We start from the raw sequence: 1049994 nt of genomic DNA on the forward strand, positions 1-1049994 counted from the left end.
AAGCCTTGTAATATTGTTTTGTAAAGATTGTTATTACTCTTCCATTTTTCGTTTTTGAAGCATGTCAAAAAACAGAATTTTCCTCCATAAAGTGGCCGGGGGTGAAAATTTTTGAGTAATAGATTCTAAAATTAGAAAGTACAAGTTTTCAAATTCGATGAATTTTCGCAGAGAGCAGAGAAATTTAGGTACACTTTTTTGTTATTACTCACAAAATTCGTTGTGTGCAAAGTAGGTATATGGGACAACTGTATCGATCGCAGTGCTATTTTCTCATGAAAGTTGCAGTAAATTACTAATTACTAAATTAAATATCAAAATGGTACATCCTTTTAGGAATTACGATACCACAGACAGACACACAGATACACACATACACAGACATGGTAAACTTATATAATCTCGTTTTATAATTTTGGATTTAAAAATGTCTCGCTATATAAACCTCTGTACCAAGCTTTCAACTTTCGCTTTACATTGATTGTAGAAAATATTTAAGCTCTATGAAAGACAATCCAAATTCCTGAACATTTTTTCATGTTCAGTCCTTTTATGCAAGGTACGGTTGAAAAAACTATTGATTGTAGTAGGCTTAATAGTTCTCGGATGTTAATTGCAGAAACAGTGAAAAATTTTCATTTAAATGCAGTTTAATTTGAATATTTTCGCACTATAATTTAATTTTACTTCAATAAAAAAAATTTTGTTTTAGACTTTGGTAATATTAGTAACCGGATATTGTAGTTACGTCACTAGCACATCAAATAATATACAATTTACAATACAAAATTTTTTAACAAAAATCGATAATTTATCCGATAATGATGTTGATGAATTGGAAAAGTTCTCTACACGCATATCATGTGAACCGTTACAAATCACGGCATGTGGATTGTTTAAAGTTGATTTGTCTTTGATATTAAGTATGATAACGGCGATCATGTCATATCTAGTTGTTTTATTACAAGTATATCAATAGTAATAGGTAAATTGATTCATGCAAAAATTGACCCGGAAAAAATAGACCGAAAAAAATTTCTGCAATAGTGTGCCATTTTTTCCAAGAGCTAAAATCTTCGGATCCCAACCAACTCCTTTATAGTCGACAAACTCAACCCAAACAACTCGTAATTAATGCAATACTCCGGGTCTATAAAATTTTCGGTAAATTTTTTTCCGATAACTGTTTCAAATTCTTTAAATATTGTAGTTCAATGTTTGGGTTTCGTTTTGAAAATTTAGGTATGTTTGAAGGAATTTCACTTAAAATCAATACAATGGATTTTTATTAAAAAAAAAAAACATTTATTACAAGTGAACATTTTTATTCAACGTTTTAAATTAATTTTTAAAGTTTTATGTCTACTATTTGAGCCTAAAACGGTTTTTCTTAAAATGGAGGCACATCTCCCGCCTATTTTTGGAAGGATTTTGTGCATTTACATTCAGTACGTGATACTGAACCTATTTAAATTATAAAATAACTTCTGTAATTTAGTGCATTATACAAGATTAATAAGCTACTATATTACCTGTAAAAAAAGGAGAAACGGTCATGAATAAAGAGAGTATTATATCGATTAATTTGTGATTACGCAGTTAGTGTTTGTTATTAAAAGTGTCTATATCATAATTGCACAGGTTTGTCCAAGTTTTCAGATTTGTATTGTACAATAACATCACGAAACCACATTTTTGTATGGCACGAAACTCTTTGATATTTGTAATAATACCTTTTATTGACTTTAATATCAATTAAATGTAAATAAATAAATAAAATTTTTTTAAAAATCCATTAGAACTTAAATGTTTGCACTTACAAAACAAACAAAGAATATTAAAGGAATAAATCAATAAATAATTAATAAATTTTAATAAAAAAAGACATAAATGTTAAGAAAATACAATAAATAATTTAAACCACAAATTAGTATTGTTAGTAAAATGAATAAATTAATTGATATATGTAAATTTTTAACAATAATTGATGTATTTTTAAATATATTTGCTTTACGTGGCTATAGTTACGATCATCAATATGAAAATCTAATAAAATCAAATTTATTTATACGGATTTATAGTGTGCTTTTAATTTGTGCCCTTTCGGTTGCCTTTATTTCATCCGAATATTTTGTTTTAAAGAATGCAAATGCATCTATGATAAATTTATTCCAAACTGCAATAATTTATTTAACAATTTGTATAATTATGTATAGAGTTAATTGTAATGATATGATTGTAATAATTTATAAAAATATTCAATATTTTGATTCAAAATGTAAAGATGTTCATGAAATACGTTCTCAATCTTTTTATATTCGATTATTTTTATTCAGTTTTATAATTACTATGTGCATGGGTCCAATATTTTTATATTTATTCTTAGATTATAGTTATTTTAAACATAATCTATTAAAAATGATTTGTATTCTGTTTTCATACCTCAATCTATTACGATTTGTTTTTATATTAGTTCATATACAGATACGGTTTAAGTATTTAAAGAAGGAGTTGGCGAATATAATTGAATACCAACCAGGATATTGTAATTGGGCTAGCATTGTGGATAGAAAACAACTAAGAAAACCAGTTATTGTTATAGCATTTCATAAAGGTACTGTTGGAATATTGACAAATTAATTGTTTCACAGGATTACCTTAAAATCTCGATACTTAAGTTTGCAAGGAATCGCTAACATGTAAGAAAGCTTGAAGAAAAATTTGATTACCGTACACAAATTGTTATAAAATATATTTTCGTTTTACTTTATACAAATAATGTCAAATAATTTGTGGAATAGTTTAATGAATGGTTTAGCTAAGTTATTCTGTTTTTAGTTTTGCTATGACAGAGAATTTAGAGTGTCAATTGTACACGACGTAATATAAAGAGTTTAATAATAAGCTTATCTGTTTTCGTTTATATATATTAATTTTTTTTACTTTTTCTCTCATAGTCCAGTGCACTTACATAAATCGTAGAGATGTGACCCAAAATTTTTGACACTATATTTTTTTATTTATTCAGTCGATAGGGGGTTGTTTGGAGACCTTAAATCTGATTTTGCGTATTCGGGAAATAAACCCTTTCGCCATCATCTTGGAAAATGACTTTTTTTACGTTTTGGCCTATATCTTGCGTTCTATTCATTCAAATTTGATGATTCTGATGTCGTTAGACTGATCTGATTTAAACCCTTTTATGTCAAAGTACACGCTACGATTGTTTCTTTTTGTAATAGTTTGTGTTTTTAACCTAATTTGCACCTTCACGGGTAAAAAGTGATGTTTACGAAAAAATGTTTCAAACAAAAATTGTTTAATTTTAAAATGATCATTTTTTACATTTAAATTTTTGTTCTATCTCTAACCATTTAAAAGATGGGTTCTACGGACCCAAGGACCAATAGACCTATGTGGCTCATTTACAAACTTGACCTCAATTTTTACGTATTAAGTACACTTTAAAAATTTCAGCTTGACATCTCTTGAAGAAGGAGGTGCACTATTAAAAAAATATTTGTAAAATACTGTTACAAAAAAAACTCACGCAAAAAATTTTGACTTTGAACACGAATAACTTTTTTGTTATCAATCGTAGCTTGAAGATATAACGCAGGCCAGTTCAACGACATCAAAATCATCAAATTTGAATGAATAAAACGCAAGATATAGGCCAAAACGTAAAAAAAGTCATTTTCCAAGATGGATGCAAAATATGTTAATTTCCCGAATACGCAAAATCAGATTGTAGGTCTTCAAACAACCCTCTATCGAATGAATAAATAAAAAAGTCTAGTGTCAAAACTTTTGGGTCAATCCGTAAGTGCACTGAAGTATCACTCAAACCATTGAATGATAACCGAATTAGTTGATAATTTTTAAAAATTTTTTTATTATATAATATGCTGATTTTATAAAATAATTTTTCTTTCAGTGAAGCAAATTAATAAATTACATCGGTTAATGTGTGAGACATGTGGAATATTAAATAAGTCTTATCGATTAACGATGTTATTAATGTTTTGTTATTGGATCGTGGCCTTAATTAAAAAATTTTTCCATATCATTATAAATATCAAAACTAAAGTGGGTGGAGTCGATTATTCAGTGATTCTTATATTAGTTGGAAGATCATTAATGGATTTGGTAAGTTCAATTCAATTCAATGAATAATTTTGTTAGTATTTAATAAGTCCGTGAAAGAAGCAAAATGGTGTGTGTCCATAAAAACAATTCATTTTCTCTTCGGTAGTCTTTCATAAAACATAAGAATATACATGGGGTCTGTTTTAACTTGACTTTTGCGTAAAACTTGAAAAAAAAAGTTTAATCGAGGAAAATGCTTCAAACGAAAAATGCTAATTTCGAAGGCACACATATCATACGGGTATTGAATTAAATCTAAGTTTTCCGGTTCAATTAAAACCTCATTCTAATTCATAACTGGCAAAAATTAAATGAAAACTTTAAGAAGCTGTTCTTTATGAAAAGGAAAATGATAAAAAACAAACTACTTTTACTGGAAAATCTTTTTCGAGAGTGTCTACTTTCCACAGAAGATATGCGAAAAAAAAAATGTTGGGTAAAACGGTTCAGTCCGTCTTTTCTTAAACTGTACGGTTTGCGGCAAAATGATTCGAACAAAAAATGTTATCTTTTAATCGATCGATTTAACTTTCTTTTCAAAGTGTTCATTAATCTATTACCAGGTATGGAATAGAATAAGATTTTCATTGGGCCTGAAAACCTGGCTCAAGTTTAATGTCTGCATATGATGTGTGTCTATAGAGCCAACATTTTTTTGCTTGAAGCATTTTTATCGATATAATTTATTTTTCGAGTTTCAAGCTTATGCTAACTTAAAATATATCTTGCACGAATTTCTCATCAATTAGGCCTTTCTCGCTTAAGGCCGGTAATGTAGACAGGAAGCAAGTAATTTAGTAACTAAAAACCTACTTATTGACGAAAAAGCCTTCACGTTTTTATTTGAATAATTCAGTCACGACAATTTACTAAATTACTGACTACTTGACTAAATTTCTGACCTAATGTGAACAAGGTTTTAGGTATGTTTTTTCTCATCGCTTTATACTAAATTACTACGCTATAGTTCGGGAGCCCAAGGGAGGATTTGTGTAGTAACCCAAGCGAAGATATGGGGGATCTTTGGACCATTCTTAATACCTCCACCAAATATCAGCCCTAAATAAGAGGTGACGCGCGTAAGGCAGACGATCACATTAGTAAAAACGAAATTGCGATATTTGAATTAACTCGAGCGCGTTAGATTAAGATATGGTGGGTTAGTTACATGCTATAAAATGTACATTCCAATAATCTGGCGATTTAAGCGAGACGAAAAAAATGGGAGGCCTGTAAAGTTTGTCATCCGTAGTAACTCGAGCGTGATCAAAATTTTTTCATATTATTGCAATTTGCTATTTTTAGCATGTAACTAACCCACCATTTATTAATTTGACGTTCTCGAGTTAATTCACCTATCGCAATTTTGTTTTTACTAATCTGACCATCTGCCCTACGCGCGGGTGGTGCTACTAAGGAAGGTTCAAGAAAACGCCCATATCTTAATCTGACGCGCTCGAGTTACTACGCAAATCCCATTTTGGGCTCCCCTCCTATTATTATTTTTTGTCGTAATGGAAAAACAAATATTAAAACAAATTAAACAAAAAATAATTAAAGGAATTACGCTATTTTATCGTTTAAATTAATTAGATACATTATACAGATAATAATCTTAAAATTGTGTATTATTACAACTGTTTAGTTAACCATGATATTTAATTATATAATAAAATAAAAGCAACATATTTTAGCATGAAACATATTTAATGCAGTAAACCTAGATAAAGTTCCTGTTTCGCAAGGAATTTTTTGAAGGTGTGCGTATTTTTTATAAGGGATTATTTTCTTTGAATAGTACCAAATTTGGGAAAACCTAGCCATTAGATTTATATAAATCTACACAAAAGATTATATAAATCCTCAAAATGTATTATATTTAGACAAGAAGAGAAGATTATGTGCAAATCAAAGAAAATAAATACTTCATTTTATATACATACATAATTTTTCAAAAGAGTCATTCAAATGGGGCTTTGAAAATATTTAAAAAGGGTCACTCAATTCAAATTTGAAATTGTATTTTACATTTTTTGTGTGCAAATTTGAATTCATCGAAAACGAAAATATGCTTAGATGACTGCACATTTACGCTTTATCTTATTTATATCCTTTGATCTAGGATATTTCCCATATTCTATTTTTGCATTTAAAATTTGGGATCCACTAAATACGAGTTCGAAAACATGTTCTTCTCGTTTTTGTGAACTATTTCAGAAGTAATCGATAGGATGTATGTTTTTCTAAACTTTCTAAAGAAATTCAATTCTTCTACACAAAATACGCTCGTCTTCAAAAAATTTACATCACAAATCCTTGATGTTACGTTCGTCTTCAAAAAATTTACATCTCAAATCTTTTGATGGACTGTATTTATGAGATTCATGACGAATAAGTGTTCGACATTAATTCCAGAAATTTATTCACGAGAAAATACTTTTAGGCCAACAGATTTATGGATTGTACGTGTTGTTGTTGGTTACAGGTCAGAAGTGGTTTTAATTTATGGAGGGGTGTGATACTCACATAATTGACCTGTTGAGTCCCCAGGTTTCGGGCAAGCGGACTCGGCAGGCCCATTATATGTAAGTACTACTTCCCTCCATAGATTAAAACCACTTCTGACCTGTAACCAACAACAACACGTAAGCCATTTCTTTTTCCGTTTTTCTATTGCCCTATTTATATTATTAATTCATTTGTGAATTAAAAAAAAAATTAATCATAAGCATTAATTAAATTGTCTTTATAGGTTCTAATAGTTTTCGTTGCTGGTTACTGCACTTATGTAACAACTGCCGCATTTAATATTCAACATTCAATACAAAAAATACTTACAAATGTTGATAATCTATCAGAAAATGATATTATCGAATTGGAGAAATTTTCAAGACGTATTTCAGATTCTCCGTTAGAGTTTTCAGCATGTGGATTTTTTACAATTAATTTTTCACTAATATTAAGTTTAATTGGAGCTATTGTATCGTATTTAGTTGTATTGTTACAATTATTTTTACATACCAAAGTTGAAGACGTCCCTTATATTTAATATAAAATATAGTTTTAATACAAATTTTTATCCTTAGTTATATAGTTGGTGGTCCAAAGGTCACTATCCATCTTTACATTGTATTCAATTATGCTCCAATAAAATGAAGATTTAAACTACCATTAAAATGGAAGCCTGAATTTTGTAATATAAGTTCGTTTTGACATAAATTTGAAGTATACATAGTTAGAAAATATTGAATTCTTTTAAGGGGGTAGACAAAAAAATTAAGGACTACCTATAAAATCAATTTTTTGAAAATTTTATGAAAACATACGAAGATATTGAAAAAAGTTTGAAATAAAAAATGTATAATTTCTATAAAAGCATAGAGATATCGAGATATTTGCTATAAACAAATCTAATTTATAGCTCAGGCGTGAAAAAAATCCTTTCTAGCATGTAAATCTTTCCATATTGTATGTGGTTGAGCTATAAATTAGATTTGTTTATTGCAAACATCTCGGTTTCTATTGCAAATACGTCAAAAGTGATAAGAAATGATTTTATAGAAAATTTTGATATCTACATTTTTTATTCCACATTTTCGTATGTTTTCGAGATATTTTCAAAAAAGTTTGGTGGTAGTTTTTAATGTTTTTCTACCCCCTTAAAATAATTCAATATTTTATCTATTTTATTCAAAAATGGAGGCTACCCTTTTGATGGCCGTTTAAATCTTCATTTTATTGGACTATTATAGTCTAATCATTTTAGGGTTTTATCTCAAAATATAACGGAATAAGCTGAATATTTGTTGTTTACAAGATTATAGAAAGTTGAGTGACTCTAGTACTTGAGGCTCAATATTTAAAAATGGTTTAAACAGAGTAAATATTTTACTACAGTAAAAAATATTGCGCTTACAAATTCATAGGCCAACCAGAATAATTTCGTTATGTTTGTTATACACAAATAAAAAATCGTGGATGAACTGTAGATATTTTCAATTGGGCAATATGGATTTTAGGTTCCTGAAGGTCTCAGGTATGCGGATCAGTCAACAGTTTCTTATATCTTGTAAACTCACATGTGGAAGGGACGTTATTTAAATGTGTTTTATAACCCCAATTTAAAAATTGTAACAGAAATATTGTTCGTACAAATAAAATTTTGGTACTTGTTATATTCATAAATTTAACTAATTAATTCATTTCTAACATTCGTTATTACCTGACGTTTCTATATATATATATAATTCTGTATATTGTTTATTAAATCAGTTTGTTACCTAATTCTGTTCTAAACCTAACAAATAGAACGACTTTTTACGAGACATATTTAAAGAATTAATTTTGTTTGACGAAACTGGTGTAAGTTTGTATGATACATCGCTTGCTCTTGTTCTATCGAATAGTTTAATAAACAAGAAAAATTTTCTTGTTATTAACTATTAAAATGCAGAAATCTTCTTCAATTTAAATTTCTCGTATAATATTTTTTAACTGAGCTTTTATATTATACTTTCGTTACGTTTGCATAGATGTCATTGTTTCTGCTTCTATTTATTGCTTTTACATTGAGCTTTTTAGAAATAATAATAGATTGCGATAAATGTACTATTACAAAGAAACGTAATATTTTACAATTTAATCAATAAAAGATAATTGAATGAACGAATTTGAAATTAAAACCTCAAGCTTGACTGGCATTAAAATTGTGTAATTTATATATTCTTCAATTATATAAACGTAAGGTACTGACTGTCATAAAATTGAGCCTTGTTTTTAGAATCGAGACAATCTTCAGCAAAAAGATACGGAATACATTTTTCAAAGTACACATTTATCAAATTGAGTTGAGTTAAAATGTGAGAAATTCAAATTGAGTTAAATTGTAAATACATTCAGGAATTTGAGCCAAGTCGCAATGATGTGCAAATCCTACGCCAAAATTCTCACTAACATCGACGTAGTATACTATGAATATTTTTATTGTTATTTGGAGTAATTTTGACTCAAAAATTACTAAAATTTACTTCGTTTAATGGTTGAATGAGGCTTTGATATCGATTTTCGTATATTGGTACTAATAAAGCTTTTTATAATTTTTGGAGCCTTGTTTGAAGTTTGGATTTACCTTCAACACAAGTTTTTTATATATATATATATTAGTTTTCGCATTTTATTTTAAATCATATTTCATAATTTATTAAAATAATTTTAGGAATTAAATAAATAATTAAAAAAACTAATATTAAATGTTTACTTATTTATGAATTAAATGATTATACATTTTTCCATAATTTTGAGTACTTACCGCTTTTTATATCGAGGGTTGTGATTTTTTTGAAAGATGAAGGTGTCGACATAATCCCTTAATTCCAAAAAATATAGGCATTACTTCAATGTTAACATTAATTCTTTTGTATTTTGCTGTTATACTCGACAGCAAATCAATATGATGTTTTTGAGTGAATAATAGAATGCGTGTATAAATGGGTTCATTTATTATATCAACATTGATTAATAAGCTCGAATTTATCTTTTTAAATATACAATATTGTCAGTAGAAATGATTGTTACCTCGATATTTTCAAAATAGTCCATTTAGATAGATTTATAAGCAACATGAGAAAATAAATAAAACTCAAAAAAGTTTATCTTTTAGAATTCGACGAGTACAGAGATGGTACTCTAAAGGTGCTCATAAGGGGCATCGCAATCGCAAGATAATCTTCGCGTAACTTTCCAAAAATTACTATTTCTAATTTTAATTTTAAGATTAGAAGTATATAACTTTTTAAGACAAAAATATAACTATCGTTATTTATAGGACTTTAATTTATACTTTTATAGCTTTTATAGCTTTGAGGGGTGTAGGGCTCACAAATAAGATTATCACTTTTACAGAAATGATTTAGGTTTTGCCAAAATGGGAAAATAAGCGACGAAATGTAATAAAATTTTGATGAACACTTTATCTTTTTTACCAACGAATATTTGAAAAGTGAAATAAAACTTAAATTTTATTATAACTATTTTTTGTACTAGCTATAATATTTTCGTTTTGTTTTTCTTTAATATTCGTGTGAGCGGGCGTGTCTTTTTGGAATGGCCATTGTAGCGACTCCAGGCTCTTGAAAAATTAAAGGATTCAGTTACTTCGATTATTTTACAAGTCGAAGTTTTATCTCGAATATTGATGGCCTGTATCTCAAAATCCTTATTATTTTGTATCTCATTGAGTAATTTACGTTTTGCTTTCTTCCCTCCGTATTTCTTGGCATTAATAGTCGAATGACAAAGCGATTTAGTGAATTTATTTTGCTATTAGAAATATTTGTTGAAAATCTAATCTTAGTTCAGACGTTTTTATGCACCACTGTGTTATCTGCTACACCAATTGCGTAATAATACAAGATCAATATGTATTTATTCGAAAGTATAAAAAAAATATATTAATATATAAATATTTTTTTAAATAATCATTTTCAAATCCAAAGTAATATAAAAAAAGCTGGTTTTATTATAAAACTTGAGTATGGTTTAAAATTAAATTTAGTGTCATAAAATATCAGAACCATATATATTTTATAGAAAAAACATTCACGAGTAGCAGAGCTTTATAACTAAGGTCATATTCTCCCTTATTATATATATAATATATAATATAACTCTGTTATTATATAACGTACTATATTGAAATAAGACTTTCTATGTTTTTTAACCACCTAACCAAAAAAACGGGTGTTATAAGTTTGACCGCTATGTGTGTGTGGTCAAACATCTGTCTGCCTGTCTGTCTGTGGCATTGTAGCTCCTAAACAGATTTCAAGTACGAGTATAGAGTTCCGTACCTGAAACTGTAAGGAAAAGGTTAATTAATGGAGAGTGTTCTTAGAAATGTTTTAAGTACGAGTTTACGGTTTTGTACCCAAAAATTTTGTCGGGGGTCTTTAATTTTGTAAATTTACTTGTTGGATACATTTAACACTAGTAAGGTAGTTTCTTAACATCAACCCAATTCTCAGATAAACAACCCATCCTGTAAGCACAATTTGGGAGAGCGTTTGAATTGTAAAAAACTTTCACCTTTAAAATAAACTTTCTTGACGGGCCAATTTTCAGCTCTCTAGCTCAAAAAAGCTGGTAAGATGAGCATAACTTTCAAAACATCGAAAAAAGTGATTTTTCCTTTGGGCATCCTCTGAAAATTGCTGTTATCAACCGCCACACATTTCAACTCATTTGAACATATTTTTTTTGGGCATCCCCAACAGATCCCTTAAGTTCAAATGAGCTTAAATTCGGTGTTTATAGTTGTTTTTTAGGCAAGCTGATGTTATAAAATTGGCGGTTGATTGCAGTAAATTGTAGGAGATTCCCAAGGAATTTGTATAAATCTATTTACATATTTATATAAATATCAGATATCCACATCTCACATCTCCATCCTTTCCCATTGACCGTCGAAGTAGTGCATAAGTTTATGTTATCGACGAAAGCATGGCTTAAAACAACCGAAATCTCCACAAATAGTTTTGATATCGTCATCAATAAAGGGGCATCATGTGGCTATATTATTTATACAATGATCTTAAATATAATAAAATATCACACGTTTATATATCCACACATACACAACGAAAAAAAAACAGTATTTGTGATACGAATTATAAATATTGTTCGAAATATATGTATATACAGGATTGGCTACGTTATTTTTTCCATAAAAGTTACTCCAATGATGTCAATGGAATTTTATGAGGACCCATCAAATTTTTAATTGTCAACAACCTAAATTTTTTTTTTTGTAATACTCAAAGATAATAATCAACTAGAAAATGTAAAAATTATTTTTAATCTAGTTCGTAGAGTGCAATTGCAAAAAAATAAAAATAATAAAAATCCAACTGCCTTACTTAATGAGAGGGTTTTTTTAATGCTTGGGCACTAAAAAGTCTTAAATAAAATAAAAAATAAAAAACCCGACTGCGTCGTCTAAAATATGAAAGGAAGGAAACAAATCCAGCAGTTAACATAGCGACTTTAACAGACGGAGCCCGTTATTGAGAAGATTTGAGCCGGTCTAGATTTTAATGGACCCCGACTGTTAAAATTGCCTTGTAAACTGCTGAACTTGCTTCTTTTTTCATATTTTATACGGTGCAGACGGGTTTTTTATTTTTCATTTTATTTTAGACTTTTTAATGTCCAAGCATTAAAAAAATCCTCTTAATATACTACATATATTAAAACCATTTTATTATTCTTAATTAAATTTAAACATATAACTTATATGTATTTTTGTAATCCCCTTTTAATTTCCTTAATTTTGATTCCATATTCCATAGAGTTTGTTTTAATATTTTTTTATTAACATATTACTATTTCGCTCCAAAAATCAACCATTTTGTTTTCCTTTTTCAAACACCTATCTATCTTGGGTTTTTGAGACAAATATAACAATGCCTTAAATGTAGAAATACATTGAGTCGTTTGGAAGATACAAGGTAATTTACAAACAAATATACATACATACATACAAGATACACGCGAAAAACATAACCACGCCTTGACAGCCGAGTAAAAAACACATTAAAACGTACTTTTTTTTGTTGATTTACTTGCCTATCATCTTTGGGGGAGGGGGCTACAATATGTGACGAAAAACCTACTTGTTTTTACAATTTCCTTTATATTTTTTGGGACGTTTTCGATATAACCATCTCATAGAATTTTAAAATTTGAATAAATTTGCAAAATATGAATTAAAAATATTCATATAAATTTGACTTCGTAATGTTTGTGTAACTTTTAAAGTTGTGTAAAAAAATTAATATATGTTGTACGCATAAGTAAATGTAAGAATCTAATTTTTGCTTAAGTTTGCAAAGTCCTTACAGATATCTGGACAAAATTCTGTTATATTTGCAATTATTCGCTGCCCTTAAATCAAAATAACTTATAATTTCAAACAAAGCTGAACCCACTTTGACTTACTATAGTACCATTTATGGGAATCATTCATATAAAATAACCAATCCTGTACATCTTGTGTACTTAACGTCAAACGTTAACGATCGTATGTTTAGTTTTTGTTTTAGTTTAGACGTAAACATTGGCATAGATATTATAACTTTGTAACGATGTTTAAGTAAAGTTTTAGTTGTATCAATAAATGGATGAGTAATTGAATGAATATTTGCATAAGTATTTTAATATTATCGTGTTTATCGTGCGCAAAAAATATGCAAATGCAACCATAGAAAATGATTAGAAACTAATAGATATGAAAATTTATGTTAGAACACTGGTTACTTGAATTTACAACTAGTTTTAGACTTCCTTGTTTTGAAGGAGGTTTAGTATAAAGTTATGTGAGATCATAGGAACATGTTAAATTGGTGGAAGAATTGGTTATTAAGATATGTTTGTGTATGGATTAACTAAAATATTTACCAATTTAATATGGGTGTTAATAGAATAGAATCATGAGCTTGATACAAAAATGTGGAATACATACTTCTAAGTTGGGAAAATTGTATTTTTACTTCGGGAAAAATCTGCTAGCGGTTTTTTTTAACAAATTTTGATTTTTATTTGTTAAAGTTTTTTATCAAAAACTTGAATCAACATGAAAGATTACGGCTAAACCGCTTGATTTAATAAAATTTTCTTTCTAAAATAGATAGTGGCTTACTGGCTTTACATTTTAAAAATTTTTTCGTAATATACATCATGTCTGGAAAACACGATATTTTTTTAAAATAAAACATCTTATATATTATTATATTTTTAGGTTCTTAAGTCAAATTAAAAGTCAGTTTCATTAAGATTCACCTCATTTTAACTTGGAGTCTACCAATCGATTGATTTTTTTGTCGCTTTATCGTTTTTGTTAAAAGTACTTATACAGGTTTTCCTAAAAATTATGACTTAATTTAGTTTTAAACGGTAATAACTTGTTTAACTCAAATAGAACACCCTACATTTTATGTCATTAGCAAAATATAATTCTTTATCAAACACTATCATTTTTTCCTATAGCTAACTGATTACATATTCACATATGTTCATGTACATTTTCCAAATCGTGGGATTTTAAGAAAAGGTTTTCAGAAATGGCCACCACGATCACCCAACATGACTTCACCGGATATCTTTTTACGGGGATACGTAAATAGAATCGTTTATAATGTTAATTTGATAAAATTCCTAGCTTTTGGGAATTATACCGTGACTTTTAAATTGAAAAAGTTCTTATAAATTAATTTTATACGTCTAGAGTTAAGGTAGCGTTCAAATAAGAAATAAAAATTATATAAATTATAATTTTGTAATAAAAAGATTTCAAAAACATATGGTGTCACAGTCAGTAGTTGTGAGATGTCGTACTTATTGAATAACCGTACCAAAATAAATATCAACTTGTATAAAAGTCAAGCCTATATGTCTAATAAAATAGTAGAGGAGTTTATTGTAGTAATCTTTCCTTGATAACATTTAGTCTTAATTTTTATTAGATAAAAGCGTTCTAGGTGCGACCCGAAAGATCCACACGACTAACTTCTTAGTGGAAAGGATAAACAAATACCATATGTTTTTATATGTTTTATATTATTATTATATTATTATTTTAAGAGCTGATACGTTATTTGACGTTATCAAGTTATTATTCTTTTTTTATTAAAATTAAACTATTGCAGATCCCCTTTTATTATAATTACTTTTATTATTTCATATCGTTTTTATTATTTTTTATGTAAACAATTTTTTTTCATTTCGCCCCCTACACCCCCGATGACGTTAAAACTATATAAATGATAAGTGATAATAAATGATAAGTGATAATAAATGATAAATGATAATAATGACAATTATACAATTTTTCATTCGGTACAAAAAACGGCTTGACCGATTTTGCTCAAAATCTAATCAGGTCTAAGTTATATAATTATGCGTTAAATGAAACCATATCAATATTATCATTTGTTCTCGAGATACATGAGGCGTAAATTGAATCCGAACATACACACATACATACATACATGTGCACACACGGACATTCTTTTAAAAACCATACTATTCGACTCTAATAAATTAAGCATGGGTTATATTCTCGCAGCCGATGTTATGGATTTGTCAAAAATTGTGAGGCACTAATTTATTTATAATCAAATATTGTTTAATTTTACTTAATAATATGCGTCATTAATCTCACTATTTTGAAATATTAAAGAAAACAGAAAACTTGATGGTTACACAAACTAAGGTGACCCTGTATGAATGATAGCAATTTACTTTTATTAAAATCTCTAACTGCAGAAATGCAATTTTAAAAAAATTTTTGGTAGCTTAAAGGTCCATGCACCCACGTAATTCCAGTTCGCCTAGATGAAATAGTCCCATAAATTTTTTAATTAATTTTACTGAAGCCAATTTTTGATATAGTTGTTAAACATTTTTAACCGAGATGATCATTATTGAGTTATCTGGTATCATTTTAAGGAAACAAAAATTAGTCCGAAGGTATTATTGATGGTAGATCTGTTGATTGCGAGTTTTAAAGTGAGGGTTTACTATTGTTGGCTCTTAGACTATTCAGTATCTTCGCATTTTAGTTACATGCGTTTAAAATTTTAAGCTTTTCGTATTGTATAAAGAAAAACCACAAATATCAATATGAATTTTCTGATTTGAGATAGAGTTAAATATAATACTTATTCGATTTTTGATATATTTTTATATTTTCGTTTTTATAAAGAAAATCAATTCATTTGATTGAAAATTGTATTGGTATTGTGCTATGAGCTGCATGGTTTAATGTAATATTTTAAAGATATTTTTATTGTAGATTTATTGGTCGCGTATTTTTTTCTGAAAGTTCTATATTTTTCTCATGTGATACGAATATGAAAAATCACGTTCTTTGCTCTGCATTTTTATATTTGTTTCGATTTTTTTCGTTGCGTTGATAATACTTTAAGTTATGATAAAATACATACATAGGACGTTGAACTACATATAGTCCAATCAATGAAGACCTTAAATAGCCAATAGCCAAGGAAATCCTCAATAACACCTTCGATTTAGATTTTTTTTTTCAATATTTCTTTTTTTTAATGATTTTTTTTTTTTTTTTTTTTTGGAGAGGATATTAACTTAATACTGTCGTTGTCATTTAAGAAAGGGTTTTTCGATATTTGTTTCCTAAAGTGGTGAAACAGAGAATGCAAAGAGAAAACAAACAATTGACTGAGTTAATTGTCGAAATACCATGTATGAACAGTGTTGATTACTCTGTCTGATACTATGACTGATATAACCATAACATACATACTATCTATACAATTTTGTGTTCTCACGGGTAAACAATGTTGTATACGAAAAAATGTTGTTAAATATTTTATAAGGAACATTTTTTACATTTAAATTTTAGTTCTATCTCTAACGGTTTACAAAATAGGTCTCCTACGGAGCAAAGACCCAAATGACTTTATGACCCCTTAGAAAAATTCGAAAAAATCGTAAAAAAATTTTTTTTTTTTGGAATTTGATGAAACTCAGTTTATAAGGTAATTTTGACCCAAGAAATTCAAAAATCGAGTCTATTTGGCGATTGGCCGAGTAATTTTCGACAAAAAACGATATTTCGGATCCATTTCCGGTATTATCTCGAGAATTATTCGCCCAATCGTTAAATGAAACCGATTTTTGTATTTTTTGGGTCAAAATTACCTTATATACAGAGTTTTATCGAAATTGGAGACGATAAATTTGTATCGATTTTTTGCAATTTTTTCAAGGGGTACCCCTTAGAAAAAATCGTAAAAAACTATTTGTTTCGGAACTTGAGGAAACTCAGTTTATAAGGTAATTTTGACCCAAGAAATTCAAAAATCGAGTTTATTTGGCGATTGGCCGAGTAATTTTCGAAAAAAACGATATTTCGGATCGATTTCCGGTATTATCTCGAGAATTATTCGCCCAATCGTTAAATGAAATCGATTTTTGTATTTTTTGGGTCAAAATTACCTTATATACAGAGTTTTATCGAAATTGGAGACGATAAATTTGTATCGATTTTTTGCAATTTTTTCAAGGGGTACCCCTTAGAAAAATTCGAAAAAATCGTAAAAATTTTTTTTTTTTTGGAATTTGATGAAACTCAGTTTATAAGGTAATTTTGACCCAAGAAACTCAAAAATCGAGTTTATTTGGCGATTGGCCGAGTAATTTTCGACAAAAAACGATATTTCGGATCGATTTCCGGTATTATCTCGAGAATTATTCGCCCAATCGTTAAATGAAACCGATTTTTGTATTTTTTGGGTCAAAATTACCTTATATACAGAGTTTTATCGAAATTGGGGACGATAAATTTGTATCGATTTTTTGCAATTTTTTCAAGGGGTACCCCTTAGAAAAAATTGTAAAAATTATTTATTTCGAAATTTGAGGAAACCCAGTTTATAAGGTAATTTTGACCCAAGAAATAAAAATTAGTAATTCTTTGCTGACAATGTAGGTTAAGAGAACTCAAAAATTGTAGTTTGTATATATTTTCATATAAACTTTCATCCTATACTTCACCCCTTTGGAGATGAATTTCAAAAAATCCTTTTGAAATGATTCCTAGAGTATCAAATGAATAATTTCTCCAAATTTCTAACAATTGTGATTTAGGCTGTATGTTTACCTGTTAGTCGATATGTTGCCGTTTTCCCTCCTGATTTAATATAAAAAAAGAAACATTAAAAAATCATCAAAATGGGAGCAATTACTGAGGACTTATGAGTAAAAACATTCATTAATGCGATTAATAATTAATCTCACAAAAAATTTAAGTTTTATTATTTGAAATCTTAAACATTGAAAATAATCTTCTTTCTTTAACATCGTATTGAGTAAATTTTTCCCCGTTTGAAAGTAATTTATTCTTGTTTGTACTTATGCTATACATCTGTTTTCATGCTTTATACATGTTGAATTTTGTCTGTTTAATTCAATCAAAGTTATTGTAATGACTTATAACAAAATAGACTCATAATTGACAAATTATGTAAGCTATAAATAAAATGGGATTATCAACCATGGAAAGGCAAGGCAAGAAGACCTGGCTATTAATTTTTTAAATCAACAAAACTCTTACAGGAAAAGAAAATGCCAAAAGGATTTGTTAAATTATTTATACTGTTTACATTAGAAAATAAGGAATATAAAAATTTAATTTGGTCTTTTTATAATACACCTCAATCCTTAAAAGTATGTAATAAAGGATTATAAAACTTATTTTAATAACAAAAGTACGATAAACCATGTACCGTTAATAATATCCGTTAAGCTAGCTGCTTCATAAGACGGTTTTATAGTAATCATGAAATTGGAGACAAATATTTAACATATATTTGTATATACAATCTAAAGTGAACTTGTTATAAAAGCAAGTTGGACCATATTTGAATCATTCTATATGCGATGCCTAATTTTTCAAAAAAATAGAACTGTTTGAACCTACATTGCAATGTGAAAATATTATTTAAAAAAACAAATGTGATTAAATTACAATCATATCTTATCTATTTCTTGCTGGCCTGTCTTTGATGAAAAAGAATGAATTTGATGCAAGTAATTTTTGAATATTTAGGCACCAATCGAAAAAAGGACCTTAATATTAAACGAAGAAAGAAAGGTAAATCTCAAGTGGAATTCGATCAGTTTTCGTTTTTTTAATCTAGATATACGTAATACTTGAGAGTGTAGTCAGCTTTGACCAAAGTTTGTAATGCTTAAAAATATTTATCCTGAAATAAAATTTTTCAATTATAAAATGAAGGTTCCTATTCAATTATAAAAGAAGGTACGGTGAAATAAAAATAGCATACTTTTTAAATAAATGAAGCCTTTTTCGCGTTATTTTTCGGCATCATGCATGATCAATAGGTGTAAAAATCTGTGGACTTCAGAAAAATGTATACTTCAAGTCCCTTAGAAAAATTCGAAAAAATCGTAAAAATTTTTTTTTTTTTGGAATTTGATGAAACTCAGTTTATAAGGTAATTTTGACCCAAGAAACTCAAAAATCGAGTTTATTTGGCGATTGGCCGAGTAATTTTCGACAAAAAACGATATTTCGGATCGATTTCCGGTATTATCTCGAGAATTATTCGCCCAATCGTTAAATGAAACCGATTTTTGTATTTTTTGGGTCAAAATTACCTTATATACAGAGTTTTATCGAAATTGGGGACGATAAATTTGTATCGATTTTTTGCAATTTTTTCAAGGGGTACCCCTTAGAAAAAATTGTAAAAATTATTTATTTCGAAATTTGAGGAAACCCAGTTTATAAGGTAATTTTGACCCAAGAAATAAAAATTAGTAATTCTTTGCTGACAATGTAGGTTAAGAGAACTCAAAAATTGTAGTTTGTATATATTTTCATATAAACTTTCATCCTATACTTCACCCCTTTGGAGATGAATTTCAAAAAATCCTTTTGAAATGATTCCTAGAGTATCAAATGAATAATTTCTCCAAATTTCTAACAATTGTGATTTAGGCTGTATGTTTACCTGTTAGTCGATATGTTGCCGTTTTCCCTCCTGATTTAATATAAAAAAAGAAACATTAAAAAATCATCAAAATGGGAGCAATTACTGAGGACTTATGAGTAAAAACATTCATTAATGCGATTAATAATTAATCTCACAAAAAATTTAAGTTTTATTATTTGAAATCTTAAACATTGAAAATAATCTTCTTTCTTTAACATCGTATTGAGTAAATTTTTCCCCGTTTGAAAGTAATTTATTCTTGTTTGTACTTATGCTATACATCTGTTTTCATGCTTTATACATGTTGAATTTTGTCTGTTTAATTCAATCAAAGTTATTGTAATGACTTATAACAAAATAGACTCATAATTGACAAATTATGTAAGCTATAAATAAAATGGGATTATCAACCATGGAAAGGCAAGGCAAGAAGACCTGGCTATTAATTTTTTAAATCAACAAAACTCTTACAGGAAAAGAAAATGCCAAAAGGATTTGTTAAATTATTTATACTGTTTACATTAGAAAATAAGGAATATAAAAATTTAATTTGGTCTTTTTATAATACACCTCAATCCTTAAAAGTATGTAATAAAGGATTATAAAACTTATTTTAATAACAAAAGTACGATAAACCATGTACCGTTAATAATATCCGTTAAGCTAGCTGCTTCATAAGACGGTTTTATAGTAATCATGAAATTGGAGACAAATATTTAACATATATTTGTATATACAATCTAAAGTGAACTTGTTATAAAAGCAAGTTGGACCATATTTGAATCATTCTATATGCGATGCCTAATTTTTCAAAAAAATAGAACTGTTTGAACCTACATTGCAATGTGAAAATATTATTTAAAAAAACAAATGTGATTAAATTACAATCATATCTTATCTATTTCTTGCTGGCCTGTCTTTGATGAAAAAGAATGAATTTGATGCAAGTAATTTTTGAATATTTAGGCACCAATCGAAAAAAGGACCTTAATATTAAACGAAGAAAGAAAGGTAAATCTCAAGTGGAATTCGATCAGTTTTCGTTTTTTTAATCTAGATATACGTAATACTTGAGAGTGTAGTCAGCTTTGACCAAAGTTTGTAATGCTTAAAAATATTTATCCTGAAATAAAATTTTTCAATTATAAAATGAAGGTTCCTATTCAATTATAAAAGAAGGTACGGTGAAATAAAAATAGCATACTTTTTAAATAAATGAAGCCTTTTTCGCGTTATTTTTCGGCATCATGCATGATCAATAGGTGTAAAAATCTGTGGACTTCAGAAAAATGTATACTTCAAGTCCCTTAGAAAAATTCGAAAAAATCGTAAAAATTTTTTTTTTTTTGGAATTTGATGAAACTCAGTTTATAAGGTAATTTTGACCCAAGAAACTCAAAAATCGAGTTTATTTGGCGATTGGCCGAGTAATTTTCGACAAAAAACGATATTTCGGATCGATTTCCGGTATTATCTCGAGAATTATTCGCCCAATCGTTAAATGAAACCGATTTTTGTATTTTTTGGGTCAAAATTACCTTATATACAGAGTTTTATCGAAATTGGGGACGATAAATTTGTATCGATTTTTTGCAATTTTTTCAAGGGGTACCCCTTAGAAAAAATTGTAAAAATTATTTATTTCGAAATTTGAGGAAACCCAGTTTATAAGGTAATTTTGACCCAAGAAATAAAAATTAGTAATTCTTTGCTGACAATGTAGGTTAAGAGAACTCAAAAATTGTAGTTTGTATATATTTTCATATAAACTTTCATCCTATACTTCACCCCTTTGGAGATGAATTTCAAAAAATCCTTTTGAAATGATTCCTAGAGTATCAAATGAATAATTTCTCCAAATTTCTAACAATTGTGATTTAGGCTGTATGTTTACCTGTTAGTCGATATGTTGCCGTTTTCCCTCCTGATTTAATATAAAAAAAGAAACATTAAAAAATCATCAAAATGGGAGCAATTACTGAGGACTTATGAGTAAAAACATTCATTAATGCGATTAATAATTAATCTCACAAAAAATTTAAGTTTTATTATTTGAAATCTTAAACATTGAAAATAATCTTCTTTCTTTAACATCGTATTGAGTAAATTTTTCCCCGTTTGAAAGTAATTTATTCTTGTTTGTACTTATGCTATACATCTGTTTTCATGCTTTATACATGTTGAATTTTGTCTGTTTAATTCAATCAAAGTTATTGTAATGACTTATAACAAAATAGACTCATAATTGACAAATTATGTAAGCTATAAATAAAATGGGATTATCAACCATGGAAAGGCAAGGCAAGAAGACCTGGCTATTAATTTTTTAAATCAACAAAACTCTTACAGGAAAAGAAAATGCCAAAAGGATTTGTTAAATTATTTATACTGTTTACATTAGAAAATAAGGAATATAAAAATTTAATTTGGTCTTTTTATAATACACCTCAATCCTTAAAAGTATGTAATAAAGGATTATAAAACTTATTTTAATAACAAAAGTACGATAAACCATGTACCGTTAATAATATCCGTTAAGCTAGCTGCTTCATAAGACGGTTTTATAGTAATCATGAAATTGGAGACAAATATTTAACATATATTTGTATATACAATCTAAAGTGAACTTGTTATAAAAGCAAGTTGGACCATATTTGAATCATTCTATATGCGATGCCTAATTTTTCAAAAAAATAGAACTGTTTGAACCTACATTGCAATGTGAAAATATTATTTAAAAAAACAAATGTGATTAAATTACAATCATATCTTATCTATTTCTTGCTGGCCTGTCTTTGATGAAAAAGAATGAATTTGATGCAAGTAATTTTTGAATATTTAGGCACCAATCGAAAAAAGGACCTTAATATTAAACGAAGAAAGAAAGGTAAATCTCAAGTGGAATTCGATCAGTTTTCGTTTTTTTAATCTAGATATACGTAATACTTGAGAGTGTAGTCAGCTTTGACCAAAGTTTGTAATGCTTAAAAATATTTATCCTGAAATAAAATTTTTCAATTATAAAATGAAGGTTCCTATTCAATTATAAAAGAAGGTACGGTGAAATAAAAATAGCATACTTTTTAAATAAATGAAGCCTTTTTCGCGTTATTTTTCGGCATCATGCATGATCAATAGGTGTAAAAATCTGTGGACTTCAGAAAAATGTATACTTCAAGTCGCTATTTTATTTTATAATAATTTTTAGGAAATAAATAAATTCTATGTTCCGAAAAGTTTCAATTTTGTATTTGAAATTTTTAATAATAAATTCTGATGCAATTAAAACTTTTATAGACTAATTTCTAACAACTTGAAATAAATTTTATTAGGTAGCTTATGCATCAATTTTTCCTCTCATGCATTAAGGTTATTAACTCTTAATACCTATAACTTTACCTAGTATCTTTAATTTTACACGGTAAGAAATGCATGGCGTTAACTACAATATTGGTATGGTATAGATACAGATACTATAGTATTCATGTTGGCATAAGTAATATTATAGGTAGTATTGAATAGGGCTATCCATCAGAAGAATTGTGAGTATCGCCAATCAGTATAGGCTTGACGCCCATATTGCATTGATTTGTTCAATTTGCTCAATACAGTACAGAGTATGGAGTTCACGCCGATATCGTATGACTTTCACAGCGATACTGACTTTGCAGGGTATCCTATTCGCACCGTGCGTGAGTTTTTTTGGAGGCGTTTCCATGGTAACGATACACTTCTTTAATTATAGAATTGTATGGATGCATATACAATTGTATGAATTGCATTTAGGACTTACATTGAAAATTTAATATTATTGTTTACAAATTTAAATAAATAATTATGATAATTTGAAAAATAATATTTGTGCAATTAGATTTCTTATTTTCACAATTTTTAAAGCATTAACTTTAATTAATTAGTGTCAAACAATAATTTTAATTTGACATTTTCTATAATATTAACATGTAAAGAATTGCAAATTAGTCATAACAGCGTCATTTAACGCTAAAATTTTTCACTGGAAGTGCTGACATCGATTTTATTGTCCCTACCATGACTACGCACACAACGAATGCGATATTTTCATATGATTTAATTTAATTTAAATTTTACCTCTGCCATCTTACCGGACGTACACACTCACATGTTTTACCTGTATTTCCTCAAGGGATAAAATAAACAGATATAATTATCATTCCAGCTGTAAATGATATTATTTTTGGATGATGTGAAATAAAACATTCAACTAAATATTTAGTATAATTTGTTAAATATGTTTGATATATTTACACTTTATTAAAATAATAATTTTATACAGTATATAATATTTATTGTTTATTTTGTTTTATTTACTTTTTTTTATTTAATTTAATTTAATTTATTTTTTTCATTTCATTACATCATTTTTTTTTTCATTTTATTACATCAGTTTAATAATGTTTTTTAATTCTTTTTTCGATTGCTGTTTTTTTTTCTTTGTTTTTGTTTATCGAATAGAAAAAATAAATACATTATTATAAAACATACTATCATTTATGTAATTTACATTTTCAACAATTTTTATTTTCGAAAATTTAATTAAAAAAAGTTAAATTGTTTTTGGTATCATTTTTTGTGGCTAAAAATATTTTAGCCAGTCTGAAAATTATTTTTTGTCATTCTATGTATTTAAAATTAAACCAAAGTAAAGTTAAAATATTCTTAAAAGGTTTTTAAAAACAAATAATTCACTCTATAATTTGGCTTTAAAAAAAAATACATTTTAACAAGCTTAGAATGAGCACTTTTAAAGTACTTCTAAAATGCAAATCAGCTTCTTATACCAACCTTTTTGCCACATTTAACCTTCATGCTTATCATTTTACAATACTAAGTTTAATTAAATAATTCATTCCATCCCGATAGTTACATGGTAGAGCAGACAAAATCGTGTATTATTCGAAAATTTTCTCATCCTAGTCAATCTCGATATATTTTTTAGCTCCCTTCGAGCCTGAAAAATAATAGAACTTTTAAACTTCCCAGTATAGGAAGTTTTTGTAATGAGTTCGATTTTCGAAATCGAAATTTTCAACATATCTTTACGTTTCATGGCCTGGACAAGACATTAGCACCAATTAGGAGATGAAGTTCATGTGTGTGTGTGTGTTGTACACAGTCAAAAATTTTGTAGACAAAAAATTCAAAGCAACCATTTTTTGAATAGAAAGATTATATTATTGATACAAAAAGTGTGGTAGTTCTTGCCGATGCAGTTTTGATGAAAAAATTTTCAAATCTTGTATTTTTTAATGAGAGATCGACATTTTCAATTGCAAATATTCCATAAACTTTCATAGTTTTCGATCAGACTTTACGAAATGTTTTGCTTAGAATTAACTGCTTTCCTTTTAAAATAAATCGAATCCACCATTTTGTATTTTTGATTTCTGAGGGTGAATCGATCATTTTTCAAGTTTTTGAAGGGTATATGGGTAAATATTTGTAAAATTTTACTAAGGAGAGTTAACAGAAAATATCTGTGGTAATATAAATGCCAGACACAAAGGCAAATATCAAACAACAGCGAAAATAAGCAAGTGTCAAATGGGTATATAACTTTGCATAATGGATTGTGTTCACTTCACTATATATACACTTGGCTATTGCTTATTTCCGTTTTCGACCGTAGCTTTATGTTCAACTGTTCCTGGCCGTTGATTTTTCTTTAAAAGTGATAACTTTAATATCCTTCCTTTTTGCAAAAGAGTGCGTAACCAGAATTTAAAAACAAGTGAAAACAAACAATTGACTGAGTTAATTGTTGAAATACCATGTATAGGTGTTGATTACGGAATCGTTTGTTTTTCACGTCATGAAAGTAAAGACAGACAGCCAGCAATACATACATATCGTTTTTGAGAAAAACGATACCTCAATTTTTCCCTAGAATAAAGTTTAATAATCGAGAATGATATGAATTTGATAAAACGAATCGGAATTTGATAAAACTCAGTGTAAAAGGTAAGTTTGACCCAGAAAATTCAAAAATCGACTTTATTTGACTATTGGGCGAATAGTTTTTGAGAAAAACGATACTCTGGATTGATTTTTGAAGTTATCTCGAAAACTATCTGCCTAAAGGTTAAATAAACCCGATTTTTGAACTTTTTGGGTTAAAATTAGCTTATAAACTGAGTTTCATCAAAATTGGAAACATGAAAAATTTTTCGATTTTTTGCAATTTTTTTAAGGGGTACCCCTTTGAAAAAAATCGAAAAATCGAGAAAAAAATTTTTCTTGCGGAATTTGATAAAACTCAGTTTATAAGGTAAGTTTGACCCAGAAAATTCAAAAATCGACTTTATTTGACTATTGGGCGAATAGTTTTTGAGAAAAATGATACTCTGGATTGATTTTTGAAGGTATCTCGAAAACTATCTGCCTAAGGGTTAAATAAACCCGATTTTTGAACTTTTTGGGTTAAAATTAGCTTATAAACTGAGTTTCATCAAAATTGGAAACATGAAAAATTTTTCGATTTTTTGCATTTTTTTAAGGGGTACCCCTTTGAAAAAAATCGATAAATCGAGAAAAAAATTTTTCTTGCGGAATTTGATAAAACTCAGTTTATAAGGTAAGTTTGACCCAGAAAATTTAAAAATCGACTTCATTTGACCATTGGGCGAATAGTTTTTGAGAAAAACGATACTCTGGATTGATTTTTGAAGTTATCTCGAAAACGATCTGCCTAAGGGTTAAATAAACCCGATTTTTGACTTTTTGGGTTAAAATTAGCTTATAAACTGAGTTTCATCAAAATTGGTAACATGAAAAACTTGGGTACGTACTCAAGACCCAATTGACCCATATTGATCATTTACGAACTTGACCTCAGTTTTTAGGTCCTGAGTACGCTATAAAAATATCATCTTGATATCTCTTTTCGTTTTTGAATTATCTTGTCCACAGACGGACGGACGGACAGCCGGAAATGGACTAATTAGGTGATTCTATGAACACCTATACCAAAATTTTTTTCGTAGCATGAATATTTTTAGGCGTTACAAACTTTGGACTAAACTTAATATACTATGTATATTTCATATATACATGGTATAATAATTATTTGCTATTTTAAAAGTAGGTAAAAAAGAAATGAAAGATAAATCACTCTTAATTTTCATGCACATAAAATGAAGAAAATTTTCAAATATAACAATTATTACAATAATTTTTAAACCGGTGTGTATGTGTGTATTACATTACGCTCGACATGAAAACCGGATCATAATATTAAAAAACATTCTTTTTTTCCTTACAATATTTCTCTATAAAAATTACATAAGTAAATGTATTATTATGACTGAAAGTTATTTATTTTCTTGAACACTTCTTCAATTTTTTTAAATTAATAATTTATAAAATATTTAATATTCAATAAAAAATCTTCCTGTTTTATGGAATTTAATAAGTAATGGCTTTTTATATCCATTCAATAATATGATTTTATACATACCGGGTACTAATGTTTATGTTTTAATAACTTTGTACTAAATCGTAGAGAATGGACTTGAATGTTGTCTCTTCAACCGCTTGTCTCCAAACAGTGCTCGCATAAGGTAGTCAGATATCTATCAAATCAGCCAGAGTAGAAAAATGGCGAGTAATCAAGTAAACAAATGATCCAAGATCAGTAGTTAGCGAAATAAACTGTTTTTTTAAGATTTCAATAGTAGGTATATACTGGATAATAGCTGGAATCTCTTTAAAATATGGTCCTTCATGTGATATCTCACGCACTACTTATTCAATCTTTAATGAATGCGTTTGATTTTTATTTCCGGAACAAAATTACTAATTATAATATGAGTTTTATCGAATCCGGAAATACATTTATCGATATTTTGGAATCTTCTTAAGGGTATAATCTCGATAAAATAAAAAAAGTCTCAAAATTATTTTTATTCATGATTTCTATTACTCACGTTTAAAATTAATTTTGCTTAAAAATTAAAAAATCGGGCCCATTTCATAGTTTCCATTACATATTGAATTGAATTGAATTCGATCAGGAAAATTCATTTTTTAACGATATTTCGTAATTCTGTTAAGTCGTACGTTTTCTTAAAATACGTGCTTTTATAAGATAGAGAGCGTAATGGATTATTCAATTTTATGATTATTCGATATTTTTTCTGGTTACTTGACACACGGTATATAACATAAACACTTATTACTTTTGAAATACATTTTTAAAACACAATAGAGGCTTATAAAATTTAATTAATTTATCTTGTAAATTATAAAAGAGAAAACAAGTTTACGAAACTTTTCTTACTGGAAATATATATCCACTTTAGACAGCATGTTCTATAAGTCTTTATCCATTCTTTAAGGAGAATTATCTTGAACGGTGCGTGACATTGACACAAATGTTTGAAAGAAAGATTTTTGGCCCAATAGATCTTAAGATTCACACTCGGGTCATAGGCTGTTGTTACTACTCCATTAACCAATTGGAGTTGTTTAAGAACTGCTAGAGTGCTTCTTCGTTAATAGACTTCAGATGCTCGATAGAAGATGCTCGACAAGAGCAAGATAGTGATTCAGAACATGAGGCATCGTTTCTTCTTTCTCTCCACTGTGATAGCCCCTACAATAATCGTAATGAACTTGTACGCCCAATCATTCAGCGTGCTAATATAAAATACTACGTATGAAAAAATTTCCAAAAAAAAAAGGATTTTTCGTAGGAAAAACATTCTATTTTAATGTTTTAATCTATTTCTAGCCTAACCAAAGTATGACAAAGTATTTATAAAACATACTGTACTTTCTTATATTTGAAATTTTCATTTTCATTGGATGGTTTTTGAATTTTACACATAATTAACCTTGTGCTTAGAAGAGCCTAAAAACAAATTTACATCTTACAACAAGAATTGTATTAAATATTATATACATAGATATACATTTTCTTGTTCTTTGGAAATATGAAAATATGAAAATGATAAGACAAAAAGGGAAAATTAATAATTATGTTTTGAATCACATAATAATATAGAAGAAAAGCAAACAATAAAACAATGAAAAGTTAAAATTGACTTGTTGCTAGAAACTAAAGGATAATCAATCTATCATTTGTGTGTTTAACTTGAAAGGATTCTTAGTTTATAATAATATACAGGGTTTACAAAAACAATCACATGAAATGAGCAGAGCTAGAATGAAATTCTAAGTTTTCTGGCAGTTTTTGAATCCGGTGTATCATTAAAGAGATAGAGCGACGACGTTAATTACCATTTAAGTATAATTCGATTTATATTTGGTAGATTAAAATTTTTATAAAAAGGAAATTATTGAAATTGTCTACAGTTTATTATATTAGCATTGTCTCTCTAAAGTTGAATGTTTACGGAGATATATAGGTCCAATGGGTTATTTTCATCAAAAATTTAAATTTTCGGATCAACTACAAATAAAATAACAAGTTTTAGTAAATTTCTTTTCTATAATTTTTGCTGAATATAAAAATTTCAATTTAACTACAGTAATATTAGAAATGTTTTGAGTATAACAAATTATCGATGTTCTAAAAAGGAACACTCTCCTTAGAATATGATTCTTTATATCGATTTGCTCTTCAGATTCGGTAGTTTTGGGATACCCCATATATAATATTTTAATATACAAACGTGTAGATATGTATGCTAATAATTTCCGTTAAATATAATAACTTTTCATATAGGATTTTCATATATGAATTATGTTTGAATCATGGGTGGAAAATGTTATTACATAACTTTTTTAAATATGAAAAAATATTATACTTATCTCGTATTTTGTTGAAATAAGCCAATTTTAACAGTCTACAGTATCCGGATTTTCTTCGTTGATTATTAAGAGGATTTATTTAAATGTTTTAAAAATATATTTCTGTGGCAATTTTAAGATAGCTTATTATACCAGTTGTGAATTTGGCTTTGATGAAACGATTTTTTAAAATAATGTACAACTAAGTTCGTTAACCTTATGCGGATTTACTTTTTGAATAAAGAATAAATTACAAAAAAAACTAATTATAAAATTTTTTTACTACAATTCTGGTATGATATAGAGATAAATACTATAGTATAAATGTTAGCATAAGTAATATTACTATTACTTATTATTAGGGTTATCCATCAGAAGTATTATGCGTATTTCCAACCAGCATGGACGCCCATAATGCATTGAATCGTCCGCAATTACTGTTGCTAATGTTACTATTCCTTCAATGATCAAATCATTGTGGCATTCACAATGATACTGAGATATCATGGCTCATTAGTTGTTAGGATGAAAATTACAACGATATATGTAGGAATATGAAATAATATAAACCACAAAAAAATATAATAATATAAACATTACCAAATAAGAATATGTGAATTCAGCGTTAGAAAAAAAGCGTTACCATTAAATAATACAATTAAGTAATATAGCAGTTATATTATGAAATCTCTTTTTTCTGATAATTTTGGAAAGTAAGAAACTAAAATATTTAACTCGGGAAAAGTTAGCCAAATATTACTGTCATAGAAATCCTTACCAATTTAAAATTTTCCACAAAATAAATTACTTTTCGTGTGGAAAATTTAAAAGTGGTACAATTCAAATGGCATTACGACTAACCAACTCTTCTCTACTTATCGCTAGTAACAATTGTTGCAATAATAATTAAAAATTACCAAAAATCGTATATTAAATGATAGTATGCTTACAATACATTATCAGTTAGTTTAATAATAATAATTTTTATACAGATAAAAAACACTTATTACGAATTTTTTTCATTTTTTTATTAATTAATTAATAACGACATTTTTTGTAATATTCAATTTTTTTTTTGAATATCCAAACAAACTCTATTTCTCTTTGTTTAAATTTGTTGCACTTCGAATATAAATAATAATATTAGTAGATACATAACGTATGTATAATTAGTGTATAGTAGACAAGACTATAATGGCGTAGGAGTGTGCAAAATATTTCGAATGCAGAGCAGTTTTTGATTCATAATCATAGTGCGAAAGTATGATTGACTGTCTTTTGAGATATAAGTAAAATAAAAAACCGAAATGAGAAAAATTTAATAGTCGAAAACTGGAAACACACACAAAATTTCCTCAAAATTAGTCCATTCGTTTAGAAGGAGTTCAATTACAAACACACGAGATGACGGAGAATTGTATCATGTTTGTTCACTGAAGAAGTACTCAACGTGTCCAAAGAAGTTTTCATTCCAAATTTACTCGATTTTGATAAGTTTGTTTGTTTTAATCCATTTTGGTGAACAATATCTAAAACTCCAAATCATCATGAGTAAGAAATGGAGGAAAATTATTTTCTTATTGTAAAACTCCTTAACGATACGAAAGAGGGAAGAATATCGAAAATAATTGGAAATTTAAGAGAAACGGTGGCATCAACGCATTTCTTCAATATGATCAGATCTCAGTTCGCTTACAGAATACCTTGGTAAATTAAAAAGATTAAACATACTGCTAAGTATCACGTGAAAAAATTGTATCCTCCAAAAGGTATTGCATACTCATCTGCCGTTATAACCTACTCTAATATATATACAATTTTTTTAAATATTAGTAATATAAAAGTCCAGCTTTCATTGTTGTACAATGTTTTAATTAACTTAATAAATTCATAACAATTATAATATTCATTGTTCATTGTTCGTAGCTTTCTGTATATGTAGCACTTTATTATAAATATTTTTTTTTGTTACTGATGATATTAAAAAAGTCTTGTTTTTTTTTATTATATTTATTTTTAGTAAATCATTTTTAATAGTCACATTTATTTATTTTAATTATGAGACAAGGAATATATTTTTTTAATTATGAACAACATAAATTTTTATGTATGATGTGGTTATTAGATTATGTAAATGTAGTTTAGTATGATGTGTAATGCTTATGTGTAATGAATAGTTTATATTTAAAAAAAAAGTAGATCATTTTATAGTTCCAGAGCGGATCCAAAATTGTGTGTTCAGCGTAAAAGTCACCACCGAACATGTCTTCTTGGGTTATGAAAACTACCGATTAATATTGTTTTTTTCATTCAATAGGAAGAAATACTTGTTTTACAAATCGGATATGTTCCTTTTTTTTATTCAATGCTCTCTATAAAAGAATAAAGCTGTCCTTGAGACTTCAAATTCCTGATGCAAAATATCTTAGTATCATCCTAATCAAAGTCATGTTTATGCGATGAGTCAGATATAGTTCGCCTTTGGTTATCTGAGGAATACAAATATAAGTTTATGCTTCTCATTATTTTGCTTCCGCGTAAAAAGTGAAGTCGGGGACGTAATCTCGAAAGCTTACTAAGTAATTTCTTTTAACGATAATTGTCAAGAGATTTATTTATATTATAGCGTTAAATACGTCTTAAACTGGTCAATAAACTATTAAAAACAAATATTAAAAAAATCTTCTTTTCGATATCATAAATCATGCAGCCAGTTTTTTGTTACATTAGATTAAATCAACCAAACAATAGTCTTTATTCCAAGTGGAACTGCACCCTTTTTTACTATTGAAACTTTTACTGTAAATTTTTTTAATTTTTCAGGAACTTATTTGTGTTAATGTTTCTCGATTTTGAGCTCCAAGGTAACATTGAATGTGATCCGAGGTACAAGATATCATCAAACTATGAACACTTTTAAAAAAATGTTTTTTTTTATTGGTTCTTAGACTTTTTTTTAACAATTAACAATTTTAAAACTATTTTATATTTAAAATCGGTGCCCGAAATAGCGAAATGTATTATTTTTTGTCAGTGTTAATCCAAACGTATTAGTATGATCGTCCGCTCCGTTTATTTCAGCTAAAATTTGTATTCATGTGCCACAGAGATAATCAGTTATGGCTCTTAATTGGGAAGATTTTTTCGAATGATAAATAACTTTCATTTCGTTTATAATATTTCATTTTTTTTCTGGAACTTAGTTTTAAACATTCGATTTTATTTATCAAAATAGAACTCATTACTAGTTTTTTAAAATTGTACGTATTGATGAACATGTATGTAGCTTTATATAGACATGACGGATGAGAAAGAAATATGACAGACGTGTTAATGAAATGATGATTAATAAAAAATATTTGTTGACTATGAAGATATTGTCATTATTACACTAAATATTACACTAATAATAAGTAACCAGGCGGATGGACATCGTAACCATGACAAACCACGTCCACCATGTTGCATTGCAGCCGGATTTTCACCTGAAAGAATGAAGAGAAAACAGAATTATTAATAACATCATTTACACATAAATATTATTAGAGTTTATTTTTTTATCATATAAAATTGTAGCATAATATTAAGCCCTTTTACGTTGTTCGAAAAAATGGAAAGTACGGAAAATTCAAGTATTATGTATGTGTTTTACTAGCGTGATAGATAAATAAGTCCAGTGAAACCACCACTTAATGGCACCATCTTCTCTTGATCTCACTTATCCCCCTATCATTATACTCGTAGAGATTGTTTTACACTGCTAAAATATATGCACAGTATATCAAAAAAAGTATATCAGAAAAGATGGTCATGAATTGTTTGACATTAGCTATTATATATTTTTGCAGAAATCTTTAATTTATGGTTCAAAATGATTATCATAGATGGAGCAGCAAAATGTCAGATTAAATTTAATTAATATATCGTTATAAATTATAGCTCATGTGTTATTCTGATGTATGAGCTATATTGTTATAAAGTTTCATTCAAATCCATTCGGTAGTTTTTGCATGAAATCGTAACAAACAAAAAAACAAACAAACATTTATAGGGAAACATATATGGATAGCAATTGGTTGGGATTGGTTAGAATTATGTATAGAGGCAAGCATAGCCAGAATATAATCGGGATTTTAAGAAAATAGTTCAGAATTTAAAGAAAAAAATATCCAAATTATTGTAACTCTCAAATGTGACATGTCTTGTATGCTTAAAATACATACCTATGGGTTATAAGTAGTTATAATAAGTTTGATTCATTCATTCATCCTCACAAAATTTCACATATATAATACATAACGATTACGATCACGATGAGGAGTCATCACTCACTGAGAATTTTGTAAATCATTAAACAAGTAACAGTACTTTTAACATATATGAATTAAGCCCACAGTCCCTGGATAGTATATAATCACTCAGTCACCAGATGGTGTCGTAGAAATTGGTACATGATATTGCGTTTTCAATAGAAACGCACATCGTCGCTAAACAATCTGTTGTTCAGAACAACATGAATAAATATTCAAAGTTTCTAGACTATGTGACAATGAGCTTATATTTGATTTAAAATATTTTCAATGTTTTTTTTTCTAAGGAATCAAAGTAGTATTGTTTTTTAAATTTACTAAATATTAACAAAAACTTTCAAAAATATAAAAAAGTTTAGAACGGTCAAATAAAACAATTCGTAGTGCAAGAGCTGCATTAACCAAGCGAATTCCCTCAGAGATTAAAGAAATGACACATTTTGTTGAAAATCGAATATTATTGCATTTTTAGTTTTTTCAAAGTTTTTATTTCGAAAACTGAGCGTCTAGAGAAAATAATCACAAGAGTACTTGTTTGCTTAAAACTGATCAAAAAATACAAAAATATTTTTATTTTGATAAAACTCCAAATTTTTTAATTTGCGTTTGTTGATGCTCTGCTTTTCCAGGGGTATCAAAATTTGTCAACATAAACCACTTGTTTGAGCGGCATTATTCGTGTTCATTATGGCGGCAAAATATTTATTTTAAAGTTAATCCTGTAAAGCCATGTTTAATCATTGAAAGTATACCTCATATGAATACCTGGATAGGTAGAAAATGTACACCAGGATGTTCAGTAAATAAGAGTTAATCAAATTCATACAGGGTGGCATTTTTAAGTTGCCATATGCTTGAAATTCGATTGATAAATTTAATCGGGGAAAATGCTTCAAACGAAAAATGATTGTTTCAAATGCACACATCTAATACCGTCATCGAATTTAATCTAAGTTTTCAGGTTCAATTAATACCTCACTCTGATTCATAACTGACAAACATTTGATGAACGCTTTAAATTACAAAGTTGTTCTTTATAAAAACGCAAACATCGCAGAAACATTTATATGAAATAACAATTTTAAGAAAAAACCGTTTTGGGTAAAACTTGTCAACCTGTTTTTGTCTAAACTGTACGGCTTCCGGAAAAATATTTCGAACAAAAAATGTTACTTTTTTAATCAAAAACAACTTGCTTATTTAAAGTGTTTATCTATCGATTATCAGTTACAGAGTAGAGTAAACTTTTCATTGCGCTTGAAAACCTAGGTCAAGTTTAATGGCTGCGTAAGATGTGAGCCTACACTCCCAACATTTTTGCTTGAAGAATTTTTACCGATAAAACTTATTTTTCCAGTTTTAAGTAGATGCCAAGTTAAAAAAGCACTGTGTATAGAAATAAAAGTAATCCATATTTAACAAATTAAAAAAAATACATATTCATATTTATAACTTTCTTGTGTGAGAAATTAGCTTTTTTACTCGATGCCAACCATATCTTTAGCTGTAAAAAGACTCATTGGTGTCAAGTACAAAACGTTCTTCTTGCAAGAAAATTTATAAATAGAAAATAATTTTTCCTTTTGTTTTTTTTTTTTAAATTTCTCTAAGTCGGTTCTATTTTCTACAAAAAATTTCTTCAATAAATTCTTTGATTTTATTGTTAAGGATGTAATAAATTTTCATATAACACGTTTTCTTATTGTTTGAACTTTTTTTGAAATCATGTGTACATCCACAATTTAATTAAAAAATATAAAGTTTCTCTTTTTTGCACGGTAAATTGAGAATTTTTCATATTAATAAGAACAGGTACACATGCAAAATATAAACAGTTGAGAAGTATGATTTCCATATATATTGTAGTAGTGTGTACTATTTTTGTTCTCTGACGTCGCTTTTGTTTAAAGCTGTGTAATATGCCTGAATTTTTTTTTATTATAATTAAAAGTTTTCTAAACTTTTTTTTCTTTTTTTTTTGTAACATAAACAATAAACAAATTTAATATATATTTTTAATTTTTTCATGTATTTTATTATTATACGTAAACTTTTGTGTTAGTTTGTGTTAATATTGTTGCTACGTGCTTTTGCGAACTTGCTACGGATGGATAAAGGCCGTTCATTGTGTGGGTTGTGGTAGGTACTCATCTTTAATGTGTAGCGAGAAGTTGTCTAGGTCAGTTCAATGTTAAGGGAGGCCCACTGAAAATTTATGTACCCTTAAGTTAAAGCACTTTATTCTGGTCTTAAAAAAGTTTGAGGTTATGTTTTACAATTAGTGGCAGACCAATACAAGTTTTTTAAGAAAAGTTTTTTTAAAGATTCAATTCATGTGTGTATTGAAAGAAAACAAGAGTCTATAGTGTATTCGCAAATTTGGTAATGTTGGGGCAAAAAAGACTAGAGTCATGATCAAATCGTAAGCCCTCTCATGAATTTCTTCGAAATATTAGGAGTATGACGGCAAGTTATTTCATGATAATCCTAAAAAAATGCTAATAGAAATAGTGAGAGTAGAAGTGAGTTCCCGGGGGGGGGGGGGAACTATGTTCTTTTCGTTATAGATTATGTATTTTTGATCTTAAAAAAATTTTAATATATAAAGTATTAATCATTTAAAAACGATCGATTACCGTGAGTAGTTTCCGACCTGACATTTTTGTGCATGAGAAGCCAACACCATAATCACAAGGTCATTTCAAGATAATCAACTATAAAAATATGTCGTTCGATGTCGGATACTTTTTGTATTCATCTCCAATCCGCCAAGCTATTTTTTCCTTTTTAAACGATAATTGTGAAGTCAAAAATATGACTTCACCTAGACAACTTTCCCGTTTAAAAGTTTAGTGGTGAATATTAGTTTATTATTATTTAACTATGTTCAAGTTTTTTGATTTTATCTACTAAATGTGTATACAAATTCGTTTTGTTGTATCTAAAAAACTTTATGGTTGGTAAACAACAATTTAACATTTTTACATTATCTTTTTTTTGTGTGATTGAATATTAAATTTTCTAATTAAATTTGTGTTTTCTTTTTCTATAAAGTAATTAGATTATAAATAATGATACACTTCATTCGGTAAAATTTAAAATAAAATATAAAATTTACACTTGTTTTCAGTACATTGTAGTTAATAGCAGTCAACTTTTTCCAATTACACAAAAGTTCAATTTTAAGTGTATTTTATAGTTTTAAAAAAACAAGCCATCTTTGTATTATTTACGTTTCAAATACAAAACTTAAGTAAGCCTAAGAATTCTGAAAACTTAAGCTTAAGTCTCTTTTAATCTAGGTTAGGTTAGGTTATATTGGCTGTCCACGAAGGACGCACTTAGACTATAGAGCCCATTGTGTTGCCCTTTTCGTTGATAATTGCCATGCACTACACCATCGCATCGCAACTATTAATTGAATTAATTTTGTTGCGACGGCGGGAACCGAACCAACTGAGCTAATAGGGCGACTCTTTTAACCTTACTTCGATTTATATCTTCAAAACTTCTCAATTTACCAATAATGGGAATACATTTTTGTCCAAGTCAGATTTATTCTCTTTAATTATTTTTTATACGAAAGTTCACCATAAACTGAGGTCTATAAGGTATATAAAAAAGGGAGAAAAATGGTGACACATTATATCTATCATTGATAGGCAGAAATAATTCTATTCAGATCACAGTTTTAAACATAATCCGAACTTTAAATTTGTAGCAGAAATTTAAACATATTTAGAAAAAGATTGTGAATGAAGATCTGTTGCCAGACTTTGTCGTACATAAAAGGATTGCACTGATTTCTCATCATTTCATTCAATTTAAAAGAACTTTTACACCTTGTGCCTTTTAATGACCGCTCAGAATTTCTTAGCATTTTTCCTTATAAAAAAATACTCTGCTTAAAAATAGCAAAGTTTTAGGCAAACAAGCTTTATAAATATGGTGGGAGCGCAATATAATATTTACCGTACATTGTAATAATTTTTAATTACATAATTTATCTGCGTTTTCACCATCTATTCTCTACATCTATTGATCTCATCGTCGTGTAGTTGCAAAAGGTCATATGTGGAAATTTGAAATTTTTCTATTGGGTATCTTATTTAGGACTGCTTTCATTTGTCAAACGCCCAAAAAGAATTCTCAGTTTCGAAGAAAATGTATTATATCCACGATTTGTACGCACCATTTCATTTATGAATCTAAAATAAATAATCCTTTTGTGCAGGATTTTTTGTGAAATAATAAACAGTTAATTTTTCTGTGCTGAAAATTGACTTGTCACTTGCAAATTTATTCAGAGAACAAAATGGGAAACAAGCCTTCTATTACATGGAAAACACGGCGGGCAGAAAGTACTCTCTCTTTATAAGTGAACAAAAATCTTGTTAATTCTTACATTAACATTTATTTTCATATTTTATGTGTTTTAAAAAGTCAGAAAACATGTTAAATTTCAAATATTGGTGATTATTTAGTTTGCATTGGCTTTTATATAATTTCACTTTCCATTTTCTATTTGTTTATTTCTTTGTTTACCCGTTAAAGACTTGTTGCACTTAAATAAAATTAAAGCATGCTCAAACTCTCAAGTTTTTTAACGTAGCGTATTTAAGTTTAAAATACTACACTATTTCTTTGACACTAAACAAAATTTGAAATAATTTTTTGTGTGTCCCATATGAATGAACATCGTTGTGTAAGTAATAAATACACATGGGTGGGTATAAAATCTTGACCATTTTATTTATTTATTTATTTTATATTTCAATATTAGAAATGGATAGTTTTATATGCGATAAAGTTTAGGAATTTATTTTTATATATACGCTTCGCATGTCAATTCAATCACGTACGATTATTGTAAATACTGTGTGATGTTGAATATCGTATAACGATTACTGACTGCTACCTTCTACGTAGTAATGTAAACACTATTGTTGTATTGAGGATATACGTTAGGACACTATAATTTATTTTTTATATTTGAATCCAGCTATGCCTAGTTTATATGGTATGATGTAATACCTAGAGTCAATTGTATCAAAAATCAACTCGTAATTTCTCACCAAATACTGATATTTACAGGACAGCGTTGGTATTGAAATGAAAGTGTTTGGTCAGAATTCAGGTAAGCTGAAAACTTGTTGTCTATGTTGTTTAATTTACGAATATATAAAAAAATAAAATTATTTTGCGAAAAAATTAAAAATTCTGATTCTCTATCTGACTGTTTGAATGCTACTCCCTTTACTGGGCCACTTCAATTTAAAATAAAGATTATTGCGTTATAACCTTCACTTCATATGCCATCACTTATTCTCATTATTCTCATATTGTTTAGAATTTCGTTTCAAATATCGTTTCGTTCTAGAATCACTCTATCTATTAGAAAAAGCTGCATCAAAATATTTTGCTTAGTTTTAAAGTTCCAAGCAGACATAGGCAAACTGGAACCAAGTAAGTTGTTATGCCATATTCCAGTTGTAAACACAACGTTATATTTCGAGGAGATAAAGTTTCAAATACCCCAAGTGATGTATTGTGAATAACTACTTAATGTACAACTGATTCATGGATACATTTTATAATTCTATTCTTGTGTGTTCTGAATTTTCAAGTATAGACCAGCTAAATAGAAGTGGGAGACCGAATTGTCATTAATTGCGAGTTATTAAAAATACCAGTTGAAGTTGTTGCTGGGCGCTCAGAGAAGTGGCTGCCTAAAATAAAATCGTGTGGGGTTTTCAATGTTTTAGAGAACATCGATTTTCTACATACGAATAGTAATTCAGATTCACGTTCCAATTAAAAGAATACCATGAAGGTAAAAAGGTAAAGAAAAATTATGAGTGATTTGGAACTTGGAAGCGTCATCTTGAATTCGTGACGAACTGTGCTTTCGCAGGGAAACAAAAAGGTGTACATATTGACCCTACTTGTAGTAGGATGGCCGTGTGAATATTTTGAACTAGTCGTTCATCATCACCAATCAAATCGCCCAAGGATTATATCGATGTAATTTTGAAAGAAAAAGCAACAATATGTCAAATTATAAAAGCTAATTATTGAGATTGTAACAACATTGCGATTACGTTTTTATTGAATTGGTTATTGTTTAAACTCTATCATTGCGAAATTAAAATTTAAAAAGTATTTTTGGTTTTTATTTTAGCATTTTTAACCCCCGAACAAAAAAAAGGGGTGTTATAAGTTTGAGCGCTATTTATGTGCATCTGTCTGTCGCATTGTAGCACCTAAACGGATGAACCGATTTTGATTTTTTTGGTTACGTTTGAAATGTAATTTAACGGCGAGTGTTTTTATATATCTTTCAAGTGTGAGTTTAGGGTTCTGTAAATTTGTCGAGGATTTTTAAGTTTTGTACATTTCACTTGCATATTTCAATGTTTATATGTCAGAATAAGATCTTACAAGATAGACTACAACGCAACCATAATCAATATTAATTAGCCAACATTATTTATTCTCTTGAGAGATATGTTACTTGTCGAAAATCACTCATCAAATTGGCGATGGATAACATGTCTCTCGGAAGAATAATTACGATTAGCTCGTTTATACAAAAGATAACTGCATTGTGTTTGAAATACAAATTAATAATACAAAAAATTGATACATGCATTGCAGCCTATGTAAAATTTTGGGATCGAGATGTTTCTGCTCTTAGTCGAAACTTGTGGTCGAATATCATAAGCGTGGTAAAAAGAAAACGTGTACTTCGAGAAAATAATGAGCCTTTTAAAAACTGAATGACCAAATATTTAAAAGGGATTCATTAAATGCGTAATACTTGAATACAGAGTAACACCGAGACCGACCCATTCAACACAACCAAACCAAACTAAACAATTGCAAACAAAAGCTTTGGAATCATATGAATATAAAAGCTCAAGTACCTATAATATGCATGTGTATTGTTGGTGGATCAAATAGTATTTGATTGTGGTGAGCCGTAAAGTCATAGAATCGTTTCGATGTTTGTTCAATGACTTTGAAATGCTCGATAGGTTGTAGGTAGGTTTGTATGTATGACTGTCAACAAAAACGTAGCAAGCGGTCAGTATGCTTTGTTGTTAAGTAAAAAAATCTCTGGCTCTCTACACGTGATAGGTTTTTTATTACTGTGTAACCATATTATATATATTTTACGACGTCGAGAAACATTGTTGAAAAATCAACGATATCTTTTTTTACCACATTTTCACTTTCAACTTTTGTGTTTTCGCGATTTGGAAAGTAATTTTAAACTACTTTCCAATAAGAGCAAATAGATAAGAACTAGATGACAATGATATACTGAAAAGTAAGAAATAAGAATGAAAAAAAAAACCTTTTAATATACCATGTTTTCAAAACGGAATTAAAAGTATGAAATAGTTATCAAAAATGCAAAATTTAATGTTTAAAAGCGCGGGGTTCGAGATATCCAAATAAGAATGCAAAAAGAGCACTGCACACTTTTAAGCCTTGTAAAATTTAAGGTTAAAACTAACTTTATTTTTTATAATTTTTAGTTCGATTTGTTAACCACTGCCTTTTTTCCGATTATGATTGAAAGACGTCATAGTAATTTTTCTAATATCAAACAATGACGAACAAATGCTAATCTTTCTTGGAACATTCCTTGATTAGAAATTGATTTAAATGTTTCCTGAGTTGAAAATTGTTTTAGGAGAACGAAATATTCTGCTTTTCTGAAAACGTTTATGCGTGAAATTAAATCGCAAAATAACATTTTTATGATACTTAAAAATGTCTCATTGACCATTTTGAGATAATTATCAGTAAAATTGTGATGTATATTTTGACATTTTTCTTTCTTTTTTTTTATAAATCTTTGAGAGATTTTAGCACCTTTATAGAGATATAACAGGATATTCCACATTTCACATTGGACAAGCAACAATATTATATATATTTTATTTTTATTTCCACGATAGAGGCGAGACTATAAAGCTTCGTACATGAACACAAAACACAAAGGTACCTAAATTTGAATCAACGGACGAGTAAATCATAAATCATTTTGTTGTTATTTTTTGTTTTTATATTTATTTTTAAAAATACAGTTCAACTTTTTTAATTTAGTTTTTTTCGCTTTATTTCTAAATAATTTTTACGTTTATTTTTACTATTCAAGTTGTTTTATTATCGTTTGTTTTTATGCGAGCAATTTGCATAAAAACTGTATGCATATTCTTCATTTTTGTAAATATTACAGTGTTGTTTATAAAACTACTATTTCAACTGTCAAAATTTTCTTCACCCAAATTCTTCAAGTTTTTTTTTTTATATACCTCATTCAAAAATTATTTCCGACAATCTTATTTTAAAATGGCCATTCGGCCCAAGACTAGAGAAAAAGAGAAGTAAATGATAGTTTAAAAAACTAAAAAAACCTGCTTTTGTAAATAGCTGAACTAAAAAGCAGAAACTAATTTCTATAAGTTCAGAAAAAAAAACTTATTTAAAACTATTATTTTTATTACTATTATGGAATGTTATTTGCGCTTCCACCATCAAATATTTTTTAGTTAAGAGTTAATCCTTAAAATCCCGACGAGGATAATCGAACAACTTATTAAATTATTCTATTGTTATTGGTCCTTGATAGGTGTGCCAAGTTTCAATCCAATCCAACAGTTTGAAGTGGGTTAAATTATGTTTAAAGGTTTCGTTACATAGATACATAGATACATACCCAACTATAAAAGTGTGTTAAAATGGACTGATTTTGCATTAAACGCCTCTTATGATATTATGACAATATCTGCGATCGTCATTCAATCTTTAGTCTGCGGATAAATAAGGTGTATGCATCGTCTAACTTTTTTCGCCTTCGAAATTTGAGGTTAAAAAAAAACTCGGAATGATTCTGCGAAAGAATTTGAAACCTATAAGTTTATTTGCCGCAAAATTTATCAACCTGTATGAAAGTTTATTATATAGATTTTATATCCAACCACAGTTTTAACTTGATGCTTTAGTAGTATTATTATAACAGTAACTAAAATTGTTTTCTAATATAAGCCAAGGGAGACTGTAGTACCAGGGATCAAAATTTATATATGTTTTTTTAAAGCTTTTTATATCATGTATATATGTAATATACAAGGTATACTAAGTTTAGTCCCAAGTTTGTAATGCTTAAAAATATTGATGCTACCAACAAAATTTTGGTAAAGGTGTTTATAAAATCACCTAATTAGTGCATTTTCGGTTGCCCACCCGTCCGCCTGTCAACAAAAAAACTCAAAAAAGAAAAAAAATATCAAGCTGAAATTTTTGCAGCGTACTGTAGACGTAAAAAGTGAGGTCGAGTTCGTAAATGAGCAACAAAGGTCAATTGAGCAATAAATGTGTAAGTAAGGATGTTTGTTTCTTTTGTCGCAAAAATTACCAAACGGATTTGAATGAAACTGTACAACAATATAGCTCATACATCAGAATAGCATATGAGCTATAAGTTATAAGATTTATTAAAAAATAAAAATTAAATTTTATCTGACATTTTACTGCAGAATCTTACTGAACTATTAGTTAAAGATTTCTCTAAAAATTTATAATAGTAAATGTCAAACAATCCATGGCCATCTTTTCTGATATACTGTGCATGTATTTTAGCTGAGTAAAACACTCCCTGCGAGTGTTATGGAAAGAGGATAAGTGAGATCAAGAGAGATGGAGGCAATTAAGAGGTGATGTTTACTTTCAAGTCCGGTGAAGCGGGCGGGTATCATGCTAATATATGTAATATAATATAACTTTGAGTGGGTACTATACATTGCCCTACATGTTTTATTTTAAGAAATTATTGAATGTTTGTTAGGAACATGAAACATATAATTGTTGTATGCAAACACTTTAATTATGGTTAGGAAATCGTTTGAATGTTTTACCTATGTTGTTTGTTGTATAACATACACATACACACATTAATATTAATAATACCACACTAACTCTCATGCACTGAGATGAATATATAAAATGTATTCATAATTGAAAACAACACTGTAACTTAACATTTTGGTTTTCATATTGTTTGTGAGTGGTGGTCTCTAAGTTCGTATAAGGTATTTTAGATGATTTATTTTACCTTCGAATTATATGTGAAAATTGTAATAAATTCTTAGAAGCATCGAGAAAGGTTTGCTCTACTACAATCAGAAAGGACATATAAAATAAATTTAAGTACTGATTTCAAATTTTAACAAGTGAAATTTACAAAATTTAAAAACCGCCGACTAATTATAATATATAATAACACTCCATTAAATTATTTCTTTGTTTAAAGGATTTTGAAGGTCGGCGCCAATTTTTTTGCTTTTTTTGGCTACGGATCCCTAAGATTGCAGTCGCACTTGAAACATACCTAAGAACACTCTTCGTTAAATTACCTTTTAAACGAGACCAAAAAAAAAAATAAAATCATCAAGATGACACAGACAGACACACACATATAGCCGTCAAACTTATAACATCCGTTATTTTAGTTCGCGGGTTTAAAAAAGTAAAACTGACTGATTTTCAGCTAGCTATATTATTATAAGCTATATCCTCTCAAATATCTTTTCTGAAAATTTTATTTTAAAACTATTAAAACCGTTAGTTACCCGTTATTTTTAATTATTTAAGTTCGAAATTTGGTAATAATTAATTTTTACACGAGAATTCTATTTTAAAACTTAAGATTGAATTTATTATTATTTTCTTCAAAATATTATCCAAAATTGAAATTTGGTAATCACGAATAAAGAGCTTAAAGATACTGTTTAAAAGGTTCCTAATAGTTTCAAATAAATTGTTATCATTCCCTTTTTCATTGACTTTGAAATTTGAAAGGAGGTCGTTACAAAACGAAACGTTAAACTAGCTTTTTTTTTGTTTAGACGTCTTTCATAGCTATTAGTTTACATACAACGAGGTTTAATACACCTTTTGTTTTGAGAATTTTTATATAAAATGTTTTCTTGCGAAAAATTTGGCAATTGAAAATGCTTTTTATACAAAACTTTTTAAACAAAGGATCTTTATGGCTATATTTTAGGAAAACTAACGTTTATTAAAATTTAAATATGTGTTTTATTTTAATTTTTGTATGTGTGGGTAGGGCGGCAGGCATGTAGAACGCCTAGGCCTGGAAGTGTATCACGACTACTACAGGAGCTGTCACAGTGGTGAGGAGGAGGGGATAATGTCTCATCTTCTCTGTCACTGCCCAGCTCTTGCCATGAGAAGATGGAATTATATGATCCAGCTTCTCTTTGACGATCTTTCCGACCTAAAGCCCGTTGACGTCAAAGTACTAATGCTGTTCTTAAACAGCTACAAATGGTTCATGGAGTAGTGGCCGGGAATGGGCTATCCCTTTTTCGATATCACAATGGACCCTATGGTCTTAGTGTGTTCCACCCCAGGACGGCCACTCTAACCTAACCTAACCTATCTTAATACAATATCTACATCATTTGCGGCAATGCTTTGTTATATGCAATATCTCAAGTATAATCAATCATTTTCTACACATATTTATATTGGTAATAATAATTGTTGTTATTCGACTAATTATTTAACTAACACACAACGTTCCGTTGTAAAATAATTAATTTCGTGGTTTCATAGAATAGTTTCCAATCAGAACTTTGTTCAAATAATTACTATATTCGTATATATAAACCTATAAACATCATGCTATACCTTGGTTCTATTATATTATTATATTGGATAACTACTTATATATTTATATATTATATACGACGTTATATGTGTAGATATACCAATTATATTGTTTCGTTAAGTACACGACTTAGATAATAAATGGATTTCACTTAAGTTATATATCATCATTGTTTAACTATTTCATTAGCTTATAACACTTGATGCCATGCAGAGCTTAGTTTCAGAAGATACTGTTGTGATCGGATTGATGAGGCGAAATTTGTATAAATCGTAAAATTTTTAGCAAAAAAAAGTTTATTCAAATTTACATTTATATATCGTAGATATTGTATCAAGGGAAAATAACAGATAGCATGAAAAATAGTTCAAAAAAATCTTGGATAAGTGAAATTTATAAAATTTAATTAACCGTCGACCCTCCCTCCCCAGATTTTCTTGAAAGGTCGCTAAAACCACTATCTATAGCGCTAACATAGCGGCAAACTTATAAAGCCTCTCCCTTTTACGTCGGATATTAAAAGCATTCAATTATTATTAACTTACCATGCAGTTTTTGTTTTCCTCTCTTTTTGACAAAATTCACATAGATAGTCCTCTGTATTTAAATCTATAGTGTGATTATTGAGTTAACGTGCCAAGAGTCGGTACAAGCCAGTATAAAGGTAAGCCAGGCATTGTACGCATTTGAAATTTCTTGAGCCAGTACTTTAAGTTTATCAATATTTTATGATTTTATTTTGTTTGATTCATGTTGCTGTGGTGGATGTATGAGTGGGATAATTGTAGAAAATGAGGACCTTTTTTGGTGTTAAGATAATTTATTTTGGAAGGCCCACGTAGACTATTTTACTATTTTTGTTTTGATGTTAATTGTAGCTTGTTAAAAATCACAATAGGGAACAATCCTGATGTCGAATTGGTCATTTTACCCATAAAATGTAAAACTGGACTTGATACCATGACAAAATTTGAAAGTGCCGTTAAAATTGATTAAAAAAGAAGTTATAAGCAACCAAAGATTGTCCATTCAAAGGATGTCCACTTCCTAGAGAGTATCTTCCTCTTTGTTTAATAAGCAATTTTAAACGTTGAAAAACGTTCATTGGTATCGTCTAGCGAAAGGCAGGAGGTTCTGGAATTCTCTTGAAGAGGCCTATGTCCAATTATTATTATAATTATTATTATTAAACTTCATATCTTTCATACTTGTAATGTTCTTTAAAAACAATCTTCACTTTTCTATTCGTGAAGTAAAACTTCTTAATCTGAAGTGTAACAAAATTTAGTCCGATCCCCTATTGGAATAATTGTTGAGGGAATCAACCCAAAGCTTGCTCAAATAGTTTGAACAATGTTTGTGTAATATCCACAACTGACATTCTATTGATATTCCAAGAAATGTTTCCGAACCTTTTGATATAAGAATACCGTGTCTACAATGATGGTTTCAGCCAATAATTAATGACTTTGTTATATGAGCCTAACTAACTGATAATATTCACAAAATCACTAATACAATTAAATTACAAACATTAATTGCTTTAAATAATATATGCATCATAAACGTATATTATATTATTATTTGTATGCTGTGAAAATTAATGACCAATTTCACGCACACTTAATGGTGTTGAATGTTTATAGTAATTTTATAAATTAGATGATGGTACCTCATAGTATGATGATGACTAACAGCAGTTATAAGCTATAACAGAGCTACATCGCCATCTATGTAAGTGTAACTACATATTATGTAAGTTCCGTCCACAACGTAATAATACTATTAATAAGACGTATGGAGATTTTATGTTTTATTTATAATTTTTATGTTAAAAACTCTAGTAAGTCAGTTTTCACTAATTTTCCATAGAATTTTGGCCCACAAAATCAATTGTAAAGGAGCAAACAGTCGAGTGTTAAAGGTAAATACTTACATTTTTTTTTTAAATATTGGTGCACACAGCAACAAAAACCAATTTTTTAACGTAATCGAATAATAAAATGTTTTTTAGTATTCACACTAACAAGAATTTTGGTCCTTAAAACCCTAGGTGCACATATGTGTACCCACATTTTTTATTTTTCCCGAAAAAATCACATGACTAGTTTTGATATAAATGAAATATTTACTTGTTTAATTTAAGTTTAGGTCTTAAGAGCATAAACTTATAAACTGTTAGGGAACGCACAAACGATTAAATGTAAAAAATTTTCCTTATAAAAATTAAACAACTTATGTATGAAAGTTTTTTTCATAGACATCATTGTTTACTCACGAGGTTTAGAACATAATAGATCATGTTGTATGTATGCGATTGTGGCTATTTAAGAGTCACTATCTTTCTTTATTTACATAACGAAAAAAAAAAGAGCGCGTAATCAACACTGGCTTACATGGTATTTCAACAATTAACTCAGTCAATTGTTTGTTTACACTTTTTTATATTAGCAAATAATGACTAAAATTAATGGTTTGTTGTTAGCTGCAAATTTGGGGCTTATTAACGAAATTAGGAAAATTTGTTCCTTAGATCCTGGATGACTACTTAAGAGATATTTTTTAAGGGCTTAATTGTGAACCCAATTTATTAGGCTCTTTCTTTGATCAAATTTTTTTCTGAAAATGTATAAATGCAACAAATAAATAAAAAAAATTATAAAAAAATTTAATTAATTATTTGTCACAGGAATTAAAGTTAATATAAGTTAAAGAGCTCTTTATCCAAGCCCAGTGTCTCCGATATCTAAAGAATACTGATAACTGAAGAACCAAAATTCCTTTTAATATCATCCGGCCAATTTGGAGGGGATAAATAGAGCATTGCCCTGGATAAAAAATGTACAGCTTTCTCTAATTTTATGTTATGCCCTTTTCGAGGATACAAAAGTTGAGGCTCTCATTAAGTATCCTATAAGAAAAACGTATCTTGGAAAATTACATATTATTACTTAAGATATCAAGTTTACTTCGCAATTGAAAAAAAAAACAACATATTTATAGATGCGGTAAACAAATGGTGGAAACGCAATTAAATAAGGTTATATATAAATTAGCTATATACATATGCTTTTATTTGCGCTCCCACCAGTTTCATTCGATTTATTTACTAAAACAAGTAAAAATTCAATTTTCGTGTAATGTGGGACGCAATTCTCATAAAATTCGTAAGTAGGTAGTTATATTAAACAGTAATAGTAGTAAACAGATGTTTATCCATTATTTTATTGTGCTTAATATATTTTATAGTGTACATGTATGTATATTTAACTATAATTTGTTACAATCACGCAATTATATGCTAATCCCGTAGTGCTGTTGTATACATTCAGTACTTAATTTTGTTTAAAATAAAAACATAAAATATAAATGATAGTACTCCCATCTATTCACAAATTTAGTTACTAAAAGTGTAAATGAATTATTAGTTATTTTAAAAACTTTAAAACAACGTTTAATTATATACAACAGGTAATATAAATGACCCGAAACATTTCAGTTAATAAATCATTCGGAGTAATTTATTTTTGTGTTGTATGTTTATAATAAAAATTTTTTTTTAGTTTTTGTGCTGGGATTTGCCTTTTTTTGTTATTAAAAAGCACTCATTTTATGATATTTATTTCCGAAATTGTTAGATTTATGGGGATAGGAAAAATATCACTATTTTTGAAATATATGTACATGTTTTATCCAGACACCACAAGAAACCTTCAGTAGAATTTTTAGGAAAAAATAAATAATTACCATTCGTTTGATATTTATCTGATTGGCAAGCACCGAAAGAAAAAGAGTAACATGAATACTTAATTTTCAAATTAAACAGGTAAAAATAAACAATTGACTGAGTATAGACAGTGTTGATTACACTGTCACATTACACACATACACATGTCAAACATACATAACTGATATTCCCATATAATACATACTATACAATTTGCGCCTAATTTACGCCCTCGCGGGTAAATAGTGAAGTTTAGGAAAAAATGTTTAAAACAAAAGTTGTTAATTTTTTTATAAGGGTCATCTTTTAAATTTAAACTTTTGTCCTTTACGGTTTAGATTGGTCCCACAGACTCAAGATCCAATTGACCAATGTTGCTCATTTACGAAATTAACCCCACTTTTTACAATGTGAGCACGTTATAAAATTTCAACTTGATATTTCTTTTTGCTTTTAAGTTATCGTGATGACAGACGGACAGACAGACGGCAGACTGACAGACAGAGAGCCAGAAATGGACTAAAGGTGATTTAATGAACACCAATACCAAAATTTTGTTCGTAGCATCAATATTTTTAAGCGTTACAAACTTGGGACTAAACATAGTATACCTTGATATATATTACATTTCCATGGTATAATGATGATGCATGTAGTTAATAATTGATAATTTTAGTGTTGATGTATATTTTAAGCCTTTCATTTCCAAATTGAAATTTAATATCTCTAACAATTTGACTAAAAATGGGGTTTTTTAAAGCTAAAGTCCTTTATCTGTTGGAGTATGTGCTTACATTATAATTTAATTCACCCACCAAGTGGTCGTGTGATGTAAATATTCTTTTATAAGTTCGGCTACTGACTCGGATTATGCGATTTTGAATCCAGGCAACGGCAGTGTGAGTAATTATAATTAATGGGGCGTTATAATTGATCACACTGTCGTTGAATCACACTGTTGAATTAGACAAGTCGATAACTTGATCACACTGTTGGATAAGAACGAAGTAACCGACTCAACCCACATGCTAAACTGCAACAAATTTAAAGAAAGGGTTGAAGTAATCACACGTTTGGGTTAAAATATGCGACTTAATGGTCTTAAAAAAAAGGTTTAAAAGAGATGTGGTTGTCCAAATTCTAAAGTAAATTAATAAATAACAAAAATTAAATTAATTGTTATTTTATTAAAGAAAAGCCTTTTATATTTTAAAAGAAATAACACAAAAAACATTTTTCAATATTTCTATCTTTAAAAAGCTTAACAGATGTTGTTTCGTTAAAAAACGAATTTTCTAAAATTTCAAAGAAAATGTTGCGAATAATTATTATTCTGTGTGTTATCTTATTTTGTTTAATATAAATGTCAAAAAGGGTAAATTCTAAAACGCAAAAGAAATATAAATCTTATTTTGTTTTTGTACATGGTAAATTTTATTTTTTCTTATGTTTCAATCAACAAAGAAATCACTTTTCTGAGCAGGTGGTCGGTATTTTCTTAACAAGTAAAAGAAAAAAAAAAAAACAAAACACCAAACGGTCTAGATTATGCGTGTGTAGAAGAGGTTTCCAGAAGTAAATAAAAAATATTGCAATGAAAATGTTTCTTTTATTTTCTTATATAACTTCTTTTTGAAAAGGAAATATAATGATCAAATTAAATAAAAATGTAAAAATTAATATTTTATTACTTTTCCTTACACATTCTACCTATTTTTTAGATGTATAGATACTTTTCTTCTATAATATCCAAAGATATTTAAAATAAATTGTTACCTATATAATATTTTCGATACTCGATTTTTTTCGATTCTAAATTCTGTCTAAAAAGTACAAAATAATACTTATCCTTCCCATCGTGAAGACGAAGAATTTCATGATCGCTTTCAAGAAAATACAAAATGAGAGAAATAATCTAAAAGTGGAAAAAAGACATGTCAACATTTGTATCCATGAGATTAATAGTTCAGAGCTCTGATCGCGAAATAGAGCCAAGGTATATTTTCTTAGAAACTCTTCGTCGAATCGTCTAATGAATTTGATTTTCAAGTTTTTTGGGTCAAATTAATCTTATTACCGAAGTTTTATCAAATCGAAACATGTTTTTGGTCTCTAATAATAATAATAATAATAATAATAATAATCATTTATTTGCAAAGACCATTACATTTTGGTATACAAATTGTCATAATTGGTAATAAGCAACAATAAAGAACATATACATAAATCTAATAATAATAATAATAAAATCTAATAATAATAAAATATACAATAACAACACAATGGGTTAAAAACAATAATAATCAAAAAAATGTAATAACAACATATACATATACATAAATCTAATAATAATAATAATAAAATCTAAAATATACAATAACAACACAATGGGTTAAAAACAATATTAATCAAAAAAAAATGTAGGCAACATAAAAGCCTTAACAAAACACAAAAATTTCAAATACATAACAATGACAAAAATGTAAACAAATCAGCCGCTAAAGAACATCCTCAAACCCTCATCCTTCTCCTAGCGCAGAAAGTCCGGTCTTACAAATGCACTCAGGTCGTAAGGTTCACTTTCTATAAGATAGTTTTTTAGTTTTCGTTTAAATCTGGTATGTGATTTCTCCTCTTTAACTGATGCAGGCAGATTTTGATAAATTTTGTTTCCTGTATATATAGGAGTTCTTTCAAAGAACGATGTGCGATGATAAAAATCAAATATATTATTATGGCGGGTGTCATACCGATCTCCTCCCTAATTTCTGTAAAACTGGACAAAAAGGTAATTTTAACCCAAAAAATACGAAAATTAGGTTAATTTGATGATTGCATGCATTGTTAATGAGATTTCGTGCAAAATAGCCACGTAAAGAGAAATTTTCGGATCGATTTTAGACAATTTCTTAAGAAGTGTTTGCCTAATTGGAAAATGAACTTGATTTTCGATATGTTTGGGTCTCAATCACTACTCCTTTGGATACGTACACAATTTAAAAAAAATCTAATTTCTGGAGAATTAATCGATCGAAGAGCATAGAAAATCTTTTTTGAAATCGGATAGAAAAACGACTGTCTGGAAATGAATTTTACTATTATTGGTAAATATTTTGGTATTTTGTGAAATAAATAATTCAAATAACAACACAAACAATAAAAATAGAACGAGAGACAGTCAAAAGAATTTTCTTCGACTTTATATTTTAATATAAAAAGAAACACAAAAATCGATCAAGTGTAAGTTAAACTTTCACAATTAGTGCTCCGTACTATAAGTTATAGTAAAATTCACATCATTACATATTATGAAGAAATTTTTTAACATGTAGATTTATTAAAATTTCGCAAATAAATCTCTACAATTCATAAGAATAACTTATTTATATTTCGAGAATGCTTAGTTATTTTCGCACAGGCAACTTGTTTAACTGTAGGATTGTGTTGGGGATATAAAGGTTCTGGTTTTTTAAAATACGGAACACGAGGAAAAGGAGACATTAGAGACATTGCAATGTAGATTTTCTCTGTGTGGTTCAATGATGCGGCCGAGGCCAACCAGTCATATTGTGGTAGTAGTTGCTGTTAGCTCTGACTCTGCATGAATAAAAATAATAATACATAAGTTTAATTCTATTGTTGAAAGACATTTTTAGCATTAACTTTGAAATAAAAAACATATATTTTTTGTATTCTTTATTGGAATAAAATCTTTTTTTTTTTGTTATTTAAGGTAGTTTTCCTCTACCATATTGTGGTAAATATTTTTGTTGAATGCTGTGTGTTGTTTTTATGTGTATGAGTCTCTCTCTGTGTGTGAAAATGTCACTAAATAAAAATTCTTTGTTTTCAAATGTATTCTTTTATTGCAAAAATTTTACTGTGAAATTTTAATTTTTTCATTACTTCTTTTGTTTGAGGAAAATATTGATAATAAGAGAACATTATTTAGTTCAAGTACAATTGAAAAGATCTTTTTATGACAAAATAAAATCTGGTACATAAACAATTTTTTTTCTGAAATTTTTTAAAAATGTATTTATTGGTGGTATAAAATTTTTATCTCACCCAAGGCGCCAAGGATGATATCAAACGTGATATTGAAAAGAATTACATGTCTAAGGTTTTACTGTCTGCCAGTGAATATAGGTACCCGTGGTGAGAATTTAAGTAGAGTTTACGAAACAACACTGAGCTCAATGTAGAAAAATTTTCCTTAGGCGTCTACTAAACACATTTATTTCGCAATCTATAAGATAGAAAACCGAATTATTACACAAATTCATGCAATGAGATCTATAGATAAAATTCGTAGTTAGTCGCGAAAACAAAATACTTAACGAAACAGTCAAAGTTCGCAAATTTGAACGGTTAGACGAACTTGAATACGGATTTCCGTATTCGATTTGTTAATGCGTCGGGAAATTTCCTGACGCTCTAACGAATCGAATACTGAAATCCGCATTCATATCCGTCTTACATTTTCAATTTTTCGAACTTTGACTCTTTTTAGTTTCTTTTTTTCCGCGACTAAGTATAGGAAAAGCTTTAGAAGTGGTATAACTGAAAATTCAGTATGCTATGTAACGGTAACCAGACGATACATTAGAGCACCTATTGGTGGCAAGCCTAGTATTTAAAACTAAGCGGTGATTGGAAAATCCTGAATTCAAGGCTTCTCTTCGAAAATCCGAAAGATCTCGATTAAACTAAGAATACAAAAATTTGATTTGTTTAAGTACTGTCTCACTGATTATTAACAGCGTTTTGTAGAGCCCTAATATTTTGACGAACGACTCATTTATCTTCAAATGAAAGTTCAAAAGCAAAATACGACACTTTAGGAGCACGCTAGAAAGCTGAATTAAATAACATTTTACTTTTTTGTCAGTCATTTCGAGAAAGTTTTATTTTGTTTTATTTACATACTTTAAAAATTTCGTTTTAAAGTATGTAAATATGATAATATTTGTTATTTTATTAACATTAAAATTTTAGTTTTCAAGGTTACCTACATATTTCTCAAATTCTCAAGATAATATTGAAAACAAATAAAACAAGTGAAAACAAACAATTGACTGAGTTAATTGTTGAAATACCATGCATGGACAGTATTGATTACTCTATCACATTACACATAAACCAATACATGTCACACATACATAACTGATAATCCCATATTAATACATACTATACAAATAAAATTTACAAAATTTAAAAAACCCTCGACAAATGCGATTTATTCCTTGTAAGCCGATTTTTGGAAACATTGCTTGCTATAAAATGTTCTCAATCGAGTCGGTTCGACCATTTAGAGGCTACGATGCCACTGAGAAACACAGATAAACACATTAAACTTATAACACTCCTTCCTAAATCAATATCAAAGTGATGACCAAGGACATCAGATGAGATAAAGAGGATACTCAGAGAGCTATCATTTCTTGGGACAAATTTTTGGAAATATGAATCGATTTTGAAGATCATCGCCGAATTTTTTTCGAGTACGGAAATCAAAGCTCGCACCTTAAACACTTTAAGCTAAGAACACTCTCCGTTAAATTACCTTTCAAATGAAACAAAAAAATTAATATCGGTTCATCCGTTCAGGCGCTACGATGCCACAGACAGACACACACATAGCGAAGGTGAAACTTATGACACCTTTTTTAGTTCGGGGGCTAAATATTTGCATCTAATGTGTGCCCTTGTGAGTAAACAGTGATGTTTACAAAAAAATGTTTCAAACAAAAGTTGTTTATTTTTCATAAGTTGTTTTTTTTACATTTAAACTTTTGTTCTATCTCTAATGATTTACAGGATGGGTCCTACGGACCCAAGATCCAATTGACCTATTGACCTCCTGAGTGTGCTGTAAAATTTCAGCTTTATATCTGATTTCGTTTTTGAATTATCGTGTTGACAGACGGGCGTACGGACAACCGAAAATGGACTAATTAGATGATTCTATGAATATTTTTCATAGTTTTAGGCGTTACAAACTTGGGACTAAACTTAATATACTATGTATATTTCATATATACATGGTATACAAACATCATATTTACAAAAACATTAAGGAAAACAAAATGCATTTAAAAGATATTTTTCCTATAAAATAAATAAATATCTATTTGACTAAAGAAACAAAAATACAATCATTATTAATATAAATATAATAAACTGAAAAGAAGTTCTTCTTTTCTATAAAGAAGTCTCAAAACAATATTAAAGATTAAGAATTACATTATAAACAAATAAACAAAACAAATGAAGTGTATTATACTGATAAGAATTTATATTTTAAAGAGCTTCTTGCTTTATATTTTCTATTGCTTACTTGGTGAATATTTGGGATATAAACCATTTTCTTTAAATCAAGTAATGTTTTTTGGGTAGCATAAATGTTTAGTTTATTCTTATAAATATAAATAATATATTTAAATAAATATATATAATAGAAAAGAGTGTTGTACCTTGAATTACATTCTACAATTATTTGTCATTCAGTTACAAGTCATTTTTAAAATTGTCTCAAACTAAGCATTTTTCTGAGAGTTAAAATTTTAAACATTAATCGTTAAAAATTATATCTATATTTTATCAATTAGACTCATCATAATGTATCATTGATCACATTGATCACACATCTACTGCAGCTAAGTAAGATCTGGTTTGCTTTAATGATTGATTCAGGGTTAATAAAACTTCTTTTTTTCACTTTTGCTACGCTTATCTATGCATGCACAATCCATAAGACAAATAAATTCAAACCTGTATCCTCACATATTGATTGCTCAATGATTCGTTATTTTGATTCAATTTACATGACGATGCGTTTTTCTAAACTTGTATATATATTTTACGTGTATGTTTAAAACGGAAATATAGCATAACAAGTAACCAACCAATTCGCAGAGATTCAAGCGAAATGTAATTTAAAACAGAAAACATATTATATTGAACTTGTAAATAAAAGTACAGTAAAGTATGTTTTACTATTTACACTTAAAATTTTATGTTAATTTTACTTGTCAACACAAGGACGACTTTTATCTTGATAGGTGGAGTTCTGGTTAGTAACCTAAACCGTCATTACATAGCTCAATGTACAAAAATTCACAAAGAAATAAAGGAAAATTTTTTGAACACAAAATTTTACCATAATTTCCAACAACTGTATCTCAACGAAAAACCACCGAATTTTAAATCGTAATAGCGTGTTTGAAAACTTGTATTTTCTAGTTTTGAAACTCATAGCTCAAAAAATTTAAGCAACCCTTACCGCTTTGCAAAATTGGCACCTCTGGATTAGGGATCCTGTATCTTTTGAAATAATCATTGCACTGAATTTTTTTTAATATGATTCACAAACTTAAACCACTTTCTACTTTTCGTTTTTAAAAACATGTCAAAAAAATAAAACAGAATTTTTTCATATTTAAGGCATTTTTCCACTTGGCCGCCATTTTATTAATTAAAGGCGTTATCAAACATCTTATTATGCTCATTAGAAAACTAGTACTATTTAGTTTTGAAATCTATTGCTCAATTGTACTGCCATAGTTTAAAAGACAACGGTTTAAGTTTTTGAACGATATTAAAAAAATTTCAATGCGATGATTATTTTAAAAGATACAGGTTTTTAAATCCAGAAGTTCCCATTTTGCTTGGAAAGTGAATATATAGGGTCATAAAGCTCGTACGAAAATTTGTCACATCTCATTTTCAAGAATTTGTTGCAAAATAATTTTTAAAATTTTGGTACGCTTCTAAACTTCAAAAAATAACATTGCTCACCATTTCAATCCTCCGGCCAAAGTGGCAAGGAGTGACAAAATAAATGATGGTGAGCAATATATTCTAAAACTAGAAAGAACAAATGAGTTATTGTGATTTGAATGATGTGCTGCTTGAAATTATGGTAAAATTTAGTGTTTTCCTTGAATACTTTGTTTTTGTATATTTCCCACCGACGCCCTTCAAATATATTTAACGCTCAATTGTATACCATACGAAATCGAATAATCACACATAAGTGCGAAATAGGAAATCTAAAGGTAAGATCTATGGTCATAACGAAGGAGGTCAAGGAACAACACTTAACACTACATATTTGATATATTATATTCTTGTAGATATGGTAACAATTTTATTGTGTACATGGTGTTTTATTTGCAAACAGTGTAAAGGTTGAATAATATTTAACATATGTGACTTTTAATATGATTTAAAATGTGTTTAAATATAAACAACATACATACCTACGTTTTATTAGATAAATAAAGGTACGTAATGAAAATGAATTTTAAATATGTTTGAAAATGTATGTGTTTATGATGACATAAAATACAAATATTTCATTATATCGTTGTACATGTTTTATTAACTTTTAATGTTTTTGTGCAAGCAGCTCACTGAAGCGGATTTTTTTTTGTATGCTAATCAAGAGGTCCGTAACGTGTTTTCTTTTTGAGTGCACATCAAGCAAAAATTAATAATTTAAAAAAATCAAAAAGCCGACTGCGTTAAATTAAATATGAAAAGAAACAAGTCCATTAGTTAACATAGCGACATTAACAGTTAGGACCCTTCGTTAGGAAGATTTGAAGCGGTCTAGATTTCAATGGACCCCGGCTGTTATTAATTCGCATTGAATTAATACGCATTTCAGATTTTATTTAATTGATTTTTTTTTAAATTGTTTATTTTATTTAAGATTTTTTAGTGTACCGGAACTAAAATAACATGTACAAATATAATATAATATATAACCACGATAAATATAACCACTCCTTTGGCAGTCGGGTAAAAACATCATCACATTAAGATCTTGTGCTGCAATTATTCGGCGAAGTATTTTTAAAACTTTAAGTATTTTTATACGCATAAAACATTGAACATAGACATTTTCCATTCTAATGCGTTTTCTGAAAACTGTATTATGAGGAGTTTTACTCGTATATTTTCAAAGGAACAGAAAAACTCGGGTGTATTGTTCGCAGTTGCAATTTTGATTAAAAATTTGTTACAATTTAAACGAAAAAAATTAACATAATTTAACCTATGGAGCCGATTAAAAGTAATAGTTTCGATAAAAGCGATAAGTGCTCGTCGACTTGCTGAAGTTATTCGAAAGCTACGGTGATTTGATTTTCATTTGTGGTATGCTATAGTATAAAGTGATTAAATGTATTGCGATTGGATGCATGATAGGATCAATTGAAGAGAAGAAAACACACCGTGTACTTTTCTAAATTTTTTTTTTCTAAATGAAATTTATGGGAATAATAAGGATGGAAATTATATTTAGAAGAAATAAGAATTCAATATTCAAACTAAAACTATTTTTCGAAGATAAACCTTCGGTAATCGAAGTATATTAAAACAATTGAATCAATTTTTTATATTATACTCGACTTGAACTATTCTTGATATCTTAAATCCGGTAACCTGGTACTTATAACTTTAAGTAATCATCATATATTTTCTGGTATAAGACAATATTTAACCTACGTTCTTCAATGTAATATAATCTTAATGTTTGTACCAATTTTTCAAATATGTATGTAAGTATATATATCGTTATTTGTTTTCCAATTTTAAAAAATGTTAATATGTTTAAAAAGCAATTTTTTCTTAAAGAAATTCACAAAATACTGGTACTTATACTCGTATTTAGGAGTGAAAATAATATGACTATATCATATATTTAAATGAGGTACGAATGCATACCTTTTAGACATACATTTAATCAATAAGAAAAATAACTCATATATTATTACCAATGTCTTTTTGTAAGAAACTAAATGTAATGCAATGTAAGAAACTAAATGTAATACATGTAGACTGTCACCTTTTTACTTCTATGCATTGTATGCAGGGTGAAAAATACAGTACCCAGTTCTTTTAAACGACCGAATAAAAAAAAGTTTTTTTTTTAATGAGACTGCAAATTTTTTGAAACAAAAACATCTTCTCTTTGAAATGTTTTGTCCGAATCCTTCATTTTCAACAACTGACTTAACGAAGCTTTAAGGCTTAAAACTATAAGAATAGTATAGAAAAAACATTTTTCGAGCACAACTTTTTGGTATTCAATAAAAGTTATTTAAAAAATTGTTTGTTTTCTTGTTGGAAATTTTTTATCTTCAACTATCAAACAAAAGTATCTTTTTTTGCTGGGAAGTACAGTAATTTGTTACAATAAAATACTTAATTCCATCAAAAAATACAAAATCTACACTCTTTAGCCATGGAGACATGCTCACATAAAAAAACTGAATAGGTATTTCATTTTCAATTACCCAAAAAATAAAACGGTAAATATTTTCACGTTTTTTGATTTTTCATTGTATTTTGTGAAATATAAGAGCAAATATACTGTTTTTGATGAGTCACTGGAATTTTATCCAAAACTTTTGCTATAACAGTTTTAGCCTGATATTTTTTAAGTTGTTTTACTGTTTTAATTTAAACACAACATTTGTTTCAAGAAATAAAAAACAATTTACTAATTAGTGTTAATATTATTTTCCGTTTGAAGAATTTTCTTGTGCAGTAGCCTCGCAGATAAAAAGGATTAAAATTTAAGAAAATTAATCGGCTTTTAGAAATCGTGGGTCAACAGTTTTTAAATCATTCTGAGGGTGAAGTAACTCGTATTTTGTCTACATATTTTAAGGATCTCCATCTTCGTTTTCTGTGTTTCTTTATAATTCTGTATTGAAAGGTCAACGAAGAAGAAAGAAAGAAAAAGCCAAAGGGAGGGTGGCTACGAAGGAAGAGAACAGTTTTATGGAAGTAATAATGAAAGTGAAATGAATAATGAAAATGAACATGCGGTTAAATTAATTAACGCAAAACAGGTCGTTTTGTAATATCAACTTAGGAGTACAGGCATTTGATCTTGCGGTCACTTTCTGCAGCTCTTCCACCAAAATTTTTGTTGTGCTTTATGTTCAACTCAAAGGTGATCATTGTATTAAGAGTTGATTTGGGAGTCAGAGTCTATAGTTATCGGTCGAAAACGGTAATTATTTTGAACTATTGCTAAACTATTTAAACTTTATAAAGACTAGTTATTGAGCATCGCATTACATGCAGGTTACGGGAGACTAAACTTATCTGTCGTGTAATATACGCAAACTAATATTGTTACAACGAATAATAATTTAATATATTTTATATTTATGGTGTTTCCATATTTATTTGAGTTTGTTTTCACATTTATCATTTTTCGTTTATTTGTCTGACATATATAATAGAAATAAATAAATAAATAAATACAAGTTCATATAATTATTATCCTTTTTATATTGGATTTAGGATAATAAATTTGGGATAATAAAATTTAGTATAATATATGAAGGCATTTTTATAAAATATAGGTAGTCGGAAATGTTTGAAAATTAGATTAACTTTGGCATAAATTAACAACATTCGTTATAAATATTTCTAAAAAAGTTTGTACAAAGTGTTTTTTAAATTATTTTTAATGAAATTTTAAGAGCTCTGTAATAAACTTTTTAAAGCCTTTTTTTTGACTTTTATGCTTCCATAATTTGTAAAGCTTTTTTTTTTAAATTCTTTTTTTAGTTCATTTATTGAACATTTTATTTATAGTTAATTTATAATTAAGTACCTATAAAAAATTTTCAAGTTTAAAAATTAATTTCATCTTATTTATTTGTTGTATATACATACTTTAAGGGCTGAACAGCTTTGTTTTCACATTTAACAACTGACTGACTGTCATAATTGTTATTTATATGCAATATACAATCTGTAAAACTGTTTTCAAGCTTTAGTAAACTCATTTAAATACCACGGCAATCATAAAAATTTTGATAGCATATACTGACCCCTGTTCTTTCGTTCGCTTGACTGACTGCAGTATATGATGAACACAACTACTCTAACAATAGGGGATAATCTTGATGTCGAATTGGCCATATTACAAATAAAAATGTAAAACAAGGCTTAATACCATGACAAAATTTGAAAGTGAAATTAAAATTGATTAAAAAACGAAGAAGTTATAAGCAATCAAATATTGCATTCAAAGATTGCCCATTTCTTTTTAGCAAAACAAAGTTTGACATGTAATCTCTAGGACGATATCCACGTACAACGTCACTATAGTGGTTACCTTCCTCTTTTTTTAATTAGGAATTTTAAACGTTCATATCTAGTAAAGATTTTTAAAAACCAACTTCACTTTTTTTTTCTTGAAGTAAGAATTCTTAATCTGCTTTAGTAAAAGAATTTTTGTAGCTTGGCTCTTAATCCATATACGTTTCTAGACCATAATACACCCTTAAACAAAAAAGTTTTGTTTTTGCGGTTCAGCAAGAGTAAAAGCTAGTTTCTATGTTCATTTCGTGCCATCATGTATAATTACACTATATTCATTCATTATTATTAACAATGTTTGAAATTTGAACGTAGTATGTATCAATTTAATAAAATTTATATGCTGAACAATAATAAATATATAACGCCTTTTGTATGTTCTATATGTTTAACAAACAAACATATTGTTGTATGTTTTCCTATTATTATTTTGAAAAACACACTTGATAACGACGACATTATTTATACATAATTTTATACAATTACGAAATTTCTTCCCTAATTATGTGTATTTCTCATGTTGCGTTGTTAGGCTATCAACAGAGTAATTTCTTAGAAATAATCTTTTAAGCTGGATAAATTGCATGATAATTTCTATAGAAAAATTTTTAAAAAATAATTCATATTTTATGAAAAAATTGTTTATTATAAAAAATTATGCGAAAAAATGCTCGCTGATTATTTTAATTTAAGAAAATGTTAATAAATATGCGACTATAATATGGAGTAGGTATACGTTTAATGATTGGTATAAAGCTGCAATGCGAAATAATAAAAAAAACTTTTAACAAAAAGAAAACCGACATCAAAAGAAAAACTTTTCCAAAACAAATTAATATGCACTAGAAAGTAAAAAAATAATGATAATATAATTTAGTTAAAATTATTGTTATTTTTGGAGTCAGTGATAGCCAAGGAAACAACTCTGACAGAATAGTTTGCTACATTAGCTTGGCTGACACCGACTCCAAAAATAACAATAATTTTAACTACATTATATTATCGTTATTTTTTTACTTTCTAGTGCATATTAATTTGTTTTGGAAAAGTTTTTCTTTTGATGTCGGTTTTCTTTTTGTTAAAATTTTTTTTAATTTGATTTTTTTTATTTTGATTTTTAGTGATTCTTAAGTAGACTAACTAATTTGTCACTAAAAAAAGAATCATCGAAATCGGTTGTCGTGGTATTGAGTTATTCATCCTCTTGTCGTGCATACTTAATACAAATTAAGACTTTTATGGTTTTCTTATGGATGCCGTGGTCAGAACTGGACTAAAATGAGACCACGCGTAAAGCACCAGCTTTAAATTAGATAAAGATCATCAAAATCGATTCACCCAGTCGAAAGTTTGAGGTAACACACATAAAAAAATACAATCGAATTGATAACATCCTCCTTTTTTGTTTGAAGTCGGTAATAACCTCTTCCTTTTTTGTTTGAAGTATGGGAAAAAAAAAACATGTGGGCAGCAAAGTTTTATCACTAGGGGCATATTTTCTTCTCATTATATACTTATTAAAAGAATCTTTTTATTGAAATGAGATTTCCAGTTTTTGAAAAATACAATAGCTACATAAGGGAGGTTAGAGGAGCTCGAAACTCGGCACCTCCAAAAGGAACTTCTTTATTACTATCTTAAATCCAGATTTTCAATCCTCTAGCACAATTTTGATGGTTATACAGATGTTAAAAGTCATTAAAATCGAGAAAAATAAAATATTTTAACATAATCAAGGACGAAGGAGTACACTACCAAAAACATCAACCCAACCTATATACCGATTTGCAACTATGTACCTCAATTTGGGGAGTAATGTTTAAAGTCATAAATACGTCGAAAAGGTGTTTTTTTCCCGGAAAATACCTTATCATATCAACCCAACATCATATTTCAGCTCATTTGAACAAAAAGAATCTCTGGGTATGCAAAATGGCAAATCTATAAACCCATAAACCGTGTTCTGGAGACTACGAAAAGTATTAATTTTACACACTCATCTCTTCCAGTTGACTTTCGATTAAGCGTATAAGTCTATGCTTTCGACGAAAGTGTGACTAAAATACAAAATTCAAATGGACGGATTCTTGGTAGAAAAGTAGTCTAAAAATAAACTTTTAATACGCTTTAGGATTAGGGATTAAAGTGATATTACTATATACGGTTTTTTAATGTGTATATTTTAAACTATAATTTTAAGGTATTAAAAATGTGACACATGTGTTATATAGCACAAGCAACACGGAGAAAATTTAGATATAATAGATAGTAGAAAAGATATAAAATAAATATGGCAAAGTTGTTGTCATGTTGTGCTTTTGTTAAATTGGAAAGTTGAATACCAAAAATAAAAACCCAATTTCCTCCAGTAACTTGAAAGCCATACATACACAGAAAAAGTTGTATGAAAAAGATATACCAGACGTTAATATGTACATTTCGGTTTTTATTCGACTTTTTAACTTCAATCCCGGCGGTATGTACTTTTTCATGTTATTTCCAGTTTCATTAGTTTTGGATGACACAAAACCGTACATTTAATCGAAAGGAGTGAGCTATCTCTTCAAATAATAAAATTTTTTAGCAAGGTACTAATATTTTTGATCTCAAAATCTGCACTTCTTGCACCTATAGGTATTACGAAATAAAATTTTATTTCTTTTGAATAAAAAAATTTTCTTTTTCATTTTTTTACCATTACGTTAATTTTTAACGCTGACATTTGATAAATGTGAATGTATATTATCATAAACCATGTACAGAGTTATTAAAAAAGTTTAAACATTTTTTAACATTATATTATTGTACATATGAATGATGGTTTTAAAATAACCGGCCAAATAGACTTTAGACTTATAGACTTATATACCAAATAGACTTATATCGTAAGCATCACAGTTTCGTCAAAGTATTTGGAATGTTTATGAATAAATTGAGAAAGAGTTTTTCATGGACTGAGAGATCATGGTTTTCACAAGACGACCCATAGTGGAGTATATGTATCAAATTTCTGGACAAAATCTAATGAAGGGACTTTTATGCTCAAAATTTATTAAAAAGACTATTTAGATGCAAAAATGTCTTTTATTTGGTAATAATTTAAAAAAATGTTTAGTCATATTTGTCTTCATTATATCTGTCTTCAAACCCAATTAATTCATTTTCTCCTTCAATTATTTTAATTTCTTCTGCTTCTGAGCCATTTTTTTCTTAACTATGCTTGCTTTTATTTTCACGTAACATGTGCTTGCTCCTTTCTTTGGACTTTCGCTTTAAGTTATCTTATTCTATCCTTATCTTAGTCTTAAAAGAAAATGCGCAACTCCGCGGAAATTTGTTTTCATTCTTAAACTTTTCACGCCTGCTAGAAAAAATTTTGCCCGACAATACCTGACACATAAACAAAAAGCTTTGAGTATGATAAACTCGATGAAAAACATGACCTCTTTTAATAGCAATTATGAATTACAAATATTTAATCATATTAATAGAAACATTAAATTTAAATTCTGGTATATTAAGTACAAACCTTTCTCTTCAATATCCAATATATATCTTTACTTAATTGCACTAACAAACACAGTTAACAAAAATTGAATGACATGGTAAATCAAATAATAACATGCATGCGTAAGAGCAGGTAGATAGCGGCATGTAAAACAGGCGGGGTGCGAGGTTGAAGTAACTCAAATGGCCTGTTTGTGATATAATGGTTATCTAGCTACACCAAAAATCAATTTCAAAGCAAAACAAAAGAGTTGAGTTTTTCGACTTTTGACCAGAAATTTTATATAAATACTCCACTGTGCGATCTATAATCAATTTTCTATTGTTAATTTCATTCGCTAGTCCAGTTGGAGGCCGACCCAGTTGCTCGTAGCATATACTATACACATAGCAAATACTTTTGGGACACAGGGTATAGTCTTTATAGTATGGATTTGTTCTTCATCATTATCCGTTATTGTGTTTATTATATTCATTTACGTATATTATTTACATATTTGCTTTTTATTTATTTTTTATTCACTTTTTTTTATTTTATTTAAAAAAACGAGGAAATGTCAAAATTTTATTATAAAACTCATAATAATAAAATTTGTGTATGAGAATATTTTTTTCCTTCAACATCAAATATAATTTTTTTAGCGAATTTTCGGAAAGATAATAAAGTAATTGGTGTCATACCGACGACGAGATTTTGCAAAATTAATGTTAACATCAATTCATTCCAGTTCTTTTTTAAGACCATTGTTAAAATTTGGCAATATAAGTTTTGGTATTTTTAACCCTGGAATTAAAAATTTAATTTTTGTCTACATTTTCGTTTTCCTTTTAACATTCTTGAGCCAAGAAAATCTATTTTTCTTAGTATTTAATTACTTTACTTATAACACAATTTAAGGATTTTTTTCCCATAAAATTCGCTTAGGCTACGTAGCATCTACGTGACAATTTTTTTTTTTTTAAATATTAAATGTATAAACCTTATAATAATGTATTATGTTAAAGGAGACTTACAATCGTTAATTATCTATTGAACTGTGCATATAAAAATTAGAAAACGTGAGAATTTTGTAAAATAATGGATAAAAAATGAATCATGTGGTTATATTTTAAGTAAACGCTCAGTTAATCATATTTATGCACGTCTAAGAAAACAGGTATCATTTTCAATGATTAACAAATTGAAAATTATTTCACAAGGAACTATGATTTGCAAAAATTTAATATTGTGAAATCAATATTATTACACTTGGAAAATATACGAAATTCTGATGGCAAGAGAAAAGTTTGCACAAATAGTTGTCGATTCAAATCGCTTATTTAAATATTATAAGCTTTTTTTTAACACCCTAAATCTTCATTTTAAAGTCGTAGGCTGCACTGCTATACTACTGCAGTATGCTTTTTTTTGCCCATACCTAATCTTCCTTATTTCTTTATCAAATTCCATGATACACTCTTTTTCTAGCTTATCATGTTGACTTCCGGCGAAAACAGAATTTAGAAACTCACGGTCTAAAAATGTAACCGCTTAGGAAAAATGTCACAATTTTTATAGTTGTTCTCTTAAAACTTAAGACATCATTTAGGATTAAAAAAATAGATTTTTCAAAACTATTTTTTAAAAATCTATTCATTACAAACATGTTCTTCGAACACAAATTGAAGCAAAATATTTGATTTTTGCGCCACTCTTCTACGATATTTGCTGTTGTTTTTGGCCACGGGTATCGGTAGCTTACATATAATATAGCTGTATTCAAATGCAAAATATTACCTGGATTGTTTTTTTATACTATGTATATATGTAATATATCAAGGTATACTAAGCTTAGTCCCAAGTTTGTAACGCTTAACGAAAATTTTTGAATAGATGTTCATAAAATCACCTAATTAATCCATTGGGTCTTGGGTCTGTAGAATCCAATTTGTAAACCGTTAGAGATAGAACACAAGTTTAAATGTAAAAAATGTTTTTTATAAAAAAATAAACAACTTTTGTTTGAAACATTTTTTTGTAAAGATCACTGCTTACCCAAGAGGACGCAAATTAGGTGCAAATTTTATAGTATGTATTATATGGGAATATCAGTTATGAATGTGGGGCTTTCAGAAGAGTGGATATCTCTCTTTACTTACGTGACGTCAAAAAACAAACGATTTTGTGATTAACACTGTCTATACATGGTATTTCAACAATTAACTCCTTCAATTATTTTTTTTTTCACTTGTTTAATTTTAAAATTTCTTGCTTTTAATTACAATTTTGAAGTGGGTGATCGACATTAAATTTTTGTTCTTTTGTAGAACAGAAAAAATTATAGAGATATTTAAAAAATATTTTATATGATTATCTTTCTTAAAGTATTTTGTCTCTTCAATTAAGATTTTTAATAAAGGAAATTCTTTTCTTTTTGTACAGTTTTTGTTCTAAAAATATCTTGTCAAATACCTTATTTTTCTCATACATTTCTACCTATAACATATATTATAAACATTTCTTCCCCTGGAAATTTATAAATAAGCTTTTATGAGATAAATGGATGAAAAAAATAAAATTCTTACTGAGAACAAGAATTTTTGTATTTCCCAATTATTTATATTGTTTTAGCAAGCTGAGAATTCAGTAATATACTTATTTGGAAAGTTATTGGTTTGACTTCTTTGGTGCATATCAATAACCGAAATGGTGTTTTGTAATGATTGAATGACGATTTGAAACGATATTAGAATAAAATTGTTATCGATAAAGTAACTCATGGAAAAAGAAATTTTAAAAGAAAGAAAGAGCTGACATGCATTCGCGTGTAACAATTCTAATCGTCCGTCAGTTGATGCGTTATTGGTTGGTGATAAACCTATTATTTCCTGTAAACTTAGCTGCTACGCCTGCTGATTTCAAAATATAGACAATAGATTGTCTGAAAAAAGCTTAAATCTTTATATTTTCTTCTACCTGTTTTTTTCGGTGTTTTTGAATACTAAATGATCCTCTTAACAAGTAAGCAAAAATTTTCGGTTTTAAAAACCCATATTTATAAAGCATGCTCGAAAGAGTTCAAGTTTTTTCTGTTGACCTGATAAGAAATTCATTAGTTTCATTCAATAAATCTCAGTAAAGCTGGCAGAAAAAAATCCCTTATCTTAACCCTTTGAATATAATAAAATTTCATTGTACTTACATTAAATTATCTCTGCTATCTTTAACTTCTGATAACTTTCACAACTCAATTTTTTTTAAATAATAAAATTTCGACAAAAAATTCAAATTGACAATTATAATAATATTTTTGCATTTTTTCAAAATTCAGGGCAAGCTGAATCGATTGGAAAAGTCTTAGTTTCCTAGGTTTCCTAGGTTACCTAGATGAAAATAGTCGGTTTTTGGTGTCTTTTTTGTTGCAGTTTTTTTACCTCCGACCCAGCGTTCCAACCATAGTTTCAATAGTTCCCTTAAGTATAGAGTAACACAATGCTGACAGCTATGTTTTTCACATAAAAGTTTTAGCCAGCTCCTAGACAAGTAGTGGAAATATTACATTATGTTAAAGATTTTATAAATTCAATATCCTTATAAATTATGTTCAATTATTATTATGCATTCATAAAATATGTACATAAACTATAAGGAAATGACTGTGAGGAATTATGTTCCGTTTTTTTAAGTTGAATGTTAATAATAAATAGAAAATCATGGGCCAGTTGTATACCATTGCTGTCGTTATCCAAACCGTATCGGATATAGGATCTAAATTTATACGGTCTGTGTATATGTTATTTTATATTTTCTATTCAATATCTGTATAATCAATTTATCTGTCAAATAAATTCGGTCAGTAGTTATTCTTCATGCGTTTAAATTTCCCTTTCGACAATAAATATAAGAAAATATTTAATTGGATACAAAACAAGTGGAGTATGAATTGAATTTTTTAAACGATTTCGAATATTTAGATTTTACAACAGATCGAATTTAACTTTTTTATTGTCAAGAGGAAAAATTTTGCTTAAATAAACCTGTTAATATTATCTTAATATATATATTTCTTGTGTGCGTGTGTATGTGACTGAACTCCTCCTAGACGGCTGGACCGATTTCGATGAAATTTTTTGTATGAGTTCAAGGGGATTGGAGAATGGTTTAGATTTTTCGGTTCACTACAACTGTTTTTAAGGGTTACACACCAAAAAAGTTAAATCTCATTAAATGGTGGGAGCGCATATAAATCATATCACATTATATTACAACTTACTATGTGTACTATGTATTTTTTATTGTCAATAGGCATTTATTAGAGCCATATGCGAGCGCAGCGAGCTCCACTGCCGAAGGCCAGGCCAAAGGTCGAAGCTCAGGCCGGTCCAATAAATGGGAGTTAAATTGGGGTTTAGCGGGATGAGTGTAGCAGACAGGCTAAACGTAGTATAGGTATTAATGAATTGTAGTTACGTTTCCACAGGACAACGTCTGTTTGGGCCGCTAAATAATTTTGTGAATTCAGATGTTTTTTTAATTAATTTTTATTTGTAAGGAGTTTTTGATTTTGGAATGTTAAAAAAAGACGTGTGTACAGGACAACGTCTGTCGGGTCCGCTAGTATGAAATAAATATAAAACTGAAAGTGAAATACTACCTTGCCCCTGGCCCATTTAATAATAATTTTAACGCAGAAAGAATTTGATTTGACACTCGATAAAATAGGCTCTCATTGTAGAAAATTGTTTTTTATTTTTTTTTTTTAAACGTATAAACTTAAAAATTGCATCATTTAGGAAGGTCTTGATACATAATACTTCTTTGTGCTAAGCAAAGAAAGTTTTCTCAAAGTGTTGAAGTTTCAACGAAAAAATCGTTTTTGAGTATCTCTTAATAAATTATAGTAAAATAATAACTCCAATCTAAATTATACTATAATAATAACTCCAACAAAAATTTAAAGGCAGCTAGATTTTGGATATTGAGGCGAAATGTCGTATAAAAGATGAAATGAAAATAAAATTACAAATGTAAAAAGGACCTAGATGAATTTGTTTTGTACTACAGTGCAGTGACTCTGTATATGACGTAAACATTGAGCCAAAAAATCGTGTGAAATCAGGATGAACTGTACAAATAGATAGAGAGGAAAATAGCAAGTGGTGACGTCATAACTTGCGACTGCCATATCATAGCTTCAGAATGCATATCAATTTAGTTTTAATTTCACTTGCAAGAAAAGGATAAAATTATTTAATTGCTTATACCTTTCATGTTTACTAATAGATTTTAATTTTTATTTCAGATCTTGTCATATATTCTTGTACATTTTCAAATTTTACCGAAATATATAACGAAATATGTACTGACATCAGACAACTACCGTACTACCTCAACAAAAACGACCAAAAATGTAATCTAAAATTATTGACGTTACATAATGTTGGTTTCTATCCTATCTCTTATAATATGTACAAAGTGAGTCATCTCTTATTATGTTTTAAAAATGTATATGAAATACAGATGCAACAAATATTTCTGAATGATTAAAGTCTTAATTATCTCTGGATCATTAGCATAATATTTGTACTTGGCTGACAAACCGTAAATAGTAGGCCAATAAGCTTTCAAAGTTACGTTTTAAATATTTTGTTACATGAACTTTTGATGGCGTAAATATTGAATATTTCAATTGTTTTTGTAATAAGTGTTCAATATTTCCCAACATTAATCGACAGTATATCGATCTATTTCATTCATACTCAATTTCTGTCACTTGATAGACGACCATGGAGCTTCGAATGGCAAATAAGCCGCTAGTTCGAAAACCTTACGAAATATGTCTTATTGTGTATATAATAGGGTGGTGCAAAGTTAAAACAGCGAGATTTCCCATAATGGTACTTAAATTAAAATAATGATGGTTTGTCAAATCACTTGGAGAGCGTTCTTTTTTTAGATACAGGTGCTGAAATTTTGTAGAAAAAATTAATATTTTTTTGAAAATTGCCAAAACGCCTGTTTAGAAAAATTGAAATTTGTTAGTATGGGCTCAGGGTCCTCAATTATTTAAAGCTTATGGTGATATGTTACGAAATCCAGTGTAAGATGAATAGCTGTGTCATCCAGCGCCACTGACTACTGGTATTGCACATTGTGTGTTTGGAAATGTTGTTTTGGAAATTATTTCCAAAATTATTCTTTTTTTCTAAAATTTCAAACAGCCTGTATATAGAAAAGGACACTTTCCCGACTGTAAGTGTGATAATAATATATTTGATGTAGTTCGGCTGGTAAACTTTGCCCATCCTGTACAAAAACTATACACATAGAGATAAAATAGATAAAATAATAATACTTACAAAAGTTAAGAGATGAGATATAGAATGTTAAATTTTCCAAATAAATTTCATCATCAGCATTTATTTACAATCTAAGCCGCCATAGTTAAAATGTCGTTGTTCTCTTTCCCTCCCTCAATGGTGCGCCTGCCTGTTTGCCTAGCTTTCCTGCCTAAGTTAACCTATTCATTTGATAGTAGTGAAGGTAAGAAGAATATGTGTGCGGTAAACCAACAACTAAAAGGAATTGTTAGTGAAAACGACATGCATACCAGTTGTGCGGTAAATTGTCATTTACAAAATACTTTTAAGTAACTTAACCTATATTCATGTGTCCGTTGTATAAGATGATTTATGATCAGCAACAGCAAAAATTAAAAATTAAACTTGCTTTGTGATTACTAAATTTATTGATAAAATTAAAGAAATTAATTGTATTACGTTGTGTCAGAAAGTTCTCAATCTTATGATAAAGGTAGAAGGCGAATGAATTATTTCCGGCTTGTTTGGAAATAGAAGAAGAAGAACGGAGTAAACTATTGTAAGAGTGAGGAGGAGAAAGACGCGAATACTCATTACCTTTGTTGCCTAACTTTTGCATTTAGAAGACTGGTACTCTTAAGTTAGTTTGCCAATTTCTTGGCAAACAATGTCGTTGTTAAATGGATTCAAATAGATCATGGAGGTAATGACTAACTTCTTAGGTAGTGATTCCGTCTCATGAATCTATTTGAAATCTATAAACTAAATGTGTCCCATCTGGAAAATAGGTGCCACCAAAGAACTTCATTTTATAATTAGCTCTTGGGTAAACGCTTTAATCATTTCAGAGAAAGCAGTTTTGCGATAAGCTATTTTCAATGAAATTCGAATCTACTTGTTTGGAATCATCTGATTTTGTTCTGTAATAAAATATTTTCCCAATACATCACGATTTGTGAATAGACAATTGGAGAATATTTGTAGCCCATTTAAAAAACATTAATGAGTCAGTGTTAATAGAATTAATTGCATTAATTCGATCACCTACTTCTCTAGTTAATGTTATTACAAGAATTGTACACACATAATGGCATTATACGTCATGTTTACAAGTTTGACATGCATTAGTGACGGTGTAATACGCATACAGACAGACATACATATGGTGCAATTTACCAAACTGTCAAAGTTATTTACAATGATGATTGATCATTCTGTACAATTTATATAAATCCTTTACATGATATCTAGTTTACACTTACAATCTTTATACTACGAGAAGGTCGTCAATCTTCGCTAATTCGATTGGCTTCTGCCTGTTACTTAAGAAAGAATTTGAGAAATTAAAGCACATTCTTGTGTAAAGTTCTGAAGAAAACTATTATTTTGTACCACAAGCTGATCGTGTAGAATTCTTTCGCCTTTCGCATAGAATTGGAGAGAAATAGATTCGTTTGTAGCATTCATGCGCCAATTATAACAACACAAATGGCCACAATCTACAAATTTCACAATTGCTAATACAAAATTAAGCAAGACTTTATTTGGTGCGATCCTTGAGGTCCACACGAATAACTTCCCAACAAAATATTATAAAAATTAAAAAAAATAAAAACTCGACAGACTTGAAACGACTCGACTGAATAATATGAAATTTTATTGGATCATATTACCATTAATACGCTTCGATCGAGGAAGTCGATATCGATTTTTGTTCACGTGATATTGATCAGGAAATAAATTCAGAAAAAATACGCCCGACTCAAAATGACTCGGGCGAATGTTATAGAATTCCTTTCGGATCATATTTATGTTAATTCGCATCGATCAACACCTCAACGAAGTTAATATCACAATTTGTTCGCGCGTTATCGATAAAAAAAATTACCACGGACGTACGTACGTACTTACGTACATTAATGCTTTGTCTTAACCATTAAACGCTAAGATATGTTGAAAATTTCGATTTCGAAAATCGAGCCCGTTATAATAACTTCCTATACTTGGAAGTTAAAAAACTGCAGTTGGAACATATATAAAGGACCTACCTAGATAACTTTTCCCTACGTATAGAACTACCACACCATGTACAAAATGGAATTTAATAATTTCAAGTTATTTCACATTGTTGTTTGCGTGGTAGATTGTTGTGCGAAGTAGGTATGAGGGCTTTGTGTGTAATGTAGATTTCTAACCATTTTAAATTGGGTAAAAGTTAGTTGTGTTTGGTCAATTTATGATTCGATTGAAGAGGGTAGAATTTATTTTAATAAAGCAAGAAAATTTTTGAAAACTGTTTGTAGTGCGTAGTATAGTGTAGTGATCTTCAAAAAATACTTCAAAACGATTTTGGAATGTAAAATTCTTTACAGCTTGTTATATTACAAAGACACAATAAGTAATCCTCCATTATTATGATATTTTAATACAAAATCATCATCCGTAACACGATCATCTTAGTCAAAATAAGTGATCAACCTCGTAACCTAACGGAATAAGCTGAATTTTTGTTCAAACCTTTATTTTGATAGTACAAATGTTGTCTCAAAAGTCACATATGGTCACGCATGCGCGTCCTTATACATTCAAGGTCAAAGGTCTCGAAAATCAGTTTTTTGTGAATATCTCGTTTCTATTATTAAGACTCCGATGTCCATCCGTCCGGCTGTTTGTCAGCAGGGTGTATCCTATGCATGCTATCTAATAAACTGCTATGGTAAAAAAGCTGAGTTTTTATTTGAGTGTGTTTTTCTATTGCGATTATAACAACAAATAAAAACCAAGATGGCGAATTCCAAAATTAGGGCCGAGTAAATTTGAACAAAATAATATGATGCTGATACTGAGCATGCGGGTTCAGTTTTGGATTGCAATAATATCTTATTCAATGGTACGGAACTATTCGAGTCCCATTTGTTGATACCTATTCCGTATAAAAGGTAAACGATAAATAATAATTTTTCATAAAATTAATGTATCAGGTATTTATATATTTGTTAAAATTTTAATGACCTACATAAATTGTTCAAATATTTATTTTGATTTTGTTATGTACAATAAAAGTAATTTATTTATCTAATTTAATGAAAATTATTTAACCAGTTATTCAATAATCGATAATTTAATGTAAATTAGGATCATCGTTTGTTTAATTAGTTAATATTGATTGTGGTAAATTAACCAGGTGGTTCAAAATCCGATGACATAATTTACTTGAATGAATTCTAATTATTCAAAGTATTAACCTACTTGTGAAGAATATTGGTTATATTTTTGGTCATGGCTGTCTTTACTTGAATGCAACCATATTGTTATTCGTCTAAAACGTAAAGCATAGAGAAAGCGTTTATAACTCTATTTATATGGGAAATCTTACAAGAATAGCTCAGTAAAAATATACTTGTTATTGGTTTTCAAAAGTACACTGTAAAATAGTTACTGGATTGAAGTAAAAGCGTTTATGAGGCTATTTTTGCTCTTAGCAAGTACAACGACTCAATATTTAAGATAGTGCGAGCGCCAAGGCAAGCTTAGACTTGTGATTGAAATTATTCGACCAATTTTTCCAACTTTGATGATGAATGTTGCTATAACTTCATTAATGTAGACGAAAAATAACAAAAAAAAAATTCAATATTTGCCTTGGTTTTCGAAATATTGAAAGCTAAATATTTAAACAAAATTTTCAATTCCCGTGCTCATACAAACTTAAATAGTCGGGCACAATGAGTTTTTTCGTTTTCAATAATTAAGGTTTTAACTAAATTCAAATTTAAATAGTATTGTTTTAATTTCCACCGACTAGAAAACATATTATTCCATCCATCTACCGTCTTTTATAAGACCAATGGGAAATATGTCTACTTTTAAAGTAATTTATTTATTAAAATAATCGAGCAACCTCCCCTAAAATTTTTAGAATTGATTAAGACATAGCTCAACTTTATATAAAAAAAAAATTATGCCTTTTATCTTGGCTTTACAGGCATATCAATTATTATTATCTTAACAAGCAAAGATTACAACAATTCTTAATGTACGTAAATAAGAAAAGTTTCATTGAATTTACAATTGTTGTTCTATTTTTAAAGTATTTACATTTGTATAATTGCTTCGTTTTGATAGTATTAACAGATATTTTAATTGTTTTTATAGTATCGCATATTATCATCCTTTATATTATTTTATAATTATTTCTAAAAGCACTGATAAGTAATTTCAATAAATTTAAAAACATGACTGGAATAATCGGTCCAAGATGGACAGCAGATAATATAAAAACCTAGGTGTAGTTAGAGTCTGTACAGGAATTAAAAATTCCAGCGTTGTAAAAATGGCTGATCATGTTATTGCTTCTATCTGATTAGGTGTTCGATGAAAATGTTGCGCGACCAGCGGATCATATCCGACATTATCAGTCGTTCCATGGTCTGTGTATATTTGGGTGCTATTCCCAAGGACTTCGCGACCCCATATTTCTTAGCCAGTCAGGAGCCTAGCAAACTTACGACAAATCCAACCAATGAATCCTTGCAGTCTTCCGTGGTCAGTTGGTATAGTTCTTCGTGGTCAAGCCAGCAGCAAGTTGGTTATATTTTTCTAGCTTTTGCCGCCGAGAAACCTCTAGAGCACTCGGAGCACCCTCGAATGGATTGTAAAAGTCGATTATCTTGAGTTCCTGTACGCCGGACATTTGTTTCTTGATATTGTCTGTACTTGTCTGTGCGAGCAAGACACCAGAACGGCGTTATGTCGCCGTTATCACGCCGCTGAATGGTCGGTAAAACATATGACTATCACATGCTCATTTGTTTACCCAGGTTGCTTGATGGGGACAAATTTTTCTGTTAAGACGGCGTCACGCATTTCTAGTCTTTTCCACAGATTAGAAATGTCCCCGATCTCCCGTATTAGTTGATCCTGTAGTGAGCCAAATAGATATCATATTCTCTGTTCCCTCACTAACCGCTTGAAACATGACCACGTCGTTTCCCTGGCAATGGTGTCCTTGTAGGTTAGCAGTCTACATATTTCACACAGTGCTTACGTCCGCAGAATCGACCAGTGTCAGTGAGTCCTACATTCAACAATGGTTCATTTACTTATACACCCCATTAATTACAATTGGCAAGCTGTCGTTTGGAGGACTGGAAGAGGGAGTTATAGAATCTTCTAGCTCCAAGTTAGTGCATCAATTAAATTGCTTAATTTATATGAGAAAAAATGTTTGTTGATTGAAATGATTCTTCATATTTTTATAGATATACTCGAAATGTATATAAAATATATATTATTTTGTTGCCAAAAATTGTGCATAATTAATCTCATTCATAAGTTGGCTTGTACACAGTAACGGCAGCCACACTAACTTTATTGTATAAATCACTTTGTTTTGAAAACAATGTTCTTTTTTTTAGGAAATGTATACAATAGCTGATTATACTGCTATTATATACAGCCAAGGAGTATATACATTGTATATACATAAATATTATATACATTTATTTAGTTGACATAACTATATATTATATACAATAATATGTTATATAGGAGTGTTAGAAGGAAAAGGTCGTTTTTGAGTTGTTCAGTCGTTTCAACATTACTTATACTTACTCCATCATTTATCAAGCAGATAACTCTTCATCTAGATATATGTATGTATTTACAGTGGAATCTATGATAGAATTTATTGTATAAGGCAGTCTTTGTGATAAAAAATATATTTTTTAGTCCAGTAGTATTCGCCAAAAACGGTAGAACGTATCTGTATCGAATTTTTCAAGTGAAAACTTCGTTAGCCGCGCTTAGCGTTATATTATAATAGTTTTTTAGTAGGGCATAAAAATTATAGTTTGGTGGCGCCATTGTCATTTGAAAGGAAGTAAGGCAAGTTCGACTCTTTAGAATTTTCTTTCATTTTTTCAATTTATTTATATTCATTACAAGAATTACTATGCTTACTTCTTTAAAAATTAATTATAAAAAGAAAACAGTAAATCATGAACTCCCTCAAACATCCATTCCCTAACATAACTCAAAATTTAAAACATTTTCCTCTTTAGTTTACTGTCAACTATACAGCGCTCCCAACAAACATTTATCAACTTTAAATAGTAATAACTTGAAATACTCATTTCTTATGCAGATTTTTATTTAGATCTTTGTCAAAGAAAAAAGTCGATCACTGAATTTAGACAACTTCGTGACATCTGATTTTTGATTATAAATTCAAGATAAACTAACTTAACTCATGAAATCTCGAATTGTACATTAGCTTAGTCCATTGCGAAAAATATCTCAGATTTTTTTTAACATCTGCTGAAAAGACGCCGAAGGTTTGTTTAAATTGTTAACCACTGGTTTATGTGATATATTTTACAGTTGTCTTAAAGCAATTTGACTGTACCATATAATAAAGTACATGTGGTGAATTATGCTTAGAGTTGTGTAATGGTATTGCCCAGCTTTATTTCTGTATACATGTTCTGTTTTAGTTTTAGAAATAAATACATATATGGATATTAATCTGTGTTGAAAACGGGTAACAAGTATAATATGCTTTGTCTTTTACGGGAGCTGTATAGTCATTTACTTTTCTCTGTTGTATATACAGTATGTCCTAGAAAGGGTTCAATACATTGGGTAGTTGTGTTCGCTTCCTAAGGTATACTGTATACCTTATTATGTATGAGATATATCGGAGTATGTTAAGTTTGGAGCCGCTTAGTTAACTATGTATCGCTTAGCAGAAAGCAAAAATTTTATAGCGAGTTCGGGACGAAAAAACACACTTCAAGTTCGTAGACGAGTATTAGGGGTCAATTGATCAAAGAATAAAACTTTATGAACAAATAAATCCCTTCAGTTTTCATTTACTCAAAACTATAAAAGAAAGAGAGTTGAAAATTTGTACGTACTAATAAATATTGAGTCTATTAATGCTAATATCATACTAATCCAATCTTAAACCATATTTTAATTTCTGTCATACCTATTTTACTAATAACTACTCAGTTTTTAAAATTATTTTCAGTTTTAAAATTATGTAAGAAAATATAACAAATATTAAATATAAGATTTGATCAGAGTATACAAATAAGTTGTGATGTTAAATAAGGGCTTGTTAAAGCTCATTGATACATGATTGAAAGCTTGACTTTCACCAAGCTATGTGTTGTCACTTGAATGAAGAAAAATCCTGAACTGTTTTACCCGGTAGACATAAAGAAGAAGAGTTTTTTGAGTTGGTAGTAATCGAAAGAAAATGCTATTACCTACTCATGAGACGTCTCGTATACATTGTGTCATTTATATATTTACTATTTATACCCACAGTCATTCACGACAAAATAATACATTATTAGAATTGTAATTTTAAAACAAATTACACAATAATGTCAGATCCATTTTTTATTTCTTGTTCAAATACTGTTGTTTAAAAAAAATAGAAGTAAACGAGAAAAAAATAAGTTTCTATTATTTTTCACATGTATCTTATACGCTAAGAAATTTTAAAGAATTGTTTCGAAAATTGAAAAAGTTTCACGTTATACACGAGGAACTCGTAATATTCCAAGGACTGTTATTGGTTTTGAAATGGCTACCTTTGAAAAGAAATAATAGGCAGTGGTGGGATCAGCCAACAGAAGTAAAAACTTAAAACTTTGTAATAACTGTATTATTTGAATTTTTTAATTCATTATAGTATTGAATAACTAAAATTCCATAATTTGTTAATTGAAAGTATTAGCATACTATCTAAGCCCGGCAACGCTTATTGTGGATTTGTTGGTTACCAATTATTACGGGGTGAATAAAAATAGTCTAGAAACACATTTGACATTAAGAAGACTCATCCATTTTTTAGTTATTTTTAAATATGAATTCCCGTGAGACCTTCGACATGCAAAGCCGTACAAACAATTTTGGTAACAAATGCAAAAACCTGTCAACATTTCAAATCAACTCATCGACTGCTTCTAAAATTTTTAACATAAGGAAGCTAAATTTTTATACAGTGTGTCGCATTTAAGATAAAGACACCATCATATCTTCATTGTTTTTAGGAATATCGATTTGAAAGTTTGCGCAATTATAAAGGGTGATGAGTCACATTTAAAAAAAAAACTTAACCGAGACCCTACTACAAACTAATAAATTGTGCCGATTCTTATTATTAAGGGTACGCAGCGCGGTACCCGTGACGAGAAACAGGGTAGAGAAATAATATATAAGTAATAAAAAATATCAACAGTAATTAACTTTCTTTTTATTTACAGGCAATTTTATTTCAGATATGATATAAAAATTACATAATGAAAAAAATTTAATCTTTATATTATTTCTCTAGCTTGTTTTTTTCTAAGGGTTGCGTTTTTAGACCTTGAGTTTTTTTTTTTTTGTCATTAGTGAGCAGGTTAAGCTGTAAAATGCAGGAATACCCAGGAAAAAACAGACTAGAGATATAATATATAAGATTCTTCAAAATATTAAGTATTTCGTAGATTTTAAAAAATACCTACTACTAATACCAATCATTTGGAACCATTGTTCCTTTGGCTTCTACTTCTACGTCAGCCGTCAATTGTTAACGTTCATCTTAAGTTTTCATTCAAACTTAGGAAACAATGTTTGTATTGGGAAAAATACACAATATAAATAAATATACGTTCCCTACATTTCATTTCAAAAACAAAATTCGAAATAATAATGATTGAAACGTTCTTCGTAAATATGGATAGATGGATAGGTATACTACAATTTCGTTTATTTGTGAAGCGAATCACGTCTCAAAAACGCGGATAGATATTATGTTTGGAGAACTATATATAAAAGGTTTTCCGTTTAGATTGGTAAAAATTAAACTATAATTGAAGAACGGAGAGAGTGTTTTGGATGTATAAATTTAAAAAAACGAAAAGAACAATAGGTTTTTGTTCTTAATTTCAAAAATTGGTTATAGTGCAATCAAATGAGTTTTAAATAGAAAAAAATTATCCCGTCAGGTTTTTCACTGGAATAATAATGATAAAAATAGTAGTTTTTAAGAAAACATACTTTGGAAAAAATTGGAATGTAGAAAGTTGTTTAAAGACCATCGAAAAGTTACGAAAAATAGGTTTTTTGCAAATAAAAACCGGGAAAATGATTTTGATAAAAAACAAAAAATTGAGCGTTTAAGAGCTAAAAAAAACGACAATAAAATAACACTAGCTGAAGTTAAATCCGATCGAAACTTTACGTCGCAAAATAATATAAGGTTAACGCACAATTAGCGAAAATGCGAAAAGATGAGCTTTCGAAAAGCCGTGCGCAAACGCTAACATAAGTCATCTGAGCCACTAAGGTCAATTTTTCGGTTACTCGACCACATAAATTTAGTTCGATTTAGTTAATGGCATAAGATTAATGTTTACACATTAATCGAGCCCCACTTGATGCCCGGGAGGACGATCCAAACCATTGTGGTATAACGTGGCTAAAAAAGTTTATACTTCGAAAATTACCATAAAATACTCTTTCACATACAAAATGCCCTTGCTTTATTAAAGATCAAAGTTGTTTAGCTCTTGATGGCATACTCTTTATAAATCTAAACAAGATAAATATAGCTGTACAGCAATATAAGAAAAAATAATGAATTTGTTTTATTGTTCATTGTAACAATTTTTTGAAAAATAAAGAATAAATGGAAAAAGAATAATATTATTTACAAAATAAAAGAATGAAAAATAAAATAAGAAAGATTTTATTTTTCAGTGTTATTTTACAATATTATTAATACTGGGAACCTTCAACGCATATCCGTATTCATGAAATCCTGTATATCCTTTTGAACAAAAACCCCAAGGAGCTGCCAACGCCATGTCTTGATGTAGATACATAATTTGATCAAATAAACCCAGCTTTCATAATTTCGGGTGCAAAATTATCTAAATAAATGATTTTCTCTAAAATTGAATACAATTTTATTTTATGTTTTGTATAAGAGATGAAATTTATTTCTCACCCAAAAAGCGGTGAGTCCGGCAACGTTATATTTAGACATAGACAAACAATTTGGAGCGATACATTTTGCACATCTTGTAAGTCCTTAGCCCTTTTTTGTGGGTTGCAATAGCTTCCATCTTATCGATCCAACCTTTTTTCTAACAGTACATGAACAATCTCTATTAAAAAGTTCAAAATGCCAACTAGTTAACATAACATTGTCATCTTAAAGCTAAACTACTAAAACTAAATTACTGCTTTAGCTATACTATGCTAAAATTAGTTGTATAGATATTCCAAAATCGATTCAATTATATAAGAAATATATTTTAAAATTATTAACAGTAAACATATTCAAAGATCTATAGGACGATCAGATGTATCCGATTTCGATTACAATTGAAAACAAAACTTTTGTTCATGATAACGCTTTCAGTTAAATTGATGTTACGGATTTGATCCCTTCTTAAATATATCTTTCACAAAAGTGAGTAGTGACCATTTTTCCCAGCAGAAATATCAAAAATTATATATCAACTCAATAAAGATGATTTGTTAGAAACATTCTAGATAATTTTTTCTAATATCAAAATTGGAATATCAAAAAGCGATAAACTACTATTTTATTTTCGGGGAGAATAAAAAAATGTGTCAAGTATTATTGTCCGGGAGCCTCGGTCAAACGATGGTCAATTTTGTTTTTAAAATTTAAATACCTATTTTTTTTTTTTGTATCTGATTCTTTGCCTTAAAAAAGTCTTTTACAGGGCAGAAACTGTAGGGATAGTACATCGAACAATGTCAAACAAGATAAAATTGCTTGTTTTTCGATAAAAAATTAATATTATTTTAAGAATTTGTTGATTGACAATTTTCTTGTAGCAAACTATTTAATTTAAAAATACCTCAAATTCGATATCAAAAAGTAAGAACAAGGAAAATATAATTCCGATAAAAGCTGTTTTTTTGCGGCAAAAAAGCCAGAATATGCTACAAAAAGTATGCAGTACCATTTAAAAAAAAACGAAGTTTATTTATGTTTGACCTATAAAGCATTATAGAAAAATAAAACTAAACACATTTGTTTCATGCCTACCGAAAATAAGATCTGTATTTAACCGTTTCTTTTTAAAAACAGTCCGCTTTTGAAAAACTAAGCTGGAAATTTTTTAATAAACCGCTCTGTTCATTCATTCAGTAAAATTGTATACTTTTATAAATCAGAACTAAACACCAATAAGAATATTTACTCTTGTAAATCTTCAGAAATATTCAATTTAATAAATTCTAATTAATAGGTCAAGAACAAATGTCAGTTTTATATATTTCTAACAAACAATAACCCAGTAAGATTAAGACAGTCAACATAATTATAATAAAATTTTCCTCTCAATATAAAGGGGAGAGTATTGTATCTCGGATTAGCATTTATGTATGAAAGATTTTTAAAGCCATATTTTAAAATATAATAACGAAAAAAGCCTCCAATTTTAAATATTTAACAATTATCAATAAAAACTATATTTATATTTCTATAAAAAATTCTCTAAATATTTATATTAAAATATACCTTATATCATAACCCAATGAACCAGGATCATTCCCACCGACAGTAGCTTTTTTTAATTTTTATCGACTGTCAAGGAGTGGTTATTTATTTCGTGTGTATCTTTCTGTACGACATATATGTTATTCGCTTTGAATACTTATGGAGAGTTAGCATCTATCAACGCCGTACATATTTGGTGGTGCAGGGGTGAGATATCAAGGAGTGTGACATCCATATTCCCTCCTGTACTCACCTGTATCGCGCAAAATTGACGCCATGATGCTCAAACTTACTTTTACATATAGGACCATCTTTGTCAATTTAAGCTGGGCTTGCAAAGAGGCACAATGTTTCCTTCCAACTACTGACTGTGCCTAAAGTTGCTTATCTTCAGTGATCGGTCATAAACCTGTCTTTCCAACGTTGTATATTCATCACATGGCATTCATGTCACTTCCGAGGCACTCATGGTGGCCACCTAACTAGAATTTTTATATGCTAAATTAAGAAAAAACCGCACAGCGTGGTAGGTGGCTAAGGAAGTTTTCATTTTAAAACTTTCAGTTTTAGTTGGAAACAATAATGTCCTTTATTTGGCTCTGTCTTCACATAGTCTCATAGCTAGCAACATATCTTAAAAACTAAAGAGGGATTAACTGTCCTCGAGGTACAACACCATACCCTATACTTGAAATATAATATGGAAATATAATAAAATAAATAAAAAAAAGAATATGCCACCACAACGAGAGAGAGAGAAAATGTACAGACCATGCTGATTCTTTGCCTGTATTACAATAATCATCATAATAATATTCTCATTCGAGCTAGTGATCTTATCAAAGACATTTCGTATAATTAAAAGGGAAGATTTTCTTGTTATTCCTATATATGAAGAAATTTACAGGAGATTGTGTTTTAACCGTAGATATAAACGTGTCATGAATACAAAATGAGTTCTTGTTTTAAATATATAAAAAAAAATAACGTTGCGTTGTATTATTATCATACATCGACCATGCTAAGTATTTTGCGTGTATGTTTTTTTGGTTTTTCACCTTCTTCAAAAAAGTAGGAGATTGTTAACACTTGCTTAGTAAATTTACCCAAATCTACAATTTTAATTTTATTCTAAGTCGTAATTTTCATATGTCTATCAGCAAGCTATGAGAATCAAGGACGATTATAGACCCGTCAATAAATAGAAAGAAGTAAATACTCATTCATAGTGGGTCTCCAGCAAAGAGGCTATTGGAACTATATGAATAAGAAGAGTACTTTAAAGTCAAGGGAAAGAACGTCAGCAAACAGCTAAGCCAACTGAGATTATCTTCTCGTGACAAGGTCAACTTAAATATTTCAATTTCAATTAAAATATATCCAAAAATTTGTCCCAAAAAATGATAGCTCTCTAAGTATTCCTTCTATTTCATCTGATGTCCTTGACCATCACTTTGATATTGATTTAAGAAGGAGTGTTATAAGTTTAAAGTGTTAATCTGTGCGTCTGTGTGTTTCTCAGTTTCATTGTAGCCCCTAACCGGTCGAACCGACTTGATTGAGAATGTTTTACAGCTAAGTTGCCAAAAATCTGTTTACAAGGAACAAATCGCATTTGTCGGGGGTTTTTTAAATTTTGTAAATTTCGCTAGTTATAGATAGTTTAGTGATCAGACAGATATTAAAGAAAAGTAATTATTTTAAGTATTTAATAAAAATTTTTCGCTTTTGAAAGATTCTTGTTTCCAGGCATTATTTTGTAACCTACGTTTTCATTTGTTGAAATTGATTCTGTTATTTTTCTAAAACGGTTTTATTTAATTTTTTTCTACTTCTCAAATATAAATAATTTAAGTACTTCGGTTGAATAGTAAAAGCATACAAGTGTATGGGACACAATTTATGCTATGAGAGATTTTTTTCTATTTACTCTCTAAAATGTTTAAAAAAAGAAAAATGAATATAATTAAATTATTTATTATCTTCAACTATTATTATTTTTTAATCCTTTATTTTGTAAACGTTCTCAAATTATGTTAAGATAAAAATTTTTCTTTGTTATTTGTCTGACTTTTTTATTTAGATAATAATTTGCTTAATTCAATTATGAGTATAACATAGAATTCTTTCTTACCTTGTTAATAAATTTATCTCTAAAAGCACACAAACACACATTATGAAAATGTAAAATCGGTGGATTTAACTAAAAATGAAATATCTTGTAATTCTTGATGTCTTGAACAGAATACTCTCGCAGTTCCATTATTAACAAAATTAAAGAAGCCCTAGCTATCGTGATAATATCTTTGTTAAAGTAAACCACTTTAATGGAAAAGTAGACAATTTTTGTAGGGTAACTTAAATATAGAAGAACTTTAAAAAAACAGTGAAAACAAACAATTGACTGACTTAATTGTTAAAATACCATGTAAAGACGGTGTTGATTACGCAATCGTTTGTTGTTTTACGCCATGTAAGTAAAGAAAGGTAGCAAATCTTACATACAAAGTAATAAGAGTATCTTTACTTATTGTTGTTGTTTACTTATAATTATGCATACGATATTTACATCATGGTCTATTCGATTATTTTTGATAAAATATTCTACATACAGGCGTAAACTAAATATTGACAAATATCTTGTCTAGTAATCTTAATTAAAGAGAATTGAAAAAAATACACTCTACCAATTAGGCTATTCGAGTTCTAGACACGAATGTAATTTTTTCAACTCAATGCATTTTTTTAATTTGTTTATCCACTTATTTATTATTATTGACATGAATCAAAGAAGTCCAGTTTCGAGTGTATTTTTTTCAATTCTCTTTAATTAAGATTACTAGACAAGATATTTATCAATATTTAGTTTACGCCTGTATGTAGCATATTATATCAAAATAATCGAATGATGTAAACATGATGTAAATATCGTATGCATAATTATAAGTAAACAACAGCAATAAGTAATAAAAATAAATAAGTGGATAAACAAATTAAAAAAATTCATTGAGTTGAAAAAATTGCATTCGTGTTTAGAACTCGAATAGCCAAATTGTTAGGCGCTTGACATGAATCCCAGAAGTCCTGGTTCGAGTGTATATTTTTCAATTCTCTTTAATTAAGAGTATCTTTCTTTTCATTTCCTCATATAAATAGTAAAATACAAACACATTCATATATACAAAACAAGTATACTTGATGCAATGCAATACATGTATACATTCTATACTTATTCTAACCTAATATGGACCCTCACGGGTAAACAGTGATACTTACAAAAAAAAATTTCAAACAAAAGTTTTATATGGAGCTTTTTTTTAATTTTATTTCTATCTTTAACGGTTTACAAGATAGATTCTACGGACTCAAGGCCTAATAGACCAATGTTGCATATTTACCTTCACCTATACCAAAATTTTGTTCGTAGCATCAATATTTTGAAGCGTAAATAAATTTAAGGTAAGTAACAACGGATTTATTGAATCTATTTGCATGGATTGTTTATAAATTTAACGTTGAGCAAACTCATTAGTAATAAAAATCCGATCGAAATAAATTTGCATCTAATAGCTTTAATGATTAAAATTATAGATGGTAGTTTAGAACCACGATCATTGTATTACAATAATAATATTAAAGAAAAGAAATTGGTAAGATTATAAAGAATTACTACACAAGCTAACTTTCCATCTAAATTGATCAAGTTAAAGGAAGTAGATATAATAAGCAAATGTACTTGTTATGATTACAATAATACAATTTTATATCTTCCGATGTATGTATTTGTACTTGTGCAATCTTAAATGAATTGGAAATATGATATGAACATTTTATTTAAAAAAAAAATAAAAGAAAATTACATACACATACAATGCTGTGATGGGCTTGGTTCTTAGTAACAAGGTCAATGATACAAGAAGGTAAATATTAAATTAACAGAAAAAATGCTCTGTTATTAAGTTCTAGAAAAATTACCCACGACCTTAGTTATCCACGACCGTAATCCAGATCGCGAGCCCTAAAACTTTCAATAAGCCATAAGTTCCTAATACTTAATTCAAGGAAATTAGATCTGGATTCTTTAAAAATTTCAGTATTCGATGGGTGCGTGGTGAGTGGAGGGTAGAACTGAATCCGTCAAAGCGCTTGTCATCTTACAAAATTAAATGATATAGTAAATGTTAAAATAAATTATTAAAAAATAACAATCAATTAAACTTGTTGCTTTAAAACTTGTGAATCAACTGAAAACTTGTGAATCATTTAAAATTGCTAGAAAATATTATGAAATTTTTCAAACCATATACTCGTTCCGTTAACATCTAGACATAGAAGTACCACGAGTATGACAGAGTACATGCGTTTAGCAATGCATCTAAGTAAGAGGTGTAATAGATGTTATATGAAATTGCAAAATATTTCTTACAAGTCCAAGTGACTTACAGCCAACTCAACGCGCATGTATTCAACATATGTCCATAGCACTTCTTTCTTAGATGCATTGCTTAACGTATGTTTTCTGTCATACTCGTGGTAGCTCTATGCCTAGATGTAAACTGAACACTACGAACCTGAAAATTTTTTCGGGGTTTTTTTCAAATTTTGTAAATTTCACTTGTTGAAATAAGAAAACATTTGCTTGCTACCATTTTAGACAGAACATATTCTGTAGCAACTATTACCTTTTTTCAGTGTATCAGGTGAATTAAACAGGTGAGTTTTTCATGCTGAAAACAATAACTTTCTAACAGTTAAGTTCAAAAAATAAAAGGAATAAAAATGTTTGAAAATAAAATGGAATCGTGACACACTGATAATTATTTTTAAAACCAACCATCTGGCAATACTCAATTCACGTGACTAGCATTTTTAAATGATTATTTAATATTATTATTTGTATGTGTTATCGTTCATATGCTTATTATTATTATTACTAAATGCTAGTCGATAGCGTTTAGTATAAAATTAGATGTGAACTTGAAATAAGCATCGTTTTACTTTGCGCTTCATTTCTACAACTATGCAATCAAAAAAATTTTTAAAAACAATTATTATTTTTATCTTAGTGTGTACAAACTTTGAATACAACACGTACAATCGTTTGTTAAAATCGTTTCCCAGAAAATAAAAACTTGTAATATTTAGAACTAGAAGTGCTTGGTGTAATAAGATTAAATATAATTATATGGTTCTTATAGAAAACACAATTTGAAAATAAATATTCAGCTAAACCATGCATAAAATAAAACTAAACAAATGGTGTAATTATTTCTAAGATAAATTTAAAAACCAGTTTTGAGCTCTCGATAATGAAACGTTCTTTTAAAGGATGGATGTAATATTTTTTTTACGAGAGTCATGTTCTATAGACAAAAAGAAATTTGCAAAAATAATATTTGAAGTTTACTAAAATGTATTTATTTATAATTCAAGAATCCTTTTTTGAGTTCAGACGTTATAAAATGATTTTGAATATTAAGTATGTTTCGAAGGCAAAAAGTTTCTCGATTCAAGCCACTGAATTCAGACAGTCTGTACGACTAATAGAATCTAAATCCCAATCTCTGTGGTTGATTATGGTGTAAGAAATTGAATTAAGAAATCTTTAGTATGACAATTTGAACGTTTTGCCAATTGAAGTATCTGTTTGAAGATAATGTTTTATTTGATAAGTAAATTGAATCATTAATGTCAAATAACATTAGATATAAAATAAAATAAAAAATTATCTGAAAAGTCTGAACAGCATGATTAAGTTTTTACTTATAATTGTAGAATTCACTTAGGGAGTAGAAGGTGTTGTCAAATAAAAAGAGCTTTGATTGTCTTCTAAACTTTGTACCGGTGCCCTTTTTTAAGTGGCTTGGCAATTTGTTGAATAACAAGCAGCTTGCACAAGTTGGACTTTTTTTCCCGGGTTTGATGGTTATGTCGCTGACAGTTGAACCTGTACAAATCCTTGTAATATACATAATGAGATTATGCTGAATGTCTCCTTATTGATAGAAAAATATTTGTAAATTAATCGCAATATCAAATTAATTAAAGGGGAAGAATTAAAAATTTAATGCTTAAAAAGCTTAAGAAGAACACATCTTAACTTTTAGAATATTTTTACTTGAGTATATACATTCAACAATTTTTTCAAACAATATGAAATGAATACAAAGAAAAGTATACTAAAAGTCATTATTTTTTATAGTAATTACTCAACATAATGATGCAAACTATTTTAGAAAGTTTGTTTGCCATTTTGTTTGCTAGATAAAATAAATTAGTTTTCAGTAAATATAACTCTAAAATGATAGTTATACATACGGGGAAATGTAGTTAAATTGTATGTTCTAATGTTATGTTAACTAAAATTAGGACAATGTCACAAACATTAAATCAAACTTGAATAATAAACGTCTGAATTTGATTTACCTTAGCATAATATACGATTATATAAATACAAAGGGATGCAAAATTAATTTCAAATAAGCCAGTAAATTTACTTCGAAAATACATTAAAGGGGGGCGAAAATTTCTTTTTTTATAATTGGCGGTGGGACGTAGCGCGTAGTCAACTTGCTGTTGGGAACGTATAATGTTCCCGATCACTTAATACGTAGAGAAGCTCATCAAATTGATAATATTTTAGATACAGGATAGGTTAAGATCCTTTAGCTAGAATTTTGTTATAAATTCCCGTTTAGATTTTCCAAATTTTCTTATATGCATAAAGTCATATGTTAGTAGATTTTTTTTTTGGAAGTAAACCAGAATTGTTTTCAGATATCAAACTATCTCGTGGAATATAACTATGAACGTTCAAATCTTCAAAAGGTATTTTTACAATGTTTTAAGTACATGACTTCAAACTCCTTAATATACAGTAATCCTTATTACAAGGATTTCATAAAATCTGTTATTTATTTATTTATAAGATTTTTTCTGAAAATTTAAGGTGTTAATTAAAGACAAATATTTGTCTGATTCTTTAAATAATTTAATTTTATAGTTACTTTTTGTTTTTACTTTATGAATTAATTGTACTATTAGTTTAAAAAAGACATTATTTTGATTTAATAGTCAACCCAATATGTACGTACATACGTTTGGTTTGATCAGGATATTTATTATGACATAACATAAAAATTTCATTGTACTTACTTTAAATTATCTCTGTTATCCTTATTTTCTGACAACTTTCACAACTCAATTTTTTATGATAACATAAAATTTTGACCAAAAGTATAAATTGTCAGTTATGAAAATATTTTTGTACTTTTTCAAGATTCATGGCAAGCTGAATAGATTGAAAAAGTTTTAGTTTCTCAAGTAACCCAACCATCACCATATCGTGCGATAAGGAACATAGTTCCAATAATTCTTTTCTGTAAAATATAAACGATTTTTTTAGTCACACAGTGTATATAACTTGTATATATAATTTTCCTATATTGGCATCATCTGGTTTATAACTTATCACCTAAAATAATTGGCTTGATAACGTTGGAGTTACGTTGATGATTATATCTAACGAGATAAACATAATACCATACCTTGAATGGTATTATATGATACTTGATATGTGAGCAAGTTATGAAGTTAATAAGGAAAATCAACGTGGTGTGATACGGTGTCTATTTATCTATCTCTAGTCAATGTTGTTCAACATCAAATAAATATAATGATTTTGAAATATTATATCCAATGTATAATTATAATTATTCAAATTTAATTTGGAAACTTTACTTTATTTTATTGATTAAACACTCTGTGATTGTTGAGATCGTTAAAGCGTTAATGTACGCCGATTTGGGAAGGCCTCTTTGGATAAAACGTGTTGTTAAAACACACAAATATTTCTACATCAATTATTTATTATTTTAGTAAGTATTCCGAGTGCATGGCATTACTTTTACCAAATAATCGAATGAGTAACATATCTCTCAAGATTAATAAGATTAACTAATTCAAGATAATTAAGATTAACTAATTCATAATGATGATCTAGTTGGACAATACTAAAATAATTTGATCTGGGCATGGGAGTAAATATTAAAAATTTTATTTCAAATACGTAGGAAAATTTATAGACAGATGAAATATAGAAATAATTATACCAAACATTTTGTACGATGCATGCCGTTTTGTTCGATGCAAATTTATACGAAAAGCAAAAAACAATTTTATACAGAGCAATCTGTTTTTCTCTGTCAGCGTTTTTCTCTGCGTCTTACTTGGTGAAATATATCCTTAAAATATTAGCTGTTAAAAATAAAGTTATCAAAGCTGATTAACTGTTTAAAATTCCACTCCAAGGTTTTGTTTGCCCAATGACTATGAAAAATGTTTTCAAGAATTGAATTACCATAAAATTGATTTTGATTACATCGTAAATTACTTGATGGTCGGCCTACTTTAAGGGTATATCTAAATATGTCACAAAAAACAGAACGTAAATCACATATGAATAGATTGTGCAAGTTATATAATGAATTATTGAATTAAATAACACAAAAAGAAACACTTTTGGCCACACTAATTCATACCGTTAGGTTTTTCGTTCAAATTGTATATATATTATCGTTGGTCGTCGAAAGACATATGCAATGAGCGGTGTTCGATGCCCTTTCAATTTTCAATAAGTGTAAGATTTGGAAATTTTAACTTTTATGTTTTTGTATTCTATTTTTTAAGATATATGCATAGGTATGTTTAACAAAATAAGAATCTGTAGTACAATTAGATTTGTATCTTTAGTACAATAAGATTTTACAAAATCACTTTTATCCTATTATTATTTGAAGTCCGTAGGCTTAATAAAATGCATCCTGAAAGTTTCGTTTCGTTAAGAACTAGAACGTGGGTCTATACTGAGTGGTCAAAGTTATGACTGCAGGATTTCATCAAACGGTACTTAGCGTTAAATTAATGGCATCCTTCTCTAGATAAAGGGTTTTTAAATTTTATAAAATTATATTACCAAAAAGACATAGACATAGCGTTAATGTACCTGTAATAAAGCAGCAAAGGCGCTAGAATTTTTTTTCTCTAAACGTTGCATTCCATTGATTTTTGTCGGTTTTCGTAATTTATCACCAACACTTTAAATTAAATCTATGAAAGATTTTAAATCATGAAAGAGTCTTAATTCATAGAGGTAAAATTCTAATTTTTTTAAGCACAAATTTTGGAAATATTCACAAATCATATTTCTTCAAAAATTTAAATATCCAGTATTCTAGGAAAGGAGGCTTTTTTGGCTGTTTACCATTTGACGAAGTTCTAGTATTAATTTTTAAATGAATTAAAATGAATTACTTGTTAATCCATTACTTTAAGTCTTCTACTCTACAATTTGGAAAAAAAAACGGTTGATTTTTCAACGGTATTACTACCTCGTCATATATTAAAGGTAAAGAGGATAGATATTATTACGAACAAAAAACACTGTTAAGTTATTATACAGAGCACGGCGACAGTGTTTACTGTCTGGAATAAATTATTTCTACCCTACATTTTTTTTTTTAAAGAAAGAAGTCATTTGTAATAATAAACTTATTTATTCATTCGTTTTCTATAATAGTATTTGTCTCATTTGATTTATGTGATTAACAAATTAAACTTATAAAATGTATTTTCGATAATAAGATTCTCCTTTGAATGCCAATTAAGTATAAAATATAATACCTAGACGGCTATGTTTTATTATCTCTTTTATTCAAAAATTTACTTCTTTGGTAAGAAGATACTTAAAAAAATTTTTGTTAGGTACTAAAAAAAATTACTGTTGTTCCAGTAAAATTGTAACGATAATATAATATGAAACGAATTATCTTAGGTTAAAAAATATTGCATAAAGTCGTTGCTAACATTCAAACATACAAATCCTGCAGGCGTGTCTTTAAATAAACGCTTGATGCGCTCCAATTTAGTTTTTTGTTGGTCCAGCAATTTTAAGTTTCTTCTCAGTTCCATTTCAGTGACTCACAACTTTTAACGGTATACCTTTTTATACCATGCATATATGTTATATGCAAGGTATACTAAGTTTAGTCCCAAGTTTGAAACGTTTGAAACGTTTAAAAGTATTGATTCTACGCACAAAATTTTGGTATAGATGATCATAAAATCACCTAATTAGTCCATTTCCGGCTGTCCGTCCGTCCGTCTGTGAGCACGATAACTTAAAAACAAAAAAGATATCAAGCTGAAATTACAGCGTACTCAGAACTTTAAAAGTGAGTCGAGTTCGTTAGTGAGCAACATAGGTCAATTGGGTCTGGGGTCCGTAGGACCCATCTTTTAAACCGTTAGAGATAGAACAAAAGTTTAAATATAAAAAATTTTACTTATCAAAAAATAAACAACTTTGAAACATTTTGTTTGAAACATTTTGTCGTAAAAATTAGGCTTAAGTTGTATAGTATGTATTATATAGGAATATCAGTTATGTTAGTTATGTATGTGTGACATGTATGTATGTGTAATGTGAAAAGTTGTTTTCACTTGTTCATTATTCAGCTGCCTTGTAATGTTTTTGCATAAATCCTTGCGAACGAAGCAAGTGTCCAACTTAAACTGATTTCAGATGAAATTAAGGACAACAGACGAGGCAGCTAAATATAAAATTGTTCGTTCATAATACATTGAAGATTATTTTTCGTAGATGTTGGTAATCATAATAACACTGGGCAATAATTTTTTACTTTTTATTTACTGAATGTAAGTGATAAATTAGGTAAGACTTTTGAATTTATTGTAAAATTGAGAAAAAATCTTTTTGTTGCATTGATGAGACGTTAATTAAATGCCGTCTCGTGGTAACATTTATCGCAAATTTTGTTATGTTACTTCATTTAATCTAGGTAATATAATAATAATAATATAACAAGGAAAACTAAACAATTGACTGGGTTAACTGTTGAAATACCACGTATAGAGAGTGTTGATTACACTGTCACATTACACATACATGCATGTCACACATATATAACTGATATTCCCGTATAATAAACACTATAGAATTTGCGCCTAATTTGCGCTCTCACAGGCAAACAGTGATGTTTACGAAAAAATGTTTCAAACAAAAGTTTTCTTATGAAAAACATTTTTTACTCTTGAACTTTTGTTCTATCTAACGGTTTAAAAGATGGGTCCTATAGACCCAAGACTCAATTGCCCTATGTTGCCCATTTACGAATTCGTCCTCACTTTTTACGTCCTGAGTACGCTGTAAAAATTTCAGCTTAATATCTCTTTTCGTTTTGAGTTATCGTGTTCACAGACGAACGGGCGGACGGGCGAACAACCGGAAATGGACTAATTAGGTTATTTTATGAACACCTATATCAAAATTTCTTCGTAGCATTAATATTTTAAAGCTATACAAACTTGGGACTAAACTTAGTATACCTTTTATATATGGTATAAAAACAATATTATAATGTTACTTCACTAAATCTAGATAAAAATTGAGTTTGCCAGTATTGGATAAATTAAAAGCTCAACAGTAATACAACAAAAACTTATAAAATACAACGAATTTCTAAAAAGAAAAAAAAACTTTTTTTTTGTCATAGGGGAAGTGAAATTATTATTAATTTAATTAATTTCATTTCAATTTGAACGGAAAATGTATGTATTTGCTGATATTTAATAATTAAAAGTTTATAATTAATAATATTGTGTGTGTGTATAAATTATTTTAAATGAAACTTTATATTAAATAATTAATATAAATATTGTACAATTTTTGGTTATAATTAACTCATTTCATTCGTGACTAATTTTATTTAAATGAATTAAATATTCGTTATACTCATTATACACGTTAATGCGTATATGTAAGGTAAGTATAGCACACATAAATTGGGTCACATAATTATTTGGCTAAGAAAAGAAATATTTGTCTTTAGTAAATCTTAACCTATGGAAGCCTGAATGGCTCACTGTCAATTTATGAGAAAGTGGCACTACATTAACTTATTTTTTAAATATGTACTACCAACAAGAATAAAACCAACTTTAAAAAAGTCATTAGTTCACTTTCAACAAGTGCACTTGTGACTTGTGGCATAATGGAAACGAACCTTTTTGAAGATGTCAATCGGTGATGACTATCTTTTAATTAGACACTACCGAAACTGTCCTGAATTATTAATAATTGTATGTCCGGATATAATAATAATATGATAATGTTTATAATTTGTCTTATGTAGTTACTTAAAAATTTTCTTTAGTATTATTTAAAAAATATAATGCTTTAATTGTTGATGTTCTTCTTTTGCACATTTCTAATTTTTAACGTTTAAAAGTATTAGTAAGACAGACACATGACAAAATACCGACACCTTCAAAGAGGTTCGTTTCCATAATGCCACAAGCCCCAAGTGCACTTGTTGAAAGTGAACTAGTGACTTTTTTAAAAGTTGGTTTTATACTTGTGGGTAGTATACATTCAAAAATTATGCTAGTGTACCGTCACTTTCTCATAAATTGACAGTGAGCTAGGCTTCCATATTAAATCTAACTAGAATAAATCTCGTTATCCATCTTCACAAATATTTCTTAATATGTCTTTCCATGACACCAAAGCAGAATGTCTGATCATAACGATACTTCTTTTAAAATGAAATTCTTAAACGCCTGAAGATTAACATGTTTACTTTTTACTTTTATTATGGCACGATTATTTGATTTCGAAAGAGTACATAAAACTTTGAGCAATAGGGAATAAATCGAAAATAAATCTGATTGATCTGTGTATATGATTCGGAATCGAAGATCTTTACTACTCTCTTTAGCCATATGAGCGAAGGCACGGGTAAATGCTACTTTAAAAAATACAGTGTTTAATTTCGATTGGTTTAAAATATTACTTGAGAAATAAATTTTTCGAATTACTTCCATTACCGGAACATATTCAATATAAAGTGTCGATATTTGAATGTACATATATATCTGCTCTTTAAACCCCCGAACTAAAAAAACGGGATGTATTTGACCGCTATGTGTGTGTGTCTATCTGTTTGTCTGTCTGTCTGTGGCATGGAAGCGCCTAAATGGATGAATCCATTTTGATTTTTTTGGTTTTATTTGAAAGGTAATTTAATGGAAAGTGTATTTAGCTATCATCTATTCAACTGCAAATTTAGGGTTTGGTAACCCGAAAAAACTAACAAATTGGAGATGATCTTCCAAATCGGCTCAATCTAGAAAAGGTTTTAAGTAAAAAGGCAATTTCATGGAGAGTATTCATAGATATTTTTCAAATGCGAGTTTAGGGTTCCGTAACCGAATTTGTCGGGGGTATTAAATGCAAATGTCTAAACAAAATATGTACGTGCCAAATTTCATTGTGTTTTGCGATATAAACATATATTTGGAACCTACCAAACACATTATTATCTTAGTCTAGTACTCCATTTGAACATAATTATTATATTCATTTTCTGAAATTTGTTAAAGAAATTGAAATTAGTATAAACATTAAACTCTAACATCTTTAACAAAAATTTTTTATTAAAACTAGACATGCTTTTGTTTTAATAAGTTTTTTGGTAAGAATTTGTAAATATTTATTATAATATTTTAAACAGAAATTTAAATTAAAGCCTAATGACTATGAAAAATGTTTTCAAGAATTGAATTATCATAAAATTGATTATGATTACATCGTAAATTACTTGATGGTCGGCCTACTTTAAGCGTATATCTAACTTAAATCATACATGAATAGATTGTGCAAGTTATATAATGAATTATTGAATTAAATAACACAAAAAGAAACACTTTTGGCTACACTGATTCTACTCTATATTAATGGAGTATATACAATGAAATACCGTTTAACAAAATAATGCTATAAAAAGATGTAATTATTTGGTACTTTTAATTAATAAATTATTTTTATATATTTATGTGATTATTACTTTAAATGGTTCTAATAATAATTCACCAATCTAATTCGAAGTTATAATTCAAGTAACAGAGGTAATAATAACCACATATTAGATGTGAAAAATAAAATGACATTGATAAATGTTTTATTTTTTGGGTTTATAGACGGATAAAATGTAATATACATCACATATGAGTTGTTAACTGCATGTGATATATTATATTTTTGTTACATGTTGTTTATGCTATACGTGTGAGTTAGATGGTGGTTTTGGTCGTATGCTAAATTCGCTCTGAGAATAATTACAAAAAAAAAATTAAACGATTTAATGAATATGACAACTTACATACATGTACGTAGCTCTTGGCTACAAACTAGTTTTTTACAAGAAGCAAATGAAAAAAAATCACACGAAACGTGATTGGTTGTAAGCAAGATTCCAACTGGTTTGCAACCTACATTTGAAACGTGCTTGTAGGGCTACTGTCCATTTTTCAAGAGTAAAGAACTTGCAAATCGGACAAAGTCCGATAAGTAAGTAGGTGAAAAATAATATATTTTACTGCCCATTCCGCATGGAAGCTAGAAAACAATACGCGTTCATGTACCATGAAGGATTTTTGGGAAGAATTCCGAAGTAATAGTTCTGTTGAACCTAGAGATCGAATGGCCAACTCTTCCACATAATTGACTTTTTATTTCCTCTTAATATCACGTTTATCCTGTGCTTTGAATGCGTATAATATGATTTCATAATGCTTGGAATCTGTAGTTTTTTCCGATATTAAAACCAGTTGCTTCCAAATTATGCATTTTGATAAAATAAAGCGTACATTTTTGTATACACATTCGCATACACTATCAAAGAGCTTTTGAAAAGGTATGTGAGCGACTTGAAGTTAGAAGTTAGAAAGAAAGCTTGAAAAGACCATACCGAACACTTTATTCAATGGCAATACAATGTTAATTAGTTAAAAAAAGAAACCTTGAATGCGTTGCATGTATATATCCGCTTATGCAACATATTTGAGTTCGATATTCACAGCTAACATAATATAACCACATATTATGTATCAAAGAAAAGGAAAAAATTATTTATTTTTCGGAAACATGTCAAGAAATGAGAATTATCGTTCTAAAACTGGGCATTTGCTGTTAGTGATTTTTTGAACTGTTAATAATTTAGGTTTTGAAAATTGTTTTAGAAATGAAAATACACAAACAAATTCTTCGTATGTGTAATTCTTAGTAATTCAAGTTTGAAACTCGTTTATTGAGTTGTTATTGTCTTTGGGGCTTAAACATAAAAGTTATTACATCGAAGTTAAATGCTGTGCTTTCATGTAGCTTCAAGTGTCATTATGCCACGATAATGATTATTGAAAAGCAACAGATAGATATTAGACCAAAGTTTGAATTGATGAAAATTTTCCTATGATTACCATTTAATAAAAACTTTATGTGTATATTAATGTTTGTTTCGCAAATTCCAGAAGCTTAGAATTAAAGGTTAACTGATAACTACCGGGTTTCCTTTCTGTAGTTCCTATTAGGACTGTTTCAGTTTGTTCATAAATCTAGTTTATTATAAATACAATAAATTTTAAAATGGAGTTTATTGTATTGTATTCGAAAAATATGTTTTGTAATATTTAATAAAAATATAAAAAAAATTATTTAATTTATATTTTAAAACGTGTTAACCAAAAATGAAATTTGTGAATTATTCATTCAGTAATTGTTTCTATGAATAGCAATTTTAAAAATATTAAATATAATCATAGAGTTTATACAAATTTTTAATAATATTAAAAAATATAAAATTGTTTGTAAAAATTATTTAATTTTATAATTTTCATTATCTATTGAATACGAATTAGGTCATCAATTCATAATTAAAGGAAGTATTGCAGAATTTGGTATCGAAATTTTAATAAGCATGCCTATTTTATGCATCACTTTTGTAATGTCAGCGTTTTAATATAAAAGTAGAAACTCAGATCAGCGAATCCACATTTCCCATCTTGACCAGGCATGGGCGAGTTATTTTAAGTCGAAGTCACCATTGTTATTACTTTATTGTGCTCCATAAACTTTATTGTGTATATCTTTATCCAAGTCAGCATTGCTCATAGAGGAGGAAGCCAGACAGGTATACGACTCTTCTGCCTATCTCGGTTTCTCTACTAGCAATGAGATAGGTAGAAAAAAATGTTGTCTGTGTCTTTTACTCGTATTATTGGTTGACACTGGCTAGGTTGTCGCTGTCTTGCTCGTTATTTAGTTACAGAAGTCTGAGAGACTTGTCTGAGTCACATTTGCACATGCCTGATCTAGGCCCCTATAAAATCCCAAGTATCTTTTATATAGTAGAATTTAAGATTTCTTATTAGTACGGCGACAGCAGTTCGATTTGATTTGCTTTTAGGTATGTTTGTGGAAGTAGTATTTCCAACTCGTTTTCATAACTGGGAAAAGAATCATTCTGAGAAAGAATCAAAATGATGTTTGAAACAGTTTTTCGAAAAACGAATACATTCGACGTAAATCAAATGTAAAAATTAGTGTTGTCTCTCTCCTGTTCAAAACCTGATGTATAAATATTATCGAAGATAATAAATGAGAACTCTAGGATATGTCGAAATAAATTTCGATTTTTGCCCCAATTCCTAGATCAGTTTTTTGTATTTTTAAAATACGTATTTTCGACTACCAAGTAGTCATCATCAGTAAGAACAATTCTTACTGATGATGACTACTTGGTAGTCGAAAATACGTATTTTAAAAATACAAAAAACTGATCTAGGAATTGGGGCAAAAATCGAAATTTATTTCAAAACCTGATGGTTTTAGACACTTAATATCATGTTTGTAAGAATTACGGAAGTTCGAAGTCTATCAGCTACTGGCGCTTGGACTGTTGTACGTGAATTAATGAGAAGGTGCTATTTGAAAAAGCTGGATACTTTGGACAAATTTTAGCTACAAAAAATGACTATAAGCATGGATTCAAAAAAGTCTTTCAGAAAAGTTGTTAAAAAATTTCTGGGCAATAATGGAAAAGTTCAGATTACGTCCAATTAATGGAAAAGATGTTGATTATTTTAGGAAATTGGGATGCAACCTATCACTCAAAGTTACGCGATAAAAAAAAAATAGCATATTCAAATTTAGCGCCCCAAAATTATCAAATGTTGATACTTCTACAACAAACAATTTTTAAGAAGGTCAATTTTGCATACCTGTGTTATCCGTGTGTATTTATTTTCATATAGAGAACAAATATCATGTTTCAAAGAAAAAATTTTGCTTTTACAATTCACCTATTTATAAAGTGAAATATTGAGTTACGAGGTCTAAATCACTATTTATTATTGGGAATTTTGTTGATATATCGTATTTCAGTTTTAAGCACAACGTAAAATGTGAAATGGCGCACTCTAGTGCACCTCGGTTCAAGCAACTTGATGCATCATGGATAAATGATAAACGCATTAAATATTACAATTACTTTTGCGGGTTAACAAGCAAAGAAAAATGTAATAAAAGGGGGAAAAAGAAACCTCATTCAGTTAGAATTTATAAAAAACTTACAGTGTTTCAATCACATACATTATTGTATGGCGGCGAATTGTAATGATTACATATTGATGAAAACATCTTCAAGCACAATCGTTATTCATTGGGAGTGATTCTAGTTACATAAGAATGTGACCTTTGATGCATTATGATATTCTGTCATGGAACACACTTCATGTGAGGTCGATCTTAATTCATCTGATAACCAGATGAGACGATTTTTTATGAAATTTTATAAATTTTTAAACACTCCTATCCATAGTTTTTCTATCGAAAAGTATTCATGACTCTTTTTAATTCAATAAATTTTCATTAATTTTTTTCCTGAACGGTTTTTTTCAGGTAAGCCTATACCATTATTTTCGCATTTAAATTATCTTTCTTCTGATACCAATTTCGATTGGTTAACAGGTCAGCGTAGTTATCTATAGTGATCTACCTGTTCATATGATATGGACAGATCGACACCAATCTGCTAATCAATCGAAATTGGTATCAGAAGAAATATATTTTTAATTTTTATATTGCGTGTTTAACTAATAGGGTAATATACGTAATGCCAAAAGAAACAACGAAAACAAACAATTGACTGAGTTAATTGTTGAAATACTATGTATAGACAGTGTTGTTTACTCTATCACATTACACATATACCTATACATGTCACACATACATAACTGACATTCCCTTATTAATATATACTATACTTGCATCTAATGTGTGCTCTCGTGAGTAAACAGTGATGTTTACAAAAAAATGTTTCAAACAAAAGTTGTTTATTTTTTGATAAGGAACATTTAAACTTTTGTTCTATCTCTAAAAGTTTACAAGATGGGTCTTATCCAAGACCCAATTGACCTATGTTGCTCATTTACGATTTTGACTTCACTTTTTACGTCCTGAGTGTGCTGTAAAAATTTCAGCTTGATATCATTTTTCGTTTGGAATTATCGTGTTGACAGGCGGACGGACGGACAACCGAAAATGGACTAATTAGATGATTCTGTGAACGCCTATACCAAAATTTTTTTCGTATCATCAATATTTTTAAGCGTTACAAACTTGAGACTAAACTTAATATACTATGTATATTAAATAGTCATGAATATTTTTCGATAAAAAAACTATGGTAGGAATATTTAAAAAACAATATTTCATAAAAAATATATTGGGTCAGATGGGTGAAGATCGACCTTATACCGTCTCTCCTACTATTATATTTTAATGCATGGTTTTAAAAACACATAAATGTATATTTAGATTATGGGTAGTACACCTTCCCCTTCTTTCAATTTTCCAATATAATATTCAAATGTTTGTTTTATTATTACTTTGATTTCAATATCATCGACCAAATAAATATGAAATTGCATTTTAATGCACAACCTAATACTATAATGCATTTCATTCTATTATACATTCATTTCACTAAACGACTGACTCACTAGTGAGTAGTAGCGAAATATACTTAATCATCTATCTCTCATCATTTTAAAATATAATAATTTACTATTTAAATATTGATATTTGTATGTATATATTAAATTGCAAGTATACGAACCAAGCTTTTTATTTTTATAAAGCCATTAAGTTGAGTTTTAAATAAATGTTATTTTATAATTTGACTAGAAACTGTTACAAGCATATAAATTTCACTTTAAAATCTCTCAATTTTAAGTGAATTGTTGGGTAAATTATAAAAAGGCTTGAACTCACATGAGCATTAAAGTAAAGGATTCAAATTTTCTCAATTTGCTTGGTCTATAGCTTCTGAATCTGTTTAGTTTTTGGGTAATTTAGTAGTAAATAGTTAAATAGGAGGAAATGATGTTGTGAAACGTTCAATTATCATGAAATACAAAAACTTTCATCCTCTTCTCCTTAAATTTTATTTTGCGGAAATCAAAAGCTATGAAATTATGATGGCAAGATTTAGAAACATTAAAGTGGATTCTTATTTACTTTAATTTTGTAGTTTTATGAACATTCCTCTGATCATAAGATTATTTGCATTTGTTCTGAATATTATTTCGAAACTGTTACTGAAATACTTGAACCAGAAATTAAAAAATCTAATCATTATTTTATTTTTTTTTTGGAGCTATGTTCCTTATCGCACGTTTTCGTTCTGATTTGTTTGCTGGTTGAGAGGTAAAACCAAAACAAGTGCAACTAAAAAAAAAGACCGACCATTTTCACCTAGGAAACATTAACTTTGAGAATATGCAAAAATATTTATATAATTTGCTATTTCGAATTTATTGTCAAAATTTTGGGTTAGGCAAAAAAAAAGAGTTGTGAAAGTGAATTAACAGAAGTTTTAGATAGTAGATATAATTTAAAATAAGTAGAAGGTAACTTTGTTATGCCATAATAAATATCTTGATCAAACCAAATGCAGGTAAAGTAAGCATATTAATTACTAAACCAGAAGGATTAAATTTTTTTAAACTAATATTACAACTAATTTAAACAAAAATTTGTCTTCTAAAATGAATAACTTAAATTTTCAGAAAAATATCTTGTAAATAAAAAATTGAGCGCTACGTTTATAATAAACGAAAGAAACATAATTTCTATCGCGTGTCCCACGGCATGTAAACTTCCTTATAGATCTATTGTGATGGAGCTCTTGAATACAACTCTATACCTACCGAGCAATGTAGGTTGATTGACAAAGAAACCCAAAAGGGAGCGTATTTTATTTCTCAAATTCAGTTTTAGCTACCTCATTCATGTGTTTAATGTTATTTTGGGGACTTACCTAACACAATTATAGTTAATCTAATGACATAATTTTGGTCGTAATGTTCAAAAGTTTCCAAGTGAACAACTGCTTCAACACGGATCGTTCAAAGAGAATTGATCAATTCGAGTAGATTGGATAAGTACAGTATATAAAGAAATATATTTTTACTTGTTTTCAAAAATCGAATGCTTTCTAGCCGCCTGTATATTTTGACAATCCATAATTTGTATTCTTCACATTCACCAGGCTAAGTCATAACTTTTTGCTGAATTGTGAGTTTTGAGTAGTATAAATTAGAATGATATAAATTAAATGGATGTGACGTTATAAATGTGATGTGTAGGTATAAAGTTTTAACTTGAAAGTAACTACATTATATACTTCATTAATATTTCATTTAAATACATTACCTATCAATTTTATTTTTAATTTTATTACAGTATAGCAACGTACGACTATTATTGATTAGTTTTAATTAATACATGGAACTAATATTTATTATCCATTAGCAGATAAAATTATAGAAAATTTAAATGATATGCTATTTTTGATGTTTACTTCTTTAATCAAACATTCATGTTCTCTCATAGCGATTGATTTAAGACTTTTGGCAGATTTTTGGGGCTTAAGTCCTACCAAAGGTAGTTTAATGTAAAAACATTTTTATTAACGTTATTTAGTTAGATCCGCTAAGGTTGAAATTAAAAACGAATAACTTTCATTTTACTTAATAAACGACATGTATGTACACCTTAACCGGAATCGAACCTAGGCTCTAAATAGTTGAAATATCAGGTGTATGACGGCTGAGTGTGAACTTGATTTGATTTTAAAATTTAATACTGCTTATAATCCCATAAGTAGAGTTTTCGGAAAAATTGTAAGACAGATTTTCGTTTTTTAATTTCTTAACGTATATGATTTTTGATTACTCAAAAATATATCTTTATATAAAAAATCACGGTTCACGTTGCTTGTCCGCTATGGACTAAACTACTGAAAAGATTTTAAATTTGATTTGCACACCGTGTGCAATTTGATCCAACTTGAAAGGATAGCTTACATCTCAATTTATAGTCGCAATATTATTTTAATGCAAATTATTGTTTGACAGTCACAATTATCTGTTAGCTCCAAACGATTCTAGCAGATGGCGATATCTGTTGACTGGATTGAGTAAATATGCAATAGATGGCCCTATGTTAAAAATGCAAACGTTTCATATAAGCTAAAATTACTTTTCTCCTCGAATAGTTTACTACAATGTAATATAACAAGAAAATTAGTCACAGCAACGCGTGGCTGGGTCTATATGTATATTTAGAATTTGGCAGATGAAACCAGCTCAAAAGTACACGAATATATATATAACCAGTCTTGTATTAAATTAATTGTACAGTTCATGGGCAATGCAAAAATAAAATATCCGTACGCTTGGTTGCCTGACTATTTTTACCTAGTATAAATTTAACAGAATATTTTTTCTTTCGAATTTATTAATAATTTTTTGATGGTTAAAATGACAATTAACAATGATTTTGTACTGTTCTATTTACATCGAGTATTTAATTGTACATACATCAATGCCCATGAATAATTTGAAACAGTTAATATTGGGATTATTTAAATTACCAACCAATCAAACATTTTGTTGATTAAATAGCAGTGATTAAGTATTCATAATAATACATAGAATAGATATGGATTGATCGGATAGGTAGGTACCAACATCATAGATTAAATATGAATGAAGTATATTTAATTATATTATTATGTGTTTATTATGAAATTATCAAGTTTAATATTTGAAAATCAAAATTATTTTGTTAATTAACTGCACGGTAGTGATTTGAATGTGTTAATGTTTAAATTGTTTATTAATTAAGAACTAGGTATGACGCATTCATTGAAATTGAATGAAAAACATTCTTAAATAAAGGGAATAATTCAAAAAAAAAAAAAAAAACTTTATAAGTAGTCTTTTAATTCTGATTTAAAATAACTTATATTTAGCAAAAATATAAATTTAAATCAAGTAAATTGTTCTATTTGGCTCGAAAACACACATTAAAGTTCAAAAAGTTGGTTTCGATAAAGCAACTCAAGTATAGTGGCAAAAAGATTTGGCTTTTGGAACGAAGTTTCTTTGCGCTTGTACATTTGGCTCAGTAGAAATGGACCGCAAAAAGTGTAACATAATATTATGTGTTTAAATGACAAATGTTCTATCTTCATTAAAGGAAATAATTCTAAAAAAAATTAGACCCTTTATGGATATAGTATTAAAAATATTTTGGAACGAAGTTTCATATCATTTTGGTGGATGTGAAGGCAAAACATTTGCATAATCATGAAACTATTTTTTAATTAAAAATATAACGATAGCTTCAGCTGGATATAAACCAGGTACCACCGGCTTTACTGCGCTAATTACAGGTCTATCCGGACTCTTTCTATATGTGTATGTTATTATTATACAAATGCTGACGCTTTTTTTGCCGCTTTGTCTTTTCATAGTTGCTGATTATAAATTGTAATTTTATTACTATTGCTTCATTTATTTTGGAACGATTATATTCCATTCAAATATTGTGCCTGCCCTTTTTAATACATAATTTATATCGATATTTCCTTCCAACTGGGTTTCCTACGACATCTAAGGTACTCTTTTAGGTAAATTACGTTGTTTGTCTTTCAGCACCTTAAAAATTGCAATTTTTAAGTAGCAGTACAACTGACATCGCGTTGTTTCAATTATCCAATTTAATGATTTTAGTTCGATTATTTTTTTATGTGAATATCGACCTCAATTAATATTGTTAGCTTGCCGGACAATTTAAAATTTTCATACTATACTGAAAGAACATTAAATATCCATACAAGTACCAAATATTCATATTCTGATAGTGCAAAGAGGTAATTGTCGTACAGAGTAATAAATTTGTGAATATTACTATTTCAGTTTCAGAGTGAACGCCATAATGCTTTCATCATTGAGGGAATAGTAACATTAGCAATAGTTATGGCAGACGAGTCTATTACAGGCGTCAGGCCCATACTGGCTGTTGATATCATAATACTTTTGGTGGATGCCCCCTATTCAATCATGTAACACTATTTATGTTAATATAGATACTATAGTATCTGTCTCTATGACATACCAGCCTTGTAGTAAGCGCCATACATTTCTTACCGTGTATTCAAGAACTAAAAGCTAGTAGGTATTGCAGGGCCTCTTAAATTTCTAGTCATTGTAAATGACTTTTACAATGTTGCATATTTCTCAGTTAAACGGTCAATGCTGTGTGAACTTTATCTTATCTACAAAAGTTATCCTCTATAAATAGAATTTTTCACAAAAACAATGTTATATCAAAATTAAGCCCAATATTTTTATCTATTCTCTATTTCTGGGTTTTAGGTTGCAAAACCTTCTAATAAATTGAGAAAATGACACAGCTTTACTGGCTATAAAATGTACTGGAGATTGTGTGAAATTGTGCCAGAGAACAATCAGTCAAATACTTTTTCAAAACAGATACGTTTTCTTAAAAGTTTTATAACAGATGAATTTCTAATTACCTTTATATTTCAGATGTTCCATTTTCCATTCTAATAGATTTTATATTTTGTTAACAATAAAATAATTTATTTCATGCATATTTTATTACATAATTAGAGCGGATTCGTGCTATTATTTTATTTATTTGGGTTTTATGCAATATTCAATGCATAAATTTAAATTGTAGACAGTTTAGGTAAAATTTATTGTTAGGTTAAGAACAACGAATGGTTTATATTGTTTGTAAAAGATAGTGGTGATTAAAACATAGTTTCTGCATTGTCTTATTCTAAAATTGATAGAGAATAGAATAAAACAGTATAAATGAACGGCCTCTTTTTGTAAAATGTGCAGTAGGTGATTTTATTATCACCCTAGGCGATGTTTTTGGAATACTGAATCCTGGAGTTATTCAACATAATTTCTGGGCTTATTTTCGCAAAAAAGTTAAATTTTCACTTCTTTGTTTTTAAATTCAATGAGGGCAACCGCGTGAATATCAATGCGGTACACCGACTTTCTCTTCTTTTTAGGCAATACTGCATTACTTTTCAGCCTTCTTTAAACAAAAATCACAAAATGAGTTGTCCAGAAGTGTACGACACGTATTAGGGTCTAATATTCCATTATTTTAAGATAACAATTTTCGAAGGACTTAGATTGATATAGAAAATAAAATTTAATTAAGTTTGCACAGTTAAGATAAAATATCATAATGGTATTTAATATCTAGATATTAGATATTATTACAACAATTGTAGATATCTATATAATAAATAGTTAGAGATACTTACCATTTAGTATATGGACATAGGTGCTTGCCGGCTGTGCATTACTTGGCACACAAGTATAATTCCCTGTATGCTTTGTTGTTGCTGATGTTATACTTAATGTACTGACCTTTGCGGCCAATTCTGTAGTGACATTTATACCTCTGTCTAAATCATAATTAATCATACGATTATTATGATACCAGAATACGTACAATGGTAATTCTGTACTTTGTACAACTGTGCATTGTAAACGTAACGATGAACCTGGTTTTAGGAACTTCTCACTAGGTCCTTGAATTTCTGCTCTCGCTTCTGTAAAACAAAAAGAAGAAAATATTTAGTTATAAAATACGAGACTGTTTTCAGGTATTATATCGTGTGTTGCACTTCATCTTAACACCTTCCCTGTCATACAAGGTGATGAACCACATTTTTAATACAGCCGATTCTTAATATTTTACCTAGCGTCAGAGATTATTAAAGATATCAACAAAAAAAAACTGTTAGGAAAAGTTGTTTAGAATATTTTTTATTCCCATATACCGATTTTCATGGTAATCCAATTTTTACATTCCATAGAACACTAATTATAAAATAAACTTTTATAAGTAGTGTGCTATGGCATGTAAAAACTGGACAAATGGATAATTTAATAGTGTTATGTATTCAAATATTTCAATAAACTTGTAATAAATTTGAGTAAAGACCAAAATAATGAAAAAATTAAAAATGCGAATTTTGTCATAAAAATTGGAATATTTGTATAAAAAATATTCTAAGCAACTTTTTCCAATAAATTTTTTCGATCTCTCTAACCATCTCTAACTCTAGGCAAAAGATTAAGAATCGGTTCTATTTGACAATTTGTAGTAGGCTGAGTTTAAAATTCTGATTTCGGTCAGTGCAAAGTTTCAAATTGATATTCCCATAAATAACGAAAATATGAGGGTGTTTAATATGAAGTTAAATGCGAACGGGATGTAAAATTATTATTTCAAGAACGGGATGTAAAATTTATAACCTCAGACAGCATTCAGTCTTTTAAACGTCTGCATGGTCAAACAGGATTTAGCTCAACAGGTTCAACAGGTTTTTTTTTTATTATTACATTTTTTTCGTAATAGATTCTTATGCCTTTCAGCTAGAAGTGTTTTTTATTCGAACATTTTTTCCTGAGCACCTAATTTACAAGTTACTTTAAGGCTAATTTTTTTTTGGACAAAGCTCAAAAAAATTACTAAACTTAAAAAATTGAAAGCAGTTAGTTAAAGTGAGTAACTAAACCATTAGTTTTGTATTTATAAATACGGTAATAAACGGATTATAGCGTAAATTTGTAATTTTTTTGCATGGTATTATCTAGCATAAAAATAACTTTATATTCAGTATATATGAGATATATCAAGATATGTTAAATTTAGTTTCAAGTACGGCCTCCAGTATATTTTCTATAAATATTTTTATTTTTTAAACGAATCAAATTTATAAAAAATATTGCAAGGACTAATATTAAACGCTGTCTATGCATGTCAACAATTAACTTAGTCAATTGTTTATTTTCCCTTGTTGAATAAAACAATGGGGTCACAATATTAATATAAAATTATTATTAGAAAATATTTACAGGAAACAATTAATATTTGTAGTTTTATTGACAAAAAATAGCGAATTGAAATTCAAAAAATCAAATTTAAAAATATATTATTTAAAAATCAAAAACCCGACTACACCAAATAGAATCTAAAAAAAAAGTCCAATAGTTTACAATTCAACAGACATTATTGGGAAGATTTAAGACGGTCTTGATTTTAATGGACCTTGACTGTTAAAGCTGCAATTGAAAAATGTTCGGCATTAAATACCCTCTTATTGTACTTAAGATATTAAACTCTTTTAAACCAATTGCTTCTTCCAAATTTAATTTTAACATATGTATAACTTAATTTTATATTTTTCTTTCTCTTTTAATTTCTTTCATTTTGATATCCTACTGGATAGGTTTGGTTAATTTTTTTCTTATTGGCGTATTACTATTTCAAACACCTATTTAACGAAACTTAGGATTTTTAAGGCGAATATAACGATACTTTACTGTCGAAATCCATCGAGTCGTTTTTAAAATACTTGGTAATAAAGGAATTTACAAACAAATATACATGCATACATACATGCAAGATACGCTCGAAAAACATAACTACTCCTTGACAGTCGGGTAAAAATAAAAAAGTTGTCTAAAATAATATCCATTGTCTATTATTACTATAAAAAAAATAAATGATTTAGAAAGGTTGATGTAAGTAATTTGATAGAAATTTATATAACGAATGCTTACAGCGTTTTCGAAATTTTAAGTCGAATTAATTTCCGCGTATTTATTTCCTGATTGATTTTTGGTGATGCACGTCTTGCATTTGATAGCGTTAGGCAAATAAATTTTTTGGCTGGCTGATAAACATTACATTATTTAATTTATTGAAACAAATTATAAAATTTAATTAAAAAGTTAAAGAAACATCCGACATAAAATCAGGTTTGACCGATTCGTTTGTGGCAGCGTAGCACATTAACGCAAGAACCGATTTTAACTTTTGTTTTTTTTTGCTTGCAATTTGATAGAGAATGAACATAGCTCTTATATTTCAGAAAAATTTGATCAACCGTTAGAAGATCATCGCCTCTTTTCTAGTAAAAATACTCTCGATCAATTTACCTATAAAAAATAAAGCTATGATGACACAAGCAGATTCGGTGTTATTTGTAAAAGTTTTTTTGTTGTAATTTGACTTTTATTTCATTCATTTTCATTTTCTCATAATTTCAGAAATTATAACTAGTCGGTTTTTGGCGATCGCCTAGACAGCAAAGGCCATCCTTGTTTAAAAAATTTTCTAAAAGTGTTTAGCAAAACATGTAAGTTTCTTCAATTATTTGTAGTAATGTTGAGATTATTAAAACTGTGTGTTAACCTATGAACAAAAGTCAATAATATAGCCAACCTCTATGATCTTCCTGTTTAAAAAACTTGTATCAAAATAGTTTTAATAAACTAAAACAGATCAATTACTATAAACGATAGAAAATAATATAATTGGTATTATGATATGTTCCTTGCTAAAAATAAATCATTTATTTCCGATTTCAACATTCCATCTCCCGTAATCAGCCGGGCATAAAATTGTATAAAATTTTATAAAATAAAATCAATACGTTGTATATATAACTATAATCTATCTATGTATATATATCTATTTTTGTAACCTATTTTAAATAACCTATTTTTTTATATCGAGGGCTTTATGGCAGAAGATTTTATCCGACCATTTGTTGATTTTGAGATACTATATAATAGAGTTTCGCCAAAATATTTTGTTGAGATATAAAATGAAAATCCTTGGTGTATTTTATGAAATAGTTTTCTTGTAGCGAACTAACATCATTTACATTGTATCAAAAAAGTAATGGGATGGTCCAACAACATTCTAGAGAACCATTTTCTTTTGAAAAATTTTTCAGTTTCAGTTTTGAAAAAAGGTTCCATGTATAAGTTTTAAAGGTCAATAAATTAATTTTGAGAGCGTTCGTGTGCTTGAAAAAAATCATATAAAGTAATAACATAATCATATAAAATACATATAATTTTACTCAATAAATGTATGGCCGAATAATGTACATCAGAAATCGAAAGCAAAATTAAACCAGAAAACAGATTTTACGTGAAAAATTTTTTTGGTAGTAAAGGGCATTTTTATAAGTAATTTTCAATTGGGAATCGAATGGTGACTTTTTTTGGTTTTTAATATATTATTATTGTATAAAAATTTTAAAAATTGGAGAAACTTCGATCGGTGTCCTGAAAAGAAGTGTTTTGACGAATTCACTCTTCTACAATGAAACCCTCTTTATATTTGAATTTGTTTGATAAATAATAATGAATGTTTTTAGACAAAAAATTTTTAATAAATAAAAATAGGAATTTTTAAACTAGTATTGTTTTTTTTTTTTTTTTGTACTACAAAATTTCCAAATTTAATAGGCCAGCGAATTGGTTTTTTATTTTCAACTGGCAGAATGAAGTGTTGTGCCCTGGTGTACCACAATGTACCTTAGATCACCCTTCTGTAAGAGGAAAGAAAAGAAGACCAGACGGCGAGCTACCAAGAGATGGCTGTCCAAGTAATTTTGTATCCATGGAAAACAATTATAAAAATTTTCAACATATCTTTACGTTTCATGGTTAGGACAAGGCATTAACGCAAATTTGAAACGTATGACCCTAAACTAGTACGATTCCATACTTTGTTTATTAAAATTGGATATAATTTGGGTGTGATAGAGAAAAATTCATTTTTTTAGATTTTGATGACGTCATAAAGCTCAAAATAATCCATTTTTTGCATAATACACCCAAATTTTATCCGATCTGAATGAAATTTTTTTAGAAACCCACTAATCTTGGGTCAAACTTTTCATTTTTGATGTTATAATTTAGCTTACATTCATATTTGTGCAAAATATCGGTACCAGGCTCCTCCTTTCTTCACAACTTTTAGAGGTAGGTTAAATTTGACTACAAATTTGTAAAGTATATGACAAAAAATTAATATAATTCCATAAATGGTTTATTAAAATTGGATGAAATTTGGATGTAATAGAACAATTCAATTTTTTGGATTGTAAAATCAATTTTTTGGATTTTGGGGTCGTCATAAAGTATGTGTATGTACGTACGCCCGTAGTCATTTCTTTCGTTGTTGGTATCGATCGAAGCCCATTAACGGCCAAATGACCCGAAAAATCTTTATTTTAATTACATTTCGCGACTGTTACAATATAAACTATATAAATGTACGATGGGCGGCTATACAGTCATATTGTTCATATTATAGTTTCTCGTCAACTACAATACTCATTAGTAAAATCAGTTAGTTGAAAATTTAAAATTTCGGACAGTTTTTTTAGTATTAAAACAGACCTTTTTTAGAATTAAAAAGGTTGTTAAAAACACAACCTCTCCTATATGCTCTCCGTGTTAATGATCCGAACTTTAATTAAGTTTATCTCAAGTTATAAGTATACAAAATTTTAATTTTCTGACACTATGCCCATAGCAAGACAAAAATTATTTATTTTACATGTACATATTTTTTTTTATTATATCTATTTAAAAGTTTTTTTTTAATAAGAACAATGTTGTATTTACAATTTCCAATTTCCAAATTGTTTTTTCATTATAGTACGTTAAATTGAAACAAATATAAAAAAATGTTATGGGAATAGAAAATTACGTTAGCCCGCTTACAATCCTATGGGTATTATAAGAAGAAGAAAACTTCTTAAAATATCGTTTTGCAATGTTTATCAAATGAATAAAATGTATTAAGTAATTTGATTAAGCCCAAGTATTTTTATAAACGATTCTATACATGCATGAAAATAAATTTTGGCATAAAAATGAAAGTGAGTTTTTTTTATTTTTTATTCCTTACTTGTTCCTAGAGCATTCCAAAAAGAGACACCAAGGTGCATAAGTTGATTCTTGTTTAAAGATGGAGACATTTTAAAGTTTAAAAGCTTTATATTTGAGGTAAGTACCAAAATATTTATTGAGAAACAACAAACAAAAGGCACAGTTTTGCCTACTTTTTGGCTTACCAATACTTATCACAAGAAACGAAGTAACGCGGCTCAGATAGGTCAGATGCTTAGAGCATTAATCTAAAAAATCATGGTTTCGGTCTCCGTTTGGGTGCTTCTTCATTTTCTTGTAAGTTTATTGGAACTATATTCCTTACCGCATGATATTTGTTTGCTGGTTGGTAGTTAAAACCAAAAAAACTGCAACAGATACTAAAAATCGACATCTGGATTATCTAGGAAACTAAAACTTTTTCAAACAATTCAGGTTGTCATCAATTTTTAGAAAATGTAGAAATCTTTTTCTAACAGTCAACTTGTATCTTTTTTCAACATTTTATGTTATATTATTTAAAAAAATTGTGCTGTTATCAGAAGATCTCAGAAGAAAGGAAAAAAAAGAGATAATTTAAAGTAAGTGAAATGCTATTTTTATGTTATTTCATAAAAATATCCAAATCAACCAAACGTTATGTACTCACATATTGGATTGACTACTAAATTAGAAGTATGCCTTTTTTAAACTAATTCATAGTTATTAACAAGTATTTGACTTTTTATCTTAAATTTTCAGAAAAGTATCTTGTAAATAAAAAAAGTAAGCGATACAATTATAATATACAAGTTACGAAAGGGACATAGTTCCTACCCGGTGTCCCTAGACACCTCTCGATCTTTTTTTCTTTAAATGTAATTAAGAACTTTACAACATGGATTTAATGACCGTATAAAACTTTTAATATTTAATATCACACATAACATACATAAATGTTGCCAAAAAAAGGTCATAAACAAAAATTTTACCAAAAAATAAAAAATGAAACGAGGTAAAAATAATATATAAATGTTGTTATTTGTTACACGGATGATAGCAACCAAATATACACACTAAGCAAGGAAACAACAAAAATTTATGTTAAAAATTTTCTGTATTTTCCGTTACAGTAATATTTTGTTATTTTCATTCCGTTTCGTTTCCATTCTCACTTTACCACACATTCCACATTTCTCAGTTACAATAAAATAATACACCGCTATACCTACTTGGTAGTGTATTTCTGCTTTCTGTCATTTACATCGCACATTTTAATGATCTATGTTTTTCCTGTAACTGTATTCTTAAAGATATGTTGATGATAAAACAGACTTTGAACGGAGAATCCTACGTAGAAGAGAATTGGGTTAGAGGTGGTAGGTATTATGGTATCGTAGCATATATAATACATTCGACTACAAACACAAACCGGCCTCCTATAATTCTTCCATATCCCCCTGTATGTATTATATTACCCGCCTATCTTATAATAAAATATCCTAACAAATTATACATTATAGTAAAACTTCTTAATATATTCGTTATTATTACAGTAAAGTACTATTTAAATAGTAATAATTAAATTTATTTTTGAAAATGTTGTTTTTGCGGGCGAGTTTTTTGTGGTAAATAAATTGTTTTCCTACTGTGTTCAATAATAAAAGTTAGTTGAAGTGAAACTACCATTCGGGGCACATAAAAAGCTTTAGTTTTTTTTTTCGTTTATTTTGTACGTTTGTTTTATTTTTTATGACTTAAAGTTTATTTTTATTTTTATTTTTTCTGAAAATATTCTTTTGTTATTATTATAGAAGTTCGTATTTTATACAGAATGAAACAAGAATTACTGCATTTCGATAGTCCTTATTAGCTTCAAATTGCGGCTTTCACTGCTGTTAGTATTTTGACAGATCTCCTCTTATCCTAGTAAGCCCTGCATATTAGTTTTTATTTATTTTATAATTTTTATAGTTTGTTAAGAATTGCCAGGGACATTTAAGTTGCCAGGTAACGTAAGACAGTAGACTAATAATCAATTTTTATCACTACAGCTTTGTCCATCTTTTCGTAAAAAATAAGACTAGAAAAACAACTTAGATATGGAGAAAAGCTTGAATTGGCGGTGTAATCAACTGTGTTTACTGTATAAGTTAATGAAAATTGCACATAAGCTAATCTCTGAAAAATCACAAAAAAAAACATTGAAATTCCATAAGGCATGACAATAAACGAACAAAGGACTTCACACCAAAGCCAAAATATGATATTTAATTGTTGTAATTGTAACATTTTCATAATTTTATCTACGGCTCCGCGAAGAGCTTGATACAAAAAAATAATTTTACGGATACGGATCAAATGATGTTAAAATTCAACGAAAATACAAGTAACGTCGCGAGCCAGAGGTTTAAATTGGTCTGTTAGTTAAGGTGGTAAAACAGAGAGATAAATATCCTTTGCACTTTTGTGTGGTGAGTTAATATTGCTTTATTTAAAAGTGATAGTTAAAAAGAAAATTAGGTAATCAATGCTAGTAAAAACAAAGTCGCTTTCCGCTATCTGTACGTATCATGTTGCTTTGTATGCTTGGATCTTTGAAATTACGCAACGGATTTTGATACCATTTTTATGTATAATACATGCATGATATAGTAGAGTAAGAGGTTGAAATAGGGGTTGAAAGGGATGTGTTTCAAAAACTTATAAGGTTGTGCATAGATTTAGCTCAAATAGTAATCAGATATACAACCAGATTCAAGGATTGATTTTATCAATTTTTGCTTTCGGGGAATAAAAGAGCATGACGTGTACATTAAAAAACTCTAGCCCCTACGCAAGGTAATATGGGTAGAGAGTTGAAAGTAGGAATGTTGCCCTGCAAAGCGGGTAGTACACAGCTAGTATAATATATTTTATAAGTGAATTATCGGACAATATGCCTGAGGCAGTTTCGTTTTAGCTAGTAAATCTTTTATTTCATGTTTTTACCGCCATTTTCACTATACTACATATACATGCAAGTAATGGTAAATATGACTTTTAGAGATCCAAGATATCATGGGACAAGATATCTAATAATTCGATCCTTTTTGTAAATAAATCATCAATATTTTCTATTATTATTAGCTCTTACGATTAAAATCGTAATATATCGATATTTATCCCGAGTTGAATATAATCATTTAAAGAGTACGGAAATAATACTTGGACACTCCATATATTGAGCGGTTACTTATTATTATGAGAAGTTCATATCATTCACAACAGGAGTTCAATTTTCTCAAAGGAAAATATGTTGAATACACGTAGATATAGATATATGTATGCATTAGAAAGAAATAAACACCCATATACAAACAATGAAATGAAAAAAGATAGAATGATTGAGGAACAAAATGAAAAATAAAAATTGTATGAGAAGAATCATCTCTTCTGTTGTCTGTAGGTGGTAAATAAATAACCAATATAATTGTTTGGTTGAAAAGATGTTGGTTAGGTTTTATAATACGTATTATGTGTAAGGTTGGTGTGCGAGTTCGTTTCCTATATATATTTATATATTAACATTCCGATAGAAATTTATTAGTTTTATCCCGAAAATTGATATAATTCAGCCATTGAACAGAATGCGTTTGTTTATGACGTAGTCTTAGTGAATAGTCGTTACATCTTGTTAGCATATTAGATTGTCAGCTCGTAACAGAAAAACAATTTTTTACAGTCTGCCAATGATAGAGGACATATATAGAGCCACAAGCAACATAAAAATGTATAAAATAACACTGATACCGAATTAATGCATATTTAAAAATTAACTTTTGTTTGTAAGACTCAGAGAAAATTTTTTACAGACAACAATTCATTTAAATAAATGGCAAGACTAATCTTCTATCTATGTGTACAGCTGAACCGATTTCGCGAATTCTTTTTTTTTAATATTCCTTGAAGGACAAGGATGGTTCTTACGGAGAGAAAAATTTTAAAAATTGGCTTAAAAAGTAAAAAAAACAACACTTTTCTATATTCCCATACAGAATATGCGTAATAATAATTAAAAGTCAGTTTGAACTTTAATACCATACCGTACAGTTTAAGTAATGGTAGAGGTTAGTATCGTATAAATAGTATTGGCGTACCCGTATCGTTAGTATCGTAACCGGTGTCGTAACCGAATAGCAAAATAAGTATTAAAAAAAATCGACTGTTAGGCGGTACGAATTATTACATTTATTGATTGGAAGGACGGGTTTCTGTTGTACAAGCTTAAAAAAAACCATAATTTTTTTACTAATATTGGTTATGTTAAAGTTTGTACACTAATATTGGTTATATATTCATTTGATTTATTTTTGCTACCATTTTTAGAGGGTATATATAGATTTCAAATCATTGGCAAAAGCGCTTCGAAACTGACTAAAAAATAGAAGATTCAAAAAGATTTTAATTTTCGATTTACAGTGATAAAATAGAAATTTTGATAACGCGAATAGTTTTAAAAATTAATTTAGCTGTTAATAGTATGGATCTTTTAGTTTAAATCCATTGACGAAAAAATTGATCGCGTTTCTAACGGAACTTATAAGAGTTGTTTGGACGGAGAAAATTAGAGATCAAAAGATTTTTTTTCTCATTGAATATGTTGCCTATGTAAACCAATGATAAAGGATACAAAGGGAAAACTAAATTGATAATAGGCGACAGTTGAAGAACAGTCTTCATAAATCAGCTACCTACTAGATCTTTAAAATTCTCTTCAAATTCAAATTGAAGTGACTAAATTATACGCCGTTCATCAAGCTCTTTTGTGTTGACATGAACGGCGAGCGGATTAAAGAAAAGTAATTCTTAACCTTGTATTTCGAAAAAAGTATATAATAATCCTGATTCATCTTTGGAGCTAAATATCGAATACGATGTTGATTCTAATAGCTAATAATAATTGAAAATATTGATGTTGCATTTAAAACAAGGATCGAATAATTAGATATATATTCTATGATTTTTAGGGCCTCGAAAAGTCATATTTACCATTACTTGCATGTGTATATATGTAGTATAGTAAAAATGGCGGTAAAACGATGAAATAAATGATTTACTAGCTAAAACGAAACTGCCACAGGCATATTGCCCGATAATTCACTTTAAAATATATTACCTAACCTATAATAATAATATATACACACATATACAATATATGTATTTGGTATACATACATTTACTGTGAATTGAGATAGGACGATGTAAAAATAGAAGTAGTATAATATAATAATAGTACGTATTTGGTATTAAACACAAGGCATATGTATGCATTTACTAGTGCAGAGCAAAGTAGCGCCAGATATGCTGAAAATTTCCGAAATTAAAAGTCTATACAAGATCTAGATTCACCTACCTTCATCAAGTTTTCTAATGAAATGAATATTTTATACAATGTATTATACAATTAAGCAAAAAGTGCAAGGATTGCCACCCCACATCCTGGCAAGGCTAAACGTAATGATTAACATGAATGGAGCTAATAACATTTCGAATACAGCGGTATTATAGGGTTGCCGTCCATAAATGTAAGCCAATCTAAGGTTAAGAGCACGCTGGTATAGAGCTGTCTTAAAAAAAGTAAGCCAAATTTTGGATTGTTACGTTTTGAAGATTGTCTCTAGTATTGGAACTTAAAATGCCGACAAACCTAATATTTGTTTGCTTTTAGTAAGACAAAATCATCTAGTTCGCAATATTATTATTTACAGTTTTTATACTAGCTTACCTGACCATGCGTTGCTGTGGTTCAGCTATAATACAATAATAATAATATTTTTTTTGTATAAAAAGTTCAAAATAATACAAAGCGCAATAAAAATAAAATATTACCTACTACATAAATAATGGAATACGCACGGTGTTTGCATTGAGAAGAATTGAAAAACTCTCAACGCCAGCTATTGGAAACTTATAGACCTTAGAAGTGAATTCAACCCTCTGTAAAAAACCTTACATTCTAATCATAAGATAGGAATTAAATTCTAATCATAAAATAAGTTGAATCAAAAAATACACAACAAGATTTCATAGAATCGGTTGAGTGGTTTCAGAACGTAATAATTAGGGGGCGTTAATGATTATGCATAGCTTGACCGATATGTGGAGCGGCAATTCTAACACGTTTTCTTGAATTATACATAGAGCCATGTATAAAATATTAATTTTATAAGGAAATTCGATGTGGGTAAATTGATCAATATAAGGATGTTTATTAAGGGAACATTGAAGTGTACGAAAACAAAAAGTCTGTTCGATTTAAAATTTGTCGATTTACCTCAAATAATTGAGACACTTTATTATCGTTAGTCATTTTAGATACTATCTACTTACTTTTATTTCTTTCTAAAGCTTGTTTATTAAAAAAGTGGAATTTTATAATTTTTTTTTTTTTTAATTTTCTACGAAATGTTTGACTCTAGATGAAGATTTAGACAAAAATGACTTAAGTATAAACATTTATAAATTTATCGTAAGAAAGATAGTGTAACACTTCCCTAGAAAATAGATTGCACTGGATTTTCCATACCTGTACGTTTTCCTATGCTGTACTATACTTGTTTTTGATTGAAACAACTGAGAGCTATTTCATACTCATTTTTGAGACAAAATGCAGGTTCCTGTATTCGCTTTTTCATACTTTGTTTTACGCTATGCAGTAACTCGAAATATGCCAGTCAAAAAAGTGCATATTTCTTCACGTTTAAAAAAACTCATTACATATATTATTCATTTTGGTGCTCTTCACTTTATTCTGTTTATAATTTTATACTCAAAATACGGAAAAGTTATGAAGCTTATGCCTGAATATCAGTAGCAGATATATTTGCCAGAGACTGTTATCGTTTGCATGTAAATTTACTAGGTATCATTTATGAACGATCAGATTTTTAAGAGCGCTTCCTCACAAAAGAATAAATTAAGTAAAATATTCGAAGGGTGTAACAGAATTTCTCAACACTATTTAAGCTGTGTGTTTTCTAGCACAAAATAAATAAAAATAGTTAATGCAAACATATATAAATAAAATAATTGGTTACTGAGATACTAAAAATAAAGCCCTCTCGCAAGTAGCACAAACTCCAGCGAGGAACGAAAATGTGGGTGGAGGTGATACTTGTTGTCTTGCCAGTTTTCACCCTGAGTAAAACCACCTCGCTAAAGTGGCGGATTTTTTACAGGAATCAAAAAACAAAACACCCAGACAAGTATAGGAGATAATTTCGTGTCTACCTTCCCGGGATAGGTAACTTTTGAAGTTCAGTAGCTATTGTTGGCTCGTATAAAACTTATATTATTGGTAACGCTTCTAATCTTAAAAATTGATTTGTCAACAAAAAAAGTTGTTTAACTATGTTCTTTATCGCAAGTTATCGTTCTGATTTGTTTGCTGGTTTAGAGGTAACAACAAAAGCAGCTCAACAAAAAAAACGATACCAAAAACCTACTATTTTTATCTAGGTTATCTAAGAAACTAAAATCGATTCAGCTTGCCATGAATTTAGAGAAAATGCAAAAATACTATAATAATTGTCAATTTATATTCTTTGTCATAATTTTATGTTTATCGTTTAAAAAAATTGAGTTGTGAAAGTTATCAGAAGTTGAAGATAGCACAGATAATTAATAATAAGTACAATGCAATTTTTGTGTTATGTCATAATAAATATCCTGATCAAACCATACGCAATGTACGCACATATTGTAAAAATTTATATATAAAATTTGGTATCAAGAAGAGTTTTGGCATTTGAAAGGTTAAGTTTGTTAATGAGAAAAATCGACAGAGAAACAAGGGATGGGGAGGAGCGCAAAGTAAAAATAAAAATGCAATAATATTCGAATTAAAGAAAATGTGTTATTTTTTCAATCTCTGAGGAAATTCGCTTAGCTAACGCACCTCCTGCGCTACGAATAATTTTATTCAACGTACCTAGAAATATGTAAAACCATATTTTTCATATTTATATGCATACTAACTTAAAACAAATACAAAATATGAGTACACTGTCTGTCTAATAAGCTGTGAATTTTGATTTAAAAAATATTCATCATGTATGTAGGTGAGTTATACCGATATCTATACAAAACACTATGTATTTTCTATGAAGAAGGTAAAAATCCAATAAGCCTTATTTCTATGTCATATACTTTATCAGAAATATATAACTTTTTGCTTTTCAGTTCTACATAGATATAAGTAATTTTTTATATTAATAGAATGACGGAAAGTTTTTCAGCGTGAGATAATCGAAACGTCAGGCAGCAATTACTTCTCAGTATTTCAATTTTGTAATTATAGAGAAAAATTACCAACGGTCTCAGAGTTAATGCGGTAAGAACAATGAAAAGTGGCAGCTTTGTGGTTCATTTAACTCACACTTTATTTGGTTTAAAACTGTTTCGGCTGCTGTTGTCTAAAGGGCCAGCACATTGAGTCAGCCTATCAAAAACAAATAATTTGTATGTGTAAAGGTCTTAATGTTGTATCAGCAACAATACATTAACACATTAATTAAAAAATATTTAAAATACTGTACTGACTTAAGGTAGTAGGAAGGGTCAAGACAAATTTGGACTTGTGGTTGCAATTTTGTACCTTATTTTCAACTTTGATGATAATTTTGTAATAACTTTATGAACGAAGACGAAAAATAGGAAGTTATAACATAATTCATCAAAATTGAAAATATATTTTGTTTCATTTGTGTTCCCACTACCTTGCTCATACTTCCTTAATTAGTCGTTTTAACTTAAATTTAATTTTTTTATATGTTCCACCGACTAGTTTTGGAGAAATCTATGAAAATCTATCATCCATCTACCGTTACCCAAAATAACAATGTTAAATATGCCTACTTTTGAAGTCATTTATTTATTGATATAATCGGGCCACCCGGGGGCGGGCAAAAATGGCATAAATTTGCAGGGAGCCTAAAATTTTCTAAATTGATTTAGACTTAGTCTTCTTCATATAAAAAAAAATCAAGCCTTGTATCCAAAATTGCTATCGCACTAGAACATCCTTAAATAATTGAGTAATCTTTTAAAAGCCTACGTAATAACATCCGATGTGCTTTAAGGATCTGTGGTTTAATTCTTGATAATATGTGTTATTTCATCATACTTTAAAATAAGAAGTGTTACAATGCTACATTGAAGCAGATTATCGACTTTATATTAAGTTGTTTATAAAAAATTTGGATATGAAAACAATTTTTTCGTGTTTGTCTGTAAAAAAGTAGATCACGAGAAGTATAACCTGTAGAAGGATTATATATAAAAACGGGGAAGTAAACTACAATTTAGTTAATGTAGTTAAAATCACAATTTATAATTCATTGAAAATACGTAATGTTATTTAGTTATGCCTTTTGTGTGTTTTATAGTAGTAGAAACTTCTATGTTCCACCTTGTATATCAAAAATATAGAGTACATGTACATTGAATTGGAATGCTATGAATATAAACGAAAACAAACTTCATTATTTTTGTAACGTAGCAAAAACTGGAATAGGTTATTTTCATATCTCATATATACATATAATTTTAAAACGAGCATTTCTTCCTATCTCATACATAGTTTTTAAATCAGGATTTCTTATATTTGACTTTTTCCATATTGCATCCATAAGTATGAGTAGGTATATACAAACATATTATTGTAATTCTCGTTTTTTAGAACGATTAAAAGAAGACCAAAATTACAATAGATAAGAACATACTTTAATAATGTTTTAATCTTGATAAGTTTTGTAAAAGATGGGCGTTAATTTTCTTTAAAGTACCATATTATCCAATGTTATCCACATAGAATGGAGTTTTTTTTTTTCATATAAAATGTTGTATTTAGTTTGTTCCAGTATAAATTAAAATTATTTAATTTCATTTTGTGAAAAAGAAGCTATTTAGAGTTTTTCATATTAGTTTAAAATTAATTTACTTGCAAAAACTTTTACTAAAAATTATAATCCGATTTTAAGTGTAGTATCAAAGGAAATATTTACATATACCTACTTGTTTCCTCTCACGTTCCCATTTGTTCTAAATATGTAAAAGAAATATATTCTTATTATGTTTATATTAGAGAAAAAATATTTATCGCAAATCCATTTTCTTTCGTTAATGATGTCGAATATATTTCGCCAAGACCAATGCTAATAAGTTTAAGACTAGTAAATTTGCTTTAGCAAGAACTGAAGACTACAAAGTTTATGAAAGGGTGGGGCTACAAAGATAATGAAAGGGTGAAAATATAAAATGAAAACTGTTAAAAACAGTCAAGTAGAATAGGCCGGTATAAAAGTTTTAATTTCTTACAGTTCAAATTTATGTTTTTATCTCAAAGGAAATTTTTAGTTTTTACCTCAAAGGAGAATAAATTATTAAAGCGCTGAATAAATAAGCAATTTATCACTGTCCAAATTTGCACTACAAAGTAAATGTCTGAATAGAACGGCTTATAAAATTTTTGGCAAACATTTTTAAGGACCAGTCCGATGAACACCGTTATTTATATTTTATATAATGCTGTATTTTTAACATATCTATGCTGTATTTTTAACATCAGCGGTCAAATATACAGTGTAATATACACTATATTACATCTGATTAATCGAACACGAGGTTCTTAAAATAAGAAAACATATTTAGCGGGCCCTGGTGTAAAATAAATGATCATGATTATTGTTTCTGACTTCTTGTTTCTTACCAAGGGTTAAAAGTAATTCGAATGAAATTTCTTCCCAACTGTGAAAATAATTCAGAACTACATTTCGGATATTTGTAAAACTCAAAAAATTACTTTCGTTAAATTTTTAACCATTTTGATTTACTTTAAATATATTTTGAGTCATCATTGGAGCAAGGTTGAGACACATTTTATGTTAGTACTGACCTAATACATGAAGAACCTATTGTTATTCCAGGCCACACGCGAGTCCCGACGCAAGGCGAAACTTATTTTTAACGATTAAAGACGAAACTTATTTATAGACGATGTTCGCAACTTTCATTAAATGAAAGACCATGGTTTTTTGTTTACTTACTAAGCCAACTACCTACTCGCAAAAGCTCAACCTTGGTCAATTTGTACATTTTGAAATTATTTATGAAATGTTTAAGCACCTAGGAAAACGATGTTTGCAACTGTAATTTAATAGAAAACTATGCTTTTTAGTTTACTTATTACACCAACTATCTACTGACTAAAGCTCAACCTTGGCAAATTTGTACATTTTAAAATTATTTTTGCAAGGCAACACCTGCGAAGACGCATTTTGCAACATATTTCGAATGGAAGACTTACATTTTCACGTTTCTTTGACTTAATTAAATTGTTACAAATAAGTTTCGTCTTTGGTCAAATTATTTTTTCAAATAATCAAATTCGTCTTTGGCCGGACTCTGCAACGTGTACGACTTGAAAAAACAATGACGTACTCATGTATTGGATCAATCGATAAAATGTGCTCTTAACCTTGCTCAAATTGTGCGAAATTAGACTGTATTTTCAAAGCTGGAACCGAATTTTAAGTGAAACATAAAATTTGTTTACACCTATAAAAATTGTTTTCCTCTTAATAAAATAAAAGTTCATAATACAGCCCAAGATATTTTACTTGTGATTTGAATATTTGACTGGACAAAAATTATTAATTACAACACCTCAATAAACTTCAAATACCGTACCCAATTGAACAACAGGTTATAAACTTTGTAATATTATCCATTGTAAAATATGGGGATATCAAGGTATAAACATATTTGAGGTAAGTTTACATTGAAATAGTTTACATTATCAAAATATGGAAGGACTAAGTTTATTTTATATAATAATATATTAATATTAAATTAAGGAAATATGTATGAAATAAAGGTCAGTAAAATCAAACAAAATACTATATACGATACTATACACACAGAAACTAAATAGAAGAAATAAATTGAACAATATCCTCCATGTACAGAATTATTATCTTATAGGTATTGTGATTCCTTTCAAATCATTGAAATAAATACAAAGAATACAATGGCACAATATATCTGTTATTACAAAGCATCGATAGTTTAGAACAGTGGTATGTATTAAAGGCTTTCAAAGTTCTGGGTGCCCTGAAAAATATATACGTTTGGTTAAAAATTTATATGGACAATGTACCACACAAATTAAAGTTGAAAAAATAGATTCAAAATTTTATCTCAAACGATGTGGCCAAGGAGATTCATTATCTCCTAAGCTTTACAATGCGGTTCTACAATACATATTTAAACTTAAGATTTGCAGATGACAGTGTATAATTTTATGAAAATCAACACGACTTGCAAGTACTGTTGAACCAGCTTGCATTTCAGAGTAAACTGGTAGGAGTGAGTGACAATAAATGCCGAAAAAACAAAATTTATGTCAAATGTAAATGTTAATATCGTCAATCTTGGTCTCCATCTGGGAAAACACAAAATAGAGAAAAAACACATAATTAATGCCTTTTGAAAATCTAACCTGCTCAAATTGCAAAAACTACAAACTTTCCGAAGGAGCATGAAGAAAAGTATGTTAAAAATTAAAAGAAGTCATGAGGAATGGGGTGTACACTTCAAACAAGAGGAATGGGGTGTACTGGGGAAGGTCCTTGCCCAGGAAGTGGGCTGATACAGACCTATATTATTATTGTGATTCCTTTAATGTGAACTATAATCGAGTATTTTCAAGTTCCATGAGTTAATTCTTGGATACAAAGTCAAAAGATTGGTAAAGAAAATTACTTGCATATAATTTTACGTTTAATTCGATGCTAACTGAATACCTGGAATCAGAACAGACTTTATTGATCAAAATAGTAATTGATTAAAAGTTCGAAACTAGTTTGGAGTATATAATGAAAAAGATTTGGGATATTTTTGTTTGTGAGTTTTGTAGCATGTTAGACGGTAAATGTCATCGCATTTAAGATCATTACTACTGATGGCTAAAACTTCATCATGTTTTTTGGTCTGAAGGATATTTTTAACGTTATTAACACTGGAAATATCTGGAATAGGGTTTCTCATATTTGCCACGTATTATAATAGTTAGTTTTTGTTATTTAGAATATAATTATTTGGATTTTTTGTAAACGAAAAATTACATGTTCTTCATTTTTTTAAACCAATTTTTACACTTCATATGAAGAAATTAACCTATGAAAACTTGATTTATGCTTATAGCTTATATTCGATGGGACATTTTAATCTGTTATGACTTATAGCTCATGTTGTAGTTAACCAATCAAAAAAGAATTTAAACAAAATTATTTCTTACCAATCCAATCTGATTTGCCCCGTCAAAACGAGCTATAAGCCATAATAGATTAAAAATATTTGATTGGCAAGGTAAGAATTCCCTTTTCAAACTTTTCAGCCAATTTAGCCGGAAGCCATTTCTTATAATAATTCTTCACCCTTCAATATATAGTCTATACATGGAAGTTGAAAGAAAAAAAAAGTTTGGATAGAAGAGATATCAAATAAAAAAATTGCAATCTTTTATACAATAGATAAAAAAAGTAAATAAAAACGACACAGATGATTGAATCAATAACAGCAAATAATAAATATTATGATTGGATAAAGAGAAACAAACCAAATATTATTTGTACGAAAAGAAAATACAAAAATGGTCAAATATCATAATAAAAGAAATTGACAAAGAAATGCGACTTCTCAGAAAAAAAAATAGAAGAAACTTACCAACAACATCTAGTTGAACAAAAATACTTTGAGGCGGATGTGACGACACCTGGCACTCATATAAACCGGCGTCGCGTCGTTGTACAAACTTTATTTGTAACGTCCAGTCCTAGAAAAAGTAATAAAATATTTGTCATTATATAGAGCACAATAAATAGTTTTTTTGTTTTATCATTTTGTTTGTGAAATCTTTTTACTAGTTCTTTTTGTTTTAATAAAAGTATAATAAAAAAATTTTTAGAATAGTGTACGCTGTATTATTTCATACATCTTTTTTTACCATGCATATATGTAATATACATAGTATACTAAGTTTAGTCCCAAGTAACTCTTAAAAATATTGATGCTATGAACAAAATTTTGGTATAAGTGTTTATAAAATCACCTAATTAGTCAATTTTCGGTTGTCTGTCCGTGTGTCTGTCTGCCAACACGATAACTCAAAAACAAAAAAAGATATCAAGCTGAAATATTAACAGCGTACTCAGGACGTAAAAAGTAAGGTAAGGTCGAGTTCGTAAGGATACAACATAGGTCAATTGGGTCTTGACCTATCTTGTAAAGCGTTAGAGATGCAACAAAAGTTTGAATGTAAAAAATATTCCTTATAAAAAAATAACCAACTTTTGTTTGAAACATTTTTTCGTAAACATCACTGTTTACTCGTGAGGGCGCAAATTAAGCGTAAATTGTATAGTATATATTATATGGGGATATCAGTTATGTATGTGTGACATGCATGTATGTGAAATGTGATAGAGTAATCAACACAGTCGATGCATGGTATTTCATCAAATAACTCAGTCAATTGTTTGTTTTCACTTGTTATATTTATGCTTTATGTCTATGAAGTGTTTTTTTTTTGTCAACTAAAACCAAGAACGTTTTATTTGAGTAAAATCCTACTCTATAGGATAAGATAAAAAGTATTTCAATTCCTCTGAGATTTGAGCAAAGTGTACTATAACTAAATCCATTTTAAAATTGACTCTTAGACATAGAAGTCAATGTAGGTGTATAAAAGATGAGAAAATGACGTCTTTTTACAATTTTTTGTCTTTCGATAGGTAAGAACATCGAAGAAAGGTATAAAATTTATGTAAAAGATTAATATGAAATTTCATGAACGTGCACATAAAGGTGCTACAGTCTAAACAAAACCATTTTTTGTATTTACGAAAAATATATCATTACACTTTTCACCGTTGAATCATCAGTGTTTAAATAATATAAATACCTAGAAACCTTCCTTTTCTATAAACAATGGCAAAAAAAATTTTATGGTTCTTCTTTTAACGAATTTCCGTGTAAAATAGAGCTATTGCGTTTGTACTGATGATGGAATTCTGAAAAAATTTCTTCAAATGTTCATCGATCCTATCTAATAGATCTCAAAAAAGATAATCGTTTAAATTGATATGTATAAATGTATATAAATATGTATCTATATCCTCTCTAGGGGTTTATTTAAGTCCGATTTGAAGAAAATTTGGTATCAATAAGGGTTTTGGTAATTGAAATGTCAATTTCATTAATGAGATACATCGAGAGATAAATAAGGGGGGGGGATGTGCGTGTTTTCTTAAAAAGAACTTTTGTGATTTTTCTCCAGACGCTTAGTTTTCAAAATAAAATTATTGAAAAGTTAAAAATGCAATATTTGATTTTAAGAAAAATGTGCTAGTTATCAATCTCTAAGAGATTTCGCTTAGCTAACGCAGCTTCTACGCTTCGAATTGTATGTTTGTTTTATAACTTGAGGCTGTACATCCTTATTTTATAAGCATTCGTTATTTTATTTTTTTTGGAAATATGCAAGTTTAGATGGAAAATTACTTCCAAATTCAACTCTCTAAAGTCATGCATGCTAGTAACTTTCCACCGATACAAAATTCTAATAATTTAAATTTTGAGATAGATGGAATCGACGCAGGAAACCGTTCAAAAAAGCAGTCCTTTACTGGTTGATATTTGGCGAAGATGACAAATGAGTATTTACTCATGTGAATATAAATGAGATGCAATTTTTTTTCTTACGTCTTTGTGTAGGGTATTTTAACATCGGTTTGTAAATTTATATTAGAAGTGTTGCAAAACCTCTACTTCTCAGATGTTTATTACGTAATGTGTACGCTCCCGTTTGAATGCATTATTGCCTATGTTGCTATGTTTTAACTTTGTTTGCAAAAAAATTCATTTGTGTGACTAGAAATTTTTACCTTTGAAGAAATTGGATCTATTAAAAAAAAACTACTATACTCCATTTTTAGGCAGTTCAACTGAAAGCATTTTTCCTTAAAGTAGTTGTTTGCGATTGATACATGCTTGAATGTATGTAATTTCGACCAACATTGGTTAACATGGAAAATCATATACTAATGACTCCCTAGCAATTAAGGAACTTTGAATTATGTTCTGTATATGGAATAATAGAAAATAATTTTGTATACAAGCACTTCTTGTTAAATTGTTCTTATTATGCACGAGTATGTGCGTTGGTAACTTTCGCTAGTAAAATGTGATTCATTACATGCAATTAAAAAAATGGACAACAAGCAAATATGTATAATAACATTCTTAATAATACAATGGCGAGTATTTTTGAAATAAAACAGTATTTTTGCATATGTTTTTTTATGAATTTATTTTATTTATTTTTTAAGAGAAAACCTTTTTTGGCACGTTGAGCACTTTTTCGTCGCCGTCATCGTGTGTGTTTGTGTGTGTGTTCAAGTGGATGCAAGGATGGTTAAGGTCCTTTACAAAATGTTTTTGAACGTTCCTCACCAAAAAATTTCAACCCATGAAAAAATGGTGGCAACGCATATAAAAAATATTTTACATTTCATCTTACTTTCAAATGTATTTATTTGCGCTCCCACCATAAGTATCTAGAATTGTAAACAGTTATTTGAATAATATAGAGGTATATTTATTATTCTTCAAGTATTGTGAATAAGTATTTATTATAGATAGTTTTGCCAAAGTTTTAAGTTTTGATTTCCGTCGACAGTACCCACAACTGACTGATTTTTTAAATAAATTTTTATTTAGTGCAAGCCCAAATTTAAGCCATAGGAATGCAGAGGAATTAGAAAATTTTTTGTGTAATATTTTTATCATTTACTGGATAATATTCTTACAGTTTGATTCAAACTATTTTTTACGATTGTACTCAATTTTTTCTCCTGTTTTTGACCTTTTTTATGTTGGGTAGAGCAATTTACCCACTTGTATCATTGTATTGGTGTCTATCATCTCGAATAGTATTCAACTATTAAATACATTCATTCTTCCTAGATATTCTTGTTATGTAATTGTAAGGCGCCAATTCATTATAGCTTTAAAAAAACAACCTTAATTGCTCAAAGTAGATAATAATTTTAATTGTAATGTTAAATTCAAAGCGTATGGTGGTCTCTATATTCATTCTTTGAATAATCTGATTTTGATCATCACATTTCACATCATTATCAAAACACAACGTATTTGAACGGACGAAAAACACACGTTCATAGACGCAGACATCAATCTAAAAGTGGTGTAATATAATGTCCAGATAAAGCGGAATAATGTGTTGAAAACTTTGGTTTGAATTTTCAAACTCATTAAAATGTCTTCCATTTGTTAGGTAGCTGGCAAATCATCCTGTATTGATTATGTATATTAAATTGAATTTGTATTCAGTTTGTATAGTTGTTATTGAATCATTTATTACTATTTAGCATAAACCTGAAACTAATTTAGAACAAAGTAGAATAATTCATCAAATGATTGGTGGATGAATAAGTACGTAATTAGTTTGTACACAAAATACAACAAACCAGGGGCGAATTTAGCATGTTTTTAATGATATCAAATTTTATAGTTACTAGTTAATTAAAAAATTTTCATAATAATTTGTGAGCATTATTTGTTGAAATTTATTTCGTCTAGACTCGTAGACACCTACTCTTGATACACGCTGTCATATAGAAAAGCTGAAAAGAAAGGAAATGTGAGGTATTAATGAGGTAGTTAGCAATGCTGTAAGATATATTTTAAAGGGAGGGAAATATATACATGGATTTTCACTATATCCCACAAGCTTATCGATTACTGGTTGATATGATCGATTTTTATGTACTATTAAACGTACACAGTAATTACAAGTCACGGAGAATCATTTTGAATTTATGATTTTCGCTTAATCGCAGAAAATATTATAGTTAGTAATATCCTAATCGTCGGAACCATCTTTTAAATCGTCTTATTTAATCCTATTTAAATAATCTCTGTGTATATAAGCGGCTTTGTCATAACTTAAAGAGATTCACCGCAAAACAAAACTATTTATGATTGAAACGTGAAATTCAGAATTTGGATTCTAAGTTTGATGCGTGTAACTAACACTAAGAACAGTATTTAAAACATTTAACCCCTAAAGATTTAAAATCGAGTAATAATAAAATTGATCTCTTTTTTTGTGGGCTTTTCTGTGATTATATCAAAGCAAGAGTATGTTTTTCAATATTGATTTACCAAATTTTTCATATAACCCCGAAAAAAATATCTTCTACAAAATATTGTTCGATCGTAAAACTCTTTTGAAAAATTTTCATAAAAATTATTGAACCGTTATTTAGGTAAATTGTCACTCATATGGTATATAAAATATTTCATATTATCATTTTATTAGGCATCACTAATTTTATACCTTCACATATAAATATTTTGTGAAATACCTTAAAATATCCATACCCTGTGCGATTTGTTATTACTAAACCAGAAACGATACAGTGGATAAATAATATGACAAAAAATTTAAGCACGGTTAACATTTTGTTGTACGTGAATGCAGAAATTTTAGGTTCACAGTGGGGCAGAAAACTGTGCGACTTTGGAAATGCAGTAAAAATAAATAATTTTTCCGAATTGTCTTTTCGGCACATAAGAGAGCATTCAAGAAAAGTAAATACTGATTATCAATAATTGCGTTAGTAAATGTTGTTAAGGACCCATACTATATTGGAAGTCTTGTTTTCCTTTTGTTTATCACGTTTTTAACCATTCAAGTAGTCATAACGGAGAAGGAAATCCCTTAGATTGTGCTTAGGCTGGGAAAATATTTATTCATAATTCAATTCGAGCATTGAAAGATCTGATTCAACAGGAAGTGGTTCAAATTCCATGGGCAATGCTACGGTATGTAGTGAATTGCTTCAAGACTCACCGATAAACAGGCCTATACCTAAATATACGTCATTTTATTGTGGTTAAAGTATACAACGAATTAAACTAGATTTACTAAATTAAAAATTTTCTTAAAAACCCAGTTAATTTTCTTCAGTAAACACTTAAACTTAAGTAAATTCTTTGAAATGCGTTTACGTAGTTTAAGGTTCTTACAGAGTTTTTAAAATTGCACACTTTTTTGCTCTACCTTGAACTTAGTTTTAGTTTTTAAGTAAAGTTTCTTATACCGTGAGGCCTGTAACAACTGACCTTGTCCTAACGTAGGATGTTGCCAGAATCCCCTATTTCTCGCGTCTTGATAAAAAGATTCTAGTCTTTCACCTGGTTAATATAGAGATGGTAAAGCTAATTTATGATTTTTCCAAACATCTTAGATTTTGCCATGTTAACTTAATAAATTCTTTATTCGAACGTCGTATTGGAAAACGGAAAGGAATTGAAAGTAGTAAAATGGGTGAAATAAGAGCCTTCTAAAAAACTTTCTATATTTTAGAAGTATTTAAGAAGTGTTTTATCATTAGAACATTGAACGAGGGTAAGGTGATATCCATAAAATATTGGCATAATAGTTGTGAATGAACAAGGCTCTCTACAATGTCACAAACTTACGATCTAGCTTTATTGTTTGTTGAAAACAAAAGTTTGGTGTAAGGAGCAAATTAAGTTTTGGTGGTTTTATATCCTGTTAAACAGAATGGATAGAATCACAGGACTAAGTTCTAAGAAGGAAAGTCCTGGCGGTAATTATTGTTTTTCACTATAAGAACTTTTCGACTCATATTAGAAAATTCCAAGCTTTTCCAAATTATAAGGAAGCCTTAATCTATTATCTGGAACGCTTTTTTTTCTAGAATTTAAAAGTTCTGGAATATGAAAATTGCATATTTACAATTGCATACATATTTTAAATATTAATTAAAAATTCTTAAAATTAAAAGTTTAATTTACGAAGCTCAAATATTTATCACTTTGTATATAAGGTTAGGTTAGGTTAAGTTATATTGGTTGTTTATGAAGGACACACTTAGGCCAAACAGACCATTGTGATCTCATATTTTTGTTTAACCATGTTTTCCGCTGATAATTTCATTTATCAGCTCTTCAATTATTTTTAGAGGCTGAGTGCACTTGAAATATTGATCATAGAGAGAAAATCTTGTTTCATTCTTCATGAGCCACCTAGTATGCACACATTTAGGTGATATATAAAACTATATTCGTTTGAAATATGTTCATTAATGATTTGACTGAACGTTTATTCCGAAATTAATGGTTAATTAACACACCTGTATGTATGTATGCATGTATAGTATAGTACATGGGTGGATGTGTACAAAATAAACATGTATGTACGTTAAATCATGCATGAAATTTACAAAAGTTTATGAAGTGGCTTATAGTCCGGAGACTTATACCAAGTTTAAAGGCAGGTGTTTGTCTTAAAGAGAATGTTAAATTTGATAGCTGTGTAGTTGATGTCTAGAAAACTATATTTCAAGGATTTTAGCCGTGTTCATCGTTTTCGCTACGGTACACTTGGTTTTCGCCTTGTTTTAGTCTAAAACGGTATTTGAAGAATATTGAAGAAAAAACCTTTTTTAATCGAACTCTTAAGGAAAAGATTTGAAAATGTAATTTCTGTTATAAATTTTAAGGGAAATTATTTATTAATTTTGTTTGAAAAATTACGACCTTCTCATTTTGAATATATTTCAAAATACGGCATTGCCAGTTTATCGGATTTTAAATATAAACCCTGTGAAACTGATATATGAAAAACCATAGCTCAGAACGGATTTTAGCCATTGGCACACTTTTCGCCAGAACAAAATATATTTCTAAATATATTTTCATGAATATATTAAAAAAAAGTTTTTTTCGATTTTGATTATCTTAGATTATCTTATCTTAGAGGATTAGATTAAATTAACTTAATTTTGACACAAAAATTAGCGATTATGTCAAGATATGGTGGCTAGTTCATTTCATTTAATAATTTGAGACCTGCCAAGCTGATATCTCATACACCATAATTTAGAACAAACGTTATCATTACTATGGGGATAGCGGCTACAATCCGTACTGAACCATAGCTCAGAATAGATTTTATCAGCGGATAAGGTGGTAGAACAAATATATGGTATCACAATGGTATCTTTGGCCTTAGTGTGCCCTTCGTTGACAGCCAATACAACCTAACCTAACCTTACCTACTATACAAAGTGTTAAAGCGCTGCCATCGTTTTTTTTTTCAAATTGAAATTAGACATTACAATATTTTCATGAATATGAAAGAATCAAGTTTTTTATACTTTTTTTTCTTTTCACTTTCTTTTAAGAAAAAAGATGATAATATTAAAATTTTTGATAGTTTTCAATATTAATAAAACCATTTCTTGCGGCAATTTTGGCATCAAAATTTCATTTGTTTGGACTTATTACTTGGTTTCTTATAGTTCCGTATAAAAGTTAATATTTTTCCGCCAATAGCCTCTGTACTATTACGAGTGTGTTGATGAACATATGTATAAAGAATGGATTAGTTTTATAGTATGAGGTTTAATGTTAAACTATAAATAAAATTTAGTTTAATTACAAGTTTATAAATATAAATTAGTGAGTGTTGCGTTAATAAGAAAAATAATATATAAATAAAATTAATTTTATTATGCATAAAGTTAACAAAAAATTTAATTAATATTTTACTTCTTTTTTATAAGTTACGACATAATCAGATAACAGACACAAATTAATTATCGTGGTAAGTTGAATTAAAATTCAAATGATATATGTCGAGTTGTTAAGAAAACTACATGATAAAGAATAAATATGACGTGACTTGGTTCTCGGCCTGTGTATAGTATTTAATGTTGTATTGTAGAGCTGTCTTTTCAATTTTATAGTATAATCGAAGTGTTAGACAGAAACACAAACTTAATTATAGTTTGATTTTCTTAGCCGATCATTTTTCGGCAAAAATTGTTAAACAATGTCTACTCGCATCGTGCATGAGTTTTATTGGAGGTGTTTCCATGGTAACGATACACAACCATATTAATATAATTGTATGGAGGTATATATAATTGTATGGATTGCATTAATGGCTTACATTGAAAGTATAATATACTTTTCAAAAAAATTTAAATAATAATTATGATATTTTAAATTTAAAATAAAATTTGTGCAATTTGGTCTCTTATTTTCACAATCTTTAATGAATTAAGTTTAATTAATTGATATTATTCAATAATTTTAATTCGACATTTACTATAACATTTAAATGTAAGGAATTGCAAATTAGTCATAACAGCCTCCTGAAACGCTAAAATTATTCACTGGAACCGCTGGCATTGATTTTATTATCCCTACCACGACTACGCACACAATGAATACATAAAAGTATATGTTTTTGAAATCTCTGTGTAAATAACTTTATCTTAAGATATATGATGACTTTATCAAAGCCCAGGAGCAATGGCGTTTACAGAGAAAAAAAGATTGCTGTAGATGGACCCCCGTTTGAAACAAATTTCCTTACGAAACCCGTACAAAAACAACTGTAAACGTTAAATAAATACTTATATACAATTTTATTAATTTACTTTTGTAAATCTGGATAATACATATAATCTGTTTTTGTTTGCTTACCTAAATCAATTGATAAAGTTATCAATTATAATAATTTATTAAATAATTATAAATTGATGTTTGTTTGACAGCTAACAGAATAGAAAAACTTTGGGCACATAATAATAGTGCACGAACTTTGTCATTTTTGTGCTATTTACATCCCAAACTAGTTATGAATATGCATAGTCACTTAGCTAGTTTTGGATGTAAATAGTACAAAAATGCAAAATTCGTGTACTATAGTTAATAAAAATATTATAAAGTAGGCAAACATTGGTTGCTATGGATATGGCACACACACACTCACAAAGCATATCTCACATTGTTCAATAATAATTCTTATTTACAATAACTGATTTTATGAATTTCTATAACATAAAAAAATATTTTATAAAAGTACAATATTTATAAAAAGTGCTGAGTATTGATCCCAGTACTAGTGGTTTATTTCCGCTCCCACCATAATCGCTTAGGCTAGGTTAGAGTGACTGTCCTTGGGTGGGACACATTTAAATCATAGGGTCCGTTGTGATACCGAATCAAGTAAGTCCATCTCCTCATGAAAAGAGCTGGGCAGTGACAGAGAAGATGAGACATTGCCTCCTACTCCTCACTACTGTAAAAGCTCCTACAGTAGTCGTAATACCACAACAAATTTGCTAACAGAGGCACTTGGAAGTGATATAAGATCTTCGGAACACCTACGATCGTACTCATACCATATCTGTCTTGTAGTACCACAAGTACGTTTCTCCTTCCATCTAAGATTGGCCTTTTTAAAGATATCCTCTTTGAGGAGCAACTTGCAGTTCGCAAATGGAACTATAGGATATATATTGATGTTTGTGTCAGGCAGCAATGTGCCATTTCTGGCAAGCTCGCCGGCTGCCAAATTTACTGGAATATCCCTGTGTCTCGGTATCCATACCAGGTTTACGTTCATTTATTCCGCTAGCTCATTTAAGGACGTACGACAGACCTTTGCTACCTTTGAGGTAAGATAAACTGAGCAGAAGGATTTAAGGGCTGCTTGGTTGTCGGTGGAGATTGTAATGTCATTGCACCTTAGAGTATTCAGTCTTATACATTCAGTCTCACGCATTTTTAGATTTTCAGAGAAGATCCCACATCCCACCTTCTTCTCTAACTTAGATCCGTCGGTATAAAATACAACGCCCTTTGGCTAAATCAGGTTCTCATCCCAATCTTTACTGAAAACCTGTTCCCGAAGTTAAGAGAGGGTAAATCGTTGTCAACAGATCTTGGAAGTGAGTATCTTCTTAATATGCTAGCATGACCATTATATGTCTCAGTCCAGGGTGAGACTAGATTTAACCTAAGAGCTGCACCTGCTGCGCATATTCAGTTAATGTTGTTTGATGATTTGAAAGGACTCAAGTAGTCAGTTATACATAACTATGTTAGTATAATATTTTGTACAGATATTACAAATTTATTATACCTACTACTTCAATATTGGTTTAATTTTGTGGGTTAATTTTACTCTATAGGCAATACAGAAATCCTTAAAATATATGTATTCGCTCCGAGCGTGAATTTCGTTTCCATGACAACGATACACTACTTTAATTATAGAATTAATGGATGCATATATAATTGTGTGGATTGCATTGAAAACTTACATTTAAAATTTAATATTCTTGTTTCACAAATTTAAATAAATAATTACGATAATTAACATTTGAAAAATAATATTTGTACAATTTGATTTCTTATTTTCACAATTTTTAATGCATTAAGTTTAATTAATTAGTGTTTTTCAATCATTTTAATTTGACAGTTTCTATATCATTAACATGTAAATAATTGCAAATTAGTCATAACAGCCCACTTTATCTCCAAAATTTTTCACTTAAAGCGCTGGCATCGATTTTATTATCCCCACCATGACTACGCACACAACGAATAGTCAATATAAACAGTATCAATACATATGCATAAAATATTTTATTTCTGTCACAATGTGATATTGTTTTGTTGTTTATCTAAAGTGCTTGGTTTTATGATAATAATAATAATAATAATAGTAATAGTAATAATAGTACTAATAATACATAATGTACATACATGTATGTGATGTAACTTATACTACCATACAATCATATTGTATTAATTATCCATTACAATTTGTATTATTGGATTTAATATAGTATCCCCAATTGTATATCTATATTGGACGAATGTAGCATGAATATAGGTAGAAAGTATATTGCTAACAATATCCACATTCTGATACTACCGATAGATACTACAGTAAAAGATGTTACCAAAATCGGCTACTGAAGGAAAATGGAAGAAATCGTTTGCATCTTGCTAAAACCTCGTGAAATGTGTTTCGTAAGTGTCAAATATAATAAGTAATGCATGAGTTAGTGGCACAAATGCTTCTATTTGTTAATAAACAATAAATTTTTAATCCAATGAAACTATCAATGTTAAAATTGAGTTTAACAAGTGAAAACATACAATTGACTCAGTAAATTGTTGAAATACCATGCATAAACAGTATTGATTACTCTATCACATTACACATACATACACGTCACACATACATAACTGATATTTCCGTATAATACATACTTTACAATTTACACCTAATTTGCTCCTTCACGGGTAAACAGTGATATTTAAAAAAAAAATGTTTGAAATAAAAGTTGTTTATTTTTTGATAAGGAAAATTTTTTACATTTAAACTTTTGTTCTATCTCTAACGGTTTACATGATAGGTCCTACGGATCCAAGACCCAATTGACCTATGTTGCTGATTTACGAACTCCACCTCACTTTTTACGTCCTGAGTACTAATAATTTCAGATTGGTATCTTTTTTCGTTTTTGAGTCATCGTGCTCACAGACGAACGGGCAGACAACCGGAAATGGACTAATTAGGTAATTTTATGAACACCTTTACCAAAATTTTGTGCGTAGCACCAATATTTTTAAGCGATACAAACTTAATGTTAAGTGTTTGTCAAATAAGCGAAAACTATTATGCTTGCATAATGTATACGTAATTCAAGTTGCCTATGTATTAATTTTGTAAGTCAACTTTGACATTAGCCGTTCCATTGAATTAACAATTTATGGTTTATTAACAAATACAAACATTTGCACCACTTACTCTTGCGTTAATAATGATATTTGACACCCAAGGAACAGATTCCATTAGGTTTTAGTAAAATGAGAAGGGCTTCTTTCATCTTCCTTTATTTTTAGTATCTTTGATTTTACTAAGATAAATACGTTTATAGGTAGATTGTAAACTCATCGAAAAATTAATGGTTACATTATATCGACTAAATATATAAGACGGAAGTAAATGTCATACAGATTCTTAACTTGTAATCACAATTTCCGTTTGAGAAAGAATTTATGGAAATCCAATTAGATGGTTGTAAAAATCTAAAGAAAATATATTGTTGAATTTAAAAAAAAACCTGAAAAGTGGCATATACCCGATGTTCCATTTAAAAAAATCTTGTTGAAAATTTCTTAAACGTAATCGAAGGCCAAAAACATTATAATTTCATCTGAAATAGGGTGCTAAAACTTTGAAATTTTTTAATGAAAGAAAACTTTTCTAATGAAAGTTTGTTTGGAAAGATAAATATCGTTATTTCATGTTTTTCTCTGCCTTTTTCCGTTGCTTTCCATTTTCATCAAATTGATTAGGTTATAAAGAAAAACGTTCTAATTCAAAAATTGGTTAAGTTTTAAATATGAGTTGAATTTTCAAAGATCCGCAAGTCAATTTCAAATTTGCAACCGCTGTTAGATTTTGCCTTTTGAGTAGAATATTTTTTAATGGGGTAATTTTCGTTGAGAGAAATTTCAGCTGGATTGTTTAAAATAGAAAACCTGGTTTGAAAAGTTTTTATTGATTTTTTTATCTTCATTATTCCAAATTTAATTTTATGATTTTTGGTTTATAACAAAGATTAAAGATATATTTGCTTTGCAAAACTAGGTGGGATTGACTTACAAACAGCTCAACTTTGACGGAAATTATCTCATTGCTTTACAACACAACCGAAATTGTTGGAAATATTTTTTTTTTCAAACGAGAAAAACCTTTGTTTTGTTTACTGAAATCGGGTCTTTTATAGTCCTTCTTAAGAAGGACTTTCTCCGGTTTTATTAAAATTACTTATCACTTCTAATGATATCGTTCTATATTCTAAGAGCTTTATATTTATTTACTGAATTTTTTTAACATTTTGAGCCATATTGTTTAATATTTACTAAATAACCCTAATATGTTTCCTTGTTGAGTATTCCTCTGTCGATGTTTTGATCTAGGTAAAATGTATCTAAAATTGTTTTGTATACATTCTATGTATACATATACGTATATTTATTTTATAGATGTATAATTTTGTTCAGATATTGTAATCGTTTACAGAAGTAACGTTTGATGTACTTCTCTCTAGGGCAAATACTAACCACCGTATTGTCGTACGAGTATATTTATCGGTTAGAAATGTCTCATATGGTAATACTCTATTCCATTTCTATTATAATAGGAGAGGTTACTGTACCTTGAATCACAATTTACATCGATGCATTTTTGAAATGATACGAGAGCTGATCATATATTTGAAAGTTTATTTTAAAATAAACTTTCTATATGTAAAGCATTATTTTTGCCTGACTAATTTAAACTATATTCTTTATTTATATTAAACTAACTGTTTAAATTACGGCCACACTAACATGATTTTAAAATTTTATTTTTTAATTATTAGAATTGTATCTGGCGCGGTGTTAGCAACAGTAAACCTGCCTGTGCAATTATAGCTTTAAAAACGAAGTATACAAATAACAGCCATTTTTATACCATGTATATGAAATATATCAAGGTATACTAAGTTTAGTCCCAAGTTTGTAACGCCTAACAACGCCTAAAAATATTGATACGATGAACAAAATTTTGGTATAAGTGTTCAAAAAATCACCTCGTTAGTCCATTTCCGGTTGTCTGTCTGTCCGTCGTCTGTCGTATGTCTTCGGTCGTCTGTCCGTCTGTCATCACGATTACCCAAAAACGGAAGAGATATCAAGCTGAAATTTTTAAAGCGTGCTTAGGACGCAAAAAGAAGGGTCAAGTTAGTAAATGAGCAACATAGATCAATTGGGTCTTGTCCGTGGGACCCATCTTGTAAACTGTTATGGAGATAGAACAAAAGTTTAAATAAAATGTTCCTTATAAACAACTTTTGTTTGAAAAATTTTTTCGTAAACATCACTGTTTACCCGTGAGAGCGCAAATTATGCGCAAATTGTATAGTATGTATTATATTTGAATATCAGTTATACATGTGTGACATGTATGTATGTGTAATGTGACAGAGTAATCAACACTGTCTATACATGGTATTTCAATAATTAACTCAGTCAATGGTTTGTTTTCACTTGTTAATAAAATTTTTCGTTTACTTTTACAATAAAAAATTTGATTTCTAGTTTACTTGTTAAATTACGCTCATGGGTAACTCTTCTGATAGATGTCGTTCAAGAAACTGACAAAATGATTCAAGGTCCATCGTCCTGATGTTACAAAACTTTTCCCTGTACATACGAATGTATGCATGAAATGAATTGTATCTATATATGTATTAGTATATTTATTCACTACCCCTTTTGGACATACCATAAATACGATTCAAATGTTACAACTGAATATCGATTGGTTTACACAGAAAATAATTGAATGATATTATTTAATATAAAAAATTTAAATTGAATGTATTGCAAAAATTTTGAATTAAATTGGAAAAAACCATCAGCATTTGACGAAGCCAAAAGAGACATTTTTTGCAAAAAATTTATATTTGTTACTTCTGAATTACTTCCTAAATTTAAAGTTTCCCATGACCCCTAAATGCTATAATAAAAAATGTGTCAAATAAATTCAGAAAAGTGTTGTGACCAGCTGATGGGGCTACAGTAATTGCGACCATTTTAAATTTTATAAGCCATAAATTTGAGTATATAGTCTTAAGCTCTTAGTTTATATGTAATTAGACAAACAATCCTCCAGAATTTTCGAAGCATTGGATGGGTAACGAGAACCGGTATAAATTGAAATGGACGAACAACATGAATTATGGCGTTCAAAAGATGTTTAATTTCTCTGCTGACTAAACTTAAATTTAGTGCCAGATGATGATAATGCACTGTACATCTATTCATATTAGACAACAATCATGTAAAAGAATGTTCATATATACATGAATCAACTTGAATAGAATAAAAAAACTTTTACCAAAAAGAAAACCGACTTCAAAAGAAAAACTTTTCCAAAATAAATAAATATGCACTAGAAAGTAAAAAAATAACGATAATATAATGTAGTTAAAATAATTGTTAATTTGAAGTTGGTGTCAGCCAAGGAAACAACTCTGACAGAACAGAACAGAAATTAGCTTGACTGACACCGACTCCAAAAATAAGAATAATTTTAACTACATTATATTATCATTATTTTTTAATTTTTAGTGCATATTAATGGGTTTTGAAAAAGTTTTTCTTTTGAAGTCGGTTTTCTTCTTGTTAAATGTTTTTTACTTTGTGATTTTTAGTGAACCTGAAGTACACTAATTTGTCACAAAAAAATCATAGCAACCCTCTATTTTATAAAAATTTATGTACCATTATAAACATTGCCTATTCTACTTTTATCAAAATTATCCGCCTGTCGTGAATGTGGCTGATTTGAAGGTAAATAAGTAACAGGATAATAAGAAAATTGGTTTTCCATAATAATTCCTAGAGCGTAAGATAGAAAAATTATTTTTTGAAAAACGTTCGACCTTAATTCATTTTTATGAGTTCGTCAATTTCAGACAAATCCTTTTGGAACAGTGGTTCTTATGAAAGACTAACTTACAAGTGACCATAAATCATACTGTATTTACAAACTTAATATATATGAAATCCAGTATTCCTTAGACAGAGAATTAAATCACAATTAATTTGTATTATCAAAGGAATTGTCTTGTGTGTATGGCTATTAACAAAGGATTAGTTATAGAATGAGGAAAGCGTAATAGCGTTTATATATAATAGCATTCTCACTTAATGGAATCAGTTATCAAGGTGTAGACATCATCCAATGGAAATCAAATTGCAGTATTAGCCACAGCTCACACATTGACTTTTAATTAGAATTTTTTGTTATATCCTTTAAATATGAAATATATATCAAGGTATACTAATTTTAGTCCCGAGTTTGTAATTTTAGAAGTATTGATGATACGAATTAGATTAAAATATTCCCCATAAAAATATCGAAAATTTTTGTTTGATTTCAACATTTTTTCATCAACATCAATGTTTACCCGTAAGGGCGAAAATTAACACAAATCCTTAAGTCCATTTTCTCCAAAACTATAAGAGATCGGAAGTTGTAAATTTGCAGATAACTTCAACTAGTGGTCTTGTGAAACATTCTCGAAAATCCGAAACATTCTCTGTTGTGTATGTTTCAGTTTATACTTGTGTTAGATTAGCTCAAATTAAAAAAAGATTCTTTCTTTCCAAGACAATTTGATTTTGATTGAGTTAAATGTACAATACTAAACATTTTTCACGTATTTTTAAGCGTTAAAAACTTGGGACTAAACTTAATATACCTTTGTTTATTTCATATACATGGTATAAAAAGCAATTTTTCATTGAAATTTGCCCTATAATAATAGAATAGATAATCTCTGGGAGACGTCTATCGATAAATTTAATGGATGGCTTGAACGTATCACTTAAAATAACAAGGGATCATTTTACCCAGGGGTACTTTTTTTCACGAGTCTCCCTTTTACTTCCTTTTAGAACCTTTTCTTCTCCAATTGAGACAATAACCGAGTACAAGATTTATAGAGTAAGAGACATAATATAATAAGACTTTTAAAACTCTTCCACGTAGAAAAACGCTAAAATCTACAACTTGTTTGTACAAATTGTTTATCAACGAATATTATTGTATATACAATTTCAAAGAATACAAAATAAGTTTAACAAAAAGAAAAAAAATCAAAGTACGTGATTCTTTCGTATTTTTCGTAGAAATAAAATCTATAAGCTATATATGAATAAAAGTTGAAAAAAGTAAAATAAAGAAAATTTTATATAAAAAAGTGAAAGTCGTAGAAAGAAAATTCTCGTGGAACATGACTTAAACCAAATATTTATGTCACATCTATCATTAAATCCCATATATTATAAAAACTCTAATTTTAATAAAATTTTAAACAAAGTTAGTCAGAAAACCCAGTCAACGTTGATAAAATCGAATTCGACCGTGAATACTTCTCGTGTGGTAATGTGGCATTTAGATATTTTTGAACAAGAAAATACTTCTCGTGTCGTAATGTGGCATTTAGATATTTTTGAACAAGAAATAACAATCTTGTTTTTCCCTCATCATCTTACGTTTTTTTTACCAGGAAGTTAGGATATATTATGACGTGCTAAATCTGTATCATAGTTATAAATTGTTCTTGAAAGATAAGTTTTCGAGAAATTCGACGCTAAATATAAAAAAACCATTTTTTTCTATATTTGAAGTTACACCAGAAATAATTATTTCTACGAAATATTTTAAATCACCAGAAAGTACCATTCAATTTCCTTCAAAAGCTTTTTGTAATTTTCAAATACATTTTTTGGAACCCACAAAAAAATCTATTTTTCTCTTTAACAAAAAATCGATATAAATTTGATTAGCATATAAACGTATGGAAAATACGTCAGGAACTTGAACAAATAATTAATCAGTTGGGCAACATAAACGGTTTTTCTTAATGCTTTCTAGGTATCAAATTTGAAAAAAGAAATAAGGTAGAAATTACCCTTTAATTAGATTATAAACCACTTATTGTGGCAAAAAATTGTCACTGAATATGTAAAAAGTACATCCAAGGGGAGGTCGAGTTCTGATGTTATGGAAAGCCTTCTTACCAAAGGAGTTGTCGAGTAATTCAATATAGTGCCAATATCGACTGTCTACCGCCTAGCATCTATAGCTTTGATGCCCATAATACTAAAATTGATCAAACATACCACCTTATGTCAAAGATATACACCTCTATTAGTATAGGTATAACCTTGAAAGAACTATTTATTAATTATACATTGGCCGACGGTAGCTTACAAAATAAAATGGTAAAGAATATCTTATCCGAAAATTTAAAGAGAATGAAATCCGCCAGGTTTATTATAAAGAAATGTTTTGGAGTTTATCACTGCGGTAGATATAACTTTACAATATTACTCCTATAGTATATATCCTTACTAACAATAATAATGAGCAGAATTTTAATGACCTAGTTATTCGAAGGATAAATATCATATATTTACAATGCGTCTTGCATTTTTTGGTATAAAGTGTAACTTTTCGTTGTTATTGCGTCAAACGTAAACTCGTACCATAACACTTAATTTTATTAATGTTAAGCGGTTGGTGTTCAATTAAGATTAAGATCTCGAAATTAGTTGCCTGGAATACATTTATAAAAGATATTAGTTATGTTAGATATGTACAATTATATTTTGTTCCTAATAAAAACCATTATACAATATTAATTAATCAAAAACACACTGTATTTCATCTTTATATTTTCATTTATATATCTTGATATGTATCTTGATATCGAATATAAGTGTGGTGTATTTGAAACATCATTTGTATTAAATGATTAATGTTCGGTATATGTTTTTCATTTGATCAATTCTCATAAATTCGGATGAGGAAAGAAATTTACTCGTTTTTATTGTATCCATCATGTAAGAACGGTTCGTCATATCACACGAGTAAAAATTTTCACCATAAAAAATTGAATAATACATTTAGAGCATTATTTTTAATGGATCGGAGTATACGTATACATTATGTGCATTCATTCATTCCTAGTATATGTGTGAGACAGTATATGTAGAAGTACAGTAACGGTAAAAAAACTGCTTTATATTTTAAGTTAGTAGAAACGTAATTTTGACTTGACTGATGAGATAGGACTTTCTTTACTTTCAAAATAACATAAAAAATTTGTTTTCTGGGAAAATACCCTTTAATGGTCTTTTCCTTTACTAATATAGAAAAGGTGGTACTTAAAATAAATTTTCATTCCAATGTTAATATAATGCTTCAAATTGAAATATTCCATAGTTTTGTAAAAAAATCACCTCCATCATCGAAGAATTAGTGTCAGACAAAATGGTAAATAAATAATTAATTCATGCTAGCACTTTTTAAAAATATTTTTCTAAAACTGTAAATATTATTTTTTCATTATATTATCATGCTTGCCTGCGTATATATAATTTAATTGAATCAAAATATTTTTGGTATTTTACAATTCTATGAGAAAGAAAATATAAAAAAAGAAAACTATTATCCTTTTTATTTTATTAAATTAAAAAATAATATAAGATTTCTCTGTATGCAAATAGTAAAATAAAAATGAAAAGAAAAAAAAAAGATTTCTTATTAATTTATATCTATCCAATTTATATCTAGATCAAAAAAGAAATAAGGGAAATAGTTAAATAATATGAAAACTAATTTATATAGGTTGTTTTAAAAGAAATTCGTGAAAAAAGACAAATATTTTCTTTATACAAGCTTTTATTTAACTCGCAATGTATGTATATGTTTGTCCGGGTGGAATTTTGCAACTCAATTTTGAAGAAGTTATCGTCAATCTATTAAATTAAATTTCTACAAATGTGGAATGATTTTTGCGCTACATTCTCACGTAAGCAGTTCCTGAGCAAAATAAAAGCTTTTTACAACTGGTGTTAAAAATTAATAAAGATATTATGCTTAATGTTTTTTTAAAGAAATGTAAATTAATAAATAATAATATATTAAAATTGTTATTATAGAAATTCAAGACATTTATTCCTCCATATTTTCACAATAAACCAGCCACAAGTTCCCTCTAATATGACTTCTTTGAATCCCTTCAAAAAATTTATGACCGGGTGCACCGATAACTCTCAATCACTTAAACTTAAAAAAATTGCTTATTTTTGTTACGCAAATTCGATTTTTGCTACGTGTACGCTATCCATAAAAGTAGTAAAACATATCTAAATATATCTCAATGTTGTATTGACAAAAATGGCCCTAAGTTATAATTCGAAATAAACGTGCATGGAAATTTTCGAAATAACCTGGAAATGTTATTGGATTCTCACAATAGGGGATAATCTTGATTTCGAATTGGTCATATTATCCATAAAATTGTAAAACTAGACTAGATACCATGACAAAATTTGAAAGTGACATTAAAATTGACTAAAAAAGGAAGAACTTAAGCAATCAAAGGTAAGGTCATAAATTGAGGTCACTAGTGTGTATCTTCCTGTTTGTTTAATTAGAACATTATGTAGACATTTGTTATATCAACAAACAAAAGCATGATTGTTAATGCTCTTGAATACACGATACAAATGAATTGCAGTGTTGATAAGTTATTTATAAATTAATGTATTAAATTAAAAAATGAATAAAAAACTAAAAAAGAACCTGATTACATGTTACAAATGTTAAACACATTACAGTTGATATAAAATTAAATTTTTTTTTTGAATAAAAACCTATGTAACGTACGATTGTAATTAACACAAGTGAATTTAATTTATAAATACGGTACCGCACATGGTAGTATAGTTTAGTAGCCTCTTTTTAAATTATAGTGACTCGTTTTAATAATATTAAAAACTTTGTGTGAAATATTCCAGTAACGTCTGTGTACAGATTTTCGAAAATTTCCCAAATGTATTTAAATCAGAATTAATCATTTCATTTTTACTCATAAATTCCTTGAATAAATAAATCATTGGGTATATGATGCATATAGTATTCGTTAATGCCAATGGAAAGTATGGCCATTGAATAATGTATTTGCATCAGTTTACAACTCAAGTACGTTGTAATATTTATAATATCAATTACTAGATGTGAAAAATGAAGAAATATAAACATTCCATTGAGATTTCCAAATTCCAGAGAAGGCTCTTGCATCTAATGTACCATACGAGTGTGTAACTATGTTAATATTTCTTCCCTATCTATCGTCTTTGAATTTCCTATTATCTATTGTGTGTAATTTTTTTGTCACCAGCTTTTACTTAAATAGTGATTCTTATACATTATTTCTCAAGCATTGATAAATAATCTCAACTACAAAAAGAGCTTCAACGGGGAGTTTAAACTTTAAGTTGGAATAACTCGATCAGATAGCGTCCAATTTCTAACCAACACGAATTTCCTAGCTTCCATACCGTGTTGGTTGCACACGCTTAAGAATCGTAACTTTTGCAACGATTTTTTTAAAACTTATCGCAAAGGCTCACTTTTTTATTTTCGAAATTCATTTGATTGATGTAGTGTTGATTCTGATTGAGCTTAGAAAGTCATAATCAACTCTAGATTCATCAAGTAGACCTCGAAAAACGCCTCTGAGATCTGTTGAAAACAATTATTGTATTGGGTTTAAATGTGAAAAATCTTTTTTGATATTACGATTCGAGTGCGTGTTTAGATAGACGTCCGACCATCGCAGTGGTTATCAACTCTAGATTCATCAAGTAGACCTCGAAAAACGCCTCTGAGATCTGTTGAAAACAATTATTGTATTGGGTTTAAATGTGAAAAATCTTTTTTGATATTACGATTCGAGTGCGTGTTTAGATAGACGTCCGACCACTGCGATTTAACAACAAAAATATTGGTTTTAATTGGAAATGGAGCGACGCCACTCACGTATCTATAGCTCCACCATCTTTCCTGTAATTTTAGGTTAAAGTCTAAAGTCCAATGCTGAATGAGACACCCTTACTTGAATTAAAGATGCCTTAAAACGGGCAAATAAGTTTTCTTTTTGGATTTGATTGTCGTTTATTCCATAAGAGGCGACCCCCATTCATAATAAAAGGGCTGGGTCGTAAGTATGGGCTTCTTTAACAAGTTTAACTAAAACTGTTTTCAAATTTTGAATATTTTAAAAGGTTTAAAGGTTTAAGTCACTGTTCGAGGAGTGTTTTGTTTTTTTTTTTAATTTTTTAATAAAAACACAAATAAAAGAAATCATTTCTTTTTCCGATGAGAGCGCTAGCAGCTTTAAGCATCATAGATAAAAACATAAAATATACAAATGTCTTCGTATTGTAAACATTAAATGTAATATTAAAACGGGTTACATAACACCATCGATCTCTTAGAAAAATCGAGCTTTATATATGAGTTTATGCGAAAAATATTCACGGATAAAAATTTTTGCACATAAAAAGTTCCAGATAGTTTTGTTTAAGATCAAAAGCAGTTAGCGAAATTTAAGTTGCGAGCTCTGGAATATTTGTTTGCCCATAGATATCGTTATGTATCGGACTTTGATTTAACGTATCATATTGTGTGTATAGATGTAAAATTTTGCATGTAAATACACATTTATTCATTACATACATGAATTGATCTCTGCTCAGTGTATATTAAATTACAATGTATGAACTTTAATTGAAACATACGGTATATAAAATTTTAGTACAACTTTTATCCGGTTGGTTAGAGTGTTTATCTCGTGAAAAAATCCAACAAATAAAATGAAAAAAAAAAAAAAAAATTCACTCTAAACACTGAAAACACATTTCAAAATAAGTACTCAATGAATGTGACTACTGACTATTCGTGTTGTGTGTTATATTCTCATACCCCTTCCATCCCTATCTTCCTCTACATAATGCTTTTGAATCAAATACATACAATAATACTGAATGTATGTAGGTCCTGAATGATGATGCGTTCTAGTTTCATGAGAGTGTGTATGTGTTATTTTTAGCGAATTTCCGAAGGAAATGGGGCTAAAGCTTTTATACTTATGTAAGAATTTCGAAAAAATTGAAATGTACATCGATCCTACCTAATAGATAGGAAAAAAATACCATCGTAGAAACTTCCCGTCCTGACGGCTTTATCCTGAAAATTGTGGTTCTGATACACTAAATCAATCATATTATTATTAAGTATTAATATTTTATGTAAATATTAAACGTGTAAATATCACCTAATTATAGTATTTTTCAATTATTTGGCTCAGCGAAAAATTCATATGAATTATTTTGAATTAACGTCATATTTGACATACTAATTTTTGTATTTAAAGATTCTCTAAAAAATTAGATTTCATACTGTAATTATATAAATTTGATGTCAACGTCATCTACGTCAACGTTTAAATTTATAAAATTTATAAAGTATAAAATAATACAAACCTTCAAAATTACTAATATTTGTTAATCAACGTATTCTAAACATATAATTTTGTGTAACAATTGGATCTCCAACATAGCTGCAACATTTTATATTTTGGGTCTTCAACAGAATTGTTGGTAGGGGTGGATATCGACAAGGTTGGAGAATTGACAGGAGATCAATTTCTATTTTCTATTTTTAACTTCGCACAAACTACGAAAATATTAAAATCACTAAATATAAAAATATAAAATATGTTTGTATTCTCTGATTTCAGCAAAAAAGTACTCTTGAGATTTGTTCTCTAGCAATTGGTTTTGGAAATAAAAAGGAAATTATTATATTCGATTAAAAAAATTTATAAGTGTTATTTTTCCAAGCTTTGTGGGAATTCGTTTAGCTAACACAGCTCCCACGCTACGAATTTTTTGAAATATCTACAATGAATTTTTGTGTATAGATACAGTTTCTCGTACGTGCATACGTTTTCTCTTGTTTGTTGCTACTGAAATGATTACTGAAGTAGTTTTAAAATATTCAACCCTCCATTTACAAAAGTAATGTTGTCTAAATTTTTTTTATCACTTCACGTGAAGAGTTTTCAGTTTACGGGCAGAAAAGTAAAGTTGAATTTTGAAAATGTTTAGAAGTACGCAAAATAAGAACGTCTAGTGACATCTTTGTCCGATATCACCAAAGAGATAAAAAATACATATAAAATTTTGTTTTGATTAAAGGAATTGGGCAACAATCTTTGAATGACTGTAATTTCTTCGCTTTTTATTCAATTTTAATTTCACTTTAAAATTTTGTGATCGTATCAAGTACTGTTTTATAACATACGCCAATTAAAATTTTGATTTGGTTCACCTTTTTTATGATTGATAAAGAAATTTTTTTGATACTCAATGGTTTTTCAATTCCCGCATTTTCCTGCAAAATAGTAACTGATAACACACAATACGTGAAAAATGGCAAGGTTTTAAATTTTCAAGGAGACGAAATTGATTTTGTTTTTTACAACTTCCCTTCATTTTCAGACAAAACAAAATCGTAGAACAAACTATAATCTCAATTTCTACAAATCGGCCCACGGCTAGAATTCCAAGTTTCCAAAACTTACTTCTATTAATTCTCAATAAAGAAGATCTTAAAAAAAGATCATCGAAATTATGTGTCATTCTAGGGTCATGGTACGATCAGTTCGGAGAAAATTAAATTAGTATTTTTGCTTTACTAATTGATTCCACTTCCTAGATCAGTCCTGCCAATAAGATTGCCACCTCTACAGATTCGATCGGGAGACTCTCAATATCAATAAGACTTTAAAAAATTCTCCTGAGTTCAGTAAGAAAAGATATTTTTTGATTTTTCACAATTTTGAGCAGTTTTTATTTTAGTTTACATAAAGAATATTTATTTTAATATTTAATTAGATACAAACTAGATAAAAACTAGATACACAAAACATTCAAAATATCGAACAATATTATCTGGTTGATCTCCTGACTTCTCGGAACTTGGACGGTGGCAACCCTACTTGCAGGTAATGTATCGTCTCTTTAAGTAGCACAGAGTAATATATAACTATTCTATAAATTCAAGAGACAGTGGAAATGATTAATTGATGTCTGATGTTAACAAACAACCCGATGATATATTCATTCACACTAGAATTCTAGACAATTCTAAAAAGAAATAAACAATATCGTTTTATATTATTTAAACAGAGATAGAAAACATATACAAGTAAAATATATGCAATAGAACATACATGACAGTTTTAGAATTTGCGGTACGGTAACAATTGATTGTAACTATATAAACAGTGCACAGAGTGTGATACCGTCAGACTACAATACAGACTCTTCAAGTTAACTAGTCAAGTTTTATCATCTAACAGAATAACATTAAAATAAAAGTATTGTGAATTGTATTGTATTTGTATGTAGTAAAAAAAACTAAACAATAAAAATTCGTATAATTATTTGAGTATAGACAGTTCATTTTTTCATTACACAAATTTGATTACGTTAAGTCCGCTACAGATGTAAAAAAATACACATATGTTGAAAATACCTAAAAAAAGGATTATACGAATACAAAAAGTAAACTATTATCAAAAAGTCATAAAAAAACATGGAATTTCAATATCAAAAATTTTTCAATGTAACAATTTAAATGATCAACTTGTAATTTCGTGAAATGTATTTAGGAAAGTACATTAAAATATGCATAGATAGATATGTATTACATTTACATTAAATACATTATATATGCATTTTACGTGAAAATATATTACACACGTATGTCATAAGTACAGGATGTTATAACGAACAGTGAGTATTTTTGGTTTTTGGCAATTGGGAAAATCACTAACGTTGAGCAGTCAGCATGGCAGTCTTTAGCAGGTTAAAATCTTAAAACACAAAAGTGGTCTACGAAATGCCAGACCATTAAAAGAATGGACTATTTTTTAAATACACAATACAATAAACTAGTATAGTTCCTTAATATCCATCCGTATATAACGATGATGTTTTGTTATATATCAGTATACTCGAAATATTGTATATAAAGAATTTAAAAAAATAAAATAAAAATATAATTAGGAAACGTACAATAGACTTACAGTTCGCTTAATATCGATTATTTGATTGCTATGAAACCATCGTCAATAGCAAAATTTATTCCTAAAACACACTAGGCGTCGTAGCACCTTAACGGATGAACCGATTTTGAGACTTTTTGCTTCGTTTAAAAGTTCATTTAATAGGGAGCTTTCTTAGCTATGTTTCAAGTGCGAGTTTAGGGTTACTATCCAGAACAACTAAAAAATAAGCGATGATCCTCTAAATCGGTTCAGTTTGGAGAAGGCTCTGGGGAAAAAGGCAATTCTGTAGAGAGTGTTCTTAGATACGTTTCAAGTGTGCTTTTAAAGTTCCTCACCCTAAAAATTTATCGGGGGATTTTAATTAATCGAATGAGTTTTCAATATGAGAGACTCATCTTAGACACCTTGTATAAGATATGCATATATATTATACACATGATGTTATATAATACCGTTCCATCAAATCAAATACTAGATATGTATTCGTTCGTATGTTATGTGATTTAATATATGAATGAGTTAACAGTGATTTCATTCAGTATTCGGACTCTGTTAAATTTGATTGACCATGTGCATGAATCAAATATAAATGTATCCTCTATCTCTATACTTTTAAAACATATTATAAATTTTATTTTTATTAACTTCTCTGTATAGGGAAATTCTTGTAATCGGTCCGAAAAATCAAATGTAATTTTTCAGCATCTCTTAACGTTTCATAGCCACGAAATCAAATGAGTGTGTACGCATTTGTGTTTGTGTTCGGGGATATTTTTTATTTATCGTGAATGAAAGGTGAGCAATTTCAAATTTAAGGAAATCGTTGTGTTACAACATCAGGATAACATCCCTAAAAATAACAGAGGAGCTGATAAACGAAATTATCAGCGGAAAAGGTGGTAAAATATATATATAAAATCACAATAGGCCCCATGGCCTAAAATTATCTTTTGGGGACAGCCAATTTAACCTTGCCTTGCCTAACATCAGGATGGGGCGTTGACGGCGGAGCAAAATAAAGCTTGAAAATTTTCTGTGAATTGTAAGAAACTGGAAACTTTGTTCATAAGTATAGTTGTAATTCATCACTTAAACAAAAATTCTCATTTTCTAAAATTAGTTTCTGTAAAAGTAATATTTACAGAAATATTTACCATAAAATTCTTTCCAAATTTTGGATTAAGAGAATTTAACCTCTAAGCTACACATCTCTTAAGAAATGTAATAACTTATATTGAAATGTATCAAGCTGATGGTGTGGACTATAAGGGTCGTACTCATATAAGCAGCTTGTTTAATATATGGAATAAAAAAAAATTTTATTTAAAAAAATTAAACTCATTTGTGTTAAAATTAAATTATATTTATATTTTAAAATTTATATTTTGTTTATATTCATGTTTGTAATTAATTTTTTAATTATTTTTGTAATTTTGATATAATAATGTATGTAATATGAACGTCATTATATATAAAATATTTTAAGTTTGAGTTTAATTCTTTAAATATATTGAACAAATGTAGGCTGATGTGATGTGAATCGCTTTAATGATAAATTACAGCGATAAGTATTTTTACTAAACATTTTTTTAAATCTATGCCAAATACAAATGCAATAAATATTCCCTAATGATAAGTAGTTTATATTCAAGAGTAAAACTTCCAAATAAGAATGGAATAGTAAGTATTCGAATAATTCTCTTAAGTCTCTTCAAAAGCGTTTTTCAAACCGTTTATAGTCTCTGGATCATTATAAATACTTGGCACAAGAGTAAATAATAGTCCTATGGGCTTCAAGTTTTCGATGGCACGTTTTTAATTTTTTGATTCATATATACAAAATAATATTCGTTATACCAATTATATTGGTGTTTGTAAAATTAAAAGTGGAAAATAATCTCTATAAATTCAAAAACTCATAAATATTTTATTGACAGATATTTGTAAAATTAAAGTTATTATAAAATTTCTTAATATGTACCCCGCGTTTTTTCACGATAATATGATTTATCATATATTTTTCAGCTAGTTACAAAAGCTGAAGATTTTTTTAAAACTATTATTTACTTTCTACTCTTTAGTTAAGCTTTTTTCAAATACGGTAAAAATCGTTAATTCTGATTAAGATCCTGATAAAGTATTTGTCTAAGTAGGAGGATAATTAGACAAATTTATAAAATTATAGCATTGTCACCGATTCTTGATAAGTGTGTGAAATTTCAATTCAATCCAACGTTTTGAAGTGGGAGAATATCACGTTCAAGAATTCCATTATATAGAAACATAGGTTAGGTTAGTTAGGTTAGGTTATATTGGCTGTCCATGAAGGACACACTTAGGCTATAGAGCCTATTTGATACCATATATATGTTTTACCGCCTTTCCGCTGATAATTTCATTTGTCAACTCCTCAATTTCAGAGGTTGAGTGCACCTCCTTCATGCATATAACCCGCTACTCTAAGCATATCCCAGACGGAATGGGTTACGCCTTACCCAATTGACCTAATAGGGCGACGATATAGATACATCCCAAGCTAGGAAATGCGTGCCAATTATAAACTTATGTGTTATTTATCATCAACTGATTTTACGTTTCATCTACGTTTGCTCGGATTGCGTTTCATCTACGAGCTCGTAGATGAATGGATGCTTCAAGATAAAATGTTTATTGATGAGGATAAAATATGGAGTCCTGTATTACATACTGGTCAACATATAAAGACAAAAATAAAAAAATTGAAACATATTTCATATGAACACTTCAATATTGAGTGAATTGATATTAATTAGTGTGTAATGTATGCATAGTTTGTTCAATACGACCACTATGTAACTATTTTACATTTTATAAAATAAAAGTTACCTTTTATAATAATTAAATGTAAACAATCCATTAAATGGAAATATGTATGCTATGTGATGGGTACCTAATATTGTTGATAAACAACTTCTGTTTTAATAAACAAAATTTATCGTATAATATAATTTAATAGTTTGTTTTTATAAACAAAAATGATATGAATGTTTGATAATAGAAAAACCTTCACTTGAACGTTTGTGTAATGATGATTTTTAATAAAAATATTTATTTTAAAAATATGTTCTTCAAGTACTTATTTAATTAAACGGTTCATTTCAGAAGAAGTACAATTTACTAGGCTACCTTTGCTTTTCCGGAGAGCAGTGGTGTTATTTAGCAAGTGTTATACTATGGTAGCTCAGGGAACCGTTAAAACAGACAATAAAAAAGTGAGTGATTGCTCGACCCCATCATTGAAGGTTACAACTCATCTTCGAAGCTATTTAAACTTTTTTAAACTGTTTTCAGAAAACTAAGAATGTTTATGAAATAAATTATAAGTTAATGAATCATTCTAATGTATTATGGTCTCAAAAATATCAGGCTGAAAAAAGTTTCGTAATAAATTCCACTTGAAATGAAATTTTTTTTAAATTGTCTTCGAAATAGACTACTTAAAAGAGATTTATAAAGTAAACACATTCCAATTTTGATAAAAAATTCTTCTGGATGTACCAACAAAGCGACAAAAACATAAAACTTTTTGTTATTGCAGCCACAATAGGTTTTGCGACTAAATTTTAGAATAATAATAATAATGAATGAATCATTAAAGAATTAACCTCAACAAACCACTTATGAGAGGATTATATTTATTCTCGTGTTGTTCTTTTAAATTGTTCCTAATATTATGACCTCTAAGCCTTCCTGCTTTTATTACGAACATAACAAAAAAAGTATTTTTCGAATCGGTAAAGTAGCTTTTGAGCCCTAACCAGGAAATGAACAGCTGTATATTTGTACGTAACTATATCAATTAATAAAATTGTGGAAAATTAATGTGGTTCTTTCAGCTGCAAACTATACCCTCTTAAACAAATCACATCAAAATAACTCATACGATTTGAATTAGTTTTATTTCCTTTATTTGTACTAAAAACTTCTTTAATAACATTGTTTAAATCAGAATTCATTTTAAGTCTTATTTACCATTTCAATTTGATTCGATGTAAGGGTACTTTTCGTTTAAACAGTGCATATACAATTAATAAATGAAAATCTGATAGTATTCAAATATGTAGATACAGATTATGTGTTTGACGATACATCAAACTATGCATATGACAATCATTTACTATCAATATTTAGATGGCGCCAGTAGTATTTTACACAGTGTTAGGTAACCACACATTCATAGAAAAAAATATTGTGACCACATATTGTTCTATACTGATTGTCATATAAAACTGTTAATACTTGTCGAATTTGACACATTTTTAATCAAAATTTTTATAAAATGATTGTTAAGCTAACAATCATTTATCAAATATACTTCATATATCAAGTATTCAGGCATTTGTGTCACTGTCAATATCAAACGTTGTTTGCTTTCAATTTTTCAGAAATTTTCTAAAAATTCCAGGGTATGTCCTAAAAATTGATACATGTCACACGTATATAACTGATATTCACATTTAATACATACTATACAATTTGCGCATAATTTGCGCTCTAACGGTTAACAAGATAGGTTTTACGGACCCAAAACCCAATTGACCTATGCTGCTCATTTACAAACTCGAACTCACTTTTTACGTCCTGAGTACGCTGTAAGAATTTCAGCTTGATATCTTTATTCTTTTTTGAGTTATCGTGTTGACAGACAGACGAACAGACAACAGACAGATAGACAACCGGAAAGGGACTAAATAGGTGATTTTATGACCACCTATACCAAAATTTTATTCATACCATCAATATTTTTAAGCGTTACAAACTTGAGACTAAACTTAGTATACCTTGGTATATTTCATATACATGGTATAAAAAGAAAAGGTACCTGCGTGCCAAAATTTCAAGTAACTCCACCGCCTACTTTTCGAGTCTTGCAGCCATAAAAATATCGAAGCTAAAGTTTAAGATATTAGGTATAAAAACCTGTGACAACAACTCACAATTAGTGATCGCTTGTCAACCGATGTTTTGAACGTGGTTGAATGTCACGTGGTATGCATGTCACTTCCGTGGTGACAATTCAAACTATGGTAACCAGCAAACTAGAATTTTCCACTCCCCTCCAAAAAATACTAGTTTTTGTATTTAATCGGATAAGCATTCGGAATGAATATGGAATTGGACGAGCAAAAATAAGAACTAACTCTTTTTTTTGAAATAGTTAAACAATAACAACAGACACAGGATAAATATAACAAACTAATAATAATCAAAGTAACAAAACTCTACGGAAAAATAACTTTTCTGGTTAAATTTTCATAATTTTACGATTTTATGGAAAACTTTCGGGTTTTCTCCAAAGATTTGCCTACCCGCATGTAACTCAAAAATAGCTAGAAATTTGGATGCCACTCTTAACAAAATTTAGAAATTTCATTTCATCATTTTATAAGTTCAATATATTAAAGTAAGTCACATAAAAATATTATTAAAGCGTGTCATATATGTAAAAAAAAAACTTTTCATTTAAATGTATACAAAATGAAATCACAGATGGGAAATTTCTATTTATCTACATACGAATAGATTAAAAGTGTTTTTGATGATATTCTAAAAATATATTTTTCTACTTTATTTCTTGTATTTTTCAATTACATTATGTGATTCAATTGTATATCAGTATAGTTATTTTATTCAAGTTTTCAAAACGTTAGTATCTACAAAATCAAATTTGTTGAGAAAGTGGATACATTTTCTTTTTTTGAACTAATAGAATTGAAAATGGAAGTGAATAAAATCTTCAGAAAATCTTCAATGAGTAGTCTTATGGTTTGCCAAGGCTAACAAAACTAAAAACTGTAATTTTGCTAAAAATTATTTTGAAAAAAAAAAATAATTATTTTACTAAAAAAAATTATTTTTAATAAAAAATCTTGTTGACGAAAACTATCAAACGTTATTTTTGTAGTATTCTACTTGAAAATTCTGTTTTCTAAAAAGTAATTTGAAACACATAGAGTGTAAGATATAATATCAAGATTGCAACCTTGATTATTTCTCTTATTTTTCATTCTCCTACTGTCTAAGAGGTAGCAACTAAATGGCGAGAAGTTAAGTAACTAGAAGGTAAGCAACGTAAAAAATAGTTACTCTTGTTTCAATTTCTTACATTTTATGGTGGTCAACCCTAGTAGCTCTGTTGGTTATGGCGTAACCAATTCCGTTCGCGATATACCTTGGGTAGTGAGTTAGATTCCCGCCGTCCCAACAAAAATTAATTTAATTAATATTTTCGATGGGATGGTGTAGTGCATGGTATATGCATGAAGGAGGTGCACCCAGTCTCGGGAAATAATTGAGAAGCTGATAAATGAAATTATCAGAGGAAATGGTTGTGAAATACAAATTTGATATCACAATGGGCTCTATAGCCTAAGTGTGGCGTTCTGGGACAGACAATATAACCTAACCTAATCTTACCATGTTGGCGCTCCTTAGAGTAAATTGTAGAGATTACATGTGATAGAGGGGACCAACTGAGATAATCGATTTCGATGATTCCAGGACCATTAAAGTGTGTTCTATGGTACATTATGGTATTATACCATTGTTTGGACAAACGATATAACTGTTGCTGTTAATTTTACAGAAAAAAGGGAAAATTTTTTTATTGTATTAAACATTTAGATAATTGTACTACCTATACTCGCGAGAACTCTTGATGGGAGCCTGGATGAAGGGTTACTAAAATTATTCAATTAAATTAACTTAATCAAATCTTTTAATCTATAAGAGAACACATCATAATGAAAGAAGAATTATTAATCGATTATTAACTGAAGCATTCTGTAATAGAAAATCTTCGCTCTGTAAAAACAAATAAATCAACAAATATATGCAACATAATACCTCAACAACGAACCACATTTGCTATGATGATCTGACAGAGAAGTAAAATGAATGAATCGTGGATACCAAAGGATCGAAGAGTATTTCATCATTACACAGACATCACAGATGAATATTTTCTCAAAAAAAAAATAAAAATAAAAAAAGTTATAATGCATATACATATATACAAAAAGTCTACATGATTAGGAGCTGGTAGTCGAAATAATCAATAAATTTTAGTATTCATTTAATAATTTGTTCAAAAATGGCAGACATAGGTTTATTGCTTCAAAATAAACAAAAAAAGTAATATAAACTTTGTCTAAATCGTTTTACTTTTCGACGTACAGGGTAAAAATATAATTTAAGAGAGATTCTTTACACAAAAAATGGTCATATGAACATATGGTCAAACACTTTTCACTCTCGAAGTAAACCATAAAGTTTGTTCAATTTTAAAACGATACAAGCTGGATATGCGCCTGCTTCGCTGTACTTAAAAGTAAAAATCACCGCGTTCTAGCTTCCACCTCTTATGATCTTACTTATCTCCTTTCCATACCACTTGAAATAGGGGTAGGGATTGTTTAACACAGGTAAAATATGTGTACAGATTTCAATTTTTTTAAATGTTATATAGTCGTGATTCATTTAGTGTATCACAACAGGTCGGGCATCCCCGCCCCAATGGATTTAAGAAATGGTTAAAATTTAATCCAACTTCATAAAAAAATCAAGCCTTTTATCCAAAATGGCCCTGTCGCTCGCACATCTTTAATATCGTCAACTTTTAAAATTGATAGTAGTTTATAGTCAATGATCAATGGCCCTAAAATTATTTTTACAGCTTAATGCCGTTGAAAACTACATCTTTGGAATTTTCGGTGCACAACTCATTTTTATACCATGTCGTTATAGTGCAGTCATTGAAGAGAAAAATAGGGTCTTACCTCCAAATTTTAAAATTTAAAATTTAACCACAGAGATTAAAAAATTTAAAAATTAAAAAATTAAAAATTTAACCACAGAGAAGGAGGTGCAACCTCTCCCAGGGTGGGTGTGGAGTTCATATCATGCAGAATTCACTTTTGACGGGTGATCCTAATTTCAAAATTTCATGAAAATGGGTTCACAGTAAAAAAAATTCAGAGCAATAACGCTTAAATGCGTAAGTAAGTGCAAGAAATTTCTATTTTTGATTTCCGTGAGATGTTATGTGAAATTATTCTCAAGAATATTAAAATCATTTGCGTAAAAAACCACCAGTTCTTCAACCAACATCCAATATCCATTGAAATAATCAATTCTATTATATGCGAAAAATATAGTAATATCATCTACATCATACCATAATCTACAAATGTTTTTAGTTGTTTTATTAATGAGAAACTATGCTTTATAGAAACTGTTATCAAATGATTAATGTGTTTGTTTTATTTAAAAATGGGAAAAAAAATTGTTATAAAAATATTTTTCATTGTTTTTTTTTTGTTGTTCATTGTGTGACGCCACCATCGTCAGCATAGCGCTTCAGCGTACACACAGAAGAGCGTATAGAAAAATATGAATTGAATTCTGTAATAATAGTGGAAAGGGTTTTTTTTTTGTAACATAACAACTGATTTTGATTTATTTTATTAAAATTGTTGTTGTATATATTGTGCATTGTTTATTTTACTGGATAAGTGTAAAATGGTTGGTCTTTGTATTGGTTGGACGATATAAAAATTGTCGGGATAGAGTACATTGAAAAAAAAATAGTTACAAGAAAAATATTTTTAAGATGGTTCTTCTTGTAACAAGTAATTATTTTCATGCTTCAAAACAATTCTTAAGCAGTCAAAATTTTTGTTTTCTTACTGTTTAAGTATTGAGATAGTTTACTCACTTAAAAATTCTAGCTTGGCGGTCATCATGCTATGGATGGTAATCTCGGCAGCGCCATGCATACCACGTACTATAATTAATATAGTACATACCATACTATAATTAATTTAAAAATTCAAAAGAACAGTTATTCCAAAGTTTTAAGTTTTTGCTTCTCTCGGCAGTCCCCATGACTGTTTATCTCTTTATTACTGTGAACATAATTCCGGTATCTCTCAGCATTTAATAATATTTTCCTCTGAAAAAACTTACGTAATTGAAAATCTAATTTTTTCCTAAGCATCTTTATGTTAACCTCAGTGAGTCACTTTTACGTTACAATGTATTTAGAAGAGAACGTAGACTTAAAAGAGAACAAGTTTTAAAAGAGGATGTTAATTTATTGATTATTGACACAGTTCTTCAAAGGAGGAATAGTGAATGGTACGTTAGTTTAAATCAGGCGTCGTTCAATAAGATATTGCATTATAGTTCAGGAATGTGATTATCGGCTTGCACTGAAATGTCAGAATTTATTACGATACTATTGAATTGAAATTTTCTGCAAGCAAGCTAAATGTACCCAACGACAAAAAATTGAGAAATATTTTATGGGACGAAGTCAATGTGACGGATTTCAATTTATGTTTCTTGAAAAACGTATAAGCGTAAGTCAAGATAAGCATAAACCTTTTTTTACAATTTCCGTACAATGATTTTATTGTTGATTAAAGCTGAAGTAAATTTTTGGTCATATCTTTAAAATAAATAAAAAAATGTAGATTCGTTACGCCTATAAAATTCTACGTTTCAAAATCTAAAGGAGACGTATCTAAAGTACTACTTTTATTTTCAATTAAATATTGTGCGAGTAGTGTTTGAATAAAAAAATAATATATTACGTATGTTTACGATCGGTTGATACAGAGTGTTAAAGCCACTAAGGCATAGCTAGTATATCTTAAATATCCTACCTCATTTATACTATATTTTCTTGCCAAATAAAAATGTTGTTTAGAAATTATAGATTCCTTACTGTATAAGAAAAAATCAAAGACAGTCTTTAGATTTCTTAGTCAATCATTCATTACATCTTGAAGACATAAAGGAATCGCTTTTCAGTTTAAAAGTGTATTAGTAATTAATATTCGAATAATGGTAAAAAACATGATTGTGCTTTTTTTCAAAATCATAAAGGATCTCAATCTGATCAAAATTTATGTGGAAGAAATTTATTCGGAATTGATTACTAATATGATTTTTCACTAAATGAAATCAGTTATGTATAACTGATTGCCTGTAGTTATATATAATAACATTATTTTTTTGAAAATATAGGCAATTTTATCACATGTATAAATGAAATCATTGTTTGAAAATTCATATTAAAAATACAATGAAGAGATATAGAACTTAAAAATATTTCCTTGCTTAAATGATAACTACTGACTGATAAATAAATATTAAAAGCTTTGTTGTATGTTCAATTTAGGCTGTTATTGATTTTTCATTATTATAATACAATGGCTACACTTAAAGATGGAATCGATTTTATACCGTTAAAAAAATATTCGTCAACGGTTGTTAATTTTTATGTCCGTGTTAGTGTATATGGGTCAGTGATAAAGGACAAAGGATTGAAGAGGATAAAGTGTAATACCGCACAATACGATGTTATAATTCGTTAATTTTATAGCAAAATATTTAGGAAAACTATTTATTATAGAAATAAAGATTTACGTGGTTAAAGTTTCTTTTTTTTTGTATTATTTTTTGCTTTTAGTTCATTCATTCTTAACAAAATGAAAATTTTTGAACAATATGTAAATTAAACAAAAATAATTTTTAAGCTCATATAGAACGTGATCGTATGTAAGTTTTTTGATTCCACGTATTACGAAAAATTTATTTAGGGATTATTTGATATAAACAAATTAATATAATTATTAATCACCAATCAACAATTATAAGTTTATTGAATTTTTAAGGTTACAGCAATCCCCATAGACGCTTTTAACAATGCGACTTTTACATTGGATCTTTTGGGAGAACATTATAAGTGAGAAGTATTTCGTGATAACTAATGAAGTTTCCTTCTGTAAATTATTGTTAACTACAAATAATTAACTGGATTCTTAACGTTTGGTGGATTTATTACAGGATCATGATTTATGAAATGTCACTTTCGAGAGCAAAATTTTTTCTATATCTCAATTTTTCAAAATAACAATTCTTATTTTAATTTTGAAAATGCAAAAATATTTGGAGAACAACAATTACTCAGAGAATTTAAGAACGCAAAAAACTCAATATTTATATTGTAAACTAGAGTGATACCCACCGGCTTCGCTGGGTTTAAAAGTAAAGATTGATAAAGATTGCTCTCGCTTATCCACTTTCTAAAACACTCGAAATAATGGTTAGGATTGTTTTACACAGGTAATATATATTTATGGTTTTCTATTTTTTTAAATGTATAATTAACTTGGCTTTTACGTCGCCAGTCCAGTTACATGGTTGACAATCTGCAACGTCAGCATGGTTCACATACCATGTTTGATTAGTAGATAAAATTTTTTTGAGAAAAAGAAAACTTTTGGTTTTTCAGTTTTTTGTTACACACAGAAATTGTTCTGAATGACCAGAGCTACAAAATCTCGAAGATCAGTGCAGTTTCTGTCAAATATTTATACCATGAAGAAAAAACAAAATTTCCTGATTTTTAAAGACAAGGGCCACTTGCTACCATTAAGAACCATGGATTAATTCTCGGAGCATTTACAAAGAATAAGATTTCCGCAGATGTGATATTGTGATTGCTTACTAGTGTAAGTATAAATAACAAAAAATTACTTATTTTTAAGATAAATTTATTTTCTTTAAAAATCCATTATCACCCATTTTTTCTGTTCGTATATATATTCTCTGTCGAACACAAAAAGTTTATTCAGCCAAAGGTTAAAGCTCTAATGTCATTTAAATGACATACACAACAATTTTCACACACGATATCGATTATTATATCACATACCAGCGTTAACACGATAGAAGAATCGATTTTACGTATAGAAGTTCGTAAATTTATGTGCTTATATGTAGGTTATCACTATATAGATATACTAATTCTACGTTTATTTACAGATTGTGTTAAATGTTCGAGGTAGTATTCAGGTACATGTCTTACAGCATCATATGGTTTACTATTGCAAACATACTATACTGTTCGTGCGATGCACTATTGTTTGCCTGGTATACAATGATACGCACATGATTCCTAAACTATTTCCAATTAGTGTCGATATAGTGGTGTCGATGTCAATGCTACCAAGTTTAAGTTTTCTCGACTTTTTTGATAATTATTTTATGAAATTGATACAACAAGTGCATCAATTTATTAACAAAAGCTACAATAATAGGAAGACTTTAATACTTTAAAAAATAATTTTCCAACTCTGCATATACAAGTTTAGTTTGTTTAATACATAATGCGTGCTGTTGTGTCATATTGTGAGAGGCTGGATTGTTAAACAATCAGCAACCAAACATTATGAAAACAGCTGTCATCGTTTTCGAGAATATTTCTTCCTAAGGTGGGGATGAAGTAAATCGTCCACCTTAAGATGGTTAATTAATGCACATGAAGTTCTGTAAAGCGGCTTGCTATGGTGAGCTTACTGGTAGAAATGGTCACGTAAGAGTGCCCGATATGCAACGTTTCTGCTGTATCTATTACATGTTCACTTACATGACACTTAACAAATTCGTTACTATTCTCTTAGCTTAACAACAATTTATAAACGTTAATCTATTTATATATAACAAAGTCGTGTTAGTTACACTACTTATAACTAAAGAACAGCTGAACCGATTTAGCTGATTAATGTATTTTTTTATTTTTTTTGTATTTTTTACAATTAAAAAAAAAAAAACTGTTTATTTATTGCCATTAAGGCGGAACAAAGTTCGCCGGGTCAGCTAGTTATTTAATAAATTATTATAACTAATTAGTTCATATCTATATTTAGGTTCCTAACTTAGTTCCTAACGGGGGTCCTACGTCCGCACAATTTTATTAAAAATTTATTTTAAATGAGCTGTATTAAAATCAACCTTATCATGACGTCGTTGTTGCGTTGTCAATAGCATCTTGTATTACAAACAATTGGTAGCCATTATGTTTTCGTCGTATGGTATAGTTCTTAAAAAAAATAATAATTTTGTATGAGCAATGTTTATGGACGCCAACAAGCTAGACCAAAAGTTTAATGGGTTTTTTATTACGTTTGTGACGTCATTTTTTTTTTATAGACAATTTGTAAAATTTGATTCAATTTTTAACAAGGAAAATAAAAAACAAGAAAATGTTTGAATATTTATTTAAAACTTTTTTTTTCGACATCAAAGTTTCACTTCCATAATAATATATGTGTAATACTATTCTGTTAGCCAGTCATCAGTTTTAGTCATGATAGGTATGACCTTTAGGCCAAATCAATTATTCTCTGATGGTTTTCATTTATCACTAGCAATAAATGCTTCCCGCACCTATAATATTGAATTGGGCTTTCATTTATTTAATCCCAAACTTTCATCGAAATCGGTGCTGTAGCTCAAAGTTTATTTATTTCGTTTTTTTCTCCTTTTTTACTGGAGTCCTAAAAAATTTTTTGAAATATTTTCATATGAAATAAAAAATTGAGTGTCTGCCCCTCGCCTCTTAAAATAATGCCTCAAAGAAACAATATCTGTATGCGTAACACATTATTGATTCCTCATGTCAGATATAATGCTTTCAATTTCGGTGTTACGACATTAACTTTTTATCAGAAAAAGAATAAGCAATTTACATAAAATGTATGGTACTCACAGTGGCGGAAAATATGCTAATTTTTACATAAACACCAGTTATAAATATTAATGTGTTATTATGTTAATTCATGTAATTTTTTATTGTAGCATTCTTCAAATATTAAAAAAAAGTTGTATAAATTAGTGTTAAGCAAAGCACGAGAAAAAAAAATTATGAAATTGGGAAAGCTGATTGAATTATTTGCTTTAAAAGAGAGAAACGCAACATGACCTTTTATTTTTTTTGATCAAGAAAAAAATTATTTTAATGAAAACAATATTACCTAAATGAAAAAATAATAAAATAGTTTGCTCCTTCCAATAGTAAAGAATTTAAGTGACGGTTGGACGAGTTGTTCTGAAATATCTATTAAAATCGTAAACGAGGTATTATTTCCCAGATTAATTTCTTTAGTTAATATCGAAGAAATTCTGATTTATCGGAAAAACAATCTAATTTTTGTGCGTGTTTACTGATTATTAGGACTTAAAAACTTAAAACTTATTTCGCTCATTTTTCAATAAAATGGGTATTTGGAGAAGCAGCTCCAAAATAAAAGCTGATCATACAAAATTGAAGCTGTGTAGAATTTAATTAATATTTTTTTTTTGATAAAAATTATCTTAGATACCAGGTTTCATTGAATTCCAAATGACAAATTGTTTCAATGATTTCCTCGACTTTTTTAACCGACTTCAAACAAAAAAGAGGAGGTTCTCAATTAGACTATATTTTTTATTATATGTTGCCTCAGAACTTTTGACTTGGTGAACCGATTTTAATGATTCTTCATCTATATGAAAGCTGGTGCTTTTCGTGTGGTTCCATTTCATTTTGGTCAAGTTCGGTCTACGCTATTCACGAGAAAACCATAAAAGACGAATAACTCAATATCACGCGAACCGATTTCGTTGATTCTTTTTTAGTGACAAATTAGTTAGTGTACTTCAGATTCATTAAAAATCACAACAATAAAAAAAACTTTTAACAAAAGAAAAACTTTTCCAAAACAAATTAATATGCACTTAAAAGTAAAGTAGTAATAATGTAGTTAAAATTATTGTTATTTTTGGAGTCGGTGTCAGCCAAACTTATGTAGCAAAATGTTCTGTCGAAGTTGTTTCCTTGGCTGACACCGACTCCAAAAATAACAATAATTTTAACTACATTATATTATCGGTTTTTTTTTACTCTTAGTGCATATTAATTTGTTTTGGAAAAGTTTTTCTTTTGAAGTCGGTTTTCTTTTTGTTAAAAGTTTTTTTTTTAAGGGATACTTTTGTCTTCGCTTAGGATGAGAATTATTTTCCAGTTATTTGAATCCAAAAATACCACAATTATAAAATTTATTTCGTGTCACGACAAACTTAATATTGTTTGGCGCACTATATGCTATTGTGAACATTAAACATCATACATGCATTTTAAATCGAAAAATACTATTTATACATTTCATATTTGTTTTATATACAAGTTTGAAATTCTCCTTAAAAATGTCACATGCTTTATATGTCAAGTTTAATACTACGAGATACGTTCCTTCTTCTTTTATGTAAAATACTAAATATTTTAGATCGTCAGGAGTTTTGAAAAAAAAAATGTTACCACATATTTACGTCTAGCGCCAGACGTAGAATTTCACAGTCATTACGAAAAACGCTGGCAATATGGAAGCCGAAGAGTCTGCTTTTAAGGGCTCTAAGAAATTTGTAATTGCCTTTCAGCTTGTAGTTTATAAAAATTGAAAATATCATTGCTTAAAGTGTCAGACCACGGACACCTCATTCACGTATCAGACAAATTGGTCTTGCATTTTAGAATTTATCCTTCTTTGGACGTGTCGGAAAAAAATTTTCAATGTATGTACCTAATTTTATTTACAGCATGAAGTTAGGCGATAAATTTAAATAACGTCTATGAATATTTAACTATTATCGGAGCTATGATCTGTTACCTATGTATGTCACCTATGAGGTTTGTGAAGATTGTCTTTGGAGCTACTTTCGTTTTATTAGTGCGAGTCACGACTTTGATCCGGGTGCAACTCACATTAATTATTGGCATGCCATCACACAACATGTTTTGTCCAGGCCGATAATATTCATTGATTCTTCCTTCGATATATAATAATTAAGAATTTTGTTCTCAAATTTGTTCGCCGTTGTATCTTTATATACACTGTGTCGCATTTAAGATGAAGACACCGTCACACTTCCGTCATTTGTGGGAATATCGATTTCAAAATTTGCACTTATTACATGGGGATGGGTCACATTTTTTAAGATATTTAACCAAAATCTGAATGTTAAACTCAGCCTACTACAAATTGGCAAATAGGGCAAAATTCTGAAAATTTGCCTAGTGCCAGAGATGGTTAGAGTTATCGAAAAAAATGATTAGAATAAGTTGCTTAGAATATTTTTTTAAGCCCATATGCCGATAATCATGACAAAATTTGCATTTATAATTTTTTCATTATTTTGGTCTGAACTCAAAATTATTACAAGTTTCTGGTCTGAACGCTAAATTATTACAAGTGAAATTAAAATTTATTAAAAAACGAAGGTCTCCTTTTAGCAAAACCTATCCTAAGATCTCCTTTTAGCAAAACAACGTTTTATATGTAGTCCCTATGGCAATACCCATGTAGTATTCATTAGGTCACTAGTAGGGTATCTTGCTCTTTGTTTAATTAGGAATTTTAAACGTTTATTTCTTGCATATAAAAATTTTTAAAAATCAACTTCACTTCCGCACGCCCAATAAGATTTCTTCACCTGAAATGAGAAAAAAGTGATTTAGTTAGTTAGATCCCCCATTGATATCGGTTATATCTAGGCATAGTCTAGAATTGATTTTCAGGCTAAAGATCGGCCTGTAGCTAGCTGTGAAAACTTTCAAAGGCAAAAAGAGAGACTCTGAAAACATTTTTATAATAGTCTCTCAAATTTCCAGGCGATCTGTAATACCAGAAAAATATTACATGTGACTCTAGACCAAATATTACGTATACATTCGTACAGAACTATGTTTATTTACGCTCGGAGGTGTATTTGCATGTTGTAGATATTCTGTATGTAATATTGTAACACATGAAAATACAATGTGACATCAAGAATATAAGCGTGAAACGGTTTATAACTTTAAAATAGTTGTGTTTGGTTGTGTTATATTATCTGTTCAGCACTATGACAAGGAAAATAAGAACAAGTTTTATATACCTACCTAAAACTAGAAATAAATCTTAATATAAAGATTACCATGTTTGAAAGAGTTTTTGGTTGTTATTAGAAACTAAATATTATTTGAAATTCAACTTGTTTTAATTGCAGTGCCAAATCCCCTTCATGGATTAAATCTACATTTGAAATAAACCAATTTTAAATAATAACAATAAAAAGTTCAAATAAAAAGAATTTTACTACCCGCTTCTTATTCTTAGCATGTTAGTTTACTATTTGCAGCCAACCCAATCGATTTTGAAATTAATACTGATTACCCCTGATCATAAAAATCATACAAAATTGTATTTACATGATTCTTGACCAAGACTTTATAAATGTATGACTCAACGGACATATTCGAAAACATATTCGAAAACAGCAACCAATACCGGTTTATTTGCAAATATTTATACAAAAAATTATTAGAGTTGGAGATAGCTTGCGTGTAGATTGATCACAGCGCTAGTTTTAACATAATGTTAAGAAAATGAACTGCATTTGGTATATTTTTTCTCATTGTACAACCAACATCACTGCAATAACTTTTAGATTTTACTTGTGGTGAATTTTGTATTATTAAGGTTGTTGACATAAAGACAGAAAATTCTAAATTTTTCATTTTTATTAGGGATATTATCATACAATTACCATGAAAATTGGAAGCCGATTGACGTCTCTAACTCGAGATAAATTTAATTAAAGTTCGGATAATTAACATGAAGAGTATAGGAAAGGTTGTGTTTTTAACAAGTTTTTAAACTTTAGATAAACTAGAATTAATTAAAATAATAAGAAAGAAAAACTTAATTCGTTATAAAGCTAATGAAGTATACAGAAATGGAAAAAGGTTAAGTAAAACACCAAAACTCAAAACTTTTTGCTTTATATTTTTGCAAAATAGAAATTAAAAAGTGAATTTTAAAAAACCCACCGACAAATTTTTCGGATACGGAACTCCAAAACTTGCACTTGAAACATATCTATAAAGACTCTCCATTAAATTACCGTTTTTCTGAACGCCTTTTCCAAATTGAACCGATTTTGAACATCATCGCCAATTATCTACTTTTTTTGGTACGGAACCCTTAAAACGTACTTGCAGACTCTAGCTAAGAACACTTTCCATTAATTTTTCTTTCAAACGAGAACAAAAAAATCAAAATCGGTTCATCCGTTTAGGCCCTACGATGACAGACACACACACACATAGCGGTCAAACTTATAACACCTCTTTTTTTAGTTCGGGGGTTAATTATAACATCCCCTTTTTTTAGTTCGGGGGTTAAAAAATTACCAAAGAAGGAGAATTTAAATAAAGTAGAAACTAAATAATGTCTCAAACAATAATCAAAGTCCAATGCCTGAAGTACTAAGTAAAAGTATTTACTGATATACAGGTCATTCAAGTCTACCATACACTGTCGGAGACAAGAGAGCACTCTAACATATTTCCAATTCTCTTTTTACAAACAAGACATCTGGAATCAAAACTGGTATGATTCGACCAATTTTCCTTTAAATATTGTAACAAATACCATACGTAAATTGTAAATATTACAAGGAACTTGTTGTCATTCATTTTGTCCGTTAAAAAACTGTACTGTTTTCATATTTATTTATACTTTCTTATTTTTACAATAGATTCTGTATTGAATTTCGTTACTCTTGCTACATTGTAGTTCAATGTGTACTCTTGCTTGCTTGTCTTGCAATAAAACATATTAAAGTATAGCTTATATAGGGGACAGTTGTCTTGATAAGCAGCTTGTTTGTTTTATCTTAGCTATTGAATATTTCAAAAATCTTAGGAATATCTGTGTCTTACATTCAGCGGCGTACGAATATAGGCAAAAGTTTTTAATTCATATATATATATAAACGAAAAAGAAACATGAAATCAGCATGATGAGTGCGCATGTATAGTGGGTCTTATGTTTAAAAATTGACCAAGAAAGTAACTCAATTTCATAACGCAGTAGGTTGCGCTTAGGTTCAAAGTTATACCATTCTTGCAGTAAAGACTGACCAGCCTGTGTTCGATGCTAAAAATGAAATTAGCGTGAAGTTTGATTCAATTAAGATAAATTAATTTAGAAAAGTCCGGTCTGTATTACATTATTTTATTTGTTTTAAAGATACATTTTATGAAAATAGAATCTAAATTACCAGATTATCAGAAATATAGTATAAAATTTCCTTGCTCAAATTGTACAAAGCATAAAAAATAATAAAACTTACGCTGTTCAGTTTTATTAACTACTGCATATATTTCTTAGATTCTCCAGTGATTGACCAATTTTCGTCATAAAGACATAAGGACATAAAGGCATTTTTTTTCCCTACAATTGCTTAGTAATATGCTTGGATTTCTCAAAATGTTTCTTACACGAAATTTATGTCCACAAATAAAAGATATGGTTGACCTTAACAAACTTCCCATGCGAAATACGTAATACTCCGGAAAGTTGAAGAGAGGAAGATGTCAATATAATAAAGACAATGAAATGTTATTTGTTGTTTACAACAAATAACAATACTCTTGTTAACTTCAATATTTGATTGTATGTTTGTTTATTTGTTTATTAACTGAATGTCATTGTTCCTCTGTTCTCCTGGAAATTTATTATTATTTTTATTATTATTTTTATGAAAACTAAATTCTGTTTGAGATTGAATGACTGTATATAAAATACAACATTGCCACCTTAAGGTTAGACGGGTGCTTCTAGAAATTGGAGCTCATTCTCAGGACGATTCAAAGAACTTGTTACACACATGTTTTTTATATCAATTTTTGCACTGCCATACTCGAAAATCAAAAGGGGAAATATTATCAAAAATAACAATTTTCGATCAATTATAAATAGCCGCGTAACCATCGTAAAGCGAAGTCATAATAAGCTTACTTCTTGTAGGGAATTTGCGAAGTAATTATTACTTAAATCAATTTTTTTAAAAGACCTCGCCTTCCATAATTTTTGAATACCATTAATATTAAAGTCTAGATTTGCTCTAAAGTACATATGAATTCTTAAATAGAAAATTAACTGGTGGTAATATTTGTAAATTAACTGGCAAAACGAATGAGAAAATAAGATTCAAAAAAGGACCTAAAGGTCTACCCCGGAGGTACTTCTGTCATCAATTCCTATGAGCCATCTTGTCTAGTATTTACTAAATAAAGCATCAATGAATAATGAGTATTTCTTAAAATTACAATTTAAAAGTGAACACAAAAGAACAATAAAACTTGTACACAAATAATAATGATGATGACAATAAATGAACAACACGTAGTATTTAAATAAATAGTTCGTAGTATGTGACGTAAAACGTAGTAAAATGCCATACATATCTACTACACCTACTAACCAATAAATATTTATTAACTTGAACGATATGTTTAAGGAGCTGGTGATCGTAATTTTGTTCTTATTTTAATGTAAGAATCAACTAGAAAAATTTAAAAGGTTCAGTTACACCCTTAAATATTAGAATACAGCCTTATATATATAAGTCATGAAACGTTACTAAACTTTAATTTTAACAATCAATCAATTACATTTTTTCGAATCTCATTGAATTATTTACATTTTCAAATCTGTATGCCCTGATCAATTTTCACACACACAATATTTTAAAAATTCAGATTTTTAGGAGTAACGAAATTGTACATTGCTTCAGATTCAACGAGATCCCGCAGGATGGGCGTTCATGAAAATAAAAAATTACATTTGCCAAATTTATGGATAGAATATTGAACAAAACTTAAGAATGAAGCTTTTTTTTCTCTCTCGCCATGGCGTTCAGTTTTCTTGCATAAGATTTTTTAAAAGAACGAAAGTATTCCAGTTCCTTTGGTAAGAAGGTTTCAGCAAGAAGGAACTGTAATACTTTGACTCCTCCTGTACGAGAAAACTGATGGCGTGGAAGATAAAAATCTTCATTTTTAAGTTTTATTCAATATTCTGTTCATAGAATTGGCGAATGCAATTTTAATTTTCGAACAAGCCTATCATGTAAGATCTCGTTAAATGCAACGTTAGCAATGAATTATTTCTTATGTTCCAGGTCACATTTCAGTGGAAGAACGGCAGTTTCAGTGTCGTGAAAAAATATCTGAACTATTTTTATAAGCAAACAAGCTTAATAAAGGCGTTCACATACGACAAAGTGAAGATTCGATATTTCAGTAGTTTTCAAGCATTTCTATACCTATATATATGAACTAGATTTTTTTTAATTCCCACAGAATAGTTTTGGAGAAATCTATGAAAATATATCATCCATCTACCGTTTACCCATAAGACCATTGTTAAATATGCCTATTTTGAAGTCATTTATTTATTTAAATAATATGGCAACACCCCTTAAAATTTTCAGGAAAGATTTAGACTTAGTGAAACTTTATATAAAAAAGGCAGTCTAGGTCCGACCCGAAAGGTCCACACGACTAACTTCCCAGTGGAAAGGATAAAAAAATATCATGATAAAAAAACGTTTGAATTTTTTTTTCATTTTTCCGTGGACTCCCCAGCGGGGGCTTCGCCCCTGCACCCCCCATAACGTTAAAACGAAATAAATCACAAGTGATAATAGTGAAAATTATGCAATTTTTCATTCGGTACAAAAAACGGCTTGACCGATTTTGCTCAAAACGTAATCAGGTCTAAGTTACATACTATGAGTTAAATGAAACTGGTCCCATGTCAATGTCATCATTTGTTCTCGAGATATGCGAGACGAAAATTTAATCCGAACATACATACATACATACATATATACATACATGTGCACACACGGACATCATTTAAAAACCACATTATTCGACTCTAAAGGCCTTGAAACGTGGAGATATGTCTAAATTTTCAATTTGTAGAATCGGAGCCATTAAAATAACTATCCCACTGGAAAGTTAAAAATCAAGGCTTTTATCCAAAATTGCCCTAGGGCTCGTAAATTCTTAAGGATTTGAATTATTCAAAAATTCAAATTCTTATAAAATTACCAGCTCTCCATATCTCGAAACATCTCTGTGTACGTTGGTTGCCATTTGTAAAGTCTAATTTTATTACCTATAATAAAAATTGTAATTTTAGATTTTAATATTTTCAATAAATCGTTAAGTAGACAAATATAATGACCTATTTATAGTACAAGTGTATAAAGTACGAACGTGTTATATAAAGTTAAATATATTATGTGACCAGAAGAATAATTTGATTGGATTTATTACACAAAAAGGAAATGGATTGAATTATAAATGAAATTTGTACGTTTATTATTTTCATGTCGACAGTTAATTGTATTCTAAAAATTTTCTTTGTGTTTTGGATGTCAATAGTACAAAAATGAAAATTCGTGTTCTATAATTATGTGCGTGTTGGAACCCTGCTGAGATTGACAGATTACCTGTAGGTACTTATTTAACGTTTACATTCGTTCCGTACAGCTACGTTAGGAACTTCATTCCTAAGTGGGGTCCCAAGACCGCAATCTTTTTTTTTTTCAAGTCACAAATGTGTTACAAAATACTTTTTACAAAATATAACAGTTTACTTTATTTAGCTAACTAATTGATATTAGGACGCTCGAACGGATATTTCGTATAGAAACTTTTTAACTTTAATCAAAACACAAACAAATTTTATAATAGATAAAACTGCCATAAACTTATTGTTTGCGTGATACCTGAGAAAAACCTGATTTCGTGATCTTTGACATTGTATAATATTCTTTCCACACATTATTTCGCAAAGAAATTTTCATAGGTTAATATATCATCTTGCATCCAAATAAAGATAATTCCGTAGATCGACCGTTTGTCTTATTTTTCTGGGGTAAGTAAGGTAACTTTAAACTCTAAGAGAAAAAATTTCCAAACAACAAATGTTGGGCTCAAAGTGGACGCTCTTTTGGCAATTTTCACTTGAGATTGATCTACAGGATTCTTCTCTTCTCAGTTCGTAGATAATTAGAGATAGAAAAACACTTTAAATCAGAAAGTTGTTCCTCTTCTATCTATTCAAAAGTTAGTTTCATGAATCGATTTTTGTAATAGCTTTGGTTTGAAAATTTCAAATTTCCGAAGCAAGTTAATGAAGAAATTATATTAAATTCAATGTGTTTTTTTTCGATATCAAACAAACAAATTTGGTCAAAGACAAATATTTTAAAAGTTTACTAAACTAGATTAATAATAAATATATTCCTATCTTCGTTTCTATATCTCTCTTTTATTATATTCAAGTTATTTTCTTTAGTTTCATTATGGAAATAATATGAGTTTCTAGAGAACAGTGATAACAAATAATGATGTCAAAAACGTTATTATTTTACGAAGGAATTATATAATAATACAAACGCAAAGCCGTATAAGTGTTAATAATAATGGTTGGGTTCGTATAGGACATATGAAATACGACCCAAACTATACCTTCTGTTAAAATCTTATGTCTATTTTATTTTCAAGATAAAATCAATATTTTGAATATCAGTTAAAACGTGTTGAAAATGAGACAACACAATCATGCTCAATAGGGGCATTAACAGATACAAAGATTTGGTCATTACTGAATTTCTATTCTGTTCTGGAGTGTAAAATTACTAAAAATACTATGTTTTCAATGTATTCTCTCTACTGAGGATATTTTGTAATGTAAGTAACATTTTAAAAAATTGTACAAAATTTTTTTAATTTAACATTTTTGTAGGCATAGCTGTCTTCAGTGATTAAAATTGCAAATATGGAGTAACCTATAAGAATAAACAATTCATACTAGGAGTAATTTTTTTTTAAGTACAATCTATTCAAGATTTATTAAAATCTCTATACTGTTACAATGTCAATTATGAACTAATATTAAATACATAGAAAAAATGTTAATTTTTAAATAATTTTTAAAAGTTTTTAAACGACTTCAACCAAAAAAGGAGAAGGTTATCAATTCGACTTTCCTTTTTTATGTGTTTAGCCTCAGAACTTTCGACTGGATGAACCGATTTTGATGATTCTTTATATATTTGAAAACTGATGTTTCCCGTGTAGTCCCATTTAATTTTTGTCCAGTTCTGACAACGGCATAAATAAGAAAACCATAAAAGTCTTAAATTTGCATTAAGTATGATCGACAAGAGGAGGAATAACTCAATACCACGCCAACCGATTTCGATTTTTAGTGACAAATTTATAGTTAGTGTACTTTAGATTCTAAAAATATTTATATGTTCTAAAAATAAGTTTATTTATTTATATGCTGTTTATTATTTGAAATTTATAAACAATAGAGCGAAATAAAAGAAAATTTGATTATAATAAAATTATCCTTATCATTCCAATAATATTGCTCATAAGTGGATACTTTATCGTATTTTATTCAATAAAAACTTTTTGCGTTATAAAATTTATGTTTATTATTTATTGTGGTTATACTTGAGACTAGACGAAATATTTATTTTTAACCGACCTCAAACAAAAAAGGAGGAGGTTATCAATTCCACTGTATTTTTTTTATGTGTTTTCCCTCAGAATTTTCGACTTTATCTATTTGAAAGCTGGTGCTACCCGTGTGGTCCCATTTCATTTTGGTCCAGTTCTGACAATGAGAAAACCATTAAAGTCTTAAATTTGCATTAAGTATGCACGGCAAGAGGACAAATAAGTCAATATCACGCCAACCGATTTCGAGTGTACTTTAGATTCACTAAAAATCACAAAATAAAAAAAACTTTTAGCAAAAAGAAAACCGACTTCAAAAGAAAAACTTTTCCAAAACAAATTAATATCCACTATAAAGTAAAAAAATAACGATAATATAATGTAGTTAAAATCATTGTTATTTTTGGAGTCGGTGTTAGCCATACTTATTAAGCAAACTGTTCTGTCAGAGTTGTTTCCTTAGCTGACACCGACTTCAAAAATAACAATAATTTTAACTACAGAATTTCTAAGGTAATAGAATTTGCGTTCAGAATTTAATGAAACTTGGAGAAAATTTTTTTGTCTCTGATTTTGATAAAACTCTGTTTATAAGTTAATTTTGACCCAAAAAATTCAAAAATCGTATTAATATAACGGTTAGGCAACTAGTTTCGGAGATATCGAGCAAAAATATGGGATAATGGGTGATAATTCAAAAATTATGCTTCCAATCATCAAATGAATACGATTTTTGAATTTTTTGGGTCAAAATTACCTTATATACTAAGTTTTATCCAAATCAGAAACCATAAATTTTTTTCGATTTTTTGTTTATGTACTTTAGTTTTTAGTTTATGTATATGAAATATACCAAGGTGTACTAAGTTTTGTCCCAAGTTTGTAACGCTTAAAAATCTTGATGCTATGAAAAAAATTTAGGTATAGGTGTTCATAAAATCATTAAATTAGTCCATTTTCGGTCTGTCTGTCTGTCGTCTGTCCATCTGACATCACGATAACTCAAAAACGAAAAAACATATCAAGCTGAAATTTTTATATAATGCATCTAAGTGAGCAGTATTATATACATGTGTTCTCTCCCACTCTATGCAGGCACACAACAGAAGAACTGTTGTATAGCTGAAAAGACATCGAAGCCACGATACAAGTCTTTTTTTGCAATTTCATAGTACATCTATAATATCTCTTACTTAGATGCATTGCTTAACGCATGTACTTTGTCATACTCGCGATATTTTTATGCCTAGATGTAAATCGAATTAGTGGTATATGTGTGACATGTATGTATATGTAATGTGAAAGAGTTATCAACACTGCCTATACATGGTATTTCAACAATTAACTCAGTCAATTGTTTGTTTTCACTTGTTTAGTAGTTATTTTATGGTTGTATTGCATGGAAGTCTTTCAGTAGTTTTGAATGAGTAAATAATATGTCTATGTTTGTGTAAACTTTTAAATGCCTGAATAATTTAATTATCGACTAATTAGTTTCTATAGCCAGTAAAAAATATATTATTTTACCAGAAGCAAAATATACAGCTTTGAAGCTCATACAAATACTTACCTACCTATACAATTTGAAATACCTAAATTAATTAAACGCTTATAAAGTGTAGAATATGTAAAAAAAATTTCTTGTACATTTGCCCTTGTTTGAAGTGAATAGGTATACAATACACACTTCAATAAAAATATACATGGAAGCACTTTAGTTTATTTAAAAAAAACTTATAGTAGATGAAAATCAAAGCGGAATTCTTCAAATTAATCTAAATAAATTCATTAAAGTAGCAATATCATTATTATTATTTTATTTTTAATTTATGCTATCATAAGAGATAATATGATCAAAGGTTGGGTTAAAAGAAATAAGTGATGTGTACAATTTTTAATTTAGTATCAACTAATAATTTCAAGCACTGTTAATATATCAATGATTCGTCATGAATATTTTATTTCACTTATAGACCTGGAAACCTAAAAATGTTGAAAAAATTTCTCCGATATGTAAAAGTAAGTTTAAGTACCATGGTGTCAGTTTCGCGGGCTACAGCCGAGTACAGGTGAAAATGTGGATGCAACACCCCTCGGAATCGCACCGCTGCATCAGGAAATATGTACGGATATGCTGGATACTAGCTCTGAATAAGTATTCGAAGCGAACGAAAGAAGAAAATTGATGGGAGGTTAAAAGTTTTTTGTAACTTCCGGTACCAAAGTTTCCTATACCCTAACGCCGTACCTATCTGTTGGCGCAGGGGTGAGATACCAAGAAGTGTGACATCCATGTTTTCACCTATACTCTCCTGTACCGCGCAAAACTGACGCCATGCTGGTTAAACCTCACACGAAATATTTCAGGAAAGGTATTAAGTGTTGTGGTCTATTAATAAACCCGTTGTGCCTGACTTATTAAGCATTTATGAGCACAGTAGTGGGGACATCAATTATAGATAAAAAGTAAGAATCAAATTTTTCGATATCTGGTGTAAATTTTCAAAATATTGAAAATAGAAAATTTTGTTTAATTATTTGGCTTTCGATATTATGAAAACCAAGGGAGATATCGAAAAATTAAATTAATATTTTTCGTCTATATTCATGGAGTTATAACAAAATTCATCATCAATGTTGAAAATAAGGTACAAATAATTTCTACCATAAACTAGAAAGGTCTACCACATAAGTCTTTACTTGCCCTGGCGCTCGTACAACCTTAATCTAACCATTATTCTCATGCTCTAAAATTTCATTTTTTGTTTTAGAAATTCGATTAATATTTGAATAAGAACGTCATTATGCGGTGGCTAGATATATGTGGCTACCCTAGAAAGCTTGAATAGATTGAACTTCTCTTAAAGAACGGTTCCCACCCTTCTTGCATGTTGATCAAACTATTACTACTCCTTCATTTTTTACATGATAAAATTTTAAAGGACGCTTATGTCATGTCTGAAATATTAACTTTTCGCACTTAAATTAAGTTGAGTGCCTTCTGAAAAGAAATTATTGTTATCATATTGATTGAACCAAGGTCCAACAGTTCACTTCATAACGAAGTGTTTATAAAACTATAAACAATGAAAACAATCTTCTCAAAGGTGTGAACCTGCACAAAATACAGAGAATTGCAAAATCTATTACCGGTCTTGTACATTCATATTATTTTGGAAAAATAATGACAATGAGAGAACTCGAGTAGCATGCACAAATCTCTTGTCTCACCAAATAATCACAGATTCTATTTTATAGAACTTAACAAATACAAAACAGAGCTATTGCGTTTCATTACAAGAAAAAAGTAATACAAGAAAACAAAATCAGTGAAACGTATCAAATACAGTTTTATATAGAATTGGGAATGGATAGTAACAGTATAAATGTGTAATATGGCAGCCAGGAACAGTTAGTAGCAACCTATCTGGGTTCTATAAAGGATACAATAGTTTATGTAAAGAGTTGTGATATTATTACATACTAAAAATATATGGGACATTGGTGTATCTTGGATCTCGCTTTTAAACATGTCTGCTAAAAATATAACAATAGAAATATTCCCTTTGTACTTCTGGGAAGTTAAATTAAAAATATTCCTGATAAATACTATATTTATATTTTATTAATTTGTGATCCATGGTACTAGACCGTAATGTACCAAGAATCATACCCTAATTTACGTAAGATCATTTTCACTGACTGTATCTGAAAACGCTTTTTGCACATTTGATGTTTGCAAGTAAGGAAAAAAGCGTATCATATAACAAACTTATGTGCTTTTGGAACACTTGAAAACTATTTTAAATTTTCCCCAGTAGCTACTTACCCAGAGACTTAAATAGTAGTTTTAACTCTTATTTGGATTGTCTCATGAATACAGTAATTTATGCATGATGTCATCAAAGTATACCAAAATTTTTTACTTTTTGCAATAGAATTTAAAGAAAACAAAAGCACAGGGACAGCCATTCCCTAAGTTGTTTGCTTTCTGGTAAGAACGTTCTTAATATGTTTATGTGTTCAAGGTACAACACTGTACTTTCTGTCTTTATAGGTACATAGCAGAGTGGAGAATTTGTTTTTCTTTTCACCGAGAAAATAATAAATGTAAGGACTTGGAAAAGTCATTAAGAAGTAATTAAAAAACGATTTATTAAAATTGCGATGAAAATTGTCTAGGTGGGTGAAATATATATAAAATCGTTGTATTTTGAAATATAATTTGATATACATAATTTTAATAATTAATTATTATCACTTTTTTGTTTTTTACTTTTCATACCTCCAAATTAATTGTTTATACATAAATAGATAAATTATTATTGATATTAAAAATTTGGTGTTGAATATTTGTTTTTGTCATTTTTGTTTATTTGTGATTTGCATTTTTTATAACAAAAGTAGTGGGTTTGATAATGATTTTTATACTGCTACTTTAAAAACTGCGAATATTGTAGACATTAAGTAATTTTGTAATTCTGTAGAATTTTGAGAAATTCATTTTACGTGGTGAAAGTGATGTGGATAATTCTATGCTTTCTTTTAGTTAAATGTTGTATCGCCTCAAATTGACATCCAATATCCGTAATTATCTTCGTTAAAAAAAAAAAAAAAACGTTTGCACTGCACAAAGGGACACACTGAAAAAGAATTAATAAACAGTTTAAGAAGCAAACAGCCCGGTAGTTGAAACCAAGAGTTTTTTTAACAATTATGACTAAGAATCAAAATATCAAATTTTAAATGAATAATAATCTTTTGACAAAAGCTCAACATTGAATCTAGAACTCGTTGAAAAATAAATGTCTTCTAGATATAAAAATAGAAATAAAATATCTTACATTTAAATTATCTCGGTCTTAAAAACACTTTTAAAAATACTTATCTTCTTTTACTCTTTTACTATTTACGATTAATGTCAGTGGAAAAATACATAATTTAAAAGTGTATTTAGCATACAAAATAAAGCAAAAAAGAGAAAAATACGTCAGCAGTGGCTGCGTAAACTAAGCGAATTCCATCTTAAGAATATAATTTATAAATTGAAACAGGATTGTCGTCATTTTTAAAGAAATTATAAAAAGTTAGTAAATAATAAATTAAAACAAAAAACGGACAAAAATAAACATGCTTTAAGTATTGACGAATATTTTGAAGATAATGGAAAAAGATTTATTATAAATAGCAAGGCGGTTTTTCTACTTCGGAGATTAATTTTTTTTAAATAACGTCTGTTCAATGAACAAATCGTGTTTTACTTAACAATAAAAAGTCACCCTATTAGATCAGTTGGTTAAGGCGTAACCAATTCCAACTGCGGTATGCCTAGGGTAACGGGTTAGATTCCCGCCGTTGCAACAAATTTAATTTAATTAATAGTTGTGATGGGCTGGTATAGTGCATGGTATATGTATGAAGGAAGTGCCCTCAGCCTCTAAAAATGAGGAGCTGATTTATGAAATTATCAGCGGAAAGGTGGTAAAAAAACATATATGGTATCACAATGGGCTCTATAGCTTAAATGTGTCCTTCGTATACAGCCAGTATAAACTAACCTAAGCTAACCTAACAATGAAAAGAATAAAATTAACGAAACCACATACAGAAGTGAATTTTTTAATTTATAATATTGAAGTTCCTATGGCACGTCGTTTGTGTAGGATCGATAGAAATTTGAAGAAATTTTATCAGTGATACAAAGACAATATCTCGTTTTCCCTGTAAAAGGAAATTGGCTAACAGGCGATATATTTAACTCATCCGCATATAAAGTCAATAATAAATAACAAGTATATTTCACGAGCATCAACGCTTGTTGTATTTTTTATTTGACCGCTAATTTCCATTTCATTTAACAACACAGAAAAAAATGAACACAAAAGTGAAGAGGAATAAAGAAGAGAAAAAGAATATGTACATAAAAAAATAAAAAACAAAACGATTTGAAAAATTTTCTTTAATTGTCATTTTATATGCGAAAAAAAAAAAACGAATGTTTTTTAAAATAAAAAATAATAAAAAATAAAGTTGAAAGGAAAAATAGCTTGAATAATATTCATAATAAAAAAATGATGCTTTAAATTTATTTTTTATTTTCTTTTAATTTACCGTATGTTTCATTAAACGTGCGATGAATAATAGAAACCACAATTTTTATTTGAAAACATTAAAATAATGTTTATAAGAATTGTGATTCTTATCAACGTAATAAATAATCTTAAATATTTATTCAGGTCTTCGGCGGAACAAAAAGGATTAACTCTTTTATTTCTGTAAGTAGTACAATGTGGATCGGTAAGCAATACTTTCACAGCAAATAGTGCACGCAAAGTGTGTAATATTTTATTTCTTTGCCTTTATTTTTATCTAAAAATTGTCCTTATAATGATACAAATGCATGCTGCCAGGCCGGAAAATTTTAAAAAATTTTCTTAATAAAATTGAGAAAATTATTTATTATGACTCAAGAAAAATATTTTAATTATTTTGACAATTTAGAACACTAAAGATCTAACAAAATTATTTCTAAAACTAATAGCTTCAGAGATATTAATAATTTAAAGTTCAAAAAATGGTGAAAATGGTCACTTTCAATCCTGAAAAACAATTAAAAAAAACCAAAAATGTTGCCCAAAAAAGTTCTTATTACGGAAAATTGTTAAAAAATTTTCTGGGCCACTTTTCCAACACGAAGACATGTATTTATATCATCATTAAGAAAATTTGAAGAGAATCGAATAGAAACCGATTCTAAGTTAAAACAAAATACACTAGCATGGTTCTTAATGAGAAAATAACTGTTTCTTAACCTAATTGAAAAGAATTCGTCAAATAAGGTTCGTGACATTATGATCGATTGGAGTACTTGACGTAATAAGCTCTGAATAACATACAATATATCATATTATTATTGACTTCAGAAATATTTCTGGGAACAAATTAAATTAAATACATTATGTTAACTATAAAGTGGTGTTAAAATATGATAATTTTTCATACTTTTTCTATAGCTCTTAAATAAAGACATTACTTATGTTCCTTTTTTAACTTTATAGACTTTATATACATTTCGCATGTTGCCAATATAAAAGCCTATATTTTATATACACCTTGCAGTAAAATCCGTTTCGTACGAAATCACTTTTTGCATATATTGTTTTTAAATTTTAGACTTTGAGACAGAAAGGGTGCTTTGTAAAATGATTAATACATGCTGAAATCGTGCTCATTTAAGCACGCAACTCTTTCGACTCTTTCGACAAAATTCAAAAAAAGAAGTTTGGTAGGCTCGCTAAAAGGAAGCCACTCATGAAATTTTAAGTATGTGTCAATCATTTTACAAAGCACCCTTTCTATCTCACGGCCTATTTAGATGTATGAGCTTATGTTAATATTATTTTGAAAAGTAAAACAAATGTAACGTTTGCCGATTCGTGTATTCAAAAGTTAAATTTCACGTTTTCAGGCTTTCTAAAGTCATTGATAAAAAATAAAACAATGTAACGAGTAAACAAAATAAAAAAGCTGAAACACAAAAGTAATAGTGTCCGTCCCACAGTCTTCACCATAAAGTTTGCTCTGAAACCTAAAGAAGAGACCGACAGAAAAGTCAGTGACAAAAGGGCTGGGTTTCATCGTCTCCCCTGCTTGCTTATCTTGGCAGATAATGATACACTGGCAGATATAAACGTCTTATGGATTTGCCACCAGTTATGCCAGTAAATAACTTTAGCCTGGATTGGCTGTGTGTCTACCTGAAATTGCCGTATTTCAATAATGTTTTATGGCAGTATTCTTCTCCAGCATCTCCTCCAATCCCATCAAAGTAGACAATAAAGAATCATTACGGACATAAAATTAAATTTTATTTGTGTAAAGAACATTTAAAACCTAGTTTGAAATCAAGAATCATCGATAAAGTCACGTTTTTTATTTTTATTCTAAGCCCATAGTCGTCAAGGGATAATAAATAATTTGTATCACACCAAGGATTTTTAAGACTTTTGTAGACTGAGAGTCTTTATCAAGTGCCATTCATTATTCATTCGAATCATCTTGAAACAATGACAATTATTTCGTAACCGTTATAAAAAGGGTTTTACTGTATATACAATTTATACTTTGGATATATGTTATCTCTTTTTATAACATTTATTATCATATTATTCATCCATCTTTATTTTTAATATTCCAACAGTAATTTTTTCCCACGTACATAGAAAGCGAAAAAAAACATAAATATTACTTTTTAATAAAATAAAAAGCCTACTGTTTTTCCTTTATGCTTATGAGCGTTTTTTTTCTCTTGCACACAGGAATTATGATAGTGATTCATTATTTTCAACATTTCGGATACGGAACATAATTTTTGTTTTTCTTTTGCAAATTATTCACATGTATGTGAATGTATGTGCGTGTGGGTGTGTCAGCTTGTGTGTGTAAGATTGATAGTGTTAAATGTCAATGAATTTTTTATTTTCATTTTTTATTATACACTGCTTCGTTGTTTTATTGGTCGTTAATGTGGAAAATATTGTGACCATAAAGGTGACGTTGAATTTATTTGTAGAATAATTATTTTATTAACGTATATGTAATGACTAGTATAGGAAGCACTGCAAACGTATTTTGGAATTAGCTGCAATAATTAAAAAATTTATGAAGATGTTGACCTTTGGAGTTCTCACAACAAAAAATAAGAACACTTTTTTGAATGAAAGTTTTCCAGCAGAAAGAATTAAAACGGATGTTCGTTATCTGATAAGCTTGAAATTATAATTTATTGATTGTTGGACTACAGACACATTATTTTGTTGATTGTTGAGCAAAATATTTGGGCAATTCTTTATATTATTTATAACATAAAACGTTCCAACAAAATATACATGGACACTTAACAATAGAGTCTACCTTGTTTATATTTTTGAAAGAAAATATTTGAAAGAAAAAGAGACAAAAATCACTCCTCACTAGATTTTTAAACTGTTTTATGAGAGGCTACAGCAAGGTGATTCTTTGTTTACGAGTTACTAGGTTAGTTTTTTAGAAGTACATTTACGTTTTCTGTATTTGATCTCTATTGCCAAGAGCATTTATTTTGTATTATTTGAAAACTTACCTCTGAATGCTGAAGATGTATGGCTTGAAATCTTTCATCACTATTGTATGTTGTTAATCCAACAGTTAATAAATGGTAATCTTTTCTTCTAATCCACGATACCTAGAACAAATAAAATTATCATGATAGAAAATTGTCACTTAAATTAACTTCTTTTATATAAATTTGGAAAATTTCTTCGAAAAGGATTAAACGAAGTTTTTTTGTTATACCTGCAAATTAAAAATTGAAAGAAAATGTTCAAATTGCAAAAAAAAACAACACTTTCAGTATTCGAATTTAGGTAGTTCACCGTAGAAATTTTCGATTTTAAGCATTTGACTTTTTAGGAATATTGGAACATATTTTTTAATAGTTTAAGCATTTTAAGTTTTATATTTTTTAGTGTGATATCGAAATTAACGACTAGCAATAGAAATTTATTCACTTTTGAAAACCTGAATTCCGTTTAGACTAGTTTATACGCGTAAAAATAGTTATACAACGTGTATTTTATGTATTTGCATATGTATTTTTCATCTCGCTTGAATTTTGCACTGGTTCAAACTTATAAATCATTTAACGTTGCTAAATTTCAACCTTCCTCTTTTATGTTAAAACTTTATTTACACGAAATATTTTAATTTCATAGATTATAGTTTCAATTCGATGACATACAAGTATTATTATTGACTTTAACTTTACAAACACAAAGAAATCACTAAAATAGTACAAGAAATAAAGCTAAACAGTTCAAAAGTTTAGGGACTTGCCGAAAATGTGCTTATAGATTATGTTACATGGTGCTTGAGGAATATTTAAAGACAGTTTCCCGCCAATAGTTTACATCAACTGAAAAGTTTACATTAAGAAAAGTTAACATTAACTGCAAAATTAATTGAAAATAAAAGTTGTTTTATTTAACAGACATTTTCATTTTTATTCGATTAAAATTCGCTGAGATTTGCTATTTTTTATGATACTTTTCTGCATGTTTTTAAATAAACTGATATCCACGAAACCGCCTTTTTTCTACAGTTTTTCGGAGATAGTTCAAAAATCCTAGGTGCAGAGCTTGTCTTTCATATCAGTTAATATATTGTTTTCAAGTTGTGGAAGGAAATTTGTTTTTAAAATTTCTAAATGTACCAATTGACAAATAACTTTGACATGATTTCAACGTTATTTAACAGGCTTTCAACTATATCTATAATCAAATTTTCTGTGAGTCTAAAATTTTTGTTGTTTGAAATTCTTTTTTTATTGCTTGTGCTAAGTGTAACGAAGTAAATATAACATATTCATATCAAATCAGCTAAATTCGGCATCTTTCAGGAACAAACTTATCGATATAATAGTAATAATTCTACTAGATAATTGGGAAATATCATTTACCTCTACTAGAATGGTATCATTATCGAAAAGGTTCTCATAACCACATTCATGTACTCCGATTTCAATCTATTGAAAATTAATATTATTGACAATAATTCGACAAATACATTATTATTATTATCATTATCATTTGGTTGTAGTTTAGGCTGACAGTTAGTATATCGATTGTGGTTATTATACTACAAGACCTATACAATATGTGGTAATTTTAATATATATAGGCTGCTCCAATAAATCAACAAAATTTAGTTAAAATACAATAATTTGTAAGAACAATTTTAAATTCTTTGAAACAACAATTCACTACAATTAACAATTCATCGGAGCCAACCAATTTTATTTAGAATATTTAACAAAAATAAGAAACTTCGAATTTTGTCTATGAAGCTAAAGCTGATAATTTGAGGATTGGTTATAGTAGTTGTGTACACCCACACACTGCGGTCAGTCATGCGTTCGATAGAACAGGGGTCAGATATATGTCAGTCAGCCCTTCTTTATGAACAATTTATACATCATATTCATTTATGATTTCCGTGGTATTTAAATGAATTTATTAAAGCTGAAAATTGTTTTACAGCTTGTATATTGCATATAGATAATAGTTATCATTGTCAGTCAGTGAAACGTTAGAGCAGGGCTGATCAGTTAGCCATTATTCATGAACAGTTAATAAATAAGATTCATTTATGTTAAAAATAAGCGCCTCCATTGGATTTTAAAAATAAGCGCTATGATAATATTTGAAAAACCGCTTAAACAACCTCAAAATAAAAAGTTTCCAAAACGATTTTTCCTTAGAAAAATTTAATATATTTTCTGCATCTCCTAGCCGAAAAAACGTAAGAAATATATCCCTATAGTATTATGGCCCTACTATTTCTTAAAAATCCAAGATTTGTTTAAACATATTACCTATATATTTCCAGAATTATTCATTTAATTTTAACCAGTGGTATTAATTTCTACAAAAAGCCGTTTTGTCCACAGCATGTCGATAATCAATATATAAATAAATTAAAGCCGATCCTCCAAAAAAAGTTTAATAAATTGTGACGTATTTTCTAAACTGAAGTAATCGGTTTTGACGGGACATTCTCTATACATTTAAATACAGTTTGCGAACATCCAATAAGCACATAATAGTCGGCACTGTATATTTTTAGTACAGGAAAACATCTCTAATTCAAGTGCTTTTGTGTTGTTTATTGATAAATGGTAATAATAGGCTTTATGATTTTTAGGGTACTGTAACTACCAGGTAGATGTACTTCTGAAAGACATCGTTTTTATTGACAATCCTTAAACCTAAATTACAAAAAAGATGAGAAGGTTATGAATATTTTACTAAGATTTTTAAGGTAACAAAGAAGGTAAAAATTTATAATTTTCCTTTGGAAGATGAATTTTTTAACTTGTGTTCAAACAAATTGAGAGATTTTTTGAATGATCAAACAGTCAAACCAGTTTCAATAATCTTTTCTAGTTTCCAATAAGTTTGCTTTTATACGAGGAAGGCACATGTGTCCCAATCTAATGGATCGAAAAGAAACCTGAGAATGACACTCCAATTATCAGCGAAACCAAATGTGCCAGGCTGAGGATTAATTTTGTTTTATGTCGGTAAATTTTGAGCAAATGAATCGATTTATCACACAAATCATTCGAATTCGATGTGTTCTCGAGATAACAGGGCCGGATTAACAAGTAGGCAGAATAGGCAGTTGCCTGGGGCCCCCGATTTTAGGGGGCCCCCGAAAAATGAAAAAGACTTCTAAAATTTTCTTACAAACATAAAATTCTAGAGAGTGAAAGAAAAATATAATCAGAACTTGTAATATTTGGGGTTGCGCAGGGACAAATAGGACACAACTAAACAACGTACAGGATAATTTAGAAATTTAATTAAGAATTAATATACATAGAAAAATGTTCGTATTAAAGTTCATCAATATTCATGAAATAAAATCACATCAGTGTTCATACTAAATTAACGCATGTAATACAGTTTAGATACGCTGCTATACAACAACCTCAATACAGTTTAGATACGCTGCTATACAGCAAACACAATACAGTTTAAATACGCTGCTATACGCCAAACAATCAACTTTTCTCTAAGTGATGGAGACCTCCACGAAGCTATAAATAACTTAGTTCGTTTTTATTCTAGAGATTTGGAAGAATTTTTTATTGAAATGAAACAATTCCAAAGTTACGTGAACTCCAGATACACTGACGCACAAAAAACTCATAGTCATTTGTATAAGATTCTAATGGAAGATCAATTAGCCGATGTATTTCCTAACACAGAAATAGCTCTTCGGATTTTTTTAACATTAATGATCACAAATTGTTCTGCCGAACGATCCTTCTCGCAATTAAAAAGAATCAAAGCTGCTGAAAGAGCTACAACGCGACAAGAGCGACTCGAGATGTTAGGTATACTTTGCATTGAGTCAGATTTATTGAACAAAATCGATACTGATGATATAATTGATGAATTTGCCGAAAACAAATGTAGAAAACGACATGTTTAAAATGTAGATAGTAATTTTATTGATATTATTACATTGGGACAATAAAATTTTTATGAAAGATAAAAGTTTGTATTTTTTAATCGAAAAAAGAAGGGAACGGACGTGAAAAAAAGGGCCCCCAAATTGATGGTTGCCTAGGGCCCCGTTGAGGGTTAATCCGGCCCTGCGAGATAAAATATGTTTATTTTCATAACGATAGTTCATGACTTGATGTACATCTATACAGAACCATTTACATGCTAGTTGAATTAGCTACATAGGTATAGAGGAAGTATTATTTAATAAAATTTTGGGTTTCACGAACATGAGTATCCACTTAAAGTATTTCTTGTCATGTTTCCATACAAATATTTACTTTGTAAAGTACAATTTTATGAAAATATCAGTTGAAAGGATTGCTTGTTTCACGATGTGAAATAGATCATTTATTTTAAGTTGACAATCGTCTATACCATCTATTTTTCTCTATGGTACACTTAATCCAATTTTCATTATACATAAGTTAAAGCAAGAATTTGATAGATGTACTTTTAATCCAAATATTGTACTCGAGTATTATTGTAATTTTTGACCAACAATTACAAGAAGTAGGTCTTAGAAACAACTAGAAAAGAGGCGGGGCTCTTCAAACGGGTGTGTAGATTTTCATGAAATAAAATTGGTTCATTCGTTAAGAAGCTACGATGCCTCAAACGAATCGATCAAACCTGATTTTGTTTGAGATTGTTATTAATTGTTATTGTTACTAATATGATATATTAATTATTAATTGATTAACATTACAAAGTAGTTCTATATTTATAAAAATAAAATTAATAGAAATATTTCTTAAATTTTCAAAAATGAAAACTGAAGGATAGGCATAATTTTAAGCTATACCCAAATTTGCAAGCAATAAGCATATCCGAGTAGATGATTTAGAATTTTTGATCCTTACGTCTTATAAATTTGTGTCCAAAGGTATACCATTAAAGGAAAGCCTTATCGAGTTTTCTAGGGTTCCTTTTCTCATAAAGATACATGTATTAAATGAACTTTGAAGAATACACATAAAGAATCCGATTCTGCTAATGTAGCTATAACTTGAAGTATGGTAGTCGTTTGATTAAATCCTTAGTTTTTTTCAAAACCAGGTGTTAGTATAAATGAACTTTTCATAATACACATAAAAAATTCCAAAAATCTGAGTCTGATAATGTAGCTATAACTTGAAGTATGGTATTCGTTTGATCAAATCCTTAGTTATTTTTAAACCTGGTGTTGGTAGACATCTATATGTGCACTTAGAGATCAAGATATTTCAAGATTTAAACATCCATTACGAATTTAATCGTCATTCGCATGTGCATAAATAAATTTAAGCCTATATCGAAAAATGTTATTTAAATAGGTTCAATATCACGTAATGTAAATGCACAAAATCCTTACAAAAAAAAGGCGGGGAAAGTGCCTCCATTTTAAGGAAAACTGTTTTAGGTTATATGGAAAAATGTTCTAGATATTTAAAAGTGAAATTAACAAAATTGAAAACGCCCCATAAATGCGGTTTTTTTGTAGCTCTCTCCAAGCTGAAAATAACAAAGATCACTCTCCGCTAAAATACATAGCGGTCAAATTTATAGCATCCCTTTTTGTGCCTCATTTAACGATCGAAAATTATTCATATTTAAATAATTCTGATATATTTGTAAAATAGTCAATATGGGTAATCTTTTTGAGAATACTGAACCACGTAAAACGTATACTGAAACCATTTGAAATTAGTAAATGTTATTCTTGGATAACAAGATTAGGATAACATAGAAATTTATATTATCATGAATTTAATTAACGAGGATTCAATTCTAATTATAGACAAAATCCTTAGAAAAGCATAGGTCATTCTGTTTAGTTAAAAGCTATTCATGTTGATTAATGCCTTCCACATTACAATAGGAGAGTTGAAAATTACGTATATTTGCATAATTTCATAGAAAAGGACTAACAAGATAACTTTTAAAAATACAAAAGGTCAAAAATTATCTTGGCTTTCTATGAAAAACACAATTTTTTTTTTCATCACTCATCTTTGAAAAAAAGAAGGTATATTTTAATCGAGCTAGGAAAAAATTAAAATAAGGTTGGTTAGAAAGTTCGAATTGGTTTATTGAGACTTATTTTTTATCTACTTGATCACAAAAAAACTATGGTAAAAATTTGACAGTTATTCTACAAAAATTTATCTTTCGGTAAATAAAAAATTTTTAAAAACTATTTTGCTTTCTACCTTTATATATTTTGAGACAGTTTGACAATAATATTTTTAGTTCTTTCAGTCACTTTTCTTTTAACGGTTTTGATTGAATTAAAACTTAAAAAGGTTAATATTGGTAGTCACTCTTATCTCGTGACGTTTTGAATCTTAAATGAATCATGAGAGTTTATTGTAGCTAATGACTTTGGCCAGTTTTGATGGCTGAAAATATGATACCAACAAAATATCAAACTTTCAAAACAATACTTTCCTTTGAAATTTCTCGTAAAAAAAAATTTTTTTTTTGAAAAATTTTAGTTTTTTTTCGATACGGTTGTTAAAAATAGAAAACCATACATTTTATTTACCTGTGTAAAACAATCTTTACCATTATTTCGAGTGTTATAGAAAGGGATAAGCGAGAGAAATGTTTATCAATCTTTTCTTTTAATCCCAGCGAAGCGGGTGGGTATCACTCCAGTTGTTTCATAATCTTAACCTTTATCATTCCAGTTTAGAGTGTGTGGCTGATAAATTAAGAGACTTTTTCTTTATTTAAAACTACACGAAAGTAGACTATTATTGTCTTTGAAAATATCCTTTTACCAAAAATCAAACATGTCACAATAAATTTTCTTGTTTGTATGTGTTTGGATAAAATGTATTGAGTTTTTAGGTCACATTCATAAAATGTTAGAGTGAATGTCTATATTCGTCTAACGTCTAAGACCATACATTCGGTGAGAAATAGAAAGAAAACATCTGTAATTTGTGTCAAAATAAATCTGAACACATCAATATCACATCTGTGACTCACTTTCATTTCGTTCATTTCATCTACGTTAGATGTGTATTCTTGTTTTCTATAAGATACGATTTCTTCTTCATTCTTATTATTGAATGCTTTCGAGTTATATATGTTTTTGGATTTTTACGTAGGTACGTTCAAAAACATCAAAATATATATAGATGAATATCTTGTTTAGTAATCTAAAGGATAAATTTTCATACAACAACAGAGTTATAAATATTGCTGATAGTATCAATATACGTATTTCAACGAATTTGACAATTCTATTTTCTTGCCCCTTTAGTCGTGTCATTTTAGCATTTCACAGAGAATTTTTTTGTAACTCAACCTATCGAGGCAGTTTTTTTTTTAAATAATCAGGAAGGTCCATATATCGGAATCTACATCTAAATTTTTGCCGCTAGAAAGTTTTGGTTTTTGCTGTGCTAAATAGACCAATCAGAAACCAGAAACGTATACTAGGGGGTTTTCGGGGTCTCTGATCACGATTTCGAAGTTACAATGTAGATTTAATAACCTCTTCTGGGGTTATTCGCCCCTGCTGGTCCAAAACAGCTGAATTCTGTAAATATTTAGATAAAATGGGAAAAAAATTATTCCCGGAGGTTTTTGGGGTCACTGATCACAATTCCGAAGTTAGAATGGGGATATACTCCCCTCTTCTTGAGGTTTTCCGGCATTCGTTGGCCTAACACTGCAATTTTCTGTAAATATACAATTTGGACCAGCGGGGTGAATTACCCCAGAAAAGGGGAAGTATATCGAAATTCTGACTTCAAAATAGTGATCAGCAATCCCGAATCCCCTAATGTACGTTTCTGGCCCATTTTGTTTCATATTTACAAGGTTTTGAAATTTTCAAAAACCACTTATTATAATAATGGGTTTTTTGTTCCATAGCAATGGCCAAACTTTCTAGCGGCAAGAAGTTAGATGTAGATTTTGTTATATAGACATTCCTGAACATGAAAAAAAAAAAACTGGCCCAATAGGTTGAGGTACATAAAAATTCTTCATTTTAGCCTTTTTTGATTTAAAATGATTCGTCTAATTGGAGCATTGGTTAAGAGTAACAATGGATACCCCACTCTTAAGTTTGAAATAATTAAAATAGTGAATAGTCACTACAAAATAATGATTTGTTATACTTTTCACTATTTCGTTTTTAGAGAGCATGTAAATAATTGTATATAGACAAATATAGATCGCAAGTTCGCAATACGTTAATGTTACTGAGGCACAAACACGCTTTTGTAACAAGCTGACCTACAAAGTAGAAAATAAAGTTTAAAAAAAAAAAAACTATACGATATGATTAAGAAAAAAAGCATTTTGTAGTAAAAAAGAGTGAGATGCTTATCTGCCAATGAAATATTTACAATAATTGAAATCTAGCTCCCCACGCTTTTTTAAGATACAATTATTTTTCTCTTAATCACTTTATGCTTTTTTAACTTGTTGAAATTATTTTCTACCTCTCAGCTTACCTAGTTACAAAAGCGTATTATTTAAACTTTTTTTTTGAAAATAAATAGTTTGGAGTATTTGTTATATATTAAAGCTTGTATTTAGGATATACTTGAGTCTAGTATTTTACTATTTGCATAATTAAACAGTCTATAAAGCATGAAACTTGTCCGTGGGAACAATATTACCATTAATAACAAGAGTTGATTTTATCGCATAATTTTTAATTTTCAATGAGTTTCAATAATCAAAACAACTATTATCTATCTTCAAAAAAATAAAACATTGCAAACATGATATTTATAAATATAAAATTCAAATTAACTATGAAACTATCGATGATACGATTGAAATTAATAAAGCACGTTTAGTACAGTATTTATGTATAATGAGTGGCAGTAGAGTCCCTAAATGTTTACAATACGATAACAATGAATGAGGATACAATTTAAAATCATTATATATCATATTGTTTACAAAAAACACAAATATCATCCCATGGGAATATTTTATCCCTTTCTTTATAATATTTACATATGAGCAATACATATGTATATGTGGCAGCTCTTATGTTTTTACAGGACCACATCACGATTGGATGGATAAAAATAAAAGCTTTGAATAGAGGTACCTCTTTTGCATGGTCTACAACGATACGTTCGGAATTTATATAGGAAGTCTGTGTATAAATTTACATAAAATATAATACAAGTAATAATAATGATTATTTGTACAGTATGTGCAAGTAATTACTTCTGCCAATGAAGTAAACAAGTAAAATTTGCGTTCATTTTTTACCATTTCTTATACTGTTAGCGAGGTTCTGTATTTTATTTAATTTATTTAACTACAATCGTAATAATGATGGGTCAGGGCCAAAAATACAAGAATTTTTTATCTTAGATTTTCATTCCCTATCTATATTTTCAAGACTTATACTCATCCTGTATTAGATAGACATACATATGTGTTGATGCATATGTTTTGATGATAAATAACACATTGCAAACAGCTATTCTCATTTTAAATCGTGTACGCATGATTGAATATCAGTGACAAATTTCTGTTAAATTTAAGTTTATATTAGCGTCTACATATACACATGTAGTTAATAATGAACTTGAAGATTAATGATATATAAATGCTATATAATATATATACGTAACAGTTGAACAGCTATAGTATGGCAGCCAAAGGTAGCAGAATTCGTTTTTCTTTCCATCAGTTTTCATAAAACTATACTAGTAAAGACATAACAAATATTTTCAAACATATATGGATGGCACAATCAATATATATGGCACATCCTAACCTCAATAATTTGAATGAATGAAAGAGAGAAATTTAAAAAAAAAATGCAACAGACACCATACCAGAAACTGACATCTAGGTTATCTAGGAAACTAAGACTTTTTCAATCGAGTCAGGTTGCCATGAAATTTGAGAATATGCAAAAATCATTGTATAACTGTCAGTTTGTATTTTTCAAAATTTTATGTTTTATTATTTAAGAAAATTGAGTTGTGAAAGTTATCAGAAGTTAAAGATAACAGAGGTAATTTAAAGTAAGTACAATGCAATTTGTATGTTATGTCATAATAAATATCCTAATCAAACCAAACGTAATGTACTCGCATATTGGGAAGTATGCCTTCTTTATACTAATATTACAATTATTTCATACAGTATAAACTAAAAGTATATATAATATTAAATTCTTTAAAAAATTTAACAAATGTTTGACTTTTAAAATGAATACCTTAAATTTTCAGAAGAATATCTTGTAAATAAAATTAGTAAGCTCTACTCTTATAATGTACCAAGGTAGGAAATGAATAAAGCTCCTATCGGGTATCCCACGACACCTCTAGATTTAAAAAAGAAAGTTTTTTTACTGTTTAGACTCGTTAATGCCTAAATTTGAATGCAGTATGTCATGAAAGTGGTAGCATCAACTGTTTATAACAAATTTGTATAGACAAATCCATTTTTTCTGTTTTCCGAGTTTAATAGGATCCGAGCTCCTAGATATAAATGTAGATAGACGCGAACTAGACGCTTTTTTAATTTAAAAAAATCGGTATTAAATAAAACGCTATTGCAAAATAAAGTTGTATCCAATTTTTAGAAAAAATCAATTTATATAATTATTATTGCTTATAAAGCTCTGTTGACCTTTTGAAGCATGTATTTCGAAGTATCTTGATATGTATAAAAGAACCATAGGCAAATAAAGTAGTAAATTTTTATTTTAAATAAATGTGATTCTTTTATATTTACGGTTTGGCTAGCAATAATAATTTAGCATGAAATATTGATAGATAAATTTCGAAACAGAATCGAACAGCATTTTTGTCATTGTGTTTAAGAATGATTTTGGCCTTAAGAGCAGGGTCCAATGTAGAATAATCTAGAAATCGTACTTTCGACCTTTTAATCAAGCAGTTGGGGGTAAATTTATCACAGAAAATATTGGAATTTAATAAGTTTTAGGTGTGTCATATATCGAATCAATGTTGCGACTTCACATACCCCGACAGAAAATAATATAAAGGTTGTGAAATAATACTAATGCTGCAAGTTTTCATATTTTTGAAGCGTTATTATTGCGTAGATCTACCCGACTGCTAAGAAGTGGTTATGTTTTTTTTGCGTATACAATTTTTTAATTTTTTTTAATTATTTATTTTAAATGTACACTGATTATGAGGCAAACGGCCCTTAGCCGCTGTACTACTGGTAACCATCGTTATATCACGCAGTAACATTGTTTTGTATGTCAGTATGTTAGTACCTAGTAAGACTACTAATAATAATACTGAACATCGTCATTCTAACTATATAATATTAATATGATTTTGTTACGAACGTACAATGGTGTGTGATGGGTTATAGTCACATTGATGATAACACATAACATAAATCTACAGACACGTTCTCTGTGATGAAATTAGATCAACTTCCATGGACTTCGAAAATATTAAACAATAAAACTGATTAAAGAGTTCATAGCCATCGTTTTATGAGATATATCTTCAAGAATCAGTTCGACACAAAAAAATGTTTCAAACGAAGAATGTTGGTTCCAAGTAACCTTAACATGTTGTTGTGTTCAAGATTTATGTGTTTTAAAGTGCGTGTTAACCGCCCACTTCATTGGTTTTGTTTGTTGAGTCACCTTTTTTAAGTCTTTTTCACAGTCAGCAGGACACTAACGGTAATAGCCCTAAATGAAATATATTTGCACCATATAGTGTCATTATTATGGTGAATATTATTATTGGTAATGCCCACAACACGTTTCTAACGATACCTGTTTATATTTGTTGAAATCGGTTTCGATGCTTGGATGCCACAATGTTTCATCGTGATAGGTGTTAAAACATGGCCTCACGTTCACCATATTCATATTTTTGTTGTTGAAAAAACTGATACTATTTAAAAGGATCATTGTCATGTTTTTATTGAAAATTTTATAACGTCAACTATTTCCTCCAGATTGTCATAAGGATTCTTACAATACTACAATTACATATTTTTGTTATGAAACCAAATTTTTAAATTTGTTTCAAATGTTTGTATATTTTAAATTAGATGCGAACTATCTGCTTCGCTGGGCATCTTCAATTGTAAATACAAAGACTAGTGTTTCCTTCCTCTTGAATCACTCTATCTATTAGAAAAGACTGGATCAAAATCCATTGCGTAGTTTTAGAGATGTAAGCATACAAAAGGGCATAGGGACAGACTGCGCATTACATATTTTTATTTGAACAAATGGAAAGAAACGAAAAGTTCACACAGAAACTGGGACTCGAACTGAGGTTCTCATGATATTTGAGTTGCGGCTTAGTACGTTACCAATTGTATCACTCCGATTCATGCGAGTGATTCAAATTATATGAATCCTTTTCGTGCCTTTATTATATTTGTGTAAGTTTGTGTATACAGAGCACATTGGTATATAAGTGTTAAAAATTACATATTTTTATTATGACTACTACAATTATTAAAATCAGTTCAAGCGTTTTTAATGTACAATGCAAAAACTAGAAAGCCAGCCACAAATATGTGACCCATAGACACATTATATCTAAAGTTCTTCGGATAGTAAAACGAAATAAAAATTTCTTGTTAACTAACAAAACAAATTTTTCATAAATTATAAAGGTATTTTTTTTTTTACTTCAACGTATATTTTAAATTATTTCGCTTAAAAATCTACATATTTTAACATTTTAATTTATAAAAGAGCTTTCCTTCTGCAAAATAATATTAAAATAAGCTTGTGTAAATATGAAGATGATACCTATGTATCTATATCATGTGTACCTACATTAGGTATTTGATTCTGCAGGTTTTAAGTAGAATATATAATTTTTTTTGTATATGTTTTTATAGGCTTTCTGGTTCTCAAAATGTTTTGACACGTGTTTATTTGTAGATTACGAAAGTTATGTTTATATAAAAATTTTATATAAAAAAGATTATCATAATTTTTAAATTAAGGGGGAAGAAGTCTACTACTGAATTTTAAATTCATATTTGATAATGGTATACATTTTTTATACAAATTGATGGAATTTATTTCGTTTATTAAATTAACAAGTTAAAGTAGGTTCTTATATCATATTGAGCGGTCCTTCTTTCTCGAAAAGTCGCCCTATTAGCTCATTTGGTTATGGCATAACCAATTCCGTCCGCGGTATCCTTAGGGTAGCGGGTTCGATTCCCGCTGTCGCAACAAAATTAATTAAATGAACAATTGTGATGGGCTGGTGTAGTGCATGGCATATGCACTACTAAGGAGGTGCAATCAGCCTCTGAAATTGAGGAGCTGATAAATGAGATTATCAGCGGCAAGGTGGTAAAACACATATATGGTATCACAATGGACTATATAGCCTAAGTGTGGCCTTCGTGGACAGCCAATATAACCTAAGCTATTTCTCATAACGCCAATATAACATAAGCTTAAAGCAAAAAGACATTTATTGTAGGGATGTTGAACCTACTAGCTACCTTGTAAGTCTATGATATAAGTTGTCATATATTTAATATGACCTCAACCTTAATATACTAAAAAATAAAATTCATCGTGAGAAAAATCATTTATAAAAGTCAGATCTATGCCATAGTATTCACATTATAGAAATATTATGATTATGATTATTACAAGAAGCTCAACCTGCTATTTTACCCAAAAGTAATTCTTGTTTTACAGTAATATTTATAATATGACATGATAGGAATTTTAAATAGATTTTCTTTTTGCACCTAAATATATACAGCGTGACGATAAAATTTGGCGTACAAATTCAGTATTAAAGCGTAAGAATTCGAAATATTAATGGAAATAATTTAACATGAATACAACTAAAGTTGATTTTATTCAAGGAAAAATATGCTAAAAAGTGTAAATATATAGAAATCAGCATGAAACATTTTTGTACTTTGTTGAGTTTCAATTTATTTGACCTTTCATTCATTCTTTGATTCAAAACAAATTACTGCCATGAAAGATATGTCCTCATTAGATATGTGCTCGATGGAATTTCTTATTGACATCCTCGCAGCAACATTCGATTGTTCTTAAATAAGTTTTTATGGTTAAATTTATAATTATTTACTCCTTATTTAGTAAAAGTATGTCTTTGGTAGCCAGCGACCCACCCTGTATATTTATTTATACGTATACGTAAACGCATACATGAAAAAAATTTGTGTTATTAGAAAATTTATTTGGATAACATTTTTTTCTTTCATTTAATTTCTAACACATTCATTATACCATGTATATATGAAATATACATGTATTATATTCAATTTAGCCCCAAGTTTGTAACGCTTAAAAATATTGATGCTACGAAAAAAATTTTGGAATAGGTGTTCATAGAATCAATCACCTAATTAGTCCATTTCCGATTGCCTGTCCGTCTGTCAAAATGATAACTCAAAAACGAAAAGAGATATGAAGATGAAATTTGTATACCATACTCGGGACGTAAAAAGTGAGGTCGAGTTCGTAAATGAGCAACACAGGTCAATTGGGTCTTGGGTCCATAGAATCCATCTTGTAAACCGTTAGAGATAGAACAAAAATTTAAATATAAAAAATGTTCCTTATAAAAAAATAAAAAACTTGTCTGAAACATTTTTTTGTTAACATCAGTGTTTACCCGCGAGGGCGCTAATTAGGTGCAAATTTTATTTAATATGGCAATATCAGTTAAGTATGTATGGCTACTTAAAAGTGGATATCTTTTTTATTTACGTGATGTCAAAAAACAAACAAAAGCGTCATCAACACCGTCTATACATGGTATTTCAACAATTAACTCAGTCAATTGTTTGTTTTCACTTGTTTTTATATTAACTTTTGAACAATGAAATTTCTATTAAAAATTTAATTACAGAAAAAAAAAATTAATTTTACATAGTTTTATTTTTATAAACTTTTGAACTCTTTCAGAAATTGATTCAATTTCAAAGATTTGTTCATTGTGCCAAAACTTAACAAGCATGTTAAGAACAATACAATATGTAGAGATCTATATTCAACGATTGAAATTGCTTTGAGAAAGGTTATACGAAGAACCACAAATTTTATTCATAGTCTAACCAAATGATTTCAGTAATGATGATGTTAATTTGAATAAATATTTATTTGTTAACATAATTAAAAAAAAAAAAAAAGCAAAACAAATTGATGCCCAATTTTAATAACCATAAATATCATACATATCAGCAGTCATTACAGACTATTAGTACTCAGTTAATAACTAGCACGAAAGTTTACATTGTAAAGGGTACTTGAAAATATCGTTATTTGGGAAAATTATTGGCAGTGTTTTCAAAAAATGAATTCAGTTTTTAGCTCCCAACCCAAAAAAAGAGGCGTTATAAGTTTGACCGTCATGAGTTACTGCCTGTCTGTGTGTTTATCGTAGCGAATAGTGGCATCGTAGCGAATAAGCGGGTGAACGGATTTTTTTGTTTCAATAGAACGGTTTTTTAATAGAGAGTGTTGTTAGCTATATTTCAAGTGCGAGTATAGGGTTCCATACCCGATAAAAAGCAAAATTTCAAAGAAAATTTTTCTAAAAAAAATTGTTTCAGGGTAGTCATAATGAAATCATACGCGTTATGTATTTAGTTTTGATCATCAATGAGAATTATCACATACACAAACTGTGGACTAACTAACATGTGTTGGTTCATATTAATAATATTCAATATTAATTGAAGATAAATATAATTAATTTAAACTGTAATAGATAATGCTGGATTTAAATATTGGGCGTATAAATTACAAAGTTTCATTAAATTTTAGTAGGGTAATATATAGAAATGCTAGACATTAAGGGCTACAAATATTTTGATTATGTAGGTCGTTTAAATCTTAAATGTTCGCAATTGAGTTTATATACCCTGTATATATGGAAATATATATAGTATATTAAGTTTAGTCCCAAGTTTGGTTCAAAATAATGATTATAGATGGAGCAGATCTATTATCATCATTTTGAACCATAAAGTAAATAATTTTGTAAAAATTTAAAATAGTAAATGTCAAACAAATCATGGCCATCTTTTCTGATATACTCAAAGAATTATGACTTGTTTACATTTAAAAAAATTGAAAACTGTGTATATCAAGAGAGGACGGAGGCAATAAAGCGGTGATTTTTACTTTTAAGCCCAGTAAAACGGGCGGGTATCAATCTAGTATATTAAAGATGTGAAAGTAAGCATGTTTTTTGTTTGTTTCTTACGCTTTCACGCTAAAATTAGCGAATTGTTTTTAATGAACTGTACAGCAGTACAGCTGATATATCAGAATAACACATGAACTATAATTTATAAAGATATATTTTAAAAAATTGAAAAGATAAATAAATTTAATTTAATTTAACATTTACCATTTTTTAAATTTTTTACAGATATCTTTAATTTATGGTTCAAAATGATGATTATAGATGGATGTATGATCATCATTTTGAACCAATGAATTATGACTATTTTACATTTAAAAAATTGAAGCGGGCGGGTATCAATCTAGTGGTTCATAAGGCGCAGCTGATTAAAAGTTAATAAAATGTCTAGCCTCCTATTAAAATACCGAATTCACTTCGATATATTACAACATTTATTTCATATACATATTTACCACCATTTTATAATTTACACATCCATAATTCAAATAATAAATTAATTGTATTCATTCAAATACGTGTAATTTTATAATTAGAAAATTTTATAGATAGAACACATATAAATGTTTAAATGATTGTATATAACAAACTATTCATATTTTATATGATTGATATTTATTAATTAAATATTTATATGAACGTAAATGTTGACTATATGTATAAAGTTGTGAGTTATTATTTGATAGAAAGAATATAATTATATCTGATGCATACGTTTTTCGTTAGGGGTCAGTAGCAAATGCACGTGGGAGTTATATTTTTCCGGATTATTGAATTATATATTTTTAAATTTACAAAAAACTATATTCATATACGATAATTAATATTGAGACTAGGAACAAAATTTTGGTATATGAGTTCATAAAATCACCTAATTAGTCCATTTCCGGTTGTTTGTCTGTCATCTGTCGTTTTTATAGCACTCGTTGCACAATATTTATTAACTAATACATAATGAATGTTACCAAAAATGAATTAAGTGAATTCAATATCTGTTTCCATTTAAATTTACTTGTAAAGAGGAATGTGGGGCGCCAGAAAACACTGTGGACATTGAAACAATCTCCTATCTTCATCACAAAAATATCGATACAAACAATTATTGAAACAGGCAAACAACAGAGCTTTGACTATTGTTAAAATAGTTCGAAACTCAGATTATTTACCCAGATCACGAATGTAGCAATTGTTGTCATGCATGGTGTCGATTTCTTTCATGTTTATAAACGGACATAATGTAATTATCCTATATTTTATCCTTAAAAGCCTCTATTTTACTATCTGTATTAACTCTATTTGTATGTAAAGTAAGAGTAGAATGAGATAAGTATATTAGTTTCCATACATTGGTAGGAACCTTCAAAATTGCGAGGCTCTATTTAATGTTTGTATCGCGTATGGTATAGCTCAAAATAAGCAAAGAAAATTTATATACCTAAACATATGACCTATAATAATTTATTACTGAGATTTTGGAGAAAAACAATATTTATTTAATAATTTCATTTATCAGCTCCTCAATTTCAGAGGCTGAGTGCACCTCCTTCATAACATATACCATACATATTGTTAGGCCCTGGACGGCGTTATCCTTAAAAACGTGGTTCTAACACACTAAATCATTCATATTATTATTAAGTAATAATATTTTTAATAAGCTAATTTGAAATATTAATTCATTAAGCCAGTCAGCTAATTTATATTGGTTTTTATTATTATTAAGTTACTTATGTTAACAATCATAATAATTGAATTGAGGTCTAATTTGTGATCTAACGGCATTTAATATAACATATTTTAAAGTCTCCGAATAAAATAATTATCATACGTAATATCAGTATATCGGTGTTTATTTTGTAAGTCGTGTTATTTATCCCCAAGGATTCACAAAGTCTTTCCTTTTCAAACATTAAGACTTTTGGTGGCAGCCTAAGACCTTTTGGTACACAACATAATTGGTGGCAGCGGTGGGATACCATGCACTACACCAGCCCATCAGAACTATTAATAAAATTAATTTTGTTGCGACGGCGGGAATCAAACCCGCTATCCTAAGCATATAATAATAGAATATTTTAAACAATTCTGTTGACACAGTATTACACGAAGTAATAGTTAAACTCATAACTTTATAAGAATATTCAAGAATTGATTTAAAGCTTCTTATACCAAGAAGATTTTACACCTAATTAACATGAGTTTCGAAAAATAATAAATATCACATTCTGTACTTCGGGAGTAAATTATTTTCGGACGATGGTCCAATGAACTTTTTGCTTATTTTTAGCTGGAGAACGAAAATCTAAAATAGTGCTGGGAAACTGTGAAATATCCTGCATAAGGTGATTTTGACCAAAAAATGCATAAATGGGATTCATATGATGACTGGATGCATAGTTTTTTATATATTCAAAATCTCAAACGAAAACCGAATTAAGGCAATTAATTTTTGCAATACATAAATAAATGCTGAGGAATTTATATGCTAATACATGCACCTATTAGGGTACAATTTTGATACACCTTGTAATAAACTATAATAGAGTTGTTTACATGATGAACAATAATGCGTATTTCACTAATTACATTAATTTTCATCAAATTATGTATGAAACAGAACTACTGGCTACTCTGAAATATAGGTTCAAAAGGATTTTCACTTTAAAAGGTCGAATATTTTCAAATGGTCAATTGAGGAAAATTTCTATCAACTTCTTAATAGAAGTATATAGGAACGATAGTAATATTGTTGGAAATTTCTGTTTGAATTCCATAAAATTTATATTGTACGAGCATTTCATATTGTTTTTAGAAACTAAATATATGAAAAACAGTGAAATTAAACGTCAATATAAAATTTAAACCTTTAAAATAATTTGGATCTCAGAGAGACTTTTCATTAAATAAGAATATTTATGTTCACGTTGAATGTTTAATAGTGTTCTGTCAAACTATTTAATTTTAACCGATGATAATTGAAGAAAAGAGAAAGAAGCTTTTTGCTTCGTTGTGTTTAAACTCTTTTAAAAATCTTTGAAATATTTACATAAAATTATTAATTTAGTAAAATAAAAATATTTTACTGGCTTGCTCCGTATTAATTATTATAATATTGGATTATGATCTGGTTCTGTTGCCTGGAGTTATGATGAAATTAAAGTATCTTGCTAGACGAGAAGTTTAGAATCAATTCCACAAGATAACAACATAAATACAGATTAGAAACGCGTTAAACTGTTAATAAGGCCATCAAAAGAAGCTGTCTAATCTAACCTTTTCTTAAAACTTCAAGCCTTTGATTCAAAAATTAAGTTAGCTTCATTTGTACAAAGTCAATAAACAAACAGATAGATAAGCATCACTTACTCGAAATACCATGTTGGAATGAATTTAGAAATAATATTGATGCTGTGTTAAATAACATGAAACGATCCTTTATATCACTACAGGGTGTTTCTTAGAACAAAGAAAAAAATTATATTTCTATCAAAACACAACAAACATACCATACATAATATTTAGTAATAGTTAGGAATTCTTCATGTGTCACTAAAAATAAAGCCTAGTAAAGCTGGTTTCAAGTATAATAAATCACAATTTATTTTCTTTAACATAAAAACAGCTTACCATGAGAATGATTTAGTAAGCTTAGTAGTGAATTACACTTATAAGTTATTTATTATTAAAATAAATGTTTTTATTTACAAAATAAAAATCTAGCATTCATTATCAGTCAAATACTTGAAGTATATTACATTTTAGGTAATAATACAATTATAAATACATAATAATGATATCAAGAATAGGATATTAGAAAAAACTTATTTATGTTTTATCATTTTAAAAAATTGAGTTGTGAAAGTTATCAGAAGTTGAAGAAAACAGAAATCATTAAAAGAAAGTACATTGCAATTTTTATGTTATGTTACAATAAATACCCTAATCAAACCGAACGTAATGTACTCCCATATTGGGTTGACTACTAAATCAGAAGTATGTCTTTTTTTAAACCAATACTTACATTATTTCATACCGTAAAAGCTCAAAGTAGCTATTAAATTAAATTCTCTAAAGAATTAAGCAAGTATTTGACTTCTAAAACTAATACCTTAAATTTTAAGAAAAATATTTTGTAAATAAAAAAAAAGCGCTACATTTATAATGTACCAAAATCCGGAATGAATATAGTTCCTACCGGGTGTAGAAACTTTATTCAGTATAGCAGTTCTTCACGACGCCTCTCGATTTAAGTTTATATTGCCCAGTGAAGCATGTGGGTAACTGTTAGTACCAGTAATATATTTTGAATTAATCACTTTTAATATTCACCATTTTCTATACGGTAGACTGATGAACTGCTTTATCTTTGTTTATATAAATTGTCAATCAATAATATATTAATAATCAATAAGGTTTGTTTTTATTGTTATATATTGTTATTGGCATATTAATCAATCACATAATTTATTCTTATCATTTGATATAATACAATTTTTGTTAACAAATATATATTATTATTATCAAAACAATATTATTATTCTAATGATTGACAACAAAGTTGGTTGTAAAACGTCAATATTTTGTAAAGGTTTTGTCATAAAATCTAAAATGGGATATTTATTCAAATCTTATTGATTCTCTCCGGCGCACCTCTATTAAAAATAAAATGGAATTCGATTAAAATAATTTATTATAAGCGTAATTATCCTGTTGTACCTACTGTTCTTCCAATTTCAATTAGACTCACAAACCACCGCAAATATGCCGCCTCTCTGACTTTATGGCAGCTATTTGAACCGTATGAAAAAGTATGGCATAATATTTCATTAATCATTGATTGAAGGTGGTAAGTTAAAGAATAACCTATGGCAACTAAATAACGCCTATCACAAACTCTTCTGATGACGCTTCTCGCCTATTATACGCTGCTCGTCTGCATTATGGTTTTTGATAACGCTTTGTTCATCAATTTGATATCAATAATAACGTAATTAGACTTGTTGACCGGTCACCATACTGATAAAACTTGGTTTGAAATTTTGTTCTTGTGTCTCCAAGTCTATAATTTTCATGAAGTTGTAAAATAAGACGAATCACAATAAAATATTTATTGGTGTTAAATTTCATATTTATAAATAAAAACAAAAAAACGAGTGTATTATTTCTTCTATTTTTCCTTTTTTGATCTTAAGTTGTAAACAGCAAAAAAGGGGAAGAAGTTGTTGTATCAAACTGATTTGTTATTCAAATTTTTCACAAGTTTGATAAATATATGTACATTTGTATATTATTTTATTCTTCTTTCTAAAGTGATTCGTTTCTTAAAGTGATAAAAGTATTTTTATTTATCCTATAAAAAGTGCCTAACTGAGGAAATAAATATTTATTTAAAAGAGGAAAGATAAACCTCTAAGAAATATATAATTTTTTTTAGTTAAAAAAGAGAAAAAAAAAACTACTTATTCTGCTATACCTAAGTATTCGTGTATAAATAAAAATGTAAATATTTAGAAATTTAAGGACAATTTGGTTTCCTCGTTAAAGGTGTGTATAGAGCATCTACTTGTTTTTTATACCATGTATATATGAAATATACATAGTATATTAAGTTTAGTCCCAAGTTTGTAACGCTTAAAAATATTGATGCTACGAACAAAATTTTGGTATAGGTAAATCGATCGGAAATCGATCCGAAATATCGTTTTTTTCGAAAATTACTCGGCCAAATAATTTTTACGAATTTTTGAATTTTTCTAAGGGGTGTCCCCCTTAGAAAAAATTGCAAAAAATCGATACAAATTTATCGTCTCCAATTTCGATAAAACTCTGTATATAAGGTAATTTTGACCCAAAAAAAAACAAAAATAGGTTTCATTTAACGATTGGGCGAATAATTCCCGAGATAATACCGGAAATCGATCCGAAATATCGTTTTTTTTTGAAAATTACTCGGCCAATCGCCAAATAAACTCGATTTTTGAATTTCTTGGGTCAAAATTACCTTATAAACTGAGTTTCATCAAATTCCGAAACAAATAATTTTTTACGATTTTTTCGAATTTTTCTAAGGGGTACCCCTTGAAAAAATTGCAAAAAATCGATACAAATTTATCGTCTCCAATCTCGATAAAACTCTGTATATAAGGTAATTTTGACCCAAAAAAAACAAAAATAGGTTTCATTTAACTAAAAATTACTCATTACCCGGAAATCGATCCGAAATATCGTTTTTTTTTGAAAATTACTCGGCCAATCGCCAAATAAACTCGATTTTTGAATTTCTTGGGTCAAAATTACCTTATAAACTGAGTTTCATCAAATTCCGAAACAAATAATTTTTTACGATTTTTTCGAATTTTTCTAAGGGGTACCCCTTGAAAAAATTGCAAAAAATCGATACAAATTTATCGTCTCCAATCTCGATAAAACTCTGTATATAAGTTAATTTTGACCCAAAAAAAACAAAAATAGGTTTCATTTAACGATTGGGCGAATAATTCTCGAGATAATACCGAAAATCGATCCGAAATATCGTTTTTTTTTGAAAATTACTCGGCCAATCGCCAAATAAACTCGATTTTTGAATTTCTTGGGTCAAAATTACCTTATAAACTGAGTTTCATCAAATTCCGAAACAAATAATTTTTTACGATTTTTTCGAATTTTTCTAAGGGGTACCCCTTGAAAAAATTGCAAAAAATCGATACAAATTTATCGTCTCCAATCTCGATAAAACTCTGTATATAAGGTAATTTTGACCCAAAAAAAACAAAAATAGGTTTCATTTAACGATTGGGCGAATAATTCTCGAGATAATACCGAAAATCGATCCGAAATATCGTTTTTTTTGAAAATTACTCGGCCAATCGCCAAATAAACTCGATTTTTGAATTTCTTGGGTCAAAATTACCTTATAAACTGAGTTTCATCAAATTCCGAAACAAATAATTTCTTACGATTTTTTCGAATTTTTCTAAGGGGTACCCCTTGAAAAAATTGCAAAAAATCGATACAAATTTAGCGTCTCCAATTTCGATAAAACTCTGTATATAAGGTAATTTTGACCCAAAAAAAACAAAAATAGGTTTCATTTAACGATTGGGCGAATAATTCTCGAGATAATACCGAAAATCGATCCGAAATATCGTTTTTTTTGAAAATTACTCGGCCAATCGCCAAATAAACTCGATTTTTGAATTTCTTGGGTCAAAATTACCTTATAAACTGAGTTTCATCAAATTCCGAAACAAATAATTTTTTACGATTTTTTCGAATTTTTCTAAGGGGTACCCCTTGAAAAAATTGCAAAAAATCGATACAAATTTATCGTCTCCAATTTCGATAAAACTCTGTATATAAGGTAATTTTGACCCAAAAAAAACAAAAATAGGTTTCATTTAACGATTGGGCGAATAATTCTCGAGATAATACCGAAAATCGATCCGAAATATCGTTTTTTTTGAAAATTACTCGGCCAATCGCCAAAGAAACTCGATTTTTGAATTTCTTGGGTCAAAATTACCTTATAAACTGAGTTTCATCAAATTCCGAAACAAATAATTTTTTACGATTTTTTCGAATTTTTCTAAGGGGTACCCTTTGAAAAAATTGCAAAAAATCGATACAAATTTATCGTCTCCAATTTCGATAAAACTCTGTATATAAGGTAATTTTGACCCAAACAATACAAAAATCGGTTTCATTTAACGATTGGGAGAATAATTCTCGAAATAATTCCGGAAATCGATTCGAAATATAGTTTTTTTCGAAAATTACTCGGCCAATCGCCAAATAAACTCGATTTTTGAATTTCTTGGGTCAAAATTACCTTATAAACTGAGTTTCATCAAATTCCGAAACAAATAATTTTTTACGATTTTTTCGAATTTTTCGAGTCATTTGGGTCTTTGCTGCGTAGGACCTATCTTGTAAACCGTTAGAGATAGAACAAAAATTTAAATGGAAAAAATGTTCCTTATAAAATATTAAACAACATTTTTTCGTAAACATCTCTGTTTACCCGTGAGAGCACAAAATTGTATAGCATGTATGTTATGGTTATTTCAGTTTTAGTATCAGACAGAGTAATCAACACTGTCCATACATGGTATTTCGACAATTAACTCAGTCAATTGTTTATTTTCTCTTGTTTTTTCTCTTTTATATATTTTTTCATTTTTAAAATTAAGGAAAATTTAGTATGTCTAAGGGACACATAAAAATTTCTTAAGTTCAGTAAATTTTTCATCAAAAGTTTTGGAAAGATTTTTTTGTTGTATAAGATATATGGAATAGCCTGAAAAATGAATGAAAATTTACTTTAATGTGATCCTTAAAAAAGAAGAAATTTCCAATTTAGAAAAGTATAGAAGTTTCTTTATCATAAATTATTTTATAACAAAAATATTTTCCCGAATATTTACCCAAAAACCCGACTACGTTCAATAAAATCTGAGAAGCAAGTCCAGTAGTTTACATAAAGATTTTTTTTTTCAATTCTACAATTCTATAATTAAAGTAGTGTATCGTTACCATGGAAACGCTTCCAATAAAACTCACGCACGGTGCGAACATTTTATATCCTATCCTACTTATATACCCTTGACAGCCAGGTAAAAATAATCTATTCTTAAACGGCCCACAGATTTGTCTATGAATATAGTAAGCGTAGCATACTTTTAGATTTTGGCCTTTGGTCTAAGACTTTGCAAGGATAAGAACTAGTATTGAATGGTATCAACACAAATTTTCATAAATAAGTTAGATAAAACATTCAACAGAAACTTTGTTTTAATGAATCTGATGACATTTATTGTGCAGAGAGAGTTCTATTTGCAATAGAACAAACAATTTCATTAATTGAAATGGTCACTACTGTGATAGTCCTTTATGTTTTTACTGTCACTTTACAATATGAATACCAATGTTATAAATCAAATACTTAAAATAACAAGTGAAATAATACAATTGACTGAGGTAATTGTTGAAATACCATGAATAGACAGTGTTGATTATATATTCGTTTGTTTTTTTACATCATAAAATTAAAGAAAGATCAACAAACATACACATACGTAATATTTGGAAAGTATAAAGTTAATACAAACAATAGGTACCTGATTATACATACTATATAATGTTTCGAAACGGGGACGAGAATTTGCGTCCCCACAGTGATATTAACGAAAAAATGTTTCTCTAACAAAAGTTGTTGATTTTTTTATAAGGAACATTTTTTAAACTTTTGCTTCATCTCTAACGGTTTACAAGATGGGTCCTATGGAAACAAGACCTTGATCTTTGTTGCTCATTTACGAACTCGATCTTACCTTTTACTTCCTGAACATGAAAATTCAATTAATTAATTTTAATAATTAGTTTCATAAATGTTATATAATATATTTATGTTATAATAATTCATAACCTATAAAGAAGCATTTTTATTTTCTGTATAAGATATTTGACGTATACGTAGAGCGTGCAGCAAATCGTTTGTCACGCGCCTAAAGATTATCAAACGATTGACGCGAGTGCTGGCGAGCTAAGCGGGACTTAACTTATTATACTTTGGCATATTTCATATATACATGGTATAACAACTACATAGTTTGTTCTCCTACGTACGAATGAATATAACTTTGAACGTATTTGTTGTATACACTCCATGCACATTTATATACAACAAATATAAGCAAGTACATACCATACTACAGTACATAGTACATACAGTATACATAAGTCAATATGTGAAATGTTAATTTAATTGTGTAATCAATTAAGCGAACCGTTAAATTAACTACAAGTTTCGAAGCACATATACAGAATTGTGTCTAGTTATTCGAATATTATATACTTTATAGTTGAAACACGTTGTAAAATATACCAAAAAGCAGCAAGCTATGGATACGTGCATACAGTGTTGGCTGCACATATAAACATAAAAAATGCTTTGTCCTGAATGACTGTCTGACGGATCAACGCCCAGTCTAAGTCGCTGATCGTAGAGACATGAAACTTGGATGTGTGTTCTTTTTATGACGTATACAACGACAATTTTCCGAGCTCTATCCCTAGGGGGTGAAAAATGTGGGCAATTTTGTACAGGACAACGTGATGCCTCGGTCTAATCTACTTCATATTTTGTATTACCATTCTTTGACAAAATTGATGAAAGGGGGTCAAAAAGGGATGATAGTTTTAATAAAAGAGAATTGAAAAAATTACACTCGAACCAGGACTCGAACCCAGACTTCTTGGATACTTCTTGGGCGTCATTAAAAACATCAAATATAATCGAATAGACCATGATGTAAATAAATATCGTATGCATGATTAAAAGTAAACAACAACATTAAGTAAGGATGATAGTTTGTATGAATATTAATCATTTTTGAAATAACTACCTAAGCGATTTTAAAAATTATTTCGTCCATAGAAATTTACATTTTTGCGAGTATCATAGGCTAAATTATATTTTCAATAAAATAAGGATCCCGCACCAAAAAATTAAATTCATAAAATTGTGTGCAAAAAATAGGATAAGTGAGGGTTATGAAAATTTAAGCTATTAATCGACAGAGAACATTGGACATTTAATAATGGGACTCTGGTAATAAGAGTTTGTACTAGAGTGTTGTTACAAATAATATAGTTTGTAATATTATATGTATTTCTCACATGCAGAATTTTATACAGAATGATTCAAAACAAAAGTGTAAATATGTAAATAGTATATTATGTAGAAATAGAAAGCCAACCGTTTATTGTTAAATAACTCGGAAAATATTCTTCAGATTATCTTTTCTTCAGAAATTTTCAGGGATTGTACTGGAAAATTTAAAATCGATTCTTTTGAAAATTTGGGGACGATACTTCCGTTTTCAATTTATTTTCCCGAAATTGTTAAGCAATATCGACTTTTACCTAGTCCTTCGTCGGAATGATTGAAAAAACCAGAAAACCTGTTTTTTTGGTATTTTCAGATTTCTGCTGGTTACCGGGAAATGAAATAAACAACAATACAGGAATGTATATTTCTCGCCTTATTTCAAAATAGAATTTACCTCGTAACATATCACCATATTTGATTATTAATTTGCTATGTTTATTTTATTTGCAGTCGCCCTATTAGCTCACTTGGTTATGGTGTAACCAATTCCGTCCGCGTTATGCTTAGGGAAGCGGGCTCGATTCCCGCCGTCGCAACAAAATTAATTAAATTAATAGTTGTACTAGCCAATATAACCTAACCTAACCTAACCATTGTATTTGCACTGTTTTTGTTTTTATTTTTTTAACAATCGTTATTGTTTAACTATTTCAGAAAAATTCCATGTGCATTTCGTAGGAAAAGCAAGTTCCCAGACTCCTTTGCTTGCCAACCTCGGCTTATGTCTCAATTCCATTATTGTCCGGGAATGTATTGCTTTCCCCATTGAATATAAAACCACTTTTTTCCTATTTTAATTCTATTTTCAATTGGGTTTATAGAATCAAAAGTTGGTCAAAAACGGTATTATTTCCTAATACTACAATTTTTCCTTACTGAAAAAATCAGAGACTAGACTTTTTAATTCTTAGGCTTCATTTATATAATGATAACTAATTAAATTATTTGTTTCTTTGGAGTGTTTCATTTATTGTCTCATTGTGTACACATATTTAGGAAGTTTAGTGGAAGCATATATAGAAAAGTGATAAATACAATGACAAAATGTACTATATTTATTTAAAGCAACAGCAAAATGCCGAATCAGAATATTATTTACAAAGTTCTATGATACAGGAAGATGTATATTTGTTAGACATCGACAAATTAACATTTAAGATCAATATTTGATTTACATGTAACGAAATACTAACATTACTGATAATGATATATAAACTTTTCATGTCGTTTTAAATTAGTATTTAAATTCAGGCAGCAGAAAAAAAATGAAGACAATATTTGTCCTCATACTGCAAAATTATATTCTGGCTTCATTATACTGTTACTTTGTTTATCTTAAATAATAATTAATGGAGGATAACTGCTTCCGTAGTTAGTTCGTATTATAATATCTTTAATAATCAATTAAAAAAAAACATAAGGCTGCTTACGCGCTAAGATTCTCTTCCTTTGGGTTGTAACTCCGGCATATTGAGCAGAAAAACAACTTTAATAATGTTGCAGCAAATTTTTTTATAAATACTTTTATAAATACTTCTTGCTTTTTTTGCCTTCATTATCCACCAAATTATTTATTTCTTTCATTAATTCGAACGACTCTCTTTTCAAAATAACAAAAGTTAAACATTTCACTCGACTTCATTCAAATAAATTTAACATTTTACAATTGTTCAGCGAAATAAAGTCATTATTGCAATTGCAAGTTGGTTTAACCATGATGATGGGAGCGCAAATAAACAAATTATTCATATTAATCTTTCAGACAGTGTATAATTTCAATGCGCGCCCACCATTTTTTTTACATCCACTCATAATATAAAAAAAGTAACATCCACTCATAATACAAATTTCATTTTACCAGCAAAAATCGAGTTGATTTCTATATTTATCACTGTGGAACTGAGATGAATTCGTCATTCAGTATGAATCTAGGTCGGCCATGAAATTCAACTAATATTTACTTAATTAATTTAAAATGCATTATTAATATTTATTTATAATCAAAAAAAAAATAAACATTTTAAAAATTGGTATGTGGTATTAAGTTGAACGGGAAAAAAATTTTACTAACTAAAGAAAAATGATTGTTAAAATTGCAAAACTTTCATAAAATTTTTGCCTTAACATATAATGATTCTAAAAATAAAACATTTACTTTTCAAGAAAAATAGATCACCTTACACGAAAACAAACTAAAAAGCATTAGGATAATCCTACTGACTGCATATATAACTATTTATCTATTGTGATAAATACTACCTTCTTTACTGACAGTTTCTGGGTACCACATCACAATGTTTCTTGCCTTTCTCCACACTACACATAACAAACTCGTACAAACACATTTGTTATACACAGATAATCTCTCACACACTCACATTAATATACACGATGTCACAAAATCAGCAGGGCTCTAGAAATTTCCACGGTAGCACAATTTTGAAAAATGTTTCAATATTTGAAATAACATATTTAGAGGGCATTGAGACCTTGAGTGGTTGCTAAAGGTATACTAAAAAATGGTTACTATAATAATCCGAAAACGATGTACGTTGGCTCAATAGCTATGTAATCATTCTGTATTGGTGGGTAACAACTAAACTGTGTGCTATGTCCTTCAGGTTATTATTAGTTTTAAACAATAGATGCTTTGTCTACAGCACTGAAGTATACAAGTTACATAAACGCATTACTTAAAAGTGAAAGGTGTGCACAATAGATATTCACTAGATTTTCTCCGCATATTTCTTTCATACCCGGCCGTAATATAATACCATAATTATCACAAAATGAACATTACTCTACGGGCCCAGGTTTTTTTTAAGGCTGTAGTCATCTTTACCCACAATTTTTTGTACTTATTTTTTAACTGATATTTCTTTTCGAATCTTCCCACGATGTTCGACACACGTCAAATTTATTCATCATCTTTACCCATCATCTTTATCGAACCGGAGTTTGACCCAATTGTTCCTTAAACACATAGCATTAAGGTTAAAATACTCCTCAATCAAAATTGGTACGTATTTATTAAAGCTAATATTTATTTTGTGCAAAAAATTAAACATTTGGCTTATATTCCTACTTTGTTCTTAAAACTCTGGGCCTTAGGAGGCAATAAATAAATCGATTATTCAGGCGCAAAATCCCAAAAATATTTCTCTGTATAATTTTTAAGCCATCTTCTAAATATTGTGACACTCGATATAGTACTGCTACTCACATATACTCTAATAAAATTTCTATCTTTATTAATTTAATTTAATACGGCTGCCATCGTCATTTGTTTGGGAACATGTTTTTGTTTGTTATTCCTATTTAATTATTCAATTATTTTTGTTTTCTTTTATATCCTATATATTTATTTATTTTTCTATTTTAATTTGTGTACATTTACAACCTTCATTTTGTTGTTGATTTTTATGTTTATATTGAATGATGAAATTCGAAATATTTGTCATAATTATCTTAAGAAAATACTCTGCTCTAATTGTTTGCTGGAATTTTTGAAATGGATCTTTAATTAAATAAATTTTCATGTTTATTTTCAAATGTCACCAACCTATTTCGTATGGTTTCATAAAATAAAATATATTAAAGGTTAATGAACTATATAAGAAGAATTCACTGTGAGTACACATTTTGTTGGAAACGTACAAATATTTTTACATGAAATAATTTACAAGAAATATTCAAGTTGAAGTGTTCCTTGAAGTGTTTGTTGATTTTAAAAAAAGTTTCTCAACTTTACCATAAAATGAAAATTTATTACCATTCTATTTGTAGACATTATGAAATCTTAGTGGAGAATTAAATTAAAGTGATATAATAATAATAAACTTTATTCTCAAAAATTTGACGTACATAGTACATAGAATGCGTCGACTTCGACAAAATAAATTTTGTAAACAATAATTATTTCATTATTTTTGAAAACAATATTAAAGATTATATAGATGAACTTAGTAAACAATAATAGTAATAATAATTCCAGTCGACAGGGAATAGAAACGATAATAAACAATAACAATAAATATAAATATAAATAAATTTTGTAAACCATAATAAACAGTAATAATTTTTTGTAAATAAACAATAATAAATATAAAATGTTGGTAATTTTAATTCAAATATTATGAAATTTCAAATTTTTAAATTCTATTTAGACCAGTTTTTCCTCCCAAAAATGTGTTGTGTTAACATTTTATAGTACCTAATATTATATTTTTGTAGTTAGCAACATTTTATCAATTTCATACAATGTTGTTATTTGTTATAACATAATATAATGTAAAACAAATATTAAATAAAAATATATAAAAAAAAAAAGAATAAGCCATAAAATTGACCGATTAAAACAATAGCCCTTTATATATATGCAGCAACATAACATAACAAATGTACAAACGATAATAAAATAAACAAATTAAAAATATACAATGTAAATTATATGTATTATGTTGTTACATACTAAATATATATTAAAAAATAAAAATAAATCTTTTCATTACACCTATAAAAAAACAACATGTACTTGTTACAACAGATTTCATTTATAAATATTTGTAGATCAGTTCCAAAAAGATTAAACAATTACAGGATTATTATTATTTTTAAATGTATACGGATTGACGTTTTCGCATTATTGTACATCACGAGAACACTCTTCAATAAATTATCTTTTTTCTTAAAACCTTCTCCAAATTGAACCTATTTTTTAGATCATCGCTTATTTTTTAGTTAATTAGGGTACGGAATCCTGAACTCGTACTTGAATCTAAGCTGAGAACGATCTCCATTAAATTACATTTTAACGAAAAAAAAATTGGTTCATTCGCTTAGGCGCTGCGATCGCGACGCCACAAACAGACAGACAGACACAAAGACACACAGACGTACAGGCACACACATATAGCGGTCAAACTTATAACATCCCTTTTTTTGGTTCATGTTTTAAAAATAAATTAAATTTATATTAACCTATTACTATCCCCTAGGGCCTAGTTGATCTAAGTATTAAAAACCATTAAACAAAAAAAAGAAGGCAACTAATTTTTAAAATATACTTTTAAAAATTTGTTTTCCTTTTTCTTGTTGAGGGCCAAATAAAATATACTTTTATAGGCCCAAGGTAAAACTGAACTAAAAAAAAGATAAATATTTTTTCTTTGAACCACTCTTACTAATCGTACAAACGTGAGGTGATCCAATTCATTCTTGATATTTTAAATTGATTGTTTATAAATTAATGAACGCCAAATAGTCAAGGAAATTTTACAAATAGTCAAGGAAACTCAAGGCGACTCAAGGAAAAAATTATTTTCTAAATTTTGGCACAATAAAAACCTGGTTCTTAAAGGTAATTTTTCTTAAAATTTTTAAATAAATTCTAAATTTCGTATTTTTATTCAAAACAAAATCTATTGAGCTAGATAGATTTCAATTGGACTATCTCCTGCATGAGTACCGTACCTACAATAACCTCGAAGGGATTACTATTAATATTTCAAGATAATACAGTATAAAGTGTCGGTATCAGAAACTATTTTCCGTCTAACATCACATGCAACAAACTTAAGGAACATAGTTCCAAACTGCATTCTTCGAAACTGAATATACATGCCAAATTTTATCTTAAACGGTTGAGGATACCTCTTTTAAAATTCAGTCTTAAGATTTGACCAGCACAAATATATGTTAAAAGTTAAATAAAAGCTTGTAAAAAATAAAAGTAAAAATTATAAAGTTTTCAAATCGATTGTAAACTTTATAATCGATTTTCAGTTTACAACGTATTCATAAGTAGGAAAATTTAACCTGGGCTTAGTTAAACAAGATTTAAATAGTATCATTATTCTTAAATGGTGTTTTAGAAATGGAGAAGTTTGAATGTATAAATGGATCTTGAGGTTATGCACCTAAAATACACGGTAGAAAGTCCCCAGAAAATTAATTATGGTAACAGAAACAGTAAAAAACATAGCAAGTGAAATTTACAAAATTCAAAAAACCCCCGACTAATCTTTCGGCTACGGAACCCTAAACTTGCATTTGAAACATATCTAAGAACACTCTCCATTAAATTTCCTTTTTCCTTAAAGCCTTTTCCAAACTGAGGCGATTTTGAAGATCATCGCCAATTTTTTTTTTTTTTTCGGGTAAATTTGCACTTGAATGCATATCTAAGAACCCTCTCCATTAAATTACCTTTCAAACAAAACCAAAAAAATCAAAATCGATTTATCCGTTTAGGCGCTACGATGCCACAGACAGACCGTCAGACACACACACATAGCGATCAAACTAATAACATCTTGTTTTCTTTAAACTGGGGGGTTAAAACTAGAAATAAAAGTTGAAATATTTTGTAAATTACAATGAAAAACTGTTTAAAGGGTTGTGGATCCAACAAGGCAATATTTATTAACAACAGTTAAGGATATTAGTTGCAGAAATGAATAGATTGATTCAAGGCTTGATTATGAATTTTTAATAAGCTACCTAAAATCAGTTTTCGTCCAAATATAGCTAAGAAACATCCTACTATGGTAAAATATGTTACGCATACAGACATTTTATGATTTATTTATTCCCACAAAAATATTATAAATTTTAATTTTATTAGAATTAGAATAATTTACGCATACATTTGTGATAGCCCTTTGTATTTTAAGATACGAAACCTTCTTTATCCGCGCAAAATTCAGTCTTGTTACTATCCAGTTTATAAATAGCGTTACGTAAATATAACAGTTTTATAATACAACTATTCTATAAAATTTAATAAAAAAAAAAACAAGTATTAAAAAAACTACAATAGTAGTAATCGTATTGTCATAGAATTGCATCGTAAAACTAATTGTTTAGAGGAAATCGTTGAAGTGTCGAGGAAAATGTCGTTCGTTAAAATAGATTTAGTAAATAAATAATAATAAATACAAATATAATGTTTATTGTGTATACAGAGTAACGGAGTAAAAAGTATATAGTACATGAATGCATGTAGAGTAATTTAGACCGTGAGATCATAATCAAGCGAAATTTCTATGATTTTTACACCATGCATATATGTAATATGCAAGGTATACTAAGTTTAGTCCCAAGTTTGTAACGCTTAAAAATATTAATGCTTCGAACAAAACTTTGGTATAGGTGTTCATAAAATCCATTATCAATTAGTCCATTTCCGGTTGTCCGTCCGTCCGTCCGCCTGTGGGCACGATAACTCAAAAACGAAAAAACATATAAAGCTGAAAGTTTGACAGCGTACAAGACGTAAAAAGTGAGGTCGAGTTTGTAAATGAGCAACATAGGTCAATTGGGTCTTGTGAACCGTTAGAGATAGAACAAAAGCTTAGTGTAAAAAATATTCCTTATAAAAAACTAAACAACTTTTGTTTGAAACATTTTTTCGTAATCACTGTTTACCCTCGAGGGCGCAAATTAGGCGTCGAAACGGTTGTAGAATGTGCAAAGCTAAAAAAAAAAATTGTTCAAAACTTCCTTCAAACTTTCAAGTATTTTCTAGCACGATTCTGTTTTGTCCAAAAACATGAAAATTGAATAGTTTCATTATCTTAAATTCAAAACTGGATCAACGTTAAATCTTTAAATATGACCTAGTTTACTATAAATGCTCAAGTAGGTAGGCAAAGAGAATCGTGGAAATTTCGCATTATATTGAGCTAACGGTCTATCACAACGTAGTTAGTTTTATGTATTTTATGTTGTAAATAACATAGAAAGTGTTTTGTTGCATTTTACAGTTATTAGTATTTTATATACTGAGTCTAACGAAATTAATGGGCAGTCTTATATGTAGCGTTTATACCAATCGAGGAACGGGTTAATGATTTTTTACTACAGGGTGAAGCAAAACACACGTTACGTACTAATCGTTAGAATATATAAACATATTTTTGGTACTAATGTATTCTGACTTTTATCTGAGCATGATCATTTTCATTGAACATATAATGAATTCATTTTCTCGTCGACTATTCTTCGTTTTCTTTGTGAAAAATTTTTATTTTGTAGAATTTTTTTAAGTCCCTATGGAATTGATTGTTCACGAAAAACGCCATTTTTAATAAGGTCGTGTTTTTAAATTTAAAATGCACTTACATATTGAACTAAGGACAAATATTCTAAAAGGTGGTAAAAGCGGTTCGAATAGTAAATGAAAATTTTCTTACTCTGTACAGTTTCGGAACCATGAAAGTACATTGATAAAATAGGCGGACAGAGAAAGAAAACGAAAGTGGCTTTAAATAAAATAAAAGATAGTTGATCAACAAACAGCAATCATTTATATTTTCAAGAATTGTTCAATATTTCGAGCCAAAAAGATTGGTTGAACAATTAATCACAGCCGCTTTTCGAAAACAGGAGTCACAAAGAAAATTTTTCACGCTATAGCAAACATGGGATATACTAAAGGGCGTACGTTCGTGACACTTGTCAATAGAGAACTTTAAAAGATTGTGATAATTTAAAAGTTTAAATGATTTAAGAAAGCGAATTATACTGTTTCTGAGTTCATATCGTTGAATTTAAGTGTAAAAAGTGACAAAAATATAAATCCATATTTCTCAAAAAAATTATCGATAGTTATTTTAGATCATTATTTGGTTTTCTAGACTACCAGTATCATACCCGACTTTTACCTAAAGCATTTTTGCCCAAATTACAAAATTATTTGTTTGAATTTCCAATATGATCAATCAGGTACTATTACTCCCTTTTATAAATGTGCAATATAGAAAATCCTTCGCCACTGACACATCCAGTTTAAAACATTCTCGAACAATAGAGCTTTTACTAAATTTTTATTCGACAATGCTCTGCCGACTAGCACAATTAAATTAATCTTTGTAATTTACAATAAAAGTGTATAATTACAGTTTTTGTTTATTTATAACGTAATTTTTTTTAATAATAGTTTTTGTTTGACAGTATTTCATTTTTATAATAAACTGTTTGAACGTTAAGGAGCTGCCTTCATACATGGCAGGAATTTTGTGAAATTTTGGTAACTATACAGATAAAATTGATTAAACTGCGACACAGACTGATTTTATAGTTCACAAATGAAATATCAAAAATTCCCATATATATCTTGGTTTCGTTTGTAAGGTTATTTAATGAAGAGTGTTCTTAGCTAGGCTTTCAAGTGCACGTTTAAAACTATTGCAATTTGGATAAGCCTTACGGAAAACGGTAATTTAATGGAGGGCCTTCATAGATATGTTTTAAGTGCCAGTTTAGGGTTCCATACCCGAAAAATTTGTCGGGAGTTTTTAAATTTTGTAAATTTACACTTGTTTACACTTTTCACTTGTTTGAATTGACAAAACAAAAGATCAGCTTTGTTTCTAATATGAACTGATTATGATTAAAGTAATTATTGTGAACACTTATTTGAATCCCTCTTCAATCCTTACGTTTCAAAGATTTCTTGTTTGTGAAACAACACAAACAAACAAAAAGAACCTGATATGATTATTGCGTTTCAGCCTCTGGGTTTTGAAAATACCTAGAAATAATAATTTCCACAAAGTATGAAGTAAATCAACAGGGCTGTATGTAATAGCTAGTAGATTGAGTGAAACAAAACAATGGTACGAAAAATTTTATTGAATAAATTCAATTTATGATTTTCACTAATAAACATTCACTTCATGATTCATTAACACCCAAATTTGTTTGGGAAAAAAAAAAAAATAGTTAATAGTTAACAAAATAATATTTTGTAAGGATATAAAATAAATTTTCTATCAGTAAAACTTAGTACTATCACGTTGAACCAAAATTTAATGAAAATATTTTTAGAGACATATTAAATAAAATCATTATGGGCCATGAGCAAAGAATGAAGCAAATTTTCCAGTATTTATTTCGTCTGCGTTTGTTTAGGATTGATAAATGTAAGCTTAGTGTAAAAAAATGTTCGAAGGTAAAAATGCTGCTCGAGTGTCGAAATTATGAAAATTAAATTTTAATTAAAAAAAAAATGGCCGAGAGTTTTCAAATACCGTAAGAGGTACCGTTTTAGGCATGTCCCAAGTTTTTGTCACTTCTTTTCACGTATTGTATAGAAAATATCTTTCTTTTAATATCGATTAATACTCAATTTTAATTTATTTTATAAATTAGACATTCGATCCGCAGGTAGAGCTTCGAATTTCTTTATGACTTTTACTATTTTCAATTCTCAAACGGATAGGTGAAGAGAATCGTTTAATTTATGCTTAAAAATGGGCTCACGGACTAATAGGTTTATAAAATTATTACTAGATAACTAAATTTTGGTATAGAACAATATGGGTGAAATTTTAACCTTTTGATTAAAACAATATAATATAATATTTTATGAACCTAAATAGAGTTACCATGAATTCATCCATACACATGGTCAAACATATCGGAAGGTTGTTAAGGTTTTACTTTTGATTAGTGTCCATGATTTCTCTTTTTAAAAGGATTTTTTAGATTAAAGCACAATGTTATAAAGTCTAGGAAAAAGGAGTATTTTGCTGTATACTACCTGACATTTAAAATCACCAAATTGAAGCTAACCTAATAGACTCGATTGCATTTTTCAAAATGAACCGTTTGAATGAATAACAAAGACAATCCATGGATTTTATAAATGGCAAATGTTCCGATCGTTTATCAATGGGCCTTGCATTACATCTATAACAGGGAATGAGCTCATACGTCCAATGGGATTATACATTACAATACGTCCGATGATCATTTCATGGTTCGGTTTCCCGTATATAGTTGCCCCATTAACTCAGTTGGTTGACGCGTAACCTATTCCGTCCGCGGTATGCTTAGGGTAGCGGGTTCGATTCCCGCCTTCGCAACAAATTATTTTAATTTGTAGTTGTGATGGGCTGGTGTAGTGCATGGTATATGCATGAAGGAGGTGCACTCAGCCTTTGAAATTGAGGAACTGCCAACTGAAATTATCAGCGGAAAGGTGGTAAAAGACATTTATGGTATCACAATGGGCTCTATAGCCTAAGTGGGTCCTTCGTAGACAGCCACTATAATCTAACCTAACCTAACCTTCCCGTATATAACAAAATAAATATTTTAGTCAACATAGGTAAAATAAATAAACAAAATTCACGTCAACTAATCGAAATGTATACCACAAAATTGCTGTAGGCTGGTTAAGACCGCGTGGCCATCTAGACAAATTTCCCTTTTTTGGACAAAATAATACACATTTTCACATAATGTATATAAATGTGTATATTATCTTTATTACTTAAATATTCTAATTTATTATGTAAAGGTTATCATCCTTTTGTATAACATTACCCTTGAAAATATATGTTTTAAATTTGAATAAAATGCACCCAAATATATTATAAAGGATCCATTTATGTAGGTGTATATGGTGGATAATAAAATAATAACGCCAAAAAATTTGAACCTATTCGAAATAGTTTTGAGTTAAAAAGAACTGTTGTTTTAGACTTTGTTTAAAATTACCAACGTCCTTCTCTGTCAGACTGTTTGTGGCTGCAGTACAACGTCCAGATGGGAGAAAGAGTTGAAATTATGACCTACCACAATATGATATACCAATAAAAAAATATAAAAAAATAACTTCAACAAATGTTGCAGAGTTTTATGGGGGGCATCATGTTCTTACACAGGTTAGTTAGACCTAGTTCTCCGGGTCGCTTTAACAGTCATTTTAGATCCTAAATGGTAAGAGATAGAATTACATTTTAAATTAGAAAGTCAATAAAAAAACTTACATTTTTTATCTAAAATATTTTTTCGAAAATTGTTAGCTTCCGAAAAAACATATCATTATTTCATTTAATCGAAAAAAAAACACGCTAGAATGCTTGAGTTAAGTTGTCAAGGACAATAGAGGACAGTTTCCGGTGACCATGACTTTGACCTGAAATTATAGTTTCAAGGTCATTTTAACTATGGTAGAAGCGTTGTAGAACAAAAATTCGTTCTTTTCTCATATTCCACAATGTGGAAATCAGCAGCATGGTAAAATTAGACATTCAATCATATAAAGCCATTTTGTTTAACAACATTTTCAATTCATTTTCACCTAACCAAACGATTTTTAGGTAATTGAAATAAAATCTAAGTGATGGTTTTCACTTTTCGTTAATGTAAAGTATGTTTTTTTTGAGCTAGCATGTACATTTTAGAATAACAGCATACCTGTATTTTGTATTGTCAACAATTTATACACTTAGATATAAATGAGCCCAGCCCGCCTTAGAAATATATTTTTATTCATCCAGTATTTTGATCATTTAGGTAGGTATATACCTTGAAATTTATTATGTTATTTTTTTTAAAGGCTACTATGGGTTGACCACAATAGGAAAACAAAGCTTTCACATTAACATATTTATTTTATTTGAGCTTTTTTTTTCTCTAATTTATATATTTTTTGTATAATTTTTTCGTTTTAATATTTAAATACTGAGTTTTTATTTTCATAATTACGTTAACAAAGGGTAAATTAAAAGCACCTGAATTATTTGGATATTTTCTATGGATTAATATTCTATAAATATTCTTACAATATCGGCGACGATCAAAGAAGAAAAAATATTTTTAACAAACAAAGAAATAAATAAAGGTTGTTAAGAAAAACTTTTTTTTATGAGTTATTAACTCAGGCATAGGCAAATGGGACTGTCGTATACCCGTCTCGCTTCCTCCTCCCTGAGCAATTCGGGCTTGAATAAAGAGACGTACATTTAGGTTTATGACACACAATAAAGTTATAACAATGGTGACTTCGAGTCTAACTATCAAATACAAATTAAGAAATATTTTCAAATCTTACACATTTCTCGGTGGAACTTAGTTTTTTTCGTGTTCAAATTCAACAAAGCTGCTTCAATCATTTAAATAAAAAAATCTAATAAATATTTTATTCAATGAATATCGTTCACTAGGAAAATTCTTATTTTCAGTCTATTTAGTTTAACGATAAATAAGATCAATAAAAATTGTATATCCATTTCACAAAGTTGTAAGCAGCAACAGTTTCTTCTTTTTTTAAATGGTATTTTGTAATTTTATTTTATTATTTTTTCGATGTATACGTTTTTTTCATCAGTTTATTCATTTACAGTATGCTCAATAAGTCCTTTATTAGCCTTAGAAAAGAAATATTTGGGATAATCTAGACACAGAATAAGGTTTGTTAAAAACTGATAGGTTAGGTTATATTGGCTGACCACGAAGGACACACTTAGGCTATAGAGCCCATTGTGATACCATATATGTGTTTTAACACCTTTCCGCTGATAATTTCATTTATCAGCTCCTCAATTTCAGAGGCTGTGTGCACCTCCTTCATGCATATACCTTGCACTACACCAGCTCATCACAACTATTAATTCAATTAATTTTGTCGCGACGGCGGGAATCGAACCCGCTACCCTATGCATACCGCGGACGGAATTGGTTACGCCTTAACCAACTGAGCTAATAGGGCGACTGATATGTTGATAAGTCTTCTATCTTTTATCAGCTAAGAATTGGCTAAGCTAAACAGCTAAGATTTTTAGAGTTCGAAATAAAGTAAATTAAATGTCTCTTTATAATCTTTCGTTTAGAGTTCAATACTTTTGGTTGAAACATTTCTTGTGTCTATCTTATACGGAAGCTGAGTTTTATAAGAAACTGACCCCACACTCACGCCCATAAGAGAACTCCAGATGTTCAAATACGTATATATGTGATTTCAATAATTATAACACTATTTAAAGGCTGTAGATGACAGTATATATACATATTTTGAGCCCACAAGCGATTTAAAAAAATGACTCCCAAATGGAATTTGCTGGTTGACGGTAAGCCAATATATAATTCGTAATTTTAATCAGCAACATATTTTCTGAAAAGGTTGCTATGGACTTGAACTGGAGCATACGGTATAAGAAATACAGTAAGTATGTTTTTGTAATCAGTTTATTCATAAATACAGAACATAGATAAAAGCGTGTTAAAAAGTAGGTATAGTGTTCACGACTGAGATTGTGTCATGATATAAACTGTAGACTATTATTATCTTTATTATTTCATTATAAACGTTTATAAGTCTGTCTCTGTAAAATAACGGTATTTTTTCAATCATTTTTCGTGCACTTTTATTTACTATAACCAATACCGACACATTTAATTGTGTGATATTCGATTTATTTATATACTTTTACTTCGTATTTATTTTTTTAAAGAAATTCTAAATATTTTTTGTGGAAAGTACAAAAATACACGATGTAGTAGCAATGTAGTTCTGAAATATACAAAATACACAAATGTATAAAACATGTATCTAACAGGAACCATTTAATACTGTTAGTACTGAAGCCTGGAAACTTATATTTGGGTCCTATTTTCCAAATAAAGGCAGAAATTATACATAAATTGATTATCGAAAAGTTTGACTTTTTTGAAGAGGAAACAATCTGAAATATGTTGTGGATGGCATGAAACATGGACATTTTAATCAACTTGGACCAGTGGGTCTTACATATTCTAACCATGAGACCATACTCGATCCAATAGAGTCCATGACGAATATTTTTAGAAAATTAATCAATGTTTTGCGAAAAAAGAATCACCCCAAACTTAACTAAAAGTCGGATCGGAAGAAAAGTAGTATGTGATTGGCCGTGGGCAAAATATGCGGAAATATTTAAAGTGTGACCTATTTATTTAAAAACAGGCTAATTATTTCGGCAACTTATTTTAAAAATGGGCATACATAAACATTTTTATCGAAAAAACATTGGGTTACATCGTCAAATTTTTCCATTTTATTATTGAAACCAATCGGCACATTCTTTAACTTTAAAGCAAATGCTTATTCATTCAATATGTGAAGCATCGAGCAGAGGAACACTTTGCATATAGATATCTTGTATAAACTATTAGTTTCAAATCTGCAACTATATTATATTTTTAAAACGGTTTGTTTGAAAGGTCATTTAGAGAGAGTTTAAATAATGTTTCAAGTTCGATTTTAGGATTCCGAACACGGTAAGAGCAAGAAAAAAGGTGATGATCCTTAAACGGCTGAGAAGATTTTCTAGAAAAATAGCTATCGATGAAATAATTTCAAAAAAGGCACAAAAACGGTTTATCCCTTAAGAGGCTCGCGATGCCCCAAACTAATCGATCAAACCTGAAATCGATCTGTCTCATTCATTTCCGCACCTATCTCGCGTGATGATTACGATAATTTTTACTTAAGATTATAAGATTTCTCAGGTTAAGTATAAAATGTAGAGAGCACCGGAAAGTTTTCTGTCTTTTTACACTTTGTAGAAGTAAAAAAGGAGCTATCAAATGCGAATGTTTATATTTTTACGTTTTAATACTCATGGTACAGTTCATATACATTAAAGTTATTCAATCGAATAAATCATTTGAAGTTTTTTTTTAATATACTTAAATGTAAAGCTATTCCGTGGACAGATACTTAGGTAATCGATAAATTTCTAGTACCTATTTTCACAGAATAGAATAAATAAGTCGAAAAAAAATATTTTGAGTGGCACAGATTTAAACAAATTTTGAAACAATTTTTTGTTTAATTACGTTTCCATTGAAGTATTCTTTAAAATAAATTCATAATCGTTATTACCGGCCGTTACGTAATAACTCTGGAATTTTGAAAAGAATGGCAAGAAATGGCTGCTCTGGTACTTGTGTCAATTTTAGTATAATTGAAACTTTTTTTACGATATTGACTGTACAGTGTAGATTTCCAATACCTATTTGGTTTAAATACATAAAAAAGACATTAAAAAAATATTTCGAAAAGTACAAAATAAACATAAAAATTGGTATTATATATATACAACGACCATTTTCAACAAGTATATATATAGAAAAAAGTTTCTCCTTTACATTTATTGAGTGGGTGAACTTTTAAACCATTAATGTACAGAAATGTAATTCATACCCTTCTCAATTCTACACTCGAACCACAAATAGGAAATAATGTCGTGGATTTGAAAATAGAAACAAAATATATCAATCAGTGAAGCATTTGAAAGAGAAACAATTTTTATTTGATTAAGGTTTAACCTATAATATAAATGCTTGATACCTGCCCACTTCACTAGCATTTAACGTAAAAACCACCGCTTTATAGCCTCCACCTCTCTTGATCTCACTTATCCCCCTGCCATAACCCACGAATGGATTGTTTTACCCACTAAAAATATATGCTGTTTCCAATTTTTTTAAGTGTAAAATAGTACTAATTCATTGAGTATATATCATAAAATATGGCCGTGAATTGTTTGACATTTACTATTTTCAATTTTTACAGAAATTTTTAATTTAGGGTTCAAAACGATGACCATAGATGGAGCAGTAAAATGTTAGAAGAATTCATTTTAAATAAATCTTTATAAATTATAGCTCATGTATTATTCTTATGTATGAGCTACATTATTGTTTAGTTTCATTCAAATCTCTTCATTAGTTTTTGCGTGAAAGCGTAACAAACAAACAAACATCCTTTTCACATTTATAATATAATAGGGACTTATGGATGTGACCTTATCCCTAATAGACTGGCATTTAATAAAAAAAAAATGAGTCGACAATCTACTTGTACCAGTTGTTAGCATATCTCCTTCCCCCCACAAATTTCTTTATTACGTCCAAATATTACGATAAAAATTTTTTTCTAAGCCTCAGTTATGTCAAAATAAAATTGAAAACCCTTCATAATCTTTTATAGCTTAGCTATTTAACTTAAATTTAAAACAGATTTGAAAAAAAAGGGTTCTGAAATATAACTGACGCCGAATATCAGTTATATTTCAGTTTTGTTATGTTTTATCGATAGTGTTAACAGAGTCAAGGATCAATTTTCTTAGCAAAGAAAAACAAATTGAGAATTATCGGAATAGAAATGTTATCATATCATTTACTTGTTTGAAGACTTTCCGAGAGATTCTTTAATAGTTTTCAAATTTAAAAATTTTCTAGATGGATGAGGGCGTGAAAAATTTCAAAATTCAGTTTTACAGTACTTGAACTGTATAAATTAATGATGAATAGAAAAGTTAGTTTATGGGAAATATAAAAATTATTATACATAATCACCGAAATATAAAAAATATTTTTGTTGAATTACTATAAATTTTGATAAAATTAAAAGGGCTTTTTGTATTTATTGCCATTCAAATAGTAATCAGTGTATTATTTTATTACATCAATTATATTTTTGTAATTGCACGTATTTAATTACCAAATGATTTTAAATTAAACCACAAAGTTCTATGAAAACATTTTCTAAAAATAAATATCAAGCATGAAGAATATATAATAATACTATTTGTTAGATATCAGGCATCATTCTGTTACCATAAAGCAAATCTACTGTACAGCCAGCCGGGTGAATTAAAGAAAGTTTTCACCCTATCATTTGGAGAACGGTATACAAAATTAATACCCATTCTTGTTCGATGTTACTGTAAAAACAGTAGAAATAGCATAGGGAAAAAACTTCCTGCACATGATCCTTTCTTCTATTATTTTAGTTCATCAAACATTTTTGTTTTTCTTTGTCAGTTTCATGTGGGTGAGCAGTATTTCTGTAAGGAAATGTTTTGGAAAAAAAAGACTCCAGTGTAAGTCGTTTTACTGGGAGAAGAATATCGTACAGATAGCTAGTCTCTAACTTTCTAGATGCATAAACAGCAACTCGAGTTCGTAAACGATAAATGATATAGGAATCTATAGCAACTGAATCGATTTAGAAATTTTCAACAAATCACACGTTTTATTTAAAATGTGACAATTTTTCATTTTTAGCATGGAATTGGTATAGTAGATAAAAATTTTCGAATAATATCAATTAATTAATTTTAGAAATTGTGAATAAAATTAACCTAATAAAATATTTATATAAATTTGTTCGAAAATAGTATAAAATTTTCAATATAAATAATGTGTACAAACCGTAGACTTACTTATATGTCTATCCATTGAAATTTATTACTGTTGAGTGTTATTACCATGGAAACTTTTAAAATTAAACTCATGCACGATGCGAATTATAAAATAATTAATAAAGGTGTTTGATTTTTGTTTACTGGTTCCTTGCGGTATGAGCATTGTATTTGAGTACAATAAAGAACAAATCAATTGAACAAATTAATAATTTCTTTGTTATTTGTCATCAACAACATGATCGCCACCATTGACATTTCATAACCAATCATTAAAAAAGAATTTTACAAAATTTTTATTCCATGTCGATAAATTCATCAAATCATTTACATATGAATGAGTTTAACAAATACATATAATATGGAAATATTGTTGTGTATAATAGTAAAAAAAATAATAATAACTGTTTGAAACGAAAAAAAAAACAGCTATTGCGAATATGAATCATAAAGAATTTACCAATAGCTTACTGATAAAGACCGGCGGGAATTCAGACCCAGTCTGGTCTAACTTATTTTTATCGCAGGCTGAAATTATTGCAGTAGTGTACGCAGTATAAATTAATTAAACAAGAAATTATATTATAACAGTAATCCTAGCCGAAATGTTATATAGCAAATCGCATTTTTGAGGGCAAGCCCGACTTTTTGGTTACGGTTAGGATGGTCAAAGAAAAGTTTACATTTGAAAAGGCGGGATGCTACTCTTTGGGGAAAGGCTGCCATCTTGGTTTAAAGGGAGGGGATTGTTTTTTTGCAATAACTTCTACACTATTGACTTTAGTGAAAACAGTGCGGAAAGCATTTTTGTAGAGAATGCTATTCTTGTCTCTCGATTAAGATCCTATGTGCCTTTTTGCGTAAGTTACATATTAAACAATCTACTGCAAATTTATTTTCGTCTAAATGGTAGTCATAGACAGCATAACGAGCAATAACATTTGTCTAAGTAATTGTTTACTATGACTCGTGGTTCTCGCGCCAGAGGTCGCCAAAGTTGCGTACTCTCGAACAAATCAAACATAGTTATTGAACTAATATTACCCAATAATTTTTCAACTTTCCCCTAATTAATAATATCTATTTCCGGATCCATCTATGGGAACAAATTAAATGAGATTGTCATACCATCAGTCTAACTTTCATATCTATATATTGCTTTTTAAAAAATTAAAGTCAAGACACAGTCTTACTACATACACTAACAAGTTTAATTTTATCTAGGAAGAACTTACACATGTAAAGCTATCAGCAATTTTTTATTGAGATCTTCGGGACGAATACAATAATTTTCTATTAGACCGTAAAAAAATTTTTAATTGAGATAGGAACAAAAAAAAATTATTAAAAAAACAATCATCATAAATCATCAAAATGTCATTTTCTTGATATTTACATTTTATTTGTATTATATTATACTTTTTTGTGTATGATGACACGATATCCAAAAAACAAAAAAACACCAAATAAATCCCGATTATTCATTTGTTTGTTTTTAATTACTTTTAATATTGATTTTTATGATACTGTGTTGAATAAAGTAGTTTAAATTTAGTGGGACATAGTTTTGTTGCTAGGCCAAGATCCAAAAGATCAATAGCACACAGATCTTAGAAACTGGATATATAACAACATGACATGACTTTATGTTTAAGAACATTTCATGTCCAGATAAACGAGCTCTATTTTAATATGCTTTTTTTTTCTCACTTTTCGAGAAAAAAGATAATAAAAAGCTATTTGGAAGCTATTGAGACAAGGGAAAAAAAATTGACAGTCAGAGGGACCTATAGAAGTGAAAACTTAGAACTTTTAGTATAAAAATTTAAAATTTCATAATATTTGAATTAAAATTATCAACATCAATCTGGTTTTCACATCTATTGACAATCCGAGCTATAATTATATAAATACAATTAAATTTAAATAACAATTATTATACAATCATATGATTTGTGGATAGAATTTGTATTTACATAAAATTCAATGTACTTGTTATATACGCAGCACTAATGTTACACAATACGTCAGCTGTATAGCTACAGATTTACTGCTATGAGCATGTCAAGTTTACGCTTAAAAAATTTTAACTTTTTTCCAAAAATTGGTGTTTTGGATTTCGAAGCACATGAATATAAGTATGGAGTAAGAAATTAAGGCAGCTAATTCATTGATCTTAATTCCATACCCCGCATCCCGGAAATAGCTCGAATGTTGCGAGGAAATATTGGATCATCTATAGGAACCATTTCCATTCCATATAAAAAATTTATAAAAAATGAACGAAAAATCTTAGAAATATATTAGTTCAACCTGATGTAACTAGACTTGATTTTCATGGTTATACCTTCGAGAAGGAAGTAATCTCATCAAAAAAAGGAAATATTTCTAGAATAAATTAAATCTCAATTTAAATTAGAAAAATTGGTAGACAACTTTTTGAGTATTAGAAGTTTGAAAAATACAAGAGTTCAATTTAAAACTATTTAATTACCTTCTATTTAAGAGAGCGGCAACAAATAACCACTTCATGGAAAATGAGCCATAAATATTTAGTGCTTTGTTTTTGAAATATTTTTGCAATTTTCTTTTCGACAATACTAGTAACAATAAATAAATAAATAACCTACAGGTTAATATTTTGAAATAAAAAAAAAATGATTATCATAATAACTAGAAAAAAATAATCATATTTGAAACAAAACAGAATATTGTGTATCGAAAATTAAAAAAAATTCATTCATGTGCGAGTTTATTATTTATTCATCCATATATTTAACTGCCCATATTTGTATGCATTTTGAAATTGCATACAAATATTTTTTTTTGTAGAGTAAAATGTTGTACCCAGTTAGCATATTACAATTTATAAGACAAAATCAATTGAGAAAATCACTTTGTCATGCGACAACCGAAGGCCTCGTTGTGTGCGTAGTCATGGTAGGGACAATAAAAATGATGCCAGCGCTTCCAGTGAAAAATTTTGGCGATAAAGGAGGCTAAAAGGAGGTTATGACTAATTTGCAATTCTTTACATGTTAATGTTATAGAAAATATAAAATTAAAATAATTGAGAAACACTAATTAATTTAACTTAATGCATTAAAAATTGTGAAAATAAGAAATCAAATTGGACAAATATTATTTTTCAAATTTAAATAATCATAGTTGATTATTTATATTTGTGAGAAAATAATATTAAATTTTCAATGTAAGCCTTAAATGCAATCCATACAATTATATATGCATCCATATGATTCTATAATTAAAGTAGTATATCTTTACCATGGAAACGCCTCCTATAAAATTTTACGTATTAACTTTATTTTAATTATTAAATAAAATAAAGTTCGAAAACTTAAACCCAGACAATTACAAAATCGTGGTCTTAAAAGTATGAAAAAAAGTAAAATCGTCATTACAGTCGGGGACCTCTAAGATTAAATAGCTTTCTACAGGATCGAAAACAACTCCCCCGAGTGTAATGACGATTTTACGTATCATAACAATTTCAGAAAAAATATTTTCTTCTTATCATACTCTTAAGAGCACTATTCTATAATTGTCGGGGTTTTAGTTTTCGAACATTATTTTATTAATATTTAAGCCTGCTTTTCAAATAAATATAAATACTATTTTCAAAAGTGAAAAAAGTAAAAACTTTTAGTTTTTTACTGTTTAATAATTTACTTGTTTTGTGTATTAAATGATAATTTATGTATATCCCGGATTATTCGTAGGTGAGAAACCTGAGAAAGTAAATTTTTCAAAGATTTCACGCGTTTGGATCGAAACAACTTCCTGCATCAGTTTAAGTTACTATGATTATTTTCTTTGAAACAAGCCAGTAGTTTAGGTAGCCACTTAGTATAGGTAAGAGAAGAAGCCTATATGACCGCGAGTCAATGATTAAACGGTCAAACATTTTCGATTAACAATGTTGCTGGTCGCTCCAAGAAGATGGTAGGATGTTTTAAATGCAGAAAATAACAAATGGATTTTACTAAAGTAAACTCTTTTTCAAGGTACAGCACTCCCATATTTACATATATTGTTTAAAAAAAAAATTCATTTGTTGTCAAATGTCAAAAACTACTCTATTATACAATATTTTAATGTTAAACGAAAATATGAAAAACTGTCATTTTATTTTTATTCACGATATTTAACCTTCATATAAACCTATTAAAATTTGAAAATTATTAAATTATGGAAGTACAAGCATCAAACTTGAAAATTTTAAATCATAAATCATTATTAAAAACGATTTTAACTATCTAATTGGGCAATGCCAATACTTGATACCTAACTAAATAATTACAAGGTTAATTTTATGAAACAAGTGTTTTGGAGAATAAAAAAACAAAAAGCTGAATCGTATCTAACATAGGGGTCTGCAAATGGAATACTCTGGAGGTTATTTAAAAGTGCTATTAGGAATTTTATTAGATCATGTTTTTGTAATTAGTATTTGTTGTATGTATTATATTAATTTACCGTTTTTGTAATGAGTTGCATTTTTTTACAAAAATATTTTCTTGAGAACTACATTCTATAATTCTTAAATGATTCCCGACCAATATTTTATTTAGGTGGGGCTACATTGTGCCTCCACTGTTTCAATTTTTCTTTGCGGCATAGTTCCTGCTAGTGTAATTTCTGTGTCAATCAAGTTCGAATATTTATTTTTAAAAACCGATGATAAGTAAAATTTATAATTTTTATTACTTGAACTTTTTACGGTATATTACTACAGTAAAAAAAAAGACGTTAAAATACGCGGTAAAATAATTTGCTAAATTTAGCTAAAACCTAGTGAAATACGTTTCTTAGGTGTCAAACAACAGTCTTATATCCTGAGTTAGTTGTGCAAATACTTCTTTCTATTTGTTAATAAACAATAATTGATTAATTAAAAAAATTACCAAATATGCAACTTGTATTACGTATATGTTATACATGTACACGATTTTTTCGATTATTTAAGAAACAGACATGAAAAATACTATACATGTGTGTTATACATGTATAACGTATGCGTAATATAAGTTGCCTATTTGTTAATTTTTTAAGTTGATTAACAAATAGAATTTCATGGCCAACGAATCACATTTGACACCCAAGGAACATATTGCACCAAGATGTAGAAAAAAAATGAGCGGTTTATGTTATTTTCCTTAATCTATAACATATCTATAACTTTTAAACAACGGAAATTATAATAACGATCCTTACCATCGCATGATTTTAAGCTCCGGCTAAATAGAAGGGTGTTATAAGTTTAATGTATCTGCGTATTTGTTTATTTTTGAGTATCTGTGTATCTGTTTATTATTTTGTCTGTCTGTGGCAACGTAGCCCCAAAACGTATGAACCGATTTTTTAAAGGTAATTTGATATACAGTGTTTGGTTCATTCATTTGCGAGCTAGGATAGGACAAGCGAATCGATCGGACCTGCGTTTCGTAGTACAAGCAAAAGAAATAGCACCTCCGTATTTGTTATTAATATATATTCTCCAACGATTTCATCAAAAATAGCCAACCAGCTAATGAGCTATAAAATGTAATGTTTTTAAATTTATATTATTGCTTACGAAGGTGAACATCCTCGTTTTGTTAACAACATTGGAAACACATGAATGTCGTATGAGATATGCATTTTTTGTGGTGATGAAATTGAGATGTTTTTTGAAACAGTCATTTTCAATTTATTTTTCCATCGAATATTATGAAATAAATAACAAATGGTGATGGAAAATAATATTTGCTTAAAAATGAAATATGCATTTGAATTTGTTGCATTTATGATAAATATTCATAATAATCCATCAAAAGTATACCTTAATCTCCTGTAGGCAGATGACGACACAGAAAAAAAAATCAAAATATTAAAATAGACACACTAACTTAATTTAACTTTTACCAAGATACATTCATTTTAAGTAAGTCTCTTTTCTCTTAGCCATGGTGTTGTAGACTTTAAATTTTCTTATATTTTTGTATCACATAATATACAAACAAGTAGAAAATTTCATCTTAGAATAATTAAAATTGCTCACGAAGCTCAATAATTTTCCGGTGAATGTTGATTTTTACAGATTTATTTCAAGGTAACACCATTTCTACGAGTTTTACGAAGTTTCATTATACGAAGTTTAATTAACAAATATGAGTGAAGGTACAAAAATTCGCACCCGGCTGATATTTGGTAGGACTGCTCAAAACATGATCATATATGAAATAAAAAAAATTCGTTATCGATCCGAGACGTGAAAAAAATTTACTGGAAGTCAGATGTCACAAAAACGGGTTTTTCGTGATTTACAGCAAAACGGTAAGTTTTATCATAAAATTAGTTCGGACGAAAATTCTAAATCAGATAATTAAATATAAAAATGTGTTTGTGTAATAATTTTTTTTCTTAAGTGCTGCCGTTTCTGAGATATAAGAATTCAAAAAGTTGGAAGAGTTGTAATCGTTAAATATATATAGGTTTCGTATGTACATCACGGAAGCTGTAATACAAGTAAAAATATCTTTCTATCGGTCAGTGTAACTTACACATATAAAATTTTTACTTACATATCCGTTGCGTGCGTAAAGTAGTCATGGTAAGGACAGTCAAATCGATGCCAGCGGTCGCAGTGGAAAATTTTAGCTTCAAGGTGGCTGTTATGACTAATTTTCAATTCTTTACACGAAAATGATATAATAAATGCCCAGATAAAATTAATGGAATACAGCAATTAATTAAACTTGTCGCATTAGAAATTGTAAAACTAATATTTTTTATGATTATGTAAATAGACATAATCACTGATTTAAATATGTTAGAAAATTTTATTAATAGAATTTCGAGTAACATATATAAAATATGAAGATTATACTCTTCCAACTTTTGGAATCGTTATATCTCAGAAACGGTGGCTTCTAGGAAAGAGAAGTAATGAGACGTTTTTTATATTTAAGTATTTGATTTGAAATTTTCGTCTGAACTAATTTTATGATAAAACTTACCGTTTCGCTGAAAATCGGGAGAAATCCGTTTCTGTGACCTTTGACACCACGTAAATTTTTTGACACATTTTGAATCGATGAGATTCTGATATCCTATCAAATTTTAGCCGGGTGCGAATTTTTGTTCCTTCGAATGTTTAATTTGATCGGATAATTAAGTAATTTAATTTGTGTGATAATAATAGTATTTTATGAATATCACAATCAACATGTTGTATTAAATAGATACAGAGGCAAGCGAAAACCACATAGCATTTCATATACTTGTAAACTATAAATATTGTGTGGCTAGTTAACTTTGGCAACATTACTGACATGGATGACAGCATCATATTTAAATGATATATTGGCATGTATCTGTGTGTTCTATAACATGTATGCTATCCTGGGTTAGTTTTATAACACAAAAATAATTCATTACACCTTCAGTAATCATAAAATGAATTTATGTCAAAACCATATATACTTTTTTTACAAGTTCAGGGAAGTATACAAGGAGGGTTATTTCTGAAGTTCTATTCTAATGCGAAAGATACATAATCGATTCCCACATTAATTTGATATCATTGGAGTATTATCAATAGTTTATCAGCTATACAGAACTTAGTTATAAATTTAAAACAATTTAAACTCATTTTAGTCGATAAGTCGAAGACAATTAAGCGAGGAGCTTTTATTATTCAAGCAAAATACTTTCATTGTTTTATTTTCCACAAATTTGAATTAAAAGCAAAGATGTGTAAATCTGACAAATACACGCTGTTCGGAACACAATTCGTCTTAGGGTCAGCACAAGCTGATGCAGTGAAACGTTCTTGAGCAAAACGTTTTATCGCACTCATATATTACTTATGGAATAATTTCAAAAGTTTAAATTCTAGATTTACTGTCTAAAAATATCTTTTACTATGAAAAAATCAAGGTGTAAATAATATTAAAAAAAATCATTAATTTTTAATTGATAATTAAATAATACTTTTTATTGTTAGTAACCATTTGTTTCAGTAACATACTAAACAAAGTAAATATTTTTGAAACAAAAAATAAACAAATTTAAACTTAATTATCTTCAAAAGAAAACTTTGTTTTGTACTTTTATTTTGTTTGTATTTCATTCCTATGCATTTTTTCTTGCTCAAGATATGAGGGATAATTATAACAATTACTGCACGATTCTTTTAAAACCTAAGATGGCAGTAAAAAAAATAACGTACACGTTTTACCGTAATATTGGGCAAAACATGTTTTGATGATACCATTTTTAGAAAAAATTTTATGTTCTTCAAACTTATAATACAACTATCTTGATACCCGCGATTCACTGAGTTAAATAGTAAAAACCACCGCTTTACAGCCTCTACTTATTCACTTTCTACTCTTGATGACATTTATTCGTCTTCAATAACACTCGAAGGGATTGTTTTACACAGATAAAGTATATGCACAATTTTCAACTTTTAAAGTGTAACATAGTCATGATTCATAATTCATGTACCTATTTCAGAAAAGATGGCCATGAATTGTTTTAAATTTCCTGTTTTAAATTTTTACAGAAATTTATGATTCAAAGTGATGATCAAAGATGGAGTAACAAAATGTCAGAAAAAATTGAATAAAATTTTTTTTTTTTAATATATCTTTATAAAATATAGCCCACGTGTTATTCTGATGTATGAGGTATATTGTTTCACAGCTTCATTCAAATTTCACATTTGCTAATTTGTGCGTGAAAGCGTTACAAACAATAAAACAAACAAACAAACATTCTTACTTTCGAATTAATAATATATTGGGATTTTTTTCGTACCTTGGATATTTTCAGATATATTAACAGTTAAAGTTTATCTGGGTAGAATAGACCTTAAATTTTAATGTCTCCAGACCTGTTTTAGATAAAAAAAATTTACCCAATTAAGTTCCACAGATTTGTATATGCAACAAACTGTTTTAAATGTCTGTATTATTATTTACTAAATTATTTCCATTTGTATTTGTTACCTTTAATTATAATATTGACAAAACGAAAATGCTACAGAGAACCAATTTTTCAAGACGATAATTTTATTTTGTGCACATAGGCGCTCTTACTTACTTGGCGGGTTCAGTTATTGCAAATAATTTCATTTTTACCCAATGGATGTAGGGATCTACCGATAAATTGGTGGAAATTACTTGATGTTTTAAACAAAATTCCTAAAACAATGATTTTGTTTTATTATTTGTAGCCTGTATAATTGGTAAATATCCAATACAATTCGCTAAAAATAGTAATTTACATTTTAAACAAGAATTATAGGTTATTATAGATTCAAAGATCATGATATTATCCCTACACCATTGTTATAAATATATAAAATACAGGAATTTATATTTTTATAATGCGAATGTTGAATTAAAACAACAGCAACAAAAATAAACCTTATATTTTATTTAAAATGTGATTAACATTCCTACGGGACGTTATATATCCAATAAAGCAAGTTAATGAGTCACACGTTGAAAATAAATTATTCGTATCCGTATATTTTGTAATTTAAATGCATCGTATAACATTGATTTTTATGATAGAAAATTTATTTTCAAGCATGTAAAATATAATTTAAACCCCAAAAATTTAATATGTTACATTCGGTGAAAATGATAAGTTTTGTGTTTTGAAATTAAAGTTGTCTTATGAAGTAAATACTAAGATATGTTGTCTAGTCTGATCTTAATTTTAGCATTGGCTACAACAGAATTGTTTTATTATTTGAATTAATTAATTCATTTATGAAACAGAAACTAAAAATAAAAAATTAATCAAAAATAAAAGAAAAACGAAACGAAATAAACAATACCATTAAAATAATGGCACCCATTTCATGGAATACTGAACACAATTTAAAAAGATTTTAGTATTAACATAAAAAAATTTCTATAGATCACTGATGTGTCTATGTATTGTACAGAGTGGGCCATTTTAATATATAATGGCTTATAGCTCGTTTTGTAGTTAACCAATCAAAAAATATCTTGAACAAAAGTTGTAAAGTTTGATAGGAGACATCATTTTCTGACATCAGATTGGACCTAGTTCTTAGGATTATAGATATAGATACATGAACCTTTTTAAATTAGAAAGTTGATCTTCATAAAAAAAAAAAAAAAACAGTCATAGGGAGGCACTACCGGTAGAAGTGAAAACTTAGAACTTTTAGTTTAAAATTTGAAATTTCATAATATTTGAATTAAAATTATCAACATCAATCTGGGTTTCACATCTATTGACACTCCAAGCAACAATTATATGCATGCTTATAAGGGTTTTTATTATTTAAATATACTACGGACAGAACAAGTTTATGACAAAATATAAATACAATTCAATTGAAATTACAATTAATGTAAAATCTTATGATTTGTGGATAGTATTTGCATTTACATAAATTTCAATGTACTTGTTATATTCGTAGCACTAATGTTACACAATACGTCAGCTGTATAGCCACAGATATACTGCGATAAGCTTGTCAGGGCGTGCACAGCATGTCGGTAACGCGAATGCATAACATATCCCCCTAACAAAGTGCTCAACGTCGCTAAAGAAGTCGTTTTCAAAATCGCATACTTCTTTGCCTCATCATGTATTTATAAGGTTGATACATTTCATTTTATCATCAATTATAAATATATAAAAAAAATTAAGTTTTAAATAAATAAGTACAAAATGTATTTTTTTGTATTTATTTTATTTCAATATATCTGTTTGTTTTGAAACGCTTTAAAAGCATTTTGGAAATTGATATTTTATTTCTGTTATTTTAAAATCCGAAAATGTTTTTACTTCTCTTTTTCATCGAGTGCTTTTGCTACACAGTGAGTATACTGCACAATTGAAAGTATTCTACTTGCTTCTGATAGATTATGTACCCGATGAAAAGTTTTTAGCCATATTAAAAGAATGGCCGTTGCAGAGTGTCAGTGATTTCAATCGGTCAGAAAAGACTCATTATCGATCTTGAAGCTTATTGAAACTTTTGATCAAGAAGTTGAGAAGAACGTTTTGAATATTGATTGTTTTGAACGAAAACGTATCGGTACCGTGAATTTTAAACTACGTTCAGCTTTACACAGCGGCATCTAAAGCAGCCTAGATCATCAATTATTATAAGGAACACAAAGAAATTTTGTTTGTCGAGCTTGCGAAAAAAATAACTAATCCATTTAGGATTTACTTATTAAGCACTTTCATTTTTCAATTAGAGTACAAATGTAAAAAGTAATTGTTAAATTGTTTTATTTCTTTATTAAACATGATTGGAAATTATCGGAGCTAGAAATGATTTTAGATCAAAGTCCCGACCAACTTAGTCTATTTCCAGCTTAAATTTGTGTAAAATTTACCCACTTGGGCTCTCTTATAAACCAAACACCATTATTCATGTGTATATTATTTGGAATATACATAACATAACAAAAAAAAAAAAATTTCGGAAAAAATGTATGCTTATTTGTGAATGAATCAAGAATAAATAATAAGTTTAGTGTAAATATTGATTAAATAAAAAAAAAAAATTGTAAAGGCAAAAAAAAAAATATATATATATATATACGTTATTTTTTGTATAAAATAATATTGATATTTTTATATAATGTGCTTTGTAAATCAAATACTTTGAAAATATATTTTACCACAAAGTACATACTTAGGCATGCTAGTTAGTAGAGGAAAAAAATATACCTATTATAGTTATATGACGAATATTCGCGTACTTTTTAATACTCGTATTCTTAAGAAATTATGCAAATTATTGCGAATGTCTTTGACAAATAAATGTATACGGATATGTTATGCAAAAATAACTAAGAAGATTTATATTTTCAAATGAAATGAAACAAGAGAAATTTACAAAATTTAAAAAAAACCCGACCAATTTTTCGGGTACGGACCCTAAACTCACACTTGAAACATATGTAAGAACATTCACTATTAAATTACCATTTTCCTTAAAGCCTTTTTCCAACAGAGCCGATTTTGATTATCATCGCCAATTTTTTAGTTTTTTCGAGTACGGAACCCTAAGCTTGCACTTGAAACGTAGTTAAGAACACACGCCATAAAATTCTATAAACCCCTTCAAACTTTACCAGAAAAATCAAAATCGGTTCATCCGTTTGGGCGCTACGATGCCGACAGGCAGACACACACACATAGCGGTCAAATTAACACCGCTTTTTTTATTTCAGAGGTTAAAAAATAAAAGTCTTAGATAGTTTTTAAATATAGTAGACTTTTAATATTCAAAATATACCCTTGGTTTCAGTTATATATTCTTCCATTCTAATTTTTTCCCCCATTTCGAAAGTTCCATAAATTTTCTATTTGTCCCCTTCATATTCTCCTATAGGTTTTATATGAATTAAGAATCAAGAGACTAAATATTTGAAGTATCTATGCACATTTTCAACTTTCTATCTTCTATAGTTTTGGAGAAAATGTAAACTTATATTCTAGCCTAATTTGCGCCATCAAGAGTAAACAAGAATATTTACGAAAATGTTTTTCAAACAAAAGTTGTTTCTTTTTATATATGTCTTGACATAAATATATTCAGTTGATATGTGCAGGGTATAATTACAAAATAATGAATGCTTAATGTTTAAATTCACATTCGCGAATATTGGAGATGAACATTCGTATTTGTGAATGTACAAAACAAAGCATTCGTCCCATCACTAAAGAGTAGATTTTCACATTTTCAAATACTTGTGTCTATAAAGGTAGGTACATATAAACACGGGGTTATAAAAGTTACAGAACGGCCCAAAAATTTTCCACAGAGCATTTTCTAGAAAAATTGTGTCAAACAAAACTTTCAAGGATCAAGACATATTTATTGAAAATATTTTTATGATTTTAAAATGATTATAGTTAGGTTTAAAAGACTTAAAAACTTTAAATTGAAGTATCCATTTGTTATTTTCGATTCTTGTAAAACAATAAAGTTTCTTGGTTTAAAATTCAATTTTGACCTTCTACGAAACTAAAAATATCGTTTTTAAATAGAATTGAAAATAGTGATATTTTTTTAAGTGAAAACATTCAAACTTAGATAGTAAGAAGTTGATATTGATACCATCAGATTTCTCGTTTGAAATTTCTTCAGAATATCCTCAGATTTTAAAAATGTCTAGCCTAAGAAAATTTCGAACTGCTCCATTATTTTAATGGCAGAATTGTGTTCTTAATTTCGGCTAGAACTATATAAACTTTCAGCCAAAACTATGTACTTGGTATGTTAAAAATATTTTACACAAAATATAATTTTTTTTTACAAATTTGTGTAAGGCTTCTTAATAAACTAATAATAATTAATGAAAGTTTCTTTTCGTAGCTCTAATGTTATACATGGCAATTTTAAGGCCGTATAAATATACTCACGAAAAAAATAATTATTTGAACTTTGAAATATTTTAATCCATGATTTGCTGGAAGGTTTCGAACCGCCTCGTTACTTTTATGATACCCGATGTGTATGTGGAGGCGGTAGGGGGTATGTGTTAATTTTAAAAGCTAACAGTTTTATATATACAAATATTTTATCAATATTTAAGAATTTGTAATGCTATTTATATGATATCGTTTTACCATGGTAAATGTTTTTCTTCTGAAGAATGTACTTAATATTCTCTCTGTACTTTTTGCTTCTGTGAAAATGCAAATTATTATAAAAAAAAAAAAAAATTTCAAAGGCTTTGATTTCCTAGAAGAGCATCGGCATCATATACCACAAATAAACTTAGGATAGGCTAGACTATAGAGCCCATTGTGCCACCATATATGTGTTTTACCACCTTTCCACTGATAATTTCACTTACAGTTCCTCAATTTCAGAGGCTGAGTGCTCCTCCTTCATGCACTACACAAGCTCATCACAATTTTGTGGTAAATTGATGGTGTAGAGCATAAGAGTTATCCTAATATGAACAGCTTGTTTCAAATTGTAATGAAAACAATACCATTGAATTTAAGAATCATATATACGTAAATATTTAAAACTAGAGTGATACCCACTCGCTTCGCTGGGCTTAAATGTAAAGATTAATAAAGATTGCTCTCGCTTATCCCCTTTCTATAACACTCGAAATAATGGTAAGGATTGTTTTACACAGGTAAAATATATGTATGTTTTTCTATTTTTTTAAATGTATAATAGTCGTAATTATTCATTGAGTATATCAGAAAAGATGGCCGTGAAACATTTTATATTGACTATTTTTACAGAAATCTGTAATTTATGGTAATGTCAAATGACTACTTTTACAGAAATCTATTATTAATGGTAATGTCAAATTAAATTAATTTTTAAATTAAGTTTTTTATAAGTATATCATCTTTATAAATTATATCTCATGTGTTATTCTAATATATCAGCTATATTGCTTTACAGTTTCATTAAAAACCATTCGCTAGTTTTAGCGTGAAAGCGTAACGTACAAACAAACAAACAAACAAACATGCTTACTTTGACACTTATAATATATAGAGATAGAGATACGTAGACGTTGGACATAGTTTTCTTAATTAATTAATTATAATAATAACCAGGTAAAGAAAACTGATTCGAACCGAATGAACATTTGAAAGTATGCCCGTAAGGTAATATACAATAAAATTTAATTCAATGCTATTATAATTTAACATTTTGTGTTGTATATATTCATAATGATATCTTCAATTCATAAGTTTGTTAATTAGATTTTAATAATTTATGTAAACTTAAATAAACATATACCAGATGATCCACATTCTTAATAAAACAAAATTTTAATTTCAAATTTTAGTCAGTCCTTTAATATGGAAGTAAATAAAGTATTCGCCAATGAATTTTTGAAGGCGGTGACTGAATTCATCCCTTCAATATCCATAATTAGATGCAAACACCACCGCACAATATCCAGGACTTTTCTGTTCCATTTTTAAATTTGCATCTCTTCAAAATTAGCTTAACTCTCTTTCTAAAGAAGAAAAGAATTCGATGCATTTTGTTCTAACCTGCAGTTTGGAGCAGCTTAATAGTTTTTGTAATGATTTATCAATAGACAATCCATTATTCAATAATATCGATATATAGCTATATAAGTTGCGATAAATATTAGTCCAAAATTTTATGCGAAGTCATACTATTTTGAAAAATTAGAAAGAGTTATTCTTAATAAATGCATTTTATGTGGATTATTCTGTACACATAAATGTTATTAATAATAAATTTTATAACAAATGAAGTATGGAAATTAACAATTTTAATTAAAGTTGAAATATATAACTATATGTGTAGGGTGGCCTATGAAAAAACAATAGTTATGTATTAGATCATACTAGATAAGCTTTAAATCAAGTCCTCCGATGAACATGTAAAGTTAGTACATTCATTCGCGATTAAGCTGATCTCGACTGATTTAAATGAATTTGAGGAAAATAAGACCGGAAAAAATGATCTGGAAAAAAAGACCGAAATAAATTTGTGTAATAGTATCTCATTTTTGAACGGAAGGGCTAAAAACTTCAGAACCCAACCAATTCCTCTCAAACTCGCTCAACCAACTCGTAATTACAACAATACTCCGGGTCTCTTAAATGTTCGTTCTATTTTTTCCAGGTCTGTTTTTCCGATTTCCGTGAAATAGACAGGACATTATCTAAGATCATATAATTAACTGCCATTAAAAGTGAATTTCGACTATAATTAAATTACGATCTTGAGAATGATATAAAATATAGATAATATGTTCGATGGTTTTTTGTTTGTTTAAACCATAGAGATGTTTAAACCATGTAGTAGGATTAATTCTACTACAGTTGAAAGGCGAAGGGAGATTAAAAATAAGGATTACTTCGTTCAGTGGGACCCTTAAAGTAGGGTCCATAAACATAGTGAAGTTTCCTAAGGTTTAAGCCTACCTCACTTTATACCTAACAGTAAATTCAACGAAGACAGGCCAGTCATTAAATAAAGAAAATTAGTATCAACGCTCTAAAGAAATATGTTCAAAATTAGTTTAAATAAATAACCCTGTATCCATACTCGTACTCACAAGAACGACTTACAATCAATTGAAATTATATATTTGAATATGTATTATGTATAATATTAAATTATACATCTAAAAAACACCCGACACAAAATCAGGAGACGCTGATTCGTTTGTGGCATCGTATCTCCTAAACGGATCAACCAATTTTGATTTTGTTTCTTCAAAATATATTATGATCGAGAGTGTTGTAAGAAAAAAATATGCTCCAAGAAAATCTTCTCAGTCGTTTCTAGAGCATCGTCCTCTTTTTTAGTTGCTTCAGATACGTAACCATAAGCTCGTATTAAAAAATTGGCTAAGAATAGTTAATAGTCAATCAAATTATCTTTCAAACAAATAAAAATTCAAAATCGGTTCATTGGTTTAGGAGCTACAAAATCAGGTATCATCGATGCGTTTGTGGAATCATAGCTCCTAAAAGAAAAAAGGATTTTGATTTGTTTTGGTTTATGTTATTCTCCAAAAGATCATCCTTTTTTGTAGCTGTTATCGAGTACGGAACACTAAACTCGCATTTGAAAGATAGATAAAAACAATTCCAACCAAATTTCTTTAAAAAAAAATTGACTTAACCGTTTAGGCGTTAGTGTGCCACAGGCAGACACACAGATACTAAGATACACAGATACCGATACACAGGTTCACAGGTACCTTTAACTTATAATATCCCTCTTTTTAGACGGAAGTTAAAAATATAATATAATATTATTTATATTCAATAAATTGATGCAGAAACAAACAGAGTTAATACTTAAAATAATAATATTGTTATTAAAACTTGACTTATGATTTTGTAATAGAATATACCAATCATAGACCGGGAGCCCATATTGAAGCGAAATTTCCATGATTCGTTTTTCCGTCTTTTTGAAGATTTGAGGTAAATTTGTTTACATAGATTGATGAAAGTTCTAATGGTGAATTGAGTGTCAAAGAAGGACAAAACATATGTTTTTTTATATACTTCTCAATATATTCTGATATGTTTGACATTCTTGAACTTCTTGAGATATGAGTGCGAGGCCCGTAAAGATACTTTTCGTTTAACGTATCGAGGTGAGTATTAAATCAAAGTTTTGGAGATTATAATTTTATTAAACATATGTTACGTACAAAAGTCAATATAGCCCCGTAAAAAGTTTAATAACAAAAGATAAAGTTTTTTATATGTATTGTGCTTGTTGTTACATCAAGCATCTTGATGAGTATATTCCAATATTGCTTATGTTATGTGTGGAAGTTAAGACTACAAATAAAAAATATTTTATGACATGTTTTGTGTTTGGGTATTCAGTTTATTCAGTAAAAAGTCTAAAGTATACATATTTTAGAGTTATTGGAAAATACTTTTCAACACCTTTGAGTGATACCAAAAACACATATGAATACCACACAATAAACGCTATGAAAAGTTTGTTTTCGGATACTATATATTTTTTCCTTATTAGTGCAGTCATTGAACATAGTGGAGTTATTGCTCCGAATTTTTTTACTGTGAACCTATTTGCATGGAATATTGGAATTAGGCTCATCTTACCTTTAACTTCAAAAGTGAAAATGATCTGAACTACGCACACACCCTGGGAGAGGTTGCCAGCCCTTCTCGGTGGTGTAAACTTTTTTTTGCGAAATAACCTTGGATATCGATAAAAACCAAATTTTAAGAAAAAATGTTTTTTAAAGTTTTTAAAAAAACCCAAAACTTTCCAACACTTTTTTTTAATGGTTTATTACCTTGAAATATTAAAAGTTTTGTCAGCGAAGCCGTGCGGAAGGTCATCAGGTCAAAAGCAATCCATGTTAATAGATTTTTTTTTTAAATTTTATTTAAAAAATAAAAACAAAATTTAAACAAAAATTAAATATACATAAATTATTGTGAAAAAAACATTGTGCCTATCTGGTTCCTACAACCCCACAAGTTCTTTTTGTTATGCGATAGTTCTCGAAACACTCAATTCTACAAAACAGTGTTAAAAAAGAAACATGGAAATTTCTCTATATTATGGCCTTGCGGTCTAACAGTATTGTATTCCTAAGAAAATATTATACAAACTGTGTGTATTATATAATATATAAGCTATGTACTAAAGACTGATTAACCATTACATCGAATGTTTACATAATTATTTAGTTTATCTGTTTATTTTATTCTCAAATACAATAAAGTAATATTTACAAATAGCTTACAGCATAGACAATTTGTATATATAAATATTAATATATTATTTTATTCAATTTATTAGTTATCATGTGAATAATTTTCTTGAATATCGGATTTGTAAATTTAAAAGAAATATTAAATTACAGTATCAGACAGAATTATTAAATATGGGGAATTTTCTAATTGAAAAATTAGAGTTTAATGGCTTTTTTTTAAATTCGTGTTAATTGGTGATACGGTGAATTAAAATATGATACGATTGTTACAGTCGAAAAAAGAAATTGTTTTGAACAAAGCGACATAGTGTTCGTTAAATAAGTATCGTGAAAGCTACGTGAAAATTTAAAAACTAATTTTTAAAGAGGAAGGGAAGTGCTAATTTTTTTTAACCCCCGAACTAAAAAAAGGAATGTTATAAGTTAGACCGCTGTGTGTGTGTGTCTGTAACTGTGTCTGTCTGTAGCATCGTAGCTCCTATACGAATGAACCGATTTTAATTTTTTTAATTTCATTTGAAAGGTAATTTAACGGAGAGTGTTCCTAGCTATGTGCGAGCTTAGAGTTCTGTATCCGAAAAAAATAAAAAATTTGCGTTGATGTTCAAAATTGATTTAGTTTGGAAAAGGCATGACATATAATTTTAACATATAAATAATTACTGTGGAAATGAATATTATAAAGATAAACCTGGATCAAGGATCAATTCATTTCAAAAAGTGAAATGGTAAAATAATTAGGTAATTCAAAACAATAATTCAAAAGAACAAAGTCAGCTCAAATATTTTAATTTCAATTAAAATATTTTAAAAATTTACTCCCAAAAAATGATAGCGCTCTAAATATTACTTGCATCTCATCTGATGTCCTTGACCATCACGTTGATATTGATTTAAAAAGAAGTGTTATAAGTTTAAAGGGTTTATTTGTGCGTCTGTTTGTTTCTCAGTGGAATCGTAGCCCCTAAACAGTCCAACCGACATGATTGAGAACATTTTATCGCAAAGTTTCCAAAAATTGGTTTACAAGGAATAAATCGCATTTGTCGAGAGTTTTTTAAATTTTGTAAATTTCACTTGTCGGCTTTTTCCTAAGCAAATATTTTATAAAAGTTTTTTGTTGTTGAAAAATATCGGAACAAACCCAAGAATTTTACACTGTTTAAAATAACGTACATGTAACAAACGCAGTATAATTTTTTTTAAAGTCTAAGAATTATCTCCAATACTAATATTTCCTGAAGCAAGCACAAAACTTGACAGTCTGTAACCAGCTAACAAATAATCTAATATATTTAAAAGAAAGAAATGTTCGAAAAAGTATAAAATAAAATAAATTTTCAAAAGAGTTTATTAAATTTATAAATAATTCTTTTTTTATAATATATATTTTTGGCATATTTTTTTGACAGATTGACAAAAAGTCAATATTATCATGATGTAAAGAAAATTTTTTTTCCAACCAACGCATGGAATTCTCTCTTTATTAAAAAACATCAAAGAATATTTTTATAAATAACCCTAAGGTTATTGCGAGGTAAACTAAAATACAGACTTTTAATTATAAAAAATAATATTGAATGTGTGGCTGAACTAATTTTTTGTTTTTATTTTTCAGTACAATTAAATTTATGATTGTGGCGATATTCATAAAAATTTTCATTATAATTGTTTATTGAGGTATAATTGTAGTGCTTTAGAAAATAACTGTAAAGCAATTTGGAGCTCATTATTTAAACTTTACGAATGAATTTAATATTTTTTTCTTTTATTTTTTTTAATTTATTGTACTTATATATGAAAAACATCCGTTCCAGTAACGGAAAGGAAATAAATCCGATAAAATTGACCATTTACGATTCCAAGATTGTAAGAACTAGTGAGTAAATTTGGTAGGCGTCTGTCATTATCAATAGAACATGCCAATTTTTCCCGTTTCGTTTGATTATATATTGAAATTGATTCGTATGGAAAAATTCTATCAATTACTACACAAACTTCAGAATTAAATCTCTCATTATATACTTTTTAACAAATTTCCGAGGGAAATGGAGCAAATTACAATTTGATTTTTTCAACAAAAAAAAAAAAATAAATATTTTTTTATTTTTTGATCTGTTTTAATCAATAAAATTCTTGAAAAATTAGAATTGCAGTATTTGATTTTAAGAAAAATGTGTTATTTTTTCAATCTCTAAGGGAATTCGCTTACCTAAAGCAGTTCCTGCGCTACGAATTTTTTATATATTTGTTACTTCAAGCAGCTTGAGACATCTTCATTCAGTATGTAATTAATTTATGATTTAGAATATTGTTTGGTGGATCTTTTTAGGCGATCGTACTTATAACTAACATGTAACTTATAGGATCTTGTTGAATAAAAACATACTGGAAACTGGAAACACGAGAAAAAAGTTAAAACTTTAATTTTTTGAAAGCAAACTCTATCTTAGCAGGAAAAAAGCTCCTTCAGACAAATATTATTTTTAGCTCTAGACTAAAGACAGGCTAAAGGTCGGAGGGGTCGTCAAAGGAAGGCTGATTGAAGTGAGCCCACCTCATCTTAGCAAGACCTGGATAGTGAAAGAGAAGATGAGACATCGTTATTTCCTCCTCCCAATCTTCCAACCTACCAGTTTCCTGTAATACTTGCAACAATCTTGATAGTAGAGGTCTTTGTAAGCTATAGAAAATCTTCCTTGAGCCTACGATTGTACTCAGACTATAGGTATCTGTCTTACAGTACCACAAGTTTATCCCTGCCTAAATCGTAGATTGATTTTTTTTAAGATAAACTTTTTAAGGAACAGCATGTTGTTCGCATACGAAACTACAGAAATCCCGAATGTCTATTGATGTGCATGCGCATTGCATCATTGTGCCATTTCTAGCAAGTTTGTAGGCTTCATAATTTCTGGAATTTGTTATATGAAACTAGTAGTAATTTACACTGCAAAGGCAAAGAAATTTTTTTAAATATATTCTTAGTTTCCATTCTACAAAAATTACAGATAGAAAGGGGAAACTCCTTCTGATAACGAACGTATATAATTTAGGTTTTATCGAAAGAATAAAATCTTTATGTTGGGTTTTGTTTGAGAATTATAATATTCATGTACATTATTGGAAAAGCCTCAACAGAAAAATATGATTGTCATATTTTCATGACATATTTAATATGGTCATAAAGATTCCTTCTAAAGAAAAACATATCCCATCTATATATAGCTCTCTGTTTGCTTTTAACCATGCATAACGGGCTGACCTGGTGTATAATATTCTGTTGAACTATAATCAAAATGACAAGGTTTTATATATTTATATAGATATTATTTTGGTATGTATGAACATATGTGACAGCACCTTTTTTTTCTACCCAAAATTTTATTATAAATTTACACAAAAACATACACAGATACAACAGATTGATTTTTAAAAAGTTTTCACCATTATATTTCGAACACTAAATGGACAAATTAAGAAAAGCGAAAACATCGACTCGTTTTTAAGAGGTGTGGAAATGTATTTTGTTTTTTTTATATAGTCTGTTTAACATGACCTTCATTGTCAAACAGAGGTTAACTTTATTTTTTTTAATGGAGATATGCAATATGCAAAAGAAACATCTTTTGTTTGAAAAATTGTTTTTCTATACCTCAATTTTCGGTCCTTCATTTTATTATTTTTTAAAGCTAAAAACTACTTCGAAAAAAGTTATTTGTTTGTCACTGAAAATTATAAATCAACAAAAACAATTATTGTTTTGAGAATTGGCTTTTCGGGAAATTTTTAACGTAAACATATGTAATATTCAAACATTTAGGTCAAGGAAAGAGATTGTTCAAACAAGATTTGACAAATTTTTCGGCTACGGAACCTTAAACTCGCATTTGAAACATATCTAAGAACATTCTCCATTTAATTTTATTTTCCTGAAAACCCTTTCCAAACTACGCCGTTTTGGAAGATCATGGCTAGTTGTTGGTTTTTTCGGGTACGGAACCCTAAATTCGCACTCTCTCGAAATAGCTAAGAACACTCTCCATTAAATAAACTTTCAGCTAAAATAAAGAAAATATAAATCGATTCATCTGTTTAGGCGCTACGATGCCACAGACAGCCAGACACACACACATAGCGGTCAAACTTATAACTCTTTTTTTTTAGTTCTAGAGTTAAAAAATATTGAATAGTGTATTTAATTCCAGTGATCTATCAATAGTGTGACATTTCAGTGAATAGCGTATTTAATCCGACTGATTAGTGTATTTAAAATGCTCCGATACTTCTTTTCGGATTTTTTGTTTTTCTTTCAGTCTCTGAAATAAAATGATGGATACTTTTAAAAAAAATCAACCATTACACACATACATATCCATATGGTACAGATCAGTTTTCGTTTTCCTCTTTAACTATAACTTTTGTTTTCACAAGATAGGTCTTCACTATACTTGATATCCGGTGCCTTGTGTCAGAGATTTTTTGTTCCTGCAATAACTTTGCAGTATCAGCCTTAAAACCAAGCGTAAAATTTTTCCAAACATTTTGTCTGCAAAAAGACTTTTTTTATCTCAGAATATTTTATTTGTTTGGAATTGTGGTTGATTATAAAATGCATATTTTCCAACGCGTGAATTTTCAATGATCAAGATTTCATCGCTTGGAAGTAGTTTGAAGACATATTCACACATGCATTTATACAAGCTAATGCCTACAAAGACCTGTGAGGATATACTTTTGATTAAGTTACAAGAAGCGATTTTACCAACGAGATTCCATCTAGCTCATGCATTAAGCTTTTATAGTACTATTGCATTAAACTCATACAGTATTTACTAGAGGTGTCTGTGTATCTTAAAATCTATGTTATGCATATTTATGAGAGTTTTATCTTCCCTAATTTTGAAATACATAAAAAATGGGTCCTCATTTTTGTGGTTTAAAGATATAACTTAATAATTCTCTTTTGCTTTTATATACCTGATATAAAAACATATCGACGAAAAAGCGACGCTTATCTGCAAGAATTTGTTGGTACGATCAAATTTTACAATCACAAGGATGCATATCGATGAAGTTATACATAAGTCTATAATTTTCGTTTAATTCAATTTGACTTAAAATTCTCTTGAACAATTTCTTTTGTTTGTTTCGAGAGAATGTAAATTTTAGTAAACCCACGCCAAAGGAAAGTAAAAAGTTTGTGTAACCCTAAACATTTTGCGATTCTAAACAGTCCTAAGTTTGCATCAATTACGCTCTAAGGTCAGCAAATCATGACCTTAAACATATTTATCCAAAATTTCTGGATGAGTGCCGGATCTTTAAGGATTTGTGATCAAAATATCATAACTATAACATATCAAAGTATCAGAACCTTTGAGCACGAGGAGATATTTTCATGAGTACCCTGCCATGTTTTAAGCAATGATGCGGTTTTTTTGTACGCTAGTGAATATACCGGCCATTAAATAATACGCAGTGAGTTATGTACTAGCAGATTCTATAGGATAAAAAATTAAAGATTTAAAAAAACACGGTTTATTGCATTAAAAAATGGATAATCATTTCAATTGTTATAAAAAATTAAAATCGTGTGGTTCTCTCTGCATGCACTCTTTAAATTAGCAGATTTGGCAGATATTGAGAACCTCACGCTTTGAATTTGACATTATCATTAAAATTATTATCCACTTCTTAATGCAATAAACCATGTTTTCTTATTTTTTGAAATTATAAATGTTTATTTTCCAATTTTTTAACCGTCTTCAAACCAAAAAGAAGGAGGTTATCAATTCGACTGTATTATTATTTTTATTTGATGATTCTTTGTTTATTTAAAATCTGGTGCTTCCCGTGTAGTTCCATTTCATTTTGGTCCAATTCTGACAACGGCATCCATGAGAAAATCACAAAGGTCTTAAATTTGCATTACCTAAGTATGCACGACAAGGGGACGGGTGACTCAATATCACGATAACCGATTTCGATGATTCTTTTTTAGAGACAAATTAGATGGTGTAGTTCAGATTCACTAAAAATCACAAATTATCAAAATACTTTTAACGAAAAGAAAGCCGACTTCAAAATTTTGCAAAACAAATGAATATGCACTAAAAAGTAAAAAATAACGATAATATAATGTAATTAAAATTATTAGTTATTTTTGGAGTCGGTGTCAGCCAAGCTAATGTAGCAAACTGTTCTGTCAGAGTTGTTTCCTTGGCTGACACCGACTCCAATAATTTTAACTACATTATATTATCGTTATTTATTTACTTTTTAGTGCATATGAATTTGTAGAAGTTAGTTTTCTTTTTGATGAAAGTTTTTTTTTTTAGTTACCCTTTAGGTTACAAGTTATTAACAAAAATTAAACTGAAATGGGTTTCATTTCACGACCAGTCGCATGGGAAGGGGCACCATTCATTATCTGACCATTATTATCAAACTAGTAAAGATATGATTATGGATCGTTTATCCTGCTGATTCTATAATAGCACACATTTTTATTTTTATTTTTATGTAGAATCTGATACAGCATATCTCGTTTATTAAATAATAATAATATTTATGATATTATTGAAAAATATTTATTTGCATCTATTGTAAAAAATTACAGCATGAAAATAAAATAAAATTATTAAATATAAAATATTGTTGTGGTATTTTATTATTATTTAAATTTATTTAACCATTGTAAACACATTTTTAGCCGATAACGTATAATCTTATTACAATTTTAAAAATATGTATTAAAAGCTTGTCATAAAAAACTTTTCAGTAATATATTTTTATATCTAAACAATTTTTTTTTATGTAAAAAAATGCTGTACACAAAAAATCCGAAAACTCATAGTTCGAAAACTCTCCAAATTACAATTTGGTTTGTCTTAACATTTAGATCTATTGGTAAAACACAAATTTCATTCAAAATTATAAAGAATAAATGTTAGTTATTAAAAGTTTTTTTGTATCAAAATTATCACTGATTAGGGAGGCTTTTGTCACAATATGCGTTTTACATTGAAAACTATAAAGAAATTGTAGGCTTAAAATTATTTTAGAAATTAGATAATTTGGGTGAATTTTTCAAATACCTTTTTTTTTTTAAATCTGAATGTATTGCTATTGACAATAATTAGCCATTGACCGAACCTATGCTTACATCTAAAAAATGTTTGTACTTTAATTTCTACCATCTGAGGAGATGTGGAACAAAACATCAAAATAAAATTATTGAAAAACGATTGGTATTTCTTCAACTTGACAATAACATTTTCCATTTATAGTTTTTGTGAGTGATAAAGACTATTGAGAGCAAAAGAAAATAAACTACTAAACTATTCTTCTACGGTTTGGCCGAGTTTAATAAATTTTCCCGTATTATCTTAAGAATACCAACAAATTATGACATTAACTAAACTTTTTTAATTAAATTAAATCGAAAAGAAAAAGTATGAAATCACAATCTATCCCTAATTTGGTTGACATTTTTATTCTTTCCTTTTGTAACCGTTTTTATTTTAATTATATTAATTTTTAATTTAGTAAGTGTTAAATTTTCCTTTATCTTTCAATAAATAAAAGAGGTAAAACGGAGATTACAAAAAAGGTGGTGTTTGATTGTTGTTAGTGCTATGTCCGCTAACAAATAAAGCATGATGCGTGACTTTATTTCTTTTTTTTTTTTTTCGTCTTGTATACCTTATACCGTATACGTAGATGTAATAAGGTTAGGTAAAGTCAACCATTTTTATTAATGTTTTTATTTAATTTGTAACAATCAAATAAATTATGATAAAAATATCGAGTAAGTGGATCATCTTGTTAACGTAGATGGCACAAAAGGGTCAGTAAAAGTGTATTGGAAAATTCTTACTTTCTCTTCAATTTTTGTTTAAGAAATATTATATACAAAGAGTCCGAGCTTTTAATAAAATTTAGATATTATATGATTTATTTCAAGTATATTTTATGAATAAAAGTACAGCAATAAATTAGAGATATTTTGTTAAATTGGTTTACATGGTCCTTTGTCTTATTTGCATTAATTTTTCCAATTTTTTTAACAATGAAGCCACGAACTGGTATTATACTATGAGAAGGCTACTCTTGAGATGATGCACAGACAAGGGTGCAAAACATTCGAAAATTTAACTAAACTTTCGGCTGTTATCGTTTTAATTTTTGTTGCAAGGTCGGAATAATCATTTTTAACTGCTTTCCTATTTTCCAAATTACCTTTCTTTTAGACGCCCTTTTTGGTTGAACTTTTCTCAATTTAATTGTTAACAGAAGAATGTGAGTACTACTTTAGGATAGCATTTTGAATGAACGCTTTTGTATTTTTACCCCTACTATACAATGGCAAGGGCTATGTGATGACCTATATGTATGTATGTTCTTCTGTTCGCACCTACCTTCTAATTTACTTATCATTTTTTGACAAATAGGGTATCGTTTAAAGTGTCTTGATCGTCCGCTGGTTATAGGCTACGAGGCGTCGTCACATTGAATTGAATATGGTATCTCTAGAGAACATAAATTTATTATCGGAAAACAAATTCCAATTTATTGATATCGTATTGGGCATCAAATGAAAGGGCGTATTAAAACTTTTCACAAATTTATATATTGTTATACCTTATCACAAAATTATAACCGCAAAATAGTTTAAAATGTATGTATTTTCATCTGTTCTCTTCTTGCTTCTAAACTACTTATTATAATTTAACAAATGAGGTATCGTTAAAAGCGTCTTGCTCGTCCAATTGTCCAATTATTATATTCACTATGTGACGTCACATGGCGCCCTCTAGGGGATATAAAGTCGCGACCTAAAACCTAATTATAATTTAATGATACCGTGTTAGGTATCAAATGACAGGGCGTAATTATTACGTTACGAATATATATTGTAATACTTTATCACAAAACTATAACCCCAAAATAGTTTAAATAAAATAAAGTTAAAAAAAACTAAAACCCCAAGTCTCTAACAAAATAGTGCTCTTAAAAGTATGAAAGCAACAAAATATTTTCATCTGAAATTATAATGATCAGTTAAATCGCCATTACAGTCGGGGGACCTCTTTCCGTTATATGGAAAACTGTTTAATCTTAGAGGTTCCCCGACTGTAATGACGATTTTACTTTTCATAACAACCCCAGATGAAAATATTTTCTTGTTTTCATACTTTTAAAAGCATTATTTTGTTAGAGAGTCGGGATTTTAGTTTTTGAACTTTATTTTATTAATTTTGCCTTATTTTTAAAAATTTAAATTTAAGACCGTCAAACTAACCAAGATTTTTTATTAATTATAATTGATGACATATAAGTATGAGGAATTTGTAAAGTGACACCGACTTTTTCCTTTGGTACTGAATACTACACCATATATTATACCACATTCAATAGATAATATATAAAATGGTAAAAATTCTTGCACGCAAAATAGTTTTTATCATTTTTTCACACGATATAATATAAAATTGGGTGTTCGTATTTATATATATACATGGATATACATTTTCTTATTTGGAAATTTTATTACGGAAACAATAAAATGACTTTGCATAAAGGAAATATGGTGGGATGTATATATTATGTTTATACACCAGTGAATATAAATTTTTTTTTTAAAGAAAATTTACGATGTTCTGTAATGAATAATTGCATTAAAAAAGAAAATAAATGACCTTTTATTTAAAAAAATTAAATGAAACTAGGTGGTTGATTTTAAAATGAAATATAATTAATTATATCAAATAAAAATATTTTAAAATTGTTTCTGTGCCATTATAATTTAAAGTTTGTATTTCTTTTAAACGTATTTTTTTTAACTTTTCTACGAACCTATCCAGATAACAAGTGAACTCCAGACAAGTTATTGGAGTACGGAGTCTTAAGCTCGCACTGGAAACATATATAAGAACACTGTCTTCATTGAACAATATGTCGCACTTGAAACATAGTTAAGAACACTTCCCGTTAAAATACCTTTCAATCGAAACCAAAAAAATTAAATTCGGTTCATCCGTTTGGGCGCTACGATGCCACAGACAGACACACACACAGAGCGGTCAAACTTATAACACCCCTTTTTTTAGTTCAGGGGTTAAAAACGAATGAAATGTCTTGATAACATAAATTACAAAAAATTAGATAAAGTGGAAGCTTGTATATCAATGAAGTCCTAGAGTCGTCAACTACTAGCTTTTTTCAATTTATTTTTCCGTTTTTAACCCCCAAACTAAAAAAAAGGGGTGTTATATCTTGGATCGCTATGTGTGTGTCTGCCTGCGTCTTTGTGTGTCTGCCTGTGGCATCGTAGCGCCTAAGCGGATGCACCAATTTTATTTAATTTTTTGTTTTATTATTTTGAATGCTTCAAGTGCGACTTTAGGGTTCCGTACCCGAAAAAATTGGCTACGATCTTCCAAATACTTTAAGGAAAAATATAACTTAATGTAGAGTGTTCTAATATATGTTTCATGTGTGAGCTAGAGTTCCGTACCCGGAAAATTTGTGGCGAATTTTTGAAATTTTGTAAATTTCACTTGTATATATATATAGACTTGTCTGAATTTTTTCTTAAACTAAGCCGTTTGCTTTTTTTTTTATAGTTTTAGATGTCTCAACATTCTGTGTCATTTTCATCACTCCACCAAATTATTCATTTCCATCAAGTTCAGTGTGATTCGTATTTGGAATGATCACAAATCGTTGTTATCGAAGATACGTTAAAGGTTATTATACCTTAAACTTCCACCAGACCTTGTTTTGTGAAATTTATAAATGTTTGTACCTTATGAAATTAAATGTTACACAAACATACTGTATACATAGTTTGAAAGAGAAAAAATAAATTTGACCTAAATTCGATCGGATTATTCTATACTTAAAAAAACTAACTTTATCCCTTTTGGTATATTTACGACATTGGCAGCACACGTTAAAATTATCAAGGTTAAACGTTGCACCACACACATAATATTAAATTTAAGTCAGTGTCTTATATACGAATATACCAATAAAAAAAAGATTTTCTGTTACATATTATACTTTATATAGACACAAAATCTTATATAGTATTATAAATTAAATATATAATACTTTTCTATACTCTTTGTGGGTAATAATAAAGTAATTTGACTATAATTGAGTAATAAATTTTGGATAAAAATTACATACCACACAAGCAACCAAAAAACATACATTAAAAAAAAAAAAAAAACGCGGAAAAAAATGTAAAACTAATTGGTTAAAAAAAAAATTACTGCGTCATAATTTATTATGTCTGCATACAATTTCATTTAAGATGGTCCCTTATTCCTTTAACACCAAAAACGTATACTAAATTCAAATTATGTACTTATGTACACATAAATATGATCAAAATTTAACAAAATAGAAATTTTCTAGGGTTCTCCACAAATGAAAAATATTTTTGTAACAAATTGTCTGTTATCACTTGCATTGTGTACAATGAAAGATGATCAATCTTGCCTCTTTTACGACTATTAGAAGCTGTCTTATTAATGAAAACCATTGGAAAAAACGAACTTGAGATACAATCTCAAACTGCCGTTTCACAAAAAGTTAATATATTTTTTTCGAGGTATTTCTATTTATAACAGCTTACGAAACATCTAAAACTTTACTTTTAATTGTTATAATAATGCTTAAATAATTGCCAATCAAATAATCGGTGATAGTCATCACCGCTCAATGATCAATCCAGTGCATTTATGAAATTAATGAGATATTTCTTTTAAATTTAGGTATAGATAAAGAAAATTGTTTCAAACAAAAATTTTTTGAATCAAAGGACATCCTTCTTTCATCTCAATGGAAGTTTAAGATCAACCCGTTTTCATTACTGGTAAGAGATAGCAGATCGTTTTAAATTAAAAAATTTTGGATACATTTTTTCGAAATGTAACTAAACAGAAAATGAATTAAATAAACAGAAAATTTTACTATAACTGTTAAATTTATGCATCAAAATCTAAATATTGATTCTAATTTTGGGTTTATGGGAAGTTTTAGCGAAAAGTCACGTTGGAATTTGATAGAGCACTCCTTAAACCTATCTCATGGCCAAACAGAGATTTTAAAATTTAAGTCATATTCCAGTAACGCTTTTTACACAATATCTGTTACCATTAACATAAAAGATTTGACCTTTAACTGATTTTTAAATCTAGTCACATTCCCTTTATTCATGCGAACAATTTTTACTTAAAACACTTTTCTGTATCTGCTTTATCTCGAGAAATAAATCATATAAGGTGGCTATGAACTTCTGGGACATACTGTATAATAGCAATTTTATCGAAAAGCTAATAATTGTACACGAACGGTTCATAAAAATTTCAAAGAACACCACTTTTGAACTTAATGGTACTTATTTGTAGACATGTCATTAATTAAAATAATTAATATAAATGATAATGAGAAGTAAGGTATAATACAAATATGAATATTGAATGAAAAGGAAGAAGTGAAAGCAAATATACTTATCTGTTTTATAAACACACGCTTTAACTCAACTATTCGTTGTGTGCAAATTAGGTGGATGGGGCACTTGAATCGATCGCAAGCCTGGTGTCTTATTAAATTTTCAATAAATCGTAGGTTTTATTGAAAATATGACTATTTTTCAATTGCTTGCACGTAATTGGTATAGTTAATGACAAAATTATTGAAAAATATCAATGAATTAAAATTGATGCAAATTGTAAAGTAAGATACGAAATTGCATATTATACATATAATGCATATAAGATACAATCATAGTGCATTGTCTACGCTCGTGAGTTAAGAACTACTTTTCTCATTCAGTATGTGCGGAAAAAATAGTTTATTACCGCACTTATATCGTAAAATGTTCTGTCAAAATGTTAAGTGTGAACTAGTTACAATAGTAGCCTTTTTAATGTTCTATTTTATTTCAAGTCAAGACAAATTAATTTTAAATAATAATAATAATTGTTTATTTTCACATTTCCGATGCGTAGATAATGTTTTGTACGCGTTTTGTGATTGCCCAACTCGTGCTACACATTTTAAGAGCAAATTTTGCACGGGTACTTTAATAATGCTCATAACCCACTAGTATCGTAAATAACCATTTAAATATAAATAAGCATAAAAACTTATTTAAATTTTTTGGAAAATAGTTTTTATATTTTCGATGTTAACCATATATACAAACCATAGGCTTACATGTTCAGCTATAAAATTATATGAATACTAGCGGCCCCGACGGACGTTGTCCCGTAAAAACGTAACTCCAATTCATGAATACCTATACTACGTTTAGCCTGTCCGCTAAACCCATCCCGCTAAACCCCAATTTAACTCCTATTTATTAGATTGACCTGACCTTCGACCTTTGTCCTGACCTTTGATAGTAGAGCTCGCTGCGCTCGCATATGGCTCTAATAAATACCTATTGACAATACCTGAATACTATTAAAAATACATAGTACACATAATATACATAATGTGATATGATTTATATGCGCTCCCACCATTTAATGAAATTTCATTTTTTTGGTACGGAGCCCTCAAAAACAGTTGTACTGGACCAAATTGTAAATCTAAACCATCCTCGAATCCCCTTGAACTCACACAAAAAATTTCATCAAAATCGGTCCAGCCGTCTAGGAGGAGTTCAGTCACATACACACGAACACAAGAAATATATATATTAAGATAGTATTTCATTACCATGGAAACTCCTGAAATAACACTCATGCACGGTGCAAATATATGATGAATAAAAAAAAATAACGCAGATAATTTTAAATGTAGGTAAACAGGTAGGTACTTTATTATATATCCTTTAGTTACTTGTTCCGTACCTTTAGTTATATAATAAAAACAATGGATTCTTGGTGAAGAAGGTTTCTTTTATATTATTTACAACATTAAATATTTGTTTTTGAAAAATAATAATCATAGTAATAATAATATTGGGTAAAATACATTTCCATTGTCTCTATATAAATGAAGTTAACACCATTCAAATTCAAATTTTCTCAAGATTTGAATTGTTAAAAAAATGTAACGATTTGACAAAAAACATATTTTCAAACATAAAATATCACATTTGGAGTTCTTTAGTACACTCTCTCTTGATCGGTGCCATTTTGGATTGAACAACCTATAGATAGGTTGAAATGTTACTTTGGTTGTGTCAATAATATCCACTTGGTGGTCAAAGGTCCATTGTGATTCCGAATGTGTGTTTACCACCTTCTTCGCTGATAATTTTTGCTGAGTACAACTCCCTTATTGCGTATACTATGTATCATCAACCCGTCAAAACTATTTTCTAAAATTAATTTGTTGTGATTGCGGGAAACGAACTCTCTACGCTAAGCATAACTCGTACGATATTGGTTACGATTAAACAAACTGAGCCAGTCGCCCGAGATGGCTTGGAGGTGCTAACTTCACAGTATTTCTTTCTCTCCTCTTTGTACATTTGCTCAAAAAATATATTCAACATGGAAACTTTTAATTAACTCATACATTTTGAATATTAAACAACAATTAACTGTAATTTTCCTTTTGTTTCCAGCAACAAAAATTTAATATTAACAAGGTTATAGTGAGAGTAATGGTAGGGTGCTTTTTGTTTATTTATTTATTTTCTTAAAAACTCCTTCATAACAAGTTGAATAGAGTGATAGTTTTTAAAAAATATGTGTAAAATATATAATATGGCTCAGGGTAACTATACGACATATTTTTTGATTAAAGTTAATGCAATATTAGCTCATTTGGTGAAGGCGTAACCAATTCCGTCCGTGGTATTCATAGGGTAGCGGGTTCGATTCCTGCCGCCGCGACAAAATTAATTCAATTAATAGCTGTGATGGGCTGGCGTAGTGCATGGTATATGCATGAAGGAGGTGCACTCAGCCTCTGAAATTGAGGAGCTGATAAATGAAATTATCAGCGGAAAGGTGGTAAAACACATATATGGTATCACAATAGGCTCTATAGCCTAAGTGTGTCCTTCGTGGACAGCCCATTTAACCTAACCTAACCTAATGCAATAAAATGGATCTTGTATAATTGAAGCAAGTGGCAATATAAATTTGAGAGAAAAATCATTGATACTAGGTGACTTAAGTAGTACTAAATGATTCGGTAGTTTCTCGGAAGACAATCTATTTACTAGATGGTATTTGTACTCGCTCAAACTTTTAACTTTTTTTTAAATTATTTGCTTAAAAAGGTTAATGTACTCGATACCATATTGAAATGCCTCAGGCGGTTTATAAACGATAAAATAATGTATCCTATATTTTTGATGAATTGATATGTAATTCAAATTATATAAATATTCATTTAATAGATAAATATATAATTCTTAAATATAATAAAAAGCTATTGATTAGAGTATTCACTACCGATTATAGAGTCATAATAAAACATATCGGTGTAAAATCATTGAGGCTCCTTTTAGATTTTTTCCTAGGAATAGTTATGATCAACTAAAGGTTGATAACAAAGGGACAAACATCATTTTAATTTCAAAATCTTATTTCTAAAACAATATATAGTGAAATCACTTTTAGGATAGAAATTAAAACTTATCGCTGGGTTTAGAAGTAAAGATTGATAGAAGATTGGTAAGGAACTTACCATTTGAAATAATGGTAAGGATTGTTTTTACAGACATCTGTAATTTATGGTAATGTCAAATGACCTTTATAGAAATCTGTAATTTATGGTAATGTCAAATTAAATTAAATTTTTAATTCATTTTTTTTAAACTAATATATCTTTATAAATTATATCTCATGTGTTATTCTGAAGTATGAGCTATGTTGCTGTACAGTTTCATTAAAGATCATTCGCTAGTTTTAGTATGAAAGCGTAACAAACAAACAAACAAACATGCTTACTTTCGCATTTATAATGTATAGAGATTTAACTATTCAAAAATATTTTTATTGGAAAACATAGGTCTAGTATACCGAATAGTCTTGCTAAGTTTTGAAAATAAAGTTTAATTAAACAGCGAGCAGCTAATATTACTCTTCAAGTTGTTTTTTAAATTAATAAAATGAGTTATGAAAACAACTAGTTCGTTCAACTACGCATTGAATTGTAAAGTATAGTCTCCTTAAAGCAAATATGTACAGAAACAGGGATATCCGTGTACTTATTACGTACGTAAGGTGAAAAGAGAAAAACTATAAGATTTTTGTTGTATTAAATTAATTGAAAATTGTAATAAATTCTTTGTATAATTTTGTTTACTTTATGATTTTGAACGTATAAGTAGATATGAAATAACAAACACACATTATCTTATATAGAAAAGATTAAAATACATTTTTTAGTATTCCGTACCTTAAAAATTATCACTAGCTTAATGATGCTATTATAGGCATGCAATCTTATATACTACATCGGAACCAATATCTTTTCTTGGTCCAATTTCTATCTGATAATACCTCTCTGATACTGATTCTTGTAGTTTTTACTGTAATAAACCTGTCTATTTTACGAATGGATAAGAAATATTTAGATAACCAAGCTTTGCTCGGTATTTTTTGAGCCTTCAAGCCTTCTTACCAAAACACTTCAGACATCCATTGAATAATATTTTGTTCCTTGGAAAAACTTGACTGGTTAATGCGACAGCGCTTCGTTAAATTTTGAAAAATAACTTTCAGATGGTAGTACAAATTTAGTATTAGGAAGTATGATATACACCCCAAGCGATGTGAAAACAAGCTATCGCTGACGTTTGTTAAACAATATCTTCTTTCCTATGGCGTAACTCTACCAGGAACTATTTTAATTCATCCTATATTATTAAACAAATATATTCAAAAAAAAAAATTTTTTTTACATTGAAATACAAATTTAAATATTTAAACACTTGGCTCACAAATCTGTACAGTTCTTGGCACCTAGAATATTTATTTTTTATCCAGAAACATTTAGTGCATGACATCCTACATACTTGGCCGGTTTTCTTCAATAATGTGAATGACGAAGGTACCTATATATTATATTATAGCAGAACCAGTTAAATATTGTATGAAGGAAATTGACAATGACAGCGCATTTATATTAAAAGCTGCTTGATACAATATGAGTGAATAACGTTATACTAGAATTATTTACAAAATACTCAATGATATATGTACATAATAATAAATCATTATTAAAATTTTAATCCATTATTAAATATATTTTGGTTTGTTAAAAAGATCTTTTTAAAACTTCATACGAATAATAATCCGATTTATGAATGAATATATTTATACAAGGTACTCTCTTAGGTTTGAAATAGTGAAAATAGTGACTATTCACTTTTTATTAGTGAGACTAGCTTGATACCCGCCCGCTTCACTGAGCTTAAAAGTAAAAGCCATCGTTTTACAGCCTCCACCTTTCTTGATCTCACTTATACTTCTTCCGCCTATACAACACTCGAAGGATTGTTTTACTCGGCTAAAATATATGCACAGTTTAATTTTTAAAATATTCATAGTTCATTGAGCATATCAGAAAAGAAGGCCATGAATTGTGTGACATTTACTATTTTAAATTTTCACAGAAATCTTTAATTTATGGTTCAAAATGGTGATTATAGATGGAGCAGTAAAATTTCAGATAAAATTTAATTTTTTTTAATATATCTTTATAAATTAAAGCTTATGTGTTATTCTGGGTGTGAGCTATTATCTGATGTGCATTTATTTAAATATGAATAATATTAAATTAATTAACAGAAGATGATCTTCGTCTCTTTTATAGTTGTTATCCGGTTCGGAACACTAAACTAACACTCAAGACATAGTTAAGAACAGTCTCGATCAAATTATCTTTAACCCGGAAAAATAAATCAAAATCGGTTCATCCGTTTAGGAGCTATGAAGCCACAGAGAGAAAAACGGAAACATACATATACATATACACAGAAACACAGTCACGTTAAACTTATAAGAATGCTCTTTTTAGTCGCGTGTTGGTAACTATCTTTTTCTAGTTATTCGATCATGACCTAATTAAAAATCGTTTTATGTAAATAAAGTTACAATAAGATAATTTTTATTTTTAAAAATACGATCCAATAACACTCCCACAACACAAGCTAACGCCAAATTATTAATTTTTGTTTATGTTATCCTGATTTATGGACATATGTGTTTTTTCGTAGAAAGGGAGAGAGGTTTAACATGAGGTTTTTAACTTCAAATGCGGCAATTTCAATGTTCCAGCAGATATATATAATTCATTCATTTGCGTTTTAGCAAATGAAAGGCGTTCATTTGCTTGAAGTCACTTTAAAATAAAAATGTTATGATTTGCTTGATTTCAAATAAGAAATTTTAATTTGATCACCCTATATGTTATTTATAATGCTTTTAAAAAGTTAAAATTTCCCATATTACAATATTATATTATTTCAGACATTAAATATTTATTATTTCAGACATCTTTCTTAATAAAAAATGAAGTGTACATAGATCTTTCATGAAATTGTCTAGAGTATTAATGACCTTCCACAAAATTAACGAAAATTTATATACTAAAAAGTAATGTTTAAGAAATCATTTATTCTGTACACACAAACAAAATACAAAAATGGGTTTCTAACTTTTATCCACTACTTAAAAACATACAGGATTGGTCATTTTATGGCAAGAACAACCAAATCAGTTTAAAATACCGTCTGATAGTGATCTACATTTTTTTGAGTAAATAAATGTCTGAGATTCTAAGAAAAAGTTTTTGTTGGGAGAGCTAAAAGTACATTTCCAATGAAGCTTCATAAATTATTTCTTAAAGCAGGTTTCACAAAGGTATCATAAAGAGGATAACAACCCTATAATTTTCTGCAGCATCGTCGCTGGAATTGTTGAGTGAAACAATTTCTAAGTTAAGCTTTTGAAGTGAAAACTTCTTTGCGCACGTTAATCGATATTTGGTAGAGTAAAATCTTACCATCATCAACGTCAGCAACATGCTATGAATATAGCTACAGATATAGCACCGTAACCTATGAAACTAAAATTTTTTTCAATCTAAAAATGAGACCTATGTAAAAATAATTATAGCCGAGCAATTCACTATCAACTGTGTAAATCTGATCTTTGGTAACATTAATTACTGTTAGATAGATGGATAATAGTTTTTGATACTCAAATTAATAATTTCAATTTTCTTATTTTGAAATTTTATTTATTCATACTATTCAAAATTAAATGAAATATTAAACAAAAAAAACACAGTTATACCAAATTTTTCACTTCCGTTGACAGTCCCCATGACTGACTGACTATCTTTTATTTACTTGAAGGCTGATTTCATAAGTTTTTATTTGATGAAAATTGGGTGAAAAAGTTTAGCTTAGCGACTTTTCTTCAAAATGATCCTAAAATGTCCTAAAACCAAATTAAAGCATTTTACGTATATTGCTAGCCCGTTTTCGGAAATGTGGAAAATTTCTAGTTTTTATTTAATTAACAACGAAAACATATAGAAAATTTCAGTGTCAGTATAAATGTTATTTTTCGTACCTAGAAATGCATAAATGGGTTAAAATTATTTAAAAATAGGTTGTTAATAATTACTTATTTTACTATCAAATATGCATAATATGTACGAAAATTATAAAAATCTACTGAATAAAATAACCTTGTAATAATCATGTAAGGAAAAAAATATTTCTTGTAAAGAAACTGTTGAATTTTTAATATTCCAAACACATGTATTAAGAAAAACAGTTTTCATAAATGTAAACATGGAAATATGATTTTCCGAAATAAATTCGACCAATCTGGTTAACATTGTTGCATCAGTCATCGAGCTTTCATAAGTATGTATTTAGCCTAACCAGAAAGGAAGTTTTCTTTTCTTTTCGATAACGCGTAAATTTTGCTTGGAATTTTATTTCCTATAACTCACAAGCAATGTCGAAGTAATTGCTTTCGATACAATAAATTGGCCAGCCCTGTATTGTATACCATATACAACAATACATTCAAATGTAATGTTTTCAAAATAAGTAGAAGGATTTTCATTCGCCATATTGTTGTTTTAACGTTTCCTGTGGGACTAATTTCATAAAAGTTTGAGTACACAGTATAAACTTTAACTATTATTTATTTTATTTTTATTTTTGTGAAACAAAGTGATATTTTCATCATGATTTCATCATATATAACCCACATCATAAACTTTTTACCTCAATGGAATTATGATCCAAATCATATATATATATAAATATTTGTTTTTTTTTTGTTGTTCATGTTCCTACATATCGTAATTGTCGATTTGAAATATAATTTACTAGTAATAAAAATATTTTAAACAAAAAAAATTTGAAAAAAGTAATAAAAACTTTTCTATAGTGTTATTACAAATTATTCATCCAAATTTGAGCCCTTATACCTGCAAAACTATACCCATCCGCCTGCACTTATAACAAAAGAGTGGGATTACTGTATTATTAAGATTCTATTTTTGGTCAATAAAAATTCGTCCTGACCTTCCCTCGAATAAGGCGGTAAACATTTATGCTCTTAAATTCGACTCATGTAGCTGTACACTTCAAGCCCATACCTGCAATAATTCAGTTCAATCAATCTTTCCTTTACGAAATTGTCTTTCAGGTATACAAAAAAGCAAACTGTAAGATCAAAAACTTTGCGGTCCACCTGAAATCCTGGCAAAGCAAAAAAAAAACCTACAATTACAGAAAATACTTCACGACTCTTTTGATTGGCCATTAGCAAACAATTAAATAACAGGTGAATAGCTGATACCGTTATGCAGCTGTAAAAGTTTAACAAGACTGGTGAAATACGAAATTGCATCTTACATCGAATGCAGCTTAATCCGTTAGACTGAATTAATACATTTTGTGGAAGAGTAAAACTATTTTAAAGGAGAAATTTCTTGAGGTATAAAGTCCGTACACAATATTTTTCTTTAAATTTCATTCCAAACGGGAAAAAATTGGGCTTCTTAGACTAGATTTATTAATTTATTTAATTTCACTTTTTTCTGGGCAGTAAATTAATAAATCGATGTCAATCAATGTTTTGTGCGGTGTCTTCCGATCGCACAACATTTTTCTGATAAATAATAAAACAAATATTGTTCGACTCTTTTTTTAGAAACTATAACTACAGACAAAGTTGGTACATCAGGTATTTTAAAAAAATTCTACAGGAAACTATTAATAAAATGAATAAGAACTTTTGAAATCCTACTAGAAACCAGTTAAAAACAATAAAAACAGAAAGTTTTTCTATTAATATCGCTTGTGAGTTTGTTATATAGAAAAACTTCCCCCAAATTATTTATATTGACATTAAAACAATTGGAGCGCAGTAGTTACGAAGTAATGTTGTACACAATAAATTTGATATGTTGGAAATAAAAATAGGGTAAAAAAATAAATATTTTATCGCCAATAAAGGGAAAATAGTATGCAGAGATATTTATAAGATACTAAAAATAATGTTTGATTCATCAAATTTGATTCTGAAAGTAAGGGTTCGAAATGAGAAATGAAAGAAGTACTATCAGAAATAACAACACACTCAATCATTTATATTTATTAAAAAGCAGCAGTTCAATAAAAACAGAAGGAATTGAAATATAGTCATAATAAAACAAACCATTCACGATCAATATCGTAATATAAAGCCTAGCTTACGATATTTGCGCTGTATAATATTTGTTTGCTAATTAAAAAAAATTAATTAATAGAATAGCGAAAATCGCGATGGAAATAAATATTTAAACCTCGAATTATTCAAACTTACACCGTGAGTAATTGTTAAGAAAACTCAATACAATAATCGAGTGCCTTTGGCCATTAGACGACAGGTAACTACTTTCTCGAATTTTTGTGGGAGTTAAGAATTGATAGAACTGGATCATGAAATAAATTTCTGCTAATTCTAAAGTAACAGAACGAAATAGAGAAAATTTTAAGAAAATTAATAATAAAATTTGCATGTTAAATATTTAAAATAGATTTCAAATACCTATCGTCGTTGTTGAACATAATCATGTAGGTATTTTAACATAGAATATAATAATATAATATGTTCGTTGAATTGTTTTATTATTTTTGCAAATATTTGAAAGCATAAATTTTATATTGCATGATGATGTACTTTTATTAAAATAACGCTCAAGGTAATATATTTAATTTATTCAATATGTTTACCCACCTGTCTCATATAATAAATGTTCACCGGTAACCATATTTCCGTTTGCATGTTCATTTTAAGATTGGCTGGTCTTCAAACGAGCACGGATAATAATATCGAATATAATTTGTTATGTGTAATATTTTATTGGCGATCGATTTTATGAATAAAATGGAACCGCGTTACCGAAATAACATTTAAGGTGTGATATTTAATCCTATTATGGCATTGATATACTTATTTAAAATTCACCCCAAAATCCTTCTTTGTTGCTTATTATTTACAAACTAAACCGTATATCATTCTTTCGAAAGAAATTATATCCCTAAATAATCTTAGCGCGTTTCTAAACGGTACTCGATTGGTAGATATCCGTTTTTATTTGCTTTTTCTATCAGGTTCACAGAATAACTGTTGAAAAATTCATACTGCTATACACTCAAGCAAACAATCGATGTCCGTTATCCGTAACTCACGAATTGTTTACTTACAAAAACATAAAAACAGATGTCCAAGATTTCAAGCCTCTCCGTATAATCAAAAAATTAGTATTTCGAGCCTAGTGAAATAATAATTTCAAAGAAAAAAAAGTTGCATGTTTAGCGGGGCATAAAGAATATTGGCTATAGTTACAACGGTGAGGTTATCACAAACGTTTTAAGGCGTCAGTCCGGGGGCTAAAACACTCTTTTTAAATTGAGCTTAAGTAGTTTAAAGAATATTTTGTAATCGTTTGTGTAATTGAAAAATACTTGATAAAACTATTATACATAATATAAGTGTGTGTGTGTGTGGGTGTGGGTGTGTGTGTGTGTGTGTGTGTGTGTTTTATTACTAAGAAATACATGAGTTTGATAAAAGTACATGTTTATTTGTAAAATCTCAATTCTGATACACTGTTGTTTCAAATTACACATATACAGGGTGGGAACTCAATTTTTCACATAAAAAGAGTATGTCCATCTTATGAGAGCAAATATAACAGTTGAATGTATCCATAATTTTATAAATAAGACAATCATTCCAAGTATAGGCACGGTTGAATACAATGGCAAGAAATTGAAAAAAATATGCTTTAGGCTAAGGTTTTTTTTTATGAAATAAGGACCAAAATATCACGAAATTCTTGTTCATTTATATTTAAAAAAAAACATTCGATTAAAAGTTATCTGAATCAATCAAATTATCAATCCGAGAAATCGGTATTCTGTTTTTGATATTTTATAAACTGTGCATCCAATCATCAAATAAATTCAATTATTTTAATTTTTTCAACTGAGTATTGGGACAAAAAAATTTTATCGTTTGCTTGTAAATTTGTTGAGTTATTTTGATCCATCAAATACAAAAATCGGATATATTTGTAAAAATGTTAAAGTATTTTTTATCATAATGCATAAAATTCTACACAAAGTCATTTCACAAAAAACTTTCTGGCAGTATCTCGATGGTTTCTTAATCACAGATATCAATTTTGAATTTGGTCACTTCTTACAAAGCGTCCTTATAAAATCTCAAAAAATCTAGTATCGGGTAAATCGAAAAATTTTAATAAGTTTTTATTGTGATTTGTATAAAATTCTTTAAAGATATATCTATAATACATTTTAGCAGGTGGATAGCTGGTACAGTTATACAACTATAAAGGTTCAACAAGACTTTAAGTTGCGTTTTACTTTGAATTCAGCTTAGATCGTTAGACCTAATATTTTTTCTGGGAAGAGTGATTTTCTTAAAGAAGAAATTTTTTGAGGTATAAACTCCTTCACATTTAATTCAATGAGTATATTTCTTGAAATTTAATTAAAAACGGGAATATTTGGGCTTCTCAGATTAGATTTATGTATTTTATTTACACCCAAGAAACAAGTGAAATTTACAAAATTTAAAAAACCTCCGACAAATGCGATTTATTTCTTGTAAACCGATTTTTGAAACCTAGCTATAAAATGTTCCCAATCAAGCCGGTTCGACTGAGAAACACAAAGACCCACAGATAAACACTATAAACTTATAACACTCCTTCTTAAATCAATATCAAAGTGATCGTCAAGGACATCATATGAGATGAAAAGGATACTTAGAGAGCTATCATTTTTTGGGACAAATTTTTGGAAATATTTTATTTAAAATAGAAATATTTTAGCTGACTTTGTTCTTTTGAATTATTGCTTTAAATTAACTAATTATTTTACCATTTCACTTTTCGAAATGAATTGAGCCAGGTTTATTTGACCATTCATTTCCATAGAAATTATTTATATGTCATGCCTTTCCTAAACTGAATCAATTTTGAAAATCATCAGACAGATAAACACACAGACACACACACACACATAGCGGTCAAACCTATAACACCCCATTTTTAGTTCAGGGGTTAAAAATGGCAACTCAAAAAAATTGTCTAAGCAGAGCCTCGCTCTGGACCAAAGATATCAGAGTTGCTTCATTTTGGGGGGTCAGCTGGATATGCCCAACTACATGGTGCACCCTCTATAATCATATAATATACCACAATAATAATATTCTGGTAAATCGTTCTACATATTATTATGATTATTATTATTTGTATATTGATTCTTTACGGTTGCTTACTATATACGTAAATTTTCTCATCTTATACACTCCATTTAGTCATATTGAATGAGGTCATATAAATTCTACGTTCTAGTAGTTCTAGATGTTAGTTGATTCTAGATATTCGATGTTTGTGTTGTTCGATGAGAGTAAGTATAGAATTTGTATTCGTATATTTCTTCTTTTTTTCTTGTTGATGTAATATTATTTCCAATACAACTGATATTATGTGCTTCTATATTGTATGTGATAGTTTTATCCATAGTTTGTAAAATATTAATGGTGAAACAATTTAAAAAGGAACGATTAAACTGGGTAAAATTTTCGGATATTTCCACTTGCTTTAATTTGCTAGCATTACGTTTCAACATTAAACGTCTAGGTAGGGTTTAGAAAGAGCCAATTATACATACAAGAGCAGAGAAATTTCGATTGGGTAGCATATCTGAGATAAGAGTTTCTAAATTGATTGAAAATTGATGTTCTTGCTATCATTATTTTTTGGGAGCCGGATCATGATAAAAGTTTTGTACAAAATGTTTCAGATGATTTTTGGTTAGAGTCGATTTCGAGATGTTACACTCCACTTAAAATAAACAATTAAAAATTATATATATTTTGGAATAAAATATTCTAAAAATATCTTAAAAAGCACCCCAAGCTTTTGTAGGATATATTATTTTTTTTATCCCTCTTTTTTTTAAACTTATTACCTTCTTCCTTTTAGTTCAGCTAGTAACAACTGTTTTAGAGTTTTTAAACTAATATTTATTAATATTATGGAATTTTATCTGCGCTTCCACCATCCAATATATTTTAGTTAATCCTAATCCTGATCAGGATATTCGGTGAAATTAAAAAAATTATTGTATCGTCATTAGCATTTGATAAGGTGACGTAGTTTCAGTTCAATTCGGCTTTTTGAAGGAGGTAAAAATAACGTTCAAATAATCCATTACATAGATACATAACAACCTACGAAAAACGTGTTAAAGTAAAATTTACAAAATTTAAAAAACCCCCCAGAAATATTTCGGGTACAGAACCCTGAACTTGCATTTGAAACATATCTAAGAACACTCTCCATTAAACTACCTTTTTAACGGAACAAAAAAAATCAAATCTGTTAATCCGTTTAGGCACTACGATGCCACAGACAGACAGGCACACACACATAGCGGTCAAACTTATAACACCCCTTTTTAGGTTCGGGGGTTAAAAACAGCCTTGTTTTGAAAAATTTTCTTTGAAAACTTTTGACTTGAGTAAAAATGTTAAGTTAAATTAAATAAACTTTCTCTCGACTAAAACAAAATTTGTATATCTTAAGAGCAAATGAAAATAATTTCCAATTAGTTTAATATTTTCCATGAGTGAGAATCATTCAAGCCGTGAGTGAGAAATTCATTGCGACCTAATATTTCAAATATCAAATCTACCATTAAAAAGACAATTCGGTTGGTCCGTCTTTTTAGTACTAACCTAAGAAATGCCTTTTAAACTCTCTGTATATTGTTAATGCAATTCTGTGAATGCTAAATGTTTTCTAACATCATCGTTACGTTGTTACAGTAACTTTAACCCATTTTTCTAGATATAAATTTTATACTAGATTGTATGTTAATGATCCCTAAAAATATTGATATAAATATTCTGAGAGTACTAAAAAACATTTTTTATCTTAGAAGTATTAAATAGCATTTATTCATATTATTTATATTTCCAGTTGCAAGAATTTTTTTTTACTAGAAACCGAGATTCCTAGAAAGCCATTTCTAAAAATATGAGTTTCCAGTATATTGATGAACTTGTAAACTTCAATTTTCTATTAAAAGAATTCATTATGGGCATTGTTACAACCCTACTTAATGGGCAATAGTTCAACGTAATAAAATTTAATTTGTTTCTGCATTCTTTGTAAAACACTGGCAATTTAAAAAAAAAAGGTATATTGATTTAAAACTCTTGTCACACGCTTCATCCCAATGAATTTTTTTATCTTAAAATTCATTTTTAAACCTTTAAAACTATAAATCCTTTTGTCAAATAATAATAAAATCATTTATAATTACATACAGAATATAAAACTCTCTCTCTTTTTAAGTAAAAAAATAAACATAATATCCGTGTATAGGAAGTTGTGCGGCATTGATACCATATTGATTTTTTACCCTCTACCTGAAAGATATCACCGTATTTTAAGATTAGACCCAACGCTTACAAATATTGATACTAGAAACGAAATTTGATTATAAATGTTCAAAAAATATTTTGTCTTGTTCATTTCTGAGTTTCCGTCCGTAAGTCTGTCCGTCTGTCAACAGAATAACTCAAAATGAAAAGACTAAACTCATTATTTATTTTATTTTATATCGTACTCAAGTCTTGGAATTTGATCTCTTACAAAATAAAAAAAATTTTAAATGTAAAAGCTATTTTTAATGAAAAAGGGAAATTACTTTTGTTTGAAACATTTTTCGTAAATGTTTTACTGTGAGGGTCCAAAATAACGCAATACTTATTTCTTAAGAAAAAAAAAAAGAAACAAAACGATAGGGAGTTGAACATTTTTCGTAGCTTCTAATGGTGAGTCCATTGATTCAAATTCAATAATAAATCTATCAGATAATATTAAGAGGATATTTCTACAATTAATACATTTTTACATATATGAAAATTAAAATCGAATGATACATCAAATTTATTTTATTCTAAATAAAATATAAACTACAATATCATATTTTCATTTTAAAATAATAAATTATCTATCTATCAATAATATTCCTGATGAGTGAAGAAAAATTGATTATGGTTGGATGGAAAATTAATATAATTTTCTTTCTTTTTATATACGTGAATACTGTTGACATGCTTTTTCATTCAAATACATAAATAGATTTGAATGAAAATCCAATATAACTAAAAGCCTATACAGTCACTGTATATTATACGCTGTATACAGGATTGTCTTTTCAACAGTATGGTATCAATTGGGATTGACTTTGGACTGGAAAAATTGATTGTTGGCAATCCATGAATTTGAAACGTTGTTACAGAAATCTCTATTGAGGGACTATATATTCCCAGTATTTACAAGGCACTGTTTATAAGGACATCCGAACGTTCAGAACAAAGAAGTTGTGAAGACGATTATTAACCTCTCTCTGCCTCTACCCAACTTTTACCATTAAAAATTTTCATTATCGGGCTCAATTAATGGCTCGATTGAAACTGAAAGTATCGAACTTTTTCTTTGTTGTACTTTCCAAATGATTCTGATTACATATTCTAAGTTGGGCTATAAGAAAATTGACTTCAGTTGATAGTTCTCTTGACAGGTCGTTATTTTTAACCGACTTCAAACAAAAAAGGAGGAGGTTGTTTTTATGATTCTTTATATGTTTGAAAGCTGGAACTTCCCGTGTGGCTCCATTTTATTTTGATTCAGTTCTGACTACGCCATCCATGAGAAAACCATAAAAGTCTTAAATTTGCATTCAGTATGCACGGCAAGAGGACGAATAACTCAATATCACGCCAAGCGATTTCGGTGATTCTTTTTCTAATGAAAAAAAGCGATTTCGGTGATTCTTTTTCTAGTTTGTGTTCTTCAGATTCACTACAAATCAAAAAATAAAAAAACCTTTTACAAAAAGAAAACTCATCAAAAATGTGGTGACGTTTTGCATACACAAAGGTAATTAGAAAAAATATTTTAACATGAATTTACGCAAAAAAGAAGAATAAAACAAAGCAATTCTGATCACATTTTTTAGAAACTGCCCTGTATAATCCAATATAAACTCGCGTAGTGGGTAATATCATTTAGATGCAGATGAAGTAGATAGATAGGTGGGTACTCAATTTCTATTCAATTTAGATTGTATTGAAAATATTTAAAAGCAAAACGAATACACTCACTGATTTATTTATTATATTTTCTCTTTTTCTCTTAATACAGTGTTTTTTTGTTCCATTTACCACCAAAATATTTTACTTAGTACGTAAGTAAGGAACAAGGTTCAACTAAATTATATACCTGCTATAAAAAAAGAAGAAAAACACTATCGACTGTATAAGCAGTTTTATTCAGAAGTGGTTTTCAATTAGTGTTAAAAAGTTGTGTGAAAATTTTGCTTTTTTTCTTTTTTACTTTATTTACGTAAATTATCAGATTTTTATTCAATAAAATCAGAAAATGTTTTTAGATTTAATTCAGTAAGGCACATGCATTTAAAAACAGGCTGTAAGCAAAGTGTAAAAGGTGGCTAAGCCGTAAGTGGAATCGTCGATAATGTGGGCTACATTTTTATTTTTAGCCTTAGCTTTGTCAGGCCTGTGGAAAAACTTATGCGTCCAAAATAACCATAGAGACCTGAATGTTTTTTCAACCTGTAAGTTTATATTTTTGAATTGATCTGAGAGATTGTCAATCAGAGAGCATTAAAATATAATGGAAAACATCCTCAAGGTAACGATTGTATTGGATTCAATAATTTAACATAGATTTGATCACTATAAAATATAGACCTAGTAAGTGTTTGAAACCAGCAAAAAAAATTTTCACCCCTACCCTGGGATCATACATAGTTCAGGCAATCATGACGCTAATTTTTTACATACGCAAATATCATTGGATATTTTACGGCCGCCTCTTGGTTCAATATTATTTAGTGAAAAGAAAATGTTACAACATCGAAAAGGGATTTGTCATACATTTCAAATAAAAACTTTTATGCTATAGAAAACCAAAATAATATCATTTTAAATGTTTTTCTCTATATATGATCTCTTGAATAATTTCTTAAATTACTTTTTTCCATTAGCATAATTTATAAAGATAAAACAAAAATATTTTTGTTACAGACTTTTCAACAGAATTTGATTGATCAGGGAATCGAACTGTATAAAATGGAAAAGTGTGAACGAACTTTATTAATTTATTTTTTCATCTTTGCTTGAAATTTCTATAAATAGGTGAATTGGTTCAGTTTTAATTGAATATTGATAAAGAAGATTGAATATTAATCAACTAAATATAATTTTCTTGCAGAATTTTATTTCTTGAGAATCAATTTTTAATTCAGAAAAGTGCATGGTTAATTTTTTAAGGGAAATAATTTATAAGTTATAACATGCAATTGTAATAATTGTCATAATTGTCTCAAAAATAGGTCAATCACAGATATTTTTTGTTGCATTTAATAATCAAATTGTCTCTCTCACTTTTGAAAATGTTTATTAAAAACCGCCCAGTCACGATAAAGACATTCTTCTATTTCTAAGTTTTCTGTCATTGGATAAACTTAACAATTGATTTGGCTAATTATCTTGGATATTAAGGCCTCAGATCGAAATTTGATAAATATATTTTTCTTTTGTCCTTATTAGCTTTAGGAAGTCAAGAGTTCTGCAGTCAGTTATAGAACACCTTGTACACACATAGTGTTTTGTGAATCACGTGATTTGAGTATTGTTCAGTCATCCTCGTAAGATTATTATAAATGATTATTCCTCGATATAATTATGTATAAAATATGTTCATTTTATGGAGGCTGAACTATAATATTCGCTCATAATAATTCACATGAACAATTTATCTACAACAAAATTTATAAGATACTTACCATACCATCTCCAATATTATTCACAATGCATGGTAACAATGCCATTGAACCAGTTTGTGATGTAACAATTGTATTATTATCAGTACCAAAATGTAACATAACAGATGTATCATCATCCAAACCATTGGACGAATCACCAATATTATCTGATGACAAATGATGATGATGATGAAGATGATGATTATCATTGTTGTTACTACTGCTACCATCTATTGAATATGTATCAAATTGTTGTTGCTGGTGCATATTATTATGTTTTGGTAGTTGGTTAACCGATGGTGGTGGAAATGATGCAGTTAATTCATTGAAATCTGCATGATGTTGTTGTTGTTTTGGTGTCATCATACTACCTAATGTACCACCAAAAGTAAAACCGCTGGGAAATTGAAAACCACTAATGTCAATACCAGGGAAACCATGATGTTGGTTTGTATTTGTACCAAGTGGTGGTATTATAGCACCAATCGTAGCACTATGCCCACTATTACTATTACTACTACTTATGCTACTACTACTACTACTTATACCCCCACTACTAACCCCACTCCTTGTGTTCGTCGTATCACTATTACTAATGCTACTATGATGATTTAACATTGTTATACTATTTATAACACCATCACTGTTTATATTTGATATTTGATTTTTTATTAATGCACTACCATCCGATACAATGTGGCTAAGATCTGCACTTCCACCGTTCACTAAAACACTAGTATCTTCTATGTCTATATCACTTTTTAATGCTGATGTTGCACTATTTCCATCTTGTAGTAGGACACCTATAAAAGAAAAAATAATAAATTAATATACGATTAGAGACTAAAAAGGTAGAGTGCGATAAATTAAGATAAGTTATTTTTATCATTATTTAGAATTATAGAGAAAAATTTGTATTTATATTACCACTTGATATTTTCATTCAATAATTATCGATACTATTTGAGGGTCATTAAAATGACATTGCTTTAAGCTGATTGTGTAATGCATTTTTAGTTGAAGCAACTTAAAAGCCAAATAGCGATTAGAAGAGACAATTATCATCTTTCTTTCGAATATTTATCATAAACTAGTATATATTATCGCGTTAAAAATAAAAGTCAAAGTGCATAATTTCCTGCATTATCTAAAGCTTTACAAAAATTTATAAAATTTTTCGCTTTACAATGCGTGGGTGTTAACCATTCGACGGATGAAGTCGCAAGCGAATAATGTGGGTACCAGTCAAAAAGCATCTTATACAATTTTTATGATTCTAGTTTTATCTTTTTGCAATAAATATAAACATATTCGATAATATATACTTTTATTACTTTATCATTATTTCATTTATTTTATTAAAAAAAACCATTGATATTTTATTAAAGTGAGCATAAAAATACAATCAAAAATAGTCAATGCGGTGTCGCCAAACCAAAAACATCATTATAATGAAAATTTCTATCATTTATGTTATGAGTTCACTGATACAGAAACATATGTTACCAATGCCACCAAGTTTTATTTGACCCTTAATTATTGTTTTTGTTATATGTTGAGTTTGTATAAATATAGGGTAGTTATTCTCTATTTAATGGATCCTATTGAACAAGTATTATTTTTATTTGAAATATGATTTTAAAACTTAGTATTTAAAGTGTACGAACGAAGTGTTACTATAGCAGGTACATAAAGTGTAATAGGACACCCGATAAGAACAAAGTACCTTTCCATTTTAATAAATATTGCATAGAACCATAGCTATAAGTAGTTCGGTATGAAATATTTATTCTATGTGGCTTGATTTTGAACGAAAATATGGTATAATAGTCTTTACTTTAGAATTCTGTGTGTACCATTTTGCTTCCCTTAGGAAATAGATTCCAAAAAATGCTTTCTTAGAGAGCATCTTATACAGAGTAAAAGGAACTTGTATGAACAATTTCAAATATCTATCTTGAAGAGTTTGTCCTCGACTTCTTCTGCCACTTTAAATTTTCATATAACGAAAAATATAGTTTCGTCAAAATAACATAATAACTTTTGGTATTATTCGAATGAAATACCTGCAAACTAAAAATTAAATTTTGTTTACCATAATTAAATGCCAACAAGACAGTAAATTGTAATCAATTCTAAAAATATTGCTCTCTGAAATACCTAAATACAACATAGCTGTATCAATATATTATACATTTCTCTAAACAATAAATACTTCGATACTATGAGCATAGTTTGTAATTAAAATTTCTCAAATTTTGGAATTAATAATAAGCAAATTGTTTCTAGATAAATATGAAAATATTTTCAAATTCATATTATTTTCTGCATACTTCTTGTTTTGATTTGATTCGAAAATAATAATTTGTAATAGCTGTAAACACTGATTCACAAAATTCTTTGTTTATAATAAATAAACAAAATATTTTCAAAATGTAAATCATCGATTACATTCAAGTCGAGTTATAATGTTGTATTCTACATTTTAATAAATAAATATCATTTGTGTTAATTCTTCTTCGCGTTATCAATTCATCAAACATTAACTCATTCGAATTATAAAATAAATTGGACATTTATTTAATTTAATGTATTTTTATTTTTTATTGTCATAATCTACACAAGTACAATAGAGAAATAAGAATGGAGCATTGCGTAGCTTTATTGCATTTTCAATAAAGGCAACTGTCCTTGAGCTTTTTCCCCCTTAACGGGATGATAGCGAACCTTTACCTCTGCTGGTGGCTTTTGAAATTTATTACAATAAGCCTTAAATCATGAAGGATCCTTAAGTTACATTGCCAAATTGTCCAATTTTTCTTGGCATTAGCAAGCATTTTCCTTTTTTCCCCAAAATTTCAACCCACCTTGTCGTGCACTGTCCTCCTGTTAAAACGTGGACCACCCTATTATTTTTAACTCTTATTTATACGACTAAAATAATTTTGTTAATGAGGAATGTTTAACATTATCTTTTTTAACGAGGAATATCTATATATAGGCAATTCTTCTGTGCGTTGTATGAAACTGAACTTCTTCAAAGCGACTGCACTGATTTTGGTGAAATTATGTGTGTGTGTGTTCAAGAGGATTCAAGAATGGCTTAGACTCACAATTAAGTTTTTCTGAGAAGCTAGGTCCGAACCGATGAACATGCATTTACATATGGGTCAAACAGATAACACTCGCCAATGTATAATCAGGGTAATAAAAAATGCAAATATTTCTGTCAAGTACAGTGTAATATTATTACGACAAATTCAAGTGAATTTTGTGTATAAACAACAATGCAACAACATCAACTATTCTCATAAGTGGTACCACCACTGCATATAATTGTTATAAACATTTAAACAACCTGTAGAATTGTTATTAAATTAAATAGACATTAACACACACGGCTTCTTATATCGGTTGAAATATTTTCTCAAAACAAAATATGTAATTTAATGTTTGTACCCAACAATAATTATTCATATACATACCTTCTTGTGGTAAAGTTACTTTGTTTACAGAATATACGTTTTGTTGTAATACATACATAGACGCTTTGAACCTGCCATGTTTATTATGACTTCCATTCCCATGTGGGTATTCATTTGTGAATGTGAATGTGTATGATGAGTAGGAAAAATGTGTGACTTATATGAAAAAAACTTGAGCCTAGGTGAAAAATATTTCTATCAATATAGTCCTATCATATTCGCCCAAAAAGAAGTAGTTTTAAGAAACGCATCTGCATCGAATTTTTTTTATCTCCATGTGTTTTTATGAAATGGCTTGAATCAAATATTACTAACGTGCATACACGAAAAAGGGTGCTACATACTTTAATTTAAATATCTATAAATAAATTAGTCTTATTTGAGTTTTTTTTATTTTTAATTTTTTTTTAGATTCTCGAATATATAGGTAAAAAAAAACGCTTGATATGTCAAAAATTGCACGTCTAATGGCCAAAGAGAGCCGATTTTTGGACCAAATTTTTTTTATCTAGATAAAATTTTTTTTGTAACTTTCTTAATTTTAAACTTTGATGATGAATTTTGTTGTAAATTCATGAATGTTGACGAAAAATCAGACTTAAATTTTTCGTTATCTGTTCAACTTTTTCAAATTTGCGTATACTTTTCAAACCATCATCATAACGGCATAGCGCTGTATAAAAGTTACCCCATATTATTTAATCGACCCATCCACCTATTACATTCAACTATACCTACTATTACTAAAGCACGAAATAGAAGCTTATACACTAATACACTAATACTGTGATACACATATCATATTATGAAACGTGGGGCAAGGTAGTATTCGACTTTGGAAATAACTTTTGATAACTATGAACATTTGATGAGTAAGTAAATTTAATAAACTATTCATTCCTATGAATTAATTTATTTTACCACGTAAACATATATAAACAAAAACATAATGTAAAAAAAGTTTGAAATTTCACTCTTGGAGCTTGTGGAATAGCGTACGATTTTTTCTCATCACAAAGTAGTCATTCTGAAGGATCCAATCATGTTATTAGAAACCAGTCAACAATGTTTCTTTCGCTTGTAAAATTTTCATGCCATTAATTCAGTTACTTGAGAAGTGGACACTCTAATATCATGCGCAGGCTGTGAAATTGTTTTTATTATCAATGTGATAATAAAATGCACTTGCTTATAGCAATTAGTAAAATTGTGCTATTCTCTGGGTGTAGTTTGCTAAGCACTATCAAATTCATATGTCAAAATGATTTGACTAAAATTCAATCTTCAATTTCAAGAATTATATATCCAAACATTCAGAGAAAATAATTTACTCGTGTTCTATGAAATAGGCCATCATGAGGTTATACTACACATTCAATCATAGCTGCGCAATTTCAAACAAAAAATAAGTTTTTTTAGAGTTTAGATATTTTTAATTAAAAAAAATCTTCAAATAGTAACATGTTAGTTTTTAATTAATTTCAATTATAACTTATATGAATAAGTTAAACAAATAATTTTAAAAGTATATTGTAGACAAATGCCCATACTTTGTTTTATAATTTTTGATTATTCCTATGAAAATAATTAATTAACCTAAATAAATAAATTTAATGAAAACAATATTCTAGAACTTGATACGACAAAATCTGATTCAAAAGCCTATGGTAATGCTGCGAATTGTGATGATGAATAACTTCAAGACCTACAAAAACCTACGCCTTTCCGAATATTCGAAAAATTTGTAATAATTGATTGGATTTTTGTATAACGTTTTCAAAATCTCACACTACCCTGCGTTAGCCTGTATATGTATTATGCTGAACGGTATATCTATATAGTGAAACGAAGCTTATCCACACTTGTATAACTTGTAAACGTTTGGTAAACCGCATTAAATATTTTGTTGTTTAACACAATGTAATGTTAAATTACATCTTTCACTTACTCTTCAATTATTCACATTTATTTATTACATTATACGTATTCATACTAACATATTTATATTTTCATACGTATATATAAAAATAATATGTAAATTCATAATTTATTGTTCTTTATGTAATGACTTAGTTATGCATTTAATAAGGCACACGGAAATAATTATTTTGAGTATGTAAAAAATAAACCATAGTCTGTATAATGAAAACTTTACAAACTTATTTGTCCGCAGAAAATGATAAGCTTCAAGCGAGATGTACGCTCAAAAAGTTTTACTAGTATTTAGTACAAGGGCGTACTTCATAAAAGTTCTGATAAAATATTATTTTGTATCTAATATGTTAATTAAAGGGAAAGGACGCATTTTATTAATGACTATTTAAACGTATGGTTTGGTTGAACAAACCTTTATAAATGAAATAACAGATGTAAAAGATTTTTTCTCCTTGATAGAAAAAAAACCAAAATAGGTAATGATAATACAAACGTTTAGTATGGGTTAAATTGAAAGAATTCATGATAAAACTTAACTTAAAAGTAAGGGATCTGGATATCGAACTTATAGTTTTCATCAAATTCAAAATAATTTAATAAAAAATATTTTTTAAGGGACAATTTTTTATTGTACTAAAACGTGGAAAATAATTTTTAACCCACGAATTAAAAAAGGTGTGTTATAAGTTTGACCGCTATGTGTGTGTCTCTGTGTGTTTGCCTGTCTGTGGCATCGTAGCGCCTAAACGCAAGAATAGATTTTAATTTTTTTGGTTTCATTTAAAAGGAGAGTGATCTTAAGATAGTTAAGATAAAATCGATCGAAGTAGATTAAGTATAAAAAATCCGTTTTATAAAATGTTTCTTTCAAATAGATTCAATACAATTGTTCATCAAGCCCATACAAGACTTGTATGTTACAACGCAAATAGTCACCAATAATTTTACCCTAAAACATATTACAAACATAAACCTTGATACGTCTCTGTTAGAATATTTATAAAATCTAAAAAAATGTATTTCCATTTTTGTTTTCTTTCTATTTTTTTAATTTCCGTATTTACAAAACTGTATGTAATTTATCAAAACCATCAAATAATTTGACTCATTAGCCTTAAATTATATACTTTTAATGCAAATTTATGATTATTGTTAAAAGAAAAGTATACACATGATATGAAAATTTATGTGTGGGTATATAATTATAAAACCTAGATCAATAAAATATTCCTTTGGTTGAAGAGAATAAAAATATACATCACAGAGAATGAAAATCGATATAAATAAAAAATATATAAACTAATAGTTGGGAAAATTATGGAGGTAGAAGGTCTTAAGCATCACTTTAATCAATATAATACAGCTTTTACTTTCATTTCATAATTCTATTTGTAAATTAATTAGTGTATTCCTAACGGAATGAGACTAAAAGTAATTTTGCACGAAATATTGGATAACAGGAAATTTCAACGACCTAAAGTGATAAAAAAATTAATAATATTAATATTAATATTAGTAGGATTAACCGTTTTTATTTAACACCTAAAGAATAAGTAGAAAATCACTTTTAGTTCCTGTATTTTCTAGTAAGTAGCTTTGCAAACTAAACTAAATATAGGCATATGAACAAGCTAGGAATGTTTTGAGCCAAAACAGTGTGTGTGTTCCGTGTTTACGAGAAAATAACAAACAAAGTTTACTTTTTGATGAATATTTAGCTTCAGCAACATTTACCTTAGCTCTATTTCTAAAGCGTCGAATTCTTCGATAGAAATACTTTAGTACTTGGAGGTAAGTATTTGATTATAATTTTTTCAGAAAAGATGTAAATTTTTTTGGCGGTTGTCAAGATCGTGTGTAATAAATAAATTTTTCTTCATCGAAAATATTAATGAAAGCTTTTAATTGTTGAATATTCTCTGAGTAATATATCGAACTACAAACACCGTCCTTTGCAGAGTGCCAAATCACCAAAGGCCAGGTGCAAAACAAGATGTTCTAAAAATCCTAAATACAATATAACAACAGTCTATGGTCAATATTTTTTGAGCTATGCGAGATAATAGAAATAATTCCTTTAACTATAACAAACTATAAAAACTAAAACCCCAGAGTAATTTTCAAGTTTCCAAGAAATGTCTATAATATACGATAACGAATTAAATATATAATAATTTAGGTATATAATTTAGGTAAACGAATCTATATAGTGTCAGGGGCCATAGCCTGACGCCGTGAACTGCGTGAATTGCTTAAATGTAACGAGTGTTGCGTCTGAAACTTAATAGGAAACACTAATATATAGTGAGGATGACTCAAGTTGAAAAATTTTTAATTTCAATCATTTTTCTTAAGAATGTTCATTCAAAAACAAATAATTCTGAGCCTATGCTTTTATTTTGTTTAAAAACCATGATTCAATAAACTTCTTAAAGAAAAGTTATGATTCATGAAACCTAGCTTAGTAATAAAATTATAGCATTTTCTACTTTTAACATTTATTGAACTCCTTTTACACAATATATTATATAACACACACAATAATATAATTTATTTATGTGAAGTAAAATACAACTTGGCCTATATAGGTACGACTCATGTACGGTTTCAATGGTAGAAGTAATATGTTATAGAATACAGCAAATCTATCTAATTTTATTGCGTTAAGTGTAAATCATTACATAAATTATTAATTGATACCAAATATATATTAACTTATGCAACGTAATTTATTGTGGATATATAAACTCAATCTATATACTTTAATTATTAATGATTGTATTCGAAAACTAGTTACACATAGATAATATATAGAAACAAATAGTATAGGATTTATCGTTTGTACGTAATAGACCAGTATCTAGCCTTGAATAATGGGTTGTAGCTCCAAGCCGTACGCTACTTAACTACTAGATAAGAAAGCCCGATAATGTGTAAATACCTTGCTATCCGGATAATAAATTCGTGATAAGTTCAATCAGTAACGATGTGAATCATTGTATCAATTAAAATAATAGTTTGCGCTGTAATTAAATGTATGTAGTTGTTTTGGAACTCTGTTGCTTATCGCGCGTTCAAACAATATGGGCTAAACAAAAACGAGTTTTCAACTCCGAAATCTTAAGGGTTTTATTAATATTTATAGTATTATCATGAAATATTAATTGTGTTCTTAATGAGGCCCTGATCTTCTAACTACAGTACCCGGTCCTCATGTGGAAGTTCGTCAGGTCACAACCCATGCACGATCAAATAAGTTATAGCGAAAATAACATAGTTCCTACCGGATGTTCCATATTATCTTCTCTTTTCTAATGTATGCAGAAGACCGGCACCTATGGTGCGATAAAAAAGCCGCAATTATAATTTTGACGATATTTAAAAACACAAAAATTCTTGGCAGTAGAATAATTGCTGTGCACGACTATGCTACACTTTTTCTTTAATATTTGAATACAAAATCGAAAACCTAGCTGGTAAGTTATGGAAATTAATGATATTGCACCCATACGCAACAATTATTAGGTAAGAGGTCTAGCGAAAGTGGCCCATTAAAAAATATTTTTCTAAATATAAATATAACTCTGCTAAAATATCAGAATGACTTCATATAACTCTTCTTAAACCTCAGGTCTCAAATGTGTTCATTTCATTCGAGATTATTTTTACGAATTTATGATTTATTAATTGAAAATGCCAAACAATTCTGTCCTAATTGTCATTTTTATTTCGCTCCGTATTAAAATTTCAGTTATTAAATTTTCACCCTGTTGATTAGTGTTTGTGTAACACTTGACTGCCAAAATTAATTACATCGAAACAATTTATCTCGCTGAGAATTGGTCTAGGATTCTACCTCTCTTTTCATAAACATAAATGATTATGTAAAATATTTTATATTATTTTAATTTTTTATTTGTATAATTCATCAAAACTTCCTATTGTTTTTATTTATTATAAAATTAATGAATAATATATTTTATTAATTTTTACTTCCGTAATTTTATTATGACAATGACGCACTGCTATAATATTTTGATTTATGAATCCAACAAAGCGAATCTAAAATGTTTTAGTTTTGATTTATTGTGGAAATAGATTTTGTTGTTGTAGACTTTTATTACACAGGCTTTTTTTTCGTTTACACTTTACAGCAGGCATGGACAAACGTGACTTACAGAAGTCCCTCGGACTCCTAACTTAACATACGAGTAAGACAGCGACAACCTAAAATACGAGTAAGACAGAAAGACAACTACCTGTCTGGTTTCGTCCACTATGTGCAATGCGGACTTGGATAAAGAAAGATACAATAAAGTTTATGGCACAAAATAAAGTTATAGTAATGGTGACTTCGACTTAAAATAACTCTCCCATGCCTGCTTTACAGCACATGATATCTAAGCCAGGCATGGAAAAATGTGACTCAGAGAAGCCCCTAACACTTCAACTAAATAACGAACAAGATAGCGACAACCTAACCAGTGTCAACCAATAATACGAGTAAGACAGAGAGACAACATTTTTTTTTCTATCTATCGCATTAATATTAGAGACACTGAGATAGGTAGAAGAGTCGGATACCCGTCTCGCTTCCTCCTCTATGTGCAAGGCAACACTTAGTGGTCGTCTCTACTTGTGATTTGATACTTTTAAAAATATTTCATAAAATATCCTTTTAATTTTCAAACTATTTCTTGGAAGCGTTACGGATAAGATTATTAAATGACAGCCATGGAATTATTTCGTTCTTTATTAAAATCATAAGGATAAGTTTTTTTATTCCTTGCTCTTATGTTTTACTTCCAGAAGAGTGTTCATTTTCAAATATTCTTCATTGTTTGATTTATTAACTTTCATTCTGCGGAAATGTTGCTGTTGATAAATTCAAATGAAACAACTTGTATATTCGAAAAATGAAATACATTTTTAATCAAAATTATTATTTATAATTGATGTATACTCACAATTAACAAACAATAATTTTACAAAATCATAAAACAATAAAAATTTAAAATAATTAAAATAATTTAAATTTAAATATTATAATATTTGAATAAATCATTTAGTATGTTTAAAAAATTGATGATGATAATGATTTTAAAGGATTTTATTTCATTATCTACGTTTGTGCTATATACCAGTTGATTTTTAAATAATTCACTATATTTTTATACCATGTTTATGAAATATACTAAGGTATACTAAGTTTAGTCCCAAGTTTGTTTAGTCCCAACGCTTAAAAATATTGATGCTGCAAACAAAATTTTGGTATAGGTGTTCATAAAATCACCTAATTAGTCCATTTCCGGTTGTCTATCTCTAGAACGAAAAGAGATATCAAGCTGAAATTTTTATAGCGTGTTAAAGACCAAAAAAGTGAGGTCAAGTTCTTAAATGACTAACATAGGTCAATTGGGTCTTGGGTCTGTAGAACCCATCTTGTAAACCGTTAGAGATAGAACAGAAGTTTAAATGTAAGAAGTGTTCTTTATAAAAAAATAAACAAACTTTTTTTAAATCTTTTTTTTTAAACATCATTGTTTACCCGTGAGAGCGCAAATTATGCGCAAATTATATAGTATGTATTATATGGGAATATCAGTTATATATGTGTGACATGTATGTATGTGAAATGTGACATAGTAATCAACACTGTCTATACATAGTATTTCAAGGGACATTATTGCATAAGAGGTTTTCCGGGAAAATCAAACCTTACGGGATACTTGTGCATATGTGAAAATGATGAAGTAAATAAAGTATATATGCACAACAAATGAGACGATCGAATTATTTTTTTTCATTTGTTCAATGAAAATTTACACGACGTGTACGAAATCATTTTCTTTCTTCTATAAAACGTATAGTATTAATACATAAATGTTCAAGCACTATCACATTTTCCAGAAGGAATTACTTGAAAGCTGTAAATATAATTAATGATAGAAAATTTCTAACAGAGGTACATATTCTTAAATCATGAACATTGTGTTGAAAGTGTATGAAACGTTGCATAACAAAGTTCAGTTTAAAATTTGACAAATGGTGTTTTCAAAATAAAACTCTTACTTCAGACTATAGATAATTTTTTTCTGCATTAAATGACAATAGTGTTTTTTTATTTAAATAGGTTGAGTATCACGTGCTGAATGTAAATGCATAAAATCCTTACAAAAATAGGCAGGGGAAGTGCCTCCATTTTAAAGAAAACAATTTTGAGCTATACCTCTATAACTGTGAATACTAGACCAAAAATGGTGAGTCTTTATGGTAGATAATAAAATTTCCTGTCTTTTTTGTACAATAATTTTTTTTTTGTATCACTAACCGTTTAGGATTTATATGACTATGTCGATTTACTTACTGATTATTTGACCGATATTTCTTCTAATATTTGTTTAAACAATAAAATGCTAATAACTTAACTTTTAAATCTATAAATAATCTAAAACTTTCATTTTTAACTTTTGTTTCTAAAATTAATAATGTTGAATATATTACGCGTTCAATATACCATTACAGCTGCAGATAATTGAGAATTTTTCTTGCACTAATTAGCATGAATTATTTTTTTCTAAAAATTGGTTTATTATTTTTAAATCCAGCGAAGCGGGTGGGTATCACTCTAGTTTCTCTCATAAAATTGCACAAAAAAATGTTTCAAAAAAAAAACCTTGCAATCTAAAGCAAGGAAATTATTCAAAGCCGAGTTTAACAACTATTATGTCTTAAAATTACATTACCATATTTGAATATCATATACGCATATGTATTTCTACAACCCCAAACTGTATTTGTTGAAGTATTCAGCTCTATAGTAAATAAAAAACACATGTTATAATCATTTTTCACTTCATTTCAGACAATATCCTTGATTCTACTTCAAATCCCTTCAACATAGAAAACAATGGTGCCTGTTTTTGCTGCATCATTTTGTATAATACATATAAGGGGATATCAAACAAATTTAAATAACAACGAATACGCAGTAAATGTTTATGATTTAGATATGAAAAAGATATGATGAAGGAGAATAAACTGAGAAAGTAAGTCGACCGAATTACGATGACTCCAACATACGTACTCTAGGATAGATGGTTAAAATTTAAAAGCATCGAGTTCTGTGAATACATTTCATTCATTTCAGCTCATACGAATAAAGAAGAGACTCACAACCAGCATTCATCGTATTGGATGATACAATTTAAATTTCCCATATATTTTCAAAATTAAAAATTCAACGTTTGGGGAAGATAAATACACCACCAGAAATCGTTGCTTGGTGATCGTTCTTTGTAGTGGAAAATTCTCTTTATAGTGACTCGAAAATTTCCACAAAATCTTGCCTGTCGAATATTCTTTGAATAGGCGGGTATCCTTAATTGGTAAGACTGATAAAGAGATGCATAATAATGACATAATGTAAGAATAAGTTTGTCTGGCACAGGATAAATGAGCACATTTGTTATCTGTACAGCCAGGCCTCTTTAAATCAGTTCCGGTCAAAAAGAGTTTTTCATTTGTTACTAAAGTACAAAACAGCGGGTAGCTATAGAATTGAGGAGATAAACTGTTTGAGTGATTAAATAGAAGGCCAATTTTAAAAAAATTTTCGTTAATAAAAATTGTTAGACTTAGCACAATTAAATCATACACTAATTTCTAGAAGTTGCAGATGGGCACCCAGACTTTTGATTCTCTTTATATCTCTTCAAGCACATACACTAAAGGGGAGTTATCAGTCATGCGAACAGAAATATTCAGAACCGAGAGAAATTCTATTTTATGTCCAAAAGTGACATTGTGCTCAAAAGGAGAAGTTGAGTCAAACTTTTAAGAAAAAGATGTATATGGAACTTTATCAGTTCATCGTTAGATCATTTACTGAAAAATACATCAACGAAATATGTAGTACAAGATAATTTTAATTGCACTATAGAAATTAATGCTAAAATATTATTTAAAAGCGCAAGGTATTCTCAAAATACAATTTATGAATATTTCTAAAATATTTAGTTTAATCATTCAATAAAAATTTTTCTGTAAAAAATAAAACCGACGAAATATGCATAAAGAAGTAAGCAATTATTTTAAAGTATCGACTCCAGTCCCCTATGAGTCATTATACTTTGACAACGATGTCTAATGAATCGATTTTTAGCCTAGAATACGGCAAATATCGACTTCAAAGCGTAATTAGATTTGAGGAAATTTTTGATTGGAGTCGATACCCTTTAAAAATTATTAATAATTTTTTGTGCATTTATTTTTTCGGCTCTGTTTCTTGCAAAAAATTTTTATTTTGTACTTTTTAGTGAGTTTAGGTATTTTGTACCTTCGTACATAACTGAGGTGCTTTTGATGACAAAATTATGCAAAAAATCATAAATTTAGAATGTCTGTTATTATAGGCGAAGAAATCGGTGAACAAACATAATTATCGGTTCACAGATGAAAAGTCAGTAAATGAACATTCAATCATTCTCTATTTTTTTAACTCTTAGGGGCTAGGCCCCGAAGAATATCTTATTCATTACAAAAATATAATCTTATGCTTATCGGAATAAGACTACTCTGTAAAAAGTAATGCCTAGTCATACATTAATATTTTTATAATTCCTAATTTGTGTTTTGTCCGTTACAAAATTAAAAATCGAGAGATACAATTGGATCACCCATTACAATGGTAGTATTTAATGGTATTCGTGAGTTCTATTTTCAAGTATGTTTCACATCTATAGACAGGAAATAAGATGTTGTTGATGAAACTTGCAGGATTCACTACTCTTCCATTATATATTCATTCACTCTTATTCTATTCTGGTTGTTCTATTTAAAAATATTATATATTTTTTTGTGTTAAATATTATATTTAATAAGAGAAAAAAATTAATGTCTTTAAGAGAATATGTTTTTTTTTTTTTTTTTGTAATTTTATAATATTACCTGTTTCAATTGTAAAGAAAATTTCTAAAGTATTTAAGGCTTTTCATCGTGTTTTTTCAGGTAACGGCTTCAGTTACTCTAAATATTTCAGAGAATTTTAGAAACATGATATTAACTTACAATATTGACATGTATGCTTGTTTGTTTGGGCAACATTTTGAAACTGTTGGCAAAAGTTTAAAGCAGTTATCTTTAACTGATGAACGTGACATTTTTCATACACGTATTATTTGAATTACAATGCATGTAAAGCTAAGTGATATCATTCTAAATTCAATATGGTAGACCACCGAAGATGATAGATTAGTATTTACTATGCGCTCCCATGATAATGGATGCAAAATGAATGGATTTGCTGAGAAGAATACCAAAAACATAAGTAAATCGGACGGCAATGAATTCTTATTGTAAGCACGACCTGGTTTACCCATAGCTTTCAATCATATTTATTTTACAGATCTATTCTAGTTTTAAAGATTTTTATAAAAAATACATTTTAAACAATAATATTTTATTATACAAAAAAGAAGAAAACAATTACTTCTATTCTTATTCGTAAAATTTATATTTATAAAAGGCGCTGTAAATCATCCTTGATATTTTTAATTGAGTGCATCAAGCTTTTACACATAGTAAAAGTTATAAATATTAGTGAGTCGATGAAATAATTATTTTCTACTTTTTAGTGCAATAAAGGCTTGACTTGCTAAAAACTGAGAGAAAATTGTTGACACAACTTCGACAAAATGCTTCGTTTAGACTATAATTATTAATTTTGAAAATACAGAAAAATATTTATTAACATTATTATATGCATATTATTTTTAACTGACTATGGTAACAAAAGCATTCTGAAATAAAATTTAAAAAAATTATTTACCATTTAAAAATTTGCGCTTAAAAACTTTTTTGGGTATACAGAAAATCGAAACTTGTCTTCCTAAAGTATTTTTTAAAATCTCTGTAATAGTTTTTAAAATATAAAATGAAAAATTTTTTTATATGGATTCATGGTTTGATATAACCGATAAACTCTGTAAGAAAAACTTAATTTAAAAAGGTACATGTAAGAAACGTTAGCTTTTAAGGTTAATATGGCAGAAAACGAGTCTCGGACTATATTATATTCTGATATAAAAGAATGATATTGAATAGATTATTTATGAGTAGTAAACTTTTTTTAAGTAATGAAAAATAAGAGTATAGTTTGTTCTTGGAATTATCAGTCAATTATTTTTGTAGTACTGAAAATTTACCTCCTTTACTAATTAAAATTCACCAAAAATAAGTCTACGAATTATTGAAGTGAAAACTTCTTTTGGCACGTTGAGCACTTTTCAACAGAAATTATGAAACTCGCGTCATCGCGTGTTTGAATTTGAACTCCTCCTAAACAGATGCACCGATTTTGATGAAATTTTGTGTGTGTATTCAAGTGGATGCGAGAATGGTTTAAATTCAAATTCGGTCCATTATAAAACGTTTTTGAGAGTTCCACACCAAAAAATTAAAACTCATTAAATAAATGGTGGAAACGCCTCTACATAATATATTGCATTACATCTTACTATTCTAATGTATTTATTTGCGCTCCCACCATATTTATCTAAATTATGAACAGCTATTTGAATAGTATTGAGTTAATATTTATTATAATATTATACGGCTATTATTATAATATTATAAAGTTAATATTATACGGGTATTGTGAATAGCTATTTATAAGAGCTATTTGAGAGCACAGTGAGCTCCACTGCCGAAGGCCCCAGCCAGGCCAAAGGTCAGTTATTCTTAAGTTTTAAGTTTACAATTCCGTTGACAGTCCTCGTCCTACTGTCTATCTTTTTTTTATAGAATTTTTTTTTTAATCTATCTTAAAATGTATTTTTGAATAATAGTGTAAGAAAAGTTGGGCTTTGCACACACTTTCAGTTCTCAGAAAACATAAAAAACCATTGCAATAAAAAGCATCTTACAATAAGTCCTTCAAAAAGGAAAAATACGACCTTATTGGTTAAGATCTGCTGCAAACAAGTTTTTCATTATATTCATGTCTGAAAGTCTAATTTCAAATTAAGGATGTACGAGCGACAGGGAAATTTTGTATAAAAGGTTTGGTTTTTTTTATGAATTAGAATTAAGCTTTAATCTGAAAAATTTTAGGAGTGGGGGGAGGGGGCTGCCCGATCATTTGAATTAATAAATGACTTCAAAAGTAGGCATATTTAACATTGGTCTTATGGGAAAACGATAGATCGACTTGTTTTGTAGATTTCTACAGAACAAGTCGATAGAAAGTAAAAAAAAAAAAAACTATTTAAATAAAAGTTTAAACTTTAAAAATATATATACATATTCAATTTTGATAATGAATTATGTCTTAAATTGTCAAAATACGACGAAAAGTAAGAATAAAAATTTTCGCTATCTGGAGTAATTTTCAAAATATCGAAAATTGCCAATTTTGTTCAGTTATTTAGCTTTCGATATTTTGAAAACTGAGGGCTGATTTTTTTCTCATTTTTCGTCTTTATTCATGAAGTTATAACCAAACAAGTTGAAAGTAAGGTACAAATAATTTCAACCACAAGTCTAAACTTACCTTTGCGCTCGTACAACCTTAAAAAAGATTGCTGCAATGATTTAGCATATATTTTTTACAAAATAAATTTGTATTGACATTTTCATCGTAAAGAGTACACAAAAATACACTTCACCTACACATACACTTAAGACCCATGTCTAAAGTGTTGCACATTAATCATGATACAGTTAATTAAACCCAATGGATTTAATGTTAATTAATGTTAAGCTATTTGTATGCATAGTATGTGCTAACGTAGATAGGATTGATATAAATGTGTTTATGTAAAGTAAGCGGTTTACCAGTTGTCCAGCTTTAATGACAAGACAACTATAAACTTCAACTATAATTTACTGCACAGATTAGAAATATATTTGTCACGTGGATATTGTACTATGATGTTGTTTATGTTATGTCGCTTATTTCTTAACATTTTTCTTTGAAGCGGAAACTTTAAATTGCTTGTTTAATTTTTTGAAGTAGGTAATACTCAAACCTCTTTCAATTTGACATTGTTTTCGTTGTAATTAAATATACAGAGTGCTTTTTTTAGTTTACGTTTGCTTGAAACTAGAAAAATATAGAACCCCACAATATTAGTAAGAAAAATTGCTTTCTGTGAAAATTTTTTCAACATACCCTAAAATGTTATTTAAATGTTTCTGATACAAAGCTCTCACGGCCACAAAATTCTTAAAGACTAATTTTCGAGGTTTGTGCGATCAAAGCTACGAATACTTTATACTTTTAGCACATGGCATGAAAATGGGTTTCTGTGAAACTTTTTCAAACCGCCCCCAAATTGTTCTTCGAACCGTTATGACCAAAAAATCTCATGACCAAAAAATTTTATAACGGGTAGTTTCCGATCTAAGGGCTATATAACGATAATGTAGGTGTGCTTAAGCTTAAAGCTTAAACGTTTCAAGCATATGTCAACTTAAAAAAAATACACCCTGTATACGGATGCATATTATGTTTTGAGAGTGTATGAAAAAGTGTGTAACAATTGACAAATGTTTCAGAGTACAAACACAAAGAGAATCAACCAACATCCCAAAATCTTAAACAATAGTACTTTCTCCCAAGAGACAGAAATTTTATTATCGAAAGGATATAGGTACCCGTTTTTGTGGGAGAAATATTCAATAGGAATTACTTCTTTATAGGGATTCATTTTGACTTGTTTAGACATGACATTTGCGAGTAAATAATTAATTGAACTATTGAGTTTAAAAAATTTTATCAGTGTGAATATAAAGACTAAAGAAATACTTTGCTTGTAAAATTTTGGTACGTTTTAATTACTATATTGGCTACATATGCCGATGTTTTCATCATTAATGTACTTTTTACACCATGTAAGTCATAAAAGTGACTATGAGAAGTAACGTCATGTTAGTCTTCGCTCAAAGGGTTTTGATGCGAAATAGATTCATTTCAAACTTTATTTTATTTGAATTCAATACAATGTTGAATAATTTCTCAATTTCAACAACCCTAAATGTCTGACCCACCTTCACTTTATTAAAAGCTTTTTGCCAAGGACGTTAAGAAAATTAATCAAAATTACGTGTGTATAAGAAACACAAAATTACGTGTGTACAAGAAAAATGAAAACATTTAGCACATTAGACAATGTTGTATTACTAAATATGTTACATTTATTGAGTAACTGTAGGTAAAAAACGTTTATAGTTTTAGTATCTATTAAAGTTTATATTCAAACACTTTTCTGTTCTCATAAAATTAAATTGTCCTTGTAGCTTTTATGTACAGATTGATAATCGTTTTGAGTAATACGTTTTTATTTGTCTAAAACATTTTTGAAGCATTGGTGAAGGTTAAGTTTAATAATACAGACAATTGGGGCTATGTGTGGTATATTTTTTTTTACGAACCTGGAATAATGGTAATTTTTCTGTCGATAAAGTAAGATAGTCTTTGTAAAAAATAGACCTAAAAAAATGACAAAAAAAATAGAGAAACACATTTATGCAGTCTCAAGATGTTAAATTTTGGTATAGGTTTTCATCAACTAAGTAGTCCATTTTTGGTTGTCTGTCCCCCTATCCATCTGTCATCACGATAACTCCAAAATGGAAAATGATGTGAAATTTTAATGGCTTTCTCAGGATGTAAAAAGTGAGCCTGAGTTTGTATATGAGCAACATATGTCAAATGGATTTCTTTTAAGCCGTTTAAGATGGAACAAAAGTGAGTTAGACACCAAAGCGATTTCGTTACCTGCGTTCCCTGGTGCCAATTCCCCAAATAAGCCAAGAAAGTTGGTGTTTTAAAAATAGTTTCTCTTAAGCAATATTAATTTTTTCTTTCCTTTAAGCAATATAAATTTTATTTGCCAGACAGTTTGGCCATTGCTTACACCACGCCAGATATTCTTCTAATAATTGAACAAAGAAACGTTTTAAAATCATTTAGTGCGGCTGTAATTTTAATATGATTTAGTTAATAATGACAACATGTTATTTTAATATGCCAGACGGAAATTTTCAATAAAGTGAATCATAAAGAACGATGTACTGGAAATTCAGCCATATTAAAATAAAGTCACAAAAGTATTACCAGTACTTATGTCAGTAGCACTAAAAATTTAAAATATTTAAATTTATATTTATACGTAGTGAATATTATCATGTCTGGAAAATGACATTACCACTGCTTACAAGCGAATATTTTCTAAAATGAAGTAAGTTTCTCTATATCCGAAGTATTTTGAATGGTATGGTACAGGAAAGAAACGCAACAAACTTAGTAATCGATAAGAATATATTTTTCTACCATTTTCAAATCTACGTCAAAAGAAGGTACGTAATATCTATATGTACTGCAAAAGAAAGTCGCTATTCACGTCTGTCTGTCTACTTACTCCTTTAAAAATACGCCACGGATTTTGAAACGACTTTCAACACCACGTAGACGAAGTTTTTCCTAAAAGTTTATATGTATACTGTTTACATGTACATCCTGATTCAAATTTCCAAAAATAAATCATGTAAAATCATAAATTCTATATAGCTACATATTTTTAGATTGCATACGCAAATCGAAGGTTGTGTGTTTTCTTGAAGGTAATCTGAGTGTCTGTTTGGTGGTGCCTATTTGAATGTATTACCCGTGCGAAGCCGGACCGGGCCGTTAGTATTAAATACAAGAAACTAAACACAAGAAAATACTTGACACATTTCTAGAAGTAAAATTATTTCAATATCTCTCTGGGTATAGGTACGGTGAATGAAGAAATTTAATACAAGGTGTACAAACTTATCATTATAGATTCTTCAAATAGTTCAAATATTTTGAATTCCATTTAGAAAATAGGTCGTAAAGTTATCGTTCGATGATATAGGGTGATTTTTAAATATAATATTTTGATGCGTCTTTGCTTTTCTTGTCTATAATTTTGCATTCTTTTCATCCAGCAAATGAGAAACATATGTTGAAGTGAGAAATCAATTACGTACCGGTGCTAAAATCAAAGACTCGACTATCTTTCAAACTTTTAGATATACGTAGGTTAAATGAGTATAATTCCATAGTTGGTATAATTCAAAAAGTACAAAGTTATTATAATCGCATACTCCGATTATTAAAGTTGGATATAATTTTTATATGATAGAGTAAAAATCAATTTTTTGGATTTTGATGAAGTCATATAGTTTAAAAAATCAATTAATTCACTCAAATTTCCGATCTGAATGAAATTTTTCCTGAAATCTACTAATATTGGGTTAAACTTTTCATTTTTGATGTTATATTTAAGCAACCATTCATTTTTGTCCGAAATATTGGTACCGGGACTCCACTATCTTAAAAATTTTTAGAGATAGATTAAATTTGGCCAAAATTTGAAGAGTTTGACAAAAAATTACTATAATTCCATACTGGCGTTATTAAAATTGGATATAATTTGGATGTGATGGAGCAAAATTCAAATTTTTGGATTTTGATGAGCCATAAAGTTAAAAAAGTCAATTTTTTTCATAATTCATCCAAACGTTAAACAATTTGAATGACATCTCCAGAAACAGACACACGTACAATTTGGGTTTAAAAAAATTAGTTTCGATTTGTATATTGATAAAACTTTTTTATTTTCTCCGTATCACACGAGTGAAGCTAAAAGTAACATACATATTAAATAAGTAATCATACTCTATAATAAATTAGTCTTACAAGTAATATTAAGACTAATGGTAGACAAATAAAGGATGTAGAGAATATTATGATATTAATGGTATGCCACTGTAACAATTTGAATTTGTGGTTATGGTAAATGGTACATGTTTGTTGCTTTATCTTTTAAGAAAATATACAAGTAAAACTATAGAAGAGATGAGATAGTTACACACTTAACTTAAGTTTGTATAATATTATATAGACTCGCAACATGTAAAGACACTATCATCACCCTTTATAAAATTGATGCCTACAGAATACTAAATACATTTACGAAACATTATGCAATGTAGAACAAAAAAGCTGTTCATGTAAGTGCGACTCTTATGATCCACACATTTAACTTCTCAGACAATGAAAATACCTTTCTTTAACTGGACAAAACATTTCCATATTTCAGAGATTGAAATAACAACACATTTGTCTTAAAATCGAATACTGCAGTTTTAATTTCGATAACTGGCGTCTAGATAAAAAGTTACAGGAGAACTTTTGATCTTTCAAATACCAAGACCCTTTTTGATACCAAATTATATTCAAATCGGACTTAAATTGTGACCGATAGAGAGGTTACAGACACAAAAACGTATAGATACATAAATGCATACATACATACATGGTCATTTTTGCCTTCTATTAGGTAAGATCGATGAACATTTGAAGAAACTTTTCAAAATTCAATCATCAGTACAGAAGCAATAGCTTCATTCCCTTCGGAAATCCGCGAATAGTATTGTAATGTAAAAATTCATAAAATGAACTATCGAAAATATTTCAGTTAATGTTAGTTTTAAAAAAAATTTATCAGGAGATAAATTATTGGGATTTTCTGAAATTTTACTTATCAAAATTTCTGGTTACTGAATATTAACAGAAAAATTTCAAGTTTTATTTAGCTACTTTTCTCAACGACCCAATTTCTACACACCAGTATTATCAATCTATTCAGACAGACACAAGTGCGTACACACTTATTATATAACCAAAATTGGTGTGAATACAATATTTGGATTTGGGTTTACGAACTGATTACAAGAACTTCCTTATACTGAGAAGTTTATATCAACACCCCTTAATACAATGTAAATTAGTGTTAATATAATGACTAAATTTGAAATGTTTAAATCAATAATTAAATTAAGATCATTTCCGTTCTTGATTATAAAAAAATGTAGAAAAGGGCGATTATTAGATTATTTATTCGAAGGTTCAAACCCTGAAATCCTTAATTTCATGGTACGATTTTAATTTTGTATTTTACGACGACATTAAATATGACATTCACTGTAAGTAAATATTCGAATATACCATTTTCGGTACAGAATAATATGGATGTACTCAATATTTTCTTCATTCCGAAAATAGTTTACTGAGACAGATTTTATGTTGTATAAGTGCTCTAGTAAAATGTATTAACAACTTAATTAATATTTTAAATACAAGACACGACAGTTTATGTAGACAATTCGAAATTTTGTCAATAACTATTTCAAGATATTTTTTATGCTATATTTGAAAAGATTTGAAATTTTTGTTCTTTATCTTTATTGAAATACTGCCTGATCGTCAGTAAAAATTAACTCCTTTTCCTTTCAGCTTCGCTTTCAATATTAATTATTGATATCACGAGTAAATTGTTTTTATCACTATTGGTGAAGAATTTGTTTTTCAAGTACAGTATAATTAAGTAGGTTTTTTAAAATATTTAGATATACAATATGATATCTCGTCGGACAAAGAAAGATGAATAGACCTTACTTCTACGAAGTACCATAACACCATAGAGCAAAGACTATTCCGTTTAACAAGAAAAAGACGGGTAATTATCATTTAAAGTGTTTAGTTCTTTAATCAATTTAATTTTATCTGTTTGATGTGTAATTTTCATATTCAATCATCAGTCATCAGTCATGCTCTGCTGAATTGTTTCCCGAAGATTTCATGGAATATATTGAACCATTAATCACTATCCACGTAAACGTTGTTATTAAAAAAATTGCGATTATTTCTTTCATCTGTAAAAATATACAAATATTTAACTCAGCATGTTGTTTCTCAATAGTTTTATGAAAAAATTAAATTAAATGATTTTGAGCTTTATATTTCAAATATACTTTGTATCTTTCTTAATGAAATCCCAATGAATAATGGTTTCACTTTCTTCTTTATTAATCCAAAAATATAATATTTTAATTAAATTATTGGTATAGCTCTTTATAAGGAATATTCTATTAATAAATATCTTGTTAATATATCGAAGGATAATAAATATTGTATTATATTTGAAGAACGAGAAACAAATCAAGAAATGAAAATATATACTTACGATAAATGATTAATCATTTCTGTTATAATCTGATCATGTAATGTATTAATTTATTGACGTTGTAAAAAGCGTATCGCAAGATTTTTAATTAAACAAATCATTTGCTCATTGTGTTAGAGCAGTAAACGTGAATCGTATAGACCAAAATGGATTGACTTTATTATAAAGGTACAAGATTAAATACGAAGTTAACTTGGACAAGAATTTGAATTGTCATATTTTTTAATATTCTATGAATGAATATCTGAAAGGTAGTAGACTTTTAATATCCCCTTCGAAAATATTTTTACATTAGTAAAAACCAGCTGTTAGTATTAAGCTTATTTACAAGTTTTATTTCTATAATACTTGAAATTTTTGAAAAACCGCTCTTGCTACACTATGTAAACTGGACAAACCGTAAAGTTTTTCCCCTTAGCTCCATCGCAGTATTTTATGTTAAAAAAATGCATAGCTATAACTATATTTTTTTTGTTTTTTTTGTTTTTATTTTTTTTTGATAATAGTTTACGAACTTTTCCACATAAGTGAACAGAGACATAAATTGACTGAGAAGGGTGGGACAGAGAGCAGTGTGATTTTGAAAACGCTCTAAATTAAATATTATAAAGTTTTACAAATAGTCTTTTTACCACCTTGAGCTATATTAAAAATTATTTACGAAATATAAGTAATAAGGGAAATTAATGATTTATACAAATTAAAAGCTAATGATAAGTAAATTCTGTTAAGTTAGTAAATGTAGCTTATTCATTGGTATTAACTCCAATAAGTTTACGTCCGCCTTAGAATTTCAGGTGTGCCTTGAAATTATTTACCACATACTGCATCATTGCCAGTAGGATTTTAAATATTTCTTACAAATTCGAAGTTTCAGTGATTTAATATTGTTTTGATAAAACACTTACACAGCCTGAACGAACTTCTAGGTTACTCAAAACCCCATTTTTTTTGTATCAATGACAGGAAAAACGTCATAGACGAAAAGAAAAGCAAATTTACTGATTTCGAATACAATTAACATAAAAACACAATTAATTTTTTTCAGTTCGTCTTTTTGGAAGTTCAAACTTTTTTAGCCGCTTTTGGTAAGTGATAAGAATTATACTACGTCTCATACATATTACATTCAAACATTTGTACATAATTGTATGTAAATACCTTTTTGATGAAAGACCGGCAGATCTCTTGAAAATAATGTGTGATTTTGCCCATTTATTATTTACTAGAGTGATACCCACCCGCTTTGCTGGGTTTAAAAGTAAAGATTGATAAAGATTGCTCTCACTTATCCGCTTTCTATAACACTCCAATTAATGGTAAGGATTGTTTTACACAGGTAAAATATATGTGTTTTTCTATTTTTTTAAATGTATAATAGTAATTATTCATTGAGTATATCAAAAAAGATGGCCGTGAAATATTTTATATTGACTATTTTTTACAGAAATCCGTAATTTATGGTAATGTCAAATAAAATTAATATTTAATTTTTTTTAAATTAATATATCTTATAAATTATATCGCATTTGTTATTATAAAGTATTAGCTATATTGCTGTAGAGTTTCATTAAAAACCATTCGCTAGTTTTTGCGTGAAACAAACAAACAGACAATCAAACATGCTTACTTTCTCATTTATAATATAATAGAGAATGATTTTTCCCATTGTATGTTACAAATTTTAATTTACAAAAAATGAAATTAAAAGACCAAAATCACACAATTTTTCTCCTACTCTATGTATACGTAATTATTATATGCATTACAGAAATAAAACAATATACATACTTTAATAAGTAGGTTACCTAATTTTACATGTACAATGGCCGTAGAGTAGCAGCATAGGTGTTTTTATTTACTGGATATCGTTCTCATTTTATGACAATATGATAAATGTAACATTTTTTGTTTGGGAACAATATAACTATGTTGTTTATTTTCTCATTTTTGCAAGTTTTGTTAAGAAATATGATTCATTCTCGTCCTATTAGTTAGCTTTTTGAAAATTTAAAGTTTTAAAAGTAATGCTTAGCTAAAATACGGATTTTCTGCTTTGTTCTTTTTGTAGGAACCAACTTACAAGATTTTTTTTTTTAAACTTTCAGTATTTTACCGCGCTGAGAAACAATCTAGGTTAGAGTTTTAAGGACCTTTGTCCAACAATGCAATGTAATTGAAACGCAGTGTTACCAAAATTTTGAAGTGACTTCAAGTCAATGGTTGTGTGACTCTGTTTATAGCCAGACTCGTTATGTCAGTGGGTAAAATGTTTAACACTCAGTATCAAAAATTGCACAGTATAGTTCCTTGTAGGTACAATAAAGTGGTTATGATAAAGTATGAAAGATTGTGAGCAGCATTATTTTGAAGTTTATTTCCGAATTTTGAAAATTTAGAAGTTGCATAGCTTAAACATTGTAATTTTCCAATAAGAATGGTGCGTCGAAAATTTATCGACACCAAATTGCAAGCGAAGAGAATTCTGTCAAAAAGAGTATTGAAAGAAGATTTGAGAGGAGAGGGAGTCAAGAAAGAAGTAAAACAGCAAAAGAGTCTGGTACTTGTATATAAAATTTCAATTATCGAGTAAACTAGGATAACAGACTACTTTTGAAGATTTGTCTTATATAATTCATTATTCATTGTATTTACTTAACTACATCATTTACGCAGTTTTTTAAAATATGCATGACCTTAAACAAAATATGCAAAGCATAATGACCTATTCATAATTTTTAATAAATAATTAATCAAACACACTAACACATAAACTGTAAACCACATAATTTAAAATAAATTTAAGAACTTATTATGAATACAGAGTTATCACACATTTTCAAATAACTACCACAATTTCTCATCATATTGGAAACCAACGCATGCATGTATTTAACATCATATCATACATGTACAATATATATACAGAGTGGGTCATTTTAAAATATAATGGCTAACATATCCTTTTATAGCTAACCAATCAAAAAAATGACTCAAACAAAAATTGTAGAGTCGGATGGGGGACGTCATGTTCTGATTCTAAACGGTTGATATAAAATAACACTTTAAATTAGAAAGTTGTTCCTCATAAAAAAGCAATCAATTTTGGTACAAAGCATTTACAAAAAAAAATGTAAGCTTTTAGTGGAAATGCGACTAAAAATTTGTGATTATTGCATTTAATCGAAAGAAAATACGCTTAAAGTTTATCGATATTGTAGGTCAAAGTCATCGGCACCCCTGTGTGTGCCCTGAATGTCCTCTATATTTGTCCTCAACTTTTGGATAAAGCATTTTTCCGTAGTTAGCGTGTTTTCTTTTGATTAAATACAATAATGACATATTTTTAAGCCGCATTTCCTCCGAACGCTGACGATATTCGAAAAAATAGTTCAGACGAAAAATGTTAGTTGAGGATCATTTTTCTAATTTAACGTGGTATTCTATCTCTTACCGTTTAGGATCTAAATTGATATTAAAGAAATCTGAAGAACTAGGTCCAATCTGATGTCAGATCATGATGTTCCCTGTAAAACTCTGCAATTTGTTTTTATTAGTTATTAAGTATTTTTTGATTGATGAACTGAACTTTTGTGCACAGGGCAGAAGATCAGGTTAGTAAAAAATAAATTGCGATATTCGAATTAACTTGACCGCATCAAATTAAGATATATAAGATAGAAGGCGGGTTAATTACATGCTAAAAACATGTACATTTCAATAATCTGATGATTTATGCGTGATACGAGGAAATGGGAGATCAAAATTTTTTCAGATTATTGAAGCGTATATTTTTCAACATGTAATTAATCCATATCTCAATCTGACTCGCTCGAGTTAATTCACCTATCGCAATTACTTTTTTACTAATATTTCTGTCCTATGCGCGTCCTCCATATTTAGGGCTATATTTGGTAAAAGTACTAAGTACTATGAAAGGCAATCAAAAGGATCTCAATCTAAACTGGTCTAAGAACGCCACAGCTTTACTTTATGAAAGATTTTCTTTTTTGTGCTTGTGATTTTTCACTAACCAAGAAATTCAAAAGCTCAATTTACGCCAAACACACTTGAAACCAAATCGTTTTGGTATGTACAGACAACAACATTATAAATAAATATATTTATGTTTTACGTAGTAGGTAGTAGGTAGTAGGTACCTAGTGTGTAGGTAGGTATACATGTGGTAAATGAGAAACCACAATAGAAAGTTTTGGTTGAAATCTTGTGGTATGTAATGTTGTGTTGTTAAATGTAAATTATTTTCATATATTCTAACATATATTTAAAAGTTTAATTTCATATATACATTTAATCCTTCATCACTATGTGTAGTCAGTATTTAGAATACCTACTACTCGAATATCTACTACCCATATAATAAGTAACTCAGGCAATGTGTGATAATATGCTTGAATGTTATTTTATCACACCAGACTTTATTCATAGAAACGACGGATATCCGGTCTGAAATGCCTTGAAATTGAAAACTTATACCGAGCATAATCTTCCCTATCTAGGGGCAGACAATATTTAGAGAAGATTATACGTGTAAATTTTCTTATTTTTCATTTTGAGAAAAAAAGTTATTCCTTATACAAATTTTACTTATTCTGAAAAGTATGTAGGCATATTTAAAGCTTCTAAATAATGTACAGGGTAGCCAAAAAACTGAAATCACTATTTTTCTTTTTGATAAACTACCCTTCCTTTTTATAAGTTGACAAAATATTGTTCAGAAAAGTTGCTCGGAATTAACAATTATGACTCTATACAAAATATCAAGAAGATCCGTGTACTTTAATTAACGCATCATTTTTTATTTGAACAAAGGTTGTAATTACAAACAAAAAATACGTAACAAAGAAAATGATAATAAATCAATTAACATATACTATTCGAGAGTGTATTTTTTGTGGACTAGGTTAAAAAATTAAAAAGAAAATTTATTTTCTCGGATAAACATTCACTAAGAATGGAATTGTCAAAGTTGGAAGGATCTTTTTGAAATTCAGTCTTGAATTTGAATACACGTTCCTTCAATGACGTAAGTGTGCACATAGAAGGAATTTTTGGAAATCCATCCCCAAAATATAGATCAACCTTTGCTATAATGCCATTTTATTAAGGTTTCTTTAACTCCATGTGGTTTATGATATTTAAAAAAAGATTAAGAAACTCACTTTTCATCAGACGGAAACGCATCTTCGTCAATTAAGTTCATTTTTTGAAAATTATATTTAGTTACCCAAAGAATACACAATGTTTAACTTATAAATTATAAGCGGATAATAATTTTTATCGTAATCTAAAATTCAAAACATTGGGTGATCGATATCTGTCATACTCCACGCTTTATCATTCCCTTTTTTGTGCAACAAAGTGTATGTTTTTAGATTTTAAACTAAAATTTTTGAAGTGAAAATTTCTATAGGCGCGTTAGACGATTTTTGGTAGGGTTATATCTTATAGATTCACGTCAGCAATGCTACGTTATCATCATCATCAACATGTATTTGCTAGGTATAAATCATATCTATAACTCAACTCATAATATTTAAACTGAGATGCAGTGGCCTAGTAGCAGAACAGTGGATTTTAAGACAGCAGGCCAGCGTTCGAACCCGGCTCAAGGCTTTTAAAACTTTTTTGTTTTGTTTTTCTTTTAATTCATAAATTATTTCATATAGTTTAATTGAAATTTAAACTACCTTGGTAAAAGAAAAAATTAAATTATTCTCACGTATCATATATTAGATTAATGTTTATAGTTTTATCAGATTAGTTTTAATAATTTTAATTGATAAATTATAATTTTTAATACCACAATCAGTTTGGAAATCAAAAATACCTACAGTTTTAAGTTTTAATATCTGTCGGCCGTACCCGTGACGACCTCCGATTTTTTCCATGTTTTTTCGAATGTTTTGTGTTTTTCAAGGAGGTTGTGTAAACTTTGACCATTTTCCCACACATATGAATACCTCTTACTACAACCATGTTATTTGTTGATAGAAACTTATTACATTATTTTACATTTACTTATATTTTATAATATAGCCTAACAACACTTCATTTTATACTTTACTATTATTATTTAATACACAAAAGAACGAACGTATGTTGTTGAGTTGTCAGTTTTAACACAAATTAAGGAGTACGGAAGAATGTGTTAAAGTATTTGCGCTAAACTTTTAAGGTTTTGTTGTATTATTTAATAGTAACATACAATGTGGTCCAAATTTTAACAGCAAGACTTCATTAGCCGGTCGATAACCGTAAATGACAATTTCTTAACATACATATAGACGAGAAAACATCTTTTCTTAGACACAGGTTGTTGAAATTTTGAAAGTAAAATAATACTTTTTGAAAATATTTGTAAATATTGCTTAGTATCTACCATGATTGAATCTGCGGTAGAGATATGAGTGTACCAGCGTCTCGAGATATCTAGCACCATTAACTTTATGACAAATACAATAAGCTATGCAATGTCCCATGCTTAGAGCCTAGTGTACTGAATTTCCAATTTTTTAAGCAGTCGTTTTTTTAATATTCACAATAATATCGTGTTTGTTTTTTCATTTCAATAAACTGTATTTTGAGAATGAAGTTTTCTGGCTATGAATTAAGATAAATATGATGGTAATAAGGAAAATATCATTATTTTAACGTCACCCATTGAAATCAAACTGTTTTTACTTGGACCACCATGTATAGAAATGGTCTTTTTTATTTTAGTGGTTATGTTTAACATACAAATTAATTTCAGTTTAACGAAATTTTAATTAGATTAATTTCGAAATTAACAAAAATTCAGGCAACAAAAGCTCCATGTTTGCACTTCCAAATTGCTAGTTGAATTAATTTAAACTGCACAAATTTTAAGTGATTTTGAATCAGCTTTGTTTAGTAACATTGATTTTTGCCTAACTACAGAAATTTATTCACAATCGATTGGTCAAAAAAGTCTTAATGTTATGATAATTATACATACACTATATAGAAAGGAAAATAAAGTGTAATGAACTCATTCGTACTTAATTGACAAATCAAGACCACCTACTTGTTCTTTCTGCAAAGTACCTCTAACAACAATTCATTTACTCTCTTGCAAAAAATTTGGAGACATTAAAAATAAACTACACATATGTCCAGACATTCAAATTGCCCTAGGAAACGACCAAAAAGAACTTAATAAACTTTTCAAAACCTATTAGAAACCAATTTACTAGCCAAACAAAATATAAAATCTCTTTTCTAATGCGCAATAACCTAGATGTTATAAACGCAGTATAATTTAATAAAAAAAAAAAAGTGTAATATATCGGAATAAATTTTTCAAATTATTAATATTTGTATTACTCCCCTCGAGCCATATCCTGTGTTCATTTTGTCACTTTAAAATCTTACTTGTGATAGGCACGGTAAAAAGAAATTTTAAATAAAAACCGTACAGACTAAAATACCATGCGAGAAATTTTAAATAAACATCAAAAAAAAAAAAACATAACAATCTCTAGAAAATCTAGGCAATGGATAATAAATTCAAAATTCCATTTCTTTTTTTTTGTGTATTCTCGCATTTTGCGCAAGTAAAATAAAATGCTGTTTTAAGTAAATTAAATTATAAAACATTTACAAACTATCGTAATATAAAATTCTAATTGTAGTATCCAATCCAAATTTAATTTGGAAATATACCAAAATGCATATATAAAAATTATGTATATTCTGGACATTAAATTTTCATACAAGGTTATGGGATTTTACCCAAAATAATGACACCTATAAGCCGTCATTTTTAGCCGGTGTTTAAAACAAACACCACTTGTAGTGAAATATCCTCTTTGTACCTACTTTATCATTCAAAATACTGATTTCCATGAAAACTATTAGAAAAGTAACGTATAACAGTAAAATTAATATATTCGTCTAAACAATTTCAAATCCTGGAATTACATTTTTGTATTTCCGAGAATCAATTTTAAGGTTTGTCCCAAACAATAAACTGTGCTAATAAATTTAAAATTGTTTAAATTTTAAAAATAATTTACATATGAGTTATTTTATTAGTTTATAACTCTTACATAATGTTGGCCTTTAAGAGCTTTCATTTACAAAAGCAATTAAATTCTGAATAATATATTTCATAAATGTTTTGGTGCCTTGTTTTAACTCAAATATTTGTGGTTTTTTTTATTTGAAGAGCTTTTATTAAAAAAATAAAATATCATTAAAAATAAAACAGCTTTAAACCAACGGGGTTTTAAATATGTGTAAGCAGAATCAACAACAAAAAAATATAATGATCGCATTTACAACTCATAAACCTCTGAATGAATAAAACTTATTTCATGACAAATTTTACAAATTCTCAATTTATTTTTGTATAATAATAAATGAAAAAACACTCGACAGAAAATCGGTTTGGATTGACTTGTTTCTGGCATCGTGGATTCTAAACAGATGAATCGATTTAGATTTTTTGTTTCTTTTTTAAAGGTAATTTGGTCGAATGTATTCTTAGCTATGTTTAAAAAAACTATGCTCAACCGCTAGAGCATCCCTGTTTTCTCGTTGTTATCGTGTACAGTATTCTAAACTCATTACCTTTCAAGCAAAAGATACACATCTCTATATATTATAAATGTATCTTTATCAATCTTTAATTTTAAACCCAGCCTGTGTAAAACAATCCTAACCATTATTTCGAGTGTTTTAGAAAGGGAATAAGCGAGAACAATCTTTATCAATCTTTACTTTTAAACCCAGCGAAGCGGGTGGATATTACTCTAGTAGTATATAAATATTATCCTGATCAAAAGTCCAAACGATCACTGAATCCGATAAGAATGATTTAAGTAGGTAATTTGTCGAAAAATTTGTCAAAAGTAATACCAAACCTGTAGGTTTTAAGATAAAATTTGAACCATCAAAAATAATCGATTATTTGAATTTGCTAAATTAAAAACCTATAAAGAATATAAAAGTGGATGAATTCAATAAAGTTGAAAATTAATTTGCAGTTCAATAATTATTAATCATTCAAATATAAACTTTTCAATTATGAATGTTTTTTGTAAATTCAATATGTAAAATAACTGAAGAAAAAAAAAAATAGAATTTTATGAATTTTCGAATGGTTTTATAAACATTTTCAATAACAACCGGAAATTTTAATTAAAAACAAAAAACTAATTATGAAATACAAGAAAATAATAATAATCATATCGTTATTATACACAACAACATGTTTTTTGTTCTTTGAACTTTGAACTACATCAAAAACTTTTTTTAATATCATTTTTTTTAAATTTTATAACGTGTATTTATTATTATAATTATTTTTAATGTATGTTTTCTTTATTTCTACTTCAAAAATTTCGAAAAAAAGGATTGAGATGAATTTGCACAAACAAGTTGGATTGTATTTTTTTACATTTATAGCATAGCAAGTTTTTAATTTTTATTGATGTAAAGGCCTTAAAATTAGATTCTCACTCATGTTTTATCCCAATAAAAATTTTCAGCCAAAGTTTTCGGAATAAAAATTTAACTTTTAGAGGCGCCAAAATGTCTATAAAGCACAATATTTGGACCCTTGAATAGGTTAAAATCCCTTGGAATGGAAGTGGAATGGCCACCACTATAGCATAATTTATATCCTAAATTAATACCACAATTTATGGTATACTTAATTATAATAACATAAATTATACCATAATTTACCATCTCTTTCTCATTTTTTTGAATAATCTAATATTTACATAGATACACAGGAGTTTAGTGTTCTTAAACACATAATATGGATTTTTTTAACTAGTGCGATAAATTTTCAATTTCACATTCAAGCGGTATGTGCCCGAATAAAGTGATAACGAATATCTACCCATGTGATTGACTAACAATGTAGGCTTAGTTCTATTTTACTGCATTATTTTAGACCATTACGTCTGATTTTCAGGCCATTATTCATTTTGTGCGCCAAATTTATTTTTTCGCACGGAAAAACGAAAGAGAGTACTTGTTCAGTAGAGTAAAGAAAACTGAAACTTGAATTCATTACATATTTTACCAAATAATGGAGAAAAGTTGATTAAATATGTGACACTGCTTGTGGGTGGGTACCTCAATTTAAAAACCGTCTTTAATTATTATTTGTTACGTTACTGAAAATATAATGATGATTAATTAATCTATGTATATAAAAATGTTATGTTGGTTTGTGTACGCTTCAAAAACTAAAAAAGTTCTGCATCGATTCATCTCAAATTTTTACACGATATACAACCCGCTTAGAGGATGGTTTTCATCTATTTTTACCCTCGGCACAAGCGGGTTATGGAGGGGAAAGTGGGTATGAACAGTCAATTATTTTCAAATATACCCAAGTAAGGTATCGAATAAAAGAGCATGACGTGTATAGGTACTCTGCGTCACAAAACTTGCACATGTTTTAAAATTCTAAGTGATATAGCTTTATGTACTCTTACAGTAATATCTATTACAGTGGTAACAACCGTGCAAACTTTGTGACGATGAATGAAAAACATTACTTACATAACCACATTATCGGGAGATTGTCAAATTATATCAAATTTATAAAATTTACAAGCTGTAAAACTTCTCATCTATTTTCATGCAATCATAATGTGCCACAGCGAAGTGTAAAAGGGTACAGCTAGCGTATGATAAAAATATTATATTTAGAAAGAATATATAATTGGAAAGTTTATTTTCAAAAATTTCTACAAAAAAGCGATGCTACAAATCAAATTTTTGAAGAAAATGATTTACATACAAATAAATTCAATGAATCACGCATAGTTATTTTCAATCTATAGAATTCAAGCAAAATGCTAAACAAATTTGTTGACAAATAAATACCTCCGTTTTATTTTTAATTAAATAACCCTTAAAGTGTCTATATCTAGATGTAATTTACAAATTTCAACACAAAAAAAGACCACCTAACCAACCAACTCCTTTTTTTTACATGCATAGAATTTATATGTGACGAATGTTTTCTATACGAATGCTTTTGTAAAACCAATAACCATTTACTGTAATGTAATATGGATTATTTGTTTTGTAAAACATATTTATTTACTTCAAAAACAAATAACAAAATGGGAAAAAATACCCGTAGACTTTGATTTGACTGGACAAACAAAGTGGTTGACTTTTATCGTCAATATGTATATACTTATAGTTGGGTATTTATTGGTAGTCTTACTGTGTATGTACAACCTACATTGTAACAAAAAAAGCCTGTTTACAGTCGTAGTTCTTAGAGCGGACTAAATTTTCAAATGGTTGTTCATGAGAAAATATCCCCTACCTTCTATGTATACAACTTTTTTATTGGATGATTTGTTAAACTATTCGTTATCTATAAACTAGAGTCGAAGCACCGAAATTTCTTACAACCAAGGTTTAGTGGTATTTAAAAAAAATTTTGTAATCTTTAATATTAAAAATTGTTTATAAAACTACAATAGGCACGGTTGTTCAAAAATATATTACCACGTAAGCGCAAGAAATTATGTTTAAATAAATGGGAGATTGTTACCAAATAAATGAGAGGCATAAATTGATAAGAAAAGTTGTTACCACGTTAATGAAGTAGCCGTTTAATTTAAGAAAACAATGTAATAGTCAGATATTATTATATATTGGAAGTTATAAATATATGAGTATATATAGTCTCTTTCTGGGATATATTCTTAGATGAAGAACGCCTTCAGGATAAGAAAATAATCGAGAAGAAGGGTGGTAGAAAAAGTTTTGAAATCAGCTAAAGACCGAAGCTAAGGGCTAGACAATCAATATGAAAATCATCTTTCAAAAAATTCGTTACAAACACGGCTTGATAATAAAAATTCTAGAAGATCAATTCTAAAAAAATTTAATATTATTGTGGAGGCTACAGGAGTAAAAACGGCAAGTCTAAAAGTAGGAGTCATATGTCAGTTTTAAGAAACTAAAACTCGTTCAATAATGAATAATATACACCACTTTAAATGATAATTTATCTCTTTTGATATTTATTCCAGCGTGGGGACTAAGAAATTCCTCTTTGATATATTGATTATGTCTAAACAAAACCTAAAACATTAAATTCCAGAATATTTGTTGATTTTAGAGTATGCGAATATAAAGGAATTTATTGTTACTCGGAAAAAAAGGAAAAATTCTTAATTATTAATCAAAATGAATAGATCAACAATTATTTATTATATACAAACTTGCCAACATGAAATAGAGAAACATAGAAGATCGGTTCAATAAAACCATTTCAGATAAATCTATTCTAATTGGAAATCTACCGGCATATCGCATGATGGTTACAGTAAATTTACAATTCTCAATGGATTTTTTGTCACAAATGAATGTCTTTTATATTATACAATGAAAAAAAAGCAAGAATTTGAATCTTTTCTAAGAATATTATTTGAGAATTCAAGTGTTATTTTTTATTTTGTCCCAAAGTTTTAAAAAACATTGATTTATTAGATACGAAAATTGCTTTTGAATTTTTTTGTTATAAATAGAACCATTATACTAATAGATGTAAATCAAAATTTTTTTGAAGAAATAAATAATCTTTTCGGAAATCACAGATGATCAAATACGCACAATATTCATTTGAAGCAATAAAAGAAATTTGTTCGTAATATCTAGAACCTTTTTTTCTAAGAATTCGCTCCTTTTGATGGGTTCATCCTAAAAATAAATAATCTGATTCGAAAAAAATACTAAACGGAATGTTTGTTTCGTGATTCTTATGGGAAACCATAAATTATGATTGTAAGGTCTAGAAATAAAAACTCCTTCACTGATTTTTTGTACATTGTGGCACATAACATAATTAACGATTAATTGATCAGCTTTAATTTCCCATCGTAAGTTATAGTGTCTCAATATTATGGTGAATAATTCAATTACTCATATCAGCTGCCATAAAGAAGCAAAAACATTAAAACAGATCCAACTTAAAAAAAGGAAACTAATTTAGGTAAAATTTTGAACTTGAAAACTTTGAGGAATTGGTATATATTGAGGAATTACCAAACCTAAAGCTTTATGCGAAGTAATTTTTTTTCGGGCATTCGTTTTCGAAATTTCTCACGTCAAAACAATTAAATCTTATTTCGCAAAGACAGAACAAAATCGTAGAGATGAGAATTATTTGATGGATATGAATGAACCACAAAACAACCAATTTTTTTCGTATTTCTGAATTGAGTTAGTGGCACAGAAGTGCTTAGTAAGTATCTTAAATCAAATTTTCATAGATAAAGAAGACTAAAAATTGAAATTCTTTTTTCATAATTTTGGCTTCAACTTACATGATTCTTAAATTGACTTGAAATGCCCGATACGACATTCAATGTTGAAGTAAGTTTTTCTTGTATTAAAACATTTATAAAAAACACAATTCCCACACAAAATAATAAAACAAATTGTTGAGAGCGGATTACAACTTTAGTTGTTTCAATTACAAAAGATTAATATTCCGAATAAGTACTGTAAATAAACCAAAATTGTCTTCACTGATTGAATCTTTCTTATTTATTAAGACGAATGGCAATGCTTCAATACATCCCTGTATATTATAAAAGCGAAAGTGAGTTTGTTTGTTTGTTTGCTTGTTATGCTTCCACACAAAAACTACTGATTGGATTTTAATGAAACTTTACAATAATATAGCTCATACATCAAAATAATAAATAACCGATACTGACAGATATCTGTCCGTACCGATTAGCTATAAATTATTTTTTTTAAAGCAACGACTTAAAAGTTTGAATTCATAATAAAAAAGTGTTATTGAAAGGAGGTAAGTGATAGCAAGGCAAATAAAGGCTATAACGCATTGATCTTTACTTTTAAAATGTCCAGCGAAGCGGGTGAGTAGCATACTAGTTTTAACATACTTATTTGTTTTAATACAAAGAACGTACCAAAATCTATAATAGTATTAAAGATTATGTATCCCTTTAATTAATTGCATTTTCCTGTAACAGCAGACATGAATAAATAACCATTTTATTCTTAACAAGGTTAATATTTTACATCATTGTTCCTGTCTGGATATCCGATTTATTAAACGTACAGAATGTAATGAAAAAAGGATAGAGGCTTCTCTCAATATAAATGGTCAAGTAGTCAATGATAGTTGAAGTCAAACTTTTTCAGCCTGCTACAAGTTCTTTTCATCACTCTGTGCCTACGTTCTGAGGCTTAGCAAAGAAATCATTAAAGTTCATATAATATTTCGAAAAGTTATGCCCTGAATTTTTTTTTAACTGTGTAAACCAAAATGCTAGAAATCGGCTAAAAATGATTTATCCTTCATTTTCAAGCTTATCGTGCTGACTTATGATTATGATTAATGTATATTAGGTGATTGTATTTCTAATTGAACTATTTGTTAAACATATTCTTATACTAATTTAATCAATAGCCACAGGTACCATACTGCGGAACTCCTTACGAGTCGAGCTAGTTTATCTTAATTTGGAATGGAAGCTTTTTTATTTAGTGAGCTGTGCTTCCTATCTATGGAGATAGAAAGCCAAGCCAATAAAATTCATTTTTTTATCTTCTCCATACTTCGGCCATATACAACAGCCTGATCACAATTCTATGATTAATTATAATTACAGATTATTTTATATTACCAAAAATATCAAATCTATTGCTGAAAATGGTGGCAAAATTCTAACTCTCTTGACTACGCGTATGGTGACATTATATAGAATAACTAAGCTAACACACGAAGGTTTCAATAAATATGAGAAAAATTATGTGAATTATAATTTTAATAATTTAATTTTTCTCTTAGGGATGTCTTTAAATAAATTTACCTTTTAAATTTTTGTAACGGTAAAATGCTGCAGTCTCTTCTGGTACACGCAGTAAATTTAGATGTTAAAAAGTAACAGATGAATTATTTTATCTTTTTGAGAAGCACAAAAAAAAAACGAAGATAAGATATATAGTTTAATAGAATAAAATAAAAAATATATTATATGTAAATCTATCCCTTAAGTGTAGCGTAGAGGTACCTACTGTGCATCATGTGACATATTAGGTAATAAAAGTCACCTATATTTTATTTTAAATAGTTAAAATGATAACATGTGAAATATTAAACTGATCCCTTGAGACTTGAATTTAAAACCTAACGCAACCAGTATTATGTACATCACATGTTAATTAATGTATGCACGTAGTATTTGAACAGGAGTCCGATTAATGACCGTCACGTAAAGTTAGTTAAGGCATTACCAAGATCATTTCTCTGATAGAACTATGTCGCCAGTACTGTCTACCGTCTTTTCTCATTTGCAATGTAAACAAAGAAAAACGCCACAGAGTGGCAATAGAATGCCTTATTTTGAGGAAACAATTCTAAGAAAAAACCTCTTCTGCAATTTATGAATCTGGCGTATAATTATCTAATTAATAATAAATATTTAGTACGTCTTAGTTAATTCAAGTTTACGCTAATCATCTGCATAAAAAATATACCTATGTTGAAATGTTCTAAGGACAAAAATTGAAATCCTTTTGTTTTAGAATTTTTATATTAATTATTATAAATGAATTTTGTCAGGACAGATTTACCTATATTCCTCTTATGATAGAATTTTGCTAATCTCATTGATCTCAAAAATGTCCGTAGTTAAAGAACAGAATATTAACAACTTTCAGGGACATTTTAAGGTAACTAAAAGAAGTATTTTTAACTATTCTGAGAGTTAATAAGTATATTTACACAAATGCATTGATCAACGTCGATTGGCCTGAAGAACAAGTTGGAGGATAGACAACCGAATTATTACATTAACTTTCAAAAAGTACTTGTCCTTAGACCATGTTCAAAATTCTTGAATAAAATGAACTTAAGCAATGAACTATAAACTATTGAAATAGCTTAAGAGGATAGTGATTATAAAAAAAAATGTATATTTAAAGCTGAAACAACAATTATTAATTTGCATGCTACTATGTGTAAAAAAATTAATGGAAAACAAGTGAAAGCAAACAGTTGACTGAGTTAATTGTTGAAATACCATGCATAATTAGTGTTGATTACTCTATCACATTGCACATACATATACAATATTTATATAATACATACTAAACAATTTACGCCTGATTTGCGCCCTCACGGGTATACAGTGATATTTACGAAAAAAAGTTTCAAACAAAAGTTGTTTATTTTTTGATAAGGAATTTTTACATTTAAACTTTTGTTCTATTTTAATTTTTTACATTTAAACTTTTGTTCTATCTGTAACGGTTTACAAGATGGATCCTACGGACCCATAGGTCAAGACCCAATGGACCTATGTTGCTCATTTACGAACTCGACCTCACTTTTTACGTCCTGAGTACGCTGTAAAAACTTCAGCTTGATATCTTTTTTCGTTTTTGAGTTATCGTGCCCACAGACGGACGGACAACCGGAAAAGGACTAATTAGGTGATTTTATGAACACCTATACCAAACTTTTGTTGATAGCATCAGTATTTTTAAGCGTTACAAACTTGGGACTAAAGATAGTATACCTTGCATATTACATATATGCATGGTATAATAATTCTAGTAAACAAGTAACCTACTGCTGTTTAACATTGTTAACAATAAAAAAATCTAACATATTATACCCGAGAAGTTTACACGAAGTAATATAAAATAACAACAGAAATTATTTTATGATACTTGAACACCATCATATCATAGCATTATGATTGTTTAATCTTTCCAATGTTCGGTGTACGAAGTACTCTTTTATTTCAAAGTCTTCTCTCTCGTTACTTTAATCAAAGTCAAACAACAGCAAAATTACCTTCAATAAATATATAAAATATAAATAAAATGAACGAGAGAAGCCGTGGGACAGCCGATGGGAACTATGTTCCTTTTGTACTTTGGTACATAAGAATTGTAGCGCTTACTTTTTTTATTTACAAGATATTTTTCTGAAAATTTAGAATATTCAGCTAAGAAGTCAAATACTTGTTTGATTTTTAAAATAATTTAATTTTATAGCTAGTATTAGTTTAAAAAAGACATAATTCTGATTTAGTAGTCATCCTAAAATTTGCGTACATTACGTTTGGTTTGATTAGTATATTTATTATGACATGGCACACTAATTTCATTGTACTTTAAATTATCTCTGTTAGCTTTAATTTCCGATGAATTTCAAAAATCAATTTTTTTAAAAGATAAAATATAAAATTTTGACAAACAATACAAACTGACAGTTATAAAAATAATTTTTCCTTTTCTAAAAAGCCTTGACAAGCTTAATCGATTGAAAAAGTTAGTTTTCAAGGTGTGTCGGTTTTTGGTGTCGTTTTTTTAGTTGCACTTTTTTTAGTTTTACCTCCCAACCAGCACAAAATTTAGAACGATAACATAGTTCCATTATAAATGAAAAATGTAAAAATACAAAAATCTACAAAAAATGATGTGTTAGTAACTATGATTTATTAAGGGTCATGTTTAATTGGGTTGACTAAGTAAGGTTAGTGTTTGGTAGTTAAGTATATCTACAGGACATGATCTTTCTGAACGTTTATAAATATTAAAGCTAGAGTTTTAAAGAAAACACCATGTAAGTACCATGTTATATTTTTAATCTGAGCTTTTTTTTACACCTTTTTTTGTAGCATCAATGAAAAATGTAATGAAATGAATTGCTTTCTTCTGAGAAAAAATTCGTTCTTTATGTTAATTGAAAAATTTTTTGGCTGACAGTTTATTCGCGATATTCTTTCTTGTAATCTTTCTACGTAACGAGTTCTATTGTATAGTTAGCTTTGATAAATTTAAATAGTAAATTAAATCAGCTTTTTCTATTCTTTGACTACATATAAAAATTTATTTTTTGTTAAACTTTCGTGAAATTAGTTTACTTGTTTCCGAATGGTACTGAACTATTTATTGCTTGCTATTACAAGTTTGGAAATTCTTAGCAACACATAAGATGTGCAATCTCGGTATTTAAGAAAAAAAGTTTTTAGTATTAGAGCGAGTTTATTTACGTTTTCAGCAAAATGTCACTCTTTTTGAGATTTTTCCATTTGGATATTTGGATTGACAAAGGTTTAACTTAAATTGAAGTAAAGTGTAAGCATCGAAAAAGTAGCGTACCATAATTACATCAATATATAGCTCAAATTCAATTTTGTAAACTACTTTTATAATTTTGATGGAGTAATCGCATAAAAAGCGCCTAATTTAAATTAAAAAGCTTATACAATTTCCAACATAAGGACTACCTTTCTTATACACTGTGTCTTATGAATAAACTGCCAGTAGCAAGGACACAATCCTTTTAAAGTAAAATCCTGTGAAAGGAAGAGAAGAATTTTCATTTTTCAAATACGATAAATATTAAAACTGAATAAAATGATCTGGTAATCAATAAGTATAATACTTGCTTATGTTTGAAACGTGTATGTTTGTAGCTTATCATTTTATAGAGATGTAGTTATTTTATAATGCTTCAGCATGCGTCTATCATGGAAAAACGGCTGACGGACCATAAGCCTGCGCCTAAATAACTTACTGATCATCTCTTCGTTCATGATTATATGAATTGTTCTTTGTTCTCGGGAAGTTCTCTTTCATGGACGCACGAAAATTTTGTATAGTATTCTTAAGCTTTCAAATGACGAATTTTCATATTCTTGTTTAATTCTAAAAGGATGGCAAATGAAATATCATTTGTTCTGACATTCAATAAAACGATGTGCCTGTTGACTGATATTTTACAAATCGTAACTTTCTGAAAGTCGCTTAACGGAAACTGAACCATAAAAATTCTCAACATGTCCGAATGCTCTTCCATTTATTATTCGATCATCTTCGGGATAGAAAAACAGATATACAACCATAAACTTAAAGCTTCGGGGCCCAAATTTCTGTAAAAAAAAGTACCAACACAAGGAAAAAAAAGCAGTGATGAATTCAGAAAGTTTTCTAAGCGTGGGTTTGTAGACTATATGTAGTATATCCTAAAATGATGTATGTATACAAAATATTATTTTTTTTGTTTACTCAATGGATTATTAAGTTTTTTTTTTTAATGAAAAGTATTATTATTTTTATACTACTTAATCGACGATCGTTGAAATATCAAATATAAAAAATAAAAACTAAACTAAAACAAAAGTTTGTAAATCCGATATTAGATGGATTATATGATATATCTATAGGTCTATAAATATATATTTATATTCTTAGATTATGTGGATATTTACTTTCAATGATAATGAAATTCTATATAAGGTGTTTTACGTTATAACATTTTGATAATAAATCAAATTGAGGATGACTCACAATTTGACTTTCGAACATTTTTACTTTATTATATTATAAATATAATAAAGTATTGTGATCGAAAAAAAATCTATATCGGGGTTTCAACGGAAATACATGTTTTGAGGGTCGCTGATTCCATAAAAGTGGTATTTAAAAAATTTTGCGTCCGTCGGTATGTCGGTATGTCTGTTACCAACCTGGAGCCTTCAATTTTCAACCGATTTTTCTCAAACTCGGTACATAGGTTCAGTTTGGTCATAATTCCAGACGATTTTTGCATTTTTCTCTAGACCTTTTTTAAGGGTCCTTCTAGGCCGAAACAGGATCTTTGGGTTTTTCTCAAAAACGGCTCAAACGATTTCAATTAAACTGGGCACAAGGCTAGACCTTAAGGTGTTCCTAGGATTGGTATAAGCCACATATTCGGGAAAATTCGAGAAGGGTCACATCCTTGCGAAAATTTTTATTTTTGAGATTTTCTCGAAAACGGCTCAAACGATTTCGATTAAACTAAGCACAAGGCTAGACCTTAAGGTGTTTCTGGGATTGGTATAACCCACATATCCGGGGAAATTCAAGAAGACCCACACCCTTGGGAAAACCTTTTTTTAGGGTTTTCTCAAAAATGGCTCTAACGATTTCGATTAAACTTGGCACAAGGCTAAACTATAAGGTGTTCCTAGGATTGGTATAAGACACATATCCGGGAAAATTCGAGAAGGCCACACCCTAGGGAAAAAATTTCAAAATACAGGAAAATTGGATATTCTAGGGAGAGGTAAAATTTGCCCTATAAAATTATGCATTCAAACTAATCCATCTGTGAAAATGACGAACAGTGTTGTAATAGTTTCTTTAAATTAAATGTATAAAATTAGTTTTTCTTTGAAAAATTCCTATACGTATATCCGATGTCACATTGATGGAATTTTGTTGAAATCAACGGATACAATATTATTCTTACATATAAAATTATTTTTCACAAAATTGTTATCCAAAAAGATAAAACATGTAAATCTAAATTATAACATTCTATCATATGTCAATTCAAACTTGAAGAAGGTATTGACAGATTTTATTTGGATTGACCTTTTGTTATATGATGTGTAATTATTTGCATATATATTTATAACAGTATTAAATTGATCATAAGAAATCAAGATATAAAAATATCTTGTAATCTTTTGATAGATTATGCGAAAAATATAAGTAAATCAAACTTTTCTTTTAATACAAAATATGGAAAAATGCAAAAAGGTTTATATTTATTTACATGAGTAATTCTTGAATAAAATAATCCTATGCCACTCACCATATAGGAAGTACGGTGTTTTTTAGCATATTTTTTAAATATTAACAAATGGTACAGTTAGTTTGAGATACATAGAGTTGAGACCTTATTAGAAGGAACGCAAGTACCCTTAGTAGTCAAAATTAAAATTCTCAATGCTGAACAAGACTCAAGAAACACAAAAAAAGGAACACTGCTTTGCTAATAACGTTTATATGATTTTGTAAAGATTCTTGATTTTGAATACTCAAATTGAAACTTAGAGACAGTATCGAAAAGAAGTTACTAAAAAAAATAATTACGGGATATAAATATGAAATAGGTTTAATTTTGAAATTCGTATTTTTTATCGAAAATATTTTGATTAAATGAGGAGTGCACATTATACTGTTCAAAATGATAGAGGTAAAGCTTCTAAAACTCCTAAAAAGGGGCTGCCTGTAAACCTTTACTGTTTTGACCTGTTTATGTTGATGACAAGTGATTTATAAATAGGCCAATAACCGGGTATCGTCCGAGTGTAAATCCAAATTGGCGGGACGCAGGAGCGTGCGCTTCAGCCGCCATTTTGGAAAACACGTTTTATCAAATATCTCGTGAACTGAGCATCGAACAACAAAAATGGTAGGGATCATTTTCATACAAAATAATATTTTCTATTACTTTAATTGGAAATTTTTTTCTGTATAATGCATAGGTTTTTATTTATACCGCTCCAAATTTTGCATAATATGGTTATTGCTAAATATATAGTTAACGGTTCACATTATATTAAAAATGGTGATAAGCAAATTTGTAGAACATATAATTTCCCACAAATATTAACCAAAACCTTTTGCCATAATATTCGTAGTTTAAGAGCTATAAGCCAATAACCAGATATTTTTGCAGTTAATTGTAGAAAAAAAAATTACTTGGTTAATGACCTATAGCTCTTAAACTACGAATGTTACGACAAAAAGTTTCTTACGAAATTTATTGGAGATTATATGTTCTAAAAATTTGTTTATTACCATTTTTCATGTACCATGAACCATTAACTATATAATTAGTAATAACCATATTAAGAAAAGTTTAGAGCGGTATAAATTTCTGCAACAAATTGCATTTTGAAACTACTCTTTTTGCTCCGGCTATTGGGGTATAAGTACTCGACAAAATTTAGGGAAAAAGCGTTAGCATCAAATTTTAAATACTGCCAATGAAAGTTTTTTACAGTGAAAAAGGAATTGTTTATTATTTAAAAAGAAAAAAACTACCAGATTAAAGATTGTAAAATATAATGATTGATTTCCGTGCAGCTCTTTCGAAGCAAATAAAAAGTTCGATATATAAAATGAAAATTTGGATGCTAATATATCAACATAATTATTTATTTTCAACACGGATATAGTAAAAACAGGATAATTAAATTTTTATTCTTTATACTTTTAGTAACTTATTTTGATTCGTTGGACAGAAAAAGAAAAGGTACCAACAAAGTAGAATATAAAAATATATTATGTGAATCTATTTATACATCTGAAGTAAAATAAAAGGACACAACAAAATTGGTTGCTCGTACAAAATTCGATTTCAATGTAACATAGTTTTAGTTATAATACCAATGGGACAAATTAGTACGAAGTTACCATGGTGACATTACACAAGGAAATAGAAGAATAAAAACAGTTTTTGTAGTAACTGGTTTCAATGTGGCTTTTAAAGTTAAGTTAGATATATATTCGTATGACATTCATACATAATAAAATGAACCTTACATAAAAATTCATATAGTTTATTATTTGTATTCAAAGTATTCAAAAACTAGTGTTTCTAATATAAAGGGAACCCTAGTTGTTTTAAGTAAACCATTAAAGGCTACTAGTATATTTATCGATAGATGGTTTCCGCGCGATCAAATTAATCGTTCAACAAAGACTTATGGTGATGTATAAGCTAATTTGTGTTTCGTAGCAATAATTTTACTGCTGATGATTTATGGTAAGATAAATTTAAACGTAAAATTTATGTTTTTGTATGAGTTTTTTCCGGTTGGCTGTTTTTACTCTTGACTTTTGTTGACTTTTAATAATATCATAACACCTTTTCATAGGCGTATAACAAAATTTAAGGTCAGTCTTATGACGAAATTCAAATATGTCGTTTCGGGTAAAATGATCCCCTTTATAAAGGCTAAAATGATCCCGCATCATGTAACGGGTCTTGAATGTGTTGATTTAGATGAATTTACCATTGATTTTTATTTTCGTACTAATAGTCGATGCAATGTAAAAGAACAGTTGATATTTTATGTGAGCTGTTTGATAAAAGTTCGGTCAAAACGATCCCTTTTGAGAAATATTTAATAGTTCTACAAATTTGAACATATCAAAAGAAATTTGCATACCAATATTGTAACATTTGAATAAAGAACTCGAAAATATTTCGACGTTGCACATATGTCGAATAGTTTGGCTATAAATTACATTTTTTCTTAGGGAGAATATTTTAGACCACCTTCCCCTTTGTGCTTGTACATCATAATTTGCATCATAATTAGAGAATTCAAATATTTAACAACTATCGGTAACAATATCATAAAAAAAACACGCTTATATACCGAGAATTCCCCCCATTGATTGTACCAATAGCCTCTTCAACATGTAATCGTTACAGTTCTCTCTGAAGAATAGTTACCTGGAAAGCATGTGATTGACACATTGAAAACCCTGCACGTTTCTTTTATTTTTCCCACTTATATTTCGATTATTTTTACTTGAAAATCTATAAAAACAAGAATATAATTGAAAAAATTTAGTCCATCGCCACGTATGTACATGTACATGTTATCAGGTTTAAGATTTATCATTTTCCGATCTTAAAACTTTAAAAACTAGATTATGGTAAAACAACTTACTCACCAATTTAAAAGATGATACTTTAAGTTCGAGAGTTTATTCGAAAACAATGGACAACCATTCTCCAAATTTTGATAAAACCAGTTGCATTGCGCTTATTTTCGATTTCAAATTCTTTCTAAATCCACTTTCCGAAGTTTTTTACTTTAAACCTTTGTTATAATAGTTAAAGTTATCAATCAGTTATAAGATTGGAATATTACAGCTATAAAAATGAACTTTACATCCGATTCATACATACGGACGAACTGACATAAATATTTTTGGCCAACACAATTAATATATAATAAAAATTTACTGTTTCAAATCACGTTGTAATTTTATTCGATTATTTAAAAAAGGAGAAAAAAATTAATTGCTTTTATTTTCAGAAGAAAAGTTGTAGCGTATAATTTTTCTTTATTCTGCTTGTTATCCGTATAAATTAAAATTAAATTAATGATGTTAAAATTGGAATAATTTTAATATTTTCTATATTAAATTTCTTCAATACTTTCTTCATGATGCATTCTGGTGTGAAAAATTCAAAATTCCGTATCCATTATTCTGGATTTTCTTAATTATTTTAACTATAGTCAAATTTGTACGTCAAAATAATCATTAGACTGCAACTATCAATGAAACTCTCAGGGAGATATTTGCCATGAATTATTTCGTTTTTCTATGCTTACAATCGTTAATTAAAAAAACAATTTCCACTTTAGACTAGTAATTAAGGAACGATCTTTGTGGGTAGCGATTTTAGTTGACATTTGATATTTATTTTTGTAAAACATAACACGTTTTTTAGCTAAATTATCAGCCACGAAAACTTTTCATATCAATATAGTTTCGCCATTTTGAAAACCATAGTTTCCAAATGTGTAAATTAAGATTCGAAAGTTCAGTTGAAGAGCTAAAGAGGCACTCAAGAATTAAAGCAAATTGGAAGAATTGTTAAATTCGCTAAAGTGTTTATAACATTTAATCAAGGTTTGTTCAGAAAAGCACTTGTGTTTTATCAGTTTGATTGTATATTCTCAGTCTGATTGTATATAATCAGTTTGATTCTATACCCCTGCTGCGTGAACAATTTGAAAAACAAGCATTATGATTGACTTTATTTCTTTTTGTACTTCATATATTTCCGATAAAGACCTATACTAATGGTATCAACTTTGACACTATTCATTGAACAAGAAAAAAATTACCTTCTTCTCCCCACTCTAAAGTTACTCACAAAGGCATTCAATATTTACATAAGACCGAGAGATAGTTAACTACATGCCATACGAAACAAGAATGGTAAAAGATGAAAACAAGAAGAGAAATATTCAAAAATATATAAATAAATATACAAAAAAATAGATATATAATAAACATATAATTGACAAGAAAAACAAAAGATAAATCTGCTGTCGTAAAAAAAAGCAGAACGACAAAAAAAAGCAATAATGAAAAAAATAAAAATAAAAAGAACTAAAATGATGGGAAGTAAAAACATTAAACTTAAAAACAACATGTTAACCCTGAAGTGTTTTGTTTAGTAACATTTTCGTTTTTGTGGTTTTCTTTCTTTTTTTTTTTGGTAGTTAGCTAGTTATATTATGCGGTACCATCATATAACTCGGGCTCTTGTACTTACTAACTAAAAACTGGCGAGTAGATGGAGATAGATTGTTGGTTGCTGCTGTTTGTTTCTTAGTAGGTTTACTAGAATGTCGTCAACGTTTTATATGAATGATAGTCGATCAGTGTTTTCTTGTTACTTTCATATTGGTTAAAGCTTTTTGTAGAAAACAACGATTTTGAAAAATTTTAAATTTTTCCTGTTCACTTCATACTGTTTCTACTAAATTAAAGAAATATAACATTACGAAGATTTCGATTTTTCGAGAAATCCTAGCATGCGTATAAGCTAACTTTGTTTCTGGATCTAAAAACGAATATTTTTGAAAAAAGGAGACCCACCACAAGCCTTAATTTAATTAAACTCTGTATATTTGGAACCCAAGAAACATCACATGCCGTTTATTTTCAAAAAAAATTACTGGCCTGGAGTAATGGATTTTACTTGACCGTTGATGATCTTATTACAAGTAAATATTTCTTAGGAAAACAATCGTAATATTTAATACATGAAAATTAGTATTTGAGTTGTTCAAAATTTCTTGAACGAATACTTATTTACTTTCTTTTTACAAAAAAAGGTGAGAGTTGCTATGTAGAAAGTGTGTCAAAGCGGGAAGAACTCTTATGTAAACACGTGAAATGGTTAAAAGATGAACAAAAATATATATTCTACAAATTAGCGCCATAATCTGTGTTATATCCTGCATTTCTCAAAAATATTTACTCATTGTTGTCATTCGCATCAACATTAAAATTTGTACCTTTAAAACTTTGTCGCAATTATCTTTAAAAGTATCCGAACCGCAAAGATACTTATTTCAAATAAAACACCTCGGGCATATTTCTTTCACCATTTTGGCTAATGATAGTAGTTTTGTTTTTCCAAGTACGATTCTTGTATGCTGTCCAAAATTGTCTTTTCAAAAAACCGAAAAGAATATCAGTATAGCTTTTTAGTCATCTTGGAGACCATTTTCTAAATGGACACGTTAAATAGAATATAATTAACTTGCGTCATGTCTTCGTACTCGCTATTAAAAATTAAAACTGAGCCTAATTAAAGATCGTGAATATTGTACGAAAGTCGTGTGAGTATATGTCATTTATCCTCATGAAAAAGAATGATCTTAGTGTATGTTATTGGGTAGTACAACGATAGAGATACACACAGAATATCGTATAGAATGTGATATTATCCCAATTGGACATAGTAGTCATGTTTCTTATCTTTGACGTCTGATCCCATAGAAACATAACATCCAATCAATATAGTGATTGATTAATACTTCTTGAACATCTATTTATATCTTGTGTGTATTTTTAAATCTTCTTTCTCTATCTCACACACACATATTGTACTTTCGTATTTGCAGAATTTGAAACTCGTTAAAATATCGTTAAAAAACGAAAACATATTGCAATAAAGTCACATTCCTAAATTGTATTAGTTCTTCAAGTTGTTCTAAAATTACGTGATTCTATGGGCAATAGCTCTTCAGTTGTGTCAGTCTTAATATGCATCTGACTTCTCTTCTTTTGGGTATGAAAAATAATTTTTTTCCAATTGCCTAAATTGCCACCTCAAAGAAAAAAACCTGCACACTGAAAAACTTCCTTATTCTTCGATTATTGCAACTATGTTCGTTATCGCACGTTATCGTTCTGATTTGTTTGCTGGGTGGAAGATAAAACCAAAAAAGGGAAAAAACAAACTACACCTAAATCGATATGTAGATTACCTCGGAAACTAAACTTTTTGAATTGATTTAGCTTGCCATGAATTATGAGAAAATGCAAAGATATTTTTAACTGCCCATTTGTATTTTGTCAAAATTTTACGTTTTCTCAATTTAAAAAGTTGAGTTATGAAAGGTATCAGAACTTAAAGTTAGCAAAGATAATTTAAAGTAAGTACAATGAAATTTTTATGTGATGTCATAATAAATATCCTGATCACACAAAATTTAAGTAATGTACGGACATTTTGGGTTGACTGCTAAATCAGAAGTATGTCTTTTTAAACTAATAGTACAATTTATTCATACATTTAAAACAAAAGGTAGATATTAAATGAAATTCTTTAAAGAATCAAACAACTTTTTTTTTACTTCATAATTATTAATTTTCAAAAAAAAATCTTATAAATAAAATAAATTAGCGCTTTATTTATAATGTACCCAGGTATGAAGGGAATATATTTACCGGGTGTAATCTTTAATTTAATCATTTTTTACGTCTGTTGGCGCAGTGCTGTGATAGCAACACCGAGGCAAAATACATTCTAATAATTAAAAAAAAAAAAACTTTATTTAATTGTGACTGTAATTATAACATAATCTACTAAAGACTTACTACTAAAGTTTTACTACTAAAGAATTTAATTTTAATTTGCCAGACAGAAATTCAGGGGCTTTGCAGCATGTATCCCGCGTTAGCTTACTTAAAATTAAACACTAGAAAACGTTGATCAGCTTTCGTACCATTAGACGAACACGTTACATGGAACATTTACACAAACTGTATTGGTATAGATTTTTTTCATGAAGTTTTCTTTTCAAAACATAATTTTTCGTATTTAAAAATGAAACGAAGGATGTTAATGTCAAAACCAGATGCGTTCAAATGATTTATATTTTAAAATTGAAGAAATATAAACTAAATTGATCGTTTAATTACTTTGAGTACTACTTGTTATAGAACTTAATATTTATAAATATTAATGTAAAAAAAAAAAAATTATCATACGGTGGTACTATACTTGTATTGATTTTATTGAGTGACGACATACTTTAGTTTAGGCGCCAACATTTATTTAACTATGTCATTATTTGAAAAATTGATGAATAAGTAGACAAGTATTATATTATGAGTTTTTCCAACTCATTCCCTGGCATTTTAAAAATTAATAGGTTGGTACTATATTTTCTATCATTTTATTACAATATATTCGAAGCTAATAGGGGTTGTTTATTTAACTCTTTCCATGGCATTTTTAAAAATTTATATTTAGGTACCTGCTATATTTTCGTATGGTAATTGGTACTTGAATTGTTTATTGATAAAAAAAAGTATTTTAAAATAATGGCTTTAAAATATTTTAAGGCCAATTAAAATGAAGTTTTAATAAACGCTGCAAAGAATCGCTCGTTGTGATATGTTGTAATTTTAGAACATTATTCATACACTGAAAATTAAAATTGAAATAAAAAGTACTTTTTAAAGGGCCAGCTTTTATTGACTAAAAAGTAGAAAATAATTATTTCTATGAGTCATTCATACATGACTTTTTTTAAATGCTACAGCTGCTTAATTTAAAATTTCAAGAATAATCGCGAAACGCTTCAAGCTTTTGAAAAAAGACATGTATGAGAAACTTATAGAATTAATTATTTTCTACTTTTTAGTAAAATAAAAGATTGTCCTTTAAAAAGTAAAGTTTAAAAATTTATTTAAATTTTTAATTTGCTTAATATTACTAGGCATCGTTGTCAAAACTAAAAGTGTATACAAAATTTCAGCTCTATTGATTGAAATGTCTGTTTCAAATGAGTTGCAAGATTCCACCAGAACAAACGACATCCAAACATAGTACTTAATATGGTAAACCTGTTCTTAATATGGTAAACAATTAAATATTTTCTCGGTTAAAAAACTTAGCAAGCTTTAAAAAAAGCACCCAAAGACCCATATTCTTGAATTAACTATTGAGATCGTTGATTCAATAAATATATAATTTAGATCCAGTAATCTTTTTAAAGTGTATTTAGTATATAAATCAAATCTACTAATATTATCTAGAAATTTATTCACAGTAATTAAAAAAAATTAATTCTGATTTGACTGTTCATTCATACTTGGGTTCAGCAACTCCGTTTTTTGTATTACTACAAACATCAAGCTCATTCACTACAGAACAATCAATTAAAAAAGAATAAAAAAAACACCAAATATTGAAGATATGCGCTCATAGTTATCTAACTGCTAAGTTTTTGATATTATGAAATGATATGGGTAGAAGTTCGCTTGTCATAGTGACCTGCTTATTAAGTTAATTTTTTTTATAAATAAAAATTTACGCCCAGAATATATAAGCATATCCAAACCATACAATTAACAAACCTTTCCATTCATTTTTAATCGCCCTTGAAGTATCTTCGCTCGCAAAACAGTTTTGTACTCACCTCTTTTCTTAAGAAAAATCGAAAACTTTCATCGAAATTGAATTTACTGTATTTAACTTTTACTCGTTGTTTTTACCTAAAAACATTTTTTAATCCACTTCGAAAAAAAGTATTGATTTGAAAGAAAAGGCGATGATCTTTGGAGATCAATCATCAAACTGAATTTCATCAAAATTAATTCAGTCATGAGAGTCAAGTAGATAATCATAGAGATAAATGAGCCATTTCCAAAGTAATATGTATCTGTAGTGGTCGATTTCGATACGCTAAGGATCTACGCCAACGAAAATAAATCGAAACGAAATTAAATGGGGATCTAGAATTTGCAAACCATGACATATAATTGGAAGTACAGGCCGTGGATTGTAAACAAAAAAAAATGTATCCAAGTGCTGAAAATTGTGAACCGCAGATTTGGTATTGAGGGAAAGAGCGCTAAGATTGAGTGGGGCAAAAAAAAGATCTATCTAAAATAGGATTGGTGAGTGATTTTTGAGGCACAAAAGTTTGTGAACTACTGACATAGACAGTCCGATAAACAGATTTACATTTGTATTGATAATATTTATAGGAATAAATATGATTACTTTCTAAAACTCTTCTGCATCGACATTAACATATACCTACGTTATGACGTTATCGTAGCGGTACATATTCTGTAACGACGAGTTTTTAATATGATTATATTCGATATTTTTCTAAATGCTTGCAAATATACGAAGCAATCTATAATTTTCTGTATTTATTTCTTATTTAATTTAAAAATGTTTATGACATATGTAATGTGTTTACAATAACATTACAGGTACGTAGAATATAAAATCCTGTCCGTCTGTCTGTAAATACGATAACTCAAAAAGGAAGAGATATATCAAGCTGAAATTTGTATAACGTGCTTAGAACGTAAAAAGTGACATCAAGTTCGTAAATGAGCAACATTGGTCAATTGGGTCTTCTGTAAACCGTTGGAGATAGAAAAAAAGTTAAAATGTAAAAAATCTTTCTTATAAAGAATCAACAACTTTTATTTAGAACATTTTTTCGTATACACCACTGTTTACCCGTGAGGCGCAAATTAGGAAAAGAATTTAGTGTCCATTTTTTCCAAAACTATAAAAGATAGGGAGTTGAAAATTTGCGGGCAGATTCAACTAGTGATCTTGTGAAATATTCTCGAAAAACGAAAAAAAATTATAGAATATACTTTCGAAAATTTTCGAAATTTTTTAAAACCAAACAAATGACCGCCGAAAGACCGCCATATTTGTGTTGGTTTTTATAGGGTAATTCAACAATTAACTCAGTCAATTGTTTATTTTCACTTGTAACTGTTATTTTAAGTACCGCGACTGGATCGTTTGGCAAGTTGTACACACATATCATTCATTGATGATTTATAATTGTCGTTAATATATTCAAGTCATTGATTTACTATAAGTTAAATCAATGGTAGGTAATACTGTTTGTTTGTTCTGTTACATACACTGACTGTTACATATATGTAGTAAATTCACCAAAATAAACTAATATTGTACATAACATTCATGTTCTTGTAATAATAATTGTAATACACCCAAATATAAATATTAAAAGTATGATTTAAAAATAAAATTTTATTGTGATGAGGTCAGAATCAAGCCTCCGCCTGAGAGATGTTTTACTTGATCTTGTTTGACTAATTCCAAAATAGTTGCTTTTTGTAATCCTTACCTTGTTTGTTCTCTATGTTGGTCTTACACACTCAGTCTTGAGCTTTTTTTTTGTAGAAACTTTTGTAAGATTTTGTTATCATTTGCTTAAAAATGTTGGCTTTATTAGGTGCACCCTATCTGTTTTATGGATTGAGAAAATTCGTTCAACTTTTTCTTTCTAAAATTGAGAACGATGAGCTTTTTCAAAATGCTAAAAATTATCTTTTTCTGTTATTTTCGTTTCGATAATTTAAATATATAAAAATTTTCCCAGCTCTTCAAGAAGAAAGTTGGTTCACATTTAAATTTCTTAGCTTCACGACAAATTTGGAAGAACTTAATAATCAACTTGCATTCATAAATAACCATACATACTACCTATATGTTATATGTAATAATATATGTCATTTCTACATGAATATGTTTCATATGAAGGAATGAGAGAATATAGCAACTAAATGGTTAGTATCGGGCTAATGGACGTGCTTTGAATAATATTAGTTGAACAATTATTGTTCGTTAATGTATATAATACATATATAATACATGCATACATACATATACATATAGATCTGTTATGGTTGCATTTACTTCAAATCACTGGTCAAATTAAGTTCATTAACCACGGGACCAATTAATAAAATATCTCAATAATAATTTATGGTCAAAGTGTATCAGTGTATCAGTGTATTAGTGAATTTTATAACTAAGGAAAATAAGCTTTTGCTTTTGAAATGACGACTAAACTCGGAGAATTCGGACACAAAAAAACAAAAACAAAACTAAAATAAAAAAAAACAAAGGCAGTCACAAAAATGTATGAAGTTTAACAGCATTTTATATTTTATTGTCCCAACAAATGAAAATGAATTGTTCCAGGTACCACTTAACTTGCACTTGAAATATAGCTAAAAACACTCCTCATTAAAGTATCTTTCAGGTGAAATAAAAAAATCCAAATTGGTTCATCCGTTTAGGCGCTACGATTCTGCAGAGAGACATACAGACAGACAAACAGACAAACATAGCAGTCAAACTTATAACAATCATCAATATCTAATAAAATAAGTTTTTTGGTAGTTTTTTTTTTTCACTCAGTTTATGATTATTAAGTATTCTTAAGAAGAAATTCACTAAGTTTATGCAGTTACTGCATTATAAATTTTATATAACTCCAACTCAAATATTTATAAAGAAGTAACATACAAATATGGAATCGTTTTACATCATCAAACGGTTAGATTATCTATAAATATGAAATGTTTTATCGTCAAACTACCTCATATAATTTTGTATGTATTTAATTATAGCACTGTTGTTGATTATAGTCAAGCAAAACATAATTTGATTTTAAAGTATAAAGAATTACAAATGAAATTATAGCATTTAACTTTAATTTCGTAAATATTTCATAAAGTTCACGTTGATATTAAAAACCTGCGGCAGTATGACTCTAAAAATCCTGGATATTTACTTTTCGATTTAATAAATGACTAGATCAGATATTCAAAATTCATTAATATTATTTTAAACACCAAAACTTATAATATAAGCCTTGTTTTAGAAAGTTGGAAATTGAATATGCTGAGAAAATGTTATGTCATATACTCTCTTACCTCATTCCTTGCTACTTAACATAAGAAAACTAATATGGTCATAGCTAGAAAATACTCCGCTCATCCGTTTGAGCATTTTTTAAAGCTATCTCTTTGCATTTAGCTTCCCATATACCTTATCTTTTTTATACAAAAATGTGAAATTGAGAAAGATACGCATATAAAAACATAGTGGCCTTTTAATTACCACAAGGAATGGTTATCGGCGGTTGCTACCAATAGATTTATGATGTTAATCAAGCGGGAAGTGCCATTTCTGTTTTTAGTATGCTCAAAAAAAATGTTTTTAATTATTTATGTAAACTTAAGTAACACTCTTCCTGTAAAATTTCAGCGCTACTTGAAGATGCATATCTGGGACCAAATCAAGAATTAATAACAGAAAATCAATGAGAGTGTCTTTTAAGATTGGGCACTCGGTAGGAGCTATGATCTGTTCACTATAAAAGAAAATTTTAATTATTTTTTTATATTAAAAATAAATAAAAAATTGACGTGGATGGGTTTTGACCAGACGACCTTCCGAATAAGGACAGGACATCGTAACCACAAGATCATGGCCGCATTGAGAATACTAGACACAAAATTGGCTAGCCCCTACCAGGGAAACGAGTGATAAGGAATGTATCTCCAAAACATGTGTTGGTAAATAAAAATAGTTAATTATCAGTCCTTTGAACAAAAAAGTTAAGTAGCTCCTTGAATCAAGATACATGAAAACAGCTAGCTAGCCTCTAGTTTCCACATTAAAATTTCACATCTCAGATTACGATTAAAAAAAAGGTTTAACTTATTTCTATTCATAATTAAATTTTATCCTTATTTTTATCGAATATATTTCAAGGATATTTTAAGTTGTTATTGGCGTATTTATTTAAACGTGTGATGTTTTTGCAATTTGATCTTTTTTCTGGAAAAGGGTTTTGTATATGTATAAAGTTCATCTGTATGAGCATTATCATTACACTTTATTTATGTATCCTTTTCAGATGTACAATATTATTCCTGTCCTTTCATTTTGTATACAGTACGTTCCATTAGTACTCAGCCATAGTTTTATGTAAAATCTCTTGTACGAAAACTTTTTGGAAAAAATTGACTGAGCTCACGTTTAATCATCAGTTCGTTTTGGCGTGAACATATCAACTTTTGTGTTCGTACATATAATTGTTCTTTTTTAAAATTCTTTAAATATACTCCTACGTAGCTCGATAGTGATTTCTTTAAACGTTTACCCTATTATCTGTTTTAAATGGTCGAAATTTCAAAACTATCATTAACATTCCTATCGAACATTTTTAATTTGTGGCAACCTGTCAACATTCGATGCCAAACGAAAATAGCCGAATGTATATATTTTTGAAAGTTGAAATTTTTATAAAGAATTTTTTTTTTCGTAATCCTTATAATAAACAAGTTTTCCATATAGAGCCAACCAAAGTAAAAACGCTGAAAATGAGGTAATTTTGATTAAACAACTACTAAACTTAGATTCATTGAACAATAGAAGTAAAAATTTTTGATATATGGTCTCAAATCATACAAACAATAAACCTGTATTTATAAGTATTCTGGAGATATCCCCAAAAATAATCATCGAACTCTCAAATAAGTTGTATTATAATGTCTGTCGTGCCTTAATTAACCTAAATAATTTCGATACACGAAGATATGATTCATTTTACGATTAAACGACAAGTATACGATTTTAATTGATATCTCTCGTCTAGTTATCAAAACGATTTTTGGTATTTTTGGATTTAAATGTCTTTAGGAAATGAATTTTATTTTCTTAAATGATAAGCAAAGTTTTAAAATCTGAATTTTTTTTTCTATATTAAACAAGATGTGTCTCTCTCAAAATTGACAAAGAAATTAAGGAACATACTGTATACATGAGAAACAACATCAGAAGAGACATAGTAGACATCGTTGGGGTATAATATTAAATAACTGACTAATGATATAGAAGGAAAATCATTATATTGAAATTTGACCACTATAATATACAACTCCCATTTTGTATGTGTACGAAATTAATGTTACATAAGATGGCAAGCATCAGATTATTGCATCATGTATTTATAGTATTCAACAAATAAAATAAATTATGTTCATATGTCACTCTATTAATTAATGTTCTTGTAGCAAGAAACCTGCATGTATGACGATTTAAATCGTAGATAAAATATTATCTCCGCCCTATTTTTATACCATGTATATGTGAAATATATCATAGTATATTAAGTTTTGTCCCAAGTTTGTAACACTTCAAAACATTGGTGCTACGGACAAAATTTTTTTATAGGTCTTCATAAAATGACTTATTAATCCATTTTCGGTTGTGTGTCCGTGTGTCCGTATGTCTTCCTGTGGAAGTGTAGTTTACATTTTTTTTGTAAACTTCACTGTTTACCCACGAGGGCGCCAATAAGGTACAAATTTTATAGAATATATTATATGGGAATATCAGTTATGAATGTGTGGCTATGTAAGAGTGGATATCTTTATTTATTTAAGTGACGTCAAAAAACAAATGATTGCGTCAACAACATTGTTTATACATGATATTTCAACAATTTACTCATTCAATTGTTTGTTTTCACTTGTTTATAATAAACTTATGTTTTAGGTGGAGATAGGCCATTGATGTAACTATAATAATTTTTATAAAAAATTATTATTCTAATTCGATCCTAGACTATTAAGAAATAATATATACAGATTTGCAAAATGCATGTTTTTTTCGATAATTTAATTGTTTGTCTCTCCTCATTTATTACAGCAGTTTTTACTCATGAAAATATAAAATCTGATTCCTTTGACTAAATATATCAACTAAAATCTTACACGAAGGGTTATATCTCATTGAAAGTTCTTCGATACCTTTTTGAAGATTATGCTTATTTGTACAGTATTTAAGGACCGATATCTCATTGACTTCTCACCTCATCGTTAAAGGAACCCAATTTTTCAATAACTAATTAATAAGAAGGCAACTTGCTAAAACCTCCACAATTTCAGATTTGTAGTCGTGTAATTTCTGAGATGTCACTCTAAATCCTATACAAACAACATTGCAATATACCGCAAACTAAATAGTAATAGCATGAAAAGAAAAAAATTATCAACTGCTCGAAAAATGCTCAAGAAAAATTTTTATTGTTCTTTCTAAAAACATTTTTTTTGTCTCTGCCCTTGCTTAAGCACGTAATGATTTCTGTTCTCATTGTATTTTTCTTGTAGTAACAGTTTATTTATCATAAGTTTTGGATTAAATCTGCAACTTAATTGTTTATCACAAGCGCCTTTTTCTTTTTTTTATTAAACGTATAGCCCAAAATATAAGAGGTTGACTCATTTCTTGAAATTTAATGAATGGTTTAACCAACGAGATGTCCTAACTGGTACATTCACACAAATCCTAGTGAATCATTTTTACGAGCCATAATGTGTTTGTGTGTTTATCTTGAGGCTTTTTTTCTTTACGTAAAATAATATCTAATTAATGATAAATTATTAGTTAAAACTTCCTATAAATTTTCAACCAAATGTTTTACAAACATAAAAAGTTGTTTATAAATCATAAAGTTGAAGATTTACACCTAAAGTTAAAATAGCACCATTATTAAAATAATTTCCATAGTTAAATTTCAAAGCATGTCCATGCTTTTACTTCGTGGTATATAGTCTTCATGCCACAGATATAAGATGGGATCGTTTTATTATTATTAACAAGAAATAAAAAATAGCTTGCGGCTGTTTTTAAAAAAATTTCCTAAAAAATTGAAAATTTTGAACTGATTATTTGAGACTCATTCTGAGCAACGCTAGCTTAAGAATAAAGGAAGTGGTTAATTATAAGTGGGTGATTTCATGAATAAGACTTGTAGAGTCTTTTCACGAGCCTCAAATGTATACCAACGAAGTTACACGAAAAACAGCGATGTAGTCAAACTACCAGCCAATTGCATGGCCTCGTATACCTAATTTTTTTCTTATACTGATTATAGATAACAAATAAATATTTTAAATAAATAAAATTACAGTGTGTTTGAAACATAAATAGGAAAGTTTTTACCAAATTTCGTGGGATACAAAATTTTTTGTAATAGATAAAATAAAAAACCAAAAACTTGGTTATTTGAATTTTTTACATAAATTTTGAGGTTATGTGAAAAAAGTGTATGAACAAAAGTTGTACATCTTTTCATTACCCACAACTTTGCAATTTAACTTTTTTCTATAGGACTAGTAGTTTTGCCGAAAATAATGATAAACTGTTTTGTACCCTTAAAAACTCGCCCTCTTCCACTTTCCGACCTCATCGTAATTTATTTTTCCTTTCATTTTTGTTATATTTTCTTAATTTTCCAATGGGTTCATCCTACTATAATTTTGTTCGGTTTCAAAAATTATCGACCCTGGGCTTTTCACATGAGTTACTTTTAAACAGACAGGATACTATATAATAATACCAATGCCATGGAATGCAATAGTTGATAAGTATGAAAGTAATGATGTTGATGTGTGTGGCTTCTGCTGCAGTCCAATTGTATCCAACTAAGGCCGCCTGGGGAACCTGCATTCATTAGACAATCTAGTCCTATAACAATATTTATTGCCATCATTATGTATATAGTTTTGTAACTATGTTCCTTATCGCGCGTTTAGCGAATAGAGGCAAGACAGACTTTTAAAATAGTAAATGTTAAACAATTCATGGCCATCTGGTTATTTTAAAATTTAAAACTGTGTTTATATTTTAGTTGTGTAAAACAATCCTTTCGAGTGCTATAGAAGGGGGATACGTGAGGTCAAGAAAGGTGGAGGCAATAAAATGGTAGTTTTTACTTTTAAGCCTAGTAAAGCGGGCGGGTATCAGGCCAGTTCTTTATAATTTAAAAAAAATAACGAGGTTTCTGCGGAGTGTCCCGCGGCAGCCCTCGCTCGTTTTTGTAAACAAGTCTATGCATTATTTAAAATTCCACTTTCATTATATGGGTGAAGAAACAGATTCAACATAGGTTTAGAATATGTTGGCTATGCTCCTGCCCCCTGATATTTGATGAACACGAAAACATTCGTACATTAATTCAAATGTGTGATAATATGCAAGCAACGAAATTTTAATTAATTCGAGAGCATTTATTGATTTTTGATTAAATTGATTAAAAATAGCGACCATACGTCGTACAAAAGGTTCAATTTCAAAGTCGTTACTACAAGTGATTTTGAACACGAATATCATACAGAATTTTATTCTAAAAATATTGTTTACAGATTCATTACGATATTTTTCATAAATTATATTTAGTTCACACTTTTTGTTCGTACAAACAGAAGAAAACTGAAGATTCTAATAATAATAATTTTAACTTCAATTCCATCTACACATAATAATTTACAGATTACCATTTAAAGATTATAAAAATACGTTCGTAGTAAATATTTGAATTATATTTATTCACAAACAGTTTTCTCATAAACTATAGAGAGGCTTGTAGTGAATGAGAAAAAAATTAATATTTTTTTTATATTCCAATAAACAATTATAATGGGATGAAAATTTAACAATGACATTCATCACAGTTTATTAAAAATTGATTTAAAAAAGGGAACTTCTCATATAAATACTTATTACAAAAATGTAACTAGACATTATGACCTTTGAAGTCCAGATCAATAAAGGACATTGATGTCACAAATTTATTTTTTACAGTTTTCAACTTTTTTTAAATGTTTGACTTTTTTTAAATACCAAAAACTAATGATAAATTATTGAGTTAAAAATAAAAATATTATTGCATTTTATGAAACCAAATCAAACCATTTCAAAAAATTGAATTCAAAATTGGATACGTGTAATTGTTCTGAGCTTCGTCCATTGCTTTATATTCAAAACTACTAGTCTCTAGTACCTACATTTAGTTAAATATTTTACTCTCAGAAATGCTGCGTTTTTAAGCATGCAGTCCAACAAATGTAATGAAGCGTTGGCTGAGTCCATCGCCCGTAACGCGCTAATTTAATAGGGTATAAGGTTTTTCGGGAAACGATAAATACTAGCTATGAACTACCTGCTTTGCTGAACAACATCCCTACTTTTACCCCCTCGCTCTATACCCCCTTGCGTAGGATACATAACCCTTGCGTAGGATTCACAAGTTTTTGAAGCGCGTCCCTTTCAGTCTCTCTTTTGACCCCTACTCTACTATAATATTATGCATGTATTATGCATAAAAACCTAATTGAAATCCCTTTATCTATTAGAATCCCATCAAAATCCGTTGCATAGTTTTAAAGATCTAAACACACATAAGGGTTAGACTTCCGAAAATTTCTACTAATTGACTAGAGTTATGAATGATATAAAAGTAAGCTCACATTAGGAACATAGCTTTTAGAATACTCTTCATTAAATTACCTTTTAAACAAAGCAAAAAAATCCGTTAAGGCGTTTAGGAGCTACGATGTCGCAGAAAAGCCAAACACACAGGCAGACACACAAATAAAGCGTTCTAACACCCCATTTTTGGTTCGGGAGTCAAAAGAAGTTTATTTAATCAATGGTTTTTTGTTTGTTTATACCATTCAGAGAAGTGTTTTAACCCACTACTACTGCTAGTAAAATGTCGTCTATAGTTTTTTGGACTCGTAAATCAAGGGATACGGGCTCATTCGCTCAATTTCGTAAATTCGTTTAAAGACAGATATAAAATTGTAGATTCCTCACATAAAGCTATTAAAATGCCTTTAAAATCTTTTGGTCCTTGGCAATGAAAACAATAACTTTCTATCAAAAAGTTAAAAAAACGAAAAAGAATGAAAACAGCAATAGTCTGTAGCATAAAGAAATTTCAATTTTTTCACCTTCTCAACACTTTTTTGGTTTATTTTTGTATTATACAAAAGCATTCAAATATGAAAGAAAAAAAGAAATTCATTTGAATATAACATAAGAAACTTTTTTGTCATTTCACAGTTTTGTAATTTTCTTTTTTGTGCTTTCATTTTTGCGATACACGAAAAAAAAAAAAGAAAAGAAGAAACAAACTGAAAAGAAAATATTTCTCAAAAGTATAATTTTAAGTACATGTTGCAGCCAGCCAGCTTACATACCTTTGTACGAAATGATTTATATATTTTGAAATTTTAATTGAGAATGAGAGACACTTTTAAGCTTGGTTTGTTTAATGGTAAGAACATAGTCACGAAAAAGTTGATTTTAAGGCGGATTGATCTTGAATATTTTTTTTTTTAATGAAATTAGGTGTGCATGAAGTATGTCTGGCCTCCCATAGAGAAAGCTTCGAAAAATACTAATTTTAAAATCATTTTAAGACAATTTTAATAGGCGACAATTTTAATTATACAGCGCGCTTGATATTATTATAATAACAAAAAAAAAATTTTTCAAATCATTTAAATGTTACTGTAATTTGAATATGATTTAGTTTTATTATTAAAGGGTGTAGTTTTAATTTGCTAGGCAGAGATTCCGAATTCGGACGCAATAATGGCGCTCATCTGCCGTCAGTTTCCACAAGCGTTATTAGTAGCAAAATGAATTTCCGCCTTTCTTAAGTTCAACAAGGAAAGCAATTTCTAAAATTCAGTCGTCTTAAAGACTATCTCGATATTTTCAGATTAGATAGCTTGAATAGTATTAAATTCCATTAGTTGCACTTGAGGAATAGTCAAAGATTTAATTAACAATAACTGAAAAACTAACTAAAAGCAACAAAGACTCAATGAAATAGCCTTCCCCAAAATGAGTATTAAAGGACGCAAGTTTAAAACTAAAGCAAGCAACACTGCAAGCAAGATTCCGTCCATATATCCTGCTGATTATGAATATTGAAAAAAAATGTCAATCGTATGTTTTATAAAAATTTTTTAACAAAAGAAATCAATCACACGAATGTTTTATTACGAACGAAGCTATTATATACTTAGTATTTTACATCTTTTAACAAAGAATAAATATTATCTTACAAAGAGTAAATTTCAAAATACAATTTTATGGGTTAAAAGATTCACACAGCATTTTATACAAAAGAAGAAAAACTATTGAAAATAAAAACGAAAAACTTGAAAATAATAAAAATTTGAAAAGAAAACTTTTACATTTACTCTTAAACAATTTACATAAAATTATTTAATATAAAATGTCATAAGTAATTATTTCTATATTTTCTAACTCTCCGATACAATGCTCTTTGTCAATATTTCTTCTGAACTTTTAATTTTCCAATTTTAATCTACTCTCTGGATAAATCGTTTTACTCAAGACAATTTTGTTTAAAGCTTTAGATCGATATAAGTTCTTCTTTATCTATCTGCTATTCTTTGTATGCGTAGTCATGGTAGGGACAATAAAAACGATGCCACCGCTACCAGTGAAAAATTTTAGCGATAAAGAAGGCTGTTCTGACTAATTTGCAATTCTTGACATGTTAATGTTATAGAAAATTATTGAAAAACACTAATTAATTAAACTTAATGAATTAAAAATTGTGAAAATAAAAAACAAATTACTCAAATATTATTTTTCAAATGTAAATTATCATAATTATTTATTTAAAGTGAGACAATAATATTAAATTATCAATGTGAGTCATAAATGCATACAATTCTATAATTAAAATAGCGTATCGTTACCATGGAAACGCCTGCGATAAAACTCACGGTGCGAATAAGCTTCGTTCATTTTCTACAAGCTTAATTCAGTTTACAGGAAGCTGGTGATATTCCTTAAATTTTTATAGTACATTGCAAAAAATAGCTCCCTCACTTGTTCTCTGAGATATTTAAGAGTAGCTGTTTGTTGAATCATTTTTATTCAGATGCAGCATTCGAACAAATTTAGTTTCTTAATAATTGTAATATTTAAATCACAAGAAACATATATGATTATAATTTTGAACCATAATTTACTGTCAAAATTTAACATAGTCAACATATGTCAAACATTTCTTGGCCATCTTTTCTGATATACTCAATGACTTATGACTATTTCACTCTTAAAATAATTGAAAACTGTGCATATATTTTAGATGTGTAAAACAACCCCTTCGAGTATTATGGAAGGGGTATAAGTAAGATCAAGAGGTATAAGTAAGATCAGGGAATGGAACGGAAATCCTGCTAGTAATAAATAATACAAAGTAGGATTGTTGTTACCATGGATGTGGCACACACATACACAAAGCATATCTCATTTTGTTACGTGACGGTTTTTGCACAGTTTGCTCACCATGGCAATCCGCGTAAGGGAACTTCGTTCCAAAAAACACTTTGTTCCCATGCCATATCCTGTATTTATGAATAACGTCATGATTTTAAAACAATAAACCACTAAACGAAATATATAGCGCTGGTACAATGAAAATGCTTTTACAAATATTCTATATAACCCATACAAATTGTATTTCAAAAAGCTATTATGTTGAGTAGAATAGCTAGTTATTAGTTAATTAAAAGTTTATGACATAATCAGCATAAGCTTATCACGTTGATTTCATCAAATTGATAAAAACAAATTAGTTATTAAAATATAATAATCAATAAAATACCTACACTTGTCATAAAAAAAACGCTCTTTTAGAAATTTCAGATATTTGCAAACCTACAGTTGTGTCTCCGAATCTCATAATCTAATTCACATAGCCTACAACTTATTTGAAAGTTTGTACTTTGTAGTTCTTGAACACGCAGCTGGAAATTTTTGTCATTCTCCACCGCTTTGTGTCGTAGGTATGACGGATGAAAAAAAAATCCAATAATTTTCTGAGAGCTTAGAGAAATCTAAGAACTTTGAACGCTTACACGAAGTGCGAACATTATTTTGCGATAAATTCAATATATATTTTCAATGACCTAATGAATTCTCTATAGAATGTGTTTCAATGTGTTCCCGTACGATGTTTTTACCAAGGTTATTTTATTTATCATTTGGACTTTTTTATTTTGGAGTTAATTGCTGGTTATGAAACATATTCATGCCCAACCAAAGATATGCAACCTTTTCAATTTTTTAAATTGTAAAATTATCATAATTCATTGAATATCAGAAAAGGTGGCCATGTATCGTTTCACATTTACAATTTTAAAATTTTTACAGAAATCTTTCATTAATGGATCAAAATGATGATCATTCTGCTCCATCTGTGATCATTATTTTGAACCATAAATTAGAGATTTCTGTAAAAATTTAAAATAGTAAATGTCAGATTAAATTTAATTTTTTTAATTCAATTTCTATATTTATAATTTATAGCTCATGTGTTATTCTGATGTATGAGCTATATTGCTGTAGGTACAGTTTCATTAGTAACCATTCGCTAGTCTTGGCGTGAAAATATATAGGGATTTATAATTTTCCTTTCAGTCGAGAAATTCTTAAAATTTAAACTGTAATTAACCAAGCCCTAATCGCAAACAATGGTCTGCAAAAAATAACTTAAAAGGACTTTTTTCTTTAAAATTTCATAAGAAAATCATGATTCCTGTTCGATAATTTGGGGACACCATGTATAAAGAGTTATCACATATTATGATTTCGATTTCATAAAATAATTATGCCAGTCTATATGTATTCATTCATTTATTAAATAACAACTTTTCCAAGAATTCAATGCAAATTAATTGAATGACATGCCAGTTCGAAACTAATCAATAGCATTTATTTATATATAATGCTAGGTTTAAATTCTCTTTCTATAGTATGACCTTATTTATTCAATTAACTAGTTTTCAAATGCGATCTACTCAGTATCATTACTGTATTTAGGAAAAATTTGATTTTGATAGCCTGCGATGTCAGTTTAACAAATTTTATTAGCTATGAGTAACTAAACTTTAGCCGTTTGACTGCTTAGACTAGAAGGTTGCGGGTTTAAATCCAGGAAGCGGTAATCTGATCAATAATAATAAAGGAGGGGGGTTACGAACGAAGTAACCGACTTCATTCACATTATAAAAATTTAAATGTATTCCGATGTAGTTTAAATAAATTTAAATTAAAAAATAATGATGTGTGTGGCCTCTGATATAGACGTATGTCGGAGGAACGGAGGCTAAATCTTTTTATTATAATATTAAAATAGATACCTTATGGCAATATGGAAACTCCATTTTTTACATACTTCCATGCTCTTGCTTATCTTGGCTTCCATATTCTGTGAATTCTTATTTCATAGAGAATGGTTAACATGTCATATGTATAAGTGATAAACAAATAGCAAAACTAGCGAAATAAAACAAAAGGGATTATTAGCGCCAAGTTTACCAGGAGCTTAATTTTTTAAAATTCATAGAAAATATGGTACTTCTCCTGTTAACTCTGTTTGCAATACTCTATGGTGTATTACGTTCACCTGATAAGGATCTCGTACATTCAACATTGAATTTGAATTTTGGTCAAAATGTCTTGAAACCCTCGTTACAGGAGGTAATTTTCATTTTCATAAAAAGTCCAAACGAGCGGATTCAATAAACTTTTTGCGAGATTTATGCAATTTTCGGATCAATATGACTCTAAAAATTGAACAATTATTAAAATCTTGTAGTTTCCAGGATATACGCTTTTTAAAGTCTGACTCTTACATTAACGTTTTGACATGGTTCTTGCCCTTATTTATGATATTAATAAGCGTTGAATATAAGTTAATAAATAACTATAAATAATAATCGTTGAATGTATTCGCTCCGAGCGTGAATTTCGTTTCCATGACAACGATACACTACTTTAATTATAGAATTAATGGATGCATATATAATTGTGTGGATTGCATTGAAAACTTACATTTAAAATTTAATATTCTTGTTTCACAAATTTAAATAAATAATTACGATAATTAACATTTGAAAAATAATATTTGTACAATTTGATTTCTTATTTTCACAATTTTTAATGCATTAAGTTTAATTAATTAGTGTTTTTCAATCATTTTAATTTGACAGTTTCTATATCATTAACATGTAAAGAATTGCAAATTAGTCATAACAGCCCACTTTATCTCCAAAATTTTTCACTTAAAGCGCTGGCATCGATTTTATTATCCCTACCATGACTACGCACACAACGAATAAATAAGAAGTTGAATTTACGACTACAATAACCTATTCTGTAATTCGCAACCGAATAATTTTAGAAGTTTTGGTGTTTCACGAAAATTCCGCCAAAGCCAAATTCAATTTCGGGCTCAAAATTACCATTTTCATATTTCATGATCATAGACATTAGAGCAGAAATTTTCTGTTATATTAAACACTCCTTATATCAAATTCAATTATATGATACATAAAGTTATAGCATAGCACAATAAATCATACTAATATTCATAATTGATATTCCCAAGAATTGTAATGTTTGATGTTCCAATTATTATAAATAATAAATCACAAAGAAATAAGACCAATAATTATTTTTCAGTTTCCAACTAAAATAAGGCCTAAGAAAAAATGGATGCAGAATATTTAGAGAGTGATTTTTAAAAAAAATTCCCCGTGCTTTTGTTTAGTAAAATGAATGAAAAAACAAGAAACTCATTTTTAGGAGGTTAAAATTTTACTAGGTCGCAGGTTCCACAATTTTCTTGATTGAATTTTTAATCATCTTCTATAGTTTTGGAGAAAATGAGCACCAACGTTTTGTTCGAATTTGCACCCTCACGGGTAAACAGTGATGTTTACGACAAAATATTTCAATCAAAAGTTGTTTATTTTTTACAAGTATAATTTTTCACATTTTATCTTTCTTTCTATCTCTAACGGCCCACAAAAATTGTGCAACGAACCTTGAAAGACCTTGACCTATACAAAACGAAACTGATCATACCAAAATTGGTTCTTGTTTGGGTGTGTTTATTACACATACGTACATGTCACACAAACAAACTGATAATTCCATTAAATACATACTATACAATTTACGCCTAATTTGCCCCCTCAAGGGTAAACAGTGATGTTTACGAAAAAATGTTTCAAACAAAAGTTGCTTAATTTTTTAAAAGGAACAATTTTTATGTCCTATTATAATTTCAACTTGATACCTCTTTCCGTTTTTGAGTTCTCGTGATGACAGGCGACGAGGAAATGGACTAATTAGTTCATTTTATGAGCACCAATACCAAAAGTTTTTTTCGTAGACCAATATTTTTAAGCGTAACAAACTTGGGACAAATCTTAGTATATCTTGGTATATATTACATATATACATGGTATAAAAACGAGAGATAGGAACTATATATTCCTTTCGTACCTCGGTACATTTACGAACTTACTTTTTAGGTCCTGAGTACGCTGTAAAAATTTCAGTTGGATGTCTTTTTTCGTTTTAGAGTTATCGGGTTGACAGACGGATGGACGGACGGAAACACAACCGGAAATGGACTAATTAGGTGATTTTATGAACACTTATACCAAAATTTTATGCGTAGCATCAATATTTTTAAGCGTTTCAAACTTGGGACTAAACTTAGTATACCTTGCATATTACATATACGCATGGTATAAAAATAGCAAAAAAAATATAAAAAATATAATCGTATGAAAACCAAACAACCTTGTTCTGTTTTCATATATACTTAGGTATGTACAATATACGTAAATGCGTAAATTCGTTCATTACAAAAAGGTAATTCCTTAGTGTATTTACCAAATAAATGAACTGTATAATGTATAATCAGTTCCAATATACACTCAAATTAATAATAAATGATCATATATTTATATATTTATTATTGCATCTATCTATCTGGTTGTTGTATGTTGTTTTAATATAACAACAACAACAACAATAACATTACATGAACATCCATCCAAACACACACACACACACAACAAGGAAAACAAAACATAAAACAACAATACCTTTATTTTATTGTGCCTATTATTAGTATTGTAATTTTAATATAGTGAATATAACAATAACAAACTGTGTTACTCCCCAAATGGGATCAAAAACATATTATTATTATGTGTAAATCTATATTCCAAAGATTTTGTTTACAATATAATTATTTATATTGGTTGATTGTAGGTATTTGCAGTTAAAATTCAATGTGTTAATTAATTTTATCTATAGTATTTTATTAAATTAAATATTTATTGGAAATAATTTGTTGTATTAAAAATATTTATTAGTTTGGTATGTTTAAATATTTTAAATTCTTGAATTATAGACGGTAAAGTGTTGTACCTTTGTGGCAACTTAACTGGGAACTCGCCAATTGAAATATTTTTATGAGACAGCAATTATATTTGTTGTGTGCGTAGTCATGTTAAGGGCAATAAAATCGATGCTAGCGCTTCCAGTGAAAAATTTTGGCGATAAAGGAGGCTGTTATGACTAATTTGCATTTTTTACAACAAGGGCAGTAAGCGAGACAGAAATTGTTTCTCTGTTATTAAGAAAAAAAAAATTTGCAGCGCACGAGCTGGGAATTCCCCCAAAGGTTAAAAAAATAATGTTTTTCTTAAGATCGAAAACTATTGCATTTTAAGATTTTCCAGAATTTTTATTTCGAAAACTAAGCATCTAGGGAAAAAATTACAAAAGCTTTTTGCTAAAAACTGATCAGAAAATACGGAAATATTTTTTATTTTGAAAAAATTCTAAATTTTGTACTTTGCGCTTTTTTAAAAACTACAGATAGTTGACTTTTATAAAATAATGTTCGTAGAGAAAAATTGTATTCTCTATGAAATTACGGAAACGAAATAAAACACAGCAGAGAAAATAAACCATGTTTTGTTTTTAATATGTTTTTTTTATTCGATATTTGTCAGTAGAAACAAGATTGACACAAACAGCTTGAAACGTCAGTGATCACCACTGCGTCAATTAAATGCAGACTTGTGGCGTCACATATACTATTTCACGGACGATTATAAATAAACGTTTTTTGTTTTTTGTTATTAACGTTTTGTCTTTTTCTTTGTGATCAAATAAATGAACACCATTTGACAATTAAAATGTTGTTTTGTTTTTTTAAATAATTCTTACTTAAGGCAAAATACAAAAGGATATTAACCAAAATTATACAAACAAGACTGCGTATCCACATTTTTTTTATTGTTAGCAGAGCAATGTATTAAATAAGAAAGAGTCGCACATATATAGCATTCTATTTGGCTGTAGGTTAAAATTTCTTGAAACTCTAGATAAAGGACTGTGTTTTCTAGATGATAATAATTTCAAATGTAAAATTGGTATTCCGTCTATCTATATTCATATGATTCGGAATTATAGCTCTGAAAATAGCAACAACAAAGAAAAAACAATAGAAAATTAATAGGCTTTATTAATTAATCATACAAATAGATGATTATTGTTTAATAATAACGTTTGTTTGTAAGAAATATTCCTATAAGGATTATTGGATAAGAGTATTATCATCTAAATGGAGGTAAATTTTTATTACAGCTAGAATGTGCGTCTAAAATGATCTCATAATGCTCATGGTAGCATATAAAATCGACCTCGGTAATATTTTTTATGCTTCCTTTATTTTTTTAATGTAGTAATGTTTTTAATGTAATGTAATGCATTTCAAGATAATAAATTATAAAAAAAGTGCGGGTCGATCGATGAAGGACACTTTTTTCTTTATCATCCAACTGTCGAAAGTGCCGTTAGGAACATAGTTCTAAAAATATAGACACAAAAATATACACGTACAAAAATTTGAGCTCAATTGTTAATGCATTTTCATCTGGTCTACTATACCCTTGTCGTTCTATGTTTCATGTTTCATGTTTAATCGTTTATGTTTTTTTTCCGTATTAATAGGGCATCTCATTGAGTAATGACAACACGAAGAATGTAAAGAATATAAATAAACGAAACATTTAACAATGAGAAAGACCATTTATTATGAGGAGAAATTTTAAAGTAGACAAATGAATTACAAAATAAATGATAATAATAATAATAATAACTTTTCAGGTATAACTTTAAGCATATCGTACTTAATATGTACGTTTGTAATCTCTTCTCTTACTGGTTCCTACGAGGGTCCCGCAGGCTATAACCATATCTAATAAAAATCGAAAAATAATAACTCTAGTCAAAAAAAATTTAATAAATTTCACCTTTTTGAAACCGAAACTAACTTTTCTGTATGACTGTTTCAAAAATCTTTCAATCTAAAATTTACAACGTTCCACGCGCCTTCGTTACTTCAAAATTTTACACAATTTATACAAAAAAAATAAACTATGGTTTAATTGAAATAATTTGAGTGTTTTAATTTGCTTTCAAAATATTAAACATAATTTTATTTACATGACCTATATTTAAACGAGAAATTCGAGCAATATATATAGCAGCAATCTCGGAAACAGGCCCAAATTCCCATCTATACCAAATCATGTCATGTAAGTATGACTCATTTTGACAGAAAGTTAAAACAACTAGCAGATGAAAATTTAGCTTTCATGGACTATATCTATAACTTACCGATTCTAGTTTTAAACACAAAATTTGGTAACATTAAAATATCTATAGGTCGATAGAGCGTCGTTCATTTGCAATTTATTTATTTTTTTACAAGCTTTTATTAAACTTGTGATATATGTATGTTTTCCGGGTAGAATCTTGCAACTCAATTTTGAAACAGTTATAGTCAAGTGATTGTGCTGAAGTTTAACGTACCCGCATATTTCGGATGACATCGCATGGTAAGGTAAATATCGTCCAGATTTTCCCACCGCTTCCACTATTTTTTTAAGGGACAAGCTTTTACTGTACTAAAAGTAGAAAATAATTTTTTCTACGAGTCACTCATACAATACTATTTCTAGAAGCTTGAGGCGCTCAATATCAAGAATGAATCGAAAAGTAGGTATGTGGAGTGGATGAGGAGCTGCGATTAATTTTTGATATTTTAAATTGGGCGTCTCAAGCTTTTAAATGAAAATATTTTCTTCTCATATCTTTCAAGGCATAAATGTTAAAATTGTCTAGAAATATAATGTCTTAGTAAATAGATTCATTGATTTAAGACACCAATTATTGAACACACAGTGTACTGTAACTTTCTCGTGTATATAAATGAGCGAGTGCTCTACCCTATTTTCTTGAATTTTGTAAATATAGATGAATGCAATGAAGTATAAACTTTTTAATACACATTTTAAGATAGAAATATTATTATGAATATTTCAGAAAATATCCATCATTCTCATCATCATCATTATTATCATTATAATATTGAAAACCCATTGAAAATTCAAAAATTATTGAAAAATGGTTTTGTTTCTTACAATTGTCAACATTTCATTTTGGACAGTTGTAAATTTCGAACCATTCAACGTATCCTATTAAATACAAAACTTAACTTTATCAATCCTCAAGGTATCAAGGTCGTCAAAATAGTTCTCTAGATTATGAGCTCACACACAATCTGCGTTTGTGGTTACTAAATGGAAACAAAAATAAACTGATACGGCGATTTAATGGAACTATATTCCTTTCAGACGTTATCGTTCTGATTTGTTTGTTGGTTGGAAGGTAAAACCAAAAAAATTGCAACAACAAAAAAATGACACCAAAAACAGACATGTAGGTTATCTAGGAAATATTTATATAACTATCAATTTGTATTTTTGTAAAAAATTTTATGATTTATCATGTCAAAAATTGAGTTTTGAAAGTTACCAGAAGTTAAAGATAACAGAAATAATTTAAAGTAAGTGAAAGGATATTTTTATCAAAAGAACAAAACAGGTACCTTTTCGATTTCTAAAATTATTACCTTAAATTTTCAGAAAAATGTCTTGTAAATAAAAAAAGTAAGCGCTACAATAATAATGTACCTAGGTACGAAAAAAATGTAGTTCCCATCTATCGTTTTTTTTTTTTTTTTTTTTTTTTTAACATTCAGATTCAGTCTATCGGAGGATTTTCAAGATAATCAAAAATAGCATTTATTATTATTATTATCAACATCAACATTGTACCTTAGTAGTTGTATCTATAAGAATAATAATCATTATCAATAAGTATTAAATAGATAATAATATTTTATTCAATTTAACAATTTCATTCCACTCATTTTGATTTTAACAATTTAAATCAATGATCTGAAAAATATTTCAATTAAGTATTAAATATAATAATATTGTTAATTTTTTTTTTTTCAATTACTTATATTTTTGTCTTAATTAGGTACTTATTTATTCTTAAAAATAAAAATCTCAAAAAACATCGTAGGACTAAATCTTAAATGAGTGAAAGACACTGACACGCAATTTCAAATCATTTCCTACTACCTGTGGATTACCCGCTTTGTTGAGCAACATCCCCACTTTCATCGCCCCTATCCATATCCCTTTAAGTATATTTGAATATATTCGATTATTCATCCCCACTTTCTCGCTTTACCCCCTGAAGATTAAATACGGATAAAAACAATCCTTGAAGCTGTTTGTATATCCCGTCAATATTTGAGCTTAATCGATGCACAACTTTTTAAGTTTTTCAAGCACATCTCTTTCAACTCTTATTTCAACCCCTAACTCTACTATATTATGCATTTATTATACATAAAAACCTTGCTTTTGAATCAATTTCTATTCATCAAAATCCATTGCGTAGTTTTAAAGATCTAAGCGTACATAGGGACGTGATAGGTATGTATTGATAAGTATGTTAATAGGTCAGACAAAATAACGAAAATTATAATAATAACCCCAGTGCTGGCTGTTGGAGCGAAGAAGGATTTGCAGATATTATTTGATTTATAACATTTACAAATAGCCTAACCGCTGAAAGGGATATGTATATTTCCGTAGAAATATATTTTACTGAAATAGGCCATGGGACCGCACGGTTTGTGTTAAATGATTAATACAAACTCATATATCCGGCATATTTCGATCATTCTCATTTGAAAACGCAACACTTATGGTAAGGAAAAAACGGTAGAGGAAAGTTGTTTGGTAGACTCATAACAGGTTGCTACCAACGAAGTTTCAAGTATGTATTCATCATTTAAAGAACCGTACTGTCCCACGGTCTTGTATGTACGCCTCCTTCAAATAATTAGAGTTCTTCACTTCATTAATCGTATAATTAGAACACTCCATTCAAATTTTAGTATGCCTTCTAGTTTTTTTTCCTTATTTCACGTACAACAACAACAATAGAATCTATTAACATTTCCACTTAAATTTTTTCAATATATAATATGTATTTGTTTTTTTTTTACAACAAATTAAACTTTTCTTTCTTTTGTTCTGATGTACATGGTTTATATAAAACATTCAAATTTAGTTTAATGGCGCTTATGTGTAAATGATGAAATTAATTTTATTCACAAGAAACGTTTGAAAATTAATTTTATTTTCAGTATGTTTATTTTTTCATTTACCCTTATAAAACAACCCGATCCTTTTAAGCATTATGGCGCTTATAGAAATGTAGATTCGAGTAATTAGAGATAATTTCATTTGAACGAATTCAATATCATGAAAAAAAAAATGTTGATATTTATATTTACTTCAAATTAATATTAAAAATCTATTGAGCTCTATATGACTTAGAAACGACTGAGAAAAACTCAAAATGGATTCTGGGCTAGTAATTAATGATTTTTGTGTAGAAATTTGGAGATCGAATTTTTTTAAAATTTGATAGTTGTTACAGAAGTATTATATCCAAAATTGCAACATAATACATTCCACGGAAATGGTTATTAAACGATGCAAGCTTTAGAAAATTTTCGATATTCAAGAAGAATCAACGACTTGATAATTTATGATCTATGCGAGATACTGAACATTAAAACTAATGATAAATACTGTCTACGCAGGGTATTCCAACAACTAACTAAGTCAATTGTTTATTTTCACTTGTTTTTCTTAAAAAAGTTTGAAACAGATACGAATTTATTCCATAGAATTATTTTAATTATATTCATACAAAAAAATGTAACAGCATCAGTGTAAAACATTTGTTAAAAGTATTAAAAGCTTATGGTTGTTTTATATATATTTATATAGCAGTTCTTCTTCCTTTTGTACCAAAACAGATTCAAAGTTTATAACGATGTTCCTTTTAATTTCACTTCCATATAACAGAAATAGTGTAAGGTTAGTATAGAAGAAGTAGTAGGTAGTCATAATGTATTTATTCCACCTCTGTCTGCATTATGCTTTTTCATTCGTTATCAACTTCATAATTCTAATGTTGGGTAATGTTGTTCTACTTAAATTCTCACTTAATATACAAGGTGACACTTTAATATTCAGAAAAGTTAACTATTCGCACAAAAGTTTGGACAACACAAACGGGAATAAAACATATTGGAACAACTTCAAATATCAATGTTTTTTTTCTTTATTAAAAGTTTATTCATATAACAAACAGCAAAGAAATGCAAAAGATAATTTTCCGAATAACTATAAAAGCAACCAAGATAAAAGCCATCAAATATTTATTTGTATCTTTTTCTAGCAAAATAGACTTGCATGGTGTTCTTATGACAAATATAGTATATGGCATTTTTGCCCGATTTCTGTGTCTACGAGCATTCTTACTTGCTAGACTATTAGGAAACCCAGATCAGAGATAGGCGTACTCATGTACAAACTTTACAAACAGTTTTAAATTTTGAAACAGGAACAATAGTATTGAATCGGACAAAATCTCGTATATATCGTGACAACTAAGCTTCTGTCTACGCACAACATTAAAAATGTTCCCTAAAAGATGAAAATTTTTCGATAAAACGCAGTAACAGTTCTGTACAAAAAACGGGAGGTGTCGTGGGTCACCCGGTAGGAACTATATTCCTTTCGTACCTTGATATATTATAAATGTATCGCACAACTTTTTTATTTACAAGATATTTTCCTGAAAATTTAAAGTATTAATTTGTGAAATCAAATACTTGCTTGATTCTTTAAAGAATTTAATTGTATAGCTACTTTTAGTTTTTATTGTATGAATTAATTATAGTATTAGTTTGAAAAAGACACGCGTCTGATTAAGTAGTTAACTGAATATGTGCGTACATTACGTTTGGTTTGATCAGGATATTTATTGTTATATAATATTAAAATTTCATTGTACTTACTTTGATTATATCTGTTATCTTTAACTTCTAATAACTTTCACAAGTTAATTTTTTTTTATGATAAAACATAAAATTTTGACATTCGTATAAAAATATATTTTTGTATATTTAAAATTCATCACAAGATGTATTGATTGAAAAAGTTTTAGTTTCCTAGATAACCTAAATGTCGTCGTTTTTTTTCACTTTTTTTGGTTTTTTTTCCCAACCAGCAACCAAATCAGAAAGATAACGTGCGATAAGGAACAAAGTTTCAAAAATTATACATATACTTGATTTTTTATCACCCAATATATATCAAGAAAAGTAACGGTTAATGTAATGTTTATGAATCGACCGTACGACCAACACGACCTACAATGAAGATAATATAGATGATGTGTTGGTTCCATATATATATGAGAGAACAAAATTAAAGAGAAATAGCCGTTAGGGTTGTTTTGTTTGTTAAGTAATGTCCATTTAAATTCATTCAACACAAATTTTACTTGGAAACCAAGTAACAAGAATATAGAGCAGCTATAGCAGTTCTACACCACTATCAGATATACACATAAATCGTTGTGATTATGATCTGTGGAGGCGATACCAATGAATTTCTGATGAAAAATGAAATATTTGTACTTAACATATGAACAATTTGTCATGAGACCAAATTAATTTTAATTTTAACCAACAGTATTTGCTAGATTTTAACTAAAAGTGTTTGAATTTTGACTTTTAATGCGTGATTCATTGCTGAGTTGTATGTGTTGCCCAAGTTATTGATTTAAAACACCGAACATAACTTTGTAGGTGTCAAAAAGAAAAAAATATGCATGTTCTATTTTTTCTTCAACAGTGTTCTACAACAGTTGACTAAATTTGATGTTATTAGAACTCAGAATGGACCATGAAGGGTCAAAAATACCGCGTGCAGTTAGTTTGAGAAAATATTAAGAAATACGCAAAGTAAGAACGTTTAAAATTCCAAAGAAAACAGTGTAAGAAAGAGACGAATAAAAGTTTCTGGAAGCTTCTAATAATAAATTCTTCACTTTTAATTCAATTTTAAAGGACCATGATGGGATGATTTCTAGATTAATAATTTGATGCGTAAAATGTTTCGATTTTTGAGATGAAAACCATACCTTTTTATCATATAATTACAACATATACACACTAAGTGTTTGTTGAAGTTTAGTGAATATATAACTTCCTACAAATTTTGGTAGAAAACTAACTCGATGGAACAATTACAGAGAGGAAAATAGGAAAGTATTACACATTATCAGTATAATATTATATGTATATGTGTGTACTGTAATTTTAGACACCTTATTCTCATTGTTTTATATAAATGCTGACTCGGTTGGAGTTGCAATCACACGTGTGCTATACAGCTTGAAGCTTATCTCAAAGCCTCATTGAATAATATACATATATCTACTTCCGAGTTAGTGTATGTTTATTAGTCTCATCAATTTCTCTATTAGATAGTAAATTTTGAAACTGTAACATAAATAATTATTCAATTAAGAATAGAGTCCTTAAACATGTTTCATATTCAATAGATAGGTGCAATTTAAAATTTATTTCAACAATATTCCTCCACTTGTAACAAAGCTTCTTAAGGCTTTCCAGAGAGTTAACAGATGAATACCTTAGCGAATATAAAACAATTAAAGTAAATAATACAAAGTCTTTGAAAAATGCAAAAAGTCAGAAAATATTATTTATAAACATGTATAGAAAAAGTCATCAACGTAGTCATACTGTCAAGGTAGACTCATTAAGATGTACCTTTTTCTCTATAAATACATGAAAAATGTACCTAGCTTGAATATATTCTATATTCTATTTTATTGCAAATTATTATATTTTCTTGCAAATTATTTGTCAATTATTTGACAGTCACAATTACCTGTTAGCAACAAACGATTCTAACATATGGCGATATCTGTTGATTGGATCGAGTAAGTATTCAATAGATGGCGCTATGTTAAGAATACAAACGTTTCATATAAGTTACAATTTAATAGCATAACCACCACGTGTCGCTGAGGCTAAAGTATAACCTGAATTTATTTTGAAATAAACGAAATAAAGTGAAATTCAATTTTTCTTAGTTTTTCTATTTTTGGTGTTAGCATAGCCGGCCACGTATTACGATCTTCATGACTGTTGTCCTCATACTGTTCCCCTTGAATGACTTGCTGCAATGTAACATACCAAGAACCTTAGCCGCAGCAACGCGTGACCAGGACTGATAGTAATAAATAAATGTTTAATTTTCATAAATAATGTTTAAATAAACTACCTTTATCCCTAATATAGAAAAATAATACTGACATAATGCAAATGAGTAAAACAAATCCGGTCTTAACGGCTAGGTTCTGCTTGGTAGCCACAATGCTGCCGTGTTATTGCTTATTACTTTTTAATTAAATATCCAATCAATTTACAATATTAAGGAAAATCCTCTTTCATATCCATTTTTCTGGCAAAGCGCTGCATTTCTCAACTTTTTTCTAAAATGAAAGATGTTTACAGAAACAAAAGTGAATAAGATAGAACCATAGTGAATCAAAAGCACTTTGATATATTCGAGAAAATAAAGAAACTTCGCTTTTTAGCTGTGAGGAAATGGGTGAATATTACTTGTAAATATTGTAAAACATAAATGCTAAGCTTTGTTGAAATAATGGAAAGACAATATTAAATAAAAGCATTGTTATTTAAAAAAAAAAGTATATTCGTTTTAACATGATTCAAAAATCAATCCTTCATGAAGTAAGTGGTTAGAATTTACTAGAAAAATGACGGCACTTGGAAATGGATGATGAAAAATTTTTTCCCGTGTCCATATTCCAAAATTTTAATTCTTAAAAATTGATACTTGGATCATTTTGGTTCTACTATCGGTAATTATGGCCGACATTGATGACTTTCTCATATAAGTATATTTATAAAACTAGAACTCATTACTAAAGTCGCCTACCTTCTTAACAAGCATAAACTTTATAAAAGTATTTTCCTATTTTACCCATATATACATACATTCAACCGCCAATCAATTGAGGTAAATTAAAGACTCTATATACCACCATTGCTAACTCTGAAATTTTTTTTTTCTTTTAGTTTTATTTCCTTTCTATATAAAAAAATTCTCCTTCGTAGCAGGAGAATTGTTGAGAAATTGTTTCCTTCATTATATTCGTTTTTTTTTCGTATTTATTTCGATTTTTTACGCGTACATACGATATACATAGTACAGTGTCATCTAGGATAATCATACGCATTAAATTTTTAGATGACAATCAAACATCTTCCTGAAGATTTAATACTCTGCTACATACATGAGAAAAAATTTGATTTGTTTAACTTGACCTCACTTTTTACGTCCTGATTACGCTATAAAAATTTCAGCTTGATATCTCTTTTTGTTTTTGAGTTATCGTGTTGGCAGACAGACGGACAGACAACTGGAAATGGACTAATTAGGTAGTTCTTTGAACACCTGTACCAAAATTTTTTTCGTAGCATCAATATTTTTAAGCGTTACAATCTTGGGACTAAACTTAGTATACCTTGCATATTACATATATACATGATATACCAAACTTGGGACTAAACTTAGTAAACCTTGCGTATTACATATATGCATGGTATAAAAACTTAAATAAATAGTTTCTATTTGTGAGCAAAAATTAATATCAATTGGTTAATCTGTTTAGATTACTGTTACATAGTTCATTAGACAATGTGCTCCTGTTACATTTTTTAAAATAAATATAGGTGAGTTTATTAGGTCAGTTTATGTATTGGTTTATAAAGATGCTGGCAGCCATAACAGGTTTATTTATGTATAAATAGATTAGAAGAGCAGATCAGTTAGACATCTATCCTTCAAATTAATGCCAACCACTTGAATGACACTGTACGTTTATGAGTTGAGTAATTGTATTTGTAACTAAATAAACTATATTTGTTAATTAACACAAAGCAATACATTTTCCAGTTCCTCTTTCTCCTTATGTTCTTTTTACACTGTATATATATATACATTTTGTTGTTTTTGAATAAAAAAAAGTAAAAATGTAATATTAATTACACACGAAGTCTTGCTTGCTTGCTTGCTTGTTATGTAAAAGAATCTGTAAAAAATAACAACCACTTTTTCATAATTTTTAAAAAATTTGTTTTACATTCATTTATTTTATTTATCTTGTGTTTATGTTGCTTTTTTGTTAAATATATTTATTTTTGTTTAAGGAAAAACAAAATTAAATATAATTTTTGTTTTTTAATTTAATTTATTTTTAATATTATTTTCTTGAATATATTTAAGTTTGTTAATAAATAATTAGGTCAACATTAATGATTTTAAAATTGTTGGATAATTGTATTTTAAAATGAATTTAATAACATTAAGTTATTAAATTTGTATAATTTGTATATTTATAGAAAACGAAAATTCAATAAATTAAAACACAAAATATCCATTTAAATATTTCAAGATATTTTATAATAAAAAAAAGATGTTATTTTTAAAGATTGAGGAAATAATTAACATACGTATTACACATAAAAAGGAATTGAAATTTTCTATTTATTTAAGCACTTCGAGTCAACTAATTCTGTTTCTAGTGGCTATACTTTTAACTATTTGGAATCAACACTTTATCCCTGTAATGATTTAATCATCGAAAGAACGGAAAAATTAAAAATTATACCGAATTCAACCCAATGTTTTTCTGGTAACAAATGCACTTCAAAAGAAGGCAAAACAGCTCAGTTGGCAGAAATCGCCGATAAATCTCAAGTCAGTAATAATATTTTTGGAGTAACCCCGGCCGGAATTGTTTCTCAAACTTGAAACGTGTCTTTCATCAAACTACATTTTTCGAGTTGGTTGACTTGATATGTCCAGTTTTACTCGACCGATTCTTTTGCAATTTGGTGGGAATCTTCTTTATAGATCTCTATATCGTTTGAACCTTAGATTTTGAATAAATTTCAATTTTAAGCATTTTAAAAAAATTCAAGATGATTATAAAAAAAAAAAAAAACAGTGTTGACCAAAATGATCAATTTGGTACGAAACATATGTCACCAAAAATTATATTTCTAAATTGTTAAAAATACAGTGATGTATTTTAATTGTTAAAAAATAAATAAATATATTTTAATAAAACGGTGGAATAATAAGCAAAGTATTGTGTTTTTGATTTAATTAAAACATGTTCCACAAAGTAGAGCTCCAAACCATAACAATAAAAAAAAAGAGTCCACAACTTTGTTCTTTCATTTCAACGCCACTTTGTGAATTTTTATACCATGTATATATGTAATAATAGTATATTAAGTTTAGTTCCAAGTTTGTAACGCTTAAAAATATTGATGTTACGAAAACAAAATTGATATAGAGGTTCATAAAATCACCTAATTAATCCATTTCCGGTTGTCTGTCCGACTGTCTGTCTGTAAAGACGATAACTCAAAAACGAAAAGATATCAAGCTGAAATTTTTATAGCGTGCTCAGAGTAAAAAGTGAGGTCGAGCAACAGGAGCCAATTGGGTCTTATAAACCGTTAGAGATATAACAAAAGTTTTAGTGTAAAAGATTTTGATTATAAAAAAATAAACAACTTTTGTTTGAAACATTTTTTTGCAAACAGCACTGTTTACCCGCGAGGGCGCAAATTGTATAATATGTATTATATTGCAATATCAGTTATGTATGTGTTACATGTATGTATGTTTAATGTGACAGATTTATCAACACTTTCTATACATGGTATTTCAACAATTAACTCAGTCAATTGTTTATTTTCACTATTTTATTTTGTTTAATTTTTTTTTTGTTAAGGTTCAAACGATAGAGGCATTTTTACTAATTAAGAATTTGTCAGAATTTTTTGTCTCTGATTACTACAAGAGCTCGAATCGTGTCGACCAGGATACCGTGTATTTTTAAAATACCCTGAAATATTATGTGATTGTATTTTAGAACTAGACAAATACTTGCGTAAGTACGGGTCAGGCTAGTATAAGCGGTATAATGTATGTTTCCATGCCTATCTTTACTTCTATATTCAAAAACAGACCACAATTTGTGGGAACAATTAACAATATTATAGTTACATACAATAAAATTATGAATTACTGAAAACGTGATTTTGAAGTGATCTTAGATTAATTAAACTAACACGTCACGTTTTAAAGTAAATATAGTATTATTTAAATATGGGAATACATGATTGAAAATGTCATATCATAATATATAATAAAGTATATAATAGAATATATACAGTATGTCAACAATATTCTAAGTAACCATTATAATCGTTCATTATTATAGAGAGAGAACCCAGCCAGCCACACATTACTGTGTTATTAATATTACATACAAATAGTTTAATGGTTGAAAGCATTTCCTTACAACCCTTTGTGTGTTTGTATGCTGATATAGTTTGATGAGTTACAGCGTCATGACAGTGCAATGGGAAATAAAAATAGTAATAGAAATGCACCGAATGTAACAAATAGAAGGTTACGTTTAGGATCAACATCCAAACACATAACACGGAAATCTGTAAAGTAAAGTAAAGTTTAAACCGTCAGCACTCGCGTTATGAGCATTTCCATCACGCTCGATTTAAAAAATAAATAACTTTTATTTTTCAAATGGTACATGTAGTTTTAACTTTCTATATCTTAATATAATTTTATCTATTTTCGAACTATGAACTTTTCAGATTTTTTAAACCAATCTATTGGTTTTAAAAATACATTTTTTCAAGCACTTTAGAAATTGTGGTCTTTGTTTTCATTACGCGCATAAACGCGTTACATAAAAAGTATTCTCTTCGTTCATTTTCGGTCCTGTTCGTGTACTTCCGTAGGTTGAATGGTTTTTCTACCCGATAGGAGTACGCGATATGTAAAAATAACCAAATGTCATTTAAAAAGAATTTATTTTGATAGTAATATTTGTAATAATAATTCATAATTATTAATTAATTTTAATAATTAGTTTCATAAATACCGATAGCGTTGATGAAGGTACGTCTTTTTTTAATTTATATATGTTATAATAATATATAACCTATAAATAAGAATATTTATTTTATGTATGAAATATTTGACGCATGTGCAATATTGAGACTTTTTTAACTCGAGTTTTTCTTAATTTGAGAATTTTCTTCTTATAATGTATGTACGCGTACAAATAGGTCAGAAATTAAATTCCCTCGAATAAAACAACTTTTCAAGATTTTCACAAAGATTTCCTACCATTTATTCCTTGCCATCCTAAGCACATGCCTTCTCTGCTTGCATGGCAAATCTGGGTCTGATATTTCCTAAGATCAGCTCTCTTAAACGAAAATCCCACTATTTGAGATAGTGACTTCTCAATTCGATATCAAATTAGTGAATCTCTCACTATTTGGGCTCATGACTCCTGAATTCACTATCGACATAGTGAAATAAAGTAAACATCACTGCAAAGAATCATATAACCTAGCGGATAAAATGTAAAGTACAAATTTGACTTTATTATCAATGTGATTTTCTCCCAAGTTTTTTGAAATCGCAGCGATAATTAATTAAATGTCAATCTCAGGTAAGTTAATTTTAATATTTTATTCCCATTTTGATTAATTTAAAGTAATTGACGACACTGTTTTTTTGAATTTTGTTTGATGACATTAATGGACTTATGTAACATTAGGGTTATGATTTTGTTCGAATCAATTTCTCAGTAATTTTTTGTATTAAATTTAACATTTCCAAGAAGTATCGCATTGTTAGATATTTTTTCAGTAAATATCTTATTGTTTGCAAATTTATTAAATTTTTAATTGAAAAATAAATGTTTACACTTATTATATTTACAGAGACATGGTACTGTTGAAAAAACAAGGAGGAAAAGTATCAACATGGAGAAAAAGTCAAGGAGAGAATCAAAAATTTTTTGATTGTTTTTCAGTTATATTTGTTTTAAAAAAGTAAATATAACTGAAAAACCTATTTTTTTGTTATTTTAAAATAGTAAATATTCTATTCATTAAAAATGTCTTTTTGATCAATCTATTTATTAAAAATTCCTCCATTTCAATGAGTGATTAACACCTATTTTAATTAGTGATTTGTTCACTATTTCAATTATTGGCTCCCTATTTTAATGAGTGAATATTTTCACTATTTCAAAAAAGTGATTTGTTCACTATTTCGATTGGTGAATATTCACCATTTAGGAGTGGTATATACTTTTAACTATTTTAAGTCGTGAACTAACAAATAGTGATTTTTCACCATTTTAGTTTTAGAGAGAACGTTTGGTATTTCTGTAATTGTTGCATCCTGTAAAATATATATTACATTTAATATCTAGAATAATGTAAAGGTCGCTTCTCTATGCTACTGCTGTGCAATAGAGTGTATGCGGTTGATGGTGTGGTTTGTTAAACATGACCTCAAACTATATACATTGAATTACTATACCAAAGTCTCAATCATAACATTTATATTAGTTGTGTAACGAATCATTAGTATCAAGTATTAAGTATAATTTATAATGTAGTCAATTGTAACATATGAGTAACAATGGCTATATTTTTAATACACAACCTGTAAAATATTATTATTATTATTATTTTACTGTATGCATACGGATAAGTATATGTGTGTGCACTAATAAATGCGGAATGGAAATATTCCAAGTTCTCATATTAATAGCCATCAGCTTAGTATTCACTTCAAGCGAAACTTGTATTGTACGGTGGCTTTCGGATTTGTCTGTAAGCTATTGAATTATTTAATTTTGCAACATATTCGAAATATTCTGAATGTCTTTTAAGAAATTATCTACCAGAACAGCTTATTTTAGCTAAGTATTGATTCTGTACATACAAAATGCTTTGTCCTGAATGACTGACTGACGGATCTACGAACAGTCTAAACCATTGATCTTAGAGACATGAAACTTGGAGGGTGTGTTCTTTGTACGACGATGTTTTTTGCATCTGATAAGAAAATATTATCCGAAATTCTACCCGCAAGGGTGATAAAAACGGGGGCAAGGTTTGTATGGGACAACGTGATTCCTTTGTCTAATCTACTTTAATTTTTTTTCCTATAGAATTGTATATTATAGGTGTCTATACTCTCGCTAACCCCCAATCTCCCTCTTCTTTGTAACGGCGATGAAGTTGCTTGGGTCAGCTAGTTTTTTATAAAATGCATAATCAATTGGCACGTGTCGCTTCATACTAATGTTGAATAATTATTTTCTGAATATTAGTATTATTGAAATGTGCGAAATTTCCTGGTCTTAATTTCAATACCGATCACTATTCGCTGCAAGCAAAACCGAATTTTGTGCCACTAACGGAAAAATTAACAAATTCGCCAGTTTTCACACAATGTTTGTATCATTATTGTAAAAGTTTTGCCTGTTTTCTTAAATAATGTTCTTAATTATTCATAGATATTAGCTATACTATGACTGAAGTGATGAAACTATTGTGAGAAAACTAAAATTCGTAAAATATTGAAACGATATAAACAAGTATTTCGCAAGTGGTGCTAGCCACTGCTATCAATGATATCGAGTTATTTTGACCAAGTCATTGGATAATTATCTTTTTGGAATCGATAACATTTTCAAAAAAAATTTTTTTTAAATGTATCTATTGATTAATTTAAAGCGCTCGTAATGAAAAAACTCTGTATACCTCTCAAAACAGTTTTTTATTATTATATTTTTCTTCTTTTTGGCTATGCCTATTAAACTGACGATCGGCAAATCATGGTATATCACTTATTCGTTAATTAATTTGGATTGTTACAAAGTGTAAGTGAATGCAAATTATAATTAAGTCGGGAAAATACTCGACATGCTTTAATTCTTCAAAGATAACTGCATTACTTTTATATTTTATCGCATAAAATGATATATTTCATTCATAAAAATAACTGACTCCGATAGCCTAAGTTAAAGACTAATTTATTTTACTTATATTATATAGCAATATCTGGATGACCGAGCTTTGCTCGGTATCCTTAGAAAGACACAAATTTTATCATTAATAGAAGACCGTTTTAAATGTCTCCACACAAATACCAATTTGAATGTCCCGGTAATGTATTTTATTTCATTAACTACGATATTACCAATAGATGTCAGGAAGAGTTATAATTTGCATTGTATTTCATTAACTACGATATACACCAATAGATGTCAGGAAGAGTTATAATTTGCATTGCCGGTTTCAGTTTTTCATGAAAAGACGGATAAAACGACGTTTTTTAAAAATGAAACCTTGCTAGATCGACTTTTCGCCCCAAAAAACCCCTGCATACTCATTTTCATAAAAATCGTTGGAGCCATTTCCAAGATCGTTGATATATATATATATACAAGAATTGCTCGTTTAAATATATAAGATTCGGGTTCGTCCTAGCGAAACAAGGTAGTTTCGAGTAGTCATAAAAATCATTAATTAGATAAGGCTATTCATTATGGCTACACTAAGACCAATACGTTCGTTATGATACTTATTTCGATGATAATTTTAGCTACTTATTCATTTGAAAGGCTGAGTGCACCTCTTTTATGCATCGTTTTAATCATGCATATGCACTGCATTATATGCACGGGTTACTCTTTTTACTCAGTAAGCTCACCAGGAAGTTTTCGTACCCTCCAATGAAAGTAAGAAAGGTATATTCTGAGGTGAGGCTCCCTCAGTAACTACAAAGTATCCTACCAATCAGTTTTTTTAAATTAAAATATTTATCTGGGAAAAAATATAATAATGTAATATAAATTTAGTTCTTTCTATAAACTGAAAAGCAATGGTCTTTTCCATTATTAAAATCACTTGCAAAAAAAGCACTTTTTACTTCTTCAATACAAAGTAATCCTCGAAAAAGTTCAACAAAATTATCCCCTACAACACTATCCCTACCCTCAAACCTTATCATTGGCATGTGTATAGCAAATTATAATTCCTCTTCTAATCTTTTTAAGAAAAGTAAAATTTTTTCTGTACAGATTCTAAACAGGTAGGCACTCTGTATTTAAACTATTTTTAACACATCGGATCATTCGTTTCTAGTTAAAAGTCATAAAAAGTACACCAAAGTCAAAGCCTGCCCAGCTATGATGTAGAAAATAATTTTTACAACAAACAGACACATCACAACAATGTACTAAAATAATACTTAAATTCAATGTGTGTATTTTATTACAAACTTTTTTTACAACTTTCGTGTCGTTTATCGACAGTTGTAGGTACTAGTTTGGATGTTGCAACAACTGATAGTTTGTAGCACATATTCATTGTCAATAAAATCCGAACTTTAATATTTTATGTATGATCTGTGTTTATGAATGCTACCACTATACTAGTGATGGGGTGTTGAAAGGAGTAAAACATATACGACTATTATTCGAAGAACATATATACAATACACGGAGACTTTGTTCTATATTGTGGATACAATCAATATTTTCTTATTTTTCACCGCTTTGATCCGGAATCGCATCACCTAATCACATGTTACGCGGATTGGGGCAAGGCAAAAAAATCTATGATAACTATGTTTTTGGAACTAGACAAAAACAAATAATAGGTAAGACAAAAATAAACAGCTTTAAAAAACTTAAAAAAAACGCTTTTGAAACTAGATGAACTAAAAATTAAAAAATTATATGCATTTTATTAAAAAATAATTTCTAAGTTCAAAAAAATAAATAGTGATTAGGAAAAAATTCATCTTATCGTTAAAATGCGTGGGGTGCTAAATTTCAATTATTGCAAATATTTAATGAACAGATATCGTCAAAAATAAAGCCGTTAAAATATCTTAAAAAGCACCCCCATTTCACGATACAGTGATTTTTTTTCTCTCAATCACTGTACTTTTTTTAAAGAATTATTTTCAAATTCTTATTTCAGCTAGTTACAAAAGCGTGTTTTTTTAGTTTTTTGAAGTATTAGATATTTATTAATATTATAAAATGTTATCGGCGCTTACACCAGCAAAGATTTATTAGTTAATCGTCAATCCTGAAGGTCCTCATTTGGATAATCGAACAAACTTATCAAATTATTGTATTGCCATCGGATCTTGATAAATGTGCATTTGAATTCAATCCGGCGTTGAAGTGAGTAAAAACCACGTTTAAAGATAACTAGTTCTTCTTTTTCATGACCAAAAGAAATAGTCTAGAAATATTGAAACCTACCATGAAAGTCAAATTGGAGCCGCTTGGTTCAGAAAATTTGAAAATTCCCAGTGAAAAAATGGTGTTGAAATCCTGTGTGAAGGAACATGAAAAGAATGTTATAAATCAAGTATACACGTTTTGTGATTTTGAAGCAATGTTTGCCGATTTATCACCGCTATTAAACTTTCCCATGATTTATAAAAATCTATCAACTACTTCACTATATATTGGCTTATTTTCCTAGTTATATAAGAACCCTATAATTGTGGATCTGTTATGACTATTTCAGATGGATAAATTTTCGAAAGCCTGTGAATAAGGTTTTTTTGCCTACATTTGATAAATATTCTGTGATTCAATTGACTATTATTGTCTTTCCGCTGAGGATAAAATGTAATTCATAAGTTCTCAATTTTAAAATTAAAGAAAGTACAAGTTTCTTTGAAGACCCCACCATAAAAATATATCTCTTCAATTTGCAACGGGTTATACTACATCGTAGGCATTGAAAATTTTACTTGTAACCGTACAGTTTGGTCAAGCATTATAGATTCTTGACTATGCTGTTTGTAACTAGATAATTTATAATTTATTTATTTGTTTATTTTATTTCCAGAAAAACATACACCATCGTACATGTTTTTCGATTCATTATATTTAAAATGTTTTTATTACCCCGACTATACAATGGCAAGGGCTATAACCCGGACTATACAATGACGAGAGTTATTACCCCGACTATACAATGGCGAGGGTTATGTACTTACCATAATTTGACAAATCATGTATCGTTAGAAGCGTCTTCATCGTCCGCTAGTTATAGGCTACAATAAATTGAAAACGGTGCCTTCTAGAGGAGATAAAGCTATGATAGTACTTTTCAAATATATATACTTTCTTTCGTTTTTATACTTTCTCACGAAATTATAAGCCCTAAATGGTTTAAATAAAACTAAAACCCCGGCAATTACAGAATCACGCTTAAAAAAGTATGAAAACAAGAAAATTTTTTCATCTGAAATTGTTATGGTAAGTAAAATCGTCATGAAAATCGGGGGATCTCTAGGATTAAACAGTCTTCCACAGGACCGAAAGGAGGTCCCTCGACTGTAATGAGAATTTTACATATTCATGTTTGTTTTGTTTTCATACTTTTAAGAGAGCCATTTTGTAATTGTCGGGGTTTTAGTTTTCGATCTTTATTTTATAGTATCAATATATTAACAATCTCTGTATATTATGTGTGCCTATGATTCCATATAACTATAATCTAAACACACATATACTATATATAGAATAGAAACAACAATACGATCATGATTATACATTGCACATTGACCACAGAAACATGATTATATAAAATCGTGATATATATTATATTATAGTTCTATATTTAGTTTTATATTACAGTATAAATATATCTATTTATAAATATCTTTTTACTCTTACCCACCATATTTATATTATTTTATGCTCGTATATATTATACTAACGGTCACCCGTAAAATTATCTGAACAATTTCAACTTTGTATACAGCAAGTAAACTTTACAAAATTTAAAAAACTCCGCAAATTATTTCGGCTACGGAATCATAAAATCGCACTTGAATCATATCTAAGAACACTCTCCATTAAATTGCCTTTTTCCTTAAAACCTTTTCCAAACTGAGACGATTTAAACCTTTCCATTAAATTACCTTCCAAACAAATCAAAATCGGTTCACCCGTTTAGGCGCTACGATGCCACAGACAGATACACACACACACATAGCTATCAAACTTATAACACCCTTTTTTTAGTCCGGGGGCTATAAAACACAAACTATTCCTCCTTTTTTTCATTTAATTTCAAGTTTTCCTCACCCCATCGCCTTTCCCCACTCCAAAAATGCGTTCTATCTGACTTGACAATATGACCGAATATACTGTAAATTTGAATTTACTCCATCGAAAGTAGATCAAAGAGATGTAGAAAGAAATATTGAATTTTTTGGTTAATTTAGCTGAGATATCACTATTCCTGCAATTTAAAACCTACATAGTTTCAAAAACCTACACTTGGCAGAACAATAAGAGAAACCTTTGGTATAACTTTATTATTCGACGTTGCTTCTTTCTACGATCCCTAAAGTTGTTCCGCTTGTAAATTTTCATAATTACAACATGGCTAACTTAGAAAGGAGGTGACTTATATAGCAAAATACCACAATCGGTTAAGGTTGATCACATTGAGATAATGCAAGAATAAAAATCTGGATTTAAAGGTTTTGTGTAATTATTTAATAAAAATCCCATTTAAAATACGTAATTTATAGTAAATTTTAGATGAAAACGTATATTTTTAAACGTAATATCGTTTAAAATTTTATAGAATAAAAAACGAAAAACTATTATTTTTAGAAATTCGTATACGTAGATTAGGCTAATATTTAAACAAAATATTTTAACGGAGGGTTTTATTATTATCTGAATAGAAAGAATTTTTAATCACAATTAATTACAAGTAAAAACACAATTAGCTAGCGATAGAGAGTGGAAAGAGTAATGGTTAGTGAAGGAGGAAGTTAATTAAAATACCTTCGTATCCGATCACCCTTAAATTGTTCAGAAGTTACAAAATAATAAACAGACGCACCAATAATTACATAAGAAAAATGTATTATTTAAATATATATCTGCTATTTCACCAATACAAACTGTCATCATAGAAGAGAGAGTACGTATTTCAGTCTTTATATTTATAGAATTTTGATTTAATAAAACATAATTAGAAGTGTCATTTAATATCGTCATTATAAGAAGAAGAAGCAAGGAACACCTATTTATATTCACCTATTTATCATTTAACTTTTACTGAAAGAAAGGGTAGGTAGTTCCATAATTAATTATCATCAACTATACAACTCTCTTCAAATGAGCCCTTTAAACCAAATCAAACTTTGAAATCTGATCCCATTTCAATAAGAAATATCTTGTTGCGTAAATTGCCGTTTTAAATTAAACTCGGACTTGTCACTGATAAAAAATAAAAGCCAACACAAATTAAAAAGAAATTTCTTATAAAATACCCGATAATTTTGGTTGGACGAAGAAAGAAGAGTTGAAATCTAGTAGATGAGTCCATATAATTGGCTTTAAATGCGAAATCGAAATATTATGTCGTGTTATTACTTACAAATTATGCACAGACGGCATCAAAAATGAAACATACCTGAAACAGAAGAAAAATTATAAAAATATACAGCTCGTTTAAATTATAGTCAATGAAAAATGTATTTTGAGAATATTTATTACATTCTAAAATTAAAACTTTAACGAAAAACAGCGAAACGCCAAAAAGGCTACACGCGGTATATTATGCTTGTGTAAAAACATAGAAGTACAATACCAGAATTATTCAAAACTGTTATGACCATTTGAGGAACAATTTTAAGTTCACTAAAATAAAAAAAAAATTAAAAAAATAAATAACCCGACTGCGTTAAATAAAATCTGAAAAGATAGAAACAAGTCCGGTAGTTTCGTAAAATTTGTGTAAAAATCTTATCTGATGAGCCTTTCCTTGCATTTGAAGGGTTTAGAGAGAACCATGAACGTTGTTATAATAATAATCAACTTTAAAATCACGTTGGTAATCTATTTATGTAGGTTGAAGTGAAGCTGGCTTACTAGTAACAAGTTTATCTTTTTCTATATGTGATATAAGCATGAATCTAAATTAATTCTACGATACACACAATATATGTGATATAAATATATTACAGAAATATTCATACTTTTTCAGGAGTGAACTGAAGTCCTGTGCGAAACTTTGATTCGAGAGTGTTCAGTATTCAGGAATGTGTAGTAACGGTCGTAGGACCTAACAATTTTAAAGATAGAATAAACTCCTACTAGTACATTTTTTGGTCGATGTACCCTTGAAAGTTCTTGTCCCTACCTGAATATTCTGTTATTATCATATTTCATCTAAAAACAGATATTATAAGATTTAAAATGAGAATTACGTAGGACGACGACTATAATTACATACAGACTCCGATTGTCTTCAGAAATGTAATATTTGGAGTCTTCAAATTCCGTGGCTTGTGTTGCATTCTTATTTTTCGAGAAAAAAAAAATTATTACCTATAAGCTTTAAATAATATAATGTTTTCAAGAGTAAAAAATAACTCAGTTTCACTGTTCTAGATACTTTCTTAAAAAGTTAAAATGATTTCAAGGACAGTTTTTATTGAAATAATGGAATATAAAGTCTCATTATGTTCTTGTTTACCCTTTTTAAATTTATTGTTGAATTCTATGTTGAATTGGTCAAGAAAGATATAAAAAACTCTTTACAAGAGCAATGGAATGATTGTACAAACTTAATTGTAGTTTTGGAAACCGTACTTCTATCGCTTGGAAATCTACGAGGTGGTGGATGTCCATGTTAGCTTTAAATTTTAATTAGTAGTTTCTACGAATTCGTGTAAAAAGTACTCGTTTATATTTACCAACAGGACTGAACTACAAGTATTGTGTATCGCTCATAATATGCTTATTTTGCATGTAGCTTCCGTTCTATAAATGTTTATGTTTGCAATGTAAAACTAGATACATATACTTTATAAATTAATTAAAATTTCCATGAATATATTAATTTTACTCTGAACGAAAGGAAAAAAATACAACATTTTATTTAATGAAGAAGCATTTTAATTTGATTACGAACTGTGAATGAAAAATTTTAATGTTAACTCCTTACAACAATTCTATTCTCAGTTCTATATGGACAGTTAGGCGTACAATTTTCAAATTGACAAGGTCCTATTTCAACAGAGCTGTTAAACTGCATTGAAACAAGAATAGTCTTTTAAAATGAAGTTTAAGCGAGTTAAGAAGCATATTTTTTTATCAATAGTTTTTCAAAATATATGAGCTCTGTGAAGAGAATGACCGAAACCAGCAGTATTTTGGGTAGTAAATCAATACATAGTATAAGATAAAGTCGCTTCCGCGTGTCTGTTCCTAATCCCTATGTAACAAACTATGCAACAAAATTATTTCTAATAGATAGAGTGATTCAAGAAGAAGGTTTTTATGAATAGTATAGTAGAGTAAGAGGTTGAAATAGGGGTTGAAAGGGATGTGCTACAAAAACTATAAAATTTGTGCATCGATTAAGGTCAAATATTGACAAGATATACAACCAGTTTCAAGGATTGTTTTTACCTATTTTTCAACATCGGGGGGGGGGGGGTTGTAAAGGTGGAGCAAGAAAGTGGAGATCAAGAATCGAATATTTTCAAATATACCCAAGTGAGGTATAAAATAAAAAAAAATGACCTGTACATTACAAAATTATAACCCCTACTCAAGCGCATATGGGGGAGGGGTGAAAGTGGGGATGTTGTCCAGAAAAGTGGGTAGTTCACAGCTAGTAATTAAAAACATTAGAATAGTTTGGATTTTGTGGTTTAATAAAGAAGTGTAAGTAAAAAGTCCATATGTATGAATCCTTACTAAAAATAGGATTTCTTACTCTTTTCATCTTTAGGAAAAAAAAATACAGAATATAGTGAAATATAGTCTATGTCAAATTTTTGAACAGAAGATGGAACTTTTTATAGAGAATTTCACGTTCTTTTAATCGGTAATTCAACGAAATTTTGATTAACAACAAAATTATTTCTAGATAATCTAAGATTCCAAGAAGAGATTTCGAGAAGTCCAACTTTTTCTAGAACAAAAGGCCCGAAGATTTTATTCTTAGCACATGTAAGACAAGCAAACTCAAATTTTACGTTTTTCACCAAAAGATTACCTTGAATGCAAAAAGTGAGAGTAGTGAGTCATGGTAGTGGAAAAGTATGGTTTTATATGACCTGCAATTAGCAAAACCAGAATAAAATACAATTTTGTATACAAAAATAAGCCAATCCTACGAAGCTTTAAGCATAATATATAATAATTAAAAAATTATGTTATTGAAAGTGAAATAAAAAGATTCAGCAAATGAAAATTTTGGAAAACACTTTTCATTAAATACGATTACAATATATATGTTTTACAAATAAAAAAGGTAATAATAATAATAATATCTAGTCAGTTATATAATCAAATGAAAAAAGGAAAACCATTTTCTTGTTATTAAATTGGTTTTGGTGTAATTGTTTTGATAACTATGGTACATTATATATCCCATATTTAATTAAATACTCAATATTATTATTTTCACTTAATCCCTAACTAATATTGGCTATCATGTAAATATTAAAAAAACAATTGTTTAAATAGTTTTTTATTATCGAGTCTTTATTATTGTTCGTAAAGATTACTTTATATTTTCAAAAAGCTTTTTGATAATCGTCTTTTTAGTAGTTATATGAAGTCTAAAAGTCTTTGGAAAAATACGAAAAAAACAAAAAAAATTTTAGTTTGCGATAGTCATAAAAATCACTTTCTAAGGTCATTTTGACCCAAATATTACAAAAATCACATCCATTTGATTTTCCGACTTATATATGTCGAAATATTACGGCGAGCAATTTTTCTGAATTCAAGTTTCACCAATATAGACGTATAATTTCAAAACCATAAATTTGAGCGCATTTTAAGCGACGGCATCGTTTTTGTCAAAATTATCTTAAATCCAAGTTTTAATAAAAATTTGGAAAAATGCGGTCTTTATTCAAGCGTGTTTTAAAGCTATTGTCTCGCTTTGAACTTCAGCAACAAAAAGTTTTATTGGGGATACAATTCAGATTAATTATCATCGTTCATACCTTCTTCACATGAAGACTCAAACTTCATGATATTCAAATACTTCAAATATTTGTATTATTTTGTATTTTCATGCCAAAGGTTGTTGAGTTTAAAATTGAGGTCGACCAAATAAATGATAGATCCTTTTCAACATACTTGTTGTAGTGTACTCAACATTATACATGTATTATTATTAATATATTATATGAGTATATTTATGGATTGAACGCGACAAGCAAGGTTAAGCATAAGGATTCTGTTTTAATGGAAAAGGTCTGTTTTATTTTGATACAAAAATATATTCTTATAAAAATCTATGATATACATAAGTTATAACATTTTGCTATCAGTGTTCAGTGCGCTTTAAATTGATAGGCTCTCTTGGTATTTTGTTTATTTCAGGATTCGATGAATAACAAGCATTTAAAAGCGACATCGAGAGTAAAAAAAAATGTTCTATTGTAATTATAAAATTAATTTTTTCTAGCGTTTTAAATATAATCCACTGCAGATTCCCTATCATTTATCTGATCAATAATTGGATCTATGTTCCCTATCGCACGTTCTGATTTGTTTGCAGGTTGGGAAGTAAAACCCCAAACAGTGCAACAGATGCCAAAATCCGACATGTTACTAGGAAACAAAAAATTTTTTAATCGATTCAGCTTGCCATGAATTTTGAGAATATACAAAAACATTTTACAATTTTTCCATTTGTATTTTTGGTCCAAAATTTATGTTTTTTCATTCTAAATAATGAGTTATCAGAAGTTAAACATAATAGATAATAGCCAATGCACAAATATGGTAGAAGTATCGTCTAAGAAAAAATGATAAAATAAAACAATTGAAACCTAAAATTACCAACGCACAAAAATGCAAAAAGTATCGAGAGAGAAAAAAAATAAAAGAACCTGCAAGGTAGCTTAACCCAAAACTAATATTTATAATTAATTTCTAATACAGTTATTTTTACGAAAGGAACATAGTACCTACCGGGTTTCCCACGATACCTATCGTTCTTTTTTTTATTTTCAGAAGTGTTGTTTAAATCTTCGATTCTTTTCCTAAACATATGATGATCATTGGCCTTACTAATAACTGCTTATATAACTGTAGAAAATATCACAATATGTAAAAATAACTAAAGGTCAAAAGTAAAAAAACTCAGGTTAAATAAATAACTTAAGTGTTGCAATGTAAAAAACCGGCAATGCGATTAAATTTGTTCAATTTCTGATTACCTGACCACATTTTATTGAATATAATCTCTCTAAAATATTCTCCAGCAGATTTATTCCCTGAAGGTTTTGTTCACTTTTTGACAACAGTTATCGTTCTTGCAATGTACATTGGTTTCATAGTAGAATCTGATTTAATGATCTTAAAAATTACATTTTTCTATTAAAATCGTAGGCATTAGAAATTTAAGATATTTATTTGAAGAAAAAGCAAACCTCTTTTAAGTATGAAGGTGTAAGAGTTTGTGCACTATAAACAAGCTATTAGGGGTTATATATATAATGCTTGGTATAGTCGACGATTTACGGACATGTAAAATGTACGACATCAATAAAAGCATATTTTAAAATTATTGACAGTCTACATAAATAATGAAATGATATTTTAAACTATGTTTGACAACAACGGCTGTGGTACTGTTAGGATATTTTTAATATATATTTATTTAAATATTTTTATAACAAAAAAATGTTATTGAATTTTCTTAATATTGAAAAGAAAATAAATGAATGAATTCATGCGTATTAAAATTGTAATTGTACGGCAATAAAAAATATTCTTTGGTTGGTTCCTTGGTTGTAATAGCTGCCCACGTGAGGAACACTCAGGCCATAAAGTTCAAAGCGACATCCAGGTGCCTACCTTCAGTTTTAATTACTTAGAGTTCAGATGTGAACAGAATCATTGTAAATCGATTTTATTAATTGAATAATCATAATTAAAATACAATTAAGCTATACTCACGTTCAAAAGTAGCGGCCACTTTTAATAATTTTAAGATATTAAACTACAAATTATTGAATTTGTCCATTAATTATTAACCAATATTACCTCAATGGAACATTTATTAACATTAACATTGATTTACAGAGGAATATATTGAATTTTTCTCTAGTGGACACCCGCGTACCCTAATTGCTGCCGGGGACTAACTATTCTTAAAGCTTAAAGCTTTTCTTTTGCAATAAAGTTTAAGTAAGTAAGCTGTGTTAAGTATTTTCATTTCCTATACTCCAATTTTATCTTTAAGGAAAGGCTTTTAAGAGTGGTTTATATCGAGAAAGCAATTGTTTTAAATTTGTTAAAACTGTTTTTGAGAACTGAAAATACAAAAATTAGTTGTCTCGATTTTCAAAACATTTCAGCCACTTTCTATGGAGATTGATAGAAATTTTTTTTGGTTTAAGTGAAAACTTTACTTAACACGGCACGTTAAGCACCTTTTGGGTGAACAAAACTAGCGTCATCGTCACGCTCCATACATACCACATTAAAAATTGTGTTGTTGTTTTTTTTATTTATAATAGTTTTTTATACACACGTTAAAAATTTCAATTTACAAATTATGAAATTTTAATTATTTATACTTTAATTAATTCAAAAATTTAAAAAAAAAAAAGAAAACACAATAATTCCAGTTTTCACTTCCATCGACATGACTTCCGTCCCTATGACTTACTATCATTTTTTTTTTAACAATACACTTCGAATTATAAAGTCCATAGTTTTTCCTGTAACTTTGAATAAAAAATTCGAAAAAATTGAAACTGATTAACTAGTTTTCAATTTTAAATGTATCTATTGATAATATTTACGAGTCTGAATCATTTTTGAAGAAAAATGTACGAAACCATTTTACCTTATTTTGTAGAACGACCCGATTTCGAATTATGTTGACTTTGATAATTATTAAACTACGGTAAATATTGGTTGCATAAATTACAAATTAAAATAAACTTACCTATTTAAATAATATATTATTTTTCAATAGTAAACCCAAATTACATTTCAAATGAATAAACCTTTTAAAATTGTGATTGACCCTTTACCACTTGAGTGCTAAAATACAGATGCTCTAAGAAAACACAGAATGTTTTACTAATAAAATCATCAATAACAAATTTCATATTAGTCTATACCTTTCTTACTTTATCTTATTAGACCGTGAGCACATAATGGTAAATCTTCATGACATTATGTCTTCTTGCAGATTGATAAAGATTTAGTAGTAGAGGAATATGAATTTTTCATTATGCGTTAAAGTTAAGTTACGGAAAGCACAACACGTGAAAGAAAAATTACAAGATGTTTGTAAGTCTTGAAAAGGTTGGCAGTTATTATTTATTGGGTTCAAGTGGTTGAAAAATTATAGGCATGGAGTGAAATTTGGCACATAACACGTCAGATTGTAAAACCTGATTCTGTGATACAATCACAGAATTTAAAAATTAAATTTAGATTAAAAAGTTCTAAGATTTCAATGGTTGCTGTTCGCTCTTTCTTGAAAAACGGAATCATTCCGTCTTATATAGAGTCTTGAAAATTTTTTAAGACAAGTAATGCGAAACCATCACTTTTAACTTATCTACCTCTCTGTTTTCTTTGAATTTTTAATACTAAAACTTTGCGTATTTCTAAATATTTTCGAAAACTAACTTCCCTACCCTTTACGTGAAGTAATTCTTCATCTTCATAATCTCCATCTAAAGCAAAACAAATATGAAGCCATCATCCTTATAGTAAAAAATAAAACCATTTTTCAACTCTTTTAGCATTTGAAAACCTTTTGACATTTTCAAGTTTTGTATTCTCAATAACTATCTTTTACAGCAGATAAACAACAATTTTTGAAAAAGACGAATATTAAAAGTTTCGATTTCTAAAAATCCAACATTTAGGCCATGCTTAAAACTTCTTGAATTTCTACATTACCAAACTTCTGTTTCAATCTCCAGAAAGTTAGGCAAAATGACTCTGCATAAAACGTAAAATTGCTTTTAGACATAAATTTCTCTGCATTATGAGCTCACGGTTCATATACTTACATTATTTCAATCTTTCAATGTTTATGACCCAAGAGGTATATGGCCCTGTGAAAATAGCACCCCCAAATTTTCATATTTTTTATAAATTGTTAGTAATTTTTTTCGTTTTAATAAACTGTAATATAAAATATCGAATGTAATAAAAATAAAATAGTTAATTGTTAAAATTTAGCTTGATTTTCAACAATAAAAAAATCCTGCCAATAATGTTACAAAAGCTTACATTTCACATTTTTTGTAAATTGTGATTTTTTATAAACGGAGTAAAATTTTATTTTTGTCATAACTTTATTTCGACGGGTTAGCAAACAAAAATTTTAGGTGGACAAAAGTGAAAAAATCGTTGCCAAACGAATGACATCTGTTTTTTGTAAAAATTTTCGTTTAGGGGTGCTGATGTCAAATTTTAATTTCCTCAAAATTTACGATTGAAGGGTAAGCGAAAAAAATTTTTGGGTGGACAAACCATTGCCTAACGAATAGCATTTTCACTTTGTGAAAATTCGCATTTGGGGTGCTGATGAAAATTTTAATTTCTTCATCTCTTAAAATTGAAGGGTGGACAAATAAAAATTTTGGCTGGACAAACGTGGACAAATAATTTTCAAACGAATGACATCTGAATTTTATGAAAATTTGCATCTGGGGGTGCTGATATAAAAATTTTTAATTCGGTCATAATTTCCAATTTGAGGGTGGACAAACGAAAATTTTGAGTGGATAAATGTGGACAAATGATGGACAAACGAACCCAATCAGCAGTTTATGAAAATTCAAATTTAGGGGTGCTATTTTCACAGGGCCGAGGTATACTGTGTGTAAGTTTTAAGGTTTGATAATTCTTGATTTCACTATAAATTATTTGATGATTCTTCGTATCTATCGTCTTATTTATAGCAGTGCATGGCATTGTAGTGATAGTAATAATATCCATAGATAGGTTTGGGTACTATATCCTATTCAAATAATTTACCAAATAGTAATTTGAGGTATATTTTGATTGGATAACTATAGATAGAATGGCTAACAGAAACATTAAATATACCAGGTGTGTTACAAAAAGCGTAACAGAATTACGAAAAATAATTGTTATTAAAACCTTCTTATATTGTGGAAGTGCAGGGATTAAACCAATCCACAGAATTTGTCTTAATTTACTGACTCACTCATTCAATGAGAATTATCATGGTAAAAATACTCGTATAAAAATATAATTGTTTTAACGATTTTGTGGACGTATCAGCTGGCTTTTTTGGTGAAATATTTGTGATTATGACGTGTAGATCAAAAATGTACAAACATACTACATTCATTAAGTGCACAAGCGTATCTAGCGCCTTGTGTGGGAATATTTATGATTTCTGTATTTGTTCAATATAGGTATTATGAATATATATTAATTTCAATTTTTTTTTTTTTTTTTGTTAAAAGTTTTTTTTATTTTTGATTTTTAGTGAATCTGAAGTACACTAACTAATTTCTCACTAAAAAAAGAATAATCGAAATCGGTTGGCATGGTATTGAGTTAGTGGTCCTCTTGTCGTGCATACTTAATGCATTAATGCAAATCTAAGACTTTTATGGTTTTCTCATGGATGCCGTTTTCAGAACTGGACAAAAATGAAATGGGACCCATAAAAAAATACAGTCGAATTGATAACTTCCTCTTTTTTTGGTTGAAGTCGGTTAAAAATATGGCCGTCTATGAGAAAATTTGAGTTATAAAATCACATATCTGATTAACAAAGGGAAAATAGAAATTTTTGTATCTATTGTTGTTGATTTTTAAGGGGAGTTGTTTATATCGTAAATAAACAAAAAAAAGTACATTTAAATGTCTATTTGGTTATCTCCAAAGTCTCTATTCACAATTATGATGTGATAATAGAAAATGAAAGTAAAAGAAAATTGCCATGTTTCTTAAATTTGAAATTGAAGTCCCCATTGTGAATTTCGCATGGCACATTTTATAAGTTGATTTTAGTCTTTATGCATATACACAAGTATTTCACACATAAAATTTAAGTTCATTTGTTGATCAATCACACTGAAACTTGCCAGATTTAAACTATTATTTTGACATCAAATTTGAGAGCCTTTTCATACAGAAGTGATAAACTTAGAGTAATTCCTTGATAAACTTAGAGTAATTCCTTAATAAGATTAGAGTAATTCCAAAAACTTAAACTTTTATAAAATTTAGTTTAAGTTGAGAAACTGAAATTTAATTTACCTCAATCCGCCATCCTTGAAAATATTTCATTTAAGAATATTAGTAGCTCAACAAATGAAATCTTAATAGCACACCGACATATTAGATGACACATCCTGTATATCAGACCTTATTTTATTACAATCATAGTTATAATGTTAATATAAAATATTATTTTGGTTTTGAAATGTTTACATTTGGTCCCTTGATTAGTTGTTTGATTTAATTGTAAAATGAGTTAGTTTAATTTATTTATTAAAATAATTAAATTTTATGTTCAATTCTTAACTATACATCCATTTATTATTATATATATAAAATCTATTCATTTACATAAACTTAATCATTATAGGTTAACTTTTCTTCTAACTGTTTTTCCAATGATTTATGTTCAATATTTCATTAAATTTTCAATATTATAGAGGCCTCAATAAGGGTAAGGCTTAAGAACTATTGTTCAATAACTATTCAAAGCACATATTTCCGAAATTTGCTTTTATACAACTATATCTAAATTTGCGTTTACCCAACTATATCCAAAACGTGTCCACAAAATATCATTAAACGAAAGCCAGAATGGCACTCGTTTAGCAGAGGGTTTAATCTGAACTAAAATATATGGTCTTCCGGAACAACAACGGTATGTTTCGGGGTTAAATCGTATTCATACCGGGTAATGGATATTTGGGTGTGCCAAAATTTGGCACGGATCATTTAGTTCTAATTTATTTTTCAAAGATAATTAACTTTTTCTGACTAAACTAATTTATATGTAACAGAAATTTTTCGTATATTTGCGACGACAATACAAAGTATTTAGTTTTTCGTCCTACAATTGCTTCAAATTTTATAAAATGTGCAAATTTAAAAATATGATTTTTAACACATTTTGCAGTTTCTACACGTAAATCCGAATGGTAGAAACCTGGCACCACGCTGTTAAAATTTTTTACCTTAATTTTTAAAGCTTAAATCCCAATTGGAAATGTCAGCGATGAACGATTACTCAATTACAAAATCAATTTTATTATCCATCCTCAATTTCAATCAAAATAGTTGACACTGATAATATAGTAAGAACAGCTAAACATCACAAATTAGATCGGAGAATCAAAAAAATATCAATTCAGAAATTTGTTTCTTGATACAATTAATTAATCCACTCTAATATTTTGAAAAAGAAACGGAAAAACAATTATTTTCTTATTTTGGTAGAGTAAAAAATAGTGGTGAGGACTTTTTAACCCTTTCTTTCACTTGTTGAAACTTCTCACAGTTGAAAATGGAGTAAAATCCGCAACATGTCTTTATAAAATTATAATAAAGTGGTTAAGCAATAAAATAAGTGTTTTTAAATTTATTTAATCACATAATATATTTAATATATAATGGAATACCACAAATTAAAGCACTCTACTATGAATGGAGTAAAAAATAGTGGTGAGATTAGATAAAGTTTTTAGTTTTTATATACGCTACCGTTCTGGCTACCAGAGGTCAACTTGTTAAATTATCTATTTTATATTTTTTTACAGATCACTATCTTCTTAAAAACGCATGTTTTCAACACCTTTCTTTTAAAGGTTCTTGAAATGTGTAAGAAAAATACTTATTTATCGACACCGAAAAGAATTACTATTAAAAAAATTATAACCCTTTCTGGATAAAAAGTCAATACAAGTAAGAACTTTTTAAAGAATCATCTGTATAAAAAAAAAAAAAAAACAGTCGTCCACTAAAATATTTTCAAAAATAAGTTAAATTTGTTAAGTTGATGAATACGTTCTATTATTCCCTAGGAAAAAATATATACTTTGTCCAATGTTATTTTGCCTAGAGCTACCGATAAAATTCGAAGAGACAGACATTGTAAAATGTTCATTATAAAACATTTTCCTATTCCAAAAATGTTTGTTGTCTAGTGAATAAAACTTGATATTATTTATATAAATTTTTCTGTATTATAATGTCAAAAAATCAATAAAATACCGACAATATTCCAAACGATATATAAATTGAAATATAATAAATATCTGCCCCGAGAGAAAAAAAGAGTAAATACGTGAAAAAAGAGAGAAAAATGTAATTATCAGTATATGTGTATTATATACCTACATAATATATTGCGATAAGGTGAAAAGATTATTTGGGCGAGTGTTTATTTGAAAATGATCATGTTAAATGATACCGTCTGTAAATGACAACTAATAGAACGGACAACAAATGATGATAGAATTCGGTACCACTCGCCATTGTACATCTCAAGCGAAAGTTATACCTACATAATAGCATACAAAATATTTTTGTCTATATACAAGTGTTTTCACTACCTACAAGTAGTAGGGTAAAATATAGTACCTAGAGTTACATGAACCTTGAATCATTCCAAATTATTTCTCAACATGTATTTCTATTAACTAAAGAGTATCCAAATGATCACTCTTTTTATCAGAATGTAGGAAGGCCGAAGACTGCTTGCCAATCTAGTTTTGTATTCAAATAAGCACAAAATAAGATTTTTTAGTGACAAAGTAAAAAATTTTTCCTTTCTGATTGTTTTTTTACAAGCTAACTATCGTATATTGTTTTATAAATCATAGACATCGTACATTTTTTTTTATTGGTGAGTAAGTTGTTCTACCGTACTCCACTTTTAAACATAACGCTAAGTTTTGAAGATGTTAAGTTTCAAACATGCAAAGTGATATATCTTGATTGTAAAAACGTGATGTATCTTAGTATGTTGGATTGATACATATGGTAACATGTATGAAGTAAAATTTACAACTATATTCTTACATATTTTTATTATGAAACCAAACTTTCTACATTCATTCCAAATTTATTGTGTACTTTATAGGTCAAAGTCTCTTATACATGATACTTTTAATAACTTTTGTTATATTAACACATTATACCACTTAATATATGAGAGTGACTATACACTTCAATGGAAAACACAATTACGTATTTTCATTTTAGCAAATAGAAAATAAATAAAAAATTACACAGTCCCGTTCTGTGTAATTTTTTCGTTTCTTTCTATTTGTTCAAATGAATTATATTCTTGTTTTCATGGTAATCAAGTCTAGGTGAGGTAGGTATAAGTAGAAAAAGAAATTGCATGCACCTTGAGAGATTACAAATTACAGTTTAAGTTGTTGCTATGGGTCCTTAGAGTAATGGATGCCTCTAAGACAATTGTGTAAGGTGCCCAATGTTTCAATCACTTATACCATACTGTTAGCTAGGGTAAACTGTAATGACTACAAGGGAAGATTGTAGATATATTGTGATCCATGATACATTATGTGAGCCGTGACACATGTACCATGATTCACAATCACGTACCATAGTTCACAATCATCTACGATTATATTGCGTAGTGGCAGCAATGAAACAGAGACAATTTCCATTGTGACATTTTAGTGAAGTGCTTTAAAAAACACATAAATGTAAATTTTGATTCTAGGTACTTCATCTTTCCTTATTCTATACAAACTTTTGTTGTCGCAAAACATTATTTATTACATGATAATTAATTACACTTCAACAACATTGATAGTGACCCGAAAGATGCTTGACACCAGCCAAAGATATCGTTCTATCTGTTGTTTGGCACTTAAACTTTATCTTGAAACCCCAATCAGGAGGGCTATAAAAATTCCTCAAAAAATTTTCCGTGTGGAAATTTTTTTGACATGATCATGCCACGAAATATGAACAAAAAGGAAGCAAAGACCATCGAGCCACCTAAAACCAAAATTCGCCCTAAGTACTTTCATAAAATTCATGATTCTGGCAAAAGTTTTGAGGCGTACATCACCGCTCTGAATGAAAATTTGCAATGTAGCTGTGTCATCAGACTCATAATTCAGAATTCATAATATAGTTTTATCAATTATGTGAGTTTAATGTGTAAAAACCATTTCACTATACTTGAGTTGTTTTATCGAGCTTTTTGAACTTGAAAGTGTGTTTTCGAGCCTTATAGTACAATTGAATTGAGAATTTATATTTTTGCTAAATATAAGTAATTTTAAATCAGAATTAAAAGATCGAACTACTTAAATTTAACTGTGTGCTTTAAAATACACTTTGTTTTTTTAAGTGTTGGCCTCGATAAAACAACTTAAATAAATATTTGCAGTTCGCGAATTTCTGCTCTTCGAGTTATTTCATCTAATTACTTAGTATCCACACAATTCCATTTTTTCTCACAACATTAGTGCTAAACAAGAAACTAAAAATAGAGATTTGGCTTGCTTCTGTTAAAGACCAATGCGTCCTATAAAAGCAAACTCTGCTCAAATAAAAACTAATTTTAATTTGTGAAGTACTCAAATTAATTTTAATGTGAAACATGGCGGGCGAGTCATGTACACAATAAATTAATGATTACTTTCGAATGAATCTTTTTTTTTAATGAATTGTTTTTAAAATGAGATAAACCAATAAAATCTTTAATTAAAAGTTCCATTTACATTTAACATATAATGAGAAATAATTTGAGAAATACAAACAAAAATTCATAAAAAGGTTTTATTTTTTTTCATTCTAACGTAACCAGATCAATTAAAGAAACTTGATAAAAATAAATCTGTTATGTGTAATATAAAAAGGCCATATAAATGTTTAAAACTTTTTCAAATAAGAGAATAAAAAATTTGTTGTTTAAAAAAGTGTTTAGTTTAAGGTTTCAACCTTTTTTCCTAAATAGTTACTCATCAAGCAAAATGTGATGCTTTTTTTTTAATTGAAAGCATACAAAAATAATGAATTGTAAATAAAAAAAAATTTATTAATTCATGGTATACCATGGCGTGATGATGAACAATAAAATAAAAAAGTCCAACAAATAAAAAATAAAAGCTAGAATAATCTAACCTTAAAATACTACAATAAAATTGATATAAATATTTAAAAGTAAAATTGCTGTCTTTTTATTTACGTAATATATTATTTTTAGTAACGTATTTACGAAACTTGATCACAGATAATTACTGCTGGAAAAAGATGATTTTTTATCTTAAGATCAATATAAAATAAATAAATACAAATAATAATTCTGCTGTTGGTGTCGTCAATTATTATTTTCCTCCAATTTTGCTGCATTCTATTGTGAGTCTTGCATAAGCCTTCAATATGTATATACAAACGTTCTACAAGCGATAACTCGGTAGAGAGTGTTTTTTCAGTTACAGGTAGTATTATTATTCTGTCGTAGGCTTCCTTTCAGTTCGCACCTACATTGACGGTCAAAAGCAGACAGGAGCTTAAAAAATTTATACAAAATAAATAGTTACATTAATTCAAAAGACTAAACTCAAAGCCTGCTGGAGAAGTTTGGAGAAAAGCATAGTTACAAATAAAAGTATTCTTCACAATCAAACTAAAATAAAGGTTATTTCCAACAAACTGTAGTGAAAATGGGCTGGCTTCGTGGGTAGCGTGGCTGATGGTCTTTGAATAATACATAACAGATCGAAATCTAGATGATTGCAAAAGAAAGAAAACGTACCAGATAAAGCGATGAAGAGAAAATGATATCTCCATAAGAAATCTTTTCGCTGCCCGGGACAAGTGGAGAGTTTTTGGGAGGTTTTGTTATTGTATTATAAATATTTAGTATAGGCTGTTTGGTATTTGGCTTTTTGCTTTTTGTGTTTGAATTCCTAACTTTTAATAAAAATATTAATATAATAATCTCCACGGTAAAATTCATAAAAAATTTTAATAAAATAAAAAAGGAAAAATACTTTATGCATAAAAAATTTCGAAGTATAACAAAAATGATTTAGAAACATTTAGAAACAACAATAAATAATTGAATGTCAGTAATAATACTCAAACAGTAATATGATTGATACGTTATTATCTGAAAAAACAATCGAATTTTAATATGTATATATAAATACTTTTTCCTTTTCAAATAAATTGTTTTCTTTAAGCATGATTGTGTTTTCTTCAACCACATAATTTTCTTTGAATTTGTGGTGAAGGGGAAACCACATTATACATCAACCAGAGAACATTGAAGCGGGGTAAATAGAAATGAGTTATTTACTTACTAACTCGTGTTAGGTAGTTCATCAGTTTTTGTTTTTATCAAAGTCTTGCGAGGAGAAAACTTATAAAGTTTTGCGAGGAGTTTTTGTAATATTGTATTGCATGAAAAGTTGAAAAATATCCACGAACTTGCTATTTAAATACTATCGTATGTTTAAATTGGAACTATATTAATTTTTTTTCTATTGAGAAGTTTACAGGTGCGTGAACGTTGCCTCAAAAAAGTCAGGTGTAATGGTTTAGTTTGAAACTTTATATTTTTAAATAGGTAAAGAGGAAGTTGCAAAAAGTGTGATAGTAAAACATATGTCTTATAAAAAATGCTAGCTAAATAAATGTATAACTAAATATATGTGATGCCCACCCGCATCGCTGGGTTTAAAATGAAATATTGATAAAGATAGCTCTCGCTTATCTCCTTTCTATAATACTCGAAATAAGGGTAATGATTGTTTTACACAGGTAAAATATATGTATGTTTTTCTATTTTTTTAAATGTATAATAGTCGTAATTATTCATTGAGTATATCAGAGAAGATGATCGTGAAATATTTTATATTGACTATTTTTACAGAAATCTGTAATTTAAGGTAATATCAAATTACTACTTTTACAGAAATCTGTAATTTATGGTAACGTCAAATTAAATTAATTTTTAATTATTTTTTTTTATTAATATATCTTTATAAATTGTGTGTTATTCTGAAGTATGAGCTATATTGCTGTACAGTTTCATTAAAAAACCAATCGGTAGTTTTAGCGTTAAAGCGTATTGAATGTATTCTGATATGGACTATCGTAGAGAAGCTGTGACAAAATAATTAGGGCCCGTATCGAAAATTGAAGGTTCAGGTTTGTAGTTTATTTGTTTGTACTTGATTCATCTATAAACAACCGAATTTCTAATCAAATTTTAAAATATTTTTGACATTTCGAATTTGAACTATTTCAAATAGGACCCAAACAAATATTGGGGGCTTATCGGCGCGGAGGTCTATTTAATTAGTTCTTAAAATTATCTTTTCGTATCTTTTGGAGGCATCAACAAGAAAGGTACACAGAGTTTTAATTTCTTAGCCTAGTTATATAATGATGATCTAATTGCGAAGTAATTTTTACATCTTTATTACCTTTCTTTGCAAACAATTGGTAAAGAACAACGAATACTGTTAGGTGTGATAAGCAAAAAAAAAAAAAAAAAAGAAATACAAATTTTAACTGTTTTAAAACAAATTATTTTAACATTAATTCTTGAACACAATACACATAAAAGTGACATAATTCAATATATTTATTGGAAGCTATACTAAAATAATAAACCTATACTAAAATAACAAGTGATTTAACGCAACTCGAATAAATAAATACTTAAACAATTCATTTTACCAAATGTGTATATAATAAAAAAAAAATTATAGATACGGCTTGCATCATAAATATTATTTAACCTATTCAAGTTACATCTTTTTTTATATTTCCATGAATTTCAGATTAATTTTATTATTTAATAAAACTGATATTATGAGCTTTGACCACAAAATGAGGGAATAAAAACGAAATTCAAAAAAAAAAAAAAGAAAACGAAACGGAAAAATAAAACGTAAAAAATTTAACGTTTGCAAAGAAGATACGGCAAAATAAACTTGAATAATATACCTTACACACTAATAATAAAAATGAATTTGTTCAAATAAAAATTTTTATGATTTTTTTTTTTTTTGTGTAAAATTTTTTTCTCTGGTAAATGCACGACGCACATTCACATAGAATATTATGATTGAATGGGTGTAATAATGTTCATAATAACAATACCTACATAGATTTAACAAAATGACATGTCTACTCGTGTAGAAAAAATTAAAGAGGTGATTTTTAAAAAATTTATAAGTTTGAATTTATAAAATCAATTTCCAAATTGTAACAGATTTCTAATAATGGAAGAGCAAGCAAAAAAAAATTCGTTGAATTTACAAAAACTGATTGTTTGAGCATTGATTATAGTAATTGTGTACACACAAATACTGCTTTCAATCAAGAGAATGATAGAACACGGATCAGATATATGCTATCGAAACGGTGTAGTTTTACGTTTTACTAAATTGAATTTACTAAAGCTGAAAATTTTTTCACAGCTTGTATATTGCATGTAGATAACAGTTATGACCGTCAGTCAGTTCAACGTTTGAACAGGGCTGGCCAGTCCGCCCTTATTTATGAACAATAAATAGATAAGATTCATTTATGATTTCCGTGGTATTTAAATGAATTTATTTTAGCTGAAAATTGTTATGCAGCTTGTATAATTGAATCAATTTGTGAAAAAGTTTTTGGAAACTAAACTTTGTTTATTAATCATTGTAATTTTTAATACGCGTAATAAAACTATAAAGGGGGTTGAAATTCATTTAGCCCTTTGTATAAATAATTCCAACTCCATTAACAATGTACATATGATATACGAAAATTTTTTTGGTTACCTTATCTACTGAATATTAGCGTACGAATGCTTTAATTATAAAAGAAAATTAATTATATACTCACGATTTAACTGGAATCCAAAGAAAAAGTGTCTTTGAAATAACGCTTTCAAACTAGCATAATATCAAATTGTTTATTGGAATTAAAAATTAGTTTAAAAATTCAATTTCTAATGGCATGAAAATCAGTTTCACAAAATTTTACATCTGTAAATAAACATATGAAGCCTTATGGCATTCATTACCAATAATGTTTATTTACAGAACTAACTAGGAAATATTTTATTGAAAATACACGTACTAGTTATAAATAAAATGAAAATAAATCAAAATTAGGGAAAAAATTTAGACACAGCGAGAATGAATTGAGACGTTACACTGTATATATAAATTTTGATAGTCTAGATAATGTAGATAGATCAAGTTGATGTTACCCACCATATTACCTACCTTAAAAAATACATTCAATATAATAATAATACGGTAAAGTATAGTACCTTGGGGACAGGTACCTTGGATTACCCTTTAGACTATGGAAAGATATTGCCATCTATGCTACATCAACCGTATTTAAAGAAAGTTTTTAAAAATTATGTGCTTTTGTTTTTAAGTAAACTAGAAATCTAAATTGTTAAAAAGTAAAAACCTAAATATTTGGTATTTCTTTATTTAAAAGTTAACTCTTGTGCTTTGTGTTGAAATCACATTTTACCTAACACACTGCTTACTGGTGAGAATTTCTAGGCTAGACTTACAGTTTTTAACATTACGTTAAAAATGTAGAGAGCAAAGCTTGAAATACACACCATCATGCACCTCTTATCGAAATAACTGATCAATATAAATAAGTGCTTAGTTTTAAAATTATCGCATCTAGTGCTGTTAGCGATACGCAGGGGCTGTTATTGAATGTTCGGATCAGTTTTTGTGTACAGAAATTTTAATGGTTTTCAATATCTCAATCGCTTAACTCTTATGACGACACAATTCTCTCAAGTCAACTGAAAATATTACATCGATATTACACTTAATGGCATACTCTGTGTCACAAAAAAACGTACGGATTTACATTTATTTCTATGTTAATCCGTGCGTTTTTTGTGCCACAGAGTGTACATTAGATTAGAGTGTACAGTTTGGTCGTGAATCAGAGGTTTCAAATCAAGAAAATATAAATAAAGTTTTTTTCGATAATGAAATAAAGGAAATACATATTTGCTTTATCTCCTGTGAGAGCATTGGGCATCCAGAAGGACTATCCTCCCGCCTTCACATCTCATTCAATTGTTTTCGTCCACATTTCTCGGGGTCTTCTTTTTCTTCTGGCTCCTTGCGGATTCCAATCCTTTCCACGGATGCTTCAGGCTTTCTCAAAGTGCGTACTAATCAACTCCATTTCCTCTCCCAAATCTGCAGTTTAATAATGTGTCTCTGCTTCTCTCCACAAATCTTCATTTGAAATAGTATGCAAGTGAATAATACGGCGGAGGCACCTGTTGATAAATACTTATAGCTGTGATGTAGTTGAAATTGTTACTGTCATTTTTTTCTAAAGCTGCTTAATATTTAAATTTTCAAAATACATTATGTGTTGGAACAATAGTGCTTTGTTAAATTGTAATCTTAGGGGAAAGTTAAATTGTGATCTTAGGTACGACACTATTCCATAATAATAATATACGGGGAGGGGGGGGTAATAACAAATTGTAGATGTGTGTTGTTACGGGAGATATAGGTAGATACAAACAGATATATTTCATTTGTTATGTTGGTAGGTATACTATTCGATATAGCAGATAGTATTCATTTGTTATCTGATTTAAAATGTCAAATAACACACAGTAATGAATATCCTTAAATTTATTTTGGATGACAAATATATATTTTTATATAAAGCGGATATAATCTATTATATAGTTAAAGTCCTATAGGAAGTCACCTATCAAGAGTATGTGGGATCTGAGGTATTCCTAATAAATGGCAATGTTAATGTGATAGGATTACAAGCCATAGAAAACTGGTATTTCAGTTCTAGAAAATTGTAAAACTCACAAACTCGCAAAGACTGTCGGATAAAAACATTATTAAGCATCTGGGGATACTTTTTCAATGTGCAAGGTCCTCTTGAATTAAGCCAGAATACAAAATTAAATGGTAATTTAATGGATATTTTGGGAGCACAAGTGGGATGTTATCTTACTTCCAAGTAAACTAATATTTATATGACGGAGGTTTGGTCAGAAAATAAAAAACCTGAAATTTTGAATATTTGAGCTTACCATTACTAGTGAAGAAGCTGTAAAGGTAACACACCTACGGACTTTACATTTTGTAATCCGTTGACCTCTCAAAGTGGAATTACATGAACTTCAAGCAATTCCATGGTTTTGAAACTTTTGATTACTTATTCCGGCTATACTGTTTAAAATATACATTTGAGAGAAAATTGTCAAAATCACATCTTCTTAATTTCATTATGGTAAAAATTTGCTTAACGCGTCTTTGATGACTATTTCTGTACTTCAAAGTACTTCGATTTCGATAAATTCTACAACTCTTGAAGTAAGAAAATAACATCAAAGTGGCATGAAATGTAATACCTTAATCACACCAACGATTTATTTTAAGTACATTTTTTAATTTATGGTCTTTTAAGTGGGTTCCAAGCGAACCATCAGTATAGCCAACTTATTAAATAACACATTGATAATGAATATGCCGGAATTCAGAACAACATTCAAAACTCGTGTAAAGCATCATAAGCTTCCTCACCTATGTTTATTTAATGAAAATTTTATCTGATAGAGCCTGTATAAATACATTATTTATGGCTAAATGTATAGATTACACATAAATAAAAACAGTTTTGTTTTTTCTCCGATCAAATTAATGATATTTTATTGTTTTTGTAATTAATGATTTTCTAATTTTACTTGAAAAATAATTTAAGTACGACAAATATATTTTATATCTGTGTATTTATTCAATTGGAAAAATTGATCAATGATATCAAATTGTTGAAAAAAAATAATTAATGGAAAAACGATATTCGCCCAAAAGATGTGCGGGAAATACTCGTGTGAGATGTTTGCGTCAGAATTTCAATACATTTCAAAGATATCGTTCTACCGTTTGAGGCAAGATTAAAACTCGTATCTCCAATCAGGAGGGTTAAATAAATTCCACAAGCCCCAACAAATATGGCAGAGCGACTTTGCAACAGTTGTTTCCATGTATCTGAAAGTTTTGGGGGTGCAAATAATCCATACGATTCTGTTTTTCTGTTCACGTTTCACGAAGTCATGTTAAAAAGACTTGCCTGGAATAACTTCGATATTCGATGCTTATTTTTCTTTCCTGATTAAGTAATGATATAAAATCTTTGTGCAAATCAACCGATAGGGCTATACCTTTGATTGAATTTTTCCCGTATTTCTCCCGGATTGTAAAGGTGTATATGCGTATAAAAATGAACAAATAAAAAAAGAAATAAATAATTCAATCAGTTTAAGCCTTTTTTCTGCTATTCTGAATACTTTTGACAGCAATGCTGATATAATTTTGAAAATAAAACAATGCGTTTACATTTAAATATGGTTGAAGGAGACAGTAAAATTTTTTTCAAACACAAGTTTATATATCACCAAAATATAATTTTGCTTTTGAATAACTATTTCTCTCGCTCTGACTATAAGTTTCACTCTTCTCTCTCTCTGGCTATAAGGTTCAATTTTCTAAAGTGAGAAAATCAAACTTTTACAATATTTATTAATGGATCATCATCAATTCACATAATTTCAAGCTCAAATATTCTGAAAAATATAAGCAAGCAAACGTTAATTTAAATTTAATATCAATTTTTATAAAGCGATATGTTTAAGTATTCTGCAGAAGTAGGAGACGAAAAGTTTTCATAAACTCTGTAAAAGCTGATGGTATTGTTTGAGAAAGAGAATTTGGTGTTCGTATAGAATTGGTTTTCCAGTTGCCCCTTTTCATGAAAAAATTGTTTGTATTTGGTTATTGAATTTATAGTAATTAGTTAACAGGCAAGTCAACATTCTCAATACAGAACCAATTTAAGTATCATTCGATTCGGCTTAATATCGGTAGTAAAATGGGCCATATAAGTTAAAAAACGAGTTACAAAACGGTGCCCACTCTTACCATTAACTAGTAACCATTTCTAGTAGAGTATTATAAACCTTACATTGAATTATACTCTCGTGTTACAGTATTCACATAAAATTTAACTTATTACAACTTGGAGAATGATTTTATGGAAATTAATTCACTAACGTTACGAGTTCTTTTTAGTTAAAAATTAATTATCAATTGTTAATTAAGTCAAGGTTTTGGAATACCACCATAAGATATTATCCTGGTGACTTCATTTTTGCCTAAAAACAAGTGACGTATCTAAATACTTTTTAATAACTGGAAAATCCCAGTTACGACAGTATATAGAGTAGGTACTATTGCACAAAAAAAAAAAAAGAAAAGAGTGATCATATTTTTATTTACTAGATCATAAAAAGTTATTTACAAAATAAAAAATAAATCTAAGGTATTTCGTTCACGTATTACACTCAATGACTAATTCCGACAAATTAGAATTTTTACTGGTATGTAAGTCCAACGATACAACTCATAAATCATTATGCCTATCAGATTTTACATATTATTATAGTCATCAAGTTACAACGTTTCTCATTAAAACAAACTTAAATTGTATATTAGTAGGTAGACTTAAGGCAAAAGAAATGAAACTGTTAGCAAAGTAGTAAAATACATGACCACATTCATTACAGCTCAATTTTGAGAGGTTCTTGTCGATATTATATCTGGGATCATTAGTGAGAGAAGTATATCGTACAAGACTTTATTAACTCGTATTAAATGTGAAAATAAACGGTTATTAAAATTGAAAATTCCATGAGTCAACGAGAAAACTCTGAACATTAAACTACCTTGTTAGTAGTTTAGATTGTGACAGTAATTTGGCTAATTTGACTGATTGAAAATGCGAGTAGAAATAAAAATGGGTGCTGTAACAAACTATTTATTTCACGCAATATGACGGGTGTAAATAGTTCTTAACTCACGGACGTAGATAAAAATTTGAAATAATTTTGTCCTACACTCGACAACGGAGGTCTGTCACCACACCCCGCATCTTGAAAAATTACACTTTTTATATTTCTTATCTGAATATTGTCTTCAATAGTCATTAATTTGAAGCTGGCCACCCAAATCAATATTGCCCCCGAAAAGAAAAACTCCTGAAATTTGTATAGAGAAAAGAGTTACATGACACTTCAATTGTGACAATAGCTTCTCATATTTCCAGTTGTAATAAAATGGCTGCCAAATAGTACTTACATCCAAACACCTAAGTGTTTTCATTGCAACGCATTCAATGTGTAAATTTTTCAAGTCGATTGAGGGCTTGATATATTCATACCAGATTTCTTGTTGGCTAGTAATATGAGTTGATCTTCGAACGACGTTTACGTTCAACGTCAAAATAAAGGTCACAATAAGGTTTATTTATATTAAATAAGAATTTCTCTGACGAAGAATATACTATAATTTTAAGGCGATACATCTGTTATATTCGAAATGTATATCATAACCGTATGGTTTTACAGAACATTATCTTAATTAATTAGACATTCATAAAATTTAAGTACATCAACGATGATGATGCCTTGATGGGGATATTGTTCTTAGTCATAAAATATTGATAACATTTTTGTATTTAATATGTACAAGGAGAAGTTTGTGTGGGTAGACCCATCGTTTACGGCGATGTCATAGTTCTAAATTGGTAAATTTTTTGGAACTAAGAGCAACAACAAAAAACGACACCAAAAACTTACATGTAGGTTACCTAGGAAACTAAAACTCTTTCAATCGATTCAGCTTGCCATGAAATATTTGTATGGCTGTCAATTTGTATTTTTTGTCCAAATTTTATATTTTCTCATTTTTAAAAATTGAATAGTGAGATAATTTAAAGTAAATGGAAAGAAATTTGTATGTTCAATGTCATAATAGTCATAATAAATATTCTGATCAAATCAAAACGTAATGTACGCACATACTGGATTGACTACCACAATTAATGCATACAGTAAAAGTAGTTATAAAATTGAATTGAATCAAGCACGTATTTGACTCCTAAAATTAATACCTTAAATTTTCAGAAAAATGTCTTGTAAATAAAAAAAGTTAGCGCTATAATTGTAAAGTACCAAGGAACGAAAGGCATATAGTTCCTATCGGGTGTCCCACGACACCGCTCGTTCTTTTTTATTCATAACTTGTTTTCCTATATTTCTTGTATAGAGAAATTGTTTCGAAACTCCAAATTAATATCTTCAACATTTCAAAGTCAGAAAAATGTATTAAAAAAACTGTCTGATTGATGTCTGTGTGTGTATGTGATTGATATTTGTGTTTGATCGTTCGACATTTTTTTGTTTAAAATTTTTCGTGAATGAAAGATGATAACGAATTTGCAAACAATCTCCGATTTTAAATAATCGTTGTGGTATATTAACAAGGTGTGCAGAAAAGGCTGACAAATGCGATACGTAAAATTTAGCATTGGTAGGAGAAAATTGACATTTTAAATTTTTCTGGTTATATTTCGAAAGTGCAATGACCCAAATTAGGAAAGTTGTAGTAAATGAATGAAACAAAAATTTATGCCCTGAACATTTTTGTACATAAATGTATGTTTTGCAGCCAGTTGTACAAAAATGCAGAAAAAAGCTTTTTAAAGTTCTGATTTCGAGTATATATTGTCTATGTAACTGTAAGTGAAATAAAGATTCAATATAGTAAATATTATGAATGCACAGTAGCGATAACCGTTTGAAAATATAATAGTTTAGAGTAGTTCAATTCTATAACCTTTAATAATAAGAGAGAATATGCCGGTTGTCATCTAAGATCAGAAAATTTCATTGATCAAAGTTGGTGGACCTTAACGCACTTCCCATATAAAATACTACCATTTTCATGTGTAATTAAATTTTGATTATAAAACAAATTACTTGGAATTAATTAAATAGTAGCCAAAGAGAAAAATAAAGAAATATATTATATACATATTATAATACGATTCTTTTTAATGTTACATAATACTTACTTATAATACATCTGATATAATTATTATTTAAATATTCTTAAATTTAAGTTAAGTACATAATGATTATATAAAATCATTCGAGTATTAACTTTATTTAAAAAAAAAATATACGTTAGAAAAACATTCTACGAGGGACAGAAGTGTTGTAAAACGTTTTTGTTTATAAAAATATCAAAAGAAGTGTTGTAAATATTAGAATCACTTTGGGATCTTTATGTCTGTAGTGACCACTATGGTTGTTACTTATTAAATCGAAGGCATAAAATTCTTGGATTTCAAAATTCAACTCAGTTTTTTCCTGCATTTTGCAATAAATTTTGCTAATTTTTGAAAGGCTACGTTTTAAGTTACAAGAAAATTTTTTAATTGAACATAAATAATTCTGAAAAAATGTTTATTAGGAACAAAAGTATTTTTGCTTGAAGCCATCGGAAACACAAGTCTCTAAGATGTTATATCATCTTCAATTTCTATATTTGAAATCTTAATTTTTGCAAAAACTTAGTTTTTATATTTAAACACCTAAATAAAAGTCAATCATTGGTCGTCGTGTTTCTTTTCACCATTTTAAATAGACAGAAAATAAATGCAATATGTTCATTTATTATCACCTGATTAAATGAAATTTCATTCTTCGATGAGATTTTAGAAAATGGGTTGTTTATCCACTATTATTTTGGTAAAAATATCCATGTATTCAATTTCAATCCACTGTAAAACATTCATAGGGGAATTTAGTTGCATAACATTTTATTTACATAATGTAATGGGTGAGCTCTATGTTAATTTGAAATTTTGCTGACGATACGGAAAGCTATATTGTTTTTTAAATAAAAATTTTTGTAATCATCACAGTCACTGCTAAAACAGAGGATTTTATTATAATTTAGTTGCGCATTAATAAAAAAAAAATTGTATGCACTCTGGTAAAGTTTGTCTACAATTATTTTTCTACTGTGTACTTGAAGTATTTTAGTTAAAAATCGAATAGCAGACTAACAAAATTTATTGAAATAAAAAACATATCCTGGGCTAGAAGAAGTTATGATAACACATACATTAAAAATTTTAAGAATTACCCGACAGAAAATTAGTATAGATCATTGTGTAGCCCTAAACTTGAACTTGAAATATAGCTAATAAGCAAAACTCTAGATCAAACTACCTTTCAAAAAAAAAAAAAAAATCAAAATCAGTTAAGGCGCTGCGATGAGAAATAATGGATCTAGAGTATTCTTCGTTATGTTTCAAGAAAATCTGACCAACTTTTTGTAGATCATAGCCCCTTTTCTAACTGTTATCGGGTACATTTAAAACTAAAAAATATATGTATATTAGGTATGGTGGAAGTGATGGGAAAATCAGGTAATGCTTGCTATAAAAGTGCATTGTCATTCGACTTACATAAGCATGCTAAATTTAAGCTCAATCAGTCAAAGATAAATATCTGCAAGACTCCGCCCGAACAAACATAGTTACGTCATCTCTTTTCTATATATTATAAATGCGAAAGTAAGCATGTTTGTTTGATTGTTTGTTTGTTACAGAATAACACATGAGATATAATTCATAAAGATATATTAATAAAAAACAAATTGAAAGATTGATATCCGTTTTGTTTCTCATTCCTAGAGGAAGATTCCAAAATACGACAAATAAAATACATTTGAACCAGTTTACGGACATTATGTTCATATTAGATAATCAAAAAATTGACATATGTCAATTTTAAGCATCCTAAAAAAAATTTTCTTGCGAACTGTGAATGCGAACATTCTGTTAATTGAGAATATAAGGTCATATATAATTGAACTATATAATACTTACTGGAGGTTTATCTATCAATGATATAACTTATTGACAGGCACCAGGACTAAATAGTATGCATACTAAAAATATACTTAAATTATTTTGCCCTATATGAAAATATTCTCTATACACATACCGGTATTTTATTATTATAAATACATAAACCGTTCGTTTGCTCTCATTCTACAATTCATTCATTAATATATCTCCTACTGATTCTCCTCACTGACTCATTATATATGTATATATATAAGAGACTACATACCAACAAAATAGCTTTGTTCTACCCCCGTGTTCTGTATGTACTTACTCTGTTTAAACTTATTCAGTATAATGTATATATTATAGTCTTCGTATTTAAGAATATATGTATACAGAAGAATCGCTTCTTAGGTAGCTTCCGTCTACATAACGATATTGTACGTATTATAAAACGTATTGCATGTAAGAAAGGAGGGCAAGGTAGTTTTTTAGTCATATCAACAATTTTCCGTCAAAGATTCCATTGAGAGTACAACGTCTATATATTTATATTGAATACAAGATGATTCACTGAATCAAGACCATACACTCACAGAATAGAGGGCCAGTGTTATATCTCTAGACTGAGAACTGGACATACAGCGTTCTCTCATGGACATCTCGTGAATAAGACCACCCCCAAAACATGTCCAGCATGCAACGAACCTGCCTCCATAAGCCACATTATCGAGACATGCCCAGGACTCACTCAACTCAGAAGTCAACACGGAATTCCAACCGACGTTTCAATTACACTCTACGAAGAACGCCGTTGCCTCCAAACGATCAAATTGTTAAAATCAATGAAACTAATCTCCTTATATAGAGACAGTAACTTGGTTATATATTTAAAACCAAATGTTCTCACCTGTAAATTGTTTATCTTCCAATTTATCCAAACACTGTATTTAAGTGCAGTCGCCAAGGACCCGGGTTGTCAGAGCGACTTTAAATAAACATAATAATAAAAGAAGATTATTCATTTTTATAGTTATTGTAAATAATAAGTAAAGAATGTCACAGATCTCAAACATGAGATTTGAACATTATTTTCTTGCTCCCGTGGTGTGTGTACTATTTTTCTCCTCCAGCGTAGTAGGAAAGCGGCCACCTCGTTTTGCACAGTGGGTAGAAAGTTTACCCTTTCTTCACAGAGGTGACCAATTAGTATATTACAAATCTAGGGAGTGAAAGTAAAGAATGTCTCAGACCTCATGTTCATTCGTTGAATCTACATTGGCAAGAATTTGTCGTTACATTTGCATTTTATACCTTGTATATATGTATTATATAACAAGGTATACTAAGTCTAGTCCCAAGTTTGTAAAGCCTAAAAATATTGATGGTACGAAAAAAATTTTGCTTTAGGTGTTCATAAAATCACCCAATTAGTCCATTTCCAGCTGTTCGCCCGCCTGTCTGTGAACACGATAACTCAAAAACGAAATGAGATATCAAGCTGAAATTTTATAGCGTCCTTAGGACGTTAAAAGTGGGGCTAAGTTCGTAAATGAGCAACATAGGTCAATTGGGTCTTGAACGTTAGACATAGAACAAAAGTTTAAATGTAAGGATTATTCCATATAAAAATTAAACAACTTTTGTTTGAATCATTTATTCATAAATTTCACTGTTTATTCGTGAGAACACAAATTAGGACAAAATTTTGGTGTCCATTTTCTCCAAAACAATAAATGACAGAGAGTTGCGAATTTCCAGGTAGCTGCAACTAGTGGTCTTGTGAAATAGTCATAACGAAACAAAATTTTAGAAAATACTTCTAGAAAAATTTGCGAAATTTTCGAAAACCAAATCAATCGGCTGCCATAATTGTGTTGGTTTTTTAAACAAAAATGTTCATAATAAAAGATAAGTGAAATTTACAAAATTAAAAAAACATTCGTCAAATTTTTCGTATACGGAACCTTAAAGTCGCACTTGAAACATATCAAAGAACACTATCCATTAAATTACCTTTTTCTTTGGAACCTTCTCCAAATGGAATCGATTTTGAGGATCCTGGTCTATTTTTAGTTGTTTCTGGTATGGAACCCTAAACTTGAACATAACAGAGAGCACTCTCCATTAAATTTACGTTTCAAATGAAACATAAAAAAATCAAAATCGGGTCACCCGTTTATTCGCTACGATTCCTTAAACAGGTAAACAGACAAATACATACAAACACACACACACACACACACACATATATGTATATATAGCGGTTAAACTTATAACACTCCTTTTTTTTGGTTCGGGGGTGAAAAATGATTAATTCACCTTGTACACAGGTAATTTCTCCTACGTAACGTATCTATTTTGTTGTCATTGTCGTTAGAGTATCAATGTAATGGTAAGTTTTCATCACGTGTTATTCACTCATCTTATTCGTACAGTTTTCTACTATGTTGACTGACAAGAATAAAACTCTTTCAACGTCTATCTCTTTACATATCTTCACTATGTGTAGGTATAATAATATGAAGGCTACCTTAAGCACAAAGTACCTCACACAATGTTCAATTTCACAAAATGTGTGTATTGTAACGTAAAGTTAACAGCAAGTAAGAAACATCACGAAACACAAACACAAAATTCGTTGATGACATATATATTTTAGAATATTTTAATAATATGTGTATAAAAACATTCTTTTTGAATTTTCTTTTACAGACCTTTGATTCATTCTTTTTGTTGTTGTTGTTGTTGTCGTTGTCGTTGTTAGAACTCTTTATTGGTATGGTTTGTAATATACAAGGTGGGATCCAAACCATCATTGCAATTGTATACACGAAATGGCATTTTTTAAATCAATACATGGTATAGAAAAAAGTCGTTTCCGTCTGTCTGTCCCTAATTCTTATGTATGCTTAGATCTTTAAAACTACGCAAGGGATTTTGATGCGGTTTTTTCTAAAAGATAGAATAGAATATAGAGTGATTCAAGAGGATGTTTCTTATATATGATATAGACGCATAGTATAGTGAAGTAAGGGGTTAAAATACGGGTTGAAAGGGATGTGCTTCAAAAAAAGTTGTGCATCGACTAAGCTCAAATATTAACGAGATATACAACCAGCTTCCAGGTTTGTTTTATCTATTTTTAACCTTGCGAGAAAGTGGGGATGAATAATCGATTATTTTGAAATATACCTACGTGGGATATCAAATAATAGTGCATGACGTGTACATTACAAAACTGTAGCCTGTACGCTAGGGGGTATAGGAGGAGGGGTGAAAAATGAGATAATGCCCACCAAAGTGGATAATTCACAGCTCGTGATTGATATAAAGTCAATTGTAATAACACATCTACTCTGTCACTTATTAGGTTTTATCTTTAATAATTATTCAAAGTTAGATTAATTAGTCATTTGGAAAATTTTCAAAACTTTCAAATGTTTTGTAAAAATACTAAAAACCTTCTGTACGAAGCAATTTTTTGAAAACCGAATCGGATGCGGTTCAAATCCGAAGCTGAGCTCATTTTTGACGCTTGTAGCTATGCGATGTTTCCAGATACATATTCCTCTCTACCAAAATTCTTGTTTGGTCACTTTCTAGGAAGAGCTGAAATACATTATTTAACTGTAAAGGTGAGTATTTATATAATTAGAATATAATTACATCCATCCTAAAATGATTGGAAAACGTTTTTTGTGTTTTAAATTTTATAATAATATCAGGCGCGGTGAAATAATGGCAAAATGGCAAAAATATCTGACAATTGTAATTTATACAGTGAGAAGTTCATGTAAAATGATTTAACAAAATTTCTTTTAAGTGAATTTAATCCTTTACGGAAATGTGCACAAGTAAACGGAGTTATCGTAAACTCTTCTAATCTCTTCTAGATGCCAGACGTTATTCATCTCGGCCTCAATTAGAGATGAAATATTCAAAATCCAGTCGTCTTAAAATCAATTGTTTCGTGAATTTCTTAGCTCTTATATCATAACCACATTTTTAATGGTCACTCTCTATCATCACTCAAAGCATTATTGCCATGAAATCAGTTTTATGATTTATATATTGTATGAGATTATTATTTTGCGTATAGGGAAATGAACGTTGGGATATATACGCATAAACGTACACACACTCACGCGCGTGTATACACATCTACAAATCAAGTAATTTAGTCTTTTTTAATAATAAAAAAGGGATAAGCATAAAATAAGGTTTTTCAATACGACATATTATATATTTAAGGTTTTTATTTTATAATACCATTATGATATAAATATTGTTTGCTTAAATAATATTACCTTTTTAGCAACAGAAATATTTTATAAAAGTTTTTAATTTTGACAGAAAGCTATTGATTTTTCTAAAAAACACGGTTTGAAAACATACAAGTTTATGTAAACTTTTCTTCGTATTTTTGAGAGATTTATCTCCTATTCAGTTTTCTGCAATGAATAATATCTCTATCTCTGTATATGCTTCTTGCTTATACATAACATAAATGTATATACATTTTGTATTGGTCAAAAAAATTAAAAAATTTTGAAATTTCTTTCAAAATCAATGACTCTTTTTTTTTAAGAAATAAATTATTGAAAATGGTGGAAAACATACCACATTACGTTTATGGGAATAGTGGATATTGATTTTTTACAGGAATAAAATAAAATTTGTTTTCTCATTTTTTCAATAAAAATAATTATTTTCCACATGACGTTTTCAGATTATACATACCATGTTAGGAGCTGCAACCGCCAAGTATCATTATTTATGCAAAGTACTTAATTAGTGGGATTCTTTTTGATTTCATACAATTTTAATTGGAGATGTGTGCGTTATCGTGATTTATTTGCTGGTTTGGAGCTAAAACAAAAAAAAAAAAAAAAAAAAATGCAACAAAAAAAAAACTAAGCCAAAAACCAATCATTTTAGTTATTTAGGGAAAAAAAAATTTTCCAATCGATTCAGCTTGCCATGAATTTTGAGAAAATGCAAAAAGATTTTTATAATTGTCAATTTGTATTTTTTTTCAAAATTTTTTATTTTATCTTTTAACAAAATTGATTTGTGAAAGTTATCGGAAGTTAAAGATTACAGATATAATTTAAAGTAAGTACAAGGAAATTTTTATGTTATAATAAATATCCTGATCAAACCAAACTTAATGTGCGCATTGGGTTGGCCACTAAATTATAAGTATGTCGTTTTTAAACTAATACTACAATTTACTCATACAGTAAGAAGTAAAAAAATTAAATTCTTTAAAGAATCAAAGAAGTATTTGACTTCTTAAATTAATAACTTAAAGTTTCTGAAAAAATATCTTGTCATTAAAAAAAGTATGCGCTACATTTATAATGTACCTAGGTATAAATGGAACATAGTTCCTACTGAGTGTCCCCTACGACACCTCTAGTTATTTTTATAAAATAGCATGTATGTAGAAAATAAATGTTTCTATATTACAGGGCTATTCAATGAGATATTACCACATAAATGAGAAACATCTTGTTCCAAAAGATTTTACTACTTAAATGGGCGATACATGTCCAAAAATACCACTTAAATAGCCGAGATTTGGGTTAAATGTGGTAATATATTTTGGGATAATATGCCTCCGCCATTTAAGTGGTAACATTGTTTTGAATAGAATGTCTCGCATGTACTTAGTAACATGTAACCGAACAGGCCTGTACTTCATTGGATGTAATTATTTATTTAATTGGAATTGAACTGACCCCTTAAAGTCATATGCATCACAGCTTGTTTATTTATTTTGTCGGGATTTGTTTGGACTTAATAGCAATGGGATATTTATTATTACGAGGGAATAGAAATAATAATAATTTAATTATAAAAGTGTGTGATAAAAAGACATTAATTTTAAATGATGATTGACAAGGGTAACAGCGATCATATTATCATTATATGTTATCACTCATCATTGCTATGGCTTATATCAAACGTTAAATATTCATTTTTCTTTTTATTTTGAAATATTATGTGAATATCACAATGAGAATCGGACGAATAATACAGTCAATTAATTTTTAATTCATTTAATTTTGCCATACAAATATAATTTGTTTTCTAGCACATCAATGTTATAACGCAATGTGGAAGTCGTTAAAAAATTAGTTTAATCTACAAAAAAAAAAAAAAAAACTACAAAACACTTTTTGTTAGCATGTCTGCTAAAAAGTATGAAATAACTGAATTTATATTTCAATGTCAACTAGTAGACCTTATAAAATTTATAAAAAAAACCCATTTTTTTCGACTACGGAACTCTAAACTCGCACTTGAAAAATATCTAAGGCTATAAATTACCTTTTTCCTTAAAGCCTTTTCCAAACTGAACCGATTTTGATGATCATCGCCGGTAGTAATAGTTTCAGGTACGGAATTCTGAAATCGTACTTGAAACATAGCTAAGAACACTTGCCATTAAATTACCTTTCAAGCGAAAAAAACAAAATCGATTTATTCGTTTAGGCGCTACGATGCCTCAGATAGACACACACTTATAGCGGTCAAACTTATATCACTCCTTTTTTGGTTCGGGGGTTGATAAAAAACAATCAGCGCTCCCTGCATGAATTGTTTGTATCAATGTATTTTTACAACAAGAGAAATTTACTAAATTCAAAAAAATTTTCATGAGTACTGGAAGGAACATCGAGAAAACAAAACATTTGTCTAGGTTACTTGCATTGATTTCTCTAGGTTAATTGACACAGATAGAAACTTGCGGTAAATATTTCATTGTCTTTCACTTTTTGATTCGACGATTATGAACGAAACATGTCGAAAATATATTAAAGATAATTTACAAACTTTTTCACGAAAACTTATTTTAAAATTCCTTCATTCATTAAAAGTGTTTTTAAATATTTAATTTATTTTTTTACAAAATAGAAAAGCTTTCTTTAATTTACAATAAATTTTACTTACACATTAACTTAAACTGTTTGAAAGGAAATTAAATTGAAATGAATAGACCCTATCATTTGTTTTCATTCAATTGTTTCATTTCAAAAGGATGTTGGTGGAGAGAGTGATGTAGAAAGAGAGGGTAAGTATTGGATATCAGTATAAGACAAAAGGTTGAATGAGATATAGATTCAAGATGAAAAATGTTTCTTTGTTTTGTATGATTGAAGATACACAGTAGATAAAATTGTAACCTTACTTGAAAGTGATAGGTATTTGATTTTATTTATATATGTGATATTTATTGTTCCGTAACAAAACACACAACTAGTACAAATTTTTGTTCGATTCATATAGTTTCGAGAATATATAAGATTCGAATCGATTCCAGGCACCTAAAACATTGCATTAAATTGCGAAATGTATACGTTTATTTTTTTTTTTTTGAGTCAAAATTGCATGTTATGCTTATTTCTTTAAAAGTCAGAAGCATTAAGTTAAACTCAATTTCTAAAAGGTTTCTTTTTTGAAAAATTGTAAAAGCCCAAAAAATATTAAACCTACGCCCATTAAGCAATTACTTGCATAGTTTTCGAAATAAACTCGCTTCGCATGTTTTGAAAACAATATATCTTATTGTGGAATGGATGCGTATTTTCCTTTTTTGGGTGAAAATAACGTTAAAAACTTATATATACATATTTGTTAATTTATTTAAGCTTAGAAAAATCGGGAATATTATAAAAATGTTTTTCTTTGTGAATTCGAAAAGGATTGTTATACAAGGTCTTTTTTGAGATAAACTCAATGGAGATCAATCCCTATATAATCGTCTATAATCGTAGTTTTTTGGGCCAAAAAAATATTATAATATAAATTTCATTGAAATCGAAAACTGAGACTGAAATGCTTTTTCATTGAAATGTGCTTTCAATAAATTTAATTTTATTGAAATGTGATTTCAAAAATTGTGGCGTAAAATATTTTTGCCCATAAAATAACAAAAACCATGCTCCACGATTAAATTTAAAGTTTTTAAAGTTTTCGAAAACTAAATTCGAACCGACTCCAGGAATTTATCGTATTCAGAGAGTTTTGAGTTTTTTAGGTCGAAATACCCTTTTTAATATTAGTAGTTTCATTGAAATAGAAAATAATATTTTTCTCTTTTTTTTTTTATAAATATTTCTTAAGGGATTAAAAACAATCTATTCTTCATGATTTCAAAAAAAAAAAAAATAAAAATTAATTTCAATAAGAGTCATGCTCGTTTCGATGCGTAGTTTTTGAATTATATTCAATTCAAAATATACTGATTTCGAAAAACTTGGCAGCACATCCGATAAAATGTGTTGTACATAATATATAAATCATACTCTACCGAATTTGTTTTGAGAGTAATATATATAGATTTTCATGAATAAGACATTTCATTGTGTGTATACGTATTTGAAGCTTGATTTAAACTATAGCTGAAGTTCTTAAAGTGATCTTTCTCCTCTGAAAAAATGTACCCTCAAATACAATTGTATTCTATCCAATTGATTTTTTTTTGCTATATTTTGTACCTGTTATTATAGTTTATTTATTTTCGTTTTTTATGTTGTGATGATTGGTTTTTCATTATTTGAACTTTATAAATCATTTGCTGAGAAAATATTACTATGCAAGGATAACGATTTTTTCGCCAAAGTATTTGCAAAAAGAATCAATTAATTTATTAATTGATAACAATATATAAGGTGGGTCTGGTTACTTTGTTTGAGAAGGGGCTATTTGATTTGTTTAACGAAAGTACATGTGCCATTGAATATTTTGATGTTTTGGCAAGCAAGGGCGTCACAGAGGATGTAACCGTTTACATAAGTGCACATATATTAATAGTTATAAAATCGAAGATACCACTAATTACTGCTATGTATGACGGCTTGGTCAAGTCAAAGTCAAGGTGATTTAATTTTAATTGAAGGTCATCAGTAATGTCTCAGAAATGATAACAAAAAAATACAGATACTTCTAAGAATATCGAGGAAAGTAAACGTTCGAAGAGAACTTCAGAAAATAGAAGATGGCAAATTGTATCTACTATTAAAAATCATATTAGAAAGATAAGCCTATCTGATATTTTGAGGCTAAGAAGCGGTGAAACTAAATCCTTGATTAAAAAATGTTTTAGAGCCTGAGTATAATGAGAAAACACAACTACTTCTTACAAACATCGCTATGCAATCAGTTCATTTTTCTAAAAAAATTATTAATAACTGTTGATACTTGTTGATATGTTCCGTAAAAATCCATTAAATAAAACTTAAAAATTCGAAATACCGCCTTTTTGGCTTTAATTTTGAATGATTCTTACGTTTTATTTCATAGATTTTTAAAAAGTCAATTTTTGTTTCACTTTATTATTTTTTATAATACAAAAAATTACGAAGAAAACAATATTAAAAGAAACTGAACCGAAATAATGATTCACATAGATACAATAAAAAATGTCTTTGTATTCTATGATAAAATAAAGGCTTTTTTTTATCCATAGCACGTTTGTTTTTACCAAACCGACACAATAGCTAGTATTTTTTTCTGTATGTTATTTAAAAAATTTTATTGCATTTTTATTAAAAAACGTGCAATAATATACCTTCAAAGTTTTAGTAAAATTTAATAAAGATTGTTTTGCTCTTCACGAATATAAATTGCACACGAGAAAAATGTTTTCACAAACACTCAAACAAATACAAGCTGTGGTGTATATGACCATTGGGAACCAAATATCATTCGATTATGTTTAGATGTTCGTTCGATGATAAATTCTGGCAAAAATAATTATATAACTTAACTTATAGGGTACAATAATAACTCAATATAAACTAAAAAGCAATAAATACCAATCAAATATCAATTAGGATAGAGGTGCCATCACCTTTAACCGTTCGATTACTTAGACTGGGAGGTTGCGGCTTCAAATTCAGGCACCGGTAGTCCGATCAATTATAATTAGTTGGGGCGGTAAATTGACCCTACCCATATCATACTTTTTTTTTATTAAGTAGGTATTTATTCGGATCGGTCGCTCTATTAGCTCAGTTGGTTAAGGCGTAACCAATTCCGTCCGCGATATGCTTAGGGTAGCGGGTTCGATTCCCGCCGTCGCAACAAAATTAATTTAATTAATAGTTGTGATGGGCTGGTTTAGTGCATGGTATATGCATGAAGGAGGTGCACTCAAAAATTGAGGAGCTTATACATGAAATGATCAGCGGAAAGGTGGTTAAACCCATTTATGGTATCACAAGGGGCTTATAGTCTAAGTGTGTCCTTCAAGGACAACCTGTATAACTTAACCTAACCTATTTATTCGGATAAGTTTTAAAAAAAGATTCTACTTTTGTTTTGACAAATTAATTTTATAAAAGCTTAAACCGTGTCTATAAAATGTAAGGTATTCAGATATACCTCGCGAAAGCAATAAGGCCTTCTCTGTAGCAGGAGTTGAAAATACGAATATTTTATTATGATTTTCGAATTTCAAACAATACCTTTCTATCAGAAAGTAAAAAAAAAGGACTATATATGAAAATATATTTGTGTACTGTATTTGATGTTCTTCTAAATCTCTTTAAGAACATATGAAAAATCAAATCCATATTTCTAGCACAAATATGAGGTGAATGTTTATTTGTCTGTATTTCTAGTCTACATGCATGTAGTAAGACCATAAGGTCAGAATCGTATCACATAAATTCAGATTGATCTAATCCAATACGTTTCGAGTCGATTTTCAACTTTCAAGGAATGCGGGTCACATAAATATAGTATGTTGTATCTTGTCAATACATATTATTATCAAAGCTGAATAGATTTATTTTTCTAGCTTGCATAATGAAATTCCTCTAATATGTATGCTCAAAATGAAAGTCTTTCTGGTAGTGAAAAAACTACTCCCATTACTTAATTTCCGTACTTCGTTTAGCTGGTGAAAACTGAAGTCAGATGTATGCAAAGTCATGTCAAAGTTAGGTGTTCAAAACCTTAAATTGTGGATATAATTTATCCATAGCAAAATCATAAAAATTATTTTTCGTCAACGCTTTTAACATTTAAAATCAAAAAGTGAAGTGAAAATGTTGAATGAAGTGTGCCAGAGTTTAACAGATTTTTCTGGAACTTTTTCGCTTGTTTTCAAAATTGTTCAAAGATTGTTCAATTGTTCAATCCGGATTGTTCTAGCATATTCAAAAATTTTAGAGAGTTGTACAATATTCTAGGATGTTCTGCAACTTTTATGAAGGAATGAAGAATGCACACGATCCTGCTGTAGTGAAATATAAAAAAAAAATTAAAAACTAGAAAAAAAGTTTTTAGAACAGAACGAAGCACTCAATTGCAATTTTAATTAAACTCAAAGGAAATTAAATTTTATCATTTAATCTTATAATTTCACAATTCATACGGAAATAAAATTTATATATAAAAAATTATATATGTATATACATGTACATTTTATATATCCTATAAATATATAATATGTATTAAGTACTGAACTAAAAATAAGAAAAACTCTTTTTAATGGTTTGAAAAATGGTTGAACTCCAAAACATGAAAATTGAATTAAATTATATTGTACGTTTTACTAAAATACGAAAAGAATTACTACCAACAAAAAAAAAAAAAAAGAAATGAAAAAAAATTATTGTAGCCAAGTAACACAACAAGATTTTTAACTATAATGTGTACAAAATCGATGTCAACGATGCGTCGCAATTTCGTTTATACAAAATTTTCGACGAGAGAGATAATATTTAAAAAAAATTGAAATTCGCTTTAAATATATTCTGCAAGAACTAATGCAGTAGAAATTATTACGCCTATTAAATTTAGTTCTGATTACCAACAAGTAAAGGAGTCCGAAGTGTTGCAAAGAAGCTTTTTTTTAAGATCTAAAAATATGGCCTTTGCACAGGCAAGAGATAATCTTTGTAGCGAAAAGGATAATAGCAAGTCTTTTTAACTTCAACCAAAAAGGAGGAGGTTATTAATTCGGCTGTATTATTTTTTTTAATATGTGTTACCTCGAGCTAACAACGGCATCCATGAGTAAACCATAAAAATTTTAAATTTGCATTAAGAATGCACGACAAGAGGACGAATCACTCAATATCACGCCAACCGATTTCGATTATTCTTTTTTTAGTGACAATTTAGTTAGTGTACTTCAGATTCACTAATAATTACAAAATAAAAAAATAAACTTTTAACAAAAAGAAAACCGACTTCAAATAAAAACTTTTCCAAAACAAATTAATATGCACTAAAAAGTAAAAAAATAACGAAAATTAAATGTAGTTAAACTATTGTTATTTTGGGAGTCTGTGTCAACCAAGCTAATGTAGCAAACTGTTCTATCAGAGTTGTTCCCTTGGCTGACACCGACTCCTAAAATAACGATAATTTTAACTACATTATATTATCGTAATTTTTTTACTTTTTAGTGCACATTAATTTGTTTTGAAAAAGCTTTTATTTTCAAGTCGATTTTTTTTTGTTAAAAGTGTTTTTTTATAATTGATTAGAATGCTCTTTTATTTACAGGACAACGTAATCCACTACACATTGTTCTCAATCTTTCTCTCTTCTGTCGGATTGCTTCCTAATTAGTATTTTAACTGGTTCGTACGTTATCTTCGTCATAATGTGAAAAATATGTATAAATATTTGGTTTGACTTTGCAGTTAAGACACGGAAAATAAACACCATTTCTCCCAATTATATTACGCTTTTAAAATATAAATAATTTTTAAGCTATAATCAGTGCCAGTTACATATAGCTTTATATGTAATCCGTGTATTTTTTTGTGGCATAAAGGTATGTTCAAGTTTTGCTTTAATTAATAAGTAAATAATTATTTCATTTTGTAATTAAAAATTAAATGTTGATGTCATGTAAAAATTGGTACATATTGTAAACAGAAAAATATTATCTATAGAAGGTATATGAACCAAACAAGCAGCAGCCATCCTATTGAACCATTCCTCTTGCACTATAACATAACATACACTCTGAAAACACTCATGAAAGATTCTAAAAAAATAAAACGAAGAAGGAGAACGAATGCTCTGAAAAGAGGATTACAATGTCTACTTGAAATGAGATTTTCCACTAGGACATGAAATAAATATATCTTATATTACGGTTCTATGGAATTTTTTTATATTATAGTTTTTTGTATGTATTATCTAAAAACATATGAAAAAAAACCAAAATATTAAATGTATTATTTAAAAAAAATGTAGATCACTTTTTTTAATCACTGTATTGTGATTTGGTCGTTTAAAGACGAATACCGTTAAAATCAAATAAAGAACCACAAAATTATTATAAATTGATAATAATAATTCAGATCTTTAAAGTTGTGCATGGCCAACAAAAACAAAAATCGTTTTTAACTCCCGAACTAAAAAACGGGTAATATAAGTTTGACCGTTATGTGTGTGGCGCTACGATGTCTGTCTGTGGCATCGTAGCGCCTAAACGGATGAACCAATTTTAATTTTTTTGGTTTTATTTGAAAGGTAATTTAACTATGCGAGAATTCTGCCTTCGAAAAAACTAAAGAATTGGCGATGATTTTCAAAATAGATTAAGCTTGGAAAATGCATGACGTATAATTTTAACATATAAATAATTACTATGGAAATGAATGAATGATCAAATAAACCTGGCTCAATTCATTTTGAAAAGTGAAATGATAAAATAATTAGGTAATTCAAAACAATAATTCAAAAGAACAAACTCAACTCGAATATTTCAATTTCAGTTAAAATATTTTCAAAAATTTGTTCCAAAAAATGATAGCTCTCTAAATATCCTTTTTCATGTCGTCTTATATCCTTGATTATCACATTGATTTAAGAAGGAGTGTTATAAGTTAAAAGTGTTTATCTGTGCATCTGTGTGTTTCTCAGTGGCATCGTAGCCCCTAAATGGTCGAACCGACTTGATTAAGAACGTTTTATAGCCAAGTTTCCAAAAATCGGTTTACAAGGAATAAATAGCCTTTGTCGGGGGTTTTTTAAATTTTGTAAATTTCACTTGTTTATATACAAGAATTATACACTATCAATTTTTTTTAAATTGAATATTATATTTTATGTATAACATATGAGACTAAAAACAAATAATAAAAAACAAAACAAAATCATAAATAAATTTTTGTTTTTTCATTTATAAAATATTTAAATTATCTTTCATTTAATTTCATATTTAGAATATAATATGTGATATATGTATGTATGTATGTACATGTAATGAATATCTGTGTAAGCGAAGTATTTGATTGTATGTACATACACTTCTCTGACATCTACGTAAACAGTAGTAGATTTCTATATATATTCCGTAATAATTTTACGTGTTTTATTTCGTTTGTACGACAGAAGAACGGCGCAAAAAAAATCTAGTATAGAGAGATATGGTGACTAACTCATTTACTACCGGTTAGAGACTATAAAAAATTCCCCAGCTAGCACAAAGACCAATGCTATCGTCATATCCGAGTTTTTATATAGGATGCGTACCAAAAAAATTACTATGGGGTACTGTTTCAATTATGCGAGAACAATAACGTGTGGAACGAAGAAAACAAACAAGCAAAATCAAATACAGCATTTATTTTTATTGAAAAACATTTCATCTAGTGTTCATTATAATATAAAAATAATAAAAATAGGCAAGGAGAAAACAAAAATATGATACCTAGTATCTTCCAGGAAAACAAGACATGTAAAAAATAGTTTATGTACAGAATCAATAAATGATACTGTATGTTGAAATCGACGAAAGACACTATAATTAGAATTATGTCGAGCTAAAAACTACGCGACGTTAATAGTAATAGCAAAATGAGCAATCGTTTTCGTTACTAACACACTGAAATAGTGCCATCACGGTTTAATAATTATATGGTTACAGTATCTAAGGTTTTTGAAACAAAAACTGTATTCAAATGATTTTATTCGTAGTATTCGCTAATGTATTAGAGAAAGGTTAGTAATGTCAGGTTAGCTCACTGATTTATATCAACCACACACTTTCGACTAAATATGACGCATCCCAATTAGATATCTTATTTATAATTAAAATTTGGTAGGAATAAATTAAAATTTGGTGGAATAAAAAATATTGTTTGTGTAATAGAATTGCATAAAAATCTAGACAAATAAGTTAAAAAAACTGTAAAAATGTTAACATGACTTTCAGTCGATAATTCAAAACATGTTTAATTTCAGTTCAACAAATATTTATAAGCCATGTTTTTCCGAGAACATTAAATCTCAACAATATCAGAGGTAATGATAAGCTTCTTTCACTCTTTTTTCTCAAAGAACATACAAACGCATACATTTTTCTTGTAAACCAGGACTAGAGTAGAACTGACGTATTATTCGAAATATAGGATCCAGATAAGAAAATGAAATAAATTACTAACTCATCTTAAAATTTATTTCATATGAAACTTTGGAAATGGTAAACTCTGTGGCAACCATCTTTCGATAGAAACTATACCAACAGTCGATTGGTGTTTGTGAAAGGAAAATGTTTAAATGCTTCAGGAGCCTAGTCGATTATTATTAACCCACGAACTAAAACTAGGGGTGTAATAAATTTGACTGTTATGTGTGTGTGTCTGTCTGTCTGTCTGGGGCGTCGTAGCACCTAAACGGATGAATCGATTTTGATTTTTTGTATTCCGTTTGAAAAATAATTTAATGAAGAGTATCCTTGGATATGTTACAAGTGCGAGCTTAGGATTCCGTACCCGAAAAATTTGTCGGGGGCTTTTTAAATTTTGTAAATTTCACCTGTTACTTAATTATTTGATATCTTAGTTTAACTGCCTGATTAAAATAATTGGTCAAAAGCTATCACTGTTGGTGTTTAAATCATTGGCAACATTCATTCAGAGGCCTAAGCTCATTTTGTTACCCGGTAATAAAATCTATGAGATATTTCCAGTTTTCACTAGTTTTATTTTTCTCAAGGTTAGGTTTTCTGTTTCTTTTTCATCGCATTTCCCAGAGAAGGTGTCATTTCTGAATGCCTATTTTTTTTTAAATCAATGCAACTTTATCCATGAATTTTTAAGCCATCCTGTATATTAATGTTCCGTGTGCACCATACGGTTTCTATAACGAACATACATAGAAGAGATGCGAACACATTCGGAGAGTCATTGTCGTCGTTCAGTCCATATACACACATAGAAACCATTGATGGGATCACTATATAACACACACGCCATGCCACATAACGCCACGCCGTGTGTCGTTGTTGTTGCTCTGTGTTATGCTATTCCACACACTGATGTTGATGCTGCTGCCTGTATACAAGTGTGGGTTTGTTTGTGTCTACTAAACTGGTATTAATGTCCGCCCATCAATTTGACCGCATTTTACAATTCTCTGCTACTTATTTACGGAATGAATAAATTGTACTTTGTGAACAAAAATATTTGTACAGAAAGGCATCTTGGACAGGTAGTTGTAATTCTTCAGTGAAACACAACTCGTGTACAAAACGGATATCACTGCGATAGTAGTGAACGTTAAGGTAGTACGAACACCAAGGCAATTTTAGATGTAGGATTGAAATTATTTGTACCATATTTTCAACTAAGATGATGAATTTTGTTATAACTTCATGAATGTAGACGAAAAATACAAATAAAATTTGTCTTAGTTTTCGAAATATCGAAAGCATAATAATTACAAAAAAAAAATCAGTTTTCGATATTTTGAAAATTACTTGCAGATATCGAAACATTTTCTTCTTACATTTCGTCTTATATTGTCAAGTTATAAAATATATTTTCTTAAATTTGTACCCCACTATCGTACTCATACATCCTTAATTAGTCGGACACAACGTTTTTTTTTTGTTTTCACTAAACTTTAATTTATATAGTTTTTTTTTTTTAATTTCGACCGACTAGTTTTGGAGAAAACCATAAAACCAATGTAAATATGCCTACTTTTGAAGTCATTCATTTTAGTTTTTTAAGACATAGTCCAACTTCATATTTAAAAAAAAAACAAGCTTTTTATTTAAAATTTGTTTATTTAATTCTTGGTGCTCGTACATCCTTAATAGTTGAACAGTAGTTAAAAAATTCCGACGGTTCTCGGTAAAATTTTTTGTCAAGTGATCCAGTTTCAAAAAATTCATTACATGGTACTGCTAAAATGTTTTTTCATATACATTAAATGCATTATTTATGAAACCAGTCAGATTATAAACTTACATTCCCTACACAGGATTGAATATTCAACAAACTTTTGGCCATTAGAATGATTTAAACATAAAATTTACAAAATACACCACTTTGAATCTCGGTCAAATTAATTGAAAAACACGGTAGTAATTTAATAGTAGGTGGTCCGTTCGGTATTCATATTATATGCTGTTTAAATTCCAATGCAGTATTTTTATTTTATTTTTTTGGTATTCTATCTGTATAAGTACAGCAAAACCTATTTTGACCAACTACATATTGTAGATCATTTGTTCCCAATACGCGTAAACATTAAAAAATAAGAAAACTTATGGTTAAATATTTCTAAAAAAATGCAGAATGTAGTAAAATTTATATTGTGAAACATAAGTAGAGCAATTCAAAAATTTATTAAGAGGTCAATTTTAAATTGGTCGAAGGTATTCATTTGTTGGTATTACATTCAAAATCGATGCATAAAGTATAACGAAAATTTTGTCTACTTTAACTCGATAAAGTGAACAGTTTCATAGACCAAAATTAGAAAAATGTCCAAACTCCTGTCGAAACTCATCGCCAATAGATTTTTTTTTAAATTATTTTTATTTTTATCTTTTAAATTTTATATACATATAACGATGTTGCAGGACATGTATCACTATTTTTTTAAATACACATTAATTACAATTTTTAATCCTCAAATTAACTGTTGATTTTTGGAAATAAATTTCGCTTTGTGTATTATATTCCCTTTTAAGGTCGACTTATAAAGCCAAGGCTAAAAAACTATAAAATCAGGATTATAAATGACAGTTTTTACTGAAACATTTTTATTTTCATGTACAACACAAAGGTGCTGAAAAGTTCATTTTCTTGAAAATCATTTAAAATTCTGAATTTACTCGAAAACTACTACTAAATGAATTTTAACAAGTTAAGGACAAATCCCGATTTCAAAAATTGGATTCAATTTCATGAGGAATTTACTTATTGACTTGACAGAAAAAATGGAGTATTTTCAATCATTTTTATTTTCAGTACAAAGTAGTTTCACTGTATATATTTTATTCTCCTGATGTTACATCAACCCTACACCACAATATCATTTATAATACCCCCTCAATAAATGAATGAATTGAGGCGAGTATTGTCAAGTAAATACAGTGAGCAGGTCTTTCTAGGTGGCACAGGACACTCGTAGAACGTGGTACGTAATACATATAGAAAAAATATCATGAATCTTTTAGAGTGAATATTAATTAATTTAAAGAAATAAAAATGAGAATATGTATACATAAAATAAATGACTTTTGAATAATACAATAAAAAAATATTTATGTTTAAATGTAGAGTTGAAAAAATATGTTCGTAAACTTTTTTTAGACGAGAAGAGTGTAATGCCAGAGATCAAAATTTACATTTATGTACAGTTTAGCTAATTATTTTTGAAAAATCATCGAAACAGTCTCATTTTCTAGCACTATTATTCTTACAAATAATGCATTTTTTAATGCAACCTTCACCGATTGTACCTATAAAGGCTCTTTCTTCAACGTGTTTCTTAAGGGTTCACTCCATGGAACAACATTATAAAATTCTTGTGATTGATACGTTGAAAACTCTACAAACTTCTGTGGGCGTTCAAAAACATGTTCCACTGGTTTTTATTGAACTTGGGCGAATGAGACTGCCTTTTTCACAGTTTTACTTCCCTAACCTATACATGAAAACCCATTTCAAAGAAGAAAATAGTCATTTACTGTTTACCTATTAACATGTGCGTTTTTTAATGTAATAAGGTAGTTCACTCAAGTTCATAAAAATGCTATTATATTCATTCACTATTTGTGACAACAGTATAAAAAACTAAAATATTGTCTCTATACATAAACTCAATACACACACAAAACTAGTGGTTGTTTTTGGTAAAAAACATTTTCGACATGTATAGAAAAGTATCGGTTATCGATCTACATTTTAATCATAATATAATTCATTTCACAGAGAGCGAAAAATGTCCTTTATTATTATTCAATTCAGAATTTCTTTTTCAGTATAAGTAAATTTTATTTACTTTAAAACAATAAAACGTGTTTCTATTTATCTTAAAAATTCGCATGTAAAGTAAAATATATACGCAGATAAAGTAAACTTTTAACACATTGTATGTGCATGAAAATTATTTACAACTTTTAATTTGCTTTAATCCACCTACTGTTTTGTTATTAAAATTTCTGTTTGAAATTACTAAAAATAAATAATAAATAACAATTCAATGTAATATCATAAATATTATTATATTATACTAGTTTTAGAAAGCTTTTTCCATATATGCAGGGTGTCTGTGTTTGCAGGGAGTCTTAAGCGCCCTTTGAAGAGTTTTACCAGAGCTTTTGTAACAAATTTTATGCAACCAGCGTTTTGAAATACGCCCCTCAATAAGTGAGGAGCGACAACAAGAGCAAGACGGAAACCAAGATTGCATTAAACGTATCTTTATTTAACGAATTTAATGTAACAGTTTTAGCATCGTTGTCTTACTCATTTGTCATGGTTGCAAGTCTTGTTCCGTCTTGCATATGTGAAAGAGCAAGATCAAAGTACAATACCAAGTATGCTAGACAAAGATAGTTAATTACAAAAGAACCAAGAACAATGTGGGACAAAAAAAGACAAATAGAAAAGCTCAAGCCTAGGTGTGTAAGAGAAAGACAGTCAAATTAGCCTTGTTTTGGTCTTGATGCTCAGCGCCAACCTCAATTTATCACTCGGTGGAAAATCTATTGTATAATCCGAATTACATAAAGATGTTTTTAAAAAAGTATATGCAGAAATGTCTGAAATGCAGGTTCATTGTGCTATGTGCCAAAAACGGACGAAAACACGCCATTTTCATAGATGTTGCAAATAATCGTTTTAGTCAAACTATTGATTAAAATGTAAACAGGCATATTAAATAAATAACTAATTTTTAACCAAGTAAAGTCAAGTATGTATATAAGTATAAGTATTCGATGATTCGAGGTTTTATTAAATATATGTTTATAATAAAATTTCTATAAAATTCCATGTTTTAATATGCTTTTTTTTGTAACATTCCATGAAATAAAAAAGTTAAAGGATATTCCATGCTCTTTATGGTTTTCCTTTAAAGTGAATCATCTGAAATTTAGTCAAACAAAAATTCGGGAAGTGTAATTATCAATAATTATGAATTCAATTAATTCGATATTGATTTCAAATAGTTATCGTTAAAATAGTTAATAACGCTTGTTCAATCTGAAATGTAGGTAAAATTTATTTCATATAAATGAGAAGTATATATTCATGTAGTACAGTCAAAGATGTAATAAATTGAGGAAAACTAAAAAATCGCTTACTTTTTTCTATAATCTGCTGAAATTTGTTTCTTAGATGTTCAAATATCATTGGTTAACCAAACGTTGCGGAAATGTTTTTATTTGTTAATAAAGAAAAATTTTTAAATAAAGGAAACTTTCGAACAAAAAGGTTCACTTGAAAAATTAGTAAATAGTCAACTTGTGTTACGTATACGTTAGACATATATAATAGTTTTTCGATTATTTGACAAATACTTACATACACGTAATACAAATTGCCTATTAAGTAATTTTTTAAGTCAAATTTTACATGGACCCTTTTCATTAATTAACAATTTATTGGTTTTTAACAAATAGAAAAATGAATTATATTTGACACCTAAGAAACAAATTCCATCAGATTTTAGCAAAAAGTTAGCGGTTTATTTCATTTTTCTTTATTAGCCAATTTTTGTAACATCTTTTACTGTACTAACAGTAAATCTAATCGTAAATGTGAACTTACAATTATCACAGTATTTGTGGGTGTAGTTTATATACATAGAAACACTACTACTAAGGAATTAATACATAGGAATATTGTTATATAGTTTCAACTTTGTTTGGATAGTTTTAAACATATGATGTTAAAACATTTTTCAATATTATTTTTCAAAAATGAAAAATGTGTACAATTTCCCAATTAGAAATAGTACAGTCTAATATTAGTTGTAGATTTTCTGAAATACGAATTGAATAACTTTTCAGTTTTAATATTTCTGAAAAGGATAAAATGAGTCATAGTCGGACAAAAAATAATTTAGTAAATACTGCAATACAGAGTAAAAATATTCGGAATAAAAAAAGATTTGTCGTTTTCTCAAAGGAATGCTAACTAAACCAATTTCATTTATAATTGCATAAGTAGAATCGTTTTCATGTGACCTGCGTATTTGATTCCGTATACATGCGAAATGTTTAGTGTATATAAGTAGACGAAATTTAACTTGTGATAATTTTCATAACTCAATGTTTTTAAATGATTTAGACAAAAATAGAAATAGATAGGTATAAAATGATTTTTGCATTTTCTCAAAATACATGGCAACCTCAATCGATTGAAAAAGTTTAATTTTCCTATATTTAACCTAGTTGTCTGTTTTTAGTATCTGTTGCAGTATTTTTTGGTTTTAAATCCCAACCAGCAAACAAGTATTGTGCGATCCTAATTGGAAATTCTTGTGGTTCATCAGTTGAGCTCACTTTTTTGCTTTTAGTTCTGTTTCTTTATTCTGTGTTTAAGCCATACTATACGAACATTATAATTTTTATTTATAAAATGTGCTGGCTACAAATGATATCAAAGTTAAATTATACACATAATTATCAAATTCCAGAAATCAATTTTTGTATAATTTACAGAAAATAAATTTCCACTATTTTAATACCACTGATTTCAACTAAATGTATATAAACTAAATTCTCTATGCTAAGAAGGACATTGTAGAAATACCATAGATTAAAATATCTATACATTTACTGGATATATACCTGGAAGTCCCATAAAATAAATTTCTACGAAGACCCTCACATACTCGTGACGATTAACAACGTATCTTATTGGACTATTTGAAAATGAAAATTACATTTACATATTTCCATTTGTACCTTTATATGTAATATTTAACTAACAGTACCTCTCTGAATTCAAAAACAGAATATTAATCAATCATTAGAAGAATTAGGCCATTCAAATTGATGTCAGTAAGAGGAGTTACTTAAATCGAACAGTAAAAAGTAGAGAGAAAGTACTTTATACATAAAGTTTTAAAATATTTCAAAGTGGAGTTATCAAAAACAGTAAAATTCAATAATAGTTTTGGAACTATGTTCCTTATCGCACGATATTTGTTTGCTGGTTGGGAGTTAAAGCCAAAAAACTGCAACAGACATCAAAAACATCTAGGCTAGGCTTTTTACTTAGGAAACTAAAACTTTTTCAATCGATTCAGGTTGCCATGAATTTAGAGGAGATGAAAAAATTATAGCTCTTATGTTATTCTGATGTATAAACTATATTGTTGTACAATTTCATTAAAATCCATTCGGTAGTCTTTGCGTGAAAGCATAACAAATAATTAAATAAACAAACAAACCGCCTGTCTTTCACATTTATAATAAATAGGATGCTTTTTTATTTGATACCTCAAAATATAACGGTGTGGTAAAAATCCAATGGTGTTAAAAATCTGTGATGAAGGCCACTTAAGGTGCTTTTTTATGAATTTTTTTTAAATTTAATTGTTTAATCACTATTCCGACCTAAATTGCATGAAAATTACATGCATAGCTTTGAGACATCCCTTATTTTTTTAATACTGAAAAACGCCTTACGTTTTCGTCTTACTCACGATGTATCAGTTGTCATGCTGTATATATTTATTCATTATAAAAATCCCACGGCACAAACGTCATTTAACTCAAATTATGCGTTAATTTTGGTACACGCTCTACTTTATTTGTTTATTTTATTCACCATTAAATTGAAAAATAAATGTTTATAAATATTTTTTTTTCAGTTGCTGTTGTCATAAAATATTTTTAATAAATTACCCACATTATATCATTAATTTTTAGCGTACAAAGAAACGATTCACTACAAACTACATTACTAGACATCGGTTTACAATACCAACATATTATATCTGATGGTAAAATACTATTCTATTGTTATTGTTGTTGCTGTTGTTGTATGTGGAGTATTGTTGTTGCATATCGAAATTCTTATTTGTCGGATGTTAACCGTTTTATGTAATGTTTCGAGTTCTACATATATAATATAAATAACAAACAAAATACTGTATATGATATTCTAGCGGTGAAAATAAATGCCCAGCATCACCATATATAAAGTTTCCGGTATGATCACTGATGTGTAGAATTGTTTATTTAACATCCGGACAAATATATTATTACAACACATATATTATAATACGAGGTGCCTAGAAAAAATGTATACCATATATTTTGACAGCAGGTATTATGCATCAACACAACAGAATCCTTCTACATTTAGAAATTAATCCCTGCTGAGTTGTTGATTCATTACGGATAGCTGTTCATTTCGTCAAGCTTCACAACACAAATAGTTGAACAAGAAAACGTTTAATATTCTAGGCGAAAAATGTTTTAGTTTTGTACAGATATAGAGTGGGACCGAGAATTGTAGGGTTTTTGAAAGGCTCTTAGTAAAACCCGATCAATTTTTTCAAATTATTTTTTAATTAATAAACATTTAAAAATAATTCATTTATTAAATTTTTAGGTAAATTTTAAATTATATTTTTATTTAAATAAATTTCGTTGGTTTCACCTCGATCATCTTGAGAGTTTACCTGAAAAAAAAAACAGTTTCAGGAGAGTGAGAGTACTAAAGTTATGTACCACCAATAATTGAAGTACTGAAAAAGCGAAACTGATAGGTAATAAGTGCTTCAAACCTCGCAGAATGTAAATAACCTGGTGATCAGGACTAATGTGTAAGCCGGAATAAACTAACTGGAGCTATTTTTTGAGCAGCATTGAGTTGCAGTCATTTTCTTAATAAATAAATGTGTTTTTATATTATTTTACAATTTTTGTTTAAATATCACGATACATCAGCTTCTTACGTACTTCTAGGTCCCTAAGACATCATTAGGGACTTGAATGGAATGTTAAAAATTTATTAGTCATAATCCTTTAATGACGTTGCCTCAACATACTAACAACTACTCTCGATAATTTGTCGAAAGAAAAGGAATATTTAAACATATTAATTGACAATTATTGGCTAATGCTACGTTTAAAACTTGCAACTACTGAGTTTCGAATCACACTGTATACTTCGTACTTTATCTGAATATTCTTTCATTGTTAGTAGTTTTATACAAAAACAAGAAAGTAGAGTTTTGGGTCTAGAAAACTAGTCCAATCAAAATCAATAACGTTTTATATGATTGAAAGTTTGTAAAAGTTTTTTAAACTTATTCAATTCAATAAGAACATAAACAGTTTGATTAAATTTGATTGTAATTCCAAAATTTTGTTTACATTTCTTAAAATACTTTGGTATTTTAAGAAGTAAGCAAAAATAATTTTCTAAGATTCGGTTTACCTCAACAACAAATAAATGAAATAGATTAGCAGATTTCGTATTAGTAAACTTTTAAATTATGTAGATAATAAAATAAACTGTTTTTTAATTTTTATTTGTGAAAAAATAGTTCCCAAAAAACTCAGTTCACTTTTCCTAATGATTACAGACGTTTATTGAAAATTATTTTTGAACGCAATTGGCGCTGCACTGTTGTAAATAATATATAGTAGGGTTGACCGGGGCTAGTTTTGCAATGCGGCAAGTTGGTCAATTGAAACACCGCCGAAACTACGCATCGTACGACAATGCATCAAATGAACGAAATAGAGATCATAGAATGACTAGCAGTGACCCAGTAAACAACAAGAGCTGTTTGTGCAAGAGATTTTAACGGTAAAAGATAAAAATATATTTTTTAGAATTTTTGGATTAAAATAATGTACAATAATCGTTTGACAAGCCGGTAAATTACTCTTTATATCATTGTATCTTTGCTCCAAGAATAATTTTGTTTTAAATCTTCATTTTTGTAAAAAAAAATTGTAGGTTAGTTGTGCAATTAGCTACTGGGGCTAGTTGAGTAATTGCTATTTTTAATAGAAAAACAAAAAAGCGTAAATGCTGCTGCCAAAGAATATGACATTGAAACGTATGACTTAAACCACGTATATACAAGAATTTATATACTATGAATATACGAATATATTTATGATTGATTTAAAATAGGATACTTTTCTAAGGTCAATTTATTTACTTCGAATCCTGATCAACTTGCCTCATCCACTAGCTCAACTTACCCCAATAGTGGTGCAAGTTGTGCAGCTATGACTATCGTCACTTAGAGCTAGTTTTCTCGAAAATAATAAGAGATATCGAAAATTTTCTAAAGGGTATGGACTATTTACTGATGCATGAATCAAATAAATATGATTACTCGTTTAGAAGCTACAAATCTGAAAGCCAAAACCTGCTCAAGTAGCCCCAGTCTACCCTATTACTAAAATTTTTACGAATACTACAAAATTAACGAAAATAATAGAACGCAAATTTTTATATTAATTAATATTAATCGAAGAATTTTCAAATATAAGACAGCAAGTTTTATCTCGGTAATGGTTTGCTTGACTATGATTTTTGGGACCCTATATTAAAAAATATATTTTTATAAGTTAATTGGAAGCTAGATTTATTTAAATAGCATATCCATTCTTACTGTGGTTGATGAATTTATTTTCGCTCCCAACATATTTATAAAATAAATTTCTTGAAAAAAATAAATACTAAATCGAACTCCACACAAAGCCGGGACTGATATTAATACATGATGATGAGTTCCGTACCTCCTAGGAGATGTTGGAGACCATTTTCCGCCATTAATGCTTCTCTTTGGACGCATAATTCAATTGAGTGATGTTCATTTTTGTATTTAATTTTATCTTATCCATCTATTTTTTTTTTTTTTTTCTATCACGAGATCTCTTAGAAACAAGCTTTCCCATTACTACCAATGGTTGTATTCTGTATTTTCTGCCTCTATTCAAATGTACAAAATATGCTGCTTGTCGTCGTTTGATCAACGTTACCAATTGAAGTCGCCCATTCATTAGCTTTAGTACCTTGTCGTTTGATACATAGTCTTTCCAATTGATATTCAGCATTCACCTGTAGCACCATGGTTCGAATGCTTGCAGCTTATTTTCGAATAAATAGATACGTACAGTAAAATTAACGCAATGAATCATACATTTTACTTTACTTTCTTTGAAAAAAAAAAACGAGCTTACAGGAATAATATTTAGGTTTACTGCTCAATACAATGAGTCATAATTTTCAACAACACAATTGAATGTCTAAGTCGGGTAAATGTAATTGGCGTTGCAAATGGCACCTTCACAAATTTTTATGCAAATTTGAAATTTATTATTGTAAATTTGTATCTTATCTATTAATATACTGAGGAGGCTTGATGATTGTTAATTTCGTTGAATAGGTTTACTACTTTTATATTCAAGCCGTTGAATAAATTTAATATCTATCATTTTATATGCTACTTACGTATGAATGAATCACTCATGAATCGAATAACTTATGAAAAAACGTACCTGAAACAGAAAGAAAATATTTTTAAAACTAGTAATCAAATCAAATAATTATTGTAAACGCTATTTACATAAACCTACGGGGCATATAACAAAAGAAAATATGTACAGCATTTTGTTTTGTTTATTCTAATGGTGTTAAAACAAAACATTCCAAGTAGTTTCACCATTTAAAGTACGATAGAAAAGTTAATGGAAATCACTTTAGCATTTAAAATTCATGACGAATAACTTTAAACGAAATTTTAAAATTTTTGTAACGTTTTATTGAAATGAATCATGGAATCATGTTCTTACTGTACCTACTCAACAAATTTGTGAATTTAATACAAAATCGATACAACCAAATCATAAAAGTAGAATAACTATCTAATAAATATCACTTCAACAAATCAATTTTATAATATTAAATTTTCAAATTATATAAAATGGTTTAAAAAATAATTAATTAAATAAATATAAAGAATGGAAGTAAAAATTATATCAATGTAATAAAATTGTGTTAACACAGGTGTGTTAAAATTTAAGTACATGTTATGGAAATCGATTAACAAAGATTTTATAAAAAACTAAATGCTAAACTATCCATCGAAATAACGAATTAATTTACTAAATAAAATTTTCTTTTTGAAGGTGATAAGCAATGTATTATTTTAATTCGTCAATCTGCCGACCGTTTCAAAAATAAAACGTGTCTTCTAAAGGCAATTATCAAATTATTTATCTCACGTTAGTACCAATCTTCGGGAACATCATCGAGATTTCATGTATAAATGTTTAAGGAAACAACCGAAAATATACATATAGTTATTAACCTAGCCCTGTCACAATAAATCATTGTAGACTCGTATGTTTCATGTTTTTCTTTATAAAAAAAACTTTGTTTTGATTAAAAATTTGAAAATAATATTCTGTAAACATATACAAACACATAACATATAACTTACAAAAATGTTTGTCATTGTAATTGAATTATTTATTAGACATCCATAGAGAATTTATATTTAACAAACAACAATGGAATAATTAAAAACAGTATCATACTGTTATTTTTTTCTCCATATATTTTGTTTTTTAATTTTCCTGTTGTTTTTATAAAACAAATAATCATTTTGTAAATTCAACCCTTTTCTTTCATTCAACCCGTTTTGAATTATTACTATTATTATTATTTTATCTCAACTTTTAGCCTTTATAATTATCCCTTTTTTTATGTCACACAAAATTTTTTCAAAAATATCATTTTAATATTAAAAATAGTTAGAGTAATTATTTATTTCTACCTAAAACATTAAAAAATTTAGAAAAAAATATTACTTTCATAAAAATTTAGTGTAAGACATGGTTGGGGAAATTAACATTAGAAACTGATAATTTCGTCGTTTAAGTTAAGATAAATTACATTTTTAGACTATTCTTGAAGATTTTCCAATTCAAAGCAATGCATTTTATCATTAAAAAAAATAAAATAATGCTTCTCTCCGTGGAAAAGCCTGAAGCCTAGAAAGTACATTTGTATAAAAGTGATTTTAATTCTTTCGCAGAAATTCTATTTTATTAAAGAAAAAGTCGGTTTTATTATAACAAGCAAATCGAAAAACTATACCTCTACATAGAAGAAGTTTGATTTTATAAAACAAACAAGAAATAACTAAGAAGTGAATGAAGAATGTCGAAAATTTAACAAATGAAGCCGCTCATTTTAATAGTTCAAACTGAAATAGTTTTCACATGTCAAAAATAACTTTTTTTTATTAATTTACAAAAAAATACAGTCAAAAAATTTTAAACTGAGAAAAATATATTTTGTATGTCAAAATATTACCGAGTTGGTTTCGTTAGAGATAAAATACGTATTTCTCTGAGAAAACTACCGGTATTACGGTGCATACACACAGCTCAGAAAATATCATGTATTGTTAGTAAAGTAATACCTTGTTTTGGTGTCAGAAAGATATATATTGTCAGTGGAAAAAAACAGTTTTCTCAGTCTGTTTTTTAGAATTTTTTATTCAGATTTTTTAAGTCACAAAAGTAAGATTTGACGTATCAACATCGAGACATAAAAGTAATATGGACTTCGTTAATACAGGAACTTAATTAATGTCAGAAAAAAATATAAGAACAGAGTTATAAATAATAATAAATCAAAAAATGAATAATTTCGTTGCCAAAACGCACTTTACTCGAAGCTTCGAACGTTAAAATACGCTTTAGTTTACAGCTAAAAAATTATTTTTGAAAAAGTATTGAGGCCGATGAAGGTGTCACAAGACTTCTTTTACACCTATAAACTACACAAAAATCGATTCATGTTTTGTCAAATTTATACCTCCGTTGAGAATCTAAAAATTCGAAGATGTTCGAAATCAATTCGTATAAGTAAGAAAGTTTTTTAGTACAACCATACGTACTCCATATAAATGTCACAGCAAGACTATTTCAAAATGCATTCAGGGGTACTTGAATGGATATTCCCGTTGAATTTTCTATTTCATTTTGAAAGAGATTCAAAAAACCATTACAAAAATTATAGACTACGTAGCCTTTAAATAGAATTTAAAATAAATTCACCTATTGTTTTATTAACTAACTTTTGCAAATCACTTAATCTATGTGGTCTTAACATAATAGGGATCGAAACAATAGTTTTCTATTGACGGTGCTAAAAGGTCTCTTCCCTCACTATGATAATAAAATTATCTTAAATTTTTTATTAAGGTTAACACACTTAACTGTACAGTTATTTAAATATATTAACACTATACTCATATTTAAATCCTAAAATGGTGTTTGTTTCTATTTGAAACAATCAAAACACTTTCTTACATCATAAAATTTCAGTATATAAAATTAGTTTTGTGTAGCAATTATAAACAAAAGATTAAAAACATTTTCATATCTAAAAGGTTTTGGTGTACTATTCTAGGTAAATTTGGATAGTTGTATTCAACAAATTTGTTACCCTATAGATAGATATACATCGTGTCTTCTATCAAAACTGTCCTATCTTTAAACTAAAATTAAAAAATTCTATTTTGGAACTGAAGAAAACTTCTTTCCTGTGTGACACAAGTTGAAGTTACATACAAATTTTCAACTTCCTATCTTCGATAGTTTTGGAGAAAATAGACACCAAAGTTTTGTTCTTATTTGCGCCCTAACGGGTAAATAGTGATGTTTATGAAAATTTCATACATTTCATATCACAATTGTTAAATTTTTATGAGGAATAACTTTTATATTTAAACTTTTATTCTATCTCTAACGATTTACAAGATGGATACTTTTAATCTGATTGAATGTGCGAAAAATATACTATTTTAAAATTGGCATATCTCGGTTACTTTTGAAGCTAGAATTATTAAATCAGCTAGAACTATTATTTGAACTTTTTTTTTTTTTCATGCATAGCTTTTTTGCAATTTGTAAAAAACTGATTAAAACCACCAACTACTCTCTCAAAACTCTCTCAAAAAAGGCGGTAAAGTACCAACTTGAGTGGTCAATTTTTTGATACAAAGTTTTTACCACTTCATAAACAACTGTTTAATATACCAAATATGCAACACTGTTTTTCTTTTAGATATTTCGTTTCATTGTACTAATTAGCGTTGTACCTGTATTGTTTTTTATACCCAAACGTAGCTATTCCTTAGTTTTAAGATTTTACTTCTATAGTTAGTCCTCCATGACTGCCTATCTTTTTTGATTTGAAAGTTCCTACTATTTTGTGCTTTAAGCTTCGTAAGGTGGCACTTGTTCGAACAATTCAGTTTTCGGTGCCTCTAGCACAATAATATTACTTTTTAGGGCACTTGCTCGAAACTTACATTTCAACGACGTTGACGTATTGTTTATTATTATACACTAAACCAGGAATAACTTCACCAGATATTTATTAACCAGCCAATGAATACTTGACTCATATCGAGAATATGATATAAATAAAACTCTAACTTAACAGTTTGTATCCCAAAAATTTTAATAAAATTTGTTTGTATTGTTCAACATTGCGTTTGTATTGCAAAATACTAGAAATTTTTTGATATCTCAAGAACAAATTGATCGTACAGTCTTTATGGAAAACCCTATACCTATTCGAAGGGTTAGTTTTGGAAAATAACAAACATAATACTTACATAGAATAATAATAATGAAACACATAATATAGTTTTGTGTATTTTGTAAATTCAAAATAAATTTTATGGATTTAAATGGGTCCTTTATTGTTGTGGTGCATTTTCAGTTACTGAGTCATCCATGATTTTTTTTTTTTTTATTTACTGTGATTGTAAGATTGATAAGATTTTCAAAATTAAACGACATTTGCTAATTGAGAACAAACGATTAAATTATGTATGTTTCCAGCCCTTCTTCTTCCAAAACTACTCTAACATAGATGACACTGTTTTAAAAATACATTTGTAGATTATCGGCTTAATAAGTTTTGTTGACTAGAAAATCTATTTCATGGTGAATACTTTTAACATCACAAATGTGAATTCAAGCCCATGTTATATGATATACGTATTTGAACTGTGTATCAACTATTGGAGATTTAAAGGTAATCGGCTTTAAACAGTTTATAAAAATCGTTTAAAACATTTGTTATTCCTTCATAGACATAAATATTCCTTAACAGTTTTTGAAACGAATTCATCGTTCAAAGATCACGAAATACAGTTTTCTATTTAGTTGAAATACTCTTATTGTTTATTTTCTAAGAGACTAGTTTTCAGATATTTCGATACAGTTTATTCTTCATTTTTTTAACTTAGCTGACAAAGTAAACCAAGTGCGTATAGTAGAGTTATAAAAGGGCACCGTAGTTGGCTCTAATAAACTTCATTACAAACAGAAGTACAGCCAATTAAAAACTAGGTATTTGGGTGGTGCAAATGGCATTTCATCACCAATCCCTTCAATTTTAATAGAAAAAGTATGAATCAAATCATGCATGCATTTAGCTATGAACCAACATACATACTGTGTCCAAAAAATAAAGTGACATTTGAATTTAAACTGCGCGCGTTTGTTGTGCATTATGAATTCCTTCCGCCCGGCCAAACAGTCAGCAAGGAACATTATTTGAACGTTATGCGTCATTTGCGTAACGCTATTCGCCTAAAACGATAATGCGCCATTCCAAACTGCACTCATAATTCGTGATCATTTCGTCAAAAACTCAACCCATATCGTTCCGCAACCACCGTATTCACCTGATTTGGCGCCGTGCGACTTCTGGCTGTTCAGCAAGCTCAATAGACCGCTCCAAGGACATCGTTTTGATACGATAGCGGAGATTCAAGCCGCAGCGAAGACGGAGCTGAAGGCAATCCCGGAGAGTGGCTACAACCAATGTTTCGAAGATTGGAAAATCCGTTGGCATGAGTGCATTGCATTGGGAAGGGATTACTTTGAAGGGGATGAAATTAATTTGGAAGAATAAATAAAGAATTTTCAAAATAAACACAATGTCACCTTATTTTTTAGGCACAGAGAAAATTTGGATGTGAAAGAGCAAAAATAAATATTTTGGATTCTGATGACGTCATAAAGTTCAAAAATTCAATTTTTTTAATAACACAGGCAATTGTTATCCGATCTTCTTGGAATTTTTTTTGAAACCAACTAATTTTGGGTCATTCTTTTCAGCTGTGATGTCAGTTTTTCGCTAGCTATCACAAATGTGCTTAATTTCGGAACCAGGCGTCCACATTCTTGAAATCTTATAGAGCTAGGGTAATTTTGATCATAAATTTGAAAATTATGGCCCAAATTTAGTAAGATTACATGCTTGGTTTATCAAAATTGGACAAAATTTGGATGTGATAGAGCAAAATTAAATTTTTTGTATTCTGATGACGTCATAAAGTTCAAAAATTCAATTTTTTTAATAACACAGGCAATTTTTATCCGATCTTATTGGAATTTTTTTTGAAACCCACTAATTTTGGGCCATTCTTTTCAGCTGTGATGTCAGTTTTTCGCTAGCTATCACATATGTGCCTAATTCCAGGACCAGACCTCCACAATCTTGAAACCTAATAGAGCTAGATTAATTTTGGCCATAAATTTGAAAAGTATGGCCCAAATTTAGTAGGATTACATACTTGGTTTATCAAAATTGGATAAAATTTGGATGTGATAGAGCAAAATTAAATTTTTTGGATTCTGATGACGTCATAAAGTTCAAAAATTCAATTTTTTTAATAACACAGGCAATTTTTATCCGATCTTATTGGAATTTTTTTTGAAACCCACTAATTTTGGGCCATTCTTTTCAGCTGTGATGTCAGTTTTTCGCTAGCTATCACATATGTGCCTAATTCCAGGACCAGACCTCCACAATCTTGAAACCTAATAGAGCTAGATTAATTTTGGCCATAAATTTGAAAAGTATGGCCCAAATTTAGTAGGATTACATACTTGGTTAATCAAAATTGGATAAAATTTGGATGTGATAGAGCAAAATTAAATTTTTTGGATTCTGATGACGCCATAAAGTTCAAAACTTCTATTTTTTGATAACACAGGCAATTTTTATCCGATCTTATTGGAATTTTTTTTGAAACCCTCTGATTTTGGGTCATTCTTTTCAGCTGTGATGCCAGTTTTTCGCTAGCTATCACATATGTGCTTTATTCCGGAACCAGGCGTCCACATTCTTGAAATCTTATAGAGCTAGGGTAATTTTGATAATAAATTTGAAAATTATGGCCCAAATTTAGTAAGATTACATGCTTGGTTTATCAAAATTGGATAAAATTTGGATGTGATACAGCAAAATTAAATTTTTGGATTCTGATGACGTCATAAAGTTCAAAAATTCAATTTTTTTAATAACACAGGCAATTTTTATCCGATCTTATTGGAATTTTTTTTGAAACCCACTAATTTTGGGCCATTCTTTTCAGCTGTGATGTCAGTTTTTCGCTAGCTATCACATATGTGCCTAATTCCAGGACCAGACCTCCACAATCTTGAAACCTAATAGAGCTAGATTAATTTTGGCCATAAATTTGAAAAGTATGGCCCAAATTTAGTAGGATTACATACTTGGTTTATCAAAATTGGATAAAATTTGGATGTGATAGAGCAAAATTAAATTTTTTGGATTCTGATGACGTCATAAAGTTCAAAACTTCTATTTTTTGATAACACAGGCAATTTTTATCCGATCTTATTGGAATTTTTTTTGAAACCCTCTGATTTTGGGTCATTCTTTTCAGCTGTGATGCCAGTTTTTCGCTAGCTATCACATATGTGCTTAATTCCGGAACCAGGCGTCCACATTCTTGAAATCCTATAGAGCTAGGGTAATTTTGATCATAAATTTGAAAATTATGGCCCAAATTTAGTAAGATTACATGCTCGGTTTATCAAAATTGGATAAAATTTGGATGTGATAGAGCAAAATTTAATTTTTGGGATTCTGATGACGTCATAAAGTTCAAAAATTCAATTTTTTTAATAACACAGGCAATTTTTATCCGATCTTATTGGAATTTTTTTTGAAACCCACTAATTTTGGGCCATTCTTTTCAGCTGTGATGTCAGTTTTTCGCCAGCTATCACATATGTGCCTAATTCCAGGACCAGACCTCTACAATCTTGAAACCTCATAGAGCTAGATTAATTTTGGCCATAAATTTGAAAAGTATGGCCCAAATTTAGTAGGATTACATACTTGGTTTATCAAAATTGGATAAAATTTGGATGTGATAGAGCAAAATTAAATTTTTTGGATTCTGATGACGTCATAAAGTTCAAAAATTCAATTTTTTTAATAACACAGGCAATTTTTATCCGATCTGATTGGAATTTACTTTGAAACCCACTAATTTTGGGTCATTCTTTTCAGCTGTGATGTCAGTTTTCGCTAGCTATCACATATGTGCTTAATTCCGGGACCAGGTCTCCACATTCTCGAAACCAGGGTTCGAAAATATCCGATATTTATTATAAATATCAAAATATCGGATATTTTTGATATATATCCGATATATATCAAAATTTTGATAATTTAAAAAAACTAAAAGGTTTATAGGTTTTATTTACTTAGGCGCTTCAAATCAGACAAATGAAACCAAAACATAAAATATTCTTCTAGATCAGGCAAAATCAATTAAAATTAATATTTTTATAAATAAAAATCAACTTTAAAACAAAAAACAATTTTATAAATTGTTATCAGTCAATGGTCATACCTACACTTAGGCAACAATACAATAAACATTACAAATAATAACGCTAGAGTATAATCAGTCTTTTAATTATCAAATCAGTCATCAGTCATTCGTAATAAACTGTTAATTATAAAAAAAAAAATAAATTGTGCTTGGTTTCATAATTGTGCTTGGTTTGACTGCAAAGAAGATAAAGCTAGATCATCTTCCGATTCTAAATCTTACTTAAACTTACTCTTTAGTAACGAACTTTTTCTGACACGACACGATTTGAGCTAAGTATTAGTAGGTTTTAACTCTACTCCAATGCCATCAAAATTTGGGAAGTAGAAATACGGTAACAAACGCCAAAAATTACTAAATAATATTAAATTTTTTTAAATCATTTTTGTATTGATATACATTATAAAAATTCACGTGATATATATCGGATATATATCGGATATATATCATGATATATATCCATTGATATATATCCTCAAACCCTGTTGTTTACACCAAAATATATCCTTGCCTGAATACAAAATATAAAAAATAATTGTCCAAAATATTCAATCTCCAAATTTAATTTAAATTAAATATTCAAGAAAAATTTTCTTCAATTTTTTCACAATTATTCTTTAATCAAAAGACAAATAAAATAATGTAAGTAGCAAATATGAATAACATTGAATGAAAATAATTACTTGAGATAAAATGAAAATAACATTTCAAAATATCCATGCAAAGTTTTACCAATGAATAAATTTGCTCCACGAGTATGTGTGTAAAAAAAGAATGCCCTTTGAAAAGACAGTTGTTTGTCTTTTCAAAGGCTAACGTAATTTTATAATTAATGTTAATTGTTAAAATACCATGCATAGACAGTGTTGGTTATCACATTACACATACATAAATGTCACACATACATAACTGATATTCCCATAAAATACATACTATACAATATACGCTTAATTTGTGCCCTCACGGGCAAACAATGATGTTTACGAAATAATGTTTCAAACAAAAGTTGTTTATTTTTTGATAAAAACATTTTTTACATTTAAACTTTTGTTTTATCTCTAACGGATTACAAGATGGGTTATGCGGACCAAAGACCCAATTGACTTATGTTGCTCATTTACGAAGTCAACCTTACTTTTTACGTCCCGAGTACGCTGTTCGTTTTTGAGTTATCGTGTTCATAGGCAACAACCGGAAATGGACTAATTTGGTGATTTTATGAACTCCTATACCAAAATTTTGTGAGTAGCATCAATATTTTTAAGCGTTACAAACTTGGGACTAAACTTCTGGCATATTACATATATGCATGGTATAAAAACTTGGGACTAAACTTCTAAGTATACCTTGCATATTACATATATGCATGACACAAATGTTCCGTAACATTTACAATTTGGTGTGGTTTGTGGTAAAAAGGGAGTAATTGGGTCTTCTATTTCTAAATGACAATATCCTTGCGATTATCTCGGAGAAGATAACCATACAGTATGGTCGGTAAAGTATATATCTGTAAAATTGAGGCAGATATGAAACCATTCCAGACACGAAAGTGCACCACATCGGACTTATAACAAAACTGTACATGTTGTTATATAGTAAGTATATATAACATAATAGAGGCGTCATATTTTATAATGAATTTTACCTAAAGTTGTCATTTTGTTATGATGATGAAATGTACGAAATATAGATATAGACTCAGATAAATCTAACGATGTGACTAAATTGAATAGGGTTCTGTATAAGGGATGATTTTATTTCACATATTTAAAGTATAATATGTTTTGATTTTTATTTCTAGGACGCCATGAAAACCGTATTGGGTAGTAAATAGTTATATATTCTAGTTCTAAAAGTCTACACAGACAACCTATGGCATGACAAGATACTTTCCAGCTAAAAGAGATTTAAGTCACCAAGCAAAGGAATTGGAAGCATTATATAACAAGCTACTTTTTTAACCTGACTACGCCTGAAGATGGTTGTCTACATCGAACGTATGTTTCAATCATGTTTCTCTTACATGCTCTATAATTAAGTCCGTCAGCACGTGCGTCAACCGTTCGGTGATATTTAGTCACCTGATGAGAGATTTGCTCACGCTAAATATTATTTTACTCTGTAAATCACTGTACGTAATTTTACATAATTTATTTTTAATGCACTAGCTTATTAAAAATAATATATTTGATATATTTATTTGAAAATATTAGAGCAGAGAAATAATCTAATTATTTAAATTCATTTTTCCTAATTTAATAATGTATTGCTAGTTTTCTTAATTTACTGAGTAAAACTTAGATTAATTTAACGAAAGATCACGAACAGGCTTGAAAATTCCTGAAATTATTATTATTTTGCTTACAACTTTACTCTCGTAAGAGTGTCTCGCAATTTCTCAAAGATTTGGAAAAATATATTTTTAAAAACTGCAGATAGACTGAAAAAAATCTAAAGCATTAATAATTAGAAAATAAATGAAACTAGCTTAATACTCGCCCGCTTCACTGGGGTCAAAATAGCCTCCACTTCTCTTGATCTCACTTATCTCCCTTCCATAACACTCGAAAGGATTGTCTCACACAGCTAAAATATATGCACAGTTTTCAATTTTTTTTTAATTTCTAATAGTCATAATTCATTGGCATTTACTATATAAAATTCTTACAGGAGTTTTTAATTAATGGTTTAAAATGATAATCATAGATGGAGCAGTAATATGTCAGATTAAATTTAATTTTTTTAATTATAATTTTTTTTTTAATATTTCTTTATAAATTATAGCTTATGTATTATTCTGGTGTATGAGCTATATTGTTGTACAGTTTCATTAAAATATTTGCGCTAATTTTTGCGTGAAAGCTCAACAAACAAATAAATAAACATATAAAATATATATGGATAGCAATTAGCTCGGATTGGTTTGAACGATTTAAAGAACCCGTTATATTATGTTCAGAGGCAAGCAAAGCCAGTATATAGTCGAGTTTTTAAGAAAATAGTTCAGAATTTAAAGAAGAAAATAGTCAAATTATTGTAGCTTTCAAATGTGACATATCCTGTATGTTTAAAATATGTACCTATGGGTTAGCAGTTATAATTAGTTTGATACATTCATGGATCCTCATAAAATTTCACATGTAAAAAAATTAACAGGATATGAATTAGAATTAAGAATTAACAGCTATTGGGAAACATATTCAAAAAAGCTATTTTCAAACGTTGAGATTAAATTCAATAAGTGTGTATTTAAAAAAAACTAATAAGTTTTTTTATTCATTTTTTTACACAGACTTACAAAAAAAACTGTTTCATAAACATCCTATACAAAAGCTAAATTTTAGAAAGGTGAAAAGCATGGAGATAGATAGGTGTTTATATGGATGTGTAGACTATATCTACGTATCTGTCCATATATCATATATTCGAGCTCATAACAAATAGATTTGCAACTAGAAATTATGATATAACGAGAGAAAATTTCTCAGAAATGAGATATATAGGGTGGATTAAAACTATTACATTACATACAAAACTTTCATTTAAAAAGTGTTGTTAAGCCATTAAATACATATTTTAACTAAAGTTAGATTGAATAAATCGCATTCCTTGTTAGGTCTTAGGTCGGAAAGTAAAATAATATAGAACTTAGAGAGAAATAAAACGAACATTACGAATACAATTTTTCGATGTTTACTATAGTTTTCGAATATCGACTCCTTAAGATTTAGAGGATGTCAGTTAGAGAAGAAATACACATTTTTCTAACACAAATGCAATGTTTACAAATGCACGTTTTTGTCAAATACATGTTTTTACTGTATGGAATAATTGAAGTATTAGTTTAAAAAAGACATACTTCTGATTTAGTAGTCAATCCAATATGTGAGTGCATTATGTTTGGTTTCATTTGGATATTTATTATGACATGACATAATAATTTCATTGTACTTACTTTTTATCATCTCTGCTTTCTTCTGATATCTTTCACAACAGAATTTTTTAAATGATAAAATTTTGACAAAAAATGCTAATTGACAGTTATAAAAAATTTTTTGCATTTTCTCAAAATTCATCTCAACCCGAATCGATTGAAAAAGTTTTAGTTTCCTAGGTAACCAGCAAAAAAATATCGTGCGATAAGGAACATATTTCCATAAATATCAGTGAATATAATTAAACAAAAACGTAAACACGGACAGCAATCGAAAAGTAATGTTAAGCATTGTCCTAACTATGAAACATAAAAACCCATTGAAAACTTGGATTTGATAAAACTTTCCTTAGTGCGAAGTTAAAAAACAACCTGTACAGTACATCACATATATGTACGATGGTTATAATGAAACAGAGAATGTGAATATCACAGAGGGCGCGGCTCGATTTTCCAGATGAACAAGAAAACAGTATGTGACACATTCAGTGAAACAAGCAAGCACATAAATGTGCATTGTGTCCAAATTATTGGAATTGAAATTTTGAAATAAATGAAATTGGATTACATATAGAGATTAGTTTCAAAATGTTCTTAATATGATAGTTAACTTAATCTGGATTATAATATCAATAGTATTAATCAAGCTCAATTTATTTGCATTTGTTTGAGTTATTAGTTGACACAAAGACCAATAACCTTTATAGCTGATTTAAAGCTTTTTTTCTAAACATTTATATAATAATAAAAGAAAACAGTGGAATGAAAAATTTGGTAGGAAGAATGATCCTATCGTAACTTCGTATATGATTACTGTAGCGCTTAGTTTTTTACTCAGATTTGCGTTTTTTTGCTGGTTTGAATGATTGATTATGAACATGTTCAATTTTGTAGGATCATTTTGTGCTTTTTTCTTTTGTCAATATTTTTTAAAATGTTTAGTGCGACTTGTAGTCGATTTGTTAAAAATTCCATGAAGACAAGATAAAAATTCCATGAAAATAGATAAAACTGTATTAGTAATTAATTACAAATACTAGTTTTTTGGGACGCTTCCTTGCTGGTTTGGTGTAATTAGCTTCTTGCAAATGGTTTTTTTTTCTCACACGATACTGTTTTCATTTCTGTGCATTGGTAATTTGAGGTTTAATTTTTTTTTTCATTTTTTCTTGCACAATTCTGTTTGTATATCTGTGCATTGGTAATTTTAAAAATTTAAAATATTAATTTAAAAAGTCAAATAGTTGTTTCATTGTATAAATAATTTGATATTACACCTACTTTAACTCTATACATTATGAATTCATTGTAATATAAGTTTAAAAAAGGCATACTATTTTAACAAAACATAGATTTTCTTTGTACTAACTTCAAATTATCTCCATTATCTGTAACTACTGATAATTCACTATTCATTTTTTCGTATGAAATTTCGGACAAAAAATAAAATTGACAGATTTTAAAATAATTTTGCATAAAATTCATAGCAAGCTGAATCGATTAAAAATGTTTTAGTTTTCAAGGTAGCCTACAAGTCGGTTTTCGGGGTCGTTTTTATTTGTTTCAATGTTTTTGATTTAACTTCCAACCAGTAAACAAATTAGAATGTGCGATAAGGAACAAAGTTCCAAAAATAAACTCTTTTCAGGTAAACTTCACTCAGTTTCTTAAGAGATACTTATAGCTATCGTCCAACCATATTTCTATCATATCTAAGGCAATCAATACCCTTTCACAATTGCAAGCTACCCGTTATTCAGTAGCGTAACGATCTACCATAAACAATGGAATCATTACTGTAAATTGTACACCGTATATACTTACTGACGAACTTTATGAATATATCGAGACCAGCAGTTTTTAATGAGAAATATGAGTGTTTTGAAGTTTGTGATGATAACACATACATAAACCTGTCTAGATGTGTCCAATGGAAATGGATGAATGGAAAAATTTGTTTATTATGTATTTTTCCAAGCGTGATTTAATCATAAAATCAAAAACAGAGATATTTTAATATTTACCTATAAATAATGGACACTTGACGAAAGTTTTATACAGTTGGTCATTCAAAAACTTAAGCTACACTTGCTACGAAGATGATTAATTAAATTTTAATAGAGTATACAACCCGTTGCTCAAATACTTGAATACCAGAAATATAAATTCTTTAAATTTACCGACAACAGTTGACTTAATTAAGAGCCACAATCGTTATATTGTTCATTTATCATAACAATCTGCATTTAATTACTTTCAAAAAATATTTTTTCGGAAATAAAACGGATTCGGCACAAATACCAAAAGGTATGTATAAATTTGTTCTGTTTTTAGCATTTTTTGTACTTTTTACATATTTTGCTAAACCTCGCCGTTTTTAACAAGTTTTTATTACAAGCGTTAAAAAAATCTTTTTTCTCATGAAAATTTGATACTGAAAAACGATTATTGTGTAGTTTTCATCAAATGTTTGATTCAAAACCTTACCGTCTTGTTTCTGACTAAACTGCCTTTTTCTAGACCCTCATACTAACAGTTGGTGATCGGTCTCATAAATACCGGAGGTATACTTTTAAATTCTGATCTCAAAAGACTTATTTTCTCAACTAATTCTATAGCACTTCATCATTCAAGAAAACTATAATTTATTGCAAAATAAAGAAATAAAAAATTTAAACATCCGTTTAAATTTTATCTGAGCTGTATGTTTATTATATTTAGTATAAAAATTTGTGAAGGTTATAAAAAAAATATTAAGATAGTATGCTTATTTAATCGTAATAAAATTCTTTATGAAATGAATAAAGAAAAGTCGTATATATTTTATATCGATAAAATTCCTACCTGCTTGTTTGTATTATGCATTTGTGAAGACTTTTCACAAATACATCTACAATTTTTTTCAACTATAGTGATGGCTTGAACAAAGACAATTCAATATTTTTTAGTTAACGGTATATTTGATTTGAATCGTCAGTACCAAATTTTTTAGACAGTTTTGTAACTACTGACCAACAAAGAAGGGTTTTATGAGGTTAACGTGTCGGAGTATGTGTGTGTCTGTGTATCTGTGTATTTGCTTATCTCTCTGAGGTAATTTGATCGAAAGTGTTCTTAGCTTCGTTTCAAGTGGGAGTCTCAGATTCCTTAACCGACAATTAGAAAAGAGATGATGGTCTTCAAACGTCTGAGCAGATTTTCTTCAAGCATATCTAAGAACACTTTCGATCAAATTACTTTTCAAACCAATATGAATCAATAATGAATGGTTCATTCGTTTAATTGCTAGGCCCTATTAATTTTTTGCTATTGTATTCTCAAATATATACGCGATAATTGAAATTCGATCGCAAGTGGATATAAAAAATTTAACTTCATTATATTAGATTTTGAAAACGTTGAGTACGTTTAAGCCCATGATCAACGTTGCTTTTCATTTTTTATAAAAAACATGGGGTAAAATTGTCAAATTATTTACTTTTTCTTGCGTTATCCGTTTGCGTTATCCGTTCTTCATTCTTGCGTTATCCGTTTGCGTATAATTATCCTAAAATAATTTTTAACACTTTTCACGAAAATTCTCAAATAAATTCCATTTTAAATGTGAATGTTTTACATATAATTATTTATTACATATTAATTACCCGGAGATTCTATCTGGTATAATTTCTATCAAATCATTTAAAGGAATAAGTTTTCGTTCAGAATCAAATACGGTTTTACATATCAGTCTTGATTAATTTATCAAACAAATATTTTTTCCAATTCAGTCTGTCAGAGGTTAGATTTTGAAAAATCATTACGCTAGATAAGAAGACGGTATCAATTGTTTTTTCTGAATCAGATTCTTTCAATTCAATACAAAAATTTTTATTGTTTTTTTCAGCACCTTGATCTAATACACATATTTAATAAGCCTATAAAAAGTTTATAAACGAAAAAGTAACATTTCCTTATCAACGACAAAGTCACAAAATCAATCAACATACACCTACACATACACATCTACACATACCCAACCCCACCACGCACATATGCACAGATCGTTAGTTATCTTCGGTTTGTATATATGTTATCTTCGGTAATTTTCTCTGGAGAGTACATCATATATTGAGATAAAGAGAGTACGTTCTACTTCATATATACATCCATACATACTGACATATGAACTATACGATATATCAATTATTTGTGACAGGATAACCCTAATCTTATTATAATCATTTGTATGGTAATATCGTATTAATTATGTTAGACTTTGTTCATTTAGTAACATGTTACTTGTGAAGACTGAAAGGTGTTGTTAAGTTGAGATTGTAATATTGGTAATTTTGAAGTGAAGCCAAAACTAAAAATATAAAGGATGTCCTATATATTTTGAGACTAAGCGATAACTAAAACAAGTGAAAACAAACAATTGACTGAGTAAATTGTTGAAATACATTGTATAGACAGTGTTGATTACTATATCACATTACACATATACCTATACATGTCACACATACTTAACTGATAATCCCATATGAATACATACTATAAAATTTTGCATCTAATGTGTGCCCTCGAAAGTAAACAGTGATGTTTAAAAAAAAAAAATGTTTCAAACAAAAGTTGTTTATTTTTTTACAAGGAACATTTTTTTATTTAAACTTTGGTTCTATCTCTAACGATTTACAAGATGAGATATATGTGCTCATGGTTTGAGATAGAAGTATATTGTGTCACTCTTTTATTTCTGTTTAAAGGAGCTCAGCGAACTGCATCACAGAATGCCGCCTTATTTTCTAATGGGTTGTTAGTAAGGTTGTTTCTTAGGGGGAGGACTAGGCAAAAACAAACGGGTTGAAGAGTAGCATTTGGGTCTTCAAAGTAGACATTGTGTATATTGGAGTATAAACAGGGGATAAGTGCGGTAAAGGTTGGATCTCTAACTGAATCAATGATTAAAAAATGAATCATTATCAAATGCGAATGAGAGCGAACTCTGTGGTTGAATGCCGCTCTTTTTTCGAAGGGGGTGTAAGTAAAGTAGATGTTAAGAGGGTGGGCTACGCGAGGAAAAGCGTGTTGAAGGATAGCATGTGGGTCTTTGAAATTGGTTCTCGAAGTGAATCAACGATTCTTTAAATGAACCGTTTATGGAATACATTGAAATGAATCATTATCACGAGTGAAACCGTGGGCTAAAGCTAGTCTTTAGTTTTTTTTTCAATTTTAACGGCAATTATGAAAATTATTTTCATCATCTGAGAGATTGATGGTGTGGACCAGGACGATGGAACTCACATAAACATCTTTTTGTATAGGCAATTAAAATTGGACTCGCTGTATAAATGAATTCTTATAGAACAAAATGTATAATAGAAGCAATCAAACAAAATAAATAATATCTCAAATATATATCTACAAATAAGAATGAGTACCCACGTTCGTATGTACGCTCGTTCATACAAACCTTCTCTATACATTCATGGTATGTAATTTAAGTCTTATATTATTACAAGAATTTCAAATAAAATCAAAATTGAACTGAAAGCTGAAAGTAAGTAACTCTGTGCTACAAATAAATTGTTCATGAATTGAGTTACAGTATACATACTATTTTTATCTTTGTTTAATACATTATAAACAATTCCTCTTATTCCTCATGTAATCTTTATGTTGGTATCGATACGCGAAATCGGATACCACTCAAAAAATATATTCAGAGGTAAAATTCTCGACAATAGGCTTTTGTCCACAAAGAATAAATCGGTTGGATAAAAGTTTTTAATGATTAATCATGGTATGTAGATAAAAAATTAAATTAATTTTTAAAATTAAATTAATTTTAAATTCTTTAAAATTATACATCCAGTCACGTGACAAAAAACACCAATCAGATTTTGAAGGTACTACGTCATGCCATATGAAAGGCTATGTAAGCTTACTAATAAAAACATGTAAACTTGCGAATACTTGTAAGATAAAAATCAATGTGTGTCACGGTTTGATGTCATTCAAGACGACATGAATTGGTTTAACATAACTGTTTTAGAAGTAAATTTGAATTGGTTTAAATTGGTTTTTAAAATGCAAAACACATAAATTTAATATATATTTTTTTTTTAAATAATACTTGGTTGGTGATAATCAGGATTCTAACGTAACGTATATCCCAATTTTTCGAATTAAGTAATAAAGTAATCAATGAAGTGTTGATGATGGACTGTGTTTTTGTTTTGAATTCAAGTGGTTTAGTAGGGCAAACAAAGTAATCTGTAATGAGTACTATTAATCTTGTTCTTATTTTGTCTCTTAGTCTAGGTTTCTTATAATGTCGATAGTTTCGTACAGATCTCATTCGACAATTTGCTCGTTTTGCCTCAAAGAAAACTGAATGATAAACAAAATAAAAAACAGCCGGGGGAGAAGGGTGTTATTTTTACTTGCCTTAGCATCGTCATCTTTGAAAAATTTATATTTATAGCTGCGCAACAAACGATGATTACGATTCAAAAGGGAGCTAAAATTATATATCTTTTAATCCTTAACTGATCATTTGCCAAGTTTATTTTCTTGTCATCATATTACACTATCTGCACGGATATTAATACTAAGGAATAAGTTGTGAATAATATAAGTGACAATCATCGGGTGAAATTCGCCACCTAGTTCTTACACTTTTCTGTATTCAGCCCAATTGAATTATTCTAGTATAACGCCCAGTTATACTAGCTAACGATTATAGCTCATTATCTTTAAAATATATCAAATAACAATAATCAGGAAGTAGCGAATATTTTTCAGTGACTCTAATGGCTAGGCTCGTGTGATTTCTACAGTGCAGACTCTTGTTATCACATCACAGCACGCCTCACTGCTATTTTTTTAATAATCGCTTCTTGTACCAGTCGAGTTCAAATGATTTCGTAGAATATCAGATATACTTCACATTTCATATGAGTATAATTGATCTGACAATTAATACTCCAAACATTAAAATCGTTCTTAGCGCCAGTGTGTTTAAATCATAATCAAAGCTTCAGTATTGTTCTGATTACTTTACCAAAATTCGAATGCACTAAAAGTTGATGTGATTGTCAAGAATAAGCATTTGTGCACCGCAACCAAATTCGAGTATGGATATGGCGTTATAGCATATATACCTAGATATATTACATAACAGTAGAAACAAACATAAAATATAATCAAATCCTTGGAGAAGAATTCTTGTACCCGTTTGATTATATTTTAAGTAAAAACTACGGCTTATGTATTATATCACATGCATTATAAAAAAAAAAAACTTCAGAAATTAGATAGGAGAAAGATATCATGTAAAATTTATTACTATTTTGAATGTTAAGAAAGAAAAAGTTGTAATCCAATGTGTTGCTTTGGTTTCCTTTCGTGGCAAAACCTTTTACTTGATTCTATTTAGGCAACATCTTCTTTCATAATAATTAACTATAAATTAAATTAACAAGATATTTGTCAAAAGTATTTTTTTTTTTTGTAAAAATAAAAAACAGAAAATGTCAAACATGTGACCTTCATTATTTATAAAATTAATAGCCAAATATTAATTGTATGCTGGTAATAAAATTGATAGGTTTGTTATTTAAAGAGGAGAATATAATATCTAGTATGCCTATATGGTGGATTCTGAAGGAAGTTGAATGCTTAGTTCTTAGTTATACTTTATTTTCATCTAGGTGATTGAATGGTGATCCCAATTTGGCAGTGTTTCTTTAGTTACCAATTTTATTTATGTTTTATTAAATTTGTTTCTATTCTTTTTTTCCTTTTTTTTTAATATTAATTTCATTTTACTGTCATTATTTTCAATTATAATTAATTTTATCTATTCTCTCTGATCTTTTATCTGATTTTTAATTTACAGAGTTCCAGGAATAATTTTTTCCCATTTAAGGGTAATTTTTATTTAATCGGATTATTTATTATCATGAAAACCCTCCCTCAGGATTAATTTCTAGTATGTAAAGTCTGTTGAACCAATTATTTTTACAATCCTTCATCAGATATTTTTATTATTAGGTTTTACTTAAGTTTTGTTTTGATATTTCATTTCAAATTTTTTAATGTAAATTGAGGATGATTGCCAAAGTAATCGACACCGGTCTGGCAAACTAGTTTTAGATAAGTATTAACGAATTTTTATTTTGGTTCCTGAAGGGAATATATTTAAGCCCAATAATAATTTCAGGAAGGAAACTCGAATAGTATTTTTTTTTTTTTTGAAGAATTGTGAATTGAAATTATAATGGAAAAGTCTTGAAATTTTGTTTAAACGAGGGAGTTGCGAGTAATTTTCTAGTTTATTTTATAGGAAGTAATAATTCCGATTTTCGAAATGAAAATTTTCCATACATCCATACGTTTCATATTCAGGACCATTCAGCACCAAACACCAAGTTGGAGAAGAAGTATATGTATTTGATTGTACATAAGTACGTACGCTTGTTGTCATATTTTTCCTAATCGATTTCGTGGGAATAAAATAATCTCGATTTCGTTGCGGTGAAATGGTATCTATCGAAGAGCACTAGCGGCAATATGATCCGAAAAGATTTTCGTAACACTGGGTTGGTTCGTTTGGAGTCGGTCGAGTTTTTTTTAAAACCATCTTTCTTTTGACTCTATTATACTGGAAAGTTATTCGTGTGGAATTCAAAGATCGCAGCAGATCCACCCCACGGCTTGATTGTTTAATTTAATCTGGTCGTTAAGGAAATTTAAGAGGCATTCGAAAATAAATTTCATTCATAAAATCTGCGCCCTGGTACTTTGGTAACGATACACAACTACTTTTAGAGTGGCCTAAGATTAAAAAAAAAATTAATTGTATACCTTTTTTCAAATATATATTTATTACAACTCTTCTTTTAAAGTGTTTATATTTTCATTTTTATTTAGAAATTAATAACTGGTAGATAAAACAGCTGGGTTGAACTTATTTCTCATAGGTATTTGTAATATGTCGTATCATAATTAAAACACACTCGAAACATGACAGAAAAAAAACCTCTTATTAATTGATATTTGTACATGATAGTTTGAGAAAAATAGTGAAGCTCTCTAAACATAAAAGTTTTTGTGTCTTGGGACCTTGCAGATAAAACAACTTCAATAACAACAGTGATAATTTCACCTTTTATTAAATAAGTTAAGTTTATAAGTAAGTTGGTTACCAACCACCAGTGACATTAGTTCAAAACCATCGAATGACTTTCATGACAGTTACAGTAATATTTAGTAGTTCTATCATAGCAAACTTATAATAACAGTCCATGATCCCATTATGTAGCGGAATTTTCATCATTCTTTTGATCTGATTTTCTGGGGATTAAGTTAATTTTAGTTAAAATAATTTAATCGTAGTGTCAAATTTATGGAAATAAACCTTTTAAATTAACGTGTTTTATTGCGATTGTTTATACCTGCCCATTAACAACCGAATATATGACAAAATTTTAATGCCGTTTTAAGGTTGAAAAACTGAACTATTTAAAAAAAATAATATAAGTTATTTCAGGATACATGGAAGTAACGAAGTACCTTTCTGCATATAATATGTATTATTAAATTATAAGTATATATTAAATTAATGGTCTTTGAGAAAAAAGATGGTCATCAAATTGAAATTAACAAGTAGCTTTTGAAGTATAGCCGATATCATTGGTAATAAATTAATGCATGATTCAAAAATAAATATTTATAGATTTCATAAATTTTACACTCTTTTCAATTTAGCCCTTATTTGCCAAATGGGACAGCTCTCATCCGCCATATGCGATAGAGCCCCCATCCACCAAGCAGAGCGGTACGGACCTTTGTTTCCAAAAACAAAACCATTTAAAAACAAAAAGAGATATGAAGATAAAATTTTATCGCGTGCTCAGGGCGTTAAATGTGAGTTTGAGTTCGTAAATAGATCAATTGAATTTTTCGTATCCGCAGGACCCATCTTATAAGCCGTTAGAAAGAAAACCGAAGTTTAAATGTAAAAAAAATTCTTTTAAAAAAATTAACAACTTTTGTTCAAAACATTTTTTCGTAACTCACTGTTTACCCGCAATGGCGCAAGTTAGGACAAAACTTTGATGTCCATTTTCTCCAAAACTATAAAAGATAGGTGGTTGTAAATTTGCAGACAGCTTCTACTAGTTAGAGGTCTTGTTAAGTATTCTCAAAAAACGTAAGAAAATCTAACAAATATTTTCAAAAACCAAGTAAATGACCGTCGAAAAGCCGCCATAATGGTGTTGGTTTTTTAAACGATTCTAATTTATATAAAATAATGCAAGCAAGACATTCAACACTTTCCATACAGGATATTTTAACAATAAATTCATTCAACTGTTTGTTTTCACTGGTTTTACCACGCATTCTGTTGTTAAACATATACGTAAGACAAAAATAAGTCGACTCTTCACTTTTCTTAGCAATGTTCCAATCATATCAATCTACGAAATGATACACAAGAAGAATCATAAAAATTTATCATCATTATGGGATCACGGACTAGAACTTATAATAATAATATCATCATAAGGATATTTAACACTTACTTACTTCATTATGATTACCCAAGCTGATTCGAATGTAATATTAATTAGTTTGTAATATTAAATGTCACAAACATGTTTAACAACTATTTTCTTAAAATATGTTTAATTAAAATGTTATAATAAATAATTTGTAAACTCTTTGTAAAATAACGAATGTGTAGTTTAGATATTCAACATTGTAAACACAGTGGTTTATACACTATTTGAAAAATAATTATTTAATAGTAGGCAAATGTGACTGACATTTTATGAAATCATTTGAAAACGTCTGGTGTACAAGAATATTGACTATTCAAAAGAAGACTGTCCAAACTTTAACAATCAAATCCAGATATTTTAAGCCATTCTAAAGGGCTCTTGTTATCCAAAGCAAGTAGATACAGTTGGTGCTAAGAGGACTTCAAATTTAGTTTTGGTTTTTAAATTATTACAAAAATAATGAAATCGTGTATTACATTCACTGCCTACAGCATTAAATTTACTGGAGATAAGAACCGAGTTTATTTTGAAAATCATAAAACTTTATACATTTATTCATAGCATTTTGAAGATTCTTATTTGTTTTAGCGTGATTTTTTATATACGATACACCACCGGAAGCGATGGATTTTTTACTAACAAAGCAAGAAAGAATATTTTTATTAAAGGTTCCTCCTTCATGAAATAAGTTTCATATTATAAACCTCTAATAAAATTAAAAGATTTAAATATACCTAATAAGTACCTATTTATATTTTCTTTAGAAAATTTAATTTTTTATTTTTTGGTTATTAAAAAAATCTTGATTCGATAAATAAGATATTTTTTTTGAGAATACTAAACTGTCAAACTTACATGTTTGTATAACTAACCAATCAAAATAATTATAAAGGTTTTGTGATAGTCTTATAACTTAAAATTTACAAATTTATCCTGATGCTTTAGAAAATTTAGGCAATGCGTGTTTAGAAATCATCAGAATTACATTTAAGTCATTTTATATGTCGTCTTAAATTTAAGATTTCAAATATCATATCCGTCACAATTAAATCCAAATAATCAAAATTAAGGTTAATTTTGAATAGGTGAACATGTTTCGAATGAAGCATTTTTTAAAGATGTTCTCCTAATACTGTGCATAATGCAATAAAAAAAAATTTATACATTCGCAGCGAACAAGTAACATAAAGTTTATTTATATTTTATTACCCAAAGTTAACCTAAATTTCGCCCCTATGTCAAGCCAGATTCATTCGTGTCGATTGTCGATATAGTTTAATATAAAATCAATAGCAATTTCATTAGATAATGCCTACGTATGTTCTATTTTTGTTAACTTTTTAAATGAATATAATCAGTTATTAAAATTCTAGTCAATATACAAAGGTATGTATGTACTGTGCGTCAGCTACGTCATACTCTTAATACGATTAAATTAATACTAATATCAATGGCTCAATCGATGCATTCAACTATATATCCATGTACAATATACATTAAATTTCAATATATACCCTATGATTATTTTGTAATAAAATACACCGTAGGGAAAGATGTAGCACCAAGAATGCAATGTAAACTCGCGTTCAAAAATAATAATATTCATACCTTGTTCATTCTTTGTAGATTTTGCTGTCTATATGATAGGAATTATATGAAGACGAAATTATGGACCACTTGCATTTGTTATCGATTTAATTAGAAATTAGAGTTAAATGTATCGAAGTACAAAATTTCAATCACATGCCACTAGGATCTCTACTTATTGGCGAGTTTTATAATGCTTTATTGTAATTTTACAAAAAGCGTAAAATGTTCAGTAGGTTTACTTTAAGGTAGTACAAGCGCCAAGGCAACTTGAGATTTGTGGTTCAAAGTATTTGTACCTTATCTTCAACTTTGATGATGATTTTTGTTATAACTGCATGAATATAGACGAAAAATAAGAATACAAGTTTTCAATATCTGTCTTGGTTTTCGAACCATCTAAAGATAAATTATTAAACAAAATTTTCGATTTGTATTCTTACTTTTCGTCTTATATCGTCAAGTTATAACATAATTCACCATCAAAAATATATTTTTTTCATTTGTGCTCATACCTTTATGAGTTGGGTTTTTTTTTATTGGTTTTCAATAATTTATTAAGATTTCAACTCTTATTTAAATAGTTTTTTTTTTTTTTTTCATTTCCACTGACTAGTTTCGGAAAAACAATGGAAACATATCATCCATCAAATGTTTTCCCATAAGAACCATGTTAAATGTGCCTAATCTTGAAGCCATTTATTTATTTAAATAATCGAGCACTCTCCCTCCTTAAAGTTTTCAGACTTGATTAAGAGTTAGTCTTACTTCATATAAAAAAAATCAAGGATTTTATCCAAAATGCCCTGTCGCTCGTACATACTTAAGACAGCGTTTTGTACTACGAATAGACATATAAATAAGTTATAATATATACTCATTAAACTTTACAATTATTTTCTACATTATTATAGATTACTATACGTTGAAGGAGTAAAAGTGGGTGAAAGAATTCTCCTTCACCCAAAGTTATTACAAATAGTAGTAGATATTCACTGGTACCTAGAAGAGAAACTTGTAAGATTTTCTATATTTCAATGGTATGTACCATGCTTAAGAAGACATTTTTATACCATGCATATATGTAATATGCAAGGTATACTAAGTTTAGTCCCAAGTTTGTAACGCTTAAAAATATTGATGCTACGCACAAAATTTGGCTATAGGTGTTCATAGAATCACTTATAAGTCCATTTCCGGTTGGTCCTCAAAAACGAAAAAAGATATCGAGCTGAAATTTTTACAGCGTACTCAGGACGTAAAAAGTGAGGTCGAGTTCGTAAATGAGCATCATAGGTCAATCGGGTCTTGGGTCCGTAGGATCCATCTTGTAAACCGTTAGAGATAAAACAAAAGTTTAAATGTAAAAAATGTTCCTTATCAAAAATAAACAACTTTTGTTTGAAACATTTTTTCGTAAACATTACTGTTTACCCGTGAGGGCGCCAATTAGGTGGACATTTCTAGTATGTAATATACTTGAATATCAGGTATCTATGTTTTACATGTATGTATGTGTTATGTGATAAAGAAATCAACACTGACTATGCATGGTATTTCAACAACTAACTCAGTCAATTGTTTGTTTTCACTTGTTTCCATTAAAATATTTTAAAAATAAGTTTTTACAATCACATAATGTAAATTTTGTCGTGGTATTACACTTTACCCTATACCCTATTATTATTTCATAATAAAATATACTAGAGTTGATATATTTTATGTTATAAAGTTGATTTTCATTTAACAACACCCCTGTTTCCACTTTATAAATATATTATATCTATGTATAAACTGGAGTATATAAGGTAAGATTGGTGTGAGTGTGCTATTTTGAAACATTGTTTGGTATTTCATGTGAAGGGTAGTTTTCCAGTAGAACAAAATGAATTTGTAAGACACCATCTAGACAGGGTGTCTTTTTAACTTGACATTTGCAAAATATTTATAAAATAAGTCAGATAAAAAAAAATTGTTGCAAATAACAATTTGATCATTTGAAAGCCTTAATCAATTCAGAATGCATGTTTCTTTTTAGGTAGATAGCTATATTTTTTGTAAGTGATAGATAGGTATTTTATAGCGGAGAATAGAAAAAAATTTTAATGCATATTTTTTGTGATCTGAACTAAAAATAACAGATATTTTTATTGATTTCTTATGCGAGAACTGTTGTCATTTAGGAAAATTCGTAGAATGTGAAAAAGTGTTTTTTTATTTAAGCATGAAATCATTGAGAATTTTTTCAAATTTCTTTCATACATTTTTTGCAAAAATCAAATTTAAAACACTCCCTGTATAGACAATATCCACTTATGTATATATGCACATATACATGCAATCTATCCTTATATACTTTCTCTTCTACATTCATCAGTCCTCGAGTAAAATCTTTGAATACAGGTTGAGCAAAAAAAAAAAAGAAAGAAATTTATAGACACACAAATGTTGAATCATTTGTCTAATTGATTTTTGAAGACCTCAAATATTATTTAAAAGATTTTAAAGTTGAAAGACTGCTTTATTCTGAATCACATAGTCCAACTGGAATAACCCAAACGCTGATAATAAAGCTGAATCTCTGCCTGTTTTACCATTTGACTTTTGCACACAGAACGTAAAGGCTACCGAAAAAGTGTTTCCAATAAAAATTGCTAGTCTATTTTAAGGAATCAGTTTCTAATTTCCAGTTTTAGTGTATACTTACGTTCTATATTTGTTTTCAATCTAAGGGAGATATTCGTTACTTTTTGAACAACCTGTATAAGCATTGCTACTTAAAAATCATATGTCAAAATAAATTTTACGCAGAAATTTCTATTAAAGCGTTTTGTATCAGAAATTTAAACCAGAGTACCTATTAATAAATTCTCCTGTAGAAAAAATATTTTAATTATGAAAGACATTCAGTAGCCTGAACATATCTAAACTATTGATCACACAACCCAAATTCAATTGTTTTACAATAAGACCGAAGGTGTCAATTGAAAACTGTCGCAAAATTTTCTACACAGTAGAGCCCTGAGTCAAGAAATCTCGAACTCCCCAAAACTTATTACTTGCATGTAAGTAACAATAACTTTTAGTTTCTCAAATTTTGTTAACAACCACAATCAATGAACAAAAAACGCGATAGTTGACGTGCCGTGAACTAAACGTTTTCGTCCGTTTAGTACACGTAATTTGTATTGACTAAAAAAAAAGAGAGGTGTCATGCTACACCCGATAAGCTGTATATTTCTTTCGTACTTTGGTACATTATTATTATGTAGCGCTTACTTTTTTATTTACAAGTATTTTTCAGAAAATTTAAATTATTAATTTTAGAAGTGTAGTACTTGTTTGATTCTTTAAAGGCTTTAAATTTTTATTTACTTGTATGAATTAATTGTAGTATTAGTTTAAAAAAGACATACTTCTGATTCAGTAGTCAATCTAATATTTGCGTACATTACGTTTGGTTTGATTAGGATATTTATTATGACATATAACATAAAACTTTCATTATACTTACTTTAAATTGAGTCTGTTAGTTTTAACTTCTGATAACTTTTACAACTTAATCTTTTTAAATGATCAAACATTAGATTTTGAACAAAATACATATTTTCAATTGTAAAAATATTTTTGTATATTTTCAAAATGCATGATTTTTGGTGTCGTTTTTTTGTAGCACTTTTTTTGGTTTAACCTCCCAACCAGCATAGAAATAAGAACATAGTTCCAATATATATTCACACAATAATCAGTATTTATTGGTACTCATAAGTATGCATATTGAGGTTAAATCCTGAAAACACTACATTAAATAGGTGATTTTCACATTCCTTAGCCATAATCTAGAACCTTCTGTATCAGATCATCATATACACATACATAAAAGCTCCACTCATTTCCGTCATCAGGAACGTTATGTGTAAAAGATGTGGACCATCTGTTGTTGCAGTATACATGTATATAGTACCAGCATTGTGTATTTTATAACAAACTACTTTGTTTTCCCATTTCAACACAGTATGTTATAGGTATACAAAAGCAATAGTAAAGCACTCACTTGCTACACCAATACCATTCGACGACAACTTAGTATGACGATGATTTTACACAAACGTTTTACTCTCTTAACAATTTGGACGACTGTTATTCTATAATACATAGAAACGAACATATGTATAGAGAGTTTGTAACATGATAATAGGTAATGGGAGTTGAAATTCGTGTTTCGATTCGATTGTTCTTTTTTTAGATCAAAATTTTCTCATTTACCAGTATATAATATGTAGTCTGCACGAAATTACAAATGGACTTAAAGAATTACTGTATCTTTTAACAATTCTAAAGATTCAACAACTTCATTAATTTTTAAGATATCAATAATTATTACTATAAATAGCGTTCATTACGTTCAAGAAGTTTTCAGGGATTGATTTTTTTTCTTGAAACAATTTCAGTTTTGTGTTGGTATAACTAGCGGTCAGAATAATGAAAACCGTTAAACTTCGCAGTAAACGTGAATAAAAATAAACGGAATAAGATAACATGTTGTTTGAGTTATCCGAAAATTAATTTTCGACTTTTTTTGCAGAGTAATTATTGTTCTATTAGTAAATTGATATACGGAGTGTTATTTTTAACTAGACTTGTGCGTGAAACTCGAAAAATAAGTTTTATTGAGAAAAATATTTGAAAGTTGTATATAAATATTCATTAGCGCACATTTCACGCTCTCAGGTTCAACGAAAATCTCACTCTGTTTCATAACTGATTAAGATAGAAGAAAAATTACAAATTAGAAAGTTAAATATAAGTAGAACGTTATTCCTTATTTAAAATAAAAAAAATTCCTTATTTTTTTCAAATGTCAATTGAAAAACAACACCCGAAATTTTTTAAAATTCATCCGTTAATGTGCAATTTCGTGTAGTAAAAGAATACACTTTCCTCATCACTAGGTAAGTATATACCAATACACCAATAAAAACTCCAGGTCTGGCTCTTAGATAAAAAGTTAATAAGAAGTGGTTACGAACATTCCGCCAAACAAAAGGGGACCATTATTCATGATGGAAAATTAATTTCAATCGGTGAAAGAAGTTTAACTAAACAGAAAAGATATTTATAGGTACTGGAACAGTTACTGCGCCCTACAGCTTGGAAGAAAAGTAGCTAAAGACTCGATGGGACATTCTGGTCATGAATATTTCGATATTCATCAGTATATGTCAAACACGAAATTAAAAACGATATCGGGTTTAGTCTGAGATATAGTGTGAATTTTAATCAATATTTAGCCAATTTACTGTAGAAACAGAAGCATGCATTCCTTTTCTACCTACTTACATCCCTTTTTCATCACAAAACTATATACTATAGTCATGAGATTTGTGCTACTTCTCTTTAAAATATGATAATGTATAATAAAGGTGTACCTAAGTATATATAAAAGTGTGAAAAGCTACACCATACAGGGTTACTACTTACATTTATCACGAATATTGTGTTATAGTCTACAGCTATAACTTATATTTATCTATCTATACTATGCTGTAGTATTTGTCTACAAATAGTGGAAACAAAACAAAACATTATAATATATCTAGTATTAATGTACACATTTGCTACAATATACTTTTCATGTTTTTATACCATGTATATGATACATGTTTAGTCCCAGGTTTGTAACGCTTAAAAATATTGATGCTACGAACAAAATTGTGGTATAGGTGTTCAAAAAATCACCTAGTTAGTCCATTTTCGGTAATTGAAGAATGAAATTGACCACCACATTGGAAAATGTAACTTATTTAAAAATGATGAATAAAGTTACGTAGTTGCATGGAACAAAGTAAAAGTTATTTGTCCAAGTGTAAAAGCGAGAGCCCTAGTGTTATATCCAGATTGTGTAATTTTACATTGCACGCGAATCGATACCACCATTATTTATTTACCAGAGATTATTTACAAACAAAATACAAGGAATTCGAATTACGATGTTGATCAATAAATTCTTGGAACTGATGTATAATAATAATACGTGGTTTTATGGTAGTATATTTTATATTCATAATGTTAACATGATTTTTATACCATGTATATATGAAATATATACATAGTATATTAAGTTTAGTACCAAGTTTGAGTGAGCACGATAACTAAAAAACGAAAAAAGATATCAAGCTGAAATTCTTACAGCGCAGTCAGGACGTAAAAAATTAAGGTCGAGTTCGTACATACGCAAAATAGGTCAATTGAGTCTTGAATTCGTAGTACCTATCTTGTAAGCCATTAGAGATAGAGCAAAGGTTTAAATGTAAAAATGTTCCTTAGCAAAAAATAAACAATTTTAGTCCCAACAATTTTTTTGTTAACATCCCTGTTTACTCACACATTAGATGCAAATTTTTATTTATAGTATGTATTAATATGGGATTATCAGTTATGTATGTGTGACTTGTATATGTGTAATGTGATAATCAGCGTCCTTACATGATATTTCAAGAATTAACTCAGTCAATTGTTTGTTTTCATTTGTTAATAATATGAATATAATTTTGATGTTTTGACAAGGTAGGTCGTAGATCATTGTATTGGTTTCATGTAATTAAAATTTTAATAAATTATAGTTTAAAAAAACGGCAAAACACGCTTTTCTTTTTTCTTTTAAGTGCAATAAAGCGTGTTTTTTTAGGTTTTTTAAACCACAATTTACTATCTTAAATTTTAGTCTCGCTAAGATTGTGTGTTGGGTTACAAAGTAGAATAAAGATCAGCGGTTACTGTCGCATCTAAACCATCTAACTATTGAGATTATGATCAACATTTCAAGATGTGCGGGGAAATGAAAGCGTTAAGTATCTTATGGAAGATTGTCGAGCCACTTTAGGACACGAACGAGTTGTATTGAACAAGGATAACCTATTTAATGCTGAAGACATTCGTAATGTTGAGGACCATAAATTAATAATGGGTGTAGCTAAACACTTGCGCTTTATTTTGAAAAAAAGAGAGAAATGCTTACACCGATCCCGTGAAACGTTTCAACAAGTGTTTTTATTCTTTTAATGTGGTTATCATTATTATTATTGATTTTGCTATTTTTTTTTTTTATATTATTGTTAGTCATCTTATTGTTATCCATGTTACTGTTATTCATACAGTTGTTATTGTTATTCATATTATAGTTATTGCTATTCTTATTATTGTGATTTTTATTATTGTTACCTATTGTTATTGCCATTAATATTATTGTTATTGTTAGTATTGCTACCGATATTCATATTGTTGTTATTGTTATTCATATTATTGTTACTTTTCTTATAATTATTTTTCTTTGTGTTAATATGTTTCATTTTATTTGTCCTATTGGCTAGTAGAAATTAATCAAGCTTTTTTATTAATTCTAAGTTGTTGGTTCTTTTCAAAGCATCGTAAATTTTAGTAAACTTTAAGCATTATCAGAAATTCAGCTATATAAGTTTTTTTTACTTGTTTTTGTAAATATTTTGTTTTGTAGTTTTTAAATCGCATATCAATAAACACCTACATACAAAAATTTGAAGATAATATTATTAAAGATTATTATTAAATTTTGAAAACATGTTACGTTTGTCTACCTACATTTGATTTTTTTTCTCCCCTTACATTTTCTAACATATCGAAACCTTACATTCTCTAACGTACCGATAACATAGATACTGTTTAAGTTATGTTTACCACTTAATATATAACTTATTTTATGAAACGTATATACAAATGGATATTTAATGATTGATTTTCGATCAATTCTCTAATCATTTATTCCTATCGTGTTTTTATTCATTATTTATGCATACACTTGATGTAAACATACTTTGATAAATATATATATATATATATATATATATATATATCGATAAACATATTCATACCGGGGTGTTCATTCAACTTGACAATCTGCACCACCGTTTGAAGATCATAGCCCCTTTTCTGTTTGTTTTGGGTGTAGAGCTCTTAATTCGCACTTGAAACATAGCAAAAAACGCTCTCGATCAAATTACTAACTGAAAAAGAAAACAAAATCGACTCTTCTTTTTAGGGGCTACGATGCCACAGACAGACACCATAGATACATACACGTTAAACTTATAGCATCCCCCTCGTTTTACTTGGAGGTTAAAAAAATCAGTTATAAAATAAAATGATTTAAGCAAAAGTCATCGCATTTGGCCGAAGATACTTCTTGCAAAACGAGTGACTTTTTTAAATCCCTTATGATTAAAATAATCTTGTGTTTGTCTAAATAGTGTTAGTTATTTGTTTCAAAAATATAGGTTAAAGTATTTGTTGGACAAAACGAATGAGACAATGGACACAAAACTCAATTTTGGCTTAATCTTGTATATCCGTTTAAATATACAAAGTTTTATTACCAAGTATAAGTATAGTATTTTTGTGACCTATTTAAAATAACGATAAGAGAACAGGCACTTTCAAAGAACTATTTTTAATGGAAAAAAAATTAAGAAAATCGACTAGAAATTAAATGATTGAAATTAAACAACCGGAGGTTGTTTAATTTTGAAGGCAGTTTCTGCTGAAGTTCTCATTTTCTGATTCCAATAGGTTACAGATAAATGTTACAGGATACGCAATGCATTTTAGGTAACGTAAAATATGAGGGGAAGTACCAAGCCACTCTAAGATGTGATTTATTTTTTTTGAATCCAAATTCAGTTTAAAACTTTTTTTCTCGGTCAAACTTACTCTACCTTATAGTAAATGTTACAGTTGTACGAAAGTATTTACTTTAATTTTATGGGGCCAAATACATATTTTCTTGAACTTAGTGTTGAGATCGTTGACTTAAAAAATATTTACTTGTTGTAAGAACAACCGTGTTTACTTGAATCCAATTTTGTTCTGTGTAGTTAAAATAAACCATCCAATATAAATAAAAAAACACCCTTTTCTTATCTACATTTCTGTATACATATAGAAAACAGGTATATAACATTTTCTTTTACAATCAATCATTTAAATATATACACTTTTAACATAAATATTTTAATAGTTTTCAATTTATTGTATATAACAGCAGCGAATGTGTAAAAATAAATATAAATAGGAATTTATTTCTTGATTTTTTTTTGTAAGTGAAAATTGCATTTCTATGTTGTGTATTCCTGATATTTTTTCTGTTTTTTAAATTGATTCCAAGAATTATTTATGATTTAATCAAATTTCAATTTTCCAATGTTAAATTAAGTGGCAATAAATATAATATAAGAATGTTCTGTTACATAAAACAAAGTATTTATTATTTATAAATGTATCAGTGTTGACGTCGTATAATTCAATTTTATTTGATTTTAATTTATAAATTATTGTTGAATCAAAATAGAATATAGGCGGATGCATAAGTATATACATGATGGTCCAAGTTATAACAACAGGACTTCATTAAATGATAGATCCAATTCACTTATAGTCGGAAAAGCGCCCTTTTCTAAATAAAGGTTTTCGAATTTTAAGAAAGAAAAGGATATTTTTGTTAATATTGGAAAATTTCTAGTTTGAGGACCTTTGGACCCTTGGACTTTATTAATCTTTTTTTCACCCTGTATACGTGAATAATCAATACAATATTAGTTAAATTAAATAAATAATTAGATATCAAAAACCCGACTTCGTAAAATTGAAAAGAAAAAACAAAACTACTGGAGTTTATATAGCAAATTTAGTTATTGGATTTTTTTGACGAATATAACGATACAGTAAATGTTGAAAACATTCAAACCGTTTGAAAGATACAAGATACTAAAGCAGTTTACAAAAAAAAAAAAAACATACATATAAATACATACATGCAAAAAAACATAACCAATCTTTTACAATCGGGTAAAAAGTATTTATATTTGTTTACTTCGAATTACTTTTAAAAAAATAAAATAAATTGGCAGTACATATTCGGTGTGGTACTGAAATCGTGTGAGTGACCCCTGTCCACACGACTTAGACATCACATTTAAAAGGTTTGATTCGGATATTGCCCCCATTACATTACCTTCTTCTGGGAAGTTAATAAAATAATAATAAATAAAATAAAATAAAATAATAATAAAAGATTTAAGAAAAATCGTGCGAAGGAGCAATGTTTGAATTCGAACTAGGAAATATTTTATTTTATTTCATTTCATACCACTTCGTTGTCCAAGATTGTGTGTGGCAAAATTAAATTTTTAGGTAGTAGGTAAGTTTTGTATGGACACCCTGGAATATTCATTGATCTTTTCTTAATTGAACGACGTATTGGTTTTAAATTGCACATTTACAAAGCTTCAAAACAAAAGATATAAACTAGTATTTTACGATCTCATAATGATTTATACACAATTCTAATTAAAAAATTTTATGTTTTATTTTCGCGTTAAACTATAATTTAATAAAGAAATTTAACTTCAATTAAATGCTACTACCTACTGTTTCCTTCTTACTAGAAAGAAGACAACGAATTAAATAGGTAGTGAAATAAAATGAGTGAAATAAAGTTAGATTTTTTATATAGATCTAGGGCGTAGTACAGGCAAGCATTTTGGAACAGTTGGATATTTGAGAGATTGTTGTCATGGTCACCCGTCACAATAATTTTCTGCACTTAATTTCCATAGCCAAGAAATTCTCTTGCAAGACATTTTCGAATGTTCGGGAAACTTAAAATTGAATATTTATTGAGAATGAAATTTAACCAAGAAAATAATAGTTTATTTTATCGAGGCTCCGACATTTAGAAAATTAAAATTTTCAGGGCTGGACCAAATTATTTTTGCTTTTATCATTCAATTATCTTCTAATTTGAATATCAAACCCATTTAAGATTAAGCTTTTAGGTTTGTTCCAAATTAAAAATTTTCTTGTCCTTACGAAAGAGAAGTAGGGAAAGGTGGTCTAAAATTATCCCCCTAAGAAAAAATGTAATTTATAGCGAAACTATTCGACATATTCAAATATTACAATATTGGTATGCAAATTTCTTTTGATCTGTTCAAATTTTTAGAACTATTCAATATTTTTCAAAAGGGATCGTTATGACTGACCTTGTAAAGATGTGGGTAAAATGATCTCATTGAATTAGTTCACATAAAATAGTTCACATTCAAGATCCGTTACATGATGGGGGATCATTTTACCTATTATAATTTTACAAACAAAATAGGGATCATTTTAGCTTATATAAAGAGGATCATTTTACCCGTAACGTCATAAATGAATTTCGTCATAAAACTGACCTAAAAATTTATTAAAGAGTCTAATACAAAAAAATAAATTTTACGTTGAAATTTGTCTTACCATAAATCATGAAATGTAAAATTAATATATTTGCTACGAAACACAAATTAGCTTATACATCACTACAAGATTTTGTAGAACGATTAATTTGATCGCGGAAACCATCTATCGATAAATATACTAGAAGGCGTTACTGGTTACTAAAAACGAGGGATAATTTTTACCTGAGGCATCATTATAGACCACTTTCGCCGATCTGGCTAAAAAGATTTTCGTAAAGAAAAAAGTCGTAAGACACGGTCTTTCAAATTTGCAAGCGTTCTGTTATGACCGACAAACACTACGCCTGGCCCTATATATATAACTATAGTATACAAGAAGCTTTTTATTCGAAAAAAAGAAAACGACTTTGTATTCAGAGATTAAAGAATAAAAACAAAAAAATTAAATTTTTTTAATATATTATTTATTATTTCACTGCTTTTAGTTATCTAATTTGTAGAGAGAATTTTCATATATCATATTACAATAATATCAAAATAACGTATTTATAATTTTATTTTTAATATTTAAATTAAATTTTTTTATTCCAAATATTTGTACAGATTATAATTATTAAATTTTTTTCGTGAAATAAAACATAATAATAAAATACACGTTGGCTCTCCCAAAGTTTTTGAAAATAAAAATTGATCTTTGAAAAAGCGTTGGATTTTCGCGAGAAGAGAATTCTCGAGCAGAAACCCTAAAATGTACACACATATGCAGGCCCTATAGATATACAATAATTTATGTAATTTTTTCCTTGTACCTTGACCAGGAACACCCGAATTATTTCTTTGATAATGTTTTCTTGATATATCAATCGCTCTTCATGTTGAATTACTTTATTTTCCAGACCGTACCAATTTTTAGTGCTCGATAAAAGCATGTTTTTTAGTTTTTAAAACTTCATATTATATTAAATTTAAAGGCACATGAATAATAAAATTTTTTTAAATTTTTTTGGGTAAAATATTTTGTTTTAGAACAAAAATTACAGTTTATTACGCCAAAAGTATTTTTGTTTATACATATTAAAACAAACAAAAAATCATTGCATTTTGATTTGTATTTACTGTATTTTGCATTTTCACATGAGTTGTGTAAGCGGTTCTGTAAAAAATACTAAAATAAAATTTTCCTTAGATTTTAAATTTTTTTTTTAATTTTTTATATCTTTGATGTTTCAAAAAGTATGTTTACTTTTATGAAATGAAAACAAAAATGACAGGATTTATATAAAAAACAAAAGTAATTTTTCTACCATTTTAACATTTATGGTTTAAACTGTATTAGAGTGTGAAGTAAACAAGAAGTTAATTGTTGAAATAACCTTTATAGGCAGTATTTAATATCAATGCTTAATCGATCTTCGTGGCGCCATTATCGAATTCCAAAATTTTCCACAGAATTTTTTTTTGAAATGTATATATGTTTTGAAACTTTTAAACAAAACTGCTTTCCCCTCAGAAGTGACCTCTTTGTTCCTCTCCATATTTCTAAACAGATTTTGTCATTGAACTAAAATCAATAAAGTCACTATTTGAAACTTCCTTGAGATATCCAACTCTCTGTTTTATAGTTTAATAAGTAAAAACACGCACGCTGAGCACTTTTGGGGTGAACAAAAATCATGGAACTCGCCTCATCGTCATGCTCCACAATATAGCACATAGAAAACAACAGTTCTCGCCCTAACCTCTATAAGAAACCATCAGTGTACATATTTAATTTTATTTTGTTAGGGTTTATGTATTTATTTTAATAAAAAAAAGTTCTCGCCCGATCACTGAAGTTAAGCAACATTGAACACACTTAGTTCTAGGATAGGCGAACGCTGTGTGCCGTTGCTTTTTTTTTTATTTATAATAGTTTTGTATACACAAGTTAATAAGTTCAATTTACAAATTATGAAATTTAAATTATTTAAACTATAATTAATTAAAAAATATAACAACAACAAAAAATAATAATAATAATCCCAAAATTTAATTTTTCACTTTCATCGGAAGTTCCTTTTTTTCCCTTTTTTTCCCAAGAAACACAGTTTGCTTTTCCACTATTAATGGGTGTTACATACCAAGATTTTGTTTGTAGCATTAATATTTCTAGGCGCTTTAAAAAAATTATAAATAATATAGCAGAACTTGAAACCAATTTTTAATTTTCTTATGATCTTGAGACAATTATTAAAATTTTTATTTTTGTTTGTTTGGTAAGGTAATGACGTTACAAAAAAAACAACATGCTCTCTAATAAATTTTGTTTAATTATTTTTCACATGAAAAGAAAAATAAGAACACTGCTGATACCTTTTGTGAAAAGAAAAATTAATAAAAGCCTTATTAGAGCGTTAATTATTATAACGGACATTATTGATAAAAAGTATATTACAAGCTATATCGTATAAACAAGCACAAAAGGGATATGGTAAAGGATGTCCTACCTCCTTTATATCAAAAATATCATTATTGTGAGTTATACCAAGTTATACCTACCTTTAAAGGAGCTAAGTTTATACTAGTTGACCAACGTGGGGATTCATTGGGCATTATAAGAGTGACTAAAGCCAGAAAAGTGTTTGGGTAACAAGGAGATGAGTTGCTGAGCTAAAATAAAGCATTTGCAAGTTAATTCTAAGCAGTAGAAGGAAGTCAAGTGAACATCTACCTTACAATATAAAAAAAAATATCGGAGGTAGTCATAACGGCTTCCGCCAGAAGTGAAAACTTAAAACTGAATTTTTCATATTCAAACTGATTGTAATGATTGTAGTATTCCATTTTTGAACGCAAGGGGTAAAAACTTCAGAACTCATCCAGTTCCTCTAAAGTCGACAAACTCAACCCAACCAACTCCAATAATTTCTCTATAAAATTTTCGGTCTATAAAATTTTGTAATTTTTGAAAAAAATTATCATAATAATCTGATTAAAATTATCAACATTAATCTAATATTATCACATGAGGCCAATTTAACTTTTTGTTTTCGTACCAATGTACATTTGATGTTAATATAAAATAAAATAAAATACTTTATAATTCAAAGAAGAAACTATTTTACTATTTTTGAGCCGGACTCGAACGCTCTACCACTGGGCCACTGTACTTGTGCTTAATTATTATGAATATAGCTATAGATGTACCAGCAAAAAGTGTCGATGAAGATGAGTATGACATACCATTGTTGACGAGAATCCATAAGATTTGAGTCTACCAACAATCGTAAAACGCGCCCATAGGAGTTTCCAAGGCGCAAATTCACGAACAATATATGTTTATAGCTAAAAAAAGGATAGCTTTCAATTCCAAACAGGTATTGCTTGGACTTATGAATACAAAATTAGAATTTTTGTTAACGTTGCAATATCTCAAAGGTCGCAATGTTGGAAGTTTTCAGAATGCACACATGGATTTTTGGATTTGGGTGGGTAGCAGGTATGCGGATCAGTTCAAATTCTGAGCTTGGTCTAAATTGTCTAACAAAACGAACGAGAAAGGTGTTGTGTACACATGTAAATTATTATTAGATGATTTAATTTAAAGTGAAAATATTTATGTCCGTTGTGACAGCCTTTACAGGAATAAGAACATCGAAAAAAGTAACTAGAAAAATATATAACGGATATAAATTGATTAGATTATGTTTAGGATTGAACGAGATATAGTATTACATTGTCGATGTCGTTTATTTTGTTAGACTGACTAAGTTGTGTTAGTAGTTTCATTTAAAAAGAAATCGTAACGCAAAAGCGCCGTAAACTTATCAACTTTTCTTCGGCAAAATATACACTATTTTATAAGTGAATTTTACTATAGGTCATTCAAACTGAATTGAGAGTATTGTAAAGTAAGTGAAGATTCCAGTATATTTCTCGAAATTAAAAAATTTGAAAGAAATTTCGCATCTTTGCTTGCAAATTTTTTCGAAAGCTACAGCTTCTGCAGAAAAAAAAAATGTTGAGTGATGAACATTTTTTAATTTATGAAGTTGGCCTATATAAAAGATCGGTTTTTTTAAATATACTTTTCAAAAATTGGATAGGCGTTACTTTCTTATTCTGTCTCTTTTCAATTTGATCTTTCTATGCCGCAATATTTTGAGAATAAAAAGTAAGGTTATAAAATCGATTCTTTTGAAAATATTAAACTTCGAAGTGGATATCAAAAGTTTAATATTTCAATTTTGTTTGTATCAGGTGGAAACCTATTTGAAAAATTTCAATTTGTTTATTTTAGAATTTTGAATTGTAAATATTATACGAAAACATGAATATTTGATAAATTGTTTTACTTTTGTTTTTCCATCACTTGGTTTTGTAAGCCCATAAGCAGTTGAAAAACGGTGACTATTGGCATTTATGGAATAAGATTGATAACCGTTACCAAACATTTTTGCAAACTCCACAATCTGTATGAAACCAATAACTACATGTTCCGAACGATAATTCACTATTAACGAGTGTTATTTTACAAATATAGAAGGAAACAAGAAAATCGTTAACTTTGTTCAACGTTAATTTTTTTTAATGTCGTTAGTGTGGATAGCTATTTATTTTTAATTATAAATAGTTTTTTAAAATTAAAAATATAAAATCTGTTTTAACAGACTATCGTCTAAAAAGGGAATAAAATTGAGACTTGTTAGCATTTTAGCGTGTTACGTCTAAACAGACCAATTTTTGTATGATCCTTAAGTAATTCACACGGACTAATGTGTAACGACAAACGAACAAACCATGCTTTTAGAGAATCAATTGTGGGGACCAATCTCACACACAAAAGCTTTGAACACGAAGAATGGACAATCTTTCACAGAATCTCGTCTCACTCCCATCCTTAAGTATTAATTCTATTTCGGTTTCTATTATGGAAGTAGTAAGAAGTACTTGAAGTACTTTAAAAAATTTCTATGATAAATTGAGTACCTATATTAAAAAAACACAATTTTTTTTATCTTGTTTTAGTTGAGCGAACTGATAATATTGAGAGCTGTTATAATATCAGTATTTTTCTTTGAAGTATCGTCTTCAATGTATTTTCAATTACCTCATCATTCGCTCATCAATGCATTTAATAATATCACTCAAAAACGTTTCTTTCTGTTAATAATTAGGGACATTGAATTCTAATTAGTTTATTTATTTATACGATGTTTATAGAAAAATAACGAGCTTATTGTTATTTTTCATATAAAGGTTAATTAAATAAATTGGTTACTTCTATAATAAGTTCGTAAACACCTCTTTGAGACACAAGGCTGAGCCTATTCATTTACGAAAACCAATTCAAAGCTCCCTGACAAACTTGTGTTGACCACACCATTAAAGTTTTTTCATTCACAATTTCTAAAACAAAATTTTTAACACAACATTATTAACTTTAAATAATCTATGCCCTGTGCCCCCGACAATTTGATGCTTAAGAAAAATGTTTTTCAGCGATGCTCAAACTCATAAAAAGTTTCACTGATTATATCCCTATATATTATAAATGTGAAAGTGAGCATGTTTGTTTGTTTGTTTGTCTGTTTGTTTGTTTGTTTCTATGTTTGTTTGTTTGTTTGTTTGTTTGTTTGTTACGCTTTTACGCTAAAACTAGCCAATGGTTTTTAATGAAACTGTACAGAAATATAACTGATATATCAGAATAACACATGAACTATAATTTATAAAGATATAATAAAATATAAATAAATAAAATAAAAAAAATTAATTTAATTTGACATTTACTATTTTTTAATTTTTATAGAAATATTTAATTTATGGTTCAAAATGATTATTATAGATGGAGCAGATCTATAATCATCATTTTTACCATAAATTAAAGAATTCTGTAAAACTTTAAAGTAGGAAATGTCAAAGAAATCATAGCCAACTATTCTGATATACTCAATGAACTATGACTATTTTACATTTAACAAAATTGAAACCTGTATATCAAGAGAGGGTGGAGGCTATAAAGTGGTGGTTTTTACTTTTATATAAAAACACTGCCGATAAATAATTAAGTTATATTATATTCAACAATGTATGTGCACATTGATTGTTCAAACCAAAGTGGCACCGAACAAGAGAGAGTGAAGATGTATATGAAAGTGCATTTATTTCTACGCTCTCTTTTGTTCGGTTCCACTTTGCACTTTGGTTTGAACGACCTAGGATAGTCTTTACCACATATACCAAAGAAACGCAACATTATATTCGTTTGGGAATATGCAACCAACATTAAAGTCAATCCCGACAGTTCTTGGTGAATTATTAAGTGGCAGATGAGACTTAGTGTGGAAGGCTTTCTTATATTTTTGGAGTAATTAAATGTTCATTTCACATGGCTCATTCAACATTACACAAAGCAAATTTTATTATATATTTGTGAATATTCTGTACATATACATAAATATGAATTAAATAATTTAATTTTAAAAGTTTATTTTCACAAATAATATGAAATAAATTTTGAAATTATAGCAATTTATTAAATTAAATTAAATATACCCAAAAAATATGAATATTCATAATATAGGACAATATAAAATAAATATTACTAATTAATCTTTGATAAATTTGTTAATTTTATATATTAAATAATAAAAAATGAATAAATTAAATAAATAATACACAATTATATTAATTTATTCGTAGCTCGTAATAATATTTTTGTTAAAAATATTATGAATGTAATCTCTTCGGTACATACAATATAATATTTATTGTAATTTTATTTTTAATTTAAGAGTATTTTTGACAATACGTTTTTCAGCACCTAATCTATTGAAGGCATTTAGTAGGAAAATCTAATTTTAAAACTTGACCCAAATACCATGTGGCGTAGCCAGAATAGACTTGGTTGAAATTGGAGAAGGTGAGAAACAAGCAGGGAAACTTGTATTTTGTAATATATGTATCCTCCGTTATGCTGGGTAACCCCCAGCTAAAATTTTTGAGAACAAATTTATTTATTGTGTCGTGTATTGCTGCGAGTCGAGACGAGATAATTCAATATATTATATTGTCTCAACTTATGAAAGTATTAGCTTGATACGCACCCGCTTCACTGGGCTTAAAAGAAAAGCCACCGATTTATAGCCTCCACCTCTCTTGATCACACTCATTCACCTTCCATAACACTCGCAGAGATTGTTTTACACAGCTTAAGTCTATGCACAGTTTTCAAATTTTTTCAAATTTAAAATAGTCATATTGCAATGAGTATTTCAGAAAAGATGATTATGAATTGTTTTACATGTTCTATTTTAAATTTTTACAGAAATCTTTAATTTATGGTTCCAAGTTCCAACCAAGGATCATAGATGGAACAGTAAAATGTCAGCAAACATGATCGTTATTCTCATGCGTTATTCTGATGTATGAGCTATATTGTTGCACAGTTACATTCAAATGCATTCGTTAGTTTTTGCGTGAAAGCGAAACAAACAAACATCCTTCGTTTCACATTTATAATATATAGGGAAAACATCGTCATAGTCATGTATTTATAGATAAAAGTTCTCTATTGTCTTGTATCGTATCTAAAATTAAAAATTTTCGTTAAAGTAAAAAAAGAAATAATTCAATTAATGTACCACTTCTTGTATTAAGGCAAAAATACCTTTAGTTATTAAAATATTTATTTTTTCACCATACCGCACCAGCTTCTATGCATAAAAACTAAATTTTTTTGTTTCAATTTCTCCAAAGCATCAAAGTGAAAAATTCTGAATAAATTACTGAAAATTCATATACTTGTTACAATTATCTTTTAAAATTTTAATTTTTTTTGAAAAATTGCATTAATTTTCTTAATAGGTCAATCTTTTTGAGAAAGTTATTGAAAATTGATTAAGATGCTCATTAATCTTTTATATAATTTATTAAAACTTATCCCTATATATTATAAATGTAAAAGTAAGGATGTTTGTTTGTTATTAACGGATTTGAATGAAACTGAACAATAATGTAGCTCATACATTCGAAAACACATGAGGTATAATTTATAAAGATATATTTAAAAAAAATCAATTTAACCGTACATTTTACTGCTCCATCTATGGTCATCATTTTGAACCATATATTAAGGATTTCTGTAAAATTAAAAATAGTAGATGTCAAACAATTCATGGCCATCTTTTCTGATATAATCAATGAATTATGACTATTGTAAACTCTAAAAACATGAAAACTGCGCATATTTTAGCTGTGGAAGACAATAACTTAGTAAGGAGTGTTATGGAATGAGGATAAGTGAGATCAAGAAAAGTGGAGGCTATAAAGCCGAGGTTTTTACTTTTAAGCCCAGTGAAATGGGCGGGTATCAAGCTAGTTATCTACAATTTACTGAAAATTTACTAATGAATAAGTTTTTCATAAACAATATATAAAACACTTGAAAATACCATAAGTCAAAATATGTTGATTTTAAGAATTGAATGTTTTCGTACATAACATTTTGGTAATGTATGTTGGGTAAATAAACTTTGTAAGTTCATGTTGTTGTTATAGTTTGATTTTCTATAAGTAGATATTTAGTTTAAAATATTACTAAATATTATTTAAAAGTTTTAATGAGCGAATCAAAACTTAACCATTTACAATATTTACATTAAAGTTAAAATATATAGAATTTTAAAGTAAATGTTTCACTAATAGTATGTTTCAATTGAATAAAAGTTAACCTCTATCAGCAAATAGGCATGAATAGGTATTAATTTAGAATCTAAGCTGCACCGACAACGGAAGATGCAGCCACTTTTTTATTTTCATTATTATTGCTCAAACTTCAAGCCTTGGCTAAGGTTAGCAAGTCAAGTCATGAAAAATTTATCTAAGAAAGTGAAAAAAAAATCGAAATTTAATTCAAAATATTAATTTTTTAATGATTCTTATTATATTGCAAAACAAATAATTTTTGTCCAAAAAAATGTGGGACGTATACTTTTGTGACAACTCAGGTTTCAAATACCGTAATATCAGGTGGCAAAAACGAAGAAGAAAAGAACAAGGATCTTCTACTAAAAAAAATATTAAAAAAAAAAAAAAAAAAAATTGATCCTCAATTTAATCATAAAGTCGGCTACGTATAAAAAATATATAATGTTTGATCATTCTACTCAAAATGATCCGATAAGTCGCTGACGTTATTTTATTTTACATTCGGTTTTCGACACGTAAAAGTGGAAACTATTTTAAAAAAATCATCCTTTATACCTTCGAATGATTCAAATCAAACTTACGTTTTAGTCTATGAATTAATTAAATTAAACTTCTGAATTTGTCAGCACATGTCTAATGGTTGAATAATAAAAACATTTGTTGGCGTTCGTGTACAAAATAGTTAATTTGTTAACTATTCAATTACAGTATATGCATAATTTATTTGTTCAATAGTTTTACAATTTAAAGATACTTTCTATGAATTAAAAATATTGCATATTTTGTGAAAGTACTGCCTTCGTATCATTTTTGGCTCTGATAATTGTATAAAGAATAAATTCTTTTTCATCTTTTAGAATCTGACTTCGAGTACAGAAAAGTACAGTTGGTAAAAAATAATTATCATAAATCAATAGAAATATGATAAAAGTAGCGTTACTTCTATTTTCAGATTTTTTTCTCTTTTTAGTTATCGCATTGTCTTTTTCGTCCTTAGAAATGCCTTATTGGGAAAAAATTGGTAGATAACGTTTGCGCAAAAGGAGAGCTAAGACGAGTTGACAATATTTCTGGAAAGTTTCTTTCGAATTGTTATTCCAAATAGTCATTTAGAAAAATTTATCATTAAAGGATATTTCATTGATTTTCCGTAATGAGGTTACCTAAAGAGCGAGGGTTGTTCATACTAAACGTTCAATTTCTTTACAAAATAAAAAATAATTTCCATTTGATAAATTTCAATGATGATGTTAGTTAAATTAGTATGAACAAATATGTTAATTATGAAATCATAAAATAACAAACAGTAGGTTGATTAATCAGTGAAAATTAAAATGAATAATTAAGTTCTCTTCCATTTCAACTTAAAATATATGATAAACAACTTAAATATTCCGTTTTACAATTATTCAACTAAATTATCAACTGATATCATTGAGCATGAAACAACATTATTAATTTGATTCAAATTTAACAATGCCAAATAAAATTACATATACTTAATATATTACATACCATTAAAAGGCATATCTATAAATGTACAGAGTGTAGAAAATGATACTCTCCTCTGAATTCGAGATTTCCTTGGGACTGTTACTTCAACATCTATCAATTAGCTATAAGGTCCCAAATCGGACGGCCTGCGAAGTGCCGCCTAGATAATACAGAAAGATCGTTTATCTTCGTGTTTGCATGAAAACTGATAGCCGCTTTTCAAATGGCAGAGCTCAATATACAATTTTACCTATTTAAAATCAGAAGCCTGACGAGTACGTTTTTCTAGATCTGGTTTTTCGACCCCTAAGTAGTATCTTTTATAAAAAATTTAAAATGAGTGAAGAAAACTTACGTAAGATGCGCATTAATTTGATAGAATAAACAAAACATACCTGAAAAAAAAAAAAAACATGAAAAATGCATACCACAAATTCGGAAAATAATTTTTGAAAAAAAAAATCAATTATGTGTGTTATTTATTTATTCTGGTAGAGGTTTTATTTTAATGTAAAATGTGAACCCGATTCTTAAACTGACACACACCCAATTTTTTAAAATCGCCAACCAAGATACTTAGTAAAATCCAAAAAAAGGATTTATTAGCATTCTTTATTTAGCGGTTTAACATCTTGTTTTTTTGTAAAATAGCCACATTATTTTTTTCTAGTTTTCTATTTGCCCATGAAAGAATTAACGAAAAATATTAGTGATATGAGGCGTAAATGAATCCGCCCGCCACTGTGTAAAATAGCCATCTATAATTTACATATCCAATTTACACCACCAATGTTAAATTATTAAAATACGAAATTACAAATAACATACAATCATTTATATAATAAATAGATAATATAATGTACATTTTCAAAAATGGAACGGTGCTGTAGGACTTCAAGGATTTCCTTAGAGATTTATATAATATGAAAGTTTCTCAATACATTGCCATCATAAACAAACCATGTTATATAATATTATATAAAACATATACAATTAAGTTAGCTACAATAAATTGTATCATTATTATTAGTACTAAAATAATATTACTAACCAGTTAGCCAGAATAATTGGATATATAATTTAGTATTCTAGTGTTTGATTGAGCATTTCTAATTCGAAAATTTGATTGAAATATTTATCAAAATGAGTCAAAACTTTGATTCATAGCGTTCCTCTAGAATTGATGGACATTTATAAATTATTTTTACGTTTTATTTGTTGGTAGATGATTGAGATAGACGATTAAGATGCCTATTGAAAAAGTGACTAATGACGTCAAGCAGTTAATATGACAACATAAACCGGCTTTGAAAAAAACCAGCAGTGGTCTATGAAATATGGCTAGACCATTCTATGAAAGAGTATGCTTTGTTTTATTTTGAAAATTCATTTAGACATTTAAACAGTTTTGTTGTGAATGACTATGATTTCTAAAATTTAAGCCAGTTATCGTAGTTTTATTTTAAGTCACCGATTGTCCCATGGCAAAATGATTTTCTTAGCAAGGGAAATGTACTTTTGTACAAAATATATCATATCTTGCTCTCACAACTAAACGCACATTTTAAAGGATATAATGGAATCCTTTGGAAAATATTTCGGAAAAGCTTTTGAAGTATATAATGGGAAGGAATTAATTTAAAGTAGAAATGAAAGTAAGACGCCGAGGAGTATTGTCTTAAACTCAAATCAGGCAACAAACCTTACGGTTGACTACTCGACCTTGATAATGGTCTCTAAGATTTCTGTATTTAGCAAAATGAGTATAGTTTTGGCGTTACTGATACCTAACTTATAATAAATAAATATTACAATAAATATCCAACATTTGCAGTCAAATGAAGTGTCAAAATATACTTTGGGATAAATAGGCATTTAAAACAGTTGTATATAAAAAGATTGAACACTAGAAAACTCTAACAATCACAAATACAAGTTTCCAGATTGAAACTTTTCGCATTTTGCGAGACCACTTATTAGACGAGTGCAACACAATTAAAATTTTTTAGAAAGACTTTTTTTTAAAATGGAGCAGTTTTTAAAACGTTGCTCTTAAAAACCAAGATCAAGAGGTGTCAAATACTTAGAAGTCAAATATTTGTTTGATTGAAATACTTGTTTGATGAATTTAATTTTTATTATCACATAACATAAACGTTTTTTATTATGACATAACATAAAAATTGCTTTGTAATTACTTTAAATTATCTCTGCTTTCTTTAACTTCTGATAACTTTCACAACTCAATTGTTTTAAATGGTGAAACATAAAATTTTGAAGAATACAAATTGACAGTTATAAAAAGATTTTTGTTTCCTAGGTAACCAAGCTGTCGGTTTTCGGTGTCTGATGCAGATTTTTTGGTTTTAACACCCAACCAACAATCAAATATCGTGCGATAAGGAACATAGTTCGAAAAATTTTGCTTGGCAGTTATAAGTATTACAGGACGAAACTATTAAGTATATAAAGGAGAATATGAATACAAAATAACGATTATAATTGCTATACTTATGTAGTTATTGAAAATTCAATATTCAGATAGATAGTATAACTATCTCTAAGCATCAACTATCGATGTATAGGTGAAACTTCATGAATCAGAATTGTTAAGTCCAACACTAAATATGAAGATCTTTATAATATTATTGTTAGTTGTATCATCCAACGTAATAACGAAAATATCATGAACTTACCTAAAATATTTCATTTAAATTCAAAATAGTTTTATTGCCATTGTTATTATTATTAAATTTACAAATCTATTTATTTATGTGTACATTTGTGTATCAGTTTATTTAATTATGAATTTAATTGGAAGATAAAGTTTATTCATATTTTTTGTGTATACAAATATTTAATACCAGTTTTACCATGAATTGTTCTTTACAGAGAAATTTTAAACTTGTTGTTATGAATAAAATTTGAAACGAATTTTTACCTCAAAATATCTACGAAGTGAGTTACCTTAAGTCTTTCATAAACATGTTTGTATATAAATATAAAGTTTTGGAGCCTGCGTAATTTCGATTCCATTTTTCTTAAAGAAAAGAAAAATAATGTCTACACACCTACAAACATTTTAAGAGACTCCAATCTTACCTAAAATCTATCTATAAGATATTTCCGGTGTTTTATTTTGTTGTATGAACTCAGTTTTGTCATTTTAGCATTTCATAAAGAATCTTTTTGTACCTCAACCTATCGAGCCAGTTTTTTTTGTTTTTAATGATGAGGAAGGTCCATATATCGGTATCTACATCTAACTTGTTGCCGCTCAAAATGTGGGCCACATAGGCCAACCATTAGAATACATTTATGAGGTGATATTTTAAAATTTTAAAACCTTAAAAATATGGACCAGAAACGCATACTCGGGGGTTTTTGTGGACGATTACGAAGTTAGCCTACTCCCCACTTATTGGGATATTTCGTCTTTCGTTGACCTAACACTAGGGGGCGTATATCGAAATTCTAACTTAAGAATAGTGATTAGCGATACTGTAAACCAAATGTACGTTTCTGGCCCATTTTCTTGCATATTTTCAAAGTTTTTAAATTTTCAAAATTCACATAAAAATTGGATTATAATAATGGGCTTTTTTGGCCCATAGCAATGGCCAAACTTTCTAGCGACAAGAAGTAAGATTTTGATATAAGGACCTTCTTGAACATTAAAAAAAAAACTGGCCCGATAGGTTGAGGTACATAAAATTTTTTAATCTAAAATGATTCATCTAACTAGAAAAACATAATTTATGTGCCAACTGAATTTAAAAAAATTAAAAAACAAGTGAATACAACCACTTGACTTTGACAGTGATGTTTACGAAAAAATGTTTCAAACAAAAGTTGTTAAGTTTTTTATAATGAACATTTTTTATATTTAAACTTTTGTTCTACCCCTCACGGTTTGCAAGCTGGTTTTTACGGACCCAAGACCCAATTGACCAGTAACGCATGAGTTAGTGGCGCAAATGCTTCTATTTGTTAATAATCAACAAATTGTTAATTCAACACACAACAGTTACTGTTAAATTTGACTTACAAAATATAAGTATACGTTATACATGTATAATTGTTTTCGATTATTTGACAAATACTTAACATTTTCGTCATACATGTTAGTAATTTTTGAAGTGAATTTTAACATAAATCGTTTCATTGAACTAAAAATTTATTGTTTATTAACAAATTGGAACATTTGCGCCACTCATTTGTGCCTTAATAATGATATTTGACACCTAAGAAACACAATGTTTGAGGTTTAAGCAAGAAACGATTGGTTTCATTCATTCTCCTTTATTAGCAGATTTTTTTAATATCTTTACTGCACGTTAATACTGAATGCCTATGGTAGCGGGTTTGATTCCCGCCGTCACAAAAAAAATTAATTTAATTAATGGTTGTGATGAGCTGGTGTAGTGCATGGTATATGCACGAAGGAGGTGCCCTCTGCTTCTGCAAATAATTCAGGAACTGACAAATGAAATTATCAGCGGAAAAAGTGGTAAAACACATATGGTATCAAAATGGGCTCTATAGCCAAAGTGTTTCCTTCATGTACAACCAATATAACCTAGCTTATAACTGTACTTAACGATAATAAGCTCAGAATAAGTTGATGGTTTGAGAGGACAGATTTATAAAATGACTATAAATAAAATTGATTAAACATGTTTGTTAAAATTTAACAACGTTATCGCCATCATCATCATCATCATCATTATTATCTAATCTAATATATTCATATGATCACGTATTACATTTACATATTTTAATAACGTCATTACAACTTAAATATATTACATAATATATTGTACATATTATATGGACATATTATATTTATATTATATAAGTGCACGTAATATATATTTCGCATATATGTATGTTGTGTACATACATATAAAGTACACAGCAATTTCAAGTAATTGGAACCGATTATTCCGAAAGTATTAAAGATTAGAAGACGGTCTAAGGAATAAACAAATAAACTAGACTGTGAGGCCGTTTCACAAAATAACATACAGAACGAATTTATTTATTGGAAGGAAAATTATGGTCTAAGCGCTAATTTTCGTAGCGTAATTGGAGGACCATAAAAGCTTTTAATGTAGTCATTATATTTTACTTTAACTTTAACAAATAAAATCGTCTATGATAAATTTTTCACAATGAGTACTCTTTCGGCAGTTAAAAATCATGGAACTCGCGTAATCAGTGTTTATAATTGAACTCCACCTAAATTGATGGCCCGTTTTTTATGAAATTTTTTTCGTGTTCAAGTGGATAAGAGGATGGTTTAGATTCACAATTCGGTCCACCAATTGTCCACAAAATGTTTTTGAGAATTCCGTTCCAAAAAATTAAAGTCCATTAAATAAATTGTGGAAATGCATTTATAATACATCTTACTGTTGAAATGTATTTATTTGCGCTCCCACCATATTTATTTTATTCAGGTATTGTCAATAGGTATTTATTAAAACTATATGTGAGCGCAAGGACCTCCACTGCCGCTCCAGCCAAAGGCCAGACTAAATGCCGCTTATTCCAAATTTTTGAGTTTTCACTTCTAACGACAGTCCTATGCCTGACTAACATTTTTCCATAATTGCGTAATGGGACCTAATTAAAATATTCCTGTACTGTACCTGTAAGGGATTCATAATTTTTTTCGGTACCTCTCAATCTAAAATCGAAGCAAAAACAAGGATTATTGATTGGACTTAGAATATAAACAAACTATTAAAGCCTCTTCTATGGCAGGTTTGTGCAATGAAGGTTTAAATAAAAATCAGACCTTAATTAATGAAAGTGGAAATAAATACTATCAAAGTGGGAATTGAAACTGGATTCATGTCAAGCGTCTCAAAAACTAAATTTCCTGTGCAGCAGGTGAAGTGTGTTATTTTTTCAACTCCGTGACGAATTTTAAAAAGAGATTCAAACTTTTGCAAACTTTTATAACACTTGATTTTTTGCACCATCAAATCGGTTACATATTGCCGAAGAGGGAGGTCAGCCTCAAAGCTACGTGAAACATAGTATCACACCAAACAGTTTAAGTTTGACACTTTGATTTTTATTTCTTATTTTTATAAATTATTCGCTTTTGCTTTTTTTTTATATAAAGATGTCTTTGCTAATAAAAATTGTTGATGGACTAACTGATTATTGATCGCCATCAAACCTTTACTTACATTATGTAACACAGATTCCAAATATTTATGATATTTTCCCACCACTTTCTCTACCAATTCTGTTGCTAATAATATTGTATTGCAGAAAAGTTTCAAACCAATAAAAAGTTATTAATTTTAAATAGATAAGAGCTTATTGCAAGTATAATGACATTCGGCTGATTTATTAAGGTTCCAGTCTATATTTCCTAAATTTCTAATACACAATATAAGCAGAGGTTTTTTCTAATTCTAGTTATAAAAATTTCAATTTTAAAATTCAAACGAAGCAAAAAACACACAATAACAATCTTCTGCAATAAAAGAAATACAGATAAAAACAGATTCTGTTGAGGGGATCGAAGATAATTTAACACTTCGATCAATCGATTCAATTTTGCTTGTTTGGTCTGTACCACATTCACATATGCAGTTATCAACAACCTAAGCTAAGGCAGCAAAGAGAAGTCTCTCATTGGTTTATAAATGTCTCGAATATGAAAAGTTACAGTAAAACATTAAATTTAAAATTTATATAATATACATGACTTTGTCGGGACAGGCTTGCTTCTAGTCTCTCTAAATATATTATACATATAAATATCTCTCTAATATTTATAGAATGCTTTTATATTTAAATTATTTATGCATTTAAATTGTTAATACTCTGAGAAATGGGTTCAAATGACAAGCAATTTCTCTGGTCATTGCGATGATAACGATGGTAACTAAGATGCGGAGTAATTACTTTTAAGTAGTAAAATTTGTCCAGTTTGTTATTAGTCTAGATTCAGTTTGCAATCTGGACAACATTGATAGATTTCAATTGTCTGGTAAATTAGTTCGTTGGTCGGAAAACTGAAAGTAGATTCACATTTTAAAATCAGATTTTTAATAATCCAGAAAATATATTACCTACTGATATCTTTTATTCATACCAAAACGTTATTGTTTCTGTTTAAATTGTCACCGACGATCCATTATTCTTTCGGTGAGTAAAAGTAATCACCCTTTCACCCGATATTTATTTCAATGCACAAAATTAAGCAGAATAATCACAAAGCAATGGATTTTTGTCGAATAGGAAGTTGGCTCTAAAAATATTACGTATGCTGGGAAAAAATAGTGGTTTTTATGTTTCAGCTCGATTTTCTGTTTTTGGCTATCGCCTTTTCCGGCGCAAAATCAAACATTACCGGAAAATCGTTAAATTGAATTTTTAGGCCGAAAAATGCAGTTATTGACAAAAATCAACAAGACTTATTCTGATTTTTTTCAATAACCTTATAATATTATCCATTGTAGCTTTAGCTAATATCCCGACTTCTGAGCTAACTTTGAAAAATTCGAGTCTAGAAAAGTGGTAAATATTAAAGTTGGAATTTTTTAAGTTGGGTTTTAAAAAAATTCTACAGCGCTTTGAAGACGAAAATCACCTGTGCTTACGGAAAAGTATCCTGTCTTTTGGCAATGAAACAAAAATATTTACTTCCTTTGCCGTCAAACCTATGCAAAGTGATTCACAACGTAAAAAAATTTAGACGATCTTATTAAAGAGTTCGCTATTGAAAAGTCAACAACAGAATTTCAGGCACTAAAGTATATCTTAAAATATTTCTACTCCAAATAAAAAACCAATATAAAATGAAAAACCAGCACACAAAAATTAAAATCCGGCCCTGCACATAATGAAAACTGACCACCTGCCGTGCGAATTTATTATATAAAAAAATTATGTATATGATATTTTGAAAATGAATAGCACATACGTATTTTACAAATGAATGCACATACGGGCATATAGTTTTAATTTCATACATAAGTTTTTTAATATAAAATATATCGGGCGATTTCAAAAGAAAAAATGGAAAGATAGAATATATTTACATATCTGATGATTTACAATACTCAAAATACAGATATTTCTTAATACGGAATACGAAATTGTACGCGGCCGTAAAGCCGTATGGTACACATTGAAGGGGTCTAAAAATAACATTTGTCGGGAGTTTTTTAAAATTTGTAAATTTCACTTGTTATTCATTCATCAGCCAGCCTTGAAAATAGTTTTAAAATCGAAATTCATACATAACGCACAAAACCTGTTTTAATAATATGTTTGAGCCATAATTGAATCTAAAAAAAGAAAGTATTTTTCCATCCTTCGGGCTAAATCTATGTTTTAATATTTGATTCGAAGAATGTATAATAATGAATATACAGAATAGATAATTATATTAATAACATCATATTTGTTAAAAAAGTTGATATAGATGTTAATACTATAATCTATAGGTCGAGATATATAAGAAACTGTTCAGTTTGAACTTCAGATTAGACAAAAAGAATTTAAGAACAAAAAAACAATAGATTTGAGAAATTGATGAAGAAAAAAATACGAAATTGTCACATTATTTTTTATTTTATAACGATATAATGAATATTTTTTTTGTGTTCGAAATTTGGTTTGGTAACATATCATTGAAAATACTATTGGCTGTATGAATATAAAAAATAAACTTATTAAAATTGAAAATTTTGGACCAGCAAGGAACCGATCACGAAAGTTTATTAATATTTGATTTATTCAGCCTGTATATTCAAGTTTTTAATTTAAATTCTTTACACCATGACCATTTTTAAATTTTTAAAGCATATTAAATAAATAAATACTTTGCATCTCCCCAATACGTATAATTTACAGAATATGTAATGTTTTTTTACTCCTTTTTTTTCATTAGAGCTTCGTTGATCTCAGATTTGTCAAGAAAAGCACAGAATATTCTTTTTTGTAAACTGTTCATAAATACTAAACTTATTACCATTAATAACCATAAAATGAACAGTTTTTACCTACTATCATTAAAATTTATTTTTTATCAGTATTTTTATTGAATGTTATGCAGCAGAATAATTGTGAATGAACTGTAAATAGAATTATTATACATGACATGAAACTCGTTGAAAACATTTTTTATCCTTTTAGTTCATTTCACTAGGCTGTTTAACAAGACTAGTTCAAGAAAATCATTTACATAATAACGAGAACTAATGGAATTTCTATGATTCATTTTATCTGCCATTTGGAAGATTGGCGGAGCCTTATTTTACAAAGACCAATGGAATTTTCACTGTGACTTGAGTATCTAATTTATTGGAATCGAGTTTAGCATTTTTTGTTTTTTTATGTTCGTAGATCTACTATTTGTTTTTGCCTGAAGTTTATATTAATACTAAATCATCAACGAAGGTATACCCATAATCAAAAAGTAGAAAATTTCAAAGGATGTACTTGAGAAATTGGATTTCTTAATTTTGAACCAATTTTGAAAACCTTGAGTAATTTCTTTTCGTGACCTAGTCGACAAACTAAAACAATTGTAGAAAACGCAACAATAAAATAAAAAAATTAATTTCCATTCTAATTTCCATAACCAAACATACTTTTTTAAATCCTCTTAGTAGCAGAATAAAAGAATAATTAAAATTCCATTTTATTATGGGCTCATGGTCTATAATTTATTTCTATGTATGTATACCAATTGTTAAGCGATTCCTATAAATTTGGCATTATACAAAATTAAAAAACATCAATCAGTTTAGCAGAAGCAAAACAACAATTGACTAGAATATTTTTCAATAAAAATTTAGAGATTTCCATATTTAATTCTCAACAAATCCTGAAAAAAAAAGAGGGTCACTTTAATTTTAAGGATTCTGTCTGTTTGTGTGTCTGTATATGCCATCGTATTCCTCAAAAAACCTATTGCTCACCTTTAAAAGATTCATTTAAATTTCATTTCATTATGTGGCCATGGTCTTTATTTCTATGTACGCATACCAAATGTTAAGCGATTCCCATAAAAAGTGACATTTTGCAAAATCAAAAAACATCAATCACCTTGGCAGAAGCAAAACAACAGTCGATTAGGATGGAATGAATATGTAATAAGAATAATTTTATTGTGGGAAAAAGGAAAGAAAAAAAAATGCATGTTACTTTTACCCTACACCATTACTAATAACTAATTTTGCCCGCAAATGATATGCCTTTACAGCCCACAACCTTTTGTCATTTTGAGCGTATAATGGTTTCAATGAATTTGTTCGAACATGTATGGTATACATCGGACAAACAAGGAAATTATAAGCACATTATGTAATAGAAATAGACCACATTCACCAGAAAAAGTAAACAATAACTATTATAACTGTGGATGCCACACATTTTAGATTCACAGCGCATCAATTTACAACGCAACCGTTGGAATATAATAATATTTACAACAGCATTAGAAGAACATGCGGTTACAATTTTCTGTATGCGCATAATATAATAAAAAAATACAAAAAATAATATTTTAATTCAATGAAAAAAATTATATAACGATGTATTACATACAGTGGTTCGGAAAAGAGAAGATTTTTAAAATAATTTTTTGTTGCGATTTAAATTTTTTTATTTGAAAAATTGTAAATTCATCTTATGATCTTAATCCTCCCTACTTAATTCTTTAGCTGAAATATTGTATTTGAAAATGTATTTATTATATACTCAAGTAAAGAAAGATCTAAGACCTACAGGACAATTGTAAATGTATTAAAAAAATGAATAAAAATTTGGTTGAAATGGTGAAAAACCAAGTATAAATAATGGGTTAAGCACTTTCTTCTGGCGTACAAAATAAAAATCGCAGAGAAAATTTATACCAGACGAACATACAATATTATATCTTTATAAATTATAGCTCATGTGTTATTCTGATATGTGAGCTTTATTGTCATACAATTTCATTCAAATCCATACATTAATTTAAACATGAAAGTGTAACAAACAAACAAACATCCTTACTTTCACATTTAATACAGGGATAGGGATTATAAATTCGAAGTTATGACATATAAGTTGGAATCAACTTTTGTATTAAGAATTTCGAACAAAGACTTTTAAGAACAATAAAAGTATCAAATTTTCTTATCGTTTTTCTAAGTGCAAAAATTTCAAAAAATGTGTTGAACTCACATTGAATGCATACTGTAACTCATGTAATTCAACGCGGTAAAAAGTCAGGGATCAACAGGGAATGGAAAATATGTGAATGTATACATAATACATTTTACACTGATTAAATTACCAAATAAATTATGGTAATTTACGTAGCCATAAATTATCATAATTTATAAACGATAATAATTTACCAAATCAAATACACATATCTCTATCCACTATCTCATTTTGAGGAATGTGAATTGAAATGATACTAACCCATTGTGTAACATATGAAATGTAATAATATATCCTGTGTCCTGTAGAAAATTATGTTTAAGTGAAATTGTTTTATTTATGCTTACAAAAAGCAAGCCAATGAGGTGAAAGCGCCACTTATGACCGACCTATGTCATAAACCCTCAAATTATTACATGCAATGTAACTTATTATTACATGCATGTAACATATTGTAAAATTTGTTATCACACATTTTTGCTAACCTACAACTACGGGCTGTTTTTAATAACTTCTTCACTTTATCTTGGCGTTAACAAAAATTAGCGCCACTACACATCATTATTAGTTTTGCGAGATATCATATAAAGGAGTTAATCTTGAATTAAAGTTGGCATATTATTTTGTCATAGCAAAACAAAGTTAAAGAATAGTATGCTGGAAATTTTAGCTTCGATTTGTCGACCCATAATAGTGACTTCCCTATATTGGGATTATTCCATTATCAACATAGTTTTCAAAGTTGTTTATCTCGTAAAATCCCTCCCCACTAACATTTATTTTACATTTTACTTGTGTATCTGTGTACCCACTTGTGCAAGTAACATGTTACTTGTGTACCCACAGAGATATGTTACTTTTGTAGCCCACCACATTTTTAAAAAAACAATAAAGATAACCTTAAAACGGATGGTGGTCGGCAAAAACGATTTAAAACACTGTACAATCAATCTTTTCAAGAAATAATATGCAAACACTCAGATTAATATCAAGATATTTATACGACGTAAATATCAAATAAGTAAACTTCCAAAATCCTACTTTTGACTTGTAAAATCATATATTGTGCTCTCACAAAACCTGAGAGGTCTCCTCTACTTAGAGTAAGAATATATTTTTGAGTTGAATTATGATTTGAAATGAAAATGAATATAAATTTTTCAAAAACGTGCTCATATTTTTGTCAGTTGTATCTATAACAATATTTTCATAATAAAATAATAATAAAAATAAAATATTACAACAATATTTATTTAATAAATTTATATTATTTTATTGTCTATTTTTGTTGCAACAGAAATTTAATCAAATTCATTTTTTAATTATATTGTGTAATGAAAATAATTTAGTAGCATCATCAAAACTATTTTTGAATATTTTAATTATTACCTACCACTGATTTAATATATTTATTCAAATTTTTATATATATTAGTATACATCTATGTCTTTTTTTTGGATAGTAGTATTTGTTTTATATTTTTAGTATTTTTATGAAATTAATTTAAATAAATTGGTGATTGAATTTTATTATTTTTTATTATTATAACTATTCTCGAATTTAATTTAATCAACACTTTCCCGATAAAATTGGTTTAAGGTGCTCTTTTAGCTCGGAACATCCTGCCCACGTGTCCAAATGTAAAATAATGTACTTTACGCGTTTTTGCTGAGTGCTATTTATACATCTTAGGCGTTCCAGCGAATTCTAGGAAATTGTAAAATTTGACAGAAAAATGGTTTAAATATGTAGGAATTGAGTTTCCAAGCGTAATATTTACGAATTGTGCATTCAAAGTTAACGAAAGCATACTAAGTAAGGGAACTGTTAAGTGAATAGATTCCTGTATTTGCTTTGCAAGATAAATATAAACCTATTCGAAGTTGGTCCTATAATTTCTTAGAAAAAAACTAAAGAAACGGTAATTTATTTCTTCTGACACTGCCAATTTCTTGTTGAGAAAACTGACACACTTGGATTGACCATTCTTTTAAGGTCTCTCGAAATTGAAATCATGGATGAAAGTCATTTCTACTAGAATGAACCCTTTTACAGCTATCACAACGACTTTGATGGAAAGCATTTTTTAACCGATTTCAAACAAAAAAGGGGAAAATTAATTAAGGAAATTATTGTTATTTTTGGAGTCGGTGTCAGTCAGGTTCATGTAGCAAACTGTTCTGTCAGAGTTGTTACCTTGGCTGACACCGACTCCAAAAATAACAATAATTTTAACTACATTATGTTATCGTTATTTTTTTCTTTTAAGTGCATATCAACCTAGCCTCTCATCTATTTTTTGTATGTGCATTATGATTTTTTTAATTTTGCATCATTTAATACATGCAGATAGTTTAAAACATACAAACATTCATTTGTGTTTATCTTATTTTTGGTTTTTATTGTGAAGATGATATTTTTAAAATGGATGTTCAAATTAAAAAACTTAATCATTTAGAATATGAAAAATTCCTTTTTTTTTCTTCTGTTTTAAATGGAAAGAAAAGTTAATAAAACATTGAAAAATAAAGTAATTTTTACAAGGAATAATTAGAAAGGATGTGTAGCAAAACTTTTCCAAGTATGAGGTAAGTGAAAAAAATTAAGTAGGCTCTTTTCAAAAAGTATGAAAAAAGTACTTAACAAAAGCTTTTTGTTTAAAAAAAATTATTCTATACAGAAAAAATACCTTACATAATAATAATAATAATAATATAAATACGCCAAGAAAAATTTGCTTTAGTACTTTTAAAAGTAATATTTAGAGATTTAAAAAGCTATTATGCTTTCTGTAACTTTAATATGACATAAAATAAAATTTATGAAAAACAATTTATTTACTTCTTGTGTATCTTAAACTATACAGTTTGCTTACTTCTTGATTACCTATAAAATTTCTATTCTAAATTCACTTCTTCGTAACGAAGCACGAAGTTCGAAATATTATTATATGTCGAAAAGTGCGTAATGCCTTAATTTTAATTTTAATTTATTTATGGAATCTTTAAAGAAATTTAAATAAATGATTTTTGTTAAGATTCGATTTTTTAGGTTTTCTGGAGGAGGAATTTTAAAATTTTACATTGAACTATAAAAAAACAATAGTTTAAGAAAACTAAAAAACAAGCTGTTGTAACCAGCTGAACTACTAAAAACACTTTTAGCAAAATAAAAATATCGACTTCAAAAAAAAAACTATTCCAAAACAAATTAATATTTACTAAAAAGTAAAAAGTAAAAGTAGTAATGTAGTTAAAATTATTGTTATTTTGGAGTCGGTGTTAGTCAAGGAAACAACTGTGGCAGAACAGTCTGCTAGAATATCTTGGCTAATATCGACTCCAAAAATAACAATAATTTTAACTATAATTATTTTACTTTTTAGTGCAAATTAATTTGTTTTGGAATAGTATGTTTTTTGTTTTAAGTCGGTTTTTTTTTGTTTAAAAATTTTATTTTAAGTGAATATGAAGTACAACTAAATTATCAAAAACATAATAATCGAAATCCGTTTACCCAGTCGATAGTTCTGAGGTAACAGACATCGGTTAAAAACTAGAAAATAGTTGTAAAAAAAACTGAGTGATTAAGAAAAAATTTATTTTATCGTCAAAAAGTGTGAGGTGCCTGATTTCAATTATTGTATATATTTTGTTGACAGATATTTTCAAAAGTAAAGTAATTATAAACTATCTTACACCCCACGCTTTTTTACGATACAATTTTTCATAACCACTCGATTTTTTTTTTGTCATATCTGAATCACTCTTATAGAAATTATTTTCTACTTTTTATTTGAGCTAGTAACAAAACTATTATTTATTAATATTATATAATGTTATCTGCGCTTCCTCAATCAAAGATTTTTTAGTAAATCGTTAATCCTTAAGATTCTGATCAGGATATACGGACAGTCATTAAATTATTGTGTTTTATCGCTCCTTGATGAGAATGCGGAAGTCATTTCGACTATGAAGTTGGTGAAAATTCTGTTTCATAGGTACATAAATACATAGAAACATAGCTACATAGATACATAGATACATAAATATATACTAAGCTAATAAAAGTGTGTAAAAAATATTGTTATAACTGTAAGCCTAACTATGAATTAACACGGGCTCTTGGATTCTGTGGCAGTTTTTATTAGAAATTGCTAAATTTGGTTATAACAGGTATAAAATATGGATAAAATCAACCTTTAATTCATACACCAAGAAACTTTGTTGAAATCAAGTCATTTCTCCCGTTTCACATTAAAATAAGTCTTTTTGCACTTACACTTTTGTGAATTACATTAGGTACTTAATAGTTTTTGAAAAAATATTATATTATCATTTATGACGAATTACTTGTTCGTTATTGAAATAGGGTTTGTAAGAATTTTTGCTATGTTGTATTTATTTGTATTTATAGCACTAATTTTGTTTTTCATACAATGAATTGGCAAACGAAAAATGAACATACTGTAGTGTAGTGAAGTATAACTACTACATATATACAAATGGCAATGGGAAATAAAATATTAACAGTTTTTACAAAGTCATAAATCAACTATTATTAATTTTGTTTCAGACTCCGTTTGTTGTTATTTATAAAATGGTTAAAAAAACTATAGAATGTGTATTTATGTTGTTGATTTAAGTTTGTGAGTTTTGTTTTTGTATAAATATATAATCAATTGTTTTTAGTTTTATCTCTTTTCAATTAATCAAGATTGTGTTTTATTTTAAATTTATTTGTATCAATCTACCAGCTTTCACTCGCTCTTTTATAAATACGTTTTATTCTACAATATCTCATTTGTTAGATTATTTAAAAGTTTTTATATTCGTCTGACTAATTTCATTTTAATTTGTTATTGTTAAGGTTGTTATACTATGAACATGGTCGCATACAATTTTCGTACGAGGAGAGTAAAAATTTTGCAGATACATTAATGAATTGTTGACATCTCTATTCATATGAAATGAAATCTCTTTCGAATTCTGAATGGTAAAATGTGATCATACGAAATTTTGAATCAACTTGGAATAAAATAATCGAACCACATCTTTCAATGCCAAAAAAATAAGTTCTCAAACAAACAAAATTGTAAAAATTTTTATTCAAAGGCCTATCCAAAAATGAAGTGCATGAAAATAGTTTCAAGACAGAATGGAATTGTCGTTTGATAAGTATTAATTTATTCTCAGAACCCCGAACCCGTTTATAATTGCTGATGTTTTGTCACCATTTTTAAGGCAGAAAAATTGTTTTAAATCGTTTTTTCTGTGTCTTTCCTAGCATATAATAAAGATAAAAGACAAGACTTTCTGATCCATTTAATAAATGTGAGACAAATTGGCTGAGTCCGCAAGCTGATATCAAAAAACTTACTTTCACACGCCATTCAGCTTTTATGTATGTGTTTGTTATGTTTGTTATGTGCTGGCGGTCGGCATATTAAAAGGTTCTCGATAGCGGGGTGGTCTTTTCACGGGGACAACAATTTTTTTATTACACCCTCAAACTTCAGATTGAGAGATATACTTATAGAAAGTACTAACATATTTTTTTTTATATAAGAAGTTTACTTGGACATTTGTAATAGACAGTTACTTTTATATTTCTGACATAGAAATAGAAAATAAGTTTGCCTGGCATTCAATAAAGCGGACATTTTCGTTAACTGAAATCTTAAAAATTGGACCTAAGATTTTGATCCTATGTTTCTCATTTACGAACTCAACCTAACTTTTTACGCCCTGAGCACGCTATAAAAAAAAATCAGCTTGAAATTCCCTTTCGTGTTTTCGTGTCCTCGGATGGACAGACAGGGAGATATGCAGTCGGAAATGGGCTTTTTAATGGATTTAATTAACACCAATTACTCACAGCATCAATATTTTTAAGCAGTACAAACTTGGGTCTAAACTTCGTATGTCAAGGATATATTATATATATACAGGGTATAAAAATAACAAAAATAAAATATAAAATAACAAATAAAAATAACATTTTAAAAGAAGAATAGATACTACGTAAAAAAAATTGTTTTTAAACATGTCAAAAATGTTTACATTTATTATTCATGAATTATAAGTAAAAAAATAACATAAATAAAATTCGGACATAGATTATTTTACTCAGTTTTGTTTCTGGAATAATTACTTTTTGCTTGTAGTTTTTATATGTAAATTGCAAGAATCGTTTTCTGGAATATGTAGGAAATTTGGTATATCTGAATTAAAGGAAAACTGTAAGTTTTTCGGTATCTCTGCATACGGATTCGTAATCTACTTAAAAAATGCTTGAAAATGTTTTTTTTCCTGATGTTCTACGCTGATTTTAAAGAAAAAGTGCTTAAACTGAACTTTTATACCCATATTAGTTTAGTTTCTACTTTTCAATTTACAGTATCTAAAATAAAAATTATTCAATGTACTTTATTTATACATTATTTTCAAAGCGACCCTCTTTCTTAATCTTTATATGCATATTATTCTGCATTAAAAGGTATATAGGAAAGCTTTTGATACATTAAATTTACTTGATGGGTTCTCTAGTAGGTAATCCTCTTACTAATTAAATTCATCATTTACTATTCTTCAATTTTAAATTTATTTTTTCATAGATAAAATACTTATCAAGAAAAATAATTTGAATATTGAATGCATTTCTATTTCTGAGAATCCATCTTTTTCTTAACATGTTTGCTACCAACGAAAAACAAATTACTTTTACTAAATCCTTTCATATCTAGTTATATTTCCAAGAAAAATATTGTTGATAAGCAGATACAGTGGTATTTCGAATGAAACCCTAATCTCAGATTTCGGTATTTTCACGTGATAAATTTTCATAGAATTACTACATCTATCGAAAAGTATAGTGACGTATCAATATTTGTTTAGTCCCTGGGATCAATTTTACATGAATAGAAATAATAACTTTCTCGAAGAAAAGTTCTTCTTTGTGTCCCGAAAAAAGAAAGGAAAAAACTAATAAGGGCTAGATCTTTAACAAGTGAAATTTACAAAATTTAAAACACCCCCGATAAATTTTTTGGGTACGGTACCTTTAACTCGCACTTGAAACATATATAAAAACACACTCCATAAATTACCTTTTTCTTTAAAGCATTTTGAAGATCGTCGCCAATTTTTTTGTTTTTTCGGGTACGGAATTCTAAACTCGCAATTGATACATAGCTAAGAACACTCTCCGTTTAATTACATTTAAAACGAAACCATAAAATAAAAATAGGTTCATCTGTTTAAGAGCTACAATGCCACAGACAGACACACAGACAGGCACACACACATAGCGGTCAAACTTATATGACCCTTTTTTTTAGTTCGGGGGTTAAAAAATAGCAGCTGTCTATAAAATGACTAGATCATTAACAGAGTGAGCTAAAATTTTCAGAATGTCAATTAACAGAATGGTTATTAATTACTTATTTACTTAATATTCATCTCTTTATTCAACGCCTGCTGAAACTGTTATCGTAATTCCATTTTTAACCCCCAAACTGAAAAAAGGATGCTATAAGTTTAACCGCTATATGTGTATTTTTGACTGTGCCATCTTAGAACCTAAACGGATGAACCAAATTTAATTTTTTGCTTAGCCTGAAAGGTAATTTAATGGAGAGTGTTCTTAGCTATGTTTCAAGTGCAAGTTCAGCAGTTCCGTACCCGAAAAAGTTTGGAGAATGCTCTAAGGAAAAAGTTAATTTAATGGGGAGTGTTCTAAGATACTTTACAAGTGGGCGCTTAGGGTTCGTACCTAAAAACTTCCTCGGGCGTTTTTTGAATTTTGTAAAATTTTCCTTGTAAGACTCCGGTTGTCGCTGGCAAGATAATTTTTCCAATAACATCCTTCAAAATGATATTTGTTTTTATGCTCGTTTATAACAGGTGTGATTTGAAATAATTCAATTTCTGGTAGTTTTTAAAGCAACCTGGGGTGTATACAAAAACAAACAGACAGGCGTAACAATAAAATTTATATCTGTTGGTTGACTTAAATTAAATACAAAAACTTATAAATACCGGAGTTCATCGTCTTTTAAAAGAAAAACAATTTACGATTCTCTTGTCCTCACAAACACGAAGTTCTGTATAGGGGCTTAGTAATCAGTTTCCAAAACCAACACCAAAAAAATCAAGAATTAACTTAAAAATATGAGTTTTTAAGGGAAAAGTTAACTTTTTCTAGATAAAGCTAATAATTAACCGTAAGAAATGACTGAACATTGACTGATTTTCTTACTTCTGCATCGATATTCACAATAACCTATTTCTTAGAAGAGCTAAAAATTCCAAACCTAAAACTATGAGAAAATAAATATAAAAAAAGCTAAAAGAAATATATGATTTTGTAAGAAATAATCACAATTTTTATTTAGCATTTTGGAAGTTTCTTAAGTATACTTGTCGATATTTTGAGTATCTTTCTAAAATTATCCAAGTAATTTAATAAATAAGAAACGTAATTTTTGGATTTCTAAAGGTAGAATCTACCACGGGTTGTTTTTACATGTATGAGATATAACGTACAAAAACCTTCTGTGCATGGCGGTGACTAGGTATATCCCGTCGGTGAGGTCCTATGTATTTTTCTAACAAAAGTAACATAAAAATATAGTAAAAAATTTAAATTGAACAAATAACGATGAAAAAAACTACATAAGAAAATTTCAAATTTCGTCGTATCTTCTTGGTTTGTATGTGCACTGTTTTTTTTTTCTTACAACTTTAATAAAGTTTTCATAGACTAGATTATATTTAGAATACACGATAAAGTTTTTATCGTTCACAAAAGTAGCATATGCTTTTCATGTCTTTAGAAGAAATTTTTACATATTTCAATTGTTCTTTTGAAAAATGTTGATTATCATCAATAAATCACTGAACCAAAACAATTTAACGTAATATCTAGACAATAATGTTGACATCAACTAGAAAACAAATCATATAAAACAAGATGAACGTCTTTATTGAAATGTTCAAAATTTATTTGTAATAAATGTATTCGTTGCATAAAATCGTTTTAGAAATTCTTTATTTTTTTTGCTTGGATAAATATAAAAAATAAACTGTAAATAATTTTTGTTCATCTTATTTGTTGAAATAAAAAAGTTTTCATTTTGAGTGAGTTGTTAAATGAAATAACAACAAATATTTTTATACCCTGTATATATGTAATGAACATTAAGGTTTACTTAGTTTAGTCCCAAGTTTGTGCTCCAATAAATGCATCCAAATCTCAATGAAAAAAACTTTTAACAAAAAAAAAAACCGACTTCAAAAGAAAAACTTTTCCAAAACAATTTAATATGCACTAAAAAGTAAAAAATAACGATGATATAATGTAGTACAAATTATTGTTATTTTTGAAGTCGGTGTCAGCCAAGGAAACAGCTATGACAGAACAGTTTGGCTTGGCTGTAGTGAACATTGGCTTGGCTGTAGTGAATGTCAAATTAAAATTCTTGAAAACCACTTATTAATTAAACTTTATGCATTAAAAATTGTGAAAATAAGAAATCAAATTGCATAAATATTATTTATTTTTAAATGTAAATTATCATAATTAATTATTTAAATTTGTGAGAAAATAATATTAAATTTTAAATGTAAGTCATAAATGCAATCCATACAATTATATAATTAAAATATTGTATCGTTACCATGGATACGCCTCCAATAAAACTCAAGCACGGTGCGAATAATGCAAAACTATTCTTAATCCAAATAATTATTTAATTTATTCCTGATTAAGTTGATTGGAGATAGTTTGTTTGACAATGGAAGCTTTAAGTGGGATAAGTTTTTTTTTTACAAATAATACAATTGATTTACGATATTTTCTTAAGCCAACCTTATTTTTCAGGTATCATTTTTATAAGGTAGTGCTCTCGTAATTTTATAATTCTTTGAGTTCAGTGTATTAGAATTTATGTCACACCTCTCTACCAAATACATACAATAGAATGTATTCGTTACCTATTTTTTGCAAATCTTTAACTAGAGAAAGAATACCTACACAATAGAAAAATATCACATAAAAATGAACTCTCAACTATTTTGCACATTTGTAAAATGAAACATTTTACTTTTGTACAACATTTGATCAAATAAATTGTTCACATACTTGAAATCAAATAAACATTTTTCAGTAGCAGCAACTTTTTCTATATATGTTTACTAAAAATTAAAAAAATGTGGATAATAAATTCTTTACGATTTATCATTATTTTAAAAATGACTATATGTACCAAAAACTAACAGAATGTTGGAGTTAAATTGGAAGGCCGTCATATAAACCAATCTTTGGTAAAATCAAATAAAAATAGGTAAGTGTACTAAAAACTTTTTAAACCAACCATGAACTAAATTTGCTTCAACTGTTTCGATAGCAAAACGAAATTGTTACCAAAAAATTGAAATTTTGTTTGTCAATAATGAGTATTTAATACGCCTACTGTATAAATTTCAAGTCGAGTCTCTACAGTTTACGATAAATTAATTATTAAAAACAGCCCTTTTCACATGGTGGTATATAAAGAAGTCGTAATAAATGTAGGTTTTTTAGTCAATAAGTGTCATTATAATTGTTTGGCCATTTACTAAAAAAAACTTTTACAAATATTCCTCAAGTTTTAAGCTTTAAAATTATATCGAAATTAAAAACTGTGCATATACTTTTTTAATAATGAAATAATTTTTTTGATAACACTGATTTGATACTTAATTTCTCCTAAGCCGTACAGAGAATCGATATGAATTTTTCATAAAAGAAGTATAAAAGGATGATTAAGGCATAAATAAAAATATTTGGTATCATTGTCAATTTACGGTGTCGCAATACCTTAAAGATTTGAAATGAAAATGATACCAAAAATTTAATTGTTTATCAATTAATCACCCTTTTATATGTCTGTTGTGAAAAATTTATTCTCTGTACCGTTTATCAGAATGATTCTCTTTATGGTTTATGAGAAATGTGAGTTTTTTTTTTTTGAAAAAAAATAAAAGTTTTTTTGAAAAAAAGTTTTTTGAAAAAAACTGCCTTTGATAATTAATTTCTCCTAAATCGTTTAGAGAATCGATATAAATTTTCACAAAAGGTGTACGAAGGGATAATTATTAAAATTTCAAATTTTAAATTGATAAGTAAAATTTCAAATTTTTGGAATGATTTTCATTTTTCATTTCGATATACGTTAAAAAACGTTAGATAATGTGGCGTGGTCACTTAGAAGGAAGGAAGTACCTTTCGATTTATTAAACGCATTCGCAGCAGTATTATGTTATGAATTATGAAGTAAGATTCCATGCAGGAAGTGCCTGCCAAAGGTTAAACGTGCCATAAAAAATAAATAAAAATCAAACAAAATTATTGATACGAACGATGCAGCTTACTTATAAAATTATAGACTATAGAGCAATAAAAACCAATAATGATTATATTTTTAGTAGATTAATGGTTGCCGCAAAAATTCAATCGCAAGTGTATTCTAGAAAAAGCTAATTCTACACGTGACTACCACTTCTTCATTTTTTCCTAACACTTTGTATTCTTATCTTATTCTACTCGTGTATAATACAGAATGCGTCTTTAAACTGAAGGCAGACATAATAGTGTACCCCTATACAATCAGATAATATAAAAACACTCATTTATTTAACTTGTAGTTCAGCAAGAAGTGGTTTTTTAGCAGTAAATTAATTATCATTGTTCGTTAATTAAATGTTTGAGGTATCATTTTAGATTTTAATATAAAAAAACTACCGCAATCGAATAAAACCATAAGTAAACAGGTGTGTGAATATACTTGGAATGTAACATATTTGCATCGTAATAGGAAAGCTTTCCTGGCAAACTTACAGCAGATTGTTTAGGTTATTCAATCGATAATAACATAAACGTTAGATAAATTTTAAGGCGTATTCTCATAAGATTACTATTCTCCAAGGAGAATATTTTGTATAATTATTGAATATTTTATTTAGAAGTTAAATATCCATAATAATCTATAAACTTATTATTTTTATTCTATACTAAAAAGTTTCAAATAGGATATGGAAAGTTAATTGGTTTTTCTTATATCTTAAAAGTAAATGGACAATTCCCAACGGTTAGAGTAGGTATTGAAAGGTAACCAAATAGAATTGTATACCCTACCCACATATGTATAATATACACTCATCATCAATATGTACAAAAAAAAATACAGTAAATTGCCTTTCATTACACAGTAGAATGAATCGTAAATTGAATGCTGCCTTCATACGCCATCGAGTTATCGATACTATCATTTATTTAAAAAAAAATCGTATCGAAAAATATCATGTTATTTTTTCTGATTTCAATCACCTATATTATACATATTTTGAATAAATTCTGAACATATTTTTTTTACAATATTCTATTGTGTGATTCAGATACAGAGATTTAAAAAACTGCTTATAACATATACAATCAGAATCAGTTATATTGAATTATCCAAAAATTATTGTTACTATTGTCACTATGGTCCTCTAAAGTCCTAAGCAAAGTATGTAGATTCAAAATAAAGCATAAGGGTCAAAATAGTATTATCATTTTATTTTGTTTAACTGATTTATGTAGACAAAGTTCCCAAAGTGGATTTCGAAACTGAAAAATGAAAATGACGGAATAGTTGATTAATATAATGGGAAAAAATGTTGGAAAAACATCTTTTTACCTTTTTAAACTCATTTTAACGGCGTATTTCGAAAAAAGCGTCCCATTTCGATTATAACGGGTCAGAATCACTCAAGAAAGTAAAACGTACCAAACACTACTTTACGGTGCAAGTTTCGTATTAATTTAACGACGATAATTCATTCTTTTGAAGAATGATAAAGCAAGAAAAATCAAAAAGTTTGAATTTTTTCTTTCAATCATACATTAAATCGATTGTCGACAGACAAACCTAGACGAAAAAGATCAATTTTGTATAAATTTTTTAGATTTTTAAGGGCTCATGTCCTTTTCAATTTTACCACGCATGTCTGTTCGGGACAAATTTTCTAATTAAATTTAAATTTCACGATACGCTAGAATCTTGAAATTTTGAACATTGAAGAATTCGATGACAGTGCATGAAAATAGAAAATCCAATTCTAACAAGTAGAAATAGTGTTCAAGATACCACGTTTTCAAATTTTACTAAAAAGTATAAAATAATTTAATTAATTATACTTAAACTTTATTAATTTAAAATAATTAAAAAAATTTCATGTAAAAAATGTTTCTTATAAAAAAATAAACAACTTTTGTTTGAATCATTTTTTCGTAAATATCACTGTTTACCCGTGATAGCGTGAATTTTGCGCAAATTGTATAGTACGTATTTTATACGTATATCAGTTTTATGTGCGTGGCATGTATGTATGTGTAATGTGTCAGAGTAATCAACACCGTTTATACATGGTATTTCAACAATTAACTCAATTTTTTTCACTTGTTTTTATATAAATATTTATTTTACGCAATTAAATTGCTGCATACAGCATAATACTCCAGCCACCATGTTCCAAGCCTGGATCTTCTAAGTTCTTTCTTTAAGGAAAGCTATCGGCTAGGTAAGACAAATAGTATGGTTGATAAGGACGACCTTCTCACACGGGAAATATCAGTGGAAACTTGAACATTTTGTATTACAAGCATTAAACATGTGCAATATATTTATTACAGCTCTTTCTATATAGTTCGATTCACATGAGAATATTCAAAAAGATTTCAATTGTAAAATCGGTACGTGGACTGTATATACATATAAATGTATATACCTCTACATACATGTATACATACATATACACGTATATAGAGGTTTAAGTCCAATTCTCTTGGGTACTATATACAAACGCACGCGAAACATCAACTATGAATTAAATGAACACAGATCACGTAACGTAATTTATCATCTTTATGTTAGGTATTAGGTGTAGGTAACTTTGTGCATAAAGGATAAACGTATAAATTTTAAGTTTAAAGCATATAGACCAAAAAACCAACCGTGGTTGTGTACTTCTAGTGGATGTATGAGTATATTTCTGGGTAAGAAAATTATTTAATATACGATTTTAATTTATAAATAACAGTGCCACGATAAAAGACGTAAACCAATATTGAAAGACTGAACTAATATTTTTTTTCTTTTTTTTTTTTTGAGTGAAAATAAAAAACACACTTATTTTATTTCACAAACATTGGTTTGGTTATCTCGTCTATACCTTCATTCTGTCTATTTTACTTCCCATTAGTGAGAAAGAAAACTACACTTTGGAAAACCTTCATTCGGGATTTACATTTTCCCAAGATTTGCACTTTCGCAAATCACAACGATACTTAAACGGCATATAGTGATACAAATTGAAGAAAAAACAAATTTTTGTATACTTTATATAAATCAAAAGCAAAATTTTATTTATGATATGCAATATACAACATTGTATACAACTCTTCTGCTAAATATTATATATCTAAGCGAGCAAATAATATTAGTTCTATTTTCTTTCCCTAGAATTTGTGTCAAACTTTGTGTCTTGATATCTACTTGAGTATCTAATACGTATCTATTTTGATTAACATATATTTTGACAATTTTAATACTTCATATCTATTAATTATATAAAATATCGATATAAGTCTATTATTGTTAGAGTTTGCTAGGTAAAGTGAAATCAGTCAGCATTAATATCACTTTCTAAGGGATCTGTGGCCAACTTTGTTTCACCCATTCTGTATCTTAACGCTTTCTTTTGAAACATTTCCAGTATTTTGGTAATGCTCATCGTTTTGAACCATTGATTAAAACACCCCTGGGGTTTTTATCGCGTATCGAATCTTGATTATCTAGATTCTACAGTAATGGCATTTAACATACATAAAGAATACCAAATAGTGTATTGTGCAACGAATAAATTGTTAAGGTAATACGACCCCAGAGTTCAAAACAGGAGTGATTTTCCCCGTTAAAATAAGCAATAGACAATCCACACAAACTCAAAATTTCGGTGCCCAAATGGCTACATTAGTACAATCAATGTTTATTTCTATTTTTAGAGAAAATATAACTTTCTATAATAAAGAGGAAAAAAGTGAATTTAGGTTTATTTATAAACAGGTGTGTATATACGCTCGTACATACAAACTTCTCAGTTGAATCTTTATGTAAAAAGCATTTGATTTCCCTTTTTCTAAAAGGTATGTTTTTATTATTTCTAGGTACAGAAAAGCAGGTTAAGTGTCAATCAGTATAGACCCATCAAGTATTCGATACAAGTAAGTACCATGTATGCCCCTTTTTTTTGTTTTGTCGAGTATATAAATGCGGTGTTTGGCAAATAGCCAGTAGAGAAATGTCTTGGTTTGTTACTTTAGTGTTTATCTGATAGTGTGAATGGGTTGTTTGTCAAATAAATTCTGAATAGTAAATCAAACTGAATTAGTTTTCTTGGCTAGCTTAAATTCGTCCAAGTGTAATAAGCAAAAATATATAAATGCTGAAGGCAAAACAGGCAAATTTCTACTAGACAGTATGCAGTGATTTAAACTAAAAGCTCGATGCCTTCAACCTAATTAAAAGAAAAATGTACTTTTTCTGAATACTTCATACATGATTTCAATCCCTATATATTATAAATGTGAAATTAAGGATGTTTGTTTGTTTGTTACGCTTTAACGCCAAAATTAGTGAGTGGTTTTTAATGAAACTGCACAGCAATAAAGCTCATATAACAGAATATCACATGAGATATAAATTATAAAGTTATAGATATTTAAAAAAAAATTTTTTTAATTAAATTTAATCTGACATTTACTAATTTAAATTTTTACAGATATCTTTAATTTATGGTTCAAAATAATGATCACAGATGGAGCAGAATGATTTTGAACCATAAATTAAGGATTTCTGTAAAAATTTAAAACAGTAAATGTCAAAATCATGGCCCTTCTCTGATATACTCAATCAATTATAACTATTTTACAATTAAAAAAATTGAAAACTATGCATACCTCTTAGTTGCGTAAAACAATCCCTTCAAGTGTTATGGAAGGGGGATAAGTGAGATCAAGACAGGTGGAGGCTATAAAGCGGTGGTTTTTACCTTTTAGCCCAGTGAAGCGAGCGGGTAGGTTCAAGCTAGTATTTTTCATAAATTCTCGTTATAGTACGTTAAACAATTTGAATCCTATTAAAAAATTTAAGAATAAAAATTAATTTCTCAACGGTTTCCAATGCTTCATGGCAAATCTACACAATTACATGTCATAGCACAAATCTACACAATTACATGTCATAGCACAAATCTACACAATTACATGTCATAGCAAGCATATTAATTGCGTTCTAGTTATCATAAAAGTTAAGGAATTTGTATCCTTTTTTTATGGATAATTTACTGGACCATGTTAACTACTAGAATTGTTCTTTTCTTTTTTAATTATTTATTTTATTTCAACTTATTGATCACTTTTTTGTACTCGTTAATCTTATTTCCACCAGATACAATTTAGACGATAATTGAAAATTTTGTTTTTGGCCTTAAATCCAGAAAAAAGGATTTTGGATAATATAATTATATGAAAAGTTAATTAATACCTTTCCACTGACGAATGTTGTACCTGAATAAAGAATTTGTATTATAAAGTATTCGATTTTCAATGTCTGACAGATACAGCAATCTTATTTATAATATTAACTACATTTTGCATTCATAATATATTATATAGTTTTATCATATTTGCAGTATTTTTAAGTTTTTCTTTTTTCTGTAGAATTATTTCTATTTTATTTCTACATAGAAAATATAGAAATAGAAATGAATAGATACTATTTTGAATTATGCTTGTTAGGTTCGAGATCAAACCTTATATTGCTGACTTAACCAAAACCAACTTATCATAATTGGAATCTGTATTTTCATAACTTACGAATACACAGAAGATGGTCGAGTTGCAATATAAAGAAAATCTATGTAGAAATGTCTAAACTTTACTATGAATTCTCATCATTGCAGTTTCTAGACATGGTAATTTCTCGAATATTTGTCGTGGAATATTGTTATAGAAATATAGTAAAATGGAAATTAGTTCGATTTTATTATGAAATAGGAATTGGAATTATATTTAATAAATTATTTTTGAGAATTCGTTCAGCACAATTTTAGAACATTGTTCAAAAGTTTGAAATTATAACTGCGTAGTGGAATTTAAATTATCTAAATTATTGAATAGTTTTCACGATTGATTGCAATGCACTTTTTTGCTCTTTCGAAGCGTATCAAAATTAACATCTAATAAATAAATAATGAATCACAGAAAATTGGAAGGAGGAAGGCTTTATCCATAAAATAAATTTAATAGAAACATAAGGAAAACAGATTTGGAGAGCAAAAAATGTACATTTTTCATAAAGAAGGTAATAAATAAGTAATAAAATTAAAGTATTTAAAATGACCAATCCTTACTAACATCTCAAAACAATTTGATACCGCTTCCAAGATACCGCTGTTTTTAAACCACAAAATTTAAAGATATGTAATACAACAAAAAGCGGACACTAGTAGCACCATCGCCAGGTCTAGCGCCTGGCTAAATCCTTTCAGAACGGAAATCAAGAAGGAATGTGCCTGTCGTCCTATATCGTAAAAATTGTAATTTGTAGTCGGAAAACAGATAACGCGTTTTTGACACATATTTTTTATTCAATTTTCCTTTTATTTGTGGTCAATGAATATTTATAAATTGTAAGTTGCTTCCAATTGCTCTGAAATGACCACAATAAAAACTTTCACGCTATTTCAAAATCATCAAATGAAAAACTGAAATTATCAAAAATAATTTTATTTATTATTTTTGATAATTGGAGCTTAAAAGGAACAAACTATAGTAGATTAAGATTTTTTAGATCTTTCTCTTCTAAAATTTGTTTTAAGTATAATTATATGGCTTTAAAGGATAAGATTATGTGTAATTTTATGACTTAGTTTATAAATTTAATTATAATGTTCAAAAATAATTCATAGTTACTGTTTACTGTGTTTTAACCATGTAAACGTACCCAAAAGTTAACTTGTTTGACCAAATTATTACACTAGAGTGTAATGTGTTATTTTTGACTATGATACTGAATAATAAATTTTAACTCATGAGCTACAAATTTTCTACAATTACGACTATTCCACGCTTTTGTTTCAGTTATATGCACCAAATAAAAATTGAAAAAAAGTTTGTCTAGCTTTGTATGCCACCGATTGCAAGAATCAAGACATAAGACCTTCACAATATTTAATGCCAGGAACTGTTATCAACCGAGAATTATAATTGAACCGAAAATTTTCGTAGGACATACATTGAAAATTTTCGTCTGCATATTTATTCATGAAGTGAATTTTGATGATTTAAAAACTTCAAAACAGGTTAATGAATCATAAAATTTATTTTTATTGAATTATTCTATCAAATTTTTTCGATCAATTGAATTATCGCATTGTGATTTTGTTTGTGAAAGAACCTAACCGTTGCATTCTCTACATTATTTTCACCATTCGTGAGGGTTTTTGTAGAACAAAACTAGTAAATTTTTTATCTTGTATTTATTATTGTATTATTTTTCAATATTTGATCACTGCGTAAGTTTTCAGAAATATTGCATAAACGTCCAGATAGGCGACTTGAACTCGCACTTTTTTTAAAATTTCTTATAAACAGAAAATCTGGAAAATTGCAAATTATTTTTAATTCTTAGTGAATTCTGTATACACTTTAGGTATATGTGACACTTATAAAACCACTGTCATAAAAAATAAAAGAAAAATTCTATTAAAAACCATTAAGGCTTACACACTTATTTTATGAACCGTATATTATCAAGTAATAACACATATTGTATATGATGTTATAATATGATAGTCATTATCATCTGCGAGCTCTGTTGCCATGGTGGTACCTCGCTTTTACCTCATAAAAATAATTAGATCTTAAGCCCATAATAAAGCAAAATTTTCATGACTCTTTTTACCTTCTTGTTTGAAGCTTGATAACGTTGAGTGAAGAAATGCGTTTTAAATTACGACTAAAGTGTCGATATGAAAATTGAGATTTTTTTTTATTTCTCGTTTTCGAGTTTTACCCTTTTCTGTAGTATACGTTAAAAGAAAATTGAAGACAATACAATACGTGAAAAAAGCAGAAGTTTTAAAATGTAAATTTTAAAAGTTTAGAAATGCCGAAAGAAGCTTTAAAAATAAAACTTTTTTAAATAACTTTTTATAACGTATACGACAAAAAAACACGAAATTGAAACATTCTATATTCCTAATTTCAATAATTGAGAAACTGTTCAAAATTTCAGATTTTTATTACTAAATTGTAACAGTCCTTCAAAAGACATGAAAGGAATAATCAAATTACGCTTCATTATGGGCTTACGGTCGCTACCATGCTTTTGTCATAAAAATTAAATACACAGACATATAAACCTATAATATATTATTTTTAATTTACCGGCAACAGTCGACCATTTTTTTCAGAAATGATTAAAAAAAGGCAGTAATCCAGTTATTATAAATATAAGGGACTTGCTTTTACAGTAAAAAGTGTCTTCATATTTGGGCTTGTTTTATGTTGATTTTATTTTTTATTAAAGTAAAAAAAAAAAAAAAAATATTAAATTCAATTATGTAATTAAAAGTTTCTTTTTAGTGCATAGACAGACCAGTTTTTTGTTTACATGTATATATGAAATATACATAGTATATTAAGTTTAGTACAAAGTTTGTAACGCTTAAAAAAATTGATGCAACGAAAAAAATTTTGGTGTAGGTGTTCATAGAATCACCTAATTAGTCCATTGTCCCAATTAGTTCCGTTGTCTGTCCGTCTGTCCGTCTGCCTGTCAACACGATAACTCAAAAACGAAAACAGATTCCAAGATGAAATTTTTATAGCATACTCAGAACGAAAAGCGATATCAAACTGAAAATTTTTTGGCGGTTCAGCACGTAAAAAGTGAGTTTGTGTTCGTAAATAATTATGTTTGTTTCTTAAATTTTTCTAACTTATTAAAAATCCTGCAATCACTGGCATTCAACACTTTCTATGCAGGGTATTTTACCAATTAGCTCAGTGAATTTTTAATTCAGTTCGAATGCCATATTAAAATATTTGGTATTCAAACGAAAGTATAAATACCGTAGACAATTTATTTAATTTTCATTCTATTGTATATTAGCTAGTTTTCCCTTTCTTCCTTTCTTTGGAATCAATTAATTTTAACACAACGCCTACATACGTATATCTACCTAAAAGCTACCTTCATCAAGAAAATGCTTTACTGATTATTAAGTAAAACTGATATAACCTATCTATTCAATAGTAGAGAAAGAAAAACTGGATTTCAAGAAAAATGTCTTTTCTTATCGAAGGTGAAAATGGTTTTGATTTTGTAAGAAAAATCTTAGACACTTGAATGGGTTACATTATTATTATTTTTGGTGAGTATATAAAACTATTTGGTATGTTTAATAAACATAATTTAAGTGCGAAGCTGTTTTTCGGAATTATTTTTCAAGTACGTACGTTTTGACGAGCTGATGTAGCCGTCTGTTGTACGTGTTTCAATTTATATGACAACGAATATTTATCTACTTCACTTCTTCCATTCATTTTGTCGTTTACAAAATCATCATGGTTACTTCCATGATTTTTAATAGCGAGAACTGTAAGACGTTGTGGGATAAATATTGGAGGTTTTCAAAAGGCTATCAATGTTTATCTTAACTGAGGTCAAATCGAAATATTTCCAAGCCTCTCTGGAAGCAGATGCAAGATAATGAGGCTCTCATGCAGCATATTCGAAGAAATATCATTTTATCCGAATGATCAATTAATGTAAAGAGCGAAAATGAAAAGCATTATTTTATTTCATTAAGGAAAAGTGTTGGTTATAGATGTAGATTATTTTCGACCTTGAATTTACCCCCAAGCGTAATAAAATATTCACAAACTTCACACTATTTAAACGATGCTATCATGGTAATTTATACATATTATATTAGTAAGTGATAGCGGTTAACAATTTCTCTTCATTATTAAATATCATGTCTTCCGTATCGTGAACAAATTTAACAAAGTATTGGGAGGGACATATAAGTGGGTGATTTTGAATATATTGTGAGGTTGCGTTAGATTAGGTTAGGAAAGAGTAACTGTCCTGGAGTGGGACACACTTAGATCATCGAGTCTGTTTCGATACCCAAAAAGGGTGTTGCCATCCCCGGCCACTACTGTATGAACCATTTAAAGCTGTTCAAGAACAGCAGGAATGCTTTGACTTCAACTCATCCCAACTGTAGCAGCTCCAGCAATAGTCTTAAAACACTACCAGGCCAAGGCGTTCACTGTGTGTTCCACCCAGCCAGTGTACTGAAATAATTGAAGTCTTCGCATCGCCTACGATTGATTGTAATCAAACTATATTTGCCTTGTAATACCACAAATACGTTCTTCCCCCCATCTAAGATTGACTCTTTTTAAGATATCCGCTTAAAGCACACAAAAAAATTATCTTAAAGTTTAAAAATAGCCTCAATAAGAATATCTTCATTCAGGTGTACATATTCTTCTAGCTGACCCAGTTATTTATCACATTCCAAGGTTTTTTACCATCAATTGCCAGTTCCGAGCTTTCAGTGTTGTGACTGTTAATGTTCGGTTATCGTAGCACACACTTTCTCCTGTTACTATTTTTATTAGCATAACCTACTTGAAAATATCGCAAAAATTTGTATTTGCTAGATCAGTCTAATTTACATGATTTAATTAAGATGCAAATGTTCATTTTGTAATTTTCTCAAACGGTTTTATGTGTATTTCAAAATAGTAATAGTTTTAAAAATTGATGAGTATATTTTTACGTTTTCAAAATTGCACACTTCTATCTCATTCTGTGTACTATATTTTAATATTAATATAGATAAGAAATTGATATCTGTCTTTTCTTCATTTATCAAACATAACCGTTTCAATTTTAAGCCTCCGAACCAATATCTTGTACCTAAAATATTATCTTAAATATGTTTAATTTATCATAAATTATTATAAAATAAAATATGATTTGGTTGTAATTGTAATAAAATTTTAAGGGAATAAATTTTGTAGACGAAAGAGACCAATAACATAGATAAATTTAAATTATAGTTTGCACACATTTCACACATAAATTTTAGTCATGCGAGACAGGTAGTAAATCCTTTTAAAAAATTAGACAGAATATTTTATACTGGTTTAAATTTTAAACTCTACTTAAAGAATGATATGGACACTTTAAATGGGCGGAGCCCCTCCAAAATTATTAATTTCGCAATTGCAGCGAAAATAAAGAGAATTTCATATTTTGCGTATGTATAGACTGCCGTTGCTGAATATATGAAATTTCACAAACAACGTGAACAAAAAAAAAATACACGAACTCTATGCCAGAGGTTTTTTTCAGAATTTTTTCAGAACTTATAACGTTATCAGTTTTTTTGGTTATAATGATGAATTAATGTAACGTAACAATCACTAATTTTTATTCAAGAGTAATTTTTTAAACATATGAATCTAAGAATCTAAATAACAAATAAGAACCCTAAATGTATATCACGGTGAAGTAATAAATTCATTTGAAAAATTTTAGTAATCTATATTCCTAGCATGTTGTATATATGGTAAACCATTAATTAATTTATCCCTCTACTACTATGATGTAAAGGGCCGTTATATAAAGTTTCACACATATATTTTAATTATTTACGTATGGTTTTAAAGTTATAAAGGCTGATTTTAAATTTGATAACTTATTGGTTAGATAAGGTGAGAGTGGTTGTCCAATGGTAGGGCACACATAGACCATAGAGTCTGTTGTGATATTGAAAAAGGGTAAGCCCATTCCCGATCACTACTGCAAGAACCTGCTGTTTAAGAACTTGCTAGCTTATACTTTTTTTATTAATTGCCCCAAAGTTTGTTATTTTTTTCTCTAGATTAGAAATAAAATTACTTTTTATGTCTAAAAATGTCTGCTGCTTTATATATCGATCTTCCTGCTCACTCCAATTTTGATACTACTTTATCTCTGTGAGAAAAAAACTTTTATTTTTATTAATATTTTGAAAAATATTTTAAAATAAATAGAAAGATCGAACTATTATATATGTACGCCTTTTTATTTCAATTGTTATATCATCAACATTGAAAAAAAAAAATTCATACATGAAAAAATTGAATTGTTTTTGGCGATTTAAACAAAGTATACTCATTGCAAAGACATGTTTTAATTTTTGAAATGAAAATATACATCCTAACGAACGAAGAATGAATCCTAGTCCTATAACGAATCCTAACAAAGAATAAGATTCTGCTGACTTCTTTACGGGAAAAAAATTATTTCATTCAGCTCAAGGGGTAATTTTTTTCGAGAATATCAGAATATGAGATTATCTCGAAAACTATTTAACTTTATGATAAAAACCTTTTCCTCCAGGTAAGGTAAAAAAATAGTCAGTAAAAAAACTTATAGATTTTTTTATTTTTCCGAACCCCACTGTTTAACTTTTAGCTGAATAGGATTAGCTCATCCTCACATTGGACTAAAACTTTGATAGTTCATCCATATTTGATCTAGTCGAGTAAATATGAATGGCAAAAGTCCACTATTAAGATAAGGTGAATTAGTATAATCTTTTTCCTCACGTAAAGCACTGGTAGATCAAAATGGTAGATCATTGCGGCTCAACCAATCATGTGAAATATAGCTGAAGCTATGTATCGCTCATACGAACCTTTCAAATGGAAATGGAATCATATTTTATGTATTTATTTGGTTTTTTTAATGTTAAGTAGAAAAGTTAACTGAAAGTTTGTCCGCTATGTGTGTGTGTCTGTCTGTCGGTGGCATCGTAGCGCCTAAGTGAATGAACCGATTTTGATTTTTTTGGTTTTGTTTGTAAGGTTATTTAATGTAGAGTGTTGTTAGCAATATTTCAAGTGAATTTATTGTTCCGTACACGAAAAAACTAAAAATTGGGCGATGATCTTACAAATCAGCTGAGTTTGGAAAAGGCTTTAAGGAAAAACGCAATTTAATGGAGAGTTAAATATGTTTCAAATGCGAGTTTGGGGTTCCATACCCGAAAAATTTATCGGGGTTTTTAAATTTTGTTAATTTCACTTCTAAATATATCTTCTTCCTAACTTGTGTGTAGTGTAGTAATTTACAAAATAAGAGACCTTTGCTGATTAGATATTTCGATTAAAAAATGAATTTTCTTTTAAAAACCTGGGTACCGATATTGATAAACGGAAGCGTTTTAAAAGCATGTTTTATGAAATGATTGTCAAAGTTACATTCTATGTATTAAACGTTGATTTGATGTAGGACGCAATGAGTTTTATTTAGTTATAATTAATGATTTGTAAGAGTCATGAACATATATAATCACTACGGAACAGAATTTATAAAATGCTTTCTACTACTAAAAGCTGGTTCTCTATGTTCTATGTTAATTATTTTTGAAACTAAATTATAATTTCATAACAGAATATTACACACTACACAAAATTAAATATGGTTGAGTTATTTACATTATCCGTAATCATATTGTTATTAACATACATTTTGAAATTGTATCCTAAAATCTTGTTGTGGTGTTAGAATAATCTGAAAATTTTAAAATTTGTTATTATTATGAATGACTGTATGAAAGAAAATCTATTTTATAACAAGTGAAATTTACAACATTTAAAAAACCCGCGAGAAATGCGATTTATTTTTTGTAAACCGATTTTTGGAAACTTAGCTATAACATGTTCTCAATCAAGTCGGTTTGACCGTTTAAGGACTACGATGTCACTGAGAAACACACGGACGCACAGATAAACACTTTAAACTTATAACACTCCTTAAATCTTGATCAAAGTGATGGTCAAGGACATCAGATGAGATAAAAACGATACTTAGAGAGCTATCATTTTTTGGGAGAAATTTTTGGAAATATTTTTATTGAAATTGAAATATTTGAGTTGATTTTGTTCTTTTGAATTATTGTTTTGAATCACATAGTTATTTTACCATTTCACTTTTCGAAATGAATTGAGCCGTGTTTATTTGACCATTCATCTCCATAGTAATTATTTATATGTTAAAATTATATGTTATGCCTTTTCCAATCGGAATCGATTTTCGGCAATCTTTTAGTTAGATCATCGCCAATCTTTTAGTACTATTACTCATTGTCATTTCCTACGGTATAAACAGGAAAATTAACATTTTCGGTAAATTATGGGTATAAAATAAAGGCAGTTACAAATTACATTAATATTTGAACGATATTATTCACTGAAAAGCAGCACCCAACCGCGCAAGATTAACATGAAATGATAGCCAAATCGTTAAAACTTCTAGTCGATATAAAAACGTCAGGATGAAGCTAACAATCGATATAGATCTTACGCCCCTCGTATGTGTATGTGAAGTTAGCTGATCAAAAATGAATTTTATTTTAAACATTATACATGATGAATGATTTGTATTGACGCAGAGCTATATCAACTAAAATTTATTCAAAGTGGTAACTTTAGTCATCTACGTAATTTTTGCATAAAAAATGAAAAGACCAATTTCAATAAACCAGGAATGGAATTACGCTAATTTTTGGTCATAGTTTTCAAATTTGTGGTCAAATTTAGCCAACCTCTACTTAAATGCTTTGAATTTAAATGTAAGCCAAATAAAAACATAAAAATGAAAAGTTTAAACCCAAAATAAGTGAGTTTCAAAAAAAATTCAACTAGGGTTAAATTTGCGTGCACAATGAAAAAAATTAATTTTTTAAACATCATTTGATTTTTATGACATCATCAAAATTCAAAAAATTGAATTTTGCTCCATCACTTCCAAATAATATTCAATTTTAATAAACCGTCTATGGAATTACACTAAATTTGAGTCATACTTTTCAAATTTCTGGTCAAATTTAACCTACCTCTTAAAGTTTTATGGATAGAAAAGCCCTGGTACCGATATTTCCCACAAAGGTGAATGTTAGCTAAATAACAACATCAAAATTGAAGATTTTGGCTCAAAACTAGTGGTTTCAACCAAAATTTCAACTCGCTTGGATAAAATTTGGGTGTACTATGAAAAAATTGATGTTTTGAACTATATGACATCAACAAAATAAAAAAAATTGAATTTTACTCTATCACATCCAAACTATATTCAATTTTAGAAAGGTAACTTGTTACGGAAAAGCTTTGTGAAAAGTGGTTTATTTTAATCATTAAAGTGAAACGATATCGACGGAAATGGAAATTAATCAATTTGCTTCAATGTTGTTGTTATGAAACTGTAATTTGATAGCTTATATAAAAAAAGGTCTACGAGAAGATCTCAGGACACAAGGTATATAACAAGAAATTGATTTCTTTAAGGTTTCAGCACCGCTATTCTTCGTACTAAGTAAAGCATTAATCTGCAAAGATTTCCGTAAACTGATCGTTATAAAAATAGTTAACTTGCAAAAATGTAATAAATTTCCCAAAACACAAAAAAAAAATCATAGAACAAAAACATTACAGGAAAAATCAATTTACAATATTAATTTAACACTTGTTTATTTTTCATTACATAAAACGATTTGAATCATTTTGTTAAAGCACAGACAAACTTTAGGTGTTTTTTTTTCCTCAACTTTAATATATATTATATTATAAGCGGAGAACTTTTTTTGCTTCGAAACAACCAAACCAAAAAAAAAAAAATATAAAAGAAAAAGATATGTATTTTGAAACATAAAAATTAAATTAAAAATAAAACAAAACTCGTGCTTTTGTTACAGAAGAAAGAATTGTATATAAGTTTTTGTTACTACAAGGAATCTTTGATAATATATTTCTACAATTTTCATCACTTGACATAAACAAGTGAATTTATGGATAATATGTATAAATTCTCTTATGCTTTGAATGTATTGTTGTTTTTGTTTTGTCTCAGTGTGTAAGGAGTGTTTTTTTGTAAAAGAAGCTCGTGTCGTACATTTAAGGGATCTACTTTAAAACATACAGGAAAATTCAATTTTTAAGGTTTAAAACTATACATTATTATTTCTACAAATCAGCAATGACCTCAACATATTTCAAATAAATAATATTTTAAAACAAACTTGAAAATACGCTTTTGTAACTGGCTGAACTAAAAGGTAGAAAAATATTTCTTTGAACTCAAACAACATTCATTTCATCGTAAAAAAGCGTGGAGTGATAAATTTCAATTATTGGAAATATAATATAGACAGATATTGGTAAATGTAAAGTTATTATAAAATATCTTAAAAACACCGCACGCTTTTTTACAATAAAATGAATTTTTTGAATTTAAAGAAATTAGTTTCTACCTTTTATTTCAGCTAGTTACAAAAGGGTGTTTTTTAATTTTTGAAACTATTATTATTTGTATATTTTAGTTTTTTTGTGTATTATTTATTTATTAAGAATCTCTATATATTATAAATGCGAAAGTAAGCATGTTTGTTTGTTTGTTCGCTTTCACATTAAAACTAGCGAATGGTTTTTAATGAAACTGTACAGCAATATAGCTCATACTTCAGAATAACACATGAGATCTAATTTATAAAGACATATTAATAAAAAAAATTAAAAAATAATTTAATTTGACATTACCATAAATTACAGATTTCTGTCAAAATAGTCAATATAAAATATTTCACAGCCATCTTTTCTGATATACTCAATGAATAATTACGACTATTATACATTTAAAAATTAGAAAACCATACATGTATTTTACTTCTGTAAAACAATCCTTACCAGTATTTTGAGTGTCATACAAAGGGAATAAGCGAGAGCAATCTTTATCAATCTTTACTTTTAAGGCCAGCGAAGCGGGTGGGTATCCCTCTAGTACAGTATAAATATGGTAAGAGTGGTAGTAAATGTATATATTTTCAGATATTGAACTGATCAGGATATTCAAATATTCTTATTCAATTATAATATTGTCATTGATCCTTGCTAACTATGCCAAAATTTCATTGCACTTACATTAGTCAAAGAGACAAAAAAAAATATCATCCAGCATATTTGGATGCTAAAAAGAGTGATCTTCTGAGTATCTATGGAAAATATTAAAAGACATATTTAACGCATTGTACAATTGACGTTCATGTGAATAGCTCAATAGCTCTATTTCATACACTGCCATAACATACATTAAACGCGTCCTGTGACTTCAGCCTTATTCTTTTGAAAAAAAAAATTTTGAAGTGAAAACTTCTTTAGGTACGTTGAAATCATGGAGCTTGCGCCATCGTCACGCGTTACGTTCCACCAAATTGAAAACAACTTTAACCACCCGATCACTGAAGTTAAGCAACATTGAGCACACTTAGTTCTAGGATGGATAATCGCTTGAAAACACTGTGTGTGGTTGCTTTTTTAAATTATTTATAACAGTTTTTTATACACACGTTAATAATTTCAAGTTACAAATTATGAAAATTTAATTATTTATACTATAATTAAATAAAAAATAAAATAATAGTTATATCAAAGTTTTAAGTTTCCATTTCCATTGTCAGTCCCCTTGATTGCCTTTTTTTTGTCAAAATTCTTATTTACAACAGCTTAAAAATAGACAAGATATGATCTTGTTTTTAAAACCAATATGCTTAAAAAATCTTAAAAAATCAACAGAATAAGAGCTTTAATGACTGTATATGCAATATGACGTTATTTAACAAGCATAATTTTCTTGAAAATAATAAAACTTTAAATTTATTTAAGTTAATGGAATATTTAAGTACGCTATTTATCTATCTACACTCCATGCATTCAAGTAAAACCATCATTTCAGATTATTTCATACAAAATAATTTAGATAACAATATATGTAACGATAATAGAATATGGACACATACAGTGAAGGATGAATAAATCTAATGTAAAACTTCTAAACAATTTGCCATTCTCCTTCTATACCTGCATTATTTATATTTATTTCTCGAGAGTGCAATATTTAAATTTAGTTTTAAGCAAAATGAATAATTCTACTTAGTTTCTATATGAAACATCCTTTATACTTTTAAGTAAATAGTATGATTACACGGGGGAAGGCAACGTACATAAGTGTATTGTGTGTGTATGTTACATTTGTATATACAAAAAGACACTTAAACATTACATATTTAAGTTATACAAGTTAAATTTTCGTATAGTTTTCTTTTCAGTTCGAAAAGATGTGTGTATAGGAAAGCTGTCAAGATCAGAAATACTTTAGACTAATGTCCATAATTATTTTTATATGGATTTATCGGAAGTTAATTGGAAAGAGAATGTACAAAAAGAATATATAAAAGCTAAAAAATTTGGCCAGGGTTGCGAAAAAGTTGACCTATGGCAGAATATCTAACAAATATAAGGCGCAAAATCACCAAAAATTTGACATAAAATTATGCTTACATCTTAGAATTTTGACTTTTTAATAACAAACACGCCAGGCATTCATAAGCACTTAATTGCTTTAAATAATTTCCCAGTATAGCATTCTTTTGCATTTTACTGTAAAAAAATATTTTATGTTACGTTCCCGGAATGTATGCGTATGACGGACAATACTTTAAGTCGAATTTTCGAAAAAAATAATATTGTATCAACCAAGAAACTTAATAAATATCAATTTATTATACTATTAACTAAGTTACAAAGTACCTTTAAAGTATTTAAAAAAATTTTAATATGTAATTTAACTGTTGTTGTCGGCGGATTACGATTTCCGGACACGTTCCCGGAATGATTGTTCGGAAGTAACTTGTGAAAAAAATATATATAATCGATAAATCAATTGACTTGAATAATCTATGAAGCATTGTTTTAATTAATATTAGTAATACCAATTATTTAATTCACTCCGACACGAGTTTACCACCTTGCTGAATTTGTGCCATATATGATGAAATTATTGACCAAGATAAAAACTGCATTAAATAGCAATTGGACATCATAAAATTTTTCTTCGCCGTATTATAAAATAATTGGAGAAACATTTCACCGTATGGCTCCCATGAGATGATGTCTGGACTCTAAACATCCTTTACGACTAAAATTATATCCCCAAAATTTATGACGATTCGTCAACTTGGACTTTTGCTTCAAAATACAAAACTTTTCAAAATCATTTTCACTTAAATCATAAAATTGCTGGTTACCGATAGGTAAATACGCAAATTATATTAACTGTAGGTAAATACGATCCCTCCTTGACAACAATCGACATTGTCTCACAGATCTCTACAACCAAACATAATTTTTATGCCACTGGCTTTAAAACACATGTACCCATGTTAAGGATATCTAATTTTGAATAACACAAAAAGAATCCATTACCCTCAAAAAAATAAATAAACATTAATATTTCGCAATGGTTTATAGAAAAACAAATTGCAATGAGCTAAACCAGACCAAGGGCCTACCTAGACAACTCACCTCAATAATTTTCTTTTCAGTTAGAAGACGATATGTGTATATGAGTTTTATATACGAAGATGGAAAGTATTTCACTTTAAATGATGACTTCTTTTATGCGAACTCTAAAAGTTTTATGATTTACTATAAATATAAATAAAAACTTTCATGAAACTAAAGGAGAGAAAAAGAAATTTAAATAACAAATTAAATACGATATATGACTTATTTCGTATTATATTTGTGATTTACTATAATCATATAAATTTACTTTTGACTCTTCTTTCAAAAAGGGTAAAATAATGTCATTTTGATTTTTTTTACTTATATTTTAATGATTATTCTTGGCACATAAACAAACTTTATGTGTATGGAAATAAAAGTATGGTTTATAATATCAAAATACTAAGAAATATAATATTTGAATACGATAAATAAATGACGAGAGATTGTAAAATAAATACAAGTGTGAAAAAAATTCCATTTTGTCATGAATTTTACAAGAGAAAACTAAGAAGAACTGAATTGAATCCTGTAGATTGTTGGACTTTCTTTCTAATAAACTCCAATTAGAAACAAAGATGCCGTGCTTTTAAAAGCCTGCCTGTCTGATTGTCTCTGGCATAAAAAACTCTAAATGTTTTAATCTTCATCACTCCATTTTTTAGGGTTGTTTAGATAAAATAGCTTTTATGTAAGATTAAAACTATGATCGGTTAATTATCGCAACTTTTTTTTTTCGTGTTTTTTTTCGTGTCCTAATACACAGGTGTAAAAAAATCTGAAGTGGTTAACGAGTTTATTTTATATCCTTAACACACAGTGATGAAGTGAGCCTTTAGACAAAATATTTTGTCGTATGAAAAGTCAATGCATACCTATGATATTGCATAAATTTCGTTATAAAACTTTGAATAGAAACGTTCCGTATAGAAGCATAATTATCAACGGAACCCTATATTCGCACTCGAAACATATCTAAGAACACTCTCCATTTTAGTTTTTTCGAGTACGGCTTCCAAAACTCGCGCTTGAAACATAGCTCAAAACATTCTGCATTAAATTACCTATCAAACGAAACAAAAAAAATCAAAATCGGTTCTTCTGTTTAGGTGCTATGATGCCGCAGACTGACACACAGACAGACAGACAGACACTCATATAGCGATCAAACGTTTGCTATATTATCTATACAAAAATCCTCAAGAAAAAAATTATTGATTGTACTTATCGTCTCAATCTAAAATATGCCTGACTTATTATATAATTTTTTTCATTCAACAAATTTTTGGGAAAACAGTACTATATTTTTCTATGTTAGTAATAATTTCATTATTCTAAGTAGCAGAAAGGGAGGTAGATAATGATTTTATCAAACATTATTTTTTTAAGCTTAACACAATACGCATTGAATTGATATGTACATTTATTTATCAACCGTATTTAGTTCTGTTGTGTTACATAGACAACAAATAGGAATTATATTCGGCATTCGTTTGTTTACATCATCCAAACAAATTTATTTGATTGGCTGTATATATTATTCTAGGAGAGTATTGTGTTGTTTTTCGAATGTTTAAAGATATTTATTTCAAAGTTATCTTGGGTAAAAGAAAAATATCTACAATCTTAACAACCATAAAATCAAATTGATGTTTTTAGTCTATGATCCCCTTTTGGTATTCAAGTCATTGATTTATATAAGTAATTCTCCGTTTTTTTTTATGTTCTTAGCTTTTTTCTTTACAGGGTGTTACAGATTTGTGAACTATATACGATACGAGATATATATGAGCATCTAATGTACTATAAAACGCAAAATTGCTGTCATGTGTAAAACCATTTTTTGGAACTACATTCCTTTTCGCGCGGTCGGTGAATGAAGCATAGACAAAAAAGTATTCCAAACTGATTAGATTTTTTAGAATTTATTATCTTGAAATATTAAAAGTATTCTTAGTAAGGTCGAAACCTATCTACTTCAATTTTTTTTTTCTTAATTTGCAAATATCATGCTTATGTAGGTAAATCGTCAAAATCATGCTTATACTTAATGACTGAGTGGCATCTTATAACAAGAAAATATTCCGTAACTCACTGATCTCAATACTTATTTCAAGATAATTCGACTTATACTTTTTTTACAGTGCACAAATAAGCAAACACTATTGAAGTCAACGAAAAAGTGATTTGCTTGAAAACTGAAACAACAAATTAAATCACCTAAAAAGGAATCAGTACAATTTTTGATAATATTTGTTGTTCTAGAAAATTAAATTTTTTTAATAGCTCTTTGGATTTGATTATGAAAGCTTAGAGGGTATTATTCCAATTTTCACTGCAGAATATAATAGCTGGAAGCTGTTTTCATTAGAAAAATATTTGTAGATTCCATACTCGTACAGCCAAACGAACAGCGATACTTTCAATGAGAGCCAGGTTATAACAAAAATTTACGTATCCGCTAAGGTAACACATGGCAGCCGATTTTCTGTAAAGTGTTCATGTAAAGTTGATGAAGGTGTTGGTATATATTCAAAATAAGCATAGTGACGAAAAGCAGAAAACAAGCATCAAAAAATTCTCTCAAAAATTTTACTAGACATCCAGGTTTTTCTTTGCAAACTACAAGCTGTTTTTGATGCAAGCTTTTATGAAAGACTCAAACAATACTTAGAAAAGCTTGGTTGTATTGATTGGCTGAAAGATTGCTACGTCGGCAATACGATAACGTTTCAAAGACAGTACTTCCATTGAAAAACAATAATTTCCCTGTACATATATGTGTATAATGTGATGTAAAATATAAATACAATTTCGTCAGGAAATGTATTTGGAAAAGAAGAAAAATGAATAGGGAAATAAGAATGGAACAAACAAACGAGCAAAAACCCTTTTTGAACAAACGATACTTTACTACTAGAGATTTCTTGTTCTTGCATTATCTGAAGACTGTTGTCTTAAAAAATATTTCCTATTCTTAATGGATTTATAGGTCAATTATTTAACAGTTTTTCAATAAGTGCTGTAGTAGCATAAACATACTATAAGGAAAGTTTTACTAGTGTCGGGACATTAAAAAATCTAAAATAAAATAAATAATTTAAGTTAAAAAAATCAAAATCCTGATTGCATTAAATCAAATCTGAAGGGAAGGAAACAAATCCAGTAGTTTCTATAGCGACTTTACCATTCAGGATCCATTAATATCTAGACCGGAGATAAAATCTTCCCAAAAATGGCCCCTGACTGTCGAAGTCAAAAAATTAAAATTATTGCACATGTTTCATTCTCTTAATGAATTTATTTAACGCAGTTGGTTTTTCGATAATTTAAAATTATTTATTTTATTTATATTTGAAATATTGATCGATTGAGTTAAAAATGAACATTCAAACTATATTGGATTCCATTAAACAAAATTTGCACATTTTCATGATGCAATTTTTTAATTTAGCTGCATATATAACTGTACATGCCAATACTTTTCGTGTGAACTTTTTACTTTAAATTTATTTTAAATTAAAGAAAACATATATGTAAGTTTTTCTACTAGTAAACTACATTCGAACTAATATGAAAGTTTGCAATTGAAAGCTCTCCTTTTTAAACATTAAACAAATTAAAAAAACGCAATGTCTGAACGATTATTTGTCATCTTATATTAACTTAATGGAATAAACTTTTTTTTGAAGAACATTCAACTTCAATAACAGTTTTCTATTTATATTTTTATACAAGAGACAAACAGTCAGATTTTTGTATTTATATTTTTGAGTATATTACCAATATTTATTTTTTATTAGTTAATATTCTGAATAAAATGTATCTCTTTCAATATTAAAAAATTTTGGTACAGAAACTTTCATTTTACCTTATTTTTGTGAACGCTCAGACATTACGATTTGATACTCAACTTTTCTTGTTCACTGCGTCTCTTTTATACGTTGTATTTATTATAAACGTAAATTCCTTAACTTTGCTAACTCTTCAAAATTTGGTTTTATAATACCCATGGAAATTTTTTAATATTCAAAAAGATTTTAGCAGTTCTCCCGTATACCAGGATAAAGAATATTTAAATTCTGATGCGGATATTGATTTTTACGAAAAAAAAATGTTAACAAGGTGTAAAATGCACGAAGCAGAGAAAGAAATTAAGTCACTTAATGCTAAGCGAAGTAAATTGGAATTTGAAACATATAAGTTCCATTTAATGATGACAAAAATTTTTTTGAATAATTTAGATTTTGAAATTCAGAAATTACATATAGTTTTAAGATTTTTTCTGATTTTTAATTTATTTATTTATTTATTTATTTATTTATTTATTTAATCGTATGTAACTTTAAAAAATTTAAAATGTACTTCGATTAGATGCTTATTTGTTTCTGTCATATTAAAAGTTTATAATACACATGCTGCTGATTTTGTGTGATAAGCAAAGGTAGTAAAATATATATAAGCGGTAACATCTTAATGAACAATCACGTCAAAATTTAGTGTAAATTTTGATACAAATACTCCCGTATTATAAAACCGTCAATAATTCCTTTTATTTTATTTAACACATTTACTTTACGTAATGATTTATGGTATCTTGAATCTGCAAATCAATCTTTAAGCTTCTAACTAATTTCAATTCTCTTTAATTAAGATTACTAGACAAGATATTTGTCAATATTTAGTTTACGCTGTATGTATCATATTAAAAATATGAATTATTATCGAGAAACCATGATGTAAATAAATATCGTATACATGATTCAAGTAAACAATAACAAAAAGTAATTAAAACTAATTGTTGTCCCTTAAATATTTTACAGATATAGGAAAATCCGAAATGAAGACATTGTACGAATTCAATAAGAAACTTAAAACTTATTTGAGTACAGACGGAAAAAACTTTTTTAGCATAAGAAAAAAAAAATTAATTCAATCTTAAAATTAAATTTATTTTGATTTATTATAACTGTATATATAAATGTCTTGAGCAAAAACTTGTTTATCTTTCAACATAAAAGAATTTCCATAATAAGTTTTTTTCATTTGCTAATGAGAGTCAATGTGACGTTTATCGAAATCAGAATGAAATATTTGTTATATATTTCCATAAACTATCAATAGCTAAAGGGGAGAGTGTAGTATCAGGAATGAAGATGCTAGTACATTTAAGTAATTTTTTTTTAAATATCATAATAAAAATAGTCATAGTTTATAGAAGTGTTATTTCCCAACACTATTTAATATCAATCAACAATCGGCAAAAATATGTGATCCATGGTAAAATATGTGTAATAAGTGGTACAAGATGATAGCTTACAAAGAATCACACACTAATTTACCCACGATCATATCCATTTTATCAGTTCCTTACAGACCCTTATAGTTTCACTATGGGTCAACATCAAACAATGTATGTGATTAAAGTAACCTTACAACTTACTTTTCGTTTCCTCTTGCCTGAGTAGTTAATAATAATAATAATAACACAACTTCAACTGGTATTTTTGTTAACATTGCGATGAACGAGACTTCTTTTATTACGCTTACCCATGTATTTTACCCTATAAAAAATGAGATAAAATTCGTAGCGCAGGAGCTACGTTATCTAAGCGAATTACCTCAGAGATTGAAAAAGTAGCTCATTTTTCTAAAAATCTAATATTGCATTTTTATTTTTCCAAAAATTTTAATTTCAAAAACTAAGCGTCTAGAGAAAAAAACACAAGAGAGCTTTTTAGCTTAAAACTGATTAAAAAATACAAAACTATGTTTTGTTTTGAAAAAATTCAAAATATTGTACTTTGATACCATATTGATACCATTTTCCTCTGACAATTTGCTAAAAATAATTGAAAAATTAAACAAATATAGCACGTTGCTTGATGATCCAAGCTATATGACGGTGGGTCTTTTCAAATTTTACTTACTCAATATTTTACCTTAGGTTTTAAACTGACCAATGGTTGTTAAATATCCGCCAATGAATTTATACCACAAATTATAAAAGTCAATACAATAGTTTAAACTAGACTATACGATGATTGCCCACAAGTAACGAAACTTGGTCTTCTTATAGTTGCCAGCTGAAAGACAACAATATATTTCCTGAAACTAGTGAACGAACTAAGGTTCATTGTTTATCCTTGGTTCTACACCTTATCCTAATATTGTAAATAAGTTTAATATACGTTTTTGAATTAAAGTGCCACATAAAAGTGTAGATTCAATGTCAAAAGAGCGTATCAAATGCAATAAATGCAAAGTATAAATCATTCATCGAACGAATCACTCAGCTACTTTATTTATTTACTAAAGATCTCACGTTTCCCTAAATAAATAGTTTCTAAAAAGTTTAAATCTATTTTATTATTGTTATTTGATTTATTACGAAGTGAACGATTTTAAAGTTAATGTTATTGTATATTGCCAATTCTAAAATAAAAAATTCACCCTATTGTGTCTAGAATTGAAATTATGGGCCAAATTTTCAATTTGAAAACGTAAACCATATTTTTTTTATAAAGCGCTGTTATGGTACGATTATTTAGATCGATAAATTCATTTTTAATTTTCAAAAATATTAAAATTTTGACTCCCCGACAAAAACGGATCAGTCTTCTCTTTAATAAAGATTTTCCCTTTGCTTTAGTTTTAAAAAAAATTCAAACAGTATTCGGTTATTTTTCTTTATTTTTTTTATGGCTTTTTCGTTGTGTTTCTTAATTTTTTTCCAATAGCATTTTAATATGTTTTAAAAACATAATTTAGGAAGGAAAAAACTGGAAAGTTACAAAGCACCACATCATTACAAAACTGAATTAAAAGTTTCAAAAGTGACTTTTAGCTTCCGAATGACATCTAGCAGTTTCATGTGGTTTTATTTTTTTTAGCAGATAGATAAACTATAAATTCAATATTACTGATTGACTCGAAAATGTATAAGTGTGGCAAAGAGGCACTTATGCGAAATTATATAATTTTATAGATTCGTAAAAACTTAAACTTTTACTTTTAAATTTGATGAAAGTAATGTTTAATCTTTGAGTTTTCTTAATAAATTTATTCCAGAAAGATTGTTTCGTGGCGTGTTTGACTCTTTCATAAAAAATCAAGCAGTGAAGAGTAAACCTAGTATTTGGAAATACAAGAGTTTGAATGAGGTATTTACTGATCGGAACATGGTTCGAGATGATATTTTCTACTTTGCTGGTTGAATTTTTTGAAAAAAAATGAAAATTTGAAGTGACACGATTGTTTTGATGCTCAGTGTGTTTTTATAATCCGAACCATTCCTTACTTTAACTGAAATTTTAAATATCAGCCTAAATTGCTATGTCTACAATAAAAAAAGAGCAAACCAGCAGAGAATAATCAAACTATTAATTTATTATATTTAACCTTTTAGTATAATTCATTGTCTTGTGAGAGTCGAGAACGCTATACATATATATCCACTATACATAGACAAAAAAAGAAGCAATACGAAGCATGAAACTCTGTATTAGATAAATATACAGGCAGACTGATAAATCCTAAAACCATTTCGCGAAAAAGTTATAGGTCACCAATTTCTATGGAGGTATATGGATTATGGCAATTGCCTGATATCGAATTAACCATATTACGCACAAAAATGTAAAACTTGAAGTTGATATCAAAATTTAAAACTTGATGTTGATACTTTGAAAAAATTTGAAAGTGAAAAAAAAAAAAACGTTTAAAGTTTATTAAAAAACGAAGAAGATATAAGCATTCAAAGATTGCTGTCCATCTCCTCTTAGCAAATCAAAGTTTTATACGTATTTTATATGCATTTCTATGGCGATATCGGACAATGACGTTACCAGCCTATATTATTCCTCTTTTTTGTTTAATAATGAATATTAAACGCTCATATTTTGCGTACTTTTAAAGATTTTAAAAAACCAACTAAACTTTTCTGCCCGTGCGGTGAGAATTCTTCTCCTGAAGTGATAAAAAAATATCAATCAACATGCCTATTATTTTTTGACTGCAGTTTTTTCTGTGGCAAGTTTAAAATTTGTATTCCAATTTATGTTGTGCCCTTATCAAAGGTGGAGGCCTTTACTTAATTTGACTTTTAAGGATTTTTTTTAAATGTTTTAACTTGCATTTTTTTTTTTCTGGAAAGAACAGTTGAACCTATTTTTTAAAATAACTGCTCACCGAAGCAACACTAGAACATATTGAGTAAATTCTACTTAAAATAACGCATTTTGACACTTTTCCAGTTAAACTGAGTCCAAATATAAAGGTCGAAACTAGGAAACATTTAGTTAATGTTATCACGATAACTTTACTTTTAAAAGATAATATTTTGATGATAGTGGCTCGAGATAATTTTTCTAAATCGCTCTACTTGTATCTGCGATAATATTTTTCTATTTACAAATTCGATCAAAAAGTTAAAATTTCTGTGTAATAATTGTGATGAACCTTACAAAATAATATAGTTTTGAAAATATCAAGTTTGTCAACGTTAAACTCATTTTTAGGTTTTCAAAACTAAGCAATGCACAGTAGTACGAATACTTCATTTTATCCGCATCATTTCGGGGCTAAAAGAGCTAGTGAAGTACACGCATACGAACGAAGAAATTTCTCAGTCTGAAGACATGGAAGAAGGTTAAAGTGGAATAGAAGTTCACAGAAGGTAGATATATATCAAAGGGATACAAATGTATCGAGTTTTATGTTTATAAATACAGTTTCATATCCACTCCGTATATACATTACAAACATATAATACATTAGACATTTCATATGAAAATTTATTTGAATATAAACAAAAACTGAAAATGTTATAAGAGAGATAACACTCTCTAGAAATGAATTAAATTATTATTATATGGAATCATATTTTAATGGGTTCAATATTTGTTTACACATATCTAGGCTGGGCTGTTACATCATGTATAACTAGCTGTTTTGTAAAGGTTGATCTATAGTTATCAGTCAATATCGTTAACATCACAAATTTTATGGAAAACGCCTATATTTACTTCGCTTCTACCTTACATTCAATTTAATGAAATTTTGCAAGTTCATTTTGGTTTACGTCTAATTGTCCGTATAACTTGAAAATTAGCTAACGTGGCAAAATCTAATGACAATACAATAATTTAATAATAAAATTCATAATAATAATAATAATAACAATAATGATGTTTAACCTCCGTTTTTTCAGACATATATCTATAACAAAGGCCATCTACATCATTATTTTATATCTTTTTTATTACTTTATTTTAAAATTCATCCAATATAGAATTTAAGTTTATGATGTGGGTGGGGGCGGTTACTTCGTTTTTTCCCAAGCGACGACAGTGTGATCTGATTACCGCCATATTAGCAATGATTGCTCAAAATGCCGCTGCTTGAGTTCGAACCCGCCACCTCTAAGTCAGTAGCCAAACGGTGCAGTTTATTTGAAACTCGCACTTCTCATGTGGAAGGTGCCAGGTCGAAACCCATCGACGTCAAGTGATTTTCATTTTAAATTAAATTTTTGTGACCGAAAGACTAGGTAAATCATTTTTAGAAAAACACTGTTTAATGCAATAACAAGTGGATAACATTAGTAATTCAAAAATTATATGTTTGAGGTGATCGATATCAGTCCAATCAGCTAATTTAAAGGATGCATGTAGACACCATACAACGCTTTGAATTTTACATTTCAATTGAAATTACTATCCACTTTTTAGTGAAATAAAATGTATTTTTTTTGTTTTTGAAGTGTACTTTATTTTCTCAGTAACTTTAAGTGATATTCAGAAACTCTTTATTTAACTGGCTTGAAATAAAACTGAAAATTTATTTATTTACCTCCCATATACATTATCGGTTTTCAAAATAATAATAATAATACTTATATTCTTCAAGGTATTAAGATTTTTAAATATCTTGTTTTCGCACAAACAATCAGAGTTGCCACTGGTGGAAGACCTACGAAATGAATAAACCTATATAACTTAAATTATATTTTAGTTAAACTTACTACACTTTTAGACCCGAATTAATGCAATAGTTTAGAAATCTATTATAAATTCTTTTAAATTGGTTTTAAGTAATTAATTTAATATTATTATGCAATATTTAAACAAAGTGGATTTAAACATGATTCGTTATAATCTTGTTTCACTCTCAAACTGTAAAGTAATAAAATGTTTGTCTCACTTTCCTCGTATGTTCATGAAAATGTTCATGATTCATTTTCGTTTTCATGTAGATTCCATTTGAAATTTAGCAGCTAAAATTTCCCTAGTTAAACGAAAATAAATAGCATAATTACTTTATTTGTTCATTTAATTTTTATTTTAATAAATAATACTAAATTATTATTTATCACAATTCAATTGAAACCCGAGCCCAATTTATCTAGTAGTTCTGCGCCAAATTCTGTATGAAATGGGACGACAAAGAAGAATCATTTTTTTAATTGCATCCGGAAAAATTGATTGAATTGATTTCAAGAATATAAGTCTTCAAACTGGAAATTTTCTTAAGAGAGTTACTAGTCGCAGGTAGTAGGTTTTTAATGCCCAATGGACACAATGAGTCACCTAAGTTAGTGTTGCTACTGCCTGTCAAGCTCATAAAAATAGCTTTTTTCTTGCACAAATCAATAAAAAATCGTCTGTGATAAGAAATATGGATTTCCATTTAAGTTGTTCTTGAAACTTTCAAAAAAATAACGGCCTTATTTTGCCACTGCTTTTGCCTTGGCTGAACCCGAGTCAAAAGGTTAATGTGGATAAATTTCATCTTATTATGGAAAATTTTTCCAATGATTTCTTTGTTATGTGCATACATTCATTCTCCAATAAAATAGATAATATTTTTACCAATATGCCCTATTTCTATTTTTTGTTAAATTCAGTTAATCAATCCCAACTCCGATAAAATTTTAATTTTAATGAATATATATTGAACAAAGTTAAAAAAATTTAGAGATTATTATTTTTTGTTAAACATATATACATTAACTTTTACATAATAACAGGAACATTATACGAGATGAGTCTATATATGCAGTATATCCCGGATAATCCTATTGAAATTATATATCCTGTTAAAATAGACATACTAATATTATTATTATATAAAAACATCATAAAAAAAATACGTTGAATAAAAATAAAAATTATAAACCAGATATTGTAAATAAATTTCAAAAATCTGTGTCACGTATATAATTTTCTAAAGTTTATGATTGAAATTTAGAAACATTAAAAGATTTTTTCCCGTGTTTTGCTTTTTCGCGCGTATCCTGTATATATGTATGTGTGTGTGTTTGTTTTTTAACAAACAGCTCAATGGATTTGGACAGATAAAGTATAATCGTTTTAAAATTCCAAGTGTCCTTAGATTACAAAAATATATTTATGTTATTCTAATGTTACACTGTTAGAGATAAAACAAAAGTTTTAATGTATAAAATGACCCTTATAAAAAATATCTCTTCTAATTTATCAAAGAATGCAAGCATTGACTTTCAACACATTCTATACAGGATATTTCAACAGTTAGCTCAGTCTATTTTTTGTTTTCTCTTGTTTATAAGACTATTTTTCTTAGAGTTAATTTTTATAACTTACCAATTATTGCGTCTAATTTATGATTTAACTTTTGATAAATACAAATCATGATTGAAAAATCAACTAAACGGTTTTATCACGTTGATTTATCCAGCGCTTACAGACTTCAGATTCAAAATTTTGTGTTTAATACTTTTTTTAGCATTATATAAATGAACTATTCTATTGAACAGAGATATGTCGGAATAAACGTCACTTGGAACTTGTTTCAGATTGAATTTACAATAAGATAGATAATAATATCAAATTTGTCACATTGCTTGTTAATATGTTGACTTGATACCATAACAGAATTTGAAAGCTAAATTTAAATTGATCAAATAACAAAGAAGTTATAACCATTTAAAGATTGTTGTCCGTCTCATTTAGGTAAAATAGAGATTCATGTAATCTTCCTCTTCTAAAGTCAACTTCACTTTTCTGCCGGTGCAATAAGGATTCTACACCTGAAGTAATAAAATGAATACAGATCATCCTCTATTATTGAAACATATTTAGCGTTTTACTGTTATTTATAATATAATCCTAAAAATTGCTATGTGTACATACTGCGTGGAACGTCCCCATATCAACCTTTAACACATAAAAGATAAGATTTTATATCCTCTTTTTTCATTTTTTTTAAAGGCTGTAAATTTTTTTTTATCACTTTCATACAGCTCACTGTACTTATAAAAAGATTTTCATATTTTACTCTAAAATTATTTTACTATACAAAATGGGTGTTATGTGATATCAAGATGATTTTAAACTTTTTTTTTATAGTTTATTTATAAATTGCCCAAAGATAGATTCGTAAAGCGATTTGACCATTTGTGAAAACAAGATTTTTCCATTCTTCGAAAAGTTTAAAATTGTCATTTGATCAATAAAAATTACGTTATAAGTTTGATCTTGTCAATATTTAAAAAAACTTTAATAATATATTTTAATTTGTAAAATTTTACTCTCTTCACCATTTTTAATCCAAATGATAATTAACTTTTCATTAAACATGACTTAGAGTCGGTTTGAAAGCAAAAATGTGCAAGTTGGATAAAACTGTTTCATATTTATAACATACTGATTTGTTCTGTATGCATTTGTTTCAGTTAAGTATTTGTAAAGGTCATTCAAGGTTATTTTGTCAAATTTGGTGTTGTGAAAGCTACAAAATTATACATATGAAAGAGCTAAAATATTTCAGGAAAGGAAGTCATTTCCTAATGTGCCTACATTTTCAATTGAAATAAATTCGCCACTGAATAAAACATTGTGTTTGTTATTATTATTTATTGATTATAGTCAAATACCACCAATTGACATGGGTCCCAATTAAAGTTTTTAACCAAATTGATGCAACTGAATTATACAAATAATAAATTAAAAATTTATATCCAATTGATGTTGAATGTTGTATTTATCTACATCCGAAATATTACCAAAATCAAGATTCAAGTACAACAAATGTTTCAAAGTTTCAAAAAAGTGCAATACATATGTACTATTATTTTTGAAAGGAAAGCTCTATTAATTTATTAGTTCGAAGTCGCAAATCAAGAATATTCGTTTTTTTTCTGCTATAAACAAAAAATTTATTTTTTAAACCAAAAAAGATAATGTGATTAAAACTAATAAATGTACTTTTTGAAAACTAACTAATAATTTGTTCAAAATATTTTCCCCACAAATATCAGGCTGGACCATTTTCTTGAAATTAGCTACAATTATTCCGTAAATTGAGTGATACCAACTTGATACCAAGACCTTATAACTACGAAGTATAAAGTTCGAAACTTATGACTCATACTTGATATTTAAAGTGAATTTAAGCGGATCTTTTATATTTATATTTAAGATCGCTTTCATGTGAAAAATTTGACGAATTGTGAGTTTTTATTACATTATTCTAATCAATCAAAGACCTCATATTATTTAACGGATTATATAAACACACAGTTCCTATACGTAATCAGTTGAAATTTAAATGACGAATGTTTATGAATTAGTGCTGAAAAAGTATCGAGTACCCGTATTTATTCGTTACTAAAATATCGGTACCTTTTTACATCGTATCGTTACTTTGCTGGATACTTTTGATACACATTACATAATAAAATTTCAATTGATAAGATTTTATGTCAGTTATAGTTCAACTGAATAAGTTAGAGTATAGGTAATCTAAGTAAAAATTTGAGTTACGAACAATGCGAGAAACGAGATAAATTCATAAGTAACGTTTTAATACTCGGTACTAGATGGGGTAACCGAAACTCAGTATTCGGAAAATACGGATTGTTACAGCTCTATTATGAATTCTACTTGTACTTCCCACTGCACATTATTTTATAAAGTTACTCATTGCCATACATCTGTCAGATGTAATCGATTAAACAATTCAATATTTGTAAAACTGTCTCAAATTGTTTATTTTATAAAAGTTTATTCACAATTCTATGATGGGCGGTAAAATTATTACTCATTCATTCATATTTAAATGAAACAATTAAATTTTGTAAATAATATATTTAGCACGTATAAATGGAAAATATTTTTTTTTTCATTTTCATATAAATGTAGTTTATTGCATTAAATACATATTTTATTAAATTATTAAGCAAAAACTAATGAGCAAAAACAATGTTTCCCAGTGGAAATTTGAAAATTAACTATAAATTGGATAATAAATACCAAAAACATTTTAAACTACTAGCTAGCACCTTCTTTTGTAAATTCGTTATCTATCTTTTACGAAAAATCCTCTATATCTTCCTGAAAATCATGCTCCGGCAAATTAAGGTCTATATATGCTTATTGATAATGAGCAAGATTATTTCAAATATATGCCCTCAGCAAACATATTCATGTTCAAAGACCACTTTTTAATAATTAATTACACAAATCGTCGATTTTTGTTTTTTTTATATTAATTTATACGTAAATGAGTTACCAATAAGTAACAGATAAAAAATTCAGTTTTTTATCTAGGCATTCCCTCAGTCTCCGATCGATTAATCTTAAAGCCGTTAAATTTCATCCTATTATATTTTGCAACTTTGTCTGCCCTCATAAATATTTACTAATAGTTTTTAAAAGGCTTGACGATTACTTCTAATTTTCTAATTTTTTCATCGGAAACATGATGGCAGGCATGATAGGCGCTAAATATCACTGTGCTTACGAGAAGAAGGGTGAAATGTGTGTTAAACTAATTAAATTGAATCAATCCCAAAAGAATTCACATTGTAAGTTAAGGTAAGTTTACAAAATATATGGTAGTGTACACTCAAATGGTATTCTAACTCAAAACCTCTGTCATTCCGAACCAGTGCTTGAGAGCGCTATGTAAGAGCTCTGTACAATTCTTCTTCAACCTTAATGTCCTTTTTCACGTGAAATTGTTTTTCAACAATTTTAACAAATTTTAATTATTTTGTCGATTTAATAGAATAAACTAATGACAATCTTTCTATTGTCCTCGCAGGACAAAGAAGTCTTTACCAACGGAAGTGACTAGTGTTTATTTTTTTATAGCTCTTTTAAATGTTCAACTGATCATTGTTACTAATTTTTCTTAAGTGGTTAAATAAAAAGTCCACAATAAACACAATAAACACAAGTTCTACAATTTTACTTTGTGAAACTTGAAAAAAGACTATTGTACACTTTTTAATATCATTAAATTTTCAAATTCTAATAAATATGGTTAACTACTCCATTTGGTTTTAATCCATACGGCTTTTATGTATAATCGGATATTTTGTTTTATAACTTAATACCAAATCCCAACATATTGTATATCGAATGATAAATGAATAAATATGCCTGTTATTTTTCATGTATGGGGGGAATAAAAAATCCAGTGACATAACCCAATACAGATGACAATACAAAAAATTAAAAAAGTATATACAATAAACAATTTTAGAAAATCAGATTAAATTTGTGAAATATTGATTCAATATTAAAATACAATTGTTTTTGCAGAATGTTAGGTAAATATTATTATCCATTAAATAAACAGAATCAAAACTGAAATACACCCACATTGAGAAACATGACATATATTTTTTACTGTTTAGACTATTTATCATTCAATTTAAAAAAAATCGAATACCATCCATCCCTGTATAAAGCAAGAAGGAAGTGGAAAAATTCGAAGAAACGTACACCTACAGGTATTTATTTACAAGGACAGAATATCAAAACCTATTTTGTTCATTGTACTTCGTTCTTATTTGTTGTTCTATGACATTAGTTTCTTCGATTCTAAGTTGCAGCTGCTTAAAATTTTAACTTTTATTTAAATAAGTTAGACTGGTATAGATGTAACTACTTTCAGATTGAAAATAAACGAGTATAAACTTATTCTATCTACGATTATACCAACGAATTTCAAGCGTATACCACTTTGAGGACTAAAAAAAAATCAAGAAATAAATATATAATAGGATATTCTAAGTTTAGTCCCAAGTTTGTAACGCTTAAAAATATTGATGCAATGAACAAAATTTTGGTATAGGTGTTCATAAAATCAATTCACTCAATTAGTCCATTTTCGGCTATCTGTCTGTCTGTCTGTCTGTCGTCTGTCTTTCGTCTGTTTGTCGTCTGTCTATCGTCTGTCCCTCTGTCATCACGATAACTCAAAAAACTTACGCTTAGGACGTAAAAAGTGAGGTCTAATTCGTAAATGACCAACATGGGTCAATTGGGTCTTTAGTCCGTAGGACTCATCTTGTAAACTGTTAGAGATAGAATAAAAGTTTAAATGTAAAAAATATTCCTTATAAAAAAAATAAACAACTTTTTTTTGAAACATTTTTTCGTAAACATCACTGTTTACCCGTGAGAGCGTAAATTGTAAAGTATATGTTATATGGGTGTATCAGTTATATATGTGTGGTATGCATGTGTAAAATGACAGAGTAATCAACACTGTCTTAACATGGTATTTCATCAGTCAATTGTTTGTTTTCACTTGTTTGCATATAAATTTGAGAGCAGTGACATCTATACGCGAAGAACGTAAGTGCTGGAGAAAATTTAACATTTTGTTTATTCTTGGAGTATTAACCTAAATATTTAAAAAGCAAACATCCACAATCTTCTAATCAAAACGGCTGTCACAATGCGCTTTTTAAATGCAGATTTTGCATTTCATTTGGATAAATATTTAAGGAATAATTGCTTAAAAGTGAAAATCTTCGAACTTTTAGCTTCAACATTGATAACATTTCTGAAAGAGATTATATTTTGAATATAGAGGTAAAACAACTCTACTCCAATACACATATACTAAGGTGGAAAAATGTCAATGCATGAACCAATAAGTCAACGTATTTCATTTAATTTATTATGAGAAATTTGAGTGCATGTGTTGTAATGCAATATGGTTGATTGATAAGGTTTCGTTTCACTTTTGAATTAATTCGATATTGATAACATTATAAAAGTGGTACGGTGTTATAGTTCTTCAAATTCGAGGTAGAAATGCCTTGTCGATCGTTCATATACAAAATGAGCCTTCGATTATTATATTTTTTAATTGAAGCTTTTAAAATAAGAAAACTTTATATTACAAAAAAATGAAAACAAAATCTAAGGAAGGGCGAAAATTGTCGTGGGACACCCGGTAAAAACTATAATCTTTTCACTATAATTTATGAATGTTTGATTAAAAAAAAATTTATTTAATAAATATTTAAAAAAATAAATATGTATTGACTATACAAAAGTGTCGGTTGGTCGGTGTCGGTAACTTTTTTGTGCCCAACCCCTATACGACGAACGAGAAATGAGAAACATAATTACCAAAATAAAAAAGTAATAACTAAAAAACCGAAATGTTTTCTTTACAATAGATCAATAGTACAGTCGATGCATGACAAAAAGCATCAATACGTTGCACTGGGTCCTTTTTTCTAAAAAGCTTCCAGACAAACAAAAAGAAATAAAACATAAATTGATGAAGATTTCCATATAGCTTAAGTATTTCGTATATTATTCCATTACGTTTCCTCTCGGTCAAACACATACATCCCTTAGTTTGTTAGAAATATTTGATCACATAACTTTAATTCATCATTTAATTTATTTTATCGTTTTAACTTTTGTCTTTTTTATCGACAATTTTTAACGTCGTTCTATTTAACGTTGATAGAATCTTAATCTAAAAATTTATTTAAATATTCTATATTTACTGCATAATATAAACACACGAGTGAAGCGACATATGTACAGGTATATGGTTAAAAATATAATATACACTACTATGTTCAATATACACAATATCACATCTTACATTTTTTTATTAGATTATATTTTTCTTATATCCTGAATGTTGAAATACTTTAACAACCATGAACTTAACAACTATTAAAATAATGGTATCACGCCTCATACACATATGAGAAAATTCTTTTCTACCATATCGACAATTTCGCTATAAAAAAGTATAAATCTTGGTGGATAAGATATTCTGACACCGTGTGTCGGTCTAATAACTTTCTGGTTAAGTACATTATTATGCATTATTATATTACACAATACTTGTGTCTCAGATCTGGCGTTTCTATTTTGGAATATGGCTGTAACAATACTGTGCAAATAGCGTATTGAAAGTATGAATTGGGCCTTCAATGTGGTTTCTCACAGTCTCAGAGCAGCTCGTAACATGTTATTTACACTTCTTAAGATACATATGGAGTATACGCCTTTTTGTTTGCATACTTAAAAGATATCCAGGGATGATAAAAGTCAAAGAGTTTTTTTTTATTTTTCCATCCGCCTTAAGCCTACAAACCTCAGAGCACACCGATTAAGTATATATTTTTAAGTTTAAAAACAGTCTTACCGACACTTTCAAGCCATGCTTTTTTATAATCTGATATAAATAAAAATTTGATAAGATTGGAGTTAGACTGTAGACCTTACCAAAAAAAAAAATCATATTTGTCATTCCATGCCAATTGCCTGAGCGTAATGTTTTTCGTTATTACCTATATAGTATTCATATTCCTCATACGTGTAGAGAACGGAGAGAAATCGTGGCAAAAAGCAGTATAGCGTTCAGAATATCAGATTAATTTTCAGTTTAAATTACAAAAATTGTTTTCAATCATGTGTTTTCAATTATATGTCCTGAATTCTTGGTCTTAAAGATTGAAACTGTGCATAATTTGGAACAGTAATAATGCTGGAAGAGTAATAACATATGCATATTTTTCCCTATTAATACAATTTATTTCCTTGAAGTGAAAATTCTTTCAGAACTATTGATCGATTTTAAGAAAAGTTTTTGATGGCAAAAATTTTTGCTTGGTGACGGTGCTATACAAACCGCGTTGATCACCAGCTCTCGTCCCACACCATTATGCAAAGTCCACCGTTAAACAAAGTCGGTACATAAATGGGAAATCGGTTGAGAAAACTATGTGTGGTTGCCATTTTTATAAAGTTTAAGTATTTATATCCGAAGTATGTAGATATTTTGTATATATAAATTTAGCTTCCGTAATTTCAATTCAAAAATTATGATAAATTAATTCTTTAAAAATTTACTTCTGTCGGCAGTCCCCACAACTTACTATTATTTTATATCTTATTTTCTATTCTTAGGGCATGAAAACAATAACTTTCAATCAGAAAGTTGAAAAACTAACACAGTGAATGAATAGCAGGAGCATTCATTGCTGACACCTTCAACATCAGTTGTAGAAGAGTGTAGTGAGTTAACCAACCAACAACCAAGAGTAGTTTTACAGCTTGCTTATATAAAATGAACATTATTGCTATGCAAAAGACGGGCAAATAATATAAAACGATATGGAACAAACTTACATATTATATTAAGGAAACACTATTAGATCCGTATGTGTACACATACCTTGTGCTACTTGCAATATTTAAAAAGAGCGACACCTTCCCTCACAAAACTTTGAAAGTATTTATTGTACGAGCAACAAAATATTTAAAAGAAAGTTTTGGTAATGTGTTTATGCAGTATTAAAATGAAAAAGTTTAATTGGAAAATATTTCATTAAAATTTGATCTTTTGATAAATAATTCTTGGCCAGTTAAATAGCTCTATTTCTCATGGACTTAAAGTAACCCAAAGTTTGTGAATTACATTCTTTTCAAACGTTTTCATTGTTCAGTCCTCGGTATTTTGAAAATTAAGGCAAGAATCGAAAATATTTACTCTTAAATGTGATTTAAAATCATCAAGTTATAAAAAAATGCATGATCAAAGTTGAAAATTTGACAGCTTGAGTATCGAAAAGTGCTCATGGCTATTTTCAACGAAATTAATTTTGATCAATTTTTCCCAGATCAATGTTTTTCAGACAAGGCTATATCATCATATTCGAAATTAAGATATTTTTCTTCTGATACCAATTTCGATAACAGATCGGTGCCTATTTATAACGTAAGGACAGGTAGGTTAGGTTATATTGGCTGTCCACAAAGAACACACTTAGGCTATAGAGCCCATTGTGATACCATATATGTGTTTATACCACCTTTCCGCTGATAATTTCATTTATCAGCTCCTTAATTTCAAAGGCTGAGTGCACCTCCTTCATGCATATACCATGCACTACATCAGCTCATCACAACTATTAATTAAATTAATTTTGTTGCGATGGCGGGAATCGAACTCGCTACCCTAAGCATGTCGCGGATGGAATTGGTTCGCCGAATTGATTCGCCTTAACCAACTGAGCTAATAAGGACAGGTAAGTGCAAATAGGCAACTAAACAATCGAAATGGGTATCATAAAAAAGATAAATTTCGAAAATAATAGTATAGACTTGCCTGTAAAACCGTTCGTGGAAAGAATTTATTATAAAAGAATCCAGGAACACTTTTAATAAACAAGCTATCATAAGCGTGTATATAATTCAATAATATTTCCTAAAAATATGTCTCCTCAGGTTATCAGACGGGTGACGGTCGACCTTATAACGTCTCTTAGACTAAAAAGTGTGATTTTGAGAGTAAAATGAGAATAATATCATCTGTATTCTTGTTCAAAAAGACTAAAACAACATACTTTGTTTCGAAGTACAATAATATCGTATCTACTTCTCTATTAATAAAATTCATTTCCTCGAACTTAACGGTGCTGAAATATATATTTTACGTAAATATTATTCTCTCATAGCACAGGTAACAACATATTTTGAACTAAGAAGTAAGTAAAACGTTGAAATATTAAACTTCCGTAACTTAATAAATATGCTTATTTGTAAACAAACTATTTACATCCATATATATTATAAATGTGAAAGTAAGCATGTTTGTTCGTTTGTTTGTTTGTTATTCTTTCACGCTAAAACTAGCGAATGGTTTTTAATGAAACTGTACAACAATATAGCTGATATATCATAATAACACATGAACTATAGTTTATAAAGATATATTTAAAAAAGTTTAATAATTAATTTTAAGTTGACATTTACCATTTTGTAAATATTTACAGAAATCTTTCATTTAGCAGATCTATAATCATCATTTTGAACAATAAAATAAAGAATTCTGTACAAATTTAAAATAGTAAATGTCAAACAAATCATGGCCAACTATTCTGATATACTCAATGAATTATGACTATTTTACATTTAACAAAATTGAAAACTGTGTATATCAAGATAAGGTGTAGGCTATAAAGCGGTGGTTTTTACTTTTCAGCCCAGTGAAGCGGACGGGTATCAATTTAGTTATTTCATATATTTATGTTTAGTATTGCGATGTTTACTTGGATAATATAGTTACCTATGGGTACATACCGAATACACTCAATCACATATGTGTATACCTTACCTATTCAAGCTTTTTTAGAAGATACGGAATTGGAAACAGAAACTTCTCCTTTCAAATACATCTTTGGAGTCTTTATGTTAGGCTCCGGTTACTTTTCATTTCTAAGAAAATTTTTCTCTTTTTTTGAATTTTTGATTTCTACTTATCGAAGTCAAATAGTTATTTAGACAAAAACATGCAAACAATAAAAGGTAAATTTTTGCGCACAGGAAAATTTTTCACCCAAATTTTGCATGCATAATCAGTATATAAAAATGAAGGACTTGACTTTTAGGAAGAACTGTTTTTATAACGAAAATTACTTTTACAGATAAAATTGTGTGTTTTGATTTTCCAATTAAAAATAATTAATTTTTAGTATGAAATGAGTATCCAAAAAACCAATTCAATTTATTGATAATCATATTTTAAATTACTGTAAAATAAACAAGAAAATTAATTTCTTGTAAGAAAACTTAATAAAACCAATGCCAAAACACACTGATAATATATACAAATTTTAACAAATTAGAAAAAAATTTGCTACAAGAGCTACATAACTTCTATATACAAACTAATTTCAAGTGATTCAATTTCTGAAGCAATTAATTAGATAGGTAGCAGTATTAAAATGAGAAGATTTCCGACGATAAGTGATATCAAGGCTAAACCGCTAGCGCTAAACATTACAGTGTCTTACTTCTGATCTAACCATTGTAAATGATAAATTTTTATAAAATCATCAGCTAAAGTTGCTCTAGGTGGTTATTACTTTGAAAGTTTGAACCTTAGACATGATAAAAGTGTACTTAATTGGCGTAAATGTTTCTTGTGCTCATTTTGGTTATTTTTTGAATATTTTTGAAAATTTTTGAGCTTGATCGGTTATACTTCACTTAATTTTCTCTTCACAAATTACAGGTAATAATGATTTAAAGGTAAAGAATTGAATTATGTCAGAAAATATTGGTTAAGCCTGAAAATGTAGTATATAGCTTAATAATTCTTGGCGAACTACTAGCACATCAAGAAACAAAAAAAAATCGATAGGTGTCGTGGTACACCCGGTAGGAACTATAATTCTCTCGTACTTTGGTACAATATAAATGTAGAGGTTACTTTTTTTATTTACAAAATATTTTTCTGAAAATTTAAGGTATAAATTTTACAAATTAAATTCCTCGAGAATTTAATTTTAAAGCTACTTTTAGTTTTTACTATATCAATTAATTATAATATTAGTTTAAAAAACACATACTTCTGATTTCGTAGTCAACCCAATATGTGCGTACATTACGTTTGGTTTAATCAGGATATTTATAATGACATAACATAAAAATTTCATTGTACTTACTTAAAATAATCTCTGTAACTTCTAATAATCTGAAACTTCTGATACATTTCACAACTAAATTTTTTTAAATGATAAAATATAAAACTTTGACGAAAAATACAAATTGACAATTATAATATTGTTTTTGCATTTCCTCAAAATTAATGGAAAGCTGAATCAATTAAAAAAATTTCCTAGGTTACCAATACGTTTTTTGGTGTGGATTTTTTTGTAGAACCTTTTTGAGTCTACCTTCCAAGACAAAAAACAAATCAGAACGATAACGTGCGATAAGGAACATTCAGCTTTTATCCAAAAAGAGAACTTCTGAATAAGATAAGTTACAACATGTATCAGCCTGAGCATAGAGGTTCAAAAAATGAATAATAATATTTGCTTATTTTGTTAGTAGCACACTCACAGCTTAAAGATAATAACCATCTCTTGTCTCTACAATGTAGGACTTTTAAAAACAAGGAATGATACAATATTTTATGGATATATAAAATGCCAAGGATAATTTTTAATAATATGCATTTTTCGTAAAAATGCCAATCCTCTTTTCAACAACAAGAATCTCCAACTGTGAGTTAAAGAGAACATTCTTTTCTATCTGTATGTATGTACATAGTGCAAGAGATATAAAACGACTGAACGTATACACAATTTTAATCTATATAGTATGACGCCACTATTATAATGGATCTGGGTTAAGACACGTTAAAAACTAGTGAAAACAAATCAGATTCTTGTTCTTTTGTAAAGCAATTCAATGGCCTACATTGCCGAAATATTTACCCGCACGTAGTAATCCAGTCGATATATAAAAAACTAGGGAGAGAGCTGGAAGTATTCCGAAGTTAATGAAATTTGTGCTAATTTTTATTTTACTTTTACCCCGTGACATCAGATTGTGTGTACAACGTAAGAGTATTTGGTGTGAGAAAAGGTTTCTAAAAATTCACTTCTTGCATTAAAATAAGACAACTTCACATTTGGGGGAAGGGGGAAAGTTGAGAAATGGGTAGGAGGTACGGCTGGGTCATAGTTGTACTAAACTGTTGATATTGATGTGCGATTAACATAATTAACATGAAAATGATGAAGAGTTAGTTATAGGCTCAAAGCCTTCATTTTTCGGCCACTTTTTTACATTTCGAGAAACTTTGTCTAACTTCGGTTGTATCTCGGTTATCATTGAGTCTAGAAATTCGTTCGTATTCGTCATACCAAATTTAATGCTCTACAACTTTGCACTTTGCAATGAACAATACAACAAAATGGGCTTAAGTAGCGAAAAACTGAAAGATGAAAGAAAATTTTTATTTTTTAATTATTTTCGTTTACAAAGCGAAAAACTGAAAGAAGTCAGAGGGGGTTTTTGCCTCCTCCCCCTCAAGTTAACTCAGGGTTGTAGTAAACTAAGGATAGACATCTTAGAATGGGCTTAAGTAGCGAAAAACTGAAAGAAGTAAGAAAATTTTTATTTTTTAATTATTTTCGCTTACAAAGCGAAAAACTGAAAGAAGTCAGAGGAGGTTTTTGCCCCCCTCCCCCTCAAGTTAACACAGCCTCAAATAGCTTTTAAAAATTTCATTACCTTCGGAATACTTTCCAGTTAAAGAGTACATATCTACTGGGCCATAGGTATTAGTACAACAGTATATCAAATTATCTCTGTTTTCTTTAACTTCTGCTAACTTTCACCACTCAATTTTTTAAATGATAAAACATAAAATTTTCACAAACTGACAGTTATAAAATATTTTTGCGGTTTCCCAAAATTCAAGGCAACCTAAATCGATTGAAAAAGTTTTTATTTCCTAGGTAACCTAAATGTCACTTTTTGGTGTCTGTTGCAGTTTTTTTTTTGTTTAAACTCCCAACCAGCAAACAAATATCTTGCGATATAGAAAATAATTCCAAATAATATAATAATTTTCCAGGACATAGGACATACATGATAATTCTATATAAATATCGGGTGCAGATAGACAGATAGACGGATGGATAGACATACATAGAATATACAATACAAAATACAAAACATCATGTGTTAATAATAATTTTAAAGTTATGAGAGAGATGTGTGTAAGTGAGGTTTTCGTTCCATTTTATAATCAACGTTGTTAAACTTAAACGACCTAATAACGAGTATTTTTCATTGCTGCCACTTTGCCTTTTCATCCGTATAAGTTTTTTTTTTTTTTTTTTCATTTGGTTACAACATCATATCCTATCATCTGCCTTACAAGGATTCTATATCTATCGCATCTTGTGTGTGCATATCGTTAAAATCATTATGATAATAATATGATGATAGTGTGCTCCGTATATATTACTCCAGGTATAGGGTGATCTGAAGACCTTTCTTGCATTCCTTTTGTAAAGCTATTTTGAACGAGTTTCGTTCTGATGATGAGAAAGTGGATTAACGGTAAATTTAAGGCAATTTAAACACATTACTATTGAAAAGTTCAAAGTAAGGGACCATTTTCTTCCAAAGTTGTTAAACGAATGATCATAAAAAAGGATGGTAGATTTTAGCCAGATAGATAACCTTAATTTAAGAAAAAAAATCCAGAATAGTATCATTACAAATAAGAATGTCCACCTTTTTGAACGTTTAAAAAAATCGTATTCAAATCCTGAAAAAAATTGAAAATTTTCAATTTTTGTACCTTCTAGTGATGTAAATCTGGATTTTTGTCGAGTTTTTTTGTTTTCCAATGTTTCGGCTCATCGATCAACTTTTGAATTCGAAAGTACACACAAAAACCTCCAATCTAATTCGTTTTTCTCCAAATAAGGTTATGTATCAGGCTAAAATTTACCCCCTTTTTATGATTATTAGTAATCTTTTTCCAGAATTTAAACTTAATTCCTTGATTTTTCGAAAAGTTATTCGAGAAAGATGAAAATGTTAGGTTACAGCTTTTTTTTCTTGATATGTTGTGGCTTTTTTGCTTTGTTGAGGGTTCAAGCAACGTGGATACAGAAATTTTTAACAAACTATTATTTTTTCTATTCGTCTCAATCCGATTAACCAAAGCAGAGATATTCAAGAAAACGTCACCAAAGAAAACAATGTAGAGATCAAACAGAAGCATGCAGAAGGTTGCGCGGATCGTTCTGGAACCGGAGACCTTTTTTTCTGTACCTTTTACAAAAAAATAAAGTTATTTAAAAAAAAATTTTGTCCATTACTCCTACAAAAATTGGTTTTAAAAAATCATATTGGATAATTTACTGAAAATAATACCACGCACGTATATACAAGGAAACATTGAAATAAATTAACATTAAATTAATTTAACATTAAACTAATTTATGAACAAATTTCATTTAAATCTTACAAAACTAATAATGAAATGTTATACACAATATTTGCGCAGACTGTATATAATATAATAATATATTAAATATATTTGTTTAAGTTGCTCTGTACATAAGCAGCTAGAGAAGCTCCACTTTGACCCAAATACATTTTTTTTTTTTCATTTTCATATTAATTTAATGGATCATAAAAATTTTTAGAAATTACCATAATTCATTTTTATACCTTTATATTGTAATCTTTGAATACTAAATATAACTTTTTTTTTTAAACTCCAGTGATGTAATTCAGAGAAAAAAATTACATTATTTTATACGATTATTACTAACATTTAGTTTATTTTTTCATCTGGATGGTAGGTATTCTCTGTTTTATATCTTTCTCAATAATGAACGTATGCTTTTTGCGGTCAAATTATTTTGTGTTATGCATTTATCTTACTTCATAAACTTTATTTTTAAAGTAATTGGGTAGGTGTTTGATTAGATTTGCGATGTTTTAGCTTTTTGAAGTATTCTGGTACCAACTAACTATATTTTGAATTACATAAGATATATTTTCATGTAATTCAAAACATACTTGGTTGTTACAAGAATACTTCAGAAAACAATGATATAGCAAGTAGAATCAAGCACATATCCATCCACTTACTCCTATAACACGTTTATTATCGAACAAGGGCTGTTATGGAATGAAACTTCCACGAAAACAATTTAAATTAGTTGAAATGAAAGGGCTTTCAAAAAATTCTGTCATAGCTTAGCAAATCACTACAAAATTAACAGAATGTGATGTACTTTACAATCGTATCTTTTGCAATTGTATTAACCTCTTGCGTTGAAAGTTGAAAGTCGATAGAATTTGATTTCTTTAAATACTTTACAAATAATATTAATATAAAACTGAGGGTTTAATCAAATGGAAATAGAAATTTAAATCCTTGCGATAAAAGCATTGTACTTGGTAGTAATCCAAACCATTGAATTGTCATTACGAAAAATAAAATAATTAATAATAACGTTAATAATATTAAATTAAGATGTATGTTATATATATGTTATAAATCCTTTTAAATGAACATTTATAACAAATATTTAAGTAGTATATAAATCAAAATATATTTATTATAATTAAAATATTTTTGTAATCAAACATGATAATAAAACACTTATTATATACTACGACTACTTCTACATAATAATAATAATTAATAATATTATTATAATCATAATCGTTATGTTTTTATTTACTTTTAATTGCTAAAATAAATAACTTGAAATAATATTAATTGTGTACACATAAATATAATATAAATAATTTAAAAATGGTGTTTTAATAATGATTGTTCCATATATAATAATAATAATTTTTCATTATCTTCGCATTTTGTTTGTACATTTTATGAATATTAAAATTTTTAATTTACCGTGTTATTCAATTTTTTTTTTATTAATTTATGCAGTGTGAAAATAAACAATTGACTGAATTAACTATTGAAATACCCTATGACTGTGTTGAATATTTGACCATATTTTTTTTATAATTAAGATAATATTAAAAACATTTATGTGAATATTCTGTTTGACTTCCTTAATTTTACCCGACAGGTATGAGCTATATAACATTATTTTTTGAGTGCGATTGAAAAGAAAATATTCTTAAAGAATATTTGCAATTTCAAATTTTCAGTTAACAAACGCACACGAATTTTATGAATATTCGACGTAATCAGTAAATCGAAAGTGATTTTGTTTCCTGTGGATTTCACCTAGTGAGATATTAATTTAATATTTCTGCAATCTTAGATGAGTTTTCATTAAAATCACTAGTTTACCAGTTTATATTTATTGAAAAATTAAATTTCTTACATAGGATGTCGGTTAAGGAAGTTTTCTTTTAGGATCCAATACGTCACACAATACTATTTTTGGAGGAATGTTCCTTATTGCGCTTTTTGGCTAATTACAAGACCAAATTTGAGCTAATTTAAAAAAAATTAATGTTTTTTTTCAATGGTATATTGTTTTGAAATTGAAAACAAATTAAAGACATTTTTTTCATATCATCAGCTACAATCATATTGTTTACATAATACCAATAAAAATTAACACCATGGTGCCAAATGACTTTTTTTTTTTTTTTAAATGTAAATAAAATGTCATTCAATTAAAATAAATCGTTTTTAATTAATATAAATTTTATATGATTATTATCATTATTATTCTTAAAATAATATGTATATTTTAATAATAATATTTTTTAGTATATATTTTATTATCTATAGTGTTTACATGGATTTATAGATAATAATAATACAATATTTAGCATTCCCTACCAATGCCTTTAATAAAAGTATAGCAACATTTAAAGTACGACTTTCTTTAGAATAAACGGCACTAATACTTGTAAAAATAAAAAAGTTACACTTTTTGGTAGTATAAACAAACTTAAAATGTTTCCTATAACGTTCTAATCTACACTTGAACTGAGTCTGTCGCGGAACTGCAAGTGGTCGGGAATAAAATTTTTGCTCGTCTGAAGCAAACGGTAAGTTTTATTACAAAAGTTTCTCATACTGTAGTTACAATATCAGATTATGAACTATGATTTCGATCTTAGCGTATATTTCCAAATAAAAGTAATCTGAGTGCAAACCGCTAACGGCAACGTGACTGCGGAATTTGAAATTTGAATTCCTTAGTCTATTTTGAAATCCATAATTTTGTAAATATAATTGTACTATTTTGCTGTTTTAGGAAGGAAAATTACAAGTAGATAAGGTTCGTAGATAGTTTCAAAAATTTAACATTATCCTCTTAAGATTACAGGTACACATATGATCACCGTCATTTATTACGAAAATGGAGACAAAAATGACATTTTTTAACATAATCGAATAATAAAATGTATTTAAGTATTCATACTAACAATAAATTTGGTCCTTGAAACTCTAGGTGCACATATGTGTACCCACTTTTTACCCCGACTCTGCTATGGCGAGGGTTATGTTTTTGGTACACATGTATGTATGTTCATCTGTTCCCATCTAGCTTCTAAACTACTTAACATAGTTTGACAAATGAGGTATCGTTAGAAGCATTTTGATTGTCCGATGGTTATATAGGCTATGTAGCGTCACATTAAATTGAATATGGCGTCCTCTACAGGACATAAAATTATGTTCGAAAAACATATGTATATGAAATTTTTTTTTATAGTTTTGGAGAATTGTAATTACTGTCGGGGGACCGCTGTGTAGAAAATTTTTTAATCCTGGAGATCAAACTTTGTTCGAATTTTTTTTGTAAATTACACCAAACTTTGTTCGAATTTTTTTTTTGTAAATTCCTTCAAACCTTGTTTCATATTTTTTAAAGCAAGATTTTGTAGAAGTCGGGGTTTTAGTTTTTGAACTTTATTTGTCTTATTTTTCTCGAAAAAATCACATTAAATATTTACTTGTTCTATTTAAGTTCCAGTCTTAAGAGATAATTTATCATATTAATTTTTAGCTATATCAATAATACTAAAATTACTAATGATATTTATTTATCGAATCCGATAAAATTCTAACAAAGTTGCCTAAAGTCAAAGTAATTCAAGAAATGTTTCGAATCAAGAAATTTGGCGGATTTGACTCCGTCCACTCTCATTCCGAAAGAGTTTGGTTAGAAATAACTTATACATGTCTGTCTACATAACTGATGTTGGTATTAAATATTTACTAATATGAATATACCGACGCAGACAAAGTTGGTAGGTAACAAAACACAGTTGGTAGGTAATAATTCTATATGTTTTAACAAAAATTAATTGTTTTTTTTTTTTTTTTTCATAATTATTATTTATGTACTTTCATAGTTAATTACTTTTTATAATGTTTTTTAATATATGTATTTTCTCTTATAGAGAACACATATAATGATGATTGCTATGAAAAAAATTTAAATAATAATGTAGTACACATATTATACAAAATGTGGAGAGGACATCATATTTCCTCCATGTACACGATCATGTATCGCTTATGCAAAATAAAAATAGAATTTTGAAATGCTAGAAATATTCTGCTTAGAGGCTGATATTTCCATGAAAGTTAAACACTTAACTATATAATTTGAAAGTTATAGATACCTCTTAGAGATTATTATCTCTTATATATTATAAATGTGAAACTGGATGTTTATTTGTTTGTAAGTGTGTTTGTTACGCTTTCACGTACAAACTAATGACTGGATTTGAATGAAACTTAACAATAATATAGCTCATACAACACATAATTTGTAAAGACATATTTAAAAAAATAATAATAAATTTACTCTCTGATGTTTCTTTTCGCCATCTATGAGCATTATTTTGAACTATTAATTCCTGTAAAAATGCTGAATTAGATACAATTTGTGGCCATCTTTTCTGATACACTCAATGAATCAAGACTATAAAGCAATTCCAAAAAATTGAAATCCATACATATATTTTATTTGTGAAGAACAATCCTTATCCCTATTTTGAGTGTTATGGTAAGTGGCGCGGGGTAAGAGAGAGCAAGAGATATGGAGGCTATTATAACGCGTTGATCTTTATTTTTATTCCCAGTGAAGCTGGTGGGTATGAAGCTAGTATTTATTATAAATCTATCTGCTTATAATGGTTTTTGGCATAAAAATACTGCTTGGACAAAAACTCTCCTTAAAAGCTTAAAAGAAAATCAAACTAAGTGACTATGGCAGTAAATCCAGATCGTTGTATCACAACCAACTTATTTCCAAAGCACGATAAAGTTAATATCTATGTTTTTTTTTTTTTATGTTCACGCATAAATCGATCGATGCAATCAAACGTATTTTATCTTAACTTCGACTATCGCGATAATGCAAGTCGGAAAGGAATCTGATTCAGTAGTCATCTACTGCCAGTCAACAACATGGGGATGAAAAATTGAATGAGGATTCAATAAATAGGCGAATAATAAATCCAACATCTCTTCAGCAAATTTTAGTGAAACTACAATGTAGAATCCGGCTCAACGAGACAAGAAATCAGACCATTTAGTAAGCGCTGGCAAATAAGAGAATTGAAGGTTCTTAACAAGAAAATGCAAAATAAATAGTAAGAAGCATCACATTGTCTTCGATGTATGAGAGTAAAAATGCTTAGCTACGTTGCACTTTTCATAAAGAAGTAGTGTATGACATCAAGTAAGTACTAAAATAATATGAATACTATCATTTGGATACCCAGGTACTGTAATACTCAAACGTTGAAATGGTAATTACAGTTGTGTATAGTGAGTATACTACATGTTTATAGTTTATACGGGTACTATAAACATCATCATCATAACAGTTCTTATACATCTATGCTGCTAGTACTAATAAAATTGTCTAGATGGTTATTAGCTCATCACAGGAAAAAAACTACAAGTTTTTTATTTCGAAAATATGAAATCAATATTATGCCAAATTAAATGAATTTAAATATTCATATTATCAATTTGTTCTTTCATTAAGGACGAGCATCAAGACAATTTTAAATGAAAAGCTTGATTTTTCTTATATTAAGTTGGAACAAATCTAATTCAATTCTGAAAATTTGAGGAAAGGGAGGGGGTTGAATGATTATTTAAATAAACAAACGACTTTAAAAGTATGTATATTTAACATTTGTCTTATGGTAAAACATAGATTTCTCCAAAACTAGCCGGTGGAAATTTAAAAAAAAAGTTAAAATCTTAATAAATGAGCACGAAAAGTAAGAATACAGTTTTTCGATATCTGTAGTTTTTTTCAAAGTATCGACAATTGAAAATTTTGTTTATGTATTAAGTTTTCGATATTTCGAAAATCAAAGCAGATCGAAAAAATTATTCTTATTTTTCGTCTACATTGATGAAGTTATAACCAAATACGTCATCAAAGTTGAGAATAAGGTACTAATAATTTCAAATTTTGTATATAAAAAACATCAGAGTTTTTTGATAATTGCTGGTGACACAATAGCGTAAACTATAAAGAAAAATATCTTGTCTTGAAAAAATGTCTTGTGTTTTTAATTAAAGTTAATTTTTCTTTTTTTTTTTTTGAATTGTCTTTAACTATGATTTACTAAACACATACCAGTTGTCGAACCCGGATCTTTAAGATTCATTCCAGCAATAATAATCGAAAGCATTTTAACGAATAACATTTTAACTTAAAATTTTTTTTTATACCATGTATATATGAAATATACATGGTATATTTCACAGTATATTAAGTTTAGTCCCAAGTTTGTAACGCTTAAAAATATTGATGCTACGAAAAAAACATTGTTATAGGTAAATCGATCCGAAATATCGTTTTTTTCGAAAATTACTCGGCCAAATAATTTTTTACGAAAAAATCCTTGAAAAAATTGCAAAAAATTCTTTATATAAGGTAATTTTGACCCAAAAAATACAAAAATCGGTTTAATTTAACGATTGGGAGAATAATACCGAAAATCGATCCGAAATATCGTTTTTTTCGAAAATTTCTCGGCAAATCGCCAAATAAACTCGATTTTTGAATTTCTTGGGTCAAAATTACCTTATAAACTGAGTTTCATCAAATTCCGAAACAAATAATTTTTTACGATTTTTTTGAATTTTTCTAAGGGGTACCCCTTGAAAAAATTGCAAAAAATCGATACAAATTTATCGTCTCCAATTTCGATAAAACTCTTTATATAAGGTAATTTTGACCCAAAAAATACAAAAATCGGTTTAATTTAACGATTGGGAGAATAATTCTCGAGAAAATACCGAAAATCGATCCGAAATATCGTTTTTTTCGAAAATTTCTCGGCAAATCGCCAAATAAACTCGATTTTTGAATTTCTTGGGTCAAAATTACCTTATAAACTGAGTTTCATCAAATTCCGAAACAAATAATTTTTTACGATTTTTTTGAATTTTTCTAAGGGGTACCCCTTGAAAAAATTGCAAAAAATCGATACAAATTTATCGTCTCCAATTTCGATAAAACTCTTTATATAAGGTAATTTTGACCCAAAAAATACAAAAATCGGTTTCATTTAACGATTGGGAGAATAATTCTCGAGAAAATACCGAAAATCGATCCGAAATATCGTTTTTTTCGAAAAATTTTACGGCAAATCGCCAAATAAACTCGATTTTTGAATTTCTTGGGTCAAAATTACCTTATAAACTGAGTTTCATCAAATTCCGAAACAAATAATTTTTTACGATTTTTTCGAATTTTTCTAAGGGGTACCCCTTGAAAAAATTGCAAAAAATCGATACAAATTTATCGTCTCCAATTTCGATAAAACTCTTTATATAAGGTAATTTTGACCCAAAAAATACAAAAATCGGTTTCATTTAACGATTGGGAGAATAATTCTCGAGAAAATACCGAAAATCGATCCGAAATACCGTTTTTTTCGAAAATTTCTCGGCAAATCGCCAAATAAACTCGATTTTTGAATTTCTTGGGTCAAAATTACTTTATAAACTGAGTTTCATCAAATTCCGAAACAAATAATTTTTTACGAGTTTTTCGAATTTTTCTAAGGGGTACCCCTTGAAAAAATTGCAAAAAATCGATACAAATTTATCGTCTCCAAATTCGATAAAACTCTGTATATAATGTAATTTTGACCCAAAAAATACAAAAATCGGTTTCAATTAACGATTGGGCGAATAATTCTCTAGATAATACCGAAAATCTATCCGAAATATCGTTTTTTTCGAAAATTTCTCGGCCAATCGCCAAATAAACTCGATTCTAGAATTTCTTGGGTCAAAATTACCTTATAAACTGAGTTTCATCAAATTCCGAAACAAATAATTTCTTTCGATTTTTTCGAATTTGGGTCTTCGCTGCGTAGGACCTATCTTGTAAACCGTTAGAGATAGAACAAAAATTTAAATGTAAAAAATGTTCCCTATAAAATATTAAAGAACATTTTTTCGTAAACATCACTGTTTACCCGTGAGAGCACAAAATTGTATAGTATGTATGTTATGGTTATATCAGTTATAGTATCAGACAGAGTAATCAACACTGTCCATACATGGTATTTCGACAATTAACTCAGTCAATTGTTTGTTTTCTCTTGTTTTAAATTTATAATTACACTTTATTTTTAACTTTAATGTCATAATAAAGTCAAATGTCATAATGTCATAAAGTAATTTTATAAAAAATTATTTTTCTATGGACAAAAACGAGACATAATTACCCAAAAGTTAAAAAACTACAACGCTGTAAATGTTTATAATATGAGATAAAAATTTTGTTATAGTTTGTTGTATGTATTATAAATGAAAATGGCTTGTTTTTTTATCTAATGAAAATATACTTTAATAATAGAAATAATGTTTGGAATAATGAAAATCGTTTTAAGTATCTAAAAGTACCCCAGAGTTTGTTACTATAAAATCAGGAAGATATTATATATGAATAGTTTGTTTAGTTCTTTAGGTACTCACCCACTCCTGGTCTGGAATCTGGACTGACTGATGTATGTATGTATGCATCATGTTATAACAAACACGTTTGAAGAAGAACAAAACTGCTACCATTTCTTATATTATTATATAACAACAACAACATCTGAACGGAAAGCTGTTGGTCCTTGGGAAAAAAACCTTGAATCGTCCTTCAATTTCTTAAAACAAATTGCTATGCTTAAGTCACCTACTAAGCCAAAATAAAGTTAAACTACCGGAAGAAATCTTGATTTGTTTGCTGGTTGGGACGTAAAACAAAAAAAAAGTGCAGAAAAAAAAACGACATTAATAACCTACCATTTTCAACTAGATAACATAGGGAACTAAAACTTTTTCAATCGATTCTGCTGCCAAGAATTTTGAGAAAATGCAAATATCCTTTTAAAATTTGTCATTATACATTTTTTGTCAAAATTTTATGTTTTATTATAAAAAAATTTGATTCAGAGATAATTTATAGCAAGTATAAGGAAATTTTTATGTTATCTCATAATAAATATCCTGATCAAACCAAACATAATGTAGGCACATATTGGGTTGAATACAAAATAGGACGATAGCGTGCGATAAGAGGCATAGTTCTAATAGTTCCAAAAAAAGCTCTTAAAACATGCAAATATAAATCCAAGGTACGGAACTCTGCACTCTCGCATATAGTCAAGAAGAAGTAAGCACAAGCTACTAAACTCTTATGTAACTCAAAAGTATTAGACTATTAGTATTACTATCATCTACTTTATCTTTTATATACGGATATATACCATACATACACTACATAGTGAACATTCTAGTTTGTTATTCAGTTTTTAAGAAGACAATCTTTAACAATATCCATTTTCTTTTCGGTTACACTGTGTCACATGACACAAAAAGTTGTAATGCCTTCTTTCATCTTTTATACAAAAAAATATTTGTACAAGTTTTAGAAAATATAAGTCTAAAATTCATATTGGAAAATAAAAATTTTGTAGATAAAATTTTAAATTAAACAATACATGGTGGATATGATCTAAAGAATGTAGACCAATAGCTTTCTGATTAAGTTAATTCTAACAATAAACAGATTTCTAACTTTTAAAAAAAAAATACGAGATATAAAGAAAACATAATCAGTTGATAAATTTATAGTAAAATTTATTTTCAATTCTTATTTTAAGTATTTTAATTTTATGGCTGATGATTGTTTGAACATGAAAATCGTAATTTTATTTTCATGCAAAGGTTTTTTTTTTTTTTTTTAAATTGGAAATCTTTAAACCGAAATTTAACTCCTAAAAATTATATCAATCAAATTAAGGTATATTGAAAAGTTTGAATGATTATTCATTTATCCAAAGTCGCTTTTTAACAAAACAGTCATTTACGAATACTATTTAAAAAAATAAATCGTATTAAATAGAACTGAAAAAATTATTTTATGCCATATCTGTTTCAATAAAATTTTGGTTTTAAGGGTGGCGATACCGGTTCCAAAGAGGTGCAATTTGGAATCCGGATTTGGGACCTCCTTATCCATCTGTTAGTTTTGTCTTTGTAATGTACTGGCGCAGTCAAGAGCTTTTAAATATCCCAACAGAAAATGATACACAGGTGTCAGATTGGTTTAATTGGGCCGGTTTACACTGTAATAACAAAGCACATTAAGGACAAATCATCTGTCAGCTATCAAATGGGCCGCCACTAGGAACAGAATTGTCATTAGTTGTTTTTTCATTGTGCACTGTTTATGTTTCATTTTATACGGAGCTCTTAGGTCCAGAATCATGTTTAAACATTATTGGTTCAAGATAATAGTCCGTGAGCCAGTTAAAATTTACATGACCAAGAGACTCTAAAGGGATAATTACTAAAATGCATCAGGGAATAGTAAAACCTCGTGAAAGTCAGCTGCGGTTGCGTGGGAGGAGGTATAAGTGGCTGTAGCCTCCTACGCATGAAGAAAAAAATATTAATTCATTGATTTCCTCCTAACAAAAACTTAACCTAATATCTAGAAGAAAAAACAAAGCATGAGTCAGCTTATTGCTCGAGCATAAAAAATTTATACATTCAATCTCAATTCAAAATTTACCTGATGATAGCTGATATGTGCAACTGTGGATAAATATGTATGCCAGCTGGCTGTATCTCCGTTCAAAGACCGTCAACTGATGCTTTAAACTATTGCCACTCACCCCCTCCCCCCTCCACAGAACCGTATCTGACGTTCACGAGGCTTTATTATACTATTCCCTGATGCATTACACTAATTCTCGCTTGAGAGGAAATCAAGGATCAAATTTTCACCTGGTTCATGTAATATAAGATTTCCAACAAACGCACTATCTTGTCCAAAGAAATTAGATTTATGTGATTAGTTCCGATATGAAGTTTCTTTTCTTTAAAAAAAAATTTACCCTTTACTATCATTTTTAATTGAATGTGTCTGAAACACACAGTAATTGTTTAATGTATCGTATGATAGTACAAACAGTAGATACTTATATCAAAAGTTTTACGGGATGTTTTTAAATTGTATGTATAGGATAATGTAGGTAATACATTTACCAGTTACCGAATAATATATTACTTAAAATTTAACAAAATTGTTTAATCTTTAAACCCACAAAATCTTCAAGTATACTATAAAATATGTACAAACCATGCCAGTAGTAGGTACCTAACTATGACTGCAATCTTAAGATGATTTCATATTCTATTATTATTACTATTTTTACTGTTATTATTATTTAACACGTGTAAAGTTGCCTTAGAAATGTTTTAATATACAATTTGAATTTATTATTTGCATGTTGGTACATATGTTTTCTTTTGGACTCATGAGCAGCAGATCAGTACTACTAACGTCATATTGTCCCCTCATTAGATGCTTCTTATTATTTAATTTCTTCTCTTGAAATCAGATTTGTATGTTTTCTTATTTTGAATACTCGAAATATTTACATAAGAAGGCTCAAAGGAGGCTGTTAACTTGACACTTTGAAAAGGTATTTCCTTATCAAATCAATCTTGAGACATTTTTTCGACCCTGTAGCTCAATTGAGTGTAACTTTATGGGTGCGCAAAGTCCTAAAAACCACGAAAATCTATTATATTTCGTAGGACAATTATCACTCTTAAAAGACACATTTTTGGCACATATCCAACCATACATACTGATTATCAATCCTCTATGTCAATTAGAAGGGAGCAGTAAAGATAATCAAAGCCTATGAAACATGGAAGAAAGATTTTATTTAGGAATCTACTCCCATAAATTGCATTATTGAATTTATATTTTCGATAAAAAGAAGGTTACATTGTAAAATGAATTTTAATATTTCTTTAAATTAGAATTAGAAGTTTAATATTTCTTTGAAAGTATTTATATGATCAAAAGATCTGAAATATTTTATCTTGTTTTTGAAGATTTATTTATCGTCACAACATGTGAAATTGACGACTAAGTAAAACAGCTATATAAAGCATAGTAACTGAATATGGCCGCCAAAATTTCATGCGTGCTTTGTTTAAGCCTTCGTCGCAAAGATCTTTTACACTCAAAATAATAAGCAATATTGTTTCCAAAACATATCTGAAAATCTATGCACTTTGGTATTGCTTGCAGACTTGATCTCATACGTACAAGACATTCTTTCACACACATCCTATTAGGGAACCTATCACTTGGGTTATACGATTTAAGTGCTCAGAATATAAACAAAATAGATCACAAACACTTTGAATCATAATCAGCAAATGTATTTTTGTCAACATAACGGTTTTAATGTATCCTCAAGAAAAACAAAAATTAATTTATTTTTTTTCTAAAGAGTAATTTCACTTAAATTTGAAAGCGTCGATATCAAACAAGCTTTGCAAATAGACTTGCACACAAGATGAACTTCGCCTGTAAAAAATCAAAAATACAATATAAAAGCAACATCATAGTACAAGTCATGCCAGTCTTTGCTACCTCTCGCTTTCGGTACAGAGATATTTTCATGAATCATGAATCGTTTTCATGAAACATGTGGTATCAAGCTTTTCTTTTCCTATTTATAAATGTATATATTACAGTTCTCATGCTATACGAAAACTGCATACTTGTAATCTTCAACGGCAACAAAACATCTCTATAACGCTTACATCTTGCATGCTATTGCTTCTTGTCTAGTATATACAAATACACACCTATATTTAGTTAAGTATCTAACTCATAGACCCCATACATGGAATACCATTCAATATATTTTATTCACCAAGGTGATATCAGAGGAGAGTACAAAGCCAGAGAATCAAATCAACAATTTGGCATTTATTGCATACTTTATTGCACTATTACTGCCACACACCATGTATAATTTTGAGCATAGAATATTAAAAAGCAATCGATAAAAACTTGCCTTTGTACAAGGTTATAGTGTACTGAATTACACTACCTAATGTATATTTTGTAAAATTGTTGGAAACCAGTCTTTTTTATATGCATCCTGTTCCCTGAGCGTCAAGCTTTACTGGAAATTTTAATGACTCGAGAAGACTAATATGTATATGGAAATTGAGAAAAAAGGAGAAAATAATTGTAAAATTTTTAGCGTTCTTATTTTCATGAAACGGTGGTGCAGTACGTTTGTTTGATTCAAGGTACATTACTTTTTATCTTTTTCAATTTAACCACCTCGATATTTTACGTTGTGTTTTATACTGAAATGTTTTCGTAATACGAATGGCTAAAACAAAAACGTAAAAGTGCATTATTGAATTAATAAACTGTGAAAACTCCTTAGCTTACTTTGAAATACAAGCCAAGCTCTTTGCATTTAACTTGAAAACTTATATACATTGACAAGTCCTTCTCTTCGTTTCTTGCGCAAGTGAAAATCTAGCCCAGGTACAATACTCTACCCCAGAATACCATACACAATAGATTTAAGAGAAAATCGTAAATGGAAACTGATATTAACTTGTAATCTTCTTTTCAGTTAAATATGTGTGTCTATATATTTCTTACCATACATTCTTCGTTTTGCTACTTTTTCTGTTCTTAACAGAAGGTATATATGTTCTATCATTTGTTCCGGTTAATTGTTCTATTTTGTATGTTTACATTCGGCGTGACAGGTAAAATTTGTACTTACTTACATCTGTCCACATCTAGGAGCTAGGCTTAACTTTCCAATGGGTATTTTGGACTATAACTACAAAGAACCAGTTATGGAATATTTGGGCTTAAAGCCTGAATAAATTTTTCTTATGAAAAATTCCGTCAACAAGGAGTCCTTTCCCATGCGTACGTTTCAGCTAAAGTTTTTCCTCTTTAATAACCCCTTAATAACCCTGTAATGATAATGCTGTAAGTTACTGTAGTTTATTAATATTTATCTATTTAATCAGCGCCAGCTGAAACTCTGTTTAAACCTGTTGTCACAGTTCTATCTGAGGGCACCGGTTTTTAATATATTCATTTTTATACATTTGTATTATCTAAAATATTTTGTGAATTTTCTTTTAAAACTGACATAAACATAAAAATTTTTATTAAAGAATTCTCAACGGTGATATTAACATTCCATCATATCGTCGTAAACGATAATTTTTTCAATAAAATATATGCAGGTAACTATTTTAGATTAAAAAGTTGTTTTTATCCCGAAAATCAAAAACAACAAATTTGTTATATCTTGACTATTCCGTTTTAATGTTTCTAATGTCCCAGCCACATTCAAAAAAATATTTTGCCTAAAAGCTTAAGTACAAGAGCTGTGATAATTGAAAATTTGAAGGTTTGAAAGATGAAGGACTCCATTAGACTCCTTAGAATTTTCACAGTTACATAAATCAGTAGAAAAACCATGGATTTGATATCCATGTATAGTTCATTTCTTAATATCTGCGAATTCCTGTTTTAAATAAAGAAGTTTTACTAAAAATTATACAGAAAAAATTAAATATTACTCAATTGGGAAGCGAACAGTCTGGTTTTTAAAAGTCATATTCACCACAGCATGTTAATTTATACAGTGTGCTTATTTCAAAAGTATATACACCCCTAAAATAAATAAATTAAATTTTAAAACCGTAAATTTTGACCTGTTATGATTATTTTGAGTGAAAACACGCCGTGTTAGATATCAAGGGGGAAGTTCAAAAATGAGGCCCTTAATATCACTGAACAATATTGACAAGAGGCCAAGAGTTATTAGGGTGGATACCTTCCATTATCTTAAGAACCAATCAATCGATTTCGTTTATGCCCTTTTAGAATTTTTTGAATACCGATTTCGTTTAAACAATTGTATGCCCTTTCAAATATAATAATCACTTCAGGTCAAGAGTTCTTTAGGGTGGATACTTTTCAAATGAACACACTGTATAACGATACTATTTTGTGTACTTAGTTTGTCTTTGTGTAAACGTAGGATTCCCCCGGGCGGGCGTAAGGCACAAGTTTTGTTGTATAGTGGTATCTTCAGAAATATACCTATAAATTAATTTTGTATATCAAGATAAATGTAATATTATTAATTTTTTTTTATCTTTAATAAAATTTCATGCGTATAATATCTGTCTCTATAGAAAAATGTATTCAAAGAACACAAAATTAGCCAAGATAAAAGATAATAATAACAAACAAAACTTACGAAATAAATAACGATTTAAAATTATGCCAAGTAAACAGAAAATTCAAACATGCCTTTTAACATATCTAAATTTTGTTTCTCGTTTGAAATTTGAAAAATTATATTTCTTGCAGCAATTTCATAAAACACATCCATCATATCATTTGTACAAACTATGTTCAGTAGAAATTACAACCGTACCCGTTAATTTTTTTACGGATTTTTGGTGATAATTTTTTTGATATTTAATAACAAACAGAAGAAATTGAAAACTAAATAAAACTAAGCACCTTAGGGTAAAGAAATAAAATTATTTGATTTATCAATACATTAGGGTATACCAGTTCTTAAAAAACTCTTTACAAAACATTTACGACATACAAGTGTGAATTTCTGCGAACATAGAAGAAGGAATAAGGTTTAATATTCTCTATATAAAAATAGATAATTTTATAAATTCTCATAAAAAATAATGTTGTGTGTTATAATAATGCAAATTATTGTAAGGGACGTTTTCTAAAGTGTTTAGTCAGACGATAGTATAGTAGTAACCTGAAATTTTTGTGAAAACTAGAAATGAAAGTGAAGCATTTCTGAAGTATACCGCAGTAAATTTGGAATACTTGGATACCTCAACTAACGTAAACACTCTTCGTTTTCTTTTTACAAGCTTTTACTAAACTTTAAATCGAGTTAATACGAGTTTAATCTTGTAACTGAATTTATAACCCCTGGCCTAAAAAAAAAGGAATGTTATAAGTTTGACCGTTATGTGTGTGTGAGTGTCTGTCTGTGGCATTGTAGCGCCTCAACGGATGAACCGATTTTGATTTTTTTGGTTTCGTTTGAAAAGTAATTTAATGGAGTCTTAAGCTCTCAAGTCTTAAGATCAATATCGGCTCAGCTTGGAAAAGGCTTTAAGAAAAAATATATTTAATGGAGAGTGTTACATAAATTTGTCGAGAGTTTATTCAATATTGTAAATTTCACTTGTACAACAGTTATCTTGAACCGTGGAGCTGAAATTTTACAAAAACGCTAAGTTTAGCTGCCAATGCCTGGTTAGCTTCTCGACGTCATTTATCTAAATCCAGTATGACCCAAGATGGCAATCTAATTATTTTAAAACACTCCCAAGATATTGAGAATAAAATGAAAGGGTTTACTGGGAAAATTCGTTGATTAGTTGGAAAAATATTATGTTAACCGGATGACAATGCATTTTTATGGTAAGTATGGCCTGATTTTTCGATCGCTTCCATATATTGGATTTACAAGTACCTTTTTTAATTCAATCTTTAACACTTGCTCTACAGGGTATATCGACAAATAACTGAGTCAATTGTTTGTTTCAACTTACTTTTATTAAATTGCATATAATTTCAGCCAATTTGTGTAAAAATATTGTAATCTTTTTATTACAATGATCATTAACTTAAATAACAAAAAATAATTTTTAACGATAAGCAAAAGCATTTGATTATATCATTGTTAAATTACATAAAATACATTATTATTACTATATAGAAACTTAAATTGTTAAAGTTTTAAATCTGATTCTGTTTTGTCTTATATTATAGACTGAGCGTTATATAAAAAATAATGGAATGACAAAAATAATGAAAACTCTAGGTTCGAGAAAAAAAGTGTCCGGCCGATACTTTTTATGTAGTTTATTATCTCGAAATATTACAAAATGCTGAATGAGGCAATATGCTTATCGTTACGGTTATTCACGCGGAAGATCGTCAGGTCAAAACTTATTCTCCTCGATATCCTTTTTTTTTTTTAAATTCTACTAAGTAAAATGTCTTATGATTATGATCTTAGGTAGCTTTTGATTACTGTTTACCAAAAAATCCATTGTTTTGATAACTTCAAACTGTAATCAAAACAAAATTATAAAACACTATTTAATTACTACAATTACTTTCTCCACGGTGCTTCTTATTCAATAATACATACTTTATATAGCAAAGCCTCTCGTTTTGGTTTTAGTTTAATATAGTTTTAACGTTAATTTCCTTTTAACAAAACTTTATGCTGGCAGACTTCCTTGTTTTTTAGTAGCTCAAGATTTTTATTTTTATTTTGATTATTCAAAATGGCAGACTGTACTCTGGCCCTCAATTATTTCTGTTAAAATCGCTCGGCCTATTACCTACAATCACATAATGTAGATGTAAACGTATATTTCTACGTTCATAATATAATCAGATTTATTTAATAGGAACAAGATTAGAATTCAATAATAATCAAATAAACATTTAACATTTTGTAGACTGTTTTCACTGAGTGCGTTCATAACTAAGTCTATCAATCTGCAGTTGTTTCTTCTCCTTGTAATATTAACTAACTAAAAAATGGTACATTTTTCAAAATAGAACGGATAGCAGTCGCTGAAAAATAAAAAATTTTATGACCTAGTTTTATTTAGTGGATATTTTAAAATAAGTAACGTAGTATATGAAACCGTGCTCGACAAAACAGTCCATTATTAACTTCCGAAACAAAAAAAGGAGTGATATACGTTTGACCGTTATGTGTATGTCTCTATCTGTCTGTCTGCCTGTGGCATCGTAGCGCGTAAACGGATGAACCGATTTGATTTTTGTTGTTTCTTTTTAAAAGTAATTTGATGGAAAGTATTCTTAGCTATATTTCAAGTGCGACTTTAGGGGTTCCGTAATCGGAACATCTAAAAAAAGTAGGCTATGATCCTCACAATTTGTTCAGTTTGGAAGAGGCTCTAAAGAAAAGGGCTATGTAATGGAGAGTGTTCTTTAATATATTTGAAGTGTAAGTTGAGGGTTTCGTATCCGAAAAATTTGTCGGGGGTTTTTAAATTTTGCAAATTTCACACATTGCTTAGAAATTTAGAAGAATGGGATTTGTTGAAGAGTTCTTGGGAAGATGGAATCGGAGGGAAAGAAAGTAGAAGATAGTGGAAAATAGTAACTGCCTTATAAAACCTAATAAATTCATTAACAAAGGCGCGAGTATTACCTAGTCTCTAATATGTTTATTGTAGGTATAATTATAAATTATTTCAAACAATTACATTAATATGAATTGATAAAATAATTACTTCCTTTAAATATTGTTAATATGCCTAAGAGACTTTCCTAAAAGCTTTCTTAAAGAAATAATATATACGAGTTGATTTATCAAAGACGGTCATATATTACTTCAGATTACAGATAATTTTTTTCTGCCTTAAATTACAGGAGTTATTTTTTATTTAAATACGTTCATTATCACGTACTGAATGTAAATGCACAAAATCCTTACAAAAATAGGCGGGGCATATTAGAAAAGATATCGGTCAAATAGTGAATAAGTAAATCGTCATAGTCGTATAAGCCATAAACGGTTGGTGATATAAAAACAATTAGTTTAGAAAAAAACTAGATAATTTAATTATCTACAATAAAAGTTAGTATCATTTTTGGTCTTAAGTGACCGGTTATGGAGATATAGCTTAAAACGGTTTTTCTTAAAATGGAAGCACTTCTTCAGCCTATTTGTGTAAGGATTTTGTGCATTTACTTTCAGTACGTCATACTGAACCTATTTGAATAATAAAATAACTCCTGTAATTTAGTGCATTATGGGCAAGACTAATGAGTTTCTATATTACCTGTAGTATATTGGTGCACTTAAGAAAAAGTATTCGTTACAAGAAAATATGTTTATGGTAGCAAGTTATTATTTTCTTGTGGAAAAAAACGGTTCTTTATAAAGCGATCATATAGTTTTTTCTTAACTTAAGTGTAGGGATCGATGACTCAAAAAATATTTACTTGTAAAAATATTAAGTCAAGTTGCATATATAATTGTATAGATTGCATTTATGACTTACATCGAAAATTTAATATTATTGTCTCACAAATTTAAATAAATAATTATGATAATTTACAGTTAAAAATAATATTTATGCAATTTGATTTCTTATTTTCAAAATTTTTAATGCATTAAATTTAATTAATTAGTGTTTTTTTCAATAATTTTAATTTGACATTCATCATAACATTTACATGTAAAGAATTGCAAATTAGTCATAACAGCCTCCTTTAGCACCCAAATTTTTCACTGGCATCGATTTTATTGTCCCTACCATGACTACGCACACAACGAAAACATAAATACTAATTTAATATGTTGGATCGTTACAGAAAAAGTAATTTATTGTTAGTTATTCATATGCCAATAATCATATTTTATATCACAAATATCTGATGTTAAACCATCCATTTTTTTTTTTTTTTTTCAATGAATAGTCAATGTTTTTGACACATTTTATTAAAAATTCGAGGACATGATGCATTCATAATGAAATTTTAATAAATTTCATGTTAATGCCTTTTATACATTGATTCTGTGTAAAATAGAAAACTTAAATGCAGGTGACAATTGCATTATATTCCATATTTGCAACTGACGTATTTACAAGCCTTTGATCAAACCCAATAACCCCTTCAAAAACTACAACTAAAAATTTTACGTATCAATGTACAAAGCGGACAAATGATCGATTTTGAAAACGTTGAAAATTAAATCCAAAAATTTTTTAATTAACCTTTTACCATCTTAAACTACACAAAAAGCATTTAAATAAAATAAATAGGATTGCAGAAAATTAATTGTCTTTTTATGCAACTGACAAGGGTTAGTTATGTTTTTCGTGTGTACCTTGTTTGTATCATTGTTTGACAATTTTTGATTACCTCTGATCTACCAAACGGCTCAATGGATTTCCGTATTTAATGTTTCGTAATATTCGCCTTAAAAACCCAAGTGCCATAACAAAAGGTATTTAAATAAACAAGACAAAATGGCGGAATTTTGGTGCGAAATAGTAATACGTAAATAAACAAAAATTAACCAAACCTATCGATTAGGGTATCCAAATAAAATCTAATATCTGTTAAATATCCCAGAATATAATCTTAATAAACGAACAATATAAAAGATAGGAAAAAAAACTTAAATTTGGCCTCCTGTAAAAAAATTAAAAGCAACTTAATATTTATAAAATATTTCATTACATTATTCCCACTGTTAATGTATTGTTGTCGTTTTGTATAACATAAACAAAATAATTAATTAATTCAAATTATAGTATTAATATTGATAATTACCAATCAGTTATTTATGCTGAATAGATGGGTATCATTTGCTTCATATTACAATAATGTAGCAACAAACATTTAAGTATGATACATATAGAATACATATAATTTCGAGATGGATTGATATTACAAAGGACAAGCAAATAGAACAACGCTTGTTATACATATATGATTATTAACTGTAATTTACGTCAAAGGATAAAGGATCATTATCACCATATACATACATAATATGTATGGACTAGGACTAGAGGATAGGCTTATACATCTAGCACTATGAGTATCAGGAGTTCGTGAAATATTTAGTAGTCAATCATAATCTAAGTGTTCTCAATGCTGCTTAATTTCAGTGATCGGGCGAGAACCGTTGTATTCAATTTGGTATGTTATGGAGCGTGACGATAACGCGAGTTTTATTATTTTTGTTCATCCAAAAAGTGCTCCACTCGCCTAAAAAGTTTTCACTTCAAAAATCGAAAAAAACAAGTTTACGTTTTATTTTCGAATTTGATAAATTTCGGTATATATAGTAATTTAGATCCAAAATCGGATATGGAAAATTTGTGAACATTTAGATTGTTTTTTACTCAAAAAATTACAAAAATCGAGTTGACAATTGAACGAGAGTTTTCTATGAGAAAGCATGAAATCTGGTTAGTCTAATTTTTTCGGATGCAACTCTTGGCAGAAGTTTTTTTTGCGATTTCTAAATCCGCTGCACCTACTGCTAACGAGACAACGCTTCGTCAATTCATTAGTCTACCCTATACAATCCAATCTTTTGTGAACTAGTTAAACAAATCGAAAATGCTGTAGTTTAAATTATATGGAGTACGTTAAATACTTATACACAAACAAATACTTATAACTGTCTTGTTAAATAAAAAATCACAGCTTTTAAATACTTGAAAACGGGAAGTTTTGTACATTTTCATGTAATTGAAAATTTTGATGAACAAAATATTCAAAAATGAAAGAATCAGCTACAAGTTCTTGTAAAGTCCTAACATTTATTGAGCAAATGGACTGAAAAATATTATTAGAAAACATTTCGAATGATTCTGCATTTTATCAAAATAGATAGACTTATTAGATGAACTAGATGAACTGCGATAGTTTGCAAAAGATACACATAATTTGTTTTACAATATTTAGTTTCACAATGACATTCTGTTATACAATAATATTTTTGCGAATGGTTTCAAAAACTTATGCATTAAAATCGGAAAACTTTCTTAATATACGGGAAAACGTATTGGCTGTCCAAGAAGGACACCCTTAGGCTCTTGGGCCTATTGTGATACCATATATGTGTTTTACCACCTGTCCACTGATAATTTCATTTATCAGCTCCGCAATTTCAGAGACTGAGTGCACCTTTCATGCATATACCATGCACAACACCAGCTCATCACAACTATTAGTTGAATTAATTTTGTTGCGACGGCGGGAATCGAACCGGCTACCCTTTGCATATCGCGGACGGAATTAGTTACGCCTTAACCAACTGAGTTAATAGTCGCCTATTTTGGTTGATTAACAAGACTGACATTAAAATTTTATTCGCCTGCTAGCATAAATGTTTATGAGGACTCTCTGTACACTACAAATGTGTATATCATCTTAATATATATATTTCTTGTGTGCGTGTGTATGTGACTGAACTCCTCCTAGACGGCTGGACCGATTTCGATGAAATTTTTTGTGTGAGTTCAAGGGGATTGGAGAATGGTTTAGATTTACAATTTGGTCCAGTACAACTGTTTTTGAGGGATCCGTACCAAAAAAATGAAATTTCATTAAATGGTGGGAGCGCATATAAATCATATCACATTATGTATACTATGTGTACTATGTATTTTTAATAGTATTCAGGTATTGTCAATAGGCATTTATTAGAGCCATATGCGAGCGCAGCGAGCTCTACTATCAAAGGTCAGGCCAAAGGTCGAAGGTCAGGCCAGTCCAATAAATAGGAGTTAAATTGGGGTTTAGCGGGATGGGTTTAGCGGACAGGCTAAACGTAGTATAGGTATTCATGAATTGGAGTTACGTTTTTACGGGACAACGTCCGTCGGGGCCGCTAGTTATTAGTATATGTTTATAATATTACTCTTACACAGTGCATGTATTGTTTCAATTAAGAAATTAATGTACACATTTACCTAGGTACCTACAGAAATATATAATCACATCGATACATACAGACCATATGTATTTGTCGCTAGCATTTCGATATTTTCAGATATTGCTTAAAGACTATTTAGAAAGTGACCCATAGGAACCCATTGCTACTTAAAATATGTAGACTTTTCGGTGGCTTTTTAGTACCTGGATGACCGAGCCTTGCTGGTTATTTAGGTACTTTAAATTAAATCTCGCTAGATCGATTTTTGCACCCCAAACCTCCTGCATACTAAATCTCATGAATATCGTTGGACCCGTTTCGGAGATTAAAGTTTCCGAAAGAAAACGACCATTTCTTAAAATAATACCTACCTAGAATTTTTTTTTTTAAATAAAACTCCTGCATATTAAACGTGTGTTACTTAACAACGCTATCTACCGAAACCTAGTTTTAGTTTTTCAGTGTCAGTCAGGCAGTTAGCTCTTATCAATTTTACAAAAGATAGTATTAGTACTCGCCATTAGATGGCAGTTAGAGTCACATTTTTCAGTTTGTTTCAGAAAAATGGAACCTAGCCAGATCAATTTTTCACCCCAAAATACCCTTACATACGAGTTTTCATGAAAATTGTTTGAGCCGTTTCCGAGATTGATGATTGCACATTGTGTTCATTTTTTGCATATTACCATATATACATCCAGAAAGCTTGCACTTTTTCCAAAGTTTGAGAAAAAAAATGTTATATTTGGAGTTGTTTTGGTAACGAAAATATGTCTCCGTTAATGAATGGATTCTTTTGAATTCTATTGTTACAAAATTTTTTATTCAAAGAAATGCTTTCGACATAGATGACAGTTACTGCTATGACTGTTACATCATCAACTGTTAAAGTACAATTTACCATAATCACCTTGTAAATAGAAGATTATTTAAGATGTTTTTCTAAAGTTGACGGCTTTGACATTTTTGAGTTATATTACCTTATTTTGGCCACTAATGAAGAAATGTCTTTCGTGGTGTAAATGTTCGAAAAAAAAATCATTGCTTGATCATACCGTTGTATAACATTCTCCATTTTTGTAGCTTCTAATTTTCCGAGTCTTCGAACTTCATCGTTCTTAGAGGATAAGTATTTTCAATAGAAAGAAACATTTTTGAATTAACTTCCATTTTTATGATTATCGAAAATTATTATAATTTTAATCGGTTCTTGAAAAATAAATTCGTCAAATAACGACTTTTAAACAAAATTTCTTACCAATAGTGCATGTTGTGAAAGTAACTCTGGTTGTGTGCTTGCTTTAATATCACAGTTAAACAGACTGACCGATTTTGAGAAAACTTTGTATGATTACTCTTTGGACCCTGAGAAATTTGTTTTCACTATGAAATTCAACTCTTACAGTTTTTTTTTTTTTTTTTTTGTACCTCAAAGAGAAAGTGAAAAATAAATTAAATTGAAACTGACCCCCTTTTGTTTGAAATTGAAACTGACGATACTTTTCGTTAATACCTCATTATTTTTTTAAGCCAATTTTTTTTTAATTTTTAAGTAAAAGGTGGTATAAACGAAGTTCAGGAAAGGGAGCTACAAGGCTTTATTTTAAAGTTTTGTGTATCCAATCATTCTTTACAAAAATTTTGAAAATTTATTTTTTTAGAAATTAGGGACCGTTCAGCGAAGCGAATGGATAACGACTAGATATAGAATAAATATAGATCAGCAAAAGAAAAACTCCAATACTATTATACATGTTTAATTGAAAAACTAAGTATTGAGATAATTACATAAAAGTAAATAGACCCCATTTCAACCACAATTAAATTATTCGGTAATTAAGTACAAATGTCTGAACTGAGTATTGAATATTTAACTATGTAACTATTGTTTCAATTGTTGTTCAATTATTACTTGAATTTATAAACGATCTTGGTGACAAACTTTAATCAATTGATGTTAATGTACATGATTACGTCACCCATATAAAGACTTCAAATACATACCTACATTGCTGTTTCAATTCCATTTTGAGTGGAAGTAATTTCGTTAATATTTGAGAGTTGTTATGTCGATAAAATCATTTTGTCAACTTTTATTGGGATACATATTCATAAATTTTTCTTGACTAAACAAAGATCCTAAATTGTTAATGAAGAGTAGTTTAAATTTATTGATTGGGAAATAATTTATTGAAAAAAAATTTAACAGTTCATTGGTTAACAATTTTTTATTTGCTAATCAAGAAATTATTATGTATTTGAAAGAATTTAGTTTAAATTTTCTACATACCTCCATGACATTTATAAAATTAAAACACTGCCAGGACTTTTGAAATTTCTTAAAACGTTGTGAAGAAAACTTGATGCTTACCTGTAACAACATAAAAAAAATTAATTCATATATATGGTTATTTGTTTGTCAAAAACGAAAAAGATATCAAGCTGAATTTTTATAGCATGATCAATTGGGACTTAGGTCCGTAGGATCCATCGTGTAAGCCGTTAGAGATAGAACAAAAAATTAAGTATAAAAAATGTTCCTTATAAAAAAATAAACAACTTTTGTTTGAGATATTTTTCGAAAACATCACCGTTTACCCGCGGGGGCGCAAATTAGGCCCAAATTGTATAGTATGTATTATATGGGAATATCAGTTATGTATGTGCAACATGTAAGTTCGTGTAATGTGCCAGTGTACTCAACACTGTCTATACATGGTATTTCAACAATTAACTCAGTTTCATTTGTTTTAAATCTAATTTTAACTCTATAAACACAATAAGTTCCATTCTAAATCTCAATTGTCTAGGTAAAAACAAATATGGCGAAATAAAATTATGAATCCCCAATTGTGTGATATTCTATCATCCTCTTAGATTGGTAAATGTTATTTTTTGCATCGATATGATTTCTCTGACCACCAAATAATAATCACAATCATAAAATAATTTTTTTGATTATCATAAAATTATAGATTTAATAACATTTACACTCTATTGAAAACATAGACCATGATTCCATAACGAATCGTTTCAATGATTTGATTGTTTGTTATTTAGAGGATAAAAGTAAGTTTATACATTAAGAACAACGGAATTTTTTGTGGCTCATAATATTCGATTTCCATGTTTCTTAGACAAAAATCTTATATATTTAAACGAGCAATTCTTGTATATATATATATATCTGTAAACGATCTTGGAAATGGCTCCAACGATTTTCATGAAAATAAGTATGTAGGGGTTTTTTGGGGCGATAAGTCGATCTAACAAGGTTTCATTTTAAAAAAACGTCGTTTTATTCGTTTTTTCATGAAAAACTGAAACCGGCAATGCAAATTATAACTCTTCCTGACATCTATTGGTGTATATCGTAGTTAATGAAATACAATGCAAATTATAACCCTTCCTGACATCTATTGGTGTATATCGTAGTTAATGATTCAAATTGGTATTTGTGTGGAGACATTTAAAACGGTCTTCTATTAGTGATAAAATTTGTGTCTTTTTAAGAATACCGAGCAAAGCTCGGTCATCCAGATATTAAATATAAAGACAAGTGACAACGTTTTCAGAAAGGCAAGAAAAATTCAAATTTTATTTTATATCTTGTTCTGTTAACATGTGAGTAGGGAAGAAATAAGAGAAAAATCGAAATAAGTGATTTCTATAGATTGGACGCTGGAGATTAAAATTTCATAGTTATTTGTTGCTTACTCTTACCAATTCTCCAAATGACAGACATAAAGAAACTAAATCAAAGAAATTTCTTTAATATTTGGGCTCACGGTCTAAGAATAAAAATAATATTTTCTGATATACAAAACCATAAATAATTTTGTTTGTTTTTTTTTATTGTTGTACATCTGTTTATTACCATTTTGATTGTACATGAGAAATAAATGAAAAAGACATATTTGTGTGATGTTTTTGTGTGAAAACATAAAAATAGCAATTCTTTTCACACTAAATTTATCTATAAATTTTTATTGTTATTTAATAAAATATATTTATAACGCTTGTACAAGATGAATTTTAAGAAAGTGTTGAATTAAGTGTAACCGTGGCCACTGATCTGCTCATTCTTAGGCGGAACGAAGTATTTTATATTACATCAATTAATTGCCTTATATGGGAGTGTCTTTATGGTCAATTAGAGGCCAACTTCTTTTTTTTAACGAAACTACACATTTTCTTAGTCGATTCGTAATTATATGTTGCAAAAACACCAGTTATAGTTATAGTTTGAAATATTTTTTCCTTTGTCTCACTTTTTGATACCTGAATAAACGCTGTTTGGATGAAATTATTTGATTTCGAGAAAAAATATGATAAAAAAAAATATTAGCTTGAAATATTCTGCAAGAAAAAAGTTGAGTTGCTGATAATAATTTTTTGTTGCTGATTAATAAACCCTTAATATACCTGAAAGCAGGTACCAATAATTGAGTATTAGGAAATTCACTTTTTTGAAACAAAAAAATACGATTCTACTAAAAATATGAGGTTAGTTCCGTTTAAAATTAAATTAGTTTTAAAATTAAATCCCAGCGACAACAAACGACACTCTCAAAAGTATGAATACAAGAAAATATTTTATCTGAAATGGTTATGATAAGTAAAATCATTGAAGTCGGGAGACGTCTGAGATTTTCCGTTTTCCGTAGGACGGTCCCCCCATTCAATGACAATTTTACTTTAAATAACAATTTCAGACGAAAATGTTTTCTTGTTTTCATTCTTTTCAGAGCGTGATGCTATAGTCGCCGAGGTGCTGATTAAAATTTGCATTAAGTTGATGACTTTATATGCTCTAGAGGGCACCATATTTAGTTTAATGCTAAGTACCTAATTGGTCAAACTATGATGAGGAGTTTAGCAGTTATGAGGGAACAAATGAACATACATACATACATACATATCCGCAAGCACATAACTTTCGCTGTCGTCGGGGTTAAAACTGCATTGATATAAAGAAAAAAAAACTTCATTTTCATTCCTCCTAATTTGATTTTCCATTCCGTTATTAATATTTTGTGGTAGAAACTTTTCTTAAAATAACTCTGTATACAATACGAGCTGCGACACAAATGATAATTTTATTATTAAAAGATGAAATCAATTCCCTTTTGGTGTAAAAAAGGGTATATGTTATGCAAGTCAAATTGTGTAAATAATTTCTATAAACTGTATATACGGAGTTTAGTCTGCTTTAAAAACGTTATTTACATGCCAGAACCCATAGGGCTATATAAGCCTGGGCCGAAATTTTAAAAATTTCAACAAATATACGAACCGTTATTTGCCAAGTCTTAAATTAATCTATCCTCAACTTCTACTAAGTGACCATAAATTATGGCATTCAGAGTATTTCGAGTTTGAGAAAGGATTTAGTGCCATTTTATTACTTTCTGTATAATTTCACAAATCTTTCGTTTAGGTTATACTTTACTGTCGCTTTATGCTTACAGAAACTGATGATATTTTACAGAATTATAGCATATTATTCTGAATATTTAGTAGGTCAAAATATTATTATAAATATTTCGATAAAAAGATGAAAAAGCGATAAGGGAAAACGAAAACAATATTTAACATCAAGATTATAATATAAAAATATATGTTATCTTTTCGTATCTTCTTCTCCGAGCACAAAATTAAGCGTTGGATATTACCTTAACAGGCCAGATCGATAAGTTTAAGCTTAAATATTAGTATTTTAAAAGAACATACCGAAAAATTCTAAATTTATAAATCGACTTTTTAAATATTTTTGGATATAACTTTATTTAGAGCAAAAATTAAGTGATAAAATAAATTTTGCTTTAGACAAATGTTTTTATAAAACAAACTATTGCTTAAGGTTGTAAAAATCACTTCTGTTAACATTAGAGTTTCAGAAAATAATCAGATAATAATTATAGCAACCTGGTGATTCTTATTTCTTACTTATATAAGATCAACTAGATCCATGGTTAACATAGTTCATATATTATTATTTTTTGATTACTACCAACTAATTACGCCCAATTAGCTCAGTTGGTTAAGCCGTAACCAATTTCATCCGCGGTATGCTTAGGGCAGAGGGTTCGATTCCCGCCATCGCAACAAAATTAATTTAATTAATAGTTGTGATGGGCTGGTGTAGTGCATGGTATATGCATGAAGGGGGTGCACTCAGTCTCTGAAATTGAGGAGCTGATAAATGAAATTATCAGCGGAAAGGTGGTAAAACACATATATGGTATCACAATGGGCTCTATAGCCTAAGTGTGTCCTTCGTGGACAGCCAATATAACCTTACTTAACCTACCCTCAGAAAGTGAATTTCAAATTTCAAACTCAAACAAATTATTTTTATTCCTGTCCATTATTTATCATTACCATGTGTACGAATAAGATCCTATATTTGGTTCCAATACCGGAAATCGAATCCGAGTGTTCTGGATCTCAACATCAAGATCCTATAAATTTAAGATTTAACAATAAATTTTAAATACATTTGTCTCCCAAAACTTAATTTTTTATTAAATTTTTTCTTGTTATTAATATTTAGTAAGAAGTTCTATTTTGTGGGATTTTTTCTTCATTTAAACTTCTTTTTGCTACGACTTAAGATTATTGCGAATCTGAAGGGATTGTTTGTCATATTACTCGCTTGTCCTATTTGAAATGATTGCATGATTCCTTGTGAAATTATATTCATGGAAAAACATGGTCAAACAATGGACGTACAAAAATACATGTATCACTAAAGTAAGATTTTGATTACGATTTTCGGAGAGGAAATAATAACTTGCTAGTAGAAATTTGAAAATATAATCAAATATAAACGTATTCCAGACGCCAATAAGACTCATAAATAAATGTCAATAAAAGAAAAGGAAAAATAATTTTCAAGTATATTATCAGAAAATAACTATTTCAATATTTATGAATGTGAGTAACTTAAGTATTAAGTATAGATGGTTCAAATCAACTAGAAATTCAATTTCTTACAAAAGATAATATTCTCAAAGGAGTTTAGTGTGTAGTAGGTACTACAGTACTGTATCTTCCTTACCATTCAGGTCTATATCTCTGTACTGTATTGGTCTGGTTAAACTTAGAAAATATACGATTTTCGAGGCCTGCTTTTCAATTCAACTAAATGTGTATGTGTTACATGTATACATCTATAAGTAGAAGTTATTTCTCTCGTTCACAAGATATAGAAAACCGCAGGCGATATATATTGAACCTTAATATAAAGTATTCGGTTTGTTTGTGGTTGAATGGGCGTTATTGTTGTATTGGTCGAATGTATAAATACATACACATATAAAGGTTAGTAAATCTTTCACACCATCGTTAATGTTTGCTATTTTGAGCGAACAATCACAGAATGTACAACCTTAAATATCAATAAACATACTCCATAGCCTACAGTCGAAGAAACAGTAAAAAATCAGATGTTTGATCTACAATAAAAAATTGTGTTATCTTCCTACAAGCGTTTTTCTATTCTCAAATTCAACTTCTCAAATTCAACTTTTCTTCGCATTATACTTAAGGATGAACGAGCGCCAGGGTAATTGTGGATTAAAGGCTTGATTTTTTATATGAAGTTGGACTAAGTCTTAACAAATTTTAAAAATATTAGGGGAAGTTGCCCGGTTATTGAAATAAATATTTAACTTCAAACGTAATATGCCTACTTTTGAAGTCAATTATCTCTATTTTCTTTAACTTCTGATAATTTTCAAAAACCAATTTTTTTAAATGATAAAACATAAAATTTTGACAAAAAATACTAATCGATAGTTATAAAAATATTTCTGCATTTTCTCAAAATTCATAGCTGCCTGAATCGATTGAAAAAGTTTTAGTTTCCTAAGTAGCCATGATGTCGGTTTTTGGTGTCCGTTTCAGTTTATTTGGTTTTAATTCCCAACCAGCAAACAAATATCTTGCAATAAGGAACATTGTCCAAAAACGATCGAACAGAGTACCAAAAATATTGCTATATGTTCCTGACATATCTGTATTGGATCACACATTACACAAACGGTAAATATATAAATGAGGTTGTAGTTTTCACAATCGAATGGTCATTCTAAGCACATCTCTCTTAACAACAAAAAAGTATTAAAAAAATGCTTACCTACTACCACATAAACAGTACACATTCAAAGAGTTAGTACACTTTATGTACGTTCTAGCTACATGGTCAACTTGATTGTACGATTCACTGTCAATAAAAAAAAAAGTTTGCAAACGCCACATGACTTCTGTATACATATCACTTGCCTATACGGAAAAGGTAAATTTAAAATAGTTTATTTTATCAAAAACAAATCAATTTCTCAAGAACTATGCGATTGTAAAATGGATAATTTACAAGAAGGAAAAAACATCACATTACTACAAAGCAGTAGGGTAACTTAAAATATCGATAGCATGATACGAGAACTGGTAATGTTATCGATAGTTTATATTAAAATGAAGGAATTTCGAATTCTCCTTTTCTTCATGAAGCATGGTAGAAAAGGCGTACGTCTTGCACCTGAAAGCGATTGCGTTAGTTAATAATTAATAGATGAGCGCTCGTATAGCAATCGAATTTTTAAAATATTATTGAATTATAAAATTAAATCATATTAAATGATTAGAATAATGTTTGCGATGTAAAAAACTACAAAACAGTCTGGCTGTAATTATTATTTTGCTTAAAGAACATGATATTGATTTTGAACAAAAAAACTTTTAACAAAAATAAAACCGACTTTAAAATAAAAGTACTTCAAAACAAATTAATATGTACTAAAAAGGAAAAAAAAACGATAATTGCAGAGACATATTTTTTACTCTTTAGTGCATATTAATTTGTTTTGAAATAGTTTTATTTTGAAGTCGGTTTTCTTTTTGTAAGAAGTTGGTTTTTTTTGTTTTTTGATTTTTAGTTAATCTGACGATCACTAATTTATCATTAAAAAAATGATATTAAGTTATTCGTCCATTTTTCGCGGACATACTTAATGCAAATTTAAGATTTATATGGTTTTTTCATGGATACCATTCTCAGAATGAAACGGAACCACACGGAACCACAAAAGCAGTGCTGGATTTACACTAGGGTCAATCGGGGCTAGCGCCCAGGGCGGCAAATTTTCTAGGGCGGCAAAATTTGGAAAGTGAGAAAACATTTTCTATACAATATATAAATAACTAATTCTTTTAAATAAACATTTGATCTTTCAAGAAATATAATTGTATTATGTATCAAATTAAAATTTTGTATATTATAATATATTAAATTTAAGTGAAAACTATATTAAAATAAAATTAATTTATTTCCATAAAGGTTTGAAAAAATAAAATTTGATATTTTTTTTTCTGGAATTGATAAATATAGTTTTTTTTTGAAGAATTAAAAAAAATTTTTTTTCATGTTTATTGAGAACTCTGGACATGAAGCTGAAGATTTGCTAGTTGCTGTATTATCTGTTCTTGAGTTTTTTTATCTTGATCTCTCAGATTGTCAAAGTCAGTCATATGATAACGCGAATGTATCAGGGATTTATTCGGGCTTACAGGCAAGAATTCATGAAATTATATCTTGCAGAACATGCTCCTTGTGCGGCTCATTCTATGAATTTAGTTGGAGTTCACGCAGTAGAATGCGCCCCAGAAGCTGTTTCATTCTTTCATACAGTACAAACTTTATACAACTTTTTTACTGCATCGACGCATCGCTGGGAAGTCTTACAGTTTCATACTGAAAAACGAATTGCGTTAAAATCTTTATCTGCAACCAGATAGTCAGCTCGTTATGAAGCGGTTCTTTTTTCTGCAATTAATTAGTTATTCTAATTCTTAAAAAATAAGATATCAAAACTATTAAAATAAAATTTCAGTCATAGGGCGGCATTTTCTTCAGTGCCCCAGGGCGGCAGAAATTTAAATCCGGCCCTGCACAAAAGTACCAGCTTTCAAATAAAAAAAGAATCATCAAAATCGTTTCACCCAGTCGAAAGTTCTCAGGTAATAAACATAAAAAAAAGCTGCCCGGCGCACTTACCTTACTTCAATAAGAGATTAAATATATAAACCCAACCGGTTTTCAGCCTATAACCTATAGCCTGTCTGTCTATAGTCTGCATATAGAGGTAAAAAAAATACGAACCTGTGATTATATTTACTACATTTTTATTCATTTATTTATTTATGTTTTTCAACAATTGAAAATATATATCTTTAATTACGTGATTTGTTTTTCCGTTTTCAATTTTGGTTTTATTGTACTACTAAATTGAAATTAGATGCTCCAAAATACTTTAGTTACTTTCAGTTACTTTCAGTTACTTTTAGTGACTTTTATTAAAGTTACTTCAAGTTGCGTTTTGTTACTTCAAGTTATTTCTAGTTATACTTAGTTACATACAGTTTCGTTAAGTAACTTCTAGAAGCTTTTAGTTAGTTATAGCTACCTTTGGGAACTTAATGAGACTTTTAGTATCTTCTAGTTATATTTCATTACTTTTAGTTATGTTTAGTAACTCTTTGCGAATTTAAGTGATTTAAGGTTATTTTAAGTGACTTTTAGTTTATTCTAGCCACTTTTTGTTTCTTTTAGTTACTTTTAACTCTAACCTAACCTAACCTACTTTTAAATACAAAATGAACAATACATACGAGATGCAGTCCTAGAAACTATGCGTAAAATGCGCCAAATGCGTACTAACCAAACTTCAAGCGCTGCGTTTCAGCACACATTCAAGTGACATAATATGTTTTAAACAAATAAATTTTAACTTCGAAACGTTATATGGCATCTTTAATGATTATGAAATCCACATTTGGAAGAATCATTGGAAGAAACACCAACAGAAATATTATTTATTTATTATATATGGTTTGCTCATTAGCTTTTATTCAATTCTATGAAATATGAGTTTTAATTTATTTTCTCGGCTTGTTTTTGTTAACTATTATAATTTGTAAAAGATTATTTTGAAACTTATATTTGCATACTTTATACTGAATAAATATTTTATTTCAAAAATATATTAAGACAGAAATAGGAAACTCTTCCTAAATTTTAGGAAAGAAACAAAAATAGTGCCCACATTATGAAATATTTTTTATACAATGAAATTTTTTCTATATAACTTACTAGTAGTTTTTCAACAAGTGTATATTTAGATACCTACATCAGATTATGAATTTATTGCGTGACTATAACGATTTACTTGCAAAATATCGCAAATCTACTAATAATACACAATGGATGAATTATTTTTTGATTCAGTTTTTACGAATAATATTTAACCGAAAAATTATTTATTCGTTGAATTAAAAGACGACTCCAAACTAAAAAGAAAATGGTTCAAATCAATTCTGCGGCTTCTATGTTTGTGTCATGTAACGCGATATCCAGAAAAATTTGAATTCTGACTACCGCGTTTTAATATCATCGGAAGTTTACATAGAAGGTTTGAAATGATAAAATTTTGTTCCCATTAGGAAATTTTGTTCTCTGTTCCTTGAAATTTTTGATTATTGAATATTTATATAGCTCTGGCTCTCTATCTTACTTTGCTACCTCACAGTATCCACTTTCATGCCACTGATTGATGGAACACCAGAAGAATACAATTGAGAATTGAAATTTTCCCCAATCTAATCAAAACTTACTTTGCAGATCCTTTTAAGCCAAGAGAGAAGAAATGGAGCACCTTGGCATAACTTACGGTCTTTGACTAGGTAAACCGATTTTGATGTTTTTTTTTGAATTTGAAAGTTGGTACTTCTCGTGTGATCCCATTTCAATTTAGTCTAGTTCTGATAATCGCATCCATGAGAAAACTATATAAGTCTTAAATTTGCATTAAGTATGTGAGCGACAAATGGACGAATACCTCAATATCACGTCAACCGATTTCGATGATTCTTTCTGACAAATAAGCTAGGGCTCCAGATTCACAAAAAAATATAAAATAAAAAAACTTTTAAGAAAAAAAACCGACTAAAAAAAAAAAACTATTCTAAAACAAATTATTATGCACTAAAGAAAGTAAAAAAATAACTGTCAACCAAGTTAATGTAGCAGACTATTCGGTCACAGTTGTTTCCTTGGCTGACACCGAATCCAAAAATAAGAATAATTGTAACAACATGATATTATTGTAATTTTTTTTTACTTTTTAGTGCATATTAATTTGTTTTGGAATAGTTTTTTTTTGAAGTCGGTTTTCTTTTTGTTAAAAATTTTTTTATAATGTATAGCAATCTAGGAAACGGCTCCAAGGATTTTCATGAAAATTAGTATGCAGGGGGTTATTGGGGCGAAAAATCGATGAAGCTAGGCTTAATTTTTTGAAATCGTCTTTTAATCCGTGTTTTCATCAAAAATTGAAACATTGACTGCAAAATATGACATATATTCGCGACGAAATAAAGTACATTACCAGGACATTCAAATTGGTATTTGTGGGGAGACATTTTAAATAGTTATTATATTAGTGATAAAATTTGTGCTTTTTTAACTCAAAAAATCTCTCGGTCATCCAGGTACTAAAGTTTAAATGTTAAATTCGTGATGTGATTTTGTGAATTCAAATGAAAATATTAGCAACACAAAAGAAACACCCCGCCCCAACCTCTGCCAAATGGTCAAACTGGTTTGTCAATTATTTAATTTTATTATGATCAAAACAATTGACCAATCAATATTTAATTAAAAAATGTATGCTTATTAAACAATATGCAAATGAATTTTAATATGGGTCAAGGTTAATAATCATCATAAATTATTAATATGTAAATTAATTACAACCAAACAGATCTACACGTAAATAAATATAGATAAAGTATAAATATAAATAATAATTGGTAACAAAAGGCAAAACCTCAAATTAATTAAACCTGATCATTTTAATATCTATAATCATATTTAGAAAATTATATAATTAGAAAATTGTTTTATTAACACGCAACAAAATAATTTATTTTCAACAATCATCAACAAACATATTCACATAGGTAATTATTTTATTATTAAAATGTTTTATCAATAATAATATTAACAATAATAATAATAATAATATATTGGAGACGTTCATGTAATCAATTTAGTGAAAATAATATGTTTTAAGCATTCATATGGAAACTACCGGCTTTCATCTCGAAAACAAACTTGACATTTTATAATGCCTACCTTATATATGTAGATGTATATATATAACTGTAACTTGGCGACAGTTTGCGATAGTTTATACAGCAAGTGAAATTTTCAAAATTATAAAACCCTCGACAAATTTTTTTGCGATTTTTTGTAAACTGATTTTTGGAAACTTAGCTATAAATTGTTTTCAATCAAGTTAGTTTGACCGTTTAAGGGCTATGATGTCACTGAAAACACACTGATGAACAGATAAACACTTTAAACTTATAACACTCCTTCTTTAATCAATATCAAAGTGATGGTCAAGGACATCAGATGAGATGAAAAGGATGCTTAGAGAGCTATCATTTTAGGGACAAATTTTTGGAAATATTTTAATTGAAATTGAAATATTTAAATTGAAATATTGTTGTGATTTTCACTTTTCGAAATGAATTGAGCCATGTTTATATGACCATTCATTTCCATAGTAATTATTTATATGTTAAAATTATACGTCATGCCTCTTCCAAACCAAATCAATTTTGAAGATCATCGCCAATTTTTTAGTTTTTTCACAAGTGTTTTTTAAATAACCTTTCAAATGAAACTAAAAATTTTAAAACTGGTTCATCCGTTTAGGCGCTTCGATGCCACAGACAGACAAACACACAGACACACACCCATAGCGGTCAAAATTATAACACCCCCTTTTTTAGTTCAGGGGTTGAAAATGAATTTGTCTATCACTGAATAAAAAGTATATCTTTTCCTACCTCTTGAAAATTTCAGAAAATCGTAATTCTCAAGTGGTAGAACAACTAACATCTCTGATTATTCAGTGTCGAATTATTCCAATTTTTGCATTCACTACTACAATAAAAATAGATACTCAAGAAAATGAAACTTATACGTTCGATAGAATTCTTGTAAATAACAATCATTTAGAATACTTCTTGTAGATAAAAAAAGTTGTTAGGCTTCTCATAACTAAGTCACACAACAATTTGTAGATATGTATTTATCAATGAAAGTATATTAGTTATAAGTATATGGTTATGGACACCGCAAATGTTTTACATTTATAATATATTTATAATATGATGTTAATTTATAATATGATAGGCACACAGAGATATATATGAATTTTTTATAATAACTTATTAAATATTAACGTAAAACCTTTAATATTTTAGTAGATACATCATAAAAACAGTAAAACTTTTAATAAACACAAACGTTTATATAATTGAAATATATATATTGAGGTATATCTATTAATAATTATTATTATCTATTCGGAAAATTATTAATGTCCAATTCGATGTTACAATATTAATAATATATTATGTTATAATAATTAAGCATTTTATACAGGGGTGTTCATTACACGTCAAATGACCTGAAAAATTTGAATATTTTGTATCGTCATAAATATATCTTTTGACTTCCATTAAACTCGTATCAGAGGAGGAGTTTATTAAGAAGAAAAACCGATAGTAGGGATTGTGATTTTCGAAAAATATTTAAGAAGACAGGCGATAGAAGTCTAGGGGACAAACGATATGTGTTTTATAATAAAAACTGTACCAATCACAAAGCTGCAAGTTTTTAAGGTAGCACAAGGTTTATAGATCCGGAAAAATCCGCCATTGAATAAACTGGAGGGCTTAGAGACAAATGTCTTTGAACATTTTTTTTGTTAATTATGACCCTAATTGTATGATGAAAATTTTTCCAAAGTGATTCGGTCAATATTATTTAATTGTTTAAAAAAAATAGTTTAAAGAATTTCCAACCGGCTTACCCAACGACAACCTGTACTTTATGTTCAGGAGTATTTTTAAACGGAATTTTACAGAAATATTTAATGTGAAAACTGACCTGACCAGGACCACATGGATATACGGCCGATAATCTCAACGGTCAGATGGTGTTGTGGATATTGCCCGCTTCTCATGCGAAGGTTCATGACATTGAAATCCATCCAAGTAAATTGATTTTTGTAATTCTAATTTGTTACTAAAAGCGCTTACAAACAATCTTTTACTTTGGAAGAACAATGAACGCTTTAAATTTTACAGATCACTATCCATTTTTTAGAATAAAAAAGCATTTTTATTTTCAGTTTTTTTAAAACTTTAATTTATTACTTTCAATTCTGACTAAACATATTAACTCAATACTGTACTAATTTTAAATATTTTTTCAAGAGAAATAAGCTGATAGAAAACTATTACAAATGACGACAATAGAAGAGACATTCTAATCTCATCACTTCAAGTTCCACTGTCACAATACATACTATAAAACCTTTTCAAGCTTTAGTCTTTCCCCATGTCACTGGATGTAAAATAAATTTTCAATGAATCTTAAAGTTAAATTTCCAATTATCTGAAATGGTCTTTTTTGAAAATCTACCACACTGTATATAAAAATACATTCATTATAATTTATTAATATCCATCCACTCGGCAACATCACTAAGAGAATAATTTAATTTTGGGTGAAAATATATTTTAACAAATACACAGGCATTATTTAAATGAAGTAATAAATCAGTTATACCTAAAAGATAAGTTTTGGTCGCTTTTGCAAATAAAATACCAATTGTATAAAGATAGATTTGAATGTACGTACGTACGTAATAAATACATATCTCTAGTACAAATATAGGAACTCTAAATACCATGGTAGAACCTTAGACGATTTTATTAAACCATATTATGAATAGGTTTATACAGTGTAAGTATATCATTGTTGTGGCAAAAAAATTGAGATATCTTGTTTCAAAACAACAACAAAAGTTCATTTTAGTCAAACATTCATATTTTTTATTAACTTCCCAGAAGAAGTTATTGTAATGGAGCCGATTTTTGAAAATCTCCAGTTTTACATACTTCCGCGATTTCAAGGCCGCAATATCCGAATCAAACCTTTTCAATGTGATGTCTGTGTGTTTGTGTACGTATGTGCGTATGTTCGTTGGGATTCTTTCGCCTCGACATTAACACGTGACTGGTCTTATTCGACGCGTAATCGCATATTTAAGGACTGAAAGAGTTTTTAAATAAGCGATATTTCGGCAGAATAAGTTGAGTCGTTTTTTAATGGTAATAAAAAAACTGGAACAATCTGAATGAACATAATCTGAAAAGTGGGTAAAACACATCAATTATCTATGGAGATAATGATCGTTCCAGCATAAGCTGCAGTAAATGTTCGTAGAATAATCTATGTTCGTAGAATATTTTTAATGTTTTTTCCTCCTCTGGGAAGTAAGTCATGTGGACTACAGCGGTCGCACTCACACGATTTGAGTACCACACCGACCGAGTCGCATAAACTCCATGGTCATAAGAGACTTACAGGGTGTAAGTCTCTTTTTTAAGTTGACATATGCTTGAAACTCGATAAAAAAATTTTAATCGAGGAAAATATTTTTTACACGAAAAATTAAAGTTTCAAAGGCAACGCATCTTATACCAGCGCAGCGTCAATTTCGATATTAGTTTTGAGGTTGAATTCAAAACTCACTCTGATTCATAAATGACAGACATTAGATGAACGCTTTAAATTACAAAGTTATTCTATATAAATACGCAAATATTTTTTGTTTGCAACATTATTTTGTAAACCCAAAAGTTTAGACAGTAATTGATACCAAAAATCTAGCTTTTTGAGTGTTTGTTTATTCAATTTTGTACAAAAATGGTCTTTATAGAAAAACAAACCTTTTTTATTCAATTGGATTGGAAATTTTTTGTCTAAAAGTGCCTAGATTTCACAGAATTGCGGAAAATGTTTCGAACGAAAAATGCTACTTTTTTAATCAATAACAACTTTCCAATTTAAAGTTTTTATCTATGGATTACCAGTTATGGAGTAAAGTGAGCTTTTCTTTGAGCTTGAAAACCTAGGTCATGTTTAAAAGTTATTTTTCGAGTTTCATGCATATGTCAACTTAAAAAAGACACCCTGTATATGCCAGTTTTCATTAAGTAGTATTTTTATTATACTTATTTTTAATATAAGGAAATATGTTTAATTAATTTTCAAATTGTGGGTGGATTTCGGTCTTACTTGTGAAGTGGTTGTTCGGTTCCTCTTGTGAAGTGGGCACCGTCACAAAAAGACCACGACGTAATTGAAAATACTATTAGTATTTTAAGATAATAAACTATGATAAAGTGCCGGAAACTTTTTTTTTTGTTTATTCTCCATCCTCCGATCTCACTATCAGGAATATTGTACCAATAATAATAGAATAACATTCTTCAATAATTCTGACCAGATATTTGCTTGATTTTTTTTGGCCATGGTTTCTTATAATCTTGTAGATTTTTTTTGTTTATATTACAAGTTTGAATTTAATCAAATTAAAAGAATACAATAAATTAATTAATTAGAATGTAAATATATGGATATATTTTTGTTACAGCTTCTTTGTACTAGAAAACAATAACAGAAGGAATTTAAATGTCTATAATATTGGGTTTAGGTGGTATTTGACAAAAGTAAATAGACAAATGATATGTCTGTAAATACAGGGTTGTTCAATAATATGTACCAAAATTAATGGAAGATTTCTGACTATAGAGAATATACTATATTTATAAATGGGAAAGACACATTGTCTTAAAATATGTTACTACTTAAATGGGCGAGACGAGTAATTTTAGAGCAGTTATATTTTATTATAACTTATTTTAAATTATGTATTCCTATTACATTATGTTCTAAAAATCGATCGAAGAAACATCGATCCACTTTCTCTGTTACTACCCGGCGCTCATACAGCAGCGAAGGTAATGGTTCGGTCCGGCCATAGTCGAACCAGAAGAAATTAGGAAACTCAGCGCTAGGCAGATCCCTTTTGTTTCAGTTCATCAGTTGGTTATAATAGCCACTGAAAAGTGTAGCGGGGATAGAGTACAAGGGTCTACTTGGCTAAGTGCTCTGAACCATTGCTTCGAGGCCCGATGCTCGAGCATGGCCCGCTAACCTCCATACTCATACTCATACTCATGTTCTTAAAATAAATCCCCTCATTTCATCGGTATCAACTTATTGAACAACTCTGTATATACAATAGTCTACAAGATATCCTAGCCTATATAGAGTTTTAAATCAAACAATAAGTTTTGACTTTTCTACTCCACTAGTTGGTAGGTCTTTTTGATGGTATCTACTATAAAGTATAGTAGTGGATATTTACAAAAACTAGTAATTTAATGACAAAGGTTTGACCCCTGTTGGTACCCTAATCATGTGGTTTCAATCTGACTTTAACTCAAAACAGTAGTTGTAGTCATAGTAAAGCCAGTATTTTCATACTTTCTTTCTATAACATATATAGTCTCAGAAACGAAACACTAAAAACAGTTCAAGTTCAAAAAATTAGAGCAGTAAGTCGGATTTGAATACAGTTTTCGGCATTCGATTCGTTAAAGTGACAGGAAATTTTGTGACGTAAATTATATGCATTTTAAATTTACATTTTAAATTAACCGTAAATATACTAAATTCATTCACAATTCGTTTAATAGTGATGAAAATGATCAAAACTTGTTACACAAGGGTTTTTGGGGTAGCTGAACATGAATATCTCAGAATTGCTCTGCGAGGTATCGGGTGCCATGATTACGAGTTTTGCGTGCAATAACAAACTGAACAAATTTTAAAATTTTAAAGGTAACTTGGTGCCAAAAAATATGCACACATATTTAACTATATTGTATCCCTGTTTCAAAATATGACTGAATAATTGGTCACTTTTAATTTTATTATTTTAAATATTAATAAAAATTACGGAAATTTTGTCTCAAAATTTACGAATTCACATTCCTTTGGGAGCTTTGTCTGACTATTTCCAGATATGACATTGTCAGCTCATTAGATTTTACATTTGTGCCTTGTGAAGCTAGTTTCTCGAAAACCATAATTCGGCTCAAATTTTAGTAGATTACTTCTTTTTTGCCAGGTTTTAATGTATTTTGACAGGTGTTATGTAATGTACCTAATGATATTATGAAAAACTCCACATTTTTTGTATTTATATTCTAGAAATTATAAATAGAAGCTTGTTACCCCGTGTTAAAGGATTTGTTTTTATCTACGCCCGTGAGATAAGAAGTACTTTATTAGTATGCTTGGAAAAAAAGTTTATTATACTGCCCTAGTGTGGTAATGAATTCATTACCGTACTTTTATCGTTCATTACAAAACTCCAAATTTATTTTCACATTTTAGAGGCGTAGATAAAGTTTTGTTCGATACACGTCTGATAACGTATTGTTAACATACTTCTGTGATTGTCTTGCTCGTGCTACGCACTCGTTGTGCAAATTTCGCAGGCGTACGTTAATAAATAAATAACCATACTGAAGCTACATAAACTTTCTTCCGAGAACGAAACATGTATACTTCTTTGATGTATCCACTCGACACTTCTTTGATGTATCCACTAAATTATTAAATGAGAAAACATGATTGCCTTTTGTATCCTTTAGTATTATTCCAAATTGTATAACTTGAATACATTTATGATATTTAAAAAATTGTATAGATATTTTATTTTTAAATTTTGATATTAAATTGAGATAAAAAGTATTATTCACATGTATCGAATTTATTCGTTTTAATATCATATTAGGTAGGGATCTATCGGTCTGTATGTTTGTCACGTTCATTGTGAACTGAATAGTTATCAAATTGAAAGTATACAAAAAAAAATTGTCTCGTAGAAGCTGCGTAAGCTAAGCAAATTATATCTTAGAAAGAATTAAATTGAAATAAATAATTATAATCATAATAATAATGGGTTTTAACCACTGTTTTTCTGACAAACTTAATATTTATTCATTTAACTACATCCATATTTTACAATTACATTTATGGTGTGGGTGGACGGGCGGTCTAACGACTTAGATCGCTCGGTCTAATGAAATTAAAATAAAATGTCGTCGCGGAAATTGTCAAAATAATAATAAACAAATTATTAAGAGTTGTGTTAACCACATAGATCCACAAACTCCCACTTGAAATATATCTAAAAACACTCTTCATTCAATTATCTTCTTGCTTAAAGGCTTTTCCAAACTGAACCGATTTTGAAGATCATCGCTAAGTTTTTTCATGTACGGAATCCTAAACTCACACTTGAAACAAAATAGCAAAAATTCCTCTCCATAAAACTACCGTTCAAAGGAAACAAAAAAATCAAAGTCGGTTTATCCGTTTAGGCACTACAATGACACAGACAGGCAGACAAACACACATACACACATTGTAAACAAACCTTTAACACCCCTTTTTTAAAATGGAAGGTTAAAAAATATCCATTATAACTGAATTAAAACTGAGATATATACTCATAAACGAACTTGCTCTTCTTATATCAAAAGATAAATATAGATCGTTTTCAAAATTTATCAAGTTTGACTCCATCAACGGTATAAATAAAACGCATAGCTTATTTTCCTTGGTGACGAAATTCACTCAAAGAACTTCACTGAAATTGGAAAAAGTAAGAAAAGTCGCAGTTGAATACATTTATAACTTTATGTAACTAAATAATAAAAATAACTATACGAATCATATACCTATACTCAATGTCACAAAAAATGCTCGTTTTAAAACATTCTAAGTGTTACTATTATAACATAACATATGATGAGTACGCTTAGAATGTTTTAACTGTGGCACTTTTTTTGACAGTGAGTGTACCTACACCATATATATTTGGCAAATTTCCAATGTTCACAGAAAAAAGCCTCTGCTCAGATTACACAATGCTGAGATGTCGTTTAATGATATAAATATGATTTCATCATTGCAATTTTATTGTACAATGCTATTTCAAATACCTCTTTTTAACGTAGGGTTAACTATTGAACCCAGGGGAAAATCCATATAATCGTTTAGTTTGTCTAAAGAAATGCTATCTTTGAGGCGGAAACTAGGTTAGGTTATATTGGCTGTCCACGAAGGACACACTTAGGCTATAGAGCCCATTGTGATACTATAAATGTGTTTTGCCATCTTTCCGCTGAAAATTTCATTTATCAGCTCCTCAATTTCAGAGGTTGATTGCACCTCCTCCATGCATATACCATGCACTACACCAGTCCATCACAACTATTAATTAAATTAATTTGGTTGCGATGAATATTTATTTGTATAACCAACTTAGCTAATAGGTCGTCGAGGCGGAAACTATACGAAGACATTTATTTACTGGACGGTAACCAAGCAAGAGAGCAGTTGCCTATGTGCCTTTTTCGAAGTAAATTTTTAAAAAAATTTTAGCGTGCGATATTTAAATTTTAAACTAAACTTCGAATGTTGAGGAAATCAAGTTTGAAAAACCCGTAACGTAAGTTTGAATTTAAATATCAGCCTGTATCAGTTATCAAAGTAAAAATGCTTTATAATCTAATTATTTTGTACTCTTATAGGTAAGCATGTCGCCTACCCTGAATCAGAAAAATAATTTGTTGTAAAGAGTGCTTTTAAAAGAAACTTTTTCCACATTTCTATCAAATCACGTCTAAAACGCTGTTTTCTTGAGTAGGGTTTAAAATTTCCTAGATGAAAAATGCGCTCAGAGTTAGCAGCAGTGTGTGCGTGCTCCAAGGTCGATCGAATGTCGTTTATTGATAGCTATTTTTTAATCTTTAAGTTCTCCTCATTCGTTGTTATAATAATGTTGACATAAGAAGGGACGAAATTATTATTAGTCAAAGGTACAGCAGTCATTCATACTGTAAACGAGATATTAACCCAACAGACAGTATTTAGCTTTTTTTTTTGTGTGTTATTTATTTATTTATTTATTTATTTGTACTACAAGTATTAAATGATTTCAGTCAATTAAAACTTTCTAATTCGTTTATTAAGTCATTTTAAATCTTATTATACGGTATAAGCCTCGGAGTTTCTCAATTGAGATATTAAAAGCCATTTGAAATCGTCCAACACACAATGGTACTTCAATACCGCTTATTATTACATTAACGTTGAAAGCTTGAATTGATTAAGCTTTATTATAATAAATTAGATAGGCGTCATAAAATTTTATATTTATGACATTTACGCTTCCTCTTCTATCTCGGGAATCTTCAAATAATAGTTTCAATTTTCATTTTAATTCAAGTAAAGTACAATTCAGAATCCTTCAGTATCAAGAAAAGACATATAAGAATAGACCACGCTAGGAACGAACCATCGTGTAACAGGGATTCCAGACTCGGTAAAAAGAGAACGATACTCTGATGTACGTTTTGTGTCTTTTTTTCGGCGTGACTAACTGGCGCACTTGTCCACTTACAGTTAGCACTTACGTCAGAAACATCGTTTTCTTTTTATCGAGTCTGGGCAGATCACGCCCACTTCTTCAGTCTATTCTTATATTTTCCTGGATTAAGCTGTATTCTTATAAATCATTTCTGATAAAAGTAAATAAATTCAATTTGGACGATAAATAACAAATATTTTGGCATAGTTTGAAACTACAATTTAATTACTAAAGCAGGAGCAGAATTTAAAGGATTCGTCAATCAAACTACAAATAAAAGCTTATAAAAAGATAGAATGGTAGGATTTGGAATGTTTTGAATAAAAACATTCCTTCATATATTTACATAAACATTGAAACTAGAACGAATTCGTGATACAAATACGAAAAAAAATGAACAAAAAAAAAAAAAAAAAATTGAGAGGTTTTAAATAAATGTTTTTACCTGCATAAAAATTTACACAATTTGTTTATGAAAGTTTTCCTTTTGTTCATTTTTTTTGCCGTCAGGGACCGAAACCACAGCAAAAAAAAGGGTGTTGTAAGTTTGATCGCAATATGTGTGTGTCTGTCTGTGGCATCATAGCGTCTAAGAGGATGAACCAGTTTAGAGTTTTTTTTTTCATTTGTAAGGCCATTTAATGCAAATTGTTTTTAGCTTTATTTCAAATGCGAGTTTCGTACACGAAAAAACTAAAAAATTGACGAATAATAGTGGAATTATGGAAACGAACCTCTTTGAAGGTGTCAGTATTTTGTCATCTGCAAATTTCTAATTAAACGCCATAATAAACACTTAATAATACTTTTAAAGGTTAGAAATTAGAAATGTGCAGATGCAAAATAAAAACATCACAATTAAAGCATTTGCCGGTTGTCTGTCCGTCTGTCATCACGATTACTCAAAAACGAAAAGAGATATCAGGCTGAAATTTTTATAGCGTGTTGAGGACGTAAAAAGTGAGGCCGGGTTCGTAAATGAGCCACATATAGCATTTGGGTCCTTAGGACCCACCTTGTAAATCGTTAGAGATAGAATAAAAGTTTAAATGTAAAAAAAGTTTATCTTAAAAAGATAAACAATTTTTGTTCGAAAAATTTTTGCGTTAACATCACTGTTTATCCGTGAGAGCGCATCTTATGTGCAAATTGTAGTACTATATGGGTATATAAGTTATATGTGTGTGACATGTATGTATGTGTAATGTGACAGAGTAATCAATACTGTCTATACATGGTATTTCAACAATTAACTCAGTCAATTTTTTGTTTTCACTTGTTTAAACGTTGGTTTTATACTTGTGGGTAGTACACATTTATAAAATAGGCTAGTGCTCATTCAGGCTTCCGTAGGAAATAACTTTTAATAATCGACACTTGTATTCAATAAGGAGACTTTTACGTCTGCTTTCTTTTTCTTACTTTGGCAGTAACATTAATATTGCATATGAAATAGAACATTTACAAATATTATTCATATTTTAAAAAGTTTTTAAAAAAATTTGTTTTGTTTAAGCAGTACTAAAGGCTTAGTTATTGTACATGCAGGGTATTATGAAGCTTTATTATCATGATGATGAGGATGATTTCAATGTACAGTTTTTATTCACCAACCATTTACTTGTTTGTTTGTTGTAATTACTATTCTTTTCATATAAAAATATAATAATAATTGTTATAGACCGGTAACTAGACCGAAAAAATATTTTTTAACGCCTTAGTAATAGTCAATGCTATTTATTTCGGAAAAAAGCATACTAAAGCATAAATGTAAACGAGTGCAATTTATAAAATTAAAAAAAAAAAAAAAAAAAAAAAAAAAACAACCCAAAAAATGCGATTTATTCCTTGTAGACCGATTTTTAAAAACTTAGCCATAAAATGTTCTCAATCAAGTCGGTTCGACCGTTTAGGGGCTACGAAGTCACTGAGAAACACACAGACGCAAAGATAAACAATTTAAACTTATAACACTTTTATTACCTTAAAAGTCAAGGACATCAGATGAGATGAAAAGGATATTGAGAGAGATATAATTTTTTGGGACAAATTTTTGGAAATATTTTGAATTATTGTTTTGAATTAGCTAATTATATTACCATTTCATTTTTCGAAATGAATTGAGCCAGGTTTCTTTGACCATTACTTACGTGACTTCAAAAGTTGGAATCAAACGTAACCAACACTGCCTCTACATGGTATTTCAACAGGTTAGTCTGTCACTTATTTGTTTCCACTTGTTATTTGCAAAGTTTGCTACCTAGTTAAAATTTGTAAACATAAGCTTCATTCAACGATATTTGTATAACCATTGCCAGAACAATTTTTAATAATGAGAAGAAGCCTTAATAATGATATCGGAGTACAAATCCCGTTATCAAGTTCCCGGTATATTTTGCGATTTTATGAATATACTTTTTTATACAAAATTTAATTAAATAGCATGAATAATATTGCATGAATTGAAACAAACTTAAAGTGAACTTCTGATGAGACGTGTAAATTTTTTAATATCTCTTAATCTAAAATCATTTTGCATGTTTCAATTCAGAAAAACCATAATATATTTTTTTTATAATTTTGTGCCTGTGTTTAATATTATGATATTGGAACGCGAGACAAAGGTAAATAAGGTATGTTTTTTTATGGGGAATAAACTTTAAATTGAAATAATATTCAAACAAATAACACCAATCCCTGATACCCTATTGATACCCTGACTGGTATAAATGATTTTTATCCAGCAGGTAAATCGTAGTATGCCGGTAATTTCACGGAAAATAATGAATGCCAAATATTTCTATGTGTGTCATTAATCGGGTACTTGAACGACGTCACACGTTCCCACAGAAAATAATGCACGGTGTGAGATAACACAAATGGTGAAATTTGCACATTTTTGAAGCGTTATCCTTGCTAAAGGATATTTATTAATGGTGGAATAACAAAATATATTGAGCACCAATCATCTGGCAGTTGTCTTATTAACTCCAATTAGAATCAATATGTGTAATGTGATCACAATGTGTACAGGGTGTTTTTTTAAGTTGACATATGCTTGAAATTCGAAAAATAAATTTAATCGAGGAAAATGTTTCAAACAAAAAATGTTTATTTCAAAGGCGCACATCGTGTACGGGTATTGAATTCGAGCTAAGTTTTCTGTTTCAATTCAAACATCACTCTAATTCATATCTGACAAATATTAGACAAAGAATTTAAACTAGAAAATTGTCCTTGATAAAAACACAAACATTTTTTTGTAAACCGAATAGTAAAGACAGTAATTGATTTGAAAAATTCTCTTTAAGAATACTCTAAAATACTGTATAAAAACTACATACCATAGCTTTTTGCGCGTTTTTTCATTCAATTTGAACAAAAATGGTCTTTATAGAAAACAAACCACTTTTATAGGAATTTTTTTCGAAGAGTGTCTAGATTCCGCAAAAAAACACTCTTACAAACTATTTTTAAGTATAACTTTTCAATCCGTTTTTGCCTAAATTGTACAGTTTGCTGAAAATGATTCGAAAAAAAAAATGTTATCCTTTTAATCCATAACAACGTTATTACAAGTGTTTATCTATGGATTACCAGTTATGAAATAGAGCTTGAAAACCTAAGTCAATGTGCGCCTATAGACCCAACATTTATTACTTGATTTCTTCTATATCTATGATTCAGGCTAGAAGAAAAAAACAAGTTAGTAAAAATATTTAATGAATATTCAAAAATTGTTGGAATAATACTGATATCATTCTTAGCAATCATTTAAGTTCATAATTACAAAAGGATTTCAATAAAACAGGATGGTCTGTATAATATATTATTTTATTAAACATTTTGAATTAAATTCACTAAAATTTGAACACAAAATAATGTGATTCGAATTCATAATAAAAATTTTGCTCTAATTATACTCAAATGAAGAAATAATTCTACCATTTGTGGTATACATATATGATAATGGATAATGGATAGAATCGGCTCTTCCATATACACATTAATTAAGACATTATTTAAATACATTACTGGTATATGTATTTGGTCTTTTTGTATTTCATTCTAGTTAGTTTTTTCTCTTTTTTCATTGTGAATAACAACAGTAATTCGAGATAATTTGAATTTTGCACATCACATTTTCTACACACGAGTGATATTATAAATGCAGTCGTGTTGAATGAATTTAGTATGGGAAGGTCGTCAAGGTCAGTCAAATTTATGAATTATGTTCTATATTTCGTTTAAGAAAAACTTTAGGAAAATCACAGTGTTGCAAAAGTTCGAGGGAAAATAGTAGATACAAGTGAAATAAGAGCATCATTTAAGTACGCTTGCGCAATAAGCACAACGAGTGCTTATACGAGGATCATTATAATTTTAAATTTTTCATAAGTTATTGAGAAAAGAAGAACATTAAATAACTATATTCATTTTTAATTAGTACTTGTTGACAGTAATTTGGATAATTTGATTTGTTGACCATGATGTAACTCATTTTAAAGCTTAATTGATTGGTTGAAAATGAGTGTGATAATGAAAAAACGAGTGTTCATAGCCACACTGAGTGCGGTAATAAACTATTTTTCGCACACAAAATCAATAAGAAAAGCAGTTCTTGCTTCTCAGAATTATAATAAAGTAATAACACGAATTATATTAAAGTAATTACACGCAAATTTCTAATTGATTTATGCTATAATAAAAGGATATATCAATTTAAGGAGTAAGTAATGGTTGTTCAGTTTGTTTTGGTTAGTTTTATTATTATCAAGGTTTATCCCTTAGCTGCCTTGGCTAGCCGATCGCTGAAAATCGATGAATTATAATGAAAGATTAAAAATAATGTGTTAAAGTGAAATAGAATGTAATATTGGTGAGGATAAAGCTTATCTAGATAACTTTCTACCGAGCTTAATAAGGGGTTGTAGGAAAATATCAATAGTAAAAACATGTTGAGTATTATAGTAAAACTCCAATAAGTGCTTAGTACTAGTTATGCATGTAGAATTCTTCGTATGTTTAATGTCATTAATTGTAATAGTAAAAATAGTGGAAAATCATCTATCAAGGCTCGGAGCACTAAGAACAGTGTAAATAAATTATTTTTTATATATTACAAAGTGAAGGGTATCACCTTTCGAATAATATACAAAAGAATATTGTGTAAAATTCATGTATTTATGATGTCGATGCAAGGTTTTCTGAATGGTTCTATGAAAACACCGGTAATGGATAAAGAATTAGTTTTTCGATAATAGAATTGAGAGCTTTTACATAGAAATGGGAATCCTTTAATACTGGGCCAAACGACTGACCAACTCTTTGCTCTTACCTATTCTTTTTTACAAAAACAAAAACATTCACATTACAGAAACAAAATCATTGATTTGAAAAAAAAAATGAAAAAAAAAAAACATTTTTTTAGATATTTGATTTTGTATTCCAAAAAAACACTTACGATCAGTTTCATCTTAAAATAAACTTTACATGTAAAACATTTGAATTTTTATATGTGGTGAAATATGTTTTTTATAAAACGTAATATTTCAGAAAAAAGTTTTTACAAAATAATACATAAATATATATCAAACTGTGTATGAATCCAATAAAATATAATATATATATATATATATATATATATATAGTAACTTAGAGAAATGGTCTCGCTCTATTTGAATAGAATATACTATTTGTATTGATGTTAGAAAAAATTGTCGATGTGACTTCGAAAATATTCTAATAATATACAAGCCTAATGTGACACAATGAGACATATAAAACAAAATAGATTATTTTTGTTATTCTAGTAATGTATAAGGTGATTCTTTTTTACTTTTCATCGCTCTATAGTATCGTTGAAACTGCTGAATTTCTTAATAACATGCCCTAAAATTCAAAAGGAGACCCAAAGAATTTATAACAATAATTGTAAATAGAGCGATCACAGTAAAGTTACTTTCATTCTGATTACTTTACATTATCCCAGAAAAAACAGGATTACTTTATTGTACTTGACTTTGTCCGTGTATGGTATTACAGATAGACCAATGCCAGCACGACTTCTTTTGTTTAGAAGCACAACTTTATGGCGACTTGAAGATTATCAAATGGTTATTAATATTAGTCTTCCAAAATATGCAGTTGTTTTGCTTTTCCATTGTCATTTTTCCAAAAATTCATAATAGTGGCTATTATAACTAGCTAAAAGTATAACTTTGTAATGGCTCGCGAATGGTATCACATAAAATAGATATTTCTAAAATAAAATTATATTTCAATTATTGACAAATATTTTAATTTAATTGTTCCTCAACAAACGTTAATTTCGTTAAAACATCAATAACTATAATTAAAATTTCTCCATTACTTGTATTAATATCACTTAAATTTTTAAGTTATTCTACTGTAGAATTGCAAAAATTAATTGTTTGTGTTTTGTTATCACGTTTTTTGTATTTTTCATTATGAAGTTTTTTAATACTTGAAAGAATCTACAGATGGCCACTCAATTAAAATTAATATTAAATGTAGCCAATTATATATTAGTATTAGATGTAGATCACAGATGGTGCCACTGTCTCTGCATATATATAGATTGTATACATACATGTAATAAATAAAAAATATTGTTGTTTTTTATTATTTATTATTTATATAATTTTTTCTAAAAATAATGATTGATAACACATCTAGACATAAATATGGAACTACAACATTTCATTTCATGTCTAAATCTTTTGTATTTTTTTTTTAAAGTTTACCACCAAAAAGTTACATTTTAACCTAGTAGTAAGAGAACCGGATTAAGTCAGGTTAAAATTTAAAACTCCTCCCTTTGAGGCTTTACGTTTCAAGCACATATACAATAATACTTTAACCAGACACAAATTCAGTCATATCAGTAATCCTCGCAAAACTCCTAGGTGATAACATCAAGGTGAAAAACATTCTAAGAAAATGAAACATCCTTTTCAACCTTTCAAAGATTTCCAAATAATTTTTCTATAAATACAAAAGTAAGAAGGTTGCAAATGCTCAACCCGCATTCAATTTGAAATTGGCCTATCCTCTTTTCATATTCAGTTAATCCGATATTATTAAGACGATGAAAACGAAAAATTGAATCTCTCCTGAAGAAATAGGAATTTAAAATTTTTATATTAGAAGTCCAAAGACAAAATGTTTTTATAGATAAAATTTGTGTCATAATTAACATAGTTTTTATAAAGTTATCCTGTATTTCGTTTAATATTTGTTCTTCCTATTATTATTTGATTCAGTCACTCATGCTTTATCAATGTTATGGATATGCACACATCCATATAAATTTATTATAAAACTTGACAACCATACCTGTAATATGAAGAAAAACTTTTTATAAACAGTGATTTTCACTACTATTATCATGTTCGCTTTCCTTTGTTAGGTTGTTTTTTCTCGTATATTATTCAAAATAAATATAGAGACTTCTATTCTATAGGTACTATTTTTACACCTTTATAACTGGTGTCTGTTTTGAAATCATAGAACCATGATGTTAAGAAAAGACAAGCTTTGGGCTCACTTCGGTTAATATTCCTGCATCTTTGTCGTCTGAAAATACGGGGCAGTTTGCGTCAAATGCGGTAGTTCTGTTTTAAGCAGACTTTTTTTTATGATGATGGCCCAATGAATAATTTAAGTTTCTGCCCTCGAGTAACATTCATTCTTAATATTTAAAATGAGGTTCGAATTGGTCGAGTTTTTAGTCGCACCAGATCCTACCCGCGGTATCTGGATCCTGCACGTGGATCCTACCTTTTAAGCGTACATTTCCTTTTGTGCGAAATATTCTTCTCAGGGCCCTACTCTATTAAACTTTTAGAGTTAGGTTAAATTTTAAAAGTATGTCCCCAAATTAGTACAATTTCATACTTGGATTCTTAGTTTCATAATTGGATACTTATACTTGGATTTTCATACCATTCGATGGTATGAAAATATTGGAGCCCACTAATTCTTACACTTTCCGTATAGATCTTTTACCATCGGAATATGAAATATGTGTTTATTAGCATATTTATTAAGATATCAATTAACATAGTAAATATATTTTGGATATTAGTATTTATTAACATATCAATGAACATTATATTTCATGTTCCGTTGGTAGCTTTTTTCCCATAAAATTTAATACAAATTTTAAACGACTAATCCAAAAGTTTGATGCTGACAATTTAGAAAATAATTTCTAAGCAGCTTTTGAAAATAAAATCAAAATAACTATTTTTTATTATTTATATTTTTAAATATTTATAAATCGATTACTATACTTATTGTAAAAACTACAACAATTTCCATGTTCACAGTTCAAGCTTTTAAACAACCAACAAGTTTAAATAACACACTCGTCACAATGTTTCTGTTTCATATTGCATTTGTATTCCAGCAATATATCGATAACGTATATTTTAGCTTATACTATCAAATTGAGATTATTCTAATAATTCTAACGTATTTTCTGAAAAATTATTTTGTTTATTTTAAGGATTATCAATATACAATATACAATAATATTATCAACTACCAGCTTACAAGTTCTTCATGTTTGAACATTTATTTTAGTTTTTTTTTACAAGTAGAAGTATCAAGGCGTGGAGGACACTGGGCTGCCGCGTTTGCACTAAAAATCAATCTCCAGGTTGACAAAAGTATCAGTAAATTATTGTTTTAAAATGTATTTGACTGAGCTGTATATAGACGAGCAATATTGCTCTGTTTGACCCAGAATATAAAAAAAAATACGATTTGCAGAAGTAGCAGAGAACTTTCGACATTCTTTATAGTTATTATAAATAAGTGTCAGATAAGACAACAACAAAGGCAAAGACATCGAATAAAACCATGGTGAGCTCGAAATGAAAGTTGCTATTGAATGAAATCCTCCTCAAGAAGGTAACAATAAAATAAAGGAAAGTGTGTACTTTTGACACTGAGATATTTAATAATACTAGAGCTTATTCGAAGATAGGTTCTAGGAATATTGCCACCTCTTTGCAGATGACCGAGTACCAGCAATTACAGAACATCAATTTGAACGTTATGCAATGAATGACGCAAAGATGATTATTGGAGAATCTTGTGTTTCGATTTGCACAATTAGTATGATCAATTCTTATCGACTTCTCTATTTTAAAATCTATCTACTTTAGAACATTCAATTCATTTAAAATGTTTCAAGGAGAAAAGCAGTAAATAGAAAATTCCAGTAGTTATTTTAAAGCTTGCCCTCTAGAAAATTTTACTCGCCGTTTTGATAACACACTAACGATGTATGTATCATATATATATCGAATGTGTACACCGAACGGTTTTGTTGGTTTTTGTATAGATTTTTGTTAAACGTGGTGTTTGTGTTGGTTCGTTTTTGCATATTTTTATTTTTGGTTATAAATGTAATGTGTATATATACCGACAATTCAAATATTTATAAAATGCAGTCACCAAAAATTTAAATTTATCTAGTTAACGTTACATAATTGGAAAATACTGATATGTTAAAATATATAGTTCTGTTCTAAAATAAAAAATTTTTATATATTACTATTTGTTAAAAAAATTGTGTTATTTCCTTTTTTTCCGTTGTTCCTGTCACATTGTAAAAAAAAAAGCTATTTGATATTTTAAAAATTCCACTTTAGTGCTCTATAATACTTTTGTACTTTGTAAATTTGTACATAGCTTAGTGTTTGGTGTTACAAGCATTTATTCAACTGTAGTAAATGAATAGAACGATTTTTTCATTTTTGACGAGTTATGTATTGTTTTTATATTGTATTTTTAACGAGGTCAGAGTTGTGGTCTTTGTTAAACTTTTAAACTATGATTTATCGAAATTTCCGTTCATAATTGATGAACCGAATAAGTTATCTCAATGTTTTCGTTACATAAAAATGGGGTACACATCTATACATCTATTTACTTTCGTTTGTTAGTTAAAGTACAAGATGATTCAACATTCCAATATATATATATATATATATATATATATATATATATATATATATTTATGCTTCATTGCTTTGAGTCTGACTTGAGAAAACTGTATAACTTTCTCAGCGCTGCATATAGTGAGAAAAAAATTCCGTGGCCTCTGCGTGGATAATAATGATAATAATAATAATATAGCATATCTTACTTGACCATTTCCAAAACTTATATCTGCATTTGTTATCGTCCTCACGATCCACTATTATATCCATTTTCATAATTTTGATTGGAAGAACATTTCTAAACTGTCCTTATGTCAGTCGTTTCAATCAAAGAAACGACTGACTCGTTTATTAGAATAGTTCGATAAAGACAGCAGATCCGATATGAAACTGTCTGATTCAAGAATGAAAAAAAAAGTTTACTCTAAGCTAGCCAGCCCGAATCCTTCATAAGTATTAGATAAATTATTTTATACTTTTTAGTCCGTTATAAACATAGATAAAAATTTTTAATTTTATTATTATTTTCGTCTTGTTCGTTTTCTTCATATTTCTCCCCTGTTTTTCGTCTTTCTTTTTTTTCTCATGTTTACATACATTGTCATCCACTTAAGTTAATAAAAACATGGTAAAAAACGTCTCAGTATAGCTGCTATATAAACAAAAACTTGGTATTATTGGTCATAAAAAAATTTTAAGTTGATAAGTAAAATAATTGTCGAAAATTTATTTTCCTATGTTATAAAAAAAACCATCAAATAGAGGTAACGTACTATAACCTATGAATTGAATGTTTCACTTATTTTAAAAATAGACTCCTTAATCTTGGTTCTTCATTGATTGGTTAGTGTATTACATAAGTTCTCACAATTAACAAAACAAATGTATCGAATTAGTTCTGAAATCGATCACTCTTATTATATCCTAAATACGTATGACATTTCTTGTATTTTTTCTGACGTGAATAAAATAATTTAAGATGAATAAATATATTCAGTAGTTTTAAAATTCGAACACAATTTTTAATTTGGCAAAGTTAAGAAACTGTATGACACACATTTCTCAAAATTAAAAGAATACCTTTCTACAACGTACACGAATTAAATTAATACATTTACATTCAAATGATTAATCAAATTAAAAATAAATTTATCATATTAATAAAAAACTCCTAATAATATTGTGTACTCAAGTTGTCAAATGTTATTTTATCATTTATACAGTCTATTGACGTTATGATTATAAATTGAATAATGTGCTATTTAAATACAAAGTTTTTGTTTGAGTGTATAATATATGAAATGCACAATGATCGTTGAAAAATCAACGGTAGTCTTTGATAAAGACTAATACTGTACACTTGCGGTACGAAAGAAAATAATTAAAAAATATAGATTCTAATATCACAGAACTATTTTTTTCTATTCAACTGGAATGCTAAAAATTCCGTGACAAATTTCTATGAATAATTGTTCCTAACAATAATAGGATAATAAATCATTACACTACAAAATATTGTCAAATTTTAGTAATAAAAAAGCCATGGGTATGACCCTTGAGGTCAACACGAATAACATCCGAGTATAATAAGGAGTTACAAAAATTGTAATAATTAAAAAAAGTGGACATTCGAACGAATCGAAAGGACTCGACCATATTACCGTTAACAGGCTTTGATAGACACCTCATCGAAGTCGATACGCGAAAATAAGAAATCAAATTGCAAATATAAATAAATTATTTTTCAAATGTAAATTGCCATAATTATTTATTTAAATTTGTAAGATAATAATATAAAATTGTCAATGTAAGTCATAGGTGCAATCCATACAATTATATATGCATCCATACAATTCTACAATTAAAGTAGTGGTTTCCATGGAAACGCCTCCTATAAAACTCACGCACGGTGCGAATACGTATGGTGTAAAAATTTTATTGATGTCTTAAATAAACAAGTAGGACAAGCACATCGAACATCGGACGAACAACATAATCAAGTTGAATGAATGTACATAAATGTATGATTTTAACTCTAAATAGAAAACCAAATACCTGCTTGCATTTGAAGTAAGTTATGACGATGATGAAGTTTAGTTTGTGCAAAACAATTTAACTTTCAAATAAATTATTGTTGATAGAGAATTGAAAGAGCAAACAACAGTTATAACATGTATATTTAGGTACAGTATTAAATTTCTTGTGTATAACGACATAAGTAAGAGGTATTTTTTATAATCCAACTATTCAGATTATTATATTAGCAAATTCCCGAAGGAAATGGAGCTGTGGCTTCTGTACTGATGGCGGAATTTTGGAAAATTTCCTCAAATGTTCGTCGATCCTACCTACCAGATGTCAAAAATAACCATCGTTAATATATCGTTAAATAATATATTATTTGTTTGTAACTCTCTAGCGGTCGGGTCGCAATTTGAGTCCCATTTGAATAAAATTTGGCATCAAGAAGTTGGTTAATGAAAAAATATATATTAGAGCTGTCTTATAGTGAAATTTCCACAGTAGAATGTATAACGAAATTTCTACAGTAGAATAAAACACCTCTTGAAGCACAGAAATAACGGAACTGACAATAGTTGGTTGTACAAGATTTGAACTCCTGGAATGGCGTTATCTTATGGTAGTTATTAATAAGTGAAATCTATAAAATACAATTTATAATTTACTAGAAAATAATATAAATGCAATTTTAATATTTAATTTTTTATATATTTGAAAATAATTGAATGGATTTTTGTTTTAAAGCGTTTTCAATATCGCATTAAGTTCGCATATTGTATTTTGTAGATACATTGAATAAATGGTGTAAACGCAGTTAAATTACCTAATATATCAATTCTTACTGTATATAACAGTTTTACGTGCACTTCCACCATATTTATGAAGTATGGTGGAAGTGTAGTTTTTACATTGATATTTTTGTTCTATCTCTAACGGCTTTCAAAATAGAATCTTTTCCATTTGATTGAAAGAGAAAATGTTTTTAAGGTATTTTCTAGATCTGTTCACTGGTAAACGGTGATGTTTACGAAAAAATATTTCAAGCAAAAGTTGTTTATTTTTTTATAAGAAATATTTTTTACGCTGACATTTTTACTCTGTCTCTAACCAATTTAATTTTTAACCTTAGGTTAGATTTATCATTAAAACGTTAGTTCTACTCTTTTTTATCATATCAACCGTTTTGCAGGCTCTTTTATTAATTTATCGTTCTTTAGAAATTCCTACCTTTATATTTAGCAATAACATGTATTCGACGATTTGAATTATTAAAATTATTAATTCTCAAATGATATTTACGAAATTAAAAAAAAAAAAAAAAACGACAAATGTTTAGGGTACGGAGCCCTAATTTCGCACTTGAAACATTGCTAAGAACACTCCATTAAATTACATGTTTCCTTATTTCCCTCTCCAAACTGAACCGATTTTGGTTATCATCGCATCTTTTCTAGTTGTTTCAGGTACGGAACTCTAACTCGCACTTGAAACATAACTAAGAACGCTCTTTGTTAAATTACCTTTCAAACAAAAAAAGAAAAATCAAAATTGGTTCATCCGTTTAGGATGCCACAGTTAGACACCCATAGCTGTCAAACTAATAACACGCCTCTTCGGGGGCTAAAAATCGAGATCACAATTTTTTAAGAGGTAAACTTTTTTATATATATTATTAGCTAAACATTCCATAAATTTTTTTAATTTTTCATTCACTATCTCAGATTACCGAGCTTTTTATGTTTTTAACACTCCAGGATCTGCACTAATTCAATGTATAGGAACAATTAGATTCGTTTCTCAAGAGCCTTTTCCGGGTTGTTCTGTTCGCAATTTCTTTTGATATTCCAGGAAACATATGCTACACAACCCTGAAAATGGACTTAAATAAATTAAGGCTTGAATTTCTGATGCTTTTTAAATGAGGTAAGTTTAGGTGAGGTCCCATTGTGATAACATATATGTGTTTTGAGTGCATCTCCTTCATGCATATACCATGAACTATATCAGCCCATCACAACTATTAATTGAATTAATTTTTATTTTGACGGCATGTATCGAACCCGCTACCCTAAGCATACCGCGGACGAAATTGGTTACGCCTTAACCAACTGCACTAATAGGCGACGTTAAATAAAAATATCCCAGAAATTGAAATAAGTGCTTATCAGATTTGAGTCTTACTTCAATATCTAGAATTGATATCAGTCTATAACGGTAGAAGCATTTTAAAATGCCTACATTTACATTATGGATATCATAATAATATTAAATCTACATACAACAAATCTAATATATGTATGTAACCTGACGGTTTGTTACTTGTTCTTCAGATATTAATGTCAATGAATAAAGATTTCAACTCAGAAGTCAGTCTACTTTAACAATTCCAAATCTTTAAAAGTTGTTCAATAAGTTGTAGGTAGTAAAGTTATGTTTGTTATGTTTATGTATGTTATATGCAAACTAAAAGCATAATAATGTGTTTTCAACACTAACACTTTGTTGTGACTCGAGTGTTCACTTGGGTTCGAGACATATTATTTTTCTTTATCTTCCAATTTCCTTCAGAAAGTTCAATGATATTTCTCCTGAATTCAGTTAAAATCCTGATTAATTATTAACTTCCCAGAGAAAATTAATGTAATGAAGCCGATTTTGAAAATCTCCATGTTTTACATATTTCCGCGGTTTCATAGCCGCCATATCAGAATCAAACCTTTTCAATGTGATGTCTGTGTGTTTGTGTGTACGTATGTGCGTATATGTGTATGTTTGTTCGGATTCATTCGCCTCGATTATCTCGCGAAACAGTTAGGACATTAACACGTGAATGGACTTTTTTTGACACGTAATCGTGTATTTAAGAACAGAAAGAGTTTTCAACAGATTTTAATGGTAATAAAAAAACTGGAAAAAACTTAACAGATAAACAGAATCTGAAAAGTTTATAAAACACGATATTTATCTATGGACATAATGATCGTTCCAGCATTATTTTTTGAATGTTTTCCCCCCTCTGGGAAGTTAGCTGAGTGGACTACAGAAGTCGCACTCACACGACTTCAGTACCACACCAACCATGTACTGCCAATTTTTGAATGTGTATTTATTAGGCTTAATGTACCGCTTTCGTTATAAAAATCAGTGGACCAGAAGGAAGGGTTATCTTCGATCGAAAGTTGTCAGCTTATTTTCTTGTTTAGTGCTAAGCAAAGTCTAGGGGAAAGTGGGCATGAAGTAGCCATGTCACATAATTGAATGCCTTCAACAATTATATTGACATTAAATCGATTTGTGCATTTGTCTTGACATCGTCACGTATGTACATATAGTGATGTCAAAAATAGACAATATTATCTATCTAATTAATTTTTAAATTTAATAAGCATATAGCATTCGTCGAACTTAAAAAAAATACAAATACGTAATATGTTTTTGATTGTTCTCCTAAATCAAGATATAAACTAAATCCTATCTTTAATATTTAGAACTATTTTCGCATGTTTTTTGCAATCTATATATTTTATGGATTTGCAATAAATTAATACTATGTTATTTATCTTGAGTTCTTATCACTTATCCATTAGTTTGGGTCTCTTTGATAACATTTCTTCATCGTTAGATTCGACAAACCTCCCCGATTCTAGTAGATCTTCTGAATCTTCAAGACCAACACCGTCTTCGTCTCCAATATAATGATATTTCAAGTCTGCATTTCTAGTCTGCATTGGTTCTTCATCCACAATTTCTTTGTATTTTCTGAGAACATTTACCATAGTAATGTATTTTTTTAACACCATTACAAAACAGAGATTTCAGCGAACAAAAAGCCCACCGACTTTTTTAAAAAAGGAAATACTTTGACGCCAGAATTTTCGATTGAAAATTAGGGGTACTTTTTCGATATTAATTCAGAATAAGCAGAAAAAATAAATATTTTAAATAAGCAAAATTACAGTGTGTTTGAAACATAAAAAGGAAAGTCTTTACCAAATTTCGTAAAAAAAATTTTTTTTATAAAAGATAAAAATCAAAAATCAAAAACTTGGTTATTTGAATTTTTCACATAAATTTTGAGGTTATGTGAAAAAAGTATATGAACAAAAGTTGTAGATCTTTTCATTACCTACAACTTTGCAATTTAACTTTTTTCTATAGGACTTGTAGTTTTGCTGAAAATCAAGATAAACTGTTTTGTACCTTTAAAAACTCACCTCCTTCCTCCTCCCGACCTCAGAGCGTCCGTAAATTATTTTTCCTTTCATTTTTGTGATATTTTCTTCCTTTTCCAATGTGTTTCATCCTACTATAATTTTGTTTGGCCTCAAAAATTATCAACCGTGGTCTATTAATGGTCGTTTCTATTCACATTTTTGTCAGTATTACGAAAAATTATTTTTATTTATTTATTCTTATATAATAACGTCGAGGATTCTTTAAATTTTATAATTTTCAATATCTTTAAAGTTTCTCAATCGATTTTATGACATATCGAAAAGTAATAGCATACAACTTAATATAATTTCTACGATTGATTTAAGTCGATATTCAAGTTTCGTATAAAAACGTTTATACATTTAATAAATTGACATTATAGAGACTATTTACTTTATTAGGGAAATTGAATTTGCCTTATACAAGAACAACAGACAATATCTACAATAAACTATAAATAAATTGAAACAAGAATATATATAAAAAAAATCAAAACAAAACAACAAAATATTTGTGCTCTATTTTCTAAAGTTACTAAGATAGAAAATTGAAAGGAAACAAATAACAAACTAGTAACAATCGTTCGTTATATTACCTATACAACATATTATTAAAAAAAAAAAAGCCATATAGATATGGTCTTCTGAGATTAGACCAATAGCTTCCTGGTAAACCTAATTATTTCTCATTATTTCCAATTGACCGGAATAACACATGCACCTATAATACTGTGTCCAAAAAATAAGGTGACATTTGAATTTAAACTGCGCGCGTTAGTTATGCATTATGAATTCCTTCCGCCCGGCCAAACAGTCAACAAGGAATATTATTTGAACGTTATGCGTCATTTGCGAAAGACTATCCACCTAAAAAGGCCGGAAATGTGGAAAGACAATTCATGGTTTTTTCACCACGATAATGCATCATCCCACTGCACTCATAATTCGTGATCATTTCGTCAAAAACTCAACACATATCGTTCCGCAACCACCGTATTCACCTGACTGGCGACTTTTGGCTGTTCAGCAAGGTCAAAAAACCGCTCTGGGGACACCGTTTTGATACGATAGAGGAGATTTGGAAGAATAAATAAAGAATTTTCAAAATAAATACAATGTCACGTTATTTTTTGGGCATAGTAGTACATACATTTATTATTTTTACATGTAATTTTCGGGATTAGAACAACAAGTTCGTATTAGGAAGTTAAAAAAGAATAAAAAGAAAAAACAAACTCACATAAAATTACAATAAAATCATAGAAGATGAAAAAAAAGATTCTCTAATATTTTATGTTATAAAAATATATAATACAAAAAAAATATGGATGTTTCGATATAAATTTATTGGAAAACAAAAATTTTCAATATGTAAAAATTGAAGAACTATAAAAATAAATTTTCTTACCATAAAAGTTTGTTATAAAATCATCAGATAATGATTATAAAGATTGTAAGTGCCACACTACTTTTTATTGGTGACCTGGTTATATACCGAGTGATACTACTGAAAATTTTCTTTGCTTACTATTTATACAAAATATTTTTTATTATTACCAAAAAAAATAAAAAACAAGTGAAAACAAACAATTGACTGAGTTAATTGTTGAAATACCATGTATAGACAGAGTTGATTACACAATCGTTTCTTTTTTGACGTCATGTAAATAAAGAAGATATCCACTCTTAAATAGCCACACACACATAACTGATATCCCCATATTAATACATACTAAAATTTGCACTTAATTAGCGCCCTCGTGGGTAAACAGTGATGTTTACAAGAAAATGTTTCAAACAAAAATTTTTTTAATTTTTTTATAAGGAAGTTTACATTTAAACATTTGTTCTATCTCAAACGGTTTACAAGATGGGTCCTACGGACCCAAGACCCAATTGACCTATGTTGCTCATTTACGAACTCAACCTCACTTTTTACGCCCTGAGCACGCTATAAAAAAAACTTCATCGTGATATCTCTTTTCGTTTTTGAGTTAAAGTGTTGGTTATAGTGTTGGAAATAAATCTGTAATGTTCTCAAATATGTGGCTTAAATGTTGCCTCACTAATAATGCTTCACTGCTTGATATTTAACATAATAAATTCTATATTAGAATTATGTTTCATATCACGCGTTATCGTTTTGATTCGTTTGTTGGTTTTGAAAATAAAACCAAAAAAGTGCAACAAAAAAAAGACCCCAAAAACCAACAATTTTGACCTAGGTTACCTAGGAAACTGAAACGTTTTCAATCGATTCAGATTGCCATGAATTTTAAGCAAATCAAAAAATACTCTTATAATTGTTAATTTGTATTTTTGTCAAAAATTTATGATTGTCATTCAAAAAAATTTAGTTGTGAAAGGTATCAGAAGTTAAATAATATCAATGAAATTTTTATGTTATGCCATAAGAAATATCCTGATCAAACCAAACGTAGTTAATGCACATTTTGGATTCACCACTGAACCACATGTATATTTTTAAAACTATATTAACACAATTAATTCATACAGTTCTTTCCTCGCGTTCTTTTTTTCTTATAAATATTTTCTAAAAGACAATTTTTCCGCAGATCTGTAGTCTTATTACCATAACATCACCATATCTGACATGCTGTTTTAAATTTATGCGTTCTAACAAGTAAATTTTTTCTAAACATTTAAAATGTGACAAGATTCTTTAATATGATTTCGACAGTTGGCAAGTATAAACTGTATATAAAATTTGTACAGAATTTAGGCATTTTATGTCAAACATAATATATGAATATCAAAAGACACGACCATGACATTAAAGTTGTATTCGTATTCAGAGTTTTGGTTACATATACACATACTTATGTTGTCTTTTTTGTTTGCGGATACTAAACATAAATATTACAGTCCTAACGCAATATACTTTTCCTTTCGTAGTAATAAATATGGCCATTTAACTCGAAATCATTCCAAGTAAGTTGCTTAAAGTTAATGGGATGGATGCTCGTCAAAATACATTTTATGTACAAAATTCTTCAAAAGTGCTCAGCAGCTCTCTTCCACACGCTTCAATTAAAAATTGTTTTATTCGACTCTGAATTAATGGAGATATCTGATGTCTGATAAATGAAAAATTAATACGATTTTATGCAATTTCTAAGTTGTTGGACAACGAATATCCTTCTCCGTTCAGTTCTATAAAACAATTTTTGGTGGTATAACAAAACATTCATTATCCGCTGAAAATCCATCAAATTGAAGCTTGTGAGAGCCATCGAAACCTAGCCGAGCGAAAAAAACTTGTATTGCCCAGCATAATTTAGCCACAGACCAATTTCTAGAAGTGTATTTAGAATCAAGTATTTTGATATTTCAATTACTTAGAAGCTTTTAAGCATTTCTTGGAGACATTTTAAGAGCAGAACATGTTTGTGTTCACATGCAATATTCGAAAGAAGAAGTACATCTTTCGTTGTATTTCAGATATAAATTTGTCTAAGTTAAGGTTGAAAATGCAGTTTTTAGGCAATTCCATCTAGCTTGAATATGAAGAGCAGAAATTTGTTCTATAACAAGTACAACATAAATCTATAACAAGTACAACATTATTATTGCCCTTGTCAGAATTGAACATGAAAAGTAATTTACAAAATTTAAAAAACTCCTGACAAATATTTCGGCTACGATGCCACAGGCAGACATGCATAGCGGTCAAACTTAGAATACCCCGTTTTTTAGTTCAGGGGTTAAAAATGTTTAATAAGCGATGCTATGAATACGGGTGGAATAGATGGAAATGAGCCCCACACACTATGTGCCTAAATAACATCTGCATGGTATAGAAAAGGGACGGGCGAACTGTGAAATAAATACACAGCACACGAATTATATCCCTGAAATATTTTGTTTATTGACTTTTCTTAAAGATCTTTGTACTTTTTTTGTAGAAGCCAATTAGGAGGATTCCAGCGCGCAGACTAATAGACGTATGTAGATTATGAATGTAGTATATATCTATATATACCTATAACACATAAAAATGACAACGGTGTTCACACCGAACGTGATTTGAATAGAAAAATTAACATTATCATATTTTCTCCCCTTCTTGCATATTCAATGTTAGAGAGTAGGAAGCACGAGGCAGGCTGTGTAGCAAGCAATAGTAACAACCATCACATTATCCATAATATTTTTCTTTCAAAAAGTCACATGCCGCCGCCATATTTTACTATCACAGTCACGATTTGCAATGCGATTTTTTTAATACCTTATACGTTTTTATACTCATTTTTTTCGTTAGGGTTACGTATCGTGAAAAAGTATATGGTCAATTTCAGAATGTAATTTATAAAATATGTTAAAGAATATTTTAATTATTTTATTTTTATTATAATCGTAACAAATTTTGAACAACTTGGAAACTCTTTTGGGCTATATTCTGGAAGTATTAGCAAAATTTTATTGGCATAGATTTCTTATATTCATTTCAGTTTCTACATCATAAACGAGAGCGTCTGTTTTCTTTACTTCTAGAAATCAGCACAAACACAAAAATTTTCTTATAAATTAAGCAATATTTTTTACACGAGATTTCGAAGAAACGTTCATGGTTCAGAATATCGGTTCAATTTTTCAGTGGAATTTCAATAATACTTTAATAGCCAATAATTTTTTTGAACTATGAAGTATAAGTTACTTGTTTTGTTTGAAAAGTGAAACTAGGCAAAAAATTAATCTTGTAAAGAATATTTTTTACCTCTGAAAATAGGGTTGTTATAAGTTTGACAACTATAGGTGACTGTTTGCTGTCCACCTGCCTGTCTGTCCATCCATCTGTCGCATCGTTTAAACGGGTGAACCGATTTTGATTTTTTTGTTTCGTTTGAAAGATACTTTAATGGAGAATGTTCTTATAGCTACGTTTCAATTGCGAGTTTAGGGTTCGTTTTTCAGAACAACTTAAAAAGTAGGCGATCTTCAAAATCACTTCAGTTTGGACTATGCTCTCAGGAAAAAGCTTATGTAAATCTTATATTTGTTACAAGTGCGAGTTTGGGGTTCCGTACCCGAAAAATTTGCCGGGGTTTTTTTAAATTTTGTAAATTTCACTTGTCATTCGAGGAAACTTGTCAAGTTTTTTAAATTTAATAACTGAATGTGTAATTTGCTACAACGCCCCATCGAATAGAAAACATCAGTTTACGAACCCATCTTTATATGAATATTCATGCTTACTTAACTACAATTTTTTTATATTTGAATACATATGAAAAGTGATTCAATTTTTAATACGATAAGTTTTCAAATGCTTACTTGTCAGCATTTTAAAACACATCTTGAGCGACAGTGATGTTGTTGTTTAAGAATTACTTTTGCTATTACTACTATAAGGTTTTAGAGATGTTTTGTTAGAGGTAATTGAACGTTTTTATAGTAACATATAAATTTTTTTCCCATCGTGATAAACGAAATCCATATATTATTCAGCCATTGTTCAAATATTTTGTTTTGTAAACATAAATTTGCGAAAAGGAAAAAATTCTTTGCAATTCTTGTTGAGTGCATGCAATAGATGAAAGATTTAGAGCAAAATTCAAAAATTGCTTTCTATCCATCAAACTAAAATATCAAAATTTGGTTTTTTGATGAACTGGATACTGAAGTGTACGATTGCCAAGGCTTTGGAAATGAAAATAAATTTTGCATATAACTTTCCCCTCACGCAAATATTTTGATAGACATAAACTTCTGTGTTTTTTACATCATTAAGGCTTAGAACACATATCCCACTTGATATTCATTTGAAGACAGAAGAATCTCAAAAGTCTTTATTTCGTTTTCAAGTAAGGGTAAAGAGTGTATCTAAATTTACGTTGCTTAGTTTGTGAATATAATGATTTTTGTGAGTTTCTTAGATTGTTTTTACTGCTCAAGCTAACTAACCTAAGTAACTCAGTTGCAGCACGTATATTAACGTTGCTACTGTGATATTCCTGGTGATGGTGATCTTACTTTAAACCAACGGTCTTACTGTGATAATGTAAAGCAATAATATAATATTCACAATATGACCTATTCGTTGTGTGCGTGGCCATGGTAGGGACAATAAAATCAATGCCAGCGCTTCCAATGAAAAATTTTGGAAATAAAGGAAGCTGTTATGACTAATTTGCAATTCTTTACATGTTATTGTTATAGAAAATGTCAAATTAAAATTATTGAAAAACACTACTTAATTAAACTTAATGCAATAAAAATTGTGAAAATAAGAAATCAAATGGTACAAATATTATTTTTCAAAAATAAATTATCATAATTATTTATTTAAATTTACGTGACAACAATATTAAATTTATAATGTAAGTCATATATGTAATCTATACAATTATATATGCATCCAAACAATTCTATAATATGTAGTGTATCGTCAACATGGAAACGCCTCCAATAAAACTCACGTATGGTGCGAATAGCTTAAATGTATCCCACGCGTTCGGCCAACTGCAACTCAATCTTAACGAAATATAAGCGAAATTAAAAGTCGTACCTTCATTCTTCAAAAAGTCGTACCTTGCAGGCAATCCAATTTTACAGTCTAGACGTACGAAAATTTGTTGGACTTGTACGCACTACACAATTTGTATGGAAACTTTTCAATTTCCATTTTGATCTACTTGATTATATAAAATCAAAAATAATTATCAAACTATGAGAATTGAAAAAGCAGTTAAAAACTAATCTTCGTTTTTTTCTCAGATTAAATAAATTTGCCCTTTTAAAAATATTCACAACATGTTTATGGAGTAATTAACTTTGAATATTTATTTGCTTTATGGACGAACATTACTATAACATAAAAATATCATATGTTGGGTACATTTATAGAATGCATAGGTACTATTATAAATGAAAATATATCTATAAAATAGAATTATTCAAGTTTAATTATACATTTAAACTACTTCTGTAATTTGAAAAGACTGAATTTTTTATATAAACGAATTTTTAATTTTTTGTAAAAAATTACTATTTGATCTAAAATTACATTTTGATGTGGGTGGATTCGGTTACTTCGTTCTTATCCACGCGATGACAATGTCATCAATTCTGCAACGGCATTAGTTATAATTGTTCACACTGTCGCTGCCTGGACTCCAACCCACAACCTCCAGTTATTAGCCAAACGATCAAAGACTAATATTCCCCGTTTAAATTGCCGGTTTCTCATAAAACCAAAAAAAAAATTTTGTCTGCTTTTCAGGTTGTTGCTCTCTTGATTTTTTAAATATTATTAAATTTAAAATAATCAAAATTAGGTGAAAAATTTAAACCATCAGTTGGAGGACTATTGTTCTAGACAATATTTCGTCATGGTAATTATGCACTTAAACTTGATATTTTACAAATTTGTTTTCTCTTAGAACAATGGCAAATAATTTTGAAATCCAAGTAGTGAAACTTGTTCTCCAGATATTTCTTTCTTCTTTTCTACGGTATTGACATGCTTAACGCCGATAATATTCATAAAGGTTGAAAGAGTCAATTTTCACAATACCTTTTCGTCTAAATCTGTTATGGCTTTGGAAACTAGGAAATCATTTCATTCATAAACAAATAAAAATAATATACATAATATGATTATGGAAGTAAAAATCACACAAGAAACATTTTACAACTTTTATTGTGTAAACGATTGTTCTAATTTACGGAAATAGTTCTAGCCAGAACATTAATATTATACCATCTATATATGTAATATGCAAGGTATACTAAGTTTAGTCCCAAGTTTGTAACGCTTAAAACTATTGATGCTACGAAAAAGTTTTAGTATAAGTGTTCATAAAATTACCTAATTAGTCCATTTTCGGTTGTCCGCCCGTCTGTGGACACGATAACTCAAAAACGAAAAAAGATACCAAGCCAAAATTTTTACAGTGTACTGAGGACGTAAAAAGAGTCCGTAAATAAGCAACATAGGTTAATTGGGTCTTGGGATAATGTTCCGTATCAGAAAATAAACAACTTTTTTTTGAATTATTTTTTCGTAAACATCAATGTTTACCCGCCAGGGCGCAAATTAGGCGTAAATTTTATAGTATTTATTATATGGGAATATCAGTTATGTATGTGTGTCATGTATGTATGAGTAATGTGGTAGAGTAATCAACACTGCCTATGCATGGTATTTTAACAATTAACTTAGTAAATTGTTTGTTTTCACTTGTTTTTAAATAATATGGACTAATGGTTCTTATTTTATGTATATTTTCTTATTTACAAAAATATGTGTATCATCTTGTAAAATAAAACAGTTTTATTTAAAGTCATTAAATGTTTATATGTTTTATTTATGTGTATGTTTATATAAATCCTTCTAAATTTTCTGATATGGTAAATATATAAATTTAATTAGTTTAAAGGTTTGCATTTAAAAAAAAATGTTTTTTTCTGTTAGCTTGGGTATATCGTTTGTTTTTTTTATCCTAGTTTTTGCATCAAAAGTTTGCTGTTTTTAATAGCTTCTATTTAACTTGCAATGTATGTAACATAAGTCCCCGGTCTGACACATAGATGGCGTCGCTAGTATTAAATGCATATTATTTTTATATAGTACCAACCTTCAAATGATTCGTGTCAAAATTTGACGTCTGTAAGTCAATTAGTTTGTGAGATAGAGCGTCTTTTGTGAAGCAACTTTTGTTATTGTGAAAAAAATGGAAAAAATGGAATTTCGTGTTTTGATAAAATACTGTTTTCTGAAGGGAAAAAATACAGAGTCCGGAAACTCATTATCAAGCCAAGTTTTTGCTTCCACTGTATTTTTTCCCTTCAGAAAACAGTATTTTATCAAAACACGAAATTCCTTTTTTTCCATTTTTTTCACAATAACAAAAGTTGCTTCACAAAAGATGCTCTATCTCACAAACTAATTGACTTACAGACGTCAAATTTTGACACGAATCATTTGAAGGTTGGTACTATATAAAAATAATATGCATTTAATACTAGCGACGCCATCTATGTGTCAGACCGGGGACTTATCAGCCAACCTATTATGTATGTTACGGTGGATTCTTTAAACTCAATTTTGAAGTAGATATCTTCAACCGATTGAGGTCAAATTTTGCATGCACATTTAGTTTGGATGACAATGCATGGTAAGGTTTTACGCCGTCCTGATTTTCCAATCGCTTCCACCATATTTTATATAAATACATCTTTTTAGTCTTAAATTAAAAATTTTAATAAAAAATACTTTTTAAGGAACAAGCTTTTATGGTACTAAAAAGTAGAAAATAATTTTATTTATAAGTCACTCGTACCCGACTATTTGTTAAACCTTTAGGCGCTTAATATCAAGGATGAATTGAAAAGTAATTAGGCATGTGGAGTAGATGAGGAGTTCCGATTCATTTTGATATTTTAAATTAACCGCCCCAAGCTTTTACAAATAGTCGGGTATGAGTGACTTAAAGATAAAATTATTTTGTACTTTTTAGCACAGAAAAAGCTTGTCCCTTAAAAAGTATTTAATTGAACGCTCATTTGCTTTAATTCAGTGAATATGAATTTTACACTTTAAAATGTTTCAATCATACTTCATTTTATTATCCTAGTTGCATTTATCAATCGATAGGGGAGGATGTAGTGCCAGGTATGAAAATTTACATTTTTGTGTTTTTCGAGAATTTAAATATAAAACAGCCATCGAAAAAACTGATTTCCTTAATTCAAGGTAATCTATTCATTACACCCCTAGCTATCACCCATTCCGATTTTACACGTTCTTTTCAACCATTTAATCTTCCTAGTTAACTTCTACAAGTGATGGAATTTTTGATTCACCAAAAAAAATTCTGGATATAAATACAAAATACTTATTGAGTATATTGTTGAGTATTTTCTTGTTGTTTGATCGTTTCTTGTGTGCTGAGGCCAATAGAAATTGAAAGTTCACTTTGTACTCAACGAAGACAAATGTACCCTTAAGCAAACTTTGTACTTACTGTTGCGTATTTTCATGAAAAAAGAAAAACGAACGAAATTTTTACTTACACCTACATTCTTTCTTTATAGCTTTAATCAACTTTTATAAATACTTTTCCTAGCTCAATTAAATATACATCCTCGGTGAACACTAAATATACTTCTTTTCATTAAATTAAGTATTAACTCCTAAACTTGTATAAATATCAAAAACATTTCTCTAGACCTTACTTATAAAATCATTTGTATAATTCAAGAAAACAAAACAAAATAAACTTAGCCATTTGTGTAATGACATATAAAAAAAAATAAAACATTCAATATTTAATTTTATTTAAAAAAAATAAGAAGCTTCAGTATGAGGAAAAAATGTTTGAATACTAAGGCGAAAAAAAGCGTAATAAAATTGGTATAAATTTAAAAATAAATCGAAAAACCAGTAATATATATAATACTAAATTATTTATTAAGAAATAAAATTTATTTCAAAGGTATTCTGTATTCTTTCTAGCATTATATAAGCTTAAAAATCTATCGGTTGTATGAACATTGGATTGCTTCATCTTGTAACAACAACAAAAAATAGGACGAGCAGCAAAAAAGTTCAAGGCAATATTCATAAAGTATTTTCTGATATTAGCTATATATTATCTCATATAAAGTTAGCTTTTCAAACATATTTACAATGCTCAGATCTTAGGGTTCATCTCATCGCCTCCATTCCATATGGAAAAAGTCTTGGTAGGTATGGCTTTTTGAGGCAATACCAACAACTTTCTAAGTGGACTTTGGAAAATTTGATGTCATTATTTAATTATTGTTAAATTAAAATATAATTAATTTTATAAAATTGCAATTATGATAAATATATGAAGAAGATTAGAGTAATACAGTTGTTAAAATCTAAGAACGTTTGTATATTTTCATATTTTAAGAAATAATTTAATATTATATCACAACCAATAATTGGAAGATGAAAATTTCCGATTGTTTTTATCTTAAACTATTCATAAACTGTGGTGTTTCAGCCTGTCTATGTGTTTATTCCCGTATTTCACAAAAATTATTGGACTTGAAATTGTTTAAAAACTTTTGTTCAGAGATACAAACTGGAAAACATTTCACTGCTTACAATAAAAGTGAAACTTACAAAATTTTAAAACCTTCACAGAATTTTTCTGGTACGGAACCCTTAGCTCGCATGAGACATATCTGAGAACACTATCCATTAAATTACCTGTCAAACGACACATAAAATAAAAATCGGTTCATCCGTTTGGGCGCCATGATGCCACAGACACACACACACATAACGGTCAAACTTATAACACCCCTTTTTTGGTTCGGGGTTTAAAAACCGCATTCTGTTGGAATACGAAGGTGTTACAAGACATAATTTTATACTTATATTACTACACTTAGTATCATCTGAGGGCAGAAGTAAAAAGGTCTAAAGCCATCTTATTGTAACAATGTTAGAAAAGCTAACGCTTAAGGAACGAAAAACAGGCAAATGTAGTGAAGGTGGTGGTATTTGGTTTTAAATTTGCAACTAGGTGTATTGCGAGTGTAAAAGAGGGGTGATTTGTGACTGAAAAAAAAGTATGGGATATAATGTGATAGTATTAGTTGTTAAACTTGGAATTAGTTAGCGAAGTAAAAAAAGATCATAAATGTTTTGGTTTTGATTTTTGGGATGAATGCAATAGTCTTTATGAGAAAGCTCTATCAGAAACTTTAAAACGAGAGAGAGCTAGCAGAAGCAAGCAAACTACATATATACATGTGAATAGTTATTATACATACATCGTTACTTGATTTAACATCATTCTACTTTTATATGATTCGATTAACCGCAGATACATCTAAGAAAAGTTTTCTGTTACATTTTTTATTTTAAAATGAACTATAAACTTACTCTAACTCAATACTGTATATTAACTTGCCTTTCCCTCGGAAATTCGAAATTACTTTCTGCATATCAATGAAAATTGATTTTTATATTTTTATAAAAAATTTTATCATTAAAGCTATAATTTTTTTTCTTGTTAGACTTTTTACTCATAATTTGAACACCCGACGTTTATATTTATATATGGGAACGAAAATATAAAATGTGCTCATTAAAATCACAATTGGAAATAAAGACTTACTGTGCTCGAAAGTTAACTGAATCGTTGCTGAGGTATAAGGCTATTATTTGACAAATATTCTACAAATTTTCAGTAGGGTGATTAAATTTACAAGAACCATAAAACAAACATCGTAATTTTAAAAATTTATCGAAATTAAGAGTTGATTGACAAATTAAATTATCAGCGGAAAGGTAGTAAAACACATATATGGTATCACAATGGGCTTTACAGCTTAAATGTGTCCTTCGTGGACAGCCAATATAGCCTAACCTAAGAGTTGACTAATTTTTTTTCATATTAGTACAAAATTTTCTACAAAAGTCAACTAACAATGAAAAAACTTTATCCCTCTCTATAACACTCGAAATAATGGTAAGGATTTTTTTTTCACAGGTAGAATATATTTATGGTTTTCTATTTTTTTAAATGTATAATAGTCGTAATTATTCATTGAGTATATCAGAAAAGATGGCCGTGAAATATTTTATATTGACTATTTTTACAGAAATCTGTAATTTATGGTAATGTCAAATGACTACTTTTACAGAAATCTGTAATTTATGGTAATGTCAAATTGAATCAATTTTCAAAATTTTTTCATTTTTTTATCATTATATCTGTATAAATTATATCTCATGTGTTATTCTGAAGTATGAGCTATATTGATGTACAGTTTCATTAAAAACCATTCGCTAGTTTTAGCGTGAAAACGTAACAAACAAACAAATATGCTTACTTTCGCATTTATAATATATAGAGTAAGAGTGTAAAGATTATGGACCAACAAAACTTTTGAATTATTGGGTAGTAAAAGATAAAAACAGCGCTAATTTCTAGCTACACCTTGTAACAATTGCGATCGCAATCGATAGAAAGTGCTTTTTGATTATACTAGGCGCAAGGATTTATAATACTTCGAAACTGGCAATGTCTGGTAGTTAAAACTGTAATTGTTTCTATTAAGTCTAATGACAAAACAAGAAGCAAATTTATTACACGACATGTTTGTAGTCCGTGTAATAAATTTCAAATTACTTCAAACAAATATTTATTATTTGTCTGTATGTAAATTATATTTTTAATGCTATATATATATATATATATATATATATATAGTTTAGTCGTATAATTCTAATACCGTATTATGCAGACAAGCATACAAATAGGCGTTAATGCAATCCGGTATATTGTTACATGGTTTATATACGGCATAGAAATGATGTCATATCCCTGAAATATGTTGCGTAAGATTAGCGACACCAAATTAACACCATATAACCATAGACTTTAAATAAGAAAGCTTTAAATAAGAATATGTACTTTATTTAAGCGGTAAAAAAAATTTGCTTGGCGATCAAAGCAAAGCAATATTTTTATTTTTTCAAGCGATAACTATGCTGTATCATACCCATTTACTTATTTTCCTAATTAATGATTGTTATCAGGTCTGTAAATTTATTAGGTTCTGAAGAGAAGGTTTCTTGATAGGCTAAAGAATCAGACAATCTTTACCAGCAAACAAAAGTATTTGTTTTTTTCGCTACTGCCGTCCTTAGAAGAAAACATCTTTATATTAACCTTCAAAATGAGAGCAAAATCCGCAGGACTACACTGTAAAAAAAAGATTGAAAGTGTGACCAAGAATGTGCTGAAATTTAATATACAAATACTAGTGTGCAACTTATAAATTGGTATGTATACGAAGCATTATCGCAAAAATCATTCGTAGAACTCTAAAATTAAAGTGCTATATTAATAAGAATTCAACAAATAATTACTAGTTACTTTAGATTTATTTGGATCGATGGGACAATTTTTTTTGGCTGTTTGTTTGCTGTTTTTGGTCTTAAATTGTTTTGAATTGTGTTTTACATACAACTACACAGGCACTATAAAAACTAAGCTCTAGTCTCCTAGAATAAATAAATGTCGTGTCGAAAGCAAACCTTAGTCTTGCCAAAATAAAATTCAAAGCCCTTTCTTTTCATCTTTCTAAAATATGAATGCGCTGTACAGCAACGTGATGATAAATGTGCTAAAGTTACGATTGAATTTCTTGATTTGTTGAACCATTTATTATTTTATGAGATTTTACGACACAAAATAAGATAATACAAGATATAATATATCCTGTAACAGTGTTGTAATCAAGAGTCAATATATGAATTCTAGTGGCTATGATTTAACATTCTTTTTTATCTACAGATTTGTAATTATGAAACATGGAAGACTGACTACTGACGAGTTAAGAGATCATAATGAAAATATTGAAATTAACTTCTTACATAACATTAAAAAGCTAAACAAACCTTTTACACATGTTTATATATTTTATTGTGCAAATAACAACAATTTTCTGCGCATAAAATGAAACTGCATGGCAAAAGGGTACTTTAGTATCTTTATATAAATAGAGAAGAGTCTGCCGTTACTCTGTTCTCTGCTTCTGTTGTATAAAATTGGTGTTATATGTTCTGTGTGTGTGATGATTCAAATTCAACAATGTATATAACAACACCATACAACATAGCAACAACACTACACTGAGAATTTAGTATACCTTTTATTTTTGTATATGTATTTGCTAGCACAAACTCACATGGCAGTAAAAAATACGTCTTTATGCATCCATGAACCTACCCACTTTTGGCCAAAGAAAAACGGCAACCAAAGGGAACTTTGGGCTAGAGGGAGGCTAAATCGAAATTTTTACCTTGAAAATTTCATAAATTCAGTAGTTTGGCATAAACATATATTTATCTACCTAAATGAACTGTTAATATTGATTTTCATTCCCCCGTGATGACGGTACGTTCATGAAAATATTGAAAACAAGTGAAAATAAACAATTGATTGAGTTAACTGTTGAAATACCATGTATAAACAGTGTTGATTACTCACATTATATTACATCATTATGTGTAACATGTATAGGTATATCACATTACACACACACATAACTGATAATCCCATATTTATACATACTATAAAATTCGCATCTAATATGTGCCCTTGTGAGTAAACAGTGATGTTTACAAAAAAGTTGTTTATTTTTTGAAAAGGAACATTTTTACATCTAAAATTTTCTTCCATCTCTAACGGTTTACAAGATGGGTCCTACGGACTCAAGATCCAATTGACCTATGTTGCTCATTTACGAACTCGACCCCATTTTACGTCCTGAGTGCGCTGTAAAAATTTAAGCTTGATATCTTGTTTGGTTTTTGTAAAAATATCGAATATTTATGTAGGTATGTGTAAATGTAAAAATTAATTCGGGGTATTTCAGCGAGGTCCGCGGAATTGAAGTATTTTTATAACTGCAATTCAATGCTTTATTGACCTACTCTTACATTTCTGAATAAAAAGTACATAGTTTGTTGTAGTATTTATTGAGTTTTGTTACTGTTATGGGACCTTGATCTATGTTTTATAAATACTCGTGTTGAATGTGTAATGGTATTAAAGCTTTTTGTAGCAAAACATAAATGTCATAACATATTACATAATATTACTACGATAGGTTACTTAATAATGTTTTTAGATGATAAACACTGTACACACAGAGTAGGGCAGAGAAGTGTACGATTTTCAAAAGCTTGTAAAACAATCAACCATAAATTTCATCAAATTATATTTTTGCAATTTTAAAATACAAAAAATATAGAAGAGTATGTAAAGAAAACGGAGGTAAATCCTTATTACTATTGTTATTATTACAAATACAGAAAATTGGATATATTGCATTTGTAAGTTAATTATGAATTGTAGTTGTACCTAATTAAACTTAAATTTTTAAATAATATTAAAAAAGCATTCTAAAGAATTAACTAAGTATTACTAAATAAAAAAAATTAATCCAATAAAATGACTACCGTTCAGGTGTAGACTTTCGTCCAGGTGGTCATGGTGGTCAACTTACAAGATTCAATGAACGTAATTTTTTCTTAAGCTATTTATAAAATTTAAGAAGGAAAGTAATTTGGAAAAATTGATGAAGTTTTTGTTTTATAAAGTTTTCAAAATTGTTCACTTCTTTGCATCACCCTGCTGTATATCTACCTATTCTATATATGGTATTTTGTGCTAAATATGGCACATGTTTTATATACAATGTTATGCCTCGAGGCTGTCTTTGCCTACACGTGAACTTTATTGGAACGCAAAGCTCAACAAAATATTATTGTCAATTGTATAAATATTTACAATATGAGAAAAATTACTCGTAGAAAATCTAAAGTATATTAGTTCTTGAAAATTCTATCATTTGTAAAATTCAATAGCATGCCATCAATTCTTTCCTTGTTTTCAAAATGAGCAATCACGGATATAGTGCACTATTCTTCGTTATGTGCTAGTCATTTGGATTTAATTTTTTTTTTCGTTCCCACTTAAAAATATTGACGAAAAAAATTCGAGGTTACTAACTTGAATATGGCACAAGAAAATAAATTTCGCCTTAGAACTCAGACTGATAATTACTGTGCTTAGTTGTTTCACTGGACTTTACACTTCATGACAATAGTCGACATGAACATTATCCTTAAAATAAAACCTGTCCGCTTCGCACTCAAAGAAAACCTCCTGATACAAATGCAATATTACTTGTCTAACAATCTTAAAAGTGCTGAAGCTGCTGAAAACCGAAATTTTTTGATTTTCAGATAACGGGTGCTTTTTTTTATCGAGTGTCAGACTAATTGGTTGGACCATTTCCTATTGAATGATCCTCATGTTAAAATAACACAAAATAGAATATCCCTGTTCGAGAATTGTATCCATCAATGTCATCACATAAGGATCAACAGCTGGTAATAAAAAAGATAAACTTTATCCAAAGGGTATACCCTAGAGATGACCTAAAACCTCAATCTCAGAATCTCTTGAAGAAACTACAACTATTATAATAAATATCAAATGGGTTTTCAAGTGGTCATAATTGGTTTTCAGGTGGCAGCGATTAGCGTGAATTTACTTCTTTCGTACTGGCTTTAGAGAGGGTTAATCTAGTATTCTGACAGGCCCCTAGTCTAGATGTTCGCCTTAAAGTTTGTTAATGTTAAACATAAACATTTATAAAATAACATTCTCGTACTTAGAATTCATTCGTCATATTATTTGGTTTTAAATATATTCAAAAGATTAATGTTTATATACTCTTCTTCTTCATGTTCTTTGCGGTAAATACAAGGTGCACCTAATAAAATACAATATTTTTAGATTTGGGCTCTATATATCCTAAGTGGGTCCTTTGTGGACAGTCAATATAATCTAAACTAACCTTACATAACGTTTCTATCATTCCCCAGAAATCTTTAACAAAATAATTCAGACGAACGAAGTTACACACTAATACGCACACACGGACATAATAATATTAATAATGAGGCGTTTAACCTCCGTTTTTATGACAACCGCCTTATCACAGAGGCCACCCACATCATTATTTGTCGACGGACACCAATTAAAAAGTGATGTTAACAGATTGACTTTACTATGAAATGTAAAGATATATTGAAAATTTCGATTTGTATCCATTATTAACTTGAGAAGTTAATATGGTCGCTAAAGCTTCATGTGGATCACCTGCTATGCAGCAGAATCTTATATTATTTATATACTAAATATTTTATAAAGGTAGTAGATATGTATAGTACTTACATAAATAAATATCACTCAAGTCAAACGATTGCTACATTTCTTGGAATTGGAGTGTGACTAATTTATCACACATGTTAGACTTTCTCATATGTGAAGTAATATTATATACTTAACTTGATATTATTAAATTTTGAAATTAGTAATGTTTTAATAAGAATTTGTATTATTCATTAATATATGCAAATTGTATGAATATATTTGCAATGTAAATAATTCTATAGTTTTTCTCAAGTGTTTTATATAGTTTATTTTTATTAAATAATAATGGGGTTAAACCTCCGTTACTCTGGCATATACGTCTATAACAGAGGCCACCCATATCATTATTTGATGTGGGTTTAGTCGGTTACTTTGTTCTTATTGAGTACCTAATTTTATTAACTACCCAATAGGGAGTTCGAAAATTGAAACCGAAATTATCATCATATCTCTACGTTTTATAGCCAGGACATTTTATTTCATTTACAATTTTTCGGAGACAGCGATCTCAGATTCATGCCAGATATAACATCAAGACATGCTTTCGTCTTATATATCGTTATAATAAAAAGATTGACAAAAGCGGTATCTAAAAATAGGAGCGTTGGAGGGAAGGAGAAGAAATAAAACTTGAAATTACTGTCGTTAGTAAAGTTGTAGAAAAAGGCTTCTAATAACTAGGAGTTTTGATCATAATCTTAAAAATTTCAATGGTGCGAGAATAGATTAACGAGCAATCTGTTACATTGAAGGTCAGGCAAAATTATTTTTAATTTGTTATTCATTTATCTTTTCGTAAGAATAACTAAATCTATTTATTTAACAATTTGATGCTTTGAGGCACAATAAGAAATTTTCCGAGCCTCTTAACGTTTTTAACACGCTTTTATGCGCGTGATATCTACCTTTGTATCGTGGAAACGCAGATTACATAACATAATATAAACTAATAGTTTACTTAATATAGTTTTATAGAAAAAAATATTTTCCCTATTCTAAATTTTGAAGAAATCGAGATTTTTTTAACTCTAAATCCAACGATAATCATTTTAATAGGTAATTTTAGCCTAAAAAAGTGACAATTAAAAGAAATGATAAACTTGAGACGAGTCTTGCTCTTATTTATGACATAGATAAACAATAATTGCATAAAGTCGGCTTATGCATTCTAGGCAATATTTACACTGGGAAATGTATGCAAAGACAGTTATCAAATCGTTCGTTCTTAAACTACTTACATCTTAATTTTAACTTTTAATACTCGTTTTCCAGTCTCATGAAAAAACATAGAAACTGACTTTTCTAGAACAAGTTGCTTCAATAAATAAAATTATTCATATAAAAATATGAAAGCAATAAATGCTGACAGAGATTACTGCAATCATATATCATAATGTCAGGTGTTCAACTCTTACTCACTTATGTGTGTCATACATCAAAATGAAGCTGTCTACATTAAAAGAGCTATACAATTAATACTGTTTATATGCGATATCTATGAATGAAATAAGTAACGCGATAAAACTGTTTTAATTATTAATAAATTCTATACAATCATAATAAACAATGGTGATGGTTATCGTTTTGTTCTGTGTCAAATTTTAAGTATATTTATAAATCATAATGAATGTTAGTATTACAAAGTAATTTACCGGTGAAATCATAATGCGGGATTTTCTCCAAACTAGTGGTTTCTACGAAATTTGAAGATCAATTCATACATTATATGGTAAATCGGTAAAATATAGGTAAAATTATGAAAATAAAGATATAAATATAAAGTTTTAATAATATTTTCATATTTTATTTAGCTGTAAGAAATACAATATTGTAAGAAATACGGTAATATTGATGATTTTCTTAATTTTTATCAAACTATAATCATTTTACTATTTGATCAATGTTTGAAAATAAAATTTAAGAAATTTTTAATTTATTATTGAGATTTTCTTGAGTTTTTTCACGAAATTATATAAAACTTATATTTACATATAAGTTTTAAAATTATAATATAAAGAAATAAATACAATATCTAAATAAGAATAAAAATTAGTTTTAACAAATTATTAATAAATAAATAAATAAAAGTGGTCCAATATGATACAAATCACGCGATATGAAACATGATGTGCTTGATCTGCCGTCATTGTACATATTATTATTACTTATATACAATAATATATACAAGAGGATATTAAAAATAATAAGTTGGAATGGAATATGCACACATACGTCACATATGCAAGATGTAGCTACCTATTCGTTTAAATTTTAGAATTTTTTTATTATTAAATAGTTTAAATATTTACAAAAAAAAAACAAGAAATTCTCAAAAATTAATAAAAATTAAAAAAAAATATTACTATTCAATGAATTGGAAAATCATGAAAATGCCCAATTTCTATTGAAATCTAGGAGCGACTTTGCAACTTTGCCAACTGGCGGTAATAATTCGTACTAATTAAAACACGAAGTGAGCTCGTTTTAAGTAGTTAGAATTAAGGCTACCAGATGACAAGAGAATACTTGTACTTTGTATCATTTTTAAAGGCCAATAAAAATATTTGAATTGAAATTAGATAAACCCCGCCAACTCTCGATAATAATTAGTACTAATTAAAAGAAGAATTCGACCGGTTTTCAGTAGTTTCAAGCTAGACTACCAGGCTACTCACCATTTATCATGACGTTTATTTCTAGTTTTTATTTAATTTTTGTTTTAGTTTTTTTACAACTTTTCACAAATAAACTATTAAATTAAGGATTATATAAACAAAGTTAATTTGGGAGATTAATGAGTTGGATTTTAGTACAACGGGAATACCATTTAACAGATGCTGATGATTAATAATATTTTTGGATGCCAAAATGGTTGTTTTTGAGGGAGTTTAAAAACAGCGAAAAAAATTTTAACTAATCATATTCTCAACAAAACTAAATTATCGAACACGAAAATTTTCTTTGTCTTATGCAAATAGAATTGGTGCAGTTTGACAAGTTAATTTGGTCGACACCATTCTTTCTTTGAAGTATAAAAATTTTATCGACTAAAAGTTTTGCTATCACACATACAAATGCACAATTGCATTTTAATTCATAAAATAAATAATTCATGTATCCTATTATATTTGGATACAGTTTAATGTAAATTATCTTTAGTAATTATACATAAAATGGTTTCGGTATAATTTTCACAAAATTACCAGCACTATATCTCTTTTGTGTCTCATAAAATTTCAAAAATAAACATTATAATTTTATAAATAAACATGTTTATGAAAATAGTGTTAATTAATTATACATGAATAAACAAAGTCGTACTTATTAACTGCAATAAACAAAAACTAAATATATACATAAAACTAAAGGTAGATAGTAGAAACACTTCTGTATTCGATTCATTATTATTTGATGATAAAACTATAAAATATAAAATATAAAGCATTATAAAATGCTATCCCATATAACAATTATATTTCTTACTACACTAGCATTCGTCATTACTAATAAATAAAAGTAGTGGGCAGAATAACTAAAGTGGTATTTATATAGTAGTTAAGATGCCGTAATCACTTACAAAGTTGCCAAAATAAATCTCCCAGTATTCATTGATTTGAGTGTGAAGAAATTATAATTACTTTTGATTATTTCATATCGGATCTATTTTCATAGAAGTTAAGTATTTATGAAATAAAAATACAAGTATTTAAAATAAACATATTGTGGGGGATTTCTTCAATTCTAAATAATTTTTATTTTTTGAAACCTAAAACCAACCCTACCATTGATAACTTGAAGACACAAAATTTTCTTCGACCGATTCTTCTTAAGATGAAAGGACAGCGTAAAGAACAAAGTTTATCTCTCTGATCATTAATTTCGTGTAGGGATATATACTTATTCGAAATATCGATTATACAACGGGAATTTGGCATTGTCGACCATTAGTATAAAATATTTGCAGCACTAATACACTCTGATTAGTATAAGTACCATTCTTGATACTCAAGCACACTTTGATAAACAAAATAATAATAATAATAACCAAATGAAGGAAATACAAAGAAAATGTTTGAATGTTAAAATAGTTACAACATTATTCTTATTTTAAAACAACAACATAACAGAAGCAGAAGCATAAAATAAAGTTAAATTATATGTTGTTATTTGTATACATGAATATATTGTGTTATACTTATAATAGATGAATAATAACACAAACTTGATTTACTTCAACTATTACGATGAATAATAATAAAGTTTTGTTAATTAAAAGATGGTAAATAATAGTTTATAAGTGTATATCATTAACAGTATACATTTATAAGTATTTTGTGTTGTAGGTACTTACTTGGTTCTTCTTACTTTACTTACTTGAAAATTAACTATCATTGCATAATAATTTTACCTTAGTTGACTTTATCTTACTTATTTATTGTATGAACTCTCTTAACTCTCAATAAATAAAATTAATTAACAAATATATGTAGGGGAAGGTGGGGCACCGTGGAGCATGGAGCACACTACACTACTATACGCTTAACATGTGTTTATTAACTTCACTTTCACTAACTTCAATCTAAAATTAATTAAATTCAAACCACTTTTGATAGCCCAAAAATTTGCACACATATTAAGGTTCGATGACAACTCACTAATTATATTGTAAATCATAAACTTTGAAAAACGTCTATTCGAAGATCCAAGCGAATCCTCGGATGAAATTATCTTGTACTACTAACTTTAAGTTTAACAGTTTTTTGTGTCTGTCAAAAATTTTTTGTCATCAATATCTTGAAATGGGAGAAGGTTAGTTTTTTTTGTTTTTTTAATTAAGATCTGGGATTGGAATTTGTCTTATCGGGAAATGTTCATTTCATTCATTATAGGGCTATCAACAAAGTACATAAAAAATGATAAGTTTTATTCCCTGCACCTTACGAATTAAAGTTATAGTATTTTGATGTAAAGGTGGGGTATTGATCACAATTGTAGCACTACTTTTTTGTTTGCACGTAACTTTTTGCTTACTGTTAATTTGAGCAAATTTAAATGTAATGTATACCAGCAAGGAAATTTAGCATTTTTTAAAACTTTTTCTTTATTATGCCTAGCCACGTTTATTTCTGAAGAACTTCATTTTAAAAAATACTAACAACTTAGGGAACCGAAACGGATTTGTAATAATCCTTTAAAGAAAGTCAAAGAAAAATTCGAATATTACTCAATAATTTCTTGTAATTATTTACGTACAATAACAATACGAGTGCCTTTTAAAAATAAAATATAATCTGTTCGAAAGACGTAGATCTTTTTAATTGTTTATACTCCACTTTTCCCTCAAATACCAAAAAATTTAATAAAACAAAACAAAAATAAACAAGAGAACAAAAGTTTTTCTGCAATAAAAAGCGCGATAATCTCGTTTATGATTTGATGTTTTTGTTTTCATTCCAGAAGGTTAGGTTAGAGATTAGGTTAGAGTGGCTGTCCTAGGGTGGGACACACTTAGACCATAGGGTTGTGATACCGAAAAAGGGTTGGCCAATCCCCGGCCACTACTCCATGAATCATTTGGAGCTGTTTAAGCACAGCAGAAGAGCTTTGACGTCGACAGACTTTAGGTCGGAGATGTCGTCAAAAAGAGGCTGGCTCAAGTAAGTAAATTTCCTCATGATAAGAGCTGGACAGTGGCAGAGAATATGAAACATTGTCTCCTCTTTCTCACCACTGTGACAGCTTCTGCAGTGGTCGTGATACACTGCCAGGCCCAGGCGTCCTTCATTCTAGAAAAGATAAGCTATCAAATTTTCTGTATTAAAACACTAGTTAGTTCACATATATTTTGTAACAAATAGACTTACAGAATAAGAGATTAGACAATTTCGAGCTAGAATACATCGTACACAAGTCATCAGCAGGATATAATAATAAAAAAATTCGTCCAGAATGAAAACTTAAAGTGTCAATTTTAACATATGAATAGAAAATGAATGTATAGCATTTCTACAATTCTTTCTAGAATAATTCTATACTTCTATAGAATATTATCATTGTTATTATTATTCGCTAACAATTGTTTTGTTGAGTATACCAGGCATACACTAAGATCATTTTAATGAGATTGCTTGGTTGAATTTATAAGAAGTTTCTAGACTTTAGTTATAACCACTAACCAACAAAATAACATATATTCATACACCTATACATTGTGTACAAAGAAACTTGTTTATTCTATGAATAACTGGGACAAAATGTAGTTTAATTTATAGTATATTCAAAATACCGTGATTTATACCGTGATTCTCTTTTTAACCCACTTCAAACAAAAAAAAGAAGGTTCTCAATTTGACTGTATTTTTTTTTATGTTTGTTACCTCAGACCTATATTTATACAATAAATGTATACCTGAAACAATATAATATATACATACTATATAATACATAATTTGCTAATTATTAATTTGCAAAATGTTTCAAACAAAAGATGTTTAGTTTTGTATAAGAACAGTTTTTATCTCTTAGACTTCTATCTGTAACGGTTTACAAGATGGGTCCCACGGACACAAGACCCAATTCACCCATGTTGCTAATTTATGTCCGTTTATCCTCCACTTTTTATGTCCGTTTATCTTCGCACAGACGGACAGATGAACAACTGGAAATGGACTAAATTGGTGATTTTTTGAGCACCTATATCAAAATTTTGTTCGTAGAATCAATATTATTAAGCGTTAGAAACTGGGGACTACACTTAGTATACCTTGATGTCTTTCATATATACATGGTATAAAAACTGAAACTAAGAAAGTGGAAGTTCTAATTACCCGCATGCTGTTTTACTTTGATCATACGATAATATTGTGTTAACTGTAAACATTACTTTTTGAACTAGAAAATTTAGTCATAATTTTGGTAAACCTGTCATATTTGAAAAGTAAAAAAAAAAACTTTCTTAATTTTTCCGTAAAAGTTCTTCTACAAAATGGCCAACAGAGATTGGTGATTTTCCCTTTGAACACATAATATGAGTGCTAAAACATAAGAAATCCTCACAATTCAATTTAAGTGTTGTGGTTGTTATTTTTCTATTGTTCAAATTTTATTTTCAGAGTTTCTAGGATAAACCATCGTTGCTTGTGCTTTGTACGTACGTATGTATGTATTTACGAGTATGTATGCTTGTATGTATGTTTTACTTTTGACTGCATAAGAAAAAATAGAAATAATAGAAAATACGTATGCAGATAATACTTTTTAATCTTAACATTTAATTATACAAGTTTAATTATTATTTAACATTAGGTTGGTTAAAGATACAAAGATATTAATTTTAATTAAAAAATTCTGACCAAGATAAAACATACCAGACTTTGGTGTTGTATTTTAAAGGTTCAAAAGAATTAATAAAATAGTCGTTAATCATCAAGCAAGATTATAGTTCATATTGAATGTTTTTCTACAGAAAATCAATCATTTTAAATAGCCATTTTCGATAAATTTTATGTGGTTTCTTTATGATGAATATGAATTGTTTTAAAAATGGATTTGGATTGATTGAAAGTATAAAATATCAATCAATGGCATAAAATTTTTTCTGCTACACAATTTTTCTATTTAAATAACACTATTTTGAAATAGTTATATATTAAAATATTTCTATTACAATATATTTGAACTATTTTTTAAGAATTAAACTTCGGTTAAATCATACTTCTAAATAATAAAAACCAGTGTTAACGCCTTTTTGCTCTCAAAGTTATACGTTTAAATATATCTTCTGTTTGTAAAACCATTCGATCTAGGTCAGCTTCTTGCAATTTGCACAGTTTGACATAATTTTTACATTTGCTCCAACAAAATTTTAGTCTATAAGGTGCGCCCGTATAATATATAATACCAAACAGAAATATATGTGAACGAAAATTTTAAAACGAAGTTATCTGGCTAGATATAATTTGTAGATATTGTATATGTTTTAAACCTTAAGACAGATCTATTTAAACACAAACGGATTAAATACAACTGTTTACAACAACGCTCATAGATTACACAAAATTTTAAAAATATAAAGTCTTTGTACAAATTGATCGATGCCAGATTGCCAGTACTCTTAGATGAAACATTTTACAAGATAAGGTTAGATAAGGTTATATTGGCTGCCTACGAAGCACACACTTAGGCTATAGAGCCCATTGTGATACCATATATGTGTTTTACCACCTTTCCGCTGATAATTTCATTTATCAGCTCCTCATTTTCAGAGGCTGAGTGCACCTCCTTCATGCATATACCATGCACTACACCAGCCAATCACAACTAAATTAATTTTGTTGCGACGGCGGGAATCGAAACTATGATAAACACACAAATGAAACCAGCCATAACTAAATCATGTTTACAGAACCCTAAATGTGATGATAATTTACATAATAAAAATGAAAATGATTATCTAAGTATATATCATTTTTTTTAATTATAAAAAGAGAACAGAGAAAAAAATATATATAATATACCTATGTATGACAAACAATTAAAACTGAATTTTTGTTTTTTAAATATAAAACAAACATAATATATTATAACCAGGATAAACACACACATACCAACCTATATTTATCAAATTATTATTTTTATACCTTTATGTACCGTAGACTTACAGGATCCATAAATCTATACTAGAAACCGAAAATTAATTTAAACTATATGGCTTTTATTAAATACGCTTTTGTTCTTAGTTGTGAATTCTAGAGCTACATTTGCAGATGATATTGCGTTTTTACCGATTGATGTAGAACTAAATTCAGCTTCTCAAAAACTGCAGACAAGTATCCATAAAAAACAATATTGGTTGAATAAGTTGCGTGTTAACGAGATGAAATCCGTTCAAGTAACGTTCACTTTGAGAAAAGAAACGTGTCCAGCTGTTATACTGAACGGTGTCAGTTTCTCCAGTCGAATGAAGTCAAATATCTGGATATAAACCTTGATAGAAGACTTACTTGGCGTAAACACATCTGGTTAAAATAGTGTATAAAACAATACAAACCTGTGTGGACCTATGGCATTCAGCTATGGGGAACTGCTAGCAATAGTAATATCGAAATCCTGCAAAGATTTCAATCAAAATTGTTGCTAACAATTACTGATTCCCCGTGGTATGTCCATAATGACGATATTTACCAATGTCTCGAAGTGACCACAGTGCGTGAAGAAATTGCACATTTCAGTGATGGATACCTGGCACGCATTGAGAAGCATCCAACCTCTGAAGTGATCAAACTCTTGAACAAGTGTGACAGTGTGAACAGACTAAACAGACAAAACGTGCTAGATTTCAAATTTAGGTTTTAACAGTCATTGTGAACAGACTATACAGAAAGGTGGCCATGAATTGTGACATTTACTGCTTTAACATTTGTCACAATTCATGGCCATCTTTAAATTTGTTTAATTTTTTGTTTGTTTTAACACCTATATCTTTATAATTTATAGCTCTTGTATTATTCTGATGTATGAGCTATGTTGCTGTACAGTTTCATTAAAAACCATTCGCTAGTTTTTGCGTGAAATCGTAACAAACAAACAAACAAACAAACAAACATCCTTACTTTCACATTTATAATATATAGGGATTTATTTCCTTTAATCAATCTTTCAGATATAATAAAATTGAATTTATTATATACAAAATATAAAATTTATTTTAATTCTGAACGTGAGCATGATTTAACGAAATTTTGTCCGCTCTCGAGCGCTATGATCGACACAGTTGATCGACCATACGGTGTGCTCTCTATGAATAAGAATAGCTTAAAGATTATTAGTCACTGCATTTTAAAAATGTATAGATACGTTTTCTTTAATTTTTTTTCGGAATTAAAAAAGCATCCATTTATTCATAACTGACTAAAAGTAAAAAATAATTAAAAGTATGGAACGCTTCTCATTTAATAGCTTTTTTTTTTCAAATATAAAGCAGGGTTGAAGCTTTGATGATTTTTTCCCCCTTGGTTTAATGTAGTATTTGGTTGGTAAACAAAACAAAATATTAATAAAATCGTTTTTTACTAACTCTTCTGTATAGGGATAAGTATAATAAAAATATTCATAATGAACAAAGCATTCAACATCAAAATATGAAATATTCTTACATTTAATTGAAAAATACCATTACCTACAATATTCAAAACAAACACTTCTAATTTAACTTTTACACTTGGATAATCTCTAATAAGAACATTCGATAGCTCTATTGAGGCAAACGTAAAATGTTTCATTATGGCATTATTGATTTAAGTGAACCCCTCATTTTCTGGGGCTCCATTGTAACGGAGATCTTCAGTAAATTTCAATTTTTTATAGGATAAAATATCAAAATAAAGATTTTTTTCATAATAAGCTACAATTTTCATGTACAAATAAACAGATTTCTGTTTAAAACAAAATAGTGGTTTTTTCTCTAAAATGCAGATAAAATTTCTTGATAACGTGATTTTACTCGACCTTTTTAATGTTGGCAATACTTCTTAAAAATATTATTATGATTTGTGAGCAAACCTGTAACAGTTAAATCCAAAAGCTCTTTTCATAGTAAAATTAAATTATTTTCGTTATTTAAAGTGTTACAGACATATTTATGTAATACCCTCTTTTTCGTAATTTTTTTTTTTCGTTGATTTCCTTTAGATTTTTATTATTTTTTAAGAAGTTATAGTTTTTTGTAGCTTTTATAGTTATGTTTAATTACAAAAGTTAATTTTAATTTTATATATCTACAATCAAATTCGTATTTGATGTTTATTATTATACATGCTTTCTATTAAAAGCGCAACCAAAAATCCACCATTTTTAAATTTTGCAAAAAAACATAAAAATTCTTTTTTAATTTATTTATGAATTAGTTCAATAACCTTCATACCATGAAATAACAATTCGTAACACTCCATAAAATATACGTCCCTTATATTTAACACTCCCACACACATGATTGTGGCCCATACAAATCCAATGTATTTGGTATAGTACAGGGCAATATGTAGTACCTAGAGCTGTGCTTTGAATCATTCTATAAATTCTCGGTAGATATTGGTATTTACTGGGAATAATTTGTATTGAAATGAGAGTATTTTATCCAAATCCAAATAAACTAAAGACTAGTTGTTAATGGAGTTAATTAATACTTTCGAAGAAACAAACAAAAAAATTTTTGTGTGAAAAAAAAAGTAATAACATAAAGAAAACCGACTTCAAAAGTAAAGCTTTTCCAAAACAAATTAATATGCACTAAAAAGTAAAAAAAATTACGATAATATAATGTAGTTAAAATTATTGTTATTTTTGGAGTCGGTGTCAGCCAAGGAAACAACTCTGACAGAACAGTTTGCTAAATTAGCTTGGCTGGCACCGACTTTAAAAATAACAATAATTTTAACTACATTATATTATCGTAATTTTTTTACTTTTTAATGCATAATAATTTGTTTTGAATAAGTTTTACTTTTGAAGTCGATTTTATTATTGTTAAAATTTTTTTTATTTTGTGATTTTTAGTGAATTTGATGTACACTAATTTATCACTAAAAAAATAATAATCAAAATCGGTTGGCGTGATATTGAGTTATTCGTCCTCTTGTCGTCCATACTTAATGCAATTTTAAGACTTTTATGGCTTTCTCATGGATGTCATTGTCAGAACTGGAACAAAATGAAACGGAACCACACGGGAAGCACCAGCTTTCAAATAGATAAAGAATCATCAAAATCGGTTCACCCAACCGAAAGTTCTGAGGTATCACATAAAAAAAAATACAGTCGAATTGATAACCTCCTCCTTTTTGGTTTGAAGTCGTTTAAAAAAGCGCAAAAGCGTAAGTACAAAATTTTGACTTTTTTCAAAATAAAAATTATTTTTGTGATTTTTTATCAATTTTAAGCAAAAGAGTGATGTTTTTCTCGACGCTTAGTTTTCAAAAGAAAAATCGTTGAAAAAATTAAAAATGCAATACTCGATTTTTTATTTTTTTCAATCTCCGAAGGAATTTCCTTAGCTAACGCAGCTCCTGTGCTACAATTTTTTTTGTATGTATGTATGTATATTTGGTTGTAAATTTCTTTATTACTTCGTAAGTTCCAAATGATTTTATGGATTTCGACTGTGATGGTATCATTATATTCGTCTTAAAAATGCAAGTGTCCTTAGATAGGTGTTTGAAAAAAAATTGAATTTATCAGATATGAGGTACAGTGGATAATCTGTTTTTATTGTTATATTTGTAAAATATTTGAATACTCGAGAAACTGCATAGTATTGAGGAGTAACAACAGAGACAATTCTCATTTTACAAATAGAAATAAAAAACCCATACATGTAAATTTGAGTTCTAGATACGACACCTTCCCACACATATGGGTAAAATAATATTTAATTTAATTGTTTTATAACAAAATGCAGTGATAATATATTATACAAGACGGATTAAAGTGTTTTTGAAAATCAGTTTATTACCAAATTTAAATACACTTAGTACTCCTCTACTGTGTTCTATTATTCTGGTTATACTGAATATAAATACGATACTAACCTATACGTTTATAGTTGTATATTATATTTATAATAACTGGAGCAATACATTCATTATATTATGGTTTTATAATACCCTTCTATTTTCCTCTCTGAGCATGGAAAGTTTTTATACATTTACCACATGTATTGGTGGATATTTTATATCGGGTGGTCTGAAAGTGTTTGTGGAAAAGAATCTATCGAACTTAATTCTTTCAAAAAACATTTTAAATATAAATATGCCTTCACAAAACCACTTGGTGAAAAATCAAACTCGAGAAGACGTCAGTAAATACTAGTGACTTTAGAATACCAATGAAAATTGAAACAAATAATGCATGCATGGTAAGGTAAGTGGCATCCTGATTTTCCCATCGCTTCCCCCATATTTGATATTTACATGTTTGTCCGGGTGGAATCTCACAATTCAATTTTGAAGCTGTTTTCGTCAACCGATCAAGATGAAATTTTACATGCACGCTCAGTTTGGATTTCAATGCATGATAAGGTCCAATAAGTGGCGTCCTGATTTTCTGATCTTTTCCACCATATTTGATATGTATATAGTTTTACAAGCTGTTTTCTCAAATTAAAAAAATTTCATAAAAAATACTTTTTAAGGGACAAGCTTTTATTGCACTAAAAATAGAATCGCTCTAATAGAATAGCCCAAATGACCACAGCAAAAACAATGAAATTTGATAAAGACTTGAAATGTTTCCAAGCGAAGATATAATGAATTCTAAGCTTATCACAACCTTACATAGCAGAGAGTATAGATAGTTCAGAACCACTCGGATCATAACAACTTTCAAGGAAACAGGACCCTCATTGTGGATAATTTTATAAAAGACCCCAATCCCGGTTAGGAGTTAAATACTTTGGATTTGTTTACTGATTCAACTAGGAGCATTCTGTATTTTCCATAATCATTTCTGCTATTCTATAAATTCAAGTACGTACTACACCTTTTGTTTGTTGGTTTTCGAGTATGTGTTTATAGCTTATATGATCATAAATAAACAATATATTAGCCCAGCATTCAATCGTAAAAATATGACTCAAATACGAGTATGATGCAAAGGCTAAGCTTTTTACTTAGTTTTTATATCATGTATATATGAAAAATATCACGGTATACTAAGTTTAGTCCTAAGTTTGTAACGCTTAAAAATATTGAGGCTACGAACAAAACATAAAAAATTATGGTATTCAGCTGTTCACAAAATCACCTAATTAGTCCATTTTCAGCTGTCTGCCCGTCTGTCTGCCTGTCAACACGGTAGCTCAAAAACAAAAAAATATATCAAGCTGAAATTTTTGAAGCGTACTCAAGACATAAAAAGTGAGGCCAACATTTAAATATATAATTTATTTCGTAAACATCACTGTTTACCCTTGAAAACGGAAATTAAGCGCAAATTATATACAGTTAAGTGTGTGTGACATGTATGTTTATATGTTTGGCTATTTTTCCTTACTTATATGACGTAAATAAACAAACGATTGCGTAATCAACACTGTCTTCACACGGTATTTCAACAATTATCTCAGTCAATTGTTTGATTTTACTTGTTTTAAATAAAGCTTTATAAATTATTTTCATTAGTTCAATTACTGACTGTGAAGTTACCTTGCCTTAAATAACTTCCAGGGAAATCTTTTTAGTAATCATTTGTCGTTGTTACACATGCTATACACTCACCAAAGATTATTTCTTATTTAATATAAAATTTCAAGTTATTACCCAATTATTACTTCATAAAAATTTAGTTTTAAACAATGTTTATTAATATAAATTTGTAACTATATATATAACCTAATTTGGTAAGCTAAAAAAAGTCATTTCTCTCCAAATTTAAAGTTTTTAACAGCATGTGAGAATTTCCTTAGCATGAAACACCTTCACAGCATGTGAATTTTTACGGTTTACCTACCAGACTAAATTTTAACGTATGTATATACGCATATAATATATACAGTATAATTTCTACTTGTAAATATTGAAATATATTATTATGCGGTATATACACATTGCGTTGGCGGATGAATATATAGAAATCTTGTTGTAAACATACATACCGTAGGCATGACGGGCAATATCAACATAATGTGAAAAAATCTCACAAGAGTTCCACAAAGAATCCGTTGTAGCTTTCAAAACATCGACAGTCATATAGTCTCTATCTGACAAGCTCGGTCAGTGAAAATTGAGCGAAAATTTCATGAATTTTCTTTAAAATTATTGTTTTTTCTGTATACTATTTGAAAAGACAAAAATAAAAGAAAATGGAGTTTAAAAAGTTAAAAAATTAGTTTTTAACTCATTTCAACAGACTGGCTTGGTTAGGATGCAAAACAGAGCGGTTGGTGTTGTTTTATCATTGAAACGGGTTTTGTACATTATTTTGCAACGCACCTAAATTTCACGATTTGCCCATGACATATACATACATTTAAGCATTGGAAAATGCTCTGGTACAAAGTATATTAAATATTTCGAGAAATATATTTTTCGACTAACCCATATACATGGGAAACATATTTGTTTCAGTGCATAAATATAATAAATCAATTATTATAATTTCAAAGGATACTAAATGAAAATTTATGAAATTTTTTTTTTGTTTTATGTAATTTGAGTACAAAAATTGTTTTAAATTTAATATAAAACAATTTTATATTAAAAATATCAATTAAAATAATGTTCCTAGTTATCCTAGAATTCCTAATTGACTTTGATTTGCTTATGTTTTATTACTACGTGGATTCATTTATTGTCGGATCGGAATCAAATATATTACCTTACCTACTTTGGCATACAAAAGACTAAAAAGGTAGCGAACACAACCTGAAAGTGTACAAGGAAAGCCTTGAAGATGATTGGACATTGACTGGAAAACGATTTTTGGCATTTCACGAGTAGTTAATAATATTAAAAATTTAAAATTGCTATAGAAGCTAAGTAATAAATTACACATTTTTGTATGTATCGTCGTGATTATTTTTCGTTCTGCTAACAAAATTCATTAAAAAATTTTAATTAAAAAATAATTTTTATAGAACAAGCTTTTTTACAAAAATTTTGAAAATAAAAGGATGATTTGGAACGCCACAAGCTTTAAAAAATAGTTCAGTAAAGTGGGTTTATAATATATACTAATATATATATAAGTATAGAAAAGAATATATAAGTATAGGAAAGAATAATCGCTTGACCGACCTATCGACGCACAACCCAAACTTCGGGGGATAGGGCAGTGAAAATTTGTACGTCAGTGTTTTTGACGCTGTAATTCATCCGAAAAACAACTTAACGTAGTTCCAGCATGGTATTTGCAGTTTCTATGTTAAAGCAATGGTACAATTTTTTTTTCGACAGAATTTAACGAAAAATTAAATTTAAGAATTTAATAATGCTTACTATTAATTCCCAAAGTTTCAGAAATTTTGACCGTTTAAAATGGGAAATAATTATGCCAACGTCCCAATTTCGATCAATTTACGTCAAAATTAATATCTCGAAAGTGAAAATTAATTTCTAAATTTTTTTTTTAGAATTGTATTGTATAAACATTTTTTTCTACTTTTTCTTCAATATATAATAATATCATAAAAAATAGTTGGAGAGACCGGACATTTTACATGCTTTAAATGGGACATGACCCTCAAAATCGCGAACTTTGTCTTTAAATATCTCGCGATCTAAACGGTCAAAAATTATGAAATTTTAGGAATTCATAAATAAAGCTATTATAAACCCGAGAAAAAAAATTCGGCCAAATCTGTCGAAAAGTGATTTCATGCTGGTACTACCTTAACCATTTTATAACAAACTTTTATTAACTTGCAATGTATGTTTGCTAAAATCTCCTGCTAAAATCTTGCAACTCAATTTTGAAGCTAGTTCCTCAACCCTTAGGTTGGATGACAATGCATGGTAAGGTAAGTGGCATCCTGATTTTCCCATCGCTTCCACCATATTTTATAAACATGCCTAGTCTTAAATTAATAATTTTATAAAAATATTTTTGAAGAATAAACTTTTATTGTAATTAAAAGTAGAAAATAGTTACATACATACATTGAGGTGGTCCTAATCATTATTGATACTTTATATGGAGCACCTCAAGCTTTTACATGGTCATGTACGAGTGTTTACAAAAAAAAATTATTTTCTACTTTTTAGTACAAGAAAAGCTTGTCCTTAAGAAGTATTTTTTCTTAAAATTTTTTTCACTTATAAAGAACTGCTTTATCGGAAAGTAACATGGGCTGTTTGTTTTTAAAAAAATTTTCACAATTAAAAATAGAAAACCAACCAAATTTTTTACAAAAGATTGTATAATTTATGAAAACGAAAACTGTATAAGTGGTGACGATAGCCTTTTTATTTACAATTTAATTTATCCTTCAAAGCAGGTGGGTAATTGCTAGTAACTTAGAAGCTAGAAGAGAAAATCTACTTTCCACTCTGTTGACGATCTTATTAACAATACTTACTTAAAAGTGAGAGCTTAAAAAAATAAGAAGTATATTAATTAGATTTAAGAGGTTTCATTTTAATATAAAACTTGCCCTCATTGTGATGATACAGTGAAATACTAATTAAAAAAGGAAATTAGTCTAGACAGAAGAAAATCAGTTTAGGATTTCATTTCAATTTTAATGTTATTCTTCACTGTGTCAACAATATATTAAAACGACACGGTAAAAATAAATATACCACCGCTTAATTCAAATTTTATTGTAAGATGTAATTTCTCGTTCTGTTTTAACAATTATTTCTTGTGTAAAATTTCAAACTAAATGAATTTTATTTTAATGGGATTAGGCCCTGCGCACACTAATGAAGCAAAAACATTATTCGGTAATAAACTTTTAAGTAATGTTAAGTAAGAATTATAACTAATAATTTGTAGAACTTTTAACGACATTGCAATTACGTTTCTCCGGGTTTGTTTCCCGGACGATGTACCAAATTTGTAAGAATTTGCTCTTACACCTGAAAATGCAGAAATAAGCAACGCCTGTTGTTTGTAGTCTATATAATTGCGGAATAAATTCGTAAACATAGTTATTTGGTTTTATTTCGTACTTTAGATTTCTGCATTTGCAGATATAAGAGCAAACTCTTACAAATTTGGTGCATCGTCCGAGAAAAGAACCCGGGCCGCCCGTGGCAGGTGAACATTCTACCACTGAACCAACGATGCACCAAATTATTTTCATTTAGAAAAAAGTATCTGGAAACCAAAATTCATATTATTCTTAATTAGTTTCCACACACTTTTTTTTCTCGCCCATGAAGGTAATGTATGATTTATGTACATACATTCGATAGATTGCTTTGTAGACAAATATTATCTAAGCAACGTCTGTTGTTTGTACTTTATATAATTGCGGAATAAATTCTCAAACATAGTTCTTTTTCACGATGTAAGAGCCAACTCATGTAAATAAACTTCAAGGTCGTGAGTTTGAAGCCCTTCCAAGTAATTAAATATTTTTTTTAACTAAAATTACCCTAAAATGGATAATAATGTTATTTGTAATGTAAAATTCAAAGCGTGAGGTGCACAATATCTGTCAAATAAACAAATTTAATGAATGAATGTAGAGAGGACCCCACGCTTTGTATTTTGCATTATTAAATTATTCACTTTTTAAAACATGCATTTTTAGTTTCATGGATCGCGCTTTTGTAGTTTCATTGAATATATTTTAAGTTTCGCTTAAGGTGAAGTGTAGTTCCACTCCTTATGGTTTTTGAAATATTTGTAAATCAAAATTTCTTTCAATTTTTATCCATTTGATACAGGATCCTTAAGAATAATATTCATTTTTTTATTGAACATCATTTGTGCATGTACTTGTCAAAGATGGTTCATTTTATTCATATTTTAATCTTATTTACAATTTATTGCAAATATGAAATATTTTTATTCCATGTAAATGAAAGAAAAAAAAAGATGTCGAATTCAAGAATATTTATAGTAAAAATATCATAGATAGGAAATAACGACACGAGGATTCTATGGAAATTGTACTTATATATATTATATGTTTATTATTAACCTCATATTCTAGAACTGGGGTCCGACGTAGTTAATTTCATCTCAGAACGATATTTACTCTCTATAAAGTTCAAGAGAAAAGAGGCTAGGGCTTGAGACTTCTATTTTCAAATAATAAGATACTTCAATAAATGAAGGAAACATTTTTATCCAGCTATTGAAACAACGACATACCCGTTGTCCAACACGTTAAAACATACATTTTTAAGGTTCCGGTTCCTTGGTTTATTGAATGGAAGGCAAAAAAAGTTAATTCATCACTGAAATTTGAAATTTAAAAAAATTTTCGTACCACGACCACGAGCACTTGCTTTGGTAAGTGTCAAACAAAAATCAACAGTATCGCATAGTCGATTACCTTCATATTAGAGAATTAAAGAACAAATTTATTTATGTTTAGTGGATGAGATAGTAATAATTCACAGATCCCAGATCGTGTGTTTTAACTACATCTGCACGAATTTTTGACTGATTGCAACTAGGTTCAAAAAATCCACGGTAGCTTTATATTTGAATATTTATCAACTTTATACTTAGTGCAATTAAAATTTTTTAGGCGTCCGGAAAAAGAAGTAAGTCTTCGTGCTTGTAATATTTCATCTAGAATAAATTCGTTAAACTAAAAACTCTCCTATGTTGGGCCGTTCTCAGATGGCTGTCAAATACTTTACCTGGCTTTAGACCTATGCCGTATGAGATGATAATACACTAAATATATAATATATTATTTCAAATAAAATATAATATATTTTTGTTGTTTAAAATGTACAGATATCTATTGTATGTGCCATATATGAACGGAGTATTTGGATCGGAGCCAAATTACAAATTAGATTTCTATTTAAAATATTTTAGTTAGTATAAACTCACAATACTTTTTATTTTGTTGAGGACGCGATTTATTTAGTTTTTAATCGTTTAAATAAATAAAGAAAAAGATTCCAAGTTGCTGTCAATGCATCATCGCCCGGAATAATTATAGGATTATAAAGGACAATTAGTAGAGCTAGCGGTACGAAAAGCAAGAGATAAACTATTGTATAACGTTGTCAAACAAATTAAATCAATTATAGTAATCCCATTATTATATAGGGGCACTGTTTATATAAGCGATTTCGAGGAATTTTGAAGAATAGAGATCAAAAAATTCAAATTGTGTTATCCTTAAAAAATCCAGACCTGAAATACACTTTCTTATAGCTATGTGCAGAAAGATTTACCAGTTATATTGCAATAAAAATACAATTGGGATAAATTTGATATAAGATAGCAGAAACACGTTTGAAGCTTGAAAAATAATAGTTAATAAAATTCATCAAAAATATTCATAACTCTTCACTACGGAACTTTGAACAAAACATGAATACAATATTTTTGAATTAACAATATTTAAACGCTTGGTTCTAGTTCTCAAGTCAAAGAAAAAATAGATTTCTTTAACGTAAGTAGTGAAGCAAAAGATCAATTTGTTTGTTCAAGTCGACCATTTATTTCCGTTTACTAAAACAAAAACAGTTTTAATCAAAAACTCGTTTCAATTGACTTAATTTTATTAATCTACAAATTGTATTAACCAAATCTACAATTTTAATATTGTAATAGAGAATAGGAAAGAAACGTATAAAGTCATTTATAGCACCATAATGAACTTTAGTACAAAAGATATAAAAAAAAGATAGACATACAAAAAAAATACTTATCTGAATATCTGAAGTAGAATACAAAAATATTTTATTTAAATGTTATAAACATAATAAATTTCTTTAAAATTCACTCTCTACCGATCACGATAAAATGATTCTTAATATTTTTAATAAAAATAAATATATACAAAAAGTAAAAAAAAAAAAAAAAAAATATACGGATATATCACAAAAAAATGGGAGAAAAAATCTTGAAGATGGAAATCAAAGAGAAAGAAAAAAAGTCCTTTAACATAAATATGTGATTTATCAAATTATATAAATTTCAAAGGCTTGTATTTGATTTATTTCTGTTTGATGATAAATTTATCATATATTTTTGAGTATCTAAGGTTTTTTTCAGTTACATTTATTTATATGAACGAATAAAAAAAAAACTGCTATATTACAAGTGTATCGAAAATACATTATTAATACTATACCTCTCTTAACCATATTGATATAACATCATTGTCCACTTGATTTTAAGATATAAACGGTCTTCTAGAAAAAGATTTTGTTACCTTGAAAGAAATTCAGCTGCCTGCGTAAAGTTGGAGCCCATTTCTTTGTTTCATTTTATATTTGACAGTAACGCCATGGAAGTATTTCGTTTTCAGTATTACAATCGGACATTTTTTTATTTATTTTATTATCTGGATATAAAAACCGTGGTGATGTGCTTACGGTGCTCGCTACTCATAAGTAAATCGTCAAGCAGAAAAAAATCCGCGTCCATACATTTTTTTTAAAATCCTGCTTTATGAAATTGGTTTTGATTCTGATCTTTGTTATCGTCATCATAACTTCTGATTACTGCTCATAGATGACTTTTGAAATAAAACTTGAAAAATATCTTTTGTTTTGATTACTATGAACAGAAATAAAAAAAAAACTTTTCTGATCCTTTGTAAATATGCTTCTTTGAATAATTTTTGTATCTAAATTTTCTACACTAAAAATTTTTATATTAAAGTTTGATTAATTTGAAAAACTTTCAATTCCAAATGCATTTATTTTCGAATGGACAGGAGATATTATAGAAAAATTTGTTGAATGTTATATTATATTGTATGAGCCAAAAATAACAGATTTTTCATTGATTTTTTATACGAGAACTGCTGTCTTTTAAGAAAATTCGTAGAATATCAAGAAATTATTTTTATTTCCACTCGAAATCATTGAGAATTTTTTCCATTTTCTTTCATAAATTTTTTGCGAATTTTATTACCTTTTCTTTATTGTACTTGTTAATAAATAATACATAATTTATAACGTCAGGAACATAGTTCCTATCGAGTGTTCTTTATATCCTCTTTAAAATTAGATTTTTGTTATGTTTTTCTCGGAATATGCGAACAGAAAAACCGAATAAATTAAAGAATTCAAAAATCCAAAAATTTGCCGTATTTACGGCTAGTTTGAACCATTTGTAAAGTATAATATGGTAGTTTCCCTGAACGGTAGAAGGAAATTAATAAGTTTAATAAAATAAACCTGCAATGACATAAATTACGCCGTTTTTCTAGAAATAATTATAGAGTTCGACCTTTAAAACAGACAAGCACAATTTACGAAATTTTCTACTTCCCTGCTTAAATACCAAAACTATATCTGAATATTATCAGATAATGTACGCTATTATGAAAACAAATAAGCTTCTAAAAAGATAATTTTCGAAATGGAAGTGCTAAACACTTACTTGGGAGTATGATGCCCACTATGTTGACCTCATTTCCGTACAGATTTTTGTCTGTATTATAACTAATAAGACAGATATCGTACATTTACTAAGAATATGATAATTTTATTATCAAACTTTTTTACTTTTTGTAATACATTGATATTACAATAAAAGTAATGTTGATTGCATAAAAAGTTCAAATACACGTAAAATTCTTGTATCCAGCCAGGATTGAGTTATACATATATAAATATGAAAATTTTTCACATATAAATTTTTCGTATGCAATACACCAGATAGCAACAACATACAACTTCTTGTATTGAGGTGATGATATACATTTTACGAGTTGTCTATATACAAAAATATTCATATTTTCAATGTCGAATATCACAAACCAATATAAAACACAGATGTACAAGTTTTGTGCATGACATGTGCGGTTATTGTACATATATTAACTTTCTAACAGAAAATTATTGTATTCGTAATGAAAATTCTAGCAAACATGATATGATATTTAACATTTTCTGGCATGTCTAGCAAGCTATTTTACTACGTTACTTATCGCACGATTTTTGTTTACTAGTCGGGAATTAAAACAAAAAAAAAAAAAAACTGCAAAGGACACCAAAATCCGATATCTTTGTTACATAGGAAACTAAAACTTTTTCAATCGATTCGGGTTGCCATGTATTTTGAGAAAATGCAAAAATATTTGTACAACTGTTAATTTGTTTTTTTGTCAAAATTTTATGTTATATCTTTCAAAAATTTATCTTTACATAGTGGATTGACTTCTAAATCAGAAGTATGTCTTTTTTAAACTATTAATAAAGTTATTTCATACAATAAAAACTAAAATTTTCAGAAAATATTTTGTAAATGAAAAAAGTAAGAAGTAAGAAGAAGACATTTATAGTATACCAAAGAATACAGTTCCTACCAAACGAGAGGAATACAGTTCCTACTTGATGTCCCACGATACCTCTTGATTTTTTTTCTCATCAATTAATTAACTCTTTCAAGGATATTTAGAATTTTCATGTATTCACACACATAAATTATATGATGTTTTAGATAGTAAATTTTACAAGTATTAATAATGAATACTCATGCTGAGTGCTTGCCGTTATAGTGGATCACAATTACAGCAGAGACTGTTACACTGAGCAGGAGGAGAAAACGATGACTAACCTCGCTGTCGCTTGCCAGCCTTTGGTAGCACAAGATTGATAAATTTGAGACAGTCATTCTTGGTTGATTTCTAGCAGAAAATCGATCGACGTCTAATCTCTTTTTCTGTTCCTAAACAGTTCTAAATGGAACAATAAGGGCTCCTTATGTGATGACACTTTTTTCAAGTATCATAATGAGATCATCTAAATCAACCTAACCTTTTAATGAATACAAGAGTTAGGTATTCCAGAAAGTTTTTGATCTGGTCTGTGCAGGCCCTATCCATCACCACCAGTGTATGCATGCATGGTGTGTGGTATCTATTAGAAACAGCCAGTGGAATATCTCACCAAGCAACGAACAACCAGAAGTATAGTGAAGAGTTATACACCTAGTAGCAGATGTAATTTGAAAAGAATATATAAAATAATTTTATACATACAATAAACCTTAAATATATCGTAATCGAAACACGTATGTGCATTTTAAAACGTGTGTGTATCATAGTTTTACAATTTATTATTCAAATAGCTTCAATATTTTTCGAATACCGTATCTAGAAAATGTATGCGTTTCCGCATCTAGAAAATGCATTTTTATGGTATGACAGTTGACAACGTAACCGAAAGCTTTTACCCGACTGTCAAGGAGTGGTTATGTTTTTTGCGCGTATCTTGTATGTATGTTTGAAAATTCTTTATTCTTCGTATCTTTCAAACGTTACATTCGCCTGAAAAATTGTCCAAGTGTACGATAATTCTTCATTGATTTGAACAAGCCTTTATGATTAATTATCTGTCGGTTTTTTAAATCTGTCTTCCAAAAAGTATGGATCATTAAATTGGAAAGGTTATTTCAAAGTTATAATTAATGAAAATGTATTCTCGCCAAAATTATTAAAGAATTTGATGCCAAAATAAATTAAATAATTAAAATAATAAAAAAACAGACTGCGTTTCAATAAAATCTAAAAAGAAAGAAACAATTTTCTATAGCAAAAGTCAAGGCCAATCAAAAATGCAATTGGAAAGACATGAATCGGTCTAGATTTTAATGGCAATAACTATTAAAGTTGCTATGTAAACTTGTTTTTGCTTTTCAGACTTTATTTAATGAATCGGGTTTTTGAAAATTGTAGTTATTTAATTCATTTTAAACTTTTTAGTGTCCTAGAACTATAAAAACGCTCTTATTATACTATATTAAAACTTTTAAATTAATTTATGGTCCCTAATTAAATATAAACATATAAATTATATTAAGCCCTACTCGATAGGTTTTGTTAAATTTTCTTTCACGTGTTACTACTTTGTTAAAAAATCCACCATTTCGTTTTGTTTTTCCAAACACCTTTATAAGAACACTTGGGTTTTTGAGACAAATACATTATGATAACTCAAATGTTGAAATCCATTGAGCCGTTTGGAAGATGAGATAATAAAGAAAACTACAAATAATCATGCATACATACATACATACAAGATACGCTCGAAAAACATAACCACTACTCGAGACTGGGGTAATAAAACGTGTGAAATATTCGAATCAAAATGTATAGGTAATAACAATATTATGTTTACTGCCTTGAAGAAATACAAACGCAGTCCTTGAACGAAATGAAACTTCTTTAAAACAAAAATTTAACGAATTCTCTACCGCTATTTGTTTCGCAATTTCGACTAAAATAGTGATAAAGATTTTGTTTGGTTATTTAATATACAAAACAATTTTTAAAACATTGAAAATATTGAACACTTCGGTAAAGGAACACTTTTAAATTGAATGATATATGGAAGAATAAACAACAAAGAAACAAAATAATAAATAGGAAAAAAGAAAGCTCCAAATGTATAAAATATTTTCATACTTGACCGATATTTACTGTTAGTGTAAATCGATGAAAAATATGTATAAATTTCTATTTATATTTTGTATCCACTAGAGTAGTAGTATCATGTATAAAATCATACTCTGGTCCATAATAATACTTAGGTACTCTTTTTTACTTCCTTGTACTCTAAATAAAGGAAGTATTGTGATTGAAAAATTCGATTAGCCAAGTGAAGTAATTTTATTATAATAGTTTTTAAGAAAAAAATTTTATTTGTCCAATATTTGACGTGATTATTTCCTCGAGAGCGATATGTATACCACGTGACATACATACGTAGTTAAGCAACATTGAGACTAGTTTGAGAACATTGTGTGTTGTTAACTTTTTATTATTTATATTTTGTTATGCACCCGATATATATCTAATATATAAAAATTTAGTTTTCTTATAATTTTGGCCGCAAAAACTCTAAAAGTTATGAAAAATATAAGGATGTCAAATGTGTTCCTAGAACATTTGTATTAACTCGTCTCGCATAGCTAGTATTTTAATAATTTCAATTTTCAAATTATGTAATTTTAATTATAATACTAGAGTTAGGTAAGGTTAGGTTATATTGGCTGTCCACGAAGGACACCCTTAGGCTATAGAGCCCATTGTGATACCATATATGTGTTTTACCACCTGTCCGCTGATAATTTCATTTATCAGATCCTCAATTTCAGAGGCTGAGTCCACCTCCTTCATGCATATACCATGCACTACACCAGCCCATCACAACTATTAATTAAATTAATTTTGTTGCGACGGCGGGAATCGAACCCGCTACCCTAAGCATACCGCGGACGAAAATGGTTACGCCTTAACCAACTGAGTTAATAGGGCGAGTAATTAATACTTTAGTCAATTAAAAAATTCAAAAAAATTCAGTTATATCAAAATTTAAGATTTTCAAACATGACGGCAGTTCTTCCTATAACTTCGGTAACAGAAGAAGAAGAACCTATAACTTCGAGTTTCTAATGAATGATTATAATAAACTGGCACATCCCCAGTGAAATATCTTATTTTTCTCCTATAATGTGGAAAGAAACTCAAGGAAAAAATTTGTTCAGTTCCCGCTTTTTACAAAAATAGCCATTTCTGCATCCCTGAATCCACTTTGACTAATTTATAAGTTGCAAGGATGTCATGTAGCGTCCACATCCGATTTAGTATTTTACTTTTAACTGAATATATAAAAATTTGTATTGTACGTAAAAATTCTTTTTTTTTTTTTTTTTTTTTTAAATATATATATAATATTTTATTGTATAAAAGTAAATTCGATTTTATTCGATATAAATATTTATGGTCAAATTGGTTTTTATATTGTAATTGCCATTGTCCTTTTTTTATTGGGATACAAAAATTTACTTCATTGAAATTACATGAAAAACGTTTTATTAAGAAAATAAATACCAAAAAAGCTGTCCATTTTGTGATTTTACTAAATGAAAAGCAAATGGTAATGGTCGTCAACATTCTACAGCGTCTTACAACAACCCGATTAGAAATTTCCCCGAAAACTAAACTGGATAGATTTTGAAACTAAATTGGATATTGGGGGGGGGGGGGCATGTCTAGTCGTGACATGGGTGGAAGTGTTGGGATAAGTGGGTGAACACGAAATTTCTAGTCGGGAAATAATCAATACAATTAATTGTGATACAAAAGGATCCATTGTGGTAATTCGGTAATAACATTTCATTCAAAAATCATTTTAGCTCATTGACTTTTATTCTAACAATAAAAATTCTTTTATAATTTCCTGGTAAGTATATTTTCTTCAGAGGTATCTACGGAAATATGAACAAAGCCAGTCTAACCAAATATTTTTTAACAGTCAAGTCACAGCTACAGTCAAAACATATATTTTGCTTGTGACATAATAATTATGTGTAGATACATAAACCTTAAAATTTTTTAGAACTTTTAAAACATAGATACAATGCAAACCTGTTCTTCTTCAAAATATTCATAAAAAAAACCTAATTTACTAAACCTTAATCAAGTGTTAATAAACTTATATTCAATCAAATTTTCTCTCAAGTGTATTTTCTATCTTGAAGAATAGAATGATTTGCCCTTCAAACGAGGTGAACGCATAAAACAATGTAACCAAAAACTTCTCAGACCATTTTTATCAAAAAAAACACTCAACAATTTGCATTACATATGTACAATTAATACAAAAATACGTTCATTCAACCAAAAAATAATTAAAACAGCAAAGTAATAATAGACGCAACTTTGTCCAGTGGTCTATATTGTACATAATTGGTATTTGACATACACTCTTTTTTAATTTATGACAAAAACAAATCATTTTCGTTATCATACATAACTTTTTGAACATAATAACATTTCATTTTATTAATTATAACAAACATTTTTCATTACAATACCCCCTCCCATCTGTATGTCTTTTCGATAACCAGAAAATGAAAACAACATATATTCATACATATACCACTGCATATACATAATATAGGCTGGGCAAAGAAGTGTGCAATTTTGAGAAGGGTGTAAAGAGAAATCGCATCTATTTTACCAAATTGTTGATTTACCACGTTAAACTTAATAAAATGCATTAACAACATCAAGCACTGGAAATAATTTATTGTGTTTTTAAGCAAATTGAGTTTTATTTTAAAATATACTTATTAAAATTAAAAAACTCTTTAAAATAACAATATAGTGTCCGCCTAAACGAGTGCATTTTTGCAGATGAATCTTGAAATTGCCTGTGAAATTTTAAAACGTTCTTGGTGGGTTTGGTTTTTTAATTTATCATGCTCAATGTTAGACATAAGACTCCACGCCATTGCGACTGGGTTAATAGCACGACAATGAAAGGACAACATGGCCTTCTGATACAATTTACCCAATACAATGTACTAAATTGTACAATTTAATCAATTAATCATATATCCCTAAAACACAATACAATTGCACAAAGACGCATTTCATTTTTTTCAGTACTTAATTTTTTTAACTTTTTTCGAAATCGCACACTTTTCTGTCCCACCAGTATATATCAACAATATTTTTAATAATGATCAATTATTATTTTTACGAGTATGAAATATAATACAAACAACTGAAAACAAGCAATTGAATGTGTTAATTGTTGAAATACCATGCATAGACAGTATTAATTACTCTATCACATTACACATACATACATGTCACACATACAAAACTGATATTCCCATATTCATACTATAAAATTTAGGCATAATTTACGCTCTCGTGGGTAAACAGTGATGTTTACGAAAAAATGTATCAAACAATAGTTGTTTTGTTTTTTAAAAGGATCATTTTTTACATTTAAACTTTTGTCCTATCTCTAACAGTTTACAAGATGGGTCCTACGGACCCAGGACCCAATTGACCTATGTTGCACATTTACGATCTCGACCCCACTTTTTATGTCGTGAGTACGCTATAAAAATTTCATCTTGATATCTTTTCTCCTTTTTGAATTATCGTGTTGGCAGACAGACGGACAGACGGATAGACGGACAGAAGGACAGACAACCGGAAATGGACTAATTAGGTAATTCTATGAACACCTACACCAAATTTTTTTTTCCTACCATCAATATTCTTAAGCGTTACAAACCTGGGACTAAACTTAGTATACCTTGCATATTACACGGAGTGAGTGAGTTTTAGTTAGCGAACTATGTCTTTATAATGTTGTTGATCTGTTGAAAAATTGTAGTGATTAAAGGTACATTGCATCCTTGTTACTACACATAACCCTATACTGTATATTTGGAGACAATATAATAAAAGCAATTAAAATGATATATAAATGTTCTAAACTGTTTTTATGTTTTGTACAAATAACACACAAACATTGTCATTATCATTTTTATAATTCAACTTGCTTTGTTCGAATCAATTCAAAAAACTAAAACATTGTATATACGTCATACAATCTCAATCAAGTTTTTGTAAATAGAGTTTTTTTTTCATACTCATACATTTCAAATAGAGCTATAACAAATCGTAGTAAAGCTAAAGATTTTACAAATAAATAAAAATGAAAGAAACCATTCGCATTTTGCTGAAACCGCATGGAATGTGTTTTTCAAGTGTCAAATATTATAAGGTTTATGTTATGTGTAACTTATAAAAAACATAAGGTTTATGTTAAACTTATAAAATTAATAAATACTCAACTTGAACTTACGTCTGCGTTATACATATACAATAGTTTACGATTATTTGACAAACACTTAATATTACAAGTTGTCAGGCTCAAAATATGAATTTATATAATCACGCGTTAAAATGGCACTTCTATAGTTGCTGTGGCATAGTAAATAACGTGTCATCTAAACTTGCAATCTACAGCATTTGAACTTCACAAAGTGAAATATACTAAAAGAAATTAATTTGCTAACAGTTTAAGCAAAGATTCATTTCATTTATTATAATCAATAAAACTTAATTCCGGAATCCGATGTAAGATGAGTAAATTCAATAAATTTGATTTAAAATATATTCCTAATGCTATATCTCGAACATTCCCAAGTTTTGGCATACCGGTAATTTTATTTCATTTAATATAATTCAAATAAACTATCTTTTTTATTTACGGATGTTCAAGGATTTATAATATTTCGTAAGGCTACGCTTCTTTTTCAAATACTTTAAGTAGAACCATGATAATTTAGAAAACTCATTCCAATTTTATTTGGTATTATTTATTCTGTTTTCTGTAATAGTTAAAGAAAAATTGTAACCTATAAAATAAAAGCTTTGAACTTACTTATACATATCTGCATATTTCGGGAAAAAAAAATTTTCTTACCTGAAACAAACAAAAAGTACATGAAAATATATTCTTTAATTTTCTTGTTTTGATTAACTAATTAATCCTATTTATTTTCAAGTCCGAAAATCCTACCTGAATGAAATTTTTGGAAATAAACTAATTTTGGGTCAAACTTTTCAATTTTGATGCTATTATTTAGCTAACATTCAACTTTGTCCGAAATTTCGGTACCGGGGTCATACTATCTTCAAAAACTTTAGAGGTAAGTTTCATTTGAACACAAATTTGAAAAGTGTGACCCAAAATTAGTAAATTTCCATACTTCATTTATTGTAATTGGATATAATTTGGATGTGATAGAGCAAAATTCAATTTTTTTTATTTTGATGACGTCATGAAGTTCAAAAATTCAATTTATTTTCAGAATACACTCACATTTTATCTGATCTGAATGAAATTTTTTTGAAACCCACTAATTTAGGGTCAAACTTTTAATTTTTTTTTGCTTTTATTAACTTTATAGTATATGAAGTTATTATATTGTGATGAGTCTTTATGTTCTTTATGTGTCTTTAGGACAACGCATTACCACTAATTTTTAGAAGTATGTGCATGTGTGTATGTGTGTGTGTGAGTGAGTGTACTTCTGTAGTAATTTTTTTCGTCATCGATACCGCGCGAACAAAAAATGTCGATCTACGCGTATTAAAGGTGATTTAATCCGAACAGACTATGAAAACATTCGGTCGAGTCGTTTCGAATTGGTCGTGTTTTTTTTATTTTTTTTTTTAAATATTTATAACTCCTTATTATGCTGGGAACGTCACACTGCAATTTCGGTCAGTTTATATTATATTCGGTCAAGTAAACTTTCTTCTATAAGAATACACTCCAAAAAAAAAAAAAAAAAAAAAAAAAACGCCATAAGAATCAACATCAACATTTCTTTCATTCAAATATATTCCAATTTAACTTTTAATTAGCTCCAATATAACTTTATTATTTAATACCGAAAATACATTATCTGAAATTTATTACAAAGAAATTTAGATTTCGTATAAACCCGATCGTAAGTAATAAACATTTATTAAATCTGAAATTATTAGTTTTATTAAAATATATCTAATTTTTAAAGTTTATCGTTATATTAAATATTCCTATAATATAGTAAATTATATCCATTAATTATTTACGGTCTAAACGTAACGTCATTTACTGTAATTATAATAATAATTATCAGTTAAAATTGCATAATGGTATATAATATATATTACAAGTTAATAACTTGTTTAAATGTTCAAGTAATTCCTCATAATTTATGTAAAATAACATGCAAATATTATATGAAATAAATATTACTATTTATGTAAATTTCAAAATATGAAAATAGATGCTAGTCTGGGTGCCCATAAGCATGCGATGTCTTTGATAAATACATCTATAGATATCGATGTGTGGCTGAATATTGCTTATCACCAGAACTTTTTTCATCTACAAAATGGGGTGGTGAAAGATGTTTCCTTGTACGAGACTAGGAAAGGTTTGATCGATCCCGCACACTTATGGTTGACAAATAGCAATTTTTTTATTCTATTTGGAAAACTATTGAATAATAAATACGCAAGTAACTTTTCCAAACACAAACTTACATCCAAGTGCATGTGTATATGTAATTAAAAATATAGGAAAAAAGCATCACTTCAAAAATAGACTTATATATTTATAATAATAAAAATAGACTTATATAAATAGCTTTCAAGTTTTTGGACAAAGGTCATCACCTTTAATTCAGTGTAAGGAAAAAAATGGCTACTACATTATCTTCTTAATAGATTCACAAAAAAGTGCATATCCGCCAAAATGAAGCCTGCTATTCCAATCAAAAACTTTTCGAGTAAGCTCCACCTAGAAGCATTTTTGTAAATAAAAATGGTATAAAGCTAAGTATATACTGAAAAAAAAATTAAAATAATGACAACCTCATCCCGAACTGGGCCGTTTATATTGAAGTAAAGTAAAAATACTATTTGTATTTACAAGAGAGTGGGACTACATTTAAAATGTGAATTCATTAATACAAAATCACTGAAGTTAAATAAACAAAATCATTACTTCTATGAAAATGATGGATTTAAGTTTAAGGTCATGCATTTAATTGATGGAAAATAAAATTGTTCTTAGTTGGAATATATAATCATTTAAATAAAGCGAACCGATGAATTAATAGAAAATTTCATTGCGTTTGCTTTAAATAGAGGATTTGGTTGTAATGATCGCATATCTATCATCTCTAGACTTTATGTGATTGAGCCAACTACATAATAATTGTTGTTACTAGCTTACAGAACGTTTGAAATATACTTATGGATCATTTTTATAATATATACCGTTTTTTGGTATATTTTCAAAAAGCGCAATTGCGCAGTTGGTAAAGTTGTAGACTTACAAATCCGGCTCAAAGAAATCTTATTTTTATTTAATAAACCTATCAGCAGGTATATCTTAACCTGTTATTTTTTTACTTGCACATGTAGTTGTGACGATCACATCGCTATTTTGTTATAAAATAACAAAATAAAGTTATAGACCAATGGAAAAAAGATTGTTTTAAACTATGGTGCATTTAAAAACACATTTGAAATTTTTTAGACAGTAACTCATGCGTTTGTGTCTACTTCATTAACTCAACCTCGTTGTATCACATTCGTATCACCATTTCCCATATTTGATCTAGCGATGAGGTTGAGACAACCTCATATCGGTTAGTATTAAGTTTTTTTTTTCAGTGTATACATAAGTCAAACACTGATATCGAAAAGTCTAGTCTTCAATGAGACTGTATGCTGATGGGCCGTGGACTATGGTACTGCATACTATAATAGACTATTGAATTTGCGCTATGAATGTATATTATGGAGTGTATACCCAAATATAATATATTTATGAACAATACATTTTAAGAGGGGTGTAAGCTTTTTTTAAATATTTAATTGTTTTTCGTGGGATTTAGTTAATGAACCATGATACATAATTTTATTATTAATTTTACCATTTTCTAGTTTGTACAACAACATGATTTTTTTGCATATGTCTACCAAAAGGGTTTGGAATAATCATTTCCTTTTAAAGAGATTTCAAGTCTCCGGTTGCCAAGCCTTATCAATTTTACAAATGAAAATTGTATATTGCCTCGTCACATTTATGACATTGACAATTTTTTTTGAAAAATTATCTATTTTAAGACCCTTTTATTAGCTTAGTATCTATCTATATAACTATGTATACATATAACGGAATCTTTGAACTTGATTCATCCACTTCAAAACATCAGATTGAATTGAAACTTCACACACCTATCAAGGACCAATGGAAATATAATAATTTAATACATTTGTTCGAATATCCTGATCAAAAACTCCAGGATCAACGATTTTATTTTATAAATAATATAATTCTGGTAAAAGCACAGATAATACTTTTAAAAAATATAAGAAATTCCGCGCCCATAACTAATTGAACTAAAAAGTAAAAAATAAGGAGATTAAGAAAAAGCATTTTATGTTAAAAGAATATGGGGTGCTTTTATGTTCCCTTATAATGACTTTACTTCTAACGTCGTCAATTTTTTTATAATAATAATGATTTTTTACTTATTTAATTTATTTTTGAACCTTGGATCCCAAAGGATAGGTGTTATAAATTTGGCCGCAATGTGTAACTGTCTGCATGTCTCTCTGTGGCATCGTAGGCCCTAATTTTTTTTTTAACAAATAGAAATCAGCCACTGTAATCTTATATAACTTTAGTTAAACTTGAAGAAATCTAGTGATAATTATTCAACATAGTTTTTTATAGTTTCTAGTGATAATTTATTCAACATAGTTTTCATCTCTTTGCATTCTATATTTATGAAAAATATTGGGTAATAAGAGTAAATACCATCTTAACACTATCATAAAATTATTTTCAATTTCATTTAATATTACTTAACAGCACAAGCTTAAATTAAAAATAATTAAAATTTTAATTGGTAACACTTTCAGTAGAGTAACATTTCTCACCACTGTACCTAATACATTATAGAAACAAAACATTTAATTTAAATTTTAAGTTAAATAAATGAAAACAATTTATATAATTAATATTATATTGTTGTTGTATTTATAATTCCTTTTGTCTTATTGTTGTCGGCAACTATAAACAACTACAACCATCAATTCTCCATTTTATACTGTTTTATTCTTGTTATTGTAAATGTTTGAAACAAGAAATAAAAACCTTGTTGAAAAATTAAAACAGTTAAGGCAACAAACCTTGATATAGTAGTTCGAAACCTTGTATGTTTTGGCCTTCAATGTTTTTCTAAGAAATAGAATTGAAATAAGTTGGTAAAATATGATATTAAATTTTCTCCGAAAAACCATACTTAGAAGCTCAGAAAGAGTTTAGAAAAATAACTAATATTTAAAAAAAAATAAAAAAGATGCTTTTGTAATTAGCTGAACTAAAAAGTAGAAAATAATTTCTTTAAATTCGACTTACGATAAAATAATTTAATTGAATTTAAAGAAATGATTTTTTACCTTTTAGATCAGCTAGTTACAAAAACGTGTTTTTAAGTTTTTTTTAACCATTATTTATTTTGCGTTTTTTAGTTTTTTAGATTTTTTATTTAGGATGTTTATTTATCAAAAATTCAGTATAAAATATGGTGAGAGCGGAAATAAATATACATATTTCAGATACAGAAATCATTATTCCTGAAAGTCCCGATCAGTATAATCAAATAAACTGATAAAATTATTGCCATCGGTCCTTGATAAGTATGCTATATTTCGAGGTAATACGAGTCAGGGGTCAAAATCATGTTCAAAGTTTCCGTTACATATTAACATACGTATGAAGATAATAAAAGCGTGTTAAAAGTGAGAAATAATTAGATTGAAACAAGGTTGGATTTATAGAAACATATTTTTAATACGGGAAAGCAATAAACTCTTGGACAATTGTGACTGTGTGAACAAACTAAAGAGACAAAACGTGCTAGATTTAAAATTTAGATTTATTTAACATGATAATTAGATTAAATGAGTTTATATACTTAGTTTAATTTTATTAAGATGACCACCAGTGGGTAGATTACCGTTCAAGTCAACGTTTTAGTCACTCGATCTATTTATAGTTCTTTTCAGGTATATTTGACATTTTTTGCATGCAACAGATTATGAAACATGCAGTAAAATATGATAAAAACAATAGGTATACCCGTGTGTTATCTGAATAATACATGAAAATTAACAAGGGAATTTCAATAAATCAGTTAAGAGACACAGTTGAGTATTATTGGATGTTGTTTGACTGACGAGAAACAAATCAAATGGATAACAACATATTGCAATGCGCTAACACTTGAAAAAATATATATAAAATTATCATATTTGTATATCTTTTGGGATTGAAATATTGTTACTAAAAAATTTATTATCAACCTGCTTTTTGCATTTTTTTATTACATATTGAGTGTTTATATATGTATCAAAATATGTATACCTTATATACAAAATACTACAAAAAAGTGATTATGTTTTGCGATTGAGTTTTTTCAAAATCATCCAATAATAACAATAAACGATTCCTTTTTTTAACACGCTATTATGAGCTTCATACGTATGTTAGTATGTAACGGAACTTTGAACATGATTTTGACCCACTTTAAAATGTCGGATTAACTATAAACTTGGCAAACTTATCAAGGACCGATGAAAATATAATAATTTAATAAGTTTCTTTGATTATCATGACTAAGATTTTGAGGAATAACGATTTCCATATCTAAAAAAGTATATACATTTATACTGAATTTTTGTTGAATTCTTGAAAACACAAAATAAATAATAATTTAAACAAGTGAAAACAAACAATTGACTGAGTTAATTGTTGAAATACCATGTACAGACAGTGTTGATTACTCTGTCACATTACACATACATACATGTCACTCACATATAACTGATACACCCATATAATACTACAATTTGTGGATAATATGCGCTCTCACGGATAACAGTGATATTTACGAAAAAAATTTTCAAACAAAAGTTGTTAATTTTTGTATAAGGAAATTTTAATTTTTGTTCTATCTCTAAAGATTTACAAGACTCTATTGGATTTTGTTGCTCATTTACGAAGTTGATCTCACTTTTTACGTCCTTAGAACGGTATAAAAATTTCAGCTTGATATCTGTTTTCTTTTTCGAATAATCGTGATGACAGACGGACAGACTACAGCCGACAGACAGACAACCGGAAATTGACAAATTAGATGACTTTATGAACACCTATATAAAAATTTTGTTAATAGCATCAATATTTTTAAGCGTTACAAACTTGGGACTAAACTAAGTATAACTTGGTGTATTTCATATACATGGTATAAAAACTAAAGAACACGCTTTTGTAAATAGCTGAACTAAAAGGTAGAAAGTAGCTTCTTTAATTTCAAAAAACGCATTTTATCGTAAAAAAGCTTGGAGTGCATTTTAAGATATTTTTTACTCATTTTACTTTTATCAATATCAGCTTATAAAATATTTTTATACCATGTATATATGAAATATACATAGTATATTAAGTTTAGTCCCAAGTTTGTAACGCTTAAAAATATTGATGCTACGAAAAAAATTTTGGTATAGGTAAATCGATCCGAAATATCGTTTTTTTCGAAAATTACTCGGCCAATCGCCAAATAAACTCGATTTTTGAATTTCTTGGGTCAAAATTACCTTATAAACTGAGTTTCATCAAATTCCGAAACAAATAATTTTTTACGATTTTTTCGACTTTTTCTAAGGGCTACCCCTTGAAAAAATTGCAAAAAAATCGATACAAATTTATCGTCTCCAATTTCAATAAAACTCTTTATATAAGGTAATTTTGACCCAAAAAATACAAAAATCGGTTTCATTTAACGATTGGGCGAATAATTCTCGAGATAATACCGGAAATCGATCCGAAATATCGTTTCTTTCGAAAATTACTCGGCCAATCGCCAAATAAACTCGATTTTTTAATTTCTTGGGTCAAAATTACCTTATAAACTGAGTTTCATCAAATTCCGAAACAAATAATTTTTTACGATTTTTTCGAATTTTTCTAAGGGGTACCCCTTGAAAAAATTGCAAAAAATCGATACAAATTTATCGTCTCCAATTTCGATAAAACTCTTTTTATAAGGTAAATTTGACCCAAAAAATACAAAAATCGGTTTCATTTAACGATTGGGCGAATAATTCTCGAGATAATACCGGAAATCGATCCGAAATATCGTTTTTTTCGAAAATTACTCGGCCAATCGCCAAATAAACTCGATTTTTGAATTTCTTGGGTCAAAATTACCTTATTAACTGAGTTTCATCAAATTCCGAAACAAATAATTTTTTACGTTTTTTTCGACTTTTTCTAAGGGGTACTCCTTGAAAAAATTGCAAAAAATCGATACAAATTTATCGTCTCCAATTTCGATAAAACTCTTTATATAAGGTAATTTTGACCCAAAAAATACAAAAATCGGTTTCATTTAACGATTGGGCGAATAATTCTCGAGATAATACCGGAAATCGATCCGATATATCGTTTTTTTCGAAAATTACTCGGCCAATCGCCAAATAAACTCGATTTTTTAATTTCTTGGGTCAAAATTACCTTATAAACTGAGTTTCATCAAATTCCGAAACAAATAATTTTTTACGATTTTTTCGAATTTTTCTAAGGGGTACCCCTTGAAAAAATTGCAAAAAATCGATACAAATTTATCGTCTCCAATTTCGATAAAACTCTTTTTATAAGGTAAATTTGACCCAAAAAATACAAAAATCGGTTTCATTTAACGATTGGGCGAATAATTCTCGAGATAATACCGGAAATCGATCCGAAATATCGTTTTTTTTCGAAAATTACTCGGCCAATCGCCAAATAAACTCGATTTTTGAATTTCTTGGGTCAAAATTACCTTATAAACTGAGTTTCATCAAATTCCGAAACAAATAATTTTTTACGATTTTTTCGACTTTTTCTAAGGGGTACCCCTTGAAAAAATTGCAAAAAAATCGATACAAATTTATCGTCTCCAATTTCAATAAAACTCTTTATATAAGGTAATTTTGACCCAAAAAATACAAAAATCGGTTTCATTTAACGATTGGGCGAATAATTCTCGAGATAATACCGGAAATCGATCCGAAATATCGTTTTTTTTCGAAAATTACTCGGCCAATCGCCAAATAAACTCGATTTTTGAATTTCTTGGGTCAAAATTACCTTATAAACTGAGTTTCATCAAATTCCGAAACAAATAATTTTTTACGATTTTTTCGACTTTTTCTAAGGGCTACCCCTTGAAAAAATTGCAAAAAAATCGATACAAATTTATCGTCTCCAATTTCAATAAAACTCTTTATATAAGGTAATTTTGACCCAAAAAATACAAAAATCGGTTTCATTTAACGATTGGGCGAATAATTCTCGAGATAATACCGGAAATCGATCCGAAATATCGTTTTTTTCGAAAATTACTCGGCCAATCGCCAAATAAACTCGATTTTTGAATTTCTTGGGTCAAAATTACCTTATTAACTGAGTTTCATCAAATTCCGAAACAAATAATTTTTTACGTTTTTTTCGACTTTTTCTAAGGGGTACTCCTTGAAAAAATTGCAAAAAATCGATACAAATTTATCGTCTCCAATTTCGATAAAACTCTTTATATAAGGTAATTTTGACCCAAAAAATACAAAAATCGGTTTCATTTAACGATTGGGCGAATAATTCTCGAGATAATACCGGAAATCGATCCGATATATCGTTTTTTTCGAAAATTACTCGGCCAATCGCCAAATAAACTCGATTTTTGAATTTCTTGGGTCAAAATTACCTTATAAACTGAGTTTCATCAAATTCCGAAACAAATAATTTTTTACGATTTTTTCGAATTTTTCTAAGGGGTACCCCTTGAAAAAATTGCAAAAAAACGATACAAATTTATCGTCTCCAATTTCGATAAAACTCTTTATATAAGGTAATTTTGACCCAAAAAATACAAAAATAGGTTTCATTTAACGATTGGGCGAATAATTCTCGAGATAATACCGAAAATCGATCCGAAATATCGTTTTTTTCGAAAATTACTCTGCCAATCGCCAAATAAACTCGATTTTTGAATTTCTTGGGTCAAAATTACCTTATAAACTGAGTTTCATCAAATTCCGAAACAAATAATTTTTTACGATTTTTTCGAATTTTTCTAAGGGGTACTCCTTGAAAAAATTGCAAAAAATCGATACAAATTTATCGTCTCCAATTTCGATAAAACTCTTTATATAAGGTAATTTTGACCCAAAAAATACAAAAATCGGTTTCATTTAACGATTGGGCGAATAATTCTCGAGATAATACCGGAAATCGATCCGAAATATCGTTTTTTTCGAAAATTACTCGGCCAATCGCCAAATAAACTCGATTTTTGAATTTCTTGGGTCAAAATTACCTTATAAACTGAGTTTCATCAAATTCCGAAACAAATAATTTTTTACGATTTTTTCGACTTTTTCTAAGGGGTACCCCTTGAAAAAATTGCAAAAAAATCGATACAAATTTATCGTCTCCAATTTCAATAAAACTCTTTATATAAGGTAATTTTGACCCAAAAAATACAAAAATCGGTTTCATTTAACGATTGGGCGAATAATTCTCGAGATAATACCGGAAATCGATCCGAAATATCGTTTTTTTTCGAAAATTACTCGGCCAATCGCCAAATAAACTCGATTTTTGAATTTCTTGGGTCAAAATTACCTTATAAACTGAGTTTCATCAAATTCCGAAACAAATAATTTTTTACGATTTTTTCGACTTTTTCTAAGGGCTACCCCTTGAAAAAATTGCAAAAAAATCGATACAAATTTATCGTCTCCAATTTCAATAAAACTCTTTATATAAGGTAATTTTGACCCAAAAAATACAAAAATCGGTTTCATTTAACGATTGGGCGAATAATTCTCGAGATAATACCGGAAATCGATCCGAAATATCGTTTTTTTCGAAAATTACTCGGCCAATCGCCAAATAAACTCGATTTTTGAATTTCTTGGATCAAAATTACCTTATAAACTGAGTTTCATCAAATTCCGAAACAAATAATTTTTTACGATTTTTTCGAATTTTTCTAAGGGGTACCCCTTGAAAAAATTGCAAAAAATCGATACAAATTTATCGTCTCCAATTTCGATAAAACTCTTTATATAAGGTAATTTTGACCCAAAAAATACAAAAATCGGTTTCATTTAACGATTGGGCGAATAATTCTCGAGATAATACCGGAAATCGATCCGAAATATCGTTTTTTTCGAAAATTACTCGGCCAATCGCCAAATAAACTCGATTTTTGAATTTTTTGGGTCAAAATTACCTTATAATCTGAGTTTCATCAAATTCCGAAACAAATAATTTTTTACGATTTTTTCGACTTTTTCTAAGGAGTCATAAGGTCATTTGGGTCTTTGCTGCGTAGGACCTATCTTGTAAACCGCTAGAGATAGAACAAAAATTTAAATGTAAAAAATGTTCCTTATAAAATATTAAACAACATTTTTTCGTAAACATCACTGTTTACCCGTGAGAGCACAAAATTGTATAGTATGTATGTTATGGTTATATCAGTTATAGTATCAGACAGAGTAATCAACACTGTCCATACATGGTATTTCAACAATTAACTCAGTCAATTGTTTGTTTTCTCTTGTTTTACGATAGAATGATTTTTTTGAATTTAAAGAAATTATTTTCTACTTTTTATTTCAGCTAGTTACAAAAGCGAGTTTATGTAATAGTTTTAGTTTTAGTAATATACCTTGCTAATAATCTTTCACCCAAAAATTTGACCATGAATTTTCAATGGATCTATACGTTTATAGTCTCTTACATATACTTATTATAATTTTTATCCATATAATAATCCTAACTTTCGAAAATTATTTGAGAAACACAGAATATACAAACTATAGGCGATAAATATTTGACAGATACAGGATTCATTTGTCAATTAGTGTTTAGCTTCATAATTATTAATAATATTTTCAAAAAGTAAAATTTGACATAATATTGAGGTCTCTTAATTTTTGACTTCTACTACAAATTGTTATTAGACATTTTTAATTGCCTCTTTCAGACATTGTACCAAAACCATGATCCAAATTTTAAGAATACACCTCTCAAGATGTTAGAGCACAAAAAAAATCATCATTTTGTGCGCATAAGTATATGAATTTTGTAATCTTCATGTCTTGATAATAATCTATATTTAAAATTTTTTTTCATTTTTTTCTGTCGTGTAGAAAAATTTCTAATACAAAATGAGCTTTATAAATCGAAAAGTATACATTATAAGAATCTCTAGTGTGGCGTTAACACCAGACTTTTATATGTAAAAAAATTCTTATTAACTTTTGCTACTTAATATATACCTATAAACGTTACAGTTCGTTTATCGATAATTATTTATATTACTTATATGAACTGAGATTGAGAATTTTCATAGCAGAAGCATTTCAAGTATACTAGCTACTTTATACACAGTATCACAAAAGTAACGGGTCGGGTTAAAAATTTTGCAAGAAAGATTTTTTTCAAAAATGTTACATATAAAAATATCAAAGATCAAAAAATGTACTTAGTGTAATCTTGAAAGAAAATATAAAAAAAAATTTTCCGAAAATGAAAAGAAAATTTGCTTATAATCACCTAAATATCTTGTTAAACTAGGTATTGTTCTTAACTTACCAGTTTAGGAAGTTATTGTAATGGATCCGATTTTCGAAATGGAAATTTTCAATATGTCTTTACGTTTCATGGTTTAGAAAAGGCAACATCAATTTGGAGAGGAAGTATGTGTGTGTATGTGTTGTGTATGTGTGTGTTGCTCGCCACATTTTTCGCCGGCAATATGATCCGGAAAGCGAATTTTTTCTTAAATTTTTTTCTGTTCGATATCGTGCGGACAAAAAATGATATCACCTTCGTTTATGATCGAAAACGTATAAATGGCAATATGATCCAGTCAAGTTTTTATTTTTTTAAATTTATTATTATGCTGGGAAGTTATTCGTGTGGACCTTAAGAGTCGCACTACACCCGCGGCTTGTTAAAGACGCTGTTAGAAGAAATTTTAGAATCTAGTGATTTTGATCTTAAGTTATCATTCGTTGAGTTTTTAAAGATAATTGCAATTACTTATCCAAGTCATAGATCAAGAAGTGGTTCAATTTAAAAGAAACTTTTCATGCAACCTTAAATATCAACATCGAGGTCAAAATCAAATAAAAAAATGTATCGTACCGAAATTGGTCATTTTAAATAATTACTTACCAATCAATATATCTAAGTGGCAACCATACAGGTAAATATGAAATTTCAATTAACACTGACATTAACCGTCATACAATTTCCCATAGCGGTTTTAAGATCACTTAATTCTGCTGGCACAATATATTTCTTAACTCTTGAAACAATTTTCAAAAACAATGCTTTTCTGGGATGTATGATTAGTCTGGATACTTATATGACGCCCGATATATACAAACTACTTTGTTCTACATGAAACCAGTAAGCTGTATTTATAATAAACGAAGAATAAATTAAATTTTAGCATACGTTTTAGAAGTATCATCATAATATTGTAATTGAACAACACACGTTACGACGCGACATTAGATACAAGTTTGATAATACACTTTGATGACACATTTTAGAGGTTATGTACTGATTATATCTATTTTCATATATAATTTTCATTATTTAAATACATAAATATTATGCTTAGAATTTTCATTAATTTTATTCGAGACAAAATATATTTAATTTTTTTAGAAATTTTTTTTTATATTCGTAGAATACTATTATTAGTTTTTCTTTTTTTGTTGATTTTCGTTCTTCACACTTCTTAAAGAAAAAAAACTTTGGTCACGAATTTCTTTAATGCCTGTCTTTTGTATTTTATTTTTATTTCTCTGACAAGTACATTACCTCCTTTAGGTTAAGTGTACCTAATGATTGTTTTAACAAAGCATTGTTGCCAAACACCTCTCTTACAAATTGTAAAGGAATATGTTTACTATATGACACAAAACTGACATGGCTCCCTCACATTAAGAAATTAAAAGCAGCCTGCTCACAGGGTCTGAATCTAATGAAAATAATTAATGGTCAGAATAGCGGATCAAATGGGAAAACATTGTATATACTACAAATGTATCGCTCTTTAATTCGAACAAAGTTATATTACGGTTGTGTCGTTTATTCCAAGTTTCACCAACTAGACCACTAGGGTTGGTTTAACAACCCTCAAACCCTTGCGATCTCCTCATATATGAAATTATAAAAAATACTTAAAATGTTCAAAAAGAAATTTTCATTGAAAAAAGCTTTGTACAAGAACAAACACAAAAAATAACTTTTCACATTAGTTTTTAAGAATTTGATATTATGTCATCGATTTTTCTTCTTTTTTTAACAATTTCATCACCTAAAGACATAAGAATAACAAAATAGGCTAGCATAGAACATAGATAACTTGAAAAAACTCACGCTGGCCGAATAAAAATGTCGAACGACGAAAAAATATAAGTATATTACTTGTGTAAAAATTTTGCAGAATGATAACTTATTTTAGCTTTTGTATACTCTATGGTGAAATGAGTTTCTTTTTCCTAGTGATAATTATTTTCGATTCATTAAAAATGTTGAAGCATTATCCATATTGTTTAATCTGTTTAATCTGTGGCATATGTGCGACAAAAATTTTGTATCTATATTTTTGTGAACGGAGTTAATTAGTTCCTTGCAATTAAATTAAATGCTATTTAGAATATCTAGAATAAATAAATTTATGAGATGAGACGACAAAGTGTCCGATAAAAGCTTTCATCATTCTAGCTGAGGATTAACTTTAACTACATTTTCTCGAACTATGTTCCTTATTGCATGATATTTGTTTGTTACTTGGGAAACTGCAACATACATCAAAAGCCGAAATCTAGGTAACCTAGGAAACTAAATCTTTGTCAATCAATTCAAGGTGCCATGAATTTTGAGAAACATGTTTTGATATCTGCTTGCATTTTTTGCCAAAAATTTACTTTTTATTATTTAAAAAAATTGAGTTTTGAAATTTGTCAGAAGTTAAAGAAAATAGAAATAATTTAAAGTTAGTGCAATGCAATTTTTATGGCATGTCATAATAAATATCCTTATCAAACCAAACTTAACTCACATATTGGGTTTACTACTAAATCAAAAGTATACCGTTTTTAAACTAATATTTCAATTATTTCATTCAGTAAAATTTAAAAGTAGCAATAAAATTAAATTCGTTAAATAATCAAACAAGTATTTGAGTTCTAACATTAATACCTAAAATTTTCGGAAAAATATCTTGTAAAAAAGTGGATTATAGTTCCTATCGGGTGTCCCACGCCACCTCTCGATCTTTTCTTATTTTTTCAAGTTTATTGCTATTATTTCACAAAACAATATTTTAGTCAAAAAAATATAATTCATTTAGACAAATAAATATTTGACTAAATTTTATTTATGTCTATGACATGCACATCTTTTGAAAGGGAATATTTTTCTGAAATCTGATAAAATCAGTTTTTGGTTTGACAACAATTAATCATTCTACCTACAATCTTTATAATATAATATTTTTGTATTGCATTCACTGCTACCTACTTACCCCTTACTGTGACTGTACCTTGTAACAACAAGGTGCGATCAATCCATATATAACGTAATATATTTGTAAACTATATATTATTATTTAATGCTTGTATATTTATCAGTCACTGAAATCTGAAACGATTCCTGTATAGAGTTTTAGTTTGTGTAGCCTACAATTTGATTTATGAATCTGTATATGTAATTATGTTATATAACAGATATGTAATTTATAGTACCGCAACCATTGCTTCATGTTTTGTCATTGTTGTTATTTACAATTTTACTTGTTTTATTATTGTTATTATTTGTATTCCATTTTCTACTATGGTAATTCGATGACAGTATTAAGTTTCCTTTTGTTTTTGTTTTTCAAATGAATATTATTTTTTACAGCGTGGTTCAAGTTATAATCAAATGCGCAAAACTGAGTATGAATATTGCCAAAACGGTTAACTAGAAAAACTAAAAATTGGAAATGCCACACGCAATGTTCTAAGTATAAAGTATTGTATTACATTATTGTGCTTGCAAAATAATTAGTGGCGGAGTTTTTTTCTTCTAAAAACGGGATGAAATTGTCATTATTTTAACGTTATTTTCCTGATGAAGGACTGTTATAACTTCGATCACACTGTATTTATATGCAAATAATAATCTTTTGTTCATAATTAGTGCGTTAAGTTGTAATTTTTTTTTTAGTAGTGTTATTTTTACCACCTGTGTGCACCATGGGCAATCCACATGGACGGCAAACATTGTTACCGATGCGGGGCTAGTACACTCTTTCTGCACAATTTTCCATGTAGGGGCAGATAACTTCTTGGGGCACTGTATTATTTTTCTACCATGTGCATGTGATATGTAAATTTCATCTAAAAGTTGATAGTTGATTCATGGTAACATTGCGAAAAGAAAGTACTTAGTCTTCATGAATAAACAAAAAACAATATAGTATATTATTTATTACTGAATTGTTGTTGGTTATTTATGTGGATATGGTAAAGATAGTCATTATAAATTTCTTTATCGCTATATATTATAAATGTAAAAGTACAGTTGTTTGTTTGTTCGTAACGAAAAAACTACTGAATGAATTTGAATGAAATTTTACATTAATATTGCTCATACATAAGAATAACACATGAGCTATAATTTATAAAAAATATATTTTAAAAAAAAAATTAAAACTGTCTTTGACATTTCACTGCCCCATCTATGAATATAATTTTCTAATGTTCTAATATACTTAATGAATTAGGACTATTTTATTTTGAAAACTGTACATATGTTTTATTTCTTTTAAACAATTTCCATTCCTATTCCGATGTTACGGAAGGAGGAAAAGAGAGAGCAAGAAAGGTGAAGGGTAGTACGTGGTTATATTTAATTTTAAGCCCAGGGAAGCGATTATCGATTTAAAATTCGATTAAGGCTGAAATTAGACTTTGATATAACACGTTTTTGTTTTTTTTGGACTAAGAATCAAATGAACAACATGTAATTGATATCCAGCAGTATCGGCAAAACTTTTCGGCGAATCGTCAACTGTATGCTAGATAAACTAATTTTTTGGATCAACATTGCTTTATTTACTGCATTTCATAAAATTCCGAAATTAAGCAGTTTTTACAACTTGTTGCATTTTGTCAAAAGATTTTCTCCTACTAAATAACAACTTTTGTGTTTGAATAAAAAATGTTTGTATACAATTTGTCTAAATTCAAAATAAAAAATAGGTTACTTTTACCACAACAATACAAAAACTGTGGTAATTTGTCTGTGGGAAGAGTAATTTGAGAAATATTTTTAAAGAGATGCCAATCTCTATAAAATCCAATACCTGAAGAAATTTTGATCCCAAAATGACAAAGTAAGGGACCATTTACTATTAACGAGAAATTTCACAGATACAGCCACAATACTGTGTGAAGAGCGAGTTTGAGCATCAATGTTTATGCGACTTTATAGAAACTAGTTGATCATCCATCAAATATACCCCTTTTTTGTATTTGTTGGTTTGAAACATACAATTTATATTTTTCGTATAATTATTATATTTCTTATATAAATCAAAAGAAACTGGACACAACATTAACTCTTCAAAATCCAAATTAAAATCTCAAATATTTTGAAACAAATTTTCCAAATTCTCGTAATATTTTGATCGAAACAATTTATTTAATCATTTTTCTCTAATTGTCATACAAACTTTCTTCTTGACTTTTTCAAACTAAAATGCCGCAGGTTTTTAATTGATTTTTGAATACCTACCCACTTCTTTAAAATCAAAATAAGTATAAAAGTGTATGATAAAGTTTACAAAAAGAATTACACTTGTTGAATATACAACGTAAATTTACTTTTCTTTTTAGTATATTTATTTGAAGTCTCTTCAAGTATCGAATAGATTTTATTTCAAAATCTTTATCCAAATATGTCATTCATCATGTAAAAAAGTTGTGCTAAATGTTGTAATGTAAGAGTAGCAGTTATAATAGGTAAAAGTGAGTAAAATGGATCAAAAAGTTAAAATTAAATTTCTAATATATAGGTAAAATATGATCCTTATTTGCATACACAAATCACCAACTTTTGTCAATATGTAAAAGAGAAAAACACATTCTTAGTACCGCAAAATATGACATGATTGAAAACTGTGTATGATAAATACTCTACTTTGTGTACTAGAAAATCGATCCTCGATATCCAGATGTTACATTATACAAGTAATGTTTTCAACATTTAATTTATGAAAAACCTCCGACGTAAAGCAAAAAATTTTTTTACGTCGATTGTTAAACATAAAGTTTCTGTTACTACCGGGATTTATATATTATCATCAGCAGTTCAATCAAATTAACTGTTCCTAACATGTGATAAATTTTTGATACATGGTGAGTTTAACTAAAAAAAAAAAATCGTGATGCTACCTTTGGGGAAACGTACCGCCATCTTGAATTTAATTTTGCGTCCTGTTTTTCTGCCGTATCTCGTTCCCTAGTAGCTTTAACAAAAAAGTAAGTGGATAAAAGTCATTGTTATAAAAATTTTCAACGAAAAAATGTAATTTAACATAATAGAATTATGTGCCTTACATAATATTTAAACAAATCGTTTTAGGATTAAATTCAAGATGGCGGTACATTTTCCCAAAAGTAGTATCCTGAGTTTTTGAAGTTAAACTAACCAAAGGATGATTCCCCTTCCCTCAAATTCCACTTAGAACTTGCTCGACACATTGTGCTCTGTACTATATTCTGCTAAAAATGTGAGCAATTGTCAATTGTCTACATTAGCAGAGCTATTCAATATTCATTAAGATTGGTCATACAAACTCTTCCAGTCAATCCAATCCGAGGGGCTTGCTCATTTTCAAATTTCTTTTTGCACGATTTTCTTTGCAACGATAAAATGATCACCAATAAGAAATGTTACTCTGGTAACTGTCGAAAGAAAAAAAAATCACGTAGTTGCCATGGAAGACTGCCAAAGTGAATAAATTCCAAATTTTTCGTGGATAAAAGAAGAAATGGTCATTTGGATACAAAAAAAATTGATAGGACCTATATTTTCTTCGATAAAAAAGTGAGACAAAAAGCAAAATGAATAACAATTTGACCCTAGTATACTTTCCCGACAAACATATTTTACGGTTTTCTTCATGGATTCATTTGTTTACGAAAATATTTAACGTAGGTACTGCTTGTTGTTATAACAGCCTTGCCTTTATGTATTTATGAAATTGATTATTTGTAAAAACTAATCATAATCATTGTATTACATTCTGTATGACAGTGTACATAGTTAGTATATCATAACTTTGTTTTAAGATACCGAAATATTATTATTACAAAACTAATAATATATTTGCCGAATGGATTTTCTAACGGAATTCAACAAAATAAATGACAAAGTTTTGTTATTAATATTTCAAAATTTGAATAAAATTATCATAACGAAAAATTTCATAAAGTTTTTTTCAAAAAAAAAAAAATGAAAGAAAATTTGTAAAAAGAAATGTATGCTTCTTTTATTTGTGTTTGCTATGAGTGGAAGTTTTCTCTCAAAAATTTTAATATTAAAATGAAATTTTTGGATGTTTTATAGTATGTTTGTCTGGGGTGTTATTATTATTAAACAATAAATAAAAGATATTATGCGTAATATTCATAACTTATTTTAAACTCTTAGATATACATTTCTTTACCATGTTATTAAAATTTGTAATATTTTGAATATTAAAATTTGTTTTTATATCATCTGCTTCTTTAATTGTGTAGATTCCGTACAGAAAATATGCCATAATTGCTTTTATGATTAGAGTTATCGGAAAGGGGAGAATTTTCGTCATCGAAACGGTGGTTATAAGCTCAGAACAAAAATATTTTCTGAAACAATATGTAGTGAAAGTCAATAAGAAACTGTGCAAATTATGAAAATGTTCGCATGATAATTTTGCTATATTTGTGACATAAATTTGTTGCAGCTACATAGCTGAATATTATCCGCCAATATTTGAGTTTATTTTAATTATTTTATATTGTTATTTTATTTTACTAGCCTGATACCTGCCCTCTTCACTGGGCTTAAAAGTAAAAAACACCGTTTTTTAGCCTCCACCTCTCTTGTACACAGATGTACACAGTTTTCAAATTTGTTAAATGAAAGACAGTCATAATTTATTGAGTATATCAGAAAAGTTGGCCATGAATGGTTTGACATTTACTATTTAACAGAACACTTTAATTTGGGGTTCAAAATGATGATAACACATCTGCTCCATCTATAATCGTCATTTGAACCATAAATTACAGATTTCTGTAAAAATTTAAAACATTATAAATGTCAAATTAAGTTTTATTTTAATTTAATTTATTTTTTTTAAATTTATTTTTATAAATTATATCTCATGTGTTATTCTGCAGTATGAGCTATATTGCTGTACAGTTTCATTAAAAATCATTATCTAGTTTTAGCTTGAAAGCGTAACAAACAAACAAACATCCTTACTCTCGTATTTATAATATATAGAGATAGAGATAGGAGTAGAGATTGAATAGTGATATATTTTAGACATTAGATAGTTGAAATAATACACATTTTTTATGCTTTTATGCGCCAAACTACATTTCCGAAACTCTTTTATTTAACATTGATGCAAGGAATTCATTCAAAAGTATATAAGAAATTAATTTTAACTTATATAAAAATGGCCGGAACCCTTTGATGTGCGTTTCTGTCGCAGTATTCATCGATTTTTATTTTATTTTTGTTTCAAATTAAGTAAGTCTATGTCATTAAAATTTATTCTTTTATTATTATTAAATTTTTTTATTTGATATGAAAAAATGAGAAATAAACTTTTCTTGGAATTTCTTTTGTCTTTGGTATTTATGAATTCATATACATTTAATACACATATCATTTTCATGTATTTTTATAAATAAAATCATCTAGGAGTTTTCCGTATCTTAGAGTTTTTATCTGTACGAAAATTCTCACAGCTGTAAACTTCTTTTTCAAGGCGCCTGGAAAATTTTAAATTACAACTTTAAAATTTATGAATATTTATGGAACACGTCACCCTTGTGGCTCAGTTGGTTATGGCGTAACCAATTCCGTTCGTGGTATGCCTAGGGTAGCGGGTTCGATTATCGCCGTCACAACAAAAATTAATTTAATTAATAGTTGTGAAAGGCTGTCGTAGTGCATGGTATAAGCATGAAGGTGGCGCACTCAGCCTCTGAAAATAATTGAGGAGCTGATAACTGAAATCATCAGCGGAAAGGTGGTAAAACACATATATGGTATTACAATGGGCTCTAAAGCCCAAGTGTGTTCTTCGTGGACAACCAATATAACCTATCCTAATGGAGCACGAAACCGGAAGATAATAAAAATCAATCAAAAATCATTTTTTCGAATACTTTATTAACACGATGCCCATTGCAAATTGCAATTCCTAAAGCTCAGCACGGCGAACCTACCTGCTTTGGTAAGTGCCAACATTATTATTTACATACATTTTTTATCTTCGTATTTTAATATTGTACAAAATAATTATTAAGAGTATTTTTTTTGCGTTAAAATTTATTAGATAAAAAAGTTCTGTAAAAGTTTTCTAAAGTTTTGTAGAGGAAAAAAGCACAATATTTTCAACAGTTCACCTGATCCTAGACATATATGAGTATATGATAAGTTTCAAAAATTTTATAACAAATACCGTTTCAGCACTAATCTCAGAACTTCTAACTATCACAAATTGGCTTATGGATCTTATTGGAAGTGTCTTGATCGCCCGTTGATTAGTAGCTACGTAACATTGAATTGAATATCTCTAGAACAGGCATGGGCGAGTTATTTTAAGTCAGGGTCGCCATTGTCGTATGTCTCTTTATGCTACCTATCTCAGTTTCTCTAATAGTAATGAGATCGGTAGTAAAAAAATGTTGTCTCTCTGTCTTACTCGTATTATTGGTCGACACTGGTTAAGGTATCACTGTCTTACTCGTATGTTAGTTACCAAAGCCTAAGTGGCTTCTCTAAGCCACGTTTGCCCATGCATGCTCTAGAGGACATAGAGTCATGAAAAACTGAAAAGTCAGGTAACTATACTGACTACACGATCTTCAAAGAATGAAACAAGAAAATGTTATTATCTGAAATTGTTATATACTAACTATGTAAACAACTTACACGGTATATAGGTAATCTTTCATTTCATACATATTCATAGTGATAAGGAGGTATGCTGCGGTCATAAAGCACTTTCCCCAAACAAAATACTACATTCTAACAGTAGAAAGCAGTCATAACCTTATGACAAAGTGGAATATGACCACGGCTATTCTCTGAACATCACTATGAATATTTATTAAATACATTAAAATATATTACGCGTAAGTTATTTATTTAATGAGTGATAGATATTTAAAAGTTCGTACAAAATAATTTCCGTTGAGAATATTTTTTTGTTTTATACTTTTTAGACCAAGATTTTTCAGTAGTCAGGTTTTAGTATATGAACTTCTTTATTTTATAAAATATTCAGTTAATAATTTATGTATATTGTTAATAAATATACACCTTATGTTTAAAAATAAATTTACAATGTTAAAATTTTTCACAGGTAGATACTTATAAACATAATGTTATGATGGAAAGTTTGCATCTCAAAAGCTACCATGTTGTATTAAAAGTGTAATGGCATACAGCATAGTTCTTTAGTTCTTCAAGTATTATCAATAATGTTGTCGGTTTCGAATATCAAAACCAAACTTTGATTTTACCCAATAAAAAAGTAAGTATAGCGTTGTTTTAAAACCGCATTGTGTGTGTGTGTGTCTGTCAGTCAGTCTGTCTGTGGCATTGTAGCTCCTAAATGGATGAACCGATTTTGATTTTTTTTGTTTCGTTTGAAAGGTAATTTAAAAAAGAGTGTTCTTAGCTATGTTTCAAGTGCAAGTTTAGGGCTCCGTACCCGAAAAACTAACAAAAAGGCCATGATCCTCAAATCAACTCAATTAAGAGTAGGTTTTCAGGAAAATGATAATTAAATGACGATTATTCTTAGATATGTTTCAAGTGCGAATTAAGGGTTATGGACCCGGAAAATTTGCCTTGGGTATGTCAAAAATTGGGATTCCGCCACCAAAATAACCTCATGAAATGTTAAGCAAAAAGGGTGACTAGATGTGAAACAAGAGAGCTGTAGGCAATATCAAGCTAGTCTCTGTTTTTAAAATTGAATTTTCGCTCCGAAGCGGCACGTAACTGTTATTCATTTTAAATAATAAGAAATATTCTGAACGCCAAGTGCGCATGTAGACCTCATTTTTGTATAAATCTTTCTAAATCTTTCTATCAGACGATTTTTTTTGCGAAGGTAGCATTTCGTCATTTAAGTTCTTTCCAGCGCTATCCATGTACGAAAAACTTTAATCTATGGTTAAAGTAATAGTTGCTTAATATTTCGAAATTCAGAGTCATGGTCACTATTTTTTTTAAATTGTTATCTCTAGTTTTTTGTATGTTGTTATCTCGTCTAGTTTTTGATATTTAACTGGCGCGGCGGAGCTAATGCAAATACTGTCAAGAATTAAAGAACTATGCTGGATATCAATATACATATGCTCTTTATATGTGAGTGGCAATGCTAACTTCAAGCACATTATAATATGACGTATGTTGTTTGTTTATGATATCCTATGTAAATTTTTAAAGAACATTAAAAATTTGTACATAAAATAAAAATAAAGATGGTTTACATTAAATGATAAATAAAAATTTAATTTATGATACATAAATATAATGTTTTTACGATAGAATCATATGTAAAAATGTTTATTAGCATAATTTTTTAGGAAAAAACTAACGATTTTAAGAGATAACATAAAAATTGAATTGAAAAATAATATTCGTAAATTTTATGCAAATGTACCTACTAAATTATTCCGCTGAATTAATCAAAATGGACTCTACTTATTCGATTAATTTTTTATTACATTTTAAGATAATCAAAATTTTCTTATTTTCAACATTTTCCGTAAAGTTTTTCTTTCTTGTTTTCTCTGAAGAGAGTAAAATATTTTTTTTGTCAGAGAAACAAAAACTTTATATTAAATTACATTTTTTTTTTTGTTCCAACGATTTTAGTGTCTCTTCTTTTTCAATATTGTCACGAATGTGTTGGCTTGTAATTATTTTCAGATAAACGTTGTACTATAATGATATAATTAGTTTAAAAAATGATATATTTATTAAACAGTTTCTTAATTTCCAGTTCAGTTTATAATTTTTTATCCCGACTATACAATGGCGAGAGTTATGTGTTTGACCGATATGTATGGATGTTCATCTGTTCGGAACTAGCTTCTAAAGTCATCATAATTTGACAAATGAGGTATCGTTAGAAGCGTCTTGATTTTCCGCTGGTTATAGGCTGTGTCACATCACAGTGTCGCAGGTTAAATTGAGTACGGCGCCCTCTAGAAGACTTAAAGCTATGATATAACTTTTCAAATATATATATGTTATTATACTTTCTCACGAAATTATAATCCCAAAATGGTTTAAATAAAATAAAGTTCGAAAATTAAAGCCCTGGTAATTACAAAATTTCTTGTTTTTAAAATTTTACCGCTTCTAACGATACCTCATTTGTCAAATTATGACAAGTAGTTTAGAAGCTCGGAGCGAACAGAAGAAAATACATACATTTTATTCAATTTTGTCTTTTCTCCTACCAACAACTTTTTTATGTATTCCTACCAATCATTGCTTCCATACTATTGTGTAATGGATACCTAATCACGTGTACCAAGTAAGTTTTAAAATCAGCGATATATCGTTCCATATGACTGCAAATAAAAGCAAAATACTTTATGTTCGTTCAAGTAAAATGTTTCGTTTTGTATATGGTAAAAACTTTGTTTTTTTTTAACGTGAGACTCATTAAAAACTACAATCACAGTCTTGTTAAAGAAAAACTGATTTAACTATAATACCTTCTAATGTGTTTAACGAACAACTTTGTTGCTTACGGCAATTGAAAGATAATATAATTTAATTTACAAATGAACAAAATATTCATAATTATTGTCTTAATACGTGCATTAAATATGGTATATCCAATTCGAAAAAAAAAGTGAAAATAAATAATTAACTGAGTTAATTCTTGAAGTATATTGTATAGACAGTATTTATCATTAGAGTTAACATTATTTTTTCAGAATTAGAAAAGTTATGGCCAACTCATTTAGTTTTTGTTTTAAATTTATCAAAATATTTAAAAAAATGTTATTTGTTTCGTTTAAAAAAAAAAAAAAAAATTGTTCTACCTATCTCAGTTTCTCTAATAATAATGAGCTAGGTAGAAAAAATGTTGTCTCTCTGTCTTACTCTTATTATTGGTTGGCACTGGCTAGGGTATCACTGTCTTACTCGTATGTTAGTTACAGAAGTCTGAGTGACTTCTTTAAGTCACGTTTGCCCATGCATGCTTTATAGCACTTTAAAAAGTGTATAAAACATATATTTTTCTACTCCCTAGAAGGGGTGGTAATCGCCCCCTGGACAATAGCACCACAAGGCACCGTAAAACTTTTAATTTAGAGGGGGAACAAAGCTTAATTCCAAATTTTCAGGTCAATCGTAGCTATAGGAAAGAATTTAGAGGTTTAAGCCTCGTTTACTGGAGTATAAGTAAAATAATTTTTTTTAAATATTAGACAGATATTTTTTGTTACTTGAAGCATGTGTTTGCCTTTTCGGAAGTGGTCGAACTTCATTTATCTGAAGTATATAAATGTATAATATCATAAACACATATAATTAAACTAAAAAATTATAAATAAAAATAAATTTAAAAAAAAAAAAAAACAGTCTAATAGGCAACTGTGTATAATAATAACAACGTTACGTGCGCTAATAAAACAATGAATAATTTTATATTATTATAAATGAACATAAACTTTTTTAGAGAAATATTATCATTTACTCTCGAAACAATATTATTATATTATAGATCAAGATATTTTAACAGAAAAAATGGAAAAGCAAAATATTGTCTACTTTTTTAATATTCAACATAGAAATAGGTATGGAATACAAAATTTTATTCGATACTAGATGCAACATAATGCAGGGAAATACAAAATAGCTGATGGTAACTGGAAAGAAACAAAGGAAAATTTTTAATGCAACTTATTATTTTCGTTTCCTTACAAATTTAAATATCCATCTCTTTCAATGCTTATGATACAATGGCGTAGGTAAACTAAAAAAACCAAAAACCTGTCGAGTAAATCTTAATTAATGAGAAAATAAACATATACCAGGAATCGAATAAATATGTGTACGTTTGTTTCTAGAAATTTTTTCGTTCATGATTTTCTTGAATGACAGGAGTATTTCAGATTTGCGCAATTCGATCGTTATGCCATCGAAATTTTCTGAAACGACAAAAAAAAATTTGAGGGGGGTGGAGCTTAAAATAATATACAAAAGGAATCATTTTGAAGCAAAAAAATTATCAAAAATTGAAGCTGTTATTGAGGACTGTCGAGTAAAGACATTCATTGATGCGATTATGTGGAGAATACTACATTGTCTGCAAATAACATTTTATTTTCTAAAAAATTAGTAAACATATTAAGTTTGTTTTTCTTTTCATATTCTGGAAAGCTGGCAAGGATATAAAGAATAGTTCTCTAATAGATATAAAGAATAGTTCTCTAATAAAAATTTCAGCCCAGAAAAGGCTGTGTGCTATTTTTAAATTTCCTGTTACTGTAATAGCACTGTAAATGTATTTTTACTGTTAAGTTTTCTATTAAAATCTTCCGATCTACTAGTAGAGTAAGTTATACTTGTTTACAACTAACAATAAGCAATTTTATACAGTGAATGTGAGAATGTCAGTTGTGTTTGTTGCATTTTAATAAATTATTTTTATTTAAAATACAAGAAAAAATAACTACATAGGTATATATAGTAATAATGATGAAAATTATTTATATTTTCTGTTGTTAAAATGTGATCAAACAATTTCATATTTAAAAATTCTCCCCTGAAATGAATATGCGGATCCGTGATATTACAGTAACTTTATACATTAAAGTAGGAATAAAATCCGGTATTTCTGATTTTTTGTAGACTTGTTTATGATGTTATTTTAATTAATAATCCAAGTTTGTGACCTCGAGCGCCAAACGCAACTTTGCAAAAAATCGAAATATCCGTGAAATTTTCAGAATTGGCCGATTATAACCCTAAAGGACTAATTTTTTGATGAAACTTTCTTGGGACATTTTTAATGTAGACCTTATTTGCTACAATATGCGCAGAAAGTGGAATCTATAGACCCAATACTTTCCGAGATAAAGCTTTTCAAAATTTATCGATGTAAGTTTATACATCAGAACTAACGTCAAATCCGATAGTACTGATTTTTAGCAGACTTGTTTATGATATTGTCCCAATGAATAATCCAAGTTTGTGACCGACGAGCGCAACTTAGTCAAAAATCAAAAAAACGAGAAAATTTCATATTTTTAACTACATTATATTATCGTTATTTTTTTACTTTTTAGTGCATATTTATTTGTTTTGGAAAAGTTTTTCTTTTGAAGTCGGTTTTATTTTTGTTTAAAGTTTGCTTTATTTACAACATAGATTTAATATCAAAGCACCCTATATATATTTGAATGTAAAATGATATAATAAATATTGTCATTGTAATTTTAAAGTAACTTTCAACTTGCTTGTATTCTGTGCTATTTATGAACCTGTTATATAATAAAAATAATATACTACACATATTTTTACAATTTTATGTTAAAATTATAGCATCAAAGCTTTATTTTAACAAGAAAGCTACTCGTTAAAAAAGCCACTGTTCAATATAATGTAACTTAAACAAATAATATTAGCATTTCCGCCATTTGTGGAACCATGAATGATTGGCCAACACTGATTGACCAACCATCACATCTCTTGTAGTTAATTATTGTGATAACGGTGCCCGTTCCTCATGCGATATCTCGTCAAGTCAAAACCCATCCACGTAAACAGATTTTTAAAAAAATTATTCTTTGTTAAATAATTTCTAATTCTGATTTTTGGTAACTTCTAATTACTGTTCATACATGGCTTTATTTACCTACAGTAAATTATTAAAAACTTTAAACTGACGTAATTTATAGGTACGTATTTATTCACGAGTACCCAATGACAATACAACAAGACTACATGACTTGGTTTATTATGAATGTCCTACTATATTAAATTTAATACTTTTATAAACTAGAGTTTATTAAACATTGGAAAATGATTTATTTTTTCTCTATTTTATTACACAATAATTAAATTTATGAAAAACAACTGGTTAAAATAATTTGATTATAATTTATAAAAGGTGACTTTTATTTTCATGCACAGAGGTAGGCAGAGAAATGTGTGATTTTGAAAACACTGTAAAACAAAATTGCATCAATTTTTCCAAATTATTTTTTACCATCTTTAATATAAACAAAGTAATAAATTGTATCTTCAACTTAATTAATTAAAAACATTTAAGAAAATTTACTTAACCTGGGTAAAAAATCTTCATTAATAACTTCAGTCCATTCCGGCATACACCAGGCTTCCCGGCAGCTATTCATGACATTCAGGTAGCTCTTCATGACAGGATTTGAGTCATCTAGTGATAGTTAAGATCTTAAACTGCTTCAAATTATGGAGATAGGTAAGTACCCTAATATAGTTTCTCTCTCTCATAAGACTACCTATTTTCAGCTAAACTGATACAAAACAATTGCAAGTTGTTACAACCACTTAAATAGCTTTTGTCAGGTAAAAAAAAATACAATTTACATTTAACTTAAAAATTCACTTTTTACATAAAATATTATATGTAATCTGATGTATTTTTTGTGCAATTGAGTATAGTTTTAGACGATAAAAAAAAAACTCGGAAAAATTATTGTGTTCATGTTTTACAGCGTTTTCAAAATCGTTCCTTCTATGACCCTCACTCTAATTTATTTTTGGGAACCATAGAAGTCATAAAATTAAAGCAAATGCAAAAATAAATCTCAAATGAACTAATTTTAACGAATTTGGTTTTCCAGGAACTATGTTTGATAATGGCATGCAAGTTAGTTATATATCATAACAAATTAATTATAATACCAATTAATTTGCTATAATGATCTTGGAATTATTTTAGAGAAAATCTTTATTTTAGTGATAAGTTATAAATATACTAGCCTGCTTTTGCGATAATACACTTTTAAATCTACGCCAAAAATAAGTGTATCATGTTCATCTACAAATCATATGCTCAAAAGCATCCCCTGTTACTTTGTACCCAAGGATAAAAGCGCGGTCTACTGAAGCTAGAGCCAGGAGATTTATATAGGATAACAAAGTCGAAATATTGTAACAATTTTTGAATGATATTAATACAGGTAAAAAAAAAATTGCTTTTTTGTCTACAAGAATAGTTAGTTTACTGTCTGTTACGTTTTGTTGACATGTAAGTAAATAATATTTAGGCGCTTTGATTATTGAATTGTGAAATTTTGTATTTGAATTATGATAAACAAAGGATCATGAAAGACAATTGAACTACTTATGTACGCATAGAGAATTAAACTATATCATTCGTTAGTAACTTTAAAATTATTAATAATTTCATAATGTTCAAATCACTTACAATCGCGGACGAACAAAAAAAAAGGTAACGGACTGAGAATGTTTCGAAACATGAATACTCTTAATTCATTCGACGAACCAGATTATGGTTTTTAAAGTTCTAAATGTTAGTAAAGCTGTTTTTAAACGGATATTTATGAAAGGCATATTTTATAAAATTGGTGTGTTATTATTTTCCATCGCTTTTTTTACACTCCTAGAAAAGGGTATAGTTACCTCTATCTTACGCTACATGATAAGAAAGCGCCGAATTTACCGGAAAGAGAATCAAGACAAATTTGAAATCAGTAAAAAACAAGTGAAAACAAGCAATTGGCTTAGTTAGTTGTTGAAATACCATGTATAGACAGTGTTGAATACACTGTCATATTAAACATACATACATGTCACACATAACTGATATTCCCATATAACACATACTATACAATTTGCGCCCTCACAGGTAAACTTACACTTAGGTATAACTTCTTTACATTTAAACTTTTGTCTATCTCCAACGGCTTACAAGCTGGGTCCCACGGACCCAAGACCCAATTGACCTATGTTGCATTTACGAACTCGACGTCACTTTTTACGCCTTGAGCACGCTGTAATTTCAGCTTGATATATTTTTTCGTTTTTTAGTTATCGTGTTCACAGACGGACGGACGGACAACCAGAAATGGACTAATTAGGAACACTTATACCAAAGTTTTTGAAGAAACTTGGAACTAAACTTAGTATACCTTGACATATATTACTTATGTACATGGTATTAAAATAATGTGATTTGTACCACGATGGCGACTCATATTTTAGAAGTTTTTTTTTATTTTTCCAACACTAACACACTTTTGTATCGAATCTTAAAATATAAGTCACCACCTTGGCTTTTAAAAAGCCATAATAGGCTATTTCCGGAGCTTAATACAACCGTACTTTCGACTAGTGAATCAAAGAAAGTAAATCAACCAATTTATTGTTCGATACGATAATTCATTACTTGAAATCGACTTGGAAAACTTACCTAAATTATATATTACAAAAAATATTGTGTAATATATCGGATTGAAATAAACTTTACTCCATACATATAAAGCTTTAAACACCATAATAACTTAAAAACAAAATACAAATTTGAAACAATGATGTGTTAATATTTTACTTTCATGAATGGAAAAAAGAAAAGAAACTTTTAAAAAAAGTTCTCCAAAAAATGAATAAACACAAAAACCTATAGTAACCGTATGTATTGTATGTAATACTTTTTCTTTATAACATTTCTATCCTCTTTTGAAGAAAAAGAATCTTTCATTATGTAGTTCATTATTTTAACAGTGTGGTCTCACATCTTCTTTGTATTATTCTTGTGTGCAAAACAGTATAACGGCATTGAAAGGAAGTCACACCTAATAAACGACAACGTGAAAGAAGGTACACTCTTTTTTTTTCAAACACAATGAAAAGGATTGAAGACGACAAGACACGATCTCTTAGATACTATTTACGATTATTTTCTGTACAGTAATAGAAAAGATTTCTGTGTGGGCTTTTGTTGTTTTTTATTTTAATATTGAATTTTTTTTTTTTTTTTTTTTGTACAACATGTAGACCTAGGGTCAGGTATAATATTTCACTGTCCTTTTAGAAGATCTGGAAATTTGATTGGCAGTAAGCATGGTGCCTAAGAAATTTTAGTCGAGCGTATCTCTTTCATGACAAGAGATTAATTTGCAATTGGGCAGATAAAAAACTGTTGAGTGTTCTTGAGTATGATATTAAAAAATAAATAAATAAATAAAAAGCAAAAACCGTTTTTTCAACAGCAATATTAGAAAAGTTTAACTGTTAATGAACGGTTATGGATACATTAAATGGTTTTAAAATGGTTATGTATACATTAAATGGTTTCACACACCTATAGAAAAGCTACATTATCAGCGAATAACGTAGACTGTATTTTAAAATTACGATTTCGCACCAAAAATTGAAAACCAATGAAATTGTGAAAAAAAATAGAAGGGGATGTATTAAGATTAATGTGTACGTGTAAAAAACATCGAATATACTAACACTGCTTACCTTTGCATTACAAATTCAATAATCCCTCTCAACCATATTTCTGACATCCGTTTTGATACATTTTGAGCTCGTCAGAGTAAATGTATATTTTGAAATGTAAACACTTTAAATAAGCTGATTAATTGTACATATTTAATGCATATAAAACAAATTTATATAGAATAATAATGTCTGTGAATGAACTTTTGATATCAACATATTGATTATCTACTTAGATAATTAATAAAAGACGTATCGTATTCATCGTTCGTGTATTATATATTAACAAGGCTTCCGTGTACAGTATGATTAACAAACATAGTGTGCTTCAGGCATACAAATTTTTCGTCAAAAAATATATATACCCAACGTATTAATATCCGTTAGATTAGTACTAAAGAAAAAATAGGCCATTAGTTCACACGATAAGTTATTCTTAAGAACCCGCTATCTATTTTTGAAAATTAAAATATTTTGGACCTGTATTAAATTTACACGCCTCGGTAAGGGAGGATATTGGTTTCTCATCTGCTGAGATTTTGTATGGAACGGAAATTCGTGTTCCACATAATTTTCTTGGAGATGTAGCCGATATACATCGTTCTGCTTTGGAATCTACAAAAGAATTGAAAAACAGAATGGTCAACGCCAAATTCTTTTTCACAAAACGGTTCGTAAACAGAAATGTTTATTTACCAAAAGATTTGGCCAAAACTAAGGTTTACATTCGCGAAGATGTCAAACCTCCTTTAACTTTGATGATTCTTTATCTATTGGAAAAATGGTGCTTTCCGTGAAGTCCCATTTCATTTTGGTCCAGTTCTGACCACCGCATCCATGAGAAAACCATAAAAGTCTTAAATTTACATTAAGTATGCACGACAAGAAAACGAGTAACTCAATATCACGCCAACCAATTTCTATGATTATTTATTTTATGACAAATTAGTTAGTGTTCTTCATACTCATTAAAAATCACAAGATAAAAAAAACTTTTAACAAAAAGAAAATCGACTTCAAAAGAAAAACTTTTCCAAAACAAATTAATATGCACTAAAATGTACAAAAATAACAGCTAATTTAGCAAACTGTTCTGTCAGAGTTGTTTCTTCGACTGACACCGACTGCAAAAATAACAATAATTTTAACTACATTATATTATCATAATTTTTTTACATTTTAGTGCATATTAATTTGTTTTGTAAAAGTTTTCTTCTGAAGTCAGGTACAAAAGCGTGTATTTTTAATTTTTGAACTATTTTTAATTAATATTATGGAATGTTATCTGCTCTTCCACCATCAAAGATTGTATAGTAAGCCATTAATCTTGATAATCGGATTAACTAATTGAACTACTGTGTTGTCATCGGTCCGTTAGAAATCTGTGGAGTTTCAATTCGATCCGACGATTTGAAGTGGATAAAAATCATGATCAAATATTCCGATATATAGAAACAAACATACCAAGTGAATACAGGCATGCTAAAAATTTCAGGAAGTTTGAAAATGTCAAAAGAGTTGTAAATTGGAGTGCAATTGATAAAACAAACCCATTTTCAAATATTTTCGACATTTTCCTGTTATTTATTTCCACTCATTGAATTGTCAATTACTGATTTTAACGTATACGGCAGTCATAAACAGTAAACGTTAAACAAGTAACGTGGAAAATTCGATTTTCGCAAATTCGGCACTCTAATGGAAGTTAAGACTTCAAATTTCTTTATTACCAAGCTTCAAAAGAGCAAACAAAATGAATCGTGGAAATTTCGTTTCATTCTGCGCTCAAGGTCTGTATTGATTTATAACTTAATTCGTTCCATCAGTTTAAACGCCTTTACAACTTTATAAACAGCCTGTGGCATATAATACGTTCAATATTGTCAGATACATAATATTGTGATCACGTACCGTATCACGTTATAACAATTATAATATATTATTAGTAAGATGTTGTTGACGATGATGATGGGAAAATTTTCAAACGTTTTTCTCATAACTTTCATTTATTGTTTTTGTATTATGTTGGAAAAAATTTCTGTTTATTATTTGAAAAAAATAATATATATATGATGATTCATCACATTATTATTTTTTGTTCGATGATCTATGCTTAGTTTTCGGGAAAATTCTCTATTTTGAAGATGGAAATCTTACCAATATCTACACTGTTCATATCAAACAAAAATCACGGTGCCAAGGAAATTAGAATTCTAACATGTTTCCGAAGTACAAAACCTTCTCTAAAAACCTGTTGTAGAAGTACCAAATATTCTTAGTAGAAATATCTCCTCAGTAACTTAATTTGATGCAATTTATATTATAAATAATTTCATTTCTCACATAGTAGTTTAAATAAAGAGATTAATGTGATTGCATTGTCATTTTCAACTGGTATGCTAATACGTTCATTATGTGCTGCACTTGAATTCCTTTAATTCTCTTTTAAAAATAGGAATGAATAAAATTAAAATTAGTGGGTTTCAAAAAAAATTCCAATAAGATCGGATAAAAATTGCTTGTGTTATTAAAAAAATTGAATTTTTGAACTTTATGACGTCATCAGAATCCAAAAAATTTAATTTTGCTCTATCACATCCAAATTTTATCCAATTTTGATAAACCAAGAATGTAATCCTACTAAATTTGGGCCATACTTTTCAAATTTATGGTCAAAATTAATCTAGTTCTATTAGGTTTCAAGATTGTGGAGGTGTGGTCCTGGAATTAGACACATATGTGATAGCTAGCGAAAAACTGACATCACAGCTGAAAAGAATGACCCAAAATTAGTGGGTTTCAAAAAAAATTCCAATAAGATCGGATAAAAATTGCTTGTGTTATTAAAAAAATTGAATTTTTGAACTTTATGACGTCATCAGAATCCAAAAAATTTAATTTTGCTCTATCACATCCAAATTTTATCCAATTTTGATAAACCAAGAATGTAATCCTACTAAATTTGGGCTATACTTTTCAAATTTATGGTCAAAATTAATCTAGTTCTATTAGGTTTCAAGATTGTGGAGGTGTGGTCCTGGAATTAGACACATATGTGATAGCTAGCGAAAAACTGACATCACAGCTGAAAAGAATGACCCAAAATTAGTGGGTTTCAAAAAAAATTCCAATAAGATCGGATAAAAAATGCCTGTGTTATTAAAAAAATTGAATTTTTGAACTTAATGACGTCATCAGAATCCACAAAATTTAATTTTGCTCTATCACATCCAAATTTTATCCAATTTTGATAAACCAAGTATGTAATCCTACTAAATTTAGGCCATACTTTTCAAATTTATGGTCAAAATTAATCTAGCTCTATTGGGTTTCAAGATTGTGGAGGTCTAATCCTGGAATTAGGCACATATGTGATAGCTAGCGAAAAACTGACATCACAGCTGAAAAGAATGACCCAAAATTAGTGGGTTTCAAAAAAAATTCCAATAAGATCGGATAAAAATTGCTTGTGTTATTAAAAAAATTGAATTTTTGAACTTTATGACGTCATCAGAATCCAAAAAATTTAATTTTGCTCTATCACATCCAAATTTTATCCAATTTTGATAAACCAAGAATGTAATCCTACTAAATTTGGGCCATACTTTTCAAATTTATGGTCAAAATTAATCTAGTTCTATTAGGTTTCAAGATTGTGGAGGTGTGGTCCTGGAATTAGACACATATGTGATAGCTAGCGAAAAACTGACATCACAGCTGAAAAGAATGACCCAAAATTAGTGGGTTTCAAAAAAAATTCCAATAAGATCGGATAAAAATTGCTTGTGTTATTAAAAAAATTGAATTTTTGAACTTTATGACGTCATCAGAATCCAAAAAATTTAATTTTGCTCTATCACATCCAAATTTTATCCAATTTTGATAAACCAAGAATGTAATCCTACTAAATTTGGGCCATACTTTTCAAATTTATGGTCAAAATTAATCTAGTTCTATTAGGTTTCAAGATTGTGGAGGTGTGGTCCTGGAATTAGACACATATGTGATAGCTAGCGAAAAACTGACATCACAGCTGAAAAGAATGACCCAAAATTAGTGGGTTTCAAAAAAAATTCCAATAAGATCGGATAAAAATTGCTTGTGTTATTAAAAAAATTGAATTTTTGAACTTTATGACGTCATCAGAATCCAAAAAATTTAATTTTGCTCTATCACATCCAAATTTTATCCAATTTTGATAAACCAAGTAGGTAATCCTACTAAATTTGGGCCATAATTTTCAAATTTATGGTCAAAATTAATCTAGCTCTATTAGGTTTCAAGATTGTGGAGGTCTGGTCCTGGAATTAGGCACATATGTGATAGCTAACGAAAAACTGACATCACAGCTGAAAAGAATGACCCAAAATTAGTTGGTTTCAAAAAAAATTCCAATAAGATCGGATAAAAATTGCCTGTGTTATTAAAAAAATTGAATTTTTGAACTTTATGACGTCATCAGAATCCAAAAAATTTAATTTTGCTCTATCACATCCAAATTTTATCCAATTTTGATAAACCAAGTATGTAATCCTACTAAATTTGGGCCATACTTTTCAAATTTATGGTCAAAATTAATCTAGTTCTATTAGGTTTCAAGATTGTGGAGGTGTGGTCCTGGAATTAGACACATATGTGATAGCTAGCGAAAAACTGACATCACAGCTGAAAAGAATGACCCAAAATTAGTGGGTTTCAAAAAAAATTCCAATAAGATCGGATAAAAATTGCCTGTGTTATTAAAAAAATTGAATTTATGAACTTTATGACGTCATCAGAATCCAAAAAATTTAATTTTGCTCTATCACATCCAAATTTTATCCAATTTTGATAAACCAAGTATGTAATCCTACTAAATTTGGGCCATACTTTTCAAATTTTTAGTCAAAATTAACTTAGCTCTATTAGGTTTCGAGCCAGGTTCGAGGGTATATATCATGTTATATATCCGATATATATCCGATATATATCACGTGAATTTTTATGATATATATCAATACAAAAATGATTTTAAAAAATTTAATATTATTTAGTAATTTGGCGTTTGTTACCGTATTTCTACTTCCCAAATTTTGATGGCATTGGAGTAGAGTTAAAACCTACTAATACTAAGCTCAAATCGTGTCGTGTCAGAAAAAATGCGTTTCAAAGAGTAAGTTTAAGTAAGATTCAGAATCGGAAGATGATCTAGCTTTATCTTCCTTGGTTTGACTGCCAAGCACAATTATGAAACGACATTTTTTTTTTTTTTTATAATTAACAGTTTATTACGAATGACTGATGACTGATTTGATAATTTAAAGACTGATTATGCTCTAGAGTTATTATTTGTAATGTTTATTGTCTTGTTGCCTAAGTGTATAGGTATGACCATTGACTGATAACAATTTATAAAATTGCTTTTTGTTTAAAAAGTTGATTTTTATTTATAAAAATATTATTTTTAATTGATTTTGCCTGATCTAGAAGAATATTTTATGTTTTGGTTTTATTTGTCTGATTTGAAGCGCCTAAGTAAATAAAACCTTTAAAACATTTTAGTTTTTTTCAAATATCAAAATTTTGATATATATCGGATATATATCGGATATATATCAAAAATATCCGATATTTTGATATTTATAATAATTATCGGATATTTTCGAACCCTGCTTCGTAGTAGCATAGCTTCTTTTTAAAATATTCGTTTTTTTTTAAAGAGGTACTTAAAGTATATCAAACTCACGTTACGTCACAGGAAAATGAAGGAGAACTACATATACCACAAACATTTATAAAACAAGAAATATTGATGATGCTTATTCTTATATTTATACAAGTTATGAAACATAAATATTTTTCTTAAATAAGATTTTCATTGAATGGGTCAGATCTTTTTACTACTTTACTACTAGAAAAATAGTTGATGCTCTAGAAACTAAACGGTTGGATAGATTATATCAAACACATTTATTAGAAGAAGCAAGCAGACTATTAATGTATAATTCAGAACAAATAAGAATAAAATTATATCACGAAGAAAAATTTTATGCACAAATAGAGCAATTTTTATTATGTTGTCGAATAAACTTGAAAAAATCGTATCTTCCAAAAAATTACTTTCCTGTTTTACAATTAATATTAAGTAAGAATAAATAAAATTCATAAATTTGAACAATCTTTTGTAAATTACTATCTCATATATTATTTCTCTAGTCTGTTTTAGCAATACAAAATTCTGCACGAATCAGCGAGTAATTTCCTTATGTAAGTGTATTCATTCAACGCCTGCCGAAAACCATCCGAGTCCGTTTTCATAGTTTTATTCCAAGCAACCAGTTTTGGGCAAAATTGTTGAAAATTAAAAATTTGTTGTATTTCATTTCAATTTATCTCCTGAAAATATATTTTGATAAATTCCATAGTAGTTTTACGATGGTGATCACTATCAGTTTCTTTAAAAGCTCTTTCAAAATGAATGGAAAACATAGCTCTTGCGTATGAAATTTTTGTTTTTGTGGTATTTTGTGATTTAAAACTTGTGATTTATCGATTCTTATTGCGTTATGTCTAACTCTAACTACAATCTCACCAATAAAATTCTGTAAAAAACTAGCCAAGTCTCGATGAAGCTGCTTGTTTATCTCTAAGCGTTCTGGTCTTATCCAGAGATTCTCAAATAGGGACCTGAAAATACGACGAAATGGTTCCAGTAAAGGATGGTACGGCGGTGTTTGCTTCGCGCTTGACTTGGCCGTGCCTTCGATTTTTTGTTCCCATTATTTTTTCTAAGCAGTTGAACAAGACGTTATTGATAGTTCAACTATCAGATCGAAAACCTTCACTGTAGTTTTAGGTTCATAATTTTTACTCGACGTGTTTACAGTGTAGTGTTTTCACTTTATAATTTTCAAATTTACATTTTTCGATTCAATTTCTAGATTTAAAATTGTTAGACTGTATCAATTGTCGAACTGAAACGACTGAACTACAACGCTTTTGTTATATTTACATGTGCAATGTGTTTTTTCCATTATTTATATTATACTGTATGCACACACAAAAGCACATAAAAAATGCATAACGAAATACTTGCAAATGCATTTTATTTGTTAGAAGAAAATATATTTATATGACTTGCATTTCATTTGAACTTCACATAAACATGAAGGAAAAACTCTTTGAAGTGAAGAATTTATACTCGGTGAATGGAACTATAAAAGTTGACCAATCGTATATTTTTTTGTTTAACTTTATACAAATTCATTTTTGACAATATTTCAAATATTTTATTATTGAAATTGTACAAATTTTTTTTACTAGTTTACATTTTAAAGTTATTTGAATATAAATTCTTATTATAGTATTGAGTCGAATAAAAACGTTGGAAATATTGATAAAAGTAAAATTTGAGTGATTTTGATTCAAGAAAAGAAGGAAAATGTAGTTATTGAAATCAAGAACAAGATCGCGAGCAGCTTTATTTTTTCGTATAATACAAAATCTTGACAGATAAATATATTTCAAGTCTAGCAGTCCCAGTCTAACTTCGCAGATATAATTTTGTACTTAGCATGGGGAAATATCGACGTTAAGCGAGATGAAGGACTATTGTATGTTTTTTAATTAAATTTTTTAATAAAATTTCTTTATGTACAATTTTATATGTAATATCGTGGTTTTGGTTTTCAACGCCGGCAACTAACACAAATGATTAAAAAATTGATTTTAAAAATGCAAAAGAAACGCAAATAATTTCTCATTTTTGAAAACTCAACCATTGGGTACTAATTCGGTGTATTGGACCAGAATAGTTTGCCTACAAAATATTTCCTGCTTTTACACAAAATACACAAAATCTTTACAAATTTGGAGGGTGGAAGTGCCACCATTTTGAAAAATAACCCCGCAACCGTGCACTTAAAGCCAAAAATGGTAATAACCTTTTTTGCAGATAATTAAATTTGCTATGTTTGTAGTAAATTTTTTTTTTTTCTTAAAAAATTTCAAGGGATGGTCGCTGCTTTTGCAGGTAAGAAGGTAAATTATTTTTTGCTAATTATGTCATTAAGGTTAACATATTTCATATATTTATTGCATTTTTATCATTGTGCTATATAAACTTCTTTTTTATTAATCTTGCACCCAGTGGTTACAATATTAAAAGCGTTATAGCTTGATAAATAGTCATTTTAGATTAAAAAAAAGTTTAAAGTAAATGTTTTAGGACATTTGTAGATTTATATGTTATTATCATTTTCTGGCTTAAACAAATATTAGACGACATATCAATCAAATAGTCAATAAGTAAATCGTCATAATCGTATAAGTCATAAAAGGTTAGTGATACAAAAAAAAAATTAGTTTACAAAAAAGGTAGGTACAACAAAGGGTCTTACCATTTTTTGTCTAAAGTGCACGATTATCGAGATATAGCCTAAAACGATTTTCCTTAACTAGAAGCACTTCCCCCAACCTATTTTTGTAAGGATTTTGTGCATTTACATGCAGTGCATGATACTGACCCTATTTAAAATAATAATTTAGTGCATTATGGACAAGAGTAACTAGCTTCTATAAAACCTGTATTAAATCTCTACCCCATAATGTACCATGTATTGCATATTTTAATGAATGACTTTTTCAATAAAGTAAATTCCATCTGCACACAAATTTTCTAAAATCCTCTGTACAAGAATTTCATATTTCGGTATGTTTGTTATGTTTGTTAGTTTAATTATTAAAAGTCGTATCATCTTGATACTATAAAGGCGTTCTCTAGCTTTGCTTTTAAGTCAGATTCTCTCTTATTATGAAAAATGTTGTATGTAGCTTTTGGTTGTTGGTAGCAGCTATACATTTAACTACTTACATAATACATACCATACACTATTCTACACCTTTGCACAAAACTATTTTCTGTACTTAATTGCTGCTGTTTTGTTATGTTAAAAAGAAAACAATTCCAATGTCTAAAATCTAGTCACAACAAATAGAATATAGTTCAAGATTCTATGTCAGTAACTACTGTGTAATAAAACATTTAGAAATAGAAAGGTAAACGTGTTTGATTGACTATATTTCAAAATTTTTAAAAAGGAAATCAAACCGTATTGACTAGTCACGATTTGATTTACAAATTTTTTGATTATTAAAGTCTAGTTTTCGTTTCTCCAGCCAGGAAAAATAGTTTCTTTCAGCCAGTACTGCCTATTTGACAGTGTAAAAAATGTTGTCATAATTAGTGGTATTTGCATATATTGTGGGCTTTCAAATCTGTTTGACGTAATCTGACAAAAACATTATGAATTATTTATAGAAATAGGTCTGGGATATTTTTTTTTAACTGTTTATTACGTTATTGAAAACGATCTGGATTGGCTGTTGATGTGACAAAATAATTAATTATTTAATATAAAATTGTTCAAGGGGGAGTTAAGCCAATAAAATTTAATTTTTTGTTCGACCATGTACACAGCCTGACCATAAGACTACGATTGGCTTCAACTATTATATTATCCTAGATACCAAACCTATTTGGCTGAAAATGGCGGCATTATAGTCTTTTTTTGTTACATAGGAAAACATCCGTTTTGAAAAAATATAACTTGTCCTGGTTGTGATTTTGTGTGGATGTGTAGATGTATCGAAGTAGTTATAACTACTTACCCATAAGTTTATATTTTAAACGTATAGGAACATGTTTCATTTGAGGGGCAAACTACAAATTATATACTACCCATGCCTGCCAATTAAACGGGCTGTCCAAATCATTCTAACCAATCCTAACCGATTGCTATCCCTGTATGTTTTATATATGTTTCTGTAGCTCATACATCAGAATAACACATGATCTATATTTAAAAATAAGTTAAATTAAGGTTGACATTTCCCTGCGCCATCTATAAGCGCCATTTTGAAACATACATTAAAGATTTCTATAAAAATGGTAAACAAGATACAAATCATGGCCATCTGTTCTGATATACTCAATGAGTAATGACTATTTTACAGTTAAAAACAATTATTTTATTTCGATTTTTATAGAAGAGGGATAGGTCAGAGAACGAGAAATAAAGGCTATAACACGGTGCTCTTTACTAGTCTTTATTTTCAAATCCAGCGAATCAGGTGGGTATCAAGCTAGTTAAATATTAAAAGTAAATAATTTTTATAAGCTCTATAAATAACCTCTAATCATCTGTGATGGATTCCAGAAACTAGTTAACTTAGTTTCATAGTTTTCATAGTTTTTATCCTGCTCTATTGTACTTTTACTTACCTTTTTTCCATAAAAATACAAAATGTGCTTTTATAAACTTCACTATCTTTTCGTTTTAAGAGGCTCTATTGTTTTACCATCTCCTTTTGGTTCCAATATATCCGTTCGTATTGCATTCAATAAAGAAACACAGGCAAACCAATCGCAATCGTTAAGATAATAAGAGAAGTGCTATTTCTAATATTAAATTTTGTGAACCATCGCCTTGTACAATTGCGAAATGAAACCTTTGTGCCATTCCCTTTTGCGAAATTTTTATTAATTAAATTTTTTGAGTTGTAGACATTTGTTACTGCCATGGAAAACTTGGACTTAAAGAAAACAATGCGAATGTCTAGAATCTAGTATCAAAACACCTAGAGTATGCATGTTATTAAATCCACCTGGTTTTCTTATATAGGTACGTATGTGCATATTAGGTTTTTGTTGTTTTTCTGGTCGCATCTAGTATACAGTTTGTGGTCGTTATTTTATAGTTATTTAAAATCGTAGCATAAATTCAAATTAAAATAAACACAATGCTTGTGGGATTTTCATTATTTGTTATTTATGAACTTACTGTGTTTTTTTTTTTTGATTTTTTAATTTTTTACATTCACTATTCTAGAAACTGGTTATAAAAGACGATAAAATCTGAAATAATATTATGGTGTTTGTGTTTTAGAAGTGCTGCAGTTGACATTAAAGAGCGATGAAAACATTTAAAGAGGGTAGTTAAATGGTTTCTAGAAATCGTCTTGTATTATTAGATGTTACTTACAGAGCCCATATAAAGTGCTTTTACTTTTAATTATTGTTTATCTTCGCCGGTGAGAAAAGAAGTACTTTTCTTACTCCGTATACGTGGGAAAATTGCTCATTACCGCACTAAGGTGGTAAGGAATTCATTACAGCACTTGTATAGTAATGAATTCATTACCATAGTTTAAATTACTGTCAAACTATAAACTAATAACTACTTACTATAACTTTTAAATAAAAACTCTATTTTCACATCATTTTTTTAGAGGCGTAGATAAAGTTTTATACTATACACGTGTGGTATCGCATTAATAACGTACTTCTGCGATTATCCAATTTTTGTATAACACCTCCCCCACCCCCCTCCACCAAAGAACTAGTCAAATAGAAGTGTTTTGAATCAAATAAAGCTACCCGAGGTTTTTAATATTTTACGTCAAAAGACTACTTTGAAAATAAATTAAATTTTGAAGCATTAAACAATCTTAAAATCATACTTGAACATCTTTCATAAAGTTCCGAAGAATTATTACAGATTTTTTGTGATTCTACAGCCTCACTTTTTAATTGTTAAAATTGTTTAAGTGATAAAAGAGCGGAATTAGCGAAATTCCTACCTCAAGAACAAATAATAAGCATTACCAATTTTTATGGTAAACTCTAAATATGTATTCTACATTTTTGGAGTCGGTATCAGCCAAGGAAACAACTCTGACAGAACAGTTTTCTACATTAGCTTGGCTGACACCGACTTCAAAAATAACAATTATATTAACTACATTATATTATCGTTATTTTTTTACTTTTTAGTGCATATTATTTAATTTTTTTTGTAAAAGTTTTTCTTTTGAAGTCGGTTTCTTTTTGTTAAAAAATTTTTTTAATTTTGCGATTTTTAGTGAATCTGAAGTACACTAACCTATCCTTAATGCAAATTTAAGATTTTTTTGGTTTTTTCATGGATGCCGTTGTCAAAACTAGACATTTAAAGATAGACATATAAAATTGAACCACACGGGAAGCACCAGCTTTCAAACAGATAAAGAATCATCAAAATCGGTTTACCCAGTCAAAAGTTCTGAGGTAACACACATTAAAAAAAACAAAAAATATAGTCGAATTGATAACCTCCTCCTTTTTTGTTTGAAGTCGGTTAAAAAATTGAATAGATATCGTGAAGTCGAAGGAGAAGAAGAAAAGAAGAAAGAATAACTTTGGAGAAGAAAAATAATATTTCAATATGCATATTAAATTCGTAGTTTATAAAATCATTAAGAATAATGATGTTATAACAAAAAAAAAAAAAAAATGAATAATAATACGCTGCAATTTATGTAAGGATAAATCGATTTTTAAAAATTTGTATGCTCCCATAATCATAATAATATTTCGAACATTTACTAGTGTATATGCAGGCTAAATTTTCTTTAATTTTAATTAAGGTTACCGTCACATTGATCGATATTTATCTTTTCAATATTGTGACAGTATATTTAGAATCCCTAAGTAGGGGTCGAGTGACACACATTTGTGAAAATCCATTCTTCCGAAAAGTTTCGAATGAATAATGTTTGTCTCGTATGTACAAAAAAAAAACAACATATAAAAGTTTTCTATTAAATGAATATCATTAATTTTCCTGAAAACACTTAAAAACAAACATGAAAATAACAACATCATGATACCATCTACACACAAAAAATACAACATCACACATATAAAAGTTAAAGAAAAACGCTATTATAAATGAATGATGCGCATGCCATATAAAACAAATGCATCATGTTTGTAAGAATCATTTGTATCGTTAACCCATTCTTTCTTATAATTTTGTTTTTTCTGAAAAAAAACGAAATTGTTTTACTTTGATTGAGTTAAAAAAGATTTTGAATACATTTCAAAGTTGTAATCAACAAACAAATTGTAACGTGTTTTTAAAGTTAATGATTAATATTCATAACGAAACTATTTCAAAAATCAAAAATATAAACTTTTAACATGCTAATCACTTCTCTTGTAATTAACAAACATGTTGTTAAATAATAAAAGTTTATTTTCGCCTTACTTCTAGTTATTCGATTATCTTGAAAATTAAAAAAAAAAAATATCAAGATCCAGTGACAATAAAAGTTTTAAATTTTAAATTTTTGAAACATACCTCAGTTATGCGTGGCTCCTACAATTTTATCCTAAATAAAACTGGAAATAGCATCGATAAAGAAAATGTTTGACATTTTTTTTCATCAAAAAATTACTTTTTACTTAAACACGCTTAGTTTGTGACAAATTTATACCTAGTTTAGGTTAGGTTAGGTAATATTGTCTCTCCGCGAGGCACACACCTGGGCTATAGAGCCCATTGTGATACCATATATGTGTTTTACCATCATTTCGCTGCTAATTTCTTTTATCAGCTCCTCAATTTCAGAGGCTGAATGCACCTCCTTCATGCATATACCATGCACTACACCAGCCCATCACAACTATTAATTAAATTAAAATTTATACCTAAATTAACACAGTAATTTATTTTCTTCAATTTTTTAAGAATCGTGGGTTTACGACTCAACGCCTTATTATAATGTTTCATTCTCGAGACCTCGAAGAAAAATTTTCACTTGGCGAACATAAAGCGTAGAGCTTTTTATGCTCGTAAGGATATAATTGAGAAGAAAATTTACTTTTACACTACGTCACCTCTTTTTTTATATATAATATGTTTATATCCTATAGAAACATTAAAGTGATAATTATTTGAATATGTAATGTTTAAAGTTTGTAGCAAAAAGATGGACAAACTCTAGTATCAATAAGTTTAAGCCCTATTTCTATAACATCTGGATACCCTCAGTTATAATAATATTGGAAAGTTTTCTTAAAAATATTTATGATGGTCGAACAAGTTTTTTTTTCTATTACCTAAAGACACTCAAAATACGTAAAATGTTTTGAAGAAACGATCACGAAGGTCAATTGAATTTCAAAAACCGTTTTACCTACATTTTCCTATAAAGATTTGTACAAGCATCGATGGGTTCACTCATACCCATCGTGTACGTTCCTGTATTTATATGTGTATGTGTATGTGTGTATGTATGTGTTTGTTTCCATTTTGTAGCTTCTAATTCTTGATGTCCATTCAGAAATCTATTTCGCGTTCTTTATTTTCTCCGGTATACGTTTGTTACTTTCTAAGTATGTTCGTATGTTCTATATCGTATTATACGAACGTTGAAATACTAGAGCTTCCGCTCGAAAGGTTTACAGGGACGTCTTAAATATTTGCAGTATTTCATTTCTAGGAAAACTATTCTCCTTTTCAAAGGTTTAAATAAAAAATATTATTAAAAGAAAAGCTTTTATTTTACTAAAAAGTACTAATTAATTATTTTTAAAGGTCACTCATACATGACTGTTGGGGCATTTACTCCCAAACAAAAAAGAATGAGACAGCTGTATCAGTACTAATATGAAATGTACTCACATGTGTTTTGATGTTATTTACGTGCCAATAAGGTTTGATCGGAAAAACTGGATGTAAAGGTAGAAAATATCTCTAACGATGATCAAACTTCGTTGCTGGATGTTTCTTGATCGCTGCACATGATGTCACGTCAGTGATTTCAAAACACAATGTTTAAGTACGGAATTCAAATTTGTAAAGATTAGAATATAAAATTACACAATTAATTTAAGTTGTCCACTTATGATTGGATTAATATTTAAGTTACAATCGAAACACAACGGCTCACAAGTTATGTACGTGGAATCAACGAATGGCTCGAAAAACACATTACTTTTTAGAATAAAAAAATTAGGCAAAAATCACAAAATATATATGAAAAAAATTTTATTATTAATATGAAGAAAAGCAATTTAATTGAAATGAATAGCCGAACTTGAAAATAACTTTAGAAAGAGCAAAACAGAACAGGGATGATTGATGAGCTAGCAGCACGTATCTTTTACGAATGTTAGTTGTAAACATATTTGAAATTATACCCGCTGCCAACTTTCAAACATTTAGCTGTCAAAAGACAGAACATTTAGGGACCGTTCAACTAGTTCTTGATTTAACGGCCTAAACAATGACTATTTGTGAAACTGGAAGTACTTCGGCTAGAATATCAAGGATGATAAAATAAAATATTATGCTTTAAAAATTACTTTTATTTAAGTTTTAAATTTCAAACTATAAAAGCTATGTTTATCAAATATGATAGAAGCGATGGGCAATCAGGTCATGCTTATCAGGAATATGTATTATCGTTCGATTTACATACTTGTATTCTTCATATATATTATGAGGGAGCATAAAAGTAACTAGTCCACCATCTTCGGTGATCCGCCATTTTGAATTTAAAATGACGAAAAAAAAGCTAACCATGCATTATCATCTAAACTAAACATTCGTGAAAAAATCAGCACAATCGGTTGAGAATAACTATTTTTAACCCCCGAACTAAAAAAAGTTTGACCACTATGTGCGTGCACTTTGTGTGTGTGTCTGTCTGTGGTATCGTAGCGCCTAAACGAATGAACCGATTTTAATTTTTTTAAATTGGTTTGAAATATAATATAACGGAGAGTGTTCTCAGCTATGTTTCAAGTGCGAGCTTAGGGTTCCGTTCCAGGAAAAAATTCAAAATACTTTAAGGAAAAAAGGTAATATAATGGATAGTAAACTTATATATGTTTCAAGTGCGAGTTTAGTGTTCCGTAACCGAAAAATTTGTCGGGGATTTTTTTAATTTTACTTTTAAAATTCAGCTTTAAGATTTAATCTAAGCAAACATACACAGATACTTACATACATACATACATTGTAATTTAAAGAAAAGCTTGTAAAATATATGCATCAATTTTACCTATTTAGGCTTGTACCATAAGCTTGATTTGAAAATGATTGTGGGTTTACGTTTACAAAAGTTACACTTTTATAGCAAGATCTATAAGTGAATTTTAACCTTCATAGCCAATTTAGTTCATAAAATTTTATTTCTAGTAATTTTACTTCAATAACACCTCTGTAAAATTTCATGTACGTAAAGAGTACGTTTATTTTGAATTTGTGTGTGTTGAGCAAGTTATCCAAACGATCGTTAAGAATGATATTTATTGTATTTTTGTAAAATACAAAACATTTCTAACAACGAATTATCTACAGAAAAATATATAAACGATGTACTTTAGGCCAAAAGTGTTGAACCATAACCACGCGGAAAAGATGCGTTCGTTTAAGAAAGCAATTGATTTTATTTCAAATTATCTTAGTAACAGAGAGCCGTAAGGTATAAATATCTTAAAACCTCGGAATCCAGGGAAAGCCAATGAATCTTAATAAAAACTGTGTTACTGCGTTGTTTAAAGCTTACTTAAAGAAGTTAAAAACAAAATTTGTACGATCTTGAACAGAGGGTGGGAGCCACGCTTTCTTGGGGGAAAAAAATTTATGCTGAAAATGACAACGGGAATCAATATAGAAATGAATTCTAAGCAAAAAGTGTCATGGAAATATATTTCAAAAAGTCAATACTTTCCGAATTTGAGGCGAATTTTTTTAACTTTATGACGTCTTCAAAATAACTCTATAACATCCTAATTATATTTACATTTCAATAAATCAAGTATGGAATTATACTAATTTTGGGTCAAACTTGTTTAATTTGTGGTGAAACTTAACCCGCCTCTAAGAGCTGTGAAGATAGTAGAAGCTTGGTACCGATATTTCAAACAAAGGTCAATTTAAGCTAAATAATAACACCTAAAATGAAAAGTTTGATCCACAATTAGAGGGTTTAAAAAAAATTTTCAGTTAGATCGGATTAAATTTGGGTGTATTATGAAAAAAATTGTTTTTTTGAATCTGACGTCACCAAAATTCAAAAAATTGATATTTGCTCTAACACATACAAATTATACCCAATTTTAAGAAACTTAGAATGGAAAAATACTAAATTTGGGTAACAGTTTTCAAATTTGTGTTTTTCAAATTTAACCTACCTCTAAAAGTTTTGAAGAGAGTAGGGCCCTGGTACCGATATTTCGCACAAAGGTGAATGTTACCTAGATAAGCTGCGGATAGGGTTTGGTTCGACTAAAAACTTAACCGTTTCAAAACGACTCAACTGAATGTTTTGAAATTTTTTTTTAATTATATTGCCGTTAATACGTTTTGGACGACACCTCAACGACGTCGGTATCATTTTTGTTCGCGCGATATCGACGACGAAAGAACGTATGTACGTACGTACACACATAAACACACACACACATTCCAAAATTACGATTTCGAAAATCAGACCCATTACAAAAACTTCCTTGACTGGAAAGTTAACAAGAAACCTATGCAATCAGATAACCATGAAATCGGTTTAAATAATTGTTTCATTCATCAAAACCGTACTGCCCATTGGATGGTATTAATGATACTGTATGCATAATGTCAGCGAAAATTTTTCGATTATAACAAAAAATTTAATGAATTTCATACATTTCTCAATCTCATTTAAATTCTCCTAATTAAAACTGTCGGTCCAAACTTTTATAAAACGTTTTCCGACAGATAAATATAAAACGTTTTTGTTCTTGTCTAACGTCTACATGTTCATTTATAAAATTAGACACACTTTATGTTTTTTTCCTAGTTCTACCAACATCTTCCACTCTATTTATTTAACTTTGTAACGTATAGATATATGGAACGAACACATTATCACAACTAAACAAAGTAACATTTGTAATACTAACCATTAAATTTAATAAAAAACAATAAAGTAATGAATTATGAATTATTTTATGACGAAACTTCACCATTACGCCCCCATTCACGGAAAATAGAATGGAAAACATTTTGATGAGGTGATTAGTAAATATAGACGATTGAGATTGTAACAACTTGGTGATTTTTATTACTTACTAGCTTCACCCCGCGGTGTTACCAGCGATTAAAAGAAAGTGGTGTTAGCCGAAAATAAAAGAGAGTGGGGCTATCCTCGATTAAAAGAGATTTTTTAGAGTTTTTATTTACCTTTAAAAAAACGGTTCGTGTTTTTTATCTCATAGGAACCGTGCATTTTTCCGGGATGAAATTTGCGTATATCATTTTCTGACCCCTAAACTATCACAACCTATGCAAAAAATCATGTCAATTCTTTGCTCTATGCAAAAATTATTAAGATATATCTATCCAACGAAAACCATAAATTTTACCAGGACAAAAATTAGCTTATGTGCTATTTAACTATAATCTATCTATGTGCCCAATTTCACGTAGATCCGTTCAGCCGCTCTGGCGTAAGTTACAAACAACCAACCATCCATCCATCTTGTACTAAAACAATTTATCATGGTTTCCATCTCACATATGTTACTTTGGTTTCGCTATCAATCAATTACCTTCAGAAGGTGAAATTCAAATTTTTTTCCTTTTCTATGAAAATATTCATCATCATATATAAGAACAACACCATCACAATTTGGTTCTAATATCGGGAATCGAACCTGAGCTTCCAGAGGGACGGCCAGGTGGCTTGGGTTCTATATTTGATCCTTCAAAAGCTCTTTAAGAAAACTTTACAAATACAGGAAGCTTTCAATGCATTTTTAATACGATAAGTACTATGAAAAGTCAACATTGATATCAAAAATGTTTTTAAGTTTCTGTTAAATTGAAGTAAATGGTAGTCATGTCCTTTGGTAAAAGTATGGCCTTATTGGAATGGATAGATAGACGTTAGTTTATAAAAGCGGCCATCCAAAGTAGGCTGTTGAACTTCACCAGCCCATCGCAATTATTTAGAATAATTTTTGTTGCAGCGGAGCACATAAGCAACCTTATATACGCCAACTTAACCCATTCGAGTAATAACAACCTTTTCAAATTAAAAAAGATCCCATGGTTAAAGTTTTATATAGGAAATAAAGGCCACTTGCCATGATTTTAAAATAATAGAAAAAGAATTGTTGGTGCACATAGCGCTCTGACGTCATGCATACAATCGTATAGATAGCTAGTACTCTATGGAATACAAAAAATATGTTGTTTTTCTTTCCAATTTATAACCATCTCTATTTTCTAGGTCATGCATTCTGCACTTCGAACAAATATTCTCACTAACTGTGGAAAAACATAAAATTGATTAATTGCAATAATTTTTCTTAAAGTCATTATAAACAAATTTTTTAATCAAACTATAAATATTCCACATAAAAATAGAAGATAATATTTTACTGAATTTTTCTTAAAAAAACACAGCTTAGTACTATCTATCATAAGAATGTACATCATTATTAAAAAAGAAAAAAAAGCTTTGGGGATACGATCTTTACGGTTCTATTAACAGCTTTCTGATAAAGTTATTACCTATAGTCATTAATTGGTACTATAATTTATTTTGCGAATTTGTTTATTATGATAAAGTTCCGGGTGTCATTTTTTAAATCATTAACACTGAGTTCTTGTAAATATTTGATTTCACGTACCCTGATAACCTTTACCTTGTAAACCGGTTGTTTTCTTCAAATATTCTGTTCAAGTCATTTTATTGATGCTAGGTAAGGAACAAAGCAAAAAGGTGTGTCAAATGTAGGATGACTCAAAACCAAAATACGGATAGTTTATTGAATTCCAATGAGCCAAAGGAAAAAATAAATAAAAAATTTTACAGTTAAATTTTAAAATAGGAAACTTATCCCCTCAGGAATACGCGAAATATTCGTACCCGTCGAAAGTGTTGTCGACGTTTATTAATTTGAAGAATTTCGTCATATTCACGAGATAAAAGGATTTGTAAAAAACAATTTTCGAAATAAAAACAATAACTTACTCTCAGAGTAAGAAAAAGTAAAAAAAAAAGAAAATTACAATGGAAAAAAGTAAATAATAATTTTTCTAAGATATTTTTTCCATATTATTAAATTATAAACTTTTATACAGTAAGTTGGATGGATAACTTACCTCTATATGGCAATGGATACAGAAAAGCGTATATACAGTTTTATAGACTGGTCGATAAAGCATCATCTTCATGTATTGAGTCGTTCTAGACTCTTGAAACGTTCTAGACTCTTGGGGCAATATTTTCTAAACGGTCTAGTAGTCTGGTAAAAACTGGAAATAGTTCAAGTTGAAGAAAATTTAAAAGACGTTGGTGGGTGTTTAATATAGGACTACTTCTAGAAATTATTCGTTGAATGAACTACGTAATTCCTTCGGAATTAGTATTATTTTCTGTTTGTCAAAAGAACTAAAAACAATCATTTGTTATACAAAACTTAATACACCTTCAGAACGTAGGAACTCAAGAAAGGGTTGATAAATTTTACCTTTGTATGTATTATTTTGCAAATAATTTCTTCAAATAAATTTTTACGGCATACAAATAAATAAATAATTAATTATAAATAAATTAACCGGTTCTAACAGTTGGGGCTCATTATTGGGAAGATTTGAATTGGTATGGATTTTTATGTTTCCCGACTTTTAAACTGGACTTCCTTCTTTTCAGATTTTATTTAACGCAGTTGGGGTTTTTATTGTTCTTAACTATTCATTTTATTTTAGACTTTTTAGTGCGCCAGCCATTATGAAAAATTCAAACTAATTAATTATTCCTAATTAAATTTAAATATTTAACTTAATTTTTTAATCATCTTATAATTTCCATTTTGTTTTGCTTTTTCAAATATCTATCTTAGAACACTTGAGCTATTAAGAAAGTATAACGATACTTACGTGTTGAAATCCATGTAGCCATTTGGAAAACACGAGGTAATAAAAAAATACATACATACAAGATATGAACGAAAAATTTAACTATTCCTTGACAGTCGGATAAAAAAAGCTGGATTGTAGATTTCTATATTTTTGTTTGTAGCTGCTTTTCTAAATAGTTTTCTTTTTATAAACGGTGGTCGTTCGTTTTTCTTGCATGCAGCAGAAACACGGAATGGTTTTAGAAGTACTCAACTTGAAGATGATAAAAAGTACAAAAAAAAAATTTAAAAAAATATTATACATAAGATAAATTTTACATGTAAATTGGTTATATACGTTAAATTATAATTTATAAATTGTGTATGTACATTCCTTGTTTTATTATTTAATATTTATCTTATTCCTTCTATTTATTGTTTTTATTCACAACGTTTTTTTTTTTGCTCTAATAGCTGTTTCCTTTATATATACGGTGTTTTAAAATAAGTTTCTCCTTACAGTGTCTTCCATAACATAGTGTAACGGGTATGGTATCGTTATTGGCTGCGAATTTCTTTTCTAGAAATTATGTAACTAAACCTAAGTTAGCAGTGGATAACAAAAAAACTTACTACATGGTTTCTATGGAAACGGCTTACATATAAAAGTGAAGTTGTAAGTGTCGGGAAATAACAAGTCAATCAATATGGGAATTTCCCCGTGAACAGTCAATATAGATAGTTCAAAAGGTTTTTATTGTATTCACCCTGGAGGTAGAACGTTACAATAGGTAACATACATTTTCTTATTTTGAATTTCAAAGGCGAATTTTCATTTTTATTTAAAGCTCAAATCTCTAAGCAAATTATTGTATGGTTTATTGAGGTAAACAATTCCAGTCAATTTCTATTTATTTTATTTTATTTTACATTTTATTTTACATTTTAAAAGCTGCTCAAATGAAAACTGTGCGATCTGGTTGCATAGAGATTTTAAATCCAGTCATAGATATATTGCTACTTTCGTTTCGTAGCAAGATTCGATCTGGTAAACCAATTCAAAAGTGAGGCATAAAATTCTAAAACTGAGATAATTGCAAAGTGTAATTCAGGGCAAGACTAAGGTTTATGGGTCTTGGAATTGATGTTGGTCTCGCACACTGAGTCTTGGGCTTGGTCTTGATTGACTTATACGATTGTGGGATAAAATTTATTCTGACTTGCGCTGGTTTATACCGTTCTGGAAATAAGAGCTATGTGATACCAATGTAAGCTCTTGAGCTGTAGTTGTTCTTCAATCACATTACGGATAAGAAAAACTATTTAGGATATGGTTTTTCAACAGCATGTAAACATAAAAAAAAGTGATCGGAATTTTGGGTAGATGCTATGTTTTCTTTAAGTTGACTATGCAATTTCTTAAATTTTTTAGCAAGAACTAATTTTTGTTTTATATAAAATTATTGTCTAGAACTTGTTTCTGGAACACTATTGTATCCAAAATGATATTGAAAAGTTTTGTTCCACAACTAACAAAATATCAAGGCAAACTTATGCTTAGATTGTATGGTACCTACATGAATAGTTTTAGATCAAAAACATTTAATTCCTGAGGGTATTTAGTTCATAATAGTTATATTAGTATCTCAACTAGAATTATGTTTCAGAAGTAATTTTATCACATTACATCAAAGCTGATAATCTTTCACCTTACATGTCTTCGTCAATTTTGCTTTTTTTTTTTATAAAATATACTTGTGTTTTTCGTTTTTCTATGCTGTATTAATATTTCGAAGGTGATTGCGCTATGCTTTTTTTATGAATTTGACAAAGTGATTATTGTTTCTAATATAAAATTTATATCCAAGCTTAAATAATCTTTCACGATTGACTTGAATATTAGACTACATTATTGTCACCTCAAGACGGTTTTAAAGTTTTAATAATACCATATTTTAAAAACCAACCGCTGCGTTACGAAAAACTTGACACAAAGTTTTTGAAAAATATTAAATCGTTAATAACTCGAAGGATTATTACGTGTTAATTAGAAATTCATAAAGGTTAACCATCTGAACTTATTACACTAAACATCAGATTCCTAGGTATTATTCTATTCTGGTCATCAAATAATCTAAAAAATGGATTTGTCTTTCGAAAAGATATAGCAATTTGAAGATCAATCATAGACATATTATAGAAACTAAATGCTTTTCATGAATTTTGTTATTTTCACACGTGTTAAGAAATACAAATAAAGTAAATTGTTGAAATACCATGTATCAGCTGTGTTGATTACATTCTCACATTACACATACATACATGTCACACATACATATTTGCGTCTGCACGCGTAAACAATAATGTTAACGAAAATATGTTTCAAACAAAAGTTGTTTATCTTTTGTAAGAAACAATTTTTATATTTAAACCATTGCTCTAGCTCTAACGGTTTACAAGATGGATCCTACGGACCCAAGATCCAATTGAACCATGTTGCCCATTTACAAACTCGACCACACTTTTTATGTCCTGAGCACGTTGTAAAAATTTGAGCTTGATGTCATTTTTCGTTTTTGAGTTATCGTGTTGACAGACAGACGGGGAGACGGGGAGACAGGCGGACAGACAACCGAAAATGGACTAATTAGGTGATTTTATAAACTCCTATAGCAAAATGTTGTTCGTAGCATCGATATTTTCAAGCGTTACAAACTTGGGACTAGATTTAGTATACCTTTTATATTAAATATATACATGTTATAAAAAGGCTTTATCGCATTAAAAGGTGGGTGGTAATTTTAATTGTAATGTACTATTATTCACAGCGAAATAAAGTGGGTTTTTTAAACAATCATCCTAGAAAGAAAAGAATGATAGGAGCAGACGTCGTAAGGCATAAGAAAGACTGGATTGAAGTAATGTTATCGCGGTTCCGATCCAGCCGTCCCTGGGGAATGATTGCAGAGGATGGTTTAAGTCGGTATGCTGATTTTGGTGTCCGACATACCAGGCCTAGTATCTAGCTCACATTTGATAGGATTCTGTAAATAAGAATTGTGGAATTCAAAATTATACTTTTGAGACTCATAGTAAAAGAAATAAAACTGCATTTTCTTTCATATATAAGATTTATTGCCCATTGGGATCTGATGGTTAATTTAAACAATGTAGGTATTATATATATATTAGTTTTTTTTTTTGTATGTTTTGTTCTAAATATTTTATACTTTACTCTTCATAATTAATTTTTATTTGCAGAAAACTTTTATTCATACATTTAACTTACTAACATAATTTATTCTAATAAAGAAAAACTACTTTTGCTCTTTTAACTTTGTGAAAAATAAAACAAATCTTCAAGTTATCAATGTCAATACAATTAATTAAATTGGAGCTTAAAACTTATAGACAAATATAAGAAACTGCAAATAAAATAAAAATCATTCCTCTGATAGGCCACTAACATTTCGAAGGCGAATTAGAAAGATAATTCGTTAACAATCTTTTCGAATTGTGATTGTGAACAATTTCACAACTTGAAAGTTTTTGAACAACTTCATCACTGCGATTTAACCCAATCCAAGGAGTGCCACCATAATGTCGCCTAAATACATCGTCGCGAACACCAAATGGAAACTCTTTGTCACTTGGTAAGCATAAACAGAAATAATAAGAAACTGAAAATCGGAAAGCCAAACTGCTTGCGTCTCGATTTAAAAATATCCAAGAGTAATAATTCGATCTTTAGAAATAAAGTATAGTGCTTAAATTTATGCATAAAAATTGGAAATTGTGTAGGCTTCAATTGAATGTTAGCATTGATGGATATACTGGTCGAGATTCGTTGATAAAAACATTTATAACATCATATCGAAGCATATTTAATGCAATGGGATTTTTGATTTTCGGTAAATTCTATACCTTTTAAGAATTTTCTTTTTAAAACTTCGATTTAGAAATACAAATAGATGATGTTTACGTTAGGGAGAAACAAGAAGCAATAGTTGTTAATACATTTTATTTTTAAAAGTATATATATAAGCACAAATGTGCATACATACGTTGATAGCATTATGTAGTATTTGTTTAACTACCGTATTGGAAAATTAGGAATTAGCAAGAAAATAGATGGTGTGGGGAAAGTCGATTACAGATAAAACCAATAATTACCGGTTCGAGAAAATAAAAAAGAGTTCAAAAACTTAAATTGCAACAATACAAAACCGCGTTCAAAAAAGTAAGATACCATAAAATATTATATGAAATTGTTATTATACGTAAAATCGTTATAACGGTCGGGGAAACTTCTAGGATTAAAAAGTTTCCCATAGAGTGGTCCCCGACTGTATCAGATGATAATATTGTTTTTTCACTTTTTCGAGTGCCATTCTATAGACGTCTGAACTTTATTTAAATTACTTTTGGGGTATCATTTCGTGATAAAGCATAAAAATATTTATTTGTTCAAAATTTACGAATTAAGCCCTATCATTTCATACTCAAGACGGTATTAGTGAATTATTTATTCTAGTTCACGATTTTATTCCAGAGGACGTTTTATTCGATTTAATGTGACTTCACATAATCCATAACCAGCTCGACGATCAAGACGCTCCTAAATATACCTCATTTTTCAAATATTTTCATTATGATAAGTAGTTTAAAAGTTTTGACGGAACAGATGAACATTCAGTACTTTTGTGACGCAGAGTACATAGATACAAACACACAACCCTTATTAGGATAATTATTGTAGTTTTTGTTTCCAGGTTGCAAATTTTCTATTCTGCAAATTTAAACAGATTTCAGAGAGTCCTGATCTTTAAATCTATAAAACTTCAAAACGATCGCATTTGGTACTTCCCAGCATTAATTATTAATGGCATTATTTTTAAACTATTTTGGCAGTTTCAATTATTCCACCGTTCATTACTTTCTCTACACACGTTGCGTTATCAATAACTTTCTCTTAGTAAATCGAAAATGCTCTTTTAAATTTTTAAACTTTCCTTCAAGTAGTAATCAAAAAAAATCATAGATCCTTAGCCCTTTTTGAAAGTGAAAGATCATTCTAAATAAAATAATCAATCACAAATATTTACCAATATGGTATACATAAATACAAATATTTGTATACAAAATGGATTCCATGAAAAAAATACCATCCAGTCTGTGATACTCACTATGTTCATTTTAAAACGTTACTTTTTTATTTTATAAAATATGTGTAAAAGATGAGATAAGCGTTTTTTTTTTTAGATTTCTTTATTTGCAAACATTACTCGTCTGGAAACATATCGATTTTTCTAGACTAGTTTTTTACTTAAAATAAAAATAAAACCTGTAAAATGTCAATGTGGTAGCAAGTCGAAATTTTCGAAAGAAAAACTTTTTATATATACACAAATAGTCGATTTTTCACTATTTATGTTTCAGCGCATTATAAAATGGGTTAGTGTTTATTGATTTTAACATTTTTTTAAATTTGTTATTTTTTACTGAAAATGTTTTTCATGTGAAAATTTGTCCGTTGATTTATATTGAGTGGTATAAAGCTAACATATCTAAAAGTAATAAATAGGTATGCTTAAGAATTTTGTGTGATAAAACTTTTAGTTACAAACCATTTTAGTTACAAACTATGAAATACATTTAAAAATAAAATTTTATCTATTTTGTGTGTAAATTACGTTTTAAAAATGGTAATCGAGATTTGAAACCAGAAGATTTACACACTTATCTAGTACTTACCCATGTTTCAATACTAGGCATGGTTTTTTTCGCATCAAAGTTAATTATCACAATCATCAAAAATTTTCAAAATCCGGATCGATAAATATTCATTATCTATTTCAAAAGACAAACATTTATTGAGGTGACAAAAGCAAGAGAGTAGGTAGTACGCCTAGTACTGAAAAACGCTGCCTTTTTTGAAATATTTAACCAAATATCACACAATTTAAATAAAATTTAGACAATAAAATGCATATCATTGTTGTTCATTAAAATCCTGTCTGATACACAAAATTCATAATCATAAACTTACACTAAGCCGTCTCGAAATCAATATACCGTCCGTTGCACCCATAAGTTTTATAGGCACGTAAATATTTCAATTTCACTTTTATACGTAAAATAATATAACATTTTGAATGGAAATTATCTTTTAATTTCTTGTATATCAATGGTTAAGGATATACGAACGGATTAAATGTTTGACATTATTATATGAAATCCATGAAAATCCATGAAAATCGAAATCAAAATGTTTTTAAGAAAAGAGTTAAGCTCATTTGCAGATTTAGAGTGATGAATAGGGTAACCAATATAAGTTCATTTCAACCCCAAATTATCTATTCTCTTATGTTGGAAAATCTAAGAAATTCAATACATATTTTTAAACAGCATTTCACCACGAAATAAGCAATCGTAAAAATTGAAGTGTTAACCCTTTCAAACATAATTTAACTTCTTCATTTAAATTAGGCTATAAAAATTAGATAAACTCTTTACATCATTTTAAGAGTAAAAAGAAATATATCTGATTATTTCGAAGGAAGCATTCTGTAATAACAATATAAAAACTAGAATATTTTATTTATTTGTAAAAAAAAAACTCATATACCCTAGCATAAACATAAAATAAAATATTTAGTAAATAAGATTTCAAAGGTATTGAAAGTGGGATTCTAGAAGAAATACATTAAGTTAATTAATTTGAATAAAAAACAAATCACTTTAAGAAATGTGGTAATAAGTGCGTAAATGGAGACATGGCGTACCTACATAACAACAACTTTTCGAAGCATTTTCACCATTTTATTTATTATATCTTTACGGGTATTTATAAAATGACTAGTGATTCAGGAATAAAGTATAGCTCATTGCATGATTAGATAGACAATTTTCAAAATATATCCAAAGTTGCCTTGAATAATAGCTTTTCGAAACTTAAATTTTTAGTATATATATATATATATATATATATATATATATATATATATATATATATATATATATATATATAACGCCGTCCAGGGCCTAACAATATATATACATACAAAATACGCGCGAAAAACATCCCTTGACAATCAGTTAAAAACAAACGCAACTTAATATACCTTAAATATTCAATGAACTTTTTGTACATTCAGCGACAGATACGATATATCTTTATTATATAAAATAGAATTTAACGACATATAAGTATTATTACAAGCACAATACTTGTTATATGTGAACTATATAAAATGATATATAAAACTGCAATCATTTATGGTATCCACCAATAAAAATTATTTTTTAAAAAACAACTGTACATACCATTTTATAGATGGGAAAGTGTGTGTTGTACAGGATAAATAAATGAAAAATTGTTGTTATTGTTCTGCAGGATGTAAGCAACAACAACAACGACATTAAATTTTTTATTTTTTATTTGTACAATAAAATGAAAATAATAATATTTTTATAAATTTTGATTTCTAACAATATAAAAACGACAGTTATATAATCTACATATATGTAAGCAAAATACCATTGAAACACTCATTCATAACGACATGTCTAAAACTATGCACCCAACTGACGTGAAATCCAACAAAGTCACTCCTTTTGCGATATAGACTCTCACTGAGAACGAATTTTTGGAAATCTAAAGTGGTGAAAAAGAGGATGAAGTTTGAATATGGAAACCTATCAAAATAATTTTAAAGGAAAATACAGATCAACGTTTGCCATCTTTTTTTTAATGCTACAACGTTTTATAACTTCCTGTGATATATAATATTTCCAAGCTAGAATTGTAATTATTCCTCTCACAAGCAGTATGCTACTGCTCACAAGCGGTGTAATATGTGACGATTTGTATACCACAGTTATGGTCTTTTACAAATAAAAATATTATCATTATTATTATTACAATAACTTTCTCCTACAATTAATGTAAATATTAATTTTATAGGATATTTTAAAAATAAATCATTTATGAAATGTTTTACAATTTTTACCCTAAACCATTATACAAATAAAAATATGAATTTCGATAATATCATTATAAACTTAACTGGTTATATTGTCATATACAATAGGTACAGTAATTATAAAATGTAACAAACTATGTATAATAAATTTTTATAAATATATTTTTCTTTTGCACAGTTTTTATATTATATCGTTGTTCGAAAAATTTGAAGTAATGGTTATAAAGCAATATAAAGTCTAATTGGCAGAAAAAGTCGAGGAAAACCAATTGAAGATAGAAACTTGGGAAATTTTTTTTTCTATACATTTCTAAAGGAGATCTAGTATAAAATATCATAGAATGAAGGTTTGATACACAAATACTAATAGTTTCGGTTCTATAAAATATACACTAAATTGTTTTTTCTTTCCTTTGGTGGGCACCATGTTTTACTATTCATTTTCTCCCAGTAAAGGAAGTTATTGTAATGGGTCCGGTTTTCGAAACCCAATTTTCAACATGTATCTTAACGTTTATTCATGGCTAGGACAAGGCATTAACGACCAATTTCGTGAAGAATTAGTATTTGTGTGTGTACGTACATTCATCTTTGTGCGAAATATCGGTACCAGGATTCTATTATCTTCACAACTTTTAGAGGTAGGTTAAATTAGATGGAAGGACAAATTTGTAAAGTATGACCCAAAATTAGTATAAATCCATACTTGGTTAATTCAAATTGGATATAAATTGGATGTAATAGAGCAACTTTAATTTTTTGGATTTTGATGACGTCACAGTTCCAAAAATCAATGAAATTTTATTTCAAACCCAATAATTTTGGGTCAAACGTCGTTTTTGATGTTTTTATTAACTTATAAACTTAAATTAAGTACAGGAAGTTATTTCGATGGGTCCAATTTTCGAAATCGAAAATTTACAATATATAATTATGTTGCTTGGTTAGGACAAGGCATTTTTCTTTTTTATATTATCAAATAAAATAAGTACCGGGTGTTGATTATATAACGACTTGGTTATTCTTATTTCTTTTTAAACATATCTTATTGTTTCTTATCAATGAGATCAACTTATAACGAATTACCCTCGGAAATTGGACAACATCAATTCTACAATTTGTGTAGAAAGTTTGTGTTTTTTTTTTCAAGTTTGTCAAAATTATTATGCATTTTAAATATTTTTTTACACTTAAATATAGCATTTTTAAGTAGTATTTATATTTGTACTTTGTTACAACGGTGCAAACAATGAATTAAAAATATAAAAAAAATACATGAATATTCCCTATTTACATTGAACGAAAAATGGTTTGTTATCATCGGGAAATAATTAAAATAAAATTACACAACAATATAACAAATCAACTACATATTAACGAGATAAATTGTATTTTAATTAAGTATATAATTCATTCAATAATCAAAACTGGTTTTATGATTGAAACGATAATTACATATCACAATTTTATTTGTATGCGTAACCACCAGATAAAACCATTTTTGTTATTTTTTAATAAATATTATCAACTTTTTATAATTTATATTCAAAGTAACTTTTTTAATTAATTATTTAATTTTAATTACTAAATCAATCAATGATTATGATTATAACAAATTATAACTCTCTTTTATAAAATTAAAAATATAATTCATTAATACCGCATGTTTTGGAACGTTAAAAATGAGATATGAACGACACACAACATACATAATGTATGATTACACCATCAAATATACTTGATAGTAAATTATACGAGTTTATAAAAATTTCGGGATAACCAAGAATCATAATAATTTTTGAATTTTCACTTTCGCAAAAGGCAAAGAAAATTTAGTTTGAACAGTTTGAATATCCAACCTGCCTAAAATATCCAAGCCCTAAAATGTTGTTTCATTATACAAAAATGTTACTACTGTTGTAAAGGAATACATCATTTTTAACCGACTTCAAACAAACAAAAGGGAGGTTATCAATTCGACTGTATTTTTTTTATGTGTGTTACCTCAGAACTTTCGACTTAGTGAACCGATTTTGATGATTCTTTACCTATTTAAAAGCTGGCGCTTCCTGTGTGGTCCCATTTCATTTGGGTCCAATTCTGACAACTACATCCATGAGGAAACCATAAAAGTCTTAAATTTGCATTAAGTATGCACTACAAGAGGACCAATTAGTTAGTTTACTTCAGATTCACTAATAATCACAGAATAAAAAAAACTTTTAACATAAAGAAAACGACTTCAAAATAAAAACTTTTCCAAAACAAATTAATATGCAAAAAAAGGAAAAAAATAACGATAATATAATATAGTTAAAATTATTGTTATTTTTGTAGTCGGTGTCACCCAAGCTAATATAGCAAACTGTTCTGTCAAAGTTGTTTCCTTGGCTGACATCGACTCCAAAAATAACAATAATTTTAACTACATTATATCGTTATTTATTATTTACTTTTAAGTGAATATTAATTTGTTTTGGAAAAGTTTTTCTTTTGAAGTCGGTTTTCTTTTCGTTTAAAGTTTTTATAATCACAAAGATTTACATTAACTTGGACAAACAACATAACTTTACCTTGATCTTTTTCCCGTATAATAATGAAAATAGTTTTTAAAAGGTTTAGTACTAAGACATACTATGATACTACTAAGAAGAATTGCAACTCTTAACCGAAAACAAAAATTCCAAAAATAATATATTCCTCTTTAACGCAAGGTACTAGAAAATTATTAGAATTTCTTAATACACAAACAATATGTTAATTATCTTTAAAGTTGAATACAATATACAGAATTCACGTAGGAATTCCTATACCATTTATATTCTAAGAAACTTATTACAATTTTTCATTTCATAAATTCCCTATAGAGAATAAAGTGTTTTTTTTCTGTTTTATTTTTATACACACAAAACAATATAATGTCTACCCCGAACGATTAAATTTCTTCTTATTAAAAGTGTTATTATTTTTAAATATAGCAACAAGCACACACATTGAAAACAATTGTTTACAAAATGTAAAACAATTATTTTATTTTTAATAATTTTGTAGAGGAAGGAATAAGTTGTGTTTGAGTACAAAATGTTATAATTTTATTTGATTATTATTGTTACAATTTAATTACATTTCAACATATATATTTTAATTAAAAGTAGGGTTAGTTCTGTAGTTATATCTGTGTTTATATTATTTGTGTTGTAAGTATTGTATTTAATTGAATAATACAATCTACAATTACTTTTGTATTTATACATAGATATAGATTCCTTTAAATTCTATGTTGAAATACTATAAAATTGCACGTTGAAAAATTAAAGTTCCACAGAGCCCAAAATTTTCATTTATTTAAATTAATAAGAATACATGTACAGGGTGGGGTAGAGAAGTGTTCAATTTTGAAAACGCTGTAAATGAAAATCCAAATTCTTCCAAAAAATACCATCTTAAAATACATATAAGCATTTAAGAAAATAAGGAAAAATTAAAATTTTAAGTGAATTATTAATGGTATTTTAAAATAATTAAGGAAATTTTGAACTTCTAATTACTAAAGTACATAAGAAAGAGTTCAAAAATTTATATTTTACGGGTTTAAAAACTAGACCCAGTAAGATGAAGTCCTTTCAATAAAGTTCATCACATTCCGAAAAATTAGAACCACCTTTTGTCAGTTTCGTTTTTTTAGTGCTGCAACCATTGGGAGTCGGTTATCTTGGGTAGTTTTCCCTCTGTGCTGATACTCTTTACGTAAACTCTCAAGAAATAATTATATGGCTTACTATTAACTGCATTTAGTTAAAAGTGCAATGAAGAATAAAATTCAATTTTTGTAGTATCCATTGTTCACTAAATGAAAATCATTGATATATGTCCTTAAATGTTCATTAGTATGCGAACTACGAACCTAATCGTCACTAATATGAAGATAATAGATGGAAAAGAAAATATTCGAGAATATTTTGAAAAATATGAAGTCAGTGACATAGTGTTTTGAGATTGCATCCTTACGATTAGTATAGTTTTTCTACGATATTTCAGTTGAAAATTTGATACGAGAACGCAGGAAAGAAAACATAGCACACTTGAGAAAATTGTTATTGTAGACATTATTTGAGTAATAGTCAATCGAACTTTTTAATAAAACTATTTTTGAACAAACATAGGATATAAAAGTTTAAAGAAGTTTAAATTATATGGCTTACTATTAACTGCATTTAGTTAAAAGTGCAATGAAGAATAAAATTCAATTTTTGTAGTATCCATTGTTCACTAAATGAAAATCATTGATATATGTCCTTAAATGTTCATTAGTATGCGAACTACGAACCTAATCGTCACTAATATGAAGATAATAGATGGAAAAGAAAATATTCGAGAATATTTTGAAAAATATGAAGTCAGTGACATAGTGTTTTGAGATTGCATCCTTACGATTAGTATAGTTTTTCTACGATATTTCAGTTGAAAATTTGATACGAGAACGCAGGAAAGAAAACATAGCACACTTGAGAAAATTGTTATTGTAGACATTATTTGAGTAATAGTCAATCGAACTTTTTAATAAAACTATTTTTGAACAAACATAGGATATAAAAGTTTAAAGACCTTGTAGGCATTTGAAACAGTTTGTTAACAAAATTTGCTTTAAAATAAAAAACAAATATGAAAAAAAATTTTAAAAATTATAATTTTACAAACATTGAAATCGTAACTAGTTTACATAATTTTAGCCAACATTGCCTGAAAAAACTAAAAAAACTGATTTTCAAATTCCAAACTAAGCGAAAAAAAATATATATATATATTAAAGTTAACAGAAAATTTTTCTTGCCGCAACCTTCCGAACAATGGCAAAAGCCCCCCAATTTGATTAAACGAGAGCAATCTCAAGTTCAATTAAGGAATTGGGTAGTTTGACATACACTTCTGATGGAACAGACTTCAAATGCGTTGAATTATGCTTTTATATCACTATTTGTTCGATATTTAAATTTAAAAAAAAAATTTAAAGTATTGAGGATGTGTTACTTATAAACAAAGATTATTTCCGTTGTGATTTGTCAAAATAAATGGTTTTATTTAACTTTAATATAATTTTTGTTGGTACTACAAAATTTTTCCTAGAATTGAAATTAAATCCTTTTCGTAATTGAAAGTATTTTAATTTTAAATGCATGGCACCAAGTATTGTCAAAATTGATACTACATCCCAACAGTTTAGTTAGATTGAGGCTTGGCGTTTTAGTGATTAGATACCCGTCGGGATGACTTCATATCTAAAACTGATGCCAAAATATTAAGAAAAACTTGTCCTTGGGTTTTCTTTATTACAAATATTTATCGATATTGATAAGTAATTACAATACGTAATGTTTTCAATAACGTTTTAATAGAAAATACCCAGATATAAATGATGGTAATCAATAATTATTTTAATTTACAAAATGTATCCAAAGTTGTTTTTGTCTCAGTTTGTTTCAATAGTATCTAACTGTAGGAATACTCTCATAATATACGTAAAAGAGATTACAGACATTCGTTTTATTACATTTTCAGTATATAAATGTGTGCTGAAAATGAATTTAAATTGCACAGTGTGTTATATAAATATTTGAACCCTTTTTCCATAGAATATTTTATATAATGTAAATATAATGTTACTTTATGATGTATCTCTATATATGTATATATAATAATTGTGAAAGTAAGGGTGTTTGTTTGTTTGTTACGCTAGTATGCAAAAACTACCGAATGAATTCCGAGGAAATTGTACAATAATTTCGCTCATACATTAGACTAGACTAGACTCAACACTTTGCTAGAGCTATAATTTATATAGATATATTTAAAAGAAATAAAATAATTATGTTGGAACACACTTCAAATGTGCTGAATTTCACTTGTATATCACTATTGGTTTGATATAATTAAGTCTATGGCATTTCACTACGAAATCTATGAGCATCATTTTGAACCATATATTAAAGGTTTTTGTAAAAATGGTAAACGAGATACAACTCATGGTCACCTGCTCTGATACACTCAATGAATCAAAACTATACGTATATCGCTTTTCAAAAAAAATTCGTATATTTCACTTGTCTGAAACAATCTCTTCCTTTATTTCGAATGTTATGGACGGGGGTTACAGAAGCGGCTGGGTATCAAGTTAGTATGTATTATATAATTTGACTACTTTCGTATACAAATGGAAGCATGTTGAGAGAGTACACATAGCAAATTGTAGAAGTTACGAATTTTAGAAAGTAGGTTTATAGCTTTCTGATGATACCCAGTTAAAATATTGCGGAAAAGAATTGCTATGCCCAAAATATTACACGACAAATATATTCAATAAGCAGATCATCTCCAAACATTATCTTTGTGAAGTTCATAAACGATTATTGTATTATTAAATTAATGGAAGCTACGAAATAAATTCACTGTTGTGTTTACTATTGTTCAGTATTTATTTTTAAAACGCAAGGGAAGGAAGGCACCGCACTAAGCCAAAAATTATCTTCGGGAGATTTTATTCCGGAATAGTTTAACTGGAATATTATTTGTATAGATATAAATTACCAAATTTCTTGCTAAGATTATAACAAATTTTAACAAATGATATTTTTCGTAACTGAATACGGGATCGGGCAAAATTTTTTTTATCACTTCAAATGAAGAATTCTCACTTCACGAAAAGAGACGTGGGTCGTATAGGTTTTAAAAAATATTTACTAGTATGCAAGATATGAACGTTTAAAATTCCTAATTATACAAAGAGGAGGGTACCCACTAGTGACATCACACGTAGATATCACATAGTTGTTTTGCTAAAAGGAGATGGGCAACTTTTGAATGCAATATTTGATTGCTAGGTTTTTTAATCAGTTTTAATTTCACTTTCAAATTTTGTCATGGCATAAAGTTTAGTTTTATATTTTTATGGGTAATATGAGCCAATTCGGCATCAGGATTATCCCCTATTACAACAAATCTTGTGTATAAACGATGAAAAATACCATTCGAATATAATTGCAAATTCTATGAAAACATTCCAATGCTTTAAAATAATGTTTAGTATGTAGAAGGCTTGCTGGTCTTCATTCAGCTCTTCATTAAATGAAATAACTTTATTTTTCTGTATTATGTATTATTGTATTTTTCTATCACAATAGAGACAGAATCACTGGTACTGCTCTCATTCTCAAAATTAAATCGCACAAACTGTTAACTCAACTGTTGCTTTTCGGAAGATTAAATTGTATATTAAGAGATCTATGTGACTACACCTGCTAAGTTGTATTTGACAGTCAGTTGGAACCAGACGTGTCATGGCAATTGAAAATAACAAATCACGACACAATTATGAGCATCTGTACTCCTGTAAAAGGTTCATTTATTTTGATGTGCGTTTCATGACCGTACGTTTTCGTTGTCATTATATGAGCGATTTTTGTAAGCAGTGAAAAATACGCTCTAATCTGTCGAAATACTTAAAAAAATATGCAAATTGTGAAAAAAATTTAAAGAGCGTGAAATTCTCTAGAGAGCCTAGTCAAAGAAAGTTTGGCTTATTTAACTTGCTATACGTATTTACATAGCTAATGTTATAAGCCAACCGTTTTTACTGTTTTTATACGTTCGAGTAGCATATCTTCGATACCACTACTTTATATTTAAAAAGCCCTGGTGCACTCCAAAAGAACCAAGGAAGGATAACAAATGCCTGAAAATATTTGCCGAACAAAAATTTTTATTATCTGTCTAATGTCTTAAATGAATTAACACAAGTCTTAAACTTGCTATGCTTTGTATAACGTAAAGTTAAATTATTTTCATCGAAGATTTTGCCAGACACTTTGTTTCTACCCTGTAATTGAGAACAAGAGAACAAAAATAAATATTTGAATTGAACCCATGTGAACAGAATAAAATAGAATATATTCAACACAAACATACAAGTGACCATGTTAATTACTATTATTCAATAAATACACATACAATGTTTCATTTCGACTTCTAATACCCAGAATTATTTTACAATTTCTGACGTTTTGTTAATTTATGTATTTTGATTATGTGTTTCATTCAACTTACAATTTAATTTAAATGAAAGTATGTACCATATGGATATAAAGCTGGCGTACATTTTCTTGTTATACATATATTTTCTTATTTTCACCAAATTATAAGTTTCTGTGAACCTTAGATATTTCAATTTTCGGATGGAATCTTGAAATTCAATTTTGTAGCAGTTATCGTCAACCGATTGAGCTAAAATTTTGCATGCACGCTAAGTTTGGATGGCAATGCGTGGTAGGTAAGTGGCGTTCTAATTGTTCCTTCGCTTCCACCATATTTGATAAACATGTGGTTTTTATACCATGTATATATAAAATAAACATAGTATATTAAGTTTAGTTCCAAGTTTGTAATGCTTAAAAATACGGATGCTACGAAAAAAATTTTGGTATAGGTAAATCGATCGGAAATCGATCCGAAATATCGTTTTTTTCGAAAATTACTCGGCCAATCGCCAAATAAACTCGATTTTTGAATTTCTTGGGTCAAAATTACCTTATAAACTGAGTTTCATCAAATTCCAAACCAAATAATTTTTTACGATTTTCTCGAATTTTTCTAAGGGGTACCCCTTGAAAAAATTGCAAAAAATCGATACAAAATTATCGTCTCCAATTTCGATAAAACTCTGTATATAAGGTAATTTTGACCCAAAAAATACAAAAATCGGTTTCATTTAACGATTGGGCGAATAATTCTCGAGATAATACCGGAAATCGATCCGAAATATCGTTTTTTTCGAAAATTACTCGGCCAATCGCCAAATAAACTCGATTTTTGAATTTCTTGGGTCAAAATTACCTTATAAACTGAGTTTCATCAAATTCCGAAACAAATAATTTTTTTGTCACTACGCCCACCCAAATTTTGACTTATTGCAAGTTGCAAGTAAGTCCAAAAAATGTACGATAACTTTATACCTAATACACAAATGTGTTATATTCTTAAAACTTTGTAGACTGAAATTGATTATTATTAAAATCAATTCATAATATTTTAATTAATTATTCGTCATCGCTATTATTTATGTTTGTTATTATTTGAATATTAATTAATGTCGTTCATAAACCTCAATTTAATTCAGACTGTCTCATGTGGCTTTGGATCAATGCCATAGAGTTCAATGCTACGGTATTTCGATTACTCATTCATGTATGATTCATTAGTTTTTAATAGTTTTTTGCAACTTTCAAAAAAAAAATCTCAAGTTTTTTCATAATGAATGTCGGATAGAATGACAATTAAAAATTGGTCGTTGCAATGAAAAATGTGCATGAAAAGAAAGTTATAAAATTCGCATTCGTAAAGAATATACTTTGGGCAAGCTACCTGTTCAGGTTTTGCTTGAGCCAATATTTAAATGAATATAGTTTTTCCAAATTAACTTATTTTTTCCAGTTCACTATTTTTGTGTGGTTTGGAAAAATTGTTTCTATTAGGACGATGTGATAAAAAGTTAAAAGGTTTAAGTATAAAAGTGTTTATGATATCGTACCTCTCACATCAATTTAATTTAAATGCTGAATTAATCAGTACGTTTTTCAACTTAATTTGATGAAATTGTAAACACTTGCTCAGTAAATCAGCTATTTTCCTTGTACAAGGGTTTAAAAACATACCATTGGGAAGGTAAACCATTTGAATTTCAGTTTTAATTTTGTGATTTCTGGTCCGGTGATACACACGTTGTATTTTTCATCACATTTCAATTGTAATTTTAATTGAAAATGTGACTTACATACTAAAATTAGTAGGAAAATTTTCGAATAGAAATCCAAGCCATTTTTGTCTCCATAAGCCATAAATACAAGCCATTTTTTGTAATAATACAATCCAAACTGCTAATGAACAAAAAGCCAAGTAAAAATCAAATTCTACCATCCTAAAGGAAAAGTTATGTGTTTCACATTTTTTCCTAATAATAAAAAACCTAGAAACTTAGAAGAGAGTCTGTATGAAAAAAAATTAATTGTCAAATTGGCTAGATTTAGTGAGTTTTTAGGCAGCGGAAAAGGGGGGGGGTATATGGGTATATATAGCAAATTATGAAGTTTTGAAAGCATTTTGTTATTTTAGATTATTTTTAATCCTTAAACTTACATTTTATTTCAAAAATAGCGATGCTTTCTGCAAGATTTATTGAACCGTATAAGGATAAAAAATTTTGGGATAAAAGGTTTAGCCTCCCGTGTACAATCGATATGAATGTAGCTTTTATAATAATATACACTAAAAAAGAAAATATAGGTACAAAAATAAAATTAATAACATGATTAGAGAAACTGTGCCTAATGGATCGTTCATTATAAAATATTAAATTAGAAAACAATTTTACATAAACAATAATTATAATCTAGAAATTTTAGTCAGTATAGTACAAACAATAGAGTCAAATAATTCAATGACCCTGTGTGACAGAAAAATTTATAAAGAAATCAAGTAACCGTCGTAAATAGTAGCATCATACTTAACGAACACGTGTTCTTAGTGGAAGTATACTTTTTTAAATTTATTTAAGAAAAACTGATTTTTCGATGTAATTTCTCATTTTCCAAATTTTGCAGGCATTCCATGATATAAAGCCATTTAAATTATTGTTTTTTATCTGATTAACTTCATGTAATCTGGCGTACTTTTTGGCCTAAAAATCTCTACTGTCTGTACTAAATTATTAACTATAACTTTTAGTCGGTAAGTATTCATAGATATATTTATTTATTAACAAAACTAATTTATGATAAAGTTATTTAAGGCACTTTATGAAATTGCACTGGATTAATGTTATAGTAAATACAAGCCACTATAAATGTTATGTATGATGCCAAAACATAAAAGATTAACTTATATTGCTACAAGCTACCAGCAACCAGCTACTCATGATATCATTTACTCTGATACGATTATAAATTATTATATGTAATATTATTTGCTGTAATGTTATTGTTGTGAAGGTGTACAGGCGGACCATCAACATTGACCAATTAGTGCAGTTGATTTGAATCACATTCCAGGAAAAATAATTAAACCAGGAAAAACCGCAGCTTTATGAGACTCACCAAACTTTTTAGCCTGGTAATATTGGTTAACGCTTAATTGTTTAATAGAATTATCTTTGGTGTATTAATTGATTATGCACTTGGGGCTAAATACTTTTGTTAGAAATAAAAATCCACTTGTAATTAATTCTTTACTACATATTTATAACTAACCAAAAAAATGGCCAACCACTTTGTAAGTAAACATTATATTCACATCGATATATACTCTATAGTTTTCCAGCGAATGGCGTTGCTAGAAACAGATACGATGATAAAGCATGCCACATGATAATGTATTACCGTGATGACATTTTCAGCAATTTTCAACGACTAGTTTCAGAAAAAAATTTTAACTTGAGGATATACGAGCACCAGGGCAAATTTGGATAAAAGGTTTGATTTTTTAATATGAAATTGGACTTACTTTAAATCAATTTTGAAAATTTTAGGGAGAGGCGGTTGCCCTACCATTCAAATAAATAATTGACTTAGTAGGCAAATTTAACATTGGTCTTAAGGGAAAACGGTATATGGGTGATATGTTTTAATAGATTACGCCAAAACTCGGTGGAAATTTAAAAAAAAATACTATTTAAGTTAAAGTTAAAACCTTAATAAATTATTGAAAACAAAAACAATCCCTTGTGCCCCACAAATTACGGATGTGTGAGCACGGTAGTGAGGACACAAATTTAAACAAATATATATTTCCATTTTTTATGGTTAATTATGTTGAAACTTGACAATATAAGACGAAAAGTAATAATACAATTTTTGGATATCCGGAGTACTTTTCAAAATCTTGAAAATTGAAAATTTTCTTTTATTATTTAGCTTTTGATATTTCAAAAACCAAAGCAGATATTGAAAAATTTTCTTAACTTTCGATGAATTTATCACAAAATTCATCAAGTTGAAAATAATTTAAAAATAATTTCAACTATAGGTCTAAGCTTAATTAAATATCTCTTAAAATAAGCCTTGCCATAGAATATTTGTCAAGTATCTGAAGACCTCCTGTATTTTATAATTTTCATTCTATATACTTACGTGTATAATATTAAATTAGCTAAAATATTAGCAAATATGTTGTTGTTTCATACTTTCCGAATAATGTCCAATTTCAGTCAACATAACTGTGTCATTAACTTCGATCATTACTCGTCTGATGTTTTAAACTTTAATTTGAAAGTAGAGAAAGTATACAAACTTTCAAAGATTATATAATAAGTAAAGAGATTCAAAAACACGTTTGGTCACCGTTTTCTGAATTAATTGAGCAAAACAATGCAGAAGTTTATAATTATTTGTAGGCAACAATTTCGCCACACAGATTAACACGGTATTTTATGTATGAGACTTAATTTCAGTCAAAACAGAATTCAATTTGATTTTCCCTACGTTACGCTTCGTTCTTTTGGAGTTATTTTTTTCACAAAATTTTAATCAATTTTTACCTCAAATGTAGTGCATGCTAAATAATAATAATAATAATAATATTTTATTCGTTCTTTCGATATACAATGTATACATAGAATTCGTCAAAAAATAAAAATAAAAATATATATATATATTATAATAATAATAATATTAAAAGATAATGCGGTGATGGCCGACTTTTCGTAGACTATCCCGGTATTCACCTTAAACATCGTGGAAAACCATCAAAAACTCTATGTGTAATAGAACTCTTGTGTAAAATTTTGTGCTGTAGTAATTCTGTTTGCCAAACAAAGCTTGCCAAACAGGTTTATTTCAGGAACGGAACCTTTATGAAATTACACAATCGTTTTACAAGCTATTATTAATCCAATTTGCAACATGGAAATTTTCATTTTCTTTTTTTTTTTTAAATGAGAAAAAGAAGCTTTTAAAAGTAGTTTTCATAATTTTTATACAAGAGAAGATTTTAAAAATAAAGCACAAATACAAAACGTTATGCAAATATTTTGTATTCTAATGAGAATTACATCATTTTCTTATAAATATAACCTCATTTTCAATTTGATTAAAAATTTGCTTTAAAAAAATAGTACAGTATTTAACTGTTTAAAGTAATAAATAATATTGACGCTTCCACCGAGTATCGAATTTATGTAAGTCAAGCTTTATGATTTTCATGTTTTTCTTTCATTTTATACGTGAAAAAGTTAGGCGGCCTCGACTACGTTAATTCTCATTCATCTCATTCACGTGTACTTCGAAAAATAACTTCAACAAAAATCTTAACATAAAAATTAGCTGCCTGTTTTCTTAAATACCTTTTTTGTCATTTAATTTAAAAACCTGTAAGTGTTAGATTTTTACAGTTTCATTAACCACGCTTAGTCAACTCAAAAAAAAAATCGTTAATCGTTATATTTAGGCCTGAACGTGATTGAAAAATGCCTTAGTTGAAACGATTGAAAAACCGTTTCGTTCATTACAATTTCACTTCCAGTATAAAACTTTTTTGTGCAAATTTTTTTTCACGTATTGTGTTGTCAGTAAATTTCTATTACAATTTACCATTGAAAAAAAAATTGGCAGACAAAAACCATTAAGCAATTTCGCTTCATTACTTATGGGCTCTATGTTTCTTACGGAATGTTATTTTTCATTTGTAAAATATTCATCTAGTTTACTGAATGTACAATATTTAATTAAGAATCAGTATACCTGTTACAACTACTTAAGCTTCGTGTACTACTACTTAAGCTTGGTACGTGTTCACTTTGCAATTCTTAAATAAATTTTTAATTTAATTGAATTCTATTTAAACATCTTATAACGTGGTTAAACAAAAACTGAACATTTTGTTGCATAAAACATTTCTATACGGATATTACTTTGAGTTTCTATGTGAAAAATAGATCGCGGTCGTGGGATCTCCGTTAGGAACGAAATTCCTTACGGAGTTGTACAGAAACAAATTTTACCAATTTTGTACTATTTACATCCATAACTAGTTTTGGATATTAGTTATAAAAAACACAAAATTCGTTTCCTATAATAAATAAAAATAAAACAAAGTAGGATAACATATTGTGGTTACCATGAATATGGCATACACACACACACACTTGTTTTTGTTAAAAAGAAACAAAAGAAACATATAAAATCTAGGCAAAAGTAACACAATAGACTTAGACTGAAATATAAACAAAAAAGTACAAAATATATTTATAAATTTGGTGAAAAATTTTATAAACTAAATAATATCGTTACGATGCGTAATAGGGGAACAGAAATAGGAAAGACGCCACGCATTTTTAACAATGTATATTTGTGCAAAATTTACGCAAACTGGCTTTCAATGTAAAATTTAAACGTCGAATACTGATGATAATTTGAACGTAAATTGTAAATTTAGCAGGTAAAATGGGCAAGTAGTTATTTGTGCCATAGAAAACACTGAAAAAAAAAAACAATTTTGATATCGCATGAGTAAGGAAAATTCGATTGTTTAATATATTGATAATAATTACACAATTAATGTTTACAAATTGTGTAGAAAATTTTATTTTTATAAAAATAATCATTTATTAATTAAAATTTATCTATCTTTGGGTTTATATTTATTAAATGTTTATGCAGGTCTTCTATAGTTTTAAATAGCGCCTGTGTTAAACAGTATGAGACTAAATTTACGTAAACACGATTAATAAATTGTGTTATGTCAAACAATGTTTAACATCGATAAATATTGGTCAAGATAGTATTGAAGATTATCAATAGATTTCATATTATTAGTAAATCGTTAACCACATAGTTTGCATGTAAACTATCTGTATGTTGTGCACATAGAGTTGTCCATTTAGAGTGGAAGAATGTCCTTTAAGTAATGTATGCAATGCAAGGTGTTCTATAATTGACTGCAGAACTCTCCTCATCGTAAATAATATGATAAGGAACGCAAAGCTCTTTGCCAAATTCCGATCTTTGGCCTAATTTCCGAGAGAATAAACCAAATAATAAATTAATAAATTTCCACACAAAAAAACTAAAAATGAAATAATTGGTGGAAACGCATATAAATAATGAATTTTTTGCGCTTCCACCATATTTATCTAGAATTGTGAACCGTTTTAATAGTATTGAGCTTATTAATATTAACTAGTAAGCATTTTATTTTTTACTATTTATTTTAAATTTGTGACTTTTGGTGTGTCGTTTCCACAAAACAACGCCTGTCGGATCCTCTGGTAATGTACAAATATCTGAACGACAATTTTCTCACCGTTAAATACAGTAAAAAAAATTCCCTGATTTCGCAATTCACTGGTTGTTTAATGAAAGTTCTATCATTCTTTTTGGAGAACCGTTTACTTATTGGAATTACCCAAGGGTTGCACTATTACTATTATTTAATAATATTACTAAACGTATACAAACTTTATGTTGAACATACTAAGTGTATCTACACCGCTAGCAATAACACAGTTGCCAACATTATTATTAATTAACATGATAGTAAACTAATATTAATTATATAGTTTATACATTACGTATTCTACATTACATCTACAGCGAAAAAATATTTTTAATGCATAAATATATATTGTTTTCAGAAATACTTGTATTGAATAAATCATTTTGCAATGCGGCAACCAATGGCATATAGAATTAAGATAGCATAATAAATCGATAGGTATTAAGAAACCATAGTAATTTAGAGCAATACTGGTCAAATGTATGAATTAACTGCCTATTCAAATAGCATACTCTTTAAATTGTCTAGTCTTTTTAAACACCACTGTTATTTTCAAAGATTTAAGCCTGTTTATAACTACCATATCGACTACGTTACGTCATTTACCAGTCATTTTCCCAATGTGTGAAATTTGTGAAAACATCCTTTCGTAATATTATACCATGTCTTCTGTTAGCATTATTTATTTATTTACAATTAACCGAAGAAGTGTTTTTTTTTTCACTTGATATCTCAGAGCAAGTCTGATAGAGGATTCCAATTTTAAATAGAATTTCGAAAAAAATTTGAAACCAATAAACTAAATATTATTATTTTCGTCTCCGATTTTGGCAAAATGAATACTATTTACATGTTTTTGCAGTAAACCACAGATGCCAGTAACAAACAGAAAAGTCCAGTCTTAACAAAGACAACAAAGATGTAAAAGCATGAGCGGTATTAAATGTTTAATTTCTCAAAAAACTGAAGGATTTGCGCAGATTAGTCTTGAAAAGTTTATAATGCTCAATACAAAATAGTTTCTGTTTCATTTCTCCTAAAAAATTTCAGATAGAAAGAAAAACATTCTTATCTACCTTATTTGTAGAAAAGGAAAATTTTAGAAATAATTAAAGAAAATTATTCCAAAATAAAATCATTCCTACAATATTTTGAGCAACATTTCCAAAACTACGTAACGAATTTTAAAAAAAAATCACTTTTTTCGGTTTTTGGGCAAAATTATTACATCTATCAAATTCACTAAGCTACGAAATAAAAACTATTTTGAATTTTCTATTTTCTCGACTATTTTCATAAAACTGACCAATTTTAGTCAATTTCTCAAGAATTTTCCGTTTATCCTAAAATTAATCATATTTACTTGTTTTTTATTAATCCAAGGGTTAAGTGTCTGCGACAGAAAAGTTCAAAGGAAATTCAGATGTAAAAACATGAACCGTATAAAATTCTTAATAATTCAAAAACGAGTTTTAAAAAGTTCATATTGCCTTAACATAGTTTATGGATCTGCTGTAGTTGTATTCTTCAATTATTCAGAAATAATTAAAATATACTTATGTTATAATTTAAAAATCCGTTTTATAAAATGTTGACAAAATGTTTTCGAATACATTAAAAAGAAGTTTATACGTATATAAAGTTTACTTTTTATAGTAAGATATCTAAGCCAAGTTTATAGTTATCTTACCGTACATTCTTCCGGTTTGTTTGTGTTAAGTGTTTTGTATTTGGACTCTTTGTGGTAAAGATAAACAAGAACAACAGTGCTACTAGTATACAGTACAACAGATACTTCTTTAGCACAGCTATAAATTAACTCCTAGACATTCTAAATTGCTTTTTCTTGTCATGAATTTATTATATTATGTATAAAATGTGTATACATAATGCAAAACTCTCATTCAAAACTTTAAAAATTTTTAATCTACAAAAACTATCGAATAGAAAATTTATATATAATGGCTGTTTTATTAAAAATTATTATTATGTTTTATTATGTTAATATCATCATTATTATTATAATTATGAAATATGGAAGAGTCCTGGTATTATAATTTTGATTGAATTTCTCGTTAATCATTTAAATTTATAGTCCCAGAACATCATTTTTCAATTTTCACCTCAAATTGCACACTTTGTAAGTGGCCTCGCTTTGACGAGTCTGCTGTACTTAAACATTTTGACAACTCTCAGAATGGCTGCGTTTTCGAGCCTGATGTCTCTAAACATGTAGATTTAATCGTGTATTAATTGTTTTAGAACACATTTTTTACTTATATTAAGTGAAAAACTATGTAGTCTAAATATTAAGATAATTTTTTTCCGACAAATGTAGCATTTTACGATCTAGTTCACCGTCCATAAAACTTCAATTTAACTGATTACTGATGAATATTGATTTTTGATGACCATATGTCGGGATTTTTCGAAAATGTTCATGCGATCCAATGTTTGAAACATGCCCCTCTAACGGTATTTATGTCCGACGTTTAGTAGTCAGTAAGACAACAAAAAATGTACACTGTTAAATAAACATGTTTCGAGCCAAAAAGGCATTTCCGAAATTCTTGAAATTGAAAATTATAGTACTCTCGTCAAAATGAAGCCATTGCCAAATTATGCAAGTTTTTGGCTTACAAAATTTAGAATATCCTCATTAGGATACAGCCAAAATTTTGGAAAAGTTAAGAAATAATGATGAATGATTTGTTTTATTTTCTTAAATTTTAATAAACCAGCTTTCAAATAAAAAAAAAGAATGAATATTTTCAATTTTAACCCAATGAGTCCCACGACGGAATTTAATTCCTATATTAATTCAATTGAAAATACTTTACATGGTTGCTTGTTTCGATATTTATTGATTTCCCAAAAGTATCACAAGACTTTTATTGTGTTGTTAGCATTTGCAAGTTTGCAAATTTTCTACCGATATAAAAAATGCATATTGTACTTTTCCAATGTCCAATATCATTTTAAATAAAAAATATTTGACTATCAATTAATAAAATCTTCTGTTCTTAATAAACCTTAGCAAACATGATAAAGCTGCATGAAGTCGTAAATAGTTCCACTCGAAACTCGAAAGTACGATCAGCAGAAAGATGGTTCAATGCTAGACTATAGGTCCGTAATTTTAAATATCAAGTGGTTTTCCATGGAAAATCAGTTAGTAAATTAAAATTGGATAGTAATAAAAATAAATCGAATTATTAGTATTTTTCATTCATATTTGACTTGATAACACTTTTCTTTGACCCTTATTCCCTCCAAACTTTAAAATTTTGGTAAAGAGCTGTACGTACTCCAAGAATGTAATCGACTTTTATAAACCCTAAATTAATTTTACACTGTGTATACAAAGTCAATAATATTTTCTTAAAAAAGATAAAAATGAATAGAGGCCAGCTAATTATATAATTTATTTTCATTAATAACTACTCCTATATCGATTTATACCACATTAATGTGTGTATTTCTTAACTTTTATTGGACGATGCAAGAGCAATATATTTGTCTTTTGAGACACTTACATCCTTTAGAACATTTTATAATTCGATATTTATTAATTTATATGTTTATTTGTTGTCTTCCTATATTTTTAGTAAAGCTTTTCGGTTGAGTGATTAAGGCGTATCATCTGAGCTTAAATTACACAAATACGCCCTCTATCAAATTTGATTAAATAAAAAACTACATTAAAGTATAAAAATAACGTTGCAAAGAAATATAAAAATTTTAAAAATTTCCTTGACAAGAATTAAATTTAATATAATTTACAAAATATCCAAAATATCTTAAAAGATTATACATTTTCCTGAATCCACTTACAAATAAAAACACATACACACAGAGAATAAATAGATTTATATTTTCTTTAATAATATTTGTTTTTCTCAATTTTTGGATATAAAATAAGAATTTCCATTAAAATTATATTATTTAATATAAATTTTGTTAAAGGTACAACGGTATATCCCTAAAACATTCATAACAAAAGAAAATTTCTGATTCAATAATATGTAAAAGAACAACTTTTAAAATAACTTTTAATATATTGTAACAATCGAGTGTATATAATATAAAAGTATAGGTGAAATGATATTTTAAGATATTAAAGTATAGGGAGAAATTTTTTTAGGAGAGAAGCTATACCAGGGAGAGAAGTAGTATATTGATGAAAAGGTAAAAAGGACTGAAACTTCTTAATTTCACAATATTATATATATGAAATAATATTTCTTTTACAATTTCGCAGACAGATGGATAAATTTCACCGTGGTTTCTGAATTAAGCCGTATATAAATTGAAATGATTCTGCTACTGTTTTGTTATAAATATACAACTTATTTATTTACGCATTCACCACCATAAAAGACACCTCGGTTTAACCGACTTATATCATATACATACAAAGTTTTAAAAGCCATGAGTAAAATAACTCTCTAGACAAGAATATTGACAGTAATATTTTGGTCATAAAATACAAAGCTTTTATTCAAAATAATCTTGAAATTTAAAACGTACGAAAACTAAATTGGTTCTATATGTCTCTTTACATTAAGACACAAAGTGACAAAAGCTACGAAATTTGTCGAAATCAGTGAAATTTTCTGAAAACACAGAAATTATTGGATCACATATGCTTCGTACACCGAAAAATGTTAAATAAAATTAGATTTTACACACATTGGTCATCAAAAATTTGGGATACTACCAAAAAATATATAATTTTGCTGAGTGTCAAGTTTAAACAGCCGTTTTTCCAATAAAAATATATTAAAGTTAGGGGACCTGCAGTCCATCCTAAAGATTCTACTGTCAGTCCATTCTAAAACCATCTACCTTTTATCTCTCAATTTTAGTTTTTAATTCATATATTCAAAGAGCTTACGCCAAAGTAAAAATTTTGCGCTAGCAGTGTGTAACGGCTTAACGAGACCAAAAAAGTTAAAATTGGATGATTTTCTGTGTAATTTCGATAAGAAGAGAATTGCAATTCCAAAAATTAAAATTAAAAGATTGTCTTCGTAATCTTGATAAGAAAGGAATTGAAGGACAAACATCATTACGGTATGTTCTTAAGCTGAGATAAACCATGAAAATTAATTTCGTATTCCGATATGAAAACAATTAATTATTCAAATATTTGTTTTGAAAATCTCCGTGTAATTTACCATCTTTATTAAAAATTTTAAGACGTGGTACCTCTATAAAACGTGTAAGGTATATAGACAGAATAAATGCCTAGAAGCAAATAAAAAGTTCAGTTTTTGTTTTATTATAATATACTTTTAGACACCGTTGTAGCTATATATGAGTATATTATATACAGTGTGTTCCTTTCTAAAGTATCCACCCTTAGTAACTCTCAACCTGATGTGATTATTGTTTTGACTGAATAGATGTCGATTTAGATATCGACGGAGAAGTTCAAAAGTGGTACCTAGAAAATTCCAAATTCGACCCAACCCAACTTTGAAATTTCAAACGAATCTTGTGATATCTCATTTGAAAGGACATAAAATTCTCTCTTCAACTATGATAAAAAAAGGAAGTCCATCAATTGGTTCAATAGACTACCTCGAAGATGAAATTTATACTTTTTATCATAGTTGAAGGGAGAATTATATAACCTTTCAAATGAGCTATCAGTAGGGGGTGCCCTTTAAAATTTCAAATTTGGAGTGGGTGGGAGTGAAGGATGTTATTTTTGAACTTCTTCGTTGATATGAGAGTTATTAACAGTGGATACTTTTAATGCATACACTGTATGTACACAGGATTAGGTGTAGCGAAATGAATACTTAATAAATTAAACGAGTTTAAATAATGATAAAAGTTTTTTACCAGAAATATATTTATTGGATTTTTAATTGCCATTTTTTACAAAATCAAGATATATATTGAATTATTTCTACTGTTTGTTCTTTTTGTGAGTTTACACTTTTTTCCATATAACAACATAAATTAAATAGTTGTTATCTGTCCTTGACTTTACGATAGGAAATGCCATAATCTATGTCTTTTTTTAATGGAATTTTAAGGAAATAACTTATTTCTGGAATATGTTTATCGAACCATTCTGCAATTCTAGTATTCTATGCAAAGTAGGTAGTTTTAATTATTCTTGTAAACTTACTTGCTTTATTCACTTTATTCAATCATTACGAGGCAATGACGCACACATGTAATCTTCTTCCGTACAGTTGAATTGACAAAGGTAGAACCAGGGTAATTCAAGTATCATTTTTATTATAATAGAGATTTTGGCATGCGGGCATTAAAAAATCTGACATCATTTTTTCCATGAAGTCCCAACCTCTTCCTTTACGAAAAATTGATTTTTACAAGTTACAACTCTACTTTAACGCAGTTATCCTTAACTCATTGAGCTGAAATTTTGCATACACGTTTAGTTCAGATTACAAAAATACTGAGTTAGGTATCTTGATTGTCCCTTCGCTTCCACCATATTTGGTAGACATAACTTTTTTTTATCAATTTATTAAAAATTTCAATAAAAATACTTTTTAAAGCATAAGCTTTTATGAAACTAAAAGTAGAAAATAATTTTTTAGCAGGCACTCATACATGACTATATCTTAAAGCTTGACGCTCACTATAAAATATCAACAAAGATTCGAAGCCCCTCAATGTGTGTATGTAACTATGTTTGTTCAGGGTGGAATTTTGCGAATCAATTTTTATATTGGGCACCTCAAGCTTTTACGGAAGTCAGGTGTGAGTAACTCCCACAAAATTATTTTCTACTTTTTAGTGTAATAAAAGCTTTTGCTTTAAAAAGTATTTTTTGTTAGAAAATTTTTAAATGTGTAAACATTTAATATAATACTGTTTTTTCATTACTCCACCAACGGTATATTAATTTTTAAAAAATATAATTTTCTTAAAACTTTTTCATTATTTTCTCAAAAAAATATATAAAAATATTATTTGAATCACTATAGTTCTGCTATCCCCAATTACCATTTAACATACTCTATAGACACGAATATAGTGTTTAAAAGCTTCATTTTTCGTGACTCAGATTTTACAACAAGTTATGATACATTATGCTTTTTATTTGTATGCTGCCCCATTTTGGAAAAAAAATAGAGGTTCCACTAAACAGATACTACACCGCAACATTATGACCAATTTACTCTATTTTCTCTCTTCTGCCGCGGAGAAAACTAAAAAGTAAATACAGATTTCCGAATGATAAATCTATTAAAAAATATTTTTGCAGGTTCTTTGCTCTGGTTGTTTGTGTAATGAATTTATGATAGAGCCCAGCCTTGAAAAACTATGATTACAAAAATATTTCAAAAGGATTATGCCAATTATGTGAAAAAGATGCTGTAAGGTCCACAAACAATAATGACAATAAATCCTTAGATTGGGAAGATGATATAGTTATATCTTTCATTACCTAAAGGTCTGATATTTCACTCGGCTTTTCCTTATGTATATTATTGTTATTAGAAAGGATAGTTCATAAATTCCATAGTCTTAATATCCCTTGATGTTATACTGACCAATTAAACTTCTATGAAATAAATTTATTAGAACCAATATTACAACAACGTAAGTGGTGTAAATTCACCTTGACTTTTGTATATTTATTATATACCTAACATCTACCTTACTTGAAATATTATACAACTTTTTTTTATATACCTACCTAAAATATTTCACCTTATTACGTATTTTGTAAGTGCTACATATTGTAAGCTACTGGATTTTATTGAAAATAACCTTTTCTTTATAAAGGTATCATAAATTTTCTATTTACCAAATACCAGAATACAAACAGTACCAAAAAAATTTACTCATAATTATATTTCTGAATATAGATTTCTCTGAAATAAGGGCTAACTAGCACAGAAAGTAGCATAAGTTTATCCTTGTTTGATACTATTAATTAATACTGTAATTATTATTTTTGTATATTTGATAAGCATTGAAACGATTTAAAAGAATTTGACTTTACTCAGGTAAGAAGCATTCATTATGGAACGGAAAGAACGCAAAAAAAATATCAGCACTGCCATTGAAAGAATCTTTATATACGTCTTTATATACAAGTTGGAAAGCAACCTCCCATTGTTTTCATATATGATTGATCTGTATTGTATGTTGCCTTAATTTATGGTACTGCTTAGAATCAGAAAAAGTTTTCAAATTTGTGATATACTGATAAAACGCAGTGTCTTAGTTAACTGGTAGTAAAGTTTTCGATAGCTTTTGTGAAACAATCACTCATATACTGGGACAGCTTTCATGAAACTGTTGAAAAATTTAGAGAGAAATGAAAAAAAGAGCAAGCAATGGAATAATGATAAATGGTTGCCTTAAAGAGTTTTGTATTTGATTGAAAAACTTTGGAATAAATTATAAAGGATAATAAGGATGATAATAGTTGTGCATTTTCAAATTGGAATAAAAACAAGACAGTGTTAGATGTCAATATGTTATTTTTAACTTCCCAGTATAGGAAGCTATTATAATGGGTCAGAATTTGGAAATCAAAGTTCTCAACATATTTTTACGTTTCATGGATTCGTGGATAAGCAAAATTTCTGCTTTGGAGTTAAAAATACTGTCCAGTAATCTTGTTTGCGTTCACAAAAATTAACAGTTTGGTGAGGTTAGTATTTTGGAAGTGTAAATGATATTTTTTTCAGAAGAAAATAGTCTTGTTAACTTTCAGAGACGTTGATTTAAACCAAATAATTTTTGAATTTAAAATCCATCATCCAACATCTTAAATTAGAAAAAAATCGTATTGTTATCTCCGTTTTGTTTTTATTTGAAATTGGAAATGTAGAAACTCACTTTGATCACCCTATATGTTAATCTCATACCTTAGTTACTGTAAAAAAAATTTGGATTAACTCCAATGTTTTACAATATAATTAAAATTTTTATTTATTTACAGTAAAAAACACAATAATGTATAATGTATATAAAATATCAAAGGAGTACCTATCTATATCATTAAAATCGTATTATTCATATTTTCTTTGATTTAAATCGTAAAAATTTCGATGCACCATATTTTTTTGTACTTTGTAAATAATAACATCGTTATGTAGTCATGTGTGGTAACATATCCCTCATATTTCATTGTAAACAAAGGTCAAATATAATATTATCATATTATATTCTTTTCTTCTTTACTCAAGAGGTTAGTGGCAATATTTATCTCGAATTTTTGTACATTGAAAACTGAAAACACCTGGTTGTTAATATCTTCGAATAAAAAAAAATTTTTTGAAAACTTTTCTTTCTCTAGAGGTAATTAGGAATCAAGGAAAATTTAGCTATGATTGTGATTTACAGGATTACTTATTTATGAGTTTTATTTTTTCGACTTACGAAAAGTTAATTCGAGAGCATTCCGGTAAAGTTTGGAATATTGAAAAAAATTGAAATACTTGAAACCTCTTCTTTCCTACAATTCAATACAATCTTGAGATTTTTCGCGTTTTGAAAGCGGTGAATGCAGAATTACAGTAAAAAATATTGAATACATATTACAAATATAACAAAACTTTTAATCGTATTTATCATAACTTTAAGTTCTTCAAATTTGTGGCATATACCCTGAGGAATGTACTTTTATTCGACAAAAACCATTCCTACAAGTTTTGTGTAACTAACCTCCTAAGTATACGTAAACAAAGGGCAAACATAATATTATCATATCGTATTCTCTCTTTGAATAAAAATAAATAAATAAAAATCTCTTACCTTCACCATTTATAATAGAAATTAAAACCAATATTTCCAATAATACACCAAACATATACATTTTCGTTAAAAAACAGCTTGTAGTAATATTATTTTCACCCATTTTTCCTGTGTTTTTTTTTTATATAGCTTATACTTTTTATTAAATTATAATTTTTCCAAACCGTTTCACATTGATATTATTATTAAATCGGGAAATATTTAAAATGTGTTATTTGTTTTACAGTAATATTTTTATTCATCATAATTCATAAACAAATAAAAATTAATATTTTTAACGAAAATATCATAAGTATAAACAAAATAAAATATAGATTTTTTCTTTTTTTTTTTTGTTAATGGGAAAAAAATTTATATTTTTATTCGCAAATACAACAATACAAGTTTCATTATTTTTTTTAAGGTTTTATTTACGAGTGTTCTTATTATTATTATTATGATTATGATTATTAATATTTTATTGATGATGTTTTATTTAATATTTTCGTCGAGTATTATTCGTTTCCATGGTGGCTGTTGTGACTCAATTATAATTATTACTGATGATCGTTTCTTTTTAATGAGAATATTCATTTTTTTCTATCCAATGATTCTTGATTGAAATCTGTAAGAAGAAAAAATTACGAATCAATTTATTTATATATATTTTTTAACCGACAAAAAATTCGAGGATCAAATTGACTGACTTTTAATTTATGTGTATGTTTCGTGATATCTTTGTTGATTGATAATTATGATATAAATGATTTTACTTTTGGAAGGGTAGTATGCTTCTAACATGGTGTTATTTAATTTTGAAATAAAAACTCCACATTTTGAGGAAAGATTTTTAAATTTAGGAAAAATTATCTATTTTAATGACTTCATCACCAAAGGGTGCTAATTGAGGTAAGTACTAATTTTTTAAAGAGTTTCAAATTTTTCGGGACTTTGATCATTAACTCGTACGAATACTGACGTGTTAAAATCACTTAAATATACATAGTAAAAACTTTTTACAAAAAAATACACAATTTCAAAACATGCACAAAAATGTAAAAAAATAATTTTGAAATACTATAATAGAAAAGTTGAATAAATTTTTTTGCCACAAATGAATATACATATGAAATAAAAATTCACTCAAAGTATATTTAAAAAATTTTTGTTAATTTTAGATTAAAAAAAAAAGACGGCTGATGATTGGTAGTGACGTTTTGATATTCGTTGAAGCTGGGAACCAATCGAAATAACGCCAAACTAGTATTTTGCGGCATGTTTCCGTTATTTTATCGTTTCTCCGTGCGGTGGCGTTACTAAAGCGATATGTTGACTTTACTAGCGTTTGAATTTATAGTTTGGAAAAACCATTTTCATTTGTAAAATTGCAAGTAAAATCAATTTAAAAAAATTTATAATAAGTGATTATTGATTTTAGTAATTTATAGATAAAAGTATTTATTTCAGAATTATTTTTTAGTTTTATTTCAGAATTTTTGGAATGCTGTACTGTATTAATAATTTTCTTGCAAGCAATTTTATTTTTAGTTAATGCAAGAATCAATTAATTGACACGCTAGCGTTATTTCCCACTAAAAATTATTGATACATGTATTTATTTCAAAATTATTTTTTGATTTTTTTATTATTATTATTATTATTATTATTATTATTATTTTTTTTTTTTTGATGCATTATAAAATTTCGGTTTCTATATAACTGGTAATATAAATTAAATTTGATTTCATTTGAATTAAATATATACAATTAATCAATACTGATACGGAATATATTCTTCATGACAACAAGTGAATATTTATAATGGAGCATCAAATATGACGCATGTTTTTTTAATAGATAGTGCAGTAAAGATTTATAAATCTTTACACAAGTTTTCATTTAGATTGTTTCTTGCGTGAATATTTTTTATTTTTACAAGGAAATGTACTAAGTAATTGGATTTTGTTTTTACTTGATACAACAACAGTTTAAAAATAAAACTGGGTGACTGAATAATTTACCAATAAAATTTAATGGTATCAACGGGTAATACTAGAAATTTTCTTGTAATAAAAATATATTTATGTTAAACGAACCAAGTTTTATACTGACCACCTCTCATCGATCACACCGGATATATACTGCCTTCAGTTTGAAATAGTGTAAATAGTGACTATTCACTATTTGAAATAGTGGAACTTCTCACTAGGAAAATTATAGGACGCAATTATCCCTTACCTTATAATATCAATGAATAAGAACAAATTCGAAATTGTTTTATGAATTCTAAAGTTTAATACATATTTAAAAAAATAATATTTTCTTTTGCAAAGAAATGAGCCTCGTAGTGTCCTTATGGTAAATGTCTCCACACATACAAAGTGCGAAAGGTTCGGAGTTTTGAGAAACGAAAAGATCCGGATGACGAGTGTATGGACGTTCACACAGAGAAAATACTTTCGAGTGTTAATATCTCCCTTGATATTCAATTAAGAAAAATAATCCAAATGACTTTTACGGAAATAAAAATTTTCATCCGTCAATTCATTAAAAGTAATCTTTAAATGGAAAAAACTGAGAGACAGAAATTGTGAACAATGCAAGTTTTCCAGTGACTTTCTCCTCGGGTGAAAATTAGGACAAATGTACGTTGCCGAAAGCATCTTATATAAAATCACGGCCCTTGTGTGTATTTTGACTGATACAAAAGATTGTGTATTTTACCCGATTTTTAAGGGTCTGTTTTTTTCCAAAAAATTTTAAATCCCTTAGAAACCTTTTATCATCGGTTCCAGAATCAATAATTTTACACAAATTGATCACAAAAGACATTTCCCATAACCAATAATAATTAAAGCTTATAAATTATTTATGAAAAAGAAATATTTTATCCTTTATTCCTAGTAAAAGATTATCCGCTATAATTATTAATAAAGGCATAATATTGTCACAGTTGTAGCTAGTTATCATTCAACTATACAACAAAGCTATGAAAAATTGAATATTCAACAATTTAGATACCAATTACTATTATATCCATATAGACAAAAGGACTGATGTTTTGTGACTAAAACAAAAGAACTTTAATAATCATATCGTATAAATTGTTCTGGAAGTGTAGTAAATATTAATATACTAGTGGATACTAGTTGAAAATTAAACAATATACAGTTCGTCGAGAGGAAATAGCTCATGAACAAAATATTAGAAAAAGGAAGAAATGCATTTCATGTATTTATAAAAAATTTAGTTTGAGACCCGAGTGTAGTATTCGCCAGTGATTTCAGAGCGTCTAGAAATTTGAGAGGCTCTTTTCAAGCTTAAATTTGCGACCAATATTCAGTGTTGAAGTAGATATACAAAACAGAAGAATCAGTTGAAATAACCCTTTTCCGGCTCGCTTGCCTTTATCTCACAACAGAAAAATCATAGTTTTTAGCAAAGGAGACTTTCTCTAACTTAAAACTTTTCCTGGGTAGCAGATTTGAATTGTTTATTTTCAAATAATTAGAGCTATTATAGTTTAATTATTCTTAACACCTGATCGAATTTTCCAGTGCTGTTTAACACTAAGGATTTTAACAATGGAGAAAATTTTCTTTTCATAAAAAAAAAGACAGCAGAAACCGTACATCAAACATGCAGTTAAATTGTTCATATGTTGAAAGTACACTACTAATATTAGTGTATATGATCTAAATATCCCTAAAATAATATATCAGCTTTTATGTGATATCATCAGTATGATACTTTATGCAATATATACCTCTACTATGTGTGTCATAGGTAGACGATGATACTAAACCGAGTATGAAATGTATATGGTATATAGTATGGTTATCTTCTGGGTATTATTTCCAATTAGTTCATATTCGACACACCAGAAATTAAATGAATCTATAAAATATCAATCATGAATCTAACGAGAGTCAGCTAGGGGTGTTGCCTGCACTGAAAAGCTCGTGAGTCAACTAATTTAAGTAATTAACAAGTGAAAACAAACAATTGACTGAGTTAATTGTTGAAATACCTTGTATAGACAGTGTTGATTACTCTGTCACATAACACATACATAATGTCCCACATATATGACTGATATTGCCATATAATACATACTACACAATTTGGGCATAATTTAGGCTCTCACGAATAAACAGTGATGTTACGAAAAAATGTTTCAAGCAAAAGTTGTTTATAGGGAACATTTTTGACATTTAAACTTTTTTTCTATCTCTAACGGTTTACAAGACCCAATTGACCTATGTTGTTCCTTTACGAATTTGATCTAGCTTTTTACGTCCTCAACACGCTATAAAAATTTCACCTTAATATCTCTTGGTTTTTGAGTAATAATGATGACAGACGGACAGACTGACGATAGACAGACAGACAACCGGAAATAGACTAATTAAGTGATTTTATGTACACCTATACCAAAATTTTATTCATAGCATCAATATTTTTAAGCGTTACAAACTTGGGACTAAACTTAATATACTATGATATATTTCATATATACCCGGTATAAAAGGTTGCTTATTACACAACACAGAGCGATAGCCTTAAAAAATACAAAACAAGAATTTTATTGATATTTTTAAGTATTTACTCAACCAGCTCTATTCCAAAACTTACAGAAATTGGACCCCGTTGATATTTGAACGCATATTTTCAGATTTCTACTGAAATCTTTAGGAGACTATCTATATATCCGAGCAATTTCTTTGGAGTATCCTTTAGAAACTGAGAAGTCAAAGGAAAATTCAACTGATTTTCAATTCATTTCAATTTCGTGTGTATGGATTATTTTGGCTTAAAAATAAATGAACTAAGAAAAATAAAAACGCACCTAATTTGATAATGTGCAAATTTGTGACTCCATCAAAATCGGAACGAAACATTTTTTAAATTTTCTCGATTTTTGCAAATCTTTTTAAAACATTTCAGTAAATTTTAAAGTGGAGTCGCAACTAAAAATTTTCCAGGTTCAGAACTTAAAAAGTGAAGGCCTCTTCATTCATCCCTTTCTTCATATTATTTACTACCTAAAAACTACATATACACAAATTTTTGACTTGTTTTTGCAAATAAGTGCAACAAATGTACGGTAGGTTTATACCTTAAATTGATCTTTTTCTTCAACTTGAATTTTTTTTTAAACTTTGAAATACTTTAGATGTACATTTTCATATTAATATTAATATTTATAGTACAGTATTTCGTTTGTGAAGATACCATATGTTAAACGTTATTATAAATATGACTTATTTTGCCTATACAAATATTATTTTAAGATTTGCAAGTACATATTATTATTTATGTACATTATTATTATTATTACTTGTTATGAGAGAATTCCTATTCAAGAAAAAAAAAATTTAGGGTAAATGTTTGAGAATCGGTTTTGACGATATAAAAATAGGCGCATAAAAGTATATTTGTACCTTGAATGAAGAAACTCCTCAATAGCATTGTCATGAATATAAATATGCATAGGTACTACTACAAAGCGTTTCAAGTGGAAATAAAAACATTTTTAGAAAACTTTTTTTTATTTACAGAGAGTTCAAAAGAATTCCTTTTACTTTCTAAATGAGTGATCTAACTAGATGAAAGGTTAATTATTTGGATCGGAAAGCCAATTTAATTTTATATTTCATTTCTGAGAAGGTTTTCAATATAATATATCATTAATTTAATATACGTAAGTAAATAATTTTTGATTAAAAAATAAATAAAAATAAACGATCGTTTTATAAAAATCACGAGAGAGATTGTTAGTTTTTAAAGAGAACCATCTATCAAGGACATTTTCAAACTGGCTGTGGTGTAAGATCAGTTAGGAGCTTTTATTCTTATATTGAGCTTGCTGGTTGGAAGCAATTGATAATTAAATGTCCCACAGCGAAAACACTATGCCCATTAAACCAAATTTAGAATGGCCAAGTAAGGTGGATAGCCACTAGATTATAAAACTGTCCAAGAAAGTGATTGCTTCAAGATGCAAGCCTGTGCTTCCTTCATCTTATCTGTTAAAAAAAATATTCTTTGTATTTAAGTATATTAAGAATGAATGTAAACATTTTTATACCATGCATATATGAAATATATCGTAAGAACAAAAGTTTAAAACTAAAAAATGTTGTTTTTAAAAAAATAAACAATTTTTGGTTTACCCACAATGTTTACCCATGAGAGCGCAAATTATATAGTATGTATTATATGGTAGTACCAGTTATGTATGTATGTCTGGCTATCTTGGCCTATTCTTTGGAATCAACACAGTCTATTCATAGTATTTCAACAATTAAGCCATTTGTATGTTTTCACTTGTTATATTTTATTTAAAGATTTTTATATGCGAAGGAACTATGGAATCTAAATGCTTTGACTTGATTATAAAAATATTAACACTAGTTCTCACGAAGGTTGAATCAAAAATCGAGAAGGTTCAATTGATACATAATTAATCAGACATACTTAAGTCAATAAAAAAAAAGTAATAAACTAATAAACTGACACAGGATTTCAGATATTGGACTGACAGGAGAATTAGAAAATTAAATAATGCCATTTCCGACTCCGAAATACTGAACGTACTTCTAATAATTAAAATATGAAATGAAGGGGAAAGTGTAAACAGTAGCTTGGAACAAGTAATTAAATGACATAAAACGGGAATTAGTGATAATTGAGCTACGAACTATAGTCTTGAATAATATAAAGTTGATTATATGTTCTGTGGTTTTTAATTTATACATATATCAAGATGTTTATTCCGTCTTCAACTGCTATTACAGTGCTCCAACAGATTAAAAGTTTATTACATAAAAAGATAGGTAACTCTACTAAACATGATATGACCCCTAGCAAAAAAAAATTTTAAGTAAACTTTATTTTTTTAAATTGGTGGGAATTAGGTAATTTTTTGGAATATTTCTATTAAGTCTATGATTTTTTAATTTAAGACTAAAAACAAACAAAAAATGAGAAAAAAAAATTTCATTTATACACAAGTGAAAACAAACAATTGACTGAGTTAATTGTTGAAATACCATGTATAGATAGTATTGATTCCTCTGTCACATTACACATACATACATGTCACACATATATAACTGATATACCCATATAATACTACAATTTGTGCATAATATGCGCTCTCACGAGTAAACAGTGATGTTTACGAAAAAATGTTTCAAACAAAAGTTGTTATTTTTTACATTTAAATTTTTGTTCTATCTCTAACAGATTACAAGATGGGTCCTACGGACCGAAGACCCAATGACCGAAGGCCTATGTTGCTCATTTACGAACTCGACTCACTTTTTACGTCCTCAGCACGCTATAAGAATTTCAGCTTGATATCTCTATTCGTTTCTGAGCAATCGTGACGACAGGCGGACCGACGAAAGACGACAGACAGACAGACAATCGGAAATGGACTAATTCGGTGATTTTATAAGAATATTTGTTGAATAAAGGTGTAAGCAACTACGAAGTACAAGTAATCCAAATAAATTCACTAACAAACAGTTTATATGTATCTAAACAAATGTTAAAGATCCTGGAACGCATTGTAAGTTAGACATAAAAGGCGCTCTCACATATTATGAGAACTATTATATATAAAAGGACACAATACCTCCAGTGCTTAATAATTCACGTACTTGAACTTAAGAGGTCGGTTATTGTACTATAAGAAGAATTTAATAAATAATTCTATTCAATTATAGTACAACATAATGAATAAATACACTAATTACAATACATAATAAAGTAACAGGAGACACGTGATATTTATTAACAAATAAAGACGTTGTTGAGTTAAGAATAAGTCTACTTATAATAAATAGTCCAAGATTCCATTACAGTTACTGATACAAAAATGATGCAGATCGTAATCGGCATGTTAATTATTTGGTAAATGGCCACATTATTCACTTATTGAGAGAAAAAAACAACCTCGCCATAATCAGCCAAATAAGCAAGCGGTAGGTTTGGGAATGGTATAGGTGTGAGCTGTATCGAAACATGATACGTATGATAAGGCCACTACAGTTTTTTAATGAATACATCATGCCCTTTTATTTACTACCATGCTTGGGTATATTTGAAAATATTCGATAAAAAAAATCATCTTCGAAGCAGGATGTATATTGTGTAAGAATTTTAGCTCAATCGATGCAGAACTTTTCGAGCCCATAAGCAATACACAAACTAACATAACATTTTTATAAAGCTTTTCAATAGAAAAAATTAACAAAACTTCATAAGTCTTGCTACATGACTGTATGTTTGATCTTTTGGTTTGTAGGTGCTTTATGACGTCACAGTAACTGATATGAGAACTTGGATTCAACGTAATTCATGAATCATAATATGCTATACATTTTACGTGGTTTAAGTATTTGTATTGAATTATGTAGCAAAACAATGGTGTTAACAAATTTTCAAATCAATAATTTACAGCGCTAGCTGTTAATTTTAGAAAATAAGCTTGGGGCAATCGATGTGTACAGTCGTTAAGCAGTTTATTGAATTTTATGATATAAAATTAATCTTTTTAGAAGCGTCTATGTTCACACCTACACTGTATTTCAAAAGAAAAATGTCCTTAGCACATGTTTCAATCAAGTACAAAGAATGGCTGGGTCTTTTTTATACAGGTTGTTCCCAATCACCTCTAAATTTTAGAAAATAATGACAGAATAAAATGAACAAAACAAAAGTTGCAAGATTTTTCTCGAATAATATGTTGGAAACCTTGGATTTCGCTTTAACTTTGATCGTGATAGTCATGATTTTTTTTAAATTTTTTAGATTTTTAATTTATTTAATCATGAAATGAATTTACTATAAAAGTATTAGAATAAAATTGCAGGATAGTTTTCATAACTTTTAAGCCACACTTAACCCCACTGAATTATTTGCTATGGGATTATTTGAAAAGTAAAGTATAAACTTATTTACAAAATTTATTTGAATTTGATGCACGATTTTTATATTTTGTAGTAATGGTATATTGCTTGTAATTCCACGGTAAACGTATTTATTATACAGGGTAATAAGTTATATCAGCGGGACTTTCAATGATAGATAAACTTTAATATTTATCAAATAATGCCTCAACAAGGGGCAATTCCTTAGGCTATTGTATTAGAACTAAAATTTATGGTGCTAAAGATTTTTTTCGAAACATGTGATGGCATACTCAACAACAAATTTCCAATGACCAGGCGTTGGAAATATTCACAAAAATATCCTTTTTCGTGCAAAATTTCAACAGCCTGTATCTTCGAAAGAAAGCTTTCGCGGCTATAACCGTATTGAAAAATTATCATTATTTTAAAGTATGGGAGATACTTTTATGTATATGTATTGGGAGGATCACTGCTATTGTAATTTGGTCTACTCTATATAAAAAATGTTATCGGTTAAAGTAGCCATCCGACCATTACCCAGTTTAATCACTTTACCTAAAATGACACTCTTAATTCTGCAATGTCTGAAATGACACCTAAACAAAAACTTCAGAATCCAGAATCATCCAGAATCAAACTAACATGAATTTATGGGCGGCTTCAGGCTTTCCCAAACCTATTGTTTGTTCCAGAATCAAGCTATATATTAAAAGTACTGTCACTTAGTTTGAATAACTATAATATTTTAATTTGACAACAAAATCCTTTGTTGTGTTTCCAAAAACTTTGTAAAATCATATTCACGTTAATTTAATAGAATTTTATTTGATTAAAATTCAAAAGACAAAACTTCCCTTTCGTCTTAATTATAAAAACTACCGGAGGGTAATCTAAAAATTTTACAATGTACCTATATAAGTACATTTCTTTAATAGTTTGTTAATTATCTTAGCGTATAGTTTTAGAAACATCGTCAAAAATACATTTAATTTTCATATACATATTTTATAGATAAAGTTATTTAGCATCTCATTCTATTCAGTGTCGGACTAATAAGAAATAAAATGGTTTTTGGAAATCAGGATGCCTTCCCATTTGGTCGTTTCTGCCTCAAATGAGATGAAAAGTATTTCAGTGTTGATTATGCTGAGAAGAAAGTTTGCAATTCATATTTCGATTTCGTCGTAAAACGTGTACGAAACCATTGTTTGAGCAGAATCAATTCAGACAGAAAATGGCATAAGATCGGGGCTTTTTGCGTGTAAACGAAAATAGTTCCAACTAAGTTGACTGGAAATTGACTACACTTTCGTCTTCAAGTGTATTATCTCATTTGTGCATGTTAGCATGCAAAAGCTTTACCAAATTAAAATTGATTTTTACTTATCAAACACAAATAGATTTTCGCAAACTGCTTGAGCGTATAAACCTATAGTATTATTCTTAATACGGGTCTGATTCTATTCTATGTAGTATACAGTCTAAATAGAATAATTTGAATAATATGCATGAGTATAATTATTAGGTATATAGACATTCTTGTAAGACAATTACAGAAACATATAACATACATACAAAAGGTACCTCAAGAATAGTGGTTATATGTATATCTATGTAGGCTTATTTGTAATTCTTTAGTTATTTAGTTATTTAAAACTAAGTTATCTTGAAAACTTGTTAAATTTCTCTTGTGAAAGAAGGTATTGTAGGTGTATCCATCAAATGTAATGAAATACAATTTCATTACAGTTATGTAAGAAATTAGAATTGAGATTTTCTACCTATTTAATTGCAATCTTTGAAAATAATAAGCAAATTTAAAGACGGTATTCTCGCCTAGTCCAAAATAAAAGTAGTTTTTGAAAGTTATTTCACGCTTTTCTAGCAGATTAAAATTGAAAAAAGCATTTAGCAATGTGACCACAAAATAGCTAGTCATTTAATAGACTAAACATTACAAAGACGATTACCGTTTTAACCAAAAAACCAACACGGTTGTTGACCGCTATATGTGCGTTTGCCTGTTTGTCCTCTGTCGGCATCATAGCGCCTAAACAGATAAATTTTTACGGCAAGTGTTCCTAGCTATGATCAAGTGCGAGGTTAGGGCTACGTTTTCGAAGAATTATTGAGGTGTTTTTTAAATTTTGTAAATTTTACTTGTTAAGATTGAAGCCCTGCTACCATATTAACTGCTTGACTCTAAAAATGACATTAAACTAATTGAATATTCACTCTACAGGGAAATTACTTTAGACATTTTGACTTAAACATTAACCTAGACATTCATTGAAACAGTTTTTAAGCACGAGTCTAATTTTTGTTTTTATTCGATACTAGCTTGATACCCACCCGCTTCACTTCATCTTCACATGATACTCGAGGGAATTATTTTACACAGCTAAAATATTTGCGCAATTTTCAATTTTTTTAAGTGTAAAATAGTCATAATTCATTGAGTATATCAGAAAAGAAGGCCATGAATTGTTTGACATTTGCTATTATAAATTTGTACAGAAATCTTTAATTTATGGTTTAAATTGATGATCATAGATGTAGCAGTAAAATGTCAGAATAAATTAAATTTTTTTTAAACATATCTGTATGAGCTATATTTTTGTACAGTTTGTTTCAAATAAATTCGCTAATTTTTAAGTAAAAGCGTAACAAACAAACAAACATCCACAGCTATTTTTCGGTGCCTACCAAGGCAAAAGCGAGAAAATTAGGCAACTACTAAAAATGTCACAATCTTATATTCTAAAATTTTAAAACATAATGCGATGAATTTTTTTTAATAAAAAAACATTCCTACTGATAAAAAATTTTCACAACAAGGATATTCTTTCCAGTAAAATTTATAATTTTTGGTCTAAAAAATGGTTATACATCCAGAATACTAATGTAAATATATTTCAACCTTTTTTTTTCGTGTGTTAATTTTTTATACAATATTTTAGTGAACAAGGTATTCTAAACAGTTGCAACATCGGTACAAATAATATGTAACAACCACACACACAATATAACATCCAAAATAATGTTTTCATTATCATAAAATATTTAAATTATGTAACATTACATAATAAAATAATATTAGGTACATAAATGTACAGAATGGCCTACCGAAAAATAGAACGAATGTTTCCTTATAAGCTATACATATTTTCTTATAGAGACTGTGGCTAAAATCGTTGATATTTTGTCAAAATTTCTTCAAATGTCTGTCGATACTACTTAGTGAATGTCAATGATTATTGTTCTTTAAATAACTTCTTATGATATTAAAAAGATCAGCAAGGCATATAAGAGGGAGCTAAGAAAAAAACAATTTTTCGAATTTGATCTATCATTAATTTAAAATAGACGCAAAAACAAAAAAAATTTTATGCCAGGAATAAAAAAGGCTAACATTAACCTCCTCGTTTTTAGAATTGCGATCGTAGACCGGTAATACGTGAAAATATATAAATAGCAAAATTATCGAAAAGAGAAGTTTGATCGATCTATAATTATTTTATAAAAAAATCTGATCAAAGCTTAAAACAAACAATGCTTTATAAAAGTCCAAATTTAACGATTTTTCTAAAACGCTGTATAAATTAACTTAAGTTTTTCTCTCTGGATAAATTAATTTTTTCATTTAAATGTTTCTAAAAACAATGAATTATAGCAGGTACAAAAAACTTCTTGTTTCCAAATTCTAAAATTGCCTTATAAAATTATGAAATTTTAAATATTAATGATGACCTTTGGGCTATACAGGCTAAAGACCCAATTGACCTTAGTTGCTCATTTACGAACTCGACCTCACTTTTTACGTCCTGAGCACAGCTGGATATCTATTTTCATTTTTGAGTTATCTTGTTACCAGACGGACAGATAAATAACCATCCGTCAATTGGGTCTTTGGCCTGTATAGCCCATCATGTAAAACGTTAGAGATAGAACAAAAGTTAAAAATGTTCCTTATAAAAAAATTAACAACTTTTGTTTCAAACATTTTTTTGTAAACATCACTGTTTATTATATGGGAATATCAGTTATGAATGTGTGGCTATCTAAGAGTCGATGTCCTTCTTTACTTCGGTGTCGTCAAAAAACAAACGATTGCGTCATCAACACTGTCTATACATGGTATTTCGATAACTAACTCAGTCAACTGTTTGTTTTAACTAGTGCGGAGTGTTCTTGGCTGTGTTTCAAGTGCGAGTTTAGGGTTACGTAACCGCACAATTTCGCGGAGGTTTTTAAATATGTAAATTTCACTTATTTATGGATTAAAAACAAAAATGTCCTTAATAATAAAATTGTTTGCTGCTAGGATAATATTCACAACTTAGAATAATTTCCGTATCAGTATCAATGTATCACTATATATATGGGTACTATAGCATAGTCATGATGGATACATACCTGTTCATATTTATATGGATAATATATGAAGAAACTACATTAAGGTAAATATTTTGACAACAGTGTTATTATAAGGAAATATTTAATAATGTTTTATTATAATTAATTGTTTATTTTTATTTGATCAAAAAAAACTGTACTATGTTTATACTATCATTAAAAAAGTATCACAAATTATTTTTAATTATTATTTCAGTTAAAAACACACTAAAGTTTTTTCTCGTTATTTTATTATGTTTTTAGTATAATAATTATTTTTCATTTTGGTTTAATAACATTTCTAGGAATATTTATTTATCCACTATTTAAATTTTTTTTGTGTTCACTCTTGGTTGAAACCCGAACTAATGTTTAGGTTTGGTTACATCGTTATTTATATTGTATTTTTATTATTATTTTTATTTATCTGGAAATATTTTGAAAATAAATACTATGAAAATCTCACAATATTGAAAATTTCATTGTAATTTAACAAAAATTCTATGGAAAAATCTATATAATAATATTTGGTCTATAAAGAACTATTCAATTTATAAACGACCATGCCAATAAATAAATAGAATAAACAAAATTGGTTTGAAAATCGTGAATGTCATTAAATTCCGTAAAAAAATTCGAAGAAGTCACTTATATACCACAATATTTAAGCTTTCCATGAAACATGATTGTGAACAATCTGAATCAGTTCAGTAATCAATGAGTTCGCTTGACTTGTACATTGTATAAAAAAGTAATAGTTGCCAAAAAATGAACTTTGCAAGGTAGTAAGTAAACATTATCTTGGTTTAAGAAAATTTTTAAGAAGTGAAATACTTCTATTTTGAATTAATTATTGAGATCGTTCGGAATCAAGATATACTTGCTTTAAGAGTACCAAAAGCCAAAAAAGACATTTACTCAATCTAGTATTTTATAGCCAATAAAGTATATCAATATACTTTCTTCACATATAACTTACTAAGAATATGGCTTTGCATTACAAAAATATTTTTGGTATGGTTTGTAAAATAAGACATAAAAGTTTTTTTAAATGAATTTACTTTGTGTGTGATACTTTTTGCTTCCTTATACAAAGTGAATAAAATGCCTTTTTTGAGGATCCCTGAATGCATTTTAACGAATAATAGAAGGATCCGGATAATAGCAGTAAAAATCAACACCTCTCGTCATGTTCTTCGTTATACGTAACGTAATCGCACATTTTCAATTTGAAAAAAAAATTCAGTTTGATTGTCCCCGAATTCAATGGGAGTAATTTATAAGCGGACAAAGAAGTTATGAGAAGTCCAATTTTAATTACATGATATACTACGTTACGTCCAAAATGTTCGCATACAAGCATAAACGAATGAAAAAAGTATGAAAGTCTAAGAAAATAATTAATTTTTTTGTGACAATTCCTTCAAGCCGGAAATAGTATCAATAAAACCTAATCGGAAAAATGCTTACTTAATCCGATATGGAAACAATATCTTTGCAAATCGTATGGACATGAAAATAACAATGATTTTGAAATCATAATCAAGTATTTATACTTTATAAATATTTAAAATAAAGTGTTGATCTTTTTATTTATTTCGCATATGAATAACAATAAGGTACCACAGCGGTACGTCTAGAACGCATTTTCTGAAAAATTATGAATGTATGAAGAAAGGTTGTTTATATGAATCAAAGAATTCTTATTAAAGAACACGTTAACTATTCGTAGTTAGAATGTAACACAATTTGTGAAACCTAAAAAGAGTTATAGATATGTATTTAAAAAATGCGAAAATGTTTCAGAAATAAAACAATTAAAACGTAAAATAAACCATAAACAGACATGCAATGACCATATTTTTAATGACCACTTTGTAACGATCTGATTTACTTTATGCCCATATTAAATTTTCTTAATGTAGTATACCGGTGTTTATTTTTGGCAACTAAAAGGTATATACCACATTTTTTTGGTATATAGTTTATATATACACACAAATACATTTAATTTCAAGCGAAGAGATTAACCCGAAACAGAAAATTTAATGTATTTTTGATTCAAATCGAATTTTACCTTTTTTTACTGGTAATAAATACTTTTATGGTCTTTTTTTCAATTTTTATCTAAATGTTTACCTCGGGGCACTAATGTTAAATCAACTAAAATCGTAAAATTTTTGATACTATTGTAGAATTTTTTTATTAAAGATACAAAAAATAAAATTCCACACACAATGACAGGGAAATTAAATAAGATATTTATATATATTTGACCTAATTATTCACATTTGGGTTAATATTTAAAGTTAGGGCGTACTAATATCATTAAGAATCTTCAAATCCCTTTTAGCATAATATATGCATGGGGTGTAATGTAATATACATTTTATCATAAGAAAACACATGCAGAAGATATGTTATTAAGTTCAGAAAAAGGGAATTGTTAACAACTATAATTGAGTTATTTACAATCTTTAGGGAATAACGGTTTGATTATAGAAAACAATAAACAACCGGCTTTAAACACACACCCTATATGTGTATACAAAATTTTAAAAGGTTTTTTGCCAATTAATTAAAAACAGATTTTTTGGTAAACAAATTTTAAATAATAAAATTTACACTTGGCACATTAAAAGCTCCAATTTTTGTATGAGATTTTCATATGAAAACTTAAAATATAATATGTTTAAATTCACTGATATTTTACAGGAAAAAACTATATAAAATAGTCACAACACCACAATTGGTTACATTTAGGTAATATTTTTTATTTTTACCCAGAAAACACACAGAGATTTTCACACAATATTTATTCCGAAAAAAATTCACCGATTGGGTAATTCGATTCAATTGTCTATAAAGATGTGCTCTTATTTATTTAAATTGTTTTTCCAATTTACATATACACATAACGTGTATGCTAATTTTCATATACATATGTACCTTGTTATGTATACATATACATTATATATAACATGAAAATGTTATCGTGATGATTTTCCACGAGGTACTGAACGCACAATAGTTACAGTAGCGTCAAATACCACTAGCGCACCAGGGTGACTATCTTGGGAACTAAGTCACGCGCATGGGAACATTTCTCTAGAAGATTTATCTATATTATATAGTCGTTATATGTATGTATTGCATACAGCTTACAATCTAGATTTTGGTGTAAAAATTGTATGAGATGTTTTTATGTTTGTCGCTATAGAATTTATTTTTTTTTTTTGTATACCAACAATACATCGTTTTTAATTAACCTATTGAGAAGCATTATTGTTTGTATTATTTCATTTAATAGGTTCAACTGGTTTTCAATAACGCAAAATTATTTACAAAATATCTATGTTTTATAAATAATTAATCTTTATTTTTAGATTATTTTAAAAATTTATATTTTGTACCTATATTTGCTACAACTTTCGTTTTTATACTCATTCAAATTATGTTCTTTAAACTACAAAGGAATATTTGATCAACATAACCGCACTATGATTTAGGTTAGGTTAGGTTAGGTTAGGTTAGGTTAGGTTAGGTTAGGTTAGGTTAAGTTTTATTGACTGTCCACGAAGGACACACTTAGGCTATAAAGCCCATTGTGACACTAATTTGTTTTACCACTTTTACGCTGATAATTGCAATTGATCAGCTCCGCAATTTCAGAGGCAGAGTGCACCTCTTTCATGCATATACCATCCATCACAACTATTAATTAAAAGTATACCGTAAGTATACCGCGGACGGAATTGGTTCCCAGTATAGAAAGTTATTGTAATGGACCCGATTTTCAAATGCAAATTTTCAACATATTTTTAAATTTCATAGTCAGGCCAATTTGGGGAAGAAGTATGTGTGTGTGTGTGTGTGTGTGTGTGTGTGTGTGTGTGTGTGTGTGTGTGTGTGTGTGTGTGTTTGTGCGTGCGTGTGTGTGTACGTACGTTCATGGTCATTTTTTCGTGAAAGAAATATCGCGAACAAAATATGATATTAAAATTTAATTGGGAAGAATAAATTGTTTTAAAAAGTTTTAATATAGTACAATAACAGGATTTTTAGGTCCGGGACCCAAAAAATTTAAAAACTCGACTGCGTTAAACAATATCTGAAAAAAATGAAAAAAAAAACAAGTACAGTAGTTAACCTTACAATTTAAACAGTTTACAGGGTTCATTATTGGAAAGATTTGAGTCGATCTAGATGTTAATGGGCATCGACTGTTAAATTCGCTTGTTTACTACTCGACTTGTTTCTTTCTTTTTATTTAACACAGTAAGATTTTTAAATTTTTTATTAATTATTTTATAGTTTTTTTATACTATTCGATTCACATACGTCCGTTTAAGCTTTTACACTCAGTATTTTGACCTTTCATATTTAATTTAGCATCAAACAATTAAAATGATTAAGTCCATTTGAAAAATCCAATAAAATTTATTTGTTTCATGCATTATTTTGTTGGTTAAATATATTTTATTATTTAGTAAATATTATTCATTGTCATTTATAGGATATACCCCCATAATAAATACATATTCCTGTGTAAAATAAACAGGATAATGGTTTTTGAATAACAATTTACAATCAATATGATATTATTTAAGTATGTATTTTATAATTGTTTGTTTATTTGTTTATTATCAAAATATTTATTCATAGAAAGTAATAGAAGCAATTTTACACCCATGACCCAAAAAATTATGAAATTCGCTTTCATTTAACAATTTGTTTCACTTTTCTTGCGATGTTATGATGCGAAAAAAATCAGTTTATTTTATAATTAAATGAATGTTTTTCGAGAAACCTTACAAAATCTGTGCAATTTATTAACTAGTATAATCGCCAAACGATTTTTACTCCGTTAGACAAATTTGAAAAAAATCGAGAAACAATTTTTGTTTCAAATTTCCATTTACCTCAGTACATAAAGCAAATGTAACCCAAAACATACAAAATTAAGTTCATGTCTTTATTGGATGGATAATTTCTGAGATAATAGAAAAGTTATTTAAAAAAATACTCGTCAAATCTTCAACTGGTATTTTCGAATTGTTTGGTTGAAAATTACGCTGTATACCAAGTTTTATCAAATTTAGTACTTAAAAAAATTGCTTACGAAAATGTGTATTTCTCCAATATCGATAAAGCTCAGTATTTTGAGGTATTAATTTTTGAAGTCAAATAATTGTTTGATTCATTAAGTAATTTAATTTTATAGCTACTTTTAGTTTTTACTGTATGAATTAATTGGAGTATTAATTTAAAATAGACTTCAAATTTAGTAGTCAACCCAATATGTGCGTACATAACGTTTGATTTGATCAGGATATTTATTATGACATAACATAAAAATTTCATTGTACTTACTTTAAATTATCTCTGTTAGCTTTAACTTCTGATTCACAACTCAATTGTTTTCAAGCATTCGATTGAAAAAGTTTTAGTTTCCTAGGTAATCTACATGTTGGTTTTTGGTGTCGTTTTTTTCGTTGCAAGTTTTTGGTATTTATTCCCAACTAGCTAAAAAATCCGAGCATAGTTAAAAAATCGCGCACATTTCTTGTTTGGATGAATAATTTTTGAGATATCGTCCAAAAGTACAATACAAAATTTAATCTAAACAGAATTTTTTTTGCAATTTTTTAATTGGGAATTGTTAACTCACAAACTCAAAGAAGTGCCCAGTTTACATGATACATATAACACACATAATACACAAATCAATTTAAATTTATAATGTATTTCCTTTAGTAAACAATTATTATAATATAATATAACTAATTAAATTATACCCTTTACCTATTGCCCACTCCTCCCCTGACTGATGTCTATACACATATAGTTTATATTTAGATATATGTTGTCTAAATTTATAAATTGTCAATTATTATCTGATTAACGTTCATATTTTAGATGATAATAACATTACAATATGCAATTGAGGTTTAATTAATGCTATCGGGGCTTAAATTAACTTAATAATTATTAATTTACGCTAATAAATTGAATAATAGGTAATTTAACTATAAAATACAGTTAATAATTTCATGAGATCAAAGCTGAAGATCATGTTTGGTACACTGAAAAAAAAAATTAAAATAATGACACGTCATACCGAAGTTGGCCGTTTCATATTGAAATAAAGTAAAAATACTTTCAAACAATTTCCTGAGTACATCTTAATATTTGTGTTTACAATAGAATAGGATTGAATTTAAAATATGAATTCATTGATACAAAATCACTGAAGTTAAATAAATTATATCATTATTTCTATGAAAGACATTGATTTTAGTTTAAAGTAATGCATTTTATTCATGAAAATAAAATTGTTCTTATTTGGAACATATAATCGTGTAATGAATGCGAATATACAAATTAAAATAACATATTTTTACGTTTGTTTTAAATATAGAATTAGATGAGTACATAAACATATCTACCATGTCAAGTCCATATGTGATTGACCCAACCAAATGAAGATGGTTGTTACTAATAGACAGAGAATTAAAAAAAAAAAAAAACTAATTGATCATTTTATAATATATAGGATATTAGTAGAGCAGTGGACTTAAGACAGTAAAATCAATAGTAAACCCTAGGTCGCTGGTTCAAATCCGACTCGAAGAAATCTATTTTTTTTAAATTAACCTATTAGCAGGTATAAACCTTTTATTTTTTGATCTGCTCATGTAGTTGTGACAATTACGCAAGTATAGAACCAATAAAAAAAAATTGTTTAAAACTATGCTGTATTTCAAAACAAAAATATTTGAAATTTATTTTAAACAGCACTTAACCCCGTACGGTACTTGTATCACATTCGTTGCCCCATTTGCCATATTTGATCTCACTATGATGTTGAGACAACCTCGGGTGATATTAACAACTTTTTTTCAGTGTACGTGAGCTACTGATCTTTGAATAATATTTATTATTTAATTGGATTACTTACATGTATAGTCATTAGAGGAGGGAGGGGTGTTAACCCCCACATGCGACAGGTTATATCATAAACAAATTACGTCAATTGCAATTTTAATGGTAGAATTATTCTTAAGCTAACAATTCTCGCCAAAATGAAGGTACTCTTTGGACAATTTTCACCGCATTCAAAATATATTAAAATATATTTAAAAAGTTTTACAGTAATATTTCAAAATTATGCACCTTGCAAGCTTTCTGTAAATCTTTATAAATACAACCCAACTTCGTCGCTTTTGTTCTACTTTTGTTTTTTTATCTAAAAATAACCAAAAGGTTTTAAAAATGTCGGTTTCTAAATCACTATATTTGTGGAAGAGTACTAAACCATCGAAAGTATGAAAATATAAAACATTTGCCTTTACCTGAAAATTAATTACGAAAATTTTAAACACATTTTGGAGTCTTTCAAAACAATCGAAATTTACAAAATTTAGAAAGCCCCCGACATGTTTTTCGGGTACGGAACCCTTATTTTGCACTTGAATCATATTTAAGGACACTTTCCATTAAATTGCCTCTTTCCTTAAAGCTTTTTGAACATCAATGCCATTTTTTTTCGGGTACGGGACTCTAAAATTGCACTTGAAACATAATCTAGAACACTCTCCGTTAATTTACCTTTCAAACGAAATCAAAAAAATTTATATTGGTTCATACGCTTTGGCGCTACGGTGCCACAGGCAGGCACATACACACACACACACACACACACACACACACACACACACACACAAACATATGCATAGCGGTATAACTTATAAAACCCCTTTTTTAGTTTGGGGGTTAAAAAAGAAAGCAAAATCAAAATAAATCGATTGCTGTTAGAAAAACTTCAAGTTTCTAGGTAACAAAGAACCTGAAATGAATTAAAAATCGAATTCTTTGCGAAAAATAAATTGTTCAGAAGAAAATATAGCAGAACAGCTGAACTGTAACTCTGTTGGAAATAAAGTCATAAACAAAATGAATAAACAAAGTGTTTATTCATTTTGTATAAAATTAAAAACAAATTTTTTTGCTAAATCTTTCTTTTAAAATTTGAGACAAAAATATCTTTGAAATCAAATGATAATGTATAAGTATGTATGATAATAAAACTATGATAAAAACATGAAATTTTTGAACAAAAAAAAAAACTCGTAAAAAGTACTTTACACCCTTAACGCGATTCACTTGAAATATCATATAACAAGATTTATAATATAATATATTATTATTTGTATAATTCACATAAAAAATGTAAATAATACACTTTTTATATTAAATTAAATTTTAATAATACACCGGTAATATTTACTAATACCGGAACCATTTAAAATTTTATAAATGGGAGAAAAGCTTTAAAGCATCCCTCATTCGATTGTATGTATACATTTTTTGACCCGTATATTGTATATAAGGTATAGCTACTGTTATTTAAATGAGTAAATCTACCCTATACCAAGTATCGTAATAGAATCACTGCTGTTTTATTTATATAAAATAGGTATCTACGAAACCCAGTTCTAGGAGTTAGTGATTGTACAGAGCGTACAGAGGAATAATTGATTTTGAAAACGCTAACAAAAGAAATACCAAAAATCCCTCCAAATAAACTTTTTAAAACCTTAAGTTTATACCAAGGCAATTTTAGATTTAGGGTTGGAATTATTTATTTGTACCTTACTCTCAACTTTGATGATGAATTTTGCTATAACTTCATCAATCTAGACGAAAAATAAACATTTTTTCGATCTGCCGTGATTTTTGAAATATCGAAAGCTAAATTAATAAACAAAATTTTCAATTGTCAATAATTTAAACAAATATTTCAGATAATAAAATTTTTTAATTTTACTTCTCGTCTGATATTGTCAAGTTATAACATAATTCACCATCAAAATTGAAAATATATATTTTTAGTAGAACTTCAAAAAAAAAAATTCTAGCTTTTTATTTAAAATTGCTTTGATGTTCCGTACATCCTTAAAGCTTCATTAAAATAATGGAGAAAGAAAATTAATTCTTGAAAGAAATAAATAGTGTTTTTTATCAAACTGGAGTGGGGTTTAATTCATTATAAGATGTAAATCCATAAAAAAGATTCCTAGGCGGAGTGATTTGGTACGTTTGATTAGGTACGTATAAAACGACAGCTATGAGTGTCAGTATTATCAAATATCTCCGAAACTTAAATTTCCAGCTTTAACAAAATAGTTTTAGTTTACGGTCAGTTAGCTTTAAGGATCTGAAGCATCGCCTTTGACATACCTGATTAACTTTATACGATTTCAGTTTGTAGCACCGAGGGTCAGCAATACCCTTGGTCCATAAAGTCCTAGAAAAGCTTTGAATCATCCCTCATACGATTGAATGTATGTATACATTTTTTTTCCTATATTGTATATTGTGTATATAAGGTAAGTAACTGTTGTTATTTAAATGAGTAAATAAATCTACTTTATACCAAGTATCGTAAAAGAATCACTGCTGTTTTATTTCTATAAAATAGGTATCTAGAAAACCCAATTCTAGGAGTATAGGAGTGATTTTACGGGGCGGACAGAGGAATATTCGATTATGAAAACACTAACAAATGAAATATCAACAGTTCCTCCAAATAAACTTTTTAAAACAATAAGCTTCAGAAAAAAAGGAAAATTAAGTACTGATAGAAATGAATTGTGCTTTTGATCAAACTGAAGTGCAGTTTAATTCATTATAAGATTTAAATAAGAAGATGTCTAGGCCAAGTTATTTTTGCACGTTTGATTGCAAGTACGGATAAAAGGATAGCTTTGAGTGTCAGTATTATCAAATTTCTAAGAAACTAAATTTTCAGCTTTATCAAAATTGTTATAGCTTACGGTCAGTTAATTTTAAAGATCTGAAGCCCCGCCTTTATTTAGCCTTACTTACTAAATACGATTGAAGCTTGTAGCACAGAGTACAAATCATATCCTTGTCCATAAATCCCTAACAAAGAATTAACAGCTCAAGTTAATTTTATCCCATATTTCACATTCAAGGTTTCGATTAGATGTCACAAAGATTACAATCATATTTTATATTAACTAAATAAATAAATATAATACTAGAATATCACCTCTAATAATGCTTATATTGTAGAATATGCTAGTATCACACAGATCGTAAGCCCATAATGAAGTGAAATTTCCATGAATCTTTGCAAAAATCACTTTGCCTAGACATCTTCTTATTTAAATCTTATAATGAATTAAACTGCACTTCAGTTTGATCAAAAGCACAATTCATTTCTTTCAGTACTTAATTTCCTTTCTCTTTTTGTGAAGCTTTTGTGTTTTCATAATCGAATATTCATCTGTCCGTCCTGTATAATCACTAACTCCTAGAACTGGGTTTAGTAGATACCTATTTTATAGAAAAAAACATCAGTGATTCTATTACAATACTTGGTATAGAGTAGATTTATTAGCTTTTCGAGAATTGATAGAGTTAAGTGTCGTAATAAAGAAATTTAAACTGTTTTACTCGAGTTGAATTTACGTAAAATCGAGTTATTGACAATACAATACTTACAAAAATGGTTTGAAACTGCCAAAAGAGTCGAAAAATATTTTCTTTTTAAAATACTCAAATATGATCTCAAATCATGAAAATACCCTTGGAATATGGGCTTTCGGTCTCAAAGTACTTATAGAGTACAGTTGTAGTTGTTACATACTCTGCAACACTATAACAACTACAACTAAACATGGAATTGAATATTATATTAATCGAATATTCTGTATAATAACCTTATTTGACTTGATTATAGCTGGAATCGACATATAAGATTCCATCTATTCTAATATAATATGCTTTTTGGTTATTACATTTTGTACATCGTGTCGAATAATTCCGCTGTAGTTTGAGATAGTTTAAGCTTTCAATAGTAATTCGGCTGAAACATTACTGTCCGCGGAATACTATAAGGTTGGTCTATGGGCAGATAAAGAGCAAAAGACCCAAAAATATTTAAAGCTTCGAAGCAACAATGTGAATTGACTTCACGCTCCATGTTATATCGTGGCGAACAACACATTTATTGGATTACATGTAGTTGGTATTACGACTACATATGGATGGCAGCCAACTGCATGCTCTTGAAACTCGACTGCGTAGAATTGTAGTCACAACTACTTGCAGTCGAATGGTAGGCAATTCATTTGATAAGAGAATGATTTGGGCCTAATTTTTTTCCTAAAAATATTTATTGTCTACAATAGTAGTCTACGGTTATTAAACTCATTTTTTAATGTTTAAAGTAGGCATGGGCGAGATATTTTAAGTTGAAATCACCATTGTTATTGCTTTATTGTGTCTCACTTTTTCCAAGTCCGCATTGCTCATAGAGGAGGAAGCGAGACGAGTATATGACTCTTCTACCTACCTTAGTTTCTCTAATAGTAATGAGATAGGTAAGAAGTCCGAGTACTTTTGTAAGTCCCGTTTGCCCATGCCTGGTTTAAAGATTCGCTAACAGTTTTAATTTGACGAGTGTCCGCTATTTTCTATTTGAACTCCTTATAAGGGCAGTTTTAGAACATGGTACATGGACAAATTACTATAATTCAATAAAATGTTTGTAATATGTTTTATGAATAAATTTAGCAACTGACGATGATTGCGTTGCAATCGAAATATCGATATTTAGGGCAATGTCTGTTGTATGTTTTGTAACTGCATTTTTTAAATATAATTTCTTAACATACAATTTTATTTCGTGTCCAGTGGTATTTATTTCAATAACTATTACATAAATAGGTTTCCGTGGTCCAAAGTTTCAGGTAAAATGGAATTATACCGTCATTTTCAGAACTATTCCGTTATTGTTCACCGTTGTAACCGAAAGCAGAAAAAACTCTTAATTCACTTTTGATAACAAATTCTATTACGAATTGATAAATTAGTATTCTTTTTACTTTTAACTGAAAGGAAATTTTATAAAATTGTTTCTTAAACAAATTACACTTCTTCGCCTTTTACCAAAATGGATTTCTCAGGAGAAAATTGTCTTATAATAGCGGTTTAATGTTTTTCTAATGGAAGCTATATGGTCGATCATGGATAAAGAACGTCGTATCTTTAACAATATGGGCCCGGTTATTTGTTCCGAAGAAATTTTGATAATTTGAGTTAACAGCTTGTATTATAATATCAAACATTCAGATTTAACAACAGCGGTATCTTCTCAGTCTATCTAATATTATATAAATTGGTCAATATAATACTACATAGTATATAAAGATCCTTTGAATTACAAACATATACAGTGTGTTCGCAATTTTTGGTAACATTTAAAATTTCAGATGTTTGACTTCGTATGAAATGCGGTTTTCCGGGAATAATAGAGACTATTGAAATGCATACTTTCTGAAAATTTTTAGTTTGTAGCTCTTGCGTACGGGACACAACTTATACCTTTTTTATTACTCCTATTATTTTTAACATATTCAAATAGATTATTAATTTTAAAATAGGAATTGTACAAGAAAATTATTATCGAAATACAGAATTGACAAAGTTATAGCAAGTTATTTAAAATTATGGGAAAAAATATTATCGAAAACATTGCTCAAAATTATCACCTTACTGTTCCAAAAATGACTTGAAACTAAACCAAACTCTCGGGGTGTTAAAAACTCTCTGCATTATAATGAAAATTTTTTACAAATCCATAGCCTGCTTGGCTCCTAGATTTATTTTCAATTGATTTAAATCCTGATCATACGAAAATTCAATTTTAAACTTGCTGTAACTTTGTCAAGTCTGTATTTAGATAAAAAAATTTCTGTACAAAACATGTTTTAAAATAAATAATTTATTCAAATCTGTAAAAAAACTAAGAGCGCTATTTAAAAGAAGGTAAGATATTCTGTACGCGCGTACCACAGGTGCTACAAACTTGAAATTTTCAAAATATATACATTTCATCAAAATATACACATATCTTTCACCAAAATATATATATTTCAGTTTTACCAAAAACTGTACGCACTGTATACATTATATTATATAACTTTGTGGTTTAATTCATGAAACACGGAGAGCATATAACAAGTTAGTTAACTAGAACTATTTATTATTATTATGTAATTTGATCTTATAACGATTTTACTAAACACAAACGTGAATGAATCAAAATTTAATGCAATTTTTTTTTTTTTTATTTGAAGGTTTGTTTTACCCCATTGATGAGAAAATATATATGCAGAAAGTACAAATTCCAATTTCTTTCCTCAGAAATAGAAAAAAAAGATCTAGGGTGAGCTTTAGTATTCATTTATTTCAGTCAGTCAAGATGGTGCATTAAAATTGATTCACAGCCAATGACTTCTCTGTCAAGCGAACTCGAAAATAAATAATTGCACGAATATTGATTGAAGATCAGAAAGCTGGCTATATTCAAATAAGTGGATTTTAAAAGAAAGAACGCTATTTGAAGTGCAAGTTTGTAAGTTGCTTTGTTGAGCGTCGGAAAACATTATTTTTCATTTATTCAAATATCTTGTTAAAATATTTTTATAAATTAGTTTTCAATAATTTTACGCTTGCTGGGCAATTAAAATTTTCTTGGTATCCTGAAGGAAAAATATTCGCCGATGAGACACTTGCTTTCATATTTCCAGCCAAGAAATGACTTATAAACACAGTTATGTTTTATGATTTGATTGATTATTGAGAATTTTGTAGTATGCGGAATCATAAGAAGAATCTAGCTAGATCAATAATTGTAAACACTGACCTATATTGCAGCAAAGACGATGAGTAAGAAACGTTAGGAATAGAGAACTTTCAAATTATTATTTTTTGTAACAAATTCATATATAAATGAAAGATTAATTCATTTAAAGAATATTTAAGTAACTTTTTTTTTAATTAATAGAATCATTTGTTATATTTTTAAATAAAAAAAAAAAAACGGCAGTGACGTATTTACACCCGTTGAGGCAGTGAGTCCATCAAATTCACGCTAAATTCACATTTTTCAACTTGTTTCTATGGAAAACTACGTTATAACATATTGAAAGCAAGCTAAGACCATTTCTTCATGCTGTTTTATCATTTTTCCTTGCGGTGGCGTTGCTAAAAACGACGTGTTGACGTCACTAGCGTTTAATAGTTATGAAAAAACCATTTTCAATTGTAGGTTAGGTTAGGTTATATTGTATGTCCACGAAGGCACAATTAGGCTATAGAGCCTATTGTAATACCATATATGTGTTTTACCACCTTTCCGCTGATAATTTTATTTATCAGCTCCTCAATTTCAGAGGCTGAGTACAACTCTATCATGCATATACCATGCACTACATCAGCCCATCACAAATATTAATTAAATTAATTTCGTTGAGACGGCGGGAATCGAACCCGCTAGAATTGGTTACGCCTTAACCAACTTAGCTAATAGGGTAACCAATTTAGTAATTTTTAATAAACTTTCGAAAAAAAAAATTAAAAAACATGAAAGTTTTCTTTTCACCATTAGAAAATATTATGACACGGTTTCCAAATTAGTCACGAAAAAATGGATCGCGGGAAAACAAGCAGTATTATTTAAATCTGGGTATGCTTAAAAAGGATTTTGCTGCTGAATCAGTTATAGTTGATGAAATAGAGTGGCACACCGCATGTTTATAGATAGTGAGAAGTTGGGAACAAAGTAAAACTAAAAATTATAAAATAAAGAAAGTATTCCATACATTATTATAAATTGTTGTGAAAACTTTAACTAGGTAAACATTTCTACTTGATACTACCTACCCTATGGTATATCGTAAAGAGATGATAAACACTTGGTGAATATAGTCATATAAAATAATATTTTAAGTAAAGAAGAAATATTTTTCAGGTAAAATAACATAATATTTTTTTTTAAATGTTCTTTGTTTGTTTTGTGTTTGCGTCTTTACAATATGAATTGTATGAAAAATATTTTTTTAAATAACATTTTGAAAATGGTGGTGTGTCTACCTCAAAAAAATATAACATACGTAAGTGGATGTACTTTATTGAAGGACATATTTCATGTTATCTTTTTCACACTTGAAAATATTTTATTCTTTATGTATTATAATCTTGGATTTATTCACTCCCCAATTATCACTCCCCAATTATGATACTTTTTATTGCTAAGTAGGTAGTTTCTATAACTGGGGTAAATTAATATTTACTTATGATAATACGGAAAATATTTCTCTACAAAATAATTATTTTCTGATGAAGGTAGCTCACATGTTGACAAAGTGCATACATAGTACTGGCTCCTTGCTCGTTTTTTTCATGATGTGGACTATGATTTTTTCAGGGTCCATATTGATTTGTATCTAGGCCAACATCAATTTTCTTCATTCACGTGTTTTATCAGATTGAATTTTAGAATCATAAGTTTCAAACTGTTAAGATGATTTTCAGTAGATGAAAAGAAAGGGTCCGTTGTTATGCCGAAAAAAAGGGTTGGATCATTCCCGGCCACTACTTATGAACCATTTGGAGCTGTTGAAGAACAACAGGAGAGCTTTGACGTCGACGGACTTTAGATCGGAGATCTCTTCATGACAAGAGCTGGGCAGTGACAGAGAAGATGAGTCATTGTCTCCTCCTCCTCACCACTGTGACAGAACCTGAACCTAATAGAAGTTTAAAATATTAATTCTTCATTTCTTGAAGGTATGAAACATTAGCCAATCTACAGAACTGATGGTTAACATTTTAGGTTTGAAATAAAACAATTTCTCTTATTTTTGATGAATATGTATACCTAAAATATATTTAAACATTTACTTAGTGTCAATTGAAGTTTTTTTTTTTCAAATTCAATATTAATTGACGATATATATTTTAATTACAAAATGCAATAAAATTATAATTGAAAATAAAATATAAATATAAATGTAATAATAAGTTTATTTTAGTTTTGTAAATACATTTTAATAAAGTTTAATACATTTACTGTGAATAAAATAATTATTTTAATATTAATAACCGAAGTTTAAATAATTATATTTATATATATATAATGCATGATTGGTTTTGAAGCTGTAAAAAGTTCAAAAGTTCAAATGCAATTCAATTTTATAATATTAAATGTAACGAGTTCTGTTTAACATATACCAACGGTGGTTTCCAATCAAGCTCTGACAAAATAATTTAAAGGCTCACTATAATAAAAAAAAGTAAAAGTTGCAATACGTTCTGAACATGAAAAAGGTAAATAATTTCTTGGTTTAAGAAAATTGGCAAAATACATATTTTCTTGCTTTAAATATGTAGATCCTTAGAAATAATTATAAGAACATTAACAAGCAAGTTAATAATAAAACTTTAAGGTCGACGTATAGTTACCAAAATCGAAAGAGTGTAATTAAAGTTTTGTGTTTATATTTCTTTTTTGATCTTCGTAGGTCTGTCTACTTGAGGTCTCCTTACGGCTCTTTTGTCGAGTCCTTTACATAAAATCTTGTACCTTGCAACTTTTTTGTATTTTTTATTTGTTCCAGATAATTATACTTGACCCCACAAAACCCTCACGGCTAACTTTCAATTTTTACTACTGTTTGTTTATTTCAAAACAGAAACATTAAATAAAAACATCTTCCGGGCCTCATAAGTTTCATAAGTTTCTGTACACTTTCAGACATATTTGATTTTAACATTCACATCAAATGAAAAATATATTGTAAGATACAGCCCGTGTAAAATACATTAAATTTTTGCAGCTTTTCTCAATTTTTACTACTATCCCATCAGAGGAAATGGTTCACATCGAGTAAGGAGCTTATTAACCACGCGGCAGAAAGTGAGAGTTCATGGATTTTTTTCTGCTCTAGAATAATAGAAATTTTATCGTGAAATTGACATTAAATAAAATTGTTAAATAATTCATTTATATGGAATAATATTTATTTGATTGTGGTTTATTTGAAAATATGCATAATAAATTGTATTTGATTTGTAAACTTTAATACATATGTATGACCGTGTGCTTAAGCCAACAAAGTTCTTGCGAGAAAACGTACTGAAGAAGTTTCTTCGACAATTACACACAAGATAATTGAATTGATATAGAGACTGAATGATATAACAAATAATAAATTATTTTAAGTAAGTTAATTTTTTACCCTTTAGTTAGAAAATTATCATCTAAGAAATGTAAAATAGGGCCTGGATAGAAATAAAAGGATGAATGGATAACAAATAAAAAAGATCGAGTGATGTCACGGAACACCCGATAGGAACTCTTTCCCTTTCATACCTTAGTACATTATAAATGTAGAGCTTACTTTTTTTATTAACAAGATATTACTCTGGTATTAATTTTAGAAGTCAAATACTTGTTTGATTCTTTAAAGAATTTCATTTTATAGCCACTTTTTACTGTATGTATTAATTGTAATATTAGTTAAAAAAGTCATACTTATTGGATTTAGTAGTCAACCCAATATGTGAGTATATTACGTTAGGTTTGATCAGGATATTTATTATGGCATAACATAAAAATTGCATTGTACTTACTTTAAATTATCTCTGTTTTCAATAACTTCTGATAACTTTCACAGCTCAATTCAATGATAAAATTTTGACAAAAAATATAAATTGACAGTTATAAGAATATTTTTCCATTTTCTCAAAATTCATGGCAAGCTGAATCGTTTTAGTTTCCTAGATAACAGTTTGGGCTGTCTTTATGTTTGCATTGTCGTAATTACATGCAGAAAGCAATTAGACATTTAAAACAATGTATACCAACATATTTCAAGAAAAGCGGGTTTTTCTATTTCAAACCAAACGCTCTTTTTTTCTACCAAACGCTATTTCATATTAAAATAAACTTAAGCGGAAAAAAATGGATTCTAAAGAGAAAAAGTATGTCATCGTTATCTAAATTTTATAAAAGATGTGAAACAAAATACAAGGAAGAGAAAAAAGGAAATAATTTTCTATATAAATTTTTTTTATAAATAATAACACGTAATTTTTTATAACTAAGAACAAATCTTTTCGCCGATGTGTATATGGATTCATTTCACCATTAGTTTTGCTTTATCGCTAAGTAACAACGATGGACATAAGCTTCAGAGAAAAATGTGTTTATAACGATCATTATTTTTAGGTTGTTGACAACCATGGCGATGCGATGATGTTGAACAATGAAGTAATTTTATATTTCTCTAATATTGATTGTTAGCGAATGAGTTTTGTTATTTTACCTTCTGATAGAAAGTTTTTGTATTCAAATAGAAAATCAAGAACAAATATAGGCTATGTCATTTTTACGTTTCGAGATATCTGAAAGGTGTTTATGCAGGTGTATGTATATGTGTGTGTGCATTACATACATTCACTCAAAGAACTCCAAAATATTCGATAAGAAAATAGCTTTCTGTGAAACTTTTGTAATCACCCTTAAATGTTCTTTGGATCATTCTGATCAACAGCTCTCACGGCCACAAAAATTTTTAAAGAAGTATTTTCGAGCTACTGGTGAGCTACGAATATATTACAGCTTTAGTATATGACTATTAAAATAATTATACATATGTGTAGCTTTTTCAAACAAAATGTCCCAAAATGTTCTTCTGACCGTTCTGATCAAAAACTCTACGGCTACAAAATTTTTAACGGGTACTTTTCGTGCTTCGGACTAATATATGTACACCTTTAGTCGCTCGTAGCTCGAAAACTACCCGTTAAAAAATTTTGTGATCCTGAAAGTTTTTGATCAGAACCATCCGTAGAACATTTTGGGGGTGGTTTGAAAAAGTATCACAGAAAGCAATTTTCCTGGCCATATAGGTATTAGAACTATAATGTATGTGTTGCTTTGATTGTTCGCAGCTTGATAACAACTGGTTAAACAGTTTTGTGGCTTTGAGAGGTTTTGATCAGAACGATATAAAGAACCTTTTGGAGGTGGTCATCCGTAGCTTGAAAGCTACCTCGTAAAAATTTTTGTGGCCAAGAGAGCTTATGACCAGAATGATCCAAAGAACATTTTAGGGTGGGTTCAACATAGTTTCACAGAAAGCCATTTCTGTATCTAATATTGCGGGGTCCTTTATCGTTTGCAATTTTTTGGAAAAGTTATATATCGATTAGTTATTATTAGAATCGAAATACTTTCAAAAGTATTTCCACACCTGTTAGGAGCTGAGTTTCTTCTGCTCTGCAAACGCTAAGAAAATAAAAATTACTAGAATTTATCAATGAATAATATAATATTAAGTATACTTCCAATTATGAAAAGTGACAGATAGAATCCACCTGCTTCACTATTTTAAACCTTTGTTTGTTGATGTCCATGCACATTACCCTGTGCAGTTGCAGTCACATTTGAATAGAGTCATAATAATAGAAAATCATTTTACAAATATTACAATTAGACTTTCTATTAATTTAATTGCCAATGAATACAATCATTTCCTTAGTCAGAAATAAACTGGTGTTATGTCTAAATGTCAAATACAATACGACCTGTTCTGCTCTGTGGCTGTTTGATACAAGATTTGCGTTTTGATTATAATCTAATTCGTACATGGTTACTAATTAAATAAGTTGCATAAGAATGAGAAATGTTATACGTGGTTCCAATCAAAATCGTTTTATTAATAAGATTATTAATGTTACTTTTATTCGTTCGTTGGATTCGTATTCTGGTGAAGTGATATCGAATAGATGGATGGACTAAAGCACGTCTTTTAACCCCCGAAACAAAAATAAGGTTGTTGTAAGGTTTTATAAGTTTTTGTGTGACTGTCTGGTATCTTAGCTCCTTACTGGGTAAATCGATTTTGATTTTTGTGTGTGTTTTGTTTGCTTAAATAAATGAACAGTGAATTCAAATATGTTTCAAGTGCGAGGTTAGATATCCATACCCAAAACATTGGTCGGGTGCTTTCAAAATTTTGCAAATTTCACTTGTGATAGATATTTACTATTTAAAATTGTGGAAATATCTAAATAAGTTTTTCAAAGGCTGAAATTGACTATCGAAAATTGTTATATTTAACAAATCCACCACATTTTGGCGCATTAATCTACTCAAATCAGTATTTCCCCCCAATAAATTGTTTTAATACTTATTAATTATATTTAAAAATAAGAAAAGAGTACTGTTTGTATCATCGTCATGAGTTTTATGCGGTTAGCTAATAATTACCCAGGAACAAAATTGATGTATAAATATTCATAAGATGAATTAATAAGACAAATTTTCCTCTTACGTGGAGATAACCACTATTTCGTTTCTGGTATCATTAATATAATTTACCACAATTTCCTTTCAATGTCCCTGCAAGGTAATATTTTAAAGACGTATTTGCGACGAATAAGTAAACTTTCAGATAACGATACAACTAACATTTATTCATAATATTCCAACTTTTGAAAAACTATTTAAAAATTAACTGCCTCACAAAACAATACCTAGAAATTTTTTATAGAAAAAATATATGTATGGTGTATAAAAGTATCGTTTCACTTTTTTTGCGTCTAAAAATTTTATGGTACATTAGAGATAAATTCTAATTATGTTATGTAACCATAGCTATTTTTATATGTTAATACTTCTTTTTTATTCTATCGTTATGTAATATATAATTGTAAAAAACATTTTCATACAACCATTTTTAAATGTAATGTTTGTATGTACCTAAAAAAAAAAAAAAAAAAAAAAAAAACAAAAACAAAAACACACCGAAAATAAAATATTATATTCGTAGGCGTGTTTTTGAATCTAAAGGTATTTAAAATGAAAATAGTAATAAGTTTTCTATTGCAAAATATTATCATAAAGACGAAAAATTTGCGATGGTTCGATATCTTGTAAATCAATTTTTTTTTAAACCTCGTAGTTACCTTTCATTATAAACTGATGTAGTAAAGTCATCCTATATAAAAGTTTCGTTAAAAGTATTTAAATGCATATTGTCCAAGCAAAAAAGTTATCATAAAAAACGGACCATCTACGAACCGTGTATATTAGGTTAGGTTAGGTTATATTGGCTGTCCACGAAGGCCACACTTAAGCTATAGAGCCATGTGATACCATATTTGTGTTTTACCACCTTTCCGCCGTTAATTTAATGAATCAGCCCTCAATTTCAAAGGCCGAGTGCACCTCTTTCATACATATACCATGCACTACACCAGTCCAACACAAGTTTTAATTAAATTTATTTTGTTATGACGGCGGGAACCGGACCCCTAAGCATACCGCGGACGGAATTGTTTACCCCTTAACCAACTGATCTAATAGGGCGACGACCGTGTATATTGAAAACCAAAAAAAACTTTACCAAATAGTGACCAAGCCAAACATTTTGCTGCACAGAAAATAATTTTGAACAGAAGTTTGAAAGTATAGGGTACAAGAAATAATAGCTGTTGGTTGGTAGTATATTTTATATGGATGATTATGTGTCATTATTAAATGTCAAGAAAAAGTTTAGTTTAGAAGGCCAACTAAACAAACAAAAATAAGTTCTAAATGAACTAAAAATGACCACAGACCTAAGTAAACGTATCACCACTGTTTCAATCTTAAATAAACACTTTCAGCTCTTTTTCTTCTTTTTGGACTTTCTAGTCCTAAAATTGCTAAAGAAATTACAAAATGTCTATGATAAACTAAATTAAATTCTAATAATAAACTGTAGAGTCAGAAAAGACATTTAGCGATCGAATCACCTTATCGATATAAATAACACTATAATATAAATATATGTTTTTAACAACAAAAAATTTATCTTCAGATATTTGATATTTAATGATAGAATGTTTTTTCATCGGTTTTTTATCAACAGTTATCAACTAAATGATATAAAAATATCAGATTGTTCAAAGTATATACTTTTTATATTTCTAGTTAATTTTATTTATACATCATTTTATTATTTTTGCATTGATTCAAAATAAATATCATTTTTCAATTTAGCAAAAGTAAATTTTACACGCACGCGCTACAAATGAAGGTAGTTTTAATAATTTAAAAAAAAATGGGATGCAGTCAAAACGACTGCCAACCAAAATGAACATTTAAAACTATATTTTGAATTTTCAAACTGACTATAATATTTTAAATTTCATAATTTTTTTCTTAAAATTATTAACAATATTCTGATTAAAATTTTTTACATTAATCTAATATTATATGACACGTGAGACAAATTTAATTTTTTCTATTTGTACCAAGGGAGATGTAAATATATGATAAATTAATTTAAATAATTTATGAATTTGAAGAATCAAAAAAAAAAAATTTAGGATTTTTGAGCTGGTGTAGATTGCTGAGCTCTTGTATCGGAATCAACTGCTCTGCCAGTAGGCCACTTTACCTCTGTTTGGAATATTATGTATATAGAAATAAAGATATGCCTAGCAAAAACATGTTAATGATGATGAGGATGGCGTAGTATTCCTGACGCGAGTCCATAAGATTTGACCCTACCAAAAATCGTCTAACGTGCCTATACAAGCTTTCACTTCAGTATCTTTTTTATCATGGAAAATTTTAAATACACCAATTGAGTTAAAAAAAGTCTAAAGCTTTCGGGCCTAAAGCTGATTTTCTTAGAACGCGAGGGTTCTATTCATATATTAACCACAAGAAAATTTTATTTTATGAGGTGAAAACAGTCAGTTTCTATCGGAAAATAAAGACAATAAGTATAAATAAAACTTAACAATAATGAGATAATAAATAATGAGATACTAAAACCTTACCTCATTAACCACCTGTATTGATGCTGTTGATACATAATTAAAAAATAAAATATTTAAAAAAAATCATAGAGAATAATAATTACTTTATTCATTTAGCACAATAATGACAGTTCATTATACTCGAAATATGTCCCAAAGGAAGGCAACATACATGCCCTACGTAGATATACTTTTATACATATACATCTACTCTGAATTATTACTTACTACATCTGAAAGCAGACAATGAATTGAAAAATGACCATAGCCCGGATATTCACTCTAAATTTTTAACCGTCTTCAACCGCTCTGAAAAATTAAGACAAATTTTTATACCATGTATATATGAAATATACATAGTATATTAACCTTATTCTATGAACACCTATTTTGGGATAGGTGTTCATAGAATACCTTAATTATTCCATTTCCGGTTGTCTGTCCGTCTGTCCGACTGTCTTTCCGCAAGCACCAGAACTCAAAAACGAAAAGAAATATCAAGCAAAATTTTTTATCGCGTGCGTAGGACGTAAAAAGTGAGACCGAGTTCGTAAATGAGCAGCATAGGTCAATTAGATCTTGGATCCGTAGAACGCATCTTGTAAACCGTTAGAGATAGAACAACAGTTTAAAAGTATAAATTTTCCTTAAAAAAAATATATAACTTTGTTTGAAACATTTTTTTCTAAACATCGCTGGTAACCCACGAGGGCGCTAATTAGGTGCAAATTTTATAGTGTGTATGAATATAGGAATATCAGTTATGTGTGTGTGGCTAATTAAGAGTGGATATCTTTCTTTATTTACGTGACGTCAAAAAACAAACGATTGCGTGATCAACACTGTCTATACATGGTCTTTCAACAATTAACTCAGTCAATTGTTTGTTTTCACTTGTTTGTGAGGAAATAAACCTTACAGTTTTTAAGATATTTCACAAAAACCAATAAAAATTGTTAAAAGATCAAAGTCCGCAAATTGGACGAGATTTCTTAAATAATTGAGACCATACTTAAAACATTAATTTTGTATTGAAAGAATATGTGATAAATCGCTTTATTTTGCAGAATTTTGGCCCTCTTTCAACTTAATAAGATCTTCACGTTGACGTAACAACCGTAAAAAAATTTTCGATGGTCTATTAATAAAAAATTCATAATCTTTTGTCGGTTTACACAAATTGATTTTAAAACCCATACTCTATGCAGATATCACTATTTATGACATTGATTTTGGTACCGTCAAATAAGTTATTTTTTTGTTTTCTTACTCATTTTCAGTGAATTTTGGTTTCAATTTACAAAGTGGTTATTTTTTTCTCATTTTGTGGTCACTGATACTAATATGAATAAATATTAAAGGGAAATGTAAACAATATAATCTTTTATAAACTTGATGCAAAACTGGGAATTCTTATTACCCTTTTATAAAATTATGTTTATCTTTCTTCCCATTAAATAAATAAAAGTTAAATTAATTAAAACTAAACCACACACCAATACTACATGCTCACTAAATCGTATGTGAAAACCAAACCCTTTTTGTATTATCTCTAAATAAACCTGAAAACACAATAAATGTGGTTTTATTTCTAGATATATTTAATTTCAAAAAAAAAATTGTAGCACAAGAGCTGCGTAAGCTAAGCGAATTCTCTCAGGGATAAAAGTGGAAAATAACACATTTTTCTAAAAATCAAATATTGCATTTTTAATTTTGCAAGAATTTTTATTTCGAAAACTAAGCTCCTTGAAAAAAAACCACAAGACTACTTTCTTCTTAAAACTGATAAAAAATAAAGAAAAATTTTTTATTCCATCCCCCACCCCTATTTTATCGGTCGATTTTTAACATTAACTTGACCTTTCAAATAAAAACCTTTCTTGATACTAAATTCTTTCCAAATCGGACTTTTGGACTTAAATTGCGAATTGTTTTAAAAAATGACCATCCTTAATATTTATATTATATATATCCGCTAGAGAGTTTACAGACACATAAACGTAAAGACACATATATAGCATGATATTGATTTATAGATTTAGAAATCTTTTTTCTTTTTGTCACTGAACAAAGCAAGATGTTCATCTCTGTGAAATTTAGAACTTTGAAATGTATCAAATCACGGACATCTTGTTCTTTCGAGACACGCATCAAATTATTTTTCCCGATAGAGAAATTTTTGGTTACCAGACAAGTTACCAGGCATGATTCTGATTTCTGATATCCGCGCCTTGAATTTCCAGCTGTTCTGAAATGTCCAATACAGAGTTGACGTAAAGTTTTTGTCAGAATTAAGACGCTAAATTGTATATTTTTGGATCACTTAGAACAAGATCAACTTAATATTTTCAAGCTTCTCAATGTACTTAAAATTTGCCTCCATAGCCCAAATAGAGAGTTCTGTAAAATAATACGAAATGCATTTCTTAACAATTGGTGAAAATCAGCTTGTGTCATATAATGTTACAGATATAAAACCGAGTGAATGTTTTCCAAAAATAATTTGATCATTTGCGAACTCTCTGTAATAGACCATATTGTACTTTAGTCTCCTAAAAACCGCCGAGGAAAAATAAAATATCAAGCAAAGCGATTTTTGGACCATCTATTCCTACGATTGGCCTTTGGTCTAATATGTATTTTACTGAGTAACACAAATCCGTATGGACGTATTATTTATTACCAGCTTTACTTTCTATACATAGAAAACATTCAGCTGTTCGAATTACTAAAAGCTACTGCATATTGTGTTCAATTATTCATCTAATTAACAACAAACAAATCCTATATTGTACAATTCGAATATGAAACCTTTCAGGTATTATCTAGCTTCTATTTGCTTTCATCTGTGAGTACTTTAATTGTAAACTGTTTTCCTATATTAGCGTTTATTCTGTTGCATAAATGTAAATGAAAATTTCAATTTTTCTCTTAATTTTAGACCAAGATAATTTATTGGACGTTTATCAATGCAAAAAAAAAAAAAATAATAAATAAAATAAAATAAAATAAAATCGTAGAAGTAAATTTTAATTTATTCCGGTTTGCCCAATTAACTTAATAATTTGTATACGTATCATTGTCCGATGATAATATGTGTCATTTTGCAAGAAATTTGGATATCTGTACCTTTGGTTTAAGCGTTAATTATGACAATTTCAATTAGTATTAGTCCTAGAGTTACAATCTATATCCTTACCTAATCTTATCTTTATTACTTTAATAATAATATTTTGAAATATTATTATTAATATCAACAATGAGATAGTAATAGGAGCTAGTGTCCTTTCTTCATGACTTTATTCACACTTTGTCCTTGATTCTTCTTTATTATAGTGTTACTCAGTCAAATTGAAAACGTGAGGTTCTCTCTACATACATTCTTAAAATTTGCCGATTTGACAGATATCGACCACCCCACGCTTTGAATTTTAAATTAATATGAACTTTAAAGTGCACTAAAGCGTGTTTTTTAGTTTTTTTGAAACTAAATTCTTATTTCTGTGTAAAAGCTAATGGTAGAATAGCAATCGCAGAAATATTTGGTCTTTGATTCTGATTTATCCACAGAAAAAATCACTTTGAGCTCCATATCCATACTCGCAGTACCTACCCATACTAGTTTTACACGTCACTTGTCAATTTTTGTGAGTGTTCGGTTAAGGGACATTAAATTTTTATCACTTAATGACATGGAACTTAAACATGGGACATTAAAATGTACAGGTTAATATCATGGGATCTTGGACAACAAACACTAAAATTATTATTTGCTTTCTATTAAAATATATGCTTAGATCACAAAGACCCTACATGCCAAATTATTGTTCCATAAAATTTTTAGAAACATAGTAAAATCTTAATAGGTATCTTGGAATGAATATTTCGTACTGCTCGGCAATAAAAACACTAGACCTACAAAGTTATATCTGACTGAGAAAAATTCATTTATGCATAGAATTACAATCTGAATAGAACTGAATAAAATGTAGACAGTAAAATCATCAAGATGTGTTCAGTACAGGGGGGCGAGAAAGTTTATGCACCATAATATCTGTTTGAATAGTTTTCTTGCCAATATAATTGAATTCTGTAGTTGTATAACAAACCTCAGGGTTAACATTTTAAGGTTAACTTATAAATAGTACAAAAGGTGACTGTCCTAATTTTCTCTTGCATTCACTACTTAATTCTAATTTTACAACAGCCTGTACACTATATTACTGTAAGTATAGATCCTGTGTCCACATTGAAATGGAAGTTTCTTATTCTTTTTATCTGACGTTTTTAGGATTGATAAAGATAAGTTTGGTATAAAAAACTTACATGGTTAGAGTGTCGGCTTTCTATGCTGTTTATGTTAAAAAAAATCATCGACATTAACAAGTGTGGAAAAAATATCAGGTTTGCAATAGCTAAAAGAATTAAAAATTGTAAACTTTCTTCCATTTTTCCCACGTAGTCGTTTGCCTATTATTTCCTATTTTATCGATAAATGCTACAATCTAAAAACATCGTTTTTATCAATTTGACACTCAAATCGGTATTATAATTAAACCTTTTTTCAACCGACTTCAAACAAAAAAGGAAGAAGTTATAAATTCGACTGTATTTTTTTTATGTGTGTTACTTCAAAACTTTTAACTGGGTAAACCGATTTTGATGATTCTTTATCTGTTTGAAAGCTGATGCTTCCCGTGTGGTGCCATTTCATTTTGACCCAGTTCTGAAAGCGGCATCCATGAGAAAACCATAAAAGTCTTAAATTTGCATTAAGTATGCACAACAAGAAGACGAATAACTCACGAATGATATCACGCCAACTGATTTCGATTATTCTTTTTTTAGTGACATATTAGTTAATGTACTTCAGATTCACTAAAAATCACAAAATAAGAAAAAACTTTTACCAAAAAGAAAACCGACTTCAAAAGAAAAACTTTTCCAAAACAAATTAATATGCACTAAAAAGTAAAAAAATAACGGTTAATTTTGGAGTCGGTGTCAGCCAAGAAAATGTAGCAAACTGTTCTGTCAGAGTTGTTTCCTTGACTGACACCGACTCCAAAAATAAAAATAATTTTAACTACATTATACTATCGTTATTTTTTTACTTTTTAGTGCATAGTTATTTATTTTGTTAAAAGTTTTTTTTTAATTACCTTCATCAATTCTCCAAATATTAACAAAAAGAGTTTTGACTTTGTTATGGGCTCACGATCTATGAGCAGTAAGACAACAATGACAAAAGATCTACACCACAACTTTGTGCAATATCGTTTAGAATAATATTCTATACAGTTGTAAGCATAGATTTCAGTGTAATGATACACTATTGTGTCAGGTACTATATACATACATAATTCATTTCATTTACTATACAAAAGCCTTCAATAAATTCAATGTTCGGTTGAAACAAACGTTTATTTAAGCTCAAAGAAATTAACGATCCCATTCCCAAAAATGGTAAAAATCATTTCTACGTTATTTTACCTTGAATAATTAAAATGGATAAATTTAAATTATATATGACTTATAATCCTATCTTTGGCGATAGGTTGAAAGATAGTGAATCAAAAAAAATTAGTTTCGAGAATGGTTTTAACTTAGAAATCTATTCTGCTTCCGTGTGACTTTGATCAATTTTTCATGGCCAATAACATTCACGGTGTACTACCAAATACAAGTTTATCTCACATTCTTCATGCCAATGACATGACTATACTACCCAACTCCGCTGCGAGTCTACAATATCAATTGAATATGTTCAAAATTATTATATGAACAATCAACTAACAATACAGAAAAATTAAAAATTAAATAACAACCACATTGAAATTTTCAGTAAACTCAACTATCTTGAGGTTATGTTCCCTAGCTCAGAAGTTGTTTTGAAAGCGATAAATCCATTTATTAAAAAAGCAAACTATGCACTTTGATCGGTAATGAATCTTCTCATAAGTAAAAAGCTTAATAATTGTAAATAGCATTTAGCACAATCATTTTAAGTTCTATGATCTAAACTCAGAAGTTATCTAGCGTACAAAAGCATACAGTTCAAAATATGGAAAATATTTTGATCAGTTTATCAAGCAAAAAAGTACTCTTGTGATTTTTTTTCTAGGCGCTTAGTTTTCGAGATAAAAATTCTTGAAAAATTAAAAATGCAATATTCGATTTTAAGAAAAATTTGTTATTTTTCAATCTCTGAGGGAATTAGTTTAAGTAACTCAGCTGCTGCGTTACGAATTTTCTTTTGTTTTGTTTGAAACGTAATTTAATGGAGAGTGTTCTTAGTTATGTTTCAAATGCTAGTTTAGGGTTCATGAGACATTGATCAGGGGTTTATATAGATATGTATATTCAAGCAAACATGATACCATTTTTTTGTGTTTAGTTCATGCATGATTTAGCTGAATAATTATAACAAATTAATTGTTTTAAATATAAAAACAACATAATTTTGTGTGGCTATAATAATTGTTCATAATATTCGTAAAATTTCTCCGTGTAGAGACAATATAAATAGTCAGTGAAGAAATAAAAGAGAAATGAATTAAAAAAATAATTGTTTTTCCAAACATTTTCTCTCCTCCATATTTTGTGTCAACGTTTTTTGAATTTTTTGTATTCAAACCACTGTATTATATTCTTTAAGTTTATACACAGATAGATGGAACCTATACACAGAACGCGACGCGATAATATAAATATTTAAATTAGACATTTGTTCCATTCCAAGTCTTGACACATTGTCCTAAATTAAATTATGTGAAATGCTTACTTGTACAATCTACCTCACCTAAACCAAACACCTAACTAGTACTAGGTTTCAAACCTAATGCTGTGACTACTGTATGTGAGGCTCAACTCAACTTAACTATGTCGTCCGCCCGTCTATATCTATGTAAATTTGTACAATGTTATGCATCCTATTTCTATACACACATACATATACATATACGGATTATATTCTTCATCATATATATGTCGCAGCCAACGATCTTAATTAGCCGTTCAATTAACAGCCTAACCTTTTTACTAAACGGCGCCGTTCAACTAACGGCCAGATCGATATTCTGCCTTAGCCTTATTCAAAATTCAAAAACAAAACTGAAATATATTGTACGTTTTATATTTAATGCCTATTTTTTATTTAAGAAATTAAAATCTAAATAAACTGCTCGAGTCACAGCTAAATTAACATTATTTTTGTCATTAGGCTCAACAATATTGTTGCTTGTCGAAGCCATATTGACTACTTTGAAAGAATATAGGCTTTTGCGCCAGGCCATTGTTCACAACCTGAAGTGAGCAACTAGCCTATCAGTAGCGTAAAATAGGGTATTCTACTATGTTTGAAAAATTACATCTAAATGTTGATTTTTCTAATAAAAAGCCCCAAAAAATTATTTTCTGGCATACACTTTCTTGCCATAAAATTATAATAAATTTTAAACCTTTTTTATTCTATCAAAAAGGATGTCATCCATTTTGGTGACGCAGTATTGGTAAAATCAACAGTCATTACTTCAAGACATTTCAAAGCAGTAATTTTTCACTACCGAAAGTACCCTTATTATCATACATAAAAGCGTGGCCAAACAGTTAAACGCTATCGATCCGAGGATTTGTCTAGCTGTTTTATTGAATGGCTAAATATATTTAGGCCGCTAGTAAAACAGCTCAGTTTAGTAAAAGGCTAGGATGTTAATCAAATGACTAATTAAGCTAGTTGGCTGCAACATATACATGAATAATATTGGAATGGTTTGGAGTTTTGTATGTAGACGAAAATATATTTGATAAACGTACATATTTTCATGTTGACAAAGTGGTGGAATATTTGGGTGTGGTTGTGTCAGTTAAATATTTTCATTTTGTTTCGAAAAGAAATAGTTATTCTAAATTTGTTTTGTTGTTTTTATTCATGTTTCATTTAAAGTAGCCTTAAACTTACAGACAATGCATTATTTATAAGTTTCGGCAAGATTTTATATTTATTGTTTCGAATGATTCAAATTCAATTGTACACATTGATGGTTTTTGGGAAGAACACTTATAACAGGGAAGAATCATTGAGAAATGATTTATTGTAGTATTTTTTCCTAAAATGACTGTCAAAGATAATTAACAAAGATCATTCGTAAATTAATATGATATATTTTTTGATATACAGAATGTCTTTTTTAAGTTGACAAATGCTTGAAACTCGAAAAATAAGTTTTATCGATAAAAATGGTTCAAACAAGAAATGTTGTGCCAATGGAGACATATCTAACGCAGACTTTAAAATTGACCCAGGTTTTCAGGTTCAATGATAATAGGAAAAAAGAAATATCACTCTATTCCACACCTAATAGTATATAGACGAACACTTCAAATTAGAAAGTTATTATTAATTAAAAAGGTAAACATTGTTCGAAAATTTTTTTTGCAAAACGTACAGTTTATGCAAAAACGAACTGATAAATTTAATGCAACGGATTCTGTGGAATCCAGATACTCTTCAAAAAAATTTTCCAATAAAACAGGCTTGTTTTTGTATAAAGACCATTTTTTTCAAATTGAATGAAGGTACGTGCAAAAAAGTATAGTATGTGGTTTCTAATAGGGTCTTATAGGTATTTTTGCTATCAATTACTGTCTAAAATAATCGGATTAGAAAAAATTTTTCAAGCAAAAAATATTCGTTTTTTTATAAAAATTTTGGTTTGAAGCGATTTAAACTTTGAAACATATTTTTCATGTTTTACGCATGTGTCAACTTCAAAAACACATCCTATATATACTATATGCTTTGCACACCTCTACAATACCACCAAAGTCAGTTATGTTAAGTTATGACTGAGTTTGAAAATGTGTTAAAAATGTTGAAAAATAAAAATCAAATTTCAATAAAAAGCATATAGTGAGGGGGGCATAGAATATTCATGATGGAGTCCCAATACCCCACCCCCTCCAATTTTGCATATTGTGGCTTTATAATGCATAGTAATGTGGGAAAAACAACTGTATTTGTTGAATTTATTTTGTGATTAGACTTGCTCGAAAACCATTGTGAAAGTAAAAAAAGCTTTCTCTTAAATAATGAATAATATTTTGTATTCCTATAAGATTTTGAAAAAAAGTTTATAATGTATTTTATAATGCGACGAAAAGTAGGTAGGTAATTTACATTAAAACAATTAAGAAAATTATTTTATGGAATCCTCAGAGTTTGATAATTATAATTTCATTTTTAATAAAACTTAAAAACAAAAAAAAGATTGTTCTTTAATTATTTATAAAAAAATTATTTACAAAATTGTATTATAACTTTTTTTCTTCATGAAGCAAACTAAACAAATAATATTTATTTTGTTTTATTTTCAATAATTTCAATAAATATTTGCGTTAAGCAGCATATTGTAAAAATTTTTAATTATAAAACAAAATGATGAAAAAGAGTTTCACTTTTTTTTAAATAAGTTTCTAGTAAGAAAGGGTTTTTTAACCATAGATTTAACCGTTTCTCAACCTACTGTTGATATTTAAAGAAAAACTGGATATGTTTTTAATATTTTATTAATAAATTTTGATTGTTTTTTAAATCTATCCGATTATAATGTTAAGATTTCAGCACCGCGGTAGCAAAAAAACCTTTAAAACCCTTTATCAGGTCACTCAACTGATCAATTTCAATAAATATAAAAATCACAGATTTATACTTACTTTAACCATTTTGCTATTCATTGTCTTTTTGTTCTTACTTTTTGTTTTGTTGTGATCTAATTGCTAAGACCATATACGATGTGTCAGCAGGTATTGCGTCTGAAACTTGGATTGAAAATAAATTGCGGTACAAGTTTTCATCACGAATTGTCAAAATTTGATTTAAAAAGTAAACTGGAATAATATTTTGTCTTATGGTGTAATACAATTAACTATTGGAGAATATTCACAGTTTAAAAATTTTGTGCGTGTAGCATTTACGGTCGGTAGAAACCTATTTGATTTATTAAATATTACCTGTAAATTAGTTACCGTTTACCTCTGTTGGATTTATTTACTTATGTAAATGTAAATTTTACTGGTTTCAATAAATAAAAATAAAATTAAAATTAAAATAAATTACAGTTAATTTTACCAAAATATTCTATTTTTTTTGTAAACTAAATGAAAATTGTAATTTTACCCAGCTAAAATAATATAGGCTTTAATAACAAAATAAGTAAAACTGCTTTTTAATGTACCATGTTTTTATAACGGAATAAAAAGTAAAAATTTGCCATTCAAATATTTGTAAGATTGGAAGCAAAAAACATGAAGCGCATGCAATCCATAACTATAAATATTATTTTAATAACTAGTATACAATCTTATTTTAACAACTATTTATTATTTTGTAATTTTTGGTCTATAATAGAAACATGACACATTAAACAAAATTTTCTTTCCAATTTTTTTGGCTGTTTAAATAAATATTTAATTTTTTTTTATGAATTTTTGCAGTATATAAACAAGGTAGGCATTTCAAACGTTACATGTAATATTGGAATATGGGTATAGGTTTGTAAATGTGTACATATTTTCATGTGTTCAGAAAATACCTTTTATGTTACAAATGTGTAAATTTACTTTGCAATAAATAATATTTGAACAGAGTTATAATATTTATTTTCTTATTTGATTCCTATTGTGTTTACATAAAAATACATACTTTATTTGTATATTACACAAAACCGAGTTCGAAATGAAGTGTTCATAATCGTTTTTGTGTAACAAAAATATGTTGCTTAGAAGCTAAACGTGCACTCTTTATAAGCAACGAAAACTACTAAAAAAAAGATTTTCAAAAATGCATCTTTGTAATTCAGTTACCAAATGTGATCAGTTTGAAATCATTTGAGTTACAAAATGTAGGATGTATTAAAAAATGACATTTTGTAACTAAAATTCATGAACATCGTGTTATATTGCTCGATAACAATTTATCGTCGGCTTACAGTGTGACTAGATTAATTACAAACTAAGGGTTTTTACAATAATCTAGTGACATGTACCTATATATTATAAATGTGAAAGTATAGTTGTGCGTTTGTTTGTTTGTTCTCTAAAATAATATAGCTCATACATCAGTGCAGCACATGAGTTACAATTTATAAGGATATTTAAAAAAAAATTTACATTTTGTATCTGACATTTTACTGCGCCATCTTTGATCATTTTGAATCATAAATTAAAGATTTCTGTACATATATTTCACCTTTGTAAAATAATCCCTACCCCATTTTGGAGTGTTATGGAAGAGGGATAAGTAAAGGCAGGGGCGGTGAAGGCTATAAAGCGTTGGTCTTAAAAAGCCTTTACTTTTAAACTCAGCGAAGCGGGTAAGTATCAAGCTAGTACAATATAGAAACCAAAAAAATTCAAGATATTTCCATTGAATTCAAATAAAAAATAATCTTAAAAAAAGGTTTCATCTATTTTATTAATAGAATATAGTATGATAACATGAAGTACTATATACTTTATGAACTATATAAATAATTACAAAACTACCTCAAAAACTTTACATTTTTTAAGGAAACATCTAGTAATTAAATTAAAAAGTTTTTTATTACTTTAATTATACCCATAATAAAAAATAAACTTTTCTTCTTCTCATGTTGTTTTTTATAACGATTTATTTACTACTTTAATAATTTTATGTTATGAATTACTTCATTCGTGCGTATGAAAATAGTTTTCAAGTATTTACAATGTATCGATGCAAACAGACAGGTACTCGATTGTTTTTATAAGTATACAACCGGAGCATACCGTGATCCTTATAAAGGAGTAACCTACACCTGAGACTGTTAAAATAATTTGTGTACATTACAGTAATTTAACAAATAAATTTTATAAATTTTAACTCTATTGTTTAACAATTTGGTCAAATAAAAAAAATAATGAAAAAATAAAAACCCGACTGCGTTAAATATAATCAAAAAAGAAAGAAAGTAGTCCAGAGTTTACGTTTTAGCTACTTAAACAGTCTGGGCCCATAATTGGTTAAGATTTGACTCGGTCTAGATTTTAATGCGACCCAACTCTTGAAGTGCGCTATTTAAACTACTGGACTTGTTTCTTTCTTTTCTGATTTTATTTAACGCAGTCGGGTTTTTCCTTTTATATCATTTATTTTATTTTAGACTTTTTACTGTCCCAGCACTCAAAAACCGCTCTTATTATATTAAAACTTTTAACTTTATTATTCTTAATTAAATTTAAACATATAACTTATATATATTTTTGTAATTTCCTTTATGTTGAAATCCTACTCGATAGGTTTTGTTAATTTTTTTAATAAACGTATTACTATTTTGCTCCAAAACTCGGCATTTTGTTTTGTTTTTTCAAAAACCTATCTAAGAACACAAGGTTATAAAGAAGTTAAACAACAAATACAAACATACAAGATACGAGCGAAAAACACAACCACTCCTTGACAGTCGGGTAAAAATTTCAAACGATGACTAACAGCTCAGTCTCAAATTTAAATTAACTAACAGCTCAGTCTCAAATTTAACAATACAGCCTGTATATTTGTATAACATTTCAGGATTTGGTAGAACTTGAAGATAGAAATATAATGTTGAATATAAGCATGTTGATGTTAATTGTATTACAAAATACAGCGTTCCTAGAAACAAATAATCTGTTCTTTGATTACAAAGAAAGTTTTAAATTTCCAGCAAGTGTGGTAGTTAGTTTATTAATTGAGAATATAATATAACATGATGTTAATTGTTCGCAAACGGTAATAGCATATATAGCTAATGTTTAATAACTTATTTCAAAACCAATCGATCATGATACTTTACGAGTAAAACTCTCTAATTCCTTAAAAACAACTTCTAATTTGATTAAAATGGAATTACCTCTTCTATAAAAGTTGCATTATGTTGCAATGCTAAGAATTGCTCCTCTTATTTCTATTGTATATTCTTGATGGGTATGAAAAGTTAATAAGATAATAATTATTCACCAAGGTTATTTCACCTATACGCTACTTTACGTGCACGCATAAAGACGCAAGAAAAATTGCACGGAAACAAATCAAGGGAGTCAAAAATGGTGCGTTAAGTATTGATCCCTGTAGATCTGAAGGGAGTCAAATTCGAAAACGTGTCCCACCAAAATACTGTAAAATATACAAGTATTGTATAATTTATATCTAATAATGTGAAAACAATGAACTAATAATAAATACTTATATTATTTCCCGTTTTGCCTGATTTTATTTTCAATAAAAAATAAATAAAATAAAAATATTTATACTTATTACATTTTTTTTCCGTTCATTTTGTATCAATCATTTTTCATTCCCCAAGAAATATAAAAATTTATATGAAAGAAAGTTTTATGTATTAAGTGAAGTTGTGTGTGTATGAAGCCGTGAGCTCATAATAAACAATATTTCTAGGATTTATTATGTCTGTCATTTGAAGATATGATATTCGAAGCTTACAAAAAGTACGAAGGTTTTAATCATGGTTCAAATGTCGAGCTTATAGAAATCGAGCTTTCGATTTTGGAGTAATTCAAACAGGAAGATTGAGACATTTAAACTTCCTCCTGCTACTGATTTTTGCTACAAATTGACAATATATATGAAATTGTAATCACATTAATTGAAAAACATGACCTCACGGAAATTTCAAGCGAATTCCCTCAGAGATTGAAAAAATAACACATTTTTCTTAAAATCGAATATTGCATTTTTAATTTTTCAAGAATTTTTATTTCGAAAATTAAGCTTCTAGAGAAAAAATCATAAGTACTTTTTTGCTTATAACTGATCAAAAAATACAAAAATAAACATTGAAAAAATTCAAAATTTCGTATTTTCCATGTACTCTATTTCCTTCGGAAATTCGCTAGGAATCATAGATATTTCGCTTCGTTATAGGCTTATGGTATATAATATATGTGAAACAAATACAATGATGTATTTATTATGAATATTGACAATTTGTCAATGACTTAGCAAATGTTCATACTATTAGTATATTATTAAAGCGTTTTATAGCTTTTGGCATAGACAAATTGGTTGATAAAAATCCATTGAATTATTGAAGGTTGATTCATTGCACTTGGGATTATGAGTAGATAAAAGCTGGTAGTTTAGTTGACGGATGTGTAAGGTAAGCTATACTAGTATATGTTTTAAATTATTATAGAAAAACTTCTATGATGTTATTTTCTTTAAATGTAGAAAAATAATTTACTAAGAGCAATTATATCATGCTTGAGGAAAGACAATTTTATACATCCAATACTTTTTCTGAATAACAAACTCACCTTTATTATATGGATTGATTGACTTACACAGCCTCTTCAAATTGATGAGGCTAGAACCTAGGGCTATCAACTATTCAGCCCTACCTCAACGGTCTTTTTCTCTAAAATAAATGTATGGCATATGTTTATAATTTATAGCATATGCATATACGAGATGTCGCTAAAAAGTCTTTACAACGCTCTAACACATATAGCTTAGTTCAAAATTAGTCAATTTAGCTGAACCAAAACTGCAATTTTAATCTTTGGTAGCAGCACTTTCAAAAAATTACTTACATTTGATTCAGAAATTTTTTAAATAAAAATGAGATTTAAACGACAGTAAGTATTCCTATCGGCACTTTCTTCATGATTTTAAATATCATTTAAAAAAATAAATAGTAATAATCACATGGTAAATAAATAAATGGGACTCAATTCAATTTTGGGGTGAAATAAAATAGGTTACATTTTTTTAAATATTTTGACAAATTTTCGATTTTTAAAAGTGTAAAAATTCTTCAAGTTTTTCTCATATCTCTTATTTCTAATTAAATAGTAAAAATTTTATAGACACTCTCATAAAGTTTTCTACAAATAAACTATAATTATACCAAAAACATGCCATTAAGTCACAAAACTGGGTATTAGTTACATACATCAATGGTAGGATGATATCAAAAAAAAGTACGTATACAGTTGGATTGAAGAAAAAAAAACATAAATATACAGAAGAAACGGAAATAAAAGTAAATTTGTGTACCTTTTACTTAATAACTTATAATTTACACGGTATAACTAATTTCCGTGCCTAAAAATTAAAAAGTCTTACAAAAAGAAACAAAAATAAACATAAGTAATAACTTGCAAAAGTTTCGTAATAACCATCTAAAAACTAAACTAATGTGGAATTCGTCATAAAATATCTACGCAAAGCAAGCGAATTCTCTCATAAAAATGATTAAAAATAAAATCGCCAGTCATTGAGAAATTTAACAAATAATGAGTAGATACTTCAGATATCATTTCACAGGGAAGGCAATTGATCCCTGAGGAACAATTGTACTCTGTCTAAAATTGTTTTGAAATAACACAATCTAGTTCCTCTCCCTGCTTATTATTCTTGAGATGATGGTTTCATGGAGGCCACAAAAGATCAATCAGGATGTTTAATGATAAATGTGTCCAAATTTTTTGTGGAACGCAGCTTTTTTTAGCAATATAAACTTACCGGAATATAATTCCGAGCGTAATAACATAAACACATATAAACTTATGTATAAACTTTAACGAGACTTACAGTAGAGTCGATAAATATTTGAAGAGAGTTTTTGAAATTCCGTCATGGGTTCAAAAACAATAGCTCATTTTGTTTCAAGTGGAAATTCCCTCAAAATTTGTAACATCAATAAAAGAATGAAATAAATTCTCAAAATCCATCCAATATCCATTGACTTCGAATACAATATTTTGATTAGAAACAATATTTATCAGTATTATTATTCTATCTGATTTGCATGTTAACAATACATTAAATACATTTGATTTAAAATTATATGGGTGTACAATTCTACAACAATTCTAGAACCATTTGGTTAGTAATTTAACTAACTAACTTAACGATTATGATTGTTTATACAATTAATGTTCACATAACACGGAATATGTATGCATACAATTATTTAAGATTTTACACAAATGTACCTACCTACGTAGGTAGGTATGAATTCTATGTAATTACTTACCTATAGAGGTTCGTTATTATAGGCAGGTATATCAAATGATGGTCTATTCAAAGTATAGTTAAAGACAAAGAATCTGGTTCACGAAGTAACTTGGAATTCTATAAAAAATGTATAATTAGCATGGACCATATATTCTTTTTTTTTGAAATACAAACAGAAATGGAAAAACATGCGTTAGCACAACGCACTAAAATAAAAATATTTACTGAAAAACATCAACAGAATTATTAATTGTAAATTGATTTGGTTTATATGTACGCTAAGAGCAAATTTTTTAATATTACAAGCCAGATCTGCGTGTCATCGGCAAGATCAATCAAAAATGATATTGCTGCCTTTGCAGAAAATTATATAGAAAAGTTTTTATCAAATAAATTGGCAGTACAAAGTCGGTGTGGTACGGAAGTAGTGTGAGTGCGACCCTTGTAGTCCGACTAAAAAGGAAAAAAACATTAAAAAAAGGGCTTGTTAGGCTTCATAGATTATTCTTCGAACATCTACTGCAGCTTATGCTGGAACGATCATAATCTCCACAGATAAATGATGTATTTTATCCACTTTTCAGATTCTGTTTATTCAGTTTGTTCCAGTTTTGTTATTACCATTAAAAAACGGCTCAACTTTTTCAGTTCTTAAATACGCGATCACGCGTCAAATAAGCCGAATCACGTGTTCATGTCAAAACTTTTTCGCGTGATAATCGAGGCGAAAAATCCGAACGGACATACGAACATACGCACATACGCACATACACACACACACACACACACACACACACACACACACACACACACACACACACACACATACACATCAAATTGAAAAGGTTTGATTCGGATATTGCGGCCTTGAAACTGCGGAAATATGTAAAACTGGAAATTTTCAAAATCGGTCCCATTGCATTAACTTCCTCTGGGAAGTTAATATAAGACGTGTTTTACTTTTACTACGAAATGGATTCTATATTTGGAGATTCAATTTTGTTTCAAATTAATTCGTTATTCTTTTTGAGAAGTTTCAAGTAGATTTTCATCTAAAAACACACGCATGAAATCTTCGGTCCAAAATGTTATTCTAGATAGTCTCTTGCGTTTCTGGAACAATTTTCTGTAAAATGTTATAGTAAATAACATTGTTTGTAACAATTATATTTTAGTGACCCGATATCTTGGTATGTGAGTATATAATAATTTCACCTTATATAGGCATTCAAATTTTCCAAATTTAATAACAATATGAATTTATATAACAGATTAATACAAATGTTCTATAATATTCTACCGATTAATTCAATTGTGTTGATATGTTTGAAATTAAATTATTTCGAAAATTATAGTTTGTAATTATTCATTAAAAAAATAATCTACATTGTTATTGTAATTTGTATAGAAGTTTTAAATCACTGATGACGTAAAACAGCCAAGAAGTCATAAATCTTAAAAAGTAGCAGTGGTCTAAGAAATAATTGACTAAGTTCATCCATACAATTTAACAGTATTGTTGTAAATTAAAATGATTTCTTCATGTCCGGGTGTTCATAGCAAACAAATTTTTAGTGATGAGCACCAAGAATTTCACTGGCTTTATTATAAACGCTTATGTTTAAACTCTTTGTCTTGCACATTCGTCTTGGTTTTTTTTTTTTTTTTTTTAAATAGGTAACTGTTTCTGTCTAGCATACTTGATGTTATACTGTGATCTTACTCTTACACATATGCAAAACCAAATAAGACTTGCAAGACCAAACAAGACTTTCAGATAAATTTCGATTTTTGCCCCAATTTCCTAGAGTTTTTTTTATTTTTAAAATACGTATTTTCGACTACCAAGTAGTCATCATCAGTAAGAATTAGCTAGTGATTACTCTTATTATGAATGTTATATACTCTTTGCTAACTTGGTGGCGGACTGCAAGACCAAGTCCTATGAGTAAGACAAAAATGCTAAGCTTATTACACAAAATTCGTTAAACAAAGATAGCCAAAACCAATCTTGATTTTGGTCTAAGGCTTGTTCTCGGTCATTACTACAAATTTTTCCATTAATAAATTTAACAATTTTTCAGTATCACTGATCACTTCTGCCCCTTTAATTTCGCTGAATCTCCCAAAAATTCTCTTTAGATCCCCCTAATTTGATTTCATTAACTCCCAATCCATAGAGGTCTTCGGTCCTAGACCCTAAACCTCATACACACAGCTTAGCTGAGTTTGTCTGCCTGACTTCCGAAACTTCAAACACCAGACGCAATGGAAGCAGTGGTTTATGATAAGAAAACATCCTTCCCCATACTTCATCCTTCGGACTGATAACTTTGAGTGCATAAACTAGCAAGTTGTAAATAGAAAATGAAAAAATATAACTTCATTTTCTACAAATCCGATGAATGCCATATAAACAATTTCTCTTCAATATAAAAGATATTTGTGAATTAAGAAGGAAAGATATGAATAATAATAATAAAATTGTCGACGTATACCCCGCCGGGAAAACTCAATTTTCGAAATGACTCTGTCTAATTATAATATTATTTATTGCAGAATATTACCATTGTATAAAACTTATATTAGGTACATACAAGATGTTTCAGAATATTTTGTTTGTCTTATTGAAACTTCGAAACTTCTTTACGATTAAAATCGTGTCGAATCAAATTACGTTCGTTTGTTATTCGCAGCTACGACAGAAATAAAAAATTTAACTTTTTTGTCAGATCTATTAGTTTTAGTTTAATATTTTCATCCCAAGTTTGAGGTCGAATAACTGGAATTAGAAATCTAAGCTATTTTTATTTTTAAAACTGTTGCAGGTTGGAGAATACGAGAAAAAACTTATGAGGGAAATACATTATTACTAATCTCTCAAAGTTTACAGAACAGGCGTTGCCTTGTGTGACTTTCAAGTCAATATAGAAAGATATCGACAATATGGTGAAAAAATACATATATAAATCAATTTCAAATAACAACTTTTTTAGAACCTTTAAAACGAGGTATATTTAAATTTAAATTTAAGGTATCAAATTTAACTTATTAAAGTGAAAACAAAAACTGACTGAGTGAATTGTTCAAATCCCACGTATAGAGAGTGTTGATCACGCAATCGTTTGTTTTTTAGGTCATGTAAGTAAAGATCGATCGTCACACATACATACATGTCACACACTTATAACTGATATGCCCATATAACGCGTACTATATTAGTCTCATTTGCGCCCTCACTGGAAAACAGTGATGTTTATGAAAAAATATTTCAATCAAAAGTTGTTTATTTTTTACAAGGAACATTTTACATTTACACTTATTTGTTCTATCTCTAAAGGTTTACAAGATCGATTATCTTTTTAGGTGTATCCTACCTTGCTGTGTTTGCTCAAATTTTCCATACAGGTTTCACTATGTCAATGAAAAGCAATAATTACTGAATCACAGGATAATATGTGTGTATTATTTATAGTACACATATATAACACAATATATATTATATAAGAAATTTATTATTGTATTGGTTCATGATAGTGGTACGAGGTTTGAATGAAATACGTGACGTCATTACTGGTTCATAATGTCTCGTCAGCGAACGTTGTCGTCAGCTAGTGCCATCGCATCATAATATAAAATGTTCTAACTAAATATACATTGACATTGTACGGTAGTAGAACCAGCTACCAAACTAACCACCGCGTTTAACCAAACTACTATATATATATATATTTTCGTATATTTCACGGAGCATAACAAATTTTAGGGACTATGTTCCTTATCGTACGTTATCGTTATGTTTTGATTTTCGTTATAATTTCTGCTGATTGGGAGATAAAAAAAAAGTGCAACAAAAAAAACGACACCAAAAACCGACATATAGGTTACCTAGGTAACTACAACTTTTTTAATCGATTTAGCTTGCTATGAATTTTGAAAAAGTAAAAAATATTTTTATAACTGTCAATTTGTATTTTTTTGGTCAAAATTTTATGTTTTATTATTTTTTAAAATGTAGTTGTGGATGTTATCAGAAGTTAAAGATAACAGAGATAATTTAAACTAAGTACAAGGAAATTTTTATATTATGTCATAATAAATGTCCTGATCAAACCAAACGTAATGTACGCACATATTGAATTGACTACTATATCCATTAAACATGACTTTTATAAACTAATATTACAATTAATTCATTTAGTAAAAACTAAATATTACTGTAAAATAAAATTTCTTAAAGAATCAAACAAAAAAGTATCTGACTTCTAAAATTAATCCCTTAAATTTTCAGAAAAATATCTTATAATTAAAAAAAGTGAGCGCTACATTTATAATGTACCAATGTAAGAAAGGAATATAGGTTAGGCAGGGTGTTCCACGACACTTCTCGTTCTTTTTTAATTGATTTAAGAGTTTAAAAAAAAAGTCTAATTATCGAGCCGCATAAATGTCGTAAGTATAGGTAAGTATAGTAAGTGTACGTTTATTGGTGTTAAGGTTTATTGCAATAGAACTGGTATCAAAATTTTTTATTTTTCTTTTGTGTAATGCCTATGCCTAAGTCATGTACGAAAGGCTAGTGCAGATACCTTGCAAATATAAAATACACAGGCTCCGCCAAATTAAGATGGGGGGGGGGGGGGTAAACATCCGCTCAACATTATCGATAGCCACATGGTAGGCGGAACATTATTCCTGTGAAAAAAGGCAAAGTGCAAATACTGGAAAATGTTATTGTGAATTTAGTTCATTATATTGAGGACTATAAAAATTCTTGCAGGGAATATTTAAAAATCTGTCAAATACAAATACAAATAACGTATACTAAGGTTTTATTTAAAACCAAAATTTCATCCTGATCTATACATGCATTATATTACTGATATAATTTTTGTATACAAATTGCTTTTCTATACCCGATTTTATTTCTATGTATGAATATTCAGTCTGAGATTTCAATATTTTCAATATCAAAAACATAAAATAAAATCAATCTAAAAAAATTATGGTATTTCATAAAAATCAGATTATATCCAATAAATAAATCATTCTCACAATTTTTGAAAATAAAATGAAACTGAAAATGATTTTGTAATTGATATTTAAAAAAATATTTACATATTCAGCTTTAAGCCTGCTGTCAGTATTAAAGCCCTTTAGCTACATTATGTAGATATTTAAACAAGCTCATGTATTATACAATAATACCACGTGAAACAGGCTGCAATATGCATACCATACTCTCGTGTAATAGCATCATCGAAAAAAAAACTCAACTGTATTACTATGAAATTATAAAGGATAATACCGATTCTAACCGATGCGATGATAGAGCATTTGGAAATTATTATTTCATCGCCATAAATGTATAATCACACGCTAGAGGTATTTTACTTATTATGGATATGAAATAAAAATCTGAGCTTAAAATACATTTTCGAATTTTATTACAATTTGAGTACTGTTATTCTTCATTTTATTTTTGAATGGAAGTTCTTGTTTCGGATCGTGCTTTGATTAATTAGAAGTCTTGGTGTTCATATACGAATTTTGAAGTTCAGTCGCAAAAAAATATCGTTAAGAAAAATATTTACTAAGAAAGATCCCTGGGAAATATTTTGTATTCTATTAGAATTGGTCAAGTAAACATGGTCTTTATACCTACATCGGTTTTATAGCCGGGAAAAACTTTGTTATCAATCCGAGTTTACCTACAAAGATTTTGATTTCTGGATTAGTTAGGATATATTCAATTTTACACCCCGAACTAAAAAATGGGATGTTATAAGTTTCACCGCTAAGTGTGTGTCTATGTGTGTATGTCTGTGGTATCGTATTAATTTCGTGGAGAGTGTTCTTACCTATGTTTCAAGTGAAAGTTTAGGGTTGCGTAATCGGAACAACTAAAAAATAGACCATGGTTCTCAAAATCGGTTCAAATTAAAGAAGACTCTAAGGAAAAAGGTAATTTATGGGAAGTATTATTAGATATGTTTCAAGTGCGAGTTTAGGGTTCCGCACCCGAAAAATTTGTCGGGGGTTTTTTGAATTCTGTAAATCTCACTTGTGGTGGGTTATTTTCCTATTAATTTTGGTAACTTTCTCTCTTTTTCCAAAACCTTGAATCATATTCCTTAGAAATTTAGAGAACTGGTTTTTTAGAGATGGCTATAAACACAGCAGATGTATTATTTTTTTCGATTTTATCGATTTGTCTTTAAGGATTCCCTATCCCACATTGTTGAAATTGATCCAAATAGCATGGTTTCTTATAATTACTGCCGTGGTTTTACCAGACTAAATTATTCCCTAAAGCTCCCTGCCATGGATATTGTTAGTCTTTTTTCTCCATGCGTAAAAACCAAAGTAATGTAAATTAATTTTACATATTAATAAAAAAAACAATGATTTGTATATAGAATATTTATTAGTTCTTTTCGGAGAAATGGGAATATCACGTGAAGCATCTTAAATATGTATTACCAGATTTACGTGTGACTAGACAATTCTGTATTCAATACACACAACAGAAAATACAATTCATTAATGTAGACATTATTATGAAAGACAAGGTTACAAATAAATGCAATACAGTTACTATGTATGTGGGTGTAAATTGCACCCACAAAAACAGTCAAGAGAGTAATCTTGACTACCATAATCATCAACATCATCATATTTATTTATTATTTTCCTCTGCAATTGTCATCGCGTCCACAAACATCATGGTGATCGTTTATTTTGTTCTGTATACTATGCGCTTGTATTACACTTTGCGCCAAAAAACTGTACCAATCTGTGTCGAAAAATAGTTATATATTTGTGAATAATAGGTAACGTACACTTTTAGTTTCAAACTCCCCGCTAAAAGCTTAAATGCACAATCAAATTATAATTTCTCTTGTAACAAGATGGAAGTTTTAAAAACTCTAAAATTTATTCGATAATTTATACTTAAGCAATGAGTTAGTTAAGAAGCAACTTAGTGATGTGACGTGACGATCTAAGGTCAGTTTTTGTAGATGACCCGTAAGGTACACTTCAACTAAAAGGATCAAGTCAAGTTGAAAGGGATCGTTAAAAAATTTTATTGCTATTCTCAATTATTATAGAATTCCTACACATTTTGTAAATCATAGTGTACTAAGCATTCCATGTGCCGATTCATTTATATTATATTACTTACTATATACTGGAGTAAATCTAAGCAAAAAAAGGCTGTTATATGGATTAAAAGTTCGAGCAGCGAAACTTTGGGGTTTTTCTTTTCACATCAAAATAAGTATTTTTTGAAATTTTTTACTTTCCCGGAGTGGTGCAACATGTTTAAAAAACAAAATGGCGTCAAAAATGAAATTTTTTTCAAAAATTTTATCATTTTTATTTTATATTCGCAAAAGGAGACATCGGTGCATATCCAAATTTGGTAGGTTTGTAGTCCATGTTAAGAACTACTCCTCATAATTTTTTGGTGGGGTTTCGTCCCTTCCCCTCCCAGTAATATATATATGTATACATACATATGGTAAAACAGTTCAATTGACTATAACTTGAAAAATATTCGATTGATTTTAATGAAACTAATATCAATAGTAAGTTTTATTACGTACAACTTTCGGTTAAAATTTTAGCGAAATCCGTTAAATAGTTCGGCCAAAATTTCCAATTTAGGAAATTATTTAAAATGGCTGCCATTTTATGCCATTTTGTCCTACGAGGTTAAATTTTTTTTTAAATTGTAGCATTTTTTATTATCTTTCGATTTTATAATAAGTGGCTTACCCGTAAAATGACTCCTTGATCCATATTTTTGCGAAAAACGGAAAATTTAACACTTTCTGGAAATAATGGTTTGGGGGGTGTATGGACTGGCTTTGGGGGGTGTTTTTTGCTTTGGCATGAGAAAACTATTTTTAAAAGAGGTCTATATGGTTTAAAGCAAAATTTTTAAGTTTTAACCCCCGCGCTGTAAGGGGGAAGGGGTGTATGAAATAAATGTATCTTAAAAGATTTTAAAAAGGGGTCAAAATAGTTTAAAATGCTAAAGTAACCCAAAATTTTAGATGCTTTTATTAATATAGCACCTTTTTACAACATCCACCCCTTCCCCTCCCGCTTTCATATTTTTTGCAAATTCAAAATTTTTATGACGTATAAAGGGGTTTTTGGGGTCGCTGATCTCGAACTTTTGGCCCAAATAAGTACACCCCCTAAAAATATTACAATTGTTTTTGATAATCTATTGCAAAATTCGAGATCAGCGACCCCAAAAACCCCTTTATACGTCATAAAAATTTTGAATTTGCAAAAAATATGAAAGCGGGAGGGGAAGGGGTGGATGTTGTAAAAAGGTGCTATATTAATAAAAGCATCTAAAATTTTGGGTTACTTTAGCATTTTAAACTATTTTGACCCCTTTTTAAAATCTTTTAAGATACATTTATTTCATACACCCCTTCCCCCTTACAGCGCGGGGGTTAAAACTTAAAAATTTTGCTTTAAACCATATAGACCTCTTTTAAAAATAGTTTTCTCATGCCAAAGCAAAAAACACCCCCCAAAGCCAGTCCATACACCCCCCAAACCATTATTTCCAGAAAGTGTTAAATTTTCCGTTTTTCGCAAAAATATGGATCAAGGAGTCATTTTACGGGTAAGCCACTTATTATAAAATCGAAAGATAATAAAAAATGCTACAATTTAAAAAAAAATTTAACCTCGTAGGACAAAATGGCATAAAATGGCAGCCATTTTAAATAATTTCCTAAATTGGAAATTTTGGCCGAACTATTTAACGGATTTCGCTAAAATTTTAACCGAAAGTTGTACGTAATAAAACTTACTATTGATATTAGTTTCATTAAAATCAATCGAATATTTTTCAAGTTATAGTCAATTGAACTGTTTTACCATATGTATGTATACATATATATATTACTGGGAGGGGAAGGGACGAAACCCCACCAAAAAATTATGAGGAGTAGTTCTTAACATGGACTACAAACCTATCAAATTTGGATATGCACCGATGTCTCCTTTTGCGAATATAAAATAAAAATGATAAAATTTTTGAAAAAAATTTCATTTTTGACGCCATTTTGTTTTTTAAACATGTTGCACCACTCCGGGAAAGTAAAAAATTTCAAAAAATACTTATTTTGATGTGAAAAGAAAAACCCCAAAGTTTCACTGCTCGAACTTTTAATCCATACACAAGGCGTAATTTCACTCTACTAATACCTCTAAAGACTAAAATGATTGTACGTGGTTGAATTAAATACATGAAACTCAATTAAGTATTCGAATCATAAATTGTTTGGTGTAGTTACACTCGAATTATTATTACCTTTACTCATTCATATTTAAGATTAATAATAATTATCACATAGGTACATTCTAGTTCCATTCTAAGTGGTATCAATTGCTACAGGAATTAACGTAAAAAATTTTAATCATTTCAATTTCGAATCCTTTAACAGGTAGATTTAAAAAAGTACTATTAATTCCATTTATTACTTTTAAAAATACTTCGAGAATATTAATTTAATAACGCACTCACCTTGTCATGTAAATAGAATGTAAAGCCTAAACTAGAACTGAAAAGGCCCCGCAACAAATCAAATTTGAGGTCCCATCCAAAACTTACTCCTTCCAATGATAATTTTGAAATGCAAACTAAAAATAACTAACTACAAGTATTTTGTCGATCAAAAAGTTTGTATTGACATCTTATACTAAATTGTAAAAACATCTTGATCCATTGAGCTAAGCAAAAGTTTTTGATTGATCAACTTTAATTTAGAGAAGCCTCTCAGCTTAGTAATGACTAGGACGGTTAAGAACATCAGAATTGCGGTGCACACATTCGGATAACTGGATGAGAAATGAAATTGTTGAACGCAAGGGCTAAAAACTTCAGAACACAACCAAATTCTATATATTCGACAAGCACAACGCAACTATTCTTGAACATCTCCATAGATTTCTGAATCGGCATGTTTTTACTCAAAATAATAATAGTATGCGGTCAAGAGTTTTTAGGGTGGATACTTTTGAAATAAACACGTTGTATATGTTATTCCCTTTGGCAATGTTTTAGAATGTTGCAATATGTAATTAACATGTTAGATATTTTTTACATATTTGTGTGTAATATTTTTTTTTTTTTTTTTTTTTTACATAAACAACCTAAAAAATATGGGTACATCATTCATTATTTATTTATTAATGCACTAGTTTTTAAATGGATGCAAATCAATCGACCACAATAATAATAATAATAATGGTATTTATCTGGGTTACATTTTAACCCAGATATATATGTAAAAATAAAAAAAACTAATTTATTTTTTTCGTATCTCTATATTTAAATTATCACCATGGATATTTTATTTTATTTCTGCAACTAATATGGTGTATATTTGAATTCATAGTCAATATGTGTATACGTTTTGAGGTCGGTCGGTCGCATCGCTTTGACAGACATATTCGTTCATTGCAAACATCTACATATATATCTTGGCTTCGATATTTTCCACAGCACAAGCAAACGAGATGAACTCATGTATACTCACTCGCACATACCGGGTATGTATTATTTATGTTAACAGCGTGTTTCAATGTTTTGACCTAGTAAGAGAATATTTTGGAGTGTAAAATATTGTTTTAGTTTTGGAGTTTTGGAACGAAATCTCTTAACGCGCCTTGGCATGTTGGGCAACTGGCAAAAACTGTCACGTAACAAAATGACATAGTCTTTGTGTGTGTGTGTGTGTGTGTGTATGCCATATTTATGGTAACCACGATATGTTATAATATTCTTTGTATTATTTTGATTTATTAAAGTACACGAATTTTGCGTTTTTGTACTATTTATATCCAAAAGTAGTTATAGATGCATGTGCATAACTAGTTACTAGTACAAAGTTAATAGCACTAAAATGGCAAAAGTCGCGTACTTTAATTATGTGCGTCTTGGAACCCTGCCAACTTGACACTACAAGATTACCTATATGTATTACTTATTACCTATAACAGATTACTTATATATACAGCTTCGGAACTTAAAGAACTTTTTTTCGAATCAGCGCTAACTTTTATAGGGTACAAATTATCAAGCACATTTTTGACTATTCTCTTTCCTTTGCACTAAAATTTTCAATGACATAACCTAGGAGTAAACGTATATTGTACATCTTTACTTCGATTTTACGGAGAACTAAAACAATGCCGCTATTTTCAGCCAAATATGATTTCTATGGTAGTATAAAGCCTGTACACTTATGATCAGACTGTATATGATCGAACCAAAAATTAAATTATATTATGTGTTAACTATTCCTTGAACTTTTTATTTCGTTACAACGACTGTCAATCCAAACTGTTAACAAGCACGAAATGATGCTAAAAAATTTAAATTCGTTCTTTTGAATAAATAATCCATTATTTTTTTGTCCGATTAAAATCTATGCAGATATCATTATACAGGGCATTAATTTGCATACTGTCAAATAGTCTATTACCAAGATAAAAATAAAGAAAGAAAGAGAGACGTCGTGGGACACCAAGTAAGAACTACATTCCTTTCGTACCTTGGTGCATTATAAATGTAGCGCTTACTTTTTTTATTTACAAGATATTTTTCTGAAAATTTTATGTATTAATTTTTGAAGTCAAATAATTGCGATGATTCTTTAAAGAATTTAATTTTATAGCTACTTTTAGTTTTTACTGTATGAATTAATCGTAATATTAGTTTAAAAAGGCATATTTATTGGATTTAGTCAATCCAATATGTGCGTGCATTACGTCTGGTTTGATCAGGATATTTATAACGGCATAATAGAAAAATTTCCTTGTACTTGCTTTAAAATATCTCTGTTATCTTTAACTTCTAATAACTATTACAACTTATTTTTTTTACAAATAATACAAATATTTTTGTATTTTCACAAAATCCATGGCAAGGTGAATCGATGAAAGAAGTTTTAGTTTTCTAGGCAGCCTAGATGAAAATAGTCTGAATTTGAACATAGTTTCAAAAACCAAATTCTACATCAACATTTCACAATAACTCCTTACCTCGTTAAATAGAGCTTTGCTGCATTACTACTTATACCAATAGCATATAAACGGATAGGGCATGCAACTTTATCGTAAATCTCAAAGCCGCGTCATCATCTTTGCAATCAAAAGTATATTATATGTATAGGTGTACATATAATGTGAATTCATACATTATGCATAGCTCAGTCACTAGGTCATTAGTTCATTTTAATACTGTACAGAAGGAATATCAACGATAATTAGAATGTGACCAATTATATGGAGCATGTACGGTCCTTTCTTGGAACACAATATTACAATTTTAATTTTCCAAGAACTTCTGCAATTAAAATCTTTGAATGGTTATATACATGATACAATAAAGCGTAATATATAGACAATACAAATTAATTAAAGTTGATATTGTGCATCTTACAAATTGGATTTGTTTTACCAAAAATTATTTGCTGCTAAATAAGTAAATACCTCCACAAAAAAGTAAAATATCAAAAAGCAATTTATTTAACCCCATTTAAAGTCTTCTATACAATATAAACAAGTGAATTCAATCAATGCATTATAAACAATTGACTGAGTTAATTGTTGAAATACCTTGTAGAGAAAGAGTTGAACGTCAGTGCTTGCATTATTTTTTATAAATTAGAACAGTTCAAAAAACCAACATAATTATGGCGGCCGAAAAGTATTTGATTATCAAAAACTTCTCGAAATTGTTCCAAAATACTTTCTAGAAAACTTTCTTTTCGTTTTTTGAGAGTGTTTCACAAGGCCTACAAATTTGCAAATTACAAATTTGACCTACCACCTATCTTTTATAGTTTTGGAGAAAAAACATATTTTATATTTAAACTTTTGTTCTATCTCTAACGGTATACAAGTTCGGTCGTATAGATCCAAGACCCAACAGACCTATTCAAAATAAAAAATATTATTGTAATTTTTGATCCAGTTTTGAGCATAATGTTTAGACGCTAGAAAGTGTTATTTTTTTCAATCTCTGAGAATTTGCTTAGCTAACATCAAAAAGCCACTTAAAAGGCATAATCGATCGGCTTAAAACATGTTATCATTAATTGAACGTCAAACTCAGCAAGAACACGATATTGTAAAAACAAATCTCCTACTAATCGTTTTTTTTTATCTTACTGCGAGGACTTACCCTCCTCCCGAAAAACGAAACGAAATTTCATATTTTATGGTATCTTCGCCTATCTCGGAAGATACGTATCTTCAGTGCGAAAAGTATGTTTTTGTGCTTGTGAGTATGCTAAACCTTACAGTGTCACAACCTGATGGAAAAAGTTAATTAGATTTGTACAAATTTAATCCTTACAGTCACTTCGGAATGAATACTTATAATAAAGTATTTACCAAGAAGTAATTCGTCTGGCTTCTCATCATCATTTCCACCCGGACTTGAAATTATTTCATAGTAATGTTTGTATAAGAGTAGACACATTGCAAATACTATGAATAAAACAATGTTTGAAATAATGGAAATCATCCACCTTTTAAAAAAATCCATTGTAAATATGAGTAGGTACAATTGATTTGATGTAGATTTAATAATTTATGACTAGAAACGGTATTTGTGTAATATTAAATTACTCTACCTACACTTTTGTGTACTTAATTCTTCGGATATCCGTCTTTTTTTTTTTTCAAATTTCATTATTAATCTTTATTCTAAAATGGCAAAATACATCCCTTATATATTTTCATAAATTCGTTAACTCTCTACTCGTTTGTCTGACAGAAAGCAACTACGGGTGAACTATGTAGCAAAAGAAAAAATGATGTCATAGGCACCTGGTTTGGAATTATATTTCTCGCACTATAAATTATTTATGTTTATGTAAGAAAATTTTTATATATTTTTGAATTAACAATAAACAAAAAATCTAAATCTATTGACATCGATGGGTTTCAACCTGATGACCTTCTGCATGCAGAATGGGCACCATAACGACCAGACCTTCGCTCGTTGAGAAAACGATATTTAAAGATAATAAACTATAGAAAAGTGTCGGTCGATGTCGCACATTTTTTTTCATATAGTCCGATCTGCCAAATGCGTTATTATGAACAAAGTTGCAAAAGATAGCGCTTTGGCTAAAGACAATGACAAGCTACGAGATAGTAAGATAACAAAGAAACATACAATTGCAAGGTAACTGACTTCTTTAAGTAAATGAAACTGAAAACTTTATCAAGCTTTCCAAGCTCATATATTTCTCATATTTGACAAAATTATACCTTAAGATCTGGTATCACTACTCTAAGTCCTCGCTAAGGCACATGCTGTGTCTTTATCAGCAGTGAAATGTAGCATGTATGCTATTGAGCTAAAATGTAACAAATTAATTTCTATTAGGATATTACACTAAAGTCATAATTACATTATAACTTAAAACAGGAACGAAATTTATGCAACGAAGCTTGAATTATCAAACATAATTCGGATCCAGTGGTATATGATAACTCGGCCATGCGATTAACACTCAGATACTACTAACGAAAACTCGATTTTTTTTTGCTAAGACTGTATGTAATATTAACTTTTAAAGAGTATTTACGAAGCAGATCAATACACTTTAAGTTGGTATCATGACAAGTCTAATCTACCTACATGATTGTCTGAGTATTCGAAAAAAAATTTCATTGATACTATCTTTATATTGAAACGTTCTATATGATTACCACTGAAGTGAAACATTTACGTTAAAAAAATACTTTCTGTTTTTTTTTTTTTCAAAATACCATTCAACCTTAAGCCTGCCTACCTACCTACATCAAAAATAATTTATATATAATCACAGACAAAACACAATCTGAAACAAAAGAGTCTCACAAATACCAACATTCATAATAAATTGAAAAGCAGCTTTCATAAAGTACAAAAATCATTTTACGTTATCCATATGTTATGTAAATACAGTAGACATATTTGTTCTAAATTAAAAGTATTCAATTAAGGATGTCTTTTTTGTATTCGATAGTCATAAATTTTGGTCTGTGACATGTAAATACATATCGATTAACAAATTAGGACGACATATTAAACGTTGTCGTCAATTAATCTCCCGAAACATCTATCAGCCGATTACATTTATTACTTGTTGACTTTTTTCCTTAATGATATTAGAATGCAAGGATTCAAGAGATTAGGAAATATGTCAAAATGTTTTAAAAGTATGGTTATTAGAATGCAAGTTTAGTTAAAAAATTTAAAAAAACATCTTAACTCCAACAATCTACATTCAAAATGGTCCCTCTATGAAATATTTGGTCATTTCTATTAACTGGAATGTTTTTATTTGTCACAGGTTTACATTACATAACATTGACATCGTAATGGAAAACTCTTTTCAATTATGATACACGTAGATACTGTACTGTAAAAATATTACCACCATATTAAAAAATATATATATGAAGAATATTGATAAACTAACCTGATACCCGCCCGTTTCACTGGCTTCAAAAGTAAAAAATTATAGTCTTATATAGCTATAATCTTATTATAGCTCATGTGTTATTCTGAAGTATGAGCTATATTGTTGTACAGTTTCATTAAAAACCATTCGTTAGTTTTAGCGAGTAACGAACAAAAAAACAAACAAACAAACAAATATCCTTTCTCATTTATAATACATAGAGATAGAGATACATATAATATTAACAATGCTCTTGTATCCTAAGTTAGTTTTAGTTCTTAGTTATATTACTTTAAAAAGTCTCTCAATTCTGTGTCCCGTCTGGCGTACCGAGTTCTGTCACGATCCGCTCTCCTCCTGTGAACTTGTCCTACCATCCTCCTACCACTGTAAGCTTTAGCTCGTCCTCCCATTTTCTTACTTGTTTCACCCTGGTCCTATAACTATTTCTGGCTAAAGCACTTGGCATCAAGAGGTCCAGGTTCGAGTCCTGGCGCGATTGAATTTTTTTCAATTCTCCTTAATTTATAAATAAATAATTATTCACGTAAATAATTTAAGGCTTTTATGTACAAATTTTTGACTGGTTTCAGACTTATAATTTTTTTAAGAATCCTCTTTAGTATCCACTCCATGCTATTATATATACCCTTTACTCTATCGATTGGGATATGTTATAGGTATTCAAATTCTACCTGGACTGGGTACATTTATTGTTCGAAAATCCTGTTAATTTTCCGAATTTTCATTTTTCAGGTACAGTGAAATAAGGAAAATTTCTATATTCCCAAGACAGGTAAAAATAGAATACTCTCAAATATAGCGTACTATACTCTCCAACGAAACTGTCAAATGAAACTGTTCGTTCTAATGTCAAATAACTTTGACTAACACTGTCGAATAATATTTTTATACAAGAGATATATAGATTTTCATTTAAAAACCATAATTGTTTTAGGTATGTGTTATAACGGTTGATATCATAGCAACGTCAGAATGGCAGACTAACAGACATAAACGTGATATTGACATTTTGAAAAAACGCAATCATTATATTATTTATAATAAATATTTTTTGTTGTCATTATCAGACCATCACAACTCTTGGCATTGTAATAATGAATTGATGTTTACGTTAGCGAATGTATGTTTACGATTAAAACGATATTTCAAAGATTAATTTATTGAATAAAGAAAATAATGGATAATGATATGTATACACATCAAAGTTTGAACGCGAAGATAAAGACTATTGGAAAATTGAAGTGGAGGCGTGGCCTCAATTATCAAGTGTTATAATCATCTGATTGCATCCAACATGGCTGCAAATTTGTATACTGCAAAGTATACAAATATGTCATTTTTACTATATCCATGGTAAAAATAATCAAATTTGTGCTAGTTTTGAATTATTATAAAGGCTATTCATCAAAACTTCATATTTTTCAAAACTTTCGTAAGATGTCATGACACGCAATGAATTTTGACCTGCCAAATCCATGCAAGTTTCAGAAAATCGGAAGAGAAATTATCATCAATATAAGTGCGCATCCAAAAATGCTTACTGTTAAAAAATTAACAGGATCGAATTAGAAATTGACATAAATTACCAATGCTCAAAAAGTTTAATAAAGATATTTTATACAAATTTACAAACTCTTCCCGGAAATTTCTATTGGAAAAATGGAAATAAAAAATACCAGCAATTAATTAACTTATATAATTAATCTTTTGTAAATAAACATTTTTTTCTTTCAGTATAATGATGTTTCTCATGTAAATAAATAATACCCTGTTTTATTAAAAAAAAATTATTTTTTAATTTTTATATTAAAAAGTTTTTAATTTTCAATGCTTTTAATTTCAGGGTTTGATAAAGTTTATAAGATGTACTTTTAGTCGAATACTTTTTTGTTTGGATTTATAAATAAAAGGATTAATAACAGTATAACTTTTACAGATGACTTGGATGAATGTTAGTGCTAACACTCGAATTCGGATAATAAATACTAGAAAAAAAATGTATTGAACTATTTCGAAAATTATTAAGCAACATAAATATATATGAAAAAATTAAAAATGAAAAATGATACAGGTGAAAACAAATAATTGTCTGACTTAGTTGTTGAAATACCACATATAAACAGTGTTGATTTCAGTTCACACAGGTTTGCTATATAGATAAATGTATACCTGTTTGTTATAAAGGTAAATGTATATACACATTTACCTATATATTTAAATGTATATACTCATTTACGAACTCGATTTCAGCTTGATATCTCTCTTCGTTTTCGAGTCATCGTGTTCACAGGCGGACGTACGGACAACCGAAAATGGACTAATTAAGTGATTTTATAAACACTTATAGTAGCATCAATATTTTTAACCGTTACAAACTTGGGAATAAACTTAGTATGCCTTGTTATATATTACATATTATACATGATATAATTAGAAAATTATGAAAATATAAAAAAATTAAGAAAATATAAGAATACAAGGGAACGCTCTGCTCGCAATGCTAAATCGCAAAAGCGTCGAGGGAAATAACGATATTTGAAAGGTAAAAGTTTCCAGTGATAATATCTACCTGAAGGATTTCGCAATTTTTGGCACCTTTATGGCGAATGTAACCACATGTGATTGAAAAATTGTTAATTTTGTGTTTCTAATCCCCCTCACCGTTTCCTTATTCATAATATTATCTTTAAGCTCTTTAAAAAACAAAAGTAGTATCCGAAAATCTACCAAAATTGTGTTTTGGTTTTTCCATATACATGATCAAATTCTTAAACATATATTAATGTTGTAACAAAGTTTTCTACTTATATAATTCTGTTAAATCAAATACCGTTTGCTCTATGTTATTTAATAACAACACCAAAACGGTATATTAATTGTTCGAAATTGTTTTAAGTATATATACATGCGCACATACACACATGCATACATACATACCATACATACTCCATACTTACGAAAAGTATCAACAAAGTGCACGTTTTAGTAAGAAGAAAGTTCGACCTTAGTGTAAGAGAGGCTGTTGTACCCTTGATTACTGATGGCATCATTATTCCTATATGTACTGTCATTGTTATTATAATGTTACATGAATATTTCCCTAGTATACGTAAAACCATCCCCACCGATTGTATCCGCAATATTTCTTTTCAATATGCAATCATCATCATCATTCATCAATAGGAGGTATGTGATTAAAAGATTGAGAATCGTATTTGTATCTTTTTCAATTACAGCTTTAACTGCTTTTTCATTGCATGTTAGTGGTTCAAGCCATATTTTTACCCTTTGTTATCCCTTCGAGTGATAAGTAATAAAAAGAATTTGAGGTTTATCTAAGTAACACTACAATCAAAGTACAACAACCTACCCTAGATATGTTTTGTGAGAGTATGTAGAAAATTAAATTCACTTTAACATATAATAAATATATGGTTTAATATATAATATACTATATACATAATATACTGGCAGACCCGACAGATGATGTCCTGTGTAAAGTTCCCTTCTATTCATTAATACCTATACTATGCTTAGCCTGCCCGCTAAATCCATCCCGATTAAACCAACCCACCCAACCCATTAGCCTAAGCCACCCCACTAAGCCCATCCCGCAAAACCCAAATGTTATTCCTATCTATTGGACAAGCCACGATCAGACTTTCATCCTTCGCCCTGGCTGGAGTCTTCGGCAGTGGAGTTCGCTCTGATAAATACCTATTCACAATACCTGGATAATTATTAATAATACCTCACTTCATACTTTTAAAAATACATAGTACATAGTAAGTTGTATTAATAACGTAATTTTAATAATTAATAACACCTCAATACTATTAAAATTTTATGGTATATGGTAAGTTCTAATATTATGCAAAATGTGATTTCTATGCGCTCCCACCATTTATTGAAATTTAATTTTTTTTGGTGTGGAACCCCCAAAACCAGTTGTAGTGGACCGAATGGTCTAAACCATCATTTAGGAGAAGTAGAGTCACTAACATCTACACACTCGAAATATATATATAATAAGATATTGTTGCATTAAATATAATTAAATACAGTTTGCAATCTTCATGTGAAACTTTATGGCTTCATACCAACATACATACGTCTTTAATATACAATTGTTGGTGAGTCTGTTTGTTATTTGTTATGGTAAAGCATCTGATCGTATGGACCATTTGAGATCAACTCTTTTCCCCCTTCCCCGTCATGAAAACAACCAACTCTTCCGAGGATGTAGTTTTACAGGGCAGTGAAACGTAACCCTTCTTAATGTAAATCCTCCACTCTCTTGACTCTTCTTTAAGAAACACTGCGAGTGTAGATACAAAGTATAATTTTTCAGACATTAAATTTTATATCGAAGATCGTGGTATTTATTTCAATAACTATTTCTCAACAAGAAGTCAACATAAATTTATTCTTATATAACAGCAGGAATTTATATTAGACGCAATCCAAGGATCCCCTTGACTTCTCCACAACCTCGATTCCTTACCCCTTCATAGGGGTAACGAAGAAAATTTGTATGTTGATACTTTTTAAAATAAAAATGTCTTGCAAAGTAGACAGGTGACGGCTAGTAGTGCATAAGTTTATTCAAGGTTCAGGCATTTATCAATTTATGTGGTATCATATTGTTACCAGACAATATTAATAAAATTGTCTAATTAGTTGTTAAAAACTTGTAAAGTATGTTATAAATAATTAATAAAAATGCTATAAAAAGCCAAGCGATTACATTACTTTTTACTTCTTTTACTATGCTTGTGCAGAGTAAAAGAAGTATTATACTTGGAAAAGAAATAGATATTCATTCGATTTACAACACAAATATTCATTTAATGAACTAAAGGATCTAACCACTTAAACGGGAGATACATCAACTAACCTTCATTTTCAATATACTGCAAAGCTTTATTATAAAAAGCTTTATAATTATATAAATAAAAAAATTTAAATGTTTTCACTGTGGACCCAAACGAGTATGGATTTTTTAGAAAGAATGATTAATTAATACGTATTTGAAAATTTTTTCCATTTTTCTTTGATCCCTGCCAGAAAACTCTTCATTAAAAACTAATGGTTAAAAAAATTTTTTTCAGAATAATTTTTTCTAAAATATAGTTATGTCAAAAATTATTTTTATAAAAGGAATAAATGTACGTCCATATAAAAAAAAAATTATTTCTTTACATATTTATTAAAAAATGAAAAATAATTACATCAAAGTAATTTACTGGTGAAATTTTCCAGTATAAAACAATGAGCCTTTAAATATTATAGGTATTTATACATTAAATGGATGTTTATAAAAATAAGTGAGTTCTTGTTTAGACACTATTAAAAAAAAAATCTACAAAAAAAACGAAAAAAGAAACAAGCTAACACACAAAGAAACTTCTGAAGGTGTCAACGTTAACAACGAGAATTCGTTTTATTTCATCTTTCGATCTTTTATAATTTCTATCTATTTTATGAAAGAAATCACAGAGATGGAGGAATTTGAACCCATGGCAATAATAACAATAAAAAGAAGAATTCTTTGTTTTCTGTTGTGTTTTACAACATTCTACAATTTTATTTTATGTATGGCAGGCATGGGCGAGTTATTTCAAGTCGAAGTCGCCATTGTTATAACTTTATTGGGTGTCTTAAACTTTATTGTGTGTCTATTTATCCAAGTTCGGATTGCCCATAGGGGAGGAAGCGAGACGGGTATACGACTCGTCCACCTATCTCAGATTCTCTTATAGTAATGAGATAGGTAGAAAAAAAATGTTGTCTCTCTGTCTTCTCGTATTTTTGGTTGTCACTGTTTCAGTAGTGACTGTCTTACTTGTACTTTAGATACAGAAGTATGAGTTTCTTCTCTAAGCCACGTTTGCCCATGCTTGATGTATGGAAATGCACCATATAAAAATAATAAAGGAGCGAAACTTCCCTATTTATTTTTGCATGCCTATATGAGAAATGAAAAAGTTAAGTTTGGTAATAAAAAGAAGTAGTAAAGTTAAGTTTGGTAATTAGAAGAAAATTTTCTTTCCACAATTTCACTCTATTTTCAACCCTTCGATTAATGCGAACTTAACGCCATTATTCTCGCGTAATATGTCCTCAATAACTCTGTTTCAAAGCGAAGAATAATCATAGTCTAAGAGTTCATAATGCCTTCCATTATATATTGCTATGAAAATTATTTATTTATTTATTTATTTATTTGATATGCCCTATTGGGCTAATCAATCCATACATAAATACATAAGCTCTGATAAAACAATAAAAAAGTATATTTACATCACAAAAAAAGGAAACTTCAAATTCTTGAAACAATTAATTAATAAATACTACTAAAAATATCGAAACAATGGATTTCGGAATTATATTAAACTAAATGAAATGAAACGTTGGGGAAAGAGTGTCAAGTTATTTTCCCCGTTTTATTAATCATAAATTATTTTCCCCGTTAATCTTGCTGCTCTGTTGTTCAGTATTTCTTTCAAAAAGTTGCCCACTTTCAAGACAGTTTCTTCATCTCTAACATTCAAAACACTTTCTAAGCACGATAACCCACCTCTCATCAAATCAAGTCTTTTACCCTCATTGACTCCTGGACAGTCAAAGATTAGATGGTAGCCAGATTCACCTCCACCACATAGTGGACATATTCTTTGATTATTTAATTTATTTTTGTTTTCCCACATGTATCGTCCCAATCGGAAGTTAGCCAGAACTCTCCTCGTGCTCTTCTGCGCTACTGCTAGGTAAGGTGCCCCGTATACAAAGTGGCCAATTTTATTGAAAATGTCCAAAGACGGCATATCTTTTATATTTTCAAACATGTTTTTTCTGTGCCACACATGTAAGAGTTCTTTTATATAATTTTTTTTACTATTATATGATTTATTCGTATCTATTAATTCATCAATATCAAGTCCGAACTCTTGAACAATTTCTAAGATTCTGTCTTTAAATCCATGATCGAAACAATCCTGTTGAAGCTTTCTTTCATTTTCTCCCATCTTAACTCTGCAAAAGTATGTCAAACAGTGCTGCACTATATACGCGTCTATGGGCACTTCTCCTAACTCTATCAGTGCTGCATCGCTAGAAGCTGCTTTAGCCACACCCAATACGTCTTTCCACATACTGCACACAAAAGACTTTACATTTTTATCTATTTTTTCCATTCCCCATATTTGTGCACCATATGTCAAGATTGGCATAACTAAAGCTTTGATCATTTTTTTAATAACTTCAACAGGAAAATTTGGATGCTTACATAGGCTTAGTCGAATGTTCGCCCAAACACCTTTCGCCTTTCGAATCATATTCTCTTGGTGCATTTTCCAGCTACCATTATGAGTAATGTAAACTCCCAGGTATTTGAAGTCTTTAACGCATTCAATCTCTTTTCCACCCATGCTCCATGTTTCATTTTTATGCTTTTTGCATCCATTACTCACGATAAGCATTTTTGTTTTCTCCACATTAACAGTTAGTTCCCATTTATTGCAGTAGTTTTCCATTCCTTTTAACGCATTTCGCATTCCCCCAATTGAGTTTGAGATCAACACTATGTCGTCCGCATACATTAAAATTCTAATTTCTTGACTGCCAACGCAAGGACTAATAGTGTTATACTCAGTCATATGTTCTGGTAGATCATTTATAAATAATATAAACAATAGTGCAGATAATTGACAGCCTTGCCTTAAACCTCGGTTTGTTTTAAATGTTTCTGACACTAATGTTGAGCTGTATCCAATGCAACATGTTGATCCAGCGTATATTGACTTCAAAATGTCAATCATATTCTTTGGCATTCTGAAAGTACTTAATTTATGCCAAAGTTTATTTCTGTCTACCAGGTCGAATGCTTTACAGAGGTCAATGAAACAGCAGTACATCTTATTGCGTTTCCTATATAAGTTTCTTTGTATCAGGTATTTTAAAATTAAAATATTGTCCACTACCTCATAGTTTGGCCGAAAACCGGATTGACAGCAAGTTATAATTTTGTTTTCAGTGGCCCATTCTTGTATTCTTACGGATAGGATTTTAGTATATACTTTACTTATGAAAATTAAGTTTTGATAGCTTTTATTTTCGTTAAATATGTCAACATTTGCTCAATCAATCTAAATGAGGAAAAAACTAAATTGATTTTATGTTTGATAATCAATTGCTCTTCGATATTTACTGGGACAATTAGATAATAAAAAAAAAAATGAATAAATAATATTTACGTCAAGAAAATTATTTTCCTCAATATTTTTCTGATTGTACCCTCAAAGACTGTTTGATGAGTCAACCTGTATGATTTTACAAACAAATCTATTTTGTCTATTTTGTCTAAAATGCCTCTAATTGTGAAATAAAAGAGTTATTACTCGTTTTCTCAAAGAGCCCTATTAGTCCAGTTGACAAGTTTTAAATTGATAAAATATAGAAAAACTGGATGTAAAAATACGTGTGATAACTTGTTGGATTCGGAATGATGTCTAGAAAAATATGCCAGAAGCGTTTTCTAGCACTTAAAAAAAATTTAATATTTTCTTTATAATACCTTTTTTAAGTTAATCAAAAATGCCTTAAAAATAAAAAAGCATGCTTGCATTCATTCTTGGTTAACTTAAAAAATTTGTAAAAAAAGTATTAAAATTTTTTTTACTCTTTTGAAGTGATCTTGTTAAGCATATATATAATATAAAAAGGGCTCCACGAAGCCATAATAAAAGTTTAGAATTTTTTGAAACTATTTAATTAAAAAAATTATTAAGTTTAAGATATCGTTTTTGAAATTATTACTACAATCTAAAATTCAAATTATAAATTACGAAGATAGAGCTCCAGGAGTGGGAGTTTCTTATTGGAAATTTCCTCCTCTTTAATCTTGTTTTTTTTTTTTTTTTTTTTGTGTGTAATTTCATAAATTTTAATTTTTATGTAATAGTGATGAAAAACGAAACACCTTTTTTTTCAATTGCTGATAGCTTTTGCTATTTTTTAAAAATAATAAAACGCTTCTAGCCCATTTTTCTCGGCTTTATTCCGAATTCAACGAGCAATCCTACGTATTTTTACGACCAGTAGTTCTCTATTTCACCAAATTGAACGTATATCTTACTCAATATATCGCATATTGTAATTGCCACTGTGATTATACTATTTTTATAAACTAACTATAAACAATGTTTATAACAACAAAAGGGGTGGTGAACTTTTTACCTTTATGATATTGTTTGTTATTTTTTAATAATAACCACAGAGACGTTCGAGGTTTCTCGTTCCACTATTTATTTATTTATAAAGCTATTTGCTGTGTGTATGGGTAAATGTTGTTCTACGTTGTTGTTAGGTTTCTAGTATGAAGCTTTTATATTCTCTCCGAAAAATGAAATCAGAATTTTTAGAAATACCTATTAGATGAAAAAAATTATTCAACCAACGCGAAAAGAGACTGGGGCTCTTAATTTCGTTTTTAATCATATGCAACTATAGGTTAGAATAACTTACTTATTAATTTCACTCTTAATAATTTAGTTGGTAAAGTGGCAGCAGATAGTCAAGAGGTCCTGGCTTAAAATTCACGGTTATGTAATTTTAACCATTTCTGATAATAATTTTCTTTTAGCAATTTTATAATAAAAAAACTTGAAACAATGTTCTGATTTTTGTAAAAAATTTTATACGAACAGCAAACAAAGCATCTCAAAAACTTTTTTTAAAAATTTGGCCAAAATTCATTTTTTTAACTATTATATTCATTTTATATTTTATTTGTATATTTAGAAAATTGTAGTGCTTATCTGTCTGTACGTGTGTGCTATTCTCTCAGTCGTCTGATCCGACTCATAATGGAATTTTCAAAGGAAGAAGTTTCAGTATTTTTATACCCCGTATATGAAATATATCAAGGTTTATTAATATTAGATCCAAGTTTGTAGCGCTTAGAAATATTGATGCCACAACAAAACTTTTATATAGGTGTATAAATAAAATTTGGTAAGTATATTTATGTTTGCTCCTCTGTCCATCTACCCGTGAGCAAGATAACTCAAAAAGTAAATGAGATATAGAGCTAACATTTTTATAGCGTTATTAATCCGTCTACACTTGCGTCAACCTTTCGAGCGTTGCTCTCTCGTTCTAAATTTATTTTGTAATGCACTATAGCTAATTGAAAAAAGTTTGATTACGTGTATTGAATGATATTTGATAGTAAAAATATTAAAGAAGACAATAAATGTATTCATTTTCACCATATTTCTATCACCAGTTTTAATTTACTGGGTAAGACTTAATGGAAGTACACAAAGAGACCAGAAAATTTCCGAAGGTAACCTATTTTTGCTTACACCTTCCCGTGATGAGAGAAATTCTCTTACTTTCTGAAGGACGTGAAAAAAAAATATTTAAAAAACTGGTTGGAAAATTCTTGAATTTGAAAAAAATATATTTAAAATACTGTTTGGTAGAAACGAGGGTCAAAGGAGATAGTTTTCGGAGGAAATGTTTTTATTAAAATTATTTTCATAGTATGTTAGATTAATGCATTTGATTATTTAAACAAGTTATACAACAATTAACTAAGTAAATTGTTCATTTTCACTTATTGGAACCTATTTTAGACTAATTTCTCCCCAATTCATTTACTAAAATCGAACTATAAACACAATATCATTAAATAATCAGCTCAAAATTGGTTACTATTGAAGTTAATTTGATCTATATATTGATACTAGCGGCCCCGACGGACGTTGTCCCGTAAAAACGTAACTCCAATTCATGAATACCTATACTACGTTTAGCCTGTCCGCTAAACCCATCCCGCTAAACCCCAATTTAACTCCTATTTATTGGAGTGGCCTGACCTTCGACCTTTGGCCTGACCTTTGATAGTAGAGCTCGCTGCGCTCGCATATGGCTCTAATAAATGCCTATTGACAATACCTGAATACTATTAAAAATACATAGTACACATAGTATACATAATGTGATATGATTTATATGCGCTCCCACCATTTAATGAAATTTCATTTTTTTGGTACGGAGCCCTCAAAAACAGTTGTACTGGACCAAATTGTAAATCTAAACCATTCTCGAATCTCCACGAACACACACAAAAAATTTCATCAAAATCGGTCCAGCCGTCTAGGATGAATTCAATTACATACACACGCACACAAGAAATATATATTTATTAAGATATAGTGACAACAAATTCCACATTTGAATATTTAAACAAGTTATACAACAATTAACTCAGCCAATTGTTCATTTTGACTTATTGGAACCTATTTTAGACTAATTTATTCCCAATTTCTTTACTAAAATGAACACAATTCTATAATATTTAGCTAAACAAATTCTACGTTTGTTTTACATCAAATATGGTCGAGCTAGTAAGACGCTTAGTATGAATTATAGAAGTCCGAGCTCCGTTCACTCATTGATATTGATTTCACTCGAGATTTCAATGATATATTTATTTTAATGGAACTTATATACATAATGAATGCTTTATGTTTACTTTTTCACGTTATAATGCCAAAATAGGTTACTTGCACTGGACGAACTCACAACGGACAGCAATAGTTTACAATAATTTACGTTACCAGAATATTATTGAATTGGCATATTGTCATATCCGACTCTTATTTTTTCCAATACAATTTTGTTAAATAAAACAACGTACAAAACGTACAAACTCAGTATAGATACAAACTTAAAATAATATTTTACAATTGTGCTCATTAATTATAAATTTAACAAACCACATACATGTATGTATGTCTATGCATTTACCTACTAGTGTTATTTTATCAAGTACATGCATACAATGTTGATAAATAATAGGTTGAGTTTTACTAGTAATTGTAGCTTAACATACCCAATAGTTTTCTACTCTAGGTGTTTGTAATATGTTCCAATGTGTCAACCACACATAGCATTCGAACTTTCTCTGTTACATTGTGTGAAATTGTACATAAAATAATAATGTTTAATTTATTGATTAAAAAAAATTTGAAAAATAATCAGAAAAAAGTCTCAGTTCAGCTTTCACTGAACTGCAGGGTTCGAATTACACGGACTTATTTAACATAAAAACTTTTAACAATTTTGAAATTAATAATTATTTGAATTATTATAGATTTTGCACCTACAAGTTTATCCTCATGTTCCAAAGTCGTTATAATTTATTATGTCAGATCATTTTCATATTCAAAATGAACTTGAAACGAAGAAACTTATACAGGGTGATGGGAAAAATTTTTTAAGATACTTAACCAAAATCGTGACATAAAACTCAGTCGGTTATAGGGCCGATTCTTAATATTTTTTTTACCCCGACTCTACAATGGAGAGGGCTTTGTGTTTGACCGATTTGTATATATGTTCTGCTTCATACTATATACATATATATTTTTGAAAAGTGGCAATAACGCCCTTTAATTTGTTAACAAACACGCTATAATTAAATCGAAATTAGTTTTTCGATCGAACTTTATGTCCTCTAGAGGGCGCCATATTCAATTTTTATGTGACACCACATAGCCTGTAATGTGACGTCACATAAAAATTGAATATAACGCCATCTAGAGATCATAAAGTTTTGATCGGAAAACAAATTTCGATTTAATTATAGCGTGTATGGTATTAAATTAAAGGGTGTTGTTAGCGCTATTCAAAAATATATATTTTGTTATACTTAATCACGAAACTATGACCGCAAACATTGTAACTTTTCCCATTGTAAATCTTTTCATTATTTAGGTCTTTTCTCAAATTTATTTTGCAATTTCTTTTTTGTTTAACTCGTCATTAGTCGCGTTACGAGCATTATGCTTCCGCTCCATTTAAAACATAAGTAATTTTATTTTTCAAAGGGTATATGTTGTTGAAAATTTTTCTATTTTCATTTAGCTTTGAATTATGAATTTTCAGATTTTTCAACCTATCTAGTCCTTTATAGTCCTTCAAAAAACAATTTCTCTCATCAATATAGTAAAGGTGTAATCAACTAAATATTCAACGAATTTTGGGGACTGCTTCTGTGCTTCCTTTAGTATAATATAAGTCGTACTCAGTAAATTAAAAAAATTAGGATAGAAATATGGTTAAATGGTTAAAATGAATATGTTTATTTAGATTATTTCTCTGCTCTAATATTTTGAGTCCCCAAACATCATTAAATAATCACGCAATCAAACAATTTTGAATTAGGTAGACAAAATTAAAATTTTAACGCCAGTGCCGGCGGGTTAAAAATTTGTTCCCAAGCATATTTATAGATTACTAAAAATGAAAATAATCTCTCAAGAAAGAAAATTTTGTAGGAAACACTTAATTATTACAGTCAATTATTTTATTATATTTTAAATTTCTTTCTGGTAACTGTTCCAAGAATATTCTTGCCAAATCATAATAAAGTGAAATATTTTAAACATTTTAACACAAATTATAACATTATAATTCTGTTAAAAAAATTACGTTTTTTCGTGAATATTAAAATATATAAACTAGTTTTGGACAATGAACTTAACACCTATTTTTTCAACAATTTTTAAAATATCGAAAAGGTTATAAAAAATTTTATATGAACTGTATTCTAGTTACATATTGAGTAAATTTTGTACCTTAGAAATAAAAAATACTGGTTCACACTTCAGTTTCTTGAAAAATATTGCTGCCTGTATGATATAAACTACATAATGATTATTTGAACAAAAAAGATAAAAAAAAAAAAACATAAAGATACATGAAGATCACTGACTTCTTTACTAAATATTTATTGGAGAATAATTTTTTATGTACTTAATATTTTTGTTTTAACCATAACTTTATGTGAGTACTGAGAACATAATGTTGAAAAAACGGTCATATACCTTTGTTCAAAATAACATGCTGGATCGGTGATCAATAATGACAGGTATAGTGGTCATATTGAAACATATTGAAAGTCAATAATTAGTTCAAGCTGTAATTAAGCACAAAATGTTTCCCTCTTTTTCTGTAAGATAAATTTATGGCGTTTTCAATGTTTTATACACATACCTCATATGATGCTCTTCACTCTTGTGAAAAGCAAAGATGGTGAAAGACCGCAGGTAAAATAGTTGGGGCTAATCAATGATATATTAAATTTCACTTCTTATATTTAAAAAATAGCTTTAAAACAAATAAAAGCAAATGGTGTTCCTAGGTACAACACGGTCCCATACTATAACTATTACATAACATGTTAACGTAGGGTTGATTTTAGTGTGAAAATCATTATTTTATGTTATTATCATTATCATTATTATTATTATATTTATATATCATTAATATCATTATTTTGCATTATTTGCAAAATTTTATGGTAATATCAACTGATTATTATCAATGTAATTAAATTTGATTACAAAATAAAGTTGATAATTTATTCAGGAAAAAATAATTATGGAATGATAATTTTATAATATCTACATTTATGATTTTAATGATATGGATTTATTTGATAATTAATAGTGTTATCTACTGTTTTTTTACAAATTTATTGTAATTAATCAATTTCAAAACAACAACTGGGTTATAAATAATTCAGTTGTATCTATTTTAAGATCAAGCCATTACCTTAGACCATCGATATATTACTGTGATGAAGTTTTGGTTGGTTAGTTGTAGTGATTGTCCATGATGAACATACATAGACCATAAAACGTTTGTGATATTTGAGTTTCACTAATTAAATTTTAGCTTTTCATTTATTTTAAAATGCTGAATGCGCTTTCTTTGTGCATATAACATGCATTTTATCAACCCGTTAGAATAGAACTATTTAAATGAATTTTGTTGTGACGGTAGAAATAGAATTTGATACCCAAATTAAATCGCGTACAGAAATTGGCACACTTTTATCAAATGAAAAATTCTAAATTGGCTGTAAATTTTTTAATTCTGACAGAACACAAGAGAAACAATATTGGAAGGAAAATTGACACAGAACTCCACCCTCTAACAATCCCACTAGTGGATTCGGGCGGAAAAAGCTGCTTTGCTCCAATGCAGACTATAAGTTTGGTTTTTTTTGCAAATGATTTTTACCTTAAAAAATTTAATCTTAAATACCTTATTCTTCACAAAGGCAAAAAGGTTTTATTGAACATATTTTTTTTTTTTGCTTTTTCATTTGGCAAAAATGAAACATAGTATTTTAGCTCAGGAAAGTATCGAAGTCAATTTGACTGTTAAAATATTATTGACAGGAGTATTTTTACCATTTACATGTCATTTTTTCAACCACGGTGAAAAGAAGCTCTTTATAAAGTTGAGTTCTTATTTAGTTATATGGCAACATAAGTAAGATAATTTTATTCACTAATATCCAACCTTAAATGATTTAATTTTTTTTGTCTATTTCGTAGTTTTTTTTCGACGTTATATAAACGCATGGAGAAATACATAGAAAAAATGCAATATACACAAAATCGACAGATTTTAATGGGAACATTTTGTTTGTTGTCATCGCTTATAATAAATATGATTGGTGGGTATGTTTAACGACATGTACATGTGAGTAATATTAACCTTATTTATCCTGTTTAGCACATTTAGTATATCAAATTATAGCACAGTTTTAATAAACAGTTTTGAATGTCATCATAAAGTATTGTGAAAAAAAATTTACTTTTCATTATTAAATTCCAATTGGATGAATGCTGGCTGTATCGATAAGAGAAGCTAGTGCTGAATTTAAAATTGGTACCAAATAGGAAAATACTAACTCTTATAGACCATATTTGATTTATATCAAAGTTAGGAAAACTATCGCAATTATAAAAGTCTCGGAGAAAAAATATGGCACACACAATTAAAATTAATTATGAAGTAAGTATCTTTTATCTGTACATTCAATGAAAAAATCAGCCGAGTCTAAAAAGTATGGTTTACATTTTTTTTACTCGTGGCGCTGACAACTTAGCGTTAAAGCCTAATAGGATATAATATTTTCGGATCAGCTTTAATTATTCTTTGGCCACACATGTCTTCGGTATACTTTGATCGTATGCAGTGCTATAAGTATGTCCAGAATATTCTTGGCACCCATATCAGAGTAACATTGTTATTTGCAAACTGATCCTTTGAAAAAATCGATAGTTCTTATTTTGTTAAAGGGGAAATAGACTAAAATTTAAGATTTCACCGTGGTGTGAATTGTAATATTACTGAACGTTATCAGTGCAGTCTTAACCGTTCTACTTTTGAATTTCTAGCCCACTTTAACATTTAACTTATATCATAAAGTAGGCTTTGGCTTAAAAAATTTCTTAAGCATAGAAAGGGATTTGGAGAAGAGGGTTTTATATAGGGGTTTTCATTAAAAAAATGACTATTTTTTGTTTCGGACTGCTTTTAGTCAAGTAAAGACATATCTTATATCTTCTATCCTTGCCAAAAAGCGTTGCTTGAAAAGATCAAATATATTTATCTTTCTTAGGTTGAATAATTTTTTGAAAACTGTCCGAAACAAAAGCAAATCGATAAAAAGGTCTATTCAACTAACTAATTTACAATAATTTACCATTATTATAAGCAGTTTTTTTTATTGGATTTAAGTTGTGTCGGACTATCGAATTTGTCGGATGATAGAGTACTACTTATAGCCCGAAATTTTTTACAATAAAGAAGCTTGTATTCCGACAAATCACAAATCCAATGATTGGATTCTATATGTTATATTCAATAATAGATAACTAATTACCATCTTTTAAAAAAATAGTTTGAATTACAAGGGGCGCTGGATTAGCCAGGGGCTGGATTACCGCGGGTCCATTATATTTACACATTGTTGGTATGGCTCAATGCTTTCTATTTACAATTACAATGCCAACATATAATGTTATAAATTGGCAACATGTAAATAAACAAATGAGTATCAAGAGGCATTAAATCCTAAAAAAATACAGTAGCTGAAACTTCTACAAAGGAAGAGCATAATTCATAAAGATTCTTGACATATAAATACTCGTGGGGTACTATTACGTAAATATATTATATTCTTTAAAAATTCAAACCACTTTCTGTATTATATAAAAAAAAAGGTTTTTCATTTAAAAAAAAAAAAAGTAATTATAACTAAAATTAAACTACGGTATTTTTTCCTTATCTTGAAGCAAACTGTATGAATATCAGCTAAATGTAATCCTTATAGTTTGGATACACTTTTTCGATCACTCGACTGCATAGATTCTATTCAAAACCATCGATGGCACTGTTTTTGCTTACTAGTAAGGACACTCGATCAAATTGTTTGAATTCGTTCGCATATTGTTTTATTGGAACGAAGTTCCTGATTGCGGTTTGCCATTGTGCGGTTTGCCACAATATGTTATCTTACTTGGTAATATTTGTATTTGTATTATCATAGTACAAAAATAGCCAAATTCGAGTTATTGTGTTCGTCTTGGAACTCTGCCTACTTGACACTACAGATTGAACAGCTTACCTGTACGTATTTATTTAATATTTACATTTCTTTTAGAGCAACTTCGTAAGCAAGTTCGTTCCTAACGAAGTCCCACGACCACAATCTGTTTTTTTTCTTCTGAATCGATAGATAATTACTTATATATTATAAATAATTATAATTACTTATTAAAATTTGTTAGAAAATAGAATTTAATTTTCAATTTAAACCATATATGCAATCCATAGACGTATATGTCCATCCATAAAATTATATTAATAAGAAAGTGTATCGTTACCATCATGGACACGCCATAAATAAAACTCATCGGTGCGACAATTTCACACAAATTGACATAAAATACTCATCAAGAAAAAAATAATGATATCTTATACATATACAAACTGTTTATATTAAATTGAAAATTCGATCATTTTAAATGGTAAACCCACTATAAGTGTACGTACGCTTCTTTAACAACACATCCATCGTTCTAAACCAAATAGTGTTAAAACAAAAATAAGATGTAACCAAATATTTTGATGGATCACTTATTTAAGGAAACAACACAAACTAAACGAAATATTGCCTCATCTTTAACACAAAATATAATTTAGTTGTGTGGTTTGAAATAAAAATTTATATGGATTGAATTTTTTTAAGCTCCTATCGAAAATAATAAAATTTAATTTATTTAAATTTTTGAAAACGTGTTTACGATATTTTAACATAAAACAAATTTAATCAAAATTATATTATTGTTAAAAACATGGAATAAGTTGAAAAGGGACTACAATTTTTTGATATTTCGATTTGATTTTTCAACTTCTTTGACATATATATGCTCAATGCATTTAATTTCTACGTATTTTCTATTGAATGACTTTATTTTAGTATTAACTAGAGGCCAATTTAATTCGTCCAAAATATAGAAACATATTTAATTTAATTTCCTTGCACTAAAAAGTAAAAAATAATTTTGCTCTGGAGTCTCTCTCATGACTATAGGCTATAAAAATCACTCATCTAACTAAACTTTAAATTTGGTACCTCATATGGATTAATTTTTAATTTAAGACTGAAAAACTTCAATTTGTGTATTTCACCACAAAAACACCACAAAAAAACGAAAAGTTTACTACGTTCTTATGAATATCTAAAACTCTTTTTTCAAAATTTTATAGGTAGAGGATTCAGCACCTCGAAAATCACAAAGAACGTTCATCAAATTGAATGGTAAAATTGATTTTCTAAAACTTGATGTTTGCAACTTTCAATTTTCATTTTTTTTAGGGAAAACGAAAATCAGCATAATTTTAGATACATCAATTCCTTTCACTTCAAGAAATCAAATCTGTCGTTCAAAAAAACAATCAAAAAGTATGACTAGTAAGTATATAAATATTGAAAATGAAATGAACTTGATAAGGATTTACGAACACAAATATATAATATAATATAAATTTGACCTTTCTCAAAGTTTATTTATCGTAATCAATAATCGATTCAATCGAAAGAAATACACACACATACGCACACGCACACACTCACACACACATACAGACACACAAAACCGTAACTGAGTCTTACGAAAGTAAAAACTATAAAAAATCAATACTCTAAATCTATTTAAGAAAAAGCAGTTTGTTTTTTTTTTCTTTCGCATATCAATTTTATCACCTTCTTTGCATATCAATTTTTCAACAAACATTTTTGCTATACTGAACAGATGTTTGTCAATAACCTTTAAACCTCTGTCAATTTCCATTTATATGCCACATTCGATCTTTTCGTTTTTAGTGATATTTTGTCCAAAGATATGAACTTATATACTAAAATGAAGGTTAACGGAGACAGATGAGTTGATAATAAATCTGTTTTGAAACACCCAGAACATGACCTAGGGTTTAAGGTATCTCCAGCGACCTTCTTTGATTAAAATGAACCGAAATTTGGTCGTTGTTATGTTTATTGGACGGAATTATGTTATAAGCGCAGTGGTTGATTTTCAGCAATTGTAGTTTTAAGTTTTGTTAATCTCTATAGTTCACTCAAATTGCATGCAAGTTCATTTTGTGTAAGGAATATGTTTTTTTTATTGACAAATATATATTTTTTTGGTGCAGTTTATAAGGATTTCACTTCCACAGTCAATCGAAACTGAGTTATAAGTTGTGTTTTTGTGTAATATTTAAATAAATTTCGAGGAAGTGTCTTTTTAGTGTGTCCATAACTAACGCTTTTTTTTTTATTTTAAAGACCTTTCACGCTTCTAAAGCCTCAACAAATTAAGGTGAGTTTTAAAAATTGGTATGTAAATTGAGTTAGTGAAAAATCATCCAGCAAACCTTCTTGTGTTCTAAACACTTAATAAATATTTCTTGTATATTCAAAAGTCTGAAAAAACAATAATCCATTTCAAGACCTCTTTTAATGGTATTAGATGCAGTAGGCCAAAAAAGTTGCTCTCAAGACGACTGAATTTCGAATATTTCATTCTTATTGAAATTAAGGAAGAATGAAGTACGTTTGTCACCTGAGAATCGCGTTTACTGTTGCGCATTCTCAAAAAAAGAAGGTATCAAACTTGGCTGATTTTAAAATCTTTCTTGTACCCACAGTGATATATATTATTACAAGCTTGGTAACCCCCCCCCCTAGCCCGCTTCACTAGGCTTAAAAGTAAAAACCACCGCTTTATAGCCTCCATCTCTTTTGGTCTCACTTATTCCCTTTCCATAACACTCGAAGGAATTGTTTTACACATCTACAATATTTGCACAATTTTCAATTTTTGAAAGTGTAAAATAGTTATAATTCATTGAGTATATCAGAAAAAAAAGCCATGAATTGTTTGACATTTACTATAACAAACTTTTACAGAAATCTTTTTCAGAAATTTAAAATTATGGTTTAAAATGTTGATCATAGATGAAGCAGTAAAATGTCAGAATAAATTTAATTTTTTTTTTATATTATCTTTATAAGTTGTAGCTCTTGTGTTATTCTGATGTATGAGCTATATTGTTGTACAGTTTCATTCAAATCCATTTGCTAGTTTTTGCGTGAAAGCGGAACCAACAAACAAACAATAAACATCCTAACTTTCACATTTATAATAAATAGGGATAAGACTGTGCTTGTACCATATAACAAGCATTTAATGAGGGGAAAATATGACCTTAATCGTCTAGCTTTGCCGCTTTTAAGTCTTTCTTGTTTATTGGACAATATAATAATGGTTAAGCACATTCTTTTAATAGAAAAGAAAAGTAAGCAAACGTGCTTCATACAAATAACTTTCTTACGAGTTATTCAAACAATATATAAAATGTAATATTTGTTCACATTCGTTTCGTTTATATAAGACAACAAAGATGAAGAAAAACACATCTTTACCGATAAATTGCAATCTACAATTATTATTACAGTTATCATGAAAATTTATATGAAATATTGAAATAGTTTTGAGAACATCTGAGCTTGTGAAGTGAAAAACCAAATATGTAGGCCAAGTGCAAGTGAAACTTACGCAATTAGTATTCCGCACGATTTTTTTTTATATGGTAGTGCTTCTAAAAGAATATTAAAACTATAATATAAGTATCAATCAAGTTTTTTATACTATGCCTCTATTTATCGTAAGTTCTTCAATTCAACGGTCAAGAAAATTACTTTTACGTACCTTTTCCTCAAGTGTTTTCATTGTTGAACAATTAAATATTTACTTAGCTTATTATTAACATATTTGTGCAAGATAATTTAACTTATCCAGTAATCCCTCTAGATAAGTAAAAATTAAACTAAAAAACAGGCAAAGAGCTGAATCAAAAGGTAGAAAATAATTTCTTTAAATTCAAAAAATCATTTTATCGTGAAAAAGCGTGCAACGTTAAATTTCAAATATTGTAAATCTTTTATAGACAGATATTGGTAAATGTAAAGTCATTATGAAATATCTTAAGAAGCACCCGACGCTATTTTACGACAAAATGATTTGTATGATTTAAAAAAAATATTTTCTACCTTTTAGTTCAGCTCTCTACAAAAGCGTGTTTTTTAGTTTTTTAAACTATTATTGATTTTGTGTTTTTTAGATTATTAATTATTTATAAAAATTTAGTAAAAATATGGTGGGAGCGCAATTAAATGTATATATTTTCAAATATGGAAATCGTTAATCCTGAAAATCCTGATTAGGATAATCAAACAAAATAAGAAAATTGTCGTATTATTATCACTCATTGATAAGTTTGTCAAATTCGAGTTAGTCTGACTTTTTGAAGGGGGTCAAAATCATGTTCTAAGTTCCCGTTACATACAAACATACTAACATACGTATAAAGTTAATGCGTGTTAAAATTTATAGATCCTTGGAAACAAATAGTAAAACTTTTGCGTCAAATGTCAGAAATTAATATCTTTTTATTAAGATAGCCGTTTCTCATTCAATACGGAGATAGTTATTCCTTTTCGAATAGAATGGTTTTCAAACAGAAGATCCAATTTTTTTTACAAAATAGTCACATTAGAACGCCTTTAAGTCTTAAGCTAAGAAGGCATTATTGATGTTGCATGGTCCAGACTGATTATACAGATGATTTCAACTTATAACAATTTTTATGTGGATCTTTAGAACCCTTTGTGACGTAACATATCAAACACTATCGAATTATTATTGCTATATTTATTTATTATTAAAAAAAAGTTTTGTTGTTGACAATCAGAATGAATCCTTCATTTATTTTTATGTCCATCAGTCTACAATATACATTTCATTGTATTATCATCGTTTAAGAAATAAGAAAACTCATTTTGTTATGGAAAATGGGAGGATAAGTGGGTGGTTTATATTCGATATATTAAAAGGATGAAAAAAGTGGGATGTTATGCAGCAATCCATTCAATATAAGATGAGAAATGTTGAAGTGCTAGTACTAGTCCAAGCCCCAATGTAGGTAGACAATCTGCAATAAAACACAAAAACATAAAGTGAATTAGTTTTAACATATTTAAGATATTATATCTTTGCTGGTCACACAGGGTAACATAACGAAATTTTTTTGTTTAAAGCTTTATGAATTCACTTAAACTAAACATCGAAATACTATTTTATTATCAAATCTTGACTTTGACAGAGTTTTTGGGGAAAATGTTTTGTTTTGTTTTTTTTTTTTTTTTTTTTTTTTTACAAACTGTAAAAAACTATCGACAAATTTTTGAGTGTGGAAGTTGCACTAAACTTGCACTTGAAACATATTTAAGGACACTCTGGATTAAATTTTCTTCAAACGAAACAAAAAAATCTAAATCGATTCATCCGTTTAAGCGCTACGATGCTACAAACAGGTAGAAAGACAGACACACACACACACACACACACACACACACACACACACACACACACACACACACACACACACACGTAGTGGTCAAACTTATAACTCCTTTTTTGTTAGTTCGGGGGCTAAAACCTTATTTTATAACAGAATTTAGTGTATATATATACAGAATAAATTGACAACCATACATAAGTAATGTCTCAAATGTGGGACATTTTTAAACATGGTAAATAAATCTTTTTTTTATGTTTTGTAATCCTTATGTAAACTAAGAGATTTTTTATACAGATAGTTTATTTTTAAGACCTCTTTGGTAGTTATAAAAACAGCAACTAACATTCATTAAAGTCAACCAGCTTTGTCTTATTCCAAATATGTTTCACTATTAACGTTTATCTTATCTTTAGGGATTTTATCACGTATGAGCTACTGTCAGTGAAACTTGGACTATGGTCTCATCGTATAACAAAAATACTTCACAATATAATCAAACTAAATTGTACCAAGGTTACAGACAAGATGATTTCGTTTGTTACAATAAACATTATCGACAGTTAACAATTGGCAATGTCGTCACCTAATCAATCAATGTTAAAAAGTTTTACTATTATTTCGTTTTTATTTTTATATTTGGTTTTTTATTCATTTCTTTTCTTAGGTATTCGTAAAACGTGATTTAATTTTATCTTTTTTCAAAATTATTAAGAGTTGAAATTTCATCAAACATTAATATTCGATATTTTTTGCAGTACATATACCTATTAAGGATAGTTTTTATTGCTTGCCACACATCTGAAACTTAATTTCATCTAAACTTAAGTGAGTAAGTTCATCACGACGAATCTGAATCTTTTCTTTTTGTTAATCGTCGAAAATTCTGCGCTTAATTTTAAGCATACATAAAAATTTTTATTACACCACCAGATCAAAATAGAATAGTCGATTTTTTCTATTATTATAATCAGAAGATAATTGTGCAACAAATCGAAAATAAAAATCGAACAATGTTTTCGTTTCTTGGATAAATTACAGAAAATTTTGTGTCTATTTAGAGATAAATTATTGCGTTTTAAGAATAATTTACGACAAATTGCTGAATGGATTATTTTAAACGTTAATATCGCCATACCAACTTCAAAGTGGTATAATAATTTAGCAATATTCTTCTACATTATTATACAGGGTTGTTGAACAATAGATTACCACTTGTTCAGTAATACATATTTTTCTTTCGTTGCAGATTGATTATGTCCAACCGAATATCTTTGGAAGAAAGAAGAGACATAGCAGCTTTGTCTTTTGAAAGTTTTACCTTCCATCTCTGGTCCAATGTCCAGATCGTCAGCCATATTTAGTCCGCAACGATATGCAATTAAAAAGTATGTAGTATAGGTAACATCTTATTTAACCTAATTGTATTTTGAATTAAAATATTAATTTTTTAAATAATGGAATTAAATATGATTTTTTGTTTGCTCTAGTTGATTATGTTTATGTAATAAAATTTAGTAAATAAATAAAATAAAATACGGACTCAATGAAATTTTACACATTACAAAAGTAATAATAATTATAGTTTTGACGAAAAAATAATGGTATAAATAATGTGAATATAATTTATATCATATCAATAGCACCTTCTCACCCCCGGACTTCAGTATTAGATTAACTCGGGTGGGGAAACGTGTGTATGCCAAATATTTTTGAATTTATACCTTTGACAGAATTTCGAAGGAAATGATATACATATATCATATATATATATATATATATATATATATATATATATATATATATATATATATATATATATATATATATATATATATATATATATATATATAAAGTTCAAAACTTTTTCAAAATAAAAAATATTTTTGTATATTTTGATCAATTTTAAACAAAAAATAATCTTGTGATCTTTTTTACGGTGGGATATGTAGTTTATGTAGTTAATGAACTGATTAAAGGAACGTTTTTTGTACACGTAATTAAGGTCCAATCCAGGTCGAGCGATATTTATGGTTTCTGTTTATTAACAACATATTGATACGTATTTTCAGCAATTTAACATTTACAATGTGTTGAACACATTAAGAATATGATGAATAATTTACAACAACAGTTTCACTACGTTAAACATAATTCATACCAACTCAATTTACTCTATATTGTGCACTTTGTGTAACGATAATTTCATAATGAAGAATGATACTGAAAGTTAATGAAAATTAATAATGGAATGGAGAATTATTGGAAATACTCTCTTTTCTACAAGTTTAATTAATAAACAACATAGTGTTTCGTATTTTATTATAAACATTATCGACCATTATACACATATTTATAAAACATTAATTAATGTAAGAAAATATTATTATTTAAATTTCAATTAATAATTTTGTAAATTTACTCATAAAAGCATCTAAATTACAAATCTATTAATTATATAGTTATTAATATTATTATTATTATTATTATTACAATATGTATATACATGGAAACATTATAATAAAATGTTATATTTTATATAATCACGCAATATAAGAATTTAGAGAATGTTATGTATGTATGCTCTGACAATTTATCATAAAGAAAACTAATTTTATTATTACCATGATTTTAATATTATGTGATGGAGAAAATAACATTAAAACCTAAATTTAATCATATTTAAAATGAATGTGAACTATAAATAAATTGGATTTTTTTAAATTATCCTTTTTGTCAAATAATACGGAAATAAATTTAGTATCTCATTTTTACTTCCTTGTACAAAATAAAACGCGTAGAAAAAAATTACTTAAATCAAGAAATTTAAAAAAAAATATATAATTAATTATCATTTTTTCTTCTTGCATTGGATATTATAAATTTCATGTTACTGATGTTGAAATTTATTTTACTTAAAAGTAAAAAACACCGCTGTATAGCCTCCACTTTTCCATTTTTTAAATTGTAAAATTCGCAATGGGAACTGATTCTAGCGCTGTCTGGTGGTAGAAAATAGAAGCTGTCTATGACGAGTTAAATTTCAACAGAAATAAGAGTACGAACGTGTCAAAAGTTTAAATAATTTATTTTTGTTTATTTCACTCATTATCAAAATATAAATAAACAATTCAATCAAAGCCATGTATAAATTTGACTTGTCATAGACAACTTCTATTTTCTACTACTAGACGAATAGTCATAATTCATTGAGTATATCAGAAAGGTGGCCATGAATTGTTACATTTACTGCCTAAGTACCTAACCGACTCTACACCTACATCATAAACTTTATGGCATACGGAAGGAGTTTAATAGATAAGATTAAAAAATAATGCTGAGGGTGGCCTCTGTTACAGACCTATAGGTCGGAGAAACAGAGGTTAAACCCCATTATCATTATTACCTTATATATTATTACTGTAAATTTCCAAATTTTTTTCCTTCCTGTCCTTATCTTCCTTATTCCTTTATCAAATTCCATGACTTAACATACCCCTCATTTTCAAGCTTATCATGTCAAGGTTTGAAGAAAAACATACTCACGGTCTAAAAACATACCGCTTAGGAAAGAACACGCTAGACAAATAATTTGAACGAAAAAATTTAAATAAAAAGTTTTTTAGACAAACATGTTAGTTTTTACAGAGAGTTAGAGAAACTCAAGACAAATAATAACTATTTTTAATACATGTTTTCCTAAATTTTGATTTTTTTCACCACTTTTCTACGGAATTTGTTGTTTTTAGCCACGTGTACAGGGTAGCAACGGGTAATCGTAACTACGGGGGCGGAATTCGTCGCGGGTCAAGTTAGTAATTATTATTATTTTAAAGTCTGGTTAATTCTTTATTCATGTGGTCTAAATGATTCAAATATTATTGAATTAAAATATCGAATAAAAAAAAAAAATTGCCAAGTTCAACTTCTTTATAAAATGATTGAATCTTTATTATATCCTTGACCTAATTATAGATATATTAAACATTCAGAGAAAAAGAAAATTTGTTGACATATTCTTAGAAAAAATTCTTCATCAATAATTAAGGCATTTATTTGATAAAAATTTAAAAAATTTCTGAGAAAATTGTGTCGTATTTATACACCACAAATTTTTTGATGTTTAGTTTGACAAATTGACTTCCTTCAGAAACATCAAAAGAATTATTAACAAATAAGAGGAATATACAATTTATTAATAGCAAAGATGACATCTATGTTCAATATTTAAACATAAAATATATTATTCTGGAGAATGAGGTGAGTGATAAGTAATCTAACCCCCACAATTCAACGACCAGCTTTACTAAACACATCCTTTTCCGCTTTTTTTTTTGTTGGTATTGACAAGTCTATATTTATTTTCTGACAGGTCATATGACATATACGATTGATACGAGCACCATCCACCTCTCTACCTAGTAACGATACACAAGCCATCCATACTTACTGAAAAAATACGTTGTGTTTGGTTACAGGCTATACCTTTATAGCATATTCTTTATCAAGCGCATATATTAAAATCAAAATCGATTATAACGACGTATTATAACGGCATTGAAAGGGCCAACGAATTTCGTCGCTATAACCGATAACAAGCGATATCTACATTTTTATATTAAAGTGAAAGTATTATTGTTGGTCGTTATTGCTAAATCCTATGGCGATTGGTCACTGAAGCCGATATGTGAGTTTAAAAGATCGAGAGGTGTGAACATTCCTTTCATACCATGGTAAATTATAAATATAGTACTTACTTTTTTGATTTACAAGATATTTTTCTGAAAATTTAACTTATTAATTTTAGTCAAATACTTGTTTGATTTTTTAAAGAATTTAATTTTATATCACCTTTTAGTTTTTACTGAACGAATTGTATTATTTTAAAAAAGAAATGCCTCTAATTTAGCAGTCATCGCAATATGTGCGTACATTATGATTGGTTTGATCAGGATATTTATTATTACATAAAATAAAAATTTCATTGTACTTGCTTTTAATTATCTCTGTTATCTGTTACTTCTAATAATTTTCACAACTGAATTTTTTTAAATAATAAAACATAAAATTTTGACAAAAAATTCAAATTGACAGTTATAAAAATATTTTGCATTTTCACAAAATTTATGGCTAGCTGAATCGATTAAAAAAGTTTTAGTTTCCTAGGTAGCTTAGATGTTGGTTTTTGGAGTGGTTTTTTTTTTGTAGCACTTTTTTTGGTTTAACCTCCCAAACAGCAAATACATCAGAACGATAACGTGTGATAAGGAACATAGTTTCGATAAGGTCCAAAATAAAGTTAAAATTGAAAATAAAGTGTTCTGTTTAACTGAAAAAGTAAGTAAATATAAGAAAAGCGTTGGTCGTTTTAGTACCTATAATACTGGTCGCTATAGTCAATATGTCATTATAGCCGATACATTAGTGTATGTGTTGATAGAGGGACTCAATCGGAAATTTCTTTTTCGTCTTTATAAGCAGTTCATTGTTATAACCAAAAATGTGTATTCTCAACAGCCGTAATGGTCGGGCAAATATTATATATTTTGTATTTGATAATAATGACAGTTTTCTCATCCAAAAGAGGTATATCGCCTGGCCGAATAAATACAACAATATTTAGACATATCTACACAGTTAACCAGATAAATAATGCACGTCCAGTTTCAGGTAGCGATAGGTCCCATTACATTAAGTGAATAAAAGTTGGAAAATCTGTCTGGAACATTGGAAAATTCAGAAAAACAGACTGATTATTTTTATTTGTATTAAATTTGGAAAATTGGATTTTTGTAGTAACTTAATGTGATAGTTTATGATAAGAAAGCTGAATATGCGTAATTCTTTTTTGTATTTTTTCTGCCAACGAAAAAAACGGCTAACGCCTAGTATTTATAATCGAAATGCTTGTAGGTAATTGTTCAATCTAGTATCACGTGATGAATAATATTTATATATTACGTGATGAAGTTGATATTGTTTCTAAGTAATTGTATGACGTTATCTTGTGACTTGACACAATGAAAAACATAAATGTAATGAATGATACAATGAATATTTATGACAGTTTTTTATATATATTTGTATAAATATTGTGACCAATAGTAGCAACATTGCCTATACTTTAATATATATGACAAATATGTTATTGTATTTATGTTTTAAAAGTAATAAATGATAAGTATACTTTACCTATATTATATTGTTTGTATTATCTAGATACAGGGTGTGGCATAGTACCTAAATGTTTTTCATAAGAAAGTGCTTTGATATTAGAAAGGGAGGAGTGGTAATTTGTTGTAGTACATTTCTTTATTGCAGACGATAGAACAACGCATTTATGCGTCTATGATTCGGAGTGTTGGTCGAGTCGGTCACTACGATAGAGCGTAAGATTCCTCCACTCTTACGTTGGACTCATCCAAAGAGAAAACATAATTAATACTTCAGAAACGTTCAAAAACGCTGGCCAAAATTTTTATGTGTTCGATTTGGATAAAAATGATTTTTTAGATTAATTTTAACCCAGAAGATTACAACAAACGAGCCGCTTTAACATTTGGACGAATAGGTTCTGAGACATCCCCTATAAATATATGCTAGGAATGATAACCTGTAGAAATTTATTCGATCGAAACCCAAACAACATTCAATCAAAAATCCACCTGCTATTCGTGTCCATAGAATACTCAGGATAATTAACTGTCACACAAAAAACAAACATGCGATTTAATATATCAGTATTTTTCGAGATATCTTCAGCATAGATCCGAAATAATAAATAATAAAACTACTAAATCAGTCGTTAAAAGAACTTGATTTTTTTATGTTTTGGGTCAACGTAAGTTTTATCAAATTCAAAGTACGATTATTGAGTAAAAAGCGGTAGGCCTTAAAAAAATTAGGAAAATTATTCTGTCCGATTCGAATAAAATCATTTTTCAGAGTAGTTTTGCTTTCAAAAACAGAAAATCGGTTGGTTCTCTTTGACGATTGAACAAGTAGATTCTTAAATATCGACATATTAGGTTGATATTCTGGAGCAAAATTAATTCACTTATCTCGTTTTTAGAAAATTATTGAACTTGCTTAATAATCTCTTTCTATCTGGCGACATAGGACTAATCATCCTTTATATATACGTTTAAAACAATACTAAAAAATTTTACCATTGCTATTGATATTTGTAAGCGAAAAAAAGTATTTATTTAATCGTATATTTTTGTTGAGAGAACACCACTTTTCACAAATAAAAAAATTTGTTTAGAAATTTCAGGCTATACGTAGTTTTTCAAAAAATTTAAAGGTTTTTATACATTTTTCATTTTAAACTACGAAAAACAAGAGGCCAACCTCCAGTGCTGTAATATTATATATTTTAAGATTGTGTGTGTGTTTTCCGCCAAATACTTTCAAAAATTTTCGAAAATTTCGAAATGTTAGAAATTGAAAAAAAAAAATGTGCATAATTAAATCAGCTAGAACTTTTAGTTGAATTTTTTTATATTTTATATATAGTTTTTTTGTAATTTTTAAAAACTGATTAAAACCCCCTAACTACCCCTAATAAACAACTGTGGAAAATTTCAAAGACGCATAAATTTTTTCTTTATTCATTATATTTTATTTAATTTTGTTATGCTATTTTTCGAAGTTATTATATACGAATATGTTTTAAACAATTTATATAAAATTTTTCCGTTTATATTAGCCTTCAAAAAGTTTATTGTATTGAATTATTGAATCTGCAAAAAATTATTTTTTGCAGATGAAAGACGCAAGCGAAATCTACAAGCCGAAACACGATGGTCGAGTGGAAATATTGGTATATAACAAGAAATTACTAAAAGTATTAATGCTCTGGCCCGATAAAAATGTGAAGTGGTATCATATTAAAGATTCATTCCATTGGATGACAACTCTGCCATTAATTATTCCAATTTTAATGGATATTTACATGAGTATGGAAGAACCAAATTTTAAATTTGAAGATATCACTGAAAATTGTATTGAAATTGCTACAATTGTCACAGCGGCATATATGCTTATACTTTTTAAAAAACAAAAGCATTTAATTTTAAATGTTATTGAGAAATTGGAGAATTTACAAAACTATCATGAAAATACTGATGATTTTCTAAAGGATACAGAAGAAGCAACACGAAAATTATCAAAATACTTTTTCTACTTTGTTTTTTGGACCAATCCATTATATGCCATGATACCATTATGGAATCGTAGTAAATGTATGAAATCTTTTTTATTTATTTGTATCTTGTAAAGGCTTTAGGGCAGCTTCGTAGCTATCGTATTATGCAGTGATATAATGAATATTGTGACAGACTAATATTATTATATAAAATTATAATTTCTACTATAGACCAAAATCCGGACAGGAAAATAAATCTAAAATATTTATTAGAGAATGTAGACTCCAGGTTAGATTATACTATATGCACTTTCATAGCTTACAATGGTTTCCTTAATGAAACCTGAACCAATCGCAGAGGATTGGTTGAATTGCAACTTATTTTTGTCTGTTAATATAAGTCATGAGACTAACTTACATAAACGAAATATTTTAACTAAAATTAGCCTTGATTGCGTTCAAAATTTATAAAAGCGACAAGAAACATAAAAGAGAAAGGTATCTAAATTTTAACATTAATTAATTTAAAGCCTTAATTTATGATTGTGTTGTAAACATTGCTATGTTTACATACGCATTCAAAATCGAAAGGAATTTACCTTCAGATCAAGTTTTGGCCAATGGCACAAGAGACAAGCCTTAAAAGTGAAAAAATCTGTTTTCTGAAAATTATATCCTTTCAAAAAAGGGTTCCTTAAAAGATAAGCTCCACTTTCTAAGATCCGCATCGTATATATTGTTAATAAGTAAACTTGAAAAAATAAAACGAACGAGAGGTGTCTTGGGAATCCGGTAGGAGCTATGTTTCTATCGTAATACAAAATTTTTTATTTTGCCCAAATTTTGAATCTGGAAAGATTTTTGGTTAATACATTGTAATTCTATAATTTTCTTTATTATTTGAAATTTAATGTACCTCCAAAAAATTAAATAATTGCTTGCTTAATGATGCAAATAGATAAGAAGGTAGACTGGAGGGCTTGCTGAATCGGCAGAGCTGACAATACACATTGGCAGGCCTGAGGCCAACTGTGCTGCCCCGCTGATTATTTCAGCTTTTCATTTATTGCAAGAGGGCATATCTTCTCTGGATGATGCAAATCGAGCCCTGCACCCTAGGAAATATAGTGTACAGAGTTAGAAGGCTTAAACCAATTAGGATTAGTATAAAATCAAAAATTTTTTAATAACAAACATTCATTATAGAATTTTATCCTCATATTGCTGTTCTATCCGAATGCGATAGCTACAATCTACCCTGTTGAAAGTTATTTTTAGCAAATTTGAATTTTTTCATAATTTTAAATTAACTTTTTTTAAAATACCTTCCGGACTATTTTAGGTATGAAATATCGTTTAGAATATTTTGATACAAACGATAAAAAACATTTTGGTGCACTTGATGTGTTTCCATGTGGTTTAGATTTTAAATCACGTTTTCCATACGATATTACAACAAATACTATACACTATTGGTTCTGGGAATTATGTGAATATTATTGTTCCGTTGTTACAACTGTTTGTGGTGTGTTATTGACAACCTTTATGTGCTCGGTATTGATGTATTTTATAGCTGAAATTAAAAATTTGAAAAAACAAATTTTGCATGTTTGTGATTATACAAATTATAATAATAATTATCAGTTAATGTTTGAAAAAGTTTGTCTCGCTATTGATTATCATGTGGAAATTATTGAGTAAGTTTTCTAAGCAATATTTTACTGTCTGTTGATGTATAATAGTCCGCTTCAAATTAACGGTGGTTAAGCGCTCCAAAAGTAATTTTAAGTTTCATAAAATTTTGTTTTTTTAACGATTTAGCCTTTTTTCTCTGAAGATTAAAAAAAGATCCTCTAGATGGCAGGATATATTTGTACCCCCCCCCCTAGTGTTGCCATCTAACGGATCTTTTTTTAATCTTCTGAGTAAAAAGGCTAATTAAAGCATTATATTTTTTAAATAACACTAATAAAAATTTTTAACTAACTACATAAGACAAATTATAAACACTCAATCATATTATCATTAAATTAATTATTAAATAATTAATAATTCCAGGTCTTTTTTGTCTGAATATTAAAAAAAAGATCCGCTAGATGGCAACACTAGGGGGGTTACAACTATTTCCAGCCATCTAGAGGATCTTTTTTTAATCTTCAGAGGAAAAAGGCTAATTGCCAAAGGAAATGGTGCTATATAAGATTAAACAAATTTGAATTTGTCATTAATGGTAAATTCATTTTTTACGAGCTTACTTACGATGAGGTATACTTTTTAAAATATTGTTTATAATAGACCTGCATCACATAATGTTGAAACCTGAACCATGAAATTAAAGCATTTGTTTTAGAAAAATAACAAAAAAAAAATTTGATCTATGAATGTCAATAGGCATACATATATGGTACAAACAAAAGTGAATCAGATTAGGATGAAAAAATTTTTGTGTAAATTCTGTAATTTAAAACATATGTGACTTATTTCTTCCAAATACGCGAACATAAACACGATGATTACCGTGAAATTGAATGAATATATGGAAATATTTATGTCAGTTTAAAAATTGTTTTTTGTGATATTTTTTTTTACCTCTATATACGGGCCATGACAATTACGGGTGGAGCGTATGTTTTTTATCTAAAAAATCTATGTTGATTCAATTCGAATGATTATTTCGATATCAGATTGATAAGCATGATAGACAGAATGCTTTCACTTTTGAAAAATTGTGCTATTCCGGGTAGGTATTATTTTAATGCGTATTAATGTCATTCGTCACATTTTTATACCATGTATATGAAATATACCAAGGTATACTAAGTTTAGTCCCATGTTTGTAACGCTTAAAAATATTGATGCTATTAGCACCCGTTTTATATTTTCTGTGGTAAAAAAGATATAATTTAAACGCTAGCAATTGCTTAGAAATAAAGACAACCATTTTTAGATCGCTCCTATTTTTGGACAGACTCCTGAACACAGTCAGTATATAGATTTTCGATGCTACCCTTTAACTGAACGAATTACCCTTTTACTGAACTTGAATTGAATCGAAGTCCCTTACCCTTCGTGTTAAAAGAACGTTAAAAATTCTTCGTAAAACTGTCTTAGGATCTACTCGAAGTGTGTTTTTAGTTCAAATATGGAGGTTGTGTGGCGTAAATACAAGAATTTTTTTAAATAATTTTTTTTTGAAACAAAATTTATGTAAATATTTACAAATTTTACACACAATTTTAACACAAGCCATTTTTTTGTTGTTGTATTTAATTATTTACATTTTTTATTTCATACTTACCATATAACCTACTTATTCCCTTTATCTTTTGTAGAACTACAAAATTAATGAATGAAGCATTTGGACCAATATTATTTATGCATTTTATTATCACTGGTATATCAATTAGCATATTAGCTGTTAATATTTTAGTAAGTAAGAATACATTTTAATATTTTTATAAAATTTATTTTAAATTGAATACAATTAACAACACTGTGAAAATTTTATATTTTATCATGCGTGATAAAACCATCCAGTGTTACATAAGATAAATGAGATAATTTAAGCATCTGATTTTTACTTTCTAGGCAAATATTGTGTGCTAAATATAATTTAGATTTATTAAAATTATTTAATTTTGACATGAACATGATGGGTTCTTAAAATAACCCACTAAATAGAATCGACCTTTTTCCTAATGTCGATTTCAATGTATCTTTCGTAAGCCCACCAGCACTCGCGTCAACCGTTCGGTAATGTTAAGTCGCGTGATGAGAGACTTGCTCACGTATTCTTCACGTACGTCACATATTTCATGCGTAAAATATTCTTTACCTTTTTAAATGATAACCTCTACATAATTTTATATAAATTTAATTTTTAATGCAGCATTTATAATTAGGCACTTGGAACTATAGCTCTAAAAATATAAATATTTATTTTGTTTCATATAATTTGATTAAATAACATTTAAACATATTATCACTCATTATACAAGAAGGGAGCACATAAAAGGCAAACAATTTATTTTAAATATAACTGATTTTCTTTTTCCTTGTTTTATTTTTTTACATGTACCTTTTTTCTTTGTCATATTCCATCATCTATCCAACAACAACGAACGCTGTACAGAATCAACCATTACGTTATACAGCTGAAATTTTAGGATGGATTTTAATATTGTTTCTTCCAAGTACATTTGGGCAACATTTGATTAATGAAGTAAGTTGAACAAAGTTTGTTAATATTTTTTTCTTGTTTATTTAATAACGCCAAACCAAGTGATTAAAATATAACGTGCCACTATATTGTACCACGTTTTATTTTTATGCTACTATCAACAGTAACAGCGTAAGATCTTTCCAATGCCAAATATACTTTCAATACGTTGCTATACAGTTATCAGACCTACCAATTGTTTTACATTAGGCGGTAATGTTGAACTAGTAGAATTAAGTTGCTTGTAACAAAGAGTAGATAGCATCAAATTTTCTTATACGTTGCTGGAACTTAATTTTAAAATAATTAGAATCAAAACTTAAGTATATACGAGCGCCAGTGCAATTTTGGATATAAGGCTTGATATTTTTAATATGAAGTTGAACTAGGTCTAAATCAATTTTGAAAATTTGAGGGGGGCGGGGGGTTCCTGATTATTGAAATAAATATATGACTTCAAAATAGGCATATTTATGATATGGGTACCCCTTAGAAAAATTCGAAAAAATCGTAAAAAATTATTTGTTTCAGAATTTGATGAAACTCAGTTTATAAGGTAATTTTGACTTAAAAAATTCAAAAATCGAGTTTATTTGGCGATTGGCCGAGTAATTTTCGAAAAAAACGATATTTCGGATCGATTTCCGGTTTATCTCGAGAATTATTCGCTCAATCGTTAAATGAAACCGATTTTTGTATTTTTTGGGTCAAAATTACCTTATATACAGAGTTTTGTCGAAATTGGAGACGATAAATTTGTATCGATTTTTTGCAATTTTTTCAAGGGGTACCCCTTAGATAAATTCGAAAAAATCGTAAAAAATTATTTGTTTCGGATTTTTATGAAACTCAGTTTATAAGGTAATTTTGACCAAAGAAATTCAAAAATCGAGATTATTTGGCGATTGGCAGAGTGATTTTCGAAAAAAACGATATTTCGGATGGATTTCCGGTATTATCTCGAGAATTATTCGCCCAATCGTTAAATGAAACCGATTTTTGTATTTTTTGGGTCAAAATTACCTTATATACAGAGTTTTATCGAAATTGGAGACGATAAATTTGTATCGATCTTTTGCAATTTTTTCAAGGGGTACCCCTTAGAAAAATTCGAAAAAATCGTAAAAAATTATTTGTTTCGGAATTTGATGAAACTCAGTTTATAAGGTAATTTTGACCTAAAAAATTCAAAAATCGAGATTATTTGGCGATTGGCAGAGTGATTTTCGAAAAAAACGATATTTCGGATGGATTTCCGGTATTATCTCGAGAATTATTCGCTCAATCGTTAAATGAAACCGATTTTTGTATTTTTTGGGTCAAAATTACCTTATATACAGAGTTTTGTCGAAATTGGAGACGATAAATTTGTATCGATTTTTTGCAATTTTTTCAAGGGGTACCCCTTAGATAAATTCGAAATAATCGTAAAAAATTATTTGTTTCGGAATTTGATGAAACTCAGTTTATAGGGTAATTTTGACTTAAAAAATTCAAAAATCGAGTTTATTTGGCGATTGGCCGAGTAATTTTCGAAAAAAAACGATATTTCGGATCGATTTCCGGTATTATCTCGAGAATTATTCGCTCAATCGTTAAATGAAACCGATTTTTGTATTTTTTGGGTCAAAATTACCTTATATAAAGAGTTTTGTCGAAATTGGAGACGATAAATTTGTATCGATTTTTTGCAATTTTTTCAAGGGGTACCCCTTAGATAAATTCGAAAAAATCGTAAAAAATTATTTGTTTCGGATTTTGATGAAACTCAGTTTATAAGGTAATTTTGACCCAAGAAATTCAAAAATCGAGATTATTTGGCGATTGGCAGAGTGATTTTCGAAAAAAAACGATATTTCGGATCGATTTCCGGTATTATCTCGAGAATTATTCGCCCAATCGTTAAATGAAACCGATTTTTGTATTTTTTGGGTCAAAATTACCTTATATACAGAGTTTTATCGAAATTGGAGACGATAAATTTGTATCGATTTTTTGCAATTTTTTCAAGGGGTACCCCTTAGAAAAATTCGAAAAAATCGTAAAAAATTATTTGTTTCGGAATTTGATGAAACTCAGTTTATAAGGTAATTTTGACCTAAAAAATTCAAAAATCGAGATTATTTGGCGATTGGCAGAGTGATTTTCGAAAAAAACGATATTTCGGATGGATTTCCGGTATTATCTCGAGAATTATTCGCCCAATCGTTAAATGAAACCGATTTTTGTATTTTTTGGGTCAAAATTACCTTATATACAGAGTTTTATCGAAATTGGAGACGATAAATTTGTATCGATTTTTTGCAATTTTTTCAAGGGGTACCCCTTAGAAAAATTCGAAAAAAATCGTAAAAAATTATTTGTTTCGGAATTTGATGAAACTCAGTTTATAAGGTAATTTTGACCCAAGAAATTCAAAAGTCGAGTTTATTTCGATATTTCGGATCGATTTACCTATACCAAATTTTTTTTCGTAGCATCAGTATCTTTAAGCGTTACAAACTTGGGACTAAACTTAATATACATACTATGTATATTTCATATGTACATGGTATAAAAATTTCAATCACAAGTCTAAATTTGCCTTGGAACTTGTACTACCTTAAGAACATCAATATCGTGAAGAATTTACGATGGTTATTATTTACGCAAGATGTGATAGCTATAATTGCAAGCTAGTTCGGAAATCAAGAGGTCGTTGGTTCAAGTTCCATAACGTTTACAAATTTTTAGTTGGAAAACACTCATTTCTTACTTACAGCTGTTTGAAGCATGCGCAAGATATCCACTTGATATTTTTTTAACGTTCATTTAAGTCGGTTGCATGTTTAAACCTTCAATAAAATTCTAAAAACTAAAGACAACCATTAAAAGTACCATGATACACACAGTTTGTTTACTGTATAATTGATATATTCTCTTAATGTTACGCCATAAATAAGTTACTTCGTATTCGCTCGATGCTCTCTTGTATTTCTTTCATCCATCCATATAATGATCCAGTGTAGTAGTCTTAGACCGTGTACCCATAATCAGTCAAAAATTGGTAATGATAAATTTGGAATTTATTGAAATCTCATTTTTTAATTTTCAAATTTTCGACGATTTTTTTTTTGTCTGTCGCATATGTTACAAGAAATTGACTACGCAATATATGACAGGAAGTGTATAACTGTCAGAAAGAGTGACAATGAAAAACGATTGTAAAAAACAAAATCATATTTTCAACCTTTCGACACGACATTTGCACACTGTCTGCGATTTTTTTCAAGCATTGTGTTGTTAATTTAACTATATTTAAGTGACGTACGAGCGAAAGGACAATTTTGGATAAAAGACAGATATCTGGAGTTATTTTCAAAATATCGAAAATTGAAAAATTTATTTAATTATTAAGCTTTCGATATTTTGAAAACCAAGGCAGATATCGAAAAATTATATTCTTATTTTTCGTCTACATTAATGAAGTTATAACAAAATTCATAATCTAAGTTGAAATTAAGATACAAATAATTTCAAACACAAGTCTTAACTTACCCAGACGTTCGTGCTACCTTAACATTTTACGGCAGGAAAAAAACAAATCAGACAAAAACGTGAAATTCACAGGATAAATCTCATGTTTTTTTATAACCAATATTCCATTTATCAATCGTTAAATCGTAGGAAAAATTAACTACGAAAAAATCAATATCTCATTATAGGCTCACGATCTGTTGGTAGTATTTCTAACATCGTGAGGTCATGCTATATTATCTTACGTAATATACAACAACGAACGATTCATTCCCATTCTTAATTAATTAAATACTTGTTTAACTGTTTTTAATATATTTTATAATATTCAAGTGAAGTAAATATCATTTCATTAATTCGTCATGAAAATATTATTTATTCAGTTTTCATTATACTCAAAAACAAAAAAAATCAATTTTATATTTGTGGAAAAACTGTAAATGAATACGTTTGAATGGTTTTGTAGCGAAAATAATGAGGTAAAACAAATAGCTCAGTTGAGTAAAGCAAATCGTCTACTGTAGGTGGTATTTTAGTATAGAAGCTTCATCGTTTAATGAGAACTTAAACTTTTCAACATTGCTCTTCTGGTATCTTTGTAAACTGCAAAAAAAAAAAAAAAAGATTATAGGTCTAAGTCGAATAGATTGATTTTCATTTTCATGACTAGCTTAATAGAATAACCAATGAGTAACCCGTGTTTGTACCAATCTATGCAGGAGTGCCAGTACGTACAACCTTCTCAGGCTAATTCTAATGTGCATACAAATTGAGACCCGTACAAACCCTTCCCTTGTATCTTGAAGGTCTCTAACAGTTTTAAGATACAGAGAAATGAAATTAGAAGATTTTCAAGGTGTTTATTTTGCTACGGGGCCGGAGACTATTCAAAGTCAATTTTCAAACAAAGTTTAATAATGTTAAAATTGAGTTCAATTAATATCACCTTGTCAACTCCATCATGTGCAAGTTACAACCTATTAGATCAGAAAATTTAAAGAAATAAACCTTATTATTAAGCCTTTAGAGTATGGCCTGAATTTAATCTGTCGTTCACTGAGATCATAAATAAATTCTAAATTAGTGAAATCTTAGAAAAATTTTTCATAATTTATAACTCAAAAATTTCTATAAATTAAAATAAATAGAATTAAGAAAAAATGATTTTATTGATAAAATGCTTGGGATGTTAGTTATTGTAAGTATTTCGCATTTATAGTAAATATTTAACATTTTTGACAGATATTGGTAAAAGTAAAGTCATTATAAAATATCTTTTATAGAAATTATTTTCTTCTTTTTTTTTATAGATTTTTTAACTATTCAGCGTATTATTACGTATTATTTATATTATAAAATCGTTATTCCTAAAGAACCTGATCAATACAATTATTAAATTATTGTATTGTCATCGGTCCTTGATAAGAGTGCGATATTTAAATTCAAACGCACGATTTGAATTGGGTGGAAATCACGTTCAATGAATCCGTTACATAGATACATTCTAAGCTTATAAAAGCGTGTTAAAAATTACGAAAATAGATTTATTATATTCAAGATTGTCAGTTCAGAATTTTGTTGCCGCTGACAGATATACATTTTGGTTAATACGCAACTTCCGCATAGCAGACAAAGTAAACTATGCAAAATGTTCTAAATTTAGTATTCTATGAATGATACAATGCCAATTTCTATAACATTCAACTGTCGATTTATTAAAAAAAAAAATAAAATGAATCATAAAAATATATTGAATATTTATCCTTTTAAATACCAAAACGTTCTGCACATTTAAATTACTGCATTTTATAAAAGGAATTTTTAATTACAAACAACAATATTCTAATCAAATTCTGTCTGGATATTTTTTTACCATTTTATTTACCATATTTACCAGCATACATTCCTGTTGTGTCTTCTAATGTTTCTTTCAAGAATTTTTGTCTTCAATGAAATATGATAGTAGATTTGAATTATATGAGGTATTTTCTTTATGAAGAAACTCTTTGTCAATTTGCCAAATATTTATAATTTATGAAAAACGTTAACACAATCATTTAGGTTTCAGTAGTTCTATCGAGCTAGAAATAATTCTTATAAAAAGAGGGTGTGGTGGAGTAAAGATCGATTTTGAAACATTTGTAACAAAATTTCATCAATAAAGAAGCATTTAACGGAGTTGAGTAAATTTTAAACATACTCCAGAAAGAAGACGTCTCCTCAGGCATAGACAATTTATCACCTACTGTCAGATTCGCCGTTTTAGTGTTTTTATCGTTGGTGGTGAACTATCCTTGCACAGGAGTAAAGATAAACTTCTCTCAAGTAAACTCAAGGTTGTACAAGTGCCAAGGTAAGTGTAGGTCATACAGGTTTTAACTTCAATTTAAATAGTTTTTTTTTTAATTTCCACCGACTAGTTTTGAAGAAATCTATGAAAAGAGATCATCCATCTACCGTTTTCCCAAAGGACCAGAGATAAATATACTTACCTACTTACTATACCTACCTACTTTTGAAGTAATTAATTTATTTTTATAATCGGGTCACCCCCCGTCCCTTAAATTTTTAGAATTGATTTAGACTTAGTCCTACTTCATATTTTTGAAAAATCAACCCGCTTATCTGAAATTGCCCTGACGCTCGTACATCCTTAAGGGAATTGAGTAAATTTCAGACATAGACAATTTTTCACCTACTGTCAGATTCGTCGTTTCCGTGCTTTTGCCGTTGGAGGTCGACTGTCCTTATACAGGAAGAAGCTCCTCTGCATGCAAACTAACAAGAAGAATTCGCGCGTTGTTAGATCCGACTTACTTAAAATTTACTTAATTTACTCAATTTTCTTAAAAATGCATTTATGGGGTTTATCTTTACAGTCTTTTCAAAATCGCTCATTACTTTGCAACACCTTGAATATAAAATATTTTTTATATTCATAAGTTTCGAAAGTTTCTTTTCAATAAACCTACGCATTCCACTTTTGTCAGTAGTTGTCTAAATAAATAATTGAACTGATTAAAATATCATAATAATAATTAATGGTTGAATAGGCGTCTATTAAGCAATTTGTTTTCAATAAAAAGATTGTAAAATTGAATTCATTCATCCATTGCCTTTTATTATTTCGATGTAACTCTTCATTTACAGACCAAACAAAGAATATGTTTTTGTTGCTAAAACAGTTCAGAACAAGTCAGATTTGAATAGTCATGGTTCCGTAGCAAAATTAGGCATTTAGTATTATCGGGAGTATTCTTTTAAACATACCGGTATTTCAAATTAATTCTGTGTTCAATTTCATTTTTTCAACACCCCGCGCTCTGCTAAAGACTGACAAAAAAAACCGAATAAATTAAATTATATCAAAATTTGACTTTTAGAAACCTTTAAAATCAATGAACGATGGTATTTTTATACCATGCATATATGAAATATACATAGTATATTAAGTTTAGTCCAAAGTTTGTAACGCTTAAAAATAATGACGCTAGGAAAAAAATTTTGTCATAGGTGTTCATAGAATCACCTAATTAGTCCATTTCCGGTTGTCCGTCCGTCTGTGGTCACGATAACTCAAAAACGAAAAAAGATATCGAGCTGAAATTTTTACAGCGTACCCAGGACGTAAAAAGTGAGGTCAAGGTCGTAAACAAGCATCATAGGTCAATTGTGTCTTGGGTCCGTAGGACCCATCTTATAAACCGTTAGAGATAGAACAAAAGTATAAATGTAAAAAATGTTCCTTATCAAAAATTAAACAACTTTTGTTTGAAACATTTTTTCGTAAACATCACTGTTTACCCGTGAGAGCGCCAATTAGGCGGAAATTTTATAATATGTGTACAAACTATACACTAAATGTCGGTCGGTAATGCAGAAACCTATAAAGTCATTTACATATGTACTATACTTTATTAGTTATGTATGTGTCACATGTTTGTATGTGTTATGTGATAGAGAAATCAACACTGACTATGCATGGTATTTCAACAATTAACTCAGTCAATTGTTTGTTTTCACTTGTTTTTAATTAATTTTCATTCATATTTTCCAAAGTTTGTTATTTAAGTTTACCAAAAACGAAAACTTTAAAATTATGCATAGAACGGTACTTTGCAGGAAAGCAGGGAAAAAAAGAATAAAAAGTTACTTTCACCATCTAGTGACGTTAAGACTTTAATATGGACTTTTACATATACCATGTTCGATTCGGGACTGGCTTGTTTGTTTTTTTTGACCTTCTTATATTTAATATGAAGACAATAAAATTTAATTTGATTTAACAAAAATCTAAACAATCCAGGTTTTGCAGGCGATGAAAGCTGTATTGGACGGCGCTATGATTTCGCGAAAATGATCACTGGCTGAAATAACTCATCGTTGCTAAGTGAAGATCAATGGATTCACGAGAACATTAATATTTGTACTTACTCTGTTTTTAAACTCGTCCCTTTAACCTAAGCATTTAGTGATAAAACGAAGAATCATATAAGTTTTTGTTCGGTCAAGGGTTCAATTTTGGTTTCTTGATTAATCAAGAATTGGCCAGTAGCGATGCGATCGAATTTTTGTGCTTATGGTTTTCTTGATCTATATGTAAAGTGATTAACCAAAGAAAACAAGGACAAGTTAAAATAATTAACTTTTTAGAATCAAAGTCTACCCATTATTTTCTAAATAACGAAGAAAAGTGAAATTTACCCATTGGAGGGTTCCTAGAAAACTATTAAATTACCGATCTTCGTTTAGTATGCTACGTACATGTAGTTGTCTTTGAAGGCTTGAATGACTACAGAATACTAAACCTGGTTATTTTACATTTTCAAAAAATAAATTTAGTAAATTTTCTTTTCATACACCCACAAGAGTGAAGATATTGCAAATGTGGCATATGGTAGTCTATGGTATGAAGCACCAATTGAAATACAGAAACGTATTTTGTTTATAATTGTAGCGTCTCGACGCACATTATGTTTACAATCAATGAATTATGGTATTTTTTGTCATAGTACATTCATAATGGTAAGTTGAACTTTGACTGATTTATATACTAATTTAAATATAATTATATTTCCCTTGTGTTTTCTCAAATAGAAATAAAAAATACTAAATTATTATAATAAATTTTCATATAAAATGTTATTATTAATAGACCTTGAGCCCATATTGGTGTTAAAATTTCAATATTTATTTTGTTTGCCCTTTCAAGGACCGATAAAGGTTAGTTGGATTTGAATGTCGAATTTATGAAACTGCTTTTATTCAAGTTTTTCGACGATTGTTATCTGAGGCGGATGAAGCAGCATCGTTAAAACGATTTCAAACTTTTTGTCTGTAGTTTTGATAATTTATAAGGTTTGATTCAAAAACTTGAAAGTATCATCATGTCTCAATTGTTGAATTCATTAAAATCGAGTTTTGTGATTTTCGTATTTTGCCATGACCGTTTTTTGTCTGTCCACATAAATTTCATATCAAAATGTATGTGTTCAATGAAAGTTATAGACAGCAAGACCTGAATAAAAAGGCCCGAAGTTTGCAATTGTATAAATCACACAAATATCATAATATCAAAAATGTATTTGTTCAATGGGCAGCAGCATATGGATAAAAAGGCACATTTGCAATTGTATAAAGTGTTTAGAAATGAATTTATTTTTTACATTAGCTGCAGACTTTCTACTATTTTTGTCAACAATTTTTCTTAAACATTTATGGAATATATAAAATAAATTGTCAAAAATCAATAATCACAAAACAAACAAGAAAATAGAAATTTTGCTTTATTATTAGCTCATGGTCTATGACGTATTTCATTTGTATGTTAATTTCGTTAATTAAAATAACTTAATTGGAGTTAAAATTTAATTGAGTGTCATGGGTTTTAATCTTAATTTTTTGTTATTGTATGTACAAGCAAGGATTAAAGTTCAAGTATCTATAGACTTTATTTAAAGACACTGAAGACACTGATTTAAAACTTTCGAACTGTTTGTTACAGTATGGCGATCCCTCGAATTGCGAAACTATTGAAATATCGTGACAAAAATTATCGTCACTATCTTTTTCGATGAATTTACGGAGCCTTTTTGGGTTCGAAACCCTAAAATTGAACTTGAAAAATAGCTTAGAATACTTTTGATCAAACGGCCTTTCAAACCAAAAATAAAAATTCAAAATCGTTTCATTCGTTTCGGAGATACGATTTCTCAGATACATAGACACATATATAGACAAATAACTTGTCGAGGTAATCTTAATTGAAGAGAATTAGCACTCGCATCAAGAGTCAATCCTGAACCTCTTGGATTCATGCGAAGCATTCTAGTCTAACTACTTCGGGAGCCTCTTTTTACTTGTGGGCTAACAAATAATAAAAGAAGTAAAATAAAAATTGCTTTTTCAAAAATCCATTTTTGTTTTACAGGTATTAAAATCAGCATATTCTTTTTTCACTTTGATGGTACAACACAAATAAAAGTTTGCAAACACTTTAACTAAATTGAATAAATATTTAAATAAATAAAAAAACAAACTTCAATATATTTGTTCTTTTATGTCAGATATGAATAAAACAATAGTTTATAATATAGAGTTTCACACTTACACAAATATCACACTAATAATATAAAATAAATAAAAAGTTCATTCGCACTTTGCAAAAAAGTCCAGTCAACAGGAAAATAATTCAGATCTTTTGTTTTAAGAAACAATTAAAATGTCTATGTGTACGACTATGCTATAAATATTACAGTCATGTATATACGGAAAACAAGGAGACATTACACAAACTATGAACCTAAACATTAACGCTGTGTATGATTGAAGGACGAAAAACTGGATCCAAAACATTGGTCAGGATTTTGACCTTCCACCTTACATCAATTGGTGAACTTCCTTCAAAACCATTTATGTTCGACTCCGATAATTTTAATTCACGTTTTATTAAAAGTTTAATAAAATGGTGTTTTGGCGTCAAAGAAGTCCTGAGAGGAGATTACTCTTTAAGGGTGAATTTTCTGATAATTGATACATGCATAACACCAGTTTTAACGTATGGATGCCAATCTTGGGTTCTGATTAGCAATAAACTGGATATCTGCCAGAGAAGAATAGAACGCTTTATTCTCCATATTACCCGGAGAGATAAAATTAGAAATAAGGTGATACGTTCAAAACACAAATTCAACAAATTCATACAGCAAAGTTTATTGCTAAAAAGCTAAAGTGGACTTGGACAGGACACATTTTACGTTCAAAAACCGATCGATGGGCAAACCGAATTATATTCTGAACGCCAAAAATGAATAGTAGATATTGTGGGTGACAACGTAGGAGATGGTCGGATGTTTTTAGAAACTACGGAGGAAATACATGGTCGAGAATTGTACTGACAGACAAGCGTGGAGAAACGCATTAGACATTCTGCCCTGATTGTGATTACATTCACATTTGTGAAAGGATGAGTCATTTTACCATTACCATACCAGGTGAGTTTTTACGGCCTTTTACGGCTGGAAATCGATCTTCTATCACTCTTGTTTAATAGCCTCGTACCATAATATATAAGAAATTTTGTTTTCTTTAGAAGTTTTTTATCGTTGATATAAACAGCAATCAGACTCAATTATCAAACCCAAAAAAAAAATCGTTAAATCATTATTTTTCGAAATAAATTTGAACGAAAATTGTCAGAGTTGGTTGAAGATGTGTTCAAACAACAAACGATGCCTGCCTTGTCAAAATTAGAGTCCCATTTCTTCATGCTAAACATAATTATAAATGACAACAATAAAAATTAAAATTTTTTTATCCTATAACCTATTTATCGAATTTTCTTAAAATTTTTTAACTTTTTTAAAAGTTTGTTCGTTTATAAATATAAACAAATACATTTTTAAGAAATATTCTAACTGAAAAACTAATTTAGGCTATAACAATCTAACAAATGTAAGAATCATGTTCTCTTATGTTAGGTGAATGACTTTTTCTACCGACTGAACTATAATGTATAGTTTGTTTTATTTGAATTGAATCACATTTCACATCAAATTTGTAACATAGTTATTTTTTGTGAATGCAATTATTTTAGAAAAAGAATCTGATAATAAAATTGTTACAAAAAATGTTCCAGACTGTGTTTTATTTATTTTAATATCATTATGAAAAATATATGTGTTATGTGTATTACGTCATAACAAATATGTTACGTTTCAATTCGACTGTCATCTGCATTCAATAAATTTTACATACGGTGAGACTGCGGCGAGATGACTACATTCATAAAATACACTGAAAGTTCAAAGATAAATGTTGTTTTTGTGAAAATGAAACAATTTTTAGTAGGAATTTTTTTATAAAATTTGCTGCGATTTTCTTAAAGACGAGAGAAACAATATGCTATACGTAAAGTTCGGCGAGGACAATCCTCAAACAGGAATTTCTTACAGGAGCAATATTTTTTTAAATTTTGTAAAAAACAATCATATATTTCAAAGTTTATTTTTCAAATTTTTGTTTTATAACTATATGAAAGAATAATTATCATTTTTAAGGATACTGTTTTCATAAGAATGATAATCATTTTGAAATTTTAGTTGGTCATTGATACCTTTTCGCTGTATTTCTTTTCCTAAAACTGAAAAGGAAGATGCTACCATTTTTAGGGTTTCAATGCTTAGTGACCATTTTCTAAGCATTGAAACCCTAAAAATGAGTTTAATGAGTTAATGACTTTAAAGTTATAAATAGCATATATAAAACGAAATATACAAAGTAGAATTAGACATGGTATGTTCGATGGAGGACGAGTTTTGTTTCAGTTTGCCCATATACCCAGTCGACAACATCTTAGCTTGTTCTGCTTCCTGATTCAAATGTTGTAAACAACGTAAATACGTTTGTGTGATTAATCCTTGATTATAGTAATGAAAAAATCGTTCTTTACAATGAATTAATAATTAATTAATGATTAATGAATATTTTTTGCCTCAGGTTTTTCCAGTTTTGTATGTGACAACTCGACATTGCCGGTGCCTGGGTACCGTGCGAGTAAGATTACCGAGAGTGAGAGAATGCCCCCACCCTACCTCCTATTTGCGCAATAGCCTTGCCTAATTCTACTATGAAATTATATAAAAACTTTTAAATTATTTATAAAAGGTTTTTTTTTAAAGAGAACCTACTTCAAAAGAAAAACTTTTCCAAAACATATTAATATGCACTATAAACTAAAAAAATATAATGTAGTTAAAATTATTGTCTTTTTTAGAGTCGGTGTCAGCCAAGGAAATAACTCTGACAGAACAGTTTGCTACATTAGCTTGGCCATTAGCACCAACTCCAAAAATTACAATAATTTTAACTGCATTATATTATGGTTATTTTTTTTACTTTTTAGAGCATATTAATATGTTTTGGAAAGTTTTTCTTTTGAAGTCGGTTTTCCTTTTGTTAAAATTTTTTGTTTATTTTGCGTTCTTTAGTGAGTCTGAAGTTCATTAACTAATTTGTTACTAAAAACAGATTAATCGAAATCGGTTGGCGTGGCATTGAGTTATTCATCCTCTTGCCGTGCATATTTAATGCAAATTTATGACTTTTACAGTTTTCACATGGATGCCGTTATCAGAACTGGACCAAAATGAAATGGTACTACACGTGAACCATCTTTCAAATAGAAAAATCGTCATCAAAATCGATTCACCTAGTCGAAAGTTCTGAGGTAACACACATAAAAAAATAGAGTCAAATTGATAACCTCCTGCTTTTTTTTTGAAGCCGGTTTATAAAGAATAGAATTTTTTTTATTTAGGTACTTATCTCTCATAAATAATGATACATTTTTGTTTCAAATCATATCCAAAAAATAGTATTAAGCACGTAAACATTATCTAAATGTAATAAATTATACATGATTACAATAAGTTTTTTATATATGATTTTATATGTTTTAAACGTATTTAATATATAGCTATTAAAAACTATAGTAGCTAACTAGTTATTTTATAGAATAGTATAGTATCTACCTCAACTATCATAGTACCAAACCCATTTAACATAGAATAAACTAAAAGATCTTTGTACGAGTAACATGGTTTTATTAAGCGTTAACTTACATATACTTTGTTACTGTTTAAAAGTACATTGGTAGGTTCCAACTATATATTCATCCTAACTAATATTATAAATGTGAAAGTAACCCTGTCTGTTTGTCACGTTAAAGCGTATAGTTAGATGGGAAAAGACAAAGGGTAGTTTTGTCGTGAAAAGAAAACTGGAAAGGGGAAAATAGAGGATGAAAATGTTGCATGAATCATTTCCAACTCACCGAAAATAGGAATAACACCCTTAAAGCTACCATTTTCACTTCTATCCACAAGTTATGTCGTTTTCATCATTCGACACGTAAAGGCAAAGTAACAGATATACGTCGCCCCCCCCCCCCCCCCCCCAAAAGGGGAAAGGACCCTCAAACTACCTTTTTCATCTGAATATGCTAGAAACGATTTTTTTGACGTATTTCTGACACTTACGGAAAAATTCGATAAATTTCTTTTAAAAGTAACCTGTTTTTTTTTTTTGGTATTCGGGGGACATGGTCACCAGGGGAAACAATCCTGCGAGTGTAGCGACCAACGTTGTGAAAGGCCGCCTGCCTTACGGTCCACCAGCTGGAGTTGGTAAGTTGGTGTTATAGAGGCGGAATATGTGGCATAAAGTGGATTAAAGATTTGAATATGGTAGATTTATCTTTAAAATAACCATTTTCTATATAAAAAATTAAGGAAAGAGTTAAGTAAGGCAAAGAACGGTTTCTAAATGAACCAGTGGTTCGCTTAGTAAATCATTTAGTGATATAATGGAAATGAATCATTCAAGCTTGCGAAACAGCGGGAAAAAGCTAGTAGATTATATGTAGCAAGTTAAATAACCTACAAATGGAAGAGACTTCTACTGTAAGCTTATAATAATTTTATATATGTCTTCCAATTAAACTCAGATATAAGTTACGGTTCATGTTACCACTTAAAGTTATTGAAAAATTCCTTACCATATACAGTAAGTTTGGTTCTCGAATATTTTAATAAATAAAAAAAACTAGTTTGAAAGCCTAGTAATTAAAAAGTTGATTTTAAGACGTCTAGATTTTGAAAATTTTTTTATGACCAAATAAAGAAACGTTATCAAATCATTTTATTGTGGATTTAATTTTTATATGATTTACCTTTATGATTCGAAATACGAAATACATGGCTGAATGTAACACAACCAAATACTGAGAAAAATTAAAATACACAGATCTATAGAAAATTTTACGCTCTACAACTTGAATAATGCTTTTTTTAATGCATGTTTCGCATGTTTGTACAGCAAAATCTACGGAAAAATACGAAAAATTTTTGATTAGAGGATACGAACTAACTTGAAGGCCAAATCGCTAGGCGATATACCTTTTCTGGAATAAAGAAGTAAAAGGGTCTATGCCACACTACTAGCGAAGGGAATTCTGGTACCGAAGCTTGGAAGTAATTTAGTGTCTAAGGTAATTTGGGGCTCACTCTAGTTTTATGCTGGGCAAGAAGTGTATATTATGCAGAGAAGCGGATGAATGACTAATGCTAAATGAAAACTTCAGGTTTTTAGTCTACAACCCTTAAACAAAACAAAAAAAAAGGAACAAAGAAAAAGTTGAACAAAACATATTACATTCATATATAGAAGCTTTGCAGCTTATACCAGCGTACCTAGGGAGGTGTACACTCACCAACTAATAAAATGACATACATATAGCTGTTGTATTTTATACAACAAAACAAAGATACCTAGAGCAAAAAAAAAACAAGAAAGAGGTGAGATTGCACAGAATATGTGCATGAATGCAGATCTTAAATTACAATTTACAGGATTTAACATCGTACACATTGCCATTACTCGCATTGTTCCACCCTTTTATATATTATATAAATGCAACATCCATCCGTCTTAGTTTTATATAAACATAACTACTATATTTAGTTACTACATTAACCACCTACAACTACTACCATATGGGTTGTTGCTCGTTGTTTAGCTACCACACCTACACGTATCCGACCAGATTTATATATTTTATTAAATACGTATTAAATATATTCATTTATAAAAGCAGATTTTATAAAATTTACAGTTTAAGTCAAAAATAGAGTTCTTACAGAAACCAAAAGAAGTGCCTGAAAACTATTAAAAAAAAAATAACGGATTAACTGTGGAATACTTCTCGTCAGTAGATTTTTATGGAAGCTGGTGTAAAAGGTTTGCCTGAGTATACTTAACAAAGTCATATTCATGCGAACTTGTTTAACGAATTGTCCATAATATAAAATACAATAGTTATATAAATGTAAAATACAGAGAATGTGGTGTCCGGAAGAAAGATACTTCCGTCTCACCCTGTAGAGGCAAATCGAAAAAACACTAGTTCACGTGAACATGACTTTGTTAAGTACACCCAGGCAAGCATATTTCACTGGCTGCCATACAAATTTACTGACGAGGGATTCTTCGATCAAATGCTTTATTTACTATAGTATAATCTGACAGTTAAACACAAAAATAATTTGGTTCGACAGCACGAATTTCTTTTGCTGGATACCTCAAAAGTTGCAATTTATAGGGTGTCTACAAACTTGATAAACAGCAACAAGAGCAAAATAATTTAAGAGTTCCTTCTGTGATTCCTCATTAGAGTAATAAACAAAAAAAACCTGATTATTCATCAATTTAAGGCGTGGTTCAAGCGAAAAATTAAAGAGAAGTGCAAAGGAACGCAGTTTAATTCAAGAATTTTCTGAAGATTATTAAGACTTATAATGCAGCTCGATCCAGGTTTCAAAGATTTCGATTTTTAATTACGTGGCATAATTTTCCAATTCTCAAAAAGATTTTCCCACATTTGTAATTGAAACTTTCTGATTTTCTTTTAGAAATGTATTTAATCTACGTGTGGATACAGATTGTACATATTTATTGAAATGTACAATTCCAGGAAAATTTTGTGAACCATTTTAAAATAAATCTTTTAAAAACATGAATAAAAAGTTTGTTGTATATTTTAAATACGTATCAATTTTCTTTTTAGAGCGCATTACAAATATTACATGAAAATCACAAAACATGATGTATAGCTCATTTTTTGGCATGTTATTTGGACTAGAGAGGTTTTAGAAATTTTCGGATTTTTTTCTTTAGTATATTAAATTTAGACAATTGAAGTCAATTCGAAGCTCAGTATGTCTAATGGTTTTTGAGGTATGATGCTTTAAAAATTTACATGATTTTCAGAAAAGTTTCAATCGTTTCAGTTAGACTATTTAGTTAAGCAAAGCTTTCAGATTTCCGTACATCTATTTTGTCCTTGCTATAACACTTTAAAACTTCTTCCAAAAATACAATACTTTTTCTTAAAACCTTCGTATCAATAATCCCGCCGATATTCACATATAATTTAAATTTCGAACATTGACTTTGAATTTTAAAAAAGTTGACAATAGAGCAACATGTCAACATGTTAATGGCTACTAAATAAGCGAAAAAATGTCAGAAAATTTGAAACTGTCGAAAGAGTTGAAAATATTTTTTTTTAATTCCACTCTAGTTTTCAACCTTTTACACTAAAAAAACCGGCGAAACACACAACATTTAAATATTCAATTTGCATTTTCGAGACAATCGAGCTAAGATTAAAACGTTGAAATTATTTTTTATCGTACCCTCTTCAATGTTCAAAAATACAGTAAAAATAATCAGAAAATTTCGCTCCATAATGGGCTCACGATCTCTGAGTAATTAGATTGTTAGACTATGTAATTGTACTTTCAAAGTTTTTTTATGTAGTAAAAAAATTTATATATTTATTATAACAACGATGAAATCATTGAAATGTTTAATGAAACATAAAATTGTATAAGCTTTCAAGCAAAATCTTCTACGAAAGAAAAAATATAATGATCAAATTGGTACAATCACTTTTACTATACAATAAACATATTAAAAAGAACAATATAATATGTATTAGCATAAATAAAGATTTCTCAATCGTTCTACATTAAGACATCATAAATTTATGTACAGCTTTGTTAAAAAGTAACCAACAAATAACAAAAGAAAATAAAAATAATTCAACCAACTTGCAATATAAGTATAATTCAAAACATTAACTGCAAGTGAAAAATCGTCGTAGACGTTGAATTTTTGTCTATTCCAAACAAATTAGTAATGTGAATTTATGGTGGGAGCGCAAATAAATGTACAGTATTAACTATAGCTACTATATTCCGTAATTTACTTGCGCTTACACCACTTACTTATAAGCTGCACTTTAAAAAATGTTTGTAATCGTAATAAAATACTATTTAGTAAATAGCCACGGAAAATTTTTTAAAACAAGTTAAAACAAACAGTTGACGGAGTAATTAAAAAACCCTCTACAAAACGTGCTGAATGTTAGTGCTTGCATTATTTTTAATAAAGTAGAATGATTTAAAAAACCAACACAATTATGGCGGCCTATCGGCCACCATTTCTTTTGGTTTTCGAGAACTCCGAAAATTGTCGAAGGCATTTTTTAGAACTTCGTTTTTCACGAATTTTTCACAATACCACTAGTTGAACTAGTTGAGAAAATAAAATTATTTGTTAAAAAACTTTAAAAATTAGTTTTGAACTTTAAATAAAATCCTGCCACATATATCGTTCTTCACTTGCTACCTATCTTTGTAACTTTAAGAGTAATTAAATACTGATTTCGCGATTTCCATTTTATTTCGATTATAACACAATGTCCGAAGACATTGTCGTCAAAAGTTGGTGATTGAATTAGATGGAACATGGTCGGAATTGCGCAAGTGAAAATGACTATGAATCATATACCGGCTTAAAGTCCAATAGTGTTTTGCAAGTGTTTCGCAGTTGTATACTAACTAAGCGTATCATATATTTACCGGCTGTCTAATTATAGTTTACTTTATAAATGAGAACAAATTATGTCTTTATTAAATTATTAAAACATTTCGTAAATTATTAAAATAATTTAATAATACGTCGTTTTTCAGTTATACGTTAAGATTGAAAAGCAAATCACACTTAACTATTGACATTTACAAATCCTAGGAAGAAAAATACTCTTTGATTAACTGAGCATTTTTACGTTTTGTCCTTCATCAACACTTTCAGATGTTAGGACAAGTAATTACAATCTCTACAAAGCTCTACCGAAGTCTCTATGTCAACTAAGATACCGTATATACATGTAGATCAAAATACGCGGTTCAAAGAGACATACTTTTTTAGAAATATGATTAAAAATTTTTTTAATTTAACTAAATTGTTTCGTGGTCCGTTATTTTTGTGGCATCTAGTAGATACATATAAAATCTGACTATAACAACATGGATAGTGTTGTGAGATTTACTTACACCATACGCTGATTAGGAAACTTCTATTTTAAACTGCAAAATGTTACTTTTATACCTCCTGCTACGTTAAAACAAAACAAAATATGCTATACAGATAATTTTCTAGCATGCAGTTAAAACAGTGACAATAGATGGATATGGAATGAGTGAGAAAGAAATATACAGGTTCTACATTTATATAGAAAAGAATTGTATTATATACAAAAAAATAAACTTTAATTCGAATGTTCCATCATTTTTAGTTTTTCTCTTCTTTTTTTTTTTATTTTTTTTTTTTTATTTTGTACCTTTCTTCCTTTGGATTATCTTTTCCACGTTTGTATGTGCATTATTTGAATTAAAATATACAATAAAAAATATTTTTTTACCAAAAAACATGGTATATATATTTTTTTATTATATGTTTTTTGCCAGTCTAATAAAGATAAAAATATATATTTCATTGTTTATTTTTAATTTACATTTCTATGATGGAAATGACAATTCAAATCATAGAAAATTTTGTTTCGTTCTATAATTTCAATCAAAAGAGCTTTGAACATGTTTATTTCCAAATTGAACATATTTTATTTCTTAAGTTTTTTATTATTTTTTAACAAAATATTTTAATTAATTTAAAAGCAGAAATTTTCAACAAGGAACTTAAATGTACTAGAATATTTCTATTAACCTTTATTTTGTGTATTATTTCTTAATACACTTATAGACAGGAAAGCGTCCTTTTCTAGTCAAAGTGTGTTGGAAAGAAAAACGATATTTTAGTGAACTTTGCCAAAATTAATGCTTATAAGCATAGGAAATTTGTAAGTATGAGCTAAGAATCCTTCTTAATTTAAAACTTTTCAATTTTCTAATTTTTCTAAGCAGCTGGTTTGGCATTTTTTACAATAGCATCCGCTTTTCAAAAATTTTACGACTATATATCAACAAAAGGACGCTCTAAATGTATTTCAATTTAATGAAATTCTGCTTATCTTAAAAAGACCGCATCTAACTAAGTAAAAAAGAAATATCAGCAACTAAATATTTTCAAAAACAGCTTCCAGAAAATGAGAGATAATTGAGTGGATAAATATCTTTTCAAATATTTTGTATTATTTAACGTATTTTCAATATTTGACTAATCCGAGTTCTTGGAGTAGAGTTGTCTATATTATTATATATAAGTATACTCTGACTATATTCTAAACTAAAGCTATTGAATCAGGTCAAAATTCCTGGTGTTGTATTGTCGTGTGAGCGGTATCTAGATGATTATAGCTTAGGAAAGTCCAATGATTTGAATCTGACTAACAAAGATCATCATTTTTAAAACATTCTGTAACAATAATACAGATCTTCAAAAAAGGTCAAATTTAATTTAGTTTTTAACCCGACAGTCAAGGGGTAGTTATTTTTGTCGCGCGAACTTGTATGTATGCATGTTTATATGTATGAAAAAATGTATGTTTATTTGTTTGTAAATTTCTTTATTACTTCATATCCCCCAAACTGCTCGATGGATTTTGATATCACTTTGATACTTTGGTATCAAATAATAAAAAAACATGTTTTTTCTTTTCACTTTTTTCTCGCGACTTACCTAGGCTTTCATAGCTTGTTGCAAAATATAATCACTATCAATTTCTAAGAATATTTTCAATAAAATTTTTGTTTTTTGAAATTAAAATTGTTTCTTATCAATCTTTAATTTTATTTTAAACGGAATAATAAAATGAGGAAAAATTAATAAAAACGTATTATGTAAACCTAAAAAGAAATGAAGAAGTGGGTATTAGAAAAGGAATCCTTTGAAAAAAAAGTCGTGATTACGAATAATTTAATAGAAAGAAAATGTTGGATTATATTTCAATTAAAAATTACCTTCCCCCATAATTTCTTCTTCGTTTCAATACCTTCAGTTGCTAGATATAAATAAACATGTTTATGTATTTGTGTGTGTGTGTGTGTGTGTATGTGTGCATGTATGTGTAGTTATCATGATAGATAAAAGATATCTATAGTTATTACCGATGTCATCGAAAACCCTTAAATGTTGTATTGTAGATGTAGTTAGATAGGAGTGAATAACATACATCGATTCTAAATGGCGACGTTTTCTTTACAAGTAATATAATGATCAATTTCTATACAGTTTTATATAGTCTATATCAAATAAGAACACTGTATATGTAAGCAACAGAGTCAAGAAGCTTTAAAATTTCTCGAATTGGATGTGAAAATTGGGTTATAAGTAGTTGATAGAATAATCATGGCCCGGTATAAAAATTTGGAAACAGTTAGAAAGTAAAATAGATCCAATCGATTGATTTCATTATTTTTTACCAAGGTTGAAAAGAAAATTATATGCTCTTTCAAATGAGGTATCAGAAGGTAGGATGCGACTTGAAACTTCAAAATTGGGGTGGATGGGGGTGAAGGGATGAAACCTAGAATTTTGTAGGGACTTATTTTGAACTTCCACATCGATAAATCGATATTTTTTCACTCAAAACAACAATTACATCATGTCAAGAGTTATTAAGGATGGATAACTTCCTTCTTCTGAGAGTTGAGTTGGCTAGGGGCGAAGGGGTGAAACCTTAAATTGTCTAGGTACCATTTTTGAACTTCCTTCTCGATATCTAAATCGACGTGTTTTCACACAAAACAATTGCCACATCAGGTCAAGAGTAATTACGGGCGGTTACTTTTACGAACGCACCGACATCTACAATCACCTTAGCACCCAAAACAGAAGGAACGATTTGAATTTGATTTTTTAAAAGAAATTTAAAACAGTCTTATATTCGAATCAAAACGGAATCAATTGGAAATAAATACTTTTGTTTCCAATTTTTCTTGCTGCATTCGGATCTGATGAACGATAGAAAGATTAAATCGCTTGGTATTTATAAATACTTAAATTATAACTGTTTTGTATCTTCATTCTTAATTTCGAATTGGTTCCCTAGCGCTTCGATATTAAATCAAAATATAGATACCAATTATAAAACACCAACACAAACATGCGTCTGATATTTTCTTCAATATGACGTTGTTGTAAGTCTATTGGAAATTTTTTTTTAGAATTTTTAGAAATATATTTTGAAATGAAATGTATGATTAAATTCTTATCTCTCTTAGTAGGTGGTACGCTACCAGTGGACAATCAACGGATTCGGAAATATCGTAAATCATCTAAAACCACTATCAATATCGAATAAGGGTATCGGTATATATACGTGCACCCACATACATTTAGTATATAAGTGTGGTATATACACATACTCCATATATACCAAAATTCATATATATATATGTTTTGAAACGGAAACATCCTTAATAATAACAGACCACAAATGCACTGAAGTAAACGTTGGAGAGGACATTCATATTTAACTCATTTCATTTTACAACTTTAAATGTCCTAGGGATTTCAATTTAAGTATTTATCTATCTATATAAAGCATGTACGTACTGAGTGTATTGCATGAGCCAAGAAGAAGGTACTAAACAGTAAATACTATAAGGTACTGACTAATAAGTACTATGTACTTTTTATTAAATAATTTTATAAAATAATCAAAATATGTACTGATCACCAAACTCGTATTCAAGTGGTGTTTTTATTTGCGGATTATTTGCGGTTATAACGGTATTAGTTAAACATAAACGGTAAGAAATTTTTTGTGGATATCACTATGTCAATATCGGTGTGAAAGTCATACTAATTTAATAATTGAGAGAATAGTAACATTAGCAATAGTTATGGCAAAGGAGTAAATAAAGTATGGGCGTCATGCTTACATATGTTGGGCGATATCACAATACTTCTGGTGTATAACCCTATTCAAAACTGTAATATGACATGTGCTAACATACGCACTATAGTATCAGTCTATACCCTACAAGCATTTGTACTAAGCGCTATACATTTCTTACCGTGTACTCTGTCAAAATTTCAGTAGAACTATTGTGGCCTATGATATGCAGATATACAACCAGGAAGGAAGACAGTGGAATTTTAGTAGCATAGCTCCGCTCGATACTTTTTTCCATACCCCTTGAGTGTCGAACCTTTATACATTAGCTTTCATCTATTTACTTTCCTGAAGAATTGCATTATTTATATGGGCTGAATGAGCTAGAATCTTAAAAGTCTAAAATTTTTTTCTTCTCATAGTCTTTCATATTTTAGGGATGGGAAATGTTCCTTTCAATTTGTTTATAACGGTTACTATTTGGACATTGATATTGTCATAGGCAGCACCTAATACTTACTATAGATGGAGAATAGCTCTTAAAAAAGAATCTTTTAAATCGTTTATTTTTAAGCCGATCGAAAAAAGAAAGTAAAATACACTCCATAAGATTTGCTACGTTGCTTCTAATTCACGCTGTTTAAGTAGCATCGAGTATTTACGTAACAAGCATATTATATATCAAGTAGGTAGTATATAGGGAGTTTAAAAATACATTTAAAGACGTAGAACGTAATGGTAGTCAATTTGTATGTTTTGAGAATTAAAGATTGAAAATTCTTAATCAAGTAATTACGATTCAGTTAACATGTTAAAAGCACAGTGGTTAGTTGGGGACAGTAAACAAAGTTATCTAAGTAATAAATTAGTTATTTTAAAATAGAATTTATAAAAAGTGCAAAGTTTAAAAAAACAAGTGTTTCGGGTACGGAGTCCTAAACTGCCCTTGAAACATGAATAAAACTCCATTAAATTATTTAATAATTATTTTTACTGATAGTTCTGAACTGATTTTGAAGATCATCGGCTTGTTTTTAGTTTTTTCGGGTTCAGAACCTTATACTCGCACTGAAACATGTCTAAAAACACTCTTCATTAATTGACATTACAAAAAAAAATTAAAAATAGTTCATCTATTTTGGAGCTACGATGCCATAGACAAACAGACGTCAAACTTATGACACCCTTCTTTTTGGTTCGGGGGCAAAAATAAATAAAATCATCGTTGGAATAATAGAAAAACAAAAATCCATTAAATTATCTTTATTTAAAATCATAACATTTGTTTCTAAAAATTATCGAAACAATTCTTCTTGAAGTGGGATGTTGGAATTTCTCGGTAAATATTAGGATAAAGAACACTTGGATGAGAGTGGCATAGAAAACTTATGAAAAATTACGTTTTTTTCGTGCCCGCATGAAATATCTAAATAAAATAAGTTGCGAATTTTTGGAGGTAATATTGATAATACAAAGACAGTTTCAATATTTCAAGATAATGTCGTCAAAGTAATAGTCTTAGTGATCCTGGCCTAGGATATTCTATTTATTAATCCATAAATATACTAGGATTAATAAATACTAGGATTAAAAAATACATGACTAGAATGCTACAATAAATTAATCTATTGGCATCGGATCCTGGTACGTGTGCCAATTTTCAAGTTAATCGGAAAATTAGAAGTAAGGGAAATTTGACTTTTAAGATTTTGTTCCATCGATTCCATTGGTATATAACATTATACCCTTTAAATTGTTTGAATTGTACGTAAATTTTATCCTTACTTATTTGATAAGAAAATTTTGTAGAGAATTTTATATGTATGTTTTCAAAGTCTACAAAATAAGGATGAAAATTTCAAAAACATACATACTTTTTGTAAACTCATTCTTTTTATTGAATGCAAATCAGCAATACCACCTACTTGAACCAGACAGACATAAAAATCTATAAAAGTTGTTATATGATTGTTATTTATTGCATATACAATCAAAATCATCACTATAATAATCATAACAATCACTTGCTTATTTTGAATCACGTTTATGGAATTACACCTGTGGGACTTTTATATTACCATAGAGAACGATCATCGTACAAGGGATTTTTTTTTTGTGTGTGTTGTATAAATAAAAAACAAGTCTTGTGTTTTTTTCATTTTCATTTATAAATTATGTATACAAAAGTTTTTGTTCTTTTCGTAAATATGATTTTATTCAGTATTTTTCTAGGTCTTCTAGATGCAATATTTTTCTTTGATTAACAGGAGCAACTTTTTAACATTTGAATAAATTATTAATTAGAATACTAAAATAAAAAATACTTAACTTAACAGTATCGAAAATAACCTATTTCGAAAAACTAATGATTTTGAAATAAGCATAAAAATTTAATACCTACCTGTTTGTTTTTTAGGATTCAGAAAACCGACTATAGAAAAGTAGCACGCTGTGTAATGAGTATAAGAACGAGTGAATCGAATTAACTCGAGTAACTTTTACCCTATTATTTATTCACTTTTCGTTAACAAAATTTAAGAGTGGAAACTTTTTAAAAAATTATCCTGTATATGTTTGATGGATGATTTTAATTTGATAGTTAAAGTTTTAGTCCAAATCAAGTAAATCGATATAAAAATAGCAAGGTTTCAATTATTTTTTCGAAAATTAAATAAATTCGATACAACTGGTATTTCAGAACATTTCCACATATTATATGACGCAGAGCAGTAATATCTCAAAGCGTTGCATTGCAAATTTAAATAATATTATTTAAAATCGAAATTTTACACATTTTTATACATAAAAACCTTATAAAAATGTTTGTTTTTGAAACAAAACTGCCTTAAGCATTAATCTCAACTTCAATAACATTAAACAATTTTATAAAAAAGAACCACTTTAAAATATATAATCGAATTTATCTCTGTATTGATCATCGAACTGGAATACGTCGCCTCTCCATTGTGTATTTGTGATTCTTATGATATAGTCGAGATAATAAAACCGAAAAATGACCAAAAGGTCGGATTTTAAAACTACTACTCCAATTTGTACGGGACCAGACGCAAACTGTTTGTATGAAGGTGTAGAAAAGAGTCAGTTTGGTCAAAAACTGTGGTCTTTAAATTTACGCGAGCGAGTTCGCTTACAAATTCGTAATAGCCAATCGTACATAATCGTTTAGATACATAATCTTTTAGATACGTTTTATAGCGTTAAAAAAATGCATTATTTTTAAATTTTTATACATAGTACTTCAACAATTAACTCCATCAATTCTTTGTTTTCACTTGTTTCTTTTGAGCATTCGTCTCTATAAAACGATGATGTTTAGAAAAAAAAGTCAAAGGACAAAAAAGGCTTTGAATAGTTAAAAATATAACATCCAATTTTTTTCCTAAAAATCGGTTTATAGATTCAAAAAAAAAATCACGGAGTCAATTGTTGAAATATCAGTATAAAAAGTTTGAATGTCAGTGCTTGCATTATATTTAATAAATTAGATAAGATATAAATACTAACACAACTATTATTTTCATGATTTTTTAGCACGCGATTGATGATAATGAATTTGTAAGCACGCAAAACTGACTTTCTGACAAAACTGACTTTCTAAGCCCTCAATCGAACATTTTGTGTCCGGTTCCAGTCCCGCCAATTGGATTTGTCGTTTTAAACTCTGACTTCAAATGCCTTATTTCTTCAACTAATATTTTAACTTACATACAGAAAATTATTATATTCACATCGAAAATCGAAATCAAATTTTATAGAGGGTGTTTAAAAAGTCCAAGAGTCTTTCAATTTGAAAATACTCCCTCAATGACTAAAAATATGACCAAGTACAAAGACTTGGCTGAGAAGTAGTCATTAGTCGATTTTTAAAATGATGTAATGAGTTTCTTAAATGTTATAATAAATAATTTAATAAATTCATTTTAAAAGTATTAGAACAAAATTGCTGAATGGTTTTCATAACTTGACATTGAAATGCAAAAAGTACTTTTTGATTACTTTCATGCAAAATTATTTCAGAACTATTCTACTGAAGATCAGAATAAATATATATTTTAAATAATCGTCTTGACAATGGAGATTAGGATAAGGTTGAGGTCAAATCCAAAGCCACCATTTTATTACACGAGCGATGTCCTATAACCTATTTCTTGGCCATTATTTTTTTAAATTCAGAGGGGAATTTTTTCTCAAATTCAAATTTGTTAAATTCTTTAAACTTTTTCAACAGCCTCTATATTTCTATATTAAAGTGTGTTGGGATAAGTTGAGACCAAGACACTAATAGTAGTGTTTTTTCTAAGTTTTGTGTATAGTTACATAGTTAATAAATAAATATAATAACTTACTTCATCAGAGAGTTTTTTATTGGTCGCATCTCAAAAGGAAATATCAACCATTTGTCTAAAAAAATTGGGAACAAAGATAATATGTTCAACACATCATAAATATAAATTTAAAAACAATCAATGTAATAAAATCGATCAAACTCAAATAAATTTTAGTAGTGTACAAACAAACCATGGCATATTGTGAAAAGCATTTTACTTAAAATATCATAGATTACAGTCTTATTATGTGAAAATTTACAAACACTTTCGTTATTCTAATGTGGCAGTATATCTAGTACTTGAAGCAAGAAAAATGAATAAGATGAACAGACAAATATCTCTTCTTTTCGATTGCAACATACGAGTATTTCATATTGACATAAATGTAAATTTAAAGAGAATTCGTAAATTATTCAAAAGTTTATTCAGTTCCGTGTATTCATTAGTACAAACTGAGAAACTATAGGTTCGAAATAAGGTAGACTGTAGGCAGATATTTGATTTTTAAATTGAATCAACCCTTGTTAGTGCCATGCGGTAAAACATATTATATTATCTCAACGCTACACATTAAACGATGTTGATTGCTGTTTTCCTCAAACAAAAAAAAAAAAAAATTTTGTGTACTTACTAAAGACATGATCATACAATTACTATTCAAATTTAAATCTGATCGACCGTCTAGAATGCGAGCTAAATTTAATTAAAAGTTCGATATTTAACATGTATGGTATACACTCTTTATACTTTTGCATCAGTTATTAATTTATAAAAAACAAACTAACTGTCAGATATTTTCCAAAAACTAACAGTCTATTAATTGCTTTGTTTCGATTCTAAATTAAATAAAAAAATTTAGACCGTCTAGTTATTTTAAAAAAATGGTTTAAGTTCAGTAATTTAGAAGCAAGTATACATAGTAGCGAGTCAGATAGAAGAGGGTTAGGATTGGTTTTGTATACGTACACATTAAGATTGTATGTGTAATGTTTCCACGAGTACAGGCTTTCTTAAATATTATGGATCAATTAGCTACAAGCTCGTATCTTTTACAGCGCGTATATTCCATAATATTTATATATATATATATATATATATATATATATATATATATATATATATATATATATATATATATATATATATATAGTGCCACGACAACTACCACCAATCTTGATAGTTTCAAATTATAATATGGCTTTTAGTTAAGTACTGAGCAATTTACAAACTACCTGTATTATATTAACAAAGTCAATTCAAAATTCAGCATGATTTTTATAGGATAATTTATTTTTCCAATTGTGAAAAGAAACTTGAAATACAATTGAAATTTATATTTTCAATCTGTGTAACGAGTTACATTTAGTTTTTTTTTCTCATCTTCCTGTATTTTTTTACTTTATTTTTTGTTCGTATAGACTTTTTCTTTCTTAAATTGATTTTAAAATGATTAGGAAAGAAGTATATATATTCAATTTCTTTTCGTTTTTTGTTCAAAAGTTTTTGTTCAACTGGATTGAAGGTCGTATAAACGTAATACATTGTGACATAATTTTATAAATATGAACATCAAGTGTAAAATAAATATATTGATATTTCATAAAAAATTGAAACAAGAACAGTTTGTTTCTTCTATAATACTTTGACATAATTGTACTTAAATATGCCTTTAATCCCTCATTATAATTCGCTAATTATAATAATATTCCCCTTGTTAAAATATCTAATCGAAAATATTGTATCAATTATAAGCTGGAATGAATACCCGGCATTTACTAAATAAAATGTTATTCGCCAAGTAAATTTGAAAGTGTCGAAATTTTAATCAAATAAACAGTGTTCACTATTTAGTGTCTTTTTTACCCCCGAATTAAAAAAGGAGTGTTATAAGTTTGACCGCATTGTGTGTGTGTCTGTATTTCTGCCTATGGCCTCGTAGCGCCTAACCAAATGGTCATTTAATGGAGAGTATTCTTAGCTATGTTTCAAGTGCAAGTTTAAGGTTCCGTACCCGAAAAATTTGTGGGGAGTTTTTCAATTTTGTAGATTTCACTTGTTAATGAGTGATTATTACTAAAACCTTTATTACTGAAACAGTGAAATTGGGCTATAAGAAGATAGGTTTTCTTTCACAGGATCTTGAAAACTTTTGTATTATAATATTATAATTAGTAATCAAGCATAATTAAATAACAAATATCATATGAAGTAACATGTTATAGACAAGATACACATCTTCCAAATAAAAATTGACAACAAGGGCTCGTCGCGGCTATAATTTAACGACATTCGCAAAAGAAAACTTCTCGGTTTCAAGAATTTTTTTAGACAAATAATGATTTCTTCCTAACTACTTAGGAAAAAAGGTCGTTGTACTGTGCGATCTACATCGCTTATACATTATGTAAAGAAAAACGTTTAAATTCCACCGGCATCACAGGTTTGATAAAAATTTTAATATTATTTTTATATTTAATTCATTAAAAAAAAAAAAAAAACATTATCAATGGTCTCCATCCAAATTTGTTTTTCATTTAATTTGAATTTAGTCATAAAATATTATGTATATTTTTAGGTTAATGTTGCTTGTATTTTATTTACATCAACCATTATCAGTAGATTCCTCTTTGTGATAATCAAGTAAGAGCAATAATCAATTATTATCACATTAACATATTTTTGTATTCTAAATGTGTTGATGGTAATCACTTAATTTTCAAAAACCAAAATATTAAGTCCAAATAAACTTTTTCAATATGCTTATATTTATATTAGTTTCTTCAAGAATTTTTATTTTATGTTTTTATAATGTTCACCATAATGAATATGTGGTCTCTGTTATATTAAAATAATCAAATCATTTGTAGAATTTTGAAAGAATATTTTGAAATTGAAGTTGTAAAAAGAAGGTTGTTAAATTAAAGTTTTTTAATAAACCATAAAATAAAAAAATTCACTAGTTCTAATGGACTTTGGGTTTACTAAACGGAAATTTAGAAGAAAATAATGTTCAACAATCAATGAAATGTCCATGTTGTTCAATTATATAATTTTAATTCTAAGCGATTAATTGATTGCCCTTTAGAAGGATCTTTGTGAATTCTTGTAGGATGAATGAATGTAGTAAATAAAGAAAGAACTTGGTGGTCGTTATTCTATGTAAATATCTTTTAATTATAAACATGACTAAAACAACATTTATACTTTTTTTAAATAAAGTTATGGATACATCAATTATTACGTCATCAATAAAATATCCGATTACGCAAGTAAGCGAAATGAAATTTTAAGGTATAATTTTGAATGAAGGTGTGAAATGGAATCTACATGTTGACATGGTGTGTAAAAAGTTAAGGACGGCTTATTTATATCAAAAAGCTAAAATAAACTCATAGCACTAATTGGCTGTGTATTATGCCTTTGTATACGCTGCCATGCAGTATTGTGTAACATTGTTGGGACACGAGTATTAAGTCTACAAAAAAAAATTATTCAGCTCATGTTTAATCTTGGATATCGAGAATCATGTGTAAGCCATTTTAAGCGGAATAATTTACTAACATTCTATGGTATATTTTACTATGAGATATTTATATTTATAACAACAAAATTATCAAAAACTATAATGAAATTCATGATTATAACATTCTACATAGTAATGATTTGCATATTGTAAACTATTATTGGAAGTGAATTGTATAATAATCTTTCTGGAGATTTAAAAAAACATTAAGAGCATGCGAAAATTTAAACGTGAGCTGAAAAAGCACATGGTAATGAATTGCTCATATAGTTTAATTTAATTGATTAACTTTTAATATTTTTATGTTGAAAATAAATAATAATAATAATAACAATAATATAGAAATTTGTACTTTATCATTTTTTTTTTTTTCAATATGAATAATGATTCTTCACAAATCTAATGATTACCCTTTTTTTAACTTTTTTCTGAAACTTTTTAAATATTTAATAGTAGTTTTTTTTCATCGTTAAGATAAAATATTTTCTAGCTCAGATTTCACTTAAATATACGAACATGGAAGACGTCATTCAACTGTATAGTAACAATCTTGAATTAAAACACCGTACATAATATTAAGTCAGGAGCCTGTGGTTGAGATTTTCAAGGTAAGAAATCTGTGTAAGATAAATGTATCAAATTTTATATGCAAGTTGCCTCTCAGAATTCCTACTCTTGCTGATGATAATTAAATCTAAAGAATCGGAATCGATACTATTCACTTTAACAGGCACGTGGTTTTTCATATTTGACAGTGATGGTGGTGACACATTTTTAAGTGTTGGCTTATATTTAAGATTAAAGGTAGGTTAAATTTGACCTCAAATTTGAAAAGTATGTCCCAAAATTAATATTATCCAGTATTCATTTACTAAAATTGGATATAATTTGCATGTTAAAGAACAAAATTGAATTTTTTGTCTTCTATGAGGTGATAAAGCTAAAAAAATCAATTTTCCTCATAATACTTTTTTGAAACCTACTTAATTTTTGGTCAAACTTTTCATTTATGATGTTTTCTTTTAGCTCACATTCTACTCTGTGCGAAATATAGGACTCGACTGTCTTCAAAACTTTTAGAGGTAAATTTTTCGTAACTTAGAACGCAAGAAATAAAAATTTCGTGTATGTATTTGATATTCACTGAAAAATGAAATTGAAAAGCACTGACTCTTGAACTAGAAATATAAAATGAAAATAATCTTGAATGAGTATAATTCATTTTAGTCATACCTTACTGTTAGTTGATATTAATAGCTTCTCTTCACAACCACATAGATTAAAAGCATAATAATTTCTTAATTCAAATCAGATATCTTATAAAATCTCTAGTGTAGACTGTAGTACCTAAGTATTAGATCCTCTAGTGTGGTAATATTATTATGATAATCAAATAAGATGTATATACACATTAATCCTTTAAATAAAATTTGTGTCTACTTCAAATAAATTTAATCATCTTTTTCATATAATATATTATAATTTTCTATGAATTACTAAACACGTGTTAACATTATCAAGGGAAAATAATATGTTATCATTACATCATAAAATTCATTATTACTCGTTAATTCTAGGTTATTATTTTCAAAATTATAACCTTGGCTAAAATTGTTTATTCATGAACTGAGAGATGGTGACAGATTTGTGTGCTTGACAGATATGTAAAAATTAGTATTATTGGCTTGTAGTAGAGGGAAGGTAATTTTATCTTTGCTGCTTTTTTAATTGATATATATCGAAAATATGTTCAAGCGGCAAAAACGAATGGGCACACGACCTTCAATTGCTGAAGAGTTGAGCTTAAGTTCATTCAAACCTAAGTGTCATAGCTACACTCTCTCTTGTTCAGTGCTATTTTGGTTTCAACGAACTCTTATGCAAAATTTTTCTTATTCATTTCAATTATTTGACACTATTAAGACTTTTAAACATTTGTTTCCGTTGCTTGCATGTACCTTATAATAAGTCTGCCTAACAAATATCGACCACCTCAGAGGTTCCTTTTTACTTTTCAGTTACACAGTTTTACAAGCACTTAACAATTAAAATTCTTATTTTGTACTTTTCAGTATACATTCTAATAAAACTTGTTATTTTAGTTATTAACAAAATTGATCAAAAATGGTTCTAGCCTGCTGACTATTACTTGGCTTGACGCACAAAATTTTGTGAAAAACTACTGTTTTATTGAAGATGACATACACACATAAGTTTATCGAATACATTTTTCAAAATTGAATAACAGTTTTACTATAAAAACACGGATATAGTTTTTCTGAAATTTTTTACTGTTTTAGTTCTCTGAAGGTGCCTTACTCCAGGTGGCTCTACACGTTATAATCGTGAAGGGCCGTCTATTAGTTTGGATAATCATTTTTCTTTCTCAATGGTATGGCTCCAACGATTTTCATGAAAATTATTATACAGAGGGTTTCGGAGGCGAAAAATCGATCCAACTAGATTTGATTTTTAGACAATTTCGTTTTATCCGTGTTTTCAGGAAAAACTAGTAAGTTATGAACTGGTCGTGGTATTTTTTTAAATAACTATTATTAATTTTGTTTATCACTTCAAAAGGTTAGTTTTTTATTTTTGAAATTATTTAACAAATATTAAGAAAATATAAAAAATTACAAATATTGAAATTTTTTTTATCGAATCAAAACGGACTATATACCACGTAGTCGCCCTATTAGATCAGTTGGTTAAGGCGGTACCAATTCTGTACGCGATATGCTTAGGGTAGCGGGTTCGCTTCCCGCCGTTGCAACAAAATTAATTTAATTGATAGTTGTAATGGGCTGGTGTAGTGCATGATATATGCATGAAGGAGGTGCACTAAGCCCCTGAAATTGAGGAGCTGATAAATGAAATTATCAGTGGAAAGGTGGTAAAACACATATATGGTATCACAATGGACTCTATAGCCTAAGTGTGTCCTTCGTGGACAGCCAATATAACTTAACCTAACCCTATATACCACGTAAGTGTAAAATAGGTACTGTTGTATATTGATCTCTTTGGGAACAACATATTGATTATCGACGATGTGGGTTTTTATTAAAAACGTTAAACGTGAAATCCAATAAGTAACTGAATTTTTAAACACCCTATTTATACTAATTAACACATTCCCTTATAATACCTTTTATTCTTACATCATATATGTTAAATAAAATTCATTTTCTTTGTACCTGCCGGCTATAATCATCATCAGTGTCGTTGAAATGATAATCATCCTTATGTATTAAAGTTTTTGTTTTGTTTTGTTTTTTTTTCTTTTTTTTTTTACTTCATCATAGCAAGCAATTGTATGCTTCATCCCTAGTCTAAACCCATTGTAGCAGATGATTCAGTTATTTCGAGATTATGTAGTACGTATTAGTGAATTTCTTCTTCAAGAAAAAGGGGCTATTGGTTTTCTTAATACTTAGAATGGAAATTTGAAAAATTTCTCTCAGATTCTTATTTATTCCACATATATTTTCGTTTTATGCAGGATACCTATAAAAGATTACTCAAGATATATACGATACTTTTGGTAAACAAAATGTTTAGGTTGTTAACAAAAAATCGAAGCGCGTGCACGGCGTTAACTACAATATTTAACTTGTAGATTTTCGCAACAAGAAAGACAATTTTATTTTAGTTATTTTTAAAACGGAAAGCATTTTGTGAACGTAGCTTCTGCGTGACGAATTTTTATATTAATTTGTTGTTATACGTAATAGAATGTTTATTTGATCACATATGTCTTTATTATACTTTTCACTTTTATTCGTGGTAAAAAATTAGAACAACGTAGAATGTCGGTTTGCATGAATAAATCTTTTGACAATTCTTTAAAAATTTATCTGTTTTTGGTTGTTTTTATTAAGTGACTAATTTGCTTTGGTGCTTTAAATAGATACAAACAGAACTCTCATTATGTGAAAAATAAATACCTGGAAAAAATAATTATGTTACCGTAAAGAAGGCTTTTGATCAAAATGTACCAAAATTATTACATACATTTTCATTAGGTAGGTAGGTTAAAGTGCAGATTTGAAATTACCGACACCCACTCGAAGACCAGAGACCCACAGTGGTAGGTACATGTGTTTTATCAACTTAGATTGTTTCAGCTTTTCAATTATTTTGAAAAGCTGAAACAATCTCTTTCACGTGCCGGCAAGAATCAAATCCGCTGCCTTGGGCATACCGCTTGCAGAATTATTGAATATAAATCCCTGAATATTATTAAAAAAAAGTAAGTGAAAGTAAGGATGTTTGTTTGTTTGTTACGCTTTCGCGCAAAAACTACTTGATTTTAATGATACTTATTTATTTGTATTTTTTAAACAATAGTTTATATGTTTCTAAGCAAATTATTTTTTTGTAAGAAGTAAGCCTGATAACCTTAGTTGAACAGATATCCAAAAATTGTATCTCCCTCACCCTGTTTGTTTCATATTATTTCAGTTCCTTGTTAGTGATCTTTACCAGTTATTTAAGGGCAAAAATGCGGGTGAAGCCGCGTAATAAAAGCTAGTAATACATAAAAACTACACAACTTTATATGCTTCCCAATTGTAGCTCAAAATCTAGACAAAAAACTAGCACGATAAGCAATTCAGCACATGAACAAGGTTTGAAAACAGAGTATTCGGAAAGAAATAAAAGAACGGCTCTTGAGAGAAAAATGTCGATAGTAATATGTTTTGTTATGATTGAAGAAGTATGATGATTTTAGCTTGTTGGGGTCTCTATTTATTTAACGGCGCAATCTGAAGATGTGATGTATCACAAATATATTCAGATAAGTTTAGTTTTAATAACTTGTTTCCTATTAATTAGATACATATTACGAAATTGACGTGTCCTCTTCATACATTTTTTTATCTTTTGCATTGTACGATTACAATTCGATTTGACCGTAAATAGAAGTTCTCATATGTAACAAAAATTAAATAAATGACACTGTACCCCAACTAAAACAAACCATGTGATTGTGTATATTATTAAGAAATGCGAAGGCAACCAACGTATGTGTTACTCGTTAAAGTGTTTTCAACAAATTACTTCGAACAATAAGACGTGATAGAAATATTAAAGTTTTCATTATATTTTATCAGTTCATATGTGCTAGTTTATTACTCAGTTTCTTCTCATATATTCTGAATTATCTATGTATGATTGTATGTGTGAAAAACGCGAAAATACTGTCAGAAGAAGTGCTATCTTATCAGGAAGTGTATGAAGTTAAATAGATTTTTCGAGTATAATCAAAACAATGATGTGATATATTTAATGAAAATACTATTTAATATACTCTTACTTTCAATGAGTTTCTTGAGTAAATAATGGTTATTTCACACTTGAATCTGTCTTTATCTTACGTTTAAAGGCACAAACACAATCCGCTAACATTTTTAAAATCTTTAAAAGTGAATTATTTTTAAAATTTATGGGGAAAAATGTTTTATATTTTATATTTTAAATTTTTGAATCCTTAATATTCAGGAAATTATGCTGAATATCAATGTAGTACAGCTGTAATTGTAGTACATCTGTCAATGTTCAATAGAATGTCCAACCGATCTGTCAATGTCCATCCGATTAGGTGCTGCAGTGGAAGATCAAAATTTTGCTGTGATAATGCTGAACCCGAGGTTCAGCATTAATTTAAATATGTGTTTGTTGAAAAAAAATTAGGAACCAAAAATCATTTTAACAAAAGTCAAACAAATGTTTCAATTTTTTATAGTTTAATTGTGACGGAACGACCGTAAATATTTTCGCTCAAAAGCATTTTATTCCATCCGTAAAATAAAATCCAACGTTAAAAGTGGTGTTTTTGAATTGAAAAAAGTTCCGTTGAAAACTCGCAATTTAAAATCTAAAATATTACGCAGAAATTACAACGTTTATAAAAAAAAAATAAATAATGTCATCAAAAATACAAAATAAAGCAAAAACCATTAAGAAATATTATGACCTTGATTTTCGCCTTCAATTAGAAATTCTATCTTTGTTCACACGACCTAAGAGAGTCTATAATCAAATTTAACACATACCAGTGTGCCTTTATATGAGAATATGTTCTTTGTACGTCTCTAGGTGCCTATCCCTAAACATAAATACGTTATCATAACACGTATATCATGTGTATGATAAGTAGATATACATTACGCATTATGTATGTACATCATATCATGCAGCGAAGTAAATGTAATGGAGAAGGTATTTTGACGGAGAGAGGAAAGAAAACTTTGTCGCCTTAAGCATATATACATTTATAATTGAAAACAAATTACTAACAGTCATTTGTGTTTACTACTCTCTACACAAAGACGTATACAAACTGTAGCCAGACACATAGATTCTTCTGTGAATTCATCGTTATAATTTGTATACTTTCACAATTTTATACAGTCAAAATAAAACTCATTTTAGAAACTGTGGCATCTTAGCTGATTTTGATTTTTAGGGCTTCTTTAAAGGTCATTTAATCGAGAGTGCTCAAAAAAATCTACTATTTCAATTCTTCTCTTCTAGTTGTCATCGGGTATGGAACTCTAAACTCGTCCTTGAAACGCAAAATTCAATGAAATTATCTTTCTAGCAAACAAAGATATTAAAATCGTCTCATCCATTTAAGAGCTACGATGTCACAGGCAGACACTCAGATACACAGATACATTAAACTCCCCTCTCTTTTAGTTGGGGGCTAATAAATTATAACGACATTGATCGTGTACCTACAACTTCAGGTCGTTAAAACCGAATTGTTATCGACCGTTTGGTCTACGCGATATGTGTTATAACTGACTAGTTGAAATGACAAATGGTCGCTATAACCGATTGATGAGTTTAAAATGTCGAAAATAAAGTTAAATAGGCTCAAAATCTCTATCTCTATATATTATAAATGCGAAAGTAAGCATGTTTGTTTGTTTGTTTGTTACGCTTTCTCGCTAAAACTAGCGAATGTTTTTTTATTAAACTGTACAACAATATAGCTCATACTTCAGAATAACACATGAGATATAATTTATGAAGATATATTATTAAAAAAATAAAAAAATTAATTTAATTTGACATTACCATAAATTACAGATTTCTGTAAAAATAGTCATTTGACATTACCATAAATTACAGATATCTGTAAAAATAGTCAATATAATATATTTCACGGCCATCTCTTCTGATATACTCAATGAATAATTACTACTATACATTTAAAAAAGTAGAAAACCATACATATATCTTACCTGTGTAAAGCAATCCTTACCATTATTTTTGTGTTATAGAAAGGGGATAACCGAGCGCAATTTTTATCAATCTTTACTTTTAAACCCAGCGAAGCAGGTGGGTATAGTTTATAAAGTTCAAAATAGTTTTAAGATGGTGTTTTGTTTAAATAAATAAGCTTGTACACAGTTTAATAGCCGAAACATTCGGTCGGGATTTTTCATTTTCGTCATTTTAACCGGTTTTGACTGTACTTATACTTTCTGTGTTTCTAAAACAAAACTGATTGTTGGAGTATACAAAACGTAAATAAATTATTTAAAACGTGCAAAAACGGAAAAAAAAAGTATTTACTTCACTATGAATTACACCGGAGGCAATTTTTTTTACTTCATCTTTTTTTCAATACTTTGTTAAAAAATGGGGAAAATGAATTACTTGTTAATTATTTTTTAACATGAGTTTCAATGATTTTAGGCGATTAATTTACCTTAAAACAAAGGGTTGTCTTTCATTCATATATGAAATTATAGAAAAATAACAAAAAATATCAAAAAATGTTTTCCTTAGTAATGTCATTCGAGCAGAAGGGAAAATAATTTTCTAGAAAACTTTTTCTTTCATTCATTCAAAAAATTTTCATTAGTCTCCCTAGTTCCAGCTACTTACACATTATAATCTTTGCGTCCTGATCAAAAATTTCCCCTCTTTTTGATTTTGAGTTACCGTGTTGACAGACGGACGAACAAACGGAAATGTTTGTTTGTACTTAGTTGTTTTTTTTATGAACACCAAAATTTTGTTCCTGTCATGTTAATATATATCAATATTTTCAAACGTTACAAATTTGGAACAAGAATTAGTATACCTTGATATATGTTTTATTTATACAGGGTATACAAATTATTTCGTTTTTAAATATTCAACATTTTAATTTTTAGTTAAATAGAATGGAAAAAAATACATTCGAACCCGGAGTTCCTGTATTCATGCAAAGCGGCTTACCAATTAGGCCATTCGATCTCTATACACAGAGTGCAAACGGAACAAAAATATAATAGTTTTAATTTCTATCTATCCTCAGGAGAGTAGTCGCTAAGTTTACTCTGTTTCTGTGTGACTAATTTTGACTATTTCAGATGTATAAAGATGTAATTTCTAAAAGTGATTCTTCCAAGTAGACAAAGAAAATGTCATACTTGATATACATTTCAATGTTATTTATTTTTATATAATAAATTGAATAGAATAAGACCATAATTCAAATATCATGTTGTTGATATCCTAGAGCCGTAGTCATAATAATCCATTAACTCGTATCTTTTCCATTATTTACTTGGACAAATAAATAATGCAATCATGTAAGCTATAACAGCTTTATTGTATTGTAACAAATTTTAATTGCATTAAATAGATCTGTTTGTTTTGTACAGGTATATTGTGTATTATGTTAAGTGGCCGAGTTTGTCAACTGGGTATAAATTTTATCAATCTAACCGAGAGAATTGCATGTTACCTACTGTGGGATTTTAATGTTCCATCCGTTTGGTGTTTCGTACTATAGAATTTTTTGTATTTTGACAAGTAAAAGTGACAAATTTTTCTTCTCTAATATCCAATTAACCGCAATATTCTTGCGATTTAACGCTTGTGGACTATTCTTTGGGGATATTTGAAATCAATAAGCTTACGCTAATGATTCTCAAACCATATCATTGATGCTATTCAAGAGATTAGTATGGAAATGAGTCGAATGTGTCTCTAAAAGTTGGATATTTGGGATAGTAATTTTTAATAAAAAAAGAACGAGAGATGTCATGGGACACCCGGTAGGAACAATGTTCTTATCGTACCTTCATTCATTTTAATTTTAGCTCTTACTTTTTTATTTAAGATATTTTTCTAAAACTTAAGTTATTAATTTTAGAAGTCAAATCCTGGTTTTATTCTTTCAAGAATTCAATTAGTTTAAAAAAGACACACTTCTGGTTTAGTAGTCAACCTAATATGTGCGTACCTACATTTGGTTTGATCAAGATATTTATTTGAACATAATATAAACTTATTTGTGTTTGCTTTAAATCATCTCTATTATCAACTGCTGATAATTCACTTCCACTGATAAAAAAGAAAAAATTTGAAAGTATGACATGTTCTGAACAGCAATGTTTTGTAAAAGAAAAACGAAAAAATCAGTTTCTTAGGTGACCTAGGAGAAAATGGTCCGTTTTTGGTTGCACTTTTTTGATTTTACCTCCCAACCAGCAAACAAAAAAGAAAGAAAACATGCGATGAGGAACATAGTTCCGAAATTAAAAATATCAGACTCAATGGCCCATCCGTCATTCACAAAAATTCATCTATGGAGTAAGTATTTCGCCTGTTTTGTTAATCGACATGTTTTTACTTTTCACTTATCCACAATACATGTGGGTATGTTGATTATTTTAAACAAAAAAATGGCGGCACATTCAAACATTCAAAAATTTCACTAGCAGAAGACAACACAAAACATCAAACAAAGTTGATGGGGTAGTAGATTTATGAAAGTTTCGTCACTTTCAAATATTATCCTCTTTGCAATGCCTAAAATTAGTTTTTGTATGTATGTATCTCTAGAATCGGAGGATATTTTCAAACGAAAAGGATCGTTCTTGGACTTTTTAATATATTATCATCATTCGTCAGTACTATTGAAAAGCCATCTGGAACTATTTTCTGACTTCCAACTTTTCTAAAGTACAATATTTTTAGTGAAAAAAATTCTCTTTAACAATTTTTAGAGATTCTATCATTATCTCAGGCAATTTAACTCCCAGATTGAATATACTCACATTGTCATGATGTAGATTTAGGTACATAATTGCTATTGTGGGAAGTTGTACCATGAGTCCATAATGAAGCGAAATTTTTATGATTGTTTGCCATTTGGAGATTTGGTAAAGGTAAGTTTTATATGAAAGAAAATCAGGTCCTTCGATTCTTCGAGTCGTGACTCGAATATTACACGTTATTTGTTTTAAATGTACAAAAAGTCATGGGGACTGTCGACGGAAGGGCAAAACTTAAAACTTTGGAATAACTGGCCTTTGGCCTGACAGGAACCTTCGGCAGGGAAGGTTGCTGCGCTCGCGTGTTGCTCTGATAAATAATTATTCACAATACCTGAATAATAATAAACAATACCTAAATACTATTCAAATAGCTGTTCACAGATAAATAGCTGTTCAGATAAATATGGTGAGAGCTCAAATAATTATATTATGAATAGTAAGATGAAATGTAATATTCATTATTTATATGCGTTTTCGCCATTTATTTCATGGGTTTTACCTTTTTTTTACACACACACACACACACACACACACACACACACACACACACACTCATCACACATATCATCAAAACGGTCCATCCGTTTAGGAGGAGTTCAATAACAAAGACGCGAGTGATGATTTTTGTTCACCCAAAAAATGCTGAACGTGCCAAAAGAAGCTTTCACTTCAAAATTAATCACAAAACGATAAGTAAAAAAAATTTGCAGAAAGCTTAAAAATAAAGTACATTTATAAGAAACAGTACCATTTTATCAACCCGTTTAACAGTTGTAGACTTATACCACCATTATTTTTGTCAATGATTATCTATTAATATGTTACGTGACAGTAAAATAATCATTCATAACTTGTCTTTATCAATCCTTCAAATGGCAGACAAAAGGAATCATAGTAATTTCGCTTTAGTATGCGCTCACGGTCTAGCACTACTTTCTTATAGGTATGTAAAGGTATTGTATTCTGATGGCTGGTCTACTTATGTAAATATACTGAATTAATTAAATAAGAATACTATACACATATATCTGTTGTATATGTGTTGGTATGTAATTCGTAATTAACTACTAGGTATACCTTTTTCTATTAAGGTAATTAATATCTCCTCTTTTATTAATCCCTTTTTAATGATGAAAATGCAATTTTATAGGATAAAAAGGGTTTACACGTTTAAAGTATAACTTTTGTTTTAAAATAGTTTAAAAATGATTTTTATAAGTCATTTGAGAGTTAAGTTGTAAGCTGTTTCCATTATTCTATTGTGGGACATGAAGCTAGTACTTTTAACATTATCCTCCAAGTAAACTTAAGTAGTCATCAAAAGTAATGATCTCTGGATTGAATGAAGCATAAGTTCACATTTTATTGTCTTTAAATTATTGCAACAGAAGTTTGTTTTGTTTTTTAGCGAATTTCTGAAGGAAATGGAGCTATTGCTTTTGTATTGATGATGGAATTTTGAAAAAAAAAATTTCAAATAAGCATAGATCCTACCTAATAGATGTCAAAAAAAAACCATCGTTAAAAAAAAAAGATTAGAAGTCTGCAAAAAGATAAGAAACAAAACCAGGATCAAAGATGTCATCGTTAAAATTAAACAGCTTAAGTGGTGTGAACCCCGTTTAATCATGAAAGAGTAAGAGTCCTCGTACCAGGTGGAAAGATGAAATGGTAAGATATGTTTAGGGTCCATGGTTGCGATAGGCCCAAGACAGAAACAAGTGGGAGTTGTTGAAGGAGGCCTTTGCTCAATATTGCTGTAGGGATATTATATATATATATATATATATATATATATATATATATATATATATATATATATATATATATATATATATATATATATATAATATCGGCCGCAATTTAAGTCCTAATTTGAAGAAAATTTGGTATCAAGAAGGGTTTTGGTATTTGAAAGGTCAAATTCGTTAATTAGAAAAATCGACAATTAAACAAGACTTTGAAGAGAAGACTTTTGTATTTTTTTTTCAATTTTAAACAAAAAAGCACTCTTATGATATTTTCTCTAGGTGCTTAGTTTTCCAATTAAAAATGATTGAATCACTAAAAGTACAATCTTCCATTTTACGAAAAGCAACTCCAGCGCTACGAATTTTTTCTTTTTTTTCCTATAGTTCTTAGTTTAAGTTAATATTTGCAAAGAAATTTCAGGCAAGAGAACAATTATGTTCAAATCTTATTAGAATCTTGAGATTGTTCCTTATCCTTAAATATTTGAAAATTATCTTTGATTGTAAAGTAGCTCCGAAGTCTTTTGAAAATGTATTTTATTGAAATGAAATCGTTAAAGGTAATTTTGATATGATGAAACGTATGGTAAAAAATCATTCCTTGGAAACAAAAATCATTTTGTTATATTAAAATTTTTGGTATAAAAACAAAGGTAATTGCAAATTAATGAAATGTACAATTAATTTAAGGGAACATCTACGAAATTAAAAAAATAACATTTAAAGAAAAATTACTAAAAATATTTTTTTTATATATATTGAATAAAATAATTATTGTAAAGATAATTTTTAAACAATATAAATATTTATAATTAAAATTAACAATAATTTGTTTTATTTTATTTCAATTTTCAAACATAATAATATATACAATTATATACATCGTCTTTATTCTTTATTTAACAATGTAACACACATCAAAATTGTATATACATAGAAATGAATAATAAAGGCGGAGAATATCAGATGAAGAGTGTATATAAATGTAATAATGATGATTACACTTTCAAAATGTATACAAATATATATTATATATATATAACAAGAACCCAAAAACAATGAAACAAAATAATAATATATACCAAAGTGAAACACAAATGAATTAATACAAATGAAATAAATAAGGAAACAAATGAGAGTGGTTAATTTTGACTTTGTTTACACCACAAATATTTTATACACACTCTTATACGCATTAATAAAAGGAGTTCGTAGCTTTTAGTCTTGTTACTTTTAATGCTGGCTTCATAGTCTAGATATAAGAGAGAGTAGGGTCAAAAACCTGATTCGTGAATATTGTTAAAGAAAAAAAATCAGTTAAGTATGTATACGAGTTATTTGGACTAAGTCTTAATTAATTCCAAAAATTTGAGAGAAAGTTGTCCGATTATTTGAATAAATAAATGACTTCAAAAGTAGGCATGACATGTTTTCATAGATTTCTCCAAAACTAGTCAGTGGAAATAAAAAAAAACTTACTTAAATTAACGTAAGAGCCTAAATAAATTATTAAAAAGAAATAAAGCCCGTTTTGCCCGACTGATTAAGGATGTATGAGCACGGTAGTGCGGACACAAATTAAAAAATATCTATATTCCCAATTTTAATATGGTGAATTATGTTATAACTTGACAATATAAGACGAAAAGAAAGAAGAATATTTTTCGATATCTGGATTTTCAAAATACCGAAAATTGAAAATTTTGTTTAATTATTTCCCTTTCGATATTTTGAAAACCCAGGCAAATATCGAAAAATTTTATTCTTATTTTTCGTCTATATTCATAAAGTTATAACAAAATTCATCATCACAGTTAAGATACAAATTATTTCAAGCACAAGTCTAAACTGGCCTTGACTTTTGTACTACCTTAATGTACGCAATAATAAATTGAACACTTTGAAAGCATAATATTTTAATATAAAAAGTGACTTCAACGTTGAATTCATTCTTTTATTTATCTAAAGTTCCGCCTACGAAAGCCGCCACTCATTAGGTACTGCTTAAGCAAACTATGTGGTTGTGGCTCGCTGACACCTGAAAAATTAGTGGTAGTTGGACATTTCCACCTACAATAATTTTCAAATTCTCAATGTACACATACTCATAAATAGCGCACAAGCATAGAAAATAATAAGTTCATGACTTTCGGTGATGAGGAAAACTATAGTATATATATGCAGTGGTGATAATAGGCACAAACACATACGTAAAAGCCTTTCTTGTTGAAAATTGTTTACAATTAGTAAACATAAATTTGATAATTAACCTTGGAGTTGCTCTATGTAATATGTTTTGTATAATAATTATGTGTATGATTTGTTTTCAGAATTTAATTTGAACATATAATAAAAATAAATATTTATAGTTTTCATGAATTTCTGCGAACTTGGATAAAACTTTCAATAACTATTTCTAAAAATATTTAAAGTACACGTTAAGATGAGCCGAGCCTTTAAAAGTTCATGAAAGGACGATCAAAATTAAGCCCACCGTCTCTGTTAATGTGTGAATCCTCTACTTTTGAGGAGTAAGGGATGTAAGGAAATGTGTACATTTCTTCACAAACCGGTGCTTTTGCATTTTATCTTAGTTTGTTTATCTTTTTATGAGTATATGTGTTATGCAAAAATATAACTCCAATTAAAGTATTTGATTATTGTATGAATATAACAATGATTAGTTTTGTCAAGGAGCTGGTGACGATTTTCACATGTGATGATTGAATTTTATACGATAATTATTGGGACAGTGAAATTCTCGCCCAGGAATCAAATCGATTTCGAGCTAAAACTTCATTGAAATTAACAGAATTGAATGAGCACATCAGCAGCTGATAATGTTCTCTGTTTTTAGTTTTTACTGTAGTAAATCCAAAGATGTGTAAGAACCATAATAAATTTCGTTCGATGAGAACAAGATTTGAAGCTAATCACAATTTTTATAAGAAAATCACGATTTTGATAGGACAATTGAGTCTATATTTGAATTGGATTTTTAAATAAGTGAACAAAGTAAAGACGAAGTACCTTAAAAAATCGTAATAAATATCAAAAATGGATTCTGTATTGAATTTTCCGAAAATTGATTAAAAAGAGATTGCTGCTGTACAATTGTAATACAAAAAAAAACAGTTTGTTTCAAAAAAACGAAGCACGTGTAAGCATTTATATTAATTTTTATTTAAATTTATCTAATGCATTAACTAACGCAAATCGAAAAAAAAAAAAATTTTTTAGCATGTTAAATCTAAATCTGCTATTAAAAATGTGAAAGTCAATTTAAGATTTCTAAGCTTATCCCCACCCAATCCGGGGAATTATTATGGGGTTTAATTTTCATTTCATTATACATATAAATGCTTATTAAATATTGAACGCGTGTTTTTTCGTTTTTCAATTAAAAAAGAGTTTTTCTTAAGGTTCTTTGACTAGTCAAATACTTTTTGAAACTATACATACTTATTAAATATTAACATAATATTTAACGTTTCAACACCTGGTACCTTGTTTTGATTCGCTCAAGTTTGTGTATAGACAATTCTTCGCCACGCCAGGCTAGGTGATTCGGCAAAGCGTTCATTGATAAATTTTAACATTTCTCCTCGAAGTAAGTTAATTTATACTGGCTTTTAAATTATATAAAACGACAATGAGCCCACCAGGTATATTATTGATTTGAAAGTGGTTAAATTATTCTGCAGTTAATTCAAATAAAAAGGTTACATTCAGTTTGCAAGCACACATGCATTCACACAATTCATACATCAAATAGTAGTAGTTTGGTTTATATTTGTTTTCGGTTAAAAATAGTTTTGGATAAACTAAATTTGAATTACATCGAAACTTGTTAGTGCTAGTTTATTAGTTTTGTTCTGCATCCTCTAACTACGATTATTTATCTGCACCCATTTTGTGAAAACCTTTTATTCGTACGAACACAGTTAAATTCGTGTACACTTTTATTCAAAAAAGTCGAATTTACCTCGTAAATTTAAAAAAAAAAAAAAACAAAAAAAAAAAACCAAAAACCAGCATAACTGATTTTAATAATTTCTCATTTTTCACTTTGATGTTGGTGTTGTGAGGTAATTTAGAGTAGTAATTTTGGAGTAGTGATTTTTTTCCAAATATTACGAGCTTTTTTTATTGAATTATCTTTCCTATGAATGTGAAAATATTATATTAATAAAATAAGATCTTTTTATTCCATTAATTACTGTAATTATCTTGGAACTTACCGGGCTATATATACTATTGAAGTTAATACCCTCTTTTCTGCGTATGAACCCTAAACTCAAACTTGAAAGATATCTAAGAATACCATCAATCAATCCATTTAGAGACTACGATACCACAGATGCCTGATCGATTCGTTTGTAGCATCGTAGTTATGGTTATGTTTCCAGAAAATCTTCTCAGTCATTTCTAGATCATCATCTCTTTTCTAGTTGTTATCGGGTACGGAACTTTACACTTGAATTTAAACCATAGCTAGGAACACTCACGATCTGTTAACCTTTCAAATTGGCTGCTGTACCGATTTCTTCGATTCATACTTGACACAAAACCAGATCTCACTTCCGGTGTCTAAGTCCTTGGAAATGATTAGCTTTTAAGAGTACGCGCCTTAAAATTTACATTTGAATAACATTTCTGGATAAATAATTATCAAAAACCATGGAATGCCTTTTACTACGTCAATTTCAAGAACCGAAATTTATGTTTACATAGAACTCCCTATTTTTATTCTAAATTTTTAAAAGATTCACTCGAAACTTTTATATTTTCAAAAGATTCAAGTTTTCATAGACTAAGTGTACCATATTAATGATAGAGTACTGTGCATATACGTTAGTTATGTGAAAAACAAGGATAGACATAATGTATAAATGAATGTAAAGTTGTGGTTTGCAAAATTGTCTGTATACAAAATGATGTCAAATTTTCACACCCTCTAATTATACGTTAGTTAATGTCGAAAATGTATATAGAATATATTTAAATTACACCGAATGGTTCATTTTGTAATCTTTTGGTTCACTATTTTTTATTTGTTATATAATTAGGGGTTAAGTACAAATTAATATGTCATATTTTAAATAATCTCCAATAAAATTTTTTTTACAAAAAATAAAACCGGTGAAATATGAAAAAAAAATTAAATATTTTTAGTAAAGTTTACCGACTCAAATCAATAATTTGCTTGTGGGAAATTACATTTTGAAGTCAAGGCTAACAATATTTTTAGCTAAAAATTGGTTCATTTGCTCCAGCTTCAAAACGTAATTGCTCAAAAGAAAATTGTTGATTTGAGTGGATCAATTTTTTCTATTTTTCGTCGGATGTATTTTTTGCAAATTTTATACTTTTTACTGAGTCTTTGTAACACACAACTCAGCATTAAAATATGTGAGTGAACAACAAATAACCCCTATTTTCCCATCCTAGAGGAAGTATTTTTCCTCAACTTCGAGGTATATCCTATCGAATAAAAAAACGAGAGGTGGTTTGGGACACCCGGTGGGAACAACGTTCCTTTTGTACAAATAGCTGTGTCACTATTATAAATATTATTTTTGTGGTACGCTCAATATTAAGGAATAAAAAATTTTGCTGAGTTTTCTGCTTGTGCACTAGTACACGAAAAAAATAGCATTTTATTGAATCTGTCAAAAAGTATATTTATTTTGAAATGATAGCCAAAAAAAAAAAAAAAATGAACAAATTAAATACTCGTTTTCTTCAAAATACTCCATTATAGCAGGTGTTGGAATATTATTTTTATTCAAAATCTTAATATGTTATTACATTTATATGAAATTAAGTACAATTGAATCAAACATCTATGAAAATTATACCATGTTTTTTTATACCATGTATATATGAAATATACATAGTATATTAAGTTTAGTCCAAAGTTTGTAACGCCTAAAAATATTGATGTTACGAAAAAAAATTTGGTATAGGTGTTCATAAAATCATCTAATTAGTCCATTTCCGGTTGTCCGTCCAACTGTCAACTCGATAACTCAAAAACGAAAAAAGATATCAAACTGAAATTTTTACAGCGCACTGAGACATAAAAAGTGAGGTCGAGTTCGTAAATGAGCAACATAGGTCAATTGGGTCTTTAGTGCGTAGGACCCATCTTGTAAACCGTTAGAGATAGGACAAAAATTTTAAAAATGTTTTCTTTTCAAAAAATAAACACCTTTTGTTTGATACATTTTTTTGTAAACATTACTGTTTACAAAAAAACACGTGGGCACACATTAGATGCCAATTTTATAGTATGTATTAATATGGGATTATCAACACTGTCTTTACATGGTATTTCAACAATTAACTCAGGCAACAATTAGTTCAGGAATTAATCAGTTGTAGGTTAATCCGTGTTGATAACGAATACACATGCGTATTTTCAACTTATTCGATAACCATACACTACTTTAATTATAGAATTGTATGGATGCATATATAATTGTATGGATTGCATTTATGACTTACTATGAAAATTTAATATTATTGTCTCACAAATTTAAATAAATAATTATGATAATTTACATTTGAAAAATAAAAGTATTATGAAAAGTATTTGTGCAATTTGATTTCTTATTTTCACAATTTTTAATGCATTAAGTTTAATTAATCAATAAGTGTTTTTCAATAATTTAAATTTGACATTTTCTATAAGACTAACATGCAAAGAACTGCAAATTAGTCATAACAGCCTCCTTTATCGCCAAAATTTTTCACTGGAAGCGCTAGCATCGATTTTATTGTCCCTACCATGACTAAGCTGCACACAACGAATTACTAATTATTAATTTTTAAAAAAAGCTCTGTCAATATTAGTTAATTAAATTAAATTACTATATCCATTAGAAAACAATTTGAATTGCATTGTCCAAAATAATAAATTTACGTAACCACCAGCATAATATATATTATTCGTAATGGATTTATTCTTTTTAGGATTTATTGATAAGTTTCATTCAACCAAATTGATTGTTATTAGAACTGCAAAATATCGCATCAATTTATTTCATCAAAGCATATAAAATTATATGATTTTTACATTTACTTTAATCAAACCAAAAAAAAGTCTGATATGCACGCCATACTTGTATACTTATATGCATAACATATACGGTTACACTTACAAAACATTTGGGCAAAACAAATTATTAAAAAACAAGTGAAATTTACAAAATTAAGAAAACTTCCGACAAGTTTTTCGGGTGCGGACCTCTTAACTCGCACTTGAAACATATCTAAGAACAGTCTCCAATAAATTACCTTTATTCATAGAGCTTTCTAAAATCTGAATCGATTTTGAAGACCATCGATCATTTCTATGTTGTTACGGGTACGGAACCCTAAGCTCGCATTTGAAACATAGCTGAAAACGTTCTCTATAAAATTACCTTTCTAACGAAACTATATATATCTAAAAAACCATAAAAAAAGTAAACAACCTAGTTTTGGCTGGAATCGCTAAACGTTTGAAAAAAATTTGTGCTTTTACCGTGTAGTTCCGAATTCGGTAGATGACTGATATAGAATTTGTCTCATTGCCCATTTAAATGCAAAACTATAGTTAATAGCAAAACAAAATTTTGAAAGTTATATTACAAATAAAACAATGTTTTGCGTTCTTCCACAGATTTACAAAAACCAACCTCATTTTACTAGCTAGACGCGTAGTTAAAAAATTCCTTAGTCATCATCCCAATTGTCCATTGTGATTTCAAGATGAATTTCAGCTCGTACTGGACTATGAATATAATTTCTATTTTTATATTTAATTTCATATATATGCAGCTAGACTATATATCGTTAGTTTCGCGTACCATTTAATCTAATTTCCACTATATCACATATGTAAATGACCAATTTATATAATGTATGAATGTATATATGTGTTTTGTGCGAATTTTATAGTAGAGATGTGAATATAGATAAAAGGGATATTCGAAAAGATTTCTACTAGTTACTACTAACTAGACTATTGACTGTTTTTAGGGGAAAGTATTCTAGGTAGGTCAAAAGTAATTCTTAAATTTTTCTAGTTTATTATTAGTTATTAGTCACAATGAACTCTTTTCATGCCAATAAAAATATAGCTAGTTTTAGCACAGCAACGAAGGTGGTAAAATTACACTTCAGCTGAATATAATATAAAATTAACCTGTGTTTTTCATTAATTTACCTTCATACGGGGTTGTTCCATTTCGCGCAAATGGGAGATATTATTTTCAAAAAGATGTTAGCACCTAAATGGGCTCATTATCCAAATAAATTTTAAAAGTTACATTTTTTAATTTAATTAGGAATAATAAATTGGTTTAAAAGTTGTAATATAGTATAATAAGTGTTTTTTTAGTACTGGGATACTAAAATGTCCAAAATAAAATAAATAATATCTGTAGAGAAAGAAACAAGTCCAGTAGTTTATTACATAGCGACTTTAACAGCCGGGGCCCATAAAAATAGAGAACAGTTCATACCTTTCCAATATTGAACGCCAACTGTTTAAGTCGCTATGTAAACTACTGGACCTGTATCTTTCTTTTCAGATTTGATTTAATGCGGTAGAGATTTTATTTTTTTAATTATTTTTTTTTTTTTGATAATTTGTTTCTCCTATGTAAGTGGTGTCATCTGTATCATCTGCAGTCTCCCATTTACATGGTAATATCTCATTGATCCACTCTGTATCTCGTTGATTTTCAGCTATGAGCTAATTAGGTAATAAAGAATAAATCTTGGGAACATTTTTCTCCTAAAGCTTCTTTCGTCAGGGTAAAGTATTGAAAACATTGACAACCTTCCCATATATCTGAGTGTATCGTTAGTTTTATCACTGTTAAATATATATGTTTTGTATTTATATATAAGCTTATTTTTAATTATGTATACTATGTTTTGTGTAAGTTTTGCAAATGCTAATAATGCTTAACAACTATTCGAAACTGAGATCCGATACGATATCATCTTGCAGAAGAGCATAGAAAGGTGGTATTTAACTATTAGTTTGAGAATATATGTCCCTTGAAAATTATGTCAAGATAAAGCTTACCAATAAAACAATGATTTTTCACGAATGTATCAATACAATTTGCTTTAATCAATACAAGCTTTTTAAACGAAAGTGATAAACCAATTAAGCGATGTTATTATCATGAACTCTTGGATTAAAGATTGTGAAGAGTTGTAGAGAAGATCTGACGTGGGCAGTTACCAACAGACTACTTGTTGTAGAAACGCTCTGGCATAAACAGTTACAAAACATTACTATTCAACAATCTTGGGCAAGACCAGTCACTTGTTGGCAAAATCTTCGACAGCACGAAAACAATGGAGATTGTGCTTCATCCACAATTCTAATATTTCAAAAACTACTTTTGATGAAATCTAAGATAAATGAAACGCTCGATTACTTTTCAAGTTTCTGACATTAAAGGTCTAAACTTAAAAAATATCAGAAAATTTTTGAACGAACTTTCTGCCATAAGATAAAAATTATTATGACAAAAATTATCACCGTTAAAAGTATCGACAAGTGCAAAAAAATCTCAGCTCAAGGTAAATGTAGCATATTACGGGTTGTTTAGGCATAACGCACTTTATGGCTACTTATTAAAATAAATACAAAATAATTACACAAAGAAAATTTGTTTGTCGTACAAAGTGCTTATTGGCAATTAGTTTTGTTCATTTTTTCACGCCTTCGAATTTGTTTCTAGTTCTTTGATAAAATTTGGCTTTGAACCTAATTCCGGGAAGGGAAATTCATATAATTCCGGGTTAGTTCTCTTAACATATGTAAATTCAAAAGATATGACATAAAATGCATATAAATATTATCGTTTTTAAATTAATTGAAACTTTTATTTAATATTTAATCTGTTTTAATAATAGTAAAAATTATTTTAACATAAGTGATACGTGAAAACTAATTTAAATAACAAATAGAAGTCAAATTTACATTTTTTCTTTTTACAATGTGATACTTCCGGAATTACATGCATATGCCAAATCTACTCATAATTCCAGGAGTTAGAGACACACTAAATATTTCTCATTAAAAGTAATTATTTGGGAATTAATAACACAAATTAAATAAAAAAATAATATCCCGTAATTACCTCATAACAATCTAGCCGAGTTTTTCGATAGACAAGGCCAATTAATTTGATTAATTTGATTACATTTGTTCAAAAGCGGGCTTGTTACTGTTTGAAATTACAAATTTATTTAGTATTTCATATTTTTGGATTAAAATAAAAAACTCCCACATTTACGTGTTATCCCGTAATAATGTACTTTTACCTTAATATAATTTATAAGAAAGAACTTAATTTTCCCCATCACAGTTTTAGGGTTTTATAACTATAAAGGCGTGTTCGACATGTATTTGACAGTATTTTTTATGATGAATTAAATTTTTAGGAGCCGTTTATAACACTCATTTATTACATGATAAGAAACATTCTTAATGCATTTCCCTTCATCCTGGAGATATATTAGATATATATATAGCCCATCATACTAAACACTTTATATAATATAGCACAAAATAATATGGTAAATACGAATTCGTTATATTAGAGATTCGTTATCGTCGTTTATGCTAGTATTACGACTACTGGTGTGTCTGTGTGTGGTATCATCCGTTTTTCTCGGTGTACTTTTATTAACTTTCCGATATATAGTTATTGTTTTGATTCCGAAAATATTTATTTTTGTAATATTCTTAGGTTTTGAGTACGCAAAAATTTACTAACACCTTGCGTAAAAAAATGGCAAGTCATTCAAGAGTTGAGGCATTCATGAGCTTTGGCTTTGTAGCCATGAGTCATGAAACATTTGGTGAATAAATTTTTTACCTATTTAGAGCTTTATTTCCTATTGTTTATGCAGTTTCATGTTCTTAAGTGCCCATTAATATTAAACGTATAAGATAAACTATAGTAAACAAAAATCTTTAAAATAAAAGTTGTTTGGCTTAAGTTTACCCATCTTGTATTTAGCTTCGACCTTCATTGCCATCAAAAAGTCTATTTGCAGTATGAATACATTCGGAAGAAACCAAAATTCCCAAACCAAATGTGGATACGAACATATTAGGTTGATTACTAAATCAAAAGTATGTTTTTTAAACTAATATTACAATTAATTGATACAGTAAAAAGTTAAAGTTGCTCAAATTACATTCTTGAAAAATAAAACAAGTATTTGACTTCTAATTTGATACCTTAAATTTTCAGAAAAATATCTTGTAAATAGAAAAGTAAGCGCTATATTTATAATGTACGATATTAACATAGATCCTACCGGGTGTCCCACGACACCTCTCGCTCTTGTATTTTGTTCGGCATGTATTTTGTCAAAAATACACATTCCAAGTATCTGTGCCGAAAAATTAAGATTAGGGCTTTGGGTGTCTCACTACTTCTCATTCAAGTTATTACTCAGACCTCTAATGATCATTCACATCACAAATTGTTGTGTGTGTGTGAGTGTGTTTTTAGATAGTTATGTATAATCTACTATATAGATACAATTCTCTTTCAATGTTGTCCATCTATCTAAAGTACGAATGTTGTCGACATTTGTGCCGGTGGTCATAACCTTCATTCAAGCTGGCCGGACATCAGAAATAACACAGGATGTACCCCGACACACACATACACACACTTCTATAGACTTTCACACATAATACTCTTCTGCGCACTTATTTTTGATTCAACAGGGATTTGATTCTCGAATATCGTATTAAAAATTTGTAGATAATATTTTTATGTGAACCATGGGTTTTGCAATATTGAAAATATTCTTGTTAACAACCAACTAAAATGTTTTTTTCATAAACATTCATATTCATTATTAATAAAGTAATAAAATAAGATTTTCCTTCTACCCTTTCACAATACGAATACTGTGTAAATAAGGATAACACTTAATAAAGGGAAAGGTCTTGTAAATTCAAAAAACAGGTGTAACAACTAATGATCATAAAACCCTCGGCTTTTCGTGACATAGAATTGACTGTTCCAGGGATAGTTTACTTTGAAAGTGAAATGATTTTGATTCAAAAAAATATTAAAGCAGATTTATTTCGTATTATTTCGATTAGTACTTTTTCATAGTATACTTTCTAGCGGGTAGCGATTCCTGCAGCCACAACAAACTTTAATTTAATTAATAGTTGAGAAGGGCTAGAGGTAATATTAGGTATATACATGAAGGACGAGCACTCAGCCTTTGAAAATAACTGAGGAGCTGGTAAATGATATTATCAGCGAAAAAGGTGGTAAAACACATTTATGGTATAACAATGGGCTCTATAGCCTGAGTGTGTCCTTCGTGGAAAGTGTAATTCTAAAAAACTAGAAATATATTGAAATGGAAATATTTTAACGTAGTAACTATTTAAAAGTAGTTTTGTTAAAGTAGGAAAATTGTGCAGTAGAAATATTTTAAAATTCACTGAATAATTTTTTAAAACACAGAATCCCATTCAACATATGTGGATTTAAAAAAATCCATTTTAATTATTATTAAGTACGTGTAAGTCAATTGATTTTTCTACGATGCATCCGTCTGTGACTCATGTACCCGTATACGTATTCTATGGCGTAGTTGTTGTTAATCCTGTATAATAAACTTTGTTTGTTTGTTCACAACTGTTGATAGAATAAAAGCGGTTTTAAAATGTTTTCATTAATATTAAAAGTTTGAAAAAAAGTAATACGGTTTTTAATACTTCATTTGTATAAATGATGCTATTCAGACGACTGATTTAAAAAAATATATGTATTTACAATATTTAATTAAATTAGGCAGTTTGGTTTTAGAAATTATACTCACTTCAGAAAATAACAATGAAGTTGATTAGATAAATTTACCGTTAATTACTTGTTACTAACGTATCCTATTTCACAGGAGATTAAAAATTCAAAAGTCAATTCATGTTCTAATCTGATAAGACGAAGAATTTTTAAGATCTATCATCTACAAATGGTGATGAATGGAAGGCAAAACGAAAACAACTCATTTCTTGTTTTGAGTACAAATAAAGCATGTTGATGAGAGCGTCTACATATACAATCGCAAAGAGAGATTCATGGTACGAAGGCGTGATCCATGGTAAATTATGTACAAAGAATCACGTATTAAGAAAATTAAAGTTTAGTGTTTATCAAAAGATTTTTTAAATTAAATTTGTAAACAATAACTCGAATTTCGCCATTAACTTTCCAACAATAGTTAATTGAACCTGAAAAGGAAGATCAAATTATTTTATCATAAAGTGTTTTTTTAATATGTTTCTAATCAATTTATTCGACTTTCGATGTTTCCCAAAAATGCTATTACAAGTCATTAAATTTTTCAGTTTTAGAAATGACTTGATTTTTGAAATATTCTGAACAACAATATCAATTTTAAGCCAATACAGCGTAAAATCTTTTAGGCAGATGACTTCTCAAAATCGAAAAAAAATGAAAAAATATCTACTGAACAATTTAAGAGTAAACAGCGTTTATAAGTTTATAAACACGAAATTTATGTTTCTATTGAAAAACCAAAACTAAATAAATTAAAATTAAGGGAACATAAATATCGTTATAGATAAGTAATGGAGTTCGAATGCTTTTCTATAGATATAGTAAGTTTACCGTTCATACAATATATCTAAAATGTAATTAGTTTTAACTAAAATGCAAGAGACAATATTCTCATTAAATTGACATTTATTTAAAAAAAGTCATTAATATTTGTTCTCCTTCAGGATATTTATTATACCTCATAAGCATATATGTTCGCGTTATTGTAGACCTCCTTTTATTTTGAACTTTTTATTTTTTTCAATTTTCTCTGCAATCAGAATTTTTATAAATTAGTTTTAATGACGTGGAGAAATAGTTAGAAAATAAAATGGTGAAAAACATACAGATTAAAATAATAGATGTAAGGTACATTTTTAAATAAAAGTATTTAATGAAGCAACTCAACACTTTGACTTGACAAATTTGACACAATATCATTACCTGAATATTGAAAAAAAAAATGTCTCATTTGCCTCGTGTCCTGTACTATATTTTCCATATTTTCTATCGAGAACGATAGCTTATCTTTCAAAAAGTGTTCATCGCTATTTTTAATTAAATTAGTTTTAACTATTTTTTTTCCTAACGATTTTTTGGAGGCAAATCTATACCATTATTTTCGTAATTATTTATCTTTCCTCGGATATTAATTTCCATTGGTTAATAGATCGGTGTAAATCTTTTCATACCGTATGAATAGGTAAACCAATATAGGTCCTGCAACGAGAAAAAAATAATTTAGTTATGAAAATAATGGCATAGCCTTACCTGGAAAAAATCGTTATGAAAAAAATTTGATTAAAATTAATTTAATTAAAAATAGCCATTAACAATTAACAATCAATAAAATTTCTTTCTCATCTGGTTATCAGATGGGTGAAGAATTGAAGGTCGACATTATACTGTCTCTTAGACTATTAGCTGTCTGTCATGACATGGACAGTCACGCAAAAAATGAAAATCCATTCTTAGTTTTTAACGAAAAATAGCGTGTGCAAGTATGGTGGTTAGTTTATGACACACTCGAGTGTTAAAACTTGTCACATCTTTCGTAGTTCTTGCTTTACTTTCATGTGCAATTAACAATTTCTGCACTTGTACAATACCGTACACTGTTATACCAATGCACAATGTATACACACATACACACTAAAATAGCTAAAGAATCTTTAAGCTTAGAGCGTAAGTAAATATCAGATGTTTTATAAATACAATTTTAATATAAATTCCACTTTCTACATCGTTCGAATAAGAACGACGATTCTTATTATGTCATTTAAAGTATACAATGTCAGTCAATACTCCAAACTATTATGTGTATATTGTATATAGTATGTGTTGTATAATTCCTTGCAAAAGCCAAAAATTATGTTTAAATTGCCTTACGCTGACTTATGCGAGATGCTTTTACATAGTGTGCTTGAATGAAAATCAAGAAAAAATCGGTACCGTGTAAAATTATTAAAAAATAATAGTTGATGACAACTAAAAAACACGCTTTTATAGTATCTAGCTGAAGTAAAAAGTACAAAATAATTTCTTTAAATTTACAAAAACCATTGTATCATAAAAAAGCGTGGGGTGCTAAATTTCAATTCTTGTAAATATTTTATAGACAGACAGTAAAAGTGATGTCACTATGAAATATGTTAAAAAGCACCCCACGCTTTTGACGATAAAATTATTTTCTACCGTTTAGTTCAGGGAGTTACAAAAGCGTGTTTTTTTTTTATTTTTTACTATTATTTATTTTGTGTTTTTTAGTTTTTTTAGATAATTAGTTATTTTAAAAAATTCAGTAAAAATATGGTGGGAGCGCAAATAAATGAATATATTTTCAGATATATACATCGTCAGTGAAGAAAATCCTGATCAGGAAAATCAAATAAACTTTTAAAATCAAAATTTGAAAGGAGTCAAAATCATGTTAAAGGTTTTCGTTATATACTAACATACTAACATACCAACATACTAACATACTAATATACCAACATATTAACATACTTACATACGTATGAAGCTAATAAAAGTGTTAAAAGCAACGATGCCATTTGGTTGTCATAATTGAGAATACCGGAAATCGTAATTGGAATTTATTAACTAATTACAACTTAAAACAAAATAAATTGACAAAGTCCATGCAGAAACTGTTTCTTGAAAAATAGAAAAACATTCACGCGTACAAGTAGTACAAAATATCTTAGTTTCGATGCATCGAGCCTAGAAGCAAAAACTTTCTAGCATGAAAATTGTTCGTGGAAAAGTTACACTTGAAAATAAACTTTTTTAACACAAAGTTTTTTCAAAGTGTTTTATTTATTTTCAGAAAGACAGCTATTTAAATTTTGAATTCTAAAAAAAAGTGGAAAATATTTTATATGAAAGCATTACCTAAAAGATCATTTAGAGATTGATTCCTTGTTTGGTGCAAAATATTATTTAAAAAAGTAAATTTAAAACATTTAATGTTTGGTATAATATCTGTCTGAGGTGAAAATATTTTTTATTTGGCAGGAAATGATGGCCTGTCACAACAAAGTTTATAATAATAAATTTGGGAGCAAGACCCATTGTGAGATCTAACTGCTTCGAGATTTTTACAGGATGAGTACACCTCCTTCCTGCATATATCATCCAAAGTAGACAACTCGAGTCCTTTGCCACTATATAAATTGGTTTTTGGTAAAAGAAGAGGAGAAATAAGGCTTTTGATACGCTTTAACCAACTGAGCCACTTGGACTGAATTTGTGCTGTTAGAATATTATAAAAAAGGTTAATCAAGTGCAAAAAGCTCTGGGATGACTACAATTCAAGTTATATAAAATTAAACAAAAATTAAAATATCATCCTCGTATTTATATTCTCTGACTTGATATCAAAGATTTATCCGTCTCATCTTATTAACATCAACAACAGTTGTTATATTTAACTAAGTACATCCTATATAAACAAACAAACATGAATGTTATATTTGAAATAGAATGGAATGTTTGCTAGGAAGTAAATTCATTCCTTATTTATTGGCAGTAGGTACCGATGCCAGCACAAACTACACCCTCATTACAATCCTATTTATAACTATATAGCAGTTACTACAACAACAGTTGATACTGGCAAAAGCTCTTATACCGCAACTCTTATTTTTTTAAACTCCCATTTACAGAATCATCCATGGCAATTAGACCGGTAGCTAGTAATATAAAATGGGAATGGACTTTATTCTAGTATTTACCACTATAGTTGAATTAGCTAAGTCTCTCCTTCTCGCTCTCCTATCGCTGTTATTTTTACCGGGTAACAATTGGAGTGATTATGATTTTCAAAAGTAACTTGTAGTATTTGTTTGTAAATTTTTTTATTACCAAGTATCTTCCAAACGGCTCGATGGATTTCGACAGTTAAGATATAGTTATATTTGTCTTAAAAACTCAATAAATTATATAACATTTGTAGGGTATAAGAATTAGTGAATATGTTAAGAACTATAGCTACATGAAAACTTGGATGACATTGTATTTTTCTGTCTTTTGTTATTTTTACTCTGATAAAATGTCGATTCGTTTCCTAACAGCAGATATTTATTAGAATTTTATAACAAAATTCTGATATTTCAAAGTAAATATTTCATTGTTGTTTAAATTTCAATGATAAAAGACATATTTTCAATTTCAAATGTTTACAATGTTTAAATTAAAACACCACATTTCTTTACTTTTGAATTAATATTCTCAATGTCGAATTCTAAAGTATTTAATGAAAGTTTTTGTGGTTTTAAATCATGAAACCATTTTTTTTTCTAGTTTTGAGCTTTTTGAAAAACTTTTAAATAATGAATATTACCATTAAAAATGTTTCTTTGAAAAACACAAGTTTATTTAAAATAAATTAACTTTATTTTTTAATATAAGAAAAACTTTCATCATTTCTGATTGTAATTTTTGATCTAAAACTTTTCAGACAGTAAAATTATTCTGCACGTGGTGTATTGTATGGTCTCTTCATACTGTCTGCCAACCTGTACCATAAAATTATAAACAAGAATGAAATATAAGAGAGATCAAAACCCTGATTCCAAAATATTTAAGATTTAAACCGGACGCCAAAAAAAAATTCACTTATAGTAAGGAAACATTGTGACCTGCAAGTTGCTCCTCAAAGAGGATATCTTAAAAAGGGACAATTTTAGATGGAGGGAGGAACGTACTTGTGGTACTGCAAGACAAATATGGTCTGAGTACAATCGCAGGCGTTCCGAAGATCTTATATAACTTACAAGGGCCTCTGTTCGCAAAGTTGTTACGGCTGTTACAGGACACTGGTTGGGCGGCAGGCATGCTGAATGCCTGGGCCTGGCAATGTATCACGACTACTGCAGGAGCTGGTACAGTGGTGAGGAGGGGGAGACAATGTCTCATCTTCTCTGTCACTACCCAGCTCTTTTCATGAGGAGATGGACTTACTTGAGCCAGCCTCTCTTTGACGACCTCTCCGACCTAAAGTCTTTCGACGTCAAAGTATTTATTAGTTTCCTATATTATAAGATCCAAATGTTGTCAATAACCACTTGAATTTCGAATTTCCTTCAACATTGAGTTAGTTTCTATATTGACTGTTTTGGCATTAACATATTTTGGTATTAAAGGAAAAAGAAAGTATCTAAAATTATAATTTTCGAAAAAAACAAGAATGCAACAAGGCACTTTAGAGCTGTATTCTTAGCATTTGTAGATTCCAAATAATATTTGGAATAGTTTTTTATCCTAGTGAAATAACATATTTTCAATTATATAGATTTTCGGTCAGAATATCAGTAAGTTTAAGACAAACCCACGACCCAAAATAACAAAGAAAGTAGTTTAATGCCGTTGATCTGGTCGTTACTTCATTCCAGCTCGGGTTTTCATTATCTTGTTTTTCTATAACTAGGTTCTTATCTCGTGTGCTCAAATTTCAGAAAATAGCGTCTACAAAGTTTGTCGCTATGATAGAATTTCGGGAAATTTTTTTTAATCAAATTTCCAAGATTATGTATGTTGTTGTATACATTTTGCTTAAGAAAGTTTTTTATGTTTACACAGATTCTGTCTTGTTTATTTCTTTACTTAACAAATAATACTGTTTACGTAGAGAATTGAATACTTTTACATTTTAACGAAAACCTCAGATTTAGTATGTAGTTTCATAGAAGATATTTGTATAAATATGTAAAATTCTGGGAAATTATAAAAAGTACATTGTCTATGTACATTTTATATCTAGAAAACTTTCTTCGTCATTTTTTAAAATAATAAAATAATACATTACTGCTACTCATATTCATCATCAAATCTAAAAAAAAATAATAAAATGAAAATAAGATTTTATAACGAACCAAAAATTAAAAATAAACATGGGTAATAGGTAGAAATTGTTGGGTAATGGGTAATTGGTATGCTGAACGAGTAGGTGCTTTTATAACGACCTTTGTTTTTCATTCCCAATGAAACAAGTATTTTAAAAGCTATTAAAAGTAAAAATTATTTTATATTTTTTAGTCCCTTATAAAAACTTGCTGACTTAATTTAATTTTATTTTTTTTGCTTTTTAGGGTTATGTGAAAACTTTGTCATCCTCTTCTGAGCTGTGGTCCAAATTTCATGCCTGTATTTCTTCGGGAAGTAAGTTTAAAATTAATTACAAAATTCAACCCCAGCATACAAAAAGCAAATAAATAAAAATTTATCATTTGGTGTATTTTTTATGAAATTAAAATATTTTGAATTGTTTTACCAAATAAAACAGGAATTGCTGAAAAAGTACAGTATAGTTTGAAGTATTGTCAGTGGATAAAAGGTTGTTTTAAATCTATGTAGAAAGATATTTTTCTGCATTTAACTAGCAAAATAAGGTTCGATTAGCACAATACTTGCTATTCTCTCGGTAATAAGTGTCCCCGCCGGAGTCTTCTTAAACTACTGTACTGGTTACTTCCTTTTCAGATTTTATTTAACGCATTCGGGTAGTTATTTATTTTTATAATTTATTTTATTTTAGACTTTTAAGTATCCCAGCACTAAAAAATCCATCTCATTATAATGTATTAAAACTTTTAAACCAATTATTGTTCCTTATTAAATTTAAACACTATAACTTACTAAAAAAAATTACAAAACCCATAGACGTATAAGTATTTCGCTCCAAAAATCCGTCCTTTTGTTTTGTTTTTCAAAAACAATAACTTTAATATTGAAATCCATAAAGCTGTTTGGAATCACTCCTTGACAGTCGGGTAAATACACTGTTTATAATATTATACTATATATACATGCAAGCCAATTAAATTCGTAAAAAGTGTCTTGAATTTACAATTGAAATTCGTACGTTAAATTTGTACAATTAAAAAAACTTAATACATAATTGTATATAACTTGACTCTATTTAACATTAACTTTATCGTTTCCAAGTCTTTATCTTTCTCCATAAGCATACTTACTTTATGATTGTCTTAATGTAAATCTTATGTTAAACAAAAAACAAGAAAAAAAATGTTTGTATGTATATATCTGTCAAATAAAAATTTTTAATTCCAAAATCTCTTTTTAGTTAGGATGTTTTACTTTATTGTAGTTTGTTGTTCCTTTTACATAGAAAAGAACTTTACTTCCATTATATGGACAATTTTTCGTGAAAATCACAAGAGTAATATTTGTACAAGTTTTATATATTTTCTGAAATATGGTGCCACTCATATATTTGAAACTATTGGAAGTATGCGTAAAGTATATAGATTTGAATTTTTTCAAAATAGAAAATACGTTTGTATGTTTTTCTTTAAGCAAATTGTTTTCGAAATAAAATTCATGAAAAATTAGAAATGCAATATTCGATTTTAAGAAAATAACGTGTTATTTTTTCAATCTCTGAGGGAATTGGCTTAGATAGCTCTTGTGTTACGTATTTTTTGCTAATGCTATAGCTTAAAAATAATTTATCAGCATAAAACAATTGCCTAAATGAGAGCTTAAATGGCCGAGCGGTCTAAGGCGTTTGCCTTAGAACGTTGAACTATTTAGTCTTAGGTTGCGGGTTCGAATCCAGGCAGCGGCAGTGTGAACAATGTATAATTAATGGGAGTGCAGAATTGATCACATTGTCGTCGCTTGGAACGAAGAACGAAGTAACCGACTCCACTCACATCAAAAATGTAAGTGTAAAAACTATGTACAATTTATTTGTTTTCGTTCCTCTTAAATTCGACATTTATAATGGAAGTTAATAGGAAAGAAACGTCGCTAGGAAATTGGTGCGTGTTTTTGAACAATAAATTAATACCATTTTCACTTGTTCAACTACTTTCTCTTACTCAAAACATTCACCTTATTTTCCACTTGATATCGTAATGGTATACTGTTTTGTAATGTCAGAAATAAATATAAAATAAAAAAAATATTTTCTTTTGATATCATGTATGTGGGATTATATTTTGACATAAATATATATTAATTCCATCATGATCCGCAAATATATTTTACATACGTGTAAAAGACTTTTTCCCTAAAGCAATTTAAAATATTCTCGTCTAAATATACAAATCTTCGTATGAATCAATATTTGATATCTCTATTTCAAAATCTCTTCTATATCAAACACATCTAGGCTGGTCTTAAGCCTATTAATTAATGGTTCGAGATTCTGATTTGAAGAATCACAAAGAAGAAATTGGATAACAAAGAAGAATCAAAAATTTATAAACTAAGATGGGGTTCGACGTCACAGTATTTCACATCAGATGGGGGTTGCATCGTCTCTTCACCATTTAACCATTAATCATTTATTAAATTTACAAAGAAAAAGTTTATCGAGGTGATTCTGGCCGGATTGCTTCGATAAAATTGATAAGTCACTGAAACCTTGTCATCGGTCGTTTGTAAATTTCCAAGACTGTCAAGATTCCGTTACATTCACACATACATACAGATCAAGATAATAAAAGCATGTTAAAAATATTTTTTAGGTTAAGAATACTTTTTTGTTGATTGTTTTGAAGATTATACTTCTGCAGACAGAATCTGTTAGAAACTATGCCTACTTTCCTCCTGAGTTTTAAGTATTTAAAGATTTCGGGATGCTTAATAGCAACATATTTTTGTTGAAAAGTCAATATTGATTAGTAAGAAAATTGGCTCCAAATTATTCGAAAATTAAGTTTTGCTCAATTTGAAACTAAAATGATTAAAAATATCCAGCCGAATAAAAAACATATTTAACTACCGAAAAATTTAAATTATAATAAACCCATTCAGGGACAACTCATTGTCAACTATATGGATACATATGACTTTTAACATATTTTTTCATGTGCCGGTATGATTGACACATCGTCACTGGACTCATTTGCAAACATCACCAGTTGCTTCGTTCTTATTGTATTCATATAGTGACAATTTAATCATTTAATGAATTGGAATAAAAAACATGCCAGTTTTAAACCTAAAAACCTTGTGCTTTGAAAGTTAACTCATGGTTGAATTCATTGATTGAATCAAGAATTTAACAAGTTGTGAAAGCAGTCCTTGTTAATATATCCCACTATAATGAAAAATATAACTCCGTCATTAATCAATTTTGGTTCTTATTCGCAATATATTCCTGCAAAATTTGCGAAAAGTATGAACAAAGAGATGCAATGGTCTCAAAGTTTACAAAATTCCAGATAAATTCAATCGAAAGAACACGCAAACCATCATAGGCGGAGTTTCTGTACGTTTTTGGTCATAATCATAAACAAAACTAAATAGTAAAGTTATTTTAAAAGTCTTAAAACATCTGGTCTTACATATTAAAGACGATTAGGTGTGTTTTATACTTCTAATTTTTGTTATACTTTCCACTGATTTAAGGTAAATTAATTTCATAGGTATTCCTCTTCGGAGGAATAAAAACAGAAGTTCTCAAAACCCAACCGAAATCCAGCAATATAATTGTTATTCATTTCCTTTTGTAATTCTCAAGCTTACAAAAATACTGTAGGTTTTTAAATGAGAAACTTGTGAAGGTTGGTCATACTTAAAATTATTTAAATTCAGACACTTTATAAAAGTCTGCAGACACTTTATAAAGACAGTGTTTTTTATCATCGCTTCTCTTGATAGACCTTTTCATTTCAATTACTATCCATTATTATTTCGAGTAAACAGTAATAAGTTTGGACAAAGACACAAGATATTATTAATTTTATTACATTAGTTCTTTAACAAACTGCCCGAAACAAAAGGTAATCACTTTTTAAATTGAAAAGGTAATTACTATTACAGGTAAAATCTTGTATTCACCTTTGCTAGTAACTTTTCAGAAAAACCACGAGGTAAATTTTATGTTTAATATTAGTTTTGTGAAATTGTGTATTGTATTTACCCAGCGGTAAATACAAAAACAAAAGAAACATGTGTACAAATATACAAATATGTTTGCACTAGAATCTCGACATCCATCAAATCCACCAAATTTCCGATTCAATTTAATCGCTTACCTTCTTGTTCGATAATATTCAATATATTTTCTCTTATTTAAATCAAATGTTTAAGTTTTTTATAGGATCAATATGTGATGGGTCAACCTTGACTCTAAACGTCACTACCCATTTTATTAATTTGTAAGTGCACGAGTATAGCGCATTACTATCCAATTAAAATTATGGCAGTGAACCGAGACCAAAACAAAAGGTCTATCTAGACAATATTCTTCTACCTAACCTAGGCTGTAAAAAATAAACAATTAAATACAAATATATTTTTATTTTGATAAAAAAAAAGAATTAAAAGATAATATGTAATACAACCCATACTAAAATAACAATTTTATTATTTTGCTTGTTCGTTATAATAACAACCTAAACCACTCTTAGTTTGTTATAAAGTATGTTCCAAAATAAACGCAAGAAGTAATTTTGATACCATGATACCTGGAATAAATCAATGAGATCTGCATTCGATTTCTGGGATATGATTTTTTTTCAATTCTCTATTAGTAAAAATTTTTTGGCAAGTGTCTTTAGTTTATTCTATAGGATGTAGAGGTAAGGAACACAATCTTTGTGTAAAAAAAGTGACTCTAAAATTGCATTAAATTAAGATGGCATTGGTACCATGCAAAATATCATAGACATAGGAAAAGTAGGAATGGAGTATAAAGTTGTATAATACATTTGTATAATACTCTCTAACTCTCAGGTACATTTACACTCAGTTCCTTTTTTTCCTTTGTCTATGATACACAAATGCTTTGATACACTAGCGCCATTATAGCCCCTTTTTGTGAACAATTTTTGATTAAAACATTTGTTTCATAATATAAACATTATAACTAAGTAATCGAAAGATTATTGATGTTTATCGTATTCAAAATTTAGAACTCAAAATAATTAGTTTAAAGTGAACGATTAAGACTCCAAGGCTTTGCTGGCACATACTATTTTTCCTCAATCATTCGATCACAATTTTCTTGGATCATTTTACAGAAGTATGGCTTTTTTTGATGCACTTTTATCACTACTTACGTTCAGGTTACAGATAACCTTGCTTTATACATTAGTTAGTTTCTCAATATGATCGACTTTAGTAGCTCACGTCTCATCTTCTTCCAAAGTTAACTTACCATCCCCTATCTTTAAACGCTTGTGAAATTCCGTGTATAAAAGTATATTTAAAAATCATAAACAGCCAGCTGTCACGCTGTCACTTTGCTTTTTTTTTTTAATTTTAACACTTTACCGTCCAAAAGGAATATTATTGAAATATGGTGTTACTTTTGGGACAGCCTTTTTAACAATTAGGTTTCACGATACGAAAAAAGTATCAAATACAAAAAAAACTCAAATAAATATAATATCAAGAAAATTAAATGGTTTCTATTACATTTTGTGTGTATTTTTGGTATGTTTTGATTTCAGATTTTTATGTTTAAATTTTATTCTCAAATATCATACTCTACTAAAAATATTTTGTAAATATTCTTTTTATTTCAACAACGAACTGATCAAATATTTATTCAAAATGGTATATCATGATTCAAACTTTAACAAGCTGGGAATATAACTTTTTAAGGACAGGTACCTAACATTCTGATTAAATCAATTCTATTCTCTTAATACTCTCTGACAATAAAGTACTGTAGTTTACATAAATATTACTTTCTTCAGTCATAAACGGCCAACCACTATCATTATTAATAATGATAGTGGTTAAAACACAGTGTAATTTGAGGCTGAAAATGTATAAATCCCGTTTATAATACTTATAAGGATTAACCAAAACTTAAAACATATTTTACATTTCCAATAAATAGGCTCTGAGAATACTCAAGATGCATAACATAAACTTCAAATTACTCTAACATTTCATTCCTTATACCAGCAAGTATGTAGCCGGAAACGCCGTTCTTAGGAATCACAGGTGTCAGAAACTTTGCACACTTGTCTGGAGTTTAACGAATCCGATAGGCTTTCATACTGTGGCAAAAGTTATTGAAAATTGTTGGCGTTTTTATAAGAAACAATTTTGTAATTTTCATGTACCTCTAACATTTTTTAATAGTTTTGCTCCTGATAAACTATTAGAAAAATGATTTCAGTAACGGAACAAAATGCATAAAGTTTTGAGGGCTTTTAAAACCGTTTCCGAACCTTATCTATTTGACTGAAAGTTTTAATGTGGCAGAAATCTTAATCACAGTTTCCAGTAATTCATTTAGTCGAAAAGTGATATAAAGTTGTGAGCTCAAAAAATAAGAAGCTATCCAATCGTTTTTTGTTTATTTCCGAAAATACTTAAACTTACTATCAGAAAAATAACAATTTTATATTGTGTTATTGATATTGCTGTTATGATTCTTTCAAAGCATAAAGGAACACAAATACAAAAAATGGGGAGTAATAATTGATTCTGCTGAGAGACATCGTAACCATGGCAGGGAAAACCAACCCAATGCAATGTGATATTATGCTTACAAATGCAAGACACTTTTATTTAAATTAATTTGATATATGTCGTTCACCTATCAGCGTCTATGATGTTTAAATATCGGGGCATACTTAATTTTGTGACATCTTAGATACCTGTATATTAATACACGCTTGTAAAATTTATGCTCACTATATTCGTTAACCAACCTCAACTATAAATTTCTATAAGTAAAGTTTTTTTATATAAACAGGCTTCAAAATTTTTAACTGATCTTCAAAATAACAAACAGGTAAAGCTCTGAAAGAGTAATAAATGTCTGTAAAAAAGTCAAAATGTTAAAAATAATGAAAAAATTATTTGGACTTACAACTTTAAAGGTGTATTTTATAGTGACCCATTGACACTTGAAAAACAAGGAATAGAAATATGGTTCTTTAACCTGCTGAAAGATTCACCGAGAAAGTGTTCAAACCATAGATAAAATAATAGTAGTTCAAACCGAATTCAAACAATTAATTTTATTTTGTGTTATAAAACTACTTAAAAAGTTTTTTGTCGAATGTCATAATTTCAAGAGAAATAAAAGAAATACTTTTTTAGTTTGTTTTTGCAATAGAAGATGGTGATGCAACTTTAAGTTTCTACCATATTATGGTTTTATAAATTGTTTTCACTGTTAACTAACTCTAAAACTTGTGTTTTTCTACATGAAAAAATAGTATATTGTGAATCAAGTTCGTACATTGTCAATTTTACAAGCGCATGGAGTTTGAACGGGTAGACGAAGATAGTGCTTTTACCATTGGAGTGCGTTTCAAACCATCAACATGTTTTGCAAAGGATTTTTACGAATGCAGAATTTGTTTTAATTAACTTTACGCCTGATTTCTCAGTGCATTGACAAATAACTAATGCACATAGACTGCAAAAAATTTACTTGCCAGGCGCAAATGGTTATATGAGCCCGACAAATAAAGACACATACAGTGCAATTACTTATTTGTTGCACGGAACAAATAGTTCGGAAATAGAGTACTTATCCTGCTCGAGTAATGAAAAATATGTAAACACACCTAACGAAGAAAAAGTAATTATTAATTAATTATATTTGTTTAATAAATCTTTAAATAAGATTTTCAATTTAAAAGGGTTGTGCAAAAACTTTTTGTTGATGATAATTTATGTCGAACGTTAACATTTTCGTTCGTAAAGTTTCTATCCCAACTTTAAGTATTTCCCTACAATTAGTAATTTTTTTTTTGCTATCACCTTTATTTCTTGACTAATTTATATAATTTCTCTGTAAACTATTTTAAAATCAATAAAATTTCGTTACATATAAACCATTTGTTTATAAAACTAATTAATATTGACTTTACACTGGGAGACAGTCACTGATTTCACTCGACGCTGTTTTAGCTTATGCTTCGAAAAAACCAAATGGAGTGTATAGACAGCATTCTTGGTAATAAATTGAATCAGCCATCTTATTGGAGCTTTGCCTTGTGTTATTTGTGAATTCAAACAAATAGCGGAAACCGATGTGTATAGAGTCTACAACTTGGGAAACAGTTGAAGAGATTAAAAAATAATTTTAGACCTTTAATCACCAGTATGCTTTATAGCGAACGGTTTCCATTGCTTTAGTAAGAATAAGAAATGGAATCGATAAAATTTTTAAGATTAGAAACGAAATTATGGATATGACGACCATCCTGACAATGAAATCTATCACCATCTCCCAGTTCATTTCGTGCTTATAAAAGTATTGCACGTTGAGCTTAATGATGTGTACGACAGTTATCATAACATGTTTTAAACAATTATCGTTAAAATAGTTACGTTGAATATGCGTATATATGCGCGTTGTTGCAGACTAAACCTGATTCTACAATAATAAATAATGGTTTTGTTATTGAAAATAGTAACGAAAGGAAAGATTACACGTTAACCAATTATGAAATTCCTTTTCACCTGTAGGTAATACAAAATAATCGAATTTTTCTAATAACATTCCTTAATAAATTTAGAGAATTTTACATAGCTACTTAGGTTATTTGGCATGAGCTTGTTTCCTTATTTGTAGATTCTGATTTGTAAATATACACAGAATTACGAATTATAAATCGAATCAGAATCTCAAGCTATTGTTGAATTGTGAATTAAGTAATTTGATGTTTGAGGATATATACGTTGACAAATAATATTGACAAATTTCAAGCAGATTCTACAAATCAATTTGGAAAAATCAATTAGTATTGTTACGTGAGATCGACCCCGGATTCACGTGATAAAGATCACGTCCCGCCAAATAATATTTACCATCAAAAAATTAATTAATCGATTCAAATTTTTTTTTAAATTTTAAAATATCTTCCATCTCATATCATCCTCTCTTTTGAAGTCCGTTACCTTTCCATTTGACTTTGATAACTGACATTCAAAATTTAAGTCTATTTTAAATGGCTTTAAAATCGTAACTATTGTTAAAAACTATCAGCAACTCTTTTGTTTCGGTTAAAGAAATCTCTCATCAGAATTCACGTACCTTTCATGGTGGTACCAACGTAACGTCACTTAAACACCACCAATTTTCCAATTTGATTTTTATTGCATTAATAACCGAAATTTTTAAAAACTATCAAAAACGTCTTCTCTTTCTAAAAATTTGGGAACCCTCATCAGAGCACCCGGAACTTTCCATGCAGGTGGAAACGTAACACATCCAATGGTTCAATATAATTAACGTTTAATATATTTCCCCCTATGTATACAATGAACACTTCAATTCTAAAGCCGGATTTACACGGTTCAAGTCGGAAGAAAAGTGCTCAAGTTGGAAGGAAGTAACTGCCTAGCCTAATCGATTAATAAACAATAAATTAAATCTAGGGTATTATTTATACGAGTATATTTTTCTTTTTTGATTACAATTTTGTGTTCAATATCATTTGACTTTGAATCAATATTCTACTCTACTGCAAGCGTTTTAATAGGTAAAGTAGTCAATCGAATGGAAGTAAAGTTAATATTTTGATTAGGGAGGCTCGTAGAGCGCTATTTTATCATCGGGCTAGTCGAATTCCAACATTTCATGTTTCGATAACGTAAGATAGTTGCTCTCAACTCTAAACGTTTACATATATAACTGCGCTATTGTATATCTTTCCTACTGTACCACTATAATCTACTCGACCCGTGTGAATCTGACTTTTATCTTAAATATTTAGAACAAACTTTGTAATATTACCAATATAAAGTTTAGTAAAATTACTACATTGCGTAAATCACAAACTGATTTTACATATTTATTATAATTATGTTAATTATTTACTTCGCACCTTTTTGTATATGCCATTAGGATGTTTTGTGGTACAATATTAATTAAATTTATTGTTTTTGACATCTTTGAATATATTATAAAGTTTGCAAAGTGCTTCTTGATTATTTAATCAAATAATTTTCATAATTGAAGAAAATATTTCAAAGACAATCTTAACAATCGAAAAACAACTTCCAAAAAATATTAACAAAATATTTTTTCATTCATACAAAGGGTAAACAGAAAGAAAAGTGATATAATTTTGACGCGTCTGTCTGCTTTTGTTTCTGCTTGGATGATTACAGCCTCAAATAGATAAGTTTTGAATAATAGTAATTTTAATCAACCATTGGAAAGACTAACAATTACTACATTGAAAATTAGTGATAACTGAATGGAAGCGTAAGCGTAACCAAAGTAATATATGCGAGATAGTAACCATGGATCTCATTGATCTTGCACACGATCAATAAGAAATAATAATCACCAGGTCGTTTAATATTAACCCCCCCCCCCAGCAACAGAAAAATAATTATATTTAAGTTCTATTCGTTATTTTTATGTACCATCGTAATTTATATTCATAATTTCATAAATATGATTTATGTTGTAATTATACATCAGATATTCAGATGCTACCATAAGACCCGTAAGCAAGATACACATGACTCGGAGAAATCATTGATTTTTTACGTATTGGAACTACGTTCCTTATCGAACGTTATGATTTGGTTGCTGAATGGGAAGTAAAACCACAAAAACTGCATCAGACCACAAAGAACAACATGTATCTTACCTGGGAAACCAAATCTTTTTTAATCGATTCAACTGCCCATAAATTTTGAGAATATACAAAAATATTTTAAAATCTGTCAGTTAATATTTTATGTCCAAAATTTATGTTTTTTCATTCAAAAAAATGAGTTATGAGTTAATTAAGAAACATAAAAGAGATAATTTAAAGTACAAGGAAATTTTATGTTTTTTCACATCAAATATCCAGATCAATTAAATTGTGGGTAGTGTACCTTTCGTACTAATACAGTTATTTGTACGAAAGGAACATAGTTCTTACCGGGTGTCCTACGACACCTCTCTTTTTTTATGTGCAAAACATACGAACACGGGAGCATATTTTCTTCAAGGGTAAAGAATAAAAAATGTTCACAATATACACTCCTAAATAACATAAAAATCAATGCCTCCCCTAATCAAGTATGGTTTGTATACGGTTATTACGAACAGTGTCTGGGCAAGCTCTATACTATACCCGTTATTATACGATGTGTAATATCGTATTTATGCTTAGAGTCATTTTCAAAAGTTATTTTTTTATTTTTTTTTTCTTTTAGTTAAAATGAATGTATAACTAGAAAAGTTTTATGCGAATACGAGCAAAAAATGGATAATCATCAATTTTAAGTTAAAAATAATTTATTTACATTAGTGTGAGAATACATTTCATGTAACTTCGTGTGTTTGTGGTAGCGTATGTTTGATGCTTTATGTAAATAGTAATGGTTGTTTGGTGTAGAAAAAATGGTTCAAATTCACTCACCTTACCTCTGTATATGAACTAAAAGCAACTGCGATCAGTCGGCGATCGGCTCGAAGGTAATTGACGCTCTGTGGATATGTTTTTGTTTTTATTTCAGATCCTCATTTATTTGGTGCTCCTCATTCACTACACCACTTCGCAATATGAATTAAGAGCCAGGCCAAAAACAATTCGTTGGATTTACTAAAGCTGAAAATTTGAGGATTGATTAAATAAGAGCGAGCTGACTGATCGGTCCTGTTCTAACGTTGAACTGACTGACTGTCATAACTGTTATCTATATGCAATATACAAGCTGAATAACAATTTTCAGCTTTAATAAATTCAATTAAATACCACGTAAATCATAAATGAATCTTATCTATTTATTGTTCATAAATAAGCGCTGACTGACCAGCCCTGTTCTAACGTTGAACTGAATGAAAATCATAACTGTTTTTTACATGCAATATACAATCTGTATAACAATTTTCAGCTTTAGTAAATTCATTTTAGTACCACGTAAAACTGCACTGTTTCGATACCATATATCGAACTATTATTTAATCGTTCGCTTGACTAACCGCAGTATGTGTGTGTACACAACTAGTTTAACCAATCCTCAAATGATCAGCTTTAGTAAATTCAACGAATTTTTTGGCCTGGCTCTTCCATTAATACTATAACTACTTGGAGGTAGCCTATAAATCCAACTAAGAGCCGGAAAATAACAATCGTAATCCTGACTGATAAATTTTTGTAAAAACTCTGTCTAATCATTATTACACAACAGCTTTAATCCTCATTATTCATTTCGCAGTTTTCGTTTTAGAAAACGAATGTCAATTTATTCTATGTTTGTAGATTCCCCTTTTTTTCAAACTAAGAATAATTTACATAAGTAGGTACGTGTAATAACCATTTTTATTTTTTCTCCATAGAAAATAATGTTAATTGGTACTTTTATATAATATTATCATTTTACAGAGCATATTGTACAACACGGTAACAAAGTTTTCGTAATAACGCAACGACTATACCGTGTGCATGGTAAGTAGACGAAGCCTCTATATCTCCTGAAAATAATGACCTATCGAAGGAAAACCAAAAGGGTTGGGGTTGAGTTATAGAACCTCAAAAACATGTGTATGCCAAGGAGGAAAGATTTAAAGCCAAGGAATTACGTTTTGGAAATGTCAACTTTCCAACTATGCTTCCCCACTTTTCATGTCCAAATATCATGGTTTTTTGTGGTTTTGTAAGTGTTAATACCCAAGAACCTTACCAAATTAAGAAAGAATGTTGAAAATCTATATCTCAATTAAGTTAATATCAAGAAAGTGAAGGTGTCAACTTTAAAACACCTCCAATCTTTTTTTATCTAAATATCAAATATTACCGTAGTTTAAGTTTAAGCGTTAATTTGTGGAAGTTATTAACATTAATTAAACACATTTTAGTTGCTTAAAATGTGCTTAATTAATATTACCATAGTATTGAAGAATTTACTACTCCAAAAAATTGAGTACGAAAGTAGAAATTTTGTTTAAGAAATAATTGGTTAGGAAGTAACTTTTGTTAGTGCTGACTGCGAATATCGCACTATTTTTAACAGGTTTTTATCAGCTTCATACGTATGTTAGCATGATAATATGTAACGGAAACTTTGAACAAGATTTTGACCCCCTTCAGGATTAACTCGAAATTGGGCATACAAGAACCGATGACAAAACATTAACTTTGTAAATTTATTTGGCTATCCTGATCAGGATTTTCAGTATTATCGATTTCCATATCTGAAAATAAATACATTTATTTGCGCTCCCACCTTATTTATACTGAATTTTTAATAAATAAATAACAGTCTAAAAAACTAAAAAACACAAAATAAATGATAGTTTAAAAAAATTAAAAAACGCATTTTTGGAACTAGCTGAACTAAAGGTAGAAAATATTTTCTATAAATTCAAAAAAATCATTTTATCGTAAAAAAGCGTGTGGTGCTTTTTAAGATATTTTATAATGATTTTACTTTTACCAATATCTGTCTATAATATATTTACAAGAATTTTAATTTAGCACCCCTCACTTTTAAACAATAAAATGATTTTTTTGAAGTTATTTTCTAGCTTTTAGTTCAGCTAGTTACAAAAGCGTGTGTTTAAAACTATAATTTTTTAATATTTCATATGTTCAAAAAACATGAAAAGAGAAACAATATCATATCAATAAAGAGCATTTGATGAGATGGAAATATGACCATAGTGATGGAGATCTGCTGCACACAAATATAATAATAATATTCATATAAGTGAGACCATTTAGGAGAGCGTTTTTACTACGTTAAAAACACGGGGTATTTAAATAAACTGAGGATTGCCGATTGTTCCCTTTCAGATTGTCTGACAAAGGATTTTAATATTATTCACAAGGTACTAATTGTAAGTTAGTTTAATTGTACTTATTTTAGTTTTCTTTTGCCAATTTAAGTTTTTATTTGTTTGCCGTCAGCTCTTTTGCTGTTCATAATAATTGGATCACTTTAATGAGAATATTAACTTAAGAACTGCAATGAAATGTTTTTCACAATAACGAGAAAACTATACCGAAAGCCCTTAAGTTAACAACAGAATGTAAAGATGTGTGCTATTACTGTCTCCAGTCACAATACTATATTTTGAGAAAATATTATTTGATTTGAAAAAAAAAGGTGATAGAAAAATTGTTCTAAAAAATTGTTATAAGAAATTTTTTTTCAATAAGGCATATATCGTTTTCAATAACAAACAATTACTATTTGTATAATAGAAAATATATCTTTCATCATAAAAACATCAAATTTTCAACGCTTCGGAAAGGAATTAACCCTTAATAAGAAAAACAAAACAATATACCTACCTCAAACCTTTAGAAAATTTAATAAGTACCATTATTTATTTATTGGGTCAACACTGGCTCAACAATGAAAAGCAATTGCTATTTCTTTAATAGAAAATATATTTTTCATCATAAAAACATAAAATTTCCAATGCTTCCAAAAATAATTAACCCTTATGATAAGAAAAACGAAACAAGAGGTTCAGAAAATTTAAAAAGAACCATTCTTTATTCATTGGATCGATAGTACGATGAATAAATATACATGTTATAAACCAACCGTTTGCTCGAAAATTTTCGGGATAGCTTAAAAAATCGTTTTATTTGGAAGTAAACTTGAATCAAAATTATCGGACTAGGGTAAACAGAATTTTGATCTACTTTCTGTGTCAGGGATATGTCTATCTGAGTTTATAAATAAGCTGAAAATATAAATTAAGTACATAAATATTTAAAGAAGAATCAGTAGACTTATTACTCATTTAAGGGAGACAATATTTTTTGTGTTGAAATTTATAACAAAACATATCATTGTCTATTAAAATATTTTATCCCAATGAGACTGTCTCAAAATGTAATTTTTAATATTTTATAGTGAACAATCTTTTTTATTCCATGAATGCTCATCCCATTATACTTTCTAATGATTAAAATTTTAATTTAAAACTTATTTTGCAAAATGTATTCATTTGGTTTTTGAATTTTCTGACAGAAAATTCTTGTTATCCTTCCGAAAATGATAACGAAAACTATTTGAAATGGGTATCATTATTCAATACCGCCATTTTAGCATTACATCAGTGAGTATATTTGTCATTTGGTTTTTGAAACTGATATAAAATAGTAGGTCTTATCCCGAAAAATGGTATGTACCAAATTACATTTTTGAACGATAACTCTTGAAAAGATTTCGAGCTATTTTTAAATGATGATTATTAAATCATAAGCATTTTTAATTCGGTTTTAAATAATTTTAATAACGTTTGAATTTTTTTTATATATAGCCTGTGTCACAAAATATGTTACAGATTACATATAGTATTATATGTAATCCGTGCATTTTTTGTGACATTGAGATACATCAGTTTTAGAAAATATATTCTTCCTCAAATTTAAACTATGATAATACATTTTAATTTTTACAATTTATTGTTCAAGCTATAGGTCTAATGCCTTTGGGTCATAGAAAACGGAACGTATGTCCGTTGAATTTGACATATGACAGGAATGGATTCAAAAAAGAAATAAGTGTTTTTTAAAATTATTGTGTCAAGTCGTGAAATTAAGTTCAATCTGTAAACTTTTGAACAAATACTTTTTGCGTTTTACTATTAAATATGTAATAGAAATTTATAAGTTAGACTTAAAGATTACCACATGAAAGTTTGATTAAATTAAAACTTCTTTTGTTTCCTAAAAATAGTATCACGTATATGTTAAATTTACTGTAGAATTGTTTTTTGTCTAAAATTCATTTACGTAAATATACTTTCACATATTTAAATACAAATGGAATATTTTAATAAATTTTAATAACATTATTGTTTATAACTTGGCTCTTTCTGGTGAGTTTATGTTAGATAGAAAGAATCATCGAACTTAGTACCTACCTCCAGGAATGGTCGTAGTCAATGCTCGACTTTAGAAAACGTAATGGTGTTTCCAGTTATAATCTTTAGTCAGAATACTCATCCTTTAAGAAAACTGGTTTAATTTGGGAAAAAATTCTGCGTAGGTTGATAATTATTCCAAATTTTATAAAAAACAAAATATTTTTTTAGTATTCGCTACCCAATAAAATCAATTTACAATCAATTTATGTTTTATGATAGCCCCCTCTATATTCTCAAGTGACACCTAATAATGAATTTGATAGGTCTGAGAATTCATAAATCTTTCTATTTTTCCCATAGCCACATCTCCCGAATCAATCCTCAAATCGAAATTTGTTAAAGAGCTTTTCCATTTGTCTTGATAAGCTTAATTTACTGATATAATTTTATGCTGTCAATAACAGAACACTTAGTATAATAACAAAAGCTGATGAAATATTAACGTTGTATAAAGTTCTAAAATACAAAATTATTCGAAAAAGATTAAATTTTACAATTTTAGAACAATAACGTCATTTCTGAAAGCATAAATAGGATCAATTGTCGTTGTTTAACACTATGATCATTATAAAATGTCAATTTGACTAATATCAATCGGTTATTTTTCAAAATTACAAGCAACAATTACTATTTCGATAATGTTACTTTGGGGCCCGCCTGTATGATACAGCGTGCAAGTGCGACCCTTGTAGCCCACACGACAAACTTTCCCAGAGGGGGGAAAATCATTAAAAAAGATATCTTGTTAGCCTTCATAGATTATTCTTCAAACATGTACTGTAGCTTATGCTGGAACGATCATTATCTCCATAGTTAAATGATTGTTTTATCCACTTTTCAGATTCTGTTTCTAAAGTTTTTTCCAGGTTTTTTTATCACCATTAAAAAACGGCTCAACTAATTCTGCTGCATCCTTTCAGTTCTTAAATACGCGATTACGCGTCGAACAAGCCCAGTCACTTGTGAATGTCATAACTGGTTCGCCTGATAATCGAGGCGAAAAAGTCCGACGAACATACGCACATACGTACACACACACACACAGACATCACATTGAAAAGGTTAGATTCGGATATTGCGGATATTGCAGATATATTTTTATTTTAACGAAAAACAACGGCCAAATATTGCCAACAGTGTTTAAGGTGTTTATTATATAACAAACATCCTTAAGAGTGATCATACTAACAGATCATTTGATACGCCGAAGTTGACGGAATTCTAACAAACTAAACGTATGTGTAATAATTTTCAAACAATTGTGTGATGAAAATTAGGTATGTAGTAATTTTGTTGTACATATACGTTCTTAAATTACAAAACGTCTAGACAAACGTCCATGAATTATGTCAAGTATGGCTTTTTTGTTTTTCGTCTAAATAAAGATAGATATAACATACACAAATTTTTTTGGTTTAGTTTAAAAAAGACTTTCACATTATTATTACATGATTGTATATTTTTAGTGAATTTCCTTTTTACGGAAAATGAACGAGTACTTTTGTACTTTTGTTATGTGAAATTTTGAAATATACAATTTTAAAAAAATGTACTTTATTATTTTTCAGACTTTCTTTAACCAAACGCAGTTTTCATTCATGTTCACTTATTATGGCCACAGTTATATCTCATAATAAATCGAGTTTAAACAACTTAGAAAACAATTTTTAATTAAAAAAAAAATTGGGGTATAAGAACAGCTTAGTTCATTTAGGGCCAAAATCGTATTGATACTTAAATTAAAACTGATTTTTCAGCTTTTAAGAAAATTTTATTTTGTTAGGTACGGTTATAGCCTTTTGGAAATTCAGAGTGAAAATTTTATTTTTAGATATTCTTAAGAGGGAGGTCGCTAAGCTTACGTAGCTCCCCTATGAAGTAATTGTTTTTTCTTATTTTTGTAATATAACAATATTTTACTTTTTTGTTGTAAGTATTATTGTCAAATATTAACCATAACATAAAATTTATAGATATTTTATTTGATTTTTAACCAACAGCAAAAAAAAAACAAAAAATATCATTTTCAATTCGTTCGTTGCAGTGATTTTGTATTCTATTTTTCAAAATTAAATCAATTTGCTACCGTAGAATAAATTCTTAGAAATATAAAAGTTTATTTTGTTCTTCTGAGTATTTGTTAGAAGATAAAACTCAATCTAATACAAATTATCTCCAACTTTAACCTCAATAAATCAATTTGCTACCGTAGAATAAATTCTTAGAAGTATAAAAGTTTATTTTGTTCTTCTGAGTATTTGCTAGAAGATAAAACTCAATCTAATACAAATTATCTCCAACTTTAACCTCAATAAACTTTCTGATTCGTGGAGCATTGTTTCGTTTATTGGAATCATTCTATTGAGTTGCTTTTAGGTTAAGTTTTGTCTCGCTTCTGCTTACAATATATTAAATTACGAGATTTAAATTAGCTTAAAACGACGTTATCTAGCACATTCGATAAAAATAAATAAATAATAAATATACACTAAAAAACCGAAACAATTGACAATAAAAAACAAAATTAAAATAAACTATAAACAAAGTAAACTCTACTACTCGGTTTAACAGACTTTATTATGAGCTGAAAAGTTAAAAACCCGAATTTAGTTTATTAGCAGGCGGGACCCATTAATTTACATTTTGGTTTATAATTTGCAATTGGGTTATCTATATTTATTCTATTTTAAACTACGTTCAATATACAATTTAATTTTGTGATGTGGGTGGAGTCAGTTCCACTGAGCCGGTTCCATTAACAAAGTAAACTCTACTTCAGTTTAACATACTGTATTATAACCGGAAAGCCTAAGTTAAAAACCCGCATTAAGTTAAGTAGCATGCTACTTAACTTAATGCGGGTTAGAATAAACAAAAACACTCTTCGGTATGTCAAACTGATAACACTCTATTATTTTGGTTCAGGGGTTAATTAGTACTTTATCAGTTCATGAAATTTGAACCACGTGAAGCTGATATGCATCTTATTTCGGAAATTTGAGTGTGGCCTCGGTATCGCCGTTTAATTTCTATTGTTTCTTACAATTCATCTAAGTTCAATTCTATTACAAAATTATTATCCATCTTTATGTAAGATAAATTTATTTCTTTAACCAGAACACCAAATACAAGTAATTCAGTTTAACAATTATAGTATATTATTGAAAATAATAAATCCCAATACGATTAGTGGTTGACGAACGTGGTTGGATTTAATTATTATACAGATATTTAAATATTTATTGTAATAATAAACTATGATATTATACATGGTGTCTCAAAACTATCATCAAAAGAATAGCAGAATGATAAAAACGATTCATTTTTAAGATTCTTATTCTTTTAATTTTTTGGATTTAATGTACTTGTAAGGCTAAAGAGGTCCGTTAGTTATCATTTGTAATTTTTGAGAATTTTTCTATTAAATTACAACAATAAGTAATTTTTGTTTTTACCCCGACTATATGATGGCGAGGGTTACGTGTTTGACCCATATGTGTGTATGTTTATCTATTCGAATCGAGCTTCCAACCTAGTTATCATAATTTGACAAATGAGTTATCGTTAGAAGCGTTTGGATCGCCCGCTGGTTATAGGCTATGTACCGTCACATTAAATTGCGCCCTCTAGAGGACGCAATACGGCGCTCTCTAGAGGACATAAAGCTATGATAGCACTTTTCAAATATAAATATGCTGCTATACTTTCTCATGAAATTATAACTCCAAAATGATTTAAATAAAATAAAGTTCGAAAACTTAAACCCCGACAATTACAGGATCGCGCTCTTAAAAGTATGAAAAAAAGCAAATGGTTTCCACAGGACCGAAAAGAGGTCCCCCGACTGTAATGACAATTTTACTTATCATTACAATTTCAGATGAAAATATTTTCATATTTTCATACATTTAAGAGCGCGTTTCTGTAACTATCGGGGTTTTAGTTATCGAACTTTATTTGATTCTACCTTTGCTGGTCATAAATATTCCAAACTAAAACAAACATATATCGCGAATCGATCCGCATTGTATACTAAAACAATAAAGATATTTTCTTCGAATAATTTTTTCCTCTATATCACTCTACTCTGCTTTGGTGAAAGTTTTGGGACACCGTGTTTTAGATAGGTCATTGTACTTTTTGTATTTATTTTATTTGAATAGAAAATTAACCATTACTTAAAATTAAATCAATATTGTGTGTATTGTCTTATAATGTATGGAAATATTAAACTGTAATATTAGATTTCAATTTTAGATTAAATGAAACAGGATTATTATTTATTATTCAAATATTAGATGATCGTAAACTTTTAATATAACTTTTAATCATAAAGATTTCCATCCTAAGTAAAAAAATGTTATGAATACACAGAAATCATTTTGAGAAGAATCTAACCTTGTACGCTTACAAAACAACCAAATTAACGTAGACAAATACACAAATAAACGTAGCAATAGTCCTAAATGTTTAATTTCAATATTCGAAGGCTGATCATTTTTCAGTTACGCGAGGTATCAGAAATTTTCCATAGCGCCTTCTTCAACGCAGAAAGAATGTAGAATAAAAATGCAATATTCGGTTTTTTTTATACGAGAATGGGTACGCCGTCTTAGTCAAACAAGGGTCAACTTTGTGTTCATAATTGAAGTACATATTTCTCATAGGAGGTTTTACGGTACCATTTCGTCTATTACATCGTCGATGAAAAAAAAAACTAAATGCAATATTATTATTGTTTCTTTAACTGTCCCGATACGTGTATTTGCGTTTTTCAATTTTCCATTCTGTTGTCTAATAATAAAGGTGGAAATTTTTTCAAAAACACTATGTAAGTGTTTTTACACTATTTTCTTTTATCAACTGTTCCCGAACCTTAGCCCAATTTTGTTCAAATCTCTGTTTTTCAACAATTTTGCTTTTATTTTTAAATATAACTGGAAATATTTTTGTGGTTTTGACCATTTTCATTTAACAAATAAAATCATTTTGTATATATTATATTTTGATATTAATTTCAAACTAAATCTCAGAAAATCTATCTACTTAAACATATGTGGGTTTATACTTAGCAAATAGTGGAAATAATCAAAAAACAGATGATACTTTATTAAGTGTAGACACAAAGTATTTATAATCCAATTAATGTTTTCTTTATACTAAATACATGGGTTCGTTGTCCCTTGTTGGAATTAATTTAAACATAATTGAAATGGTTTTTATAGGAGTTAAATTAAAAGTTTAAACGATTAAATGGTTTACATTAGTCGATATGTGGGGAGACTATTTTCATAAAAAATAAATTTTAATATTTAAATTGCCTCATATAAGTATAATAAATGTCTGCATTTTCTAAATCCTATTTTTCAAAATCTAAAACATTAATCTTAAATGATCAAGAAGTAGATAGAATTTAATTTTAAAATTTCGGTAAAGAATAAATTTTTTTCCTTTGAAAAAAGATTTTTTCATTCGATTTATGTTCGATTTTAGTCATAACACATATACAGGATGACCAGTTTTTTAACGCCTTACACCTTTTTTGAAATTTTAGATAAATTGAATTTACGCAGCAGTTTTAATATATTTTGGGTCCTTCAGATAGTGTTCATTCTTTCTTCGATGTGCAGTGGGGAAATAAATTTCAAAGTAAAGTAGCTAGGATCTCCCTGGCGAATCAAATAGCCGGCCACCTCGATATCTCCAGACTTCACTTTAATGAACTTTTTTTGTGGAGATTTCTCCAAAAAATTATACAAAAGTCTCAATCGATAATCTAAGACATCGAATAACTCTAAAGCTTGTCTAGATCTTGATAAGACCTCCGTAGTCACTACAACAAATTGAGCATCGGAGTCCATTCCTAAGGCTTTGTAAAGAATGGACAGAGTTCACTTTGAACAATATTTTTAAAGAGAAAACGTATTTATGACATTTAAGTGAGTGTGAATATTGATTTTCACATTTAAAATTGCCATCACTATTGAAAGAAAAATAATTTTAAAAAAAAGTTTACAGCACCTCGAGTAATTTTAAAGTATGCCAAATTTAATATAGTGGCCCTTGATTTGAAAATCAAAATTTGGATACCGTATCTACTATGATGATAATACGTTAGACCCTGAAATATTTTTTTACTTACAGTAAATTGCTTAAAAATCATAAATTCCATACCCTAAAAAATCAAGTTGGTGGAGAAAACTAGGTGGAAAGTGCATAACTGATCATCCTGTATAGTGCAATTAAGATATTTATCATTTTTAAAAATACTACTGTTTGAAAATTGTACGAAATTGCCATAATATAAACGAAAGCTTAAGCCAATAAATCTTACATACTATTTTTGTAGCATCTTTTTTTCCCTTCATCAATTTCCATTAATTACCTCTCATTTTCAAGCTTATAGTGCTAGCTGCTGCCGAATAATAGACACACGGTCTAAAAATGAAAAAACAGGCTTGAGAAATAATATTAAGCTTTAATTTCATTGTGTAGTGTAATTTGTATATCATTTTCGTAATAAAATTGCGTGTAAATGAAAAGTAAATTTTTGTATCAACATAAATTATTTCTCTAGTCTGTATGTATTTAATTAAAACTTTTAATCAAGAATTAATTAATGAACATAAACTTTTTTTTTTTACAAAATCAATATTTATTTCCTTAAAATAAAAACATTACAAATTCAGAGGTATTATTATTTAAGCATGGAAATAGTAATAATAATAGTAATAATAATAATAATAATAATAATAAAAATCAAAGTAATTTGCCTAAAGCCTTATAATAATTTTACAAAAGTTATTCAACTATGTTAATAACAACTAAACTACTATAATAGTATAGGCTGAAGTATCTATTGAGTTTGAATGAGGTTTAGTTTGGTTTTCGTTATCAAATTTATTTCCACCCATTTCATTTCATTTCGGTTTTAATAATAATATGTGTATAGGGTAAGACGTAGTACCTTGAGTCAAATTTACCTTGAATATTCTGTAGCTTCTCGGACAATTTTGGTAGTTTTTAACCCTCGAACTAAAAAGGGGCTGTTACACGTTTGACCGCTATGTGTGTGTGTCTGTCTGTGGTCTTAAATTTTTTAAATTTCACTTGTCTGTACAGAATTTGTATTGCTATGAGGGTATTTTATCAGAGTGCAGGCGGATTGAAGACTTGTTGTCAATATGTTTCTTATTATACCTTGCATATATGTAATATGCAAGGTATACTAAGTTTAGTCCCAAGTTTGTAACGCTTAAAAAAATTATTGCTATGAACAAAATTTTGGTATAGGTGTTTATAAAATCACCTAATTAGACCATTTTCAGTTCTGTCCGTCTGTCTGCCAACACGATAACTCAAAAACGAAAAAAGATATCAAGCTGAAATTTTTACAGCGTACTCAGGACGTAAAAAGTTCGTTCATAAATAGGGTCTTGACCTATAGGGTCTTGACCTATGGGTCCACTTGGGTCTTGACCTATGGGTCTGAAGGATCCATCTTGTACACCGTTAGAGATAGAACAAAAGTTTAAATGTAAAAAATCTTTCTTATCAAAAAATAAACAACTTTTGTTTGAAACATTTTTTTGTAAACATCACTGTTTACCCGTGAGGGCGCAAATTAGGCGTAAATTGTATAGTATGTATTATATGGGTATATCAGTTACGTATGTGTGACATGTATGTATGTGTAATGTGATAGAGTAATCAACACTGTCTATGCATGGTATTTCAACAATTAACTCAGTCAATTGTTTGTTTTCACTTGTTTTCTAAATAAACTAAAAATAAGATGATGGGAAAAAAGTAAAAATAAGAAATTTTGATTTTTTTTGATTGCCTATTTACAAGCTGCGAATTGCGTATTGCTTTATAAATGATTCTCACTGGTGAATAAGTTGTTACAATATATTAATTTTAAAACAAAAATTAAAATAGTCAAGAGGTAAAGTTTCAAATACGCAAAATTATGTACCTTGAATCTAACAATTTATACATTGTAATATGTATATTCTAAATATTAAAATTATATGATTCTGTATTATGAATTTTCGAAATCAATGAGTGCAGTATAAATGAAAAAAGGAAGTTTTTTTCACCCCGAGTTTTTCAAAATACTGGTTGAAACGATTGCTGGGCGCACAGAGTAATGCATGACTGGAAGATAATTTTGTAGTATTTTCAATTTTTCAATCATAAACATGATATAATACTGGTAAACCATAGTAAACTATAAGGATTACATATTAAAGAGAACTTCAAGTATAATCGGTGAGCCGATTTTAGGTGGTGCATTACGATATTGTATAATGATTCAAACAAATGTACCATATTTCTCACATTTGTATCGATAGTTGTTTAATATTTAGGTGAGGTAAGGTTATATTGGCTGTCCACGAAGGACACACTTAGGCTATAGAGCCCATTGTGATACCATATACGTGTTTTACCACCTTTCCGTTAATAATTTCATTTATCAGCTCCTCATGCATATACCATACACCAGCCCATCACGACTATTAATTAAATTAATTTTGTTGCGACGGCGGGAATCGAATCCACTACCCTAGGCATACCAGTTTAATATTTAAATTCATATAAAAAATATATCTAAATAAATAGTGCTATAAACAGAGATAATGCCATTATGAAGCTGGCCTTTTTAAACACGTTAATGTAAATTTTTATACTAGGTACTACCCCTCACCTTATACAATAATATGGTCTGTATATGGGAAAATATCCCACTGCTATAATGAGGACATATAAATAAATATATTGGTGCTTCCAAATAATGGACGTGTTCACCATTCAATTTGCACGTGTTTAAATCCTTTGCACCAATTTTAATTTAAAAAGAAGAAATACTTAAGCCTTGCCCTGACGAAACCTTGAGATGATTTTTAATGGTTCTGCTAAATATTAGTTATCTAATTGTCTGGAATAATCTTCAGTTTTTTTTGTTTTCAGATGTGATTTAACCAATGGTTATATAAGTTTTCTAATTTCGCCGGTCTTTAATTGCAAAAAAAAAGAGTAGCAATATCTGAAAATTAAGAATCTTAATTTAAAATACTAATCTATGGTGACAAAAAGATAAATTATAAAAATTTAATAAAATTAAACTTTCAAAAAAAGTGAAATTTACAAAATTTAAAAAACTCCTAGAAAATTTTTTGTGGTACGGAATCCGAGACTAGAACTTGAATAATATCTAAGATCACTCTCCAATAAACTACCTTTTTTCCTTAGAGCCTTCTGCTAACTGAAACGATTTTGTGGATCATCGTCTATTCTTTAGTTATTTCGGCTACGGACCCTAAACTGGCCGTTGAAACATAGCTGAGAACACTCTCCATTATATTACGTTTCAAACGAAAGCCAAAAAAATTCAAAATCGGTTCATCCGCTTAGGCGCTACGATGCCACAGACAGACATAGCGATCAAATTTATAACAACGTTTTTTTGGTGGGTTGGGGGGTTAAACATCACTTAAAACAACAAAAAAACGTAGGAAATTTGATTTCGTAAAATGTTGGGTCCCCTGGAAGTTTTATTTCTGTCCAGAGAATTGATAATGATAGTTATATAGTACTCTGATAATAATTACACTCGAAGATACAAGAAAAATAAAAAACAAGATTTTTTGAAATCACTTGTATTTTTGTTTGTTTGTAGTACGCTTCCAGTGTAATATTAGTAGATCAATAGATCTCTTCCTAGTTATAGTCTCATATTATGTGTAGCAAACAACCAGCATTCGTTTAAAGTGTTAATAGGGAAAGTTTTGAAAACAAGTGCAAGTTTCCTGATATAAAGTTTTCTTATTTGAATGTTGATAGTTGATAGTATATGACGGCATACGTATACATATAATATGATATTATACAAACGTATATAGATTGTTGCGGGTAAATTGTAGAATCCGAAACGGTATACAAAGTTCTTTTTACATCATTTTCATCAATGTTAAAAACAAAATGGGAATTTTTTGAAGTTTGCGAATACTTTTGAGTCATTGATCACAAATGGGCACAAAATAAAAGCAAAATATATATTTAAAAATGTTTCTTAAGATTGCTCTTACACCGTTAAACCACCACCACCACAGTGCCATGTAAAAACGATGAAAGTGAAAAACGATGAAGTGGACTATGAACTAACTGAAAAAAGACACATTTATTACAATTGTTTGCTTTATTATACGAAACTACCTTATCCTGCCGCATTTAATGGTGAAAAGAAGTAATTTAAATTAATTTAACTTCAAATAAATATTCGAATAACTGTCGCAAAATTCACTACGAATAACATTTCCTGTAAATTGAAATTTATTTCCTATGAATTGAAACAAGTGAAATTTGAATACTCCATTAAATTACCTTTTTCCTCAGAGCCTTCTTCCAATTGAACCGATTTTGGGGATCACCGCCTTTTTTTTAATTGTTCCGGGTACGGAAGCCTAAACTCGCACTTGAAACATAGCTAAGAACACTCTCCATTAAATTATCTTTCAAACGAAAAAAGTAGACAGTTAGACAGACAGGTAGACACACACACACACACGCGCGCGCGCGTGGCCAAACTTATAATACCTCTTTTTTGGTTCGGGGGTTAAAAATGCCCTCGTACAGGAAGACAACATTCCAAAGATAAACATTTTTAACATTAAATTTCACTCTCTAGAAAAATTTGAAATTATTCTTATGAAAAATTTACTATTTGACTAGGTTTTTCACAAAATGATCTATTCCTATACACCTGCAGGAAGTAACGATTTACATAGATGTATACTTAGTCTAAGGAATACGTATAATATAAGCTGATATATAATGTGGCGAAAGATTGTCGTGAAGAACTCTACGAGCTCGGACATGATCACATTATATATATTGGATAATATTTTATAAGATGTTTGTCATACCTATATACGTGCATATATAGGGTGGTTCAAGTTATAACAGAAAGAGTTCATCAAATGATAGATAACGATCAAATAATTAAAATTTCACTAATAGCCAGGAAACTGTCCTTTTCTAAGCATAGGGTGTTAAAGTTTGGGAAAAAAGGAATATTGTTGTTGTGAATATTGATAGCAAAATCGGTGAAAATCTCTGGTCACGCCAGGGATTTTTTTCTCCAGGCAGGGTGATTTCATATCCATATCTCTGCCCATGGAATTCGTATTTCGTAATAAGCAATAAGCTTTGCATCATGAAGAATCTTTAGCTTATGCTATCGAATTTCCAATTTTTATAAACAAATGTTTTAACAATATTCACAAAAAAATTATTTTTTTCAAAATTTCAAAATCTTTATCTAGAAAAGACACTAACCCGTCTACGCGCGAGTTTATGGAGAAATTGTCATTATTTTAACGTTATTTTTCATTTAATAACGTTATTTTTCATTTAAGTCCTGTTGTTCTTACTTGAGTCACCCTGTATAGTCTTCTTCACCTAACAATCAGAATTAAGCGTTCAACCTTCTTTATCGAAAACTGGAACAATTTACACTTACACCAAAGTCACACTTTAACGGTAACATCTGTGTTGGGGTCTTTGTGGTTTGTTCAGACCGTGATTATTATTCAGGAATTTTCATCAATAATATTTTTTACAGGATAAGAAAATTAAGGAAGGGTAATTATTACAAGAACGTATTCAAATAATCAAAATATGTTCTCTATTAATTTGACGAGAAATAGTGGGGAAGGTTCTTTATTTGGCGATCCCCCGTATAATATAAGTTGATATCCCTAAATGGTGTACACGATCACAGCTTTTCATATTTTACTTCGAAACTATCAATATTTACAAATTTGGGCGTCACAAACTTATATTAGTAAAACTTTTTACAGAAAATAAAGGAAACAAAAACGGAAGTCTCACCTACAATTCCGGCATGTTTTTCTGCATAATGACATTTTGTTGGAGAACCTTTAATTCACATATTTTTCTCATGCTTTTATCCTAAATGGTTAGGGATTTCCTAATATTGAAGCGCAGGTAAAAGATTCACTTAAAGAATAATTTTAAAATTAACTAGTTCCTCGCACTTTTAATATACAAACCGAATGATTTTTATTACTCGAAAAAAAAAAATTATGGGAATAAATTTTAAGGTTACTGACTTTCGGATATTTGTACGTCTTACCTGAGAGTGGTGGTTGTACCTCACGTGGATTGCGTGGCTCGTAAGAAAATCGAATGTCTCATTCAAATTGTTTTAACCTTTTTTGCGCAAAAGTAAACGAAGTTAACGCAACCACTTTCAAGTGCCAGTGCAAGTACTTTGTCTCTACTTAATTTCAATAAGAAAAGATATATCCAAAATCCACATATTCTAAAATCAACTTTCGTGGCCATTAAATACCATCATGCTCTCATACTAATAAAAATTTTTGATGTCGATATTTTATTCTAATATCTAATACTATTTGTAAGTTCAATTTGTTTTCTTTTTTTGTGAACCAACTATATAAATTGAGTTTTAAATTCGAGAAGTTATGATTAATATAGCTTGAACAACAAAAATAATTTTTTTAAAGTCAGTTCCATAATAAATAGACGTGAAATAAAATTTTAAAATGTGACACAAATAAAATTGATGATTACTTTAATGAAGATATTTGTACAACCCATTTGATTTGTTTATTTGAATTAAACCACAACTAATTTTAAATATATATATTATATATTTAAATTGTTCGATGGTAATGAACAGTCAAAATCTATTGATTTTGGCAATGATCCTATATCAACTGTGACTAGAAAATAAAACAAATAAAAATTATTTTCATTGGTTTAATGCCAATTGTTAAATAAAACTGTTTTGCAAAGTGTCTATAATCACTATCTAGTTTATTATACAATATTTGTTTTAAAATTGCAATTGTTAAAGAAGTTGACAATTGAAGTTAAATATTTAAACTCGAAAAACAAAGGGAAAATAAAAATTTTTATCAAGACCATAATATCAAATTGCTTAGAATTTATGATTAAGCCTCGAATTCGAAATATGGGTCGACACTTACATCAATTATTAGAATCCCTCCAAAAATCATTTATAGCCGTCTCTGATAAGTCTCATTCTCTTTTGTTGTTACGCTGATAGTTTCTTTACGCCGTTTATATTATCAATAAAAGATGCAAAATGGTAACAAAATATGTTTGTGGCGTCTGGATTTTTATATAATTTAGGACAAGACAAAGTATTAAGCAAAAGTTACGGTGTCATAAATGTAGCTATATTCATATTTTACTCTACCAAATATTATTTATTATACATATATTACATATGGTCTAACGCGCCTATAGAAATTTTCACTTCAAAAAAATACATATTTCTTATAAAGTCTGTCAGTATTCTATTTATGGAGTTCAAAGAGGTTAGTATAGTATTATTATTTAATGCAAAAAATATTAAAAGGAAAAAAAATTATTTATTATGTAACACGTGTGTACCATTGTTAATTATGTCAAAGTAAAGTTATGTTTTTAACACATTCAAGTTAATAATAAACATCGTCTTACATCTTCAAAGTTTCTTTTGAATTTCACAAGAATCACAACAGTACCTATACACTGTAACACAAACATAAATATATGACTTATATAACAATGGATAAAGTGCATTGTGTTTGTTCATTATACAAGGTGAGTTCGAGTAGTGTATGATTTTGAAAAGGCTGAAAAAAATTGCTACAAGTAATTTTTCAAATTTCCTTTTTACCATCTTAAACTAAAATAAATCAGTCTTTAAGGAAATCGGAGCAGGGTAGATTAAGTGTTGACATTTTTTATCAAATTTTCAACTGCTTTTCATACACAAAACGTACGAATACAAATTTTGGATATATGGCTTAGTTCTCGAAATACTAATAGCTATATAATTAAACAAAAACTGTCTTTTTTCGATATTTTCTTCAGATCAGATTTGTATAATTTCTTTAGATCATAGTTCTTCATCAAAATTGAAAATATATTATTTAAAAACAATTTTAATTCCCGAAATGACTCCAGCTCAGATCGATCGTACATCCTATGAATTCGATCGGCACGATTTGTTATTTATTTTTTAAATTCTTTATTAAGCCCTTAACCTTTAATTAAAGAGCTATTTTTTCACTTTGTATAGTCAAATCTAGGTGAAAATTATCAAAATATCCCATCTATCAGTCACTTTGCCTGACGCTCAATGTTATATATACCTACTTTTAAAGTCAATTATTTATTCAAATAATCAGGTCTCCTCCTTGAAACTTTCCAAAATGTTAATTTTTTCCTTAATTTGTTCTTTTCCTTAAGAGAATAAACAATATTTAACTAAATTGTATTGTAAATGTAAACCGGTACGAGGTTGATCGTGCAATTTAAATCGTCTTTAAAACGTTCGACTACTACCTGGGTGGTTGCGATTTCGAATCCACACAGCAGTAGCGTGGCAAATATAATAAAAAGAGCGGTAAAAATGATCACACTGTCGCTATTATAAGAACCAAGTAACCGAATAAGTAATTAAACAAATAGTTAATACATAAAAATACAATTTGCCACTAACTTAAAAATACAAGTTACATTATTTTTTGTTGAATAGTTTAATGTGATTGAAAAAAAATAAGAAAAGTTTATGAATTGTTCTTTACAGTTTTCCAAAGTCACACAGACATGCACCTCTCTCTGTATATCTGATATTGTAGTAGTTGAGAACGTGAAGGAGTCAGTCCTTCTTTATGTGAACGGTATAGATGGATAGAATAACACCAACAAGAATGTTATAGGTCATAAACACAAAAGTCATTTTTGGTCGTCATACTAAATGTAAACTATCTTATCTACTTAAAATGTATACCACTAAAAACTCAAGTTTTAAACCTTATTTAGTTTAAAAGATATTTTAAGATCAACTGTGATTTTCCCTCAACTTAAAGCGTATCATCATAAAATTTATGTCTTATGGAAAATTATGCAATACCAGGTAAGACAGATATTGTAGATAAGTTATTTAATTTTCGAACTTTCGATGAAATTCTGTTTAAAACCATGATACGAGACGCATGATAGAAAAGATGCTTGAGTTAATCAAATAATTCTACTTAGTATCTAACATATCTTTTAATATAAGACTGCTTATTATATAAATATTAAGTTGGTATGTGTATGCTTCAAAAACTTAAAAATTCGTGCATCGATTGAGCTCAAATTTTGACAAGATATACAACCCACAAAATGAGAATGAACAATCAAATATTTTCAAATATATCCAAGCTTAGTATCAAATAAAAGAGCATGACGTGTACATTTCAAATTTGTAAGTTCTATGCACATCAGTTCAGTCGTTTTTCATTTATTTCTTTGTAACTACAAATAGCCACAGCAAAGCTTGACAAGATATAGCTAGTTATGAATAAAATCAAATTATGAAATCGATTCTAGTTAGAGCGATCAAATATCTGGCATTTTCTACCATACCTTCGTATTTTAGAACTATTTCGAAAGTGTCGAAATGACTGCGGGAAATAAAGTCACGGTTTGTAAAAAAGAACTGATATATCTAAGCGAGCAAAGGCAACAAATAGTCAACAGTATTAGGCGAAAATGTAAAACAGATAGGGGATAGACTTGATATAATGATCTCGGTATACAAAAGAAGTATCACAGGCATCACAGACCTCAGGAAACTTTTCCTTAGAAGTTCTTATATCTTTCTGCATCATAGTACCTAACACAGATTATTTCATCTATCCAAATCGACTCTTACAGGTTTTCTGCCTGACTTCACTATTCTGATTTAATTAGTAAAGATGCCAACCTTTGTAAATCGTGGTTTATCTCGTAGAAAACTACTACTAGAATAAAATTTTTACCCGTTGGGATATTAGAATTTAATTTTAACGGGATAGACTGACATCTATTCTCCAATTACAATATTTTTTGGTTATACAATAGTTAATATATTTTCAATTTAAAAATTGCATCAAAATTAAGATGAAAAATATCAGTTCAAGGTTTCTCAAAATTCATTTGATTTTACTTCAGTTTCTATGGAGGGTTTTCTGTTTCCACCTAGTTTTTCCATTCTACATTCATTGTTTTTGTGTTGTTGATGTTTAAATGATAATACACACACCACAATCATTTAAAACATCAGCAACTACAAGTACTAAGCAAAGCAAATGAAACGATAGTTAACGCCGGATTTGAAATGTTTTCCGGTACAAACCATCCGGATCAGTATGATAGCCATATAACATAGCATATATATGATCTGATTTGAATGTTTTGTTTGTCATGTATGCCCTTACACCAAAATCAAGTTTTACAAATGCGTTATAGTCAGCGTCGCGTTGAATTCATGAGTAGAACAAATTCATACGATTTGACATGATATCATTATCAGATTTAACACGAAATTACACAAATTTACAAATTTATAATTATTTTATATAATTTATGTAAAATTAAAATCGTTCTGGCCATTCAATCAACAAAACCACGGAATAATTTCGAAGAAAACGTATTATGGAAATAAGCAATAATAAAGCAATTTGTCATCAGAATCACTGTCATCAGAGACGTAAAATTGCAGCAATATATTGAATCAGGAATTGTATTCTATTTTGGTAAAACAACAAATAGTTGCTTAAAGTTGCAAGTTCGGATCCAGAAGACGGAGGCAGTATAAACTTTTTAGGAGCATTTTCGATTTTTTAATAATTTTATATTTTTTAAGTTGTACTTTATACATTGTTTCATTGCCTGCTAACACTGTACCTTTTGTAAACTTTCACAAACATACATAAAATTTTGTTTTTTTGGGGAAGGTAAAAATCTTTCTAGAAAAAAGGTTCTATCTCAATTGGAGGACAAAAAATTGCTCGGATTTTCACGAAATCTGTAATGGATACCCCTTGAAAAAGCGATAAAATCACACGCAAAATTTTATTTCAAAACATGATGAAACTGTCTATTATTAGGTAATTTTAACCCAAAAATATGAAAAGTGAATTAATTCATTTGATGAAGTAGTTTTTTAAAAATCGCCTAAAATCATGTTTCAAAAATCTGTGTTTCGGAACGATTCTGGAAATATGTCCTGAAATACTGTCTAATAGGGAATATTTATAAAATTTAAATTTGGTTCAAATATATTTTTTCTGCCGTAGCTCTAATGACTGGACATTTCAACAAAACAATTATTTTAGTCATTATTACCTTTTTAATTACTTAAAATTAATTAATAAAAGTTCAGTGAGGGTAGTTAAAAATTTCTAAAACGGAAATTAAAATTTTTATACGGACGTAACATCATAGTACGGGCTTGTCAAATTTGTTGACATACTGTATGATATTAATTATTTACATTTTATATGGTATTTCATTAAATTATGCTATTCTACGGCTTTTTATTAGAAAACTTAATAATAACGAGTGTAAAGTCTGTGTTGTAAATTTTTTTAAAGTGTAAATTATACATTGAACTGTCACCAATTGACAGATCACGTACTTATACGTCATCAACAAAGAGCGTCAAAAAACTGCGCTCAAATATCTCAAAATTATAATATATTTTAAATACTTTTTCACATTTGAATACAGAATTTTTAAGCCGTATTTATATTTTTTACTTTGTTATTATGGTGTAAGCAATGAATTAAAAATATAAAAAAAACACATGAATATTCCCTATTGTCGATTATTATAGTTTGATATCAGTCTAAAATGTCCTTTGCATTTTTATTTCACCGAATTTATTACACTTCTTTTCATAAATTAGTGATGATCACTATTACTATTTAATTAACTTCTGATTTCAAGACTTTAATTAAACCTATGCATAAAAACATTTTTATTCTTAAAGATATACATTAAAGGAAGAAAATACTTACTTCTATCAATGTAAGTTAATTAAATCTTAAAATAAATCGTTTCGCGTTAACTAATGAAAACAACTATAAAAAAAGATTCCTCTAGAAAAAAACAGAGCGGAACGTCATCAATTAACTGCAATATAAACATACAGAGTGAATGAATTCTTTTTTACTATCTGATAAATTTTTTGTAAAAAAAATGCAAAACGAAATAAACAAATATTTTGTTTATAAAGATGAATTTTTGTTGACTTCAGTGCAGGCTATAGCATGGTGGGGTTTACTTTTAAGAAGCGGGTGGGTATTAAACTCGTATCATAATACATTATTCTACAAATGAAAAGTTAAACCGAAGATAACAAGTTAATTTAAGTTCACTAACGTTAGGTTAACCTAAGCTTTCTTGATAAATGGATAAAATTGGATAGTTTTTCCTGACCTTAGTTTTAAATTAGGGTCAACTTTACTCAATAAATATTGTAGATTCTGATTTAACATAGATTTGCTTACACCAAAGTGCTAACTATAAGCTTCGATCGTATTGCGATCGTACCCTCAACCTTCCCCGTGATTATAAATATTGTAGATAGTGTTAAAACTATTTTTCTATTATGTAAAATTTACATTTTTCGATGAACCTCGTATACGAATGCATAAATCTGATATCTAATTATTTCATTTTTCGTTCTAAATCATGCAAAACTTTTTTCCATAATTTCCATGTAAATAATGTAATGTAATTTAAACTATTAAAAAAGTAATCAACATGGTGCCGATTTAATTGGACACACTTTATATTATACACTATTACTTTTCATGGTTTATTTTTCTAAAATAGAATTTATTACTAAAACTACATTTACGATGTAAAATATGGTAAAATGTAAAAATTTTTTTAAAATTTATTTACTATGAAACACATCATTAAACATAGATTTATGTTGATTTTTTTTTATTTTATTTTACTCCCGTATTTCGGCTATATTAACCCTACAGAAAACATAGAGGTAAATATTTAAAACCTAAGAATATGAAGCTGACCTTAAATATTATTTTATAGATGTTAAACTGCGAAAACGACGAAAATACCTCGAACTTTGCGTAGCTTACAGAATAGTAAGGCTGACACGACATCAAAAATAACTGAGGCACGATGTCAAAAAAAACAAAAAGAATTACAAAAAAATAGTAAGTATAATATCAAATCTCATTTAAGACACATGTATTATTTTGAAATTTTCAACCTCAGTCATATAATCCACGCTTCTATTTCATGTCAGTTAAAAACTTAAATGTCAAAAACTATTAAAATAAAATTGAAAAATTTAATGTTTTTAATTGGTGTGAAGAAATTTAGTTCCTTCCTGTGTACTGCATGATCCACCCCGTATTAATCACCATAAGATGTAAGAAATACTCTGTATATCGCCTAATGCAAATTATCTTTTCCTTCGAACAGTTAACAGCCGGCTATTCAAAAATTAAATGTTATTGGAACAGAATGAAAAATGATTATTAAATGAATCCAAAAGACCTCGAAGTTTTATGTCTTTAAATTTATCTTTGGAAAAATCGCATCTAGCATCTACAACAGAAAAATTTGGTTAGAGGCTCTTATAACATGACATATTGAGGACCCGAAAAATATCTTTAATTTATACAGTGATTTAAAAAAATTTCCATCATTATATTTCGATTCGAAAACGTAGTAGAAAAACGAGAAAATAAAAATACGCGACACTCATCGGCTCACCAGGGAAAATGAAAATACAGTTCCTACTTGATTTTTTGAACGGACCGGCTGACATCACCTGGATTCAAAAGGGTGCACTTTTTTAACCAGAGCTACTTATTTTTGTAGCTTAGTTCTGAGAACTGAAAATTATTGTCCCTGAGTTCTGAAAACTGCAAAAGTAATAGTATCCATGTGTAGACATTTTTTACATTCAAATTTTTTATTAATATCTGTGTATGGAAGTTTAGTGGAGTTCACATCACATTTTTTTTTTTTGTATCAAAATATTTGTGAATGAATGTTTAATGGTTTAATAGCTGTACAAAAGCCATGCTGCTGGGCTTCACTGTTACAAAATGTTTATTGTAAAAAATCACATGTATTTCTTTTTAAAATATGGGTTTGTCAATGTTGAAAGTCTATTTACAAAGATTTAACCACACTCACATACGAACTTTTTAATAAAAACACCATTATTCGTCTTGTCTCGTCTTACTTTCCATGATATACAAAGCACATATAAGGCCGAAGTATCGGCATCAACTCAAAAAATCTACCTAACCATAAACTATGTTACTATTGCAAATTTAAGTTTTGAAAAAGATAGTATATTTTTAGTAAGATTTGTCCTAAGCAAAAATTTAGCTATGATTTTTTGCGACAATATTGACTTCAATCCGTAGCTGTACAACGAACAGGTGGTTGGAATGATAACTTTATAAACGTCACTGTTTATCCGCAAGGGCGCAAATTGGGACAAAACTTTGGAGTCCATTTTCTCCAATTCACTCATTAAATTATTGGTTTTTACTTGTTTTTGTTGTACCTTCTTTGGTTTTACCGCCCCCCCCCCCCAACAAGTAAAAAAAGTTAGTGAAAAAAAATCATTCTTTATTTATAAAATTTAAACATTTCGTACTTCAAAAAAAAATTAGATTAAAATTATAAAGATTTTCGCCAAATATCAAATATTTTTAGTAAATTTTATCAAATATAAAAGATATAGAAATTGTTTACAAGACTTGACATAGAAATATTGAGTGCACGCTATTATTAAAAAGTATATTGTTAATTTTTTTTTCGAATTTTTCTTTATTATATACCATACTTTTTTTCATTTTTTAAGTTCAAACGAACGAAGTAAGAATGGTTGTTGTATAAAGTATGTTCCACCATCATGTTCAATTCTCATTTGTCACCTTATAATATTTGAAGAAGTTGCCTCGTCGTTCTATCTTTTCTGTTCCATTTAAAAATAGATAAAAATGGCCTTGAATGCAACGGTAATAACCTACTGTAATATATACAGATGATTATAAATTATTAACCTTTTGGTTTAATATTTGAGTGCAGAATCCTAGTTAATATATAAATTACCTAAATAAAAAAGTTTTTCTCAGTTTATATTGAATGTAACATTCTTGTCAAAATTTGTTAATCCGATATTTCTCTATACAAATACCCAAAGTAAGGTATCTCTCGTCTTTAAGAGAATATTGGAGCTGAATAGTGGAGAACCTGAAAAAGTTTTAGTTGCGCCACAAGCGTAAAATTAACGTTCTTTAAGGGCGACATTTAAATATCAAAATAATTTAATTATAAATGAAAAAATATTTCTCCCTTTAAAAATCGAAACTTTCAAAGACAGGCATTTTAATTTTATGCTTGTGGTATAGCATTTTGCGCCCTCCCTAAAATTCAAGTTCTGTGAGAATTTTTGTTGAGTAAAGTATGTTTTGCGCCTGAGATCGATTAGGTTAACAATGTGCCTGTGTTAGAATCGGAACAATGCGTGCTAGAAGACTGAATTTTTCAATTCTAAAATTATTTAATTATAAATATTAGACTACTTAAAAATCTTTCAAATACGTACAATAATATAATGTAGTTACAAGTATTGCTATTTTTGGAGTCGGTGTCAGCCAAGTTAATGTAGCAAACTGTTCTGTCACAGTTGTTTTCTTGGCTCACACCGACTCCAAAATTAGCAATAATTGAATCTACATTATATTATTGTGCTTATTTGATTGACTTTTAAATAGCTTAATTTTTTTTATTTCATTTTACTTTGCAAAAGTTTTTTTTCTATGAAGTTGGTTTTTATTTTGTTAAAAGTTTTTTTAAAGCGACAATTCGCATTTTTTTTTCGTTTGCGCTTGCACTTGTTAATTCATTATTCGCATCCGAGCTCAGGTGTCAAACGTGTTTTACCCTTTCTAAATTCTTTTTTTTTTTTAAATATTCGAAATACACCCACCTCGAAACCAAATATTTCGTGACGTTGCTTGAGCTTTTATACTTTTATTTTAAATAATTTAATCTGAGTATCTACATTAGCAAACTAAGTGTTCTCTCATTATAATACATCATTAATATCGTGATACTTTTACTAAACGCTTTAATTTTCTACAATTTAAACAACTTTGACTAAAAATCGCCTTTATCAAAAATTTCTCATTCATATAACAACAATGAATTGTTGAAAAACAACATAATATTGTATGGTAAACAAGGAAAAATGCATGTATATAATAAATATAGAACAGTAGGTATACCGTCTTTAAGCTTAGATCACAAAATACGGTATATACTCCTTTCCAATATGCTTACTTAGTAAGATTCCCTGTTTCATGCAGCTTGATACTATTTTCTACCGTAGACACTTCTATGCTCGAACACTAATAATGTGAGAACAGAAAAGTTTATAAGTACATGTAGAGATTTTGTTATGTGTCCTATGCATGTTGACTATAGTCGTGAGTACGTTGAATTGGTTAAGAACAAAATTTATTCTTTGTATTCGAAGCATTCTAGTCTTTTGATGTACGTTTAAAAAGGCTCATGCATTTTAAGATCTTCACAGATTAACTGCTTCCTTGACAAATCTCTCATTGACGAATAATGGTGTATAATTTTGAAATATTTCCCTTATAGAGGAGATTTCAGGAGAGAGTATCTATTTAACTGGAAATTTAAGCTATTGAGGCTAAAAAATGTCTTTCGACTGTGGTGGTATTACTTACCAAAAGCCTTTAAAAACTGCACACCTACAAGATTGATTTAACTTTAATATTTCGTGCACGTGCATAATAGCATTTATAGTTCTATATTATTTGATTCTGAGATTAATTTAAAAACTTTTATTAAGATATGGGATTAAAACAAACAATATAGTTTTAAATTCAGTCTTTAATACATAACATAATTTTAAAAATATGTGCGGAAATCTAGGTCTTAAGATCTAACTAGCTAAGAAAAGTATTTAACAAGTAAAATTCACAAAATTTAAAAAACCCTGACAAATTTTTCGTTACTAAACCTTAAACTAGCACTTGAAACATAGCTAAGAACACTCTCCGTTAAATTACCTTTCAAACGAAACCAAACAAATTTAAATAATTTCATCCTTTTAGGTCCGTTTAGGCGCTACGATGCCACAGACAGATCCATACACAGATGCACACACATAGCAGTCAACCTTATAACACCCCTTTTTTTGGTTCGGGGGGTTAAAAATAGTTGTGAATGACATTTAATTTGTGAATGGCTGGCTGAATTCATAGATAATGAATTTGATAGACTTCAGGTCTATAAAAATATGCTCATTACTATACATAATACTTAGACCTTGTATGCATGCATATACTCAATACAGACCCACATAACTGCATATTTATCTGCAAGTATTTTGTTTGTTTATCTTTTAACAAATCAATAAATGAATTATTTTCGTATCTTAATATACCTAATTTTTCATCACTTTCAATCACTTATCATTTATATAGTTTTAACGTCATCGGGGGTGAAAACCCCCGATATAAATCGATAATAAAAACGATAAAAAACGATATAAAATAATAAAAGTAATAATAATAATAGGGAATCTGCAATAGTTTAATTTTAATAAAATAAAAAAAAATAAAAAACATGATAACGTCAAATAACGTATCAGCTTTTGACAAGGTTACGTTGGGTCACTAATATCATTAATAAAAAGAAAATCTGAGAAACCTTTCCACTGGGAAGTTAGTCGTGTGGACCTTTCGGGTCGCACCACTTTTTTATTATTTAAAATAAATACACCTAGATTAACTCTTTATTTTTCCATCAAATTTTTTACAAAAGTGAGTTTATGGTCAAACTACTCTTAATTTGGAATATCATTTATATTAATTATACACTACTTTTCTCATTGGATGAGACTATCTCGTATTCTATATGTCTATCGTTAAATAAGAAACGAATTGATGATACGTGCTATTACAATAATTTATTGCTTACAATGTTTTTTTCTTATATTACACATATACAATGACTTGTTTATTATAATCGTAAGTTTTTGTCATATTTATGTAATGTTTTGTCATATTATTGTACCAAACTATAAAGTAGTTTATAGTGTGACAGTCATGTATGGTACTACTATAGTTGAAGTGTGATCAAAATATTTATTGGCTACAACATTTTTTAGTCTTAATTGTTGGTTATATTCTCTCTTATATAAAGTTTTTAACAAACTATATAACTTACGTAACAAGGTTTTATGTGCAACATGTGTTATGTCCGGTTTTACATTCTTTTTATCCTAGTTTATGAGCCATTTCATACCTTTGAATTTATACTTCCAATTTTGTTTCCGAATAGTTAAGACGTTACTTATAACGTACAATTTGGTCTCAACAAAATTGTCTAGAAAGAAATTTTTTAAATATGTTTAAATAATATACCATCTATCCATTGATACGCCAGTAAAATCTTAAAAAAAAACCACCAAAATCGCAAACCGCGATGTATAGCTGAAAAAACTTCAATTTCATTTCAGGAAAAAACAATTGTACTACCTACTTAATCCGTGAAAAAACTGCAATATTTTCGGACAATTTATGAGCTTGTGACATTAGTTGCTACTATCATTTTGAAAGTATATTAAATTTATCTCCGTATGTCTAATAATTTTGAGTTTTGATGCTTGAAAAATTTGCATGGTTTCCAGAAATGTTAAAATTTTTATGCTTTTTGGGAGGTGATGCCTAAGGGGAGTGAGAACTATATTTTGCAAGCAAAAGTAGTAATGCGTAATGAAAAACTGAAAATAGTCTGAAATTGGGAGCACAACTTTTTTTTTGCTTGCAAAACGTAATTCTATACTCCCTTAAGGTGTCGAAATAAGATACGATTAACAGCTTAAATCGCGTTTTGCCATTTTAATGTAGAATTTGACTGGCGTGTGACTGTGAATGGTATCCACAATATTATTCCTTTACCAATGAATGTTTGTGACTTTGAATTACTTAGCTTGACAATATGTTATATTCTTATTTTTATTATGAAAATTTTTTGTCAAGTGTATTATCAAATGTACATTTTTTTTCAAGTTTTTCTAAGCCAAAGTCCCTCATACGTAATATTTGAATAGCTTTTGAAATATTAATACATGATACCATAAAATATTTGGGAGTGAAATTGTACATTTCAAGGGATTAACGCACATTAGACATTTTTATTTAATAAAATCAAAAGATATAGACGAACCCGAATTCTCTAAATAGATGGGCTTAACAAATAAGGTCCTGAATGATCGCACAAACGTTACATACTGCTAGCAAACAATTCCTCCCTCTCCCTCCTCCCGAAAAAGGGTAACATAAATTTATTCATATTAGTGGGGAAAGGAAGGGGGGATAGGTTTATTAATATGACTTAACATATGTGCGGTCGTTAGGGAATTTATTTAGCAAAAAGCAGAAATTTTTTTTCTCATTTTATCTCACCCTTTCCTTTTATCCCGAAAATGACCGCTCTACCATAAACATTACTTAGAGAGAAAATGCTCCAAATCGACTCAAGAGTTTATTTACCACGCGGCAGAAATTAAGGGTTCATGGATTTTTTTAATTGCTATATCCTAGAATATCTAGAAGGTATGTACACTTTTTAGTCCTATATACTATTTGTAAAGCATATCCTTAGCCACTTTTATTATATGAAGAAGAGCCCTTACGGACGTTTTTATGTATAAAACAAAGAGGAATTGTATATGTGTATAGATGAACCCAGCCGGTCAGAATCATCACTTGAAGTTGTACACATACAATACCAATCACAATCATACCAATAGTAACATATAATCATAACACGCAGTAGACATTCTCTCTTTGTTTTATACATAAGAACGTCCATAAAAAGTCTTCATATATTTCAATTCATATATTTTACATGGCTAACGAAATAGCTTACAATCATGGTCTTTCTTCATTTGTTCACATCTTAATGTAATCATAACATTTTTTATTTGAAATAAATTGAACGAATACCCTTATTTTGGTAACAGTATCACAAGTATTAAAATTTATATGAATAATTTAAAAAACTTTATAATAATTTTAAAGTGAAGTTTTATAAAGATATTATTATTACTTGATACATAAAATAGACCTCACAACACAAATTTTCAGTATTCAGTGTACTCCGTATAATAGTAGTTTAGTTATCTCAGATATATATAACTTATAACGTTTATAATGGTTTGGTAGGTACGGTACCTACTCTATATGTATACTAAACAAACTAAACAACAACAACAACAAGTAAACAAGTATATCATATTTCCCCTAGTTCGAATGTCCGTCTATTTATCAACAACGACAACGACAACATTTTATGTTCGTAAACAAATGACGAACTGTCGTTAAACTTTTTACTTCCCTCACAACGAATAATTGTATCGTATATATAATATATACACGTTATATATGTATATATTTGTTTGTACAATGATGGGAAAAAGTAAAGCATCCCTAAATTTACATACTAAGAGGGATAATTTACTATCGAACAGGTACGTGAGTTTTCTCTTGTCGAAAATAAAGATTTGAGGATACTCTAACAAATGCCGAAACATCAGCCAGACAACCGGAGACCAAACGCTGGGAGGACGGCAAAACATGTTAAAAAAATTATTTTTCCAACGAACAGGTACGCGGCTGATGTTTTGTCAGAATATTAACAGAGATGCTAAAACAGTTTGCCAAAACATCAGCCAGGTAACCGGGGACCGTAAGCTTGAAATGCTATGTATGCTTACAAATACAAAAATATGTAAACTTGCAAATACTTGTAGCTTGCTTTTAAAAAAATGATTGTATGTCAAGTAGTGATATCATTCAAGACGCCATAATACTTTACACTGTTTTGGAAGTAAATTTGAATTGGTTTTTTAAATGCAAAATATATACTGTTAATTTTTTTATTTTTTTTAAGTAATACTTTTTTGATGTAAATCAGTTACTAATGAAACGTATAAACCAATTTTTCAAAAATAGGGCAATATCCTATTTAGCATAAAATTTGCGAAAAACACGCTTGTGTGTGTCAAAACAAAGCAAGGACTCCATAGCTCCCAATTTCCACATTATTTATTTACTTTAAACCTCCTCTGATATGCGTATGTTGTATTATTCTTGAAAAACCCTTTCAAATGAGCCAGTAGTCGATCCCCGTTTCTATTTTCTAAGGGGCTGTATGAGCTGTATTGACGTCAAAAATAGTATTACAGTCTTCTTGAAGTATTTTTAGCTCTTCGAACCATTTGAAAGTAATTTAAAGGTTTTAGAACTTTTTCCCAATACTGTTCATATGGTATAGTTTATATGAGTTATGATGATATAAACTGTATATAACATTTTATTCATTGTTCAAGTCAGTTTTATATGCCCTACTACTGGTACTGCCATAAATATTAGTAAATTAGCCTAAGAGGTAGTTGTAGTAGAAAAACGAACAATTTAACTTCAGTATTTTACAAATTTGTTGTACAAGACGATTGTAGATGTAACATTTTAACACATATAAGAAAGTATTAATGTTTCTTAAATACTTACAAATGAATTTTGAAAATTTAAAGGAATTTGATCGATTTCTTAAACAAATAATTGATCTCAAATTTGGGCATAATTTAAGTTGTTATAGCAATTATAGTTTACCATGGTCAAATTTTTTTGAAATACAATCGGTAACGTGATCAGTGGTGTGGCTTAGTCTACCAATTTCTTCTGCTTATAGATATTACAAGCTATAAAATGTATATAACCGGGTAAATATGACCTCAGTTGTTGACAGTGCTGCCGTTGTTAAACTAAATAAAAAATAAAATAAAAAAGCTATATTTCGGAATTAAGATAGCTCACTCCTAAGCTACAGCGATTCGTGTCATGTTCTATATTGTAGGCAATATGTAAAACACATAAATTACTGTGTGATTTATGTTTAGAAAAATGTCTATTCATTTTTGATTGTTTTCCTGCATATATATAAAAAAAACATTTTTAGTATTAAATCGATTAACTTAAATAACATTACTAACTGAAATTACTAGAATAAAGATTTAATATTTCCATATAATTCTTTAAAAAATTGAAAATTGAATTCGTAAGGAAATTGGTTTTGATATTAAAGCAATTTCATCAATGTACGGTTATTTTGACCCAGATTTGTATGAAATCCTAATCTTCATAACATTTTACTTACTTTCAAACCAAAATTTTTCGACAGTGTCGTAAAACAAAATCTTATATTTCTTGAAATATTGGAACTATTTCTGATTACCGAAAATAGGTTTATCAAAAAATGTTTTTGTTGTCTTTGTAGGATAAATACAATTGCATATATTTAAAAAAAAATAAAATAAAAAACCCCCACAAGCACTCTTACAATTGCATATGACAAATACTAAAAACGTATATTTTGATCAAATAGAAAAAGGGCTGCGAAATTACAAATTATTCGGGTTTCTACACTCATTTGATGCCAAAACTAATAGCAAATAAAAAGGCAGGTAGAAGATAGGCTGGAAGACTGCTTTATTCAAAGTCAACTTTCAGTAAATTTACCGACCTACTGCCTCCTCTGCCAAGTAAGAACCTATTCAGATAACAACGTGTGTTTCAGCACCATATTTGGTATAATTATTCATTTTCTGGAATACAATTTTTCATAGCTAAGGATTTCTAATGAAATTATTAGGTATTTTAACACTGAGAAAATTCGTTGGCGAGAAAACTGATTTTTTTGTAAAATTCATAAATATATATATTTTTTTTAATTATAATTTTAAAAAATCGACTCTACGACACTCGACTTTGATAAGATACTCAACAAAGCAGTAGAACTTACCCTCGCTACGTTTAACAAAATACAAACCTTCTTCGCTGCAAAACTAAATGTTACAATGGTCCTATATATCAAATATTTCAACATGGATCTTAAAAATGAAAATTTTCGATTTCGTAATGTAACGTTTACTACTACAAAAGCGGGGGTGCACTACTAGCTTTACAATAGTGATTGACTCTCTATAAAGAAGTAATGTCAATTTTCAGGTAAGGACTCGTGTAATATAATATGAGTTATTACGCGTAGCTTTCGCTATGGCCCCGTGTACGATCATTGATGGCTTCTATAACACCTTTCGCTAAAAAATTACCAGAATGAAAGTATAATTAAGACTAAAAGCCTCAGTGTGTGCTAGGGTTGGTGATATTTGTTTGTAGTTTAACTAGCATTTTCACTTTTTCAGAATATTTGTTTCATTTTAAAGAACATGCTATATACCTCCCATCATGTAAAATATTTTTTTTCATATCATACAATTTTCGTAATTTATTTCACATATTTTCAAAGTGATGTTACTACGTCAGTGTCTTCTTCGTCTCAATATCACAACGGTTGTTATCTCTTATTATCTATTTCAACAAAACAACATATACAAGAACAACATAATACACATTGGAAAACGAATCCTCTCTGCATTTAGATGCAATAAAAATAAATATATAAACAACATTATATGTATGTAAACATATTTATATTTATTTTTATACACTATATAATACATAAACATATTTCTTATATAATACACATGTACACATTATACAGTGAAAACTATTTATAATAAAATTCAGGGGATTCTAATAGTTTCAATTACCTTTCGTTCTTAACATGATAACAATAGAAAGAACTATAAAAATGCTTTAAAAAAATGACACGAATGAGCTGCATAAACTACAGGAACGTTATAAGAAATAACAATTGATTGTCCTCTTCAGAAAACAGAGCAATTAAGAAGGATGTATATATGCATTATATGCAGTGATAATATGTACACTTAGCGTGCGCCATCCTAGCATTAATAAAGTTCGCTTATTTATCGGAGCTTTTGTTTAAATTTTCCAGTGTCAGTGTCTTAAAGCCTATAAGCCGAGTTAGTTTCTTGGCATTTCAGCCCTATATCGTTTGTAAAAACCAGTTAAGACGACTTTAATATTCTGTTTATTTTGTGAATTTTCTGGTTCATTTCAGAAAAAACTACGCAGACCTTGCGTGTTTAACTTTATGCAAGAACCTTGAAATACAATTATATGAGAACAGCTTCTGAGTATCAGAAAAACGTGCAGATCTACTCATGCTTTTATTTTAGAAATACAATTTTTATTTTTTAATAATAATGAATTTCTACTCAAGATTTATTTTTTGAAATAAAATAGTTTTTTAAATTAAAAATAGTTTGAAATAGTAAATACATTATATTGTAAACTATTAGCTCCAAACTACTGACTGTAAACTACATTCAATAGTTCTACAGATTTACACATTATTTGTACACTTACCTGTCTACATTTAAGTAGCCATAATTCGCCTCGGCCTATATATCGTCGTAATACACTACTTATTTTTTTGAATTTATTGAAAAAAGATTTATTTTTTACAAAAAGAAAATTTTTTTAAGTGTTATATAATTTTTTTAAATGAATTTAATGTAATTTTAGGTATTTAAAATACACCGAACAAATTTTTTACAAAAATTAAAAAAAAAAACCTTCCTCAAATTTTCTTGTAACACAGCTAAGAACACTTTTAATAAAATTGCCCTTCAAACAAAACAAAACAAAACCAGCTGTCTAATCGGTTCACCTGTTTAAGAGCTAGAGTGCCACAAAAGACACACATAGCGGTCTAACTTATAGAATCTCTGTTTTTACGTCGGGAATTAAAAAATATTTTTAAAATGACGGGTATTGGCCCCATCATTTGTGTTTTGCCATTTAGCTAAATAAAATAATAAATATTGTAGTGTTCAAGGTAGTTTTTCCCTGAACTAAAAAGAGGAGTATTATAAGTTTGGCCGCTATATGTGTCTGCCTGTCTGCCTGTCTGCCTGTCTGTCTGCGGCAAAGGTTCATGAATGAAAAATGCTCTAAGTTATGTTTCAAGTGCCAGTTTAGAGATCCATAACTGAAGCATTTGTCGGAGATTTTTTTTTAAATTTTGTAAATTTCACTAGTCTGCATCCGCGAAAAGTTACAGTAAGAACATATTTTGGTGTATGGTCTAATGAACAAATTGTTATATTAAAGAATTTCCACTGTGTTGTTAATAAAATAAATACAATCCATATTCTATGTGAGAACACACAACATTCACTCACCGTCACCAGAGTATATAAATTGGAATTTAAATTTTTATCTAAACCCTAAAGATATCAGCTGTGTATTCAAAATCTATATAAGAAGAATATATTACATGCATATATATGTGTATTGTATACGTATGTACGTACAGTACTTATTCTTATTTATACTTGAATTTAATAAGACGTAAGATCATAAAAACTTTTATTATATGTAGTACTTTTTTGTTTTTGTTTTTTTTTTTTGTGGTGGGATTTGTTACTTTAAAATTGTCTGTTATTTTAAAAATCCACAAGTATACATCAATGCCGAAATAATTATATTTATAAAATTTAATATACATGGAGAGTATTTTCCTTTATGGTTCAAACAAAGATACAAGTGTGTTTTTATTGTCCTTAATGTTAACTAAAGGGAAGGGAAATTTAATAGTTAACTGCGGTTAGCCAACACGAGAATACTTGTAAACCTCCGCGTAAAGTACAGCTTAAGCAAAAAAAGTACTCTTGTGATTTTATATCTAGGCGCTTAGTTTTCGAAATGACAATGTTTGGGAAACTAGTCTCTGAGGAAATTCACTTAGCTGACGCAGCCCCTGCACAGCGAATTTTTATTTACGTAATAACTAAATTAAGATAGTAGGTACCATTATTACGCCCATTTAATCCTGTTTAAAAATTCATTAACATACTTTAGTCGAGGAAATCCCTGTAGGTAAAGTGAATGAGGCTTCACTGTGATTGTACCATTTTATTTGCGGGTAAATTCCAATAAATATTTTCGAATGGGGCTCCTAAATAGCTAAGACCGGCTCTGCATCCATCTATTTGTGTATTTGTCTATTGAAGAGTAGTATTGTGTTGTAGCTTCCAATCAGTTTGATCCATTTCAATAATTTTAAGTTTTAATGACTGCATTATTTCGCTCTTAATGGCGCTGAATAATACTTAATGATCAATAATTGAAAATTTTAAACTTTCCGCGAAAAAGAGGAGTTGTACTGTGAATGCATTTTCTGTACAAGTGATAAACAGACAATGTAAGTTACTAATAGAATTCAAGAAAAGTGATGCCAATTTAAGCTACAAGAACTCAGAAGTCAGAAAATTATCCTAATGAGTCGAAGTTAAGTTATTAACATCTAGCGTTTTATACATCCTTAATGCTCTTGCAATTTTTTCTTAAAACGCTTAGTTTTCGAGAAAGCAGCAAAGAAATTTTATTATTGAACTTCAACCGCCATGAAAGTCATATTTTGTTAGAGTCGCGAGTCAAGGTACTATTATTCTCACGTATTCTCAACATCATGATTAACTTCTTAATTAAGAAATGGCTGGAACTTGGTATAGAAATTTGAATTAAAGCAAATATTTATTTCACTATAAAACAAATTATTTAATTTTAATTTAATTCACGACGAGAGATAAAAGGTAACAAAGTTTCCTGAAAATATTAAATATAAGAATTGATATCGGGGGCTGGATTATGATTGTATTTATACAAATAATATGATACCCTTATAACATGTGAAATGTATGTTCAAAATTACTAAAAAGGGTATAAGTGATAATGCCCTATTTTTCACAATATTTTTCCTGTATTTTAGAATACATCTGTGAGTCCTTTTATCCTGTAATTAAAATGATTGATGATTTTTTAAGATATTCTCTTAACATTTTACTAACAGAATGTTTAAAAATACTTATTTTGCACCTTCAAGAAAATTTCTCCGTGCAGAACTGGTGGAGTATTTAAATTTATTTTCATGTATATTTTTTTATTATCATTGACATTAGCTGTATAATAATATTAAAAGTTACACAAAAAAAGTCATTATTTGGATAATATATAGAAGTAAAATATAATGTATTCTTGATCTGCTTATTATTAGTAACAGAGTCATAAAAATCATTTTATAACGAAACACTACGAATATTTTATGTTAAACCGTCTGTCTGTACATGGTTATGTGTATGGCACTTAATGGGTGTTAGTGAGAGTTTTCCAATAGCATTGAAACTAATAAAATGATTTTTTAAATACAACATGCATGTTTATTGATAGTATTAAATTGTAATTAACAAATCGTAAATTGGTTTTAAAAAAATTTTTTTTTTTTTTGCTTTCAACACACGCATTTTAATTAATAAACAAATATATTAAGGTAGTACGAGCGCCAAGGCAAGATTTGACTTGTTGTTTAAATTATTTGTACCATATTTGCATCTTTGATGATAAATTTTGTTATAACTTTATGAATGTAGATGAAAAATAAGAATATATTTTTCGTGTCTGCCTTGGTTTTCGAAATAGCAAAAGCTAAATAATTAAACAAAATTTTCAATTTTCGATATTTTGAAAATTACTTACTTACTTTTCGTCTCATACATATTGTCAAGTTATACCATAATTCACCATCAAAATTGAAAAAATATTTTATTTTTGTGTTCTTATTACCTTGCTCATACATCCTTAATATGCCGGACACAACGGGAGTTCATGTTTTCCATAATTTATCAAGGTTTTAGCTATAATTAAAGTTATATTTAAGTTAATTTAAGGTTTTCTATCGTTTTCCCATAATACCAATGTTTATTTTTGAACTCATTTATTTATTTAAAAAGTCAGCCAACCCCCCCTAAAGTTTTCAGAGTTGATAAAGAGTCACAGAAAAAATTTTTATCCGAAATTGCCCTGACGCTCGAACCTCCTTCATACAAAGTCCAATAAATTATATCCATATATAGTTCGGTTGGTTAAATTTTTCTAAAACATTCTATCTTCATTAAGTATAAAAAATTGCGTCTTGCTGTCTATTTTCATTTTTAAGTTAAAAAAAAGGCAATTAGGGAGTTAAAGTTTTTTATTTATTTTATTTAAATATACGATTATGTTTTGTTTTAAAAACTAAATGAAGGAACAAAGTTATTCATGTTGTTGAATTCAGGTAGGGTGACAATGTAGTTCATTTGGAGATCATAGCTTTCAACAAGTGAAATTTACAAAACTTAAAAAACCCTCAAAGTCCGCTTATCCGTTTAGGCGCTACGATAACACCCCTTTTCTGATTCGGGGGTTTGAAAAAATAAATTTTTAAATATTAACTGTTATGACTACATACATATTCTTTAAATAAAACTTACATTGAAAGTTTATTACTATTTTCTTTATTTTCACCCAAATATTTATGTGCGTCTGAAATGTAAAGTGTTTTGATGTAATTCGTCATAAATTGTTAATAGAATAATGAATCGACCGGAATATTTATTGAAAATAAAAGGATTTTTAAGAAAGAGTAGAAATTCCAAACAACACCAAACATTAGTGGGTGAATAAAACGCCAAAATGGCGTTACTTCCAGGGGGGGGGGGGTGGATATTTATTCCGGCAAGAAAAAGTATTACAAGTTATAGATCTAGGGCTTGTTATGCATTTTGGAAAGTCATTTTATACGGAGAAATTTGAGAGGGTAATTTTAGATTACCAGATTTAAATGCGTGAAAGCTCATATTTTCCTTCTAGGCATTAGAATACAAGTTTGTAATATTTTTGCTATTAAAAAAAAGAAGGAATATTTTATAAGGAGACGGGAAGAATGGTATTTTAAATCAATTTTTCCATAAATTTCAGTAGTTAAAAGACTAAGAACCATTTTTTCATGAGTAAAAGCGGGATCCAAATCCCGTGGAACTAATCCCATCCCGTCAAAGTATACTTACTTGTTCAAGGTCTCAATAAATTTTAATTTTCTGATTTTGAAAAAAATGAGATGCTCTATTAATATAACATACTATGCCTATTGAAAATTGTAGTGATTTTAGCTATATTTATACTAGTGTGTGTTTACCACACGAAAATTGACTAAAAGATATAAACTAAACTAAAAAAAAATAGAATAAATGGATAGATTACAACGAAAAAAAATAACAAAGAAAAAAAGTTTTTTTTTGTAGTGAAATCAACATTGTTGATGTTGAGATAATCACGCTCTATGAGTAAATACATAAAATGTTATTTATTTACTTCGAATAAGTATTATATTGTTTAGTATTGTAGGTTAGGATTTTTATAAGTTATAAAAAAATAATGAAGGTTTTTTATATAGGTATATCTACACCTAAATAATAATGCATTTTAAGGTAAATCATCGTTAAATAAATTGTTTTATAACTTTAGTAGAAAATGTTTTATATTCGTGTTAGAATAAGAAAAGGGGCATATTGTTCATTATTACATCAATATAGGACATCACCGCATTAAATAAGTACAGGGCGTGAACGTTTTCGCTACATCTTTTATCTATGCGATAATTTTCCGATTTGTAATTTTTTTTTATATAGGCTCGACTTTCGAAAAGCACTGTGGTTTGCTTTAATTTTACCAGATATTCTATTGTAGCCGAGGTAATTATACCTGAAAGAGAAATGTTCCTCATAAAAAAAAAACAGCTTTTGTTTGAAACATTTTTTCGTAAACATAACTGTTTCCAAAGCTTTGGTGTCCATTTTTTCAAAAACCATAAAATACCATAGGATAAATTTTTCTTGTGAAAAACGTAAAAAAAATTCAAGAAAATGTTTTCGAAGTATATGAAAACAAAACCAGCCGACATAATGTGTTGTTTTTAAAATATTAAAAATAATGCAAGCACTAACCTTCTACATTTTCTATAAAGGATATTTCTCATTCAACTAACTCATTCAATTGTTTTCACTAGTTTTTTCTCTAAGTTATTATTTAAAAGAAATTTTTACTTTTAAAGTTCTAAAATACAACAGTTGACTTTTGTAGAGAAATGTCAAATTTTATATTATAGAACAATGCAAAACTTTTTGTCTGTCGGTCTGTCTGTCTGTCTATTTGTTAACTGTGGCAGAGAGTATTCTTAGCTATGTTTCAAATGCTAATTTAGGGTCTTTTAAACGAAAAAACTAAAAAATTAGCAGTAATGTTCAAAATCGGCTCAGTTTCGTAAAGGCTCTTAAAATTATTAATTTAAGAAGTCAAATACTTGTTTTAAATATGAGCGTACTTTACCCGCAATTTGTTTAATCAAGATAAAAACCTTGAAGATACGATAGGAACATAGTTCCGACCCAGGAAAGCGCTCGATCTTTTTTAAATGTAGTATTCCGTAATAGAGCTATTGATTTCTTTAAGATGAGCTAGAGCAAGAAGATTTAGAGCTATTTATTCATGTGAAATTGTGAATTATTTTATTTATAGTTCGTTAAATCTTAAGTTTACGATAACCTGTTTTTACGACGAAAATGCCGTATATAGAAGATTGAAAACTATGTTTTCTGTTTTCTCAAATGTGTATCAATCCTATCCATCCACTAGTTTTCCCATCAACACATTATAATCGCTTTGCCAAATTAATTAATAGAGCATCTTCATGTTCAGTGAATATTTCAAAACTTTTTAATTCTATTGTATTCCATCTAATCTCAAGATGTAAAGTCTTTCATCATAAGTAATATTCTTAAAACAGTTTATATTGCCTTATAAAATTGAACCTAAATCAACATTACATAATGTCTGGCGACAAGCTTGCTTATATAATATAAGAAAAGCTTCTTTATATTTGTAAAAGATGAAATATGTATAAAAATGTTTTATGGAAATTAAACCAGTATTTTAGAGATCTTCTATCGTCACAAAAGAATTTAATCGTGCAAGTCAATAACCACTTTCATTTTTGTTTATTTTATTTTAGATGAAATATGTGTATAGCATTTAAATTATATTATAAATATAATTTAAATACAGATTGTGTAAATTTAATTCTCCATTGATTTGTAAGAATAATCAAAAATAATTCTTTCCTTTTCGCTTGATTTAGATTCCTAACACATGATTGATTTTATGATTACCTATACCAAATCACTGAGTGATTTTATGATTACCTATACCAAACTTGGGACTAAACTTACCTTGTTATATTTCATATATACATGGTATAATAACAGCCAATAGGGCGAAGATTACACATTGCAAAAAGAACTAAAAGACAAATTTAAACAAGAGTACCTAATAGCGAAAAAACAAACTAATCCCTAAAAAACTCACGTCACACTTAACTTGTCTATTCAGGTTTTACGTGTAGCTTGTTTTACTCTTACCAAAAGCCATCTTCTGAACACGACATTGATTTGATTTCGAAATCATAATACTATGTTAAAAGGGAATTATTAAAACTAATTTGTCGACAATTATATGAACACAATCGATTTGTTTTGTCTTGCCACGGTTCCCAAAGTTTGCAAATCAAACATGTTGATTCGATGGCTTAATCAAATGTATAAGATTATGTCGAAGGAAGATATGGATCAGTAAAAAACAATCCGCCAAAGCATAATGGATCGTAAAAGGACACTAAGACAGGCAATCAAATAATTATTGAGGTGAAGTGACTCCGGAAAGATTCAACCCTAGAACGTGGTCATCTATACAGTATTTATACACACAATTTGTAGTATATGTTCATTTTTAATATATTATCTTCTTACATTTCGTTCAAGTCTTAGACGAAATAATTCAAATACATGTAATGAAAGTCTACAATATTTTTTATAAAGATATTTTACACACGAAAAGTGAAATATTATATCTCATGAATAACTCAATTCGTATAGTGACGTAATTCGATTAATTGCTTAAATGAATTAAAATAGTTTAGCAGTTTCATCAAACTTTATGATGTCGTCGCACCGCGTTCTTGATTCTGAATTAATCTGTATAATTATTCTATTAATTATACTGGAATAGTTGACTAACTTAAACATCTTAAAAGCTCCGAATTGTAATAGTTGGATTCAATTTTCAAGTTTCTTCATGTCTACAAAACATTTTACGTCAGATATCCGATACACTTATTTATAAATGAAATTTTTTAAGTTTAAAAGTTTCACAGCAAGAATGAAAACTTTTAAAAGCTCACAATAACCTTAATCAATAATTTTGTTTATGCTCCTTATATATTGTATTTATCATATTTTTGAACTTGTTTTGAACAAAATGTTTTTCTATGTAGAAAATTCGCCTCTCTTCAACATTCCAGAGATAGCAATGAAAGAGTATATAAAACATAAATTATCTGCTAAAGGATAAAATCTTTATTTTACGTCAAAATGTGAGCTACATCAAATCTTTAGTGCAACTGCTTCTTTTCCAACAACGTTTTATTATTCGGAAATACGTCATTCAATCTTACGTTAGAGGGGGAGGGGGTTGGAGAAATATTATGTATGTTTGGGGGAGGATGGTTCAAAAATCGTCAAAATCATGCTTACGTAATTAATGACTGGCCTCTAAGTATTTAAAAACTTAACTTGTCTGGTTCAATTTTGTTCAATTTTTATGCGATTATTCGCGCAAGTAATTTCAAAACTTGGTAAAATAAAGTTATCTAATAAAAACTATATGCTGTCAACCAATAAAGTGACCATTCCAACATTAAATTTAAAATTAACGTATTAATTTCTTTTCAGAATTTTATCACATAGAACACTAATTAACTCTTACATCATAGACGAAAGAAAGTTATGCAAACATATACATAGCCTATATTATATAATACATATAAAGTTCATACTGCAGTCTAATGATAACCATTTCATGCATTAATTATGAAATTTGTAAAACAAACTGGAAATGCGCATTTTACCAAAAGTTTGTTCATTTATTTTATTGCATATAGGACTTTTAGTACAACTAGATACACATTATACCTATACATATATTAGTTCTTCTACGAACTTTCTATGTATTCTTATTTAACTGTATCTACTTCTATACTTAAAATTACTATTACTAGACAGCTAGTAAGTAAGATCGTTTTCTACACTGTTCCATATTTAAGATTTTCATTAGATGTGTTAGATGAATGTTCCTTGGTGTACAAGATGTTACATGTAAAGGATAAGAAAAACTGAGTTAACTAATAATAAAATAATATGATTATAAAATAGGGCCACTGGTACTGAGCCAAGTAGCACGGACTGTTACACTGCTATAGGGCTGACAAGTGCACTGTCAGCGTCCGGTTAAGTGTTCAATGCAGATGTCATGCGACTAGCAGAACGTGGTCGGACCAAATTGAGGTAATTCTTAAAGAAATCGTCACTCTGTTATGATATACCCAATCTCTGTCCGCAAATGAATTTTTACTTCCTTGCTAATGTCATCTAGAACTTTTATTTCGGAAGGTTGCATACGTTAAGTACTTGCCTATCGAAAGCACTCGCGAATAAACACGCTTCGGGCTGATCTCAGCTATCTCAAAGGACACATGCTCAGCCGAGCACAGTGTAAAATCCGTAATCGCAGATTCAAGTGTATCTAACATTCAACAGAGAGTGATTACTCAATTCCTTGCCTTAAAATAACCTGTTATGAATATGTATCATGGTAAAAAACCAGTGTCCGAAAAATATACGGTATTCAAACCTTATATTTTGCTGTTTTATTACCGCATTGTGTGAAATGGCGACATATTAGTTTGACTGGCGATTACAATAGAATCTCACATCTGCAGTAGGATGGTGAATAAGAGAGTAGTTGCTACAGCAGAATATCTGTGATTATTCAACTTTTTATGCATATTCATTATTGTCGTTCTTCAAAAATACTAGGGGAACAACTTCCTAACTGTGGAAATTCCTAGATCTGATAAAATATATTTAAAATTTCAAATCGCGAATATATATGTCATCCTGTACATTCGAAGTAAAGTAAATGAATTGTTGAAGTCATAACTAAAAAGTAGTTCACCTATATAATATTAAAATATGCAACTTTACTTCTTATTATTATATTACTATTCTGACTTGCTGCACATCTCTAACTGACAAATTGATTAATTAATGTTTAACACGTTATTATTATAAATTTGCAAAAGTAAATTAATTGTATGTAGTTATGAAGATGGAATATGCAATACTTACCATAGTACAACTAATTATTTTTACTAATTGTTTTTATATTTTAATTTAAGTAATATATTTAAAAATGTCGTTAGTCAAAGTATTTAAAATCTTATTTATGATTTATTATTATTAAGTTTTTAATTTCATTGTATATAGGGTCTTTCAATAAAAACTTTTTTTAAATTTGAATAAAAACAGAACAATTCAACGTATAGAAGTATCGTAAAGTAAATTGTACTTTATTTTGTAGCTAAGCTATGTGAATTTTAACGCCGTAGTTTTCTATGATTTGAATAAAACGTTGAATGTTGATTTTTAAATCATATTCACTTTACAGATAAGTACTTTTACTTATACTTAGTCCAATGGACAGAAAGTATCAATAAATGAAAAAAGAAGAGCCAAATTAGATCAATTTTTTCATGAAACATACATAACTGATATTCCCATAATATCACACTATGCAATTTACGCCTAATTTGCCGCCTCACAGGTAAACAGTGATATTTACGAAAAAATGTTTCCAACAAAAGTTGGTTATTTTTCTATAAGGAATATTTTTTACTCTATCTCTAACGGTTTACAAGACTGAATTGAGCTACGTTGCTCATTTACGAACTTGACCTCACTTTTTACGTTCTCAGTATGCTTTAATAATTTGAGCTTGATATCTCTTTTCGTTTTTGAGTAATCGTGATGACAGACGGACAGACAGACGACGGCGAGATAGAAATGGACTAATTAGGTGATTTTATGAACACCTATATCAAAATTTTTTGATGAGCATCAATATTTTTAAGCGTTACAAACTTGGGACTAAACTTAGTATACCTTGCATATTACATATATGCATGGTATAAAAAGCAACTAAGCAATTTTCGGTAGTTTCAATATAGTAAAAGTCAACGGCCATTTGCTATACAAACCAAATTAGCAGTTCATGGTATATCGACAGACAGAAAGCTAAGTAAGTAATGATAAACTATATTTGTTTCTTGACAGTCTTTTGCTAATCCTTTCGAAAAACAGTACAATCACAAATTAAAAAAGTTGGTTTTCTCAAAATCCTCCAGTCAAACAGTGATAAGCCAGTCTTTAAATTTTCCTCACTGCTTTTGCTATTCAATTTTAACTATATAAATGTTTAATATGTATTCTAAATGTTATCGTATTAAATTCTCAAGAAACATACAGACTTACCTTGTCTCATATTCTACATTAAAAATATCACCGAGTTAACCAAACTATTGTCTTAAAATTTAGTGGAGTATTAAATTTTATGGACAGTAATAATAATATTCTTTGTCCAGTCTAACATACTCCATTTGTACAGTACAACAAATGTAAATGCTTTTGAAAACAATTTAAAACTTAAATGAGAAAACTTATAGTTAAAAGTTAAAATCAACTTTAAAATACCATATAATTTCTTACACCCACCATATTATAAAAATTATGTACTGTCTATATTTTTGGATTTCTTTTTTCGTAAATTATGCAGTAGTTGAATTAAATTGAATGGAAAGAAAAAAGTTCCCTCAAGCTTTTTGCATCAAGTACAGAGTGTGTGTTATAGGTTAGGTTAGGTTAGAAGAGCTGGACCATGGAGGTTATAAGGAAGGAGAACGATCGCTATAGAAAATATGGGCAAAATAAGTTAGGCGCTGGTATCGCTAAGTTGTCTCATTAAAAGCGTTTCTATTCACGAAGCGGTAGGGAGGTTATTTTGTAATGAAATTGAGATTATTTCAAGGGTGACCAAAAACCATTTTTATTTTCATTCAGTACTTTCGTAGTCTATGTATAGAGTAGATTTATTTCATTCAATTTTTATGGCTTTTCATTAAATTTTTAGATCCAACTTACATTGAGCCAGAAAAAACGCTTAAAGTAGTCTGGCTGTTTGAGCAAGTACGATGAATGTTACGGTGAAAACATAAAAAAAACCTTGATTTTTGACGTTTTTACAATATTTTTATAGCATTTTATTACATTTATTACATTTACGTTATACGAATTGTCTAGTTGAATACATAACAGCCGGACTACTTTAAAGTCGGTACTTAAAAATCAAGGTGGTTAATCTTGTTGATCATCAAAGCTCTGGCTGCGAAAATAAAATGTTGGTAAACAAATTGTACGCAACGCATCGAACAAAACTTTTTAGTCCCATTTAACCTATATGTTCACTAAATCACTAACAGTACTTTTTGTATTATTATTTTGTAACAAAATTTTGTTGCAACGTAACATATTTGTAAAGTCGTTGGCAAAAAGTTTTTGTTAAATCAGCTTGCATTGTGAATGTTGTAAAACAAAAGGTCTTTAAATAAAATGTTTTGTTTAATAATGTTTTTATTTGATGAGTGTGAGTTAACACATTTTCTAATGTGACAATAGTTTTTTACGATACAAGTGGAATAAGAGCTCTATTAAGTTACCTTCGTATGAGAAACTCGTTCTACGTACTCGTTGGGCAATGGCATTGGTATGTAAAGCGTTATCTCAGGCTTAGCGTTAAAGGTTTTTCTACGCTTTTGAAACGTAAAATTAAACTAATATAATTAATTAATTATAATTTCATTGCCATGAATTATCGAGAAAACTAGAACATCAAGAAAGTTACCAAAGTAACTTGTTATTGCAACTTTCTTGGAACTGTGTTCTTTATTGCACGTTATCGTTATGATTTTTTTGCTGCTTGATAGGTAAAACCAAAAAAAGTGCATTAAAAAAAGACGCCAAAAACTGACTCTTTTCCGACTAGGTTACCAAAGAAACTAAAACTTTTCGAATCGATTAAGTTTTCCATGAATTTTGAGAAAATGCAAAAATATTATTATAATTCTCAATTTGTATTTTTTGTCAAAATTTTATGTTATATCACTTAAAAAATTGAGTTGAGAAAGTTATCAAAAGTTGAAGTTAACTGAGATAATTTAAAGTAAGTAAAATAAAATTTTAATGTTATACCATAATAAAAATCCTAATCAAACCGAAAGTAATGTACGCAAATATTGGGTTGACCACTTATTCAGAAGTATGTGTTTTTTAATCTAATACTATAGTTAATTCATACAGTAAAAACTAAAAGTAGCTATAGAATAATCTTTAAGGAATCCAACAAGTATTTGAGATGGTTTTGGTTGTGAGCACTACATCTATAATGTACCAAAGTACGAAAAGAATAGAGTTCGAGCCGGATGTCCTACGACATCTTTCGTTCTTTTAATTTAGATTGTGACGGTAAGTTGATTAATTTGATTGGAATAGCAGTGAGGTATGAAAAATGCGTGCGGTAATAAGCTGTTTATCAACTCAAAATGAGTGGACTAAGTAGTTCTTATCTCAGGGGCGTGTATAAAAAATATTTTCACCAATGTGCAACAGTGTGTTTTAGACCTTAAGGCTAAAGAGGATAAAGAGTAAAACAGATTTATTTGTCTTTTATGATTTAGATAAAACTATAAATTATGAAATCTTAAACAAACGATGCATTTCAACAATTTTATATGGTTTAATATTACATTATATTTAAAGCAGTTTTATCTATGTAAGGGAGACAAGGGATTCTTTATCTTTATGGAAAATTAGATTGACCCGGTTTACAGAGCTTCTGTGAACACTGTTTGATTTGAGAATGACAATATTAGTGCCCACGTTCTGTCAAAACTTTATAACTTCAGAGGACATTTTGATGTTTTCTGTTGAAACAACTTATTTTTCCTATATATTTCAACATATTTTTCATATATTTTAATTTTGATTCAAACAGTACTAATAATTTTGTAATTTTGCAATTTCGAAAGAGATGCATATTAAATTTTTTTTTTCTTATGCAACGTTTTCCTCAACTTTAACTCTCCCCACCCCCCCATTATTTTCTAAATATTCTATGCAGTTTTATAATTTCAAAAGTAGAGAAAATTAATATTAAAAGTAACCTACAAATGAAAACATTTTCTTGTATTCATATGTTAAGAGCACGGTTTTGTTAGAGAGTCGGGATTTTAGTTTTTGAACTTTCGAACATTTTATGATTTTCTGTTCTGCTGGTAACTAAAAAAAATCATCAGTTGAATGGGAATGATGATATGTTACTCACTTGGCACTGAAATAAGTATACCTTGATATATATTTCATATATACACGGAATATTAATAATGGCAGAACACAGCAAGGGTGCCTTCCAGTCATCCAATCTCTTCCACGTGAGTCAAAGATAATAAATCAATGTTTTGAATATAATTCTAACGCGTTTTATTTCACTCAAAGTACAAAAACACTAGATACATAAGACAGTAGATATATATTCCGTTTTTAACTTTTCATTGCGCGAAAATAATATTCTTAAATCAATACAATTTGTCAATCACACTCAGTATATCCAATTGATTGATTTATGTCAATCACACTCAGTATATCCAATCAAATGCATCATTATTTGTATCAACAAATTTACAATCTGAGGGAGTTGGTAATGAAGAGAAACAAAAGCGTGAAAGTCAGTGGGTTAAATATTCCCAGTCTCCCATATATGCTATAAACAGATTTATAAAATACAGTAATACAAAATATAATATATTTAACTGATTCGCTACAAAATGATATATAAATTTAATATTTATAAAACACAGGTATTATATTCTGTAGTTACTTATAAAACATTTTCTCTCTTTATAAAAGACAATGCATATATGAAAATATATGTAGGTATAAGTAACATTTTAAGAAGTAACAGCAATAAGGTAGAGGTAGGTAACAGCCGCCATCTTAACGTGTTCATTTACAACTAGGTAATCAGGTAATGTACACTTCAGTTTCAAATAATTGTACTCAACTGAAATGATATGCGACTTAGAAACCAAATTACTATTTTTATTACTTGCACTATTTCTGGAAGTTGATGGGTTAAAAATTTGGACAGTCAGAAAAAATATATAATTTACTAGATTGATACCCACCCGCTTCACTGGGCTTAAAAATAAAAATCACCGCTTTATAGCCTCCACCTCTCTTGATCTCACTTAACCCCCTTCGTGAAACTCTTTATAGCTTTGTCAATTGAGATATTTAATTCTTACTTTTAAAGACTGGAAATTTCAAAGATTAATTTTAAATTTTAATAAGTTTTTAGCTTGTGTGTTGTTTCAAGTCAATTATAACAAAAAGTGATAATAAAGAAAAAGACGTAAGCAGTTTAATTTGCATCCAAAAATTCGACGTTTATAAATGGAACGAAAAAAATAAGTGTTGAAAAGCTCATTTAATCCGCTAAACTCTGAACATCCAATCATATTAATAATAATAATAGGGGTTTAACCTCCGTTTTTATGACATACGCCTTATCACAGAGGGCACCCACATCATTATTTGTTATTTATTAATTTACATTCATATTTACATTTAAATTTTTTAACTGGGTGGAATCATTTACTTCGTTCTTATCCAAGCGACGACAATGTGATCAATTCTGTACTCCTATTAATTATAAAATGTTCACACAGCCGCTGCTTGGATTCGAGCCCGCAACCTAAGTCTAAATAGTCCAACGCTCTGAGACTAACGCCTTAGACCGCTAGGAAATTTCCAATCATATTGGCAATTTTCCGAACGAGAATAGAAAAATGTCGAATGCGAAAATGTTTGCCTATCAATACGAATTTATTTTCTTATCTCTATGCAATGTATAAAATATGATTAACTAAAAATTATTTTGAATAATATTTTGTGCATATATTTTTTTATTTTGAACACAAGTGTAATCTAACTACCTTCCCCTATCTACTTACCCTAGTTATAAATGTTTAAAACTTTAGTAAATTATGATAATGTTATAGAAACTACATTAAATATTATATTTTCTTAGAATATTATTATAATGTGATACATGTTATAGAGAACTTATCTATTGTTTATTTGTGTACTACTAATATATTTTAATATTTAAATAAACAATTGTTTTACTTATGTATTCATACTATGTATGTTTGACCGTCAGCCCATAATGAAGCAAAATATCCATGATTCTTAATCAGTTGTTTCCTTTAGATCTTTATCAAATTTTGGAAAAATACTAAACAAAAATGCAGACAAAAAGTATCGATGCGAGGAATGTAAGTCATAAATGCAATCCTTACAATTATAAATGCATCCATAAAATTCTATAATTAAAGCAGTGTATCGTTACCGTGGAAACGCCTCCAAAAAACACTCACGCACGGTGCAAATAGCCATGTCTCGAGCCTTGAATTTATGGACACCTACTTGTTCGATTTTCAAGATTTTTACGATTTTGTTTAGTCTGTCATATTTGATAGAAATATATTTACGACAAAATATCTGAAAAATAATGTAGGAAGTATACAAGCATCATCAGTTTCGAATCCTTTCGTCAGTTACAAATTGTCTGCCATTTTTTTACGTATTGTGTTGACGGTCTGTTTATATTTTTAAAAGAAAAAAAATTATTAACAAATTCGATTCCCCAAAAATTAATCACTCGAACAGCAGTTAAAACGTCAATTTTCTTCATTGAAAACTTACTTTTATCAATTCAAAAAAGAATTGTGGAAGTTTCGTTTCATATTAGAATCACGGTCTAAATGCTTGCTTTGTTTATTTCATACGATTACCATTTACCACAAAACTGAACTGTTATGGAAGAAAATAGTAGTATTTTCTACAATAAATCATCTTCATCATAATGAATGAAGAAAATTTGTTATGATGTATGTCTTTGTTTTCTATGCCATGTGTAAGTCATTTTGTCATTCAGAATTTGTAGTCTAAAATTTTAAGGGAACCACTTTTACGTAAAATGAAAGTAGCATGACTTTAATTATTATTTACATCTTATTAAAAAAATCATGAACGAAAATTGTTTCATTTTTATACCATTCATATATGTAATATGCAAGGTATAGTAAGTTTAGTCCCAAAATTGTACGCTTAAAAATATTGATGCTACGAACAAAATTTTTGTAAAGGTGTTAATAAAATCACCTTATTAATTAATCCGTCCGTCTGTGAACACGATAACTCAAAAACGAAAAAAGATATCAAGCTGAAAGTTGTACTGCATACTCAGGACGTAAAGAGTGAGTTCGAGTTCGTAAATGATCTACATAGGTCAATTGAGTCTTGGGTCCATAGGACATCTTGTAAACTGTTGTAAAAATTTTCTTATCAAAAACTTAACAACTTTTGTTTGAAACATTTATTGTAAACATCACTGTTTACTCACGAGGGCACACATTAGATGCAAATTTTATAGTATGTATTAATATGGGATTATTAGTTATGTATGTGTGACATGTATGTATGTGTAATGTGATAGAGTAATCAACACTGTCTATGCATGGTATTTCAACAATTAACTGAGTCAATTGTTTGTTTTCACATGTTAACTACAAACTTAAAATGTCTCCAAAAATATATATTTATCGAAGGTCAAATTTGTTTCTCTCTACTTTTGAGAAATGTGCTATTTTCAAGAAAGTGTCTTTTGAAAATGTCAATATATTCCTCCATTCGACCTTTTTATGTTTTAGGTTAAAATGTATTTTTAATTAAGCTGGAGAAGGTTGTCCTGTGTATTTGGATTTAGTTATAGTACACGGTAAGAAATTTTTTGTGTATATCACTATAAAAGTTTACCGGTGTGAACGCCATACTTATTTGATCATAGTTATGACGGACAATTCAATACAGTATTGACGCCTGACTCATACTAGTAGGTGATATCATAATACTTCTGGTGGATAGCCCTATTCAATACTGTAAAAATAACGCTAGCATAGATACTATCTGTTTCTATACAATACCAGCATTGGTGTATACGTCATACATTTCTTACCATATACCAAGGTAATCTTTTTAGAATATCAATCTTCCGTCCGCTTTCCTTCTTTTATGTCGATAGGTAATACTTTTTTACGATTTTAACGGCTTTTATTACTTCTACCGGCAATAAATCATTCGTTTTATTTAAAATATGATTATTTTTCAATTGTTTACATTTTTTTCGTATAGCAAATATCAAATAAAAATTATTGAGAAATAACAATTATATACATTTGTTGCGTTAAAAATTGTGAAAATAAGAGATGAAATTGAATATACAATATTTTTTAAATGTAAATAAACATTTAAATTTCTTAAAAAATAGTATTAAATTCTCAATGTTAACCAAATATAAAATCTTAAGATTTGTATATCCAACCAAAAAATTGTATTAATAAAGTAGAGTGTCGTTGCCATGGAAACTCCTAAAACAATACTCGGAATTCAACCCAGTAATTTTGTTTTACTGTGCATGTAATATAGTATTAACAGTATTCGTTATGTGCGTAGTCATCGTAGGGACAATAAATACGATGCCAGCGCTTCCAGTGGAAAATTTTGGCGATAAAGGAGGCTGTTATGACTAATTTACAACGTTAATGTTCTAGAAATGTCAAATTAAAAATATTGAAAAGCACTAATTAATTAAGCTTAATGCATTAAAATTTGTGAAAATAAGAAATCAAATTGCACAAATATTATTTTTCAAATGTAAATTATCATAATTATTTATTTAAATTTGTTAGACAATAATATTAAATTTTCAATGTAATTTCAATTTTCAAGTTTTCAGTCAAGTAAATTTGTCCTTTTTGAAATATTTGACTTATTTCTATAAATATGTATCAAAAGTAACAGTAGCCAAATTATATTCTGAATGTAAATACAGGTTGTGTTAATGTAATAAATATTTATTAAAACAACAATAATAATATAACATATTAAATATTGACATTGATTTTATATTTTGAAATGAACAAATATCATATTATACATTACTATACCTTTTAGAGATATCTTCATTCCACTGAGAAAGACATATTACCTACTCATCACTAAGTAATGGTTTACGAAGACCATGACGATGATGATTGTTGAATAATAATTCAGAACCATTTCAGACAATGTTGTTTGTTCAATCACATTTATATACTATATTTCTTATACTTATAAAAGAGAAAATGTCCGCCATGAGCGTCCGTTATCAAAACCTTTTCACGATATATTTCAATTTTCTTTAACTATATGCTTTTTAAGTAAGAAGAAAGGAGTTGCTTCAGGTACATTTTGCTGCCCAGGATCAAAACATTGCTCAATCTCTTAGAGATATTAAAAAATTTTATGAATTTTAATGTTTTGAAGAATTAAGATCTTTAAGAACATCTCATTATTATAAATATGTGGCTGCAAACTAGCTTAATAAGCCGTTCAATTAAGGGCCTGGCCGTTTTACTAAACAGCGCTATTCAGCGTTCAGGCTTTCAATCAAACAGCTAAGCAAATGTCTTTGATCGATAACGTTTAACTTCTTGCCCAGTCTATTTTTTTAAATTTAGTCTCACTTTCTGCCACCTGTAAATAATGTAAATGTAGCTGTCATCATCTTTCGATGCTTTTGCTTGTAGTTTTGCTTGTATTTTGTAATATGGATGCTATTCATTTAATTTCAGCCAGGCATCCTCAATAAACTATGATCTCTTTGGGTGGTCTGCCACTTCCCTTTTCTATTGAAAAATGACTTAATTAGTGAATATTTTTAAAGCTAGAGTGATTACCTATGAAAATGTATATATAAAGCATATCATGATTTTTAAATAATCACATTTCATTAAAAAACATTTCTAATTTTTAGTTAATATTAGTATTTCATGTATAAACCAATAGCATTTTATATTTTGTATTTTTATAATTTCTCATATGCCTATTTGAAAAAATATTGAAGTAAAAATGTACAATTTTGTTTTAATCAATAATCGATAATATACACCTAAACAATACAACCGTAATTGAACGCCACTGAATTATTTCCAACACAACAAACAATACCTTCTAAAACTATTCCACCTAGAATTTTCCACTATGTATATATATAGTATATCACCAATGATGTATGGTGGCGTACAGTATGCCTCAGTCCTTAGTCATTCTTTAATGAGATCTTTCGTATAAGTTAAATCAGATACAGAATAAAAAAAAAGACATCTAATAGACGTTTCTGATAGGGCCTTAACTTACCAATTGGCAGTTAAATACTTCTCGTTACTAGTAAGAGATAGAAGAGCCCCGCTTTAAATTAGCAAGTTTTTCCTCATAAAAGACTTAATAATTTTTGTTTGCAATAATGAATAAATTCAGAAGATATTCGACGTAAAAACCTTTGCAACTGTCTGGGAATTTTTAACCTCCAAATCAAAAAAGGGGTGTTATAAGTTTGACCGCCATGAGTGTGTGTGTGTGTGTGTGTGTCTGTATGTCTGTGGCATCGTAGTGCCTCAACCAATGAACCGATTTTGATTTTGTTGGTTTCAATTGAAAGGTAACTGATTGGAGAGTGTTCTTAGCTATGTTTCAAGTGAACAACTAAAAAATAGGCCATGATCTTCAAAATCGGTTAAGTTTGAAGGATTGAGTTAACTAAGAAAAAAGGAAATTTAATGAAGACTGTCCTTAAATATGTTTCTAGTGTGATTTCAGGGTTCTGTACCCCAAAAATTTGTCGGGTTTTTTTTTTAATTTTGTAAATTTCACTTGTGTTTTAATAGACGTTTTACATTCAATTTTTTACAAATAGATTTAGATTTCAAAAAAATTTTCAAACAAAAAAAATTATATAGTTTTTATATTGGACAGATTTTCTTAATCGATTTAAAGTGGTGTTTTATCTCTTTCCAATAACCTGGATTTGTCTGATCAAGTAGGTTAATGTCTAATCCCGGGCCTCTGGGAGGCCTCTCTCTGATACTAGCCATTTTCCTTTATTACATATATTTTTCTGTGTCTGTTTTAATCAAAAGAAAGATCATATTACAGGGTAGCTAAAGACTTCCGGAACATTCTGTGTAGTATCGTGTGTATATTATATATATTATATGTATATATATACTGACATAGCTATCTACTACATGTAGTAGTATATAGAGTAGTGGGTTTTGTACGTTTGTAGTTAGATGATAGGTACCCACTTGGACATTGCAGTACAACTAATGGCCACTTGATGTCACTAGAACTGTCTTCTCAAAAACATCTCCTAACTGACATTCACAGTATATAACATTTCTATACTTACTATTATTATTATGTACACATACCTACATATACATACAGGTTGGACCTGTGGTGGATTTAGGCTTGATGCCGCCCTAGGCCTGGTCTGATATGCCACTTTTTCGCCCCCATTTTACTGGTTTAAATTTTCTAGATTAGAAGGCCACTACCTGAAGCTGCTTGCATATTTTCAACTGCCTAGATTGTCAACAATAGTCCAATTAATTTAAATCAATGTAAAGAGTCAAATATAGGCCCCTGTTTCTTATAGATAGATATATTTACAGCCAAAATTGACAATCAACAAGCATCATTTTCCTCAATTCTATGAACCTATCGCCATTAGAAACCATTTTGGAATAAAAGTTGTCAACACTTATCTGAAAAAAAAGCAAGTGAAAACAAACAATTGACTAAGTTAAATGTTAAAATATTATGTATAGACAATGAAGAGAGATGGCTGCTCTTTTACACCCAAAGTTATAAGAGTACCTCTCACTTCCTCAATGTACAGGTGACTATATACCATAGGTACCTGTATACATACTATATGTTTCTTAACTTAATTTGCACCCTCGGGGATAAACAATGATGTTTACGAAAAGATGTTTCAAACAAAAGTTGTTTATTTTATATATAAATAGGCACATATAAATATTTTATAAGGAACATTTTTTATATTTAAACTTTTGTTCCAACTCTAACGGCTTACAAGATGGGTCCTACTAACTTATGGTTTGACCTTTGTTGCTTATTTACGAACTGGATCTCATTTTATATTTTTTGGTTCTTGAGGTACCGTGTTGTCAGACAGACAGGCGGACTCACAGACAACCGAGACCGGACTAATTAGCTAATTTTATGAACACCTATACCAAAATTTTGTTCCAAACTTGGAAACTCAACTTGGTATATCGTGATATATTTCATATAGTATAAATAGCTATAATCAAAAACAATATTCCTTTTTCTAAGAGAGAGCCCTTCTGTAAGCATATATAGTTTACCTATATATCTCAATTTTGAATTGCTCGCAATAGATAAACACCATACACGATAGATTGTACAAGTCAACCTCTATAAATAGACAAGGTATTGACAGTTAGATAGATACGTAGCAAAGGTAGGTAGGTATATATCGACTCTAACATAGAGTATAATATTGTATAAGTAACATACAATCACGCAATATCTTATATATTATTACAACTAACATAATATAAATTATTTACATTATTAAAGAACAATATCATGTATTTTAGAGAAAATGTTGTTCAATAATAATACATTGTATAAATTAATAGTGATTTATATCACTATTTAATGCATACATTTCAATTGCAGAAGAGTTTTTATTTTGGGTCAAATGTGATTTAATTTTTAAAAACTTGACAAAGATACTACCATATTTTTTAACTTTTAACTAATAAAGTTATTGTAACAAGGCGAGGGTAGGGTCTGGTACGACTCTTGAGGTCCACAAGAATAACTTTCCAGCATAATAAATAGTTATAAATATGTTAAAAAAATAAAAAATCGACACGACTGGACCGAATGTTATGATTTTTTTTCGGATCATATTGCCATTAATACGCTTCAATCGACTCCTTAAAGAAGTCGATATCAGTTTTTGTTCACGCGATACCGACGTCGCAAAAAATGACCAACGACGTATGTATGTATACACACACACACATACACACTTACTTCTTCCCCAAATTGGTGTTTCTTGATCCTAATCATGAAATGTAAAAATATATATTTATAATTTCGAATTCGAAAATCGAACCCATCACAATAACCTCCTATACTGGGATGTTAATAAAAGCATAAAAATTGAAGTTTGACCCAAAATTAGTGGATTTAAAAAAAAATTTTTATTATCTTTTTATTTTATAATAAGTTGCATACCCGTAAAATGACTCCTGGATCCATATTTTTACGACAAACGGAAAATTTAACACTTTCTGGAAATAATTGTTTGGGGGGAGGGTGTATGGACAGGCTTTGGGGGGTGTTTTTTGCTTTGGCTTCAGAAAACTATGTTTAAAAGAGGTCGATATGGTTTAAAGCAAAATTTTTAAGTGTTAGCCCCCGCGCTATTAGGGGTTAGGGGTGTATGGAATAAATGTATTTAAAAGATTTTAAAAAGAGGTTTTAACCCCTCTCCCAACCGTTTTCATATTTTTTTGCAAATTCAGAATTTTTATGATATATAAAGGAGATTTTGGGTATGCTGATCTCAGCAGCACAGCACTTTGGACTGCTGTAAAATCTCAATGTTACTATAACACTTGCCCCACAATTGACAACCAAATGCCCATAAAGGTTTCAAAATGCTCTTATACACTAACAACTTATTTTCGAACGATAATTTAGTGTTACAATTTAGCAACCAGAAATATTTATTAAATAAGTAACAATATTCAATTATTATTTTAAATCTCTTGAAACCGCGGCTACTTGATTAACACCTGGCTTTAGAAAATATCTTTTTAATGAGGATAAAAAAATGAGAAGTAGTTCGAAATAAAAAGTTATCAGTGAATTTGTATACACCTTCAAAACGAATTTATTTATAAATGAAATAAAGGAACCTGTACCTAAAATAATATTGAATACACGTTGCACACAATACAATGACATCATATAATAATAAAAATAGTGAAATCATTATCAATATTTACAGGAATAGTACATTTTGTTGTTTGTTAGTAATTTTTGTCCTTTTTATGCTCGTATCGTCATCATAATATTTTACAGTATACATTTTATAGTTAGTATATATATAATAAATATGTATAAAGTAGATTGTATTTTATGCTTTAGTTTTGAGGATGCTCAAGTATCTAATTAGATAAATTTTCGAGTATCTGATGATGTTTGTTACTCACTTGAACAATTATATATTATACAATATGTGTGTGCTGTATGCTCTTCGGTATCCGTCTATTTTCATCAATTCTGGTATCTAGGTACGGTATGTATCATGACTTCAATCGTAAGTATTTAAAGGATGTCCCAAAATTTGCGCAAGATTTGTATTTTACGCCATATTTACTGTATAGTTTTGAAAATTATAAAATAAAAACAAGTGAAAACAAATAATTGATTTAGTTATTTGTCGAAATACCATGTATAGATAGTGTTGATTACTAGATCACATTACACATATACCTATACATGTCATACATACATAACTGATAATCCCATATTAACACACTATAAAATTTGCATCTAATGTGTGCCCTCGTGAGTAAACAGTGATATTTACAAAAAAAATGTTTCAATGAAAAGTTGTTTATTTTTTTATAAGATACATTTTTTACATTTAAACTTTTGTTCTATCTCTATTGGTTTACAAAATGAGTCCTACAAACCCAAGATCCATTTGACCTATGTTGCCTATTTACGAACTCGACTTCACTTTTATGTCCTGATTATTCTGTAAAATTTTCAGCTTGATACCTTTTTTTCGTTTTAAAGTAATCAATTTGACAGACGGATGGGCGGGCGGACGGACAGTCGAAATTGGACTAATTAGATGATTCTATGAACATCTATATCAAAAATTTGTTCGTAGCATCAATATGTTTAAGCGTTTCAAACTTGGGACTAAACTTAATATACTATGTATATTTCATGTATACATGGTATAAAAATAGAATGGCAGAATACATTACACTTTTGAGTTAATGTTAAAATAAGTTAGAATGTAACTTTATTCTTAGTAACTAACAAACAATGTCAATGAAAATTGTGTCGATCATCAAAAGATTTCCTTTTTACCAGATGCTGTACAGATCTGGCGAAGGATAAAAAATTCTGCATTAATAATCGTATAAATTGAATTTTATTCCAAACATATATACTATTTTTATTAACAAATCATGAAATGGGTCAAGAAATAATGGAATGGAAACATTTATACAACTTTTTTAAACTTATAAATATGCGTATTTGATACACTCTGTATTTTTCAATACTGTAAGAGGTATGCAACTTATTCTAAATAAAATTGTAGAAAATTTAAAAGGGTTTTATTTTAATATTTTCATTTATGTATATGTGGATATACAAGATGCGTCATCATACCATAGCAAAAACTTAGATCAAAATTATAAAGTTTCGCTTATATTGAGTTTCAAAGAAAAAATCCGAATCTGATTTCTAATTTGGCCTAGGTCTTTGAGGTCATTGCATACAAGAAAGAAGAACACATTTTTACGAAATAGAAAATCTTCCTAAAAATTGAAAATCGGCCTTAAGACTATTCGCATTAGCAAAAACCGATGACCTTCATTGTCCTTGACAATATTCATCCAAATCATTTTTGGGAGATTTAGACATTTTCTGTCGATTAAATATAGTTAGTCTTGACGATTTTTTTTTAAATCGTGATAAATTTAAGTTTCATTTCCTCCATCAGAATTTTATTTTAGAAAAAGCAATAAAAAATCTTAGTTTTTTTTCAATTTTATAATGTAAGTTAATTATTATATCTTATCGACTAGTGTTGGCTAAGATTTTGAATACCTAGGTCAAATAATATATTTTTTCATGTATCGATTAAAATTACGCATCTTGTACAAACGTATGTTTATTATTTGTATGGCTTATGTAGCATAGGAGAAGTATTTATAATATGGTTTTGGATAGTTGTTTTAAATAATTGAAATTTATAAACTATTCGTAATATCTTTGTTTATTATTATTATTATTATTTTATTAAATTGTGGAAATTTTTAATAAAATATAAGTGCAGAGAAAAACCATTTTATAAATTTTTCGTTTGAAATGTGTACTTTATAAATTGTATACGGTTTCGTCTCAATTTTTTTCTGTTAAATAAAATGGGCACATAAAATATTTTAGTAGTAAATTTACCAAATTAAATAATTTATTTGAAAAAAGGGAGTAGCTATTTGCACCGTGCGTGAGTTTTATTGGAGGCATTGCCATGCTAACGATACACTACTTTAATTATAGAATTGTATGGATGCATAACTGTATGTATTGCATTTATGACTTGCGTTAAAAATTTAATATTATTGTCTCACAAATTTAAATAAATAATTATGATTTGAATTTAGATTTGAAAAATAATATTTGTGTAATTTGATTTCTTATTTTCACTGGAAGCGCTGGCATCGATTTTATTGTCCCCACCATGACTACGCACACAACGAATAGCAATATTACAAAACAAGTGTACTATTTTTTAAATACAATTAATTTTCAATAATTTAGAAAAAAAATTGCTTCAATTCTATAGTGTTTCTTTAATTTTACTAAATTACATATAAAAAGTACCTACCAAACTTTTATTGTGAAATATCATCATTTGAAACTAAAATTGTATTTTTACTAAGCCTAGTATTAGTTATGCAAATAAGTTAATATTATGATGAGGTCTTTAGTCTCGTTTACCTGCGTCTGACGTCCGATTTTTTATCCAAGTGTGCATATCCAAGAAACCGATCGTTTAAATGTTCCACGTTGTGTTCAGTACTTCTAGTATTACGCTACTATTTTCTAAAGTAAAGCAGGACTAAGCAAATCAAACCGAACAGTGAATAATTCACTCAAAATTATTTTCAATACTTAAAGTAAAACTCTTAAGATTATTTAAAACAGGCTTAGTTTTGTTTTCTCATTGGTATAATTTCCGATCAAAAGACTTTTACAAAGATTGTTTTTCATTCCTATAGTGAATTATTTGTGTGCGGTCTTTCTGAGACACTTTATAATAACATCTTTATTATAATTGGATTTATAGATTATTTTCTAACTTTGTATTTAATATACGCTTATGTTCTGTTTCTGATAATATTGTATATTGTAGTGGTAAAATAAGTATAGAGTGCATGAAAACGATACTATGTATATATCTACCCCTGAAATGAAATGTTCTGTCAGAGTTGTTTCTTTGGCTGCCTCCAAAAATGAAAATAATTTTAACTACATTCTATTATCGTTTTTACTTTTTGGCGATATTAATTTGTTTTGAAAAAGTTTTTCTTTTGAAGTCGGTTTTCTGTTTGCTAAAAGTTTTTTTTATTTTGTGAATTTTGGTGAATCTGGAGTACTCTAACTAATTTGTCACTACAAAAACAATCATCGAAATCGGTTGGCGTGATATTGAGTTATTCGTCCTCTTTTAGTGCATGCTTAATACAAATTTAAGACATTTATGAGTTTCTCATGGATGCCGTTTTTGAGAACTGGACCAAGTTCTGAGATAACACACATAAAAAAAATATAATTGAATTCATAACCTCCTTCTTTTTTGGTTGAAGTCGATTAAAAACACTTGGAATGTAACGGTCTTTAATTTTTTTCGTTATAAAAATTATCCAATGTAGATCTCCGATTGAAATAAAATATCAACGTAAAGGAACGAAAGGAACAAATTTGTTACCGGTCCTACATATTTATTATTAGAAACTTTTTTATAAACAAACAAACCACCCATGAATTTAATTTAATTTTTCACTTTCAATATATATATATATATATATATATATATATATATATATATATATATATATATATATATATATATATATATATATATGTATATAGATTATAGAGATCCTTAAATTTTGTTTTTATATTTTACCTATATTTTACTTTTTCTTTCCAATTTTAACTTTTTGATTCAATCAATCTTAATTAAATTGTAAACTACTTTACATGAATGTTAAACTCGACAGTCAAAGTAAAGAATATACCTATATGTATCGATCCCAATTTATAAATTATTATATTTCTTCAAGTCCACACAGAAAAAAAAACTTGAATCAAGAAAAATTAACTCTGCTGGATTCGTACAAAAGATTGAACATTTTCTGTCATAACTTTTATTCTTAAAACATAATAATCTTCATTGTTGAACAAAATCAAAAAAATCAAAAGTATTCTGTTTATTTCGTTCTTTTCAAATGTTTATTATGCCCTCATTGTAGTATCATTTTTCATGGCGTACACGGTACCATAAATGACCTGAAACCAGTAGCAAATAAAAATAATAATAACAATAATAGATACATATGTGAGGAAATAAACGCTATCTCAAACAATATATTTGTTAAAAATATAAAATGTACATATTGTTCATATTGCTACTAAAACTTACGGCTATTTTAGCAGAAAAAATTTTAACCTCGACGACGGCGAAGGTTATGTGTTTAACCGGTATTTATGTATGTTCATCTGTTCCGCTTCTTAACAACTTATCATAATTTGGCAAATGATATATCGTTGAAAGCGTCTTGATTGTCCGCTGGTTACAGGCTATGTGACGTCACATTAAATTAAATAAAGCGTATCCTAGAAGACATAAATTTATGTACTAAAAACAAATTTTGACTTAATGATGCCGTATTAGGTATCAAATGAAATGATATGATGAGCACTCAAAAATAGTTTAAATAAAATCAGTTCAAAAACTAAAACTACCCCGACTAAAAAATCACGCTTTTAAAAGTATAAAAACAAGAAAAAGTTTTCATCTGAAATTGTTATGATAAGTAAAATCGTTTTCCGTTCTGTTGAAAACTTATTAATCTTAGAGATCCTCTGACTGTTATGAAGATATGAAGAGATAACTTATCATATAAATTTCAGATGAAAATATTATCTTGTTTTCATGCTTTTAGGAGCGTGATTTTGCAGTAGGAGGGGTTTTAGTTTTTGAACTTTTTAATTGTCAAATACAATATTTCATCTCCTGGAATACGAAATTTTATGCTTTCATAGGTGTTATAAAACACGAGTATGGGTACTTAAAGAAATAGCTTGAGTCCGGAATTATTAAAAAATAGAGAACTTGTATTGCAAAGTTACGTATATATAGTAACAAACGATTTCTTGAGACAATTTTCCTTACACTTAATAAATTTGACAAAGCGAAAAATCTGCTTCAATTGAAAAATATTACGAACAAAAGTTTCTATGCTAAAGAACTTTTTGATAAAAATTTAGAAAGCAGAAAAATTTCAATTACGAACATGATTTTACACCTTCGACCATATAAAATTTCGCATTCGATATAAGGATCTGTATCAATTTTTTTTATTAGCTTCTTCATACGTGTTTTAGTATGTTAGTATGTAACGGAAAGTTTGAACATGATTTTGACCCCCTTCAAAACGTCGGATTAACTCAATAAAAGAAAAAAAAACTTTGACACACTTATCAAGGACCAACAACAATACAATAATTTAATAAGTTCAATTAATTATCCTGATCAGGATTTTCAGGATTTACGATTTTCATATCGAAAAATAATACATTTTTTTGCGCTCGCACCATATTTGTACTGAATTTTTGATAAATAAATGATTTGTCTAAAAAACACAAAATAAATAATAGTTAATAAAAAGACGCTTTTGTAACTAACTAAACTAAAAGGTAGAAAATAATTTCTTTAAATACAAAAAAATCATTTTATCGTAGCAAAACGTTGGATACTTTTTAAGATATTTCAGTAACTTTTCTTTCACCAATATCTGTCTACACAATATTTACAATAATTTAAATTTAGCACTCCGGGCTTTTTTACGATAGAATAATTTTTTAGAATTTACAGAAATTATTTCCTGTTTTTTAGTTCAGCTAGTTACAACTACGTATTTTTTAGTTTTTTTAAACTAGTATTTATTAGGATTCAAAAGTGCTGTTTCATTCCATGCGTACTTTTTCATTCCATTTTTTCTGTTAAAATTGTCCGATCTACAACATTGTTCCTGAAGTATTGTAACTATATAATGCATATACATAGGGAAGAACTCCTACTGTGCCCAAGTAGCGTTATTTAAAAGTTTTTAACTCGAAGTTGGGTGGCAGCTAGCTGGGCTATATCTCTATCAACGGAGTACATAAACTTTTACTTATATGTTGTGTACATAAAAGTTTTTTTTTTCTGCCACAAAGCATGTTAATAAGCTGTTGTTTTATTTCACCCTTTTTTTCTCCTCGCCTAACTACCATCTTATTTAACGTCATTCCACTATAAATGTGTATAATTTTTTTCTTTGTTTTTTTGTTGTTCTAAAAAAAATCCATCACATTAACATTTCACTCATCATACCGGATTATGTTTTTGTTTGGATTATCAAAAAATGTGTATTCGCCGTTAATAACATACAGCACAAGGCTTCGACTAATTATCTTCAACAATATCAAAAAAAATTATTTAGGGATGGAAAATTAAAACAAAAAACTAATTATCTGCATACATAACGGGTTCAAAATTTAAAAAGATACATAAATTGGATTATAAGCACTAAGGCATAAGTTCTATTCTTTTTTATATCAACGGAAAAAATTCGATACATAAAGGGTTGTAATTTTATAAGTATTGTGTTACTACTATGAGCCTCATTTTAAGATGATGGAAAAGTTTCTCTTTTTTTACTTACACATAATACCTTATAATCCTCTCATTAGGTAGCTGCATTGCAACTTGGCGCAGATTTAAATCGATGCAATTAATAAGACGTATATGAACAGTAATTGACTCGATAAACCAGTAAAATTTACAAAATTTAAAAAAAAAAACAAGCAAATTTTTCAGGTACGGAACCCTAAACTTGCACTTGAAACAAACTGAACCATCATCGTCAATTTGTTAGTTGTTCCGGGTACAGAACCTTAAACTCGCACTTGAAACATAGATCAGAACACTCTTCAATAAATTACCTCTCAAACGAAATAAAACAAATCCAAATCGGTTCATCTGGCTAGGTGCTATGACGCCACAAACAGACACACATAGCGGTCAAACTTATGACACCTCTTTTTTGGTTCAGGGGTTAGAAAAATCCTAGCAAAAAGAAAAGTTCACACATGCAAAATGTCTGTATGAATTATACTTCTCCACATTCCTCTGGATATTATTGAAAGATCTGTACAACAATCTACCAGGAACAGTACGGTTCAATATCAAATCGTATGACGAAAATTGAGGAGAATTGTAGTATACTAAAACCTCTAAATTTCAAAGTTCAGAAAGTCATTGATTAAAAAATTAATTTACGAGTTAATATAATTTCCAATAAATATAATTGCCAATAAATGCCATTTTTGTAATACATAATTATATTTCTGACTTTTAAAATTTTCGCAGTTGAGAAGCTCAACGGAAAACTCCACTGCATATATCTGTTTGAGCGTCGCACACATTCTGATTTAACACATGATATCTAAATTTGATTAAACTATAATTTTTTTTTTTACTTTAATATCTGAACCATACTTCATGATAAATTTTGTAGGAGAACATTATATTTAAGATATGCTTAAGTAATATGTCAAAGTCTGCGAACACCACACAAACTTCTATATACATGTTCTTGATATTAGCCAAACATAACTATGATTCATATCATTGACTATGTCTTGATTAAATCAGTCTGAATCTTAACTTCTATGCTTGCCCTTGGTAAATTAACCACGTAGCAAGAGTTGCAAATGCTTTGGGTCCCACGCAAAAGGATGCCTTCCGTTTTCAAAAAAAACTATCTTTCATGGTGCTAGCTGCAATAGTACACGGTCATTTTCAACACTCAAGCGTATACCAAATTAATTACGAGTCAAGAACGTATGAATTATCTCTCTATGAGGAATGAAGAATATGATTTGCGGAAAGAAATCAATATGAAATAATTCTAAATTTACCCACATGAAATCTAAAATAATTACTTCGTTTATGTTTAAAAAATAATTTAGAATATGAACTAGAACGTGCCATCAACAAGAGCTTTACAAAGCTCATAGCTAAGACAGTCGACAGGTGTTCATAAAGTCACCTAATTAGTCCATTTGCGGTTGTCCACCCCTCTGTCTGTGGTCAAGATCATCAACTCAAAAGCCAAAAGAGATATCAAGCTGAAACAACATAGGTCAAGTACATCTTGAGTACGTATGACACATCTTGTTAACCGTATAGAACAAAATTTTAATAAACGACTTTTGTTTATTAACAAAACATTATTTTTTCGTAAACATCATTGTTTACTCTAGAGGGCACAAATTAGGAGATCATTTTGGTGTCCCTTTTCTCCAAAACTATAAAAGATAGTTGAAAGTTCGAAAACCAAATAAATGAGGCCATAATTGTGATGATTTCTTGCACTTTTCCAATTTATAAAAAATAATGCAAATACATTCAACATTTTCTATGAAACGATTTTCATCAATTAAATCAGTCAATTGTTTGTTTTCATATTGTCATAATATTGTATTTTTATCCTGTCTAAACTTAATTTTATCGTTATCATAATATTGTATTTTGATCCTGTGTAAACTTGGCATACAATTTTTAATTCTTTACGTCAACGGGAAAATCTTAATTTTATCGTTACCTTAATTTTTAAAGATTTCCCTTTATTTAAATTTTTACAAGATTAATGCAGGTTCACAGAGGCTTCAAATTTATAACAATCCTCTTTTGTTTAATTAAAACTGCTCGAATCAGAGATGCCAAAATCTCTTCATTTATAAGTATATTACATGCGCGTATAAATGTAAAAATTATTTACGCTAGTCGTTTTCCATTCATTATTTCAGGAATAATATTTTTCGGTTTACTTCACTTTTTTTGTTTGTTTATTAGACCTGCGGCTAAAAAATGAAACAACAACATAAACAATTTTTATTGGTTATATACCATCTACACAAGAAAGTAAGAAAAAAATTTTTTTTATTTTTGCTTACACACGAAAAAATTTATTTTTATAACTTTTACTCTTTATAAATTATTAAAAATGTGTCAGTCCATAGAAATGCACATTAAAAGGGAACCGGCTTACACGCTAGTGAGAGGGAAGGTGAAGGAGCATATTGTGTGGTACATGAATAATATCTAGCACAAAAAAAAATTTATAAAGTTTATATTTGATTTTTTTTCTCTTTAAGACAATAAATCTTTTTCAAATAACATTTATAAAAAAATGTAATTTTTTTATTAAAAATTCTTTTAGGTTTTGATTAAGAGTCACGTTCAAAGAGCTCCCTTGAAATATGGTGTTTGCAAACATTATCCTATCCTGGTACTCTTCTTTTAAAAACAGACGTCTCACATAGTAACAGGTTTATATGGTTTTAAATAAATGATAAAGCCGCTTATTTCTTTTACAAATGTACGATTAAGTAATATTAAGAGAAAGCTTTGTCTGCTACCTAGACCAACCTGCAAGCATGAACTTCCACATTACATTTTGTTCTTGATCCTGTTTTATATACCTATTAGTCTTCTTGAACAAGAACCTTGTTCATCTTTTTACTAAAACATAAAAGTTGAATTTGTTAATCTTTTTTATTTTCAAAAACTATGAAGAAAAACCAGCATCGTTTTAGCAAGAAAAATATCTAACCAATCCCTTCTTTCCAATTTACTACTTTTATTTAAGAGGACTAGCGGGCGTTAAAGACTAACAATTTTCTATTGGAAAAGCATACATAATTATAAAAAATGAATAACTGTTTGTAATAGCAAGTTCATGATGATAAAATCCAATTACTTAACCTAGTACCTACATCCTAACCTAAAACTTAGCTATAGAGTAAAATACGTTATACATGATACGGTCAGAGGACTTAAAATAAAAAATCGGGTTGGTTTATTTTTAATCCTGCCTAAAAATAAGTTTTGCGTGTCTGTGTATCTGTGTGTCTGTCTGTGGCATCGTAGCTCCTTAACAGATGATTTTTTGTTTGTTTTAAAGGTAAGTTGATCAGGACTATTTTTAGCTATGTTTCAAGCGCGAGTTTATGATTCCATCCCTGATAACACGATAATAACTAGGTTCATCCCTTAAGAAACTACGATACCCCAAATGAATCGATCAAACCTGAATTTTTGTGATTTTCAGTTTTATGGTGTTTTAGAATTCAAGAGTAAATAAAAAAAAATATTACGATCTTTCAAAACAAGTGAATAAAATTTAAATTCATATAGAACCAGACACATTATTATCAATATTCTGCAAAAAAACGAGATCATATTATCATGTAAAACATATGTTCGCAAAAATAACGGGCAAAAAAAAGCTAATCGAAAAAAGGCACATATATCCACACTAGACAAACACTCAACAAGAAAACTATATCGTCAACAAGATCAAAAACACTAATAGAATGACACAGAAATGTCATTAAATGCACACATTTCAACGAAAGTACAACAACAAAAAATTTGTTATATAAATATGTAAGACATTCAACGAAAAAATTTATATTTATATATTCATTTCTAAAAACAAACGATATTATAGCATGTGATATATTATAAGCTTAAGAGGAAAGTATCTGCTCTACAAAAGTCTTATAAAAATGATTCTGTTAAGTTTTCTATAAAATTGGGGAAAACGTTCGTTTTCGAAGAGGAGAGCAAGTCGGTTATGGCTATTATGCTCAAAAGTAGTATGGCATTCATAAGCTGGTTTAATTCTTAAAAAACAGCAGTGGGTCTATTGAGTTACAAGACGAGTTGGCAATTTTTTACTATACAATAGCATGGTTCATACAATGCTATACATAACTTATTACCTTTTCCAGGTAAAATAGTAGGTTAAGAGAATTTGACAGTCATTTACCATCAGAATTCTATGGAATACTTCAAAAAAAAAAAAAAAATTATTCATGTTAAAAACTGTACCCAATTGAAATTGAAAAAAAAATATTTAACTGTTTGAAAATGTTTTAAAACTTCCTATAAGGTACCCGAGGTAAATAAAGCTTAGAGGGTAATAAGAACCACATTTGAAATTTCGTAGTTAAACAATGTCATCATACTTCGCTGTATACACAAACATGCGTTCAGTTAGTGTAAATGCTACGGTATTGGCCCGCAGTCGCTAGTGTGGCCATCTTGTGAATAGCGAACAAATTTTCAAAAATTTGTTTTCGAAAGATTAGATCTCAAAACTTGCGTGCCTTATCCACAAAAGACACTTAAGTATTCATATGTAATAAAAAAAGAACATTAATTTTTTGCAAGGGAAGTGTGACTAATTATTAAGTCATATCGATCAGTTATAAGATAAGTCATAAAAATTTATTTATTAATTAATATTATTCTGCTGAGAGTTCCATTCTCTGTTTCACGATGGTGTCCGATAGCGATTATACGACCATCCTCTATAAAAGTGAGATAATAAAAAGTTTTTTTATAATAAAAAAATATTTAATTTGTCATCTCTAAATTTTTATACGATAAACGTTAGGTATATAAAAAAAAGGAATTATTATGAAGAGAAAATAATAATAATAATAACCCAAATAAAAATTGCAGAATTAAACAAGATATAAATACTGAAGGAGTTGAGAGGCGATATAGGCATGAAACCAAGAGGCAACCAAAGAGTAGCATTTATATAACATACATAAATATTATGGAACCATGTGAATAGTCTTTTTGTATGAATGAACAGTTATCATAACTCATATAAAATAATATTATGTAATTCGTGTCCCAAGTGGTCCCAAAAACCACACACAGAAGGATAGCTTATAAACTACAAATACACATACACAAACCATAATGTGTGGCACTACTGACGACTATTTTATACTACATACGTTTTTCTCATCTTCTGCATTTTACTATCACATTCATATAACTCATGTGTTAGGTAGCAAAAGGAAACAAAAAAAAAAATAAATAAAAAAATAAAACACGAAGAAATGAAAGAACACTCGTGTCTCGTCTAGGATCGTCTAGCATGCATACCCAAAATACAGATAGTAGTATCTTAACTTAAACATATCTATATCTGAGGTTTGATTTTGAACATTTCATATAAATGTTTACAAAATGATACAATCATATTTATTATGTTTTATTTTAGAAATAATAACATAATCGGTTATAGCTGCATTGAGGGATCCAACAATTTTGGCCGTTATAACCGATAGTTGTTATAAGCGACATGTACATTTTTTCAAAAGGGAAGTATTTGAAAAATATTGGTACACATGTTGATCGATGTTGCTGACTAATTCCAATGAAAATTAGTCGCTGTAATCGATATATGTGTTCGTAAAGTACAAAATAAAGGAAAAAAGCCTCAAAATAAATTTTGTTGAATTCAAAATAGTATTTTGTTATTTATGAGAAAACAATTTGCATATGCATGCGTTGGTCGTTATAACCGCTAATATGCATATAATTCCAATGCATTCAAATATATTTTTATATGGAGTTTCAGTCCGTCGAAACCTTGCAATTTCGACATTAAAACCGATTCTACGTTATATTCGATACATTCATTCATGATAAAAATTTATTTCTGTATTTGCTGTGTCTAAAAATATATGGGCCAGCCTGTATTTTCTAATCACTATCATGAGACTTCGAATTCGAAAAGGTTTCCTCTTCGTGAAAATGAGTTTTCGCCGTGTCGCTACACGAACCTATAGTACCAAAATATCAATCAGCATACTAATGAAAACCGGGTTCGTCATAATTTCATAAACACAAATAGATATTTCGAGAAACTATTACTTGTATAAAAAAATGTTTTTAACAAAAGTTGTTTCTCTTTATAACCTTGTTGTTTGTAAACGTGTCTCACACCACTTAATAATTTTTCGAATTTCAGTACCCAGTACACTAAATCATTCAATTAGCGTACATTAAACAGGTAAAACCTTTTCCTTTTTAGCTTACTAATTTGCTTCAAATGTTTTCCAATAATTCAATTTATTATAAAAATATGAAAAAAAAATTATATCATCTTGTACTCTTAACAAATATGCTGGTCACACAGTATTCTTCTACTCTCAAAATACAAACGTGCTCAAGTCAGTGGTGGTCCTCTTTGGTACTCACTGTCATACAGAACATCGTTGTAATAAAGTTTCAGTTATTTCAGTTATTGGAACGTATGTATCCATCTCTCCAACAAACGGTGGTACCTACTACACTACCATCCATGAACCAACGCGTACTACATACATAGCGTACTAATAAAAATACATCAGATACAGAAGAGAAAATCCTCCAAACCATGATATAAGCAACCCCCAACTGATTTGACCTACCAACGATCGCAACTATGACTGTTCTCTGTGTATATTTTCTCTACGAGTGTAATTCTTCCTTGAGATTTTACTGGACAAAATAATATTATTATATTTATATGTCTTTATATGTTTTCTATCCTTCTTTAACTTTCATTATACAGTTAAAATCGTTTAAGATGATATCAAAGCAACCATTCAAGCCAAGCCAAAGATGGATTAACCAATACGCCACTGTATATACAGGCATTTGAAGGGCAAAAAACGCGCATGGCGGACTATCAAATAAAATATCGAATAAATAAACGTAATTGAAATAATTTTTGTCGTATTTTTATTCCTCGTAAAAAAAAATCGGAAAATTAGTTTCCCAAAAAAATTGATTTTCATATTTTCCTGAAAACTAATTTGAACTTGGCACAAAATTATATCACCAGCTTAAATTCGTTCCGAATTATAGTTCTCGGATTTTAATGTAAAAGGCGATATGCTAAAATAACGACTTCATAACTTGATAAAGACACACAAATACGTTCGAATATATTATTTTTATTTAAGCTTTTACCATAATTTTATCAATTTCCCTTAATAAAATCGAAAATATTTCATAAAAAATATTGTGCCCAATTTTCCGGAAAACTTTATTTTAGGCTACTTTCAAAAGCGATACATCCAGCTAAATTCGTTCCGAACTATAGTTTTCTAGTTTTCAACTTTACAGTGTTCTTTAAAATTCAATATGCTTACAATGTTATGTCTTTAAATAGAGATATAATCATTTCTTCAATTAGCCGTTCAAATAAATCCATTTATCGCATTTTTTGTGATAACAATCGACAAAAAAACTAGTACTTAACAATTGATTAAAAATATTTCAAATCTATATACCACTGCTCTATTGCAATCTATCGAAAAAGATCGACTAATGATAGTTCAATCCCAATCACATTCGTTTTTATGATAATTATAGCTAAACGCAATAGTTATGAAATCCTAAATTTTTGCAGACTATAAACATCGAAGTCTCTTGATTATTATTAATGTTTATGATTCAATGGCGTACACTATAAAGCCAACAACCTATCGAATAAGCCTTAATTATATACAATTGAAAAAATTACCTATATACTGGGAATCAAACACGGGTCTCTTAGATTCATGGCATGTGTTCCACTAACTCGACTGTGCTGTAGGCGTAATGCGCACTTTTCAACTAAAATTGTAGACTATAAACATCAGAGTCTTTCGATTATTGATAATGTTTATGATACTGCATCACACTATAAAGACAAATAACCTTAAAATCTTAAAAATAGAGTCTTTTAATTTCGTTTTTTAAAGTCATTCTATAACTGGGTCTATGTAGTTACGAAGCTGTTTTGATTTATGACGTTAGCCATATTTTACAAATGAATTACATATTTGGTGAAAAACCTGATAGATGTTTTGAAAATAGATATTACGGCATTAGATATTTTCATTCTACAGCCGTCAGATTTTGTCTATATAAAATATTTCTACTATAGCTCTTTCATCCAGTTCATTTCATATCTAATATAATCAAGATGGTATATAATATAATATTTTTAAATTTCTGACCCCATGAAAATGCATACTATTTTATAACTCACTTCCAGTTATTTTATTATTTTATTTTAGTTTTTTTTCTTACCATATTGTCTTTTTCGTTCTGTCAAATTCATTTAAAATTCAAATTATATCAAATAACAAATGAAATTTATAGTCATATCTTTTTACCCCAAAAAATGAAAATGTTGTAGACGAACTTTTACTTTGTTTTACAGATAGAATATTGAAGATAATCAAGTGATTTTAGAGTTTGATAAAATTTTTTAAATAAAAATATCGTGGCCTCTACCATATCGATAGAAAATATTGTTTTTTTTTAAGTAATATTGTTACAACTTCATAAAATGCGTTTCGCTGAATTAGCAAAAATATTTCACTGTCTTAAACGTAAAATTGGTTTTAAGAGTTGGCCAATATTTTTCCTTCTTTTATATAAGAAAACCCTTTTTTTAATATTTTAACTTTTCTACCAACAATAATAGTATTAAAACTTTGGATTGCTTTTTAACAAATGGATTTCAAAATTTTGTTTTCGATATAATTTAACTGTTGATGGTAATGAAAGAATTTTTCTAATCCAAGAAAAATCTCTGTAATTATAATAGCAAACGGGTTGGTAACAATCCGAAAATTCGATGGTTTTACTCGCCTTTTGCGAGATTACTAAAAGTAAGGAATCCTCACTCAATATGAACTTTATTTAGGTATACTAAAAAGTCCAACTGATTCGAATTTTATCCATTATTTGTCTAACACAAAAATCGTTGACTCACGTATACAGGATGTGCCCAAATTAGCACGAAAAATAATTTTGAAACTAAATAAAATATTAATTATGCATTGTAAATTTTTTTATCAGTTCATAAAATAAAGATTTATGTATGGAATAGTATATCGGCTTGACCATTCTGCAAAAATGTATCTGAATTTCGTTCATTCAGATTTCATTCAGATGTTAATATAAAGCTCAAGTTTAAACAAAAATTCAATAAAAAAGTCAATAATCCAACAGTGTTAAATTTCACGATTTGGGCGATTACTTGGGCTTTTATTAGTTTCTCTAAATTTTTAAGCAGACGTGTTTACTTAGCTGATGAAGATCTTATTACAAGTAAATATTTCTTGAGTCAACAATATCATACTTAATTCAAAAAAAAGTATTTGACCGCGTATAAATTAAAATATAAAAAGTAATTTTTTTTCTTGTACCATTTACTTGCTACTGTAAAACATTGTTTCATGCTTCTTCAAAACCCGAACCTGTCAGCTTTCATGCTTTTCATTGTCAACACTACCAAGCAAATGGCGTTTATTTTAAAAATCGCGTTAATTTTGGAGCACCATTTACATGAACCGGCGAAATTTCAACTACCTACTAACGTAACGTAATTGTTGTCTATTAAATAATCGGTTAAAAGCGTGAAAAGGAAAAGTAAAAACAATTAAGATGGTACTTGGTAAAATCAATTTGAATGTTTAATTTAAAATTTTCCTGTTTAACTTTATTTTAATATGTATTGTTAAACACTTCAAAGATTTTATAAATGATTTTTAAACGTAAAATAAGAACAGTAATCAATCAACGCTTTAATTTACTATTCAAATTAAGACATACCAATTCATAACACAAAAACTTGAGAAAGGAGTTTATTTAATTCATTAATTTTTTCAAGTGAAGAGTACTTGGAAAATAAATTAATTCTGTTTTCTCTTTTCGACGAAGGTGGCGTAGTATAAAATGGAAAAATTATGATACATTGCGAAAAAATAAATTTATATAATAGATTCAGACATTCTAGTCAGCACCAGTAAAAGGAGTTCAATTTTTTTTTATCGCTGAAGCAACTTTTATATTATATACAGACTGGGCCAAAATTCACTACCCATTGTTAAGGTAACAAATTGAATACAATACAATCAAGTAGAAAAAGGAGTTAATTTCGACAAGGGTGCCTTAATTTTTTAATAGATTGCTACTTGGTTCATCCTATATAAAGTTGATTTCAAAATATCTTTACTTGAAATCACCTTAATATTTTCATTCCTTTCATAATTCCAGCAGTTATAAAACTGTTTTAATTGATAAAATATGAAAAAGTTTATTTAGCTTCCCCCAATTTATTACAGAATGTATAAAGCTATTACGCACTTGTCAATATCAAAATTTATTATCCCGTAATGAGTGTGCATTAATAAAGGTTTATTAAACGAATTCTTCAATAAAGTTTTTATCACGTACTGGGATCATAAATGAAACCTGTGTCATGGTACTTTTATTTTAATGTAAAAATATAGTTCTAAAAGCTTATTTCAAAAATATTGTCTAATTCCTTCAAGGTGTCATCAGTTAGTTAAAGTTTCCATACGCCAGATACTAATGGTTGTGGGTTGGAATGCCGTCATCACAGAAAATAAATATAATTTTAAATAGTTAGGATGAGCTTGTGGCACAAGTGTCTTATACCGAAGTGGTAAACGCAGCCATTCAAAATAAATGAAGAGTTGAAATACACATGGACCTTCTGGCTTAAGTGTGGAGGAAACACAAGTGGACAGCCTAATACTACATGGGTCTAGCGTAAGTGGTCTATTTATTTTGATTCTCGATTCTGACTTATATTTCAGAATTATAGTTTCAATAATTAATTTTGTAAAAGGTAAAATAAACAATATTTAACAAATGGAGTTACAATGACACGATAAAGATCAAGAGGTATCTTAGGGCACACGGTAGGAACTATATTTCTTTCTTACCTTGGTACATTATTATTTTAAGGTATTCATTTTAGAAGTCAAATACTTTGATTCTTTAAAGAATTTGATTTTATTGCTACTATTAGTTTTTACTGTATGAAATAATTGTGGTATTAGTTTAAAAAAGACATACTTCTGATATAGTAGGCAAACCAATATGTGAGTAGTTTTACGTTAGACTTTAAATTATCTCTGTTTTCTTTAACTTCTGATAACTTTCACAAATCAATTTTTTTAAATAATAAAACATTAAATTTTCACAAAAAATAAAAATTGATAAAAAAAGATTTTTGCATTTTTTCAAAATTCATGGCAATCTGAATCGATTGAAAAAATTTTAGTTTCCTGGGTAAATTAGATGTCGGTTTTTGGTATCTGTTGCAGTTTTTTTTATTTTAACTCCCAACCAGCAAATAATATCATGCCATAAGGAACATAGTTCCAATAACTTACATTTGGCAATCTTAATGGTATTCATTGAGTGGGTTTACATCTGTTCAATATTCTGACATCCGTATACTTTTATTTCAAACTTTATACATATTTAAACGGCTTCAAAATCTTCGCATCGATCCATCCTGTTTTATCAAAGATGGCATTTATTTATTCTTTGTGGAAGTACGTTCTCTTCACACAGAACAGTTTTAAAAATTTAAGACATATGATCCCAGTTAAACATAAAAGACTTTTAGAAATAAAATGTTATTACATAATCATGTTAAAATTACAATTAAAAAGTCAATTTGTATTATGTTTATTGTTATGTTGAACAACTAAAGCTAATTTATTAACCTCATTTATTCAGACATACACGTATAGTGTGGCAGCCAAGCAGGAGGCATAGCATAATAATAATCATAATAATGCTTAAATATTTCAAGGATTAATTAAGGAAATATCGCAACCTTTATATAATCGAGTGTGAAAAAGTTTTCTATATAATGAAGGTGCTAAAACTATGTATGCGTGTGTACATTATGTTTGTGTCTGTGTGTATGTGGGTGTGTACTATCTGTACAACTTTTATATAGTAGTTGTGTGTGGTTTTACCAGACCTTATACTTTAGCGGTAGAACACATTACCACTTTTTTTTTCTTATTCTAAAGCATTTCAAGCATTTTTTTATTAAAATCATAAACTAACTTTTTATGATTTTTTTATTTTATCAATACCTGGTATTTTTTCAATGCCTTTAAAAAGAATACGAAGACATTCAAAATATTTGTATCTGTCTTTGGAAATAATGTAAAGAAGACTAGAAAATTTTGTTTTATTTGACAGAATTTTGCTTTATTTGAAGTTAATTAATCCCCCAAATTCCACCGAAAACCTCAGCAAATTATTTATTATAATATAGGAATTCGAGTGATATCATACAAAATACGCATTCAGCCATTTAACTTTAATTTTTGCAATTCACATTTTTGAATTTTTGGGTCATAATTACTTATTTTGTCAAAAAGAGGAAAATTTTTTGATACTGTTTTTAGAAACTTCAGAAACGGCGTCTATTCACAAACAAACGAATAGTTCTCCATATACCTATAGATACCTTTTTCCAAAAATTAAACAATTTTCCTTCATAAAGGATTTCAGGTGACAGTCCAAAATACTCGAGCTGAATCTTTTTATTTTAACACAAAAGCAATTCATTTGCTAAATAATGGCATGATTTATTAGATTAAGTTCAAAATTCCACCCAAAAAGCGATACAATTTTAAAAACCTACCTCTATTTCAGTTAATGATGTTACAAATTAATTACTTGTTAATAAACAATAAATTGCTAATTCATTGGAACGGTTTCTTTTACTTTTTGACTTTACAAAATTAATTAATACACAACTTGAATACGTTATACGTGAATAATAGTTTTCGATTATTTGAAATTAATCAACACCTAACATTTACGTCATCTAAGTTGCCTAATTACTAATTTTTTAAGCAAACTTTAATATTGATTGTTTCATTGAATTAAAAATTTACTGTTCAATACATTTCTGCCGCTAACTTATACGTTTCTAATGATAGTTGACACCTAAGAAACACTTCCCATAAGGTTTTAGCAGAATGCGAGCGGTTTCTTTCATTTACGGTAGGTACCACTCCACAAGTGTCTACAGTTGTCACGTAAGTGGTTCTATTCAAAAACTTCATTCACGAAAATTCACTACCCGCTCTGTATCATCTCCGTTTCATTGTGCGCCTGGCCTTAGAAGTGCACGAGGTAAAGAATTTTAGAATCATCCATAAATTTAGTAAATATATTCCATACATGTATGTTGTAAATATAAATGAAGAAAAAAAAACCATGAGCGAACGTTGATTAATTAGATACATACCTTTCCACATTCATCATCATAGTATGAGAGAAAGTAAATGACTGAATGAATGGATATGTTCTGAAGAGTGCCAAGTCAGTCAGCAACTGTACAAACCGCCAAACTACCTCCCATGTTTCAACTCATCTATTTTAATTTACACCCGTATTTCATCTTATTCAAACATGTATGTAATGTACGGAACATTACGATTGTCTGGCCATAAAAGATTGTACAAACTATCACAATTTTTTTTACATTTACTCAATTAGCCTCTTTCCTCTGAATTTTTAAGTAACTACGTAAGACATATACAATAATAAATAATTCCAGGCCTTTTTCCTCTGAAGATTAAAAAAAGATCCATTAGATGGCAACACTGGGGGGGGGGGGTCACAAATATATCCTGCCATCTAGAGGATCTTTTTTTAATATTCAGAGGAAAAAGGCTAATACTGCTCTCGTTTAACTCATAATTGTACAAAATGTAAAAATTGAAAATAAAAACTCAGTTGTGTTAACTCAAGGCATATTGCCGAAAATATCGTGATCAATCTACACCGTCTGAGAACACTATTCGTCGATCGGGGTCAAATTTTGTTGAGCATGAGAGATCGTCAACGCGCAAGAATTTCTAATGAACTGGTTCAAGTGGACAGATAGAGCGTTGCCCAGAAATCAAAAGTGTCGTATCAACACCGCGCTCAGCATTTTGGCGTCAGTGGAACTGCTTTGCGGCACAATTTGATGGATGAATTCTTGATTCGGAGTTATTTAAAAAACAAAGCTACGCCAGCAAGTCTCAGACCATTGACGAGTTCAAGGCAAATATTCGTGTCGAAATCATCGCCATACTACACGTTGTGCTCGAAGAAGTAAGGTAAAACGCAGTAACAAGGTCCAATTTTGTTTTGGTCAATAGAGGCGACCACTTGATACTGCATTAAAAAAAATATCCCACATAAATTTCGAAGGCCCAAATTGAATAAAAATACCGCATTTATAGGAATCGGTTGTTTTTTTTCAAAAAATTACTTAGCTGTAAATAATCGTACAAAAATTACTATTACTATTGTTGAAATTTTCGTACCCTTGGAAAAATCCTAATGACTCGTCAAATATTGGTTTAACTACCCTGCTCAACCTCTACTATTGGCTAGCTTTGGAAATGGAGTATCTACTGTGTGTTAAATAGGCATTAGTAGTATCGATGAGGTGGACGAATGAAAGAGGCACAAAAGTAGATTGTTAAAGTATGTATATACTGAGTGTGAGAAAGCTATCATAGCATCATCATCATCATCATCACCGAATGCGGCTATTATACAAAACCACAACCCATTCAATACAATATTATAGCAGCCGAAGAGAAGAGATACGATAAAAGTGATGGGTATAGGCGGAGACGTCTATACTGTATATATGGTATACATATTATTTAATGAAGGGGAGAAGGAAATTGAGCACTAGACATTCACTTTAACCTAAGCACTTTACTCAATTGTAACAATTAAAAGATTATTTTCAAAATGAACTGTAACTAATTACTTTTCAACATCATACATAATAAAAAGAATTGGTATGCTGATTTTTATTATTTTTTTATACAATGTGTACCCGGAAAATCTACCTTACTTAAAAATATACAAGGTGAGATACGAAAACACTCCCAGAGCTGTGAATGTTTTTATAAATTCTAGTATGCTTAAAATGTGATGTTTATGTAAACTAATCATAATTTAGTATTAATTTTATTCGGTTTTATTGTTGAGGAAGAGATCAATTATTAAATTTTAATTAAACATTACTCATATCTGTACGTCTATACTTCGCTGTGGGAAACATTACCAATCTCACAAAAGTCGGTCTTAAAGAATATTCTTCGGACGATCTTTAAGATGATATTTTATACATATTTTGTTTTTAAATATGTATAAAATAGGATTAACATAGGATTGAGGGAGGGGCAGTCAGAGGAACGAAAAAACAAGTATTTTTAATAATTTTTTTTATCAGAAATTATATTTATTTTATTATTAATGAAAAGAAAATATTAGTTATGTATCGGCTTCTGTTCCACAAGGTCTTTGCGGTGACCATCATAACTTCTCAATTGTTCGCCCAAAATCATTCAAATAAAAATATTCGTTTTTAATAGTTAATTTTACCTAATCAAAGCTCAGAAACCTACTTTCGAATTTTCAGAAAAAAAATCAGAAAATTGTTGTCGAAAAGTCGAAGTAATGAAACAAAAAAAAAATCATTTGCTCAGGCAATAGTATAATAAGTTTTAAAAAAGTTCGTTAAAATCCACCGAATCGGTTTTTAATGACAACGGTTACCTACTTATAAGCATAGATTTTGCATATAATATGCTCTCGAACGTCAGAGAAACAGCCGTATATTGTTGAACAACGCTTATACTTTGAGAAAATGCAAAATGTTTTGCAAAAAAAGAAATGTTTTAAAATTCTGACAGCTCTGTTCCCTTAAGAGAGGCTATTTGCTATAACATGATTTCTTATCAAAATTGCTTGCATGACCTTTGTCCTTAATATGATGTTCAAATTATGATTCACGTTTAAAATTAGCCAATCAAAACAATTTTTACAGATGATCTTGCACCAAGACTCGATCGCTTAGCCCCGATGAAAATTGAAATATAATCACACGAAATTTAAATAATGCCGGAGATATTTTTTAGGCATGAAAAATAAATAGATACGTAGCCAGTTTTTTGATGGACGAAATTTGATGCAAAATGGTAGGTAAACCCATCGTTACTTATCTGCTTATGCTTCGAAATGTTTTCTAATAATCTTTCATTGGTATTAAAATCTACACACAGCCATCTGCCAAAGATATTTTCCTTGCATTTTTCAAACCATTAGAGTTTTACAATTAATTGAATTAAGCCGTTTAGAAAGATTAATTTGATGAATCTTGTAGTTAAAATTTTTCTTAGGAATTGATTTTCCAACTGAATAATTTTAACTAAGTTAGTGACGAAATACATTCATAGACATTTTTTGAAGAGGGTCAAAAAATCACATTAAAAAATGTACGCACACATCCTAAATACATACAACAATTAATCAAATCAAATCAAGCATACCACATTGTCATCATTTTCTAAAATATAAAAAACTACCTATATATAACAAAATATATAATAATATATGTATTATTACAATTTTTCTCGATTTTACAAATTATTTATTGAGAAAAAGTTTATTATTGATTCATTCAATAAAAATTGAAATGAAAAATAAATTAAATTGGAGAGATTTTTTTTTTGTTATATTCTTCTTTTTTTTTTTTTTTTTTTTTTTTTTATTGGACAAAAAAAATATATATTTATTATTTGGACTTGCTTATAAATACTTCGTAAGTAGCGAATAAGAAGAGAATCTCCCATGTTCTTCGTAAAAAAATTCTCTTATTTAAAAGTAGAATAACTATATATTCAATGGTATATATTTAGTTTGTATGGTTGGTTGCCATCTGGTATTTCAAGATTATAAAAAATTGATACAGTTAGCAACAAGAGCCTGATGTTTAAATGTTGTTAAGACAAGGAACATAAATGGCTTTGTTTTTTCACATTTCGTTACCTTAGTATCAAATAATAATACTATCTACATTCTCGGAATCACCTATGTTTGCGATTTTAGCAAAAGTACATATGTAGAAGACTTTTGATCTGAAGAGGACTTAAAAGAACTAATGTGTTGGTTAAAATGCCCAAAAAGAGCTGTGTGTTTGTGTAAGTAGATAGTATTGTTCTTTACTATCAAGGAAACGAACGGGAAACCATCAGGCTGCTATAATTAAAATTTTATGTATTATTATATTATGTCAAATGAAGCCATAAAATAGATTCATTGCCAAGGTACATTTTGGAAAGGAATTATATTAAATATTGTTTGTATTATGTGCACTGAAAAAAAATTAATGACAACCCGAAGTTGACCGTTTCATTTTGAAATAAAGTAAAAATACTTTCAAACAATTACCTAACGATTGAAACAAGTATAGCTAAATATTTGTATTTACAATAGAATGGGATTGAATATAAAAAATGAATTCATTGATACAAAATCACTGAAGTTAAATAAACAAAATCATTACATCTATGAAAGAGATTGATTTTAGTTTAAAGTCATGCATTTTATTGATGGAAAATAAAATTACACTTAGTTGGAATATATAATCGTGTAAATAAGGCGAATAGATGAATTAAAAGAAAATTTCTTTGCGTTTGGTTTAAATAGAGTATTTGGTTATTATGATCGCATATCTATTATGTCTAGTCCATACGTGACTAAGACAACTTCACGAAGATTGTTGTTACCAGTTCACAGAGAGTTAGAAATAAACATATTGATCATTTTTATAACATTTACCATATTTTTTGGTATATACGTAACAGAACACTAAAACCAATAGTAATCCGTACGTAGCTGGTTCGAAATTCGTTGAAAAAATCTAATTTTTTTAAACAAACCTTTATTTTGTTTACCTGCTGGTATAAACCTTTTATTTTTTTTACCTGCTGGTGTAGTTGTGACAATCACATCAGTATTTTGTTATGTAGAACCAATCAAAAAAAGATTTTTTAAAATTATGTTGCATTTCAAAACAACACCATTTGAAATTTGTTATATTATTTTCATGCAAACAACTCATGCGTTTGTGTCAACTTCACCACTCAACCCCGTACAGTAGTTGTATCACATTCGTGGCACCATTCGCCATATATGATTTCGCGATGAGGCTGAGACAACCTCATATCGATTGGTATTAACAATTTTTTTCAGTGTCTACATAATATACTAGGTTATAAATATTGATATGTTTGGTTTTTGATTATGCCATATTTATTTCCTTCAATAAATCATCCTTTCATGCATATTTTTTCTATACAAATACTTTCTTTTTTAGTTTTATAAGTTTCACTCGTCGGAAACATTAGTTGAAAAATGCGTTCAAAGTTTATAAAATCTGCGTAAAAGCATCCTTTTAAAACTGTTTCAATATTTTATTAATTATACTGTACTTAAACATCTAAATTTGTGTACTTTTTGAAATTGATGTTACTTGCTCAGTTTCCTTTTTACAAAAAAATAAATAAAAAAAGGAAGAATATTAGTTCTGTTAACCAAACGATACTCTGACTACTGCATACAAACAGCGACGACTATATAAAAATGGGAACTTCTTTTTTATTGTAGTATAAATTTCTTATCAAAGTTTTGAATCGAAAGTTTTAAGTGAATATCTCTCCATTCTAACTATTTTGATATTGTTATTACTTTGTGTGTAGAGAATATTAGATTATCAATAATTTCTTTAACATTTTACATAACATAAATAAATATATTTCTTCCTTTTTTCTTCTGATATACTAACTTTTTTCCTTTTATAAATTGAATTAACTTTCATTTAATTAATATTGTTTTTATGATAAACATATTGATGTAAAAGAGAGTTTTGAGAGATTTTTATATTATTTATTCCAAGAAATTGTAATACAATAAACTTTGTGGAGTTTATCAATGATAAACCCCAGGGTTCATTCATGTTCAAACTGATTTTTAACACACTTTTATTAGCTTAGTTTGTATCTATTTTACGGAATATTTGAATGTGATTTTTACCCACTTCAACACGTGGAATTGAATTGAAACTTCGCACACTAATCAAGGATCGATAACAATAAAATAATTTAATATAATCAAATAAAAGTTTGCCCGGTTATCTTGATCAGAATCTTCAGGATAAACGATTTGGGGCGAGTTTATGTATATTTCGCACCAAGAAAAATTATAGTTTGAAAAATTAAAATTCACGATTTAAAAACGAATAAATAACACAAATAAATTTTTGTCCACTAGATGATAATATCAAACAAATCAATTCAATAAAATTAAGAATAATTCTTTAAAACTCAATATAGGACAGAGGAAATTTGGAAAAAGCTGTAAAAAATCATCATCATTTTTATACCATGTATATATGAAATATACATAGTAAATTAAATTTAGTCCCAAGTTTGTAACGCTTAAAAATATTGATGCTACGTAAAAAATTTTGGTATAGGTGTTCATAGAATCACCAAATTATTCCATTTCCGGTTGTCTGTCTGTCTGTCGCCTGTCCGTCTGTCATCACGATTACTTAAAAACGAAAAGAGAAATCAAGCTGAAACTTTTATAGCGTGCTGGGGACGTAAAAAGTGAGGTTCAAGTAAAAAGTGAGGTAAATGAGCAACATAGATCAATTGGGTCTTGGGTTCGTAGGACCCATCTTGTAAATCGTTAGAGATAGAACAAAAGTTTAAATGTAAAAAATATTGCTTGAAAAAATAAACAACTTTTTTGTTTGAAACATTTTTTCGTAAACATCACTGTTTACCCGTGAGTGCGCAAATTATGTGCAAATTCTATAGTATGTATGTTATGGCTATATCAGTTATATATGTGTTACATGTATTTATGTGCAATGTGACAGAGTAATCAACACTGCCTATATATGGTATTTAAACATTTAACTCAGTCAATTGTTTGTTTTCACTTTTTACAATTGTTTTTCATCATGTTGAATAAATATTTTAAGATGTTCAAAGAAACTACGTGAAAAAAACATGCTATTTTTTCTTGTGGTACATGCAACTTTTCCTTTTTCTCCAAAAAATACTCATTCGTGCAGGATACTCATTGCATTTGAGCAATTAAACATAATTATCGGCTATTAAACAGAATCTCTAACAATTTACAAGAAGGTTTCCTATGGGTTATTGATATATATTGCTCATTAACGAATTCAAAATAAAAATCGCTCCTTACGTCCTGGGCATGCTTTAATAATTTCAGCTTGACATCTCTTTTCGTTTTTTAGTTATCGAGTTCACGGACATACAGACATACGTTTTCGAGTTCACGGACTTATTAAGTGATTTTACGAACACCTATATCAATCAGACTGCAAACTTGAGACTAAAATAAGTATACTTTGATATTTATTTCATGTATACAGGGTATAATAAACCAAAAACAAGTTTTTTAAGCCCAATTGCTTTCAAATAATACTATTAACACGTGTGTAAACACTTTATTTCATTCAAGCGAAAGAGAAAATAAAAACGTATTAAAAAAAAAAAAAAAAAATAAGAAAAAATAAGAAGAAAATGTTCATTTTGACAGTTTTACAAATAAATAGACTCATTACTTAACATAAAAGTTTGTCTTAAAAAAAAAACGGTTTTTATTTCTTTCATAGATGTTGTGTTAATTCAAAAGAAGAAAGTGACATAAATATATTGAATATACTTTCAATTTAAAAAGTAACTAGGTGTATATCTACCTACAAACAACAAACCGTCGTCTTCACAGTACCTATATTCGATGTAACAGAGTCTATTGAAGCATTCATGTCATCTAAATTCAAATAGAATGCTATTAATATACCTTCTAGTAAGAGATCTGATCGTACTTAATCCGCCCCTGGAGCTGTTAAAAGTACAACTTTTTTCAATTCGTTTTATTGTCTGCCTACTTGCTTATTTGTTTGGAAAAAGAAGTATTCTAAAATCAGAGTACTTAACGATAAGTCAGACAACTAAAAGCCGCAGGTTATGTGTCATCTAATTTCAACACCGCTTTGTTAATTATAAAATGTTAAGGATCAGGCTTAGATTTGATTTGATAAGCGAATTATATTCTTCAAAGAATCTTCAGAAGTTCTATTCTGCACACAAAATTTGTATTGAATTTTTCGTAATTAAAATTCTTATTCTTAGCTAATTATATCCCAAAACTTTCTGAATTCACACTCGATTTTCGAATCCGAATGTGTTCAATTGTTAACACCGAAAAACATCCTAGCGATTCATTTTAATGGCATTTTTGCGGTTTATAAATCATGATTACAAAATTATTTTCTTGATAATTGGAGAACATCTATTGTTTTTCAATTTTCACCATTTTTCAAAAAAGTACCTCAAAAAGTTCGAAAAATTGAAAAAATTTTATTGTGTTTAAGTTTGATGAAGCTTATATTTACTTAGATAATTATAGCCCAAGTGTGCTGAATGCATGGATTTAAAAATTCTTTGAATTGGATTCTTTCAAAATTTCATGAACCAAGGAGCATATACTTCAAAATTTACACCCCAGAAACTGGGACTTTATGATTTATGGGTTCTCGATTATCCAACAAAATCATTTTCTTGATAATCGCAGGACAAATGAATTTTTATTTAAACCTTGAATTTCAATGTTATTAGGAGGGCTTAATACGATCACCTCTCAAACCATTCTATGAATAATACGTATTACTACATGAATCTTATTTCGAAAGTTTCTCTTTCATCGAAAGAAATTCTAATTTAAAATTTAATGTAGTTAATGTATTTCATTAAATTTAATTTTATCAACGATTCTGACATTATTATATTTGAATAGTGTATTCTTTGGTAAATGAAGCTTTAGTTGGTATTCAAGAAAGTAAGTTTAAGTATGAACTAAGGTAAAACTTGAGAGAATTATATTAAAATAAAGAAATTTTTCAATAACTTTTCAATATGTTTGAAATTATTGGATACTAAAAATAAGAATTAAGAATTGTATTATTTAAAATTAAACAATGTTAGAAGAAATTAGAAGAAATCATCCGAGAAGCATTATGGAGATAAATCACATGAATGTTATCCAAAATGTCATTAACCACGAATCAAGAATTGAAGTTTTCTTTGAGAAAATTACAAGTTCTTTGTCGAGCCGTGTTTTCCTTGTTGAAGATGTACCATCTCTATATATTATAAATGCCAAGGTAAGCATGTTTGTTTGTTAGTTTGCGACGCTTTCACGCTAAAACATGCGAACGGTTTGTAATGAAACTGTACAGCAATATAGCTGATATATCAGAATAACACATGAGATATAATTTAAAAACATATATTAATAAAAAAATATAAAAAATTTAAAAATTGATTTAATTTGACATTACCATTAATTACAAAAGGCAAGACGAATTACAAATCAATCTATTGACAGTATATGACAGCTTTTAAATAGATTTTCTAAAGACTCATTTGAAATAAATTTTCCAAAACTCTTGTTGTGTGAAGAAATTTTTTTAGCCTACTTTAATAATAAATGATTTTGACAAACAAAATATAAGATTTAAAAGTTTGCAAAAAAACTGTATATAGTTTACAATAAAAACGTTATCCTATAGAAACATGTACTAATACATATATTTTATAAAATAAGAATTAAACCTTAACAAATGTGAAATAATAGAAACTTTAGTATAAACTGTTGTAAGTATAACTGAGATTTACTGGAACTTTTATATACAGGATTCATTAAAATTATGTTAACTTTAATACTACTTTCGCCAATACTTCTTTCGTGTGCTATTTTATAATGTTTCGTGTATTGATCAAATTTCATTTTTAACCTCCGCCTAAAAAGAAGTGTGTTTTAAATTAAACATGACTCTGTATCTGTGCATTTGTATTTTTGCCTGTGACATTGCAGCTCCTAAATAATGACCAAATTATAATTTTTGCTTGTTTTTTTAAAAGGCAATTTGATCGGGAGTGCTTTTAACTATGTTTTTCAAGTGCGAGTTTAGTGTTATACCCGATACAGAAAAAGAGGTGATGCAAATTACTTTTCAAATAAACAAAGACCAAAATAGGTGTCAGAAGATATGCGCCTACTCACACATTTTTCGCTTGAAGGATTTTTATCGAAAAAATTTTTTTTTTCGAGTTTCAAACATAACAATTTAAAAAAGACAACCTTTATAAGATATTTAATTAGTATAAAAAACTATTATAAATAAATATTTAAAAAGCAATAGAACAAAGTGTTCTCAGTGCCGAATGCTACGACTGTGATCCGGTGTTTTCAACATGACATGCATAAAAAATTAAAGTGTATTTTCATTTGTAATTCAAATATCTTACAATTTGCATCACAACAACAAAAAAACCTTATTCCTATATTCTGGTAACCGTAAAAAAGACAGCGCCCCGTGTACAAAATTCTTAGGCAAAGTATTATTTAGCATCAATAAATTTTGAAGATGTGTAATTTATGAATGGCATCATAGATGTGGAGGAGCTAGATTTTCATATTCATCCTATATTAATATAAGAAAGTAATGTATACTATTTTTGTTAGTTTAGTCTACTGAATGTTGTGTTGGTTAAACAACACAGAAACAATAATACTATCACAAAAATAGAAAAAGTAGTTTAAATAAATGAGATGAAGTCTTCGACCTGAGAAACTTACAAATAAATAGTAGTTAGAAAATAAAACCTAAAGATGTACATACACAAGTTCAAATAAGCGAGATGTGTGTTTCATGGCTTTTGTAGATGCTATGTTGTAAATTATATTTCTTTATTTCCTCCTAGAAAATCATCATCACTATATGCAACGTTGATTTATTTATCTTACAGCAATCTCGTTCTAGCTGCGTTTCCACTAAATATACATGATTTTCTTTTTATAACCAAAAATCTTCACATAATTATAAAACATTTTTTATCCCATTCATATTTCATTTCTCCCACTTTTCGAAAATAAAATTGATAATTTATGATGCCTTTAGAGCCTTGAAACTAATAATTGTCTTTTCAAATTAAAATTTAACTTATTTCCTGTTTTTGTGAAAAATGTTAAATACCCTTTATTGGACTGTTGTCGAGCTTAAACTCTTTTTAACGCGTATTTATTAGGCTTCTTATCTGTCTGTTGATCCAGTTCGTAGAAACCTTTCTTGCAGGTTGAAAATGACGGGAAATATGATGGAATAGAAGGATTTTTGTATGCATTATCTGTATGTGCAAAGCTGCTCTTAAGCTTGAGTTTTAACTATAGGCTGATTTATAACGAATAGGCATTAATTAGATATCATGAAAAGTAGCTAGAGATTTGATGTTCCGGATCAAAATCGAATTTCTTTTGTTCGGGTGATTATTACAATATTTAGCTAAATGTAATTATTATAATATCTTACTAAAACTGTAAAAATAGCTAGGTTCAATAATTTTAGATTTTTGTAACCTAAAAACCTTTCTACTTCTGATAAAATACAAAATAGACTTATTTTAAACTAAAATTGTTACTTTCTGTAAATTATATGTTTTTTTAGATAACTCTAGATGTAATAATGGCATCCAGTATAAACTAGTTTCAACCAGTAACAGTGCGCTCTAACTGAAAACGGGTATTTACTGTAACATATACATGAAGAGAATAAATGGTGGAAACGCAATTCAATTATACGATGCATGATTTTATACCATATACTATGTATTTATTTGCGCTCCCACCATATTTATTACACTACCTTGCTTGCATTTGGAAATCATGCTGACATGCACCACCAGTATGGTGACATCATCGTTAATATTGTTAAGTACATAGAAATAAAATTTTAAGGCAAGTTTAAACTTGTGGTTGAAATTATTTGTACCTTATTTTCAACTTTGTTGGTGAATTTAGTTGTAACTATCTATGATTGTAGACGAAAAATAATAATAAAATTTTTCGATATCTGCCTTGGTTTTTGAAATGCCGAAAGCTAAATAATTAAACAAAAATTTTAATTTTTGATATTTTGAAAATAACTCCAGATATCAAAAAAGTTTATTCTTACTTTTCATCTTGTATTGTCAAGTTATAACATAATTCACCATCAAAATTGAAAATATAAATTTTTTTAAATTTGTGTTCGAACTACTGTGCTCATACATCTTTAATTAGTCGAGCACAATGGTTTTAACTGTAATTTAAATAGTTTTTTATTTAATTTCCATCGACTAGTTTTGGAGAAATCTATGAAAACATACCATCCATCTATCGTTTTCCCAAAAGACCAATATGAAATTTACCTACTTTTGAAGTCATTTACTTATTTAAATAATCGGGAGCCACCCTAAAACTTTCAGAACTGATTTAGACTTAGTCCAACTTCATATAAACAAGTGAAAACAAACAATTGACTGAATTAATTGTTGAAATACCATGCATAAATAGTTTTGATTACTCTATCACATTGCACATGCATATACAATTAATATAATATATACTATACAATTCACGCCTAATTTGCGCCCTCGCGGGTAAACAGTGATATTTACGAAAAAATGTTTCAAACAAAAGTTGTTTATTTTTTTATTTATTTTTTGGAACATTTTTTACATTTAAACTTTTGTTCTATCTCTAACGGTTTACAAAATGGATCCTACGGACCCATAGATCAAGACCCAATTGACCTATGTTGCTCATTTACGAACTCGACCTCACTTTTTACGTCCTGAGTACGCTGTAAAAATTTCAGCTTTATATCTTTTTTCATTTTTGAGTTATCGTGCCCACAGACGGACGGACGGACAACCCGAAATGGACTAATTAGGTGATTTTATGAACACCTATATCAAAATTATTTTTGGTAGCGTCAATATTTTTAAGCGTTACAAACTTGGGACTAAACTTTACTATTACATATATGCATGGCATAAAAATCAAGCCTTTCATCCAAAATTGCCCTGGCGCTTGTACATCCTGAAAGCTGACAAAATTGTTGTTGTATTGAATCATTTAGGAAGTCTTCTATGTCTCCTCCGTCAAATACAGAGTTTACATTTACTTTGTGTTATAAATCCGTTTTATAGCCCTTCGGGCATAATTTTTTAGTTTTTGCATATAATTAAAGTATCTTTATCTTCTCCCGCTTCTTTGATTAAGCGCAACACCCTCCCATTTATTCAAGTAAGTTAAAATTTAGCATGCTGGATTTATACTAAGCGAAAGTGGCTAATTTCGGAAATTGGGGGAAGGTTCCAAACGGACAACCTACTTTTTTCGTCGTTTTTATGGGCTTCACAAATTGGGTTAGACGGTTGTTATTCGGTATGCAGGTATAGTTAGAGTCAAGGATATTTTTCATTTCAAAATAAAATTTTTTTAGTTGTAATAATGAAATTAAAATACATTTGAAAAGTTATATGCATAATTTTCGTTTAAAATAATTTTTGGTAAATACACAATAATACCTACTAATTCATTTGGTACCGAATTTCATATGTTAGAGTTAGAATTACGTAGTACCCGCACATATAGGTAAATTTAGTCATGATAATGTTAATTTAAAATTTGCCATTGTCAAATGAAATTGACTATATGCATATTAATTCTATTCCATTCTATACTATAACATCGTGTATATGTATGCTTAAAGCAGCAGATAACTACGCTTCATTCGGCTCAAATGTGCCGTGTTTTGGTCAACCGTATAAATTAATTAATAAGATAGTTGTTGTACATACAATATTACTATTAGAAACTGTTCATTTTGTGCTTCCAATAAAACGTAAAACTCATCAGTAAATCATCCAATGTTTTACTCATCCAGTAAAACGTAAAAACTATCAAAAACGAATTTGAACTTTATTATACTCCAATTTTTTGACAATCATACAAATATGTAAAACCAAATATTTGGAAGTTCCGAGTACAGAATCACGTGGGTAACATTTTAGCGAATTGCCAAAGGAAATGGAGCTATTGATTTTGTACTGATGATGGAATTTCGAAAATATTTCTTCAAATGTTCATCGATCATTATGTATCCATACGTTTATGAGTCTGTAAACCCTCTAGTTGCCGCAATATATAAATCGACAGATAAACAAAGAGGGGTGCGTAAAGAACAAAATTTTTAGATTTTTCAAAAGAAAATTTTTGTATTTTTTTACCAATGTTCGATTTTAAGAAAAAATGTTATTTTTTTTAATCTCTCAGGGAATTCGCTTAGCTGACGCAGCTTCTGCGATACAACTTTTTGCCTTTTTGGTGGTGCTATATTTTTTTGATAAAACCGTGTCCTTGTCCAAGTATTTTGCGTATACACAAGACTTTCCAAAACTGGGACTAATTATAGAATTATTCAATCGAGATACTTGAGGTAACAAAATCATAACTGATTTGAAAAATGAAAAATGAATTATTCGATTTTCTAATCACGGAGCTCACCTTGTCATGATCTTAGTGTCTATATTCTAGAACAAAATTTTAATTACGTCAATTAAACTAAATCTAAATGTTTAAGAGATTCAAACCTACTATGGTATAGATTAGATGATAACTAGAGATTCATACAGAATTGAACTTTTAACTCAACTGAGAGAAACGTTGATATTTTCTCCTAATTGATCTCCCAAAGAAAAACAGTTTATTTTCCATATTCATCATTATGAATAGTTAAGTTGTAAAAGTAATCTTTGCAGGTAAATTAAAATCATCAGGAAAAACACAAAACAAAATCGATTATCGTTATGCTAACATGTAAGGTTAGAGTTCTAACCAGTTACAACTCTTAATTACTTTGTAACGTAAAGTTCGTCTTTTTTAGTAGTCATTTATATCGGTAACACTTTTTCTTGACTTTTAGCATATTATTTTTCAATTCTCATATTGACGCCTGTGAAACCAGCCGTGGTGAGCATTTGACTGATATTATATTGAGACACAATCAATAATATTTGTTCGGTGCAACTTCATGTTATGAAAAAATTCCTATTTATTAAAAAATATTATTACATACCTACATGATAACTCTTTGTGAAGCACTCACAAAAATTAGAAATTTTGAGCTGAAAGTTATTACATACCCTATCTAAATACTTAACTGTATTTAGTGTAATGACTATAGCATAGAATTATTAACATTTTTGCGAGATCTTATTTATTAACATTTTTGCGAGATCTTATTTTGACCCTGCACTGCAAATCATATAGATCAACAGTCAATTTAAAACCATAGGCTTGACTTATAAATATTATCAAAGATAATAAATGAGAACTCTAATAGATTTCGAAATTAATTTCAATTTTTGCACCAATTTCATACATCAATTTTTTGTATTATATAGAATATAAAATTATTTATCGTAATTCGATTACCAAGCAGTTGTCATCAGTATGAATTAGCTAATCGTAATTACTATTATTGTTATTATATGTTGCTAATTTGGTGGCGGACTGCAAATTGATTTTTGGTCGTACCTACAATTTATACGGTTCTAAGTATCTGTCAAATTGTAATGTCAGTGACGTCAGTCAATCTACTTCATTCATGTGAATAATGCTTGGCCAATGCGCAGGATCCTTATGTGCGCAATGATATTCGAGTATTTTTTGACTTTTAAAATAATAAATTACAAAATCAAACTTAAATTATAAATAAATCATAAAAGTGAATAATTTTTTATTTTCACAATTCGTTACCAATTCTATAAATTTAACCTTGATTTTGCACTTTTTATTAAATCCGAATATGGAATAGGTCCCTAGGCTAGGATTGGGTACTGATTTCAGAAGTTTTAAGTTTGATTTGTTAATTTTATGATCATTTTCGATAGCGCGAGCGGCTACACATAATTTTTCTCTTCTTTCATATTTTAAATGTCCTATATGTTCTTTAAATCTTGTAATAATTTGACTTCTACTTGAACTACAACAGACAATAGATTCCCGACTGTTGTTCGTTTTTAATTTTATCTTTTGGATTTCCAAGTAATTTTTTCAATTTAGTTCTACTGAAATGACGTGAAATTATTTTCACGTCATTTTCTCCAAGTTTTTTTGTAATTTTGTTGATGCATGGTTGAAAGTATGTAAGTTTGCACCATTTCTTCTTATCGATGCTTGATGCTATCGATCTTTCAATGTTGATGAATTGTTTCTTTGTATTCTGAATTTTGTTTTTCGGAATTTAATCGAATTTTTTTTGCGGAGTTTTTCGGAATCGAAATTAAGAGGCTTGAGTGTAACTTTCATTCTAAGATACTTAATATGCACTTATTTTTCTACCCCTTAACTAACGGGTTCCATAGAATGCTTAAAACAAAACACACCGTATACCAAATTTATATTAAAACAATTCATAATTAACTTGACATAATTATTATTAGACGTTAGAAAGGAAATATTTTAATTCATAGGAATATATATATATCACCAATAATAAAATCATATTCTATATTATAACTCTAAGAAGGCCTTAAACTTCTAATTGAAATGTTATGTTTTCATTATATTAGAACATAAAAACTTTTATCAATTATAAAGTAGTACATAGCAATTAAAATATTATTTTAATCACCGTTATGAATTTTACATAAAATTTTTAATGACACCATCTTCTGCCATAAGTTTAATAATATTTTCATAAGACGACAAAATATATAATATTATTATTTTAAAATGGGTAAAAAAATATTTTTATTATGACATTATATTATAAAATTAATTATTTTATTTTAACAAAATTAATTGCTAATTTCGATATTTCTGTATTTATAGAGGTTGATTTATATTTAATGATATATTATGTTTACTAAGCAATTTTGTTCTTAAAATAACAAAGATTGATTATTTTAGATAAAAAGTTTTCACTTGTTTTCTTTAAATTTTTACCTAATACAGTTATTTCTGATTTATTAATTTTTTTTTTTGTTACTTCTTCTATATACACACAATTTCCTAAATTTATCAGTACTGCTGTCGAAAACGATACCAACAAGTATAAACTATATGCATAAATTATGTTGGCCTCTTTACCATGCATCCAAATCTAGTTAAAAAATATTTGAGTTAATGCACACTTAATTATAGACCATTTGATTTTTGTAGAGAAATATATATTATAATCTTGAATTCACAATAAAATAGAAATAATCATTTTAACTGATGTGATTAATTCATATAACTTAGAAATCATTTATTAGTGTTTAAAAGACTTGACATAATGTGAAAATAAATAAGATCGAAATAAGAAAAGAGGAAAAACAACTTGTAATATAACAACAGCGCACACAAAGATTAATGATTTTGTATTGTAATATAATTAATACGAAGAAACTCTGACTGTGTAAATGATATATTGATTCAAAAAACAATAAATTATAAAATTTTCAAACATCTTACATAAAACACATTTATACGTATATTATATGTGAAAATCGAACAATTATTATTATATATATATGGTCGAAAAACTGTAAAATCATTTATGGCCTAGAATTTCTAGGCATTTTCTACGTTGTCTAAAATATATATAATTTATTTCAAACTTTATCTAGACATTTTTATCAATTCCAAACGCACAGTCGAAAATGTGTTAAATAGATAATTGTTTAGCTTGACTCTTATTTTGATGTTCGGACATAAAGTACTTAGTTTAATTTTTTTAGCAATTATGGATATAGGAGCAGGGTAGGCAACTTAAAGATTGAGGCTTTATTTTTATACCATGTATATGAAATATACATAGTATATTAAGTTTAGTCCCAAGTTTGTAACGCTTAAAAATATTAATACTATGAACAAAATTTCGGTATAGGTGTTCATAAAATCACCTAATTAGTCCAATTACGGTTGTCTATCTGTAAGTTTGTCTGTCGTCTGGCTGTCCGTCTGTCATCCCGACTATTCAAAACGAAAACGAAACGAAAAGAGATATCAAACTGGAATTTTTATAGCGTGCATAAGACGTAAAAAGTGAGGTCAAGTTCGTAAATGGTAGATGGTAGCAGACTATGATTATCATTTTGAACCGTAAATTAAAGAATTCTGTAAAAATTTAAAATAGTAAATGTCAAACAAATCATGGCCAAGTATTCTGAAATACTCAATGAATTATGACTATTTTACATTTAACAAAATTGAAAACTGTGCATATCCAGAGAGGATGGAGGCTATAAGGCGGTGGTTTTTACTTTTAAGCCCTGTGAAGCGCGTGGGTATCAATCTAGTATTTTATACTTAGAAGATATTATGTAGGAAGCCTAGCAATTTCATTGAATAACTGAATTAAAACTTTACCGGTAAGATATAATATATACCTATATACAGGTCAGGGTTAGAAAACATAAGGAAAAAAGCAGCTTGTGCTCTAGTACATTATACATGTTGACGTTAGTTACAGTTTATATAGACATTGTATATTTATATTATGCAATAGATATTTAATATCTCACATACGATACATACTAAATATTGTGATTTATTTAGTTTATTTTTATAAAAAATGCAAATTTTTTTTTAAAGATTTGAATATGAAATATTTTTATTTGTTTTATTTGGTAGATTTTATTATTTTTGTGTGAAATTTATATCTTTTGGTATATATAAATAAATTTTTAGCTTGAAATATCTGGAGATTCTCATTTCGATGCATCTTTCGCATCAATATTTCTAGCCTACTCCGTTAATTTTTATTCAAGTTTACTTCGAAATATCACTTACAAAATTTTTTTCTTAAATGTGAGCCTCATTTATGCCAATACAAAAGTGAAAGTGTTTGAAAAATCGCTTATGCGTTACTTTATTACCCTAAAATATGTAAAAATTTCCCTAAAATATGTAAAAATAGTGATTTCATTTGTCAGTTTTGCATCTTTTATCGTAAGGGTGCAAAAAACAATTGTTATTTTTCGAACTAATCGTGATTGAGAACTATCGATGTAGTTCACAAAAGTTTTTTGAAATATTCTAACAATTAATGTTTTTGACGACTCGGTCAGAGTCCTGGAAAGAGTTTGATCAACTATTCCAAAAAATCGATGCAGTAAAATCCATAAAATCAAAAATACGTTTACTAAGATTGACCTTAAAACATAAATGAAAAACAAAATTAAAATTGAGAGTAAAAATAATTTTTCGCCTATGCTTATAATTAAAATTTTTAATATTAACCGAAAAATTTGAACTTCTAGTATAGCAAATTTCTCTTTTTTAAACATCACCCCGTTTTACTCATAAATGAAATTGGCCTAACAAATACCAAATCCAGTTCAGACATTAACTTATTATTCCGAGTTGAACAAAATTGGGTTTTATGATTCAAATTTTATAATTGACAGATTCGTTTCCTAAAATTTAATAAGAAGTAAGCGTAAGTGTTTAAGTTAGCGTAGTAAATGGGAAAAAGCAGTCTCGTTCCCCAGATCAATAAAAATACCAATTGTTGCTGGACGCTAAGATTAGTGAATGCCTGCAGAAGAAACTTTAAAGGTTTTCAATGCTGTGTTCCTGCGAGTGGAAAATAGAAACATGTTAAAGGTAGCAGGTATAATCGGTGAGGGTAATTTAGGGTGTAAACTAAGGTTCATTATGATATTTTACCATATGGTTAACACGTTGTTATTGATGGTTATTTTATATTTAAATTCTCGAAAAAAAATGCATAGTGTTGAGGAATAACACTGCTATAATCTGAGACGATTATGATATATTAAATATAGACATCTTAAACGTATAAATGTTAATTTTGTTCTGGGTAATACACCTTTCCTACTCTAAGCGATATACGGCTGTATAACCTCTTACATTTGGAAAGAGAAATAATATTTTTAATCTGCACTTGCTATTATCGCAGAGATATCATTGAATTTAAACTAGAAATCAAGATATAACTGAGGTTTTGTTTTTATGTTTTTTATGCTATGACCTAAACAAGAAATCAGGACAACATAAAATTTTACCCAATCGTCCTTTTTGTATAAACACCTATTCGTAATATGTATGCATTATAATATGAATAAAATAAGAAAAAGTTACATTCAATTCTAGTCTCTACTCAAAAGCGAACAGTGAAAAATTGTCGTTATTCGGTTTCATGAACATACAATAATGTGATTTTACACATGAATCAATTTAATGTTTTAGGGCGACGCGTCGATGAAAATATTATTATAGTCTTTTATATTATAATATGCAGCCTTCACACATGTTCCATATTTTCTTTTGATGAATTTGTTTAGTCGAATAAAATTCTTAGTCAATATTTTTCAATAAGAAATGCTTTGATTGCGGAATATCTTACAAATATTTAATTAATTAACTGTCTACACATATACAGACTGTCCCAAACGTCATGGATAAAAGAAAAGCTTATTTTAGAGAAGAAATTCACTAATACATCATATAGTCTTTGGTGCTTTTTAACCTGACTGCGCCCGAGTACGTGGCACGGCTTCATTATTTATTGTTAAGTTATGGAAAATAAAAGTTTTACGATTTAGCGTTGCTTCTTTTTCCAAATAATATTTAAGGATGTATGATCACGGTAGGAGGGTCAAAAATTTAAGAAATTTATTTTTTCAATTTTGATTTTGAATATCGTGAAGTATGCTAACTTGACGAAATAAGACGAATAGTAAGAATACAATATATTTCGATATCTGGCGTATTTTTCAAAATATCGAAAATTGAAAATTTTGTTATATAATTATTTAGCTTTCGATACTTAGATACAAGGCAGGTATTGAAAAATTGTATTCTTATTTTTCGTCTTCATTCATAACGATATACTAAAATTCATCATCCTAGTTGAAAATAAGATAAAAATAATTTCATTCCTAAATGTTACGTGTGGTCTGCATACGAATTTTTACACCAAATATAATAAATATACATGCCTTTAAAATGTGGTGCAATAGAAGGATTATGAACAAATTATGAAGGATTGGGACAAATTTTTGGAAATATTGAGTTGACTTTGTTCTTTTGAATAATTGTTTTGAATTACCTAATTATTTTACCATTTCACTTTTCGAAATGAATGGAGCCAGGTTTATTTGGCCATTCATTCCCATAGTAATTATTTATATGTTAAAATTATATGTCATGCCTTTTCCAAACTGAATCAATTTAGAAAATCATCACCCATTTTTAAGTTTTTCCAGGTACGTAACCCAACACTCACTTATCTCGCTCTAAAAACATAGCTAAGAACACTCTCCGTTAAATTAGCTTTCATATGAAACCAAAAAATTTAAAATAGGTTTATCTGTTTAGGCGCCACAATGACACACAGACACACACACATAGCGATCAAACTTATGACACCCCTTTTGTTTAGTTCGGGAGTTAAAAATAAATATAGAAAAACCACTCTTTACCTCACTTCATCTTTTGTCAAAACTAAAAAACAAAATTAAAAAATGAACTAAATAGAAGTATCAAGCAGAGCCTACTTCAATTAACTCTTCTTTCTGCATGCAGAAAACTAATTTGTTGATTTTGATTTTGGATCTTAGAAATTGGTATTCATAGAAGATAAATAGAAGTACCATGGGGCTATAAAAGAGCATATTATGTATTTAATGAATGTAGTAAATAATACAAAATTAATAACATTCATTATTGTTAATAAATAATACATTTTCATAGTATTTTTTCCCAAACAACATTTTTATTATTCCTTTTTTTCTTCTTTTTTTCCTTGTTGGAGAAAGTTATTAACCCAATATTGTGTTCAATATTACAAGAAACAGAATAACATGGATTAGTAGGTAACAGAAAAATAGAAATAATTAGATATGAACTAAATAAAATAATAAGCGCAGAGCAAGTAGATATATACAGAGAAGTTCCATTTTTATCAAATACAAGGCGTTCAAGGACAAATACATTTTAACTTGCTATTATTTTACTTTATGAATGGTTTGATTTTCGAAATATCGAAAGCTAAATAAGAAATTTCAATTTTCGATTTTTTGAAAATTACTCCAGTTATCGAAAAATTTAATTTTTTACTTTTCGTATTATATTGTCAAGTTATAACATAATTGACCACCGTGCTAATACATCCTTAATTGTTTTTTTTTTTTTTTCAATAATTAATTAAGGTTTTAACTTTAATTTAAACAGTTTTTTTTTTAATTTCTACCGACTAGTTTCGGAAAAATCTATCAAAAAATATCATCTATCTACCGTTTTACCATAAAATCATTGTTAAACATGCTTACTTTTGAAGTCATTTATTTTATTTAAATAATTGGGCAATCCATAAAATTTTGGAATTGATTTACACTTATTCCAACTTCATATAAAAAAAAATTAAGCTTTATATTTAAAATTGCCTTGGTACTCATACACCCTTAACTGCTGAATAATGATATCAAAATTACCTTGATTAGTTAACGTATAAAATGGATGGCAATAATTCTAGCAGGAAATTTAACTATTCGATTCAATTACTAATGTTTATCTTAATGGGAGCGTAATGCACGTGTTGTTCACATATCCCAGGGCACAACAAATTGTATTACTCATCACCACAACCATTCATAACTCATACTGTGTAAATTGAAGATTGCTAAGAACTTACTAAAATGTTTATTACCAAAAACATCAAGTGGCAACCTAAAAATTGCTTTTCTTTGTTATTCCTTTGTTATCATATTTTTAGAATACCCCAAACATATTTAGACTCAAGTAATGCACCACGCTTGCTTATCCAGAACCGGCTTCAAAATTAGTACATATTGTGACAAAGATGATTGGTTAATTTGCTGTCATAGCAAGATTGGAGCAAATAATACTTATTTAAGTATAGATGTAAACTACCAACCTAAAAGAACCCTTTACTAAGGCTTTGGAAATAGCCGCTCTTTTATGGTGAGTTTATCAAAATTTTATAAAAAGTTAGTGAAGTATATTTTTTTAAAATTTTGTAAAGGAACTTACTAATACTTTCTGTACATATCAGACGAATATTGGAAATATAAACTTGAAAATTCAATCAAATAACTCATCATCTTTTTCCGGGATGATGTAATATCCCATAGGAATTTTCCCGTTGATATATTGATACTCCTATGGGATAACTCTTACTTTCGTTATCTCTACCATAGAGTAAGAACCAAATATTCGTATATGATATATATACATACATAGTACAGATAGATAGATATATGAATACAATGAAACAGATTTATATATCATGGAAGAGAACAAGGCAAAAGAATTCGTTGTTCAAGTGGAAAAAAAAGAAAAGATTGTTATCATTGTTGTAAATTTTTTATTCAAAAAGTAAATGTATTGTAAGATTTGTTTAAAGTTCCAATCAATAACTTTTACCAAAGATTATATAACATAGTATTTATATTACATTTTTACGTTTAATATACTTCGAAATGTTGTTCGATTTTCTTTTTTTTGCTAAATCTCTAAAATGTCATGAGTTATTTCACAATACAGATAGTTAGGGGAAAATAAACGTAAAATTGTTCAAGATTAACGAAGATTTAATAAAACTCTATTTTTTATCCATGACGGTCTATTATTAGCGCAACAAAAATTGGTTTTAAACAGAAAAACTTAACCCAAGAAAAATGTTATGTTACAATTTTATGTATACCTTTCTATAACAAACTGGTGAACAAAGATGGGCAAAATTTATTCGAATGACGAATAAGAGAAATTTGTGATATGAAAAAATTTGTTGTTCGTATTTACTGTTTAATTTTGTTTTTTGGAAAAGGGCTTTTTAACCCCCGAACTAAATAAAAGGGATGTTATAAGTTGGACTGTTATGTATGTGTGTCTGTCTGTGGCATCGTAGCGCCAAAACGGATGAACCGATTTTAATTTTTTTGGTTTCTTTTGAAAGGTAATTTAACGGCAATTGCTCTTTGCTATGTTTCAAGTGTGAGATTAATGTTACCTACTCGAAAAAACTAAAAAATTGGCGATGATCTTCAAAATTGATTCAGTTTGGCAAAAGCATGACATATAATTTTAACATAAATAATTACTATGGAAATGAATGGTCAAATAAACCTGCCTTCATTCATTTGTCCCAAAAAATGGTAGCTCTCTAAGTATTCTCTTCATCTCTTCTGATGACCTTTGACCATCACTTTGATATTGATTTATGAAGGAGTGTTATAAATTTTAAGTGTTTATCTGGGCATCTGTATGTCTATCAGTGGCATCGTAGCCCCTAAACAGTCGAAAAGATTTGATTGAGAACATTTTATAGCTAGGTCTCCAAAAATGGCTTTACAAGGAATAAATCGCATATGTCGGGGTTTTTTTAAATTTTGTAAATTTCACTTGTTTATTTATAACGGCAGATTTGAAGAAGATATATCTTAGTCATCACTACTTAGAATTCTTTCTACCTCTTTTGAGACAGAATCAGGAAAATGTGGCATTTAATCTTACTCAAAAAGTTATATCTTTTACGACTTATCAAAATAAGATCATAACGCTTATCAAAATAAGATTAACAAATTACATATTTAAGTATTTGATCAATAAATGGAATTGATTTCCTTAATAATATTTTTAATAAAAACAATTTTTATATGAAATAAAACAAAAAACATAAATAAAAACTAAAACTTAAATTGATAATAATAATATTGTTATATATTTTCAATAAACACTTTAGGACAAAATTTATGATTATGTATCATACACAAAAATCAATAATATTTATAACATAATGGATTAGGATAAAATTTAAACTTCATAAAAATATAGCAGAAGCTATAATAAAATATAAATTATAAGGCGTAAAATGAAAAGAAATAAAAATATTTTATATTGCTTTTCTATTGTAGTACTTGTTCGTATATACGGGATGTACAGGGACAACTCTTCGGGATGGATATTAAATTTTCGAAATATTATTTCTGTCAAAAGGATTATTATTATTATTTTTTTTATAAAGTTATTTATTTTTTTATTGCGATTTAATTAATAATAATGCTATTTTTTGCAATGTAAATGAGTCATTTTCTGGTATCTTATTATCCTCATAAGTTGTCCCGATGTATATTTTTAAGCATCCTGTAGATAATATAAAATGGTACTCAATTATTCCGCAAAAATGTGAGTTTCTCTTTTTTTATTTTTTCTTTATCAACTGAGAATGTAGGAATACAACAAATGATTCCCAATGAATTTTGAGGAATAAAATAAAAATAAACAAATTATGTAGTAAATAAACGAAATTATTATTATGTATTTATTTGTTAGGTAAATAATAAGGTGTGGCATATTTTGACTAGCAGTTATGTTGCCACTTAGAAGAATGAATACGTTCGATTAACGTTTGGAAACATTGAAAGAATCAAAATATTATTTTCGCCAGTGATTTTCCAAGTGGTCCATATGGACCCCCATGGGTCCGCGATAACTTACAAGGGGTCAATGTGAACGAAAAAACAATTGGGGTCTATGAGAAGTAAACGGAGAGCAATTTCAATCGATTTCATTTAAGCAGGTTGCTTTAGTTTTCACTTTTTATTAATGGAATACCCCACTTACGAAGATAGTTTTTTGCTTAGTTTTCACTAGTAATGTGACGAATATTAGGATTTTCATTCGCAATTATAGCAAACTAACTTCAAATCAAAAAAACTGAAGTTTGCTGTAAAATTTTTAACGTAGTTATACAGTTTGTTTTTAATGGACTTAAACGACGGATTGTTTTCCGAGCTTTACTTAAAATTAACAGCAATTTGAAAAGAGGCATTCTGTTTCGATCCGTGGGCAGAATGTTGATAAAAACGCATTATTATTAGAAAAACTAGGTGTATAATAATTTCTCTTGGCAGTCGGTAAGATGATGTTTTTTTAACTGATCATATCAGTACATTTTTTTTAAATTTCATATATAATATGCATATTTTTTTTTAATTAAAATTTTTAATTTAAGCATTTTTCCAATTGTTTACAAAATTTTATTAATGAACATTTTTTTGAACAAACAAATAAATTTTGTGTAACACGATCATATTACTTCTATATACGACAAAAATGAAAGAAAATCAAAAAACATAATTCTACGATTATGGAAAACTCGATTTATCACGCTATGGTGTCAATAACACGATTATAAAAAGATAAGCAAAGAGTTCTTAAAAAAATATACACGATTTTAATGTTAGTTAAAAAATTAATAACAGTTGCCAGAAGTAGCTTGGATTGTTATTATAACAGTTATTTGGTTGAAAAAAATGCCATGAGAAAAGAGAGAGTCGTTGGGAAAATATATTTGATTAACGAAGAAAAATAAATTTGTAGTTTTCAAAGAAAATAAAATTACACTCGGTATAGAAATTGGCTGCATTTCTAATCAAGCATAGTTCTGAACACATTTTTGACCCCATGTACCTTATTGTTATAGATAAAAATTTAAGATCTATATCTAAGTTTGTAACACTTAAAAATATTGATACTATGAACAAAATTTTGGTAAAGGTCTGTCGTCAGTCTGTCCGTCTGTTACGATTACTCAAAAACGAAAAGAGATATCAAGCTGAAATTTTTATAGCGTGCTAAGGATGTAAAAAGTGAGGTCAAGTTCGTAAATGAGCAACATAGGTAAATGAGCAACATAGGGGTCTAGGGTCCGTAATACCCAGCTTGTAAACCGTTAGAGATAGAAACTTTTATTTGAAACATTTTTTCGTAAATATCACTGTTTACCCGTGAGAGTGCAAATTATGCGCAAATTGTGTAGTATGTATTATATGGGAATATCAGTTATATACGTGTGGCATGTATGTATGTGTAAGGGTTGAGAGTAATCAACACTTTCTATACATGGTATTCAAACAATTAACTCAGTCAATAGTTTGTTTTCACTTGTTTTATGTATACTTTCATATTATCTGCTTTAAACATGGTTTGATAAAAACAGATAAAAAAGCTTTAAGTGAAAAGCTAACTTTAAGGCGAATTTTGACGTAACCATAAACATTTTCTTCAGCAAGAAACTTCCCTATAATACTTCCCTAAAATCTCATAGATTACATGCTCGCTACTAGTTTGAGTATAGATGTAAAAAAATTAGAGCACAAATCATAGTTTCATCAAATACAATTAACATAATTTTAGTTTTATAAAAATCAAATATTTGTTATTTAACTAATATACGGGATGTCCTCCACACTATATTCGATTACATAAAGATAGAGCCGTACGAAAGGAACACACATTTAATCTGAGAAGCTGAGCGAGTCATTCGGCGTAGACTTATATACTACACTAGCCTATAATAAATATTTAATTTAATTTTAGCTACGAAATACGGCGAAATTCGTTGTTTACGGATAAATCAACTTAGATTTGCTACAAAATATTCCACAATTTTCATGGGAATACAAAAAAAATTTTTATTAAAAAAAAAATTAAAACTTGCATTATCTTTTGAACATTATAATAGCACTTGGGACGTATTAGCGTTAAATAACTAAAATTTAGCTGTTAAGTATGCGGTAATGCTTTTAACTTCATTATATATTCCTTAAATTTTGGAATGCCTTCTTGTCTATTATATATACATTTTTTTACATAGTTTTGATAAAATTATTGAAATGATAAATTACCTTAAAATATGGAATATTCAAATGGCGTATTTAGTGCAATTATATCTGCACTATGTATACATGTTTTAAACAGAATTACAAAATTATATGTAGGAGAAACTCTTGTATCTCGTCGAATCATATTAATACCAATTTTAAAATGATGAAAATATCTCCTCTCCCAATATTTCCATAGATATCTTTAAGTTATTAAAATTTAATCCATAATAGAAGACCATAATGTACCATGGTTTAAACCCTTGTGTAACTTAGATCACCGCAACTACTTGTATCTGATGATCTAATTATCAAAAATTTAATCTTAACAGCTCTATCTAAAGAACAGCATGGATATAAGTTTATGATTAAAACATTGAAAAATCTGAGTTTTTCTTATAGACAATTTCTTCTCTGATCTTCTAACAGCTTAGCATGGTAATCTAAATAGGAGACAAAATAATAGTTTTATTGAAACCTGCATTTGTTCATCAATAGTTCAAGACGTTGTTTTGGTACATAATACATCTTTCCAAATTTTAACACTTTTTACATTTAAAATTTTTATTAATAATATACTCGAAAAAAAATCATTTCGATAGAGAATCTCTTATACACAAGCAATCAAGGTACAACAGTCAATTCTACACATACATAGTTAAAACTCTACACTGTTTGTAGATAAATGTGCTTAATAATAATATATACGGGCTGGTTTTTCTATGAACAGAAACTGTTTTTACAAAAAATTAGAGCTACGCTGAAACATTATCATTTAAAATTACATTTTAATTAGTAGAGGTCGGATTATCTATGTATTTGCATATTTTGTTTGTCATTATACTGAGGTTCATGAGGTAAAGTATTTTCTTGTTTTACCGAGAAATCTACATAAAATTTAAAAATATGTTATATTTTCCACAAATATATCATATTTTTTTCTATATATACTTACCAACTGTAATATCAAAATCCTAACTATTTAAAATATCCAACAAATTTTTTTTCTACTGAAATAATTAAACTTTTGCAAATGCAACCAACTTTTTGTAAGCCAAACTTGTGATGTTCTCAATACAAACACTCCTACATCTACATAACAAGACACGCTCGAGTCAAAGTTAGTTTAAACATTTCCGTTGTTTGTGATCAAATTTTGTTAAATTCGACCCACTTTTCAGTTTCCGATTGAGGTGAATTTTTACATGCATATGTAAATCGGATGACAATGCATTTTTATGGTAAGTATGACACAATATTTCTTAGATCTAATTTTTTCTTAGTTTTAATAAAAAAATTGGAATATAAAATTTTTTTTTTTTTTGAAAGAAGCTTTGATTGTAATAAAATTTAGAAAATAACTTTTCTTATGAGTCACTCATATTTCTACCATTCGTATCATACATGCAAATATTGGTGTCATTATTATGGTAGTACTTTTTTATTGGAACAAAATATAACAAATTTTTGGGCTTACAATTCTTTTTAAATATTTTTAGAGATAGGCTTTTATTGCATTAAAATGTAGAAAATAATTAGTCAATCATACAGTCCTATTGCTAAAAGCTGGAGGCACTCCGAATCATTCCTGACATTTAAAATTGAGAGCGCACTCTTATCTTTAACGTTCTCATTTATGTAATTCTGTGAGTTCTCGAAGCAACATATTTTTACATGTTTAAAATGTTAACATTTTCAAGTGTTACTAATAAAAGCACGGTTTTTTTTTTTCATTCAAAGCTTAAGAATTTAGAAATCATTTTTTCTTCCGCCTTTTACATTCATATTTATTTTTACAATTTTTTCGAATAGATTTTTCTACAAAATATAAACAAATTTATAATTAAAACTGATTAAACAACTATTTGCATTGCATTATATAAATAAACAAAATATCAACTAATTCATACCAAACAAAACAATCAAATAAATAATGCTGTTGTTCATTCGATGTAAAGTGTACAATGTCCATGTTTTAACCCCCGGTCAACAAAGAGTGTTAACTAAGTTTAACATTTCCATCAGAATATCTGTGTGTTGTCTGTGGTATCGTAAGTGCTAACCGAATGAATCTGAATGAATGAATAACGATTTTCTGCTCTATACATGTAAAAATAATTGGAAATTCACCAATCGACTCGAAATAAAGTCAAATTAACAGAAAAGTTCGAAAATTAACATTTTCCGCAACGCAACTCCCGCAAAGTTGGAAAAACTGTTGCGTTGTATGGGTTGCGCTGTGAAAAATGAAATTTTTTTCTGTTAATTTGATTCGATTGCTAAAAATTCCATCTTTCGAGCATGTATAGAACAGAAAATCGTTATTTTTGGATGGTTTTTCGCTCGTTCTCTTAAAAATAAACAATCAATCATGCAATTAGGAAAAAAATTTTACGGGATGTTGATGAGTAAGCTATACAAATACAAATTTTATACATATTAAAAATCTGATTTTTTCATAGACTTTTTGAGGGATTGAAATCGTAAAAATGGCGTTTTTCAAATTTTACGAATTTTTAGGAGAAAAATGTCTTAGGACATTCTTTGTTAATTTTGACCCCCATTATATGATAAAATCTTTTCCGAAGTGATTCGGTCAATATTACTTAATTGTTTATAAAAATTATTTGTTTCGAAAAAATTTACGTATTTTAAACAATATCCTACCGGGTTACCCATCGGCAACCTGCACTTTTACGTTCAGGAGTTCATATTTTAAACGGGATCCTGTAAAAATGTACATGCGAATATTAATCATTCTCAATGACGGATTTTTTTGAGTCTAAAAGTGGTGTTAACACGTCGTTCTGACTATGAAACAAACGTAAAGATATATTGAAAGTTTTGAATTGGATTTTCGTACCCATTACAAGAACATGCTAGCTGTAACATCTCTGCGGATAATTAAAAATGTAAAAAGCTCAGTGACGGAACAAACCTTTAATTTTTCAACAAGTCGTTTGTTTCATATACTAATAATAATAATATTTAAATCTAGGACAAATATGACATAAATGTTTGCAGCTGTTCTCTATTTTTCATATAAACTATATATAATACATATATTGTATATATTATATAAATACAATTTTACCCGCATTTTATAGAATAAAATTCTCTCACTAACTGCAATGAATATAAAACAATAAATCTCTTAACAGCTACTACGCCTTTTGACACAGGATTTTTTAACTTATATTAACAAAATAATCAAAAAGCATTTTTATCGTCGAAATATGGTTTGGTTTAAGAATACAGTTTCCCTACATTTTTTTTTTTTTTTGCAAATTGTATTCAATAGTGTCTTAAACTTATTAATTAAGTTAAAAACAAACAAATAATTAGATTATCTCGTTTATTCAATTCAAATTTTCCCGTTAAAACTATATATTTTGAAACCCCGACTAAAAAGAAGGGTGTTTATAAGTTTAGCGTTTCTGTATATCTGCATGTCTATGAAACTGTGTGTCTGTCTGTGGCATTGTACCTTCTACATAGATGAACTGATGTAAATGGTTTTATTCGTTTAGTAGCTACGATCTATACACAAACAAATCGATCAGACCTGATTTTGCGGCATCGTAGCTCCTAAACGGATGAGTCGATTTTTTCTTTTTGGCAATTTGACTGATGGCGTTCTTAGCTTTATTTCAAGTGCGAGTTTAGGGTTCTACACCTGAAATAACCATAAAAGAAGCGATCTTCAAACCGCTAAGTAGAAGTTCACGAAACATAGTTAAACCCTATTACTTTTCAAACAAACAAACAAAATCAATATCAGTTCATCCGTTTAAGAACTACGATGCTACAAGCGATTCAATTAGAGCTGATTTTATGTTATATTACATATTAATTAGCAAACAAAAGTTAATTATTTCTTTTAAAAAAATTATTAATGCTTCCCTGTAAAAATAAAACGGCACTCAATATTGCATCTTTGGAGTCAAATAACTGAAAAAAAGTAATAAAGAAAATAGCTGTACATGAAGTTAACGGAAGCTACATAATTAATTCTTAGTAGCAACGAGAATTCTAGGTATGTAAACAAATTACAATTTTCCTACTAAAACAAATTGATTATAAGAGTTTTCTCCGTCATTTAATTAAATATATTTCCAATCATTTTTTTCAAATGTATACTTGAATACCAATAATTCAAACGATTAAATCCAATATGTTTGAATACACACATTTAAAGAGGCTTTTTAACATAGAATAGCACGAAAAATAAATATAATGTGTAAATAATTAAGGAAGTAATTATTACCACTTGAAACAAATAATTTAACAACAATAGTATTTATTAACTAAATAATTTTTTATGGAATTAAATTTTTTTGTTTTTATACGTCTATATGTATACAGACGGAATTTTATATATCATGAGAGTTTTTTAGGACAAAGAAAATATGGTGTTGTAACTCAAAAACTATTAGACATACGGAGCTGGGAATTGACTTTAATTGTTTCAAATTTCTTATACTTTCAAAATGATATGCAACTAAGTTTTTGTATTAATCTGCGAAGTAGCAGATTAATACGCAAGTAGCACAAGTTTTTTTCTATTGCTCGCAAAACGTAGTTTCACACTCCCCTAAGGCTGGCATGTTTAGGCTATCTACAAATTTTCATCTCTCTATCTTTTATATTTTTGGAGAAAATAGACACCAAAGTTTTGTACTAATTTGCCCCTGCTCGAGAAAACAATGATATTTACAAAAAGTTGGTTATTTTGGTATAAGGAACATTTTCAAAATTTTAGCATTCCTGAAATTTTTCAAACATCATATCTCAAAAGCTCTTAGACATACGGAACTGTAGGTCGGTTACAGTTGTTTCAAATTTAGTCTACTTTCAATATGATACTAGCGTCTTATATCAAAAGCTCATTGCTTTTGAATTGAAATGCAAAAACTGAAAAAAAATTTCACGTATTACGCAGGAAGTACAACTTTGTTTTGCTTGCAAAACGTGGTTTCACACTCCCCTAAAGAGTCTAAATAACAACCAAAAAAGTAGCTTTACATCACGTTTTATGATTTTAGCTGTTTTTTTTATACGATTTTACTGGGGTATTTCTCTACAAGCAGAAATTTTTACGCTTTAATTACTCTATAAGCCAGTACTGTCGCAAAAGGAGACTTTTAATACTAATCTAAGACGAAAAAAAAACAACATATTTATATGTTTTTTATTTTTGGAATTTTTCAAATTTTTGAATAAGAAACTACTTCTATTAATTTTTCGCTTAGTTTTCGAGATACAATTCGTCAAAATGTGCAAACGCTCTGCGTAATTACCCTAAAATATGCCTTTTTCAAATTAATCATAGTTTATGTATCTTTTACTTTAATAATCCGTCAGCAGAATAAGAAAATATTTTCATATGAAAAAGCAAATCATACCAAGTTTAAAATTCGTAACTTTAAAAGTTTTTGAATTTTTGTTTCCTTTTATCTCGAAAACTGATGGAAAAATCACAAAAACACTTTCTGCTTTTAAATTGGCCAAAATAATAATTTTCGTTAAGAACTTTTAAAACGTAAGCCGGATGAGGCTTTACATACAAGATTCTTTTACAGAGGGTCAAAAAGAGAAGAACAAATTATAAAAAAGGGGGACCTCGCACAAATTATATGTAATCAGCTTTTCGGTCAAACTTTTTCAAATTTTGAGGAATGATAGTTTAAGTTCTTCTGAATAAAACTTCCCATGGTCATAATTCATGAAAATGGCAGGATTTCAAATTATCGCTAAATTAAAATTGGAAAATGTACTCATTTATATAAAAAAATTATTATAATTTAATTATCAAAACACATGTACGTATATATGTAGCTGAAAATATTGATCTTAATAATTCATATTATTGATCCACTGAACATATAACACTGCTTCTTCTTTGAATTTCGTAACATATTCTTCAAAAGAACAAGAATTAAAAAACAATACACTTACATAAAAAACACACGTATGCATGTATTTATTCATATCTGCATATGTATTTGCCTATAAACACATAATACAATAACTACTTTTTCCAACTTTAATTTAGCTATAACATGATATCCTATCATTTTCATGACTTGTGGCCATGGGAACTTTTCTAATGGCTTAAACTATCATTTGCCAAAATTTGAAAAAGTTTGACCGAAATGTAGATTACATCTAATTTGTGCGAGGTCTATCATCTTGTCTTTCGCTAACTTATTCTCTTGTTATCTGATTTCTCTGTTATCTTGTATCATTACTACTATAGAGGTCATTTGGCATTCACACTCGATTTTTGTCTACATAAAAAATCTTAATAACATTGAGTACACTGGCTGCGTTTTTATATTCTTCTGTTCTGTAATATTCTTTTTTTCTCATTCAATTATTTTACTTTATAGAAAACTTAAAAAAGATTAAGTGAAATAAATATGAATGTACGAAACAATTTCCAAATGTGTTTGTTGTAGAAAGGAAGTCATTTTCTTAATAACATTTTTAAATGAAACTGATATATATTATGGGGTATATTATTATTTTTTCTTTAAAGATTCTTTTCCTTTATCTTAAATGACTTTACAGTAGTAAAAAAATATTACTTTCTTTTTATTCATTACGAAAATGATTTCATTAGATTATTATAAAATGTTTATTATAAAACCAACGAACCGAAGTATTTTTTTACAAATAATTAACTATAGTATTTATAATATCAATTAATATCCCGTCATATTCATTATTCATATTAAGCCTGTGTTGCAAGTAGCAGGTCTATTTGAAATCAGGCATTTCATAAAAATGTCACCAAGTGAAATTTACAAAATTTAAAAATACCCCGTCAAATGCGATTTATTCCTTGTAAACCGATTTTTGGAAACTTAGCTACAAAATGTTCTCAATCAAGTCGGTTCGACCTTTTAGGGGCTACGATACCACTGAGAAACACTCAGACGTGCATATAAACACTTTAAACTTATAACAATCCTTCATAAATCAATATCAAAGTGATGGTCAAGGATATCAGATGAGATAAAAAGGATACTTAGAGAGCTATCATTTTTTGGGACAAATTTTTGGAAATGTTTTAATTCAAATTGAAATATTTGAGTTGACTTTGTTCTTTTGAATTATTGTTTTAAATTACCTAATTATTTTACCATTTTACTTTTCGAAATGAATGAAGGCAGGTTTATTTGACCATTCATTTCCATAGTAATTATTTATATGTTAAAATTATATGTCATGCTTTTTCCAAACTGAATCGCTTTTGAAGATCAATGCCAATTTTTTCGGGTACGGAACCCTAAGATCAAACTTGAAACATAGCTTAGAACACTTTCCGTTAAATTATATTTCAAAGGAATCCAAACAAATTAAAATCGGTTCATCCGTTTAGGCACTACGATGCGACCGACAGACACACACAAGTGAAAACAAACAATTGACTGAGTTAATTGTTGAAATACCATGTATAGACAGTGTTGATTACTCTATCACATTACACATATGCCTATATATTTCACACATACATAATTGATAATCCCATATTAATACAAACTATAAAATTTGCATCTAATGTGTGCTCTCGTGAGTAAACAGTGATGTTTACAAAAAAATGTTTCAAACAAAAGTTGTTCATTTTTTTATAAGAAACATTTTTTTAATTTAAATTTTTGTTTTATTTCTAACAGTTTACAAGATGGATCCTACGGACCCAAGACCCAAGTGACCTATGTTGCTCATTTACGAACTCGACCTCACTTTTTACGTCCTGAGTCCACTGTAAAAATTTCAGCTTGATATCTTTTTTCGTTTTTGAGTTATCGTGTTTACAGACGGACGGGACGGACAACCGAAAATGGGCTAATTAGATGATTCTATGAACACCTATAAGAAAATTTTTTTCGTAGTATCAATAATTTTAAGCGTTACAAACTTGGGACTAAACTTAATATACTATGTATATTTTATATATACATGGTATAAAAAGAATAATCACAAATTGTTCTATCAACCCTTGGGTTGCCAGTGCTTACCCAAGTCCTTGGAGCTAGGCAAGGACTAGCAAGTCTTCGCAAACCAAAGCATCTGTAATGTCTTGGTAAACGGGCGTATCGGTTTAAATAAATTAAAAACCTTTTTCTCCTTTTGATCAATACACAGCTCAACCTCATTTCTATTGTCAAGCTAGAGATTTCCTACATGGTTTAACTTTTCTAGTTCATTTTTAATCTTAAAATGGGTTATAAAAATGATAATGCCAGTTTATATTTGAAAAATTTGCTATTTGTCATCTAAATACTAATTTATAGGTAAAATTGACGAGCATGATCTGATGTAGAATTTTGAATTCAGCCTTTCCAACGCAACCTATTCATACAGATAATTCGATAAAAACCCTTTTCAACTTTAAACAAAAAAGTGTGATGTATGTACAAAACACATAATATTTCACACACTAGTAAAATAAAATTGTAAAAAAAAAGTTAATTTTTGAATTGATTATGTAATGATGATAACAAAATAATTTAATTTCCAGTCTCATTATTGAATTTTCATCTTGTTATCCTTCAGTAGTAGTGTCCCATGTGACCATTAATATGCAAATAGGTTTTTAGTAATATATAGCATTAAAAGAGTAAAATCCTCTCTGTCTCATATGTTGTTGCACTAGGAGTACATAATTGGAGCACTCTTCTACCAACATATGTTCCATAAATTAATTAATAAATACAGCAGCCACGAAAGCTTATAAAGTTAAACCACTGAGCTAAATATATAGACACTTATAATACTGAAAAAATGCAGTAAATTTGATTAAAAGTTCGACTTAACTTCTCCAGAGATGATGATGGAAAACTCTAGAAAACTTAAAAACAGAAAAAGAATCGGTACTGCTATTTATTTCCTCAAGACCAGAAAACTTCTAAGTTTTCAATAATGCGGATGAGAATCAGCAACTTAAAACATTTTCGTTATATCAATAGGATAATATGCATGTCATTAATTGCCCAAATTACACACATCCTTTGTTTTTAAATGAATTAAGTCGGTATAAATACACTGTATACATTAAATTTACATATAAGTTGGTCAAAAATTAACGAATCAGTCATAAAAACTGTAATTATGTAATCGAATTAATCATAAAAAATTATTGAATTTTATGTGATAAAGATTCAGATTGCATAAAGAGAAAAATCCAAAGTTCCTTTAAAATCAATTTGATATAAGAAATTGGAATAAAATTTTACTTTTGAGTGTGAATACAACTTTAAGGTGTGTGAAATAGTACACCGGATTAAGGCCGACGTACAATTTTAAAAATATCAAAACTTTCAAACGTCATTTTTCTTACTAATATTTCACGGACAAACGTATACCGTCGTATTTGCAAAAAAATTATCTTCATTTTGATACGGGATTCAATGAACAATGAGCAGTTTTATAGGGTCGTTTATTATTAGGATCGTTTTCCATTAGATAATGAAGAAATATTTGTAAATATATGTAATCTTCCTCAGAAAATTATTAGGGTTGCTTTATCTAAATTCTAAAGAATCATCAATATAATCAATGAAGTAAATTGCAACTTTAAATATGAACAATTTTACCAAAATGAACCTTAAAATTTTAATAATTAATATTTTGTATCTTTCAAGTTGTCTCCCTCTGCCCTACTAGCGGGTGACACCCCTGGTTTACCTGATGATACTAATGTGGATCTTTGCATAAAACTATCAAATTTTTGACATTTGTACTGAATTGGACAGTTAAAATTAGGTCAAAATTTACTTATAAACTATCAAAAAATAAACCAAAAATAATTTACACATTATTTTTCAAACTTATCTCTTGGGTAACACTTGCCATTTTTTTTTTGTCTCACTCCGTACAAATATTACGTAAATAAATTTTGCGTATCTGTTATATATAGATTGTTGCTGACCATTTTAGTAACCATATAAACCAGACATCATTTAAATCTTACACAACAACTGAAATGGTTTTACAAATATATTGTTTAACAACTAAAGCTGGAAAATAATATTCATTTCCTGTGCAAAAAAAGTCAATAATTTTGGGGATTTAAAAACCTAAATGATTGCCTCAATGGTATCTTAGATACGAATGTTTTATATTAACTTATTTATGACAGAGTACGCACAGTGGGATATTTATAGCAAACTTCTGGACAAAAGTCAGAAATTATTGCTATTTAATAGAAGGTATATATATCCACTGTTGTAGCTGCCCAGAAGAAAGAAAAAACGCTGGTTTATCTGTGAACCGGCTCTCCGTCACTGTCACTACTCAGCACTTTCTATGAAAAAATCTTAACTTCTTAAGTTAATCATTATCGGACTCCTCCGGAAAATTGAAGTTAGTCGACGTCTAATCCGTTCCTTAGCAACTTAAAATAGCTTTACGGGTAGCGACTAGATGTAAGACTCTTGTAATTACAACGAGTTTATGTTCTAAGTATTCTCTATTGGTACCAAACTATCTCGCACCAAACTTTTTTTAAGAAAATTAGCTAAAGGCACAATATGAGGGATGTTGCTGGTATGAGACATTTGTTAGAAGGTACAACTCGTTGCCTCTTATTACTTCCAAGGAAATGTAAAAAGGATATTAGATAACGCTGAATTATTTGACGAATTCATTGACAACAACAAAGATGCCTCACGTTTTTATTCATAGAGTGACATGAAAGTGCCCTCATTCTGTTAACATCTTTACAAAGTAGTAAAAATATAAACACTCAAAGAAACCAATTAAAATACCCGAATATCTAAAGTATATTTATTCAAAAAATGCGTTAATATATACCACAGTTGAATTTTCAAAGGATTTCTAGGAATTTCTATACAATAAAGAGGGTATTATATTTATCAAATTTAGCATATAACACAGATATCCTATTACGTACATAAGCCACTTAAAAAAATTTTGGTTACGCCTCATAACTCCTGTATGCAGGCTAAAAATCTATATACAAAATTTATGTGGATTATTCACACTAGAAAATTATGCACTAAGAGATTAGTATGGAATCATGAAGTTCTCAGTTATTATTTTTAAATAATCCTCGTTCGACCAATTCGAGTTCAAAAATCAACGTTGAACATCATATACACGGCTATTGTCAAAGTTTTTCTAATATAATTACCAGAATCGTCGATTTAATTGCGAGATATTGTAGTAATATCGCGAGAATAAACCAAGCAGAGACAAAACAATAATAAGAATCCTGATTTTCGAAACAACTACGAAAGACAGGCTATAGATTTTTAGCTCTAAAAATATACTAAATATGAAACATCAAATTTCGGAAGGTTCTTTTTTTAAACCCCCGGCTAACAAAAAAGGTGTGATATAAGTTTAAAATACCCATGTTTTTGTCTATCTGTGCATCTGTGTGTCTGTCTTTTGCATCGTAGTTGCATTTTTAATTGTGAAATATTTTATATTGACTATTTTTCCAGAAATCTGTAATTTATGGTAATGTCAAATGACTACTTTTACAGAAATCTGTAATTTATGGTAATGTCAAATTAAATTAATTTTTAATTTTGTTTTTTTTTTTTTATTAATACATCTTTATAAATTATATCTCATGTGTTATTCTGAAGTATGAGCTATATTGCTGTCCAGTTTCATTAAAAACTATTCGCTAGTTTTAGCGTCAAAGCGTAACAAACAAACATGCTTACTTTCGCATTTATAATATATAGAGATAGAGAATAGAGATTGTTTCTTTATTAATCATTCAGCTCTTGTATATGAAAACTTTGATTTTATCAGAGAATTTAATAACCACGAATATTACAAGACTGTGCATAGAGGTTAAAAATACGTCTCTTTAATTTTACCCTTTTTTTATCAAAAAAAGAAAAAAAAAACGCTGCGCAATAAAATAATTGTATGCACACAATAAGAAACTTTTTGAAAATTCATTCAAAGTAGGTTTTTATCGTGATAGCAATATTTGTACAATCATCAGGGATTATATAATTCATATTCTTCTACGTCTACTTTTCTCTTTTAGTTAGATGTTGTTATGCCTTATTTTAATTTATATATACATATTTACATATTTTCATTTTCCTTTTACAATTTTCCTCTAAGCCTAATTTTATTGTGAGTGAAATGAATCTCTCTCATGTTTCCTTGTTGAAAATACATAAGCATTTACAATAAGTGTGTTGAACATAACTACAGTATGTTCCAGTGATATGTATAATATAAATCATCCTTACTAATTTCGGAGAAAAAATTAAATAATTGGCTTACGCTTCTAATAATTAAAATTTTCCAAAACTTGAATTACGTAACTCTCTTTAAAAGCTATTTTTCCGATTCGCCCATTAATACTAAAATTAATACTGTGTGGCCGTTATAAACACGTCTACTAATGCATTTATATAATTATAGAATATTAACGATGACTTACTTCATTACTTCTGGCTTTCTTAAAGTCCACGACCCTGGTGGATTTTGAAAGGTAAGTTAAACTTTAACTGATTTTCTCAGAAACTCCAAAAGATTTTTCTTCTTTGATTTATATTCTTTATATAAAATATTGTATAAAACCTCATAAGAAATACATGCAGAGACTGTGTAAAGGGAGCCAATTTACTCTTTACAATTCTCTTGGATTAATTAAGGTCCAAAAAATTAAAGTTTATAATATAGCTTCATTCAACAACTGCGTTGGCTCGAAAAAGTCGACAAAAATTGTGAGTAATTGCAATAAAATTTACAGTCTTCAAGTTTGCTTACTATAAAAATTTCATTTATACTAATATTTATTTTGAATATAAACATTTTTCTTTTGGTCCGATAAATTTGAGATTAGCTTTTAGAAAATTATCTCTCTAAGCAGAATGAGCTGGTAGTTTTGAAACAATAATTGTTTTAAAGATTACTCATTTATCGATAAATATTATTAAGAATGGTTGGAATGCATTTTAATTATTGAAATCGAAATTTTTCTAATTAGCAAACTCGTAGACCATAAATTTTACTACAATAGGAGATAATCCTTATGTCGAATTGGCCATATTATCCATAAAAATGTAAAACTAGAATGATTTCTAAGACAAAATTTAATTGTAAAATTAAAATTGATTAAAAAACGCAGAAGTTATAAGCATCAAAGATTTCATGCAAAGATTGCCCATCTCCTTTTAGCGAAACCATATATACCATATATACTCCTTTTAGCAAAACCATATTTTATATGTAATCTCTAGAGTGATACCCACGTACAACATCCAACGTCACTTGTAGGTATCTCCTCTTTCTTTAATTAGGAATTTTAAACGTTCATATCTTGCATACTAGTAAAGATTTTTAAAAACCAACTTCACTTTTCTATTCTTGAAGTGAGAATTTTCTTCTTATCTGAAGTGATAAAAAAAAATTTAATCCGATCCCCTATTTAGCATTTGACTATTTTCTACCCATTAGATCCCAGGTTGTGTGCAATATTTCACGTTGATCTGGACTTTAAAAAATTCAAAAAATAAATTACTAAACTGAAATGAAAACTACCGTAAATACAAACAAAAAGACGTAAATATGAACAGAAGTTTGTCAAAAACATGATAATTTTTTTTCATTTCTATTCACTTGTATGGAACACGCCGTTAAACAAAAAACTTAAACACATAAATTATGTTATAAAAGTTCCATAGTAGGTATAATATGCAACCAATTAAACAGTGAAAATAGGGGAAAAATGACATAACGTAGACAGGCCGTTTATCATGGATCGTTGTTTATACTCTAATATACTAGTTTGTATTACAATAGTCATACATACTAAAGAAACAACCATACGTACTTGAGAGGTGTTAATATCAAGTTTACAAACTCCAGTAATGTTTTCTAAAAACAAGGTGGTACAAAATAATTCTCTTTGTATCGTTTATTTTCTCAAAATAAGAGCGTATAATGATAATATCTTTAACAAACGCAAAACTTTATTTTTCGATAAAAATACACAATATACTCTCAAGGTCAAAGTGTTGCCATGGCAAGTGGTGCTCAAAACTATTTGTAAAAGATAAAAAATGCAATGTTTATTCTGATGCAATACACCTGTCAAAACTGCTACTCTTTAATGAAAACACACTACTTAAAATCTCATTTTCTTTCTGCAAATAAGAAATGCGTTTAATAGCCCCACTGATTTTTGCTGTCAAGACATCCAACCAATGGTAATATTAATTTTTTCAAAATAAATATTCAAATTGTAATATGATGGGCAATTGAGACATCACTCAATGGTGCCACGTGAAGGATCCATTTTGTTATTGCCACAAAATGAAATGAAAATTTTAAATATTCGTAGATAACCATCAAATCACAGTTTTGTTTACCATTTCTCAAACCCTTGACATTACCATGTGTGAATGAAAATATATTATTGTAAAGAAGATATGAAAGAAAATTTGAAAACTGTTTTTATAAAAATAAATATATTATTCTGTTAAGGATAAGACTGTAATAATCAAATTGTGATATAAAAAAAGACAAATAGACAAATAGTGAATTCAGAAAATTGATAAAAGGCCTTATAAATCACGATCCCTTTTAAAATAAAGGCACTGTACTATACACATAATTTCTGTATAACATATAATAAATTTTAAAATGTATTAATACGCCTGTTTTATAAGCACTACTTTTCTCACTCAGTATGCATGGGATAGTCATGACCGCCCTAGTGCGGTAATGAATTCATTACCGCACTTGTATCGTAATGAGTTCATTACTGAACACTCCAAATTAATGTCAAAATGTAAACTTAATAACTCCACGATACTCCGAGGGAAGAATTTAAATGTAAATAAAATTTTTGAATCAATAGCGAACTGAAAAATCAATTCAGCCATACGAGTCGTCCATATAGGCATCAAATCAAAAACATAAAATTGTTATTTAATCAACATTTTTAGTCATGTAATAAAAGGTTTCATGAACAACCTTACTAAGGAAGGAGTGGCACATGGCCACTCCCTCAACGTTTCACAATTTTTCAAAGAAAAAAAATTGTAAACTAAACAAAAATTGTAAAATTGTAAAAATTGGACAAAACTTTAATAGTAAAAATATATCGTCAATTTGGAAACATATTAGCCAGTAATTAGTTATAACATTGCTCACAGATTTTTCAAGATATTTTTGCATTCCCACGACTCACAAAAACAGATACATCATAAGCTACAAATCCTGCCATTTTTCATTCATTTCCGCTATGGTTAAATTTCCACGTTTGGGGCCATCCATAAATTACGTCATTCAAATTTCAGGACTTTTTAAGCCCTCCCCCAGTCTTTGTCACAAGTTGTCCATTTTGAAAAACCCCTCCCTCTGACGTGACGTCACACATTTTCCAATTTTATCGAAAAATAATTAAAAAAATCCCATGAGGTGAGCAATTTTTAATTAGTTGTATTTTACTATGAATTAACTTCTTGATTACGATAAGTGCTATATAATTTATCGACGATCGAGTATTCTGATTATGATATTTTATGAACAAATTGTAATCCTATTATCTGTTGAACGTGGATTCGAATTAAGATCTCCGGGTCCTACACTGTAACCACAGTATCGAGACTGAAGCACAGTGAAGGAGGATCGAAGATTAAACTCCTTGAGCCACAGCTGCACTCGATGGTTACGACGCCCTTATTATAAAGATATATAATAAAGATTACCTTTGGAAATGCTTAAAATTTTTTTGTTTACCTATAAATTTCGCGTTTGGTCATCACAAATTTTGAAATGTGATGTCACAAAGCTTTTGACCCCCCTGCCCCTTGTCACACAATGTCACATTCGAATTATACCCTTCCCCTCCCTTCAAGGTTTGATGTAATTTATGGATGGCCCCTTTCACGCAATATATCTTTTTGAATATTTCATTTTTAATCATAAAATCGTCACTCGTCATTTATCTCAAAAAATTAATTTGTTGTATTCACAATTGATGAATTAATTTTAAACTAAAAATTTCGAATTTTGCTCTAGTGACCATGTAGTGACTGTATAACATTAACATCGTAGATTCACTAACCAACTAATTTTCCAAAGTAAATCATTATATTTTGTTTTATATTTATTTCTTTCTAACTTTTCTGTCCAGTTTTTTTTTCTTTACTTTTAGTTTAGTAAAAAGATTACGATATTACATAGTACGATATATAATAGGAGATCATGGTATAGTTCAAACAAAAATAGCCTACTTCGTCTAAAACACCCAGAAAGTACAAAACAAGATATCGTACTACTTACTCTCTTCTTAATTTATATATAACTCTAGTGAAATCCATTGAAAATGAAATGACATAAAGGAATAATTTGAGGATTTACGAAAAATGTGAAACGGCACAAAAGTTATTGAAATTCCACTCATACATTTTTTAGGCTTAGAAATTGTATTTCCTAAGAAAGTTCTTAATTCAAATAGCAATAATATAAAAATCTTGTAGTTTCGTAAATCTCAATAAAACTCGATTTCGATAGTGAATATTTAGTTTCGATAGTTTTAACATATTTAGAAACAGAAAAAAAAAACAAAACAAAAAGAAAACCGACTTCAAAATAAAAACTTTTCCAAAACAAATTTATATGCACTAAAAAGTAAAAAAATAATAATAATATAATGAATGTACTTAAAACTATTGTTATTTTTGGAGTCGGTGTCAGCCAAGGAACCAACTCTGACAGAACAGTTTGAAACATTAGCTTGACTGACACCGACTCCAAAAATAACAATAGTTTTAACTACATTATATTATCATTATTTTTTTACTTTTTAGTACATATAAATTTGTTTTGGAACAGTTTTTCTGTTGAAGTCGGTTTTCTTTTTGTTAAAAGTTTTTTTTATTTCGTGATTAGTTAGTGAATCTAAAGTACACTAACTAATTTGTCACTAAAAAAAGAATCATCGAAATCGGTTGGCGTGATATTGAGTTATTCGTCCTCTTGTCGTGCATACTTATCTTAAATTTAAGACTTTTATGGTTTTTTCATAGATGCCGGTGTCAGAACTAGAAAAAAATGAAACCTCATGGGAAGCACCATTTTTCAAATAGATAAAGAATCATCAAAATCGGTTCACCCTGTCGAAATTTCTGAGGTAACACACATAAAAAAATACAGTCGAATTGATAACCTCCTCCTTTTTTGTTTGAAGTCGGTTAAAAATTAGGGTCCCGTACTAAAAAATTAAAACAAAGGAACAAAGTGGTAAAAAAAGAGGAGTACTTGAGACCAAGAGAAGTAAAGGCTATAACGAGATAGTCTTTGTTTTTAAAGTTGTAATTGCCTAGCGACGCTACTAGCTATAAATTAAGCCTTGCAAAAATAGCATTGTTTTGTATGTATTTAAGAAACACTGTGAAAAAAGCAGGGGGGCGAAAAGTATTCCAACAACTGGACTTTTACGATTAGATCGTTGATTGAGACTCTATTGTATACTGTTAAAACTCTAAATTTTCATTTTATGCAAAAAGAGTTTACTACCAACAAGAAAAATAAATAAGCCGTGGGATGAGTCTGGTGCGATTCTTGATGTCCATACGAATAACTTCCCAGTATAATAAAGAGTCATAAAAAAATAAAAAAGCTCGATCAACTAGATTTAATGTTATGAAATTATTTTGGGATGATATACCTTTAATACGCTTCGATCGGCACTCCAACGAGGTCGATATCATTTTTTGTTCGCGCGATATAGATCGGGAAAGAATTTAAAAAAAAGTCTACAGACTTGAAACGACTCAACCGAATGATATTATATTCTTTTCAAATCTTATTGTTGTTAATACACATCGATTGGCAGTCCAACGAAATCGGTATCCTTTTTGTACATACACACACACATATACTTATTCTTCAAATTGCTGTTAAATAATTTCCCTGGCCATGAAACGTAAAGATATGTCGCAAATTTCGATTTCAAAAATCGGACCCATTACAATAACTTCCTTTGCTGGGAAGTTACTAAAGAGTCAAATTTCACGATAGCCAAGAGAGTTAATACGCTTCGATTGGCAGTCCAACGAAATCGGTATCATTTTTTGTACATACACACACACATATACTTATACTTCAAATTGCTGTTAAATAATTTCCCTGGCCATGAAACGTAAAGATATGTCGCAAATTTCGATTTCAAAAATCGGACCCATTACAATAACTTCCTTTGCTGGGAAGTTACTAAAGAGTCAAATTTCACGATAGCCAAGAGAGTTAATACGCTTCGATTGGCAGTCCAACGAAATCGGTATCATTTTTTGTACATACACACACACATATACTTATACTTCAAATTGCTGTTAAATAATTTCCCTGGCCATGAAACGTAAAGATATGTCGCAAATTTCGATTTCAAAAATCGGACCCATTACAATAACTTCCTTTGCTGGGAAGTTACTAAAGAGTCAAATTTCACGATAGCCAAGAGAAAAGCTAAAAAATTGCCAATATAGCCAGATAGCCTACGTAGACAACTCTTTCCACATCTGCTTCCGCTGAAAATCCAACGGCTCTTTTCAATAAATTTTTATCTAACATAAAACAATGGACATAGAACATACAAAGAAATAATAAATATAGAATTGTAATTCGTGTTATTGTTGCCAAAAAATAAAGTTTAGAATTATCGTCTATAGTATATGGAGCATTAAAACTACACCAAACAAAAGTGATACAAAACTTTTCACTTTTGATTGTTTAATAACATTAGTATTATAGTTATTTTACTAAAAGAGTAAGTATAGTAGAAATACAAGACAGTATGTACTGTACCTACACGTGGGCTTAATCATAGGATTTTAGTTGAAAATCTGTGTCATGTATTTTGATTCATAATCTAACATAATCTGGATATTCTTTAGTTGAATAACAACAAATAAAATGTTTGTTACTTTTGTTTGCAGATTTTTAACCCTTTCTATTAAAGGTTCTGTATAACATTTACAAAAAATATCATTTACTTTACACTAAAAGTTCGATTTGATTGTCTCTAAATGATTGTTTATAAACAAATATTAAGCCAGTATTACTGGTATTCCTTTAAGGTAGATGGTTCAATCAAGCAAAATTTTAAGAAATCTTCAAAAGTTTTAATATAAGAAATTAAAAGCCTAATACTAATAATTAATTGAATTGACATTTTCAACACACGTAGCATAGGAGCAGTGTGTGCAAATGGAAATATTTTTAATTATTTTCCAATGGAAGAGAGTTACCATTTTGACAAAAAACTCATATTTGGAAGAATATTATATTTAGAATCATTAAAAAATAAATAAAATTATTCACCGTTTAGTTTACCTAAAATATTAAATTATGGAGAGCTGTAAATGGGTATTAATTTTATGGTACTTACTTGTATTTGATTGTAGTAGTGCACACTACCATAAGCAGTAAAAAACTATACATAGTACATACTAGAAATATTACGATTTTTTGCGATTTTGAAGACTTTGCGCATGTATACTATTTCTCCATTTTTTATGATAATAACTAGATAAAGTTCATTTTTTTTAGGTTCCATAAAATTATCTCTAAACGAATAACTCATTACATAAATTACATGATTACTTTTGTAACTTATTACATACATACTTTTTATCGATAGATAGGTATTTAATATCTCCAAACTTTCAAAGAAATAAATATCGTGTCGAAAAATTATGGTGATTTTAAGATACTTATATTTCAATTGGTATATTTTTAAAACAAACAGCTGAAAACTTTGATATGGAGTACGAAACTATCCCATGTTATATTTTTATACCATGTACGTATGTTATATATATCAAGGTATACTAAGTTTAGTTTCAAGTTTGTAACGCTTAAAAATATTGATGCTACGAACGAAGTTTTGGTATAAATATAAATAGTCCGTTTTCGGTTGTCCTTTCTTCCGTCTATCAACATCGATGCTGAGTTCGTAAATGAGCAACTTAGGTCAATTGGGCCTTGTTTCCGTACGACCCATCTTGTAAACCGTTAGAGATAGAACAAAAGTTTAAAAAATGTTCCTTATAAAAAAATAAACAACTTTTGTTTGAAACATTTTTTCGTAAACATCACTGTTTACCCGCGAGAGAGCAAATTAGGCTCAAATTGTATATGGTATAGTATGTATTATATGGGAATTCCATTATGTATGTGTGACATGTGTGTATATGTAATGTGAGTCATCAACACTGCCTATACATGGTATTTCAACAATTCAATTGTTTGATGCAGTCAATTATTTTTTTTCACTTGTTCAATCCAAATTTTCTCTTTTCTGTATTTTTATATGTGACGCTTTGTTTTACTGTTTTGTATCTTCATATCTTTCAGCATATATTAGTTTATTTTATTAGATTACGAACAAAAAAAATATCTTCGTTACCAGTCACAATAAAAATAATAATGACTAAAAATGTAAAGTAATATAAAAAAATTTTCCTATATGTACATTCAACGAAAAATTGAATTCTGTATCGTATAATCGTTACTTTTTATATATTTTCTGGGTTTATTTTTTTTTTTCCAATGTGATCTTTTCCCATTTTTATTATATTATGTTAGTAGCTATACTCCGTACATTTTAAATATGTTATTCAGAGGTGTGTTATCTAAGATATTCTAATCATTACAATTTTTACAAAATTTTGAATCACAAAACTGTATTAATTAAATTTTTTTGTATAGAATGTATTGAACCAAAATGAAATTTTTGATCTTGCATTATCGTATTTCTGTTATTTGAATTTCGTTAAACAGGAAAATCAATAGGAGATTAGTTGAAACTCTCTGGCTTTCTTAATTTTTTACGAATGAGAATTAGCCATCATTATCAAAACTTAGAAAACAAGTTAAACGATAATTTATCTATTTTTCTTTAACTATAATATTTATTATTCAAATCAAGATAAGCATTTCTGTGGGCTGTATTATGCATTTTGTTAAAATATATCCCCTTCAGGACCCACAATAAAAATATTTAGCTAGATTATAAAATATACACAATTTGTGCAGTGTTTCTTTTAATTTCAGCTTCATATATTTTATCGTTTTTGAGTTATCGTGTTATCAGACATACAGACGTACGGACGAACAGACAACCGAAAATGGACTAAGTGATTTTCTGAACACCTATACCAACATTATATTTGTATCATCAATATTTTTAAGCGTTACAAACTTGGGACTAAACTTAGTATACCTTGATATATTTCATATACAAAAACTGCACCTTTCTCTATAGGTTATTAGACTGCTTTAGGATTTTATCGATACAAATTTTTATAAAATACATATATGGTTGTTTAAAATATAAGAAATATTTATACGGTCCTGTAACCAGTATGTATCGGCTGCATATGTGAAATATACCTGTAATATACCTGGAAAATGTAAAATTGTATTAAGCACATAAAGATATTTACCTTATCGTTGTTGTTTGGCGTTCTATCGAAAATGTGTGCCTATATTTTTTCAAGATATGTATGTTTTTATATCCTGTTGTTCTGTATGTGAACATAGAAAAAATAATAAAAATAAAAAGATTATTTTGCTGTAGGGTACAGTGTTGGACCAGGAAAACAGTGTAACGTGGATCATCCTTCAATTTCTTGAAAGATATTGCTATCTACGATACAACAACTGCATGTACACAAAGTTTACTTACTAGAAGAGCTAGGAACCGAGAGAATGGCTCTCCTTTTTCCTTTCTTTCCAAATAAAATAGAAACTTTTTAATGAAGAATGACAAATTTGACTTTAACTGCTCATTTAATTAAAAGTATAGAAATTTTTGAATTTGATAAAATGATAAAATGTCAGCAAATAATATATCATTTGGAAACCATCTCGTTAGCCATATATAATATATGAAGTAAGAAAGTTAGTTTTTATGGACGTTATTATGTATAAAACAAAGAGTGGAAGTGTATTGTGTGTGATGCGCACTGTATCGTTTGTGTAAAACTTTAAGGGAGTGTGCTGAGACACATTTACAATTACAGAACAAATGATATGATTACACGCGCATCTCACACAGTACATTCCCTGTTTGTTTTTTTACATAAGAACGTCCATAAATATCTACTCATCATACTTCATATCTTATAAAACTTCATATCTTACAAATCAATAAAATATTAGTATAGCTTTTATCAATAGTTGTTTAATATTAAATTTATTTAAAAAAAAAAAGTGTACTGAAATAATGGTGTTATAGGTAAAAAACTGTTTCCATCGTTTTATTTTAAAAAAAAAATAAATAAATGGCTTGAAAATCAAATAAAAACACATAAAAATCGAGTTTGATTCGAGAATGTGACACTCTCCCCTACTATAAAATATACTGCAAGAAAATTTTGTTGAAACAAAAACTTATTTTAACTGTTTATTTTATATATTTCTGAATAAAGTCTCATTTACTTCTTAACATAAAAGGTTTGAACTTCATTTTAAAATAATAGTTTATAATTGAATAGTAGTATATGTATATAATTTTTTTCATAACGGTTTTGCTTCTTCTTTAAAAAAGAAACAAAATGTGAAGAAAAAAGATGAAAAAGTATTTCCAATTACTTAAATTAGATTACAATTAATTACCGTTTGTAAACGGCCCCTGTTCAATTATTTATTTTTGTTATAAAACAAGTGAAAACAAACAATTGACTGAGTTAATTGTTAAAATACCATGTTTAGACAGTGTTGATTACACATATATACATGTCACACATATATAACTGATATACCCATATAAGACATACTTTACAATTTGCGCATAATTTGCGCTCCCACAGTGATATTTACGAAAAAATGTTTCAAATAAAAGTTATTTATTTATTTATAAGGAACATTTTTAATATTTTAAACTTTTGTTCTATCTCTAACGGTTTATAAGATGGGTCTTACGGGCCCAAGACCCAATTGACCTATGTTGCTCATTTACGATCTTGACCTTACTATTTACGGTTTTAAAATTAAATTTTCAGTTTCAAACAATTTAAAAAATTCGTAAACGTTTATCTTTACATGACTAAATTGATGAACATGCATTTAATCAACACATTTATTCAAGGAAAGAATTTTTTAATACAACCGACAGAAAATTTAAAAAATGTTTAAATTTTAAAAAAATATTTGTACCTCCCATTTCATGTTTAAATTAAATGATAACAAATTTATTTGTAAAATGCCCTGATAAAATTCCAATTAAACTTAAAGAATATTTCAAAATTACTCAGAAATTTACAGAAATTTTTTCTCTACATTAATATAATATCCAGGACTGAATTCAGTAACTGATATATCTACTTGTTTTAAATTTTTATTATTTATATAATAAAACTTCGTTAACATTTTTTAAATCAAGGGTTCCATTCGTACATTTTTAAATTATACCTAAACGAAATAACATAATAATAAAAATTAGAAAAAGTTGGTTCGAATATTTATGAGCAAGGTATTATAATGCAATATCTTAATAAATGAATTTTGAGGAGACATCAACCTAATATCCTACTTAGGGTACCAATTACGTAATTAATTTACTGCCCTAGATCAACATCTTACATAGCGATCATTACGGAACACTTTTTATAGATCGTGGTATAAGTTTTAACAAAAACTATTTTATTTTGATTTCTATAGAAATCCAACCAAGCCAACCCTAGTGGCTCAGTTGAATAAAGCGTAACCAATTCCATATAGGCGGTAAACTTTGAGTCTGTTGAGGAATGATGTATATTTTTATTATATGTAATTAATAATCACGTCCACATTATAATCACTTTAGATCGTTCAGTCACCAATGCAAACAATGCAACGCAATCCAACTACAACCCAACTTGTTTGCAATAGTTGAACGAAAATTTCACCAGTCGTTCTTCATCCACTGACGCTACTCTTCTGTGTTTTATAAATCAAATGATTAACTTAATATTTAAGTAGTCTAGAAATTTTTTGGGTTCAAATATCAAATTGAAAAAATGTGGAGTTGCAGTCGCACCAGAGCGAGTGCAATAAAATCTGTCTGATTTTTGAAGCAACCTTCCAAAATATCTAAGTTTCTTCTTCGGAATCGGATTGCATTCGGAATCAATGGATAACATTCCCCACTCAATTAATAAAATTTACTCCCTATTACGGTATCGATTACCTAGTTTTTTTCTTCCTTACCAAAATTGAATTTATGATCAAATTTTCTAAATGTTTAAATTTTATATTCAACTTTAGGTTGATTAAATAAACTTGATCTAGATCAACTTCGTTTTTTAATAATATGTCCACTTTAAAGTACTTCAATGAACTATATAACTCGGTATAATTCATCTCCTTAACTTTCTTATTTGCTTATTTAAAGCAGTAATTACAGACATAATGTCTTTACAATTGATTTTGTTCGTTTATAATTATTTTATCCTAAAATGGGAGATTGAAAAGGTTATTACCCGTTGTCTACGTACAAGATCAAAACTTGAAAACTAAATAGACTCATCAATCATACAATTATAAACAAATCTTTTTTCTTGAAAAGTTTTTATTTGGATTAACAAAAATTAATACACTATTACATAGATGAAGCTCTTTGGCCATAGATTTTCTGATTAATACATAATTTTTTATTTTTTTTATTCCAAATCACATGGGTTATCATGTTTGACTGGACTAAGATACTCATTCAGGAAATCCAAGTCATTTGAGGTCAATAACTTTTCAACACTTCCGCGTTCATCTGAATCAAATTCTTTTGGTTCTGTACTTAATACTCCTACTTGAGCTGAAATTATAAAAATATACAAGTAACATCAATGTGCTGATGCAAAAAAGTTTTGCACATACTTAGATAAATTTCGATTTTTAACACTCGTGCAGTCCGCCGCCAAATTAGCAAAGAGTAACATTCATAATAAGAGTAATCACTATCTAATTCTTACTAATGATGACTACATGGTAGTCGAAATACCTATTTATGAAATACAAAAAACTGATCTAAGAGATTGGGGCAAAAATTGAAATATCCTAGAGTTCTCATTTATTATCTTCGATAATATTTATACATACTTAGATATTTAAATATTTTGATAAATAGGCGAATATATTGTAATGTTATTAATTTAACATGCCTGTGTATCTTTGTACCATGCTATGGCATTGTAGCTTCTAAACGGATGAACCGATTTTGTTTTTTAACAGTAATTTGATCGAAAGTGTTCTTAGCTTTGTCTGAAGTACTAGTGTAGGGTTCCGTACCTGATAATAATTAAAGTAGTGATGATCTTTAAACAGCTGAGTTGATTTTCTTGAAACATAGTAGGTAACATTTTTAATAACACACTCGATCAAATTATCTTGCAAACAAAAAAAATCCAAATCTATTCAACCGTTTAGGATCTACAATGCCACAAAATCAGGTCTGATTTATTCTTTTGTGACATCGTACCTCCTAAACGAATGAACCGATTTTGATATTATTCCAGTAATTTGATCAAGAGTGTTTTAGGTATGTTTTAAGAAAATCTACTCAACCGTTTGAAGATTGTCGCCTCTTTTTTAATTGTTTTGGGTACGGAACCATAAACTCGCACTTTTAACATAGCTAAAAATCCTCTCGGTCAAATTACTTTTCAAACAAAAACTAAAATAAAAATCGGTTCATCCATTTGGGAGCTACGATGCCACAAACGAATCGTTAAGACCTGATTTTTTGTTGGGGGTTACTTCAAATTTTTAATTTATTAAAATTACTAAATGTAGAACTACCGCATCTCAAACTAATAATATTATTTTACACATTAATCTTTATGCACCGTTTCGGTATTTATTAATATTTTCAATTTATATTACTTCCTAAAATGAATCTATAAGTACATTTTATGATTTCGGTAGATCCAAATAGCGCAAATCTTTTAACCTTTAGTTTAGAGCGATTATTACAAACAGGCAGAATTTTATACAATCAATTTGTATCTTTGCTAATTATTTTGACCCGAAATGAGAGACAAAACGTGTCATTCTTGGTTTACGGGTATTATAAAACCAGAAAACTACACAAATTTTTAATTACACAATAAAAAAATAATTCCAAAAATCTCACCATAAAATTTACTGTCTCTCTCACGGCAAAAAAATACCACCTTTTCCGATAGAAAAGTTACAAAATCTCCGGAATAGTCACCGACCTTATCATCATGTTCTAGATAAAATAAACAAGAAATCCATATATTAACAATATTTGAAACAAAACTTGATGAAATTTAAAGTACCTTCTTGATGAACAACCACATACTTTCCTTTTTCTAACTCATTAAGGATTAATTCTATTCCTAGACAATCATCACCAGAATTAGGAACTCGAAATACTTCAGTAGCTTTAAACCCAACAGGAGTTTTTTCAAATTTATCAGCAATATCACTTCTTGCATTTTCTTTAACAGTTTCAGCAATCGGATAATATGTTTCGTCTAGCTTTAATAATCAATTTTGACCTTACTTTTCAACTAATTTTATATAAATTTTTAATAAACAATATTTGTAAGAAATATTATATTTTGAAGACTTTGGAAATTTATTTAATTAACTTAAATAAATTAAGATTCAACCTATTCAAAAATTTGTTAAAATTCATTAAAATCCATCAAACTTATTTTAAGTGTAATTCATCCAAGCATACACACATTTAAAACAGATTATTTGTATAAATTAATTATATTTTAATTAAAGAAAGTTCTATTGGACTTAATTAATGTATTTTAAGTAAAGTCAATTAAATAAATGTATGATAAAAGCTACTTACATTCAGATTTAGCCCTTCAGGGGAGTCTGGGTCAGGGCAAGATCCATCAAATGGAAGATATTCTCCATTTGCCATAACGATCGTTAAAACAACAATAAATAACGAAGTCATTGTTAATTCAGTAAAACAATGTAAATAACAGTAGAAAACTAGTACTTTGGTATCGGTAAACAATTTTTGCTGAAGTTTTCCATTTATATAGGTAAATTATTCATAAAATATTTCAATATTTAAGCATATACAAGATGATTTATTAAAAAGTTTCCACCAATTTAAATTTTTTCCATAAATACTCTTTAAGTTTTAGTGCCCACTCTTCATGCAGAAGATTGTGGGGTCACAATACATGCAAATGAATAAATTTTATTTTAGTCTTTGTAACCCAAAGAGTACTCAATATTTACCTAAGCGATACTAAAAATAAGAGAATAAATATAGCTTAAACAAGTGAAAACAAAAAAACTTAGTTAATCGTTGAAATACCATGTAAATATAGTGTTGATTGCGCAAGCATTTGTTCTTTTACGTCGTATAAGTTAATAAAGATGGCCAAACATACATACATACATGTCACACACACTTAACTGATACGCCTATATAATACATACTATATCTTTTGCGTATAATTTGCACTCTTACGGGTAAACAGTGACGTTTACGAAAAAATGTTTCAATCAAAAGTTGTTAATTTTTAATAAGGAACATTTTTTATAATTAAACTTTTTTTCTATCTCTAACGGTTTACAAGAACATACAGACCCAAAAACCAATTGACCTATGTTGCTCATTCACGAACTCGACCTCACTTTTTACGTCCTGAGTACGCTGTAAAAATTTCATATTGATATCTCTTATCGTTTTTGAGTTATCGTGTTGGTAGACAGACGGACGGGACTATACTTAGTATACCTTACATATTACATATATGCATGGTATAAAAACTAAAAACTTTTTCGTTTTTTTTAACCGTAATTTATTATTTGAGAGATATCTGGTAACACATACTCACACACACCAATAGCTAAGCAAAATTTGTTTACATCAGAGGCCTTTAAGATCCTTTAAAAGATTCATAAATTTTGTTATGTAAGTTTACGGAAAATTCAAAGTTTTTTTTTAATTTTTTTTAAATTATTTTTTATATTTTCTAGACCCCCTTAATGAAAAACATTTCCTGTTATAAATATTTTTACTTGATATATTTTATATAATTAATATAATCAGCATCACTTGTTTAAACTTTTTATTTTAATTTTTTTACATTGTATAATAATAATAATATTATATTTTGTTTAAAATTATATAGTTATGCATTTTTTCAGACTTTAGCATTATTTTAAATATTAGGTCAAGGCAAAAGTTTTTTGGAATAACATCTATAGGCCAATAGAATTACGAAGTTATTTCTTAATAACTCCAGTCGCCAAGTTCCGGGCGAGCGGAATCGGCAGGTTCATTATGTGAGTACCCCCCTCCATAGATTAAAACCACTTCTGACTTGTAACCGACAACAACCCGTAAGCCATATCTTTTTCCGTTATTCTATTGGCCTACTATGTAAGTGCACACTCTACACTATAATAATTAGGTAATTATTCAATAGTATAGTAACCGTATAAATATCTCGTTTTTGGTCAAACTTGGTCCATATTTCGCGATGTAGTCATATCGAAAAAGCTAGCTTGGTATTATTTCGATTTTGTGCGTTTAAATCTCCGATGAGAATTAAAAACTCACCCAGATGCTTAGTCCACAAAACATGGATTATCGTGTTTTATTGGAAAAAGGTAACCATTCATATAGTTTAATGAATACATTTCCAGTATATCTTGAACATATTCACGTTCCTCAGAATCAACTTCATTTAGTTGGTTATCTATTACTCGTACTTCAGCTGAAATTATTAAAATTAGTTAATGAAATCAATACGATTACAAAAAGTCTCACCATAAAATTGATTTCGATCAACTGTATTACGGCACAAAAATATCACATTTTCCGATAAAAAAAATAAATAGCTTGCTTGAAAGTTGCTGGTATCGAGTTCTCCTGTATCAACTTGTAGATTACCTTAATAAACAACAAAATTATTACTTTAAAAAAGTCAAAACCTCTTCCAAAGTTCAAAATATACTGTTTATTGCAAAACTATTCAGCTTCTGCGAGTAAACCGGCCATTTCGGATTCATTGAACATAGTATCAATGAAGGATCTCAGCCGAGGTGGCTTTTTCTAACTATATCACTTTTCTAACTAACAACTTTGTTTTAGAGCATTTTTCCCAAAAAAAAAATTAAAAAAAAATACATTCGATAGAAGTCGAATCTAAAAACTATGTGAAATTATCTGAAACGATAATTGTAATTTTTGGCGTTAAATTTCCGATAATGGTACAAAATATGGAAAAATTGAATACTAGAATATACATACTTTCAGATATTTTTAACATCATATTTGAATTCAGTTTCGGTCGAATTCGTTCGTATTTCGATAAACTTCTTTTGGCACGATGAGCACTTTTTGGGTGGACAAAAATTATGGAACACGCGTCATCGTGTTTGTACCTTCTCCTTAACAGATGAACCAATTTTTGGGAAATTTTTTGTATTGTGATCAAGTAGATGCGAGGATGGTTTAGATTCACAATTAGGTCCACTACAAAATGTTTTTGAGGGTTGCGCATATAAATTACATTACATCTTACTATTCAAATGTATTTACTTGCGCTCCCACCATATTTATCTAAAATTGTACAGCTATACGAATAGTATTGAGATTATTTATTTTTATTCTGGTATTCGAGTCCTTCTGCGAGTGCATTTTTTTCAATTCTCCTTAATCAAGATTACTCGACAAGTTATTTGTCTTGATAGTTTACACCATTGTATCATAAATAAACATCAATTATATAACCGAAAGGCTTCGACGTTTAAAATTGTATTTAAGCTAGTGAACAAAACATAAATAATAAACATTTAGAATGTTTTATCTGGTCCGATTTTATTGACATAAAATACATATAAACATTACAACTTAAATAAAAGCTTGTAATAATAAAAAGGAAAGCATGGCCATAACACACTGCATATGCAGACCATATTTCATATAGCGACTGTAAACTTGAAAAGTTATGAGAACCCCTACCGTCACGGTATCACACATGTCATCAATTCAGGAACACAGGAATGGTTTTTTTTAAATATACGTATTAAATACCTTTGTACAAAGTGTAGTTGTGACTTAAAACCACATATTTTCCTGATCCCACTTCTTTAAGACTAAATTTAATCATTACACAATCGCCACTTTCAGATCTAAATACTTCAACCATATTCAGCTCATGATCATTGATTGATTCAAACGTTATAATTACATTACTTCTTAGTGTTTCATTTACAGTTTCAGCAACGACATAATATAAATTTGCATCTAACTTTGAAAAAAAAAATTTAATCTTAAACTTCGAACACATCAATGTCGTTTTATTGTTAAATAGAGGAAGGGGGTTTGTCTGATTATTTAGTTAAATTAATAACTTCAAAAGTACGCATATTTAACAATGGTCTTATGGTAAAACAGTAGATGGATGATATGTTACATAGATTCCTCTAAAACTAGTCGGTGGAAATTTAAAAAAAAAAAAAAAAAAAACTATTCAAATCAAAATTAAACCCTAAATAAATTATTAAAAACAAAAAAAAAATCGTTGTACCCGACTAATTAAGGATGTATGAGCACGGTAGTGGGGACACAAATTTAAAAAAAATATATATAATTTCAATTTTGATGGTGAATTATGTTATAGCTTGACAATATAAGAATAAAATTTTTCCATATCTGGAGTAATTTTCAAAATTGAAAATTTTGTTTAATTATTTGGCTTTCGATATTTTGAAAACCAAAAAGGTAGATAACGAAAAATTTCATTCCTATTTTTCGTCTACATTAATAAAGTTATAACAAAATTAATCATCAAAGTTGAAAATAAGGTACAAATAATTTCGTCTGATTGTTTTTAATACTTGCTCATATTTTTATTAGCTTTGAACTAAGTAGTTGTTTCATATCTGTATTAACTTTGATTACTCAAAATACATTTTTTAATTCAAAATTATTGAATATGTGCAAATATCGGGTGAATGTGTAGAGATAATTTTTCAAAACATGTCCGATTTAAACGACTCCTCGAAAACTTTCATAAGCGAACATTTTTTGTTAAGAATTGGCAATAAGTCTTGTTTGAAATAATGTTTCTTAGCTCTCGACGTTCTCCTCGTCTATTAAATATATTTAAATCTGGAATATTTATAAAAAGAAAGCTTTTCTCAAGACTTCAAAGATATTTAAAATTTTTAATTTCCAAGTTATGACGACAGATTGACGAGACACTTTAAATAAATTCGAATTTTGAGACGACTATTTCTACTCCGAGCCGAAACTATGCCGCTTCCGAATATTAACACTTATTGATTTTCCAATCTTTATTAAGAAAATTTTATAGAATACACGTATGAAAAAATTTACTTACCTCTTCTAAATCAAGATCGTCCGGTAGAGTTGGATTGGGACAAGTTTCATTATATTGGAGATATTCTCCATTTACCAAAACGATCAATAAAACAACAATTAATAAAATAATTTTAAGTAATGTCATTATTGATTTTAAATTTATTAATGGATAATTCAGTCATAAATAGCATAAAAATTTATAATTTTTGTATCAGTAAATGATTTTCATATCAGTTTTCCATTTATGTACATTAGATAAATTATTAATTCAAAATTTCAATATTTAAACGTATTACGTATTCTAGGTACCAAGCAGTGCCGTTTTATAGAATAGGCCCAACAACACTAAACAAAAAATTTTTTAAAATTCTTAGCGCAGGAGCTACATTAGCTAAGCGAATTCCCTCTTAAGAGATAGAACAAGCACCAGTAGCACAAAAATATTTATAGTTATATTGTATGCTTGTTCTCTTCTTTTGAGTAGTTGAATTTTAATTTTTAACTTTTATTTTTTTATGAAGTATTTTAATATCTGATATTCTGAGTTAATCTTTTTATACCTGCAAACTTGACAAATATCAGCCTTTTTCTTGGTAGAATTAGTTCTACCATGGCCTTTATTAAATAATACTTAAAACTATTAGGCACAATTGGGTTGTTGAATAAAAAATTATAATCAGTTTTTATATTTTATTTCAATTCTACTTTATTAAATAATATTGAACTTCGCCAAGAAAATTTTTTTCGCCAAGAAAGTTATCTATAATTAAGTATAAGTTAATTGAAATTATTAAAATTTTAGAAAAAATTCACAGATTACAAACGTTTTAAAATATTTTCGTCACAACGATGTTTTTACGAAAATTTTTTCTTCAGGCGTTTTCGTTTCTTCCTTTGGAAAGTTTTTAAATAATTAATTAATAAAATCAATTTTGTTATAAAGAATATGTGCAAATTTTCCATTTTTGCCAAAAAAAATTTTTCTTTAAAAACTCAATTATTTAGTCAATGTGAAAATACAAAAAGTTTTAAGTGGATACCAATTACATGTAATGAACATAGAGTCAGTCTTATTTACAAAACATTTTATTTTCATCATTAATTTTTACTTTTAAACATTCCTAAAATTCCATTGTCTTGCATAAACAGAATTTCAAAATTCTATATTAACTTGAAAATATTATGAGTGAAAATATCAGATTTTCTAAAAAATTCATCGATATGGAACCATTTTTTACTATCAAATTACTTTCTATCAGAAGAAAAAAAAACAAATTAAAAATCTTTGAAAAGTAACATCGAAGTATTCAGATTTTATTAATATTTATTTATTCTACATAATTTTATATTATAATATAATATTTAAAACTGTAATGGCTCAGCATATTTAGTCTAGCCATTACTTAATAATTCTATTACAAAAAAATTCTTGACGGATATAATCTTACAAACATGGATTACACTGCTTGACTGGACTAATATATTGATTCATGAAATCCAAACCGTATGATGTCAATACCTCTTCTACATCATCTCGCTGATCTGAATCAAATTCCTCTATTTCTTTACTTAATACTGCTATTTCGGCTAAAATATTGAAATAACGAACATTAAATCTTAACCAATAGTTTGAATATCAACGATTAAATTTCTAGTTCCTCATTTCTCATTGTAACTTCCTACATATTCTTCATTTCTCTACTATCAGACCTTACAATTACTAAATAATATCTCACCACGAAACACTTCTTCCCCTGATGTGTCACGGCATAAAAATGCCACATTATCTGACAGAAAATATAAGGAGTTTCCAACATAGGAATCATCTCTTCCATCTGTAACATTAAATACACAAGATAGAAGAGTAATAAATGTATGGGATTCCACCTTCATTTCTCATTCTGATCAAATCCGTCTGATCCATTAATAAAGAAATAATATCTATAGAAGTAAAAATTCTGTGCTTTTTGTTGTTTGCTTTTTTATTAAGGTAAAATTGGTAAAAAAGAAAATTGACGTGTTGATTTGATCATTTTTTGAGTTTTTTACAACCAATCCTCTAAAAAGTAGACAAATAGAATCACAGAATTATTACCTTTTTATGAGTTCACAATCTAACTAATCTTTTTAACAATATTAGCGAAGGATCTTCTTAAATATAATACCTTGATGTACTACTGTGTATATTCCCATTTCGAAAACTTTAAAAGTAACTGATATATTTCTACAGGCATCATCGTCATGGGCACTTCTAAAAAGGAGACTATTGTGAAATTCATCAGGACTGATTACTTCAAATTGATTAACAATATCATTTCTGGTTGTTCCATTTAAACTTACAGCAATCGTGTAGTATTTCCCATTCAGCTTAAAAATAAATTTTATTGATAATGATCCCACAAAGTATTTCTCTAATGTTTCAACTTTAATAACTATATTTATTAGTTTAAAAATTATACCGATAAATATCTGTATTCGACAAGTTTTACATGCGCCCGATAACCATTTGTATTGTATCAAAAGTCAGTAAGGCTGTGGTCACAAGGGCGTTGATTTGACGTGCATTACAACGTCAATTAAAATATGCGCCTTATCAATGCACTTCCTGACGACACGACCTATTAATTTAATGTGCATTGTAGACTCTCACTCGTTGGAATGGACGTCAATTTCAATAGATATAAAACGCAAGTTTAACTTTTATTGAAATACAATTTATTTTATAAAATTTACATGCGCTAGATCCAATATCTATCATTTTTGACCCAAGCATGACATCGATCATTAATTCCAACGCATGTGTGACCTCGCTCAAACGCTCACGTGACCACTTATATTTGACATAATACTTTCCTAAAACGCACGTTAGTTGCAACTTTGATTAATTTGCTATATAGTACAATAAAATATATTATAAAAATCGGCTAATATAGGAAAATGAAAGAAACCGCTCGCATTTTGCTAAAACCTCATGGAATGTGTTTCTTAGGTATCCAAAATCATTAGTAACGTTAGTGACGCAAATGTTTCAATACAATTTATTTAACGTTAGTGACGCAAATGTTTCTATTTGTTAATAAACAATAAATTGTTTATTCAATGAAACAATCAAAGTTAAATTTCTGTTAAGAAATTTTTAATTAGGCAACTTGTATGACGTAAATGTTAAGTGTTTGTCAAATAATCGAAAACTATTATACATGTATAAGGTATACTTAATTCACGTTGCCTATTTATTAATTTTGTAAGTCAACTTTAACATTCACCGTTCCATTAAATTAATAATTTATTGTTTATTAACAAATAGAAACATTTGCGCCCCTAACTCGTGCGTTACTATTGATATTTGACACCTAAGAAACACATTCCATGAGGTTTTACCGAAATGCGAGCGTTTTTCTTTCATTTTCCTTTATTTTGTAACACCTTTACTGTACTAATACTGAAAAAATTTGTAATAAATGTGTGCTCACATCTATTTCAAGATCTTCAGGTGGTGAAAGACTAGGACAATGTCCATTAAAAGTGATGTATTCTCCTTTTACCGTCACTATTATTAAAACAACAATAAACAATTTCATATTTAATAATTTTATTCTATTTTAAAATCTTAAAAAGTATACGTTGATATTTATTAATTCTTATATCAGTTTTTAATTTTACATATTTACAACTTATTTATAAAAATATTTCAATTTTTTACACAGGTATGCATTTAGTTTTAAATTGGAATAGATATTATGTAATATATTCTACGTCGTATGTTATTAACTTATTAATTATTATAGGTATGTTTATACAATGTAGTATTATTTGTTTTCACAAATACTTTTTATAACACAAATAAAACTTGATTTCTCTTACAAGGGAAAGTAGCAAATTAGTCTTGTTGCTGTAGCTTTACAAAAAGCACATCTTCGATTTTCAAGACTTATTTTTAGTGGAATTGATTTTAAGGATAAAAAAATTATGTGCAGAGGCGAGTATATTAGTAGTTAAATAATAATTATCGGAGGCGTCTGGAATTATTTGCATGCATTGCAGGGTCTCTATAAGCAATACCGATACGATCGTTACAAATTTCTGGCTGAAAAGCAAGATGTCTCAATGGAGCATATAATCCAAGTGTGTCCATCTTCCCAGACAAGCGTCATTTCATCTAACTTCACGTCACCGTCACTTCTCCTGATTTATATGTAAATTAATAGTAGTGAATATGAACTCCATATTTGAGCACACTTATCATTTTTCCACGGATTTTGCGATATATATGTATATACAAGATATTACCAGAGTAATAACATTTTTTGAACCTCAAAACAAACAAAAATTTCCTGGAAGTTTGTTCGAAAATGCTTTGTTCAGGAGTTATACCGACTTGCTTAGTTATAGCAAGTCGATATCTCTGTCGATTCCAGGAATGAATAGCGAATTAATTAAAACAGCTCCAAATAGTTCAACGCGTATATAGGTTTATCTTTTGTATTCCAACACAGTAACAATATCTATAACTAATTAGTACAAGCGAGCCAATCACGAATCTATGGTCGATGGATGAAATGTTATATTTCCAAGCTGGAGGCATTTTGATCAAAATATTTAATAATTATAGATTTTAATTACTGTGGTTACTTTTGAGGTTTCATATCTTAAATTAGGCAAACTAACAAGGTAATGTCGTGTCTTTTGGGTGTTCCTAGTTATAACAGCAGGAACTCATCGAATGGTTAATAACCATATGTCCAATGACTTCTCAATCCACTCATAGTCGGAAAAGCATCCCTTTCTAGATACAAGATAACAAACTTGAAGAAACAAAAGAATTTTTTTTTTAATATTATCAAAATGGTTGCTTAAAAATTAGAAATTCTATACAAAATGACCCAGATAT

The 1049994-nt window shown here is 28.5% G+C and overlaps 3 protein-coding genes across 4 annotated transcripts; all 3 read right to left on the bottom strand.

Moving 5' to 3' along the window:
* Positions 1-32498: 32498 nt before the first annotated feature.
* LOC123297434 lies at positions 32499-732757 on the bottom strand. 2 transcript variants are annotated; one of them, XM_044879092.1, is made up of 6 exons: positions 732718-732757; positions 279078-279859; positions 185607-185708; positions 126488-126596; positions 107296-107586; positions 32499-32977 (listed from the first exon to the last, which is right to left on the bottom strand). In XM_044879092.1, the coding sequence occupies exons 2-6, from the start codon at positions 279672-279674 to the stop codon at positions 32859-32861; spliced, it is 1218 nt and encodes a 405-aa protein (XP_044735027.1). In that variant the 5' UTR covers positions 279675-279859; positions 732718-732757; the 3' UTR covers positions 32499-32858. The 2 variants fall into 2 exon arrangements, with proteins under 2 accessions (XP_044735027.1, XP_044735028.1); XM_044879093.1 differs by lacking the exon at positions 732718-732757 and adding an exon at positions 371670-371705.
* Positions 732758-1038332: 305575 nt separating this feature from the next.
* Positions 1038333-1040744, bottom strand: LOC123298985. The gene is made up of 4 exons (XM_044881086.1): positions 1040595-1040744; positions 1040065-1040266; positions 1039896-1039994; positions 1038333-1038578 (listed from the first exon to the last, which is right to left on the bottom strand). Exons 1-4 carry the CDS (start codon positions 1040703-1040705, stop codon positions 1038430-1038432), a joined length of 561 nt encoding a protein of 186 aa, XP_044737021.1. The 5' UTR covers positions 1040706-1040744; the 3' UTR covers positions 1038333-1038429.
* Positions 1040745-1046539: 5795 nt separating this feature from the next.
* LOC123299084 lies at positions 1046540-1048704 on the bottom strand. The gene is made up of 4 exons (XM_044881301.1): positions 1048577-1048704; positions 1047269-1047470; positions 1046840-1046938; positions 1046540-1046690 (listed from the first exon to the last, which is right to left on the bottom strand). The coding sequence occupies exons 1-4, from the start codon at positions 1048682-1048684 to the stop codon at positions 1046548-1046550; spliced, it is 552 nt and encodes a 183-aa protein (XP_044737236.1). The 5' UTR covers positions 1048685-1048704; the 3' UTR covers positions 1046540-1046547.
* Between the last annotated feature and the right edge of the window lie 1290 nt (positions 1048705-1049994).

This window comes from Chrysoperla carnea, chromosome 4, assembly GCF_905475395.1.
Source record: "Chrysoperla carnea chromosome 4, inChrCarn1.1, whole genome shotgun sequence".
NCBI lineage: Eukaryota > Metazoa > Arthropoda > Insecta > Neuroptera > Chrysopidae > Chrysoperla > Chrysoperla carnea.

Coding starts and splice junctions, on each gene's coding strand:
- LOC123297434 (XM_044879092.1), bottom strand. CDS start 279,674: ATGTTAAATCATCATAGTAGCATTAGTAATAGTGATACGACGAACACA. Junction 126,597..185,606: donor TACATCTTCAGCATTCAGAG/GTAAGTTTTCAA, acceptor TACTTTTTCTAG/GACTGGACGTTACAAATAAA. Junction 107,587..126,487: donor TGTTCAACTAGATGTTGTTG/GTAAGTTTCTTC, acceptor TTTGTTTTACAG/AAGCGAGAGCAGAAATTCAA.
- LOC123298985 (XM_044881086.1), bottom strand. CDS start 1,040,705: ATGACTTCGTTATTTATTGTTGTTTTAACGATCGTTATGGCAAATGGA. Junction 1,040,267..1,040,594: donor CTGAAGGGCTAAATCTGAAT/GTAAGTAGCTTT, acceptor TGATTATTAAAG/CTAGACGAAACATATTATCC. Junction 1,038,579..1,039,895: donor GAGAGACAGTAAATTTTATG/GTGAGATTTTTG, acceptor TTATAATTTCAG/CTCAAGTAGGAGTATTAAGT.
- LOC123299084 (XM_044881301.1), bottom strand. CDS start 1,048,684: ATGAAATTGTTTATTGTTGTTTTAATAATAGTGACGGTAAAAGGAGAA. Junction 1,047,471..1,048,576: donor CTGAAGATCTTGAAATAGAT/GTGAGCACACAT, acceptor TTTATTTTTAAG/CTGAATGGGAAATACTACAC. Junction 1,046,939..1,047,268: donor ATACACAGTAGTACATCAAG/GTATTATATTTA, acceptor TTAATGTTACAG/ATGGAAGAGATGATTCCTAT.